This window comes from Diaporthe citri, assembly GCF_014595645.1.
Source record: "Diaporthe citri strain NFHF-8-4 chromosome Unknown scaffold_3, whole genome shotgun sequence".
Lineage (NCBI taxonomy): Eukaryota > Fungi > Ascomycota > Sordariomycetes > Diaporthales > Diaporthaceae > Diaporthe > Diaporthe citri.
The window spans coordinates 980,236-2,065,169 of NW_025064848.1; the positions used below are offsets into that span (position 1 = coordinate 980,236).

General features: G+C 51.9%; 293 protein-coding genes and 1 non-coding gene across 294 annotated transcripts; 149 read left to right on the forward strand and 145 right to left on the reverse strand.

Annotated features, from left to right (window-relative positions):
• Positions 1-9,324: 9,324 nt before the first annotated feature.
• INS49_007876 (uncharacterized protein) lies at positions 9,325-11,797 on the reverse strand (the record flags this gene model as incomplete). The annotated part of the gene is made up of 2 exons (XM_043168622.1): positions 9,325-9,332; positions 11,518-11,797. 2 exons carry the CDS (start codon positions 11,795-11,797, stop codon positions 9,325-9,327), a joined length of 288 nt encoding a protein of 95 aa, XP_043026302.1.
• A 340-nt stretch (positions 11,798-12,137) lies between these two features.
• On the reverse strand, positions 12,138-12,757 carry INS49_007877 (uncharacterized protein; the record flags this gene model as incomplete). The annotated part of the gene is made up of 2 exons (XM_043168623.1): positions 12,138-12,511; positions 12,571-12,757. The coding sequence occupies 2 exons, from the start codon at positions 12,755-12,757 to the stop codon at positions 12,138-12,140; spliced, it is 561 nt and encodes a 186-aa protein (XP_043026303.1).
• A 2,158-nt stretch (positions 12,758-14,915) lies between these two features.
• Positions 14,916-18,543, forward strand: INS49_007878 (uncharacterized protein; the record flags this gene model as incomplete). The annotated part of the gene is made up of 2 exons (XM_043168624.1): positions 14,916-16,275; positions 17,456-18,543. 2 exons carry the CDS (start codon positions 14,916-14,918, stop codon positions 18,541-18,543), a joined length of 2,448 nt encoding a protein of 815 aa, XP_043026304.1.
• A 662-nt stretch (positions 18,544-19,205) lies between these two features.
• Positions 19,206-19,823, reverse strand: INS49_007879 (uncharacterized protein; the record flags this gene model as incomplete). Its single annotated transcript, XM_043168625.1, has 1 exon — positions 19,206-19,823. The coding sequence occupies one exon, from the start codon at positions 19,821-19,823 to the stop codon at positions 19,206-19,208; it is 618 nt and encodes a 205-aa protein (XP_043026305.1).
• A 2,834-nt stretch (positions 19,824-22,657) lies between these two features.
• INS49_007880 (uncharacterized protein) lies at positions 22,658-23,703 on the forward strand (the record flags this gene model as incomplete). The annotated part of the gene is made up of 3 exons (XM_043168626.1): positions 22,658-23,243; positions 23,406-23,501; positions 23,549-23,703. The coding sequence occupies 3 exons, from the start codon at positions 22,658-22,660 to the stop codon at positions 23,701-23,703; spliced, it is 837 nt and encodes a 278-aa protein (XP_043026306.1).
• Positions 23,704-30,657: 6,954 nt separating this feature from the next.
• Positions 30,658-31,312, reverse strand: INS49_007881 (uncharacterized protein; the record flags this gene model as incomplete). Its single annotated transcript, XM_043168627.1, has 3 exons — positions 30,658-31,034; positions 31,111-31,249; positions 31,310-31,312. 3 exons carry the CDS (start codon positions 31,310-31,312, stop codon positions 30,658-30,660), a joined length of 519 nt encoding a protein of 172 aa, XP_043026307.1.
• Positions 31,313-31,730: 418 nt separating this feature from the next.
• On the forward strand, positions 31,731-32,873 carry INS49_007882 (uncharacterized protein; the record flags this gene model as incomplete). The annotated part of the gene is made up of 6 exons (XM_043168628.1): positions 31,731-31,757; positions 31,835-31,843; positions 31,941-32,012; positions 32,072-32,389; positions 32,442-32,534; positions 32,589-32,873. The coding sequence occupies 6 exons, from the start codon at positions 31,731-31,733 to the stop codon at positions 32,871-32,873; spliced, it is 804 nt and encodes a 267-aa protein (XP_043026308.1).
• A 439-nt stretch (positions 32,874-33,312) lies between these two features.
• INS49_007883 (uncharacterized protein) lies at positions 33,313-34,180 on the forward strand (the record flags this gene model as incomplete). The annotated part of the gene is made up of 3 exons (XM_043168629.1): positions 33,313-33,385; positions 33,737-33,809; positions 33,913-34,180. The coding sequence occupies 3 exons, from the start codon at positions 33,313-33,315 to the stop codon at positions 34,178-34,180; spliced, it is 414 nt and encodes a 137-aa protein (XP_043026309.1).
• A 3,687-nt stretch (positions 34,181-37,867) lies between these two features.
• On the forward strand, positions 37,868-45,072 carry INS49_007884 (uncharacterized protein; the record flags this gene model as incomplete). The annotated part of the gene is made up of 15 exons (XM_043168630.1): positions 37,868-38,099; positions 38,140-38,160; positions 38,237-38,244; positions 38,353-38,364; positions 38,420-38,457; positions 38,544-38,575; positions 38,671-38,790; positions 38,874-38,935; positions 39,052-39,898; positions 40,327-41,128; positions 41,278-41,777; positions 42,421-42,437; positions 42,644-42,734; positions 42,795-44,884; positions 44,965-45,072. The coding sequence occupies 15 exons, from the start codon at positions 37,868-37,870 to the stop codon at positions 45,070-45,072; spliced, it is 4,980 nt and encodes a 1,659-aa protein (XP_043026310.1).
• A 1,599-nt stretch (positions 45,073-46,671) lies between these two features.
• INS49_007885 (uncharacterized protein) lies at positions 46,672-48,940 on the reverse strand (the record flags this gene model as incomplete). Its single annotated transcript, XM_043168631.1, has 4 exons — positions 46,672-47,173; positions 47,235-47,869; positions 48,142-48,599; positions 48,661-48,940. The coding sequence occupies 4 exons, from the start codon at positions 48,938-48,940 to the stop codon at positions 46,672-46,674; spliced, it is 1,875 nt and encodes a 624-aa protein (XP_043026311.1).
• Positions 48,941-51,087: 2,147 nt separating this feature from the next.
• INS49_007886 (uncharacterized protein) lies at positions 51,088-52,794 on the forward strand (the record flags this gene model as incomplete). The annotated part of the gene is made up of 4 exons (XM_043168632.1): positions 51,088-51,262; positions 51,330-51,379; positions 51,535-51,962; positions 52,365-52,794. The coding sequence occupies 4 exons, from the start codon at positions 51,088-51,090 to the stop codon at positions 52,792-52,794; spliced, it is 1,083 nt and encodes a 360-aa protein (XP_043026312.1).
• Positions 52,795-53,884: 1,090 nt separating this feature from the next.
• Positions 53,885-56,105, forward strand: INS49_007887 (uncharacterized protein; the record flags this gene model as incomplete). The annotated part of the gene is made up of 6 exons (XM_043168633.1): positions 53,885-54,004; positions 54,063-54,173; positions 54,228-55,327; positions 55,382-55,401; positions 55,479-55,559; positions 55,630-56,105. 6 exons carry the CDS (start codon positions 53,885-53,887, stop codon positions 56,103-56,105), a joined length of 1,908 nt encoding a protein of 635 aa, XP_043026313.1.
• A 688-nt stretch (positions 56,106-56,793) lies between these two features.
• Positions 56,794-68,436, reverse strand: INS49_007888 (uncharacterized protein; the record flags this gene model as incomplete). Its single annotated transcript, XM_043168634.1, has 7 exons — positions 56,794-57,369; positions 57,456-58,145; positions 58,203-58,346; positions 58,403-58,474; positions 60,882-61,372; positions 61,469-67,276; positions 67,344-68,436. 7 exons carry the CDS (start codon positions 68,434-68,436, stop codon positions 56,794-56,796), a joined length of 8,874 nt encoding a protein of 2,957 aa, XP_043026314.1.
• Positions 68,437-69,336: 900 nt separating this feature from the next.
• Positions 69,337-71,033, reverse strand: INS49_007889 (uncharacterized protein; the record flags this gene model as incomplete). The annotated part of the gene is made up of 3 exons (XM_043168635.1): positions 69,337-69,749; positions 69,846-70,298; positions 70,946-71,033. The coding sequence occupies 3 exons, from the start codon at positions 71,031-71,033 to the stop codon at positions 69,337-69,339; spliced, it is 954 nt and encodes a 317-aa protein (XP_043026315.1).
• A 554-nt stretch (positions 71,034-71,587) lies between these two features.
• Positions 71,588-76,080, reverse strand: INS49_007890 (uncharacterized protein; the record flags this gene model as incomplete). Its single annotated transcript, XM_043168636.1, has 2 exons — positions 71,588-75,332; positions 75,686-76,080. 2 exons carry the CDS (start codon positions 76,078-76,080, stop codon positions 71,588-71,590), a joined length of 4,140 nt encoding a protein of 1,379 aa, XP_043026316.1.
• Positions 76,081-76,336: 256 nt separating this feature from the next.
• INS49_007891 (uncharacterized protein) lies at positions 76,337-80,480 on the forward strand (the record flags this gene model as incomplete). The annotated part of the gene is made up of 3 exons (XM_043168637.1): positions 76,337-76,388; positions 77,061-77,749; positions 78,000-80,480. 3 exons carry the CDS (start codon positions 76,337-76,339, stop codon positions 80,478-80,480), a joined length of 3,222 nt encoding a protein of 1,073 aa, XP_043026317.1.
• A 3,307-nt stretch (positions 80,481-83,787) lies between these two features.
• Positions 83,788-85,171, forward strand: INS49_007892 (uncharacterized protein; the record flags this gene model as incomplete). The annotated part of the gene is made up of 4 exons (XM_043168638.1): positions 83,788-83,817; positions 84,192-84,621; positions 84,702-85,055; positions 85,134-85,171. 4 exons carry the CDS (start codon positions 83,788-83,790, stop codon positions 85,169-85,171), a joined length of 852 nt encoding a protein of 283 aa, XP_043026318.1.
• A 2,538-nt stretch (positions 85,172-87,709) lies between these two features.
• On the forward strand, positions 87,710-87,932 carry INS49_007893 (uncharacterized protein; the record flags this gene model as incomplete). The annotated part of the gene is made up of 2 exons (XM_043168639.1): positions 87,710-87,770; positions 87,796-87,932. 2 exons carry the CDS (start codon positions 87,710-87,712, stop codon positions 87,930-87,932), a joined length of 198 nt encoding a protein of 65 aa, XP_043026319.1.
• Positions 87,933-88,471: 539 nt separating this feature from the next.
• INS49_007894 (uncharacterized protein) lies at positions 88,472-90,611 on the forward strand (the record flags this gene model as incomplete). Its single annotated transcript, XM_043168640.1, has 6 exons — positions 88,472-88,657; positions 88,725-88,952; positions 89,011-89,066; positions 89,125-89,193; positions 89,245-89,994; positions 90,077-90,611. The coding sequence occupies 6 exons, from the start codon at positions 88,472-88,474 to the stop codon at positions 90,609-90,611; spliced, it is 1,824 nt and encodes a 607-aa protein (XP_043026320.1).
• Positions 90,612-90,906: 295 nt separating this feature from the next.
• Positions 90,907-91,377, forward strand: INS49_007895 (uncharacterized protein; the record flags this gene model as incomplete). Its single annotated transcript, XM_043168641.1, has 1 exon — positions 90,907-91,377. One exon carries the CDS (start codon positions 90,907-90,909, stop codon positions 91,375-91,377), a length of 471 nt encoding a protein of 156 aa, XP_043026321.1.
• Positions 91,378-92,291: 914 nt separating this feature from the next.
• INS49_007896 (uncharacterized protein) lies at positions 92,292-93,383 on the forward strand (the record flags this gene model as incomplete). The annotated part of the gene is made up of 4 exons (XM_043168642.1): positions 92,292-92,462; positions 92,534-92,630; positions 92,771-93,057; positions 93,300-93,383. 4 exons carry the CDS (start codon positions 92,292-92,294, stop codon positions 93,381-93,383), a joined length of 639 nt encoding a protein of 212 aa, XP_043026322.1.
• A 545-nt stretch (positions 93,384-93,928) lies between these two features.
• Positions 93,929-94,207, reverse strand: INS49_007897 (uncharacterized protein; the record flags this gene model as incomplete). The annotated part of the gene is made up of 2 exons (XM_043168643.1): positions 93,929-93,953; positions 94,017-94,207. The coding sequence occupies 2 exons, from the start codon at positions 94,205-94,207 to the stop codon at positions 93,929-93,931; spliced, it is 216 nt and encodes a 71-aa protein (XP_043026323.1).
• A 2,285-nt stretch (positions 94,208-96,492) lies between these two features.
• On the reverse strand, positions 96,493-97,961 carry INS49_007898 (uncharacterized protein; the record flags this gene model as incomplete). The annotated part of the gene is made up of 5 exons (XM_043168644.1): positions 96,493-96,911; positions 97,042-97,108; positions 97,172-97,396; positions 97,504-97,675; positions 97,738-97,961. The coding sequence occupies 5 exons, from the start codon at positions 97,959-97,961 to the stop codon at positions 96,493-96,495; spliced, it is 1,107 nt and encodes a 368-aa protein (XP_043026324.1).
• A 5,102-nt stretch (positions 97,962-103,063) lies between these two features.
• INS49_007899 (uncharacterized protein) lies at positions 103,064-104,702 on the forward strand (the record flags this gene model as incomplete). The annotated part of the gene is made up of 3 exons (XM_043168645.1): positions 103,064-103,253; positions 103,319-104,330; positions 104,393-104,702. 3 exons carry the CDS (start codon positions 103,064-103,066, stop codon positions 104,700-104,702), a joined length of 1,512 nt encoding a protein of 503 aa, XP_043026325.1.
• Positions 104,703-105,670: 968 nt separating this feature from the next.
• On the forward strand, positions 105,671-109,091 carry INS49_007900 (uncharacterized protein; the record flags this gene model as incomplete). Its single annotated transcript, XM_043168646.1, has 7 exons — positions 105,671-106,894; positions 106,953-107,034; positions 107,094-107,563; positions 107,644-107,868; positions 107,931-108,372; positions 108,438-108,571; positions 108,639-109,091. 7 exons carry the CDS (start codon positions 105,671-105,673, stop codon positions 109,089-109,091), a joined length of 3,030 nt encoding a protein of 1,009 aa, XP_043026326.1.
• Positions 109,092-110,939: 1,848 nt separating this feature from the next.
• INS49_007901 (uncharacterized protein) lies at positions 110,940-112,997 on the forward strand (the record flags this gene model as incomplete). The annotated part of the gene is made up of 1 exon (XM_043168647.1): positions 110,940-112,997. The coding sequence occupies one exon, from the start codon at positions 110,940-110,942 to the stop codon at positions 112,995-112,997; it is 2,058 nt and encodes a 685-aa protein (XP_043026327.1).
• A 279-nt stretch (positions 112,998-113,276) lies between these two features.
• INS49_007902 (uncharacterized protein) lies at positions 113,277-114,945 on the reverse strand (the record flags this gene model as incomplete). Its single annotated transcript, XM_043168648.1, has 4 exons — positions 113,277-113,654; positions 113,708-114,118; positions 114,180-114,662; positions 114,712-114,945. The coding sequence occupies 4 exons, from the start codon at positions 114,943-114,945 to the stop codon at positions 113,277-113,279; spliced, it is 1,506 nt and encodes a 501-aa protein (XP_043026328.1).
• Positions 114,946-115,454: 509 nt separating this feature from the next.
• INS49_007903 (uncharacterized protein) lies at positions 115,455-117,244 on the reverse strand (the record flags this gene model as incomplete). The annotated part of the gene is made up of 4 exons (XM_043168649.1): positions 115,455-115,501; positions 115,566-115,821; positions 115,881-116,638; positions 116,743-117,244. The coding sequence occupies 4 exons, from the start codon at positions 117,242-117,244 to the stop codon at positions 115,455-115,457; spliced, it is 1,563 nt and encodes a 520-aa protein (XP_043026329.1).
• Positions 117,245-120,842: 3,598 nt separating this feature from the next.
• On the forward strand, positions 120,843-121,883 carry INS49_007904 (uncharacterized protein; the record flags this gene model as incomplete). Its single annotated transcript, XM_043168650.1, has 1 exon — positions 120,843-121,883. The coding sequence occupies one exon, from the start codon at positions 120,843-120,845 to the stop codon at positions 121,881-121,883; it is 1,041 nt and encodes a 346-aa protein (XP_043026330.1).
• A 1,247-nt stretch (positions 121,884-123,130) lies between these two features.
• Positions 123,131-124,238, forward strand: INS49_007905 (uncharacterized protein; the record flags this gene model as incomplete). The annotated part of the gene is made up of 2 exons (XM_043168651.1): positions 123,131-123,540; positions 123,614-124,238. The coding sequence occupies 2 exons, from the start codon at positions 123,131-123,133 to the stop codon at positions 124,236-124,238; spliced, it is 1,035 nt and encodes a 344-aa protein (XP_043026331.1).
• Positions 124,239-125,759: 1,521 nt separating this feature from the next.
• Positions 125,760-127,230, forward strand: INS49_007906 (uncharacterized protein; the record flags this gene model as incomplete). The annotated part of the gene is made up of 2 exons (XM_043168652.1): positions 125,760-126,808; positions 126,882-127,230. The coding sequence occupies 2 exons, from the start codon at positions 125,760-125,762 to the stop codon at positions 127,228-127,230; spliced, it is 1,398 nt and encodes a 465-aa protein (XP_043026332.1).
• A 451-nt stretch (positions 127,231-127,681) lies between these two features.
• On the reverse strand, positions 127,682-128,586 carry INS49_007907 (uncharacterized protein; the record flags this gene model as incomplete). Its single annotated transcript, XM_043168653.1, has 2 exons — positions 127,682-128,141; positions 128,213-128,586. 2 exons carry the CDS (start codon positions 128,584-128,586, stop codon positions 127,682-127,684), a joined length of 834 nt encoding a protein of 277 aa, XP_043026333.1.
• Positions 128,587-129,663: 1,077 nt separating this feature from the next.
• On the reverse strand, positions 129,664-132,444 carry INS49_007908 (uncharacterized protein; the record flags this gene model as incomplete). The annotated part of the gene is made up of 1 exon (XM_043168654.1): positions 129,664-132,444. One exon carries the CDS (start codon positions 132,442-132,444, stop codon positions 129,664-129,666), a length of 2,781 nt encoding a protein of 926 aa, XP_043026334.1.
• Positions 132,445-135,165: 2,721 nt separating this feature from the next.
• On the forward strand, positions 135,166-136,791 carry INS49_007909 (uncharacterized protein; the record flags this gene model as incomplete). The annotated part of the gene is made up of 6 exons (XM_043168655.1): positions 135,166-135,375; positions 135,450-135,795; positions 135,853-135,970; positions 136,030-136,070; positions 136,166-136,196; positions 136,263-136,791. The coding sequence occupies 6 exons, from the start codon at positions 135,166-135,168 to the stop codon at positions 136,789-136,791; spliced, it is 1,275 nt and encodes a 424-aa protein (XP_043026335.1).
• A 1,601-nt stretch (positions 136,792-138,392) lies between these two features.
• Positions 138,393-139,321, forward strand: INS49_007910 (uncharacterized protein; the record flags this gene model as incomplete). Its single annotated transcript, XM_043168656.1, has 2 exons — positions 138,393-139,030; positions 139,093-139,321. The coding sequence occupies 2 exons, from the start codon at positions 138,393-138,395 to the stop codon at positions 139,319-139,321; spliced, it is 867 nt and encodes a 288-aa protein (XP_043026336.1).
• Positions 139,322-139,420: 99 nt separating this feature from the next.
• INS49_007911 (uncharacterized protein) lies at positions 139,421-141,252 on the reverse strand (the record flags this gene model as incomplete). The annotated part of the gene is made up of 10 exons (XM_043168657.1): positions 139,421-139,984; positions 140,044-140,086; positions 140,161-140,269; positions 140,332-140,368; positions 140,431-140,524; positions 140,590-140,626; positions 140,685-140,757; positions 140,816-140,845; positions 140,978-141,173; positions 141,224-141,252. 10 exons carry the CDS (start codon positions 141,250-141,252, stop codon positions 139,421-139,423), a joined length of 1,212 nt encoding a protein of 403 aa, XP_043026337.1.
• Positions 141,253-147,052: 5,800 nt separating this feature from the next.
• INS49_007912 (uncharacterized protein) lies at positions 147,053-147,752 on the forward strand (the record flags this gene model as incomplete). Its single annotated transcript, XM_043168658.1, has 2 exons — positions 147,053-147,385; positions 147,549-147,752. 2 exons carry the CDS (start codon positions 147,053-147,055, stop codon positions 147,750-147,752), a joined length of 537 nt encoding a protein of 178 aa, XP_043026338.1.
• Positions 147,753-148,581: 829 nt separating this feature from the next.
• On the forward strand, positions 148,582-150,392 carry INS49_007913 (uncharacterized protein; the record flags this gene model as incomplete). Its single annotated transcript, XM_043168659.1, has 6 exons — positions 148,582-148,662; positions 148,716-149,003; positions 149,060-149,218; positions 149,375-149,590; positions 149,869-150,000; positions 150,057-150,392. 6 exons carry the CDS (start codon positions 148,582-148,584, stop codon positions 150,390-150,392), a joined length of 1,212 nt encoding a protein of 403 aa, XP_043026339.1.
• Positions 150,393-151,875: 1,483 nt separating this feature from the next.
• INS49_007914 (uncharacterized protein) lies at positions 151,876-157,342 on the forward strand (the record flags this gene model as incomplete). Its single annotated transcript, XM_043168660.1, has 2 exons — positions 151,876-152,403; positions 152,546-157,342. The coding sequence occupies 2 exons, from the start codon at positions 151,876-151,878 to the stop codon at positions 157,340-157,342; spliced, it is 5,325 nt and encodes a 1,774-aa protein (XP_043026340.1).
• Positions 157,343-158,514: 1,172 nt separating this feature from the next.
• On the forward strand, positions 158,515-160,156 carry INS49_007915 (uncharacterized protein; the record flags this gene model as incomplete). Its single annotated transcript, XM_043168661.1, has 4 exons — positions 158,515-159,146; positions 159,224-159,413; positions 159,580-159,732; positions 159,827-160,156. The coding sequence occupies 4 exons, from the start codon at positions 158,515-158,517 to the stop codon at positions 160,154-160,156; spliced, it is 1,305 nt and encodes a 434-aa protein (XP_043026341.1).
• A 950-nt stretch (positions 160,157-161,106) lies between these two features.
• INS49_007916 (uncharacterized protein) lies at positions 161,107-161,975 on the reverse strand (the record flags this gene model as incomplete). Its single annotated transcript, XM_043168662.1, has 3 exons — positions 161,107-161,206; positions 161,338-161,741; positions 161,838-161,975. The coding sequence occupies 3 exons, from the start codon at positions 161,973-161,975 to the stop codon at positions 161,107-161,109; spliced, it is 642 nt and encodes a 213-aa protein (XP_043026342.1).
• A 940-nt stretch (positions 161,976-162,915) lies between these two features.
• Positions 162,916-166,075, reverse strand: INS49_007917 (uncharacterized protein; the record flags this gene model as incomplete). Its single annotated transcript, XM_043168663.1, has 2 exons — positions 162,916-165,437; positions 165,499-166,075. 2 exons carry the CDS (start codon positions 166,073-166,075, stop codon positions 162,916-162,918), a joined length of 3,099 nt encoding a protein of 1,032 aa, XP_043026343.1.
• A 2,678-nt stretch (positions 166,076-168,753) lies between these two features.
• Positions 168,754-170,101, reverse strand: INS49_007918 (uncharacterized protein; the record flags this gene model as incomplete). The annotated part of the gene is made up of 6 exons (XM_043168664.1): positions 168,754-169,247; positions 169,325-169,396; positions 169,454-169,490; positions 169,563-169,744; positions 169,804-169,939; positions 170,018-170,101. The coding sequence occupies 6 exons, from the start codon at positions 170,099-170,101 to the stop codon at positions 168,754-168,756; spliced, it is 1,005 nt and encodes a 334-aa protein (XP_043026344.1).
• A 5,794-nt stretch (positions 170,102-175,895) lies between these two features.
• INS49_007919 (uncharacterized protein) lies at positions 175,896-178,452 on the forward strand (the record flags this gene model as incomplete). Its single annotated transcript, XM_043168665.1, has 5 exons — positions 175,896-176,339; positions 176,713-177,042; positions 177,094-177,612; positions 177,677-177,959; positions 178,028-178,452. The coding sequence occupies 5 exons, from the start codon at positions 175,896-175,898 to the stop codon at positions 178,450-178,452; spliced, it is 2,001 nt and encodes a 666-aa protein (XP_043026345.1).
• A 615-nt stretch (positions 178,453-179,067) lies between these two features.
• Positions 179,068-182,545, reverse strand: INS49_007920 (uncharacterized protein; the record flags this gene model as incomplete). Its single annotated transcript, XM_043168666.1, has 3 exons — positions 179,068-180,723; positions 181,036-181,691; positions 181,747-182,545. 3 exons carry the CDS (start codon positions 182,543-182,545, stop codon positions 179,068-179,070), a joined length of 3,111 nt encoding a protein of 1,036 aa, XP_043026346.1.
• Positions 182,546-184,841: 2,296 nt separating this feature from the next.
• INS49_007921 (uncharacterized protein) lies at positions 184,842-186,561 on the forward strand (the record flags this gene model as incomplete). The annotated part of the gene is made up of 3 exons (XM_043168667.1): positions 184,842-185,051; positions 185,111-186,292; positions 186,376-186,561. 3 exons carry the CDS (start codon positions 184,842-184,844, stop codon positions 186,559-186,561), a joined length of 1,578 nt encoding a protein of 525 aa, XP_043026347.1.
• A 941-nt stretch (positions 186,562-187,502) lies between these two features.
• On the reverse strand, positions 187,503-189,101 carry INS49_007922 (uncharacterized protein; the record flags this gene model as incomplete). The annotated part of the gene is made up of 1 exon (XM_043168668.1): positions 187,503-189,101. One exon carries the CDS (start codon positions 189,099-189,101, stop codon positions 187,503-187,505), a length of 1,599 nt encoding a protein of 532 aa, XP_043026348.1.
• A 1,511-nt stretch (positions 189,102-190,612) lies between these two features.
• Positions 190,613-190,942, reverse strand: INS49_007923 (uncharacterized protein; the record flags this gene model as incomplete). Its single annotated transcript, XM_043168669.1, has 2 exons — positions 190,613-190,768; positions 190,913-190,942. 2 exons carry the CDS (start codon positions 190,940-190,942, stop codon positions 190,613-190,615), a joined length of 186 nt encoding a protein of 61 aa, XP_043026349.1.
• Positions 190,943-191,869: 927 nt separating this feature from the next.
• On the forward strand, positions 191,870-192,705 carry INS49_007924 (uncharacterized protein; the record flags this gene model as incomplete). The annotated part of the gene is made up of 3 exons (XM_043168670.1): positions 191,870-191,976; positions 192,024-192,522; positions 192,574-192,705. 3 exons carry the CDS (start codon positions 191,870-191,872, stop codon positions 192,703-192,705), a joined length of 738 nt encoding a protein of 245 aa, XP_043026350.1.
• A 36-nt stretch (positions 192,706-192,741) lies between these two features.
• INS49_007925 (uncharacterized protein) lies at positions 192,742-194,384 on the reverse strand (the record flags this gene model as incomplete). Its single annotated transcript, XM_043168671.1, has 2 exons — positions 192,742-192,984; positions 193,071-194,384. 2 exons carry the CDS (start codon positions 194,382-194,384, stop codon positions 192,742-192,744), a joined length of 1,557 nt encoding a protein of 518 aa, XP_043026351.1.
• A 521-nt stretch (positions 194,385-194,905) lies between these two features.
• On the forward strand, positions 194,906-196,781 carry INS49_007926 (uncharacterized protein; the record flags this gene model as incomplete). The annotated part of the gene is made up of 3 exons (XM_043168672.1): positions 194,906-195,140; positions 195,243-196,619; positions 196,726-196,781. The coding sequence occupies 3 exons, from the start codon at positions 194,906-194,908 to the stop codon at positions 196,779-196,781; spliced, it is 1,668 nt and encodes a 555-aa protein (XP_043026352.1).
• A 2,985-nt stretch (positions 196,782-199,766) lies between these two features.
• Positions 199,767-201,286, forward strand: INS49_007927 (uncharacterized protein; the record flags this gene model as incomplete). The annotated part of the gene is made up of 6 exons (XM_043168673.1): positions 199,767-199,940; positions 199,995-200,049; positions 200,113-200,170; positions 200,223-200,301; positions 200,359-201,044; positions 201,109-201,286. 6 exons carry the CDS (start codon positions 199,767-199,769, stop codon positions 201,284-201,286), a joined length of 1,230 nt encoding a protein of 409 aa, XP_043026353.1.
• Positions 201,287-202,059: 773 nt separating this feature from the next.
• Positions 202,060-202,892, reverse strand: INS49_007928 (uncharacterized protein; the record flags this gene model as incomplete). The annotated part of the gene is made up of 3 exons (XM_043168674.1): positions 202,060-202,233; positions 202,294-202,376; positions 202,466-202,892. 3 exons carry the CDS (start codon positions 202,890-202,892, stop codon positions 202,060-202,062), a joined length of 684 nt encoding a protein of 227 aa, XP_043026354.1.
• Positions 202,893-203,647: 755 nt separating this feature from the next.
• Positions 203,648-205,072, reverse strand: INS49_007929 (uncharacterized protein; the record flags this gene model as incomplete). Its single annotated transcript, XM_043168675.1, has 2 exons — positions 203,648-203,980; positions 204,110-205,072. 2 exons carry the CDS (start codon positions 205,070-205,072, stop codon positions 203,648-203,650), a joined length of 1,296 nt encoding a protein of 431 aa, XP_043026355.1.
• A 733-nt stretch (positions 205,073-205,805) lies between these two features.
• Positions 205,806-206,177, forward strand: INS49_007930 (uncharacterized protein; the record flags this gene model as incomplete). Its single annotated transcript, XM_043168676.1, has 1 exon — positions 205,806-206,177. The coding sequence occupies one exon, from the start codon at positions 205,806-205,808 to the stop codon at positions 206,175-206,177; it is 372 nt and encodes a 123-aa protein (XP_043026356.1).
• Positions 206,178-206,365: 188 nt separating this feature from the next.
• On the reverse strand, positions 206,366-207,334 carry INS49_007931 (uncharacterized protein; the record flags this gene model as incomplete). Its single annotated transcript, XM_043168677.1, has 1 exon — positions 206,366-207,334. One exon carries the CDS (start codon positions 207,332-207,334, stop codon positions 206,366-206,368), a length of 969 nt encoding a protein of 322 aa, XP_043026357.1.
• Positions 207,335-208,078: 744 nt separating this feature from the next.
• INS49_007932 (uncharacterized protein) lies at positions 208,079-209,512 on the reverse strand (the record flags this gene model as incomplete). The annotated part of the gene is made up of 3 exons (XM_043168678.1): positions 208,079-208,108; positions 208,425-209,163; positions 209,232-209,512. 3 exons carry the CDS (start codon positions 209,510-209,512, stop codon positions 208,079-208,081), a joined length of 1,050 nt encoding a protein of 349 aa, XP_043026358.1.
• A 458-nt stretch (positions 209,513-209,970) lies between these two features.
• INS49_007933 (uncharacterized protein) lies at positions 209,971-210,369 on the reverse strand (the record flags this gene model as incomplete). The annotated part of the gene is made up of 1 exon (XM_043168679.1): positions 209,971-210,369. The coding sequence occupies one exon, from the start codon at positions 210,367-210,369 to the stop codon at positions 209,971-209,973; it is 399 nt and encodes a 132-aa protein (XP_043026359.1).
• Positions 210,370-211,477: 1,108 nt separating this feature from the next.
• INS49_007934 (uncharacterized protein) lies at positions 211,478-213,210 on the reverse strand (the record flags this gene model as incomplete). The annotated part of the gene is made up of 5 exons (XM_043168680.1): positions 211,478-211,974; positions 212,064-212,153; positions 212,246-212,473; positions 212,620-212,935; positions 213,025-213,210. 5 exons carry the CDS (start codon positions 213,208-213,210, stop codon positions 211,478-211,480), a joined length of 1,317 nt encoding a protein of 438 aa, XP_043026360.1.
• Positions 213,211-214,167: 957 nt separating this feature from the next.
• INS49_007935 (uncharacterized protein) lies at positions 214,168-215,984 on the reverse strand (the record flags this gene model as incomplete). Its single annotated transcript, XM_043168681.1, has 4 exons — positions 214,168-215,459; positions 215,532-215,591; positions 215,664-215,814; positions 215,925-215,984. 4 exons carry the CDS (start codon positions 215,982-215,984, stop codon positions 214,168-214,170), a joined length of 1,563 nt encoding a protein of 520 aa, XP_043026361.1.
• Positions 215,985-216,543: 559 nt separating this feature from the next.
• Positions 216,544-217,542, forward strand: INS49_007936 (uncharacterized protein; the record flags this gene model as incomplete). Its single annotated transcript, XM_043168682.1, has 1 exon — positions 216,544-217,542. The coding sequence occupies one exon, from the start codon at positions 216,544-216,546 to the stop codon at positions 217,540-217,542; it is 999 nt and encodes a 332-aa protein (XP_043026362.1).
• Positions 217,543-218,470: 928 nt separating this feature from the next.
• INS49_007937 (uncharacterized protein) lies at positions 218,471-219,317 on the forward strand (the record flags this gene model as incomplete). The annotated part of the gene is made up of 3 exons (XM_043168683.1): positions 218,471-218,823; positions 218,885-218,989; positions 219,080-219,317. The coding sequence occupies 3 exons, from the start codon at positions 218,471-218,473 to the stop codon at positions 219,315-219,317; spliced, it is 696 nt and encodes a 231-aa protein (XP_043026363.1).
• Positions 219,318-221,753: 2,436 nt separating this feature from the next.
• Positions 221,754-224,387, forward strand: INS49_007938 (uncharacterized protein; the record flags this gene model as incomplete). The annotated part of the gene is made up of 3 exons (XM_043168684.1): positions 221,754-221,811; positions 222,433-222,486; positions 223,066-224,387. 3 exons carry the CDS (start codon positions 221,754-221,756, stop codon positions 224,385-224,387), a joined length of 1,434 nt encoding a protein of 477 aa, XP_043026364.1.
• Positions 224,388-225,135: 748 nt separating this feature from the next.
• INS49_007939 (uncharacterized protein) lies at positions 225,136-226,183 on the forward strand (the record flags this gene model as incomplete). The annotated part of the gene is made up of 3 exons (XM_043168685.1): positions 225,136-225,138; positions 225,215-225,439; positions 225,536-226,183. The coding sequence occupies 3 exons, from the start codon at positions 225,136-225,138 to the stop codon at positions 226,181-226,183; spliced, it is 876 nt and encodes a 291-aa protein (XP_043026365.1).
• Positions 226,184-226,586: 403 nt separating this feature from the next.
• INS49_007940 (uncharacterized protein) lies at positions 226,587-229,871 on the reverse strand (the record flags this gene model as incomplete). Its single annotated transcript, XM_043168686.1, has 1 exon — positions 226,587-229,871. The coding sequence occupies one exon, from the start codon at positions 229,869-229,871 to the stop codon at positions 226,587-226,589; it is 3,285 nt and encodes a 1,094-aa protein (XP_043026366.1).
• A 3,653-nt stretch (positions 229,872-233,524) lies between these two features.
• On the reverse strand, positions 233,525-233,595 carry INS49_007941. Its single transcript has one exon. It is a non-coding gene; the product is annotated as a tRNA-Pro (tRNA).
• A 2,043-nt stretch (positions 233,596-235,638) lies between these two features.
• INS49_007942 (uncharacterized protein) lies at positions 235,639-236,221 on the reverse strand (the record flags this gene model as incomplete). Its single annotated transcript, XM_043168687.1, has 2 exons — positions 235,639-235,983; positions 236,075-236,221. 2 exons carry the CDS (start codon positions 236,219-236,221, stop codon positions 235,639-235,641), a joined length of 492 nt encoding a protein of 163 aa, XP_043026367.1.
• A 4,795-nt stretch (positions 236,222-241,016) lies between these two features.
• INS49_007943 (uncharacterized protein) lies at positions 241,017-242,889 on the forward strand (the record flags this gene model as incomplete). Its single annotated transcript, XM_043168688.1, has 4 exons — positions 241,017-241,193; positions 241,345-241,408; positions 241,467-241,695; positions 241,755-242,889. 4 exons carry the CDS (start codon positions 241,017-241,019, stop codon positions 242,887-242,889), a joined length of 1,605 nt encoding a protein of 534 aa, XP_043026368.1.
• Positions 242,890-245,879: 2,990 nt separating this feature from the next.
• Positions 245,880-247,696, reverse strand: INS49_007944 (uncharacterized protein; the record flags this gene model as incomplete). The annotated part of the gene is made up of 2 exons (XM_043168689.1): positions 245,880-247,480; positions 247,678-247,696. 2 exons carry the CDS (start codon positions 247,694-247,696, stop codon positions 245,880-245,882), a joined length of 1,620 nt encoding a protein of 539 aa, XP_043026369.1.
• A 614-nt stretch (positions 247,697-248,310) lies between these two features.
• On the forward strand, positions 248,311-256,266 carry INS49_007945 (uncharacterized protein; the record flags this gene model as incomplete). Its single annotated transcript, XM_043168690.1, has 1 exon — positions 248,311-256,266. The coding sequence occupies one exon, from the start codon at positions 248,311-248,313 to the stop codon at positions 256,264-256,266; it is 7,956 nt and encodes a 2,651-aa protein (XP_043026370.1).
• Positions 256,267-256,967: 701 nt separating this feature from the next.
• INS49_007946 (uncharacterized protein) lies at positions 256,968-257,504 on the reverse strand (the record flags this gene model as incomplete). The annotated part of the gene is made up of 1 exon (XM_043168691.1): positions 256,968-257,504. The coding sequence occupies one exon, from the start codon at positions 257,502-257,504 to the stop codon at positions 256,968-256,970; it is 537 nt and encodes a 178-aa protein (XP_043026371.1).
• Positions 257,505-257,768: 264 nt separating this feature from the next.
• Positions 257,769-261,178, forward strand: INS49_007947 (uncharacterized protein; the record flags this gene model as incomplete). The annotated part of the gene is made up of 3 exons (XM_043168692.1): positions 257,769-257,942; positions 258,672-260,944; positions 260,998-261,178. The coding sequence occupies 3 exons, from the start codon at positions 257,769-257,771 to the stop codon at positions 261,176-261,178; spliced, it is 2,628 nt and encodes an 875-aa protein (XP_043026372.1).
• An 854-nt stretch (positions 261,179-262,032) lies between these two features.
• On the forward strand, positions 262,033-263,409 carry INS49_007948 (uncharacterized protein; the record flags this gene model as incomplete). Its single annotated transcript, XM_043168693.1, has 1 exon — positions 262,033-263,409. One exon carries the CDS (start codon positions 262,033-262,035, stop codon positions 263,407-263,409), a length of 1,377 nt encoding a protein of 458 aa, XP_043026373.1.
• A 602-nt stretch (positions 263,410-264,011) lies between these two features.
• Positions 264,012-264,395, reverse strand: INS49_007949 (uncharacterized protein; the record flags this gene model as incomplete). Its single annotated transcript, XM_043168694.1, has 3 exons — positions 264,012-264,023; positions 264,080-264,237; positions 264,323-264,395. The coding sequence occupies 3 exons, from the start codon at positions 264,393-264,395 to the stop codon at positions 264,012-264,014; spliced, it is 243 nt and encodes an 80-aa protein (XP_043026374.1).
• A 1,222-nt stretch (positions 264,396-265,617) lies between these two features.
• INS49_007950 (uncharacterized protein) lies at positions 265,618-267,939 on the forward strand (the record flags this gene model as incomplete). Its single annotated transcript, XM_043168695.1, has 6 exons — positions 265,618-265,689; positions 266,047-266,204; positions 266,362-266,418; positions 266,472-266,592; positions 266,649-267,114; positions 267,812-267,939. The coding sequence occupies 6 exons, from the start codon at positions 265,618-265,620 to the stop codon at positions 267,937-267,939; spliced, it is 1,002 nt and encodes a 333-aa protein (XP_043026375.1).
• Positions 267,940-267,997: 58 nt separating this feature from the next.
• On the forward strand, positions 267,998-268,668 carry INS49_007951 (uncharacterized protein; the record flags this gene model as incomplete). The annotated part of the gene is made up of 2 exons (XM_043168696.1): positions 267,998-268,333; positions 268,405-268,668. 2 exons carry the CDS (start codon positions 267,998-268,000, stop codon positions 268,666-268,668), a joined length of 600 nt encoding a protein of 199 aa, XP_043026376.1.
• A 714-nt stretch (positions 268,669-269,382) lies between these two features.
• On the forward strand, positions 269,383-270,746 carry INS49_007952 (uncharacterized protein; the record flags this gene model as incomplete). The annotated part of the gene is made up of 4 exons (XM_043168697.1): positions 269,383-269,458; positions 269,578-269,675; positions 269,801-270,529; positions 270,615-270,746. The coding sequence occupies 4 exons, from the start codon at positions 269,383-269,385 to the stop codon at positions 270,744-270,746; spliced, it is 1,035 nt and encodes a 344-aa protein (XP_043026377.1).
• A 453-nt stretch (positions 270,747-271,199) lies between these two features.
• On the reverse strand, positions 271,200-274,021 carry INS49_007953 (uncharacterized protein; the record flags this gene model as incomplete). The annotated part of the gene is made up of 2 exons (XM_043168698.1): positions 271,200-271,321; positions 272,212-274,021. The coding sequence occupies 2 exons, from the start codon at positions 274,019-274,021 to the stop codon at positions 271,200-271,202; spliced, it is 1,932 nt and encodes a 643-aa protein (XP_043026378.1).
• A 1,568-nt stretch (positions 274,022-275,589) lies between these two features.
• On the forward strand, positions 275,590-277,806 carry INS49_007954 (uncharacterized protein; the record flags this gene model as incomplete). The annotated part of the gene is made up of 2 exons (XM_043168699.1): positions 275,590-275,917; positions 276,107-277,806. The coding sequence occupies 2 exons, from the start codon at positions 275,590-275,592 to the stop codon at positions 277,804-277,806; spliced, it is 2,028 nt and encodes a 675-aa protein (XP_043026379.1).
• A 1,030-nt stretch (positions 277,807-278,836) lies between these two features.
• Positions 278,837-279,406, forward strand: INS49_007955 (uncharacterized protein; the record flags this gene model as incomplete). The annotated part of the gene is made up of 1 exon (XM_043168700.1): positions 278,837-279,406. The coding sequence occupies one exon, from the start codon at positions 278,837-278,839 to the stop codon at positions 279,404-279,406; it is 570 nt and encodes a 189-aa protein (XP_043026380.1).
• A 5,591-nt stretch (positions 279,407-284,997) lies between these two features.
• Positions 284,998-287,005, forward strand: INS49_007956 (uncharacterized protein; the record flags this gene model as incomplete). Its single annotated transcript, XM_043168701.1, has 2 exons — positions 284,998-286,709; positions 286,765-287,005. 2 exons carry the CDS (start codon positions 284,998-285,000, stop codon positions 287,003-287,005), a joined length of 1,953 nt encoding a protein of 650 aa, XP_043026381.1.
• A 628-nt stretch (positions 287,006-287,633) lies between these two features.
• INS49_007957 (uncharacterized protein) lies at positions 287,634-288,992 on the reverse strand (the record flags this gene model as incomplete). The annotated part of the gene is made up of 2 exons (XM_043168702.1): positions 287,634-288,172; positions 288,233-288,992. The coding sequence occupies 2 exons, from the start codon at positions 288,990-288,992 to the stop codon at positions 287,634-287,636; spliced, it is 1,299 nt and encodes a 432-aa protein (XP_043026382.1).
• Positions 288,993-290,472: 1,480 nt separating this feature from the next.
• INS49_007958 (uncharacterized protein) lies at positions 290,473-291,419 on the reverse strand (the record flags this gene model as incomplete). Its single annotated transcript, XM_043168703.1, has 2 exons — positions 290,473-290,949; positions 291,402-291,419. The coding sequence occupies 2 exons, from the start codon at positions 291,417-291,419 to the stop codon at positions 290,473-290,475; spliced, it is 495 nt and encodes a 164-aa protein (XP_043026383.1).
• A 2,735-nt stretch (positions 291,420-294,154) lies between these two features.
• On the forward strand, positions 294,155-295,084 carry INS49_007959 (uncharacterized protein; the record flags this gene model as incomplete). Its single annotated transcript, XM_043168704.1, has 3 exons — positions 294,155-294,269; positions 294,327-294,927; positions 294,991-295,084. 3 exons carry the CDS (start codon positions 294,155-294,157, stop codon positions 295,082-295,084), a joined length of 810 nt encoding a protein of 269 aa, XP_043026384.1.
• Positions 295,085-296,036: 952 nt separating this feature from the next.
• On the forward strand, positions 296,037-297,750 carry INS49_007960 (uncharacterized protein; the record flags this gene model as incomplete). The annotated part of the gene is made up of 4 exons (XM_043168705.1): positions 296,037-296,348; positions 296,407-296,623; positions 296,798-297,060; positions 297,115-297,750. 4 exons carry the CDS (start codon positions 296,037-296,039, stop codon positions 297,748-297,750), a joined length of 1,428 nt encoding a protein of 475 aa, XP_043026385.1.
• Positions 297,751-299,821: 2,071 nt separating this feature from the next.
• INS49_007961 (uncharacterized protein) lies at positions 299,822-301,346 on the forward strand (the record flags this gene model as incomplete). Its single annotated transcript, XM_043168706.1, has 6 exons — positions 299,822-299,998; positions 300,061-300,180; positions 300,258-300,452; positions 300,514-300,555; positions 300,645-301,152; positions 301,225-301,346. The coding sequence occupies 6 exons, from the start codon at positions 299,822-299,824 to the stop codon at positions 301,344-301,346; spliced, it is 1,164 nt and encodes a 387-aa protein (XP_043026386.1).
• Positions 301,347-306,171: 4,825 nt separating this feature from the next.
• On the forward strand, positions 306,172-309,315 carry INS49_007962 (uncharacterized protein; the record flags this gene model as incomplete). Its single annotated transcript, XM_043168707.1, has 2 exons — positions 306,172-306,775; positions 306,926-309,315. 2 exons carry the CDS (start codon positions 306,172-306,174, stop codon positions 309,313-309,315), a joined length of 2,994 nt encoding a protein of 997 aa, XP_043026387.1.
• An 861-nt stretch (positions 309,316-310,176) lies between these two features.
• INS49_007963 (uncharacterized protein) lies at positions 310,177-311,655 on the forward strand (the record flags this gene model as incomplete). The annotated part of the gene is made up of 2 exons (XM_043168708.1): positions 310,177-310,478; positions 310,566-311,655. 2 exons carry the CDS (start codon positions 310,177-310,179, stop codon positions 311,653-311,655), a joined length of 1,392 nt encoding a protein of 463 aa, XP_043026388.1.
• Positions 311,656-313,044: 1,389 nt separating this feature from the next.
• On the forward strand, positions 313,045-318,318 carry INS49_007964 (uncharacterized protein; the record flags this gene model as incomplete). The annotated part of the gene is made up of 4 exons (XM_043168709.1): positions 313,045-313,131; positions 313,258-313,629; positions 313,684-317,916; positions 317,971-318,318. 4 exons carry the CDS (start codon positions 313,045-313,047, stop codon positions 318,316-318,318), a joined length of 5,040 nt encoding a protein of 1,679 aa, XP_043026389.1.
• Positions 318,319-319,691: 1,373 nt separating this feature from the next.
• On the reverse strand, positions 319,692-320,757 carry INS49_007965 (uncharacterized protein; the record flags this gene model as incomplete). Its single annotated transcript, XM_043168710.1, has 2 exons — positions 319,692-320,332; positions 320,391-320,757. 2 exons carry the CDS (start codon positions 320,755-320,757, stop codon positions 319,692-319,694), a joined length of 1,008 nt encoding a protein of 335 aa, XP_043026390.1.
• A 4,784-nt stretch (positions 320,758-325,541) lies between these two features.
• INS49_007966 (uncharacterized protein) lies at positions 325,542-328,278 on the forward strand (the record flags this gene model as incomplete). Its single annotated transcript, XM_043168711.1, has 3 exons — positions 325,542-326,505; positions 326,584-327,468; positions 327,536-328,278. The coding sequence occupies 3 exons, from the start codon at positions 325,542-325,544 to the stop codon at positions 328,276-328,278; spliced, it is 2,592 nt and encodes an 863-aa protein (XP_043026391.1).
• Positions 328,279-330,270: 1,992 nt separating this feature from the next.
• On the reverse strand, positions 330,271-330,861 carry INS49_007967 (uncharacterized protein; the record flags this gene model as incomplete). The annotated part of the gene is made up of 1 exon (XM_043168712.1): positions 330,271-330,861. The coding sequence occupies one exon, from the start codon at positions 330,859-330,861 to the stop codon at positions 330,271-330,273; it is 591 nt and encodes a 196-aa protein (XP_043026392.1).
• Positions 330,862-331,329: 468 nt separating this feature from the next.
• Positions 331,330-332,866, forward strand: INS49_007968 (uncharacterized protein; the record flags this gene model as incomplete). The annotated part of the gene is made up of 2 exons (XM_043168713.1): positions 331,330-331,981; positions 332,058-332,866. The coding sequence occupies 2 exons, from the start codon at positions 331,330-331,332 to the stop codon at positions 332,864-332,866; spliced, it is 1,461 nt and encodes a 486-aa protein (XP_043026393.1).
• Positions 332,867-333,397: 531 nt separating this feature from the next.
• Positions 333,398-336,136, reverse strand: INS49_007969 (DNA replication licensing factor MCM7; the record flags this gene model as incomplete). Its single annotated transcript, XM_043168714.1, has 5 exons — positions 333,398-333,478; positions 333,550-335,485; positions 335,547-335,680; positions 335,734-335,993; positions 336,088-336,136. 5 exons carry the CDS (start codon positions 336,134-336,136, stop codon positions 333,398-333,400), a joined length of 2,460 nt encoding a protein of 819 aa, XP_043026394.1.
• Positions 336,137-336,815: 679 nt separating this feature from the next.
• INS49_007970 (uncharacterized protein) lies at positions 336,816-340,624 on the forward strand (the record flags this gene model as incomplete). Its single annotated transcript, XM_043168715.1, has 2 exons — positions 336,816-336,923; positions 336,986-340,624. The coding sequence occupies 2 exons, from the start codon at positions 336,816-336,818 to the stop codon at positions 340,622-340,624; spliced, it is 3,747 nt and encodes a 1,248-aa protein (XP_043026395.1).
• Positions 340,625-341,392: 768 nt separating this feature from the next.
• INS49_007971 (uncharacterized protein) lies at positions 341,393-343,801 on the forward strand (the record flags this gene model as incomplete). Its single annotated transcript, XM_043168716.1, has 7 exons — positions 341,393-341,630; positions 341,758-341,880; positions 341,936-342,541; positions 342,683-342,751; positions 342,827-342,915; positions 342,985-343,207; positions 343,278-343,801. The coding sequence occupies 7 exons, from the start codon at positions 341,393-341,395 to the stop codon at positions 343,799-343,801; spliced, it is 1,872 nt and encodes a 623-aa protein (XP_043026396.1).
• A 285-nt stretch (positions 343,802-344,086) lies between these two features.
• On the reverse strand, positions 344,087-346,045 carry INS49_007972 (uncharacterized protein; the record flags this gene model as incomplete). Its single annotated transcript, XM_043168717.1, has 7 exons — positions 344,087-344,444; positions 344,528-345,074; positions 345,146-345,218; positions 345,278-345,531; positions 345,611-345,720; positions 345,779-345,891; positions 345,983-346,045. 7 exons carry the CDS (start codon positions 346,043-346,045, stop codon positions 344,087-344,089), a joined length of 1,518 nt encoding a protein of 505 aa, XP_043026397.1.
• A 1,939-nt stretch (positions 346,046-347,984) lies between these two features.
• On the forward strand, positions 347,985-348,990 carry INS49_007973 (uncharacterized protein; the record flags this gene model as incomplete). The annotated part of the gene is made up of 3 exons (XM_043168718.1): positions 347,985-348,280; positions 348,351-348,442; positions 348,833-348,990. The coding sequence occupies 3 exons, from the start codon at positions 347,985-347,987 to the stop codon at positions 348,988-348,990; spliced, it is 546 nt and encodes a 181-aa protein (XP_043026398.1).
• Positions 348,991-349,845: 855 nt separating this feature from the next.
• INS49_007974 (uncharacterized protein) lies at positions 349,846-350,560 on the forward strand (the record flags this gene model as incomplete). Its single annotated transcript, XM_043168719.1, has 3 exons — positions 349,846-349,852; positions 349,950-350,396; positions 350,496-350,560. The coding sequence occupies 3 exons, from the start codon at positions 349,846-349,848 to the stop codon at positions 350,558-350,560; spliced, it is 519 nt and encodes a 172-aa protein (XP_043026399.1).
• A 369-nt stretch (positions 350,561-350,929) lies between these two features.
• On the reverse strand, positions 350,930-351,719 carry INS49_007975 (uncharacterized protein; the record flags this gene model as incomplete). The annotated part of the gene is made up of 2 exons (XM_043168720.1): positions 350,930-351,555; positions 351,608-351,719. The coding sequence occupies 2 exons, from the start codon at positions 351,717-351,719 to the stop codon at positions 350,930-350,932; spliced, it is 738 nt and encodes a 245-aa protein (XP_043026400.1).
• Positions 351,720-355,791: 4,072 nt separating this feature from the next.
• INS49_007976 (uncharacterized protein) lies at positions 355,792-358,308 on the forward strand (the record flags this gene model as incomplete). Its single annotated transcript, XM_043168721.1, has 1 exon — positions 355,792-358,308. One exon carries the CDS (start codon positions 355,792-355,794, stop codon positions 358,306-358,308), a length of 2,517 nt encoding a protein of 838 aa, XP_043026401.1.
• A 743-nt stretch (positions 358,309-359,051) lies between these two features.
• Positions 359,052-360,341, forward strand: INS49_007977 (uncharacterized protein; the record flags this gene model as incomplete). The annotated part of the gene is made up of 1 exon (XM_043168722.1): positions 359,052-360,341. One exon carries the CDS (start codon positions 359,052-359,054, stop codon positions 360,339-360,341), a length of 1,290 nt encoding a protein of 429 aa, XP_043026402.1.
• A 174-nt stretch (positions 360,342-360,515) lies between these two features.
• INS49_007978 (uncharacterized protein) lies at positions 360,516-361,380 on the reverse strand (the record flags this gene model as incomplete). The annotated part of the gene is made up of 4 exons (XM_043168723.1): positions 360,516-360,991; positions 361,048-361,096; positions 361,165-361,191; positions 361,327-361,380. 4 exons carry the CDS (start codon positions 361,378-361,380, stop codon positions 360,516-360,518), a joined length of 606 nt encoding a protein of 201 aa, XP_043026403.1.
• An 894-nt stretch (positions 361,381-362,274) lies between these two features.
• Positions 362,275-365,272, forward strand: INS49_007979 (uncharacterized protein; the record flags this gene model as incomplete). The annotated part of the gene is made up of 3 exons (XM_043168724.1): positions 362,275-362,464; positions 362,523-364,639; positions 364,691-365,272. 3 exons carry the CDS (start codon positions 362,275-362,277, stop codon positions 365,270-365,272), a joined length of 2,889 nt encoding a protein of 962 aa, XP_043026404.1.
• Positions 365,273-365,564: 292 nt separating this feature from the next.
• Positions 365,565-367,171, reverse strand: INS49_007980 (uncharacterized protein; the record flags this gene model as incomplete). Its single annotated transcript, XM_043168725.1, has 3 exons — positions 365,565-365,853; positions 365,907-366,758; positions 366,828-367,171. 3 exons carry the CDS (start codon positions 367,169-367,171, stop codon positions 365,565-365,567), a joined length of 1,485 nt encoding a protein of 494 aa, XP_043026405.1.
• Positions 367,172-369,446: 2,275 nt separating this feature from the next.
• Positions 369,447-371,318, forward strand: INS49_007981 (uncharacterized protein; the record flags this gene model as incomplete). Its single annotated transcript, XM_043168726.1, has 6 exons — positions 369,447-369,552; positions 369,647-369,769; positions 369,832-369,857; positions 369,918-370,328; positions 370,396-370,835; positions 370,895-371,318. The coding sequence occupies 6 exons, from the start codon at positions 369,447-369,449 to the stop codon at positions 371,316-371,318; spliced, it is 1,530 nt and encodes a 509-aa protein (XP_043026406.1).
• Positions 371,319-371,479: 161 nt separating this feature from the next.
• On the reverse strand, positions 371,480-372,885 carry INS49_007982 (uncharacterized protein; the record flags this gene model as incomplete). Its single annotated transcript, XM_043168727.1, has 2 exons — positions 371,480-371,514; positions 371,592-372,885. 2 exons carry the CDS (start codon positions 372,883-372,885, stop codon positions 371,480-371,482), a joined length of 1,329 nt encoding a protein of 442 aa, XP_043026407.1.
• Positions 372,886-373,706: 821 nt separating this feature from the next.
• INS49_007983 (uncharacterized protein) lies at positions 373,707-376,340 on the forward strand (the record flags this gene model as incomplete). Its single annotated transcript, XM_043168728.1, has 2 exons — positions 373,707-375,956; positions 376,026-376,340. The coding sequence occupies 2 exons, from the start codon at positions 373,707-373,709 to the stop codon at positions 376,338-376,340; spliced, it is 2,565 nt and encodes an 854-aa protein (XP_043026408.1).
• Positions 376,341-376,515: 175 nt separating this feature from the next.
• On the reverse strand, positions 376,516-377,325 carry INS49_007984 (uncharacterized protein; the record flags this gene model as incomplete). Its single annotated transcript, XM_043168729.1, has 1 exon — positions 376,516-377,325. The coding sequence occupies one exon, from the start codon at positions 377,323-377,325 to the stop codon at positions 376,516-376,518; it is 810 nt and encodes a 269-aa protein (XP_043026409.1).
• Positions 377,326-378,886: 1,561 nt separating this feature from the next.
• INS49_007985 (uncharacterized protein) lies at positions 378,887-381,194 on the reverse strand (the record flags this gene model as incomplete). The annotated part of the gene is made up of 3 exons (XM_043168730.1): positions 378,887-378,961; positions 379,402-379,461; positions 379,656-381,194. The coding sequence occupies 3 exons, from the start codon at positions 381,192-381,194 to the stop codon at positions 378,887-378,889; spliced, it is 1,674 nt and encodes a 557-aa protein (XP_043026410.1).
• A 2,912-nt stretch (positions 381,195-384,106) lies between these two features.
• Positions 384,107-385,325, forward strand: INS49_007986 (uncharacterized protein; the record flags this gene model as incomplete). The annotated part of the gene is made up of 2 exons (XM_043168731.1): positions 384,107-384,353; positions 384,976-385,325. The coding sequence occupies 2 exons, from the start codon at positions 384,107-384,109 to the stop codon at positions 385,323-385,325; spliced, it is 597 nt and encodes a 198-aa protein (XP_043026411.1).
• Positions 385,326-385,821: 496 nt separating this feature from the next.
• INS49_007987 (uncharacterized protein) lies at positions 385,822-386,472 on the reverse strand (the record flags this gene model as incomplete). The annotated part of the gene is made up of 2 exons (XM_043168732.1): positions 385,822-385,852; positions 386,237-386,472. The coding sequence occupies 2 exons, from the start codon at positions 386,470-386,472 to the stop codon at positions 385,822-385,824; spliced, it is 267 nt and encodes an 88-aa protein (XP_043026412.1).
• An 83-nt stretch (positions 386,473-386,555) lies between these two features.
• INS49_007988 (uncharacterized protein) lies at positions 386,556-387,025 on the reverse strand (the record flags this gene model as incomplete). The annotated part of the gene is made up of 2 exons (XM_043168733.1): positions 386,556-386,743; positions 386,809-387,025. 2 exons carry the CDS (start codon positions 387,023-387,025, stop codon positions 386,556-386,558), a joined length of 405 nt encoding a protein of 134 aa, XP_043026413.1.
• A 2,568-nt stretch (positions 387,026-389,593) lies between these two features.
• On the forward strand, positions 389,594-390,479 carry INS49_007989 (uncharacterized protein; the record flags this gene model as incomplete). The annotated part of the gene is made up of 4 exons (XM_043168734.1): positions 389,594-389,650; positions 389,723-390,079; positions 390,163-390,219; positions 390,321-390,479. The coding sequence occupies 4 exons, from the start codon at positions 389,594-389,596 to the stop codon at positions 390,477-390,479; spliced, it is 630 nt and encodes a 209-aa protein (XP_043026414.1).
• A 541-nt stretch (positions 390,480-391,020) lies between these two features.
• On the reverse strand, positions 391,021-393,585 carry INS49_007990 (uncharacterized protein; the record flags this gene model as incomplete). Its single annotated transcript, XM_043168735.1, has 10 exons — positions 391,021-391,235; positions 391,302-391,382; positions 391,445-391,521; positions 391,627-391,797; positions 391,864-391,979; positions 392,322-392,334; positions 392,395-392,494; positions 392,565-392,977; positions 393,042-393,457; positions 393,517-393,585. The coding sequence occupies 10 exons, from the start codon at positions 393,583-393,585 to the stop codon at positions 391,021-391,023; spliced, it is 1,671 nt and encodes a 556-aa protein (XP_043026415.1).
• Positions 393,586-398,414: 4,829 nt separating this feature from the next.
• On the forward strand, positions 398,415-399,944 carry INS49_007991 (uncharacterized protein; the record flags this gene model as incomplete). The annotated part of the gene is made up of 3 exons (XM_043168736.1): positions 398,415-398,509; positions 398,616-399,162; positions 399,273-399,944. 3 exons carry the CDS (start codon positions 398,415-398,417, stop codon positions 399,942-399,944), a joined length of 1,314 nt encoding a protein of 437 aa, XP_043026416.1.
• A 4,890-nt stretch (positions 399,945-404,834) lies between these two features.
• INS49_007992 (uncharacterized protein) lies at positions 404,835-406,352 on the forward strand (the record flags this gene model as incomplete). Its single annotated transcript, XM_043168737.1, has 2 exons — positions 404,835-405,006; positions 405,067-406,352. 2 exons carry the CDS (start codon positions 404,835-404,837, stop codon positions 406,350-406,352), a joined length of 1,458 nt encoding a protein of 485 aa, XP_043026417.1.
• A 474-nt stretch (positions 406,353-406,826) lies between these two features.
• Positions 406,827-408,637, reverse strand: INS49_007993 (uncharacterized protein; the record flags this gene model as incomplete). Its single annotated transcript, XM_043168738.1, has 6 exons — positions 406,827-407,000; positions 407,060-407,144; positions 407,211-407,639; positions 407,715-408,051; positions 408,113-408,244; positions 408,322-408,637. 6 exons carry the CDS (start codon positions 408,635-408,637, stop codon positions 406,827-406,829), a joined length of 1,473 nt encoding a protein of 490 aa, XP_043026418.1.
• A 5,516-nt stretch (positions 408,638-414,153) lies between these two features.
• On the reverse strand, positions 414,154-414,659 carry INS49_007994 (uncharacterized protein; the record flags this gene model as incomplete). Its single annotated transcript, XM_043168739.1, has 2 exons — positions 414,154-414,495; positions 414,579-414,659. The coding sequence occupies 2 exons, from the start codon at positions 414,657-414,659 to the stop codon at positions 414,154-414,156; spliced, it is 423 nt and encodes a 140-aa protein (XP_043026419.1).
• A 4,362-nt stretch (positions 414,660-419,021) lies between these two features.
• Positions 419,022-420,586, forward strand: INS49_007995 (uncharacterized protein; the record flags this gene model as incomplete). The annotated part of the gene is made up of 7 exons (XM_043168740.1): positions 419,022-419,152; positions 419,221-419,230; positions 419,293-419,413; positions 419,491-419,614; positions 419,679-420,118; positions 420,205-420,469; positions 420,538-420,586. 7 exons carry the CDS (start codon positions 419,022-419,024, stop codon positions 420,584-420,586), a joined length of 1,140 nt encoding a protein of 379 aa, XP_043026420.1.
• Positions 420,587-424,146: 3,560 nt separating this feature from the next.
• Positions 424,147-429,726, forward strand: INS49_007996 (uncharacterized protein; the record flags this gene model as incomplete). The annotated part of the gene is made up of 6 exons (XM_043168741.1): positions 424,147-424,466; positions 424,542-424,845; positions 425,008-426,370; positions 426,493-427,500; positions 427,573-428,435; positions 428,488-429,726. The coding sequence occupies 6 exons, from the start codon at positions 424,147-424,149 to the stop codon at positions 429,724-429,726; spliced, it is 5,097 nt and encodes a 1,698-aa protein (XP_043026421.1).
• Positions 429,727-430,390: 664 nt separating this feature from the next.
• On the reverse strand, positions 430,391-430,725 carry INS49_007997 (uncharacterized protein; the record flags this gene model as incomplete). The annotated part of the gene is made up of 2 exons (XM_043168742.1): positions 430,391-430,395; positions 430,440-430,725. The coding sequence occupies 2 exons, from the start codon at positions 430,723-430,725 to the stop codon at positions 430,391-430,393; spliced, it is 291 nt and encodes a 96-aa protein (XP_043026422.1).
• Positions 430,726-430,773: 48 nt separating this feature from the next.
• On the reverse strand, positions 430,774-432,733 carry INS49_007998 (uncharacterized protein; the record flags this gene model as incomplete). Its single annotated transcript, XM_043168743.1, has 3 exons — positions 430,774-431,188; positions 431,244-431,587; positions 431,642-432,733. 3 exons carry the CDS (start codon positions 432,731-432,733, stop codon positions 430,774-430,776), a joined length of 1,851 nt encoding a protein of 616 aa, XP_043026423.1.
• A 545-nt stretch (positions 432,734-433,278) lies between these two features.
• Positions 433,279-434,896, forward strand: INS49_007999 (uncharacterized protein; the record flags this gene model as incomplete). The annotated part of the gene is made up of 4 exons (XM_043168744.1): positions 433,279-433,567; positions 433,632-433,843; positions 433,919-434,075; positions 434,217-434,896. 4 exons carry the CDS (start codon positions 433,279-433,281, stop codon positions 434,894-434,896), a joined length of 1,338 nt encoding a protein of 445 aa, XP_043026424.1.
• A 629-nt stretch (positions 434,897-435,525) lies between these two features.
• Positions 435,526-436,566, reverse strand: INS49_008000 (uncharacterized protein; the record flags this gene model as incomplete). The annotated part of the gene is made up of 3 exons (XM_043168745.1): positions 435,526-436,050; positions 436,124-436,407; positions 436,470-436,566. The coding sequence occupies 3 exons, from the start codon at positions 436,564-436,566 to the stop codon at positions 435,526-435,528; spliced, it is 906 nt and encodes a 301-aa protein (XP_043026425.1).
• A 667-nt stretch (positions 436,567-437,233) lies between these two features.
• INS49_008001 (uncharacterized protein) lies at positions 437,234-438,828 on the reverse strand (the record flags this gene model as incomplete). The annotated part of the gene is made up of 5 exons (XM_043168746.1): positions 437,234-437,949; positions 438,044-438,341; positions 438,395-438,460; positions 438,524-438,677; positions 438,773-438,828. 5 exons carry the CDS (start codon positions 438,826-438,828, stop codon positions 437,234-437,236), a joined length of 1,290 nt encoding a protein of 429 aa, XP_043026426.1.
• Positions 438,829-448,152: 9,324 nt separating this feature from the next.
• INS49_008002 (uncharacterized protein) lies at positions 448,153-449,180 on the forward strand (the record flags this gene model as incomplete). The annotated part of the gene is made up of 3 exons (XM_043168747.1): positions 448,153-448,353; positions 448,585-449,011; positions 449,059-449,180. 3 exons carry the CDS (start codon positions 448,153-448,155, stop codon positions 449,178-449,180), a joined length of 750 nt encoding a protein of 249 aa, XP_043026427.1.
• Positions 449,181-449,426: 246 nt separating this feature from the next.
• Positions 449,427-451,096, reverse strand: INS49_008003 (uncharacterized protein; the record flags this gene model as incomplete). The annotated part of the gene is made up of 3 exons (XM_043168748.1): positions 449,427-449,443; positions 449,505-450,247; positions 450,318-451,096. The coding sequence occupies 3 exons, from the start codon at positions 451,094-451,096 to the stop codon at positions 449,427-449,429; spliced, it is 1,539 nt and encodes a 512-aa protein (XP_043026428.1).
• A 1,050-nt stretch (positions 451,097-452,146) lies between these two features.
• INS49_008004 (uncharacterized protein) lies at positions 452,147-452,848 on the forward strand (the record flags this gene model as incomplete). The annotated part of the gene is made up of 1 exon (XM_043168749.1): positions 452,147-452,848. One exon carries the CDS (start codon positions 452,147-452,149, stop codon positions 452,846-452,848), a length of 702 nt encoding a protein of 233 aa, XP_043026429.1.
• A 483-nt stretch (positions 452,849-453,331) lies between these two features.
• On the forward strand, positions 453,332-454,529 carry INS49_008005 (uncharacterized protein; the record flags this gene model as incomplete). The annotated part of the gene is made up of 2 exons (XM_043168750.1): positions 453,332-453,379; positions 453,453-454,529. 2 exons carry the CDS (start codon positions 453,332-453,334, stop codon positions 454,527-454,529), a joined length of 1,125 nt encoding a protein of 374 aa, XP_043026430.1.
• Positions 454,530-454,911: 382 nt separating this feature from the next.
• Positions 454,912-456,465, reverse strand: INS49_008006 (uncharacterized protein; the record flags this gene model as incomplete). Its single annotated transcript, XM_043168751.1, has 6 exons — positions 454,912-455,681; positions 455,740-456,036; positions 456,094-456,173; positions 456,229-456,234; positions 456,285-456,386; positions 456,446-456,465. 6 exons carry the CDS (start codon positions 456,463-456,465, stop codon positions 454,912-454,914), a joined length of 1,275 nt encoding a protein of 424 aa, XP_043026431.1.
• Positions 456,466-457,002: 537 nt separating this feature from the next.
• On the forward strand, positions 457,003-460,081 carry INS49_008007 (uncharacterized protein; the record flags this gene model as incomplete). Its single annotated transcript, XM_043168752.1, has 3 exons — positions 457,003-457,822; positions 457,873-458,304; positions 458,355-460,081. 3 exons carry the CDS (start codon positions 457,003-457,005, stop codon positions 460,079-460,081), a joined length of 2,979 nt encoding a protein of 992 aa, XP_043026432.1.
• A 408-nt stretch (positions 460,082-460,489) lies between these two features.
• INS49_008008 (uncharacterized protein) lies at positions 460,490-461,060 on the forward strand (the record flags this gene model as incomplete). The annotated part of the gene is made up of 4 exons (XM_043168753.1): positions 460,490-460,511; positions 460,574-460,644; positions 460,730-460,864; positions 461,046-461,060. The coding sequence occupies 4 exons, from the start codon at positions 460,490-460,492 to the stop codon at positions 461,058-461,060; spliced, it is 243 nt and encodes an 80-aa protein (XP_043026433.1).
• Positions 461,061-461,302: 242 nt separating this feature from the next.
• On the reverse strand, positions 461,303-461,869 carry INS49_008009 (uncharacterized protein; the record flags this gene model as incomplete). The annotated part of the gene is made up of 3 exons (XM_043168754.1): positions 461,303-461,537; positions 461,600-461,712; positions 461,771-461,869. 3 exons carry the CDS (start codon positions 461,867-461,869, stop codon positions 461,303-461,305), a joined length of 447 nt encoding a protein of 148 aa, XP_043026434.1.
• Positions 461,870-462,255: 386 nt separating this feature from the next.
• On the forward strand, positions 462,256-463,422 carry INS49_008010 (uncharacterized protein; the record flags this gene model as incomplete). Its single annotated transcript, XM_043168755.1, has 3 exons — positions 462,256-462,278; positions 462,337-463,330; positions 463,402-463,422. 3 exons carry the CDS (start codon positions 462,256-462,258, stop codon positions 463,420-463,422), a joined length of 1,038 nt encoding a protein of 345 aa, XP_043026435.1.
• A 1,467-nt stretch (positions 463,423-464,889) lies between these two features.
• INS49_008011 (uncharacterized protein) lies at positions 464,890-465,861 on the reverse strand (the record flags this gene model as incomplete). Its single annotated transcript, XM_043168756.1, has 1 exon — positions 464,890-465,861. One exon carries the CDS (start codon positions 465,859-465,861, stop codon positions 464,890-464,892), a length of 972 nt encoding a protein of 323 aa, XP_043026436.1.
• A 5,693-nt stretch (positions 465,862-471,554) lies between these two features.
• INS49_008012 (uncharacterized protein) lies at positions 471,555-474,000 on the reverse strand (the record flags this gene model as incomplete). The annotated part of the gene is made up of 7 exons (XM_043168757.1): positions 471,555-471,822; positions 471,876-471,992; positions 472,046-472,976; positions 473,048-473,132; positions 473,196-473,328; positions 473,435-473,654; positions 473,739-474,000. The coding sequence occupies 7 exons, from the start codon at positions 473,998-474,000 to the stop codon at positions 471,555-471,557; spliced, it is 2,016 nt and encodes a 671-aa protein (XP_043026437.1).
• A 1,697-nt stretch (positions 474,001-475,697) lies between these two features.
• Positions 475,698-476,773, reverse strand: INS49_008013 (uncharacterized protein; the record flags this gene model as incomplete). The annotated part of the gene is made up of 3 exons (XM_043168758.1): positions 475,698-476,001; positions 476,063-476,433; positions 476,468-476,773. The coding sequence occupies 3 exons, from the start codon at positions 476,771-476,773 to the stop codon at positions 475,698-475,700; spliced, it is 981 nt and encodes a 326-aa protein (XP_043026438.1).
• A 733-nt stretch (positions 476,774-477,506) lies between these two features.
• INS49_008014 (uncharacterized protein) lies at positions 477,507-480,313 on the reverse strand (the record flags this gene model as incomplete). Its single annotated transcript, XM_043168759.1, has 2 exons — positions 477,507-478,504; positions 478,561-480,313. The coding sequence occupies 2 exons, from the start codon at positions 480,311-480,313 to the stop codon at positions 477,507-477,509; spliced, it is 2,751 nt and encodes a 916-aa protein (XP_043026439.1).
• A 3,904-nt stretch (positions 480,314-484,217) lies between these two features.
• On the reverse strand, positions 484,218-489,495 carry INS49_008015 (uncharacterized protein; the record flags this gene model as incomplete). The annotated part of the gene is made up of 3 exons (XM_043168760.1): positions 484,218-488,295; positions 488,406-488,684; positions 489,074-489,495. The coding sequence occupies 3 exons, from the start codon at positions 489,493-489,495 to the stop codon at positions 484,218-484,220; spliced, it is 4,779 nt and encodes a 1,592-aa protein (XP_043026440.1).
• Positions 489,496-491,277: 1,782 nt separating this feature from the next.
• On the forward strand, positions 491,278-491,794 carry INS49_008016 (uncharacterized protein; the record flags this gene model as incomplete). The annotated part of the gene is made up of 2 exons (XM_043168761.1): positions 491,278-491,336; positions 491,626-491,794. 2 exons carry the CDS (start codon positions 491,278-491,280, stop codon positions 491,792-491,794), a joined length of 228 nt encoding a protein of 75 aa, XP_043026441.1.
• A 7,951-nt stretch (positions 491,795-499,745) lies between these two features.
• On the forward strand, positions 499,746-500,793 carry INS49_008017 (uncharacterized protein; the record flags this gene model as incomplete). The annotated part of the gene is made up of 3 exons (XM_043168762.1): positions 499,746-499,807; positions 499,876-499,993; positions 500,053-500,793. 3 exons carry the CDS (start codon positions 499,746-499,748, stop codon positions 500,791-500,793), a joined length of 921 nt encoding a protein of 306 aa, XP_043026442.1.
• Positions 500,794-501,352: 559 nt separating this feature from the next.
• Positions 501,353-502,919, reverse strand: INS49_008018 (uncharacterized protein; the record flags this gene model as incomplete). Its single annotated transcript, XM_043168763.1, has 2 exons — positions 501,353-501,359; positions 502,636-502,919. 2 exons carry the CDS (start codon positions 502,917-502,919, stop codon positions 501,353-501,355), a joined length of 291 nt encoding a protein of 96 aa, XP_043026443.1.
• Positions 502,920-508,957: 6,038 nt separating this feature from the next.
• Positions 508,958-515,649, reverse strand: INS49_008019 (uncharacterized protein; the record flags this gene model as incomplete). Its single annotated transcript, XM_043168764.1, has 4 exons — positions 508,958-509,549; positions 509,608-509,697; positions 509,760-513,898; positions 513,952-515,649. The coding sequence occupies 4 exons, from the start codon at positions 515,647-515,649 to the stop codon at positions 508,958-508,960; spliced, it is 6,519 nt and encodes a 2,172-aa protein (XP_043026444.1).
• A 1,625-nt stretch (positions 515,650-517,274) lies between these two features.
• On the reverse strand, positions 517,275-525,160 carry INS49_008020 (uncharacterized protein; the record flags this gene model as incomplete). Its single annotated transcript, XM_043168765.1, has 10 exons — positions 517,275-518,465; positions 518,538-523,086; positions 523,153-523,303; positions 523,365-523,463; positions 523,553-524,216; positions 524,269-524,354; positions 524,431-524,501; positions 524,567-524,664; positions 524,727-525,056; positions 525,122-525,160. The coding sequence occupies 10 exons, from the start codon at positions 525,158-525,160 to the stop codon at positions 517,275-517,277; spliced, it is 7,278 nt and encodes a 2,425-aa protein (XP_043026445.1).
• Positions 525,161-525,453: 293 nt separating this feature from the next.
• On the reverse strand, positions 525,454-525,878 carry INS49_008021 (uncharacterized protein; the record flags this gene model as incomplete). The annotated part of the gene is made up of 2 exons (XM_043168766.1): positions 525,454-525,609; positions 525,663-525,878. The coding sequence occupies 2 exons, from the start codon at positions 525,876-525,878 to the stop codon at positions 525,454-525,456; spliced, it is 372 nt and encodes a 123-aa protein (XP_043026446.1).
• A 420-nt stretch (positions 525,879-526,298) lies between these two features.
• INS49_008022 (uncharacterized protein) lies at positions 526,299-527,072 on the reverse strand (the record flags this gene model as incomplete). Its single annotated transcript, XM_043168767.1, has 3 exons — positions 526,299-526,861; positions 526,918-526,992; positions 527,063-527,072. 3 exons carry the CDS (start codon positions 527,070-527,072, stop codon positions 526,299-526,301), a joined length of 648 nt encoding a protein of 215 aa, XP_043026447.1.
• Positions 527,073-528,545: 1,473 nt separating this feature from the next.
• On the reverse strand, positions 528,546-530,186 carry INS49_008023 (uncharacterized protein; the record flags this gene model as incomplete). Its single annotated transcript, XM_043168768.1, has 6 exons — positions 528,546-528,931; positions 529,033-529,166; positions 529,232-529,626; positions 529,683-529,790; positions 529,848-529,867; positions 529,997-530,186. 6 exons carry the CDS (start codon positions 530,184-530,186, stop codon positions 528,546-528,548), a joined length of 1,233 nt encoding a protein of 410 aa, XP_043026448.1.
• Positions 530,187-532,736: 2,550 nt separating this feature from the next.
• On the forward strand, positions 532,737-534,203 carry INS49_008024 (uncharacterized protein; the record flags this gene model as incomplete). The annotated part of the gene is made up of 1 exon (XM_043168769.1): positions 532,737-534,203. One exon carries the CDS (start codon positions 532,737-532,739, stop codon positions 534,201-534,203), a length of 1,467 nt encoding a protein of 488 aa, XP_043026449.1.
• Positions 534,204-534,486: 283 nt separating this feature from the next.
• Positions 534,487-535,088, reverse strand: INS49_008025 (uncharacterized protein; the record flags this gene model as incomplete). The annotated part of the gene is made up of 2 exons (XM_043168770.1): positions 534,487-534,702; positions 534,855-535,088. The coding sequence occupies 2 exons, from the start codon at positions 535,086-535,088 to the stop codon at positions 534,487-534,489; spliced, it is 450 nt and encodes a 149-aa protein (XP_043026450.1).
• Positions 535,089-536,087: 999 nt separating this feature from the next.
• INS49_008026 (uncharacterized protein) lies at positions 536,088-538,749 on the forward strand (the record flags this gene model as incomplete). The annotated part of the gene is made up of 5 exons (XM_043168771.1): positions 536,088-536,258; positions 536,329-536,423; positions 536,474-536,594; positions 536,659-536,757; positions 536,815-538,749. The coding sequence occupies 5 exons, from the start codon at positions 536,088-536,090 to the stop codon at positions 538,747-538,749; spliced, it is 2,421 nt and encodes an 806-aa protein (XP_043026451.1).
• A 5,769-nt stretch (positions 538,750-544,518) lies between these two features.
• INS49_008027 (uncharacterized protein) lies at positions 544,519-545,817 on the forward strand (the record flags this gene model as incomplete). Its single annotated transcript, XM_043168772.1, has 1 exon — positions 544,519-545,817. One exon carries the CDS (start codon positions 544,519-544,521, stop codon positions 545,815-545,817), a length of 1,299 nt encoding a protein of 432 aa, XP_043026452.1.
• An 862-nt stretch (positions 545,818-546,679) lies between these two features.
• Positions 546,680-548,472, forward strand: INS49_008028 (uncharacterized protein; the record flags this gene model as incomplete). The annotated part of the gene is made up of 4 exons (XM_043168773.1): positions 546,680-546,735; positions 546,814-547,153; positions 547,484-547,503; positions 548,151-548,472. The coding sequence occupies 4 exons, from the start codon at positions 546,680-546,682 to the stop codon at positions 548,470-548,472; spliced, it is 738 nt and encodes a 245-aa protein (XP_043026453.1).
• A 192-nt stretch (positions 548,473-548,664) lies between these two features.
• On the forward strand, positions 548,665-551,054 carry INS49_008029 (uncharacterized protein; the record flags this gene model as incomplete). Its single annotated transcript, XM_043168774.1, has 5 exons — positions 548,665-548,733; positions 548,787-549,050; positions 549,132-549,392; positions 549,446-549,871; positions 549,939-551,054. The coding sequence occupies 5 exons, from the start codon at positions 548,665-548,667 to the stop codon at positions 551,052-551,054; spliced, it is 2,136 nt and encodes a 711-aa protein (XP_043026454.1).
• Positions 551,055-552,115: 1,061 nt separating this feature from the next.
• On the reverse strand, positions 552,116-553,433 carry INS49_008030 (uncharacterized protein; the record flags this gene model as incomplete). Its single annotated transcript, XM_043168775.1, has 4 exons — positions 552,116-552,452; positions 552,552-552,644; positions 552,699-552,927; positions 552,989-553,433. 4 exons carry the CDS (start codon positions 553,431-553,433, stop codon positions 552,116-552,118), a joined length of 1,104 nt encoding a protein of 367 aa, XP_043026455.1.
• A 2,712-nt stretch (positions 553,434-556,145) lies between these two features.
• Positions 556,146-558,039, forward strand: INS49_008031 (uncharacterized protein; the record flags this gene model as incomplete). Its single annotated transcript, XM_043168776.1, has 8 exons — positions 556,146-556,393; positions 556,471-556,502; positions 556,622-556,698; positions 556,786-556,902; positions 556,974-557,319; positions 557,507-557,600; positions 557,657-557,746; positions 557,835-558,039. 8 exons carry the CDS (start codon positions 556,146-556,148, stop codon positions 558,037-558,039), a joined length of 1,209 nt encoding a protein of 402 aa, XP_043026456.1.
• Positions 558,040-559,608: 1,569 nt separating this feature from the next.
• INS49_008032 (uncharacterized protein) lies at positions 559,609-561,027 on the forward strand (the record flags this gene model as incomplete). The annotated part of the gene is made up of 1 exon (XM_043168777.1): positions 559,609-561,027. One exon carries the CDS (start codon positions 559,609-559,611, stop codon positions 561,025-561,027), a length of 1,419 nt encoding a protein of 472 aa, XP_043026457.1.
• Positions 561,028-561,605: 578 nt separating this feature from the next.
• On the reverse strand, positions 561,606-562,324 carry INS49_008033 (uncharacterized protein; the record flags this gene model as incomplete). The annotated part of the gene is made up of 2 exons (XM_043168778.1): positions 561,606-562,181; positions 562,271-562,324. The coding sequence occupies 2 exons, from the start codon at positions 562,322-562,324 to the stop codon at positions 561,606-561,608; spliced, it is 630 nt and encodes a 209-aa protein (XP_043026458.1).
• Positions 562,325-563,227: 903 nt separating this feature from the next.
• On the reverse strand, positions 563,228-565,299 carry INS49_008034 (uncharacterized protein; the record flags this gene model as incomplete). The annotated part of the gene is made up of 4 exons (XM_043168779.1): positions 563,228-563,782; positions 563,829-564,193; positions 564,283-564,648; positions 564,726-565,299. 4 exons carry the CDS (start codon positions 565,297-565,299, stop codon positions 563,228-563,230), a joined length of 1,860 nt encoding a protein of 619 aa, XP_043026459.1.
• Positions 565,300-565,670: 371 nt separating this feature from the next.
• On the reverse strand, positions 565,671-570,931 carry INS49_008035 (uncharacterized protein; the record flags this gene model as incomplete). The annotated part of the gene is made up of 6 exons (XM_043168780.1): positions 565,671-566,124; positions 566,179-568,798; positions 568,883-568,900; positions 569,545-570,136; positions 570,201-570,561; positions 570,642-570,931. 6 exons carry the CDS (start codon positions 570,929-570,931, stop codon positions 565,671-565,673), a joined length of 4,335 nt encoding a protein of 1,444 aa, XP_043026460.1.
• A 3,143-nt stretch (positions 570,932-574,074) lies between these two features.
• On the reverse strand, positions 574,075-575,903 carry INS49_008036 (uncharacterized protein; the record flags this gene model as incomplete). The annotated part of the gene is made up of 5 exons (XM_043168781.1): positions 574,075-574,098; positions 574,152-574,732; positions 574,794-575,442; positions 575,512-575,719; positions 575,860-575,903. The coding sequence occupies 5 exons, from the start codon at positions 575,901-575,903 to the stop codon at positions 574,075-574,077; spliced, it is 1,506 nt and encodes a 501-aa protein (XP_043026461.1).
• A 1,832-nt stretch (positions 575,904-577,735) lies between these two features.
• Positions 577,736-578,599, forward strand: INS49_008037 (uncharacterized protein; the record flags this gene model as incomplete). Its single annotated transcript, XM_043168782.1, has 1 exon — positions 577,736-578,599. One exon carries the CDS (start codon positions 577,736-577,738, stop codon positions 578,597-578,599), a length of 864 nt encoding a protein of 287 aa, XP_043026462.1.
• Positions 578,600-579,620: 1,021 nt separating this feature from the next.
• Positions 579,621-580,391, forward strand: INS49_008038 (uncharacterized protein; the record flags this gene model as incomplete). Its single annotated transcript, XM_043168783.1, has 1 exon — positions 579,621-580,391. One exon carries the CDS (start codon positions 579,621-579,623, stop codon positions 580,389-580,391), a length of 771 nt encoding a protein of 256 aa, XP_043026463.1.
• Positions 580,392-580,944: 553 nt separating this feature from the next.
• On the reverse strand, positions 580,945-583,219 carry INS49_008039 (uncharacterized protein; the record flags this gene model as incomplete). The annotated part of the gene is made up of 7 exons (XM_043168784.1): positions 580,945-581,190; positions 581,312-581,767; positions 581,833-581,856; positions 581,916-582,277; positions 582,326-582,460; positions 582,516-582,874; positions 582,930-583,219. 7 exons carry the CDS (start codon positions 583,217-583,219, stop codon positions 580,945-580,947), a joined length of 1,872 nt encoding a protein of 623 aa, XP_043026464.1.
• Positions 583,220-585,695: 2,476 nt separating this feature from the next.
• INS49_008040 (uncharacterized protein) lies at positions 585,696-589,429 on the forward strand (the record flags this gene model as incomplete). The annotated part of the gene is made up of 5 exons (XM_043168785.1): positions 585,696-585,893; positions 585,965-587,317; positions 587,396-587,450; positions 587,502-589,325; positions 589,404-589,429. 5 exons carry the CDS (start codon positions 585,696-585,698, stop codon positions 589,427-589,429), a joined length of 3,456 nt encoding a protein of 1,151 aa, XP_043026465.1.
• Positions 589,430-591,116: 1,687 nt separating this feature from the next.
• Positions 591,117-591,988, forward strand: INS49_008041 (uncharacterized protein; the record flags this gene model as incomplete). Its single annotated transcript, XM_043168786.1, has 5 exons — positions 591,117-591,302; positions 591,377-591,490; positions 591,556-591,699; positions 591,784-591,913; positions 591,975-591,988. 5 exons carry the CDS (start codon positions 591,117-591,119, stop codon positions 591,986-591,988), a joined length of 588 nt encoding a protein of 195 aa, XP_043026466.1.
• A 432-nt stretch (positions 591,989-592,420) lies between these two features.
• On the reverse strand, positions 592,421-593,529 carry INS49_008042 (uncharacterized protein; the record flags this gene model as incomplete). Its single annotated transcript, XM_043168787.1, has 2 exons — positions 592,421-592,990; positions 593,050-593,529. The coding sequence occupies 2 exons, from the start codon at positions 593,527-593,529 to the stop codon at positions 592,421-592,423; spliced, it is 1,050 nt and encodes a 349-aa protein (XP_043026467.1).
• Positions 593,530-594,746: 1,217 nt separating this feature from the next.
• On the forward strand, positions 594,747-596,060 carry INS49_008043 (uncharacterized protein; the record flags this gene model as incomplete). Its single annotated transcript, XM_043168788.1, has 1 exon — positions 594,747-596,060. The coding sequence occupies one exon, from the start codon at positions 594,747-594,749 to the stop codon at positions 596,058-596,060; it is 1,314 nt and encodes a 437-aa protein (XP_043026468.1).
• Positions 596,061-596,685: 625 nt separating this feature from the next.
• INS49_008044 (uncharacterized protein) lies at positions 596,686-597,768 on the forward strand (the record flags this gene model as incomplete). Its single annotated transcript, XM_043168789.1, has 2 exons — positions 596,686-596,725; positions 596,810-597,768. The coding sequence occupies 2 exons, from the start codon at positions 596,686-596,688 to the stop codon at positions 597,766-597,768; spliced, it is 999 nt and encodes a 332-aa protein (XP_043026469.1).
• Positions 597,769-598,211: 443 nt separating this feature from the next.
• On the reverse strand, positions 598,212-600,021 carry INS49_008045 (uncharacterized protein; the record flags this gene model as incomplete). The annotated part of the gene is made up of 4 exons (XM_043168790.1): positions 598,212-598,442; positions 598,531-598,716; positions 598,780-599,947; positions 600,008-600,021. The coding sequence occupies 4 exons, from the start codon at positions 600,019-600,021 to the stop codon at positions 598,212-598,214; spliced, it is 1,599 nt and encodes a 532-aa protein (XP_043026470.1).
• Positions 600,022-600,653: 632 nt separating this feature from the next.
• On the forward strand, positions 600,654-602,859 carry INS49_008046 (uncharacterized protein; the record flags this gene model as incomplete). Its single annotated transcript, XM_043168791.1, has 4 exons — positions 600,654-601,743; positions 601,810-601,879; positions 601,941-602,427; positions 602,482-602,859. 4 exons carry the CDS (start codon positions 600,654-600,656, stop codon positions 602,857-602,859), a joined length of 2,025 nt encoding a protein of 674 aa, XP_043026471.1.
• Positions 602,860-603,690: 831 nt separating this feature from the next.
• On the reverse strand, positions 603,691-604,086 carry INS49_008047 (uncharacterized protein; the record flags this gene model as incomplete). Its single annotated transcript, XM_043168792.1, has 3 exons — positions 603,691-603,794; positions 603,868-603,995; positions 604,079-604,086. 3 exons carry the CDS (start codon positions 604,084-604,086, stop codon positions 603,691-603,693), a joined length of 240 nt encoding a protein of 79 aa, XP_043026472.1.
• A 926-nt stretch (positions 604,087-605,012) lies between these two features.
• On the forward strand, positions 605,013-607,587 carry INS49_008048 (uncharacterized protein; the record flags this gene model as incomplete). Its single annotated transcript, XM_043168793.1, has 6 exons — positions 605,013-605,353; positions 605,502-605,664; positions 605,727-605,857; positions 605,925-606,128; positions 606,179-607,404; positions 607,466-607,587. The coding sequence occupies 6 exons, from the start codon at positions 605,013-605,015 to the stop codon at positions 607,585-607,587; spliced, it is 2,187 nt and encodes a 728-aa protein (XP_043026473.1).
• A 1,350-nt stretch (positions 607,588-608,937) lies between these two features.
• INS49_008049 (uncharacterized protein) lies at positions 608,938-613,564 on the reverse strand (the record flags this gene model as incomplete). The annotated part of the gene is made up of 4 exons (XM_043168794.1): positions 608,938-609,144; positions 609,226-613,233; positions 613,324-613,435; positions 613,500-613,564. The coding sequence occupies 4 exons, from the start codon at positions 613,562-613,564 to the stop codon at positions 608,938-608,940; spliced, it is 4,392 nt and encodes a 1,463-aa protein (XP_043026474.1).
• A 762-nt stretch (positions 613,565-614,326) lies between these two features.
• INS49_008050 (uncharacterized protein) lies at positions 614,327-615,102 on the forward strand (the record flags this gene model as incomplete). Its single annotated transcript, XM_043168795.1, has 2 exons — positions 614,327-614,468; positions 614,528-615,102. The coding sequence occupies 2 exons, from the start codon at positions 614,327-614,329 to the stop codon at positions 615,100-615,102; spliced, it is 717 nt and encodes a 238-aa protein (XP_043026475.1).
• Positions 615,103-620,215: 5,113 nt separating this feature from the next.
• Positions 620,216-620,652, forward strand: INS49_008051 (uncharacterized protein; the record flags this gene model as incomplete). Its single annotated transcript, XM_043168796.1, has 3 exons — positions 620,216-620,270; positions 620,343-620,560; positions 620,629-620,652. 3 exons carry the CDS (start codon positions 620,216-620,218, stop codon positions 620,650-620,652), a joined length of 297 nt encoding a protein of 98 aa, XP_043026476.1.
• A 2,472-nt stretch (positions 620,653-623,124) lies between these two features.
• Positions 623,125-624,996, forward strand: INS49_008052 (uncharacterized protein; the record flags this gene model as incomplete). Its single annotated transcript, XM_043168797.1, has 7 exons — positions 623,125-623,224; positions 623,281-623,998; positions 624,070-624,146; positions 624,255-624,366; positions 624,443-624,570; positions 624,657-624,818; positions 624,929-624,996. The coding sequence occupies 7 exons, from the start codon at positions 623,125-623,127 to the stop codon at positions 624,994-624,996; spliced, it is 1,365 nt and encodes a 454-aa protein (XP_043026477.1).
• Positions 624,997-625,822: 826 nt separating this feature from the next.
• INS49_008053 (uncharacterized protein) lies at positions 625,823-627,748 on the reverse strand (the record flags this gene model as incomplete). Its single annotated transcript, XM_043168798.1, has 4 exons — positions 625,823-627,129; positions 627,204-627,407; positions 627,473-627,570; positions 627,696-627,748. 4 exons carry the CDS (start codon positions 627,746-627,748, stop codon positions 625,823-625,825), a joined length of 1,662 nt encoding a protein of 553 aa, XP_043026478.1.
• A 1,020-nt stretch (positions 627,749-628,768) lies between these two features.
• Positions 628,769-629,409, reverse strand: INS49_008054 (uncharacterized protein; the record flags this gene model as incomplete). The annotated part of the gene is made up of 2 exons (XM_043168799.1): positions 628,769-629,287; positions 629,365-629,409. The coding sequence occupies 2 exons, from the start codon at positions 629,407-629,409 to the stop codon at positions 628,769-628,771; spliced, it is 564 nt and encodes a 187-aa protein (XP_043026479.1).
• An 812-nt stretch (positions 629,410-630,221) lies between these two features.
• INS49_008055 (uncharacterized protein) lies at positions 630,222-631,928 on the forward strand (the record flags this gene model as incomplete). The annotated part of the gene is made up of 1 exon (XM_043168800.1): positions 630,222-631,928. One exon carries the CDS (start codon positions 630,222-630,224, stop codon positions 631,926-631,928), a length of 1,707 nt encoding a protein of 568 aa, XP_043026480.1.
• Positions 631,929-632,468: 540 nt separating this feature from the next.
• On the reverse strand, positions 632,469-632,968 carry INS49_008056 (uncharacterized protein; the record flags this gene model as incomplete). Its single annotated transcript, XM_043168801.1, has 2 exons — positions 632,469-632,650; positions 632,719-632,968. The coding sequence occupies 2 exons, from the start codon at positions 632,966-632,968 to the stop codon at positions 632,469-632,471; spliced, it is 432 nt and encodes a 143-aa protein (XP_043026481.1).
• A 1,527-nt stretch (positions 632,969-634,495) lies between these two features.
• On the reverse strand, positions 634,496-637,688 carry INS49_008057 (uncharacterized protein; the record flags this gene model as incomplete). The annotated part of the gene is made up of 5 exons (XM_043168802.1): positions 634,496-635,035; positions 635,104-635,396; positions 635,468-635,577; positions 636,134-637,563; positions 637,662-637,688. 5 exons carry the CDS (start codon positions 637,686-637,688, stop codon positions 634,496-634,498), a joined length of 2,400 nt encoding a protein of 799 aa, XP_043026482.1.
• Positions 637,689-638,710: 1,022 nt separating this feature from the next.
• INS49_008058 (uncharacterized protein) lies at positions 638,711-639,502 on the forward strand (the record flags this gene model as incomplete). Its single annotated transcript, XM_043168803.1, has 2 exons — positions 638,711-638,828; positions 638,922-639,502. 2 exons carry the CDS (start codon positions 638,711-638,713, stop codon positions 639,500-639,502), a joined length of 699 nt encoding a protein of 232 aa, XP_043026483.1.
• Positions 639,503-640,356: 854 nt separating this feature from the next.
• On the forward strand, positions 640,357-642,428 carry INS49_008059 (uncharacterized protein; the record flags this gene model as incomplete). Its single annotated transcript, XM_043168804.1, has 5 exons — positions 640,357-640,527; positions 641,465-641,543; positions 641,609-641,642; positions 641,716-642,184; positions 642,360-642,428. The coding sequence occupies 5 exons, from the start codon at positions 640,357-640,359 to the stop codon at positions 642,426-642,428; spliced, it is 822 nt and encodes a 273-aa protein (XP_043026484.1).
• Positions 642,429-643,631: 1,203 nt separating this feature from the next.
• INS49_008060 (uncharacterized protein) lies at positions 643,632-644,297 on the reverse strand (the record flags this gene model as incomplete). Its single annotated transcript, XM_043168805.1, has 1 exon — positions 643,632-644,297. One exon carries the CDS (start codon positions 644,295-644,297, stop codon positions 643,632-643,634), a length of 666 nt encoding a protein of 221 aa, XP_043026485.1.
• A 951-nt stretch (positions 644,298-645,248) lies between these two features.
• INS49_008061 (uncharacterized protein) lies at positions 645,249-646,306 on the forward strand (the record flags this gene model as incomplete). The annotated part of the gene is made up of 2 exons (XM_043168806.1): positions 645,249-645,389; positions 645,443-646,306. 2 exons carry the CDS (start codon positions 645,249-645,251, stop codon positions 646,304-646,306), a joined length of 1,005 nt encoding a protein of 334 aa, XP_043026486.1.
• Positions 646,307-646,695: 389 nt separating this feature from the next.
• On the reverse strand, positions 646,696-649,231 carry INS49_008062 (uncharacterized protein; the record flags this gene model as incomplete). The annotated part of the gene is made up of 3 exons (XM_043168807.1): positions 646,696-647,730; positions 647,834-648,755; positions 649,008-649,231. The coding sequence occupies 3 exons, from the start codon at positions 649,229-649,231 to the stop codon at positions 646,696-646,698; spliced, it is 2,181 nt and encodes a 726-aa protein (XP_043026487.1).
• Positions 649,232-649,787: 556 nt separating this feature from the next.
• Positions 649,788-650,658, forward strand: INS49_008063 (uncharacterized protein; the record flags this gene model as incomplete). The annotated part of the gene is made up of 3 exons (XM_043168808.1): positions 649,788-649,901; positions 649,971-650,598; positions 650,651-650,658. The coding sequence occupies 3 exons, from the start codon at positions 649,788-649,790 to the stop codon at positions 650,656-650,658; spliced, it is 750 nt and encodes a 249-aa protein (XP_043026488.1).
• Positions 650,659-651,498: 840 nt separating this feature from the next.
• Positions 651,499-652,691, reverse strand: INS49_008064 (uncharacterized protein; the record flags this gene model as incomplete). Its single annotated transcript, XM_043168809.1, has 4 exons — positions 651,499-651,673; positions 651,749-651,811; positions 651,872-652,364; positions 652,436-652,691. The coding sequence occupies 4 exons, from the start codon at positions 652,689-652,691 to the stop codon at positions 651,499-651,501; spliced, it is 987 nt and encodes a 328-aa protein (XP_043026489.1).
• Positions 652,692-654,859: 2,168 nt separating this feature from the next.
• Positions 654,860-658,657, forward strand: INS49_008065 (uncharacterized protein; the record flags this gene model as incomplete). The annotated part of the gene is made up of 4 exons (XM_043168810.1): positions 654,860-654,862; positions 655,228-655,589; positions 655,675-657,962; positions 658,230-658,657. 4 exons carry the CDS (start codon positions 654,860-654,862, stop codon positions 658,655-658,657), a joined length of 3,081 nt encoding a protein of 1,026 aa, XP_043026490.1.
• Positions 658,658-659,910: 1,253 nt separating this feature from the next.
• INS49_008066 (uncharacterized protein) lies at positions 659,911-661,483 on the reverse strand (the record flags this gene model as incomplete). Its single annotated transcript, XM_043168811.1, has 2 exons — positions 659,911-660,838; positions 661,029-661,483. The coding sequence occupies 2 exons, from the start codon at positions 661,481-661,483 to the stop codon at positions 659,911-659,913; spliced, it is 1,383 nt and encodes a 460-aa protein (XP_043026491.1).
• Positions 661,484-662,412: 929 nt separating this feature from the next.
• Positions 662,413-663,569, reverse strand: INS49_008067 (uncharacterized protein; the record flags this gene model as incomplete). The annotated part of the gene is made up of 4 exons (XM_043168812.1): positions 662,413-662,481; positions 662,550-663,317; positions 663,367-663,431; positions 663,554-663,569. 4 exons carry the CDS (start codon positions 663,567-663,569, stop codon positions 662,413-662,415), a joined length of 918 nt encoding a protein of 305 aa, XP_043026492.1.
• Positions 663,570-665,270: 1,701 nt separating this feature from the next.
• INS49_008068 (uncharacterized protein) lies at positions 665,271-665,619 on the forward strand (the record flags this gene model as incomplete). The annotated part of the gene is made up of 2 exons (XM_043168813.1): positions 665,271-665,342; positions 665,428-665,619. 2 exons carry the CDS (start codon positions 665,271-665,273, stop codon positions 665,617-665,619), a joined length of 264 nt encoding a protein of 87 aa, XP_043026493.1.
• A 1,258-nt stretch (positions 665,620-666,877) lies between these two features.
• On the forward strand, positions 666,878-669,340 carry INS49_008069 (uncharacterized protein; the record flags this gene model as incomplete). The annotated part of the gene is made up of 3 exons (XM_043168814.1): positions 666,878-667,073; positions 667,151-669,163; positions 669,216-669,340. The coding sequence occupies 3 exons, from the start codon at positions 666,878-666,880 to the stop codon at positions 669,338-669,340; spliced, it is 2,334 nt and encodes a 777-aa protein (XP_043026494.1).
• Positions 669,341-670,151: 811 nt separating this feature from the next.
• INS49_008070 (uncharacterized protein) lies at positions 670,152-671,478 on the forward strand (the record flags this gene model as incomplete). The annotated part of the gene is made up of 2 exons (XM_043168815.1): positions 670,152-670,455; positions 670,529-671,478. 2 exons carry the CDS (start codon positions 670,152-670,154, stop codon positions 671,476-671,478), a joined length of 1,254 nt encoding a protein of 417 aa, XP_043026495.1.
• A 983-nt stretch (positions 671,479-672,461) lies between these two features.
• Positions 672,462-677,301, forward strand: INS49_008071 (uncharacterized protein; the record flags this gene model as incomplete). The annotated part of the gene is made up of 5 exons (XM_043168816.1): positions 672,462-672,939; positions 673,204-673,322; positions 673,384-674,679; positions 674,765-675,070; positions 675,133-677,301. 5 exons carry the CDS (start codon positions 672,462-672,464, stop codon positions 677,299-677,301), a joined length of 4,368 nt encoding a protein of 1,455 aa, XP_043026496.1.
• A 739-nt stretch (positions 677,302-678,040) lies between these two features.
• Positions 678,041-680,688, reverse strand: INS49_008072 (uncharacterized protein; the record flags this gene model as incomplete). Its single annotated transcript, XM_043168817.1, has 4 exons — positions 678,041-678,352; positions 678,445-680,058; positions 680,117-680,509; positions 680,590-680,688. 4 exons carry the CDS (start codon positions 680,686-680,688, stop codon positions 678,041-678,043), a joined length of 2,418 nt encoding a protein of 805 aa, XP_043026497.1.
• A 921-nt stretch (positions 680,689-681,609) lies between these two features.
• INS49_008073 (uncharacterized protein) lies at positions 681,610-682,101 on the forward strand (the record flags this gene model as incomplete). The annotated part of the gene is made up of 4 exons (XM_043168818.1): positions 681,610-681,629; positions 681,692-681,726; positions 681,798-681,912; positions 681,990-682,101. The coding sequence occupies 4 exons, from the start codon at positions 681,610-681,612 to the stop codon at positions 682,099-682,101; spliced, it is 282 nt and encodes a 93-aa protein (XP_043026498.1).
• Positions 682,102-683,916: 1,815 nt separating this feature from the next.
• On the forward strand, positions 683,917-686,487 carry INS49_008074 (uncharacterized protein; the record flags this gene model as incomplete). The annotated part of the gene is made up of 1 exon (XM_043168819.1): positions 683,917-686,487. One exon carries the CDS (start codon positions 683,917-683,919, stop codon positions 686,485-686,487), a length of 2,571 nt encoding a protein of 856 aa, XP_043026499.1.
• Positions 686,488-686,588: 101 nt separating this feature from the next.
• Positions 686,589-688,406, reverse strand: INS49_008075 (uncharacterized protein; the record flags this gene model as incomplete). Its single annotated transcript, XM_043168820.1, has 6 exons — positions 686,589-686,770; positions 686,848-687,231; positions 687,292-687,876; positions 687,934-688,033; positions 688,091-688,145; positions 688,204-688,406. 6 exons carry the CDS (start codon positions 688,404-688,406, stop codon positions 686,589-686,591), a joined length of 1,509 nt encoding a protein of 502 aa, XP_043026500.1.
• A 2,415-nt stretch (positions 688,407-690,821) lies between these two features.
• INS49_008076 (uncharacterized protein) lies at positions 690,822-693,551 on the forward strand (the record flags this gene model as incomplete). Its single annotated transcript, XM_043168821.1, has 2 exons — positions 690,822-690,918; positions 691,174-693,551. The coding sequence occupies 2 exons, from the start codon at positions 690,822-690,824 to the stop codon at positions 693,549-693,551; spliced, it is 2,475 nt and encodes an 824-aa protein (XP_043026501.1).
• Positions 693,552-694,839: 1,288 nt separating this feature from the next.
• On the reverse strand, positions 694,840-695,272 carry INS49_008077 (uncharacterized protein; the record flags this gene model as incomplete). The annotated part of the gene is made up of 2 exons (XM_043168822.1): positions 694,840-694,908; positions 695,033-695,272. 2 exons carry the CDS (start codon positions 695,270-695,272, stop codon positions 694,840-694,842), a joined length of 309 nt encoding a protein of 102 aa, XP_043026502.1.
• Positions 695,273-696,296: 1,024 nt separating this feature from the next.
• Positions 696,297-696,736, forward strand: INS49_008078 (uncharacterized protein; the record flags this gene model as incomplete). The annotated part of the gene is made up of 4 exons (XM_043168823.1): positions 696,297-696,299; positions 696,369-696,416; positions 696,483-696,495; positions 696,552-696,736. 4 exons carry the CDS (start codon positions 696,297-696,299, stop codon positions 696,734-696,736), a joined length of 249 nt encoding a protein of 82 aa, XP_043026503.1.
• Positions 696,737-698,167: 1,431 nt separating this feature from the next.
• INS49_008079 (uncharacterized protein) lies at positions 698,168-701,301 on the forward strand (the record flags this gene model as incomplete). Its single annotated transcript, XM_043168824.1, has 5 exons — positions 698,168-698,170; positions 698,295-698,349; positions 698,430-700,439; positions 700,502-700,793; positions 700,848-701,301. The coding sequence occupies 5 exons, from the start codon at positions 698,168-698,170 to the stop codon at positions 701,299-701,301; spliced, it is 2,814 nt and encodes a 937-aa protein (XP_043026504.1).
• Positions 701,302-702,000: 699 nt separating this feature from the next.
• INS49_008080 (uncharacterized protein) lies at positions 702,001-704,141 on the reverse strand (the record flags this gene model as incomplete). Its single annotated transcript, XM_043168825.1, has 5 exons — positions 702,001-703,304; positions 703,366-703,495; positions 703,551-703,633; positions 703,701-703,791; positions 704,130-704,141. The coding sequence occupies 5 exons, from the start codon at positions 704,139-704,141 to the stop codon at positions 702,001-702,003; spliced, it is 1,620 nt and encodes a 539-aa protein (XP_043026505.1).
• Positions 704,142-704,591: 450 nt separating this feature from the next.
• INS49_008081 (uncharacterized protein) lies at positions 704,592-707,784 on the forward strand (the record flags this gene model as incomplete). The annotated part of the gene is made up of 2 exons (XM_043168826.1): positions 704,592-705,236; positions 705,298-707,784. The coding sequence occupies 2 exons, from the start codon at positions 704,592-704,594 to the stop codon at positions 707,782-707,784; spliced, it is 3,132 nt and encodes a 1,043-aa protein (XP_043026506.1).
• A 173-nt stretch (positions 707,785-707,957) lies between these two features.
• INS49_008082 (uncharacterized protein) lies at positions 707,958-708,571 on the reverse strand (the record flags this gene model as incomplete). The annotated part of the gene is made up of 3 exons (XM_043168827.1): positions 707,958-708,245; positions 708,323-708,475; positions 708,569-708,571. The coding sequence occupies 3 exons, from the start codon at positions 708,569-708,571 to the stop codon at positions 707,958-707,960; spliced, it is 444 nt and encodes a 147-aa protein (XP_043026507.1).
• Positions 708,572-709,766: 1,195 nt separating this feature from the next.
• On the forward strand, positions 709,767-710,499 carry INS49_008083 (uncharacterized protein; the record flags this gene model as incomplete). Its single annotated transcript, XM_043168828.1, has 2 exons — positions 709,767-710,396; positions 710,470-710,499. 2 exons carry the CDS (start codon positions 709,767-709,769, stop codon positions 710,497-710,499), a joined length of 660 nt encoding a protein of 219 aa, XP_043026508.1.
• A 921-nt stretch (positions 710,500-711,420) lies between these two features.
• Positions 711,421-712,190, forward strand: INS49_008084 (uncharacterized protein; the record flags this gene model as incomplete). The annotated part of the gene is made up of 2 exons (XM_043168829.1): positions 711,421-711,428; positions 711,569-712,190. The coding sequence occupies 2 exons, from the start codon at positions 711,421-711,423 to the stop codon at positions 712,188-712,190; spliced, it is 630 nt and encodes a 209-aa protein (XP_043026509.1).
• A 186-nt stretch (positions 712,191-712,376) lies between these two features.
• On the reverse strand, positions 712,377-713,791 carry INS49_008085 (uncharacterized protein; the record flags this gene model as incomplete). The annotated part of the gene is made up of 5 exons (XM_043168830.1): positions 712,377-712,583; positions 712,638-713,130; positions 713,185-713,276; positions 713,338-713,432; positions 713,491-713,791. The coding sequence occupies 5 exons, from the start codon at positions 713,789-713,791 to the stop codon at positions 712,377-712,379; spliced, it is 1,188 nt and encodes a 395-aa protein (XP_043026510.1).
• A 1,335-nt stretch (positions 713,792-715,126) lies between these two features.
• INS49_008086 (uncharacterized protein) lies at positions 715,127-718,707 on the forward strand (the record flags this gene model as incomplete). The annotated part of the gene is made up of 2 exons (XM_043168831.1): positions 715,127-715,142; positions 715,217-718,707. 2 exons carry the CDS (start codon positions 715,127-715,129, stop codon positions 718,705-718,707), a joined length of 3,507 nt encoding a protein of 1,168 aa, XP_043026511.1.
• A 1,157-nt stretch (positions 718,708-719,864) lies between these two features.
• INS49_008087 (uncharacterized protein) lies at positions 719,865-721,560 on the reverse strand (the record flags this gene model as incomplete). The annotated part of the gene is made up of 2 exons (XM_043168832.1): positions 719,865-721,128; positions 721,187-721,560. The coding sequence occupies 2 exons, from the start codon at positions 721,558-721,560 to the stop codon at positions 719,865-719,867; spliced, it is 1,638 nt and encodes a 545-aa protein (XP_043026512.1).
• A 6,972-nt stretch (positions 721,561-728,532) lies between these two features.
• On the forward strand, positions 728,533-730,711 carry INS49_008088 (uncharacterized protein; the record flags this gene model as incomplete). The annotated part of the gene is made up of 3 exons (XM_043168833.1): positions 728,533-728,570; positions 729,640-730,048; positions 730,115-730,711. 3 exons carry the CDS (start codon positions 728,533-728,535, stop codon positions 730,709-730,711), a joined length of 1,044 nt encoding a protein of 347 aa, XP_043026513.1.
• A 1,919-nt stretch (positions 730,712-732,630) lies between these two features.
• Positions 732,631-733,831, forward strand: INS49_008089 (uncharacterized protein; the record flags this gene model as incomplete). Its single annotated transcript, XM_043168834.1, has 2 exons — positions 732,631-733,477; positions 733,569-733,831. 2 exons carry the CDS (start codon positions 732,631-732,633, stop codon positions 733,829-733,831), a joined length of 1,110 nt encoding a protein of 369 aa, XP_043026514.1.
• A 583-nt stretch (positions 733,832-734,414) lies between these two features.
• INS49_008090 (uncharacterized protein) lies at positions 734,415-735,245 on the reverse strand (the record flags this gene model as incomplete). The annotated part of the gene is made up of 3 exons (XM_043168835.1): positions 734,415-734,726; positions 734,761-734,917; positions 734,989-735,245. 3 exons carry the CDS (start codon positions 735,243-735,245, stop codon positions 734,415-734,417), a joined length of 726 nt encoding a protein of 241 aa, XP_043026515.1.
• Positions 735,246-735,562: 317 nt separating this feature from the next.
• INS49_008091 (uncharacterized protein) lies at positions 735,563-736,266 on the forward strand (the record flags this gene model as incomplete). The annotated part of the gene is made up of 5 exons (XM_043168836.1): positions 735,563-735,590; positions 735,655-735,813; positions 735,886-735,995; positions 736,045-736,162; positions 736,220-736,266. The coding sequence occupies 5 exons, from the start codon at positions 735,563-735,565 to the stop codon at positions 736,264-736,266; spliced, it is 462 nt and encodes a 153-aa protein (XP_043026516.1).
• Positions 736,267-736,479: 213 nt separating this feature from the next.
• On the reverse strand, positions 736,480-738,291 carry INS49_008092 (uncharacterized protein; the record flags this gene model as incomplete). Its single annotated transcript, XM_043168837.1, has 3 exons — positions 736,480-737,071; positions 737,124-738,088; positions 738,139-738,291. 3 exons carry the CDS (start codon positions 738,289-738,291, stop codon positions 736,480-736,482), a joined length of 1,710 nt encoding a protein of 569 aa, XP_043026517.1.
• Positions 738,292-739,078: 787 nt separating this feature from the next.
• On the forward strand, positions 739,079-741,454 carry INS49_008093 (uncharacterized protein; the record flags this gene model as incomplete). The annotated part of the gene is made up of 3 exons (XM_043168838.1): positions 739,079-739,483; positions 739,553-740,004; positions 740,056-741,454. The coding sequence occupies 3 exons, from the start codon at positions 739,079-739,081 to the stop codon at positions 741,452-741,454; spliced, it is 2,256 nt and encodes a 751-aa protein (XP_043026518.1).
• A 360-nt stretch (positions 741,455-741,814) lies between these two features.
• INS49_008094 (uncharacterized protein) lies at positions 741,815-743,345 on the reverse strand (the record flags this gene model as incomplete). The annotated part of the gene is made up of 3 exons (XM_043168839.1): positions 741,815-742,039; positions 742,103-742,300; positions 742,389-743,345. 3 exons carry the CDS (start codon positions 743,343-743,345, stop codon positions 741,815-741,817), a joined length of 1,380 nt encoding a protein of 459 aa, XP_043026519.1.
• Positions 743,346-744,211: 866 nt separating this feature from the next.
• Positions 744,212-745,350, forward strand: INS49_008095 (uncharacterized protein; the record flags this gene model as incomplete). Its single annotated transcript, XM_043168840.1, has 6 exons — positions 744,212-744,263; positions 744,338-744,363; positions 744,450-744,578; positions 744,676-744,778; positions 744,847-744,965; positions 745,072-745,350. 6 exons carry the CDS (start codon positions 744,212-744,214, stop codon positions 745,348-745,350), a joined length of 708 nt encoding a protein of 235 aa, XP_043026520.1.
• Positions 745,351-745,520: 170 nt separating this feature from the next.
• Positions 745,521-748,162, reverse strand: INS49_008096 (uncharacterized protein; the record flags this gene model as incomplete). The annotated part of the gene is made up of 3 exons (XM_043168841.1): positions 745,521-746,468; positions 746,525-747,927; positions 748,000-748,162. 3 exons carry the CDS (start codon positions 748,160-748,162, stop codon positions 745,521-745,523), a joined length of 2,514 nt encoding a protein of 837 aa, XP_043026521.1.
• A 1,490-nt stretch (positions 748,163-749,652) lies between these two features.
• INS49_008097 (uncharacterized protein) lies at positions 749,653-750,819 on the reverse strand (the record flags this gene model as incomplete). The annotated part of the gene is made up of 4 exons (XM_043168842.1): positions 749,653-750,299; positions 750,372-750,554; positions 750,631-750,667; positions 750,733-750,819. 4 exons carry the CDS (start codon positions 750,817-750,819, stop codon positions 749,653-749,655), a joined length of 954 nt encoding a protein of 317 aa, XP_043026522.1.
• Positions 750,820-751,945: 1,126 nt separating this feature from the next.
• On the reverse strand, positions 751,946-753,730 carry INS49_008098 (uncharacterized protein; the record flags this gene model as incomplete). Its single annotated transcript, XM_043168843.1, has 3 exons — positions 751,946-752,599; positions 752,658-753,201; positions 753,564-753,730. 3 exons carry the CDS (start codon positions 753,728-753,730, stop codon positions 751,946-751,948), a joined length of 1,365 nt encoding a protein of 454 aa, XP_043026523.1.
• Positions 753,731-755,102: 1,372 nt separating this feature from the next.
• On the forward strand, positions 755,103-755,633 carry INS49_008099 (uncharacterized protein; the record flags this gene model as incomplete). The annotated part of the gene is made up of 3 exons (XM_043168844.1): positions 755,103-755,132; positions 755,192-755,358; positions 755,459-755,633. 3 exons carry the CDS (start codon positions 755,103-755,105, stop codon positions 755,631-755,633), a joined length of 372 nt encoding a protein of 123 aa, XP_043026524.1.
• Positions 755,634-757,363: 1,730 nt separating this feature from the next.
• Positions 757,364-759,169, forward strand: INS49_008100 (uncharacterized protein; the record flags this gene model as incomplete). The annotated part of the gene is made up of 3 exons (XM_043168845.1): positions 757,364-758,219; positions 758,315-758,814; positions 758,924-759,169. 3 exons carry the CDS (start codon positions 757,364-757,366, stop codon positions 759,167-759,169), a joined length of 1,602 nt encoding a protein of 533 aa, XP_043026525.1.
• A 534-nt stretch (positions 759,170-759,703) lies between these two features.
• INS49_008101 (uncharacterized protein) lies at positions 759,704-762,090 on the reverse strand (the record flags this gene model as incomplete). Its single annotated transcript, XM_043168846.1, has 5 exons — positions 759,704-760,182; positions 760,245-760,748; positions 760,826-761,136; positions 761,196-761,254; positions 762,022-762,090. 5 exons carry the CDS (start codon positions 762,088-762,090, stop codon positions 759,704-759,706), a joined length of 1,422 nt encoding a protein of 473 aa, XP_043026526.1.
• Positions 762,091-763,395: 1,305 nt separating this feature from the next.
• Positions 763,396-764,139, reverse strand: INS49_008102 (uncharacterized protein; the record flags this gene model as incomplete). Its single annotated transcript, XM_043168847.1, has 4 exons — positions 763,396-763,707; positions 763,766-763,843; positions 763,903-763,979; positions 764,037-764,139. 4 exons carry the CDS (start codon positions 764,137-764,139, stop codon positions 763,396-763,398), a joined length of 570 nt encoding a protein of 189 aa, XP_043026527.1.
• A 2,640-nt stretch (positions 764,140-766,779) lies between these two features.
• Positions 766,780-768,255, reverse strand: INS49_008103 (uncharacterized protein; the record flags this gene model as incomplete). Its single annotated transcript, XM_043168848.1, has 1 exon — positions 766,780-768,255. The coding sequence occupies one exon, from the start codon at positions 768,253-768,255 to the stop codon at positions 766,780-766,782; it is 1,476 nt and encodes a 491-aa protein (XP_043026528.1).
• A 692-nt stretch (positions 768,256-768,947) lies between these two features.
• On the reverse strand, positions 768,948-769,499 carry INS49_008104 (uncharacterized protein; the record flags this gene model as incomplete). The annotated part of the gene is made up of 2 exons (XM_043168849.1): positions 768,948-769,295; positions 769,386-769,499. 2 exons carry the CDS (start codon positions 769,497-769,499, stop codon positions 768,948-768,950), a joined length of 462 nt encoding a protein of 153 aa, XP_043026529.1.
• A 1,305-nt stretch (positions 769,500-770,804) lies between these two features.
• INS49_008105 (uncharacterized protein) lies at positions 770,805-772,238 on the reverse strand (the record flags this gene model as incomplete). The annotated part of the gene is made up of 1 exon (XM_043168850.1): positions 770,805-772,238. One exon carries the CDS (start codon positions 772,236-772,238, stop codon positions 770,805-770,807), a length of 1,434 nt encoding a protein of 477 aa, XP_043026530.1.
• Positions 772,239-774,347: 2,109 nt separating this feature from the next.
• On the forward strand, positions 774,348-774,864 carry INS49_008106 (uncharacterized protein; the record flags this gene model as incomplete). Its single annotated transcript, XM_043168851.1, has 2 exons — positions 774,348-774,422; positions 774,478-774,864. The coding sequence occupies 2 exons, from the start codon at positions 774,348-774,350 to the stop codon at positions 774,862-774,864; spliced, it is 462 nt and encodes a 153-aa protein (XP_043026531.1).
• A 438-nt stretch (positions 774,865-775,302) lies between these two features.
• INS49_008107 (uncharacterized protein) lies at positions 775,303-775,860 on the reverse strand (the record flags this gene model as incomplete). Its single annotated transcript, XM_043168852.1, has 4 exons — positions 775,303-775,419; positions 775,491-775,694; positions 775,758-775,771; positions 775,827-775,860. The coding sequence occupies 4 exons, from the start codon at positions 775,858-775,860 to the stop codon at positions 775,303-775,305; spliced, it is 369 nt and encodes a 122-aa protein (XP_043026532.1).
• Positions 775,861-776,940: 1,080 nt separating this feature from the next.
• On the forward strand, positions 776,941-779,373 carry INS49_008108 (uncharacterized protein; the record flags this gene model as incomplete). The annotated part of the gene is made up of 3 exons (XM_043168853.1): positions 776,941-777,192; positions 777,261-778,896; positions 778,952-779,373. 3 exons carry the CDS (start codon positions 776,941-776,943, stop codon positions 779,371-779,373), a joined length of 2,310 nt encoding a protein of 769 aa, XP_043026533.1.
• Positions 779,374-779,915: 542 nt separating this feature from the next.
• On the reverse strand, positions 779,916-781,734 carry INS49_008109 (uncharacterized protein; the record flags this gene model as incomplete). Its single annotated transcript, XM_043168854.1, has 4 exons — positions 779,916-780,697; positions 780,802-781,225; positions 781,477-781,572; positions 781,648-781,734. 4 exons carry the CDS (start codon positions 781,732-781,734, stop codon positions 779,916-779,918), a joined length of 1,389 nt encoding a protein of 462 aa, XP_043026534.1.
• An 833-nt stretch (positions 781,735-782,567) lies between these two features.
• On the reverse strand, positions 782,568-784,218 carry INS49_008110 (uncharacterized protein; the record flags this gene model as incomplete). The annotated part of the gene is made up of 4 exons (XM_043168855.1): positions 782,568-782,574; positions 782,657-783,219; positions 783,305-783,680; positions 783,749-784,218. The coding sequence occupies 4 exons, from the start codon at positions 784,216-784,218 to the stop codon at positions 782,568-782,570; spliced, it is 1,416 nt and encodes a 471-aa protein (XP_043026535.1).
• A 30,570-nt stretch (positions 784,219-814,788) lies between these two features.
• Positions 814,789-816,761, reverse strand: INS49_008111 (uncharacterized protein; the record flags this gene model as incomplete). Its single annotated transcript, XM_043168856.1, has 7 exons — positions 814,789-814,839; positions 815,156-815,225; positions 815,285-815,326; positions 815,482-815,633; positions 815,703-816,224; positions 816,289-816,393; positions 816,450-816,761. The coding sequence occupies 7 exons, from the start codon at positions 816,759-816,761 to the stop codon at positions 814,789-814,791; spliced, it is 1,254 nt and encodes a 417-aa protein (XP_043026536.1).
• A 497-nt stretch (positions 816,762-817,258) lies between these two features.
• Positions 817,259-818,186, forward strand: INS49_008112 (uncharacterized protein; the record flags this gene model as incomplete). Its single annotated transcript, XM_043168857.1, has 2 exons — positions 817,259-817,636; positions 817,752-818,186. 2 exons carry the CDS (start codon positions 817,259-817,261, stop codon positions 818,184-818,186), a joined length of 813 nt encoding a protein of 270 aa, XP_043026537.1.
• A 307-nt stretch (positions 818,187-818,493) lies between these two features.
• On the reverse strand, positions 818,494-820,305 carry INS49_008113 (uncharacterized protein; the record flags this gene model as incomplete). Its single annotated transcript, XM_043168858.1, has 3 exons — positions 818,494-818,750; positions 818,816-820,160; positions 820,243-820,305. The coding sequence occupies 3 exons, from the start codon at positions 820,303-820,305 to the stop codon at positions 818,494-818,496; spliced, it is 1,665 nt and encodes a 554-aa protein (XP_043026538.1).
• Positions 820,306-821,115: 810 nt separating this feature from the next.
• INS49_008114 (uncharacterized protein) lies at positions 821,116-822,719 on the forward strand (the record flags this gene model as incomplete). The annotated part of the gene is made up of 2 exons (XM_043168859.1): positions 821,116-822,501; positions 822,573-822,719. 2 exons carry the CDS (start codon positions 821,116-821,118, stop codon positions 822,717-822,719), a joined length of 1,533 nt encoding a protein of 510 aa, XP_043026539.1.
• A 700-nt stretch (positions 822,720-823,419) lies between these two features.
• INS49_008115 (uncharacterized protein) lies at positions 823,420-825,223 on the reverse strand (the record flags this gene model as incomplete). Its single annotated transcript, XM_043168860.1, has 2 exons — positions 823,420-825,059; positions 825,175-825,223. 2 exons carry the CDS (start codon positions 825,221-825,223, stop codon positions 823,420-823,422), a joined length of 1,689 nt encoding a protein of 562 aa, XP_043026540.1.
• A 959-nt stretch (positions 825,224-826,182) lies between these two features.
• Positions 826,183-828,812, forward strand: INS49_008116 (uncharacterized protein; the record flags this gene model as incomplete). The annotated part of the gene is made up of 3 exons (XM_043168861.1): positions 826,183-827,373; positions 827,455-827,706; positions 827,805-828,812. The coding sequence occupies 3 exons, from the start codon at positions 826,183-826,185 to the stop codon at positions 828,810-828,812; spliced, it is 2,451 nt and encodes an 816-aa protein (XP_043026541.1).
• An 80-nt stretch (positions 828,813-828,892) lies between these two features.
• On the reverse strand, positions 828,893-829,679 carry INS49_008117 (uncharacterized protein; the record flags this gene model as incomplete). Its single annotated transcript, XM_043168862.1, has 2 exons — positions 828,893-828,939; positions 828,992-829,679. The coding sequence occupies 2 exons, from the start codon at positions 829,677-829,679 to the stop codon at positions 828,893-828,895; spliced, it is 735 nt and encodes a 244-aa protein (XP_043026542.1).
• A 318-nt stretch (positions 829,680-829,997) lies between these two features.
• Positions 829,998-831,611, forward strand: INS49_008118 (uncharacterized protein; the record flags this gene model as incomplete). The annotated part of the gene is made up of 3 exons (XM_043168863.1): positions 829,998-830,275; positions 830,342-831,005; positions 831,126-831,611. The coding sequence occupies 3 exons, from the start codon at positions 829,998-830,000 to the stop codon at positions 831,609-831,611; spliced, it is 1,428 nt and encodes a 475-aa protein (XP_043026543.1).
• A 395-nt stretch (positions 831,612-832,006) lies between these two features.
• Positions 832,007-833,478, forward strand: INS49_008119 (uncharacterized protein; the record flags this gene model as incomplete). The annotated part of the gene is made up of 4 exons (XM_043168864.1): positions 832,007-832,340; positions 832,421-832,857; positions 832,928-833,097; positions 833,163-833,478. 4 exons carry the CDS (start codon positions 832,007-832,009, stop codon positions 833,476-833,478), a joined length of 1,257 nt encoding a protein of 418 aa, XP_043026544.1.
• Positions 833,479-833,604: 126 nt separating this feature from the next.
• INS49_008120 (uncharacterized protein) lies at positions 833,605-834,814 on the reverse strand (the record flags this gene model as incomplete). The annotated part of the gene is made up of 3 exons (XM_043168865.1): positions 833,605-833,909; positions 834,004-834,453; positions 834,550-834,814. 3 exons carry the CDS (start codon positions 834,812-834,814, stop codon positions 833,605-833,607), a joined length of 1,020 nt encoding a protein of 339 aa, XP_043026545.1.
• Positions 834,815-835,723: 909 nt separating this feature from the next.
• On the reverse strand, positions 835,724-836,857 carry INS49_008121 (uncharacterized protein; the record flags this gene model as incomplete). The annotated part of the gene is made up of 4 exons (XM_043168866.1): positions 835,724-835,830; positions 835,921-836,290; positions 836,387-836,523; positions 836,581-836,857. 4 exons carry the CDS (start codon positions 836,855-836,857, stop codon positions 835,724-835,726), a joined length of 891 nt encoding a protein of 296 aa, XP_043026546.1.
• A 332-nt stretch (positions 836,858-837,189) lies between these two features.
• INS49_008122 (uncharacterized protein) lies at positions 837,190-838,851 on the reverse strand (the record flags this gene model as incomplete). The annotated part of the gene is made up of 3 exons (XM_043168867.1): positions 837,190-838,180; positions 838,277-838,724; positions 838,806-838,851. 3 exons carry the CDS (start codon positions 838,849-838,851, stop codon positions 837,190-837,192), a joined length of 1,485 nt encoding a protein of 494 aa, XP_043026547.1.
• A 590-nt stretch (positions 838,852-839,441) lies between these two features.
• Positions 839,442-841,579, forward strand: INS49_008123 (uncharacterized protein; the record flags this gene model as incomplete). Its single annotated transcript, XM_043168868.1, has 5 exons — positions 839,442-839,782; positions 839,870-839,960; positions 840,291-840,400; positions 840,690-841,184; positions 841,534-841,579. The coding sequence occupies 5 exons, from the start codon at positions 839,442-839,444 to the stop codon at positions 841,577-841,579; spliced, it is 1,083 nt and encodes a 360-aa protein (XP_043026548.1).
• A 737-nt stretch (positions 841,580-842,316) lies between these two features.
• INS49_008124 (uncharacterized protein) lies at positions 842,317-842,669 on the reverse strand (the record flags this gene model as incomplete). Its single annotated transcript, XM_043168869.1, has 2 exons — positions 842,317-842,357; positions 842,438-842,669. 2 exons carry the CDS (start codon positions 842,667-842,669, stop codon positions 842,317-842,319), a joined length of 273 nt encoding a protein of 90 aa, XP_043026549.1.
• Positions 842,670-847,782: 5,113 nt separating this feature from the next.
• INS49_008125 (uncharacterized protein) lies at positions 847,783-850,104 on the forward strand (the record flags this gene model as incomplete). The annotated part of the gene is made up of 3 exons (XM_043168870.1): positions 847,783-848,484; positions 848,548-848,774; positions 848,829-850,104. 3 exons carry the CDS (start codon positions 847,783-847,785, stop codon positions 850,102-850,104), a joined length of 2,205 nt encoding a protein of 734 aa, XP_043026550.1.
• Positions 850,105-853,923: 3,819 nt separating this feature from the next.
• INS49_008126 (uncharacterized protein) lies at positions 853,924-856,242 on the reverse strand (the record flags this gene model as incomplete). The annotated part of the gene is made up of 1 exon (XM_043168871.1): positions 853,924-856,242. One exon carries the CDS (start codon positions 856,240-856,242, stop codon positions 853,924-853,926), a length of 2,319 nt encoding a protein of 772 aa, XP_043026551.1.
• A 5,250-nt stretch (positions 856,243-861,492) lies between these two features.
• Positions 861,493-863,702, reverse strand: INS49_008127 (uncharacterized protein; the record flags this gene model as incomplete). Its single annotated transcript, XM_043168872.1, has 3 exons — positions 861,493-861,528; positions 861,589-863,034; positions 863,217-863,702. 3 exons carry the CDS (start codon positions 863,700-863,702, stop codon positions 861,493-861,495), a joined length of 1,968 nt encoding a protein of 655 aa, XP_043026552.1.
• A 993-nt stretch (positions 863,703-864,695) lies between these two features.
• INS49_008128 (uncharacterized protein) lies at positions 864,696-868,004 on the forward strand (the record flags this gene model as incomplete). Its single annotated transcript, XM_043168873.1, has 1 exon — positions 864,696-868,004. One exon carries the CDS (start codon positions 864,696-864,698, stop codon positions 868,002-868,004), a length of 3,309 nt encoding a protein of 1,102 aa, XP_043026553.1.
• A 3,481-nt stretch (positions 868,005-871,485) lies between these two features.
• Positions 871,486-873,700, forward strand: INS49_008129 (uncharacterized protein; the record flags this gene model as incomplete). The annotated part of the gene is made up of 2 exons (XM_043168874.1): positions 871,486-872,064; positions 872,117-873,700. The coding sequence occupies 2 exons, from the start codon at positions 871,486-871,488 to the stop codon at positions 873,698-873,700; spliced, it is 2,163 nt and encodes a 720-aa protein (XP_043026554.1).
• Positions 873,701-875,219: 1,519 nt separating this feature from the next.
• On the forward strand, positions 875,220-876,551 carry INS49_008130 (uncharacterized protein; the record flags this gene model as incomplete). Its single annotated transcript, XM_043168875.1, has 1 exon — positions 875,220-876,551. One exon carries the CDS (start codon positions 875,220-875,222, stop codon positions 876,549-876,551), a length of 1,332 nt encoding a protein of 443 aa, XP_043026555.1.
• Positions 876,552-877,674: 1,123 nt separating this feature from the next.
• INS49_008131 (uncharacterized protein) lies at positions 877,675-880,030 on the forward strand (the record flags this gene model as incomplete). Its single annotated transcript, XM_043168876.1, has 2 exons — positions 877,675-879,215; positions 879,412-880,030. 2 exons carry the CDS (start codon positions 877,675-877,677, stop codon positions 880,028-880,030), a joined length of 2,160 nt encoding a protein of 719 aa, XP_043026556.1.
• A 1,046-nt stretch (positions 880,031-881,076) lies between these two features.
• INS49_008132 (uncharacterized protein) lies at positions 881,077-883,488 on the reverse strand (the record flags this gene model as incomplete). The annotated part of the gene is made up of 5 exons (XM_043168877.1): positions 881,077-881,294; positions 881,400-881,618; positions 881,721-882,506; positions 882,567-882,898; positions 883,103-883,488. The coding sequence occupies 5 exons, from the start codon at positions 883,486-883,488 to the stop codon at positions 881,077-881,079; spliced, it is 1,941 nt and encodes a 646-aa protein (XP_043026557.1).
• Positions 883,489-884,611: 1,123 nt separating this feature from the next.
• INS49_008133 (uncharacterized protein) lies at positions 884,612-886,981 on the reverse strand (the record flags this gene model as incomplete). The annotated part of the gene is made up of 1 exon (XM_043168878.1): positions 884,612-886,981. One exon carries the CDS (start codon positions 886,979-886,981, stop codon positions 884,612-884,614), a length of 2,370 nt encoding a protein of 789 aa, XP_043026558.1.
• A 2,457-nt stretch (positions 886,982-889,438) lies between these two features.
• Positions 889,439-890,716, forward strand: INS49_008134 (uncharacterized protein; the record flags this gene model as incomplete). The annotated part of the gene is made up of 4 exons (XM_043168879.1): positions 889,439-889,455; positions 889,553-889,587; positions 889,676-890,245; positions 890,340-890,716. The coding sequence occupies 4 exons, from the start codon at positions 889,439-889,441 to the stop codon at positions 890,714-890,716; spliced, it is 999 nt and encodes a 332-aa protein (XP_043026559.1).
• A 427-nt stretch (positions 890,717-891,143) lies between these two features.
• On the reverse strand, positions 891,144-892,049 carry INS49_008135 (uncharacterized protein; the record flags this gene model as incomplete). Its single annotated transcript, XM_043168880.1, has 2 exons — positions 891,144-891,399; positions 891,502-892,049. The coding sequence occupies 2 exons, from the start codon at positions 892,047-892,049 to the stop codon at positions 891,144-891,146; spliced, it is 804 nt and encodes a 267-aa protein (XP_043026560.1).
• Positions 892,050-894,281: 2,232 nt separating this feature from the next.
• Positions 894,282-898,499, reverse strand: INS49_008136 (uncharacterized protein; the record flags this gene model as incomplete). The annotated part of the gene is made up of 6 exons (XM_043168881.1): positions 894,282-894,737; positions 894,802-896,295; positions 896,359-896,625; positions 896,696-897,522; positions 897,575-897,607; positions 897,662-898,499. The coding sequence occupies 6 exons, from the start codon at positions 898,497-898,499 to the stop codon at positions 894,282-894,284; spliced, it is 3,915 nt and encodes a 1,304-aa protein (XP_043026561.1).
• A 7,528-nt stretch (positions 898,500-906,027) lies between these two features.
• INS49_008137 (uncharacterized protein) lies at positions 906,028-907,449 on the reverse strand (the record flags this gene model as incomplete). The annotated part of the gene is made up of 1 exon (XM_043168882.1): positions 906,028-907,449. One exon carries the CDS (start codon positions 907,447-907,449, stop codon positions 906,028-906,030), a length of 1,422 nt encoding a protein of 473 aa, XP_043026562.1.
• Positions 907,450-907,748: 299 nt separating this feature from the next.
• Positions 907,749-908,962, reverse strand: INS49_008138 (uncharacterized protein; the record flags this gene model as incomplete). The annotated part of the gene is made up of 3 exons (XM_043168883.1): positions 907,749-907,789; positions 907,851-908,678; positions 908,743-908,962. The coding sequence occupies 3 exons, from the start codon at positions 908,960-908,962 to the stop codon at positions 907,749-907,751; spliced, it is 1,089 nt and encodes a 362-aa protein (XP_043026563.1).
• Positions 908,963-909,387: 425 nt separating this feature from the next.
• On the forward strand, positions 909,388-910,073 carry INS49_008139 (uncharacterized protein; the record flags this gene model as incomplete). Its single annotated transcript, XM_043168884.1, has 2 exons — positions 909,388-909,684; positions 909,750-910,073. The coding sequence occupies 2 exons, from the start codon at positions 909,388-909,390 to the stop codon at positions 910,071-910,073; spliced, it is 621 nt and encodes a 206-aa protein (XP_043026564.1).
• A 75-nt stretch (positions 910,074-910,148) lies between these two features.
• On the reverse strand, positions 910,149-911,109 carry INS49_008140 (uncharacterized protein; the record flags this gene model as incomplete). The annotated part of the gene is made up of 3 exons (XM_043168885.1): positions 910,149-910,313; positions 910,397-910,618; positions 910,669-911,109. The coding sequence occupies 3 exons, from the start codon at positions 911,107-911,109 to the stop codon at positions 910,149-910,151; spliced, it is 828 nt and encodes a 275-aa protein (XP_043026565.1).
• Positions 911,110-911,646: 537 nt separating this feature from the next.
• On the forward strand, positions 911,647-914,018 carry INS49_008141 (uncharacterized protein; the record flags this gene model as incomplete). The annotated part of the gene is made up of 2 exons (XM_043168886.1): positions 911,647-912,388; positions 912,466-914,018. 2 exons carry the CDS (start codon positions 911,647-911,649, stop codon positions 914,016-914,018), a joined length of 2,295 nt encoding a protein of 764 aa, XP_043026566.1.
• A 271-nt stretch (positions 914,019-914,289) lies between these two features.
• Positions 914,290-915,322, reverse strand: INS49_008142 (uncharacterized protein; the record flags this gene model as incomplete). Its single annotated transcript, XM_043168887.1, has 3 exons — positions 914,290-914,955; positions 915,028-915,172; positions 915,258-915,322. The coding sequence occupies 3 exons, from the start codon at positions 915,320-915,322 to the stop codon at positions 914,290-914,292; spliced, it is 876 nt and encodes a 291-aa protein (XP_043026567.1).
• Positions 915,323-941,139: 25,817 nt separating this feature from the next.
• On the forward strand, positions 941,140-943,448 carry INS49_008143 (uncharacterized protein; the record flags this gene model as incomplete). Its single annotated transcript, XM_043168888.1, has 4 exons — positions 941,140-941,554; positions 941,852-942,059; positions 942,118-942,327; positions 942,386-943,448. 4 exons carry the CDS (start codon positions 941,140-941,142, stop codon positions 943,446-943,448), a joined length of 1,896 nt encoding a protein of 631 aa, XP_043026568.1.
• Positions 943,449-944,619: 1,171 nt separating this feature from the next.
• On the reverse strand, positions 944,620-946,271 carry INS49_008144 (uncharacterized protein; the record flags this gene model as incomplete). The annotated part of the gene is made up of 2 exons (XM_043168889.1): positions 944,620-945,843; positions 945,963-946,271. 2 exons carry the CDS (start codon positions 946,269-946,271, stop codon positions 944,620-944,622), a joined length of 1,533 nt encoding a protein of 510 aa, XP_043026569.1.
• A 2,200-nt stretch (positions 946,272-948,471) lies between these two features.
• Positions 948,472-949,743, forward strand: INS49_008145 (uncharacterized protein; the record flags this gene model as incomplete). Its single annotated transcript, XM_043168890.1, has 2 exons — positions 948,472-948,652; positions 949,457-949,743. 2 exons carry the CDS (start codon positions 948,472-948,474, stop codon positions 949,741-949,743), a joined length of 468 nt encoding a protein of 155 aa, XP_043026570.1.
• A 937-nt stretch (positions 949,744-950,680) lies between these two features.
• On the reverse strand, positions 950,681-954,550 carry INS49_008146 (uncharacterized protein; the record flags this gene model as incomplete). The annotated part of the gene is made up of 3 exons (XM_043168891.1): positions 950,681-951,207; positions 951,270-951,958; positions 952,011-954,550. 3 exons carry the CDS (start codon positions 954,548-954,550, stop codon positions 950,681-950,683), a joined length of 3,756 nt encoding a protein of 1,251 aa, XP_043026571.1.
• Positions 954,551-958,272: 3,722 nt separating this feature from the next.
• On the forward strand, positions 958,273-960,472 carry INS49_008147 (uncharacterized protein; the record flags this gene model as incomplete). Its single annotated transcript, XM_043168892.1, has 4 exons — positions 958,273-958,471; positions 958,564-959,451; positions 959,510-960,000; positions 960,419-960,472. 4 exons carry the CDS (start codon positions 958,273-958,275, stop codon positions 960,470-960,472), a joined length of 1,632 nt encoding a protein of 543 aa, XP_043026572.1.
• A 242-nt stretch (positions 960,473-960,714) lies between these two features.
• INS49_008148 (uncharacterized protein) lies at positions 960,715-962,208 on the reverse strand (the record flags this gene model as incomplete). The annotated part of the gene is made up of 1 exon (XM_043168893.1): positions 960,715-962,208. The coding sequence occupies one exon, from the start codon at positions 962,206-962,208 to the stop codon at positions 960,715-960,717; it is 1,494 nt and encodes a 497-aa protein (XP_043026573.1).
• A 3,365-nt stretch (positions 962,209-965,573) lies between these two features.
• On the reverse strand, positions 965,574-967,811 carry INS49_008149 (uncharacterized protein; the record flags this gene model as incomplete). The annotated part of the gene is made up of 4 exons (XM_043168894.1): positions 965,574-966,941; positions 966,999-967,094; positions 967,405-967,691; positions 967,769-967,811. 4 exons carry the CDS (start codon positions 967,809-967,811, stop codon positions 965,574-965,576), a joined length of 1,794 nt encoding a protein of 597 aa, XP_043026574.1.
• A 3,456-nt stretch (positions 967,812-971,267) lies between these two features.
• Positions 971,268-972,344, forward strand: INS49_008150 (uncharacterized protein; the record flags this gene model as incomplete). Its single annotated transcript, XM_043168895.1, has 2 exons — positions 971,268-971,953; positions 972,017-972,344. The coding sequence occupies 2 exons, from the start codon at positions 971,268-971,270 to the stop codon at positions 972,342-972,344; spliced, it is 1,014 nt and encodes a 337-aa protein (XP_043026575.1).
• Positions 972,345-972,401: 57 nt separating this feature from the next.
• On the forward strand, positions 972,402-973,466 carry INS49_008151 (uncharacterized protein; the record flags this gene model as incomplete). Its single annotated transcript, XM_043168896.1, has 1 exon — positions 972,402-973,466. The coding sequence occupies one exon, from the start codon at positions 972,402-972,404 to the stop codon at positions 973,464-973,466; it is 1,065 nt and encodes a 354-aa protein (XP_043026576.1).
• A 2,345-nt stretch (positions 973,467-975,811) lies between these two features.
• INS49_008152 (uncharacterized protein) lies at positions 975,812-976,555 on the forward strand (the record flags this gene model as incomplete). The annotated part of the gene is made up of 2 exons (XM_043168897.1): positions 975,812-976,330; positions 976,388-976,555. 2 exons carry the CDS (start codon positions 975,812-975,814, stop codon positions 976,553-976,555), a joined length of 687 nt encoding a protein of 228 aa, XP_043026577.1.
• Positions 976,556-976,639: 84 nt separating this feature from the next.
• On the reverse strand, positions 976,640-977,629 carry INS49_008153 (uncharacterized protein; the record flags this gene model as incomplete). The annotated part of the gene is made up of 2 exons (XM_043168898.1): positions 976,640-976,867; positions 976,952-977,629. 2 exons carry the CDS (start codon positions 977,627-977,629, stop codon positions 976,640-976,642), a joined length of 906 nt encoding a protein of 301 aa, XP_043026578.1.
• A 15,580-nt stretch (positions 977,630-993,209) lies between these two features.
• On the reverse strand, positions 993,210-996,348 carry INS49_008154 (uncharacterized protein; the record flags this gene model as incomplete). Its single annotated transcript, XM_043168899.1, has 3 exons — positions 993,210-993,540; positions 993,605-994,367; positions 995,322-996,348. The coding sequence occupies 3 exons, from the start codon at positions 996,346-996,348 to the stop codon at positions 993,210-993,212; spliced, it is 2,121 nt and encodes a 706-aa protein (XP_043026579.1).
• Positions 996,349-997,793: 1,445 nt separating this feature from the next.
• INS49_008155 (uncharacterized protein) lies at positions 997,794-1,000,632 on the forward strand (the record flags this gene model as incomplete). The annotated part of the gene is made up of 4 exons (XM_043168900.1): positions 997,794-997,900; positions 997,970-998,612; positions 998,680-1,000,302; positions 1,000,363-1,000,632. The coding sequence occupies 4 exons, from the start codon at positions 997,794-997,796 to the stop codon at positions 1,000,630-1,000,632; spliced, it is 2,643 nt and encodes an 880-aa protein (XP_043026580.1).
• A 1,410-nt stretch (positions 1,000,633-1,002,042) lies between these two features.
• Positions 1,002,043-1,003,568, reverse strand: INS49_008156 (uncharacterized protein; the record flags this gene model as incomplete). Its single annotated transcript, XM_043168901.1, has 3 exons — positions 1,002,043-1,002,229; positions 1,003,069-1,003,088; positions 1,003,440-1,003,568. 3 exons carry the CDS (start codon positions 1,003,566-1,003,568, stop codon positions 1,002,043-1,002,045), a joined length of 336 nt encoding a protein of 111 aa, XP_043026581.1.
• A 5,524-nt stretch (positions 1,003,569-1,009,092) lies between these two features.
• Positions 1,009,093-1,011,387, forward strand: INS49_008157 (uncharacterized protein; the record flags this gene model as incomplete). Its single annotated transcript, XM_043168902.1, has 8 exons — positions 1,009,093-1,009,211; positions 1,009,283-1,009,316; positions 1,009,382-1,009,579; positions 1,009,743-1,009,797; positions 1,009,999-1,010,232; positions 1,010,307-1,011,146; positions 1,011,210-1,011,227; positions 1,011,293-1,011,387. 8 exons carry the CDS (start codon positions 1,009,093-1,009,095, stop codon positions 1,011,385-1,011,387), a joined length of 1,593 nt encoding a protein of 530 aa, XP_043026582.1.
• A 1,759-nt stretch (positions 1,011,388-1,013,146) lies between these two features.
• INS49_008158 (uncharacterized protein) lies at positions 1,013,147-1,031,063 on the forward strand (the record flags this gene model as incomplete). The annotated part of the gene is made up of 3 exons (XM_043168903.1): positions 1,013,147-1,019,540; positions 1,019,668-1,029,452; positions 1,029,546-1,031,063. The coding sequence occupies 3 exons, from the start codon at positions 1,013,147-1,013,149 to the stop codon at positions 1,031,061-1,031,063; spliced, it is 17,697 nt and encodes a 5,898-aa protein (XP_043026583.1).
• Positions 1,031,064-1,031,521: 458 nt separating this feature from the next.
• Positions 1,031,522-1,034,670, reverse strand: INS49_008159 (uncharacterized protein; the record flags this gene model as incomplete). Its single annotated transcript, XM_043168904.1, has 4 exons — positions 1,031,522-1,031,701; positions 1,031,843-1,033,285; positions 1,033,348-1,033,908; positions 1,034,044-1,034,670. The coding sequence occupies 4 exons, from the start codon at positions 1,034,668-1,034,670 to the stop codon at positions 1,031,522-1,031,524; spliced, it is 2,811 nt and encodes a 936-aa protein (XP_043026584.1).
• A 2,251-nt stretch (positions 1,034,671-1,036,921) lies between these two features.
• On the reverse strand, positions 1,036,922-1,039,196 carry INS49_008160 (uncharacterized protein; the record flags this gene model as incomplete). The annotated part of the gene is made up of 2 exons (XM_043168905.1): positions 1,036,922-1,038,236; positions 1,039,030-1,039,196. The coding sequence occupies 2 exons, from the start codon at positions 1,039,194-1,039,196 to the stop codon at positions 1,036,922-1,036,924; spliced, it is 1,482 nt and encodes a 493-aa protein (XP_043026585.1).
• Positions 1,039,197-1,039,871: 675 nt separating this feature from the next.
• On the forward strand, positions 1,039,872-1,041,339 carry INS49_008161 (uncharacterized protein; the record flags this gene model as incomplete). Its single annotated transcript, XM_043168906.1, has 4 exons — positions 1,039,872-1,039,914; positions 1,040,140-1,040,181; positions 1,040,267-1,040,802; positions 1,040,866-1,041,339. 4 exons carry the CDS (start codon positions 1,039,872-1,039,874, stop codon positions 1,041,337-1,041,339), a joined length of 1,095 nt encoding a protein of 364 aa, XP_043026586.1.
• Positions 1,041,340-1,041,486: 147 nt separating this feature from the next.
• INS49_008162 (uncharacterized protein) lies at positions 1,041,487-1,042,642 on the reverse strand (the record flags this gene model as incomplete). The annotated part of the gene is made up of 4 exons (XM_043168907.1): positions 1,041,487-1,041,517; positions 1,041,582-1,041,666; positions 1,041,726-1,041,807; positions 1,041,872-1,042,642. The coding sequence occupies 4 exons, from the start codon at positions 1,042,640-1,042,642 to the stop codon at positions 1,041,487-1,041,489; spliced, it is 969 nt and encodes a 322-aa protein (XP_043026587.1).
• Positions 1,042,643-1,043,177: 535 nt separating this feature from the next.
• INS49_008163 (uncharacterized protein) lies at positions 1,043,178-1,043,940 on the reverse strand (the record flags this gene model as incomplete). The annotated part of the gene is made up of 5 exons (XM_043168908.1): positions 1,043,178-1,043,330; positions 1,043,438-1,043,483; positions 1,043,552-1,043,616; positions 1,043,672-1,043,773; positions 1,043,905-1,043,940. The coding sequence occupies 5 exons, from the start codon at positions 1,043,938-1,043,940 to the stop codon at positions 1,043,178-1,043,180; spliced, it is 402 nt and encodes a 133-aa protein (XP_043026588.1).
• A 1,651-nt stretch (positions 1,043,941-1,045,591) lies between these two features.
• On the forward strand, positions 1,045,592-1,046,047 carry INS49_008164 (uncharacterized protein; the record flags this gene model as incomplete). The annotated part of the gene is made up of 2 exons (XM_043168909.1): positions 1,045,592-1,045,703; positions 1,045,749-1,046,047. 2 exons carry the CDS (start codon positions 1,045,592-1,045,594, stop codon positions 1,046,045-1,046,047), a joined length of 411 nt encoding a protein of 136 aa, XP_043026589.1.
• Positions 1,046,048-1,047,000: 953 nt separating this feature from the next.
• On the reverse strand, positions 1,047,001-1,048,791 carry INS49_008165 (uncharacterized protein; the record flags this gene model as incomplete). Its single annotated transcript, XM_043168910.1, has 6 exons — positions 1,047,001-1,047,253; positions 1,047,311-1,047,602; positions 1,047,688-1,047,947; positions 1,048,004-1,048,083; positions 1,048,145-1,048,199; positions 1,048,337-1,048,791. The coding sequence occupies 6 exons, from the start codon at positions 1,048,789-1,048,791 to the stop codon at positions 1,047,001-1,047,003; spliced, it is 1,395 nt and encodes a 464-aa protein (XP_043026590.1).
• A 4,344-nt stretch (positions 1,048,792-1,053,135) lies between these two features.
• INS49_008166 (uncharacterized protein) lies at positions 1,053,136-1,059,839 on the reverse strand (the record flags this gene model as incomplete). The annotated part of the gene is made up of 10 exons (XM_043168911.1): positions 1,053,136-1,053,999; positions 1,054,176-1,055,074; positions 1,055,134-1,055,667; positions 1,056,075-1,057,254; positions 1,057,310-1,057,771; positions 1,057,823-1,058,176; positions 1,058,237-1,058,613; positions 1,058,678-1,058,863; positions 1,058,916-1,059,216; positions 1,059,300-1,059,839. 10 exons carry the CDS (start codon positions 1,059,837-1,059,839, stop codon positions 1,053,136-1,053,138), a joined length of 5,697 nt encoding a protein of 1,898 aa, XP_043026591.1.
• A 3,099-nt stretch (positions 1,059,840-1,062,938) lies between these two features.
• Positions 1,062,939-1,069,017, forward strand: INS49_008167 (uncharacterized protein; the record flags this gene model as incomplete). The annotated part of the gene is made up of 4 exons (XM_043168912.1): positions 1,062,939-1,063,149; positions 1,063,212-1,067,716; positions 1,067,769-1,068,842; positions 1,068,901-1,069,017. 4 exons carry the CDS (start codon positions 1,062,939-1,062,941, stop codon positions 1,069,015-1,069,017), a joined length of 5,907 nt encoding a protein of 1,968 aa, XP_043026592.1.
• Positions 1,069,018-1,070,280: 1,263 nt separating this feature from the next.
• On the reverse strand, positions 1,070,281-1,072,053 carry INS49_008168 (uncharacterized protein; the record flags this gene model as incomplete). The annotated part of the gene is made up of 1 exon (XM_043168913.1): positions 1,070,281-1,072,053. The coding sequence occupies one exon, from the start codon at positions 1,072,051-1,072,053 to the stop codon at positions 1,070,281-1,070,283; it is 1,773 nt and encodes a 590-aa protein (XP_043026593.1).
• A 1,631-nt stretch (positions 1,072,054-1,073,684) lies between these two features.
• On the reverse strand, positions 1,073,685-1,080,797 carry INS49_008169 (uncharacterized protein; the record flags this gene model as incomplete). Its single annotated transcript, XM_043168914.1, has 4 exons — positions 1,073,685-1,073,888; positions 1,073,962-1,079,337; positions 1,079,551-1,080,367; positions 1,080,562-1,080,797. The coding sequence occupies 4 exons, from the start codon at positions 1,080,795-1,080,797 to the stop codon at positions 1,073,685-1,073,687; spliced, it is 6,633 nt and encodes a 2,210-aa protein (XP_043026594.1).
• Between the last annotated feature and the right edge of the window lie 4,137 nt (positions 1,080,798-1,084,934).

The window sequence follows — 1,084,934 nt, forward strand, 5'->3', positions numbered from 1 at the left end:
AATTAATTATATATATATAAATTAACATTAATTAATATAGGAATAAGTTATAAGTTGGCATTAATTAATGCTAACCCATAGGAAAATATATACTTAAGATAAGTTGCTATACTTTATAGCTACTTTTATTTAAATAAAAAGCTTCTTAATTATTATTATAACTGCTTATAAGGCAAGCTTATAACTAATATTACTTCTTAATTTATAAAAGACTTTTATATTAAAAATATCAGCTAAAAAGTATTTATAAATCTTATTAAAGTATTGCTTAATAATATTAACAAGCGCCTATATTATAATAAGCTATATTTTATTAAAGCCTTCTTTAATAGCATTATTAAATATAAATAAGCTAACCGCCTTAAGCTTAGCCTTATGCTTTAAGAGGTAAAAATACCGCTTTAAAAGCATAATTAATATCTTATTTATACTTACCTTATTAATAAAAAAAATACCTTTTAATAAGTTATTTACTATTTAATATATAATAATAATATTTACAAAACCCTTATTAACTAATATATAAATAAGGGGCTTATAAACTAAATTAATATTAATTAATGCAAAGCAAGGATATAACTTTATATTAATTAATGCCAACTTAACCCATTTAACTTACTAATAACCTAAGCCGCCATAAAATTAATATTATATAAATTAACTAAGCTGCCATTAGCATTATCATATTAATTAATATATAAATTAATATACTTTACATTACCTTTAATATTTAGCTTATATTATTTTAAAAATTTTAAAGCCTTAATAAAGTTAATAGCCATAAGGAGTTAACTTAATATAAGCATAAATAAAGCATAATACTGCTTAAGATCCTTATAATATTATTTATTTACTTAGCTATTTATAAGCAAAGTACCCTTATTAATTATTTATTGCAATACCTTACCCTTTTGCTTTTTTATAATTATATACTATTAAATGCTATTATAGCTTAAAAGTATTACCTTAAACTTTTTAAAGATATTCTTACCTTAAATAAAAGTAATCCTTAGCCATATAAATAGATTTTTTATATAAACTTTTTTAATAAAAGCTATAATAATTTAATAATTAATAAAAGGGAGGTAATTTATAATATTTATAATATTTTTATAGCAAGTTATTTTATAATTAATATTAAATTCTTAGCTAAGAGTATTATATATATTAATATAAGTAAGAAAGCTTATATGCTTATATAAATTTATAAAAACTTAATTTATATTAACTTACTTATCCTTAATCTTATCCTTAATAAAACCCTTCTTTAAGCGCAACTTTACCTTAGCTTTTATATATTGCTTTTGCAAAATATATACTTATATTACTATAATTATAATTACCTTTTAAGCCTTATTAATAAGAATAACTTTTATTATATTATTTATATTATTAGCAAAATATTTATTATAATACTAAGCCTTAATATAAATAAACTTATAAATAATTATCTTTTCATTAAGCGGGATTTTTAATAAAAATAAATTACTTACTTTTTTCTTCCTTATCTTAATAAATATAAATTATTATATAGCATAATTATTATAATAAGCAACCCTATAAAATAAATTATTATATAAAAACTTATATAAATACTCTTTACTAAGTTTATATTGCTTATATTGCTTAATTTTAATAATGCTTAATTTAATATTAATAAAGCAATATATAAAGTATTATAAAATTATAAAGTTAGTAATTATATTAATATTAATGCTTTTTAATTAAAATATTATGTTTAAGTTATTATTTTAAATAACTAAGGTAGGCTATAAGGGGTTATTAATGGTAAGTTAAAAGATAGCATATTATTATAATTAATTAAAACTCTTTATAAGCTTATTAAACTACTTACTAATATTAAGTTAAATAAATAAGTAACCTTAAAAGCTTAATTTCTTAGCTTAAGTAATAATATTAAAAAAGATAAATATTATAATATTATTAGCTTATATAGTAAATATTAAGGGAAGTTAATATAAAGTTAATATTAATTAATATAAGTATATAAGCATAATAACTTATATAAATTTTTAAGGAAAGGAAGGAAAGTTAAAATAAGAGTTAGCATTAATTAATATAAATTATTATAATAAAAGTTATATTAATTAATGTTAATTATTTAATATAAGGTTAAATAAATAATAATAAATATTAATAAGGAAAACTTAAAGTTATTTTATTTAATAATCTTAAATTTATATTAATTAATGCTAACTTAAGAATTAAATTAGCTAAGCATTGTTTTTACTTTGCCTTATTTATTATTATTTAGTGCTTATAAATATGCTTTATAATCTTAAGGCTAAAAATCTTATTAAGTTTTATAGCATTTATTTTAATAGCTATTAAAGGGTAAAAAAGCATAACTTAGTAATATTGCTTTTTAATTTATCCTTAATTTCATGTGATATTTATATTTAAAAGTATTTAAGGCTTAAGTTTAATAAATTCCATAGCATTATCTTTAAAATCCCATTAAATTAAGTAAATTACCTTATTATCTTTATTTTTAATCTTATAAATAAATAAAAAACTATAATTTAAGGGTAAATTATACTTTATTAATTAAACCTTTTCCTTAATAAGATTAACCTTTATCTTCTTAATAAGGACCTTAAGGTATTTAAATAGGCTTAATAAAGCTGTAATAATAAAAAGGTTATTATTATTATAAAATGCTTTAAATTACAAGATGCTATTACCCTTAATTAATTTACTATTTAAGGCACTGGCTAATTAAGCTAGTTTCTTAAATTTTAATATCTTAATTAGTTTCTTAGGAGCTTTTAAAGAGGGCATAGGCTTAAACTTATCAGCCTTAAGGGATAATTAAGCAGCTAACTTGCTCTTTCCTTAAGGCTATTTATTAAGCAAATTAAGAGCTATAATATTACTTTAACCATAGCTTATATTATTACTACGGCTTATATTACTATTATAACTATTAATCTTAATATTTATATAGCCTTAGTTTAAAGGCATTAATAATTTTATATTAAAATCCTTAGCTAGCTTATTAAGTATAATATTTTTTAAGTAATAACTTAAATATAATATTATCTTTTAACCTTTAAGCTTTATAACCATAACTTTTATTATCTTAAGGCTTATATTATTATTTTATACTTTCTTAATTTTTAAGTAATTAGCATTAATTAATGCAACTTAATTTATATACTTATAAAATTAAAATAAAGAACAAAAAGTATAAAGAAAAGAAAAGAAATAAAAAAAAGGTAAAAAATTAAAGGTTTAAATATCCTTAGGGAAAGAATTTTACTGCTTTATAAATAAATCTTTACTACCCTTTCTTAATTAAGAAGGATATTATATAATTTAGCTTGCCGGTATTTACCTATTAATACTAAATAAGGTTTTTACTTACTTAATAATTATTAGCAATATTAATAATAAAGCCTATTTATCTTTATACTTTATATAAATAAAATAATTTATTATCTTAATTGTGGGAATAATGGGTATTGTTTGTATAAAGGACTGTTTGGGACTAGGTAGCTTTAACCCGTTAGGATGCCCAATAGGCAGCAGCCTTAGCGTTGCATATAAAATAGCTAATATAGTTAGGCCTTTTGCTTTCCTTCCTTTCATAGTTAATAATAAACAACCACTATATTAACTAAACGTTATATTGCAATACATAACTTAGCCAACATTAATTAATAATTGCAAGGGCAACTATAAATTAGCAAGGCCTAAAGAGATAATCTTTCAATTATACTAATCAACATTATTAACATTGCAAATCTATATAGCATAGTTTATAATAATAATAATACCCAATATATAAAGAGGTAGTTATTATAGCAAGAAATTACGGCAAACTCCCCTACCCTTAATATACGCGCATTCATTACGCCTTAAATAACCTTAATAACGATTTTTAAATTTAATAGCCATAATTAAAAGAATTAAATTAATATTTATTTTTATTAATAATATATTTACTTATATCCCATTATATAAATAAATATAAAGAAAGGAATTAATTTATCTTTTAATGGCTAAGTTATAAAAGTAATTCTTAACTTCTTTATTTTCCCTTAATATTATCCATTTTCCCTTCCTATTACTTTCTTTCTTAAATTAAATACACCCTTATTATCACTTTATTAAAATAATAAAATGGTAAATATAATAAGCAATACTATTAGCCAAAATGGTTTATTAATATTAATTATAATAAACTATATTTCTATACTTAAAAGCATTATTAAGATATTTAATCCCTTAATATAAATAAATCCCTTAAAATCTTTTAGCAGCAAATAATACTTAAATATTTATATTTAGGGTTAAATTTAAGCTATAGTATATATATTAAGTAATAAGGTATATAAGGCATTTATTAAGGACTTTTATGGCTAAATTAAGCTAATATTTATGCAAATTAATAAAAACTTGCTATGCATTATTAAAAAGATTCTTTAAGTTAAGGGCATTTATACTTAAGGAATAAATACTTTAAGGGAACTTATATATATCCTTAAAGCACTAAACTATCTTAAATGGCTAATAAATTAAAAGTAAGAATATTACATTATATTTAAGATTGATTAAATTTAGAATTATAATTTAAATATTTATATTATTCCTAACTTTAATTATATATTAATAAAAGATAAGGAATTATTTATTAATAATAATTCTCTTAATTTTAAACTATTTAAATTGCTTGGCCTACTTAGTAATAATAGCAAAGGTAATGGTAGCCCTTTGGGATTTCTTAATTTATTAAGGGAAGGCGGCAACCTTCCTTTAGCTAATAACTTTTATATAGCATATAATTATTACATCCTTTTATTTTTAATAAAGATAAAAAACTTTTTACTTAATTTAAATATAATAGCTAATTTAAGTAAATATTATTATAAAGATAAGATATTTATTAAAGAATTATATAATATTCTTAATAATAAGATCCTCCTTTTTTATAAGGCTTATGGTAATTTATAAATTTAGCCTTAATAATTTAAGGCAGCTCTTTTATATATATTTAAGGGATTAATAAAAATATATTATATTTAAGTTATTAATTAAAAGGATTTATTTACTTAAGTATATAAGAAACTTAAGAATTGCTTTAATATAAATAATAATTATTATAACTATTTTATAAATTAAAATACTTTAACTTTCTTTACTTTTTAATAAAAAAATTTAAATAAGAGTTATATAAATATTCTTTAAATGCTTATTAATAAAATGCGGCTTTATTATAAAGCATTTAAGTATATTATTTATAGGGATGGCTCTTTATAAGATATAATTTTGCGAGCGGTATAAGGGATTCTTAAATTTTACTATATTATCTTAACAGCGCTAATAGATATTAAGCAATTCTACTTTATCTTGCGATAATATATTAAGGCATTAAAGGCTTAAAACCTTATATTATAATATATAATTATAAAAGATAATTAATAAGCTTATAAATAAGGCTATATTAATAGTTATAATAATTAAAATAATAATAATTTAGCTATTATAAATATTAAAGAGTAATATTATCTTAATAAGCGGTATAATAATAATAATTAATGCTTAAGGTATCCTTAACCTCCTTTTAAGGGTAATGGCTTTTAATTTAACTTTTGCTTAAGCCAGCCTTATTAATTTAAAGGCAGCGGCTATAATGAAGGACCTTATAAAGGTAGCTATAATAACGAATATTAGCTTGATAAAGGTAATAATAACGATATATAATGCAAAAAGAAAAAGTATTTTATATGCTATAAAAAGGGATGTTGATTAATAAATTACTTACTTAAAGATTAATAATATGTTAAAGTTATATATATTTATATATATAAGGATACTAAATAATAAGTTAATAATAATAAGTTTAATACATTCCTTATTAGCTTTAAAGGTTTTAACTTTAAAGTTGCCGGCATTATAATAACTTTGGCTATTAATAATAGTAAAAAGGGGCATACTTATTATATCTTTTTAATAAACTAAGCCTTCCTTTATAACTTTTTTAATGGCATAGGCGGCTTTAATATTTGCATTAACTTTAAAGACTACTTAATAATAAAGATATTTATTATTTAAGATTAATACTTTTATTAGTAATATTAAGGCATTATGCTAAATATAGGTATAATAATATTTTTAATAATTAAATATAAGTAATTTTAAGCTTTATAATGTTAAGTGTTTTCTATATACTTAAATATTATATAAGCTAGCGAAGTATAAATATAATTTAACTTAGGCTTATTTATTAAGTTACTTAATATAATATAAGTTAACATTTTAATAAGATTATTAATATTTTATATTATAAATAAGCTTATTCCCTTCCTTCTTTATATTTAGGATATAAATAAGAACTTTTTCTTTCTTTGGAATATTATTAATAAGGTGGTTTAATAAAAAGATGATTACTTAAAGAAGACTTTCTTAGTTACCTAAAAGTAAGGATATTTATGGATTTTCCTTAATATAGGAAGCGATAATATATTAGCAATGTTCTTAATAAAAATAAAGCTTTGGCAACTTTATCATAGGTTTAAATACCCTTTAATTAACCGTTTTTTGCACCTCTTTATTAATGCTAGTTATGGTAATATTAATCCTTTTATTTTAAAAGTAATTTCTAAATTTTATTATTATTATTAACTTTATTCTGCGGCATTATAATATTTTAAGTTTAACTTTTAAGATAATGTTAATTTTAATTATAAGATTATTATGGATATTATATATTTACTTAATTTACTTATTTTGCAAGTTATTAATTTAATAACCTCTTTTCAAGCCAAGTAATTTTTTATCTTTTTTTTTATAAAGGATATATGGGAGGCTATTTAGCAGTGCTAAATAAATACTTATATAAAACCTTTTAATTATATTATTTATAACGCTAAAACCAACTTTGCCTTAGCAAAATTTTAAAGCATTGCATAAATTATAAGTATTACTTATAAGTAAATATTAATAAAGGTATATTAATTTATTAGTAAGGTTAAGAGGTATTATGCTTTACTTTAATAAGCTTTTAATATTCTTTATGCTAAACTCTTAAGGACTTATACTAAGGAAGCCATCTTATAAATGGCTATTAAGGTAATAAATAATATAGTTAGCCTTAATGGTATTATTTTAATACTTCTTGTTTTTAATGCATATTTAAGACTTATAAAAAACTTTACATTAACTCCCTTAATTCTTAAGAAAGTAACGGTTATTTAAAAAGCTATAAAAGAGTTATATAAGGTTTATGCTAAATAATAAGTTAATATAACTTTAAATACTTATAACGGCCTAAATATTATAAAAGTATTAAATTTTTTATTATAAAGTAACATATAAGTATAGCGAGAAAAGCATAGTTGGTAAGGACTATATAAGTTGCTTAGCATTAATAAATATAATTTTATATTAAACTTTTTAAACGGCCTAATAATCTTTTAATTAATATTAATTTAGCTATATTATTAAAATAAAAATAGCAAAGATAATATTTAGCCAGTTTTTAACCTAAATAATGCTTTTAATAAGCTTATTTAATTTAAATTAAATCTAGTCTTAGCAATACTAAAACTATTATAACTTTAATAATATAAACAACCCAAGGGATTAAAGAATAAGCTAAAAGAAATATATCTTATTTAGCGAAAGGTTAAGAATTATAATTTTTCTTTAAAGCTTTAATATAATAATATAATTAATATCCTAGGTAATCTATTTAAAAAGTTTAATTATAAGGAGATTATAAAGTTAATTAGCAATAATATCTTTTACTTTAAATGCTTTAATCTTAAAATGCATAAAGGTATTTAGCTTTTTAAGTTATGTATTATTTATAAAATTAAAAGCAAAATTAAGAAGTTATATAAGAAATTATAGCTTATTATTGCTAAATATAGTAATAAGGATAAGTATAATATCCTTATATAGTCTTTAATTATTTAAAAAGCTAGCCAAAGGCTTTTAATTACTTTAGCCCCATTCCTTTTAGCATAAGGCTTTTAATTAAAATTTTAAAATGTTACTTAAGCATATTTTTAATTAAAGTTTAAACTTAAGCAACCTATTTTATATTACTTACCCCTTAAGATTTAAGATAAATACCCTTTTAAAATTATTATATAAGTTATTAAACCACTTTATAATATTGCTAAATTTAATATATATTAATAGGCAACTTATTATAAGTTTTATTATAATAATTTAGATATAATTATTTTAGCATATAACCTATGCCTTTTAATTATAAATTAAGGAAAGAATATTTTTATTATTATTGCTATATAAATTAATAATACTTTATCCCTTAATATTTTAATATTTTTAAAGCTAAAAGAATAAAAGATTAAGGAGATAAATATTTAATGTAAGCTAAAAGAAATACTTACCCTTAATAAATTACTTATCTTTAATGGCATAATTATAAGCATTTTTAATAAAGGCACTTTATATCTTTATTAAAAGGGCTAAGATAAGAAGATTATGCTTATTAATAATAAAGTTAATAATTATGCTTAATAATATATAAAGCAATATATATAAAAAGCATATCTTGCTTTTATTTATTAACCTAAGGTAGCGTTTAACTTATTAGTAGCAGCTTAGATTTAGGAGCCTTCTTATAAAGATTGTAATAAGCTAAATCGCTAACTATAATAGCAAGCTAATAATCTAAAGCAGGGACTTTAATATATACCCTTAAATTTATCCTAAGCTAAATTAATAATCTTTATTAATGGCTTATTTATTAATAATAAAAACCTTAGCTTATAAATTGGCTTTATTATTATATTTATAAATAAGATATAAATTTAATAGGCTTTTAAATGGAATATTAAAGGCAATATTATTTATTAATCTTTAATAAAGTGCTAAAAAGTAACCTAAAGCGTTTTAGTTTTAAAGATTTATAGCATGGTTAACAGCTTTAATATAGCTATAATATTAGCAGCTACTTTACGTTAAATCACTATATATTTAAATATTATAATAATTTCTCTTATAGTATGCATTAACTTATACTTCTTATATAAGTGCTTAGTTAAGCTTAGCATAATAAAAGAAAAGCGCTTTATAATTAACGTTATAGCTTTTTAATAGTTATATAAAAAGCATAAAATTTTTAAGATTTATTAAATTGCTAGGGATTGCAACCTAGCTAATGCTTTTATAAAGAGTGCCCTTAATAGCACTCTTTAGCGCTTTATAAATATAAATAATATTATAATTAAAATATAGGGCTATATGGATTGCGGCTAAGAAGATAAGGTAATTATTTAAATGCAGTAAAAAGTTAGGAAAATTATAATATATTAAGGCTTAAACCTAAATTGCTAAAGCATGATTTAATAACTTATTAGCAAACCGCGTTAATATAACTTTAAATGTTATTATTATACTATATATTATAGGGTTATTATATTAATATTAACGCGATTAACTTAAGGATGCATGTTGCATAATTATAAAAATAAAAAAACTATTAAAGATTTTTAATAAGGAATAATAAGATAAGGGATAATAAGATAACTTTTTTAATTAAAGGTAATGCATAGCAAAAATGCAAAAGTTTAGTTTATATTTATTAATTACCTATGAATTACCTTATAGTATGATATAGTTAGCTAACTTTAGATTATATCCCTTTTAAGGGCAAACCTTATATTTAAGATTTTTATAATGGTGCTTATGCATTAAGGGTTTAGGTAATAAGGGTTATTACTATTTTATAAGCATTTAAGTTGCCAGCTTATGTTTAATAGGCGTCTTTAATTAAATTTCGCGGTTTAATATTTGCATACTAGAATTAAGAGTATTGCTATTTATTAACTTAATTAATATTCTTTATCTTATATTTTACTTTCCCTTTATTTAAATACCTTATTTACTAATCTTTATAACTTATTAACCTTCATTCCAACCCATTCTTTAATTACACTCCTTAATTTCTTTATTTAATAAATAGCATTAAGCATGGCAAAGCTTAGGCTAAGCTAAAATAGGAAATTCTAATTATCTAGAGATTAAATGATTACATTAGCAGTTTAAAAGTTTAATTTAATCCTTATTTAACCTAGGCGCTATAGGTAATAAAAGCATAAATTCATAAAATGCATTATAAATAAAACGTTTATATAATAATTGCAACCTTTTAAGCTTTTTAACTTTATATAATTAGAACGTTTTAATATATATGTATACTTAATTAATCTCTTTTTATTAATTATATATTTTAATGAATTAATTAACCTCCAACCCTTTAATAACAACTTAGGCCTTTTTATATACTTGCCTTTTATAATAATATAACATAGCGAAATAATAGCATACTTATAATTTAACTTATATATATAATTAATTAATTGCCTTTTAACCTTAAGTTTAATTTAACTTAATACCTTTCTTTCTTTTATACTTTTTAGAAAAGGTATGTACTTATAAAATAGAGATTGCTAATATGGGAATAATGGGTATTATTTATATAGAGGACTGTTTGGGATTAGGCAGCTTTAACCCATTAGGATGCCCGGCAAGCAGCAGCCCTGGCGCTATATATAAAATAGCTAGCATAATTAGGCCTTTTGCCTTCCTTCCTTTCATAATTAATAATGAACAACCACTATACTAACTAAACGTTGTATTGCAATACGTAACTTAGCCAACATTAATAATACTTTTATTAATAATTTTAAGTAATTTAATTTAATAATTAGCCTTAATAAATATAAAGAAATAACTTAAAAAAGTATTAATTAATATATAATAAATATATATTTAAAATAAAATACTTAAAATATTTGCTTTATGTAAATAGTAAAGTAGCTATAATTTTAAAAAGTTAGCTCCTAAGGTATACCTATATTTTAAAGTGCATGCAGCTAATTTCCTTATACTAAGTGGGCCAACGCTAAAAGCTAGGTAGGCATATTATAGAAGCTAAGTGGGCATACGCTAACTCCCTAAACGTGGTCAATACGATGATAGTGCTTATAAAGAATGGCAAGCCATAGAGCCACTCAGCTTGAATCTAACATTTCGATTTTGATTTCAATTCCAGGATACAGCCGAGTGAACGCCATATTGTTAAAAACTCGCAACAAGTGTATACAAGCCCATGGAATGTTTGTGTAGCGCCTCCACCAAGACGCTATATACCATTCCCCTCCCAAGGATCATGTGCCCGGAGAATGTGCCCGGAGAATGTGTAGCAAGAGAATCAATGTATTATGCGTATGAAGAGTGAACCAAGGCCGTTGCAGAGGCAAGGTTGAGCAACGGCGCAACATGCAATCAGTACTGCTGGACCTCACCAACAGATGTAGTATTTGAACTATTGCTGTTATTTTGCTTTGAAAGGCTCGTCCCAAGACAAGAGATCCGAAAGAAGAAGCACGATTGGGATGAACACCGCCCGATCACAACCGCTCAAACTTCACGGAGTGGTCAGTGGGAAGAGGTGAAGGGACGAAGCCCTGAGATGCGCGCGGGATTGACTGACACAGAGCGATTAGGCCTTACAAGGGCTGGCGGGTGTCACCAATGACATGCAGTACCACCAGTCCGGCTGTTGAAGCGGGTGAGGCCGATCGGCAGACACTTGCTGAGACAGGTAGCTGTAACATTGTCGTCTGATGTCGAGAGTCAGTACAGGCACGGAGACCTGCTTGCCCGAGCCAACTGTCGAAGCTTGCATCCGAACGGGCAGGCGCCGACACCCGACAGCCTCCGGGTAACCGACCCAGAAGAACTCAAGAGGCAAATTCTCTGACTTCGCCAGGCTCATTGCACGTAGCTGCATGGTGGGTTTGGTGAAGCATTCCGATGAAAGTCTTCTAAAGTTGGACCACACGAAATTCATTTCCACTGCAGTGTTAAGAATTTTCGCCAGAGTAGTCATTGTTTTAGTAGTCCATGTTTTGAATATTAACTACCTTCGTAAATGTCCCGTTTTTTCCTTTGCCTGATTAAATTCTAATGGCTCATTGACCTATTATGACTCTGATAGAAAAAGAATATCCAGTGTGGCCGTTCAATCGTAACTTGGTACACTGTCTCGTAGACATTTTCCCGCCCTCAGCCAACGCTGACGGCTTCAAACCCATGACATACAGCACACACACACACATAGGACACAGCCCCTACTGCTGAACCATGACGAAGTCAACACAAGACTCATACGTCTGCTGCGCGTTCGTCCCGAACCAGAACCACTGCAGCACGCACTCGCCCGCGACGGCGCACTGGCCCGGGGCGAGGTCCGTCGGCATGGTGACGCTGAAGGCGGTGTTGTTGGCGGGGAGCTGGGCGAGGTTCTCGTCGGCGTAGACGTCGAACGAGATGAGCGGGGCCCCGACGGCCGTGTTGGTCGCCGTGTCGACGATGCTCGTGTTCATCGGCCCCGCGTGCGGGATCGGGATGATGGCCTCCATGTCGACGACCTGGCCGGGGGCGAACTGCTGCACCTGCTCCGCGTTGTCCTCGAACTGCGCGCCCCTGCAGAGGCCCAGGTTGCCTGGTTGGGTCGCGTCAGTCCGTGAGGTTCTAGGGAATGACAGCTCGGTATTCACTTACATTGCGTTGATCCGGCCGTCACGTCCTCAAGAGGGATCGTTGGGTCCGAGTTGATAGTGTCAACGGCAGCCTGTCCGCATACGGCCGCCATGGCGGCACCTGCCTGCCTCGCTGGAGGGAAGGTGATGTTGCCGTGAGCGGTGACCGCCGCGGCGAAGAGAGATGCGCTAACGATGGAGGCCTTCATCTTGACAATTAATTTGTACCGTAAGGAATGGAATAGTAAAAGAGCGACTGGCTGTTCTAGAGAAAGTGAGTGCCCAGCACAGAATATGATAGTATGACGCACGTATTATTCAGGAACTTGAGAACTGGTAAGCCGAGACGGTCAAGCTCCTGCCCAAGAGGACGGCCCCGAACATCCTTTATGGGCTGGGCTAGGGCGATCCAATGCCAAGATGGCACCACGGAATGGGGTTTCGGATGGCATGCGAACCTCGGGATCCAGCACCGACATCTCCTGGGTGTCAGAAGGGATAGGGCATCCAATCGACGGGCCTCCTGCCCGAGTACAACAGCCCATCACACGTCGACCAACTCGGCGGAGCCGGAGAAAGTGGCACTGCAGCCTGACTGGGAACGTCCCGGGACCTGATGCAGGTCCGGTTTTGAGGCTCTGCGCCCCCATCTGAAACTACCGTCATTTGGGAGGGCGAAATTTATTAGGTTGGCGGCTCGGTTGCATACTGCCAAGCTGCCAGGGGGTGGGGGTTGAAACCTCAGACGACTCGCATACCCGTTAGCACTGGCAGTCAACAGCGTAAGATCGGCACCCCGGCCAAATGTACGCCAACCCAAACTTCTGCCTGTTGGTTCTGAAAAGAGCGAGGGCGGCTAAAGCTTGTGTGGGTGCTTGGTTTTGCTTCATTTGGGGATCCGCACTTGGCAGACCTCCTTGTTTTTGCAGAGATGTTTTGGCCCAGCACAGACTGTGTTCGTGGTGATCTGCTGTGCGCAGATCATAGTAGCCATCTTTGGCAAAAGTGGGTTCAACCCATTTCACGATATGAATTTGCCTCTGGCTCGGAGTGATTTCTTTGCCGGAGGGGACAGGCGGCGATAACCTTAAGCACGCTATGGCGAACATTCAAACATGGCATGAATGGGAACACATAACAAGAGAGGTGAGGATGAAATCAAAGAGTGCCATCTAGCCGTATTAAGGAGGCGTATTACTCGCAGTTGTCAAAAATCGGTTTCAAATGCCGGCTTGGGAAGTGTCCGCAATTGTGTTAGCTGATAATCGCATACCATAGTTCACCGCGTCCTAAGTATAGCTCTTTATAGCCCCTTTTGGAAGACAGGTTGACAGATACGCCTCTCCCGGCTAAGGCCGAGACTTTGAAAAGACCCCTGGACTTTGAGTTGGCCACTTCATTAACAATGCACCAGAGATAATCCGTGGCCCTGCAACATTCAAGCTTGCCTCACCCATCCCGTTTCAATTGGCAACACGGGAAGGCGCCAAGTGATCCATTCAACGGTGGGCAGTCCGAGGCCGAACCAGCGCAGCCTGGAATTTTGGAGTTGGCGTTAACTGGAAGCATGAGCAAGGAGCTGATGTGCGTATTGTTCTCTTTGATACAATTCCCCCAGGATAATATCTACGATCCATCAACCGGGTCCCCCGCAGAATGTGGGGATAAGGTATGTGAAACGACCTGCCAGAGAAACTAAGGACCTCGAAGGGATCGGCCATGGTTGCGACTTCGGATAGAGACGATCGGTTTCGGTCCAAGGTTGGATGTAATAATAGGCCGTATGTCCATCAGAGTCAAGGCTAGTCTCCGATCATAAGAGAAACAGTATTGCAAGTGTAGTAGTATGTCAGATTGGATCGCCTTGTCCACCGTTTAAAGCCGGCAACGGAGGTAACTAATCCAAGGCTCGCCCAAGGGCAATGACTCGAGCACGGGCAAAACACGGGACAACTGCTAGTAGTATGTCCTTCCCAACAATGTGCGTAGCGTATGCTTGGGGGGCCAAAAGACAATTGTCTTGAGAACCAGGTCCCGTCTGATCGAGAGAGTACTGTAGGCGGTGTGACATAGCTTGAAAAGTAAGAAAATTATCACCCCTTATGTCACAAGATCACATTAGAGTGACAAACCATAGAGTCTCTTATCAGGGCCATGCCGAGCCGTAGAATCGGTAGGCAATGACCGAGTCAGGGCATGTCATGAAGATAAACATACTTGGAGAAAGATCACCCACCGCCTTCGACAAGCAACGACCAGTCCGGTCTGCGTATCCAAACCGGCCCGAGGCTCACCACGGCCACCCAAAAATACTGAAAGGACAACCAAGCAACCTGAACTATTACGTCCTGGCAAGGCCATCCAACAATGTCACCACCACTCATTCTGTACGCCATCCCTCCGCGCGAGGGCCACATGCGCCCAGCCCTCCAGATAAGCAGCCACCTCGTCTCGCGCGGGCTGGACGTGACCATCCTGGGCGACGCAAAATGGGGCCCCACCATAACCGCCATCGGCGCCCACCCCTCGCCCATAATCGGCCTCTGGGGCGCGATGGAGGACTACAGCAAATGGGGCGAGATCATCCGCGCGCAGACGGCCGAGGAGCGCCTGCGGATCTCGCTCTCCGACGGGTTTGTAAGGCTGCTCCCCAGCGGGCTCGAGTCGGTGCGGCACGCGCTGGCCGGGATCAGGGAGCGCCTCGGAGGCGGGGACGTATTGAGGGGCCGGACGGTGGTTGTCCTGTCAGACACGTGTTTCTCGGGGACACTGCCGCTGAAGCTTGGGACGGACCTGCCGCAGGGGTACGAGGGCGTCAGCGTCAAGACCGTGGGCATCGGTCTGGTGCCGCGGTTCTGGGCGGCTCCTGAGCGGCCGCCGTGGGGCAGTGGCCTGTCGTATGATGTGACTGAGAAAGGGATCTCGCGGAATCTGGAGGCTCATGCGAGGAAGTGGGATCAGACCGCCGAGGATAGGGCGAGATGGGTGCTCGGAGCGATGAATTGCAGCAAGTCCGTCGACGAGCTGTACGAAGAGTACGACAAAGGCTCGGCTGCTGTAAGACGGCCTTTCTGGGATGCTTCGACGGTCTGCCACGACGTGGTTCTCCAGATGGGGTTTCCGAGTTTCGAGTTCCCTGTGCCCAATGAGCCTGCGCACCTGAAATTCGCTGGCTCGCTGCCCCCAAAGCCGATCCCTTCAGATTTAGCGTACCCAGAATGGTACTCGGAAGTACTGGAGAACAGCTCAAGCTCAGCTGCTAAGCCAGGACGGAAGAGGATTGTATTTGTGGCGCAGGGAACGGAAGTGTTGGACCACAGAGACCTGCTGATACCATGTGTGAAGGGCCTTGCAGGTCGGGAGGACGTACTGGTGATTGCGGTGCTTTGTCAGAAGGGCGTAACTATCGACAAACATCTCAGTCTTTTTGAGGGCGCAAAATTGCCTGAAAACGTCCGAGTCACCGACTACTTCCCCTACGATGCAATTCTTCCGCACGCGGACGTTTTCGCCTCGAATTCTGGATATGGAGGTCTAACTCACGCTGTGGCTCAGGCTGTGCCGGTGGTACAGGCTGGAGATGTTTTCGACAAGCCTGACATTGGTAGAAGGGTTGAGTACTCTGGTTTGGGTGTGTTTCTTCCAACTTCACCCCCGACTCCGGAAGCCGTAGCTGCGGCCGTGGATGAAGTTCTGGCCCAGGACAAGTACAAGAAGAGAGCTCTCAGTTTGCAAGCAGAGTCTCGGGAGTATGACCCGCTTCATATCATCGAAAACGAGATCAGGGCCTTGTCTTTAGGCATCGATACATAATTCATAAGCGTTTGAGCGCAAGCTCCGTTTGGTGTATTCGAGAATCCTTCCATAAGCAAGATGTTCAGGATTCCAGGTCGCCGAAGATCGCACCAGCTCATGCATTACACCGCTGAAAGCATCCAAGCCTGATGTTGTGCCTAGGGTCGTCAGTCGTTTTCTGGAAATCTTCCGTCATGGTTGTTGTCTGAGCTTTGACTTCATCACAGGGCGTCTAGCTCAAATGGTAGAGCGCGCGCTTAGCATCAATTTCTTCTCCTGAGGAGATCATCTTGCGCGAGGTACACGGTTCGATCCCGTGGTCGTCCATTTTGCCGATTCCGGGGCCATGATGCTTGGAAACTTGATCCACGGTGTCAAATTTTTGCCATTGTACTTGCCGACCCGGATGCACTTATCGTCAGAGGCGATTCAATGGTTGCTGCTTCCGCTGCTGCTGCTTGGGCAAACTCGCGGTGGTGGATGTGACCATCAGCCCGAGTCGTGAGGAGTTGTGGTAACGCTAGGCGAGTGCTGGTGAAAACACTCGATGGCCCCACCCGCCGGGTGCCATCCGGGCGGCCGACCCAACACGGCATTGATCTGACGGCCCCGTCTTGCCCGGCGTTCAGCCCGCAGACACAATACCAGCGATCCGCAAAAGTGAAGAGCGACTGTTTGAGGCATCCCGGGACTTGGGGTTCGCCCCCGAGACAGACTGGGGCCGAAGATGGGGCCTACTTGGCGGAGGCTCGCGGGCCTTAGCCCGGGTTGAAACGCCTTGGTCGTCGATGAAACATCTCCGCTTACCTCCAAGTTGGCGGACTCGAGAAGTGTCGACGCCACCAGCAGGCTTGAACTGGCCGAAATACCTGTTAAATAACTTAAGACTGTTTTCCTTAGGCTCCTTTTTCTTCAGCGCCGCATTCAAAAATTGACGTTGAATGTTACGGATGCCATGCGTTTTCCCATAATCCTGTCTTTCTTGGCGTTCACCGATGGTTTGAAAGATGGCTTCTCAGGCGCGGGTATTGAGGGTTTCTGCGCGTCGAGTCCGCTCCTGATATTGAATGAGGACGTCTCATGCCGCCCTAATTCAGCTTCCGTAACCCCAGAGGTCGCCACGGACAGGCTCGCCCGGCATGGGACGGAGGGGCCGGCAAGTTCAAATGAGACTGGCTGGGAGGGCCCTAAGCACTGCGTGAGAGAGTACTGTGTTTACTCCAACCGAAAATTCGCAGGAGGCATCACGGTGATCACAACAGCCGACAATGCGAAGCGGATAGCAGAGATCCCTGAGATCACCACGGCGAGGAGTGGGCCGCCACCTTTCTTTGCTACTGAGGTGCCGGGCAAGGGGACCGGGCTTGTCGCAAACCGCACGATCAGGCGTGGAGAGGTGATCATGACCTGGCAGCCGAGCTTCGTGATACATCGTCGCTTGCCGGACGACCTGAGCCAAGAGGAACAGTATCGCGTACTGGATGCCGCACTGCTCAAGCTGCCAGCTCAGCGGAGACGGGCCTTCTTGAAACAGCTGGGCCAGTTCGGCGGGCACCGCGTCAGCGACATCCTGTTGACGAACTCATTCCAGATGGACGTTGGCGGAGAGGGAGGTGAAGAGGAGGGCCGTCACCTTTCGAATTTCCCCGATGTGAGCTTGTACAACCACGACTGCCGGCCAAACGCAGCATTCTACATCGACGACCGCCTGACGCACCACACGCACGCGGTTCGAGATATCGCCGCCGGTGAGGAGCTCACGTTGACGTACATGAACCCGTTCGAGACGTTCGCGGCGAGGCAGGCGCACATCCAGCAGTCGTGGGGGTTCAGGTGCACGTGTCAGCACTGCACGATGGCCGAGGACAAAATTCGGGAGTCGGACGCGCGATTGTACGAGATCGACGAGATGGAGGCAGAGCTTGGCAACTTTGCGAGCGCGAAGGCGTCTGTTCAGATGGTGGAGCGGCTGCTGGAGGTGTATGAGCTCGAGAGATTGGACGTCAAGGTGCACGGCGCGTATGTGCTCGCGGCGTTGAATTACAACTTGTTCGGCGATGCGAAGAAGGCGAAGAAGTACGCCAAATTGGCGGTCGAGACGGGAATTGTCGAGTTCGGGCCTGATGTAGACGACGTCGCAGCGATGAGGGAGCTGGCGCGAGACCCGAAGGCTCATTTTACCTGGAGGAAGCGGGTTTGAAATCGAAAGGGGCATTCAAACGATTCAGCTCTCCAAGGTTGTGACGGAGTGAAACGGAAAAGGATTCGGGTTGACGTCTGAGGAAGGCGTCTCAAGTCAAGAATGGAAAGAGACGGCTAGGAGATGTCCGGGTGCATTTTTGGAAGGCGCTCCCCCGATTTGAGTAGATGGCACCGCATCAAAATCTTACGACAAATCCAATCACTTCGAGATGCCGAGTTTTTCGCTTCGTCAAATGTCGGTCGATGACTCTTGACACTTGTCGAAGCGGGAGTGGAAGTCGCCAGTGACTTGCTGGCTGAATACCTCACCGTCAGGTTCACCTTCCCAACGGTGTTTCTCTAGGGTGCTGGTCCTCTATCCTCTCGAAAATGGCTGAGGGATTCCCCATTCACACTGCAGTTCAAACATCTGTAGCAATTCGCCGGCTATGCTAGATAACACACAAATGGAAATGCAACATCGCTGGCTGTTTGGTATCCCGACAAAAAAGAAACATTCGTACAATCGTCATGCTTGCCCACCATGCGGCTCCTCAAGAGTCCGTCCTGGTCGCAATGCTCCTTTTCTTTTCCTTTTTTCCTGTGCATCTCAACTCACTCCAATTTTTAAATCCCCCTTGTCATGGCCACCTCTGGACATTCAATGCCAATCAATGGCATTTATCGCGTCCAGTCCATGCCTCTCCACCCTCCCCTGCAGTCATGTCCGGCGCGGTCCCTGCTCCTCGCTCCTCCCACGACCGGCCGCCGCTCCGTCTCAGAGTACTCGCTGTCGTAGTCGCTGTCGAGCACGCGCCCGATATCCTTGACGCGGAGCACCGTCCGCGCAATGTATCTCCGTCGCTGCCTCCTCAGGGGACGGCCTCGCGTCATCGAGTCTGACCTCCTCGGTGCGGTCACCACCACCCTGGGTGTGACGCAGACCTCGGAGCTGCAGTCGTCGGCCTGGTACTGCTCCTCCTCCTCCTCCTCCTCCTCCTCCTCCTCCTCCTCTACCTCTACCTCCTCCACCTCGTCGGCCCACCTGGCCGTCATCTCCCATTCCTGGTCGTCCTCGGCGTCCGCACCCTCGGCGTCTGCTGTGTCGGCGTAGCGTCCGTCAAGGTCCTCCCGGGATGACGGGATATGGTGCAGCTTCCTCTGCTGCTGGACGTAGGCCTGAGAGTTGCTGCTCAACATGGCTGGGAAGGAGAGCAGCATCTGCAGGAAGACAACGACGTTGACGATGATGAGGGTCAGGCCCAAGAAGGTCACGCACACTGCGATGAAGCTCGACATGGTGGGTACAGGGCGGAGACAACACCGGTGTGGTCTTTTTCTGTTTCAATGTTTAATTCTTTGGGCCAGGCCAAATCAATGGGAGAAAGAGGATCCGGCCCTTTCTAGTAACAGCAAGCAAGCGCAGTGATATGGAGTCGCAATCAGGAATTCAGGAACGTAGTACGGATGCATACATCATCGCTGGGGCGGTGCAGAAAACAGGAAGAGGAGAGTCCACCGCCCTCCTCGACTTCGAGGAGATGACGGCACAGATATACAAAAGCACATTCCACGCATTCCACACATTCCGCACCTGGGGTTATCTCTGACTCCCTCAGAGTCACTCACTGGAATGGGACGTCGTCAAAGGGCGGACCAGGGTGAGGGAGGGCTGGGCCCCCACCAGAAGGCGAAAGACCCTTCACCGCAACAAACAAACCCGCGTGCTCTGCCCAGCCAGCCCAGCGAGGACTCGACGGGGCCCCTTGTCGGGCCCTCCCGCACTCGATTCCATTGGGCCACACGTTCCACGATGACATGGCGCCATGCCGGATGAGGCCTGGGATCCTCAGGAGGAGTGGGCGGCCTTACCTGTCTTGCAGTATCGACATCGTGCCCCGTCCGCGCCGGTGCCCTTTCGTGGCTCCAATGCTGACCGCGCGGGTGGGTTCGCAGCTGCAGCTCTTCTCGCTGCACTCTGCAGTCGTTCAGTTCCTCTCGACGGCTGACCACGAGACCTTTGGCCTTTTGCTGGCCCCTGCTCAGACGTGGCTCTCCTCTTTTTGTGACCTCAGGGGCGACGCGAGGGGGGAGGGATGGGGCGGTGTGCCCGCGAACCTGGCCTAGCGAGCGATCCGGCGCACTGGGAGGTCTAGAAACTTCCGGGCCATGTCGTGATCGTGCATTCGGGCAGTGGGAAGGGTTCGCGGGGGAACCAGGGAGGCATGCACCAAGTTCGAGGCTACTGCGCGCGTTCTAAAAGTTCTTCTTTGCCTGACAGTCGGTGGGTTTGTGGGCTTGTCTTATTTGGGGTTGGTTGACGATGGCGTGGCGTGCGTCAGGCGCGTCAGCTTGCCCTGTGGATCTTCCCTTGCTGCAGAGCGCGACATCCCGCGGGTAAGCCGGTCTTTGCTTCCAGCCCCGTCTTCAGGCCCGACTTGCACTACACTAATGCTGGCTTGATACTGTCAGTAACGAGAAAGCACATGTTTCCCCATGTGCTTGAGGCACAGATGAGGTCGATTTTGAGTTGTCCGTGCCGCGATCAGCGCGGCGGGCAGGGATCAAGTCCCCGACTGCATGCACCTGTAAAAATACACGGGTCAAGCGCTGCGTTTCCTATCGACTTGGGTATCCCCTCGACCTGATGGGAAAGAAGCATGGACAAACCTTGTGGCGAGAAATTGACATGTGCTTTAGTAAGGCAGAAGCTGTTCCCATTTTGATCCAAGCGGTCGACTCCCATGCCTGGAAAGACTTTTCTCTTCTCGACCAATGCTCAGGCGTGCCATCCAGGAATTCGATTTTTGCTTGGCCAGTACCGGAGGACGACGTGGATACCTGTTTGGAAAGTTGAGGTTAATGCAGATGTGGGTCACGATGCCAGCAAGCAGACCATCGATGGGACTACTCTGTGTATCCTGCGCGGAGCATTGAGTTTGTCGATTTTATATGAGCATCAGGCTTGATAACAACTCATCAGGAGGAGCCCTGCAGATGAGAAATGATGAAGATGGTATTGACCATCCGTAGGTGCGTACTGTGTCTAGCAAGATCATCATCGAAGTGCCCTGATGTCACTTTCGCTTCGACAAAGAAGAAGATCATTTTGACCCAGTTTCGGGTCAGAAAGATAGGAGGATACAGGGTGGGCAAATTATGCCTTATGCTACATCAACTCAAGTCAACAGCAGCACTTAAGCGAGTTCATCTGGTCGATGTCGAGGAGGCGAAGGCTTTGCAGCATAGTCCGGGAGCGATCGTGCAGTCGTGCCCCCAGAAAGATGACTCTAGGTCTAACGTAGACTTCAGAAGTATATGAATCTGTTAGAAAGTTAGTTACCATGACGACCTCTTAAAAGTAGACACCCTCAAAGTGGCTTGTAACTTTTGTCTCTGCATTCATTTGTAGTTATCTGGTGCCACATATATTTGTCAACCCTTTTCAGGTTGACTCACTTTCTTAATTTATATTCTCGAGGTCTTGCGATGAAAGCCATAGAAAAAGGTGACCCAAATCCTCGGAGCTCCCTGAGGAGCCCACAATGACCATCAGACTACTCAATGGGGAGGTTTCGAAAGATTCGAGACAGAATTGAGAGAGGAACTCTTTAGGAAAATTCTTTATGAAGGCTCACAACGCCGGAGTCACCTCCAATGGGGGAAAAAGCGGGCGGCTTACGGAAGGCTTGCGGTGTCTGGCCTGGCCGGTCTTTGCCGTTGTGCTTGAAAACAATCTTTCAGATTCTAAGCGCACGAATGCGTGTCGATGGTCCATGAGTTCCCATCCGATCAGTGATCTCAGGAAAACATGCATGCAAAAACAGCCGCTCTTATCTGTTCTCAACACATTGGTTGATGTAGAGTGAGGTAAATACTCGGCTTCGGTTTGTCACTTTGGGCTGTACCAACCCAAGCCTTACAACTTGTCAATTACCCAAGTACCTACAATTCTACCCCTTGAGTCCCTGCTCTGCTTTTGGCAAGGCAAAGTCCCTCCCAAACGGATCGCAGCAACCCCCTCCTTCCTTTCAAGCCCTGGGAGGCTTCACTACGATCCAACCTCGTGTTAGATCAATCAAGTCAAGTCACGCTGAGATCCTCTTAACTGACCTGAACAGCAAGTCGAAAAGATGGCGACAGACGAATTGACTTTTCGTATCTCCGGCCTACCTGACTTCTGGGCCCAAGCAACTAGAGAAGTGATCAATGCGAACACGACCTTACTCGACGCATTCAATGCCAACGCAAGTGGTGAGGTCGTCCTGCACGGCTGGACCCCAAAAGTCTTCGATTTCATGATGAAGCTTTTACATCACGAGGACGATGAGCTAAACGACTTCTTCGACGAGTTCGAGGCCGAGGTCAAGGACGTTTGGTCGATCGCCAGCTTCCACGAGAAGTTCATTCAACACGCGCACGCGGCTGACGAGGACTCCGAGACACACGAGCCTGGGCACCCTACCCTGAGGATGAGACAGTGGTTCCGGCGCTGGTACGAAGAGAATGGCGGGGGTTTCCGGGGGGCGTCTGCCTCAGACCTGACCGTTCTCGTCATGCCTGCATTCTACATCGGTGACGCCCAGGCATTCATGTCGGTGACGCACGATTGGTTCCTTCATGTAAACGGCAGACAGGCCTCGTCCGAGAACGTGAGGATGCCGGAGGATTTTGACCAAGGCGGAGTGGGCGTGATCACAACTAACCACCCACTGTTTGGTACGTCCTCGTGGTTTCCTTGGTCAAAGAATAACCAGGTGTCTCCTCCCCGTGGTTCCTCTATCTGAGCGGTGTCCCAGGGGACAGAAGTCTCTGCTCTCAAGTCACTCTCCAACGCCTACATAATAACGTTCAGACGTGTGTGCTAACCCGAGGCCCCAGGCCAGCTCGCGGCAGCCCGATCAAACATGATCGGCAAGATCGAGGTGGAGTTGAACTACGACGAGAAGAAAGACGGCCTCCCCCGCGGCCGGGGCCGTAAGCCAACGGAGTGGACCCAGACTGGTGCCCCAAGCTGAAGTCAGGAGCTTACTACAAGGCTCTGTTCGCTACCGGGTGGTGGCCTGTCGAACGAGTGGTGAAGGATCACTCCATTCACCAGACCCTTACTATGATCGAGAATAAGTTCGACTACGTCAATTACGACAACAGGCAGGACTGTGCTTCTTTATGCACCTAACCCACTGAACAGCACTGCAACGATCACAAGGGACGCTATAAACTATACGATATGGGTATATAAGTTGCTTAATTGCTAATTACGCTTAGAGGGTAATGCCTTTAGTGTTTTAGGCTGCAACGCTGCTTATATAAGCAGCTATCTACCCATTATTTATAAATTCATATTATCCTCTTCCCTAAATAAACTATCCTTAATCTTACTATATAAATTATATCCTTTAATAAGAAAGAGTAAAATATATACTTAATATTTAATTCATACCCTTATTAAATAATTATTTCTTCTTATTATTATAATAAATAATAAAATAACATAATAATAATGCATTCCTACTTATCTTAATAATTTACCTCTTAATTTAATTGCTTTTATAAAAATTTATTAAAAAAACGGCAACCTTTAAAAGATAATTTTTTAAATAAGGAAGTTTTAAGTTTAATTCTTAATTTAGCTAATTTCCTTTTTTATTTTTCTTTTAATTATTTAAGTATAAAAAGCATAAGTTGCTTAAAAACAAAGTATTTAATTATGTTAATAAAATATTAATAAGCAATTAATAATAATTAATAAGCCGCTGCTTTTTATTTTTAATTAAATTATATTAATTAAGTAATTTAATTATAATTATACTAAAGCATTATTTTATTAATATATTATAGGCTTTTAATAAGGTAATTATTTATAATATATATTAAAAAGAAGTTTATATTATTATATATATTCTTAAGTATAATATTGTTAAAGCTATAAAAAATATAAGTATTATTAATATAATAAGCAATAATAATTTAAGAATTATTATAATAAGGCTTATACTTATAAGCATATTAATATACTTATAAAACTTAATTATTAAAAATAAATATATATAGCAATACCTTATCCTTTTAAAAAAATACTTAAATTTAATTATAAAAGGCTTTTAACCTTATAATATAATTCTATATTAATAAAACCTTATATTCCTTAATTAATTACTTTATAAAGTTATTATTTTCTTACTTTATAAGTTTTTATATATAAGCAATATAAAGTTTATGCCTTAAATGTAATAATATGCTAAGGAAAAGGAAATAAGGGCTATATTTACTTAACTTTAAAATTTAATTATATAATATAATTGCTTGCTATATTAAAGCTTAAATATCTTAATTTAAATTAACTAGCTATTTTTATAAAATTATATACTTTAAGTATTTATTAATCTTCTTAACTTTATTATTATTTCTTAGCTTAATTAATATAACTAAATATAGCTTTAATTTATATTAATAATGCTAAGCTAAGGCAACCCTATTAATAAAGCAATTAATATTATTAAAGATTTATTTATTAAGTATATTAAAGATATTAATAATTTTATTTAATAATAAGAAAGTACTTTTAAATTATTAATTTAATATAACCTTTACCTTAATTTATTTAATAATATATTTAATAATTATTAAGATTAATATATTATTAACTAATATAAAGTTAATAGCCTATTTTATTAATAAAGCTAATAATATAATAAGATTAAGATTTAACAACGTTAAATTAAGTATCTTTATTAATTAATACTTTATATACTTAATAATAACTTGCTAAATAATAAAAATAATCTTAAGGTGCTAATACTCCTTTAATACCTTTTAAAAGGTATTGCTAATTATTAAATAGCTATATATTAAATATAGCTTCTTTATAGCTATAAGTAGATTATTATATTTTAAAATTAATAAAAGAAGTATTGCCTTTAAAGCAATGCTAATATTATAAAAAGGATTATTAAGTTGTTATTTATATATATAAATCCTATATAACTATCTTTAAATAACCATAAAATGCTTTTTTACTTATTTTAAATTAATAATAAAGGGGAAATTAATTCCTTCTTAAAGGTATTTAAAAACTGCTTGTAAATTTACTTAATTAAGCTTATAAAGGTGCTAAATTTACTTAAATAAGTCCCTCTCTTTTCTTTACTTAAAAACGGGCAAAGTAAATTTAAAAACCATATTTTTAAGTAGCTTAAAAAGGTAATTAATAAAAACATTAGTCTTATTAATGCAGTATATAATATAAATGCCGTAATGCTTAATGGCATTAAGGAAATGTATAATTTTTAATGGTTAATTAGCCTTTATATTAAGGGTTTTAAGAAATTTATAATTTATAAAAATAGTAATTTCCATACCTTAAATTTAATAAGATTAATATTAAAGTATTAATAATATATTAAAAAATTCTTATTTTTAAGTAAAGTATTAAGTTTATATATTTATTAACTTCTTTAAAAAGTATAAGATTAAGTGTAAAATAAATTTAATTTTATATAAATATAGCTAAAAAAAAGCGATACCTATAAAGCCTTAATTAATATTTATCTTTATTATAAAAGAAAGTTGTTAATTAAAAGTTTTAATAATTAAAAGAATAATAATAGCATTATAAATATTTCGTTATTACCGCTATACTATCTTTAATAAAGTAATTAGCTAATCTTTAAAACTATTAATATAATTAATTAAAGCGCTAATCCTCTTAAAATATGCCTATATTAAGTTTTAAAGGTACTTAATAGCATTAATAAAACCTTAAACTTCCATAGTTATAATTAACATAGGCTAATTATAAATAACCGCAATCTTTATTAAGTTTGCCATAATGCCTTTTTTTAAAATAAGGAAGCTTAAAAATATACCCTTATAAATAAAAAGGGAGGTCTTTTAAGTATTAAGAACGAAATTATAGCGATATAATTGCTAAAAGATTATAAGTAAATATTTATGCAATTATAGCATAAAATCTATCCATATAGCAACGTTATTTAAAAGGCCGCATATAATATCTTAAAGATCTTAAAAAACTTCCTTAATAAAAGCTTAAAAAATAGTTAAGGCATTATATAAGCTAAATAACATTATTAACTATTTATATAAGCTAAAGAAAGTAATAAATATTATCTTTTTAATATTTATATAATAAATATTAATATATTAAAAGCTATTCTTTAAGTTAATAAAGGCATAATATTTATAACTCACTATATGCTAAATTTAATTTATTATATTAAGCATAAAGTATATATACTTCTTAATATACTTATTAAGCTCTTAATAATTATAATAAAAACACTAAATTATTTACTGCAATTTAAGCGCATTTCTGCTTAAGGAAATAAGTTTCTTTAGGATTAAATATAAAGCTAATGCCTAAGGGCTTTTACTTTTCCTAATTAATATTCCTTTATATACCTTAATAAAATCATAAATAGCTTATTTCTATGCTAAATTAAACTACTAAAAAGGCTAATAAAATAATAAATTATCGCTAATATTAATACAATGCTTAATCTTTATTAAAAGGTCTACTTAACGCTTCTTTAAGTTAAATAGTTTAGGAAACTTAATATAATATTCCCTAAGGTAATGCTAAACTTAAGAGTTATTTATAAGAATATTTAAATATTATTTAAAAGCAAAAGGTTAGGTATTCATAGCTAAGAAGGCCGTTTCCTTTATTAAGTATATTAAGTATTAATAAATAAATGAAATTAATTTTAATTAATAAAGAAACATAAATAAGCAGATAATATCTTATAAAGTATAATACATTATTTATTAATAAAAGATTATTTTCCTAAGCATTAACTTTGCTAAAAAGATATTATTAAGAATAACTTTATAAAAAATAATAAATTAATTTATAAAGCTAGTTTTTATAATAAAATAAGCTATTATAAGAATATCTTTAATAATATAAGAACCCTTACCTTTAATACCTTTTATATAAGCAAAGCAAAAAGAATTATATAAGGCAAGCCATGCTATTAAAGATTTAAAATAATAATAAATAGTAAAATTATAATTAAAGAAGGTATTAAATTTATAGCTATTAAAAAGGCTAGCTTAAAAAATATTACAAGGGATATTAATACCCTTATAAGCTAATTTATTGTAAATAAATAGCAGTTAACTATTAATACCTACTTTTATAAAGTAAGTACCTTAATTATCTTAATTCTTATAATTTAATTTATTAAAAATACTATTAAGCAGCTTATTAATATTATTATTATTATTAAATTAAGCAGTTAAGTTATAATACTCCTTATCCTTATTATTTAAATTTAAATTAATAATATAAATATAAGTATTTTTATAGTTAAATAAAGGCTAAGAATAAGGCTTTTTATTATATTAAGAGGAAATTATATTATATAAGCGGGAAGCTAAGTTAATGCGCTTACCGTTTTTATATAAAGTGCCTTTAAGTATAATAAGGTGGCTATTATTAAGTATTAAAAAGGCCTTAGGTTAGTTAAGCTTAAAATAACAATCTTTTACTTAATAGCCTTACTTATTGCAATTAAAGTATATATTATCTTTCTTATTAGCTATATTAATATAAATAGGGTTTCCATCTTGCTTTTTAATTATATAAACTATGCATTTATTAATTTAAAAGTTAAAGATAATAATTTACATAGCTATAGCATTAATAGGTTTAATTTAGGTTATTTTAAGCTTATTAACTATAATTAAGTTAACCTATAATTTATAAAAGGGAGCAAAGCTATTATATAGTTAAATAATTATTTATAAGTTAATGTAAATGCTTTACTTTATTATTTTATTAATATATATTTTAGCTTATTAAATAACTTCCTTAATTATTATAAAAGTAATTATTACTTAAATTTTATTAAAAACTTTAGTGAAAATGCTAAGTTAATTAATGGAAATTTTATTTAATAATATTAATTAAATTAAGGGGGTATTTTGCTAAGTTTTTAATAGCTTATAATAAGCATTATAAATTCTTTAAGCAAAGTTAATATATAACTTATCTTTAAAGAAAAGTAAAATAAAAAATATTATTATTATTAAATAAAAAACATTATGCTTATTAAGAATTTAAATAATAGCTTTAATAAAAAGTAATTAAGTTAGCTAATTATTTATAGCTTATTAAATAATATTAAAAAAGTTGCTAAAAAGTTTTATAATTACTTTAAATAACTATATTTTATAAGGTATTATTATTATTTATAGTAAGATTTATATTTTCTTTAATTTATTAAGAATTATAATATTAGTTATATTAAAGCAAAGTTTCTTTAAGATAAAAACTTTTTTTTTGCAAAAGCTTTTAGGTAAAAGTATTTATTAAATAAGATAATTATTAAAAAAACTTCCTTAAATTAAAAGTTAATTAAAATATAAAAATAATTTGCTTAAATATTATTAATAAAATAAAAATTAAGTTTATTATTATTATAATAATTTATAAGCTTAAAAGTAAAGGTAATATTATTATTATAAAGATATAAGTTTAAAGGCTTAATGCTTTTATTTTACTTTTAAAAATATAATTAGCCTTTAATAATAAAAATAAAAATGCTTTAAAGTTAAGCATAAAGAATATTATTATATTAATTTACTTTATTATTAATAATTTTTAGCTATTTTTAAAGATTTTTTAGCTATTTATTAAACTTATTATTAATAGCTTTAAGATTATTTATAAAGATAATAAAGATAATTTATATATTATTTTACTTTATAGCAATTTTTTTTTATAAATTAATTAATATAATTATATATAAAAGTAATTATAATGTTATAATTACTTATATAAGTAATTATAGCATTAAAAGAAAGAAAAAAAGCTATATTAAGACAAAATAAAAATAATAATAATTAAAGAAAAAAAATTAATAAAAATAATATTAAATTAATAAATCTTTTATTATTAATATTTATTTAATAATTATTTATCTTATAGCTTATTTATTAATTACTAATAAAAAGTATTATAATGCTTATTATTATAACTTTTAATTAGCTTTATAAATATTTATTTATAAGTAATAACTTTAGCATAAATGCTATTATTATATAAATTAATTAATAAAGTTACTTTTTAAAAGTAAATTGCTAATAAGGAATAAGGTTAGCAATAATAATTTAATAAGTTTTAATTACTTAAGAGGTTATTACCTTTAAGAAAGGCTATTAATTAATAGCGCAAAGGTTTGTAATTGCGATTTTTATTAAATAAATACTTTAATAAGGTTTTCTTAATAAAAATAATTATTTTTATGCTTCTTTATGCACTTAACCTATTAAATAGCATTATAATAATTATAAGGAACGCTATAAACTATATAATATAGGTATATAGGTTGCTTGGTTGCTAATTACGCTTAAAGGGCAGTACCTCTGGTGTTTTGGGCTGCAACGCTGCTTATGTAAGCAGCTGCCTGCCCACTATCTACGGATCCACAGGACGTGCCCGACCGTGACGCCGCCCGCGCCCACATGCCCGCCTGTGTCTAGACTGCCTGACGAAGACCAAATTTGGCTGCGAGGACGCTGATTACTGGAACCACTGCAATGCCTTCGAGTACGATCACGGTTGTACGGTTCCCCACGCGGAGCCTACCTGGTATTTCTCGTTCCTGGGCCGCCCTGAGGATATGAAGCAATACGAGAAGAGGAAGAAGGCGAAGCTGCAAACGCTGAGACGCGGAAGCCGTTGAAGACAATTTCAGCAGGACTTCGGCCTGACTCATCCTTGATCAGTCTACAATCTGCACACGGAGCTCAGTAGAGAGCACTAGGTTTCGGTCGAAGCGAGAGGTTCATAAAAGGATGCCGGCTCTCGGATGGGTTGATCAGATGTCAAGTCAATGCCATGACAACTATGTATGAACAGGAATCACAACAGGTGGGGAAGACGGTATGGTAGCCGTTCGGACTCTGAGGCCGCAGCTCGACTGATAGATTTCAGAGCGAGCTAAAGTGACGATTGATGGTCGTCAGATGGAGCTATGTGTCCATGAAAACCCTTTGATCAGAACCTTTGCGAACCGTCCCTTGCCGCAACCCATATGAAAGCCCTCAGAAACGCCTTTTTCTTGGATTTTTTCCTGTTATTGGTCCCCCGACGAGGCCTGTCCATTTATCGGACAATGGCATCGAAGCGCTGCTTGAACCACTTGACGGTGTCGTCACGGGTGATGCGGTGGGAGGCACCGATTCTGCCCTTGGCGCGGCGGCGGCGGACGACACGCTCACCAGGGCGGGTCATGCAGCAGTAGAAGTCCATGCCGTAGATACCGATACCGGGGTCGTACTTGATTCCGAGATCGATGTGCTCGCTGATACCGAAGCCGAAGTTGCCGGTCTCGCTGAAGTTGCGCTTGCGCAGCTCGTACTCCTTGACCTTGAGGCCACGCTCGAGAATCTCCTCGGCCTTGGGGCCACGGACGGTGACGTGGACCGAGATCTTTTCGTTACGACGGATACCGAAGGTACGGACGGTGTAACGGGCCTTGCCTGGAAGGAGGATTTGTTAGGTTGGGAATTCAGGCGGGCATTGGCCAGTTCTGGCCGAAGTCTGTGTGAAACGTACTGTAGACAGGAGTCTGACCAGACAGCTGCTCAAGCACCTTGGCGGCACGGGTCAGTCTGTCACCAGACTCGCCGACGGAGATGTTGAGGACGAGCTTCTGGATGCGGAGCTCCCGCATGGGGTTTTGGGCCTTCTCAGACTGCAGCCATGGCGGTTAGTGATTGAGCATCTCAGATGGACACCAGAGTAACGTATTTACCATTTTGGCTGGTTGTCGTCGGCGATCCTGATGAAGGGGCTTGACGAAGGCGATGGGTTGATGCTGTCGGTTAGTTACGAAGGAGGCTCAGAATGCGAAAAAAGATGGAGTAAATGAGAAAAGTCCGCAAAGTGTGCGGTGGAGCCCTGAACACTGCGCTAGTTCGAGGGCGGACTAGCCGCCTTCTTGGGCCTGAGAGTTTTGGTGGCCCGAGCTTGGTCGGCAGCCTTCTCGTCTGGCAGGCACGTAGCCGCGTTCAAATTCGACCTGGGAGGCATCAACACGGCGTCTGCTGGACTTGGAAGCTTTGACACGAAGCTCTTCGAGACCGCGACACGAGAAGTCATACCCTCGACTTCGGCTGCAAGATACCAATTTTTGAGAACCAGAAGAAGCTACTCTGTAGCATCTTGTCGCAAAGATGGCGACCAACAAGCAGGGAAAGATGGTGAGTGCTGGCTTCCAAAACGTCACATTTGTATCTCGAGGTTGACATCAACAGGCTAACACGAAATGATATCGCAGGCCGGCTACGTACGTACACTACCCATACATGACCCCCGATCATCGATGCGATTATGCGACCAGCCTCCCCCGATGTGCGATGCAGACACTAATGCCTGCCTTCCAGATCAACTACCGGATGCGAGTCACTCTCAACGATGGCCGCCAGATGACCGGGCAGATGCTGGCCTTTGACAAGGTACGTGACCATCTGAGCCATCTCGTATCGTGGCCTCCTTACTGACTATGTCTTTACAGCACATGAATGTCGTCCTCGCCGACACCGAAGAGTTCCGTCGCATCAAGAAGCAGAACAAGCCCGCCGCTCCCGGCGCAGCCCCCGGCGCAGCCCCCGGCGCGGCGCAAGCTGTCGTGCAGGAGGAGAAGCGAACACTCGGTCTCACGATCGTGCGCGGAGCGCACATTGTCTCTTTATCGGTCGAATCGCCACCCCCGGCCGACCCTAGCACGCGGCTGGGCAAGTCCACAACTGGTGGAATCTCTTCGACCCTGCAGTCAGGACCTGGCGTCGCGCGACCAGCTGGACGAGGAGCCGCTCCTCCTGTTGCTCTTGCCGTAGGTGCCACCCTTTCTTGAGGACGTTCTTCGCGTGCTAACAATACCATAGGGTCCTGCTCCTGGTGTTGGCGGAGAGGTGTGCCGCCACCAGCCTTCGGTGGTTTCCCCGGCGCACCCCCTGGGTTCCCTGGACGTGGAGGTCGTAAGTACAACACTCTTCCGCGCGCTGTAAAGAGCTCTGCTAACCATCACCAAGCTGGCGCACCCCCAGGTTTCCCTGGTCCCCCTGGTGGCTTCCCCGCTGGTTTCCCTGGGGCCCCAGGTGGTCAGTTCCCGCCTGGCTTCCCTGGTGCTCCTGGCAGCCAACCTCCCCCTGGCTTCAACCCCCCTTCCCGACGATAATCACGATAATACCCCTGAGAAAAACATGCCTACCGCCGCGGGCTTCACCGGTCTGAAATTTGAGGAAATATCAAGGGCGTTCCAAAGGTCTTCCAAAATTGAAAGTCAGGATTCGGCAGTCCTCTGTACCATAGCATAGATGGATATCAATGCATTGCTGGATGGAACAAATCGCTCAATTGCAAGACCTCAAAATCTTTGCCGGCTGAAGTTCATTGAACCATGGCCATTTGCGTCCGTGACAGTAGTGTTGTTCACGTACATTTGATATGGTAACCCCGAGAACACACGTGATACCCAAAGCAGGTAACGTTGAGAACAGGGGTGAAGCTCAGAAGAGCTCCAATTGGAATCGAAGAAGAGCTGATTTGGTTGACTGGGCCGCCAAGACCCTGCAGCACTCACTCAGCTTGCAGCCAGAGCATTCCAACCCCGGCAATCGCCCCGATAGCGCGCCCGCCAAATTTCCAAATCCAACATCATTTTCGCAGCCAAACCCTCTCAACACCACCACCTCCGTCATTCCCTCCTGCTGCTGCCACCGGGCTCAATCGACAGCGTCAACCCCGACCGTCAAGATGGCCGCCTTCATAAAAGCGATCAACGCGAAGATTCGCTCCAACAAGTACACCGACTACATCTGCTCAACACGTACGTGAGGCGAAAGATTTCCTCTTGTCCCCAACCTCTTCGGGTGCCGTCATCGGACAACCCCCCCGGTATCTCCGGATGACACCCAACACTCTGCGCTTGGTGATGTTTGAGAGATTGAGCAATTGCTTGCGCTGGGCGTGCAATGGGAATGAGGCGGTCTACCTGTCGCATGGGAAAAACGTCATGTTGCTTCCTTCGAGATCGGGAAGCGAAGCACGTTGCCGCGGGCACGAGCCGTCGCTGCGGTCGTGGTTCGCAACGTCCGCAGCTGGGGGAAGGCCGCAATAATCTCGTGATAGCGCAATTACATCATGGCGACCTACTGACTGATGTGCCTACGATTCGCAGATTTCTGGGGCCCGGTGTCGAACTTCGGTATTCCCGTCGCCGCCGTGATGGACACATACAAGAGCCCTGAGCTGTACGTTCTTACCTTCCCAGCTGGCGTTTTGCATACAACTCTACGCAAGGCGACGCTCTGCACACCAGAGGATAATAACCGCTGACAACGCCCTACTTCACAGCATCTCCGGCCCCATGACCTTCGCCCTCTGCATCTACTCCGCGACATTCATGCGGTACTCCATGGCCGTGACCCCGCAGAACTACCTCCTCTTCGCCTGCCACTTCATCAACGAGGGCTCCCAGCTGACGCAGGCGTACCGGTTCCTGGACTGGCACAAGTGGGGCGGCCGGGAGAAGGCCATCTCCTCGGGCGAGCTGGTCCTGGAGAAGGCAAAGGAGGGCATCAAGGAGGGCGCCCAGAAGGTTGAGGCTGCCGTCAGCAAGTAAACTCCTGTTGTGTGACGTCGGAAACGAGAGGTAGCTGTAGCGCTAGAAGGATGATGAGGAATTCTCGGGGCGGACTACCGCCGGCCAAGCTCGACGGACGAAGGGACCTGCCGTGACGCAGTGCACGCGGGTAGGACTTGGTGGATTGGCATGGAGTAGTCCTTATTAAGAGGCGACGAGCGGCGTTCGTGATAGAGTACCGCGGAAGTTGCCTGTTTTGCAGGCACACCCTTTTGTGGAGGCGACTGGGCAAGATGGGCTCGAGGTGTGTCGATACTACCGTGCTGCTTTTAGATATTGTCGACGAGCATATCAGAAGTACGCAAGCAAATTCTAGAGCACACAGTCTGTGCGTTTCTTTGGCGGAATCTCGTGCGGTGGAATGCTCGGCCTCTTGGCCACTTGGCGTTGTTTGCTGCTTGATATTGTTCAAACAGGCGTAACGTCTTGGCTGGACAGTCAGAGCGCCTTGTGGCCCTCCGCTGTCTCATTATTTTTTTTTTTTTTGGCAAAAGATCGTAGATTCCACACCTCTTGCGGTCCGCGCGTACGTAGGCGGCTGGACAGCGGAGTGGATTCGTGGCCGGGTTCGGTTACCGAATGTATCGAACCCTTGGCTCGCGGGTCGATTGGTTGGGTCAGCCAGACCAGCCATTTCTGCAGGCAAGACGGCATAGTATAATCTATGTATGTAGTAGAAGACGGGTATCCGTCGCCCAGCCAAGAGCGTATCGCGGCAGTATGCAAGTCATCCCAAGATTTGTGTTTTTTTTTCCCCAGCCGCCCCGGGTGATGGGATGACTTCCTGAAGCAGACGCGCAACGCATATCAGCCCCTCCGTGGTACCCTACCTCCTCGCATAATACTGTGTAAATGCGATACTCTTTCCCCCTTTGGCGGACCGGGATTCACGGATCGTGCCGTTGCGAGAGAGAGGCAAGGAGCCGTCCATGGGTCGGAAGGGGCATCATGTGTTTTGACTGGCTGTCTGGTCTGGTCTCGGGGATATAGTTGACACACACATACAAAACCCAAGCCAGCCACGGGGACGAGGGATTTCCCAGAGATAAGAATAAGAGTCATGGCCGAGGAGGGGACGGAGGAGATGTGGGCTCCATATTGGTGTTTAGAAACGGTCCCCGTTGTTCGAGTTTCACCGAGCAAAAAAAGACAAGAGATCTTGTATTGCCCGGGGGTCATGGTATTCGATGCTAGTGGCCGGCGTGATGCAAGGCTTGACCATATGACACGAAGAAAAAAGAAAAAAATTGACACATTCGGACATGCCATGCAAAGCCGAGGAAAGACGGAAAACACCTCATTGCATCGCCCGGTTCAGCGGGTTGTTACCCATCCATCACCTCATCAGCCTTACCCGCTCGTCCGTTGCTGCTGCCGAGGTCGGCCGGAGCGAGTAAATAACCTGAAATGGGGGTCCAGGAGGAGACGAAGAAAAAAAAAAAACACCAAAGGAAAAGTACAGGGGAAAAAGATCCACGAACAGGAATGACACATACACCCGCGCCAATCCTGAATCATCGCTAGACTATCGTGCTTGCCTTCCTCAGTTGCTCGGGGGTCATGTCCATCCCAGATCGGGGGTCGGACGACGCCAGCCACCGAACCCCTCAAGGAAACGAGGCGAAGCGAGCGAGGGTGACAAAATGCCGCGTTTCTGGCTGCAGCTGCAGGCACGAATCTAGACAATTCCAGCGAAGCTTCGGCACGGCACCATAATTATCAACCCAGAGATAGTCCATTCTATTTTTTTTGGCATCAATGTTTGGTTGTTTTGCCTTGCGAAACGGTCCCAGAGCCAAGCTCGCGGTAGTTCGAGATCAGGGGTCGAGCTTGTATCAGGACATGGTAGCCAAGAGGTTGACAAGATGCAGACCGCCATGTCCGGTGGTTGCACTGTAGCATACGCTATTCATCTGTGCGAGGATGTGCCTCACTTTTGCTATCCTTGGGACTTTATGCGGGCTTAGGCTCTCTCGGATGCCATACCGTAGCATCATAGCGATGGAGATGTCTGTTATATGTGGGCTTCCGGTATATGGACAAAATGCTACCATAGATTCGACAAATAGCTGTGAGGAGGGCCACCAACAGGACGAACGGTGACGCTGATGGGTGGATGGACGCATGCATGCCGAATTACCCCTCGGTCAGCTCAGAGACTACCAGGGCGATGTGGTTGGACGAAGCTCTCGCCTGTCTTTGAGCTCGTTTCCCCTTCTGGCAGGGAGCAGCAGGGTCTCGGACCTGGGCAGAGCTCCCGGTGGCCCAGCGTGGGGTTCCACCGCCTAGGTTGAGTCAAAAAAAGATCCATCTGCAACAGCACATGTCAACACCCAAGGTGGGGTGTGTTTTGTTGAAGCGGGCTTTGGTGAGCTGGGATCGATGATGCGAGCTCCCCGGCACATCGCCCTGTCCAACATGCCAGATCTCCCAGGCATTAGGGGTGGAGGGCCAGCGTGAGTCGAGGTCGGCATGGGCTCCGGAACAATTCCAGTTCGACGAGGCCGTTTCGATCCATCAGGGTCTCACAGCCAAGAGCTGCAGGTTGAGACTCAAGCAGCGGTACCGCGTAATTGAGGTGCACGAGTGAGCTTGGCGGTGGAGGGATCATTGTGGGATAAGCTCTGATGGGAAACAGCTTCAGGTCTGCATGTCCATGGGTTTGGCAGCCGGGGCAGAGTTGTGTCGGGAGATCTTCGCAGGATGGATGGAGGGACATTCATTCTCATCCTATCTATTTTTGACCTCTGGCGGCTGTGCCTCGAACGAGCTGCAACTTCTCGAACGGTGTGAACATGTGAGCACAAAGGCCAAACAGAGGGCCGGCTGGGGCTTGGGAACCCGGGGTCAGGAACGTTGAAGGATTCAAGTTCGACAGCCCAAGACTTCTTGATGTAATCAGTCCCATCTGGGTGTTGCAGACAGTGGGAGGGAGATAACTCAGAGAAAGGGTGGATGGTCATGGCGATGACACAGCTAGTGGTACCGGGTCCGAACAAGATAGCTTGGGCTGAACCATGTGAACAAAACCCCTCATCCTGCATCCATCCAGGTCCCCTCCAGCCATCCCAGACAGAGCCCGAGCCCAGGAGAGTCCAGATCAGAGCTAAAAGGATAAGCCCCCCGAGTTCCAGCAATTTCGTAGCCTCTTACTAGACCAAGCGAGCTTGTCTACGACCATTCACACTCCAGCACTTCACAAGCACCCCACGCAAATTGTCCAGAGACTAGCTCCAGTAGTAGAAATACTGACCGCTGTCGGAGGCCGGGCCTTGCTCATTTATTTCTTCCCTCTTCATTTCATACCCTCCAATTTTTTTTTTTAGCCTACCATTGTTGTTTTCCTCCAGCAAGAAAATACCCTATACCATCGAGGTCGGAGTCACCAAACGAGACTAGGCCTGCCCGCCCACTATACCTGGGAAGCTCCAAGCTCCGAGCTCCCCTCTGTCCGCTGGCCCCGCTGTTGCTGTCGCGCTGATAGCCATAGCCCCGCCATTCCAGAGCTCCGAGCCCACAACAACAAGGAGTCATCTGCGAAGTACAAGTACTAGACCAAAGGCCGCACTCCCACCGTGCTCTCGAGATTCCTCTTGAGATTCCTCGCCCGGTCGCCTGAACCACATCCCAGCCCAGACACATACCCCGCCCCTCAAGCACCACACAATGGCGGCTGCGACGAGCAACGATAAGGTGGAGGAGGTCTTCGAGGAGGGCGAGGCCCCCAAGCAGGCCCAGTCCATCCACCGCATTCGTGCCAACTCTACTATAATGCAGTTGAGCAAGATCCTCGGTGAGTCAATCACCAGCGCGGTGTCGAGTCCTGCCCTGGACTGGAGCGAGATGTCCGAGACGAAAGTCCGACAGCTTTGGAAGCACCGCGTCATGCGGTTGGATGGTACAACAGATTGCTGACGTTGCTTTTTTGCTGATTACAGTTGCGAACCGTGGAGAGATTCGTAAGTCTTGGCCCCCTCTCCTATGACCCTACAACCGGTGTAAGTCGTTGTGCGCACCTACTGATACTACTTGCAGCTATTCGTGTAGGTCCAGAACCGAGAGAAAGCGAGAGCCAGACCCGGGAACCAGGACCCCGGTAAGAGAGGAACAGAGAACATGATGCTGACAATATGTCTTTCCCGGCTTTGTAGATCTTCAGAACAGTGAGCACATTCCTGAACCCCGAACCAATTGGTTTGTGCTGATTTGATTTTGCAGGCTCACGAGCTTTCATTGCACACCATTGCTGTCTTCAGGTAAGCTAGCTGCACACACCCTGGAACCCGACCGCAGCAGCAGCAGCGATAGCGCCAATTGGGACGCAGAGTACTGACTCTCGCAGTTATGAGGACCGTCTCAGCATGCACAGGCAAAGTACGCAGCATTGGCCCTACTGGCTCGACCCCTCTCCCCCGCTTCGAGGCGAAGTCATCGTGGGCAAAACTCTAACATTTGGTTCTGTTGAACAGAGGCCGACGAGGCCTACGTCATTGGCAAGCGCGGACAGTACACCCCTGTTGGCGCTTATCTCGCGGGCGACGAGATTATCAAGATCGCACTTGAGCATGGCGCCCAGATGATCCACCCTGGTGAGTTTGCCATTACCGACACTTCTGCATCCCGACATCTCGCCGGGCTTCACGCGAGAAACATGACACTGACGGTGCGGAAGGTTACGGGTTCTTGTCTGAGAATGCCGAATTCGCGAAGAATGTCGAGAAGGCTGGCCTTATCGTAAGTTTCTCCATCCCCTGGCCCCGTTCCACATGGCCTTGCATTTCCGCCTGTAGCCGAGGTTACTTCTCCCTCGCGGCAATTGGCACCGAGCTGATCTCTTGCGTCCGAAACAGTTCGTCGGACCTACGGCCGAGGTCATCGACTCCCTCGGAGACAAGGTCTCTGCCCGAAAGATCGCCATCAAGGCAAACGTACCCGTCGTCCCCGGAACAGAGGGCGCAGTGGAGAAGTTCGAGGAGGTCAAGAGCTTCACCGACCAATATGGCTTCCCGATCATCATCAAGGCCGCCTACGGAGGTGGTGGCCGTGGCATGCGTGTGGTCCGCGACCAGGAATCGCTGAAGGAGAACTTCGAGCGCGCCACGTCCGAGGCAAAGTCGGCCTTCGGCAACGGCACCGTCTTCGTCGAGCGCTTCCTCGACAAGCCCAAGCACATCGAGGTGCAGCTTCTCGGTGACAACCATGGCAACATTGTGCACCTGTACGAGCGTGACTGCTCCGTCCAGAGGCGGCACCAGAAGGTCGTCGAGATCGCCCCGGCCAAGGACCTGCCCACCGAGGTCCGCGACTCCATGCTCAACGACGCCGTCCGCCTTGCAAAGTCGGTTGGCTACCGCAACGCCGGCACCGCAGAGTTCCTGGTCGACCAGCAGAACAGGTACTACTTCATCGAGATCAACCCCCGCATCCAGGTCGAGCACACCATCACCGAGGAGATCACGGGCATCGACATCGTCGCCGCCCAGATCCAGATCGCAGCCGGCGCGACCCTCGCCCAGCTCGGCCTCACCCAGGACCGCATCTCCACCCGGGGCTTCGCCATCCAGTGCCGTATCACCACCGAGGACCCGGCCAAGGGCTTCCAGCCTGACACCGGCCGCATTGAGGTCTACCGCAGTGCTGGTGGCAACGGTGTCCGTCTGGATGGTGGCAACGGTTTCGCCGGTGCTGTCATCACCCGTGAGTCTCTCTTTCCCTTTCTGCCCCCTTGTAAATTTTTTCCTATCTATTTCATTTGTTACTTCCTTCTTTCCCCTTCTGGATGATCCATCTCGACCACATGGACAGGGGGTCCCGCGCTCCTTCCCACTGGAACACAGCCACCAACATGCTCCTGCTCTTGCCTGGCCCGCAGCCTCGAGTCAACCCGTACCTTCCCCAGGACTGGATTTGCTACAAACGACAGAATTTTTGCGGTCATGAGGCTCTTCACTTCCCCGCGGAGCATCGTCCTCCCGACCGTCAACAATCTGAAGGCGTCGACACATCGTCTACCGTAGAGAGTCAACGCAGCGTCTACCAATCACCAACATCGTGAAAGCGTCAACATACTTGTCAGCGTCAGCACAGCGTCTACCGTCAGCCAGTCGGTTTGTCGTCTACCGTAGACTTGCAGATCATCTACCGTCGACAGTCAGTCAACACAGCGTCCCACGTCGACAACATGGCCTTCGACGTTCCAGATTACGTGTCGTGGCTCGTTTGGGCGTTCCTACTTCGAGCACCGCCCATCGTCCATCAGTCTGCTGTCTCTGTCCCGCGATTTGAGTCTCAGGACCTGCTTGAAGAGTTCATGGAAGACACGCGCATCTCCTTCGTTCCGGGAATCTCGGACGTCGTCCAAGCTCCTAAGCCACCCAAAATCGACTACTTCAAGAGCCTTTCGACGATCGCCGAGTCGTCTTGGGTTATCTATGGTCTTGTTCTCGAGAAGGTCGACTGTCGGCCCGACTTTTACGTTGGTTCCGCCACAAACTCGATCGACGGTGCTCAGAGTCGCTTTCAAGACTACGATGAGGAAGTCAACCTGCCTCGGTTGGTCAAGGAGGCCCTGGAAGATGGCTACACTATCACGCACAGATGCATTCTGTGCCGGGCACCAATTCCACCTCCTGCAATGAGATTCCGACTGCGCGATCTATTCCTCACCCTCGAAGCTATCTTTTCGATCGTCTTCGGGGCCATGAATTCGAAGGCGCGCGAATCACGTCTGCCTGATATATGCCCGTGGTCATTCGAGTCGTTTGAGTACGATGGTTTGTGCACTCACTCTGCCTATGGCGAGGGTCTCACGTTGGGAACTGCCAGTGGGCTTGCCCCTGACGAGCTGACAGCCCACTTCGAAAGGAGGATCGACGAGATAAGGGAGAATGAACGGCGATACAGAGCCGAGGCACTGGAGTCACGAAGGTTCAGCTGTGACGTCTGCAACGTTGCCTGCCCTGACCAGAATCACTTGGATGTCCACTTCTCACTCAGAAACACATCGACAACGTCAACGGCGTCGTCCCGACTACGAAGGCAGGCTTGTGGAAACTCGCAAACAAGACTTCCGACAGATACTACGACGACGTATGCGATGTCTCATTCGGCCAAAAAACCTGGTTGATTGATCATCTCAAGTCGGACTTGCACAAGAGGAGGGCTGCGAAAGCTGGCCGGTCGGTCGTCGATGATCCAAACGTAGATGATCTAGACGTGCTCGACTCGCCTGTCAATGATCAAGAGACCGCCGACTCGGTAATGGACGACGTCCAGGCTACTGATGGTCCCGCTCCCGACCTTTCTTCGGACCCCCGATATCAAGCTGCCCTCGAAGTCGATCGACAATACAAGGCGAAATGGCACGCCGACAATATCGCCGCAAAAAAGTACCACTGTCCTGTCTGCAACAAGTCTTGCGGGGAGCGCGGCCTACTGTTGCGTCACGAAAAGTCGCGCACTCATGAGAAGAATGCCAAGGCAGCTGCCGCGCAGGGCGCCGAGTATGCTCCTCCTACTGTCAACCCCCGGTACGCCCGTCTGAGGGCCGCGAACATCGCCGCAAAGAAGTTCTATTGTCCGACCTGCGACTTGGCCTGCAAAGATGCGACCCATCTTAAACGACATTTGAAGTCGTCCCGCCACATCAACCAGTCCGTCGAAAGTGAAGTTGACTCCTGAGTGTCGACTCCTGATTGTCGACTCCCGAGTGTCGACTCGCAGATGACTTGGGTGTCGACTTGCGGGTGACTTTGGACCTTCGAATTGCCGTTGACCTTTGGGTGTCGACTCATGGGCGTCTGATGAGCATCGGCTTGCGAGTGGCTGCCTGATGCCGACTCGTGGATGTTGACCTGTGCACGTCGACTTGCCGATGTCGACGTGCGAGTGGCTTGTTGATGTCGACTGGTGGATGTCGACCCGTGGACTCTGAGCTTATGGGCGTGGTCGAGTTGCGTACAACATCATTATTGCTGACGTCGACTTGTGTACGTTGACTTACGGGTGGCCGTTGGCGTTGACTCGTGGACTTTGAGCTTTTGGACGTCGTCGAATTTCGGCCAACATCACTAAATCCCCCTGGAACCGGCCGGCCCTTCATGTTACAAAGCCATCGTTCAGATATTTTCCGGTTTTTTTTTCTTGTTGCCCATTTCCTACTGTCAACTACTTTCTTCTAGCTCATGGACAAATGCTAACTTGTGTCTACTAAACTGCAGCCTACTATGACTCCTTGGTAAGAAGCTTCTAAAATATCTCCTATGTGTTGACTGTGTGCCATGTGCGGTGATTGTCTACCGCATGCATAGATCGTCTACCATATTGGTCGACCGTTTGCCCATACGGGTGACTACTGTCGACTACATCGACTGTCTCTCATCTTGCATTGCAACCAATTCCAGGCTTTTGAATATCAGTGCTAACGACGGGCCAAAATTTTAGCTAACTAAGCTCACGGCCCACGGCTCTACATACGAGATCTCTCGTCGCAAGGTTCTAAGGTCTATCGTCGAATTTCGCATCAGAGGCGTCAGTACGTTTTAACACTTTTCTTGGCCGCATTTCTCCGGAGTGAGTGACTAACGCATAGCAGAGACGAACATCCCCTTCCTTGCCTCTCTTCTGACAAATGAGGTGTTTGTCAACGGCAACTGCTGGACCACCTTCATCGACGACACCCCGTCGCTCTTTGACCTCATTGGCTCTCAGAACCGTGCTCAGAAGCTGCTCGCATATCTGGGTGATCTTACAGTCAACGGAAGCAGCATCAAGGGGCAGGTCGGCGAGCCCAAGTTCAAGGGCGAGATCATCATTCCTGAACTCCACGATGACACCGGCAACAAGCTCGATGTCAGCAAGCCCTCAACCAAGGGATGGCGAAACATCATTGTGGAGCAAGGTCCTGCGGCTTTCGCAAAGGCTGTCCGTGAATACAAGGGCACTTTGCTGATGGACACCACATGGAGAGATGCCCACCAGTCTCTGCTGGCCACCCGTGTCCGGACTGTCGACCTGTGCAATATCGCCAAGGAGACGAGCCATGCCCTGGCAAACCTGTACAGTCTGGAATGCTGGGGTGGAGCGACATTCGACGTCGCCATGCGTTTCCTCTACGAGGATCCTTGGGACAGGCTGCGAAAGATGCGCAAGCTTATCCCCAACATCCCCTTCCAGATGCTTCTCCGAGGCGCCAACGGCGTGGCTTATTCCTCTCTGCCCGACAACGCCATTGACCAATTCGTCGACCAGGCCAAGAAGAACGGTGTTGACATCTTCCGTGTCTTCGATGCTTTGAACGACATTGACCAGCTTGAGGTTGGCATTAAGGCTGTCCACAAGGCCGGTGGTGTCGTTGAGGGTACTGTGTGCTACTCTGGAGACATGCTCAACCCCAAGAAGAAGTACAACCTGGAGTACTACCTCGACCTGGTTGACAAGCTCGTGAAGCTTGACATCCACGTCCTCGGCGTGAAGGATATGGCTGGTGTGCTCAAGCCCCATGCCGCGAAGTTGCTGATCGGCGCGATCCGCAAGAAGTACCCTGACCTGCCCATTCACGTGCACACGCACGACTCGGCCGGTACTGGTGTCGCCTCCATGGTCGCTTGTGCTGAGTACGGCGCTGATGCCGTTGACGCCTGCAGTGACAGCATGTCTGGTATGACATCGCAGCCCAGCATCAACGCCCTGCTCGCCTCCCTCGAGGGAACCAACCTCGACCCTGGCCTGAATGTCCACCACGTCCGTGCCCTGGACACCTACTGGTCCCAGCTTCGCCTGCTGTACTCGCCATTTGAGGCTCATCTTGCAGGACCCGACCCCGAGGTGTACGAGCACGAAATCCCAGGTGGGCAGCTCACGAACATGATGTTCCAGGCCCAGCAGCTTGGTCTGGGCTCCCAATGGCTCGAGACCAAGAAGGCCTACGAGCAAGCCAACGACCTCCTCGGCGACATCGTCAAAGTCACACCCACTTCTAAGGTCGTCGGTGATCTGGCCCAGTTCATGGTCTCCAACAAGCTGTCCGAAGAGGATGTCAAGGCGCGGGCCAAGGAGCTCGACTTCCCCGGCTCAGTCCTTGAGTTCCTCGAGGGCTTGATGGGACAGCCTTACGGTGGCTTCCCCGAGCCACTCCGCACAGATGCACTCCGTGGACGCAGGAAGCTCGACAAGCGCCCTGGCTTGTTCCTCGAGCCTGTCGACTTCGCCAAGGTCAGGCGCGATCTCGCCAAGAAGTACGGCGCTGGCATTACAGAGTGTGACGTCGCGTCGTATGTCATGTACCCCAAGGTCTTCGAGGACTACAAGGACTTCACCCTCAAGTTCGGTGATCTCTCGGTCCTGCCGACCAAGTACTTCCTCACCAAGCCGGAGATCGGCGAGGAGTTCCACGTCGAGCTCGAGAAGGGCAAGGTGCTCATCCTGAAGCTGCTCGCCATCGGGCCCCTGACGGAGCATACGGGACAGCGAGAGGTGTTCTACGAGATGAACGGCGAGGTCAGGCAGGTCACTGTCGACGACAAGAAGGCCAGCGTCGAGAACGTCAGCCGCCCCAAGGCCGACCCCACCGACAGTAGCCAGGTCGGTGCCCCCATGGCCGGCGTGCTGGTGGAGCTCCGCGTCCACGAGGGCACCGAGGTCAAGAAGGGAGACCCTCTTGCTGTTCTCAGCGCCATGAAGATGGTAAGTTCCCTCAGGTTTTACTTACTCAAATTACAACACCGCTTTCCCAATCATGAGTCTGGATCTAACATGATTACTAGGAAATGGTCATCTCCGCGCCCCACAACGGCAAGGTGTCGTCGCTCCAGGTCCGCGAGGGCGATTCCGTCGACGGAACGGATCTGGTCTGCAAGATCGTCAAGGGTTAGAGAAGGGACAACACCTGCCTCTTTCTCTCTGTCCACCCACCCCTTGGACCTGGACTTTCCTGTGCGGCTTGATTTTCGTAGCGTTACCTAGATTGCGTTTCACCACGGCGCGGGAGAGGAGCGGGCCGGACTTTTGTGTATGTGCGCCCGTGTGGCTGGCTGGCGGACACGATCAGTGTAGTACGGGCGGCGGGGCAGTTCTACATAAGTCCCTTTTCTTTTTTTGGGAACGGGCATGCGATTGGGGGAATGAATACCTGTTGTTTTTCTATGTGTACTTGTTTTTCTTCATGTCTTCTTTTGCAGTACACATCTCCCTGAAAAAAAAGGGGCTTGGTTGAGTTAGGGTATCAGTCTTCTCGAGTAGTTTTATCGAGAAGCAGTAGCAATTGGACATCATTTCTTTGAAAGTCTGCGTCGGACCATGGGCGTGCTGTGACGCTGTCTCCTGCAAGATGTTCCACCAGGAATTTATACCACTAGGCTGTCCCACGGGAGGTTGTCCCACAGGACTCGACCCCGGATATTGAGGCTGACAGGGGACAACGATTGTGCGGTCTATTGTGCTCCAGAGGAGAGCATGCCAGTCCGGCCAAGCGGGGATGTTCGGGAGTCAGGCCGCCCTGCGGGCTGTTCATCATAGTCGCCTCTGCAAGACAGCCGCCGCCACATCCGAGGACTGCATACGGAACCAGCGGCATTCCGTCGAGAACTGGGCCCAAAAATTCTTGTTGCTGCTGCGTGGCGTCGGGTCGCCAGCCGAGCGTGGGCTGGGGGCGCCTCTCTCCCACTGTCTCCGAGGGGTTCTTCGTATGATGCTGTGTGAGTGCATGTGCATGTCGAAAAGGAGAGAGGGTGGCAGCCGGCAACGTCAACAATATAATTACGGGCTGGATGCGGGAAGCTTCCCCCCCGGAAGATGCATAAATTCCCTCGAGCTATCGATGCTCTCCGAAGGGGTGCATGGGCATATGCGGGAATCTAAGGTGGTAGGCTAGGTTATGCCGTGCGATATGCGGTGCGTGCAAGGCTGGGTAGGCTTGGCCGTTACCTTGATATGTGCTACGGCTGTGATTTGCTGGATTCACCTCGAGTCTGCATGGGATTTAAATTGAAGTGGCAATGGGAATGGGATGGTAGCAATTTGGATGGCAGTAATAGGGCTGAGTGAACTACCGGGCGTTTTAGCGGTGGGGGTCATTGGTGTGGTAGGACTACATTTTCAAGGGTCATGGGCATGGGAGTCCGATAACTCGACCTGTGCCTGCGTCTCATGTGGCTAGAAAATAGTTATATGTTTTATGCTGCATGCCCAGCCCTCCCCAGTGGGAATTTGCCCATGGAGATAGAGATATTGGCTCGGGCCCGAAGGACATGGTGGCGGCCTTGGTTGCAGCAGGCCGTATGCTGTGTGACTGTGACGTATTTGACCGTGTATCGCGAAGAATTGGCCAGTCAAATCCAATCAAGCAAACTTTGGGTGATATTCCTGAGACTTTTTGTGAGGATAGTTGACCATTTCTGAATTAGACAGTATCTAAGAAGCTCGATCTAGATGCGAAGAATTGTATGTATTTGCTCGATATGACTGTTTGGCCATCAGAGTCCCTTTCCAATGCTGTGAACCTTGAAGCCGAGAGACTTCAGGTAAATGCTGTCCACCACGTTCCTGCCGTCAAACACCCAGCTGTGCTTCTCCATCAGAGTTGCCACCATCTCCCAGTCCACGACGTCCTTGTCCCCGGACAGCGTAGAGTTCCTCTGGCATTCCCTGCAGCCAGCTTCACAGGAGACTCGGGGCACGAGTCTCTGTAACGGATCCTCAGAGTTGGCACCTGTTGTTCTGAGCGCGAGATCCTCAAGCTCGATGATGTCCATTTCACTGAGCTGTTTCTCGCTGTCCGAGGCCAGGTTTGAAAGCTTGCTGGGTGATGAAATTGCAAGCTTATTCAACGGGACGGCCGCCGTGCCGCGAAATTGCTGCCACTGGGTGAGTATGCAGACGGCGGAAGCCCCCTCGACGGCGTGCCTCCACCCGCTGACAATCTTGATGCGGCTCATCATTGCCTCGTCCCTGACGATCCTTCGGATCTCGTCCGACCTCGTCGGGCGCGCAGCCAGGATCGAACACTGCAATCTCCTTCGGCTGTTCGAGGGCTAACTCGGCGATGATGTGCACCGCGACGCTGTTGCGGGTGTCATTCGTGCCGTTCTTGAAGGCGAAGCCGAATATGGCAATCTTCTTGCCCCTGAGGGTGCCATTCAGCTTGCGTATGGCCGTCTTTGTGAACCTCTCGCGCTGATACCTGTTGATGTCCAGCACACTGGTCCAGTAGTCCGCAACCTCAGGCAGGTGGAGGCACCTGGCAAGGTACGCCAGGTTGAGGATGTCCTTTTCGAAGCAGCTCCCGCCGAAGCCCACGCCGGCGTGCAGGAACTTGGGGCCCAGGCGCGAGTCGGCGCCCAGCGCGCGGCTGACCTCCTCGACGTCGGCGCCGAGCTCCTCGCACAGCGCGCCGACGGCGTTGACGCTGCTGATGCGCTGGGCCAGCATCGCGTTGGCAACCAGCTTGGCCAGCTCCGACGAGAAGGTGTTGACGGTGAGGACGCGCTCGGGCGGCACCCAGGCGGCGTAGACGCCGCGCAGGGCGGACGCAGCCCGGAGGCCGGCCAGCCCCGTGCCGCTGCCGATGAGGATCCGGTCGGGCCGCATCAGGTTCGCCACCGCGGAGCCCTCCGCGAGGAACTCTGGGTTCGAGAGGACCTCGAAGGTCGTCTCCGGCCGGTGCTGGTGGAGCTGTGGAGGCAGGCAGTTGACATTAGCTTCGACACGTGCGTAGGCGGCTGGATGGTGCTTGCTTTTTTCCTCTCTTTTTTTGCAGGTCGATAGTGTGTTTCAAGGAGTCACCCGAGACATTGCAACGGGTAATTCCATTGGGCTTCCACACGGGATGCCTCAGATGAGAAATCCCGTGTTTGTGTGACGAGGGAAGAAAGGCCCAAGAAAGGGAGAAGGTTTTTGAAAGCAGAGACATTTGGCGTCTGCGTGAGACCCTCGGGAAAACTTACGATATCCGAAATAATCCGCGCTGTTCCACAGGGGACTGTGCTCTTCTCAACGATGACCGCTCCACTCTTGGCATTCTTCGCGATCGTCCTCGTCGACGATTCCAAGGCGCCCAGGTCCGCGCTGGCGCCGGCCCCGATGCCGTAGGTCTTGGTGGGTGTGTTGACGCAGATGAAGATGATGTCTGCCTCCGCGATGCAAGGGGTGACGTTGGTCGAGAAGAAGAGGTTGGGCTTGCGCGCCGGCAGGCGAAGGCCGGACGACTCCGCCATGCCTGGAAGTCCCGTGACGGTAGTCTCGTTGGTGCCATCGCGGGCGATCCGCACGATCTTGGGCAGGCCTATCTCATGGATGGGTAGGTGATTCGCGTTCCATGCCGCGATGCGCTCGGTGTTGAGGTCCACGACGTTGACGACGATGGAAGGGTTGTGGTAGGCAATAAGGGCTGCCGTCGGGCCACCTGGAGGAGTGTGAGCAGAGGATGAACTGAGATTGGGGACGTAACTAGGTGTTGTGCGCACCAACGAAGCCTGCTCCGACAAAGCAGATGTTCCTGACTGGAGGTGCTGAGGAAAGCGTCACGATGGTGGTGGCATCTGACCGAGTGTGCCGTGGAACTCCATCGAGTTGATCCGGCTTACGCTCAGGAGACTCGCCACGGGAACTGGGAGGAGATGTCACCGGTGTGGCCTCGCCAGATCCCCAGACGCCAGAGGACGAGGACCTGGTGGTCACGAGCGAGTCTGGGCTCATAGCGCGCAACAGGGGCGGCATGGTGATCGCTTCTGGGATAGTTGCCATGATGCAAACAGGATCGACAAAGTTGTGCAAGAAATTTGGGAGACACTGAAACAGGCTGGCTGGTTGTGTTGGTGGTCAAACGAAGGATCCGGAATTGCGAAGGGCGACCGCAGAGAAGGGAGAGTGCACTGGATGGGTGCAGTGTGATCCGGCAGAGTTGAAGTCCCTCATGATAATTCTGATGCCATCGTTATATGTAGTTATCCGGATACCTGCGCATGTCCGTTAAATACTTACAAATCGGGACGGTCAGCTGGACACCGCTCATTCTGTCCGCGTTGGTCTCCCTGTCGTCGGTTTGAACATCTTGTTTAACTTGGCCATCGCGATCCGCGACTCCCAGGTCCCTGTATGAGGCTTGAGCCCAGTCGCAAGTTTTGTTGAGTCAATAATCAATCTAGACCCGGCTTTCGGTCCTCGGCGGGCAAGCTGCCCTGGAAAGCAGGGAGGTGCCAAAGATCGCCGTCCGTGGGTTATCTTTTCCCTATCAGATCTCGTCCGTGGTCTGACAATCGTGAATCCGAGTATGCCGTGTGTCCATGTTGTGCTAGGCGCTTAGGCACCATGTTCCTGCTTTGGCACCACCTTTTTGATTCGGGTAGACAACTAGACAGTGTCCCATCGTCGACTCGAGATTACCAGTCCGGTCCAGTCCGTCGGACGTTGTAACAGGTCAAATGTGACGTGCAATGCACAGATCCCGGCTTCAGCTCTGAGACACCTTTGTCTGACGGGGTGAGATGTGAGCCATGATGGGGGCAAATCCGCTCAGCACCTAGGTGGAGGTCCGATGAAGGCTCATTTTCCAGATGAACGGGCATGTCCATAATCGAACCGAACGAGGTGCGTGGACAGCTCTGCACACCATGTCTCGATCCTGAACCCGTGCATAGCGCCCTGGACTGGTTGTGAATGTCTTCCCGATTCGATCCTGCTCACAGTAGCTGCCGCAGCGCATGCAGCTCTAGCTCAGAAGGGAATATCTGTTGTGTTCATTCGGGCCAAACTGGCTCGGCGTCAGCCATCATACCCTTTCATCTCGAACTCAGCCATTCAGAGATATCAGACACATGAGGGATCACCTGGCATCTCAGAGGAGATCTAGAAAGTGGAGACCGTGTTCCGTCACACCGAGCGATGATACAGCTGACTGTGGCGGATGGATGCCGGACCCGCGGCAGCGGTCATTGGGGAAAAAGTTCAGTCAAGAGAGAAAAAAAAAAAAAAGGTTCTGACATGGAATGGCAAGCTGGGGTGGCTTTTTTTCGTTTTTCTTTTTGGGAGTGTCACTTGTGGCGCGTAAGGAGAAACGCTCTATTGGATCCGAAAAGCCATTCGGCCGACCTGGCTCACGGTAGTCAAGTGCACGTATTTATGAGGTATATTGGCGGGCTCAAATTCTCGAAGGATATCATCCCCACTACACCTTCCAAGACAGGGTACGGAACAAAGAGGGCGAAGAAGCAATTGGGCGCCGCTGGTATCGGTGGCGCGCTTCGGTAGCCATGCCTGCAGGCTAAATCAAGTAACTGAGCCAACATCCTAGGGTGTTCACGGTAAGCTGGGCAACGTCGGTCCAACATCTTGCCCGAGAAAGACCGTGTCACACAACTTTATCTCAGCCCCCATTTCGGATGTGATTCCAAGAACCAAACAGAGTTGGGAAGAAGTACTGCTGCAGGAAAGGGTGCATATCGAACACTGGCTTATCCATGTGCCTGGCAGGAAAAAAGCAAACGTGAGTGATGGTCAACAGTTCGTTGGAAATGAATAACACGAGGCTTTCTATGCGGCTCATTGCGTGCCAACATACGTGGCAGGCATGCAAACAGACAGCTTGGTAGGATATTCGCACGCCCGCTGCCACTCTCGATCCTTATTGGATTACCCGTGACTGTCTGTAGCTCCACAAAACGTTTTCTAGCTGTCTAGACACGCCTAGGGCTGTGCAGCGAAGGGAGCTGCCAGTCACTGCCGCATTACTTTTTCTTACTTTTTGGCAGTCTTCTACGCGCACTTCTCGCCTGTTGATCCGGAACAAATCTCACCCAGCTTCTCCATTTCTTCCTGGTCCTCAGGCACCTTCACCATACCACACATTGCTCTTTCCAAAATTTGCCCTGCCAGGCCCAGAGTGGTCCACGATAATGTTATCCATGTCTGCAGCCACCCTTGCAGCCACCCTTGCTTTGCTCTCTGCTGTCACAGCGTCTGAGAAACCGTCGTCGTCCTCTTCATCCTCATCCTCAACAGCGGCCACAAACGGCTACGATGCCATCATTTGTGGTCAAAACGGCTACGCAGATGGCTCTGGTCTCTCTTGTAAGAGTCCATGCATTCATTTCCTACTTTGGCAGACTCCTGAGACATTATGCTAACAAAAGAAAAGACAGTGCAAATGCCTGGAATCCTGATGACGGCGGTTTTCAGTGCCTCTCGGTACGCTCCCCTATGGAATGCGGACAGTTGGACACATGGGCAAAGTTTCACCCTGTCTGAGCCAGACCACCCCCCTTCAAGTGCATTCAGTGGCACGTGGTTGGCACAAACCAAGCTGGGGATACTTGCCTGCGCGAATTTGCTAACTCGTTCAGATAATCAACGCAAGTTCTCCCACTTACGGTGGCTTTGATGCGACATGGAAGTGGCCTGGAGATCCAGATACAGGGGTGCATTCCTACCCGCATGTCACATTCTCGTCGGGCGACCTGCCGGCTTCCGTCTCTAACATCTCCGCCCTGAGGCTGGCTGCATCGTGGACCTACACCCCGGGTACAGTTTCTAAAGCTGACGAGGCTGCGCGCCTGGATGCTTTCGACGCCAACGGCCTCAATGATGTCGGAACGAAAGCCAACATCGCGTTCGACATCTTCATGGACCCGGACAAGGGCAACGCGACCTCTGCCACCGCTGCCAAGTACGAGATGATGATCTGGATCGGTCAAGTTGGCAAGCCTCAACCCCTAGGCTTCAATTCTGGGAATGCCACCTGTTACACCCAGCAGCTGGGTTCCCTCAACTTGTGAGTTGTTTTTCCTGTACCCCCTTGTCACCTATCCAACACGGTCGTCCAGCTTTTCAGCTTCCCCTGGGTGCAACCTCGGACTGCATTGCAAGCGCCCCCGGTCCTCAGCTCAGCCCAACCCGCCCTCTCCCCTTGTCACTACTCGCATCGTTACACCATGCGCCCATACGCCCAGATGCCTCCAATGCCCCCACCCCCTTGGCTCCGCTTGTCATACCCTGCACTCGGCCGAGCGCCGCCAAGGGCCTCGTCCCGGCATGCATTGCCTCTGCATAGGAGGACCGGGGTTTGCCAGCGGCGCCATCCCAAAGTGCCGGGCGTGGCTCACTCGTTCACCCCCTGACTTCGATGGTCGGACGTTGATATTTTCATTTACTTACTGAAGAAAACCCCCTGCAGCACGCTATTCGTAGGCAAAAACACCCGAGGCACACTTGTCTACAGCTGGGTGTCACCAACAGACCAGACGTCCTTCGACGAGGACATCACGCCGCTACTGCAATACCTCTGGCGTAACGATCTCGTATCTGCTGACGCCCGGATCGGGCTTGTGGAGTTTGGCTCCGAGGCCTACCATGCGGGCAACAACGTCACTTTCAGTGCCGGGGGTTTTAACATGGACGTCTGGCCTGGGAGTCCTGTCAAGTTTGAGCTGAATCCCGTGGCAGATAATTGCGATGCTCCGCAGAGCCCAGCTGGGCCACAGGGAACTTCATCGCCCGAGAAGGGAACTGGCGCCAGGGCTGGAGAGGGCCCATTGGCAGGATTGATCATGGTGATGGCCGTCATGCTTTCTTCAGTGGCAAGTTTAGGCTTGTACGAGCTGTAGTGGCTTTCCACTACCGCCCGTTTCCTTGTTCCCACAACAGTGGTGCCGATTTCGATAGCTGCCTCATCTCCCAATGTTTACTACTCATCGTTCCACATGATTACAATTTTCTCCTATCTATGTAATTCAACCTTCACCTCAACCATCCTTGTTGAGTGGCTTATCGCCTCCTGCGGCTTTTCATGGTTCGGGAGTTCTTAGATCTTACCGCTTTCGTCTGCAAGACATATTATCCTTCCAGAACTTGTGGACCCTTTCCTAGAGCAGTCATTTTCTGACGATTTCTACATTCTCCCTGCTGTTTCTAGCATCATCCTAGCGTGAAGCCACCCGCGTAACTGCATACTTCTCATCTTCGTCGCTGGTATCCGAGAGAGGGACCCCTGCTTTCTTGGCTCTTTCTTTCCCATGTCTTGCATCTGACCAGTCTCCCTGCCGGATGTTTATCCTTGCAGGACATCCCTGGCCGCGTTTGTGCATCTAGACTTGGACAATTCACGCCCACTTTACACCCATGGATAACGAACGGACATTCTACGGATTAACATGCAAGTCACAGGTGCTCGTACCCTGCGGATCGGTGTACGGACCCAGTAGATCGTGCTCGTCCCTCAGCCATGCCGGAAGTAACGCACCTTTGAGACAAGCCATTGGATCAAGGTCCAGAGCCGTGGGTTGAGAACATCTGAGATACGCCGGGCCTGGCCACCGCAGCTCTCGTTGAGTAGCAGCTCTCAACTGATGCTTGGCAAGAGGCCAAGAGACGGTGAGGCAAACTCCCACTGGCGGGGGGCTGATTCCCACCCATCACATAATTAGGACGAACTCTCACTCAACCTCCCATTAGTTTCCTGTTTTTGTTCTTGTGTCTGTGCTCTTCGACTTGGGCAGAGTTGGCCGTCGTCTTTTTCCACCACTGCTTGTCCCACATCGCGATTTTCTTCGGCACTCTCCCGCTTGCATCTTGGCCCCCTATCACAGCTCGCACTCGTTTTCACACACATTCTCTTGTCCCCGGTCTGTCCATTGTAACATCGCTTCACTGCAGCGGTGATACTAATACTGTTGAGACACCACGCTGTTGCCCGTCATGAGGTCTGCTCCACCACCGCCCACGCCCGCTGCCGGCAATCCTTTTGAGGCACAGGAATATCAAGTCCCCCAAGGCTCTCGGCCAAGTACTATTGGGGGCTCCTTGGATACATCGAGCGTGAGTGTCTGATGCCTTGAGGTCTAGTTTCAAAGGCACTGGCTGAACATGGCTGTAGGACTCGTCTCTACCCTCTCCCCCTGCCGCGACTGCCTCTCCGGCATCCCTACGAGGTCATGATCAATTGCCTCCCCGTCCCATTCGCTCAGAGGATTCTGACCTTGAGATTGTGAGTCTTCGGCATCATGGTTGGCTACATGTATATTTTACTAACAGCCTTAAGAACCCTGTTCCGGCTGTGGCTGGGCGGCAGCCCCAGACAGATGCCAAAGCAGAAATCCTCAATGAGAAATCCAGTCCCTTCAACTCGGACCCAGAGTCAAGTGGCACTCCAGGAAAGTTCACCATCAAGGACAAGAATGAGGCCGACAATTTTCAACCGACGGCTTCATCAGCCGAGGCAAAGAAAAAGTCTCGCAACCCCTTCAAGCGGACTTACCATTGGATGCGACGCACGTACTGTCCCATCGAAGAGCCGCCCTTGGTCCTCCCAAGCTGCCCGACAGATTCTGAGAAGCTGTCCTATGTCCACACGAACCGGGTCCCACTGTACATATTCGGAATCTTCTCCTTCCTCTCCTTGTCAGCAGGCATGTGGCTCTTCTCCCTCTGCGCAACCCCCTTCTACTGGTACGGCGCCTTCGTCGGCTTCCTCAACATCTACCTCTTCATCAGCTACCTGGTCGGCGTGGTCGGCAAGGACTGGGACTACGAGGCCCACAAGCAGAGGGTCGAGCGGCACCCCATCACCGCCGAGACGGCCCCCACGGTGGACATCTACCTCCCCGTGTGCGCCGAGGAGGTCGAGATCCTGGACAACACGTGGGCCCACGTCACGCGGCTCGACTGGCCAGCGGACAGGATCCAGGTGCACGTCATGGACGACGGGGCCAACCCGGTGGTCCGCCAGCTGGCAGAGCGCTACGGCTTCAACTACACCGTGCGCGATGACCGCCCCCGGCTCAAGAAGGCGGGCAACCTGCGGTGGACGTTCGCGCGGACGAGCGGCGACTTCTTCGCCATCTTCGACGCGGACTTTTGCCCGCGCCCGGACTTTTTGAAGGAGCTGATGGTCGAGCAGCTGGACGACGGCGAGGTCGCCATCGTGCAGAGCCCGCAGTTCTTCCGCGTCACGGACGAGCAGACGTGGGTGGAGCAGGGGGCTGGCGCGACGCAGGAGCTGTTCTACCGTGTTGTTCAGGTCAACAGGAACAGGTGGGGTGCGAGTATCTGCGTAGGGAGTAATGCGCTGTATCGTCGTGCTGCTCTTGAGGAGGTCGGCGGTACGGCGGAGATTGGGTTCTCCGAGGACGTGCACACTGGGTGAGTGGCGGTTTGCGAACTGAAGGGTGCTTATGATGCTAATACGTGGAACAGATTTGGTGCCGTTGATAGAGGTTGGAAAGTTCGCTACGTGCCTCTTTGCCTTGCCACAGGCGTCTGCCCACCCACACCGCGCGCCTTCTTCTCGCAGCAGATGCGATGGGCTCGTGGAAGTACTACACTCCTTACCAACGGTCACTTCTGGGTGTCGAAGTTGACCTTAATGCAGAAAGTCTGCTATCTCTGCGGTAAGTCTTCCAGCCCTAGCACGGACAGAAGACAGCAGCTGACGAAGTCTGAAGGCTTTCTGTACTACTCAGCCGTCTCTCTCGGCATCTTCATCTCCCCCATCCCAGGAATCCTCCTCCTCTGGTTCCGCCCGGAGTGGTTCAAGTACTACAACCTCGCCTTCGCCGTGCCGTCGCTGTTCTACGGCCTGGTCATCTTCCGAGTCTGGTCCAAGGCCTCGTACGGCATGAACGTCCAGCACATCATGCTGATCCAGTCCTACGCCTACCTGACCGCCATCAAGGACCGCCTCTTCAACATCGAGCTGATGTGGGCCGCCTCCGGCGACGCCAAGGCCCACAAGAGCCACAAGTACCGCAACATGCGCATCCTCTGCTGGGTCTGGAGCATAGCCACCTTCGGCGGCATGGTCAGCGCCGTGACTTGGAGGCTCACCCATGGGTTTGAGTGGTACAACCCGATTCCGTTGATTGTGTTGAACCTTTACAATCTCTATGTTGCGCATCGCTTTCTTTTGTGCAACTGGTAGAGAGGGACAACCGGGTTTTGGCGAGTGCAGCAGACTATGCGAGGAACACCGACTACACCCTCGCTTGACGCGCGTCTTTCCTTTCTCTTGACATTGACTCCCTCATTCCCTGCATACACGGCGCCGTTAGTCGGGGGGAAATCCTACATTCTTTCGTTCAAAATCTTTAAGACGTGTTCTCTTCTAAAGAGAAATGGGCTATTTAATGAAAGATTTGCATGTAGGGTTAAGAGAATAGTAGAAGATAAAATCAGGCTAGGCCAAGCCAGTAATCTGTCGTCAAAATTTCTGCTACTGGTAGTTCTGTAATGTGACACAATGTCGGTTTCCATATGCAAAACGATCCATGAAAATCTTTATTACTGATAATTATCGACTTGCAGCACTTTAACAGCTCCTATTTTGCTTTGGTGGTGTTCTGGGGCACGGGGGATGGGTGGCTCATACACGCACTTGCTTGCAAAGTCAAGTATGTATTAGCCGACAGATCGGCACATGCTATCATTTTGTATAATGTTTTGAAGAAAGTAAGTATTATGGACATTCAATCGAGATGAACTAGTCGGAGAGCCACCTGCGGTTGCACTGTATAGACTCATGTAGATGACCAAGTCCGCGCAAGATGTGCTCCTCAGCTCGATGTTCAAATTCTGTCTGCGCCTGATGCTGCCAATCTTACCGCATGGATTTATGGCGAGTGCTCAACATCCCCAGTCCCAGTTCCTGCGCTCTTCTCCTGGAATTCCATCCGGCTCTCTCTTCTCTGCCACGGAGTTTCATTTCCCCAGCCGTGCTTCTGAACCGTCTTGCTTGTTTTGACCGCACTCTTTTCCAGAAACAACCAGTCGATCTCTTCCAGAGTGAGATTGCTCGTCTCAGGATAGCAGAAGTATACGAGTGGGATGAATGAAAAGTTGAGGGCCATGAATATGAGGTACCCCTTCCACGCCAAGTTGTTCAGAAGCGTCGGAGTGACCATGACGACGAAGAAGTTCCACAGCCAGTTCGAGGAGATACCAACCGCTGTTCCTTTCGCCCTGACGTGCAGGGGAAGGATCTCGGGTACATATACCCACGGGATACAATTGGCGGTAGCACCAAATATAAGCATGTATGTGAAAAAGAAGGTCACGCTGGCAGCGGATGTCGACTTTGCCAGCTGACCGCCCCTGTCCTGGAAGCTGAGCAGGATGGAGATCAACATCATGGAGACACCGAGCCCGAGTGATCCCCACATCATCGGCTTACGACGGCCGTACTTGTCCTATAATACCTGGCATTAGACCTTGTGTAGCCGGAAGGACGGGGAAGGACGGGCGGAGCAGTTTGCTTGCAGCCACCGATACGTACCAAGAAGAATGTTGGGAAAAGGGAGCCAAAGAAGAACATGGCGTTGATCACTCCACCAAGGAGTAGGGACAATTGCCTAGAGAGCCCGACGTTGAGTTGCAAGACCGAAGTGATGTAGTAGACGACCAAGTTTATGCCACCCATTTGGTTCATAAACTGCATGCCGTACGCGAGCAGGACCCTTCTTCCAGTCTGGACTTCATCGCGCTTTAAAAGGTTGGACCATTTGTATTCGCCATGCTCCCGTTCGATCTTTAGGGCTTCGAGAATCTCACCCTGCTCCTTTGCGATCTTCGGGTCGTCGGCAGGCCTGTCATAGACCTTGCACAAGACCGCAAGGGCTTCCTCCTCCTTGCCGTGTGCATACAGGTATCGAGGAGATTCGGGAAGGCCAAATACCAACGCGATGACGACAAAGGCGAATAACATCTGGCATGCTATTGGCAGTCGCCACGCGATGGATCCGGGGACGAAGCTCATTCCATAGTCGAACCAGTACGCGATCTCGATCCCAACGCCTACAAACAATGGCTCCGATGAGACCAATCGCCCGCGCTTGGAGGCTTCGCAGAGCTCGGATTGGTACATCGGTACTGTGCTTGTCTCGATGCCTGTGCCTATGCCGGTGATGAATCGTGCGATCATGATATGGGGTACCGTAAATGCGCTCGTTTGTAATGCCGCTCCGACCTGTAGTATTGTCTTCAGCCAAGTTTGCGTCTGCCAAGATTAGTGTGATATGCTCACGATGATAAAGACCATGGCAATCCACATAGCCAGCCTCCGACCCGTCTTTTCACAGAAGATAAATGATAGTATACAGCCCGAGAAGCAACCTAGATTGTATATGCTGACGATGATGCCCTCAAGGCTGGGATTTGGATGCCCGAACTGGAGAGAGTGGTCAGCAGTGTCTCATCGTCTAAATCGCCACAGCAGAAACACACTGTATTGAGAAAGTCTTCATTGCCCACGATACCGCTGAATACTCCTTGGTCATACCCGAAGAGAACGAAAGCCTACGCTTGGTCAGTCACCAGCTCAACGTTCTGGGTCCTCTGCTATCGCGGGCGCAGAAGATGGTTTGAAGCTGTAATGCCCAGACCATTCTGGGTCTTGAAACCAACAATTCCGCTGAACTGTTTGGAACAGCCTAGAATTTTATGCTCACCAATTGGCACGCCACCGTAATAGCGATACGAAGCTTCCTGCCCCGACCGAACCAGCCTGTTTGAATCATGATAGACTGCTGTATCTGGTCTCTCGGGTTTCCGAAAATGTTGGAGTCGTCACAACACAATAATGTTGGGTCGGTGAGGACATGAAAAACATAGGAGAAAAAGAGAAAATTTCAGCATGCACCTTGATCTCGCCCCTCCTAGCCACTGCCGCTTTCCGGCACTATTCCAACGTCAGATCATCCAGCCGGCTTGCCTGAATAGGACGACCCGGTGGCATTCGCGGACTAGCCGCCCAGCGACCAAGGTTCTGCATTATTTGACTGGAGCGCGTCTAGGGCGAAACGTGGGGAACGATCGACAATCTCATCGGTTGTGGGGACTTACCCCAGATCCGACCCATATTTCCGGGTATTTCCCCCAGATTCCAGGATGGCACTCTGGGGTAGCGGAAGGTTTGGACAGCCGTTGGTACACAGCTCGCACGGATCTCTTACTTGGACGCGTGACGTAACTAGCATAATCTTCTTGTGAAATAAGACAACGCGTAGCAGGGGAATAGACGGCGGTTCGGTTGAGCGGAACATGTACATGTGGCCAGGCCATCCACCGCTGCGAACGTGATGCGCGCAGGGAGTGAGTGAGTCAGCGTACGCCCACCCAGCTTCTACAGTACGCCCACCCAGCTTCCAGCGTTGGCCCACCCAGTACAAAGAAAATTAGCTGCATCCGCACTAAAATGCAAGTATTGCGGGGTTCTTAACAAGCCAGGGTAGCTATTTTCCAATTTAAGCAATACTTTAAAAATACAAGCCTAAAAAAGCCTAGAGCGCCCCAGAGCGCCTAGAGCCCCCAGAGCGCCCAGAGCGCCCCTGAGCCCCCAGAGCGCCCCGAGGGCCCCAGAGCCCCCAGAGCCCCCAGAGCCCCCAGAGCCCCCAGAGGGCCCCAGAGCCCCCAAAGCGCCCAGAGCCCCCAGAGCGCCCCCGAGCCCCCAGAGCGCCCCGAGCCCCCAGAGCGCCCAGAGGGCCCCAGAGCGCCCAGAGGGCGTAGAGGGCGCAGAGGGCGTAGAGGGCGCAGAGGGCGTAGAGGGCGCAAAGGGCGTAGAGGGCGCAGAGGGCGTAGAGGGCGCAGAGGGCGTAGAGGGCAAAAGTAACTTTTAAGTTGCAAATAGAGGGGTAGCTATGGGACCCCTCTGGGGTAGCTATGAAACCCCTCTGGAATAGCTATAGCTATGCTTTATTAATAACCCCGCAGTACCAATATTTTATAGCGTATGCAGCCAATTTCCTTGTACTGGGTGGGCCAACGCTGGAAGCTGGGTGGGCGTACTGTAGAAGCTGGGTGGGCGTACGCTGACTCGGAGTGAGTTCAGTGAAACACGCGAGACCTGACTTATTGCGTGTTATCCTTCGTTGATGTCTGTGCATATTTATTGAGAATAAAGTCTTCTGACACTTCTACATTCTGAGATATAGCTCTACTTTAAGCCTTTCCTAACATCCATTAATAAATGCGTATCATATATGCTTGAGTCATCAGGTCCAACATAGAGATACTCGTCTCTACCATCCCCATTTAGATCTCCAAATGCAACCATCAAGGATGTCTATAGCATCCCAATGTGGCGGGAAATAATCCAACTGACGTATCTGGATACCTTCCTGGACATACGAGGGGACGGGGTTTTCCACTGAGCACGTCCCAATCTATGTTAGCTTGACCAAGGTCAGGAGTTAAGGGATAGCTGAGGTGCTTTGCAACGTACGACAAACCCCCAAGAGGCACAAGAAAAATATCTTGTTTCCACGCATCATTGCTAGAGATTCGAGGCAACGGATTCGAACAAGCAATTCATGGGAGTAAGTCACATTCTCTGCATTCTATAAGATTAAACGGTCCTTTTATAAAGATATTAGTTGGGACATTGCTAAGTGCATGCACCGTTAGAATAACAACAGTAATATTATATTAGTAGATGAGCACATGAGACTTCCTGATCTTTACCAAATAAGCAAGAATTTTGCTAGTCGGCACTGATTTAATAATCTATTGAGTTGAACTAGTCTTTGATAGTTGTGAGATGAAAGTCGTTGAGCTGGCCGCCAACGATTTTATGGTCGACGTCGCCGACAAAGAACCGAAGTAGAGACTGAGACGGATTCCGAACAAATTGTATAACTACTATCGAATGACGATATATGATAATCTCGTACCAAATCGCAGATCATTAAGGAATTCATCCGCCCACCGCAACCAAAGGCAAAGCCGGAATCATCGTTTCGTATCTGTCTAACAACGCCTTCGGCAACTGTCCCCTGAGCGGGTTGAACTTCGGCATCTCATCTTCACCCTTGTGATCCTCTTCAAAGCTCTTTTTGTCGAATCGCAGCCTTTGAGCCCAAATTTTCACAGCGGTATTTGGCTTCTCGTTGCCAATATTCCTCCACTTGTCCCTAAAATCCCTCCAAGGCATCTCATTACTGGAGCCTTGTGGCTGCCAAGCCGGGTCTTGGCCCTTCTGCACATCAATGAACAGGGGCCAACGATCTCTGTCTTGTGGCAAATATACGGACTCCATGTGGTCGCTGGTGATGTTGAACTTGTTGATCATGTCGCTAGCCACAGCTGGCTCGGGTGGTTGCAGGGTGAGACCCATTACGAGTGGCATGGTAGCATCCTTGCCATCTAAAAGCTCGTCCGTTGGCGACTTCGACAAGCCCGGATCAAGATTACGTGAGTCTAATACATGGCGAATTCAGTTGGTCAGCCTCTGTGGTTGCCCAGGTAGATCTGGGAAATGATGGATTGAAGAGTGAAAGTTTTGCGTGAACTCACATTTACCCCATAGTGAGGTCTGAGCAGGCTTGATAATCGGCAAAAGCTTCCACTTCTGGTCTTTCCAAGTTTCGAGAACATGAAAGAATTGCTGGCTGGCCATTTTGGGGCTGGGCGCCACGACTTCTATCGTGACGACAGAATTGAGCGGCTGCACCAGCTGCATGGGCTTGGCGAACACCTGCTTTTGGACCTCCTCGATTTGAGCGTGTGCAGATCGCGTTTCTTCCTCTTCCGATTCGATAGTTAGGCGACCAGCAATGTCCGGATGGAGGATCTTTCTCCTCTCTGTGAGATCCGCCTGGGTGACTGCAAATTGGAACGTCACCATCAGATTGAACTTGCCGCTCTTGACAAACCATGCCTCGTTTTTCTTTTGTTCCTGGCCCGGCTTCCTGATCGGAGGCAGCAGCCCGTTTTCGCAGGTAATTATGATTGCAGCATTGTCTGCGTCCTGCTTCGGGCCCTCTAGTAGTTGTGGTGTGGCTGACGAAGAAGCCCCATGCAACTTGCACACGACCTTCCAGAAACGATCCAAGGACACAGGCGGAGGTGGCGGGGGAGGAGAACCGAATTTGACGTCGAAGCCAAAGACCCAGAAATAGACATGAACCACGCCACCGAATGGAGGTCCTTGGAGATCTAGGGAGGCGCCTACTTCAGCGTTGATGCGAATGGTCACCAACCACAGATCGAGGGTGAAACGAACGCCGACAGCAAGCCTCGCTTCGAGCTGGAAGAAAAACGGGTCAAAGTTCATGAGGAAGTCCACCTGGGCGTCGAACCAGGCATACAAGGCGCCCAGACTCAAGGCAGCATGCAATCGGCCTCCGCCCATGCAGAGCTTCGGTGTGATGGCAAAGTATGCCTCACCCACGACGCTCAGGTTTGTGTCAAGGGACCAGTTGATTCCCAGTCGAGGCGGCACGGGATACTGGCGAGGAGGATGGAAGGCCTTATGGTAGCCCCCGATGGTAAGCACCCAGTCACCAGCATTGACATTGACCGCGAGATCAGATCTGAACCAGGCGTAGAGCGCTAGTCCTCCGGTCAGATGACACTGTGGAGCGAGGATAAATGACCGCGGAGACAGCTGGGCCTCGAGCTTGAAGCTGCCGCTGTTGACGTCGTAAGTGCAGATGATGCCTAGCTCTGCGTGTGCGAACTTGACCGGAGACTCCATGGCAGGAACATCGCAGGTCGCGACGCCGAAGAGACCGATGACCACGTTGCCATTGCCGAACTGGAGGACGAGCACGATATTGGCCGCGAGCATCTGAAACGCAGTGACGCGAACTCCCGCGGCGCCCCAGTAGATTCCCTCGGCTGGACGAAACCAGGGGCCTTGTACGAGGTTCTGCATCCTCTCGATAGGACCCAACGAGCTTTCCTCCTCATCTCGCTCTTTTATAAATGGAAACTCGAATACTTGTTCAACCGTCGGCAGGACGATGTCGGAGTTGATGCCGAAGCCACCAACGAGGCCTGCGAAGTCAGCAAAGCCGACGGAGAAGAGGGGTCCGTTGAGCCGGACGTATATGAACGCAAATGTGAATGTGTCGTTTGCTTCGATTAGGGCCTCTTCTGCTGCAGGCGATGCGTGGATAATCGACATGGGATCATTGTCAATTGTGGTGGTGTTGAACTTCAGGCTTTTCTTGACGTTCGCATAAGCTCCCATGGCTTCAAACATCCACGGCTTGAACCCCACGATGAGTCCGCCAGAATACATTACTTCGATGTCAGGATTTGAGGTGTCCCTCATGAAGCCACCAGCCACTGTGAGCGGTGGCTTGTCCAGGGAGACGATAAGTCCCTGCAAAGCCCATGTCACGTCCTCCAAGGGAGGGGGTTTGCTGAGAGCGCCGCTCAACGGCACGCCAATGGTGAAACCCAGTAACGCTAGACCGACCGGTCCCAAGAGCAGTGATGCGTCCAGCGTAATACCGATCTGTCCATTCTTGTACCACAAGCCAATGTTGGACACGCTGAGAGGTCCCATTTTGACCTTGAAAGGTGCTTTGGTGCCCTTCTGTGAACCTGCTGCATCCGGCGGCTGCTTTCCATTCTTATCGTAGGGAATTAGAGCACCCGAGGAGGGCTTGGAGGCCGCTGATTTGGCTCCGAATAAGTAGTCGAGAACGATGTCGAGTTTGCCTTCTGTTGTCTTCGCCACCACAATCAGATGCATGCCGGCATTGATGACAATGTCCTTTGCTTTATCGTCGTCCTTCTTGTCATCATGGTAAAGATCCATGTCGCTCCCATTAGATGACTTGCCCTCTTGTTTCTTGAACAGCATGAGATCTTCATCTGGAATCTTGAACTTGGTCTGCAAGCAGGCTTTCATGCCATCGTACTCAGCCTGCGTCAGACCTTGCATAGCCTTCTTCCCGCCCTGTTGCCCCTTCGCATTAGTCGTGTCCTGGACCCACATGAAGAACAGCTTATCCCAAGGGCTGTTTATGGTCTTATTGATGGCCGAGACGTTGACCGAGATCTTGCTAATAGCAGCCTTGAGAAGGCGCTTTGTCTTGCCGTCCTTGGTCTTGAGCTGTATGAACCAGAGCTGGATCCCCTGTACCTGGACGAGAAGCGCGAAGACGCTGACGTCGTCCTGCCGGCAGCACAGAAGGCGCAATGCCTCTTCCCCATTTGCGCCCGCAATCTTAGCGTCTTTGATCGCATCTGGCAGAACTTCTATGATTTCCTTGTCGAGAAAGCCGAGCAGTAGCTGCTCAATGGTGGCCGTCGAGCCCGCCTTGTTGTTCGCGGCTAACGCTGCAGTGACACTCCAATTGCTGCCCCCCTGGTTGACATAATCCAGGGAGAATGTCGCCACGTTGGCGATCCCAAATTCGCCCCTAAAACTAAGTTTGCTTGGGTTGGGCGCGCCTTTTGTGAACTCGTAAGTGATCGATACAAAGTCGATGTTGATTGTCCCGAGGAACTCAAGAATACTACCTCGGTCCTGAACACTCCAAAAGTCAAGTAGATGCGAAATGGAGAGATCAATGACTCTGGCTTCTATGGCCCACGTGCCCTGCTCGTATGTCAATTGGCCTGAAAGCTTGGCTGATTGGGCGTCCTGTTCCTCTTGGGACTTGGCCGGATCGAGCTTGCCACCCAAATACAAATTGATCGCAATCATGAGCTTGAGCTTGAATTGTTCCGTGGTCGGGTCTTTTGTGCCCCATGCATATGAGGCAGCTAGCTCGACGTTCTCAAAAGACAATATCGGCGGTGTTGTGGAGTCCCCCGAGCTCGAAGGCTTGCAGCGCATCGCACCCCGGAATGAGACTTCCTTCTGTGAGAAGCCTATTTCGCAAGCATAAATTTCATTCGGAAGCCCTGCGGGGATCAGCACCTGTTTCCCGGGTTCTGTCGAGAGAAGCGTAGCAAGGTCGAGCGTGCGTAGTTGGTTCTCCGTGTCTACCACAGTGGCCGGTGTGAGGCACTGATATTCCTCCGCCTCCGGCAGGGCGCGGCCGTATTCCGAGAAAGGACTGTCGGGAACAACTGGCCATAGGTTGCCCTTGAAGTAGAAACCACTGTCTTTGGACCAACCAAAAGACAACAGAAACAGTGCTGGAACCTGCTCCATTACTGCCACTGCGGATCGGCCAACTGTTATGCAAGCCTCGATGTCAATCGATCCCTTGCTGATGTCCTTGATGCTGCCATCAGGGTTCAGGTCGAGCACAAGCTCTACTCTCCGAGGCAAAATGCTCTCATTACTGATTGTTGACGAGCCTTCCTTCGTGGCCTTGTTGAGCAGGTCGCTGAGCGACTCCGTGTTGGTGATCTTGAACTTGCTCGAAATCCATTGAATGACCGTGTCGACGGCGCCATCTCTTCCTTGCATCGCCTTGAGGAGGCTCTTCGATTTTGGCCGCTGCAGGGTCAAGCTCAAGAGAATCTGAGTATCGCTCAGCTCGAAAACACCCTGAAGCTGGACAGTCGCGCTCAAGATGAAGGTGCACAGAAACGTCGCTGACCCGTGGAACTCCATACGATCGGTTGGCACACTCCATATCCACTTCGCCTTCTTACGCATGACAACAAGCAGCGAGTCCACTGAAAGATCCTTGGAAAACCTTTGCAGCCAGCTATTGAAGGAAGACTTGAAGCTGTCATCGACGTGGAACTGTAGTCGAAGGTGAGTCTGATATTGCAACCCTGGCCGAAACCAGATGGCATTGTGGTAGTCCTTGCTGGGGTCAAGAACAAGGCCGAAATTGCCCGTCAACTTCTTGAACAAGGGATATCTGTCCAGATCCACACCAAAGAACTTTGCTGCTGTCCCGAATGTCGTCGTCAATGGGACATTGCTACCCTCCAGCCCAAAGACGAGCGTCCTTCGACTAATGAGCATATTTGTCAGCGCCTTGAAAGAGACCGCAGTGTCGTCGCCGCTGGTGTTGGTTGTTGACTTGGCAAAAGTTTGCTCCGCCCCAACACTGGTGCTCAGCCTGAGCTTGTAGCCGCCCGGAAACGGCATCGTAAGCATGAAGTCGAACCGAGTCTTCTTGTCCACAATTGGCCAGGGCATCTTGCAAAGATGTATGGCGAATTCCGGGTCTGGATCTTTAGTAGATCCTTCTGCACAAAACTGACCGAGCCACTTGAAGAGCTCATCGTCTGCGAACAGGGGAGTGCCAATGGGGTTGACGCCATCTGGAACCGCCGCCAAGCTGAACTTGCGGTAGTGTAGCGTGTCTGTGAAGCCGTAGATGAAGCTTTCCTTGTCGAGGATGAAAACTTGGCTGTCAGCTGGAAAGTATCTGGGGGCTTGGCCTGTTTTCTTCTCTTCGCAGGCAATGTAGACTGCGGCTTGGGCAACAGTATGTGCAACTCTGCGATACAAGATTGCTGATGAGGAAGGTGCAACTGCCTCGTGAAGATCATCTTTGCGTCGAGAGGCATTGTCCTCATCCGACGAAATGTACTCGTCAAAGTCAACATCAACCCAGGAGTCACGGCGATTCGCGCTGCTGCCCCAGGCTTCCGTATCAGATCGGACATGTCCGAGTTCTTGCTCAGTCGGCCATTTCGGGTTCTGTTGAGAAATGTCGATTACCTGAGGGCGGTCGGCTCCCAAGTACGGATACTGATCGATAATGAGCTGGTCCTTCGGGTCGGCAACGTTCAAGTTGGCAAGGACATAGGCGTGAGAGCAGTGCACTGGGATTTCGGTCTCGCGAGTAATTTTGACATTGTAAGGGTCGAGAACCCACTCGGCAAGTGAACTCTGACCAAGAACCTCCGCCCTGCCATTCTCCCCTGATGCTGATGGAGCGGACGTGAATTTGATGCCATAAATGTCGGCCATTATCTTGTTCGCGTGCGCAGTGGGATCAAGCTGTAACGTGTTGGGAATCCAGACGACACTACTCCACGACGGGGCCGATGACGGCATAGAACAGAGGCGTTCCATGATGTCGCCAACGTGCTCAGAAATCCACCAGCGGGTTTCTGCCTGGTTGGGATCCCTACCAAATGCAATATTGAAAAGAGTTGCCCAGCTCACCCACAAAGTGCGCGAGTCGTTGGGAATGGTTTGAACACCATACTGCAGGCGGATGTTGCTTACTGCCTGAAACTGCTGCTTGAGGTAGAGAACAAGTGGCTTCCCGGGATCCAAAATCTCCTCAATACTGAAGGTCTGAAGCATAAACTTCAAGTCGGCGTCCCGGCGAAGATATGCAGGCCATTGACATGGGAAGAAAGGCTTCCGGAGATCCGCATCCAACAGCTGATAGCGCCGGAGTTGGAACCATGCGTTCATGCAGAACATGACTTCCCACCCTATTAGTTTGGCAATTGTCCCTAGTCAGCATTAACCACAGTTACGTTTGATACAGAACTCACGTACTTGGATGCCCATATTGTTCCCCAGCAGAAACGGTGATGTTCTCTGGGTTCCAGCGGGTGAAGTTGGCAGGCGGGTTCGAAGAAGAAGAACCGTGGTGGCTCAACTTCATGGACTGGGGTTGATAGGGTCCCATCCATTGTGCCAGTGCTGTTTCAAGCGCAGAGTGAGCGTCGCCGGCAAAGTAGTGCGAGACTCTGTGCTTTCGACCCTGACCCATAAACGCAGGCTCGCTCCAGACGATGATGAAGGCCAGGCTTGATTTATTCGTGGGCGTGGTCGTGATCTCAGCATTCGAACTTGGGATGCGTTGCTGAGCTGCGACGCAATACATGGCTGGCCAGGATTGATATTGGCAGTCTGCGATTGGGGTCTTGATTGGGTAGTTGTTGAGCATCGTCTCAAAAGTAGAGAAATTATCGATATTGCCTCTTTGGCTGCGCTTGTAGTCGTCACCATCGTGGAGCAGCAAGTTTCTGCCAAGAAGCCAGTCGAAGCCGTACCGCAGCTTGAACTGCCGGGTGAAGAGAAATTCCTTGCCTGGTTGCCCTTGCTTCCCCTTTTCCGCAAGTTTGACGTTCATCATCGGATTGCCGTTCGCATCATTGGCGCCCTGAAGGAGACCAGTAATGGGCCATGGTAATTGAGGCATGTAGATGAATGTTTGTGGTGCGCCGTGGAAGCTTGTGTTGGGGTCTGCCGCGTCATACCGAGCCCGACGACAGTACACTTGCTCCACGTTGGTGATCGAATTATAGTGGGCGACTTCTAAAATTTCATTGAAGATGTACCTGGCAACACCTTCCCAATGGTCGCCATCCCAGTGGGTGATGACAATAGCGTCAAATACCAGATGCCTGTCTTTAGTGATGGGATCGAGATGTGGGCAGAAATAATATTTCTCAATATATTGCACAACAAAGTCGATTGTGTCTGCAGCTTTGTCCCTGCCTCCATCGATCAGAAACGCGCGCTCAATTGTCCGCAGGTTGTTTGGATTGTCGTGGGGGTTGGGTCGGTTGGACGTCAACAAGTGGATGGCACCATCGCCACTCCCGACATTGACGTGGAACGACTCAACCTTGTAGTAATCCATGTCGATTAATAGGTAGATCTGTCATCAAAGCGGATGATGCACGAGATAGTTCGGAGCAATTGAGATTGGGTTACCATTCTCTGTAGTTGTTGAAGTGTTCACCAGGAGTATTTGCGATGCATCAAGATTCGTTCCACAGCGCTGAAGGGAGGGGAAGTACTCTTGATGCGGGCAAAGAGTGATGTAGCCTTTGGAGAATGCACAGTGTGGCATATCTGCAGCATTTAGAGGCGCCGAGAAGGGAATGTGGCTTGCGTAGATGCGAGACTCAGCCAAGACATGGGTCATTCCGATACGGGAAGAGTTTCTTTTCTTGCGTGCCGAGTCCTAAGCCTGGGATCGGGCAGTCCGTGGGTACCCAAGCCTACCCCCACGGCTATCTGAACTTTTACACGGGCCACCCAGGGTAACCAACACTTTGTACGGGTTGCCAATGGGTGCCCAGGAGGTATGCACGGGTGCCTCAGGGTATGTAATCGTCACGGGTGGGTGGGTAAGTCCAAGGCTTAGGACCGACTTCTCGTTCAGCTGACTCTCCCACATTGGTTCGGTCGCCCGAATTTAGCAATAGTTCACCTAGGTCGGTTAGACATTGCTGAGAGTGCTCGCGTGAAGCCCCGTATTGTGTTCGCATTGTCTTCTTGCAATATCACTTCGAACAACTTGTGTAGGTTTGGCTCAGAGTCAACATTCACGAATATCAGTTACGATTTACAATTTAGGTTTGAGCTTCAACCTGATGATCAAGCCATTTATGGTAGTCCCAGGTGGAATAGCCACCTCTAAGTCTGCCTCCACTCCTGGCACGTAGTACATGTGTTTTTTCGGCTCGGTGCCTTCCACGGAATTGTCAGAGCCTCTCTTCCTCTTGGTCCCCGGACAATCTTGGTTGGACTCACGTCACTTCTGATCCTTACCGTCTTTGCCGCCCTCCTCCTCGGGGAACCAGCTGTCTGAGACCTGGGAGATGTTGTCTTCTCCTAGTTTCGATACATACAAACGATTGAGTTGGTCTTTCTCGTCGAGGACGAACCCAATCTGCGCTGTTTCGTGGACTTCGACAGCATCAGAAGTGGCTGGTATGGGAGTTGAGAACACAAGACCGGTGGACTTGGAGTCCACATCTGCGTGGCTGCGATACAATTGGGAAGTGCCGTTGTATGACCTGACCCAGTAGATGATGACGCGGCCGAGCAAGGTAGATGCTTTGAATTGTGGATTCTTGGATGCATCAATCATGCTGACGGGGATGAATACGCTGGCGATGGCTGTTCCCTTAATGAACAGACTGTTGTCGTGAGACACATCCACGTCTGCATTCGCAATTGTTAGTCCCTGAAAAGTTTATTCACTCACAAGAGCAGTCAATGTGGGCAGAAGGGGGAGTTTAGGGGGCAATGCAAACGCACCGGATTGGTCTTTGTTGTTGTAAGCCACAATCTTTCCCTTGGTGTGTTGATAAACAACCCACAAGCGCTTGGTATCGTGGAACATGCTCAGCGCCGTCTTGTCCCGGACATCCGGTGCAGCCAAGGCCGAATTTTTGGCCCTCGGGTCTGATACATCGCTGAGATAGATAATGTTCTCCTTGGAGGAAGTTTGGTTCTGGAAGACGATCCAGGCTTTGCGCGCAGTGCACCCTGCGATCATGCCATTTGCCGCCTTAGCCTCAGGTGTAATGGGCTCGACAAAAGGACTGACAAGCGCAATGACCTTTGATTTGGCGGCGACGCCGTACACATTGACGGTGTCGTTGAACTTGAGAGCCACAATGTTGGATGTAGGATCCAAAATCGTCGAAGGGAGTGTTTCGGGGCTCGTATTGCTTCGCGGGACACTCGTATCGGAGATGAGCGGGGCCTCTGATCGAATCCGAGGGTGTAATTACCAGGGGCGATGCGGTAGATCAAGACTCTCGAAGTGTTGATGGGGTTAAGAATGGCCGAGAAGCCAACATTTTCAGCGCTAGCGTCACCCATTTTGAGAGCTTAATGAAGTGATCAAGGGGCAAAAGGAAGGTTTGAAGATGAAGTCGAAACTTTTGCAAAGTGATGGGTTACCAAAAGACCTCTACCAGGAAGCGATGGGAGGCATGAGGGTATTCTTATCCTCTTTCTTTGTTCCATCGAAGGCGCTGTGCGGGATGGATGGAAAGTCCTCCTAACACCAGGACGACCAAAAGCGGAGTTCTGGATGGCACCATGACAAAGGATCGGAATTGCCTCGGAACAAGAGATCTGTGGTGGCTGGACCGAACGCTTTCGACCAGCTGCATGGGCCACGGAGTAGCCGAACCTCGTTGAAGAGTTTCGCCTGACGAGGATGCGCGTGACTCCTCAGAAGCTACCCAGAACTGTGCATGAAAAAATGACCTCCCTGACGCATCCGGGGGCTGCTCATGGTATTCAGCTTTACAGCCAGCCACAAACCACGCCCCCGTCTGTTGCCAAACAGGGATGAGGCATCCAGACCGCTCAATATCACGACACATCAAAGGGGTTTGGCGTACCCGCTAACGAAGTTGAAGTGGAGTCAGACGGCCCGGGCCTGCTACGGACCATGAAACCTGGGGATTGAACTAGTCCGAAAGCACGCATCGTGAGAGGGTGTGTGTATATCCACAGGAGCTTGTGATAATGACAAATGCCGCTGAAGGGGCTTCTAAGACAAACCTGAAGAATCTGTACGGGTCGGTCATATAAGTGCGTCATTCCAAAGGAGAGGCCCGGCCCCCCCCCCCCCTTTCCCTCGATGGAGACGGTTGCGTAAGAGATTGTGAATGGACTATGGATCATCTAGGAGGCTTGCCGTGATACTGAAGATGAGCCAGAACCATTCCTGTGATGTCTCGTCCCCCCTCTCCCACCCTCAAGGGACAATCCAGTCGCGCTGGGGTGCGCCTGGGCCAGCTGGGTTGAAAGAGGAAGGGGAGAGAAGGCTTCAGCTTGACTGTCCGCCAAAGATAATCTTCCTAATCCGGTAAAAGATGGGCCGGCGCGGCGGTATAAGAGCTTGAATTCTTCAAGCGATATCTACACACGCACATGTGATATGTCTCGTCACAAGAAGGCTTGCATGGTAGCATTTGGCTAGAACCTTGCCATTATGGACACCATTCCAGATGAGATCACCGCTAGCTCGCTTAGGTTCCTCAATCCGCGGCTCCGCTTGCCATCTGTAAGTATCCTTCGAGGGCTGTGTATGGGCCCCGTTCCAGTCGCGAAGTTCCGTCCACCGGATCCACTGCCAGTGGCATGAACTTCTCCAGCTGCCCATGATCGCCGCCTCCGCCGCCGCCGCCACTCGTGTTGCTGGCATGTTTCTCCACGGTGGCGTTAGCACCCTCATCCATGTACGGCTGAAGCCAAGTCCACTGACCCAGGGAACCGCCCGGCAGCAGCACCCCCGTCTCGCCTTTCTGCTTGGCCACAAGTTTTGGCGGCAGCTTCCCCTGCACGAGTCTCCTGGACTCAATAAAATCGGGCACGTCGCTGGTCACCAGCACAGGGCCTATGTGGAAGAAGGCCGAGATCTTGTCCAGGGCTGACTGCCAAGTCCAGTTTGGCAGAACGAGTTCCTTGACTGGTAGGATGGCCGAGTAGGCGTGGACCGGAGAGAAAGGGTCGACAATGGCACCGAAGACATTGAGCTGCTCATTCGCAATGTCGTCGAAGTCGTCAATGGAGATGTGATCCCCGTCGGGGCCGAGTGGGTCGATGTAGTGTGGTGGGAGACGGGGGTAGTTCTCCTGCGATATCTGCTCGACCGGGCTGGCCTTGCTCGTCCCCACAGACTTGGCCATCTTGTTCAGCTCGACATCAAATAGTACCGTTTGCGGCGAGAAGTGTGTGTAGATCGAGTCTAGATCCAAAGCATCCCCGGGCTTGAGAGCGGACAGGGGTTTGAAATAGCCCACAAGCCCGTCGAACCCTCGCTCCCGGTCTCCGAGCTTGACCGGAAATCGATAGAAGGAGGCATCGTACGCCTCATCACGCTCGCATCCTGGGCCGGGGGTAGCCCTTGTTGCCGTCGACTTGTACAGCTTCTTGCGCACGGGGCCATCCCCGACGAGCTGGCTTTCCTGTTGCGGCACAGCTAGCTCCAGCGACCAGCCCATGTTGACCAAGGCGAGAGGCTTTCCAATGAGCGCGCTCTTGAACTCGGAATACGCACTCGGTGCAGCAGTGCCTGTGCTGGCGCTTGCAGCTGACAGCATGGCCATGAAGGGCTGCAGGTAGCCTTCGGTGGTAGCCACCGTCTGTACCAGCCTGGCAAGTTGCCTGGCTGCAACACCTCCATCTACTGGTCCGCCTCTGTCTGTGCCATCAGGGTCGTCCGGCTCCTGGAATGGCAGCCAGTCTGGAGACGTGAGCGCTCCGTTGGGGCCTCCCAGCCGAACTTCGCGATAAAAAGCACCGGAAGGTAGGAAGAATTGGAGGCCGTAGTTGGCATAGTTGACAACTACCCAGCCCCAGATCGGAGAGTCCCAGTCATGCGCTGCTCGCCAGAATGGCTTCCTGAATTTGGGTTTATCAGCAGCCACAGGACTCTCTGAACTGGCGGTCTTGGCGGTTGGCTCTGCTGGTACGGCCCAACAGGCGTTGATGCGCGCGGACTGGTTGATCTGCGGCGGGACCTGGACGAATTCACACTTCGGGTCTGCCTCATCTAAAGCATCTTCCACAGTGTTGGGGAGCAGGCGTCCGCCTTTTTTCACCTTGAAGCCTGGTGAGTACCAGTCGCTGAGACAGGGCCAGGCCCTCGGCACCTCTTCTGGTGGCGCATTGTCTGGCACCGGCGTCGGGTCTAAGAGATGGACGACTTGGCCGAATTTGTCAACAATGTTGACCCTGTTCAGTCTGAACTGGCCGTGAATGACGGGTTTGAAAGATGACGGTCCGTCTGGACCCGAGATTGACTTTTTTGCAGCTCCGTATGGAGTCACATCTGTCTCTATTCCCATGGAAGCCATCTGTTTACCCTTGAAACCAGCATCAGGACGCTGAGCCTCGCGAAGGAACTCCATGGTTCCCTCCTTGGGATCCCGGATAGATGGTTTGACATGATTCCCCTGCTCGACGGTTTGTAGATGGCCATTAAAGCCGCTGAGCGGTGCCGAGAGGAACTGCAACTTGTGCAAATTTTCTACCAGCTTGCATCGTTCTTTTTGTGGGAGATACTCGTTCAGCTGCGAAGGAAGTGTGTCGAATAGCAGTTGAGTGATTTTCGTCTCTATACTGAAACTTGGTTGAGGTAGGATGAGGATGCGCCCCGAGAACGAGCGTCGGTCCTCTGACTTGGAGTAAGTCTGCGCGAGATCCACGCCATTCTTGATGCCATAGTGCGTTTTGGCTCCTTCGCTGTGCCACCATCTGGAATCTGACATTTCCCAGTCATTGTGCGAAACATGAACGTACTGAGTTTCCCACTCAAGGAACAGCGGGAACCAAGGCTGTGTCCCGTTCCAGTCGTCGCGCCATACCTTTTCGCCTTTGATGTCTCTACCCAGACGATCATGGAAAAGAGGAATCTCCGATTGAAGAGGCGGGCGGGTGACAGTCTCCCCAAGCTCCCTGAGGGGGAGCATTGATCCATCTATCAAGCCTCGTTCGGCGAGTTCGCTTGGCTCGTCAGGATGACCGTCATCACTGTCCTGACGGCGGTCGCGAAGAAGCATAAACTCGCGCAGCAGATTCTTGGTAGACTCCTGCATCCAGCTAGGCAGCTTGGCGTCCACGACATTTTTGAAGAACGCAGCCCATGGTGCATCATCTCCGACAGTGGCTGGCTTCATGACTTGGCAATCAAGACGCACCAGAAGGGCCAGCAGGTAGTCGATCTCCCAACCAGAACGCACTCCACCGACGAGCAGAGTCGGATCTCGTTGTTGTGCAAAGGGAGGGTGAACACCGCATTCAAAGTCCTTGACTTTGTTCGGATGCTGTGGGTCATTACCAGATTTGTCCTCAATGATTCTGTCGAAGTCGTCTACCGTCTTTGACAGCACTTGAATCTCTTCAACCAGACGGTCTACCTCGTGTCTGCTGTCAGCGTCCTTCTGTGCTTTTGTCACGGCAAGCCACCAATTGGAGAAGACCGCAAGTCTCCCTGCCTTGAGCCGTCTCTTCGCCGCATCTCTGAGCCGGCAGTAGCGGTTCAGCTCAACGAGATCGTCTTGCTTATCCTCGGGCAATGCTGGTTTCTCACCCGTTGCCTTGTCTCCACTGGCCGCTGCGTGGTACTGGTCTCCGCCGTCAAAGCGCGCAAAGTTCCAGTTGTACATCAGGTCTGATGCCTGGACATGAGACTCGACGCCATCATCCCGACTCAACAAGATAGCCTCGAGGCGCTTGAGCGCTGCCTCAACTTGCCCCTTGGGAGTGTCCTTGTCAACCTTCTCATGGGCTCCAGCGTAGGCCATCAATGCGTCCATGGGTGTTGTTCCAATGGCTACTGGTTGCTGTCCTCCTAAGAGATGCGCATATTGATCGGCCTGCACGTTGTCCGGAGCTTTGTTGAAATCCCACGTCACGTCATACATGGCGCCGTGACAGACTGCCCGAGTCTCAGTCTGTGCTGCTTCAGTGCTGGCAGCAAACCAATCTGCAATCTCTTTTGGATACTCAGCCATGGGTTCGGGAAACTTCTGAAACCCTTTGATCTTGACGTTAAGCTCTTGAAAACGCTGCTGACGCGTCTGCCAGCCCTCTTTGGTCTTTTTGAGTGCCATGATATCGCTCGGGCTCTTTGAGTTCCAGCCGATGATCGAATAGCTACACTTGGCAGCCGTTGCATACAGGTTCTTCTTGTCGTCGAAGCAGAAGTTGTCGACGATGGAGAACACGTTGGAGCAGTGGGTCTGAGTCTGGGAAGAGTTCGTTCGAAGAGCCCATGAGCTGCAAAGGGATTCTGCTTTTTGTCTTGTCGGGCTCACCACCCGCTGGCGCTGTCTCGTTCCACAAATCTGCGTCTTTCTTATCGCCAATGAAGATCTCTGCTTGCTTGTCCAACACGCTCTCACCCGGGGCAGGTGTCGACGTGCTCACGAACGGAGAGACGTCAACCTGGAGGTCTGCGGTTTCCTCAATGATGTCGATTGGATTGACTAGTTCGTTTTTGTCATCTCGTGGGCCGTCCAGAGTTCGGCAGCGGTCGCTCTCGACAACCCAGGCCATGATAGGCTTTCAACACATCTCGGGCTTCCTTTGGCTGCACAGTGGCCATGTCGTGAATTTGGCGTACGACCAACCATCTTGTCGGAACTTCCGGGAAGTCTGGTAGGCCGCGAGAGTCCTTGCCCCTGTCCTCGGTGCTGGTCGCGCCACTGCGATAGATGCGCGGAATCGTCCAGTGCAGATAGATGCCGCGTCGCCCCGGTCGCCTCACCCCCGATCCGAGATCCGTGATCCGCGAGTTCAAGTCCGCTCCTGTTTGATGGCCGCCTGGATTTGGCGCAATGGTGTGGATGTCGACGTCGTTGAGTATGTCTGACTGAAGATAAGAGTCATCCAAACGGAGGAAAGTGTAGTTAGGCTGGGATATGGGAGCTATTTTCGCCTTGCCCGGACCCCCTTGGCAGACCGCGTCGTTGAGAACAAAAGCATCAAGCTTCACGGGAATAAGCACATTTTGATTGGCAGTCATTGTTGATGCAACAAGAGCTGAAGAAAGATGATTGCTTGAATAGCCTGACTGGGCAAGGGTGCTTCGCTCTCGCGGAAGTCACGATAGCTGTGTGCGTGACGAGATAACTAGAAAGGCTGGTGGAGCAGTGACCAGGCTCAGATCGCTTTCAAGCTGTGTCCAAAGTGCGTGCTGTACTGAACAGCAGGTGGGTGGACAAGAAAACCAGCTAAACAAAGCCACTATAACGATGGGATCATACTGAGGTACTTTGCTAATGGTACGCCTCGGCGTGATCCTGCAGCCGGCCCCAGACCCCTTGCCTTTCCGTTCCATTGCGGAGAATTCCAGCTCATGCAAGGGACCCTTCGACACAGTTTAGAGCGTGTAGTGAGTTTTAAGACAAATCAAAGATTAGTGTGCAAATTGACAGCTGAAACATGGATGTTAAAGTGGGGAATAGGAATGGCGGGCGTCGGTAGTGGCGTGTTCAGCCAGCCATCGGAGCCACTGCGGATTTCTTTACCATTCCAGCGCCCAAGGGTCGTCAGGGTCTGTGGTGCACTGCTCTCGAAGTCCACAAGGCGGATGGAGAATCAAAACTTTGCACTGTGGCCTCGTCTGAGCGGTACATCACCCGAAAATCCCTTGGCGCTCTCCTATGGTATAGTGGCGACATCGCAGTCGATCGAGAGTCCCTTCCAATGTGGATGATCAAGACACTCATCTGTTCTTCACCACTGATATACGGATCTCGGCAGACAACACAATCAAACATAAGCCCATAATAGTCACCGAGAATCCCCACTGCAAATAAACCGATTACGCCATGGCCCTTCGAGGGAAATATCGACATCTAACTCTCCACCATGAACGCCACCTCCTAAACAACACGTCGCCCGCTCTTCAACCAGGAGAATCGCGTTTTCTATCCTATCAACTGCCGTCGCTCCCAGCAGGCGAATACAACATCTCCATCAATCAGCATGTTACTGCACCAGGCAAACCCGGCGATGTAAATGCGGAACCCGCTAAGAAGTCGTTTGAGGTTGTTGCACCGGAGTGGGCATTGAGCACCAGCGCAGATGGTGGCCATGCCCAGGGAGAGAGCAACGGCGACGACGACTCGAACGTCATTCTATCCGTGTTTCCTGCACCAGGTGAAACGGCGCCGTCTTTTCGAACACTTCCGCACATAGTGCTTCGCGATCCACAGCTACCATGGGCTCGCCTCGCCAGTCAAAAGGTTCCAGACAACCATGCCAACGAGATTCCCTGGTTTGCACTAGTTGTTTTCACCGCCGATGAGCTTACGCTCGACGAGGACCATCGCACCTCGTATTTCAATGGACTGAGCATTAATGAGACGCTTGGATGGGACATACCTGTTGGCAAGGTCTCCTCAGTCCTTGACACATCACCAGAGAAGAAAGACCGGCTTGCCAATTTCATCCCGCTCCCCAATCAGAGAGATGTTGACGCTGAAGTCAAGACGAGCTTAATTGCTGTGCCGAGTGGAGTCTTCAAGAAACTGTTCACCAATGCGAAAAGCGAGAATGAGTTCGACATCTCTCCTTATCGTTTCATGACCCATGTTCGGAATGTCGCAGCAGCTGGCACAATGTCGGCTGCAGTCGCCAACGATGATCCTAATCCGAAGACGAATGGCACGGCCACATTCAGCATGACCGTTTCTCATCGTCTTGGCCCAACAGATGTGACGGCCAACGCCCGTGCTGGCCCATCTCGTCTCGCTCCAAGGAATCGATACAAAGCCGGTCAAGATCGTTGATGGAAAAGAGCACGTTCTCATGACAAGCTTGTACAGCTGGACGTACACAGCTCTCCCTCCGGGTGCCCCTGATGTAGTCAGCATGTTGCGCTACCTAGGTAACAAGGACCGAGGCTTGAAAGTCCTTCGTTCGGGTCTCACTAGCCAGGGAGTCCCGGAAGGAGATGGCGATGAGAAGGTGATCAGCGACATTGTAACGCGCCGCCAGATGGATGGCTACACGCTTGTACGCCATCGTACCGTGACTGGTGAGCAGACAACTGCAATGGTGCGAGGACCTCTGACACCCACCAAAGTACCTCATCCACTGCACAAAGATGTTGTCTTTCAGTCCAACTTCGGCACAGATCTCCAGATCCTGGATCCTGATCTCGGGCTTATGGATTTGTCATATGCCTCGGCTTGGCAGCTAGGAAAGACACTTGCCCTGGCAGATCCGTCCTTCACGGCTGCTCTGGCCCGGCTGCGCACCAAGATCCACGAAGATGCCCTCGAAGCCGCCAGAAAAGACATCTTCAAGAGGCTCAGAACCGAGGAAGCAGCATTGGGCACTCTTGGCGACGATGAGCACGAGCATTCTGTCTTGACTGAAACGGACTCTCGCTCGACCTACGTTCCTAAAAGCAGAATCAAAGCGGATGTTGCCGATCTCGTTGGTGCCCTCAACCACATCAACTCTGATGTGCATGTGTCTGGGACCTGCTTTTCCACCAACCGCTGGAATCGGAGGCTCCTGAAGCAGAAAGATGACGGTCCAGATCTCTTCAGTCTCCGCTCCGAGCACGTATTTCATCAGATGGGCCAGCATGCCCAGTACATCACGGACGACAACGCCAACACACCCGATGGCGGACCATACAACTACCACAGCGTCCCGAACAGTACTGATTATGCTATGGTACAGGAATGGGTTCTCGACAAGTTGCATCTCGCTGGGATTCCAGCTCAATATCTTCTTCCGGATCCATCTCACCTCCCACCAGAGTCTCTCCGTTTGTTCCATGTTGACGCAAACTGGACTGATGCCATGGTAGATGGTGCCCTCAGTCTAGCAAATCATTTGGCTGACAAACCAGAAGAGGACTTTACCCGGTCGTCCCTGAAGAATACACTGAATCGTTACTTCAAGACTCCGATCACTGGTAGTTACAAACAGCAAATTCCGACCTACGGGTTCATTCTCCGCTCGCAGCTACTAGTCCAGTTCCCAGACCTTGCCGTGAGTGCGGATTTTGAAAAGATCCATACACAAGAGGACTGGGCCAATGCCAAACCCGCGGTCCCAATCCTCGTCCAACGGCGCCTTGCAGCAGATACGATGCTCGTTCTATTCGACAGGGACCCGCCGGAGCTGTCCAAACTCACGCTCACTTTGCCTGCCCACCAGCAAACATTCATAGCGGCCTTCCAGTTCGACGAAACAACAGATGATGTAGAAATGCACTACAAACGCGTCTATGCCACAGGAGCCGACGAGCCACTGCCAGTCGACCAGGAGCATCGCCGGGAGCCACTAGGGGTTCCCATGCCTGAATGCAAGTTCAGCCGCTCGCGCATTTTCGATTGGGAGGCGAGAACGCTCAAGATTCAGGAATACGCCGATTTGGTGCACGATAACTTGAAAAAGTACATGCCAGATGGCCAGTACCAAACGCAGGCGCCAACCTCAGCCGTCATGGCCCTGCAGCTCAACGAGCCAATTTACACCCTCGTCATCACAGCTGCTTTACCGGAGCTACCAACAGGGCCGGGTCACAGCCAGAAGCCTCCAGCCCTCACGAGTGAAGTAGAGTTCGGCCGCTGGGATCTGTTCCGCCATGAAGAATCAGAGATGTTTCAGTTCCATCCCCCGGCCTTTCCCGGCGAGAAATACAAACCCAGATCCTCTCTTCAGGGGCCGGAGAAAGCAGTTTTGTTCCAGCCGACCAAGCTCCCTGTCTGCCGAAATGAAGCTCAACAGCGCGGCGACCAAGACTGGGTCATGATAGCTGGTAACGCAGACGGAAAGGACGGCAACGAGATACTACCGCCTCCAGAAATTCCCATGCCACTTCCTGACGTGGCCAAACCTCCCTTGGTTTTCAACGTCTTCCCCTTGGGCAGGCCAACTTCCAACGTGCCCACCAACAGCCACGTTCCACTCGACCTTATTTTCGACATTCGGGCTTACCCACAACTCCAGTACTGGGCGTTGCGCGTGACACACTTCGACCTCAACATCCCCATCGCGCCCTACACAGACCCGCCAACAACCCCCCTGCCCGACCCGGACGATGACCAGACCAACCGCGCCCTCCTCCGCAGCAATGCGCCGGAAGGCCCCGCCCCTTCTATGCTTTACAACATCCGCTTCAACGTCGTTCGCCAGCGCTGGGACGTCAAGAACGGCTCACTTGACGTGACGGTCCTGCCGCGCACGCGCTGGGGCGTGGCCACGCAGACCTTTGACGAGGCCAGCTTCCTCTTGCCGCTTGCCGCCGTGTTTCCCTGGAAGGTGCCTCGAGGCAAGAAGTACCCGTTCCAGGTCCTGGTGACAGCTTACATGAGGGACCCCCATGATCCGCCGGATATACCGGATACTCAGTACGTCTACACCGTGACCAAATACATGGACTGTCCCGGTGTATGAGACAACCGGCCGCATCGTAGAGATCAGCACCAGAAGGATCGGTACCACTATTGAGGCTCTCGGCTTCTGATATTTGAATTCTTCAGTTATTTAGTTAGTCAATTATTTATTTGTTCCTGTCCTCCGCCTCGACCTGCTCTGTAAGCAAAGTGTATGGTTGGCAGACTTTTCCTCTCACCTCGGGACGGTCGCAAAAGCCGTCCAGGGGCCGGCGACCAGCGACCCGCGACCCGGGCCACCGGGTAGATGCACGCCCTGTGTGGCGCAATATTGGCGCAAACACCAAGACTGAAGCCAGGCATTTCGAAGCTGGCCATGCTTGCCGCTCGGGCACGGTCTGTTTATGGTAGTCAAGCTCACGCTGCATCATGCCGTTTAATTTTGTCTGACAAGGACGCGGCCGTACGGGTCCGGGGGATTGACGTCTGCCTCGAAACCACGGTGTGGGAGCAGGACCTCGAGCCCACTTTGGAATTCTACGGCAAGGTCAACCCTCTCATTCCGAATTGGCCCCCACGGCCCCGGAAAAATGGTCAGCTGACTTCACGGTCCACACCAGATGCGCAGAAATATTTGATCAATACATAGCTCACACGGTGCTGATAGAGGGCGAATCAGCAGGTACAAGGGACTGTAACTTGCTCTTTTCATCGGCATATTAGATACTTGGTTAACAGCGCACAATAGCAATTTCATCAAAAGTCTAAAGATAAGCTCAGACTTCGATGAAAAACGCTCCAGCGAGTGCTTCTTGATCTCGGTTTGAGTCGGCTTGACATTTCAACTACAAATGACAATGAAGAGTAATATTGCTACTTACCCCGAGGATCGATGGAGAAAGTGGCTTAATCTCAACTATGATCGGAACGGTTGTACCAGCCACCAATTACACAAGTCCTGTAGTGCAATATATACACTCTAGTATAGAAAGCAAACTGACGTTAGAATACTGTGACAGGCTTGCATCTACAAACAATCTGGAAATCCCATCAGCTTACCTGGTTAACGTGACCCAGATGTATTGGACGAGATCAATACCTGACTCTTTTGGCGTTTATCCGAGCGAAACTGCCTTCTCGGATGCAACCCTCGAACCTGCATACGGGCAGCCACGCTTACTCTCATTTGCAATCAATCGTATCGTTTTGGCGCTAATGAGCTGCACAACACACACCACACCCTTTTTCAATCGCACTTCATTCAAGTTTCTTAATATAGCTTTAATTTAATAATTACCTATACTAAAAAAAAGCTGCTTTCTTTTTAATTCTTTTAATATAAATTTAAGGAGGGAAAAGAAAGTATTAAAGGTATAAAGTATGTTTAAATTAAGATTAAAAATAACTTAAGTTAAAGTTAAATTTAAAGGAGTAGTAAAGAATAATAAAATTTAAGAATTACATTAAAATTACTATAAATAAGGGGTAATTATACTTAAATTTACTTAAAAATACTTTTTCCTTAAAATTTTAAATTTATCTTTAAAATTAAATATTAATATACCTTATACTTTAAATAATTCCGTTATCTTTTTTAAATAAATATTAAAAAAATTAAAAAAAAGTAATTATCTTTTAATATAAGATATATTTAAATTAAGGGTATATTTATTATATAAAAGGTAAAAATAATTAAAAAACAAAGTAAGGAGGAAAAAGGGTATAGTATATATTATGCAGCTCACTACTTTTATTTATAATTAATTATATCATTTTAGCGCTAATAAGCTGCATAATACATACCACACTCTTTTTTAATTATACTTTATTTAAGTTTCTTAATATAGCTTTAATTTAATAATTACTTATATTAAAAGAAAGCTGCTTTTTTTTTAATTCTTTTAATATAGATTTAAGGAGGGAAAAGAAAGTATTAAAGGTATAAGATATATTTAAATTAAGGTTAAAAATAACTTAAGTTAAAGTTAAATTTAAAAAAATAATAAAGGATAATAAAATTTAAGAATTATATTAAAATTATTATAAATAAAGGGTAATTATACTTAAATTTACTTAAAAATACCTTTCCTTTAAAATTTTAAATTTATCTTTAAAATTAAATATTAACATACCTTATACCTTAAATAATTTCTTTACCCTTCTTAAATAAATATTAAAAGAATTAAAAAAAAAGCAATTATCTTTTAATATAGGGTATATTTGGATTAAGGGTATATTTATTATGTAGAAGGTAAAAATAGTTGAAAAATAAAGTAAGGAGGAAAAAGGGTGTGGTGTGTATTGTGCAGCTTACTAGCGCTAAAACGATATGATTGATTGCAAATGAGAGTAGCGCCAAAACGATACGATTGATTGCAAATGAGAGTACGTTGTAATTAATCTCACGCACCTCCAACAGGCCTATCAAAATCAGCTCACACCATCAACCAAGAAAGGTTAGTCCACGCCGTGAAATGTGTCTATTGTCTTTGCTAAGTATTCCCCACGCCGTGTCTAGATCTGAGGAATTCCGAGCTCCAAACGCGACCCGACCATTCAAATGGCTCTCCGGTCCCAAGAAAACACGTACCCACCATCTTCACATATTGCTGCCTGGATAGTCCCACGTGTGTCCAATGCAGGCACAATGCAGGGTCTCCAGTAGTGGTTAATTCACTTGGGTAGTCGTCCCAATGGAGCGTGTTGGCGTCCGCTTGAATTTGGCCAAGATTCGAGACTGGTCCATTTGATGTAGCCTAAGTGTTCACAGTGTAACCCGGTGATTTGTTTGAATGAGCCTAGGGTCTCTGTTCTGTGTTGCCTATGGCTTGCTACGATAATCTCCAAGCCGTTCTGGGAAAGCGTTTCTAATCATGGCGAAAACGCGAAGGATATGTGATTGCAAAATAATGATCGATGTGCTGCTAGTAAATTTTGTTCCCCGTGGTAATAGCAATAGTACTACAGCGTTTCAGGCAACAAGGCCACATTTCAAGTAATGACAAGTTGCCTGCCCGTAAAATTTCATAACACTCATTCTTCTGTTCCAGCTTGCCGAAGTCAAATCAGAAGCAAGCAATGGGCAACAGCCTGCACTATCATACATACTAATAGACCCGTTGGCGATAGCCTGTGAGCGGCGGGCAGAGGTAGAATCAGGGGCTTACAGCCAGTAACTGGCACAACACAGAGCTCTTAGCTTACGTCCTCCTTACTGTCCTATATTGTCAAAAAAAAAAAAAAGTACTTGCTATGTATTGTTCCAAGGCAGTCACACCGGGCCCCAGCTACGAATGCCAAGTAGAATCGATGAATTACACGGCGCATTCCAACCACCAAGAAGAACTATACCGAAGTACATGCCAAGCATGTTCCTGTGCAAGAAGGTCAGAATACCTGTAAGCCAAGGATTACATCGATGGCTTGGAGGTCGTCCAAAAGTCGATAGTCTGCTTCTCGCCCGTGAGAATTTCGCCAATTCAGCCAACATACGATGTTATGCTCAGCATCAAATGCCAACAGCGAGGAGACTCATGTCAAGTATAAATACCTGCCTCTTTATCGCACTGAAGCACGATCAGCTTGCTCTAGCCGTCGCCTCAATGAGAAAAGTCCCCTCCATTCTCTAAAAAGCACTGAGAACAGCCATGATGACCAAGCTCGTGACGGGTGTCCTTGCGTTGTGCCTTGCACAAACCACTTATTCACTCCCCACTGCCGAAAGTGAGCCTTCGTTCACACCCCTGGGTATTGGTACCACCGGGAGTCCCAGGCCGGGATCGCCAGCATCAACGAGGGCCTGATCCCCGAGTTCGTCGCCCTCGACGCCGAGATCCTGAGGGGCGTCGTCGAGAGCAACGTCACGGAGGTGCCGCCCTCGGATTTCGGCGTCGATGCTGCCCAGGCAGAGAGAAGAGGCATCATAGGCGCAGTGGACGACCGCGTCCGCTGGACCGACAGGAACTTCCCATATTCCCCAATCGGCCGTATCCAGTGGGGTGGCGTCTGGTGCTCGGCCACCCTCGTCGGCCCACGCCATGTGGCCACGGCCTTGCACTGTATCCCGGAGCAGGGCACGCCGATAGTCTTCCAGCCCGCGTACGCCGGCGGGGATACGTATCCTTCATCTGCTGTGCAGTTCGTGCTCAATTCGGGCGTGCCCATCGGGGCCCCGTGCTGGGAATTCAGCGACTGGGCCATCCGTAAGTCTTCCTGCCCCTGAAGCGTTAGCTACCTCACCGCGGGCACCGAGAGGCTAACGCTCGAATCCCTGCTCTTCCAGTGGTCCTCAAAGATCGCATCGGCGATCAGCGCGGCTACTTCGGGGCTCGGGTCATTGAGGACCAGCACCTGAACAAGAACGTCTGGTACCACCTGGGCTACCCGCAGGACCGTGACGGCGGGACCCAGCCCTACCGACAGGGCCAGATCACGGTGGCGAGGCTCGGCGGGTCCTCGGATTGCCCCAACGAGAGAAGGGCCATGCTCGTCACGGACGCCGACGCCATCGGCGGCCAGTCCGGGGGCCCTCTCTGGCTGGGCCCCGAGTGGGATGCCAATGGCAACCGTTACGTCTATGGTGTATGCAGTGCGACCAGCAGCCTTGACACTGCCTTCTCGGGTGGTACTATCTTTAGTACGTGGATTCTCTTTCTTGCATCTCCAGAATATTCTCTTTCGAATACTTATGTCCTGTTACTAAAAAAACGTGCAGCTCAATGGGTCGGAGCTGCTAGGATCAATTATCCCTGAAAGATGTAGTAGCGAGATTAATGTCAAATCCGGCTCTGAATACAAATTCTCTAAGTCCGAAGACTGGTCGGCAAGAAAAGACGTGAACATGATGCGATTCCATCATCTGGCTTCTTGTATAGGCAACTTTCAGTATATGATAGACGCATTTCTCGTGATGCTGTGGCTGGTCGGTGTATAGGTCGTAAGACTAGACAATCTATCCTGCGCATTTTCACGCCAGCATCCATAAGTAGCTCTACTCGCCAGATTATTCTGCTAATCTCCCGTACCTATGGACATATATCAGTGACTAAGCGTTAGATGTTGATCGCCGTCTGCAATTGTGTAGAACAAAACTAATCGTAGCTGTCTATCAATGATCAGATTCGACTGTCCAGCAACGGCCAGGCTCATTGAATTTATTTCGGTGACCAAGATCTGTCATTCAGTATAATCAACACCAGTGTCTCCACAGGATTTGATGTCAACTTCAGAATTGGGAACAACTTTATAAAAAAACAAGGAATGTGTTCGCAGACTCAGCAGGGCTCACACGATCATGCAGCAGCCGGGAGTCCTGAGCACGAACCTGTCTATAGCACGTGTACTAGGCAACCCCTTGTAAGGCAATACTCAAGTGTGTCGTCCTACAAAAGGATGGCACCAGTCCTTCCGGGTACCTCGATGACTTCCAATCTTGGCTGGAGTGAAAGGGTCTAGCTGCTAATTTCTGTCAAGCTGGTCGTCACAACATGAGAATCAGCCTGGACCTGACCGAGCAGAACAGGCAAGGGGAAACCTCATTCGGTTGATACAAGCATGAAACAACGAAGAAAAGCAACTTTGAGATACCAACATTTATGCATGCCACTGAGGTAACTGGCGAGTGGGAGAATTTTGATGGCCAGGGCAGCTAACCGAGCGCTTGGTCAGATGGGGACATTCCAAAAACGGCGCAGGGAGATGCTAGAACACTGGATCGTGCACACTCAAAACATCGATGTGAATGAGGAATGGACGACACTCTCACGTGCTCTTGTCCCTATGCTCTTGGTGCTTGCAAGCGTGCTTTTGGCCATACACTATCTCAGCTGCCGGAGCCAGATGGCACCCCCGAGGAAGCGATTTAATGCCTGGCCTATGGAAAGCTACCTGAGTCCGCTGCCTGGCTGCTCTGCGGCCGCATCCTCGTATGAATCGCGTTACACATGCATGCCTTTTCCTCGACATCGACTGTTGACCGTTCTCCAGTCCTCTATGTAGAAGCTGTATTATCCCAACACCATAGTACAGTCAACCGTGAACCCGGAAGGCTTCTTCCCGGGCCTTGGACAAAGCAAAAGATCTTTGTGGACGATGTGAGCATCGAAAATGTCGCCTGTCCGGTCGGTACACGGCTGGTTGAGAAAGTCTATCCGAATGTTGTGAGCTGATATATGTAGAGGACAGCAGTGTCTCATTTCGGATCGATGAAGCAAACAGAACATGACTCAGACCAATCGGCAGTGATGGCATGATGTTGATCGTTGCTCACCTTGGCCTGAACGCCCACCGACGGTAGCATCGAACCGTCGTCCGTGAGTGACCCCTGCGACGTCAAGCGGTGCCAGCAGTGAAGTCACGCTCCGACCCAACCCGTGCGATTGCTAGCGATGGTTGGGATGCTGCTGTCATCGAAGGGAGACTGAATTGCCTCTGAAACTGTTCAGTGTTCGGAAGAGTTGGGTTTGACAGTACACGTAAAGCATCGATGGAAATTTCGGCGACATTTCTGGAAGCCCGTGTGTAGCTGAAGCTCAGCCGGTGCCCATCAGCTCCCTAGTCTAACATCCATGAAGGGTCGTGACGGACGTCACCCTCGCCGGATGGCTAAACCTAAAAGCCCCAGACAGGCCGACATTGCCTCAATAGTTACTCCGGAGCGCGCGTGCTCAGCTGCAACCCAATTGCCAATTGGGAGGAGGTTGGGACTCAGTGCAGCGCACAGCGAAATACGGTAGAACTTAATTCCCATTAACCTCCCCCTTTGGCGTCGCCGTAGCGCGTGCGCATGGTTTCAAGAACCGCCAAGAGCCCTGCCGACCTGCTACGAGAAGAGTCTCCATAGAAACCCCAGAGCCGCTATGGAGACAACCAAGGCGGGCCGAGGAGAGTGCGGGGCCCCGCAATCTAAGTGGATCATTCCCCGTGAACAGTTTTCAGGGATTGAAGCTACGGATGAAGACGGGGGCTGAGGAAGTCATACGGCACAGGTAGCGTGGAGACAAAGCGTGTCCGGCGGCCATAAGAGGGCCCGCGGTGCTGCCGACATGGGCAGAGAGCCCTAGGTGCCAGACACGAGCAAACAGAGCACGAATCCGCAGTGCTCTGGTGAGCCTGCCGCTGTGAAACAATGCGCGTGTTGGCTTCCAAGGTCTCCAGAAAGACGTCAGATCGGGTTGCATTGTCAGCACCGTATCGCTTGCTTTTATTAAGCCTGCAGCTCGGCCACATGTTGTAGTCACAACACTGTACGGTCGTACATGATGCAGCACGGACTGGTGTGTGACAGCAACCATGGCCCAAATGGGGCCCAAGTTGAGCCTCAACGCCGCCGATCGCACCCAAACGGGCACGGGTACGATCTTGCTAATCGCCCGCAGGGCTTCGTGAGCCTCCTGACAATCACCGTCACCTCATGGCCCAGAACGGCGCCACGTTTTCTAGCCCCGGCGGTCGTAAAATCTACCCTCCGCCCCAGCTCCGGCTGAGTTTGACCAAGACAAGCGCAAGGGGCTAGTGTTCCTTCGAAGGAGAGTAGCCCAATGGCGCCAAGGGTCTAGAGAGATCTGATGCTGGTGGTTGCACACGCTTCACCATAGCACGCATCATCTACTTCCCGTTGGCTCCCACCAAGGACCGCAAGCCCGGCCACATCTCTTTGTTCGACCCAAGGCGGGATCGTCAGCCTGGCAGGCGGGATGTGCTCGACAACTAACTATTGGACGGAACTAAGCCCGTTGAAGCCCATCAGAGCGAAACCTAATGCGGTGACTCGCAGGCCTTGGCGGGCAGGCTGGCCTAGGAATTTCAGTGCCGGGCCAGGGGTCCAGCATGTTCATGTTCCATGAGTGCGGAGAGCAGAAATTAACCCGGCGAGATGCCTCAAAGCGCGCAGGTAGCGCCATGCGATGCTACGGTTCATCTGAGACCCAACTGGCTTTTTAATCAATCAATCCATCCTGTCGCGGCGCGTCTGGTATCGCTCTCTCTCTCCCCCCACGATATACGAAATAAGCAGCATCATCAACCCGATTTGAACACATACAAACAGCCAGCATGGAGATGGACGAGATCCGGGCGCAGGCCTACGATGGCAAGGGCCCGACAATTGCCCACGTCAACAACCAAGGGGACCCTGAGAGTCCTAGCACGGACAGCTACCAGCGGGCCGGGCAGCCAGTTCAGACGGGACCCAACGCCCCGGAGCCGCGAGTTTCGTTGTCAACAATACTGGCCGTCTTTGTCAGTCAATCTCCTTGAGACAAGATTGCCATTGTTGACTTCACACTAACATCGAGATGGCAAACAGTTTATGGGCCTCTCGTATGTACCCGCTATCAGCGGTGGTCTGCTTCTCCCCACCGGTATCCTGCAGCAGATCGGACAGCAATTGGGCGACACGGAGAACACTATATGGATTCCTGGCGGATGGTCTGTCGCCTCCGCCGTTGCTTTCTCTATCGCAGGCGGTCTCAGTGATGTGTTCGGCCGCCGCTGGGTGCTTATGGCTGGCCAGCTCCTGACTTTGATCGGCGGTGTGAGTTCGGAGCTCGTTGAAGTTTGAAGGAGTACGTACCGTGCTGACAAGTATGCAGATCGTTGCTGCTGTTGCGAACTCAACTCTCCAGGTCGCTGCAGGGACAACAATCATGTAGGTGTTTAAACGGGCCTCGTACTTCTTCTTTCACGCATATGCTGACCAGAAACAGTGGCTTCGGCGCTGGCACTATCTTCGTTGGGTATCCAGGAATTTCAGAACTGCTTCCTAACAAATACCGGTATGTTGGCTTTGAGACACAGAGACTGATATCAATACTGACGTCCAACAGAGGCATTGGTCTTGGCTGGACCGAATTCTGCATCAACATCCCCTGGGGTTGCCTCAGCGTGTACCTCGCGACCCAACTCCTGATCCACGCGACATGGCGGTGGTGCTTCTACATTGCCATCATCTACGCCGTGATCTGTATCGCCGGCACGTTCGTGTGCTACTTCCCACCCTCTCGACCCCAGCATGACTACGAGAAGTCGCGATGGCAGGAATTCAAGGAACTCGACTTCATCGGCCTTGCCCTCTTTACAGCCGGCCTCTGCATCTTCCTCGTGGGAATGACGGATCTCGGACACGCGAACTTCTCCGTCCCTCTCGTCGCCTCCACGATCACCATCGGCGCCGTCATCTTCGTGGCCAGCTTCTGGTACGACTTTACCCAGCCGAAGAACCCCATCTTCCCGTTCAAGCTGTTCGCCATGTTCCGGGAGTTCACCGTGCACCTAATCATCCTGTTCATCTCGGGCATGGTCTGGCAGGCGATCGTCACGCTCGCCCCGCAGATCACCTTGTACGCCTTCACGAATGATCCCATCCAGATCGGAATTACCATGATCCCCTCCACAATGTCCGGAGTCCTGGGTGGTTGGATTATTCCATCCTTTGTCCACAAGATCAAGCATATTCGGTACCAGATCATGTTTGCCCTCCTGATGCAGTGCGCGTTCACTGCCAGCTACGCTGCAGTTGTTCCATCAAACCGGATGGCCTGGAGTGCGATGCAGCTGTTCGGACAGTCCTGTTTCACGTGAGTACCTTCACTTGCCCTGGGACTGCAGTCATCGGCCTATCATATATTCAACCTTGAAAGTATCTAACCAATTTAACAGATGGGTAACCACCCTCGCATACGTCTCTTCCGGCCTCTTCGTCCCAGTCGAAGAGCTAGGCGTCAGCGCCGGTCTCCTCGGGACGTTCCGCTCGGCAGGAGGCTCCGTCGGCAACGCCATCTTCAGCACGATCCTGACGTCCGTCGCCAACAAGAACCTGGGCAACAACCTGGCCGGGGCCGCCATCGGCGCCGGCTTCGACCCCACCAACCTCGGCGCCCTCATCCCGGCCGTCATCCAGAACGCCGTCGGCGTGCCCTTCGCGTTCGACGCCGTGCCCGGGGCCACGCCCGCGGTCATCGCCGCCACCGGCGCCGCGTTCAAGGAGACGTACTCCAACGCCTTCAGGATGGTCTGCTACGCCACGATCCCGTTCTGTCTTGTGGCTACCGGTGTGGCCTTCTGGGTGAAGGATCCCTCGCACCTGCTGAACAACCATGTCGCCGTTCAGCAGGAGAAGGAGGTTCTTTCTGGAGTCGAGCGTCGTCCGGACGCCGTGGTTGGGGAGCGTGTTGATGAGAGTTACAAGATCTAGAGTGGCTGATGTGGCAGGTGGCTGGCCACAATATCACTGCTATTGAACTTTACGACGACGGTCAGCAATGCGATGAAGATGTTAGCGATTTTTAATTGTCTTTTTAACGAGGTCATGTACATGCGGGTTAGATGCATCAGTTGTAAAATACTCGAGAGCTGTGGAAATGCATAACTCATATTCGATGTCTACGTGCAAATAACATTCGATTCCCAAAGATCACGTCCACCCCAAGCGTTCACAGAATCGGCCCAACACAATGGCCAACCGTCTCCGCGCTTGACTGCGACGCAGAATGAGGTCGAGCGGAAAGAAACTGCCTCGGGAGACTACGTTTGGAGGTCCAAACAAACAACCAAGTCTCAACATTCAGAAGGACGCCGCGCCGCCTCCATATAACGCACTGGACCTTCTTCGTGACGGAACTCCTCAGGCCCCAAGAAACACAGACGAGAGTGAGACCGTCGAATCTCTTCGTGCCCGGAACCCGGCGACTCGGCCTCCTCGCAAGACCTCGCACATCTTGAACCCTCCCCCACACAAGACGACGCCTATTGGAGCCGCTACGGCAGCCGCTTCAAGTGCTATGATCTGTGTAGTCCGAGCTCTCGACGAGGAAGATCGCAGAATGGTCGCCGCACGTACTGCCCAAGCGATTTCTGTCGCTGTCTCCACCTCACGCTCTTACGCTTCCTTCGTTGCTGCTGTAACTGCTGCTGAGAGCACCGCTTTTCTTCTTCTAGAATCCCACCGTGACCGAGGGTGAATAAGATCAAAGATATCCACGTTCCTTGGAAGACAACAAAAAGTATCCAAGAATTTCCAACTCACATGCTACATCTTGGCCCAGTACCAATATGTCTCTTTCAACGAAGCCAATACTATAGGCTGCCAGGGATTGATCTATGATTTTGCTTTCGTGTGCTCATGATTATATGACATCCTGGAGGAAATGCAGCTCCGTAACTGTCCTTTCCCTGATGTTTTGACTCATCTGGACTCTTCGTTCATGTACAACAGCCCTACTAACCCCTTTCACACCGTACACCGCTCTATACCTGATGAAGAAGCCACGCAGCCATCTTGGACTATCAAGCAAAATAGAAATTGCTGGAGATATTAATTTCACATCTGCATGTTCATAAATAACGGCCATTCTAAGCACTCAGGAGATCATGCTCTTGTTTCCATCAGGCTTGCAGACATTCTAATCTACATCAAATTCCAGGCATATATAAACGTTGTACCACGTGGAGTTATCGAGAATGACGGTAGAATCACCAAAGAAAGTCAGCACAGGAAATGGTAAAGAACCAAAAACAGGGCAACGTTTATTCGAACTCAGTAAGTATATACGTAGTTACTAAGAATAGAAAAAGAAAAACGAAGAAAACACCCCCCGCCCCCTAAAAGAAAACCAAAACCACGGCAGAAAACGAAAAAAAAAAAAAAAGGGCAACTACCGCCTTCACCACGGCCGCCGCTGCCTCCCCCACCGCAGGCTGCGGCTGCTAAATAGAATGTGTCCGGGCAAAAATCCTCGAACCTGATCCTTTTCTCTTCTGGATTCTCCCGAAGCTCACACAATTTCGTTCTCCTGGTGTAACAACAAGAAACCCGGCACACTCCTTTGAAGAGACAACAACAAGCCTCAACAAAACCTCACGACGCTCATTCACAATGTCTTCCTCTACCGACGAGCCCCTGGATCAGCAAACCATCATCATCAAGGAGGCTTCCACGCCTCAGTCCATCGCCAACATTCTCTCCGGCATTGATCCTGCAACAAATGAGTTTACCAATCTGATCACTCGCGTCCTGGGCATCCGCGGTCTGGCCATGGCATCCGGAGTGATGAAGATCTACCTGCACGCGTATGAGATTTTGTCACACGGTTTGGCTGATAAAAAGTTTGCCCTCAGCTGGTGCTGGTGTTGCTGCTCCTACTCGTCCTTGTCCTCGTCCTCGCCATGGCCCTCGCCCTTGGCTCCCTGCTGCTCCTGCTGCTCCTGGGTCCAGGTGAACACGGCGGCTAGCCCGCAGGCGACGGCGGCTGGGGCTGGAGCTGGAGCTGAAGCTGAGCTGAAGCTGAGCTGGATCTGAGCTGGATCTGAGCTGCAGCTGAGCTGGAGCTGAGCTGGAGCTGAGCTGGAGCTGAGCTGGGCTGGGCATGGGCCTGTTGTTGGTGCTGATGCTGGTGGTGGTGCTGGTGCTGGTCCTGATGGTGGTATTGGTGCTGCTGGGGCTGCTGCTGCCACCGCTCCGCCTCCTCGCCCCCGCCCTTGCCCTCGGCGCCCTCCTGCTGCCCCTGCTGGTGCTCCTGCTGTTACTCCTCCTCATCCTCCTCGTCCTCGTCCTCCTCCTCCGCGGCGAGGCCGCGCGCACGGCGCCACGCCCGGCACAGAGAGGGCGAGCAGGACGCCCAGCGCACAAACGAGGCTGCCCGGTAAGAATAGATAATACCGCAAGGATGATTACAGCAACCTCTCTTTCGGGCTGCTAGGCGGGAATCACGAGGATGGGGCTGTTGGTAGGAGGCATATTGATGAAGGTGGTTGATGAATGTGGTTGATGGTGTCGGCGCCAGCCACCCCTCGCCGCCACCGCGGTCACGACAACGTGTTCCAGTAGTGGAACCAGGCCTACTCATCATGGATCTCCCTTCCTCGACTCTAACAGATTAAACAGAGGTGTGCCGAGATGATTGGCATGACATTGTGTGATCGTCCAGACGCGCCGAAACACTGCGTCGGTGTTAGTCACGGAGCGTGATGTTATGCATTTGCACTTTCCAAAACACAACAGACAGGGAATCATGACTTACTCATTGTCATTTTGTATGTGTCTGTGTCTTGTGTCTTCGAGCCCGAGGAAGAGCAGGCCCAGCAAGAGTGACCACCTCGAATGAGGCTGAGGTTTAGGCTGAGGCTGCTTCTGCTCCCACAGGCGATGTGGCTCTAGGCGGCTGCGGTGGTGAGGGGGCTACCACTCGCCTTGGTCATCTCGGCCGTTGTGATAGCAATCGTCATTATCGGTGCCAGTTTCTCCTACTCGTTCCTTTGACCTTTTCCGCTGCTACCGCCGCAGACGGCCCATGCGTTCCAGCCCGGAACCAGATCCAGGTACAGGGCCTGTCCAGGTATTCGGGCCACTTGGTCAGCCGCAACGCCAAATAAGTGATTTGGACAAGACATAGTTGTAAGTTGCCTGGTGCGGAAAATAATGCTGACCAGAACGTCCGCCATGATCGCAAAGCTTGGGTGTGTCTTCGCGCCCCGTTGCCTTCCGACGCCACTGGGGCCTGGCTCCGTTCAAAATCATGGTTCGGTCAGGATCCACATCCTGAAAACCAAATCTGTCAGCTAGAATCCAACCAAGACTTTCGACAACACTCGAAGTACTCACGAAAACCAAGGTCGGGTCTGCCGCCAGACCTGGGGCACCAGCAGCCAGAGAGTGAAGCATAGCCTAATGCAGGCGCGGAGCATGATGCTTGAGTCCTTGAAAACGCTGTGGCGTTCGTATGTCTCGATGATGAGGTTGGTCATCTTGATGAAGGCAGGATCGACGACGGGATTTTTCGTCTTGGAGATCATCTGGAGTTGACGGCTCAAGCATGTTGGCAGCCTGGGGCAACGAAAGAGATGTTGGTCGGGTCTGAGGTTATGTCCTCTGCTCTTGACGGCTGCTTCAGGCGCTCCAACATCGGCGCCGCCGCCTCTTCTTCTTCGTTGTTGTCGATGACGATTTATGTTGCGTCCAATTCTCAGGAAAATTGCTGTCGAGTGGTTGGGTTCTCGTCCAAATTGGGTACAGCTGCACAGGTCGGTCATGGAGTTCAGTAGCAACCCAAAATATGTGAGCGTGAGGAGAACTTCTAGTTCGGACTGCTAAAACGAGGAAAAGGAAAACTCTTCAAGGTGAGCGTCTGCGCCAGGGGGCAATGCTGTCAATCCTCGCCTACTGCAGATGTGTTTGTTCTGGTAACACCTGGACCTGCCTGAGTGGACAGCAATTCTCAGTCAAACCGGGACGCAGGATAGACCCGGGATGAGTTTACGTCACGGGCACTACCACGCGCAAGTGCGAGTATAGCCCTTGCTGCTAATTTTGTGCTCTGCGCGACTGCTGTTGTAAACATAAAGGGCAATTGGATGTGCAAGAGCGGAAAGCACGAGCTGGGCGGAGGAAGGCACCTGCGTTGTCTCGACCTGCCAGCAGATGACTTTGCTGCAACGTTGAATGACTCTCATTGAGAGGATTGATGAAGAAATAAGTTAAGAGTTCTCCCGGAGGAGTGTGTCTCGCTGAATGTAATCTCAAAGAAGGCTAGCCCATTGGACGACATATGAATTAGCAAAGGAATCTCTGTCGCCAGCGGATGTGTTGGTAGCTGCAGTCGATCTGTTCCGGCCCAACAACAGGATGCTGGCATAATCTACGGGTGTACCCAGTCTGTCCAATGTTTTGTTAAGGCCTAGGAATTCAAGTGAAGGCAAAAGTTCTCTTCGAGATCTGGCTGAAGAGCAATACAAGCAGACAAATCTAACTGACTCTCTGTGTAAGCCTCACACCATACGGATGTCTTCACATAGTTCTGAAATATATGGTCGAGGTACTGCGAGCGTAATTTGTAAATCAGATCTGTACTCGTGATTTAAGGCCCATTCATGCCTGGAACACTGGACGGCCCGTGTAATATTTGGAAGAGAAACGACCTACCCACTGTTACAAGCCCGGATCGTATGGTCCGCGGTGCTATGATTATACAATGGAGAAAGATTCTCAGTGGACCCAGATGCAATAGAATCCTGGATACCCTGGTCTTGAGAAAATCCTCCATTTTCAAAATAAGCGTAACAAGTCACCAGTAACGCGGATCTCATTCGAGAAAACGAGCCCAAGCGAGTGGTGACACGGATCATTCCGAACGCTATTCTACAGCGATAACCCTTGTCAAGCTCCAGATGGAATCCGATTTACTTCGCGTCGTTCTCGCGCACAAGCCCGATTTCTTGGACAGGGCATTTTGTATGCAATTGCAAGCATTGCTTCATTCATTTTCATGGTATGGGCAACCTGACCAGCCATTGGGAAAGCCTCAACAATCAGACATGATTCATCTGCTCGGCTGCAGACCCACCAAGCCGCTTGGGGTTGTCACTGCAACAGTGCCCGGATCGCCATGAGAGCATCTGGTTTCACATGTTGTCGAGCCTGAGCAGCCGAGCTCGAGCAGACCAAGTCCAGCGTTGATCGGTGCTTCAGCCGACGGAAAGGTGGATCAACATGTTAACAAGCACGTCATCATCGAGCACTGTTCCCTGGTGTTGTGGGGACTCGCGAGATGATCTCGAGAAGTGAGCGGTCAATGCAGTCAATGGGTCCATGCTGACCCCGATAAACCAAGGAAATCATTCGTGGTGACTTCCGACTGTTAACATTAAATCGGGAAAAAGTATCTGGGTATCTACAATTCATCACAAGTCCTCGCTTGCCTTCCGTCCATGTCCCTTCTCTCTGTGACTTGGGCTCCCCTGCAGACACGGCTGGCTTCCTGCCCCTGTGGAGATCCCCTCTCGCTCTCGTGTATTCGGCGCGAAGTTACACTCTCAAGGTTCTCATCCTCCCAGTAAAGCCGGCGGTGCTGCGTGAACGTCTCGTGATAAGTGGGCCGGGGGATCATCGGGCGGCGGTCCGCAGCGGGCGTGCATGTGGCGAAATTCCCGGCGTTGCATCGTGCGTTACGCGGCATTTACGCGGCCGTGGCCATTTGGTAATTGCCCGCCCGCTGCTCCGTTGCCCATCCGCGCTCCCCCAGCCCCGGGCCCCTTCAAATCTTGCATCGGTCCTGTGTTTCCCCATGCAAAAGAAAGCATCCTCACGAGTCCCTGGTCCCCATCGACTTGTCGCTGTTCCCATCTCTCGGGTGGCCCGGGTGCCGCGTCAACCACGCCTCGTCGTCTCCCCCGCTCGAGAACTCCTTGGACTCGTCCATGCTGCCCGAGTTGCTGTGGTGCACCGTGATCTGGAACTCCCTCGTCCTTTGTATGGCCCCGCTGGGGAAGGGTGCCTGAGGGTCGTCGCTCCCGTTGGAGAATGACGCCCGGACTCTCGACTCGGTGAAGGTCTTTAGCGCGACCTCTCTCTCGTTCGTGTTTCGCCCCCCTCGAATTTGGGAGTTGGGGTGGGGAGTGCTGTGCGAGTGCGAGTTTGCGAAGTAGGCGTCGCTTCGGCCGCTCTGTGCCAGTTTCACAATGAGACTGGCCATGGTCATTTCGATGTTCAGCTTACAGACGTCTGTTGACATCAGGTATTAGCGAATGCCGTGCGGGTGTTGGAATTCCGTGTCGACCGGTGACATATTCGACGGTAGGGTGCTTTTGACCGCCTTATTTGGTCCTGCGCGGGTCCCTGGAGCATCACTTACAAACGAGTGGATGGAACAGCATGAACACCGTCTGATTAGGAAGACTCATGAGCCCTATCAGAAGGACCTGGAGTGTAATAATGAGCTTTGGCTAGTTCCAGTAGCGTCATAGAGGATGGCGTGTACTCACATCGAGAAGGACAGAAATGAACATCAACCTGGCGTTGAAGGTGACCAGCGGAGCATATTTCATGAGACCATATTGATCAAGGAGACGTTGCTTCACGATCCTCAGGAAGTAATAGTTGAGACCGGCGTCGATCAGACAAATGATGACCTTTGATATTCTGTCCCAGTACTTATTGATCTCGACGTACGTGTTGCTCACGGGAGGGACTCGATGCGCGGGAATAAACTGATTATGGCGTAGTTAGCAATAGCAACTTCCAGGGTGACTGGAGTCGACGAGACCCCGAACGGTCTTGCCAACAAGCGCGCTTGTTGGGGCAGAATTCCACTCACTATACAGAAGACAGCAATGTTGATTGCCGTCATGACAATAGCCGTTCCCCATTTCAATCGCCGTACGATATCTTGTGTCTCGCAGATGATGGCTATCCGGTTGATGATAATTTGCATGAGAATCTGCACCTCGAAAACCCAACAAAACAGGATGAAGAACAACACGGTAACGCTGTCGACGGGACATTAGCTGGTTGGCTGGTCTTGACTCCATGCCGAAGAGTCCATCCTCACCTAGGGGCGACGATCCCATGGAACAGCAAGTTCGCCAAAATCAGAATGGCGACGTTGGAGGCAACCTCGACCCAGATCATGTACACATATGAGCTTCGCCGCGGGTTCTTGCTTCGCCTGGTCTGCTTGACAGCCTCCCATACTGTGAGCAGGCCAAAGCCAAGCGTGAAGCCCACAGCGAGCGACGCAAGGGTCTGGTCGCTCTTCTCGGCGGCGGTAGCCATGTGCGCGCTTGTCGCTTCGCTTGACAGCCTGGATCCGGTTGTCGATGGTAAGGTTACGAGTCAGTGCCCCTGGGGCGACTGCCGAAATGCGGGCTATGGGTTTTCTTTAAACATTTCAGAATGGTCCCTGGCAAGACCTGGCCGGCCACACCCTCGTGGCGATCTACAGAGGGTGGCAGCAAATTCTGATGCCACTACGGCCGCTCCTCTGAGCTAATGGGCTCCACAGGCGCCCCTGAGCTAGTGACGCACATAGACCATGCCTGGAATGCAAGTCGGCATTTGCCCCCGCATGGCGAGCCAGGGAAATAAACCCGGGTGTGCCCTCAAAATGAAGCAAGCGGTGCTGAGATTGCAGGCGGGCGAGCCTGTGGGTTTAGGCCTCGGCCTCGGCGTCCAGGGCGTCCCGCCTGTCAGGTGGCACTCCCGCGAGTTTGTGTGGGCTTTGCTGGGTGGACGGTCTCGGAAGGGTGGATTCGGGCAAATGCCGACGCCTGGGGACTCCTTTCCCCTTCTAGCGCAGGCCCGGAGTGATCAAACAGCTTCCTCGGCTGCGATAGGTGTTCTTTCGAGATGTACCGTTCATGGTATGATTCCTCGAGGGCACGAGGGGAAGCGCAAATGATCCCTCCGGCGCTAGCCCGGGCCATCGGGCGCCACGCCGGACCAAACTATGCGATATTCAGGTCGGCCTGCCGACCCCAATGTCGATAGAGGCATACCAATACGACCGTAAAGTCACCGATAGGCTAGGATGTGACCCAAGATCGACTTCTCATCTTGGTAATGACCATCGCCCACGCTGCGTCCACGCTGCGATCCTGCTGCGAGGGCCCTGCCTAGCCGAGCTAGCGTACCATCAGTTTCACTAGGTGAACTCTATGCGGGGCGTGGCTGATCTAACGGATTGTGTTTCTGGTTCCGTCGGAAAACCCCTGGATATTCACGACCTGTTATACCAGAGGGCACGTAATAACAATGATTACGCGATACTCATGGGTTGGTAACGACAATGACGATGAGGCGTTCTAACTCCAAGCTACCCCATATACTGAAACAGGTCGCCGATGGTTATGTAGGGAATATCTTACACATCACTCAACCTAACCTAAATGTGAGCGTCTGTCTCCCCAGCACGGCATTAGAGAAGGATGATGAATTGAGTCTTCGTCTTGACCTGCCCGAGGACGAGAAGAACGTGCAAGCCAAAAGGCACGTGTTGGAACTCGAATGCAGGAGAGGGAGTTGGTTGCAGGGGCTCGCTGCCGGAACGGGCCGCTGCAACCCTTCGGGGCATTAATCACACACACGTGGGGGCGGTGGAGGAGCATCTGCGAGCGCGACGTCAGGTAACACAGAACCGCCCCCAAACCAGATATGGTAGCAATACATGGGGATACGATGGGCAAGTGATACATGAAAATCAGGAGATGAACGACACTCCTATCCATGTTTCCGACGTGGCCAACTGCCGAGCATGGCGCTGGAAATGCGGGAAAATATGACTACTCACAACTCACCCCAGTTCGTTATGCTTAATTCCTTCGGCAGTTGGTTGTTGTTTGTAATGCCAGGATGGTGATCCCACGCATGATGTACGAGAGTACGTTTACCTTTACCCGCCATTGTGGCTATGTCGAAACCCGTTCTCTGCAAGTCCAGCCAGTGAGTGCAGTTTGAATCGGCATATACCTCGACGACATTCTGGGGACAAGGACAAATACTGGGTGTGCCAAGAGCACATGACTCGGCAGCATGCCCCAGATCTCCAACATACAAGATGCTAATGGTGGATTGCACGCATAATTTAACCTACTGGCTGTCACAAGGCTGATGCGAGGCTGGCGTCAAAGTACGTTGACCAAATTGTCGAGGGCCCGAAGCGAGTGTGTCCTACTGTCCCGTTTGGAAGACGGTCGAGCGTCTTACACCGAGGTCCACACAAATTTGAGAAGGCGCGACAAAGAAGTTTGGAACGACATGGATATTATCTGCGGATAGTCAGGAGAGGTCCTTGTTCTGCTTGCAGCTGGTCTTCTAGTGGCCTCGCCAAGGTTGACATGCGACAAGATGGATGGGCATGGAGTTTTCAACTTGTGTGCTTGTAATAATTTACAACTCAGCATACAGTCCGTCAGCTTATCTTTTGAGTCATTACATAACATGTTCTCACACTTGTCCCTGACTGTCTTGATCCACTCTATTTCAAGAGATCACCAGGGCGGAGTGGCGGTGGGTAGTTCTGCTCTCGTCGGCTAGATTTTCAAACATCCTCACGTCTGACTTGTGGACACTTTTGTAATAGATACCATACGTGCGTGACTGAAATCGAGTTCTGTCGCCAATCCAGGATAGCCAGTGCCCGTGATTAGCGCTGCTCACGACTGTCATGGACACAGGACATTCGTCTGTGGATGGCACATATTAACATTCAGTGATCGTTTTTATATCAGGGGAATCATCTCACATGAACGAAACTCAAGTTATACAACGGTGCGATAGAAGTTTTGAGTGCCTCCCACCTCTGAATGGCCAAGACGCCAATGTCCCCTACTTGCTTTTGAGGCACTTTCCATTCCACAGCTTTCCCCATGACAGAATTAACTCACGAAATAAAGTCTTGGCCTCGAAATCTTGGCCTCGAAATCTTGGCCTCGAAATGATTTTTGTGGCTCTCCTGTTATTCGTTATTCCCGTGTATGCACTAGACTGGGTCACAAAGTGACCGTTGCGGCTGACTACAGCCGTTTGTGACTTCAGACTCAAATGGTGTATCTCATCACAAAAGTTGAAGATGCGGCGACTCATGCAGCTCAGGTACCTAGAAATAGATGATCTCTGTGAAAAATATTTGCCGAAATGTCCTACTGAGAGTGCCGAAGAGCAAATTTTCCAATCAGACTTGACGTGCGACGTGGAGTGATGGCCAAAGAGAAACTGTGACTATGCTCTGTCGAGCTTGAGGGAGCCGATAGGCTAGTTGCGAGACCGACTTCCTTGTGAATTGAGGCGGCTGCAGCACCATGGCTCTCGTAAAAAGTTACTTGAAACAATTTTATCATAGAGTCTGGTTACCTTTTGCATATTTGAGCGGCTTGTGAATTTGCTTGTCGTTTCATCGAAGCTGTATCACTCACTTGACTACTCTTCTGGCAGAAGACAGTACCACATCGTACGGTTTATGTGATGAGCCTCCGCGTCGTCTGTATCAATATTTAGCTAAGCATTCTCATATTTATTGACCGTCAACCTTGTCTCGGTAGAGCTTGCTCTAATCCCTGGTGAGTAGATAGCCTGTTTACCTCACATCGTACTCGTCTTATCAATTCGCAACGAACATGGCTGCTGGCCTGCCAATTTGCCTTTCCTCCGGAATCAATTGAATGCTCGTTAGGCTGTTGATGTCCTGGATGTTACAAGTTTATTCCATTGTAATGCAGTCTCATGATGACAGAGCGCACCAATCGTGGCAAGATGCGAGGTGACTTGAGGCTCATATCGAATGAGCGCAGAACAAAGTTTCGGACAGTATTTACTTCATTTCAAGCTTTCGCTACCGCCGAGAAGGAGCAGCGGTCGAGTCGCCACAAGGAAGTGGGTAGCCATTTTGGAAACCGGGGTTGCGTGGCGGTCAATGCAAGCTCGCCACCTGCTTGACGACTCGAAGTGATTCACGCCAAGCAAAGGCGTCGTGCCTGGATCATCGCGAACGTAAACCCGCCGACTGCCGCCGAATCCTGACACTTGTGCAAACTCTTTCTGTGGCTTCGACGGCGACGCCTCCTAGTCGAGGATGATCGGTCGATCTGGCCTTATTCGGATGTCTGAAATGTGAATCTTATCTTCTTGCAATACCGGGGTCCAATGGGGAGGGACGGTGTTTCTCGGCCAGAACCGCGGAACGAACAGGCGACCTGGCGAGCCGGAACCGGCCTGCGGATATCGCCCTCGGATGCCGTAGTCGGACCTGCATCGTTGACATTTATGAGCGCGTTGCTTGTGTTACGCGTGGGAGAGAAGCTGGCCGCCTTAAGAGACATGATTGTTCAGGCCATACTGTTGATTGCATTAATCACGGCCCGAGTCATAGTTTTCTGATGCGTGGGCAGCCACACGTCGCCCCCTGTTCCTGAGGCTCGGAAGTCGCTTGCGGTGGAGTCGCTGCAGAGGTTCGTGGCTGCCAGGCTGCTTGGCCTGCTTGGCGACCGACCGAGTCAGGCAACATTGCTGCATCATCTATCTTATCGCTGGTCGTTATCGAGGTGAGTAATATCAAAGAATAAAACGCACAGGCTGTGTCAGTCGGGCGAGCTGTGTTAGCTTTCCACAACCATTGCTGGTCAATCCTTGGGAACGTTTCTCAATTGCTTGAGTTGAAAGAACAAATAGGGCGACAATCAATGGCAAGAAGGGAGAGGAGGCTGTCACTGACTTAACCAGCGAGCGTTGGATCGTGTTTTCGAAAAAGAATTACTATCATTGGCCTGCTGCAAGCCATATATAACTCCAAGAGCCTCGCAGGGTCGTTACTAGCACGGGACTTTAGTGATGACAACCCGGTCCAGTCCGCTCATCGGTGATTACCGGATAGTTGACAGCTCAGGGGCCGTCGGGAAAGATAACGCCCAACAGTCTCAGTGGCCCGTCGCGTTTAAGCCACTACGGTCTTGCTGGGTGATCCTGCATTTCCGGCCACAAGAATCGGCACTGAGCGTCTCCCATGGTCGGATTCCCTTGTTTGGCTTAATAGTAGCCAGGTAGCTGACACGATGCCATGATGCAACAAAGTCCCGACGATACGGATAAGCATCCCACCCTGTTCGTTTGAACCAAACAGCCGGGAGCTTATCAGGCCCTTCTCCAACAAATGTAGCATTCACATTAGCGATTGATGAGTGGTCGGCATGGATGACAGGATTATAGAATGATTGGATGATGGGGGTCGCACGAGACTACGGCTTATATGGTAGATCACAACCCCCGCATCTAAATCCTTCCTTCCGTCTGTGGTTTTTTGGCTCGTGTGTTGCTTGAAGTTATCATACTCAAGCCCGACTACCGCCGCCTGCTACACAAGCAATCCGCGTCGGAGACAAGCAAAGATGGCGGCAGACCCGGTCAAGAACTCCAGCATGGAGGAGTCCAGCATCCCCAGGAAGGACATCGACGTTGAGAGCTCCAACGGCGAGACGGCAGTCATCGCCGAGACGGCAAGGGTCTTGGACCACGCCGCCGAAGTCAAGCTCACCCGCAAGTTCGACTTGCGCATCCTCCCGATCTTGGCTGTCATGTGTAAGTGAATGGCCAGGCACCATGGTGTGTCAAGCAGGGTTGTCCGTCTCTAACAGCGCCGACAGATCTCTTCAACGCGCTGGACAAGGGAAACCTGGGCAACGCCGAGACGGCAGGACTATCAGACGACCTGGGCTTCAAGTCCAACCAGTATAACATGATCGTCTCAATCTTCTTTGTACCCTATGTCCTCTTCGCACCGCCCATCGCCATGCTCGGCAAGAAGTTCGGCCCCAGCCTCGTGCTCCCGATCCTGATGTTCTGCTTCGGCACCATGACGCTCCTGATGAGCGCGGCCAAGAACTTCAGCGGCGTCTTCGCCCTGCGCTGGTTCCTTGGAATGGCCGAGAGCGCCTTCTTCCCGCTGGTCATCTACTACCTGACGACCTTCTACCGCCGTGGCGAGCTCGCGCGCCGCCTCGCCCTCTTCTACGCCGCGTCCAACATCGCCAACGCCTTCGCGGGACTCCTGTCTTTCGGCGTCTTCCAGATCAAGTCCCACCGCCTCGAGAGCTGGCGATACCTGTTCATCATCGAGGGCGGCGCCAGCGTGCTTTTCAGCGTCTTCGCCTACTTCTACCTGCCCAAGTCGGCCGCCGAGGCCAAGTTCCTCAACGCCGAGGAGAAGGACCTCGCCCTGTACCGCATGCAGGTCGACTCGTCGTCGGTCGTGTCTGAGAAGTTCAAGCTGCGCGAGGCCGTCAAGATCTTCCGCTACCCATCAACCTACGCCTTCCTCGCCATCGAGGTCTGCCTCGGCGTCCCGCTGCAGTCCGTCTCGCTGTTCCTGCCGCAGATCGTCAGCGCGCTCAAGTACTCCACCGTCAAGACGAACCTGTACACAGTTGCCCCTAATGTCACCGGCGCCGTGATGCTGCTGGTCCTTGCCTTCAGCTCCGATCTGCTGCGCATCCGGTTCCCGTTCATCGTGCTCGGGTTCCTGTTCACTTTCTGCGGGTTCATCATCTTTGCGAGCATCGAGGACGTCACGGCCCAGATCCACGTCGCCTACTTTGCAACTTTCATGATGTGCTGGGGTACGAGTGCCCCTTCGGTCATTCTGAGCACATGGTACAAGTAAGCGTCATTCTCTGCCCTTGGAAACATAATCTCGCAGCAACTTACTAACCTGACTCTAGCAACAACATTGCCGATGAGAACAAGCGTATCACGATGACCTCGGTCGGCGTACCGCTGGCAAACCTGATGGGCCTTGTGAGCAGCAACATCTTCATCAAGAAGGAGGCGCCCAAGTATGAGACCGCCCTGATCACCACGGCCGTCTTCGGGGCGACCGGCGCGTTCATTGCCGCCTTGACGGGTACCTACATGATCTGGGATAACGCAAGGCGCAACAGGAAGGCCGGGTTCAAGACCGACGCTCGGGACGTGCCGACATCCAAGCTGAGGGATGGGCCAAGCGTACCCGAGTTCCGTTGGTTCTTGTGAGCGAGCGGGATGTGGGTCATGCTGTAGATGTGTTAGCGTGTACTTTTGTCCAGACCATAGACTATCATCCATAAAGCATTCCTGATTTACTACAAGCTTTGGGTTACCTAGATGTCTCTTACAAATTGTAGTGAGTCGGTCCCGCGTCATCGCAGTTCAAAGACACGATTTAACTGTAGACTAATAGACGACTGCTGTTGTCTTGTGGATAATTCATAGCAATATGAGCCACCAAACACCATGTTATTGGGTCACAAGACAGTCTCAAAGAAACATTTAGTGACATGCATATATGTGATGTACAGCTTCAGTGAGGACGATGACTGCGTAATATCGTCTCTCAATGCAAACAGTATACAGTATTAGCGCTACAACGGGAGCATCTATCGCTGGAATAATGAACATCGGTGTTTTGCTCTCGAAATGAGACAGTGGACAACGTGACAGATAAAGATCTGACTCCAACAGAGAGGGGGGCTGATCTATCTGGGTTGTCGTTGTTGCTCTGTTATCCTACCACCCCTACACAAGCAGAGGCGTGCCAAAGTGCCAGGCTTCCACTACTGGAACTCTGCACCATGCTAAAAGATGATCAAGAGGAAGAACGCACCGGAGGAGATTAAAACAACCCGGCCGGGCTCTCCTCTCCGGATTCTCCCAGAGTGACTGGCCGCTGGTTTTGGTGGACGGCTGTTGTATATGATGTTGAAAATGCTCGAAGCATAATTTGACTCATCTATTAATATATTAATATGATATGTCTTGAGGGTTAGGGTGCCGTCTTCACAGCTTCAGCCGCTGTTGTGTAACTGTGCTGCCTGTCATACGGGCTGATCTCACGTGTATGGCTGCTGGAGCCTTATCTACTTCCTGACACATAATCTACTCGTCCCTAATCGTAAATACCCTACTTCTAACTGCGTTGTGGATCCAAGCTTGCTATTTGTACTCGACGCGTTTTGTCGATCATGGAGCAGCTTCCTGGGAGAGCCTCAAGCCATCTGGGCGGAGCCGGGCTGGAACGACACGGTGCGCAGCCTGATGAGACAGACAACAGTGAACGTCGCCGACGCAGAATCAGTTGGTTCACAGGGAACGAATTCGAAAAAGAGAAGGAGATGAATGGATTCCGGGCTCGTTCGAGGGGACATGCCAAGGAGGCGTCCAGCAGCAGTACTCATCGAAGACACGTCATGGTCGGGTCCCATTACAGGGACCCCTTCCTCAACATCGCAGCTGCCAACCTGTCATCCCGAAGTCAGAGCTTGAAGACGCTGTCCGAAAAGCACGAGACATTCGTAACACAGAGAGAGGAGTTGCGCAAAGAGATCCAAGAAGTGCCCACCGATCTTGGACTTGAATCAGAGAATCGAGTGCGAGAAACTGGATTGAGAATCATCGAGCTCAGCACCAATATCAAAGATACAATAAGCGAAATGGCTGTTGTAGCAACTGAGGTTCGGGACGCAGAAAGGCAAGATTCTGATGCCGCGCGGGCTGATGACGCGGAGGGTGTTCCGAGCCACATCACTGAACACGCACGATCGGAAGCCGGGCAGCTTCCACCACCACATACAATCGAGAAATTACAAAAGCAACGCGTCAAGACAACAGCTCCCCAACGGCCAAGGCCCGAGGTGGGCGGCGTCTTGGTGGGCGACGTCTGGGTGGGCGATGTCTTGGTGGCCGTTTGTGACTTCGCAGCGCGAGCTTCGGATGAGTTGAACCTGGCCAAGGGTGACGAAGTTGTAGTGATCGAGAAGGACGATGGGTCTGGCGATGGACGGATTTTGGGAGAGAATTTATCGACCGGCCGTTTCGGCCTCTTCCGAAAGAATCACGCTCGTCTCGAGGTATGGACGCCACGAGTGAGCAGTGATGATGTTCCCACAGTCCATCCCACAGTCCAGACGGAGCTCTTGGCCCGGAAAATGGTCGCCAGAGCTGATGAGAGCCCTGAGATTCTGACACGGACTGTTCCAGATAACTCCACTAGTTCAGTCTGCGGCAGCTGCGGCGCAAGATGGGATCCAAGAACAGGCTGTTTGAGATCCTGTGACGGAATGCAAGATGGCTTGGGTGGCCACTGGAGCATCGTCAAGCAGTACCCTAAAAAGTACAAGACTAATGTACCCGCTGCTCTGGTTTCCAGGTTGGCGTTGAAGAATCTTGGCTATCGGTTCATCCGAGAGGTAAGATCCTTCTATTGCTAAGTATCTGTAGTAGTGAGACTGCTAAAACCACTCTCAGGGCGAGAATGTTGTCCTTCCAGAGGCCATAGGCCAAGAAGACATAGACGACTTGCTCAAATTAAGCGACCTCTATCACAAAAGTAAATTGGGCTATCCATACTACATATACTATGAATCAAAGAGGCTAACGCTATCGTAGGCGGCCTTGATGAGCCAGTATCCATGACAATGACTCCGTTTCTTCCTCCTGTCGGCTATAGCCGTCGATTTTATGGCAATGATGGTAAGAAAGATGATGAGGTCATGGTTTTTGAGGAGCATACACTGCCCGCGAATCTCTACGCAGATTCCGAAGGTGGTGCAGGGTTCTCTGTGGAACATACCGATTCCAACAGCTCCTACTTTGCAATGTTCTCAGGAGAGTCTAGTCAGCAGCCGACAGACCCCAGCTCTTGGTTGGATTCATCATCGGCGGATCGAGCTGGCATGCGCAGCGATCCAGTCGATGCAACCTTCAGCGGGACGAAAGAGGAGTTTGATATTGATCGGGAAGTGGAAGAATGTAGTCGATCGATTTCAAGCATCACAGATTCCATCGGGACCACGGGGATGAACATGAATCGACCGATGTCCAAGGCGCACATTCCAGTCGAAAAGAGCATCTCATGGGTTCGCCCCGAGCAGTCGAGCCTGGAACCAAGACCTTGACCAACATTGGCACAGAGCATTCATTGGAGAATCCAAAACAGACGACCAGGATCCAAGCTGAAGAACGCTTTAACGAACACAGACCACACGAGAACCGGGATATTTCAAGACCCGAGGATGTCCAGGAGTCCTTGGGTAATTCTTCACAGATCGAAGGTCGTCGTATGTTCTGGAACAGAGACTCGTTCCCAACATGGGTCGCAAAATGGGTGACTGACACATTGTGGCCGCCATCAAATGGCTGCCAAAGAGTATGGTATTTCTGCGTAAGTAGCTCTCCCTGATTCTGGTTCAACCATGTCACTAACAAGTCCCTGGCAATCACTAGGGGTGCGGCCAGCACACTTACATAGATGTCAAGGAGCTCGAGCCCGGTAGTGTGGAGAGCGAATGGCGAAGCATTAGCGAGAGCTCCGCAATAGCGAGACGGGCACACTCGCCCCAGAGCAGTGAATCTTCTGGAGGCCAGCTTCCAGCGAGTCCGTCTCCAGTTCATCTGGGTCCAACCTCTCACCGGAATACGGCATCCCCGAATTCGCCTTCGCAAGAGACACCACACGTACCACGGCCATACCTCAATCCCGCCTCAGCAATCTCGCCTGCCCTGTCCGGGGCTACACGACGGGATCCAATGTTCTTATTGATCTGTATCAACGGCAAGGCCTACAAGACCTTGGCAGAGCTTCGGTGCCTTGATATTAATGATTCATACAATGACGAGTTGCTAATCAGAGGCATTCTTAACCAGTACCAACAGGCTCGTCAAGGATGTCAGTGGACAAGAGACTTACTATTCCCGAAATGGATGCTGCCAGCTGGACTGCTTAAGCACTAGTCTCAGTGCGGAGGCCGTCTTTCATCCGAGAGTCACCAATGAAACAATTCATCTCAGAGTGGCGGAGTAAATGGGCATCCGACGTCAGCCCGTGGGCACCGCTACATATAATAGACACAGCAGACTTTGTCGAAGTAAGTGAAAGGACCGTCCCAATATCCCAGGTGTCCATCAGAATTGCGACCTACTGACACCTGAAAGTTCGAACTCGTCCCCCACCCAGAAGGCAAGGAGGCTTTCCCATCTCACTTCACCTCCGGCCGCTGGCCCGCACCAGACAATAAACAGTACCGCTACAGGCCCGTCCCGATGAAGTGCATCAAGACCATGAACTTGTGGCACATGCGCCGTCCCGGCCCCCACACCGAAGTCTACTGGTACAATACCGTTCCCAAGAAGGTGGACGGCGCGCTATACAGGCCGTCGGGCACGGTCGGGGACGTCGTAGGATATGGAGTGCGCATTAACGAGAGGCTTAATGATGTGCTTGTTCTCTGGTGGTGCTTCGTTTTTATTTTGGCCACCGGCGTTTTCATATATGTGTACTCCAGGTGCACGAGCGATGACTCGTCGGCGTTTGGGATGGGCGCGTACTTGGTGGCTGCCCTTACGGTGTACATCCAGTTGCAGTATGCGTGGTGGAAGAGGACATGAGGTTGACACAGCGATATAGCCTACCTCTGAAGGATCACTGTTGGTCGTCTTAAGGATCACAGAGGGAAGAAGGCGCGCCAGAAAAGCAGAATCAACAACAGCACCAAGTTGGCTCTTTACGCATTCGCCTTTGGTCCTAGTATATATACAATCGTGTCTTTCAGATCCGAAATATTCCTTTTTGAATCGGCCACACAGTCCCAGCAGACAGGGTTCGACACAACGCTGACCTGCCTACCTTGGGGGAGACATATAACCATCGCTGCCAGTCGTGCCTGCCAGTTTGCGGGCGCCAAGAAGACACAGTCGTTGGACGACTTTTCCAACAACTCCCACCGTGTCTTAATCGTGGCCAGGGGCAGCTTTTGATGCCTATGTTGGGAGTCATGATTCTCCTGACAGACCATACTCCGTCGTGCGTCCTCCGTCAGCCCTCCGCGCAAAGCAACCTCGCCCTTCGAGCTGGGCCATACACTTCTCCTATGCCTGTGCACGAGCGATGAGGAAGTCTTAACGAGCAACAGGCGAAACCAGGCCGCCAAACACAAGCCAAATTAATTCTCTAGCTTAGGCACACTTGTAGCGCTGGTCGTATTGTGTTTGTTCGTGGCAATTTCAACATCATTCCTCCTGTACCCCAAATTGGGGTAAACCTTCAGGGTTGCAGTTGAAGTATGGGGGCAGTGGCAAGTGAGAACGGGTGACCAATACAGCGGCTCCGAGCCTGCAAGCAGTCGGGTACGCGGCATTGCGTAACTTCAACGATGGAATCCTCGCGGTCGAACTGGAGGAATCCGTGCCGTGGCTGTCCAGAGTAACAGAAGCCTCCTCAATCACCATGCAGGATCGGCTCGCTGAAGGTAACGCAGAATGCAGCTCCAGTAACTGATCTCACCAACCACGCAACTGTGCTAGAGACCCCGGGATGCACCGCGATGCATGCTCCCTCTCCTTAGCCATACCAGATGGAAAGCCCCTTCGGGGCCATGGGAACTATTCGGCTTGTGGAAAAGTCAAACTCGGTGGATGCGCCGGAGGCGGTTTCGTGTGCCGGCGCACCCACCTCGTCCTACGGCCATTCCCACACCTCTCCTCCCAGAGCGTCTCCAGACCAGAAAGCGCCTCTAACCCAGACCACGTCTTCTCCCACTTCTACACACCTTCTCCTACTCTCACCATCCATCTCACTCAGCACTAGGACCACGGTGGTAGACAATCAACTCTGAGGATTTCAACCAATTAATAGCTGTCAAAGTTCAAGAACGCATCTGCTTCATTGCGGCCAAATTTCCGTTCAGGGAGTATTCTAGACGAATGGCACATGCCATGCGGAGAACGTTGACTTGCGAAAGTCTGGACCACTCACATGTACTGCGTAGTAAATGGAACGGAACGCGGTGTCGTCACCAGCGGGGCCCTGCGATCGCAGGAAAGTTCATCGACATCTCAAGACTAGATGCTTTGACGACGAATTCTCACTTTGGCGCAATGACAGGCACTATGACCAAAGTTTCCAAGACTTACCGATGCCAGCAGTGTCGGCGCGACTTTGCCCGTCTGGAGCATCTTCAGAGACATGGACGGTCACACACCAAGGAAAAGCCCTTTCAGTGCAAGCTGTGCACCCAGGCTTTCACCAGACAGTACTACTTGCCTTCATGTGCCATTTCCTCGCACCAATCGCTGACAGTGAATAGGGACCTTCTTCGACGGCATGGTCGGTTAGCGCATCCAGAGACAGAAGACGCGCTTCCCAAAGGGTCAAGCCAGGCACAGCCACAGCCACAGACTCAACGACAGATGCCGCAGGCTACTCATGCAGTGTTCGCCGACGATTCGATGCCCACAATGCAGGCAATGTCTCTCCCAGCGCACGATGCCGCGGAGACAAGCACGCCGTTAGCCATGATGGACTACGGTTTGAACGAGCCCCAACTGGCCATGGGTGAACACCTCGACGATTTCACGTCTTTCATGGATAATGTGCCAATCCCGAACTCCGTCTTCTCGCCCTCCTATCAACCTATTCCTGCCTTTCTTCCCGCCAGCTCAGATCCGCTCTCGTTTGGGGGTCATGGCGATAATCTCGGCGGCATTGAATGGTCTTTCCCTGCGCGACCCCAGCAAAACCATGATTCTACAGGCAGCTCGGCTCTTTCTGAATATGGATCGCGGTTACCTTCACTGCAACCAGAGGAGAGGCCTGTCACGACCTCTGGAGTAGAACACAGTCCACCGCAGAACGAACCAAGCCCGCGGGATCCTGGTCGCAGGAACCATGCTCATCTGACAGTGTCCATGCAGGACAGAGAGGGAGCCATGGAGGAACTAGCATCGTTCTCGTCATGTCTACCTTCCGATGTCGTGCTACCGTCGAAGCATGCTTTGTCCCGATACGTCTCGGCCTATGTACTTGTTTTCAACGAACATTACCCATTCCTTCACATACCAACCTTACAGCTAGGCACGATGCGCGTCGAATTATTTCTGGCCATTGCAGCGCTTGGGGCGAGATACTCGCGGGAGCCTGGTGCCAGCACCGAACTGTTTGACCTTGCCAAGAGTGTGGGACAAGAGCGCCTTAAGAGGCGTAATGAGCCAGACTCTGCGACAGATGGTGGTAGTGATAATGCGAGCAGTAATGGGCAGACGAGTGATACCTCAGCCGACTCACGGTCTGCCAAGCTCGAGACGATGCAAGCTCTCGTTCTGCTCACAGCCATTTCCATGTGGTTCAAAAGGCAGCCGGACGTCTACGACGCGATCCACATCCGGAGTATGCTCGATACATTGATCAGGGAAGATGATCTTCACTACGAGCGAGGGACTAGGCCTTCTACCTGGGCGGAGTGGATACAGTACGAGATCTTCAAGCGAACCAGGCTTGTCACTTTCTGCTTTTTCAACATCCACACGATTGTGTCCGACGCGCCACCCATGATGTTGGCCGATCAGTTGCACCAGGACTTACCGTGTACTGAGAACGAATGGAGGGCGGTGAGCGAACAAGATTGGCTTGCCAGCCACGACGACTGTACCACGCAGGAAGACTTGAAAGTGGTATTAGAGAGACTGTTCGAACCGCCCGACTCTGGTCAATCCAGTGGCCCCTCGGTCAAGGCCAGATTCTCCTCGCTGGGAGGCTGTGTCTTGATTCATGCCATCATACAGCGTGTTTGGCTTGTCCGGAATTCGGGCTTCCACGGGGGGCTGAGCAACCAACAATTATCACCTGAGATGATGAACACATTCGAACGGGCGCTTAAATGTTGGTCCTCCTGCTGGGAGTCAGGACGCGAATCCTCCATGGACCCCCTCAGCCCGCACGGCCCTTTGTCATTCACCTCTACAGCGCTCCTAAGGATCGCCTATATACGCATCAACATGGACATGGGACCTATACGGTCACTAGGCTCATGGGACGCGAACACTATCGCGCGGTCGCTCGACAGCAGCCCACCAGCGCAGCGCAGCCACCGGTTGACGCGGGCCGCCCTGCACTGCGCGCACGCGCTCAGCATCCCCATCAAGCTCGGCATAAACTACGTCGCCCAGACGCAGGTCGTCTACTGGTCAAACCAGCACGCGCTGTGCTCGCTCGAGTGTGCTGTCCTGCTGGCAAAGTGGCTAGAGGGAGTCACTGGGCCCCCCGAACCAGACCCGCCCCTCAACGCGGCGGAGAACCGCACGTTGCACTTTGTCGTGCAGCTCGTCGCCGAGGCCAATCACAAAGGCCAGGTTGACAAGGCCCTCCAGGAGAGAGGTTCCCTGGCATCGACGGTCGTGCGGCTGTGGGCGTCGCTGTACAAGGCGGAGAGCGTGTGGGAAATGGTCGATCTGATTGCGCGCTCGCTATTGGCGTTTGCTGATTTTCTGGAAGTGCGAGGTCGCGCCTTGCAAGGATAGCACTCAAGCCTGGTCAGCGACATTTGTGTAAATACACTGCATAGACCAAGACGTGGGCGCCGCGTCTACCCTCTTGGTACCAATCTCCGTTTACGTGTAGGTACTTGCGTATTCAACTTTTTAATTGGAGATTGTAACTTTTGCTGTCTCAAGTGCAAATCATTACTCTTATCGTATTGAACGTGACACATTGACCGTAATTGAAGTCCTTATTTTCTTCCGTAGAACGCAACAGTGCTAGCCGGCGTCTACATTGATCCTTTTCATCTGGCGCAACGTCTACAAATGCTCTGTCGCCTCAAAGCTTTCGGCAATCCACGCCTCAAGTTGTTTCTCACTTCGCGGTATGAACTTGACCTTGAACGGCTTGGGCTGCGTGACCATGCTCGTGGGCACAGAATTGCACTCGATCGTGTCCAGGATTGGACGTGACTTGAGGTCATCAGTGGCGAGAATGTGGAACGCGAGCACGAGGCGGCTGAAGATGGCGTATAGCTCGCGATTTGCCAGGTGCACGCCTGCGCACATCCTCGTACCGGCACCATAGCCGTAGTGCTGTGTGCCAGCGCCAGCCTCGTCAACACCCATGAAGCGCTCGGGGTAGAAGTCCATAGGACGGCTGAAGTGCTCGGGATCGTGGTTGGCTGCCCACATATTCTTTTGAAAGAGTTAGCTGGCTTTTGCGAACGATGGGCATGGGAAAAGCTTACCATCAAGAAAGGAGTACCAGCGGGAATCGTGGCGCCCTTGTACACAATGGGCTTGGTGCTTTCTCGATTAAACGACATATTGAGGGTTGACCAGAAACGCAGAACCTCCTTGACGAACGAGCGCATGTACTCAGACTTCTCTTCGGTGAGACATGCATGCCAAGGATCCTCTCCAGCATGGGCCTTGACGAGTTCCTCGTGCAGGTTCTTTTGGATTTCCTGGCCATGCTCAGACGAAAGGTACGCGAGAGTCATGTTAATGTTACCGGGCAGGGTATCTAGACCGGCAGCAACCATGGTAAGGCAGATGGACTTGAGCTCGTTATCGGACAGCTTGGCTTCAGGGTCCTTGAGGACATTGCCTGCAATGCAAGGCTTATCGGTGGCCTTGGCAATGCGCTCCTTGAGTTGCTCAAAGAAGGACAGAATATAGTCATCACGACGGCCGAAACTTGATAGCCTGCTTCTTCACGCCGAGCCGGAGGCGCAGAAGGGGCACGTAGTCTTGCCAGTTGTGGGCAATACCGCGAAAGTTGGCCAGTTCTCGCTCGACGGTGACGACCTCGTTGAGTAAATGATGTGCACGAGCAGTGTCATCCAGACGGATACCGTAGTTCAGCGTCAGAGACACGTTCAGGGAGAAGCGCTGGAAGTAGCCGTTTGGGTCAATGTTGTTATCAAGCTTGAGATTGCGAAACACCTCGTTGATGCTCGTGGTGGACTCTAGATCTATGATAGGTAGGTATGTTTGCACGGCCTGGCGGTTCAGGGCAGTGGCAGCCGCCTTGCGCGCACGCTTGACTGAATCATTCCATGGCGAGGTGCCTAGTGTGAAGACGCCCGGGGCGGAGACGACATTATGGAAGGTCCACGTCTTCGGGCGCGAGATCAGAGCAGACTGGTTCTTGATCCAGAGCTCTCTAACAGACTCAAATGAGTTGGCGTAAATGAAGCGCTACATCGCCGTGAGCAGGTGTTCCCTTTAGATCCGATGGTGGACTTACGCGGTTGCCGAGCCGTGCCTGGAAGACATCGCCGTAGTCCTTGGCCAAGCGTGCGCAGTTGCGAGCGTGGTGACGGCCGAGTAGGAACAGGCTTCCGAACAAAGGCACGCCAGGAAGCTCAGGGAGATTCTGAATTTTGGCAATATCGGCTTTGTTGGTCTGCTTGATCAAGGCCGTCAACAGAACAGCGACAATAACAAAAATGGCAGCCTCTCGAAAGCCCGCGTACTCCATCACGCGACCATGAGCATCTGAAAGGCGTATGGAACTCATTCTTATCCGTGCATTAGATAGAAAGCTTCCAACTCATTGATGGAGATAATTACTTCGTCAAAAACTGGGGTAGAATCTCAAAAGGTGCACCCTCGCATATGTATAGTTTCCAAGCTTACCGATCCATTAGCCGACTGTCACCTTCACCATTTTCTTCGTCAGCCCTAAATTGCAGTAAGTACATCACTTAGGCCTTGTGGTGGTGACCACGAAGGTGTCGATGCTCCAATTTGGAGAACTTCACAACCCAAAAGGCCAGTGATTCTTAGCGCGGCAGGGTAGATCGCGAGCCGGTGGTGACATGATTGGTGAGATCCGCCATTCATGAACCTCGCTGTCCAATGAAGACATCTTCTGTACAACAGAATTCCAAAAGCTTTCAGATAGATTATGATCTACGTAATCGATAAATACCATGGTCTTGTATAGTTCTACATTTCCTGCGGTGCGACTCAGCGGGCACGCATGAGCTACGGCTCGTCTTCGACTTCGTCGACTGGATCTGCCCGTAACAGTTCTACTTGGACGTCAGCACTCGAAATCAAGACCCAGGCTGGATGGATAATCAAGGAACCGCTTACCACGACGCTCAGCAGATCTGTCGCTCTGTCCCTCAGAGCTCTTTTCCTCAATGCCGAACAGGGAGGCCATCTCCTCGAGGGTCTTGCCTCTGGTTTCAACAAGACAGTAGCGGATGAATATGAACGCGAGGACGTTGATGGCAGCTAATATCAAGTACAGGCCCCATGATATTGCTGTCATGATGGGTGGGGTTACTTGTGCGACGAGGAAGTTTGCCATCCAGAGTGATGCCGTGCAAAGTGCGTTTCCCTTGGACTATCGAGACATCAGATGTCAATAATTGTGTGGGATCTCTTGGGACGTGCTTAACTTACCCGTAATGAGATTGGGAAGATCTCGGCGGCGTACAGCCAGCTACCAGAGCTCCATGACATGTTGAAGAACGTGAAGAATAGAAAAGGAAACGCGATGATGGCGTAGTTTCTAGGGTCGCCGGGATGGGTCTCTGCGTGTCTCTGCAGAACTGCGATGCCAACAAGGGCTGTGAACATGCCAACGAGGCCCAGCTGCAGCCACGTCTTCCGCCCCAGCTTGTCGTAGTAGAAGATGGGAATCCACGAGGACAGGAACAAGACCACGCCCACACCACTCGTCGCCAGATTGGCAATGTTGGGGTCCGTGATTCCCCCGTTGTGGAATAGCTGGGGCGTGTAGTAGAAGATCGCATTGGTTCCAGTGGCCTGCTGAAGAAACTGGATGGTGACCCCAAGCATCGTGACGCGCAAGACGGGGCCCCTGAACATGTCGCTCCAGCTAGCCTGTACCAGATCTCCACTGGCCTCCTCATCGCCCACAGAGTCCTTGATCTCGGCCATCTCGATCGCGGCCGCCTCGCCGCCATGTAGGCGCGTGAGCACCTCGAGCGCGCAGTCGTACCGCTCCTGCGCGACAAGCCATCGCGGCGAGGGCGGGACCCAAGAGGACCGCCAACAACCAGCGGCCAGGAGCACGGCGGGTATCACCTGCAAGGCTACGGGGAGGCGCCACCAGCCGTCTGAGGGCATGAGAAGGAAGCAGGCGTAGTCGACAAAGAACACGGCCATTTCGGCAAAGCAAAGGATCATCAGGTTTACTTAGCATGTGTTAGTGACCTGCGAGGAGCCTAACGAAATGTGCTTTGGAGCATTCCAGAACACAACAGATGGGGAACCGTAAAAGTGGAAGAATTGTGCTCACTGCCAACGATGCGCCCGCGCAACGAGGGCGGGCTGATCTCGGAGATGTACAGCGGCACCCCCGCGGCGAAAGCGCCTATGCCCAAGCCCGTGATAAACCGGCCTGCCGTCATCTGCGCAATGGTTGAGCTGGCCGCCTGCGCGAGGGCGCCCAGGATGGTGAGCCCGGAGGCGAGGGATAGCGTGCGCTCCCTGCCGAGGGCGTCGGCGGCTGACCCGGCCAGCGCGCCCGCGGCGCACGAGAGGTTGTAGATGCTGACGACGAGCCCGATGGCCCAGTCGCTGGGGTGGCCCATGAGGGCGGACCAGCGCTCGTCGGCAACGATCATGCCCATGACGCCCTGGTTCCAGCCGAAGAGGAAGCCGCCCAGCGAGACGAAGGCGGTGAGCGAGTAGACGTACCGCGGGCTTGCGGGCCGCTTTGCACCCTGCTCGGCGTCCCGAGGCGGTCGGATGAGCTTTGTCTGTTTGAGGAAGCGGAGGAGCTTCATCTTGGTGGCCATGTCCTGGGCTCCAGGGCCGAGTTGCTATTGGAAGAGGGTGGCGGTGTACGGTGTGGACAGCCCATGGACGCCCAGTTCTGGGACGAGGCCGCCGACAGCGATATGAATGTTCGATCTGCACCAGTGAGGCTGTAACTTCAGTGAGATCAGGCCGGTGCGGATGCCCTGTCACGCGAGGGGGCGACGTTGATGTGAGGTGAGACAGGGTTTGGTGACACGACGTCGTCAAGGGGCGGGTTGTCAAGCGTCTGTGGATTAGCTTCCGTGGCGGCTGTTCCAGGATCCCCACGCCCCTTTTCCGCTCCATGGAATTCGTTGAATCTTTTGGAATGCCCTATACACAACCTGTGAAATACAATTTTGTGTGATAATACTGAAAATCGAAGAATTACATAGCCCGTGTTCTCTTGCTCTTAACGGTACGTTGAGAAAAAAGTTATGAGATCATCAACAATTCACTGCTGACTACCTACCGTGTGACCAAGGTGGGCCCCGTTCTTTTGAAGCCTCAGGTCAGGATTGAATTCTTCCGTATAGCCCTTCCTTTTCCACCTTGCCCAGCAACTGCAGCAATGTTCTCATGATTTTGCTCCGCTTGCGCAACGGAGCTCAGATTCGACGCATGTAGAACCTCGCTCGCTTCTAAGAATTGACGAGCTTCCCTTGCGCTGATCTGCTGTCAATGGCCACAGGTGGTATTTCCATTTTTCCCCCGGCCTTACCATATGTCTGATCCTCCCCAAGAGGTCTGCCGGGAGATATTGTGCGGGGCAGCTGGTGCAAGTGTGCCGTAATGGAAGTTTCAGCGCGTTGTACACGTCACAGTATTTTTGCCAAGATGCCCTGCAGTGCTCACAATCTCCGACCGATGAGACCTCAGGAAGACAACATCGTGAGATCTTATGCTCTTTCTGAATCTCCAGAGACAGTGCTCCGGATAATGGCTTCATGGCATCATATTTGGGCTCGGATAGCGAGACAGCGATCAACAATGGGGTACAAGGCCGTCCAGACGGAGAACCCGCCTTCGACGCCGTCGACTTCAAGGCTGCTAAGTTAACATTGGAACACATTCAGCATGGTAGTCATTGAACAAGTGAGAGCATTCCTCCAGAGCGTCACTATCTTTCCTGTAACAAGCACTAACAACACACCACTACCTTGTAAATCGGTCAACACGCGCACGAGAACGACGAAAGCTCTACCTTGCTCTTGCACTTCTCCCGCACGGTCTCCATCAACTGCCCGCACGTTGGGTTCGAGAACGGGCTAGCAAAAAGCATCGGCTTCGAATATTCAGCCGTTAATGAAAAGGTTTGTGAGTCAAATCAAGGGGCAATGGGAATTAAGAAGGTAGATTGGCGTGATGTCTTCAATGCAGGAAACTAGGCTAAGATACTTTAACATCTACGAGGCTGTTGCGAGCTTGGAAGGAATGTGTTAAGATTCGATTAGCACTGGTAGTTCAGGATGAAATTTACTGAGGTGGATAAAACACTGTCGAATGGGATGGTTGGCAACTTCAGTGTTGGCAGTGTATGAAATACGATGGAGATGTCTCCGGCTGGGAAATGTGTGGTTTGGACATCGAGTTCATCGCTGAGCTATCCGTGCCACACTCTACAGGACTCATGCTCTGCTCAACCCCGGCAACCTTTTCTCTGAGGTCCCGTTTACGCGCACATCGAGTGTATGCCACGTACGAGGCGAGTAACTATGTGTCAAGTGAGTAGGAGTCCAACAGGTGGCAGAACACTTGTCCTGCTCCACCACAGCAGGCACAATCCTTCATAGCAAGGCGGAGACGTGGGGTGCATGTTACCCGGGCGTCGATGTTGTCCACTGGTAAGGGGGATGTCAGGGAGCCTTGCGAGCTGGCACTGAAAGCCACCGTGGAGCCGGACCGGTTGGCTTCGACTGGTGCCGGCTGGTCAAGCACGCAGTATCTGCCCGGTCCGGTTGGGGAGAAAACTGCCAGTCACCCGGGCTGATGGATGGTGAAGGCCGGAATCCACGTCCATGTTCACGCCTTCGGCAGAGAAAAGTGCGAGGAGCAAGCTGGATGGAGCATTGTCGGGTCCTGTCAACCGCTAAAAAAGGGAAAACAGGGGGAGAGTCGGGTAAGAAGAAGACGGGATAGTCGACGATCCGTCTCGAGCTGGTTGTTGGTATCCAATCTGGCCAGTTCTCGACTGGGAACAAGACGACGAGATGCAGCTACTCGGCGGCAACTTGAAGCCCCGTCACTAGAGTCGTTAGAACCCCGTACCGTCAGGAGTGGGCTCGATGTGATTGCGGAGGAGGTGACATTGGACCCCACCCCCACGCGGGGGAGGGGCGATGGAGGAGGCGGGAGGGCGACACGGTCCCGCCAGATTCCAACAGAAGCACACACATCCCGATAGACACCACCACCACACCACCACGCTTGCTTGTCTCGGTCACCCGCATGAACAGATTATCACCTGCAGTGTCATGTGCCTGTGGCCAGGGCAAAACTTGAGAAAAAAAGCAAAACAGCGCCCTGTTATCAGGTACAGGCTGCGCCCTAAGCTTCGATGCCCGTCAGTTGGCTGCGTGGCTAATGCAGGCCTGGCAGGCACGTCACTCCCGACATCAGCCCATTCCTGCGCCCTCCCAGAAGATGCTGGCGATGATCATCATGACAATGGGCCCGACGTCCTTGTCAGGACAACAACGTGGCTCGCATCCACCCGAAGGGTAGGATCCATCAATGATGAATCACGGCCACCCCCACGATCGCACAGATCCTTTGCCCCCCCCCCCCCCCATTGCGGCTTGCCTCGGGGCTGGGATCAGGCCGGCTGGAGACAAAGCCAACCGACCGTGGAAGAGCCGTCGACGACGCACCAGCAGCGCCCCTTCTCCGCCTTTTAGCTTGCCGTCGGAGGTAACGCAGACTCACGTCCTGTCCTCCAGGCTAGGCCAGACCCCGTCCAAGGTATGGCACCAGACAGGTGCAAACCGCCCCGTCCTTGGAAAAAGGCCCGGCCCCTGGGGTTTGTGTATGATTAAAGTTACGTCAAAGATTGGCTCCCACAAGCGAGCCCAGAGTTTCGCGATCGTCCGTCCTGACTCTGTGGGGTGTCCCACTCGGATGCGTTCCGTCTGTCCTCTGCGAGCGCCCTGGCGCCTGCCCTGGGCTCGAGCCGGCTTCTCCACCGCCCGCAAACATTCGATATGCCCGGCCCCGGGTTGGCTGGTTCTGGGCCGTCTGGTCGCGGGGGTGGAGAAGGGAGAGAGCTGGTGCTGCTGAAGGGTGGAGGGTGGTGGCTGTGGCCACGCCCTCCCGAGTCGTGTTGCTCTTTGCCGTTGCAGCGCTTGTGGGCGTTGACTGGCGTCTGGTGCGTTTCGACGGACGTCATTCCCCGGTGTCAATGACTTGTCTGTTGCTCCATGCGCCGGCTTTTTATATGTCGCGTGCGCACCCTCCGCCACCCACACGGCCCCAGGGGTTAGCACGACCATGGAGTAAACGCACATTTCACGTCAAGAGCACCCCGTCCCCCTCCCCTCCCAAGTGCAGTTCCCTTGTGGACGCTACGACCATCATATCCTAAAAGTCACGGCTCTCACCATGCCATCCTCAGAAGGCGCCAATGGCTCCCATGAGTCCCGTTTGAGGAAGGAGGTCCACCCTCTAGTCCCAGGCGTTTATGTGCCAACACCGGCCTTCTTTAAAGATGAAGCAGACGAGCCAGTCGACCTGGACAGCGTCGCGAAACATGCCGTCCGACTGGCCCGGGCAGGCGTCACCGGCATAGCGGTGCAGGGCTCCAACGGGGAGGCTGTGCACCTCCTCGACTACGAGCGTGACCACATCACAATGACCACCCGGGCCGCCCTCGACGAAGCAGGCTTCAAGGACATGCCCCTCATCGTGGGCTGCGCTGCACAATCCACCCGCCAGACCATCGAGCTGTGTAAGCAGGCGGCACTGAACGGCGGGGACGCGGCACTCGTCCTGCCCCCGGCGTACTATCAAGGCCTGTTCGATAAGGACACCGTCGCCAGGTTCTTCACGGACGTCGCGGACGCAAGCCCCATCCCTATCGTTATCTACAACTACCCCGCCGCCGTCTCGGGCCTGGACCTGTCGAGCGACGCCCTGATCCACCTGGGCAGGGCCCACCGCAACATCGTCGGCGCCAAGTTCACGTGCGGCAACACGGGCAAGCTGACAAGGGTGGCCACCGAGTTCACCGGCGCCCCCGTACCGAGCACACGCGCCGACGAGGCATACGCCAAGGACTACCCCGACTTCCTCTGCTTCGCCGGATCCGGCGACTTCCTCACGCCAGCCATGGCCGCCGGGGCGGCAGGCGTGATCCCCGGCATCGCGAACGTGGCGCCCGCGACGGTGGCCACGCTGTACAGGTCGCTGGTCAAGGGGGATGGCCAGGGCGACCAGCGGCTGCAGAAGATCCTGGCCCGCGGCGACTGGGCGGCGATAAAGTCGGGCGCGGTGGGTGTCAAGGTGGGGCTGCAGGAGTACTTTGGCTACGGGGGCTGGGCGCGGAAGCCCCTCCCGCGGCCGGAGGGTGAGCAGCGGAAGGAGATTGTCGAGGGGTTCAGGGAACTTGTCGAGCTGGAGAACTCGCTGGCCGGAAGCAATTGAGCTGAAGACGTGCAATGCATGTGCCTAGCTCCTTCTACCTCTGTGTTGATTAAGACGATGGAGAAGGGTTAAAACTGCGGGTTTCCCCAGGTGCCCAGAAGGCTATCCCATAGAAGGCTACCCCGAAGGAGGTTGATTAATAGAGCGTTAGTCGACAGGAGAGTACACCACAGGAGCGTATCCCACAGGCTCGCCTCATGACATTCACCAACTTTGTACGTAGCACAAACCCGTTCGCGCGCTGGTACAGGTTCTCACAGACACGGTCACCGCCTCCCAGCGCCATTATGCGGTGTGAATCAGGCTGTGATTCAACTCTCACTGGAGTTGGCAGATATCTGTCCAGTTTGACACGGTGGCGAGCCTGCATGTGTTGGCGACCCAGCTGCTGTGCTGCTGGTGTGGATCCCTGCCTCGGTCCGCCACGGAAAGTTGAGAGTGTGCCCATCGTCGTGATGGCTTGATATCTTGAATTATCTGCTTGGCTCTGTTTCCGTTGCGGGGAACGCGCACCTCGCCATCCAAACCACTGGATATGATACTCTGACCCAATCGTCGTGCTGGCAATTACAATTGCTCCTGGCGGCAAGCGTCGGATGGCGGCCTTTATCTCCCACTCGCCCCAAGCAGAGGTGACATCGTGTAAGCAGGCAATTTGGGGCCGGGCACAACCTAGTGGCCAACAGACGGCTGCTGGTGGCTGCGGATTAGAACCGACGGGAATTAAAGCTGGAGTCGCAGCGGAACGCGAGCAGTCAGTCACAGTTCTTGGTGTGCTGCGGCAACCCCTGTCAAGGTCGTTGACGTGCAGAATGGCTCGAGGGGACCCCCACGCCAGAGAAGGCCCTAGGAGATAATAATGACTCGGGGCCGAGGATGCACGAAACTCTCCGGACCGGCTCGGCGTGGTGTGAGGAACGGGCCCAGTTTTCGACCACCGTCATCGGCGATTGGCGTGCCGAAGGGCGGCAATCCGCTCCGAGTGGTAACTTCCTTGGCCTGCGGTGTGTTTTTTTTGAGGGAGGAGCCGGGCACCATTGTGTACACTGTACTTATCAGGTTGGATCATCGTCACATTGCTCGAACTTTAATTATTTGGTTACACTTTGGGTTACGAGCAGTCACATCAACATCGTTGGCCAAGTTACCAGTTCGTCACCCAAGGTGCTCGTCACAAGCTGTCCTCATTCTAAGCTTTCCATCCCACCCTCATACAGTCCAGCCAGTACAGAAGCAGATTTGTCACGATGGGCGACCAAGCCGGCCCCCAACCACCCTACCCCCTCCACCCCTCCGTGGTCCCACGGATCGACCCGGTCTACGCCAACTTCTACAACGAGCACATAGTAGACAAGCAGCAGGTCCACCTGCAGCCCGTCGAGGCCTCCCGCAGCAGCGGCGTGCTGATCCCCGGCGCCGGCCCAAAATACCCCGTCGCCAAGGCCGAGGACTTCTCCTTCCCGCGCACGCAGAGCAGCGGGCCGGACATCAGGGTCAGGTGTTTCACGCCCGACAGCCCGAGGCCTGAACGGGGGTGGCCGTGCCTGTTCTACTTCCACGGCGGCGGCTGGGTGCTGGGCAACATCGACACCGAGAATGTCATTGCGACGAACCTGTGCGGGCGGGCGAACTGTGTGGTGGTGAACGTGGACTACAGGTAAGCCTGGCTTTGGAGCCATGAAGAAGAGAGAGATATGGAACTAGGATGGGTGCTCACGGGCCTTCCACAGACTCGCACCGGAGAACCCCTATCCCGCGGCAGTCGAGGACTCATGGGAAGCCGTGCTATGGGCGATCAGCGGCGCAGGCAAGCACGTCCTGCCCCCAATCGACACGGCCAGGCTCGCGACGGGCGGCTCCTCAGCCGGCGCGAACCTCGCGGCCATCGTGTGCCAGCGGGCAGCAGCCCGGCCTGAGCTGGGGCTCCGCTTCGCCGCCCAGCTCCTTTCGGTGCCCGTGGCCGACAACACGGCGTCCCCGGCGACGAAGACGTCATGGCGCGAGAACGAGAACGTCCCCGCCTTGCCAGCCGCCAAGATGATGTGGTACCGCCACCACTACCTGCCCAACCAGGCGGACTGGGCACACCCGGAGGCCAGCCCGCTGCTGTGGAAAGGCGACTGGACGCAGCTCCCGCCGGCGGAGGTCGTGCTTGGGGAGCTGGACGTGTTGAGGACCGAGGGCGAGGAGTTTGCGGAGAAGCTGGTCGAGGCGGGCAAGGCGAGTACCAGGGTTACTATCATGAAGGGTCAGCCACATCCGTTCATTGCCATGGACGGGGTGTTGGACTGCGGGAAGTTGGCGATCACTTTATTTGTGGAGAGGCTGTTGAGGGCGTTTTACGTGGAAAATTAGACGGACCTAGGGCTCTGTAATGTGCAAGTGTTCTTGGTCGGAATGCTCGACGCAGGGGAGGTTTGAGTCATGGTTGGGCACTCCAATCGTTCGAGTTTGGTGCCCAGTGAGTAGAGGCTCTTGAGTGTTGACGAACTCGTTTGTGTAAGGCCTCAGATGTAGCATCACCTGCCTGCAACTTTGGTTTCAAGAAGCGCCGAATTCAGGCACAAAACCGTCAGAGTTACACAGTCCAGTTTGCTTCGCATGACTCACCTCGAGCATCTTTGAACGACGCCCACAGCGGAAAAGGGCTTACTGGCATTAGGAAACACATGTTGAGCCTCGACTCCACGCAGATACACAATTTCCCTGTGACCACCTGTTTATGGCAAACGAACCATGTCTTTGAGATGGCTCGGATACACTGGAGGTAACCACGTGTAGTGATGATCCTCCACACCCACCGAGTAAAGGGCCGAAACGCTCGCGCCGTATTCGATGACGTTGCAATTGAAAGGAGATGGATACAATGCACAAACTGCCTACCACTGCGTGGACACCAAGCAAGTAAGTCGGGTCAGATAACCTCAGGTCAACTGATCTACCACAGGCCCATCTAGAACAGACGGATTTTTCACTTTCCGAAGTTTAAGCCCGCTCAAGAAGCGGCGAAAAAGACTGCACAGAGTGGTGTTCAGGTTTGCAGGGAATCCAAGGTCGTGGCTTGTGAGTGGTCGACAGTCTTCCCTCCTTATTGTTCGACGACTTCCGCTTTGGGTGCTGAATAGACTTCATCAGCCGCCGCGCAAGTAGCTCCAAGCCCTTGGAAGCTGCCAGGTGGCCAAACGAGCAGCCCATTCCCTGGCTCAATGTGTGCTACAGATATCGGACCAATCATTCCTCCTGGCTGTGGCCATCGCTGAGGACAAAAGTGCCGCTTGGATGACGAGCAGGCAAGCCCGTAACGACAGCCACCCTACCACAACGTCGATGAGCTTTGTCACCGCGGCTTTCATAGGCGGCCCCTATTCAGATCCTGAAATGGCAAGCCCAGCAAAAATAGGGGCGGACATGTTGAGATCACCTGTCAAAAAAGAGGCAAGCACACACAGGCATTTTGGAGCCTATCCAATGTTCCTTTCAATTGAAAGGGGAGACGGGCGGTATGGTGTATTGAAACCTGCTGCGTGGCCATCCGAAAGTGTGCGTTTCGAGCGGGTGGCTCTATTCAGCATACGGGGTTTATTGTCCATGAATAGGCCGACTCAACGGGACTTGTCTGAATAGGCCATCCTCCCCACGAGTATAAGAGCTGTGGGATGGGAGAGCCACTTCACACTTCTCTTCTTCCCTCTTCTCACCGACAAATGCAACAAAGATCAACTTTATCACTCCATCAGATCTCAAGACAAGTTTACCAGTGTGTCGAACGATCAGTTCCACGACTCCAAGGTCAACCCATACACAAAACCAAAATCCAACACAGGCAACTAAGCCACTCATTCATTCATACCATTTCTCCACGCCAACATCTTCAACATGAAGCTGTCCGTTATCGCACTTGCGGCTCTGTCCGTAGTCTCCACCAACGCCATCGCCATCGCGGCCGCCGATGCCAACCCATCCCCTGAGGCATGGTGCTTCTGGAAGGGTCAGGGCTGCTGGAAGGCCAAGCGTGCTGCCGACGCCTTCTCCCAGGCTCTCCAGTCCTCAGGCGGATACAAGGAGTCCCGCGCCGCCGACATCTCCAACCACCCGGGCGGTGCCGCCTACCACGCCAAGAGGTCCTTCGAGGAGCTCGCCGCCCTCGTCGCCTCCGCCTACCCCAACCCCGAGGCCCTCTACGCGGACCTCAACCTCGGCAGCCACTTCGGCCCGGACTCCAACCTCACCGAGGCCGACGGGTCCGAGGGCGAGCCAGCACCCCCAGGCTTCGAGGGCCCCGGCCCCGAGGAGGAGGGCCCCTCCATCGCCGCGCGTGACGAGGGCGCCGCCATCGACCCCAGGTGGTGCTTCTGGAAAGGACAGGGCTGCTGGAAGCGCGAGGCCACGCCGTGGTGCTACTGGAAGGGCAAGAACTGCTGGAAGCGCGGCGTCGAGATGAGCAAGCGCGAGGCCGAGGCCAACCCCTGGTGCTACTGGAAGGGCAAGAACTGCTGGAAGCGCACCGACGAGAACACCTCGGCCGTCGAGAGGCGCGACGCGGCGCCCGCCTTCTGCCCCTTCGGCGGCGAGGCCGGCAGCGTGTGCTACGCCTCTAAGCGCGACTTCATCGAGGCCGACAAGCGGTCGTGCGAGCAGCCGGGCGAGGCGTGCCACAAGGCGCGCTCCGCCGCCGAGGCCCTCATCGGCGCCATCGAGGAGGAGTCCGCCGCCGACGAGCTCGCCAAGCGTGACACCACCCCCGCCGACCTCGAGGCCCGGTGGTGCTACTGGAAGGGCAAGAACTGCTGGAAGCGCGACGGCATGGACGAGGTCGTCGCCCGCTGCAACAGCCCCAGCGGTGCCTGCACTGCGGCCCGCCGCGACCTGAACAGCATGCACGCCGCTGCCCGCAGCCTCCTCGACACTCTCGACGCCGAGGTCGTGTAAATTGTAGGTCAACCAGAGCCCCCCTTATGATTTTCGAGACTGATACTGACGTCTGGCAACAGCGCTCAGCGTAACACAAGTTCTCCAAGAAGATCAAAAACACAACTTTCCATTCTTCAACGACATGAACATCTCCGATACCTACCTCGGAGTCACCTCGTCATACAAGCCCAACAATACCTTCTCTTCGTGTTCATCGAGCATCCGCAACAGGCGCCATCCTTCCTCGCTCCGGGGTCGGATCTGCTGGGAAACATATCTCCCACCGGCACAAGCAGCGCTCATGAACCCTTATTCTCTCATGACAAAGCTAGTTAGTGGACGGGCAACCATGACGGGGGATGAGGACATGTCACTTACCACAAATTTCACAACCGGAACAGCGCGGCGGCTGAGCCACGCAGCTCTCGGGATTTAGTTACCTAGTACAAAAGTATTTAGGGTGGCAGAATTGAGAATATTCTTCTGCTGCAAGTTTGCTGATTTGATTTGACCCCGTGATGTTTGTAAGACGATACGTGACGCTGCTTCTAAGCCTGAACCTGGGCTTGAGCCATTTCCAGGCCGACCGCTAGGTACCCGGTCGATCGGCCGACGGATTGAATCCTGTAAGAGTAGCAGCGCATGGAAAATGAACCATCTCTTATAACATATAAAATTCGGCGACTGCCTTTGGGTATATCCATGTGCCGTAGATGATTCGCACCATCTCTTAACGTATTGCCATGCTCTTAAACTCGGTCCGGGCCCAGAGCGTAGGCCCGTTCCAAACCCATCACCCTCGTCCCGCGAGTATGCCCCTTTCGCAGTACAAATTCCTCCACGCAGAGTTTCCCGCCTCTCTTTCCCTTGTCCGACACAGCCCTCACTCACATCAACAACCGCCAAGCACCGAGCATCAGCGCCGCGAAACCGGTGCAGACACCAATGAGCCACTGCAGCGTCTGGAACTTGACCATCTCGAGCTGCTGGCGCAGCGCGCCCGCCTCCTGCTCGATCTTGGTCTCGGTCTCCTTGATGCGCAGCTCCTGCGAGACGGCCTCCTCGCGGATGCGGCCCTTCTCCAGGTTCAGGTCCAGCCGCACGCTCGCCTGCGTGCGGCCGATCTCGTCCTTGAGCCGGTTGTTGAGCTTGCCGATGTCGTTGGTCAGCCGCTCGTGCGCCGACCGCGTCGCGTTCGACTCGGTGCTGTCCGCCGACAGCAGCTCCGACCGCAGCGTCGCGAAGTCGACCTTCTGCGTGTACGTCGCCTTGGCTGCGTCCTCGCGGAGGACCATCGTGCGCGTTAGGTTCTGGATGCTGTGGGTGGGGTGGGCAGGAACTGTCAGTCTGGGGGCCCGCCTCCTTTGTGCTTGTCTGTTCAAGGGTGTGGCTGAGGGCCGGTGTGTGTGTCTTCTGACCTCTCTTCAATTACATCGTTCAGCACCTTCATCATGGCCACCGATTGTTCCTCCGTGAAGCCCTCGCCTTGCAGCCGCTGGACGAACTTGAGCGTGTCGAAATGGTGGTCTCTCCTACGAGGGGCTGAGGCGTGGAAGGCTCTCCGCAGGCCGGGCTGCTGGAGTAGGGAACGAGAGGGTTTGGTGGAGTTGATGCCGTTGTGCCGTACCGCACCTCTGTCATTGTGTACAGATCGTGCTGGGGGTTGCCATGATCGCAGGGTGCTCGTCTGGGTCGCGGCCAGCGATGCCGTCACGCACTGCCTTGCAGCTGGTGCAGTCCAGCTCAGCCGGGGCAGCAAGAAGCTGGGCAAGGTTGACACGGCGGTTGCCATAGCTCAGAGGGCGGGAGTGGTAGGCAGGTATGTAGTTCAGAGTGTTGTGAACGTCTTGCAAGATCGCATTGTCGAGGGCATTTACACCCCTGAAGGACAGGCCCAGCAAGCAGCCAGATGACTTGACGTCCATGTGTCCAGTCGCCGGCCGCCGGCAGAGAGTCACCAGGGTCCAGGGACGGCATGAGCTAATCAGAGTCCCAGCTCGCTGATTGGCCAGAGGTGGTGCCCCACCACGAATCGAGCCGGTTTAAAACTTCTGGGCCCGTCGGCTCTCAGCGAAATTTTTCTCTCTTTTCTTCTTCAGTATGAAAATACACAACGCAAAAATTCACATTCTCGGGATAGTATTTCGATACGAGGTACTCCTTCGCCTCGGTGTTGGACGTACCCAGGACTGTTGAACTCTCCCGGACAGAATGGAGATCAGACACACAGCGAACGATCTTGGGTGCGGCGTGTCCCTCGCCTTCGAGGTATGGGATGGGCCGCAATGATTGAGCGTACATTCTACGTCGAGACCAGCCTCTTGCAACGATAGCGCGACGGTTTGGTTTAGCTGGTTTAGTGGGAGGGTTGCCCAGGGGCGTCAGTAATGGACGTGGACGTAAGACTTCACGACCGTTCAAAGAGGCCCCCTGGACAGGAGCGCCAGTGGGGGGATTCTGATCAAGGTCGATCGCCTTTGCCCGCTGTCTCGTGTTGGCTTAACGCCATTCCGAGGTTCTGTCCTGTATTTATGACCTGTGGTTGTGTATCATCTCGTCCCCTAGCCTTGCTGTCTAGAGAAGCGTCAACATCTGTGTCCTTGCTCTGTTATTGCCCAAGCAGACAGTGTCCCTACTCTCCCTTGGAAGCGCGGTTCTCGCAACCAGAACGAGAAAGTGGGCAGAACGACATTCATTTGGGCTCCTCCATACGTTACAATGCCGTACGTCACAACGGGACAAACCCATATGCGATCACACGCGAAACGACGTATAGTCGACTGCCAGAGCTCTATTCAGTAGTACTCGTAACGACAATGCAATGGGTATCTAATACAATCTGTAAAACTACAAAAAACTACAGTACAATCTAGGCCGCGCCCGACACATGCTTATTCCTCTTCGCTATGTTGGCGTCCTTCGAGACCGGGTCCGCGATCTTGAGCCACTCCCCGTTGAAGGCATTGATCAGCCAGTCCTGCAGCTTCTCGTACACGATCTGGTTGGCGTTGTGGAAGTAGATGCTGTGGTCCGAGTCCGGGAACACGTGGACGTCGTAGGCGGACACCCCCGCCAGGTCGAGCTTGTCCAGCAGCGTCAGCGTGTTCTGCACGTGCACGTTGTCGTCCCCCGTGCCGTGCATGATCAGGAACCGCACGTTCTGCGCCAGCGCCGTCGCGTTGCTGACGGCCGTACCGTCGTAGCCCGCCGCGTTCTCCTGCGGCGTCTTCATGTACCGCTCCGTGTAGACCGAGTCGTAGTACCGCCAGTCCGTCACCGGCGCCACCGCCATGCCGTAGCTGAACGTCTGCCCCGCGTCCTGCTCCAGCGTCTTGAGCGCCATGTACCCGCCGTAAGACCAACCCCAGATCGCGATCCGGGAGGCGTCCACGTACGAGAGCGACGCCCAGTGCTTTGCGGCTGCGATCTGGTCGTGGGACTCCCAGTGGCCCAGCTGCCCGCGGACGACCACACGGTTCTTCCGGCCAATGAAGCCGGTGCCGCGGCCATCGACCGTCACGACGATGTAGCCGTGATGGGTTAGGGCGGATTGGAAATCTTGTTTGAACAGTTTCTTCACTTCCTGCGAGCCGGGTCCACTGTACTGGTAGAACAAGACAGGATACTTCTTCTTAGGGTTGAAGTGGGCCGGCCGCCGCTCGATGTAATTCAGGTCGACCCCGTCAACAGATATTGTGCCATAAATCTTAACGGGCAGCTCGTACTTCTTAGCACGGTCTGCGAGATCCTTGTTCGTCTCCACTACATGCTCGTACTTTTCGGAGTTGCTGGGTGTGCTCACAACCTTCTGCCAGGGAATCTTGGGCCCTTGGTAGTTCAGCAAGACATATCCTGCCCCGGACGAGAAGGAAGCAGAGTAGTAGGCCTCCTGGGAGGTTTCTGTCATCGGTTTCAGGTCAGTCCCGTCTATTTTGACCGTGTATATGTGGCGTTGGGTTGAGGATTCTTTGGTCCCGATGAAGTAGACGAGATTGTTCTTCAGATCGACTGCTGAAGGCGCGCTATCCACTTCCCAATTTCCCTGGGTGAGCATGGTGGGTTCTGGGTTGTCCAAGGGAGAGAAATAGGCCAAGTGGTCACCGTCGTCGTAGATAACAGTGTCGATATAGCCAGCGTCGGGCCGTTGGTTTGCTGGATCCGGGGGGATGTAGCGAGTATTCTGGGAGATCTCGAACCAGCCTCCATCCAGCTTGCCCACGTCAACCGACCTAACAGTCTTTCCGGTCCGAGTTGCAACGTCGACAAGAACCACGCGCATGTTGTCAGAGATGCGGTTAGTCTCCTTGATGAGAACGCTTTGTCCTGTCCAAACCACGGTAGTAATGAGGCGATCCACGTCCGTGAAGCCACCATCGATGTTCACCTCAAAGTTGTCACCGCGATCAACATCGTGGAAGAGCAGGTCCACAATGGGATTGGGCGCGCCTGCCTTGGGGTATTTCATGTATAGCTCCTGCGGGTAGTTCTCCAGTGCGTCAAGATGTCCGCCCTTCGGCTTGGATATGAAGTATTGGACAGGATACTCAGGCACATCTGTGTCATTTGTCCTGAAAAAGGCGAGGTACTTGCCGTCCTCGGACCACCATGTGGCAGTATCGCCGCCGAGAACCTCCTCTTCGTAGACCCAGTCCGGACGGCCGTAGAAGTAGTTCTCGCCACCATCCTCGGTGATTTGGCGCACCTCCTGCGAACCAACCCAGCGCAGGTACAGGTTGTTTTCCCTGACGAAGGCGATCGCGTTGCTCGTGGGGCTCCACTTGGCAAGCTGCACTGGGGCCTGGGCAGCCCCGGGAATCAGCGGCTCCGCGCTCTGCCTCGTCACGTCGAAGATCCAGTACCTGGCCGTGAAGGAATGCCGGAATACTTGCTCCTGATCGGTGCTGACGAGCACCTTTTTCATGTCCGAGCTGGGCCATGCACCCACGATCTGGTACTGCTTTCCCTCATATCCGAAACGGCCACTCTTGATCAAGGTTGTAGATTTCGCAGCACCAACGCCGGTGGCCGCATCCGGGTCCTTGCTCCTAACGTCCTCTACCACCAGGTAATCTTTACCGGCAGCGTCCTGTTCGAGGAGCAGCCCGTCCTCTCCGTTGGGGCCGGCAACCCAGCTCATGGTATGGGTTACAGGCCTCCAGGCGCCCGACATGACCTCGTCGAGGGTGAGCTTCTTACCACTGCCCCGCGCGATGGTAGCTTGCGGGTCGTGCTCGAAGTTGGAACCGTGCTTGTAGGCCTTGGAGGATATGTACAGGACCAGGGCGACCACCCAGGCGGCGACGAAAACGCCAGACAAGATCAGGACGAGGCGCTTCAGGCTCCTGTCCATGTACTTTGGGCGGGCTACGGCGGCGCCATTGGGGAGGAATGGCCCCGTCTCGAGGTCACTGGACGCCTCCTCCTTGAGCGGGTCATCGTCGTCGAATTCGGAGAGGGTGTCTCGGTCGGCATAGGGAGCGTTGCTTCGACGGGCAGCAGGGGGGGAGGTCCGGCGCTTGGAAGAAGAGGAGGGGTTGTTATTTAACATGCGGTCGTTGATGCGGTCGAATACGATGCTGGTAGTTGAAACAGAGGTGTCGGACTCGTGGGACTCGTGGGATGCCCTCGGGAGGTTGTCGGAGGACGCCATCGTCAGGGCTGTGCGGATGGGGGTGTTAGATAAGATATATCTAGACTCCTGCCAGGTAGGCCCGCACCGCACTACTGTAGGTTGAGCTAGAAACAAGTCAGAGTAGTGGGAGGAGGGTAGAGGTCATGAGTGAGGATGAAACAACATGTCGTGCTTGGCCACCTTGGCGGGTGACGGCGGGTGAAGGCGGGCGATGTGAAGGCGGAACGTTGGCTATTGAAACCCTGATTCGGATGGCAGGAAGGACCCTTTGTGGTTGTTTCTTATCGCGCATGTGCGGGTCCGGGGTGAGGTGTCGATAGCAGTAGCGTGTGGCACGAGAGCCGCTAAGGTTAGACTAGACTACCCCAGCACCACCGTACAGACGTCAAGTCAAAAGATGCCCTTTCCCAGCCATGAGTGAACCCCCAACAACTCCCCCAGAATGAATTCGTCTAGAGCAAAAGCGACTACCCAATGCCCTTCGCCGTGTCAGAGCTACCGTAGATGTCTGCAATGCACTTCTCATGCATCCAATTCATGGCATACGGGTGCTGCCCAGTGTGGGGGTTTTTGAGTTGCGACAAGAGCCCTTGTAGATCAGGGGCTGGTGCGCTCGGGCAGGTCGCAGCAAATCTTGGACTGTTGCATCGGGGCCGCACTCAAGCCCGGCAGACACAGGAGAAACATTCGATACCCAGAAAAAAGAGAAAAGGCCAACGACGGATGAGAAGTAATTGATCCAAGTTTCCAGCTCCACCGACCCGGCTTGCGTCGTTCTCAAGGTCGATCAGGGACCACTAAACCGTCATGCGTCAAGTTCACCTGCATATAAATGACTTGGCAAGCGGGAACTGTCTCAGTGACCGGAGGTGAAAAAATAGTATCGGGGAGTAGACACTCGCTGTTTCAGCAACCGTCCCAACTGTTGCAATCTACGATAGCCTTGTGTCACACTCCTGAAATCCATACTCATGGCGATCTTTCTTAGTGGTGGCTATTGATAGGTAAAAGTAACGCCACATTCAAGAATTAGTGGATAAAAAAACTGTTTTGCGTTGTCCTTGTTTTTGAGTTGACCACTTTGCTCACTGCCTAAAGCACGAGATGAGGCCGGCGCAATTGACCGCCCCGTCCCCCCCCCCCCCAACAACTGTATGCTCAGATACACGCGGTGCAGACAGCTTCACAATTAAGTGGAAAATTTTCAAATCGATCTTGTCAATGAGGACTATTTTCCGAGTATTGATGGTTGTATCTGTATCGCGTGCTAATAAGATAAAACCTTGTCTGGCGGATCAAGACTGCTGGTCGGGTCGACTGCTGATCTCATAATTACTTCTTCTCGTGGCTACCGTGCAACAGAGACATCTACAATTTCAGGGAATCGGATGTTGGGGTCCTCGGCTTGCTCGTGAGACAGAAGTGTATGGATCGATGGACGTGGTCAAAGTGGCAACTGCTCTCACATGGTCGACGTCGAGGAGACAAGAGATATGCGCAACGGTCTCGACTGAATTGCTGGTGGTCAAGGATATCTGAGTACGAACAAGACATATGGAGACAGCTGCCTTCCTGTAGCAAGATTCGGTGTAAGCACATGCATGCAGACGAATCCGGTATTAACTAATGAATGATGAATGGTGAGTGATACACGTGCAATGCTTGGACCAAAGATATGTAAAGTGAGTATTTTGGAAATCTTAATACACTACTACTTACTTCCACTGCTAGCTCGATGCTAATACTTTGAAAAGCAGACTTGTCTCAACACTTGCACGAACCGGAGATCGGTACCTGTTCTTTGGACATGAACGCATCTTGCCGTGACACTTTACGGTATTTGCCCGACAAAATACAATCAAAGAAAGTATAGATCATCCTTCTCATTCAATGTGATTACATGCTCGTCAGTGGTATTGATTGATTTTGGGACTATATGGGCATCAAACACGGCACCTGGGCACCGACATCGAGCTTCAATTATTTTAGAAGACGTGGAGCTGCGCAATACCCACTGGAAATTTAATTAGCTACTGACGTATCTTATTGTCAAGCCCAAATTCTGCGTCACAAACATCTAACATGCTGAACCACTGCTGGTCAAAGAGGTCAGAACCGCGGCCTTGGCTCACAAGAAGAAGGCATTGGCGATTGGTCTCCCCCATCTCCATATGTGCATTGCACATCACAGCGTAAGCCTTTGGTACAGGGTTAGCGTTGAAGGACCGAATACTGACCGGCCTGGAACTCTAAACACTCCAAGTCGGACATCTCACCGGCCATGTGCGTCCAGACGCCTCTTTCTACCAGCCAATAGCGCCTTGGCATATTTCCTAGAGCTCTCAAGCGATCTTCGATCGCTGCAGAGACACTCGCGCCTCTCAATCTCCCACCCTGCCTTCAGGTCGACAGATCTTGGCGACGATGAGTCCCTTGATAGGGCCAGGATAAAGTTGCTGCCGAACGTTCTGGCGAGTTAGAACCCGGATTCGCCGTGACTCGGTCGCTTCTAGAATGTTGAACCCTGCTTAGAACATAAGAGAAGCTCGGTTGGAAACAAGGATGGTGCCAACACAGTTCGACAAGTTAGCATGTGTTACCAATTTCGAGCAATTCAAGTGTGGATTGTATCGAGACGGGGATTATATTTGGGTTTTCTTCCCTCCCCGGGCTTCTTTTGGGGGCCAAAACTTCGATGGAGAAGCTCCGCCGCTCCTCGGTTCTCCACAGTGCATCACGATGTTGCTGTCTGAGACCAAGACGTTGTCTGGAGTCTGGATGAGAGACCTTGATGTTGATTCCCGAGACGAAGACCTGGGGCCTACCATTATAGTCACATCATTAGTTGTCTACAGCTGCTGCACGATTTTCGTGCTCGCGAGGATCCTCTTGCGGCTCCGCCTGTTGACGAAACCTACATCTGACGACTATCTCACAGGTCTAGCTTTGGTTCGTATGCACTCGGAGGTCCCTATTCTTGTGCAACTATTTCGGGATCAGGGCAGCAGCTGACCCAAGCATAGATGTTTGGATGGGCAGGGGCCGCTTTCGCAGTAGCGGCTGTTCAGTGCGGACTCGGCAAGCACATCGCGACCCTGGATTTCGAAGAAGCCCAGTATGCGGTCTTATGGTCCATGATCGGATTCTGCCTCACGTTGTTATCAATATCATTGCCGAAAGTGGCCGTTGTCGCACTCCTCGTGCGCCTGATGAGCCCCTCAAATGCCCTTCCATATCTCCTTTGGAGCCTAGCCGGGCTGTGTTTTCTTGTGCTTCTTGGACATATCCCAACAGTTTGGACCCTTTACGATACAAAATTCGGCTGTCAGAATGCCAAAGCCTTTCTAAACTATTCCACATTCGCCGGATGTAAGTTTCCATCTATATTAGAGGAGACAAACGTCGTGGGCTGACCTGTATCATCAGCATATTCGGCTTTTGTAGACATGTGTCTTTCTGTGTACCCAGCGTTCATGCTCTACAATCTGAGAATGAAGCGAAGGAAGAGAGTCGGCCTCGGTATAACACTTGGAATCGGGTCCTTGTAAGTGAAGAACGACTACAGGTTCAGAAAAATAGTCTTCCGAACTGACTTGCTTGCAGAGACTCCATATTCGCCGTGTTGAGGACGCTTAGCATGCCAGGTATGGCTAGCCATGATATTACGTGTATGGGTAGTGCCTATTCAATCTAACTACGCCTTCCACCCCCTGCATGCAAACGCTAATCGTCTTCTCAGTCGATTCATCCATGCTCACGATTTGGGGAAGGTGAGCAGAGATACAAGACTGCAAAGCCTCTGTGTCTGGCTTCTTCACTCACATCTATGCCGCCAGTATCGAAGGGAGCATGATCATTATTGCCGCGTGCATTCCTCTGCTGCTGCATCTGCTGGACATGCTCACAAGGATCATCGGTTGGAAAGAGCTGCCGCCAGTACGACCATACAGGCCGTCCCGCCACATCACCAGGAGGTGGATCACGTCCGGTAAAACCGAAGTAAGAGCCTCAATCCCGGCGCAATATCGCGTAATCTGTTCCTGCCATGCTTCGAGACCAGGTCCTCGGGACCTACTGGCAACAGCAAATGCTCACTCGAACGCAACGCAACAAGACGGTCCAGACTTTGATTGGCGGCGGCTCGATGATGCCGACGTAGGCAGCGGTGCGGGACCGGACTTCAAGGAGTGCTTGGGCCTCACAGATACCGAAGAGGAAGAGTTGATGGTGTGGCATTTCGGTCGAATTAATGGGATCGTGAGACATGATGAGGTTACCGTTGCATACGAGGATGCTCCCCTGAACTTGCCGGAGATACTGGTTGAGGCACACACTACGAGGACTTTTCCCGCGACGTACCCATGAGTACAGAATGGAAACGCGAGACTATGTAGTGATTCAAATTCCGGAGGCTTTCTGTCTGATTTGAGTTTAATGCTTGACAGCTTCAAGCGCCGATAGGTGAGCATGTCGGCCGTTTGTTGTGGATGCTAGCAACCCAGAGCCTTGGCGAGAAATTCAAAGATGCTAATTATGCGCTTCCGTATAGGACTATGGACCTCGACGCTGTGGTGCTAACCTCAGTGTTCGGAAGATCAAATCTCCTGATCACATTATTGCCCGTCTCAGCTTGTCCGTTGCACCTCGAGGCAAGGGGTGGCAAGACCCTGGAGAACAGATGTAGCAAATACAGTAAACGACAGCTTCTCAGGCGTGACACAGGCTTGGGGACGAAATCTTCTAGAATAGACGATCGACAACGCTTTCAAAAATATGCATTAACTCTGCCAGTCATCTCAATGTACTCAAGCAAAATGCATCGCAAATTTCGGCTCAGAAACTCAGCCCGACTAAATGAGTGTTCTAGACGCACATCTTGAGAATAAGCTGTTCCTGTACCACTGTTAATTCATAGCACTCCTTGTCTTACGGCTTAACTTATCCACTCTTTCTGGAGGGACTGTGCCCACACTGTCTTTTTTTTCTTCTTCTGGCTCGGCCCGGGCCAGGATGTGTTGAAAGATTTACACGAAAGCGACTTAGACAGAATGCTTGGCAGGGCTGAAGGTGGATACTCCAGGCTGCATACCTGCAAAAGCTGAGTGTGTTAGCTGCGTGCTGCCACCGGATCGGCCGCCCCCCCCCCCCCTCCTAGGATGACGACTCTAGTTGCCAAATGTGGGCTTTACAGAGTCATGCACATAAATCGTCTTCTTCTGGGACAATTGATCAAAGGGATGCTGACAATGCGACTGAAGGGGGTTACTGAGAACTGCTTTTCCTCAGGGGCCCGGCTGTGCCGGTGATGGTGGGAAGATCTGAGCCCTGCCGGCCGCATCTTCGGGACGGTTGAACCCTATCATGAGGTCTCGCATGGCGGCTACCAGGAACAAGCCACGCCTATAGAACATCCTCGTCAATTAAATTTTCCCCAGAAACATCTGGAATAGTTCAGGGGCTAGAACCTCATATCAGCAGACCCGATTTTCTCAGGGGCCCAACGGTGTAAGACCGAACCAAGCACACATGTTGGCGGATCTGCGGTGAGGATCTAGGAGATCAGAACATCTGAAGACACGCAATTGACTCTTGGCGAACTCAAGCTTCCCCCCCCCCCCCCCCCCCCGGGTTCCTTGGGGGCCGAGCTGCGAGCTAGCATGTTGCTACAGTAGGCAACTTGTCTGGGAAATCTCGGAGGGTACGATCCCTTAGTTTGCGCCAAGCGCACACTGCTGAGCGCCTGTAGCTGGCCACGAGTCAATTCTTCCATATTCAACCGGCAGTAATCTCCGTTACGTGTGCTATGTAAATCGCGAGATTCAACAGCACGAGACTACACAAGGCCGACAAGATGGCCCGTCTTCTAAGCAAGAGAATCCCGTCTTGTTGCCAACCCTCTTTCCATGCTCCAGTCCATAGTCATTCGTTCCTTGTCTGAGCCGGGTCTCGTATGTTCGCTTTCCACAATGTTTTCCACCTCCCTACTCCTGGCCCTCGGCGCGACTGCCGTGGCGGCTATTCCATATGATAACAGATCGCCATCTTCCGGCGTTGTTCAGTGTCCGGTGGTCCTGGAGGGTCGTATTCCTGCCTCGTCTGCTCTCACGGACTTTGACGTCGACACATCCCTGTTCAACCCGGGCTACACCAAGGGGAACAACCTGTCCTGGAGCGACATCCTGCTCTTCCCGGAGACCGCCAACTCCCGATTCGACAACGCCTCGTACAAGTCCGTCGAGGTCACCATCAGCGACGAGTCCATCTTCCAGAAGCAGTACGGGTTCCGCCGCGCGGGCCTGCTCTTCGTCAACGACACCAACGAGGGCAGCCCGGGCTACAAGGGCCTCAAGACGCTGCACTGGAGCGTCAAGCAGGACTCGGCCCGCGCGCTTAACCTGAGCCACGAGTACCTCAATGTCTTCCACGAGTCTGCGGACTACTCCGGGGACCAGTTCATGTTCCAGACGGGCGCGATGCTCGCCTACCCCGACATGCCCTCGGACACCTTCAAGGTCTTCGACCGCAATGCCACGCTGCTGTGGTCCACCCCAATCGACTTCTCCGAGTGGCAAAACTTTGCCATCACCCTGGACATCGATTCCAAGTGAGTTTCGCCTGTCTCCTTCAGTTTCGTTCGTTCGCTGTTGCTAATAAGAAACCCCGCAGCCTTGTCAAGATTTACTACTCGCTCGGCAACGCGGCCCTGAAAGCAGTCACCGATTTCGTGCCTGCGGTCCTGTCGGGTCAAGGGCAGTTCCAGCTGGGAATGATCAAGAAGCCCACCGGCACCGATGATGTCGTCAACAGCGGGTTCCAGGAGTCCCCGCTTAACGAGGGCCAGATCTACGGTGGCATGTTCGTGGAGGACAGCACGGACGGCTGCGTGTCGCTCTAAATGAATAGAGCAGCCACTTTCAGTGTGGCCACGGGGGTTGCGCCGTGGAAGTTGCGGCCGTGGGGCCCAGTAAACGCCTCGTCTTCTTTCGTGTAAATATCAAGGCATGCTGGTGGTTTCCATAGAGCTAGACGAGCCTTCCCCGCTCTGCGGGCTGTCATCCGCGTTCGACGCCTCCTTGCTGCCGCCGCTGATCGTCTCCGTGCAGCCCACCAGGCTCACGCCGGATTCGGCCACCGAGTCGGCCTTGCCGCAGTCCGCACAGCGCTCGGCGGCGGATTCGCCCGCTTCCACGCGCCGGGGCCCTTTCTCGATGTCGAAGAGCTCCCGGTGGTGGTCGTAGCGCAGGTCCGCGATGTCGATGTCCTCCACCATGCCCTTCGGGTTGTACCTCGGGTACATGCGGTACTGGTATGGGAACTGGTTCGGATCCGGATATAACGGTGGGACGGAATTCCGCAGGACGAATGTCCCGCCGTCGGTTGATGAGACGGCGCCGGCGCTTTCGTTGTGGCTGCGCCGCCCGTTCTGGCGAGACCGTTCGTTGTTCGATGTTGCTGGTGACCTGCCTTTGTGGCTTCCGACATGGTCATGGTATGTCACCCAGTGGACCATTATTGCTGAGAATAGTACTTTGGACCCGTCCTTGTTAGAAAGTCTTCCCTTGTGATATCCGTAGTGAGAAAGTACAAACCGTCACAGTTGCAGCACAAGAGACAAACCCATCCTGGCTCTCCGTTCAAGGCTGTCAGAACGGAAAGGTTCCTACATGGAGTCGGATTAGTGAAGTTCTTCCACGCGTCGTTAACTATGGACACGGAATAGTTGCCATCGCCTACACAATACTGCTCGCCAGGGTACAGAGTGATCCGATGAAAGTTCGGAGCGCAATCTTTCGTAGTTCTAGGCTCGGCTGTGATCGCTGGACATTCCTGAAAGAATGCAGACCTGGAGATTGTCAGTCAAGGAGATTATCTCGTCAAATTTGGACTCGGGACGTGCCAACATACTTGAAAGGGGTATCAAGAACAATGTGGTGAGATAAACCTGAACAGTGTGTCAGTCACAATTTAAGATAGATGGCAAATGATTCGGAATGCGGTACCGACATTAACGACCAAATCAAAGATAATCAGCGGTAACAACGCCGGACGTTCCATCCCAATGACACACATGCCGTTGTTGTCGAGATGTGCAATGCGACTGTGAAGTCGATCCGTCAGAGCGATTCCGTCAGTTGTCTGGGGTCGTTCTGGGTCGAAACTCACAAAACAAAATTCAGAATTATGACGATGCTGTAAAGACCTGATCAGATGTGAGTGAGTGAGCTCCCTGCTGTGAGATAGGACCCGGACAGGCTTACCCAGCATGCCAAAAGCATTGAAGATCCACATCTTCGACCTCATCCTTGTCTTCATCCCGCCTCGAATGATGAACTATTCCTAATCAGCTCGACGAGTCCCATGATTTGAGTACCAAGCGTCTCAGACATACTGCTTTTTCGACCAGGAAAAGGTAAATGAGCTGCACAGCCTGAAGTCAACAATCACGTCCCGCACATATGTCGTAACCGTTTGGCGCCTTCGTCAGACTCACAACCTACAACGCGATGATTAGCGGTGACGGAGTCCGACGCTCCAGAACCTCTCAACTCACTTTGGTGCTGACATAGCCAACAAGACACAGCAGAATGGCTGCGTCGCACACAGCATATGCCGAGTTGACACCCAGTCCATATTTCAGAATCGCCGTCACGAAGACGAATAGAAATGAGTCAACGTATACGGCTACCACGACTGGAAGAATCCCACCATCGTCAGCCTGTGTGTCCGAAGCGCTCTTGGCTCGCAACCTGCCCCGGTGGCCTCTGGTTGCTCAAGTGAATGGCGGATAGGAACTTACGCCACATAGCACAAGGCAGTATTCGCCATGACTTGACGGCAGCATATTTCTGGGCTATAGTCAGGCGTTCGCGGTCAGTTCAGCTAGTCCCTTTTGGTGGTGTGCGCATAGGACTCAAGTCAGAGGAGGAGGAGGAGGAGGGTGGGTCAGCCAGCGGGGTGGAGAGACCCACTGAGGAACGAGGAGATGATGGTAATGGACACCAGAGACACTACCACGCTAATGACGGTTCCCACCACCGGCGTATGTTGATCCATCTGAAGAGTCGACTCGATATCGACCTGCAGCGGCGATGCGGATGCGCAGAGACAGGAGGCAAGGCGGCAGGTCCACGATCTCGGCCTCGAAACATCACATCTGGAAATCGACTTCTTGTTGAGATAATACGGCTGGCCGAAGGAGTAGTGTTGGGTAGGCAGGTGTGGGAAAATACGTGGCGTCGGTATTGTACAAGTGGCAAACGCCAGTATAAGACGGGAGTGTGCGCTGGGCAGGAGCATCCGTGCAGGGACATATGATCTGCGCGTAAGGTGTAGGGATGGTTGGTTCAGGATGTCCTTGTGGTGATGTCCGCCGAGTCGCATCAAGGTCTTCGGTTCCGGAGTTTGGCTGGCTCAGACTGCCAGACTTCATTCGCCTGTGCCGGCCAACCACTCGGATGGCGAGGATGCATGCATCCGTCTACAAGCGACGGTAAGAGTACTGTGTTGCAGCGTGTGGCTGACTCGTGCACACACTTCTCTAGATTTGAGCTATTTGTCCAGATCCCAGGGCTAACCGAACTTTTCCAGGTTGCGTGTGCTCTTAAAGGACATCACGCCATGAACCGGTGATCACGGTATTCTGACGTCCTCACCGAGACACGCTCCTCGGAGTCGTTGAAATCAGGCAGTTCTGGCAGAGCTCTGAGGCATCACAAGCAGACCTTGCCGGGGGACTTCAGGAAGCATGGCTCTTAGAACTTGACCACTTTCTGGCCGAAACCACTAATACACCGGCACCTCGTTGCAGTCACCTTTCATATCGGGCTTAGCGCGAAGTATATTGTGTACTGGATGGAAAATTACTTAGGCGTGGTGTTCAAATCGAAAAGTTGTGCAAGTCACAATCCTGAAGTATTCGACAATAAGCATTGGCGGCAGTACCAGCAGATGACCTTGGCAGTACGGAAGTACATGGCACTTCATCATATACTATCCAAGCCAGTCACATCACAGGGGCGGCCGTGTTTCTCTCACGTGTATATCCCAAACAGCACTTCGGCCAGCTTGGCCGGCTTAACTCTCAACTTAAGCTCAAGCTCTCGCTAGCCACCGGTGAGCCGAGTTGACTCGTACCCACTCATACCTGGTTGCGATAACCGGACCAGCCAATTCGGATGACCCCCAAAGTAGGCGAGTCGCGCATTGAGCCTTTGGTCACCTGCTAATGCATGAGGAGTACAAACAATCACGATGGTGCAGCGATGAGACAAGGCGGTACTGCGGTGTAAATAATTGTATACGTGTGTCCCTCGGCTAAGTTCGTGTGAGAAGTGAGAAGACGAGCCCCACACGCATGAGCTGGACTCTGAAGCCTCATCAGTTTGTTGTACACTAATAAGGCGCTTATGCGGCCGAAGACAGTTCACCGCCGCCTGACTCGAGTCCAGAAGCTTAAAGGCTGCAGCATTGCAAATCGATACACCAAGATCAACGTGCACAAATGCGACAGGGCGTCATCTCGTTCTGGAACTACTGCAGAAATGAACTGATGCCCACATCCGACGCGCGAAAAGCCCCCCTGCGACGGGATCATCGCTGGAGCGCGGTGGCTGACAAGCCCTGCGGGCTCCCTAAACCGAGCTCACAATGCCACCTAAACCCAACTGCCAGGGAGCCTCCCAGCGATTCGCATCTCGGGGTAATTAGCAATGGAACACCTGGAGAACACCCCACGGACCCTTCCTTCGCGAATGGGGCGGACATGCCCGATTTGCAGTCCGAAAGCGGGATTCTTTTGGGCAGAAATCGCCCAATCCCACCTCCTCCCAAATTCCGCTCCCTTGCTGCCCCTCGCTGGTGCTTCCCCGGGCGGCAGGCACCGTCTTGACCGGACTTTTAGCGAAGCTTCTGCGGAAGGTCCAGGTCAGTTTTTCGGTGTGATCTCGGCTCGACGCTCGAGCTGCATCGTCCGCATGGCAAGCATAACTCCCTCCCGAGGCTGTCTCACCATTTTCGGGTTTATCTGACCCGAGGCGGTCAAGGCTACCAACGACTGAGAGGCAAGAGGCAGCGGTCTCGAAGCAGGCTTCTGTAGAAGCAGGTGTGCTGTGAGACTGAAGCTCGTGGCTCGAGGACGAGCAAGCAACAGAGCCGATTGCGTCGAGCTTGTCCTGATATCTGAAGGGCCAGAAGCGCTAGATGGTATCGAGGATGAGCTGCGCCAATGCCTGGCCATGACCGTCTAACATCGCTGCACGACGGACCATGCCGTTGAAGAATATGTGGCTGGAGCCAGCGGCGAGTATCTCAGATCTCAGGTGCTGGCCCAGGTGACTTTGCTGGTAGCATCACCCCTGGTGCCTTCCTCAAGGGGATCACTCAGACCAGCAGTATGGCTGCGCCCAGATCTGACAGTCAGTGCCATTGCAACTTGGGATGGAGAGCCAAGCACTTTCCCTCTGTATCGGTATGTCATATTAGTCATGAAGTCAATCTTCGTCTTCCATCGAAGCAGAAATACAATTCAGACAACCTAGTCACGAGCAAAGGGGTGGCGTTCTTACTATCTGAAACGCATCACGGAGACCGCCAATGACTGTCTGGATTTCCTGAGGCTTTAAGTTTGGGGGACAGACGAAGTGACCGCCAATGGCATGATGAGCAAGGGGATAGAGGACAGAAAGTAACTGCGTCCCCATACTCTGTGATGATTGGAGGGCGAGTAATCGCTCTGCCAGGGAACAGAGAATGGATACTACAGGTGGATGAACATATATCTCACCCATAGTCTTTGATCACAGGAGAAAGTGTTGGATCATGTTCATGGAAAGAACTAGGCAGTCGCAAGATGCGACAAAGAAGACAATACAATGGAGTATTCAATAAAGCCTGACTTGTGGATTGTGTTGCTACCCATCTCTATAGTTCCTGCACCCTCTATCGCCCCGGTTCGGTGTCTCACAACGTCAGAAGGCCAAAGCCAAAAGCTATAGATTCAGAGAGTGTGTATCCTGACATCTTAGAAATCAGCACTATTGATGATTATAAGCCAGAAAAATGGTCATGTGCATGATCATTCGGAGCAATAGGCACTTACTCACACTGCGGCAAGCTGTACTATCTGCGTCAGCCCATTAATCGTGCCCGTCCTGATTCCTCGTGTAACTCGGTGGCTGCAAATGAGGTCATCGGACTTACTCTTTCTTTTTCAGCTTGGCTTATCAGGGGGACTTGTCGAGTTGGGGCCACCGTACTGAGATGACATCGACCAAGTCGTCTCGACAAAAGCTCATTCTTCCCATGCCAGTTCATTTCGCAAGGCGCTCAGGTTCATCTGTCTCTCTCTCTGCTCTGAAGCCGTGTACTTGGGGAAGAGGGCTGTTGATTCATTCCTGATCTGAATACGACTTCGGGACCGAAAACAGCACACAAGGTTGGATTCTTCACAGCGTCGGGCAGCAACAGTCATAAACATAGCAGGGATCGTCAACAGGCAACGAAGCCATGGCTGCAGTTGATTCGAGCTCCATATACGAGAACTGTGGCTGAAGATACCTTTGTCATCCTTGGAAACCTCTGCCGCACGTGTGCAGCATTTTCCAGGCGATCTCGCCTTCTTCACAAGATCTTTAGAGGTTACAATATCCGCATTGGTACGACGGAGGTATTTAACATCTTTTCTGGGCAGCAACTGAAAGCAGGATACCTCAATGGCTGTCATCTTTGCGCTCTCATTTGGCACCGGGCCGAGGGTCGTCTCTTCGACCCAAGCAAGCCGATCATTACAGATGCTGAAGTGACCATCAAACTCCGGGCTCGCAAATTCTCGAAAGAGTCCGAAATCATGAGGGAAAGCAATGTAATCCTGAAGAGGTGGTGGAAGTTGGTCCCTCCTATGATGTATGGAGTTCTGCAAGTACTTATGTCTAGGCCAAGCTGCTGATGATCATAATAGTGGTAGTTTCGGTATCATTCAAATGTGGATTCCAGCGGTACATAAATACCTAGCCAGCTCGATCCTTCGGGGCGTGGGAGAATGGCCTGAGCTATTTATACACCTCTCCACTGGTAAGATACAGTCTCATTGTATTTTCAGCTTCAAACTATCTAACATGGATGATTTGCCCTTGCAGACCCCAAACTGAATACTGCGACTCTTCGCCCAGTATGCGAGCCTGTGTCTTCGAGACATGACGCGAAGCTACTACAAATTGCCGAATGGTACCAAGCCTGCGCCCAGAGTCACCAAAACTGCAGCAAGTTTTCAAGTTCCATTGTACCGGAAGCAGACCATCCTTCGCGACTCCTGGATCTTCATGGAAGCCGAATAAGACTAGAGTGCGACGTGGGAGCCATCACACAACTCAAATACACCACACTCAGCCATATGTGGGGTCAAGATCCGTCCTCCTTGTTGCAGCTAGAGCAAGCAAACATTGAGATCTTCAAGTCGGAAATACGGCATGAGCAGTTACCAACCAAGTACATCGAAGCCATCAGGGTAACGAGAGCCCTTGGTATACGTTATCTTTGGGTTGACTCGCTGTGCATCGTACAGGACTCCGTAGAGGACTGGAAGAGGGAAGCGTTGAAGATGGCGACTGTCTACGGGCGATCCGCCTGTAATATTTCTTATCCTCACCCGCCTTCTTCAGAGATTGTTCACAAGCATCTCCGAGACCCACGGATTCATCTTCCCTGCAAGTTGCATCCTCAACCAGACCAGGCACAGGATGGTAACGCAATCAGGGCCCTCACGTCGCCACGGAAAGGAACTCAACCGGACTATCTTGTAGTACAGCACGTAATGGGAACAATGTCACATTTCTGGTCTCCCGTCACACATAGAGACGTGTGGCCACTACTGTCTCGGGCATGGGTATTCCAAGAACGTTTACTGTGTCCGCGGAATATATACTACGGTGGCGAAAGACTGTTGTGGGAATGCTGCGAGGAAGTCATAGATGAACTCTGTGGCTCTCTGCAGCTTTGTCCCAGGTCAAAGCGTCAGTTCTACCCCGTATTTGCGGGACTAGACCGTGAGGCGAAAGTTGGTTATGGACACGTCATAACCTTGAAGAATCAGTGGCCCATGATGGTGCAAGAGTATCGCGCGGGAGGGCTCACATTTGAAAAGGATCGAACTATTGCCTTTGCTGGCGTCGCCAAAGTTATCCAGTTGCAGACTGGCCTCAACTATATGGCCGGAATATGGGATGGATTCGTCGAGTTTGGCCTGTTGTGGTGTGTTGTTGGCACATCAGATGCAAGGCAATTGAGAGAGAATCGAAACCAGCAATCAAGACTGGCGCCATCGTGGTCCTGGTTTTCAGTTCCCTGCGACGTTGCAACCCCCGAGAGTGGCACTCTGGATTTCACAATTTACGAAACCCTAGACTTGAGAGAACCTTGGACCATTTATAAAGCGGAGCTGCTGCATTTCGGACATTCGAAACCCAAAGAATCCACCACCGATGCTCTCTTCCACGACTTTTCAGACCAATATATCACCATGAGAAGCTATAGGACTCCCTGTACGCTGGAATGGGATGAGAATGTTATTAGAGTACTGCCGCGTGGTCGTCCCTGGCTATCTGTTGGCCGCTGGAGGGAACCGAAGAGCGCCATGCGCTACGTGCACGACGAGATTGGCCTTCTTCCAGGAAGTCAACTGCCGACTGATGCTTGCATGATGTTGACTCTGGTGGAGGCTTGGAAGTCTATTGGTGGATCAGAGCGTGCTTACGAGGACGAAAGCATGGAAATAATAGGGCACACCGTTAAGCATACTTGTTGGCAATATGCAGGACTTGTGGTCATACCAGCCGGTAGGATTATACAAGGCAAGGAAGCTTGCCGCCGCATCGGGGTATTCCTGTTTTCAGATCAAGTTAAGGGTGCGTGGACCTTCTTGACCCCGTTCGATATAGGTTTATCGGCGGAAGAGGACACCACGCTGGTATGAAACTGGGCTGGGCACATCATACAATCCGTGCTTCTCTCGGTTAACTTACTGGATGTCTAAGTGTGTAGCTTAGTAGAGACGCTCGGGGGTGTCATCGGCTCCCTCCCCCCCCACCTGAACAAAAAGAAAACTTTTCACATAACTAATTTTCCGAAAGGTGGAACAGTCCTCAGCAGTAGCATACTCCTGCGATGCTTCGGATACTCCCACAGCCTCGACGATCGAGGAGACCAAGATGTACGGCTCATACTTCGATCCGAGGGACATTCCAGCCGCTCAGTTCAGTGTCAAACTTATAATCACACTCCTGGCCGAGCCCAAGGCGGACGAGCTCTGCGCTTCGAGATTCCACTCTGAATGAATGGTAGTGCATTCTTCCACAGGCTGTACAGAAGTGGCACGTTACGACTGGGGTCAGCAAAGTAACAGCAGTGACAACCTTTTTTTCTTTATAAATAAGGCACCGCTGAAATTCATTTTGCACAGAAACCGATTTTTTTCGGCCATCTCGGGTGACGGGGGTTCTAGGGTATACAGATTGGAAACCCGAGTTGGGGGCAGTAATCCAACACTGACAATGCACAGGCGGATACAGGGCAAACTCTCGATATCCCCAAGGTTCACTACCCGGTCCTGGCACCAACCACGGCGATCCCAGACGGCTGTTACCCCAGACCAAGACGCCCTCTTTGCGGGGGAAGTCTAGGCATGACCCTCTTGCCCCGGACGATAGCTACGCACAGCCAATTGCGGCACGTCAAACGAAGCAATTCTGGGGGTGTCAACCCCAGACCCCACGATATAGTTCCAGAACGTGGGGAAACACGTGACAATATGTCAAGCCGGGAGCTGCTTTCCCCTATATTTGACTCGGAAACAGTGACATCGCTCTGGCAAGCTAAGGGAATTCATTTTCCGATTCCCGGCCCACGCACTCTCTCAATTTAGTGCGTATGTTCACTTTCCTGAATTTTCAGAATTCTTGACGTCTCAGCCACTCAAAAGACTGAGCTGCATCATGCAATAATAGTGACTATCTGGCTCTAAGTGTGGTGGGGGGAATAAAAGGAAAGATATGCCCATGTTGCTTCGAGGTTGTAAATACGCGTATCATTCTCACTAATAAAATTGTATCCCCATTCCTTCCCGCCGATTTGGCTCGAAGCTCTTTTCAAGGCACTTCTTCCATCATGAAGATTTTTGAACTTAGGGGAAAGCCCCTATTGGCAGTCATCATCATCACGTCGGGCCTCGACTTCATGCTCTTTGGGGTGAGTCGATCCAGGATGCTAATGAATGCAACGCCATAATGATGACGTATTAGTATGACCAAGGGTTGTTTGGAGGAATCCTCGGGGGCCAGCGTTTTAAGGATACGCTTGGTAATCCCGACGCGACTATGACCGGCCTTGTAACTGCCATCTACGACATCGGGTGTGCTCTGGGTGCTGTGGCTGCCTTCGTGTGGGGCGAGAGGATCGGAAGGAAGTGGTCGATTGTCTGGGCCAATGTCATTGTCATCGTTGCAGCAGTGATACAGTGCACATCTTTTGAGTATTGGCAGATGTTTGTTGCAAGAATCATCGGCGGACTCGGCGTTGGACTCTCTACGGTAAAGTTTCAATCCCCAATGCGACGGCTCATTCTGACGTTGGGACATTTTTCCAGGTGGCCGTACCGATCCTCCAGTCCGAAACCCTACCAGCACACAACCGGGGAGCTCTGCTGGTCATCCAGTCGGCGGTCACCATTCTAGGCGTTGCCCTTGCTTCCTGGCTCTGCTTCGCGACCTTGTACGCGAACAGCTTGATGCAGTGGCGTTTCCCGGTCGCTTGTCAGATTTTCTTCTCGCTTCTCTGCCTTGCGTTCTGTCCCTTTGTGCCAGAGACACCGAGATGGCTTGCATAACGCGGCGAGCACGAAAAAGTAGGATACCCACCAAGTACGCTTTGTCACGAAACGGAGAAGCTGATATTGGCACAGGCTCGACAAGTGATATCTCGGCTTCTAGATAAGCATCCAGACGACGACGAGGTTCAGGGCCAGTTGCAGGAGATCCTGGAGGCTCTCAGCTTAGAGAGCAGGAGTAGCGAACCCTTCTGGAGTGAGGTCTTCAGTAATTCGACAAAGTCTCGGAATCTGCACCGCGTCTTCCTTGGTATGGGTCCGTACATGATGAACCAGTGGTCGGGTATCAATGTAAGTACATACGTCCTCGAAGGTGACTATGGCCAAATGCTTATGAACACCACTACCAGGCGCTTTGCTACTACCTTGCTTTCATCCTCCAGGAGTACCTGGGTTATTCACCATCCCTTTCGCTCATTTTGGCCTCCGTCGCATTCACTTAATACGCTCTCTTCTCCTGCACTCCTTACTTTTACATTGATCGCATCGGCCGCAGAAAGAGTGTCATGGGCTCGTCTGCGGGCTGCGCTGTTTGCATGTGTATTATTGCTGGCTGTCTTGCGGCTCAGACTTACACCGCTGCTGCTGCCGCCGTGGCGTTCATGTTCATCTTCCTTGATTGCTTCACATTCGGTATTATGCCCGTCTCTTGGTATTATTCAGCCGAGATCCAGCCCCTGAACGTGCGTAACAAGGCGACAGTAAGCACCCACACTTTGATGCATCAAGTCACGAATGATTGCTGACCATGCTATAGGCAGTCGGCGTCTTCAGCCATTGGATGAGTAACTTTGTGGTAGTCATGGTCACGCCCATCGGTCTGAACAATATCCGCGGCCACTACTTCTGGGTCTGGGCGGCGGTTAGTGCGTCTTGCGTCCCTCCGACTTGCTTCTGCGGTGTTGAGACGTCCGGCCGCACTCTCGAACAAATTGATGTCATGTTCTACGAGAACCCGAGGATACTGATGGGACTCAACCCGGAGAATCGGCGTGTTGTTCGATCAACCGTCGCAGACGAGGAGGAGCGCTTCAAGAATTTTGCGCACGCAAAGGATGCCAATGTGGAAATGGTCGAAGATGTGTCGCAGTAGGCCAACCACACATGTGCCTACATTGTTTGACCTAGTGGGAGAATTGGACTGTGGTTGGCTAGTCAGTCTTTAGACGTAACTGGCACAAACGTGATGGAGGCGTGTATCCTGCCTTGGTAACGACATGGAGATATCGTCGGAAGTACATGTTTACCACGAAAGACGTCAATCAAACACCTCTTATCAAGAGAAACCCATGATCGTGTTATTGCTGTAAAATATGTCGCTGCTCGGCGATCTAACAGGTTCTAATCTTCACCAAGAAATTAGGCTAGCCAGACATACTGGCAGACCTGATCAGTTCAAGCACAGGAATCATCCTGGCTGGGCTATCTCAACCGGGACGTCCACGTCTGATGCTCAAGTGACCTCTGTCATCGGTCTTCTACCACTAATACTCCGAAGGAATACCTGGTCGTCAGATGGGAATAACAGTGCTGACTTGGGCTGATGAATCGCAGTCAGGCGGATGACGGTCAAGCGTGGCGTCCAATCTGGGCTATTATCCAAAGAAGGCTGAGTTGATGTCGACTAACAAGGAAAATGACCTCCGACTTAGAATCAAGGTCTATGACCATGCTCCGCACGAACTCGAAATCTCGAAGTGTGGGTATATCGGCCTTTTGACGTTGGCTTGCTGGATGAAAATATGGCCACTTCTACAACAAATTTAAACAGTATTTTATAGAATAAATAATAATTTCATTTAGAGTCACACCCCTCTTGTGAATTCGCCGGTACAGGCTACACTGCATGTCCAGAGCATTCTGGATAATTCTGACATTTTGGTAAACTTCGCTCCTCACCGCTGCTGAGCGTATGTGCAGGGGCGTGGGGGCAATGCAGCCTGCTTACATACGCGGCTGACTGAGTCCCTACCACATGCCATCTGGGAGCCTTCTTCTGCAATAAGAGCATTCACAACACGAATGAACACTTTTAATCGTCGATACCTTGGTACATTACAGTATTGCTATTTTCCCTCCCATGGCAGGATCTAGATCTGACACTTACTAAAGGCGCCGACCTGCTGATTCACACCGTACGCCCCGATTTTCGGTCGAATAAGCCAATCCTCCTCCGTCCGTGATGAACACGAGGACCAACTGCATATGCAGTGACGCAGAATCCTGTGGACCGGTGATCCTAATTGCGGGAATTCTGAGAGCATTTGATAAGGATTGTGATAGATCTTCTCAAGATACTCTACAGAGTGGATAGCCCCACCGAAAGCGCTTAGCCTCAATAACAGAGTGCTGTTGTAAGACGATAAATATGGATACATTTTATCGTTATCATCTTTCGGGCCCCGTTTTCCTAGGCAACCAGCTCAGTAAGCCGGGCAGACGGGATGAGGCTGAGAATGGAGGAAACAGTATATATAGGGGAGATGTATGACTCCTTCAGGTTTGGCGACTGGATGAGTTCAAACCATCTTTCCTGAATTCTGCTGGTCCCTTCTTTGCTTCTCACCACATGCGCAATGGGGTCAGTCGAGATCTCTCGTCCCGAGGACGTTGCCATCATCGGCCTTTCTTGCCGTACAGCTGGAGGCAACAACAGTCCCCAGAAGCTGTGGGAATTCCTGATGAACAAACAGGACGCCTCTGGTGAAGTGCCTAAGGAACGCTGGGAGCCCTGGCACCGCCGAGATGCGAGGAATTCCAAGGTCATCGACAAGGCCATCAAGAAAGGTTACTTCATCGAGGACCTGGAGAACTTCGACGCCGCGTTCTTCGGCATTTCGTCGAAGGAGGCCGAGCAGATGGATCCTCACCAGAGACTAGGGCTAGAGTTAGCTTGGGAAGCGCTGGAAAATGCAGGAATCGATCCAAAGTCCCTAATGGGGTCTGATACAGCCGTCTACATGGGCTGTGATTCGGATGACTTTTCCAGGCTTGTACTGGAAGATATTCCGAACATCGAGGCGTGGATGGGCATCGGCTCAACACCACACGGAATCCCAAACAGAATATCTTACCACCTGGATCTCATGGGCCCTAGTGCTGCAGTAAGTACCCCTTCTTCTCGAAGTTGTACCTCTTAGTTTCTTGTTTGTTTCGAGTTACCAGATATCCTATATATGATGTCCACAAGCCGCCGGTACTTTCTCTCACAGTCAAAGGCAGTCGCTAACCCTCAGGCCCGTATAGGTGGACGCAGCGTGTGCTTCATCTGGTGTGGCGGTCCATCTGGGACGACAAGCCATTGCCAGCGGTGAGTCCACAGTTGCCATCGTCGGGGGTGTCAACGTCTTATGCTCACCAGCACTCTTCGTGATGCTGAGCAAGGCCGGTGCTCTCTCACCAGACGGCGTCTGTCTGTCCTTCGACGACGCTGCCTGCGGCTACGCACGAGGCGAAGGCGGATCGGTGCTCATCCTGAAGCGCCTCGCCAACGCCATCGCCGACAATGACAACATCCTGGCTGTTCTAAAGGGCAGCGCTGTTGCTCAGGACGGCAAAACCATGGGCATCATGGCTCCGAACTCCAAGGCTCAGGAGTTGGTTGCCCGCCAGGCCCTGGAACGCTCCGGGGTAGATCCCCTTGAGGTCAGCTTCATCGAGGCACACGCGACATCGACTGCTCTGGGTGACCCTACTGAGGTCTCAGCTATAGCCTCTGTGTACGGCAGGGGAAGACCAGCTGATGCGCCGGCTCTGATCGGCTCCATCAAGCCCAACGTCGGCCATCTTGAGGCCGCTGCTGGTGCTATCTCGATGGCCAAGGCGGTCATGGCCGTGAATAAGGGGGAGCTTGCGCCACAGGCGAGACTGAATAAGCTCAACACGCGCATCGACTGGAAGAACTCGGGTCTTCAAGTCGTCCGGGAGCGGACAAAGTGGACGGAGCCAGCAGGTGTGCCTCGTCGTGCCGCCGTGTGCTCTTATGGATACGGCGGGACGGTGTCGCACGCGGTCATCGAGCAATATCAACGTCCGACCACGAACGGGCATGCTGATGCTTCCGAGAAGAAAGACCCCGGGGTTGTGACCTTGACAATCTCAGCACCCCAGGAGAAGAGATTGTTTACCCAAGCCACTATCTTGGCTGACTGGCTGTCCGGCGCAGGCAAGGACGAGGATCTAAAAGCTATCGCTGCGACACTGGCTCTCCGCCGGGCGCCTCATACCTACCGCGCTGCTTTCATCGTCGCAAGCCACCAGGAGGCCATCGACGCCCTGCGCAGCTTTGCCGAAGGAAAGCCCACAGAGGGGACCACACGCGGCAGGATTCTGGACGCGCATCCGTTGCAGGCCCACGCTGTCTGGGTATTTTCCGGACATGGTGCCCAGTGGCCCGCGATGGGCAAGGAGTTGCTTGAATATGTCGAGTTCCGCCAAATAATCACCTCGCTGGACGAAATAGTCCAGAAGGAATGCGGGTACTCTGCGGTGAAAGCTCTGGAGACCGGTGATATCGGAGAGTCGGATCGGATTCAGGTCTTGACATATCTGGTACAGATTGGGCTCAGTCAGGTGCTTAAATCCAAGGGTTTGGAGCCCCAGGCTGTGATAGGTCATTCCGTCGGCGAGATCGCTGCTTCGGTGGTGGCTGGATGCTTGACCCCACGGGAGGGAGCGCTCATCGTAACCAGGCGAGCCACGCTATATGCGCAGGTTAAGGGCCTGGGTGGTATGGCGCTCGTTGGCCTTCCCTTTGCAACGGTTGCCAAGGAGTTGGAGGGTTGTCCAGAAGTTGTTCCGGCCATTGACTCTTCTCCCAACTCTTGCGTGATTAGCGGCGAGTCCACACCTCTTCTCAACTACGTTGCGGATCTCAAGGCTCGAGGGGTCAAGACATTCAAAGTCAACACAGATATCGCGTTCCATTGCCCGATGCTGGAGAAATTGGCCGAGCCTTTGGCACATGTGCTCGCCGAGGAGCTCAAACCACAGAAACCGCTGATCCCATTATACTCAACCTCCTCGAAAACCCCGCGGTCTGATAGCCCACGCGACGTTGCCTATTGGATCAACAATATGATCAGTCCAGTCTGGCTGACCTCCGCTGTTAGCGCTGCAGCGGATGACGGCTTCCGAGTCTTTGTCGAGATATCAGCACATCCGATTGTCACGCATTCGATCAATGAGACACTTGATCAGCGCAAAGATGTGGATGAATTTGTCACAATAGGCACGATGAAGAGGGAGGCCCCTACGGAGAAGAGCATCCAGCATGCGATTGCACAGTTGTGGACTAGGGGAAACCCCGTCGATTTCGAGGCTCAATTTGGCCGCGAGACCTGGTCGACCACCGTCCCCGGGACGCCTTGGGTTCACAAACGGCATTGGAGGGAGGTCGAGACAGGTCCCATCGGCGGCGATGCGGCTTCACACGACGTCGACAAGCACACCGTGCTTGGCCAGCGCACCTCTATCGCCGGAAAGGAGGGTAGCATCGTCTATACTACCAAGCTGAATGACCAGAACAAACCCTACCCACGGACTCACCCACTCGACGGTACTGAGATCATCCCAGCCGGGGTGTATTGCAACACCTTCCACCACGCTACCGGCGCCACCGTCCTGGACGAGGTTAAGCTGCGTGTGCCTGTTTCGATGAGCAGCGAGACGAGGGAGGTTCAAATCATCGTTGAGGGCGAGCACATCAGGGTAGCCTCCCGGCTGGAGCAGAAGAGCAGTGACGCCTCGGCAGATCAGCCAGAACTGCCGTGGGTCGAGCATAGCTCTGCTCGCTGGAGTCAGCCTGAGAATCTGCCCACCGAGCCCATCTACGATACACCTGGGATCAAGAAGCGAATCGGCACTGTCCTAGGAAAGGGATTTGCCTGGGAGTACCTACAAAAGATTGGAGTCTCGGGCATCGCCTTCCCGTGGCAGGTAGTCGAGCACTATGGGAACGAGAAGGAGATGATGGTTCGCGTTGATATGGACCCAGACTCCAACTCCATGCCCTGGGATCCTTACTCCTGGGGTCCTCTCCTCGATGCGGCTACGTCCGTCGGATCGACCATTTTCTTCAACGAGGCTAGGATGCGTATCGTCTCTCAGATCGATCGAGTATTGATCCTATCCAGTGATCCGCGGCCCAAGATTGCGTACCTCTATATCGAGGAGGCCTCTGACTCTATAAGCCCGGCCGCTCATGTCACCGTGCTGACTGAGCAGGGAGAGATGATTGCCAAATTCCAGGCTCTGAGGTTCTCCGATGTTGAGGGTGCCACTGGCATCAGCGGCAGTGTTGAAAGTCTTGTTCACCAGCTTGCGTGGATCCCGCCAAAGCTCTCCGAGAAGCCTATATCCTTGAGCAGGGTCGTTCTTGTCTGCGAAGACCCAGCCATCCTTGAACAGTACGCGGGCCAAATCCAGGGAAGATTCGGACAGGTGATTCAGGCAGCACGTTCCGAGGACTTGAACAGACCCGAGATACTCTTGGCCATCAAGGAGAAAGGAACCGCCGTTTTGTATCTGCCTTGCAAGGTGAAGGATCTGGAGGACGTCCCAGAAGCAACCCACCGTTTTGTCTGGGAAGCTGTCAGTATGATTAAGCTCCTCGCAGCGTCTTCTGAAGCTGCAAAGCTTTACATCATCACAGACCAGGTTTACAAAGGACAGTCTCCGACTGCCCTTGCTCACGGTGCTCTCTACGGCCTCGCTCGTATCACGGCCGAGGAGCACCCGGACAACTGGGGCGCGCTCATCGACAACGAGGGCGGCAGTTTTCCCACGCTGGCACTCAAGTACGTCCGCGGCGAGCAGGTGATCCGAATGGACGACGGAGTGCCAAGGGTCGGCCGTCTCCGTCCTCTTTCCAAGGAACAGCGGCACAGCAAGGACTCGCCCAAGACGCTGCTGCCCAAGCCCGAGGGCACATACATCGTCACCGGTGGTCTCGGCGACCTCGGCCGCGAGGTCCTCGAGTTCCTGGTCGAGAAGAAAGCTCGTCGTATTGTTGTCATCTCGCGCAGTGGTTTGCCGGCGCGCAAGGAGTGGGACTCTGAAGATCTCTCAGACAACACGAGACTTGCTATCGCCAAGATTCGAAAGCTGGAGCAGGCTGGGGCCTGGATCCACGCGATGGCGCTGGATATTGGCGCCAGTGATGCCCACGAGAAATTACTGGCCGAGCTGGATCGTCTTTCTCTCCCTCCAGTCTTGGGTGTTATCCATGCGGCTGGTATCATGGAGAACGGCTTCATCCGGAATGCGACGGCCGAGTCCTTTGCCAACGTCTTCGCGCCGAAAGTATCTGGTTCCCTCACCCTTCACAGGGCCTTCCCACCAGGCACAGTCGACTTTTTCCTCCTCTTTTCCTCCACGGGCCAGCTCGTCGGGACAGCAGGCCAAAGCTCCTACGGCAGCGCCAACTCATTCCTGGATGCCCTGGCCACATACCGCCGAGCCCAAGGGGATAACGCGGTCGCGTTCCAGTGGACGGCGTGGCGGGGACTTGGTCTGGCGATGTGTACCGACTCCTCAACTTTGGAAACGGAGCTTGTGAGCAAGGGCATCACGGACATTACCATCGACGAGGGGTTCCGCGCGTGGGAGCACGTCAGCAAGCATGACATTGATCACGGCGTTGTCACGCGCATCCGAACATACGACCAGGGGGAGAAAGTCCCTCTAACCCTGATCGAGGAGGTGGCTCCCCGCCGCTTCGCCTCTGTCGGCAACGTCGCCGAGGAGCAGCCCGAGTCTAGAAAGGCGACCGCTTCAAGACCGGCTTCGGGGCCCGAGCTGAAGGAGTGGTTGAACCTGGCGATAAGGAAGTGTCTCGTAGCTGTTATGAAGGGTGATGTTGACGATATCGACCCACGGGCCCCTGTCGCCGAATTGGGGGTTGACTCTGTTATGACTGTGGTTCTCAGCCAGGAGCTTCAGGCGGCCATGGGTATCAAAGTGCCCGTCACTTTGACATGGAACCATCCTACAGTCCTTCATATGGTTGATTGGTTCTACAATAAGCTTACTGAGAACAGCTAGAAGATGCCGAATTCAGAACAAGGTCAGAACTGAGAAACTTGTACAGGAGTATGCACTGGGATAGACTGGAACAGGCTGATACGCCGGTTGGGATATTTAGGTATAGAAATCTGTCTTAGAATAGGACGCTCGGCAGAACCTGTGAAATACACGCAATCTAGAGATACACCCAATTCAAGCGCCCAACAATACTTCAAGTTCTTAAGATTGAATGATGGCCCTGGGAGGCCTGGCCTGCGTTGACGGATTACCGCTTCCTTGCTCGCGTCTCGTGCTCCTCTTCTCCCCGGCGCCTTTCATTGACGCGCAGCTGAGCGTGACTCGACTTCGACTTATCCGGAGCAGTGAAACTGCACTTTATCCCCGCTGTCCGCCACAAACCGCTTTAATGCCAGAAACATCACCGTGGGCCGTCGCGCAATTTCTTTTCTTTTTTTTTTCTTCTTCTTTTCTAGGATCATCATGACTAACTTGATTCAAAGTTAGTTCAAGGCCACAAACCGTGGTAAATCGACATGCAAGAGGCCTACCGACAAGTGTCTCGCAGCAAACATGACCAATTACCTAGGTATGCATTGGCAATGCTTCCTTTATCCAACCGGGCAACGGCCGCCTCATTTCGCTGTGACACCGCATGTTGGGAGCTTATCCGATCACCCACCCATCATGACTTTCTTGCAAAACTACTCGCCCGATTTCGCGGAGCCTGCTTGATACCTGCTTTGCATTTCGTAGCGTTGTGCCAAGACGAACCAATTGACAGCTGTCCGGCATGATCTGTGTGCCGTGCATTCTGCATTCCCGTCCGGCAGTCACTGATCTTGAGGACAAATCTAATCGAGCTTGCACATGCAGCAATGACTACCCTCTCTACGTACATTGGAACAGACTGGAGACCCCCCGCTGATGTTGCGCCTACATTAAGTATGGACGCGCTGCCACGTTACGAACTGGCATTGGATATTGTAATGCCGTCATTGACGATCAAGTTGTAGGAGGCAGTGACTAGTTCGGTGCATTGAATGTAAAAGAACTCTGCGTCCTCATGCAAACTCACGTATCTGACATCTGGGAGCAGTCATCCAGACAGACTGTCTTCAAAAGCACATAGTTGCATCAGCCTTTCCCACGTTTCGAAACCATCTTCCTCATCACGAGGCTCTCACGTCGGCATGGCTTCGTCTTCTTCTCCCACCCGGCCTGTTCCGGGCGCACAAGGGCAGGCAGCCACTCAACAGCGGCTGACAGAGACCTGGGTCAGACTTGTGAAACAATTGACCAGCAGCAAGGACTACCAAGATATTGCCGGCTTGGTCGCTAAGACGGACGTTTTGGCATTGAGAAATGAGAAGCTAGAACGAGAATTGCAAGATGCTCTCATCGCTGAGACGCGGAACTTTGATGCGATCCAGAAGGTCAAGAATGAAAACACTGCCATGAAGGACGCCTGTCTCCAGAAGGCATCCGAGGTGAAGATGGCGACGACGAAGGAGTCCCAAGCTCAGTCGCAGCTGGAAAAGGCTCAGAAGGAGGTCGCTGATCTGAAGCAGGAGCTTGGCGCCAACGCAAGCAAGATATCTGAGACCCTGAAAAGCAAGCTGGAGAAAGAAACCCAGATCAGAACACTCACGGACAAACTCGAGAAGATGGCAGAAAGTTTCAGGCAGACCGAAGCAGATCTAAAAAAGACCCATCAGCTGAATATGGGACAATTGAAGAAGGTCCTCGACACAACGACCGAAGAATTGACTAACTTGAAGGCGCTGGCAATGCCTTTAAAAGTACAAACAGACAAGCGGATTCCGTCAGTATTGCGCCCTTCTAATTTCATGGAGCATCATCTCGTGCACGATTAAACTGACCGTGCCCATACTGTGCCAGCTCGAAGCAACTAAGCACGATCTTTGACGACGCATATCAGTTGGTGACTCACTTCTTCAGCCAACTCGAGCTTTCGGACTACGTCTTCTCCACAGTCTCGTGGGATAGGCTGACAGAGCTGGAATGCCTCGAAGGCATTCCCCTGCCCCCTACAAATTCAGCTGCCGCAAACCGAATGCGTGTGGCCGCCGTACTTCGACTGCTAGCCGAAGCTGCTTCCTCCCACATCTGCCAGCCGATACATCCCACACAGAGGCACCGATGTGGCTGATCTGCTGGACACCATCGACCAGCTAGATCCGCGGCGTGCACGATACGTACGGAGTGTGCTACTCAGTATTGAGCCAGCGAAACAGGACGAGTATGGCAAGAAGCGAGCGACGGCGGCGTCCAAGGACGTTTATGACTCCGTCAGCTTCATGTTGGACGACAGGAAGGCATTCGGCCGCGCCTTGCTCGCGTGGTTTGACAAGGTCTGCAACACTTGGCGATCATTGCAACAATTCGAGGTCAGATACCAAGCCCTTTTCGAATCCAAAAACGAGGATCTCGTCCCCGAAGAATGGGAACCCTTTCCCGGAACCACTTGTGCTGCCAGCACAGAATCAAGGCCAGGCTGCCGTCAATGGAGCCGCTCCTGATGGAACCGACATGAAGCCCAACCCAAACGCCAAACTGGAGCTGGCTAATATTGCAGCTCAGGTCTGGCCTGCATTCCTCGTCATGACCACGGCTGGCAAATTGGAGCCCTTGAAGGCCGGGTATGTCCTCCTCAAGGCTCAAACAGCCGCGGCTGACCATGAGTTGAGCTCACATGCCATTCCGGAGATGAATTTGGATATTCGCCGTATGGGCAGAGGTCAGCGATTGGGGATCATTCCCACCAATGGAGCCAACAACACGAGGGAACGACTCGACACTTTTTTATACTGAGGAAAACGGCGCGGCTAAGATTTTGGTTTTCCCGCCGAAGGAGGACTAGTGAGTTCAGGAGAGGTTTGCCTGACAGATTGCGAAAATGGATCAGGGGCTGATGTTGCAGAAACTGGAACATTCGAAGGGTATGGCAGCCTGATACTGGGCACTTTGCACATCCACTTACTTCCAGCAAAAGCTGGTTTTATTTTGCTATGTAATGTAGGCAGATTGTCTTAGAATATTCGTTGCACACAAATATGAAACTCCCAACTTTCAGGACTTTGGTTTATTGTGTGCAGAATATTTCTCGAGCGGTACCCAGGTACCTAGATACTCAAGTGCCCCCAGACCCGACTTTTTCCATAGCCGCACTATTACATCTTAAACGACCAAAATGAGAATGTGATCGAAAGTGGGACCTGTATGAAGCTTTTAAAGCTCGCGCAAGGGAGTCGAACAGTATTAAGGCTCATAGGTCCCGGTAGACCGAGGAAACCCGATGTTTTGTGGGGCTAACTTTAGGTAGAAGAGGTTGGAAAAGTTGCTATATGCAACTTCAAAAGAAAAAGACAAGAGTAGAATCGCAGGAAGAGGCCTGAGAGAGGTGACTTGTTTCTCATATGGAACTTGCTGATCCGCAACATCGTCTCGGAGACCCAACTTCAACAGCAATTAGCTTCCTCACAACTGATACAATGTCAATAACTTGAAGTGCAGCACCGCCAGAGACGAGACATCTATGGTCGAAGCTGGCCACCAAAAAAGGCTCCGCCAGACGCACAATTCCGCCGAACCAACAGTTTGGTGTGGTCCTTCAGTAGAGCTGAGGATAGAACACGGCCTAGCCACAACAAACGGTGGCTTCACGAGAAGCGCTCGTCTGGTTGCCACTACAGCGAAGAAGACGTTAGAGACGACTTTCAAGTAGACACGTGTCCTTTTCTTCTGACTCTGCTCCGCTGGACTTACTCTGAGCCCATCCACTCGTAGTGGAAGACAAAAGAGCCCAGGAATGCCCCTATGAATATGCAGATGATGATGTATCCGTTGTAATACATGGCCAACCTGCAGATGGAGAAATAAGTCAGTTATCCACTCGAACCCATTCTGAAGAGCTCAATTCGAACAATCGCGGTCCTTTCCCAAGAAATCACAGGAGGGTTTTGTGTCAGGGCATGGGGTGAAAGATAGCGTACAGCATGACAAAGTAGGCGACAGCAAACTGGCACATGTGCAGAAGGGCACGCACAGCCTGCTCGAGCACGGTCGGCCGGAAGCGGCCGGAAGGGTCAACGGCGCCGACGGGCTGCACGTTCACGCCGTGGTCTTTGCTCTCCCCGCTCTCCGAGGCAACATGCTGCTGCTGCTGGGCACGGCCGGCGGCGGCGTCACCGACATATGTGCTGCTGCTGCTGTTGCTGTTGGTGGAATGCTTACGGACGAGCAGGGCGTCGTACTCCTTGACCATCCTGCGCAGCAGCTCAAGGAGCATGACGAGGAGCAGCACGCCGATGCAGGAGCCTGCGAACATGCCGCGGCTGGTGACGTGCCATGAGCTCGAGATGAAGCATGAGTCGACCGTGTTCCAGTTCCAGAGCATCTGTGGGGTGGGAGATTTGTCAGCGGGTCATGGCTCTCTTCATAAGGTCGTCTTCAACTGGGGTGATATTGGGCGTGGACGCGGTTCTGTACGTACAGATATCTTGCACGAGTTGCCTCCGCCCACACTCATCGACATTGCGCTGGTGGTCGCTGCGGCGGCGGAGGACGCGGTGCCCGTGGCGGCCATGTCCATTGTGGTGGATGTGCCCATGTCCATGTGTGACATGTCCATGTTTGCGAAAGAGGTCTTTTAGGATAGGGAAGAAGCTGGAATGGTCCAAGATTGGGAGGCTTGTGGTCAGGAATGGGTGTCGGTGGGGTGCTGCAAGTGAGGGAGGGGATGTCAACACCAGCAACAATGTCTCTGAGCAGGGGGAAACAAAACATACGGTCAGTCAGATTATTATAAACAGCGAGGCCCGACCTGACCCCAGGACCCAAACCCAGGTTGGCTCGAGGCTCCCACCGGCACAGCACGCGGTCCAAGCTCGTTCACCAACGGCGCCTCGAGCTCGAACCATTGGCTAATTGTCCGAATGGTTGAGGGGTCCACAAAGATAGGATGGGACGAGGCACTGGGCGGGCTGGGGTGCTTTGCGCAAGTTTGAGCACGTTTCCTGCAGTTCGTGTGCGACTTGTGCCTCCGCCAAGAGGCTCGGGTGGACTGACCGGCGGTAGCGCAGCAGACGACGCCTTGCAGGAACGATACGCAGCTAGAGTTCCTTCGGGAATTGAATTGGGCATGGGGCCACGAAAATGTCGACATCTCGGGACCAAACGAACGAGGCTCGGGAGGGGGATGTCATCCCTGATGAGGCTGTCTCGTGGGGGACCAAAGGTGTGGATATACACACATACCCTCTCCGCGGTACAGTATCTTACCCACACCCGCGCCTACACCCAAATTTACTCCTACCACCCATACTCCTACCACCCATACTCCTACACCCAGACTGAGACCCAAATCCAGACCCAAATCCACCCACACATACATATACAGAAAGGCGGGGGTCGAGACTGGTGTCCGTGGGAGAGTGGTATCAACGAGTCTATTTGGTCTAATAAGTCTAGTGGGTATGTTTATTTCCATCCATCTGTCCATCCCGATCAAATCTGCTCACCCTAAACTCCAACGCTTCGAACCAGGAGATACTCGCAACGTTCTATTAGCATCAGATCCTCATCCTCTTGCCCAGGAACAGCCCGGCATACGCTATCAGCCGATACACAACACCAATAGCGACCAGGACACCGATATTCCGCGCCGTCGCATCCAGATTGTACCCCATCGCGGCTGCCGCCATGTCCGTCTGGTAAAGGTAGCCAAACGGCCTGACGAGTTCACCAAAGTACAGCTCGCTGAGCCACACGCCCGGAGACATACGCCAGAGCCACACCATGTTCCACTTCGACACCTGCGCCAGCGTCGGAGCCGCCCCGCATAGTATTCCGAGAATCAGCGAGGCCATGGTCGCCAGGAGGGGCGCGTCCTCTCTCTTCGCGACCATGGAGATAACCCCCGACATACCATACACGCACCAGAAGTAGCCCAGGTTGGCGACGAACGCGACGCCCCACGGGATGACGGGTTTGGCAAGGACGAGGGTGATCGTCGAGAAGTGCATGCACGCGACGAGCATCCGCGGGAGGACACATAGCACCTTGGCCAGGAAGTACGCCAGCCGCGAGTGCCCGGCCTCGGCCTCCCTGCGGTGCAGGAGCATCTCCTCGCTGAACACGCGGACCCCGGGGGCCGCCGAGATGAGGCCGATGGCGACGCCCATGAGCAGCGCCAGCTGGGGCACCGACGTGAGGTCGACCGCGTTGGAGAGGATCGCGAACTCGCCCTTGTATATGCCGCGGAAGAGAACCCCGTTCTTGCTGTTCTGCGCCAGGCCCAGGAGCCCCGCCGCCACCGACGCGAGGGCCATCTCGAACCAGAACGATGTCTTGTCGCGCCACTGCTGCACCATGGCCCGGCGCAGGCACAGCCACGTCTGCTTGAGCCGCGGTGCCCCTCGCTTCTTGAGCGCCTCGAGCATGGCCGGGTCCCGGAGGGACTGGTGGTCGAGCGGGAGGCTGTTCCTGCTCAGGCTCATCAGCGACGACGGCGTGACGGATCGCCGGCGGCCGTGGGCTGACGAGATGGAGCTCACGACCGATGCGTGCCGTTCTTTCATCTGGGCGTATTGCCGGGAGCCGATCCAGTTGGAGATCAGCCAGTCCTTGCTGATGTCTCCCTGGGCCTTGTACGCACGTCCGTTTCCCGTGATGATGTCGGTCACGACATCACCCGAGTTCGCATGCGGCGGGAACGTGAAGCCACAATTCTCAAAGTACTGCTGGACATAGTCTTCCGGGCCCTCATAGATGATCTGGCCATTCGCGAGCAGGATTAGCTGATCCAGCATCTCGAAGATCTCCATCCGGGGCTGATGAATAATCACGATCACCGATATACCAATTCTGGCGATTGCTTTCAGGGTGCGCATGATGGAAGACGCCGCAGTTGCGTCCAGGCCCGATGTCGGCTCGTCGAGAAATATCGCCATGGGAGCCGCCGCGAGTTCCATCCCGATGCTCACGCGCTTCCGTTGACCTCCACTGATCAGTGGCTTTCCGACCGTTCCCACCCTCGAATCGCGGACGTGCGACAGCTCGAGACAGTCGATCACGCTGTCGACGTGTGCCCGGATGTCCTTGTCTTCCCAAGTGCGTGGGAGGCGGACTCGGGCACTATGCAGGATATTCTCATAGACGGTGAGTTCTGGCAGGACAATGTCATCCTGTGGAACAAATCCCACCTGCTTCCTGAATCTCTTCATCTTATTCGGTGTATCATTGACCATCACAACACCCCCAGTATTGGTAGTCTTGCCCATGAGCACGTTCACAAACGTCGACTTGCCCGCCCCGGAGCCACCCATAACCGCAGTTAAAGAGCCCCTATCGATGGATCCCGTGACGTTCTGCAGAATGGGTCTAGCCATGCCCTTAGGCTGGAAACTCAGATCGGCATACTGGAACGACAGGCCTAGGCGGGCGGCGTCGGTGGCTTTCTGCATCGACCGGACGAAAGACCTCAGCTCCGGGGACAAGTCCGCCATGTCCTGGATTCGTTGGCCCTGCTCCATCGCCAGAGCAGCCTCGAACCCAGTCAGCGCGCGCCGGGGCGTACTCGGCTCCGAGACCGGCGATGACTCCGGGTCCCACGGCGCATTATCATCCGCGCGGACGCTCTTGTACCCTACAACTCGGTCCGTTACTATCCTCCGCAGGCCGGCGCCCGGCTTGCCGCTTCCGGCTGTGGCGGCGTGGACATCCGAGTTCTTCTTGACACGCTTACGAAGTCTGAGAAGAAGCATCCCGATGATCAGGCACACGTCGAAGATGATCAGTATCGCGAGTGGGATGTAGAAGCGCTGGGATAGAGAGCCTGCAGGACAGGCGCTCCCAATCGCACAGGGCGTTGGTTGTGCCGTGCCGGGCTGGCAGTAGTGGTCCGCCGGGCACTGCACCTTCTCGCTGGCACCTTTTTCACAATAGAATCCGCCTTGGCAAATTACCGGCTCGAACGGCCCCATGCCGGTGTTCGAATGCCCGATCTGGCATGTCATACCTGCGGCTCTTGCCATTTGGCACACGTCAGGAGGTGGGCAGTACTGTGGGAGTGAGTTGACTGTGTTGTTCTGACCTGGAACGCAGGCTTTGTCAGATTTGTCACTCTGGAGGGAGATGTGGGCGTATACACTTACATAAGAAACCCTCTTTGCAACCGTACTGCTGCCACTGTTCCAGGCCCATGATCTGCATAGGCACAGCAAATGGGCCCCGATAACAGGGTGCAGCATCGACCATGGTCTCGTTGTTTGCCCTCTGGTCGACCGCCCGATAAAAGGTCTCGGAAAATCTCGTATGGTTCAAGCCGGTACAAGCGGCATCATACGGGCTCAGCCTCGACTCATCGACGGTGACGAGGTCGTCCTCCTCAGCATCGAAGAACAATGGCGCGCTCACGTCAGGCCCATTGGACGCGTCCCATATTGGGCCAAGGTTCTCGTCGTCTTCGTCGGAAATGCTCGCACTGTGCGTCGGTCTGAACCATTTTCCGCCTGTGTATACGTCGATGCCATTCGTCTGATTCCCAATACACTCCCATGCTGCGGCGTTGCTGTCTGAGATAGGGCTTTGCCTGTAGGCGCAGAGACAGGCTTGTGTGTCGAGAAAGGCTGGGCCTTTCAGAAGGCCCTGTGGGAGGAAGGGATCTTGTGGTATATCTGCCAGAGCGAATGTGAAGTCGTCAGGCGACGTGGAGGCCGGTGGGACATCCATGATTGGTCCGAAGGAGGTGCTGAAGGAGATTGCAGAGTAGAGCCAGGTGTACGACAACCAGAAAGACACCTCAGTTGTGTGTCCTCGCCTCGGATCCAGAAGGCCTGGTCCCCTTTCCTTGATAATCGCAGCGTATTCTGTGCCAGGGAAAGTCGACAGGAATGGCCCATTGGGCCTGGGTCCTGTGAGAGCGCCCCTTCCATCCTTATGAACGGCCTCGGAACATCAGCGCAGGCAACGACTGGCGATGAAGAGTTATCCTGATCAGCGACCACAATCCTTTGGCATATTTTCCCCACAACTGCAGCCAAGTTGAGGCTCCACAACTGGGTGATCACTCGGACTTTGGGTGCGTGGCTGGGTCTCTGGCACTGCTGGCAGCGAGGAGCTGCGCAGCCACAGATCAAACCCAGAGCAAGGCTGGCGAGCATCAGTCGGCAACATCGCCCAGGCCGTGCCATGGGAAGATGAGATCACCGCTCATCTCGTCGGGTCGCACATTAGGTAGCCATTGGCAGTTCTTGGTGAACGGGCGGCGCTGACCAAGATCCGCGGCCGCAGCTGAGCCTTGGTGGAGGATTTGGGTGGAGGATTTGGGTGAAGGATTCAGATGCTGCCGTAGTAGAATGAAGCGAGCAGAAGTTGTGGGCCACGCTCAGCATTAAATGGGGCGTCGGGGACTGACCGGGGTGGGCTGCTCTAGGGCTGAGGCTGTGGCAGCGGTTAATTCAGGTGCCTAAAAACCCCCCGTTGTCCGAGCGGCCTGCGCTGTTAACCCCTGAAGACTGGGGACGCGACGCGCACCCTTTCTCAGTTCTTGTGCTACGGCAAACTTACACGCAAGGATCTCGACCATTCTCGTACGACTCGACTATTTGACAAACCAGTACATATAATTTCTTCCTGCGCAATACTTCATGCGAGATGAGGTCACAAGGGATAAGGTACTGTAGAGCAATCTCCTATGGGACGACGTGTTATGCGGGACCAGCTTTGGGATAACCTCCTGTGGGATAACCTCCTGTGGAATAACCTCCCGTAGGTTAACCTCCCGTGGGATAACCTCCAGTAGACAGCTACCACGCAACCCCTCTAGAGTAATGCAGGTGAGGACAATGTTGTGGGAGTAATATAACTGACTCGGTGTGGAGTCTCTTCAAGCATCGTTGAAATTCGCAGTGGGAATTCCAGACAGTAGGAGCAGTGACGTCTGGAGGATTCCGGCAGATTGCAAGCCAAACACCTTGGCTTACGAGACGAAGAAGGATGCAAATTAGATTCCAATCTTTCTTGAACAGGTACAGTCCTGGGTCTCGGTACTAAGTTACAAAACTGACACTTTCATCCTGTTCTCTTCATTGTCTAAATTAAGCTGCAAAGCCGATGTCATCCATGCTATCCCTGACCGCGTTGTAATTTTGTGGCCAGAATAGGAGTTCTCCCAGCGGGCGAGATTGTGCATCTTTACGAAACTCGTCATCTAGTGACATGGAGTACACTGGCATGGCGTTCAGGTCATGGCCCGCGATGATGGCCTGTTCTGCCCATATATGCGAGTTTTGATCGGGTCGTACCTCCATGCGATGTGGTGGAACGGGAAAGGCCCATCGTAGTTGACGCGCCCCCCCCCCTCAATACCTGTTGAGGTAACGAAGAATAAAGTCCCAATCTGAATGGGCCTGGCGGGAATCAACAATTTGTATATTGAAGGCGAGGGCTGGGTGGGATGGACCAGTGGTTGGACTGGGCGTAAGCTTACATCGTGGTGCAATGAGTGCGTCGGCGTAGATTTCAGCAAATTGTCCAAACAAACGATCTGGGTCTACGCAGTAGCATAGTTTTCTCTGCTGTTCTCGGAACATTCCTCGACATTATCAAATGGAAGTCGTCAGTAACCTCAGTCTTCGCAATTAAGAAGCTGCATGTTTCGTATAACTTGGCTTATGAGTTGCACGAAGCACTACAGCGGACTCCACCGGCAGTAACGTATAGTTGCTCATTCATCTCCAACTAAATATGCGCTCCACCTAAAATAATCAATGATCTATGCTATTCAAGATCTTCTTGCGAATATACGTTGGTAATTAGTTCGTGGTTGAAACGTATTACACCGCGATTGGTACAGACAAACCACAGCCGCCTAGCTTCCAACTACTTGTTCCAAGGGATTCTTGCATCAATTGCCGTTCATCTCCTTAGCTTCATAGTTATCTTTTCTCTCTCATGCTCATCCTCGACTCTCCGGCTTCTCCCCCGGCGTTTTCAATTTCGAGGCTGCAGTTTCGTCCAGGACCTGGCCCACAGACCCAATGCGCGTCGTTGCCTCACTGGCGAAACTTGAGGGCTGACGATCACTCGTACACGTCGTTGTCGTGTAAGCGGACTGCGTTGTCGAGCTGTACCAGCTCTTATCGACAGGCGCCGCCCCGGCGCCTTGAGAGCCGACAGCAGTCGCCGACTCGAGCGAGTCGTCCCGCTGAGCACGCGGCTGCCTCCAGTGCAGTCGGCCTGTTCTCTCTATAGAGGCAAGCGGTCGCGCGGGGCGCCTGAGCTTCCGCGTGGCCTCACGGAAGAGCTGCCTCGTGTGCGGCATGCATGCTACTACCACGCCCACGCAAACCTCTATGCAGGACCATATGACCCCTTCTAGTACGTCGTCTAGGAGTTGAAATACTCGGTCAGCCCAGCTCGTGAAATGGAAGAATGGGGGGGGGGGGTGTGCTCATACTGGTGATGTTTTGCGACGTGGCGAATGTTGACAAGTTATGTACTCTGATTGCACCCACAACAGTGAGGAATATGCCGACACTGAACATGGCGAAGATTCCGAGCTTTTTGCGGAGCGGGTGGTTCAGCTTGTACAACTGCGTGAACGGTAGAACGAGCATCCACGCATCCAGCACCACGTTCATCCCACCGTGAGCCAGGCCTAGGTTGTTCAGGTCTAGAACAACACCGCGCGGCTCCTTAGACTTCCAGCCCTCCCAGATCAGCCAAGTGGGCACCCTCTGTACGATGCCGAGAAGGAAGCACATGGAGCCCACTAATAGGTCGACGACGAGCGTACACCAGATTACCTTCTTGAATCTTTCATCTGGGAAGATTCTCAGAAAGAAGGCTAGGATCGATGCTTTGATAATCGCTATAATGAGGATGTAATGCTCCTGGACAGCTAAGAGAAGCTGTTGTATGTCAGACCAGCTCTCTTGAGGCTGTCATAGAGTATGCAAAATAGCGGACTGGGATGACGAACCTTGAGGAAAGTGGTGATCTGATCTTCATGGAGCACCCATATTTCCAGGCCAAGACCTTGTGGGATCACTGAGTAATACGCATTAGTCAACCACTTTCTCTTGCGAAGTCATTGTTGCGGCTTACTGAATTGGATGAGACTTATTAAGGGGATCATAAGTGTCTGTACCAGAGTCGAATCCCATTATTAGTATAGGTTTCGCAAGTCTGCATGGAGAACACATTTCAGACGTACAAATCCGATTACCAACCAAGTATCGTCCGCGCCCCACGGGGTAAATCTCAGGTACTTGACGACCATCCGTATGAAGAAGAAGATAGTGGCGAGGGCAAACATGGCGAGGGTGACCGCGCGAACCTCATGACGGTGGTCCTCCGCGGGCAGCCCACACGCTGTTCTCGTGAAGTTGAGAAATGCTCAACGGTATGTTAGCACCTGTCGCTGAGCTTTCATCTGTAATGCGCAATTGACTCACATAGAGATTCTACCACAGAACACTCTTGGCTTACGCAGCCGCTGACAAGCCCGCCGTACGCCTTATCCATACAAAGTTCTGGTTGAGTCTTGTTAGAGAATGCTGGCTGCTGCGACGCCTGACCTGCACATATCAGCTATGGGCATGGTTAGCATCGCTGACCATCAAGCTGAATCCATAAGGTCCTTATACGGGGCCGGTCAAAATTACTAACACCGCATTGTGGAGGCACTTGTGCCGCAGTGAGGCCCAGCAGACACGACACGCCGAGGACAACGAGGAGCCGGAAGACAAGCATTGTGAGGTTCGTATCGGTGGGTTAGGGGCTCGATGGCAAATCGAGGGACTGGGCACGTCCTGGTTCTTATTTAGTCCAAGTCCAAATGCGAACTCCCGGGCCGGTCCAGCTTTGCGATGATCTACAAGACGAATATGGTCAAGCAATTTAATTAGGTATGCCACAGATATCTATGACTACGTAGTCCAGAGCTAGTTCGAAATCGGACATGTGTTGCCATTAGTCCAGTTTAAAGTAGCAACAGGTTCATGACCAACCATTTGACATGCCCTTTCGGACGATCGGCACCTGGACAACGAAGGCTAGAGGGTCTCACCCATGTCTGGAATGTTGGGCAGTCACCATGCAAACGGACATCCAACTACTCGAATGGACCCAGGGAACAAGATGAAAACTCTTAAAACCATCCGGTGAGTTCAACGAATCGGCCTGTCAGTCTGCTCTTCATATCGCCAGATAGCGGCCCATCACGCCGGGCTGTGACACGGTCAAGACGGTGCAAATATCAAAGAAAATGATGCAGTCACTGAGTTCGTGCGTCTCGTAAGATGTAAGAGGTTCCTTTGTTCGTGCTGCCATTGTGTCTGGGAATGATCGGCTGTCAAAGTGCTACTCATCCCATGCCTGCCGTAGCAACAGAGCTCAGCCGCAGTGCATGTGATTAGCAGCAGCTCTAGACCACGGACGGCCAAGCGATCTCCCAATCCCAAGGTGGCCATGCATCTGAGGGTACAGTGCGTCAGGCTACAAATTGTCTCAAAGATGAGAACTTAGTGAGTCCACTTGACCTATCAGGATTGCACATCCTCAGTGACGTAAGAAGACAGCCCAAGATTTAGTAAGTTACTTCCCTCTATAGCCATCAATTACTTTGGCGACAGCCTCATTTCTGTGTGCAGACTTGGCTGTGGCCATTTCACAGCCTTGATGGCATCTGCTGGGTCTGCCTCGCTTCTTCAAGTCGCTCAGGAGTACCATTGTGTCTGGCAATCGAAAAATGCTTGCAGTTGCCTGATCATTGTTAAGAAGGCTGTGGCATTTAGTAAGTATGACAGAATTGCCATACAGGTCATCTCGCTTAATGAATGGCTAGGAGACTTCAAAGCATTAGGTACATACCAGCCTAATAGGAAACTTAAATACCAAGCCCTTACTTTAAAAGACAACTATCACTAGTTAAGCATTATAATTCAAACCTTAATATTTATGAATAAGTAAATACTCACTTTATAATTTTATAAATAATTAAAATATAAAAAAAATATATAAGAATTTCAGCCCCTAAAAGTAAAATCCAGATATACTTTTCTTTAAGATAATCTAAACGTTTCAACACTTTCATCTAAAAATTCTTATCTAAAGTAGGTAGCCTATATTATCATAAATAATCTAGGGAATAATGTCCCAGATAGTCTTCATTTAAACTCAGATGCTGGTCCCGCGCCCACCCGAAAAGGATGGATTGCGCTATAACCATCACGCGCGCCTCTCGACACGGAGCAATGATGCACCATGCCCAGCCCCCAGCCCAAGTAGCACATTCAACCTGCCTTGCATGGTCTTGCAACGCCTGACTCCTGATGTATCCATTGATTCTCTTGGATGTGTGGTTTGTCTGACTGCGTGATGATCTAAATTTTGGTTTTGTCTGTCAATGCATCTAGTCTCTTCAGTCCAGAGTATCTATGACTTGTGCTGTAAACCCTGCTGCTGGTGCGACACAGCTGATATGGCGACGGTAAAGGAGACATACCAGCAATTGCTTGTGACACTTTAATGGCAAAAGGATAAGGCACTGTGGTTCAAGGGAATCATTCAGCTTTGTAAAGTCGCTGGCAACTTTGGCGTACAGAATGTATTGGGCACCACAATCATTGACCTGAATATGAGCACTTGGCATCTAGAACTGCTCTTCCACACCCAGAAATGTTCATACAAATCTCATCCACAATCACTGTTACTGAGATCCTCCCAATTGCTGCATACGTTTCGCTTCCTCTACTTGCGCCTTTTTCAACGGTACTCCAGACTGAAGCTCTCTACCTACACCCCCTGTAGTCGTCAGACTGTAATCTCCGGCTCTCGGCTCTTCTGTCACACAATCTTCAACCTGCAGCCGATGAAATGCATCGACTCTTATCCATATGGCACACTTTTGGGGAAACCCAAACCTCCCACTCCGGCTCAGAACCCGCGGGTGGGCGTGTAATATGAGTATTCCCTGAATCGGTGTCTACAGTGTACACTTGGGCATGATTCCCATACTCCTTCGCCTGCTTCCCCCTGCCTCCTGCCTCCAGCCTCCGGTCGTGACCAGGTCAGGTACACTCCTTAACTCATGCTGCATTTTCCTTATGGTCTTCCGTAGACAAGTCGTGCAGGCTCCAAAAAATCAATACTCGGTCCACCATCATTGACACTCCCCCATAGACATAGAGTTACTTCCTTCTACGTCACTCCCACTTTCATAGCATCCATCACCATCACAGCCTGTAACTAACTTGCTAAATCAGGGCACACCGCTTTCAATTGAGATTCAAAGCGCTTCAGATCGCCTGTCAGAAACTTCAATGCGATGCTCGACACATCTACAAGGTGATCCTTCTGCCGTCGGGCCACAGTAGCTGTGGGAAAGTTTCTCAGAAGCTGGAAGTCATACCACAGTCAAGGGTTGAAAGGAACTGCGAGCATACTCTTAAAACGGTTAAAACGGTATCAGCAGCCACAACTCCTCCCTGAGACCTGAGGGCACACATCCATCTCTAAGGCCCCGATACGCTCATCTTTCTCTGATCGCTCTCACCCCACCCCCTTGTACTCCCACCCATCATCCAAACTGCTGCTTAGCATTCTTTCAGTAACACCCCTTCTTGAAATGATTGAAGACCCCGTTAGCCTGATCCATGTAAGTATCCTAAACCTAAGTATATGTATCTTGCTCTCTCACTATCCACCCTGCATCTCGACTGCAGTGGTGCTTGACATTAGTCAGTCTCTAATATACTGTGTCCAGTTTGCAACGTGCTCCCTCCCTTATCAGTTCACCTATACTGTTAACGGATATTTTGCAGTACCAGCCTCAGAACACGTTCCGTCCAACTTATAACTCCCTTCCACTTATCCCGCATCAACTCGCTCATGCTGCTGCTTCACATTGCGCAATACTGACACACTGCATTCAGCTTATAACTCCCTCCCTCCTATCTCTTATCCATTAGCTTACTTATACTGCTGCTTAATACTGCGCAGTTCCAACCCACTGCATCCTGCTTACACCTCAAACCCCTATCTTTTTTCCACCGCCCAAACTGCTGCTTAACATTGGTCAGTGTCTAGCCCATCTCAAATCCTGCTTAATACCTAGCTACTTTAACATACACATTCTCCCTTCCTACTACCTAAATATCCACCCAGCATCCCAACAACCACTTAATGTTACATAGTATCCACCCCGTTGCACCCGGATTATAACTCAATGCTTTGTCACATACTATCTTAACTGCTACTTGACTTTGCTCTTTCCAACCCACTACATCCAGCTTACACCTCACTCACTCATTCACAGTCTTTCGCCTCAAACACCCGAGCTGCTGCTGAACAGTATGCGGTGTTCAACCCAATACATCCAGCTCACAGCTTCCTCAGTCACTCACAATCACCCGTTCCGAACCCCTGTGCTGCTGCTAAGCAGTGTATACTGCAATCAGCTCGTATCACAACCCCTTTACACTTCCAAAAAAAAAGAAAAAGGAAAAAGACTTACAACTCAACATTGGTTGTGCCCAACCCACTGCGTCAAGCTGATTCACTCACCTACTCACCAGCCACTACATCTGGCTAATTCCTTCACTTGCTCGCAACCCACTGCACCCAGATCATCACCCAATACCAGTTGACCTTATACTTCCAAAACTTACAATACACCATTGGTCAGTAGAGAACCTACTATACCCAGCTCACAGCTTGCTTCCACTTGCTCATAACGCCATTTCCCTCTTACCTAGCCCCGAACTGCGACTTGACGTTACTCAATATCCTGCCTACTACACATACCTCACAGCCTTCTCATTTACTCACAGCCCCATCCCCTTTCCACCCTGGTCCCACGCTGCAACTTTACATTGCTCAGCATCCAGCCCACTACAAGCATCGGCCACGGTCTCTGGGCCAATTCTCATACCAATCAGAGCTCTCTGAGCGGCTCAGATCACTTGCTCACAGTGGCGACTTTCCTCGCCTCCCCGTGTTCGGACCATCGGGTGTCAAACCCGCATCATCGGGAGGCTCAAGAAGCTCTTCGGGTTGGGCTCATAACCTGTTAAACTTCAAAATATGAGCTGTTTTGTAATTCTATAAAGGTCACAGCTTCCTAATGATACTCACTCGCAGCCTCGTGCCCTTCAGCCCTGGTCCCAAGCTGCGATTATAATGCTCAGTATCCAACCCAACTCATTACATCTTCCTCACAGCTTTCTCACTCACAATATCCCCGTTCTTATCTACCTCGGCTACAAGCTACAACTTAGAATTGCTCAGCATCCAACTAGTGGACTATACCTACCTCACAGCATCCCACTTATAACATCCCCATGCAGCTCCCACCCTAGCCCCAAGCTGCGACTTACATCGCTCAGTATACAACCCACTACATCTAGGCCAGAGCTTGCTCACTCAACCACACCCCCTAGCACTCAGCTGCAACTTGACATTGGTCAGTCCAATCCAACTAACTACATCTACCTTACATTAAACCTAGCCCCAAGCTGCAACTTGACATTGCTCAGTACTTGTCCAACACAACTCACCTCTGGCTCAGAGCTTCCTCACTTACAACTCCAATCTTCTCTGACCTAGCTCTACGCTGCTAGTTGAAATTGCACAGTGTTCAACTGGCTGGCATCCATCTCACATTCTAATCCTCTGCACATCCAAAACTTACAACTTAACATTGCACAGTTCCCAACGAACTACATCTACCTCAGGTTGCTCACTTACAACCCCATTCCCCTCCCACCCTGGCCTCCCAACCTAGCCCCAAGCTGCAACTTGACATTGCTCAGTGCCTACCTAGGTATTCAACCCAACCCACTACATCTACCTCAGAACTGCCTTACTTATAACCAGCTCAGAGCTTCCTCAATTACAACCAGCTCAGAGCTTCCTCACTTACAACCAACTCAGGGCTGCCTTACTTACAACCCCCTCAGAGCTTCCTCACCTACAACCAGCTCAGGGCTTCTTCTTACAACCCCATCCCCCTCCCCCTCCCAACCTGGCCTCCCACCCTGGCCTCCCACCCTAGCCGCGAGCTGCAGCTCAACATTGCGCAGTGTCCAACCCACTGCGCCCAGCTCGCAACTCAACCCCCTACACATCCAAAAACCTGCAACTTGATATTGCTCAGGACCTACCTAGGTATCCAACCCAACTCACCTCTGGCTTAGAGCTTCCACTTACAACCCCCATCCCCCTCCCACCCTAGCCCCAAACTGCAGCTCAACATTGCGCAGTGTGCAACAGACTGCGCCCATCTCGCAACTCAACCCCCTACACATCCAAAAACTTGCAACTTGATATTGCTCAGGACCTACCTAGGTATCCAACCCAACTCACCTTTGGGTCAGAGCTTCCACTTACAACCCCATCCCCCTCTCGCCCTAGCCCCGAGCTCAGCTCAGCTCAGCATTGCGCAGTGTCCAACCAACTGCGCTCATCTCGCAACTCAATCCCTACACATCTAAAACTTGCAACCTTACACATCCCATCCACGATCTAACATATCCTGACCATCGTGATGGAGAACCAACCAGAAGCGAATGTGCCCTCTGATATGGGATCAGAGGGTCAGCCCGAGGGGAGGGCTGACTTGCTCCTTCCCAATCTTACCAAGGCAACGAACGTTCCTTCCCTGGACCAGCCGTTCCCGACCAACCTCAACTTTCCTCCGTCTGCTTTCTTTCCTGGCAACCTCAACCTACCCTCCGCCTTCCCCGTCCTGCCTGCTCAGATGCAGCAATATCTCGACTACGACTCCCAGCCTCTTTGGGCTGGCAACGGCGTCCCGAACCTCGACTCGTTCCTGCCTATGCCTCAGTTCCCTGGCCAGATCGTGACTCCCCCAGCTGGCGGCGGCTTCGGATTCCACCCGGCAGGCGCGACCGTCAACCCCTTCGCAAGTGACCCATACGCGCAGTTCCCACCTGCGCCATTCGTCGACTTCGGCTCGAACCAATTCAATGTGAGTTCCTCCTCCACCACGACCGCGACATCCAACTCCCGTCACCAGCATTTTGCCCTCGCACTCCCATCATCTCAGGGTCCCGCCCTACTGCCACTCCTTCAACCACCCATCTTTGCTTCCTTGCTTTTGCTTCTGCCCATCGTTCCTTGCATCACAGTTGTCGTCTTCACCCGGAGCCCCGTACACCCTGCTGTCGCTGGCTGAACTGGGTTGGTAGCTCCCTTCCTCCACCCTTTGTTCCGTCTGATGGCTTTCGTCCCATGCCCTGGTCTTGTGTCTTTCGTCTCATGTCCCCCGCTTCTTTTCAAGCATTGGATTCTCCCCGCCAATAACACGAAGATGCAAAAGTTGGCTGACAAGAGACCTGCAGCTTGCCATGGACCCCATGCAAATGCCTGCGGAGCCTTTGGAGAAGGGCGAGGACAAGACTTCTTCGATCCCTTTGATCTGCATCCTGTGCCCAAACAAGCCCACATTCTCCGACCAGTCTCACCTCCTGACACATGTCTCCTCCAAATCCCACCTGGCAGCTCAGTTCAAGCTTCAGCACTCGGGAAAGATCGAAGACAAGCGTACCCTTGATGGATACAAGCTCTGGAGTGACAACAATGGCGTTGATAAATTGGTCGCCAACCGCATTGCCGCCAAGGAGCTGAAGAAGTCTGCCAAGAAGCAGCGACTCGCTACTATTGAGGCAAGTGTCGAGTGCTGCCTTCTGCCAGTTTGGATCAGCTGCTAATGAATGTCACAGAAGAAGACGGGGAAGAACATCAAAGATGAGGCTGACGACAGCCTTGGTGCCCGCTTGGAGAACACTCCTCTGCGTCCCAATCCCAACCTCTGGCACCTTCATGCCCCACGCGACAATTCCTTCGAGACGCTGTACGGCACTCCTTCCTACAACGACCACAGTGCCTACCCGTTGCCCGATTCGCCCCAGAGCTCCGCTTATATCAAGAGAGAGACTTCACGGTCAGGCACAGAGACCGCCAATACCAGCTTCCTTGCTGAGGCGGCTGACGTTGACGATGGCGATTGCGGCGACGCCTCGAAGCTCAAGGGCACGATTTACCCTGGCATGGGCCTGTTCGACGCTGCCACTCCACTCCAGAAGCGTAAGCGGAACCAGAAGAAGCACGCATCCGTTGTTCGGAACATGGAGATAACGTCTGCTTCCATCGGCCCAGAAGAGGAAGTCTGGGATATCACCATGTCTGAAGTCACCAGAACTAGAAATGTCTACGACAGCCCATCGATCGATGGTAGCCCTGTAAGTCTTCTGCCCCTTCCTCCAACCACATTTCTTTGCAAAAGCTAAGCGGATGTCTTTTTAGGATTCCAAGGACGAGCTTCCTTCTACTACAAAGAAGCGTCGTAGCCGTCGGCCCGCTGTCGCCAACCCTGGCCCCCGTCGACAGACCAGAGCAGTCACGCGGGCTGCTAACACTGCGAAGGTCGGCAAGCGACGATCAGCTCGTCAAGCCAATAAGCTCATCAAGGTTGAAGATGAGCTGGACTCTGAGGATGACTCCAGTCACCGTCTTGATGATGAGGAAGGAGAGGACAATGTTGCTGCAGGAGACGATGTTTTCCAAGAACACCGTCAGATCAGGCAGGGTGGGTCTAGATCCCTCCAGATACCTCTGGTTTATTGATTTCCCTCGAGACTAACAAAAAAATCGCAGATGCCCCTGGACCCGCTTCCGGCAACCGTTTCGATATCTCTTTTCGAAATGCCATGAACAACCTTCCTTCGAACACGCCCTTGATGGCATCTTCCTCACTCTTTACCCGGCCGAGCCAAGGCTTCTTTCCAGGCTTCGGCATGAAAGAGAACGACAGCATGGCCTTTCCCATGCACCAGCCAAGTGCTATGCATGGCTACTTCCCTCAGAATCGTCAGAATATGCAGGCGAGCACCAGCGGTTTCAATCCTCTCTACCTGCAGCGCCAGGACAATTACCCTTTCCTCTACAGTGGCCACTCCTTTGAGGCATCCAAGCCTTCGACTCCGGCTTTCCAAACCGTGAACAGCGCTGATTTCGCCGGCATGGATTCCAACCCTTCTTTCCAACCTGGCCAGGCCCAGCAAGATGACTTTGACGTGTGATCATCATGCCTAGCCGGTCTCTTCACGTCGAATTCTAGCTCGGCACAACGAGTCTCGCTCACGTCAGCGGCCCTTTCATTAGTCGTCCACACGACTTTTATGTCCCATGAGGGCTGTGGCTTGGTTTCGAGAGGCTCATAACGATTTTTCGAAGCACCACAGCATCATAACATGGGTTAAATCAGAGTTCTGGTGCTCTTCCAAGATACTTTGATCAAGGATTGCACCTGGTTTGCTCTTCTGTTTCATCTAGCGACAGCCCGCACAGGGCGATTATTTTTTGGAGTCAAAATGGGTTCCATCTTCGGAACTGGCGTTTTAGGCTTGGGCACTGCGTGAGGACGATGCCATGGCGACCAATTTGGTGCCTTTCATTCGGCATTTTCATACGTGGTCTGGGCCAGAACTTTGCGCTGGCACTTTTGGGCAATAATGCTTAGATTCGGCGGTTGGTGGGTGTATTTTCTGGCGGCTGGTGGGTTGTAGAATAGCGACTTGCTTTAACAATAAAAATTTGCGTTGCTTTCAACTCCTATGGCCTTGATGCTTGCTCTTGGAAAATGTTCCGAGTGACAATGGTTTGTACTCTTGCGCAATTTTGGCTATTTTGAGACTCTACAGCTGTTCTACGCCAGATACCAGTTGGTCGAGGACCTGGTCGTTCCCTTTTCCGCCCAAAACATCACTCATTAGAGACACAGCACCGCGCAACCTTCTCATCTTGATCTCGTCCTCCAAGTCCCTCGATTTCTTGGCCGCCACCTCCAGCACCTTCCGCGGGATCCTGGCCAGCCTCGCGACGTTCAGCCCGTAGGACCGATGCGCAACACCTTCGGCAACCTCGTACAAGAACGTGATATCCTCGTCAGCATCCGGGCCGGCGTCAGCCCCGCTGTCGGACCCGTCAGCGGCCCCGCCGTCCACTTCTGTGGGCTTAGTGGCGGTGAAGCGCATGTGCACGTTCTTGACCAGCCCTCCCATGCCCTGCGAGACCTTTGCGAGGTTCTGGTAGTGCGTGATGAAGAGGGTCAGGCAGCGGGTCTCGCGGACGACGTGGTCGAGCACGGCGTGGGCGATGGCGGCGCCGTCGTGGGTGCTCGTGCCGCGGCCGAGCTCGTCGAGCACGACGAGGCTGCGGGGCGTGGCGGAGCGCAGGATCGAGGCCGTCTCGGACACCTCGACCATGAAGGTGCTCTCGCCCGCGAACAGGTTGTCCCGGGCACCCATGCGGGTGTGGATGCTGTCCATCAGGGTCAGGGACATGGCGTCCGCGGGTACGAAGCTGCCGACCTGGGCGAGAAGCACCATCAGGGCGACGGCGCGGACGAAGGAGGACTTGCCGCCCATGTTGGGGCCGGTGATGAGGTGGGCGAGGGGTTCGGGGCTGGACAGGGAGGTGGTGAAGGGGATGTACCCGTTGGGGAGGGTGTGCTCGGCGATTGGGTGCCGGCCTTCCGTGATGGAGACGGTCGGAGGGGTAGAAGATGGTAGGAAGGTCGGCTTGGTGTAGCCTGGAAGGGATGCTACTTTGGAGAGCGAGAAGAGGCAATCGAGTGTAGCTAGGGCGGAAACGGCATCGCGTAGGGGTTGGTACTGCGCACCGATGGATGAGAGGAGAGACTTGAAGGCTTCGTCGCATGCGGCTGCCAGCGACTCCTTGTGTTGATCCCGTTCACTGATCATGCGGACAACATCAGGGGTGTGGAAGCGCGATACCTTCTTCGTGCCACTGATCTTCATCCACGAGGCGGGCACCTTCTTCAGGTCAGTGTTGCCAACTTCAATCAGGTAGTCGATTCCAGCGACCGTGGCATAAGAGACCGGAGTCTTCTTCCCAAGCTTGGTCGCTGCCTCTGACCGGTGCGCATCCAGCTCTTGCTCCACAGCCGCGATGCCGAGCTTGTGTTCCGTGATGGCATCCGTCTCTTCGGCCTCTAGGAAGAAGTTGTACTTGTCGTCCGCCCGAGCCGCTGCTGGGTTGATCTTTTCCAAGAATGAGACCACCACTTCGCCAATCTGTGGTATCGAACAGACCGCTTCTCTGAGCAGGGTAGACTTGAAGCCGGTATCCTCTGGAGTCTTGATTTTGGTCTTTGGGTATTCCATAGATATCTTCTGCAGTATCTGCAAAGTATTCAAGAGCTCTGGCCGGGAGCACTTGTTGTAGTAGACACGAATGAGACTTCTCTCAAGGTCCGTTTTGATGTTTGTGAGTAGGCCTTCGAGCTTGTCAACCCTCCAATCTGCCTGGTTCTCATGCAACCTCGACAGCTGCGACTCTCTCCTCGAGCTGCTCCTTGTCAAGTAGGGGCCGACCAATCCACTTTCGCAGTAGTCTTTGCCCGAATCTTGTATGCGTCTTATCAATGGCCCACAAAAGACTGCCTTTGTCTGAATGATCGGTCTGATTCCTGTAGACCTCCAAGCTTTCCAGCGTTGTGCCATTGATGAGCATGTGTGTCCTTGTCGAAAAAGACGTGAAAAATATTTCGTCAAGTCGAAAATATGCTCCAGACCGTACTCCGTCAGATGATTGATCATTGCCGATAGGCAGATGGTGACTGCTTCAGGCAGCTTCAAGACCTTTTCTAGTAGAGCCGAAGCCCGCTCGTCGCTGTCCTTCAGCTTCCCAGCATAGAACTGTGTCACATGCGAATAGGCCTCGGCGGCCATGGTCTTGCCCTTTGGGACCCTCTCGATGCGGGTTCGATCTCCGAACACATTGGTACTGCTGCCAGAAAGGTGCTGAAGGAGTTTGTCGCTGGCCTTCGTCAGGTCCCCGACAATGAGGAACTCGCAAGGGGAGATGTGCAAAAGTCGAGTCTCGATCTCGCGACGCATGAAGCCATCTTCAAATGTGTCGTAAACAATATCTCCGGTACCTGGCTGAACGGCCAATATGCCCACATCTGCCTTCTCGTCGGTACCAGAGCCTTTGGCTTTCGACTCTGTAATGCAGAGCAAGTATCCGCCTGCAGGACCGCCGCTGCCCTCTTTGTCCCGCGACTGATCGAGCTCCCCGAGCTCATCGACATAAGTACCCTTTGTGTAGACGTTTGTGAGCTTGCGGACGAAAGGCGCGTTGCGATTATCTCCCGCCTTCTTGAGGGCTGCTGTCTCAATCTGGCGAACGACTCCGACCTTGTGTCCAGCTGCTACTAGCCGCTTCGCATGGACCGGCAGCCGATGTACTGGAACGCTCGCAGAGGCGAATCGGTCCAAGTGGGCTTCTGAGGGGTCTAACAGCGTGTTAGTCAATTATGCCGGCACGAACAGTGTTGGGCGACCACTTACGCTCGTCGTACCGATACTTGCCGGGGATACAAACTATGCTCAGCTCCTTGGCAGCAATACGAGCATCTTCGCCGAAGAACTTGAATTTGTAGCCAACCTCTACAATGAGTACCGTGTCCATGTGCTTCCTCTTGATATCCAGAAACTGGATCTCCATGGGCGTAAGCTTGCCCGTCTTGGCACCCTTCTTCTTGGATGATTTGGCAGGCCGGGCTGCCTCCTCTTCTTCGGCATCGTCGGCGCCTTCCGCATCTTCGTCAAGAGCAGCCGTGTCATCATCAATTTGGAAGTTCCGACGCTTGATCATGGCCATACTGTCCGGGTGACCGAGCTTCTTGACGAATTTCTTGTGCAACTCCTCCTTCCGCCGCTGAGAAGCTGCGTCTTCCTTCGCATCATCGTCTTGCCGGTCGTCTCCGCCATTGCTTGGACGCGACTCATCATAAATGTAGCGTCCTGTTCGGGCAGTAGCTTTGACCGCTGCAGAGGGTGTTTCGAGTCTGGGGGGAGAAGGCTTGCGGAAGAAAGTGCTCTGATCCGCAGCCTGGTCTTTCGACTTCGCACGTTTCAATGAGGGCTCTTCGGGTGCGTCGTTGCCATTATCCGTGTCTTCCTGGAGAGGGCGCTTGCGAGAAGGTGGACTGCTGTCGGCTAGGTCGCGCCCAGGCGGCGTCCCTTGCTGCTCCTCGGACTGGCGGTTCCTCTGGAGGGACTGCGAGAGGCCATTGACGGTCTTTGGGGTGAAAAAGCTGGTCAGGGATGCCTGCCGCTTCTCAGGATTCTTGGTTGGGCCCGCCATGATAGTCAGAAACTGAACGTCACTGGTTCGTGACGCTGATTCTCGCGTGCGAGGTGCTTAACGCGTGCAGTAGCTCCGGAAGACGCGTCTCGCTATCTCAGGCGGGGCCGAGAGCACATCTGAAGCTGGGATAGAGAGCGTGTACATGGTCCGTGCAGCTACCCCAGGAACAAGACGGGCTGCAGTGGGACGAACTCCGCTCATTCGTGGGATCGGCAGCACTTTATTTTGACTTCGCCCAGTTGGTCGACTGCACCGAAACCTTCCCCAGGCAAATTGACAGACAAACCACTCCAACGCCTCTCTCCCAGATGTTCGATCCTCTCCATGCCGGTGAATCAGTGCCATCATCCCAGCATCCTAAGGCTGGGACATGTGTCCCGTTCGACTCCCACTGAGAGGTCAAGAGAGCTGGAGAAGTGGCAGGAGCAGGAACACTGTGGTTATGTGTCAATTCGCCGTGACTGGTCTGATGAGCTTGTCCGGTAAGGCCACTCGTGACTTCTCACAATTAACTGTATGCACGACTCGGACCATGGTCCCGTCTGTGTAACGGCACCCTTTTCGGCCACTCTTCTGCTCTGCCATACTCGCACATCAGCCTTGGTATCAGCCGACCTGCGAATACACGTGGGCATCTGTTGGGGTCCACCTCACATGCCCGTGGCGGACTTGGCTGTTGGCTGCTGGCTGGCCTCCTTTGTCGGCCGCGGACACCTTGCCCGGCAGCTTCGCCCGAGTCTTCGGTGGTCCTATTCCTGAGAAGCTTCGTGCTGTCACATGGGAGAATCTGATGTCCTGCCGCCCACCGTCCTCCCGTGTTGGTGCGGTCCTGCCCCGTAGCAGGAGCACGCCAAGAACTAACACGGCTTCGAGCCCCCCCTGGCCCCCTAGCACTACATGGCATCCCTGGGACTAGGGGCCGGGGCCGCATTCAGGCTAAATGGCACGGCGGAAGAATTACAGTAATGCCTCTTGGCCGAGCTACAGCACTGCTGTACCATGAGATCCTGATTCAAACCTCAACTTCGCCGCAAGCGCGCGTCTTCTTCCCTTCACTAGCAGGCGCCAGCTGCTTTCTGCCGGAGGCCCAGAGCAAGCCTCGAATCCTGGCATATCTAGGCACGAACTCATCAGCCGTCAACGAGTTCGAAGTTTTGGAATCGTGACCATCTTTCAATTCAGCTATGACGGGCACATCCCGTACTCTGCGGGGCGAACGAGTGGCTCCCTCTGCTCAGGCGAGCCGATTTTCCGGCAGGAATCTCGACAGGCGGCAAGAGGATCGACAGAATCCTCGGAGCTTCATCAAATCCCACATACTGAGCCTTGCCTTCTCGAAAGATTTCCATGTGGATCGGCCGGAATCTCAACACGGGACCTGCAGAATATGTCTGCCAGGGACCATCAAGTTGAAACATCTCGCATAGTACGACGTCCTCGTCTCCTCCGCCTGGACGAATTCGGCCGAGTGCAGGTCCGTCGAAAAAAACGTGTCAAGTATCTTTTTTCGTCCTCCTCGTAGATCTGGCGTCTTTCCAGAGGGAACGGTAATGTATTTCGTCTCTGGCTGCACACCACCCTGTCCTTCTTTTCCTCTCCGAACCAGGGCACCTTGGGGCGATGTTCCTCCATTGAATCGTTTGATCTCAGCTGCATGGTCGTGCTCGTTCATGTGGGGACCTGTTCTCAACGGCCCTGACGGCCAGGTCAAGCTGTCGAAGTCCACAGCTTCCCCATGGGCAACAAATGGGCATCCCCGGATTCTCCTTACCCTTGGTAGGGACAATGCCTGTCGATCTCCTCCCCCTAGCTGGATCCAGCCGAGCATCCTGGTCCTCGAAGCCCTTCGAGCAAGCAGGCCCACATTTCCATTTATCCATCTTCTGCCGGTGTAGTATGATCCCAGTACATCGGGCAGCCTACCCCATGTTCCATAGGGTACTGGGCCAGCCTCGCCCAGTGGTCACATTGTCTCGGCCCTACTTGTACAGGTGCCACCTTCTGGGCCATCTCGCCTAGGCTGGCAGATCCAATTTATGCAGAGTATCCGGTCCGCTTGCCCGTACGTGCCTTGAGCGTGGACAAGGGTGTAAGTTTCCTGGTAGGATATACTGTAGTTATATATTTCCGACCCACTCCCCTTTTCGTCCTAAAACAAGTCGTCGTCCATCAGTCAACTTCACTTGGCCATACGAAACTGGGCACACCACGCTGTGGCTGCTCGGAAGCTCTGTCCCACCAAGTCTTTGAGAGCCTCAATTTACCCATCGCCTCGAGTTTCTGATCCATCAGCATGGGTATCTTCAAGAGATCAGCGCCGAACAAGGAGGCAACGGTTGTTGCCCAGCAGGAGGCTCCCAAGTTCGAGCGTGTGAGCTGGACGAAGGAACCTGGTCTGAGGAAGCTCTACTGGCACGCCTTCGTCTTGTGTATTGCTTCCGCTACCACGGGTTACGATGGCATGTTTTTCAACAGTGTCCAGAACTTCGAAACATGGAAAGATGTAAGCTGGTGTTCTTGGAAGCGTCTTCTGTGCGCCCCTGCTAACCAAGAAATGTACAGCATTTCGGTGATCCGCAAGGTTCGATGCTTGGCTTGCTCGGGGCAATCTACCAGATCGGCAGTGTCGCTTCTATTGCTATAGTGCCATGGTTCGCCGACCACCTCGGCCGAAAGGTGCCTATCGTTATTGGCTGTGTGATCATGATCGTGGGCGCTGTCTTGCAAGGTGCCGGTAACAGTCTTGGAGTCTTCATCGGAGGCCGTTTCCTTATGGGTTTTGGCAACTCCTTCTCGCAGCTGGCTTCTCCTACGCTCCTCACAGAGATCTGCCACCCTCAGCACAGAGCCCGTCTCACAACGGTTTACAACTGTCTCTGGAACGTCGGCGCCCTCTTTGTCTCGTGGCTCTCCTTCGGCACAAACTACCTAGGCAATGAGTGGTCATGGAGGATCCCGGCTTTGCTTCAGGCTTTCCCCTCGTTGATCCAGCTCACCTTCATCTGGTGGGTTCCAGAGTCGCCGCGTTACCTGGTCGCCAAGGACAAGCACGACCAAGCCCTCGAGATTCTCGGAAGATACCACGCCAACGGCAACGTCAACCACCCAACTGTTCAGTTCGAGTACCGTGAAATCAGGGAGACCCTCGCCCTGGAGCTGGAGGCAAAGAAGCAGAGCAGCTACGTCGATTTCGTCAAGACCAAGGGCAACCGCTACAGGCTGGCCGTGCTCATCTCTCTCGGTATCTTCTCGCAGTGGTCCGGCAACGCCATCATCTCCAACTACTCGAGCAAGCTCTACGACTCCGCCGGCGTCACGGACTCGACTTCCAAGCTCGGTCTCTCTGCCGGCCAGACCACCCTCGCCCTCATCGTCTCCATCACCATGGCCATGTTCGTAGACAAGCTCGGCCGCCGCCCGACCTTCCTGGCCTCCACCGGCGGCATGTTGCTCACCTTTGTGTTCTGGACGCTGAGCACCGGCCTGTACGAGGACAAGGGCGCCGAGGGCGGCAGGTACGCCATGATCGTGTTCATCTGGATCTTCGGCATCTTCTACTCCCTCGCCTGGTCCGGCCTGCTCGTCGGCTACGCCATCGAGGTCCTGCCATACAACCTGCGCGCCAAGGGTCTCATGATCATGAACCTGTCGGTCCAGGTCGCCCTGACCCTCAACACGTACGCCAACCCCGTCGGCTTCGAGGCCTTCGAGCCCCACACCTGGAAGCTGTACCTCATCTACACCGTAAGTTCACCTCACATAGAAAGCCCGACAAACTCAAACCAGAGAAGACCACAGTCGCTAACCTTTTTCTCCTTTCTTTACAGTGCTGGATCGCCCTCGAGTTCGTCTTCGTCTACGTCATGTACGTCGAGACCAAGGGCCCCACCCTCGAGGAGCTCGCCAAGATCATCGACGGCGACAACGCCGCCGTCGCGAAGCTGGACCTCCACCAGGTCGAGAAGGAGGCCCAGATCGAGTCCCATGAGGAGCACTTCACAGGGAAGTCTTAAGTGTTACTGGCGTTGTGTCTACATATACACATGTAATGATGTTTCCGCATGGACGGGGAGGGAAAGGGGTGCCTACCCTTTCTTCGTTTTTGTTCTTTCAAAATGGCAATCTTAACCATAGGGTATATAGATGGTCCTAGATGCTTTTTCTTTGGCCCCGACGAACCACCGGGCTGGGCTGGGCTGGGCTGCTGTTAACGAGCCCCTTGAGGTTCTATAGATTTTTATCTCATCCAGCGCATATACCCCCACGCACGCATGCATGGTCCTTCAATCTCCAGTCAATCGTGACCTCTCCGATGCTGTGTCAGGTAGAGAGCAAAAAGCCTACGGACGGTGACCGGGTCGTACTTCCGTCCCAGCAGGTCGCGGCCCCCAAAAGCCCCTCGAATGTACAGCGGAGCAGGCTCTCCAATCAGTGAGTCGAATTGAGCCAAGCGACGGGTTTGGAAGACTAGAGCAGAGAAGTCACAAGGGCAGCAGCGACTCTCGGCAGAACGAAGATCTCTGATCCAACATCAGCCAAAACTGTCGAGAGATTATGGTGGCGACGGTGAGTAATCGCCACAGTGTACTTTCGCTGGCTCGCCAGGCTCGGGGATGCACTCACTATATGCAGTGAGGATCTGCGTCTTACGCTCCGGATCATCGAAGAGTCGAGAACGACGGCCGTTTCCTTCATTCTCGAGTTATTGTCCCGGCGCTAAAAAGCTGCTAGACTGAGAATTGATAATTTCAATTTCATTAGCTTAAGGAGGAAAAACCCAAGCAAAAAGGTAGTAATATTACCACTATGAATGGCGTTCAGCGGTGTGGAAAGGGGAATACAATACAAAAACCACAGCCTTATGCAACAGCATTGGCTATATACAAAGCAGCTCCCATCCTACAATCGCGCAAACCAAATAAACCTAACCCAGGTTGCTCAGCACAGCCCAGACCTAACTATCCTCCCCAAAGCAAGGCCCCTTCCACGCCTTCGACTTCATGCTCTGCCTCCTGCGCTCCTGCTCGGCATTAAGCCGCCGCGTCTCGTTGCGGGTCCTGCGGACCTGGCGGCGAGGGTTCTGCGACGCGGGCGATTTGCGGTCCTTGGAGACGGCATCGAATGCCTTTAGGTCCGCCAGGAACCTGCGCAGGCGGAGGCCCGTCTTGTCGCGTATCCACGCGTCCAGGTCCTCGTCGCAGGCGGCGCAGATGGCCATCTTCAGGCCCAGTAGGATGTCCCTGTCGTCAATGTCCCTGTCGAGCTGGGCGGCCGTCCCGTTCGTGTCCGAGATCGGGACTTCTGCGGGCGATCCGAGTTTCTCCTCTGTCTGGCGTCTTGAGCGCGATCCACTGGGCGAGCTGAAGCTAGACACCAGTTGCTGTGAAGCCTCGAGCTTTGCGACGGCCTGTTGGGCTGCCTCGAGCTCCATTTTCCTCTCGTATTGCCTCCTTTCGTCCATGTCATCCAGCTTCTGTATCACTGCATCGAGAGCTTTCTCGAAGGAAGAGGACCTCCCTACGGCACAACTCCAAGTGGCAGGCAGCTGCGGCACAGTGTTAGCGTCCTGCAAATTGTGAGCACTTGAGGACTTTCCCGGCTGTTCCATGGTGGCCTCCGATTCTTCTTCGATGGTTGGAGGCACGGGCGGAAGTTTTGCGTGTGATTTCCGCCGCAGGACTGTCACTCTGGACCATGGCTTGCATAGTGATTGGCCAGAGTGGTGACGACTGGCCACTTGGGACTTAAAAGACTGCGTTTCTGGAAGGTCTTTGGGTGGTGTCGCTGGCTTCTTTTCAAGGTCTTTAGCAAAGCCAACAATGGATTGCTCGGAATGTGACACTTTTGGAGGAACTGGGGGCCCCTTTCCAGATTCCGCAGATTTCCTGACTTTCTCGGTCTTCACGGAGGGCTGGGAGCGATCAGGAGTTGGATCCTTTGCTGGCACCGGAGGTTTTGTCTGCATTTCTGCCAAGATGTCTGCACTTTCATGTTCACGATCTTCTGGAGACGGAGAGTTATTATGTATCAAGACTCCTGCTGTTGGCCATTGTGATGTGTCTTGCATGTGCCGACGAAGGCTTCTCCGCGGTACAGGCTGGCGCTCGATTGGCGGCTCCTTCCGAGGAGTCCTGTCGACCAATGACTTTGCACTATGGGGTGATGAAGATGATAATGATGTGTTGTATGATCCCGGCTGCTTGTTCTGCGATGTGGCCGGACTTGGGGAGTTGAAGTACGCATCGATGATACCCAATTTGTCCGAAGGTGTTAAATATGGCTCAGCTGCCGTGGCTCGAGAAGGATGGATGTGATCGACGGAAAACTTTCTGTTGCTGTGAGACTTAACAGCAGTGGGCGCAGCCTTTTTGCGAAACCAGGGAAGCAGACTTTTGTTGATGGGTGTTTCTGTCGTGTTCGGGGCCTGCAGTTGGGTTTGCGGGCCCGAGGGATCAGCTTCACTCTCATGGAAGTGTGGCGCCACTGACTCCTCAGGAACGGACTCCTGCTCCGATGGAGTAACAGTACTCCCATCCACTTGTACAGGAGCCATGGGCACCTGTCTTTCGTTTGTATTATTTACAGCTAGTCGTCGCTGATGAGTCGACTCCGCAATCCTTGGCATCTGCTCTCGCGAAGTCACTGCCAGCCCGGCAGCTTTGAACTGTCTGTGGTAGGGCAGAAGCTCTGTCACTGTATCCAGAGTCGTCGGGGAGTCCGAAACTGTGGGTGTAGACCGAGGCAGTTGTGGCTTTCCGTCGGAGTTGACTGCCGCGGAGTACTGCTCAAGTTGCTTTGTAAATCGAGCCAAGGTTCTTGACTGGTCTCGAGTCCGGGCAGGTTCCGGAGCTGGATTGGGAAGCGGTTTGCTCTTGGTAGGCGACATCAGACACGAAAGACAATCCTGCTGTGATAGTCCCCTACTGAGGGACTCTTCGGCAAGGGGACCAAGAGCTGCGAGTCGGTTGTCCGCCATCGCCCTCGACGATGCAGTTCTGCTTTGTTGACGAGGATCTCCAATCGGTCTGGCACTCCGAGAGGTAGGGGGAGCGCGAGCGACGTAGCTAGCGTGCCTCTTTGCGTTATTTCTTGGGAACTTGGTTAGTTCCATGCTGCTGCTACCGTCGAGGGATCCGACGTGAGCATATTCGGGCTGTCTCTCAGAAGAGGCTACTGGACGGAATAAGTCAGCCAATGCGGTGGTCATTTTGGAAGTGAAGAACGGACCATGATGACCAGAATCTTCCGGTACTTGCATAAGAGAGAATTCTGTTCCGTCTCGAAGTCGCCCATAGTTCATCGCATGGGCCGCGGATGCGGTCTTGGGTTTGTCCTGAGACTGAGCGACGTTGTGCGGAACTGGCGTGACTCGAGGGCGAGAATGCACAGGCGGGTTTGGGTCTGCGTCACGTCGACGAGGTGTGTCCAGGCCGGCGATCCATTGTGAAGAGCCAATCCGTGGGGTGGCTCTGGAGTTTCTTTTCTGGACTGAGGTACGTGTACCAGATGGGCGCAGGCCCGACGAGGATGTTGAGTGGGCGAAGGACACTCTGACCCTGCTATTTCTGTTGCTGACGACGCGACGTCGGCGCCGTCCGACCAGTGCTTGCTGTGCACGTCGTAAACGAGACAAAGGTGGACTGAGAGGCCTCTTGAGGACATCTTTAGCGGCTTTCGTGGACGGGTTCGCAGGTTGAGAGGAGGATGGGGCGGGTTTAATGGTGGGCCGGCCATGCGGACTTCCTTTCTAAGATAAGTTGAATGCAGGCATCGTCCATATTCCAAAAAAGGCTCCGTTGTGTAAAGCGATCCCGAGAAAGACTACCGATGTTGGCGAGGACTAGGGCGAGTAGAGCATGGCAGAGGGCCTGAGAGGCGCCGGGTAGATTCACAATGTCATTGGGAGGGAAAATAACAAGGACAGGACGAGGACAGGCCTTCCACAGCAAGTTGGCGTCGGCCTGGACCTGACCGGAAGGAGGGAGAGTGATCATGGCTACCGGCAAGTGGGTAGTGGAGGAGCACAGGTGAGCGAGTGCTCCTGCCGTGCAGTCGGCCGCATCCTCATTTGATGTCCTTGATGCCAGGGCTAGAGTAGCTCTCGAGCTGCCTCCGCCCCTTCCTCAGCAGAAACTCGATGGCAGCGAAATCACGCTTCTCAATGGCCACGTTCTTGTTGAACTCGGACCGCGCAAAGGCCTCAAAGTGTTTCCGAGTGACCTAGAAGCACAGTGTTAGTAATTGGCAGATCCTTCGTCTTTTGAGAGGCTCGCGTGAGCGAGCAGTTGGGTTGAGGAACGGATGGATCATCACATCTGGTTTCTTGCGCGTCTCTCTCAGGCACTGACGATACAAGCTCAGTACCTCCTTCTGTAGACCTGACAGGCGAGCCATAGTGAGCCTCTTTTGTCGTATTTCTTTTTTCGGGAGATGTGGTCAAGCTGGCCTCGGGAGTGTTGGAATCCCATCAAGTTGAGTTGTGTTGATCGAGAAGTTTTCGGTGCATGGGCCGGGTGATGGTGGACGTCATTACTAAACCCACCCCTAAACTGACAGCTGCAGCACGGAATAGGGGACCTGCGCCCAGATGTGAACCCCTGTCGATTCATGGCACAACGACGCTCAGCATCCACAGCAACCGCAACTCGCCCATCCGGCCTGCAAATAACCCACAGTCCTGAAATCAATCTCAAGATTTTATTAATACACTATTCTATCTTGTTTAGACTGTTTTCTTTTCTTTCCCCGGTCTCTCTGCTAAGCCACAACGATAATGATAATCCAATGGAGTATTTCCGGAGGCAATCACTTTCGCTACGCAAGGCTTTAGACAGTGACTATTCAGTCCACTTCTGCTTCAAAGTCGTCTTTATCCTGGCACGGACAAGGGTGACATATTACCAAACATTTTATCGCGCGGTTCGGTCCCTAAAAGCTGGGGAAAAGAAGTGACATCCGTTTTCATGAAGACATCTCTGCCCTAAGACTTGACTCCGTGGCACTGGGACGGAGGTCATCCCACTCAGGGTTTCTCATAGCAAGTCTTCCCACTGTAGCTCATCCTGTGGAAGGGTTTCCTACTCTCCCACAGGAGCGTTCCGCATAAGAGGGTATTCTATAGCAAGTTATCCCTTAGCACCTACTGCGACAGCGCAGTCCTCCCAATGTTACTCGCTTGGGACATTTTCGGCAAGCACGATGTGGCCGGCCAGATCGCTGCTTGGCTCCCTAAATATTCCATTCTCGTGGTAAGCTGCCCCGATCCTGACGCAGCTAGGCTCACCATGACCAGTATCACCTGCCTAGCTACTACCTATGATGATGGCACGCCCATACCACTCCACCGCCAACTTGTCAGACGTCAAAAACTTCCTCAAAAGGGCAAAGGACAAGACCAGGCAGGCCTTCCATCGAAGTCATGAAACCATGTCAGTGTCCTGGTCATCGTGTCAACTCTTGCTGACCCGTGCCGCAGCTCTTGCTCATGCTGTTACGACGACCACCCTCCTAAAGACCTCGTCAGGTTGCCCTGCCAGCACAACTATTGCAAGCAGTGCTTCCACCAGCTCGTCCTGAACGCAATCCAGGCAGAAGCCAACTGGCCGCCCAGGTGCTGCGGCGCCGCCCCCATCGACCACAACACCTGCCTCAAGAACACCCCCCGGGCCCTCACCAGCATGTACAAGCAGAAGCGGCTCGAGTACTCGGTGCCGATCGGCCAGAGGTACTACTGCCCGGCGCCGGACTGCGGCCTCTTCGTCCCCGCGGACAAGGACAACACGCCGTTCCGCCGGGCGCGGTGCAAGGCGAAGCACGCCACCTGCATGGACTGCGGGCAGGCGGCGCACGCGGACGCGGTGCAGTGCCCCAGGAACAAGGACATGGAGCTCGTGCAGGGGATCGCGCGCCTGGAGGGCTGGCGGCGGTGCTACCGCTGCCTCACCATGATCGAGCACACCAAGGCCTGCCGCCACGTCCGCTGCCGGTGCGGCGCCCAGTTTTGCTACGTCTGTGGTGCCGTCTAGTGGACCTGCGGATGCACCGAGGGCCAGCTCAAGGCTATCAAGAAGCGGGCGAAGCGCACTGAGGAGGAGAGGCGGTGGGAAGAGGAGAGGAAAGCATTCTGGGAGGCACATGCATTCCGCGGCTTACAGTAGTTTACCAGTCATCCATTACCCTCTTTCAGATTGAAGTTAATAGTATGATGATACGCTGCCGGGATACGCGCCAGGGGCCTGCCGACTGGGCACGACAGTTTCCTCGTCCGAGCTGTTCTCGTCTCCAAAGTCGTCGCTGCGGTCCGGTGGCGCGCGCATAGCATTCAGTGTGAGGTTGTCCAGCACCGGGACGTCGAAGGGCTTCAGGGTGTGAATCTCGCGCGCCGAGGGCATCTGGGCAAGCAGGGTACCCGCGGGAGTGATGGCCTGGGTGAATATCTGACATGTTCGATCAGTAAAGGTCGTCCAAGAGTAACTCTGGGCTGGATTGAGTCCATGGTGGAGGATGGAGTGCATGTCCTCACCGTGTCATTTTGCTTGGACCATTTGGCTTCCAGCATCTCGATCACGCGCGTCTCCTCCAGCTTCCCGGCGTCAGCGCCCCATGTCGTGCCCTTCTCCACGCGGCGGTCCTCCCGCTTCTCTGACCACTCCTTCTTGAGCCTTCCGAGCCCCGATGACTTCTTTGACGGGTCCTTGACCTCGACGCCTAGCTCCTGGTACGCCGCGTGCAGCCACCCGATCGCGTTGCCCGTCTGCCCGCCCAGCTCGGCGTCAATGCCGAAGAAGCGGCATGCCTTTGCCCTGCTCGTGCGCCGCAGGTCTTCAAGATATTTGATGAAGCCCTCGTTCAGTTTGCCGGTGCTACCTCCTCCGCCGCCGCCGCCGCTACCTGAGTCTTCCCCTTCCTCTTTACTCTTCTTGCTGCCGAACCGTATGCTGCCGCCACCAATTGGCCCTCCCCCTCCTCCTTGTGACGCGCAGAGCGAGTGCGCCTTGGCTGCGTGCTCCGCCGCGGCGACACACAGTCTAGCAAACAGGTGTGCCCGCACCTTTGGTATGTCTGGCGCCTTGTACATCCACTCCTTGTCGTTCTGGTTCCTGTCCTGCGCCACCACCGCCGGGTACGGGTCATCCTTGAGCACGGCGAGCAGGGTTGCCTCGGCGAGTGCCAGCTCGCTTTGCGCCCGTGCGGTGGCGGCTGATACGTCTGCGCATGGTGGTGAGGAGAGGTGGGAGCCGTGAGGCCGCTCGGCACGGCGCGCGAGGTGGTCGTACACACTGGCAGCGTCGAGGAGGTGCTTGGTCGCCGTCGATATGGCGGCCTGGCGCGGCTGCGAGCCGATGGCGTACAGGTCCTCTGTGGTGGTGGTAGAGAAGAGCGGGTGGAGGGCTGTGCGTGCCAGGAGGGTGTAGGTGTAGCCCAGGGTAGCCAGCACGAAGGCGACCTCGTGCTCCAGGCTGTGAATCTTGACCCTCGCGTTCTCCTTCTTTCCTGGGATGAAGACGTCTGCTAGCGAGGGCCGCCACTCGATATTCAGGGGCACGTTGGACCGCTGGATGATGCTGAAGATCTCGAGGCCATTGCCGATGGTGCGGTGGTTCAGGCCCGAGTCGACGGCGAGCAGGTACGGAAGATAGCCTGTTATGGCAGAGATGATGGTCGGCAGGTTGGCGCTTTGCGACTGTGGAGAGGATCGCTTGTGTTTCTTGAGAACATCTCGGACGACACCGCGTTGGGTGCTCGCTGAGAGAGGGAGGGAGGGGTGCGATTCGCAGGTCAAGCTCGAGGAGTAGGAGAAGGCTGAGGTCGTGGGGAGGACGAACGGGTAGGGCATCTTGAGGAGACGGTCTGCAGCGGGTCTGTAAGTTCAGGTATCGGCCAAGGTCAGACCGCGTCTTGGAGACATTATTTGTGTTTTGAGACGTACCTAATCACAAACGAAGGCCACCGCCACAAGCTGTCGCGCTGAGGGGCTCAAGCTCTTGGCATTGGCGTTGGCATTGGGTATCGTGGAATGTATTGCATGTGCCGTCTGCTGGTCGAGCTGCAGGGTCCCCTAACAGACTGATGTCATGGCAGCCACAGCAGATGCCTGTCGTCCCTGGGGACAGCCCCACCAGCAGCCGGAGAGCTGTTAGATGCCGATCCCGGGGCTACAAGGGTTGTGGGAAGCTGGAGCTTGCTTCTGGACAGCTTCCAGAAACCTCAGTTGGGCTGCTGCAATAAAAGTTCCCGGACGATCCACCCACCCTCCACCGGCATTTGGGTACCACGACCGCGACCACCACAATCATCACCACCCTCTGCGGCCAATTCTCGAGATCCCACGAGGCCCCAGTCGTCCCCAGCTGCGCAATGGCTGGAACACCTTCAGGTCGTCACCACAAGCCTCGACGCAAGGTCAAGCAGAACGGCGATGGAAAAGGGTTCCAGCTCTCCAAGGCCGAGACCCTCGTCAGGGCGCCCTCCTTCCCACTGTCAGCCTTTCTCTGGCCAGCAAGAGGCTCAGTATCGCAATGGGAGGTCCTTCCTCTCATTCTTATGGTAGTCGGTCTGTTCAGGTGGGCTGCTGGTCTCTGGGGATACTCAGGTGAGCATTAACCCCGAAGCAGTGTGCGAGCGCGGCGAGCTTGTCGACATTGGCCCCAGAAGCGCAGAAGCGCCCGGCTGACTTGTACTCGTGTGTTTGCAGGATTCCAGAAGCCTCCAATGTTCGGTGACTACGAGGCCCAGAGGCATTGGATGGAGATCACAACGCAGCTGCCCATATCGTCATGGTACTTCTACGACCTGGAATGGTGGGGACTCGACTATCCGCCCCTGACGGCATACCACAGCTGGCTGTGCGGCAAGATTGGCACTCTCATCGATCCCTCTTGGTTCGCGCTCTACACGTCGCGGGGCATCCATGATGCCAATCTGAAGATATTTATGCGAGCGACTGTCATCGTGTCCGAATACCTCATCTTCGTCCCGGCGGTGGTCATGTTCGTGAGGAGGTACGGCAGGCTCCTCGGTGTGTCGAACTGGACCATTTCGGTCGCCCTTGTTGCCGTGCTCATGCAGCCCGGCACCATACTCATCGACCACATTCACTTCCAATACAACACGGTGATGCTAGGTTTCGTCACAGCGAGCATGTCGTCCATGCTTGCCGGTCGCTTCTTCTGGGCGTCAGTCTTCTTCGTGGCCGCACTTGGCTTCAAGCAGATGGCTCTCTACTACGCACTACCCGTCTTCTTCTTCCTCCTGGGAAGCTGCCTTTTCCCCCAGATTAGGATCACTCGTCTGCTGGCCATCGCACTCGGCACCGTCGTCTCGTTTGCCGTCCTGCTCGTCCCACTGGTCGCCGGTGCACTGTATGACAAGAGCCAGGGCGCCTCTCCCAGAGCTGAGCTGCAAGGAGCCGATGCTCGCTTGCCAATATTTCAATGGATCGAGGACTACATCGATACGAATGTCTTCTACTGGCCTGTGATCGAGCAGCTTGTCCAGGTGATTCACCGTGTCTTCCCTTTCGCGAGGGGCCTGTTTGAGGACAAGGTCGCAAATTTCTGGTGTGCCCTCAACGTGGTCGTCAAACTGCGTCAGTACCCCTCGGAGCTTTTGCAGAAGGCATCCTTGGCTGCGACCCTTGCGTTCAGTCTGGTCCCCAGCCTGATTCTGTTCTTCAAGCCCAAGAAGGAGCTATTGCCCTTGGGTTTTGCGACTACGGCATGGGCATTCTTTTTGTTCAGCTTCCAGGTTCACGAGAAAAGCGTGCTGCTCCCCCTCATGCCCATGACTTTGCTCTTGGCCGGTAACAACGGTCTTGGGAAGGACACTCGAGCATGGGTGGGATTTGCGAATATCCTGGGCTCGTGGACGATGTTCCCTCTTCTGCAGCGGGTCGACCTGCGTGTTCCATACGCGGTGATCACTGGGCTATGGGCTTACCTCCTGGGTCTGCCACCCACGTCTCTTGGTGCTTACTTTGAGAGCAGCAGCGGCGCGTTGACACAGTGGGCCACTTTCCTCCTGCATGGCGGCTTCTATCTAGCCATGGCAGCTTGGCATGTTCTTGAGGGTCGTCGCCCCGCCGGTGGACAAGCCGGATCTGTGGACCGTAGTCAACGTTGGTATCGGTGCAGCAGGTTTCGGAATCTGTTATCTGTGGTGTCTCTACCGGTTGGTAGTGGAAGCCCAGATTCTACCCAGGAAATCCGTTTCCACGCAAAAGAAAACGCAATAGCGTTCGCAGGCACACGCACCCTAAATTGAGTGCCCGATATACCAGGAGGGAACTTGCTCTATTTCAAATTTGATACAATGTGGGTGGCAGGTGTTTTGTGGACTTAAAAGCATAGCAGGTGGCATTATACCAGTCTTGTTTTCATCTTCTTCTCATCTTTCTAGATATTCCTGCTGTACTCTATGTATCCGCACCACGGATCTCAACCATGGGAGTCGAAGTCCAGAAAAGGCAATACCCAGCTACAAACATACAGGTGGCAACAATTTCGATCGGTTGACGGGACAAAGGTTCCCCGCTCAGCAGGATCTTATGGTGATTTTGGCACGACAGCCTTGTCTACATTACATGCCGCATGCTGCATGCCGCCTGCCGCTTGCCGCACGCGAGCGGTCGGGGATCCAAATGATGGTGTACAACGTTGCTTACGCCACGCCGCGCCACACACCCTCAGGGCTGGCTGGGCCTGCGAGGACAGCATTCAGCATACACCACATGAGCACGCCCTTGCGGACCTCTTCCACGAGTCGAATCCTGCGCGGGGCAAGGCCTTCGCCAGGCCGCTCGATCGGGCCCCAGCCTGCTGGCAAGCAGGCAGGCTCCCGGCGATGAACTCTTGAAGTGGCATGGGTGGCTGCAGGGCCTGCACCCTCTTTGGAAGAAGCCTCCGCGATCTATTCGATGATTGTGCATGCGCTCCGGGCATTCATGGTTAGCCGAGGGTTCTGGAAGGGCTTAGGGACCTTCGTCGATTTCCCTTGCTCTCTTTCCTACGAGGGTTAATTTTGCCCACTGTCCTGAAAGCTCTCCTCCTGTGGATTTATCTTGGTGGGAGAGCCCATTGATTCAGTACAGCACGAAATGGAGGGGAAAGGCCAGGCAACACGTGAAGAGTTTGGGCGTCGATCAGCGCGGCCGTCGATTCGGCCGCTTCTCATCTACGGAGCATTCCCGGCACTGGGGGTCTGTGGCGGAGGCAAGCGCATGCAGGCCGCTTTTTTGGGAGCCCCGTCCAGGCCAAGTACCGAGTTTCAACCAATTCCAGCTTCCAGAAGCCTTCGTCAGCGCAGAGCCCTGGTCAGCGGCCTTGAATTGGCATACAGCCAGCCTCTTCCCCCGCCCCGCTTCCACCGAGGCGATGGTCAAGAGAGATGCAGGTGCTGCTGGATGCAACAGGTGAATGTCGAATCACATAATATTCGTTTGCACAATTTGGACCCGGGCTGGCTGATTTTATGCTCTGTTGGGTTCGTAATGTGTCGCAGGACTTGAGTGCTGCGCCGTAGACTAGCAAACGGTGCCTCTTTCTACGTGATATCGCCATGAGAAGGATTGGGCGAAGGACGGGCCGTGGGATGCCAAGCCTAGCGGACTGCGGCTGACAGATGGAAGGCGTCCATCCACACTCTCTTTCTCACCTCTCACCTCTTGCCCTCCCCCTCTCTCTTTCTCTTTCTTGGGGGCCTGGAATGCTCACCACCAGCATCCCCAGAACACGGATCTCGCAGGCTCGCGTTCCATCGGTCGTTTTGGGGAGTGGGCTCGGTATTTCATTTCCACGGGAAATCGAGCAGGGGATCAGGGGATGCCTGGGAAATAAAAGAGTTCCATCGTAGGGCAGGGCTGACTTAGCCTTCGAGCTAATCCTGTGCGAACCACCCCCACAATAAGCCGCTTATGTACCGCGCCGCAATCTATTTCGACATCAAACCTACCCATTGGGCTGAGGTAGACACTACGCGGCCACAGGTTTGCCAGCAACGACTGTCCTGCGCTCGTTCGGCCGCTGGATGACGAGCGTCAATGAAAGCGTTCGCAGAGTCATTGTCTGGGCTGCATGCCACGCTTCAGTGGCATGCCATCGTCGTTTGACCTGTTGGGACCTACCCTCGCGTTCCCACCCATTCTACCATACGGAATGCGGTACCCTCACAATGGAGGCATTCTGACAGATCAACAAGTTGGTCTTGCGACTTTCTGTACATGCACCAACTGGGTCTGGGCAAAGAACACACACCAGTTCATGGGTTGCTAGTGCCCTGTGTCGGTTTTATCCGAGGACACCCATCAATATCTGCCAAGCCTAACTCGCCAGTCCGAGGTTCAGCCACCACCTCGACCTCGCACCTCATTACGCTCCATTGAGCTCTGCACATGATGGTCTATTGGCTCGATTGTTAGATCCTGGGTGGACGCATCGCCCACCGGCTGGATGCGGCGTCGCTGCTGCACTGTAACCCAAAGTGCGTCTTGATACCGGACCCCATTGGAAGCCCAACATCCCCCTCCCCCAAGCTCGAGTCGAGGCGAAGCCGTCTTCCTCGCGGGCCGTTCCAAGGCTCCAAGATTCCCTCTCGTATGCTAGTGGAATTGCAGAAGGGCTGCCATTTTGGATGATGCCAACGTTTCCATTGTGTCCCCAAAGTGATGGGCAAGAGGGTGGCTTTCGGTTTGTCACTAGAAACCCCAAGCTCCACCCTTCAAGGTCTCCTACGCGATGTTGGTGGCCCGAAAGGGCAAGTCCATCGTGGGAAGGATGGACAACATGGTCTTGGTCCTTTGAAAACACCAACATGCGGCAAAAGACGTGGAGAGCTGCTGTGGCTAGCAAGCTCGCCGGAAGCTAGTGCTGTCTGAAAAAGCTGAGCGTGGTGGGACAGCTTGGGCCAAGGGTCGTGTTGCTATTTTCCACATCTGGCTGGCATGTTCGCACTGCAGTCAGCAACAAGTGAGGTCGATAGGATTCCTCTTTCGTCTTATTCTTGGACCGGCGGGCCCTGCTCACTGCTCACACCCACGCCTCTGCTACCCTTCTGCTGACCCACGTAATTATCTCATTTTCCATGACCCTCCCGGCCCAACTCCGTCTCTTCTGTCCATTTTGTCATCTTGCCTCACTCATATTCACTCACGAGGTTGCATCGACACAAATCCGCGATATGCAACATATGGGCTTCGAAAGTCCAAGTTGAATAGCCCGAGACCATGATGATGTTCTCGAAGATATTCGCAGGCCTGACAGCCTTGGCTACTGTGGTCAGCGCTCAGAGCACGGAAGACTCCGACTCGGCTACGTCCAGCACACCGGCAAGTAGGACTGCCTCGGCTACGTCCTCATCGACCTCCGCCGCAAACACGCTTGACGTTGCTGTGGGCGCAGTATGGATCCCGTCCTGAGTTATGAGGATGCTTAGATGTTGACCAAGTGTTTAGGAAGGCCACAAGTTCACCCCACAAGTCACAAACGCTTCCGTTGGCGATATCATTCGTAAGAATCGAAGCATGCACACTCCCGCCTACGGTATCTCACTGACACGATGCATGCGCACAGGGTTCAGATTTTATCCAACAGGGCATTCAGTCGTCCGGGCGGAATACAGGTATCCATGGTTAGTATCTCCCCGCCGCCATGGAGCCTAGGAAATCCTAATGTCAACTTAGTATACCCTACGAATATACCGGCGCGAACAAGGTCGGCTTCTTCTCTGGCTTCGAGAATGTTGCCACAATCACCAATGATGTAAGTCGGCACGTTTACTTGCGCATCGAATATCACCACTCACAACACGCACGACAGGGCCCTACTTTCGAAGTCAGGGTGAACGACACTGCTCCCATCTGGTTTTACTGCGCAGCACCAGGATCGTGCATTGATAACTGGATGATCGGCGTCATCAACCCCAATGATACACAGACTCTGGACGTCCAGCTTGCATACACAAAGAACACAACCACCCAGATGGTACCAGGCGACCCCTTACCTTCTGAAACTGCTGCTGGCACCGCGGGTGCAACACCAACATCAGGCTCATCGTCCGGGTCCGGCAGTCATTCTCATTCCAGCCCACCACTCAGCGCTGGAGCTATTGCGGGTATCGCCATCGGTGGAGCAGTGGTGCTCCTCATAGCAGCGACACTCCTCTATTTGTGTGGCCGAAGAGGGGGACTGGACAAGGCATACAACCGACAGAGCAGGCATGCTATGGCTCCGGCGCCCATAAGCGAAGTGAAATATAACCCCGGCGCAAAGAGTCCCGGCCAAGAGACATTCGCAACAACGGCTTACTCCGTCACTCCTTCGAACGATCCATATCAACAGCATCAAGGGCACGGCGTGCCGCAAGGCCTGCCAGGATATTCCGTACACAGTGGGAGCCCACCGCCGATGAGCGTACACTCCCAGAACTCGTATCAGCATTTCGGGGGCCAACCGGGCATGGGAACTCCATACGCGCAGGGCTCGGACAGCGGAGGTGGATTATTGTGAGTTACATCTGATTCGGTGGTCGGATGCTGGGAACAGGATTTGACTGACAAGCCTTAACAGCAATGTGCCACAGCGCCACGGCACGCCGGGACCACCTCAGCAGCAGCAGAACCCACAAGCTCCCCCGGTTGAGCTGCCGACGTCGCCCTCGGCCACGCAGGGCTACGCAGCGACGCGGACGTTTAGTTGGGCAACGGGTGGCGAGGGCACGAACCACCGATCGAGCAGGCCTTCATGATGATCACGACATCACACTTTCTTTTCCATTCAACTTCAGCACAAAGATATTTTTTATGCCTTCATCGTAAGGCGTGGGGTTTCACATACCTTGGTACGGCGTTGGAGGAGTTTCCTGGCACTCACTCAGGAGGCTGATATTCATGTGGATTGGGTTGGGTAGAGGCAGCGGGTCATGGCTGACACCGTCACTGAACATTCATTTACTGGGATGGACGGTTACCTTCCTCGCATTTGCATAGACTAAGCAGGCCTCATGTGGCCTTCTATCGCCTTTCAGGGCTTTCACTGCAGAACACATCTGTGACGGCAGTTTCTTTGTCCAAGCAGTATTCACCATTGACGGGCTGGTGATGAGATGTGCCGAAGACGTAATCAAGCTGTATCCAAGCAACTCTGTTGGTCCAACGGCTCCTGTGGCGCCATTTTGAACGGACTTTTCCTGTTTGTCGCGTGACACATTTTGCTGCTTTGTGCTGCCAGGGGCCGTTGGTATTTATGCTCTGTGTTCACTGTCCCAGCCGTTCAAACACGGACAGCTACAGAACGACCTGTGGATATACTGCGGTTTACCCGGTACGAGAATACCAGTGGGGCTGTTTTTCGCAGGGTTCCCGAGAAAGAAAGAGCTGCTCGAGCCAATTATGGAGGTCGCCCAGATGTTTCTTATCACACAATAGTTCTGACGGCACTGACAGAAGAAAATTTATCTTAGTAGACGGCGGTAGACGAGGATTAGTATTTGTGACTACTTTCCATTTTCACTTTCAAGCCTCATTGGCAGGCCTTGAACCTCACGAACTGTGCCGAATCGTCCTCGTACAGCTCGAAATAGTTCTCATGGGCGGTCCAGTTGGATCCTCCGGCGCACGCAGGATCACAATAGTCGCGAAGTTTATCAGACCAGAGGTTCAGTGCCCGGAGTTGCTCGCCTTCCCTTGGCCAGGCCTGACGATGCGCGTCAGCGTGCATTACTCATAAAAGAACCTCTACGCCCAAGGCACTTACAGAAGTTGCTCTCGCTCCAACCAGCAGATTGTATGACTGATTGGCATTGTGTCGCGGTGAACCAAACATCAACGCTGCGATGACTGCCACATGGGGTCTGATTTCAGCATATCGTCGCACGGTACACACGGCGAACATTCTAGTTCGGATATGGACTTGGGAATCTCCTTACTGTGATCCGCCGGGAATGTCCCAGGAGAAATCCCCTCGCTCGTCTCCTGCACACACGAGCTGGCATTGCCTCCACCCCCGCCGAGGTAGTCGCCCACGACCTGCCCGCCCTGGCTGTGGCCCGACAGGACGATCTTGGCGTCCGGGCAGCGCGTCGCGTAGTCGGTGACGGCCTTGCCGAGGTTGGCGATGCGCGTCTCGGCGGACTCGCAGTGGTCGTTGAACACGGCCGGGTACTCGATGTTGGACCACAAGCAGTCCCAGTCCTTGCAGATCGCCTCTGCGGCTGGCAGCTGCCGGCCCGGGGAGGGCTCGTCGGTCCCGCGGACGAGGAAGACGTGGACCACGGAGCAGGCCAGCGGCGTGCAGAGCGCGGAGAAGGCGCCTGGTATCACCGCCGGGAGCAACAAGAATCTCGTGCCGCGCATTGTGCCTGTTCTTCAGTCCTGATCCGTGAGTTTGGGGAAGGAGGCGCTTTCGTGGACGAAATTATTGCCAATCGCGCGGGACACATCGACGACAATTATCATTGCTGTAAAAGCCTGGAGGCAACACATATATACAGACATCCCCACTGCAGCGTTCTAACCCCAGAGTATCTCATCTTCCCCGCAAGATCAATATGCTTGAATACAACATCTGTTCAATACGGGCCGAACAAAGACTGAAAGATCGGAAAATGACGCACATGCTCATGCCGAAGTGATCATCCGTCTGTGCAGGAACAGAATATGAAGTTGTATAATTCCGAGGCGTCGTATCACCTTGCTATATCAAAAGCTTCAAACATCGCCCTCATGTCACAAGAGGGGAGTAGGGCTGGGAAGAAAGCTTTGCTGTTCACGTGCTTTCCCAGAAGCAGTGGATTTCTGCCCATAATGGAGTGTTTCTCTTAGGCATACGAGCATGACAGGCGGTTGCAATGACTCAGGGATGCGGATGGCGCCGACTGTGTCCAGATTGGGATATTTGGGGTGCACGAGAACACCTTTATGCCCACAGGAGCAACCCGCCCTTCCTCAAAAGCTTTCGCTAGAGTTACATCCATCAGCTCGCGACAAGAACGAACAAGGCATAGAGGAGAGCCACATGGTACCCCAGAGCTCAGCAACAAAGCCCTGATCAAAAGAACAAGTCCAGAAACAATGAGTAAGCCAAAGACTTCATCAACGAATCATCATCTCTACCCGCTCTTGTCGACCAGTGCCCTCATACCCGTGGGCCATGTATGCTGAAAGCGCCCCCAGTATCTGCCAAAGTCCTCGGAAGAATAATCCTGAAGGGAGCGAAAGAACCAGTCATCCTTATGTGCAGTTTGGATGTTGACGGAATGCAAGCGTAGGTTGTTGTATATGGATGTGGGGTCTGCAAATTCCTGCACAACCTTGCGCCGCTCGTCCGAATAGATCTGAAGCACACGTTCCGCCGGTTTGCCCTCTTTGAGAACCATCTTGAGCGCGTCGCTCAGCGCCACAGCGTCAAGGAAGCCGGTGTTGAGGCCTAGCGCACCCATTGGCTTCATGATGTCACACGAGGTGTTAGTACTATACCTCTCATGTTTTTGAAGTACAGGTCTAACAGAACATGAGGCTTTTCTCGCCTCCCTTCCTGAGGACTAGGTCTTTGAGAAATGGTGAACACTCACGTTGACAAGATGTGCTGCGTCCCCGGCAAGGACGCATCTGCCCCGCTTCATCGTTGCAGCAAGACGTTGGTGAATAACATATGTCGTTCGGTTTTCGATCTGGAACGGCAGGGGCCTCGGCCCAGGCCAAATTCTGTCATAGTGAGAGTATATGTGCTCGTCTGACAGCAGCTCCTCATTGCTCCTAGTCTCATCCGGGTCCAGGGCGAAGGCAATCCTCCACATAGACTTTTCCCCTGTCACTGGTCGTGTCAGCGGTGTGATGACAGTGTAGTGTACGGGATCCAGCAGATAGGTGGTCGTGATGGGGCTCTCGTCGTAGTTCATCAGCCAGACGTCTGTCGCCAGCAGCTTCTCGGGCCAGGTATGTCCGCTGAATGGTATTCCGAGCAGTCCTCTCGTCTTGGATTTCCCTCCATCTGCACCCACTAGGTATTGGTCAGAGAATGTCTTCTTGTCTCCAGTGGTAACATTCCTGGTCTCAGCCGTGACATACTGGCTTCCTTCTTCATCGTGGATCCCCACAAGCTCCGTGTCGAAGCAGACACTAACAGCGTCCAGCTTCGTTACCTCTTCCAACAATATCTGGCAGAGTATGGGTTGCGGCATGTTCAGCGTGCCAGTACCAGGCGGTCCATTCGTGTCGATCGTCTCTTTAGTGGGCATTCCGCCCACCAGCTCGCCGGCCTTCTTGCCGCCCTTGCCGTCGTCGGTGGGGTTCCGTCGAAAGTCCATGCCGGTGGTTAGAAACCCGCCGCGCTGGAGGATAGCGTTGTAAATTCCGGCGTGGTGGAAAGCGAATTGGACAATGGGGTAGTAGCCGCAAGATCGAGGTAACTGGAGAACAGCAGGGTCTCTCTCAATGACCACTACCTTTACTCCCGACTGGCCTAAGCGTAAGGCAGTAAACAAGCCTACGGGGCCAGCTCCAATAATAAGAACATCTGCTTGTTTTGACCCCATGCTGCTTATCGTTGTCCCGGGTCTTTCTCGTCTACGGCTTAAGATTTGGTCTAGTTCAACAACACCACCAAGATGGGAAAGACTTCAGGTTTTTATAATAATTGGATATCAGCTAACTTTGTCTGTCCCAGTGTCTGCGACAAATGCAAATGATGGCCCAAGCTGTACGACGGAAGCCCAAGCCCCCGTTCTAAAGCTGTTGGTCGGCTGTGTCATGGCATCACGAATGGATTCTTGAGCATACACAAGATAACGCCGGGGGGCCTCCACTGATGATTGCCAAATGATGTGTAATTGCTTCTAGAAGCGTTTTCCCTGGTGGGCCGGCATGGATGGAGAATTGGTGAATAGCGGACAACAGACTTCGGGCGGCGGATAGTGGAGGCTGGGACCTCCCACCACGTCCTGTGGCTAGTTACTTTACCGATTATCGAGGAATTATCAATCCTTGGCCGGATGGAACGAAATTATTGTAAGTTTAGTATTCTAGGTACACCAATTGACATATGATGGCTTTTGCTGATTACGGGTAATGATAAAAGGGGTTGGTTGGGTCTGGCATGACTGCCCGAGGTGCTTCAGTACAACAAATCTGCCCAAAAAGTAAATCCGGGGCTTGTTCTTTCGTGCTATGCTATAGAGCTCGCCTTTGTTTTCTCGGTCTCCATTCATCCTCTCCTATTGGACTTGAAGCAAAAGTGACCCATATCACAACCGCTGGCACAGGGAGAGGATGACAGCCCTCAGTCAACCTGGCTCCATCGAGCCCACCATTGCCCTGTCCGAGATCCAAGCCGTTCTCAACACGTACTGCACCCTCGCCCGTGAGAATTCTGATTGGAAACAAATGGCCACGCTGTTCACGGCTGACGCCAGGTTTCATTTCGGCCCGGACGGGAGCATCGTTGTGCAGCCCTCGCAGTTGTCAGCCGTGGTGGGTGGAGGAGAGGCGGCCTACATCCGTCACCACCTGACGTCGTGGCGCGCCACATTCACAAGCGACACCGAGGCACGTGTCGAGTCTCAATTTCTTGCAATAACTGACCAGGCGCCCCTTGGGAGCCTGGATCACTGGGGCCGGTGGGAGGACACTTTTGTCAAGTAAGGGGCCAGTTGGTTGATCAAGGACCGACTCGTGATCGGGGAGGGCGCGCACCCCGATGGCTGGCTTGCTGAGAGAGCCAAATCTTTTGAAGAGGGCAAATAGAGTATGTCGGGTCTCTCTAAATGTTACATGTTTAGACTGAGGCTCTCTGCTCATCAAGTCCCCTGATCATAGCCGGCCTACCTTTATTACACACCACTGTAGTCAATCTCGAAGCTGTAGGTGGAATCATAGTGCATGGCCCAGTAAGTGTCCCAAATCTTCTTCGTGATGGGTCCGACCTTGCCACCCTTCACGGGCTGTCCGTCAAGACTCGTGATTGGCATAATGCCCCCAGCCGTGGTGCACATGAATAGCTCGTCGGCCTGATAGGCCGTCTCAACCGGAACAACCTCCATACGCACGGGAATTGCATGGACCTTGGCTGCATCGAACACACTTTTGCGAGTAACACCCTCCAGAACACCACGGTCAGGCGTGTAGATCGTGCCGTCCTTGATGATACAGATGTTGAAGCCAGAACCCTCGGTGAGATTCCCATCGCCGTCCGTGAGGAAAGGATGAGTAGCACCTCGGTCCGCCGCCTCGAACATTCCTCGCGTCAAGTCACCCCATTGCAAATTCTTGACCGTCGGGTCAATAGCCCCAGGAGGCACCCGTCGCACCGTTCGGGCGATGATTGCGCTGCCGCCGTCGTGTTGCATCTCGGGCTCCATGACCCAGATAAAGGGCATGATGAACATGTACAGGTTGTTCGAGAGGTCCTCCAGCTTCTGGCCCCGCACGCCCCTGACGCCGCGGGTCACAATAAGCTCCACGAACGCATCTCTGATGCCGCTCTTGGCCACCATGTCGACGAGCGTCCTCTTGACCTCCTCCCGAGGCAACGGCAGCCTCAGCCGCAGCTTTGAGCAGCTGGCCTCCAGGCGGGTGATGTGGTCGTCGAGGCGGAAGAAGCGGCCGTCCCAGACGGAGGGGACATCATAAGTGAGGTCGCTGTGGAGGAAGCCCTGGTCTAGGAGTGGTATACGCGCCTCGGACAGCGGCGTGAGCTGTCCTTCGATCCATGCGATGCCTTTGGCAAAGGGGTTTGTGCTCGATTCGAGTATGCCCTTCCTCTGCTGATATCCAGCGAATACTTTGTCCATTGAAGTCATGTTTGCTGAGTGAGTGGCAGGGGACTGGGTTGATAGTGCAAGGCCATCGAGCCGAAGCTGGGGATAAGGTGAGGGGTTGATACCTAGAGAATAACTAGCATGACTAATCCTGCAGGTTGGCTCAAAGTCCTGTTATTTGCCATCAACATCGTTATGGTGGGCTTGGTTATTTCTCACTGTTTGCAATTCCCGTGTTGGGGTCGAGGTCGCCGATTTCTGATTCCTCCGTTCAGGAGCGTAGTCATGCGATGCGCCTTGTCCCTCGCCCCCGGGCCCTCAGGTATCAGGTGCCCCGACCATAAGGTCGACTCCTCTTGATAAATACTTCTCAGGGCCCTTGACCTGCCCTTCCCTTCTCCTCCTTCACCCTTTCGTTTCCACCCGTTTGACGTCCTTGTGTCTTGGCTAATGGCAAGAAAACCGCATGCTAGCTCGCTCTTGTAGTACGACAGCTGACCGATGAATTGTTTCATATGTATTAAAAGGAACACTACAGCTACTTTTTCCTGCTATTCATTGAGTTCTCTGAACTTGAAGTCTCACCAGAACCTGGTTTGTGTTAAACATTTCTAACTATAGAATCTTCCTGGAGCTCTTTGCATGGCAGGGTGCCGGGCATCTCCTCGTCGAGCACAACAGAACTCGCCTTTCCCCGATTGCTACCCATTGGTGCAAGACACAACCGCGCATACGTTTCCGCCATATCCCATTCCCCACGTGCTCGATGGCTTTCGGCAAGGAATTTTAGAGCATCAGCCCTTTGAACTCCCTGAGCTCCCCGAATCAAGACTTGCAGGTACAGCTCCTCAAGTCTCGGGTCTAGAAGGCAATCCAGTCGTTTGGCCTTGCAGGTATAGATTATCAAGTCGGCTTTGTTTTGTAGTGCTTTGATGCATCTGATGTCGCGCTTCCCGTACGCTGCTTCGTATTTGGCAATCGTCCCGTCAACTATTCCCTCGATGATTCGGGAGAACCACATGCCATCCTTTTCTCCTTGGTCGCCAATTTCGAGCCATTGATCCAAGGTCCCCCTGCTCACAGCGGAAGAGGAATCCAAAAAGCAAAGCTCTGCCCAGGACTGGTTAGTTACCTGCCAAGCCCTGGACGCAATCTCGCTCAGCTCGCTGTCTGGAGCAGTCGCAAGTCCCTTGATAATTATTTGCAGCGGGTGTGAAGTTTGAAGGCCTGTGGAGCCGGAGGATAAGATGGACGCGGCGTAATGAAGAAGCGACTTCACAACTAGCCTAAATTGTCTTGACTCGGCGTCGGTGATACCAGGGCAGTTGCAAAGTTTCAAAACATACATAAAGAGGTTGACGAACAGGGCAGTTGGCTCAGTCTGGACCATAGTGGCAACCTCGTCTGGTGCTCGGCGCATTTGAACGATGGCCTCGCCTAGATTTTGCTGCTGCATGAGGTCCTTGATTTCATCGGTAAACCTGAGCCACCGGCCGGTTATGTGCTCCTCCCTCGCGAAGAGGTCAAGAGCATCTGTTACACCCTTGATTTTCCCTTGGTACTGACCCAAGGTATGCGATCGGGCGCTGTGGAAGATTGCCTCGCTGTTGTAGAATACGTCGGGCTGGTTGATTCTGGTGGTGAGTGGCATCTCCTTGCATCGTCTTTTACGCCGTAGATATCGGTAAAGCCGGGCAACATCGACAAGTTGCCCGTTGGCTAAGAGGACATTCTGGGCCTGGATATCACTGCCATCTTCCGGGCGTCTGCTGTTGATAATGTCTTGCACTCTGCCGGCGTCTATATCAGGATCGAGCCTGATGTTCTTCCGCCAGCCCCAGATTCGGAATCTGTTCTTATACATCTTCGCCCTGTGATTTTGAGTCACACCTGTATCCTGCTGATGCTGCCAATGCTACAGCTCAAGGGGCAGACGTACGTTGGTTTGAAATCAAACTCGTTCTCCATTATCTCCATCACTCCTCGGAGTGGTCTTTTTTCGTCGATGTACAATCTCCTCATTATCGGCTTGTAGTCTTCCCAATAGCTGAATTGAGTGATCGGCCAGTCTCCCCTTTTCAGGGGAGCCACTTCTTCCGTCACATCTTTTGTCGCGGGGAAGCTCTCTGCCAGCAGGGGAGTCACCTCGAATGTGGACTTTGCAGGCATGCCCCGCATGGGTAAGGTCGAACCCTCTGATTCTCTGACAAGCGCCATCATTTATGGTTTTGGGATGCGAATGTACACATGTACGATTGGGCTTTTTTGAAGGTTTCATTCAGCGCTGGCAACTTGACTCCTGAGTCTGGTCACCCCATATCAAAAGCGGAGCAGGAACCGCGGCGCTCCACCTAGTCCCAGAAACTCGATCCAGCATTGGCTCAGTTGGGACTGTTGGAGAGCATGCCAGTGGTTCGTGCAAGTCCAAGCAGTTGGTTCGTTGGAAAGTGGAGCCAACACTCCCGCTTCCAGAACCAGTCCCCTGCCCGCCAAAGGTCTGTTTAGTGGAGACGGCGCCCAACTTGGACTTAATTCTGTTGTACTCCTAACAGAAGCTGCTGTCACACAACTCTGGGCACGGACTTAACCCCACAGAGGGAACAGAAAATACAACTAGTACATGAAATACGTACTGGATCATCAGTGATCCCAGTTTCTAACAGACGGAACCTCCATGCTTAGCCTTGACCACCCGCTGTGCATCCAGCCAACCCAACAGCCGCAACCGTGAAAGCACCAGCAGAGCGGAACAGCCCCATCTTCGGCCTGCCCTCGCGCCAGCAGAAATAGCCATCCATCACTCCCACGTAAAGGCCCATGACCGCAAGCACGGTGTCAACAGCAGCGAGATTTCCCTGGCCGTACAGAGCGAATATTATCATCCCTATGGTGCTGATACGGGACGATGCAATGAACATTGTCGTCTGCGCGGGTACTGATTGCGCAATGGGTCCTGGGAGGCCAAATGCGAGGATTGCTCTCTCCGCGTTAAAAAGAGGCCAGAACCCACCGAAGGTCTCGGAACTGGCTATAAGAAGGCCGGGAAGGTGGCGCAGTTCAAGATTGTTGAACGCCATCCTGCCTTATTCTGGTCTTGGTGCTTGCGTAGGTGTTCTTGGAGTCAACATTCATGGCGGTTGAGACCTAGAGCATGGTGGTCCTCTGTGGTTCGGGGTCAGCGCGTGCTGGACCTATTAATCTACACTGCAGACATAGCCACCTCGCCTGCAGCTGTGCGGCTCGTGCTTCAGTTCTGGCCCAACTGCAGGCACGCCCCAAATGCAAGATGCCAACCAGCCCCCATCTCGACCCGAAATGTTGCTCGGTATCTCATTGGTTGGTGGACGATCAGCTGATACGTTACAAGTAATTAACCCAAGGAGCATCTCGCTGAAGATCCACGTGAATGTTTAACTTCCATTGCACGGAAGAGCCTTTACTGCGTTGTCTTCCCCACTACGAATAGGAAGTTATTAATTACAAGTGATTCTAGTTTACCACAGGTTCCATTTGATGCAAGGTAGTTGCTGGATTGACTTCAGTGCGCATTTGGGTCTGGAAGCGTCTGGTATTATCAATCAAGCCCTAAATTATGTGCCAACAAAAGTGGGAGAACCCATTATGTATTACTTCTATTCCTACGGTAAATACTGTGTGCAAGGTGCCTTTTCAGCTTTAGTACAATAGCAAGACATACCATATCCTCTACATAGATGTGTGGCTTGAAGTAACACGAATAACATTAATTATGGGTTGCGCAGCCTCATCAATTCACAAACTCCACACACCTGCACAATAGGCATCGAATTGTTTGTACTCTATTTCTCTTGTCATCGAGGCGTTTATGCTAGAGATTGACAACATTGCCTTGCCTTACAGCTCCTTCCTATAATTGGGATCTGTACTTGCTAAAACGTCATCCACCTTTTGCAAATCTTGCTCCCTGTCCTCCTAGTAGGGCCTGTGATTACTCGGCAGTACTACTAAGTCAGTTCACCTTGCTCAGTCTGCCCCTATCTTCAGCCCATGTATTCAACCCAAATAAAATACTTCACTTCCCATTTACTTTCATGATCTCTCCGTTCGATGCCATTTATTGTGTATTGGATTTTACAATCTCCCCGTACCTGGCACCACGCAATGCTTCCTCCGTATCCAATGCTATCATAATATTTCCCTCATCTGCTAGGTCCGAGATGATGCCATGATCTTCTGCAAATCCTTGCTCTCCTGCATGAGACACATTTCGCTCAGAATTTCGTCACTGCCTCCGCCGATTACAAGAACGCGCATATCTCTGCTAATTCGCTCGATACGGCCCCCTGGCCCTCCACGTGTGTATCCCAGCGCGCCCATGATCTGCTGGCTCTCTCTAACTGCGAGCTCGAGTGCTCTCGCGGCATTGACCTTGGTCAGTGCACACAAGCCGCCGGTGGGTGTGGTAGCGTCGTCCCCGCCCTGCAAGCGAGCTCTGTTCCAAAGCTGGACTATTGACTCGATGAGTGCATACGTGCTCGTGACCTGCATGCCAATATTTGCGAATTTGAGCCGGACAAGTTGGCGCTCGATCAGCGGCTTTCCGAATGTGTGGCGGGTGGTTGCGTGCTGGTATGCGTCCTCGACGCATATTCGAGCCAGGCGAAGGCAGTTGGTTGCGATCCAAAGACGCTCGTGATTGAAAGCTAGACATGTAAGACAAAATGGACCTCGAGTTTCGTGTGTATCGTCAAATTAAGATTGAGACATCGCCTTCGGAAAGAGTGACACTCACATGTCATGATGAGTCTGAACCCACGATTCACCTCGCCGACAATGTTCCCGACAGGTACCTCTACGTTGTCAAACTTGAGGCTGGCACAACCTTCGAAGCTGTTAGCCAACACCCACCAAATCCTTAACCGTGGTCACGATCTTTGTGAACATAAGTGGATGTGGTCGGAATGTCAGCCTTACCGCTCAATTCGACGCCAGAATTGCGAATCTCGCTCCGAGTCACACCCTTCGAGTCGAGAGGAATCACCAAGACTGAAACGCCATCCTTCCCGGGACCACCAGTTCGGACCACAGCTGTGCAGTAGTTGGCGGTCATGCCATTGGTGACCCACTGTTTTGTGCCGTTGACCACGAAGACATCTCCCTTTTGCTCGGCTGTGGTCACAATGCCCGCAACATCAGATCCAGCTAACAGTAGATTCATCAGTTGACCAGATCCAAAGTGTGAAGTAAAAGCGCGACTAATGGACTAGAGAAATTCAACGAGACAGAATCGGCCAAAGGTCATTAATAGAACAACAAAAGACGGTGCTAAAAATTACATTCTCACTCACCTTGTGGCTCGGTGCAACCCAAGCAAAACCTCGCCTCGCCTCGGACGACAGGTGGCAGCCACGCAGACTTCTGTTCTTCGGTTCCGAACTTGATAATCAGGGGACAGCCGATTGAGTTGCCACATCCCAAAGCCCAAATGGTTCCAAGCGATCCACAGCGTGCCATCTCGTCCATGGCGACGAGATCATGGAAGCTGTCCCACTCGCCCGGAGGGACATCGCCTGGCAAAATTGTTTCCTTTGGAAGGTGTTTGCCTAGAGCAGAGGGGTCAAGTGAGACAGCCGTGTATCCTAGATCGGAATGGCGTTTGAGGACCTGTGTAGATCGAATTAGTGGAATCCGGAGCAGCTCCTACCGACGTTGGGAAGATATGTCTGGCCCAGGGACCGACGTTTGAATCTCACATTTGGCGGAACAGCGCCTTTGTCCTCCCACTCAGATACAAATGGAACCAGCTGGGTGTCGACATATCGGCGGATAGCCTCGCGGAGCCGTCTGTGACTATCAGTGTAGTTTGGGCTGTCTGGCCGGGAATACCACAGCGGCTCCGCAAATGGCGTGCTGGACCCAAAAGCCCCGAAGCTGTCCATGACTGAAGGCTAACACCGTGACCAGACAGGATAGACAAGCTGGCTTGGGGGAGGGCCAGGTTGAAACACACAGAGGATCATGAGCTGCAAGTATGCCCAATGTTCTATGAACTAAAACTGCTGTGCGGTTACGGCTACAACGCCAGCCTAAGTGAAAGTTTGCCGCCGCATCAACAGGGGATGGAGTCATGGAGGCGTGGGAAGTTCAGGGATAAGGGACCTCGTTTATGTACCTAGTAAAGCTTAAAAGGCCCTGATCACGGATTCTGAACGCCGCAGCGTTCTGAAGTATGAAGTGACTTCCACGCTAAGGCGCTGCTAAAGCACTAGCGAGAAGTTACTTATAGGGGAGGACCCATTTTGAAGCCTTGAAAAGTTAAAACGCTAGATAGTGTTATGTAAAACGCTGCTAATTAGGCGTTTTAAATTGCGACGTTTTCATAGATTTTGGTGTTTTGAAGAGATTGAGTATAGCGGCGTAGTATAGTTTAGAACACTGCGGCGTTTTGGAAACCGTGATGTGGGCCTTGGTAATGCTCCGAGTGGGACCTACATGCAGTGTAACTCAATTTGCGACATGTGATAGCAAGGTCTAGATCTGGAATAGGAATTGGGCCGTAACGAGTTCAGCTGAGACGCCTGAATTATGATGTCGGTGTCAAAGGGATCGCGATCACCAAGGGCCAGGCACAACGCTGAAGCAAAAGGCGTGCTCGAACAGCTTAGGAGTAGATGCAGAGCCAGGGAGCCAGGCAAGAAGCGATGGGCAGAGAAATTTAGGTACTTACAAGAAAGACAAGCTAATCAGTTGGAACGGCTATAGAGGAAGAGGCCCAAAAGTTAAGCTTTTCATTATCTTACTCGGCAGATATCCGGTTCAAGCTAGGGACTAATAACGGACATGATTGCAAAGGCTGTCAAGGTCATCCAACCAGCGTTCCTTCATGGAGAGTTGGCTTATTGACGTTCCCTAAATCGAATCAGGGGACCGTATTTGACCGCGGCAACATGTTCCCAAAGCTGATACTCGTCCTTGTTCCGCCTTCCATACACTGCACCATCTCGTCCGCCACAGCCGACCTCGCCGTCCGGCCCTTCAGCTAGTTTCAGGTCGAAGCGGCATAACAAAGTCGCCAGAGTCAACATTGCCTCCGCAACCGCCAGCGGTTTAGCAACGCAGCTCCTAGGCCCTAGAAGGAATGGGGAGAAGGCACTCTGAGCTCGCTCAGAGGCTGAGGCATCATTACTCTCGGTCCACCGCTCCGGCCGAAAGACAGAGGATTGGTCGAAATAGGCTGGATGGCGCTGGATGGCATAAAGAGACGTGCCCACGTCGCAGCCAGCCGGTACCGGGCGCCCGTCAACGATGGCATCGGCGACGACGCCTCGCCACTGCGCGCTGGCGGCTGGCGGTGACAGCCGCAGGCTTTCGTCCAGACATGCGCGGAGGTATGTGCATGAGTTGAGTGCAGCGCCTAGACGGACGTTGGATTCGGAATGTGAGAACTGCTCTCTGACTTCACGAACTGCCTTCTCGTAGGTTTCGGGATTCCTCATCATGTAGAACAAGGTTGCTGAGATGGCTGTCGAGGTGGTTTCGGAGCCTGCCATCAACAAGGTGGTGCACTCGCCTCCCAACTCGGACACGCTCGGCTGGCTTCCCTCATCACCCCCTGCGCCCTTGGGATCAAGCAGGATAGAGAAGATGTCGTTCTGTTTCGCTGCCGAGGACTGCATCCGAGCCTTCAGCAGACCGCTGATGAAAGGGATGAATCTGTTACGAGAGCTGATTGAGCCCTTGAACAACCACCGGTCGAATCGACGAGTCGTCAGCTCCCGAGCCTGAAATAAAACCCCAGTACGAATGTTGCAGTCTTCTATGCACTTCGTGACGAATCTGTAGTCCGGCGACTCGACCAGATCCACGTTCTTTCCGAAGATTATGCCCAGTATGACATCTATGGCAAGATAACTTGCCCACTTGGACATATCGTGCACAGGCGACCATTCGTTGACCGTCTTCGATGCCGTGAGCCCTTTCGGCGCCATTTGGTCCGCCAGAGCTTTGACTCGCTCCAGAATCCTTTCCTCAAAGCCCTGGATTGCTGTCGCAGAGAATCCCTGGCTGAGAGTTCGTCGCTTTTGCGCGTGAAGCCTCCGGTCCGTCGCTGTGAACGTGCTCGGGGCCCGATGGACCATGATATGGTACGCCGTTGACTTCTGGAAGCTCTTACTATGCCCGTAGATCTCTAGTGTTTTTCGAGAGAGTCAACGGGTGTTCCTTTCTATCTCTTGCGAAGGATATCAATCAACTGACATACCTTTCATCCCACTCGGGGTGTTGACCAGCAGGCGGTTTGGAGCATAGCGAACAAAGTCTCCTGCGAAGAGTTGTCAGATCAAGACTCCCCCTGGCATAGAACCATGCCGCTAATTCAAATCCTCGACCGTACCATATTTCTGGTGACATCTCCACATGTCAATGTGGATGTCGCCAGTCCATGCATAGTAGGCACTGTAAAGATTGCTGAGCTTTGCCAGCACTGGTCCAGGGTATTTTGATAGAGGGTGAAACCATATTCGATATGCACAAACGCCCAGCACCTGATCGAGAGATGGTTGCGTCAGTATAGATGAGTCCCGGGTGGCAAAAGCATGCCGGCAGCACGGATGCCAGTAGTATACGCCCCAGCTCATAACAAGTTGAGACTCACATATAAAAGCCCGGCGATTCCTAATGAGGAAATTGTCCGAACAACATAATCTGCAATCATCGTCCTAGAATTTCTCTCAGGTGCTTCGTGGGAGACTTCGAAAACAGGACCGACGAAGTATGTGCTAGGATGAAGGGTTGAAAAAAAAAATACCGGAATCCGATTTCCAGAGCAAGGCGACTCTGGAGTTGATCACAGATAACTAAGGTGAGGCAAGCGAGGGCATTTATTGATTAGTTGATTGGTGGAGGCGTGAGTCAAGGCGGCATGCATGAGCTGAAGGAGGCTGACAGGGGATGAAGCCTACTACTGTTAGGCCCTTCAAAACTTGGCGGCAAATGATTTTCGCCCCTGCAGTCGTCGACTCGTAGCAAGATAACCAGGTAAATCCTACATCCGCGGATAGCCTGAAAGTTTAAATAGCGGTATTTGTCAAATACATGACTAGATACTGCCTCGTAGATTGACCCGATTTGCCGGCGTATCAGCTTCCTGCTGAAGCGGTGACGTTGTGCCGTTCGTCCTTTTATTCGACATAGCTCCTGAATCACTCCGCAAGATTCAGCATCCGACTCTATAGCAGCTCGTTGAAGACCTATTATGAACTTTGGAGAACGCTATGTCGGTTCTTCGTAGCCTGAACTGGGCTGCCCAAAGCCTGGGATCAACTGATTACTATCCTCGTTTCGAACACTTTGGACGAGTCTTTTCTCTACTTCCCGCCGGCTCGACAGCTACTCACCATGATGTGGGCAAGCCTAAAGTGGAACCTAAGACTGCGACAGAGCACGCATCCTGGGCGGAAATTGAACATGGCGACGGCTACGACGTCACCAGACAGTGCCGAACTATCAAAATAACTCTGGACAGGCCTGGCCAGGGAAACGCACTCACCCTTCAACTCACTAAAGACCTCACATCTGTCTTTTCAAGATACGCTAGCGACAATACAGTCCACCGTATCGTCCTCACAGCACGAGGCCGGTATTTCTGCACCGGAATGCACCTCCAAGAGGACCTGTTCACGTCACCCGCACAACGAGGCAGCGCACTCCAAGACCTCTTCAACACTATCGACACGTGTCCGAAGACGACGATAGCGGCCATCAACGGGCCAGCCTTCGGCGGAGGTGTGGGCCTGGCCATGGTCTGCGACATCCGTCTGGCGGTGGAAAGCGCCTACTTCTGCCTGAGCGAGGCGAAGCTAGGACTGTGCCCTGCGATTGTGTCTCGGTATCTCGTGCGGGAATGGGGGGTCAGCCTGGTCAGGATGGCCATGCTGACGGCCAAGAAGATCCAGCCAAGGGTGCTGTCGAATATCGGTGCCGTGCATGCACTCGCAAAGGATCAGGTGGATTTGGACAACGCCCTCGACAGGATGTTGTCGGATTTGATGCTCGTCGCTCCTCAGGCATCCGCAAACATCAAGAGGCTGCTCGCCGAGGTTGTTGTTGATGCTGACCACAACGCGATGGACGCGCTGGCTCTGGATGTTTTCCAAGATATGTTTTCTGAGAGTTCGGAGGCGAGATACGGTATTGGACAATTTCGGGAGGGTAATAGAAATGTAAATTGGGACAATCCCACTGTAAATTACGTCGGCCACTTAGAGAAATGACACTCGCATATATGTCTCGCGACAATCCAAGTGCATTCCAGCTGTGTAGGACCTTTTGTCCGCATGATTCAGCATGTCCTAATAGCGCAGAATCCTCCATCGTCTGGTCTGTACTTCTCACCTCCTCACCTTTTCCGGACAAAGACGAGACAAGGATCCATCACCACGACGGCTGGCCTCAGAAAGGACAATCAGCTCTTAAGGACTGGGCCCACATTTTAGATTGGGGAAAGAAGCGGCTTAGTTTCTCACCACTTACTATATGCCTTAATATATTGTATTCAACCATGCAAGTATGGATTGTCCCACTAACATGTGAACTTAAGGAAGGGACCGAGGAATAAGCTCCTTGCTGGTCATGCGCGTAACTTGGCCCTTTTACTCGAATCAGGCGACTTGGCCAGGTTCTCCACCCCTTCGGCCTGGCTGTGGTCATATGCGGTGCAAACAGCGGACAAGGGCATGGCGCAGGGCTGGGGATAGGTTGAGGGCAGCACAGGGTGCTGGAAGACCATGCTGGGCATTTGGTCATGGTGGTGTTGCGCCGTTTTTGAAAGGCATGGTCCAATGTTGCATGACAAGGGGGAGATAGGGATACATGTGATGCCTATAGGATTCTTCGTTGCCCTTGATCGTGGCGTTCATGTAGGACGACCAGAGCCTTGTCGTAACATCAATTTTTCTCCATAAGCGTTACTCAGCTCAACGCATTGCGGTCCCAAAGTCTGGGGCCCGAATCTGGTGCTCATTGGTCCAGTGTATGGAAGATTACAGCTGAGCCCCAAGCGCTCTGGTGCTAGCTTAATATGGCTTGAGGCTGCCTACGTGCTGACAGAACCCAAGTAATGTTGCACTATACAAGAATTTCGGTCCGCTACTTATAAAGCTGATCATATATATATTTACACAACTAGCCACAAAGTCCGAAATGGCCAGCGGGCGCGATGAGTGGGTCTCGATGAAGGCCTACATGAAGAGAGAGGGCAAAAAGAAGTTCAAGATAGCACGAGACTCATGGCTTGAAAGCTCATCGACCTCGATCGAGAAGATTACTTCCAGCAAGAATACTGAAAATGCAGCGTCAACAGTAGAGCCGACTCAGGGGCAGGGATTTATCTCGCATGCAAATGCCCACTTTCAATACGATTCTCTTCCCGGAGAGGGTTTCATCAGGCTGCTCGCCATTCTGCCAGATTCTGGTGACGAGGCGATTCAGCTCCAACTGTCCACCGTCGTGATGGACGACTCTCTTGGGAGTTACGAGTCTTTGAGCTATGTCTGGTTCGTCTGGTTCCCGCCCCCCCCCCCTCTCCCCCGGGTGACTGCGAATCCATCCTCACAGCCCGAGTAAGGAGGATCACGGGCTCAGGATACGCATCTGTTTTTTTCTCAACTCAGGTACCTCTGTCGACGATGGTATCATTCCCTATCTGTCCATCAAGTCTCTGTAGCTCCAGTTAGGCCTCCAGCGAGACTCAGTACCAAATCAATCAGACTTCGGGGCTGAAGGTGTTCTCAAACTGCTAGAAAAGTGCAGACAGATGAAGGCCAAGGATCCCAGGGACAAGATATACGCCATATTCGGCATCATCAAAGCTGTCCAAAAGACAAGACCCGCCTCGGATCCTGTGCACAGCATCTCGATCGACCCGGACTATACCAACCCAGTGGTCTACGTCTACAGAATGCTTACACAACAGCTTGTAGAGACATTAGAGAGCCTGGACGTCCTGGGCGTTTGTCCACGGTCCACGCGGAGGGGCCTTCCGTCGTGAATAACCGACTGGAGCGTCTCTAGCTCTTTCGCCGTGCCCCTAACACGAGATTCCTTGAACCGACCGCGACGCACACACGCGACACGGGGCACTATTGCAAAAGTCAGGTTCCCGCCGGATGCTGTGACTTTAGTCCTGCGCGGGCATGAGGTTACAAAAATCAAGGCCGTATCAGAGGTGCTCGGCCGGGTCCACCTCACCCTGGGATCGAGAAAATCGAACAACTCCAGCCGTCCTGACACAGAAAACTTTCGTACGCTGGTGAAGGAGACGCTCAAGGAGGCCCATAGTGATCTACACGCCGTGGCGGCTTACTTTCACACGCTGCTTGCGTGGGAACGGTTCGCCGCCGGGGCGTCACCGCAGAACCACGGGGGAGGAGACGCGGAATCAGTTTTTTGGAAGACTCCGTGCGCGGGAACGGTAAGCAGATTCTCTACTCTATTGAAGCCTGTCTGAAATTCACATTCCAAATTTGTGTAATCTGTCATTGCATGAGCCACAGCCCTAATTTCAGCCACACTGCGATACTTCATGGCACAAACAAACAAAAAGACAGAAGTTGGCTTTCCCATTTGTGTTCTTTCGTATATATAACCTCATACTCGGCAATTGACCGTTAACACAGTCTACTAGAGCACAACCCAAGTGACCCTGGTAAGACAGAAGCAATGTATCGCGAGTGGCTGAAGGTGTTTGAAAACCTCCGCAATAACGAGAAAAGATTCGGGTCTTTCTCCTCAAAAATCAACCCTGTGACATACACAATGCAGTCCAGAGCTTGGAGCGTTGGATATTCAGAGTTCACGCCGTATTTGGAGTGCGCGATCGAGAGGCGGTTCGGATGGTCCGAGGACGACTGGGTGTGTCTGCTCCCTGATGGGAATCAAAAAAAAATGACAGAATAGTTCTCGCCGAGGGTGGCAAGGTGCCTCTTGTTTTGAAACCTAATGGTGATGTGTGGAAAAAGCAAATGCTTAATCCATCAGCGGATTAAGCCTTATATATCCTTCAACATGATGAGTATTACATGTCATCGGAGAAGCATACGTCCATGGGATTATGGGCGGAGAGGCTTTCAATCCCGAGCTATCTCAGGATATAAAAGTCTGCTGAGAGATGGCAGTGCTTGGTCTCACGGGATGTAATATACGATCGTGTGACTACTGAAATGGCCGAGGCCAAGTAAGTTCACAACATTAATTTAGTCAATCCGAATTTCAGTCATAACATTGAATGGCAAACTATTCTATCTTACCCTGCATTATTTGACTTCTTTATCTCCTATGGTGATGATTTATCCCATCAAATCCAGGGAACGACCTTTCAGTACAGATAGATGATCATACTGTTTGACCAGGTTGAGTAGGTATCTCCAAAAATGGCCCATCTTATCGCTTTCCCAAGGAAACAGTCAGCATTGCCATCTCCACTAGTTCTTTCTATTCATCTTGTCACTTTGCTAAAGGACCATTCGCCTCACACCTTCCCACCAACCTCTACTTGTCAATCTGTGTTTCTGTGGATTTCGACTTGGCTAGCACAGCAGGGTCCCATCTTGCAATACTCGAAAAAGCAAGTCAACTCAGATGCTGCCAATTCTTATGGCCTAATCTTAGGGTTTCAACAATTTGAATCGCTAGTGCAATGTTAACACACCGATTACATAACTAAAGCATACACAAACTGTAGCTCTCACCCAATGGTCTTGAATACATAGGGCCAGGTAGAACCAAGATCTCTACAAAATTAATCAGACACAGAACAGACCTGCCCGATGTTTTCAGCGAGATACCACAGCCTACTAGAAAAGCCGAATAGACCATTCTGCACCCAATGTTGATTTTCAGAGCGGGTGCTTATTCCCCAAGATGTGATGAGCTTGAAAATAAGGCGAAATATATGTTGAGTTTTTGTTCCAAGCAACAACTGAGTACCACTATCTTTCACCGAACTATGGCTAGTTGTAGCACGATCGATACTAGCCTGACGTCCGGGCACCCACGGAGTAGCAACATTCCAAGAAGAATAGCGAAAATAGCAATTTTGGAATTGTTTTCTCTAAACCTTTTGATTAGTGCTCTTTAGTGCCAGAAATTGTTGAAATCCCACTGATCATGGCCTTGTTTCTTTTGAGTAGTGCTCCTTAGTGCCAGAGTCAGTCGAAATCCCACTGATCGTGGCCTTATTAAATCTATAAAAGAATTGTTTTACCACCTGTCTTACGCCTTTCTGATTTTCACCTTCTCAACTCACAACTCAACTCTACACTCTCAACCAGTCAACTGAACTCCGAACAATATCTCAGTCGAAACCACATTTGGTATCGACATCTATCACCAACAACAACAATTCTCCCACCATTCACTCATCACTGACCTTCCTGGCTGCAAAGGCATTAGTGCTCACTTGCTTGGAGTATACCAACCTTCCAACATGCGGCACTTGCCTACCATAGCAGCCGTGCTTGTTGGTCTGTCCACAGTTGCACCAGGTACTCAGGCTGCACTAGTTCCAAGACGGAATGCTCGATTCGGGGTGATTGACTATGACATTGAAGTCCACGGTACACCTCACGGAGGTATTCTCAACTCCCCTGATGGAGAGCACGAGTACGAAGTCGACATCTACGGGGAAATAATTCTGCCGCACTCGGACTATGAACAGAGCTACGGGCAGCCATACATCCCGGGGGTTACATTGGCACCATCAGCGTCCACTGAGGTCGACCGCCCTGGCTCGCCAACAACACCGACAGCCAGTTCTTACCACTATCCACCCCCTTCGCCTCAAGATGTCTCCACGCCATCAGCCACTTCGGAGTTAACCAGCCCGAGCTCGCCAACGGCTTCGACATCCGCTATCTATTCTTTTCCCTCGGCAAGCTCTGTGCTTCCTTCTGGTGACGCGTCCTCTCAACCTGGTCCTAGCATTGTTCCTTCTGAGACTATCCCCACAACCACTCCTCAGACGACGCCCAAGCCCAATATTGAGACTGCTGCCGTACGGAGTTCGTCTTCGCGTCAAAACACTGAAGCGCCGCCACGTACCACCGGTACTCCGACAACCCTGGTCACGTCTACTATCACGAAAGCCTCACCCACCACCTCTACAGGGTCACAGCCCACGTCCCCAACCCCAGAGGAGCAACACCGGCGTGAGCGTGAGCGTGAGCATGAGCTTCAAAGACAGAAAGAGGAAGAAGACAAGAAGAAAGGTCTCGCCGCCGGTCTTCCACCCGCCGTTGGAGGCTTGTTGGAAAGCCTGCGCAGGCTTTTCAGACAGCCTGCAGTCAGACAACTTTTTAGGAACGTCAGAGGGGGGGCAAGAGGCTTGTGGCACAGCTTGAGGAACATCTTCCGACGGCCAAGAGGTCCACAACCACCGGAAGTCCCTGAGGTCCCGGACATCCCTCTTGAAGAGCTGCCGCCACTACCTCCCTCTCCTGAATTCCCACCTATTGATGAGCTGCCGCCACTGCCTCCCTCCCCTGAATTCCCTCCTATTGATGAGTTGCCGCCACTACCTCCCTCTCCTGAAATCCCGCCTCTTGATCCACTGGCGCCACCACCACCGCCGCCATCAGATAATGGATCACCCTCACCTCCTTCAGAGAACGGTCCGCCATCTCCACCATCAGATAATGGATCACCCTCACCACCCTCAGATAAAGGATCACCCTCGCCGCCATCAGATAATGGATCACCCTCGAAGCCGCCAGGGAATAAATCACCCTCACCTCCTTCAGATAATGGATCACCCTCGAAGCCGCCAGGGAACAGCCCCAACCCACCGGAGCCGCCTCAACAGCCACCAAAACCGCCTCAAAAACCGCCGACGCCGCCGAACAGCCCCAGCCCACCAGGATCACCTCAACCACGACCAGAGCCGCCTCCATCTCCACCATCGGAGAACCGCAACGATGATGAAGACGAAGACCAGAATGAAACTGAAAGCCCAAAGTCAGACAAGGGAAAAGGAAAAGACAAGGGAAAAGGCAAAGGAAAAGACAAAGGAAAAGACAAGGGAAAAGAAAAAGGAAAACACAGAGGAGAAGGAGAGGAGTTGCCCCCGTCGCCTGAGGAGCCTCCTGTTGATCCACATCTACCACCGTCGCCACCAGACAGCGGCACATCGTCGCCCGATCCAGAGAGCGGTCCGCCGTCACCACCATCAGAAAACCCACCATCCCCGCCGTCCTCAGAAGACTCTCCCCCGCCGCCAGCAAACAATGACCAGCCTTCGCCACCGTCTGGAGGTGTTCCGCCATCACCACCGAACGACAACTCAGAGGAACCTCCAGAGGACAGCAAAGATGATGAAGACGAAGACCAGAACGAAACTGAAGGCCCAAAATTAGATAAAGGAAAAGGGAAAGAACTGCCTCCAGATGAGCACCCAGAGGACAACGGACCACTACCACCACCAGCCCCGCCGGGAACACCCTCGCCGCCAGAGCCTCCAAAAGATAACGAGAATGATAAAGATGAGCACGAGGAGGAGTCTGAGCGCCCCAAACCGAAAAAATGTGTAAGATGGGCGGATTACGAACAAGATGCGGATTGGTTGAGCACTGTTCCCAGGAGGCCTCCATACCTACATGGGTCACAAAAGAAAAAGTGGAAAGCGATCCAGAAAGAGCTCCAGCACCTCGACTGCGTTGAAGACGTGGCGCAAGTTGCGTTTGACAGGATGAAGGGCAGGCACTCCGAGTCATACGACGACGAAACCGAGCGCAGGCTCGATGAGCTGCAGAGTGAGGGCGAGGGCTCGACAGCCTACAAGACATTTAAGTCCTACCAGGATACACCCGATTCGGCCGTCAACGAGGAGGGTGGATGGAAGCTCCAAGACCCAAAGCTCCGGGAGAAGCTCAGGGACGAGGCCGAGGAGGAGCTCGGGCTGCTCAACCACAAGTTACGCACCGGCGAGTGGGTCAGGGACACGCTTGAGGGCAAGAAATTCTCCATTATGGATGCGTATATGAGGATGGACGAGCTGAGGGACTTTATAAAACTGATTGACAGGATATCGGCGTATGACACGCTTCCCCCACAAGAGTCCAGCTGAAGTTGATGGGACGGCAGCATGATTTCTTTAGGTAAAACCGAGGCTCGGGCCTCGCTTTCCTATCGAGGGCGGCTGCGAATGGAGAGCGCCAAACATCAAGCGCCACAGTTGAGAGCTTTGTCAAGTTTTGATGACGCAGACTGGAGTCTCGAGCAAGACAAAGGAGCAATAAGTTGAATGGTGTGTGATTTCCTGTGGAACCGGAGAGTTTGATAGGAGGCAATCGGATCATTAGTTGAGAAGATTTAGGATTTCTGTGGATCACTGATAACTCAGTCATGGACACTCTTAGTTAGCGAAGAAAAAAAGAGAAATGAAAAAAAAAGGTTGAAAAAAAAACCGAGGAAGTCCATGATCAAGGGAATATGGAATGTCTTCTCCAAAGTGTCATTCCAGATGCTATGTAGTCACGAAGAAAGTCAAGCCACTTCTGCACAGCCACTTCATGGGTCACCCCAGCTCTCCTGACCCCTGGAGCTACCTCTCCAGCCACTATCAAGCGTCGGTTTGAGCTGCAGCTGCGTGGGCGGCGGCAGGCTAGAAACGCGCAGCTCCAGTTGCCTGAAGGGAACCCAGGCTGCTCTGCTTGGGGGAGCTCCAAACCACCCCCGTTCGTCATCCGTCACCCGAAGCTCTCCTACCGCCGACAACGTACCGCCCTCGCAAAAGCCCATTTATCTCAGCACCGTGCCTCTCTGCCCCTGGCAACAACCCTCGACACCAGATCACAATCGCGTAGAGTATCATCATGGTAAGCTCATGGCGCCGCAAACCAACCCCCTCCGCCACCCGCAGCAGGCAGGCTAACGGCGGCTTTCACGTTGTAGACGTCGATAGGAACAGGCTACGATCTCGCCAACTCCATCTTCTCCCCCGACGGCCGGAACTTCCAGGTCGAATACGCCGTCAAGGCAGTCGAGAACGCCGGCACATCAATCGGAATCCGTTGCAGAGATGGCGTTGTCCTGGCGGTTGAGAAGGTCGTCGCATCCAAGCTGCTGAAGCCCGGCGCAAACAAGCGGATCGCGACCGTCGACAGGCATCTTGGTGTTGTACGCTCATCCCCGCCCTCTCGCCCCTGGAGGCTATGAGGAGACCTCCTGACTCGAAGGAAATCTGCATCTAACACGGCTTCGCCGCTTAAACAGGTCTACTCTGGCATGGTCCCCGACGGCAGACACTTCATCGACCGCGCACGCGACGAGGCCCGCTCGTGGCGGGACAACTTCAAGGCCCCCATCGCCACCTCCGACCTCGCGTCCCGCATGGGCGGCTACCTGCAAGCCTACACCCTGTACCAGTCCGTGCGGCCCTTCGGCATCACCGCCATCGTCGGCGGCTACGACAGCGAGCTGGAGCTGCCCGTGGACGGCGAGGTGGGGTCGGGCCCCAAGGTCGGCGCGGGCGGCAAGGCCGAGGGCAAGAAGCACGGCGGGCCCTTCCTGTACATGATCGAGCCGTCCGGCCTGTACTGGGGCTACTACGGCGCCGCGACGGGCAAGGGCCGGCAGGCGGCCAAGGCGGAGCTGGAGAAGCTGGACCTGAGCGGCGAGGGCATCTCGCTGCAGGACGGCGTCAAGCACGCCGCGAGGATCATCCACCTCGCCCACGATGACAACAAGGACAAGGAGTACGAGCTGGAGATGACCTGGATCAGCAACCATGACGGCCCCACCAAGGGCCGCCACGAGGAGGTCCCCAAGGCGCTGCGGGAGGAGGCGGAGCGGTTAGCGAAGGAGGACAACGACGATGATGAGGATGACAAGAAGGACGGCGATAAGATGGAGGAGGACTAGATGCCGCCCGGGCTAGGCCGTCTGGCTGGGAAGAAACCCGTCCCTCCAGAGGACTACATAGACTGGTCGGAGCGCTGGGGACGGTCGGGATTCATGCCTCTCAGCCCCTTGGGAGAGACCAATGAGAAAGGCACTGGCCATCCGCGGCATGGGCAGCAAGCAGAGCAGGGCATTCTGCAGCAATGGAAATCTGCCGGTAGCTTGACGACCCAGGGCACTTGTACCATAAAAACTACAGCTTTGACGATCCAGGGGCTATAGATTATTGACGTGTTACGCATTCAAAACCTCGACAGTGACGCGTGCGTAGCATGTTTTTCCAAGCTGGTAATCGGGAAGCCTTTACCCTTTTTAATGTAGCTTGTTCTATCCAGTTCGCTGCAGTACGCTCAACCCACAATGATCACTCGTCGTCTTCCTCGTCTTCCTCGTCCTCATCCTCACCATCTGCATCTGTCGGGCCATTTGCCTTTTCCGGCACCGCGTCCATCCGCCTCGCTACAAGTGCAGGGTGCGCCTGAATCCACTGCGTCCAGTCCGCGATAATGGTGGAGAACTGGAATCCGCCGTACATGGCCCACTTCATGGCGAGCCCACCGTAAGCCTCCCATATTATCTGAAAGTAGCCCACGTTCTTGCTCAGGATGTCCCCAGCCACCAGGAGGCTCGCGTTGGACGCCGACTTGGCGAACGCGTGAGACTCGTCGTGGGACATCTCATCGTGGATGGCCTCGAGCAGTTGCGTCTGCTCCGTCAGGTACTCCTCCGAGCCGGCCTTGTCGCCGTCCTTGTCGCCGTCCTTGTCGCCGTCCTTGCCTCCTTGATTCTCGTTCTCCTCATCCTTGCTGCCGCTGGCCTTGGCCTTTCGCTGCGCCTTGGACATCTCGGCGATGATGTTGCCCGCCTTCCTTGCCAGGTCCTTCGTCTTGGTGGTGCGCATCATCTGCAGCAGCGGCAGGAGCAGTTTGTACACCAGCGGGTTGGCGGCCTCCTTCCTAGCGAAGATGCCCAGGAGGTCCAGCGTGCGGTGCTTGAAGTTGACTACTGTCTCCTTGGCATCCTTGTTCTCCTTCTTCTTGTTTCCGTTCTTGACGCGCGACTTGAACGCCGCGGAGAGCTGCTCGTCGAGGGCTATCATCTCCGAGTCGCTCATGTCCGAGTCGTCGTCGGATGACGCGGCGTCTTTGTCCTTGTCGAGCCGGTGGCTGTTGAGCAACTTTGCGAGGTCGTCATCCAGTGCCTTGAGCTTGGCCTCGTCTTCGTTAAGTTCCTCCTCCGCGTCTTCGTCGTCCTCCTCTTCTGATTCTCCGTCGTCGCCGTCTTCTTCTCCACTGCCCGACTCCCCGTCGGCGTCCTGCGTCTCCTCTGCGTCAACGAACTCAACATCCGAACCGAGCTCAGATACATCGTCCTCATCGTCAGGGCCAGCGCCTTCCTCTACGTCTTCCATGTCCGCGTCCGTGTCGAATAAAGCTCGTAGACCTTCTGCGTCCTCCTTGGCTGCCAGAGTGTCTGTCAAAAGGATGAGAGCTTCTTCGGTCATGAGACTTGTGAACGCCTCAAAGACACGGTCTGCAGTCTGCCGCATCAGAGACGAAGGGCGGGCGACCATGGCAAGCAGAATCTCCACAAGTAGCGTTGACACGTCGCCGTCCTCGCCGTTCTGCTTGCTAAGCAACTTCTCGTGGCATTGCCTCAGATCATGCAGGATGTCAACGGCATCGGGCTCCGCGTTGTACAGCTGCAGAATCGCAACGGCGTAGAGAAGGGCCAGGCCCTGGTAGGCGTTGCTCCTGTGGCCCTTGGCCTGCTTCGGGTTCGTCAACTGCTGCAGCTTCTCCAGGGCCTCGAGCAGCTCCGCCTGGAGCTCCTCATCCATGTCGACGCTGCTCGAGTCGATCAACATTATGGCATTGCAGAACTCAGCAAAGTCTTCGGGCCGCTTCACGAATTTGGCAAGCGCAGCGGTAAGCTTCTGACGCAGGATTGGCGTGGTCTTCTCGCTCAGTCCTGGAACAGTTTCGCCAGCTTTGGGATATGCGAGCCTCGCGAACTCTTGCAGAGCCGGTCCGCCCACCGATCCCTTGCTGGCATTCTTCGCATCAGCTTCTGTTGGGACGATGCTGGCCAGCCGGAACAGGTAATCCGCATAGACCAGGATATGGTTCTCGGCACCGTCACCCTCCGATTTCAGAACCAGCTGCCTCAACGCCTCGATAACCTCTGCGGCGTGTTGAGGTCTTGTGAGGTGCAATAATTTGTCGACGGTCTTGCTATTTGACCGCTGGTCGAAATTGTACGCGCCTTGCTTGCCGAGGAGAAACTGGATTATAACGGGAACTAGGTTACGGTCTGTGTCCGCGGCCTGCTCTATGGCCTTGAGGGCCTTGGTGGCTGCCCGATGGAGGTACCTGTCCTGCTTCGCCGCCTGGTTCATCAAGCAGGTCAGCAGGTTCTGGGAGAACAAATTTTGTGTTATGTGAGGGTGCGAAATGCCGGCCTCGAGAAACTTCTGGAAGATCATGAAACCGGTGAACTTCTGAGGCTCCGAGACGGTTTTGGAGAAAAAGCCCTGATCCACCACGCGGCTCCAGAACTGCTTGAACTGATCAGATGCACTCTTGGGATCTGTAGATGCCAGCTTGACGTAGTGGGCAAGAATAATATCCCAGACGAAATGCAACTGCGCTGTCCAGCTTGCCTGCTTTTGCTTCTGGGCTGGCTCGTCGCCATTGGTTTCCTGCTTGCTTTCCTGCTTGCCGCTGTCTTTCAAAACAGCTGGTAGCTCGCCGAGGTATTTGGAGGACAGGAAGTCTCGCCACGATTTCGATGGCAGCTTGATCTTCGGGAACTTCTCCGTAAAGACAACAGTGATTGCCACTGCGTCCGGTGTCTTGGCCCATCCAGCCTCGTCGAGCTTACGCAGAGTCTCCTCTGCGATCTGCTGATCCATCTGAGGAATTGTTTGGAGGATGATCCACGTGCATTGGGGCTTGAGCCAGACCTTCTTCTTGGCCAGCTTGATCAACAAGGCCAATATCGTGTTCCACCTCGTGACATCGTCGAAGAGTATTTTGGCCCGTACGAAGCATTCTATTCCAAATAGCTGACCAAAGTAGTGATCCTTCTCTTCCTGGCCGGCGATGTTTCCAACGGGTTTTGTCTTCTCTGTAAGTGTGTTCAGGACGAAGTCGAACGTCAGGCCTCGGTACTTGTCGCCGCAGAGGTCCTTCTCTCCCCATAGTTGTTGTAGTATCTCGGTCAGCACGACGCTGAAACCCAATCTTGACGCTTTCCTGCTGCTGGCGAGCCCTCTGAATAGCCGCTTTTCAAGATGTCTGTCGAGAGTAGACTCTGAGACGCCATCGTTGTCCAGCAGCTTGGATATGATCACATCGGCGGCCTGAAGGCGCTCATTGGGGTCCTCGCTGCCCAGTAACTCGTAGAGAGGGGCCTCGATGTTACGGTCTTGCTGCTCTGGGAACAGCGACTTGTCGGAAAGGAGCTGCTTCTTCGTGAGCGGCTTGGCGGGAGCAGGCTTGCCCTTTTTCTTCCCGCCCTCGAACTTCGCGGGCTTGGGAGCGGGCTCGACATCGACGTCTGCAGAGGTCTCGGTTTTGACTCGCTTTTGTGAAGGCTCGATGGCATTTGGGTTCTCTTTGCGGTGCTTGCGCTTATTTGGAGGCATCTTGTACGTGATTTTAGCGGATCGGCGTCAATTGATCGAATCTTTGCAGCCAACCGGTTTGAAGGGGAGCGGTTCCGGTCTGTTCAGCGCCGCTTCTCCAGATCAAAAAAAGTTGGGCAGCTTCATGCGATCCGCATGTGATTGGTTCAGATGTATTATGTAAGCGAGCGATAAGATGGATAAGATAACATCAGCGAGGATCCGAAGGGTCGTTCGGCGAGCTCCTCGAAGACTTGGCACTTCCAGTGTCCTGCAGAATGCAACCGAGGTCAACGTGCCAGCCTTGCCAGCGGCTTGCTTTAATTTGGAGAACAATGTCGAAGGGTCAGGATCGACTGTCGTCAGCTGGGAAAAAAACCAAGAAAAAAAAAGGTCTCTCGGCTCAAGCATGAAACCTAAAGTCGGTCACTGGTATAAATAGATCTGAGCCCAACATGTAAGCGACTTACTTTGGCCATACACGGCGTTCGAGCTTGCACTATGGTGAGGTAGTGGCGAGATGGTGTATTTTTACCACTTCACTTCGCGGCGACCTTCTGAACCACACTGAACCTTTCTAATTGCGTGTCATAGCAAATGAGTGAAGCCGAGGAAGAATTTATTTACATTGAGCATACTTCACCTGGCTGTTGTGTCACTTCAAGGAATGCAGTCACTCGTCTTTCTCTCTGCTCCGTCAAACCGCTGCGGATAACTAGGCATGTTCAAGTGAGTCAAAAGTGACGAAAATCCAGGCAACACTAGGTAAACGGGCATTGATTAAGAACGAATGGAGACGAAAGGTTTGCGAGCCAGAGTGTATGATCTCAACGCAATTTATACTTGCTGTTAGCAACTTACACACAATACCCCAGCCCCAGACCGGCTCCCAAGATTTCGTTGAGAGGTAGAAAGATAGAACACCGCAAATCAGATCCATTGGCATGAACAACCGTTATGTATATTGAATATCTGAACTAATGATACCTAGGTAATATAGTATCACGAGAAGAGAGCACGAAGTTAAGCGTTGGAGATGAAGTATTCCTAGGTAAGTACTTTAGTGGTTCTGGACGTTGTCTGGTCATTTCGTGAACGAAAGCGATTCTTTTGTGTCCAAAGTAAGCCTTGGATCATTTAGTGCATGGTGCATGGCTATTAAGCGTATACTGAACAAAATTTTCGCAGAAACACTACCTAGAATACCTGATGAAGTGATGGGCCAGCTAATTTCAGTACTAATTACAGCATCAGACATTAGCTGGCCCAAGTTAAATTATACATACCACTTACTCTCTGAACAGTAGATGTGCTGTAGTCAGTCTTCGTCTTCATCCCATATTGCACGTGTATGCTTTTTAAGGATAGTATACTACGCCTTCACTTTCGCACCTGAGATGTCCTTCCATACTAGACACAGCCGGCCGGTCAGAATCGAGAATATTCATCTTATTTGAGGAATTGAAACAGTAGGTCAGGGCAATCTAGCCAAAAGCCGTGAGGCATTTTAAACAATAAAGTTGGACAACGAGATGTATCAGCAAGATCAAGAAATTAGGAAAGGAAGGAAAAGGACATTAAATCGAAAACCTGATGTGACGGGCTACATATGCGACTGACCTAGAAATGTGCTCGTTTAGTGTGCTCAACCATTTATTCTATCTATCCAGCTATATTATATCTGTGGTAAGTATTCCAAAACTGTAAGAGCTTGTTGACACGGACAGAGTGAGCCACAATCATTCGCTAATTTCTTTTTTTTTTTAAAAAAAAAAAAAAATAAGGCTAGCATTTTCTGTCCGCGGAGTCATCGGATGATTTGATCCTGGAACTGTTCCGCTGGCGCTGTGGCCCATCTCAGCAACTCGTCCTCCTAGACATGTGTCCACCTTAGGCTTACTTCTATCACATATCTCTCGATTTCGAGGATTCGGGCCTTGTCAATGTCACATCCCCCTCTAGTGTTCGTTGCCCAGTGTCCTGGGGTCCATTGTATGCCAACCAGATCATCCGCCCAGGCTCGGTTCCTTCGAAGACTTGAGGTCGGTGCCGTCCAGGATCCGCAACACTCTGCATGTCGGTTGTGAAGCATATCTAGAATACCAGGAATGGAGACTCGTTCTCCGGGATACGGAATCGTTCAAGGGGGGCGTGGCGTGTATTCTCTAAGTCTACACTAAGTCCTCAGCCGGGATGAGGAGTAAATACGACATCTAGGCTGCAAAAGTAAAACAAGAAATAGATTCAGGATCATGTGGTTCGTCCCCATAGAAGATGACATTGCGATCAAGAATAAGCAGTCAATCGTAGGATCTGTCACAGGCCCACAAGACTCGCTAAGCGTTCAATATTGCTCACCAACACCTCCGTACCTAACTGATGCTCTACAGTTTTTATCGCAGCCAGTTCGTCCATATTTCCAGGTTAAGAGTCAGCGAATTAACAAGGCTTGCCTCATCCCGTGATTCGGACACATCATGATTCCATCTCAAATTTAAGCCTTCAAGTTCAAAATTTATCAGGCTTTGGAGCAAAGCGAACAACACATGGGCGTTCGAGGCAAGAAGATTTCACATCCTGGAAAGAATTCCGGGAGCAAAGTCCAGCCAAGGTAAGAAGGAAGCGAAATTTCGACCCACGTCTGTCTGATAAAGACTCACCAGGACTAATAGGGGGCATGACCAATGAGACTAGTTTCTTCCAATGACGACGGCTTTGCCGAAACACGAAGATCCGACTTGAGGCTTTCTGGAAGAAGACACTGCTGAGAAAACTCGCCGATCATGGTCGTCTTTGACCTCCATAATGCGAAAGAGTACCTCTCTGAAATGACGCTTCGTCCATACCTTGGAGTGACAAATCGCGTCCATGAGACACGGGTCATAAGACGTAGATGTGACTATGGAGCAGGCTTCCCGGCCAAGGGGCCAAGAAAGAGGACATAGAAACGGAAGCCTAGAACAGGCCGTGACGATCATAATGTATACCTGGGTGGGGGGCCATGGGGCGCGGAAATAGGAATGTCCAGCGGTCAGTCCGGGTTAGCATAGGACCCTCGTGTCTCAGACAATGAATGAGCCGTCCTATTCTACGGTTCTAGAGACCCATGGATCAATGTTGAGCTCACTGACACATGGGAGCCTTGTCTTCCCATGACAGTCAAACATTGGTGAGGTTTCATCCATGGTTCCACGCTTTATGAATTTACCAATGTGGGGAAGAATAAGCGTAATGTTTCTTGAAAAGCACTTGAGTTCCCAGTACAATTGGTTATAGGGCTGTGATCCAACACAATGCGAGATTCTCGTCCGAGACCAAAAAGTGACGGCCAACTTGTAGATGGATGAAGCATTAGGTGCTTGAATTCCAAAGATCCTACATGCTAAATCGAATGACTTTGGGTAAGGCAAGGTCCGTAACGAAGAGAACCCGTGCAATCCGGCACAAAATCAATATGCTAGCTGGCAGTGAACTGGCCAAATCGCTGAGTGGCTGTAAATGGAGAAGGACAGGAACAAACCCCATGAGTTTGCCTGTGTCTGTATTATTCCCCTACTTTGTCTACAACTTTTCTGGATCTTCACGCCTAAAAATATGGTCTAGAGTCTGCCAAAAGCTCATCTCTTTTATGAAGAGGCCAAAAAAACTCTCAGAGAATAATAAAAGCAAAGACAGGGCCGGACCAGGATTCGAACCCGGGTCACATCGTCCCAAACGAAGTATGCTGCCACTACACCATCCAGCCATGTCTTTGTCTAATATCATTTGGATTATAAGCGCCCATCTGTGGCTTTGGGACTGAGCTGTTGCTTGCAAAGATGGCTGGATGTGTGTGCGTGTGTGAGGCTCACTGGTGACTCACCCGGCCAGTGGAGGCGACCGCAGCCGGCACAGCCACCAGACCCCAGTAGCGCTCAGCTATAAGAAGAGCATGACCTGCTTTTGAATTGACAACGAAAGCCTGCGTCCAGAATGCTGAGAACTGCGCTTGCGATTCTGGAATGAGGCTGTTCGGGGCGGCACTGAGAATCCCTGTACTCCTCCGCTGCTCTTGCGAGGCTGCCGGCACTTACTCTCCCCAGTACGGGTTTCTCCTACAAAACTATATCATTCCATACGTTCGGAGGCAAGATCAGACTTGTATCTTGCATGGTCGAGCTTTGGGATCCTGTCCGGATGTAAAGTAGTCCATCCGTGAACGTTGGCTTCTTCGCGACCTGGTGGACCACGGGCGCATATTTGACACCCCTGCAATCCGAGCTGAAGTGTCCTGATCAGCCTCAGGATTCCATATTGTAAGCCTCCGGTCTCAAGCGTCGGCTTGATGCGGAGTGTACGCGTCGGATCCCAGCTGAAAGGCAGCTGTGGTGCTGTAATGGCCGGCTGGTGAGGATGACTGGACGTATGCCTGGCATGTCTCCATATGTTGGGCTGATGATTTCTCCGGGGATGTGCAAGCTGCCAGTATTGAAAATCGGTGTGGGCACCGCCAGAGGATTGGCGAAGGATGAAGTGGTATCATAAGGATTGCAGTCTCCATGGTTGGCGCTCATAGGTAAGCTTACACCGAATCGAGGTGATGGCGACAGTGAGGATCGCAAGGTCCCGTGACTTCGTGATGATGGATCCAGACCCGGCGGCAGCACCCCTGTCAGGGCTTCTTGTTTACGTGAGCAGCGCGTTGTCGACCCCTCATCTTGTTTACATTCTCGCCCAGACCCCCCTCCCCGGGCGGGAGGAAGCTTCAGTTGCAACCCTCCTCAAACCTGCGCCCAAGCGCAAGCCGACGGAAGCTCCACTTCCCAATGGGTCCCACCGAGGTGTCTGACAAGCTGCATGCGCCGTGCTGCAGTCCAAACGCGCTCATGCACGTTGGCATCACACCTTCCCACCTTTAAGGTAGGGGGATGGGGCGATGATGCAGGGAGCTCCATCTCCCGGGCCTCTGTCAAGTTCAAGGCAGAGGGAGGCCTGGGCACGGTCAGAGGTGGGCGATCTTTTCGTGTATCGTGTTATGTTCGCTCTGTGGTCCCATCTCACGACAGACTGAAGGTCTAGCCCGGAATTGCGGGGGAGTTGACCCCAGTAAGAGGCCGTTTACCCACAAATGCTCTACCGCAACCTGAAGGTGAGAAGTTCGGAATTGACTTCCATCGTAGCGTAGTCAGTGAGCCCTCGTGGCTTGAAGGAGCTGAGCTTTTTCGTCCTCCGGAGCTTTGAATAGCAACAAAAGAGGGGGAGCTACCCCCCAAGCTTGTTCCCAAGCTCCCGGTGCGAGCAAAGGTTTCAGCCGAGGGAGGGGTGCCCTGGAAGCTTAGTGGCTTATTGCCTGCTTTCCGTTCGCGTCCCTTGTTTGCCGTGGGCCGTGGCGGCCATGGCGGCCGCGAGGACTGCAAGCACGCGGCGTTGGCGAACTCCAGCGGAGGATGTCCCAATTGATGATTCTCATTGGACTCTCAGGTAGATAGCTGTTGGCCCAGTGCACTCCCGGTGCCACACCACTACCTCTGTGGCTATCTCAGGGCGGTGTGGTCCTCAATAGCGCTGACCAGGTCAAGTCAGCTGGCTCGAGCGCGCGCTTGAGTAACAGAAACCGGAAAGTAAACAAACAAAACCAAACAGACGCCCAGCATGAGATGGTGATGATGCGTGACCTTTGCGAGCCATGTCGCGAAACCGTTGTCACAAAACACACGGTGAAGCAGAAAAAACCGGGAACAATCTCGTACTGGTTTTCTGCATCGAGATTCTCAGTAAAATCAGGTGGGACTTGGAGCGCATGATGAGATCAATAGGCCGGTCGCGTCGGCGCGTTGTTGTGGTTAGCTCCTTGATCGCCGGCACGCATGACGTCGGGCAGGGCCGACAGATCACTGAACCGGTGCTGGATCGATGATTCCGGGGATGGCCTAAAAGGCAACCGCCTCGGATTTGATCTTATTCGACGCGGGATGAGATGTCTCTGGCGTGCTGGCCCTGACATCCATGAAGTGACCAGGAAAGGAGGCGAACAACGCGTGCCCGCTGGCTGGTTGAGTTTCTCCCTGTCTGGAAGCACCCTGGAAGCATCCTTGGAAGCATCCTTGGAGGCTCGACTGGACAGGAGGAGAGCCTCAAAATCGCCACCCGGATCCTCGTGGGGACGAATGCTAATAATTCCCCGTATGCGAATCAAGGAAAACTCGATCTGTAGATCATTCGAGCTGATGTGGAAGTCGACAGACACCACGGTGGTTCGGGATGCAGTTCCTGATCTTTTCGACCATTTGAGGCTCAACTCGCACAATGGCATTCCGTGATGTGCGGCCCGAGATGCTGGATAGGGCACCCATGAGCACAAAGGTGTCGTGCATGACCAGAGACACGCTCATTGCTCGCAGTGCCGACGATTGTCGGAACTGGGCCTCCGCAGGCTCTGACGATTAATCGATGATCGCTGGCTCTGGGCCTTGTCCTGGCCCTGGCCCCCGGGCGACGGCCTGCAAGTCGTATCCAGCAGGATCCAGTCGCCTGCACCCAGGGTTCAATGAAACGAAAGCGATGTCGACGTGCAACTGGAACGCAGTGACGCCATTGGTGTGCTCCATCAGGTTGATTACTTCGAGAACATCCACGAGCCTCCCCAGGGTGGATCCGACACTGGACTAGCTTCGAACCCTGGCAGCCCTGGTTCCCAGTGCCGAGATTCGTACACTACTGTCCTTCAGGTTCAGAGAAGAGAGCGTGGGGTTACTGTGTAGAACTGCTGAACTTGGCTTGAATAGAGCCAGTTCTTGATTTTTGTGCGACATCATCGTGAGGTTCGTCGTCGTGGAGACGTGATTTAGCTCGGGGAAGCAGACGAAGCGGTGACTGCGGCTCAATTCTCACAAGAGCCTTGTCAGTCTGCTCTGTTGGAGGAAGGCGCAGCACCACAGCCGTCCCTTCCCAAGTTGAACCGACTTTCGAGATTGATCCTGCCGCCGCTGGGTCAAGCTGGGGTCTGCATCCATGGGACGTCGCCTCCACCTGAGCTCGGGTCGAGTCAGTCAGCTGCGTGCATCTGCGACACAGCACCGTCGTGATATGTTTTCCCTCCGAAGTTTATCACCTCGATCCGTGAGCACCAGAGTTTCGAATTGATAAAGTCCCGATGGCTTGGGCCCCTCTTGAGCATTCCATAGCTTCCCCTCCAGGTCCCGTGCCCCCGACTCGGCACTGCCATTACTTCATGGGCCCCAGGTCAATCACCACAGCATGCCGGCGAACAATACCAAAACGGAAAGCTGAATGCTGTTGTTGCATGCTGGCTGCGTGCCCCTCCCCGCCGCCGTGCAGCAGCTCCTGGTCCAATTCCGACAAAGCCGCCGCAGGTAGGCCCATCGGCGCTACCTTGAGGTGTCAGCGGCTTGCCCTTTCTGGTGACGATGGAGTCGGACGGCTGTGCTGAAAAGGCCTTCTCTGGACCCCTATTTGCTAGAGCCCATGCCAACCGAAACATGCTGTCCAGCGTGACTACCCTGTTCCGTTTAGCACTTAGAGATGGGACATGTCTCAGCCATCCAACCAGCCTGCTGGCTTAGAGCCGGCTTAGAGTGCTGCCAGAAGCAAAAGACCCTTGACCCTTGCCGCCGGTTGCTGGGCAAGGAATTAACCCATCCACCGATCCTCCAACAACCCGTGGGAGAAAGTCGGTCATCTCCTGAGGTCGGAGCCCCGGCGGCACGGGGCACAAGGCGTTGAGGCCAATCGCTGCGGTGCGACAGAAAACCTCGGTACCTTAGATCAGGCGAAGCCGAGTCATCAGCCCGATGGGGACCGATGGATCAGACTGCCTGTTGCTGCAGAAACAGAGCCTCCTCCTCACGCAATCTGCATGTGCATGGGGCCAACATGGGACGACCAGATGACACGAAGCCCCCTGCCGGCAGCTATGCAATGATGCCGTGGATTTGATTTAATCGATCCATCAAGGTTGTCTTGACCTCTGTTGGACATGCTGGACCGGGGACTTGCTATTCTTGGGCATACATTAAAGTTGGAAAGGAATCAGAGGCCGTTTGCTATCCCTGGCTGGAACCGCAATCCCGGAGACCGCCATTCCTGCGCCTGTCTCCTGCTCCCGGGGTCTCTGCGGCAAGTGCACGCAGTAGTATCCGTAGGGCTTGACCGAACAAGCTGCCCTGTTTGAGCGTAGAGCCTACGTACACAGTACCAGAAAACCTTGGTACCATACTTTTGTAGACACGATAGTAGACAGTGCGGTCTGTATCTAATAGTATGCCCATGACCTCTCCAGGACAAGGCTGTTCGCAGATAGGGCTTATGACAACCGCTTTTCCCTGTCCTAACTCCAGCACTGTGAGAAAAAGCTCGAAGAAGGATAAGAAAAAAAAAAAATTGAAGCGGACCAGATGACAGATGGCATCCAGCTAAGTGGGACGCAGGCGTGTAATATAAGCATTCGATCAGTCAGGCGAGTGCGTCCAATACGCCGCAGATTCCACCATGACCCAGCAAGAATGTCAGAAATTTCGGCGGCCCGGTAGGAGGGCCAGAGAGGCCCGGGGAGAGGGGCCTTTTCGGACAGGTCTCGCCGCAATTTCAACCCTTCCCGGACAAGGCAAGACATGTGCAAGGTCGGGCCAGCTGCAAACACGGTATATACCGGCACCGATGCATATATGTGATGGGCGTGGCCCGCCAGCAAGCCGACTCTGCAGACGTACTATACTCCTCACTCATGCCCAGCACAACGAGGGTTTGAGGAGGAACAGAAGGAGCCTTTGCCTGGGCAGGAGCTGCCCTGTGCGGTGCTTGTGTCGTGCGTCGTGCCACTGTCGCCAGGGAGATCACGGAGAAAAAAGCCATGTGCTCCATGTGGGCAGCCAGCCAGTCTCAAACCGGGCAAACAGGCAAAAGGCGGGTGGGGGGTTGCACCAAGTGAGGGACGGGTGACGCACGATGGATGATGGGATGGCGCTCTGCAGCTCCCTCCCTGGTTACCACCACCGCTGCCCATTGAACAGTTATTAGCTGTTGATGGAAGACACTATCAGAGCCGACCAACAGCTTTGCCCGCAGCCAAGCCTGTTCCTTGGTACACTGTCATGCAAGGAGCAGGCAGGATCTCATCAGTACGAAAGTCCATCTTGGGTAGTTTTCAAATTGGAGCCTGCCTAACAGGGCTGGTTGCTGGCTGACGGTTGCCGGCTTCATCGTTGCTATTGTGAGAATCGCTCGATCTTGTTACCGCCGATAACAATAGGCAATGCCAGGTGTAATTACACCCGTGATAGCAACAGCTGCTAACGGCTTCTAGTTTTTTCCTGCTCTGTTCTCTCTGCTCCCGGAAGTGCCAGGTAGCGCTATCCACAGTCGGTCAACTGCCAGCAGACCGATGGGGTAGCCCTGCATCATTGCATCCGCATCCCTGCCGCTGCGCCAAAGTCTCCTGGACAACAAGAGGTATCCCCTGTCCTGGTCCCAGCTCACCCTGGTCTGGACTGAACAGGCACAGCAGCTGATACAGCACAGTACCGTGGCGGTAGTGAGTCCAGCCCCATCCATCATCTTGCTTGCTCTGCCGTTGTTGGCCCGGAAAGGTTCCTTGCTTTTGGGGACGGCACCTGGCCAACCCGTAGCTCAGCTCAGCTCACGAACTCCAAATCAAGTATCTACAGTAGCAGCCAGATCAAGCTGGCGATTCAACCTTGGAAACAAGCAATCAAGCAATCAAGCAACCAACCAACCAACCAACCAACCTAGCAGCAACAGCATCAGCAGCAGCTACATCGAGATCAGGTGCGTGAGATCAAGTCAATTCAAGGTCAAGTCAAGTAAGTCGAGCCAAGGCAAGGCAGGGCAGGGTAAGGTAAGGCAGGGCATGGCATGGCAAGGCTAGTGCCATGCCCTAGCTCTGAATCTTGTTCCTGTTTCTTGCCTGCGTGCACCTGGTTCCTGTTCCTGTTCCTGTCTGTCAGTCCAGACCCGGCTGACAGTGGCACTACTAAAAGATCGCCCTTGCCGGTCCTCTCCTGTCCCGCTTCGTTCCTCGCCAACCAGCTTCACCGTCGAGAATTCCTCCGGTTTGTCCATTTCCCCCTGTTGGCCGAATCTCCTCTCCCTCTCTTCCTCTCCCTCCGCTCGGCCTCCTCCTTCTCCTCCACGCCCCCGCCGCCTTTCTTGTTGGTCAAGACGACGACACCTCGACCTTGCATTTTGGTTTGGAGCGAGTGTCGCGACGTCGACCGGTCGAGTCGAGGCGAACCACGACGGGCAACAACCAGCGGCCCCAAGAAGGAACATACCCCACTCCTTCCTGTCCTGTCTGGTCCCGTCCTGTCTTTTCGGTAGACCGTGCCTGGCCCGTCCGTCTAGGCACCGTACCCCGGAAGTTTGCTTCAGGTCGACCGTCGATGTTCACGATAAGAATTCCGGCCTCCTTCTCTCTCGTCTCCCAGAGACGGTGGAGATATCTCACCCTCGCTCCTATATCCTCGAACCATCGCCCTGTGGATTTGACAACCTGACAGCGGCACCACCACGGCTTGATCTGCATACGCGCCCCAGTGTCTGTGTGTGCACTTCTACGCCAAAACCCACCGGTCCTGTTGCATTGCGTCGTGTCTAATTTCACGACCTCTGGTACCCTTGGTCGCCTGCCCTACCCCAGTCGAGCTCGAAACTCCACCCGCGTCCACTGTGTCCGGGGTTGTCTAAGGGTCTCTGCACAGAACCACCAAAAATTAACCCACGGCGTGGATCTCGTTCCGTTGCACTGGGCGACGAGCTGGACCGAGCCTCCTTTTTCTTCGAGCTCGATCTTTCTTCTTCTTCCTTCTGGTCCCGGCCCATCCCTCCCTCAAGAGGTCCAAGAGGTCACGCAGAGCTTCGACAGGTCGATGATCAAGACACAGGTCCTCCAACAAGCACCCAATAGTTGCAGCTTTAGGCTACTGTACCTATCCAATCGCTTACTTCTTCCTACATCCTTCCAAGACCTTTGATCTATCTCTCCAGACCACCGGCAGAATTCGACCATCCGCTTCGTCCCAAGCTCCCCTCGGACGCTGCCACTCTGCATGCACCTGCTAGAGTGAGTAGTCGACCTGCCTCTGCAACCAGGCAACACATTCCCGAATTGTTCTTCAGTCGTGGGCTCCTCGCCTGGAAGCCATACCGACCATGCAGACATCATCTCCATTGGCTGCCATGCACCAACCGGCAGCCCCTGCCTTTGGTCACCCAGACATGTTCCGCCCTAGTGCTCATGCTGCATTTCATGGCGAGTCGAAAGGGTCCGGGGCGCTCTTTAGGGAACGCCTCATGCCCGGAGGCAAGGACTACTTCAACGTCAAGGGTGTCAGTGGGTCTTCTCCCACAGCAAGTCTGGCAGCAGATCTGTCTGCAAACTTCCGGATTGATAATGAAGCAAGGCGAGTAACAACTCCTGGAGCTGTATCAAGGATCACATGAGCACAGAGCACTAACTGTCATCGGTTGCAGTCCTCAGTTCCCAACGCCTCGTCGGGCTCTTTTCACAACGAACGCCATAATGGGCGCCCTGGAGGGAAAACGTAAGGACAGATGCCGCAGAATATCTCGGGGGGCAATATTGGAACTGATGGCTTGCAGGATACCAGACTACGCCGCCTCTGCCGGCCTCCTCGCCTGCGTACACGGACATGGACATGGACGTGGATATGTCTCCGCTACCAATGGGAAAGGGTGTCTATGTGGCGCAGGTCGAGGTGCACTCACCTAGTCCTACGGCCAGCCCGGAGGATGACGAGGACATGACTTTGGATTCTCCTGCGCCCATTTCACGGCAGTCGTCCGTCGACGGTACGAAGCCTACGGCTGAGTAAGTCCTTGATATGACCCAGTCATTCAAAACAGCCTTGATGGCTGACCTTGACCCAGGAACCGCCGCACATTGAACCTCCGCCGGCCATCACTCACAAGATCCAAGGGCTATTCTACCGGTACTGTGCCGTGTCGGTTGCACCCCGAGGGCCAGCTCTCTTCGTTCAAGTTTGGCAATGATGGCCGTCCCGGGTCATCATCTTCTCAAATGTCCCTCAGTGAATGTTTCGAGGACTCGCCCCCACAAGAGCGACGACCACAGTCTGCTAACAGCCCGTGTGCAAACGCCGCTGGCACTCTGCGCTCGAAAGCTCACTTCTCCAGCCTGAGTGGCGCGTCTACTCGCAATGGCTCTCCCATCACTGGTCACTCCCGGCGTGGTTCCAACCCACATCTCAGACCAAGAAAGCAGTACCGACGTTCTTTGAGCATGTTTGAGAGCGCTGGAGATGTGGTCAAGCCGAAGGAGGACCTCAATGCCCCGTCAGGGTTGCAATCCGTTCTCGATGTCGAAGAGTCCGCCGAGCCTGTGCTTCCGCATTTCTTCCCAAACGACCAGAACGACAGTATACCCCGGCTGTCCCGGGATACGTTCCTGGAGATCCTGGATGGCAAGTACAACGAGCACTACGATAACAAGCTTATCATTGATTGTCGGTTTGAGTACGAATATGACGGAGGTCACGTCGATGGAGCAATTAATTATAACGATAAAGAGCTGCTCGCCTCTCACCTGTTCAACAGCCCTCTGGAAGGAAGGACTCTTTTGCTTTTCCACTGCGAATACTCGGTACATCGGGCACCTCTGATGGCACGTCACATACGTGCACAGGACCGCACTGTCAATGCTGAGAGTTACCCCCGTTTGACCTATCCCGAGGTATACATCTTGGAAGGCGGATACAGTGGCTTCTTCGCCGAGCACCGCCAACGATGCTACCCTCAAGCATATGTGGAAATGGATGCTGCCGAGCACGCCAGAACTTGTGAGAAGGAGATGGATCGTCTGCGACATGCCCGCAAGGGTCTTGGACGTGCTCAGACCTATGCTTTTGGTGAAAGGGAACACTCAGCCCAAGACTCCCCGACAGCTGGTCATCGGTACAGCATCGACGATTCTCCCATGCAACTTGGCGATTCGCCCAGCGTGGGCCACGATCGGGGTCATGCTAGGCGCATGGCTTCGTATTGAAGTGACAAACGTGCCTTGGTTGTCCAGTGTCGGTCCACCTGTCGAACTCTCTCGAAGCGTTCTTGCACCCCCCTCGTGAGAAAATAGCGACTTGGGAGCATGATTTCTCAAGGCGGCACTCCGATCCCTGTTCACTCAAGAGCTTATACTCGGCCAGTCGCATTGCTTGCTACCTGGCATTCGATTTCCTGGATACTCTGCATGCTTTCTCGGCAGACCATCCACAACCACACCTGACCATGCTCGCCGCCACTTCCAAACACTACATCTTTAATCGTAATTCCCAGAGCTCACCTCGCGGACTCGACAGATTATCGATGTGCAACGCCGTCGCGGTTTATCTGCTACTGCCCGAGGAATCCTAAGTTTCATTTCTTTCGGCATTACACGCATTGGCATAGACTCGCATCGCATCGACTGTTGCATTTTACTGGAGCTTCTTGGATCCGATGCCCACGGTGGCTACTTGCATTTGGTCATTCTCCTGCACTCAACCTTTTCCTCTGTTTTTATTTATCTGCGGTGTCGAAACCTCCTTGAAGGCCTTTTCAGCGACCCGATCGTCACAAATTCATTCGCGGCTCATCTGCACACTCCTCTGCAGTTGGTTCAACAGCCGCTACAATTTTCCGACCTGCACGCGCCTCATTGCGTGTTTGGACTTCACTCAATACTACTACCCCGGTTCGTCATCTACCGGAGGTCGAAGCTTCTTCACCAACCAAAGAAGTCCCTTTATAAACCCCCCTCGGCCGTTCGTCGCCGTTGGACGCTCTCGTTAAGTGACGGGACATTTGATACCCTTCTCAAAATTACGACAAGGCATACGATCAATTTTCACGAATACACGCAAACGGCGATATGGCAAACCAGAAGAAGGAACGGACGCAAGAAGTGGAAGCGCCGTGACGATACCGGGAGACAGGACCGCATTTGTGGGGTAGTTGGCGGGCTGAGAATGCCCTCACTCCCACTCCTGCTCCCGTGTGGAGCGAGAGGGCAGGAAAGCTTGAGGGTGCGAGGTGATGCAGCCGGAGGATGTTTCTCGTTTCTTGTTGCGGAGTAACACCCAGACTGTGACACCGACCCTCAGTCGTTCCTAATACCTTGTATACTAGCGATCTATCTGCTGCTACTATTGCACGCTGCTTACTGCCTCCACCAGCTTTGCTGTACGCACCCTTTGGGCTTCTCCTGCGCACTCGGAAGAGGGAGCCACAAGGAACGGACCCAGGGGCAGCGACGAGACGAAGCTTGTCTAAGCCGTCTTTTTTCCTTCCTCGATTTTTCTATTGTGTCAAAAGGACGAGACCTTAACTGGTTCAACTTGTCCTGATATGTAAGGGAGAAAACGGAACTAGGAATCAAAGAGAAATCCTGCAAATTCCTTCCTTGCGCGTGTCCTTCTAGACTTGAATGTTTGTTCCGTGGCAGCGAGTGTGAAGACGGGTGACCTGATTGTCCTACCCGCTGGGCTTGTGTTGCACCTCGGGAAGGATGTGAATTAGTTATCCTGATCCTGTACCGACGCTATGGTTATTATGTGACACCAAAGGGCAGCATCATGACAAGTTTTAGAGAGGTAGGCAAGGCGAGGTAAGCTGAGTCGGGGCGAGTAAAATCTTTTCTCTATTCTTGCTATTTGCTAAAGAATCAGCTGGGAATGAGCCTCATAGCAGGAGGCTCGCCTTCTGCTTCTTACCTCTCCTTCCCACGGTCCGTGAGCTCGGGAGGTGTCACTCTGCAGGTCCTCACACAGTCTCTTTTACTCAAACTTTCTCACTTTCTTACACTAGCCTCACACATTCACTCACTCACTCACTCACTCACACTCTCTCACATATACACACTCTCTGCTAGTGGGCCTCCGCTTTCCCAATACCTCAGGTGGTCCTCATCCGGATACCATCGGCCGCGTGTCCAGAAGCGTCCGTCAGCGTGCGTGAGGTAGGGGGTCCCATTCCAAATCCGGGGCGCCTCAAACTTTTTCTCACCTCACCTTGCTGTTTCTGGGATAGCTGGGTCTTTCGGTATCTCCCGCCCCCTGGGGTTTCATTCCACCCGTCTGGTGAGTTGGCCACGAGGGCTGGGGCCGGCCGGGGGGAAGGGTAAGTATGACAACGTGGCTTGGGGTTTTTGTCTTAGAAAGGGTGTGCCGGACACGGGCCAGCTGCCCCGGTGGACTAGCTTTTTGCTGGTATGAGACACATTGGCGTTGGGCGGGGGACCGGAGCGTGGGGATTGTGGTGGCTTAAAGGGGTTCTCCTGGTTTGCGGTTGGTATGGAGGGAGGCGTGCCGCGTTCCGTCGGCTGGGCCACGAGGCTTGAGAACAGCAGGGGGTCGTGATCCTCTGGCGAGGGTTTGGAGAAGCCCGACAGGATGAGGTGCGCGGATGTACGATTCTACGGGATTGAGCCACGCTGTTGGCCGTGAAGTTGGTTGTGGGTGTGGGTAAGTCAATGCTTGATAATGTATTGTTATGCATCTACATGAACCACGAACTATAGACTCGACGTCTCCCAAAAAGGAATATTATGCGAGGGTATCTTGAACTTTCCCAGAATTAATGGAATGAAGTCATCCCGTTTTTTTGCACCGTCATATCCGAGTCCCAGATAATAGCACATGGTCCCCAAAAATGGTCACCCCAATCTCACTAGGCCTCTTGCTTGCTCAACGCTCTTGAAATAGACGTGAGCGGAGTCCGGTCGTGGAAAGATTAGAGCGAATATCGGCGTAGCCGCCGCCCGCAGACGCTGGGGTGACTGGGTCGCGTGTTTGGAGACGCGCGCCCGCCGTACTTGGGCGGTGTACACGACAGGTCCCGCTGCCGCGGCCGCGGCTTGTGCTGGGGCGCCTGAGCCGCTGAGAGCTCTGCTACAGACGATCGCATCGCACAGGCCTTTTGGCCGCTAACATCGAGCATCGCGGTGTCCTGAGACCCCAGGGCAGCAGTGCTGGGATGCGTAAGGGTCGGGGACGAGGACTCCTAGTCTGTCAGCGTGAAGTCCCACGGCTTGAACAGCTCACGGAACTTGGCCGCGTCGTCCGTCTCCTCCTGCTCCGTCTGCATACAGTCGCGCCAGTTCATCCGGCCCTCGAGGCCCATCAGTTTCGCAGCCACCTTGCGGGGGTACTGTAGGTCGAAGCGAACCTTCTCGTCGAACCGCATCAGGAGGCTCTTGCTGATGATCGCCCCGCCGTCTTCACCGCCCTCGCCTGCGTCCTCGCACCAGATCCAAATGCGGATGTAGTCGCCTGGTACTTCGTCGCTGATGCCGAAGTCCTTGACCACGAGGCCAGGAAGGCTCAGGTTCTCGGCCTCGACGCGGAACGCGGCTTCCACGAGGCCCTTCTTGACCAAATCTGCAGATATGGGCATGAACTGCCAGTGTGCATGGATGCCTCCTATCTTGTTGATCTCCCATGTAACAGCGCCAAGCTTGTGGTCGGACTTCTTGGAGACCGTCGCCTGGAGGGCCTCACGGAACCGCGACATCTCCTTGAACGTGCGGTCAGCCGCGTCCTGACCCATAGCAGCGCGGCTGACGGATGAGACGTGCTCCTGCGGCGCGATGAGCATGTGCGCCGGGTGCTCGAGGCCATACTTCGCGAACATGTCCGGCGTCGGGAGAGGGCCCCTGGCAGTAGCAAGGTAAGTGTCATCTCCTATGGAGCAGATCATGTGTGTCGCCACAATCTCGCTGGCGAGGCAAAGCCAACAGTTCTCGGGGCCCGGCGGCGGCATTCGCTGGCCACGGCCACCCTTGCGGAAGCGGTTTGGACGGTAGTTGTCTCCTTGTTGGCCGTTGGAGAAGCGGGAGAAGCCTTCGTCTGATGGGGCCGGGCGCTTCTTGGAAAGATCGGCTCGTGCGAGGAAGGGAGACACGGTGCTGCCCTGTGGGAGGGTCCCGGTGGAGGGTGTCAGCGAGAAGGCGTACATGGCCTTCGCTTTCTCGGTGTTGCCGTATGACGCTATGGAGATGAAGCGCGTGACCTCAGTGTCGAGCTCTGCGGAAGCGTCCTTGGGCGGGTGGAAGAAGGGCTCTCGCTCATAGAAGAAGGCAGAGTGAGAGGGAACGAAATGGTATCGAGGCTTAAGGGCGGCACAGAGGTCTGCAATAGCATCGCTGGTGACAACGCCGGACGTGTCAAAAGGCAGCGCGACCTTGGACCCGTTCCATACCGTCGACGGCCACATAGTTGTGAGTAGAATGTCTGTCGTGTTCGCGCCGCGCAAGGCCTTGGCGTCGTCTGGTGTGTGAAAGGGAAGGTGCTGCTCCTGAGACTGGCCTCCCACGATCTCTGGATCCAGTATACCGCCTAAAGTGGCGATTCGAACCCCCTCGGAGGTCTTGGTGACTCCGCGCTTGTTCAAGTAGTGTAAATTGGGGCATATTTCCTCCTCTTTCGTGATCCTCTCGACGACCCGAGCGGGCAGTGCGTGGGTTCCGACGGTGAAGTAGGTCGGGAGGGGCACTTGTGTCTTTCCGGAAAGCAAGTCGGTGACTGCGTCATCGTCGTCGGTGCCGAAGAGGTTTCCGACGATCACGGCGAAAGAGAAGTTGTCTTGGAATGAAGAGTGGCGAGCTTAGAGAAGGCTGGCTGCAATTTGCCATTGACATTGCCAATAACGAAGCTGTAAAAAACGTTTGTTAGCCATGCCAGAGACCGAGAGACTGTGGGAAGGGACTAACATCTTCGGTGCCGCCATTGTAAGCCGTTCTTCGCCGAGTCGCGTCGTGGTGGCTAACTCTCGCAAAGAACTGATGGGTGGTGATACGGACCACTCATGCAGCTGCCCATCGAAAACGAAGCTTATGAGCAATTGAACCACGAGCTGGGGAAAGCAAGCACGGCGTCAAAAGCGAGGCTGGGTGTTGGGGGCGGATTGCCAAAAGCTTGGCGCATCGCTGCTCTTCAAATTAATCTCAACTTTGGAAGAAAGAGGTCAAGCTACAAGATCGAGTCCAGGATGGAAGGGAGCTCGGGCGCAAAATAAGGTTATCTTAGCGCTGTTGCTGCTCGGCCAGCTTATCGCCCCACGCAGACCCTGGTCGCCGTTATCGATAATCAGTTTCCCAAAAAAATTCCTGTACTCCAGTCGCAACTACACTGAGCCGACAAATCGCCATTACAGCCTCATACCGACTGTCCAACTCTCAGGAGTCGGCTACCCTTGAGTCGGTTATCCCACGGCCGACTATCCCAGAGCCGACTATCCCACGGCCGACTAACTATCCCACAACCGATTATCCCACGGCCGACTATCCACGACCGATTGTCCCACGGCCGGTTGTACTACAGTCGGTTGTCCTACAGTCGGCGCTACCCCATGCCTACGGTAGCGGTCGAACTGTCAACGGTCCCTCACAATCTCAAAATTTTTCACCTTCAAAACTTCCCTCACCACAGCCAAAATGCCGCCCACGGCGTCGGGGCGGGTCTCGAAGGCCCGCAAGCACTCGACGCCACACCAAAAAAACCACCGATGGGAATCGTTCACGACAAAGATCTCTAAGCTGAACTCACTCGACCCTTTGCGCAAAGTGCGCCGCCATGACCTCGACGACGAAGACCTCTCTGCGACAACCTCATACCTCCGAAATGGCGTGGTCAAATGGAGCGACCTCAACATATCCAAGTCGTTCACCAACTTCAGAAGGGAAATCATGCCTCTCTGCGAGACCCTCCCGCAGATCCTCCACTTTCAGGACAAGATCATGGATCTCCTGGCTACATACCTCGGCGCACAGGATAGGGAGGCCTTGGAACCTCTGCTAGACCTCCTTACAGCATTTGCGCATGATCTCGGAACAAAATTCGAACAATATTACCAGAGGAGCCTGGAACTTTTGGTCGCTATCGCAAGTAAACCACAAGATGTCGACGTGATCGAGTGGAATTTTGGAGCATTCGCCTGGCTCTTCAAGTACCTATCAAAACTGCTGGTTCCGGACTTGACACCGACGTACGACATGCTAGCAGGCTTGCTGGGGAAGCGGAAACACCCCATCCACATCAATAGGTTTGCCGCCGAGGCGATGAGTTTCTTGATCAAAAAGGCTGCTGCACCCTCTAACCGCCAAACCGCTCTACCTCGGATCGTTGCACATGCGAGGGATGATTTGCAGGACTTGGCTAGAATCATCGCGCGAAAGAACCAGGACACTGAGGGAGACGTGGCCGAATACGAGATGGAAGCGGCCTATAAGACCAAGCAGTTCGAGGCGTACCGAGAAGGAATCATGACCATGTTTTCAGAGGCTATGAAAGGACCCGGAACCACGCTTCACTCCACAGCGACCTACCTGTTCGACGCCCTTCTTGACTCTGTGCCGTCCATAGAGCTTGAGGCTGGGAGCCCAACGTGCTGGACGGACGTCTGCTGCGGTGTTCTCACCAACATTGTTCATCATTCAACCGCCGATTCATTCCAGGTCTTGTCCGAATCGATACTAGAAGCTGCATCGACACGGATGAAGAGTGACGGCCAGGATAAACCTTACGGTCTCTCCTTGTTCACGCGTCTTCTCGGGATCATGGCCGGTGTTCGAAGTGGCTCTAGGCTTAATGATTGGCGGCCTGTCGTCAAGACCCTCACAGAACTGCTTCAGATGCTGTCCAAAGACGCCGAAAATATTTCAAAATATGCTGCATCAATAGTTTGGGACAGTGTGGTGGCAAACGCAGCCATCTGCTGGACCCAGGCACCGATGGATGCGCTCATGCCTTCACTCAACGACTTCAATAAGGCAATGACGGGAGAGCCTCTCATGCGGTGGTACATACCATTCTGCGGTTATCTGGCTGAAGTAAATGGAGCGAGATTCCGGAGTCTGTTTCAAAAGCCGTTCCAGAAATTTATTGCGGCTCACTGGTCAGAGACTGGTAACGAGGAGCTACTTTGTGTGCTACTGCCAAAATTGGTGGCCTGCGGCGCCTTACCTGCTGGCGGAGACAAAGAGGGCTGCTCCCTGCCACAGTCATGGCAGGACCAAATTGTCAGCAAGTTTGAGGAGCTGGGAAATACGCCATTCCCAGAAACAAACACCCAAAGCAAGAACCCCGACGTCTGGAGGGAGCATTACTTGCCAAAGTACGCTGCACTGCTCCGGGTCTTGGAGTCAACGAACGTGCACCCGTCCACCAACGCCAGGATCGCCGAGTTGCTGCTTAAGAAGTTGAAACTCGCTTTGCGACCATCTGAGTCTCTTGCGACCGAGGAAACTCGATTCATCGTTACACAAGGATTTCTCGCATACCTACGAATGAGCAAAGCATCCGGCTCTGTCGATGGATCACTGAGCCCGTTGCTGAAAGCCGCGGCGCCACGCTTCTCTCGAAGTCCTTCGTTCCTACAAGCCCTTTTGGGATATGAAAAGGAGATGCGAGCCAAGCAAAAGCCTAGTGGCAAGGAAGCTCCCATTACTGAGCACGATCCCTTCCTGCAGTCACTCGTCAACAATCTGGCGAACTCGTCCCGACCCCTCCGAACTGTATCCCTGAAGGTATTCGAAGTACTGCCGTCCACTCCAGATCAGGATTCTTGCCTGGCAACTATGATCTCAGTCGAGGAGTTGCCTTTGGATCACAACAGCCCTCGAGCGATTGCAATTCATCTACGACGGCTTGCCAAGTCCTACTCTCATCTCGATGAGAAGTCATGGTTGCGGCATGCCATTCCAGCGTTCCTCTTCGGGCAGCTCACCGTACGACTGGCCCCCATCTGGGATGACGCTGTCGAAGCGCTCAAGCAGATAGCCGAGCATAAGTCTGCTGGTGATGTTGTGTTCAACCGTGCCCTTGAGTGGCTTCAAATCCCCTCACCTCGCTGGACTCCATCACAATTCTCGTCGAGCTCTGTTAGAGGGACAGCCTCGGATTTCGAGTGCTCGAATCTGACCGGTCTGAGAGAACAAGCTCAGGGGATCAGTGAAGCATTGGACGCGTCCTCGAGCATCTTGTTGAGAAGCTTTGAGGATGAACAAGATGTACCGCCTGATCACGTTGCCAATGCAAGGGGCAAAGCGCTCAAAGTCCTCTCAGGCATTCCCTCTTCGGCAGAAAAGAGATCAAGGAAGATTGTGCCGTTTCTGCTCTCTCTGGACGAAGCACATGTCCCTTCGTCTGAAGACGAAGACGAGGACAACTTGCTACCCGAAGACGATTTCTGGTCCCTACCGGACCGAAAAGCCCTAATCAGTGTTTTCGCGCAATTCGGCAACCCCAAGGTTCTCTACAGAAGCGCAGACGTCTACAACACACTTCTAAGCCTTCTGGCAAATCGCGAGATGGAAGTCCAGAAGCTCGCACTAAAGTCCATATTGGCTTGGAAACAGGACGGCATCAAGCCATACAGAGAAAACCTAGAAAATCTCCTCGATGACGCTCGCTTCAAAAATGAGCTGACAGTCTTTCTGCAAGACGAGGACTTGATACGGGACGAACATCGAGCGGAGCTGATGCCCGTTCTTTTGCGCATCCTATACGGACGGGCTACGGCTAAAAAGGGTGCTTCGAGCGGTCGGAATGGGCTCCATGCAACTCGCTTGGCAGTGATTCGAAATCTGTCTCTTGAAGATGTTGGAGGATTCTTGGACATCGCACTTGGCAACCTCCGCGATGTTCGCGTTGTAGATGGGTCGGGGCTCAAGCAGAGTCTGTTCCGGGAGGAGAGGATCACTGCCCGCAAGATGGTGGGGTTGCTTCACATGGTCGATTCTGTCATCAACGAACTTGGTGCGAGCGTTGAGAGGTATATGGGTCCTCTTGTCAACGCTGTCCTGTACTGTCTGTTCTCGGCTTCTCGCAACCTACATCAAGCTGAGCGCAGAGACGAAGAGGCAGATGACGACGCCAGTGTCGACGAGAACGAGACGGGCAGCACCTCGCTGTTCAGAGTAGCCAGAACGACGTCGTTGAAGTGCCTCTGCGCTTTGGTCAAAAATAACTCGAATTTTGATTGGACCCCATATCAAGAGGCAATTGTTACGGAGATCGTGGCCCCCGTCGTCGACCAGCCTGTTGGGGAGATGGCGCAGGGCATTTCTTGGACTTGGAAGCTTCTGGACACCTGGTCGCTGTCGACCCAGACTGCGCCTGCCCTTGCAATCAACGATAATGTCATGCCCAAGGTTGCGGAATGCGTTGGTTTTGAGAAGAGCAAGACCGAAGTTCGGATCTTCGGTCTCGGAATTGTCCGGAATCTCGTCAAGCTTGCCCAAGCCCCTGAGACGGGGACCGAGTTTGACGGTCTCGTCAAGGCGCAGGTCCTCGATCCCAACGCGGACAAGATTCTCAGTGTGATTGGCGACTACTTGCACGGTGGACACGATATAGACATCCGGGTTCTGGAGGCTTGCATTGACACGGTGGTGGACCTTTCTTCTGTCGTCGATGGCTCGCGAAACGCCCGCAGTCTCGTTGACATCTCGACGCACTTGTTGAATCAGCCCGCGCGGCGTGTGAGCCCGAAGATCAAAGGATCACTGCTTCTGATTTTGGAGCATTACGTCGTTGTGGATGACATCCACAATGACCCAATCCTGAAGAAGAGCGTACTGAAAACACTGTCAGGTCTGTTCAGCTTCTTCAAAGACAAGCGAAACAGGGAATCGCTGTCAAATGTCCTACTGGCCTATGCGACACGAGATGTTACCGTGCAAGATGTTGCTCGAATCTGCGCGGAACTCAATTCATATGTCGCAGAAAGACTGGATGAGCCGGACTATGACCGTCGACTTGCGGCCTTCAACGCCATCACCCAGAGAGATACGGCTTTCACCATCGAGCAATGGTTACCGTTGCTGCACAACGCGGTCTTCTTTCTGCACCACGATGAGGAATTTGGAATTCTATCATCCAATTCAGCGGATGTATTGTGCAGACTCGTCGATGCTACCGCGGAAGCCTGGAGCACAGAGATGCAACCAGCTTATGTCGAGCTTCTGAACGAGAGCATTATCCCAGCAATCCATGCTGGCGTCAGGGAACTATCAGAGACAGTACGCCGCGAGACCGTGAGGCTGCTGAGCCACACGGTGAGCAAGCTCAGCGACTGGTCTTTGGTCAGCGATCTCTCTGTATTGCTACCAGCAAATGAAGAGGAAGCCAACAAAGCCTTCTTCATCAATATCCTTACTCCATCCGTTTCAAGGCAAGTGCAGGCTGTGCAGACGCTAAGCTTAGCCAGCGCACGCCATGAGCTCGGCAGCAAGAACATCAGCCAGATTCTTCTGCCGCTGTTGGAGCATTTTATCTGGGGACGTGCCGGAGCCGATGATCACGGGCTGGGGGCGCAAGCTGCAGCCACGATCGCCAGCCTCGCTGGATCTCTTGAGTGGTCTCAGTACAGAGCGACGCTGCGAAGATATATATCGTATCTGACGTCCAAGCCCGAGCTTCACAAGCAAGTCATCCGTCTTCTCGACAAGGTCGTTGACGCGCTTGTTTCAGCTGCTGAGAGTGCCAATGAATCGACAATGGAGGTGGACGAGGTCAAAGTGACCAAGCACCGTCTTGCCCGGTCTTTGCCATCTACAGAGAAATTGACCGAGGAGTTCACAACCAACTTCACGCCACCACTATTGGCGCATCTCAAGGACAAGGACGAGGAGACTGTGAGCGCAAGGGTTCCCGTGGCCGTCATTCTCGTCAAACTTCTCCGATTGCTGCCGGATGAAACCCTCAGCCTACAGCTCCCAAGTGTCCTCACGGACCTCTGCCATATCCTGAGGAGCAAGGCCGTGGAAGCTCGAGACATGGCGCGGGCCACTTTGTCCAAGATTGCTTGTATACTGGGACCACCATCTTTCGGTTTCATCCTCAAAGAACTGCGCGGGGCGCTGAAGATGGGAACCCAACTGCACGTGCTTTCGTACACGATGCACACTCTTCTCTTGGCCGTGACACCAGAGTTCCAGCAAGGAGACCTCGATTACTGCTTGGAGTCGATGGTAGCAGTGATCATGGATGACATCTTCGGAATCAGCGGCCAAGAAAAGGATGCAGAAGGCTACGTGAGCAGGTGGAAGGAAGTCAAGAGCAGCAAGAGCCAAGACAGCATGGAACTGATTGCGTCGACTGCCTCTATCACTCATCTTGTGGAGCTGGTCAAACCGCTTCAAGCCATGCTACTGGAAAAGCTTGACCTTCGCATGGCGCGAAAGATAGACGAGTTGTTGAACAGGATTGCATCTGGTCTGCAGAAGAACCCGGCCTCTGACAGCAGAGACACGTTGGTCTTCTGCTATGAAGTCATTCAGGAGGTCTACAATAGCCGCAAACCCACGGCCGAGAAGAAGATTGATCCCAAACTGAGACGGTATCTGATACAAAGGGGGGCTAAGAGGGAAGACCGAGGCGCTGCAAGCAAGCACACCCACAAACTGATGCGTTTTGCCCTGGACATTCTCAGGTCTGTTTTGAAGAAGCGCGAGACTCTGCGGTCTGCAAGCAACATCAGTGGCTTCATTGCCATCCTCGGCGATGCCATTGTGGCAGGCGAGGAAGAGGTCAAGATTGCGGCCTTCAAACTCCTGACTGTCCTGGTCAAGGTTCCGTCCAAGACCAATGAGCTCAACGACCTGTACAAGGTCGCCTCAAAGGATGCCCTGAAGTGCATCTTTCAGGCGGTCTCTACCGGCTCCGATCTTGCGCAGACCGCCTTGAAGCTTCTGTCCGTCATACTCCGAGACAGGCGTGAGATTGTGGTCAAAGATGCCGCTATCGACATGCTACTCGGCAAGCTCAAGGACGATCTCACAGAACCACTGTACCGCCATGTCACATTCAAGTTTTTGAGGTCAGTCTTGGACCGCAAGATTGAAACTGCTGCTGTCTATGATACACTGGACTACGTCGGTACCGTCATGATCACCAACGACGACAAGAACACGCGGGACCTGGCTAGAGGTGCTTTCTTCCAATTCTTGAGAGAGTACCCACAAAAGAAGAGCAGATGGGATAAGCAGGTCGATTTCATCATCGCCAATCTCAAATATCCTCGCGAAGGTGGTCGAATATCGGTCATGGAGGTGTTGCATCTGTTGCTGACCAAGTCGGCTCCGGACTTTGTCAAGGAGATTGCGGCAAGCTGTTTCTTCCCGTTGGTCATTGTGATTGGCAATGACGAGAGTGAAAAGTGCCAGCTCGTTGCTGGTGTGCTCATCAAAGAGATCTTCAGCAAAGCCGATCCAGCGCACATGAAGGAGTTCTTGGACCGGATGAGGGCCTGGGCGAAGAATCATGACAATACCTCCGTATTAAAATTGGGGTACCAGATCTGGAGCCTGTACTTCGAGGCGTTGGAAGCGAGCGAGAAGGACGAGAAGGACGTGAAGATGCTCATTGGTAGCCTCGTGACTGTCTTCGCGGGTAAAGACAAGGAGGATTGGGAGCTTGTCAATTCTGCGCTGAACCTTGTGCGAGTCCTGGTCGACAGGCACCCTGACAGAATGCTATCCACCGCCTCGGAGGAGCTGTGGGCCGGCGTCTTCCCCTGCATGTCTCACGAACGTCCAGCTGTCAAGCTCAACGCTGTTAAACTGCTGGCGACGTACTTGTCTGATTTTGCCGGCAACAAGGCAGCACTGACCAAGGGACAGTCTGTTGTTGGAACAAATGGCCAGACGCTCGAACAAGAGAAGACTTGGGAGATCATCAGACTGCTGTTGGGAACTTTGCGGGGTCTTGAGGTCGACGAGGAACTGGCGCGGGAAATTGTGCAGATCCTAGTCCCACTTACACGTTTCCTAAGCAATGCAGCAGCCGAGGACGACGGTGAAGCTTCCGACCAGGAAGAAGGCGAGGACGAAGACGAAGACGACTTCTTCAAGGACGGCGAGGAGGACGAGGAGGTCAAGAAGCCGGGCACAATGACCATGCGCTACGTCTTCTCCCGGCTGGCCGAAGTCGTCCGTCGCGAGACGCCGCCCAGGGCGCCGACGCTCGTGTCCAAGCTCGCAGCTGCCGAGGCGCTGGATGTGCTCTGCGCCAGGAACGACGCGGCGACGCTCGAGCCGTCGCTGCGGACCATCCTCCGGCCCCTGCGGAACCTGACGGACCCGAACATCCCGATGCCGTTCTCGACGGACGAGCTCTTCAAGGAGCGGCACGAGGCGCTCAAGACCAAGGCGCAGCAGATCATGGACGCGCTGCAGGAGAAGCTGGGCACGGCCGAGTACACCAAGCAGCTGCTGGCCGTGGGCGAGGAGATCAAGGGGAGGAGGCTGCATCGGAGCAGCAAGAGGAAGGTGGAGGCCATCACGGCGCCGGAGAAGTGGGGCAAGGAGAAGAGGCGCAAGCTGGACAGCAAGAAGAACAGGAGGAAGGCCATTGGGCTGGAGCACCGGAGCAAGCGTAGGGGGTATTAGATGGGATTGTCCCCTGGGGTTCAAAAAGAAAATTAATACAATTAGATATGATTGGCCACACGGCCTAATTTAACACAGTTGAGCTCACTGAGTCCCACACGTGCTGAAGTGACTTGGTCCATAACAATCTCCACCGTACCATTACTAGGATAACCTCCTATAGGACAGCCTCCTCTTGGGAATCCAACAGGGGGATGACCACCGCCAAGATAACCACCACTAAGACAACCTTCAGGATAAGTTCTCATAGGATAACCTCCTATGCATAATGTTCTCTGGGACGATCTCCTATAGGACACCCTCCTGTGGGATACATTTCAATGGAAAACCGTCTTCTGGCGTAACCTCCCACGAGATATCGTTCTATGGGACAATTTTCTGTGGGATAACCTGAATCGATCTTTTGGATAGTAATCTCCAGGGGAATTACTCACTGTGAGATCACATGTTGTGGGACACAGGCAATAGTGATCCATCATATGAAATCTGAGAAGGGTGTCTCTTGTGTATTCTCCGTACTCTCCAGTGCTTGGTAAAATTTTGAGATGGCGGTAAGGTGTATCACACACTTGGTCGTTGTTCTAATCCATATTTTCGCATCAACCGGGTATCCCAAACGCCGCCGAATGCTCTCTAGTCGTACATAACATGCCTCTGGGGCGATAATATACAGGCGAACCCCATCGCGCACCGCCCACGTTCTAAGCCTTCCCGAACGTCGACCCAGGCGCATCAGCCTGGCCAGCGTCGCCGCCGCTGGCGGTGGCATCGTTTCTTGGCATGGGCTTGGGGTCGTTGCCGTCGGACTGGCGCTCGCCCCTGCTGGTGGTGGAGCCGTCCTCCCAGAACTCGACGTCGCCGTCCTCGCCGAGGGTGCCGCGCTTGACGAGGCGGCCCTTGTCGCGCATGAGGTCCTCGACGGTCAGGCTGCGGTTGCCGAAGATGTTGAGGTGGTCGCTGATGACGTGGCGGTTGCGGCACGAGGGGCAGGTGATGAGCACGGAGCCGTGGTGGTAGCCCTGCTTGGAGACGTTGTGGGCGGAGCGCGAGCCGCAGGGCACGCAGGTGAAGGTCAGCTCGTACGACGGCTGCTTGGGGGTGTTTGCGGTGGCGTTGGCGGGCGGCGGGCGGGGTACGGAGTGGGCGAGGCGCGTCGTTGATGGTAGTCTCGCTGTGGGAAGCGGCAGGGGCAGTGGTGTTCGACGGGCGGTCGGGAGGATGAACGGTTGCAGGGCCATTCTTGGGAAAGACGACGGTCTGGCTGTGGAACGAGCCAGTGCCCGGAGGCTTGATGAAGAAGAGATGCTTCTCGAGGCCATACTGTCTGTGCCCAAGACTGGGCTGCAAAGCTTGTCGTAGTGTGGTTTGTGATGACCTGGCACAAAGATGAGGTTGTTGAGTCTTTCTCTGGAGTCAATTATCTACAAGTGTGTAGTCGACCCCAAGAGTAACAAAAAGTCGCAGCATCTGCAAAAGTTACGGCAGTTTCCAAACTTTGCCCAATGACGTTGCCTGTGCTGTGGCAGGCAAAGACCGCACTTAAACCCGACAGAGTGGAGCCGTTGCTTGAGGCTCTCCAATTGCAGCCCACCATCCCGACCATCGCGGGGTCCAGTGTCGTGCATTTGGTCTGGGGTAGGCAGCGAAGCAAAGCTGATCAAAGCCACAATAGCAAGGTACGCCACCAAGCCCTATCGTGAAGGCAAGTCCAAAGTACCTTCCTAGCTGCCTGGAGCTCCAAACTACCCCCACCTCTCGCCAAAAGAAGCACCACATGGGATGTGGGCTTGGACATCGCAGTGCTTCTCGTTGCTGAATAACTTCTTCCCTTACCAACCACTTCGAAACACTGTCCCTTGTCTGTTGCCATGCCCACTCCAGCTTACTATTGTGCAGACCATTCTCTCCCTCCCCCCTTTCCCATTCGGTGGGGCTTGCATCTGCGTTGTGTCTTTTCACAGCTCTGACTTCTTGCCCAGCAACCGCACACAACACCACACCCACAATCCCGCCATCCCATCTGAGATCCTCCACCCCACCGGCCACACCTGCTTCAGGAAGCCCTCCTTCGCATCCCAGCGCCTTCCGTGATCATTCAACTGTCTCTTCGGTTTCCATTGTTCACCACAGTCACAATGCATCGACCACAGGGCAAAATACGGCCTTCCCGGAAGGTATATATGATACTGCTTCTCTTCTCATGGCCTCCTCTCCCTCCGCCCACCATCATATTCAAGCCCGTCTTGCCTTCTCTTCTTTTCCTCATCCCTCAAGCCGTATGGCAAACTGTCATGATGGCTTTCTACGTACCTTACTCGCGCCGTGGCCCTCATGTCACCTGGCAAAGGGTCATAACGAAATTCTACGTCCCATACTCCCGCCGTGCTAATATCTTTTTTAAACAGCCTATTAACAACCCCCGGCCGGGCCTCAGCGAGGAGCAGGAATTCGAGGCCTGCTGGAAGATGCTCTACGAGGCCCTTACCGACATACACGAACGGAACGCTGGAAAACTATCCTTCGAGCAGCTCTACCGCGCATCCTATAAGATAGTTCTCAAGAGGCGCGGCCAGGCTTTGTTCGACAAGATCGGTGCCTTCGAGAGGCAGTGGTTCGGAGAGAAGGTCGTCCCGCCCATCTTAGACCTGATGAGCAGCCACATGATCAGCCATGCTTTTGGTGACATGCCTGGCACGACCGATAACGAGCGCCGGGAGTTGGGCGAGAAGTTCCTCAAGGGAATGCGTGATTCTTGGGAGCAGCACATGAGCGCCGTGGCCATGATCTCCGACGTCATGATGTATCTGGATAGAGGACAGACACATGATACGGACCGGCCCCAGCTTTATATGACCATCCTCGGCCTCTACAGAGACAACATACTGCGCCGCCAGTTCGACTCCATCGACGGTCCCCTTACCGACTTGATCAATGCAGTTGTCCTCGACCTTATCAACATGGATCGGAAGGGGGATATCATCGACAAGAATCTTGTCAAGAGGTTGCTCCACATGTACGAGCAGCTGGCAGAGACTGACGACCTGGTCGATGACAACCGTCTTTACCTCACCACTTTCGAGCCCGCGTACCTCCGAGACAGCAGGCGATTCTACGCACAAGAGGTGGAACAGCTGCTCCAGGAGGGCGATGCCGGCAGTTGGCTGCGTCATACAAGCCGGCGCTTGGTGGAAGAGGAAGATCGCTGCAAGACAACCGTGTCTACAATGAGTACCTCCAAGATAGTGAAAGTTGTCGACGGAGAGCTCATCGCCAGCCATCTGGATCGGTTTCTGGCACTGGAGGGTAGTGGCCTCCGTGCCATGATCGACAACGACCGCATCGAGGACCTCACTCTCCTCTATAGGCTCGTCGACAGGGTTCCCAATGGCATTGATAAGCTCAAGAAGATCTTGCAGGCCCGGGTCGTCGAGCTTGGCTTAGAGATTGAGAAGGCTGTGAAGGACGCGAATTTCTCAGCGCAGCAGCCAGGTGCGGAAGGGGAGGAGGCGGCGAAACCGCTGACTGGCTCGGCGCGCGTGACAGCCGCAGCCGTCAAGTGGGTCGATGATGTCCTCAAGCTCAAAGACAAGTTCGATACGTTCCTGCACGGCTGCTTCGGAAGCGACAAGATAATCGAATCGGCGCTCACCAAGAGCTTCTCCGAGTTCATCAACCTCTTTAGCCGGAGCTCGGAGTTTGTGTCGCTATTCATTGACGACAACTTGAAGAACGGCATTCGAGGCAAGACTGAGGCCGAGGTTGACGAGAGTATGGAGAAGGCGATCATCCTCGTACGGTTCCTCCAGGACAGGGACATGTTCCAACGATACTACCAGAAGCACTTGGCGCGCCGCCTTCTGCACGGGAAGTCCGAGAGTGAAGACGCTGAGAAGCAGTTGATATCACGGATGAAGCAGGAGATCGGCAGTCACTTCACACAGCGATTTGAGGGCATGTTCAAGGACATGGACACTTCACGCGACCTCACCACGGGATACCGGGACTACATCCGCGACCTTGGAGACGTGGACCGCAAGACCGTCGACCTCGGGATCAACGTTCTCACCAGCAACCACTGGCCGTCTGAGGGCATGATGCAGAAATCGAATGATGGTCGCTTTATTGAGTGCAACTGGCCGGCCGAGATTCAAGCACTTCAAGCTAGCTTCTTCAAGTACTATCTCACCGAGCGCAATGGACGTGTCCTGACCTGGGTCGGCAACCTTGGTACCGCCGATATCAAATGCGTCTTCCCCAAGGTTCCTGGAAAGGAGAGCGGGCCATTGAGCAAAGACCGACGGTACGAGCTCACCGTGTCTACTCACGGCATGGTAGTGCTGCTGCTGTTCAACGACTTGGCAGATGGCCAGTCCCTCACATATGAGGAGATCCAGGCGCAGACCGACATCCCTCCGGGAGACTTGAACCGTGCTCTGGCGTCGCTCTCACTGGCTCCCAAGTCGCGGGTCTTGCTGAAGGAGCCCATGACCAAGACCATCAAGCCGGGCGACAAGTTCTCCTACAACAGCTCTTTTGCAAGCAAACAGGTCAAGATCAGAGCGCCGATCGTTAGTGCCCAGTCCAAGGTTGAGGGTGACGAGGAGCGCAAGGAGACGGAGAAGAAGAACGACGAGAGCCGCAACCACATTGTGGATGCGGCCGTCGTCAGAATTATGAAGTATGTCTCATACAGTCTTGGTCTCATACACACAAAGCTAACAAATCCAACAGGGCCCGCAGAGAGCTTGCGCACAATCAGCTCATATCTGAGGTGGTCGCTGTCTTGACCGGACGCTTCAAGCCCGATATCCCCATGGTCAAGAAGCGCATCGAAGACCTCATCGCCCGCGAGTACCTCGAACGCGCCGACGACACGGATGCGACCCAGCAAATCTACCGCTACCTGGCATAGATCGAAACTGCTCGCCTTGACTGCACGTCAGGCGGCGGGCTTCCACTGTACATAATGATTATTTTTTATCTCATGAATGAAATGATGCAAGGCGTCAGGGCAGGACAGGAAGAGGTTCACTTGATTACATTTCCGGCATGCCGCATCGGCGAATAAAAGGCGAAAAGCCCCCTGCATAGATTTGATGCAAAAAAGACGAGTTTCGCGAGAACCCTCACGCTTGCAGCAGCATTTGGCTCGCGCATGGGTAGCTTGGGACAAGAAGACGTCCCTGGCCTGAGGTGGATCTTGCGACTCGGTAAATGGCCACACTGGCCTCATTCGATAGCCAGAATAAACCGAAAAGTCTTTTACGGACTGATGTTTCGCTTGAATGGCATCCTTAAGGCACTTGGATCCTTGAATCAGATGCGCTTTCTGTGTTGGTTGGATTTGACCTCCAGTCGGTCCTTATGCCGGATAGGTGGGATGCTTGGCCTGGACGTCCGTCTTTTTTTTGCGAATGCCTTTGTGTCCTCACTGTTCTTTGTACATCCCGTCCTTCCCGCTGCTCTTTCGAACAATGCTATTGTCTGCACAAGAGTATTGTGCTCGTGCAAAGCTAACAATGTATGCTTTACAACGGCCACTGCGAAGACGGCTCGCTATCTAATGATCCTGACCGAGGGAACCTCTTGTCTATTAAAAACATCTCCACTTCATCTTTACACCGAAGCCCGAGCACGTTGAACAACTGGTATCCTGTTCACTCTGAGATGCTACGGAATATCATATCCAAACTACTGGCCGTCTTCGCAAGAGTCTGAGGAGACAGAAGAGAACACAACATCGAGCCCGGCATATCATCCTACATGATGCCTTCTCGGCATAATTCGAAAGGAAACACGAACCCATACACGCGCACTCACCAAGGCGAGTGCGATCCCGTCCCTGAGCAGCAGCAGCAGTCTGAGACTGACATGTCCAGTGGCACACCTCCAACCCCACGAGGGATAGCTGACCAACCCCACCGGCACTGGGTCGTCATTGAGCCAGATCCCTCGTACATCACACGTCCAGGCCCAGGCCAAGACCACATCATCAGGCCGTGGCAGGTTAATGCCGTGGTCGGTGCGCCCGCTGACCAAGTTGACGAGGTGATCGCTCAAGTCGGAGACTTGGAGGAGCCGCCGAGCGAGGGTGACTTTAAAGTCTGTTCTCGGCAGCCAGCCTCAGGAAGCGGGCATCACTATGAGACAGTCAGCCATACCACGGTGCCATCTGATACCCGAACCGCGTCGAGCCGCTCTAAATCCAAAGGCTACCACGGTAAGTCGCTCGTGGACCGCGAGTCCGGAATATCACTGGACGGCTTCCCAAGCCGGAGTATGGAAGAGGGGGGAGTCAGTGGCCTCTGGAAGCGCAACAGCGGCAACGCCAGCGACGGCACCACAAGTGCTGCTGCCACCTGCCCCTCCTCTTCATCCGGCTGCGTGTCCGGCGGGTCATCTGCCATGGCCATGAACGGTGCGATCATCCACACTGCGCGGGCTGTCGCTATCCATCATATGCGGGCGGCCTACCCATACGACGGGGTAATTGCCGTGCATCGCCCGCCTTTGCCGGCCGAACTCGACCGTATGGACGAACGACTCGAAGACGCTCTGAAATTTATGGCGGACTTTTCTCCTGGCACGGTCGCGCGGACTCAGGCAAGTGACGACAATGAGGATTTGAGGCTGACTAGCGACAGGAAGAGTATCATCACTTTGCCCAACCGAGACCAAGTCAGCGAGGGCCGGCTTGGTCCACCGTCATCGCCACAACCACATTACACACAGGGTAGGCCTCCTCTCGCGGGCAACATCGACGGGCACCCGACCGGCGTCGAGCATGCCCAGCCTCGGCCCGTCTCGCCCACCCCCAGCGAGTCCAACATCACCGAGACAGTGTTTGACGTGCGGCGGCCCACGCCCCCTCCGCCGCCTCCGCCGCAGCCGGATACTATCTCGCTACCCAGCTCGAGGCGGCACGCAAACGCGGCCGCGGGGCCGTCCGGCGGGGGCCGGCGGGGTGGCGCGTACCCGTCTTCGGGCGTTGGACAAGAAGAAGCTGTGCCGGCTGTCCTAGCCCCTCGTGGGTGGTTGGGCTTAGGCGGGAGTCATCCCCCGCCGCATGTGAGTCGTAGACAGGGCCGGGATGATCCTGATGGGAAGGAGGAACTGTCGCGGCGCAAGGCGCGCGAACAGTAGAGGTAAGAGACCGTGGGTGTTTAGGTGGTATACTCATCCTTCGTTTTGGGGGGGGGGGGCGAGTTTTTTTTCAGCAGTCTGGGCTTCTGGTTCGTTGGGGGCGGCAACTCGTGGCGTTTTTGATAATCTGGTGTCCGTCTGCTTGTTTTCCCTGTCTTTTGGGGCAGGTACAGTAGTGAGATAATTTGATCATAGATTCCTCTTTTCAGCATGTTTGTTCTGTCTTGTCTCATTTCACGTCCTGATCATCCAGTGTATCCAGTGTCCCAGTGTATCCAGTGTGTGAAAAGGGGCTGCGAAAATGACAAGCGTATTTATCGACACTTTTTGCCCAGTTCAAATTTCATGTTTGCGTATCACACAGAAAGAAAATAGGAGTCCATTTGGATCAAAATAATCAAATGGAAATGTATATCAGTACTGCCTGAAAGTAGAAGCCAAAACTCAACGCAAAATAAACGCCGTGGGCGTTTTCGACTGGAAACACGTGGGCGGACTATCCATCCCAGTGCCACCGACCAAGGAGGCCATGTCGAGACTGCGGATGAGTACACTCTGTGACCCCCTTTTCGTTTCGCTTCATCCTGACGGCAGATTTGACCCTAATTGACGTACTAGATAGCATAAGTCAGTACACCATCGTGGACACCATCTGGGAGAGTGAGCCTACCGCTTGGTACCAGAGCTGAGGCTGTCGGTACGCCATCGTCTGAAGAGGCTGCAGGTACTGATACATCTGGGGGTACTGATACGTCTGGGGATACACAGTTGGAATGACCTGAGGTTGAGTCGTGCCACTGACGGGCAGTCTGGCATAGGATTGTGGAACTTGGGGGTTTAAAGTCAGCAAGTTGCAGTGGACAACAATTCTTTTCTCCTTCTTCTTTAAATGCCCGTGCTGAGAAAGACTTACAGGTGCCAGAGACAGGGACCTGGTAGTAGGATTCAGGCCACTGATAAGGCCGAGTCCAGAAGCAGCTGGTCATGTTGGGCGAGGTGTTTTGGTGTTGCAGAATGGGTACTTAGTTGGTGGACGAACCTTGGGATGTGTGTATGGGAATAGCAGATAGAGGGAAGATAGAAAATTCGTGGTATGAGCTGGGCATTTATACTCGGGGACAGCCACCGACCTGGCGTCCTGAGCAACTCATCGTCTCTGTGAGTCTCATCCTGAGTGCGGATGTGTGGAAAATCTGTGTGATGAGGTTTATGTTGGATGAGTAGGGAGCCCTGCTGAATCCCAAAAACCAGAACCGCAAACGAAGAAAAAGGCATATTAAGAAGAATTTGAAGTGACTGTGGTTTCCTCCTGGCGATTGCCTCAGTGACTTGGAAGCAGGCCCTCATATCATCCAAAAGAGGGCCTCCCGCTCGAAGCTGCGGTAGCAAACGAGTACTGTGTTGTGTGTCCAGGGGTCACTCAAAAATGTGACACGGACTCGAGTCCGAGTGATACTGTGCCTTTGTGTGTTCGAGGCCACACTCGAGGCCTTGGATTGTGAGGAACCAAGCAGTGAACTCCAGCTACGGCCCACCGCAGTCAACATTGCAGACCTCGTTGCCCAGAACGAATGAGGAACTTCCCTCACTTAAGGGCACCGGACTTGGTTCGAGTCGGGAGGCTGGCCAGAGCAATCAGTAAGTAACTCATTGTAAAGGCCTTAAGGTTAGAGGATAACCTCAGGTTCGACGACTTTACACGGGAGCACCTCTTTAGGTCAGCCTGCTATCGGATTACCTGCAGTGGGATAGTCTCCAGTAGGACAACCTGCAGTGGGATAAACTCCAGTAGGCCAGTAGTAGGATTTCCAGTAGGACAACCTCTAGCATTCTCGGGATACGCGTTTGACCGTATTACGCAGGCAGAGCAGCTGCTCCTAACACGGCTCAATGAAGCTCCTCCCGGTCCCTCATCGGTGATACGGTATGTGGCCCGTGCTCCGTCTCGCTGCCCTGTTTCTCCCGAGTGGGGCTGTGATTGGCCGCTCTGGCTGGGTGAGCTCCACCGTGGGCTAGCGGCAGGGCGAGCGAGGACGTCCGGAACGGAAGCTGGAGCGCTGGCACTTCAATTTTCTCAATTCCCTCAGTAGGACCTTTCCACGTCGTCAACCACCCGACCTCTGCCATCAAATCTCCTCTCCACACAATTGCAAGCCAATTGCAATTGTCTTCTCTTTTCTTTTAGGCACTCCTGCATCCTCTTTCACAATGTTCCGGACCGCTCTCCGACAGAGCACCCGCGCTGTCGGCGCCCTGTCTGCCACCAGCAGAATCGCCGTCGTAAGTCTACGCACAGCTCAGCGACGCAATGTTTTCGCCCCGGCCGCCCGATCCCGCGCCTCCCAATCCCATCGCCAGCCCCATCCAGCCGACCTCAGCCTGCCGAGCACGCATTGAGCAATCTCAATTGAGCTTCACCGAGCTGTGCGGCCGCCGCGCGGTGGCTGATGGGGAGCTTGCTGCGGGCGAGCTGCTGCTGGCCGTGCCGAGCTCTCCAGAAGCTGGGGTTGGGGCTGGGGTTGGATCGGGACGGGCACTTGGCTGCCACACTTTGGGGTCGCGGATTCAGTCGCAGCCCAAAACACCACCACTCTAGCATCGTCGGGCTAACCATCCTGATTTTTCCCACCACCACAGGCTCGAAGCGCCGCCCCCGCCGTCGCCTCCGTACAAGCACGCACCTACGCCGATGCCAAGGCTACTCCCACCGAGGTCTCCTCCATCCTCGAGCAGCGTATCCGCGGCGTCCAGGAGGAGTCTGGTCTCGCCGAGACTGGTCGCGTTCTGTCTGTCGGGTATGTTGAAACAGGAAACCACCAATGCGCCTCTCAATTATAGCGCCCGCACCTTCCCAGGCATCGTCATCGCCACGGCCCCAACAAAAAATATGGAGACAATTGAGGTTGTGATTGTGTGAACCGGGGTTTCAGCTGCTGACAGGTAGCTTCACAGTGATGGTATCGCCCGTGTGCACGGTCTGGCCAACGTCCAGGCCGAGGAGCTGGTCGAGTATGTCGTCCCCGGATCTTCCACGCGACTGGGCCGTGATTAACACAATGCAGGTTCGCGTCTGGCGTCAAGGGAATGTGCATGAACCTCGAGGCTGGCCAAGTCGGTGTCGTGCTCTTCGGTTCTGACCGTCTCGTCAAGGAGGGCGAGACCGTCAAGCGTACCGGTGAAATTGTATGTCATACCATCTGACGAAATCCTTTGATTTCCTGCCTGCTGACGCCTACAAGGTCGATGTCCCCGTCGGCCCGGAGCTGCTCGGCCGTGTCGTCGACGCCCTCGGTAACCCCATCGATGGCAAGGGCCCTCTCAACAACAAGGAGCGATCCCGTGCCCAGGTCAAGGCCCCCGGCATTCTGCCCCGTCGCTCTGTCAACCAGCCCGTCCAGACCGGTCTCAAGTCCATCGATGCTATGGTTCCCATCGGCCGTGGCCAGCGTGAGCTGATTATCGGTGACCGTCAAACCGGAAAGACCGCCGTCGCTCTGGATGCCATCCTCAACCAGAAGCGATGGAACAACACCTCCGACGAGACCAAGAAGCTCTACTGTATCTACGTCGCCGTCGGTCAGAAGCGATCCACCGTTGCCCAGCTTGTCAAGACCCTCGAGGAGAACGACGCCATGAAGTACTCCGTCATCGTTGCCGCCACCGCCTCTGAGGCCGCTCCTCTGCAGTTCTTGGCTCCTTTCACTGGTTAGTGTTCAAATTTTTCTAAGTTCCAAGTTCTGGCAGCACCTGCCTCCGCTCCTTCCCCAAGACACCACCAAAACTGGCAGCACCCACTCCAATTGGCCGCCAAGACCCAGGCTGGGAAGGCACGCCTCCGACTCCCTTCATGGATTCCGTCAGGCTGTCCGCTGCCTTCTGGCAGATCTGCTCCTCTTCATCTCTTCTTCTCCTCCACCTCCTCGACACCTTTGGACGGCGTCCAAACTCCTCAAACTCCTCAACGCCGCCGGATGCACGACGCCTCCCGATATCTGAAGCTCAAACTTTCATTCTGTAACTTCCCTTCTGTCGATTTCATTCTGTCGATTTCCTACGTATACCTGAGTCATGGGCGTCATTGTCCAAAACATTGTGGACGATTATGCGTGGGAGCTGCTGCAAACTCCTCGTATCCCCATCAACACCAAGACCAAAGTCCTGTTCAAAACCAGAGCGGCTGCCAAGAAGCATTATTGCGCACCCTGTGATCAGGCTTTCGACTCTCCCAGCGCTCTCGACAAGCACAAAAAAGTCCAAGAAACACCTCGCGAAGCTCGACGCTTAGCGGCGCTCGACTCTCAGGCTCTTATCATACACTTCAACTGCTACAACATCTCAACTTGTTACAAACACCATCACAACTTGCTGCAACACCATCGCTAACTATCTTCAACTTTACCAGGCACTGCAATTGGGGAGCACTTTCGGGACAATGGCAAGCATGCTCTCATCGTCTTCGATGATTTGACGAAACAGGCTATTGCATATCGTCAAATGTCTCTGCTGCTCCGTCGTCCCGCCCGGACGTGAGGCTTACCCCGGTGACGTTTTCTACCTGCACTCTCGTCTGCTCGAGCGTGCCGCCAAGATGAACGACAAGCACGGTGGTGGCTCCCTGACTGCCCTGCCCGTCATTGAGACCCAGGGTGGTGATGTGTCCGCCTACATTCCCACCAACGTCATTTCCATTACCGACGGCCAGATCTTCCTGGAGGCCGAGCTGTTCTACAAGGGTGTCCGACCTGCCATCAACGTCGGTCTGTCCGTGTCTCGTGTCGGTTCCGCTGCCCAGCTCAAGGCCATGAAGCAAGTCGCTGGTTCCCTGAAGCTCTTCTTGGCCCAGTACCGTGAGGTCGCCGCCTTCGCCCAGTTCGGTTCCGATCTTGATGCCGCCACCAAGCAGACCCTGAACCGTGGTGAGCGTGTAAGTAGCCCCGTTTACCGCGCAAGTCTTACCTGAAGCTGTACAGTGACTGACGACACCAAAATCTACAGTTGACCGAGCTCCTGAAGCAGAAGCAGTACTCTCCCATGGCCGTCAACGAGATGGTTCCCCTTATCTTCGCCGGTGTCAATGGTCACCTCGACACTGTCCCCGTCGACAAGATCCTCCAGTGGGAGGCTGACTTCCTGTCCCACCTGAAGACCAACGAGTCCGACCTGCTTGCGACCATTGACAAGGAGGGCGCTCTCTCCAAGGAGCTCGAGGGCCGCCTGAAGGACGTCATCGTCAGCTTCACCAAGAGCTTCGTGGCTTAAGCAGTCCGCTCCAGTGCAAGCAGGGTGACCGGAATATATGCTAGGAGGGGGTAGAGTTGCAAGCTCGCGTCGAATGGAGGAGGTGGCCGCCTGAATCGTGTGTCTACGTCTAGAAAGGGGGGCCTATCCCATTGGGTGCTGGGAACTGAGAGATGAAATGGTTTTTGGAGAGGGTCATCTCCGGTCAATCCATTGTAAAATAGAGCCGTGACCAATCTAGCACTCAATTTTTTTTGTCCACAATTCTGGTGTGCGGCTACAGTCTCAGTAGTCTAGGCATTGATTGGCATGCAAAAGGTACATTTCGTTGAGCTGCTTGATCTGTCGCGTGTTTCGTAGGATATGCTCCGGTGAGCTCGGGCAGCTGCGTGCATACCTGTGGGCGGTCACACAGTTGGCGCCGGCAAGGGTGACATCATCACGGTCCACAGCTCTCTTACGCTCATGTTGGCATAACCACTTTTGAGCCTCCATGGTGACTTTCCCGCGCCTTCAAATGAAATATTGGTATTTATTACAGCTTCCTTGAGCTACATTGCATCCATCCAGTTATCAATTCCGAGCGTCCCATTGCGAAATCGGCACGAAACAGTCGACAGCAGCTCAGGACCCCGCCGTCAACTTCAACTCTGGTCTACGACCGTCTCGCCACTCACATTCAAAGCTGAAGGGGACCGCCACCGAGGGTGCAGAAAGCTACACATGGAGGCCGATATGTCATCCGCAACGAAGGAGATCCTCGGCCGCGTGCGGCAACTTGTCCCGCCTATGCTGGATAAGTTCCACAAGGGTGAGTCGCCCCGCCCCGCCCCCCAAAGACCGCTGCGTCCGGCTGTGCTCGCGATAGAGCCATGATGGACCGAGCCGCAAACGATGGGACATGGAATTGACTCGATGGGCGACACGTAGGGCAGCAGGGCCGTATAGGTGTCATCGGTGGCAGTGAGGACTACACAGGGGCGCCTTACTTCTCGGCAATGGCCAGCGCACGGCTAGGATGTGACATGGTACGCCTATTCTCACCCTTCCCTCCTTCTATCCACAGGCATGGCCCTCAAGGACTGGGTTGTCTGCTGCCCAGTGTGGGAGGACCTGGCTCATCACTAACCGTGGCATCCGCCCGAACTCACAGTCCCACGTGATCTGCACGCCCGGCGCCGCGGCCGTGATCAAGACGTACTCGCCCAACCTGATGGTGCACCCCCTGATGCGGCAGAGTCCCAGCCCGCAGTCGTCGGACGAGTCGGCCTCGAGCGAGCCCGCGGACAAGGTGGCCTCGCGCATCATCGACATGCTGCCGCGGATCCACGTGCTGGTCATCGGCCCGGGGCTGGGCCGCGACCCGCTGATGCAGGACACGGTGGCCAAGGTGGTGGAGGCGGCGAGGGGGCAGAACACGCCCGTGGTCCTGGACGCGGACGCGCTGCAGGTCGTGCAGAAGAACCCGGACCTCGTGAGGGGGTGGAAGCTCGCCGTGCTGACGCCCAACGTCGTCGAGTTCGGCCGCCTTTGCAAGGCGCTCGGTATCGAGGAGGAGGTGAAGAAGGCGACTGAGAAGGCGGGTGGCGGGGAGGAGAAGGAGACGGCGAGGGTGGAGGCGCTCGCGCGGGCGCTTGGTGGTGTGACGATTGTCCAGAAGGGGTTCCATGACTTCATTACTGATGGCGAGACCACTCTCACGGTCGACCTGCAGGGCGGCAAGAAGAGGAGCGGCGGGCAGGGTGATACGCTGACCGGGAGCATCGCGACGTTCCTCGGGTGGAGGACGGCGTACCTGGACGGGCTATGGGACCACGGCGGGAAGCTGAATGAGAAGGAGCTTGTGCAGCTGGCGGCTTTCGGCGGCGCTGCTATTACGAGGGTGAGTCTTTCGCGTTTTCTCCTGCCCCGTTACTGGACATAAGACCACGAGAGCAGAAGGCTAACCGGATTTCGAACTATAATAGGAGTGCTCCAGGCTCGCCTTCAACACGAAGGGCCGCAGCCTGCAGGCCAGCGACCTGACGGATGAGGTACACACGGCTTTCCTCAACATCTTTGGTCAGGAGGACCCGGATGCTGGCGGAGCTAAGCTGTAGAATAGCAAGGAGTGGGTAGCGTATGATCAAGAAGTCTTGCCTGAAATGTCCCGTGGTGCAGAAAGTATATAAATCATCTAGTATCAGCACCGTGCCGTGACGCCTTGCAGCGGCACTTCCGGTAATACAGAATCACTACTACGTTGCTCTTCCTGAATATTCATGACTGATGTCCTTGTCTAATTTTGGGATACAGCCACGATTGTGTGGTTCAACGCAATCAACCAAGATACCATTCGCGGCCCTTTGCCAGTCAGGGTAGTTTTGGACGTCAGCCTGAATACCTGCCTATGCTCTATGATCTTGTAGCACCATCAGGTGGTCACCAGTCGATAAGTGCGCGGTGTAATCGCATTCGACGACCCAATTAAGAGACTACGTCGGCATTCTCGAGGACAATGTTCCTCCCGAGGTGATAAACCTGAGCACATCTAAGGACAGCGCCCATCCCGTCTAATCTTTGTTAATCTCGTAGAAGAGCCCCTCCAGCGTGATAAAGGAGTATTGGCGGATGTAGCTGGCCTGAACCACAGCCTGTGCCCTGAGCATTCCGTAGACAAAAGTGGTCAGTCGGGCTGTACACGTGCGAGAGAGAAAGGGGGAGTTTTTCGAAAGACAGTTTGAGGTTAAGAATTACCCAGGCAAGAAGAACTGGATGAGACTGTCTCTGAAGTCTAGTATTGATGGGCCCGAAGCCCCCGACCTACGACACGACGGGCCGTCAGCACTGGGTGGGAATTTGGTAACAGGGAGTTGCTAACCATGCCATGTGCTCTGCCCCCTCGAGGACGATCAACTCCGGATTGACTCAGTTGTGATTGCCAGATGTTGATGGCTTCCGGATACTGGCGAAGCAACCCTGTGAGGACCAAACATCACGTCTTGATTCCGCTTGTGATAGACTTAAATTGTCTCGCCTATGCTGTTCATCCAGGAAACACACAAGGGAGTCATAGCCTGACTACTGCGATCTTCTCATACGAAAATCGTGTATTGAACCCTGTAACTATGTCTCCTCGTTTGCTGGAGAGATTATCTAATCCTTGCGTGTAACATTCTAATTTCCCATTCAAATTCGCCCCCTGGCTATGTCACTGGCCGAGATCATGTGCTTAAAGCAAATTCGGGTCTTTGATATCAGCCATGCGAATACGTGGCCCATCTAGCTCTTCATCAAGCACACGCACAGCAATTTGCCTCGATCTCTCTTTCATTCCTTCACACAGTCTGGTCGAAGATGAAAGCTGTTCATTGTCCAGCCCATCGGCTCTTAAAACCCACGCCAGCGGTGAGACCTTCCAAATCGAAGTCCCTCGCCTTCTAGTGGCTTCGACTACCATCAAGAAGAATAGAGAAGTGAAAACCGCCAAGGACGCCGCGAACGAGAGCCAGGGCCATTGAACCTGGAGACAGGTTGCATAGTGGTACACCTTCCCCTGCACATCCCTTGGGGATTCTATCCTACCCGGCAGAAATTCACTGCCGCCATGTGAGCGGATGTAGGTTGTGAGGGAGTCGGAGATATTCGCAAAAACGCTTTGAACACGCTTGAGGTCCGTGTCGCCCTGGTGGTAGATGCTTCGGAGTATTTCGGGCCCTTCAACATACCCTGCTGTAAGTAACTTGTAACCTGATTCACTGCTTTCAAAGCTTTGAAAGCTGTCTGCTTGCGACTGAAGTGAGCCGTTGAGATACCGTGCTGCCGTTGACATGATGGCCTCATCGGACACAACATAGAGACAACCGCTTTGAAGTAAGGACGTGACTTCGTCGGCGAGGGTATACATCGCTCCAACCGTGGGGTCCGTCTTGACCGTCAGGTTGAAACTATATGGCAGCCAACGGCTTTCCACGCTTGAGTTTCGATTTGACGGTGTCTGATTCTCAGCAGAACACTGAGTGTCGACCATGGCGCGGTAGCGAGGCGACCCTCCATCATCAGAAACAAAACCCCAAGCAGTTTCGGAGGAGCTCGCAATCAGGTTTTCTTCAAGAACGCCCGCGGAAATAGTGGCGTCATAAATCCGTACACACGGCCGAAGGGAACAGGTGGCGGCACCATACCCCTGACATTGCCACGATCGCTCCGATTCATTCGAATTACACGTCGACTCGTCGAAGGTTGAATCGGTGACTCCAATAGGGTAACGTGCAGTCGCGACGATGATTCCGAAAAGGGCATCGTGCATGAGGCTCACAGGTTCGAGGGCCACAGGTTTGAGGCCCAGAGTTGCGTCGCCGACATGCAATTGTAAATGGTGCTCACCCGGGTCATCGTTAGGAACTACCAGCTTGGTACCTAGACTGATGTACTCGCCAGCGGTGAAGTTGGACTCGACGATGAAGCTCGAATTCACGGGGCAGTCTGCTCCGGATTTTGGGTGGTGGCTTGCGTAGGAGGAATCAGGCTGCGAGCAGCTTGTATTGGTAATGACATTTGCGGAGGCATCCTGGCAGGAAGAGCAGACTCCGATAGTGGCGTAAGGGTCTGGGAATGTACAGTTGCCCGTTGAGCACTGCCAAGGGGGATGTTGTCCCGGGGAGAAGATTGCATCGTACATGGTCTTTTCTATACTCAAATCAGACATCGACATGTTCCGTGCGGCCTCATGACTATTGACGTTTCCATCATAGCCATATTCCTCGAAGACGTTCGCTCGTGGCAAGGTCGCAGCCGCAATGCCGCCCGACACCTCAACACTACAGTCCGCGGGCTGTACAAGCTGTTGGACAAATGGGTCAACAGCAACGGCCAGAACCATAAGGACGCACCCGATTGCTGCCAGAGGCTGTCGAAATCGCTGCCGCCAGATCAATCCCAAGGCTCCATCTGCGCCCCGAGTCGCGTTGTCGAAATGAAGCATGTCGGTGAGTGGGCGCGTCTCACTTGCAGAGAACCACGCCCACTGGAGCTGCCCGATACATGAGGTCAGGATGAAGCCCACGTCGGCCTTGAAGACCAGTGCGTAGATAGAGAGCAACGAGTTGATGGAGACCTTGAAAGGCCACTGCGGTAGGGGCTGACCATCGTGGGGGTACAGAGTTGCAAAAACGATGATTGGAGTGACCAGCACGAGAAAGCAGGCGGCAAACTCCCATTCCCAGCCCGTCCAAAACGGTGAGATGCAGGTTCTTTTGGGAAGTTTCGAGGCCCGAGGCACCGTGGTTGGGTCCGCCTTCTTGCAGCTCAGCTGATTTTCAGGTTGACAAAGGGTTGGAGACGCAGATGCGGTGTCTGAGGGAAGCGCATCATATGCTGGATGGATTGACGGCATTATGAACAAAAACGCTGGTATTTACCTATGAGGCATCGCACATGGAAACGCAGCGTTTGGAAACAAGGTATTTGAGAAAGTCTGCCGGAATGAATTAGTGGGGTTCAAGGTTGCCTGAGCCAGAAAACGCCTTTCATTGAGCCTCGTCTGCATTACCCCTGCCGCTTACGACTACATAGTCTACTCAGCTGCCTGTCGTGTAAGCACTTAAGCAAATCCTCAGGAATGGCCCCCAATTCACGTTTTTGGGGTTCACGTGTGTTCGCACTCTTTCCCTCTCTGCTACGGTCGGGCAATTTGGTGGCTCTGTCGCTGCGTCTTTCTAACTGCTAACTTGGTGATCCTGGGAAATCCCTTCACATTACGTCTGATTTCGAGTGTGATAATTAACCATTCCGCTTTCGAGATAGTCATCCCCAAGCTATTAAAAAAACAACGCAGCCAAATGAGAATGTCAAGTTTTTGTAACGTGTTGTAGTGCATGTGGAAGCAATCTCGGAAGGAAGAATCTGTACCACTTGAGTATTCATCCTTCGGGATATGAGAATGGGTGGAGGGCTTTCGTGGGGATGCAAGCAAATCTCCTGTGTACGCTGCTCGTCCGGATTGGCTGTGTGGCATTGATTAAACTGGCAGCTTGGCTACGTTTCAATTTTGATTTGGGAGGTATTCAGTCGTTTGAACTTCCTGTAATGCAAGTTGGGCTACGTTCATGTTTCCCTTACAGATTCCACTCCTTTCGGGGTTTCATATCTGCTCTATCTGTGGAATGCCAAATGGATAAATATCTCCCAGGTGTCTTCGTCACAAGCATCTGGTCATTGGAAAACTCCCCAATGCCCGATGTGACATTGAATATGTGAAATACCTCATTGTTGACTTGGACATCACCCCTCCTCAGTGGCACTCATATTCCATTACTACATGTGATCTGTCATCCACCGCCAGGCTCCTCTGATCTATTGTCACACGGCACGTCGTGACGCCCGGGAAAGTCAGGCACCTTCCAACTCTGTATTTTCTCGTTGTCTCTGCAGCCCGATGTGTCATGTCAAACACCTTGTGCATTCACCGGTCAGCTTGTGGCTTAGCGGGCAGACTTGCGATAGGATCGAAGTTCCAAATCCAATTAAGTTCCAGCTGGGACGCTTCAAGGCTCTTTTGACAATTCGGGACCAGCCAAGCTTTTGCCAACTCATCATTGCTTCTCAATCCTGCAGGCATTGTCGCTTGTGATGAGGTTATTCCCAGCTCAGCCAGCGGACGAAAGCCGCTCGCGAGCAGAATTGGGGACCGCAGTGTCTGCCTCCTGAGAACACTGCCGCTGTGACCATCATCGAATGCCACGCTTCACCGCATTGTCGCTAAAACGGGATCCTGATTTATGGCCTTGGTAATGTGTAGATTGGTTTGGTGATGAAGACCGAGAAAATATAAATTGACGCATCTCACACCACGGAGTCTTCAGATGTCGAAGTCCCAAAGCACTCAACCCACAAATATCACGCACAAAAGTTGCCTATCACTTCGCTACAGTCCCGCCACAGCTAAGAGGCTACCCTACCGACATGTCGGACGAGACAAGTGAAGCCGCTTGGCGCGGTCTTGCCGATGCGTACAGGCAGATCGCAGGCTTTTCTGGATTCGATTCCACGAAGCAGGTGTTTCTGATCGCTCCCGGGAATATGACCGCATTTCCCGGATACAATGTTCCCAAAGGCACCATTTTCAGCAGCGTCCCGCCCTTCACATCAACAGCTGACACTGACTCGGTTGCTGCCGCAATCAACCAAGGAGTGGGAGATCTAGGAGACACGATCCCGAACACATCATCTCCATTCTATGCTCCAACAGCCAACAGCCGCTACACTAGCTATGGCGCCTTTCTCAGTCATGGTAAGCATCCAGACCCGCTGATGCCTTTGAGTTGTCTCTTCTACCCTGCGAAGCATGACAGATAGAATCCAGGCGCTTCCAGTCCAATTACAGGGTCTTTTGCTATAGTCTTCCTGCCCCATGCTTCAAATGTGGGCCAGCAGATCTTCTATCTTTCTTTGAAAGAATACTGAAAGTCATCATTCGTAGTGGACCCTGGTGCTCCAGCAAACCCGGCCGCGTACCAAAAGTACCTGACAGACAAGCCGACCTATGACACGGCCTGGGGCGCGTATCTGGTCGAGAAGTCCAAAGCCAACATCGCCTGGGCCCAGCTCGACGCAGCTACACAAAAGCTTTACAACAACAATCAGGCCACATGGGAGACAACGGCCTATGTCAACCAGGTACCCCTCCTGCTTGCTGCGAATAATTACCAGCAAGTGAGCGCCTGGTTTTTCCCCGAGCAGGCCATCGCACTCGGCAAAGATGCAATGACCCTGGAGGGCTACCGGGAGGCTTGGATGGCTGCGCAGCCCCCAATGCCCGGTGTCCAGAGGGGAAGTGTCCAAGGAGCCACCATGCTGACGGCGAGCACCGGTTGGCAGCCACAGTATGCCATTGATACACAGGCATGGATCACAACTTGGAACACGTGGCAAGGCACGACAGCAGCAATCGCGAACCGCCCTAGCGATCCGTGGACTCCCGCTGTCTCCAGGACACTGTCGATGAACACCTCAGGTAGCAACTTCTGGCAACAGCTCGGCTATGACTCGACCAATGCCAGTGGGGAGGTCCGCGTTCCTGAACCATGGCTCTTTTTTGGCGAGGGATCATGGTCGTCAACTACGCAGAAGCAGACCATGTATCAGCAGAACAACGCCGTCGTCACCAACGTCACACTCAACACCTGTGTCAAACCCGCTACTGTCTCTATCAAGGCTGGTTCATGGTCCATCGGTGACCCAGGCACCCAGTTTTCCAATGCTGATGACACGGCAAGGAAGAATCTGTATCCACATGTCACGGCGGCTTCGCTCGTGTTTGGTGTGAGCTTCACTGTCAACTTCGATCACTGGACTTACCAGAATGTCAAGAGCGTGATCACCTCGAAGAGCACAGCAAAAGCAGTATTTTCCATCTTCGGGCTCGCCTTTGTCCGGGGATCCACGTCCTCGACTTCCACCCAGAGCTTTGAAAGTATTCAAATGAATGATACCAACATGTCCATAACGACTCAGCCTGATCTAAGCGGTGCACCAACACTACTAGGCGTCCTTGCCATCAAGTCATCGAACACCGCAGGCATGCTTGGACACTCGCTTTCGAACCTCTCGCCAAACTCCGTTTCCTACCTCCGGCAGAAGGCAATCCAAGCGGCCGAGGAAGACGCTGCGGAGGACCGAGACACACCGGATGATGGGAAGCCCGCCCCACCAGGGGAGTCGAACGGTCTCGAAGACGGGAACTCCAAGGGCGACGAGAATGGACAATCCAATGGACACCTGATGCAGCCCCTGCCTGATAATCCAAACCTAAGTACCATGGCAATCGAGTCTTCCATGAAGTATCTCCTGTTTCCCGATTTCATAAGCCCCGGAACGCTCACGTCGGAGTCGAAGGACCTGACATTCAGCGGGGGAGTCGTGATCATCACATTCCACCTGCTCGACGGCACCACAGACCAGAACGGGAACCCAAGAATGATACTGTGCCCTCCGAGTTTCGTCACCGCATGCACTGTTGCGCTTCTCAACCACCGGGATCCGCAGGTGTTCTTCAACCCCGTCAACCAGAGCGCGACTTTCTTCCAGGGGGCGGGCGGGACATATCGCGTGAGGATGACGGCGACCACGGCTGCGAGTTGGCGGAGGCAGCAGCTTGTGGCTCTTGTCTCTCAGGCATGAGGCGACGCAGAGCGCGCTGAGGAGGGAATGGTACGCGCTGCCCAAGAGTGATCAGATATGACTGACCTACGCAATTTCCTGTGTCTCGAGTTTTGGAAGTCGGGAAACGCAGTGGAGAGATTGATAACCATGCGGCAACGAGCAACTTTAGCAATTTCCTCTGAGGGCCTGTTAATGGGTAATGAGAAATGACACGACTCTCTCTACAAGTACATGAGTCGTCTGATAATGTAGGAATCTGCTTACCCGCACAATTGCATGGATAAGTATCCAGGACGTTGAACCTGTTCCGCCTCAGAAGCAAAAGGTCTTCCGTAACACTTTGGAGGGACTGGATCGCCCAATGTCTGTAATATATTAATTTTGATAGGAGGAAGTTGTTTGGGCTCACCGGGGGGGGGGGTGTTGGTAATCTTTCTTCCCAGCAGTGGCATAAACACCAGCCAGTCACTAAACTAGCATTGATAAGGGCATTGAGACTGGTTCTTGCACCAGCTGCCCCGAGAAAGGTAATAAGAGATAGTATAGTGGTCAAGAATCTAAACTCAATTTCAGAAAAAACATTTAACACCAAGAAAAAAAGATCAGGGGCAGCTGGGATCTAACCTACCATCTAGCCTATCTACCACCATCTAGCCTACTATCTAAACCACCCACCACCTAATCTGCCACCTAGCACCTAATCTACCACCACCTAACCTGCCACCTGACCTGGAACCTAAACCTGCCACCTGACCTGGAACCTAACCTACCACCTAACCTGGAGCCTATCCTGCCACCCAACCTGGAGCCTATCCTGCTACCCAACCTGGAACCTAACCCACCACCCAACCTGCTATCTAAACTACCATATAATAGGATGTAGGCCTCAGTTGGCCGAACCTTTTTGCCTCTTGCACCATGTCGCCCCTAGTTCCTACGAATTTGGTCACTCTCAGTACTGCCCTTTGAAGTTTCGACTCCGTACTTGGTTCGACTGGAATAGTATAAAGTCTATCCTATTCATGAACAACACAGCAAAAAGGAACACATGCTGAAGGTCGAGACGAAAACAGTAGGACATGATGATTACTCTCGTCAAAAGCCCTGCCACCTAGCTGCCGGGTACCTAGGTAGCCTCCTCCTCGAGCTGGACACGCCGCGCGACCTCTCCAGCTATGTCACGAAAGCCACAACAACCAGAGGGTGCCTCGAGTGGGCAGGAGCGGCCCGTCGCCCTCCCGCTTGTTGCAGGACGAAACAAGGCTTTGCCAGGAAGGACGCCATCTTCCCTCAGCCTCCTCCTCGCCCCGGCGCCACGGCTACGCGTCCCGAGCGCGACTCAGCTAACAGGCGGCAGATGGCCAGCAACGCCTGGGGGACCGACGCGTCCCGCGCGCCACGCAGTCATGCGGCTGCCGCAGAGGATCGAGACCACCAGCAGCACGTCCCGACGCCACGGGGCCTCCGAAGCGGGCCGACCAGAGCTGCTCGCGCCGTTTTTTCGAGCCGTGGGAGCAAGCTGCGTCAGGTCGACACCCACGCGGCCCCCCAGTGCGTCACGCGGCTGTTGTGTGGCGCTGCGCGTGGGGGAGAGGGGGAGAGACGGAAGGATGAGTGAGACGGAGGGCGCCGCTCGGGAGTCGCTCAGGAGCCAGCCCCATGGGCGAGGCTGGCTTCGGCGGGGCTGTTCTCTCGCACGTGGACGCGTCCGGTGCGCTACGTTCTGTGCCTCCGCGCGGCAGAGTTTCGTGATGACTGAGATCTTTTTGAGCCTAGATGCGGCGGGTGGGTTGAACAGATTTTCTATTGGCTGCCTTGATGCTCTCCGGCAGATACAACGATCGAAAGACTTCCTCGGCCCGGCCACGCGCAAGCCCGAGTGACCGCAGCAGAGCTTGAGGCGAGCGACGGTGGTTCGCTGGGGACGCGTTGGGCAGGTCTTAGATGGTTGTGTTGACGCTTGAATGGTGGGTATATTTGACTGTTTGACGATGCGCCTCAGACTATCCTTGCGTCATTCCCGAATACGTTTGACTCGCCAGAGTGGCTTGGATATGTCGAGGTGGACTGGCTACTTATTGTGGGATTAAAGGCGGTTGAGGCCATCAAGGAGCTGGACCCCTCTAAGAATTTAAGGACTCGGTGGATGAAGCAATGAAGATGTTATAGGACACTAGATCATGCTGCCTTTGAATTGACTTGATACTGAGAATATCAAGTAGTAAACATTGTCACGTAAACGTGGTGGTTACAGTGCAATATTTCCTTCTCGGATCTCACGCCCATAGCAGGATACGCATAGTTGATAGAATCACAGGCAGGATAGAAGCAGCCAGTCGGAGTATTGCCTGTCCAGCCAAGGGGCGTTATAGTGTATTCTTCCATTACCAAGGAAAGGTTTCCTAACTCTGCTGCGTACCTATTGCATAATAGGCCACCGGAAGAGGATGGATTCAAAGTGCTTGGAATACAGCCGTGCAGAAACAAGCGTGCAACGCCAGAGCCCACCTAGACGTTCCGATGGGCAATACCATCCGAGCAGCATAGTGCGTAAACATGGAGCATGACCAAAAATGAGTCTCAACTCTGGTGCAAGGTCTTTCTGTCGTTGACCAGACCAACAGACAACCAAAGTCTCGGTGCCCTCCGCACCTCCCGCGGCGAATTGCTCGCGCACCACCACCATCATCCCTTCACAATGTGCATGAGACTGCAGCGTGGTGAGACCCGCAGCCTTGTGTGCGCGAAGTGTCACCCCCCGAAAGAAGCCGCGTGCATGCGTCGGCTCATCAGGAAGAGCCCGGCGCATTGCGGGTAGGCCGTGCAGAAACAGACCGTGCAGGTATGCACGTACAGTATGCATGCACGCTCGCAAGATCCGGTGGGGGGAGGAGCCGATACAGCAGAGAGCAAGGCATCCCACTGCGGGCTAGGCCTGCAGGCAAGGGGTATGGATTTAATCAAGCGTAGAAAATGGAACGGGACATCGGACTGTCAGATCGTGAGTCGGGACTCGGGTATTGTACAGGTAGGGTGAGTTTGATCTTTTGCGCTACAGCGTACCTTGACATCTGCACTGCCCCGGCAGTGTAATATCAATCGGTCAGATGATCGCGAGACCCGTTGACCTGTCCTCGTGCTCTTCAGTGAATATATAGCGGGTTTCTAAAATCTCATTTGGTATAAATAACATGCTGAGACGTTTAATAGTTGTGACAGCTGTTCCCGCGGGGGGCAGTTGGAGCCGCTCAGCTGTTCTGTCAGGGTAGCCCGGGCTTGGGGAGCAAAGGAGCAGAGGCGAGGGCAGATCGCGGTAGCACAGACAGAACGGGAAGGTCACTGATGGGCGGGAAAAGCAAGAGCGTGGCAGTGATCGGGAGGCATCCGCCATCCGGCGCAATGGGCCCCAGAGTCCGTGCAAGATCGAAGGCGAGACCCGCATCACAAGCTTGACTATTTCGATAAGACATGTCTTGGATGAGGCATATAACCTTGGTTGCTGCGAGGGAAGAAAGGAAGCAAGAAGGAATGAATGTATGTATGGACGAAGGAGGAAAGCAAAAAGGTGGCATGAGAGCCAGTCCTTTGCAAAACGATGGCGAATTTGTTCCTCGAGTTAATGAGGCAACGACTGGTATCAACTGGACGCCTGCACCTTTCCCTGCGCCTCTCCTTCTAAGCCGGCCCGGTCAGGTTGGCATGTACGGCTTGTCTGAGGCAGCTCGGATGCGGTGGCACCTTTCTGAACCACGGCATTGGGAAGCCCCCTCGCTTGAGGATGTTGGCCATTGGCTCGATGCGGCTGGCTGCATCGTGGAGTTGGGCCAGCTCCGAAGCTCCTTGTTCCCAAGGCCCCCTCGAGATAGGGTCACCCGTCTTAGACTTGCAGGGCCCCAGGAACGTCATCAAATCTCGAGTGTGCCAGTGTGAGCCCCGGTGGGATGATGGAATGTTCGAGCGCTGTTGATTGCGGCTGAGACATGCAAGGGGAAAAAGCAGTTAGCCCGTCGTTCGCAGAGGAGGGGCAAGGGACCTTGGGACAATCCGGGGGATCTGCCAGGGTATCGTCGATCGATGCGTCGGGCATCCAAAGATCAAGGTTTATGTGTCATGTTATTACTCCTTTGTGTATGGGTTATGGGTGTGTTGGTGAGAGAAGCAACGAGTGTCAAGCAGGCTTGCGAACAGAGCAGCAAAAGAAGTCATGGCTGCGGGTCTCGTCCGTGATGCACACACACGCACACGCACACAAGCAGAGTCGCAACTGTCCAGCTGTCGTCCTGCTGCGTTGTGCTGTCCTATGCTGTGCTGCCCGCTGTGTTATGCGAACGATCAATCGGTCCGCTCTGCTCTGAAGCGCACGGGAAGCAAGGTCCCGTTGGCCGGTGTCTGGCCAGGCCCGGCATGTTGCTATGCAGCCTCGTAGCCCAGCCCGTGGAGCTGTCAGATCCAGATCTGGGCTCTAGTTCTGACCCGGACCACGACTAGGGCACACTGACAAGAGGCCGGTCGATTCTCCTCATCCGATAGGGACTAATCAGTCCTTTGTTGTGTCTAGGGGTCTATGATGATTCGATCTGGGGCCACTCGCCGCGAATTTGTCAGGAAAGCGAGGACGAGGATGAGGAGATCGAAGAGGAAGGAGAGCAGGCAGAGTCGTGCCCACTTCTGTTTTCTTCTCAAAGGCGTCAGGAGCATCAAGGTGTTCCTGCGGTTTTCGTCCTTTTCTCTCTCTCTCTCTCTCTCTCTCTCTCTCTCTCTCTCTCCCCCTCTCCTCCGTGGGAATCATGGCTCGGTGGGAGACGTTTTTCTTTTTAAAAATGGACTGCACAAGCCGAACTGCCGGCGAGGGAGTGAGGGAATGAGATGATGTTGACGTTTGCTTTTTTGGTGAACAGGGGATCGTGGACTCGGTCGTGGTTGCCCAGTGGCGGGCCAGAGCGGCCCGCTTCTGGCCCCGCCAGCTTATTTCCCTACCAGTCCGTGCACCCCCGACATCCATCCTGACAAACCTTGGAATGGCCCGACCGACCAGCCAACCAACCTCTTTCGCCGTGGCTGGCCACCTTCTTCCTCGTGCGTCCTCGACGATGGCTACTCCATGTCCTGCTTCTGCCTGTCCATCGTCCAACAGACTCGGTGCGACCCCCTTTCCCCAGATGGAGGGAGGGTGGCGTGAGCAGCAATCGGCGTCGTGAACAAGCTCGGGGATTAGATGACGGAACCCGCGTCTCCCGCCGTCACCCTCGTCCTGGTCCTCGTACCCGTGCTGGTGCTGGTGCTGGTGCTGGTCCTGCTTGCCTGAATGTTCATCCAATGTTCCGTTTTCCGTTCCATTCCTTTGACCGACCTTTGACCTTTGACCTTTGTGGATGCGCAACCCCGGGTGGACCGTGACAGCTGCGCTAGGCTACAAGTCAACTGGTTCGCTCAGCCAGCTCCATTGGCATTTGGCATTGGCGGGTGGGCCTCTCCACCGATGAATGAGCGATCCACGCCGGCGCTTGGTGTTCGTCACCGAGGGGGCTCCAGTCACCAGTCACCAGTCACCAGTCACCAGTCACCAGTCACGCTGATTTCTGCTCTCGGCTCCGGATGCCGTGGGCGGTAGAAGTAGCCCAGGGTTTCGCAGCAGCAATTCTCACCATCACCTGCATGCAAGATGTCCGCCAGACCTGCAGGTTCATGTCCATGGGATGACTGGCAGGGCCGGCTAGTCCGATCTAGCTAGCCAACGCGTAGCCAAAGCAACAACAGGAGAGCCACCGTCCGCGAAAGGGAGAGAGGCATGTTTCATGTCTGGGCCGGTGATGGTCCCAATATCAGTATGGCGATCTCCTGCCACATCCATCCGTCCGCGCTAAAACATGCTTTCGCATCGGCCAGCATCGTCCTGCACGTACCGGTGATAGGTACTTAGACCCTGTCGGCGGTATGCCAGCTGTGCATGCGGCCATGGGCCATGCGTATGCTACCCACACAGACACCCACTCAGCCTCATGGTCAGGGTAGCATTTTCTTCCTGACGTCTCCCTCCCGCCCCATCTATTAGGCACGCCCAGAAGTGGACGGTTCGAGCTAAATACCGCTTTGGGACGGAACAATATCACCTCGAAATTTCCCTTTGACAGTGCTGCCGCCCTCCACCTTGGACGGACAAAGTGGTGATATATTGTTTCCGACGCGAAGTTCTTTGACACACATGCCTTTCGCGTCCAGGCTGTCCAACAAGAACCCAAACCAGCCGCCTGCCTCACTTGATCTGACCTTCTTGCCCACCAGACTCAGAAGGTAGAGAGTCCCCATTTATTGACACCGTGATCGTCACCCCCCTCCAGTGATAGACGCCGACATGATCACATGATGGGCCGAGAATTTTCCTGTGCCTCTCTCTTCCTAATTCAAATCTCCTTAACTTCCCGTCAAGACCATCTCTGATCCATGGGCTGATGTAGAATGCTGAGCAGCAGTCTTGTCATTGGAGGACTCAACGCAGATTTGGACATCTCAGACCGAAGCCGAAGCCCTCGGGGCACACCAAGACCAGCTTGTCACCTGGCACAGAGCAAAGTTCCTTACAGGTCACTCCTGGCCATCCACCAACAAAAGGGGCTGTTTTGTTCTCTCGGCGATCCCCCTCACCCGAACTCTAGGGGCAAACCTCACAGCTCTTCGTGTGCAGCTCTTCGCGTGGGCCTCCTTCATACCTTTATAGGCAGGCTCATTCATGGGCCTCCGAGTGATCTTTGCACCTGATTTCCGAGATCTTGCGCAACCTCGCTCCGCCGCCAGCTGTGTCTCTCCCCGAAGCCAGTCTCGAGAAGGCGCACACTATTCCTGTGAGACGCTCGCTACTGCTTGCCCTTGGCCACGAGGACCAGAGACAAGTTCGAGCGAGGGCAGGCGCCCGTTTCCCCTTTCCACTGCCGTCGCCGCGGGTGTTGAGTCGGCCCATCCAAATCAGACCTTCGGCTGAGCGCCCACTGTCGATCGAACAAGGATATCATCAAGCGTTTATACGGCCTCAGTCCACGAGCAACCACGCTTCCGACAGCCACATAATCTTCTGCCCCGTATGTGCTGCGCTCCCTCTGAGATTGGCCCTGCATGTGTGCACGGAACCAGCCAGCTGCGCGAGTATTGAATGCAGCTGACAATATAGATTACGCACGAAGACCCCCGAGACCACCCCCCTCCCCTCCTCTCACCATGGCCAATGGGTTGGACAGACTGGAGCGGCTGTTCTCCAAGAGGAAATCTGCACCTGCCCGTGACACGACGGCGTCCAACATAAACGGCAGTGCGCCCCCCGCTTCTGCACAGCCAGAGCCGGACTCCCCATTGCTCGAGGTCGTCTTCCCACCGCCGTCCTTCATAAGACCTACTGCAAATCGCATGCACGCCCGCGACGAGTTCGAACTCCCTTCGCCAATCTCGGCTGCTCGGACCAGCTCTTCTGATTCTGCAAGGAACAGCCGCCGGCTCTCCCACCTCGACACCCGGGAGATGAACGACCCCAGGCGGCGGAGTGGCCCCGCGACCACTGCCTCTTTTCACCTCCCCAGTCGAACTTCATCATTACTCACCAGGAGACACGACAGGAAGCCGGGTGGGCTGATCCAACTGCAGCTCCCTGGTGGGACGACAAGCACCGACAAACCCCCGTGCCACTCCCCCCTATCCCCATCAGCAGACATCTCGTCAACCTCAGAAGACCAAAAGGTAGCTCAACGGCGTCTCCTTGAAGCATTACCTATCTATCCAGCAGTGAAGGTCGAGACGCCTCCGGCCTCGGACCAGGATGAGTTCAACTTTCCCTCACCGCCCTCCAGCACACGTGGACGATTGCCACCCGCCATTCTCAGCCCGTTCACACCAGAGCCTTCCCCTGATATGATACCACAGCGTGATTCCATATTGAGTGAACCAAAAACAAGCAGCGATCTCAGACGTGAGTCGGTGTACACGGTCCCGTCCAGAAGAACTACACTCGCCACCATCTCCAGCACTGCACTGCTGGATGACGACTGGAGAGACTCATACGTACATGATCCCCAGGTCACAGTCAGCCCAGAGTCAGGGTCTGTGTTCCAAGAACCCAGAGTCCAGGACTTCCTCGCCCTGACGGCTGATGACCTGGCTGAAGTCCGGACAAGAGTGCCATCGAATCCACCCCTCAGGCTGCCACCGCCCCCGCCCGTCCTGCCTCCAAGCGTGCGGTCTCCGGCATTCTCTCCTAGCAGACGAGGCAGCAACATGCTGGCGCCGCTCGCGCCGGACGAGGTCGCAGCCTTCCAAGCGGCTCGGATCGCCAAGAAATACGACTTCGACTTCCTATACGTCATCAACTTCTGGCCAAAAGAGATGGGCCACCTCCACCGGCCCAGCGAGCCCTCGAACCACCCCTCGATCCCCAGCTCAGCCCTCTCATCCCCAACAAGCTCCTTCTCAAAACCGCCATCCATCCTCTACTCCCCGACGTCCGACTGCCCAACCACCAAGAACTCGACGCCCCGCCACTCCCTCCAGGCCCCGTCCGACACAGGCAGCACCGGCAGTGGCGACTTCCACATCACCGACTGCTGCCCCGAATCCGCAGGCATCCTCGGCAGCCCGCGGCCCCGCGCCGCGGTAGCCGGCCGCCTGCTCGCCGCCTACGGGCTCAACACGCTGGACGGGCCGTTCCGCCCCGGCGCCAGGGCGCACAGGAAGATCCTGCGCGAGGGCAACGACGGCTGGATCGAGTACCGCAAGACGGACGCCAAGGAGAACGAGTTCGCGCGGGGATACGCCCGCTCGTACTACACGTCGACGGACGAGGTCTCGCCGCGCCGGGCGTCCGCACCAGGCGGCAGCAGCAGCACCACCACCAGCAGCGCCGCAACCGCATCCCGGCTGGCGACGCAGACGGAGGGCGCCGTGTCTGTGCGGCAGTCGTTCAGCTCGGCGGTGGGGGTCTGTCGCGGGCCGGGCGAGGAATGGCGCGTCGGCGCGGGGCGCGGGTGGTGCGGGGGCGCCGCCGGCCCGCGTCAGCAGGGGCATCGTGTTCGCTGCGTACCGGCGGCCGAGGGGCCACGGCGGCACGGTGCACAGCAGCCGGGCGGAGCTCGCCGCCCTCGAGAAGGACGCTGAGTCGCTGGTCGATCTGGTGCTGGACTTCCACCAGGACCGGAGGCGGTGGGAGGTCTACCAGGACGCCAGGAGGGCCTCGGACTGAGTGGTGTGTGCTCTACAGTCGGGCCTTGGAGTGGGGTTATTGCATGGGAGGGTCGGTTCTTTTGCTGAGGCTGGCTGTCTGGTCCCTGTTGCATGGGTGACTGTTGTGAAGATACAGGTGTTTGACTATTATTGCCCTCAGGGTGGAGGTTAGCGATCCTCCACTAGGGGTTGGGAGCGAGTAACTGGGCCACGGAGGTTTGAATGATATGGGCATGAGATCCCGGTGACTATGGGACTCCATTAGTGAGCGTTTTCCGAAACTTGGGCCTCTCCTCACATTGCCGTTCCGCTCGAACGGGCATGGTGGAAGGAGGCATACGACTTGACACCTTTTTTTTCTTTGAGTTTGATAGCGATGTGCAAATGGAAATGATGATGACACAAATACGCTCACATGGACTTTCTTCCTGTTACTTTTTTGTGCGGATAGGCCACGGCCGTATGAGTACTCAAAGTGACTATCTGGGACATCTATCCATTCCTCCTGCCTTGAACCCAACGGACAAGCATCTTCCTCCCCATCCTGATATACAACAAGTCCATCGCTCGCCATCACCATACGTGTACTCATCTAGCCATCATGCGTGGTATTGGTACATCTATCCCCAATGTGAATCGTCTGAGTCCTAAGCAGGCTCCAGGCCGTTGGCGCGGAGCACACTGTAGATGCGTTCCATGGCTCGCTCGAGTGCTTTCCCCGAGTGGTCTACAGGCCTGATGGACTCCTTTGGGTCCTTGGTGATGATTTTCTGTAGCGTGGGATGTTCATGAGTAAAGAGGGTGAAAGTCTTCTGGTTGTGTCCGTTCTTCTGTGGGACATTCTTGCTCGGTACTTCGTTCTCTAAATCCGTGTGATGCGTGATGGAACTCTTCGGCACGAGGCCCTCTTGGGGGTTTTTCTCCGGGAAAAGAACTTGCCAGATATGGTGTGGAATACTCGTCTCGAAAGTCATCTCCTCACCTGTACCATCGCGTTGGGTTATTTCCTCAGGGCCTTGCTGGTCACGATTGTCATCCTCTTGGTCGGCCTCGGGGGTAACCGCCCTGGCGGGAAGCTCCTTGGGTATTTCGGGGAGAACTATGGCCTGCTCGGGCATCTTCTCTTTACACTTCAAGTAGAAAGCGCGGAGTTTCGTTTCCAGCTCCTCGAAAAGTTTCATTGCATCTATCGACTCTTTGTCAGTTCCATTCCATACCAACATGGCATGGTCTGGGATGTGCTTACCATCGTCGCGCTCAGGAAGGACGTCGTCGGAGTGGCTGCCCCAGCCATCCTCAACAGGCAGGCGGAACAGTGAGTCCTTGTCCTCCTTGAGCCTTTCGCGCCACATCCCGACCCTGACAGCCGCTTCGACGCACCAGGTCTCGTGCTCCGCGCTCCCGTATCTATCGATGTCCTTGGACGCAAGGCCCATGAGTGCCCACAACACGGCGCCCTTCCTGGTGCGGGTCTCGGACTTGGCGACCTCGTCGCGCGCGTCGAAGCCAACCGCCGCAACGTCCCGACCGGACACCTTGAGCCCCCCCAGCAGGCTGCCGTCCCAGATCTTCTTCATGGCCTGAAAGAAGTGGAACACGTCGATCCAGGCGCGCGGGTTGTCCTTGTTGTCGAAGCCCTCGATGTCGCTGCAGAAGGTCCTGCAGAAGACCTCCTTTGCGAAGAAGTTGGCGACGCGCTGTCTGTAGCCCGCTGCCATCTTAAGGTACAGGGGCGCGCATCTGTGCAAGCGCTGGAGGAGGTCGATCGCGTTCTTGAGGACTTCGGAGTGGAAGGAGCCGTCGTCTTCGGCGTCGACGTCGGCGTGGCGCTTGGTGGAGAGTGCGTTGTAGAGTACGGTGGACTCGACATTTATGAGCTGGACTTGGGGAGTACCAAGCTCGGACTGGAAGACGAGGCGGATTTTGGCCTGCTGTTCGGGGGTGGTCTCATGGGGCGAGGCGTGTTGGTTGCCAGGTGTGGCATTGGAAGGCCTTGCCGTGGCCATTTTCTTTCGTTTGATTTAATGGCAACACAGCTCTCGATGCTGTTACGGATGTATTTGGAACAACAACAATAGCAAAAATGAAAGCTGTCGGATGCGTTTGTGACGGCGTTGACACTGCTCGCAGGCGATGGAGATTGCGTTGCTACGTGAGCCACGGCGCGTCGACCCGCGCGGTCACCCGTCAACAACACCGACTGACAACCTCAACGTGGGGCTATCAGGGAACTCGAACATCCCACTTCGAACATTCCAAACAGACTTTTGGTCGTGGATTGAAAGGCCTGGGAAGGAGCGGAACGAGGCTAAGCTCGGTTCTTGGTAGCGCCTGTAAACCTCGGCGAAATGGGACGGGCAACACGGCAGCCCCGAATATTTGACTTCCGCTGTTTTGAGTATGTGAAAGCCCATGAACAGACTCTCATTCCTAGAGAATGTTTGAATCGGACTTTTCATAAGTCTTTATTGCCAAAACAGCCAGCAGTACGGTTTGGCAACGTGGTCTAATCTATGAAGGGATGAGGGACAATACTTCGTAATTTTCATGTTGACCCTGACATCTCAGATTACACATAAAAAGAAGAATGATACATCAGCAGTCTTCAAATGGAGACCAAGAGTCATTACGAATGATCACAAAGCTTGCTTGTTCTCCCCTAGCGCTGACCAACACGTTGTCGTGACTTGTCACAGAGCAGCATCATCAAGCTTTTATCACAACCAGAAAGAGAAAGTCGGCTCGGAAGATTTAATGGGGAATTCAGAATCCCATTCAATCCTCGCTACACTCAGCTCGAGAGGAGCAATCCAAAGCCCCTTTCTCATACCAAATGTTGAAGGATAACAGGCTTGCATCTATGTTTCTCAGACCTAGACCATTTGCGTTCATGCAAGAGCACTGGCACTCTCATTCATGTGAGCTTACAGTTTACATGATGGATCACTGCAGGTGTAAAAAGCAACTTTTACCAAGTTGACACAAGCTGAAGTGGACCACAAGTAAAACTGCATGTTGTAATCCGTTGGCCAATCGATGACAATGTGTACTTGGCCATAGGACCTAGGTAGTCTAACACTCCTTTCCATCTCTACACATGGCCAGCCTCTTCACCGACTTCTTCCCTAACAACGTTTGTTCTAACATTTCGACTCTTTTCCCGTGTTGTCTCGTCCGACTCCGTGGCTGTGGTCAGGATCCTGCGCGCCTGCCGTGGATTTCTGAGGATCGATGGAAACACATATCGATCGGCGTGCGGTTCTGCCGCCATTCTGTACTTGCCCATGAGTATGCTCAGAGACGGTAAACACTTGTTGGAAAATCGATCAATGCCTGGATTAGGAAACACTATTTCGAGGAGGAATACTCACGGCGCAGATGAGACCGATGCTTATCTCCGAGACACTGTTGCCAAAGTCAAAAAGTCAGTCTAATTCGTGGCCTTAGCCCTGAGACCCTTGATATTAAGTAATCATGAGAAGGTTGTTACCCCAGAAGATTGAATTTCGTGAAGTTCAGCGTAGCGTCATCGAAGCTGTTTTTCTGGAGCAGAAGTCCCAGCCTGGCGAAGCTTGTTGCAGTGGCCAGGCCCCCGGCACCAAGCATCAACATGATCCTGATCTTCTTCATCGTGGAGAAGGTGAGGGACCACGTCAGAATGATGGGTGGGAAGAGTATGACGAGGTCCGAAACCGAGGCCACGGCTGTATCGGCAATGAAGCTGGCCTGCCTGTCGAGGCACTTCGACGGTATGGACAGGTCCCAGACACCCTGAATCGGCAGGCAAATGACAATCTTGACGACAGTGATGGCGATGCAGAATGCGACCTGAAAGGTTATCGTCGCCCAGAGAAACACAGTTGTTTTGCGAAATTGCTTGAAAACACGAACTAGCAAGAGGAGCAGAGCCAGCTTGGTCGAGAAGCTTGCAATGCTGTAGCAGATGGATGCTGCGTACGAAGACTAGATGGACTGTGAGTGCTCCTGTCCGACCCGAGCCTCGTTCAACTCACTTTTTGGAATTGGGCCACGTCTTCTGGAGATACGTCCCACAAATGGTAGCCTCATTTAAAGGTCAGCTTATTATTGCCGAGAGCTTTTCGTGAATGAGGTCGAGAATACCCAACCCATGGTGGTACACTGCTTGATGTGAGACTCAACGAAATAAGATTGGAGTTTTGCGCGTGGGCTCACTGTATATCGAGCTAATCCAGTAAGAAAGCAAAGACGCCTTGTTGGCTGTCAGTACACAAGGGCAAGACGTGATAGAAAATGTGATTTCACCATACATATGCAATGAGGCAACTCCCTATTGCAATACCTTCATTTAGCAAACTCCGCTCCCCAACTGCGACACAAGACCACTTTCAACAACACCATTTGACCATGGAAACGTAGGGTCGGGTGTGACTTACATTCTTCACTACCCACATTGCGTAGAATGATCGATCTGACATACACTCGTAAAGCGAATAGCGGCGTTGTGAGACACAACACAACAATCATCACGGCGAGATTGACATTATGTAGAACATCCTTGGGGTTTCGGGTGTCAGAAGCCTCCCCGGGCGGCGGAGGAACCGCTCCCTGCTGTGGTATTCTCTGATGAAGCTCCATATCCAGTCTTTCGACAGTCGCTCTGCCATACCGTTCTAGACAGCTATGCCACGAAAGCCAAGGTGACGATAGACAGTGAGGTCTCTGCTTTGCTCGAGACCAAGTTTTTGAATTTGTTTTGATACTGGGCGGGAAGCATGAATTTTGAGCCTAGTCTGCAGCCTTGGAGGATTGTACGAGTCAGACAGTCTATCAACAATTCTTAGATTCTATGCCCTCACCACCATCTTGCACATTAAAGTTTGAAACACTTCTAGACCCGGCGCGGCCCCCACATAACCGTCGTCGCCCCAGCGATATTCACAGGGAACACCAAGGTCCGGAGTAACTCCAAGCATCCCAAGCGCGCTGAATTAGCGGAAATTAGCTCAGTCGAAGGTTGCAACTTTAAACCAAGCGAGTCCGAGCGGTTGGTAGCAATGTGACCTTGTACCGGTGTATTATCTATATATGAATGTGTACACATTGGCCTAGGCGTGGCATCATTTCGAGATTGCACCGTAGCAATATAGGGAGATTGCCTGACACGTATGAACGGGAGACTGGTCAACTCCAGGGCTGTCACGATGAGAAACTGTGCAAGGCTAGTATCTAGACAATTACAGCCAACACAATTTCCTCGAGGCTGGAGAGCCTTTTTTGTCAAACAGGAGGAATTTTGGAGCACCAGACCAACATCAGGTGGGGACTCCCAGCAAGACATTGCATCCTGGAGGGAGGAATTGCGGGCAGAAAGGACACCTGGAAACCTTTTAATACAAAGCTATCCAGACAGAACCACAAATCTGAACTCATCCTACAAGGGAGTAAATCCAAGGTAATGGTACCAAGGAAAGGGGTTGACGCTTGTGCAGCCGCAGGCATCCCCGGCCGGGACGATGTCACCTGGGCGTCAACACCGCCGAACAGCGCTCGGGTGAGGAGGTCGCCACACAATCGTATGAACGCCTGCTTCTGCACCGCTGAGAACCAGATTTCAGTGTGTTTATCAAGTGATGACCTGTGTGCATCTGAAGTGAGATACTAGGCCCTTAGCTGAGCATGGCGATATTTACTTCCGCATTGGTCGGCTTACACTGACGGATCGTCAACTTCTTAATGTTTTCGATTCGGACAATAAGAGCAATGTGGAGAATGCCTTGTATACTAGAACCCCACTCTGACAGGATCGTCGATCTCAGCCTTTTGGAAAGCAGAAGGTCGAGTCTGATACCGAAGCACTGTATCTATGGCTACATCACGAGTGTAAAAAAAATATGACGACAACAGAAGCGTTGAAATGAGAGCGCGTTGAGCCTCTGCATCAACGGAGATCCGCACCAATACCTGTGTACACCCATGTCAAAGCTCAAAGGCGCTCAGTTGCAGTGGCTGACGTTGGCACTGGGGTAACTACCTGCGTGAAGAACCTCACGCAAACACTGCCATCTTTATCACGGCTCATAGGATCCGTTTTGGAGATCAGTCAAGTTCATCAGCCAGATGCCTCTTTTGAACAAGTTGAGCGGGGGCTGCGCAGACCGCACTGGGCTTGAGATGCCTTCCAATAGACCAGGCGTAATCGGGTTCAAGCACGATGTAGATATACTTTCCCGGGAACTGGAGTAGCCGGCCCGGTTGTCCTGGTCTTGAACTTCGGTGGTCGTTTGGAACGGCTCCCGGGCTGCCAAGTCGGCCTCGACGCTCGGCATCAGCCGCGGCCACGTCTGCCGAGACCATCATTGAACGACGAAACTGACAGCAGTCAGCAAACCTGTCAATCTTCCCCGCTATGGGAGGTTCGCAGGCGTCGAAAACTGCACAGAGCAAGGATTTGGCTCCTGCACGATGAAAAGGTCTGAAAAAGCAGGTGCGCTGCTGGATTGGCAATCATGGCAGTGATGTCGACATTTAGGCAGCCGCTGGCTCCTCTATACTGTCGGCAGGGCAGTGGCGGACTCGGCCGGTTTATACACGCACGGAAAATCCGCCGAAAGGGTTGCAGCGCTGAAGGTTTGATACCAAGGATGGTGTGCGCGAAGCTGGCTGTGAGACACGCTGGGTCGCGGGACAGCAGCCGGCACCATGTAGCCTATTTTTTGGTATTCCAGACGTTGCATGCAGTAGTCTCGGGTAGTTCTTGCTGCCGTCTCAGGCCGTAGCATCGAGGCCTCTCAGTGGTTTTGACTGGCTCGAGGTGATGAAGAACCAGGGCGCAGCTTACGCCAAGGGGCACGGAGTGACCCTCATTAGGCATGCCATGCGTCCTCCCGCCCGGCCTGCTGGTGCGGCCGTCTAATGATAGGCTGCATACTGGCAAGGCCAATGAGACGCGCGACAACGCGCCGGGAATGAACCCTCGCTGGGTTGATTGCAACTCAGCCCCTGAGTCAACCCTGCCAGCTGATGTCGTGGCACACCCAGCTGAAGGATCAGGAGGCTCAGGATCTGGCTGAAAGAAGCAAGTATCAGGATTCGCGCGTAGGCCTCGTCTATTAAGCATCAAACTTCCCATGATGAGTGCGAGGAAAAAGCCGCCGTTGTATGCATCTGCTTAATATGTCCCACAGTCATGGCTGGTCAATATCCTGTCCATGAAGGTTTGCAGGTGACCGGATCAGGTCACACATCTCACGCGCCAGAGGTATACCGCTACCACGATGCCGCGCCAGAGACAGCCCCTCAAGGTTTGAGCCGCCCACTTGTGTTCAGTCCTGCAGTATGTGTTTTCTGACAATCAACAGGCTACGTGAGCCCAGAAAAGCCAGCGTCGCACCAGGAATCGCAACCACTCGCGGCGCATCAGCCTCGGCGCTGGTGTGGTCTGCCGAAACGAACGGCACTTCTCATTGCCGCTGTGGTTCTGCTAGTCATCATCGGCGCTGTCGTTGGAGGAGTAGTCGGTGCCCTGGTTGCCAGGAATGGAACAAGTAATTCCAGCAGTGGTAGCAGTGCCAGCGCCACCACGGGTGCCAGTAGCGCAGCCGACGCAGCAGCCACCAGTGCCTCGTCAGCAACAGCATCAGCGTCGGCGTCGGCGTCTGCAGCTTCAACAAGCCCGACGTCGAAGTCGACATCGACCAGCACTTCGTCGGTCTTTCCGATCCCGACGAACAACATCTTGCCTTTGAACTGCCCGGCAATCAACAACACCCAGTTCACGGTCCAGGGCGACAACTTCCTCGTGTACTGCCTCACGGACTTTAGGACAGGGTCTGAAAACATCGCCCAGTCGCTGCAGCCGAGCATCAGTGATTGCATTGGGTCTTGTGTGACGTACAACTCGGAACACGAAAACACAGACAGTCCATGTCAAGGCTTGACCTTTGGCGCGAACCTGACACAGTGAGCAGAGTGACTCCCGTGGGGACAGGACGATAAAGCTCGGAGACACTGACCAGATGCCAGATTTGGAGGGGTGAACTGCTTCCTCAAGACGGGACCACTGACCAAGGTACCGTACAAGGCCGATTCTCAGGCTGGTGCGCTCTTGCTGGGATAAGGACAGCGGGTACGGAAAGGACACGAAGTGTGAATAAACTTGCATGACACTGCGCCACATCGCCACAGGCTGTTGGCAGCAGCAGACTGCAAGCTACCAGGGCCAAGGTCGCACGAGCCGCTGGCGACAGCGATGCTGCCGTCCTCATTGGGCCCAAAGGACCAACTGGAAAAAGCCAAGACACGCAGGTAGATCTCAGAGTGGTATACGCGTGCCTGGGCGGGCCTCATCGGCCGTGTACAACAAGCAGATACCGGTAGAGGCAGCGCTCCCAGCATTAGGTAGACTTTTGACCCCGTAAAGGGATGCTTGAGGTCGATTCAGGATCTGTTCTGCCCTTGATTATTAAGGAGAGTGAAGGTGAACTCAACTCAAAAGTAAGGCTTTGCACCAGATATAATTAACTAAAGAATACAAATAAACATGATTTATTCATTAATGCCACAGTGTCATTGCCACTCAAAAATCAAATAAAAACAGGTGAGAACAAAGATTTAAAAAAAAAACCATTTTAAGAAAGATAAATTTTTTTTAAAAAAAAATTAAAAATTTAATTATTGTGATTTGTAAAATGTTAATTAATAAGTTTAAAGTTATGTTTAAATCTTATTAATATTTTACATATTTTGTATTATATATATTTAGCTATCTCTAATAAAACAACTTTAAATAACCTCGCATGCTGGAATGCCGCCTTATCATAATCTGAACCAACGGCTTTTGTTGCCCCTATCATCCTTCAGCTCGCCTGTTTACGGGATATCCACAATAAGCTTCTTTAGCACATATGGACCTGGCTCGCCGCCGCCCCCTGGCAATTTGCAATCATCCCACTCCTTCGAGGTTGGCGGGCCCACCCTCATCCCTGGTATGTTTATATGTAAACCCCGCTGCGTTTGCGCGGCAATTATCAACCAGTACCCTCGCACCTCAGTGACAACATATTCTGACCATGAGTAGATCCCGGAGTTTCTCGCTGCGGCGCCTGCAGATGGAGGTTCTTGTCGCCGTGGGCGCCTGGGCGCTCTCTTCTGTCTGTCAGAATCTGTCCCCTGACAGCAGAATAGGCGGTTTGCTCTGCAATCGCGGGATTCTGGACTTGGACCTGTCACCTTTGGTACCCAAGCTCTCGGCTGCCGCAAGCGTGATCTATCCCAACGACACCGCGGCTTTCGACTTGGCGACGTCTCGGTGGTCGTCATACCAGACTCCCACTATCAGCGTTGTTGTGGTTCCCGGCACTGAGAGCGACGTTGCAGAGACCGTATGTGTTTCTGACTCTCTTCTTTCATCACTCGGTGCAATGGCTTACCTTCGTATAGGTAAAATTTGCGGCCGAGTTCAACTTACCCTTTCTTGCCGCCAACGGCGGCCATGGGGCCATCAGCACAGTCGGGAGGATGCAGAGCGGAATCGAAATCTGGATGAACCAGCTCCAGAGCGTTGAGATCGCAGAGGATGGAAAGACTGCCACCATCGGTGGCGGTGCATTGTCCACGAACGTCACCCAAGCTCTTTGGGCGGCAGGAAAGCAGACAGGTGAGTAAATTAAATACACAAGGGAAAAGTATCATCATTGACCAAATATAGTGACTGGAGCTTGTGAGTGCACAAGCATCCTCGGCCCTGGCCTTGGAGGAGGACACGGGTGGCTTCAGGGGCGCCACGGTCTTGTTTCCGACCAGTTCGTTTCGATGAACATTGTTCTCGCAGACGGCACCTTGACGACGATCGACAACACATCTGACCTCTGGTGGGCTATGCAAGGAGCTGGTCACAACTTCGGCATCGTGACTTCAGTCACCTCGAAGATCTACGATATCGAATATCCCGACTGGGCCTACAAGTCCTATGTTTTCACTGGCGACAAGTTCGCTGATGTCTACAACAATGTCAATGTCGTCATGAACGGGAGTCAGCCGGTGGATGTCGGCAATTACGCGTTCTTGTACAACGATCCCACCACTAGTGACAAGGTCGGTAGATGGACTCCCAGCGGAGCAGAGTAGACCATGCTAACACGGAACAAGCCTCTTCTCATGTTCTATATCCTTCAGGAGGGAGTCACAACTGTGAGCTCACAATACACAGCTCCTTTCGATGCACTCGAGCCCACAACTACCAACGCCGCCTCCGGCAGCTACACCGACATCCCCACCTGGACCGCAATGAGCCTGGACGACATTATTTGCCAGGATGCAGGAACTGCTGGGCTCCGGTTCCCGGTTGATCTTGAAGTCTATAACGTCACGGCGCTGCAGAACGCATATAACCTCTTCGCGACCGCCACCCAAGAAACCCCCGCGCTCAACGGATCTATCTTCCTGTTCGAGGGGTACACTCTCCAGGGCGTACAGTCCGTGCCCCACGAGTCGACCGCGGTCAGCTACCGAGGAGACCGCCTGCTCGTGGCGCCCGTCCTGGTCTTTGAGCCGGATGGAGGGGCCCTCGACACCAAGGCTATTTCGGTCGGCCAGGAAATACGAGATGCCATCCGCGAGGGTACCGGCCAGGACGAGTTCCACGCGTACGTCAACTACGCCTTCGGAACGGAGACGAACCAGGAAATATATGGATATGAGCAGTGGCGGCAAGATAGGTTGTTGGCGCTCAAGGACAAGTACGATCCGAAGCGGAGGTTCAGCTTCTACGCACCTATAGCTTAGGAATCGATGGGTATGCTGCGTCGATAAACATTGTGCTTCGGGCAGCTGAGGCAGACACCTTGCGATGGCCCTTGTAGCTTCTGGTTCGCCTCTAGACTCAGCATGCGTATCCGGCCTGGTTTCAGCCACACAAACTCAATCCTCGAAGGATTCGCAATCCTGGAGTATGCCAATTCTCATCTTCCCAAATTGCTTGTTCGGGATTTCCGCCAGCACTACGAGTCGCTCGTATCTATTACGTGAAACAGGTCTTCGGGCTTGGGGAGTTTATGCGCCACGTTATATGCCATGCCCGAGGTTTAAGCGTGGCGACGGACACGGGAGCTTTCGAATATTGTATCCAGGGCAAACTCCCATGCATCATATCCTGCCTGTAGATTGGTTCCATTTGTGATTCTCTTCGCAGAGTTGCTCCCAAGGTGGTAAGGATGAATAATCGCTCGTCTTACTTATCATATTGCGCTGCATGTTGCCCCTCTCAAGGATCCACCCCGACCTGCTCAACCGGCCAATGAAGCTGGGGAGTCTAGGGAGTGAGGGTCCTGGAACTCCCATTCGAGACAAATATGCCGTGCTGTGCCGTCGCCCTGCGTCTCCCTCACACCAACGCCGGCAGGTGGGAAGATTCTGTCGGAAATGACGGTGTCTTCGACCCCGAGTGTCCGTCAACGGTGCAATGTTTCTGGAGGCATGCCGGATGACCTTTCCTTGTGCGGAACAGTTCCCTCGGCTTCTCACATTCTCGCCCACCGGCCCTGGCATTGTGCATGCGGATGCCTTTGTGGCACTCCACAATTGAGGACATGAATAATTCTTGGGTGCCATTATCCCCTTGGCAATAGATCCATCCTTGCATTTCCCTCATGGGCCCTGGGAAGCACGGAGATATCCCCCGTCGGCTGCTTCCTGAGGATGGAAAGAGGGCTTTCCGCGGCCCAAGTAACTCCGTTCGAGTCGCGTCCTAAGCACGCTTCTGTTGGGCAACTCGAACAGAACGCGGGACACTGTTATCCATGGATGCTTCACCCAGCAGGCGGAGGGAAGTACAGGACTGGTTTGAGGGCTGCATATTATCATGAAAATAAGGTTTAGTTCCCCGACGCAGTCTGTAAGACTACTCTAACATGGACAAGTGCCGTAAGGGTGTGTCACACAGCACCGGAGTGAAGACGAAAAAAAGGCCACGGGTCGCGCGGCAGACCCGGGTTGGAGTCGTAGTGTCATTTATCATTTCAGCTAAGGCAGCTCACGACAGCCCGGATGAGTACGCAATCTTCGTTCCTGCTTCCCCCCCCCCACCCCTCTTCTTTGCCCTGGCTCATGCACTGGGCGCGCGCGCCCATGTAGAGTGTGGTTGAGGCGAGTTACCGGTCTGCAGGGTTGGGCAGCGGGTAGCAAGTTCCGCCACCCTGTTGCAACCATATCTTGTCGTCCGGACCCCTGATTACTGGCACATGCATAGAAGGAGTTAGTGTTTGATATGTCATTACTCGTGCAACTCGCCAGGGGTACTTCGCGGGTTAATGAGTCCATCATACTGGCTTAGTCCTGCTAATTTATGACTTTAAAAGAATTATTTTAATAAGACATAATATGTATTTTTTATGTTATAAATTGTGTGTCTTTTAAAGTAAAGATTATTAAAATGGCTTTATAAGTTATATATAATCATCTCATTACTTTTCATATTATAAAATATAAATTTAAACATTTAAGAACGTATATTTTATTTATAATAAATAAAAGTAGAAGTATGTGTTATAAATTATAGTATTATTACACAAAATTTCAACTGAACAGTTAGTTAGAATTATCATTTTCATTAAATTGCCGGATATTAAGTTACGCCTTGTAAGTGATCGTTATAGTGAAGGTTACTTGACACGAGCTGAATGTACCACTGAAGTATCGAGCAATCTGAGGGCATCAACAGGGGCCGTGCTAAAAATGTGTGATTTGCCCTCAACGGATGGTCTCCAGTCGAGTGCCCCGTGAGCCTCACCTGAGCCTTTCGATCTTAAATTCTTCGAATGCATTCGATTGCCCAAAATCGAATTCTTGAGTCGACAAGATGCCAGCGAGCAGTCTGGCAGGCTCCCTGTCTCAGAACGCCGTCGGGACGGCAACGGTTGTTATCGAAAGCATTCTCCTGGTTTTGGTCTTTTTGTCCATTGGACTACGGCTGTGGAGTAGAGTGCTGCTTCAGATGCGGCTGGAAGCAAACGATTATCTGATTCTGGTTGCCGCAGTACGTCTCCATTTCGTTAAACCCCGAATTCATTCTGGATATTAACTCAGTTGGATCGGCAGATCTTGATGACTTCACGCTATGGCGTTGAAATGACCACAGTTATTAAATGTGGCCAGGGACTCCACCAGGAATATGTTAAAGCAACAGCGGGAAGTGAGATGATTACACTCTTCCTCAAGGTGAGCTCTACCAGTAGCCACAGGGCTTGATGATTGCTCTGTGTTCATCAACACCCTTCAGACTAACAAGGTACTAGCTTGTATATGTCCTCGATCTCCATTGGTTGACCCTCGTGACGCTGATAAAACTCTCTATCTTACACTTCTACTCGGTCGTCTTTCGAAAGGATCTCTTTGCCAAGGCAGTATATGGTGCAATGGCCATAGTTATTGCGTACTGGATCGGAACGTTCTGGGCTGATGCATTCCTGTGCGATCCGCCGAGGAAAGCTGTAAGTGAGAAACTTCCCGGGCCTCATGCTCTAATCTGTCAGGCTGACCGCGATCTGGCAGTGGGATGTGGCGATACCCGGCAAATGTGGGAACGCCAATATGGTCAGTATAAGTCTTGTCCTTCTATACTTTCTGTCTGTCGTTGTCTGGAGTGCTCCAAACTGCATTGCTTTGAACCTAACGCGCAGCAGATGTACACGGCCATGGCTTCAGCAGATCTGATCATAGATATCATCGTGATTCTACTCCCGATGCCTATTCTGTGGACATTGCAGCTCAGGACCTCCAAAAAGATTTTGCTTACAGCCATTTTTGGACTGGGGTTCATGTATGAATTCCACACCTGTTACGAGTACGCCGTAATGAAACTGACCGCGACAAGTATCATCGGCATCACATGTGTTCGAATCAAGTACATGCTCGAGCTCGACCCCACCGACATCACATACACATTCGCGCCGTTAGCACTGATTGCGGCAATCGTGCCTCTACTTGGAATCATCAACGCGTCTTTGCCGACTATGCGACCCGCTCTTGAAAGAATATTCGGACCCAAGTGGAGGTTTGGGAGCAGTGGTGGCAGCAGCGGACGTCGACGCTGGTACAAATACAATTCGCGAGACCCCCGCCATCTGTCTGGGACAGAGGAAAACAACAATCAGAGAAGAGACTCTGAAACGGAACTCGTCACTATTGGAGGTAAATTTACTTTGCTCACAACTCCTTCAACGTATTGCGAATGATTTGATATTGATGAATGGTACCCTGCAGGCACAGTCTATGACCCAAGAGCCCAAGCACGACCAGGCCGCATACAGGTTACAAGAGATTGGGATGTGAGTTCGGCTCACTCCAGTCGGGAGGGGGACAAAGGGGCGAACGTCGGCGCCTAGATGATTGTCACAAATGGGCACTGCGAGTGGATATACTTCACCTGGATATTCGTCGGACGTATCCACGATAATCGCTTGAATACCAATCACAGCCCACATACAGAGTCTTGTGATCAACATTGGGAAGCCGTGTCTGAAATATAGGCAAGGCCATCTTAACGTTAATACAAGACAATCAAGATTGCACATCCTCAGAACTTTGCTCCAGTCAGGTACAGTGAGTGAATGGATGCGTGAAGGACGACGAGGACTGTTTGCCTCCTAGGTCGGAGCTTAACGTCCCCGACCCCAATCCTGGCCGCCCCTTAATCCCGGCCAGCCCATACCTATATATATGCATAAATATATTTATACCTACCTTATATTAACTTTTTAATATTTTTATAAAGAATTTTTTTTTAATTATTAAACTTTTTTTAAATATTATTTTTTTTATTATAAAATAATATTTTAAAAATAATTTTATTAATATTTTTATTATTATAAAAAATAAAATATTAATTTAATAAGTTTTTAAAATATAATATATTTTTTAAATTATATTATTTAATTATTTTAATAATATTTAAAATTTATTATATTATTATTAATTTTTAAAAATTTTTTTAATTATTAAAAAACTTTTTTAACTTTATTTATAATTAATTAAAATAATTTAAAATTAATATTAATATAATTTAAAATAAAGATTTTAAAAATTTAATTAACTTTTTTAAATAAAAATATTTTTTTTTAAAAAAATTAATTAAAAACTTTTTTTTTTTTTATTTTTATTTTAAAATTTAAAAAAATTAATATATAAAAATTATTTATTTTTAATTAATTATTAAAAAAAATATTAAATTTTAATTTAACTTTTTTTAATTATTTATTATTAAATTTATTTAATTAATTATTATTAAAATATTAATAAAAAAAAATTAATAAAAAGTTATTTAAAAATATTTTATTTTTAATTATTTAAATAATAACTTTTTATTATAAAAAAACTTTAATTAAAAAAATATAAACTTTTTTTATAAAATATATATTTATTATAAATAAATTTTTTAATTTTTTAATTATATTTAAAAAAACTATAATATATAATAATAATTTTTTATTATTTTTTAAAAATTATAATAATTAATAATTTATTATAATAAAAAAAAAAAATAAAAAAAAAATAATTATTAAATAGCTTAAAAAAATATTTATTTTTTAAATTATTTTTTTAAATTTTTTTAAGTAATAATTATTAATTATAAATAAATATTATATATATATAATTATTAACTTTATATAAAAATATTTTTTATATTAAATATATATAATTTTTTTATTTATATATACTTTTTATATATTATAATTCTTTAATATATTAATATTTTTTTTATTAAAAATAATATTTTAAAAATATTTATATTTAATAAAATAATATAACTTTTTATTAATAATAATAAAGAAAAGATTTTTTTTTATTATTATAAAATATAAAAAAAATATTTATAAAATTAAATATATATTTAAAATAAAAAGTAATAAGATTTTAATTAATATTTAAATATAAAATATTTAAAAATTATTATATTTTTAAAAATTATTAAATTTAATATAAATTATTAAAATTTAATATAATAAAAAGCTTTATTAAATAATTTTTTATATTTAAAATTTTTTTTTAATAATTAAAATTTATTTTTAAAATTTTTAAATAATTATAAAAAATATATTAATTAATTATTTATTAATATTATAATAAATATTTAAGCTTTATATTATAAATATTTTTTAAAATTTTTTTTAAAATATATAATAAAAAAAAAACTTAATTAATTATAATTTTAATAAAAAATTAATAATTAAAAGTTTAAATTAAAATTAATTAAAAAATTATAAAAAAAAAATTTAAATTAACTTAAATATAACTTTTATTAATATTAAAGCTATTTATAAAGCTTAAATAAAAATAAAAAAAATATTAAAAAAAAGTAATACCTTTAAAGAATTAAAAATATTAATAAAAAAGGAATTATATATTATAATAGCAAGTAATTAATATTAAAGAAAAAGCATATGTAAGTACTAAGGGTGGCCGGGAAGAGGGGGCGGTTAAGATTGGGGCCGGGGATGTTATAGTGATCGTGTATCATTAAGGAGCTGCTATGAGAAATGTGTCCTGGCCTTTATGGTGGGGGCATTCTCACATGTACAAGGTGATACATAGTGATCAATAAGCAAGGTAGGCAGACGTCTTATCTCCAATAACGCACCGTAGTGTGATTATCCAAGATCATCACCTCATTCTCAGTACAAATGGGATTGGATGTGATGAAGTATCATTAGGATGATAATCCATGCATCTGCAGCTGGTTGCCGCCCACTTTTAGGACAATTCACAGGAGAAGAAAAGAAAAGATTGGTCACATCTTGGGCTGAGGGGTAAAATACCTAGGTAGCTTAATGCAATGCCCTCCTCCTTGCCACGCGTCCGGAACGGGGCCACACTGGCAAGATCTAGCCGTCGTTCACAATTCCACAATACCAGATTGATAGATCACTGGGGCATGGGCACCGAGATTCTTGGACTTGAGAACAATGTGAAGGTTACACCCGGAGTGGAAATGCTGAACTGCCTGAATGCACAATTTGCTGCGCCATTGGGGGTTGATCAGCAGATGTTTCCGCAGGCCGGAATTTGTAACAGTTTGAGCAGGTTGATCAAAGAGAGATAGTTGGGTTATGATTAGTCAGCCCACGTCCAAGGCGGCTTGCAGCGGCTTGCAGCAGCTAAGATGGAACTCGCTCCATAACGTCTTCAGCCCTAATCCTGGCCGCCCCCCCTTCCTAGCCGCCCTTAATACCTATATATATCTTTTTTTTAATATTAATTACTTATTATTATAATATATAATTTTTTTTTATTAATATTTTTAATTCTTTAAAAATATTACTTTTTTTAATATTTTTTTTATTTTTATTTAAGCTTTATAAATAACTTTAATATTAATAAAAATTATATTTAAATTAATTTAAATTTTTTTTATATAATTTTTTAATTAATTTTAATTTAAATTTTTAATTATTAATTTTTTTATAAAATTATAATTAATTAAATTTTTTTCTTATTATATATTTTAAAAAGCTTTTTAAAAAATATTTATAATATAAAGCTTAAATATTTATTATAATATTAATAAATAATTAATTAATATATTTTTTATAATTATTTAAAAATTTTAAAAATAAATTTTAATTATTAAAAAAAAATTTTAAATATAAAAAATTATTTAATAAAGCTTTTTATTATATTAAATTTTAATAATTTATATTAAATTTTTAATAATTTTTAAAAATATAATAATTTTTAAATATTTTATATTTAAATATTAATTAAAATCTTATTACTTTTTATTTTAAATATATATTTAATTTTATAAATATTTTTTTATATTTTATAATAATAAAAAAAAATCTTTTCTTTATTATTATTAATAAAAAGTTATATTATTTTATTAAATATAAATATTTTAAAATATTATTTTTTAATAAAAAAAATATTAATATATTAAAGAATTATAATATATAAAAAGTATATATAAAAAAAAATTATATATATTTAATATAAAAAATATTTTTATATAAAGTTAATAATTATATATATATAATATTTATTTATAATTAATAATTATTACTTAAAAAAATTTAAAAAAATAATTTAAAAAATAAATATTTTTTTAAGCTATTTAATAATTATTTTTTTTTATTTATTTTTTTTTATTATAATAAATTATTAATTATTATAATTTTTAAAAATAATAAAAAATTATTATTATTATATATTAAGTTTTTTAAATATAATTAAAAAATTAAAAAATTTATTTATAATAAATATATATTTTATAAAAAAAGTTTATATTTTTAAATTAAAGTTTTTTTATAATAAAAAGTTATTATTTAAATAATTAAAAATAAAAATATTTTTAAATAACTTTTTATTAATTTTTTTTTATTAATATTTTAATAATAAATTAATTAAATAAATTTAATAATAAATAATTAAAAAAAGTTAAATTAAAATTTAATATTTTTTTTAATAATTAATTAAAAATAAATAATTTTTATATATTAATTTTTTTAAATTTTAAAAATAAAATAATAAAAAAAAAAGTTTTTAATTAATTTTTTTTAAAAAAAAATAATTTTTATTTAAAAAAGTTAATTAAATTTTTAAAATCTTTATTTTAAATTATATTAATATTAATTTTAAATTATTTTAATTAATTATAAATAAAATTAAAAAAATTTTTTAATAATTAAAAAAAAGTTTTTAAAAATTAATAATAATATAATAATTTTAAATATTATTAAAATAATTAAATAATATAATTTAAAAAATATATTATATTTTAAAAATTTATTAAATTAATATTTTATTTTTTATAATAATAAAAATATTAATAAAATTATTTTTAAAATATTATTTTATAATAAAGAAAATAATATTTAAAAAAAGTTTAATAATTAAAAAAAAATTCTTATAAAAATATTAAAAAGTTAATATAAAATAAATATAAATATATTTATGCATATATATAGGTATAGGCTGGCCGGAATTAAGGGGCGGCTGGGATTAGGGCCGGGGACGTTACTTTGTCTTCACCTCTGGTCTTGTTATACACTCACCAGCGCCATTCGCGAAATATTTGCATTCTCGCGAGCAGGAATTTGAATGGACCAAACCGACAGAAAAGCCCAAGGCATTGCCGTTGTTGGCATGGCCTGCAGGTTCCCAGGCGCGGATTCGCTCGATGAATTCTGGAATCTTCTCGAAGCAGGACGGTCCATGGCGGCGGACTTGGGGGATGCCACCGGGCGTTTCCCTTACCATGACCATCCTCGCAGCAATGGCAAATCTGTCTTCACCGGAAATATCTTGAAGGATGTGTCCAGTTTTGACAATCGGTTTTTCCGCAAGTCAGGTCGCGAGGCGGCTTCAATGGACCCTCAACAACGGATCCTGCTTGAAGTTGCGTACCAGGCGCTAGAATCATCGGGATATTTCACACCAAACTCAACTCCAAGGGAGTCAAACGTCGGTTGCTTTGTGGGCATTAGCTCCTGTGATTATGTCGATAATGTGGCCAGTCACCCTCCCAACGCCTTCTCTGCCACGGGAATGCTGCGAGCTTTTCCCAGCGGCGATATCAGCCATTTCTTTGGCTTTACTGGTCCTTCGATTACATTTGACACGGATTGCTCTTCTTCAGCCGTTGCTATCGATGCCGCTTCCAAGGCACTTCTAGCTGGCGACTGTATTAGTGCTCTAGCTGGCGGTGTGAACATCTTCTCGAGTCCACATCTCTATCAGAACTTGGCTGCCGCCTCATTTCTCAGTCCGGATGGGGTGACCAAATCTTTTGATGCGAGTGCCAATGGATACTGCCGCGGTGCGTTCGATTACATTGCTGCTATCACACATAACGATTTCAAAGATTTGAATTTCCCACAATCCTCGTCTGAACACGCACCCTGCCCCCAAAACCACTAGAATTCGATCAAAATTCTTTTCGCAAGTCATCTTACTGATAATAATTCAGGAGAGGGTGCTGGACTAGTGGTCTTGAAATTACATTCGCAGGCAGTCGTCGATGGCGATGCGATCCTTGGTACAATACTTGCAACATCCATCAGACAGAGCAGCAACACAGTCCCAATCACGGTGCCACATAGTCCCTCGCAGATCGAACTATACCACGGCGTCTTGAGGAAAGCAGGAGTTTCTGCACAAGACGTCACATATCTAGAGGCTCACGGAACTGGAACACCTATTGGCGATCCTCGAAAATTCGCGGGCATCAAAAAAATCTTCGGTAGTAGGGACCGACAATCAACTCTATTCTTTGCATCGCTGAAAGGAAATATCGGACACACCGAAGGAGCCTCTGGAGTTGCTGGGCTGATCAAAGTCCTTCTCATGATGCAAAAGCGTGCTATTCTTCGACAGACAAACTACCACATTACTAACCCAAAGATCAACTTGATTGAAGGACAAATTCAGATCCCTACGCAGACTGAGGCCTGGCATGTTGCTCATCCCACGGCATGTATTAGCAACTATGGCGCTGCCGGTAGCATTGCAGCGATGGTGGTCAGAGGGCCTGATCTCTCGCGATCAGAGGACCAAATCCCAAAGAGAAATCTACTGTCAAAATGCCCAGTCGTGGTAACCGCCAATAGCTCCAAGAGTTTCAGCGAGAACTGCGCCAAGTTGCGACAATTATTGCCAATGATAATGCAATCCACAGAAGCTCTCACTCTGGCAGACACCGCGTTCAACATTTGCGACAGACAAAACAGATCTCTGCCTCACATTTTCGCGACGACCGTTTCCAGTATCACAGAATTGGACCAAGAGCTCCTCATTACAGAATCACATCACGCTACTCTTCCTGATCAAACAAATAATGTCAATTCCAGACCAAAACCACTAGATTTGGTCTTGGTCTTTGGCGGCCAGTCGAGTCGCCAACTAGCACTCAGTCGCAACGCCTACCATTCATCAGCTCTTTTGCAAAAATATCTTGACCAGTGCAACGATGCTCTTGTACAATTCGGATACGAGAAAGGGTTGTACCCGGGCCTGTTCGACTCTACGCCAACAGATGATATTGTGTCGTTCCAGACAAAACAATTCTCTTTGCAATACGCCTGTGCGCGGGCATGGATTGACTGTGGCCTGGATGTGCAGTGTGTGATCGGCCACTTATTCGGCCAGCTTGTCGCATTGACAGTAGCGGGTGTGCTTTCGCTCGTCGACGGGCTGAGATTCGTCTACGGTCGGGCTGTCCTTATGCGGGATGGCTGGGGTCCGGAGAGAGGGTTAATGATTGCTTTAAATGCTGACTTGGGAATCATCACGAGACTACTGTCATCGGTGAAAAGGACAGACCCATCGTCGCGTCTTGAGGTGGCGTGCTATAACGGTCCCAGTAGCCATGTCTTGGTCGGATCAGTGTCTGAAGTCAACACATTGATTGATGTGATCAAGAGCACCGCATCAATCAAGTACAAGGTCCTCGATGTGACACATGGATTCCACTCACGATTCTGCGGCTCGATTCACGTTGACTTGGAAAAGCTGGCCTCCAGCCTCACATTCAATCAACCGAAGATCCCCCTCGAAACTTGCTCGAGATTTGAGAGTTGGAGTGAGATCACGGCCAAACATATTGCGAGCCATACCAGAGATCCAGTCTACTTCGGGGAGGCCGTCAAGCGTGTCGAGGCGCGTTATGGAACGTGCACTTGGTTAGAAGCTGGTTCGGATTCTTCCGTAACCTCTATGGTCCGCAGAGGACTCACCGACAGGGATCACAAAGGACACTTCTACTACCCTGTGGATCTTAGTCGAGACGACGCGATGGATACATTGGCAGATACGACGGCGAGCTTGTGGAAGCGCGGTCACAGCGTCCAGTTCTGGCCCTTCCACCGGGCTCAACGACAGAGCTACAATCATATCAACTTGCCACCATATAAATTTGAGAAAAGGGACCACTGGCTCGACTTCAACCTCGCGTCTCAACAAAATGTGCCGGAAAGCCCATCGGTTGATCGAGCGTCTTGCAACAAGCCTGATCCAGTGCTGATAGCTTTCTCTGGGTTTGAGGACGCACACAAACGACACGCCGTCTTCACCATCGATACACGATGTGGTCAGTGGAAGACACTGGTCCTGGGCCACGCAGTCCTAGAGCAGCCAGTATGTCCCGCGTCGTTGTACGTTGAACTCGCTCAGCGCGCAGCCAAGTGTCTCGCCGAGGACAGAAAGATGCCACCAGTCGCCTTTTCTCGCTTCAGTAGGCTTGAGATCGTCTCACCATTGGGGCTGAATCACAACGAGGACGTCCCGCTCAAGGTGTCACAATCTGACCAGGCAGGCCTCAGGTGGCATTTCGAATTTCATGCCGGCAAAAGAAATTTATAAAGCACCCAGCGGACTACGAAGCATGCGTATGGTGAGATTGAGATCATTTTATCGCATGAAAAAGTTGTCGCCGACGAATTAAAACGATTCCGCAGGGTTCTGCAGCACAGCCGATTCGAAAGTCTCATATCGCATGAGCATAGTGAAGCGATTCAGGGGAACTCAGTGTACAACATGTTTTCTAGGGTTGTGGCATACCATGATTTCTACCGTGGGATCCGCAGAGTATCTGCCCTTGAAGATACCATCGTTGCGCAAGTTGTCTTGAAAGACCAACAGCCAGCATTGCTCCATGGCCTACTGACCAATCCTGTGGCGCTCGACAATTTCCTGCAGGTACCTGGCCTCTATCTTAACTGCATGGCGTCCTGCCCGCCCAGGGAAGCCTTCGTTTGCGTTCAATTACAGAGCCTGCAGTTATCCTCACACTTCCTTCGCAGCAGCAGTTGGGATGTCTTTGCCACTTGCGCACCCACGGACAGCAACCACCAGCACACTTTTGACATTTTTCCCGCAGATAATAACACTGGAAACCTTGTGTTTGTGGCATTGGGAGCGAAATACGAGAGAATTCCAATGGCCTTGTTTGCAAAGACTCTCTCACGAGAAGAGCAGCGCATTTTGGCTCCTAAGACAGATTCCTTGTCATAGGCAGGGCAAGTTGGCGACAAAACATTTGCTGCTCCTGACCCAATCCCTTTCTTCAACGGCACGGAACAAACTGCAGGTAGGAAGATTACGCTGAAGTCGTCAATGGAGTCTCGTGGAGTGCACACTAGATCCACTGAAGCGTTTTCACCGTCCGAGTCCACCTCCACATCACCGAAGGCGACAAATAGTGCATGTCACCAAAGAGAACAGATGGAAAAAAAGATTCTAAGTCGGCTCAGCGAGATGATCGATGTAGCTCCCGGAGAACTTGCCGGAAAATCCGGCCTGGCCGAGCTCGGCATCGATTCCTTGCTGATGATGGAGGTCGCGTCTGAGATTGATTCAGCTTTTGGCATATCGATACCCCAAGACACTATACAAAGCCTCCTTAATGTTGACTCTGTAGTTGATTACCTCTACAGGCACGGCGGTGCGAACTCGTCTCGCGAGCCTGCTGATGAGTTTGCACTTTCACCTCACCTGGAGGACATTGAGGTCATAGCAATAACTACGTCAAGTCCCAGAAGTCAGCCTCTTTCACCTAAATCTCCAACAGAATTCTCAGGAAGAACTGGAGACGCGGCTTCGCAACTAGCCAGAATCTTGAGCACTCACCTTGAGTGCTCAGCGACGGAATTCCACGCCTCAACGGATCTTGCAGACAAGGGCCTAGACTCGCTCCTCTGGATGGAAGTCATCAGTGACATTGAGGCAATATTTGACGTCACCATTGATCTGTATCTGACCCCAAGAAGCAAGTATGGCGATCTCTGTGACAAGCTCGAGCAAGCTATTGGTCATAACTGCTCCAGCCAAGCGACATCTTCACCGTTCTCTTCGTTATCGTGCTCAGATGAGATCAGCACAGACTCTACCAAGAGACACTCTAAGTCAGTCTCCTCTGGAAACCTCGACAGCAGCTCGGCCAATGCGGAGAGTGTATCGCCTTTTATTGAAGCCCCGGATGACTTCGAAAGCATCAAGCCCGAATTCGACAAGCTAGCAGCCAAGTACGATTTCAAGCACTTCTTCGATGAATTGTACCAGAAGAATGCCAGCCTTGTCCTGACATACACCGTAGAGGCATTTGCGGAGCTTGGTGTCCGTCTGGGCACACTGACGCCTGGCGACACCATTCCACTCCTGGATGTCTTGCCTAGGCATCACCAACTTCGAGAGGTACTCTATGAGATCCTCAGGGACGGCGGACTGGCAGACTATGACGGGAAGAGTTATGTCCGTTCAGAGACATCCATTCACCCGACACACTCGAATGCCCTGTTCAAGCAAATAGGCAGCGACTTTCCCCACCACGCAAAAGAGCACAAATTGCTCGATATATGTGGATCCAACCTCGCAAAGCTTCTCATCGGTTCACTTGACCCTCTCAAGCTCATATCCGGAACAAAAGCCAACCGCGACACTCTCGAAGATGTCTACAGCACTAGCCCAATGTACGTGATTATGTCACAATTGCTAACGATTTTCCTCGCGAAGGCATTGGGCAATACGCGACCCGTTGGAGATGGAGTGTTCCGAATAATCGAGTTGGGCGCTGGTACAGGCTCAACAACCCACCGGGTTGTGGACCGGCTGGTCCAACAAGGCGTGCGGATCGAGTATACATTCACAGACATCTCGTCCTCTCTGGTGTCAGCAGCGAAGCACAAATTCCAGAAGTACGACTGAATGAAGTATTCCACGATCAACATTGAGCTGGAGCCACCAACACAGTATCATGGACAATTTGATGTGGTGCTTTCGACGAACTGCATCCACGCCACCAGGAACCTGCCAATTTCCTCAAGAACATCAACAAGCTCCTCCGTCCCCACGGGTTCGTCGCTCTCGTGGAATTTACGTCTCGCATGTTCTGGTTTGACCTGGTCTTTGGGCTACTGGAGGGCTGGTGGCGATTTGATGATGGGCGTGACTACGTGCTCGCTCGACCTGAATTCTGGGACAAGTGCTTGCGAGAGAGCGGCTTTCAGCATGTGTCCTGGACAGGCGGGTCGACCCGCGAATCTGAGGTGGTCCGACTGATCACTGGTTTCAAGCAGCCGGTGAAGGATCCGAGACTTTACCGGAGCGTCCCGCAGGCCAACTCTTGGCCATAGACGAGGCTCAGTCCACGGGAGCAATCAGATCGCTCCTCAAGGCAGTCTTGAGAGACTACGTAGCAGCTACAGCACTACATGCAAGCAGCCTAGAAGAACAAAGTCAGATCTACCACGGTTACTTTTGCAAACTCATGGGGTGAGGCATCTAGGTGTTTGTCCACAGTGCGGCTCATAAGCATTGCAAATTCGAATGTGTACGGGTACGAGCGCAGGCCATCTCTGACGCACACCACTCCTCGACATCGCATCCAGATTGTCGAACACCAAATCCACCAAGTCTGCTCAGATGCGAGATTCAAGTGATTGGGATCGTCAGCGCAAAACCTGCTTACCTAACTGTCACAAGCTGAGGATACGTGGAGAGAGCTCCTGGTGTTCCGTTCTGGGCCTAGCGCCGTTTTGTCTCCGGGACTTAGGTACCTCAAGGTTGGGAGGTAGGGGTCGAGCTGGTCTGGTCTGGCTGGATGGCTCGTGCGCGCAGTCCGCCAGTGAGCTGCGTCAGGCTCCTGTCCGAACAGGTCGCCAAATTGATGAATTGGCGAAACTCGATCCAGCCTGCCACTTTACCTGCCAACCTCACCTTACCCATCGCCCTTACCCTCACTCTCACCCTGCACGAGACCACGACAACCGCCTTCTGATTGCCATCAAAGGCGAGGCCATATCAGGATCCAGAGCCCTCCAACTTTGTTCCTTTTCCTTCGTGGGCTGGCTGTCCTTTAATACCTTGATTCCACCCCTTTCTTTCTGCCCCTACTGGCAGGAAGCTGGCCACGAAACAAACAATCGACACTTGACGCATACCCTCCTTACCTCTCCTCGCCCCTATCTCTACCTATTGCGTCTGCCATCTTCCGGTTCCTCCAATACCGCCCTTCCATCCAGCTCCTTCTGATCGCAGCTTTGAGTCTCTTCCCGACCTGAACTTGCTGTGCGCAAGTCGGCGCAAGTCATCACCATGGCACCGCTGCCGATCAAATTCACAGAGCTGCTACAGCTCACCAGCATAGGCGTGGATCAAGCTGCAATTGGTTTCAACTCATGCGTACGTTCTTGCCAACTTGTGCCCTGCTTCTGCCCATCCAAAGCCATCTTGACCCCCAGCGCAAGCCGACCCAGCCAGCTTGGCATCGCGGAAGCAGCAGCTAACACTGCCCCCACCACCTTCTAGACACTCGAATCCGACCACTACATCTGCATCCGAGAGAAGAAGAACGAGGCCGCATCGCCCGAAGTTGTCATCGTCGACCTCAAGAACGGCAATAATGTGACGAGACGACCAATCAAGGCCGATAGCGCCATCATGCACTGGCACCTCAACATCATCGCACTCAAGGCCCAATCGCGGACAGTCCAGATCTTCGACCTGGATAACAAGAAGAAGCTGAAGTCGGCCACCATGAACGAGGACGTTGTCTTCTGGAAGTGGATCACCGACAGCTCTCTCGGTCTGGTCACGGACTCCGCCATCTACCACTGGGATGTGTTTGATGAGAACCAGCACATGCCAGAGAAGATCACGGACCGACATGCCAACTTGACTGTGAGCAACAGCCCGCATGTCGCTGTACCCGGCCTCTGCTAACAAGCTTAACAGGGCTGCCAAATCATCAACTATCGCGTTAATGGTGACGGCAAGTGGATGGTGGTTGTTGGTATCAAGCAAGATCAAGGTCGTGTTGTTGGCCAGATGCAGCTCTACTCCCGGGACCGTGGCATCAGCCAGGCAATCGAAGGTCACGCCGCCGGCTTCGGGACGATTCGATTGGACGGCGCCCCTGCGGATACAAAGCTGTTCACCTTCTCCGTGCGGACGGCTGCCGGCGCAAAGCTGCACATCGTCGAGGTCGACCACGCCGAGACCAACCCAGTCTTCCCCAAGAAGGCCGTGGATGTCTTCTTCCCTCCCGAGGCAGTCAACGACTTCCCTGTCGCCATGCAGGTCTCCCAGAAATACGGCGTCATCTACCTCGTCACAAAGTATGGCTTCATCCACCTCTACGACCTTGAAACCGGTTCCTGCATCTTCATGAACCGCATTTCCAGCGAAACTATCTTCACATCATGCGGAGACAGCGAGTCATCTGGCATCGTGGGTATCAACCGCAAGGGCCAGGTCTTGTTTGTGTCTGTCGACGATACCAACGTCGTTCAGTACCTGCTGCAGAACCCTGCAAATACCGAGATGGCAATCAAGATGGCATCCCGAGCTGGTCTGCCCGGCGCTGATGATCTCTATGGACGCCAGTTTGATCAGCTTTTCAACTCGGGTGACTACATGGCCGCTGCTAAGATCGCTGCGAGCTCACCTCGAGGCTTCTTGCGGACACCTGCCACGATCGAGAAGTTCAAGCGACTCCCGCAGCAACCTGGGCAAATGTCGTTCATTCTGCAATACTTCGGTATGCTGTTGGACAAGGGCACTTTGAACCAACACGAGACGATTGAGCTTGCGCAGCCCGTGCTTGCCCAGAACAGGAAGCAGCTGCTCGAAAAGTGGCTCAAAGAGAACAAGCTGGACTGCTCCGAGCAGCTGGGTGATCTCGTGAGGCCACATGACCTTAGCATGGCCCTCACGATTTACCTGAAGGCCAACGTCCCCCACAAGGTCGTTGCTGGGCTTGCCGAGACCGGTCAGTTCGACAAGATCTTGCCGTATGTCCAGCAGACTGGGTACACGCCAGACTGGGTCAGCTTGCTGCAGCATATTGTGCGCAGCAACCCTGAGAAGGGAGCCGAATTCGCGACTTCTCTCGTCAACCAGCCTCAAGGGTCCCTGGTTGATATCGAGCGCGTTGTAGATGTGTTCCAGGCCCAGGGTATGGTCCAACAGGCCACTGCTTTCTTGCTCGATGCTCTCAAGGACAACAACCCTGAGCAAGGCCACCTTCAGACTCGCCTCTTGGAGATGAACCTCATGCACGCACCTCAGGTCGCAGATGCGATTCTTGGCAACGACATGTTCTCGCACTTTGACAAAACCCGAATCGCGACGCTTTGCGAGCAGGCTGGCTTGATGCAGAAGGCTTTGGAGCTCTACGAGGACCCTGCAGCCGTCAAGCGGGTCGTCGTCAACATCGCAGGCACACAAGGTTTCAACCCTGACTGGCTTGTCAATTTCTTCGGCAAGTTGTCAGTCGAGCAGTCTCTTGACTGCCTTGACGCCATGATGAAGAGCAACATCCGCCAGAACTTGCAATCAGTCATCCAGGTAGCCACCAAATACTCGGATCTTCTTGGTGCCGAACGCCTGATCGACCTCTTCGAGAAGTACAAGACCGCCGAAGGTCTGTTCTACTACTTAGGCAGCATTGTCAACCTCTCGGAGAACCCAGATGTCCACTTCAAGTACATTGAGGCAGCAACAAAGATGGGCCAATTCAATGAAGTTGAGCGCATCTGCCGGGACAGCAACTACTACAACCCTGAGAAGGTCAAGAACTTCCTGAAGGAGGCGAAGCTTGCAGAGCAGCTGCCATTGATCATTGTGTGCGACCGGCACAACTTTGTTCATGACCTCATCCTCTATCTGTACCAAAACCAGCAGTTTCAGTCTATCGAGACATACGTGCAGCGTGTGAACCCCGGAAGGGCTCCTGCGGTTATTGGAGGACTCTTGGACGTTGACTGCGACGAGAACATTATCAAGAACCTGCTGTCGACTATCAACGCAGCCTCGGTGCCTATCGATGACCTCGTGTCTGAGGTCGAGTCACGGAACCGCCTCAAGCTGCTCCTGCCATTCCTTGAAGCCACTCTGGCGTCAGGCAACCAGCAGCAGGCGGTTTACAATGCTCTTGCCAAGATCTACATCGACTCGAACAACAACCCTGAGAAGTTCCTCAAGGAGAATGATCAATATGACACCCTCGTCGTCGGAAAGTACTGTGAGAAGCGGGACCCCAACCTTGCGTACATTGCCTACAGCAAAGGCCAGAACGACCTCGAGCTCGTCAACATCACGAACGAGAACTCGATGTACCGTGCGCAAGCCCGGTACTTGCTCGACCGTGCCGATAAGGAGTTGTGGTCATTCGTTCTGAGCGAGAACAACCTTCACCGACGATCAGTCGTCGACCAAGTGATCTCGACTGCAGTGCCCGAGTCTACCGACCCTGCCAAGGTCTCTGAGGCTGTGGCTTGCTTCCTGGCTGCCGACCTCCCCGGTGAGCTCATTGAGCTCCTGGAGAAGATCGTCCTCGAGCCATCGCCTTTCAGCGACAACCAGAACCTGCAAAACCTGCTCATGTTCACGGCTGCGAAAGCCGACAAGGCTCGTGTCATGGACTACATTCAGCGGCTGGATGGCTTTGACGCCGAGGAGATCTCCGGCGTCTGTATCAACGTGGGCTTGTACGAAGAGGCGTTCGAGATTGCCAAGAAGATCGGAGACAAGGTCGGCGCAGTGACCGTGCTTGTTGAGCACGTTGTCAGCATTGACCGTGCTCAAGCATATGCGGATGACGTTGATCTGCCCGATGTTTGGAGCAAGGTTGCAAAGGCACAGCTTGATGGTCTACGTGTTAGCGACGCCATCGAATCCTACATCAAGGCTGAGGATCCCAAGAACTACTCCGAGGTCATCGAGATTGCTGTTCACGCGGGCAAGAACGAGGAGCTTGTCAAGTACCTTCGTATGGCTCGCAAGACCCTTCGCGAGCCGGAGATCGACACCGCCCTCGCCTTCTGCTATGCTCGACTGGACCAGATCGGCGAGCTGGAGGACTTTTTGCGTGGCACTAATGTTGCCAACATCGAGGAGTCAGGTGACAAGGCTTACGAGGAAGGTCTGTATCAGGCCGCGAAGATTTTCTTCACCAGCATTTCCAACTGGGCCAAGCTGGCTACCACGCTTGTCCACCTCGAAGACTATCAGGCTGCCGTGGAGTGCGCTCGCAAGGCCAACAACATTCGGGTGTGGAAGCAAGTTCACGGCGCGTGCGTCGACAAGAAGGAGTTCCGCCTGGCCAAGATCTGCGGTCTCAACCTGATTGTCGATGCTGAAGAGCTGCAGACCCTCGTCAAGCAGTATGAGCGCAACGGTTACTTTGACGAGCTCATCGATCTGTTGGAGCAGGGTCTTGGTTTGGAGCGTGCTCACATGGGTATGTTCACGGAGCTGGGCATTGCTTTGTCGAAGTACCATCCTGAGCGACTCATGGAGCACCTGAAGCTGTTCTGGAGCCGCATGAACATGCCCAAGATGATCCGCGCCTGTGAGGAGGCCAACTTGTGGCCTGAGCTTGTCTTCTGTTACTACCACTACGACGAGTATGACAATGCTGCGCTCGCCGTTATGGAGCGCCCAGAGAACTCATGGGAGCACCAGCAGTTCAAGGAGATGGCTGTCAAGGTGGCCAACCTCGAGATCTACTACAAGGCGATCAACTTCTACCTGGAACAGCACCCTTCGCTCCTCACCGACCTGTTGCAGGCTCTCACACCTCGAATCGATGTCAACCGCGTCGTCCGCTTGTTCCAGAAATCTGATAACCTGCCTTTGATCAAGCCTTTCCTGCTGAATGTGCAGACCCAGAACAAGCGTACCGTCAACGACGCTATCAACGATCTTCTCATCGAGGAAGAGGACTACAAGACACTACGTGACTCCGTGGAGAACTACGACAACTACGACGCCGTCGAATTGGCGTCGCGGCTCGAGAAGCATGACCTTGTCTTCTTCCGGCAAATTGCTGCCAGCATCTACCGCAAGAACAAGCGCTGGGAGAAGTCGATCGCCCTCTCCAAGCAGGACAAGCTCTGGAAGGATGCTATTGAGACATCTGCGATTTCCGGCAAGACTGAGGTTGTTGAGGATCTAATTCGATACGTAAGTCCAGCGCCGCCTGTGATATTTTTGAACACCTGTGCTGACCTCTCCCAGTTCGTCGATGTTGGCAACCGCGAGTGCTACGTCGGCATGCTGTACGCCTGCTATGATCTCCTTCGCCCAGATCTCATCCTGGAGCTGTCTTGGCGCAACGGCCTGAACGACTTCACCATGCCTTACATGATCAACATGCTGGCTCAGCAGACCAAGGAGCTTGCACTCCTGAAATCTGACAACGAGGCTCGGAAGGCCAAAGAGAAGGAGCAGGAGAAGGTCGAGGACAACACACCCATCCTCGGCAACCGTCTCATGATCACTGCCGGACCTGGGGGCAACGCTGGTGGTGTTCCTGCTTACGCCCCTAACGGCTTTGCCCCTCAGCCAACCGGTTTTGGTTTTTAGATGCAGCCTCCGGTTACCAAAAATCTCCAGCATAAATACTCGTCTCCTCTACTGGCAGCTGTTAGGGCACCGGAGTTTCTGCCTGCGACGGCTCGGAAGGCTTCTTGGAAGACCACTAGCTTGACGAAGCCACTGGATCCGTCTGCAGCTTCTTTCAAGCCCAAGGCAACCACACTTATTCGTCCGCCGAAGACGACTCCAAGTCCTAGCCCGGAGAGAAACACACTCCGTGCTGAAGCAACTGTCTTCGTGCCCAAAATTCCATCTGTCATGGACTCGCCTTGGCGTGCCTAGAGGGCCGCGTCTGGGAGGCGGCGAATGGAGTGCGGATATTTTTCCTTCTTTGTTTGGCATGCATGTGGGGTGAAATAGAAGACCCAGATATTGGAACTGATCTTCCACCATCCTTTCCACGAGTCGGCGGTTCGGTTGATTAGGCTAGTCGGGGCGGCCACCATGTTCGGACGATGAGACGATCATAGCACACGGCCAAATTGCGACGGCTCTGAAGTGAGGATAAGATTACTGTATGATATAAATTACGCATGTCAATGTTTTTGTCATCTTGTTCCATGTTCGTGTCGCCTTCTGGCAGACGCTTGATGCAGAGTGCCGTGTCCAATGTTGAATGCGTGCCCCAGTTCTTGTGACATGGACTGGTCAAGAAGGCTTTGTTTACACAGAAATGAACAAGTGTAATGAGCTACTTCGATGCAAATGGCCTTTTTCTTGTCCTATCTCGTGTCTCCAAGCACCGAGCCCGACCTTTGGGCCAGAGCAATTTGTGCTCAACATGGATAATTGCATCCTTAACTTTCCTTACTTTTTTCCCGTTCCTCCCTTGTCTTGAGAGTGGGCCGGTGACTCGTTTTGGAGCGAGGAGAGCATTCGTTTAATAAAATTGAAACATTTCACCTGAACATGAACAGCGAGGTGGGAGTTGTGAGAAGGGGGGCTTGCAGTGGCTCAACAATGAACAAGGCTGCGTGCCCGGGACAGTAGACCAGAACGGTCCTTTGCAGCCACAGTGTGTTCGAGTGATCAGTCAAAATCCGCTCCAAAAGCTTCCTCACTTGACCTTCCCCACATAGAGATGAGAGTCAGAGTCCGACAGAAACGTGTAGGTCCGCTGCTTGGTTGATGGCACCCACGGAGAGCGGTGAGTTGATCAACTAGGTAAACGGATCTCTGCTTGCTTTTCTCTTGCATTCTATCCTAGCCCCCCAGGGAGACGTAGACGAGGCAGGTTAGTAGACAGCAAGAGAGTTATGGCGCAGATCATCATTGAGAGATAGGAAACATGCTGGGTCAGAAAATGACTTTGGTCTGATATGTGTAGTGTGTGTATGAATTGCTTTCATTCGCTCTATCATCTACTTCCCCAGCACCCTCTCTATCGTCGACCTCGGCATGCAATACACGGGGTCGACAGGCTCCGTGCCCGGGAAGCCCAGCAGGCTCAGGCCGGTCATGCCGAAGCACGTGTGCCATACGTCGACCATGTCGCCGGGCCTGTCTGCGATGCCGCCGCCCTCGGGGTCCTGGCAGCGCAGGATGAAGCGGACGAGGGCGGCGCGGTCGATCCAGTGGGCGCGGCCGATGATCTGCAGGCTGCTGAGGACCCACCAGCTGTAGCAGACGTCCTCGTCCTTCTCCGGGCGGCCGTTGAGCCCGCCCCCCGGGACCTGGCGCTCGGCGAGCCAGCGGCCGAGGCGGTCTGCGTCGACGAGATGGTTCTTGTCGCCGTCGGCTCCGAGCTTGCCCGCGATGGCCAGCGCCGCGACGCACGTGAAGATCTGGCCCGAGTGCGACTCGGCGCCCGGGCTCACGCCGTAGCCGCCGTCGAAGTTGGCGCAGGCGGTGATGTGCGCCACGGCCTTGTCGACGTCGACGAGGTGCAGCAGCCCGAGCAGGGAGAGGGCGTTGAAGGCGCCGTAGAGGAAGCGGGTGTCCTCCTCGCCCCACTCGTCGCCGGCGAAGGTGCCTGTCTCACGGTTCTGCAGGCCTGCTACGACTGTGAGAATGTGTCAGCGAGCGGTAATTTAGGGATGGATGGGCTCTGTGACACGCACACTCGCCCACCTTGGCCTTGCCCTTCCCCCTCGCCTCGAGCTCGTCAAAGGCGTCGACCATGGCGAGGATCTGCACGGCGCTGACGGTGTAGAGCATGTGGGCGTCGTGGCCCGGGGCGGCGCCAAACCCGCCGCTGTCATGCTGGCACGAGAGCACAAAGTCTATGGTGCCTGCGCGCGGGAGGGCGTCCGGGCGGCCCAGCAGGTGCAGGGCGACGAGGCCCCAGTAGACGCCGTTGAGGCGGAGGTGCTCGGTCAGCCAGTAGTCATACTCGTCCTTGCGCGTGTCGAGAGACTGGATGTATTTCACGTGGTTGGCGGCGGCGAGCTGCAGCTCGTCCGGGAGCTCGCCCAGCTTTGTGGACATGATGGTGCTGTTGTGAGAGGGGAGTTGATTTCGGACTCGGCTAGCTGACTGGGATGTGGTCGCCAGGGGTGGTTGCTCGCGTGTGTGCCCGGGTGCCTGTCACGGCGCATGTCGTTGCAAGTCGGAGAGATTTTAGGTAAGCTCACCTGCCGCTGCGGGCTGCCCCACACAACCTGTGGGATCACGGCCAACGAACCCAAAGTCGGTCCCAGAAGATTAGATCCTGTCGACCCTTGATCATCTGAGCCCTCGCCAGGCCAGAGGCACGGGCTGAGACGAAAAGGATCTCATCGACGATCAAATAAATTGTGACATTTGCTAGGTAGCTACCTGCGGTCTAACCGGCTGGGCAACCCGGGGTGACTAGGTATCTTGATAGGCAAACAAAACACCTGGGCTCCATCGGGTTGCTGGAGCACGCATCACACTCACGGCAGGACAGTCTCTCGCCCTCCGAATCCTGTCCCCTCTCGCTCTCCCTAGGCGATGCGGAAGTGGAGTTGCTCGCATGATACTTCCGCCTGTGGGCTGGTCCGCACAAACAGTGGGACACACACACACGCTCACACAAGGTTCAACTCCGGCTCCCAGCAGCATCGACACTCCAAAGCCAAGCGAGCCATGCATCTGGGTCTGCATCCGCATCTTGCACAACCGCCCGCGAGGCTGACCTGCATTGCAGGCATGCAATGATCAGCGTGCCCGCGGTATCAACCGACCACTGGGGGAATCCGGCACGAATGCTTGGATCTGGCAACATTTTCCCCTCTCAACGTAAAGCCCATGAGAAACGCGAAGGCGCAGGCAATGTGCGTCGCTGGAAAAGAGGCCGCCGTGTCATGCAGGCATACGTACTTGAGGCATGTAAATTGCGTGTGGAGGCGACTGCCGCCAGGTACCCAGCAATTGTCCTTTTGTAAGGGGCAAGAGGACCGGCATCCAGAGACTTCTGGGGGCCAGGCGTCGCAGGGCTTGCACAAGTCTACAATACTGCAGTCTGAGTGCGTCCCCGTCTCACAGTCCCGCATGGTGGGTGAGGCGCGAGCACTGTGAGCCATGCCATGCTGCAGGCGTGACGGCGCACACAGTAGCTCTACCCAGCAAGCACGCAGAGCAGAGCACGCCCAGCACACAAAGCACACAGAGGAGCCCTGACCGCTCTATTTTTGGCAAGGATGGGTGCCCGATGATACTTGGACTGGTCTGCTAGGGGGAGACTGCCCATGTTTCAAGACTGAAGCGTGCCTGGTCTAGACCTCTTTGGGCATGGTGCGAGCATCATGCTGGCATGATGGCGAGTCCAGCCCTTTCCCCTGCCCCTCTCTTTCTCACTCTCGCTCTTCGAGACTCCGCACCTGTTCCCGCTTCCCGCGAGCTGATGATGAGATCGGTCATCGCGGATGTCCCAACTGCATGTGCCGGCCCGTGGAATGGGTGGGTGGGTGGTGTGGAGTACGTAAGGGCGGCCGAGAGGGTTGCGCTTCCCTCTTGTTCATTGGAAGAAGAAGAGGGGAGAGGAGACGAGGCCTGCCGTGCCCCAAGTCTTGAATCTCTTTGTCGATTTGAATTGGCCGTCGCTGGCGTCTGTCTCTGCCCGGCCACGTTGTTCGGTAGCACACAGGGTATTTTCTTTGGGTTTTGTTTCGAGCGACGGCCTGACGAGATGACAATCGATGCGAGACATGGGGGAGCCAGCACGTCGCTCTGCCAAGACATAAACGGCAACATCCGAACGATCACTCGCAGTTTACCTTTAGCAGTTGTCGTCGTCTGTCATGTGCCGCGATGTAACATGTAGCTTGAGCCTTTCAAGGGCCCCTGACCCATACACACATAATAATGACCCAGATATGTCAGATATGTCTCTAGACTACCTCTAGACTGCCGTGGTCTAACTCGGAAGGTAAGCGTTTATAGGATGGTATACGGAGCATTCCCACCGAAGTCGACCCCGAGTTCCCACTGCCTCGTCGGCTCGCCTGGAGCCGAGGCAAAATGAAAGTTAGCACCCACACCGCTCGCTTGACAACACGGCTGGCCAGGGCCCGAGACATTTATGACTTGCTGGCGCCGGCAATGGGCCCCATGTGCCAGTGTCGTCAAAGGTACAGGGCGGTACGTGCCTGGTAGTCTACGCGCTTGTGTGTCCTTCCCTCACGAGCCGCCTGTGCGAGCGTGCCTGACCAGCCGGGCCCCAGATGTGAGAGCTATGTGCAACTACCATCACCTTCTTGACTCGCCAACCATCGGTGATGAGGTGCCCTATTATGGCTGAACTCTATATGGTGGGCGATCCATTTGCCGTGGATACTTGTTCTGGGCCGGGCTCGAGTGGTAGATTGCATTGTAGCCCAAGGTGATATGACTGATCACGAGCGCTGCTTCTCAAAACAAAAACACAATTCGGTTCCCAGGATGGCCTTGTTGTCGAATCTGAAGTATACTACCGCTGAGTGTGTACAAAACATGCCGCATATGGGTGCCGCCGCAAGATCACCACAGACCTCGCTTGAGCACTTGTTTGCCCGACTCGACTCGACTCGCGTTGCTGGCCCAGGTCGTGTGCTGACAACGGGGTACAGGCTAACCCCGAGGCTTCTTTTGAGGACATTATTTCCCGCCTGCCAGGCCCCTACATGTACCTTGCGTACCCTGCAGCCCACTACGTTGCATGTACCTGATGGTAGAGCCCACCCCTGGCACGGACGCAAATCGCATCTCTGGGAAATTCCCCGTCTCCAGCTGATCCATCCCAGGCTGATGGGATTAATTAAGCAGCCGTCAGCGTGCATCTTCTGGGAACATCTGGGAACATTGTTTCAGAACATGTTCCCGTTGGATCGAAAGACGGAAGGCCGGCAGACCACTTGGGCATCTAGATATCTGCTCTGGGCATTTGGCATTCATATGTACTCGCTGTCCACCCCGTGCCGCCCATAGTAAGCCCTGGAACTCGCTCGCTCGCTCGTGTGGTGCTCGTCCCATGTTCCCATAATTGAGATGACAACATCCAAGGGGTTCTTCGAAACTGGCCCAGGCACCATCTTAATTTGACGACCTCAACCGTCCATCTGAGGTTATTTGTAGCAACTCCTCATCTCCTTGCGGCAACATCCTGTTAAAGGGATTCCAAGGGGGAGAATCTAGTCTACCACAGCCGCCGTCGCCATTTCGGCATCGGAGCCTTCGAGTCGCCGCTCGTCACCCGCCGTCCGTAACCCGTCGCCCGTCATCTCTTACCCCTGAACATCTTCCCTGTCGTGCTGAGGCTTGCGAACTCGTGCGGGCGTCCGAAGAACCAAGCACCCCTTCCAATTCTCAGCCTCCCCCAGGCCTGGCGCACGTCACCCAGGCTCCTCCAAACCGGTCGACTGTTTGTGAGCAAAGAGGCTGGACTGATTGGAGCATTCAAGGTCGGGCCAAGCCTGGACTTCCCCGACGCGGATCTGAACCTCGACTTCAGCTTACCTGAGGCTTCGGCTTCAGCTCCAGATTCAGGGCATCCTTCCCACCAGATTCCGCCCGAGTGCGTCCTTCAATTCTGCCAGACAATTCCGCTAGACCTACAAACCCAACGCTCTTCAAGCCCAACTTCCCCCCTCCTTGGGTATCCATAACGCCGGGTTGACCAGTTGGGCAGGCTGAGCCTCCCTCGGTCGCAAGAAGCGCAAGACGAAAAGAAGGGGAAAAAAAAAAAAAAAAAAAAAAAAAAAATACAAAGGAAACAAAGAAGAGCGAACATCCATGAGGAGCATCTTACGGCTGAGGATCTGATCTGATCTGATCTGACCCGATCCAGGCAATTCCCAGGGTCGGCCAAGCAAGAAGGCGCACCTCAAACCTGGGTACCGAGCATCAACCGCTTGATCAGTCTGACTAGTCAATCATTCAGTCAATCAGCCAGCCACCCAGGCAATCAATCAATCAACCAAATCAATTCGCCGGCCTGTCAGTCTGTCAATCGGCCTGTGATCGACGCTGCTCGGCCCAGCCGCCCGAGCCTCAAACCCAAAACATCAGGGCAGCAGCAAGGACGGAACATTCTTACTTCTCACACTGTTAGTTACCGCAGACACCCTTGATCGGCACCGCTCGCTGCCTCGTCCCGGCGCAGGGGAGTTGTTTCGATTCATGCGCCACCCAGCAGGACCGCCCTCTCATTTGCCCCCCATCCACCCCCCAAAGGGTCAAGCTCCTGGTTCCTGGCTCCTGGCTCCTGGCTTGGTCCTGGCTCTTTGCGGCCTGCCAGGTGTGCTGTGCGTGCCAGCGTCTCCAGTCCAGGGACTGACCGACCACAATTGACAACCAGAGGCTTGCTTTGCTGGGTTGAGACGGCCGATCCTGAAGTGACACTTGATTTCATCCCGACTCTGCGCGGCGAAGAGTGGAGCGCTGGTCCCGGCCGCCCATCTGCACACACGAGACAAGCAACAGACGGGCAGTTCAGGCAGTTCAGGCAGTCAGGCAGGGCAGGCACCTCAGGCACTCCAGGCCGCCCGTCCGCCGCGGTCAAGGTACAACGTCCAACGCATTAACCCCCAGCACAGCACCGTACTCAGCATCAAACACCCACCCGACGGAGCGCCCGAGCATCCGTTTGAGGGTTGTTGCCGGCACCATCGCCAACACACCGGCCGCTATTATTGAACACGGAACAGTACTGTGTGCACAGCACTGACCGCGCAGCATCTGCGCACACTGCACGCTGCACACGGCACACGGCACACGGCACACTGCACCGCACCGCACCGCACCGCACCAGGCCATCACCTCACACCACCGTCATGGGACGAAAGAAGTCCGTGCCTCCTCAGCCGCTCGTGCTGCAGCAGGCTCAGGCACAGTCCCAGTCCCCGTCCCAGTCTCAGGCTCAGCGGCAGCAGCAGGCGTACGGTCAGCAGGATCAGCAGCAGCAGTACCAGCAGCAGTACCAGCAGCGACAGGAGGAAGGGGAGCAGCACCAGCAGGAGCACACAGGAAGCCGCCGTCCAGGTACCCAGGCTCAGGCTGACAGCAGGTCGTCTAACAAGTCCAAGACCTCGGCCACCGCGACCACCACCGCGACCTCCACGGCCACCACCCTCACCCACCCCCAAACCCAGCAGCGAGATCGTCCTAGTGAAACAGACCAACATCCACCACGAATCTCTCCTGCAACAACCACCCACTCGTCATCGCCCAGGTCTCCTCGCTCTCCATTTACCTCGCGCTTCTCTCCAAAGAATCTCTACTCACTGTCCAATTCGAACCCACAAATCCAGCTACAGCCCAATCCTCTACTGCAACACTCGCCCGCCGCTAGCACGCCCCTACATCCCCAGACCACCAGCAAGCCCAGCGCTGGCGCCTCCACCCCCAGGAAGCCCCAGCACATCGCCGAGCTACAGCAGCAGCAGCAGCAGCAGCAGCCCCAGCCCCTCCACGACCCGGTCCCCTTCCCACCCATCACCTCGTCCGTCACCCAGCCCGGCGACAATTCGACCGCAGCCCGCCCCCAGCAGCCCGATCGAAGGCGCCTCAAGTCGAGCCACGGCCCGCGCCCTCGCCACGACGACGACAAGAAGGGTTTCTTCTTCAGCTTTACCAAGTCGGCCAAGTCGTCGTCCGACCGCCCGCCCCTGCCACCACACAGCCAGCCCAACACCACCACCACTGCCACTCCTGCCGCACTAGACCCACGGCGCGACGCAGTGATGAGGAGCACCGATCAGCCAACACCCACCAAACACAGCCCAAAACAATCAACAGGTCAGTCATCTAACCCTCAAGTGCAGACAATCCCCGGCGTCGAGCCATCGGGCACGCATGACACGGTTTGCTTTGCAGTGCCACCTCTCGGCTCTCTCCTGATTCAATGCCCTTTCAATGCTGATTCCTTTGTCTCCAATGCAGATGCATCCCATGTAGAATCTGACCCGAGACCCGCCCCCTCTTTACCCTCCAGGTCCGACAGCTCGCTGGCTTCATCCCAAGAAAAGGCCGACAACACCCCCACCACGTCATCAAGAAAAGGCTCCAAGCCAAAGCCATTCACGCTGCTGAGCAGGACGAAGTCACAACGTGACAGGGACGGCCGCAGCCCACGCCATACCCCGAGCCCTCAGGACCTGAAAGAGGCTCCCTACAACCAGGTCCCTCTACCCGAACAACCGGAGCGTGCGCACATTGCTGCGCCCCCGAAAACCGCGACAGCTCCAATCGACCGTTCGTATAGGGAAGCCATGTCATCATCGTCGCGCAACCAGTCCGCCGACCGTGGCGATCGTGTCCCGTCGCGGGACGCCTCGACGAGCAGGAACTCGAATCGGGAGAGGGATCACAGCCGGTCGCAGCAACATTTCTCGCAAAAGGACGGCCCGGCTTCGTTCTTCAACAACCTCAAGAGAGAAGGCGGCAGGGTAGCAGAATCAATTGGCAAGGGACTCTTCGGGAAAGGCGGCCGCAGCGGCAGCACCACAGAGAAGGAGCCGCTTGTCGACGACGAGCATTACGTGATCAAGGTCATCAATCTCCCACTCGTCGAGCAGACACGCCTGACCAGGATATCGAAACGGCTCGAGGACTCGAGAGACAAGACGGAGTTCTGGATGCCTGCGTTCCCTTGGAGGGCGATCGACTATCTCAACTACAAGGGCTGCGACGTTGAGGGTCTTTACCGGGTGCCGGGCAGTGGGCCTCAAATAAAGAAATGGCAGAGGCGGTTCGATGAGCGTGAGTTAACATGTGAAACTAATGGCTGCAAAAGCGTGGCTTCGGCTGACTGACCTTCCCCGTGCAGGTTATGACGTGGACCTGTTCAATCAGGAGGACCTGTATGATATCAACATCATTGGTTCGATGCTGAAAGCATGGCTTCGCGAGCTTCCCGACGAGCTGTTCCCAAAGGAGGCACAAGACCGAATCGCTCGAGAATGCGCCGGCGCAGAGAAGGTGCCTCAGATGCTCATCGACGAGCTGTCGAACCTTTCTCCTTTCAACTACTACCTGCTGTTCGCGATCACCTGCCACCTGAGCCTGCTCCTGGCGCACGCCGACAAGAACAAGATGGACTTCCGCAACCTCTGCATTTGCTTCCAGCCATGCATGAAGATTGACGCCTTCTGCTTCAAATTCCTGGTTTGTGACTGGAGGGATTGCTGGAAAGGATGCAAGAACGAGACCAAGTTCATCGAAGAAGAGTACAAGTTGTTCGATGCGCCGCCGCCTCCAGGCCTAGGCGTTAAGAAACGCCTGGAGCCTCGATCCGAGCCCCGACCTGAGCGCCGCCCCTCGCCAACGGTGGAAAGAGAAGACAGGGACCGCAACATCTCTTCTTCAGACAGCAGCAAAAAGTCGCAGCAAGGGGGAGACAGCACGCGGCTGAAGAAGAAGGGCGCCTACCAGGAGAACGGAAGTACAACTACCAAGACCACTCATCTCTATACCGACGCCCCAACAAACGGCCAGAGTGCAACACCAAGAGCATCGAATGATATGCGGCCCCTGTCTCCCATCAAACCTCTGTCACCACTCGGGTTCTAGAAACGCCCGCTACGATTATGCTTTCGGTAGAGCCGCTTCAATATTTCTTACTCGCCCTCAGGCGCAAGGACGAGGCCTGAGTGCTGGGTGCACGCCCTCACCAGGTGGCTACCCTACATGACGTGAGACGCCAATGACGAATTCCCTTTGTTCGTGGACCGTGAGCTTTTGGCCCGGAAAACGACGCCAAGCCGGTCGAGGACTGATCGCGCAGGGCGACGGAGAGGCTACATCGGAGCTGCCTTGAGAGGCATGTGTTTATTTTCATGTATGTTGTTCTGTATACCCCCCACAGGCATTTGGATTGGTGGGACCTCCCACCACAGAGCAAAGGTTGAGGTGCATTGTTTTTTTCTACTGTTCTTTTGTTTTATGTTTCTTGACGCGGATAGGCATGCTTTGCTGCCTGCGGCTTTATTCCCCCCACCAAGCGTTGAATATGAATGGAACTTCGAGGGGTGCTCGCAGGGCCCACCACGAACGATTTATACCAAGATTGCGACTCGCGACTCTGGGGCCATTTGTTGCGCTCTGCGAACTATCTCCTCATCGCGGCGGACTGGACGGGCAGCAGGACATGGAGGGAGGGACGAGAATGGGACAGGTTGGAAGGCCACTTCAGCGCTTCTGCCCGTTCTCCTTCTCCTTCTCCTCCAGGGAACGGACGGCTGAAACCTGCTTGTTTGGGTTAATATGCAAGGAGGGCACGGTCTTCAAAAACCGGAGTTGGAAACGGTACGGAAAGAGGATTTGTATATTAGGGCTGTGAGGATAGTGGCTCGAGACGGTGGCCTGGGCCCCGCTGGAGAGGGAGGCCTGAATGAAAAAGATCCAATTTCGAAGTGCTCTCGAACGAGTCCTCTCTGTTGTCCGATATTTTGTTTCTCTGGACTGGTGTTCAGGTTTCCTACGTATGCTATCAACATGCAAAGAGGGGCGCAGCTCTGCGCCCTGAATGCTGGAGAGCGTGGTAATCAGTGAGACCACCAACGAAACGTCATCATTTACTTGGACTTATTTTAGAAGCCGAAGGATGTGCGACCAGGTTGGAACTCGTGGGTCACGATAAAGAAGACTGCGGGAGTGGACGACAATGTGACGTGATTCTCTCTCTCTGGATGCTAAATATAACCCCTGAAAGAACACAACAGTGAGATTGTGCAGATCACTCTGAGATGAGCCTGTTCCTCCTTATCCAGCCAACAACACTCCGACGTCACCAACCGATCAACCAACCAGGATCAGGGCCAGGACCACCTCACAAGTCCGTCTGTCCGTCAGTCACAACACAATGCGACACCCAGCTCAAGCTTTCCCTTGGATGCTGGCATCCAACAAGTGCCCGTCCTCGTCCTCAGCAGTGCAATTCGTGTCTCGTTCTAGCGTAGTTGGTGCACGGAGAGGCACGCAGGCGCAGCGAGACGCCGACGGTGAGCAACTCCCAAGGTCCCGAGTGACGAGTTACTTGTTGGGTTCATGTCTGCGTGGTCCCGAAGCCGCGCGGCGCTCCGCGTTGGAGTGACACCGGGGCCGCGTGCAGCGAATCGCCAGACTGCCCCGGGTGCTTGGTGTGAAATGAGAGCTGGCCGGTGACTGACACTGGGTATTTTCTTTTTTGGGGGCGGAGGGCGCTGGTGCGATGGATGAAGGTCTTGTTTTTCTTTTCAGCCCGGTCTCAAGCGGGCGCGATGGTGGACATTTTATCTCAGTTTCTGGCCAAAAGAGGGAAGCAAATACCTCTTGATATCAGATAGCCGCCGCCAGAACGATTTCCCGTTTTCCAGACCTGGACGCCAAAACTCCGCCTTGTGATCATGCATGCAATGCCGCGCCGAAAAGCGCAATGGATCCATGTGAACCCGACCAAGCCTCGCTCACACCTACTCGCGAGCAAACAAGCCTCTCTCAACAGTGGCAGAGCCTCTACGCCCTCCCAAAGAAATACCCCGACCGGCAGATGGCCGCTCGACCGGGGGGGGGGGGCCGCTTCCCCTACTTTGCCGAGTGACGGGCGTTGCTGCGCATCTTCCTCTCGTTCCGGCGCACCTTCTCCTTCCTCTCGCGGCGCGACTCCCCGCGCACCGTCTCCCCCTCCTTGAGCTTGGACTCCTTGGCCGTGTCGACCTCGACGATCCAGTCGTCCGGGACCTTGCCGTCGGACCTGTCCTTGGGGCCCTTCCACCCCCACTTCTTCTCCCACTCGCCCTTGTCCTCGTTGTAGCGCAGGTTCTGGCGCTGCTCCTTGGTCTTGGGCTTGATGCCCTTGCGCGCGGCGAACTGCTCCCACTTGGTCGGGGCCTTGGGGGCCGGGAGGGGCTTCTCGCGCGGGAGGGGCGTCGACGCGGGCGGCAGCGACAGGAGCACGCCGTCCGTCTTGGACGAGGTTATGGGGCACGTCGTCAGCAGCTGGTTCACCAGGGCCTGGGCGCCGTCGCGCGCCACGGCGGCGAGGCTGGCCTCGAGGTCGTCGTGGTCGAGCTCGAGGGGGTTGGGGTCTGTGGCCAGCAGGAGGCCGAGGTCGAAGGTGTATGGCGTGGGCTTGTCGACCGTGACGGGCAGCTTTGGCTTTGCCGTTGCAGACATGGTGATTGTGGCTGGGTGTTAGTGCGGTGCTGCGGTTGTTATCTGAATCGCTGCGGCCGTGAGGATGTACACGTATTTGTCTGATTTGTTCCTCGTCGTCGAGCCTGAGATGATCCGAGATAAGCCTGGTTGTTGAAGGGAGATCCGCATGGGCATTCTCCTTCTGCCTTTGACTTTTGGTTCCTGGCCTGGGAAGTCTGAACTTTTTAGTGGAGCAGGCTAGACATGATTGGCCGGCGTGCTGCGGTATGGCCCGAGCGCCCTCCGGTACTGCGTGCCGGCGTCGAGCTTGAGGTTGAAATTCTTCGACCCGGCCAAGCAAGCTCGAGCTGGCCCCGTTCCCGCCGCCCACACAAGCCCAGTGGTGACCCGGTCTTGACGACATCTCACTCGATCCCCGCCTCACGGCCATGCAGTAGGGTCCATACGGCCACTCACAACAAGAGGAGGACTGGCGGACCCATGACAATGGCTTCCCAAAGCTGTTGGAGGTGCCTCCTCCGGCCCTCTACAGCCGCCAACCAAGCTCCCACAACTACCAGGCAGCTCGTGCCGACGACCCCGAACGAAAGGATACTGCAGACCAGGACATTGCCCGCCGCCTCGTTCTCGACCACTGCGCATCATCAGGCCACCAAGGGTGGCGGTGTGGGCCAGCGCACTGGCAAGCGCATGCAGCTCTCCAAGTTCAAGAAGCCCAAGGAGATCGTCAGAGGAAAGACGCCACTGCCCGGCGAGAGGAAAGCATGGCGCAAGCGCATCGTCCTGTCCAACAACAACGCCATCCCGGTTCATGGCTCCCCGAGACTGGACGCGGAAAACATGGCGGCTTCTGACAGCGCCGGGAAGGTCTTCAAGATCCCCGAGGAGACAATTGACCAGCTGCGCGCGAGCGAGGCCTTCAAGTCGAGCCAGACCTGGGGCCTGTTCAACAGCCCGCACACCCTGGTCCGCCCCGAGACGGTCGAGCTGTGTGCGGGTATGAAGGAGAAGGTGGCCAAGAATGAGACGCTGCGCGTGGTAATATCAGGCGAGAGGGCCGCAGGAAAGAGCGTGGTGCTGTTACAGGCCATGGCGAATGCCTTCTTGAACGAGTGGGCTGTCATCAACATCCCTGAAGGTAAGGCCATTTTTGCAATCTCGTCCTTTTGAACGAAGGAAGAACGCATCATTGACTAAATGACCTCCCCTTGCAGCCCAGGACCTGACCACCGCCTGCACCGACTACGCGCCCATCCCCGACACTAACCCCCAGCAATGGATGCAGTCCGTCTACGCCCTCAAGCTGATGCAGAACATCCGCAACGCCAACCGCGCCGTGCTGGACCGCGTCTACACCACCCGCTCCTACGAGGAATTCACCAACCCCGTCGCACAGGGCGCCACGCTCAACGCGCTGATCGAGTCGGCCCGCGAGCCCGACCAGGCCTGGCCCGTCTTCTCCGCCCTGTGGCACGAGCTCACACTCAAGAGCGAGAGGAGCCCACGGCCCCCCTTGCTCTTCGCCCTGGACGGGCTCGCCTTCACCATGAGGGTCTCGGACTACCGCAGCACGGCCTTCGAGCCGATCCACTCGCACGACCTTGCCATCGTGCGCATGTTCACCGACCTGCTCTCGGGGAAGACCGCCCTCCCCAGCGGCGGCGCCGTCATCGGCGCCACGTGCCGCTCCAACTCGGCGCGCAACCCCAGCATGGAGCTCGCCGTCGAGCGCCAGCTGGCCCGGCAGCAGGGCGTCCCCGAGGAGGAGCTGCCGCCGCGCGACCCCTTCAGCAGGCTGTACGACGCGCGCACCGACGAGGTCATGGAGGGCACCGGGCTGCGGGTGCTCGACGTCCGCGCCGTCACCAAGCCCGAGGCGCGCGCGCTCATGGAGTACTGGGCCGCCAGCGGGATGCTCAGGGCAGTGGTCAACGAGCGCGAGGTCACGGATAAGTGGCAGACGGGCGGCAACGGCATCATTGGGGAGATGGAGAGGGCCGGGCTGTTGAGCTTGAGGATCTGAAGCGGTCCGTCAGGGTGGGGATAAGGGGGGTCGTTCTGTGGTTCGATGGCGGCTCTTGCAGCGTAAATGAAATGTACCAATGTGGGATATACAGAGTAGATGAGCTATTCTGACCAAATATTCCGTCCAGCTCTGGTGTGCAACAAATAAAGTAGAAACGTACGCCTGATGATAAAACTTCATCAGACGGCATTGAAATTGATGGCCGAGTGCGCACATTGGCAAGGCTATGCGATAATCTGCACGTTCGCAAGGCCACCATGTGTGTCAAGCAGCTCAGCTGAAATGCCTGCAGCATTGCAATAGTTCACTTCGTATGATGTATGTGTTCTTCTTTATTCACTGCAGTAACAATTCATTCCAAGCCCACACGTCTAGATTACCACCGTAGTGCAACCACATCTGCCGCGGGAATGCATTCAGTCATACACAATCGGACGAGAAGACACCGTACCCGTGAACGCCACCCAAAACATCAATACACCAATGCGATACCCCAACATCAGCTCACTCATTTCCAAAGCCGGACATCTACTCGTCGTCGTCCTCGTTCTCGTTCTCCGCCGCCGTGATGAACACGAGGCGGGAGCCATTTCCAGCAGTTTGCCAGAGCTAAAGCGAATCTCATGTCAGTCGGGTTCTGCTTGCAGGTGATATCTCGGGGGAGAGTTGGGGAAACTCACGTCGAGCTCTGTGTACTCCTCCAGCGTGTTCAGCCACTGGTCCTCGGTGAAGCCCTTGGCGATGACGCGGTCGCGCACCTTGCGCATGCTCAGCTCGACGCCGAACTCGTCCTCGTCCTCGTCGGCGTCGTCGGGCCGGCACTGGCCCGTCTCCATGAGCGACTTGACCAGGTTGTAGATCCTGCTGCTGGCGTTCATCTGCCGCCTGCCGGGGCCCTGCTGCTCCGTGTGCAGGCTGTCCTTGCTGGCCTCCACCAGCCGCAGCGACTCGTCCACGTCGTCCTGCGAGACCTCCTCCGCGAACCGCAGCCGCGCCAGCGCCTGCGACAGCCGGACGATGCCCAGCAGCGTACGCGGCGTCGTGTGCGCGAACTGCTTGCCGCGCTTCTCGGCCTTCTTCTGCGCGTCGCGCATCTTGACGTACGTCTTGATCAGGTACTCCGATACGCTCTGCGGGACTACAGGGCGGTAGTTGCGAGCCAAAGAGATGTAGGCCCGGACCTCGTCGGGTGAGAAGACGACCTCGTCCTCGGTGCCAATGTCCGGGTGTCGGTTGTGCATGTGCACGTAGGCAACGTGCTTGGCCAACTGCGCGTCGTTATCACGGTTGGCATTATCAAGCAGCAGGAACAGGATATCGAAACGGGAGAGCAGAGCGGCGGGGAGGTTGATGTTCTCGACGGGGGAAAGCTTGGGGTTGTAGCGGCCATAAAGCGGGTTGGCCGCGGACAAGATCGAAGTGCGCGCATTCAGGGTCGTTGAGATGCCAGCTTTGGAGATGCTGATAGTCTGCTGTTCCATCACTTCGTGGATAGCCGTCCGGTCGTTGTCGTCCATCTTGTCGAATTCGTCGATGCAGCAGATACCGTTGTCGGCAAGGACAAGCGCACCACCCTCGAGAACCATCTCATCCGTCACAGGATCCCGCATCACAGCGGCTGTCAGACCGACGCCACTGCTACCACGGCCAGAGGTGTACACACCGCGGGGAGCCACCTTGGAGATATATTTGAGCAGCTGAGACTTGGCCACACCAGGATCACCCATAAGGCAGATGTTGATGTCACCACGGATCTTCATGCCGTCGCCCATCTCCTTTGACACACCTCCAACGAGGAGGAGTAGGAGGGCCTTCTTGACGTCGAGATGACCATAGATCTCTGGGGCAATGGACTTGGCGAGATATTCGTAGACCTGCCCTGATCGTCTGTACTGGTCGATTCTTCGTGCCAGGCTCGGGTCGACCTTCATATCCTCGTAGGCCTTCTTGTGCTGAACGATGTGGTGTGCCTCGAGGTAAGTGTCAGTCAAGAGGCCTGCGCGCATGGCCTTGAAGCCAGTGTACGGGGTCGGCAGGAAGATGCCGGAGATATCCACAACATCGCCAGGAGAGATTTTGCGAACGGCGGTTCCGTAAGCCGAGACTGTCAGGGATCGAGGGATTTGGCCGATGGGCACCTGCTCAGGAAGTTCCTGCACCTTGACCTCCTGGAATGGCAAGAATTTGGATGCTCGGGAAGATGGCTGGAGTTGGCCTTTGGTCTGGTTGGCCTTGCAGTCTGCAGAGGGACACATGGTGAGTGGTCCAAATTGCCTGGCAGTGACTGGCTGGAAGATCTCGCAGCCACACCTGTCACAAGAGTAGGCTGTAACTTGAACCAAGGGTTTCACGTCCGACACCCTAGTAGCGATGGCCCTGATGGTAATCAGGTGACCGAGGTGGTCACCCCTTACCTGCCGGACGGAAAGCGACTTCACTGGGTGCTCTTGGGTGGAGGAGCGAGGCTTGAAGACGAGGGTGTAGCGCCTGGTGAGCTCTGCCGGGAACTTGTCCTGCAACAGGGTAGGGTCGCCCATGGCCTCGGCACCTTCAGCGATCTCCTGGTTCCGGGCTTGTCGGCGTGCCATCAAAACATCCAAGACGTCATCCTTGAAGCTGTGCTCGGGTCAATATGAAGACTTGATATCTCTCGTTCCGAGCGAAAAGGGATACATACGTGACTTCTGAGGTGGGATTTGGCATGCAGTCGTCTATGGCTTTTGACAGGATTTCGACATAGTGTTTGGTGTTCTCCTCGATGGATTTGACGAGTTTCAATGCCGAGACGTCCTCGCCCATTTCTGACTCCCACTATCACAGAGTCAGCACATACGGCCGTACATACTTGTTAGTGCTGTGCATACCTGAGCAATGTCGTCGAGCTCGATCAGGACCTCGTCGATGTCGCGATTTGCCAGTTGTTGCATCAGATCCTTGTATTTGTGGTAGGGCTTCTTGCGGTTGGCCCTCTCCTGGCGCCGGCGTTCGTCGTCTTCGTTGTCCTCATCCATAAAGTCATACTCGTCGTCAAGATCTTCCTCCTCGATGTTCATTCCTCCGAGGGCATGGGTGATGGAGTCTGCCGGGGACGCCTTGAAGTCCTGGAGGAAGGTCTTGAACGTAGCTGGCCACGCACGATATCTGTTAGTCTGGTGCATATTTTTCTGCATCACGATGTTGATGACGCGACAACAATCTGGGCAGAGAGTTGCACGTACACAATTGCGCCTCGTAGTCCACGGGCGCCTTCCACTGAAGAAGCGCCATCTTTGCGGGTGGTAGTGAGAGAGTAAACGTGAGGGTATCGATGACCTGACTGTTGGGGTATCTCGGCTATGTTTGGGAAAGTCAAGGTCGTGGATGAGGTGTTGGAGGGGCAGATTGAGTCGCGAATCCGTCACTGTCTGAGACGGAGCAGAGGTGATGCCAATTGAGGGAAGAATTGGGAAGCAGGGGTCCAAATTGATTTTCCAGCCTCCAGGCGCGTCGCGTCCAAACAGCTAGCTCTGCCCGGCGCGTAACGGGACGCGTTCAGGTGCAGGGTTTGGGGGCAGGACAGGACCACACAGACTTTTCGATGGTCTGTTTGCAAATGCGGGCACCGCAAGCCTTCATTGCAAATGAAATGACAGTCACTCCAAGTACCCTCTTTGAATCTGGACATAACCCTTGCACAACCAACGGCAGTGGTCCGAGCTCTCCCGGGGGTGCAGGGTAGTTGCCCATCAACCGAGGCACATGGCAATCGCAATCGCAGTTCCGGGATCTCATCCCGCAACCGTAACCGGAACGGCCTGCTTGAGCTGCGCATGCTCAACTTCCCAGCTGCTTCCCTCGGAAAGTAAAGTTAGACCGGACTCTCCCTGCACTCTTCTCATGAGATCATGACATCAATTTGGAACTGAGAGCTTCTAATTGATTGCGCCCAAGACATCTGCCTTCCACCATGTCTCAGCGCAAGGCCACGGCCGCAGAGATCTCGCTGGTCCATCTCAAGAACTGCTTGGTCAACCTTCCGGCTTCCCTGGTCTCACTACTGGTGACTGTGAACACTGTGAGCATACTCCTCCGCATGTGTCCATTGCGTCAAGAGACCTCGCTAACAATACCCGCTAGCCCGTACAGAATGTCATCGTTGAGCTCAGCTACCGAGATGCGTCCCCTGCCGACAAGTCCCCCGCCCCTTCGGCCCAGAAGTCCGTCTACCTCGGCTGGACTGGCATGCCCAGCAAGAAGAAGATAGCTTCGATAGTCGGAAGAGATGGGCTGGGTGGCTCGGGCTTGCGGGAGCAGGATGTTCCCCTCGTCGAACTTGATCCGACTCTGGCGAACACCCTGGGGCTGCACGAAGGCCAGAAGGTCATGACGACCATCCATACGGACCCTCCACTGGCGCATACAGTAAATATCGAGCCCCTGACCGCCGATGACTGGGAGATCATCGAGCTGCATGCCACATTTCTGGAGCTCAACCTCCTGTCTCAGATTCGGGCTCTGCCGAATCCCGCCTATACTCCGCCGTCCGGAATCAAGTCAAGCCCGCATCCGTTGACACTTCATCTGTCGCCTACTTCAACGGCTAATATAAAAATACTGTCTCTCGAGCCAGCCCAGTCCGCGCAGACCGCGTTTGCCAAGATTGCGCCTGACGCCGAGGTCATTGTCGCGCCCAAAGTCAGGCCAAAACCCTCGCGGAGCAGCAGGGAAAATCGCAGTGTAGCGAGCACATCCAGAAAGAGCGGAAGGAGCTCAACCAGCACAGTGAGACGGAGAAGTCAGCGTGAGGAGCGCAAGCCTGCCCTGTTCCTGCGGGGTGTTGACAGGAAGCTCTGTGACGACTGGTTCGACGATGAGACTGGAGTCGAGGAACTGAGTATCTGGGTCGACCGCGAACTCCTGGTCTCCAACGAGTTCAGAGGATTGAAGTGGGTCACTGTGCATCTGATGAGACCATCTACTCTTCAAGAGCCAGCCCCTATGCAAGGACAGCAACCCCAAGCGCAGGAAGCACCCGAGCTCTCAAGATCTGGCCTCAGGGTCGTTGCGCAGCTTTTGCCCTGGGATGATCCTCCGAATGGGCAAACAGCAGCACTATCAACAATACTGTGCTCTGCCTTCGGGAGTGAAGGCTTGGTCGGCGGTGTTGTCAAGGTCGAACCCGCTGCCCAACCTCTCACGAAAAAGTCCATTTTGAAGTCCGTTGTCGAGGTCGAAGACCGACCTTCAGTGCAGCAGCTCAAGGTGTATCCGTTCACTAGCGACTCTGCAGCGCAAGCTCTTGGTCTGAAGTTTGGCGGAGAGACCAAAGCTGAGCGTGAAGAAGCCGCCAAAAGGGTAAAGCACATCTATGATGGAAAATATGGAAAAAGCTTGTTTGATGGGCCTTTAACAGACGGGTTGGTATTGAGTACTTATGATGGGCTGGACCCTCCACCTGGCTGGGAGGGAGCAATCGTCAAGTTCCACCCCCCGCCCGCTTCTCAAGGCTCTGGAAAGGAACCAGCCCACTGGATACTGGGTTCTGACTGGCAACTTCCCCTCGAATTTCAAGCTCCTATTCCTCGGCCAACATGGCTTTCAGAATCCGAATCAACCATTGTGCCACCAGATGTTGGTCCTCTGGTCGGCATCGACTCGCTGCTCGAGGAGCTCAAATCTCACCTTTCCCATTCATCTTCAGTTCTCCTCACCGGCGCTTTGGGCTCCGGTAAATCTTCTGTTGCGCAGTCGGTCTCAAAGTTCCTAAAGGAAGACCAGCTCTTTCACACCACATATTTCACGTGCCGGACGCTCGTGAACGATGAAAGCAGGATTAGTACCATCAAGGAGACCTTGAACCGTGTTTTCATGGGGGCAAGCTGGGGAGCCCGACTTGGAGGCAAAGCGCTGGTGATACTGGACGATCTAGACCGTCTTTGCCCGGTTGAGACCGAATTGCAAGTTGGCAATGAGAATGGCCGCAGTCGCCAAGTGAGCGAGGCAATTTGCTCCATGGTTCGCCAATATTGTGGTCAAGACTCCAACATAGTCCTTCTGGCTACTGCACAAGGGAAGGAATCTCTGCATAACGTGCTTGTCGGGGGACACGTGGTCCGAGAGATTGTCCCGCTGAGAGCCCCAGACAAACTTGCACGACGAACTATCATGGAGGCAATCACCCTGCAACACGCAGTGCAAGCGAAGGACGATAATGCTTCGACTCACGACGGCAGCCGCCCTCCAACGGCTAATGGCAGTGCTACTGGTGAAGAGAATGCTTGGATGGATGGGGCAAGCCCACCGTCTAGGCCTGATTCGGTCCCATCCCCTAGTGGATTCTCCATTCAGCCGGACCTGGATCTGCTTGATATTGCAGGAGAGACAGACGGTTATATGCCCGGTGACCTGAACCTGCTCATCTCACGGGCTCGAAACGAGGCCATCATGCGGTCACTTACCGACACCACAGGCGATGCTGAGGTCAATGCCGTCCCTCTTGGTCGGGTTGACTTCGAAAATGCTCTCAAAGGCTTCACACCGGCGTCCCTGCGCAATGTGACTCTGCAGAGTTCAACAACCACATTTGAATCCATCGGCGGCCTAACAGACACACGCCAAGTCTTGTTGGAAACACTGCAGTACCCGACGAAGTATGCACCAATTTTCGCCCAATGCCCCCTAAGACTTCGGTCTGGAATCCTTCTATACGGCTATCCAGGATGTGGCAAGACTCTTCTGGCCAGCGCCGTGGCTGGTGAATGTGGCCTGAATTTTATTAGTGTGAAGGGGCCCGAGATATTGAACAAGTACATTGGCGCATCAGAGAAAAGCGTCCGGGACCTCTTCGAACGAGCTCAGGCTGCCAAACCTTGCGTCTTGTTCTTTGACGAGTTCGACTCTATTGCACCTAAGCGTGGCCACGACTCTACCGGCGTAACCGACCGCGTGGTCAACCAGCTTCTAACGCTGATGGATGGTGCGGAAGGCCTTTCGGGCGTCTACGTGCTCGCAGCAACCTCACGTCCTGATCTGATAGATCCGGCCCTCTTGCGGCCGGGGCGGTTGGACAAGTCAATACTCTGTGACTTCCCCAGCCCCGAGGAAAGAGTGGACATCATCCGGGCCATCGGGAAGAAGGCCAAGCTCAGTGAGGCGGTCCTAAAGTCGGACGAGGACCTCGCAGAGATCGCTAAGCGGACGGACGGCTTTTCTGGCGCGGACCTCCAGGCCTTGATCTCAAATGCGCAGCTGGAGGCCATCCAGGATGTGCTCAAAGACACCGAGATCGCAGGCGGTGGAGGCGGCGGCAGCGGCCGACGGCCCGGACAGCGACATGGCGCAGCCAAGTCGGCTGGGTCACTTCCGCATAGTTTTGTCCAATTCCGCTACGGTGAAGATGGGTCCAGCGAGGATTCAGCCCCTCGTGGATCGAACAGGTCCTCTGAGCTCGCCGAGCAGGCTATGATCGTGTCGAAACTGGAGAATCTCAAGGCGTCGAGGAAGAGAGCCAAGCAGCAGAGGAGCGGGCCCAACGCGAACACAGAATCCGATGCTGCAACGGTCGGCGCCAAGTCTGGAGGCGAGGCACAGGAGAAGGAGGTCATCATTCAGTGGAGGCACCTGGTCAAGGCCCTGGATGGCACGAGGACGAGTATAGGCCGCGAGCAGCGCACTTTGCTTCAGAGGATCTACAGAGAGTTTGTTGTGGGGCGCAGTGGGGAGATGAGGGATGGCCAGGGGAGCATGGAGATCGGAGGGCGGAGCAGTCTCATGTAACCGAAGTCATAGCATGGAGTTTGTTCAGGCTTCAAAGAACCATGTTACGAAAATTTGTCAACTCTGTTATCGTGGAGACTGAAACAGGCAGGTCTAAGGTCAATGACCGTTACGTCTTTTACCGCTCCCGTAGTACTACCTCAGCCCCCGCCACTGCCCATCGATTTGGCAACCATTAGAGCAGGTTAATCATGTCAGGCAAGTTGCTGGACAAGGATTCCAATGCGGAGTAGTCCAGTAAGCGTGGCATCAACGACGGGGTGAGCCCCCCTTGCAGCCGCGAATTAGACAAAGCTTGACTGGAAGCTTAGCTAGGGGTCTTGCTTCATCGGGCAGGTCGCCTCTGCCTCGAGCGATGGATCCTGCATGACGCTCTCTTCCTCGACCCATGCAGCCCACTATTGTGACATTATCACTGCCTATGCGAAGCTTGTGCACACAGGCTTTCCCGGATAGCCGGACCTGAGGGCCATGTAAGAGCGAGGAATAATTGTGCCGCCATTTACCGGGGACCATGTTATTCACTGGTGGCTACTCGCAGGCAAACAGCCACCGTTTCCCACGGTACCTTTTCCCATAGTATATATATAGCCTGGAAGTATGCAACCGACCTGCCATTTTTCCTTCTTCTCTTTTGTAGCCGAGTGCACCGTTTTTCAGTGCCTTCTAGAGCTCACATAACAGTGCCCATCCACACTGCACTGCTTCTGTCCCTGAGGCCTGCCGTTTGGGCACCTACGCACTTACTCGCGCAGTTCCTCACCAGTCATGCGCTTCTCAACCGCAGCGGCCGCGGCGGCCCTCGTCCTCGCGTGCACCGCGGCTCCAACTTCTGGCCGATATAATCTTCATGAGAAGCGAGATGGTCAACCCCATGCGTGGCAAAAGCGCCACAGGGCTGTCGCTGATCAGGTGCTGCCTATTCGTATTGCACTCAAGCAGCGAAATCTTGAGAACGCCGCCAGTTATATCTATGATGTCGCCGACCCAAGCTCTCCAAACTTTGGTAAGCCATCACTCAGACGCACTCAATACATATCATTGACCTTGACGGAGACGCTGAGCGGAAAACGACCCGCTGCTCGTCTAATAACATTACGAGAGCACTGTACTGACGGAATATGGACAAACAGGCAAGCACTGGTCTGCGGAAAAGGTCGCAAACACCTTTTCTCCACACCCGGAGACCAAAGACGCGGTAATGAACTGGTTGGTCGAGTCTGGAATCGACCGCTCCAGGCTCTCTCTTTCGACAGGTAAATGAACCCATTCAAGATATCACAACTATACGGCCACTGATTCCATCTCCAGGGCACAACTGGGTGCAATTCGATGGAACAGTCCAAGAGGCTGAGCAGCTGTTCGCCACGGAATACTGGCACTACCAGCACACCACAAGCGGCGGTCTGCGACTCGCCTGCGATCATTACAGCCTGCCCGAGCACGTCCAGGAGCACGTCGACTTCGCGATGCCGACGGTCCAGCTGGACGGCCTGAAGCCCGTCGCGAACGTGGACCGCAACCTCATGGCCCGCATCGCAGGGGGCGCCACGCTCGGCTCGCAGTCCTGCGCCGAGCTGGTGACGGTCGACTGCCTGCGGAAGCTGTACAACTTCCCCGCGGGGAACTCGTCGGCCGCCGACAACCAGATGGGCATCGGCGAGTGGGCCGACTACCTGTACGAGGAGGACCTGCCGACGTACTTTAAGAACTTTTCCTCGCCCGAGATACCGGCTGACACCAGGCCCGAGTTCATCGCCATCGACGGCGGCCTGACGGCGAACCTGACTACCGTCTCGCAGGGCTCCGGGATTGAGTCTGCTCTTGATTTCCAGGCTGCTTACTCGATCATATATCCGCAAAAGTTGAGGTTATATCAGGTGGGAGACGGCATTAACGTTGACAGTGTGGGAACTTGTGAGTGGCTCCAGAAAAGTCCCGTGTCTCTGCTGAAAGAGATTCAAGAGAGGGTGTTTCTGCAGCTCTTTGAACTCTTCGTGTTGTCTTCACAACTCGTATACACCAACACTGGAAAATAATTTGCTAACCATTTCTCAGTCAACATCTTCTTAGACGCGCTAGACGCCAGCTATTGCACGTACGAAGGCGGTGACCAGCCTTATATCGGTATGTAATACCCTAGCCATTACTTCTGACCGGATTATTTGATTTGATTTCGGGGCGCGAGCTTACTGTGGACAGACCCTGCGTATCCCGATCCCAACGACAATGAGAGCGGTTATCAAGGTCCGTTGCAATGCGGCGGTGCTCCGAAGTCCAACGTGATCTCAGTCAGTTATGGACAGATCGAGGTAAGATCGCCGTCTCAATATTTTAGACTCACACTGACGCCTGTCTAGGGTGCTCTGCCATACTTCTATCAGGTCCGCCAGTGTAATGAGTGGATGAAGCTCGGCCTCCAGGGCGTGAGCGTACTCTTCGCAAGCGGAGACTCGGGCGTCGCGAACCGATACAATGCCGGGTACCCAGACTCGTGCCTCAACGCGGAGCAGCCCTATGTGGACAACAATGGCACTCGATTCTCACCATCGTTCCCAGCAAGCTGCCCCTACATAACCTCTGGTAAGTCTACGAGCCCTTCGACTGCATATAATTAATTTGTAGGAGGAACCGCTAACTCCGGTATTTCCAGTTGGAGGAACCGACCTCATCGGCAACACCACCGACAGCGGAGAGCGCGCCGTCGCCTCGTTCGGCTCTGGAGGCGGCTTCTCGAACGTCTTCGCGCTGCCGTCGTACCAGGCCTCGGCCGTCCAGAACTTCCTAGGGAAATACGCCCCATCCTACGGGCCCAACGTGTACAACGACAGCGGCAACGCCCGGGGTTTTCCGGACGTGGCGGCCATTGGGCTGAACGTCGCCACCGTCTTCAACGGCTCAACCTACGGCGTCGGCGGCACCAGCGCCTCAGCGCCAATTTTCGCGGGCATCGTGACGCTGCTCAACGAGGCGCGCATCGCGGCGGGCAAGGGCCCCGTCGGCTTCTTGAACCCAACGTTCTACAGCAACCCGGATGCGTTTAATGATATTACCATCGGTAATAATCCTGGCTGTGGGACCAACGGCTTTAATGCGACGCCTGGGTGGGATCCGGTCACGGGACTTGGGACGCCGAATTTCCAGAAGCTGCGGGAAGTCTTCTTGGCTCTTCCGTGAGCGGAATTGGGCAACTCTTCTCAGTTCAGTGAGGGTAGTCTGTGACCGGATGCGCTGGGGCTGTAGCAACGGCCTATATTATAATAACGACCGAGTTAACCCGCCGTATATTCCCAACCTAGTCGCTCTTGACACGTAGCCTTCGAGCTTTCCTTTCTCTGTAAACAAGGAACCTCGACCCGTGAACCCTAGACTGCCCGCGCTACACTATGATACCAAGCACACCCGTAATTCGAGCTTCCGCCATCCAAACGATTGCCCAGATAAAAGACCCATCGGGACTGTTCATGGCTTTGTATGGGAAGTGGGTGTAAAACGGACGATCACGGGAGGCTTCTCCCAGAGGGCGTACAGCTTGATCTCGCGCTCCCAATCAGCCTCTCCTCTGTTGACATGCTCCCAATCCAGCTTCCAGGCCATCTTAGCGAACAGGAGACGCGCTTGTAGCATGCCCATGTTTTGGCCAACACAACCTCGCGGACCCATAGAAAAAGGCTTGAAAGACGACTTGAAGTCTGAGTCGAAGGCAGAGTCGTAGTCAGGGTGCGAAGATGGAAGCCATCTCTCGGGGCAGAAATCGCGGGGCTTCCGGAAATAGCGCTCCGAGTGCGAAGTTGCGAAGATGGATGTTTGGACCCGCATACTAGTTTTCCGTCAATGATACCTTATAGTCAGCCGGTCTGAATGGTACATCAGTCCGAAGCTCGGGAATAAAATTTGACTCACCCCTTGGGGACCCAGTGACCGTCAACAAAAGCTCCAGGGCTAAATCGTGGGAGTCCGAAGGCGCCGTTCGTGTGCAAACGGAGCGACTCTTGTATCACTGCGTTGAGCCACGGAAGGTCCTCGAGCGAGTCGCCATCCATGTCGCGGTAGTTGGCGAAGTGGGTGCGAACCTCTTGCTGGAGCTTGTCCAGTTTGGTTGGGTTTGTAAGCAGATAGTGGACGCCAGACGTGAAAAGATTGCTGTTGGGGTCGAATCCAGCGATGATCAAGTGGTTAGCCTGGGCGAGCAGAAAGTCCTCCGAGGGTTGATGTTCGTCGTCCACCATCAGCGAGAAGTAGTCAGGGTGCGCAAGCTTGTTCCTGCGTACCACGCGGTCCCGAACGATTTTGCTGTTTTCTCGCAAAATGGTTGGAACGATGGCCGCAAGGCTGGGCGGCAGGGCGAAGAAAACTAAGGGTCGCAGGAGAGGAAACCGCATCATGACTTGGTTCAGAGTACCCCAGGTGCCGACGCGGCGAAAGACACTGAGGAAAAGGTTGCTCTGGCCTGGTAAATCCACACGAGTTAACAGTTATTCTTGGGGTAATGGCTCAGGATAGAAATGGAAAGGCGTCTACCATCTTCAACGTTATGAAAGCCGTGTCCGTAGCACATATCCCCGGCTATGTCGCATGCAAGTCGGTCAAACCACTGATGACTCTATTAGCACCATGATCTCGTAATTCTCCGGGGGAAATCCAATTGCATACCTCTGTCATGTCTGTGCCATCTTTGCTCTCAACTCCGAGCTTCTCTATGAGTCTGTCAATGTGTTGATGTACAGCAGGTTCTTGCTCCTTCAAGGCACGACGATTGAAAGCGGGAGCAAGCATCTTGCGGACGACCCGGTGCGTCTCCGGATTCGGGTCAGCGGCAATTCCAACATGCTGTCCCTTGACGTGCTGGATCTCCTCAGCCTTGATGAAGGGTGACTTGTCTCTGGAGAGGCCTGGTAACAAGATATCTGGGGGCAAAGAATATGGTCAGCAACTCAAATTCTCCATTTGGACCACGGACTGCGAATATAGTGTTTGAGGACGAACCTGATTGGGCTTCGACTGTAAAGAATGCAAGCTCGTTGGGTGCGATCCGGACCACATCGCCGTATTTTTTGAAAACTTCCTCAATGGCCCAGGGGTAACGGCCATGGTACCTAGAAAGAACATCAGAGCCAAACCTCAGGTGGACATAAATAATTCTTGACGACTTACCATTTGTACGCATACCACCAATCGCTTATTGCTGCTAACTTTGGGCCCGGGTACTTGGCGAATGGATGGAAATAGAGCCGGTATAAAATCAAACTGAACCAATACGACAGAAACTATCGGGAGCTGGTCAGTCACCCACACAAGAAGTACGAGGCAAGTTGCTGTATCTGAAAAGCTGAAGCTAATTCCATGGGTCTCACTTACTGCCACGGCTCCTAGCAACGTTAATGAGTGCCAAGACATGCTGCTGAGATTGAGGGTTGTCATGGTGCCGTAATTTTCGGTGTATAACTTCACTAGGAACGATGTGGAATCTGTCTCTTCCTGTTCACTGTTTAGTAACAAGAGGTAAGTGACACAATTCTATCAGGGTAAATCAGCTCTACGGTGAGCGAGAAAAATGAGTGCATTAAGTGAGTCTGAAGTCAGAGCACACACCCTCAGCTTAAAGGTCCTTCTTGTTAATAAATCCACAGTGATCTATAGCAATATCGTTTGATTCTTACCTGTATGCATGCAGCATCGGACTGCTGACTAGTACTGATCCTTTTGTGGAGATGAAAGGGTGCCCACTGGGCGAATCCAATGTTCTTACATGAGTAAGGTTGGCGATGAGAGTTTGTCAAGATGCTTGTAGCGACCCCTTTTCAGGTGGGCTCTATGCCAAAGCGCTCTACAAGCTCAGACATAAATTACTCACAGGGTCTCCTTTGTAACATGATTCCATAGACCCACCGAAAATCTTGGAATCACTCACAGGCTTTCTTATAATTATCTAGAAGCTCTTTAGATAGAAATAGAAATGAGTCGTAACTAGTCGAGGCTGGCTGATTGATATTTAGATACTTTACATTTCACTTGAAGTAAATTGATCCTCAGAATACTATCGAACAACCCTTATTTCGATTCAAATGTATGGTCCGATCTATGTTGGCGTAAAAAGAGAGAGAAAAAAAAAAGAAAAAGAGAAAAAGGAATCGCAGATTAGGACTAATACCGCTTCTTAACACAAACCCCTTGGAACCCCAGAGTTCATATAAGGACTCCATCCGCAGCAGACTCTTACCTAGCCTTTCAGTATAGCCACATTCAGTGCCAGGGTAGCGCAACCCAGTCATGATTTAATGGTCTCAACATTGACATATCTTGTTATCCATATCCAAATTGCCATTAGTGTGTCGACTAAGTGTCAAATTTCGGAAGGCCCTGTCGACTTTAGGAAGTGCCAAAAGACGATTTACATTTTCATAGGCTACCAAGATGCAGTCAAGCACGTTGTTCTGTCCTCAAAAGGCTAGATATAGCCTTCGCGTGTGGCATTTCCTGCCTTAGTAGTCTCACAGTAGTAAGAGAGGATATTTTTAAAAGCGGCAGGTATGTCAAAGTGAACATGTTCTCGCGACATGACAACCGGCTTCAAGCACGGTCACTGACCTGTAGGGGCCCACAGTACAAGAGAATTGGAATGATCACATAAGTCATCACGTACAGAACAGACCATTCCGTTGGTTGTCTGCACGTTGGAGTTGTCAGGTTGGCTTGCGTCTGACTGTTCAAGTCACCGATTCCAGCCTGCCACTGCCCAGTCCCCGCCAAGCTGGCTCAGGAGTCTAATGAGCTCTCAAGTTAGCTAAAGTGCGGCAACAGATTGAAAGAACACGAATACTTCAGCCTCTCTCCCATGAGCTTCAAGTAAACTATACAGTCACAGAAAGGACCATCGGGAGCCCGTCGCCATTGTTTTAGTGTTTGCAGTTCTGCTGGAGATGCAATAAACTCGTGCAAAGCACAGGAGCATTTGAATCGTCCCTGTCATCTGGTTCGAGATGTTTCTAAATATAGATTTGACTCCCATGGCTTTATCACCTGGGTGGTCTCTACCATGGGCACTGCAACTTTCTGACGTACTGTGTGCTCTCCCAAGGTCCGGCTGTATGCGATGCTCAATCATTCGGTGTCGACTCCGTTGAGGCGCTTATCCTGTATCTGTGGCAGCGTCTATTGCTCGGGATAGCGTGCGAGACTCGGCCGATAAACTCCACGCGATCGCCTCATGGTACCATTGCGGCGGTATGCGTCGGAGTCAAGCGTGCCGTTTGCGAGGCCGTAGTAAATCTCGAGAAGCCTCGACACAACACCCATGCGAGAGCGCTCGCAGCATGCGACAAATTTTCCATAAAACGTGTTCGATTTGTGAGGACAGCCAATGGCCATCGATAAGGAACTCAACGTCACCGACACCTACGAGCTCGGCATCACAGATCTGCATACCGACGACACGACTTGGCTCCGCGCAATGTGGCCGACCGACGCCAACGGCATGGTGGAGATGAAGACTATCTTCCCTGGCTTCTACATCGAGCGCGCCATCCACATCCACGTCCAGGTCTATACCGACTGGACCCTCCACGACAACGGCACCGTCACTTCGGGCAACCTGATAAGCACCGGTCAGGTTTATTTCGACGAGGACGTGGAGCAGCAGATCATGGCGCTGGAGCCGTACGCTTCGCACACTGAGATTAAGCGCACTACCAATACTGTGGATTCCTACTGTGGATTCCGTGTACAGCCAGGACACCGAAGGTGGCTACAACCCTGTGTTCAGTATTGTTGCGGCCGATGGGGAGAAGGTTGAAAATGGCATGGTGGGATATACCACAGGTCCGTTATGAAGCCCTCTAGCGTTTCTTTTCAGCCCTTTACAGAGATACTCATTATGATCTCACAGTTGGTGTCGATACTACCAATCTTCTCACGAATAGCGATAACACAGCTCCTTGATTGGTATCAACGTACGATTCATATTGAGGAGGTAGTTCCAGTAGATGACCCTTAGAAAGAAATGAATAGAAGGACAGATTTCGACTCGTCTAGAAATAAAGACCCATGAGAGAAATCACTCCAAGTTGTTACCATTCGGCACTCATTTCAGAAGACAGGAAGAGAAGCACGCTGTTCACTCTGATCTCGCACAGATTCTGATGACCCCTTCGCTGCGGGAGACGTACCCCTCTCTGTTTGCACATTTCGACAAAAGCACGTCTATCTCAGATAACAAGGTCCTCGCGTCAGCAATGGGCTTCGTCTCGCCGCACAACACTGCTCCTGCGCCTGCTATGCTGAGCAATTCAAGAGAAAACCCGCGTGATGCCAAGATCATTCTAATGGTCTCGAAGATTTGTCTTCATCAGCTGAGAGCACAGAACTAACAACTTGAATACCTACGACGGTGATTGACATTTGTCATCGATCAAACATGGTCAGGTCAAGACGAAAGGAAACGGTTTTCCAGTTTTCACGTTTACTCAGGTAATGAAAACGAGTGATACTATTTCGGGCCAACCTCGAAGGGTGCCTGACCACCCGTGAGGGCTTCTTTATGAGGCTCATCTGACTATTAGTCTTGGGCTATTTATGTCGACGGTCTATGGCGCCGCCAGAAGCGGTTCTTGCTAGCCTCGTCTGTGCGGCTGCCACAAGGCTGTCACTGTTTTCTTAGCCACAAGCTACAGATAATCGTGTTCGAAACTTACTGTTATCGGCATTGTATTTTTTTTAAAAAAAAAAAAACGCTGGGTGTTTAATCGTTCATCACTATATGAAGGGACTGGATGCATACTGCTTAAGAAGCACATGTTCAAAATGTGAACAGAACGAATGCAATGATGGTCTCTAAATGAGTTGATTGGCCTTGATTTGATAGCTTGGTAGATCATAGCAGCGCTTTGGTAACATCACGCACTGTATATTGCAAACATCCATGCATTTGTGATGAGGAGAACATGTGTAAGCGGCCCTGGCGGAACCACATCCGGACACACATTTGTTGAAACTACCATCATTGGCGGAAAGATAAAGTACACGTATGTTGGCGGAGTCGGGTTCAGTGGCACAGATGAAACAGAAGATGTCAGGGCCGATTATGCTGATGGAAGCGAGCCGAATTTGAATTCAAAGTACTTAAGATCTCGCTTTCCACGGTAAGCAAAAATCGTACGCGTCGACTGCTCTCCAAGATATGCTTCCATTTTAAGTCGCGTTCCCTAATTTGAAAAACCACCAAAATGTCGTGTAAGTTCATGCTCGCGTGCCCTCTGTTTCACAGTCCAGCGGCATGCTGCTCCCGCGCTTGACAACACCTTGACCAGGGTCTAACCCTTGTCAACAGTCCTCAACACCACCAGTACTATGGAACCGCACTCTCAGCTACCAGATGGCATCAGCAGGGGGCAGGGCGTGGTGATGCTGCAGGACAACGATTTTTTCCTCTCCTGCGATCCTCACCTGAACAAGTACGAGGCCAAGGGCGAGGTTGCTGAACCACAAATCCCCGAGACCGTGGACGCACGAGGCCCTACACTGTCTTTTGAAGTGACGGATGAGCTTGAAAATATACCCAAAGGCATCTGGGGCTCGACTGTCGTCTCGACATATGAGTTCACGAACATCGAACACGGCGTATTCTCACGCGTCAAAAGTCCCCTGGGAGTGGTTATTGATACTCGTTGGGAGATCATGGAGGCCGAGGGTGGGAAGCTGGACTTGGTCCAGGCTGCGGAGATCAGTTGCTCAATGCCGTTGATGGCCTTGGTGAAAGGCCGTTGCGAGGCTGGATGTGAGTGTCACTTCCATCATTCAGCCCATATCCGCCACGAGTCTGAGGATGCATCTTCTCAGACACGCATTTGTTGTCCTAATACTCATGCCTCAACAGGGGAAAAAATCCACGCCAAGATGTTGGAGCGACTTCAGAATGAAGCTAAAAGTGGTGTCGCTTAATGATGCTTTTAGTACAATTCGAGACCCACCAACAGTCATGTACGGTTTTCGTAATAAGTTGTGGTTGGTCGCCCCAATACCCGACTGAGTAGCCCGGATCGATTTCCTTGGAATCTTTTATAGAATGGATATCACACTCAGATACACGACGCCCTAACACCTTGCTCGGAATTTGAGTTTACATATTCACTCAAGTGACAAGATCCAACATTGCCTTCTGAGATTTAAAAAGGAGAGGTCCGAGGAATAACCATGAATCGAACGGTTTCGTCAGACAGGTCAGGTTCCGTCAGCTGAATGGTCACGTAAGTCATTCATCATGGCGAGCAATATTCCATATATTCGACGCATATCTAGCTTCTAACCTCTTTAGCTAGAAAACTTAACAATCTTGTCCTTCATGTTGGAAATGTCCGCCGATGTAATGACCTCTGTCGACCTTGTCCAGCCCTCGGCAAACGGAAGTCGAGATTCACGGAAAAAGATATCAACCCAGTCCACCCTCGCATTTCCCTCGACCTTGTCGCCCATGACCGCCACAAACAATGCGGTCTCGCCAAGGCCAGCAGCCTCCCCAGCCGAAGTCAGGTTATACTCGGGGTTCTCGATTTTGTCCTTCGCGATCCTCGCAAGCCTGCCCTTAGCTGCAGCCTCGATCGAGACGGTAGCGGCGTTGGTGTCCCTCCAGACGGCCGAGGTTCCCGCCCAAACCTCGGGGTCGAAGTCCAGGGCGTTTCCGAAGTAGGCGTCCTTGCGGCTCAAGCTGACATCATGCTCGATCAGGTTGTGCTTCAGCAAGTCGTGCAGGTTGAGCGTGTCGTTGCGGCCGGTGGTCGAGGCGGTCACGCCGACGCCGAAGGGCCCGACGGAGAATGCGGGCTCCAGGTTGATGGCGGCCTCAAAGCCGTCCTGGAGGTCCGTGAGGGAGATATTCTTGCCGTCGCGGGCGACGTAGCCGTGGTTTGCTAATGTGTTCAACATGGGGCGAGAACGGCCTAAGAACTGTGTTAGTTGAATTTCGTGGCGTCGGCCACTGGCACGACTCACTGTCATCCGCAGTCGGTGCTTGAAACTCATGCTGGTCGGCAACGGCGCGTGGCTGCGGGTAGGCAGACACTGCCAGGGCCAGAAGGTTGAGGGACAGGATTGAAGAGCGCATTTTGTCTTTGAGTTTGAACCGTCGAATGAACCAGGGTGTGGATGAGAATCTTGGCTGGCGAGCAAAACTCTAAACAAATTGAGTTTTGATTCGGGCTCCATTTACTTATATTCCATGGCTTAGACCTCGGTCCCCAGGGACGGACATCCCCTGGCCATTCCTGGACGTATAGGGGCTTCATCTGTGCTTCTTTCTGCAACCCAGATAATTTCAATGACGCTGTGTCGTGTTTGTTCTGCCATGAGGAAGTACCCCATAGTATCGGATCCACTGTCCCACTGATCTCCTTGCGCTAGAAGCATTCTTTGCCTCTGGTATCCTTGAGTCAATCTGGGTTCACCCGAGATTTGTGGCTCCGTGCTTTGACGAGCCAGTCAAAATTGAGATATTGTAATGAGATCAACAAGGGCGCCCACTTGAAAAAGTCATTATTCAGCGACTTTCCAGTCCTGATCATTTGCTGTCTCCACACTAGGGGCTTCGTTTGTGCCGACTTGACCGTTTGTTTCTCCCACAAGCTGAATGTATCCCATAATTCCTCGTTTCATATATACCCTACTGATGGCCAGAATCACAAATTCTGCTTTTGGCAAACTCATCGCCGAGGACTTAAGCCTTTGTGGACACGAGATCGGGGCATGAAACTTTCCGACGGTGCAATAAACTCCCCGTGTCGAGATCGAAGTGGTAGACATAGAGTGAAGAATAGGTTGGAAGCCGTGTTTGCGTCGTTGTTATATGAAGGTTTGGGAAGTCTGCTGAAAATGGCAGACAATCCAGCTTCCATGGAGACTGTTTCAGAGATAAAATACACTTACTACTACCTCTTGACACCTGTGTAGGCAAGTATGGTCGGTAAATCTGGTTAAGTTTACCGGTTTTCAACATGTTCATTCCTAGACCAAGGTCTCTCAGATGTCTGTCACATTGTGCTGCTACCAGCGCACCCGAACTTCACTACTGGTGGATGCCGGCAATCGTGTTCACCTGCGAGTTGGTCACATAAAGACTGTAATGTTTCCGCAGCAGAGAGGGTTCGGCAGGGCGTGAGAGGCTCTCAATCAACAAGGCGTGCTGTGAGTTCAGCGCCAAATTCGAAAGAATCGGAGCGCCCGGGTACGCGTCGCAGGCTCCAGGGACAGGATACTCCCCACTCCTTGAATGGGGCCCCTTGGCCTCACCTGGAGCGAAGGCGATTGGTGGCCAACATGGATCCCCGGGGGCTTGCATCCGCTCTGATGGCCGCCTGCTGCACAGAGGTGGGTCATGAGAGTTGACCTCGAAGAATCGGTCTGCTTTTGGATTTGGAAATGGTCCCACAAGCGGACCTAGGCCTGGACGCCCGATGAAGTCAGAGACGAGAGAGCCACAGGACCTGCCTTCTCAACTTCTTATATCATGCGACCCATCAGACTCTACAACCGTGGTCGAATGAATCTGGGCTCTTTATTTCTTCCATTTTTGAATAACCGGCTGTGAAATCATCCGCGTGTCTTGGTTCTTTGTCCGTATGAGGACGGAGGCCATTTTAAGTGTTGAGATTTAATCCGCGAAATTTTGCCTGAGATGAACCGACGATAGATAACATGAGGTGAAATCAGATTTGATATTTCTGTCTTCAAACATCATTAAATCCGAATTTTCTGGCAGGTAATAGGACTTCGTCAGTCTTAAGGTCCCCTCTTTGCTGGTAATCATTCCTTGGTCCACGATATTTGTGCCTTTCAAAGCTGCAGCATGTCGACTTGTCTATGAGTTATACCAATGAATTTCCGTCTCTGTTAAATCCAAGGCAAGCTTATTCGCTATGCTTACTGTATTATTGATCTGTAAGAGCACACACAGTCTGCAGACATAGGCATTGCTTTGAGAACTCATTAGTTGTAGACCTGCATATCTTGTTTATTAGTTACGTTGAACTTGCTACTAATACCAATTCTCTCGAGTCATAGTCTTACCGGCTTTGTTAAGTAATCTTGCGTATGGAAACACACTATCAATTTTCCAGAATCTTCAGCATTCCGGCTGAGCGTTACAGGTACTAAAAAAACTCAAATTCGATGACAACAACAGCTAATGCTGTTCTTGCCAATCTGTGCCATATAACGTCTCCCTGGAAAAGACACATGCAAGCTGCCTAACAAGAGCTTGTTGCGGCTTCCCAGGCCATCAACATAAACGGGAGACAACCTTGCGGACGAATCAAATCCCATGTATATGTGAACGTCATTGTGTTCCTCCCTGCCCCCTGTCCTTTTTCCTTCAGCAGCAAAAGTCATGCTTCAAGTTTCCAGTACAGTTGAGCAGAAAGTGCAATTCTCAATATCACACCTGCGATCTCTGTCTTTTCTTCACAAGGCACTGAGCACACTCATTCACCGTCCAACTCATATTTGGCATGGACAGCTAATATTCAGTGTCTTTCTTCAGCCCCTCCAACCCTTTCACATCATCCAGATCAATGTCCTTGTTTACCTCAGCATTGAAGCGGAAGTAATTTTAAAGTCTCAGCCGGCGAGCTACGACATTTCACGTTGTGAGCCAACAGGCGGTCCGGCCACTTGGCCATTCATAGATAACAATCTTTCCGTCTTCCGGCTTCGTGATAGGTCTCGTAACTTGCGGGAAATGATCTCTTTCTAAAGCGAATATATACAAGGCAACGTCACCTCCATTTTTCCCAAGTGAAAAAAAAAAAAAAAAAAAAAAAAAAAAAAAAAAAAAAAAAAATTAAAAAAACCCGGTGTCATTTATTTTACTTCGCGCTTTAACGAAGGGGCTATCGAAAGCTTTTAGCCAGTATCCGGTTTTTTACCGTACCCTGAAACCTGAGATTAGGGCTGTAGCTTACTACAGTATACCTAACTATAGCTAGTTTCCCAAGTGCAAAACTCCTTGTATTGGTTGATTCCGGCGCTATTTGTGCCGCGAGGTGGTGCTTGGGGTCTGAATGTCTTACTGCGTTGTGCTCGGCGCGTTCAAATTAGCCGGGAGTGGTCTGCTGAGTAGTTTCCTTGGGGATTGGTCAAGCTGTGACGCCCTTTGGCCGTTCAACGCTGTTCCCTTTGGGACTTTCACCAGGACGAGCCAGTGTTTCTTGGGGCGTGGTCCGTGCCTTTCGCGAATCTCCTAGCGTGGTTCTGGCTCTCGGATCCGGACCCGGAGCTAGCGTGGGCGTGGAGCCGCCACCCACCTGGGCAGGGCTGAGACTGCAACACCAGTGACAACCCCTGATGATCCGTCATCCTCCATCCACAATCCGATCCACACCTTCGAGTGCATCAAGCCGCCATCGATTAATGAGTATCGAATATTCTATATCTCACAAACCCTATACCGGCAAATCCGGACCCTAAGACCTTGACTTTTCAGCTGTGAGAAGGCCACCTCGGTGTCGGTCCAAAAGCCCAAGTCCCAGTCCGCGAGAATTGGCCAGCTCATGAAACACCTCGCTCGGGACCTCAACAACGATCTACAAAGGACACATGCGATTGCAGACATGTCAAAAGTGAAATAAGCCAACGACTGTTCGATTTCTTGTAAGTGTCGTACGATCTATTTCCGTTATACTGGACCCTGTTATGCTTGCTCAAGGACCAACTCTTTTTCGCCCTCTTTCTACATACCCCGGACATGGCACTCATGCCGACGAGTCACCGGACATCACGACCATGTTTATTGTGAATGTTTATCTGCAATCTCGCACACTTCATTCCAGCAGGCTGACAGGATCGATAAGTCAATAACTTCTCATGGTATGGTCACGACCGCCAGACAATCTGAGACCTTGAGTCCCCTAGCTGTGGCGGATTGTGCGGCTCGGCGAGGCCACGCCACTCGGAGTCTGCTCTTGTCTATACGCTTTTTGTTTCCTCCCTTGAACCGCCATTTGCACTGAAAAGGTGTACCAAGCCGTTGTTCGTCCATTTTTGGTCATCCCCCTTCCCCAAGCAATCTGCCTAGAGTCTCCAGCCGGGCCGGACCACCGGAATTTTCAGCATGGCTCATTTATCCACCTATGGTGCCGATTTCTCGGTGACCAAGAAGAAGGCGATCGAGGATGCAAAGAAAGATGCAGGTGGTGGTTGAAGACGAGTGCAACAAGGCGGAGCAAGAAGTGCCCCCGTATCTGCTCCGAGAGCTGATCGGCAAAGGAAGCTTCGGCCGCGTCTACAAGGCCTCAGACCTGAAGACGAGCCAGGTGGTTGCAGTGAAGATCATCGACATTGAGGAGTCTGATACGCTCAACCCCAAACTTGCCGACACCTACTCGGAGTTTCTGAAGGAGATCAATGCGCTCAAACTGCTCAGCGAGGGCGGGGCGAAGAACATCAACCACGTTCTAGACGCCCTACCTGTGGGGCAATCCATGTGGATGGTTACCGAGTACTGTGCCGGCGGAAGCGTGGCCACATTGATGAAGCCGACAGCTCCTGGGGGGCTCCAGGAGAAATGGATCATACCGATCCTCAGAGAGGTTGCCGAAGCCGTTCACTGGGTCCACAAAGCCGGCATCATCCACAGAGACATCAAGTGTGCCAACGTGCTTATAACCGAAGGAGGTGGTGTACAGCTGTGCGACTTTGGTGTTTCTGGTGTCATCGAGACAAAGTTCGACAAACGGTCCACCTTCATAGGAACACCCCATTGGATGGCGCCGGAGCTCTTCGACCCTTCGGCCTCCTACGGTGTCGAGGTGGACATTTGGGCTTTTGGGTCTATGGTCTTTGAGATAGCCTCAGGGCTGCCCCCGAACGTCATGGCGGGTATAGATATCACCCAGCTAGGTGGCTATCTCAAGCAGAACACCCCAAGACTCGATGGAAGCAAGTATTCAGAGAAACTAAAGGACCTGGTCTCCTTCTGCCTGGTGGAAGATCCCGCGCAAAGACCTACCATCAACGATGTGCAGCGACATCCATATCTGCACAACACCAGTTCATCGCATCCTACGTCCTCTTTAGCAATGCTGGTCAGGGCTTTCCGAGTTTGGGAGTCACAAGGAGGGAGTCGGAAATCGTTGTTCGCCTTCGGTGGAGCCCAAGGACCGTCAGGACCAGACCTTTCATCCACAGCCATGTCGAATGACGAATGGAACTTTAGTACAACTCTCGCATTCGACCAGCGCATCATGAACAGCACTGATGCTCAGGCTGTCTACGACGTCTATGGGTCCAACGTGGACCTTTTGGATCCTGGGGAGGCCACCCCTCAGCCATATAGGCCGAAAAGGCGAAGGCCGCCGCCAAATCTTCCTGTGATGAGAGCGCCACTGGAGAAGATATTCGACCCCAACACCATCTCGAGTTATAATGAGAATGCTCGAAAGTATTATGGAAAGCCACCTTCACCTCCTGCTGCGGATTTTACTTCAGATCTGCCGCTACGAGACAGCTCACACAACGCGACATTGAGGGAATCACTGATCGATCTCGACGCTTCACTTCATGGCAGCGATCTCTCGAGATTTGTCGACATGAATACCGTGAGGGCAAGTAGACGATCGAACGAGTATGATTTCGGAGAGGATTACAGCAGAGCCCCGAACAGCGACCCGGAAACAGTCCTCGCGGCTAGCAACAGGAAGACACAGGACTGGAAATTTCCCGCCATGGTGCCTCCAGCGTCCGCAAGCGCGGAGATGTCCCATTTCCCCTTCAACGAAGACCGAAACAGCAACCCCGACTCCGCAAGTGATTGGAAGTTCCCCGCGCCTAGTGATCGTCAGCCAGACTCGGCTAGCGAATGGAAGTTTCCCGGACCTAGTAGTCGCCCACCACTGCTTCATCATCCCACAGAGCCGTTGGGCTCCTCGCCAAGCTACAACGACAGCCTCATGGTTCCCCGAGCGTCCTCGCAGATGGACAACCGCGCGTCGGTCAGCAGTCTGATCGACCTGGATGAGAGTCTCCCGGAGCCTATCGCACCGGCGGACATCATCCGTCCATCGACTGCCAACTCGGACGTCGGATCTGAAATAGGTGGCGCCTTCGACCTAGAAAGGCATACTTCTTATTATCCTCTACCATCTACGAACCGTGAGCCATCAATCTACATCTCCGATGAATCGGACTTGGCCGGGCTGGCAGGCCACCGACAGACGAGAAGCATCAATATGATGGGCGGCATCCCGGAAGTGGACGAGCGGCAACGGCGAAACACGGGCGCCTTCATTGACGACGCACATCTTTACTCCGGGGATGAATATAATGGCAGCGAGGACTACATGATGACGGGGTCCTCGACGGCGACCCGGTCTCAGACCAGCTACCAGCATGGCCGCGGACCCAGTGGGGATTCTGACTACACCATGACAGGGTCAACGGTCAGGACACCATCCATGTCGTCCTTGAACTCTGCGTACCAAAGAGACGGCATGGCGAGTGCGAGTGATGGCAGCTTTATGCCACCTTTGCCGGCGCCACCGTCCGAAAGAGTAATGATGGGGGAGGGAGGGGAGCTGATGAGGGACGAGTTCCTGAAACTGCTCGAGGGCATGACAAGCCATCTCAGCTTCACAGGGGAGTTTGTGGGGAATCTACCGACCAGAAAGTCTGGACGGGGGCAGGAAAGCCAAAATGGACAGTGAAAGCTAGTCAAGGGAAGGGCGATGTACGACTATGCAGTGCGATGTATACGACTTTGCTAGGTTTCAACGGTCATTTTGGGTTCGGATTATGGGTAGCAACGCATGCATGGGAACTGGGCTCGCAATGAGGCAAGCAAGCGCCTCAGGAGGGATGGGAAGGCATATTGGGATAGGCCCCTAGACATGCATGGCGAACACACGAGGAGGGCATCGATGGGCTGGTTGGATTCATGACCTGTGGACGGATCAGCGCTGCCATTTTGGATTGGTTGGGAATACATTCTTTTTGGGGGGTTACGGATGCTATTTGCAAGTTTGGACGTTTTTGAATGAATCAGTTGGATCTGCTTCGTCTGTTATATGATTTTGGAGGGATTAGATTCGCGGCTGTGGTGATGCTATCCGTGGTGGTGTTGGCCGACACCGAGCTTGCCACTTAGCTTCACACCTCAAAAATTGAAGCTTTCAGATGACTCAACGGAAAACTCGTCCAGGGATGTAGATCAAAGTCCATCAGCCTGCGCCAACTACATCAGCCTGTCATCATATTGCCCTATCTCACTTAGATTTGTATCAATTTGATGGTCGCTTCCAAATTAACTCGACTTGATTTGCCAGTCCGACTTTGGACAGCATTTTGTATAGCTGGGCGGCCATTCTTGCGGCCGGCCTCATCAGCCTCATCCTCACCCTCATCTTCAAGACCAAGAACATACTTCACCACCACTAGAAAATTCGCAACCATGAAGACAAGGATACTGAAAGTCCCACCGGGCAAGGACTCAGGGAGTTTCACATCACCAGACAGCCTTGACACCTGGGAAGTGTCGTCGGACCCGTCAGCGCAGGACACCATCGAGCCCCTGCGCGAAGCAGCCGCCCTCCTACAGCAGAGCGACATACCAGTCGCATTCCCCACAGAAACAGTCTACGGCCTCGGCGCAGATGCGACACGCAGCGGGGCCGTCAAGGGCATCTACGCGGCCAAGGGCCGGCCGTCGGACAACCCGCTCATCGTGCACGTCTGCGACTTCGACATGCTCCGACGCCTGCTGCGACCAGCCAGCGGCGCCGCGAACGGCACAAACGGCACAGCCACCACCAACGGTCACCTCGGGGAGCAGGGCCAGGACCCCATACCACCAATCTACAGGGCCCTCCTGCGCAGGTTCTGGCCGGGGCCGCTGACGGTGCTGCTCCCCAACCCGGCGGGCTCGGCGCTCGCGCCTGAGGTGACGGCGGGCCTGCCGACGTTCGGGGCGCGCATGCCTGCTTCGGCGCTCGCGAGGACACTGATACGGCTCGCGGGCGCGCCGCTCGCCGCGCCCTCCGCCAACGCCAGCACCAAGCCCAGCCCCACGGCGGCGCGGCACGTGGCGGACGACCTGGAGGGCCGGGTGGAGCTGGTCCTGGACGGCGGGGCGTGCGGCGTCGGCGTCGAGAGCACGGTCGTCGACGGGCTCTGCTCGCCGCCCGTCGTGCTGCGGCCGGGAGGGGTGAGCCTGGAGGAGCTGAGGTCTGTCGAGGGGTGGGAGGGCGTCGTCAAGGGGTACAAGGACGCCAGCGAGGTTGGGGAGAACGGGGTTGGGCCCCGGGCGCCGGGGATGAAGTACAAGCATTACAGTCCCCGGGCGAGGGTGGTGCTGTTTGAGGCCCGGACGGGGGCGCGGGGCGAGGATGTCCTGCGGGAGTTGGGGAGAGTTGAGGGGCCTAGGGATGTGGTGGGTGTTGTCCGCACGCACCGGTGGAAGAGGTTGCCGGGGCACGAGGTCGGGTCAGAAGAAGGGGATACGGATGGCGAGGCGGATCTGAGCTACGAGATACACACTTCTGTCATCGACGGCTCACGGGTGCTGGATATCGGCCTTGGACAGGACAGCAGGACGGTCGCACAGTGTCTGTTCTCGGCGCTGAGGGAGCTGGATAGAAAAGGAGCGGACGTCATATTCATCGAGGGCATCGAGGATAAAGACGACATCGCGGCAGCAGTCATGAACCGCCTGCGCAAGGCGGCCTCGGAGATTAGAGCTTAGACGGCCGTATAGACAGGCACGCCCGACACATAGACTCCTGCTCAATCACCAAAGAGATAATGGCATTATTCTCAGACTTTTTGCATGGTCTTGGTTGGAAGTTCCCAAAAACAAAGTGACCCCTTGACTCCTCTAAAAGTTTGGACGCCCCTAAAACACTGCCCCTCCACCGCATCACAGCCCTTGCCGCAGCCAGTCCGTCAGCTTCGCCTTTCCTAATTGCGCCAGGTTGTTGACGCCCTGCTCGCTGAAGGGATCGATGCGGCGGAGGTCGACGTCTTGCGTCGGTGCCTTGCTGACCCTCTGCACGATGATGGTGGGGTCGGTCTCGAGGATGATACCGTCGTCGACGATCTCGTCAACAGCCAGGGAGACGAGGTCGTAGCTCTCGATGATGGTGCGCTTGTCGACAGAGGCCTTGAAAAGGAGGTGGAGAGAATCGCGGAGGGCGAGGATGGCGTTGTACAGCAGGACCTCGTTCTCGTCAAGGCTGCCGACGAGGTAGAGCATGACGTCGCTTTCCGACTTGTACAGGACGATGCGGCCGTCGAACAGCAGGATGTCCCCGGTCTGCTTCGCCGTCTTGTCCAGCAGGGCCTTCTCGAATGCTTTCTGGGACTTCACGTCGGGGTATGGGTTCTTGGAGGCAGCTTCGGCAGGTCAGTAATGGCCCCTGGCACCAGGGAGGCGTCTGAATATAGCGTACGGGCATTCTGTCCTGGTGCAGGCGTGGCGTTGTGCGGTGAGTCGTAGTACTGGGAGACACGGTAAGCTTCCAGTTTGCACGCCGACTGTTTATTCGAGGAAGAAGTATGATACTTACCTTCGCATATAGTCTAGAGCCGTCCTCCTACAATGTCATGGGTTTCGGTCAGCTAGGGAACAAAAAGTGAAGTGTTTCGTGGCAGGTCGCAGAGGCAGGAAGCTCCGAATGATGGGATCGTCGAGACAGGCGCGGCACAGGACAGAACAGGTGGTTTCTTACAGCCGACAGGATGAGGATGGCATTGACCGAGTAGAGCGACATTCCAGGAGCCATTTTGACTGTTTGCGACGCTGGGCGCGGTGTTGACGAAGGGGCAATGAAGCGAGTCGCAAGCAAGGCTACGGACAATACGCAGTGGACAGCTCCCCCGTGTCCAAGTTCAATGCTCCGTGTCAAGACCGATTAACCGGCCGGCTCGTTGTGGCTGTGCGTCCCCCGTTTCGTGTGGCTTGACAGCTGCTAACGGAGCACTTTGTAAAGCAGGCTACTGTGGGGTACCTGGCGCCCGCGGGCGGCTGGACCTGGACCTTTGCGGGGCGAACACACCTATACTCACAGTGCTGCGCCATCTCGACTTACCATGGAAGATTGTCAATGCCTCACTGACAAGTGAACAGAATGTTTGGTAGTTGCAGCGCAGCAAGTCTTTGTCATTTCGTACATGCATCCGCCGTGTGGCTATTGCAGAGTGTTATCAGTGTACGTGCCCCTGGAGCCAGCAGCAAGACAGGGGCCAAATAGACGGCCTGAAAACGCCATTTAGATCCCTGTCGGCTTTTTAATGGGCGACGCGAGGAAGTCGCGTCTGGCAGGGAACCCGCGTTCGACGCGCCTCCCAAAGATTTGTCCCAAAAATGGGCTCTCTTGCGCTTTAGATTTCCTGTTGCTGAGGCACGCTCCCACTTTACCACCACTTCGATTTAACCCCCCACTTCCCCCCTCGTTGCACTGGTGATCTTTTTTGTTGTTCATCCAGCCCATCAACAACCACCCATTATCACAATGTCGTCTCCAGCAAGACGGTCAACTCGCAGTTCGCAGGCAGGGACTCCTGCCCGCAACACTCGAAGCTCGCAGGCTCGTAGCAGTCCCGCAGCCGGCCCCTCTGATGCTGCGGAGGCCGAGACTCCCCGCCGAACGCGCGCATCACAGCTTGCATCCAGCCCAATGTTTTATGAGTCCTCCCCGGCAAACGGCGGCGACAATGCGGCACCGTCCTCGCCTCTGCGGCAAATGAGCAACTCTCAGACTACCGACAACGGTCCTGCACCGAGCTCCCCGTTGCGCCAGCAAACCGAATCCCAGACAATCAATGATGGCGAGCGTACCCCACGAGCCAGCGGCATGCGCATTGGTGGTAGGTTTTGCTCCCTACTTGCTGGAACTTGGGCTTTTCTTTACTGACATGTGTGCAGACTCTTCGCCTGTTCGCTATGATCCTAGTTCAAGCCCTGGGCACCCCCAAACAGACCTACGAAGCGAGAGCAGCGGCCTCTTCGTCGACTCTTCCAGAAGGGCGCCTCGTTCAAGACGTGGTGATATTCATTCCGAGTATTCTAGCAGGACACCCGTTCCTCCGCGTCGCATCGTTCTTGGCTCCGATGGTCGGGTCGTGCAAGACGCACCAGTCTCCGACGCTGCTACCTTTTCCAACAACAACCCGGGCACATCAGACGCCGACGCTCTGGGTGGCCAAAGCCAGAGCTTGGTATGGGGAACCACCATTGCCATTGATGACACGTTCAACGCCTTCAAGAACTTCTTGAGAAATTACAAAATCAAGTATCGTCTCATCAAGGAGAACCAGCCCGATGAGCTCGTCAATGCTCCGGAGAACCAAACCAGATGCTACTGGGAGGCACTGGAGACAATGCTGGCGCTTGGAACGAGCAAGTTGTACTTGGATGTCCACGATCTGAAAGCCTACCCTGAGACTGAGAAGCTGTGGTACCAACTCCAGGCGTACCCGCAGGAATTGGTTCCCATTATGGATCAGTCTGTTCACGACATGATGATTGAGCTTGCTCGCATAGAGATGGCCAGGCAACGGAGCCAGAACACCTCCGCTCCACAAGCCTCGCAGAGCTCCGAGCCAGCTATTCCCAGCTCGGACCGTCCTGAGGACGCTCCGACACCTCGTCCTACAGCCCAGAGGGAGGCAACCCTCGAGGATCAAGTCGCTGAGACCATTTACATGGTGCGTCCATACGGAATGGACAAGACCACCAACCTCCGAGATCTGAACCCCTCGGACATGGACAGGATGATCCAAATAAAGGGTCTCGTCATCAGGACCACCCCTGTTATTCCAGACATGAAGGACGCATTCTTCAAGTGCAGTGTCTGCAACCATGGCCTGCTTGTCACTCTTGACCGTGGCAAGATTCGAGAACCCACAGAGTGCCCCCGTCAACGCTGCGGCTCCAAGAACTCCATGCAAATTGTTCACAACCGTTGCAACTTTGCAGACAAGCAAGTCATCAAACTGCAAGAGACCCCAGATGCTGTGCCAGCTGGTCAGACCCCGCATTCTGTTTCTGTATGCGTGTACGACGATCTGGTGGACTTCTGCAAAGCTGGTGACAGGGTACAAATCACTGGTATCTTCAGGGTCAGCCCCGTTCGTGTCAATCCGCGACAGAGGGCCATCAAGAGCGTCCACAAGACGTATGTTGATGTCTTGCACGTGCAAAAGGTCGACCGCAAGCGCATGGGGGCGGACACGACTACCCTTGAGCTTGACGACGACGAAGAACTGCAGACTGATAACCCATCAGGAATGGACGAGGCGCGCAAGGTGACCCCGGAAGAGGAGGAGAAGATCAAAGAGACTGCCGCTCGTGACGATATCTACGACCTTCTGGCACGTTCTCTTGCACCATCAGTCTACGAAATGGACGACGTCAAGAAGGGTATCCTGTTGCAGCTCTTCGGCGGCACCAACAAGAGCTTCGAGAAGGGCGGTAGCCCCAAATACCGTGGTGACATTAATGTCCTGCTTTGTGGTGATCCATCTACTTCAAAGTCGCAGATCCTGTCTTACGTGCACCGCATTGCCCCTCGCGGCGTGTACACGAGCGGCAAGGGCTCCTCTGCCGTCGGTCTCACGGCATATATTACACGCGATCCCGAGACGCGATCCTTGGTGCTCGAGTCGGGTGCCCTTGTATTGTCAGATGGTGGTGTCTGCTGCATTGACGAGTTCGACAAGATGTCCGAGTCTACTCGCTCCGTGTTGCACGAAGTCATGGAGCAGCAAACAGTGTCTGTTGCCAAGGCTGGTATTATCACCACTCTGAATGCTCGAACGAGCATTCTGGCATCGGCCAACCCGATCGGGAGTCGATACAACCCTGACTTGCCAGTGCCACAAAACATCGACCTTCCTCCAACGCTGCTGTCTCGTTTCGATCTGGTGTACTTGATCCTGGACCGTGTTGATGAGAAGAACGACAGACGACTGGCAAAGCACTTGATGTCTATGTATCTGGAGGACACACCTCACTCTGCCCAGTCTAAGAACGACATTTTGGTAAGCCAAACTATCCAGCCTCTTGCCTAAGCATACGACTAACCGCATTAGCCCGTCGAATTCCTCACATCTTATATCTCCTATGCCCGCGCCAACATCCAACCCACTATCACTCAGCCCGCAGCTCAAGAACTGGTTGAGGCGTATATTGAGATGCGCAAGCTAGGCCAAGATGTTCGCTCCGCTGAGAAGCGCATCACTGCGACCACTCGGCAGCTCGAGTCCATGATCCGGCTTGCGGAGGCGCACGCAAAGATGCGACTGGCCACCGAGGTCACCCGTGAGGACGTGCAGGAGGCCAACCGGCTGATCAAGTCTGCCCTCAAGACGGCGGCAACTGACAGTCAGGGCCGCATCGACATGTCCCTCTTGACCGAAGGGACAAGCTCTGCTGACCGCCAGAGGAAGGAGGATATGAAGAACGCAGTGCTGCAGCTGCTTGACGAGTTGACGGCCGGTGGTCAGACCGTCAAGTATGCTGAGGTCGTCAGAAAGCTGAGCGAGAACACAGGTGTGCCTGTTGAGGCGAGTGACTTTGCCGAAAGCGTGCGCGCTTTAGAGATGGATGGCTCAATAACGGTGTCAGGCGATGGCGCAAGGAAGAGCATCCGGAGAGTCACAGCTGTTGTTTAAGGCTTGCGGCGGTCCTGTCTAGATTTGTGTGCTTTCGCAACAATTGGCGTTTGGAATGTTTGGGCTGGTCATTTTTCATATACCGCTGTAATCTCTGCCCCGGAACGCGATCAATGAGACGATGCCTAAATACATTTTTCTGTGAAGAGACTCCTGCCATCCTGTCGAGTCACCCACGCTTCATTTGGAACACATGTTAGCTTTATTGCCCCCTTTACAGTCAATTTCTCAATGAGGCCTTGTAGAGATTTGAGAAATAGCACGTTCTATCTACGCGCGCCCCAAGTCTTCCTCACACCTGCGCAGACTTGCTCGAAAACTTCAATTCTACACCTCCAATGACGTACGCCGCGACAAACGTAGCCAACATGCTGCCAAATACCACAAGAGGCTTGCGAATGCTGACCAGGAATGGGACGTCGTAGGAGACAATCAGCTCGCGGCCGCGGAAGTCATCCACCAGGTTGCGCGCCTTGATGATCAGTGTAGTCCGTCCGATGGTGTCCAGGAAAGTCTTGTGGATCTCGACATCGGCGCTGGTGATGGATGATTCTGGGACATCGGTGTAGTACTTGACGTTCCTGTGGATCGTGGTTAGGAAGGGCGTCCGGTTATGGAAGGGGATATGACTTACTCAGCTCCCTCGGGCAGAATGACGCGGACGACAACGTTCTCATACTCGACACCCTCGGCCTGCTTGGGCCCATCGAGGAAGGGCACATTGAGCACAAAGCCACCGCCGGCGGCCTTGCGCAGGAAGCTCTTCGCGTCTGCGTTCCAGCCGATGGTGAAGGGGTACTTCCAGCCGCCAAAGATGGGGTACCGGGGCTTGGTGACAAGCAGATTCTCGCGCTTCCCGGTCCGGAACCTGGACGTGGAGACGTTGCCGATGACGTCGTAGTAGTACGGGTCGAGACTGCTGGGCGCGAGCGGGAAGGTGAGGTCGCTCAGGGCGTAGCTGTTGGGGTTGAAGTGCTGCTGCTGCTGCCACTTGACGCGGTTGAACAGGGAGGAGAGGTTCGCGCCGCGGTGGTAGAGGGTGTACCGCTCCTCGAAGGCAACGTTGCCGCCCCAGTGGCTCACTTCGATGTCGCGCTCCAGGTCGGAGATGTGGGTGACAGGCTTGTTGAACTCGAACCGGACCTCGATGGGGAGCTCGGCGCCGGCGGGGATGTTCTCGTACGGGCCGTAGGTCAGCTTCGAACCCTGCTTCTGGGGGAACTCGGAGACATCGCCGCTGCCGGGGAGCTTGGTGTAGTCGGGGACGTTGGACGAGGGAAGCTTAATCTCCGTCTTCTGCTTCGACGTCGTGTAGGCGGAGGGGACATAGGCGGTCGACTGGTACAGCAGGAATTGTTTGTCATCCTGGCCAATGGAGGCCGGAAGAGGCCTGTAGGCGGAGGTGTAGTAGTAGGAGATGGAGAGGGTCTGCTCGCCGCCAGCCTTCAGGGGCTCGGGGAACTTGATACGGTAGTACTGGACAGTGCTATGCGGACGGAACCAGTCAGCGCATTGTGGTCCACTGGCGAGGGTGAGTATTCCGGTCTTTCCTTACCTTTCCGGGTCAAATTCCACAGCCTCAACCTTGAATGGGCCGGCTTCGGCGTTCTTCTTGTCCTTGACCTCGAACCCTCCCACTCTTGACATCTGGTCTGGTGTGAAAGGCAGGAAGTACTCATCCTGGGGCTCCTTTGCTATGTTCTCGATCTTGGTGTTGATCAACTCCTTGGCGTAGTTCTTCTCCAGCTGGAGGATGTGTACGAGATTCGCGTTCTTGAAGACCTGAGGAGGCTTGAAGGTGGCGGGCAGGTTGGTCTTGGAAGTTGAGGTGGTTGTGGATTTGGCAGACACCAGCGACAGGCACGAAGCCAGCGCCGGCAGCAGGGCTGAGAACTTCATCTTGGAAGCGCAAATTGAGTTCTCATGTGGTGGCGCAACCCGGAACAAGAAGAGGGAAAAAAAAGGGAATCTGAAGGCAGTGGGATCAATTGGTCATTGATAACGTCGTGTTAATTTCCTTCACCACCTTGGTAGACCACCGTGTTTGGGCTACTGACCCTGGATTCTGCGACGGGAACCAAAGGACAGCTCGCCGTTGGAGCTCCCCCAAAAGATTACGTTGCTGCTAACAGCTCCCATGCTGCTGCTCATGCCGCGTTACGACAGCCGCCAAGCCGGGAGCTAGCGCTCGTTACACGTGATGATAAGAGATAAGCTGACAGCCGGCAGGCAACTGCCAGTTTCGCAAGCTGGCCCATGCGCCCCAGGCACCTGAAAGGCCAGTGGTATGACATAGCTCTGCTGAACTGCCAAGTTGTGAGAGCCGAGCCGAACAGACAAGGTGGGGGGAAGTGGGAGGCTGTCCCAATTCAGCGAGCAATTGAGATGGCATGGTATGGCGGGGTCTCAAAATTCAACAATCCAGACCACCATAAGTCCATTTGCTTCGACACTTGGGCAGAGTCACACCACCAGACCACCCAGACACCTCGTCGCTGTCGTTCTCGCCTCCCGCTGCTTCCCGGGTCTGGAGACGCCCTTCCATTCATGCTACGTCGATCCCAACAACCGGGGGCTGTCTGACCTTGAGGTGCTGGGATTGCTGGGTATTTGGTTGAGCATATAGTCTACATTATACCGCAGGCTATTCCTGTATCTGACACACTCATGAGTCTGTACGCCCAGCGGCAATTAATGAGCCAGGTGTTGTTTTCGCTAGATCTGCTGGCCGTTACTGGGAGGGCAAAATGCCGGGAGACACCAGTAGTGACAGCGCCTCTCACATGGGTGCTGAGTACGTCTCTACTAGTACCTAGGCAGGCAGGTACCTGGACAAGGTACCTGAGTTCATACGCTGAGCTTACTACAGGCTGCAGGAAGAGCTCGGGTGCCAGGGCTGCGGATTGGAGCATGTCAAAGGTCAGTTTTCGTCCAACGCCTCGTCGGGGTTGGCACCACAGAGAACCCAGGGTCCGTCGGGGCAGAGCGGGCCAAGCTCACCCTAGGTACAGGTAGCCTCGAGCCCGCCCGTTCATTGGAGATAGGGGGCATGTGCCGCAAGAACGGGCCATGGTAGATAGAAGCGAGAGGAAGCTTCGGGCATCGAAGGCTCGGACATCTTGTGACTGATTTGAAGAGGAAGAAGGAAAGAAGACGAAAGGACTTGCACCCAACGCACGTGAACTCATATGCATCTCCAACGTAACCACATAATTCGCCCTCGAATGACAGACAATCTTTCTGGATCTCAAAAAGGTCCATATTTGTGACATCTCCCATCAGAATCTGAGCCCAAGTCAGGGTTACCCTCATAGAGCTCAGGGGACCCACTCTGACCGCCTCCCTGCCCAGGCCCAGACTACTTGAACCTGACTGAGCTCCGGATCGACTGGCCTGCCCCAACCTCGTCTTCTCGCCGCCATAAATAAGCCTTGAACTGTGTACCTTTCGACTGTTGTCCCTCTTTGGATAACGACGGATCTTTTCACGCTTCGATCGCCTCACGGCATTTTTTGGATATTATTATAAGACAGAAGAAGCAGTCAATATGGTCGGATTGGGTCCCAAGAAGCCGCCATCCCGCAAGGGAACCGGTACGTCACATTCCAATGCTTGCTTTCCTTGCCGCCTTGCCTGTGTCTGCACCAGAGATCAATCTGCTGTGTTGGGCACCATATGCTGGACTGTGACCCATTGCATCCGCGGGGCTGTTCGAGGCGTTTGGTGGGACTGAAGATGAGAAACGGACGAGTAAAACGGGCGAGATCCGGAGGCAGGGAGAAGGTCACCAGCTGGTTTGTTCTGCACCCGAGTGGGAAGGAGCATATACCCCGGAAAGGAGCGTGTCACGGCTTCCCAGATCAATCTCCTTGAGATACACTCTTGGAATTGCTGGTGAACCTGATCCTGGGAGGATGAGAAGTCCACATCGTTCTCCTGGAACAGCTTCTCCTAGAACAGCTTTGTGTCTCGTTCATGAAGCCTCGTCCCACCTCACATCCTGATCTCCAGGCCCTGCTCAAACTCCCCAGATCAGACAACCATAGGCTTGAAAAGATCGTTTTCGTCTTTCTAGCCTTTCCAGCCCTCATTCACTTCCCGGTGTTTCGTCTCATCTATTCACCGAACCAGTCAATTGCACATTATTCACTCTGTAGCCAGCATCATCAACAAAATGGCGCTAGACAGCCATATGCCACCTCTTCCACCCCACGACAAGGCCCTCTCCCCCAGGACCAAGACAGTCCACTCCTTTCACCACCACAGGCACTCTTCTGCAAGTTCGTTGTTTGTGCTTTTGGGCTTCTCTATCTTTCTGCATACCACTTGCCAGCATGGACACTGACCTCGTTCGCGATTCGCCTGACACTACAGGCTCCATGATGGATGTCCCCAAGAGCCTTCTGGCAGAGATCAAGGCTCTGGAGGAGCAGTTGACGGTGGGGACCGACAAGTTGAAGGCCATTACCGACCACTTTGTGAAGGAGCTCGAGAAGGGTAAGTCAATATCAATGCTCTGATTATGTGCACAGTTCTCTCCTAACTCGTTTTCGCAACAGGTCTCAGTGTTGAGGGCGGCAGCATTGTGAGCTTCACTTTAAATTTACTCATAAAACTGGCATGACAAAGACTGACAGACAAACAGCCCATGAACCCTACCTGGGTGATGGCCTTCCCTGATGGTTATGAGACAGGCACCTACCTGGCCCTTGACATGGGTGGCACCAACCTGCGTGTCTGTGAGATCACCCTGACCGACCAGAAGTCCGAGTTCGACATCATCCAGTCCAAGTATCGTATGCCTGAGGAGCTGAAGACTGGCACGTCTGAGGAGCTGTGGGAGTACATTGCAGACTGCCTGCAGCAGTTCATCGAGACCCACCACGGCGGTGTCAAGCTCGAGAAGCAGCTTCCCCTGGGTTTCACTTTCTCCTACCCTGCCACCCAGAACTACATCGATGAGGGTATCCTCCAGCGCTGGACCAAGGGATTCGATATTGCTGGTGTCGAGGGCAAGAATGTCGTCCCCATGTTGCAGAAGGCCCTTGCTGACCGGGTGAGTCAACTTCCACTCTTACCATGATACATACGACTAACACACCACAAAGGGAGTGCCTATCAAGCTCTCGGCTTTGATCAATGACACCACCGGTACCTTGATTGCTTCTGCCTACACCGATACTAAGATGAAGATTGGCTGCATCTTCGGTACTGGCTGCAATGCCGCTTACATGGAGGACTGCGGCTCTATTCCCAAGCTGGCTCACATGAACCTGCCTGCTGACCGCCCCATGGCCATCAACTGCGAGTGGGGTGCTTTCGACAACGAGCACGTGGTCTTGCCTCGCACCAAGTACGACATCATCGTCGACAAGGACTCTCCCCGCCCTGGTCAGCAGGCCTTTGAGAAGATGATCGCTGGTCTGTACCTGGGCGAGATCTTCCGTCTGATCCTTGTTGACCTGCACGACAACCACGACTGCCACATCTTTGGTGGCCAGGACATCTCAAAGCTCCGCAAGGCTTACAGCTTGGACTCGTCTTTCCTTTCTACCATCGAGGAGTATGTGCTGCCCCTCCGGCCCCTTATTGTGTATTCAATGTGCTGACATCTACCCGCAGTGACCCTTACGAGAACCTTCAGGAGACCTTTGATCTCTTCCTTGACAAGCTGGACATCAAGCCCAACGGCCCCGAGCTCGAGCTCGTCCGAAGAACGGCTGAGCTCATCGGCACCCGTGCTGCTCGCCTGTCCGCATGTGGTGTTGCTGCCATCTGCAAGAAGAAGGGCTACCAGTCCTGCCATGTCGGCGCTGACGGCTCTGTCTTCAACAAGTACCCTCACTTCAAGGCCCGTGGCGCCAAGGCCCTCCGCGAGATCCTCGACTGGCCCGCCAAGGCCAACAAGCACGATGAGGACCCCGTCGAGATCCTCGCTGCCGAAGATGGTTCCGGTGTTGGTGCCGCACTGATTGCTGCACTGACCTTGAAGCGGGTCAACCAGGGCAACATCGCTGGAATCCTGCACCCTGAGAACTTCGCTTAGACGGTTCTGCGTTTCGTGAGGCTTTCTCTTTTTTTGCCATTGCTGGTGCATTTTGGTGTATCAATTGAAAAGCCCTGGAAAGGTTTCACAGCAATACCTAAAAAGGTGGTGGTTGTTGGATCCAACCGCAGTTCCAGGATTTGTGTTGAACCAGCAGTTCTTCAGCCCAAAAAGGTGCAAACAGGCAACCGATATTCTGAGATAGAGCCACGTTAGAGGTGCCGAATAAATCAAGACAAAAAGGATTTTGGAAGCGTGTCTGTTGAAACTTACTGTCCAGTGTCCAATATCTCCTTTTGACACCTTCCCACTCGCCTTTGCCAGCCTCCTCCAACCCCTTCAAGTCTACGTCAATTTCATTCCACTCCACATCCATGCCTGCATCGGCCATGTGCATCTCTACGACCTTGGTGTAAACATCGTAACAGACCCGCCTATCAGCGCCAAGTCCGTTAAAGAAGCCGAAGATACCGTTCTGGTCCAGCAAGCCAGGGATGTACTCTGTGAAGAACTTTCGCAGCTGGCTGTAATCCTCCCCAAAGGTGTCGAAGTAGACTGCGTCGTACACCTCGCCATGCTCAAGCAATATGGGGACGATATCCTGCCATCGTCCCTTGTGTATCTTGTAGGCACCTTCCTCCGGGCCGCTGGCCTCCCAGCCGGCGCCGAAGCTCGACTCGGGCGAGGACGTGTGCTCGAGGACCTCCTCGTGCGCCTCGATGATATGATGCCTCGCGGGCTTGGTCTCGGCGAACATGCTGTCGATGATGCCCATGCCGAACCCGATGTTGAGGATCCTCTTCCCCGGCGGCTTCCCGGGGACCAGGGCGTCGACGCTGCGCCGCATGATGTCCGTCTCCCAGGCCATCATGACGCCGTTGCCGTCGTCGTCCACCAACTTGCCGTCAGAGTACGTCAGCTTGGACCGCAGGTACTTCTCGCTCTTGACTTCGGTCTCGGCGTCGGGCTTGGGAGGCTGAAACTTGAGCTGCGCGGTCTCGATCAGCTCGGGAGCTTCGTCGCCGTCCTCTGGTGCGCCGGTGGGGCCGTCGTATTCGACCTCAACGTGGGCCGCCTCCTCCTCTCCCTCTGCCTCTGCCATGTCCTCGTCATCAGCCTCCGACCCGGAGCTCAGCTCCTCATACCCGTCGAGCAGCCCGAACAGCAGCTCCGCGCGCACGCCGGCCTGGACGCACAGCTCGTACAGCTCGGGCTGGCCCAGCCTCAGCGCGACGCACCCGGGTGTCTCGTTGTGGTCATCGACGTCGTTCCATATCCCGCCCCAGAGCAGCAGCTCCTGCACCGTGGCCTTGGCCTTCTCGATGGCCTCTGGGTCCGCCTCCGGGTCCCCTGCGGACCCGCAGGACCGGATCGCGGCGTGCAGGGGCGTCTCGCCCGTCTTAGGGTCCTGGACGGACGCCTTTCCTGGGGCGTCCAGGAGCTTCTTGATGGCCGGGGTGTCATGCTGCCATGCGCGCAGGAGGATTTCAGAAGTATCGATCGGGGATTCGGGGGTTATGCGGGCGGAGATGGACTCGTCGAAGAGCTCGCTCGAGGAGGACGCCATGGTCGCGATGGGGCGGCGGGAGGCTTCGGCTGGTCGAGATGATGGGCTGTGGTGCAAATGCCGTTCAGTGAAAAGGCGGCTTAGCCTAGTAGCTCATAAAAGAGGCCTCTCTGTCTGTCTTTGCCTTCAGTCCCACGTCTCACGAACACGGGCACACAAGCACACGAGCAGACACCGCAAAGAGGTCTAGATCTGCAAAGCTGCCCCTCCAACTTTTTTGCCGTTTCGGCTGTCAGCCGCGGCCGATGGAGTCGATGCGGGAACCCACACTGCACAGGAAGCACAAGGCACAGGGGAGCTGCCACCCATTGGCCAATTGCAACAACACCGGCCACAACGTGCCCAGACCAAGTGGGGGCCGCCTCCGACCCAGCCAGGCCCAGCGTCACATGGCGGCGTCCAGTTGCTGCTGCGTCCATCCGCAGCTGGGGCCCGCAGGAGCCTCATCACCCAACTATTGTCACCTGCGCCGTCCTCCCAAGCTCCGCGCCGGCATAAACTTCCGCTAAAGTCTGCTGAGGAGGTTGGAGCCGGACGAGCTGTGCCGGACGAGATTCTATAACGTGAGGGATATTGATTTGTTACTTGATCGCTAGTCTTCTGTTTTGTTTTGCTATTCGTTAGGTTTCCCCCTCCAATTACCTCGCCTGCCGTCTTGTTTCTTTTCTCGCTTCTCGAGGTAAGGAATGCCATTGGATTGTGACCAAGCAGTCCATCTGCCATCTCAACTCTAATCACCCCAATCCTATTTCATCCACTGCACGTTCCTTCTTCAATTCGCCAGCCAGTACCTGTGACAACACCAGTACCGTCATGCGCCCATGCTGATTATCCGCGACCTGAAGACAAGCAGAACCACCTGGCAGTCCAGCCGCCTCCATTCGACCTCGACCTACTCAAGGCCCTTCAAGCGCATCCCGCCCGGCGTCGTCGTCATGAAGTTCGGAGAGCAGCTGCGCTCCAGCGCTATCAAAGAGTATCAGTGGTACTACATCGACTACGAGGGGCTCAAGGCCGACCTTAAGAAGTCCAGCGGCCCACTCGTCGAACAAGACGCCCAAGGCGATAGCGCGAAAGGGGCCAGGAAAGGCAAAGGAAAGGCCAAGCGGCAGTGGACTGAGGATGACGAGAGCCGTTTCGTATACCGGCTCGAGGGAGAGCTACAGAAGGTCTACCAGAAACAACAACTAAAGACCATTGAGATCCAGCGTCGGATTCAGGCCAGCGAGCGCGACGTCAACGACATTGTCTCGAGGCTGAACGAGCGCCGAGCCGGCGAGGATGGCCCATCCGAGGAGGAGTTTATGGTGCTCGAAGAGGACCTGAGCGACATCATCGCCGACGTCAACGACCTGGCCAAGTTCATCCAACTGAATTACACCGGTTTCTACAAGATCATGAAGAAGCACGACAAGATCACCGGCTGGCATATACGACCCGTGTTCGAGGCGCGCATGAAGGCGAAGCCTTTCTACAAGGACAACCACGATGAGCTGTTGGTTGACCTGTCCAAGCTCTACGACATCGTTCGCACCAGAGGCAATCCGATTAAAGGTGACAGCGCCGCTGGTGGTAGTCAGGCAAACTTTGTTCGTAACACGACCAAGTACTGGGTGCACCCGGACAACATCACCGAGGTGAAGCTTATCATCCTCAAGCACCTACCGGTGCTGGTCTTCAACGCTAATAAAGAGTTTCACCCGGATGATTCTGCTATCACCTCAATCTACTACGACAACCCTGACACCTGGGAGCTGTACGAGGGCCGACTCAAGAAGACAGAAGGAGCTGAGGCCATCCGTCTGCGGTGGTATGGCGGCATGAGCACCGATAAGATATACGTCGAGAGAAAGACTCATCGTGAGGATTGGACGGGCGAAAAGTCCGTCAAAGCCCGATTTGAGGTACGCGAGAAGCAGGTCAACCCGTATATGAGGGGTGAGATGCTCCCGGCAGCTGTCATGGAAAAGCAGCGGAAGACTGGCAAGAAACCGCAATCTGCCTACGACGAGGACGAGAAGTTGGCACAGGAGGTGCAATGGGAAGTCCTGAAGAAGGGGTATGAGCCCGTTTGCCGAAGCTTCTATCACCGAACCGCTTTCCAACTTCCGGCGGATGCCAGAGTCCGTATATCACTGGACTCGGACCTGACCTTGATCCGCGAAGACAACTTGGATGGTCGTAAAAGAAGTGGTGATAACTGGCGTCGCATGGATATTGGCGTTGACTACCCCTTCTCCCAGCTGCCGCCCGAAGACATCTGCCGGTTTCCTTATGCGGTGCTGGAGGTCAAGCTTCAAACACAGGCTGGTCAGCAGGCCCCGGAATGGGTGCGCCAGCTAGTCTCCAGTCACCTGGTTGAGGCTGTACCAAAATTCTCCAAGTTCATCCACGGCTGCGCTACCCTGTACCCGGATCGGATCAAGTTGCTCCCCTTCTGGTTGCCCCAGATGGACGTCGACATCCGCAAGCCTGCCACACACAACTTCGGAATTCAGCGGGGTGGTCACTCTGGTACTACGGGCACTTCAGAGGACGAAGATGACGATTTCGACTCTGATGATGAGGAGGCGAGGACGGCTCCACGCGGCCAAGAGAACATCAACAATGGTGGCACATCCAACGGATTATCACCAGAGACTGGCGCGCACGGGGCTGCGGTGGCACACAGGTTGCGCCAAGCACAAGCCGATGGCTCGACAGATGTCGAAGATCAGACGCGTCTTCTGCCCGCGAATGATGACGCTTATGAGCTCTACGAATCGGATGAAGAAGAAGAAGAGCAAGACCGGTTGGAAGAGGCCAGAAGAGTCGGCGGTCTTACGTATGCCTCCACACTGGTCCAGACCAAAGCAAAGGCTGCCGGTCGTGGCCTGTCCAAGCTAGGTGGCGTTGTGAATAACCTGAGATCTGGGAGCGAAATCCCGGCGCACGAGAGGACCATCGCGCTGTACGGGACGACCCAAGTGCAAAACAAAAAGTTTGTTGCGCCTCCAGGAAAGAAGATATACGTGCCTGTGAGGGTGGAGCCCAAGGTGTATTTCGCGGCTGAGAGGACCTTCCTCAACTGGGTATGTCCAAACTACACTCATGTCATCTTTTGAAAGCTATGTTCAGACACATATACTGACCCCGAATAGCTCGAGTTCTCCATTTATATCGGAACCATCGCCACGACCCTTCTTAATTTCGGCAACAAGCCGAGCAGAATCTCTTTCGTCGTCTCGGGAATATTCACCCTTGTAGCCATTGCGGCCCTGTTGTATTCGGTTGGGACGTACGTCTATCGAAGCCGGTCGATTCGTGCCCGTAAGGCGGCCAAGTTTTACGACTGGTGGGGTCCGTCGCTTCTGTGTGTTCAACTCTGGTGGTTGCTGTCATTGCGAATTTCGCCTTTGAGGGATATGAGCGGCATTGGTGGTAAGCTTTGCATTTTTCCGGCGCGGCTCTTGTGATTCCTTGCCGTGATACTGCATTTTCTTTGATCGGGTTTCCTTGTCGGTGTTTGTCAACTGGACTGGGCGGAAAATAGTGTGGTTTCGAGTAGTATTATCAATTATGAAGTCAGGTAGATAGTTAAAACCCCAGCATATTCACCCACATCACCCTCATTTCATTCTCACGCCCTCATCATATGCCAATGTTCAATATCTCCTGAACTGCCTGGTCCACGCCCTTGGCGATAACAGTCGGTCTAGCCCGTCGCTTACGCACATCATCCCCAACCCCGAAAATGGCCTCTCCCAGCCGGTCAACCCAGCCAGTCCCAGCGCGGTCGATCCACGCGCTCCTCAGCCCGACGCTCCGGGCCCCAGCCACGTCGAACGGGTTCGCACTGACGAGCCACACCACCGCGTCGTTGTCCTCGTCGGCCTCGGCCTGCAGATGGCTGTAGGCCTGTGCGGTGGGCTTGTACGTCCGCACCTCGTCGACGGTGACGAGCTTCTTAAATAGCCCGCCACTGCCTCCGCCGCCACTCACAAACGGCTTCAGGTCGGGCGACGACCCGACCGAGGTGCTCAGCATCCTCTCGGTGCCGTTGCTGAAGATGACGGCCTCGACATCCGGCGCGCCGGCCCTGCCCCGCTGGTTCTGCTGCACCGCCCTCAGCCCCGCGGGCACATCCGGGAACACGGCCAGCGCGTCGTAGGCGGCCATGAGCCGCTCGGCCGCCCCGTCCGGGACGTCGATCCCCTCGAGCTCTGCGGCCGCGTGCCGGAGGGCCGCGCGGGTGATCTTGTCGAAGGGCTTGTAGGTGCCCATGGCGGTGATGCGCCAGGTGTACTCGAGCTGGTACTGGCGCCACTTTGCCGCGACGGCCTGGGCCTTGGGCCTGCTGATGTTGAGGTGGGTGGCCAGGTCCTTTGCGATGGACTCGGTGGAGAGGATGGTCCCGTAGAGGTCGAAGGCGATTACTATCTTTGACTTCGTGGGTGGCATTTTGTAATGCTGGGGCTTTTACCCTCTAGTTCCACGAGTGTTGAGAAATTAGTGATCCACGCAATGAGTTCGGTCGTTCCGTTCCTTGGAGTGTCTGAGTATCAGAAGAACATGTGAGGTCGATGTAAGTACCGGAACGGGATAGTTCGGGGACCAGACGGCGCCAATCACGGTGACGCAATGTGGGGAAGGAGGGTGAATGGTGCTGTGTTAGTCTGAATGCTACCTTGGACTGCCCACTTGGAACGATCCCTCTTTATGGCATACGAGTAATATCGTTTGTGGACAAAGTTAGTCCATCGTGCAATCATATTGCTGTATATGTTTTCTGTGCACGTAGCAGAGACATGTTGGAAATATCAAGCCTGCACCGGAACAGAATGGGACTGATTGGACGCTCGACCTGTCGATTGGTGTTTGGGACGGTCAGGGAGGTGATCTGTGTCAGCTATGGCGCTAAATTATTATCATTCCTTCCAAATTTGGGGCACGATGGCTCACCAGAAAGGCGCAGTCACTTTCAGGGTTTGCAGCCAACACGCATATGACTTGGAGCCAATGGCGCGTCACCGGCGTTTCAGAAGGAAGCAGAACTGTGACAGGGCCAACTGCACTATCGGTCCAAAAGGGTGACCACCCTCAGCGACCTGGGAGTGACAATGGTCTGTAGACAGATCAGACGAGAGAGAGCAAGTCACCACAAGAAATTGGGTCGCTTGCTGTAAGAACGGAGACGTCTTTCGAGCGGACAAACTCTTGAACCCTTCCCTCTGCAGGAACAGTTCAGCCGTTTTTCATAAGCCAACCAAGATGGCATAAGAAGGTCGGGACATCTCTCTAGAGCTCGACGTCAGTGTACTCAATGGTAAGCCACGACTCGAGAATCATCGATTATTACAAAAGGCATGCTGACATCTGGGATACAAAAGCCCTCCCAGTCGGTTGCAAACCGATTTCAGTAAATGCAGCAGGGCTGAGTGACTTCTGCAAAACATTTAGAATAGAAGTCTATTACCGTGATCGGACCACTCAGGTCTTCTTTCAAAAGGTTTGTGCCTCGCCACAGTTGCAACAGCTTCATTTTTTGTTATCACCCACCATGGCTAACCTGGAGACCAGGTGGCGAAGGGACAAGCTAGACTCGATCTGATGCGTGCTGTTTGGGCATCCGAGACAGCAGTATACGGCGTAATCCCCGAGTTCACACCAAAGCCAATATGTGTGGGAACATACAAGTCTGGCCCCGACACACATTTCTTCCCTGCGAATTACGTAGTTATGGTGGAAGACGTCATCCCACCGCCTGATAAATACATGGCACCGGTGGTGGCTCTGCACTCTCGTACCATGGGAAAGTCACCGACCGGCCAGTTTGGGTTTCATGCCAGCACCGCATACGGAGACATCTTGCAAAACAATACCCGGGAGTCTTCGTGGGAATCATTCTGGACCAGGGTGATGAAGGAGGCATTCGAGATAGAGGAGCGCGTATGCGGCCCTCACCTCACAACGAACGGCTGAGAAGACTGAAGACGGCCTGGTTTGATATGGTGCTTCCTCGCTACTTGCGCCCGTTGGAGTCGAATGGCCGCTCGGTGACTCCCTGCTTGATACACGCCGATCTCTGGCCTGGTAACTGCAGATATACACGCAACATGGACACAGAGCTGGTCGGCTTCTTGTAAAAAGGCCAAGCCTGTAGGATTATTCACAATTTCGCCTTCCTCATGGTCCCATTGATCATCATTTGAAAAGTCTGATCTCACAGTACTTAGCCCCTCCCAACCATATGTATTTGATATCATCGACCAGGATAGCCTTCGTTCAGAATTTATAACCATTCATCATATATTAAAGGTCCACCCTATCACAATCTCAAATCAAATTTATTTTTTCCGGTTCTTTTAACTTGAAGTTGCTCAAGCCTGTGGGATCTCCCCTGTCTCCTAACTATCTATCAACCACTCCAGTCGCGCCGTCACGGCTTGTATCTGTCTCACCACCTGCATCGCCATCACATTTCTTGCTCCTCCATGACCCTGTTGCTTTCGCCAATGCCTCTTCCACTGCCGTCACAATCTCTTCCTGATCTTCCAGCCCTACGCTAAAGCGAATTTGCTCCGGCTTCGCGCCGTACTGTAAGTTACGTCAGTAATTTGTTACCACACCTGTCGACTTCGGACTGCTTCGGGTGAAAGCTGGACACAAAGAAAATTGACACCCCCTCCCCCGTCCAAAATTCATTCGCCTTGAGTTCCTCAAGACGGATAAGATTCATATCTCGAACTGATCCATCTCTCAACGTGACCCATTCTCTCAAAGTGACTTACACTGGCATGGTACTCGGCCTCCTCCGGAGTCCGCCCGTTCGCGATTGCGTTGAACGGTAACGCAAGGGTCAAATGAGCGCCCAGGTGCGGGCCGCAGTGCAGCTGGAGATTGTCGTAGAAGGCCCGCGCCGTCGCGAGATCCTCGAATTCCACGGACAGCAGGCACCCGTATCCCGGCGTGAAGTCGGGCGTAGGCTTGCGCATGAAGAACTCGTAGTTGTCCCGTGTGTCGCCGGTGGTCGGGAACAGGACCTGGCTGACGGGGGAGTCCGGGTCCGCGGCCTTGGTGGCGAAGTAGTCCGCCAGTGCTGCGGCGTTGCGGTTCAAGATCGCGGAGCGGGCGAGGTAGTTGTCGCTGTTTGTGAGGAGGGCCTCCGCGTCGCCGGCGAAGAATTCGTTGTGGAATGTGCTGGCCATGATCTGCTTGACGTCGGCATAGAAGGGGGACAGTGGATTCAGCACGACGCTTCCGGCCATTACATCTGCATAACCACTGAAAGACTTCGTGCAGGATGTTGTGAGGAAGTCTGTTACGGCGAGGACATCGATGTTGCAGAAAGAGCCTACTGTGTCGTCCACCACGATTGGGAAATCGTACTTGTCGGCGATCTGCCGCAGGCCCTTGAGGTCAATACTTACAAGGATGGGGTTGCTTGGGAATTCCAGAAAGGCGTAGCTGACTATCTTTCCGTCCTTGTAGAGGGCCTCCAGGTAAGCCTCGATGTTATCAATGACACCACTTCTAGCGTCACCGATATGTTTCATGCCACTTGGGGTCTCATCGAATAGATGCCAAGTGGAATGAAATACTGATCCGAGGACGAGAATGGTTCCGGGGCGCCGTTTCATGAGAGCTCCATTCAGCCTGTAGATCGCAGCCATGCCAGTTTGGTACAAATAGACATCGTCCGGCTTGACCTTCACCTTCTCGGGATCCAGTGGTGCTCTGTGGAGTAGGTCGCTGATACGCTTCCGCAACTTCCCGTGTGCTTCCGACTCTGGGTAATATGTTGGAGTTGGAATATCGCAAAGGTCACCAGACCACTCCAGCTCCTTGAACTCAGTGTCCGCGTATTTGAGCAGCTCCTGGGCTGGGCGAGTGAGCATGCCTGTCCCCGTGTTCTGCCACACCCCGATGATGCCCTTGGTCTTGCCCACGTGACAGACGACACAGTATAGCCTGACATCGTGGATCTCCACTATCTTGAATGAGAAATCCTCCTCCGAAAGCCTGTGCTCTTTCCTGTGCGGCGAGAGGGAATGCTCCTTTTGCACGGTGAATGCTGCGGGGTCCGTATACATGAGGACTCCTGTCATCTCAGGCAGGGCGAGCTTCTGGGCTATGGCTGCAGCGAGCTGGCGGATTGGTCCGAAGGGGGCGAAGCGCGGGTACATAGACCTGAGTCTTGCGAACATGGTCATGTCACCGTCACGAAACCTCATCGCCGTGTCCCAGCCGGGGATGTTGAAGGTGATGGTGTGGGGGCCCTCGGGCGGCAGGGAGTGTCCAAACTCAGTGGTGATGGCCCTGACAGACATTTTGAGAATCTCTTGGTTTGTTTATTGAGTCCCACGTGCACTGTAAAATCTTCACAGGTTTCATCATCAAGTCTCGTAAAGCGAGTCAAATGTCGTGGTGAAGAGGGGTCAGTTAGCTTTTAAACATCAGCATCTATCACTTGTGAGCACATTCCGTTTACATGGGTGGACATGCTTAAGAGTGTATAAGCGGACAAAGAGGGCAAGGTGCCTACATGCAGTCCGAGGGCGTCTTAATGCTCCTTAGCTTAACGTGCGCATAGTCTGCCATAGCTACGCCGGCGCAAATTTGCCCTCACTTGGCAATTGAGCTACAGCAGCCCCTGACATGGATCACCGCCGTCCTCGTGAAGCTATTCCTTCAGCCTTTCAGCCCTGAAGTGCCACATTCCCAGGCAGAACCAGTTAGAACACTAGTTCGCAAACAAGCGCGAAACAATCATTCCAGAGTAGTGTTGGTGCTGATAGTAGTACAACGTACCAAGCTAATAGACCCCGCCAAGTTCCCCGGCGAACATTTACCAAAAGTAGAATCACTTATTCGTGCTCGCCGGTTAGAGCTCAACCATGTGATCGTGGTTGTCGCGCCACGGCCCGAAGAAGGTGTGAATCACGTCTGCGCTCGATCTAGGCGCTATAGCCCAAGCAGACTCTATGGTCAGCATAATGCAGTAATGTACAAGGGTCATATAACCTTTGAATCTCATGTAGATGTAAGGCCGTTTTGTCGCTTGCAGACATGTTAAAGTCCTGAATTACGACAATCTTCTAACTAAAAGTCCTCACAGAAATTCAATTTTTGTGCTTCCTATCTGATAGTAATCATGTCAATGTTAAAATGATCAAGATGTCACATAGAGAAAGACCAGACTGAGAGGTAAGGACAGCTTGCTACAATCTGGCTTTCGAAAGTTGATAGCAAACTTAGCATTCCATCCCAGATTCTGCCCTAGACAGAAGAGATACGAGACGTGCATGCTGACGAATCTTATAAGAGCGATGTGGTCAATGGTGAGAGTTGAGACTCAGTATTACTATTTCTTCACCAATATCCCAGTGAACGACAGTAGATTTTGGAAAGATTTCCATGCAATGTGTTCCAAACAGGGTACTTCAATGTATACAGCATACATGTAGTGAGATCAATCAATCTCTGACTTGAGGCACAGTGCGAGTCATTTCTAGAGCCAGCCACAGAGCAGCTGTGGAGTCGTGAATACGTCTCTCATAAACATTGAGAGCTTCATATCTGCATTTTGAAGACATGGCCCAAAAACCACCTATGCAGCGCAATAGAACGACGGGCAGAAAATTTACTCGAACGGATTTGATGATGTTCTCAATAAGAGAATCGATATGAGCTCTGTAACCAAAGATGGAGAGAAGTCTATGCTCTGGATGTGAATCCTCCAAACCGTAGGTCGGCTCATATTCATCAGGCAATTCTGGACATATAATCAAGCATTCCATTGCCGCAGTCCATCTTACCAAAAGTGAATGGTAGCCTTTCCCATTCAAATTTCCAAACTGAAACTTTTATGCCCAAACTCTAACGGGTTGCTTGTTCCTCACGGCACGCGTGGCAGGGTCGATTGGGCCTGGCAAATGTGTGATTGTTTGTATCCGAAGTGGGCATACGGCCAAGTCACGTTCTAAGTGCAGCAGGAGCCCCAAGGCACCCTTTTTGAAGACGTACGGCCTTTTGTTCGCTTGGCCCCCCGTTCACTGCCATGGTAAGCCGGGGAGTGAATAGGCCTTCTAGGACACTTCACTGCTACAAGAGCTACGGAGGCGCCACGCGAGTTTGAAGCGGATAAAATGGTGAAATTGCACTATGTGCCGTTTGAAATGGTTGCAAGATTGCAAAATTCCTCATTAGTTTTCTTCTTTTTTCAAAATATCTAATCCGTTATCACGTTTGGCGAAACGGACCGACTCGGCCCCAAACCTCCAAGAAATCAAGAGTTTGATAATGCCTGGCGCACTGTCCTGTGATGTGCGGAGGAGATGACGAAGGCTATTACATTGAGGTCCTTACTCAGTGGCAGATGTCACGAACTGGTCGCACGATTCTGTTCAGCCGGCGATAGTGTCAAGCTTGGAAGGGATTCTCTGTGTGCATGATCGATTGCAATATAGGCTGTTGTTGTGATGTGTCCAGGAGCTGTTTCGCCCCCTTGGAATCGAGTACCACCTGCCGCATCTGTCACTAGGCCACCCAGGTAGTTAAGGAACTTACCATTCAGCCTATCAGCAGGGCTATAAAAGTTCAGATGATTTTTACGTGACGAAAGCGAATCTTCAGCGGTACTGCCAAGCTGGGAACTACGACCAGCAGTTCTTGACTCTGTCCCCATCTGCCGGATCGATTGTGGAAGATGAGACGCCACGGTTTCATCCTCCTCTGACATGCGCGTGATAGACCACTGACCCCGGTCGTTACTCTCGGATAATAAATTCGACAAGGGATAGCTTTTAGGCACCGGATTGGTGTTCACAGGCGAGCAACCCACACTTGGGTGGGTGAATCAGCAATAGGCAGGCAATCCTATTATGCCCCCCCCCCAAAAAAAAAACTTCTCAACAGCCGTGACCGAGATGGGGGGGGGGGGAATATGAGATGCAGACTTGTTTTGCATGTGCTAGGGAAATCGACTTTTGAAATCGACTCATGACCCCGGGCTTCGATCCTGATTTAGTTCTGCCTAATTCGGGTAAGCATGCCGAACATCACAAGCAGATTGGTTCTCGTCGTGGTGTTGGGCTATCCCGGCCCATATACCGGGCATAGCGTGTAGCGAGAGTGGCTTTCCCGTTGTTCCCATCGTGAGTACAACTTCAGGTCGCATCAAACCGCCCCTCTATTCCGTCTCTAAGGGACGGTGCGACTTCGTCACCGGCTCACAGACGCGATGGGCTGGTTACACGATTGGATGGCACGAGAGACAGACGCAAGGGATGACCCGCAGTATCGTTTAGCCTCGGACGGTATCCACGATGACTTGCCTGCAGTTGAACCTCGAGACGACAAGGGCAACAGAAGGGGCAACGGCGGTAATGGAAACGGGCACAACGGCGGCAGAAGAGGTGACAGCGCCGACGAGCAAGGCGGTGACAAAGACAAGGGAAATGGTGGAGATGGCGATAAGAACAAGAACAGTACGTTTTCTCAAAATCTTTACCACTCAGGTTGTGGATGCTAACTTGTCCAGACGATAATAGAGACGACTGGGGCCACAAAAAGCCGTCAGACGCTTCAAAATCAACAGAGCCACCCTCATCAACCACAACAACTGTAGTCTCCGTCGAGCCTCCAACGACGGTCGTTATTCCTCCGACGACTCTCACTTCCATTCTCACGACGACAACTGAAATTTCAACCATGACTACGCAAACAGGTGGCAGTGCTACTCCCACAAGTTTCACGATTTCCATCACAACTTCAGTCACAGCATCATCTTCATCACCAGTGGTCACCTCACCGTCCACCTCTGTGACACCGACGACAGTACTTCCAACAACACCATCAACTTCTCCTTCTCCAGGGAATCCTGGAGCAATATCGAGCTCAGAACTCTCCACCGGGGCCAAAGCCGGCATCGCAAGTAGGATTTGACCCCCTGTGCAGTTCTCTCAGTGAAACTCGTACTCACCCATTTTAAAGTTGCAGCCCTCTCTGCATTCGCTCTCATCCTCGGGGCGCTCTATCTCTGCTGGAGGCGCGGATCTTCACGCACGAGAAGACCCATCGGTATCCAACCAGAGACCCCCGGAGCGCAAGGCTCTCTGGTCCGAGGAGCCGTCGACATGGCCCAAACTGGACGGCGCAGCGTCGGTGATGGCACGGGCGGCCAAGGGGCAGTGGATACTTCGTCGTGGCGGACGTGGCACCCGTATCGCCCACCGTCGGCTCAGTCGGACACGGCAGCCGCTGCGGCAGACCTGCTGGAACCACCTGCTCCAGCATTCTCGAGATCGAACCAGGACGCGCGCAGGACTCTGAACACTTGGGAGACAAGCTCTGAGCCCGACTCGCCGGCGGCTGACCGGTTCTCTGCGACCGCGCTGGCTACATACCTATCGCCTGCGCCGACACGCCCGAGGCGTATTGGTGGCTCGACACAGGTCTGAGTCATAAAGGTATTGAATGGCGATGGCGTTAAATGACAATTTAGTTAGACAATATAGCATGTATATATGTAGTACTGTATGGAAATGGATCTATTTAATCTACTTCCAGCCTTCATTCTCGTTGCAGAGTTTCAAAATTTATACCCATGTTTAGAAGAACTGAAGTCAGGGAAACCACCAAATTCCAAAATTGTATAATAATCAACGATAGTAAGATAACAGTTGGGCCATGTTGAATCCAATGATTAAATGACAATTTACTGGTTATCAAAACTCAGCATTGACACAGCTTCACTTGTACCTGGGCAATTTAAGTCCTTACTGGCCATTCCAGTATGGCCTTGGAGTTTGGTTCGTAATTGCAAAGGATGAGTGTGAAATATGATGAGTTGGGAAGAACGATGACTTGCGAACTATGATGAACTGCGAAGACGAAGGAGTTGTGAATTACGGTGAATTGTGAACGATGATGAATCGCAAAACAATACGTTATCTATTACTGCTGAGAACCAGAAGTCAGGTCTGCCCTGGTTACAACATCAGCCAGTTGTGGCATGCTCTCAACATCCACACGCAGGGACGGCAGCTCCGTCCTGAGAAAATATGAGCCTGGCCTCAGGCCATGTCCGTCATGGCCATAGACGACAGTTCACCTTTGATGCTACATGGTGGCTTCTGACACAACACTGCTTTGCAGAAGTAGATTGGATAGTCACTGTCCAAAGCCTTGCAGTGCATAGCGAAAACGACCCTAATTCTCTACACTACACATTGTGTCTTATCCTACCAGAACAATCATTGCCGTTCCGGTTTAGTGGAGAAACTAAAAGAATACAATGATCTATAGACCACTGCTCAGCCGCGGAGTGGTCGTTTACTAAGACCCACCGCTCGAGCTGGTCCCTACAAACACCACAAGAACCGCCGCATAGGTAGCGGTCGCAACCATAGTCTCAGCATTGGACGCGCGCACCGCAAACGCCAACACCAGCGCGAACACAAGCACCGCCACCGACACCGTGACCAGGCTCGTGTTCTGCGACGGCCCGCCCAGGGTCATGATCAGCATGGGCACGATGAGGAACGCTCCGCCCGCGACGGCCACCAGGAAGCGCGCCAGGCGGTCGACGATCTTGGACGCCTGCATCGGCAGCTTCCCCTCGCGGTACTCCCTCGCGCGCTGCGTGCGCTCCTCGGCCGAGAAGGCCAGCCGGCCCGGCAGGATGCGCATCAGTGTCCGCCGCAGTGGGTGATGGTCGCCTCGGCATCCTCGAAGTAGGCAAAGTGCGACTGGAAAGGGTCGCCGTGGTCGAGGGACGACTTGAAGAAGCGCTGCAGGAGGAGCTTGCGCTTTCGGGCCTCCGAGGTGTCCACTATTTTGTGGTCCTTAAGAAAACGATAGTTCCTGATTGCCTTGCCTGGGTGAGGATCAGTTTCGCCTTGGTCTGTGTAGAAGAGGCTGGGCTGGTTGCTTTTTTCGTACCGTAATTCTGCAGCGTCTCCTGCAAGGTGACAATATCCTCTTCGGGCGCACAATTCGATGCCTGGATTTGACTTTTCAGCCGCACCAGCTTTACTTGTAGCTGAACGAGGTTCAGCCTCTGGAGGAACTCGAATCGCTGGAAGTGAAACTCCTCCTCCTCGTTCAGCGATCGCTTGACATATTCGACATAAGCACGGTCCTCCGCGTCTGTGGCCATGCTCTGTTTATGGGATGCATTAATTTAAGGATCTTGGGCGCATTCTGCCAACATATAACCATGGTAATCTGACAGGTGGAGGTGGATAGTACTACTACTAGTAGGCGAGTTAGCATACGCCCACCCAGCTTCTATAGTACGCCCACCTAGCTTTTAGCGTTGGCCCACCTAGTATAAAGAAAATTAACTGCATTTATATTAAAATTTAAGTACTGCAGGGTTCTTAGTAAGCCAGGGTAGCTATTTTTTAATTTAAGCAATACTTTAAAAATATAAGCCTAAAAAGCCCAGAGAGCCCTAGAGCGCCCAGAGGGCCCCAGAGCTCCCAGAGCCCCTAGAGCCCCCAGAGCCCCCAGAGGGCGCAGAGGGCCGCGAGGGAGCAGAGGGCCGCGAGGGCGCAGAGGGCGCAGAGGGCGTAGAGGGCCGCAGAGGCCGCAGAGGGCGCAGAGGGCGCAGAGGGCGCAGAGGGCGCAGAGGGCGCAGAGGGCGCAGAGGGCGTAGAGGGCCGCAGAGGGCCGCAGAGGGCGCAGAGGGCGCAGAGGGCGCAAAGGGCGTAGGGGGCTGCAGAGGGCGCAGAGGGCTGCAGAGGGCGCAGAGGGCTGCAAAGGGCGTAGAGGGTAAAAGTAACTTTTAAGTTATAAATAAAGAAGTAGCTATAAAACCCCTTTAAGGTAATTATAAAATTATTTTAAGATAATTATAATTATACTTTATTAATAACCTTATAATATTAATATTTTATAATATATATAATTAATTTCTTTATATTAAATAAATTAATATTAAAAGTTAAATAAATATATTATAAAAGTTAAATAAATATATATTAATTCTTAATAAATTATAGCTTATTTAATTATATAATATTTTTATTACTTATATTATTATATATAATCCCTTAATTAAGGTTATATTAATATTATAATTATAATTAAATATTATTTTTAACTTTTATTAACTTTAAAAAGTTAATATATATTTATTTAACTTTTATAATATATTTATTTAACTTTTAATATTAATTTATTTAATATAAGGAAATTAATTATATATATTATAAAATATTAATATTATAAGATTATTAATAAAGCATAATTATAATTATCTTAAAAGGGTTTTATAGCTACCCCTTTATTTATAACTTAAAAGTTACTTTTACCCTTTGCACTCTCTGCAACCCTTTGCGCCCTCTGCAGCCCTCTGCGCCCTTTGCGCCCTCGCGGCCCTCTGCTCCCTCTGGGGGCCTCTGGGGGCTCTGGGGGCTCTGGGCGCTCTGGGCGCTCTGGGCGCTCTGGGGCCCTCTAGGCGCTCTGGGGCCCTCTAGGCGCTCTGGGGCCCTCTAGGCGCTCTGGGGCCCTCTAGGCGCTCTGGGGCCCTCTAGGCGCTCTAAGGCGCTCTAGGCTTTTTAGGCTTATATTTTTAAAGTATTACTTAAATTAAAAAATACCTACCTTAGTTTATTAAAAACCCTGCAATACTTATATTTTAATGCAAATGCAATTAATTTTCTTTATGCTGGGTAGGCCAATGCTAAAAGCTAGGTGGGCGTACTGTAGAAGCTGGGTAGGCATACGCTAACTTACCTAAAGCCATCCACCAAAGACTTTCACATATGACCCTGCAGCATCAACCCCACAAGCCCCAGGAAGCCCGCATCGAGGGCGACATCAAGACATTGCATCAGGCGACCGGTACTCAAGCAACGACGGGTCTCCAGTATCACAACGCGAATCTTCAATAGAGTCTGCTCTGAACGGACTCCGCACACTCTTTGAATTGACCGAAAAGAAGGCAGGTGGCCTCAAGCGGGAACTGAGGCTACGAAAATACCTGCTGCGGATCAGCCCTTCACGATCAGCTCGTAGCAAGATTGAGGGTCTAAACGATGTTATTACTGCTTTAGAACTTGTAAAGCGGGATGTTGTAAGCGCTGAGCGCAAGCTGGAGGGCTACATCGAGACAGAACGGAGGGCCGGATCCTACACTATTGGTGAACACTTAGCGCTACCAACAACTGCACTGCCTATCTCTGCTTGCATGACTTGCTGATGGTTTCTAAAGATCACCGAGACGACATTATAGACCTGTATGATGATTTCAAAGGAACTCTTGTTTTTGACAAGAAGGCCGTTATTGCATCGCCTGAACGAGTGCGTACATTACACCGAAGGCTTGGCGAGTTGGTTGGGCGTCTGGAAGAGTGGGCAGATAATAGGTAACTTCGTTGTCGATGTCGCCTATATGCACTCAAGAGCATCCTGTTACTTCTAAGGATGTGCTAAACACCAATGGAATCTACATTCACATGATGTTCAATGTGTGAGCTTGCTTGCTTGCTTGCGGTGAGTGACTGGATGGATGCTCGGATGATATTGACATACATCAGCGAGTGAAGCCAACCATTCACTTGTCTGGGGTTTCTGGGATCTAAAGACTTAAAACCGCAAGCTTCTTGTGGATTTGTCGAACTTTGACCTTTGACCTTCCACCTTCTTGAAACAACTCTTTTGCACCTGCACACCAGTCAACAACCAAACCATCTCCAGTGCAAATCGACAACCATCCATCATGAAGTACATCAGCCTGATCATCGCCGCCTTGATGGGCGTCTCTTTCTTCCTGGCTGTGAGTCACGCCTCTGGGGGATATTCTTAGTCGGTGGATGCAACCAAAGATCAGAACTAATTGAAGGCACAGGCACCAACCTTTGCGAACGACATCATGGAGGGCCCCACGGGCAACTACACCATGGCGGACGTCAAGTGGGAGGTTCCCATCAGCCCCGATCGCACCGACACGGTCACCGGCACAGTTGAGGACGTCACCCGACACCTTCAGGTCCTTGCTCCCGAGATCCTCCAAGCCATCAACACTTCCGCCCCGGGTCTCGAGGCCCCCACCAGCGACCCCGTCCCATTCGGTGGTGCCTTGGTCAAGACTCCTGCGCCAAACGAAGTCAAGTGCGAGGTCTTCAACTTCCGCGCGGATGCCCAGGCAATCCACAGCGGCATTTTATACCTCAGTAAACTCTCCGGCAAGCCATCGAACGGCCCTGTGAGCCCCCACCATTCCTGAAGATTTCTGGCTTTTGGTAACCAGGTCGGATCATGTTTGCTAACACACACACACCCACCAAGAACTCATGCGGCCGGGTGAGCTGCTCCTACGACTCGGCCATTTATTGGTGCAACGACGTAGGTCTCCAAACGATCCATAACAATCTCCGTCCCCCACCCAAAGCCTGCCTACCTCTCCGTCTGGCAGGATTATTTACTGACATGCCTTGGCTTGGCAGAACTCCGACACCTACACCTTGGACAGCTGGAGCATGGTTGCCGACGGTGCCCAGGCAGTGATGAATGCCTGCGGCCCGGGCGTTAACCACAACAAGTTCAATGGGGTGTCGCTTTACGATGGCGGTTGGAAGGTCGAGGTGTATTTTGAGAGCTGTTAGAGGGAGGGCGGGGATACCGAGGAGTGACACACTTGATTCTCTCGCATTTTCCCTAGAGGGAGTAATGGCAGTGCGCAGAGTTTGCCCATAGGAGGCACTAAATGACTACTTTTGGCGACATGCGTCGTTTTCTCTCAAGATGAGAGCGATGTGTTCAACCACGGATTGCTCAAGTGTACATCCAGACTCAGTCCTACCTCCGTGGCGCTCCCTTCAAACTATTGTACCTAGAATGAAATCCATGGCCATGTTGATGCCGCAACGCGGTAGTATCCAAGCCCAAACACGGACGCACAACAGCGTCGAACTTGGACTCGACCGTGACTACTGACGGCCATTGGTCTGGAAGCGTAATGCAGTCTGAACTAGCGGCGTGTCCTTGTGCTGACGGGCGTGCCAAGAGGACTGATCGCCGTAGTTTCGAGAAGGTGTCATCATGCTTGCGCTGGCAAGAGTTCTTGTTGGTATTTTACTCGACTTGTAGAACAACGAACGGACTAGTCCATCCCATTTCTACACATTGGGGAACGGACCGGATGATCTACAACTCGTCCGGTGTCCCGTCCGAAACATCTGCAAGACCAGCAACATGCTGCTGAATGTAGACCTCACCTCCACGGCCGTCATCGCCAAGGTCCCGTACATGTCGACTGTTTTTGCCGACGGGGAAGGCGCGCCTTCCCGTGTCGACATTTGTCCGCCATCCAGCAGCCTGCGTGACTTCTTCTACCAAGCGCAGAAGCGCAAGGTCGCTCCCTGCGGTGTTCATTAGCATCCAGGGAGTAGCACTTGGGCACGGGGCCATTCCCTTGGTGAACGTACCTCTGGCGCCCATCAACGACACACTGACGGGCCTGTACTCTAGTGTTTCAGTCACGCGGGACTTGTAGGGAAGCTGCGCGACTGTGGCGAGTCGTTGTCAGCCGTCAATGCTGCCTGTATCCGAAATTGGATGTCGCACTCACATGGTACAACTATCTGGGGTGTGCCCAGAATCGGTGATAAGAGTCTGATACCAATGCCCTCAAGGGATTCGGGTTCACTGGACCGTAATTAGAACCCAAGAATAATCCAGAACAACGTGGGCCGTGATAGATCCGGCAATGCCCAGATAAAAACTGTCCCCCGTATGTGGTTGCCAACCTACCTCGGGGGCTCGTCTTGGTATTTCTGCCCAGCGATGCCAGCTGGCAGTATCATGATATCATCAGATCCGCTGCTTAGGGGCATGACAGTCTCATCAAACCATGTCCTGAACGTGTCGAGGCGGTCGAGATACTCGTCGTAATCGTCGTTCGTAACACTCTCTCCGACGTCCCTAGCACATAAAGTCAGCTTCACGGCCAGTATGAACATGGTCAGAAAAGGCAGAAGACACACATACCATCGGTAGCGAGGAGACGCCTCAACAAAGGGCTCGCGGCCAACGGCATCGCTATAATCAGCCCTGAACTCATCAAATTTGTGGTAGTAATCGTGGCACAATGACCAGAAAGGTGCCTGTGATCAGGTCAGCGAGGCCCTTCACGGTCAAGTCGCACACAGATTGGCGAGACTTGCCTTCTTCAAATATTCCTGCAAAGGCACACTTGCTGAAGAGCCTGAAGGAGGCTGGTCGTCCCACAGTCGCGCTATATCCACTTCGGTCCTTTTGATATCCAGGCGGGCTTCCAAGTTCTGCATAAATTCTTCAACCAGTTTCTGATGCTTTGCATCGGAGAGGGGAAAGTAGTCAGTAGGGTAAATGACTCGACGAGGCGGCTTTATGTTTTCATCCGAGACTGCAAAGCTGTGTTTTGCTACAGATACTAGGTCGTCCAAGCGACGGCCAAACACTCCGACGGTATCATATCTCCTGAAAAGGCACCTGATCAGTTATTTTGTTTGAAATATGCTCGTTGTTAGACATGCTCACTCTGAACTGATCTTAACGCCCTCTAGGGACGCTGAGTCGAATGATGACCGAATAGCATGCAGCCCATGGTCTGCAGCTGGGTCCCGGACACCTCCGTCGGCTACATGAGGAGACGGCGACAGTCAGCGAGGAATGGCCGACGACAGCAGCATAGTGTCAAGACAACTTACAATCTCCACCAACGGCAAAATCGAGCCACCGGTAACCGGCAAGGGATGCTGCGGCTCCTGCGGAGCTACCGGACGCTTGGTGATAGCGATCGCCCCTCGGGTTCACGGGTGGATGGTGGTCAACCCATTGCAGCCCGGTCGAGAACTGGGTCGTCTTCGTCTTGCCCACCACGACGGCGCCCAGGTCGAGCAGCTTCTTGACGTACGCGGCGGAAGTGTCGGCAGCGGGGTACAGCTGCGACCATGCCCGACTAGATAGTGTCGTCTTTGCACCCTTTACGTCGAATGAGTCTGTAAGCGAGACGCGTTTCCCAGCCAGCGGTCTCTTTGAGGTAGGCTTGTGATAAAACCGGCTGGGCACTGGGATGGTCTTGGAGACACCATCTGAGGACAGCGGTGCGACGGCTTGGAAGCTGGTACGGATGGTTAGACGGGAGGTCTCTCATATGTGGTGGTATGGAGCGGGTGGTGGAATACCTCTGAGGGTCAAAAGGGCTGTCTGGCAATAGGCCGAAGGTGAAGGCATCGAGGTCGTCAGGGTGGAGCCGCCAAGCCTGGTGCAGGTTCTGCCCGCTCAGGAAATATGGCCCAGATGGTAAGAGGTCCCTATCTTCACACGTATCAAGTCCATTTGTCAGGTGATATACCGTGAAAGGGCAGTCTAGGGAAGTCTGTATGTCAGATGCACTAGCATAAGCACCACGCAGATGCGAGCCAGACCCGGACGGTTTGACGACTATGATGCCGGTGAACTCATCGGTGCAGACATCGTCGTTATCAACGAGATACTGCAGAGTCCTGCCGAGCTTCTCTGGGCCGGCGTTGACCTCCTCCTCGCTCAGGACGACGACGGGGATGATCTGGTCCGCCCTCACGCTCTCCTCAACGCTGCCCTGCCTTCTGTCAGCGGTGCTGCGGATGAGACATGACGAGATGGAAGTTTGGTTCGTACCAGGATTTGAGGATGCACGAGGTAGTCAATACCTGCCACAATACAGGTTATCAGGTGCTTCAATGCCATTTTCGAGTTGGCGGCTCGGATCGTTGTTGACGTGATCCCCGTCCGAAGGCGGTCCCTACAGGCCAGGCGTTTTCAGGGTCTTGGGTTGGCATAAGATTCGCTGACAGGGCCTCAAATCCGGTTGGTTTGGCTGCCAGGGTAGCTGTCCTTCAGGCCCACACCTCTGCGATTTGGACCAAGATCTATCTTGGCTTGCTGGACCCCTCACAGACATGGATTCATCCTGTCCTCTGATCTTATTGACCCTCGAGTCACTTTTCTCCGGCGACACACCGCAAACCCTGTCTCAGCTGCTGCATCCCATGCCATCAAATGCATTCATCGCCTACATTGCCATCCCCAGATCACCCCAAGACAGTGAGTTATGCCATTCCGGAGGGTTAGGAAGACCTCCCGTGTGTCTCATCCCAGAACGCCTCGCAAGCAGCCTCTTGTTAGCTGTGCTTGGTTTCTGCAGGGTGACGTCGCCACACACACCTCGTGTCGACACTAAAAATGGACGGGCGGCGACCCACCCGCCTGCCCGCCCAAGGGTGACATTCGAGGAGCTGCTGCAACGGCAAAAACAAGCCTGCACATCTCAGTCCGATCAGGATACTTGGAGGCTCGTTTAGAGTTTTGTCACCAAATGCTCCGATCAGCCCTGCAGCGTCGCATGTCGCATGTCTGCCCTCTTCACACGAGGGGGGCAAAGCTACGGTTTCCTCTCCCTCTCCGGAGGACTTGGAATAAAGCAAATCATGTAGCAGTCCCCAGGCTGCCAGCTTATCGGCCATTCCAGTCCTTCGCAAGGCTCGCTTTCGTCGTCATAGCTGAAGGCTTCAGGGTCCTGGCCGCATTCCTCCCAGCGAACGGACAGTAGTGTATGTGGGTGGGTGCAAGTATGTGCCGGGTGGCTGTTCGGTCAGCAGGGGCCGCCAATCACACGGGTCAGAGAGGCGGTTACGAGGGTGTGCATCGCAGGCGTTCGCATGGATTAAACCTGGTTTTGTGGTGCATCCGGCCGGATCGTCCTTGCCTTGGCCTTGCGTCGCCGGACATAGCCCAATGCCGCTGCCCTCTCGGAGTATCGATGAGTGAGATCTCTGATCATAAATATGTTCCACATCCTCACCTGTGCGCTCACCCGGGCCCACGTTTTTCTCTGATCTATCATCTACTCTCTCCTCGCACCACGTTGAGAACCCATTTTACGACAGGTCTCACTGGATTTACTAGCTATATATCCGTCAGACTACACCTCTCTGTGCTTCAGTTCCATTCAAAATGTGCTTCGGAATTACGCCACAGAGGAAGAAGAATTACTACTACCGGGAGGAAGTAGTACCGGCGACGAGATACCACCACCACCACAGCCATCACCACCCGGCAAGAGCAAGCTACCACAGCCACACCTCGCGACACTCCCACTACGGCCACAGCCCACGGGCTAGCTACCACAGCCACCATAGCGGCCCCGTGGTGTATGAGAAGCGAACATCCCGGCGTTATGTATGAGATTCGGACCAATGACAGCCAACTGGATGTTAAGACACCACCATTACCTTTGGACGCACGATGCATCGGTGCGGGACCATGGTCATCATTGATTGGAGAAGACCGCGCCCCAGGACATGAATAATTGCATCCGGAATTGTAATGCAATCAATAATACAGAGAAAGCATGGCCTAGCATCTACTCCGGGTCGGATTCGTCGCATGGTATCGGGGGGACCAAGGCCGGGGTAGCGGCAGAGGCACTTATGTCAAGACTTCGAGATTACATGGGAGAGGCAAAGAATTATCTGGTGGTGTTGGCGGCGACGTGATGGGGAAAACGCGCGGCTCAAGGCATGGCGTTGTGCAGCCTCTCTTAGTCCATTTTACAACTGTATAGTTATCAGCTGCAAGAATAACTTTGTTTTTAGACCAGCCAAAATTATAACCGGACAGTGACTGCTCGTGACTGCTCGTGACTGCTCTCAGTAATGGGCACACGAGTGATCGACAGCGTAGGCACGTGCCGATGAGTCCAGCAAGGCTCCACCTTGCCTGGCCTCCTCTGCCACCGCGAGGTGAAGAAAAGTCCATCATGAACTCACGCCTGTGAAGTTCCTGTTGTAAGCCGGCGGTTTTTTGTGCTCCTCGTGTCCGGCCTATCTACGGTATCGACTTTACGTATCCATGGGAGGCTCGTGTGAACCCAGGCCTAGACCCAACCGAAGCCCACATCGACGACCGATGTTTATGACACTTTTCTGGGACGTGATTGGTGCAAGGGGGAGGATAGGCATGGCGTGGTGACCGCTCCCCGACTTTTGCATACGAGGGACCAATAGCACGACGCCGGTCTCAGCCCGTGTGGAGGCTGTCGTGCACTTGCTCGGTTATTAGATTTGAAATAGATCCGTGCCAGGTAGAGGAAACGTCTCTTGATCCTCGGGTACAACCTGGGCAATCACTCGCTGTTTATCAGCTGTTGGAGGGAAAGAGTGTCCCATTGGGTAGACTTGGAGCCTGTTAATGTGTGAGTTGGTTGATGCAAAGGCAACAAGTCAAGTAACCGCTCCTGAGTCAATTTTAAGAGCCGCTTTGCAATACTTCTGCGGCCGGTAGATCAATTCCTTCTTTTTCCCTTGTACTTTTCGAGTTGGTGAGGTCTCATTGCTCTCAGATGGTAAAACTAGAAGGCTTGTGCCAGTGGCTTTAGTCTCGACCGAGGACTGACCGGTTCATACTAATATCAATAGAGTCCATATCTAAGTAATGACTCGTATAGCTAGCGTAAAGTGTGCAATAACACAGGACCTGCCTTCAACCCTCTTAACCAACATGTTGAAAAGTCTAGCTTCACTTCCATTCCCAAACGACACGATAATTCCTACCAAAGCAGCTACCATTTCAGTCTTTGACGCAATTATACGTCAGCCTTCCACCATTAACCAGACCTAAGATGCGGTTCTTCGCCCCCTTGGCCTCCATACTCGTTCTCGCTGGCTCTATTGACATAGCAACTGGCGAAGCCACTTGTTCTAGGTCCAAAGGACTGATTCGTTATTTTTACTATGTACAAATCCACAACGTAAACGAAAACATCAGTGATTTATGCGGGAGCCTCTGGCACGAACTCGACGACTTTTCCGGTTGTGTCGTCTCAATGCCCCACGGTTGCGGACCCTTGCCGGGCGTTAACACAACACTCGGATGGGAGTTTCATGCCAGCTTATTCTGCAAGCCGTGGATGGTTGAGAAGGCATTCTGGCGTGCAACCAACAACGGGTGGGGGGAGGTCCACTGCCGAGACAATTAGGCAATAAACCGAGCGGTCATATCTTCTGGGGCACTTGCGGAAGGCCACGATATCATTTCGGTACGACTGTTCGGTCATCCCGCCCTCATCCCTCGCCGAGACCAATCGACACGCTTCACACTTTCTATCTGCCTCCGACTTTTGATCACGCAGCCTTGCAGTTCGCACTCGCCCAAAGCTTGCTCGCGCCTGGCGGACCTCAGGGGTTATAATCATTGGTGACTGCCACAAAGTCGTCAATGGCACTACTCCACTCCTTTCTCACAAGAAGACAAGGCGTCCATCCCAAATCAACCAGAGATGAGGATGGATTGAGGCTCTCTAACGTCCACAAAGATAGAAATGATGAATCGTCTACACCCGAAAAGTCTCTTTCATACTGCAGAGCAACGGCATGGTCTGGCGTCCGGGGTTATGAGCAATCAGGACATGCTGAGTTGGGAAACTCTCGACAGGAGTCAGTCCACACCGCTGTGCAATTACGGTCTTTTCTCTATCAAATGTCTACAGATAATCAATAAGCTGCACTCTCCTTAAAATCGCTTCTCCTTGCACACCAAACTGCGTAACGTGACCCCGTAGCTCTGATCAGAGCCCGATTGGTCACTTTTCTCATTGTTTCCCTTATGTTTCCCTTCTTTCATCACTTTTACCTTGGCCCACCGCTCAGCTGCTAGGTGCCCCGGAGAACTGGGAGAGCAAGGTGGGCGACTGCAGGCAGTTCCCATGAGCGGTCTAAAGATCTGGTATGTACTGTAGTGTGATAAAGTGGTTGCAGCCGAGGGAAGGAGCGGCATGGGAGACGGGACAGGGGACCCCTCCTGACAGCTCCAAGGGTTCTCTGCATGACGTCAGTGGCTTGACGCCTCTGTCTTTCGAACCCGGCAACCCGCTGGACGCTTTCTTCCTGACTTTGCTCGATTAGGTCAAACCTCGACCTGACCATCGTGGAACGATGCCGCTATTGTCGAGACACAATGGAGGGGGGCAAAGGGGGGCGATCTAAGACACCACTGTCAGCGATGACGGCTGCATGGCCGCTGGCCGCTTGCCGCTTTTGCTCATCAATGCCATAAATGCCATGTCCAATATCCGATATAACTTTCAATGGACCTGCATGGCGCCGCGTCCCCTGCTCGATGTCGTGCATTCCAATCGTGACTTTCCGCCATCACATCATCGCGTTGTCGTCCACTTCAGCCACTGCGGCTGACCTGTCCCGATTCTCTGGTTCGACATCTCTCTAGCTTAAAGACTCCCTTGACCCCGCCTGCCCCTCGGAGAAAGTGTGATCGCATTGTGCCTCCTCAGTCACTGCCTCTTTAATATTTCCCGGAACATATTATCCGCTCAACTCAGGCTTGACACTGCCTGATATAAGCAGCAGCACAAATCAGAACGACTACGGAAGGAGGGACTTTCCGTCACATAACAAGCTAACAGAGCAGCCCAGCATCTCCGGAGTTCTTCAGCCTCGACTAGACGATGTGAGTTGACTCAAATCCCACCATCCTCCTTATACCAGATCGAATTCGAAAGCATGCCAATGTGGTCGCGCAAAAGCTCATCACGTAGCTCAGAGTGGTCCAATAGAAGCTCCGAATCAGGCTACAACACCCGAACAGCGGGCAAGATGTGAGTTATGCGCCACTCCCCGATCTACGGATCGCATCTCCAGTTCCAGATGTCCCCAAATCCTTCAACTACGACCTGGTCCACGCGTGTACTGAGCATACTGAAGGCACCGCAATCTTTCCATCCGCTCCGGCAAGAGCAGCGGCGCCACCGGCTCGTCCTCCGGCGGCGGCGGCGGCGGGGGGTCCCACCGCGTGGGCTTCTCGCTGTCCTCGCTGCGCGGCTCCATCCAGCCGGAGCTGTCGCGCAAGCTGTACCAGCTGATCAAGACGTCCAACAAAGTCATCAGCGCGCACGAGGCCGCCGGCAAGGAGCGCGTCAGCATCGCGACGCAGCTGTCCGAGTGGGGCGAGCAGACGGGCGACGAGGCCATCAGCGACGTCAGCGACAAGGTCGGCGTCATCCTCAGCGAGATCGGCGAGCAGGAGGACAACTACGCCCACGCCCTCGACGACGCGCGGGGGTCCATGAAGCAGATCCGCAACACCGAGAAGAGCGTCCAGCCCAGCCGCGACGGGAAGCGCAAGGTCGCGGATGAGATCGCCAAGATCAAGTCCAAGGAGCCCGAGAGCGCCAGGCTTGTCGTCCTCGAGCAGGAGCTCGTCAGGGCCGAGGCGGAGAACTTGGTTGCCGAGGCCCAGTTGACGAATATCGTGAGTGTCTACCGCCGTATCGCCCTGTTCTTGTCATTCACAGCATGCTTGTAAAGACGGGAACCCCCTTCGTGGGGTGCCAGAAAGCTGACGACGTTCCGTTGCACTAGACCCGTCAGAAGCTCAAGGAATCCTACGACGCCGAGTTCCTCGCCACGATTGAGCGGGCCGAGAAGCAGATCATCCTGGCCCGCCACGGCCGCCGCCTCCTTCAGCTTCTGGACGACGGTGCCGTCGTTCCAGGAGACGAGCGCCAGCCCTACACCCACAGCGCCCAGGCCCGCCAGATCCTGAACGACGCCGAAGACGACCTCCGTGACTGGCAGCCCGAGCCCGAGGACCAGCACCTCGGGTCCCACCAGCACGAAACGATCCACGACCAGAAGCAGTCCGCCGAGCTCAGCAGCCCGACAACCGTCTCGAGCGGTGGTGAGCTGAGCCCCCGGGAGACCACGCACGGTGGCATTGCGCAGAATGTATCTGGAAATACGGGTGGTGAGGTGGCAGAGCCCGCCTCGACCGCCCAACCTCAAGGTGAGCCCGCGTCCGCGAAGAGAGGAGCAGCAGGTGGTGGGGGTCGGGGAGGCGATAGTAGAGTCAATGGCGGGGCCTACGGTTACCGCCGAGGAGCCTCAGACGCTGAGATCGAACCACAGTCACCGCAACAGCAGCTTGAGGGAAGCACCATAGTCACGGCTGGCAGCCCTGTCAGCTCCGTGGGCGGGTGGAGGCACCACGATGGTGGCGTCCTGAGGAACAAGCAGTCCGGCCTGGCATTTTGAGATACCAGATTGATGGAGCACAGCAGAAGGCAAACGGGATGCTTCGGTAAATATCATGTTAGCAATGGGTTTATGATTGGTATGGATGATCTCGCTCTGCGCTTTGGGTATTTTCATTGGTTGGGAACATAGTTAGCGATGGGCGTACACGTTTGTTTGGAGCTTGAGGTTGGTTAGGATATTCATTCTGTGTCTTTGAGTACAGCACCACGAATGGAGAAACAGAGCTTGGAACTCAAGGAAGGCAGTGAGGGACCAGCAAATTGCAGTACATAGAAGCCTCAACGTCTGTTAAAATGTGACACCACTGCATGCGTTGGGTGCATAAGCCTTGCAATATGTTCAAGTTTAAAGTCTGAGTCACTGGAAGGATGCAATTACGAACCAAGCCAGTAACGGTAGAAATCCGACACATGGTCTTAAGAAATACTACCGTATGGAAAGAATGAGAACGGGTCCAAAAGATGGACATGGACAGGTCGGTTGCGTTTTATCTTACCAGCTGTACTTGTTCTTACAGCCGGTGTCAAGGCCTCAGAACAGACTTCTATTCATACAGAGTAGAACAGGTATAGTTAGGGGTGGTTGAATGCAAGCAGAGTGAACAGGTATATGCAGTAGCAGAGCATCATAGGAGTGATTTATTTGCAAGATGTGTGACGGTACGGCACTTATTTACTGTTAGGTATTTCTAATTGCGATTGGAAATTACTGGTCTTTTAGCCGAGTGGTTTCTTACGCCAGCAGTCAATAAATCGTCTCAAGATGAAGCATGATTAAACTTGATCCTCTCCCTTCTTCAGACCCCCAGGAGCTCTAAATCTCTCGTTTTGTGTGAATCATGGTAGTATTCATGAGGCTTTCTCATAGCTAAAGTATAGTAACGTAGTTTTAGATACTAGATGGTTATCCCTCATTCTAGTGTGCACCCCTTCCTTATCCAACAAACATTCCCAACAAGAGAACACTGGCAAATCTCTCTCCTGTGATGTTAAGTCCACATCCTTTCGCATCGTCTGCCTGGCTGCGAGCTTCTCCAAATTCTGGACTAGTCCTCTCAAGCCCCGGTTTTCCAGCAACCTCTTTGGTCGATATCTTGTGGGAAATACCCCGAGCAGTATCTCCATACTCTGAACTGCTGGGAGAACTTCCACGACAAGTTCCCCAAGTAGCCGCGCGAGAAACCGTGGACGCAGTATCGTCACACATTTGCTTGAAAGCCTCCATTGCGGCTTTCGAAGACTCAGGCTGGGAAGGCGTGATTCTCAGGATAGCCGGATCGGATACTGGTGCCTCTGCCCATATCCCTGAGCTGACCACGCCACAACGCACTACATCGAGGTCAGCAATATCCAATGGAGTTCCCAACTGTTTCATGATTCTGACCTCCAGTCGTATTGTTACTCGTCAAGTCTCCCAGTGAGACTTCACGTGTCGGGACGCCCTCGAAGCGATTGAAAATATCGAGGCAAAATGAACGTGGAATTGGTGGTGGTTGATCAGGAGGCCCAGGATTTGTTGCCTTGGATCTCCACGCCTCTATCCGCTCTTTTAGCTCAGCGGAAATGTGCACGCGACACAAATCACCAGGCGAAGTTCCACTACCTAGCAGCTTCACACAGTCTATTCCGCCATCTCTTTCGTCGATGACAAGTGGCCGTTGACTACTCTCATCCAATGCGCCTGCTAGGGCCAACGATTCTGCCCTGGCTGGTGTTGTCGCGTGGCGTGTATATCCACCAGCCTTCTTGTCAGTATTTGGTGAACACTCGAGCCCCTTGTAGAGGCATCGATCACACTTCTGTGGCCAATCCCTTTCTGGCGGCGTGCACTTTGGTGGCTTTCGTTAGCCCCTCTGGATGCAGGTACCATGTTATAGGCGTGAGTGCATACCCTCTTCTTGTCTCTGCGGCAGCATGTACATTTACTATAGTTGAGACGTTGTCTCTTCGGTTGCTGCTCCATGGCTGGCGTGTCCAGAAATCAGGAAGTGTTGCGGTGTTGCGACGTCGCAGTGTCGCAATTCTCTGCACTATTCGGAAGAAGATACGGGCCCGGAGCTCAACTGGGCTTATATGTAATTTCCTGGGTCAGCACACACACATAGCTCACATCCACGTACATAGGCTGCTGAGCAGCGGTTGTCTCCTACTTAGTCTACATGATGCGGTGAAACACAACCGCCACCAGCGTACCGGCTTTCAGAGGGTAACTTGGCCAGACTAGACCGCTTTTAGAGACCCATGAATGCCTGTCTGTCCACACTTGCAGGTTGAAGCCAATGACATCCGCGCTTGCGTTGTCACGTTACTAAAAACCAGTAGCAGTATGGCACTCACCGCAGTGTCGTAGTGTCGCAGTGTCGCAGTTACCGGGCCCGTCGCAGTTGTCGGACTCCTCGCAGTTGTCACACTACCGTCGGCCCCCATACCTAGCAAAGTGTCCGCGCTTTCGCAACCATCGAATTCTTATAGTCATCGACAGAGAAGTCGGATATTATTTTGAGTCCACCTTTTTGACCTCGCAGAAATCTGACCGCGAGTCGAATGGGTGTCTGGTGCACTGCCTTTTTGCCCGCCTCTGCTTACTCCTCAAGTCGGGGTCCGGGTCGGAGTCTTCGACGAAGGAGGCAGGACGCGTTGCGTGTTGATGCTGGTGCCAGGCGTTCTGGCCGAACTCATTGGTATTAAACCCGTCACAACCGACACTCAAGCACATAAACTCTTGTGCCTTCCTTTTCCCACAGTTGATTTTCCGTATTCTTTTACCAGAACTCGAAGGGTCTGTCTTGAAAGTGAAGGTTGCAGGACCCACCTCGCCTGCGACCAGCACGGGGCTCAATGCTCACCAGCCATAGAGACCTGACAGTCCTCTTACATCTGCCAGTATCGTGCGCAGAGTTGACTTGTGAAATTCTTTTGGTATCCTCTTGTCACATCTCCCCCTAGATTGCACGTGTTCTTGGATTAGCTGGTTGTGTGCCTAGTGGAGCTGATTAAAGCTGGCAAGACACAACGGCCTTTTTAACGATAGTGGTTTGTGAGTACTTTTCAACCAATTGTGTGCACCCCAACTTGATTGTAGCTTCGAGTACTCTTGGAATCTCTTTTCTCGTTGTGGAAACTTTCCCATACTACAAGAACGGAAACACTTTGGAGAACTGATTCTCCATTTGCACTACTCAAAGTACACACCAAATTTTCTCTAGTATAGTAGTCTTTGTTGTTATTTATAATCCTATTGCCATTGGCATTCCTCGGCGCGACCATAATCAAGGACCTCGCAAAATAGGTTGACTTGTTGCACAGCTGAACAAATGCTTGCACCCGACGCTATTGTGTCAATCGCTATCGGCCTACCGTCTATTTTCATTGCGTTCTTGGGGCTTCGGATAGCATATCAGACACTAGGACGAGACAGACGAATAGGGAGGCAGATGCCATTAGAACGACCCAGCAACCACTGGGGATCCTTTTCAACGTTGGGTTCCTCGACAATTGTACTACCCCGGCAGCCTGATAGGGTATACTACGTCTGATTGATGTCTCTAGTCACATATGGATGGAAACGAGACAATGCCATGCACAGTGGGGACCAATTGTTAAGAACAGTGAGTGCGCAAAACTTGGAAGACAATAGAACCGCAACTGCTGTGGGTTCCCGCACGCAAGCCTCATCCGCGACTCGTTATTTTATTGCTGGGCGGTTCTCGGACTACGCTGATGGGCATGCCACAGGCTGTACGAAACCGTGTTTTAAGATCTCCTGGACATAGATACTAGCAAAAACGCTTCAGAATTGGGCTCTTCAAAGTCTTCCTTCTAGTTTAATCAGTGTCGACGTGACGAGTTAATGCTTCCAACTTGGAGTTAGTTGAAAAATATTGAAATTTGAAGTACACCGTTTCTCCCACAAATGGGAGTCAGCGTACGCCCACCCAGCTTCCACAGTACGCCCACCCAGCTTTCAACGTTAGCCCACCCAATATAAAGAAAATTAGCTGCATTTGCATTAAAATGCAGGTACTATGGGGTTTTTAATAAGCTAAGGTAATTATTTTTTAATTTAAGTAATACTTTAAAAATATAAGCTTAAAAGACTTAAAAGGCTTAAAAGGCTTAAAAGGGCGTAAAAGGTAGCAAAGGCGTTAAAAGGTGGCAAAGGTGATAAAAGGCGGCAGAGGTGATAAAAGGCATAAAAGGGCATAAAGGGCATAAAGGGCATAAAGGGCATAGAGGGCGTAAAGGGCATAAAGGGCATAAAGGGCATAAAGGGCATAAAGGGCATAAAGGGCATAAAGGGCATAAAGGGCATAAAGGGCATAAAGGGCATAAAGGGCATAAAGGGCATAAAGGGCATAAAGGGCATAAAGGGCATAAAGGGCATAAAGGGCATAAAGGGCATAAAGGGCATAAAGGGCATAAAGGGCATAAAGGGCATAAAGGGCGTTAAAGGGCAAGGGTAAAAGGCAAAGGGCAAAAGTAAACTTTAAGTTATAAATAAAGGGGTAGCTATAAAACCCCTTTAAAATAACTATAAAACCCCTTTAAGATAACTATAAGATCCCTTTAAAATAGTTATAGCTTTGCTAACTTTAAAACCCCGCAATACCCACATTTTAGTGTAAATACAGCTAATTTTCTTTATACTAGGTGGGCCAACGCTGAAAGCTGGGTGGGCGTACTGTGGAAGCTGGGTGGGCGTACGCTGACTCCACAAATGGCAGTGAGGGGTGCAGAGTCCCCTACGTAGTAACGCACGGGCCAAGTGGAGCTTCGGTATGGACAAGGGTAGCTCGACCCTTGCATGAGCTTATCCAATTCCAACATCGTCAGATCGCGAAATTCAATCCACATCCCGTCCGTCACCATCCTCGCTGGTTGAGACGACATGGACGTGCTTCTCCGACGGTCTGCTTCCAGCTATCTCTGTCGACGCTGCTTTCGGCAGGCTGGAAAGTCACTCAGGCGCTCCTACGCCAGCACGGCTGGACAGCCAGACATCTATGATGTCGTGTGTGTGGGAGGCGGTCCTGCAGGCCTCAGCTTGCTCACTGCCCTGCGTAAGGAAAACACTGCACGATATGCCATCATCCACATTTTACTAATACCCGTCACAACAGGCGCGAACCCCGTCACATCCGGCCTCCGAGTAGCCCTTATCGAGGCGCAGGACCTGTCAAAAACCCGCCAGTGGAAGCTCCCTCCGGACCGCTTCTCGAACCGATGCAGCTCCCTGACGCCGACGTCCGCTGACTTCTTCGAGAATATCGGGGCATGGAAGCACTTCAAGCAGGAAAGGATACGGCCATACCACGAGATGCAGGTCTGGGACGGCGTCTCGGATGCGCGCATCGAGTTTGACTGGGGCGGCGGCCCCGGCCAGACTATCGCATACATGATCGAGAACCTCAACATAACGTCCGGCCTCCTCGGCCGCCTTGACGAGTTGGGCGGGGTATCTGTGTTCGACAATACGAGGGTAGAGGGTATCACATTCGGTGAGGAGAAGGACGGACTGAACCTGTCCGAGTGGCCAGTCATCCAGCTGGCGAACGGTCAGCGGCTCTGGGCGAGGCTCTTGGTTGGCGCAGATGGTGCCAACAGTCCTGTCAGGTCCTTCGCCGGCATTGAAGCACGAGGCTGGGACTACGGAAGACACGGTGTTGTTGCGACTCTTCAACTCGAGGGTGAAGGCTGGGGTGGCGAGAACACGAAGATCGCATACCAACGATTCCTGCCCACGGGGCCTGTTGCCATGCTGCCCATGCCCGGGAATTACTCGACACTCGTGTGGTCGACGACTCCGGATCGAGCTTCGCGGCTGAAGAGCCTGTCTGCTGCGGACTTTGCTGCTACGGTCAACGCTGCCTTCCGCTTGAGCCCCGTGGATCTGGACTACCTCCATAGTCAAGGTTCTGGCCAGGTGGACGAGGTCTCGTGGCGTTCGCAACATACTTCGGTCCAACCAAAGGCCATCCCTCAGCCTGTAGTCGGAGTTCAAGAAGGCACAGTAGCGTCCTTCCCCCTCAAGCTGCGCCACGCTGATACTTACATCGGCGAGCGGGTCGCGCTCGTGGGTGACGCTGCCCACACCATCCACCCACTAGCCGGTCAGGGTCTCAACCAGGGACAGGGAGACATCCAGAGCCTAGCCAAGACCATCGAGTACGCCGTCAGTCACGGACAAGATATTGGAACGCAACTGTCGCTGGAATCGTACAATGCCGAGAGGTACGCTGCAAACCATGTGATCCTGGGTGTCTGCGATAAGCTACATAAACTTTATTCGGTCGGGAGCGGACCCCTGGTGCCTCTGCGGTCCCTTGGTCTCAGCGCTGTCAACGCCATGAGGCCAGTGAAGGACTTTTTTATGAGCCAGGCCGCTGGTCATGGTCTGAAGCTGTAGCGGTTCTAGTCTGCTTTGACGGCCTCTGAAATGAATACTGGTCAATCTACCTACATACCTAGGCCCGCCATGAATCACAATGACCGCTCTGCTCCTTTCAGTCTTTTATGAGTTGGTGATTGCTATTACCTACCTCTGCGGATACAGAAATCCCAGGTTCCCGAGCCATTCCAGCGCCGTCTCCTTCCCACTGCAATGTTTGAAATGGCGTTATACTTCATAGTGTCTGTTACGAGACCGTAACTCTCACTCCCTTTGAACCAAATGGGGGCATGGGAAACAGCAGGCCATGGATTGCTGTTATGTCTCTCAAACACGTGTCGAACAAGTTGAAGACCGGGGCGTCAGGCCGGAATAGCCGACCCAAAGTATGGAACATTTGCATGTAAACCAGACTGGTATCCGGAAACAGTCAGAACGCATCTTGCTCCCTCCCGTCCGGCAGCACCCGGGATAGAAGGAATATTATCAAACTTACTTTTGGCCTACGCACTGACGACTTCCGGTTGCGAATGGTACAAAGTGCATCTTCATGGCTTTCATGGTCTCGGAATCTGCCTCAAGCCAGCGTTTGGGCTCAAAGCAATTCGGCTCGGGGAATATCTGCTCGTCGTTGTGCATCCAGCAGGTCGACATGGAGATGGCGGTCTATCCAACGGTCAGACGTTTGAGTGGCAGAGGAGAAAAGTGAGGAAAGGAAAACTGACCCCTTTCGGTATGGTCCAACCACAGCATTCGATGTCATCTTCTGGAAACACGCGCGGCGTCCTATTCATGCCACCGATGGCCATCCTGTTGCGCTTTGTCGTCAGCACTCGTGATTTTTTTTTCATCATATCATCACGTCGATGGGCGCACCTAAGTCCTTCGGCGATGACGGCACTCAAGTACGGTAACTTCTCCAGGTCAATCCAGGAAGGCCCATCCAAGTCACCGTCCTGACGGGCCCGAGACCAGAGCCCCTCCAGCTCATTCCGAAGTGGCTTAGCCTTCTCGGGTTCAAGGAGCAAATGCGTCATGATGGTTCCGAGCGTGTGCGAGACGTTATGTGCACCTGCTTGCTGAACAAGTTGAGCTAGGCGGGCGAAGCCGCCGTTGCCACCGAGCTCCTTCTCAACGAGATCGCTGTGCACGAGGTGGTCGAGGACGGTGGTCTCATCGCGCGTCTTCGATTCGTCGGAGGGGCGCTTGCGAATCAACATGACCTGCCTGCGCGCCTTCTCGTCCCATATCGTCCAGTCTGTTATGTAGGTGACCAGGCGCCGCAGAAGGGGCCTTGCGACAACGCTAGCGGACAAATAGTAAGCGCAGGTTGTCGACGTACGTGCATTTGATACATGGAAGCACAACAACGAAACTTACCCTACCATCCACGGCATGTGCTTGAAAAGCGGGATGCTCATGGTGCCCATCTTGAGGGTGTGGTACCACTCTTCGTTGAAATCAGGGTCTCCGAGGTAATCGGAGGGCTCCTCGAATATAATGGACGAGATAATATCAGTCGTGAGCGAGCTCAGCGCATTGGTCAGGTTCACCACTTCCCCGGTGCCCTTGTATGTATTGAGCCTATCGCACAGTCTCTGGGAACGCGCAGCGACGCGGGGCTCGATGCGCATGATGCTTGCACGGGCGAACAGTCTGTCAAGCGGAGCCCTGAGGCGTCGGTGGGCATCGTGGCCGGTTGATATTGCTGTCATGTCTGCACCATCGAATTTAGGTCACACAAGGGCTTCAATCTATTTGGGAAAGAGGCTGCGCACCCTCAAAGCCGGTGCCGTTGCTGAATCTTAGGTATGCATCGGTCTTCCTCACGGCGCCGGTGACGAAGATCTTGCTGTACATGGTCGGATCCATGACATGGATTTCCTCGGGCGTGACACGAACCACCGGACCTAGTAGTAGAATCAGATGGAGTTCCTACACCCAAGCCTTACTGTTGTCTATTGAGGAGGGGGCCCATTCAACTTACCGTATTTCTCGTGCATGTCTTTAATCTTCTCAAAATACTTGCCGGTCCGGATGAAGTTGTGGTAAAACTCGTACCAATGCGTAGTCTTGGCGAGAAACGGGCCCGGGAACGCGGCCAGTGGGCTTAGGTACATGCGGTAGAATACCAGACAGATTGTGTATGCAAGAACGGCTGTCAGTAAGAATACGATGAGTTGATTCCATAGTGCAAGGGCTTTCGTTGTTGCTAGGCCGGATGCTATATCGACAGGCAGTGGACACTGGAATTGTCCTCGTTGGGTGCCAAACCCAGAGATATTTGCGCCAGGTTGCAGCATGATCTCCTTGGTTAATGAAACGAATTAAAGCACTCGTATTCTCAAGAATGGTTTGGCTTTGAGAATGTTTAATTCCAAAACATCGGGAGGAAAAGACGATATATCTAATGGCTGCTCCAGTGTCATGCTTAACTACATACGGCCACCAAACACATTCTCATGTACTCAGTTCCGAGATCTAAAACTTGACAAATCACAACGAGGCCCATACGATGTCTCGGAAATTTCGCATCACCAGAGAAAAAGTGGGTGGGTCTTATCATCACCACATTGGATCGATAGATATCGCACTCAGCCATGGCTGCGTATGGCTCCTCAGAATCGTCATCGGAGCAGCCTGGGTAGTTCAACAGCATTAGCACAGTTCCAGGGAGGAACTCGGCTCAATGGTTTGCTCCCTTCTATACCGGTCCAGAGTGGCTTGCACTAGCTGCTCCACAACCGCCCACTCAGCTTGTGGTGTTCAGGAAATCGATGTGCATAAAGTTCAACTACAGATGCCGTCTCTTGCCGTGAAACACATCTGCATTTCACCATATCGAAATAGTAATCCGCAGACTTGACATGGCTGGTGCCGATTTCCGGGATCGGGGGCCTTGAAGAGAGCGCCAGACATGACCATCAGCAGTGTCAAGCGAACTCCGAAACTAAGATCAGCAGGAAGAGCACATTTCCAACCTCGCCCAGGCTTGCATTCTCAAGATGTTGAAAATCAACTCAAAAATCATCAGGCAAATTTCCCTGCCTGCAAATGCATATCACTTAGAGCCATAAATGCTGTCGATCTACACGTCCATGTAGTGGCGGCGCTGATCGATGTGGAGAACGAGTACTGCATACGAGTACTGCATACGACTACTGCATACGACTACTGCACGAATTCTCTAGACCACACCCAGTCCGTTTACGTATTCAACAACGCTTCAGCAAGGTGACTGTGCATAGGTTCAGAATTCTGACAATCGCGGCCATGCTTCGGTGATATATTGTTTCACATTTCGAATCTCATCTATGGTCTACAAGTAGCACTTTCAAACCCATCCACATGAATGAGAAAGCGACAATCATTACACTTCCAACATCCAAACTCATTTAGCCTTGTTACTCATTATCAGTGAAATCCATAAGATCTCCCTCAGTAACCTTCTGTCGGAAGTATTTAATCAGGCTGAAGGACGAGCTAGCAAACCCGAAAGCTCTGCTTACAGTAGCAGAACCAATAGCTCCTTGTGCCACAGGATTTCGAAGCGAGAATTGTGGACAGACATCGTGCACGTGTAGAAAATAGCGGGGTATCTCTTCGTCGGCTTAAAGAGCGAGATCCTTCTGTGCATTGCCCTGTCAAGCCCCGCTCCAAAAGCCTGGAAAAAGTACACAACTGGTCCAGACTGGTTAGCAGAGCGGGGCACAAGGCCAGCACTTGGATAGCTGTTCGCTTGGACGGGCTCAACCGCGTGCGCCTACTCGTCTGTATTATACTGTGGTGTCACTTATTGAATTCCCGCACTCCAACGTGATGTGATATATGCCTCTCCTGAAGGGCGATGGACTGACTGTGAATGCTGTGTGTTGGCCCAGCCCGGCGATGTCAAGTAGGTGCTAGACGGGACACAGCGAGCAGAAGACGCAAAGGGAGGAGGAGTTGCCAAGGCTTGCAGACAAAGGGTTCAAGCCCAATGCGAATTGGAAAGTTGGGATTTATGGACGAGAGAGAGAAGAAAAAAAAACGTATCAATTGCATCTGAAACCTCGCAACGCTTGTGATGAACTAGAATCTATATGGGTTTGATTGCCGGTGTCAGCTCGGGTCAGCTGGCAGCGACCAGAATGGTCGAGAGACACGGTCTCAATACCGTGTATCTCATTCCTAATTTTCTTTCTAGTTGCATATTTTCACATCGCTATCATGCTCCTTGCATATACAGAAGTACAAATTAGTAAATGCCTAAAGTAAATCAGAAAGACCTACCAGGGGGGAGGGGGGTTTCTGACTGGGTTACGCAATGCACTTATATTTTGACATTTAATTGAAATTTCGTAACTCTAGCAAAATGCTAATAAAAGGCTATTGCAATATTATTAAAAGGAAATTATATTAAGACTTTAAATTATATTTATATTAACTTTATATTAATATTAACTTTATATTAACTAATATTAATTAATATTATTATAAATTTATATTAAAAGTTTTAATTTAAATCTTATTAATTTTAAACTTAGTTTTATTTTTAATTATTTTTATAATTTTATAAATCCTTTTATAATAAATAATTAAGTTAATAAAGAGTAAATAAGTAGTTAGGTTGGGGATAAAAAAAAGAGGTTTTGTTTTACTATTATGTTAAGAGTTAATATAATGTTAAGAATTAACATTATGTTATAGCATATTAGGAATAACCATATATTAGTAACGTGTAAATAATGTAATATATATATAAAAAAAGCATGTTAGAACCTTGATTGCATGTTATTATTATGTCACTATTCCATTGACATACTGATGCGATGTTGACAAAAAACCCCCCTCCCCCTGGTAGGGAATCGATCACCAACCTGCTAACATACTCTCACGGCACGAGATCACTTCGCCGTGGGTGACCTTTTCTCGCTCCCAACCTGTCCTTCTATGCCATCACACTCTGCCTTTTCCCCGATATGGGGACGGCCAAAAAAAAGCACCACAAAACCAATATAAGCCAGTCGAGCCCGCTGCAATGACGATATACATCCAAATGTATGGAGATAGCATCTTTTGGCCATTTTCAGGGTTCCAGTGGAAGAAGACATGAAAAGATTCTCACCAAAAGTTCTTCAGTTGGATCACAATCACCTTTGCATTATTCCAAGACTCTTGCAGCGGCGAAAGTAGCCGGCAGAAGATCATTGTCAGCAGAGATGGAACGCGACTGCTGTCCATCTTTTCATGCTGCTTTTTCTATCTCAAAGTTCGAATTTAACATGTCAAAGTTCGTCTTCGTATCAATCTCGCTAACGTTCTATGGCTGCAGTGAACAATAATAAACAATGACGATCCAGCCGGCTTCAAAATATCGTAGTCTGCTCACTGAACTACTAATGCCATGCCACTCCGCATTCCCCGATCTTGCCATCACTTTCTGCTTGTATCTCGAGCAATCTGCTTGTAAGTATGAAGCTACTCCTTGGCGATAATAAATGGTGTTTAAATTGAGATGTCCACTTGAGATGTACACAAAGTTCACCAAACTCCAATACACGGCGAAGCGGGGCCTTGCAGGCATTCAAGTATATATATATATATATATATTTTCATGAACATACACTGAAAGTTTAGACAGGGCGGCCTGTCGCCATATTCTGTACCGGGGATGTGGGGAAGTTGTGAATCGTGGTTAAACCGTTTAATGGCTAGTAAACCATAGGCAATTGGGAGGGGAAGTTGAACCATTTATTCTTTTAAGCGGTTTAAAAAAAGTAAGCAGTTTAAATTATAATTAATAGTTTAGCTCTATATAAATAAATTTAATGCAATTTATACCTACTTTGGTAGAAACCTTAAAGAAGGAAGTTGCTCCATTTATATAAAATATTACTAACTTTACCAATAGGTAGCAGGGCAGAAAAAAAAAGGAAAGGAAAGGGAAGAGAAGAAAAGAGAAGGCTTTTCAAAAGAAGGCTTTTCATAAGAAGGCTTTCTAAAAGAAGGGATTTTTAAAATTTAATTCTTTCTTAGATAAAATTAATGCCAAAGACTCTTTAGCTAAAATGCCCTCCTGCCCTCTATCAACCGCTCCTTCCTTTAAGCCGCTTAAGCAGGTTTAAACTACTTAGGGATTTTAAACCGCTTAGAAATTTCAAACCGCTCAAAAGAATAAACGATCCAACTTCCCCTCCTATTTTAAACCGCTTGTGACGGTACGGCACTTATATACTGCTGGGTAATTCCAATTGCGATTGGAAATTACTGGTCTTTTGGCCGAGCGGTCTATTTCGCCAGCAGTTTAATAGATTCGTCTCACCGCTTACCCGCCCAATATAGCCGGTACAGCTTTAGGTCAACACTGTGTTGTCATGGTTTACATCGTCCCTTGAACCCAAGCTGACTGTATGTCTTCGGAGCACACAGTTTCTATTCTACACCGGCCGCTTCCATAATCGCGTGATTAGAGACTCGTCGGCCTCATTGGAGCTGCGTCTTCTTTCGGGGTTCCCAGTCCCCTTTGCGGGCTCCTGAAATGATGACTTCGGGATGTCCCCAATGCAAGGGCGTACATTTTATCCACTCTGCAAGTCTCAGAGCTCCATTCCAACCATCTGGCTACTTGTCCAATCCTCTCTCTCTTGGAAATGTCAACAACTAGCATCCTTTCTCCGATAAATTCAAGGAGAAAGTGCCTTCGCAGCGTGACCGCCCATTTTTCGAATCTCGTGATAAGCATGAGAGTATTTCCGGCACTTCTGCAGATGCCAACATCGATGCCTTCTCTCTGGTCAGCATGAAGGGGGAGATCGCTATCACAAATTCTCTCCTCCATGAAGTCCACAATCAAGGGAGTCTCATCCATCAACAGCAGAGCGGCAAATATTTTGGAGGCATTGGACTCCGAGTTGCCAGAGACGAAGTTGATTATACCTACCAGGGGGAGGGGGGGTCTTTGTATGGGTCACGCAACGCAATCATGTTTTGAGATCCAAACAAAATTTTGAAATTATAATGCAATACTAGCAAAATACTATTAAAATACTATTAAAAGTTAATTATATTAAGGCTTTAAATTATATTAATATTAACTTTATATTAAGATTAACTTTATATTAATTAATATTAGCTAATATTAAAATAAATTTATATTAAAAGCTTTAATTTAAACTTTATTAACTTTAAACCTATTTCTATTTTTAAATATTTCCATAATTTTATAAACCCTCCCATAATAAATAGTTAAGCTAGTAAAAAATAAATAAGTAGTTAGGTTGGGGATAAGGAAAAAAAATAACTTTTTTAAAAGATGTATATTAAACGCTAATATTATATCATAATATGTTAAACGCTAACATTATGTTACAATATATTAATATTAACATAATTTCCTTCTTAAGTAAATAATGCAAGCCACTCTTTTTATAATACTATCAATTTATTAATTACAAATTAATATCATTTCAACGTTATCTCGCAATGCTAGTGTGATACTCTCCAACACCCCCCTTCCCCCTGGTAGGTATCAGAGCAACGGTCTCGCAAGACAGGATGCTCAGATGTTGATATGTATACTTCGATATTTTCTGATGTGACAATGCTGTCAATGGCGTCGTTGGGTAGGAAAACTTGATGGCATTCGTGTGCGAAGATGTCTCAGGAGACTGGTGGCCCCGGCGTTTGGGGCGGGCACTGGGTCCGTGTTGAGCTGTTCGAGAAGGGTTTCTAATGAGTCCTTGATAGTTGTGGCGCGGCTGAAGAGGTCCATGTAGTTCAAATTGTCGGCATTCTTCCATCGCTTCATCCAGGCATCAAGTGCGACTATCTGTCTGATCTATAGCAGGGCCCAGTTCTGGCAACCCACCCCAGCCTCGAAACCGACGCCGGTCTCGAGTATAGAACTCCCACAGAGAAGGCTGTGGTAGTACTCATAGAGCGTGGGTTCTTCCTGAAGAACTGTACTAGCAATGATATCGTCCAGTATTAAAAGGGCGGATGAGAAGCGAAAGGCAGCCTGCTCGGCACTCAGGATAGGTACCTGGGTAGGATCGATCCACGGCGGAGATGTGAGGCTATCCATGACCGCCTTGAAGTGTGCACTGGGCTCTGGCGGCTGGGCCGCGCTTGAGCCGCCCAGCAGTTGCTTGAATAAAGCCCGAGCAGCGTCGAGATGCGCCTAGCAGTTGCTGAAGCTCAGCATGGCGGCCTCGAAGCGTTGGACTTGCAAGATGCTCGACATGATCCTCACTGCCCCTAGACATGTTCGGTAACGCCCGAGTCCTGGATGACCTGCAACGGCTCCTTGAGGACGCGGAAGACGTCTCCGTTCTGCTGGAGCATCGCCTCCGAGACCAGGTAGAAATTTCCCGTCTCCCGCGCAAGCGAGAAGAAGTATGATCTCTGGAAGAGGGCGGCCTATCGGACGACTGGGCTGCCAATCATCATTTCTAGGACCCATGCCCTGCCGCCGTCGAGCAGAGACGGTCGTTAGAAGGGGAACAGGAAGGGAAACAGGTGTCCAAGGTGAGAGGTGACCAGCACGGTGTCCGCCCGTCCGAAAGCAACACGCTCGCGATCATACCTCCCATTAAGGCCGCAATCCTTCCCTCACGGCTGTCGGACAGCAGCCTTCTCTGGCTGGGAGAAGGCTGGACCGGTGGCCTCCCTATCACTGTGTGTTCTGGGCACGATAATAGTGGCTTCCTCAGTGACCTCAGCATCGTTTACCGCCATCAATAGGTCCTCGGAATTTCCGATGGCAGAATCTTGCCCCAGCGTGATGACTGGTCAGACGGAGTCGCCGGAGCTATGTGCGCCGCGCCGCCTTCTCCTTCACCACTTGCGTGAGCCGAACAGCCATCTCATCCTGGCGCGCCGCCGTCCATCCAGTCCCCTGATACAGTAATAAACGCTTAAACACCCAGCGTTAAAAAAAATATAATATTAATAACGTGGTTTACCACTAAGTGGCGGATATCACTAAGTAGCGGATTTTTCCAACTTTACCCAACTTTTATTAATTATAATATTACATTAAGATAAATAAATTAATAAAAAGTTAGCATTAATTAATGCTAACTGCATTTAATTCCTTATTTTTAATTAATTTCGTTAATTTAAAAGCATTAGCGTAGGTACAGTGCTAATTTAAATTAATTAACTTTTAATAGGAAATATATATTTAGCATTAATTAATAATAATTATATTATTAAAAATATAATTCACTTTAAATTAATAAAATAGCTATATTTACATTAATTAATGCTAATTAAGCTGGATTTATTATAATATAATTAAAATTTAATTAATTAAACATTTTTTTATCTTTTTTATAAGTTTTTATATTATGCTTAGTTTCGCTATAATTGCTATAATATCTTTTAATTAATTTATTACAAACCAACTCTTTTATCTTATTACTTATTTCATTAGCTAATTACTTTACTTTTTATTTCTTTTAAATAAAAGCTTAAAATTTCTTAATTATAAATACTTCTTTAAGCTATACTTCGGTTTTTTTAGCCCTTTAGCATTTAATAAGTACTATATTAACATCCTAAAGCATATAAATTTGCTTGCTTATTATAATAAGTAAATATATCATTACTTATATACTTTTCGCTAATTAATTAATAGCCTTTATAATTAATATAAAAAAGCTTCCTTAATAAGCAAAAATCCTACTCTTAATAAAACTTAATTATTAAATAATTTATTAAGCATTTAATAATATTTAAGATTTTTATTTTTAAAGAGAAATAAGAAAGAATTATATTAAAGTTTATAAGTAAATATTAAGCTTAAAAATTATAAAATTAAGATCCTAAAGAAAAATTCCAGCTCTTTTAAATATAAACTTAATATTTTTTATTATAAAAGTTTTATTATAAGCTATCTTAAATATAAGAAAGAACTTAAATTTAGTAATATAATTAATTAAGGCTTAAATAAAAAGATTAATTTTATTATTATATATATATTTTAAAGGTAAATATAATATAATATTTAATAGCTAAAGTAAGTAAAATAAATGCAATAATATACTAATAATAATAATCTTATTATCTTTATAATATTAATTAAACTTAATTAATATATAACTTTTATAGCTATTTATAATTAATATTTAATAATTAACATTTCTCTTTAGCTTAATATGCTTATTAAAATATTAAATTTATTTTAAATTAATTATATTATTTATTTATTTATTAAAAGTAAGCTTAATAATTTAATTATTTAAAAAACTTAACTTTATTACTTAGCTAGCAAAATAGTAAGCGCCTTAAATAATTATAAATAATAAGATTTATAATTTATTTACATTAATGCATTTAATAATAATTACTTATTTTTAATTATTAAGCTAAATTAATTTAGCCTTTTTATGCTTATTAATACATATAATAATTATTAATAAGGTAATTATGCCTATTATAAAGCTAATTTTATTAAAGTTATAAAGGTTATTATTAATAATTTAATATTTAGCTATTATATTGCAAAGAAGCTTAAATTAATTCCTAATAATCTTTAAATCTTTATAAAGAGCCCTTTAATAATTATAAGAATAGTTAAACTTAATCTTTAAGCTAAGTTATAAATTTATAAAGCGTTAAGTTTAATACTTACCTATAAGCTTGCTATCTTAAAATATTAATAAAAAGTTAGCTATATTTTTATATTAAAAAGTTGTAAAGGGAATTTTTAAGTATTTTAATTAATAATATATTAAATAAGTATTTATTTTTTAATTAAGTTAAGTTTATATTATTTAATGTATAATTCTTTAAAATTATATTATTAATTTATTTTGCAATATAAAGTTATTTTAAGGATATTAAAGATCTGAATAGCTTAAGTTATAAATAAGGGTTTAATGCAATTTTTTAAAATATTAAATAGCTTAAATAGCTAAAAGTATTTTATTTTCTTTAAATAAAGAATATATATTTTTATTATTAAGTTTTTATGCATTAAATATTTAAGTACGTGAATTAATATAAAATTAATGCGAAAATTAAAAATGCAATTAGCATTAAAAACAGCTTATTTTATTAAAATCTTAATAATTTTTCATTATATTACATTACCTTTAACCCCTTTAAATTAATAAAAATAATTAAAAATAAGGAATTAAATATAGTTAGCATTAATTAATGCTAACTTTTTATTAATTTATTTACCTTAACATAATATTATAATTAATAAAAGTTAAGTAAAGTTAAAAAAATCCGCTACTTAATAATATTCGCTACTTAGTGGTAAATTACGTTAAGCAATTAATTATATAGTAAAAATTAAAATAATTTCTTTATAAAATAAGTTTTATAAATATCCTTTAAATAAAAAACTTAATTTCTTTCCTTTTATATTAATATATATCTTCTTAATAAAGTTTTAAAGAAATTTAAAATAATTACTTAAAAAACCCTTCTTAAATAAGCTTATAAAATATTATTATAGCTAATATTTAACCTTATAATTAACTTTAATAAAAGTTAAAATAAAGAATAATATAAAACATAATAAAATTATATTTTATTAAATTTATTATTTGATTAATAATAATACAATTACCCTTGAAAAATTAAAAGAAAGTAAAAAAATAAAGATGAAAAGAAATATTACATATTAAGCCATATGCAACTTTATGCAGAAGCTTAGGGAGGGATAATTAGAAAGCTGAGCAGATAGCAAATAAACCAATGAATAGTTAATTTAAAAAACACAGTGTGGCCAAAGCCATATGTGATGTAAACATCACATAATGGCCGCATCTCGTCACACCTTTTCCGCCGGAGACGGCATGTCCAACATCCATTGGACCTTGTGGCCCTTGCTACAGGCAAACGTGGCAGACCGGGATGCAGAGCCAAGTCTATGATCAGCAGGCAGATGGGTCGAGTAAGACGCTGTGTTCCTATCTTTGGGTAAGCGATAGCGAAAGTTGATCAGCCCTTTCTCTTAAATGGCGGTCGTGGGGGTAATGGATGGACAAGACGGCCCGAAGACCGAGGGGTGAGCGGTCAAGTGGCACACCCCAAGGCTGACTAGGTTCAAGCCACGGGTTACATAAGGCACGGGATGTGTGCCCTTTCGAGTCCAGCGCAGTCAGATATCAAGACTTCCAAGAGAAAAGGGACGTAAGAGGATCCTCGAAGATACAGTAGTCAGAGCACCCACTCAAGCATGGCCCCCAACTCACCCCAAACGTAAGGTACTGAGTCTCAAGCAACTGAAATAAGTCTGATAACACTTTCTCGACCTCGCCAAGCTCGACCTATCTAGTCTGAATTGCATGAGTTGAACGAAGGATTGGGCTGCTGACATCACCTCGTCTTTGGTGTGTGATGGGGGCTGTGCTTGAGTGGATAGTTTGACTCAATTGATAACACAAGTGAAATATGCATAATAGAGAAATACTAACAACGGGGAATTCCTGGCTGAAGAAGGTGTCGATGTTAGCCATGAGCTGTAAGCTGACTCCTCTAACGCCATCATGGCGCACGAAGGAATTAGAGTGAACGAGGCAGGAGGATGGCTGGTTGATGGAAGAGGATGAGGATGGAATCACTGATAGAGCCAATAGCCCAAGCCTTGGAACATGGTAAAGTTTTTTGATAAAACCGAAGACATGACCTCGAATGCCATGTTGGTAATTTTCCTCTCCCGTCTGCCATCATTCACTCAACGCCATCATGTCCAGTCCATTTCAAGAGATACAGCAGCTACTGACGTCCGCAGATGGACCCTCGCGAGGTGCTGTGCTGCGCCAGTTGCATGAGATTGTAGTCTCTGCCGAGACGCCTGAAGAGACAGCTACACGCATGTAAGTGCCGAGCTAGTAGCTCGATTGGGAAACTCTAAAATGAAGATGTTGCTAACTTCTTGGTGCAGTGCACTCTATGTAGGGACACCAGCTCTGAGGTTCATGACTTGTTGAGCTAGAAAGTGTTGACTCCTCTCCAGCCATTGCAGACTTCAGCCATAAGGATCGGCCATGACTTAAAGATATTCGATATCCTCAACGAGGGACCCAAGAGTCTTGGGGAGCTTGTGAAACTCACCAGGGCCCATCCCATCACCCTAGGTGCGTGTGTATAACTCACGAACACTCAGTCCGTGTAAACTCTATCTATCAATCAATACTAACTGATATGTCTCCAGGACGTCTTCTGAAATACATGGCTTCAGTCGGGATCATTCGCGAGTCTAGTGCAGACTGCTACGAATCCAACAAGAAGAGCCGAAATCTGGCAACTTCCGAGGCAGTCACAATCATGACACACTTGTACGTAGCGCAATCACCATCTGAAGCACACCCTACTCTGCACAGAAAGCTGATATCCCCCAAGCTTTGAGAACTGTTCCCCTCTGTTTCAGGAGATGCCGGCCTTCCTGCGCAGGACGAGCTACCAGGACGTCACCGACGCAAAGGACACAGTCTTCCAGCCTGCATACAAGACCGACTTGGATACATATGCTTGGTTCTCACAGAACCTCGCCCACAAGGTCGCTCTGATAAAGTACATGGGCCTCGAGGAGAATACCAGAGGCCGCTGGCTGGACGAGTACCCCTTCGAGCTCGTGACTCAGGGCTGGGACCCCAAAACGCCAGTCTTTGTCGATATCGGTGGCAATGTCGGCCACTACTGTGCCAAGTTCAAGGAACGTTTCCCCACCGTCCCTGGCCATGTAATCTTGCAGGATCTGCCGAGCACCCTGGCGCATGCGCTACACACGCCGGGCGTCGAGGCGATCCCGCACGACTTCTTCGAGCCTCAGCCTATCAAAGGTCAGTGACACACACCCACAGTCTAAGCACCGGAGAGTCAAATCTTGGTTCGCCAGTAATAATCTCTTGCTGACAAGTTGTTCCAGGTGCCAAGTTCTACCACCTCGGCTGGGTCCTCCATAACTGGAATGATGAGAAGTCGATGCAAATTCTGCGCCAAATCAAGCCAGCAATGGCTCCAGACTCGGTTCTTCTGATCAATGACATGGTGCTGCCTGAGACTGGAGTTCCTCCCTTTTCAACCTCACTGGACCTCGTGATGTTGGGAGCATGTGCTGGCCGCGAACGAACATTGGCCGATTGGAAGAATCTGTTCAGCCAGGTCGGCCTGGCTATCGTCGATTGCAACTTGTATGATGGGAAGTCTTGTCACGGTCTCATCTCTGTGGGTTTGGCATAGCCCATTTTCCATCGTCTAGGAAAGCGCTCTTCAAGGGGGTTGTGAAGACCACTTGGGTGCTTAGGTAGAGAAGGCGTACCCAAGTACACACTCTTAGATACTTTTCAATCAGATGTTTTCAGTTGTTACAATCCACGAGCACTTTTCAATTGCTCAAGTCATGGTCCGATCATCCTGCTAGAAACGACTTGCAGCTTATTGCGTTCATGAGCACTCGAGAACTATCATCTACTTCACTGTCAGGAAAGCCCTCATCAGAACCAGCTCCACTGACCCAGGACCCCAAACAAAGGACTGCCCCCGTGTCTCCTATAACGTTGAAGAATTTATCCCTATAACCGATTAACAATTTCTTTGTTCTCGACATAAGATTACAGGCGTACTTCAGTCCTTGGAAATTTGCCCCTGATGTTCGCATATCAGTCAACGATACAGTTTTTCCCGATCAGACTACAACAGTTGTGTGGGGCGAGTAGGTTGATAACGCCATCTTGTCCCGATAGAAAGTTGCCAAGACTGAGAAACCATCGGCACCCGTAGCCTCCGTTAGCTGACAGAAATGCGCTGCTCTGCCAAGGGCTCGGCTCCATTCCCGCACGTTCCAAACAAGTAATCGGAGGTCTTGCCATAATCCTCCCGAGCCGGATTGGACACTCCAGTGGCCCAGGTACCTGCTCCCCCACGGACTGCAAGACTGTCAGCAAACATTCGAGGCAGGAGTTTGAACCTAGCTCTGACATGGCGTCATTGAGTGGGCTGCATCCCGTATCAGGACGGCCTTTCCGGCAGGCAGCTGGTGAGGCTCCAACTGCACATCTCGAAGCCGAATCACGACATGGCTCCGGTATCCCTCGACAGGAATCTTGGCGACGATTGTGCGGCGGTGATCCGGAAACATCCTGGTTTCCCATGTGCAAAAGCCTTGGCTCCTGTTTGCTTGCTGACACGGTCCGGCAAGGTTTCCCGTTGGTGGTTGCGGGCGCTTCCTTGTCTACCCAGAGGAGGATGAAGTAATAGTAGCCGATCTTCCCATCATCGCTGACTCTGTTCAGCTCCGCCAAACCCGCACTTGTCTTAGCTCTTGAGAGTCAAGTCCATGACGATGTGTCCTGAAGGTGCCCGAGACAATTAGCGGGCAAATTCATCACGGCCAAGCTCGACTTCACCGACGAGAGAGCCGAGTAGTAAAGGCTTGATGGAATCCTTCCCTTGCTGGATGCGGTGTGGACCGCGCTGCGCGTTCCTTCAGCCCCCACCAGAATATCGCCAAACTCGGAGGTCCCGCCCTCAAAATGGACCGCAGCTTTCTCACCGCGCTTGCCAAACTGCACGTCAATCCCCTGCAGTAGCCAGCCTCTCAGCCTATGGCGATTAGACCGAATAATCTTGCCACTTTCGTTGCTGACGATTCCAACTCGGGTGCGAGCTTAGTAAGATCGTAAAACACGAATTGTGCTAGTAGACCAGGCGGGATCCAGTGCCTTGTGCGGTCGGCCGGCCCTAAGTTGGTTCATCGGGCATGGAGGATTCCAACCCTTGAGAGGGCCGGGCCGAACAATGACGGAACCAATCTTTTGGGCCCGGGTATCGAGAAATGTTAATGTTGCGAAGTTGGTGTGCCAGAGTCAGACCACTCATACCCGCACCCACAATGATGACATGCGGATACTTCTTGGCAGTCATATTGTCCTGAAGTGATTTGAGGGGTGAGGACTTCTGTTGTAATTACAAGTACGTAAAGCTCTTGTAGTTCCCATAGTCTCAAGAGGCAAAGTTTCTGGCATTCTTTCTCTGTTCGATATACACATAGCAATGCTTCGGTGGTAACCCAAATGACGAGCACGTAGATCGGAACCAAATTCACAACAGCTCCGTCTTCTCTGCGGAACGATCGGGAGGAATTGTGTAGCCATGATTTGTGGTGCAGTAGTAGGGGGTGTAACCATTTAAAGGATTGCAGGCCTAGACAGGAGCCCTCGCAATGCTTTCGCACCACTCCGTTTGCATGAACTCTCAAAAGCAGCATCTGAACGCTGAATAAAACACAATGTTCAACGATAGAAAGCATTACAAAATTTCCTAATTATGGAAACTATTCAAGTTGTGTATTGTCCCTGTTAATGTATTACATCCTATCATAAAGAGGTTAGAAGCGGAAGATAATAAGTCATCGAGATGCAGTTACTTGCGTTATTGGGAGTCAACGCCTCAATGCCACCGTAATGATGCCTTGTGTGCGTAAGTCCATTTTCCTTCGAGTTATACGAACCAGAAACATCAGTGGGTGACGTGGCGGTTTCTAACGCCCGCCTACCAAAGCCCGAGGTTGGTCTCTTTCAGCGGTCTCGGATGGCTTGAATGCGCGCGGCCACACGGCTGTGGCACCTACCTGCATTGGCAAGTATGCACGAGGCGAGGTCGGCCTTCTGTGACGAATGGCCCGGCTGATCCGGCTGACTGCATTCTGGCACCATGACATTGCCTCGTCTCATTTTCGGAGTGAATCAATACTCCGCTGATCTTACATTTTCCTGCGAGGCCGCTTCAAATCTGCTGCATAACACTACTAATGCTTCTCAAGCCATCACACTGTAATCTGCTTGGCTCATCGGGTTCTCGGGCAGTGCTCTGTGTGCGCTGAGTGAGCTGTTGTGTACTCCATGTGTGACACACTTTACGTTCTTATCTCCCGGGATTTCCCTGGTGGCGCAATTGTGCGCGTGGGTTAAGGATGAAAGTGAAAACCAGCTTACTAGTACTAGAGTCCATGTGGAAATTGGCGTTTTGGGGGGCGAAAAAGAAAGGCCATGAACCGAGACAAGTCAATTTGGCATAAGCCCAGCTTATCTAATGGTGATCGGGAAATACGCCAGCAGTCTGCTTGCGTATTCATCCTAACACCGAACACGTCGGCGTGAGAAGCCACTCACTTTGGATCTTACCATGCCTGAGAATAATGGGGTACGTGTACCCACACATGCCGTAATCAATGACAGCGAAATTTGTATGTAGTATCGTGCGATATCCAATCCTGCAACGACGGCTGGCTGACAGGTCTTCCCTTCCACAACGTAAGTCCAGGACTGAAGTGCGTGCTTGGGCGGCGATTGGAAGATACTGAATGTTGCTAATCACTGCGCCCTTCATTGAAAGACAACATATCATTTATTCTTCTGATAACAAACGACGCTTGACAAGGGGGTTCGAGGTCCACATTGGATGGCTGACACGATGATGGGCCGTTTGCCTGGGCTCACAGACCGCTCTGGTCTACCACACATTGGAATAAGCGCTTCTCCAGGCATCAGCATCGAGCATGTCTAGATGCCGCGTCAGACTTTTCATGTGAAGTTCGGAAATCGAGCAAGTCCGCGAGGCTTCGGCGGACTGGTTACGAGGTTTGGCCAGACCGCTCACCATGAGGATGACTGTATCAGCGGTTACATTGTGTTGACACCAAAAATATTCCTGGGTGTCTCAGAAATTATATTAATGTGTGCGCGTGTATATATCTACAAGTATATATATACCTTATGCTCACAGTTCACAACTCGAGCAAGAAAACGTGGCAGCATCGTCTCTTCCGCGTGCTCATCCGTTGGTTTCAGGCCGTACTCAACCAATCACCATGACACGGGCCAAGGTTCTCTACTTCTCTGGGGAAATTCCTCAGGGGGACCCTGAGGGAGATCAGCAGGAATTGTTCAGGAAGTTGCACCTTCTGAGCAAAGAGAGAAACCACCCTGTTTTGGCCTCATTCCTCGAATCAGTGACATCCGCTGTGAGGGATGAGTGCAGCCGCCTGAGCCGAAGTCAAAGAAACCTCATACCGAGCTTCGAGAACGTCCTGGACTTGACCGATCATGTTCTCGACTTGAGGAAGACTCCATTCGGTGGAGCCATCGAACGGGTCTTGGTCCTCGTGTTTCAGCTCGGGAGCTTTATTGCGTGAGTAGACCTGCCATTTGCAACCTCTCAGAGGCCCAAGTATATAACGGACTCATAGCTAACTAAGAAACAAAGATACCATGAGGCGAACCCTCTTGAGTATGACTTCCAACCTTCCAATACGTTCCTCATCGCGAGGGGCCCAGGCTTGCTTTCAGCTGCGGCTATTAGTCTTTCACCTAGACTATCGATGATCCCAAGCATCATCGAGGAAATTACGCGGGTGGCCTTCCGGTTCGGAACTGTCGTTGATCAGGTCTGCCGCTCCATCGAGGTATCTCCAGACGAGATAAATGCCGATGGAGCCTGGATATACTGCGCATATGGTGTTGACGAAGAAGCCGCCATCGACGCAGTAGAGCGTTTCAATGTCGAAAAGGTAAGTAATATTTCTGGAGAACCCTATGACTTCAATCAATCAGGTTACTGACTTGTATTCGAGGCATACCCTGAAACAAATGTGGCGTCTATATTCAATGTGGATGGGAAGTCTGTCAGCATTGGTGGCCCGCCAGCAACACTCAAAGCCCTATTCTCAGAGTCCGACTTCTTCAAGAAGGCGAAGGTCGTGCCGATGAAGAAGGTGCAGGGAATTTGGCACACGGGTCGAGTCTACGGCACAGAAAATGTCCGGAATATCGTGCCAGAGATCGAAAGTGATCACCAGATGCATCTGGCTGTGTTCTCTCCCATCACAGGTTCTCCCATCAAGCCTACACAAGCCAAGCCAGCGCTTGAGGAGATCATGGAGGAGATGCTTACCCAGAGGATTCGATGGGACAAGACCATCGAAGGAGTCACTCTTCGACTAAAGCAGCTCTCGTGCGACACCACTCGACTAATCGCCATCCAGCCGTCACATTATATCGAGAGCCTGCTGGAGCATTGGCAAGCTGAGATTCCATCCATGGAATCGTCGAGCTTGGCCATGGTTCCAGCCGTTATGGACCTTGCTCTAGGAAGAAGTCCACCTCGAGACGCCAAGTCGTCCAAGATCGCCGTAGTCGGCATGGCATGTCGTTTCCCTGGCGGCGCTGATGACCCAGAAAAGTTCTGGGAACTATTGGCGCAAGGGCGCGATGCCCACACTCCGGTCCCGTCCGACAGGTTCGACGTGGAATCACATGTCGACCCGGCTGGAAAGAAGCCCAACGCCTCCAAAACCCCTTACGGTTGCTTCGTCAATGACCCCGGCCTTTTTGATGCCATGTTCTTCGGCATGTCCCCTCGCGAGGCCGAGCAGACAGACCCAATGCATCGACTCGCCCTCGTCACTGCTTATGAGGCTATGGAGAGCGCGGGCTACGTCCATGGCCGCGGTAGGGTGCATACCCGGCGGGTGGGCACTTTCTACGGACAAGCAAGCGATGACTACCGCGAGGTTAATTCCGGACAAGATATCAAGGCGTACTTCATCCCCGGAGGATGCAGAGCGTTCGCTCCAGGGCGCATCAACTATTTCTTCAAATTCTGGGGACCAAGCTTCAGCGTCGACACAGCGTGCTCTTCGAGCCTGGCGGCTATCCAAGCTGCGTGTACCTCCCTGTGGGCTGGTGATGTCGATATGGCGCTGACCGGTGGCCTCAACATCATCACAAACTCGGATGTCTACGCCGGGTTGAGCAATGGCCATTTCTTGTCGCCCACTGGGAACTGCAAGACCTGGGACGAGTCTGCTGACGGATACTGCCGAGCCGATGGTGTTGGCAGTGTGGTTCTCAAACGGCTGGAAGATGCCGAGGCTGACAACGACAACATTCTCGGGGTCGTGCTGTCTGGAGCCACAGACCATTCAGCCGAGGCTGTTTCCATAACTCATCCACATGACGTCGCCCAGTCATTCTTGTATCGCCAAGTGTCCAGGCGTGCGGGTATCGATCCGCTATCGGTCGGCTACGTTGAGAGTAAGTCAATCCCTTTCACTTGGGAATCCCAGACGCAATTCACAAGCTTCTGGGTTATCTATGCTCAAGCAAAGGTCTTCCATCGTCTTCGTTGAGCAGGGAGCTAACTCTAAATCACATAGTGCACGGCACAGGTACTCAGGCAGGAGATAGCAACGAAATGAGATCGGTCACGGATGTTTTCGCTCCAGACGGTCGGCGGCGGAACTTGCCCCTTCACGTCGGTGCGGCCAAAGCCAACGTGGGGCATGGTGAGGCAGCCGCCGGAGTGATGGGCTTCATGAAGACTATGCTGGTCCTCCAGAAAGGTATCATACCGCCCCACATCGGCATCAAGACACGGCTGAACCCAGCGCTTCCTGGGAACCTGGCCGAGAGAGGAGTGGTCATTCCGTACACCGCGACTAGTTGGGGTCCGAACAGCGAGCGCAAGAGGCTGGCCATGGTGAACAATTTCGGAGCTGCAGGTGGAAATACTTCGCTCATTGTGGAGGAAGCCACTCCACGGCCGAGAGCGGGCGAGGACACACGACAAGAACATGTGATCACCGTCTCGGCAAAGACTGCATTATCCCTGCACGACAACATCAAGCGCCTCATCGAATTTGTCGAGCAGAAGAGCGACGTTTCTGTTGCTGACATTTCTTACACCCTGACGGCGCGGAAGAGCCATTACAATTATCGCGTCTCTGTCCTCGCCAAATCTCAAGCTGATATTGTCAAGCTGCTTGAACCTCAGGTGGAAACCTCTCTGACCCTGACACCGCATTCTGGGAAGCAGCCTCACATGGCATTTGCTTTCACGGGGCAGGGCACATTCTACCTCGGCATTGGCGCACAGCTGTACAGGGACTCAACTCTGTTCCGTCAGCAGCTTGATCAACTGGATCATCTCACACGGAGGCAGAACTTCCCCTCGTTCCTGTCCATAATCACTGGGACCTGTCTTGCTGAAGACGTTTCGACTGTCACCATGCACCTGGCAATTGTGTGCGTGGAGATTGCCCTGGCTCGTCTGTGGGGCTCTTACGGCATCACTCCCAGCGTCGTTATCGGCCACAGCCTCGGCGAGTATGCCGCATTGGTCGTTGCCGGTGTTCTCTCTGACAGTGCGGCCGTCTTCCTCGTCGGTACTCGTGCTATGCTGTTGACCACTGGCTTAACCTCTCGTACACACGCCATGTTGACAGTACGAACATCAGTGGAGAACGTTACTAAGGTCGCGGCTGGCATTCCCTTCGAGGTTGCCTGTATCAATGGTCCCAACGAGACAGTTGTCGGTGGCCCAATCTCAGACATGAAGGCCATTTCAGACTCATTGGCTGCATCTGGGCACAGAGCCATACTTCTGGACGTTCCACATGCCTATCACACCAACCAGATGGACTCTATCCTGGGGGAGTTTGTCGAACGGAGTCAGGCCATCGACTTCAAGAAGCCTCGTATTCCCATCATTTCCCCACAACACAGCAGGGTACTAACAGAGGAAGACCCCGTCGATAGCTCGTACTTGGCTGCTTCGACTAAAGCTACGGTAAACTTCGCTGGAGCTCTGGAAAGCGCGTGGGCATCAGGGGTCATTTCCGCGTCCACTATCTGGCTCGAGATAGGACACCATCCGACCAACACGGGCTTCATAACCCGCACACTACCGTCGACTCGGCTGGCATGTCCCAGTCTACACCGGGACGCTGATAATTGGACTACGCTGGCCAAGGCGCTCACGGCTCTGTACGCAGCGGGCGCTAACATCGACTGGAACGAATACCACCGACCGTTCGAGCCAGCTCTCCGACTGGTCGATGTCCCAACTTATGCGTGGAACAACAAGAACTACTGGATTCAGTACCGGGGAGACTGGAATCTCACTAAGGGGCGATCTGAAACCGGGCTCGTGCCCAGTTCAACTGTGCAAGCAAATCACTCGTCTAGCATTCACCGCATCGTGTCCGAGCAATACAGTGCTACCAAGGCTCAGGTGTCAGCTGAGACCAGTATGACTGATCCATCACTTCGAGACGTGATTGATGGACACGCCATGAATGGATATGGGGTTGCTTCTTCCGTGAGTTACGTGCCAGACACTACCGCATCTGATCCATGCTAATATTGTACAGTTCCTCCATGCGGATATGGCATACACGTTGGCTAAATATGTCTTGGAGCGAGGATCCAAGAAATTCTCAGCCCCCCTCGGACTCAACGTTACGGACTTTGAGTACCACGAGCCGGTCGTCAGGCAGCGAGACACGAGATCTGCACAGCTAATCATCACGAGCGCCGAGGCCGATTTTGACAAGATGGAGGTTCAGATCAAATTTTACAATCCGGCCTCGAAGCATTGGTACGCTCATGCCACGGTTCTCTGCGAGGATACTACGGCCTGGCTGTCGGATTGGACTCGCCAGAAGAAACTCGTGACCAGCCGAATCGACGCCCTGAACGCGATGGCGGCCACTGGCAAGGCCAACAAGCTCTCCACGGATCTTGCGTACAGCCTCTTCGGCAAGCTTGTGCGGTACTCTTCGTTGTACCAGACAATGCAGTGGGTGACCCTCAACCAGGACGAAGCTGTGACCGAGGTGTTGTACCCTGAGGACACGAGCGGGACCTGGACTGTGCCGCCGCACTTCATCGATGGTGTGGCATCGCTGCCAGGGTTCATTCTCAACGGCGGAACACACTACGATAACAAGAACAACTTCTTCGTCACTCCGTCCTGGAAGTCCATGCGCTTTGCCAAGCCGCTTACACCCGGTGGTCGACACCAGGCGTATGTCGCCATGGTCCCCGGCGGCGACGGCCACAGCTTTGACGGAGATGTGTATGTCCTTCAGGATGGCGAGGTAGTCGGACTCGTTGAGGCCATCAAGTTCCTTGAATGGCCAAGGTTGATGCTCAACCGCTTCTTCACCCCGCCAGAGCCACTGGAGAAGTCGCCGGTGTTGCCCCTGCCTGAGAAGTGGGAACAACCGCGTCCTGTGGTCGCATTGACTCCACCGTACTCGGACAGGGCCGAGTCCCCGCCGCCCACAGATGTGCACAACAGCGACAGTGCTCCCGTGTTGACTACGGGATCGACAACTCCACTGACTCTGACGCCCGGCACGTCGAGACCTCCAGAGCTGGCAGAAGGAAACGACGTGACTCGCCGTGCCCTCGACCTGCTCGCCGAGGAGCTTGCTGTCGATATTGGTCTTCTGACGGACGAGGCACAGGTCTCAGACCTGGGCCTCGACTCCCTTATGTCCCTTGTCATGTCAACGAGGTTCAGGGAGGAACTAGGTATCGAGATAAGGGATGCCTTCTTCTTGGAGATCTCCACGATTGGAGATCTAAAGAAAATGCTTCAGTGAAGGAGCTCTCTCTACGGGCGGAAGTAGATCACCACCAATAGTCTGTGAGCAAGATTGCATTGATTCTAGCTATCATTTAGTAGGCATACGCAATAGCAAGCTACCTAAATAGACCTTCGAAATATCATGACGGCGTTTCTCCTACAAGAAATCGTCTACCTTAGAACCTCTGCTTGACTTCCTAGCTCGAGACGCAGTATATCCAAATGCAATTACTGGCGTAACAGCTACGTAACTTGATTGTAAAATCAATGGTACTGTATGATCTCTGATTTATAGGCGAATTGATATGGCCGGGTCTGACAAACATTTTCTTTAGGACGATTGACGCAATGTGTTCGGTTTGATCAAGAATCACTCGGGCGCGGAACCCTCGCCAGTAGAACCAATGTCCGTCATACAAATAGATAGCAGAAGCGGCAAAGATCAAGGCGCAGTAGAGAATCGTGTCAGTGGAGCAAGCCATAAAAGGGCCGGGACTCGAACAAGTCTTGGACTGAACCCGGTGATACCAGTTACCGAATGCTATTACACTATTTTAATCGTCCTTGTCGTCCATTGCATGATTTGCCTGTGCACAAGCCCTTGAAATCCGCGGAAATTACCCCAGTCCCATTCAAGATAATTCAGGGTTGCAATACCGACCCTCCGATATTCTTCGGCGTCAAGCTTTGGTGGAGTCAGCAGCAAAGCAACAAAGGTATCTAACCTACCGACCAGCGCAACGAGGACCTCATGAGTCACATCCTCGTCGTCCATGAATGCGGCTACCGGCCACTGGCTCATGAAAGTTCCAGAATCGATGAACAGACCTCTGGCGTCCTCGATGTTCCAACTCCAATCGGGGGGGATGCGTCCCAGGAAGTCACGCAGGACCCTCGCCGTCCGCAGCTTCGTGTGCAGCATCACGTATCCCGACTTCACATCTGCGAATGGGTTTTTGACGTCGGCAGCCTCGACGTGGGTATCGGCCACCTGAGGCTTAAAGCCTTCACGCATCTTGGCCGCGTGAATGAATTCGGCGTCTGATAATACGTATGAGACAGGTCATGACTGCGACGCCCACGACCACGAAGGGCAGGTCATCGTCTTGGACTTGGACCCGGGCCCGTCGCGACGCCACATCATCCCAGAGCGGATGCTGTCGCCCCACAGGCCTGCGAGGTACGGCATGTGCCTGCCCCAAGATGTAGCCTTCGCAAGGGCGCCGATGGTAACCATCTTGTCACCTTCGGACGTCAGCTGGCGCCCGCTAAATTGCTCCATAAGTCCGGTATACCATGTCTCTGTCGTCAGGGCCGGCTCGGGGCCCCGGCATACTCCGCTGCCCACCGGCTCCAAGGGATACAGCCTGTCGCCTTGCAACTGGGGGAAGCGGTCCTCGCTGAGGCGGCAGTGGCTGCACTCCCAGAGCAGCATTTGAGAGGTAACAGAAAAGAAGCCTTCGGGAAAGTACGTGCTCCTGGAGTGTTCATGCGCGGTCAAACCGGGGCCCAGTCTTGACTTGGCACCCATACAGATCCTCGATTTCCAGGCCCTCTCTAGATGAGAGCTTCTCTCGTCCCCACCAGTCCGTTATGATATGCAGGTTGCTTTTGCGTCCATCGCTGAACGAAGATTGAACAGAGATAAGCTTTTCGTTAGCGCGGAGGACCTCCATGGTAGATGCAGAGCGTTGGTTGAAGCAGCCATGTTCGGCTGAGCTGCTGGCCGCAGCGACAATCGTTACGAGAGACCCAAGAGAGATTCCGCTCATTTTCGCGGCCTCTGCTGTCCAGTCATCTTTCGAGTCTTGAATGATGCAAAGAGCGTCGATCCACAGATTCCGAATGCCTAGTTTCTCTGAGACTGTGATGCTGTCCTGCAGTGTCTATGGCAAATCTGACCTCTGAAGCCCTGCCCTACGAGAATGCACCTTCTTCGTCGTCGTAAGCCACTGGCTTTGCCTAGTTGATGTTTTTATCCCCCAGCAGTAGCTCAGTGTTGCGTATGGTAGCTCATCTTCATCATTCTCGATCAGACGTACTATCCCGCCCTCGGGACCGGAACCGATCTCGAGCAGGCGTATTGGCCGTTCGGGGGCGAGTGAATGAGAGACCTCGGGCCATCCTGAGACGTTTTCAAGGCTCAAAGGAAGGCCTTCCTCGTCCCAACTCGAGGACTCAACCTGTTGCAGAGACATGCTGGCTGTCTCGGGCGAATCTGCAGCCAGACACTGTGACAGCCATGCAGCCGCCACCTCGAAGGAAGCCGCCGAAGATGTAGAATCCCCGACTGGTCGAATTGGCGTAACACCGAACGGGACATTTGGATCATTCTCGTCCACAAAACAGCCAAGTTTCCGAGTATGCGTGAACGTGCCTTCCGGATACGAGCCTCGGGGCCCTGTGTACTTCTTCAATTGTTCAACAAGATCCGGGTTCACGATTCGAAGGACAAGGCTACTCATCGGTTTGGCCTGGTCAGATAACACATGAGAGGCACTGAAATGGTCCTGTTCTTGCATCTGTTCCTGCTCGAGCCCCTCGAGGTCAAGAACCAGTCGGTGTCTGTCTTGGACAAACATACGAATCCCATCATCAAAGGGCTCACGGAAAGTCTCCATGAATACCACACATAACTTGCAAAATCTGTTGGAGCCGCTATTAGGCCAGTGCTTGAGTTGATCAAGCTGATCATGACCAGGTAGTTCTGAGAGAAGCCCATGCTCATACCCGAGCTCGCTGCTGAGGCTCTCAGCATTGATGCCCGCGCATCGGTGACAAAGATTTAGGGACGAATCGTCGAGAGCCCCCACCGCAGACGGGCATGATGATGAGCTGCCTTGGATTGGAGGGTACTCCGTGTTCTGAGGCCTCGCCAATCCAGGGATTGACTCTGCACTGCGCGAGGCAGCGTCTGAATCCGAATGGTCACCTGTGAACACCGACTCATCGCCCTGGGATGCGTACTCGTACAAGCCGATGGCAATACCTCGCCAAACTCTGTCAAATTCCTCATAATCCATTGATGCTCTCCCCTTCGGCCTGGGCAGGTCAGACCTCCAGGGCTTTTTGAATGCCTCCTCGAGCCGATCTAGCCTCGAGAAGTCCCGCCAAGCTGCGCGCAATTCTCCTAAACTTTCTACCCCACCTATGAGCGTATTTCTTGACTGGCAGCACCATCCTTGAGGTTTGTGCGTAAAAAAACTTTGCACTTGTCTTTACTCGATTTGAAGTGTCGGTGGCTATTCACAAGCAAGTGACGAGTGCCTGGCTGAGAAAGTGCGCAAGAGCTGGAGGAGCCAGGCAACGCGGGGTGGGGGGGAGGGCTAGGAATGGGAATAGATTTTGCACGTACTTTGGACGTTGGTTTGGCTGAGGTGCAGGCACTCGAAGAACCCCCCACAACCCCTCCTGCCAACTGGCCAACAACCCTCTCTTCCGCAGCTGTTGCCTGCAAGGAGTCTTCGCACCTTCTTGTTTATTTTCACTCGCACCACACGAAGTTGCGCAGATCAGCAACAGATTTCCCCTTTCGCAATTTACACAACTGCATAAGGCTGCAGCCACCATGGAAGGACTGATATCCTCCCAAAGTCTCGACGTCTCGGCAGCCACATGGAAGCCTGAACAGCCTGGACAGCCCGAGCTCCCTGCTGCTGCGCCGACTTTCCTTCCAGTCAGAATTTCTGACTCGGGCTCGTTGGTCTTGGACCCAGGCCAGACCGAGGATGCCTACATGAAGCAGCTGCAGAAGCTCAGGCACAGCAAGGAGACGCTGCAGAAGGCCGGGTATGTGATGCAACCTTTGACCGAGGTCGAACTGGACCAGAAGAAAAAGTGCGGAAGATGCCACAAAGGTGAGTCCATCAAATTACGAGTGATGCCTCAAACTGGATGCCATTGTTCTGACGGACTGAGCAGTCGTCTTCAAGAAGCCGTTCAAGCGCGCCTTTAATGGAAAGCCAAAGCCAGGCAGCGATACTGTCGCAGCATCTGCGACCCGACAGGGACCATCAGGTGGAGCCACAGACGCCGTTTCCAAGACAACCCAACGCGACGAGCGTTCCAAAAAGCCTCCTGCAAATGGACCTCAGCCGGAGTGCAGATACCACAGCGGACACTTCAATGGCCGTGTAAGTCCTCAGTCTCCGTCTGCGACTTTGTGATCTTTGTCTCCCCTGCTGACATCTCGCTTTGCTTCCCTCCAGACCTGGAGCTGTTGCAAGACTGGTGCATACAACCAGCCCTGCGAGACTGCGGCTGAGCACAAGACTGCTGAATACAAGCCAGGAGAGCTGGAACGGCAGTATCGGTACTACCAAACACCAGCTGCATCCTCATCCGCAGTTCGCCGGGCCGTAGCAAGTGAGTCACTATGGTGGACCTTTCAGACCAAGCTTTCACTTCTGCGCACGAAACAAATATTATGAGACTGCCTTACTGACTGAGGACTAGTTGACTGCGAAATGGGCACTGGCATGACCAACGAATCTCTTTGCATCCGAGTCAGCGCCGTCGATTACTTCACCGCCGAGGTGCTTGTCGACAAGTTGGTTTTTCCCGACGACCCGCTCCTCAGCTACAACAGTCGCTTCTCTGGGGTCAACCATGCTCAGATGACGAGGGCCAAGTCAATGGGAGACTGCTTTCTTGGAATCTCAGCAGCAAGAGGAGCTATCTGGAAGTTTATTGGACCAGACACTATCGTAGTCGCTCATTCCGGCCAGAATGATCTCAACTCTCTGCGTTGGCTTCACGGCAACATTGTTGATACTCAGTTGGTGGAGTCACTGCCGGTGATGAAACTGGAGAAAGAAGCCCGGGAGAAGGAGGCCAACGAGAGGGAGGCCAACAAGAAGGCCCGCGAGGAACAGGCCCTCCGTACGACTGGAAAGGAGGGGCCGAGTGCCAAGGCAGCCACGAACCCTAGATCGAAGGATTTGGCACAGCAGGAAGCACAAACGACGAATCCTCAGAAGCCAACCGAACCGCCCAAGAAGAAGGCCAAAGGCTCTGGTCGATTTTCACTGAAGACGTTGACGAAGGAGCGCGTTGGTAGGGAGATTCAGATGGGCAAAGAGGCACACGACAGCGTTATGGACGCTATTGCTACCAGGGACGTTGCTCATTGGAACGTTCTCAACTTTGGCCATGGCTTTTACGAGATCAAGAGCTCTACTTCTTGAAGTGGCGGTCCCATGCATCTTGTGGGGGGGTTCTTGAAGAGAACATTAATGTTGTATGCAGTGTCACCTGGAAGGGACCACATTCTTCTTCACTCTACTTTCGCTTCACAAGTAGCCGTGGTAGCCGCGAGAATAGAGCTTATGTCTTTTTTGAACAAGTTTCATGTGTCTCGGGCGCTCACTGCGAGTTTGAAGGGGCATCAAGGAAAAGAGACAGACTTCGCTTGAGCCAATTACCGCGGTCACTCATTGCAAACTCTACTGACGACTTGCCTTGACCCCAACGCATGGTTGACAATGCATAGAGCAAACGTTCGACTTCAGACGGTTCGATGGTGGATTTCAAGTAAATTCACATGACTGAATTTGGACAATGTGAAAGACACAGGGACCTGTTTAGTTGCGTTCACGTGACCGGCTTTGAACAAACCAATCTCACTACCGTACGAGAGTGGACGAGTGCCGCACGAACTGAGCGAGGAGATTGCCCCTGGTTACCTGAGAAATTATGGATGAAGATCCTCTGCTGGAGCTCCATGATTTCAAATGCGCTCTGAACTGATGTATGTATTCAGTTTGACTTGGTCAATTGGATGTCCACCCCCACTGTGTTTCTACTCTAAACTGCCTCAAACATGACTCCTCAGAAAGTCCAAAGCCTTATCGATCACAACCGAGGTTTGATCTCCTGGCACGAGTTTTGCATCAAACCCGTGGCCGGCTCCCTCCACAAGGACCAACTCAGATTCCACACCATGGGACCTGAGCTCATCATAAGCTTGCTTCGAGACCTTGGCGTCTACCAACGTGTCTTCTGTGCCGTGTACGAAGTAAGTTGGTGGGAAGGATGCATTAGAGAACAAAGAGGCAGGGTCGACACGCGCAAAGTTGCCATCAGCAACCACGGTCGTCAGATGATTGCCAGCTTTGATGGCGTTGAACATCCAGGCGACTCGGTAGTTGCTGAAGTCAGGACCGTTGGGGCCCATTGGCAAGGGTCCACTAGTCGGGGGCGGTACGTCTTTACGGACCTGGTCTATGAACTGCTGATCAAATGCCGGCTTGGTTGGCGCAGCAGTGTGGAAAATGGGGTCTTGCAAGTACTTCATTCCAAAGAGGTCAAGAATAGCCTTCGGGCGGTTGTGAAGACTGGCCTATTTAAACATAGTTAATGCGTGTTTTCCATACCATGGGGCTGGGTTCATTCAACATGGCTGCAGCACGTACCGTTAGAAGGGCCAAAGTTCCTCCACATGAATGCCCGAGCACCACGATCCTGGAACCGTCGGCGTTTACACCCTCCTTTTCCAACAGACCAGGCAGTGAGAGGCGCGCCCATTCATACGCATCAAGAGAGTCTTTGACTGGTCCTTCGTACAGTGTAGCGGTGTGACACAGCCGATAATTTGCCGAAACAACGATGAAGCCGAGGTCAAGAAGTCGATCTCTATGGTATGGCGGGAGCATCGCCTTGGAGCCGACAGTGAAGTTCCCACCGTGGAAATGCAAGGCTGTTCAGCAAATCAGGACTGGTTCTGAAGTCATTGGAAAGTGTTCTCCGCTGCGAACTGACCAATTGGGCTCGTGGTGTTTCGGTCCTTGCGGAAGTAGACATCAGCCTCAACGGACACGCCGTCCACTTCTTTAAAGATGTATTCTTTTCGCTCCATGATGCTGATATTGTATTTGACTGTCGAGTAGAGAGTTGGATAACGAAATATGTACTGTAAAGTCGTGGAAAATGCTTTGGGACTGCAACTATTTAATGTGGCTCGAAACAGTCCGACTCTCTAGGTGGCCCATGGTCCACAGCAGTGGGTGGGCTTACAGTGGAATCCCGGAAATCCCTCCGCGGAACAGGTGTTAGCAAGTAGAGATCCCGAAACGCCGAGGTCTCTTAGACTGAGAATGACAAACATAGGGGCAAACTTGCAGATTGATTCGTAGGGCATTTTCATGACACCCACGGAAATGGTACGACCTGGTCACAGTTGTCCAATGTGTGCTACCGTGTCTAGGTAGTTTCTAAGAGGCTTAGGAAATCGGGACTTCCAAATCTATAGGATTAAGGGGACATTTACACAGTTGTGAGGGATGGCCAGATCTCACTCCACAAAGCTACCAGCTCTGTCCCATTTCATATCCCCTTAGACTTGCTTCCTCAGGCCGGCAGCTACCGCGCTAAACATGACAAGATGTGACTAGTTCCGAAGATTCAGCTTAACGTTCGTATCGTAGACTTCCGCAAACCAAAGAGACCGAATTTCCAATGGCTTGCTGGCATCTTCAAGCTCGACATCACAACGGGACAGCAATTGAGCAATAAACTTGTAGACCTCAGATGTTGCCAAGTTCCGCCCGACACATGTTCGGGAACCGTAGCCAAAGTATTGCGATTATCAGCATTAATTCCGTCTTGGAAATCCTCAGGGAAGACTTTACCGTTGCCAGGTTCTTGTCCATTTCCTTGATCCTCTCCGATGAGTTCCCTTCCCCTGCAATCCATCTCTCCGGTCGCCACTCGTCGGCATCCTCCCCGAGAATGGCCTGACACCTGTTCTGGGCGAGTGGACTTATGGAGACGGTCGCGCTAGGGCTTATGTAGTGGCCCTCAATGTTGATACCTCCGGAGGGTGCCTTTCTTGGGAGCTGCCAGATAATACTTGGATGCATTCGAGACCCTTCCTTAACGCAAGCACTGAGAAAGGGTAAGTCCTTAATTTCGTGGTACGATAAAGCCTTCTCAGAATCGCCCATGATACCAGCTGCTGCCCTCGCAGCGTCGATCTCGCTCTTCAGGCGCTGGTAGCGGGCCGGATCAGCCAGAAGCGGAAGGAGCACCACCCTGATGGCAACAGAGCTCGTGTCGGCGCCCGCAGCAAAGAGATTGCCGACGTCAGCCAGGAGCTCGGGGAGCGTGACTGGCTGGCCCTGGGGTTCTTTCATCTCCAGGAAGTGGTCCAACATGTCGCGTTCACGCTGGTCCTTCGTCTTGTCGTGCATTCTTTGCAGGACTTTTTCCGCAGCGACCCGCAGGAAACCACGACGGTAATCTGCGATACCAAGTCCAAGTCGTGGCGCGAGGTAAATCCATAACAGTATTAACTACCAAGGCGGCCTGCCAGGGAAGACACCCAAGATTAGCACACCAATAGAAGGCCTCGTGAACGCCGGAGATGAATCCTATCTTGTCTCCTCTGTCCCGGATAAATCCAAGCGGCTCGCTGATACAAAGTGTGCCCACGACGTCGTATGTGAAGTATGAGGACCATTTGGTCAAATTGATCGGCTGCTTCATATTGGCGAACTCGTCGAACCGCTCCCACAAAGAGTCCAGAACGACCTGAACTTTGGGTTCCGTGGCGAGCACTGCGGACATGGTGTAGGTTGTGGAAACTCTCCGGCGAAGAAACGCATGCTCATTCGGATCTGTGGAGCCGAAGAACTATTCCCAATTAGCATTTTCACGCACTGCATGGCTTCTTTTCCGATGATTACAGAGACTGCCGTTGACTTCCTCCCTTCGGTGCCTCCCAAGGCCCTCCAAACGTCATACCAACCTGTCTGTGCAAGGCATTAGCTCTGAGCCACTCCCGCCAAAAAATTTTCGGTTTTTTTCTTTCTTACCTTTGGAGTGCCTCCCGAATAACTGTAAATGGTCTTGGCCAGCTCTGGGCTCACGATGCTGACTTCATTGGGCGAGATCCGCACAACAGAACCGTACTGCCGGTGAAGGTCGAGGATATCGCGATGCCAATAACCCTTGAAGTAGCGGTTCGCCCTCCATAGTTCGGTGATTTTGGCAAGGCCTGGACCAGGTACTTTTCTCAGGGGATGAAGAAACAGGGAATATAAGGCACGGAAGATCCCAAATACCAGGACTGAAGCGGCAACCCAGCCGAGCACAGAGGCATCAAGGTTGGATAGGGCATGGTGAAACAAAACTTGTTTTCTGAGACATTTTTGTTGCTGGGGGCTATAATTCAGTTGTTGCCGAAGATGCCGTCGCTGCCAGTGGTTTCGATACACTTGGTATTTAAATAAGCAGACGAGCAGCAGCAGCTTTCAAACTGCTTGACCCTCCATCTCCAACACCGTCTGCGACTGACGTAGAGGCGTTTCTTGTCTGGAGCATGCAGGCACTCTGTTCCGAGGCCGATTCCGCGGTACACGAAGTGCACACTCGGACTGGCGGGCTGTAATGCGCCTCCTCTTTCGACAAGGCCGTGCCGGTTGGAGAATGATTTTGAGTGACGATGTGTGGATTGGGTATATACCTAGGTACCCACGCAGTTGCCTTAAGTAGGGCCCGCCGACCTCAGCTGCATTGATGTCCACTACGATTGCCGATCAAGAGACATGGGCCGTAGCGGCCGTGCATCGATCGGTCGGACCAAGCAACGTATTATGGGTCTAGGCATAACTTGAAGCTAACGGCAACAACAATATACAGCCCCCTTCCCACTTCTAGCGTTCCTCGGGAACTCTGCTTTCACTGCTCTGAGGGGAGGCAACTCTAACGAAGGTCCTTTGCCTGAACGGCGAGCTCCGTCTCTCTGGTTACAACAAAATCAACCGTCCTTCTGTTTATACTTGCATCTAGCCTTTGAGCACCGGCAGTAGTTGGTTTCCAGACGTCTCCATTTGTTTACGGTGGTTGATACATCCATGTAGTGACTGTGGGTTTCACAATGTAATTACAACGCTGCAGTCTATTATCATCAGATAATTTTCTTGGAGCACCACAACCAAGCATTGTAATGAAGCCAGTTTCTCCAGGCCCTTCGATCGCTCACTCGGCTGTCAAATTCACACTTCGTGTCGAATTGCCTTCTACCATCTTGGTATAGATGTAAGCGCTGAAAACCGCAGACAGCTAGCAGGAGTCTCAGCCTCGCTACTTTACTAGCATCTGAATGAAAGGTTGTCCTTCCACTTAGACCCCCTCTGAAAGCCGGGAGCGTACTGAACTCGCACTTTCTCCCGCTATAGCGATCGTGTGCTCATTCAGGTGCTATTTGGACTCTTTGATTTGCCGTCGTCGTCATTAATAACCCACGTAATCCATTGGCAGGGCTTCACCTCGCCTTACGGGATCAGGTCCTCATCCTCTTCTTAACGTCCCCGGCCCCGATTCCGGCCGCCCCCCCCCCTTCCCGTCCGCCTTTTCCAGATAAAAACCTACTTTATAATTCCCTCTCATTGAATTTAAATACAATTTAAAAAAATTAACCTTAATATATTATAGATTATTTTACTATTATATTTAAAGAAAACTAAAATTAATAACGTGGTTTATCAGGAAGTGGCGGATATCAGGAAATAGCGGATTTTCCTAATTTTAACCAACTTTAGCAAGCCTTAGCAACCACCTAATGCAAATAATTTAATTAAATTTAGCATTAATTAATGCTAACTACATTTAAATCCTTATTTATAATTAATTTTATTAATTTAAAGGCATTAACATAATTGCAATATTAATTTAAATTAATTAACTTTTAATAGGAAATATGCATTTAGCACCATTTAATACTAACTATACCCTTAAAAAAACGGTTTGCCATAAACTATTAATATATATATATTTGCATTAATTAATGCCAACTAAGCTAAATTTACTATAATATAATTAAAATTTAATTAAATAAACCCTTCTTTATCTTTCTTATAAATTCTTGCATTATATTTAATTTTACTATAATTACCATACTATCTTTTAATTAATTTACTACAGATTAACTTCTTAACATTACTACTTATTTTACCAATTAACCGCTTTCCCTTTTATTTCTCTTAAATAAAAGCTTAAAATTCCTTAATTATAAGTGCTCCTTTAAGCTACACTTAAGTTCTTTTAGCCCTTCAGCATTTAATAAGTACTATATTAACCTCCTTAAGAGTATAAACTCAATCCTTTAAAATAATAAGTTTATATACCATTACTTATATGCCCTTTACCATTTAATTAACAACCTTTATAATTAATATAAGGAAGCTTTCTTAATAAGTAGAAATCCTATTTTTAATAAAACTTAATTACTTAACAGTTTATTAAGCATTTAATAATATTTAAAACTTTCATTTTTAAGGAGAAATAAAAAAGGATTATATAGGAGTTTATAAGCAAATATTAAGCTTAGAAATTATAAAATTAAGATTTCAAGGAGAAATTCCAGCTCCTTTAAATGCAAACTTAATATTTTCTACTATAAAAATCTTATTATGGATTGCCTTAAATATAAAAAAGAACTTAAACTTAGTAATATAGTTAATAAAAGCTTAAATAAAAAGGTTAATTTAATTACCATATATATACTTTAAAGATAAATATAACGCAATATTTAATGGCTAAAATAAATAAAATAAATACGGTGGCATATTAATAATAATAATCTTATTATCCTTATAATATTAATTAAACTTAGCTAATATATAGCTTTTATAACTATTTATAATTAATATCCAATAATTAGCATTTCTCTTTAATTTAATATACTTATTAAAGTACTAAATCCATTTCAAACTAATTTCATTATCTATCTATTTATTAAAAATAGGCTTAATAACCTAGTTATTTAAAAAACTTAATTTTATTACCTAGCTAATAAGATAATAAGCACCTTAAATCATTATAAATAATAAGATTTATAAGCTACTTACATTAATACATTTAATAGCAATTACTTATTCCTAATTACCAAGCTAAATTAATCTAGCCTTTTTACATTTATTAATGCATATAATAACTATTAACATAATAATTATACCCATTATAAAGCCAATCTTATTAAAGTTATAAAGATTATTATTAATAATCCAGTATTTAGCCATTATATTACAAAGTAATTTAAACTAATTCTTAATAATCTCTAAATCTTTATAAAGGGCTTTTTAATAATTATAAAGATAATTAAACTTAATCTTTAAGCTAAATTATAAATTCATAAAGCATTAAGCCTAATATTTACCTATAGGTTTAGCATTATACAATGCCAACAAGAGATTAGCCATATTTTTTACATTAAAAAGTTATAAGGGAAATCCTTAAGCATCTTACTTAATAATATATTAAATAAGTATTTACTTTTTAATTTAATTAAGTTTATGCTTATTAATACGTAATTCTTTATATAAGCGTTATTAATTTATCCTGCAACGTAATATAATTTTAAGGACGTAAAAGATACTAGCAGCTTAAATTATAGGCATAAATTTCGCATTATTTTCTTTTAAGTTTTTAATTACTTATATAACTAAAAGGATTTTATCTTCTTTAAATAAAGGATATATTAATAGTTATTAATTTTTAATATATTAAATATTTAACTAAGCGAATTAAAGCAAAATTAACGCGAAAAACTAAAACGTAATTTGCATTAAAATAAATCCCCTTTACCAAAAGTTAATTATTTTAAACTTAAATGCAACCATACCAATGCCTTTAAATTAATAAAATTAATTATAAATAAGAATTTAAATATAGTTAACACTAATTAATGCTAAATTTAATCAAATTCTCTGCATTAAATGGGTGCTAGGGCTTGCTAAAGTTGGCTAAAGTTAGGAAAATCCACCACTTCCTAATATCCGCCACTTCCTAATAAACCACGTTATTTTATTTTAAGCATAGTATTTTTAAAAAGATTTTTAAAATTAAAAAATATAAAGTATATAAAAGGATTATCATTTTATATAATAATAATAATAATTTTCTTTTTATTTACTTTATAATATATCTTATTATATAAATAAAATAAAATCTTTATTTTTTTTAAAAAAAAGTATTAAATATATTATAATTTATTTAATTTAAAAATATTTATTAATTATATATTATTATATTAATAAATATAAGCATTTAAATTTATATATAAGTTTTATATAAAAAAAGTATAAAAAAATTATTTAAAGGAAATAATATTAATAAATATAAAACTTATATTTAATTATTATATATTTATACATAAATATTAAAACGGTCCTTACGTTAAAATGGCAATAAGGGCACAATATAACAGTAAAGAATAGTTGATTTAAAACTAGGTTTGCCTAAGAAAAAGAAAGGAAAAGGAAGAATTATTGAAAGGGTAAATTAAAATGGTTTTAAAGGCTAGTTGGGTTGATAAGATAAGCCAACCAAAGGGGCCCAAAGGGCCCCTGCGCATGGTTAACCCCATGGCCGTAATAAATATATTTTAATTAATTTTTTAATTATTAAATATTAACCTTTTATTAATAAATTTTATTATTTTTATAATTTTAATTGTAAAAATATTTTGAAAAACATTATAATTAAATTATAACCCTTGTAATATTTTTATATTATAAAATGAATAAAGTTATATATAATATTTTAAGGTTAGGAGTATTAAATTTTATTTAAATTTAATAATAAGGGTTTAAAAAGTAGGTGCATTATGGTGCATCTGCACCAGAAACGGCTGGCCGGAATCGGGGGAGGGGGGCGGGAATCTGGGCTGGGGACATTAGAGACCACAATCCAGCTGAACAATTACCAACCGTCACAAATTTGAGGGTTCCCAGGTTGCTGCTCGTGGGTCTCAAGGTGGGAAGAAACCACATAGCCTAGCGAGCGGGATCTTGCTCCCAGTGTGAGACCCGAAACACCGAGAAGACATGTGGAATCTGTCACACAGAGTAGTGGGTATCCTGATGCCTGAGTTTGAAATCACATGCGATCACTTTAGGCTAGGATCATTCTTAGAGACTGTCCGCTCTACAGAGAGGTGTCCTATATTTTTGCTGAAGCCTTATTTCGTCTGATTAGTAATTTATGTTATCGGCCGAGGTATAGTTAGTCTCCAGACAGGGCTCTACCAATGACAACTCCAATGCCATGATGCCAGTCAAAATACAGATGTGAGCACGCCATTCCCACACGCATTGTCAGCAGCTTCAATCAGAACCAAAACGTCTGCTACGTCCAATCATCCTTACATCTATTAATTGGAGCCACAACTGCCTAGCCGCTAAGGACAGCGGCCAGTAAAGAAAAGATTTGGACAGAGACATATCCACAGTGATATCAGACCTGTTGGGCAATAAAGTCTCAGAACACCTCATGCGGCTCAGTCAACAGCGATGTTAATTGGACCAGAGAAGGTATCTTATGTTTGCTTGTCGTATCTGTATGTTCTCAGCTCGTAACACAGAGCTATTCCAGAGCATTAGACCCCCCTCGCATTCATGGCGCTGTGCTTTCCGCCCTTCGAGCATGTCAAGCAAAGCTTGCATTATGCCATGTCCAGGTAACTCTACAAAGAGCGAGGACAGCATCAGCAGAATTTCACTGTTTCAATGATGAACCTGGCTCAGGACAGTAGCAGGCAGACGTCTTATCATCTTCCAGTGAACAACGTCAGTCCAATATCTGGATGTGCATAATGTTCAATGATACAATCATAGTGAATGACGAGACCGACCTCAAGTCTTGTGTCCCTTGCCTGAATAGTGCACACTATTTCCATCTCCTCAAGTCTCCCCTTCAACCACGTTGTCACAAATTTAGCTTTCATTCCCGTGTGTTTCACTTTGACAGCTTCCCATGATGCCTTTCCCCAATGCCCGAACCCAAGAATGCTCTGGCAAAGCACGTTTCTCTTCACTTGATTGTCTTCCCCGGTGCCTCCCACTGGTGTCCCTAGTCAAGTGTAGGGACCATGTCGTTCCGCCCAGAGTAAGGAACTCCAGCATGCTGATGCCACCAGTAGGATTTCGCGGGATGCCTGTTTGTTGTCGTCGCCCGTCAAGTCGCCCATCGTCAAATCGCCTGTCGTCAAATCGCCCGTCAAGTCACTGACCGGGCCCGTACGCAGCATACGAAGACGAGAGCCTCACAGGGCACAGCCTGCTGAGGTTTATGCTGGATGTGCTGCATGGATCGAGTGGAGTACATGGTCATGTTTCTCTTTGGGACACTTGGCCCTTCTTGCAGGCCCACAAGAATTAGTTGTGCCCTTATGGGCCTCATCTTGTGCACCCAGCTGCGGTCCCCATTGCTTCGCCTCCTTTTGTAATCCCGTAGCCAAGGAAATCCTCCACAAATGTCGTCTCTGCGTACCTATTGGCCATTCTCAGGCCTGTCTTGTTGCTTACTGTGTGTAGCCAAGCATGCTCTCAAGGGTCTCTTTGTGAAGCTCCTGCTCCGGGTCGTCGTCCTCAAGCCCCTTTCCATAGCTTTCCCCTGTCGTTAAGCGTACGCAAGTACGGTCTTGAGAACCTCGTCTCAAGCACCTGGTCGCCATCCAATTCCTCCCCCTCGTTTCCCCTCTGCAGAAATGTCCTCGTGAACTCGATTCTTTGCGTGTGTTGATTCACGGGGATGGTGCTTTGTTCGTGATGGTCTGCTCTGGCATCTTCTTCGGATAGATTGTATCGAGGTAGGTTGTCGTGAATGTCGATCCTGTGCATCTTCCATAATGATTTAGCTTCCCCGGATGTGTACTTTTAAGCTCACATTCTCTGAATGCTCGAATTTCTCGCTCCCTCAACGTACGCATACCGTGGCTACTCGGGAGAGGCTTTGTAACTAGATCCGTCTCTGCCTTTGGAGACAGTACTGCTCTTTCGCATGCCCTCATAGCTCTTGGTAACCACAGAAGGTGCACCTGCACCATTTTTTACCTGCCTTCTCAGTGATCCATTGGCTCCTTGGCCGGCTCGTCACTCTTCATGCACAGTCACCCTCTGGCCGCCTTTCTGCATCTCGACCACAACTATCCGTGAGCAAATCTGGTCCACAACGTCATCCAGCCACTGCACATCCTTCTCGAGAAGCCTAAACCGGCACAACTGCCCCAGTACCCTGCCCGGAAGCCGCTGACACTTGGCTTGTGAGCTTTCTCACTGGTCTGCTGGCCCGAGCTGCATCATCACCTGCCCAACAAGTTCCTCACTGCCGAAGGAGGCACAAGCAGAAACATCTCGATCTTCTGCACCAATGCAACAGCCTCCCTTTGCCTTCCAAGCCTCCTCATAGCGCCAAGAGATCCTACGTCTCCCGAGATAAAAGGAAGCCTCTGCAGAGGTCGGCACACACAGGAAACGTTTATGCTGAAGAACCTTAGGAAATGACTTTCCCAGAAGCCTCCTGATTACGCTATCACGCTCGAAAATCGCTTCCGTGCCGCTTCGCAACCGTCTCGACGACAGCTTCTACAGCCTTGCAGAGAACTACGGTCTCTAGAAGGCACACGATCCATCACCCGGCCCCGACGAGACCAAATCTAGCCCAACATTCTCCCATACGACACTTTCCCATCGTATTCTGCCCCTGACGATACCTACGAGGCCTGGCTGCGGTCGTATTTGACCACGATACACCACGATACCCGCAGGAGACGGCACTCGCTTCGACTCGCTTCGAGACAGCCATCAAGAGAAGCTCGAGCACATAGAGGCATTGCAGTCACCAAGACTTATGCCATATTAGCGTCCACGACTTCGACATACTTCCTACACACTTTGAGGGGGCACACAGACCCGTGGAGTTCCGGTCGGAAGACCCGAGAGGATCTCTGAATAGCATCAGCGGATGGCAATAACAGCGGAGCTTGCAGTGTCTTAGATCTTGCTGGCAGACTCGAAATACTCCTCAATACCCTTTACTCTACATTACCTATGTTCTCTGCCTTCCTCTATCCCGAAAGAAAGACTGAAGCGAATCGAGAACGTCCACTGCCTTCCTCTATCCCGAAAGAAAGACTGAAGCGAATCGAGAACGTCCACAGCCTCGACGTCGACAACCACCACGCCCAGAACACCGCCAATGCTCCTATCATCATCTGATACCAGGCCACAGTCACCTAGATCCTCTACATATCACCCAGACTGTGCTCGAATAAAGCCGACAAGAGAGAAAACACGAGAACAAGTCTACAACATCCCGAAGACCTCGACACCATTCGCAGACACAAGGGACTCCTACGGTGCGACGACAAAACCAACTTGTGCTCGAAAAATATCAGAAAGCTATTCGGGAGCGTAAAAGATACGAAAAGCCACGTTTGAGTCTCCAACAATTCGTGGAACAACAGAGCTACATACATTGGTGCCAGCCAAGATACTACAGGGCTTGGCTTCAAAGGAGCAGGCAGTCAGACATTCGCCGGATCAAGAGGGCAGCGAAAGATAGAATTGCTATCAAAGAGCTGAGTTTGGAGTACATGGAAACCGAGGAACAAATCACACGTTGCTGAGATCCTGTTGCTGTCCCTAAGAACTCCGGGAGCAATCACCCGGGCCGAACTCTTCTCAATTTGAACGAATAGTCTCTGATCCTACCCAACACCACTCTACAAGGATATCTCCGTGCTGGAACAACATCTACAAGAGATACTATCGACGAGGAGTATACCTTGGCGAACACACAATCGATCTCTGGCATATCTTCACGCTGGAACTGTTTTACGGCGTTTTCCTCAGATTGTTTCTGGAATTCAGAGGCTAGGAAGCAAGTCGATCTCTGTCCACGTACCCAATTACTCCGCCAGACCACCAGATACGCCATCTTTTCCGACTGACTTCGGGACCATTCTGTCCGCTATCGAGAAGATCATACCATTCACGTTGGCCCAGCGCCATCGCACTGGCTGTGAATATCCAATGCCACATTCTTGCCGGAGCAGGACTACTCTATCAGAGACAGAAGGAGATTATTGAAGAGACATAAGCACTGACGGATCAAATTACAGTTTTGAACGTGCCACAGTGCCCAGCACGCAAAGAACAACTCGTTGTACGTACCTACTACATCAAGAAACGGTCATCAAGATCTGACTACACCCGGAAGAGAATTGGCCCAGCACAGAATACGTGTTCGACGAATATTACGAGAATACAACATGTGCTTCTCAGAGTTCATCGGCTATACCTGCGGGCACTCCTCCCCGGAGGTGCTGCGACCCTGTCCCATGACGACCCAATTCTACACGAACCCGCTGTGCACCCAGCACGCCCGGCGACCTCTACTGGCCCCGGAGATGTGTCCCGCGTGCCAGAGAGTCATCCACGGACGCGCCGTGCTGATCACCGAGTGGGAGCACCGCTGGATGCACGAGCGAGGAGCCTGCGGCTGCGAGGTCCAGTTTCCGGATCTGATTCGCCCTCGCGTTGTCGGCCGGAGCCGTCCCGGACAGATTATGGGGAGAAACGGCCAGATGAGAAACAATACGCCGGGCTCTAGGGATCCCGTGGCTTCCAGTATCTCCCTTCCCAAGACTGAGCGAAGCAACATGGCTGGCTCCAAGGGAGTTCCAGCTCATTACCAGGAGCGACCTACGAAGGCAGGCCAACACAAGCTAGAGGTGGCAATCAGAATCCCTTCTTTGTATGGGGCAGAGTGGGTGGACGAGCACAGGCAGCTGCACAAGGACGGCTCTTGCAAGTGTGCAGGAGACTTTTCCTTCTACAAGAGTCCAGAGCCCAGCCAGTCCGTCCCATCTTCTTCAGCTCTGGTCGGGAATGGTCCTGGACAAGTTGTTCAGACGAAAGCTACTGGCCAGAGTGCCATAGCCGAAAGCCATGGAAACTCTCAGAATAGTGCTTCCTCTCACTATTTAACCCCTCAGGAATTCTCCTCTCTAGGCCTGTCTCGTCACGAAACCTCACACAACTCTAAACCTCATCTTCTCCCTCACCACCACGGTGACACCCTGACCCAGCAGCCCTCATCCAGCGACACAGCACAGCTGGAGCCCTCGACACCCTCTCATCGCCACAAGGTCGGCACAGCCACCACCCCAAAGCCCCCTCCCCTCGTGGTGAGCTCCTCCTATCCCCACGTCCACGCCCCGCTGCGCTCCCCAGGCGCCATCTACGAGGTAGACCCGACCAAGTCCACCAACAAGCTCTACAATTTCGCCTGCGGCGAGGGCGCGAATATGGCCTCGCTCGCCGACTTCCAGTCCGTCGAGTTCCCCAGGGCAGTGGGGACCCTTCCTCTGGTGGGCCTGCCTATCGGCGCGGGGCCAGAGGGCGCGCCGGACCTCTCCCACGTGGGAAGCTTCGAGGACTGCGTCCTGCACACCAGGAACCTCATCGCCTGCATGGGTGATGAGCCCACGGCGGGCTCTTGCCCACCAAGAGCAAGTCGTTCGCTTGTCTTCACGCGCTGAGGTCTGACGGTGAGGAGGGCCCAGGCCAGCAGCAGCAGCAGCAGGGTCTTCCTGCGCGGGAGCGCTCTCAGAGCGCCAGCTCGAGCGCGGAGTCTCCTGACTACGAAGACTCCGGCGCTGAGGAGGACCAGCCCTATTTCAGCTGAAGGCCAGCTTTGGCTCAATCCAAAGGTAAGGAATCACGGGAGCTAAGCAAACGTCGGGCGAAGATCACTGACCAGATAGACATGAAGGCGATACTACGAGAAGGACGAGGAAGAGTGTAAGGAGAAGGCTGTAATTACGTCGCAGCAGACCCTGTACTATACACACAAAAGAACGAAGATGGATCGTGGTCAACTCTATCAGTTCTTTTATTTCCTTTCGACTTTTCCCCCGATACTATCACAAGTCTACCGATCGACCTCACCTAAGGAACAAACTAGTCAGTATTTTCGCTTTACTTGGGTTGGGAAACATCCAAAACTTACCAAACACCAGATCCATTGTTCCGATAATCGCCACTGCGTCAGCCAGCAAGTGGCCCTTGGCGACCGCGTCGAAGCCACCCAAGTGAGCAAAGCCAGGGGCACGGACGTGCACACGGTAGGGCCGCTCGCTGCCGTCACTGACAATGTACACGCCCATCTCGCCCTTTGGTGCCTCGATGGCTGAGTACGTGTCGCCTGGTGGGACTGCGTATCCCTTGGTGTACAGCAGGAAGTGGTGGATAAGGGCCTCCATGTTCTCCTTCATGGCGGCACGCGGAGGAGGGGCGATCTTGTAGTCCTCGATCTTGATGGGGCCGGGGGGCATCTTGTTGAGGCACTGGTGGATGATGCGGAGGGACTGGCGGAACTCCTCTATTCGGCAGAGGTATCTGTCGTAGCAGTCGCCATTGACACCGACTGGCACATCGAACTCGACTTGGTCATAGGCGTCATAGGGGGACGACTTGCGGACGTCCCACGGGACTCCGGATCCTCGGAGCATGACACCAGAGAAGGAGAGGTTGAGAGCATCGGCGGCAGAAACGACACCGACACCGCGGAGACGGTCGATCCAGATACGGTTGTCCGTCAGCATCTCTTCGGTTTCATCGATACGGTCGCTGAATTGGGTGGCCCATTGGTAGATGTCATCGAGTAGGCCGACGGGAATATCTTTGGGAGACACCACCAGGTCGGACGTATGCGGCGTGAAGACGGGCGCCAGAGACACGCTCATAGAATTCCTGGTTTAGGAGGATGGTTGTTAGCACGCCTCCTCATTTGATCGGTAGATCGCACTGCGTTGCCTTCTACAACTCATGCGTTGATTTTTCATAGACCGAGATAGCATCAATCCAGCTGCTACTCACCATAAGCTTCTCTCGCTCCTCGAAACCCCACAGGAAGGGCGTGAGAGCACCGACATCCATAGCGTGTGACAAAACCGACATGAGGTGGTTCAGGATACGGGTGATCTCTCCAAACATGGTCCGGATCCATTTCGCACGCTCCGGCACCTCCACATTCAGCAGCTTCTCGACGGCGAGCGAGAAGCACTGCTCGTTGGTCATCATGGAGCAGTAGTCCAGCCGGTCAAAGTAGGGCAGGGCCTGCAGGTATGTCTTGTACTCGCACAGCTTCTCTGTTCCTCTGTGCAGCAGGCCGACGTGGGGGTCGGCGCGCACAATCTCCTCGCCGTTGAGCTCGAGGATCAGTCGCAGCACGCCGTGGGCGGCCGGGTGCTGGGGGCCGAAGTTGACGGTGTAGTGGCGGATCTTGCGCCCTGCTATGGAGCCGTCGCCCGCCTTCTCCCCCGTGCCCTCGTCGCCCTCGAGCCGCTTCATCTGGTATGGGTCGCGGGCGGAGGGCGTGAAGTTCTCGTCGACGGGGATCAGGACGGTGCCCTGGGGCTGCTGGTCTTGTGTCTGGGCATAGCGGCGGAGGCTCGTCGTCGAGAAGCTTGCGGCTGCCCGCGGACGCGTCGCGGCGGACTGTATCGAGGGGGTCGAGGACTGTCGGATGGGGAGGGCGCTGGCTGGTCTCAGACACAGCCGCTTCGCAGTCTGGCCGGCTAACCGCTGCAGCGTGGCCATGGCTAAGGCGTGTGTGGTGTGGTGTGGATGAGTGGAGAGGTCGGAAGGTGAAGTCGAGGTCGAACTAGATGGGTCCTCCCTCGGTGAGCCGTCCGTATCAGCCTCTGCTCTGTCGTCGAATGGGGCGGACTCGGGCTTCAATCAAGTGGGCGAACGGCAATCCGTGTTTCTGGGTGTCGCCGTCACCATTCAACTCTTAGCTAAGCTCACCAATCGGGCAAAGCGCCGGCAGCATGAATCAGCAGCGTTTTGATTGGGCATTGGAATTCAGAGCTCTCTTGAGCCTCACTAACATCAGCGCTCTGCCCCGGCATCGTCTTGTTAGACCGCAACAAGGCATCTACAGTACCCAAACCCGGCATGTCACATCCGAATCACAGGCTGAGATGAATTTTATGGTCTTTCATCCTGGTATTTGGCTTTGTGGGCCTACCAACTGGTCCAAGTTTGACAATGCAGCTTGCGATGTGTCGCATTCTCCGGCAGGTTCTGGGCAGGTCCGCTGGCCTTGAAGGGTATCCCAATTATCCTTGGCCCTCGTCAGGGCATCCAAGCAGCTCGATTGAGGCGGATGTTGGGGCACTTCCAGCTGCGGCAATGGGGACTGGGATTGACGGCAAGGCCTGGGAGAAGGCAACGGCGGGATTGCAAACCCCTCCCGCCGATGGAGTGCTGCTCAACTAGGCTCGCAAACAGGTAAGATCAGACCTGCGGCGACCACCAGGCTGGCAGAACAATTTCAAACCCGCCGTTTCTTTTGTCCTCGGTCTCGTGTGAGGAGTTTCAGGCCGGAGTATCCCTCTTCGACGCCTGTTCGCTAGAGTTCCAAGAAGTCTTTGGCTTTCCACGTGAAATGTCGCAGTTTGAAAGTGGATGTCAAGGCAAGACAGATCTAGATAACTCAATAGTGAGCGATGTATTCCAGAGACATTTCCACGTTCGCCAAAGGGTCATTCCAGGTTTTTATGTGCTCAACTCCTGATGCACTCGAGATGGTGACAGCAACACCCTCTCTCTGAGAAGACAAAAACTCAAGATTCCAAATTCACCATGTCACAGGCGTCATCAACCAAAACTGAAACGGAGAGAGGAGAGCCGGCTCCAGGCGTGAAGTCACAGGAGCGACAGCCCATTCGCCTCCAAGTCGGCGAAACAGTCTTCAGCACTACCCATCATACTCTTTGCAAAGAGAGCACGTACTTCCAGTGTCTTCTGTCTGATAGAAACCAGCAGCTCACAAATGGAAGCTATTTTGTGGACGCGGATCCTGAGCTGTTTTCATACATACTCCGATACCTCCGACACGGCATCTATCCCGTTTCCTTCAGCAGGAGCAGTGGCCACGATTATGCAACATATCTGGGCATCGAGCGACTTGCAACTGAACTCCGCATAGAGAGGCTGACGAAATGGCTTGTCGACAAGCAGTACGAATCTGCGATCAAGTGCGCTGTGTCTTTCGAACGAATGAAGCCATCGATGTTCAACTGGCTGTCTGACACCCTTCCACCGAGATTATACCTCTCAACGGATCACGTCAACTTTCTCCCAGATAGCAACGGTCGGGTTTGGGAGGTCAAGAAGAGGTTCATGGTCAGGCCAGAGGCTTTCCTTACCGAACCACAGGGATCACGCTCAACGCAGGTTGTGCAGTGGTTGCGGGCGTCACAAGACACACAACTCCCGCCCACTCAGCCAATGGGTTTGACAGGCGAAGACTCATGGAATATTTCACTCGGGGATGTGCAATAAAACCCATGTTATGGTGTACTGATCTGTGTTTCTCCCGAGAGGCTTACGGAAAGCATGGGTAATGAGACATGCCGGCATGCGCAGGCGAGTTGGAACTCTGCTGGGACCCGTCATTTGTGTTTTCCGGCCCTTGTGGTGTAGCTCCGCATACAGGTACCATGAAACCCCCGGAACGAACGGGTCACGTCGTGACAAATCCCCCACCAATTTGTCTGATGCATTCACTGTAGGATAAGAACTCCTGCATTTTAGCATCTCTGCTGTTGAATTGAATTAGTCTACTTGGGTAGACCAAGAAACGTTTTAGATCATTGTTGATGGAGGGCCTAGGCTGAATGGCCCAAAACTGCTAGGGACCGTTGGTGGAAGGACCCTGGGCCTGCAAGTGTGGTGAGTGGGGCTGGTCAGCCAAATTTCTTTATCTTATCGTAGAAAATCAACCGCCTTCCCTCCAAACTTTCCTTGCAACAACATGCGGCAAAGATGGCACCAATAGTAGTACCGACGCAAGAGGAGCTTGACCGGCGGAAGGTGAGGGTTTACGTGATGCTCAGATACGTGCTAGAAGGGGCCTATTGCTGACTTGTCACGCGCGCACCCACAGGTCGTCAACATCAACGCAGAAACAGTCACAAACGTCACCTCGACCGACTTCCCCGGCCACTACCCCGGCGAGGACAACTCGTGGGACCTCGAGGCCTTTCGCCAGCAGTTCAAGGTCGTGTTCCACGAGAACGGCCAGCACGATGCCTCCTTCAGCCTCGTCGGGCTCGACGCCTCCATCGCCAACGCCTTCCGGCGCATCATGATCGCCGAGATCCCCACACTCGCCATCGAGGACATCTGGGTGAACAACAACACGAGCGTCATCCAGGACGAGGTACTCTGCCACAGGCTGGGCCTCGTCCCGTTCAAGGGCGGCAAGTACGGACTGCACGACTTCATGAAGTGGTACAAGAAGCCAGGCGCGGACCAAGACCCCTTCGAGAACAGCATGGACTACAACACGGTCAAGATCGAGCTCGACGTCCAATGCACGCGCAGGGCCGACGCCGAGCCGGGGGAGAAGGACCCGCGCAAGCTCTTCGACCACGCCAATGTGTACGCGTCGGACCTCAAGTTCCTGCCCGTCGGCCAGCAGGCCGAGGTCTTCGCCGGCGACCAGGCCATCGCGCCGGTGCACCCGGACATCCTGGTCGCGAAGCTGCGGCCGGGCCAGCAGATCCAGCTCATGGCGCACATGCACAAGGGCATCGGCGCCGACCACGCCAAGTTCTCGCCCGTCGCCACCGCCTCGTACCGCCTGCTGCCGCTCATCACCATCACGAGGCCCATCGTCGGCGCCGACGCGGACAAGTTCCAGCGGTGCTTCCCCGAGGGCGTCATCGGCCTGCAGAAGGTCACCAAGCAGGACGCCAAGGCGAACGCGGACCTCAAGGGCCACGAGGGCGAGATGCAGGCGGTGGTCAAGGACTCGATGAAGGACACCGTCAGCAGGGAGTGCCTGCGCCACCCCGAGTTCGCGGACAAGGTCAAGCTGGGCCGCCAGAGGGATCACTTCATCTTCCAGGTCGAGTCGTCGGGCCAGTGGGACTCGGACGAGCTGTTCTTGGAGGCGGTTAAGCACCTCAAGGCCAAGTGCCAGCGGTTCGAGAAGCAAGTGACCTACATGGCGAGGTAGTGGCCAGACGTAATTTTCTGTCCATAATTCAAGCATCATGGGCTGGCGTCAGGAGTACCCAAAAGGGAATGGATAGGGGTTCGGAAGATATACTGATTTTGATGAGAGTCACGGGTTCCATTTCTTCTGATTTCTTTGCTTAGATTTTGAATCCCGTGAAGTCTGCAGCATCTCCTCTGCGCCTAAGCGATTTGCTTTTGAACTCCATCCCCTACAACCCGGGACTTCGATTTAGGGATTGTCTACCACACAGATTCATCTAAGCATCCCCGGCAGCGACGGAAGGTTTTCGTCGCTTCCCTGACATCTCATCAGTCCCATGGACAACCGAGGCTTCAGCGGTCCCTGACCTTCCTCGCTTATGGGCCGGCAGCGCGGCCTCCTAGGCCGCCTTGAAACGGAGAATGAACCTGAAGTTGGCCACGAAAGCAGGATCCGTCACGGAGATCTCCCATCCGTCCTCCAGGCCCAGCTCCGCCAGGCTCTTGATGAGGTTGGGTCTGGTCTGCTCCTCGAGGCTGGCGGGCGACTGCATGTAGAGACTCTTGCCCTCAGCCCGGATGGACGGCTTCTTCAGTTGCGCCTCCGGGCGTGCCGCAAGGAGATCGATGAGCTCCTGGAGGCTCAATTTGGGGTCGACCTCCAGCGGCCGCGCCAACGTTCCGCAGACTGGACAGTCGTCCTTCTTCTCATGCTTGAATGTGTAGGTGTAAATGCTGTCATTTCCGGAATACATCATGTAGTTTTCCTCCATGCCCAGCGATGGTGCACAGCCGCTTGCAATCTTCAGAGCCTCATTGCAGCAACTTGCGGCAACAATGGCATTGGTGGAGGCGATGGCGGGAATGATGTTCTTCACAACGCCTTGAGTGAGGGAGTATGTGACACCAGGGATGTTGAACTCTTGGGCCCTGGCCAGCGATTTCTGGTACAGCCAGGTGATGTGCTCGGGGTCGTCCTTGTCGAGTTTCGGGAAGGGCTTCTCCTTATCCCATGCTATGACATGTGCCCACTCGATGCAGTGTTCCGGTTGCCGAGGTATCGTCGCAATGGTACAGAGAGGTACTGCAGCCCGCGGAGCGAACATGTCGAGCTGGCACTCTATGCAGGATGTCATGGTAGGCAATATGACCCTGGACTGTCCCTTGAAGCCTGCGCCCGTGTTAGCGCCCTGATCAATAAGCATCCTTTTCCGGAGATGCCGTCCCACCTTCTGTACCGCCGTCAATGAGAGGCTTGAGAGAATCCATGTTGTCCTCATCCACCATGTTGATCAAGGTTGCATTGATCCACCTTCGGGCTTCTATGCTGTCCAGTCCACAAACCACTATTGTGAACTGCATGTAGAATGACTCGTCAAAGTCCTGGATGCGGTTGTTGTGCGGTGTGATCTTGACACCCTTGACTCTTCGTTCAACAAACTTGGCTGCCACCTCTGCCTTTGACTTGCCCACGTCGTCCTTCCGGAAAAGGAATTGCCTGTTGAGGTTGGAGATGTCGATGGTGTCTGAACCAGCGGCGTTAGTCTATAGCCTGGCTTCTTCTTCCAATGGTCTAACCATACCCATGTCGATAACGTGTATGTCCTTGAAGCCTGAGAGGGCCAGATCCTTCAGGATCTCACACCCCAGACCACCGGCGCCGCTGTAACACAAGTGAGAAGCAAGTCCGTCAGGTTTTGCTCAGAGAGTGAACATACATGACCCTGCGGCATCTGTTAGCTAACGCTAAGTAACCAGGAACTTCTTGACTCACAAAATCTTCATGTTATTCATGTTTTCGATCACAGATGGTCCATCGACCTCCTCTCCATCAGTAAACGGACCAGCCCTGGTCCGGATCTTGTCTAGATCCCGCCTTGGAAGCAAATCATCAGCTCCTGCCAGTATTGGATGGTTATCATGAAGAAGACATACCATCTTGATTTTGCTGTCATGGTGCCACGGTCTTGTTTCTCTCTCAGTCTTTCCAGAAACGAAGGGAAAGTGGTGAAGTGAATCAAATTCCGGGGACGAGGAAGCGCTGCCTGTCTAGTCGGCGTGACGTTGGAGGGTTGGAGGGGACCCCTGAAGCAGCTCCCTGGGGCCTTTATCGATAAGCCCTGCAGCTCCCCAAAGCTGGGTTGGGTTGGCAAGGGTCAACCACAGATCTGGGTTGGTACCCTGAACAGCCAGTCAGTCCTTGAAACATTCACAAACACACCCAGTGACAACACGAAAGCACCAGGTTAGTGTTGCTATTCTGTATGCAGCTTCATGATTTGCCAAGTTTACAGCCAGAAAACACAAAGACTAGCAACAAAAGGCACTAGCAACAACAGGCAGCAAGGGGATTCGATCATAGCCAAGGTTGCACGCCACCACAAGAGCATCGCAGACTGTGCAGAGATGGTAACAACAAGCCACTTCAAACAAATCACCTTACTCGGGGGGCTTACCCAGTAGGAGGAGAATTTCACAAATCAACACAAGAGATGGACGAACTTCTTCGCCCTGTCAGCAGGACGTATGTGAAATCCGAAGTCACCGAGGAAACTCTTCTCCAGAAAGTCCAGGCATCATCCAGGCCGGCATCGACACCGAAGTTCAAGCCAGCGTCTCTTCAGGACATTGTGGAGGCCTTGAACCACGAACCTGACTATGATACTTTAACATCAGCTTTGGGATTTGTCATCAAAGGAGGGCCAGCGGGTGAGCATTTCAACATTGGAGCTCCAGGACCTGAGGCCGCCAGGATCATCCAGATCTTGGTCACCGAGATCGTACCAAATTACTGGGCCGTAATTAAAGAGCCATCTTCGGAGGGTGAGGCTTCAGATCTGGCACTCTTACTGGACAGTCTACGGAATCTTGCGGGTCTCAATGCCATCTTGCTACGGTTGCGAACTCTCGCTCAAGAGCAGAAGTCGCAGGCGACAGAGGTCAAACGCTCGGGTGTGCTGTTGAACCTGAGGATCACCCTAGAGCTGCTGTGTGCGATATTAGGAGGCAACGACAGTCTATCACGTTTATGGGCCAATACGTCGGCAACAGCAGACGACGTGAAGCAACGCATTCTATCAAGGGACTTTGTCAATGTCATCGCTGGTGGCCGTACCATCTCTTTCTCTGCTGAAGCTGAATCCCTCATCTCGCAAGAGAACAAGGGCGAGAGCGTTTGGGTTTCCGACGGAATTGAGTATACGAAGTGGCTTACCCGTAACATCATCTCGTGGTCAAAACAAGCAGAGGGTCCCGTGGAGAAGAAGTTATTGGCAGAGTTGCTGTCGAAGGCGCTGCGCCTGGGATATTCTGGTATGTCACCAACATCTTTTTTCTTGATCATGACTGCTAACTTACTACAGATATTGGAGTTCAGCTTCTACTTGCAGATTTAGTCAACAACTCTGGAGAAGCCCAGCATATCTCTGACCTGTTTGGCGGCCTCGCAAATACGGAACAACGGACTCTGCTCTTCAGCATTTTGAAGATCATCGCAGACGTCCACCTCAACTCACTAAATGGCAGCAATTCATCTGAAGAGCAGACAATGATATCAGCAGCTGCTGGTATCATCAAGTCACTCGTCGCGGATGATACGAAATATCTGTCTCATTTGGTCACATGGCTGACCAGTGCCAACGGGGCCGGACTTGGTGACACAGTCGGTATTCGACGTGCAGTTCTGGCTGTTCTTTCATCAGACAGAGACAGCATTGCGACTGTCTTCGAAAAGAGCCTCAACCAGTTTGGAGATTACCTGTACATCAGACATACCCCAGTTCTGCAGCAAGAAGGTATGCGAGATAGTATTCTATGTCGCAGAGGGAGTGCTGACAGGTCATAGTGCATGCGCAAGTGCTTCTTCTGAGCGCTGGATACCTCCAAAGGCTAGCATCGGTCAAGGTATCCCTGATCGTAAGATCAGGCTCGTTCATGAATATGGTTTCCAAGAGATTGGAAGCATCTCAAACCCGCGCCCGCTTGCTAGGGATGATTGTTGGAGAGGCACTTTCAAAGCTGGCGCACAAGGACGACAAGAAACTCAATTTCAACATGGAGGAGACGACCTCGGAAGAAGCGCTCTGGTACAAGGGCTTGGTAGATACATCGGATGTTGTTGGCCCCGTTCAGCCCTTGGCTTCGGTACAAAGCCCGACCGAGATCGCTCGGCCAGAGACCACACCACCTGCTCGGAAGCCCAAACCAGCGCCGACTCCAGCACCATCTACCAGCAAGGCGAAAGCCATTATTGAAGAGGTGGAATCAGACGAGGAAGAGGATGACGATATCGTACCCCTAACGAAACCGGACGACGACGAGGTTGACTCCGATGACGATCCGGAAACAGTACGACGAGACAAGCCGAAGGCACCCGTGTACATCAGAAACCTTATCACATATCTTCGGGACACTGAAGGCTATGATCACCAAAAGCTGGCCCTGACGACGGCACCGACCTTGATCAGGCGGAAGGCGAACTTTGGAACCGAGGTGAAGGAGCATGCTGAAGAGCTTGCCTCGCTTTTAGTCGGTATTCAGGACAAATTCGACCTCGAGAACTTCTACGACCTGAAGCTGCAGGGGATGATTGCCATACTGGTAGCCCAGCCCCAATCTATGGGCCCGTGGTTCGCCCGGACTTTCTTCAGCGGAGACTACTCGGTGGCCCAGAGAGCCTCAGTACTTACCGTCCTGGGCCTGAGCGCCCGCGAGATCTCAGGCTACGCGATTTCTGAGTACACGGCAGCGGCATCGTTTCCATCTCAGACGCTACCTGATAGGATGGAGAAGCTGTACGTGGAGCATGCGGCCACGAGAAATCAACTTGCCTCGTCATCATCTCTCAAGGCACTGCCGCCCAATGCTTTGGACACCATATCAAAATCGCTCACTTCCAACTTCATGGCGCCATTGGCGGCTGATGCAGCAGATTCAGCAACAGGGCCAGACGCCCTGAAGCTGTCAACGTTCAAGTCGCGACTCGACCAACAACAAAACTCAGCGGCACAGAAGTCCAAGGCCAAGCCCCGGGTCCGAGCCATCCCCAACACGACAGCCCAACTCATCGCCACCTCGTTCTTCTTCCCACTCACCGCCCGCTTCCAATCCGCAGCGCGCTCGACAGCAGGCCGCACGCGCGGCATCGTCTTCCAGCCCTTCCTGCTGTCGCTCTACGTCAAGACGCTGGCGCTGCTCCTCCACGCCGCGGGGCCGAGCACACTGTCGCTGCCGGACATGACGGCGGAGCTGTGGGAGCTGCTGCTGGGGAGCAGCGTGCGTGCGCACGCCGTCGGGGACCTGGGCGTCACGCACGCGGTCCTGTTTGCGCTTCTGACGCTGCTGGAGGTCAACGGGGACAGGATGCGGGACATCTGTCAGGGCATGCCGAGGGAGGTCGTCGAGACGCAGGAGTGGGTTGCCCAAATATTCAGCGGTATCAGGGGGGAGGACGGAGGGGAGGACGGAGGGGAGGAAAATGATGTCAAGATGCTGGCTGCGGGTGTTCTGATCAGGATCAGGGAGGGCATGGACATGCATAGAGCGCTGCTGATGGGCGAGATGATCGGTTGAGGCGACAGCCTCCCTAGCTGATGCCCTCTTCTCGTCGGCTGGCCTCAGTATCGTGATGCTAGTAGGGCTCTCCGTGTCCTTGGTTTTTTGCTGTTGGTGAGAATTAACCAACTCTTGCTCAACAAGTAAGTTGGAACTTTAAAAAAACAATCAGAGTGAATGAAGTAAACAAACCCTGGAATCCAGAATCTGGACTACCGTGTAGATGGGATCCTTGCCGTTGGCCACAGCAGCCCCCTGGATCCTAGTCCTAGCAGTGAGTGGCACCAGATCGGAAGCCCCCGGCGCACTTACAAATCAACGGCAGGCAAATGGTGAGCTCATCGAAATCATCTCTCGCGACAGACGATTTTCTACTCCTGTGACAACAACACTCGCTCAAGACCTATCCTGTCGCAACAAGTCACGATGGGATCGCAAGTGTCTACTCGTAAGCACTGCACGCTCATGAGCGCAACCTTGCGCGACATTCGCTAACAACCGATCACCCAGCCATTCCCGCTGCGGCGGCAATTGCGCAGCCACCAGCACCCGCGCTCTCCGATGCGTCCTCGAAGCCCAAGGTCCGTCCACCCTCTTGCCGCGACACTCACGATACCCGTTCTTCTTTGTCGTCACCGGATGTGCTGACGTTGCTCATCGTTATAGCCCTGCTGTGTCTGCAAGGACGAAAAGTCAAAACGCGACGAGTGCATGCTCTTCTCCAACGCCGCCGACCCGGCAAAGGACTGCCAATCGACCATCGACCAGTACCGATCTTGCATGAAGGGCTTCGGCTTTGAAGTATGACCACTGCGCCGGCTTGGGAACATTACACAATGTACAACAACAGAGCGCAGGCGTACAGTGGACACGGCCGGCCTCATAGAAGCACGACGGTTCGGGTCCGAACACCACGGTGGCGCAATTACCATAGACTGACGGGTGGTCGCAGAGACCAATATTACTCCGCTCAATGATGCAGGCGAGCGTCAAGTAAGAGATCAATACAAAAGCATAATTCTGACGACATCAAGTCCTGTAATTGGGTGTCAATTGATCACGACAAGCAATTCGTCTCCCAAGCGCCTCCGAAATAGCAACTGGTATCATCAAACAGCCACATGCCCCATCCGGCTTCCCAGTATCACGACATCCGAACGCCTTCAAACATCCACACAGAGCCCCCAATTACTGCTCAGGATTAGTCGCACCCAACATTACAATGATAGGAACCTCCACTCAAGCAGCGTCCACCTTGGTCCTGTTCTTGTCGTGGACCCGATGCTCCGCCACAGGCATGGTGAGGCCCTCGAGCCTCTTCATTCTGTACCCGTAGGCCTGTCCAAGATGTGTGGCAAGGTTGGATCCTTTCTCTTGCATCTCAGACAGCTTCTCACCGATCGCCACCAGAATGTTGTCCCTCGCCTCCATGGCCTGAAGTAGCTCATCCACCTGCTGCTTGTGGACGTCGCCGCTGTGTGAGAGGAGTCAGCTCCTGCCTTGTTCAAACATTATGAGCGTAGCTGGAGGCCTGACAGTTGCTTGGCGTGAGCCTCGGCGCTCTCCTTGATGCGGGCGCGCAGGCCGCTGAGCTTCTTGTCAAGGTCTGCCTGTATCTGAGCTCGCTTCTTCTCACGGTCCTTGCGGATCTGGTTGAGAAAAGTCAAGTCAACGACGGTGTCTAAGACAAGATACTGGCAGCAATACCTTGTCCAGCTCCGCCTTGGTTTGGATCACCAGGTCCACGTTGATCTCGTCCTCGGACGAGTCTCCTTGGTCCGCGGCAGGTCGTTTCTTGCCAGGCATGTTGAATGCTGTGAGATTTGACGATGGATGGAAATGTTCAAGAACAAAGTTTTGTCTTTATGAGCAGATAATAGGGTCAATTCAGTCGAGTATGCCAGACTTATTCTTTCGGCTGTTGCTGAATTAATGGCAGCAGGTTGAAGGCATGAGGCTAAGTCAGTCTCTCATGCCTGGTAACTTTTGCTCGGGCCGGCGTCGGCGATTTCTTAGTGGTCATTGCAAATTGCAGGCGGCAGGCAACTTGACCACCCACGGATTGGGGCGTCCCTTCCTCGGATTCTGCCCCAAAAATTTCAAAGGGAAAGCGACAAACCGACATCCTACTCCCAAATCCAAACTCGCAAGCACATCGCGATCCAATTCCAATCCGACCCAGCGCCTCCACCATGGGTCTCGCCGGCACCAAAAAGTAATTCGGCGTTCATCCCGGAAGAATGTCGAGTTTTAAATACTAACAAATCTCGCAGCAAGAAGAAATGGGCCAAGGACCCCAACAACACCGCCTGGTCCCGCAACACCGACACATTCGGGCACAAGATCCTACGGTCTCAAGGCTGGGCGCCGGGCCAGTACCTAGGCGCAGAGAATGCCTCCCACTCCGAGTACTACGGCGCAGCGAACGCCTCTCACATCCGCGCCGTGCTGAAGGACGATAGTCTCGGACTTGGTGCCAAGCGGAACCAGGGCGGTGAGTGTACGGGCTTGGACGCGCTGCAGGACCTGCTGTCCAGGCTGAACGGGAAGAGTGAGGAGTCCCTGGGTGAGGAGCAGAAGAAGAGGGAGGACCTGAAGATCAACAAGTACCTGCACCGGAAACTGGGCACAGTCACGTTCGTCTACGGCGGGTTGCTAGTCGGTGATAAGGTTCAGGAATTGGCAGACTCAATGAAGGACAAGACCCAAGAAGCTGCGCACGTCCCTGGGTCGGAGGAGACTTCCGGAGAGTCCAGTGAAGCCGGCAAGAGAGACAAGAAGAGCAAGAAGAGGAAGGCCGAGGATGCAGAGGGTGTGCAGTCGGACTCGAAGAAGGAGAAGAAATCCAAGAAAAGCAAGTCCAAGGACGCGGACGAGGACTCGAAATCAAAACGCAAAGAAAAGAAGGACAAGAAGAGGAGGAAAGAGAAGGATGCTTCAGACAAGGACGAGGATTCGAGCCCAGACGACGCCGATGAGGACGCCTCAGACCGCAAGAAGGCCAAGAAAGAGAAGAAGGAGAAGCGCAGGAAAGCGAATCTCGAAAACGACGGCGAGGATGCAGCGGGCGCATCAGATCCAAAGTCAAAGAAGAGCAAGAAGAAGAGCAAAGCGGAGAAGGAGGATTCCACTCCGCAGCCCACAGAAACGTCAACACCAACCGCCAGCGGAACCTCAACACCCTCTATTCCTACGCGACACCTAGCCAGATCCAGATTCATCGCCCAGAAGCGCGCAGCCGTGATGGACCAAGCGGCCCTGAACCAGGTAAATTATAGAACCCTTGAGGCGGAGTAAGCCGCGCGTGTCGGGATATTGGCTGACAATTTACCCATTAGATATTCATGATCAAGACCTGAGGAAGCGGATCCGAGGCAAACCGAACCATGGCGAAATACTCCGGCCGCCGCTGCTCCCCAACCTCGGGAGCCCCTTAAAAATAGTGCCACAGCGCGGGTCAGAGCACACGTCGGGTCCCCCAAGAGCGGGCGGTTCCGGTCCAGAAAGACGTGCGATGTGTGTGTACGTGCGTGGGTAGCGCGCCGCGCTACGCATGTAGTGGCCCTTGCCACTGCGTCTGTCGTGGTGTTGCAGAAAGGCACGGCGCTGGGTCGCGCATATGTCTGTCTGCCCTGTCTATCCTGCTGTACGGACAGGGATTGGTCGACGAGCGCCAGGGACATAGTTGCATTGCATCTCCATTGTCCCCATCATCATTCGATAACCGGCCACGTCCGCGTATGGAAAGGGAACGCCAGGCACGTCACCATTGGGCGCGACCGGAACAGGGGGGAAGGCGAAATGTCTTGCATGCCTCACGGAACGTGCCCCATTCGTGGGAGCTACTTTGATGAGCCAGGAGTCTTGGGCGTTTATTTGGTGGGATAGAGATACAGAGATAGAGGGAGAGCATAGCCACTCAAACCAGTCCCAACGAAACCGCGGTAGCAACGGTACTAGAGCTTCATGTTTATATGCTCTGCAGGCGGGCCAATCAAAATAGCATGTCAAATGCGTCTCACTGTACTGGCACGTGAAATGAGTTACAGAGTGTATTTCTTAATTTTACAGTTTTCATTTCATTTCAGTTCGAGCTTGGAACAATTGGTTCAACAAGCCAGTGTGTGTCAATCTGGTGAGGTACCGGAACGCCAGACTGGACCACCTTTCTGTCCTTTCCCAAAGTCAGAACCGCCAAGTAAATCCCCCCATTTCCCCACAGATCAGCTCTGCAATGAAGCCAAACTCCTCTGCAAACAAAGCCTCCGGCATGCTGTAGACAGCTAGTTAAACATCACATGTTGCCCAATGCCTCAGTTGAGCAGTGCCCTTTTGCCGTGCCTATTCCCTTCAATTTGAACCATGCACACGGTGTCGACCATGGGTGTAACCACAAACGCCGGCACAGCAACCGTTGAAACGCCCCGTCGGCCCGATCTTGGCTTATTCTCTCATGCCAACGTTCTGGTTTTAGTCTTTTGATAAACCTTACACAAGCGTCCGTTCCAAAGAGAGACCTTGGTCCAGTGGTGATAAAACCCCATGACAAAAACGGGGAACCCGAGCCTCTTGGCCGAGGAAGGGGGGACAGGACTCCTGACGCCCCGATTAGAGCTCAAATATGGCCCAGAGCGAGTGTGTTTTATCGCAGAAAGCTGGTGTGCTTCCGAAACGCCGCCGCGATGCAGTGGTAGAAGTGCGATATGCACACATGGACAAACCCTGCCTTTTGGTCCCTTTTACGCCGCCTTCGCTCAATCGTACAGCAGTGTTTTGTGATCGCAATAGTCGTCTTGTCTGTAACGCAGTGTACAAACGCTCTGCTCTCAATCCATGTAGAAGTCTCCCTTCAGGATCCGCTCTTGGAAGGCGTCGGGCTTGGGGCGGGTGTCCCGCGGCGGTGACCTAGGCTTGGGTGTCTGTGCCGGCGGGGCGGGCATCTCAGACACAGACCTATTGCGGTCATGGGTGCTTGGGGGAGCGACGGCGCCAGTGCGAGGAGGCGAGCCGGTCATGCCCGAGGCGAAAGAGAAGGAAGGGCGTTGGCCCGATGCAACGGTGCTTTCGGCACGGGACCTAAGCTGCTCCGACCAGTTGAAGCCCTGGTCTTTTGGAGTAGCGGAGAACAAGTCAGAAACGGCTCTGGGACGTGTTGTATTGCTTGAACTGTTTGGATTGCTTGGCTTCGCCTGAGGCGCAGTGGAAGATTGGGACTTCCAGGACGTCGCAGACGCGGCGGCGCTGTCGGCAGGGGGGAGAGGCCCAGCAACAGTGCCCCGACGCTGCATGGAAGGAGAATTGGCATCACCAGGAGATTGAGTGTTAGGCCTACCATTGCCTGTTCCAGGGCTGCCACCGCCAGGGCGACGCATGGCTGCCGAGGCTCCGAAGCTCATCCTACGAGCAAAGGGAGAGACCGGAGCAGTGCGGGAGGTGGAAGAGTAGTCCTCCTCCTCGATGGCGTTCTCATCGACAGAGTCGGAGTTGTTGGTGGACAGACTAGCTCGGCGGTTGAAGGCAGGGTTGCCAGTCGGCGAAGTGCCCGACAGTCCGAGGGAAGTTGTGGACACAGAGAGCCTCCGGCGCTGTTCGTTGATGGCAGCAGACGTGATGGCACCAGGGAACACAGGGGTGCCAACGGTGGTGGAGTTGCTCCGCTGGAAGAGGTTGGCGAAGGCAGCGGAAGTGACGGAACCACGGCGATTGTGCTGCATGTCGGCGGGCGGGGGAGAAGGAGGCTTCTGGTTGTAGCTGGAGGAGTTGGTGGTGTTGTTGGAGTTGGGAGTATCTGAAGACATCTTGGAAGGAGTGTGTGGGACTGACTGCTCAGGGCACGAAGTATTATATCAAAGGGCCACAGGAGCAAGACGGAGGGGCACAATGCAGGTGGTGGGTAAGGGTAAGGCGACGGCGAGGCTCGAGTTGCGGCGATGGGACGATTGCCTGATATGATTTTGGTAGTGGATGGTTCGAGGATTGTGCGACACCGGAAGCAGAGTAAAGTGGAGAGTGAAACGTCAATATGTTGAGTGTTCTAAATCAGAGGCGGCGCCAGAGCGTAGCCCGTTGCAGGGTCGAACGATGAGCTCAGAGGCTAGCCAGGGATCGCCTGTGCTTTAATGTGCGTGGTTGAGCCGACCGGGGGGCGATGGTTTGCTGCGAAATGTCTCTCCTTTGTCTTGCCCACTGATAAGGCGGTCGAAGACACGGGCAGACGGGATGAGGCGAAGCACAACAACAAATGCGAGAAGGGCCCTTGGTGGACTGACGAGAAAGGAGAGTCGGGATTCAATCAGCTGAGAAGCCCGTGGTATTCGGGCGAGGCTAACTCCGTCACCTGGTGGCGTAGGCGGGTCCGCAGAAAAGGTGGCCTCTCGAGGCGGGTTTCTAGAACGGGGGCTTTGCTTTAAACGCAGCAGCTCCTCGTCATCAACGAGTACGAGTCGCCGTGAGCCCCAGGTCGTGACGGCCGGAGTATCAACCACTTGAAGCGAGAATTGGCAAAAGAGTCAAGACAGGAGTCAAGACACCGCAGGAAAAGAGTGGAACCGTGTGCTGTTGGCTGTGTGCTGGTGGAGAGGTGTCGTGAAAAGGATCTGTCGGCAAGATCCCCCCTGAGATTTGGTGCTGAGATTGTGGGGAAAGACAGATAGATGCCAGTCGGCTTTTCTGACTTGTGATGAGCCCCTGTTGATTTGTTCTGCGATGCAAGACGCGCAATCCAGGGTTCAACGGCTGATGCACGAGACTGGAACGCCAAGGGACAAGTGTCGATGTGTGGTTGGAATTCTTGCAGGTATGAGGGCGCTGGTGGACTGAAGGACTGAAGGACCGGAGCACCAAAGGACTGGAGCTGGCAAGAAATATGGGTTGCTTGGATGGTTGGTGCGTGAAAAGTGGATGGTCGAACTGGTTGCAAAATGCGAGATGATGAGGTGTGCGAAGGGGGGGAAGAGGGAAGAAAAGGAGAGATGAGATTGGTTTGGAGGGGAATGAAGATGGTTGTTGGACAAGTCAGTGAGGTCGTGCTGTCGATTGACGCCTGATGACTACGACTGACTGGGTTGACTGTCGAGAAGGAGGAGGAGGATGGAAGCAGGCAGTGAGGACGGGGATCTCAGTGGAATGCAGGCGGAACGGATGGATGGGTGCCCCTGGACGGCATGGGTTCACGAAGGGTGCAGACCGCCACAGGCCAATGAGGGCGTCTGGTAAGATAGTTGAGCGTATGAGGTGATATCGTCCGTGCATCTTAGCTTCGGCGCTAGCAGGGGGTGGGAGGCCGTTAGTGCCGGCTATCCTTCTGTGCAAACGCGGGGGAAACGTCACTGTGGGCCCAATCTCGAGCGTTTGGCGAATCAGTCTAATGTGTGGGGTAAATCGATAAGGAAAGGGAGGGTTGGCCGGGGCTGATCCCCTTCCCTTCTTTCAGCCTTCGACCGTCCCAACGAGGGCCCTGGTCCTCTTCCTCATCACGGTCCGTCCTCCTTCTGGTCTGGTCTGAATTGGTCTGCAGCTGGCAGTCTGGTCCTCCAACCAACACCAGACGCCGCCCACTTGTCTGTCTCACTGTCAGACAGCAAGCCCTCTGATCCTTTTTGTTTTTTGTCCTCTGCAACAAGCAGTGATATCTCATCAGACGCGTCCCTTTCCATGCTCACAGCCGTCACAGTAGCGAGTGTCTTCCCGTCGATCTGCTGTCCGGGCTGGCACGTCACTCCGTCGCACACGATCAAACAGTCAACAGCCAGACCGGTCTCCGGCTCCGCGGCCACCCCGCCAGCCTGCCAGCTGCCAACTCACCGTCCTTTGCCAGACCCGTCTCATGCCCCGATCGATCATCCATCGCCATTTCGGTATCAAGGTTCCGCTACTGTCGATCATGGGTCATCTGCTTGATGCCAAGTGGTCCTTCGTGAGCGTGTGTGCCACTTGGCTTGAAACAAGCTCGCGGGCTTGGACTGCCAGCTGCTTGAACCCCATAATAATCTCCTTGGTGCTTTCGGCTGCGCTACCATCTTGTTCAAACACCCTTTTCCCTACATATGCCATGACACCCAGGTACCTAGACTAGTGGTCTTGGGGTTCCACCAGGTGGCAGCACCCGCCGTTGGCCTGTCAGTCCAGTGCAGTAGCGCTGCAGCTACCCTCTAGCCCGTTCTGCCCGCTCGATGGGATTCCAAGGTCTTGGTGGCGCCATGTTGGATCGAGCCAACTTATTAGCCTGCTTCAGTAGACTATAGACTCGTTCGTCCGCATTGCTGACTATGGTAGACTATAACATCAACAATTCGTCGAGGCTGGAGCCGAGTGGGTAGCGTCTGGGTGGCCGCCCTAACGTGGTCCTCTGTAAGCCATACTGCATACTCTACCATCTTTCTTGCACAACTAGTCTGCACGTCCCACACCATCTCATGCACGGGTTGTCCAATGACTACCTCCGCCTAATATAGGTTGCGTCGTGCCACTGCCTTCCGTCTCAAGACCACCTACGGGCGGAAATGCGCCCAGGACGACATTGGCTGAGGCTGGCCCTAGGGCTGCTGTCCCACTGAGCCTTACCTTCCTCTATTGTACCGTTCGAGGGCGGGCGTCTGATTTGCCTCCCATCCTCGTGGCAGTGCTGCTTTTGTGCCCTACCGAGGCCCTTTGCGGGATAGCAGCGAGGGCAACTCTCGCCACGCGCCTGCCGCTCCACATAGAGGTGTGTGTGTGTGTATTTACGTTCAGCACACAGTCGCCTTGGCCTGCGCCCCTGAAACCTGCGGTGGGGAGCGAACTCTGTTGTACACTCTACTAGTAGCCCGCCCCCTCTCCAGCCTGCACATCGTGACTCGTCTACTCTGCCTCTGCATTGTGCATAGTGCAGGCTTCCAGATGCAAGAAGAGCAGGGCCCTCTCGAACTTGGCTCGAGCTTGGCAGCAGGCATCGTCCAAGCATCCCAGACCAAGGCCGCTTGACTCGATTCTCTTGGTCTGATATATCTGCCGATTCTCAAGCGCGTGGGGCCAAGAATGACCAGATGTCTTTCCGTAGCCCTCTTCTTCTAGGCAGGTCGGCGAGGCGTCGGCGCCGACCCTCCCCTCCACAAGGTAACACGGCCGATATCACAAGTGCCACGTCCGAGCTCGACGATGGCCGGTGGAAGGTGCTTTGACTTTCTAGATGCTCGAGGCTGGAGCATGGCGTCCTGCAGCAAGAGGCCTAGAACGACGAGGCCGGTCCTCAGCTCAAAGTCCGTCTGTCGCCCGGTGTCGTACAAAAGCATGACCGCGCAAGGTTCGGACTTGCGACAACCACCCAACGCCCTGCCAAAAAGCATAACGCTCGGAGGGTAGCTATCAAGGTTACGTGAGCTGACGTTGGCGCCGCGCACATGGCATTCTAACTGTCCATTTTCGAAACCAGCTAATATCGAGTAAGCCTTTGGGCTCGCAGCGGGACCCCGGGACAGAATCTCTCCGGCGAGAGGAAAAGGTTCATCGCCAGAATCATATCTGGCCCACGAGACGAGTGTCTTTGCGCGGACGGGCCTGTCTTCGCCATAGGGCCGTTCCAGTAGAATTAGTTTTTGTTGTTCTGTTCTCTTGTTCGACACGGCCCCTCGCATTGACGGTTTTCCAGAATTGACTTTTGGCCCATTGGCACGGCATTCCGGCCCAGTGGCCAGCCCCAAACCTGTCAGAAAGCTTATCATCACTAATCCCCGAGTTCCCGACCACACACGCAGCCTAGAGGTGGCATCCTGCATCTTGCCTTTGCACAGATCAGATCCGGCCGACGGCCAAAGCAACAGAGCACCGACAGTGATGAGGTTTCACCCATGATCTCGGTACACGAACCATCGTTGCCATTGGGCCTTGCTTTGTGGTAGAATGGGGGGCACGCGACCAGCTGACGAGGCTGCTGGGATACACAGATCCTCCTACGGCGTGTTGTTGAACCGATTTCGAGGAACCCCATTTTGAGTCAAACATGCACGACATGTTCAGCTCCGTAGATGTAGTGTTTGATCCGGGAAGGCGACCCAAGATTCCGGTGCAAGCTTCGACCCCTGGAGCTACTGCTTGTCTCAATGGCGGCGAGAAAGTAACCTCAATAACTCGACTTTTAATATCTCCGAGGCGCTTCTCTACGACGAATACGTCTATCGCACAGAGCTTACGCAGACCAGGGTCAGGATAGATACGAAGGCACAAGCCAACTGAGAGCATGGTCTATGGCCACGAGAGCTTTCACTGCACTCTGTATCACATTTTCCATTTCGCCGTGCACGGTCAACTGCTAGACGTCTTGATGGATGAGCCCGCCTTCCGCAAAGATGATTGCTGCTATGCCTGACATGTTTACGCCCTGACCAATTCGCCCACGTCCTTTTGGACCCAACAGAAGAAATGTGAGCCGGGTTCGCTATACTAGACCGCCCCATTGACCGTGACACGCCGTATGGCGTGAAGGCCATCCTAATATCAAGGCGTTTCTTCGTGATACTGGACCAAGCAGGCAGGCAACAAACTTCTAATTGCCAACTGCATCTTGCTCACGGACACGGCCAGTCAGTCATTCGTATCACAAGCACATTCACACTTTGAACCTCATCAGCTCGGAATAATGGAAAACTTCATTCACAAACAAGACATTGGATCCCCTTCCAAAGACATCGGCAACGCACCGACCGTGGTTGATCCAAATGTCCTCCTCAAACGCCAGAATGTCTCCCTTGGAAACGTCATAAACAAACGGTGGTATTTCCGTCCCTGTAACCTGAACGAACCTCGAAAACCAAAAATCAAGACAACAGGCAGGCCATGCCATGCCATTCAGTTGCTTTTCATCGACTCCAGACCAATGCAGTCATTCATTTTCGCCCCCCTTTCTTTTCGTGAAGACCGACGTTCAGAGTCATAAAACGGCCAGTATTTCCAAACAGACGTGGCCTCAACGTCGCCAATGCTCAAATCAAAACATGCTACCTCTCATGTTCCTTGCTTCTTCCTTTCTGTCTCTGGTCCCCAATGCCTGGCCGTATCGGGCTGATAAACATGATCATATCCGTGAAATCGAGCGGGAAGGTTGCAGGCATGAGTTCTCGTTGAGTGAGTCAGATCGCAGGAGAGCAGTCGAAAGGCAGCAGAAAATGTCGTCGTAAGAATCGTAAGCAGCATCACAGTCATGCCGCCGTTCCAAAGCTGGCTGGACCGCAGCCACAATTTCTGCTTGCCTCCTGTCGGCGAAAGCAGAAGAAGGATGGTCTCTGAAAGTGAAAATCAAAGTCGAAAGGGTATCAGGGTATCTCCCAAAAATGCAGAAAGTGCTCGTGCCATGCAGTGCCGTGCCGTGCTCGTTGTGACGTCGTCGTGCGGAGGCATACTCGAGCCTGTAAACACATGCGATGTCGATACCGCGCTCTTTGTTCGGCAGGTCGTTCAGACTTCGCGTAAAGGTAATGATAATGCGGAGTGAAGCAGGTGACAGACTCAGATGTCATTCTCACTCTGGCTTCCGTGGGAGGGTGAGGCAGAACGGCGTCTTCTCGTCGTCGTTCTTGCTGAAGTCGAGGGACGAGAGGTCGAGCGTCATCTGTCCGGTGGCCTGCTGCTGGCTGGACGGCTCACTGGTCGTCTCCATACCCTCGCTGTGGCTGAATGACGAGCCAGGTGTGGCGGGGCCTGCAACCTCCTTTCCCTTGCCTTTTCCCTGGTGTTTGTCCAGCTCATCGTCATCGATGTCGTACAGTTCGGCCAGGCGGGACGGGGGACTCGAGGTAGTCGGTTGAGGTCTGGGCGTCTGCTTGGGTGATCGAAGACGAACGCTTGCGGGCGGAAGACTCGGCTGAATGCAGTGGTCCGCCTGGGAGGAAAGGCTCGGCGGTGGCGGACAGCGCCGATGAAGAAGACGACGGGCGGGTGGGAGATGAGGTACGCCTTGCTGAAGGGCCGCTTTGCGGGGGGGAACCGAGATCGGGAAGAGGGAAGTTGGACTGGGAAGCGATTTTAGCCCAGTAGGCAATATTGGCGGCATCAGAGGCGAATGGATCGTCTCGAGAGGCGGCGGAAGATGGGCCACCTTCTTTGCTAGCTCCAGGGGTTATAGTTGGTGCCGCGTTGGTGGTCGACGATGGTGCAGCTTCCTCAGTAGGCCCGGTAGCAGCTTTCTCGGGGCCCTGGGCCTTCTTGACTTGTTTTCCTTTGCCACGAGCAGGTTGAGGGGCTGGCTCGACAAGCCCGGTGGGCACACCTCGTCCTCTGCCTCGGCCGCGAGGGATGGTACTGGGGCGGGGAGCGATCGTTCCGCCAGGGCTGATGATGGGAATGGCCTTGGACATCTTCTTCTTGCGGGGGGGAGTGGAGGGAGGGGACTGGGGTGGTGGCTTTGGCAGGGTGTCGACCTGGTCCTCTGGGAACATGAGATCGTCCGCAGGTTGCCAATTTCCGCCCCGATAGTTCGCCCAGAGGATCCTCATGTTCTCGAATCCGTACATGATGACGGCGTTTCTCTCACACAGCTCCGCCTGGTACAGCCACTTGTGGTCAGCGACGACGCGGACTCGGAGGGCGCCCCAGAGCTTCTCGAACTTCTGAGCCCAGCCTGGGCTCTGGAGGATGATGTGAAAGCAGGCGGCCATGAGCTTTCCAATGACAATGCGGAGTGCTCGGATCCGCCACTGGTCAGGCTCGGCGTACATGTTGAGCAGCGCCATGCGGATTCCGTACTCGAAGCTCTCGAGCTGGGCGTGTCGGAGGCTGGGCAGCTTCTTGACGATCTCGGCCGTTGCCTCTTCGACACGGTCGAGCGCATAGTCCATCATTGGACGACAGAGCACAGCAGCGCCAGCGATGTAGTGGGCGACGTTGTGCATGATGCACTCCGTCGCCAAGGGCTTCTTGGGGTCGTAACGACCCCCCGGGTACTCTAATACAAGGAAGAGTCAGCTGGCTGTAAACAGTGTTTGAGAGTGACTGACAGGTCCATTTCAGACATACCTTCGAGGTACATGAAGCGAAGAATCGCTTCAAGTCTGCCTGGGTTCCAGGCAACAGGGTCCAGCATCCAGTAGACTGGAGTGCCCTGCTTATGCGTCAGCTTCTCGTGGCCTTGCTAGTGAGGTTATGTGTCTTCCAGAGAACTCACATCGTCGTTCGCTGGTGGAAGGTATTTCTCCATCCACCCCTCCGACATGCCCACCAGAACATGTCGGTGGACCATCCACCCGTTCTTCCCGCAGACGACGACCAGGTCATGGCCGTCGGGCTTTGCCCAGAGGCTGAGATTTCGCCGTTAGTGACTCATCGTGAAGGAAACATATAAAAGACTGAGATACTGCTTGGGGTGGGAAAACTGTGACGCGAAAACTGAGGAAATGTACTTACTGCGCGTTCGCACCAGATGGTGCGTTCGCGGCCGCCGGGGCAGGCGCAGGCGCAGGCACCGCCGGAAGGTCCTTTGAGACCTTGTAGTCCATCTTTTGTGGTGATGGCGATGGTTCTTGTGGTGGTGATGGCGACAGCGGTGGTGGTGTTGGCTGTCTTTGTTGCTGCTGCTGCTGCGGCGGCGGCGGAGGTGGAGGAGGTGGAGGAGGTGGTGGTGGGCCTAGATGGGGTCAGTTTTTGGAAGAAAGAAAGTGGTTCAGGGGATGATGTCGCCGTCATTTCGTCAAAGCTCGCAGAAACTTACTGTGGCTGCCCTTGACAGCCGACGCATAAGATCGGCTGGTCGCAGTACCACCGACACCAGGCTGCGGCTGCGGCTGTGACTGTGACTGCGGCTGTGGCTGTTGCTGCTGCTGCTGCTCTGGCTGCTGCTCGGTGGCGGCGGCCACCTCCACCGTCCTCGAGGATGAGGTGGACGGGTACAGCACTGGGAGGGGCGGCGCTGGGGGAGGAGGAGCACGACGCGCACCCTGTACGATCTCGGCATATGATTTAGGGGGCGCCATGATGATGCCCGATGATCAAGACGATGTGCTGTGGTGGTGGTGGTGTCGGCGTTGAGGGAGGGAGTCGGGACGGCTGGGTGCAAGAGATCAGAAAAGATCGAAAGGCAGGTCGTCGAAACTCACCTTTGGCTCAGTGGGTGTGAAGGTGGAAAGCCATGTAAGCTCACAACGTGCTCACTGGTTTACATGGGATGAAAACTTATTCCATCTGTTTGTAAGTACAGAGCATGCCTGGGCTGTGCTGCTCTTGCTTGAATGAGGATCATTTGGCTCATGTAATTCAAGTAAGCCTCCTGGTTTTGTGCTCATCACTTCATGAAGTTCTCCAAGTTCATTCTTTCCAACTCATAGATTTGTGTATGATCTGTGACTATGAGGTGATCTTGCCATGGGTCAGAGGAAACTGATCATGTTGAGTATACTTCACCTTAATACTATAGACATACAGGCTTTTTGGTAACTATAAGACCAGACTTCATCTCTCAGTCAGATCAACCAGGCTTCCTTGCACTATTGGAATGAAAGTGAAAGTGCTATGACATTAATGGCATGAGAATGGCAGATTTGAAGCAAAAGGAGGTTGGTAAACAGAGAGAAACTCAGAACTGGGTATGAATTGTTGGACAACTTTCTACTATAAAAGTTGAGGGGAACAAAGAGTGGCAGTGCTTTGCTTCTTGGCTGAGGCTATAATGTCTGACCTCGGGGAATGAGACGACCTAATGCAAAGAGTCGATCTGCAAGATAATGATAGCTCTACTTTCGGTGGGCTGTTGGCACAAGAAGTTTGATTTTCATTGATGGTTCTCCTCCAACCCCTGTTGCACAAATGAGAGATAACAATGGATTTAATTCCGTCTCCCATACGGTGCCACCTGAACTTTTCTGTCTGAGTCATCAAAGAAGGGCACAATTTGAGGCCGTAGGCCAAAGTTTGTTGAAACTGAGGGACCTTGCACGTTTGCTTCCAGCTGATCAGAGGCACACAGTTGTGTCAAATGTAAGTATTGACAGGCTGAACATGACTGATTCCTCTACAAGATGTGGAGTGCCTCAACAACAGGCTGGGCATGTAAGGTCAGCTTAATGAAGAAGTCATGTACGGGTATATGTCACTTGAGTAATGTCTTGTCCACCTACAAGCTCTGAAGGTTTTCACCGGCTCTCTATTGATGAATGAGGAAGCCAGAGTCAAATAGTATTGAGGACTAGTGAAACACTGAGAAACAGCGCGCACGGCTTTACGAACCGCCGTACTGTCTACCTATGCAGAAGTGTCACTAATCAAATATGCAGCAGCCGGATTTTTTTTTTTTTTAAAAAAAAAAAAAAAAACTGCCTAGGAAGACATCTCATCGTATTGCACGAAGCAGCCAAAATCGTCCAGGCTAGGCTCTGTCATATCATGGGAAGTTGCTCCGGATTAGAATTCTCACACTGTTGCGACCCTGCGGCAAATCCGGTCTCGAATGTGTTGTCTGCCTTAGGAAATATGCCTTAACGGCGTTCAGGCAGAATTGTGGCTGAGATGGTAGGAGAAATAATATCTGGGCTCAGATCAGACAGTCAAATCAAATTGACTTTCCTCTCACTTCCATTGAAAATATCAACCTCTCATAGCTGGAAGTGAATTTTGCCAGTGTCCCAGCAGACATCTCATAGAGTCAAGCCATGCGCTTTCCCAGCGTTCAATCACCTTAGAGCGTAATGACCACCTTGGCCGCACTCACACCAGCCTTGTTGGTATCCAGACCGCTCTGGACAAAGTACAGCCCCCGGCCAACAACCAGCTCCCTGGGCCGTGGCACCAAGGTCCCGGCCTCCAGTGCAGCAGGGACATACTCCCCCCAGATCGCCTGCGCGACCTCAGGCTCCCTCGCCACGAGGTTCGCCGCCCCGATCCTCACGACCGCCACACCCTTACCCTTGCCCCCAGCATCCTCAGGCGCGGCCCCGACGCTGGCCACCCTGCCCCCGCCCAGCGCGCCCACGACGGCTGCGCTCGCGCGCACCGTGGCGTCCAGGCCGATGGCGTCGTACGCCGACGAGGCGGGCGCCCGACGCCCTCAGCAGCCCGGTCAGGATGGGAATGATGTCCGGGTTGTGGTAGTCGAGGACGTAAGTCGCGCCGAGGGACTTGACGTAGCCGTAGTTTGCGGGCGAGGCCGTCGCCACGACGTCGTACCCGGACGCGACGGCCAGCTGGACCACGGAGCTGCCGACCGAGGACGAGCCGCCCCAGAGGAGTAGTGTCTCCTTCTTCTTCGTCTGCTTCTCTAGCCCTGTGCCCGCGCCGTTGCTCGGGGGCGAAGGGACCTGCAGCCCCAGCGTGTCCTTTAGGTACAGCCCCGCGGCGGCGGTCGAGACCGAGAGCGGCAGCACGACGGCCTGCTCGAAAGGGATGGTTTCGGGGATCCTGGCGACGGTGACGGCCTTGAGCTTGGGGTACAGCTGGAACCCGCCGTACGGGGCGCCGCCGGACGTGAGGGCCCAGGGCGTGGCCGATGACGCGGTCGCCCTTCTTGAGGTGCCTCACGGCTGCGCCGGCCCCAACGACCTCGCCTGCGACATCAGAGCCGAGGATGTAGGGATATTTAATGTCAAAAATGGGCTCCGGCGCTGATTGGATCTTCCAGTCGACCGGGTTGACGGCGACGGCCTTGTTCTTGATGACGACCTCGTCGTCGGCGATGTCGGCGGGGAACGGTGCGTCGGCCACCTCCAGCTGGGCGCCGTGGGACGGGATCCAGGCGGCGTAGTTTACCACTTTCATTGTGAATACTTGCTGACTCAAATAATTACTTTCGTATGATGGAAGTTGACCTGTACCCTGATCAACCCCCAGGAATTGAAAGCTTCAGAGCATACAGATGTATGAAGGGAGTCCGTATTACAAAGCACATTGGCGGGGGAGATCACGCAATGCGCTTATTACGCGGCGTGTTGAAGCTGCCCGTTAATGACCTCGACAGTTTAAGTTTCAGAACAGAAACGGTGAGCAAAGTAGTGAGGGACAATCCCAGACCTGTCGTGCATTGATTGATGGACATGTGATTCGTTAATGAGAAGAGTTGTTTCTGGCCAATCGACCATATTACCCCAACCTCGTTGCTTCCCAGTTGACCACACTGTAGCCTTTTACAGTATGGCAGATGAAGTCCGTCAAGAGAGACGCCTTCAACATCTTGCACCAGAATGCGCCTACTTTATGATCCCCGCAAGTCCAATGCTCCAAAAATACAAGTAGCTAGAGTGATGTTGCAAAAGATATATGCTGTAATAAGCACCCCCAGCCTAAAAACACCGCCGCGCAATCGTACAATATATGGTTTTCGAGGTCAGTCTTGTTGAAACGGGTCTGCTTAGATTAAGCCGAACCCTCGCAGAGAGCATTGCAGGCCACGCCAGTCGAGCATTCGGAGACACGGGCGTCAATCGCCTAAGCTCCACATCATGACATACGAAAAATTGCCCATCAGACACAATCCATGCTGTATGTGCCACCCCTAAGATTGAAACGTATCTGGGCCAGGCATCTGGGCCCCAGCCGGGCCGAGTAGCGGGTCAGGGATCCCGAGTGCAAAGTTGTAGAAGTCCTGTAGGCCGTTCGGCCCGTCACCGAGGCCTTCCATGGTCAGATTCCAAGCTTGCGTGAACCCGTCAGTCAGGTTGCCGGGGTCCAAGTCCGAGCCGAAGTTGAGCCACAGAGCAGGTGTGCCGCCGACAAAGCCGTGTTGATGAGGATGTGCTTGTGCCTGAGGACTAGGAGGTGGCGGCATGTTGCTGTTTCCACCACCATTAGTCTTTTGGTTTGGATCTGCCTCGTTCGAAGAGGAACGGCTCCACGCCGTGCCGGCATCCGTCTTGTCTTTGCCGCTCTGCGGGAGTCCGCTGACAGCAGCTTGATTGTTTGTGGCCGCTTCGGATAGAAGCTGCAAAGGGTTGCTGCTGGCCTGAGCAGTATTGTCTGCTCGGCCTGGCCCTGCCACAGTCGTCGAGGTATCAGTTGTGGCGGCGCCACGCTTCAGTTGGCCCTGACTGAACTTGAGGAACCAAGACCGCACCATGACTACAACAGTAAGAAAATTGGAAGCTGGGTGGTTCTTGTCATCAGCGGCAATAAGACGGAATTTCTCAGCCAGACTCGATAAATGCTGCTCCACCTTCAGGCTGTCCTTGTCAATGACCTTCCCCAGGTCCGACGAGGGATTAGAGGCGGCGGAATGTATCTTGATGAGAATGACCGTCGCATAAGACACCCGTACGAGGTTGAACACGGGAAGACACCGTATACTGGACGGGTCCATTCCCAAGAATGTGTCGAAAATCCCATCAATCGCCGTCAGACAGGCCGCCAGGGCGCTGGTATAGGCTGGAGTCAGCGCTGTATTATTGACGACGTTCTCGGAGGGGAACGGTTCCTTGAAGGCATCGGCCGGGTCCGTCTGTAAAGCAAGCTCATGCACATATAGGCTCAAGGTGTGGAAGCTGAGCTTAAGTGATGCTGTTTAATGTTAGCAAATCCAGAGTTGGCAGACGAAGGTGAACGATCGCACGTACGCTGCATCAGCTCTGCTGGAACCTGTGTCTTGTGTTTATCGAGCTCCCGCTCGAAGCTCCTGATCCTGTGCTGTGTCATGTGATCTGACAGGTTGACTGAGACGGAAGGGTCGTCCATGCAAAACTGGAAGCCGATCTCTTCTGCCAGTTGATGCGTCCACACGAGATGGCAGAAATACTTGTCCGTGGGCGCAGCCTCTGGTGAAGATTCGAGAATGTCCATGCACTCGGCCATGAACGACGTCCATCTGAGCAGGTATGGTCGGTGCAGAGCCATGGCCGTGTTGACAGTCAAGTAGTAGCACAAAAGCCAGGTTCGTCTGGCTTCGATGGTGGTTGGGTCTGGTTGAGGATGCCTCTTGGAAGGTTGTGCACCCCACAGGGTTGGTTTGCTACCCCTGGGTCTGCGTTTTCCCAGGCCCATGTCGAGGGCCATGATCATGGCCATGTGCACAAGTTGGTAGAATTTCAGTTCCTCCAGGTGTTCTGGTGGCCAGTACCACATAACGGCAACAGTCAAGGCTTGGACCAGCTCGATGCTCTTTTCGCCGATGATGACGATCCTGTCGGCGAAAGTCTGCATGAGGTCTCTGACAGCGACTTTTTGTATTTCGGGAGCGCCAGAAGAAGCAGCGGCCATGATGGCAAGGAACAGGACTGGCTTCGTTTTCCTGAGCTCGCCGGCGGTCAGGTGGGGAGGGAAGACGACACCGGGTAGATGAGGCGCCATCTGGAAATTGTACCGATCCAATAGCTGAGCCGCCTTGTTGATACTAATGATACCGCGATCAACGAGATCAGGGTACTCATGGCTCCTTGGAAATGCTGGAGCGTCGCCACCATTTTCAGCCAACTCAGTGTGCTTCCGCTTCTGACCGGCCAGGGCTGCTGGTGGTGCGCTGTAAGATGAAGAACCCTGTGAGTGTCCTGCATTATTTCCGTAACTGGACATTCCATCGACGACGTTCCAGCTCCTGGGAGGACCATTTCCAGGTGCGCCGTAGTACCCGGTGGCGGCTTCAGGATGAGCGGAGAGGGAGGTGCCAGCCTGGCCAGCCTTGGTAGCGCTCAAGGTAGCAGTCAAAGCATCAATCTTCTTCTCCAGCTCGGCCACCCTATTGTCCGTCTTCTTTTGGCGCTTCCTGGTGGGCTGAGTGATGATGCAGTTGCGTCCAGCCTTGGCGCATCTCTTGCATGCCCCGTCAGGGTCCTCGGCCACAGGCTCGCAGCGGACCTTGAGGCCTCGACATGCCTCACAGGCCCTGGCCTTCTTGGGATCGGCCCCCGAGTTGTCATGATCGCCAGAATCATCAGGGAGGGCGGCTGTGGCGGATGAAGCCGGGAGGGGGGGTGCAGGTGCATTTGTAGGTGCCTGTGAGTATGCGGTGTGGAAGTTGACGCCTTGGCTCATGCGCTGCAGCTCGGGAGACGGGACATTGCTTGGGGTATGAGTAGAGGCAGAGGATGGCGCAGGGGCGGCGGCTTGTAGAGCTCCGACCTGGCCCGCGCCCGGGACGGAGCCGTTGATGTATGTATCCCCGATGGCCGCTATTCCAGAGCCGGGCCCGCTGGCTGTGGGGTTTGGGTTTGGGTTTGGGTCTGGGGCAGGGATGGAGGTAGAGGTAGGAGTTGAATTAGATGGCGACCGGGACGAGGACGAGGACGAACATGACGCAGCCGGGGCGACGGAAACGGATATTGATGAGGAATCGTGAGGGCTGCGTAGGCGTGGATCCAAGGCGGCGGAATCCATGGTTGACGATCTTTTTTTTTTTTGGCAGCTAGCTGTTGCACATGATATGGGGGGTATAATTATCGAACGGCCAAACAGACCATGATGCTTGCCGGCAGAGCGGCAAGGCCAGGACACACGACTCGGCTCAGCTTGTCTCTCTGCCTGTTGGTCCCAAGAGCTGTCGGATCGGACCACGGCGCTTGTGAGAGAGGAAAGACCGACGTAAGACGGTGATCCAAGGGCCCGTCCACCGATGGATCCGACAAGTAGCCTACCAAGACTGAGAGTGGAGCACGGGCCACCCCACACCCAACCCCACCTCTTTCCCGCAGCTGTCCAACCCCAACCCCCAACCCCACATCCAGCCTTCAGCCTTCCTGCTGGCACTTGACCCCCAATCTTCCATGTACGCTAGCATCATCTCCCGTCGAAAGCGGCACTGCCTAGCTTATCACGCAAGCGAGACTAGCTCGCCCGCTAACAGGCCATCTTTATATGACAGCCATCTCCCTTGATCCACCAGATTGCACCTTCTTCCCACCTTCATTTCACACACACACATGCACTCGCACGCAACACACCTCCCTATCCTTCTTCCCGCATTGCCACATCCGCACCCCCTCAACCTCCAACAGCATGGGCATCGAAGTCGGCCTCTAGACCTCCAAGCGGTGTTGCCTGGGAACCTGACTCCCTGTCACTGTCCCTTTCTTCTTGGGAGGTTCAGTTGCAGGGCTCAGAGCCAACCTAGAGACGCATTTCCTTTTTTGGGGTCGCTGTTCCGCGCCGCATGTCTTGTTGTCTAGCTGCCCAAACTGTCGCAGGCTGGAACTGATCATTCCGCCCGCACAGTCAGCTGTTCAACACACAGACGGAAGCAGCAGCGACGCCTGTGCTGGGCGGCCACTGCCCTCGCAGGCCTCGTCCCGCAAAGTGTGAGAACTTCTGCTCGACTGCGTCTGCATCATGCACCGAAACAGACACTCGGTTCCATCGCGACCAGCGAGAAAAGGGGTGCCGGATCCCCACACAACCGAGCTGACATTCTCGGCGGGCTGCCAACAGCTGTCGACAAGTCATACAAAGGCAACGGGAGAGTACTGCTGTCATACTCGGCCCGAACACGGCTGCAGCCACCCCGGGAAGACAAAAGAGGAGACAGACAAGGAAATCCAATACGCCACAAAACTCAAATCGAGAACAAACACTGTCGAGCACTCGAGCTAAAGGAGCAGAGCTGTCGCACGTCCTCACAACCCAACCCTCCGAGTTTGAATCAACACAGAGCGCCACAGAGTGCCACATGAACACTCGGACAACAAGGCAGAGAGGCTTAACCGACATTCCACGCCTGTATCCAAACGTGCCGAGTTTGAATCACAGATCAAATGACTTCCCAAAGGGATCACTGAAGCACCCGAGACCGATGCTGCCACCGTGACCATGAGTGGTGCTGGGCTGGCAGACGCTCACGCCGTTCTGCCCCTCACCGTTCGGTCACCATCAGAGCTTTGCAAAGGTCAGAGGTCATCATGCCAGAGTCCAGGTGGCCTCGTGTGTCCAAATGAAGTGCCAATGGCCCGTGCAATCGAGTGGTCGTGTCAAACGTGGTCGGCCACAGAACTGTGCAATGTCAGAGCTTGATGGCACAGCCGTCGCTCTTCTTGACAGTTTGCCATAGCCACCGGCAAGATCTCTCGGTTACGCGGGTTCATCCGGCTCATACCTCATGTCCGCCCCGGGCGTGCCATCATCCAACCGCCGTCATCATGTGGGGGCGATCTGGATTTGGCCGTTTGATGGCGGGCGAGTTTGATAAAAGTCGTAACAAGGAAGATCAGGGGGGTTAGACGCCGACACTTAGCCGGTCATGCACTGACTGAGGAATTTTGTGTCTGGATAGTCCCTGGCCCCCCAAGCGAGAGCACCCTGTCGCTGTTGGTTCATTTAATCCAGATTGAAGAGGAAGATCCTTCATCGAAAAGTCGTAACAAGAACAACTCCTTTCTCTCGTTCGATACAAAGGGCACTTTGGGGGACGGTAAACCGAGCCGGCAGACCCCTTTCTGCTGAGGAATTCAGTCACCGTCGTCCGATTTGCCTAGTTGGACACGGGGAAGGAGAAGAGCACACTGTGCGTTATCGAGGCACCCAGAAGATGGGTGGCCAAGAGTTTTGCAAAAGGTACTGCTGCAACTCCCCCGGCTTCCAGGGAATCAGTGGTGGGCGGGCAGATCGCACACGGCCAGCAGCGTGTCGTCGTCGCCACCTTGTGCAGGAGCGTGGCCCGGGGTGGTGTTTCGTCGACTGCCCTTGTCATCGGACCAGCGTTCGCAACGAGTGCAGGACCTCCCTAACGATGTATTATCTGCCGGGTTGACAATGGGCAAGATGATCCCGCCATTCCCGGGCTGCTCAAGCGGCTACCTCGAGGGCTCAAGCATTAGGTTACCGATGCTATGTAAGCAGCACCATTGGGCTAGCTTACGGTATGAAGAGGCACATGAGCTGGGACTAGACAAAACATGTGGCCTGCGGCCTATCTACTTAGCTCCGTCCAGTTGTCAGAAATGACACGTTGGTAAAGAGAGTCTGGCGGTGCCGTGGCGGCGCAGTTGCCCCGGGCATGCTCGCCAGACTCTGGGTTTAAATTCCCTGGTTGGGCGACCAACCTCATTGAGATCGTGGCCTGGTTTGCCGCGACTCGAAGAGGTTTTCTCCACTCGCCTGTTTGAGGCCGCGCACCATCACCCAGACGGCCGTTTGTCCGGTCTGGCTCTTTTGGGGTATCATGAAGGGCTGCGATATGGAGTAGGTTGGTTACGAGCGAGGTCTCAGGTACAACAGTCCTACCGACAGCCCGGGAAGCGCAGCGTGGACTGGGTACATGGGGCATTCTACATCATGATCGCAAAGCTACAGGGCTAGGATGACGACGTTGACGGTGGCTGCCAAGTTAAGAGTCGAGCCGTTCAAGGTCAGACGGAGGGAGTGTCAATTATTCGTCAATTTTCTGTCTTGTCTTCATAATATTCTCTCATCACTCGCGACTTCTCCTCAAGACCTAGATAGACATGCATGTTTCCACGACAAATTTCGAGTGATATGTATATGTATATGTTCGGGGCAGTAACAGCAGCAGGCTGGTTGTGCGGAGCTGGACAGAGAAAAGGACAGCCGCCGCCAACACCATCGAACACCGTGCAGGAATCAAGAAAGAAAAGAAGAAAATAGGTGACCACGGCGCGGCGGTCTACCTCCCCCATCCTCCACTCTTAAGAACGGAAAGACTAAGGCCACTCCCCGAACCCGCTCTATGTCTGGTCAACTCCGAGCCTGACAGCGATATTGGTGGTGTAAGGTAGAGACGCATATATTTTTGTTATACATGTTGCCTTTGGCATCCCTCCCTTTTCGTTGCCCCATTCCATCTTTCCTCCAGGTATCATGGATATTTCCAAAGAACAAGAAAAGCTGAACGGGAAAAGAAATACAAGAAAGAAACCCCAAACAATCAGTGCCAATGCTCCACGCCGTTTTGATGTTGGTATCATCCGTGAGGCCGGTGCGAGATGAGTGAGTGTGATTATCCAATTATTAGTATGATGTGTTTGTGGGTTTTCAATGATTCGCTACCGCTATGGCGCCAGTCCGTAGGCTTGTGGCTGCTTGATTGACTTTCGGATTTTCGTTTGTTTTCGTGTGCTTGCGTGTGCCCATGGGCTAGCAGCCTCGAAGACCAATGTCACAATGTTGATGCAATGGGGTATGATGTGCGCTGGGCGGAAACGACTGCGTGTTTGGTATCTCGGGTGGCAAATAGAATTGAGGCAATTCGCGTAAATTCGTGCTCCTTGCTGGTGGTGCTTCATCAAGAGCAGATGCTGAGAGTAAGGCATTCGTAAGGCTTCGTGTACGTAAATCAGAATTGAGGGTCTTCCCTAAGGCGGCCCATGGAGCTTTGTGGCGTCAGTCCCCTGGGAACACCCATCATCATCATGGAGCTTTCCCGACGACTAGCCCGGACGGACTGTGGTTGATCGTAGGCAGCACCAGTCTCATAAATGGGCCGATCATAGCCTGGGTTGACCATGCGCTGCTGTGCATAGAACTGACTAGAGTCAGGGCCTGGGGCCAGCATCACGCTCTCATATGCAGGACGAACGTGAAGATTAGCACCACCGCCATTTTGCTGGGCCAAGTATGACGGCTCATAGGTGCGTTGCTGGACGAGAGGAGGTGTCGGTGTGGACCTGGCCTGTGCGAACCCGCCAAGAGGATTCAGGCTGGCAGGGGGCGGCGTGTTGCCCCTTCGTCCCTCCTGAAGTGATTCCGCGAGGCGGTGACGGTGAGGAGATTCTCGGGCTGCGCCAGAAGTTGATGGTCGCGGGGGAAGGTCGAGAGCGGGCTCCTTCCCACGTTGCTCTTCCAACGAACCCGGTGTGGGTAGTTCGTACTCCTCCGGAACGATGCCAAAGATGGCCTCGTAATGTTGCAGGAACAGGGCAAAGACTGGCGCAGGAATAGTCAACGTTGGTGAGAAGACAATGCCAACGTTACGGACGGTCATCTTATTCTGATCGGCATGGTTGATAACCTTGATCAGGAAGGCAATCAGGTACTTCAGCAGAGTGGCATTGGCCTGCGGGAGTCTCGTGACGAGCTCGCTCAGCGCCGCGATCTTATCAGCCTGGCTGTTCATCTCGGTTACTGCCACGAAGTCCAAATGCAGGTCTCGAGTCAGGATGCTGGTTGGCAGCTCTCGCAGGTAGGCCTTGAGCATTGAAGCGACCGCGTGGATGTCGTGATACTGCTCGTCTGCGAGCAGATTGACGTCTCCCTCCATGTCGAAGCGCTCCTTCAGCGACTTGATAACAACGTTCGAACCGCTGAGACGGAAAATGCCCTCCTCGGTAATGGCCCCCTTGGCGTCCAGGTATTGTATGCAGCGATAGACCACAGCAGGCAGTGGTACTCGTGTATCCCTAGGATGGTTGTAACGCACAGCTTCAGCGAGAGGTGCGCCGAAGGTTCGACGAACCGGTCCAGAGTAGACCTCCTTCGCACCCGAAGTGCCTGGGGATCCGGAACTCTCACCAAAAAGTGAGTCAGTGCCATCGCTCGAGGACCTCTGCTTTGGCCCAAAGCCGAAGAAACTGCGCTTCTTGGCTTTCTTTTCGTCCAAGCCGGGAGGAATGTTGAGGCCACCCATCTTGTTTCCCCACATCGACATGTCGGAGATCACTTGTGGATCTCGGGGAGCAGAGATGCTGTAGGACGGCTGGGGCCCCAGTCCTGCCGCTGGCGAGGGTTGTGGGTAGTCGTGACCGCCCATTTTCGGGACATCACCTTGTTTCGTGGCTTCGTAGCTGACGCCGATCAGGGCGTCCTCGGCGTCCTTAGATTGTTGCTGCTGAGGGCGAGGATGCATCTTTTTCTTCGCATTTGCTCCCTTCACGTGACCCTGTGCCGAGCCCTGCCGGTCGTGAGGATGATCACGCTTGCTGTCTTCGTCCACGTCTTTGAAATTGGTCCACTGCAGCAGGACCTCTACCCATTGATCACGCTCTCGGTCACTCTCGGCGCAGAGTACATGTTTGGTCATGGCACTGGGGTCTTTCTTCTTGGGTTCCAAGATGAGGAAGGCATGGCGATACTGGTTCTCGGCTTCGTCGGTGGCGCGAGCTGACGAGGGCTCATCGCCGCCTTGCTGCGACTGCCTTCCTATTTGGGCTCCTGGAAGTTTGATAGTGCCAAGGTGTGCTCCCCCCGGTGTCTCAAAATATTTCAGTTGAGGGCCTTCGACACTGAAAAACCTTGCCTTCCAACCTCCAAAGTTCTTGCCTCTCTTGGTCAAGTAGCCGGTCTTGAACTGTCGTCCGCCAGGGCCCAGTTTCGGTCCTCCTTCGTCGGCCGGACCTGTCGATGAGCCCATTTCGTCAGCATTTGGTGGCAAAACATTGGTAGATAAGTATCTGCAGAGCTCCACGGCGGTGGGTGTGTCAAACGCAGTGTTGAGTGCTTCGTCGAGATACTGGTCAAGGGCTTGGCGGCGAGCATCGAGCTTTGCCGGGGCGTGGCCACTGAACAATGTCCGGTCTGGAGTCCTCGCAGTGAATGCCGCACACTGCTTTAGCCTCTGGTCCAGCTTCGATAGAGACATCGAGTCCTTCTCAACCCGCCAAAGTTCCCCGCCTTCGAATCGGGAGATGATGGCCAATGTGAAGACAGGATCCTCCTCTAGTTGCGTCAACGAAATCAAACTCGCGCGCGACGGCTTCATCCGTGACGACGCGACCTTCACGGTGACGGAAGGGATGGCATTCGGTGGCAGCAGAAGGTCGGGGAATTCCTCGGTGACGAAGCCTTTGAATATCCTGGTTCGCTCGGTCTGGCTCGCGCGGCTCTCCGAAGTTGGACTGTCGGCCGGCTCCGCATCAACAGTAGACTTCACGATGTTGAGAGGTTGCGGCGACTTCAAGACGAGCGGTTCGCTCGGTGGAGTCTGCAGAGGTGTGTTCGGAGGCAGAGGGATTGCTTGTCGGGGAGCACGAGGTGATAGGGGCATGGTGAGGCCATTTTGCCGGGGTGACTGAGGTGGGGAGTTCGGCCCCTCGCCCAACTGCATGGGTCGAGGGCTTAAAGGCAAGCCAGGACTCCGTAGAGGCAAAGCGGTGCTCGACGAGTTGTTATCCAGCATGCCCGCCAGAGACCCTGGGGCGTTTGGCCTATTCAGCGCCCTTGGTGAACTCTGTGCCAAATTTATTTCTGGTGTGGCCTGCTCAGGTGTCCCCTTTGCGCTGCCCTTGCTTTTCTTTGAGTTGCTTCGTGCCTCTGCCTCTGCCTCTTTTAGAACAAGTACTTCACGCAGTTCATCATCCTCCTGCCGTGTTCTTCGACGACCGCGCTTCTCCGCCGCAATCTCGTTAACCTCGAGGATATCATCATAGTCCGAGTCGCTCTCGGACTCCTCATCAGGCGGAAAGGCCGGGCCGGAGTCTTGATCCTTCAGCTGCAATGGTGCTGGTGGTGGTTTTCTCGGGGGCGGGGCTGGCACAGCTGGGAAGCGTGAAGTACCGTCCTCGTCGATAAAGGCGTCAATTTCTGAGCGAGGCGCTTGGCGTGGCGGCGGTGGTAGCGCACCCTGGGGAGGCGGAGGACGCTCTGGCAGAGACCTCGAAGGTGGCAGTGCGAAATTAATGGGAATATCGTTACTCGGGTATGCAAGATCCTTTGATTCTTCAGCGTCCCTCTCTTGAGCATCGTGATCGAAGTTGTCCAAGGCATGCTCGCTCGCTTCGGGCATAGAGTGTGAAGGATCCAAAATCTCCCCAACAGCAGAAGGGGGGCCATTGCTGCACTGATCCGCTGGCGGTGTGATCGGATACGGTGCCATCGACACGTCAATCGGAGAATGCCTCAAGTTCTCGGACTCCACGCTTGGAGACGCGGGAACGTCGGAAACCTTCTTAGCTGAGTCGTCATCCGGGTGGGAGAGACTTGCGGCAGATTCTCGGCCCTGCCCTGCCGATGTTGAGGAAACCGAGGGGATAGTCTGCAGAGTCATCACCTCCTTGAGCTTCTTCCTGTATTTTTCTTTGTCCTTCAGGGCTCGTTCTAGGTCTTTGTTGAGACCAAGGATCATAGCCCTCTGCTTGTCCACCAGACGCCATAGCTGCGAGTTCTGCTGTGTCTGCGAGTTCTTCTCTTTCAGCAAGTATTGTATCACCGCCTCGGGGGAGCCGGCAGCTTTGATCAGCTTGGAAATATCGGCCGGGCTGCAGGAGCCATCTTGGGCGTTCTTGGGAGTTGAAGACCCAGTGGATATGGCGGAGATGGCAGAATCGATGGACGAGTTCCTTGGAGCGCCCTTCACCTTCTCCATCCTCGAGGAACCAGGCATGGCCTGGGAAGATGAGTTGGTCGATGCCCCAAGTGGCTTCTTCACGGGGTCGGAGACGCTTCTGCTGTCATGCGTAAATCGTAAGGGCAAAGAGGATCTATGTGAAGGTTAGCGGTGTCTCCAGACAGTCACAGCGCCGCGCTGATGGTTGCTAGTTTGGCAAGCCGGTGGGCGCTGCGAGCAAGCAGAAAAAAATTGTCCACGAACCCAGGTGTTGTCTTGTCGTCAGGAGTTGCTGTGCCCGAGGAATCGCTGTGGTAGTAGGACTTCTCGGCGTCGACGCTTTCTGCCGTCCTTTGTCGCGGCAACAATTCCGCGGCTTCTGGGGCGTTTGTTGTCTGCGAGGCCAAAGGGGTGGTCGGCGAATTGATGGGCGAGCCGTGAGCTCCAAAGGAGACCTGGAAGTGTGATTTCCTAGGACTGGGGCTGGTGGGAGGAGAGATGGCTGTGGTATTATGCAGCGGGCTGGGTGCAGGTTTCCGGAATCTGAGAGGGGAGACGGTTGAGGATCAGCATGAAGTACGTCTTGGGTAACTCGGTAGTGCTTGCAGTAGCACGCGGGCAAGGCAGTCGGTAGTCTGAACGGCCGTGATCAAGTTCCACAGCAGGACGAGAACTAACATGACAATCCGGGGAAAAGCAACTAGATCTAAGAACCCTTCTCGCACGCGCGGCACTAAGTCGTCTGATGATGCAGTCGGTGGATCAAAACCGCGCTCATAGCCCGGAGGGTTCGAGAGTAGACAAAGTGCACGAAGCCGAGCCGCGAACGAAAAAGGAAAGGGAGCAAAAGAGTAGGCGCGAATGCGAGGAGTCGCCGAGAGCAGTAGGCCCGGTGAGGAGGGACGTGAGGACATAGAGATTATGCGTCTTACCTGGCACCAGCGCTGGGCAAAGGACTAGTGGGTGATGATGAGGTCAGGGTGCCGGAGCCGGAGACTGAACCTGAGCCTGAACCTGAGGCATGAACACCACCAAGGGGGACAATGGTGATGGGACTAGGGACGGGACCAGAATGCTGGCCTCGAATGTGGTGTACTTGAGCTCGGCCTATGGTAGGGCTGTCCTGGGCATAGTCGAGCTGGGGTGCGCTCGTGGGTGACACAGGAGTGTAGGGAGGGCCGGGCGTGGGCTGGCTCTGGTACTGAGAGTGGTGAGGTTGAGGTTGGAGATGGGGGTGAGACTGGTCGTGGTAAAGAGGGTGAGGCCGCTGCGGAGGCTGATGGGGGGTGCGCGGGAGGGAGTAGGCGTGGGCATCAGACGGATGTTCCCTACTCTGGTGCGAAAGCTGCGACATGGTCCTCTATGCGAGGGACCTCAGGGACCTCCGAGGGACCTCGACGAAGGAGGTCGAGGGGCACGCCGGCTCGTGGGCCAGATTGCTTCAGGGTCGGCAGTCTGCGACGCGACGAATCTGGTGTGGACTGGGTGTGTGGACTGTGGGCTGGCCTGGTGTCTGGTCGTCTGGCCGCCCTGTCGCTTGGTCGCCCTGGGGTCAGAAGGTCCCCGTCTGACAGTGTGAGAGAAGAGACCCCAGCCCTGCCTGTCTGGTCCTATCCCGTTCCTGTTCCTGTCCAGTCCAGTCCTGGCCAGTCCCTCCCGGGGCCGAGGGTCAGAGCTTAAACGCTGCAGTGCTGCGGTGCTGCAGGTCTGCAGGTGCTGGAGACCGAGTGTTTCGAGGCGTGCCTGGATGACCCTGACAATCCTGGATCTCGGTTTTGGCTTGTTTGGAGATCAGTCGCGTGTGGGAGAGCGGCACAGGAGCCAGGTTAGCCAGGCGCAGGAGAGGCGAGGGCAACAGGCTCGCTCCTTGGCTTGGACGTCGTGGTCTGCCGGCGTGCCGTCACGACGGCGAGGAAAATCTATCCCAAGTAGCCTATCCAGAGAAGGTCGGGTCAAGGGGTGGAGTTTGACTGCGCGGGTGGGAAGGATGGGTAGGGTCGATAATAATTACGGATTACCAAAGTCAAGGGTGGAATGAAGGAACGCCAAAGGACAAAAACAAAAGTTGCCAACTCAGTCGGCCAGCAGCAGTTGTCGGGTCGGGTCGATGCTGCATTGCCCGTGGACAGAGGAAGGGCAGACTATAACAAAGCAAGGAGTGAAAAGGAATGAAAATTGCGACGGGCCTGTAAGAGGTAGGCGTCAATCAACGGGTAGTCTACAGTCCCGCGCGTGGAAGGGGGGAGGGGGTGGGATAGAGGGGCGATGATGGATATGATGGAAATGATGGACGATCAGGAAGGTCGGGATCTCTTTTTTTTTTTTTTTTGTCGCCTCTCTCTTTCTACGTTGGATATTCCTGGATCTGTTCCTCTCTCTCTCTATCTCCATGGCACCATCCGCAGAGGGACTCCAGTGCGGTGCAGCCAGCAGCAAAGTGCTCTGTGTGCTGTAGATTGTATATGTATCTGCATTGCAACAGTAGACCGTACGGTTAGATGAGCTGGCTGGCCGGATGAATGACCTGTCAGTGGTGGTTTCTCTGGTTCCTCATCTCCCGCACCACGTACCCACGTCCCATGTCCCACCTCCCGCGTCCCATGTTCGTGCCTGTCCCACTACCCACGTCCATGTCCACTGCCTAGGGGACTAGATAGCCTAGATATTAGACTATCGTCCGCCTCGATTGATTTGATGTGCCCATCCATCTACGAGTACGCGGGATTGTTGCGAGATCCTGGGCTCAGGAATGATGGCTGCGCTATGTTCATCACCATTCATCACCACCTGCCGCCCCCCGGCCAGGTCCTGGTGCCGTCCACCTCAAGTCACAAGCCACCGGGGCCCTCGGGCAGATGGGTCGCTGGGCCAGGCGGTGCACACCCAGCAGGGTGCTCGGCCGGTACACGATCGATACGTGCCGGTGGCTGCTGCACGTGTGACAGAAACAGTCGACTCCCTTCCTGATGCAGAAATCAAGTCAGGGCAATCTCCTGCGAATTTCTGTCTCCCTCGACGCAGTCCGGAAGGTTCTGTCCGTCTGTCTATCGTTCTGTGAATCTCTCAATCGTCTATCTGTCGGTCTGTCTGTCTGTCCACCTGCCTGCCTCGTCTGCCAATCTACACGTCGGTTGACATGTCAGTCCGCGTACATGCCAGGCAGGGCCCCGGCGTGACGCTGGGGCCGGGTGAGGAGTGAGATGAGGCCCGGTTTTTCGCAGTGCGCAATTCACCAATGCGATACAGCCCGGATCGGGCAAGATGCTCCTTGTAGCGCTATGCCCAAACTGATCCACTCCTCGATCCCTGGCCCCTGGCACGCACCTTCCCTGGCATCCTGGAAAACCTGGCAGGTCTTGGGCAGGCAGGGGGGAACCTGGGCGCGCAGGTGCACCTGGCCCAACAAGGAAGGGTCCAAACGGGGCTTGGTCGAGTCGAGTCGAGTCGGGTCGAGTCGAGTTTGGCTGACAGACAGTCTGTCCAGCGCCAGTGTCGGTCAGAGCATTGCTTCTTCTTCAGCCACAGATGCACTGGAATTGGGCGCGGAATTCTTCCCCCATCTCGATAGCTTCGCAGCGCCGCGGCACCCCAGCACCGAAGAGGCCCTGGTGACCACAGGCCCAGCGCTTCTCCAGGCCGGATCGCAGGCCTGAGCAACCAAGTACCCAGGCACAAAGCACCCAGGCACACGGCATGCAATTGGCTCCTGGACCTCTGTCGATATGGGCTGCGAGATATATCAGCCAGGGCGACACGCCAACGATTCACGTCAGTGCTCCGCGCCACGCACAGCACATTCATCAGTCTCTCGGGACTAGACCATGTCCCATAATAAAACCCAAGTCCATACCGAGTGGCAGGTCGTGGCCTCCGGCGGCCCTCAATCTCTCGCCCTTTCTAAATAACTTTGTGGCAGCCATGGCTTGATTCGCCCGGTGCGAGACTGGTGGTGAACCGTGTTATTACAGTGGTTCCGTGGCGCCAGTCTACATGTGCTGCTTGTACCAGGCCGCCGGAGAATTTCTGGCTGGTGGAGCCCCCTTAAATTTCATTGCCAAAACGAGACCAGGACCCAATTCCGTCAATTCAATTCCACCATCGTCGGATACGCAAGTACGGAAGGGACTGCAGTGTGGTGCAGCCAAGTGCCCGGCCACCAGGCACCCCGGGCACCAGACCAGGGTCGCTCAGGTCTCAAGGAGGCGTCTCCAGCCAGTCAGCCTGCCTGGTCTCCAACATCCCACCTTTCAAGCTCCGTGGCGCCATCACTACCGCAGGATGTGCGTCCAAACAATTGCGATTGTCGTCGCCATCCCGCCCTAATCACAGCACATGTGCCTTGGGGCCGCTGCAGGCCATGCAGGCCATGCCACCCAAGGTTTACGGCAATTCTTCATGAACACCCCACATAGCCTTTCGGAAAGCGTGCCCGCCGTTCTCTCGTCAATCTCAAACCAGGCCAGGCCTGGCACGAAGGCTCAATAGGCTCACGTCAAAGCTTCGTCAATGATCGCTCGCTGCGTCTCCAGAGCCCAGACAGCCAAATGACCAATGGGCACGGATCCCTCACGGGCCACTTTCGTCCGCCCCAAGTGGAGTTTGTACCATTCTTGGATTTCTGGGGGTCCTCTTCCACCATGATGACCTCCTTAAGCTTTCAAGCGAACCCGGCCGGGCACCTTTTAGACCGGCTACACGTATCTGCTGCAACATTGCGCGGAAAACGCTACCTGCCTGTCATTTGCACGCATCATGCAGGAGGTCGCCCAGGTTCTGTGGGTACCGCACCGTGATAATCAAGTGAACCGGTACTTGTACCTCAGAAAACAGCTGCCCGCTCCGGAATTGCGCATTTTCAGGACTCGATGCGCCCGGAACCGGGGACGTCGCCACAACCCAGCCGGCGCAACTGCCTCGCTAAACCTCGGGCTGCACGGAGATCACATACATATTACAACACCCACCTGGTTAGGTGGCATCCGTGGTTGATGGCTGGATCCGATACGCCGGCACTGGACCTGCGAACGTCCCTCCAATTCCTCGATGCATGCACGCCGCCATAGGCGCCTCTCTTCAGCAGCAATGCACGCGGCAACTCTAACCCGTCTCTCTGAAACGAGTCATTTGGCCTCCAATTCAAACAAGATTTAGTCAGCTCGACTTGGGAAACTGCCATGACAAGTTTCCCAGAGCTCGCAGCACACAGCAGTCACGCTGGGCCACTCACCCTGGGCAGACAAGATGACTGGCTCTCAGCACTCACAGAAGCGCCGTTATGCTAGCATCATCCCTCGAATGCTCGTCCCCTTCGGCAGTACAACTTTTCAATGGCCGCAGCTTGTCCTAGACCACTGTTGACATTGCGTGGCTTCACTCATCGACGTTCAAATGGAAGTCCAGTGGACCATTCTGGCAAACACCAGGCACACCGAGTAGGGCGAGGACTCGGCCACTGACAAAGTCTCTTTCGGATCACCAGCCCCAAAACATTGACGCGTTGCAACTTTGCAATTATGCGACAAATTACACATGCAACTCTAAATCTTAATCAATTCCGTCAAATGCCGCTAGGAGCTGCGGCATCGCTATCTAGATTACCTCTTTTTCTCCGGCAGATCGCGGGGCATCCTATCCCATCCCATCCCAGCCCTCCTTTTCGGTGAAGCTATCCGGGTCTCAGCCCCTTTTTTGACCTCCGGACGTGGCTTTTCCCAGATCCATTCCGAAGTCTGTATTGAAAACGCTGGATGAAAGGCAACACCAAGAAACCTGTCATCAGGGGCCGCGTTTGAATTCCGGCTGATGGCATCGCCGATCGGGCCTGTTCAATGCGTGCATCCATGCAAGCACTTTGACTTTGGATGGAGCTTCCTCAGGAAAGCAACGTTGCCAGTCTGGTTCGCCTTTAGCGCAACCGGCCAACTAGCCAGTGCTGTCCGAACCGAACCAGCAGTTTCCATCAACCGGGCAGCCAGAGACTCCCGCCCGCCGCCAGGGTCTTCACACCATCATCTAGGTGAAATAACGCCTGAGCCTCAGGCCGGCCAATAAATCCCCGCATGAGCATCCCCTGCCTAGGCCGTTCCTGGGTGCCTGCCCACTGCCGACTCCCATGCTGGCGCACTTATTTGCCCGGACGGGCTCAATGCACTCATTGTTCCGGCCGAAGACACCAACCACGCGGCCGCTCAGCAGATCAGACGCGGCGGTCGTGGCGTTCCGATATTGGGCTATGGCTGGCGCAGCTGATGTACAGCGTGGCATAACATCCGCGCTCGGGCGCTGGCCGCACATCAGGGCACATGTCCTACTCCGTGCACAACTCAGCGTGCCCCGGCGTCTACTCTCTAATCAGTCCTCGGGAGCATCGGGTGCGTGTGCATATTTTACACAAGCGGCTCCGGATAGCTGGCCTTTTTGCTCAAGAGGCCTCAATTAGCGAAGACAGAAATTGTCACTACAGGCGCCAGTGGCTCTTTCCAACTGGAATTACTGGGTACGTGAGATGCATCGCTGTCCCCGATCGGCTCACAACCAGGATTCGAGTTTTCAAGACTCGAGGGCTTCAACAAGCAAGGCCGCTCTTCCTCCGACCGGTCGCCGGGTGCTGGTGCGTTCTTCCACCACTTTCAAATTATATGGGCCCGACACGAAGGAGTCGCCTGACGGCAAGATCAATTGTGACCTCGCTCTGTTGCTGGCACAGCAGTGATCTTCAAGCCGAAGTCTGGCATGTGCACCACATTACTGCACTTCAATCTGCCACATGGCCCAGTTCTATTAATTGATGCGACGCTAGAGGGCGGGCTACGCGGCGCGTTTCGAGACTGTAGAACGATCCGAAACGTTCTTTACAGAAAACGATAGCCAATCAGGCCGACGGCTAAACCAGCCTGTAACCAGCTGTCAGCGCCAAGACGAACAGCTCGTCAACTCGAAGCTCAACACGTCAAAGAGCGAGTCCCACTGCGGGCTGTTTATGGGGCGACTTTGCTCTCGTTTGTTGGAGCCGAGCCGCACATTAAACGTTGCCGTTAGCCCCTGCGCATCAAGGATCCTTCTCGAGGAGTTAGTTGGCCGCGGTGATGCTCACCAACGCGTTTCTGTTGCTTTTTATATCGGTATCTGAGAGCCATCACCACAATAATTGCGCTTCAAACTGGACCTTGTCACGTCCTTTCCCGCCTGCCAAGTGGTCACGGGGCCCGTCGCAGCTGCCACTCAACGTGAGTTTCGATGCAACGGCCCATTTATGTACCCTATGCACCGTACATGATCAACGTTGGTGTTTTGCGAGGTCGGACTGTCACCAGGCAAGTCTCCATATGGAGCAAGCTATGTGGTACCTGCCAGATGTTTGGGGGCGATAGACGTCGGGCGGGCCGTCTTGTTTGTCCAGGGAAATCATGCGTTTCGGCGAACAGACGCTCACAACATCATACATGCTCACGCAGGTTTGGGCGCAGGATGAAGAGGACTCTTGAGGCTGTCTGTTGGGGCGTTGTGGCTTGCCACGGTCAACAGGTGTTGACCGCTGGACTGCATAACCACCACGGAGAATAGAAACAAGCCAGTGGCAAGTACTGTAAGGACTGCGACGTGGGCATCTCCGAGGCGCCGACGATGCTGGGAAGCCCGGCAGGACGCATGGGACGACTTGGTCAGCTCAAGTTTTGCGCTCATGGACGTGAGCACTTTCCAGAGGTAGCTTGCTGGGATGAAGTTGAGTCCTGTCTCTAATCACGATGCTCTTCGATTGGGCACCTCATTTTCTTCACGCACGGCCCCTTGGCAAGCCGGATGCACACCATTCGAAGTCTCTGGTGGCATCCGGGGTCGACGGCCCAAGAGATCGGTCGGAGACAGGACCAGGCGGGAGGAGTGACCCATGTGCAAAATCGCTGCGCCTTACGGATGCTCACGGACTGCGTGTAGCCGGCTGCAAGACTTCCAGCTTCGCCAGGCGGTTATTGGGAAGATCGCCAGGCGCAGCAATGTCCAGGATCTGGCAATTGGGACGGAGGTCGGCTTAGTCCAATGCCGCAGGATAGGAAGAAGGGTCCATGTGGCGTCGATCACGAATCCAGGACCATCATGCTAGCACAGAGCTTAATGGTGATCATCGCGGAGAAGGTGGTTTTGAGACAAGGTCATGGCCTGCCCTGGCCCATCTCGTGCGCTGAGGAAGCCCGTCTGAGGCTGCTCCGGGCTCGGGTGACTATGGCAAGGGCATGACTCTCTTTGTCTCCTTCCCGCTCCCGAACTGTTCATGTGTAGTTCGCATTGCGACATGACCCCGTCGAGGTTGCTTGAATTTGACAACGGCCGGAGAAACTTCCAAGACGGCATCTCCATTTGCCAAGAGGCAGAATGGCAGGCAAGTCATGATGGGTGGGTAATGCAGACTGTTTCCACGGCCTCCCAACCGTCCTTGCTTCGGCGTATTAGACATGTGGCATTTGGAATCGATTCGCTCAACCAGCCGTCACATCTGAATGGGCGGCGGAAACATCGCGCCAGCGGATCTACAAACCGTCTGCATCGTCCCATCTCGTCCAAAGAAGCGGCGACTCGCGGCCACGACGCCACGCCCAGCGTTGCCTCCCGTGCACATCCGCCCCCAGTATTTCAGATCTCCTCCGCCCATCACGGCTCATCGTCACACTCCTCCGTGCGTCGGCCGATGTCTTGCTCGCCCCTTGCTTACTCTAGCTCCAGTGTGCCTGAGTCCGTCCATATGTGTGTGGGTGTGCGTGTGATTGACTTGGTCGGGGCCTAGGCTGGCCGAGATCCCCCTCCTCTTGCGCTTGCCCGCGTTGGCCATGCAGGTCATCTGCCAGCTGACCGCCTCCTCCAAATCTTGAAACCAGAGGGGTCGGCATGGTGCGCGATGGGTAAGGTGGTTTGGGAGGTGTTTCAGAATAGGGGCAGAGCCAGACTGACTTGACCGCCGAACATGACTGGGGGCCCGTGCGGCCTGGGGCATCATCCACCACGACCACCGGCAGACTCAGCAGAAAGCTGAACCTGGATGAGCCGTCATCAAGGCATACGGGCTTAGGGTGTGCACCTGCCTGCCAGCTGGCGCTGACTTCAGCCTTTGGTTGCTGGTGGTTGAACAAGGTTGCAACTGGGGAAGTTGGATAGTGAGAAGCCGTCCGTCCGGAGGATCTTCAGTATGTGGTTGCCATATGCGGGCAGATGCAACTTTCCTAATCGCCAACGTTCCAATGCATATACATCCGGGTGTGAGGAGGTTCTCATAGAGCTCACCTGTTGTCGTCGTTGATGAAGTGCACAACTCCCTTGGGGGGCGGATGCGCCCCTCGAAACACATGAGGTTGAGTGGGTATCGGATCCTGTGAAGAGCATATATTGAAGACTCGCAGCGCGCATGTAGTATCCCACAAGTGGACAATAGACTCTGGAGCGACTACTCTGTTGCGGGTCCGTATCTAGAGTCCGTAGTGCAATGTGGCGATGTAGATATATATCCTCGTCTTGTATTACAAGAGGTCACGTTGTGGTTGGTGCCCCATCGACGACGACCATTTCGCCGAGCAATCACATGTGGATAGATATTTTGCTGGAGAAACATGGCGAAAGAAGAAGTCCGTAACCTTCGTGAGAGATAGACATGTCTGTATGCAATCCATCTACTCATTGTGGTCTTCTGCTCGATGTGAATACACAGCCCGGCAACCTGACTTGTATCCTCATGCTCTCAAACCCTCCTTACAGTGTGCTACACTAGATACTTCCGGTTCCAATGGTAGCCGAAGCATTTGTCTCGCATCCAAGTCAAAGACTTCATGACAGTTGCGCTTTTAGTACCGTCAGTAATGGTCAAAGTGTCGCATGAGCTCGGTGACCATCAGACATACGAGGAGTTGGCGCATGGAGCGAGTATCTATAGAACGAAATGGAAGCTTTCCTCCTTCTCAAAGTACACGACCCATTTAGAATGAAGTCTTTATTATCATAGGTCCAAGTTGAAACAATGGAATCTGGGGGGGGGGGGGGGGGAATCATGAATCCATAAAGATACCACCCCTCCAGAGGGCGTGTCGTGAGACCGCAGCTCTTCGGCCTCAGCTGACCATCGACATGGAAGAAGCATCGTAATGGCAACACTGGTTCATGCGAGATTGATACTAGCCGGATCAACGGCATGGCTATAGCGAGTAGTTACTTGTCTTTGAGAGAGATCCTGTCAAAAAAACCGTTCGAGACATCATACCCCAACCATCATACCAAATGCCACGAAAGGCCGTATTTGTGGCAATGGCCGGTGCGATGAACGAAGGCAGTCACAAAATCAAGCATCCTCCGACTACCTCCTAGATGCGGCCATCATTGTTCACCGTATAGCGGCCTGTCCTAGAATATTGGGACTAATTTTGCCACTCTTGCGATGTAACAAATGACACACCCTTCCCAGGTGCGGCATACAACTCTGGCGACTCATATGAGTGGTACAGTACTTCTAGTTACTGTCTCAGTGATCTTAGATTGTTTTGAATTTGCTGAGGACAATGTTGATGCTGCACTTGAATAGTGACCACTGGAGCGCACATTTCGAAACCGCCACACAGCACGACAAAGCGTAACGGAGGACTTTGGTCTCAGGCGTATGTTTGCCTCAGTGATCTGGCCCAAGTCACTGACCTAAATTTATTTTCATCATTTCATTCCCATCTGTGGTGGCAAGCATTTAGATTGGAGTTGGGCAAGGAAACCCGTGGAGCAAGGACAAAGCCAGCGACGCGGTCCTCAATGTGAATGCATATGTATCATGTCCCAGACACTACAAAGACCTTAGCCTCGGGTTCCCAGCCAGCCACTGAGGCAGCCACACTATCCTTGGCGGTCAATTATGAGTCTGATATGTCGAATTATGGAGGAGCTCTTGCCTTTGTGATGGTTCTAGTGCAATTACTCAAACAAAGTGAGCAACATCGTCAGTGTAAAGGAAGAGGATAAGAAGCGCGAACGTATTGTCCCGCTGTGGCCTGATGACTTGTTTTTTTTTTTTTTTGCCAGGTTTTCACATATGTACTCGAACATTGCCAGTAATCATGATGGTGATCAAGCTTCCAGCAGGAGAGAAACAACTGAAAGCATCCGCAGACGCGGGTACCTACGTGACTTGTGACACGTGTCGCAAACTTCCACTGGAATCTGTAACATAAGAGATGTGGTTTGAATGAGACAATGGCCCGTGGCTTATTGCTCGACCGGCCTGCCATTGTCTGTCCCCAACAATAGGCAGCTCTCCATTGTGTGGACTGCAGTTTACGACGGCGACGGTCAGCTCATTCACCCCACTGGGGCGGTCTCATTTTGCACACTGATTTACTTTCAATCAGACAGAAAGTTGCTGCTTTCGCGCTGATGACTTCACTACCTACCTCTCTCGTCATCTCTGTGTAAAAAAACACACTCTCTCTGAAGCCCTATCTGTCTCTCTCGCTTTCCCACACACATACACAGTATCTCTCGAATTGTGTCCAAGGCATCACAAATCGGCCACCTGATCTTCGAAAGACTGGCCCTGGCCTACTCGACTTTCTCAGTCACGATACGAAAACCATCATCGCCGAAATGATCGTTCTCCCGTACCGCACCCGCTCTTGCGACGGACAAGAGTTCCGCCCAGCCCACGAGTAGGTCCAGCAGCAGGCTTGCACCTCTTCCCCGTCAACAGCAGCTGGTCCTGACTGAAGCTTTGCAGGTACACCATCATGTTCAAGCTCGCTGGAGGGGACTACTACCACGTGCCTGCGACCCAAGCTCAGCAAATCTGCCCGAGCCTCCAGACTACTATCAATCAGGCCGTTGAGGACGGAACAGTGAGCATGGGTTCAGCCTCCTTGTCTGCAAGAACACCTGGCTGACCCTTGGAGCACAGGCAATGACCGACGTCTTCGAGGTGCCCCGTCTCCTCGAGCAGGACTGGAAGGACTGGTGGACCATCCACGATTACATTGTCCAAGGCAAGTCTCACACATCCCACCCCCAAAAGAAAAACACCCCAGAACGGCTGGAAAGGGGAGCTGGTCGTTTCGAGGGGGAAGGGAGCCAAGCATCAGGAGCACGTCATACAAACAAACAGGCAAGCAAGCAAGACATCACAAAGGACCACCCGCTGACAGGACACCCCACAACAACAGGCTGTGAGCTCACCACCTACGAGCCCATCTCCTCCTTCCTGACAGACGCCCGAGTCTACATCCTAGCAACCCACCACGGCCTCCAAGCCGGCGCCGAGGCAGCCGCGGCCGCGACGCGCGACCGCGCTGCCGAGATCCTCGACTGCATCACCGACACGGAGAGCCTCTTCGACACGCGCGAGGCGCTGTCCCACCTCGAGTCGCTCGTGGCCGCCGCCCGGCTCGCGTGCGAATGGGAGGGACCTGCTGCCGCTGGGGGGGCCCACACCACTGCGGGTCTCCACGCCGCGGTGGCCGCCGCGTGCGCCACGCTGGGCCCGCTGCTGGCCGAGCTGCCCGCGCTGTGGGACGCCGTCGCGGCTGATGGTCGCTTTGCGGAGCTGTGGGAGGGCCTGGAGGAGGGTAGGCGCGCGGCTGGTGGGATCTCGCCCGAGGTGAGGGAGAGGATGCGGTGGGTTGTTGAGAGCCGTGGGGCGTGAGGCGCTGTGTGCGGGCGGGCGCTCAGGCAGTTCATCTCCGACGGGGGGCTGTTTTCGCCAAGGGGCAGGGGAGATGTGTCAGGAGTTCAGGCAGGTTGCTCTGAGGATCTGGTTCTACCTGTGTTCAGGTGACTCGGTGGTTTAGGGGGCTGGTTCTCTCATGGTCGGTCACTCATACAGACTTGTCCGTCTGTCTGTCAGGGGGTGTGCGAAAGGAAAGATATCCGGCGTTGAAAAGGCTGGAGAAATATGACAGTCTCCGGAGAGCTCTGGCCGAATAGTTCTATATTCAATCAAGGTTGGATGCCAACGGCCGATGGTGAACAGGTCGTCAACCTCTGAAATTTGCAACAGCAAATCGTGGCACCTCAGGTACCATACCAAATGGAAGTCTATAGACAAATGGTTCATGTTAGGATCCTCAAATTCTCTATCAGAAGTGGACGTACAGATCCATGAGAATTGATACTGCCCAGATCTCATTGTCGTTCTGTCCGTGTATCCTTCTCACCACCATACGCGAAGTGGCTGCTTAGACCGGGTGGTACATGTCCCATCATCACAACCTCCTTTCCATGCTGACATGCCGCGGTCAGGTACGTATGAAGGGTGCAGAAATGAAAGAAACCACATCAGATGGCAGGTCCAAAAGAATGTATCATACACCAACACCTGATCTCCTCGTATCACTTCCTGCCGAACTGGCCAGGCCATGCTCCGCCATACAGACCACTAGAAACACACGAACAATCAACTCCCCTTCGAAGCAGCAAAGACCTCACAACCCGGGCACGCCTACTCGAATCACACAAAGCCCGGAACATCTCGAACCAAGCCCGGACCAGGCAGACTAGGGAGAAGCTGCCGGGCAGCCGTCAGGTATCTCTCCCTCGGCCGAGAACGCGGCACCGAAAGGCCCGCGGAGATGATGTAAAAGACCTCCCCATGTTGTCAGCAACAGACCTGAAACACCGTCCCTCCCTCCCTCAGCATCGGGGCGTCTTTGGGAGGCGAACTCCAAGTGGGCTCGCGGGGCGCGGCGAGTGATGGCAGCTCCGTGCGGGCGCGGGAATCATTTCTGGATTCGGGGCAATGAAACAGCTGCCCGGCAGTGGCAGTAATGGTGGCGGCGACGAGGCGAATAGCACTCGCCAAGTCACCATTTGCACCATTTTCAGCATGGTGCTGACAGCCTTGTACCCCTTGGGCAGTACATGCAATCATGTGTGAACCAAGACACGCGGAGTTGACATCACGTAGTATACGCACAAGCAGAGAAGTTGTAGGTGGAGGAGCGGCTCAAAGACCGCTATATTCCTGAATTCCCTATGTTTCCTTCGCAGCAGTAGCCCCTCCCGTCGTCTACCGTGAATGTGGTCTCATTCAAGCCATATTGGATCTCATAGCAAGTCTCTTCCTCCGTAAACGACCGAAATAAGAATTGAACACCTTCTTTGCGCCAGGTGGAAGATTGTCTTCCTTTGTCCCAAAGTGATAAAATCAAGCTGCAATCCCGCCAGTGGATGAGATCGGGTGGCCAGGAATGACCCCGGATCTCATTGGGTGAAGCTAGTACACTACCGTGCTTCCCCCTAAAGGCAGTCCCCGAAGTTTTTTAAAAAGTAACTTCAATGTCCCGCGCCGTCGACCAATGGTCGATTTGAATGTGGAAAAAGTTCCGTCCCCTCTTCATCGTTTGGTATCATAGTTCGTAGTGTTAAACGGCGTCAAGGGGTGGGTGGTGAAGCGAATTTGCTGAAGAGGAGGTTGTAGAATCGAAAGCCCAAGACGCACTCAACCAGGAGTTGTTTGGATGTGGCCAATGAGAGCACGATGGACTACAGCGACGCAAAGCGCTCCTCCATGCTGCCGAAGAAGACGACAGGCCTTGGCTCGAGGATCTTGAGCTCGGAGCCGAAGGCCTTGTGCTCCTCCTCCAGGTCCATGATCGAGGGTTGGCGGAAGATCAGGCTGTTGATGGACGAGGCAGCGGACGCCGAGGAAGTGTTGGAGGCGTAAGAGTTCCTGCTAGAGCTCGTTGATGTCCTGCGGTAGGAGAAGCGCGTTCGCGAGCCCGCTGAGGGGGTGAAGCGAGTGTTGACGGGTTGGAAGCCGAATGAGTCCATTTTGGCGAGTGGGAGATGAAGAGCGGTGAGGACAGGTGGTGATGCTGGACGGTCTGTGGAGCTTTCCGTTCTTGTCTGGACGTTCAAGGGGTTTGAAGGCGTGTGTGCAGACGAATGTTGCGGTTTGACGGCGGATTCGACTCTTGGGGAGGAAGTTGGAAAGGAGGATTATTAAGGTCGGGATGACGCAAGAAGGCTCAGCCTGAGGGTATATATGTGTTTAATGCCACGTCGGTGGAAGCGAGAGACTGGAGTGAAGCTGGATTTTATCTAGCAGAACCGAGCGAACGATCTGGTCCGTGTGTAGATCAAAAGAAGTGGGCGAGGTGGATGCCAGAGACAGGGGGCGCGGAGATATTGAGTCGTCGTCAACGGACACACACACCAATTGCGAACGACGGGATGGGGCTGGAGCTTGGAGGTGCTGGAGGTAGATTGAACGGCAGCTAAATAGATCCCCAGGATCACAGATGCCAGCTGAGGCTTTAAGTATTATATGAAGCCAGGAGTGAGGGAAGGGAGGGGTGGGCTGTCCAACAGCAGACAAGGGCGACGGGGGCGAGGTGCGACGAGCGACGAGCGACTTGCAAGGAGGGCCCAGGGGAAACTCGATGGACCTCAAACCGAGGGAAAGTGGATCTTGTCGGGTCCCTGGACTAAACCCGAAATAGAAGCAGGAACCACGGACGACCCGGACTGGTGATAGGCGATGCCGCACAAGCTGCAGCCACGGGGTATCTCGCTCGAGGGCCTGGGGCATCCGGGGACGGGGCTTGTTCCACAGTCGCCAGGCCCAGCAGCCGGTGCAGCAGGCAAAAAAAGCAGGCTGAAGCGGGCAAAAAGCAGGCTGGACAAGAGGTCTCTGCCTGGTCGGGAGACACTCGATTGTTTGGTTGGCCGAGAAAGCGGGACTGGTTGAAGCAGACCAGCGAGGTCACCCACTCTGCCCGCCCTGGACTGGAGAGAGGGACGGCGACTGACGGCGGTGGTCCTGCACTATGGGCAGTGTGTCGTGGTGGTGGCCCGCTTCTGGTCAGGGGTATGGTGTGTGATGACACAGCAAGGAGACGAGTTGATGCGATGCATGCACACGAAGCGAGGCGAAGCGAAGCGATGGCCGCCCGCCCGCAACGAACCCGTCCAACCTCGACTAGTGCGTTGCCGTCTTGGGTCGATAAATCAATGCGGATGATGCCACCGGACTGTTTAGTGAGGAGAGAAGCGGCCTGTCTCACTGCCCTAGGAAGGGAACGACCCGAGACCAGGGTGACAGTGTGTTACAGCCAACACAACCAGCCATGAACCCATCGAAGCGATCCAAGCCACGCATGCCGTACGTACAGCAATCGGTTTGCTGCAAGCAGGCACAGTGTGCCTGCATGCAGGCATGTAAAGTCAGGTAGGCAGGTAGGCAGGCAGGCAGAATCGAGGGTGGGAGACAAGATCGAGGGTTTGTGTGTGGCAGCCGAAACAGGCTGACTGGTCTCGGTCTGTCTGGTGTGTGCGCCGCCGGCCCACGGGCTCAGACTGTTTACATTTTACATAACGTACATAAAAGTACGTACAAAATGTATGCATGCACGCATGTTCCGTACGTGATGCAGCAATGTGGATCGAAAAGCGTGCGGGCAGACGGACGGACAGGCAGGGCTGTCCTTTGTTTGAACGGCTGTGAAACAAGCTCTTGTCTGGCCCGGGTTCGAGGTGCCTGCTGCCCTGGTTTCTGACTTTCGTATCTGGCAGCCGTCGCTTCTGCGCGCGGCGACCTCTTCTTGTCTTCGTCTCGTCTCGTGTCGTTCGTCCAGATTCTGAAAGACATTTGCCCCTCTCCTCGGCATGCGGTTGTCTCAACTACCGATGGGCCATCGATGGTGAGAAGAGAAGGCCAGGTGTCATGTCACGTTAGAGGCCCGAGAGAAGTCTGAAGCTGTGGCAGCCTTGGGTTTGTATGTCTGGCTGTCTGGTTTGGCAAGAAAGGCCTGGCGGAGGTCTCGAGGGCTGGAGGTGCATGATCGCCAGCCAGCGTTGCCAGCCTGTTGGAAGTCGAGTCCCACGCGTGGTACTGTCTACCTGGGCTCATTAGCGGGAAGCAGTGCAGCGGGAGGTACACAGGACATGTGGTGCGGGCCCAAGGTGATGAGGCAAGAGGGCAGGCATGACGGCCGCCACCCCTCCTTGGCCTCTGTTTCACCTTGACTGCAGGAGCCTGCAATACACAGGGAAGGTGCGGCTTCTCACCGCAGTAGAAGCCTTCTGGAACCATTTGACACAACCTTTGGGTTTTCGGGCCAGTTGGGGAATGGCACCAATGCCTGCAGTCCCAAACTCTGATGCTCCCTCGTCCATGCCTCAAGATGCCCTCAGACATCCCCGGTCCATCACCATCGGTCCAAAGATCTGCTCTTTCGGCACATCACGATTCTCCGTCGTGGCCATTGCCACTACTACATGTATTACGAGGTGCCCAGATGAGATGGTCTGGAGGGTGAGGTGAGGTGAGGCGAAACGGTCCAAACATCGAGCCACACGCTCCCGTGCCTACTGTGCCGTGTAATTAACAGCTGCAGTTATCGTCATTCGCCTCATTCAACACACCTCCAACCTCGTAACACTAGCTTTGCCATGTCGGCTGCAGATCGCACCACCAATGGCCAGTACGTGGGAGGCTGCCCCGGATATTGATTATTGGTCTGACGAGCCTGAATCACCTCGCCTCGGGCTGATATCATGTCGCTGCCACCGTGATATCAGACCCCGCGATAACCACCCTCGCCGCCCTCGTTGCCCAGTGCTGCCCAGCGCTGGGTAATCTATGGCAATTCTGGCAGATCTGCCCCGTCGAACCTAACACCTTCCTTACACGCTAGATGTGCCTTCTCGAACCCGGTTGGCTCGGCGTCTGGCTAAACATCTACTGCACATTATCTGCTCGATCTTCACCGGGGCAAGGGGTCGGCCTCGTAAACCCCGGCACGGTGTAGTTCTGTTTTAGACCGAGCAAGATAAAGAGACGCAGCCGGGCATCCTGAAGCCAGTCTTTGCCTCAAACTAGCAACGGCTCCGAGTTACTTCAGATGGTTTAGTACGTGTGCCGCACCTCACCTCACCATTCCCCTTCCGCTTGCCCGTTTCCGACGGGATACGAGATTCTCAATCCTCAACGGATGGTTCGCCAGAGCTTGTTCATGCAGCAGAGCAAGTGAACATCACCAGCCAAGAAAATGACGGCGAGGCCGACGACTCCCAAGCTCACAATGCTCTGGAGCTGTGCTGTTTGTCCAGACCGACAGATCGTGGCAGATGCCCAGCAGCAGCATGCCTTTGGCGATCCCCATCCCCAGGTGCAAAACCTTACCCCCTGAGAGATCACCGTCTCTTGATGCCAAAATAAACTTTGACACATCAGAGATCGCCTCCTCTCCCAGCACGAACCAGCGGAAAATCCGGGAGCCTGGTTTTCCGTTTTGTCCTTCCCTACTCTACATGGTTATCGTAGGCTGTGGCACTGCCTTTCTGCAGGGGGCGTCCACAAAAGCGTACCCGAAATAGCAGCGGCCAGACTGGGATGCATACGCACGTACTTGTGTGCAGTATTGCTAGGTAAACCTATACGCCCTCCCTGCTTTACGGAAGGCCTGCACCGCCCACAGACGCACACGCAACCCTAGCCTCGAACAGCCGAACCCAGAACTACTGCGCTGCTACCACAGCGCACCAGGTGCTCGGAACTAGGTGACAGCTTATCTCAAATATTCAGAAGTCCATTCAAACGCGTAAGTTCTAGGGGCCCGAGCTTCCTTAGTAATTAAAGTGGCTGGGGTGGCAATGCAAAACTAACTTTTTATGGCTTACTAAGGGTGGGTTTAAATGCGTTTAATGGATATTTAAATTTAAAACACAAAAAAAGTTTAATCTAAGTACCACTTTATATAGGAATGCAGAAAACACCTTATAAACACTCCTTAATTTAATAACCTTTTTAACTAGCAATCTTAATATAAATAATATACTAAATAAAAGAATTAATTAAGCTTTCTTTTTATATTTTTTTTATCTTAATATATCTTTATTTTATAAAATGCAATATACTTAATTAAAAAAATAAATTAAGGAGCGCCCCCTTTACCCTTAATTACCTATATCCAACTTTTAAATTAAAAGAGTTGGGAATTTCAAAATTTAATAAAATGATTTATAGTAATCTATAAAACTTAAACTTCTTGCAAATTATCTTTTAAACTTAAAAGAATAAAGCAAAATAAAAATATATTTTAATTATTTTTTAAAATATTTTTAAGTCCTAATCTCTTATTTTTTATATAAGAAAGGTGCAACCTAAGAAAAATAAATTAATAAAAGCTCTTTATTTTAAGAGAGGTACTTACGTAGTTAAAAAAAATTTTACAAGAAAGAAATTAAAGTTTAAATTTAAAAGGGCGAATAGGTGCGTTAAGGCGTACCTTAGTCCTTATAAGCGCTGTTATTTAAACACAAACCTCCCTAGCCGCGAAGCCGCCCCTTTCTCCCCAGCCACACCTTACATAAATGCAGCCCCTAAGCCACACCTGGCTTCGCGGCCAGGGAGGTCTGTAAGTCAGAGATAAGTGACAGCTCGGTTGACGTGCAGATGAGACTTGCTTGTGGGACTTGGCAGTCTGTCCGGGGAAGAGGGAGACCGCCACGGATGCAATGCAACCCCACGCCCTCATCACGTCCCGGCCGGATTGTGGGATGACAGACAAACAGTCTCGATAAGATATGTATACTACACACCGACGATGTCCGGTACAAGCCACCACCAATCCACACACCACCCGGGAGAGGACTCCTGCGGGCGTCGTAATAAGCCGGGCACAGCGCATGAACAACAGCCCCCGCCCCGCCCCGGCCCCCGTGCGAGTCGACGGGCTCAGCTCGGCATGGGAGAGGCAGACTTACGTTTCCGCCGGTACTGTCCCTACATGCCGCTTTACAATTGGTTCACGCGTAAATCACGTACGCAGGTAGGGACTAAACTAGACTACCAAGCTCGTCAGTTTATCCACCCTCGCCCGCCAGCCCACCGACGACGGTGTGAGATAGATGAATAAGGGCTGAACTGGGCCCTGTTTCCTCCCCGCCGAGACAAGCCTTGCCAATAAACAAAAGTTTTGCCACCCGGCCGGCCACTCGGGGGCACTGTATCTGGAAATAGACCCGCTCCAGCCTCACCGAGTCGAGGGGCGACAAAGCTGTACAACTTTAAGTACATGTGTCAGGAAAACATACTGTTATAGTAGGGACCAAGAGCCAGCGAAACAAAGCCGATTCGATCCGATCGGGATTGGCGTTCGCCAAGTTTTGTTGTTTGTCATGGCGAAAAACCCAAACAGGCGCGCGCTCGGGCGTGAACTCACTCACTCACTGCCTGCTGCTGTAGGTGGATGACAGAAATCCCTGGCCATCGCCGTCGGCGTATATTCGGGGGAAATCAAAAAGGGACACCGAAAAGCGTTGCCTTCCCGAAGAGGGCAGCTGAGATACATCACAGATTACAGATGTGGGTGTAGGGGGAGAGATCACGATCTTGGAGCCTGACGCTCCCTCCTTGATTGTTTACCACTGCGTTCCGAAGAACCTATTCCTTCCTCTCAACACACCATCCACTGTATCTATGCAGATATCTACAGTACAACTTGATCCACCGACGTTACCATCCCTGAGCGGGATATGGACAACCAGCACGCTCGCTTCGCTTCGCTCAGTCGAAACACAAGATTAGGGAGACAATAACAAAAAAGATGATAAACGCCTGCCGCCAGGAGAACTTCTTTCCCCGTTTCCAAACCGTCGAAACGCCAGTGTAGTAGTTCCTGTTCTCGCAATGCAAGGGCGCGTGGCCTGCCCAGATTTTTTGCAGTGGCGTGTAATAGTAGCCAGCCTCCTCTCCTTTGTCCCATTTCCCAGTGTATCCCTTCCTTGCTCCCTCCCTCCATCGCCTCCCTAATCATTAGACCCATTGACCTTCCTTCCAGTGACCACACCGCTGGTCATTTTGATTACCACCCCGGTTTCCTCTTCATGGTGGCGCTCCGCCTGATACTCGCCATCCAGATGGAGTCATCGAGGATCTGGCTCATCTGGATCGGGCTCACGGCGCTGTTGCTCCTGCTGTTGCGCCTGCTGTTGGCCGCCGAGCTGTTGGCCGAGCCGGGCTGCAGCTCGAAGCTGAAGGCCGAGTGCGTCGACTGGTGCGCGTCGCTCCTGGCAGAGCTGGCCTCTCCCGCCCGCGGCATGCTCAGCGGGTGCACGCCGCCCGTGCTGTCAAAGTTGGTCTGCAGTGTCAGGTCCGCGCTCGTTCCGGACCACGTCTTCTGGTGGCTGGTTGCGCCGCCGGCGCCACCGCTGTTCCGGGCCTCGTTAGGGCTCAGGAATGCGGCGCCCGTGCCCGGCGAGCGCAGGCCCGCTGAGCCAGGTGTCGATGGGCTTTGTGGCCCGTAAGGGTTCTGTAGCAGTGATGAGGACGTCTTCCTCTTTTCTCGCTCTTCTTCGTCGTCTACAAGGATGTCCGGCAGATCCAGCTGAGGTATTGCCGTCATACGTGCAGACCTCTTGCGATCCATGTGCCGCTTAAACTGTCGTGCATAGTACCTATCGGGGAAATATTAGCATTTTAGCACAACCATGTTAGCATCGCTGCATAACTTACATCGTGTCGAAAAAGCCGACGACCACACGACGGCGGACTTCCTCCTCGACACGTTGGAGACGTGCCCGACGGCGCAAGAATTCCTCAAGACTATTACGTAGTTGTTGTTAGTTGGGCAAATCTCAACACTTTGCACGTGTAGGGTGACTTACCGAAGACTCTTGCTGTCGTTGATAATGTTGTAGTGAGCCAAAATCATGAGCACTGTAGTAAACGAGATGCCCTTGTCTGGATCCGCCGAGACCATGACCTCTTCGTAGAAGATGTTGTACCTCCTGCGCCTCTCCCGCACCGCTTCGATGTCAATCTGGTTCAGCCTGTTGTTCAACTTCTGAAGATTGGCACCACCATAGGCGCTTGCAGATGAGATGGATTGGTGGCGGGACGATGGCACATCGTTTCCAACATCATCAAGGATCTGTCCCACGGAGTCCTCATGTGAGTAGATCCGCATCTCGAACACGCCCGACAGCTCTCCCAGAAGGCGAGGGAAGGCTTCCTTGCTGATGTGTCCCGTGCCGTGGGGGTCAACCGATCTCCAGGCTTCCTTGAAGCGGCGAATCTCGTCCCGGTCGACGGCAGACAGCCCGCTTGAGCGCTGGTACACATACGAGAAACTCTCGTAAATGAGCGACACGAACAAGTTGACGAAGATGTACATGCTGAGGATGTTCCACAATATGAACAGCACCCTGGCCCATGCAGCGCTGCCACAGTCGCTTAAGTAGAAGTTCTCGCTCTCAACGCACAGGGGCGGCTCGATACAGGCGAAATCTTCCATGATCTCATTCCAGCCCTCGCCGACAGACATACGGAATAGCAGGATGAGCGCGTTCGGTACCGTGCGGAAGTTGACCTGAGTGGTCTCCTCGCCGCCGAACCGCGTCAAGCTGAACGTCTGCGTCAGGGCGATGGCAAAGACCAGGAAGAAGACAAGCCAGGTTGCCAACAGATTACCAATGGTCGTCAGACTAGCTGCTGCCGTTTTGAAGAGCTGGTCCAGAGCGTCATTGCGGGGGATGAGCAGGAACACAATGGCGACGAGGAAGAACTTGTGCAGCTGCACGAAAGTGTCTTCCTGGGGCCTGATGAGGAAGAGGATCGTGGTCGCAAAAGCGCCGAACACAACGACCAAGGAGTACATGTCCCAAGAACTCTTCCTGAAACGGGGCCAGCCCAGACCAATGACACGAATCCCAGTGTTCGCCATGTAGACCAGGGTGAACAAGAAGAATATCGCGTCTCTCGTGTTGGTCCACCAGAGGGGCTCCTGATAGAACTCGACGAGCAGCAGTAGCAGGTGCAGACCCAGCACGATAGTGATGCTGGTGTACCATTTGCCTTTCTTCTCGATCGCGCGCTTGTGACACCATTTCTTCCAATTCTGTTTAGAGTCATCATAAGACGTCTTAGAAGGGGATATCTGGCGGAGACGTTTGCGCAACTCGAGCCACGACCGTTGCTCAGTGGTCAGATATGCCACGCCAGTCTGCTCCGTGTAGTTTCGCATGAAGACCGAGATGAACAGCGTGAGCACGAAAACTGTGCCCAAGAGGTTGTAGATAATGAAGAACACGGCATTGCCCTGCGCAACGCCAAACTGTGGCTGCTTGCCGACCCCTGTAATGGACTGTGCCCCGAACGAGACATCAATCCATCCCTCTTGACTCACAATCTGGAAGAGAATGAATAGAGAGGAGCCAAAGTCGTCGAAGCTGAAGAAGGGGTTGTCGGCCACGCGGGGGGCCAGCACATCCCAATTAAATGGACTGCTGTTGTATTCACCGAAGCAGTCGAGGAGCAACTCGCCTGCGCTGTCGTCGTTGCACGTCACGAATTTGCCCATGAACAAGTTGGTCCCGTAGATTGCGAATGGGATAATCAGCGAAAGCGACACGAAGGCCGCGCTGGCAATCTTCCACCATCCGATCACAATCAACGAGTGGAATGTGTCCCGGGCGCTGTCACTGACGTTGAGCAGCCGCAGAGCTCTCAGGGCCTTGAAGGCACCGACAGCTCGAGACACGGCCCCGTCATTTGTGAAGAGCGTGATGACGTTGATCCAGAGAGTAATCAAGACAACAGCGTCGATGATTCCCCAGGAGCTGCGGAAATAGGCGTTCGGGGTCCAGAAGAACCCATCTGCGATGACCTTGATGAGAGCTTCTGCGCTGAACAGGGTGGCGAAGGCCATGTCAGTCCAGACAAACCAGTTCTCAACGCTGAACTCATGGGTTTTGAAATATTCCTTCTGGTACAGGGGCGTGGTCACACAGGCCAGAATCACCATGGCGACAATCGCGGCATAGATGAAGGCCGAAAACGAGTACCACGCGATCTTGTGAGGCTCTACACCATCGAAACGCTCAGTCCCCCGTCCGGGGCCAACGATTCGCTGACAAAGGCGCCGAATAGGGTTCCGTGGCGTGAATATGAACAAGGAGTTGTTGTAAGTCGGGTGTCGAGCCAGATACGCGCGCTGCGCCTTGCGACGCTCAGCGGTGGCGGAGACAGCTTGACGAGCCATCTGGCGCGGGTCCTGGGTCTCGTTGCGATTTTCGAAGGCGAGGTTGGAGTAGAACGGGTTTGGATCTTTGCTGCTGAACGCCGTAACCACTTTGCCCCACATCATAGACATGAAACCAGGCTTCACATTACCGGCTTTTCCATTGGCGGCTTCTGGGGGTGATTGGCTCCCGCTGCCGGGTGTCTCCTGCGCAGTCTCGACTGCGTCGTCGAGGAAGTCCTTGACAACAGCCTCCTTAAGCAACATTTCCATGGTGGCCGGGCCGTAATCCAGAGGGTCCTTCTTCTTCCTGGTTTTGCCGAGGGAGAAGATGGTCGAAAGGGCGAGATTACTTGAACTGCCTCCCAGTTCTTTCCGCTGCAAGAATGCTCGGACTTGCTCAAGCCGCTTGACATCCTCGCCAACGTCGAAGTTTTCTTGAATGACAGCAATGAACATGTTGATGAGAATGAAGAAGGCTAAGATAAACCATCCGATGAGGAACATGGCCCCAATCCACGCAGTGTGCCGGCCATTCGTGTAGCCGGTCACCGTGTACAGAACAGTCGTCCAGTTCTCGCTGGAAAGGATTTGGAACATGGCCTGGAACGAATTCCAGATTGTCGAAAAGTTCATGTTGATGTTGTCACCGCCGGAGTCCTCCAAGGGGATCTCTCCGCGGAACAGCTGTGAGGCGAAAACTGCCATGAGAAGCGTAATCAGGTAGACGAACAGCATCAGGTTGCTGATACCCGTGGCATCGCCCAACACTAGCACAATCAGGTCTCTGGTCATCGGCACCGCAAGAACAACTCGGTAGGCCCTCATTATCTGGAACACCGTCAACCAGGCGTAAACTACCCCCGCATCGTGGATAGGAGGAAGCAGGATGACGGATGTGATGACGGCAAGCCCTAGATCCACGAGGTTCCGAGTGCTGCGACGAAACCCTCTGAAGTCTGCAACGAGTCGTATGATGATTTCGATGTCGAGTAGAAGCGTCACTATAATCTCGACATTGTCGATGAAAGCCCTGCGGTCATCCGACATTGAGGCGCTCTTCCACGCCTGCGCAAGCAAGTCAAAAGCGATACACAGGACCCAGAATAACCTGGACTTGTTGTAAATCCGCTGTAGGGAAGATATCCGCTTGGGCGGCTCCTCCGCAGGGCCGTCCACGAATTTGTCCTCAGTATCGGTAAAGGCACTGGCCCTGCTTTCTTCGCGGATGACCTGGAATGATGATGTGATGACAGCAATGAGCAAGTTGACCAGCCATAGCAGCATTATCATGATTCCAGCGCCAAAGAAGAGGGCCGCTGGCGTATAATCTGAATCGATCGTGTAGTACATCAGGTCGGAGAACGTGTTCGCACTCATGACGACGAAAACCATCTCGAGTGAGTGCAGAATGTCGTCGAAGTGCATGCTGTCGTTGTACGGATTTCCCTGCTGGAGACAGAGCGACCCCCTGGGACAAATGTAGCCCTTAGCGCTACCTGTGCCGGGACTGAGGTTGCTCAGGTTGTCAGGCGGATCAGCAATGACCCATGGCAAGTCTTCGCCAGTAGTCAAGTTCTTGTAGCCACCACAGAATTGGAAGTCGTTGACAAACGCCGCACTGATGTTCAGCGGGTCCTCTGGGTCAATCCAGGTACACTGTCGGCTAAGACTGCCTTGGAAACTTTGCACGCCAATAATGGCAAAGACCAACCAGAAGAAGCCGATCAGGAACGAGACTCGCAGCAGTAATGGTGCTGCTCTTTTCAGACTTCGCAGAATGACCTGTTCTCACATGTGAGTAATTTAACTTCCCCCGTGATCCAGGGACAACTTACCGCATTACCCTTGGTCAGTGCCAACAGTCTCACGATGCGGAGACAGCTAAGCATTCTGAACACGTAGAGATGGTGTCGTTTCTCGGCGCCCGTTATCCCGATCACAAAAGATATCCAAAATGATACGACAGCAACAAAGTCGAGTCGGTTGAAACCATGGCGCAAGAAAGCTCGTCGGGCCAGCTGATACCTCTGCTGCTCCTCTATAGTCTGAGGGAGTGAATGACCATGCAAGAACGTGACCGAGCGTGAGAACGTTGACGGGCCATAGTCTTGTGGTGGCTTCCTGACCGACTTTTGCCTTTGAGGTTGAAAGACGGTCCGATACCTGTCCACAACAGCCGCCTTGACGCCGCGTTTGCGGTCAATGGTGCTGTACTCGGCAGCATTGAGCACGAAGCCAGAAACGATAATCCTGGCAATCAGTTCTACAGTGAAAATAACAAACAGGCAGAATATGGCCCAGTCGATCGAGGTACTACCCCATCTGTCTGGCCTGCCCTCGCCGTCATCAAAGACATTTGGTGCTGCCTCAACGCATAGGAGGATCATTTGGAGCACAATCAAGATCAGAAGCAGGGGCTCTGTCCACGGCTGCACCAGAATGTCACAGAGGCGCGTTCGTATTGGGTTGTCAGGAGAGAATATACCCAAGGTCTTTCCTTTCAAAGGGTTGGCCATACGGCCGTGTATCGAGGGCACCGGGGATAGAGGGCCAGGATCCGAGGGAAATATGTATTCCGCCTGTCCCTTCTTCTCGATGGGGCTCTGATTCTGGTAGAGCTGCGAGTGATACGAAGTGTCGACCTCAGGCACCTGGGGCATAGACTCGCGCGGACCATCTCGACTTGGCGAACGGGATCGATCACGGCGTTTCTGGTTCTCGAGAACCTCGTCACCACTGATGTTCACGACACGCTGGGACATGGCTCGCATGATGGAGCCGGCCTTGAGGAGCGCGCCTGATGTCGAGGGCGAGCGCGACCGTCGGTTCGCGTCGGGCGTCAGGTTCTTCCCGAAACTCTTGTGCTTCTGGGAGCCGATCCCAGACTCCAGATCGAAGCCAAGCCTGTCCGAATTGCGCACCTGGCTCGGGCCAGTATCTAGATCCCGCACCGTCTGGAAGCTGTCCCGTGGCTGTGCATCGCCGGCAACACTAAGACCATCGATTGGCTGGGCAGTCTGTGTGAGAGGTACCCTGTCCGACTCTTGGGCGTTGTGGTCATCGAAGTAGGATGGGGCCTCGTAGGCCGCGTTCGGAGTAGAGCCGATCTCTGAGAGCGGACGCGGCGACAGCTGCTCGTTAGAGAAGTCCGGTGGGAGGGCATACTGAAATGCGGTAGGATCCACAGGTGACTCGGCCCCAAGCTGCAGCCCTGCCTGCCTCGACTGTTGCTGCTGTGGTTGTTGCAGTGGTCCCTGCTGCTGTTGTTGCTGCTGGTATGGGTTGTCCCAGTACGTCGTTATGCCGGGTAAGGTTGCGGCCATCTGGGCCGTGGTTGGCGATAACCTCTCGTAGCGTTGTGGCTGCGTCTGTGACTGTGCCTGCGCCCCATATGTCTGCGCACCTCCAGCGCCGGAAGTGGACCTGCCTCTCCCATATTCGCCAGGCGGGCCACCGAGGCCGTCTAAGGGTATCGACGACGGCGGGGGCGCTCTGTTCCGTTGCGACGGAGGGGATCTCGAGGGGTCCGCCATGGTGGTTCGAGGCAGGAGGCGAAGGGGAGGTGTCTAGGGCGAGAGAGGAGAATGTTGGTGACTGGCCAATTGCTGCAGTGGGAGTGGGCAGCGACTGGATCAATCACAAGGGCTCGAGATGCGCGTTCAGCGCTCTCGGTTCGTAGGTGGCCGCAATCAAGGCGCGGACATGGCCTGGCCGGAAGAGCTCGTGATAGAGAGAGACAAAAGTAAGTCGGGTAGCCGGTGGAAGCTGCTCAATGGTAGCTGTGTTGGTGGTGAGTTGGTGGGCTGGCGTGTTAGGTTGGGGGGGGGGGGGGGGCCAAAAAGGTCGACTCGAGAGGGCTAGTCCAGCTGAACCTTGGCGTAGTCGAGACGAGGACTAAAGAGTCGTGCTGTGGTGGTTGTGCCCAATAGAGTCGGATGAAATGGGCAGGTCGATTGATTGCTGACACCGAGAGGGCGGCGATGCGGGTAGGTAGTCAGACTGTTCGGCGGAGGGATGTTGGGGGTGTGTGGGGGATCTGCTCGGTTGTTGTCCTTTCTTTGTGTTTTTGGTGGTATGTCGTATCGCGATGCCTCGTCTGCTGTCTGGAAGTCTGGCGGGTTTCTCGAGGTTCGGCACCAAGGAATCTCGAGCAAGTCCCCTTTCGCTTCACATGTTGGAAAAGGCGTGGGTCCCTTGGTCATGGGCAGGAGCAGTGCAGGAATTCCCAGGTTCCCCCAGCAGCCCCGGGTGGTTCCCAATCGCATCTCGCATCCCCTGCATGCGGGTGGGTCAGAGCGTGCCTTGTCTGCTCGTGTCTCAGTGTGTCAGTCTGTGTCAGATGCTAGCGCGGAAACCAAATCTTTACCCCTGCCGCGCAGCCGTTGTGTGGGCTCCCTCGCCTTCAGCTCAGCCTTCAACTGGTGCCCGTTTCGTGAAACCGTCCGCCCGTCTGTCTGTTCCCGCCATGGCGAATCACACAGCCTGCCTGAATTTGCCTATATGGTCTATATACCCTCGCAGATATCGGCAGCATGAGCCAGCCCAGGCATGAAATCTTCTTTTATCAGATTAAATCCTGGAGAGACGAGGAGACAGATAGAGAGAACAAAAAGGGACCTGTCACTGTCACCGTGCCCTCGCCCTACCAGCGCCCACTTCGAAAAAATTCCCCTATGCGAGGAGGAGACCACGACGATCCGGCTCGACCGGCAGAGATTCATCAAACCGTCCATGCCAAAAAGCCCCCCCCTCCCCTCGGTGGCGCCATGTTCCACCAGCCTTGCCCCATCCACATACATTGACGCTTACAATACGACATATCCATCACGGGCCAAGCAGTCTAGATGGCGGGTACCCGTGCTGTAGTTTGAGGTTTCTGCTGAAAGCAGTGTAGTCTGGTGTGCATCCTGCAGCTGAGGTTGGACGACACTGACCGTGTACTATGTAGGACGCCCACAATAGGATGCGCGCCTGGGAGATGAGAGTGGCTACTTTTATAAATTTGTGTATATATTTATCACACACACAAAGTGCCCATGAATAAAAGGTTCCCCAGAAAACGTGCAGATACTTCCCAGATAATTCCCAGGTGATCCCACCAAAAACCCTGCAACATCCCAGCTCCCACGCCCCGAGACTCCCAATCTCAATCTAGCCCTTATTTATCCACCGCTCCACTCCTCGCAGTGACCAGGTCGGCGACGCTCGCAATCGGCACACCGCCCATGATGTCAAACACAGCCACAGCGGCGCCGAACTCCCGCCCGATCCAGTTCCTGAGCTCCACCGCCATCAGCGAGTCCACTCCGTACGCCGACAGCGCCTTGCCCGGCTCCACGTCCTCGGGCGAGATGGACATGGCCCGCGCAAGCTTCGCCGACAGCGCCCGCAGCACCACCTGCACCCTCTCGCCCGAGTCGCCCGCCTGCCGGAACAGCAAGCCCGCGCCCTGGTCCGCCGCCGCCGCCGAGGACTGGCCCCCTCCTCCCGTGGCTTGCGAGCCGCCGCCGGGGATGAACGAGAAGCCCGCGAACAGCGGCCGGTCTAGCACCGCCGGGGACTCGAGGCCCTGGAGCATGTTCTCGGCGGGCGTGCGCAGCCCGAAGAGGACCTGACCCGGGGCGCGGGGCGCCGTCGGCGTCGGCAGCGGGTTCTCCGGGTCGCAGGCGAGGGCCAGCACCGCGAGCAGCTCGGTGTCGTCAATCGGGTTCATGTCATTGAGCGATTGCCGCTGGCGCTGGTACCCGGAGTTCTCCGCGATGATGCCTACGTTGCGCATCCATCCGATGTCCAGCGAGATGGCTCGCTGGCCCTGGGCGACGCGGTGGCGGGCCAGTGCATCCTGGAACGTGCAGCCTCCTGCGTAGTTGGCAGAGGCCATCTGGCCGGCCACTCCAGCAAGAGAGGCGAGGAGGATGAAGAAGTCCATGTCCTTGGGGAGGAGCCGGTGTAGGTTCCACGAGGTCTGTACCTTGGACTTCATGGTGAGTTCCCACTGAGCAAATGTCATGTTCGCCATGATGGCGTCTTGTAGTACCATGGCCCCGTTGATGCAGCCCTTGATCGGCGGCATGGTCTTCGAGCACTCGTCCAGGAGACTGCCGAGGCTGGCTGCGTCAGACACGTCACACTTGGGTGCAACGACGGTGACACCGCGGGCTTGTAGCTGTGCGATCATGTCGGCGGCGGCCTTGGATGAGGCGCCTGACCGAGAGGGCACAATAAAGTGCTTTGCTCCTCGGTCGGCCATCCAGTTCAAGATGGCTCGGCCCAGACCACCGGACCCTCCAGCAATCAGGTATGATGCATTCTCGTCGAACGTCCAAGCTCGTCTTTCTTGGGTGAATTGCTAAAGGGTGTATCAGTATATATATGCGCTTTGATGTTTTGGGGCCTGTAGTTGCGGCCTGGATAAACTTACCGGGACTGCGTCTTCGGGCTTGGGAGCGACAATAACGCGACCCAAGCTGCTGCCACTCTGTAATTCCTTGAATGCCTCCTCGATCTCAGACGCATTGAAGACTCGCACAGGCTGTAGCTGCTGGATCTTGCCATCCTCTAGCAATTGCGTTGTCTTCTTCAAAAGCCTGCTGGCAACCTTGGTGCTCAAGTCAGTTACGTCAACGGCCGAGAACGAGATGTTTCTAGCCAACAGGGCCGCCGGCAAGGTCGTATTAGCGCTGATGTTGGTGCGGTCAATCTGGATGAGCCGACCGCCGCGGGCCATGCATTCACAAGACGCCCTCATCGCATCATCTCCAGGCAGCGAGTTGTAAACGGCGTCGACGCCTTCTCCTCCCGTGATACGCATCACTCCCTGAGCAAACTGGCCAGTTGTGCTAGAGAAAATGTGGTCCTTGGAGATGCTTAGCTTCTCCGTGAGGAACTGCCTCTTTTCAGGAGTTGCGGCTGTAGCAAAGACCTCTGCGCCTTGTATTTTCGCGATCTGGACAGCCACCTGCCCCATGATGTCAGCAGCGGAGTGGACCAGAACCCGGTCCCCTTCCTCCAGCCTGCCTATCTCGACGAGCGCCTGGTAAGCTGTCATTGTTGGGACACAGATAGAAGTGACAGCCTCAAACGTCATGGAGTCTGGGATCTTGAACACGTTCTTGGCGTCGGCACGGGGGAACTGGCGAGTACAGGCGGGTGCCATCATCCAGACACGGTCGCCAGGCTTGATCGAGGTGTCACAGTCACGGCCCACTTTGACAACAACACCCGCACAGTCACCACCAAGCAGACCATCATCACCTTCCAGGCGTCCCAAGGCAGCCTGCAGGTCTTGAGGTACGAGACCCCACGCCTTGGCGTCGATTTCGACTTCAAGTGGGCCGAGCTCAGTCTCGTGTGTGACATCCTCCACGAACCGTAAGGTATCGAGGTTTCCAAGACTACCGATAGACAGCTGCAGGGCCGGGCCCTCGGTCCACGGCCTGTGCTGCAGTTGCCGGGACAGCAGGGACCGCAGCGTATTGTTCCCAGATACGTCTTCGACAGCTCGGCCAGTAGTGAGAAGCCCATCACTGACAACATACTCTAGCTCTGCGGAGGGCTGCGGGCCAAAAGAGCTCTGGAAGACCTTCTGGGTGAAGTCCGCGCGTGTTGCCGTGTCGGACTTCCCCTCGATTGCGAGCGTCACGATGTGGCTATCAGACTGCTCAGCGCGGATGGTGCGGAAGAAGCCCTGCATGATGCTGTAGTCGGGGTATTGTGAGTCCTCTGTACTCGTGCTTGTGACCCAGAGAAGGTTTCGCGCGTGGTTGATGAGGTACTGCAGAGTCTTGAAAGCCTCTTCGGTCAGATTGGCCAGAAGGGGCTTGTTGGCTTCTGCGAGACAGACGACAGTGTCGTGCTCAGTCAAGTCAGGGAGAGCCTTTTCCAGGCCACCCAGAGTGAAAGGACACACGATTGCTTGCTGGTCTTTTGTGAGACCAACCTTGCCACGAACCGAGCCTATCAGCTCTTGCTGTTGGTCTTGCTCCTGGTCATCAACGACGAAGACAATCTTGCCAGACTCGGCTGGATTTTCTTGCACATCTGCTGGTTGTCCCGCGGCTGTGGAAATAATAATGCTCATAATGTGACACTTATCGTTCTCATAATCGCGGATCACAACATCATTCCCAGAGAAGCCGTTCTCCCGCAGACACTTATTCCAGAGATCCTCGGGAATGGCTGCAGAATGAGGGCGCCATTCCTCGCGAGCGACCCACCAGCCCGGTACGAGACCAGCCATGAAGTTGGTGGCAATGTCATCAGGGTTGATAACCTCGAGCAGGATGAGGCGACCGCCTGGCTTGAGTGCCTTGCAGATGCTTCGGATGTTCTCCTCTAGATGTGGCGTGGCGTGCAGAACACTGGCAGCGACGATGTAATCGTACGAGCCGGCCTCGAAACCCTGACTGTCGACGGAACGGTCGAGATCGAGAGTCTTGAAGGTCATGCGGTCTTGCAGATCGGGCCAGCGGCTCTTTGCACGCTCGAAGAAGGCGGGAGATATATCCGTGTACGTGTACTCAGAAAAGCTTGGTGATCCAGTGCGCGCCTCACGCTCCTGAAGAGCCTTGATGATATGGCCTGTCATACCACCGGTTCCTGCTCCCACCTCCAAGAACCGCAGCGCTGGGTTCTCGTGCGAAGCCAGATCCAAAAGTCGACCGAGTCGGCCATCAGAGCACAAGTTGAGGAAAAGGTCCTCGTAGAAGATACTGGCGAGGTCCGAGCCGAAGACAACTTGCAGCGGGTCAAGGTCGCCAGCCAGCATCTCTGGGAGTTTCCTCGCGCACTCTGTGTAGAGCTTCCACGCCGGCAGAACGTTGTCAACTTCCGATAAACGAGCCTCGACTTCAGAGTCGCTGAGGGTCTCCGCTTCTTGTCGGGCCTCCGGCGACATGTTGGTACTGACATGGTGTTGCATCCACTCAACATGCTTGACTAAACCCTCAGGTACTTTAGCATGGTCGACAACTTTCAGTGTCCGGGCAGCTGCGAGGTCCAGGGCAGAGCACATCTTCGCATGGTTTGCCAGGACGACGGTCTCATCCCTAGTGTATGAGTCTGCGCGACAGGCTGCAGACAACTGCTTGGGCTCGAGCAGGCTCAGCTGCGGCTTCCACTCAACGCCGTACAGCAGCTTTGTCTCCTTTTCTTGGGCGCCCGTAGTGACGGCAGCCGTCACAGCCTTCTGGATGGTGCACAGAACTTTGCCATCGTCCGACAGAGCGTGGAGCTTACCCTGCTCGCCGCGGCCGACTTCTCCGTTCGGAGCCGAGTTGGAAGTGGCCAGCCACTGCACAAAATTCGTCTGTGGATGCTGCCAGCCGGAAGATGCAAACCAGGCGTCCTCCAGGCGGACGGGCACGTTTGCTGCAGGCTGGGACCCAGCACTTACTCGCAGTATGTGAAAGGCTGTGTCGAGGACAGCTGGATGTACCAGGCTGCCGGTCTGGTATCTCTTCTTGGATACATCGACACGTCCCACCGCGTTCAGCTTGTTATCCCAGCGGATGTCCTGCAGGATAGAGAACCAATCGCCATACTGGAGTCCCTGCTCAGAGGCGTAGCTGTAATGTACGTTCGAGTCGACAGGCTTGTCGCAAGACTGTGTTATCAGCTTGTGCTGCCTTTTCACGTCTTCCTGAGCCAAACGCCTCTCGTCTTCAACGTCATCCGCTGTGACCGATTCAGCATAGTCGACCTTGATTGTGGCACGTGAACACTCCGTCCACTGGCCGTTGCGGTAAGAGAATATGGTCGTCTCGAACTGCGTCGAGTTATCACCCTGCTGCCCAACAGGCCGCAAGGTGAGTGACGTTTCTGTGCGGTCCTCCCAAGTCTCCTCTATGATAATGGGGCTGATAAAGGTCGCTTCCTTTACAAAGTAGCCTGCAACAACGCGATCGGCTGGCACCATTTGCTGGACAGCCTCGATGGCCATTATGAGCATCCCTGCTGCTGGATATACCACGGTGTCGCTGATCATATGGTGGCCAACGAATGGGATGGAATCGATGCTCAGGAAGTTCCTCCATCGAGGCTCCAGCTCGTTCCAGTCTGAGACGCGGACACCCAGAGTTTCCCCTTTCACTGTTCCGCGCAGTCTGTAGTCGCGAGAGATTCGTGACTCTGCCCAATACTTGTTGGAGTGGTCGAATGGATATTCGGGGCAGTCGACTAGGAACGCAGGACTCCTCTCTGTTGAATGCTGGTTGACCGCCGAGACCGAAACAGAATGACCATAGCAGAATAGTTGGCCCACGAGCTCAAGCGTAGTCTGGATTGGTGGTTGTGACCGGTGCAGCGCGCTCGAATATCGTATTTGCTTCTTGCGATTGCCCTCCTGGTTGATAGTATCTGAAATGGGTCGTTTCAAGGCTGGGTGCGGGCCAACCTCGACAAGATCGGTGATGTTCCCCAGACCAACCTTGAGCTTGGCTGACTCTTGCGTCAAAACCTGGACTGCATCGGCGAAGCGCACTGGAGAAACCATGTTGTCTACCCAGTACTGGCCCTTAGCCAACTCTGCCGGGCGGATAGACCTCCCAGTGACGGACGAGACCACCGGGATCGCAGCCCTGGTCTTCGCGTCCTGTCGTCCCGCGCCCTCGAGATTGCCCATAAGTGACAAGTACTCGTCGGCGATGGCCAGCATCGACGGTGAGTGGTACGCAACGCCAGTCTTGAGCTTCTGCGCAAAGATACCTGTCTTGTCCGCTTCAGCCTTGACCGCGTCAATGGACGCTTCAGGGCCGGACAGGGTACAATTCAGCGGGCTGTTGATGCAAGCCACGCAGACATCTGTCGCCTTGATGTTTTCTAAAAACGTGGGAACTTGACCTTCGGCGAGATTTATAGATATCATCGCGCCCGGGCATGAGGCATTTGCACTTCTTAGTTTTCCAGCAAGATGCCCTCGGTAATACGATACTTTGCAGGCTGAGACCAAGGATAATGCACCGGTAGCATAGCTGCAGTCGACGTTAGTACATACGCACAGGTGATGATTTAAGTGACCGAGATTGTCATGCACTTACGCAGCAGCAATTTCTCCCGACGAGTGACCGATCACGGCCTTGGGGTTTACTCCGAAGCTCTTCAAGAGCTCAACCAGGGCTAATTGTATGGCCGTGGACAACGGCTGTGCATATTCAGGCTTGTTAATGTTTTCGCTACGGCGTAACTCATCTGGCAACCAATGAAATATGTCAGCTCATGCTCAACCACTTCGAGGGTTGGATCATCGTACCGAAAATGGACCATGTGCATCCCAGATCAGCGTATACATCATCGATACGCCGTAAAGCGTCAGCAAAGACAGGATACTGAATGAGGTCGTGTCCCATATCTGCAGGAAGAGAAGTCAGCTTTGGTTCCCATGTGCAAGGACAAGCTGGCGCAGGGAGTAGTTCGCGATGTTGCACAGGAAGCTCATACCAGCATATTGGGCGCCCTGCCCAGTGAAAACGAAGGCCAACCCAGCTTCTGCTGAGCTTCGAACCGGTTTGACCGGCGCAAGGGCCTTATCTCCCTGGATTTCCGGTCCATCTGCGACAATGGCATAGGTCCGCCATAGCATCTGACTCCGGCGAGAAGCAAGAGTGTGTGCCAGTCTGTCGAGTTTCTCGGGATTTCCCGAGACTCTTTCTCGGTAATACTTCTGATAGACGCCCACCGTCCGCTTCACTGCATTCTCGTCAGCGGCGGTCCAGACCATCATTCTGGGCAGGCTGCCGATCCCCTGTGCCGCTCCTAGGCCGTTGACAGGTACTTCTGTTGTGGATCCATTGCCGTTGGCTCCATTGAGTTGGTGACCCGCGGACGATCCATTCAAAAGATGGGCCGTGCCGTTGCCGTTGGCTTTGCCGTTGCCGTTTACCACAGCGTCGGTATGGCTTGTGCCATTCCCATTGGTCAAAGGCTGGCGAGCTGAAGTTCCGGGAACGGGAGATGTGCAGTGATTTCCTGAAAGGCGCCGATCTCTCAGGTAGTGATATGCATCGTCTAGGACGACATGCGTATTGGAACCACCAAAGCCGAATGAGTTAACAGACACCCGACGTAGCCCAGACGCGGGCCACGCGACGCATTCGGTTGGGACCTTGACTGCACATTAGCCAACGTCTGGATCTGCCGGTCTTTTGTCTGCGTACCTCGGTGTGGTAAAAGTCAACATCTATATCCGGGTTGATCTTTTCAAAAAGTGCATTTGGCGGGATGACGCCTTTCTCTAAAATCACTATCGTGACGCATCGGGAGCTGTCAGCCGCTTCCCTTTCCCGAGACTCTGGAGAGCAGTGCTTGGGAGAACTCACAAATGGACTTGACCATGCTAGCTAGAGCACTAGCTCCTTCGAGATGACCGATGTTTGCTTTGACGGATCCACTGCAAGATTGTCAGCCGGTGAACTTCTGTGGGACACCTCAAGCTAGGAGCGGCCGGCTACCCACACATAAAGGGGCTCCTCGGCTGATCGAGCCTTCCGGAAGACTCGGCCTATGGCTTTCATCTCAATCGGGTCACCCACTGGCGTACCGGTTCCTGGGAACTGGGTCGTTAGCTCTATTCGCGCGGGATGGAGGCAACGGTCTACTTGCCGTGTGCCTCGACGTAGCGAGTCTCATTCAACGAGAGGCCCGCTTGCTTGTAAACATGGCGGATCAGATCCTCCTGGGCTTGAGGGCTCGGCTGGGTCAGCACTGGGCTGCGCCCATCCTGGTTCGAGCCTATTGATCTAATGACTGCTCTGATCATGTCACCATCCTGTACAGCGGCACTGACAGGCTTGAGCACGAGAGCAACAATGCCCTCCCCCCTTGCGTAGCCGTTCGCTCGGTGGTCGAAGCTGTAACACACGCCATCCGGGGACAGGAACTTTTGGTCTGACAACAATTGGAAAATTGCTGGGTCCAGAAGCAGGTTGGAGCCAGTGACAAGTGCCTGTTCGCAGTGTAAGTAAGGCGCCAACACCGGAGCTGGTCTCCAACAGGCGCTTTGCTACTCACACATGTCGCGTCCCCTGCCTTTATACTTTTGCACGCCATATCGACAGTCGACAGACTGCTTGAGCAGGCCGTGTTGCAATGTATGCTTGGACCCTGCAGGTCAAAGTACCAGCTGACCCGGTTTGGTATCACGCACGCAACCGTGCATCCGGTGACAGCCGTTCTCTCTGCATTGTCAGGGTCCATGGCCGACATTCTCATGTAATCTTCCAGCATGGAGGCAGAGAAAACGGCAGTACGAGAGCCTTTGAGGCTTTCGACTGGGATACCCGCTGCAACAAGTATTGCAGTCAGCATTTCATCTAGTGTTGTCTTGAATGGTGTAGCAGGTTTTATTTCTCGCCTTTTTCGAAAGCTCTGTAAGATGCCTCGAGTGTCCATCGCTGCATTGGGTCCATGGCCTTGGCCTCTTTTGAGGTCACAGAAAAGAAAGGAGCGTCAAAGGCAGCGACATCGTCATCGATGAAGTGCCCTCGGCGGCCATTGAACTGATGAACTTGTGAGCATATGATTCTACAATGTGAGACAAGTCGGGACGTACGGTATGGCTCTTGCCATCCAGAAAGGAATCAATATTGATACGGGAGGCAGGCCATTCTGTTGAAAGGTTCCGACGGTCCTGGAGAACTTCCCAGAAACTGTAATCATCGTCTGTACCCTGGGGAAGTTTGAAAGAGTACCCAACGACGGCGATGTCATCTGCTGCTTGGAGCCCGAGCTCTGCCTCGGGGAGTGATGTCTCAGTGATGGAACCCATGTTTGTTCTCTTCCAACACACAACACAGAAAAAAGGAAGACATCTGTCAAGAGGATTATCTGTAAGCCAACCACTTTATATGAGTCAAGAATATCCTAATTGCTCCGTGGAGGAGGATCCATTGTCACACCGCCTGTGAATAAGCCGTGCTGAGTCTCGAATCGGCCGAGGACAACCTCGTCACGAATCGCTCGCCCGCTCTGAGGCCCGTGATACCAGGGGCCAGATTCCTTCCCTGCCTTTGAAAAGCTTATACACGTCATATACGGAAACGGAACCTCGCAGACGGAACGTCGTAGCCTTCGCCCCCAGCCGAGATCCTCAAAAGTACTTGGGGGGAGATCCTCCAGCTCCATTGTACTCTGCGTGGTACCTTACCGATGTCGCCACGGCTCGGGCCAAGAGCAGATTACTGTCGACCTAGGCGGAATGGGCACTGGCACTGTCGATAGTCCGCTCTATCGCGCGAAGAACCCCCGACAATTCTTTAGGGGAGTTCGCTCCAGGGATATCGTGGCCTCGGCTATGGAGGAATACTTGGCGATGGTCGTCGTCGCAGAGTCGGACCAGGGCATCACGCAGAAGTACCGGAGTCTTAGACCAAAGCGGAGCCAACGGCGAAAGTGCGCTTAGCCGTTCAAGGGACTCATTTGACCCACCAATGTGGGCTGTTGGCACTTGAATCAGAATCCCGTCCCTGTCCGGATCGACGCATCGAAGGATCCCACCGCGAACCACATCTGGGTCCAGAGGCGGGGCGGCACTGAAGAAGATGCCACATTTGAATCCCGCGAAAGACTGTCGCGAGTCTTCGATCAAAAGCATGGCCGCGATAATTCCCCCCTCAGAGAAGCCCATGACAGCATCAAATGGACCATTGGCCTCAACAAACTCGACCATGTTGAGCACAAGCTCTTGGATGTTGCTGGCAGTGACTTCCTCTTCGAAGTGTCCATAGAATTCATCGGTTATAGCGGAAACTCCTGCTGACAGTCAGAGTCTGAGATGGTGTGTTTTCTAAGGGTAAGCACAGTCAGACCTTCAGCGGGCACTGTGTTTATAGTGCCATCGATGAACACGAATTCATGATCGTCAAGAGCCTCCCGGATCTTCGCTGGCTACGCGGTCAGCGACCTTCCTGATAACATCGGACTTCGCCTACACGACCACGGGTATGTTGTTACCTGTCTGCATCTCGAAGATCTGGTCACCGTTGATTAGCTGGCTATGGCAAAGACATGCATGGTGAGACGCTGTGCAGCGAGAGATATGAGGGTATACCTTCGCATTGGTGCCCCTTCCATGCAGGCAAAGGAACCGCATATCGACTTTGGAAATCTCGCGATCTACTTTCGTTGATGTTTTGGACAGATGATGTATGAGTCGCGGCGCTGGTGGAATCCAGGTCTGGATGCTCAGGAGCTCATACGTGGTGCATATGTATCCATACAGATTATGTGCCACTTGTGGAGGCCCCTCAAGATACTGGGTTCTGGTACGGACCTCGAGCCCTGCAACCTTATCGAATTGCGACCGACCGTTTTGAAGAACACACATAGGGTTCCGTCGTGCGAATCGGTCTACCCTCAATGGCAATGATCTTCTTTTGCAGAGTCATGGTTAGTGCCGCATCCCCCAGGGTCGGAGGGGACGATTGTCCCCGTCAAAAGCACGCAGCCAAAGGGGGTTTGACGTGTCATTGTAGCCGCGGAGAACACGGGAAGGGTGGCAAAGTTGACATCCTGCTACCGCCAGGGCTGGCTGCCTCGCTGACAGAGTCGATCAGAGACTGTCATAGCGATATGGTAGGTCATCTGTTTCCAGGGCAAGAAGACATTGTGAGATTTGCGAGTTGATATTCTGAAGACGAGTGAATCAAGGGCTTTGACTCTGTCACATTTCACTCGCCCACGTTTTGATCTTGCGGTTCGTTGGACATGTTGGTTGCCCTTCGTGGGGTGTTTTTCCCTGCTCCCACATGCTATTGACAGCCAACAGGCAGATGCTCGGGATCACGAGATCGAACCTGCAGGAGGGCTCCGAGATTGAGAAAAGGTGGGCTCCTGCAATCGGTTCTTGTCGGTATGGATGGCCAGAGTCGCGAGAGCGATGCAGTGGCCTTTCGCCCAAGACCTGCTGGGTAATGGATGTAGGTGAGGTATCATATGCAGGGTGAAGTTACATCAGGATGGGACGTACTGTGTAGTTGAAAATTAGGAGGGGCATGGAAAAGGGGCTTGGCTGGCTGCACAGACCAGCCACAACCCAAACCCCCGAATCAAGTAGCAACATGGGGGAACAAAAGGGGGGCCGCTAGAAGTGCCCACTCACATCGCATGTTCTCTGGAGCTGGGAGTAAGACTGAGCAGAAGAGTTCTTGACATAAAAGCGCGCATTAGCAAGCTGAACTTTTCATTACCGGTCCATGATTCAATTAATCCTCCTGCTTCAAGGAAATACGCCGTAGAGTACGAGGCCAGGTGCGTGCATAACGTCGCGCCCCAGCCCCAGCAGTATAAAGTACTAAGAAGGCACGATCCTGAAGTGCCTAGCCGCACCGCTTCTTTCCCCTCTCTTCCGTCTATCTCTTTTCTCCTCTCGAGGGTCAAAGCTCAGATTAATGAGATTGGGAAGAAATGGCGGCCGTGAAACTACGATGAACTTCGTTCACCTGTAGGCTGGCCTGGGCCACTCGTCGTTAGGTTCTGGGGGCACGTGGGCGCCACGACCAGCCTCAACGTCACCAGTCATCGACCGACTGTCCTGACTGATCGTGATCTGAGTCGTCCGCGTGATTGCAGCGCCACCGAGCTTCGCCTTGTGAAGCTGCTCTGTGGACTCGGACTCGACCGGCTCCATCGGGATTCCATCCTCGTCCAGCTTGTAGTAAGACTTGCTCGTCGCAGTCACAGATTTTCCGTGCGATACATTGCTACTGAATTGACCCGATTTGGCGTTCGAGGTGTTTTTTGTGGTGGTCGTCTTCATACCAAATGCCCTTTTGATGTTCCTGAGGACGCCGGTGTCCCTGAGAATCTTCGGAATGCAAGGCACTGTCAAGGTCTTCAGTCAGCAACCATTGTTTCCCAAAATGGGCTGAATGGTATGGAAATGACTGGAGGTGCACAATTCCATGGCTTAAAGGGGGACTCACTGCAACAGACAAAGAAACCACATGTCATTTCTGCCGTCGCCCAGAAAACAAGAGGCCCAAGGGCGTAGATGGCGTCAGCTGCCTCGCCGTAAGCAACAGTTGTGGCCAGTCTGAAGGCTGCCGAAATACAGGCGCTGTAATTCTCACACGTTAGTCTACCAGCAAAAGAAGTAGTGCCGACTCTGTCTCGAAGACTTACAGCAATCCAAGGCCGAAGACGACGGAGACACCCAACCTCTTCTGCCATGTCATCCTCAAAGTCCAAATGACACGCTGCGGCAGCAAGAAGATGGCGATATCGGAGACGAGCTGGATACTGGCCGACGACACCTGCAGCGGGTAGAGTTCGAAGCACTGGGCGTCCGTGATGGTGAGATCCCAGATGGCGGCGTGAGGAATGCACTGGACATTGAGGGCGATCACAGTGGCCATACCAGCTCCGATCTGGACGAAACAGACTGTCATACAGCCCCAGAAGAAGGCATTCTTCATGTGGGTGCCCCTAGGCACGAACATTCGAGTCCATTCCGTGAGGATGGCGACCTTGAGGAACGGCAGGACAAAGGAATAGCAGACACCGAAGACGAGGATGTACTGTTCTACAGTCAGTTCGGCCCCTTGGTGTGGTGACAAGACTTAGATGCACGCACATATTGGGTGGGAAGCATATCCTTGACCCTCACGTTCCATGTGTGAACGAAATAACCCGGAGTCTCGACCATGGCGAAATCCGCCCAAGCGGCACCCCAATAGCATCCCTACAACAAGCATCGTTAGATACGGTACATGGACCTCCTTCGAATGGGTTGACAAACATATGCAAGAACCAGAAGGACTAGATTGAAGATCAGAGTCAGCGACTGTCCACATCTGCAATGGAGTTGTGCTCCATCTGCTCCTACGTTGCATGTGGGGGGGGGGGGGCAGATCAAGGCTGGCACACTGAACAGGGGCAAATACTCACTCTCTTCGGCTTGGACTTTCCTCAGCAAGTACACTCTTGCGTACAAACGGACCAGGACACAGAACGTGGAGATGACTATCATAGTAACTAGCACACCGATGGCCAGTGGATTCTCGTTCGGTGGATTGCTGAAGTTCGACGTCTCGCCCGCAGGGGGCGCCATGGCAGGCCCGTTCAGTATGGCGTCCATTGTGCCAATGTGAGGGATTCGGGAGTTGGAGAGCGAAAGCCAGCGCCCGGTTCCGTAATCAAAAGAGTGGCTGTCTGGCTGCTTGCCAGAGAAGAATGGACTGTGTTTCGCCGCCGGGTTGTCAGGAATGAATCCTCTTGAAAGAAAGAGGGAAAAATACTGCAGGACGTCCGACGTGCCAGTTTTGAGCGATCTACCCCTGATGATACCACCGAGAGAGCAGCAGGAATATTTCCGAATGAAGAGGCCCGGATCGATGGTTCAGGGACGCATGAGAAAATTGCTAGGTACGTCCTGCCTCAAACTTGTGAAGGGTCATATTTTTCGGAGGCCTGAAACGGAAAAAAGCACCGTTGTCATCGACAAGACTCTTCCTGATGGAGATTAATCTTTATTAGCAATGTCGCGACCCTCACTCTTCTCCAGGCTGTCAGCCTCCACCTGAACCTCAAAACCTCCCGGGCATGCAGGTACGAAAATGAGATCTGTAGGAATTTGCCCCTGAGCTGGACACGGGGCTTACTCATGCGGCACTCAGGCAAAACACCCGGTAGGTCTGGCACCTGCCCTAGCTGTCTTGCAAGTACTCAATGTCTGACTTGCCCGTTGCCCTGGGTTGCACTGCCAAGATGACTCTGAACGTTGTGGCCCACCGGGAGGCAATGTTCAGCTCCTCACTTGTCAGAGATGCGTTGACTTGATGCACCTCGTCGCTGCGCCGCACATCTTCCGACCCAAGGGTGATTTTAGCCGTCCTTGCCTCGGTGTCACCAGATCAGTCGACTTGGCTCATGCACGATGACCCTTGCCTGCACGAGCTGGTCATCACATGCTGCTCGTCTGGCCACCATGAGAAGGCCCCCCCCAGGTCGTCTTGCTGGAGTTGGAGTCGTGGTTGAAAGAGCTGTCCATGCTGGTGTCGATGGCGCACCCTTACTTACTGACTGACTCCGTGCCTGCCTGCCTTCGGACTCGGGGCTCGCCAGGACATCAGGAGCACATGTCAACAGGATGATCAGCCGAGATCCTCCCAGAACAGCAACGGCCACGAGATGTACCATGGTAGCAGTCGGACCCATGGCATGTACCATGGTAGCAGTCGTACCCATGGCATGTACTGTGGTCCCATTTGCCGGTGTCCGAGGCACTGCGATAGGCCGTCCAGGCCACGGGGATGAAATCCGCGTCTTCCGTGACCGGCGGTCTGGAAAGGGTGTGCTTCAACAGTAGGCGACCAGGGTGATCACAAAGGATTGCACCCAGTACATGTATCTGCCAGTCCGACAGCAGAACCGAGTGGGCGGGTCCGGATCCTTGCCGTATACGGTACAGCCTGGCAGGCAAGACAGACCAGGAAAGGCTGGCAAGACTGGCCAGAACAGCCAGACTGGCAGACTGCAGCTCAGCAGGGGCTGATGACTCTCGCAGGTCCAGTGCCAGTCATGCAGTCGTAGTCATCCCCATGATTCATTTCCTGCAGGCACATCTGTGGGTATGAGGGTTTCTGGGCGGAGAGACGGTCTCCAGGGCATCGCAAGGGCCATCGCCGGGGTCTGGAGATGAGGTGGTTGTCTGCCTCCGTTGTGATCGGCGGGAGGAGCGCGGGTACATTGACCAGAATCCCGGGCCGCCCCGGCCCACATTAAGTAGTGCGGCACACACTGACACGACGGGACACGACGGGCCATGTGAACGCCATGTGGGGGCTGATGTGGTGGGAGCCCGTCCTGCCAGTGTGGGGGCGTTCCCGGCTCGGCTGCTGACTGGCTTGTGGCGTTGTAGTGAGGTGGAGTTTGAGTTGCAACGAAGGCAGGGGTCGTGTGTGAGTCCATTGGCGCGGCTCCGCTGATTGGCCAATACTCCTTGGAGTCTTCTGAGGTTACGCGATATGTACCGCCTACTGTCCACCACATACTGCAGGCTGGCAGTTTTGGGAGTCAAGTCCGAACCTCTCGAGCGACTCCGTTATCATACATCTTGCCCTGGGCTCTGCATCAGCGCGGCTGATCTCTTTCCCTTCCAAGCTGGGCATCAGATGATCGAGTCGACCGTCTCTGGTACCGCATCCGTCTCAAATGCCTCACTCGCCCCGCAGAAAAGGGCATTGTACCATCGAAAAATGTCCACTGGATAATGTTCTCAAGGCCAAGGGGTGGAGTCATGTCGTCCGGATCCCGGTGATAGTTGACACAGACGACTCCGGCCCAGTCCCTGCCGAGCACCACATCGCGTGCGGTACACTCAAGGTGTTCTCTTCCCTGGTGGTCCGTCAGTTGCCAGACGAGGGTCAACGGCCCAGGCTGTCCAGGAGGCTGGTGATCAGTGTGTCCAGTAGACAAGGAAATTCCAACGAGGCAAGGAGATTCAGGGGGGCCAGATCTGAACCAGAACGCCACCACCCTCGCTCGGAAGACAATGATTCCACAACCCATATAGATCTCAAATTGCATGCGTTCCTCTGCCGTGTTTGTCTAGTCTAGTACAGATCTACTGCACCCTCTCCTTGAATCGACATCTGACGCCTCTAATTCCCTGTCCCAACCAGCCGCCATGCCCAAGCAAGAAGTGTTTCACCTCCACCCATACGGCTGGGAGAACGACCCGGAGGAGGAGAGATTCAAGGTCACCACCCTTGACTACCTCACTGCCTGCACGTACAACAACTACGCTCTCTTCTTCAAGCTCGAGGATGCAGACAAGCCCCGGGCTGTCGAGGTCCTGAAGGGTGGCTTGGAGCGGACAATCGCCCAGGCCCGGCACTACGCCGGTATCATCGAGAAGGACCCTGATTATGGCCACTCATTCGTCAAGAAGAGGGACAGCACTGTCCGTCTCTTCGTGCAGTATCTGGATGATCCCAAGGATGGATATCCCACCTTCCAAGACTTCGAGAAGTCCAACTTCTCTGCTGTCTCCATGGGTAACCTGAAGCTGTGGAGTGTTGATCCCATGACCTACGGCGAGAAGCCAGAGGCTCATCCCGACAACAGGCCAGTTGCCTCGGCTTTCAAGGCAAACTTCATCCGAGGTGGTCTGGTTCTTCACATCCATCATCACCACTACTCAAATGATGTGATGGGATGGGCTGGCTTCGTGCACCAGCTGGCCGAGAACTGCCACGCCGTTGCTAACAAGTCCTCCTTCCCCCAATGGGACCAGAAGAACCTGGACCTGTCGTGGTTCTGCAAGCCAGACCCCCCAGAGGCATCCAAGGTCGACGGCCCTCCGCCACAGAGCCGCCACCCGGCCCACACCACCGGCCAGTCGCTCCTCTTCCACCTGCCAAAGAGCAAGGCCGCCGAGCTGAAGAAGCTGGCCACCCCGGAGGACGGCACCTGGATCTCGACCTACGATGCCTTCTCCGCCTTCATGTGGCGCACCCTGAGCCGCGTGCGCGCCCCGGTCTTCAACACCGACCTGTCCTCCAAGCTGTTCTGGGCCGAGGCCGTCGACATGCGGCGGCGCATGGAGGTGCCCGCGCGCATCCAGCACAACGTCATGTTCGCGGCCCTGTCGCCCACCGCGCCCGTCGAGCAGCCCACCGCCGGCGAGGTCATCTCCGAGTGGCCGCTGTGGAAGGTGGCGCGCTACGTGCGCCAGCTGACCAACAGCGTCACCGCCGACAGCCTCTCCCAGACGCTCGACATGGTCGCCACCGTCCGCGACAAGACGAGCCTCAACATCCAGATCGACGCGAACCCCCCGCTGTCCATCCTCCAGACGGACCACCGCGACGCCAGGATCACCGAGACCAACTGGGGCTTCGCCCGGCCCACGACCTACCGGCACGTCATCGACAACGTCGGCGTCGGCGTCATCGTCATCTACCCGCCCCGCGACCCCTCGCCCGTGTCCGACGAGGGTCCCGAGTTCGCCATCTTCTACGAGAAGAGGCTGGCCCAGACCCTCATCAACGACCCGGAGTGGAGCAAGTACTTTGAGTACCGCGGTGTTGACGCCGAGGACGCCTCGGCCGTCGTCGCCGAGGAAGTCAAGCCCGTTCCTGTCGCGGTGTAGTTGCATGTCTTACTTGCGACGTCCCAAAGGAGAAATACATAAAATAAAGAAATTAGCTCCATCAGTCTTGTCAAGGGCTTACATGATCAATCTGCGCATATCGTATTTCAGTGCTGTATCCTGTTCCTATGGACTCATCCTTCATGCTGAGCGTCGTCGTATCCTCTTCCACAACGCTGCTCACCAAGAGTCAGGAAAGTTCGCAGACATTCAAGTTGTTGTGCTGCTCCCAAGGGCCCATTGTGCGTTTCAAAACCACGCCAACAAAACTAAACGCGCAAACTTAGTTGTTTTCGATCCAGTACAGCCTCTGCATCCACAGGTCTGCAAGGAACCAGTCGTCGCCCTGGCGCTTCCATGTCTCGTGGTAATGGCCCCCACCCGTTCCATGATTCTTGGGGTTCGTTCCCTTCGGGCCGACGTGATAGATGACAGTGAAAACTGCCTTGACCTCGTCAGGACCGGTCTGCTCAAGCTCGCCTGGCCCGACTGAGTGCATCTAGGATGAGTTAGCAATTCGCTCTACATTGAGAGGATAAAGATTCCTGGAAGAGATTGTAGGGGCTTATGATTCATGCTTCTGCTCGTGGGAGCAAGGCATTCTCGAGACCGCCCATATAGAGAGAGGCAACCGAAACCGAATACACTTACAACCTGGACGTTCTCGAATGCCTTTGTGAAGGCAGCGCAGAAGGTCTCACGGTTTTCCCAAGAATACACGATGCCGTTCTCATTGAGTATCTCGCTGTCTCGGCCGGCGAACTTGAAGGTCGCGCTGGGGAGTGCGATCTTGTCAAAGAGATGGAATTGGTTGAGGTCAGCGAAGCGACAGTACTGCGTCTTCTTGCGACGGATGATCTCCGCGACTTCAGGTGAGATCGCCATGTTCGAGGAGGCAGCGTATATATGTGCTCAACGTTGATTTCAAAGAGGACTATGAACGCAGACGCGGGGCAGCAGCTAGAAAACAGCAGGCCAGAAGGCTAGGTTCCTAGTAGATGTGCTCTCCTCCGCGAATTTATCCTGGAGTCATCCAGGATATTTATATTCGTATATGTATGCTTTGCCAAGGGGTGGGCTCAATGTCTCCGGAACTTTTGCCAAGGGGTGGGATCGATGTCTGACTGGACTTTGTGAGCCATCCACTCCATCCGTGTGGATCATTCTGCAAAGAAGCCCATATCGACTGCAGTTGATGGGTCGATTGTTGCCCTGGCCGAGGAGGAGCGGGCACCAACAGTCGCCGTTCTGCATCAACCAAGTATCTGGCCAGTCCGACCAGTGGCTCGGTGGACAAGATTGGGGTGCATTGGACTTCCGAGCTGCATTGCATATTCGCACTTTGTTCAAACTAACCAACCAACGGTCAGATCGTGTTTTGGAAAGGAGGGAAGGTCTGGTGTCACTTGAACGCCATCAACTTCCAAGGTTGCATCTGGAGTCGCAGTTGGCCAGCCGGTGAACGAGAAGGCAGGGCGTAATATGAACCTGGGGGGGGTAGATCGGTCAAAGTCGATAAACTCCTAACCCTCACTTTCCATTAGCTTGCTCGGCTGGTGTCATCGGTGGTGGGCTGACAGGGGCTAAGGAGGGACCACTCAAAGCTCGGCCAGAAAAGTGGCAGCGGTCGCGTCTTCTGAATCGCGTGCACTGTTCATTTGCATCATCGTCGCCCATACCAGACAACCTTCGTCCTGAACATTTCAAGGGCTGCCCGAGCTTACAGCCATATTCAAGCCAACGTCGCCCACGATTCTCGACACAGCCGTCTTCTGTGATGACAAATTCTGGTGGCATCTTGATCTTGCTACCCGCCGCCCCTCGTCAGCCATAAGCGCGTCTGTTTTCGCCTGCACCTCTGCCACGAGCAGCGTTTTGCCCACAATGAGCTCAAGAAAGCGGTCTCTGCGCGAGGCCAACATCGCACCTGCACAACAAAGCCAGGAGGAGTCTTTGGTCCACAAGCTCAGGAACTCGTTCTACTTCGCAAATCTCTACCAATGGATCTGCATATTCGGAAAGGTGGTCAAGATCGACGACAATCTCGACATCGAGGTGCGCGCCTTTGGCTCCCAGATGCTATGCCACCCCGCATAATCCGATGCTGATGACCAGAACATCATAGGACCTCGAGACAGAGTGTCTTAAGCATGGATCGATGGCCTTGCAAGACATTGGTCTGTCCATGCTGAAGCACCTCTCGTCGCACCGCGGATTGACGTACGTCCCCTAATCGCACCGACCCCCTAGCCTGCGCTAACCTCAGTCAGACACGAGCTCTTCGACGAATACACTCGACGACAATTCGTTGCCAAAATGCCAAACAAGAAGAATCCTTTCGGAGACGGAGAGGTCACGCAGAAATTTGCAGATTTTGATCTATTCAAGAAAGTCCGTCCCACCCCCACTACTCTTCGGTCCTTCGTCGCCATCTGACTCGATCGAATGAATGCAGCTTCGCACGCTATGGCAAATGACACAACTCATCATGATGAAACCCGAGAATATTCGACCAAACATGGACGAGCAACGAGTCGATGATCAGACGGGCTGGGTTTGTCCTCTTCTGGTGTCAGCGATTCTGGTTGCGCCAGGGCTGACGTGATCACAGAGAATCGAGCCGTACGGATGGGACCGCAAAGACCGCGAGTACTACGTATTAGACGACAACCGAATGTACCGCCTCACGGCCGCAGCTCCTCCCGCAGCTCCTCCGAAGAAAAACTCTCAGAAGGCCAGGGCAGCAGCGCGATCTGCCAAGCGCAGGCGTCTTGCGGCGTCTGCAGACGGCACAAGCAACAACGGCGATGAGGACACGGCCAGCGTGTCAGAAATAAACGACCAAACCGACCATGCTGACGAAGATCCCCTCGGTGGGGCTACGTGGGAATGCGTCGCCATCACCCTGGACGAAGTCCGCAGTTGTATCGAGCCGTTCAAAAAGACCAAGGACGCCAACGAGAAGATCCTGCGGGAGCAGATTGAAGGCCACCTCGTGCCCATACTGGAGAAGCAAGAAGAGTCTCGGAAGCGCAAGATGGTACAACGCGAGAAGGAGCTTCTGAGTCTGCAGAAGATGGCCCATGCCAAGAGATCAAGTCGCCTCGCTGGCAAAGCCGAGCAGCGCAGACACGAAGAGATTGAGCGCGAAGAACGCGAGAAACGACAGGCGGAGGAAGTAGCCGCTCGCAAGGCTGAGGAGGAGAGAGTAAAGATGGAGAAGGAACGTGGAAATCGGCTGATGTCCAGAGAGCAGCGTGTCCGTGATCGCGAGGCCCGTCGCATCCAGCATGAGGAGGAGTTGGCTCAGCTTTCAGAGGGAAGCAAGGGTCCTGAAGCTGGACGCCTGTCCGAGCGTCGCCTGAAGGCAGAAATCGAGAAGAACAAGCAAGCACTGAAGGAGTTGGATGATGAAGAAGAAGAGTGGACCTTTGACTGCGTCTGCGGCCTGTATGGACAAGTCGATGATGGAGAGCACTCCGTTGCCTGCGAGAGATGCAATGTCTGGCTGCATAGCAAGTGTCTCGGCATTGATGAGGACGAGGCCGAGCGAGACGATTTCCACTTCATTTGCAGCCACTGCCAACAGACCGAGCGAGAGAGGAAGGAGAAGCAGCAGCAGCAGAAGCACCCGCAAAAGATCAAGGTCAAGACCAAAGAGCCTGCCTCGACTGCGTCGACACCAGGCCCAGGCGTCGCCAAACCCATATCTACGACACCGATCCCGCTGCCACAAATACCGGGCATGAACCCGAACATTCACATCGACATCAAGTCGAAGCAGTCTCCGCATACCGGTGGCCCCCAGCTGAACGGGGTGTCTTTGCCATCCGCCAGCGCTTCCACGATCGCGAAGCCTCCAGAGCCCTCCCCGCAGAAGCACTCTTCCCCTCCGGTCGACAGCGCTACTGCCACACAGACATCCTCGACCGTGGCTCCTCAGCCGCCGTGGGCATTCCCTGCACGAAAGTTGTCGCTCAACGGTGTGGCGCACAACCCATTTTCCTCGCCACATCCAAGCCTACTGCCTCCAGACCAGTCGCCCAACAAGTCTCGTGCTTATGGCAACATATACAACTCATCCAGCCCCGCCGCGCAGAAGGAGCTAGAGACGGACCCATCACTTGGTGGTCGCCCCGTCCTACATCCGACCGCAAACGGTGCCGCCCCTAGTTCCGGGACGCCTTCGAAGGAGACAAAGGAGCCCTCAACTGTCTCCCCACAAAAGCCGTCACAGACTCCACTGAGCTCCGCGAGCAACTCAAAAGGCCTAGACCAGCTGATGTCCTCCCCATCGTCAATGACAACGCCACGGCTGAGCCCTGCTCGCCTGGAGGACAGTGATCCCCTACCGCCATCCCGCGGTGGCCTGTCTCCTACAAAGAACTCGCCATCCTTGTCGGCCGTCAAGTCCAGCCCTGCAAATGCCCGGCTGCCACCCGTTGAAGCGCTGTCACCTTCGCCTCACCAGGTTGACCTGACGCCTCCTGTCAAGCATGACGGCGAGCCTGTTCGTCCCGTGTCACAACATGACACGGAGACTTAGTGATTTTCCGTGGCTTTTGCGTGCCACACACTAGTTTTCAAGCTCTGCCGTGCAGTCACCCAAGAAAAGAAATAGAATTAGCATGCAAAACATCAGCTGGGTGGACACAGCGGCAAAAATGATGAGGCTCCCGGTCTATCCTGTACCCTCAAGACGATTACGGGTAGCAATTGATTTGATGGGTGGCTGGCTCCTGGCGCGTCGAGAAACTGCGGCGGCGCTCCTGAAAGGGCCCCGGTTGCTGACTCCCAGCGCGGAACAGGAGCATATCGGAGGCGAGATTTGTGACAAGTCATGACGGATTCAGGAAAGATACCAGTATAGAGGTCATGAACACATCGCAAGCTTAGACTTTAGACGGTAGTGCAGCATCTAATGAGCAAATGATACAATCATGATGTGAGGCAGCCCGCGATGCCAAGTTTAGCAATATCAGCTCGCCACAAGTGGAAATCACAGATGTACACCTGTCATGAGGATTTTCGGTGATCCTGAGGTTCGCTCCAAAGCGCTTCGATCGTCCCATGTCTACAGGTTGTGCCTGTCACGGATCGAACTGTTGAAGCTAGCTCCTGGGAGATGGTACCCTCGAGTCCCATAGGCGCAACAACAACGACAACTAGGCACGCGTATGAGCGTCTCTCATCGTGTAAGCTTCACGGCCATTTGGAATCTCATGCCAAGGCCCCGGCCTCCAAGCTCGGTCGTAGCTCGGCCGTGGCCCAGCCTGTCAGTCACTCAATTTGTGTGTGTCTATCCCCAAGCCACAATCGAGCAGGCCCCCGGGATCTGGACGGATCTCTCTAGGTGGTCGATGGGGACTATACGAAAGCTAGCCCGGCCGTGCCAAGACATGTCTCCTCGATCTCAGTTTTGACCTCACTTGTCCCCTCCACACCATGCTTATAAATCGAACTTCATGATATCAAGAGTTTCCGGCTCATGAGTTCCCGGGCGTGGTGCCTCTTTGCGTAAGCCGGCTCTTGCCCCCCCCCCCCCAACAAAAACGTTCTGGATTGGCGAGGGCAGACAGTGAACGAATAGCGGAAAGGCACGTGGGGGAAACCTACTCGTCACCCCGTGCGACATGTCCCTCTCATTTTACATGTAATAACCAGACAGACAAAAAGGTGACAGGTAGAACTTCTCGCTGCCAAGTGACAGCTCTCACCGACATCTGTCGGGCTTCTTCTGCTGTCACCGACTGCTATATTCTCAAGAGAGGGCGGCTCCACCACAGCCAGCACCACCGATTTTGGCATCTCATGAGAGCCATGTCCTTGTCATCGACCACCGATCATGAAGTAAAAGATGGCAATCTGCAAATGAGATAAGATAGCTTGGATAGCTTGGGGCCGCCTGGCCCCAAAGGCTCCCGCCCATCTTCCCGCCCAGGGTTCCCATGTGATGAGATGATCAGATGAACCGTGTTCTTTTGTAGCGCCGCGACCTACTCTGCACATCTCGGGCCACCGGGAAGGTAGCTCATCTCAAATCTTATTTCGGGCTGACGTTTGCGAGCGGCCTGGATCGTGTGATTACTAACTTAGGGATTTAGGTACGAAATACATGCTCCATATGGCATCGCACGACATCGCAAATAGTCTAAACAGGGACAGACTGACTCGGTGGGCGGCCGGATCCACGATGCTAGCTGGGCACGACAAGACTATAGTAAGTAACAAGGTCACGGCCCCGAGGCTGTCAGCGACGCAAATGGGCTGGGGGCTGGGGAAGAGAGAGGGCTCCACTCCGTGAGAGCGTGAGTGCTTGGGCCCGTGAGTTAGGCAGGTTAGGTCAGCCCAACTCACCGAGAGAGACCATTCCAGACCCACACGGGATGTGACTCGTCAGAGAGCCTATTCTAGCTGTGGATACATGCCCGCGCGGTACGAACCGTTGGTCAGAGCGTATGCAGGAGTAGGCTGGCGACTGAGCTGAGACACCTGGGACGCGGACATGTGCGGCGAACGCCTGGGGGAGAGACACAGGCACGGCGGGCAGGGACCGGCTTGAAGGTAAGAGGAGAGACATCTCTAGCCCACGTTTCGTTGGTTCGACCGCGGTGGTGATGATGATGCGTTTGTGATGGGTTGGGTGCCCGGGGGTTGGTCTCGAGGTGTGTGTGGAACCACATCGGGGTTAATGGGGTTGGTTGTGAGACAACAAGACAGCTAAACAAGCGGTTGATGCGGCTATGTCCTGTCTAGCCGACCGGGGAAGACGGTACGTACACGGGGAGCAGCCAGAGATGAAGGAACATGTTGATGCGGCGAAGTCGAAAAGTGATCATAGATTTCTTTGGGAGCAGAGATAGCCCCAGAGCCATCTCACGCTCCATCTCGACAATCTTTGATCGTCTTCTCGTTAGGGGCCTTTGATGTTAGCTAGCGACGGTGGTGATGGAGAAAGTTGTACGAGAGCCTTTGATGCTCGCTCGCTTGACACGATCGACGTTGTTCTGTGACCCAGAGCGCATCCTTTCAAGGCCTCTTTATCCTGAGATGAAAGCAAAGCACGCATGTATAAAGATCAGGGGCAAGCAACTGTGAAGTCCGTCTGGGGCATCGCGAGAAACGTAGAACCACCCATCACACCGGCAGTTCTGCAACTTGCAGCAGCCGCAGCCGCAGCAGCGATGCATTCCAAGCACAGCCAGAGGAGAGCGGCACTTGCACATCGCCTGCAGGGACCTGGACCATCCGCTCTCCTGCCTAATCCAAGATTGGATTGAAGCAGAGATGGCGATGGATTCAGCCAGCGCCATGATGGGCCACTTACCTCGCCTGACCTGCCCTACTGTCCGCATCGGCGCCTCCCGTCCGAGTGCGAGCACTCTTCCAGCCTGCCCGAGCATGATGAATCAGTCAAGTCAGTCAGTCAGTCAGTCAATTTCCTCCCACTTCCCTCCCGGCCACTAGACTCCTGCTCTTCCTCCGTCCTGTGCGACTGCTGTTCAAACAGACTGGCGCTAATGCAGACACCCGTTAAGGCGTGCAGGGATCCAGCTGTTTGGTCCAGCCCAACAGTGGCCGTCTGCAGGTCCAAGCCGCAGCTCGCAGCAGAGCGAACACCGCCCTATGGGGGACGCATGAGCGAAACAGCTTCCCAAAATCACCATAGCACAGCAGCCCGTGCGGCCTAGCCTGACACTTGACAGCCTTGTGCCGTCCGTCTCTCCCAAGCGGCAGAGAGATGGAGCTGCCAAGGGGACGATAAGGCGGATGTCGCGTCGGAACAGGTGGATCGAATGGGTAGGAAAGCGACGGCGCACTCCCGGACCGCATTTAGGAGTACCAGACCGTTGCAATTAGCTCACATCCCCCCTGATCTCAAAGGAATGCGGGAGAGGCTCGCGTGCGGGGCCAATCACAGGCCCAGGACGTTTCCGGCAACCAACCAAGTGCCACGGTTAGCTCATTCCAACGGACGACACTGAGCAAGAGGCAAGTTGCGAGTGTCTCAGGTACCATCTGCAGCCAGGCACGCTGTTCAGGTACCGCATGCCTGGCTCTCTTATTCTTCAGCGGGGAGACAGCGGGCTTGTTGTTGGTCCTGCCGCGAGTTGAGCCTGACCTGGAATGGAAAGATGGCAATGGCAATGACCTTGCTCAGGTGGTTACACCCGCGCTCCAAGGACCAACTCGAGTCTTGCCCACCCCCCCCCTGGCCCCCCTAATGCCCCTATCACCTGGTCTAGGTCGACGGGGAATCGGATCAGTTGATCCAATAACCGACGCTTGCCTCGGGGGGGTCTCACGGCTGGGCGCGCGAACAGGTGGAGCGAGCAGCAGCACTGTCCATGCCACTGCCCATGTCCGCGCCCAAGCACATGCTCATGTCCATGCCCGAAGTTGCGACCCAAGTACAAACTGGGAACCCAGTGGCCGTGTGTTGTTTGCAGGAGGTCCAACATCCTCCCGTCCAGTCCAGTTGGGCCATCCAGGTGCGATTTGCCCAGCTGGCTCCGGCCGACGAGGGAAGTGGCACGGCTGGTGGGAGGGTGCCCCGGCCTGAAGTGCTGGGTGGGAAAGCCCTCTCTGCCAATTGCATCGTGACAGGACGGAATCCCGACCGCGCAGGTGAGCTCCAGAAATTGTGTTTCCCCAGCTGTCAGCCCGCAGACGGTCAAAAGTACAAAGTCTGCCGCTGGAGGCTGTCGGGCCCAGCTCTTTTGGCGTGGGTGTGCGCGCCCTGGGTGCCCGTTAGCAGGATGCGTCCGTGGGCAAAGAGCTAGAGCCCGGCCGAATGCGGTAATCGGCATCACCGCTACCAGCACATGGCCTGCCAAACGTCCCGCCCACCGGAGGCGATTCAAACCGTGTGAATATACATACACAGGTGCCCTCTATCTTGTCATGTCCCTCCTTCCCAATTAGAAAATTCCTTTCTTCCAAAGGATTGCCCCTGACAACAAAGGCAACGCGGAGTGTCCTTTGCCTTTGCCTGACCACCCTGGCTGTGTCCCATGTCCGGATTCCGCAAAGGACGAACAAAGAACCAAAAATAACCTGCCAGCCTTGCGGGACATAGCCAAGGCAGCACTCGTCTACTAGGACAGGCGTGTAGGAGGGAGCATCTGCTGTCCTGGCAGAGCAAGTCTTGTTCTGCCAAACCCCCTCAGAAGAAAGGCGGTATACCCCTGCCACTCGGCTCGTTGCAACAGGTTCGTACCAAACATTTGAAGCCGCATGCTGCTGCTGCTGCTGCCGCCGCTGTCGCCGCTGCTTCTGCTGCCTCTGCTTCCCATGCTGCCAGTCATCAACGAGAGACAAACCAACTCCTGACCATTTCTCAGCCGCACATACGACACATAAGAAGATCCACTAGGATAGCGTAGCAAATACACCCTGCTGCAGCACTTGCCACGAATCTCAGGAATCAGACCAGTCAGTCAGTAGAGAGCTTCCAGAAGACCTGGCGTCTCGGACTGTTTAAGAAATTCGCCCCTTGCCATCAAGCCCTACCCAGCGCCCTGGGGTCTGAGCACTCTCTTCAGGGTCAGCCTGAACTTGGACCGAGCTTTCAACAGGTTTATCACCCAAGGCTCGCGTCGTCTCAATTCTTTCAGGGAGGTGAGAGGAGAGGGGGATCTGAAGGCAAGACTGCAAGCAAGCCACTGTCAACCAGCCCTTGAACACTGGTCTTGGTCCACCCCCCTTACCTTGCGGTATCCCAAATCCCCGGTCTCGCAGCCTGAGGTTCCCAGGCCTGCCAGGCCATCCGACCCCCCTTAAGAAGAGCTGGGCTCAGCCTCAGTCACTGCAGCTGCCGCCAATATGATCCAATCTGAGAAGTCACCCGACACGATGGGGACCACAATGCCCCTCTCCCCCAACTCGGTCGTGGACGGCCAGCTCCCACACGGATTCTGCGAGTTGGTACAGCACAACAACTCGGAGGAATTTCCACGCGAGCAGAATTCAGCAGAAGCCGCCAGCGTCCACAGCTCCTCTTACCCACCATCGAGGCTGTCCACTCCGGGGCAACAAGCGGGGATGAGTCCTCATCTTGACCAGCCCGCTGTGCATCAGTACCCTCCTCAAGGGACGTACAATCCACAGTTCTTCCAACCCGAGTATGGACATGACGGCAGTGCCTATCCGTCACTGCCCGAGGAGTCGGTAAGCTGAGACGGCAGGTGAGATGCACGGCGCAGTGATTAACAGGAGTCAGGTACAACCAGGATACACAACCCCGGCATCCTCTCCCTCGCAACGGTCAGACGTGATCAGCTTGCGCAATGGAACTGTCCCCAGATCATCCAGTATGCGGCCGCTCGCTTCCAAGAATCGCCCAGACAGGCCGCCGACCAAGAAGGCGCGCGCAAAAGCGGCCAGGAAGACACCCAAGATCACCACACCGCTTAGCGAGTCCACGAAACACTTGAGTGTGCCCATGATCGACATCGAGGCGTATGTGAATCGATCAGAGGCCGAGCGAAAGCTCGAAGTCGAAACCAGTAAAACTCCGGGCAAGATCAAGCGTCCCATGAATGCTTTCATGTTGTACCGAAAAGCATACCAGGGCCGGACCAAAGAGCACTGCACACAAAACAACCATCAGCTGGTGTCGCAGGTGTGCGGTGACAGCTGGCCACTGGAGCCCGAGCACATCCGGAATCAATTCACCGAATGGGCCAGGATCGAGCGCGAGAACCACGCAAAGACATGGCCGGAGTACAAGTTTGCCCCCAAAAAGCCAAAAGACCTGAAGAGAAAAGCCGAGGAAGAGGAGGGGGAGGACGAGCTGCCTCTCGAGGATTACGACCACGAAACGGGCCGAGTGATCAAGAGGCCGCGTTCGAACCGGAGCACGCCTGTGCCGGAGGCGGAACACATGTACGGGCCGCAAGTGGCGTACTACACGGCGTACTCGCCGCAGCAGTCTGCGATGATGATGCCGGGGCGTGGGCAGTTGCAAATGTCGTCGTATGAATGGAGCAACCCAAACAAGCCCATGCCAGCGCCATACAACCACATGAATATCCAGCAACAGTCGCATTATTTGGCGTCGCAGGCCATGCCAACCCGAAACCACCAACTGAGGAACTTTGGGGTGGAGGATGTCTCGTTCCATAAGACAGCTGCACCAGGAAATCCGTACCACTCACCACAGCAGAACCTAATAGATCAGTACAACTCGGCTTCGCAACCACAACAACCACTGGAGCAGCAGAAAGCTCAGCAAGAGCAGTTGTTCGGAACCACTCAGTACACCCAGTTCGAAACCCAATTCGATCAAGACCAATTCAGCATGCTGTATCAGAACGCAGGCGATGGCGGGTTCGACCAGAACAACCCGCTGCTCCTGCAACCGAACTCGATAGAAAGCTACATGGAGAGCCAAGGCGGCCAGGTGACGAGCGAGGGGTTTGGTATTGGCGCCACTGCTGCCAACTACGACGGACAGCTGGACGGACACTTGCGTGACTTGTTGACTTCGACGGGGGCCGATGACTGGCACATCCAACCAGTCTCAGAGGCGCAGTCTGACAGCCAGTTCGATGTGAACTGGTCGGCCCAGTTGGACCCTTCGCTGTCGGAGCCGTACAACGCACAGGACTGAGGGTGCATTACAGTGGACATATTTTGATTTTCGACCTGGATTGTAAATTCGCCCACAACATGCACATGCTATGCTGGTGGCTGTGTTGAATCGATCGGGGTGATGGATGGAGGCCATGCTTCCATATGTGCGCGCAAGGGAAGAGGGAGGTTTCAGTCGGGGCTTTGGGCAAGGCAGGGTGTTGGCGGCTTACATGCGTGCGAATTGATTTCTTGTCAACTTAAATGGGTCCAAGACTGAAATGAATGAACCTGACACCATGATACGTGATGCAACTGCAAAGACCCAATCGAACCGGATGACCTGGCTGTCGTCCTGGCTGAATGGCAGGTCGGCTTCGCGGAGTGACCATCATCGCAAGTGTAATGAGCGCGGACTCGAGGACCAAGACAATGCGATTGTTTTGTGAAAGCGGACAGGCCCTTGCAGTGGTACGTCAAATCATTGCTCCAAGTAGAATTAAGTGACGCCGAAAAACAAGGGCAGCGATGCACATCAGATGTCGCCAGTGGTGCAAGTCTGGATTGAGAATTAGTGAGTGAGAGGGCGAGTGGGAAGTGAGAGGAAAGGACGTCTGGGGAATATTGCTGGGCTGTGGTCTTCTGCTGTGCATGGAGGCGCTTGCTCTCTCAGACGCCGCGGACGAAGGTCGGCCACTTCCATCCCCGGTAATTGCATACTGACACAGCTGCAAGCGCAGGTGCTTGGCCCAAGCTCCTGCCACCAGCAAGCTTGCCTACCAAACTCAGGTACCCTGGACTGTTGCTGATTACCACCACATGCCCGGACTGACAGAATTGGGACTGACAAGACCACATACACCCACACACGAGACCATCCGCGAATCGTGCAATTCCCCACAATGACCTGGATATCAAAGACCATCACAACCTTTGGTCTGGTGCTAGTAGCACATGCGTAAGTCACAGGCAGATGCCGCGTCAAGCCAGCCAGCACGGGGCGCCCAGGCTAACCAAGACTCCCAACCGCGAACAGCTGCTACTCAGCCCAGGAGCACTCAGCGCTGCAGTCCCTCCGGGCCACCAGCGCCGCCCTGTCATCCACGCCGGCATCCACCTCCCTTCCCGTCGACATCTCCATCGAGACCATAGTCGGGCTGTTCGTCACGGTGCTGGGGCTGGTCGCCGGGACGCCGAACCTGCGGCCGATCCAGTGGCGCGTGTGGGCGGGCAAGGTCGAGCGAGAGGGCGAGCAGGGGTTCCTGAGGAGCAACGGCGAGGTGGAGAAAGACTTTGTCGGCAACCCGTTCCGCGTGCTGGAGGCGAGGCCTGGCTTCGTGGACATCCGGACGCAGAGGAAGGAGTTTGCGGAGTGGGTGAGGGCTGGCGGCAAGCCATAGACGGGGCGGGATTCGGAGGTTTTGACCCGCATAGGCATACTGTACGAGTGCGAATTGGGCTGGGGGCAAGGTCTGAATATCGTGAGAAACACATCCATCCCAGTCTTTGACAGCGGATGGTTCGCGTCAGGCTTTACGGGCATGGTATGAATGTTCAAGACGCGTTCCTTTCTTCAGGACTTCCAGGAGTCCTGACATTCTGACATCTGGGGCAGGAGCTCGATCCAGTCTCAATTCGAAGCAGACACGGACAGAGATGCGAAGAGACCTTCATGAAGTTGCAAAACTTGTACACAACCTGGGCAGTTCCGGGATGAGATGGTTCGGTATGAGGGTGTCTGTGCTCAATGTGGGCAGTCGAGGAACGAGTTCCTGGCTTGGGGCCGTCTTAAGCGTCCCAACAACTTGGAGAGTCTGCATTGAGCCATCATCTCGGAGGGAAGGAGCGACATGTACAGTATAGTGCAACACAGACTACCTACCTACCCAAGTAGGTAGGCAGTTGCCTAATCCTACCGAGGCAGCTATGTATTCTGGCAAGACTCGTGTGCAGAAATCGAGCCACTCGTGGGCAAGTTTGCCGTCCAACTTCAAAAACATACCATTGCCGGGTGGAACAGTACAGCGCAGCAATGTCGTCGCAATCCCAAGAGAGGCGAGCGACTCCGGCCGCGCGTACGCCCTCTGCCACAAGTTCAACATCCTCAATGCCTCGCAGTGTTCCCAGCCGTCTGAGCACCTCGTCTCAATTCATCCAACCCCGTTCAACGCCCCCAATCTTCTCATCTCCGGTGCCTCCTTCTCAACAAGGGCACAACATTGCCCCGCGGACATCTCCTCTCCTCTTGTCTCATGCATCTGTGCCGTCCTCGCCATCACTACCTCCTCACCCTGATCCAAATGCGGGCCGTCTGTCTCTCCCTCCCCATTCGACGGCAGCGCCGTCCACTGTGCGTGCTGGTAGTCATGGCAGATACGAAGAGTCTCGTTCCAGTGACCGCCCCGGCAGCGATGATCCCGACACCATGAACGAGATCATCATGGCCATCGACATGAGGGATGATGGCACCGTGGGCTGTGCTTACTACGTTGCCATCGACGAGGCGCTCTTCCTGCAAGAAGATATTCCACTAGCAGGCATCGAGCTCGTCGAGACACTTCTCCTTCATGTCGAGCCAACAACTGTTCTCATCTCCATCCGCAGCCCAGACAATCTGGTTCAGTTCATAGAAGCTGGAGCCCAGGACTTCCAGGGACATCGCAACCAAGAAGAAGGCAAGAACACCCGACTTTAGGCCATGCAACACCATGTTAATACTTCTGCAGGTGGCATACATGGTGCCTACATATTACGTACCTTAGGCTCAGCCGAGTTCAAATATGAGAGTGCCAAAAGCCACCTTATCAATCTGGACCTTGACTCTTTGCGGCGGCCGACAATACATTTCAACACCGTAGCCGGGGACGAAGCTGAAGGGGGAGCGGACATGAGCGATGAGAGGCACGCCAGGCTGCTGCAACTAGCGACGTGGATCAATTTAGACAGTCGCTTTTCCGTGAGTTCAATGTTCAGTCATTTGTACTCGATGGTTTCGCTCACTGGTCAAAGGTGGGCTGTGCCGGTGCAGTCCTCGGCGACATCCAGCGCAGGAAGGCTGCTGAATACCTCTCCAATGACCTGGATGCGAAATTCGCATTCAGGATCCGATCCATTGAGATGTTTACTCTCAGAGACTCCCTCTTTGTCAATGCTGACACATTGGCGTCTCTACAAATTCTTGGGTCCGAAAACCATCCAAATTTCATGAACCAGGGGCCTGACAAGTCCAAAACAGGAGCAAAAGAAGGCCTGTCTCTATACGGTCTCTTCCACGTACTAACACATACAGCACAAGGCAAAACAAAGCTACGGCAGATGTTTTTGCGGCCGAGTACTGATCTTGAGCTGATCCAGGAGCGCCAGCAGACCATCTCAGTTCTGCTTCGCCCAGAAAATGGCGCCGACATTGACAATATCGGAAAGCTGCTGCGGAAGATCAAAAATATCAAACACAACCTCCTACACTTGAAGAAAGGAATCAGCCTCCCATCCGGACATGTTTCCATTGAAAGGGGCACGTGGGCATCACTGCAGGCTTTCTGTGCCTTTACTGCTGAGCTTCGAGAAGCAGTCCAGAAGCTCCATGGCGCAGCAGATCTCTCAATCACGGCCAGGGTGAGTTGTCAATAGCCTCGCATTGCTTCTATTAGCTGACCCATTTGAACCAGATGGTGCATGGCATTCGGCAGAGTGATCTGCTACCGGTCGGAGAACTCATAGCCGGGACCATCGACTTCCAACAATCCAAGGAGGCTCGCAGGACCTGTGTCATGCAGGGAGTGAGTGCGGAATTGGATGAGCTCAAACGCAATTACGACGGTCTCGAGTATTTTTTGAATGAAGTCGCCGCACTTATGATTGAAGAAATCCCGGAATGGGCCCAGCAATATGTCAAGAACTGCATATTTTACCCACAGATCGGGTTCCTCACAGTGGTGAGCCTCAATCCTGAGACCGGACGCGGGAACTACGAGGGAGAGGGCCTCGGTGATGACGTCTGGGAGCGGATGTTCGTCAGTGATGGGAACATCTACTACAAGAATCGACGCATGAAAGAGCTTGATGGACAGTATGGGGATCTGTACTGCATGATTGTCGGTATGTTTGCGTTCACAAGCCGCCCCTCAGAAACAATATTTCTGACGCAATTTGGTAGACAAGGAAATCGAGATCATCCACGAGCTCAGCGTCAGAACTCTCGAGCATGAGGAAGCTTTAATAGAAGCATCCGACCTTTGCGGGGAGCTTGACAGCCTCCTCGCCCTAGCACTTGGCGCCGACAAGTATAAAATGACAGCACCGCAATTGACCTCGACCAACATCATCCAAATACAAGGAGGCAGACATCCGCTTCAGGAGCTTGTGGTGCCTTCTTTCATAGCCAACGATACGCTCCTACTTGGAGGCTCCGGTGACGGCACCGCGGATGAAACGATCGTATCCGACCTCATGGGAGAGGTACCGAGTATGTTGGTCATGACCGGGCCGAATCATTCTGGGAAGAGCGTCTACCTCAAGCAGGTTGCCCTCATTGTCTATCTCGCCCACATCGGAAGCTTTGTGCCTGCTGACCAGGCCTGTGTTGGCCTGACAGACCGGCTGCTGACCCGGATCGCCACAAGGGAGAGCGTGTCGCGAAATGAGAGCGCTTTTGCTATCGATCTGAAGCAGGCTGCCTTCTCAATCAACTTCGCAACACGACGAAGCCTTATCCTGATCGACGAATTTGGAAAGGGCACCAACACAATGGACGGTGCTGGGCTTCTAAGCGCCCTTCTTGCCCACTTCCTCGATCTCGCCGAGGATGCGCCCAGGGTCCTTGCAGCGACACACTTCCACGAGATTTTCGAGAACAAGCTTCTTCCCAACACACCGAGGCTATCTTTTGCACACATGGACGTCCGCGTAGACCTCGAAACAGAGAGCGTAGATGACCAAGTCACTTTTCTCTTCCGACTCATGCCTGGTCGGAGCGCCTCGAGCTTTGGCAGCAGATGTGCAGCCATGAACGGAGTCGAGTCCGCCGTGGTGGAAAGATCAGAAGCGCTCGTCCTCCTGCTGGCACGTGGAGAGGACCTACGAGCCGCGTGTGCGAGGCTGTCCGATCGTGAGACAGAAAGACTAGAGGGGGCGGAAGACGTTGCTCGAGGATTCCTGGAGATGGACCTTAGCGGTATGCCGCACCAGCCAGGTCCACATGGATCGAAGACAGAGGATGTTTCCCTGCGGGACCAATTGAGGGATTTGCTGAGCGGTGCAGGCTCGACTGAAACCTGAATTTGGTTCGTGAACTTGAGATTGGAGGACAAGCTTTGAAATGCCAACTTCAGAAGCTCAATCTGGTCCGGTGTTTCGCAGGTGGAGACAAATTCTCTCACACATGAACAATTGCATCTCATTTACGATATCAACAAGGAGGCAGCTGATGGGATAGTCACACCTTGATGTGTGTCTCATGTGTCAAGTAACTAGGCTTGCTTCCAAATGTAGCTTGTGAATCTCGAGTTTCCCCGTGTTCCTTTGGTTCGCAAAGGTGTCTCGTATGTTGTTCGTACAGCCAGTCAGATGCTTTTCACGGCCTCAAAATGCTTGCCGACCTCAAGGGGAAGTCTCAGGTGTATAGCTAAGTGGTTGTCTCTTTTCCTTTTCGTTTCCTTTGAAATCGATGGTAGGTATCTTTATGGGGCGTGATATAAATATTTATATGTAGAGCATTACTCTTTTTGTATGAGGATGGTACACTCTATCTCCATAATCTTGCAGAAGACGTCCAAGAGTATATATAACGGAGAAACCACCAGGGAGTGGGAAAAGGAACTCGCCTGATAGATGCGACACGGAGTGAGCTTGTATCCCAGCCTGCGTGAGCCGGAAGTCGAAAATAGATTTGGCAGCTCAGGGTTGGTGGAAGAATAATGTTACAGACCGGTGGTTCAATATAAGCTATCTCTTTTGAAATACACTTTGAGTCTCTCCGAGGACTGTTCGGGGTGTTTATCGCGGCAGGGAGAGCGAGAAAGTCAGAATCACAGCAGACGGTGATCTTTGATATCATAAGAGGTTGGCTGTCTGAAAATTTCAAGTGATGGACATCATTTCGCTTCCCTGAAATAATAATGAAACTTGAAGGAACCTGGTAAGGAGGATGTCCTTCTCCCTTCCTTTCGCCCTCCATATCCCGCTATACTTACAACAATAATGAGCATGGCATGAATTCTCAAAAGGTATCGTAAATCAATGTCTCCGGGATAGGGTAGCTATCTCTCGACGTTCAGATATTATAAGCCCGATTTGCTAAAAAGAGAAAGCAAACTGATGAGCGATGGTGAAGACACCCATCATATCTTCCCGGCGGAGTCTTCGGGGTCTTCGATCGAGACAGAGACATGGGTCGTCTTCTGGACCACATCCTCCTCCGAAAGGATCATCTCTTCGGACTCGTTGTCGAACTGACGGCGCCCACCGCTCGCAACTGCTGTGCTGTTGAGTCGACTCTTGTACATTTCGATGCCGTTCTCCCTGTGCTTCGTTGCGTTTGCCAGACTACCGTTGTTCCCAATGTACTTGTTCGTCCTGCGACTGAGGGCCGACGAGCCTTCGAGGATGGCCTTGAATAAGGGCTTCAGGCTGGGGATCGAGGCTGCGATTATGGCGGTGCATATCTCGACTGTCGTCCTATTCCAAGATCCAAATCAATTTGAGGCCAACAGTGAAAGGGGCATGGAAAATATTATTGCTATGGCATGGTGTATAATATTTGTATCCTGCACTTACCAGATTGTTATATCTGTGCTGTCCCAGAGGAAATCCCCATGGGACCCGTAGCTAGATAGAAACATCATTTTCACAACGGCTGCTGCTGACGCGCTTTCACACCATCAGCTTTTTAACCCACTCACGTAGGAAAACGGCATTGCTTACAAGATACCCAGGGCGAGTACCGCACTGACAGCAATCTTGACCTTCCAATTGAGCTGTACAGACCACAATATGGGGACCGGCAGTAGGGCGAATACCAGGTCGGTCAGGAGAGAGACACTGGAGTTAAAGAAGGCGGCGAATTTGAGGTCCCTTGCTTGGATACACCTGCCGCCCGGTATCGAGTGGTCCCAGATGAATTCCAGCGGCGTGCATTGGAAGAACACCGTCACTGAGACAGTCAGTCCACCGAGTTGGCTCTCTCTTGCATTCTGACCACGAACGAGACTCACAGAAATTCCCCGCAGCCGACAAGACAATAAACACAATCACGCCGCGGATGAACCAGACAAACCGCAGCGACGGTTTCAGCCGCAGGAGGAACAACCCGACGCTGACCTTGGTGCAACACAGGCTGACCAGGCACAGCGGCTGGGTGACAAAGTTGAGGTGCAGGCCCACGACGACATCCGACGCGGGCCGGATGTGCTGGACGTGGCGGCCGGCGCCGTGGCGGACCTCGGGCACGATGACGAGCATCTCGGCCAGCATGACCGCCGCGGCGGCGACGATGAGCCCGTCGTCCCACCCGAGCTGCCGCGTGATGGTCGCGCGCACCCAGACGCGCAGCGAGACGGCCGCCACCGCGAGGCCGACGAGCGTCCCGCACACGGCGAGGATCTGGGGCCCGCGGTTGATGTCTGGGGGGTTCGTCGTCGTGGTGGCTGGGTCTACCATGCTGGCTGGATGGTGAGATTTGTTCGATGGGGCACGGTCGTATGGGTGATATACAGGCTCAGGACGCCGGTTCTTTACTCTCTAGCTGGGGAGCTCCTTGGTCGGTTCTAATCTCGAGACCCGAGGGGTCTCTTGTCTTTATTTTGACTCCCCGTATCTCATACCAAGCACAAAGAATAGTCTATCTTCTTAGCTGGGCCTCGTAGGGCTTGGTCGGGCGCACAGCAGTCCCCGGCCCCGAGTTAGATTGTGGTGCGGGCGCAAGGGGCTGGTTGCAGAGCCCAGTCCGACCGACCTTGGCATATGGCTCCCATCACGACACTGTGAGGCCTACGGGAATCTCTCTCGTGGTATTACGCAACAATAAATGCTGCCCGGGAGGTCAAAGCAAAACCTCAGCATGCGTTGAAACGGGATGGCACGCCAAAACCAGGGGCGTGTGAAGCGTGGGAGCGGAGACGTGGAGAGTGGCAGGGTGGTCAATGTGTTGGGTCAGCTATAGGTTAGACCCAAGACTAGATCTAACTGATCGACATTGCCTGCATTTGGGTACAGCTGTAGGATATTGTGGCTTGTGGCTTCCAAGGTCAAAACACTATAGCTGAGAATCTTCCTCCTAGGTCTGGCTGATAAGTGGTTGAAGGAACGCACTAATGACAGCCTTGACAATATCTAGGTAGCCCACATACAAACTTTCCGTATGTATGCGCAGGCGGCCACATAAGCACCTTTTGTGTGACATCTTTTCATGTGATGCCACGGGAAAGATCAGGCATTTAGGATCGTTTATGTGACGTTGCCTTGGGCGTTACCGGGCTGCATTTGGGCATTTACCCGTGAGAGAAACTGAAGCATGGCGAGCCATGATCCCAATGGTAGGGCACGCTAGATTGTCTGCCATTATGCAGGGGTTCGCATCCTCTCTTCCTCTCGGGTCTGAGAGGCTTAGGGACTCGATGAGAGTGTAAATGTATAGATATATTCTATCACATGCATTGCGAATGCTGAAGCATAACGGATCCACAGCAGCCTGAGTGAACTGTGCTCGGAAAGACGGATCCGCTGCTAGTTAATCGGATAATATTGACGCGACCATAATTACGTGTCCGGTAAGGGTACCTGTCCGAGAAAACACGCCTCGCAGTCACCAGGAAGCAATTTCATAGCCAGGCTGCCATTCGCCGTGTACCTGAGATGGCTCGTCGCCTTCCACAGGAAATTTCCGCGGAAATGTCTCAATACCAACGGCCCCTCGCCAGTCTAGGCTGAGATGTCTCGCAATATAGCACGCATAGGCTATGGACCCCGGCCAGCATCTAGCGGAGGGCCGGGGCAGACGCCGCTGGTCTGGGGGTGGTGCATCGCGGCCGAGTCCCGGGCGCGAGGCATTAATCCACCAAGGCTCAGGTTGCAACTCTTTGGTCCCTGGAGCTTGTAAGCCACATGATGTAACGGTGCTCGGGGATCACCAGGCGGGCCGCGTTAAGCGTGCAGATCGACATCGGGGCATCTGTGCTCGAGCTGTCTCGTGCGGCTTAGCTGTACTGGTGGATCAAAAGGGTCCCATCTGGCTCTGGCTTGACCCATGACACTTTGCTAGTGGGAACTGCCTGTGGCACGAAAGCTCACAGTGAAGCATCCCATGTCTTGAATGGTTGTGCTTTGTGTGCTTGGCAGGTCCCTGAGCTGCTTATATAGGTGCTTGTGTTCTTGGCTGTAGTCTCGACAGGAGATGAGATGGAACCTTGGAATACCAACCTGGTGGGATGCGATAGCGACGGAAGAACAAGAGAGAGCGAGGGTCTTGGGTGGGATGGACGAAGCGATCCAATAGGCCACCTCCCACCAAATCCTGCATGTGCAGTCGGCGCTGTTGGTTTGCTAGCAGGAGGGGCCCGTAGCATCGACCGGCATCCCGACCGACTGGGCTTAAAGCAGGTTCTTGAAGATCGATCTGCAGATCCGGACCAGAAGAGTAAGGTCCGGCTCCCTCACCGTCGACGCACCAGTTGGTGTTCCCGAGGCCGAATCAACGTCGTCTCCCCCTCGCAGTCGACTGGGTCTGGACAGGGCCCCCCATGCCGCCGGAGTCTACCGCGATTGGACGAACCAATCCCCCAGTCCCTCAAAAGATCCCGACGGAACGGCGCGCCCTTGTCCCTGTCCCTGCTGCAGATTAGCAGATGCTCCCATATGGGCGAACAACACCCTTGTCCTGACCACCTAAACCCAGGAACCTGCATCTCCCCAGTGGCACCTTCCTGCATGCCAATACAACCTGCTTCTTCTCTGACAGGCTATTTCGTCCCAACTCGCACTTCGTCTCCTTGGCGCATCCTACTGCGTGGTGAGCGTACATGCTGGGAAAGACAATGACGCACAACACAGGGTCGCCAATATGCAGTGCTGTTGTCCTCCGGCGGCGCGGTGGCTCGCTTGTGTTAGAATGGCAGACTCTGTGGCTCACGTGGCGAGGTGAGGGTCGCGCACCTGCATAGGCGAGGGAAGTCTCTTGAGATATTCGCGTGGCCTCTCTGGCAACCACTTCACCTGGTCGTCTCCCAAACGTGTGCTGGTGTGGGTGTGTGACTGTGTGATTGTGTGTGTCCGTGTCTCGAATCCTCCCAAGTTTATTGATCCGGAAAACACCAGCCTCCTTTCCACCCCTTGTGTGTGGCTTATGCGCGCCCCGTCTCGACATAGCTGCCCAACATGAAGACCACCAAGCCCATTACATGTGTTTCAGCGCTGCTGCTGACGTGCGTCGCGCCGATCCTGGGCCTCCCGAGGACGCTCCACCCGCAGGCCAGGGACAGCGCCAAAGAGCAGGTCACCCAGCTCATCAGCTCCATCACGTCCGACTTCCTGGGCAAATTGGATGCGTCCCCGGACGAGCACTGCAGCGGAGGTCCGATCTCATCGAGCTGCACGTCGGACACTGTCGTCTACCGCAGGGAATAGTGAGTTCCCGGGGAGTTTGAGCACTGGCTTTCGGTTCCTGAGTTGGGATGGCGGAGCTGACCAATGTCTAACCCAGCGGCTCGCTTTCCGAGGCTGAAAGACTGGACTGTATGCATACGCACGTGCTTTCTTTTGTTACATATTGTAACCTCACCTTTCCAAGGGCCTATGGGGAATCCCGTCGCCCGCAATCAGTGACAGGCTATTAACATCGAGTGTGCCAACAGACGTCAATGCCGTCAAGTGTCTCCAGCGCCTACCGGCGCGCACGCCGGCCAGCGTAGCGCCGGGGGCAAGGTCTCGCGTAAGTCGAACACCAAGCTCTTCTGCTCTGGCTGTGAGCGGACTGACATGCCTGCCCCGTTAGTTTGACGATTTTGTTGCCGTCCAGATCAACCAGACCCTGACGCTGCACTTCACGGGGAACTTCATGCCGTGGCATCGCTGGTTTGTTCACGTCTACGAGACTGCTCTCCGGGACGAGTGCGGCTACCGCGGCTACCAACCTGTTCGTCACTCTTTTCCTCAGTCTTTCCTACCCTCTCTTCCTGTTCCTTTCAAGCCTCTAAACTATGGTAGTACTGGGACTGGCCGAAATACATGAAAGCCCCCCAAGACTCGCCCATCTTCAACGGTGACCCACATAGCCTGGGTGGTAACGGACAGTACATCCCACATAATGGCACGGTCATCACTCCCCCAGAGGGCGTTTCAGGAGGCAACATTCAGCTGCCCGCTGGACTGGGAGGTGGCTACGTTGTGACGGGGCCGTTCGCAAACATGACCATCAACCTTGGTCCCTTCGGCGGCACGTTTGTTGCTGAGCCGGGCCCTGATGGGGGGCTGGGCTACAATCCTCGCGGTCTGAAGAGGGATGTTGGGCCGGGCATTACTGAGAGGTATTGTAATTATACCACTGTCCTTGGTAAGTGCAAATCAGTACTCGTCTTCCATAGGAAACCATTTTCTCGTGCTCGTGCTCGTGCTCGTGTTTTTCCTTCTTTGGGCTTGCATTTTTCATACTGCTCCCGTGAATTGACTCTTCCACCAAGTTCCTTACGAAAGGGATACGTGAACATCTCATAAATACTGACCATATCTAGATCTGCTAGAGAAGCCGACCATAACCGACTACCGTCTGCTCTCCGAGGGCGTGCCCTATACAGTTGAGATCGGTCCACACGGCGGCGGGCACTACGTGATCAAGTAAGCTAGCCAACATCCACAGAAGTATGCATACCGGTGTGCTGATACTGCTATAGCGGCGATCCTGGCGGTGACCTGTTCACCTCACCAGGAGATCCAGCCTTCTGGGTGCACCACGGACAAATGGACCGCCTATGGGCGTTGTGGTATGTGTGCCCACCACAGTCCAAGCCCTCTTTACCCGAGACCCTTCCCTAGGGGAAGGGAACACGAAACTGACCAAGACCAAAACAGGCAAACTCGCGACCCCTCGACAAGATATACCCAGCTTGACAATGGGACGTATGGCCACATCACGTGGGCCAACTCCCCTGCTTCACGCCTCGCTGAGCTTGACGACATCATCGATGTGGGTTATGCGGGGCCTTCGATCAAGATACGGGATGCAATGTCAACCACGTCTGGTCCGTTCTGTTATTTCTACGAGGAGTCGTCGTGACGGGCACGGGCTTGAGAAGCAATGCACATGTGATCCGAAGAGGTCGAGCTGATCCCCAGGAGCTTGAGTTGAGTTGTTGTCACCAATTCTTGTCTCTGGAGGCACGGCACTGAAACCGCCATTGGGGGTGCAGGATCATCTTGAGTTATGCAGACGGCATCAAATATGATTCCGGCACGAACCAACAGGGCCGCGTGTCTAACACGAGGTTTTTCCTGGGCTGTAAGTCCTGTGCTGCTGCAATCGGAGAGCCTAGATAAACATATTGGGCGCGGAAAGGAGGCAGGATCGGTTTCTCCTCTCTATACTACTGCGGCGTTGTTGTCGACGGAACTGTACGGGGATGAATCGTACGACGTGCGAGGTGCTCGGATCCTCCGGACCCCGGCAGCCGCGGTGCCAATGACCTCGGATGGTCATCACCATGATTATAATTCCCCTAGCCAAGGCTGTCGTTCGCGAGATCTTCGTCTCCCATCTGGAAAGGTCGTGCCAAAAGAGGACAGACGGGCCAGATGCAGTAACTTGGATTGGAGATCGTCGCGTGGTGGGCCCACTTTCGCTGTCGCAAACCAAAAAAGACCTGCTGTGTCTGCAGCATGTCATGTCAGTCGCGAACGGGCTCCACGATCTTCAGAGCGACAGGGCGACAGGCGAGCTCGGCTGAGATCCGACGATTCGTCCCATGCGTACTGTGGCCCCCGTCGACAAGCGCCCTAATCAAGATGCGGCTCTCCAAATCTTGTTGAAGGATTCTTTCGCCGTGGGGGAGGGATCCATCAGGACCCCTTGAATTCCCACCGCAGCCGACCGAGGAAAGCCTAGGCTCATCGGAGGTGACGGAATGGACCTCGTGTGTGGGCCCGCGAGGAGAAAAGCCCCCTGCACCGTTTTGTTTCAAACACCAATCGTCAAATGCACGATGTTTCCCGCCCGCATCCTGACCGGTCTGAATAGGGCAACGGGGGGAGCCCAGAATGGCCCTCGGAGACTTTACCAAACGCTGCCGAGCACCAAAGCACTGCTCAAAAGGGCAAGCAATGTCCGCACGCGCAGGCTCGGTCTCGCCAGAGTCATCGCCGGCATGGACATTGACAGCCATGAGATGACCGCACGGCCGTGGCCCCCAACCCCCCCTTTCCCACGCAGGGACAAGGAAGGAGGAGGAGGAGAAGGAATTCTTCGAGTTCGAGGGTGAGGCTTCATCCGGGTGGAGCCCAGCGGCATGGCGGCAAGGGTTCGTAAATCCGAACCCGGTGCCAGGAGAAAAGAGAACGTGTTCCTCGCCGTTCTATGGTGTCCAAAGCTTGGGACGAATCTGAGATCTCCCGCACATCTCGAGCGAGTTGTGACGACACACGCATCTTTTCCATTCCCTCCCGTGCCTGTTGACCGCAGTGCCTCAGCAGTGCTTCGCTACGGCTGCTGGCCAGCGCTTCTCTCCTTCGTCACGGACCTCTCTGTCGCTCTTTACCCACTCTCACCCCAACTGTCATTCGTTTTTAGTTGGGACAAGAAAAGAAAGAATAATTATTGAAAAAAAAAAGGAATAAAAAAGGGTTGAGCAGTATGCTCCCTACTACGCTGCGCAACGCGCTTCTGTCCATCGGCGTCTTCCTCCCCGGCCACGTCCTCGCAGACGACGATGACGGCTCTGATATTGTTACGTTCCAGTTCTCAACTTGTGTGAGCACATGTCTGGGATCGACAGGCTACAGCATGGATGGAGAAGACAACCAGAAGGAAATGTGCAAGGCCTCCCGGGATGGCCTGCTGGAGGCGATCACTGCCTGTACAGCATCAAACTGCGTCGAGGAACTTGTCGCCCTGGATTCAAATCTTTTGCAGCCGATGCAGACGGGCTGCAAGGAGCTCGAGAAGCCAGTGTCGGACGATGAGATCGAGGACGCTGCGAATGCCGCTGTTTATATCCAGGCTACACTTGCCGCCAGCACGAGCACGAGCACCACGTCGTCGTCTTCTATCGAGCCGCTACCGGTAGTGATAATGCCCACGACTCCAAGCTTCCAACCATTAGCGGTCGAGACTGAGGCTTCAACAACACCCGACATACTCACTACTCCGGTGCCCGCGGAAGCCCCAACGGCAGTCGAGCCTGCAGCAGAGACGACGACGCTGAGCCCGGCTCCCACCACGGTGACCGAGCCAACCATCGCCCAGCCGGAGCTCGACGTCCCAGCTGAGACACAACCGTCAACATCCGAGTTGAGCATTCCTTCCGATACGCAAACTCCCCCGGAGCCGTTCACTTCGACTGAGCCAAGCTCCACCGCCGCCGCGGCGATAGTCCCCGTGGCGCAAATCACCGATATCTCGCCCGAGCAGCCGGCCCCAGAGGCTACGACTGTCGCAGAGCAGCCATCAGACCCGGCCCCGAGCCCTCCACCGGCATCGGTCTCGATATCAACACCAGCCGGAGATCACGCGAACCAAATCCAGCCAGAGGCCACGCCCGAGACCACGGTAGTCAAGCCCAGCAGCACCGACACCGCCAACGCAAAATCCCAACAGACGACAGCCCCCGAGCAGGCCCCAGCCAACAACCCCATCGCCGACGCGACCACCAGCACCGAATATCCCAAGACGGAGGGCTCCGGGTCAAAGGCCACACACGCGAACGCCGGTAATTCGGCCTCTCAGGGCAGCGACGACGACGAGGAGGAGGACTCCAGGTCGGGCGACACCTCCACGGCCACGCCGGACATCAGCGGCGAGCTGGTGCTGGCGACGGGCACGCCGACCGCCTCGTCCGCCTCGGGCTTCGCCACCTCGGTGACGGCCTTGACGGCCTCCCCCTCGGCGTCCGGGACGCAGACCGCCGCGTCGGACGATGAGGACCGTGGCCTGGGCGGGGGCAGCCCGTTCAGCGTCGTGATGGCCTCGGCTGCCCCGGGGACTGCGCGGTGCTGGTGGGCCCCTCTGTGTGTCACGCTGGGAATGGTTGTTCTCTCTTGTTCTGAGCGCTAAGTTGGCTTTTGTTACGAAGATGGCGGCGATGAGATTGATATCCCTGGGTTCTGATTTTGGTTGAGGGCAGTATGCCATGACGGAATGTATATTGCAAAAATAGTGTGCCATTTTCTTCCTACTGTACGAGACTTTACACTGTGTTTTAGTCATATTATAATGTATCATCAGTCGCACGACACATGTGTTGGTTTTGCATCTGAAGCCCGTGATAGTTTAACATTGAACCTGTGTCCTAAAGGATGTCATAGGCCGACATATAAGTTCCCACCAGCATCAACATGAAACCACAAAGGTGTGACGGCGAGAAAGTATATCGATGATGATGTCCCAGGTTTCGGCAAGTCAAAGCATGTGGAGACAGCACATCACGGGCACAATCTCGATTTGAGACGTCTGTGTGGCGATCATCTCAACATCGGAAGGCTATCTCGGATGTCAGATCTGAGTACATCTCAGCGCCTGAGTCGACTCCAGTGGTTCCTCTAAGTGACTCGCATTCATAAGCTCTGGTGTCTCATAATTCGTCATCCCCGTGGTTCTCAAGTCACAATTGTCCCAAGACAGTGGTATGCCGCTCACATAAAAAGCACAAACGTAACCCCAAGGCCAACAATGGACACCAGCCCGCCACTGCCAGCAGCCCACGCACCGGTCCTCGCACTGGCCCCGCCGTCAGACACCACCGCCGACGCCGACGCCGACGCCGACGACACACTGCCCGCCCCAGAGGGCGACCCAGTCCTCGTGGCCCTGATGCTACCGCTAGCCGTCTTGCTGCCGCCGCCGCCGCCTCCTGTCGCCTGCGGGCCGCCCGTCGGCGTCGGCGCGCTCCCGTTGCTGCTCCCGTTGCTGCCACCGTTGCTGCCACCGTTACTCTCACTCTGAAACGGCCCACCGCTCGGGCCCGCGGCGAGACTGCCCGTCGATCGAGAGCCACCACCCGCTCCCGCTGCTGCTCCCCCCGGCCCGCCGGCTCCCCCTTGGCTTGGCAGGCCCGATGCCCCCGAGCCTGATCCCGAGCCCGTCCCCGAGCCTCCTGGGAGCAGCCCGCCCGTCGGCTGGGACGGGGCACCCCCTGCTCCCGTTGGCGAGGACGCTGTCTGAGGGCTGTTTGGTGATCCCGGACCTTGTTCTGATGGAGGGCCCTGTGGCTGTTGGTGGGGGAATGTTGTTAGCAAGTGGCTCATTGTGTGTGTGTGTGTGTTGTAGACGGTTTGTAGGAAAGGGAGCACGGACTCACTTGTGCGGATGCCACGGCGGCAAGAGGGAGGATGATGAATGTTGAGAACTTCATTGTGGATGATAGATGTGTGCAATGCAGGGAGGTGTAGATGCAGAGTCGAAGTTGTTGTTGTTGTTGTTGTTGTTGTTGTTGTTGTTGTTGTTGTTGTTGTTGTTGGAATATGAACTTTTCCGTGGAAGATATGTTGTAGTCCAAGAATGCACAATGGGTATCACTGAAGAAGAGGAAATGTGGAGATGGGAATCCCGAATCGAGATGAGCCTGGCCAAGAACAATCTGAACGACATGATGATATCTTCGCGATCTTTATATCAGACTTCACGAGGCCTCGTTATGCCCCTTTTCGCGCCCTAGAAGGGGAACCCCCCCCCCAAACCTCCCGCGAGGCCCTCACCAATGCGGAAGCATCGCCCGTATCCACGTATACCACCCAGCAGGTTTTGGCTTGACATTCGTACGCCGTTTCAGACACGATTGAAACAAGCCGCCAATGAGCTCAATGACACCCCCCGGAAGGCCGCCTTCGGCAGGGCGCAGGCGGGAACACACAAGCCTGGTCAATCCGAGGTGGGCGCTGCGTCCGGTCGCATATCGGACGACAGTCCCGTCTGACGTGTCCCGGGCAAAACCGCGGCTCAACGACGATGCGTCTGGCCCGGGGAGGGCCTGTCTCGCAGATGCCTGTAAGGCTGACTGATCGTCCCAGAGCGGAGCCGTCGCGTCTCTTTTCGGCGGGGGCGAGCAATGCTTGACTGGTCTGATCGGGTGAGGCTCAGACAGTCAATCTAGGTGCGCATGAACGAACCGGCCTGACCCCGGCGGAGATCACATGTGGTGAAATTGATGATAATTGCCTATAATCTACATTATCTCTTATCCCACTAGGATAACCTTTATTGTTCCAGCTAAGTGGAGGAACTCAAAGAATACAAATAGTCTATAAACCATGGGCAATCAGGTAAGAATAAACACTTTGACTTCCTCCTCACGAGCCTGGGACACGGCCTGGCCTTCCATGATTCCGAGCACGAATGCCTCGCCCACGAACTCGCACCGTAACTTTGTGGACTCCACCTGCCCAGCTGCACCATCGAAGCCTTCCCCCGGAGCAGCTGCGCGCTCCCTCAGCACGAACGGTACAGTCCCGCCCTGCAGCACCGTGACCTTGTCGCCCACGCAGGTCTTAAAGGGTGCAAGTCCAATGTATCCCCTCTTGGTGATGACAAAGGACCGGCCGTGAGACCGGGAGATGCAGCAGTCGGTGAAGGGCTTGACAAACGTCCTGCGGACCTCGACCTCGTCCATGCCTGCGCTGCTATTGGCCGCAGCGTAAGAAGCATCGACATCTGCGCGGCCCAGCCACGCATCGAAGTACCGCCCATGCTCCAACGGAACCTTGTTCTTGTCCCAGTCCCGATCCCACATCAGCGCCCTCCAGAAGGCCTCGCTCTGTCCCAGCCCCAGGGGAGCATAAGGGAACCCATCCCGCTGCCACTTGGCCAGCACCGCCTGCTCCCCACACCAGCACATTATCCCTCGTCTGGGCATTACGCACCCGGACGTTCTCCATCCTCTCAGCGAGCACATTCCCCATGTACCGCTCCACGAACGGGTTCGGCCCGACATACTCAACATCGTCGAAGTCGAGCCCGCGCAGGTGCAGCTCGTCCCACGCCGGCGTCGGGAAGATGCCCGAGACGAACAGCCGCGCCACGCCCCAGCACGACGAGCCGCTGGCGCAGAAGGCGTCCGGCCCCACGGCCGTGATGGCCGTGTAGCCGCGCGGGGGCCGGCCCGGCTCCGTCGAGTAGTCCGGGCACCACGACGGCAGCGCGTGCCTGGGGCTCTTGTTGTCGTTGTCGAACTGCAGCCAGATGAGCTCCTGGTACTGGATGATGAAGCGTGCCGTCGCGCGGGTGTCTGCGGATGTGTTAGTGTCTCTCCAGCGAGGAAACACAACTTCTGTTGGGCAATTCAAGCCGTCATAAGTAGAAGGGGCACAAACATACAGACATCGGCAACGCTCTGCGAGTAATTCGGTGCAAGGAAATGCACGTCGGATGGCATCCCCAGCCCGAGGAGGCCATAGATCTTGTCCCGCGGGTTTGTGGCTTTGAACTGATCGACCATGTGCACGTACTCAGCCAGGGGTGTGATGCCCGCCCTGACCCTTGGCTTCTCGTCGGGGTAGTGTGTGAGAATCTGCCTAAAGGGGCTCCCCTGGATGAGGAAGCGACTCCCACCCGACGCGTTGTCGAGCGAGCGCCGCTCCGGCCGGATGTAGCCCAGCCGGATGTCGTCGAGGTGGACGAAAGCCTCGAAAGGGAGCGTCGCGCTGCCGCATCTTACGATGGGACTGGGTGACAACATGGCCTCTGTGAAGTGAAGACATGGCGTTACTACATGAGAGCATCACGAATAATAAAGACAGGAAGGAAGCTAGGCGACCGACCTTGAAGTACCCAGATCCGGGACCACCACTCGCGCCGCTGCAGGGCGTTGATAGCCTCGATATGCGCCTCAGACAGGGCGCCGTCGGGGAGCACATATGTCCTCGCCGCAAATAGCTCCCCGATGGTCGCCATGGCCAGGTCGCTGTTGTCGGCCGCTGGGCCGAGCCACAAGCAGGTCGCCTCGGCCCCGCTGTAGACGTCCCTCATGAGCGTGATCTGGTGGGACTTCTCCTCCACGTCCGTCTGGTTGATGCACAGCGCGTCGATCCAGAGCGTGATGGGCTTCCCGTCCCCGCTCGCGCAGAGGTGCTCCAGGACCACCTCGAGGTTCCTGGTGATGGGCAGCCGCCAGGTCTGGCCCTGCCCGTTCAGCGCGATGCCGGCGCCGCTGGACATCTCCGTGCCCCACGTGTAGGAGAGCGCCGTGTACTTTGGCCCATCGTCGAGCGAGACGGTCTCCAGCACCGCGCTCAGGTCGGATGGGTTCGGCTCGATCCGGAGCAGGCGGATCTGCCTGAGGGACGGGTCGAGCGGGCTGAACGGCGACTCCGCCGCGTTTGATGCTTCTGCCATTTTGTTGTCAGATTAGTTCGATGAGTATTCGTGTGCTACTTACGCTGTTATGAAGTCAAAACAAAATGTGTCTTGGACTCGGGATCCCACGATGTAGGAGGTTGCCGGCGCCATGGATGCTTCAGCTCAGCCGCACCAACCCCGCCGGCGCCACGCGCACGATAACATCCGAATAGGGGCAAGACTCGGGCGGCTACATATGCGCGTTGTCCATCGAGATGGGCTACTTGTTCCCTCAATGGCCCGCATACACATGGGATCAACTCAACGGGGTATCGTATCACAATCTTATCAAGCACTAATAATACAACATTGCCGCCCCATCGATCGTAAAATCATGATGATCCATTGGACAGCAAGGCCTCTCCATATCACTCCTTCGACCCGTCGACGGCCTCTTCCTCAACCTCATCCATGTTGCTGGTAGACAGCCTCTTCGCCGTGCCGTCAGCCTCATGCCCTGACCCCTGCCGGAGGCTGTTGGTCCTCTGCCTCCTGCTGATCATCCCGGGGTAGATCCGCGGCTCGCTCCCGGACAGGGACGCGTCCTTCATCCCGTCTATCGGCCACGGCGCCGCGGGCTGGACGGCGCCGGGGCCGGGCGGTGGAGGCGCCGCATTCGGCTGCTGCACGGGTGCCACCGAGGGCGAGGACGTCGGCGCCGCCCTCTTTGACTGCGGGTGCACTGGCGTCTGCACATCCACGTTGAGGCTGTTCTTCATGATCGTAGCTGGCGACTTAGGGACCGCTGAGGTGGTGCCGCTGGGCGCGGCTGTGGCCGGGTCTGCAGAAGGATCTGTGGTGTACGAGGTGTACATCTCGACCCTGTTTTTGGGTCAATCTTCAGGCATCACAAGCAAAGTCATGGGGCAAACTCACATCTGTTGTTCCTCGAGCAAGGTACGGTATCGGAACTCCTCCCTCCGGTCAGGCACGTTGGTCTTGACCATGGTGTTGCCCCTGAACCCAGGCCTCAGGAAGTTGGGGCCGAGCCAGTGCTGCTTTATCGAGTGCTCGTATCCGCTTTGCTTGACAGAGTTCTTTGCGAGCTCGCACATGTCGATGGGGCTGAGCTTGTAGATCTGCGCCGCAACGGCGTACTCCTCCATTAGCGGCTCCTTGGTGTAGGCGAACTGCAGAGGGTCGTCCGTGGACAGGGACACGTTTAGGCCACGCTTGAAATACTGGTAGAACGGGTTTCGCTCCAGCGCCAGGAACAGCGCATTGTTGCTGAGGGGAGACATGGCCACGCCGATCTGCTCGAGGTAGAAAATGTACTGCAGCAGAGGCACCTTGCGGAGTAGTAGGCCGTGGCTGATGCTGTGGGCACACTGGGCAGCCACCGCGAGATGCTCGACGTCACCTGCCTCACCGCAATGCGGCCGGATGACGAACGTGTTGAAGCCGCGCTGCTTCCTCCAGAAGTTGAGCGAAGTGATGTTGGCAAAAATGTAGTAGATCCAGTAGCTATAGGGTGGGTTCTGCTTCGTGTCCCAGACTCGGGGGACGGGGTACTTCCTGAACAGGCGTCTCTCGACCTTGCTCTCGTCGTCGACACTGTCGATACCGACCACCCTCTGGAGGAATACGTGAAGCTTGGGGTGGCTCTGGGGGTCTTTGGTGACCTCGAAGAGCGGCTCGAATATATTCTTGACGATCTGCTCAAACGTCTCCATAGTTCCACTCGCCTTGTACACATCGTACAGGCGGGGAATCTGAATGAGCCAGCGGACGTTGTGTGAGAAAAGTTTGTTGTCAACAACCCATGCAGCGAGCTTGTCCCACTCGTCCATCGACCGGCCATAGATCGAGATACGCCACTCAACGACCTGGTACTTGCTGGACTCCAGATCCGCGATGACCTCCTTGGTGATTTCTGCGAGGTAGCGGCCTTTGATCAGGTTGTCCGTCTTCAGGAAGATGGTACGCAAACGGGATTCTCCGATGGGGTTGTATTTCAGATTGAACTTGTCAAAACGATGGAACGAGTCCGTGTGAGCATGCATATCCAGCGTGTCGATACTGAGATCGTACGCCGTCAAGTTGATACTCTCGAAGACCTCTCGTAGCGTGAGATATTTGCCATCCCTGTGCAGTACCACCTCATCTGGTGACTTCTTCATCTTGCTCTTGATGAAGCGAAGTAGATGCTTCTGGTTCATGCAGGCCGAATGATGCACGTGGGTGTCGACCTTCCGAACGTTGTAGAAATCACGATGTGGCACCTTCTTGGTGTCTGCAGTCTCCTGATACTCATTCAAGAGGGCGTAGAGGTTGTACTTCCCCTCCAAGTACTGCAGCCGGCGAAAGGCAAAACTCTTTGACGGGCCATCAGACGATACTGACAAGATCACGTCGAGGTCGACGTAATATTCTTTGATGGTCGGGACGTTGACAGCCGGCGTGTTGGCTGCTTTGGCATCCTCATTCTCGAAGACCTGATACACTCCGTTCGCATCGAGCCCAAAGGTCATCTCGCTCGCGCCTGGCAGGGGCTCCAGATCAGCCATGTCGAAGTCCGAACCGATGTCCTCGCCGAGCTTGCGTCTTTTCTTGGGAGTCTGGGCTGCTGCCTGATCAGCCGGCAAAGTCGTGCTGTTGGTCATGCTGTTTGGTCCATTGCTTCCATGAGCGCCCTTGTCTTGGTCGCCCACCCAGACTGGCTGAGGCGGAGGCGGGTAGATTGGCCAGTTTGGATCGTCCTTGGGGCTGTCTGACGGCCCCTGAAGTGAGAGGCGAATGTACTTGTGACGGATGTCGAGAATCTTCTGGACATTTTTCAGGATGCTGCTCAGCTCGGCCGTGACCGAAGCATCAGCGCCGACATAGGAGGCACTACCGATCCCATGAGGAGCCCCTGTGCTCATTTCCAACTGAGCCTGGTAGACAGCATCTTGAGCGCTGACGCCTAGTGCACTGGGCACCCTATGAAACTCTGAGTGGCTCTCGGGGTGACTGCGGTTACTGGGCATGGTGAAGTGGGTAGTGTCTTTCTTGGAGCCACTACCATAGACACTCTCACCGCCAGTGGGCGAGCCATTCTGGGGCCACGCAGCGGCAGGGAGGTCGTACGAGGAGCTGAGAGCTCTCTCGAGCGAGGCCCCTGCTCCGTGGGAGATGACGGGGCTGCCATGGATACTGCCGTCGTAGACGGAGGAGCCCCAAGGCTGGCCGGCCCCTTTCTGTTGGTCTTGCTGGCTTCGCTGGTAGAAGAGTTTTGCGTCGTGCTGTGTCATCTGGCGCTCGGCCACGGGGTCGTAGAAGGCCGTCTTCTTGGGCATGTCTCGGGGCAGCAGACCGTCTTCGTCTTCCTCCTCGTCTCCGTCGGGGGTGCTCTTGGAAGTTGCTTGTCCAGGCTGCCCCTCGTCTGACTGAGGGCTGGCGCTCTGGAATGTGGCAGTGTCGTCCTCTCCGTCGGACTCTTGGGCCAGAGGCATGGCGGTTGTGTTGAGCTTAGGGGAAGTCGAAGCCGAGGTGGGGTCCTCGACAAAGGAGTGGTCTGAGACACGATATGTGTATATTGATCAGTCATTGGCATACATGTCAGGGTGGTCCGTTAAACGAGCCACAGGGCGAGACATACCGGCCATCTTCTCTCCCTCTGCGACTTTCCGTCAGCGCCTGAAAATAGAAAGAGAGGGACGGCCAGCACAGCTCCGGCTAGCTGCACGTGGGTGAGTTGACGGGGTTATATCTTTCGGTCAAGGTAGCAGTGCTGCGCCTTTGTGTCGCGGAGTCCCCCGATGGAATTTTGAAGGAAAGCCTAGCCCAGGCCCCGAGCTGTCGGCGGTACCCAGCTGCATCCCAGTCCGCCGGGGGCACCAGAGCGCAGGGGTCTGCCCGGATGACGTACAGAGCCTAACGCCCGAACCAATTGCACCTCCAGCCCCTCCAGGGGCCGCCTGGCCTATCCGCGGTGTGCCCCCACAGGATCTGCCACTGTCTGCAGGAGCGTTCGGGCATCTCTGAAAGTTTAAATGCCATGTGCCAGCCACTGCATATTAAGCTAAGCCATTGTGAATAGGCCGAGAATGTCACTGGGCATCTGGAGGCTGCAGACGGTCAGTTGATCACACTGACTTGCACAAACGAGGGGGACTTATGATCAGGGCCACCCGAACATATACTGTATTTATTTCCATGTTGGGCCTGAGGTGGGGGAGACCAATGTCTCTCCAGCGCTACCTATATGAGCCCCGTTTTCCAAGACTTGTGCTACGGCGCGATCTTGCAAGACGCGTCAACCAATCTTGGCCGTCCTGGGCTTAGGGGATACCTTCTTGCCTGAGTCGAGCGAGTACAGTCCTCCCGCAAAGAACACGATGCAAGCACCAAGCAGCGTGCCCGTGGCCAGCTGGTTCCCAAACAGCCAGATGCTGAGCAGGAGGCTCACCAGCTTGCGGATATTCAGAACGATAGTCACCGTCAGCGCTGTCGACGCAGCCGCAAGCAGATTGACGCCGCGGATGCAGGCATACTGCGTCAGGACGTTCATGGCGAGGTAGAACAGCTGGCTCGGAATGTAAATCCTGTCGACGCCACGTTGGACGTGGTCCGGCAGCTTCTCAATTCCAAAGATTCCCGCGATCGGAAGAGGCAGCGGCGCGCTGTTTGCCAGCTTGTTGTACTGCCTCCACATGGACGGCATGAACGGGATGAAAAGCGGCAAGGAGAGTAGATGCGAGTAGAAAAGGTTCTCTTTCCACTGCGGACCGTACTTCCGGTATGTGTCTTCGGTGTATAGGCCCATGATTGCAGAGGCGACTTGGGCAGCGAAGAGGATGGCGAGGCCGGTGTTGAAGCTCTGCGTGCTTCCCGCCTTCTCTTCCGTGCTTCCCTGTGTCCCGTCTGTCAGCGTGACCGTAATGTGCACCCACGATATGCTGCGCCACTTCTCCTACCTTAGTCTGCGCGTCGGACCAAGCGGCAGTTATGACACCAACGGTGAGAAGCATGACAGCTGTGAACTGTATGCGAGAGTATCTCTTCCCCCAGATGCTTCCCGCAATCATGGTCGTTATGCTTCCTCCGGACCTGAGGATGATGTGCACGGGAACTGAGATATCGTAGCTAAAAGCATGGTTGTTCAGCGTGTTGATGCTGAAGAAGAGCACGATGTTGATCAGCCAGCGCCGCAGGGGCACCTTGTTCGGTCGTAGGAAGAACGGAGGCCGGGTCTCGTCGAACTGAGATATGTAGCCCGTGACGGCGACGAAGAGGAACTGGACAAAGGTCAGGAGAGTGCCGCTGGCTGGCTCAACCCTAGGCAAGAGAACACGCTCAGGTCAGCAAACCCGGGTCCAGCGGGGTCAACGGCGTCATGCTGCAACGGCGAGACTGACTGGATGATAGCCTCCAAGGCAAAGACGTTGGAACAGCAGCCCCCAAAAATCAGGAGCAGCATTGCACCGACGGTGAGCCATTGCGGGATGGTCTCGATGAAGATGCGGCCCAGCATGCCCATGATCTTGGAGGACATTGGGCGCTCGTCGTCAATGCCATGGATTTGAGCCTTCTCCAGCGAGGGAGCGGCGTTGATCACTCGAGGGGTCATGGGCGCGGAGGCAGCCGCATGATGCTGGGCTTTCTGCAGGGAGGTTTGTCGTCGTCGAGCTGGGCGGGAGGTCGTCATTTACACGGTTAGAAAGGTTGGCACCTTTTTCTCTCTCCGCGACGGGGCCGGGAAGAAAAGAGAAACGCGAAACGTGTCCTGTCGAACTGCTAAGGGGGTTTTGCCGGGAAGCATCAGAGTCAGTGCTGTCGCGGCTGAGAGGCATGCGCTGATCAATGCAATGCAGTCGAGCTGTAGGGCCGGTGCCTGTTGTGGCGTCGGTAGATCAGCACAAGTGTGTGTGTGTGTACTGTACGTATGTAAACGTGGCGCGATGCGAGTAGCAAGGGAGTCTGAGTTGCAATGACAAAATATACCTGGTACCCTTGACCTTGGAAGCAGGAATAACAACAAGCTTAGCAAATTGGGTCGCAAAAAGTGTCGAGCCGGCTGGATCTGACATGCGTGCAGCTACGCCAGGGGACTCGAAAGTTGTCGGCTTGTTCGCGATCTGACCCTGAGCCTCGCCGGCCTGCTGCCCCATGCCGTCGATGAATGTTCTGGCCTTTTCCGGGCCAAGACATCGCAGGCGCCGCTAATCGCCCATGGCCCCAGGGGAAGGTGGCCCAGGGGTCCTCCCGCCTTGCCGCTTCCCGCCAACAGCCACCCGCTAACCCGTACTCCGGCCTGCCTCCACCCCCGCAGCAGCCACACCCACAACACCAGAGAGAGGAACAAACGGGCGCTTCTGCCGAAACCAACGAGGAACAGACAGCCTTCAATAAGGTTCGGCCATCCTCGGGTTGCTCCCACAGGGCTGGGAGGATGCGGGTACCTGCAAGTGCATCGCTCGTAGATGGGACGACTTGGATGAATGGGGCAGGTCGATTCCCGGACACAACACACCGAGGTAGTCTGAATTAGGCAAGCTTTGGGGGCTTGTGCTAAACGTGATAGAGTGCAAATAGCTTGGACAAGACTGACATTTCAGCTTGCGTGCTGTCTTCTACGGCGTATGTGCGCATTCCTTCCTCTTACCCAAGTGACCGAGTGCCGTGCCTGCTGTGGCGTATCGTGCCTTCTTTAGATGAACAGAAGGTAGAAATTCTGCCCAGATAGCCAGGTAAATCCACTTGTGTTTCTCATACAAAATCCTACAATACACTTCATGTATTGCATACTGCCCCGACGACCTCTGAGCTTCATGATCCTCAAGGTGCAACGTCCCCAGCAATGGAACACGCCACAGTATGACAAGCCGGAAATGACCACCGGACTTGTCTGCTCCATGGCTCAAGAAAGCAAACATGGCCTCACAATGACTGGCTGCTACATCGCCTCCTCCCGTCATGCAAAATGACAGAAGCACATCCATGGCTTCAACAACAGTCTTCCGTCCCTTCCAGAAGCCTTCACTCAAGCACCAAGTTGTCCTCAAGGGTAAAATCGGGTCCTCCTTACAACATAGACTACTTACTCCAGACAGATCAGAAAGCATAGGATATACACATCCAGCACCAAATTCCGAGCAACCCCAATTCCAACATCATCCTGCGGGGTTCAAGCCTGGACCAAAGGTTCTCTTCCGTCCCAGCGCCACGGCGGGCGGCACCAAGACCAACTCCACAGATTTCCCACCTAGGGTGCTAGATACGCACTGTAATGTACCCAAGTTGTGGTGGGTGGCAGGGGGTTCGGGCCGTGCCGGGCGTAGACTCCCCCCTCCCCTTCCTGCAAGACACCCAAGAGATCAGACCCCCTGGAGCCGCGCGCGCGCACACACACACACACACACACATAATCCTCAAACATCAACTCCACCTTATCTTGGAGAGTTTGGTCCATCGATATCGGCTTCGGTTCCGGTAGCCGAGAAACCACACCCGGGTGGCATTTACTTATCGAGATATGTCCCGCAGACGTCATTTGGTGAAATTGTGTGTGCACTTGCACAAAGAGATATGCATCTCATATTCGTCCCGTCGTTCCTCCTTCCATTGCACGGCTGATCGAACATCTAGAATCGCTGCCTGAATCTGCGAGATACTACATGCCTTTGACGGTTCGCGAAAAGGAATATATAGAGCTTTAACTACGAAATATATATTCTTTCGCCTTCTGTGGGCGCCGCAAAATGAAACAGCAAGGAATTGACAAATAATACTGCCTCCCTGTGCTATCCGAGCGCTGGAAGCCCAGCACAGGTCGGGCACCACGCCTTCGAAGCTTCCCAAGACCGAGTACGTACTATTGCGATACAAGTAAAGCTATCATCTACATGAGGTGCACTCCCATGCTGCCGGACTGCAAGTGGAGACCTCAGTGCCAGATGAGCCTAGATACGGGTTAAGCCTGTATCCCTTTTGTCTTAAAAGAGCTTGCCATACTACCTAGATACATACGTAGACATGTTATTAGGGCACACGTTTTTTCCAATACCAAGCCTGGATGCTATGCACACACTCCGCTGCTTATGAATAACAACATTTCTCGTATACTGATGTACTATTCACTGTTTGGCCACCCCCTTGTCAATCTTGCATATCGCACCTTCATCGCTATATTTTCTGCCAATTTTTCTAAAGTCTGACATGCATATTCCTCTCTTGGTTCCGGTTGCCCTGGGGATCATACCGACAGGTTGAAGGTTGCGGGATAGTCTCAATGGCCTATTTCTCGTTACCTCTATCCAATGACCTTGTGCAGAGGTGCGTTGGAGGCTTCTCAATATAAAGCTGCTTTCAGCTTTGAAAACGCTAATTCTGTCACAGAAGGGAGAAGAGCTTGTCAATCTAATCATGTCTCTTATCTGTCTGGGCTGAGGGTGGTCTCTATGCCAAACAACTTGTTTGCCTTCCCTCCACTCTAATGCATTTATCTCGACGTCCTCCGCCACCACCACGCTACCCCCCTGTTGTCTCACCGGCTTGCCTCCGATGCGCCCTCTCCAGTTCAACGAGCAGAGATGTCCCCATCTCCACCGAAACCCCCACAATTTGTGGTGTCTGACAAGACCCCAACAGTCATGGCCCACGCTACCGTCAAGCTTGAGTCCTCCTGCAACAAGACTCATGAATGCATGCGGTCGAATTGCGACATAAAGCCGAGACGCCAAAATGCGAGGATACTCCTGTAAGAGCCCCAAAGAGCAGGAAACAACCAGGGTGGATGCCAGGCCCACACGACAGCTGCCCTTGACGACAATGATTATATGCGGTGGCCGTCTACAGGGCTGAGAACACGAACAGCTGTATCGGCGTGTCAGCAAAGGGCCCATGTCCGCAGGGGTGGTCAGGCTTACATTGTTGGTGGCCGCAATCGCGATGCTGTCCTCGAACGGATGCCAGCTCATGTGCAAGATCTTCTTGTTGAAATCAATCTGGTCCGCATCCGTCTCCTTGCGCATCCTCTGTCCTGCTCCAGCCGGGCTGCCAGCACGGGACCCGTTCTTCTTACCGCCATTAGCGGTAGGGCTCGTAGACGAGTTGATCGGCGTTGGCACGCCTACTTTCTTAGCCTTGAACGCCGACTTGTCTGCCTGTAATACGACCTCGACCTCCTTCTCTGGGTCGGACGGGTAGATCATGAAGTTGTTGTTGTAGCTTCCCGTCATGACGTTCTTGGAATCGCCCGAGAAGACGACCTCAAACTTGTCGAAGATGCTGTCGTTCTCATACGTGTCGCAGAGCCTTGGTCGGAGATGTTCGTGGATTGGGATCGTCTTGACCGGCTGCCTTTCCATGTTGACGTCCCAGATCTTGACCGTCAGGTAGTCTCTTGACAGGATATACCGGCCATCGTACGAAAACCTAACGTCCGAAATCGAGGAGATGATTTCCGAGAAGAACGACCTTGCGGAAGGGTCCTCTTCCTGCTCGAACACTGTGAAACAGACGTTATTCAGTTTGCTGGACCCTGTCAGACTCTCGGGGCGGGGGCTTACGTTTAGCGTGCTGGTCGCAAAGGGCACTCTCGCGCATGTCTGCCAGCTTGATTGTGCCCTTGGAACTAGCGTACATGAACCAGTTGCAGCTCATGGGGTGGAACTCGGCAGCTGTGATGACCTCGGTGAGCTCTTCCATATTCGCAGGCTTGATATCCACGATGTTGAAACTTTGGTCTTGGATGTTGAGGTTCCAGAGGTTTATGCGGAGATCGTCACTGCTGATAAATGTCTCGCCATCGCTGTTGACCGATATGCTGTTGATGTGGTAGGCGTGCGCGTTGGCATAAGTCTTCCGCGGTACAGCGGCCACTACTGTATCGTGGTGGGTCAGACGAGGCAGCTTGAGGTCGGACGCATTCTTAATGACACTTGGCAGAGCCCGCGGCCCGCCGCCGCCACCGGCGATATTCCCGGGGGTGGCCTCGTTGGACAGATTGTTCTCGGCCACCACCTTAAGGGACTTCTCGAAAACCTTCCACAGCTTGATCGTCTTGTCGTTCGTAGAGAGAAGGTAGTGGGAGGCATTTTGTCGTCGACACCACTTGATCTTGTTGATCTTCTCTTCGATTTCGAGGGACTTGAGGTAATCGAACTCGGGCTCGTGAGATTGGAACTCGGTGTGGAATTTGTACTCGCAGGTTTTTTTCTGCTCGGCACGTCAGGCACGTCCCGCAACAGCACTATCATCGTCCATCCGCCGGACCCAGCTACTCACTGTTTCGTTGCGCTCGAACAGGACAACTCGTCCACCCTTGTCACCTGTTGCCAGGTAGTTTCCCGTATGGTCGAACTCAACGGTAGATATGATGTCGGCTGGCTTCAAGTCAGCACGGTCAACTCGGGACAGCGTAGAGGGCTTGTTGTCCGAGGACATGTCCATACCCTCCGTGATATCCTCAACGTCCCCCTTGTCTCCGAAGCACCTAGCGGGCGAGCTACGTCAGCAACGTGGGTATCACAGGGTCAGCAGGTCAAGCGGCGGCGGCTAGCAACCCGACCCGGGACTGAGCAGATGGCAGCATGCTGGCTGGAGACCAAAGCAGCGGCACGGATCAGAACATACTGGGTGAACTTCCATGTCGGCGAGCCCGGTTCTGCATCTACCATCGTTGCGGGTCGAGGAGGTGTAGGCGAAGGTCGGCCTTCACGCTACGACGGGACGTTGGTAGAGGGGGGACGATACGTGTGGGCGGGGCCAGGTTCGTCGTATAGATTAGGCGGATGGGAGGGCCGTCTATGTGGATACTCGATGCAATTGTTGAGCCGATATGGTGGTCGAGAAATGGGAGGGCAAGGATGGGGGCGTTGCTAGGTGTAGAGCTAAGGCAGGTGAGTATGGAAATGCAGAAAGAGCCTCAAAGTCGAGCAGGACAGGGCAGGCAGGGCAGGGCTGCGACTGTGGAGGAGCAGAGACAAGCTCCTGCTGGGCTTGGCTGACAAGGTGTCCAGGGACGGCTGAGGCAGAGGGTAGAGGCAGAGGCACTGATAGAGTTGCGGTAAGGCGTCAGGCGGGTGCGTGCCTGCTGCTGGTGCTATTGCTGTTGCTGCTGCTTCACGCGACACCAGTCTCGTTGCGTGTTGCTTGTTGCGGCGGTCACAAAGAAGGGCAGCGGCGACTGGGGGGGCAGCAGAGAAAGTGGGCAATGTAGAGCAGAGCCTGAGGCGAGTGCAGGGCGGAGGAGGGCGAGGCGAGAGAAATGTGACACCCACCATAGACAAGAGACGGGCCCGAGGCGACTGCAAGATGCGGAAACCAACCTTGGAAGCAATCAGGATGGGTTTGGTGACGATGATGCGGGGTATCTGAGAAGGGATTGTGATGAAAAGGAGGCGAAGATGTCACCGAGGAAGGGCTTTGACGTGGACGGGGGCGCTTTTACTCTGAGCTGCTCTCTGCTTTGCTGTGCTGGTGTGCCGTGGTGTGGTGTGGTGTGCTGGAACCCTGGGTCGTGTGGGTGCTGACAACGGGGACTTGAGCTTGAAATGGGGGCTTGGTGTTGGTTGTCCGACGCGGGCCCCTTCTCTAGGCCGGGTATTTTAGACGCCCAGCGGTGGGCTACTGCCCCTCCTCTGCAGGACCTGACCTCAGCTGTCTCGGTGGCCCTAGGTTCGGTACATGGGTTACGTCCAGGCGGTCCTAGTCAGCCCTTGCGAGGTTCACCCCGTGTCCACAGGTACAACCGTAACTGCATGAAATGCTCCCATCGCCCTTTTCCCTACGTGACATGCATGGAATTCAACAATAAGTCCTCCACTTATTGGCCAAGGTTTTCTGTCCGGCGGAGAGTCCAGATTGCCGGGTCTGGATCCAACCTAACAAAGCACAGGCAGGCCAGCGCAGACGAAGTAGTCTAGACTGGCTACGGAGTTCATGGCCTGCCTTCCAAGGTACAACCGAGGATATATCTGCCAAACCGGGTCTGCGCACAATTGACAAAGGACCTCCCACTCCCCCGACCTCTGCAAGCCACAGGCATGGCATGATATGCATATTCGACCCTGGCTCGGAGCCAAGCCTGACGCTCATCTTGTGTTGTTGCTAGCCCACCCGGCCGGCTCGCACATATCACTTGCTCGTCGAGCATCCTCGTCATCCACCGTCACAACCTACCCTGCTACATCTCAGTTCCCTGATCTCTGATCAAGTGACGTCGAGAAGCGGGAGCACTGTCACACGATATTCAATTATCACGACTGGATCTATTCGTCGACACCTCACCAGGACAATCTTTTTGGGACAGCCGCCTTGCCAATTTACGACCTGCAATTTGTTTCCCGGTCTGTGCAGTATGGAGCCTGGAGCTGATGGGAAGCACGGGGCTGGTGGCCATGTCGGAGACCAAGGCAGAGGAAACGGGAAAGGCAAAGATGTGGTCAGAAGCGAAACGGGTCAGGATCAGGATCAGGGACCTTCAAGACCTCCAGAGGTCGAATCAGTCATGGCCCGTGTTGGGAGGTCTGCCGCAGGTCTATCACAAAGCGTGCTGCACGGCAAACCAACAGCCAGCGATGTTGCGAGTCTCTCATCCTCGGGAAAAGCTGGGCCATCATCAAGTAACGAGCCTCGCGCTCTGGGTGAGGCATCCTCCGCTTCAGCGAGAGCCGGCACAGCCGGCAGCACTGGTGGCTTTCGGTCGGCCCAGGCAGATGCTCACGCCGCAGCTGAAGAAGCTGCTTTCTCCGACTTCCTGGACGGCACGCCCGCGTTCGTTGCGACAGAACAGACAGACCTGGATCAGGCATGGCAGCGAGCCAGCGGCGGTGCTTCAGAAGTACCAGGGACCCAGGCGCCGCCTCGGCTCGAAGGCGCGTACTCGGTGGCCGAGCAACAGGCTCAAGATGGCGTGGAAGTGGTGCGATTGCTCTCGCAGGTCACAGAGGAGGCACCGGATTTCGAGGCGGGCCCTACGGTCACTGAGGAGGAGATGAAGAATCTGAGGCAGGCACTCTTCGAAGAGGGAGCCTCGGCTCAAATATCGGCTACTGATTGGAACAACATCCTCAACTTTGTACCAGACTTCTTGCTAGGCGAGAGTGATGGTCCTGGACCAGGGGCATCTTGGAGCAGCCACATGAACCTGGGAGTGACCGAGCCGGCAGAGGCAGGTCAGATATGGCTGGAGCAATGGAACCGGGTGCTCACGGGCTATACAGACGAGGTCTGGGGCGACCTGGGCTCGCTGGTGGAGGAGGCCCGGACAGAAGTGGCACGGATGAAAGACACCAAAGATGAGCCTGCCACGGGCGCGCCAGCAGTAAGGCAGCTGCGGACCATCCTCACACGCGTGCGAGCCCGTTTGTAGATGGAAACGGAAACGGCCTAGGGCCCACGAGGCGGCACGCGAAGCAGCTCGAGGTGGGTGCGCAGACGGTCAGCCGATCCAGGCACGAGGGCACACCTGGCCATGCCTGGGCACCACCCGGGAACACTCGGGCACTTCCAGGACGCCAAGAAGTTCCGTCCATCTTCACATGCTGCCCGCCATCTGTGTGCAACACTGACCACTGCGTGACAAGTATCCAAACCAGACGGGACTGTCTTCAACCCTACCCCACGCCAGCCAAATCGAAAGGGTCCACTTCGAGACGGTAGCGACACCAATTGACAAATGCGGGGTTGAGCCGGAGCTAAGGGGTTGCTCTGCCGACTGCAATGACATCACAACAATACCTAGGATCCAGCTGTGGCAGGCCTCGCTTATTACAAGGGTATGCTCCCGGCCGAGAAGCCCAACACCAACACCACCACCTACCCTAGGTGCCTGGCAGGTACCTCCGAGTAGGGAATGGTGGAGGGCGTGGACAAGAAGCTCTGGTCGGCTTATCATCAGGGGAGCAAGATCAAGCTGCAGGAGCTGTAAGCCATTAAAAACGGACAGACTGCTATTTGATAATTTGGGCCTGGATGCATCGCCGGCTACTGCCAGCCAGCCAAGAATAGGCCAGTATCGCTGCACACCCAGCCACCTCATTCGACATTGACCAGCCAGCTTACTTGGGGTTGCTCGCCTCACTCCTCGGAACCTTTCGAGTCCTTCTGGATCTGTACTCACCTTTCAAGTCCTCCACGTCGATCAATACTTACTCACCAATTGCATCATCGTCATTTGTTTGGCTCTGTTCAAATTGTCGAAGGAAAAGCTGGTGACTTCAACAAGGCTTTAAGATCCATCTCTCAGGCTCCTCAAGTCGACCGTGTGCCACGCCTGGGGTAGTCCATACATTCGGCCCGCCGATCATCTAGTCTTGTTGAACATCCGATTTCTTGATACTTCGGACCCGATTTTCGACTTGGATTTGTCCCCAGGGGACCGTCAGATCATCATGAGACGGAGACAACTTCTCTCACTACCCCTCCTAACCATCTCCCTCCTCCTCACAAACACCCCCGCAGTCCTCGCCCAGCTGCAGCCCTTCTTCCCAGCCGAGACGGCCACACCCACCGCGGGCCGGCTTCGAGCCGCACACCCAGTCCAAGAACTCTTCGCCCGCCAGACCGACGGCTGCATCGCCGGGACCAACAGCTGCGCAAACCAAGGCTCCGCCTTCAGCGGCATCTGCTGCGCGGACGGCCAGACCTGCGCCCTGGACGCCGACAACTCCCCGGCCTGCTGCCCCTCCGGCGCCGTGTGCACCGGGACCGCGCCCTCGAGCTTCCGGCCCCCGACGACGACGGCCGTCAGCTACGTGCCCAACAATTACTTCAGCTTCCCCTACATCGCGACCTCCTTCTCCAACGAGGGCGCCTGCTCCCGCGCCGTCTCGCAGTGCAGCGCCAACTACGCCGCGTGCACCGAAGACCTCGGCGGCGGCGGCGGCGGCGGTGCCGTCACCGTCGTCGTGCCGGCTGGTAACGGGCAAACGACCACCATCGGCGCCAACGCCGGCGCCACACTGCCGACGGCGAGCGCCTCGAGCGTCTGCCAGAGCCTGAGCAGCGTGGCCTGCCACTCGATCCAGGGCTCGTATTGCGAGGCCGGGTCGACGGCCGGGTTCACGGTCGGGAGCGCGAACGCGGCGCCGACGCACTTGCCGTGTATGGGCGTCGTGGCGGGGGTTGCTGCTGGGGTTGGGTTTGGCATGATGGGGATCTGAGCATGACCGCGTTGTGACAAGATGATGATGGTCACCAGGTGGGAGGTGGTGGGGCCAGGGCTCGAACACGGGATGGATGACATGGACGGGTCCCCGAATGCCATGAGTTACGAAAATATGGTTCTTGGAATGTCTTCTTTTCACTAATGTTTATTTACATTGCGAGTCAGCCCCCATCTGTGGGGGACTCATCACAATGGCATGGATTGTACATGATGGGTGGCAGAGCCTGTTTACTATGCCATGGAGATGAACGTAGATATCCTGATCACAACGGCAGAATTTGGAATAGCTGTTCGAGGACTGGCGGCGTACATTGGAACGGTATTTCAACCCAGACTTTACACATCCAAGTGCCTTGATTTACATAGTTTTAAACCTGGGTATTTAGACCAAGCAAGTCAAACCTCCCAACGCCCTTGCAATCGTGACAAGAGCTGGTATGGTGCTCCTAGAATTACAGCATATAGTCCACCACCGGCATGGTCTCTTCCAGCAACAGTACACTCTCTCAAAAACAATCACCCCAATGATCCACAAGGACCTTCGAGAGCTAGTCATCATCTAATCTTTTCTCATCGCTCTCCTCGTCTTCTCCTCGGCCTTTCTTCTTCGCCCCTACCCCGTTCGCCACCGACTTCACCGTCCTCCACGTGCCCTTCTGCATGTTGTTCAGCTTCTCGTCTAGCACGTCCGAGACGATCATCAGCAGCCGGCTGAAGAAGAACAGGCTCATAAACGACAGAGTGGCTATCACGGCGAAGCTGATCCAGTACGTCCTTCCGGTCCAGCTCTCGCTCTAGAAACAGGGAAGTCTGGGTCAGCATTCATTTGACACTTGCTCATTTTGAAGAAGTGATGTTTGTTTCTTCATCTCCTGCGCAGGACACATTAGCCGCCCGAGGATGGGGGGCACATACCAGCTCAGGGATCTCCACGGAGAAGTAGGACGTCATGAAGGAGATGGGCAGGAAGAAGACCGAGAGCTTGGCGAGCAGGGAGGCGGAGCGGTTGAGCTTCGACGTCGCCTGGGAGTCCTTGAGGGCGAGCAGATTGAAGTAGGTGCTGGACAGCGACGACTTCTCCTCCAGGTACTCGTCGATCGTGTCCATCATTAGCAGCTTGAGGCGGTCGTTGAGCCGCGCGAACCGGTCGTACGCCTTCTGCGATAGCTTGACACCCCTGGCCGGCGTCCCGTTCACGTTGGCCGCCATGGCCTCCTTGTCGTCGCTGCCGGTCTCGGTGCCGAGATCCATAATCCCCTTGAAAAGCTTCTCGTAGCTCTCGAACAGGTGCTTCAGTTGACGCAGGTCTTTGCTTCTCGCGTAAAGTATCTTGATGATGTATGAGGAGTCTCTGTCTTTGTTGTGTCGATCCTAGCAGGCGTCAGTCGGAATTGAGCGGTCACGCTTTCAAGCTACTTTATCCGGTGAATACTCACTGTGATTTGAAGCACTTCGTCAGTCTGCGCAAATTCCTGTTAGCTTTGCGTGCTGAGAGACGACTAGTAGCGGTCATTCTTACCAGCCCTCTCAGGGTCATGCTAGAATCCTTCAAAATTGAGATGCCTGCGGAGTAGTCTTCGAAAAGGTAGTAGAACAAATTGGCTGAACCGTCCACGTCGGCTTCTGACTCCTTCACGGTTGTCCTGGCTGCAGGTACAGAACCACGCTCGGACCTGGGCTTCAGATCCGATCTAACGCCCTTTGAAGAAGAAATCCGCACCAAATACTCCTTGATCCCTATCGTTGAAAGTTGAGACAGAAGAGCCCTTGTATTTTTGCGCATGCTCTGCAACTCATCCAGCCGCAATTTTGAGTGGTTGACTTTGATGCCCTTAGGGATGTCGAGGTAGACAGGTGCTTCTTGGATTGATATGACAGTATCTGGTCTTGTCAGTAATACAGTTGCAACGTGGTAGTTTTAGGACTCACGGTCGCTTGTCAGGATGTACCAAGCCCAGTGCTTCGGTGGTACTAATTGAGCAGATGTTTCATAGACGCGACCCAGTTCTGGTGACAGGAGCTGCTTGGGTCTCTCATGCAACCAGTTGGCTCCTATGCAGATGACTTGGGCGTGGTCAGCACGGGGCAACCTCTCTTCTCTTAGATGCGGAACACTTACAGTCGGGGCCGTGGTCGACGGTCGTATAATTGTAAGTGCCCTGCAAGAGCTTAAACATGTCTAGATCCTCGTCATCGAGCTTTGGGGTGCCGGCTCCAGTCTGCTGCACTACCGCCGGCCTTGCACTTGTGTCATCATTGACGCCCTGCTCCGGGTCTGACGTCCGCAATGCCGTGGTTCTCGACCGAAGGCGGCGCCAGTGATCCTGTTTTACAGGTTCAGAAGAATGTAATCTCTCTGCTAGTTGTTGCCTCGCATCGTCCCATGTCAGGATGGAATACCTCAAGCGGGTTGAGAACTTGTAGCGGTGGGCAAGCTTCTTGATGACTTCGACATTATTGTTGACGGACCAAAGGTTGCTGGGCGCCGTATGTCAGCTACTAGGCTTGTAGCTATGAGAGCGATTGCACGTACATCCAAGTCACAGGCAGGTCTGGGTCACCTTTGCCCGGCGCGGTCTGGTGCACGAGGGCGTCCACGTCCTGGTCTGTAAGGTTAGTCGCAATCTTGGCCTTCTCGGCCCCGAACCGAACAACGAAGTTGGACGTGAATCGGCTGGTAGCCTTTTCCATAAATTCTTTGTAAGTCGCAGGGTCGTCGAAGTCGTGAAACTGCTCATGGTAGTTGTTGAAGACCTCGTTCACAGGAATTGGCTCTTTCTGAGCGGCGTGAGCCGCAGCTGTCGGGGTGTCTGGGGCACCCATCGTCGAAGGCTCTTGGAAAGCAACAGAGTGAACTGTTGCTGAAGGTGATTTTTCCATCTTCGCGGGAAGAAGTCCAGGTGAAAAGAGACGGATGTACGGTAAAGGAATGCGCAGCTCGCAGAAGCGCGCTGGTCGACTATTGCGCCGCACAGCTGCATGTGGCTTCTTACCTGGGCTTGTAGGCCCTGCACTCATGGGGTCGCGGCCATGGCCAAGCTACCTACCGTGGTGGGTGACACTGTGACCGGTCCCCAAGACCAGGGTAAGCTGCACGAGGATCGCGCAGCTGAGGGTGTCAGTCGCACCCGGGCGTGTTTGCCGCGCCAGGTCCCGAGCTGCAGCCTTTGGGGGCTACAATCTATGGTTCAGTAAGCGCCCTGGTGGACACGCGAACTCTACTGGACGTAACCAACAGCAATCGCCATATTAGACTAGGTAGGACACAGATATCGTACTGTAAGGAGATGGTCCACAGTCTCGTCGGGCAATGGAGCGGAGCCGAAGTCGCGGGACGGCTCCTCCCTCCTTATTAGCCGGAAAGATGGGGCTCGAGCTGCAGTGGCAGAGTGGCAGCTGCCAGGATGAACGATGACGGATGGATGGATGAGCAGGGCAGGAACTGTCCTCCCAAGATTGACGCGCTAGCTCGAGATGGCCGGCTGCCGGGCTGCCAGGCTTCCCACGCTGCTGGGGATCATTGGCGGGAGGACAGTGCAAGTCGAATCGGCTTCCAGACCCAGGCAGCTGGGATGGGTTATTAAATCCGGCTGCAAGAGTCGAGCAGGGCCGGAATTAACGTTCATCCCAGTTGTAATAAGCGACTTGATTTTTTTTTGGGGCCTAGCCAGAGTCGACGCCTCGAGCCTCGAAGGCTTGTCCAGCCGCCTTGTGGTGGTCCGCTCTAAGTATAGAAGCGCCGTGCCACGGGCCGTGGCTCATCCAGGCCCGACCGGTGCGGACACCCTGCACAGCATTGGCGAGAAGAAGCAAAAGCGCCCGAAGAACCTTTTGGTTTAGGGCACATCCTTAGATAGCATGTCCTGGATCCTCCAGGCTTTCCTCTGCAGTGCGACCCTTCCTTCAAGGTTGCTGGGATCACAGTGTGCAGATGGCTGGGTTTTGGACATGCATATGCTCGGCAGGGATGACGTCCTGGGATGAACATGTCGCGAGGTATCATTACTGTTTGGGCAGAGAGCAGGAATTCTCACTGACACAACTGTACAGCTTACAGCATCTGGACGATACTCTACTCAATGCGGCCGTGTGATGGTGAGATCTGGAGATGACAAATGCGAAATCAGCCAGGAACGATTTGTGCAGGAGGGAATACATAGCGAATAACTGTTCCCATGCGTCCTTTCAGAGCTCATGCTCCAGGACGGACGGACTTGTGCAGTGCATTGGCTCAGCGGTACTGCAGCGTCCCGTTTTGCGAGCGTCCGTGTTCACACAAATAGAGAGCACAGCACTGCCAGCGCTCGCCAAGGAAACAGTAGAGTAATTGAGGAAGAATTTGGTCGAGGGCAATCGATGACGAGGCAAACAACGATGCAACCCATAATTAGAAGCAAGTGTTCTTCAACGGTGATATTCGTGAAGTGCTTGTGCATCTCACAGGCACCATATTTACGGAAGAATGCTATGGTGGTGGCCGGGGAAGGGGGTTGTTCAATCAAGCCCAAGGGTTTGTAACCCTCCCGCCTTCCAATTAGTCGAGATGAGCAGTTGGAGAATATTGGAAGCTTGGGGAGATGCTGGCAGAAAGCAAGATGCATTGGCGTTGACCTCATCTCCTCTCCTGCATGTCTAGACTAGGTTTCGCACTCCAACTCAAGTCAGCATCTGACCTCGTCGTGGTAGACTCACTGGCGTGCATGCATCTTTTCGGTCGGCCCTGCAGCATTGATTTCCAGCCGCCTTGTGTCTTCTGCATTCGTCCTGTCCGGTGGCTCGCCAATCTGTCATCGGGGCGTTAGTGCCCGACTTCCAAGGTTGACTTGCCTCTTGCTCCATCTTAATCAGCGGCCTTGCCGTTCCCTATCCGACCTCCTTTTGAAACACTCAAACTGCCATCTGGATGCCGTGCATGACGGCGCATGACGACCGCCTCCCCGCCGCTTCGCAATAACTGATTGCGCCTTTTGCTCCTCGCATCAGTGCCTCAAGCAACCGATCCGCTCTCGCTCTTTCGTCCGTTCCCATTGAACGACCCAGAAGCCCACCGTGCTACGGACCGACCGGCCGAGAAGCTCGAACGGCCAGCTCAGCCCAGCCACTCGGAACTGCAAGCTGAGAGCCCCCCGGTTCGCCCTGCCGACACCGATACCCAAGGTCCACAGCGCATTACGGAGTACTCACATAGGGGCATCGCTATACCTCGCCCTTATTTACTTTTCCCAGCATAGCCTTTGGTTGCTCCTGCTGCAGTCGACAACGTACAAGGGGTCTCACCGGGTCCGGCCGAGTCGTTATCATGGGCTTCCTCGGCGTCTACAGAGCCATATACGACTACGCTCCTCAGTCTGAGGGAGAGCTGCAAATCACCGAGGGTGACCTGCTATACCTCCTCGAACAAAGCTCCGAGGATGACTGGTGGAAGGTCAAGAAGAAGGCCAGCGCAGAAGATGAGGAAGAGCCTGTCGGCCTGGTCCCGAGCAATTATATCGAGCAGGTGAGTCGTCTTCCATCCCGCCCTGGAATCTATCCATGTCTTGCCATGGTGTCTGATGGCCGGTCATCTAGGCACCATCCATCGACAGCGCGCGTGCCCTATACGAGTACACGAGACAGACCGACGAGGAGCTTTCCTTCACCGAAGATGCTGTGCTCGAGGTGTTCGACACATCAGACCCAGACTGGATTCTAGTCGGCTTCAACGGCGACTATGGCTTCGTCCCAGCCAATTATATAGACATGGCGGACGGCGCCGGGAACGAGCAACCATCGCCCGCTCCCGAGCCAGAGCCAGAACCAGAACCTGCTCCTCCGAGCCTGCCCTCGAGACCTGCCGCCCCTCCCGCACCTTACGTCGAAGACGAGCCCAGCCCGCCCCTCCCAGCGAGGAATCTTCCCCCAGAGCCAAGCAGCCCGCCCGCTCCCAACCCGGCCGCAGCTCTCGCGAATGTCATGGGTGCCAGGGCTCCAGAGCCCCCATCCGTCCCTCGCGAGACTCCCCCTCCTCCCGCACTCAGCATACAACCGTCGACGAGACATGAAGAACAATACGAGGAGGAGATATCCCCACCTCTACCGGCACGGACCCGAACCTCGACAATCCAGTCCGCCATGTCCAATGACCGCACTGATAGCTTGTCGCCGCCAGCGAGGCAGTCTTCATACCGTGACCCATTCCCGCAGTACGAACAACAAAGGCGACAGTCTGCCGCTGGGGCCCGCGAGTATGAACCGCGGTCTCAAGACCTATCGCCTGGTGGGTTTCACATGTACAATATAAATGAGATGATATCCATCATGGGCAAGAAGAAGAAGATGCCGACGACGCTGGGTATTAACCTTAAGACGGGGGTTATCCTGATCGCTCCAGAGCACGCACAAGATGGGCCATCGCTGGAGTGGACTGGAGACAAGATGACGCATTATTCTCGGGAGGGCAAGCACGTGTTCATTGAACTTGTGCGGCCCAGCAAGAGCGTGGACTTCCACGCCGGCGCAAAAGACACAGCCGAGGAGATCGTTGCCGCCCTGGGAGAGCTGGCCGGAGCAATCCGTGCCGAGGGCCTGCGGGAGGTCATTATGGCTGGCACCGGCAGGGAGCAAAAGAAGGGTAAAATGCTTTACGACTTCATGGCCCAGGGCGAAGACGAAGTCACGGTAGCCGACGGCGACGAGGTCATCGTCCTCGACGACATGAAGAGCGAGGACTGGTGGCAGGTCCGAAGGGTCAAGAACGGCAAGGAGGGCGTTGTGCCGAGCAGCTACGTGGAAATCACCGGAACAGCACCGGCTCAGCCGGCTTCTATGACGGGTGTCAACGCGGGCCGGTCTACGGTTGCCCAGAACCGGCTCGAGGAGGAGCGCTTGACCAAAGAGGCGGTCAAGGCAGCTCGCAAAGAGGACGGGAAGCGTGCATCAGAGGTAGGGCCTGGAATGCGTTTGCCAGAAAGAAGCAGCAGCTTGTCTGCAAGAGAACAGAATGGTAACGCCTCATCACAGCGGAAACGCGAGAACGGCCACAGTGGTAGCTCCTCGCGCTCCAGTAACAAGTCTAGTAAGTACTCGGGCTGCATTTGTCTGGGCCATACTGACCGGCGTCAATCAGAACCCGACCCCTCCAAGGTGCGAACCTGGACAGATAGGTCCAAATCCTTCAGCGTCGAAGCCCAGTTCCTAGGTATGAAAGACGGCAAGCTCAATCTCCACAAAGTGAACGGTGTCAAGATTGCGGTGCCCGTAGCGAAGATGTCGGTCGAAGATCTCGAGTATGTGGAGCGAGTAACTGGCATCTCACTAGACGAAGACAAGCCCCTGTCAGAGGTCAAGAGAGCCAGGTCTCAGCGGCAAGGCGCTTCAGCCGTCGGTGCTAGTATCGAGCAACCCAAAAGGCCCGAGTACGATTGGTTCCAGTTCTTCCTTGACTGTGAGATCCAGCCTGGGCTGTGCGAAAGGTATTCTCAAGCTTTCAACAGGGACAACATGGACCAGTCCGTTCTTCCAGATGTCGATGCTTCAGTTCTACGAACTTTGGGTCTGCGAGAAGGTGACATTATTAAGGTCATGCGGTATCTGGATAACAAGTATGGACGCAAGAAGATGGGCGACGAGGCACAGGGTGAAGGCGGTCTATTTTCTGGGCCTGGAGGTGCTCTGAAGAACAACACTGGCAGAGCCCGCCCTGAGGCAAACAGGTCAGCCAGCGACGTTGTTGATGGCAAGGCCCTTGGCGGAAGCGAAGCCTCCTCTCCTGCAGTGCTTACACCGGCTACGACCACATCTGCCGTGTCAACAGGGAAGGCCGGCGGTTTTGATGACGATGCCTGGGATGTCAAGCCAGCAAAATCTCAGCCTGCGGCACCAACAACACAGACTGAGGCACCGCAACCGGCGCCGGCACCAGCCCCGGCTCCCGCTCAACCCGAACCTCTCAGGCCGGCTCTGACACCAGGAATGCAAGAGCTATCGCTCTTGACGGAGCCTTTACAGCCAACAAAGACGGCTACTCCTGTTCAGACCTCGCCGATGATTACGCAGCCACCTCCGGCAGCTCCCGCCGCCGCTCAGGTCCCACAGCTGACCGGAGCCACGCCGGGCTTCTTCTCCGGGTTGCCCAATGGCCAGCAGCAGCAGCAGACCACACCGCTCTCGCAACAGCTGTCCCTCGCGAGGCAACGGCCGACTCCACCGACAGGCGTTCCAGGGCAGGCTGGGATGATACCTCCGCCTCCCGCGCGGCCTTTCTCTGCACCTCAGTCGGCACTGCCCAGCCAATTCAATCCTCCTCCGATGGCGCCACAGGTGACTGGGCAGGTCGCTCCTCCAGGACAAAGCTTGCAGGAAATCAACCAGCAGCGGATGCAGCAACAGTACATGCAGCAGATGCAGTCCCAGATGACCGGGTTCCCTCAGCAACAGCAACAGCAGCCTGGCATGTATCCTATGCAGACGGGCATGCAACCGCAACAGACGGGCTTCGGCCAGCCTCAGTTCATGCAGCAACAGCCTATGATGACCGGGCAACAGATGGGCCAGAGCCCCTTTGCCGATCCAAGAGCGTCACAACAATTCACGGGCATGCAAACTCAACCCACTGGCTTCCAAGGGCAATTCGGCCAGCCTGGCCAGCAGCAGTTCGGTGCTAACCCACCGGGCGGTGTCAACTCGTACCTACCACCAGCCATGGAACCCCAGAGGACAGGAATGCAACCACAGATGCAGCCCATGCAGCCCCAGCCTACAGGAATGAGCTTCACCCAAGGCTTCGGGAACCATGGCATGCAACAGAACGGTCCGACGGTGCAGCCTCCCGCCGCCCCCTTGATGCCACAGCAGACAGGACCGGCGCCACCAGTCCGCTTTGGCGTGGATCCTGCGGCAAAGAAGATGATGCCTCAGCCAACGGGTCGTCGTGCAAATCTATCTGCTGCCAGTAAGTCCTGCTTTATTCTCAGTGGTCCTTCAACATAGGCCTCGCGACGGGTTGAATTGAAGCTTACATATCGTCTAGCGCCCGACAACCCATTCGGCTTCTAGAGTCTCGCCTCGTACTATTCCACATTTGAAGCCACCCCAATCCTGGGGGAGAGACACGCGGCTCTGTCTTCTGGCGTGTCATGTCCTGCCAGAAGAGCAGGACTCGGATTGCGCAAGAATTAGCATTTTCCAATGCTACTTTCCGGGTCTTAACCTAGAGGATCATAAGCTGCATTGCGTGACATATCCGCGTCCTTGGACGAGATGATGGCAGGGCGGAGTGGGCTCAGTCCCGGATCCAACAAGTTGGATAGATCGCCCGTCCCTGCCTTGGGTTGGGCAAGGAGGGGGAGAGAGATGGGCACCAGCAAGCAATGATAATCTTAGCCTGACACATACGTAAACATTTAATACATTAGCCCTTGCTGCACATGGTCCCGACACACCACTTGACGAAGAGATGTTCTGCGTCGCGTTCTTCGCGTGCTAGGTTTTCATGACTTCAAGTGGCGCCGTGAATGAGTGGCGGACAATAGGTGGGCAATGTTGTATTCTGCCCCCTTACCCGACAGCTCGGTACTTGGTCCAAGTATCAGAGATGTGGGAAGAATCAACCCACTCGTGCTCTCAGCTTGATTCAGCCCAGCTTTGGAGTCCTACGCGATCATCCTCAGGAGGCCCGCTCCCACTTGCGATGAAAATGCCGCCACGTGCGAGCGACACGTCTGAAACAGCCGATGGGTGTCTGTCTGGAGATGCATTGGCGGAAGACGACAGGTTCGTGAGGATCACAATACGTTCTCACACAGGGCTGGTTACCATTTGCAAGGATATTGCTGCGGAGCGTATGTTTTTGCTGTGGGTTGAGTCGATGGGTCGCTAACACTGGGATTACCCCCCTGTCCCTTCACGGTCCTAGACATCGCACTCTAATCCACCGCTAGATGTCTTCCTGGATGAGCTTATGGGATCTGCCGCTTGTCAAAGTCTCCGGGATCTCGCAACATATGTCAGGAGCAAGCGGTGGTGTCTACTATTCGTCCTCCCTCCTCGAAGGAGGCAGCCCTTCAGCCCACTCCCCTTCCCCTTAGCCGCCCAAACGTCGAGAGCTCCACCGCAACCAAATGTCAATACCCCAGTCAAACCGTCACGAACAGCCCTCTCTCTCCACACCCATGCCGGCTGAGGCTGTCACCGTTTCGGAACTCGAGCATCACCGCTCCAATGCCCCTCGCCTAGCGAGTTTGACAGGGCGATGCTATCAGACGAAATGTCCCGAGTCGTGTAGATTATCGATTATCAGCCCTCCCCACCCGTGCAGAGGCGGGCTGAGGGGCTGAGGCAGGCACCCAAGCCCGCGTAGATCTTGTTTCGGGAGCCCGTCGATCATCCTACCCAAAGGGGGGGAGAATCGATATTTCGGATGAGGGGAGAGTACGCGCCTGCGAGGCGTGTTCAGCGCACCGCGATCGGACGGTGAGATGAGGACTCTACGGCAGGAGGGTAGTGGGTGTGGTGTTGACGTGGTAGTATACTGCAGCAGAGGGCGAGGATGGATACATATACACTCGTGAACGGCCGTCCTCAACTCTGGAATTTGTTCTTCGTCCATAATCCATTCCATCATTCTCCATCTTCCTCATTCAACGATTCCCTCATTTGAAAGCTAGCTCTTTCTATCCGATCATTCATTCTTAGTCTGCGACTTCTTTATCTTCACATCTCTATCTCACACACACATACAAAAATGTATCCCAAGATCGCCCTCATCGCCGCCCTCGCCGCCGCCGCCCTGGCAGCTCCGGTCAACGTCCAGGAGCGCCAGCTCGATGCCGTCGGTGGCCTGCTCGGGGGTGCTACTGGCACCGGCAGTGCCGATGGTGCCTCATCTTCTGGGGCAGCTGGCGGTTCAGGTGGTCTTCTGGAGCCCGTGGTAAGTGTTGTCCCCTTTTAACCGCTCTCTTCTGGAAAGAGGGTCCCCGAGCATATACTGATATCTAACCTCAGACCGGCCTTCTCGGAGGTGTCACCGGCGGCCAGAAGCGTCAGCTTGATGCCGTCGGCGGCCTGCTTGGTGGCGTCACGGGTGGTGCCGGTGGTGCCTCGTCATCCGACCCTGTGGTAAGTGCTGCCTCCCCCTTTTGGGCCTCGTCTTTTGAGTATGTATATTGATATCTGGGTCTCAGGGCGGCCTTGTCGGAGGTGTCACGGGCGGGGCGAAGCGTCAGCTTGACGCCGTTGGTGGCCTTCTCGGAGGTGCCACCGGCACGGACAGCGCTGCTGGTGCCTCATCCTCTGGCTCAGCCGGTTCAGGTCCCCTCGATGCCGTTGTAAGTAATGCCCCTGCCATCTTGTCATCGCGGAGGATGGGCTGGGGTTTCGAATTGCGAGCGGGTACTGATTTTCGGCCTTAGGGTGGTGTTGTCGGCGGTGTCACCGATACAGCTGGCGACGTTGTGGGGGGTGCCACCGATGCCGTTGGCGGCGTGGTCAACGGAGTCGGTAGCACTGTCGGTAACACTGTCGGTGGTGTCGTTGGTGGTGGTGAGTGAACAGATATGCCCCTGACAACCCATTGGAGCTTGAACTAACTTTCCTACTTCAGTCCTCAAGGAGTAGGATCGGATTGGCCTCAGCGAAAGCTGCTTAAGAAGCTCGCCGTGAAGGGCGTTTCACATTGGAGGAGTCATGGTGATTTAATACTATCATCTGTCACTCCAATTCGCCTCGCTATGTTTCGCTGTTGGTGTTGCACAAGTGTACCCAAAATCCTTCCTTCTTTGTATATACAAAGACCTTGTTAGATTTGCAGTGCGGGATACCCAATATCAAGGCCGTTCGAGTGGAACTGTGCCATCAATCACAGTTGTTGGATGAATGCATGATACAATAGAGTGAACGCCTGTGTTGAGCCTTTTTCAAACTGCCAAAGTCGTGACCCGAAGCTTATCCAGCGTTGACGAAGCTGTAATACAGTCCGCTGCACTCCATGCGTCGTCCTTGCTCAGATGGCGATTGCACCGAGCAAGATAAACCTCATGGTGGGCACACCTACTGCATCGCCCCGAGATCATCTCCAATTTCTGGTACGGGAATATTGTGGCGTCTTCTGACTTCGTCGACCTTGTCCACAAGCGGAGAGGCCGTAGCCGCGCCATCAACGGGCTTTTCCTTCTGCTTCGGGGCTTCCTGGGGTGGCTCGAATCGCTTTCGAATGGCCTTGATCATCTTGCTGAACCAGATGCAGTTCAAGGTCGTGAGAGTGAGGTTGCTACCCAAGTAGATGGCAACAAGCCACCCAGGGAGGGGGCCGGCTTCCTTCGCATACATCATGATGTCTTCGGTACCCGGCAGTCTCTCGTCCGCTGGTGTGACCGACATGAACTCGGCGTTGGGTGCGATGTACAGGGCGCGGTACATGTCATACCACACGATCGCGGATTGCCACACACCCCAGATAAGTCGGGCCGAGAAGAAGGTGACAATGAGAATGATGCCATTGTACAGTTGCGCCTTGCTTCCCGTCTTGCCCATCTTGTCAAAGAACCAGTGGATGTTGAGGAACGGGGTCGAAAGCTCGTAGAGGATAAAGACGTTGGCATAGTAGTTCAGAAAAGGTCTCTGTGGCGGCAGTCAGCACACGGAAGGGATTCGGAAGTAACAGCAAGGCCAGAACTTACATATCCGAACGAGTAGACAAGCAGGGCGCTTGTGGCATGAGCGAGGACGCCGAAGCCGAACACATCGACGAAAAGGAGGGTCGTGATGAAGTCCCAGACGAAGTATCCCGCTGCAAGGGACTGAATCATGCCGCTAGCACCGGTATATCCCCATATGCGCGCCTGCCAGTCCATCGTCTTGCGCTCCTCATCGGCGAACATACACCATAGCGCCAGGATGTTGATGAGAGTGCTCTGGAACAAAGAGACGACATGTGCGTCCCAGCTCGCCCTCTTTCCCCGGTGGGTGGGGTATTGCTTGGGAGCGTACTTCATCGAAAGCCATGGCGATATGACGAGGTGGACGAAAAGGTACATGAGGGCAGCGAAGATAACCTCGTGTATATGCTGAGGCAGCACGGTGAGGTTGAATCTTTCAGCGAAAGGCCGGACCCATTCGCTGAGGGCCGGAATGGGCGCTATAAAGAAGGGGTCCTTCATGGTTGTTGTGCCACCGAGGCTTTCCAGCTCGATATTTGGGATATGAGAATAGACGAGGGTTGGCAGCCGCGGTGGGATACGGAGCGTTCACTGCGCGCTCACACAAGGCCGGGAGGATCTTATAAGGCGTCTGAAGCCAAGTGTCACATTCGGGGACTCCGCAAGCCTCGGAAGCAGTCGCGGGTCCGGGCAGGCACACGACCAAGTCACCCAGGTCGGCAACGATGTGCGTGCACAGAGGCTGAGAATCCGTTGGGAACTGCACGCGCCTGTGGAGGTCAAGGTTACAGCGGCTTGAGGTCCGTCCTGTGCTGTCGGCCTGGGTGATCAGAAGGCTGAAAAGATGCAGAATGAGTCTCCAAAATGCAAGACAGACGGTGTATCCGGTCACGCAAGCATTCTGACGTCCTGTGCCACGTCGAGATGGGCTGAAGGCGGTGGCAGGCCGGTAAGATGTCCGTCAAAGAGCTGCATCTTATCAAAGGGTCGACATGACAGGGACCCTGAATTTGTTGGGATTCTTGGCCCATGTACCGGGTACTTCAAGGTCCTTGAAAGATACCTTGGGAGACGCGGGGCAATGGGCGGGGAGAGGGGTACTCTTCAGGGGCTGCCATGTCTCCAGCTCTCGCTGGCAGAGCATTTTCCCATGCAGTCTACACATTATGCTCAGGAGACAAGCAGGACCTGCATAAATACGCGTTTCTGTTCCATAGATTGAACATATGTTGCAACGTCGTACAACTTTACCGGCAGTGATATGGGACTGCAGGAGGTGATCTGCTATGTACCTAGGTATGCTCAGGTATGCAAGAGGTATAGTATGTACCTGGTAGACGGTTAGACAGAAGCGGCACACACTGGACGGTTAACATCCCTGCAGACTGTAGCACTTTAGCGTTTTCCCCTCAGCCTTGTCCTGCGGGTGCTGCATGCCAGGTGCGAAGTGCCTTGTGCCTGAGCTGCAGCCGAGCTTCGGGTCACGCTGGTCCAAGCTCTTGAGGTCTTGCTTGCAGGCCAAGTGTCACCTCCTGCCAGCCGCCGCCTGACGCCATCACAAGGCCGAGGCAGGGCAAGGCAAGGCTAGCCAAATCCAACATCCCTGGAAGGCCTCGCTCGGTTGACTACAGCAACCCCAAGCAGCTCTGCACGGAACAACAGCTGGTGACATCTGGCTGGGCAGTCGTCGTCCGCCAGGCGGTGCACGTGGTAACAAGATGGCAGACCTGCTCTATGATCTCCTGGCGTCACAGCCTGGGTCTGATTTGGCCAGGACTCCGGCGGACCACAGCACTTTGGAGTATCTCAACCACCTGGCATCTCAACCGCTCGCTTCCCTAGACACCAACGAGCCTCAGTCATTGTCCCAGTCATCACACTCATTACTCCGCTCGTTGCAGGGGCTTTCAAAGAAATCATACCAGCCCATCATCGACTCTGCGTCGCATCATGCCTCTCTACAGACTGCACTGCCCGCCCTGGCAGCGAGCACGGCAGAGTTGCGAAATGCAATCCCCAGGTTGGACAACGAGGCCGTCAAATTCTCCAGCACCTACAACAAAGCCAGCGAGAACGACGTACTGGCCAGGAGAAAGCGCGCTCTACTCCTATCAAGAAATGTCGAGCGGCTTGTTGATGTGCTGGAACTACCGACCCTTCTGAACTCGGCCATTTCAGCCTCTCCTCCCAACTACTCGTCCGCGTTGGACCTCAATGGCCACATACGCAGACTACACACACTGTATCCGGACTCTCCACTGATCGCATCAATATCAGCACAGGCGGACGAGGCGATGAGGACTATGGCAGCTAACCTCGTGCTTTCCCTCAAAGCCCCCGGGTTGAAATTGGCCGCCTCACTAAGGACCATCAGCTGGTTGAGACGAGTCTTACCGGACCTCGAGTCCGCTGGGTCGCAGGAGAAGGGGCACGGCTCACAGGACAGAGCGCTAGGTGCTCTTTTCCTGGTGTGTCGGCTGGCGACGCTCATGCACATGCTCAACGCGTTGAATCCTCTGAAGGAGCTGGCAGACCAGGAGAAGGCCAGGCAAAAGTCCATCGGCAGCGGGAACGCGTGGTCGGGAGGACAGCAGACGGAGAGGTTCCTAAAGCGCTACGTCGAGATCTTTCGTGAACAGAGCTTCGCCATAGTCTCCATGTACAGGAGCATCTTCCCGGCATCGGCTGACGCTCCGACAACAGCAGGCGCAGCACAAGGCGACCCCTTGGAACCACTACCCTCAACACTCTCTACTTTCCCCTTATATCTCGTGGACATGCTCCTCGAGACGCTACGCATCTACCTACCAACTGTCAGGGACCAAGCATCCAGGGACAGCCTGTTGACGCAGGTCCTGTACTGCGCGGGTAGTCTGGGCCGTTTGGGAGGGGACTTTGGGCTGTTCTTGGCCGACATGGACCTTGGTAGTGAGGCAGAGGAGGAATGGGTTGAGGTAGTGAGACGACATCGACTTTTGGCTGGACGCTTGGAGTCGATAGTCGGAGACCAGAAGGAGAAGGTTTCCAAATAGGAGCCGAATATATACGCGGCAGAAGAAGGAATGAGACACGACAAACACAACGAGCCGCTCGCCTTGAGTAGTGCGCAGATAAAGCAATGCTAGATACCCTGACATCGAGGATCCCGCGGCCAGCGGGAATAGCGTTGATTCACAACTTCCACTGACCATTTGGCTGTGTCAACCGATTTTGTGCTACATCAGTCCAGTTGTATAAACGTGAAGTACATGGTATCAGCAAGACCAGAGACCTGTCTGACGCTTCGGGTTCCTCGAAGGGTGTTCTCGGGCGTGGCCTGCTTGAAACGACTCGGGCCTTCTGCGGCTCGCCGAACCGGAGCCGGGTCAGCCGGCCAAATTCAATGCGCCGGCCAAAAAGTGGACAAGCTAAAATGGTCTTCGTCATTTCTCTTAAACTTTACTCTCCGCCCTCCGTTCTCGAACCAAACAAATAGTTCTGCGATTTCTGCACTTGGATCCTTGTTACACATCATGGCCCACCCTGCGACCTGAGAAACATCCGTCACTAATCTCGAAAGCAAGCCCGGGCCCAGGAAGCAATGCTCGAGCGCGCGCAGCTCCGTGGGAAACTAGACAGCCACGACCACTTTGTGTCACTCGAGAATAGGACTGCGAAATGAGCAGCGATGGCCCTCCAAAGGCCAAGTCCAAGTCGAGTAAGCTCTGACGAGTCTCTCACTACTCTAGTTTGCAGACGGCATTAGCTGACCGCATGCGCTCTAAAGTCTTTCACTTCGTAGCCGGCCTCGGCTCAGGGCTCCTGTCCGCCGTCCTGCTGCAGCCGATCGACCTCCTCAAGACCCGCGTCCAACAGTCCGGGCACCACTCCCTGACCGCCGCATTCCGCGAGATCCGGTCACAGCCGCGCTTCTTACCCGCACTATGGAGGGGCGCAACTCCGTCTGCCCTGCGCACCGGCTTCGGTAGCGCCATCTACTTCACGAGTCTGAACGCGATCCGGAACAATGTGTCGCGCGTGCCCTTCCTCGCGGCGGACGGCGCGGGCATGCCCTTTTCCGGAAAAGAAGGGAGGCACTCATCATCGCTAGTAAAGCTGTCCAACACAGGCAACCTGCTAGCCGGCGCCGTGGCGCGGACGTTCGCCGGCATGACGCTGATGCCGCTGACGGTGATCAAGGTGCGGTACGAGTCCAACCTGTACTCGTACGGGTCCATCGCGGCGGCGGGGCGCGACATATTCAGGAAGGAAGGGCTACGTGGTTTCTTCTCCGGCTTCGGGGCGACGGCCATGCGCGACGCGCCTTATGCCGGGCTGTACGTCCTGTTCTACGAGCAGAGCAAGAAGCGCCTGAGCTCGTTGACCGGCGCCGGCGGCGACATCAAGGACCCCGTCGCCAGCAGGGCCAAGATGACCAGCCCGGCAATGGGCGTCTCCACCGCCGCAACCATCAACTTCGGCTCTGGCGTCATCGCCGGCGCCGCCTGCTCGGCCATCTCGAACCCCTTCGATGCCGTCAAGACGCGCATCCAGCTGCAGCCGGGCGTGTACCGCAATACGTTCCACGCGGCGCGAATGATGGTCGCCCAGGAGGGGCTGCGCAGCCTGGCCGACGGGCTGGCCCTGCGCATGAGCCGCAAGGCCATGAGCTCGGCGCTGGCGTGGACCGTGTACGAGGAGCTCATACGGCGGACCGAGATGGCGCTGAACCCCAAGAAGAGGAAGGAGAGTGTACTATGATGATGTATCGATTATGATAGAGACGGGTTGTGCGGTTTGCATCTGGCCAGCAGTATTCTATTCCTGCTTGCATCAAAAGCGGCGTTTCTGGTTGGGCAAAAACGGGACGAGATACCACGCCATTCAACAATTATTTGAAAGACACATAAAGTATCCTCTCCGTGCTATCCTGCGACAACATGCCCGACATGCTCACACGATTTCGTACAATGGTCCAGGTTTAGGAGCTGCCGCCCGCCGGCAAGCCTGTAAGCTGTGCTTGTTTGCTTATTACCGAAGCTGTGCTCACACTTATGTAATGCGTATGCACGGTTCTTGAAATTGCCGTACGATCTGAAGAGCCAGGGGGCCTTCCAACCTTCCAAGCTTCCAGGCTGCCAGTCACTAACAGCCATCAACACATCTGGAGTAACCCGGACCTGCACCCGCAATCAACGCTGCCCTCACCTCGCCGACTTCCTCTTCGGCTTGGCACCGGCTTTCTTCTTTCCAACCTTCTGCTTCAGGTCCTTTGGTTTGGCGTCGCGGGAGCTCGCACGCCGTCCCTCAAAGACGAAGTCTTCGGGCTTCTTGAACCCAGCAGCGCCCACGCCTACGCCTGCGCCCTCCTTCCTGTCCTTGCTAAACTTCTTCTCGCCCCTGTTCGTCCGATCACGCTTTCCCGCCTGTTTTTGCTATGCGGGCCTGTGCAGCAGCGGAGTGACCGAGAAGTTTGCCAGCCCGGCCAGCCATGGTCTGCTCCTCTGCGGTGAGCTTTGGCACGTATTTCGTGCCCTTTTTGGCCTTGCTGCTGGCTGCAAGTGCAGCGCTCCTCTCCGCGTTCTTCTTGTCCATGGCCCTGGCTGTCTTGTGCGGTGCCTTGCACCGACTGACCCGCAGCTCTCGCGGCAGCATGGGTGGGAACTTCTTGCCGTTCAAGAGGAGAGCGGACTCAACTGAATTACCATCCTGTGTCATGCAAGTCAGCAACTCTGCGCTTCAGTCACCATTAATAGCTAGGATCGCACTCACATAGAATTGCACGTAGGCAATTCCTTTTCCGACTCTCGTTGTTTGGTCCCTGATAACACGCACACTCTCAACCTTGCCAGCGTGCTTGCCAAAGTTTTGCCAAAGACCCTCTTCGACATCCATTGGCACCTTGGTTCGCTTGCGCTTTTCGGTTTGCTCCTTGCCATCCTCGTCCGTTTTCACGTTGAGCACTGTCTCGTCGTCCACAAAACCGAGGTTGCCCACGAAGACACAGCGCCGGTGGTCAACTGGAGCGGGATGCGCAACACTGTCCACCCGCAAGTGCCTGTCTAACACAACCGTTGCATTCAGCTTCTCGCATGCTGCGCGAGCCACTGCCGGGCTGCTGTATACTACGTATGCGTTGGCAGACTGTGTGGTGGCCTCCATGAGGCTTTTGGTAGCAAAAGCGGCACGTTTCGGCATCGCTGCTGTCGAAAACGGGAGGGAGCGAAACCGGAGCGACTCCAGCGACTGTGGCGGCGAGGCAGTTTTGTCGAGGAAAGAAGACAGGTGCCCCATGAGAGTCTTCTTCGCCTTCTTTGAGCTAGCAGCCTCAATGGAGACGTTCGAGAGGAACACTGTTCGCGACGCCTTCTCAATCTCGTCAACCTCCTTTTTCTGCGTAAGAGACTCGTGCACGGGTATGTCGCTGTCTGAGTCGTCCTCAGCGTCTTTGGTCTTGGCACCTCCAGCCTCATCCTCAGCACTGTCGTCAGACTTCCTCTTCTTGCTAACAGGAGGCTCATCGTCGCCGAGCTTGTCGAAGTATTTGCTTTCCAGATCATGGAATTCATCGTGCTTCCGCTTTTTCTTCTGCTTGCGCTCGTGTGCTTGGGCTTCGGCGAGTATCTGAGCAGCGATTTCGCGCTCGTCATCATCGCTTGCTCCTTGCGCGGAAGCATCACTCAACTCGTCGTCGCGTGTACTTCCTGCGGCCTCATCCACGTCACTGGCTTCAGACAAGTTCACACCGTCCTCGTCGATGCTGGAAAGCTCTTCATCATCCTCCTCCTCATTTTCACTGTCCGACTCCTGTCTAGCCCTCGAGGCTGCTAACTCAGAGTATCGCGATTTTGGCGGGGCTTGGACCGGTCCTGAGCTCGTTGAGAAGAGGGCATCGAGAGCAGGGTCGATCTTCTTGGAAGAAGCCGACAAACCGGTGTTCCTACTTCCAATTAGTAAAAGCGTGTGTATGAACTTGGGTTTTCCGACATGAGAAACTTACTTGTTCTTCCCCATGGCGCCAATTAACGAGAAAAGTGAGAAATGCGCGCAGCGTGGTCGCCTGTTCGTCGAGTGCTGAACCGAGATCGCCTCCCAATTTTCCTGCTCCGGCCAAAAGCAGCAAAAATGGGAGATCGAGAAGTTCTCTATCTGCTTATCGCAGCTATCGATTGGCCGCTAGTGCGGTGGCTCCGCGCGGCAGGCAGCTCGGCGCCCAAGCCTTTGCGCTCTCCTCTCTCTCTCAGTGAAGTTGGAGGGAAACTGGCGCGGGTTACCACAGCGCTCAGCAGAGCACTCTGAGGTCCCTCGCCGTTCTTGATTTCCTTCTCCCCTCGACTATGATTCTATGCACCACCCACCACCCCTCTTCTGCACCCCCAGGTTGGCTCAACACACTCGAAACGACCAGATGTGATCTTGCATAGCTTCATGTTACTGAGCTGGGTCACAAATCATTCACATCTCTTCTGGACTGCCCTCTCTCCTCAACTCACCGTCATTGTCCGTCACCCAGCCGCTGACCTGGTCCCTCGTCACCTCGGTTCTCCACGAGTTGCGCCGACACCTCCACACACACTACACCTTCTGCTGCAAAGTTATAACAACCGAGTCGAGCCTCCCGAGCACTCTTCAATTTCTCCTCAGTCATGGCAACAGGCGGTACGGCGCCGCCCATAGCAATGGCCAATCACCCTCACTCGCTGCTGGACCAAGACAGCACCGTGTCGAGCCCTCTCAGCGAGGTCGAAGACAAGGATGCGGAGCCCGATGACATGGATATCGACATGAACAGTAACCATTCCGACGGCGACGAGCCTTCCAATCCTGAAAATGGCCGCGCACACGACCCCGCCGTCCAGCCACCGCACGACGACTCCGACTCTAACCTCTCAGAAATTGAGACCAACGACTCCGAGGCCGAAACAGAGCGCCTATACGACACCCCGCGCAAGAGTAATAATCAGCCAAGCGACTCAATTCCGAATGCGAAAATTGACAAAAGGCGATCACCCGACAAAGCTGCCCACACATTTCAGAGAAGCTCAAGCAAGCTGCAAGGCAAGGCACAAGCTGGCCTTGGGGCTGGATCCGGCGGTGACGACAACGATGGTCTCTCCGACGACCGTCATGATGCCGACGACGAAGATAAGGGCTCCACTGTCGACAGCGAAGCGGATTCTGAGAAAGAGGACGGGGTAACACGGGCAAAGGCATCGCAAAACCAGCGTACCAAGTCGCAAGAGTCACACATCATTGCAAGCTCTACGCTGGCTGGCAGTGGCAGTGACAACTCCTTGGCAGACTCGAGAAAACGCAAAAGATTGCCCGCGGCAGAACGGTCCGATTCCAATCAGCCACTGCGGAAGAGGACCGCCTCAATCCCAGAGCCAGGCGACGAATCGTCTTCCCTCTCTAAGATCGAGTCAGAAGACGTTGCTTTAAGTAACATCATGGGCAATAAGAGCGCTGAGCACACTGCCGACGAGGACGATGAAGAAACAGCAATAAAGAATACAGGAGACATTACAGACTCGGTTGAGAGGCCGACGAATGAGGTTAGCAAGCCAAAGAAGTCGAAGCGCAGCACGAAGAAGCGAAAGGCCTCGTCGGAAACCGTCGAGGACGCACCCGAGGGAGAAGAGCCTACAGCAACGCCAATCCAGACTGTCGAGGACGAGCAGGCTGAAGCTGGAGTTGATGAGGAAGCCGAAGCCGTGCATAAAAACGAGGAAGAAAGTAAGGACCGCTGTTTAGTTGCTCCTCATTTTGACTTGGCTTTTGCGACTGACCAGTTTGCTGCAGTGGAGAAGAAGCGCAGTGCTTTCGACCAGCTCTCTTCAATTGAGAAGAACTTTGCAGTACTAAGGGATCGGTAAGTCGACCAATCCAGGCATTGCGGCACACGAAAGGCAATACTGATAGGACTACGGCAGACTGTACGAAGAGCGACTTGCACAGCTGAACGAAGAAGAAGCAATGCTGACAAGCGACAATCCAACCCACCCCGAATACCTGGCCATGATGCATTGCATCGACAGCCGCCGAGACGACAGGGTAAAAGTTGTCGAGCTCGAGTACAAGTTCAATATGGAAGCTCTAGACCGTTGGGCTGTGGCCCGGCGAGCACAGATTCTCTCTCAATTCTTCCAGAGCGCACGCGAACTGAGGGAAAAGTACGTGGATGAGCTCGGCAGACAATGGTACGAGATACAACATGAGCGACGGCGCAACGCCAATCCTATACCAGACTACGGCTTCCGTTTCCCCAAGACGAAGGCCGAACAGAAGAGGCACGCGATTGCACAAGGAAAGGAAACGTCGATACTGGCTGGCATCGCTCAGCACCACGGGTTCCCAGCAGCGCCAGATATGCGTGGTGCGTCATCGACAGAGGTCGAGGATGACTTTGAAGCAATGGCTGTAGGTATCACTAAGGACAATTGTGCCTGATTGACGAGCTGACTGTGATGGCAGCGAGCGCGACAGGGAACGCATCCCGGCGTGTCGCAGCGGATGCAGCCCGCTTTACATGATTACGCCGCGGCGGCACAGTTCGGACAAGCTCTTGGGCCTGCGGGCCAAGAATACATCGAGAGCCACGCGTGGGCGAACCCAAAACACCCTTCTCATGGTGCGACCTCCCGGCGCCAGTCACACGGTGCCGCGTATGCTGGTCCTCCCGCCTTGATGGGCCATGCGAGGGCATCGCACCAACCTGTGGGTGGAATGTGGTTTGCCAATGGCCAAATGAATGGAGATGCCAATCATCGACACCTCACGGCAGATTCGGAGCCAGCGCACCCACGGAGAGCAGTTGAGACGGTCAAGTCCAAGCGCGAGGCAGTCGCATGACAAGAGGTTAAGCAGATGGGTGAGGCAACTATGGCAGCCCATCTCATTCGCGTCTGATTGCACTGCAATTGAATCGCGCCGCACCTCGGATCGCCCATGAATGGCTATTCCAGCAGACGGCCATACGGTATAATTTTAGCGACAGGGCCGCGCAAGGCCATGGCACAACGTCTTACGATAATGGCTTACGCAGAGAAGGCCCCTCGGTATGCCCGAGGAAATGGATGTGTGCCCTAGCTCAATCTGCCTTAGGTTCGGAGTGATCGCCCCTGGGGAATGCGAAGGCGTCGTTGCTTTTTTTCTCGGAATTCACGATACCCGTGGCTCAAAAGGCTTCCTGGTTGCTTAATTTTGGAACGGGCGTACTACTGTCTTGTGTGACCTGGGACATCAGCATGTCTGCTTGCTTTCACACACTTCAGGATTTGTTGGGCAGGCCCGTCCGGACACGACGTGGCCTAGGGTCGTTTGACTCTTTTGTCGAGATTTTGCATTTTGTTATACTACGACCGGCTTCGGGCAGGTCTTCGGGAACGGCGTTGGAGGCACTATCGGGATATAGGCCGGCAGCGGGATGGCTCCCATGTTCTGTTGGGACTTTGTAGATACAACTTTTGTACTTTGTACATGCGCTCCTGTCAACGAGACACTGCTAGACGCATTGAGATATCAAACGTGCCAGCGAGCACAGAATTACCTCCACCTGACCATCCTCATCCGTCATTCCCACGCTCTTCACCATCTCAGCATGCGATTCGTGCTGCTTGGAGAGGTGTCCGCTGTGGTGTTGTTATGCGATGGACCGTCTGAGGCGATGGACACTGTCCGGCTTCATTTCTTGGGGTTGTTGATCTCCTGTGCCTGGTGAACTGGTACCTCTGGGACCTTGACGTCCTCGAACTCATCCTGGCCGACTGCGTTGATGGTGTACCAGTCTGGTTCGGGAGTGGAGTTAGCAGCTTATATTGCACGACTGAAGGTGTATTGGTTTCTGATTCTCAGACGCACAAATTCCCGCAGCGACGCCGGCGATCGCCAGGCCGGTCACGGCATTCTTAACCAGGTACGGGCGGCGCGCGCGGAGGAGGGCGGCGGACTGGGCGTTCTTCCGGGTGTAGTAGCTCGAGTGATCGATGCTGCGGACGGGCGGCGGCGAGCGTCAGTATCTGTCAAGCCGGAAAATACGGTGTGTTGTGGTTGAGGGGGAACGAGTACCTACCCTGCCATGATGGAGAGTGTGAGCTTCCAAGCACAGTATCTTGTTAGGGAATATGCGCAGGCAAAAGGAGAGCTGGGACTTTTGCGATGCGGTCCGGAGTGGCAGACTAGAATCAGATGTTCGTCTCTGCACCCAAAATATTGGTTTACATAAGCTCTCTCTAGCACTGGTGATCTCACATAGTCTAAGTGATGCACGGTAGGCCTCGCAGCCTAGGCAGGCCTTCAAACAAGGACCCCAGCAACACGGCCCAATTACGTAGCTCTCTCCAAACGCGCTGTGCTCCACGTCCCGCCGCCTGGCGCTTGGGGCCGCATTGGGGAAGCACCCCTGGGACCAAGGTAGTTGCACTTCTGATTTTCAGCGGCCAGGTACTACATGGCACTTTCATCAAACTGCGAGCTCACATGCAGCCTCACTCCACTCATCCACCCAACCCACCACTCCATTCGACCTCGCAAACCTGGGGCACGTCTTCATGGGTTCCCAGCGCAGACTACTGCGAGGACAAGCCCATCTTCTCGCGTCTCCCCAGTCTGTAAGGCCATTCCTCGACCCTGCAACGGCGCGACAATCCCTTTGAAACCAGTATGCGCCGCCGCCGTTTTGGCCAATATCAGCATCGCACCGTACCGCATCGCATCGCGACTTTGTCGACAGCCACCGACGCACAGCAACGACTGACTGCGCCCCAGGCCTGTCAGACTCACTCTTACTCACACGTACTCTCGCGTCCCCATTGAAACACTGACTGGCCTTTGTCGCCTGCCCACTCGACCACGTCTCGGATCTCTAGCCTGGAGAGCTGGGACGACATCCATTCCCCTCCCACTTTCGTAGAGTAGAGGCACTTTGAGGCCTGCCGACCTTGTGTGCCTTCCTTTCACCCCATCCAAGAGAGATCCAGGCCGTCGTGCCAACCCACCTGCCCATCATGGCCGCCGACACTGTGCAGTCCGTGAGCGAGCAGCTCAAGCAGTTGAATGACGCCCGCAAAGCCATCCTCGTCGACGCCAGCTACTACAAGTCGATTATGACCGGCATCCTGCCCCTTGCCGCCCCCAACTCCACCCTCGAGCTGCGGCGCTGGGCTGCCGACTTCATCGCCGAGGCATTTGCGACTCCGATACTCCCTAACAAGGACAAGGAGGTCATGAGCTTCCAGGTGTTGCCGGTGCTCAGGAGCCTGCTGGAGAGCCCTAAGGAGGACCTATACGTTCTCAAAAGCGTCATCGCCGCCTCAGCCAGCATCTACCCACATGTCTTGAGATGGATGTATGTTCTATGTTTTCCTTTCGCGAGCTGCCTAGGGCGTGCGGTTGCTGGTGCTCGTGGCAATGTACTCCCACGGGTCGCCCAGTGACCTTGTCTCGAGCAGACGTCCCTGAAAGTATTCACTTGCTGACCATTGGGCTCTTCGCAGAATACACAATCCATACGAGCGTTCGCCCTGGGACAATATGGTCACGATCAAGCAGAAGATACTACGGATCTGGGACGACGCTGCCTCGGCCGTCAAATTGTGTTGTGTCAAGTTCGCACAGCGTGTGGTACTCGCGCAGACGACAGCAACCAGCATGGAAAAGGTGCGAGCGGCCCTAACGTATTATAATATTGATTTGTTGTGGCGGATGCTGATCGTGAGCAGCGCATAAATGGCCTCGAGATCTCCTTGGGAATGATCCCACCTGGCCACCCATTTCTCGACCCAAGACAGCTCGAAGCAGAGGCCACAGGTCTCCTGGACAGGATGCTTAGCGTGCTTCAAGACAACAGCAGGTATGTTTGTGCTCCGCGGTGACTGTACGTCGAGGGGCCTATTCTGATTCAATGAACCGTGCCGTAGTGATGCACTCATAGTAGATGGCACACTGAACTGTTTGCCTATCCTTGTTCGCACGCGACCATCCACGTCTAATCGCATTCTCAATGCTGTCATGGGTTTCAACCCGCTCAAACTAGCCAACTCCCCGCTGACCCCCAAGGTCCGTGTGCTAGCCAAGTCGATGGAGAAGACGACACGCATGCTGCTGATACACTTGTTGAAGCGGTACGTTCTCCCTTCTGACCCTTGGCGTCGGCGACGCTGACTGTTTCTAGGGATCCACATGGTCCGAATGCTCCACGGATACAGCAACATGTAGAAAGACTTATGCGCTCCCGGGCGGAGATCCTTGACGACAATGGACGCAAGAGAGCGCTGGCTGAGCAACAAGCCGCATATGCAGGCGGTGATGCGAAGCGGCAAAAGATAAGCCCTCAACACGCAGTGCCGCAAGTGAACCCAAATGCCCCGGGACCAAATAGTCTTGCGGCTGTTTACACTCTCACAGACAGCATAGGTCTACAAGGCTTTGATGTCACACAAGTACCAGCGCACTTGACGAACAGGGTCGTTGTGTCAACTCTGGCAAGGGTGGATCTACAGGCCCTCCAGGGGGCCATCCAAGCAGTTCGTGATCGTTTGGCTGTCAAGGAGGCTGCTCGGCAACCAGCTCTTAACCCAGAGACAGCGCCACTTGATGTAGAAGAGGACGACGATGAGTACGAGCCCGACTTCACCATAGCAGAGGACGAGGAGCAGATCAAGAACAAGCTCGACGGCAAACCCCGCGAGGAGGAGCAACCTCAGATCGATGCTGCATCTTTGACATTAGGCACCTATAAGTTACCGGTGCCGCCTCCGCTCAATCCCGACAGTGCATCAGCAGCTGGTCAGATGGTCGTCGCGCGGGTCTTTGACGCCTTACGAGTCCTGGAGGAGCCTGCTGCAAGGAAGGTCCGAGGCGGAATCAACCGTCTGGCCGCAAGCTCATATGATAAGGAATCGATATTGACGTTCATTACACGACTGGGCACGCGCGCCATGGCCGGCATAGAAGATGTTCAAGTCAAGGACGAGGCCAGTGCAGCGCTTGCCCTCCCGTCGCAAGCGAACAGCGACGTGATTCGCGAGCGCCTCTACTCATATGTGCTGGAGGACTTCCGCCGACGAATCGACATAGGCGTCTCGTGGCTGAACGAGGAGTGGTACTGCGACCGCGTCCAGAAGAAGCAAGATAGTGACGCACCCATGCACTATCCAAAGTGGGCAATGAGGCTGGTCGACGGGTTCTTTCCCTACCTGAACCCGCAGGATAAGGTGCTCACTCGGTTCCTGGGTGAGATGCCAGAGCTGAACACTGCCATCCTCGGCAAGGTCAAGACGCTCTGCGGTGACCCGTCCATGGTCGAGCTCGCTCTAAAAAGTCTTCTCTACCTGGTGGTGATGAAGCCACCGGTGAGGGACCTGGCCTTGGACACTGTCCAGGACATCTGGGTTGAGTGTAAGCCCACGCCGATTCCCCCTACTTGACCGAGAATCGGATGCTGACGATGCATATATAGACGAGGACGCCAGGCCGATGGCAGCCAAGTACCTCACAAAATGGCGTCCTGGCTTCATCGAATCCCAGAGCGGGAGTGGCGGCGGCAACGACGCACCCTATGCGCCTGCAGTCGCTGCTTGAACATCTTCAGCGGATCATATTCAGAGCCCATTATTGAGCATTGGTATTAGAGACCGAGATAGAGGGCATCCCGGAGCCGAAATCACGGGGCAGCATTTAGCACGGAGTGTTACAGGAGGAATCTAGTTGCAATTGAGCCAGGGTGTCTCTTCTGTGCCCCGAAGACATCGCTGTATGTCTTTGTGTCCCACACGACGTATGACCTGGGAGCAGGGAGAAGAGATGAGGGTTGGGGGGGGGGGGGGGGGATTTGGCACACTCTAAGGATCAACCGACCCAGCGGGCCTGTCTGTTTCATTGGAGCAGGAGGCAGCGGTGACGGGTTAGGAACGTCTGGTTCAGAGTAGGCCGCAGTCGACTGCTCTTCCGTACTGGTAAGAGGCGGAGGGGCTCAACTCATGATTTCAGAGTGGCAGCGGGCATTGCCATCTGCACAGATTATACCCCCTACATTTGCCACGTCTTTCTACCTGCGCATCGTTTGTTTGTGACGTGAGTCTGTGGAAATTGGATAATACCCATGTGTTGAACCGTGACAATCTCGTCAGACTTGTTGTACTTGTCCGATATTAATTTCCAGCCTCATGGCAAAATGCACGCGACTTCCTTTTATAGACTAAAGCATGTAAACTAGTCCAGTGAATTCTTAGAAAGTTGTCCTCACTTGGGACGTCCCAGATTGCGCACCTCACCGTAGAGGCAGGCCACCCCGCAACGAGTCTACCGGTGGCGCGAAAGAAGAGCAAAGGCAGCAAAGCCCTGTAGCATCCGCATGGGATGAGAAAGGCTTGGGTAATAAGCCGGCTGGATTTGTATTGTCGACGTCAAAGTAACGAGTGCGCGTTCCCACGTCTTCTCCTTCACGGTGGTCAAGGTGCAGGAGGGATGGGCTGATAGACTGGCAATGACAGAGCCTCAGATTTACCATAGACCAGGGTACTGCATATTCTACGAAGAGATGCTCAAATGGGGGGGGGGATGGTGTTTGTTGTATTATCTTGTCTCTCCGCTTCGCCTGCTTGGTGTCATCGCGTGTCCGCTCTCAGGACAAGACTGCGCCATCAGGAATCATACATGTGATCTCTTTTCACCATCGATGCATCCCTTCCCTATGCAAGAATCGCCAGGTCCTCTCATCCCAACGATTTCAAACGCTGATGGGGGGAATAAACGCCGAAGACAAGCGCACACGTCTAATGATGCTGAACACCACCGTGAATGAACCGAATCACTGTGACACACATGCAAAAATCACTCCCGACAGCCTCCAAGGTCCATTGAATGAACGAACGAATCATTTCCCGAGACGCCGTGGTATATCCGTGAATTCTACCTATGCATCACATCACGTCATGACGATTGTTTCCCCTTGCGCCCGCTCTCGTAGCTCAGGTCCAGGCTCCAGAGCGAGTCCCATATCACGCTCCTCCTTTTGTTATCTTTAGGGGGGCTGCCCGCAGGCTCCGAGGCGGCGCTCGGCTGCTGCTCTTGCTGCTGTTGCATTAGCGGTCTTGGGCGTGCTTGCGCCAGGGTAGGTAGCCGGAGTCGGCGGCCCTGCTGGAGAGAAGAGAAAGGTTTCATCAGCCAAACGAGGCCTCACTAGGGCCCGAGCAGGTCATCAATCTTATTATTGCGCACCTCGGTGCCCGCGGCGCTGTCTGGTAGCGGCCGCTGCCCCTGTTCTTCCGCTTGCGCAGCGGTGCCTTCAGCTTGAGCTTGAGCTTCACCCCTGCCGTTTGGCTGCTCTGTGGTGGCGTGTGATGCGTGCTGGCCGCTGCCCTCGGCGGGAGGGTCAGGCGAGTCTGCCGGTGCGGCCCGGATGGAATTGGCTTCGCTGGCGAGCCCACTGCCCTTCCCACCGCCGCCAATACCGAAAGGCAAGGCTTTCTTAGAACTTGTACTGGAGCGGCGACTCTCCAGGCTCTTGGACAGGGTCTTGCTCACCCCGTCGATCCCAGTTGGGCCACGACCTCCCAGCCCAAGGCCCTTGCCAGATGCTGTCCGGACCTGCGCTCGTTCCGCCACGGCGTCGACCTTATTCGCAGCGACCGTGCTCTTCCCAAGCCCCGGAGTCGAGGGCGCCCCAGGTTTGTCCTCGTGGGCATCGATTAGGTACCAGCGCAGACCATCGGAAAGGTCGAAGGGGTTGTCATTCTCGTCGTCCACAGAGTCTGTTTCTGCGGCGCCGTTGCCCGAGGCCTGGTTGCTCAGACTCTTAGATAAGTCGACGACCCGTTCTTGGATGCGGCTAATGCGGGCGAGCAGCCACTCTCTGTTGCGCAGGCGATGTGCTTCCTGCTCGCGCAGGAAATAATGAGGGAAGCCAATGTTGAAAGCCGCCCAGGCCCCAGTCATCTGATTCCTAGTCGGCAGGAACAGGGCCAGGTCGCCGTCCTTAAAATTCTTGAAGGCGATCTTGTCGTGGGCGTCCTTTTGAAGTGCATGGGCTTTGTCGCGGTACGATCGAGCGTCGCGTTGAAGCCTGCGGGCCATGTGTTCAATGTCCTTGACTCGCTTGTAGACGGTTTCTATGAGCGCGTCCATGTCAAAGCTGCCGAGCTCTGCCATGAATGCCTCGTACTTCTCCGCCTCGGTGGCTGGGTCTGAATTATTCATCCAGTACAGCAGCTCGAGATCGCTACTATCTGGTGTCTGGGCGAGAGTGCCCGACCGGCGGAGGGAAGCGCTAGGGTCGACAGAGTCGTTGAGGTTTTGTACAGAACGCTCGGCCCGGGGGATTTTCTGGATAACCACGGTGCCGTCCTGCCGTTTGACGGAGAAGCCAAGCCTTTCCAGTAGACGCCGGAGACGATCGTTCTGGGTGTAGAGCTTCTGGGTGAGGTCTTTGGCGTGCTCTGTTCGCGCCACAAATCGGTCGGTGAGCACACCAAGTTTGACCTGAGACTCTTCGAACTTGCTCTTGAAAAGGTGGAGTTCCTCCTCAAGGCTTCCGACTTGGGATTGTTTTGAAGCAAGATCTTCTGTTATGGTCGTAATCTTCCTCTCTTCCTCTTCGAGTCTCTTTCGTAGACTTTCGGAGCCTGTTTCTCCATCCGTAATCTTGACTCTGAGTTCATTAAGCTGGTTGCGGGTCTCGTCGTGCTCGCCTTCAAGTGCTGCAACGCGAGCCTTCTCCTCTCCAAGCTCTTCTCGAAGCTGCATTGTTGAGCCCTCCTCCTTGGCCAAAGACTCTTTAGCTGTCAAGATCTCCACACGAAGATCTTTGATAGTGACTTCAGCCGAATGCAGGTCCGAGTGGACGAGAGAGATGTTAGCCTCGACGTCTTGGGCCTTCATGAGAACATCAGCGCACTTGCTGGCCATGCTTTCGATGAGTTCTTCTTGGTCTTCTGGGATGTTGCCCCCTGGGTCGAGCTGGCGGTGCAGGTCCTGCAATGCCCTCAATTGGGATTCTGCAGTCTGTTTGGCGACCTCCAATTGGTGGCTTTGGTCCTTGTTCTCGTCTTGCACCGACTTGTTCTGTTTCTCCAGTTCTTCGACCTGCTCCCTCTGAAGTTTTGATTCTTTCCTGAGAAACTCGACCTGTCCTTCGTACTTGAGCTTTTCGTCGCGTCTCTCCTTGGCCAGCTGCGCCATTTCATCCTCTAGGGCTTGAACTCTGTCATCGTAATGTGCCTTCTCATGTTCTCGAGATTCGCCGAAGTGTTCCATCTCGTCTTCGGTGTCCTCAATTCGTGCTTTGAGATGCTTGATTTCGTCTTCGAGGGACTTGCGCTCTTCCACGAATTCCCTCTTCAGAGCCTCCATGTTCTCCAGAAGATCCTTCTTGGTAGAATTGGCTTCTTCGATTTGGCCCTTGACGGTCTCGTGCTGGGTTGTGCGGGCGCTCAAGTCCTTCTCAAACGCAGCGGACTTCTCCCTCTCAGCGCTCAGCTCGCTCTCAAGCTGTTGGATACGCTGCATGAGGCCCTCTGGAAAGTCGGATGATGAACGCCTTCGGTCCTCGACTGCTCTCTGCACAGACGTGGTCGAGCCATTCCGCTCCGGGAGCTGTTGGCTTGGAAATTGAAACGTGTTCCCGAATGTTGGCCTGGAAGCCTGGCTCTGTCTATGTAACAGGTCTTCCAAACGTCGCACACGGCTTTCTGCTGTCTTGAGTTTGTTGTCGACCCGCTGCTTTTCTTCCTGCAGCGATCGAAGAACGTCTTCGTCGCCCCGGATCAACAAGCCACTCCTGCCCAAGGACGCTTCATGGATGCTTCCATTCTTGAAGGCTTTCAGCCGTTTTGATTGTTGCTTTGTCGGATTGTTCAAGTCCAAAATCAGTTTGCCAATGTCATTGAGCAGATCCTGCTCGGCCTTCTGTTTCTGGAGAGATTCATAGAAGTCCGACAATTCCTTCTTGGTCATGGTCGGCCACTCTTCCTCCTGTCCCAATAGGTTGACCTCCAGTCCAGCAACGTTGCCTTCACCGGATGTCGTCTGTGGACCGTAGAGATTCTCGACAGTTTTGAGCCACTTTTTCCTCCGTTTGATCTCCTCGTCCTGGAATAGAGACATTTCGTTGGCCAGGGTAGACGCATCCACCTTGACCTTCTCGTACCATTCGCCTCGCTTCAGCGCTTCCGCCGTGAAGGATGCGTACATGAACGGGACTTGCTGGATCAGTCTCAAGTAGTCAAACGTAGCGAGCTCTTCCTCCGAACCAAGAACATTGATGTGGGACTTGACGGTGGTTGTGAGGGACGTAATGTCCGTAATGCTACGCATGAAGTCCACGGACTCCAAGGCGAGGGTATTCCGCGCCTGGGTTGCATACCGAAGCATTTCGTCCATCTCGAGAGCTCTAGCCCGGATGCTGGGTAATAGCCGCTCTGTGTGGGTTGCGGCAAGTTTTGAGGCCTGCAAAAGGTCCCGTGAGGTGTTTGTGAGCCCCATGGTCGTTTCATAGTCCGCATCGACCTTCTTGGCTACAGCTTCAATGTCCTCCAATAGCTGAGCAGCCTCGCCATCGTGGGACATGGCAGAGCGTTCTATGAGCCGCTCGAAATCCTGGGTGACATCCTGGCAGTTCTTGAGCATGCGTGTCGCCATCTTCTCCAGGTCGCTCACGCGTTGGTTGAACTTCCGCAGTGCCTGGGGCGCCCGTTGTCCCGTCATCCTCGTAGTGTCCAAGTCCAGGAGGTCCTCCAAGGTAGGCTGCCGAACTGCGCCATTCTTGGAGCTAAAGTTCCGACCTGTCATGAATGAAGCCATCCCCGGAGAAATACGTATACTCCGGGCAAGACTCAGGTATGACTGCCAGTTCTTGACAAGTGCGTTGTACTCCGATTTGGCAGGATCCGCCCATTTCCTGAGCTCTTGGTATTTTGGGTCTACCGTCTTGACCACAGACTCGAGGTTTGCGATGGCAGCATCGAGGCAGCGCATTATGACATCCATCTCGCCGTATCGGTCTCTTGTGGCTTGCGCCATCGAGGCACAGTCGTCTACCGCCCTCCCAGCCCAGGCTCTGCGCGACCTGAATAGCTCTTGCCATGATTGCTGTGATTTGGTGTCGTTGATCCGGTTTGGAGGCTCCGGTAAGCTGTATGGTTTCGGAATTCCGATTTGGACGTTGACCGAGGATGAACTGCCAGGGGAGGCGGGTTGGGATACTCGGATGTCGTAAATATAGATCTCCCTCTAATTTCGATGATATTTACCCGTCAGTCACCACCAACCAGATTCCGTAGCTGTCGCACCCTTCTAGGGGCAGGAGGCGGGGGGTCGTACCTCAGACGGAAGGTCCTGTTGTTTCAAGGGTTTCCCTTGAGGTGTAAGTGCAATAAGGTACTGCGGAGGAATAGAGCTTTTCTTCGACACAGCAGCTTTGAAGTCATCGATCCTGCGCACAGTTCCTGGTCAGCTCGGCGAGACAAAGCAGTGCGACAGCGACGGGTCGAACGAACGTTGTGAGATGGGAGGTATCGAGTTGCATCTGCTGGCCCGAGCTTGAGAAGCAGAGGGTCGCCATCGTCCATGGTAAAGACTGAGCGCATCGCCAAAAGGAAAAGGTATGCTAGGTAAACGCCCGTGTCAGGGAAAGGAGAAGTTATCCTCTATTCATTAGGTGGGAGGTAGAGGGTCGTGTTAGGTCGATAGGCGGACTGCTGCAAAGGAAGTGCTGCCGCGCGTGACCTGGGCCGGCTAGTTGTGACTTAGCAATCAACCCCCCCCCCTCGCAACCCCCCTTGTGCGCGCGGCAGGCGGACTGCTAACCCAGGAATAAAGAGTCAGATGTGCTCGTCCGCCGTGGCAGGATGACCTCACTCAAAACCGCTCAGGATTCAGTGCGCTTGACCTCACCGTCATATGTCACTTTGGGATGTCGCGAGTCAGTCTGAAAGGCAAACTGTGCCTTTCGTCTTAGCCAAAGTAAATGAGACCTTTCGATCGAAGATAGCACAATAACCCTTCCAGGATTCTGAAGCGTCAAGGCTGGACTTATTTACAGGCCCCCATCGTGCAGTCACGTATTAGTGATAGCACCCTAGCTCCGTTTCTTCCCACTTTCACGCAACCACCAGTCTCCATGTCGGCAACACCAGGTTACACAGGAAATCCTACGCTGGGAGTGGTTCTGGGCTCCACTGTGCTTTTGCTTGCACCTGAGTAATTGAAGGAGTTTTGAGCTCAGTCACTGCCGCCATCTTGACGCGTCTTCCGTGGTACACGCGCTGTCACAGTATTCGCTCTCGTAGGACCAGACGTCACGCGCCCCATGTCGGACCTCCAGATGGAGGACGTAGCCCACGAAAGCGACATCAGCAAAGGCCCCTCCTTTTCTGACGAAGAAAGGGAGATCCTGGAACTCTATGACCAGGTCCAGAAACTGGAGCTGGAGGTAGCTCTGGCCAAGGCCAGGGTACGCCTCGCCGGTGAGTTCTCAGAAAACCATCCCCGCTGTCGAACGAGCCACCGCTGAACGGACAAGCAGAAGAGGCCGAGAAAGGAGGACGCGGCGACGACGACGAGCAGGACGAAGACGATTCAGGCGAGGTCGAAGAGGCCAGGAACCAGCTCCTCGAGGCAATGTCCCTGTACACCCTCCGCAACGGCGTCGTGAACAACGTCCTCATCACCAACCCGCTGCTCAAGGGCATCCACGGCAGCACCGCGGCGTCGCCCATCGAGCAGGACATCCTGCCCTGGGTTCAGGCCCGCGACGCGGCCTCGCGCGACGTCGCCGCGCAGTCCGCCGCCGCCCGCCAGGTCCTCGCCCAGCTGACCGACGCCGAGGCCGAGGTGCTGCGCGCGGCGCGGCGCAACCGCGAGCTGGCGGCCGAGGTCCTCCGCCTCGCGAGGGAGGCCGACCGCGGCAAGGTCGGTGCCGCCGGCGGTAGCGGCGACCCGGCGGCGGAGGCGCAGGTCGCGGAGCTGGAGAAGAGGCTCGCGGCCAGCCGGCAGAAGTGGAGGGTCATGAAGGGCACGGCCAGCGGCATCGTGGCCGGGAGCGGGGTCGACTGGGCGGCCGACCCGGTGCTGAGGGATGTGGTGCTGGACCCGGAGTAGGGGCAGCACCGGCATTCTTCATGCGCTCTGGCGACGGTCATACTGGGTGTTGTTCTGGTCGTGGGCACTCATTCGAGGTCACTTGATGGGACACACGATGCGGCCCCTACCGTCTTGGTCAAGCAGCAGTCGATGGGCGATAGAATCATCTCCTCAGACTCCAAACAACATCACAGGTTTCCAGAAGACTTTTCTCTTCGTGGAAGGCTACTCGTGAGTGGGGGGAGGTTGGTCCGCGCGGGACGAGCAGGCCAAAGTAAGTCTGCGTCCACAATGTCCCGTGAGCATCTCTAACATGTCGATTTGTGGTAGCAGGTGAAGATAGCATTGAAACACGTATACGGAACGTTGGCACATCTGCACCTTCAGGCCGACGGGTGTAGAAAGCTATAGCAAACACCAAAACAACAATACCCAAACAATAACGCCAACAGTATGGTCACGTATTTACAGGCAGTCCTGATAGAAGAGGCTTACTTCCTATAGCAGGCGGGGTGGGGAGTAGTTTGAAGATATTTGATTATACTAGAATTACGTGACCGTGTATGGTATGACTTGTGAGCAATGACGCGCGGGCAGTTCTCGTCCATAATCAGTTGCTGTGTGAGAACGAGGTCGAGGTACTACTACCGACGCCGTGAGCAGACAAGGTAGGCAGGCACTTGCTCCACGCGTGCCGGCCTGACCAGCGAGGAGACGACCCTGGCGGAGTCATGGTTTACCCCGGATTCCGAGCTGTCGGGTCTAGAAGAGTAACCGTCAGATTGGCGAGAGATGATCAGGTACGATGCCTACAAGACGTGTAGACCCTAGCAGATTTGACATCGTCGCGTCTCACAACGATCAGTCTTCGCTTGCGGCGTGCCAAGAACGGCTGATTCAGCTGCCTTTGCAACTCGCTAGCGAGATCTAGGAGCCGCTTGGGGAAACGCTTCAAGCTCTCGCACGACCTCGGCTCGGGAAGAGAAGCTTCCAGGCTTAGTCATTCCACGGGCTGGGAGCACAGTGCAGTGCGCGTAGTGCGTGCTGTGCAGTGCAAGATGAGCACAGATTGGTCTCATCATTCAGTCATTCCATTCTATCACGGTTCGGCTGTGCTGTGGAACTGTGGTGGGCGGGAGGCGAGAAACAGTGCAGCTGCTCCGTCTGTGCACACACACATACGCACATCCACATGCATACTGTATGTACCCAGCGCAGCCAGGGAGATGCCCATGTTCTGGAAGACGCGTCTCACGGTGATGACTACTCCGAGCGATTGCTACACGTAGCTGCAGTTGGTCCGCGTTTACCAGGAAATCGCTCGTATGGAGTCTCGCTCATGTTGTAGGAGACGAATAGACACACGCAAATGAGTGTGTTACGGTTGGAATGCGCGTCCGATACAACCATACCGCTTGTTTTTTTCTTCGTTTTCTTCCAACACATAGTCTTCTGTGCAGCATTACTTGGCTGAAAACGCTTCCGACTGTGTGGAAAGACAAGGGGAAGCGGGCGTGGGAGCTTGCAGCAGTGCGAGAGTGGCTAGGAGTCGCACAGGAAAGCTGGGCACTACGGACGGTGCTGTTTCGCAAGGCGTTGGTGATGCCTCCCGCTTGCAGGAGTGGAATTGTTGTAGTACGGAGGAAGAAGACGGGTGCTGGGTGGAGAGCTGGTTTTGAGGCAGCGCTAAGGGGGCTGGCTGATCTGATCCCAACGCCTGGCCTCCTGGCCCTCCTGGCCCTCCTGGCCCTCCTGCTCACCTTCGCCCCGGCGCTCCTGCGCTCTCCAAATCTGGTTGCAGGCGAAAATGGACGGGGTGGGCAGGAGTACGTTAGGTGGGTGTACCTTGGAAGAGTCAGGTAGTGTGACCTCTGCAGCGCATGGGCGCGGTGGATGTACCGGTACGTGGGGAAAAGCGCATGAAAATACATGCCGGTGTCGCATGAAGAGGCGAGGACCCTGCCCAGGTGCCTGGGTGCGCGAAGGAACTTGGGCACGCCCGCCCAACCAACCACACACACCCCTCCCCCCACACGCCTGATCGGGCCAGCTCCCCAAACCTTGGGTGGTCCGCAAGCAGCAAGCAGTGTGGGCAGGCTCACTTCCACGACGTCAAGGTACCTCGATATGGCCCGCTGGTGGACTGCTTTTTTTGCTTCCCACTGATCAAAGCAACAGCTGGATGAAACGCAGCTTGTCCCTGAGACTGCCCGGAACTGCCTGATAAAGCGCGGCAGAACATGATGAATCCCAGCCGCACCCAAGGAGCAAGAATAGGAGTAGGAGGACTTGCAGCAGTCGCCCCCAGAGTGCCGCACGGCTTGCTGGGCCTGCTGGCCTGGCTGGCTGGCTGGCTGGCTAAGCTGCGTGGAGCCGGCGAGCACGGCACCACTAGCTACCCCTGCAGTTTGAATCGCAAGCCAGCCTGCTTATCCGGGTATTCGTGTTGTGCTAGCGGTTTGCAGCACCTCGAAACGTCACTCTTGTGTGCTTCGGAAACAGTGCTGCTTCTGGCCAGAGACAGCCAAGGGAGGCATCACACACCCCCAGCGGCAACGGATGGTAGGATCATTGCTGAGCTCCGAGCACCTGCGCTTGCAGTCTCGAGCAAATCAACAGCAAGTCCGCAATACTTACTCGTGTCGATGAATGCTGGGAGCACGCAGCAGTGCCGTACTCTGCTTGGCGCGAGCGCAGGTGTGTGCGTGTGAGAATGAAGAGGGGGGTGGGCACTTAGATAGCGTCGGGGGCGGGGGGAGATAGTGAACGCTAACACGGGATAGTGAGATACCTGTTTGCCTTGGCCAGGACTCCCGGACGCTGGCTCATGACGACGAGAAGCAGCGCCACATACAGTGCCCCGAAGCCCAGATAGAAACCGGGAAAACGCATGCTGTACACAAGGCGCTCTTTTCTGTAGAGCCACGTCGTTTTTTTGTGATCACAGCTGGTCGAGGGTGCAGCAGGAAATGGGGAGAGGCAACGGCCGCCCAAGGTGGGAGACAGCAGGGACGGGAGGCTGGATGTCAATAGGCCGCGCATACCAAGCGGGAAGCATCAGGCTGTGGTAAGTACCGTGTACTATGGGTGCTGACCGTACGGTGCCTGTACGTTGATACTCCATGGCCGTGCCTCCAACATTTTCAGCCGGAGCACAAGGATGCTGCCCATTAGGAGCGCCAAACCCAGACATGCTTTTGTTAAGGGCTTCCTGAAGCTTCCCTGGCCTTTTTTGGCCGGACCCTGGTGGCCGGGGCTGCTGCTTCTTCTTGTCGTTGTTATTGTTGTTCCTGTTCGAGCCGCTAGCTGATCTGGTCCGGTCTGATACGTGTGATGCAGCAACCACGAGAGCAGTCTAGACTACTACGTAGACTGTTCGAGTGAAGTGGTACCCTTGGAAGCTGTGTGTCTCTGTCCGTGCGTGTGTGTGTGTACTCCCATGGGCAATTACTAGGAAGCACGGCTGGGGCAGATGCAGGGAACTGTTGCCATAGTATATGGGTGGGTATGGATGGATATGGATATGAAATTTGGAGATCAGTTCAACACAGCGCCGCTCATGCTCACGCAAGCGCACGCGCACGCGCACATTAAAATAACACGCACACAACCAACACGCAAATGGAAGGAAGGAGGTGGGATGGTAGCAAGGTGCAAGGTGCAGGCAAGCAAGGTGTGGGCAGGTTTGGGAGGAAGGTGCAAGCAAGGTGGAAGTGACGGACGGGCGCAGTGTGGCAGTCCAAGTGTACAATGTGCATGCACCTTTTCCCAGGCACTAGGCCGGTTCGACTGGTTCGACTGCTTGACGGGCTGCTGAGGGTGGATGCGACTGAGCGAAGGAGTGGATGACTGCGCGACGAGCACTGCGGCTGATTGACTGACTGCCTGCCTGCCTGACTGACTGACGGGCAGACTGGACTGACCTTGACACAAGCAAGAAAGAGAGGGAGAGAGACTGGGACCAGGAAGGACGGCTGGGCTGGGCTGGGCTGGGCCCTGCCTACCTGACCATACCTGCGCTGCGCTGCACCGCACCGTACCGTACCTAGCTGGGGGGAGGGTGGCAGACAGACTGGTAGGGTAGGTACCTCTGGCCCTGGTTACTTCGAAGGTCCCCGCATAATTCGCGCCTGAGACTTGGAGGGACGGGGAGAGTGAGGGACTGGGAGGGACTGCGAGTGCGAGTGGGAAAGCTGGATCAGCAACGGGTAGTAAAAGGGTCGCCCACACACTGCCCCCATACTCTTTTCCCTGCTCTCTCTCTCGTCTCTTTGCACTCACTCACCTCACAGCCAAACCACTTCTCTGCGAGAGCGTCACCAAACACCCGCAATCCACAGTGAGTACCTTGCTCGCCGCCCATCCCATCACCAAAACAAAAGTCACTACAGTCGCCTCTGCCGTGCACCTTTCCCACCGCCGTCCACGCATCATTTTGGCCTCAAAATCACTGCAGCACCCTTTTCCCGCCCTGTCTGGAGCTCACTTGCGCCCTTTGGTCTGGTGCATCGTGAGGCCCGGCCGGACAGAGCGGTTGCCCTTCACCTGCTCAACCTTCCGTCACCCACCCACACACTGCACATACCGCGCACTGCGCACCACAGAACACCACCGCCACCATAAACCACCCTGCACTGCGCTCTGACTACTAGACAACGCACGCAACGCAGCAGAAAGCAGCCCACACACGATCAATACTGACGGCCTTGCGCGCACCACAGTCAATCAACACCACACTCTCAACTTCAAACCAAAACACCTCACAAGTACGTATCATGCACTCCAGCACCAATTCCTGGTTTTCAATCGCATTTTGGCCCACGCACGCCGCTTCAATTGCGTTTGCGACCGCCCGACACGCTGCTTGGCAACGAGGCCCCGCCGACGCGACTGACCGCGTCGGCCGAGAGCTCATCCCAAGCTCTCCCGGAGCTCCGTCAAGCTCTGCCATTTGCCGACCGAGTCGCCCTCGCGGCAGCGCTCCCGCAAGCACCACCCTCGTCCTCATGACAACGCTCGCAAATGCTTCTTAATTGCAGCCAGCTCGCCCAAGCACAACTCCCGCACTATGCCATTTATCAATTGACGCGTATGGTCGTTCCAAAGCTGACAGCCCTCCCAGCTTTTCATCATGCCTAAGGCCGCAGCTAAGAGAGCCCCTAAGGCCACCCGCCGTGCGAAGAAGGGTATGTTCGCTCCAGAGACGCGTTTCCACCGACGCGCCGGATTGGTTGAATTGAAGCTAACCTGGACAACAGACCCCAACGCGCCCAAGCGTGGCCTCTCCGCCTACATGTTCTTCGCCAACGAGCAGCGTGAGAACGTCCGTGAGGAGAACCCTGGTATCACCTTCGGTCAGGTCGGCAAGCTGCTCGGAGAGCGCTGGAAGGCCCTCAACGAGAAGCAACGCGCTCCTTACGAGGCCAAGGCTGCCGCTGACAAGAAGCGGTACGAGGATGAGAAGCAGGCGTACAACGTAGGTGCATCATGAACTTCTGACATGGCCACTCGCGCAGCCAGAAGCTAATCAGGCCCTGCCTGCAGGCTGAGGAGGAGGAGGAGGAGTAGATCAGCATGAACCTGCTGTGACTTCGCCCACCAATACCTTCCACCCTCATACCCCGGGATGACCCTCCACCCCCTGGTGGCAGTGGCCGTCCGCGCTCTTTTCATTTTCTATCTCTCTGGATGGGTTCGGTGTTCGGCTTGGCAGGGAAGGCGACCATTTGCTTTGAGGACGGCACTGGAAGGCATCATGTTTGAGGACGATGCCCATGTATGATTAGTTAGGCCCTCTTTGGGGCTCGAGTTGAGTCGCTTCTGGGAATAGTCTTGTCGAACACACGACGTAAATGAGAAAGCAGTCTGCGCCTTTGGCTTCTGAGGACTTTGCCAGCCCCGTCTCGCCCCAAAGGATCATGTTGAATTTCTTTGGCCGGGCCTGTTGACCGCATCGTGTCTACTGGGCCACCGGGAGTCGATGGGTGAGGACCCGACCCCCCGGCGCTGTGATCGACGAGATCTAGACGGGTCAGTGATCTGACGTACCGTTTCTCAGGGTCCTCGATCCGACAGCATCGGCTTCCCAACCAGCCAGCGAGTCAACCAGCCACGTTGGCCCCGCATCCTTCCATGCATCACTTGCGATGGCCCGCAGCCACTTTCATGGTCGCCGGCTCGCGTGTTTCCAAGGCCCGGCTTGGCCTCCTGGCATCTCCGTCCCGACAGTCCTCGGGTCGAATCGACAAGGGAAAAAACAAAGGGAGCAACTCACAAAAGACCCCGCCCACAATCTACGGTAGCGACTAGGATCTTCTATCGCGTCGCACCGGGGAATATCCCTTGTCACTACCAGACAAGTTTGACTTGCACCGACAGTCACTGCCGACGGGAACTGCTCGTGCAGCGTGACAAGTCATGTCCTGCGACTGCAACCGGCCTGCTTCTGGACGAACCTCACCAAGCCATTTGACGGGGCGCCTTTTTCACAGGAGGCTGCCCCCGCCATGGCGCATTCTGTCTCCTGATGCTTACATGTACGTGTCTGCCCCTCGGCTCATACTACTGGTAATCACTTCCCACTGCCAAAGCCTTCGCGAACAACACCCAACTCAGAGTTCTCGTTGAGGAACGTCACACAAGACATGGCGCACCCACGTGCGGCAAGGGCCGTCACAATGCCCTGTGGGCCAGAGAGGAGATCCGAGTCTCTTTATCCGACCATACGATGCTGCTATTTGGCAGGGCGTAATTGTCGTGGGCGATACTACCACGGTAGGAAATACTATCGCCGAAAAGCCAATCCCGCGCAGAGAGAGCACCGGCTCGTTCCAGGCCCATCCTCTACGGCATTGCGTCGAGTGGACGACGGGGGTGTTCGTTTTCTTCCCAGAGCTGCGGGCCAATGCCACCCGGCCCTCGAGCTGCGCAGGCGATTCGCCCGCCGAGGCACTCGCTTGCATTAGGGAGGCTGCACGATAGAGTTCGTTCCCTCATGGGGCCAGGCGCGCGAACGAACCCTTTTGCTCCAAGGGTTCTGGCCCCGTCCCCGCCATCGTGGGCGCATCTTCGCTTTCTCCCGGAATCGCTAGGCGGTATACCTTTCAGAAGCCAAATCTGTGTCTCTGTGTGCTCCTCCGCCGACCGACGACTCTCGGCTCAAGTGTTGTTAGTCAGTTGACCTGCTGAACCTTGCTTCCCGTCGTCGCCGACGATCTCTCGTGGCACGAGGGTCACACAGAGGCATTTCCCCAAATATCTCCTTGATTTCTTTTAATCTTTTTTTTTTTTTGACGTGACCATTGGCCTTAGTGAGGCCATTCCCGGAAGATCTGGCCGGAGGTACATGCCACACGCCCCGTCAGCCAACCACCACACGGGCCCGGTCTTGGAAAAGAGCTCACGCAACAATGAGCGCCTGCAGGTAGATGCCCTCGCTGTCGGCCGATTGACACGTCAGAGCACAGCAGAGCCGCACATCAATGACTTCCGGCGAGCTCCCGCACTCCCCACAAATATGTACCTCGTGCTGCTGCTGCCCCTCCGTCACCCTTGGCTTTGTCTGTGTTGAGCCGCCGGGTGTGCTTATCCGTTGTTGATGAACAACCAGTCTCGTCACATCGAATCCGACGCACTAGCATCGTTGTAGTATCCTGCTCACTCAGTACACGCTTAAAAACAATCAAAGAAATCTAATCCCGGGCTCATTTTCCTCCTGATCACCAGAGGCTGAGCCTTCAAGCCCGGGATTGCATATCTTCGACCGGCAACTGACCACCGAAGCGGGAAGGACCACCCACGAGGGATGAGAAGCGTCTAGGTACAGGACTCGCTTCTGGCAAAAGGACAAGGACCTGGGCAAGACTACAGAGCATCTCTTCGACGTCTTTCACTCACACTTAATCACAATGAAAGCCAAACGGCGACCTCCCTGCCACTGAGTTGTCGTTCTCGAACCGCCCGATAAGCTCACCCTTGCTACTACTACATCATACGAGTTCCAACGGGCGGAGTATAAGTGAAGGATAAGATAATTCGACAATGGACTGGGACTTCCTCATCGGGGCGCCGATGCCCCCTCAAAGCCAATTACTACATGGATGTTTTCTTGAGGCCGACAGGGCAGATCGAGTTGCTCAGGGTATTTACAACCAGCAGAGATCTTGTCTTCAACCAACAACTGCTAACAAGTTCTAGGACTTGATGCACTCCGAGTGGCCCTGGCCCATTCGCTTCACGGGTCCATGATCCTGATCATCGAAGAGATCTGGCAGTCCGGGCGCATACTCCGCGAGCTCGCAGACCGCGGCCACGTGCACGTGTCGAGGGTGCCGATCGTCGCGAACCACCTCAACGTCGTCCTCCCCTGCCTCTCCAAGTCGCTCAGGGACATCGCCGGCTACTACGACGACAAGACGGTCACGCGCGAGCTGCGGTGGCGCACGATGTTCCACGAGATGAAGAAGGAGGCCGACATGGAGCTCCTGCAGAGGTTCCAGCTGTACAACGCCTTCCTCTCGCTGCTCGTCGTCCTGCTCGCCAGGGAGAGGGCCCAGGACCGCGTCCAGCTCGACCTCCTCCGCGCCCGCATCATGGCCCTGCGCGAGCGCCAGGGCCTCCCCGCCCCGACGCAGTCGCCCGCCCAGGAGCTGGCAGTCGTGCCGCTGGCGCGCGAGAAGCCTCACTGGGCCGAGGCCGTCTTCGCCGCCCTGCCCAGCTCGCACACCGACATGCGCGAGCCGCTGCGCTCCCAGGCCCGGGGCCCGTTCGTCCCCGCCGGCGGCGGTGGCGGCCCCAGGCTGCCCGACGCCACGAAGTTGCTGGTTCGGCGGTCCTTTGACGGCGACCGTCTAAGCGTGATGGCGATGATCATCCTCAACGCGGCCAACGGTGGGCCGTACTTCGTCCTCCGTGTGTACGCCGGCGGCGCGCAGTCTTTTCCTCCCGCGGCATCCACGAGATATGTGTGCAACAGGTCGGCAACAGCCTCAGGCTCAAGAGATGGAGCCATTCGATCCAGGGTCCTAAGCTCTGGGCCGTGCTGAGCTTCGTCACCTGGGAAGGTAAGGAGATCATGCCTGTGAGGCGAGAAGTCCATGGGATGGGATTCTGTTTCTGAATTCCAACTTGAGAGGGACTGAGTGCTAACCTTGTTGGTTTGTCCCGCCCAGAACTGGTCCTCTTCCACTGCACGTTCATCGCCCTGAAGGCGCGGAATAATCTGACCGTTAGCATGGATCCGCGGGAATACAAGTTTCCCAACGAGAAGCGCCTGTTCCAAGCGTGTGTACTTCCCGTTCCAACATCCTATTCCCCTTTTGCCCCAGTATCCCTATCATCACCGCTGACACAAACCCAGGCAAATCGTCGACGACGACTACCAGCACTCCCTGATAGTCTACGAGGACACCAGGACGCAGGGGATGCGCCTCCACGCCGCAGTGTGGGACGGCGAGCTGCGGGCGTGCCCGGTGTGGACTGCCTTTGGTACGTTCGGGGATTCCATCCGTCCATCATCTCCCACCACCACCAGTCGTGCCCACGCCCAACAGGATGTACTGACCCAGATCCAGTAACCCACCAATCCGCCTCGAGCCGCTGGCTCACCCGCAAGAGCAAGCACTGCGTGTGGATCAACGAGATCAAGCTGTACGTCTTCTGCGACAAGTACAAGGAGGCCAACATGCGCCGCAACAAGGTCGGCGCCTTCGAGATCCGTTTCGTCAGCGACGAAGGTACGTAGGCGACATCCCTCCAACTCATCCCCAAAGCTGCCCGGTGCTCTTGCAATCCGGCGAAGCCAGTGAATTTCATGCTGAAGAATATGTGATCAAAAAAAAAACAGCCGCCGGGCGGTTCAAGGAGGTCTTCTACCCAGCACCTGCCTCCGAGCCTCCGGGCGACGGCGACTGACCAACGCCACCGCCCCTTTGGGCGGCTTGTCCTTGGTACAAGAACACCCATCAACCCATTCGGACAAAATCTGCGGGGACGCGGATCAAACCGAACCTACCGCTGTCATTGGATTTCCTTTTCAGAGCGGAGCCCACCTCTTTCAAGCTGCAGTCGCCGCTTCACCATGCCCACTCTCGCGCCTATCAGGGAGCGTCTTTGTTTCCCAACACCAAGTAGTTCCAGATCCCGCTCAGATGATGTTTACGATGTATGATGAACGATTGAGCCAGCATTTGCGATTCCTTCCGTTTTTGATGATTGTTGTTACGATCATGATACCGACTATGTTCCGAGCGAGGCGCCAGGGACATACAAAAGAACGCCGTGGGATTTTCAGGGCGCAGGGCGAGTCACAGATTGTATGATACCCTACTCACTTGTTCGATTCTGTTTTGCTTTATTTCCTCCACTCGCCGTTGAACACTCAGCCGTAGTATACTGTATGAGGAACTAGTCTTCTCAGGGCCGTGACATCGTGTGGGGACTCATTCCAGTGGATGACTGAGGTTCCAATGGATCCAGAATGATACGGTTGAAACAGTGTGGAAAGTACAGCTGTATGAGGAATTAGTGTCTCAATCAGGTGCTCACAATCACTTAGTTCAATGCACGTCAGCCGGCTTGCGGCTGGCAAATGCTTTGCCTGATGAATTGTGCCTTTAAACTTGTTTGTATTTTGTAGCTTCTCACTGCTTCAAGAGGATGTAATGTATCGTGTCGTTATCCATCAACGTGAGATGGTTGGATGTTTGGGAGCTATCAATGTGGTCCTTCCTTTCCATCTCTATGTCTTGACATCGGGCTCGTCACGGCCGACGTACTCCTTGAACTTCAGCAGCTCTGTCGCCATCTGGATCTCAGGCTTGAGGAAGTCCTGAGCATCCTGGTCGTACGTCGAAGGATCGGAGCTGTGCTGCTCGATGTACAGGCGGATAGTAGCTCCGGCAGAGCCTGTGCCAGACAGACGGACGATGATCCGGCTTCCCGAAGAGAATGTTGCGTACAGACCCTGGTTAGAGGAGACGGAACCGTCAAGGTCGGTGTAGGAGAAGTTACCGGCACCGGTGACGGTGCGGTCACCGACCTTGCTACCGATGAAGTTCTTGTCGGCGACAAGGTTGGCGAGCGTGCCAACGACCTTGTTGGCACCATCCGAGTCAACGTTCTCGTAGTCGTACCGCGTGAAGAAAGTGCGGCCGTACTCGGTCCAGAAGTCCTTCTGGATCTGCTTGATGCTGGGCGTGACGCCTGGGTTGGCGACACCGAGGCCGGCAATGATGTTCAACCAGGCGACAACGGCCCAGAGACCGTCCTTCTCACGGACGTGGTTGGAACCCGTGCCGAAGGACTCCTCGCCACAGATGGACAGCTTGTTAGCGTCGAAGAGGGCGCAGAAGAACTTCCAGCCAGTTGGCACCTCGTAGCTGTTCAGGCCCTGCTTCTTGGCAACAAGGTCGACCGCACCGGATGTGGGCATAGACCGGGCCAGACCATAGACGCCCTGCTTCTTGAAGTAGGGGATGAGCTGTGCGTGGTGGGCAATGATAGCCAAGCTGTCACCGGGGGAGACGAAGGCGTTGGTGCCGTAGATCATGTTGCGGTCACCGTCACCGTCGGAGGCAGCGCCGAAGGGAATCTTGTGCTTCTCGACCTCCTCGACAAGGCTGTGTGCGTAGGTCAGGTTGGGGTCTGGGTGACCTCCGTTGAAGTCAGGCGAGGGCACGCAGTTCTGGGTGGAGCCGACAAGACCAAGCTCCTCCTCGAAGATAGCCTTTCCATAAGGACCTGTGACACCGTGGAGGGCGTCGAAGAGGACCTTGAAATCAGGGTGCTCGGTGAAGAACTTCTTGATCAAGGGGAAATCAAAAATGTCCTTCAGCATCTCGACGTAGTCGGCGGTGCTGTCGATGATCTCGACCTCTAGAGGGCCGTAGGTCTTGGTGCCGACCGTAGAGATGTCGATATCGGGAATATCGGCAATCTTGTACGAGGAAAGGGTCTTGGAGACCTCGTAGATCTTGTTGGTCACCGACTCGGGAGCGGGGCCACCGTTGGCCAGGTTGTACTTGATGCCGAAATCGTTCTTGGGACCTGGCGCAAGAGAAGGTCAGCGGGCCTGTATCGTATGTCTCCGAATGCTTGAGCACGGAGGGAGAGCTACTTACCACCAGGGTTGTGGCTGGCAGTCAGGAGAATGCCGCCAGTGGCCTTCCTCTTGCGGATAACATGGCTGGCAGCAGGTGTGGACAGAATGCCATTCTGGCCGACGAGCAGCTTCTTGACACCGTATGCGGCACCGATCTTTGCGATCAACTGGACGACCTCGGGGTTCCAGTACCGGCCATCACCACCAACAACCAGGAATGAGCCTGTTCTCTGTGTCAGTGGCGTTGGTCGTTGGTGTTGCTACTGGGAAGAGGCAGATCGAGCTTACCCTCTACACCTTCTGGGATAGACAGAAGAATGCTGGTGACGAAGGATTCACTGTAGTGGGCTTGCTGGAAGACAGTGGTCCTCTTTCGAAGACCAGATCTGGGGAGGTGTCAGCGACATGTCTGGTCTGTGGTTGCCCCAGGAGCTTCGAGTGGCATGGAATGGGACAAGCACGCCAGCAGGGGACACCTAGACGGTGCGGGGTGAAGCTGTTCACAACTTACGTTCCGGGCTTCTGGTCCGTGAAGGACGCGAACTGAACCTCCTTGATGCTCATAGTGACAGAACGGAATTTAGGTATTTGGCTTGTAAGTGAGGAGCAGAATTGGCTGTCAACGAGAGATCGACGGTGAGGAAGTGGGACATGCGTGGGAGGGTGCTGGGCGATAAATAGGGGAGACGACGGTATGCTTGTCACTCCAGAAGCTGCGGTCTGGCCGATGAGCTCCCCCCCAATGGAAGGTGGGGTCCCTCGCCGGGACGTCATTGCCACAGGCCCAATTAGACAGTCGTGGTGCAGGCGTGGCGTGGGGCAGAACGGCATTCGGGCGAGTATTGGACAGGGCTAAGCTCAATGGTCCCTGATCACTGTTTTGCCCGCTTAATGTCAGACTGTACGATGTACGGTGCGTACTTCCAGGAAAAACACTCATGGCCAGTCAGCAGTTACAGCAAAAGCATCTGAGTAGCATTTCCGCGCTGGCATGGGTGTGCCTCTCTGTGGAGGATGGATTCATGAAAATTAATGAGCTGTGGTTGAAGGCCAACTCGTATAAGCGCACGGATACACGACTTGCAGGTCCTAAGCTACCTACGTGTTATTCAGGGACGAGGGGCACGCACTGCACACTGTGGGAATTGCTCGCACTTGCGACTTCGTATTTCACAGATTAAATCGGCGGGAGTAACCCGTCTAACCATTGAAACCCTCAATCCCAAACGTTGGGATGCCGTGAGAGATTTCCAGCAGGGTCTTTTGTTGGCGGCTCTAGAATATTCGCGTTGCGTTGCAGTCGGCCTACTGGTCGCTTCATTTCTCGTCGCGTTGGAGAAATAAGCCCCGTCGGCCGCTACGACTGGGTTGTATCCGGCCGTCTCAGCCCTGCTGGTTGCCTCCTGTCATAGTCCCGACCGCACTAGTTTCTCACCATGATAGTGATATGATAAGAGCCCTCCAGATTTTTCTGAGTAGATCAGGCTCGACTTTCAAAGGTGGGTGGTCATTATGCAGCTCACTGAGGCTTGCCCGTGAGAAGCAGCTGAGCTCGGCGTCCGCCAAGCACGGACCGTTCGAGCGTCATCTCCTCTCGAAGACGGCCTCCTTGTAGAACCTGGCTTCCTCGATGCTCTCGAGGATGTCATCCTTGGCCTTGTGCAGCGTCTTCTTGGCCGGCGCATTCTCCAACGCCCGGGGCGACCACCTCCTCGTTGCCTCCTTCAGGCTGCTGACGTCGAGGATCCGGTAGTGCAGGTGGTCCACGACCTTCCGGTATGGCTCCCGCATGAGAAATGCGCGGTCGGCGTGGACGCTGTTGCCGGCGAGGATGGCGGTGCGCGGTTGGGGGACATGCTTCTTGATGTAGGCCAGCAGCCCGTCCGCGGCTTGCTCCGGAGTGACGTCTGAGGCTACGACGGCCGCTGTGAGTCCGGTCTCACCATGAGTCCGCGTGCACCACTCATCCATCTGGTCCATGCGTGCCTGGGGCTGGTGGACGACTGTTCCCCAGCCCTCTGTGTCGACCAGTACAAGGTTGCCGTTGGTGATCAAGCAGTATATCTCGATGATCTCGTCGTTGTTGTAGTCCAGACCGGTCATCTGCATGCTTTGTTAGTATTGATGCTGCCAAGAACATGGCGATACGAGCCATGCACGACAGGCGGATTTGTCTTTACCTCACAGTCGATCCAGACCAATGGAGCAGCATTTTGTGCAGCCATTCTCTGCCTGAAAGAAACGACCGTCCGAGGTGTGACGGACGAGTAACGGGCTCCTCCAGGCTGCCGGAGCGTATGCTTACTCGGAAGGGGCTGGGGACCAAGTAACGTTGTATGGATCGACACCCTGCACCAGGGAAGACGTGTTCTGGCAATCAAGCCCCGTCGACAGAATTTGAGAACGTGCTTGCCGGCGACGGAGACGGGAGTGGCCGTGCTGAAGGCCATGGAATCCTTCGTGCAGGTCTCTCACATGCAAGGCTGAGATTGAAGACGAATCAGGGAGCTTGTATTCCTGCTTAAAATATGATTAGCGACCGCGCTCGGCCATGTGGACTGGAACTGGGACTAACTAGGTCATGAACCATGCACCGTCCAACTTCCACCCATCCTACGCCCAGGAACCAGAAGGGCCCAGGAAGGGAAAAGCGGGCCGGAAGGATAAAACACCTGCCGACCAGCTATCTAATTTGGGCCTGCTGGCACTGGCTTGCCTGTTGTAGGTACTGATGTCTCCCGGCTGCGTGGGTGACCGTTGGAACGTGTTCGACTAACCCACGCGGACGGACGGGCTGCTACCACCCTCTGGGAATAGGTCGGCACTTCCTTTCAAATACGAAGGATGGCTTCCTCTCACTCCCTCGTCGCACACTCCCCGTATATAACTGTGCTGCAGTGATTTCGTTTTCTTTTCTGTCCCTTCACACATGCCTCCTAGAGAGTGAGAAGCCTCACCTCTTCTCCTGCCCCCTCCTTCGCATCCCTTCCTTTCGTCTTGAGACTCACACCACCACCGCGTCCTCTCTTCGTTCACCATGGGCAAGCAGGAGGACTCACCGCCCATGCGGCCAGTGCTCGCTGAGCCCGGCCCGGTCGTCGCAACCGACAAGGACATCGCCATACAGTCCCCAACCCGCCCGCCTCCCTCGGTTTCCCCACCCCGGCTGCTGGTCATCGGCGGAGGGTCCCGAGGCCAAGTCTACGCCCACTTCACCCAGCTCGCAACCAGCGGCCTCGTCGCCGCCGTCGCCGAGCCCCACGCCTTCAAGCGCGCCCAGTTCGGCCAGAAGTACATCTGGGGGCGCCACCGTGGTCCGGCCGAGGGCGAGGAGTTCGAGTCGTGGACCGACTTCATCGCTTACGAGAAGGAGAGGCGGCGTCGGGCGGCAGCAGGCGAGGCTGGTGTGCCCCCGGGTGTTGACGGCGTTTATGTATGCGTCCTGGACGAGATGCACAGGGAGGTGGTCATCGCGCTGGCCGAGCTGCGCGGACTGCACGTCATGTGCGAGAAGCCCCTGGCGACGAGGCTGGACGACTGTGTTGAGATGTACCGGGCGCTGAGGGCCAACGTGGACGAGAACGGCGAGCGCCGCATCTTCTCCATCGGCCATGTGCTGCGCTACAGCCCTCACAACATGGTGCTGCGGAAGCTGTTGCTCGAGGACAGGGTAATTGGGGATGTGCTCTCGGTGGTGCATACTGAGCCGGTCGGCTGGTGGCACTTTACGCACAGCTACGTGAGGGGCAATTGGAGGAGGGAGGACACCTCGGCCCCGAGCCTCCTCACCAAGAGCTGCCACGACATCGATGTGCTGCTCTGGCTGCTCTGCTCACCGGTGAAGTACGAGGACGGGGGTGAGAAGGCGCTGCCGCACTTGCCGTCGACAGTGACAAGCAGTGGGAGGTTACAGTATTTCCGGAAGAACCGCAAGCCAGTCGGTGCCGGCGATGCAACAAACTGTCTCAAGTGCCCCGTCGAGGAAACCTGCAAGTACTCTGCGAAGCGCATCTACACGAGCGATAAACCCTTCATGGGCCTGGACACGGGAAACACCAGCTGGCCGGTGAACGTTGTGCTGCCCGAGATAGAGGACATGGGAGATAGCGATAAGGTGCGTGGGGCGCTCATGGCGAGATTGGCTGAAGATTACGGCCCAGACATGCAGGACTCTGAGATTGCGAGGCGCAATTGGTTCGGGAGATGTGTGTACGAGAGCGACAACGACGTTGCCGACGAGCAGGTCGTAACCATCACCTGGGACGACGACCCTCCCTCGCCGCAGGACGATATCGGCCCAATGGCGGACCAGCTGGGCGGCCGGGGCTCGAAGCAGGCAACCTTCCACATGGTGGCCCAGACCAAGCGGCAGTGTGAACGTTTCACCAAGATCTACGGCACCCAGGGAGAGATATACGCAGACTCGTACACCATCGCGGTCGAGGACTTCAACACGGGCAAGACCACCACGCACACGCCGCGCATGGAGAGCATGGGACACGGGGGCGGTGACCTGGGGCTGACGAGGAAGTTCGTGGAGGCCATAGACCTGGTCAAGAACAACAGGGAGGAGGGCTGGACGTGTGAGAAGGCCCAGCAGGAGGTCATCAGGTGTACCCTCGATGAGGTGATCAGAAGCCATGCCATGGTCTTCTGCGCAGAGGAAGCGAAGAGGGGTAGGAAGGTCGTAGACTGGGCCAAGTGGTGGGCTGAAGAGGTCGAAGGCAAGCTCGAGGGGAAGTAATATAGATACAGGCATGGCGTTGTTGATTAATAGAATTATTCTATAAGTGATGACATTGACCAAAGCCTTAGGGACATGACAGTAAGCTCCCCTACTTGTGCCTCGAGTTTCAGAACAGGTTCTGGGTCTGTGTGTGCAACTATTTTAGCTTCCAGCTCGGCTTCTTTGTATTGCCAATCCATATTCTTTTAGTTGAAACTCAATTCTGGCTATGAATCGTGTGCCGAGTACCTGGACTGACCCAGCGCACATATTTGACTACCTCGGCATGATCTTGATCTCGAATTACATCCTCCTTCCACATTTTAAAAGATTTCTCATGCGAAGCAGATCTGTTGCACACTAATGAGACTGGATTGTTTTGTAAGTGGATGACCAATTAATTCTACATGCAAACAGATCAATCCGAGATACTCCCTATCGACGCATCCGCATCCCATGTCCATTCCAAGCGAGCGGAAAGTTTCTCGTGCATACTAGTACTCCGTACACCTGGCCAAAAGAGGCACAATGAAGCATTACGGTACAAAATGTCCAACCTCACTTCTGAGACGCTGACGCCGAAAGGCTGGTGCTGGTTTTGGTAGTGTGAGGGATTGGGTACCTGCGTCCGCACACGACCTTGTAGGAGCCCAAGCCCGTGGTATCGTCATAGCAGTTTTCAAAGCCTAGGTCCAGCGTGACCTCATTTACAGTACAATTTGCATCGTTGTACACGTACACTGGTTCAGAATTTGTCAGCACTCTGCGGGCGAAACAAGAAGTTGGCCTGATGCTGTGGAAAGCTCACCGACGCAGCCGTTGATGATGGAGGTGACAAAGGCTGACTGGACAATGGCCGGAGCGGGAGGGGAGAAATCATAACAGACGCTATCCTGGGTTTGTACGAGGGTTATGTAGGCGCCTTGATCCTTCTTGAGGCAACCTGGCTGGTGATATGAGACGAAATAGGCGATGGGAGGGTTCGAATTAGGTGGGTCTACACCGGCATTGGTGGTGATTGCGAGGGCGCCACCGAGTAAAAGGTTGCAGACTTTCATGGTGACTAGGACCAAAATTTGATGAAATCTTATAAAAAACCTGTAAAGATGTTGATATGGTCCTTTACCAGGCCTGTTGATCCGAGGGTGAGCAGCGATGGTTTGGAAAGCTTTCAGTCGGAACTCAAGGAGTTGGTTCAGTCTCGTACTTTATATACTTCCTCTACCGAGATATTTAGCCGACCTGGGAACATCAATACACCATAGAGTGTCAAAGAAGCTCATCGCACCTGTACCGTCATGTTGAGGCTGGCATGACTGGATCTGATACGCTCAGCCAATACAACTGCCAAAAGTCTTGTGGTGGGCTTCGAAAGCATTCCATACCTGGATGACCGTTACTTCCTCCGAGGTCATGTCCTACAGGACTACCCAACATGGGATGCCTTGTTCTCCCTTTGATACGAAGGACAGTCGATCTCGAGCCATCAACGGTCGACGACGCATGTGACAGGCTTGAGCTCACTGATATGTGATCTGGAAAGTTCTCGGCTCTCCCGATGACAGCGCTCCGTGACAGTGAGCTGCTTGAAAAGATTCCTCTCGTGTTGTAGAACACCGGCAACTCACATACGGACGCAAGTCAGGTCCGCGATGACATCTGCTCCCGACTTCAAGTTGCGCGTAGACACACACGTGTTACCTTGGATAAAGTCTTTGCTATCTCCCTGACAGCCCTTCGCCGCGCCGTCCTCGCTGCATCATCGTTCGCCTTCCCCGGCCGGCACCACGACGGCTGTAACTGTGCAACACACATACGAAGCTGGGTGTCACTCGTGCGTCACCGCCACACGTTGGGCCTCAGGAAACGGATCTGGACCGCGCTGCCTGATCATGTCGTACGTGCTGCGCAAGGAAACACTCGAGCAACGCTCGCTACACTCGCAAGTCGTACGTTCCTCCGAAACACAGTCAGACCGCGACGAGAGCCTCACTCGGCCGAAAACCAGCCTCATTTGGGGACCGAAATCGTTCCGTGTAATGTGTACAAAGATCGCTAGTGGCCGACATGAATTCTTCAGTCCATCGCCACCCAGCACCGGGGAGGGCGAGGGGGCACCGGCAATTCGTGATGTGTCTTGAGCGTCACGGTTCAACAAAAAACATGTTTGCTCCTGGTTGTTACCACGTTAACCAGGAATTGCCGGAATGCTCTCAAACATCTCGATGTCATCTTGATGAGCTCTCAAAGCCCTGGAGGCCTCCCAAGGGACCATTCCTTCTCTTGCATGTCATACATGAGACAAGTTGCCCGAGAATCGGTAGGAAGGGAAAATGGGCATACCGTGAATGACTTCACAGCACTGTCAATGTAGATACATCGTGACAATGATGAGGGTGGCGAGAAAGTGGACGGCCACCTGATCCCAGCTTGCAGCCTGCCTGCCCATCCTGTCATGCGAGATTATTCAACACAGCCTACATTTGTCTATACTGAGCTACCCAGATTTGCCCAAAGACATGGCCCACGAAGGTATCTCGCACCGTAATTTTACAGCGGCACTGCGTACTTGCCCGCCCGCCCGCCTAAGCAGCGACGACCTCGACCGACTTCCTGACCGGCTCGACCTTGTCCCTGCCGACGTGCGTCCGGATCTCGATGTCGAACCTGCCCACCTTCTCGACCTTGTCCGCCCCCTCGGCGAGCCCCAAGAAACTGATCTCCTCGGGCTGGACGTGGACCCTCGACGCCTCCGGGTCCAGCAGCATCTTGTCCTTGATGAAGGTCGCCACGTCACGCAACGATACCGACCCGTGAATCTCCTTGAACTTCTCGGCCTCCTCCTCGGCGCGCTTGCGTTCCCTCTCCGCCTCCTCCTCCTTGGCCTTTCGCTCGGCCTCGAGGGCCTCGGGTGTCTTCTCCGGCTCTGGCGCCTTCTGGGCCTCGAGCATCTTGGCCCGTCGCCTCTCGAGGGGCGACAGGACCTTGTGCTGCTCTGGTTTCTCGCTTGGCGCTGGCTTGGGGGTGCTGGCGGCGCTGACGATAGGCGGGAGGTGTTTCAGGAAGCGTTCGAAGGTGATGACTTCGGGAATCATGGTGGTGAGGAGTTCGAGGGCACGGTTGGGCTGTAGGAAGGGGGTCGTCCCGTTAGCAACAGCCGGGGTCCGTTCTGGAATATCCATAGAGAACTAACAGCAACGTGTTCAATTTCCACAGCAGGCGTATGGCCTGGTGACTCGAGAGCCGGTTGCCCGGCCGCGGTGCCGAGGGCGGCGGCGCCCGTGGTGATGCCCGCGACCGCCTCGACCGCATCGTCGACGAGCTCCTCTTCCATCTCAATCTGCATTCCAAACATGGGGTCGCGCTCGCCAACGTCGTTCTTGGTCAGGCCGAGCTCCTTGAAGCGGGCGTCCGTCATGAACTCGGCCTTCTTCGTGGGGTACCACAGGTTGCGCATCCTGCCTCGTTCGGTCCGGAAGATGGCGCCTGCGTAAGACAATGTTCAGTATGAATTGCACGGGCTCTGGCTCTGCAGGTGCGACGGGATGCCCACTGACCTTCCTTGCCGAATCCCTTCATGTCAACTAGCAGTCGCACGATGACGCCGGCATCCTTTGACCGCCCGCTCTTTTTCCGCATCTGCCTGAAGAACGGAGTCACAGACGCGCTGCCGACCTGTGTTATTATCCTGAGGCACACCAGGCATGGTGCCCTGGTTAATAAAGGCGACGCCATGACGGAGTGGTTGACGAGACGCAGGCGTGTCTCTGCCAGCAATCAGTCCAATTGGCGATCCGCCGAAATAGTCAGCCGCAAGCCGCGCGACAGATATTTTGGAGTCGAGCTCCCGACAGCTTCAATTGGGCGAATCGGGTCGCCTGCCGAGGACTCCACACCAGAACTCTAATCCCTGAGCCGCACTTCAACGTCGACTACCAGGGATTTGGAAAGACCAAGGCATTCCATTCCGTCTTCGACTCTTGCCCTTCCCCAACACAATCTGCGGCCGACCTCTTGTGCGGGACTTGTGAGCTGATCGGATGCACAGGAAAGTAAAGCTGCATCCAAGTACTCATGAATCTAAGCCATGGATATTGATTACACATTATTTGATCTTGCCTGCCAAATATGGCTTCTCCCGAGCTGTCTCTTGCGTGACGAGATGCAAGCACCTACCAGTGTGGTGCCAGGGTTTTCATCTCTTACTCTCGACTATACCAAACCTGCCGTTCACCCTAAACTCCTCCAACCAAGCAGACAAATCCTCGACTACGCCGTCGACAACAGCATCGTCAATGACACCGCCTTGCCAATTCAGCGTCAGAGTAACCTCGCCCCCTTCCACACCCGTGACATTGACCGCAAAGGCGGGACCGGCGAGAAATGCTGGCTGGGTGAAGAATGAGCGCTGGGTGCTCCAGCCACCGCGGCCCTCGTCGGGGATACCTTTAATGAGGCCGATATTAGAGACCTCCCAGGTGGCATCGCGTCGTTTCCCGAATTTCCCCTCCCACCGCTTTTGCCAGTCCGTCACGTAGTCCATCAGGCCGCAGACGTCGTCGTTTGGCAGCGAGGCGAGCTTCGTCTTCATCTCGGCCCGCCACGTCGCCGCTAGGGGCCAGATGACGTCCTTCTCGAGGCCCTCGTCTACCTCGCCGAGTCTGCGTCGCAGGTCTGCGACCGTGTCTGCATCCCATACTTTGTTGGAGCTGGTGTTGAGAACCGAGAGTATGTTGTTGAGGTCCACGTCAACACCAGGTGGCGCCTTCGCCCAGGGGATCAAGCCGATGGGTGTCTCGCTTGAGAAGGCAGGTGCAACCTCAGCGGGGACGCGCTTGGCTACGGAGGCCAGGACTAGGACGTGAAGAATCGCAGTGAGTGTGGCACCATTAGCCCTGCAAGCTGTGGCGAGGCCTTTGACGACCTCGGGTTCGATTGAAACGAGACGAAGGTTGAGCCTATGTGGCTCGAGGGTGATCACCTTCCCCACCCATGGCTCCACAGGAGGTCTCGGTCTGAGCCATGAAGGACCGAACTCTTTCCATAGAGTTTTTAGAAAGAAGGACCAACCGATTTTGAACTGGATGAGCTCATGCTGAGGTGGTGCGAGGACTGGGGTCCGGTCGAAGCTGAGGACGTGACTCCGCAGCTCTGCCGGTGGGCCTGAGTTGCTGTTGAGCTCACGCAACAATCCATTATGGAAAGCCATCGTGCTTTTCCCGTCTGCGAGGGCGTGATGCGTCGCAAAGACCATATCGAGAACCACGTTCCCCGGGGCCGAGGCACCATTCTGGACGACGAGCAGCTTCCACGGCGGGCGGCTCGCGACGTCCGGCCACAGCTGCTCCAGCCTGTTCTTGGTCGCTCCCAAGACCCGCGCATCAAATTGTGCCTGGCTAGACTCCGCCACTGTCTCCCACTCGATAAAGTCCCCCAGGTCCATGGAAGCCACACTGACGAAGCTGGCATGGTTGGTGTCCTCCCTGGTGATGCCGACCCTCAGCCCACCCAGGCGCAGGATCAAACGGGCCAACGCGTCTTCCACGACGGCCTGCACTGGGCGGCCGTGCAGGCGGTGCTCCGCGATCACGTACCGGCATGAATTTGCAATCCCTGTGTAAATGCCGATGGCGTGCCTCGACGTCGACCAATGCTCGCTAGGGGGTGGTTAGCCACTGAGAAGCGCGGGAAGACCGGTGCTGCCTACATCGTACCACATTGCCTGACCACTCTCGGCTCCATTCTGTCGACTGCGGCTTGAGATTGCTGCGATGGCATCCAGAAACGAAGTGGCTCAAAACGACCCCAATTAAAATCAAAACAAAACTCACCAGATACTAGTCGGTGTATGGGAATGTATGTTGAAGAATTGCTAGTTAAGATCTGGTCGTGGCTTCTTGGAGGGGGGGGAGGGGGGCGCAGGGATCCGCAAAACAATTGAGCCAACAGCACCAACCCGGAACGGACAACCCGGAAATTAGATACATCAAACAACTACCAAGGTACCTAAACACGTAGTTGAGATAGAGAAAGGCGTTAGGGGCAGAAAACACACCTCAAACAACAATTTGCAATTCCAGAAAAGTCAAGCAATGACAATTGGTGTTTAGAAAAATCCATCGTTGGTCAGACTATGTTCGATTAGGCGGTTGGTTTGTAAGTGACCTTGTTCCAGAGCAATTTTCCCAGAGATGACTATCCTTCAGATGGCTACAGTATTTTCGATTTGAGCTCAGGTTAGAATTTGGCGTCTGATAGTCAACAAGTCTCTCTTATTTGATCAGTGCAGTCGGGTCCGCTGTCGCTCTCAAGCAAAGTGAGGCCCACCCCTATCAATTAGTTCACTCCCTCACACACTACGTTAGATTTTACACTTCAAAATTTCGAGCTCTCTTTAAAGTGTGTGTGCGGGAATGAAATCGGACAGGGTAGGCCTCACTTTGCTTGAGAGCGACAGCGGACGTAGTAAGCGCTGACACGCCAATACGCGGATACGCCAATACGCCGATGGGCTGTGCACGCACAATGACTGTCGAATAATGTGAAGCGTATTGCTGCTTAGTTTTCGCTGCCTCAGACACGGCTGAAGGGAAAGACGGAGCAGTCAGAGATACACCATTTGCACCGCCTCATTGCAATGCAGCATGATGTGGAATAGCATGATATGGAATCTTCATCTGGGTGGTGGTCCTTCTATAAAGATGCGGGATGGGTGCTCTCTGGTCAAGACTATCTACCATCTCGTCCGGTATCAAGAACTTTGAACAATTTGCATGCCGAATTGGATAAGTCTAGCAAACATGATGCTCGTTTCAGTTTCCGCGCTTGCTTTCAGCATTGTCTCCTGCGCGAGGCAGGTCTACGCAACGCCACTGGCAAATAGTTTCCCGCCTTATAATCCTCCTGGTCATGGCGACGGTATGTCTCTAATAGTATCCTCTTATGACGCCCATTATACGGCATTTCGTCTCGTTGTGCTGTCTCGCAGAAGCACTGCTGATTCCCTCTCAGCCCGCTCCGCCTGCCCCGGCATAAACGCTCTTGCGAACCACGGCTGGCTCCCACACAACGGCCGCAACATCACCTATGACATGCTAGTCGAAGCCGTGCGCGGCGGGTTCGCCTTTGACCTGCCGCCGTCGATACCAGGCTTCGCCAACACGACCTTCCACGCCGCGATCACTGACCCTGCCAACATAGCCGTGCACCCGGAGAAGACGACTTTCGACATGGACACGGTCAACACACACAACGGGCCGATCGAGATCGACGGCAGCATTTCCCGCAAGGACGACTTCTTCGGCGACAGTGTGGCCTTCGACCGCCCCACGTGGGACACGCAGTGGCGCCTGATGGAGGAGGAGCAGGAGGCGTCTGGCGGCACTGGGGATTACTTCGATCTGGGGGTCGCCGCGAGGGCGCGTGCGAGACATGTGCTGATCAAGAGCCGAGCGGGCAACGAGGAGTTCCTCTTCACCAATGATACACTCGTCAAGAGCGCGGGCACGACTGCGTTGTACATGATTGTGCTCGGTGGGATGACGAAGGAAGTGAAAAAGGACTGGCTGTGGGCGTTGTTCGGTATGTTCTAAGCACACAAAACTTTTGACTGTTTATTCGGAGAGTGCTGTACTAACGATGCGTTTTGAACTCAAGCTGAGGAACGTATTCCTTACAAAGAGGGCTTCCAGCCGCAAAAGGATGTCAACAGTTCTAACCTGGGCGATCTCGTGGGGGAAATTATAGCCGCGGTCCCGACAGACTTGCCGTGCTCTTTTAATCCGGAGGCTCCTTGTCATGTGTAAGCCAGAGTACTACAATAATGACAGTGGTATTGTCTGGACCGAACCCATACAATCAAGTTTAGAGGCGGGAAGTTGCTAAAACCTTTATTATAGATAGCTCTGGATGTGGAAATAGAAACCCGATATTCGCATCTGGAAACTTTGTGGTACCTCCTGCTTCAGTTCTAGTGTGTCTACATGTGCCTATTCAAGTTGCATGCATCGTCTTTTCTAGGATCGTCGGAAAAAGGTTATGGTCGTGAATACGGGCTATATTGGTGCCATGGGATGGATACGTTCCTGCCAACTGGCCTTTCAAGAGGGCATTGGTTGAATTCAAAGAGATGCAATCGCCTGGTTAAACAAGCCTAGACGTCAAATCAGCCCTTTGGGTTACACGGGAGCTTTCCAGAGGAAAGTTTAGACGACAGCTGAGTAATTCAGCATCCACCCTGCTCTGTACCGAAGCCATCCGGACCAGAGACGGGAGAAGCCCCGCCGTACAACGGAAAAGCCGTGTCTTACTACCCTATATGCAACTCTGAACGAAGCAGGATTCGCTACTTCACTATAATCTGTTCGCATGACTCAGACGAGTTTCATTCTTCATTTTTCAAGGGCAGAGAAATACTGCCATTCAATTCTTTCTCCAGCACAGTACGATGCCACTGTACGAGGTCTTGCACTCAATTCCCCTCAACGAGGCGGAGAAGAGCGAGGTTGCACGAGCCATCACGGCGATTCACACAAGAAGATTCACCGTGCCGAGCCTCTTCGTCAATGTGAGGCTCACTGATGTCCGCGAGCATCACATGTACGTCGGAGGCGAGAAGGTGAGCAACGACGGCCAACTTGGATTGTTTCTCTTCCGAGCACGAGTTTAGATGATCCACAGCCACACTGATCCGGCGGTCAAATTGCATGGAATCAACTCTTCTCATCAGGTTTCTCGAGAGGACTAGACGCAGGGCTCAGTAGAGTCAATGGAAACAGACATTTCGGGTCTTTCATTCAGCGAAATCAGCCGGGATCGTGCTGAACACGATATGGTAAGTAGGAGCGCACGATCGATGTGGCGACCCTCAACGCACTTGGCGCGCCCCAGGGGTATTGTAACAGTGCCCATTTCCTATACCACTTGGAATCTACTCGGGAGATTCCGTCTCAACAAAGTCGGAAAATAGATTCCGACGCAATGAACGGCTTTTCCGTCTTCCAAGCATTGACGTTATGAAATGCTAATATGGGTCTTTGCTGGAAATGCGTTAGGACGATTGACTAATAACCAAATTCTATCTTGTCAACCACGCCCTTCGGCCGCTCACGTGTGTGCCGTTATTCCTCAAAGTATCTGGAGTACAATCTTGAAGGCGAATCTGGTCAGGATGGATCACTCATTTCAGCAGCAAAACATACGTACAATTTCGAGATTGAAGCATGGGTTTCGCTCGTTCTTGCTGACTGCCAGACCGGAATTGCCCCATTGCGGCTCGACGAACGAATTCCTCGACCAGTACCGTACGACAAACAGCCTAGAGGCTACGAGACGCAGCCATTTCAGAGCATGGATGATCACAAAACCGCCATGTCAACAATTCCCGCCGTCCCCATCGGGGCCCCGAGAAAAACCAGCAGTATGAATTGTCACAAGGCAAGTGGCCACCTATCGGAGGACCTGCGCAGGCTGCGATAGATCAATGCCCCGAGACATATGGACAAACCTGTCACCAAGCACCTGCAGAGGATTGCCCGGCACATGGCAGAGAACAGGTCCTGAGTAGATTCACATCAAGGTCCAGCACGACGCCTACGCCACCGCCCGACGGGGGCTTCTCAGCCTGGATGTGCGGTATGTATAAAGCAGGAGGAGGCGACTGGCTTACACCAATGCGGCTGACTCGAGGCTGTGGGCAGTGTTGGGCACCCATCTTGTGGTCATGAACACCTGGTACGTTTTGCTCTCCTTGATCTACAATTGTCATCTTCAGTCGGGCCCTGCAGGCGCTAAAGATGCCGCACAGGGGCGTCATCAACTCCTTCGGCGTCTTCCAGAGCTACTACGTGGACGCCTTACACCGCTCGCCCTCGGACATATCGTGGATCGGCCCGGTCGAGATCTTCCTGCTCTTCTTCATCGGCACCGTCACGGGCCGCCTGACGGACGCAGGGTTCTTCCGCCCACTTTTCCTCACGGGCGGGGTGCTCGTCGTGGGCGGCGCACTGGCAGCGTCAGCCAGCGGCCGGTACTGGCAGATATTCCTGGCGCAGGGCGTCTGCGTCGGGCTCGGTAACGGCTGCCTCTTTTGCCCGGCCGTGGCGGTGGTGTCGACGTACTTCCAGCGGCGGCGGTCCCTGGCTTTAGGGCTGGGAGCATGCGGTAGCAGCACTGGGGGCGTGCTGTTCCCCATCATGGTGCGGCAGCTGCTCCCTCGCATTGGGTTCGAGTGGACAATCAGGACCATCGCGCTGGCGCAGTGCGTGCTCCTGGCTGTGGCATTCTTGTGTCTGAGGCCGCGTATCGCGCCCCGGAAAACAGGGCGCTTGATAGATTGGGCGGCATTCAAGGAGACTGAATATGCCTTATACACTCTAGCATGTTTTATGGCAAGTACCCTCTGTTTTTATTCTTGTTGCACCGAAACATCTACTGACACAGTTTTGACAGTGCTTTTGGGGGACTTACTTTGCCTTCTTCTATATTTCCACGTACTCGCGTGATATCCAAGGCATGTAGTACATCGATTCGCTGAATCTGCTGTTGATCATCAATGGTGTAGGCATTTTTGGTCGCATACTACCCAACATCATCGCAGACCGCTATGGCACCCACACTGTTTTTATACCCACGGCCGCAGCGTCTGCCTTGCTCATGTTTGCTTGGATCGCTATCTCGTCGGTTAGCGGCCTGTATGCCTGGGCAGCGATTTGCGGCATTCCGGTCGGAGGGATCTAGTCAATGTTTCCCTCAGCTTTAGCGGCATTGACGACAGATTTACGAAAGCAAGGGACCAGAATCGGCATGATTTTCACAGTTGTTAGCTTCAGCGTGCTCACGGGGCCACCGATAGAAGGCGCCCTGATCTCGGTCTTGGGAGGACAGTACCTGGCTGCGCAGCTATTCGCAGGGGCGAGTCTCCTATTGGGTACGCTTATGTTGGTGGCTACTAGAGAAACGAAGAGGAGGAAAGTAGGTCTTGGGCTGTTGGCCAAGGTTTGAACATATGCTTTGCTCAAAGGGCACGAACCGCTAAACACAGACTTCGAATCGCAGTCTGAGGGCTCAGATTGGCTTAAAAGTCAGGCTGCGATCAGATCAAGAATCCATGCGACAGATACAACAATGGTTACTCCACGGTGCCACGGCCATCCTATTCAGTGATGAGATGGGTCGGAGGCTCAGCCCTCAGTGACCTTTTGCTCTATTGCGCAAAATCCCATTGAGGGAGAATCAAGAATAAACTCGAGGCCAGCACTCAATGGTGCTCAAGGGCACGAATGCTTGGATAAGGCCTTTTTGAATGGGCCAACTCGGGTCGATGCCCAAGGGCAAAGGAAAACGAAGCCTCGGCGGAGCAGTGATGCTTTAGTTAAGTAGTGGGCTGGTAGACGTATTCTCTATTGTATGTCCGCCAAAGTGACCTCCAAGTGGAAAACGGGCAGTCACTTGGCAATTAGTCTTTCGTCAAATGAGCTATGAAACACCCGGTGACCTTCAGAGAGAAAAGCATGATATCGACATGGTATTTTATGAGAGAAAATTTGTGCTAGGTAGGTACTGGAGAGCGAAGTCACCATATTGGACACAGAAGTATCATTTTGGCAGTAGAACAGCGGCAACCTTGGGCTTTAGATTTCAAGCTAAGGAAGTCTAGAGATTACATGCAAGAGCAGCACCCCTCCAAGGCAGAAACCAGCACAGCCGCCCCTTCTTGTCCATCTATTCGTTGTACTGTCCGTATGAGCCAAAAGCCGGGGCTCTTCCAGAAGAAAATGGAGCAGTCGGCAGCTTTCCATCCAGAAATTCTCCAACAAGCTTAGTGTAATATCCGGCGTACTGGAAGAGATGACCATGGCCGCTGCTCGGGAACATGACGAAGTTGGCCCGGGGCAGTTGTCTGGCGAGAATATAGGAGTTCTTGGTGGGGACGATCAAGTCATTGTCGCCGTTGGTGACCAGAACATCCTTTTGAATCGACTGGAGGAGGGCATACGGTATCGGATCGGCGTCCCAGGTCAGATGGGCCTGGGTGAGGTTGACGAGTGCCTCTCCAGTTGTAGACAGAGCAATCTCAGGTTCGCCATCCTTGCCAGCAATACCAGCGCGGGAAGTTGTGCTTCTGTTGAACCACGCAACGCCTCGGATACTAGATTGAATGCGGCCGTTGCTGTGCCCGAGTCCAGTATAGTCGCAGGTGATGAGCTGACGGCCAGTTGCCGTAAGATTGTTGATGACCCAGGGGTCCCAAGTATCAATCGTTGACCGGACGTGGTTCAGCATTAGAAGAGGAGGCCCATTGTCGCTCGAGTTGCCAATGATCCGGTAGGCATACTGGATACCCTCAGCCTCCAAGTAAAGGGTTTTTGCTGTCTCCTGCATCGTCATCGTGTGATATGATGTCGTGTGCGAATTGGAAAAATAACGATGGTGTGTCTGGAACGATGATGAGAAGATGACCTTGAATCAAAATTGCCTTTGGTATGACCTCCGTTATATAACCTATGTAGATATTCAAAAGCTATAGATCCTGACTTCTTTCCATGCCATTTTCCCCTTTCAGGGCGGCGCTCAGCATCAGGGGTCAGGTCAACTGTGGATAGATTCAAGCATCATTTCTAATCAAGAAATTTGTCATTTTTGCTCCAAAGGCAGATGCTTGTGTGGAGTCTCTAGGGAGATTGGACATTGTCCAAGACGAAAAAGAACTGAAGGTTAAGTCTGAAGACCTTGGATGGGTCAACTGTGGTGTGGGCCAGCTATCTACACCGAGAAAAGCTACAGATCCATCTTCATTAGTCAAACACGACCAGGGTTCGGGATTCCATCGGGATTTCTATCGCATCATTCTTTTGGGCAAGTTGCTTATTTGATCTATTCCGGTAGGATGTCCGAGAGAGGAAATCTTCAATGGCAAACTGGATCGTGTTGCCGCACGAGACGGATATCCCGTTGTGCGCCTTCAAGGGAGGCGGAATAGCCGTTGGGAAGGATTCAAGCCCACACGGAAAGCCCCGGTGGCATTTGTCAAGAGATGGAATAATCTCACAGCACCAGGAGAAACTCAGAGAAAGACGGTCCGATTTGTAAACAGCCTATTCCAGTTCCACGACTCCAAGTAAAGCAGCAGCGCAATTGGTAGAGAGAGGGTATGAAGATGGGAATTCGTCAGCATAGATGGATAGGTATAAGATGGTTTGGTATGCGACGTCGAAAGCTGCCAGACTGATACTGTCCATTCGAACAAGTCGCCCAACAAATCGTTACCTAGAAGCTCTCCTGTTCTTTATTTGGTTCTGCTCGACGAAGTCCCCTATCGCGGATTCTCCCACCCTAATCATGCCTACTTTCACCGTCTTCAAGGGGTCAGCAGATGGATTCCCTAAGAAGAGTACCATTGTGCATCCAGACCAGCTGGAGGGTGATCGCGTCTTGGTGAAGATCACGGCATCCGGCGTCTGCTTCACTGATCTACACTATGTAAGAAAGGCTTCCATTCTCTCATATCCTGCTGCATGCTGACTACCTCCCAGAGAACCGCCGACCTGGTCCTAGGCCACGAGGGCGTCGGCGTCGTCCTCGAAGTCGGCCCTGCCGTGCAGCACCTCAAGAAGGGCGACCGCGTGGGCTGGGGCTATGTGACGGGGAGCTGTGGCTACTGCCAGCACTGCCTCCAGGGCGACGACAACTACTGCCACGACCGCGCCCTCTACGGCAGCGCCAACACCGACAACGGCAGCTTCGCCTCGCACGCCCTGCTGCGAGAGGCCTTCCTGCACCCGCTGCCGGACGCGCTCCCGGACGAGATCGCCGCGCCGCTGCAGTGCGCCGGCGCCACCGTGTTCGCGACGCTGCACGACGTCAGGCCCAACGAGACGGTCGGCGTCCTCGGCATCGGCGGGCTGGGCCACCTGGCCATCCAGTTCGCCGCCAAGCTCGGGTGCCGCGTCGTCGCCCTCTCGGGCTCTGACGCGAAGAAGGCCGAGGCGCTGAAGCTCGGCGCGGGCGAGTTCGTCAGCCTGCGCGAGCGACGCGGGGAGACGTCGGAAAAGCCGCGGTGGCCCATCGACAGGCTCATTGTCACCGCATCCTCGCAGCCGGACTGGAGCGCCCTGCTGCCGCTCATGGCGTACAAGTCTAAGATTTACCCGCTCTCTGTCTCATCTGGCAACTTTGAGATACCATACATGCCCCTGATAGTCAACGGTATCGCCGTCCAGGGTTCGATGGTCGCCTCGAGAGCCGTTCATCGAAAGATGCTCGAGTTTGCAGCTGATCACGGAGTCAGGCCGCAGATAGAGTCGTTCGAAATGACGGAGGATGGAATCAAGAAGGCCGTCGAGAGGCTTGAGTCAGGAGGACTGCATTTCCGGGCCGTCCTGAAGGCGCAGTCATAGATAGAGCGAGGGCTGGGGAGTAACGTGCATCTAGATCGACGTCGAAAGACGGCATGGAGTACGATGTCACGAAGACTAAATGCGAAATTGAGGGATCAGAGAAAACTAGCAGTTTTTGTATCTTATTCATAAAATCTGTTCCCAGAACTCTGAATCCCCATTGTCTGCTAAAGTTGTCTTTCCCAAATAGCACATTATCTTCGATCGCTGAAGTTGTGATGCCGGCGCTGGAATTTGTTTCTCATCGACCAACCCTTCAAAGAATGTACACCGGCTTTCCATATAGTGGCTTGCAACACGGATGTCATGAAATACCCAGGCTAATATGGGCAAATCAGGGCGAAATCAAGTTTTATTGCAACACGTCTATTGCCCCCTCCATATGCTGCCTATGCCGCTTGCCCACTGCCTGTACTGTCACCAAACTGTCCGTACATTAATTCGTCAATTTCGTCATGATTCTGGTCACCAGAAGCTCCATCTCCGGTATCGATGTCCATACCATTGCCCAAAAAGAAATGAAGTACATCAGCAGGCATGAATGCATCATCATGGACGCCGTAGTTGTTCAGAAATGGGTCACTAATACCCTCACTGTGATCAAGGGCCGTTGGAGCTAGGGGCCCTGAGGCCTGACTGATTCCAGTCCAGTCGGAGGATGTCCCCGGGTTGCCATTGTGAACAGGATCTGAAGACGGTCGAGGATCGGTAGCCGCAGCGTCGCCATGTCTTTGCTTGGATTTTGTGAAGAAGCGGCGGATAGTCGCAGTCGAGACGCGGTCGAGGATATCACGGCTCCTCGTCGCCTCGGGCCAGTACTCACCCATCGCGCTCAGAACGTCAGACGAGGCCTTCAGGGCACGCATGAGGCAGTCGACGTTTGCGTCGTCTGCGACCCCCTGTGGTGTCCACACGCAGTAGAACATGACCATGACACATAGGAAGAGCGAGTGGACGCTCATCCAGCCATAGTGCAGTGACTTGCTCACATAAAGCTGGTGATAGAGCTTGCAACAGTCCATCGCGCTGGAAAAGCATTGGCTGAGTGACTGGCGGTCGGGCTGTTGAAGCCGAGGGTTCGGCCGCAGGACCAACATGACGAGCTCGTGGTATTTGATGTCACAGAGAAGGTTCATATGGTGGAGCGGGCTGCCTTCGGAGTGCTTGGGAATCTCGCGTCTCCATTCCTCTAGTCGGTTGAGGATATCAGCCTTCCACCCGACAGCGTCGGTAACAGCCAGACGAGTGTATGGAGGGAAGTTACGGTCGACACAATACAAGACGCATTTGACTTCGGAATTGAACCTCGCGACCTTGAACAGATGGATCGCACTGCTCATCTCGGTGGGTGGGCTAGTCGGCCGGCGAACCGTGCAATCATTTTGGGCCGGTGACAAATCACAGTCGTTTATGTCCAGCGGAAACTAGACAGGGAAGATCAGACACGCAATATTGATGACAATAGTAATAATAATTTGAGTAAGAGCAACTGAAGCAAGTCACCGTGATGGCATGAGTGTCACCTACCCGTAGATCGCATTGCTCGTCCATTACACCCATGGGCCTTCCCATCAAAGTGCTCAACAAACGGTCAATGGTATAGACACACCAGAAGACCCTGGTGCGCAGCTGTTCTTCATAGGTGGAATGAACCTTGACGGGAAAGGTTCGGTGGAGCCCAAGCTCGATCGTGATGGCCAGAGATTGGTAGTGCAGAGGCCACAGGTTCAGGCCAGAGGATGGGTTGTTGAGAGTGTACATTTCCAGGAGCATTATGCATTGAGCTGTTCCAAGTGACGTAGATTGGGAAACCGAGTCCATCCGGCTCATAGCGGAGGCGTAGTATCCTTCAGCCCCGAGCGCCAACTTGGCTCGACGAGAGTGGATTGTAGCCCCTATGGCAAGGACCAAGAAGGTTTGGAACTCTTGTATGGGGCCAACCTCCTCGCCATCGTAAATCTTCTGAATGGTTTCCAGGTGGGTTGGTCCATGCAGGAAAGGGTATTGTGGGTGAACAATATCAAAATATGCCTGTGACAGCCAACGTGCTTGCCGTTGGTCTAAAGGCAAGTCCTTCGGTTGGACCACGAGCAGGTCAGCAGGCACCTCTGCGCGCTGATCTGACGCATCGGCGATCGGTTTCTCGATCCGAACCTGCTTCGCGAGCCCTGCCAGGACATATCTGGTGAAGAACAGGCCGCTTGACGGGCCAACATAACGCATATCTGTCCCTGGGGCGATGGAGACAAGCCCTATCTGCTCCGAGATCTTGCGGAGTGAGCCCTGGGTCTCCGAGCTACCTTGGTCCGGCGACGGGAGACCCGTGGTCCCATCGTCGGGGCTGTCTAGGGCGATACCGGGCACCTTTTCCCGCAGTAGAGACTCGAGCCACTTTACCCGGGTTTCCAGGCCGTTGACATAGCTGCTCATGGCAATGCGGATCAGAATACTGTGGCAAGATTCATAAGCTTCGGTGGACGGTCTTACCCGCGTGGGATCTCACGAGATGTGCCTGCGCTGATACATTCCACGCTCGCTTTCTGGCATGGGCTGCAGGCTGGTACCAGAGCATCGCACTTCGACCCGTGGACGTGGTCAGTCCAGTCCGGTCGTGTTCGATGACAAACGTGTCCGCGGGGCTCAATTCTCAAGGTTCTGGGAGGAGAGATGTCTGAGAAAATAGAGAAAACAGCTTGCTTACCCGGATCTTCCGCTTCTGGCATCGAGCACAAGCGGCTCCAACGCGCGGCCGGGTCTTTGGAGGTCGTTGCGGCCGTCGGCCTGGCGGCATGGGCGTGGGGACCTGGGCGTCTCCGTCCATCCTGCTATGGGCTGACACCAGCTGCGAAACGGAGGCTTTCCGATGAGGAACGGGTGTCTTCCCGGATCGATGCCGGACTGTGTTGTGAGAAGGAAGGGGGACATGGCCGAAGGGTGTGCGGAATACCCGTGTTGCCGTAAGCTCAGAAACGGGTATCCCGTCTGTGTCTGTGTGCTGCTATTGGGTGGGCCAAGGACTCCAGGTCCCGACATGGGGGACAATAAGAACGGATTGAGCCATGTTGCAGATCGCTTAGACTACCTAGTACGGAGTCCACTTGCCAGGGAAATGTTCCTTCCTTGGTCGAGTAAGCAAGATGGTTTGATTCGGACACACACGGCGTCCTTGTGACGGAGATGCAAAGTCTCTTCAGGCGGGAGGATTAATAATGAAGTGATAGGTCATCCAAGGAGAAATATGGGGGACACTTCACGGGCACTTCATGCCAGACTTCACGCTATGTCGTGGGTGCCTCAGAATAATATATAAGACAGCTGCACTTGCGTCTCTCTTCTCTTCTGGATACGCCCCTTTCACCACCGCCGAGGCTCATGTTGACATTCCTCCGTCGTCTCAGCTCGACACAGCTCGACACATCGAACCAATAGCACACTATTTCACGTCTGTCCTACCCGCGCCTTTTCTACCAATACATTCATCATGGCACCTAAAGTCCTCGTCGTCCTCACCAGCAAGGATGTAATGAGCAAGAAGCCCACCGGCGAGCTGAGCGAGGCCGAGAGGAAGCAGGCTCAGCCCACTGGGTGGTACCTTGTGAGTAAATCGCATATCCCTCTCTCCACTCATGGCACTTATAGTTCTGGACACTGATCAGCCCTGAAGCCCGAGTTCGCCCACCCCTTCTACGCGCTCACCGGGAAGGACGCCGGTGGCAAGAAGCTGAGCCCTCCCATGGCAGAGATCACGGTCGTCTCTCCCAAGGGCGGCGAGGCTCCAATCGACCAAAAGTCCGTCGAGAACTTCAAAGACGCCGACTCGGTCCAGTTCTACGAGACAGAGAAGAAGCTCTGGGCCGAGACTCAGCCCCTGCAGAACTTCAGGGGCCGGGCTTCCGAATTTGATGCCATCTTCTACCCCGGAGGGCACGGCCCCATGTTTGATCTGGTCGATGACAAGGACTCGCAGCAGCTCATTGCTGAGTTCTACAGCGCTGGGAAGACCGTGGCTGCCGTGTGTCACGGCCCTGTTGTCTTTGTCAATGTCAAGATTGATGGCAAGCCTCTGCTTCAAGATCGCCAGGTCACTGGCTTCAGCAACGAGGAGGAGGACATCATTGGCCTCACCTCTTCCATGCCCCAGCTACTTGAAGACGCGGTCAAGAAGAGCGGTGGCATCTACGTCAAGGCTGACAAGCCCTGGTCCGAGAAGGTTGTCGTCGACGGCCAGTTGATCACTGGTCAGAACCCGGCCTCGGCTGCTGCTGTCGGAAAGGCTCTTGCACAGGCACTAGGTACGCACGTCTCTTTGCAGTTGGAATCAATACCCTAACTAACACACGGAAGGCCTCTAAGCCGCGAAATCCATACAGCTGTGACACAAGATAGTAGTAGGCCAGTATCTTCGGAAAGATATTGTGAAGCCATAGCTATGCTAGGAGAAGATGAATTGTTGCTCAATGCCTCTTACTTCCCTAGTGTGACGATCAACACCATGTCAACGTGGCATAAGATCACGAGCAGTTTTTCAATCTCAGACCGCAATCTCAGACCAGCAAAGAAGGTGGATGAAAGCAGCCATTCTGTGTCGCAAAGCCGGTTACAACAAGGACCAGAAGACTTGACAGGTTACTAACACCATTGTAAATTTAAGTATAATACATAGGAATAAATTGATAAGTAGAGTTGGTTGTCAGGTGTGGGGAGGGAGTGATGTAGCTGATGAAGTACTCAGGTACAGCAATATACTGAGCCAGCAAATTTGCACTATGTATCAATGCGCTTAGCTAGGCCAAGCTGGAGAGTTGCCAATAATTAAACATGATCTCAATTCCTTATAGTCCCGTGCCTTTTCAGAGCTCTGTATAGATAATACATGTGTAGGGAGGGGCCGAGGAAGATTTCAGAACTCACTGAGCTCATCTCTTGACTTGCATATTTGAGTATGAACACAAAGTCCGAGTCGCCAAGTCTGGCAATCATGCCCGCAGGCAAGTACACACCACTGCAATGCATACGGGCGCAGTAATGGAGCAGGGGACTTTTTTAAGCTGAAGAAGCAGCCTTCGGGAGGTCGAATGTATTCACTCCGAAATATGTGCAGGCTGTCTGCACATGCAGAAAGCCTATAATATGTACAACTAAACGCGATTCACACCCAATCCCCATCTCAACTCGTACCGGCTTTGGCTGACTTAGGCCCGGGCCATGCGAGATCGGGATGTCCAGCCCGATGTGGAACGCTTGCTCATCTGCGAGACAGACTCAGCGTAGTCGTCGGTGCCGTTGTTGGGGTCAGCATCGGTGGGAGTGCAGGTAGGCTTGGTACCGGCAGTGCCGAGCTTGCCGTCGACGGCGTAGTAGTGGTACCTGTGGTTCGGTAATCAGTCAGAAATGGTTCCCCTGGTCCAATTGCAGACGTTGACTGTTCTTGGGAAGACTTACTTGTAGTCGGCAGCAGTGGCGTCGACCATGTTCTGCGCGGCGTCCTCAGTCCAGCCCATGATGCTAGATATGTGTGTTAGCATCTAGCAAGTAGGGAAAACAACCTCAGCGAGGAAAACTTACAAATCACCGTGGCTAGACCAGGCGTTGCCGCTGGCCAGCTTGATAGGCGCTGTGCCGCTCCACCCGTCGGGCAGGACCTTGCGCAGGTCGTAGCGGATGGAGAAGCGCAGCTGGGGCATGGACTTGGAGCCCTCGGGGCACCAGTTGTCCGTGCCATAGTCGCGGCTCTTGTACGCCGTCTCCAGCGTGCCCTGGTTGACACACTGGGGGAAGTACAGGAGCGTCTGCAGGTGGGTGCTGCAGGTGGAGCTCGGGAAGCCGTTCTCGTCGGCCGAGATGCCCGAGTCGCCCTCGCACATCCACTCGACCTTGGCGTCCGCGGGGGAGTCCGCGGCGGTCGTTGCGGAGGCGGAACCCGCGACCATCTTCAGGTCCTGCGGGATGGGGACCTCGGCGGGAGTCTCGCCCAGGTTGTAGTAGGCCGAGAAGCGCATGACGGGGACGTAATCGTATGTCTTGCCATTGTCGTTGGTGTACATGAGAGGTGGCACCCCTTTGAGATCAAAGAGATTAGCATAGATCCAAGGCGGAAACAAGTGAAAGAGACTCAAGATTGGGACTCACAGTAGACGGAGAAGTCGTTCGGGTTGTCAGCGGTGGTGCAGCCCTTCTGCAGCTCCGCGCTGCTTGTGGTTGAGGCAGTGACGGCATCAGAGCCAAAGAACGAGTGCATGTGCGAGACGCCATATTCGCCTGGGAACACGATCGGATCGACGTTCTTGTACAGGAAAGGCGAGGCAACGTTGGCCTGCGTGTACGCGTAGGCGACTGGGGCAATAGTGCTGCCGGCGAGGGCGGCGCGAAGGAGAAGAGAAGGCATCCTGTGCTATCAACGAATGTATAAGGTAAAGTAGAATGAGAGAACGTCTGCAAGTCAGAGAGACAGAGACAAAGACAAAGACAAAGACAAAGACAACGATGAAGACCACGAACGAACTACTGGACAAAAGCTTGAAAATAAACTTGTTGCTGTTGGGGAGGACGGCTTCACTTATATTGACCTTCATGGTCAGCCCGTCGCGCTCGCCCTGCTCACCTTGCCCCCTGCCAGCCTATCCGCCGGGGTGAGATTCGCTTCGAGATCATCTCTGTTACCCGATCCAGGTCCTGCATAGGGACACAATCTCCATTCCTCTTGGCAGTTCCGACATGTCCCACTTTACTTCCTGATCCTGCTAGTACAGGAGAAAGAGCCGCCTGCTCCTCGCGGAGCATTGCGACGGGGGATGCAAGAAAAGCGGAGACTACCGGAGTGCACAGAGCTTGAGGCACAGAAATACGGGAATTTTTGACCTGCACCGGGGTTGTACCGAGGTGCGAACATGGAAGCTGCAATGTGTAGCATTGCTAAGAGCCGTTTCGAAACATTGGGGGTGGAGCGCGGCTACATCTAGCCAGGAAGGCCGCATGCATGACGGCTCGCTTCGGACGATCCTCAACGCCGATGATCCTCATTGACCGCCAGGGTCTGAGTCCCGAGTTGCTTCTCATCTCGGACGGGGAATTCTTTGAGGCACCATCGATTCTTATGATATTCCCGACTCCAGATGCAGGCACTCGTGGGACCTCGCTTGTGCCGGTGACCCTGCTGTCTTTGTCTGCGTGTGTAATGGAGGTACAATACTTTCTGAGGTGTGGTTTGAATGAGGCTCACACTTGAAGACCTTCAATCAAATCCTGTAAGCGTCCTTCAGGTGACACCCCGGGAGAGGCTGCAGCATGTGAAACGAAGGGGGGCGCCAGCCATTGAGAAGTCCTCTCATCTTGACAACACACTGGATACTTGTTTGGGAAAAACAATTAAGCGCCAACGGTAAGCAGGGCCCCCTAGCACTCAAGTCCGTAAAGAGAATGGGCCAGCAAAAAGGTGGGTCTGAGAGGAAACACCAAACAAAAGGCGAGAGGATCGCGGTGGCAGGGGGAAGGGACGAACTCAGGCGCGCCTGGTACTATTGATTTTCGCGTAGAAATCCCTGACAGCGGGCACACGGCCGAAAACGAGCCGGCTCGCCCGGCCTTTGGGAACGAAATGAGCGTCCCCATCTTGCCATATCGGCTGATCGGCAACAGACCGACTCGATGGCTCTCAGCCCCCTTAGACCGCCCATGCATGGCCATGAGAGCCGGCTCAAGAATGATGGCTTGGTGTTTCTGTTGGTAGATCTGCCGCGACTACTGGGCGAAGATGGGTGATGGAATAAGGGCATAACATAGTTGAGGAGTTGAGGGTTGACGTGGTCTTCCAGTTGAAGATTCCTGCAGCCTTTCATCCAGTCCTGGAGCACATGAATAATCAAGAGGCCAAAAGGTGATATCAGATAGGTAGAATGCGGTTCAGCGATGAGTATAGTTTGGCTTGGAGCGCCACTCAAAGTTGTAGTTGTAACTTTGAATGATTGGTTGCAGTGTCCGGAAAAATGGGGTGCGTGCCCCCTAAACGACTGTTCTCAACCGGTTTAAACATCTTGCCCGGAACCTCGTCAACATCTTTTGATGGAAGGAGGCAGGTAGCGTAAGCCGTGTCTTTGATCCAGGTGGCCCAGAGGTATCCCATCCAGCCAGCACCAGCAGCAATGGAGACAAACATATGTGAGTAGCCAGACTGTGAATTTTCAGCCTCATCACTTATAGGAAGTGACAGAACCTTGGGGAACTGGCGACGAATGAGATGTCTGCGTCTGTCTGTCCAGCATGTTTACTTGAGGCCTTACAGGCTTCAGTCTTGTCCGGCATCAGCCGAATACCAGCACATGCTGCAATGCAGCATTTCGACTCCGATCAATCGTGCGGTGTCTGGTAGAAAGACTGGAAGAACATGGGGTGATGTCAAGTCAGCCTTATGAGGATGTTGCATTGTGTTATAGCCTGACAAGCATGATACTAAAAAAGCATGGGGAGCGACGTTGCTTTGCCTGAGGCTGAAAGGCGTTGACTCCATTTGCTGACCTCAATTGGCCTTGGCCCGTGCGTCCTAGTCAACCCCGCCAAATGGTGGGTCCTGTGAAGACCGCCAGAACCCTGCCCAAGCAAGCAGCATGTGTGACAAGCTCCTTGTGATCCGACCTTGCGGTTTGGGCTGGGGGACATCCCAAGAAGCGCTAAATCGGCACCGCGACAACATTTACTTTGCATTCACCCTCAGCTGACCAAGGGCTGTTTTTATCTTCTCGTGACAACATCAACACCTCCTCAACTCCTGTTTTCGAATTGACTGTAGCCCTATACACTGCGACACGGCGCAAATACGAATCGCGACCTAGTATGACGCGACGCGACAACCACCACCACCATATCGCAGAAGATACGGCTGCCCGCGCTTCCGTTTGCTCGAGTCGCAACACCAACCACTGCCCCAGTCTGAGATGAACGGTGAAGACAAGGGAGAAAAGGCACACGTTTTGGGCGCTCGCGCCAACGGCAGAACATTCTTGCCAACGTTTGCGCCCAACGCCACTGCCGACGCGACTACCAAGACCAACGGCGTGCCAGACAAGGAAAACACACCAGCAACCATGGCTAGCGGCGCGCATTCACGCAAGCCGAGTGCAAGTTCGCTCTCCGATGCCAGATCAATCTCGCCCGAGGCTTCGCGCATACCCCGACCATCCTCCCGCGCGAGTCCTCAGACGCGTCGACCGTTCACCCTCAACGAAGCCACCGACTGGGCAAAGTCCCGACTGGCCCAAGGCTCCCCCCAGCCCGGCGCCCCGACCCACGCGTCCAGGCTCCGTGAACTCCGACCACAGGCCTTTACCACAGCTTTTTACCCAGAGACCGATAGATTTGGGCCGTCTCGGCAACAGGCGCCCTGTTACCGCAGCTCGTCGAGATGGGACCTTCAGCTCGAAGGACAGTTTTGGGTCCTCGTCACGTAAGGGAGACGAGTCGGACAGCGAGATCGACCGCAAGCTCAAGCAGTTCGAGGAGGACGAGAAGATCATCAAATCCATGAAGGAAGACAAGAAGGGCCTGTTCAACAAGCCCAAATTTGGGATGAACGGGGCTGGTGCCAACTCCAAACCCAGTCATACCACGAGAAATGGCAGCTTTGGTGATGCCGATGCGGACGACAAGAAATCTCGTCAGTCATGGACTTTCGCGGAAACAGGGTATGCTAATCCCGATTGGATTAAACGCTTCGAATCGGAAGAGCAGGCTTTGGATTTCGCCCCTGGCCGACAGTCAAGGATAGATGGCTTTTCGAGCTTTGGAAACCGCGTAGCAGGCTCAAAGAGGAAGTCGGCAAGTCAGAGTCTACCGCGACACGATGGACCAGCGTCGGCGATTCCACGACCGGCCACGGTAGCCCCTATTCAGTCCCCGAACAAGAGCTACGCCTGGCAAGTTGACGAGGACTTCACGGCTGGAGACTTGCAGGTCTCCAACAGCCCCCCCCTGAGCTTCGGGCGTGCCAACACGAAGTTGGATGAGATCAGGAAGCTGGAGATTGATGCCGAGCTTGACCATCCCATCGAAAATCATCGCTTCGTACCTCAGCGCACGAATACAAAACTCGACGAGATTTTGCAACGGGAGACGGACGCCGAGCGCAGATACCCAGCTCCCAAGATCGAGGAACCAAGTACAGAGCCGGTTGACGAACTGTCAACGAGCGCCGAAAGGAGGAAGCCATTATCAACGTCAGATCTGGCAAAGTCCGGCGGAGAATCCCTTCGTTCACTGGGGATCGAGTATCTTCCCGAAAAAGTTCAACCGTCGACACGACTCAAGGACACCATAGAGCGACAGACCTCCCGCTCACCTTCCCCACGGGCTGAGCTCAAGGACAGCCTTGGGCGATCAGATCAAACCAGCCCGCGTATGAGCCCCGAATACAAGGCGCAACCGCTCAAGCATGACTACACTGGGTTGAATGGAGAAAAGATCCCCAATACGCCCGTCACAATTTACAGAAAACAGTCTCCGACTCAGCCAAGTGATGAGCAGAACGGCCTTAACCCGAGCACCAACTCAACCTCGGTACACCCTGTGATGGGTGTGCCTCGAGCAAAGGAAGATTCCCATGATCTTCTCCGAAGGTTGGCTAGGGCATCAAGCAATAGTCCCATTCCCAGTCCTGCTGAGGAGGGTGGGGCGGATAAAGCTCAAGAAGAGGACGTAGGAGAGCCGTCAAATTCGCCGGAAACGGATCCAGTCGTCGGGGGGGTCAATGTGACCGACAAGACGACTGAATCAGATCAGAGGCTCCCATCATCGCTGGGCATGAACAAATCCAATGCTCTTGCCAAGCCCACGGTTGGCTTTGCGGGCATCTCTCGGTCCCCGTCCACTAAGAGTGTGTCGTCGACGCAGAGTAGAGCATCAGCAGACCCAACTGCACGAATTGAGGGCGAGATGAAGCTTTTTGCGCTCATGGACAATATGTCAGAACGAGGATCAATTCGTGCTCCATCGCCTCGACAAGACGTCGATTCTGAATCCGAGGACGACGGTGGAAAGGCAGACGAGACCCCTCGAGCCCCCACCAAGTTCGACCCTCTATCTATGCCTACTCCAAAAGTAACTGGTGCCTACGTCGAAACTCCCGTGACCGTCAAAACCGAGCAAGTCCAAATCAAAGAAGACCCAGCCGTATCGACTCAAGAGCCAGAAAAGAAGGCTAGGCTACAGACTCGAGACACAAGCACCTCGCCCCGCTCATCGAAGTCAGACGGCCAGAGATCAAATGTGCGCTCCAATTCCATCTCGAAATTGCGGCGATCGAGGTCAACTCCGCGCAGGCGCTCACCATTGACGAACTCGATCAAGCCGCCTACTGTGGAGGACGACTTGAAGCAAATCCACTTGAGCAACAATATTGACGAATCCACGACGGACGACTTCGATGACTTCGTGCTTGCTTCCAGAAACCCCGACGACGCTGAGCACAATCTTGGGAACGGAGTGTCCGACTCCGAAGATATGGATATCCTGCCTCAAGACAAGGAATTGATGAGGATGATTCACATGGGTAAGGCTTTAAACCCAGTCCTTGCTAGTATCCGGCAGGCCAAGAAGGGCATTGGACGTCTTGAAGATCGAGTTGCACAATCCGAGCAATCCACCGAATCTGTCAAGAACGAGACTACAGGTTACACCGCAACAGGATGGCATAATCATGACGCTCACTGTTTGAATTGCCCCCAGTGCGCTGCCACTCAACGAAGCAATAGCCTGTTGGCTTACGTGCCTCTGCCAGTACCCCTATTTTGGCGCACGCAGCCCAAATTCAGGCTCACTTGGCTTGGGACGCTATTGCTCCTGCTGGCGTCCTGGTACGTCCTGGAGAATGCCTTCTATGAGCGCTGGGGACGGCAATATGTGTGCTACAGGGGTTCGCCGTGCAACTGGTCCCCAGAGCAGCCCGACTACGGCTACGCTGTGCCTGTCAAACTCGATGAATGGCTCACTGGTGGCATGGTCCGCCCACATGCGGCTCACTGGTTGCAGGAAGCGTCAGATCTATACGCGGATCTTGACGATTGGTGGACAGGAAGAGACCTCCGCGATGTCAACTCCGGTGCTATCTCAGACCCTGCCAAGAGGGAGCAGTACTTTCGACGCATCGACAAGAAGGGATTGCGGCCAGCGTGGAAACCTCGACCAGCATACAGGGCCATGTTCGAGGCTCTGGAGCGAGAGGCGCTGGCGGAGGAAGAGGCTGAGGCTCGTGGCGAGACACACTACGGGCTACGCGGCAACCTTGCTGATGAGATGATGGGTAAAGACGATGTGCTTCCCAGAGCCACGGAGGCCCAGGAACCGCCGCGAACGATCTGGTTTTGAACCAGATCCCATGAATGACGGGAGGTCATGCAGGACTCAGAGTTCCGTTCCTACTCAGGCTCTCCCGCTCATGAAAATACAATGCACCGAATCAACCAAACTCGATCTACACACCCACTTTGATACCACATCACCTGTACAATACACCGCTGGAAGCCTCAGCGGACTGTTGTTGCTTCTGAATTACTTTCACCCTCAAGGTGAAGGGGCTCATGCCCTGGCGTTTTCTGGCTTTCGCAATGCATGGAGTTGGCGGTTTAGCCCTGGTCTTGTTTTTTTTTCCCTTCACACACAACGAACATGACGAACAACCATGGTACATAATATTTCCCGGCTAGAGGCCGGACGGAAAGAGACGTGAAGTGGGAGGAAGTGCTATTGGCACAGCCAGGCTAAGAAAAGGAGCTTCATGTCCTCGGCGTACCTCATCAGATTGCAGCAGTCCAACTATCGCCTCGTGGAACTGCACCATCGCTGCCGAATCGAAATCACTAGCTAGCTGCGTAACAACAGCAATTGGAGCGCGGTCATCAAATTTTGATTCGCCAATCCATCTCTTTCACGCCGTCAGAAGACAACACCATCGCCAAATAGCCTACACTCTCCAAATACGTCACTTCGGCTCCTCCGACGATTTGAGCTCTTCTATTGCGTCGTTGTTTGCAGCGGCCAAGCTGTGTATAGAGAGTCATTGAGGAGGATTGGTGGATGTACGCACGGAAACAAGTTGTCCACTGCCAGTCAACAAATTCGAGCTCTTCTATTCTTTTGCTGTTCAGAGCGGCAAGGATGGTCAGGGTAGTCTTTGTTGGGGAGAAGAGTGGACTACTGGTCCGTGACTCATTTGAGCTGTTATAGGTGTTGCGATGAGAAGGACATGGGTCGATTAGAGTAGTTGGCTGTATCTGGATGCCATTGTAGCTGACGAGGGCACTGTGGTGAGACGAAGGCCTGGTAGCTAAGGCTGGCTTGACTGGTCACTGTAGGGAGATACTCCAGCTACGAATGTACAAAAAGAAATCAAAACGCACTCGAAACCAAGCGCAGGTCTATTGTTCTTGGGTATCAATCGAAACGAGTGCACCATCCCTTGACTCTGAATACCTAACACAAACGCCCACCGACTCAAAGAATCCAGACTCCACGCTTCCACTAGTTGATCAGCCCACTTGCGCCAGCATCGAAGCAAACCAAAGCCCCAGAAAAATGCAAAGCGGTAGAAATATTGCATGCCTTTCGCCAACGCTAACACATCACTGCTTGCCGTCCGTCGCCTCGCCGACAGCGGCCTTGCCCGCCTGTGCGTCCTCAGCAGCCTTACGCTTGCGCTCCATGCTCTCCCGGGAACGCTCACAGTTCAGCTCCCATGCCACGCGCCCGACCTCCTTCCAATTCTGGCCGATCCACTCCTTGATGCGGTCGACCTCCAGCACGCCCTCCGCGTCGCGGAGCCCGGGGGGCCTGATGCTCCCGAACGTGTCGTCATCGTCGATGATCACCTTGGCGAGCGCCGAGCGCAGCACGCCGCGCCAGTTCCTCTCGAGGTCGGGGAGGGTGGCTGTCGTGCCATCGTCGTGCTCGCGTGGGGTGGGCAGGAAGGGCGTGATGTCCGCGGGGAGGCACGCGTCCTCCTTGATGAGCTTGTTCTTGACGAATATGCGCGTCTTCTCTTTGGTCCAGTCGGCGAGGGCGGTGTTGTACGCGGCACCGGAGTCCGGGAAGGTCCTGAAGGCTTCCTTGCGGACCTCGTCGCGGACGTCACGCGGGGTGCGCTCCTGCGGGTTGGCGACCACGAAGCGGCCTTTTGCGCGGCAGGCGGGGATGAACTCTTCGGTCCAGCGTTTGAAAATCGGGCGCTTCTCCATTCGCGATCGATCGTTCGCTTTCTCTCCCTCCACGTTTTGGTCTTGGGGCCACAACATGAACCACTTGCAGCTCGCGGCGTATTCGAAGAGGTCGTTTACTGACTTGAACGGCTTCCCCCTCTCGCCATTGCGTTGGCTGAGGCCGAGGAAGTCGATCACTTTGGTCGGATCACTGGTCAGGAGGACGCGTGCTTTCTTCTTGTCCTGCTTCTCGATCTCTGGTATGCGGATGTACAGGCTAACCTCATCGGCAGTGAGCCCTAAAGGTCGGATGATTTGGCCAAGCATGTTCCACAGGTCTCCATGATTGTGCTTGCTGTGTGAATGTTAGCATACTGGTTTTTAAGTTTTCCTGACACATTCGGGAGGAGGCGGGGGGCAGGTAGAGCAGATGCTGTACCGATATTTGACATATATGAGATGAAACACATGTAAGTGAGATGAAGGAGCAGGCAGATGTCATGCTGAAGCCAGAGATGGCTTGAGTTGGGATAGTCGGCACTTACAACACCCGCCACTCCATCTCTTGGTGAGTATAACATGCGCGAACATCGACCTGAATGAAGCGTGGACCTGAAGCTGCCTTGGACTCTCCAGGTGACCCAAAGCCGGCAGGCCAAGGGACAGCAAAGCTCTTGCTATCAATGATGCGCTTCTTGTCCGGGCCGATCCTGCTCTGAGAAGCGCTGCGCTCAGCTCTCAGAGCCTTTTCGACCCGATCCCACTCGGAATTGTCAAGTGGGGCGTTTGGAGTGAAGCTGGCCTCTTCGAGGCACACGAGGATGTCGACATCACCGAAACTGTCCTTCTCCGGGGCTTCGATGGGGGTTAAAACTCGCGAGAAACCCAATTTCTTGAGGGCGCTGGTGCACTGCTCCTTGACGTGGTTGTAGACGGACGGGCTCATGCGAGGGGTGTTGAGGGCGTCGGGCCCCGGGGGAGAGAAGACGTTGCCACCCATGGCGGTTGATCGTAGCAAATATCAGATTACGGCCTCAAGGTAAATTTTGAAGACCAGATATGATCGTTCAACGGGCGATACCGTAGAAGCAAGGAATTGTGGCTGAGCAAAGTGGTGATAAAAGACCAAGAGTTGTGGTTGCCTGTGAGGGAAGCCGACATGAATTGTGCTGAACAAGAGAACCTTAAGCTTGGTGGAAGCAAGCAGCGCTAAGAATGATATCGATAAGAGACCAATATGCCTTGCTGACCTGTGGAAATAAAAGCAGAAAAGAATGTTGGGGAGAGCCAAATATATGCGAAGAAAAAGGGCCCCAGAACAGTCCTGGCCGTTTGTAAGTGACTCTTTCGGCAGGGTGCTGTTTGTAATGGCCCAGGACCACAGCCGGCTTGGCGGCAAGAGAACTGTAATGGCAATGGTTCTTGTCACTTCCAATTGCTGCCAAAAAAACTGGGTTATTTGGGGAAGCATAGAAGTCAACACCCAAGTCTAGACCTGACATACGGAAGGAGATTGTGCAGTAACATGTGCACCGAAGATTGATGCAGGGGCTGAGAAGAACAGACATGAACATGGTCAGGTCCTACAAAGCAATGCATGAGTTAGAGAGGCACAATGCTTGAACTGTATTGTATTATGGGCCTCCTGTGGCATTTCTCCTCCCTGATATCATTTCCTTGCCTACCTAGCCCCTGGAAAACTGGCTCGACTTGAGCACAGGGGCAGGACTGACTTGCCCTCATGGCAGCTCAGACCAACCGTCCATAAATTTGGGCTGTATAAAAGGAAGAATTGCAGCTGCAACATGGTCTCAAATCATATAACCTGAAATGGCTATGAGACTTGACGGACCTCCAACCTCTGTTGTGGTATGTAGGTGCCCCATGTATGTTGAGCGTGTGGCGTAGATTCGGTTTGCCATGCGCCGTTCACTCGCCGTTGCCTTTGACGCTGTACGGTTTGAGATAGTCCGCGTTGTTCTCGATTTCCTCCTTGACCTAAGCGGAATTGTCAGCCATGAGTCCCACCGAACAATGGAATGTGAGCATTCCGAGCGCAGACTTACAATATCCAGACCGCCCACCAGCTCTCCCTCGATCCACAGTTGCGGGTACGTGGGCCAGTCCGCGAACTCCTTCAGGCCCTGCCGTACTTCATCGTCCGCCAGGATGTTGAAGAAACCGTACTTGACCGAGTTCTCCCGCAGCAGCGCCACCATCTGCCTGGAAAAGCCGCACTGCGGCCCGCTCGGGGTGCCCTTCATGAACAGCATGACGGGAGCCGCCTTGACCAGCTCCTCCAGCCTCTTGTTGAGCTCCTCCTTCGCCTTTGCCGGGTCTGTCTCCGCGGGCTCGTCCACGGCTGCTGCGCCGCCCGCTGAGGCACCGTTCGTGGTGGCGGCTGTGGCGCCGGGCTTGCCGGCGTGTGCCTCGATGGCGTTCCGCACCTTGACCGCGCTGCTGCCGCTGACGGTCTCGAGGACCTTGGCGTTCTTGGAGAGGACGAGGAAGGGGACTGCCGTGACGTCGTACTTCTCGCTGATGTCGGAGAGCTCCTCTGCGTTCAGGGAGACCCACGAGGTCGAGCCGTCGGCGGGGTATTCGGAGGCGAGGGTGCTGAGGACGGTGGCCATCTGGGCGCATGGCGCAGCCCACGGGGCGTGGAAGGAGACGATGAGCAGTGTGGTCGGAGGGAGGGATGCCAGGTGGGCATCCCACTCGGAGTAGCTGGTGATCTCCTTGATCGTGGCCATGATGGTGGTTTGGTCCTGAGTCGGGCGAGATTGAACCCGGAATGGAGGCTTGTGTGTCTGGATGTTGGGCAGGTCCAAGCGCTCGCGTGTACGGTTCTGGCTGGTACGAAGGAAGAATGGTTTTCTTGACAAATAGCAGATCGTACGGTTTCGTTGGTCCGCTGCTGTGCCAGTTGGGATTGTCGTGCTTGGTTGCTTAGAAACAAAAAGTTAGTCACTGTCGCCGTTGAAGCAGCTCCGATTCAGGTCGAGATGCAGCAACAGTGATTGCCCCGCCATCTTGGGTCAAGAGAGACTGATAAGCTCTGATTGGCCACATGCTTCTTGCGTCATGGCCTGATTGCAGTTGTCAATCGGTACGTCCTAGCAGTCCCAGGGTAGTATCCATTCTGGAGTACATACGGATTGGTAGTCTACTGCCTACATGCCCGGGTACAGTGGTAGCAACGCGATCTCTGGTGGCAACATTGCTCAGGGCACCACTCTCTGGATCCGAAGTGTCGAGTGTAAGGCCCTGTGCAGGTTGCCCTGCGTTGGAACGGGAACTCCCGCCGCTGGCTTTCTTGAGCTGCTGGTTCTCGAGCCGATCTAGAAGGCAGGGGTGATATGCACGATGAAGCGATCTGCAGACCCTGGGGACAGGACTGCTGTACTGCAATCTTGTCATGTGTGGTATGAGTCGACTTGGTCAGGGGTGAAAGGCTGATTGAACTTCGAGTCTTCCGGGATGGACGACTTCACCATTTCTGCCGCTCCGTGCCCCTGGCGGTCGAGTCTCTCTATTCCGCGGGGGAAAATCACGATCCTCCCAAAGGATCTTCGCCGAGTTCAAGACGGGCCCGCACCGCACTGCACTCGCTTCTGCGCCGAGAATGCGAGACCAGCGAGTTAAGGTGGCTGTGTCAGGGAAAAAGGATGGGCACGACCAATTAAGTCGCGATCAGCCGGCCAACTTGTGCCGGTCTGGAAGCGACGCGCAGCCCAACGAAGCAGAAGTGTCTCGAGTGTCTGGACGAGCACCGCCACCCCAGACCACCTGCACACCAACTCAATCTTTTGCCCTCGACTCGGTATGATTGCCCTGTCAGCCTGTACCTGCTAGCGCAGACTGCATACCTAGGTACAGTAGGGCGCAATGACCTTACTACCTAGTAGGTAGCAGCCTAGGTGGTTCGTTCCGACGTCGGCTCCGGCTGAAGTCGCTCACAAGCCTCTCACAGGCACGCTGGCGTACTTGTCGTGGCACTATAGCTCTTGACAGATTGCGTACTGGAGTGGCTATGCAGGTGCTCCCGGGAATAGATACGGCACATTGGGGTTGCCATCGCGCACAGCATGGCCCCAGGCCCCCAGGAGAAAGGGAGGCTGCTGTTGCATCTGCCGCAGCCGTCGCGCTCGCGACGAGTGGCAGAGTGGCTGCTGCGCAGTCCTTTCACCGTGACGAATGGACGGCGAGCAGAGCCACACTCGATGCGCCCTAGAGGTACTTGGACGCGAGTGAATGTCTGGGTACATACCCACCGGCCAAGTAACTGCAGTGGTCGAGACGCCGTCCTAGCCGGTCCCGCCCCATTCACTGTCGACCAGGTGGTTATCAACCTGCAGCCCTCTTGTGAGCCACACGTTTCTGTTAGTCCCAGCCAGTCTGCCAGTACTCGGTAGTCCGTCGAGTCCCTTGGAATCAATCAATCAGTCCTGGAACTCTTACCCGCGCCCCACATCTCCTGCAGAGGTTCCCAGACATCATTTGACCTTCCCAACGCTGATCCCGGTTCCCTGGGCTGTCGCATATCTTAAAACCTACCACCGTACCTCTCGTCGCCTTTTCTCTCCTTCCCTTCTCCTTGTCTGGTCTGTCCACTGAAGTTTCATTTCTCGGCGACTCCATTCAGCCCTACCAAGGTTTTCTCCTGCCAAGTCGAGTCAAGCCGCCCTTTAGGCTTCTTTACTTCTCGACATCTCGCCGCCCAACTGCTTGACTGCCGCCAAACGGTCTCCATTGTCCTCTACGACTGATCTCGAGCAACTCCGACAATGTCCGCCAACGATTACTACCAGCACGGCCCGCCTCAGGGCGGCGGCTACGGTCCCCAGTACCCCCAACAGGTAATCACCATTCCGACGCTTCTATTCTGACCTCGCCACGTCGGGTCGCACAATCTTGTTCAAATGCTGACCATCTCGCCAACAGTCCTACGGCCCTCCTCCCCCACAAGGATACTACCCCCCGCAAGGCGGCCCACCCCCGATGCAGTACCAACAACAAGCTCCTCCTCCTCAGAAGGACAGCGGCGGCGGCGGATGTCTGAAGGGCTTCTTCGCAGCACTGTGCTGTTGCTGCCTCTGCGAATCATGTTGCGATTGCGCCGAACTGTGCTGCTGATTGGGTTCACCGAGGAATTGGCCGCATGTTTTCACCATGTGCTGCTGCGATGATGGGTCTGGGAGTGGGGGCAAATCGTGACGATCTTGCCGTGATAACTCCTGGAGATTGGAAGCGTTGTTGAGGATCACTGCAAGGCGGAAGGGCAGTACGTTCGACGCGACACACGCAACACACACAACAACAACAACAAACAATACACAACACAACGATTGATGGATATCATATGGGCGTTGGCAGTCTGCTCTAGAGGCGAGGGCTGCATTGTACAAATAATAATGAGTCTCACTAGTTATTAGGGCGACTGGGGAATCCGGACTCTTTTTCAAGGGGTCCTTGACTCCTAAACTGCAAATTCAATTCCATATACGCAGCCCAAGTTCTACACAATGCAACACCTGGGTCCTGTTTCTGATCTGTCTTGTATTCTCAGTAGAGAGACTGTTCTACAAAAGCAATGTCTGAGAAGCCAACAGCAGCCCACCATGGGACATGGCAAGGTGGAACAGAGTGCAGTCCTTCCTCTTATTCCTTGCCATGACTTGGGAGGGTTTGCGTGTAATTTCCGAGGACAAACTTTTGTGATCAGGAATTTAAGCATCTTGCAATTGAGAATCACGCAAATCAAACTGCTCATCGCCATTTGGGTGATTGGGCATTTCCTGTACACCCGGATGTATTCTATTGGGCACTGTGCTCGCCTGGGGAAACACCTACACACCCAACACCTGTACACCTAACACCTACATGCTCAGTACCTACCTACCTAGGTAGGTATATACTGATTTTCATACCCAATTTACATGCCCACAATGCTTAATTTACATACCTAATTAGCACATCTAATGGGCACTAGGCGTGTGAATTAGCTGTGCGAATTGGGTGGGGGTCTGAATCACAGTGCGACATGACTGACGGTGACACAGAGCTGCTGGGATGTCACACTGTACAGGCTATGACCTCAGCTGCAGCCCAACGGCGCCTTCCCCTTTCCCCGGTGGACCCGCCCCTCAGCAGTCAGTCAGTGACCAGCTCCTGCCAGCGTGCCAGCCTGCTAATAACCTGCCTGTGTCAATTTAGACGGACTACCTCATCGTCGCTCTCGGTTGCTCAGCCCCTTCCGCATTGCGCATCTTTAATCACGACTCGGTCTGCGAGCCATTCCAGCAGCAACCGTCTCTTTGCACTCTACCACGTACCGGCAGACTCCAGCTTTACTCCCCTCCTCTGATGCCCTACACTGCTTAGAAACGACGTCATGGCATCGCTCAACCTGTCCATTAACGGCCCCTCCATCAAGAGTAGCTACCAGGGGGTCGTCAACGGTCAGCTACCCAAGTCAGACTCGCCAACCTACGCCCAATGGGCTCTGTTCACAGTCCAAGCTCCTTTGCTCAACGCCTTTCAAGATGGCGGGGCAAAGGAGAGTATTCTCAAGGTCGAAACCAAAGGAGGTGAGCTTCATCCGGTCTCCCCCTCCCCCAGCCTGCTGCGCTTCGTCACCCTGCTGACAAGCAGTTCTGTTCCGTAGAGGGTGAGCTTGCCGACTTGATCGAAGACTTCAGCGAAGGCCGTATCCAATTCGCCTTTGTCAAGGTCAAAGATCCCAACACTGCTCTGCCAAAGAATGTCCTCATTGCTTGGTGTGGAGGCGGCGTCCCCGAACGAACAAAAGGCTACTTTACCAGCCACTCAGCAGCCGTCGCCAAAATCCTCCATGGCTACCACGTCCAGATAACCGCACGATCAGACAGCGATCTGGAGCCCGCCGCCATCATACAGAAGGTCTCGGATGCCTCTGGCGCCAAGTACACCGCCGGTGGCTCCGCTCCCATGCCCGCACCAGCTGCCCCTCCGGTCGCCAAGAAGCCCGTGTTCACCCCAACAGCGAGCACTGGAGGCTCTTTCAACCCCCTCGTGGCCGCACGTAACCGAAGAGACGACAACGTCGACGCAGACGGCTGGGGTGCTGATGCGCCGCCCGTGACCAGGACGCAGTTGGAAAAGGTGGACTCGGCCTACAAGCCTACCAAGGTGAACCTGGCGGATCTGACCAAGAATCAGGAACCGTCCAGGTTCAACGGGTCTGGCCGGCAAGATGACACGCCCAGTGATGTTGTTAAAGGTGGATATCAACCTATCGGAAAGGTGGACATTGCTGCACTCCGAGCGCAGGCGAAGAACCAGGAAGACCTCCGCCCTACTCCCGTGAAAGGCTCATACGAGCCCGTTGGCAAGGTCGACATTGCCTCCATCCGAGCCCGCGCCCAGAAGCCTGCCGAACCTGCCGATGAAGAGGCGCCTCGGCCCTCGGTCTCTGAACGATCATCGGCTTTCAGCCAGCCCGCACAGTCTGAGCGCCTCACCACTCTGCCCAAGCCCAAAGTTGCCAACAAGTTCGGCGGAGCGAGCAGTTTTACCGGCACGAAAGCTCCCACTCCTGGCGGGCTGGGTTTTGGCGCCCCATCTGTCCCTGCAGCCGCTCCTGTCGGCGCTGCTAGCCGCACCTTCGCAGATCAAGGAGGCAAGACCCCAGCCCAGCTGTGGGCGGAGAAGAAGGCTAGAGAGAGGGGTTCTTCGGGCTCGGGCGCGGACCTGCCGCCTCCAGCCACGTCCCCGATGTCTGCTCAGAAGAGCGGAGGCGAGTGGAAGAGCGGATACAGTGGCAAGAGCTGGGGCACTGTCCAGACCGGGGCTTACGGTCGAGGCATCCCCGGACAAAAGACGGGCGACACAGTGGGATCCAATGAGCCGGAGCAACCTTCTTCGCCGTCTGGAGGCGTTTCTGCCCTCAAGGATCGATTCAAGGGGGGACCGCCTATGGGTGCTGCTGCGCCTGCGATCCCCCGGGCTGGCACCGGTGCCAGCGATGACTCCCCTCCGCCGCCACCCCCAGAGACGAGCCGTCCTTCGGGTGGATTCGCGTTGCCAGGTTTGCCTTCGCGACCTGCGGCGGATGAAGAGGAGGTTGAGGAGGAGCCGGCGCGGGACACCTCGCCTATCCGAGTGGCTGCCCCGGTCCCACGTGTTGCTGAGCCCGAGATCGAGCCAGCACCGCAACAACTCCCATCGCGCCCTATACCTGTTCCTGAGGAGGTACCCCGAGAGCAGGAGCTACCCGAAGAGCAGCCCACTCATGACCTAGCTCGTGGTGCAGCAACTGCTGTGGCAGAAGAAGCCTTTGGTCACAATCAAGTGCAGGAGGCTCAGGCTGGCCCCACAGGTGGCAAGCGCGCTATCATCGAGTACGACTATGAAAAGGCTGAGGAGAACGAGCTTGAGCTCAGGGAAGGAGAATATGTGACAAATATTGACATGGTCGACGACGACTGGTGGATGGGCATGAATTCGAGGGGTGAGAGCGGTTTATTCCCCAGCAACTACGTCACACTGGTCGACGACGACGATGACACGGCTGGTGCTGGCCAAGCTGCCGCCCCTCCCCCGCCTCCAGCAGCAGCAGCTCAGCCTGAGCCCCAGGCCGCGGCTGATGGAGGTGCCGTTGCGACGGCACTCTTTGACTATGAAGCAGCCGAGGACAATGGTATGTACAGCCGCCCAAATTAGTTCTTGAATGAGGCTAACGTGTGTTGCAGAATTGAGCTTTGCGGAGGGTGACAAGATCACAAACCTGGAGTTCCCAGATGATGACTGGTGGTTTGGTCACCGTGGGGCCAAGTCTGGACTCTTCCCCGCCAACTATGTGGAGCTTGATGCTTAAATCTCGGTATGTGAGTGCATCGTTGGATGGGTTGGCGATCCCATCTTAAGTAGTCTAGAAAATGGAGAGAAAATGGAAGCGAAGACCATTTAAAACAAGTTCCACACAGAAGTACGTGACTGAATGGCTTGAGCTGTCCCCAATTAAACGGTCTGTACCGCTTCAAGATTGACGCGCCTCTTTCGAACATGTGCGAAAGGGGGTCGAAACTGCGTTGTTGACAATCATTTAGTCTGTTTCTATCTCCAGTACAGTCCGTGCCAATACACCGTGTACATAATTTAACAGGAATTTGGTTTATGCAACAACAGTCCTGAATGCTGCCGGACTGAGTCAACGGCAACTGAGAGCCCCGAGTCCCAACTTTGATGATGCAGAGGCAGTAATTAGCTCTTGCATTCTTAAATGTTGCATTTGATTTTGCTGAGTCTTAGGTAAAGGTCATGGACTCCGCAACAGTCAGCTGAAGCTTGATGGGGCTTGCACGGTCGAATCAGCATGTACGCCATCGAAAAGAAAGAGTGTTCTGTGTCAATGCTTAGATGTCTCCCTTGCACTTGGTCAAGTTCAGCTTGTCTGAGGAGTCGCTGTGGCGGGAGCGGAGAAGTAGCAAGTAGCGTACATGGACACTTGCCGAGGCAGCTGACATCTACACGGCTTAGTCGTAAATAAGACGACGATCTCCCAGCCAATTTTTCAGCTGACAACTGGACAGGGGCATTCATTCATTCATCAGACCGCCCTTGAAATATGGAATTGACTTGATTCTGACAATTCCATCGTTATTTTAGACAGAAACTATACCACACACATGGCAGGATCAGACGACAGCGGCGAGGACCGCGCTCCCTTTGGGGACTACCAGTTGGAGCTTTACAAGAACGGAGTTCTCCTGGGAGAGCCCCCGGTGGTCACGACGAACCCCAATGCCCTCGAAGCACAGGCGAGGAAGGCCATGGCCCCAGGCCCCTTCAATTATATCTACGGGGGCGCGGGAGAAGCTGCGACCATGGACGCAAACCGGCTAGCGTTCCGACAGTGGAAGATCATCCCGCGCGTGCTGAGGCCGACGGTGCCGAGGGATCTCAGCGTGGAGCTGCTTGGCAAGAAATACTGTGGGTACCTCCAACAGATGAGCCGCTGAAGGAAGAGCGTCAGTGAGGGAAAGGGAATCTAACAGTTCACCAGCCAGCCCTGTGGTAATGGCCCCGGTGGGCGTCCAGGCGGCATACCACCAGGACCGCGAGCTGGGTGTCGCCGAGGCGTGCGCGGAGCTGGGCGTGCCGTTCACGCTCAGCACGGCGAGCACCAGCACCATTGAGGAGGTGGCAGCAGCACCAGCGGCGCCGGGGCCCCAGCCGGACCGGTGGTTCCAGCTGTACTGGCCGCAGGACGACGAGATCACGGCGTCGCTTCTGGGGCGGGCCAAGGCCGGGGGCTACTCGGTGCTTGTGGTGACTCTGGACACGTTCACGCTCGCGTGGCGGCCGCTCGACCTGGACGGCGGGTTCCTCCCGTTTGTGCAGGGCAGCGGCATCGAGATCGGGCTCAGCGACCCGGTGTTCCGGCGAAAGTTTGCCGAGGCCAATGATGGCGAGTCGCCCGAGGACAACCCGCTGCTCGCGGCGCAGGCGTGGATCCGCGAGGCGTTCTCCGGGCACGCGCACGCGTGGGAGGACCTGGCTCTGCTCAGGAGGCACTGGGACGGGCCGATCGTGCTCAAGGGCATCCTGTGCGCCGAGGACGCGCGCATGGCTGTCCGTTATGGTGTGGACGGCATTATTGTGTCCAACCACGGGGGCAGGCAGCTGGACGGGGCGGTGCCGTCGCTCGAGATGCTGCCCGAGATCGTGGACGCGGTGGGCAAGGAGGTCACGGTGCTGTTCGACTCCGGGATCCGGACGGGTGCTGACATCGTCAAGGCCCTCGCCCTCGGGGCCAAGGCGGTGCTGGTGGGGCGGCCAGTAATGTACGGGCTGGGCATCGGGGGTAAGGAGGGCGCCAAACATGTCCTCGCCGGGCTGCTTGCCGAGCTGGACCAGACGCTGGGCCTCTGCTGTGTGAGGAGCGTGGCAGAGCTGAACAGGGGCATGCTGAGGAGGCTGGCTTACGGCGGCGACGTGAAGTCGTCTCTCTAAGTCCACTGCAGCAGACCTTTTAATAGAGTTCGACAAATGACTACAGCGGAAGGGAGTCAACATAACGCAAGGTCAAAATACTATACAATTTATCGAGAGAAATGTTCCCGACCTGAATGGCCTCGCAATATTGAGAAGTAATAGCACAATGAGGATACTCGAGGTGTTTTGTCTGGTCTAGGTACGGATGGCATGGTACGTACCTTCCTACTTAGCTCGTGCATCCCCACAACTTGGCTCCTCTGCAGCCAGGCCAAGGCCCCACTGCAGCTTGCCGCGGTTCACCACCCCACAGATGTGGCGGGCAGGTAGTCTAATGGCATTGTACCGTACCTCTCCGCGTTTCCCTCCCTACATACATCATCGTCACAGCCCCTCGTGGACAGCCTTCCTCTTCGTTTCGCCGCGCATCACCGCCAGGCATTGAATCAACCGAGAATAGTGCCCGCTACGTGCCGGTCTTGGTCTGGTGGGTCGTTTGTGTCAAGCCAACTCTTTGTCCAAGGTCCTCCCGGAGCTGGCTGTCCTAACAGCTTGAGCCTCCGCGTTCCGTCGCCGACCCGAGCCTGATCCTGATCCTGAACACAACCAGCTCTCCGCCATCGAAACAATTGGGCAGGCCTCGCGTTCGCAAGCATGCCTCTTCATGTTTGAACCTGCGCACCACACCCTCGATCCCTTTGGTCTTCGGGGCACGTCTCTTGCTTGCAAGACATTGTCCAGCATTCTGCTTCCACGCGGCAGGCTGGCTGTCCCGCGAAGCCTCCCTCTGCGACAACGGCTTAGATCGTTGTCGCGTCTTGCCCTGCCTCATCCCTCCTTCGCCGTCCACGGTTCATCCCGTTCAGTGCTCGACAAGTGTTGCTGGGCTGTTTCTCCTTCCTTCCGTCTGATGAGCTGCTCCCTGGCGGACCATCTGGCTGCCCCGTCTCCCTTTTCTGTTTCATTTGAAGCACAGACGCAGCCATTGTACTCCCGACGCAATGGCTGAAGGTGGTCGCTATTCCGGAGCAGTCGACGTCACCGCTGCTGATCCCGACGCCTCTGCAACCGACTTCCTCCCGCTGGATGACAGCGACAGCAGCAGCAACTCCCAGCAGTCACCACTGCGGGGCCTGGATGGAAATGACTCCCCGTCCGATGTGTCGATGGAGGCTCAGTCCGAAGATGAAGACGACGCGATCATCCCAACACCTCATACACAGACGCTTCTCGCTGATGCCGCTGTCTCCACAACCTCGCAATACGTGCACAACAGCCAGCTGGCTGGGGCTGCGTCCAAAAAACGCAAGTCTCCCGAGGATACCTCACAGCCTGAAACCAGGTCCAACACACTGGACTCGGTAAAGAAGTTGAGATTGGAGCAGTCTGAGGAAGATTCACAAGGTGACCAAGGTTCTGGCTCCGTTGAAGATAGGTCCGCTCTGCCTACTGAGATATGGCATCACATCTTCACTTTCTGTCCTCCTAGAATTCTAGGAAGACTACTCTGTGTCAATCGCCTGTTCAACGTGTATCTTGACTCTTCGTCCAAGATACGCTGCGATCGGCCAAAATCACCTTCCTCTGGCGCTCTCTCCCCTTTGCAGGCCACCGCGATATGGCAGGCTTCGAGACGCCGTTTCTGGCCCAGCATGCCAAGTCCTCTGCAAGACAAGACTGAGCTGGATATGTGGCAGTTGTCTGTCTCTGCCACATGCCAGCATTGCCGTAAGCAAGGTACAGTGCACCCGAAGGGCTCGCCAGATCCGTGGCAGTCCGGCCCAGGCAAAGATGGCGTTGCCATCATTTGGGCGTTTGCAACTCGATCGTGTGGCACGTGTCTCCTGACAAAGTCAATCAAGGTTTGTGCAATGTGCATTGAGTCCAATCACATCCAATGCCTCCTCTCTAACTTGGTCATAGGAGATCGATATCTTGCTGTCGTCGTCCTTTCCCAGCACTCTGGCTGCAGCTCTGCCGTTCGTCTTCGTCACGCAGGAGCTTAATGTTATCTCCCCAGCCACCATGGAACGAAGCCAAACACCACCGAGCACCTCGCTAACCAAGATCTTCTGGTCTCAACACGTCGAGACTTTGAAGCAGGAGTTTTTCAGCGTGAAGGCTATGGGTGCTGCTACTGTAGAGGAATGGTTGAAAGGGCTGGAAGGTCGTGGCCACGAACGCCGAAGCGATACCCTGAGGTGGGAGAACTGGGCCGCTTCCGGTGGACTGAGCCAGATGAGGAACGTCTTATATCCGGGTTACCGACCATCAGTACCTATCACTGTGAGCACTGCTGTCGGCCCAAAGACAACAGCAGGGTCTGCATCTGTCGTTCAGATCCCCGGTCTGAACTCTGCAAGCAATCACAGCAGAACAGCGACTCCGTCTATAAGCTCCAGTCAACGGAATGGTATCACCCCAGATCCTTTCCGTCGCTCGTCAACTGGGACCGCCTCGTCGTTTCCCTCAGGCCGCCATGAGAGAACGAAGGAGGAGGTTGCTGAGCTAAAGGCTGCTCGAAAGGCCGAGATAGAACGACGAGCGCTCGCGCTTGATCCACCGTTGGAACCGAGCGTCCTGGCGCATATACCCTCCTTTCAAGCGGCTCTCCAGATTATCACCCCATTGGATGAGCAAGCTTGGGAGTTGCTGAAGTCGCGTCTGCTAGCCCAGAGAGCCGAAGCCGAGCAACGAGAAAAGGAAAACTCCGCTCAGGTCTTGCGGCAACAAGAAATGGATGACAAGCGGAATCTTGCCGCTGCCGCCAACAAGGAAGCTCGAGACGCGGTGGATGCTGATTGGGATGAGGTCCAAGCGCCCGTGCGAGCGCGAATTGCTGGTTTTGCTGATGAGATTATCCGAGATGGCTGGGAAGACGGGGACAAGGTCGACAGGAACAGCTGTTCAAAGTTCGCGGTGGAAGTGTTGACCTACATTCGCAAACGCTTCTACGCGGAAGTCACCAAAGACGCCGCAGCAGCCCGGGCATCCGGAGCTACACCAGTTGTCGATCCGCCGCAGGGCCCGTTTACTCAGAAGCTGACGCTGGAGAACATGAAGTGGGTTTTCGACATCAAGATCAAGCCACATACCGAACGACATCGGAAGGAAATTTTCCTCTGCAACGGTTGTGAGGTTACCGTGAGGTACTATGGCTTCGAAGGCGTCATCCAGCACTACGCTGCTAAGCACACAACCTCTTTGAGCATCGGCAATGTAGTTGTGCATTGGAGGGCGGAGTGGCCAGAGCAACCGCCCTTTACCTCAGAGCCAAGAACTGCGAAAAATGGCTTCTATCAAGGCCAGCCACCTCCGGCCCACAGTGCCTACCAACAAGGTCTACCAGCAGCCCCTTCTCAACCATACCAAACTCATCCAAAACCTCCAGCGCCAGCCTATGGAGCAGCTCCGCACTATAGTGAGGCTTATGGGCAAAGCTCGCACCCCCCTTACCAAGCTCAAGGTTACGGGACACATCCCTACCCTCCTCCGGATGTCTACCAGCATCAGCCTTACCCTCCTGCTCAAGGTAACCCGCCAGGCTATTCGGGCCCTCCTACTGCGCCTCCAGGCCCTCCAGGACTACCGGGTCCGCAAGGCCCGCCAGGTCTCCCAGCACCAACTGCGCCGTACAATTACAATTTCGGAGCATACCAGACCAATGGACAGATTGGATACCAACCAGTACATCCGTCGGCATTTTCTCCGCAATACCGGGCCCAGCTTGAGGACATGGCGCGTATGGCCCGCGAGCTCTGGAATGCAACTTCCAACATGAAGGACACTCTGTCGATCGTCAGGGTTCAAGTCGTAATCCATCATCTTGCCAAGCGATTTCATGCGAGATTCGGTCTCCCCCTACCTCTGGCGACTTTTATCGATGGCCTATCTGATCACAAGGATATGAGACCGGTTCGCAACGTCAATGGCTTGGTGTGCAGGGTCTGTCATCAGGGTGTTGGTGGCTATGTCGCATCTGAGGAAGAACGAAGATCATATTCGCTGCCGCAGCTGACAACGCATTTCCAAAGCAAGCACGTGGAACCATTTGTGCAGATGGGACAATACGCCCAACCACCAGAGTGGACGGTCGAGATGGTGTTACTGCCAGAGCCTGCGGCAGTCACCAACCTGCGCTCGGCCGTGAGCATGGACAGCCAGAAATTCCACCTGGTGAATGAGGCGGTTCCGCATCTCCTAGGACCCGTCAATATTCCCGAAGCTCTGCCGAACGTTCCGCCAGCCTATCCAGGCCAGCCTGATTATCATCAGGGATATCAGAATGCGCCTGCGAGTGATCACGTCACACACTACGGACAAGCTCAGACAGAAACAGTTGGCGTAGGTTTGTATCAGAGTACGGCAGCGTCTACCGCACCGTACTCGAACTTGCCATCTGGCCCTTACGATCATACCGGGCCGTCTCTGGCCGGAGCCAATTCGATGGGTCCTGCGAATGGTCACGCCCTCCCAGAACCTGCCACACTTGCGTCTGCAACTGTACCTGCGGCTGCGGCTATGAGCACATCGCTAGGCCGTGAGAGTGAGCGGCGATCGTCTCAAGGCTTCCGCCAACGCGAGCAGAATGCTCGTCAGAATAAGAAGAAAAATAGGAAGGGTGCTCAGGGAAAAGATGGAGACTTGCTGAAACGGAGCGAGGAGGAGGAAAAGATGGCTGAAGAAGAAGCAGAACGTGAAGGGGATGCTATTCGGGCGATGTGGGCAGCTGATAGGGCGCAAACTGCTAGGAAAAGTGCCATTCCAGAGGGTGACAGGGCTGAGAAGACGACGGCAGATAACACACCGTCCCGCCGCAACACGCCTAGCAGCGCCACAGCCCACAATTCTTTCCAGGCCAAAGCATCCCAGCGCAACGCCCACGGTGGCAATGTCCAACGGCCGAGACATGGCTCGAAGCCAGGCACGCCTCAGCAGCGCCAGCGTTTCCAGTCTAGGCCTCGGGACTCACCGAGCACAGATGCGCCGTCTCCTCGAGCTGATCCAAGTGTTCCAAATCCAAGGGACGCGGCTTACCGTGGTCATCAGCATCGGCTGTCCAACGTCATTTATATGGACGGTAACCGCGACGAGCCCGAGGACTATGGACAATACAAGGAGCCGCCCGTGCGGGACGTTGAACCTCGCAGATCCCGTTCCCCGGTCTACACAAACTACCGCCCACCTCCAACCCAGCAATACCGCCAGAGGAGCCCGGCGCGTCCAGAGCACGATTACCAGTATCTGCCTGCAGCGCCCCCCGTGGATGACCCCCGCTACGAGAGACCTCCGCCTCGCGACGATTACAATTATCGCGGCTATCCAGACGAGCCAGTCCCACGGCAGCGTCCCCAAGAGGTCATTGAGATTGAAATCATCGAGTATCAAGGGCCGGATGGATCGACATGGATCGAGGAACGCCCTCTCCGTCGTATTCCTAATCCCGAGCCTGAAAGGTACTACAGGGACGCACTGCCGCCTGCGGCATCCTATGACCGTGGGGATCCTTACGCTACCGGGCCTCCGCGTCGTGAACAGCCTCCTCCGCCTGCACAAATGGGTGGGGGATCGTACCGCGCCCCGTACGGAAGAGCATATTCTCGCCTGCCTGAGGGACCTCCGCCCCAGCCGACCGTCACTGAAAGCTATGACCCGCGTCATCCTTCCGACGCGGCCCCGAGGCACTTCCAGCCCCGGCCTCAACTTCCGCCCCAGGGTCCGCCACCGCGGAGCGATCAGGCTTATTACGAGGAGGAGTATGACCCCCGCTATCCAGCTGGGGTGCCGTCGCCGGCGAGCGCTCCCATCCCCGCAGGGTCGAGGGCGGCGAGGTATCAATAGCGCCGATGGTAATTAGTGGGCGGTGAGTCCCGTCCGGTCTGGGTGTGGCTTGTGGAAAGGACGGCTAGAAGAACATCCGAAACAGAGTTAAGCAAAATAAATGCATTTCTCATGTATTCTCAAAGCATTACGGTGTGCCCCATTTGATGTACGCTGGTATAGCACGTAGAATGCCACAAGGCTTACCGGGAGTCTACCAAGACCAAATCTCAGAAACCCGAGTGGTCAAAATAAATTGTCAAGGGAAATGGTTTAGATACGGAGAAGGTCGTCTTCATGAACTCCTCATGGGGATCAGTCAAGTGGACAAAAGCGTGCTGCGATTTTGTATTTGTTCCAGAACACGTTTTTGCCTGTACGCGTGATCTTCGAAAGACAAAAAAAATCGTCCCAACCCCATGTCTGCTGCCTGCTCTATATACAGACGTCTCCTGTGTATGCGGTATTTCTCTGCGTACGCGTGGTATGGTGTTGTGTGGTGTGGAGTAGTTGTGTCGTCCAACCAACCCAGTCAGTGGTGGGTGACTGAGGTGGGTGTGGATATGTGAGTGAGTTTGATGGGAGTAGAGTACATAAAAGTACAACAACAACACGAGTCGTCTACCATGACCTGCCTGCACCTGTTCATCTATCATCATCTGTCGTCTCTTCGTTCCGTCTGGCTCGAATTTAGATGAGCTGTCGTCCATCCGTTGTCATGGCCATTTTCTCTCTCCTCTTCCTTTCCCCTGCTCTGGTCTCATACCACCTCGCCGATGATCTTGGCCGCCTCCCTATAGGTCTGCAGCAGCTTTTCGCACTTCTCGCGCTCCTTCTTGACGCCGTCGTCCTCATACAGGAGCTCCTCGAACAGCGACTCCTTGTACAGCTCGCTGACGAGGCGGTTCTGTACCTCGTCGCGGCAGTGGTTGACCAGCAGGTGCATGATGGCCTTGGGGACCTGGTCGGCGATCGACTCACGTACTATGTTGAAGTAAGAGGAGATCAGGGCCCGGATGAGCTCCGTCTCCATCTGCTCGCGTTCCGTCATGGCCGGCTCGCCGGTAGCACCCTGTTGAGCATGGTTAGCTAAGGAAATAGGTGAAAATTTGCGGCTCAGAGGTTCCAATTCGATCGTACATCAGTCTCGCTGGGAGGACTCACAAAGTCTGCACCACGGGGCACCGATGAGCCGAAGACAAAGTCATCATCGTGTGTGTGCGATGCTGTGGTTTGAATGGGAGAGCGAAGCACGGGCTCCTGGTGCCTGAAGCTCTGGCTGATCGATGGCTCCGAGCCCTGACTCACATGTCGACCGATGTTTGCGTTGTGCGACGGCGGCGGGAAAGCTGGTTGCGCGCCATCCTTTCCAAAGAAGTAGTTCAGGAAAGAGTCTTTCGGCCCGCCAGCGGCCTGGGAGTTTTGCATCATGGGAGAGGCTGAACGCGCTCCGTTCAGCGCCGCCGTGATGCCACCGGTGCCATTCTCCCTTACCGCCGGTGACATGCTGCGCGCACCCTTGCCCTGCGCCTTGCGAATAGATGCGTGCTCCGCCTTTTCAGCGCCAGCATGCTCGTCTTCTTCGGCCTCCTCTGTACCATTAGCCCCGAGTTCTTTCGCACGTCTTCTCTCTCTCCGCTCACGCTCCTCCTGGATAAGGCGTTTGCGTTCCCTCTCCTGCTTGGCGCCTACTACGTTGCTCATGGCATTTGCAGCACCTAGGAAATTTGGATGGTTTGTGTTGATGTAAGCCCGCTGTATCGAAATCAGGGACTCGACGTAGCCGGACGCGGGTCCCAAACGCTCTCGCAAAAGGTCCGATACGACCTCAATAAGCTTGGCCTGTAACCTCGGGAAACGTGATAACTCGATGTTCCCACATGTGTGGCAGATCTTGATAAGTTCCTCGTATACCAACTCAACACAACGTTGGCTGGGAATCTCCAAGAGCTTGATCTGCGGCTTCACGAGAAGATCGAACGCCATCTCAGGAACGAACAGGCTCGGCCGAGGACCAGTAGAGTTCCTGATTGCGGTGCGGATGTCAGAAGCAGAGAGATTGGAGGTCGGGTCGATCGTGTCTAGCGAGCTGCCAAACACGGAGTTGAAAATATAGTATATCCGGGCGCCACCGCACAGCTCCTTGGTGGAGATCTCGGTTGAAGTCCCGTCAATCGATGACATGAATGAAGCTGCGAATCGAGTCATAAGCTGCAAAATGAGAGAGCCCCGGTGCTCTCTACCACTAAATTGCATGTTGCCATAGCTGGCGAGTTCTTGCTGGGTCTGTCCCATCAGTGTATTCAGTCGAGCCTTGATATCAGGCAGGCGATCCCTGATATGTCCCATCAAAGTGGTGTTCAAGGTCCTGGCCAGGAAGCGCGTGCCACACTTCATGGCAATATTCCTGTACGCTGGGTGCAGCTTGAAGAAGTTCTCCTCATCTTTCAGGGCCTCTTCCATGGGCTTGTTGCCCTGGATGTCTTGCTGTGATCGGTTTACGACACCGATCCATCCCAGCTTGAGGGGGTAAACTCGCCCGGACAGAATATCAAGGGCGTTGGTACCATGGTCCATGAGATCCACCTTGGTCAGGACACCAATAGTCCTCCGTCCCAATGGGTCGACATGGCGGGCAAGCTTGAGAGCCTCGGAGTTTACAATATCGACGTTGGCGGGAGAGACGGCGAGGATGATGCTATTTGGCTTTGCGATAAACTCTGAGATGAGGTTGCGAGTCTGCTTTTCGATGTCGGCAGGTTGGTCACCGATAGGCACCTACGCAGAGGTGGTTAGCTTAGCACGGGAGCACATGTGTAGAGCCAAGTGAACCTACCTTTGTGAGGCCTGGGAGGTCGACCAGGGTGAGGTTCAGAACGTGTGGAGAATAAATCTTGAGGTTGATGGGCTGGCGAGTGATGCCCTTGTTGTTGCCGGCCACCCTGGCAGTCTCATTCTCAATCTCGCGCTTGACGTCGCCAAAGTCGGTGTAGCGCCTGTTGGGGATGTGGTTGAACTCGCCCCATTCGCCAGGGCGCGCGACATTTGCGTTGTATTGGGAAGGATGCGCAGCTTGTTGCGAGGCATCGATACCGTCGTCAGGGACGTTGATGAGCTGGAGGATAAGGGGCCGGCGTGTGACGATACCGCTACCGCGGGGCAGAAAGTCACGGCCAACAATGTTCTCGAGTACGGACGACTTCCCGGCAGACTGAGAGCCGACAACGACCTGTAGAATGCTGGTTAGCTTGGGCAGGCCCGACACTGCTGCTCAGTAGATTCCGGAGACGAGGTGCGGCTTGAGCGTACAATCTGAGGGAGATCGAGCGAGTCGTTTCCGATTGTGTTGAAGACCAGGTCCTGCAGCTTGTTGACCGTGGACAAGAGGTCGTCGCCGAGTGCAGCCATTGTAGCTCGTTTGATGCTGGGCAAGCAGAGCAGTAGGGATGCGGAGCTTGGACGAGTCAATCACCGGGACGCAGAGGAGCAGTGACGAGGCGTCGAGGTCTATCCGACGGGCAGGGAGAGGCTCAATAGCGCGGGCCCGGGCAAAATCTGCGACCAAAGCCCCCAGCTCCTTAAGACACGAAGAGCCGCTTTCGAAACAGACGAGAATTGCTCTGGTGGAACAGCAGGATGGACAAGACACGCAAGACAGTAACGGGAGGTGGTGAAGCAGCCACCGGGATCAGAAATGCATGCTGTTGTTTTCCCTGAGCCGCGGTGAGGTGCAGTTTGCCAGACAAAATTTGGACGTGGTGGAGGGGAGCCCGGGTTGAATACAATGTGTCTGTCTGCCAGTCGCGTCTCCGTCATTTTCCAACTTCATGCACGGCATTGCCCCCTGCCTCTGCTTCCGCCAGCACAGCACCGATCCCCACCCGCATGGGCCGTCAGCTTGGCTGCCTCAGGCCAACCAAGCACCTGTCGACCTCCTACCCACCTGCCCAGGTACCTCACAGGCCGCCCACGTACCCTGCAAGGTCCAGTACCTGGGCCGTCTCCTGGGTGCGTCCAGGGTGCCAGGCGGGGTATAGCTTCCGCCACAGCTTCCGTCTGCTGATCCATGCCACCATCACATACATGCCTTGCTGCACAAGCACCTACATACCTAGGTAGTCTACATCCAGTAAGCAAGCCGCACGCAAGTCAGCAAGCACATATTCGGACGAATTGTTGTCGGTGATCTCAGTGCTTTAGCAGCGGCACATATCTTGAATTGGTGTTTGATCAGACGGCCCTGATTGCAGTCCGGACACACTTCGCGACCCTCGCCTCGTCAGAGCAGGATCTTTCGGCATGAGTGGTTACGGGCCTGGCGGGGGCCAGATGTACACGAAACCTGTACCGTAGGTCTTTCCTGATTCACAGGCACTCCATGTTCATCACCCAATGCTCATTCCCTTTACAGACCACAGAGAGGCAGCTTCCCACTCGACCATGATGGTATGTTGTGCACAGGTGTACCGTACCTACACGCTGCAGCATCAGTTCAACTTACCTGACTTTCCCACCAGGCGAGTGCAAACATGTCATGACAAAATACCTGGCATGTATCAAGAAAGTCAAGGGCGTTAATGAGGACCAGTGTCGTGAGCTTGCCAAGGCATATCTATCATGTCGCATGGACCGGTGAGTCGATGCCTCTGGTGAAGAGCTCATACCTGCGCCCCGGCAACAGCATTTCTAAACAAGACCATCCAATACAGTGACCTGATGGCAAAAGACGACTTCAAGAACCTGGGATTCCACAATGCTGCAGAGGACTCTGCGTCAAGCAAGGCAGCCGGTGGGAGCGAAGCTCAAGGCAAGGGAGCATAGGACAACCTCCATCCGGTGAAGCCGCGAACAACTCACCAGGACTGATGCGACAAACCTGGAACACCGCTCTGCGCGTATGTCCAAGCCGCAGTGGAGGTTCTCGACATGAGTGAGGTCTTTCGCGTGTTCATCCTCACATCTGGGCTTCACCGGCCTCCCGGCCAATGCGACCATGTCATGGGTGGTGCCCGCCCTTCTTCTGCCGTTCTACGACGTCCAGATTCCACGAAGCTGTCAAGGCAATCGCGGACCTGTCAACAATAATGACAATAGCCGCGGGACAGAAGGAGTTACGCACAAGAGTGGAGGAGTTGCGTCGGCCTGATGCTCTTTCCGTCAGATAGGTTTACTCTTGTCAACGAACGAGGGCGTCCACGGGTTTCTCTCAAGTCCAATCATATCTTTGGAGTCGTTGCCAAAGACTTATTTCCAACGCACGGACAATGGATCGTCTCAGTCTCAAAGACGTCATAGTGATCGCGTGTACGGTTGGTGTTTTTTTACGTTGGTGGAGCGCTGTTCTCGATCAAATTGGGGCTCATCGATACCGCTCGACCTCATCCGCAAGCTCTATTCAGGCTCCCGCACTGCTTCGGCCACCGCTATCTCGCCCACCGCTATCTCCGCTAGCCACTGCTTTTCGTTTGGCCGGGTCTCCTGTGGCCCTTCTTTCTCGTCTTCGTGTGCTTGCGGTGGAAAATTGATGAACGGAGAGAAAGGAACAAGGACCACGAGCTCCCGAACCGTGGGGACAACGAAGGGGCTGCGCCGCCGCCTGCACAGCCTACGTTTTTCCAACTCCTCAAGCAATCCATCCAAGGGTAGTTCACGAGCTCCAAGGTACGGAGAAAGGAGGTGAATTTGAGGATCACTCCTAAGAGAGGGCATGGCCTGTAAGAACATCATGATGAATTGGTCAAGCTGCTTGGGGTTTATTGTGTCGTGAAGCAGCGATCACATGTATCATATCAATACACAACGAGTATGACTCTGACCACACATAACGACCCGATCGAGTTCATTGATTTGAGAACGGGTCTTTGCACCCGCAAAAACAGAGGGTACACCCATACATCACCAGCACTAAACCAACACCCACGCCCAATTTGCACACCCAATTCACACGCTCAATTCATACACCTAACACCTATACACCTAGTTTATACAAGCATTAGGTATGTAGGTATTATGGGTGTGTAAATTAGCCTGGTGATACGCTCTATTTGGCTGTAGCTGTAGTGTGAGTGATGTATGGGTGCATCCTCCGTTTTTACGGGTGCGAATATCCGTTCTCATTGATTTTAGGTACTGGGTGATCAAAGTGCTTCCGTAGAGACAGGAGCGTTGCCATACAGAGCATAGATCGCAAAGTACGTGTCAGGCAAGGCTCGATTGCTCTTATGCGAGTGGAAACTTGGGATATTTAGGTATAGCGTTCGATCTCAGAACCGCCCGTGATCTGCAACTCAGGAACGCAGTTGAGCTAGTAGGGAGGGGCTTGACTACGCGCTTCTCTTGTGAGTCGGCTATATGCTCCACTTGCAAACCCATCTTCTGACAGCACGGCCCAGAAAGCGGGTTCCGCGTGAGACTGGTTTGCAAGTTGCACCAGTTGCCCGGCTATTCAGCCACACTTAATACAGACAGCACAAGTTACGGGAACAAAGATATCATTCAATCCAAGACAATTCAGTTCCCCTACCCTTGCTTTGCCGGCGAGGGATACCACAATCTTGCAGTCAAGCATTAGCCACCGTTTTCAATGAGACCGCCTGTGTTTGCGATCTCATCCCCACTTGTAGGATGCAGTCCGCCATGAGGTCCAACTTGCGTTCAGCAAGCAGGCCGAGATACCGTCAATATCATGGCCATGGCCCAGCAGCCACCCGTCGCCCCTTTGGCTCATCCAGCTGCCGCCGGAATTATGCCGCCACGCTGGACAACCTCCGCATAGGCTCCAAGACACGCGTTATTTTCCAAGGTTTCACCGGCCGCCAGGCTACCGCAAATGCGCAGGAATCGATCGCGTGGGGCACAAACATAGTCGGCGGCGTGACACCGGGGAAGGAAGGCGAGCATCTCGGGCTCCCCGTCCTGCCGTCGGTCCGGAGGGCCATGGAGGAGCTCAAGCCCGACGCCACGGGGATCTACGTGCCGGCCTCGAAGGCGACGCAGGCCATCGAGGAGGCCATCGAGGCCGAGGTCCCGCTCGTCGTGGCCGTGGCGGAACACATCCCCCTGCACGACATGCTGAGGATCCACAGCGTGCTGAAGACGCAGAGCAAGTCGAGGCTGGTGGGGCCCAACTCACCCGGGATCATCTCGAGCGCGAAGGGCGAGAGATGCAGGATCGGGTTCCAGCCGCTACCTTGTTTCAGTGAGGGGTGCATTGGAGTAGCTGCCAAGTCTGGGACGCTCTCCTACGAGGCTGTTGCTTCCACGACGCGTTCCGGGCTGGGCCAGAGCCTCTGTATTGGTGTGGGAGGAGACATCCTGCCGGGCACAGACCTCGTGGAGGCTCTGCAGGTACTGGAGCACGACCCCAACACTAAAGGCATCGCACTCATTGGGGAGATTGGTGGGGACGGCGAGACCCTCGCTGCGCAATGGATCACAGACTATCATGCCCGGACGCCCACGAACGAGTGGAAGCCCATCGTGGCTCTCGTCGCCGGAACGCTGGCGCCGCCGGACAGGGTGATGGGCCACGCCGGCGCGTTCTGGCTGCCGGGGGAGCCGCATCCCAAGCAGAAGATCCTGGCTCTTAGGAATGCTGGGGTGACGATGGTGAACCACCCAGCCAAGATTGGGCCAGCACTGAGGAAGCTAATCGACGACAACGAAATGACCGCGGGTGAAATCGAGGACGGGGCTGTCTTCGGATCTATAGATGACTTTGCTACAGCGGCATCAGGAGTCTTGGCCTCTCAGCAGAGGCGCGGCCTACATACTTCTGTCCGGAGGCCCGTCAGCACCTTCGCACCCAGCAGATCATCCCCCAAGGCGTCATGCCAGCAGACTCGGAGCCTCCATCTCGACTGTTCAGCCAGCGAGAAGCTCCTCAAAGAAGGAAACCTAGGCTCAGGCCTCCAGTTCCAACGATGGCCCGTTCGCTACCTCGCACTCGGCATGGACCGGGCCACCCGCTCCCAGTGTCTGATCACAGCAGTTCATAACAGTCTGAAAGCCTGGTGGGACCCAACCAGATACAACAAGATCCTCCTGCCGCCCAGCGCTGCGGACATCCTCGCCCTGGACGGCACCAAGCCGTGGGATGACATCGTGGCCACGCTCATAGACAAGCTGTGGATAGCTGACTCCCACGCGCCCAGCCTCAGCAACATGTTGCGGGACCTGGGCCGCGTCTTCCGGGACAGGGAGGCCAAGCACGTGGGGCTCGAGTTCGGTGTGCGCCAGATGAAATCCAGTGGGGATGCCCGGTTCCCCGTGTACGACCTGCGCATCGACCTGGACGACGCCGCGTCCCGCAGCGGCGGGCGGCTCGCGGACGTGCACTACACGTACGGGGCGCTGGAGGCGCGGGACGAGGGCGCGAGGGAGGCCGAGGCCGAGGGCATCGTCTATCACCGGCTGAAGCCGGGGGACAAGGCGTTCAACATCGGGACGCTGGTCAACGGGGCGGGCCTGGCCATGAACACGGTGGACGCGCTAGCGGACCACGGGGGACGGGCGGCCAACTTCCTCGACACGGGCGGCAAGGCGACGAGCGAGACGGTGAGGCGGTCGTTCGAGATCATCCTCAAGGACGACAGGGTCCGGGTCGTGTTCGTCAACATCTTCGGGGGGCTGACGCTCGGGGACATGATCGCGCGGGGCATCGTGCTGGCGTACAACGAGGTCGACATCAAGGTCCCCGTCGTGGTGCGCATCCGGGGCACCAATGAGGAGGAGGGCCAGAGGATCATCGCCGAGAGCGGGCTGCCGCTGTACGCGTTCGACGACTTCGAGGAGGCCGCGAAGAAGGCCGTCCAGCTCGCGGGCGGCGTGTCGGGCAGCGTGACCGCGCTGCAGAAGGCCGTCCAGGAGAGCAGGAGGAAGATCGCTGGGCTCAAGGATTCCATCCAGCTTGCGACGACGGAAATGTTGCGAGAGGCCGGGTCTGATGTGCCCGAAGCTGGACATGGTGTTGCCGAGGAGGCCGCAGCTCTGGTTGAGGAGGCTACTGAGGTTGCGGAGGAGGCCGGTGAGCCTACGACTCTGGTCGAGGAGGTTACAGAAGTCACGAGTGAGGAGACCGGCGAGGCTGCGGAGAATCCTCCTGCACAGCGTGACGCGGCCGAGGAGCAGGTTGACAAGCCCCAGGAGTCTAAGAAGCCCGAAGGGGCTGATACAACGCAGGCTGTGGGTAGTGATCATGTTGCCTGAAGCCAAGTCACTATGCTGTCACTGCGCTATGTAAAGTATATATATACGACATAGAATATTTACCTGGTTAGATGACAGCGATTGTATTTGTTCTCTCAAAATTACACTTTGGTGAGAGAAAAGCAGGCTTTCATAGCAAAAGCCATCGAGAACGACTTGTGGTCAGCAGGCGAAACATGTGTTCCCGCCCCGACGGTATCTGGGTTGCGGATATCCCGTTCTCCCTCCTTCGTCAACTTGGCGATTTCCAACGTGTGGATCTTCCATACCCGCAGTGCCCAAACTACACGGTAAGTAGCATCAGCATGTGGTTTCTTGAGGCGGCACAAGACAAATTGAGTGGGGTCCAATGTGACTCACGAGCAGCAAATGCCGAGACGAACATCGCTCCAGTATACACCTGCACGTGCAAATATCCATCACTCCCGGGCTCCACGAGGCTGAGGCCAATGACCTCGGCAAAAGTCGCAGGCAGTACCAATACCAACCACGTGATAGACATGACAGAAGGTAGCAGCTGCAGCCCCACGACCTCAACCGCGACGGGAGCTACACACGGCCAGATGCAACCCGCGAAGGCGCCGAACAAGCTGTAGACGATGGCGCCAGCAAAGTGTTTGGCCGCGAATATCCAGAGGAAGAAGGCGGCCAGCCCGGCGATCAGTGAGCCCAGGGCGGCGATGTTGATCCGGCCGACCTTGTCGCTGAGTAGGCCGATCACTGGTCTCCCCAGGCCTTGAGACACTGGATGGGTATGTTGGTTAAGATACTCATTGTGATGATACGGCGAGAAGGGGCACTTACGGTTGAATATGGCCGCTACAATGGACCCCTGGTTCGCCGTGAATCCAACTGCGGAGGCGTATGATGCCAGTGAAAAGACGACAACGATGTACCCCAGAATTGAAAAGAAGCCCCAGGCTAGGTACAGATACAACTCGATCCTCTTGAAGAGGTCCTTGTGGAACGCCTGTTGAATCGCACCGACCTCCTCGTTCCTGTCTCGCGCCAGGAAGCTGCAGACGCCGTTGACAGCAAAAGCCAGGATAGCCAAGATCCGGAAGGCCCATGGAAGGCCGAGGTTTTCAATCATGGCATGTGCGGCCAGGGAGTACGTCAGACCACCAAAGCCAGACCCAGAAGTCCCTATGGAATTTGCGAGAGAGCGCTTCTTGTGGAACCACTGCGGGACCAGGCCGACTGAGCCCGTGAAGAGGAAGCCCATGCCAGCGCCAAAGGCTATCCCCTGCGATAGGATAAGGTGCCATTGCTCAGAGGTGAAGGACGCGCCGATGAATGCGGCCGTCTCCAGGACCACGCCGATCTGGAGACAAGTACGAGTACCATATTTCCGGATGCAAATTGTTGCTAGTGGTGCGAGGAGGAGGGCTGCGCAAGCAGGGAGTCAGCGCTGTGACGAAGAAGAACACAAAGAACCATACTTACCTATCGATATGGACAGACCACCGACGAAAGCAAATGATATGGCACTTGATCCGGGGAACGCGTTGGAGGTCAGGTAGTAAGCTAAGAATACAGCATATGCCTGATACGAGAGTCAGTATTAGAGCCTTTGGAATGGTTCGATACAACGGCAACTTACTGAATTCATACCCCAGGTATGGAAGTTGATGAGGAAAACGACCATAACCACGACCCTGACTTGTGGGTCAGCATTGTGGCGGCCAGCAATATTTCGCCGTGTATTTGCCTTACCAGCCATATCCACCTTCATTGAATTCCTTTTGTGGCTGCTCATGGTCGCTGGACTCCGATTCGACAGCACCGTTGTCCTTGTTGTGCTTCTCGTCCATATCCACAGCCTGATCGTGACGGGGATCTGTCCTCATAATGCCGTTCTCATCGACAAATGTCTCTTTAGATGTTGCAGGCGAGTCCGCCGTCGCAGGGGAGGCCATGGCACGCCGGCGACTAGCTGCGTCCGCCGAGCGACTAGATCTACGTCAGGAGCCAAGTGCAAGTGAATAGCCCAGGTGAGGGTAGGAGCGACCCGTCTGTAAGACAGCAAGACGACACAACACCAAGTATCCAAAGACTCGGGACATTACTACGGCTACGTTTGCGCATGATTATAATGCGAGGGCGAAACGGCGAAACGGCGAAACGGGGCACGCAGGCAAAGAATTCCATGACTAATGAGAACATCCAGACCGACATCGCCAGAATTGCGCACGAAGTAGCTCGGCCGGTCGGGAATAGAGCGGGAGAAAGAATCGAAGGCGGTAAAGCGTGTGGGCAGGCAGAGACCGAAAAGGCCGGAAGGGCGTAATCCCAAAGACGGCAGGTCAATCCTGTCCCTAGCCCCTTTTGACGTAGGTAGGCCATGACGCCGAGGCTACGAGACCGCCTCTAGGCCGGGGGTTCGATGTGCCGGGTGACACTCGGAGCAACAGGTGTGGTTGCTGTTGTTGTTGTTGACCGAAATGAGTCATCCGGTCGGGCTTGTCCACAGGCTCTCGAGCCCTCTTGGCTGCCTCAAGATGCGGAGATGCGTCGATGTTGATCGATTTCACTGTCGTCTCACAACCTGGCAGATCCATCGGCGGTACCCTGCTTGTTTGGTATGAGAATTCGTTGCCAGGCGGTTGAGTGATGCCAGGCTCAGTCAAGGCCCGAAGACCGGGGTGTGTTGCCGGCAAAGTCGGCGCCGATCTGCTGGGACCTGACTTGTGACCAGTCCCCTACATATAGAAGGTGGCCGGTCTGCTGCTGTTGCACAGTGTTGCAGAGAGGCTTCTGGAAACCCCGAGGCTGGCAAGCTGGCCAGCGCTGGCCAGATGCTGCTGCAGAGCCGACGCTGCTGGCCAAGTCATCATGCCGTATGATACTAGCCACGCATGTGTCTCTCTCTCAATTTGGGGAGGGCTCCACGATGCATTCTGGCCCAGCGATCCTACCCCTAAACGCTGCTCCATGCACTCCTTTTCCGTGACAGTCCATCTGGCTGACACGAATGCCCGTGCGAAAGCCAGCCAAGGACAAGACGGCCTGGTGTGCTTTGTTTCGAGGATGCGGGTGGGGCATCGTCAATGTACCGCCGTGAAGAGGTGTGCAATCTCCTCCTGAGCTGAGGACATGACCGCCCCGGATGCGGAGGCGTGCTGGCGCTCCTCTTCCCCATCCAAGAGGATGCACAACGGCGTTTTCCGGCCGGTCCATCATGAGACCTTGGAGGGGCTCTTGGAGGCTATTTCGAGGCTAAAACGATGCAAAGCAAGACGAGTCGTCGCCGTCGTCACCGTCTGTCTTAGACAACCGTTGTCTCGGTGCCAGAGCTCGGTGGAAGCTCAAGCTCAAGCTCCCGTGGAACTTTCCACGGTTGCAGGGTGCGGGCGCGGGCGCGGGTGCATCACACGGGGTACATTGCGGATACAAGCGAGGTGGCCGGTGCAGAGCGACGGACAAGGTCGCAACGTGGTACAGTATGTTCTGCAGGCCTGCAGCTCCCTAGCAGGCACAGTAGCGCGGTGGCTGCGGTGAGGCGGCGAGCGACAGGCAGCCCAGTGCTGCGGCAACGAGCTGTGCCAGCTGGAGTAAACAACGCCCATCATCGCCACTCAACAAACCCATCTGGATACTGACGGCACGAACAGCACAGCACGCATCTGGCTGACGACCAAGGCAGGGCAGGTGGGTATGATTCACAACTCACCTTTCATGCATGGCTGCCAGAGGCCTCTGTCTCTGCCTAGCAACCCAGCTTTAGTGGTTGCATCTGCCCGACGACGCTTGGTCTGCTTAAACTTCTGCTGTTAGCCCGTAATAATAAACACTCGTTATCGCCCGGTACAACCGCCAGTACTTATTACTTCATGCGCCTCTCCTTCTCCATCTCCGAGTCCAAGAAACCCCCCTCATTTACCATCTGCATCTCTGATCATCATCATCACCACCATCATTGTCACGAGCGCTCTGCATCCAGACCTGCCTTAGAATCTCCGTCTCTTGTCTCCGACCGTTCGCGGCTCACTGCTGAATCCGGTATCTTGACCAGCCCCCGGCGCCCGCAGCCAAACTCAACGCACGACTCACGGAGCTCCCATTCCCACTGTGACGAACAATACCCACTTCTTGTCGCCCACCCAGCTGCCTGCTCCCCCGGCCTCAGCTCACCGGCTCACCGGACGGACCACCTCCCAAAAGAGCAGCCTGTGCAATTTAATAAACGGGTCTTATCCTCTGGCCCCCCGGGCCATCTTGGCTCTCTTCCTCTCTGCAACCGTTCTCATTGCATTTGCAACGGGAAAAAAATTCTCAATCCAACCCACCACCTTCTGGTCTATTCGGCCTGATTGTGCAAGATCTCTGGAGTCATGTTCGACCGTGGCAGACCCAAGGACTCGGGGCCGTCGTCTCCTGACAAGAAGACGGCTCCCTCCCAGGGCAGCCACATGAACAGTGAGCAGTTCGGTTCGTCTAACCACCTGGACTCCACCTCCGCCGATTCTCCTATCGTGCCAGTCTTTTGCTAACCATATGCATCCGCCCTTGCAGCTGCGTACCTCAGAGATCTTCGCAACAATCGTGTCCAGAGGCCTGGTGGTGCAAGGCCACAACCCCCAGGCTCAAGCCGGGCGGACTCCTTTCGCCAGTCGATTGACGGCCGCCCTTCACTGGGTGCAGCTGCTCGTTCATCCTTTGGCTCAACTGCTCGGTCTTCTACAGGAACCCCACCCCCCTTGGCCGAGCCATCTCCAGCTCTTTCGCAATCCTACTCGCCTCCCAAGATTGACCACCGGGACTTCTCTTCCAGACCCAGCCTTGCGCCCAGTGTGTCCTCCAGATACTCGACCACGAGCGGGCAGGGCCGGGACTACTATCCTGACAAGCCAGTAGCTCCTCTGAAGCCTGGGCAGGTCGTACCCAGTGCCACCTACATCGAGAGGGGCCAGAGATGGATGGAGAAAGAGGAGGCCGTGTCGCTCAGGCAGGCCATGGTGGACAAGGATGCTAGGGACAGCCCTCCGCCAACCTCGCCAACCTCGGATGATGGCCGACTCTACGAAGCTGCTTTGAACGAGGCTTCAGAGCTCGTGTGGCAACACCAGCACGGTGTCAAGCCACCAGAGCCCGGAACGCCATACCGATACAAGCCACACATGCGCAGGAACAGCTATGCACACGCCCGCACGGCGAGTGCTGGCATGTACGGTGACGAGATCGAACCGAGCGGCCTCGCACGGGACCATTGCTCACGATCTATGTCAGGCAGTTCTACCTCCAGCGACGGCTTTGGCACGTCTCGCAGTCGTCTATCCTATGCGTCTATGAGTGGACCCCGGAAGAGCCCCAGCCCCCCTGCGCAGTCACGTTCTGCATCGCCACCCAAGGTGTCGAAGCCATACACGGGTTTGTCTAGCAGCACCTCACGCGGTTCCCTCGCTCAACGAAGGCGCAGTAGCACAAAGCGGAGTAGCAGTGGTGGCAGGCCTTTCTCAGGTGATCAGATCTGGGAAGAACCTGAAGGTTCTTCAGGCATGAGAACCTCATCGCCAAACAAGGACCAACCTGCCACTACCGAGGCCCTACGGACGAAGCCCAAGGGCCCACTCAACCGAGTCTCGTTCGCTCCAGAGAGGCCATCTTCGTCTGACTCCCAGTCACAGCCTGCCCCCAAGCTGCACAAGTTCGAGATCTACCGCAACCCACCGTCGCAGTCTCGGGACCCGCAGTACACTTCCAACTCGCCGGCTCAGAGTCCCGCTCGTGAAGATGTGCCGAAGAAGCATGGTGTTGAGCTTAGAAGTGAGGATATTCGTCAGGCAACCTCTATGAGGCTGAAGGATCGCAGTCCCAAACTCCCCACCCCGACTGCTGTGAGCGACCGTCTGGGACGACCCATCGTAAGCTTTGACAAAAACTGGAAGGCTCCGGACGAGGCAACTGATGAGAAGCCAGACACCACAAAAGGTCGTCCGCTCGGGGCCTTCCAGGCCCGACAAGACCACCGCCGCCTCCCAGAAACCCCGCCGATCCCTTCTGTCGCTATTGCGGAGACTCGCGAGCCGCCGGCGCCCCCGAAGCCACGCGGTCGCCCCTTACCCTCTATCCAGGTAGACGGGTCCGGGGCAAAGCCAAGCCCACCGATCCCCAGCATTGCCGTAAACGATGCCAAGCCGTCGATCCCAAGCATCGCTGTCAACGACGGAACACCGGCAGTACCATCTATTGTGCTTCCTGGCGATGACAACGGTGACGACAACAGCCCCAGCGTTCCTATCATCGTGACCCCTGACGACCCCACCAGCAAGCCCACCAGCCGTCCACTCCCAACCCCACAAAAGAATGCCCCACGAATCCGCCCTGGTGGAAGACCGCAAAGTCACTGGTCTCCGTCCCCCACGAGTCAAGCTGGACATCGGGCTACGGCCCGCTGTCACGAGTGCAACTACCCTATCGAGGGGCGTTTCGTTGCCCTCGCGGGCACCAATGAGCGGTTCCATCCGCAGTGCTTCACCTGCTATTCATGCGGCACCTCGCTGGAGGCCCTGGAGATCAGCCCTGAACCGGATGCCAACCGTGCCGCCCGACTGGATCGCATCCGCCGTCGTGCTGCAGGAGAGGCCCTCGAGGAGAAGCCTGGTGAGACAATGGCCGAGGACGGTGATGAGCGCCTCCGGTTCTATTGTCATCTCGATTGGCATGAGCTGTTCGCCCCTCGCTGCAAGCACTGCAAGACCCCCATCCTTGGCGAACACATCGTTGCACTCGGCGAGCATTGGCACTATGGGCACTTCTTCTGTGCCGAGTGTGGCGACCCTTTTGAGCAAGGGATGACACACATCGAGAAGGACGGCTATGCTTGGTGCATCAATTGCCAGACAAAGCGCACCGAGCGGCGAGCTCCCAAGTGCAGGAAGTGCAGCAAAGCGGTCATTGGGCAGTATATCCGGGCTTTGGGCGGGGAGTGGCACGACGAGTGTTTCCGGTGTGCAACATGCCAGAGTGGCTTTGACGATGGGCAGATCTTCCCCAAGGACATCGGGAACGACATGATGCTGGTGCTCTGTACGAAGTGCCGTCAGAGGGAGCTCAAGGGCTAGGAGCCCGGGCGTCCGGCTATCTGATGGATGATGGCGAGGATTGTTTACGCGTTACAATGTGATCGAGGGTGATGACAAGGTAAGTGGGATCTACCCACCATTCTTCCTACGGGGGAATGGTCTGGTAGATCATGCTTACGAAGGTTTACGCGCGATGTGCTCTGTGGCTTTTAATTGCATTGCTTTGGATTTGTTTGGAGTTTGGTCTGCCTTTTTTTTTTTCAGGGGAAACGAAACCAGAATGCTTGCTTGCTTGCTCTCGGTTTAATCGGACGGGTACTGCCTGCTTCATGTTGTCCGGACACACTGTACAAATAACTTTGGTTTCGAGCATCGGTTTGCGTGCATACTGCATTTTTATCTGGCTAAAGCGAGCCAGCTGGAGAAATAATTCGAAGAACATATTGCTTTTCACACATCTGACTCCTCAAGCTGCCGTGACTCGTATGCATGATCCGATACTGGTGCCTCTGCCTTTGAACCTGTGATACCTAGGTACGTTTCATGACCGACCCAACTGGCATGGCATGATGCGCAAGAATCCAATGAAAGAACGAACACGCAGCCCAGATTGATATAGCTGTTCATGATAAGGCGTCCCCCATGGTTCCACTTGGAATACGTAGCTATCGTCGAGTCAGCATGTCAAGAAGTGAGACGCACATTAGCCCTGAGTGCCAGCTTGTGAAAATCGTAACGTCGTCTCGCCGAAATATGCAGAGGATCTGGTAGGCCATACCCGGCGTCCTCACACGGCGAGTAAGCGGCTCAGCGCTGATGCGACAGCCTCGTTTGCGTCGGTTTTAAGCGCGACGAAGCCGGTGGACCGCGCAGGCCGAAGGACGGAGGCCTGATCTGTCAGCGGGGTCAGGACAAAACCACCCGATGTGAGCATCACGATCCATGTAATGAGGCACTGGGCAGACAGATTGAAGGCAGGCACAATAATGTCTCGTCAGTCAAAAATGGGCATGTTCATTCATTGGATTGTTCCTTCGCCATAGTACATCTCCCCGACCGTCGCGCAGATTAGCGGGCTATGTCGCCGGTTGGCGCAGAGAGAATAAGACCAGTTGGTGTAATGCCCCTCAAAAAAAGGAAAAAAAAAAAAACACGATTATCCTTTTCCCTGTCAAACTCCTTGAATGAGAAAATTCCCCTGCAATACCGAGAGTCTCACGCCAACCGCAAAGGGGCGAATTTCAAAGTTGGGTGGCCACTTTCCATGCCTGGTCCGAACCGCCGAGCGAGGTTCAGTTGCCCCCCACCCGCGTGCTCTTCCAGCCGCCTAGAAAAGTCCACTGCCGCCCACTTGCTCCTGGTGAACTTCCAGGGTATCTCCGTCTTGCATTTCAAGCTGGGGAGGTGAAAGGGAATGTTAGTAAAACGTGGTGCGAAACGCGACGACGCGCGACATGCGTGTCCCTTGTCGCAAATTTGGGGCAGCAGCAGCAACAAGCTGGGCGGGGGAAAAGACTCACCGTGTCGGGGGTATCATTTGGCTGGACGCGTTGGCCCTCAAAGAGAAAGCGAACAGAGTTGACGGTCTTGCCTTGGCGCTCGCAGAAGGCGCCCATGAGCTTCTCAAGCTTAGTCGACTTCTTTATCTTGAAAAAGACCTCGTTGTTGTTGTCCGTCACCTTAATGTTCAGGTGCTCCGTCTGCGCGGGGGCCTCCGGGCGCTCCGCGGCCGGGGAGCCGTTCTCGTGCTGGTCGGACATTGCGGCGGTTGCAGGCGTCGAAGATGAGCTTGTGGATGAGGATCGCGATGAGCGCGTAGACGATCAGGGTGCCGAAACCAATGAACCCTCTGATGAAGAAGTCAGCGTCCATTGGGACGATAGGCATGAAGACGTCACGCATGATTGCGGTCTGTGACGTGGTTGGGTGCGTTGGGTTGTTGCGTGAGGTGGTGATGGTGATGGCAATGCGTGGTGCATGCGCCGTGGTTTTGGGAGTTGACTTACCAGTAAATAGCTTTATGCGGGTCTGGGATGGGCCACGAGAGTCCGGACCTGGTGTCTGTCGGCCGGGGTTGGGGCTGGCGGGTGTGCAGTGAGGGTCACGATCTCGGGGAAGTGGTGTCGTTAGAGTTGAGGAGGGAAGCGACAATGATAAAAGGCTGCCAAAGAGCCGCCTTGGGGAGATGGTGGGGCTGTTCTTCTGAGGGGCGATACAGCTTTCACGCACGGGCCACCTCCTGAACACCTCCTTGCTTGACCAGTACCTTCTCCCCTGCCTGCTCTAGCAAAGTACCGGTGACTCCTCCAGTCCGATTTGGTTATTCACCGAGCAACGCAGAATCTCAATCAAAACTAAGATGGCTGATCGGGCCTAGGGAGCTTCTTTGAGGTAGTCAAGGCTATGCATGCAAAACAAGAAAGCGGAAGGTGCAATCAATCCTAGAGAAGGCTGAGTTTAACATTCAGGTTGCAAAGGCCTTTACAAATCAATCATTACCGCAGTAAATGGGCTTTTGCCGCGTTGCAGGCGTTTCCAATATGCGGAAGTGAAAGTAGCAGACGTGTTGGGCGATATCTGCGAGCCGTGATTCCACTGCTCTCAGATTGACATCATCCAGGATAAGGCGGCGACTAGGCCCCGTAATCTGGGCTGCCAGGCTTGGGGAGCTACTGTGGACATGATATAACACGGGCCAAATTCAGTCGCAACTCACCCAACCCATTCTTAGCAGGGTTTTCATTGCCAGCCAAGTTCGTCTGACCTAAAGATCGAAAAGTAAACATGGTGAGAAAACACAGCGAACACACCATCTCGACCTGCCACCATGTGATCTAACGATGGTGTCGTTCACAGGGACTGGAAGAAGATTTGCAGGCAAAGCCTCCATGCCACCCCCGAGCAGTCCGTCTTCCCCGTGCAATCCGCGCCGTGACTCTTGACAGACGGCATAGCTGACCTCTGTTCTAGTGTGCAATCCAAGGTGAGGGCATACGCCGCCGCCAAGTCCATGCCGGCCACAGCTAAGACTCGCGCCAGACTGCTTGAAGAGGAACACGTACAAGGAGGACAAGTGCCAAGGCGTCATCTACGAGCTCTACGACTGCTGTCAGGCTTTCTACGACCGTAATGGGGAGAGCGCCAGCGCGGCCAGCTGCCCTAAGCCAGACCTGCTGAAGTTGAAGCTGAAGATGAGGAAGAAGACGGAGGCTAAGCCTCAATGACCAGCAAGTCGTTGAGCGCCAAGTTCGGCCGTCTTTCAGGCTGTGGAGACGACTGAGGCTCTAGATGAGATGTATCACTGATCCAACGAACGTATGCCCAGATTGAATTTTGAAGTCAGGCAACTTTAAAGGATAGCGAAGTCAATCTAGGCAACCATTAGCGCGCAAGAGGCCCGTAGACCTGTGCTCGTACTGACCACAAGCACCGTGACTCTGAATAAGGTTACCACAACATTGTGTGAAGAGAAAAGAAAAGAAAAATCTGACGAGACGGGCTCGGCGCCAGCGATTTTATATGCAGCCGTGGCCTCGCGTCGCGTCGCTGTGATTGGCTGCAGCTCCCCACTTAGGCCAACAAAGGGATCCCGACTTAAGCGCATACACAAATAAGCACCCGACCATTCAACTCAGTTGGAAAACGGGAACGTCCTGTTGCATTCTGGCGGTTCACTTGCAGGTTGTATTTGACGTCGGCATAGGCTGAACGCCAGTTCACATAACCAAATCCCAATCTTCGGCAACATAGGCCAAAGTAAGATCGGAGGCGTGCTTTCCAAGCAGCTCAAGCAGATCCATGGGTTCGCTGGCACCAACCTTGGACTGTCACCCTACCCCAAAGGCCCTATTTCAGCAAAGTCAGGACAAGACGAGCAACAAATGAGAGGAATCGGCCGCTTCTTGTGGTGAATGGTGACATCTATCTATAACTGACTGATTTACTCGGCTTGTTGAGGACCCAGGTATACCAATTCAATGACTGCCCACGGCGGACGCGCAGCATTTCAAAAGATACGATAGATGTATCAGGCAAGGCTAAGAGTGCCTAGCATACGCTTTACAATATTTTGAGTTCGTTATGAGATACCTCTGTCGCTGTCCCATGGGACTGTACTGCCTGACAGTAAATCCGACAGGAGGCTGTCATAGAGAAGGTCATTATTCACCTAGGCAGGCCAAGAGGGGTTATGTCAAGAATGGCTGTTCCACGCTGGGCTCCTCTGGAGCGAGCTGCCCTATGGACAAGAAGGGCCTACACGGTAATCTATGCTTCTACGGTTGAATAATAAGCCCTGGGACCGTATATGTCAGTCTTGGTGGTACTTAGCAGACCAGTAAGGACCAGGAGTAAGAACGTGAGACCCGCGCTAAAAACACGTACCTGGGTACAAAGCTGACAGACCCTTGTCTCTGATCCGCGACTGCCCTTCGTGTTTTGGCTGGCAGCTTGTTCGGGCGCATTCCCAAATTCGCCCCGTCAACTGCATTCCCTCTTCCTCCTACCGACATAGTAGATGGAGCGTGGATAGGGCACGCATGCAGTTGCGGTCGCTTCACTGACCTCGTAGCGTTCAAAACAAACGCGTTCAGCTTTCTGCGGGCCCATTCACCCTGTCGCCAATCAGATCAGCGCCTTGCGCAGGACCCTCCACCATGGTACGTACTACTGTACAGCGTGCAGAACACAAGCTGCAAGCTTATCAAAAGCTCGGAGGCCCAAGAGCAGTGATACCTCGCTCAGATTAAGTTTTGGTGGCTTACACACACTCCTCCTCGCTAGGACTTCCTCTCTCCCAAGCGTCGTAGTCTGATTTACGGGTACGACAGCGACGAAGGTTTGTTGGTTCAACATCGACATGACGGCGCCCTCGTCCGTTTGTCCTTGGGCCTCGACTAACCATGCGCACCATGGCAGATGAGGATATGGCTCGCCTCGAAGACACGTACCGGCAGAGCCGCATCCAAGCTGGCCCCGAGGTAGAGGAGTTTGGAAGATGGCTGGACGAGTGTGGCCTGACCCACGCGACACCCGACCAGAAACGCGATCGAATACTGAAACTCGTCGCCCGCTACAATGACTACACACAAGAAAAGGCCTCTGTGCTGACGGAGCGACGGCGGCTGGAAAAGCTCGCAAGAGGCCGGAGATGGGACCCCAATCAATCCAGCGATGATGCCAACGACATGGAACTGGATGAGGAAGACGGCGCCGGCGATGGCGACGACGTGACCAAATGGTCGTCAGAAGCACAGACCTGGGGACTTTTGTCACGTTTACTACCGCTGCGACACCCAGACCCTTCTGCCAAGCCACCGAGATCGAACCTCGCTCCGCAATCACGGAAGGAATACTGGGACGAGTTCATCCTGTCGGATTCGGTGGCTCAGGAACGTAAGGCTGTTCTGGAGTGGCTGCAGTCCACCGCAAGCACCGGCCCTGACATCGACGAGCTTGTCCACGAGTTCCAGCAAAAGGCAGACAGGGGAGACCTCGTGGCGCATGGCTGGCTACACACCCGGGAGGCAATAAAACTGCACAAGAGCGTAAACGCCATTCCCCATGTCCTCGAACCCAACTCAAACATGTCCGATTTCTCCTACGTCACCCAATTGGACCCGGATGCTATGACGAGACAAGGCCGGAAGCTGGAGCCCCACGATGAATATTTCGAGAGGGCCATCTGGGTCGGCTGCTACCATCTTCTGCGGAGGGGAAGTTCCTTGGATGAGATTCGTGACTGGTGCTTGGAGAGAACAGAGGCGTGGCGGGCCGCAACAATTTCCGCCCTGCCATTGGCAACGTTGGGTGACGAGGACTTGCCGAATTTCGACCTGCCCTCTTTCATCCTGTGGAGGCGCATGTGCTACGCCCTGGTGAAATCGGGCGGCACGGACGATTGGGAGCGAGCAACTTATGGAATCCTCTCCGGCGACATCGACAGCGTGCTTGCTGTGTGCAAGACTTGGGATGACTACGTTTTCGCACACTACAACGCCCTTCTGCGGACGCAGTTCGATTCATACTTGATCAAACAGTGTGCGCCTGGAATAGCGTCTTCCCAGTTCCTGCCATCGTTTGACGCCGTACAGTACCTCGGCGACAGTCCAAATGTTGCGAGGAAACTGATCGGTCAACTTGAATCGGATGGTTCACATTTCAAGCAAATTAACAAAGAGGCCAACACAGCGGCCAAAGCATTGCAAGGAGCGATCATCGCCGACACGCTTGACTCCTACATATATCAACAGGGTCTTGCATTGTCAGCCGAAGCCAACCAGGAAGGAAAGTCGTATCTCATCCCAGATTATGGATATGGCTCCTCGGAAGGCAACATCCTGAAATACAACAAGATGTCAGAACACGACGGGTTGCGAGTAATCACACATGTGGTCATCATGATCAATGCTCTGGAATCCATCGCTCAGAAAGGGAAGGACTTCCTTCCGGGCCGCCGCATTGTCGGAGAGCACGCCATCGCGGCGTATGTCAGTTTCCTGCGCCTCGCACAGCTCGAGCTTTTGATCCCGCTCTACTGCGCTCAGCTTTCCGAAAGCCGGCAATACGAGACATTGAGTCTGAATATCATCCACGTAAGGGACCGAGAGGAGCAACTGGCACTACTGAACCAGATCAGAAGGGTTGGTATGGATATCAAGACATTCCTGAGGGAACAGCCGCAACACTTCCTAAAGCAGCTCGAAGATTCCCAGGGCACCCCCGCCAAGGCCCAATTCCGGATTCTCAAGCACAACCTGCCACAACTCCTCGACGGTCGTGGCATCGTTCCGGACTTCATCGGTGACGACGGACGAAACGAGGTGGTCCATGAGAATTTGATCCGATCTATGGAGTGGTTGTTTGCGGGCGAAGGTAACCTACTCGAGGCCTGCGAGTTCGGTGTCAAGATTTACAAGTACTTTCTGAGTAAGATAAGCCTCTGATTCTCACCTCTCTCTTTTGAACCGAAGATCTAACAAATGTCGCAGAGCACAAGCACTTGGGAGCCGCCCGCGACTTCTACGAGAGAGTAAGAGTGGAGGATCTTGTACAGGTCTTGGCGAACCGAGACATCGTGGGATCTGTCGAGGACTTCGTCCAGGATCTTTTGACTAATGAGCATGCGCTCCTGGGAGAAGTCCAAGAAGACGAAGTCGAGGATCTTGGCGCAACTCAGATGCGGCTGGCTCTGGCCATCAAGAATATGTGGGAGCTGCAGTGCTTTGTCATGGCCCTCGACGGTATCGAGACGGTGGGAACTTTGGCGCAACTTGCTCAGGAGTAAGTGATCTGACCGTTCGACTATGTTATATGGAGAATACTAATTGGTCGCAGGCCCGAGACAAGCAACCCGCCCAACAGGGAGTACTTCGAAAATCTTGGAACGGCCATTCGCACGGCAAAGACAGGCATGAAACCAGTCCTCAAGGGCTGGCTGGTAGAAACGAACACCAAGGACGACGATTTGACCCATTTACGCGAGGCGTACCTTCCAGAGACGATCATCGCCTTCGTATCTGTTTTGCAGTACACCGGCGGCACCCTCACCCGTGACAACATGCTCGAGGCAATGGAATTAGCAGCGACCATCGCGGGCAATGACTCGGACATTGCCGCCCTATTCGTGAAGACAGGACGCATGAAGGAGCTTGTCGAGGCATTTGCGTCGTGCAGCAAGGCGCTGGCGATTCACTCTGCCGACCACAAGAAGGGATCCCACACTAGTGCCAAGAAGATGCGCGAGATGGGATGGTCGAGGGAGCTGTGGACGGTTAAGCCTTCTTCTTGAGAATGCGACAGCATAGCATGGCGAGACAAAAGGATTGGCCTAAGGCGGCGTAAGATGTATACTTGTTGATTTGGCATGGAGCCACCGGATAGGGATGAAGCAAAAGAATTCATAATGATGATACCTCCGAGGACTGGGAAAAGCTTTGAATTTCAACTGCCCTAGCCGAAATCTTCTAAGTATGAAGGATGCTCTCTCAAGACTGCTGCCTCGTTGGCTGTCCTGAGCGGTCTCTTGGATTGATCCTCTCGTGGACGTCACATCTTGATGGCTCCTCAGGCTCATCCAGTATTAACGTGGACTTCAGTAGACAACTTTGCCGAGTGATTACCGAGCTCTCAAAGATCACCCTTGGCTGCGAACTCCTTGTTCACCGACTCCAGGCGCGAGCATAGCGGATTGATATTAGTACTTGGACGTTGACGGCTCTATTCAACACAGCAGCAGAAATCTGATCCCGTAATCTTTGAAAATCAACTTCCAATCTGTGCCGTCTGATTTGAAAGCCAAGGTGCTCGACGTTGCTGAACGGAATCTGGAATAGTCGAAACGGCTCCAGGTACGCTTTCAGCACATGGGTCCCAACAACGCTCATTGATATCGTTGAGGAACTGTTACGAGTGAGGAGTTGAGCATGATGTGCCAACATGATGATATGAATTTACACAGATGTTTTACAACAAGCTAGGTTTCAGCCACCTACAACTGATTGAGCAGGCCTTTCACGCGAGACCTCAACTCCTTCAACGGCACCAACTCCGTATGGGCGAGCCGCCTACACTGCACCTCCACCCGCCTGGAGGCCTTCCACTCCCTGCCGAGCACCACAATGGCAGGGTATCCGACGAGGTCCGCGTCCTTGAGCTTCCAGCCCATGTTGGCATCCTGCCGGTCGTCGATGATGACGTCGATGTCGTCCTTCCGGCCGCCGGCCACCAGCTGGTCGTAGACGACCCCCGCGTCGCGCGCGAGACTCGTGTCCTTGGAGTTGAAGACGACCACGACCTGGTACGGCGCGATCACGCGCGGCCAGTTGAGGCCCCTCTCGTCGGCGAGGTGGTCCGCGACCGCGCCGACGATGCGCGATATGCCGATGCCGTGGCAGCCCATCTGGATGGGCACCGTGGTCGTCTCCTCGCCGCTGCGGGACGGCTCCTTGCCGCCGTGTCCGGGTAGCAGGCGGGCGGGCACGCTGACGCTGGCGCCGAGGGGCTCCGAGTACCGCGTGCCGAGGTGGAAGGTGTGGCCCAGCTCGATGGCCTTCTGCACCTTGAGGGTACCGTCGTCGCAGCGGGGGCATGCGTCGCCGTCTTTGATGCGGAATGGGTTTGGGATGCCTTCCTTCAGGTTGGTTACTGGGAGACGCCTCAACTCTGGGGAGTCGTTCGAGTCAAGGGTTGGGTAGACCCTCATTTCTTTGGGCAGTCTGTCGTCAAATAAGTTGACGACGCGGACCTGGGTCTCCTCGCTTGTCGTGAAGTCCTTGATTGCGGCGGCCCAAAAGGGCGTCGGATCCTCGACTCCGGAATCAAGATCGGGAACGGCCTGCTTAACAGCGTGGGTGCTGATGTCCTCCCCGGAGAACTGGTCCGAGTTGAACCAGACCCGCACGAGTGTCTTGCGGTCCTTAGATATCCCGTGCCACGCTTTCGGCTGGCACGTGTTGTCGACGAAGACGGCAGCGGCCGGGCGGCTCTCCGCAAGCTCCTCGTTGGCGACATAACCACAGCTGTGACAGCTCATGACGTGGTCTTCGCCAAGCGCGGTGGGGATGTGATACTCATGGCTCAAGCTGCCGCCCATGTCGCCAGAGCTCGCCTGGGCCACGAGCACTGGAAGCTTCATCTCTTTGATGAATATCTGCGAATATGCCTCCCGTACTTGTTCGTAGGTTTCCAGTGCCGCCTCATTAGAGTAGTCAAATGTATACAAGTCTTTCATGTAGAACTCACGACCTCGCAGTAGGCCTTGACGAGGGCGAAGCTCATCTCGATATTTTGGTGCTGGTGTAGGGTTAGACATGAGCAAACATGAAGGTATTATCTCTAAACATCCATGTCTTACTTATTTGATACAGCCTCAGGGGCAGGTTCTTGTATGACTTCGCAGAGCGAGCCACCAGGGCTGTGATCTCTTCTTCGTGGGTAGGGCTCAGGAGATACTTTCCTTCCTTACGATCATTGAACCGGAAAAGCTTAGGACACTAGTCAGGACATACTCAGTACTCAAATGCATTTGCTCGAACACACCTCGGAGCCGATCTTGCTAAGACGACCAGTCTGCTCCCATAGGGCCTCGGATGATATAGCAGACAACTGGACCCGTGATGCTCCTGAGCATATGTTGTCAGAGTTCTGTAGAGGCACAGTGATGGGTCTGGAAGAGTGCGATTTGCATACCTAGCCTGCGCATGTAACGATCAACTAGACGGATGACCTTCTCATGGACTCTCAGTCCGAGAGGTAGAAGGTGGAATATGCCGGAATGGGACTATCACATTGTGAGCCATCACTCTACACGAACATGCAAGGTGGATCATAACCTGTCGAAGAAATCCAGCACGGATCAATTTTGAATGCGCATCTGAATGAGTGGTGTTACTATTGTTCATGGCCCATCAAGCTGGCGATGACTGTGTTTTGAGGCATACCTTCGTTCTCACTTGCAGCTATGCCGCCCGACGGGGCCCACTCGTTTGACAACCGCACCCTGCCGTCAACATGAAGCCTCTGCAGATGAACCAAGGGTGCTCTTATTTGTGAACGCCATCTCTGCAACGCCAAACCATTCCTGTGCATCAGTGTCGGGCAAGCCGTCACCAACCTCACGCCATATGGCATTGTCGTAAGTAACCCGGTTGCCTTAGATTTGACACCGACCCTCAACTCGAGATCAAACCCTGTCACTCCTATTCAGCCATGTAATGAGAGTCAAGGGAATGAACGTATTGTTCAAGACGTTCTTTTGAGGAGCGCAGAGTGCCGGATTGAATGTGAGATGCATCTATCTCAGGGTCCAGGACTCTTATCGAGCTACCCTTGTCGGCAGAGCCAGCGGCCCCACAATAAAGTTGGACGGGCTTGCGGCGGGCCAGAGATTTCCCAAAACTTCATTCCGTTCGGACTGGCTGTTGTTACATACATGGGCTGCGATCGACTGTCCAGCAATACGATTTCTACACGTGCTCATTTTCCCTTGTTGGGAATTCTGAGAACGGCACCATATCTACACAAACACCTCCAAAATCCTCGAATTCCCTTTTCGAAGCGCATTGCGTGCCGACGCCGGCCATGGGAAAGAAGAGAACCAAGGCCCAGAACGGGGCGAAGCCTGTGTTTGACGAGACGGCCCTTTCCAAATTGACCGCCAAAATCGACACAGACCTGGCCAACCCCAAACCCAAATCGAAGCTCAAGGATCAAAAGCAGAAGGAGGAGCGTCCTGCAAAGAGAAAACGCAGCGAAAACGACGTCAAAGATGCGACCCCAAACAAGAGGCAAGCCAAGGAGCCCAAGAACAGGCCTGCCAAGCCTTCAAAGAAGACCGCAAAGGAGAGCAGTGGCCCCAAGGACAAGAAGGCCGAGCTTCTCCAGGAAATATTGGCCCTGGGTGGAGACGAGAATGACTTGGACATCATCGCCGGCGTCGATTCTGATGTAGAGGAAGGCCAAGGGGCAAAGCCAAAAGAGGCTCCCGCTGAGATGGACAAGACGCTGAAGAACGAGTTGGCAAAGTTTGCTGCCGGTCTTGGCTTCGAAAAAGTCCGGGACGAAGACGCCGCCACCGACGACGATGAGGGAGAAGTTGAAGAAGAGTCCGAGGCAGCTGAGGAGGAAGAAGTGGAAGGAGAAGAGTGGGAAGACGAGCCAGAGCCAGAGCAAGATGTCAAAGAACCGGCTGCTGAGAAGCAAAGTCGCTCAGCAGCTGGTAAGTTGGTCAGTATGCGCCATCTTGGTCGGAACTACCATGCGAGCACCCATCACTAACTCGCCTCAGATATTCGAGCCAAGACCTGATTGGCATGCTCTCAGTCAGGAAAATCTGCCACCCCCTTCCGCGGATGATATCCGGAATTTCTCCTCGACGATAAACAGCTTGCACGAATACGCGAAGACCTTGATTGAGACTGATGCGGCTGCATATAACACAACCGTGGCGGCATCATCAACGCGAAAGTTCATGTCTACTATCATGGCTTCGGGTACCATGTCGGACAAGGTGTCTGCCTTGACCCTGGCGGTGCAGGAGTCTCCAGTACACAACGCCAAGGCGTTGGAGAACCTACTGAACCTGGCAGGAAAGAAGAGCCGTGATCAGGCCATTGCCGCCCTCGGCGCCTTGGTTGATCTCCTCGGAAACGGTGTGGTCTTGCCTGGCGACCGGCGCCTACGTCTGTTCCGTACGCAGCCAGGGCTGCTAGGAACTCTGCAGAAACACTCTGTGACCGCTTGGAAACCCGAGAAGCCGCTACCTGGGAAGATCACCAAGACGCATCTGATGATGTGGGCGTACGAGGACTGGTTGAAAGATACCTATTTCAAGATCATCCAGCTCCTGGAACTCTGGTCTGGAGATGAGATCGAGTACACCAGGCAGAGGTCTCTTGACTTCGTATACGGCCTTTTGAAGGAGAAGCCCGAGCAAGAAGCCAATCTGTTGCGCTTACTCGTGAACAAGCTTGGAGACCGAGAGCGCAAGATCGCGTCTAGGGCCTCTTATCTCATATTGCAGCTTCTTCTGATCCATCCAGGAATGAAGCCTATCGTCATCAGTACCATTGAGCAGGAAGCTCTCCTCCGGCCAGGACAGACCATTCGGACAAAGTACTACGCCATCATTACTCTCAACCAGACAATCCTGAGTAGCAAGGAGCCGCAGATTGCGGATACGTTGGTTAGGATGTACTTCGACCTTTTTGTGGCTCTGCTCAAGATGGGAGCCCTGGGTTCATCCGGGTCCCCTGACACGAAGAAGGATCAGAAGGCGACGGGGGCCAACAAACAACCTGTCTCCAAGAAAGGCCAGGCCAAGACGGCTCCTGTTAAGGTCGCTGATGTGCCAGATACGGAGACTGCAGAAAAGCTTGTCTCTGCTATATTGACGGGTGTCAATCGTGCCGTGCCTTTCTGCACTGCGGATGACGAGACATTAGAGAAGCATCTCGATACCCTCTTCCGCATCACGCACTCTGCCAACTTCAACACCAGCATTCAGGCACTCAAACTGGTGCAGCAGCTCTCAGTAACCAAGCACATCGCCACCGATCGGTTCTACAGGACCCTATATGAGTCACTGTTAGACCCGCGACTTGTTCACTCGTCGAAGCAGGCGGATTATCTCAATCTTCTTTACCGGTCACTAAACAGCGACATTGACGTTCGCCGTGTCAAGGCCTTCGTCAAGCGAATGCTGCAGATCTGCTATCTTCACCAACCTTCGTTTGTCTGCGGAATATTGTTCCTCGTGGCACAACTGGAGGACAAGTTCCCAGATCTGAAGACTCTCCTGAATGAGCCAGAAGAAGATGCCGACGAAGAGGAAGTGTATCGGGATGCTCCTGAAGATGGGGACACCAGAGACCTCCCTCCTGCCCAAGACACCACGCAGAAGAAATCCGCTTACGATGGACGCAAACGAGACCCACAGTACAGCAACGCCGAGAAGAGCTGCTTGTGGGAAGTGGTGCCTTACTTCACACATTTCCATCCATCTGTGTCGGTTTTCGCGGCGAATCTCCTTGTCCGGCAAAAGACTCTGCCCAAGCCAGAACTGGCCAACCACACGCTCATGCACTTCCTGGACAAGTTCGTCTACAAGAACCCCAAGGCTGCCGACAGCAAGCGTGGTGGCTCAATCATGCAGCCGGTGCTCGCAGCCGGCAGCTCGGCGCATGTTGTGGTGCCGGGCAAGTCGAGCGTCAAGCAACAGCCCACAGTGAACACGGCTGCATTCTGGAACATGAAGCAGCAGGACGTTGCGGCGGAGGATGTGTTCTTCCACACGTACTTCTCACAGGTCGGGAAGGCTGGCCAGGAAGACAACAAGGGCAAGAAGTCCAAGAAGGCCGCGGAGGACGGTGAGGATGAGGAGGCCGACGAGGACGAGATCTGGGATGCTCTTGTCAACTCGCGGCCCGAGGTTGGCGACGACGCGGACGACGTTGATCTGGACATGGACAGCGACGAGGATGATGACCTTGGCTCGCTGCTTGAGGACATGTCTGACGACGATGACGACGACGATGAGGACATGGAGTCGGACGGCGAGGGCGTAGAGTTCGGCGAGGGCGATATGCCGGGCGAGGAGGATGGCTGGGTCAATGGTGCCGATCTTGTTGAGGAGAGCGATGAAGAGCCTGCCGGCAAGAAGGGCAAGGACGGCAAGGGCAGGATGAGGAAGCGTGACTTCAAGAAGCTGCCGATGTTCGCGACGGCCGACGACTATGCCGCGCTCCTGGGGCAGGACGATGATGAGGATGAGTAGTGGAGTGGAGTGGGCAAGGCACGAATATCAGTGTCACGATTTGCATGCATCAAAAGCTGTACTGGCCCGGAAGGTCACTTTACGCTCAAATTCAAAAACACTCAGGCACATTCAACTTTCTTATACATTCAGCGCAGTAGAAGGACTAGATTGGAACCCCTAGGCGATCCCGCTTACTCGTTGAACCACTCCAAGGGGTCGTTCTTGGTGAAGACGGCGCGGTACTTCTTGCCCCCATTCTCCGTGTCCTCAGTCTCCTCTGTGTGGAAGCTGTGGAACTTGGCCTCGGCGTCCTTGCCGGTGTCGAAGGCCCGGAAGAAGATGTAGCAGGGGCCGTCCTCAGACAGCGCGGGGATCCTGAGGCGGCCGAACAGGTGGTAGCCATACGCGGACATGCCGACGCGGACCTCCTCGAAGTTCTCGAGTGTGAACCCGGTGAGGTCGTGGTCGCTCAGGTGGGCCTGGATGCGCGAACTGTGAGCACCGTGGCCTTGCTGTGTTGTGGCGTGTCTCATGAGGTGGGGTTTTTGGGACTTACGACGGCCTGGAAGTATTCCTTCTCATGCTTGTCGTGCTCGTGGCGGAGGTGGACGAGCTCCTTCTTGAGGGTCTGCTCGAGCTCCTTGAAGGACTTGATGGACTCGTCCTTGGGGGCGTGAGGGGGGGAGAGGTCGACGGTCTCAGCGGTGGCCTATGTGTACGCATCTTGGTGAGCTTCTGTCACTCGATCATTCATCTCGTCACCCCCGCGCGCGCGGTCCAGGCCGTGACATGTGAGGCGTACCATTTTGGATCCAGAGTTGGCACTAGTTTCTGACGTGTGAATTGGCTGTAGGTTTGTTTGATATTTGGGATGAGAATATTCAGGGTGTCTGATACGGACTGAGGACTACAATACACACTGATCTTTAATAAACAGGAGCTCACACCGCTGTGAGGGCTGAGCTCGCCTGGCCAAGATCCATTGGAGCTCCGCTGGATGCGAAACAATCGTCGGCGAGCCAATGCGAAGCTTGGGCGGCCCAAGGGGGTGGGAGTTGCACCCCGCAGAGAGCTTGCCAAAGGGTCCAGATTGGCGTTGCCCACTTCCAATGTTGGAAATGCCACATGCCAGTACCAGGCACAGAGCAAGGACAGCGGCTGGAGAGCAGTATCGATTAGCTGGATCATCTGGTAGCGTGCCATGCACTACGTGCATACGTCACATCTCGAGCCACACGCATCGGTGGTTCAGCATCAGTCAATCCCAGTTTCGTCACCAAAGCTAGCAGGCCCGTAACTAGTCTGCTAGTCTGTAGACTACAGTAAGACCGTTCGGCAGTCAACCATGTGGCCGGGCCTGGATGACCAAAATAGACAGAGTCTGATAAGCAAAAGGGCCCCCAGGCACTAGAAGAACTAGAGAGCCAATTTTTATAAGCCAGCCGAGGACCTGGCGCCGACTTGCCTCCGGGACCTCGGCATGTCCTAGGATTTTTCCTCCCCTGCCCGCTGGCCGCAGTCGAGATACTCAACAAATTGACGCGATTCAAAACCGTCTTGGACTCAACAAGCTGGGCCCCTGGACAATCCGAAGCGGACAGACTCATCTACCCGCAGTGACAGATGCCTCGGATCTGTCCAACCGCCGCCCCTGTTCCCCCATAAAGAGGCGCATCCAGCCCAATGTCTCGACCTCTGCAGACCGTGGCCCCTTTTATGCGCCAGATATCACGACGCGCTACATACAGGCCAGACATACTGCAAAGTAGAGTAGCACCTCGCCTTCAAGCTCGCTCTATCGCTACTGCAACCGGTACGTTGCACTGATATCACCCCCCCATCCGAATCTTACTCATCCCCGGGCGACGCGGTATTTGAAATGGCATCGCATGCTAACAACTTCAACTCCAGAGACAGCCTCACCACCAAGACCCTCCTCCCTCCGCCGCGCATTCACATATACCGCCCGTGCCCTCACCTTCACCATCGTCGGCGCCGCCATGGCCGCATCACCCGCCTACCAGACCGTGTCGGGCTACATGACGCCCGTGTCCGACGAGGACACGCTGCAGATGTGGACGCCCGCGGACGCCGAGACCCAGGCTCTCGAGGACCAGCTCAACTCCCACCCGTACGTGCAGTCGCTGCGCCAGAACCCGGCCTTCGCGGAGCACCGGCCGCACCTCAAGGTGCCGCCGGCGTGGCGGGCGCACAACCTCACGGGCGGGACGCTCATGGGGCCGGGCAAGGTTCCGATCCCGCCGCTGGGGTTCGTAGACGCGACAGGCGAGAAGAAGGAGTTCATCCAGATCAGCTACGTGGGGCAGGACCTGTGCGGGCACCCGGGCATCGTGCACGGCGGCTTCCTGGCCACCATGCTCGACGAGGGCCTGGCGCGGCCCGCCTTCGAGGCGCTGCCGCACCGCGTCGGCATGACGGCCAACCTGAACGTCAACTACAGGGCGCCCTGCAAGGCGGACCAGTTCGTCGTGCTCAGGGCCGAGGTCACCAAGTCCGAGGGCCGCAAGGCCTGGGTCCAGGGCAGGATCGAGACGCTGCCCGAGGGCGACGACAAGCCCGTGGAGCTGGCGAATGCCACGGCGCTCTTCATCGAGCCGAAGCAGGCTGCGGTAGGTTTACCTGGCGATTCCCGCGCAAGCAATGTGCGGGAGCTGGCTTGCTGACAATTATTTTTTCCCACAGGGTCTGCGCAAATTTGCACCGGCTACATAAGGAGTTTGCGTTGCGGTTTTATGGTTCACCATATGGTGAGCCTCAGGAGTACTGGTGGGGCAGGGCATAGATCTGATATTTCAAGCATTGGGGCTAGATTATTGTGCCTCTAAATAGCGATTGTGAGAGCGAGCGAATCTGGCATAGACAGGAGGATGCATTGCTTGCAACGGGTATGAGATAGTACGTATCGGCAGTCATTTTGATCTGCGGGCATGACACGGCCTTTGAGATGCAAGAGGATCGACACAAGCTGGCTGACCCTGCTTACATGTGAGCCACGATCTGGGGCCAGTAGGCTGGAGTCAGGATGTCTCAGGCCCACGCGCGAGTTGCATTCCCGTGGGGATCTCCGTTCAGAAAAAGGAGGCGCCCTTTTTTGAACTTGCAGATATGTGTACAATCTACAACATAATCAAGTATATCCTTCCCGTGGATGGGGTCAGGGAGGAGGGTGGTTCCCACTTCTCGGGACTCGGTGACCCTCTCAAAACGGGCCCAGCTTCCAACTCTGTCGTCATGTGCGGATACCCATGCCCAGAGCCACGCAATGGGCCTGCAATGGGGTCTCAGATAGACTGGATATGCATCAAGGAGAGCAAGTTGCAACTGTGGTCAGAAGTACTCGAGACATTGATTCAAGGGGAGGGAGTTGGAAGCAAGAAAGCCAACGGGATTCATCTAGTCTACCATTTGGTTCCAAGAAGCCACTCCCCCTCCGCTGTCGGCTGCAATCCTCTCGCAAGTCATAAATTTGACGGGTTTGGCGCGAGCACGTCAAAGTCAGGTAGTCAGCCCTGGGTCATACTAGACGCTCTTCTCCAATTGTACATATTTTTCACTCTCCCTGGCTGCTGCAGCTTCCTGAACTCTGCGTACCTTGTCCAGAACTTCAGATTGCCCGGCTTCTGACACTCAAACATGGCTACGTGAGTAAATGCTTACCATCCACCCCCGTCTGCCATTACCCCGCGGTGCCCCAGTGCCCCAATGCCCCGCCATCACCCTTAGAAGGGGACCATCTGCCTCTGACAGAGCCGTCAACTGACACCTCTCCCACCCGCGACAGCAACATCACCTGGCACCCCTCCCTCTCGCGCAAGGAGCGCGAGAGCTTCCGCAAGCAGAAGGGCTTCACCATCTGGTTCACGGGCCTGTCGGCGTCGGGCAAGTCGACGGTTGCGACGGCGCTGGAGCAGCACCTGCTGCACCTGGGCGTGGCGGCGTACCGGCTGGACGGCGACAACGTGCGCTTCGGGCTGAACAAGGACCTGGGCTTCAGCGAGAAGGACCGCAACGAGAACATCCGCCGCATCGCCGAGGTCGCCAAGCTGTTCGCCGACAGCTCCACCGTCGCCCTGACCTCCTTCATCTCGCCCTACCGGGCCGACCGCCAGGTCGCCCGCGAGCTGCACGCCGCCAGCGGCGCCCAGGGCGGCGACGAGCCCCTCGCCTTCGTCGAGGTCTACGTCGACATCCCCATCGAGGTCGCCGAGCAGCGCGACCCCAAGGGCCTGTACAAGAAGGCCCGCGCCGGCGAGATCAAGGACTTCACCGGCATCTCCGCCCCCTACGAGGCCCCGCTCGAGCCCGAGATCACCATCCGCACCCACGAGAACAGCGTCGAGGAGTGCGTGGCGCAGATCACCAAGTATCTGCAGGAGAAGGGGCTGGTTAACGCTTCGGCTTAGATGGGGGGGGAAATGGGAAAAGTCGATAGTAGAATCCCCGCCCCTTGGTCGGTCATGCATTAGAAAGATGAGCACAGTGATGTCAAATGTAGACGGTCGTGAACATATTTATGGTATTGAGTGACAAAAAGTTACAGCCTGCTCATGCATGCATACAGACAGCCCGGAAGATGCGCCCAAGTTTGTCTAGGGAAACTCAAACTCATAGAACACATATGCCGTATATTCGTTCCCCTCCCCGACACCAAGACCAGCTGCTGCCATCTCCGAGCTGAGGGCTGCGTCGTCCTTCACCACCTTGCCCTTCTTGTCCCTCCCAAAGGCGTTTCCTCCAAGGTAAGAGTATGCCGAGTCCAAAGAGGTCTTCACCTTCTTCGCCGACTTGGGATTCGTCTAGCTTTGGGTTAGTAAACCAGCCTATCGTGTTGTCCCAAGAGAGAAACTCACCTTGATCAAAGCGCTGACGTATTCCAATGGCAGCCCGTAGCGCAGGACCGTCTCGACGAAGACCCGAAGCGTCAGAACATGGGCCCACACCATCACGGCCTCGCTCCAGCCCGTCCGCCCCAGCCTGAGGGCCTCTCCCCACACCTTCTTCTCCTCCCGGGCCACACGGTCCAGCTCCTTCTGCTCCTCCTCCTTGCCGCCTTCGACGTACTTGTACTGCCGGGGCGTCCACTTCGACTCACGGCACTTCTGAAGGAACTCGTTGCTGTGCTTCTTGAAGGTTGTCACCGCGTACAGGACGAACTCGTCATCCTTGGCCAGCTCCACGGCTGATCTCGGGACGACCATGGGCGCGATGGACTCGTAGCTCTTGAGGAAGTCTTTTCGGATGTTGGATGGAACGACGATAAGGTGCGTTTCGAGGTACTCGGAGTCTGTGATTAATTGCTCGGGATTCACAATCGGCGTGAGCGACTTGGTCGTCAGGTTTCCGCTGCGCTTTTGTTAGGACTGCCGTCGATTCTCCAGGTTTACAGCTATCACTCACGTCTGTCTTCGGTGCAGAGCTGCCAGGTTTGTCTTGACCGAGTTGTACTGGTTGAACTTCCCCTTGACGTCGTTGTCTACGTTGACGAGCTCCTAAGTTGGGTGGTAAGCAGGTTGCACGGCTTTGACACGGGGGAAAAAACAGCTATAATACCTTTTGTAGGTTCTCAATGAGCTCACCCAGCGGTCGATCCGCTCGGTACCTGACCTTGTTCCAGCTGAAAGTTCGCAAGTACTGGTCCGTAGGCTCTGTGAGGGAATTAGCCACCGGTCCTCCCAATACATCCTTGTGCAACTCCATGCTTACTGTCATTGACCATCTTGTTCTGTGCGATCTTCTCCTCGTCTCCGTCCAGGATTGTCTTCAGAGAGTCAGACACCCTCTGGACGACGCCCTCGCATCCCGCGTGGAGCTTGGCCAGCTCGTCTGCCTGCTGCACCAGCGCATCGAGGGTGCCGATCTTGAAAGACGGTATGGGGAAGCCTGTCACGGTGCCATTCTCGGACCCGACGGTCGCACTCAGGGACTGGATGGCCTCCTCCTTGTCGCCGGTGTCGAAGGTCCTCAGCGGCAGGGATAGAGCGATGTAGCTATTCGGTGACGGCATCGTGCAGGTTCTACCGCATGCCGCGGCCTGAAGAACGGTTTGAGTGACTTTGGGAAGGGGACCGAGTTTCCTCTTGGAGTGGTCTGGTGCGAAGCAGGCTGGTGGTGAACCAAATGCGTCACCTCGTTGCTGGAGAGTATATAATTAGCCGAAGTCGCCCTCCAAGTCGACTGGTCTTCCCCGGGCCAGATCGTCAGCCACAGAAGCTCCCTCCCGTGTGCACGCAGCTGTTGTGGTAGGCTTGGCTGCTGCGTAGAATATCCAAGTGCGAATCGTACGGACATACAGTTGAAATTGGCTGGGGAACCAAGCAGCTGAGGCTGGTGATCCTGGACGAACAGTAGGCAGAGCTCAGGATCTGGGTAAGCGAATGGTAGTCCAGACCCAAATGTGCAGCAGCTGAGCAGCAAGTGACGCCTATCGGCCAGTGGGGTAGATCAGGAATAGCTGCCCAGGTGCTGGCGTGCCAGCTAGGCCACTGGGCAAGCAGCCAGACAGGTGCGACGCCAGACGGGCAAGCCAGGGAGCCCCCGGTCAGCCAGCAACCCGCCCGAGGAACTGATCCTCGACGATCAAATTGATGGTCACTCGTGCTGTAGCTGCCCTCAACGCCACAACAGCTAGACCACCCCCTCAGCGGTGAGTCCCATCCTCGACCACGGGCACGCCTGAGACGGCCACGGAGATCCAGTCTCTCGCCACCGCAGTGACGACCCCAAATCGACAGTCCTTCGGGGCTCGACCACGGGCTACGGATTACGGGTTCCATCTCACGTCGACCGTGAGATCAGCAGCCACCTCGCGACCGTCCAGGTGCACCTGCTGCTGTCCCGGCCAGACAGAACCTGCGCGACTGAGTAACGTCGCGCCAACCGACGGTCGCTTTCAACAATTGGTTCATGACCGTATTCGCTCTGCCGTATACCGCCCAGATCAATCACGCCCCAGGGTTCCACCTGTGTGAGCACCGCTACTGTTTGTGTGGAATATCATCGACGGGGCGAAAGCCACCAGAAACCGACCAACGCGTCTGTCTCTTCCAGCAAGACTCTGCTCGTCCTGCACTGGTTTTGACGTCCCTGTCCAAGCTCACCGAGGAACAGTCAGCCCTTGGACACGATCGGAGACACCGTAATCTGCGCATGGACCCGTCAAATTGGACAACTCATTCGGGATGCGATTGAATCGTCCATGTTGACGCACCTGCCGACGTCGTGCCGCCGGCTGCTTGACCCTTGTCCACACCGCGACTACAACATTACCCCTTCGTAGACAATCCCCGTTAGGAAGAGGAAATACAAGAGAGTTCCGTGGACGCCAGGTCCATTTGCAAGAATGGCCCCAGGCTCAGGTGTGTTATGCTGCCGCATCAATGCCTGCATTTTCATAGATGTGCAAGCTGATCGTGATCATGTCCTTCTACAGCTCCCAAGGCCGCCAGGGCCCCTGCTATCAGTGCCGCCAACGTCACCTCCAAGGCTACCTCTGCTCAGGCGGCTTACAATCTGGCCAGGGTTGGCGCTGGTGGACAACCTGTGCTCTCGAACCCGAATGCTCACACAACAGCCCAGTTGGTGCCCACTGAGGACCCTGCCCCGAGCGAACCACCCGAGGCGAACGGCTCCCCCGAGCTCCAATATGCGGGTATGCCACAGGCTGACTATGTCGACTCCATGGAGCTTGCGGGGCAGCCCTACAAAGACGGGCGGATAAGAAACCCAGTCCCCAGCAAGCTGAAGGGAAAGACGAGCAACTCATCGGGTAGCTTTGGTGTGATGCACATGGATATCAAGGGCAAAGACCTCGCTACGGATAGGGACGCCGCCGCGAAACGCACGAGTGAGAACACGGCTTTGGCGGCCAGGATGGCTTACCAGAGCGGCTATCAACCGCACAGGAAATCAAACTGGATGAGGATACCTGAGGAAACGCCCGAACCTGGCGTCCCTTTCACCGGGACGACTCCATATGATCATGCACTGTACGGTCTGAAACAACCAGCACCAAACCCTCCAAGAGAGACGACTGTGACGCCGGTGGCGCCCGCGCCCTCAGCGGCACCAACGGCACCAGTGGCACCAGTGGCTCAGGGGGCAGGAATGGCAACCAACGAGATTCAACCCTTGACACCTGGCGAGACGAAGGAGCAACAGGCGCGATTGCTCACACTCCTCCGGACCTTGCAACCCGTGGCTGTCGTCGACCAGCTCTGCAAGGCGTTGGCTTATTTTGGCGGTGTCCCTGAAGCTCCTCCTCCCCAGGATGGCAAATTCCCTGAAAGTGCCGAGGCGAATGGTTCGGGCGCTGTCTTCGTTGGCTGGGTCGCAGAGATATTCCCCGATCTCGATGCTCAAGGAAGACGCAAGACCAGGCCGATTCGCGTTCCCGACCCTTCTATTGCTGCTGCTGCTGCTGCTGCTGCTGCTGCTGCCGCTGCCGCCGCTGCAGCTTCCGCACCTGCCGTGGCCGCCGCTCCTGTACAGACCGTCGAAAAGCGAGGGCGCGGCAGGCCCAAGGGCAGTAAGGCTACTAAATTCAGGAGTGACAAGGGTGTGAAGAAAGGCCCTAAAAAGCCATCAGCTGGCGAAGGTCCGGAAGGCAATGGCGCGGAGAACGACGACAGTTGGGTGGATGCGGATGACACAGTCGTGGGCAAGGATCAAGATATTGTTGTCACGAGCGAACAGGCGCCGCAGCCACCACCGGAACTTCAGATTCTACCCAACGAAGCAGAGCTGACATCCAGCGCCAAGAAAAGGGGCCGACCCAAGGGCTCAAAAGGGAAGAACAAGGACGGGAACGCTGTGACAGAGAATGGCTCGAGCACCAATCCTCAGCCGATCTCCGCGTTATTCAGCCTCGGCAAGAAGACAGGCCGCTCAAAAGGCTCGAAACCTCGGTCGAAGGAGACTGCAGCCAACCCTTCAGCCACGACGCTTGCGGCTGGGACCGCCCAGGCGTTAGCTACAGAAGGCCAGAGTGCTGCAGGTTCGGAACCACAACAACAGGGTGAGCCTGAATTTGCGCTGGCTGCCCTGCAAGCCTTCAACGAGTCGCATGCGATTGAGACGGGACAACAGCCAGGCTCGTTCCAACCTGTGAACACTTCTGCGCCATCCGCGCCGGCTGCGCCCGGGACGCAACAGGCGAAGGCCAAAAAGGCCAGTGCTGCTAAGAACGGCGAGAAGGCACAGCCGGCTAAGAAGCGCAAGAGAAACGCAAAGGACAACGACGCTACCCACAGCCAAGCAGCGCCTTTAAGCGTCCATCCGACAAGCGACGAGGTACCCAACAACGCAGCTCAGGTTTCTGTCAACGGGAATGGAGCTCATGAGAGCACCATTGTAGACCCAACAGTGACGGCCCCGCCAGCTCCGAAACGACAGCGGAAGTCGAAGGCGAAGTCTGCAGCTAACTCTGCAGCGAGAACCGCGCCTGTTGCCGACCAAAATGCTGCAGCAGTGAGTGTTCCACAGGTAACTCAGGCTCCTGCACCGCCCGCGCCGGCAGCTCAACCACCCACCGACGCTCAGGGATACACCAGTCCAACCATCGAGGAACTCACGGCTCAGCTAGATCAGCATGAGGAGCAGAGCTTTCGCACCCCTGAGGTCGCCACCATGCGAGCTCCTACGAGGCAGGCCCAGTCATCACAATCTGGACAAGCCCAAGCCCAACCTCAGCCGCCGCCACGGCCGACTCAGCAAGTTCAACCGCAACAAGTTCAGCAACCAAAGGTCGTTCAAGCAGGCCAACAAATAGGTGACCAGCAACAGCGGCAAGCTGCCATTGCGCGCCAGAGGCAGCATTACCATCAGCAGCAGCAGCAACAGGCACAGCAACAGGCAGCGCAGCAGGCACAGCAACAAGCTGGGGCACGGACGGCTTCACCCAGCGTCAACAACATCCCCACGGCTTCACCACACCTGAGTGTTCAGTCTGTCTCTCCCAGCATCAACCCGGCCCACTCGGTGTCCCCAAGCCTACATCAACAGCGCGTCTCGAACTCTCAGACGCCGACGTCTGTGACCTCACAGGTCCAGGGCCAGCAAGCACGGAACTCACAGGCCTACTACGCTCAACAAAACCCCTCAACGCAGTCGCAGTACGGCCAGCAGCAAGCTCAGCAGTACACAACCCCGCAGTCAAAACAGCAGTACAACTTGCAGCAACCCCAACAACAGCAGAACTACTCGACACAGTCACCGTCGCAACAGCCACAAAGCTTCAGTGCCCAGCAGCCACAGCCGCAGTACTCCCAGCAAAAGCAGCAATCTTACTCGGCGCAGCACCCCCAGCAACAGTACAATCAGGAGTCACAACAATACTCGTCCCAGCAACGCGTTCAGCAGCCTCAATACACCGCCACCTCAACTGCGACACCGTCTCAGACCATGGCTTCGCAGTCCCCACAGTATGGTGCTTCTGCCACGCCAGCATATAACTCCAATGATGGGGCATTCCGCGCCAGCTCATCGGGCGGCATGAACTTTGGCACCTCCACGTATGGGACGAGCCAGTCGTCCAGTGCGCCGAGGTCCAATAACTTGTATCAGTCACCCGCGACAAATTCCTACAGCAGCCCCAACCAGCAAATCTCGTCCTACGCAACCAGTCGTCGACATCTGCCGGCAAGCACGTCGCAGCACACACCCGTGCAGAATGTGCAGAGCTTGCCGCAAAACATCGGCGGCTTCTCCGACTTTGGCAGCCTTGGCTTCGACATGGCGAGCCTTGACAACTCGGCGGCCAGCCACAGCAGTCTGGGTCTCAATGCTGCGCCTTACAACATCAGCGCCGGAAACGTGTCGGGAAGGTCATCGGCTGGCGCGACCAACTTCTCTTCAATGAACAGCTTCGACTCGACTCTCCGTAACGACGCCTACTCCGGCTATGGGCTTCAGAGTCGGAGATAGTGGCCTGACCGGAACTGCCCGGCTTGCTCACACCTCGCAGGGGGCCACCTCGGTCTCAAACTCTGCCACAAGGGCAATCTCCCGAAGCCCCCGGGTATCAGCCGAGCCCTACTACGAACCGGTCTTCGAACCGGGAATCCTTTGCGCTTTGTCTTGCCGTACAGTGACATGGGGCGGGCGTCGCTTTTAATGATGTATATCGTATCTGTACTCATGCTTCAACAGGGTTCATTTGCTAGCGACCGATGACGGCCTCGGGCCATACGTGGCCATTGTTTTGTTTTTAGCAGCATGTCATGGTTCCGTTGATACCTCTTTAGCAAAAAAAAAAAACAAACAAGTTTCTACGGCGTGGCTATTGGTTGGGAATATGGCGTGGAGTTGAAGGGGACTCGTTTTTCTTTTCTCTTTTCTTTTTTTTAGTGAGCACTTATCACGGTACTTTTCTTGGGAGGAAAAAGAGAGAAGATCTTGCATGAAAGGACCCTTGGCCAGCCAGCTAGGGATCAAAAAGACGGTGTTTTTGAGTGGGCAGACGTGGGTCGGTTCATTGGGAGACCGAATGGGTCAAGCTTTCACACTCACACGGGGTTGCGCCATGTCGCGTAACCTGTTTCTCATGCTCTCTAACTTCGCCGCGAAGATTTGAAATGTACAAGTGCCCTCGCTTGTTCATCCACCAAACGACTTTCTGCCGAAATATCCCGGGCTCTGCCCAGCTTCTTCTGATACAGACGGCATTTGTATCCGCCCATGATGTCATCGGATCTCGAACTGATGCCCGACAGGCATGCGACGAGTATCAAAACCACCGGCGCAAGTTGGGAACGAGACCTGGGCAGCTGGACAAGAAGGTGCTTGTTGATGATTGATGGTATGATGATATATGTAGAAGATTCGACGACAAGACTAGTCCGCTCTCCGCGCCGTTGCGCGCGTGTTTGTGTGTAACCCCCCAAAGTATTGTTTGCAGAATAACGCCTCTGAATGCTTGGCCCGTGCAGATGTGACATAGGAGATATCCGTCAGATGATGACAAAAACGCTAGATGGAACAACAAAACCCGCTCCCTCATCGGCTCAAAAAATTGGTATTTCCTCCACCTCTATCCCTCTCAAGTCACAGATGTAGAATATCCTCTTGACTGGCCCTTTTTCTCATTCGAGTGTGTCCTCCTCAATGGCTTCCTTGGGCGGCTGTATGTTTTCGTACCACCAGAAGTCCTCGCCCTCGCCGCCGTCCTCCTTGATCAGGTCGAGCATCACCTGGGCGTTGCGCTTGATGTCCACTGATCTCTCCACGATATTGCGGTCCAGGATCATGGCCTCGGCGGTCGACAGCCAGAGCTTCTGTAGCACGGGCAGATCCGGCAGTAAGAGCCTGTACTGATCCTGCTCGAGCCAGTCCATGGGCATCCCAGCTGCGAGGCTTGTGTTGAAGACAAGACTCGGTTGCGTCACCGTCAACCTCCGCGTCGCAGCGTGCTCCAGCGAGCCGCGGGTCGGCAGTTCCGGTACGTCGTCGGCTTGGGATCTCGAGGCATCTCGTACCTGCCAGGTTGACTTCCGTCGTCCCAAGCTCATTATGCCTCGTCTTGATTTCGTCTCTTTGCTGACTTCCGGGCTCCTCGGCGGTTCTCTCGCGTCCTGGATGTTGTTGTACCAAGTGTCCACGGCTCCTCTCCGCGTGTTGTAGCCGCGCACTTCCCATAGCCTCAAGACCTGCCTCAGACCGCCTAAGCAGAGCACCGCCGTGTGTACCTCATCGGCTGGTTTCTCTCGAAGATAACCTCTTACCGTCCGTTCCACACGACCGACATACGATGGCGGTCGTAGGCGCCGACAAAATGAAGCCACCACGAGCGGAAAGACCTGGTGAACTTGTAATAATGTCCGATCGTCGTACATGTTCATGATTTGGACTTCGATCGGGTTAAGGGTGTAGGGCGTCCGCTCGACGCCGTGGCCGTGGTCCTGGACGTATTGTAGGTGTAGTTTGCGGTAGTTTTCGAAAAAGTGGAAGATAGTAAACAGTAGCGGGATGAGTCGTCGGTACATCCTTTCCCTCTGAGAGGCGAAGGACGCTATTTGGTCCTTGGTTGTTTTCAAGAAGATTTCCTTTGTGCACCAGTCGCACATCAGTCCCGACAGTTTAGCAGCAACATGTAGCCGATGCCACAAGCCGCATAGATAGTGAAGGGTATAGCCGGAGGGGTACGACACGGGGTACAGTCGCTTTGCATAAGCAGGTATCTCGTGCTCGAGCTGGCGCCGCACGATGGGGAATTCATTCAGTGTGACCATGTTGTGCCACGACTTCGATGCCCGGCGTAGATTGAGCACATCTGACAAGGGAAGATAGGATATGATCTGAATCTGCAACTCGTTCGGTAGATTCAGGAAGAGCTGGTCGAAGGGCAGACTGAATCCGGGGTCAGTAAATCACATATCTGGATTTGGAAGGGGGGGGGCATAACTACCTCCTGGGCCGGGCGGTAGCACTCTCCGCTATTGAGCTTGCCGAAACATCGGTCACTATCGATGGCCGTCTGAATGTTGGCGCCTGCGCTTCCGGCGTGGAGGCGGCTGGTTTCGAAGATCGTAATCGTGCGAATAGACCCCGCTTCTCCTTCTCCTTTTCCTTCTCCTGTTTGTTGTATTCTACATGTCTTGCTTGTGAGTCGTGCCCTTGCTGCTCGGCCCCTCGGATTGGTAGAATGAATCTCGAAGAAGACGTTTCCACTGCGGTGCTGTCATTTTGATGCTGTTGCTGAAGCTGCTGGTCCTTGGGAAGCTGATTTATCTTCTCAAAGTAGCGCTTAGACGCGAATTCGGTGATGTGTGGGGGGTCCATGGCTGGCTGTGGTGTACAAGCAATCCGCGTGTCGTGCCCCTATCGCCTCTCAGGAGCCGCCGCGGTTGCCTATGTCAGAACAAAGCTGTCGACTCGAAATGTTGGCATATCAATCATGGTTGAAACATCGGGGTCGACGGCGATTCGAAACGAGTGACTTGTCGGATGTACACAAGCGAGGCTCGCCTGGCAGCCCGGGATGATCTGCTTCGGGTTGTCGAAGCACCAGCGATGGCAGAGATCAGGTCCAGTAGTAGGTGCCAGTAGATGCGAAGAGACCGGGTCTCAGTCCAACAAAAGACCGACGGCAATTTTGTGTCGTCCGCTGCGATTGGCAGGCGTCAGGAGCAGGAGTCGTAGTCAGACAGACACCTCGAGGTATTTCGTAGGCTTATCTTGCAAGAAGGAGCCAGAAGTTGCGGGAGGAGACCCCGGAGGGACGGCCGTGACGGTGGTGACGGAGGTTGACCGAACAGTGCGATAACGGGCAGAGACTCCCGAACGGATCTGCCCAGTGGTGTTCTGGGTCGAGATGAGTCTGTTGGTTGAGCGATCCCAATGCGTGATGATGCACGGCGTTATGCCCGGAGGGTTATGCTGAGTTCCAGCGACGTTTTCTTGCGGGGGCGCGGTTCCCAATTGGGGATGCTGCAATGGGCCCTGGCAAAGAAACGGGGTTAAAAAGCCCCGAGACGCAGCCGGAGCGCGGTGGATGGATACGAGTGCAATTTGCTGCTGATTTGTCGGGGGCGAGACGAAGTTGTTTTTTGTTCTTGGGAAGACTGAAGTCCAGAGCGGAGAGGGTGCTGGTCTGGCTACACAGGAGCAGGAAAGGGCATCTGCCGGCAATAAGACTGCGGCCCAACGCAGTTAGACCGCCACAGCACAGCGCAGCACAGCACAGCGCAGCAAGAGGGGGGAGAGTCGGGATGAGGAGACGGCTGCGAACAGACAGACAGACAGACGGTGACTGTTGGACGGCGTGGTCGAACCAGTCCAGCAGCCGTGACGCAGGAGGAATAATCGTGATCGGGGCTGGGAATACTGTAAAGAGGTCGTCACAGGGAGGGAAAGACTGGAGATGGGGTGGAGAGTGTCTTGCAGGGCACACGCACACGGCGCCAAGACAGCAGGAAAACGGCAGGTGAATGAATGGGTCGAACTCGATATGGATCCGGATGGACCACGGCGTTTTGGCTCGGCGAAATAGTGGAGGGCTATCGGGCGAGAGTCCACTGATTCGAGCGGCACCCCAGAAGCTTCTCAGTCTTCGACGGCCTTGGGTCGGTCCTGATAGTGGTGTACTGGCATGTGCACGTTTGGGATGACCTGCCCCAGGTACCACTCTATCACGGCCGGTTGTCGACCCCCCATGTTTCCGTGGGACTGGGGCTTCTCTGGCGTTTCTGTCGCCAATTCGGGCCTACCTGCTTGCCTGCTTGTGGTGAGATGAGCGGCCACGAGAGGCCACGGCCCGCCAAGTTACCATGCTCAGAGTACGGCCGAGATCTGCTCCGACGGATCTTCTTCGCCTGCGACAGGGCTGCATGGTCGGCCACTTTGGTGACAGAGGACGGCACTGTAGCAATCATAAAAGCCAAACCCCACCATCGAGACTCTCGACTCTGCAGTAGTCAACATCATCGTCAACCCATCTTCGAACAAAGACAAACTAGAAACTGCGACAGGTCGCATACTCGCTCGCGCTGCAGTAGGGTCGCGACATCACAGCAGTGGCCGCATCAAGCAAAAGACAAGACGGAGAATGCAGCTGAGGCTCATTTAGCCGGGGCCAATGAAACAGAATTGCCCAGAACCGGGTGAAAAGCCCAGGGTGTCTCGCTACCCCCGTGCAGCAAAGATGCGAGCAAAATGGCGAGCCATCCCGACTCCCTTCACGAATGCTTCTTCGGCGGCGCAAGCGTTACGTTACGTGGGGCCCTGCGCACAAAAGTCATTCTGCAGGACCTTGTTGAGTCCTGTGCATTCGGGCAGGGACGTTACGGTACCACCGCCGTGGTGGCACCGCCAGTCGCCGCCGCCGTGAATTTGTTTTCTGGCTGCTGAAGCTATGCGGCACCTGTCCCTTGCCTCCGTAATGATTGCCCAGTGATGTGGTCTGGGGTGCAGCAGCTCCCCCGGTTCGGCCGGTCTGGGAGGCCCGTACCTAGGTTACCCAGTACAGCAGAGCGCTATACAGTAGCACTGACACACATGTCGCCATTGTACTACCTGCTTCACCAAGGCGTTGCACACAATACCCGTGTTTTATCTTGGACTGACTGACATGTTCTGTTGTTTTCTCAAGATCTGTATCCTCTACCTAGGTGACCGAGGACATGTGAATATTTACGTATAACAATTGCCGCCTATCGCTTTGCCAACTGAGATAAGGAAAGCAAGCCCCTTCGGAGCCGTGGTTTTGATTCTGACAATGTCAATGTCTTCCAGTGGCATCGTCTATCAGTAGAGAATGCGGGTCAGACCTACGCGAATCGGATAAGCCCGTGGTGTACTTACACAAAGAGTGACGAAGTAGCCCGCCTCGTGAGATAAACATTCTATCTGGTCTTCAACCTCTTGTCACCACCGTTCTTGCTAAACTTGCGATAGCGACGGGTATTGCCACGGCCTGTTTCCAGACCCGCTTTCGGGTGGCAGGTTGTCCAGCAGCTTACTAACCGGGTAGTGCACCCAAAATTGTATCACCACAAACTGCCTCCGTAATTATCCCGGGAATACGTTGGATGGTGCCATTTAGGGTGCCATCGCGCTGAACGATGGGGACTGTGATGTGATATCACTGTCGATCATTTGGGCGGCCTGCTTCGCCTGACCAAAGAGAACCTTGGTTGCAGTCTTGTCATGGCATCGAATTGGGATGAAGATGTCTCACTTTCTCGTGATGATTTTACACGACCCAGGAATTCCACGAACTTGTGGTAGGGCCTGCCTTGCAGCTCATCGTACTGGGCTCGGCCGGTGCAGTGACAGGTTATTCTGACTGGGTTGAAAGAGGGGGGAGCCCGAGGTGTGTGATGCAACCAACCCTGAAAGATATTCGGCAGTTGCTCGCTCACATGGGCCTGGGGTTGGCAGCTCGACACGATCCAGAACCCGGTCCATTTCTCAAGGTATTCCAGCCCGGTCGCTATCGTCGCCACCAGTACACGACGACGGACGGAATAATTACCCATCCAGCCAGTCAGCCATCCCGCCAGGCCTGCCCATGGCACGACCGTCTGGTGAGACCTCTGCTTCAGTGCCGCTGCCGTCCACCTGGAAGGAATGCGGCGAGACTCCGCAGCGACCGCGCTTCGCACTTGAGGAGCTACGTGAATGAATATCGTCTGGATGTTCGATTCGGAATGTTCTCACCACTGCAGACATGCCTGGATAGCCTGAGGAATGTCGCAGCACCATCTGGGACCGGAGCTTTCGGGAAGCCAGAGTCAGTCTTCCGGGCACTCACATCGAAGGGGTCCCGCGCCCCGGCCCTTCTCCGGCGTCTTTCGTGCATCTGAGATACGCAAGTGCTGATTGGCCGCGCTCATCGGCACCCTTCCCTGGCGGTGGCCCACCGATTATCTTTACTTTTCGGCGGGAGGATGTCAGAGATGCCACGATCCTTCCGTGCCGTGAGTCGCCAATGACCGGCACGGTGGCCTGTTCGAACGATGGGCCGCCCAGGGCGGTGATCCCCCCCCCCCCCCCGCGCGACAAAGCAACGCCAAGGAAGGCCAGCGACACAGGCTCAAGTGGTCCCCCCCGGACGAGGATTTCGATGGAGCCCTTCTGTCTGTGACGTCTGACATGACAGCTCAAAACCGAGGCACAATCAACCTGTGACTTGGCTTCGCAGCGTGTCGCATGCCAGCGCAGACCTGAGCCGGAGCCCAGGCGAGCTCCAGGCGACTCGCACGGCACGTTACAAGACCCTGCACGCCATGCGTTGCGATGCTGACTCGGACTGCAGTGTGCCGAAAGGACGGCCCGGCTGCGATGGCCACTACGCCAATGCTGAGGGCGTGCTGTGCTGCGATGTACAGGACGAGCACACACAGCGTCTCGTACTCGGAAACGAAAGCGAGTGTTTCAATGGGTGCTTTTCCCACATGTAGCCAGGCATGTAGCCAGGCGATAGGAGGGATTGGTTGCTGTCGGTCCTTGTTCGCGCGAGCTGTGTAACACCCAGGCCGGCTGGCATGCAAAGGGTCGTACAGCGGACGAGAAAGCATGGCCTCGCTGGTCTCTGCGCAGTCGGAGCGCTGGCTGTTGCGACAGAGACAGGCATACAATGGCAGTCGCGCAGATCCAAGCAGGAAGACAGGTGATTGTCGAGGGCTGTCTCACGAGGCTTGCAGCCGTCGTCAGTCCACATCCACCTCTGAATGGAGTCACGCGCAGGAAGATGGATATAATTACGAGATGGTCTATGCGCCTGAGGTCAGCAGCACCTGCCCGGGTGAAGTGGGAGTCAGGGGACTGGGGAATGGAGACTGGGGGACAGGGCCCTGTCCGCTGGGCCCCCAAGGCCTGGCGGGCCTGGCGGGCCTGGGGAAACAAGAAAGTCTTGTGGGGAAGGAGCGAGCTGTGAAGGGCCTACCTTGCCTCCCTTCCCGGGAGTGGGGCACCGGGGACGGAGCGTTGCGGGACGCTGGAAAACCAAGGTCCCCCGGCATCAACGGCGCTTGGCCTCCGTCTCTGTCCTGGCCTAGGCTGCCTTTTGAGGCCGAAAGACAGAACCCAGCCTACCATTTGGTCGGCCCTGGATGGAACTGTGGTATTAGCCAACAGCTGGGAAGCACAGTCACGTCCCTACCTAGGTACTCTGAGTTCTGATGCCAGACGACCTCCCCATCAGGCATGCTTACAGCTGCCCCCGGGCACCCTTCACTCCCCAGCTCCCCTGGCTGACAGTACAAGACGACGCTTGGAGCACAGAATGTCAATGTTGACGCATTCGGTAAATAGCATGATTCATGTGTGCAAGCGGGTGTTCCAACAGAGTGTGCATAAGCACCCGTTGGTATACGGAGCCGCCGTGCTCGCGTCCGGTAGGCCAGAAGGAGCTCACGAGCTCGCACCAGAGATCCCGCGCATCCTGCGTAATCTCCCGAGGCCGTCTATGCAACCGACTCCTGCATTCTGTTTCATGGTCCGGCGCTTCTCGTGAGGCCATCAAGTCAATGTACACAGTAGAAAGCTGCGCTCGATCTACCAGGTCGAGCAGAGCTCCCAGATCCCGGGGTCCACGTGTGAGTTGGGCTGCACCTTGCACCCTACAGTGCGACAACGCCCTTGAGGATCACCTTCCACGGGATAAGCTCATATGCCTTTTTATTCAATATGAGGTGCTTTCAAGGGCACCACAAGGCAGATTAATGCCCTGTAACTAGTCGGGACCGTCTCAATCCCTTTCTGCAGGTCCTGGGGCTGGGGCATCTGCACCGTGTCTTGGAATCTTTGCCCTCGGGTTGTACTGACTGCAGTCAGCTCACCATCAACAATATCTGTCTTACTGCATGTCCCCTGCTTGTCATTTTCTCATCTCGTCTGAAGTTGGCCTGGCACACACCATGAGCGACGCACTAGGGCGCGCGGGTCGGATCGGATCTGACCCGTCCTGCAAGGAGTGGGAGGACGAACTGTTGGCAATCAGCAAAGCCGTCGGCAGGCCTGTGTGATGGTGCAGTCAGCCGCAGGTGTTGCCTGCTGAACGGAAGGAGAGAGAGAAGCGTTCTCGAAGGCGAGGGAAGGATTCAGCACCTGGCCGTGAAATACCTCTACATTCACCCCTCGCGTTGAGCTGCCCTGGTCTGTCTACACCTGAGTAGTAGACGAATAGCTCTCAGGGGCGCCGTCAGGTGCTCTCCACCTGGTATTCAAAGCTGTCTTTTTACCATCACAGCCTCCCACCACCCTCAACGATGCCCGTTTTCATTGGATGGCGGGCTCTGATTGGCTGCAGTCACCAGATGTCGCTTAGTCAGCGGCAACGGTGCACCAGGTGCAGATATCCGTTCTCAAATTAAAAACTTTGTGAGGATGCCTAATTCTGGGAACTTCTCCCCCAGATGTACACAATACTGTAAGTTTTTATAATGTAGAGCGACAAGGGCATGGTAGATCAATGTGTTTATAGATGCAACACAAAGGGGGAAACAAATGTGGCGCATAGCAGATCTGGCTGAGGTGCTGGCTGACAAGGGAAGGAAGAGGTGAGTAGCAGGGAGCAATCAGTGTATACAATTCTCAGCATAATTGACGCGGGATAAAATTTATTACTATGCCTAGCATTGATGTGTGGTTCGTGATGTTTTTGGAGAACCAAGGACCTGTCTAAATGATATAAAAATTTTGTTGAGGCTAGGATAGGTGTGCATGCTAGGCTGCTGATGGCTGGTGAGTAGCACTTGAGGCACAAGTGGCTTTCTTGGGAATATGGAGAATATGCTGCGAATAGCATTCATTTAACATTTTCTTCGGCCCTAGTTGTGCCTGAATTGCTGTCTTGTGTTCTTTTACTAGTTGGGTCTAGAAGAATGATAAGTGATTAAGCTCTAAGAGGTAGAGTACTAAAGTGCGCCAATCAAGGCCAATGCTCACCAGAGACTGCTTCGTTTCAATAGCCATTTGGTCCGCCTTTCAACTTGGGACAACCATCAGCTACCAGTCTTGGACGGGATCGAACAAACATGGAATAAGATTTTCCTATTAGGTCATGCGTGCTTCGCACTCCAATTCATTCCTCACCGTAGTAGATACTAAGGATTAGCTCTTCGCGCTTTGTACCAGCAAAAGGCCAGTTTAAACCACAAAAGATGGTTGGTACCCTTTTGACAACCCCCCCCCTTTTTTTCCCCCTCTTTCTCTTCACTTCCGTCCACAGCTAAAGACTTGCTGTTGCTCCCGCCAGTGCCGTGTGCATATCATATCACTTGCAGGTGGCGCACCACGCAACAAGTCACCATGAATCTATTCAATCTCTGGATCCTGCTGCAGGTCTGGTGCCATCTGGCGCCTCTTGCTGTAGCGGAGACACCTGAACCTGAGCCATCTGCACCCCCAGATCTTGAGCCATCTGCACCCCCAGATCTTGAGCCATCTGCAGCCCCAGATCTTGAGCAATCTCCATCCCTCGATCCTGACCCATCTTCATCCTCAAATTCAGAACTGGTTCCACAGCCAGTTCCTGTCCCAGAGCTCGGGACAGATCTCATACCAACGGACCTTTTTCTTCCTGCAGTTCCTTTAGCCATGGCATGGATCGGGTCTATAGGCGGTCTCCTAGGCGTCATCTCGTTCACGGACACTTACATACGCAAGCTGATAAGTGCTTTCAGTGGGCCGCCTCCGGGGCCTAAGCGTCCTCCTGCCAAGCATGACACGGCTTGGTTTAGAAATTTTGAGGCAAGATGGAGGCAAATCTTGTCACCCCATTGGAAAGCGAGGGTTGCCCCGAAAAAAGACGGGGACCCCTCTTGGAAGGTCGGAGTCCAGGTCGGTCTTGACGGTACAGGCCTACAGGTAAAATGATTCCCGTCCCTGTCCGACTCTCAAATCCAACCCGGCCACTGAAACCAATGCCTCAAATTCAGCTGACCGCAAAGGGTGGACATGGATCAACATCGGACTAACTTTGTGACTATCACCAGGGAGCTGGGGGTGACTTTCCTCAAATCTGCCTATGGAACATGCATGGCCAGCTAGTAGGCTACAACGACCAAACCATTCACATTGCCGAATCAAAGTTCGACAAAAGTGACAAATTCAACGACGAGAGCACGCGTGCGGACATACCTGCAATTCTAAGTGGTGGCTTCAAGGTACTAGGGATTTGGCCAGCACCAGGCCTTGAAGATCGCAAAGACCAGCAGGCAATATACGTGACCATGATCAAACGCCATTTTGATGCTATTTGTGTGTCATCAGTATGGGTTGAATCGCACGGCAAGGACAAATGGTTATTGTGCGTCATCTCCCCCCATGATGATCTCCCTGCTGCCAATGATCTAACATCTGAGTGGATAGGGATGGATCCTGGGGCCGAGCTTCTAATATGTCGTGGTATTACAGCTATATTATCGAATCCGGCCGGCAGGGCGAATGCTTCTGGCTAGACCATCGCGGGGATTTGAAGCACAAGCAAGATCTGAAGGAGGATTACATTGGTAACACTGTTAAAGAAATGAAATACCGCAAAAAGACATATTCCAAGTGGCTGTGGGCCTCTGAGGTCCTGCCAGAGGCTGGGATCCCACAAGGGGACGATCTGACTGATGGAATGCGGGAGAATGAGGTGGATGAATGTAAGGTCCCGCTGGGAGTCAAATTCCATGCACCTCAATTCTCAGCTGAGAACTATGGAGACGACTTGAACGGCCTTACGGTCTCCGACTTTGTCAACAACCCGGCCAGGATAAATTGGATTACGGAACGTTCGCGAAAGAGGGTGCGGGGTGGAAATCCACTTCTTCCAATTTTGGTCAGTACAACATAAGCTGATGTGCGAGATGGAATTTCACTAACCCATCTCTTTTCAACATCTTAGCACCCTCGTGCCAATCTCTCTGATGCAAACCCCCAGGTCATCTGGGACGACGTGAATAAACAGGATATTCCCGTTGATTGCATGACCGACGATTACTACGATGAGAATGACAACCTTGTCGAACCGGGGAATGACGATCGATGCGTCTTCATGCACATCGAGGCGTTCCAGGACCAGATTCAACGATGTCGCGACAAAGACTTTATCGACAAGAACGTTCCTTCAGATTTTTCTAAGAGGTCCATCGGCGACGGCCCCGTTGCTAATCAACCCCCACCGTCCTTACGTGAACGGCACGCACGAACTCTTGTCAACGACAAGAACCGACTCGGCGGCGGCAGCAGCACAAAGCAACTCTGCGAGAACCCTCACTCGCTTGGCCCCAGCTACGCAAACCACAAGGAGCGCTATTTCTGTCGCATGACCGACAAGACGCTGTGGCCCTTCTGCGACAGCAAGGCTGGGGTCTTGCACGACTGTTTCGACGCTGAGGCGGAGATCCTTTTGGAGAAGAACAAGCCTCTAGGCAAGCGGGCGCACCACTGGGATATCATTGAGGACTGGCAATCTGGTCAGAGGGTCAAGAGGGCTGCTTAAGACCACTTAGTGTTGTATCAAGACACGGGTGCAGTAATCAGGGTGCCGACTAGGTAGATTGTTCAACACAACGGTGCTCTTGATTACTGTGGTGGGCCTTATGCTCGTCGCATCTCGGCCTACCGATAGTTACTATTAGTTAATGAATCTTTGGTAGCTGCTTCCGTCCCAGCCCGACGTAAGTGCAAGCGTGAGGTGACTTTATGGCTCATATTCTCACTTTACCGCTACAAACTGCACAGCGCACAGAATGTATTGCATATGGGACGAAGATACTTTGAGCAAGCTAAGGGTGTAGGTAGGTACGTGGCACAGTACGGCACTGTATGCATCTCGCCCACCTGCATGTATTGCTACTGTGCTGTGCCTGTTGCACAACGCCTTGTGGGATGGGCTGCTATTTTTAGCCCACCTCCCCCATCTGTCCACAGTAGCGTGGCGCCCAGTCCCGAGGCGGCGGATGCCACGGGACGCCACACGCCCCTTCTCGCGCTCTGATTCGAGCAGCTGTGCGATTCGCTGCCGACTGTTGTTCGAGGTTTTGGAGCTCTGCTTCTTGTTGCCGTGGCGCGCGGCCTTTCTCCTCTCTTTCTCTCTCTCTCTCTCTCTCTCTGCTTGGCTACTGGCTACGGACTATGGAGTTGGAGGGCTTCGTTGCTGGCCTGTCCTGCCTGCACTGGAGTGCATGGACATGGGCCTGGGCTTGGGCCCGCCCACCTGGGTATGCATCTCGCACAGCCAAGGAGACAGTCTTGCTGGATGCTCTTGCTCCTCTCCGCGCCCGCGTCAACGTACCAGAGACGAGCACAGGCCACCCGCGACTCGAGCATTGCTCCCTGCAGGCTGTCTCGTCACAGCTGAGAGCTACTATAGTAGCTGCGACCTGCGACCTGCAGCTGCAAGCTGCCCTGACAAGGTCGACAGTTGGCTCGCGGCAGCATCCTTGCTTGCGACGCATAGCTCCCTCCTTGGCTTCCGACGTCTTGACCTAGTCTTGGTAGACCTGGGCTGCCTGCCTGGACGGGGCCGCATGTGCTGGGCCAGACAGGCTGTGGCCAGTCTGTCGGTATGAGGGAGCTCCCATCTTACCGAAGCTCCAATATAGGGTCTCTCCACTCAGCTGCGACGAGGACCCCGACGTTCTCGATGCCCGCCGCCGCCGCCGCCGCACCACCGCGCCTCTATAGTACATACGTAGCACACAGTACATGTGCGCCTGCACCGGCCTCTGCACAGGATCCTGTGCTGGCCCACCGCGGGCGATATGCCTGCTCATCGCTGTCCTGTCCTGTGCCGTGATGTCCTGTGGTGTCGTGATCCTCCAGCTCCTGGCCTTGTCCACTTTATATTAAAATTGACATCCGGACCACAGTCCGGGGCCTGCCCGGCCCTGCATTTACCCCTTCCCCTATTTGATCCGTTCCCGCCACTTCAATAATACAAGCACTGTTACCAAGACATTGCCCTAGGCGCATCATCCTTATGCATATGTCGCCGAGCTACTCAGGCTACCAGCATCAAAGACCAGTGAGGTGGCGGCCCTGCGTTTGTTGGTTACAAGTCGAGCCCCAGAGCCCCGCCTCAGTCATCCACCTCCGGGATCCCAGCCCCAGCGCGCATCACTTTAAGTATTACGTCTGATTCCCTTTCCCCGGAACCGCAGCCTGCTCGTCGTCGTTGCTCTGCCGTGTGTCTTGCCTCGAGTGTGTCATCCTCCAAGATCTGCCTGCCTCAACAACCCTCCTCGCAACACATAAACACACACACCCACCCACCCAGCCTACCATCCCCCGCGACACAACCACCGACAACGCAACCCCCCCCCCCCTGTTGCCAGCCGCGCGCCTACAAGCGCCCCCGGTTACCCCCACGCGCACAGCCCTCGTAAGAAGAAGAAGAAAAAAAAGGAAAAAAGAACCATGGCGAGCCCGGAGCAACCGACAGTCGCTCTGCCAGCGGACATTGGCGCCGTGAACGTGGTTGAGACGCCGACGTCGCCCTCGTCGGCCTTCACGCTGTCCAGGTTCGAGTTCGAGACGGGCACCAAGGGCAACGAGGGGACCAAGATCCTCATGGTCGAGTGGGACGCGCGCGCCGCCACGGACGCGGCCGCGGCAGCCGCCAGCGCGGGCGGAGCGGACAGGGAGCGCGAGCAGGCCCACAACGGGTGCGACGACTGGGAGGTGACGTGGGAGGGCAAGGGCTCGGACCGGAAGAAGGAGGACAAGGAAAAGGACAGCAACGGCAGCAGCAAGGACCGGGACGGCATCACCGTGCTGCCCATCCGCGACACCGACGCCCCCGAGGGCACGCGCCGCGTCTACTTCCTGCTGCCGCCGGGGGCGCCGATACCGACGCTCGTGACCATCTCCAAGCGCTCCGGGCTGACGGAGCTGCGGGCCAAGCCGCTGCCCGCCATCTTCCCGGAGGGCCTGGTCAGCGAGGACAAGGGCACGAGGGGCGTGCTGCATACGATATGGGCCAAGCGGAGGCTGCACGAGCTCGAGGCCGAGATCGCCGCCGAGATGAGGGACAACAGCGAGAGCGTGGGGCTCGAGATGTTGCTGCAGGAGCGCCAGTGGATCGTCGACCACTTCGGCCTCGAGATCGACACCTCCTCCGCCGACGCCATCCCCGTCGCGCCGCACAACCCGGACAGCTCCAGCCCCGTGAGCCCCAGGAGTCCGATCGGCGGGAGGCTGGGCGAGAGGCTCAAGGGCCTGAAGCTGGCGACGTCGCCCGCGGAGCTTGCCGCGGCGAAGGAGGGTGAGTCTTCACAGTCCCTGTACCCCCAAGATCTAGCTGCAGCCGGGCTGCGGGTTTGGAGACATATTAATACTAATAATGCCTGTTACAGCGAGCCACAACGAAATCAAGAACTCAGCAGCAGCTGAACGTAAAATAACCGCCTTTACCCCAGCATCAGGAGGCGCAGGTCTGGGCAGGCCGGCGGGCCCCGGCGGCATTGCCTCGCTGAGCGCTGTTATCGAGGGCGGCAGCGGAGCGGGCGCCCCCGCCCCAGAGAGGAGCGTCGACACGGAAGAGGACCTGTTCGCGCTGCCCATGAGCCCCCGGAGCCCCGAGGAGGCGAAGAGCCCCTTCAGCATGCTGAAATGTTAGGGAGTTGGGGTTCATCATTCTTCTATTCTACTTCTTTCTCTTCCCACCTCACACTCGACGCGTCCACCCTGGAAAAGTGTAATTCCGTACTTTCGTCAGGGTCTCGACACTTCCTCGGATATACTTTTTACTTTTTTTACACGACGACTCAGACTTCAGCCGACAGCATTTTTGGTTCGGACGCCCCATCACACCCTGTTCGATTCCTATCAGCCGGCACTTGAAAACTGGTTGTCCTGAGCACGCATGGCTCGTTATATAGTATAGCATCTAGATACCTATTCCCCTGCGGGAAGCCCCAATTTCTTCTTGGCCTGTCTCCATGGCCGCTTTTTTTAAGATACGTCCAACATGATTGCACCCGTTCATAACGTGATGTGAATCAATCAAGCTGGCGCTTCCATCTGCGCGGAGTATCACTCTAACAGGAAAGCGGACAGGTTGAGTTATGTATGATCGCCTTCGTGGTGTCTCACTCGCTGGAGTCCCGCAACGAGAGCAGTGCGGTGGTAGTCATTGGCGGTAGAAGTTAAACCCGCTGGCGACATCACCAAGATATTTACTGTCTGCTCCCACACGTCTCTCATCTCCACCCGCCGACCCTCCCCTCGTCCCACCTCTCCTTTCTCTCCTGGCGGAGGTAGTACAGCTTCTTGGCCTCCCTGTAGCGACGGACCCAGTCGAGCGCCTCCCTCTCGGTGGCGGCGGCGCCGTCCTCGCCCTCGCCCTCGAGGAAGCTCTCCTCCAGCGCCGCGCACACCTGGCCCTGCTCGGCGACGCCCGCGCCCAGCCGCTGGTACAGGCTCGCCGGCGCGAACGGGCTCAGCGCGTGGTCCATCTCGCTCTGCTTGGCGCGCCACTGCCGCTCCGACGCGTGCGTGCTGAGGAGCAGCGCCTGCGCCGACCCGCGCGCGTGCGCCAGGCGCGACTCCAGCGAGGAGGTGCGTTGCCAGGTCGATGTTGGCCGAGAGGGACGACGACAGCGCTTCGGTGCTGGCCGTCAGGGAGGGGTGCGCCGTCGAGGGGCCGTGAGTGAGCCCCGAGAGGAGGGAGGATGTGGAGAGGATTTCGGCGAGGTCTTGTTTCCTATGTACGGAGCGGATAATTAGAATGCTGCCGTTTGGGGATTCATGAGAGTAACATTTGGAGCGACGCACGACTTGTCTTCAAGGAACTGGGGCAGCCATTGGTCACCAGGGTCCGGTATTGTCTGTGGTCGTGCGACTTGTGCTTGTTGTGATACGGGAACACCTGCTGGTTCTGGGAGGTCTGAGTGTTGTTGCTGGTCTGGAAGCGGCGATGGGCCGGGTGATTGTGTATTTATGGGCGTGCTCATCCGAGAGACATCGTGGCTGCCCGGCTTCGGTGGAGGGGCGGGTGGTGTGTTGGAGTAAATGGCCTCGAATCTGTCCATTTTCGACTTGTGTCAGGTGCCAATGGCTCCAGTTAGTGGTCTGAGATGTTGGGAGACAAGAGAGACCGTGGTGAAGATGGAGAGGCTGTCCCAGTAGGAGTTGGGATGACGTGGGCTTATCTTATCAAGCAGCTTGAGGTGCCCACCTTGTGGTGCTGGGCCGGCATCCCTGTGAAACTCTGAGCCAACGTCGGCCGCCCAAGTACCTGGCCGCCCAAGTACCTGCCCGTAGTTGCTAGCTCCAGGGGTAGCCGCATGATGAGAAGAACTCAATAATCCACTGTTGAACAACATCACATCAGACGTGATCGCTCAACATGTCAGGAGGAGCACAGCAACAAGGGGGTGAGATTATGTGACCAGACCAAATCTTTTCGTCGCCTACAATGACAGCTAATTATCACCACAGTGAGCCTCGACCAGCTGAGTGCTCAACAGCTCACGGCCGTCAAGAAGCAGCTGGATGAGGAGGTCGAGCACCTTACCACGTCTTTTGCACAGCTTCAGGCTGCACAGATTAAGTTCAAGGACTGCCTGCGTTGTGTGAAGACCCAAGGTGGCACACAAGGTGAGCAAGCCGTGGGAGACTCCCGGTTCACGCGTTGGTTTGACGTACACCACGCTGATCATTGTTGAACAGACAAGAAAGAGATCCTAGTACCCCTGACAAACTCGCTGTATGTCAAGGGAAATATCTCAAGCCCTGATCGAGTGCTGGTAGATATAGGCACAGGCTTCTACGTGGAGAAGGTTTGTTTCCTAGACACATTGACTGGAACTTTTCTCTGACAGCATGCAGAGTGTGAAGAGTGCCGCAGAGTTTTACGAGGGCAAGGTTAAGGATCTCGCTGGCAACATCACGGACCTGGAATCCATCATTCAGAACAAATCAAGTTCGTTGAGGGCTGTTGAAGAAGGTAAGGCTCTCAGCCCTAAACAGAAGCCCCAGAGCTTTTCTAACTTTGTGTTGGTAGTCCTCAAGCAAAAGATTCTCGCACAACCACAACAGCCTTCATCATGAGGCCTGCAGTCACGGACGAGGGACAAGGGTGATGACTAAAGTCTCATATGCACCTAAGATTTTGGGCTTCCAGAATGCTTGCAGAATCCTCCAGTCCCGATGTGATTTCTTCCGTCGCAAAGTGAGACACAGTCGGATCATCAAACAACTTAGAGCTCTGTATGGAGGTGTTAGATCCAGCAGTGAAAAAATTGAGAAGCTGTTGGACTTACCCTAGGCCATGGCCGACTCTGCAAGGGGTGGAACCGGCTCAGTCATTGCTGCCACACTAGCCAACTCTGTGAAATCATGCAGACGCTGCATTTCCCGCAAGAATTGTTCAATGCTGGAGCTGGAATCCTCGTTGACGAATAAATCGGGAAATCCATTGGCAAAATCAGCTTGCCGTCCTCCTCCCGGTTTGTTGATGTCCCGTATCTTGTGGTCCCAATCTTGTCCGTAAAGGGAAATCCCGCAAGACTTAATCGGCCGTGGGACAGCAGCGGTGTTCAGTGCATTCCAAGGGTAGATAGGATTGGTTTCCTGGAAGAAACCAGCGCCCCACTCGTGATAGACTGATACCTCAAGGCAGTAAGGGGCATTGGCAGTCTGAAAGGTCCAGAAGACTTTGCAGGCAATGTTGTCGATGCTCGCGGCACGAAGCAAGTAAGCGTTCACCTCTGTGAACGGGAAATCGTCGTCGATTTCTGACTTTGTGGGGATTGGGCGCTTGAACTTGAGGCCGCGAGCAATGAAGTCGAATACCTCCGCAGGGATTCGGCTTTTGGGGCTCTCAGCTTCGACTGACAGGTGCCAGTCAAACTTCCTACCAGAGTATGAGACATGGAAATCAATAAAGGGATCGTTTGGGAAAATACCTATTGGGGCAAGATACGGCAACCTCGGCAACCTTGTCTCGGTTGAAGGAGAACGCACGCACGCTGCCGGTCTCCGGGCATGGACGATACTTGGCATCGTACGTGACGTCCACCTCAATCTTGAGATCCTTTGCGAAAAGCACCAGGGTGAACTTGGGCTTGATATCTCGGAGGGAGAGAGCCGTAGGGTCCACCGCCAAGAATTCGGCAGTGGTGGGATTGTCCAGGTCCTCGGTCTCGTAGATGATCTCGAGCATACGAGCAGCCCAGGACTCGTTGCCAAGCTTGTGACCGACAAAGACGTAGCCTCTGTCGGCTCCCATGTTGAGGAACTTTTTCAACGCCTCGTCGGACTGATACTTGTCTGTCTTGGACTGGCGCTTCTTGACCGTGAAGACGCCCATGTGCGCTCTCACTCGCAGTTCGCCAGCAGCAGGGCGAAGACGCTTACCGGTCTCCTGAATGGCTACGCCGAATTGATCCGCAAGGCCGCCGATCAGGTTGCTGAGTACGGTGTCAGTATCAGCAACGCTATCGGGGCCTTGTCCATCAAGGCCATGCTGAAAGTTGGTCTCATTCTCTTCCTCCGCATCATCGGAAAGGTCAATCAGATCCTCCTCTGCTGATATCACCAGCGCGACAGGTCGGTATGACGAGCTGTCATGATTGTTTGGCTTGATTTCAACATAAGCCTGGGTCGCCGCAATAGAGTGGTGGGTGAGGATGATCAATTTATTTTGGACGTCCTGGTTGATTCCCAACAAGAAAACTCGCAGTGCATCCTTTGCCAAATTCAAGCTTTTGATGCTCTCACCAGAGAGAGTGACGAAGTGGTCTCCATGGTTCATCTTGACCCAAACGTTGTACTTGGACCTGATGTCATCCAGTGTTTTCTTCGTAGTGTTGTCATTGTCGTCAATGAAGTCCTCAGCAGCAGCGTTGCCTGGCAAAGCCAATTTGCATTCCTAAACCTGATCAGCGACTTGTGTTGCGCACCTGGGCACAGATGGCTTACTGGAGCAGCCTTGGGAGCATCACCCAAGAACTTGGTGTTCTCGATCTTCTCGACCCTGGTGTTTCGATCCATCAGAGCCCAACGGGAATCCTGGCCAGCGCTTATGAGGGCGCGGCGCATGTTCAGTGGATTCATCGGTGGATTCGCTGACATGCTGGGCGAGCGTGTTGGCTGACTTCGTGTTCACGATTCTGATGTGCGGTAAGAAAGCTGGTGACGGTGACGAGGACAGCAGTGATGAGATAGACTTGGACGTGATGAGAAGTCACCGCTTGATCAGTGGTCGATGTCCGCTTGCTGAACGGAGGTTGAAGTTGATGCCCTGTTGTTGAGTGGCTGAATCGAAGTTAGCAAGGTGAAGAGGATGGGGAAGAAGTCCTGAAGCCTAGTGGGTTTTTATACCTAATCGGTAGAAAATAGCTGGCCTCAGGTCGAAAACTTCGAATAGGCTCCCAAAACAGAAAGCGCATTCGCAGCAACTTCCAATTGGGAAGCTCGGATGGGTTTGCTATTGTTGTCGTCGCGCACCTCCATTGTGAAGCTTGTTGCCTGAACAGGACCGCAAAACCGTCAGTTTGTCTATTGTACCAATAGCCATGGCATCTAGTGTCAATACTGAAGCTGGATGAATAGAGAAACTCCCTGCGGCTACAATACCTATCAGGAGAAGTTGAGCAATTTCAAGCCTGGCGTTTGATACTGTGTTAGGCAGATAACCCCATTAGTTGCATTCTCCAGGGACGACGTCATAAGCCGTGCAAGTGGCTCTAGAACGACAGGGATTCGCGTGCGGCGCGTCTGGAGTCAGGGACCACTTTACGCGCCCACACCCAAACTGCGAACAAGCGCAGGCAGGCTCTCAAGGACGCCCACCAGCCAATCTGACTGTCCCGTTGTGGGAAATCCCCCGAGTTGATAGTGACTCACTGAAGCAGCAACCATGCCCTCAGTCACTTCATCGCGGCCCTCGAGGAAGAGCAAGCAGGCCGTTGTGCCGGGCATCGCCAGAGAGGACTCAGATGACGAGCTGGGCGTTGACGACCACCCTTGGAAATGGATCTATGCCGACATCCGAGAAGCATCGCCGGCCGGAGGGGCTTCACGCAAGAGGAAGCGTGCCCTGGAGGATGAGGAGCCGAGGATCATTGGCGCAAGGATGGGCTCGTTTGTGTGTCGTGTGGGTGACATTGTGCTCCTCAAAGCAGAGACGTCCGGTGAGGCCTGGATCGCCATCATCCGCGAGTTCCTAGAGGACGAAGACGGGGAGATGGCTGCCGATTTCTTGTGGTTCTCGTCCGAGAAGGAAATACGGAACAAGCACAAGAAGAGGACGGACTTTCTCTGGGTGAGCATACTCCGCGACTGCCAGATGGGAAGAAACAGTGATAACGAATGAGGCTGACTTGTCCTGCAGAACGAGCTGTACATAACCCCAAACTCGGATTTGAACCCACTGGCAGCCATCAATGGGAGGGCGAGGGTCGTTTCGGTGGAGGCGTTCCAGAAACTCTATCCCAACGGGAAGGTGCCAAGGAGCTCGAAGGACCATGGCAAGATCTTTGTTTGCCGGCGAGGGTGTAACACGAGGACGGCCACCTACACTGATGAGTTTGTGTGGGACGATGTCTATCAGGGAGCAGATGATATCCACGCGCTGGAGGAGTTGGTTGAAGGTGGGACGAAAGCGACGAGAAAACGCAGGCCAGCGAGGCAGAGAACCCCGGATGAGCTTTACGATGCCATTGACGACGGCGACGAGGAAGGAAGGGGCCAGAAACGAACGCCACGGAAGCCGTCCAGCCACCTCGGTACGCCGAAGAAACCACGATCTGCGGGCAAACCAGTGACTCCATCGTCTCATCGAAAGTAAGCAAACGAGTGTCCTATAACAGTACCAGCGAACTAACAGTTACATAGGATTGTTTTGAAGAAGCACCTCGAGTTCACTCCTTTAGCAACTCGCATCCTCTCACCAAGTCACCATCAGTCTTCCCCGTTCCAGTTGGCCCGAGCCAATCTCCACGTTGCGTCCGTCCCAACCAGTCTGCCGTGCCGAGAGGCAGAATTCAGTCTAGTCTACTCTCACCTCGAGGCTGCTATCACAGATGGCATGGGGACCTGTATCTACATATCTGGAACCCCTGGGACGGGCAAGACCGCAACCGTCAGGGAGGTGGTTTCCCGGCTGGATGAGTCCGTGAGATCGGACGAGCTGGACGACTTCATCTTTGTCGAGATCAATGGCATGAAGATCACGGATCCGCATCAGGCTTACTCACTCCTGTGGGAGGCGCTTAAGGGGCAACGAGTCAGCCCGTCGCAGGCTCTGGATCTATTGGAAAGGGAGTTTAGCCATCCCAGCCCTCGCCGGGTGCCATGTGTTGTATTGATGGATGAGCTGGACCAGCTGGTCACCAAAAACCAGGGAGTGATGTACAACTTCTTCAACTGGCCTGGCTTGAGACACAGCCGACTTATTGTGTTGGCTGTGGCGAATACCATGGATCTGCCAGAGAGAACACTGAGCAACAAGATCAGCAGTCGCTTGGGACTGACACGAATCACCTTCCCTGGTTACAACCACGAGCAACTCATGAAGATCGTGCAGTCCAGACTCGAGGGCGTACCCGGGAATATCGTCGAGCCAGATGCCATTCAGTTCGCAAGCCGCAAAGTCGCAGCCGTCAGCGGAGACGCCAGGCGGGCGCTCGATATCTGCAGGAGAGCAGTGGAGCTCGCAGAAGTGGAGGCAAAGTCAGCAGACCCAACGTTGGAGCCCTCGACGCCGAGCAAGAGGCAGAGGGAGAAAGAGGCCAAGGGCGAGACGCAGAGCAGGAAGAAGAACCTCGGCAGGGTCACCATCGACACAGTGCGCAGAGCGATCAAGGAGGCGACGAGCAGCCCCTTGCAGCAGTACCTGCGCACCCTGCCCTTTGCCTCTAGGCTGTTGCTGTCCGCGCTCCTGGCGAGGACGCAGAGGACGGGCCTGGCAGAGAGCACGTACGGGGATGTGCTCGAGGAGATGCAGCGCTCGCTGAAGCTCGCTGCCGATAGCCGGCAGTTAGAGCTACTGGAGAGGAAAGCGCGCCCGGCCGGTGGCAATGCGTGGGAGAACAAGACGCGGCATGATGCAAAGGGGGTCCGCCTCGCGGGCCTGGGGGCTGCCGCCGTCGATCTCACAGGGGCTGGCATCATCAACCTGGAGGCGCACAAGGCTGAGCGGCCGAGCAAGATCCGCCTGGCGGTTGGGGACGAGGAGGTCCGGCTGGCGTTTCGAGATGATCCTGAGATAAAGGCAATGAGCCTCATTATGTAGCCTTCATGCCGCCGGAAGCAGACTTAATGAGAAAACTCTGACTATCAAATTCCAACTCAGGACGGCTAGCGCAAGGTGCTGATAGGCCTTGAACAAATGTCATCACTGGCGTATTCACATTGGAGCAATCTCGTCCAGAGACATATGATGCAGGTACGAAGAAGCTCAAGTTACGATCACATTAGATGTGAGCCAGTTCTCGGGCCAATCACCTGCGGTGAACATGAAGTATTGAACGGGGCATTTACTTTACACTGCCGATTTCCAGTGCCAGAGATATTCATTATGACCCGACGTCTACTGAGTACCCCAATGATGGGCCATCTATTTACGTGTGCTGACGCCTCCAAAGCTCGGCTATCAGAACCGCCGCCTTTGCATGGTCGGCTTCCAGTCGATCGGGTGAGTCTCGGGCGTGGCGTCGTCGTCCGGACGCCATATCTTGATCGTCTTGTCCGCCTCACCACAGATGAGCCGCAATCCGGAATGGTCGAACGTTGAGCAGAACACGCCGTTCTCGGCATCGAGCGAGCCTGGCTGGGCGATGGTGTCCATTGCTTGATAACGGAACCCGGATTTCCAGTCCTGTTGCCTGCTTGTCAGCTGGAGCCCGCTAAGAGGACGTGTGTTGAGTGATGTTGCACTTACCCAGAAACTCATAGAGCCGTTATCACCCCCGGAGAACATGATGTTATCATTGTTTACGGAGAGCGTGTTGATGATGGCGTTGTGGCCCTCGAAGTTCTGCATGAATGCGCCTTCAGGGCACTTCCACTGCTTGATGCTGGAGGTGCTTCCGGTGGCGAATGTAAACTCGGATGGGATGTGACGCCAGCGCACGAATGCCTTTCTTGTGGTGAGTCAGGACGCCCATGGTCTTGCCCGCAGCGAGATCCCACATGCGGCACTGGCTGTCGAGAGACCCTGTGATGACCTGAGGGTCGGCCTCCTGGCAGAGTATGCTACTGACCGTGCCAGTGTGGCCGCTGAGGACGTGGATGTTGCTCCTGGTCCGCATATCCCATACTCTTGCAACACCATCTCTTCCACCCGTGACCAGCACATCCAAAGTGGGGTGTAGTGCTAGAGTATAGACGCCCGAAAGATGGCCGTGGTAATGCCGAATGACCTTGTTTGTTTCCAAGTCCCAGCACTTGACCATCTTGTCCTCGCCACACGAGAACAGGTACGGATGCCTGGGCGAAACTGCCAGGCCCCGAACTGTGCTGATGTGGCCTGTCAACGTCAGCCGCAGCTGCCCAGACGCCAGATCCCACACCTTGATCGTCCTGTCGCCGCTGCCCGACACAAACCACTTGTTGTTCGGCTCGACCGCGACGCTGCGCACCCATCCCAGGTGGCCCGAGATGACCTTGTGCAGCTTCCATGGCTTGTGCCAGTCTGGTTTGGGTTGCGAATTCACGGCCTCCGACAAGCGCATTAGGCTTGTCGTCTGTGTACCCCCCTGGCCTCTGTCACCGGCCCCGCCAGCGCCAGGTGCGCCCGGCGTCCGACGCACGAGGGCGTTGGATTGCGGCCCAGCCCCTGGCCTTCCATTTGGCGCCTTGGACGGTATCCCCTCTATCAGCTTCCTGGTGTTCTCCTCGGCTGGCGTTGGCGCTGCCTCCCCTGCTGTCTTCTTTGCCTTCTTCCTTGCGCCGGCTGCGGCAGCCTGTTTCGCGGCAAGGGGCGCGGGCAGTTCTAGGACATCGTTGTACTCGGCGTGTAGGCGTATTGAGATGGCGTCCTTGTCAGCTTCCGGCTCGGGGCCGGCTGAGGGGTCGAGTCGGATCCGCTTGCGACCTGTCGAATCTGCATATGCGAGCTTCGTAGCTCTCGCGTTCTTCGATATCAGGGATTCCAGGCCTGTCGCTGAGACGTCGGCTGCCATCACGGTTGGAAAATTATACCGCGGCCGATTATTTGATGTAAGGGTGGAAAGGGAGGTTCGATTCTTCTCAGCGGAGCCGTTGTTGTGTAATGCGCGGAGTCGTGCAATGCGGGAGGTGGTTTAATGCAGCGATAGGATGTAGACGGGGCGTTGACTTGAGCGAGCTTGGAGTCGCGGTCCCAAAAATTCTGGGAGCTTAGCAAGGTACCACTGGTGGTCTCTGCGCAGCAAGGAGGTGCTTGCGATCACATCACAGCGGGGCTGCTTGAATCGGGGTCTGGAAGAAGAGCATGCGTGATGTCTGCAAAGTCACATATATCCCGGAATCTGACCATGTAAGAAGTTTTTTTTTTTTTTTTTCTTTTTTCAAATGAACTTCCTCCCAACTATAGTCTCTTGACGATTTTACCGTTCTAAAGGAGCCCGCATGCTGTGTCATTTGACAAAATGCGCGTCTGTACGGTAACGTCTGCGGACGTTCAGTGGGATAAAGTCCAGTGAAATAACGTCCATTGGGACTACCGGCTACTCATCTTTGACCAACTGCAGGGAAGCTTCATGAATCAACTATAGTTACATGAACAGGTGTCCATACCCTCCCAAGTAAAGGTGCAAAGCTCCAGAATCACAGGCAGAGGTAGGCTGTCTAGGAGGTGGGTCTGGACGTAGTTACCTGGGAGTCGCAGTCAAGTCACAGTCTTCCGCTCACTTACAGGCAGCACTTACAAACGCAGCTCACTTCGAAGCTGCGAGTGCTCGCGGAAGGCATTCTCCACCATCGCCAGGAACTCCATTTCTGAGATATTGCAACTGCTCCCAGAAATACGTCGGATTATTTGGGCATAAGAAACAACAAGAGAGAAAAGATGGATGCGCAATCCAAGTTCGCCATCCATGCTGCCTGCAGAGAGGGCAAGCGTGAGTCTGATCCTCAAAGCATCAACCATGCATCCGACATGACTTGCGGGGCTCACCAGACTAACACCTCACAGTTGCAACGGTCCAGTCCCTGCTGAACGTGAGTTCCTTTGGAACCGGGTGGACTGTCATGAAAAGGAAGGACTCTCGAACTAACCACGGGCGTTTCCGTCCACGGTCCCGCAGGCCGAGCCCACGCTCTCCAAGCGCAAGGACGACGACGGACGGCTGCCGATCCACTGGGCAGCTTCCGCAAACCAGCTGGACATCACCCAGTTGCTGGCGGAGCACAAGGGTTTCGATGTCGACGTTCAGGTACGATCATATACCAAAGCCGGGCGGTGGGAGGTCCCGCCCGCCGTGTGACCTTGTGGGTGGGCTCACGGGCTGAAGAAAAGCACATCGCGCACAGGACGAGATAGGCTGGACGCCGCTCATGATCGCGGCCAGCGTCAAGGACAGCGAGAGGCTCGTCGAGTTCCTTCTGAGCAAGGGCGCAGACCCGAACGAGAAGAGTGAGGCCTCAAGCCCCCGTCGCCACTTGGAGCATTGTCCCCCGGCTGATCGATGCTTTTGCCCCCAGACAACACAGGCCAGACGGTCGTCCACTTCGTGGCCTCCAAGAACAACATCGACATCGCACGCAGGCTCTTCGAGAACCAACCGCCAGCATCAGCACGGATTCGTGACAAGAGGGGCCAGGTAAGACACTCTGGCACCTTGCATTCTTGTCGAGACAATCGCTCGATCCCGGGGGGTATATCTGTATCATTCGAGCTATCTACTAACTGGGGACCAACGAAAACAGTACGCCCTCCACCGGGCCGCAGCCATCGGCTCCGTGCCCATGATAAACCTCCTGATCAAGAACAAGAGCCCTCTGAACGCGACCGACAGCGACGGGCAGACGGCCCTGCACCACGCGGTCGCCGAGGGCCACGGTGACGCCGCCGTGGCCCTCCTCAAGGCCGGCGCAGAGACGGACAAGCAGGACCTGGAAGGAAAGCTGGCGCTGGACCTGGCGCCCGACAAGGAGGTCCGCAAGTACATCGAGCGGATGGCGGAGAACGAAGGCATCGAGCTGTGACCCCTCGAGGGCTGGGCTGGCTAATGAGGATGAGGAAAGATGATTCGTGAATATCATGAGAAAACTTGGGCTCCTAAAACCCGCTAGAACATAATTGTCTTGAACATGTCCACACGACCAACCCCCTGGCTCCCTATCCCTCTCTGCCCCTGTTTGCACCCACCCTGAACTCATTTGATCGTCCTCTCGACAAGGTCCCTATACATGGCCTTGACGTCCTCCACGTCTGCCTTGAGCTCCTCCACCGCCTCGCTCTTCTCGCCCAGCAGCTCCAGCGTCGTCTCGTAGCGCTCGTTGACCTCGGCCACCTCGGCCCGCAGCCGCGTCACCTCCTCGGCCGCCTTCTTGCCGTTCTCCGTCTCCCTCATGAGCGCCACGATCTCCGCCCGGGCCTCGTCCCGCTGGCTCGATATCCGCGTCAGCTCCTCCTTCGCCGCCACCTTCTCCGTCTCGAGCCGGCGGATCGCCGCGCTGAGCTTCTCGACCAGCTGCACCGATGGCCCTGCCGCGACTGTCGAGACCGACACCATGTCCTGGACGATCTGCTTTGGCGACGAGGACAGCTCGGCGCTGTCGTAGGTGTCTTGCCTCTCAAGTGGGTGTATTGACGGTGCTGCCGGCAACGCTTCAATTGTGGGGCTGAGTATTGGAGGGAGCGTGTTAGAGTTCGCGGTATGAATGGATGGCCTGCTTGAAGGCTGCACCGATGTCCTTCGTGAAGTATAGCGTTCCACAGGATCACCGTTGCTGGATGGCGCCGAGTGCTTGCGGAACTTGTTCGACAGTGATCCGAACCCAAGCAGCTCGGTGCTGTAGCTTCTCGCCGGCATGGAAATAGCAGGGGATTCTGGTCTGCTGCCGCCTCTGAACGATGGCGCTGGCGGGTCGTCTATCCACTGGCCTGGTCTATCCTGCTCTTTGGCAGTCTTCGCCTCTGACCAAGCAGCCTTTTGCTGTTCGAGCTCTGCTTTTACGATAGCCAAGGCAGTATCGGCCTCTTCGGCTCTCGTCTTCAGGGCCTCTATCTGCGACTCGTAATTTTTGACACTCTCCTGTATTGTAGGGAGCTGCGTCTTGGTATCCTCAAGTTCTTCCTCGTGGCGTTTAGCACGGAGAGCCTGTTTGTACGATTAGCAATTACGAGAGTCAGCCGAGGAATGCCGACAACACTCACGGCTTCACGAGCCTTCTTTCTCATCTCCGACTCTCGGTGTTGGGCCTCGTCCCTTTCCTTCTCCAGATTAGATATACGGGCAAGTAGTGTGCTCTCAATCCCTTGCCAGTTCTCGGTTGCGATGGCGTACTGTGTCTGGAGTGTCTCGACTTGTCGCAGCAACTTAGCTTGAGAGTCGCCCATGGCACCCGAGGAGACCTCTTCCGCCATGACCCTCATAGATTCCATCTTGCTCTCCATCACCTGTATCTCGGCCTTTAATTCAACTTCAACAGCACGCGCGCGCTCCGCGGCTCGTTCGGCCTTCTCCTGCAGCTCATTCTCTCGCGCTTTGCTGCGATCGATCATCAGGTCCTTCTCCACCTTGAAATCGGAAACTTGCTCTTCCAAGTCTCGGACCTTCTTTCTCTCCTTGGCCAGTGCCTCTTCGTTGACCTTCTTGGAGAGCGCCTCCTTATCCTCGGCTGACTTTTGCAGTTGCGCTTTCAGATCAGCAATAGTCCTGTCCTTATTGGATCCTTCGGATTTGAGCGCGTCGATCTCCTTTTGGGATTGCCCAATGCGTTTATGTAACTCCTCTTGGTACTTTTCTAGGTCGTCGGCGCGCCGGGACTTCCTACGCACGGCCTCCAGTTCCTGTTCGACCTTGCCCTTCGAGGTCTTGACATTGTTGATCTCCTTCTCATTGTCGCCTATCTTCGATCGCAGGCTCTTGATGATGGCGCGAAGCTTCTGTTCCGTGCTAGCCAGGTTCTTGCCCTCTTCCATGAGTCCAGCTATTTGTTGGTCCTTTTCCGCCAGTTTCTTCTCCATGCTACCGGCGGGTGCCTCCTGAGCCGCTTTTCTTGCAGAGTCAGAAGATTGTCGGGCCAGATACTGTAGCTTTGCTTGCAACGCGTCGACTTGCTCGACATAGTTGTGGGTCTCCTCCTGCTGCTGTACTGCCAGGTCCTCCAGGGCCTTTTCTAGCTGCTTGATGCGGTCCTCCTGAAGTTCCGCCACCGCACCGGCAGGTGACTGGGCCCCCGTGGAGATGTCTGTCGTTTCAGCAGCAACTCCATTGCTGGGTTCCGAGATGGCCACATCTTGTGATACACGTGGCGCACTTAAGGTATCCGTCCCTCCCTGTTCTGGTGTCTCGACCGACTTCCTCTCGTTGTCTTGCGAGGCTCGAGGTGACGAGGGTGCCTTGGGGCTCTGTAGAGCCGACGACGCAGGCGCAGCACTGTCTGTGGAGCTCCGATTCGGCACATCCAAGCTCTGCCGGGGGCTCGCTGTGGGCGTGGGCTTCGCTGACGACCCTTCCACTTTGGCTGCAGCCTGTTTCGCCGCGACAGCCCTCGCCAGTCTCTCCTGCAGCCTGTCGTTTGGCTTGCTCCTCGTGGAGTCGGATCTCGACGGTGCTGCGCCGCAAACAAGTCAGCATGCGTTACGTGACAGCTCCCTGGGTGTTCCAGTCCGAGGTAGAAACATACCGGTGCTTGGCTTGGACTGCTGCGAGGGGGTAGGGCTCGGGGTCGGCTTGGGCTGATCCTCCTCAGCCAGGATGGTGTCGAGGCGGGCTTCGACGCCGGCGACGGCCTGCGAAAGAAGTGAGCCCCATCTCGACTTGCCCCCTCCTCCTCCTTGAGCTGACATGACTCCTCAGTAAGGGAATCTAGAGAGTGACGTGGCCATCCAGTGGGTGGCAAAAGTGTCGGGCTACAGTTCGGGATGCTGTGTGTCGAAGGTTGGCATGCTGAGTGGGATGCCGGTCCTGACGAGGGAGAAATTGGGAGCGACGGGGTTCGAATCGGTCGCGCGCGGTGTCTCGAAGCTTGTCTGGGCGTTACTGCAGGTGTGATGGCGGAAGCGAAACGTTGTTATTCTTGTGAATCATTGCATGAGACCACGAATCCTGTTGCAGAGAGCCAAGACAAGTAAGTAGAGGAAGTTTATTATTGACCTGAACGTGATTTCGAGAGCTAGGGCGATGGTGACAGCACGCACGTACGCACCTAGGCACAGTAGGTCCTAATTAGCACTAGACTACCTACAGTACGTATCCTTTTGTAAGCTCCAGTGGCCCGGTGGGATGGGATGGGCAGTGCAGATGCGGGCGCGGCCCCGCGTGCAGGAGTTGTTCCAAGGTTGCCCAACCCAGCCAATACGTGCTTGCGTTCTTGGTACGCGTGTATCCGAGCAGTACAACACCAGCAGTAGAGGTACAGGAATAGCCTGAAACCACACCGGGGAACTACATACCCCGAAGCACAGCTCTCCCACAATGCATCTCGTCTCACGCCGCTATGCTGGCAGGACACGATTACGTGTGAGACGTGCGAGTAGCACAAAACAGAAAACATAGCCAAGCCTGCTTTTGATTCTATCCCTACATGATCACCTACCTGAGAAACAAGAGGCCCAAGCAGAGTTCCAGACAGGAGTATACTTTGTATTGGCTCCTGTGGTCCAAAACAACTCGAGACAGTGTCCATGGTTCGGTAACCCACCCGGCCTTGTTTGGCGGCTGCCAAGCTTTTGCAAGATGCACGTCAGGATCCGAGGGAGTCAGGATCCGGGTCGAATCGTGCGTGTCTGCCTGGATACAGGCATAGTCTACAGTAGATACCTCACTGAGGATCGGTCTGGGGGGGGGAGGGGTGGTGCCGAAAATTGGTGGACGGATCTGCCCAGCTCTGTGAAACCTTGACCTTGACCAGCAGCTCGGGACGCGGGGACGGCCAATGCCAGCACCACCGATTGCCCAAGTGGATGGTGTGGTGGTACGTCACTGCAACCATGCAACCAAGGGAGGTCCCGCAACAGGGGAGCAGGTGGGGTCCCCCGCCAAAACGGGAGGGCTGGCAATTTATTGTACAGGCGCTGGTCTACAGGAGCCGAGAGTGCATAGTCTACCTAGGTAGAGTGTCAGAAAGTTCAACCGCAGCTGCCGGCATCACAAATTTTGAGGGTAACATCTGCTTTTTTTCGTACGTATGCAATGCAATGCTATCTAGGGGTCTTGCATGTCTTCCTGTCGTTGTCCCCTGCGACGGGCTTAGACGCAACAGTACCGTACAAGTGATGCAACTTGAATATCTATTTCTAGGCATGCCTGCGTGACAGATCCTGTGCGCTCCCAGATACTACAACGCCTTTTTACTCGACCCATTGACGCCGTTGGCCTTGGTAGAACCGGACCGGGGGACAACCTTCGGCACGGATGTGAAAGGGGATGGCCAGTGTAGCATGAACTCGCGCTCGCTACCGTCGAGACACCGGGTCAGCCATACTCTCCAGATGATGAAGTAGTAGGCCCCGAGCCCGGTGAAGATGTGCCACCAGCCATGGCCCTCGAAGATGACGGACCACGGCAGCAGGACGGAGCTCCGGAGGCTCCGGAGGTGCCCACAGTAGATGTTGTCCATGTTCCAGATGAAGAAGCCGATCAGGAACAGCGCGATGCCTGTGGCGGCCATGGACCACATCTGCTTCATGATCTGCTCGGCGTGCGCGGGGCTCTCGCTTCGTTGCTTCAGTGCTGGACGGAGGTATGCTTCCATGACATACATGCCGCGGAAGACGACGGCGCATGTCAGCGAGGCGTAAGCCACCTGGTGGAACACCGGGTTCTGCGACAGGTGGTAGTAGACAGTAATGAAAGCCGCGAGGGCTGCCAGCCCGACCCCGATCAGCACACTCAGGCGCCTGGGCCGTGAATATGAGAATGTCGCGAAAGCCATGATGCAAGTGGTGTAGATCATGGGCAGCTCGTCTGCGAGCTGCATCGAGTCTAGATGGGGCAGGTCAGCTAGGGCCCAGGGGATCAGAGGGCTGGTAAAGGACCAGAATAAGGCAGACACACATTTGAGTGTGGCGTGGAACAGCATCGAACCAAGACCAACGATGATGTACCCCAGATAGGAGATGATGAAGACGCGGTCATGGCCGTAGCGCAAGCAGTCGCGGATGCCCATGATGCCAAGATGTATAAAGATCACATTGGTCACGGTGTTGACGAATTCAGCGCAGTATGGCGTGATGTTGTCTACGATGCAGCACGTCAATACACAGTCACAGAGCACCAAGCTATGGTTTCCTGAGGGTCGCCGGGTTGAAGGGACTAGGAGACGTAGCAGCAGTCTGCTCATACGTACAGTCCTACGAGCGGCGGGTCAGCATGTCTGATATCCTTGGAAGCCGGTGGTGATACCAGGGCATCTTACTTCTTCGCACCAGTTCAAGGTCGAGGTTTGAGGGCTCCAGAGGCCGTCCCGGGATTCCCGGTAAGGCCATTGGACGCTCAGAGGCATGTCGGCGGCGCTGGGCCCAGAGACCCGGTTCGCATGAAGCACAGTTGTTCGGGAATCAGGCTAGCAGCGCCGGGGCGTGCTGGACTCGGGGCTTGTGGGGGTTCCTTGGAGGAGTGTGTGTCGTTGGCAGTCGAGGCACCTGAAAGGCTCGAACGAGGCCAAGCTTGATCCCCAAGCAGACAGGAGGACCCCGGGCACCGATGCTTGTGTGGAATACTGCGTGTGAGTGGGCAAGAGCCGGTGGTATGAACACGACGTGTTTGTTTTTTATACAAAAGGGGAAAGGAACGTCTCCACGAGGCTGAAAATCAAGAGACGACTCGGCCGACGTCATGCGGAAGTTGACACGAGGATAATTTGATGCTCACCAATGACGGGCGGTAGCAACGTGAGCGACGCGTGGTTTGTTATAGCCGAGGGGCGAGCGAGCGAGTGGGATGGGGAGTGGAGGCGTTCCCACGACTCACGAGAGAAAGTCGGTCTTCTGGGGCTTGCCAGCTGCCAAGTCAGGCAAGTACAGTACCGGCCTGGCTGGTCAGCAAGGCGAATCGCAGGGGCAGGGGCAGGGCAGGGCACCTGCAGCATCCTGCACCTGCGCTTGCTGCGAATGCAACTGCACCTGCATCTGCGTCGTTCTGTGCGATCTCATGCAAGTCACTGTATCCGCAAGCACTGAGACAACCTTGAAGACAGGATGGTCTCGACTGCAAATGGATCTCCCTAGCGAGACCCCGGCAAAGACAGACGATCCGCCCGCTTTCTCGCTGTACCTCCCGCTGCATGTCTAGTGTACGCTGCTTCTTGCGTGCGGCATCATTTTAGAATGGTTCAAGGTGATAGACGCGCTCAGATAGCATAGAGTCGGTCGGCTTGAAGAATGTCCTGCAATGCAAGGCAGGGGCACTCATGGAGATGTAGTCTACCTCTTCCTCACCATCAACTTGATATGCCAGACCAAAGCCAAACACGACCGTGCGGTATTTCTTCGCACGGCAATTGTACAAGCCGCACCTTTTATTTTTTGGATTGCAAGCAACCTCTGCAGGTTCCACGGGGATCTATAACCGTATAAACCACTCCAGATCCGTGACCCGCCTATAGTCAGCCCGAGGAGCGAGCCGCACCTCTACCTGACGATCATGTCGTCCCTGTCAGGGCCAGTGCCGATCCACTTGACCTTGCAGCCGACAAACTTCTCAATGTACTCGACGTAGTCGCGTGCCTCCTTGGGGAGTTCCGACCACTGGCGCGTCTTGGAAGTGCTCGTCTTCCAGCCCGGCACTTCGTCGTAGACCACCTCGACACGGTCCAGCAGGGTCGGGTCCGCGGGGAAGGACTGCATCTGCTCCCCGGTCTGCGGGTCCTTGTAGGCGACGGCGATCTTGATCTTGTCGAATGTGTCAAGCACGTCGAGCTTGCTCAGATTGAGCGAGTCGTAGTCGTTGATGGCGCACGAGTACTTCAGCACCACGAGATCCAGCCATCCGCATCTTCGCGTGCGGCCCGTAGACACCCCGACCTCGCCGCCAAGCTTCTGCAAGCTTGACCCGACCTCACCATGGTCCTCGGTTGGGAACGGTCCAGATCCGACCCGAGTGGTGTACGCCTCGACCACTCCAATGACCTCCTTGATGTTCCTCTTGAGTGCGAGGCCGGAAACAATGCCGCCGAGGCAGGTGTTGGAGCTGGTGACGTAAGGGTAAGTTCCCCAATCGAGGTCCAGAAGTAGGGCCTGGCTTCCTTCGACGAGGATCTTCTTGTTCGTCTCCTGCGCATGGTTCTGCACGGCGCTGTTGGTTAGCAAAGGTCATGTCCGAAGCGGGTATCCCCAGTTGAACACTTGCCATGAATTCCACGGCATCGACGACATGATCCTGCAGCTTGACGCGGTACTCGTCGAACCGTTTGATCTCATCCTCGACGTCGTAAGTCAAGAGATCGCCGTAGCGCTTCCTGTAGCCGGCCTCGAGCTGCCGCAGCTTGCGCTCGAAAAGCTCCTTGTCGAACATCTCTGCGAGGCGGATGCCGCTCCTGGACGCCTTGGTGCTGTAACATGGGCCAATTCCCCTCTTGGTGGTGCCCACGGCATTCTTCCCGAGCTCGATCTCCTCGAGGCCGTCGACGGCAGCGTGCAGGTCGAAGTTGATGTGACAACGGTCACTGACCAGGATCCGAGAGCGGGCGCCCTTGATGCCCTTGGCCTCCACGTCAGCCAGCTCCTTAAAGAAGGAGGGCACGTGGAAGACGACGCCGGAGCCGATGAGGTTGATGCAGCCGGGCGCAACAAGGCCGGAGGGCAGGAGGTGGAAGTCGTATGACACACCGTTGGCCTTGATGGAGGCCGGCGTTGTGGCCGCCAGCGGCGCGCGCACATATCTGGGCCTGAGAGCAGAGGATGTCGGTTAGCTTCCCCTTGCCCTCATCGCCCCACTGCGATCCGAGGATGATTGTGCTCATGGTGGTTGGTTTCGCAGGACGTACACACGCAATGCCCGTAAAATCAGAAATGGAAAAAGGCTCAAAAAACCAGCGGGGGGCCGCCAAGCGAGAAATCTACTGCAGGCGCCGACGCTTGGCATGTGCCTGGCCCGATTCTCGGCCCGCTTTGGTGGGGGTGCAGGGGCCGGGGACCCCTTCGATGCGAACGCGAGTGCCTGCAGGATTTCTTTGATTGTGTCTAAACAAATCTGACCACTCGCCACCAAGCTGGCCTGTCCGCCCATGTCTCTTGGGCCCAGAGGTACGGTGCGATGTCACGTCTCCATGTGTTTGTGGGACACTTCTCAGTGGAGGCTCCGATCCGTGCTTCCCACAGGAACTGCTTGATGGGTGGGCATGTGTGAGTGCTCCCGAAGCTGTTGGCGATCCATGGCATCATCTCGAGTACCACAGACTCAATCTCTGATTTCATGTTGGAGCCTTCGGTGAGCGGCTGATCTAAATGGAGAACAATAATGTAAGCCATACAAACAACATAGAGAATTGCTCGGACGAAACACAACCTACAGGTATTCACTTGGCCTTACGCAACATGAAGACGGAACACGATACCATGGGACCCCCACTAGTGCTAACTACATCAAGCTTCTGTTGTCAAAAGTCGATCAGGGAAACCCCAAAATCTTTCAGCCCTGGCCCCCGAATCAACTCGTCCAAAGGAAGCCCTACACGTTCCTCTATAAACCCGTCTCATCAACATTACTGAACCGGGAAATGCTTGTTACTGCTCTTATGTCACGAATCTCTGGCCCGCACCAAAGAGCTGGCCCACCGGTGGCTGTTTTGTTCATTTGTGACATTTGAGTTGATAGGCTCGCAGAGCGCCGCCGGGACATGGAGAAGGTCGAGTACTTGTGCACATAAATGCTGGTACATTACAGGCCTTGGAGGAAAAACATTATTATGGAATTGAAATCAGAGACTCGCACCTGAGAAAACGCAGGGTATACCAATACATCACCAGCACTAAACCATATGAGAATTTGCACACCCCAACACCCACACCCAATTTACACAGCTAATTCATATGCCTAGTACCAATTAAATGTACTAATTAGGTATATAAATTAAATTTTAAGGGTATGAATTAGGTATGTGAATTGGGTATATAGGTGTTGGGTGTGTAGGTGTTAGGTATGTAGGTATTAAGTGTGTAGGTGTGTAGTTGTTGGGTGCATGGGTGCAGGTGTAGGTGTTAGGTGTGTGAAATGGGCCTGGGTGATATGCTCTAATTTGCTGCAGCTACGGTGCGAGGGATATGCCGGTATATCCTCCATTTTTACAGGTGCGAATCTTTGTATTCATGGAATTGGCCTCATCAGTGATGTTGTACCACTGCCTAAATTAACATGTAGATTATAAGGTAGAGCATCCAGACCGTCAAAATTTGAGACAGACCCCCTCTCATCCGAAGGGTTTAACCCTGGCCCTCTGCACTCAACTTGTTGCTATTCTTGTGGCTGTTGCCTCAGACGCAGAATTGCAATTCTATTCAATTTTCGAGTGGCAAATACAGAAGTCTTCTAATTTTGAGGATTGAATGCCTTTGCTTACATGTTTTGGTTGAGTTTGCTACTGGTTAAGGAGGTGAGTCTCGGTGAGCGGTCTCGAATTTTACTGGGTGGCACCAGGACAGAGTCGCCCCCCCTTTTGAGCTCCCAGCTTCAATGAGCCGAACTTGACATCGACATCGACAGCCACAAAACTCGAGCCAACCCACTATCTCAAGAACTTGACCTGGGCTATTGACCGGATTTCCCGGACGCCCTCCACTCACAGCCGCCATGTCGATATCAAACGAGGCGCTGCAGAAGGTAAGTCGTACCTGAAGGCGGGCGTGACAGTACACTGTGGCTAACTGACGCCAAAATAGCTGCTGCGAGAGATCGAGACAAATCACGTCAAGTCACAGCAGGAGATCAGCCTTGCGCGCTCCCAGCTGGCATCCAAGCAGCGTGAGAAGCGTCTCGCGCAGCTGACCAGCACCGAGATCTCATCGCTCGCCCCTGGCACACCTCTCTATGAGGGAGTCGGCAAGATGTGAGTGAACCTGGCCTTGGGGCGCCCGGGCCCTGGGTCTTAACGCATGAATCAATACATCACGTTTCGTGAGCAGCGGCACTAATGGGGCCTCGATCAGGTTCGTGTCGATACCAGCCCCCGAGCTGAAGGACAAGCTGGAGTCGCAGACGAAGCAAGTCGACACCGACATTGATGGCCTCAGCAAGAGGCTTCACTACCTGGAGACAACGGCGAAGAATAGTCAAGAGCACATCGAGGCAATGCTCAGGCGAGGCGGCGCCGGCGCCTCCTGATGGGCAGGTCCAGCGAGGCATTGATACTGAGTTCTCAGGCAGAGTTTAGACATCTGCACTGAGCCGCTCGACTCTGGGACCAACAGTCGCATTTTGAAGCATTCAGCCAGGACTTGCCTGCCACTGTAACTCAACCTCAGCGGCTAGTGCTCCCAACAGTGGGCGGGCGCGACAGCCTGGCACGAGCACACTGCAGATGCAAGCCGGAACCTGAACATGGAGGCTCAGGGATTGCATCGCCGGCCAAAAGGACCATAGCAAATACCAACGTGCGCAGTCTGAGAAATCTAGCAGACCCGAATCTTGACAGCATCGCGTAACGAGACCTCTGTTCTGGGATGAAATCTCAACCCAGCCTCCCACAGCAACGTTTCAACTGCCGCTTGAAGCGACCCATCCAACACAGCAAAGCGGCCAGGCGTTTGCTCTAGCGCAAGACGCTAGGTCTTCAGGCTACAAGGCCATGCAACAGTCCGGCAAGATGTCCAAATTCAGAAAAAATACTGTCTGTCACATGACACACCGCAAAGCATCGAGGCGCCAGGGCGGCAGCTAAGCTGTTGCGACGAACTAGGATGTCTCGACTTGTCTGTCGCCTGTGGTCTTCGCCGAACCTCGGCGTCGGGCCGCTTTCCAGCTTGAGCGCAAGGAGAACCCCGCTCCATGGATGTGCTCGGCTTGGGGCCAGTGATCGTCCGAACGGGACGTCTGAGCGTTTTCATCCCTACCACAGCCCTACTAGACTAATCTATAGCCGTGTCGCCATATCAAGGGTCCCTCGAAGCACAGCGGCTGTCAGTCTGCTTCTTGAGTATATCGTTGTATCTAAAGACAGCAGATCCGAAATCCAGCACAAGACAAGTCTGCCGACGTTCCGGATTTCCTGTGCTCTTATTATGCAAGCCTCATTTAGAGAGCCGATCAGCACCCCATGTAATCCAGTCTGACCTCGCAGGCTTCTATTTCGGGCCACGCTAGGATGGGAGGATCCTCTCAGCTGGATTTCAGCCCTTCACCTTCATTTCCTCCGGCTAACGTTTAGCCTCCTCCCTCTGCCTGTCCCAACGTGTGATCAGCTTGGCGCCCCCCATGTCCAACGCTCGCCGAGACTACTGTACACTTGACAATCTAGTATCATGCAGCTGTTGGCGTGGTGAGACGGCACCAGCCAACCATTTGCGGCCAAATTTGATCCAATGCGGTCCTTTCCACCACGCTCTACCTTGTCCCCTTCAGCCTCCAGCCAATGCCGTGCATCTCAAGTGCTGTGTCCATGTGGCACAGCTCCTCCTCAAACCACACGACTCTTGAGCCGGTCTCGACTCGAGGCCCAGTCCCCATCGCGTCTCACCGTGCCCGTCTGCCGCAAGCTTGTGGGGGACAATGTCGCTCTGTTCAGCTCCCCCGTTGGCCCTGCTGTGAAATGACCACTCCCTAGTGCCAGTCACCCGGAAGCAATAAATGCTTACGGCCCCCGCCTCGTCTGCGGCGCGGTTCGCTCCTCCCACCTTCTCACATGTTCTTCGATTCACTTTGTATTTGCCTCTCGGGCTTATTTGTCAGCGCATTGCCCTTTCCAAGCTTTTATTATACCATAGTATATTCAGACCGTTCTCCTAGACCACGGAGACGGCTAGCGGCCACAAAAGCAGACGTACACATACACACATGCAGCACAACCCATCGGTTGTTTCAAGAGGAGGCCATAAACTGGGCCTAAAGCACTTACAATGAGCTACTTCTCGGACGAGGATGAATATGAGTACCGCCGCTACAGGGGCCGCGACCCCTCTCCGGCACCGGTACACTATGTTCAAGCGCGACCGGACCGACCGCGCAGCCGGGGCTACCCCCACGGCATGGACCCGTTCCTCGTCCCAAACGTGACGGAGCGGTCCATGGCCATCACCAGGGTGCGTGAGCGCTCGCGGGAAAGGCGAAGCCCGCCCACGGTCCTCAGCCCGCCCGCCCAGCATGCGGCGCCGGTGATAATCAAGCAGTACAACTCCAACGACCACCACTCGTCGGACGACGAGAGCAGCCTCAGCAGCCACCACCACCACAGGGGCCGGGGCCGCTCGCACTCGCACGTCTCGATCAGGAGCTCGCACTCGCGCTCGCGCGGCGGCTCGGACGCCTACATGACGGTGGAGAGGTACGAGCTGGAGCGCAAGCTCGAGGAGCACCGGCGGCAGCTCGAGGCCCTGCGCATGTCGACGACGCCGTCGGCCGCGGCGCACACCGAGACGGAGCGGTACGAGCTCGCGCGGCTGAAGCGTGAGTTGGAGGAGCTGCGCATCAAGGAGGACCGCGACGCGCAGCGCGCAGAGGACGCCGAGAGGTGGGAGCTGCGCAAGTCCAAGATCGAGCTGGAGGACCTGCGCGCGCGGGAGGCCCGCGAGGCTCGCGAGAAGGCGGACAGGGAGCGACGCTCGGCGGACTACGAGTCGTACGAGCTGCAGCGGTCCAAGAAAGAGCTGCAGGACCTCAAGGCGCAGCAGCAGAGGGAGAAGGAGGCGATGGAGAAGATGAGGGAGGCGAGGACGCAGGCTGAGCTGAGAGTGGCGAAGGAGGAACTGGACAAGAGTGAGTTCATTCGTGAAGCCCGCATGATGACGGCCGATACCGAGCTGCAGTCATACGCCACACGACCGCTTTCGGGAATGCTGACATGTAGCCAGTCAAATTCGCCGAGGAGCAAGAGGCCGACGAGAAGAGGATCCGCAAGGAAATAGAGACCAAGATGATCGCGGAGAAGCTGAAGGCCGAGGAGGACAAGAAGCAGCGCGAGAAGGACGAGGCCGCCGCCGTGGAGCGGTGGAAGGCCAGGGAGGCCGAGAAGGCCGCCAAGGAGAAGCGCGAGAAGGAGGAGGCCGAGCGCGAGTACGCGCACCGACTGACGGACCAGCTGCGGGCGTCGGGCCTGCCCGAGGACCAGATCAAGGCCATCCTCGAGAAGAGGCGCATCAACCAGGGGTGGGGTGCCCAACCGAGGCCGTTCCCAGGGCCAATGCCACCGAGGGCGTTCCCGGGTCCGCCACCCCCGCCGCCGATGCCGATCCCCCCGCAGCAGATGTCCACGCAGATGACGACGACCAAGACGACGTACACGAGGATGGCGAGGCGGCACCTGAGCCTGGAGTGCCTGAAGGTTAGGGGGATCGACTATGAGCTCGACGCGGTAAGTCACTAGCCCCTTCGTTTTAGCTCCCAACCCTCATCATCATACACAATCCCAATCTATGTTGCTATAGACGGTCCACATGAAGCTGACACATGCCACAAAATAGAACCCAGACTACGTGCTCATCAAGCGCTGGGTGCCCCCGGAGGAGCAGAAGGAGCTCTGGTCGCTGACCAAGGTGCTCCGCGACGGGCGCGAGAAGGTGACGACGACGCTGGCCATCGAGGACCGCAGCCACCACCACCACCGCCACAAGTCGGGCGACAACCTGGTCGTCGTGAAGAAGACCAAGCGGGAGCGCTCCAGGTCCCCGAGCGTGTCCACGCTCATGTACCTAGCCGGCGCCAGATGATGATGCCCAGCCCGCGTTAAGGGGAATATTCATCGCTTAGAGGTTTCCTCTGCTCCGTTTTATTCTTGCAAAACTGCTGCTTGAAGCCTCTCAGCAACACCCAGATCTTGGGGCTTCCATTTGCGTTGGCATGTTTTTACAATACTCACGTTAACAGGAATGCTTTGATGATGGATGAGATCAGAGAAATGCTTCAAAACTTCATTTCACTCCAATTCGGGACAATACCACCACACAAAACTTCCGCTCTTCCTAGAGGTCACCACATTGTCAATGGTATTCAGAAAGAATCAAAATCGAGTTCCCGCGTCATGCAGATTAAAATCTCCCCGAGCTTGCCTTCACTTCCCCGAGCTTGCCTTCACTTCCCCGAGCTTGCCTTCACTTCCCCGAGCTTGCCTTCCCTTCCCCGAGCTTGCCTTCCCTTCCCCGAGCTTTGCTTTTCCTGCCAACTACAACAAAGGTGGTATCCCGTAGGTTCCTCTAAACACGTGAACTCCGCTGTAAAACCTGTCCAGAGACAGCAAACGTCGCCTAATACTCAATGTCCTCCTCGGGCTCGAAAGAGTCGGCAGCGACCTCCTCGTAATCCTTCTCCAGAGCAGCAAGATCCTCGCGGGCCTCGCTGAACTCGCCTTCCTCCATACCCTCGCCGACATACCAGTGGACGAAGGCACGCTTGCTGTACATGAGATCGAACTTGTGGTCCAGGCGAGACCAAGCCTCGGCAATGGCAGTGGTGTTGGACAGCATAGACACGGAGCGGTCAACGGAGGCCAGGCCGCCATCGTTGGGGGAAGCGGCTGGGACTGCGATGGGCTTCTGGTAGTTGATGCCGATCTTGAAGCCAGTGGGGCACCACTCGACGAGGTTGAACGACGACTTGGCCTTGAGGGCGGCAACCGCAGCGTTGCAGTCGCGGGGAACCACGTCTCCACGGTAGAGCAGTGCGACGGCCATGTACTTTCCGTTGCGGGGGTCGCAGACAACCATTTGGTTGTTGGGCTCGAAGCCTGGAAAAAATGGTCAGTCAAATAAAAACAGCGACCCAGGAGCTTCACGCGAGTAGACGTACACTGGAAAGTCAGGTCGGAGGTCTTGAAGCTCTCGTGGGAGCTCTTGCTGGCCGAAATGACAGGAGCATAGCTGATCAGAGGATAGTGGATACGAGGATACGGGACCAAGTTGGTCTGGAACTCGTTCAGATCGACGTTGAGCGCACCATCGAAGCGCAGAGAAGAGGTGATAGAGCTGACGACTTGGGCAATCAGGCGGTTGAGGTGCTCGTAGCTCGGGCGAGAGATGTCAAGGTTGCGACGGCAAATGTCGTAGACGGCCTCGTTGTCGACGAGGAAGGTGCAGTCGGAGTTCTCGATCGTACTGTGGGTCGACAGGACGGCGTTGTAAGGCTCAACGACGGCAGTAGACACACGAGGTGCAGGGTAAACGGCGAACTCCAGCTTGCACTTCTTGCCATACTCGGTGGACAGGCGCTCGAGGAGGAGGGCACCGAAACCAGAGCCAGTACCACCACCGAAGGAGTGGAAGACCAGGAAACCTTGCAGGGAGCTGCAGTTGTCTGTTGTGCTGTTGTAAGCCACCGCGCCACTGCGACTTGGCACGGGAGCTGCCTGTCGGCCCCAGTCGACTACTCACCAGCAACACGTCGAATGCGGTCAATGACATTGTCAACCATCTCCTTGCCGATGGTGTAGTGCCCACGGGCGTAGTTGTTGGCAGCATCCTCCTTGCCGCTGATCAGAAGCTCCGGGTGGTAGAGGTGGCGGTAGCCACCGGTGCGGATCTCATCAATGGGGGAGGGGTCGAGGTCGACGAAAAGGGATCGGGGCACGTATTTGCCATTGCTGGTCTCGGTGAAGAAAGTCTCGTAGGAGCCAGCATCGCCGACATCCTTGAGGTTGGGGTCAGGGCGACCATCATGGCCAAGGCCGTGCTCGAGGAGGTAGCTGGAATGGAAGATTAGCCCCAAGTCAGTGCACAGATAGATCGGCGGTGTACTCCTTACAGCTCCCAGGCACTGTTACCCAGCTGAGTACCAGCCTGGCCGAGGTGGAGGTGAAGAACCTATGGCGAGAGGGTCAGTCTCGCACATCACGACAGGTCTCTGGCGTACTCTCGCGCATGGGTGCGTTGAGATGGAGCTCGTGAACGGGCGAGGACGTCCTGGTCGTGCACAGGGGCGGAAAGGGGCACATCCAAACAGCGGACAGCTAGTCGCAGTGACCAGGAGCGTGCCGTCAACGGTGAGACAAGTCGCCGTTGGACCGTGTCATCGCCCAAGGCGTGGATGCCAGATTGAGCGAGATGAGGAAAGGTCGTGACGGACGCCGGTGGTCGTTGCGCTGCGCTGCGCTGCGTTGCGACAGAGCTTCACCGAGGTTCGCTCCACGTGTGGAAATAGGGGTTCAATCGAACTCAATTGGGCCTGGCTCAGCGCCCAGGATAACTCACCTCTCCGTGCATGTTTGCTGTCTAAGGGGGAATCTGGTGCAATCGAGGTGTCTGCGCGACTCGCGAGAGAGCAAGCTGGACAAGATGTTTCTTGGCCTGGGGTGTGCGAGGTTCAATGAAGCAGTGTCCCGGACAGAGCTGAAGGTTGTGGGCGGGAGAGGTAGAGATGGCAGCCAGCAGGGGGTGGGCGCGTGCGTGGGATGGTTGGTCGAATCGGTGTTTTCTCAGAGGAGAAAAGGAGGGGCAGCTCTGCACAGCTGGGGTGGGGCGCGTCAAACGTGTTGTTGATTGCAAGCAGTGTGTCCTGCTGGGCGCACAGCCAACCAGCAACCGACCGATCACCCAAATGGGAACACCTCTCAAGACAGACAAACTCTCACCGCCCTGCTTCCCGCCCGGTGGCTCTTGGCGGCGCTGCCAGTTTCAGGCGCCGCGATCACGCTCGCCATTGGAGGACTATCCTATCCGCATTGATAAACATGTCAGAGACATGATATTACTAGGCAGACTTGTTATATCGACTACTGTGGTAGAGCCTATAATGTTGATGATGTTCGCCGGCAACTGTATGAACGCGAAGACTCAACCTGCCGTTCATCCATTGGAAGCCACTAATGGCTACTCCCATTCACGGAGCCCCAAGCCGGGTCAACATATTGACTCGACTCCAAGACTCAATCAACCATTGGCTTTGTCGACCCCAATGAGTTTCCGGGAATTTGCTAAAATCGCCTCAGTCACTCCATGACACTCGACGACAGAGTAGTAGAGATAGACCAAAAGATGCAGCCGCACCTCAAACAACAGCATCGACACACGGGCCACTCCGGTGAGCCATGCTTGTATGTTTGTCTGCTTGTTTGAAGCGGTTCCGGGACCGCCTGTGCCACGTTTGACGTGTTGTCGTTCAACATATCCGGGAACGTGACACCATTGAGCCTCAAGGCCAGGCCGCGTGGCAGTGGATTGTTGGTCTCGCGGGCTGGGGCCGGAAAGTTTGTGTAGTGTACGGATGAATGGCGTGCAAGATACATGCTCCCAGGCTCGGGCAGGACGTCGCGCAAGCGTCCTGCAATGGCCAGGAGAGCGAGCCACCGTTGATTTCCTTGGCTTTCTTCGCGTACCAGATCTGAACATCCGAAATCCACCGCCGGTCGCGCCCAAGTCTGGCGCTCTTCTCCAGCGACCCCGAGTCTGTCTTCCACTTGGAGACTACACGGCCCAGTAATGCCTCTTAATGGTTGTCATTGGATTCCCTGGCATCTTACCGATGACCCAGCCAGAGCATTCGTCACGAAGAATGGTAGACTTGCAACTTTCCTGCGAGTCAAGGTCTGGGTGCGGCATTGCAGTTCTCACCAAACAGCGAACGATCACTGAGCAGAAGTGGGACAGTAGGTTGTGGCCTCAGATAATCCCAGACTGGGATGATTGCCCGTATTGCTAGCAGTGTGCTCCCTCTCTCGCCACCACTCGCAGATAGCAAAACGTCGACTTGCTCTCACTCCTCTCATCCCCCACCTGATAGGCCGCCTCCGCACGATCAAATCATCCGTTGCGCAAGTCCATCGTGAAAAAAAGCAATTATCCGTCGTCTCCTCGTAATATTAGGGCCACCGAGGTATGAAGGTGGCTAGTCGTAGTAAAGATGCATGGCTGGCTGAAATTCGGTACAAGAAGCAGAGACAGGAGGTGTCCAGCGCAACACGGTTGCGGCCGGCCACAGGCGGACAACGTCCGTGGCTACCAATCTACTACAACAGGTAGGCGAGGACGCCCATACCAGCGGCGAGAGCACCAGTACCCAGGTGCTGGATGTTGGTCGGGGCAGCAGCCTGCGAGGACGAGCTGGAAGCACTACCCGACGACGCGGTGGAGCTGGAGCCACCAGAGGTGGCGGAGGCCGTCTCTGACGACGACGACTCGGTCGCGGAGGGTGTCGCGCTGTAGTCGGCCGGGTCTAGGGTACCGCAGTTATCCTGGATGCTGGTGGTGCAATTCTCCTGGCCCTTGGCATTGCCAACGTTGGCCTCGTTGCAGTCCTGGAATGCCCTCTGGCAGACGAACTGTGGCACCGGACATTAGCAGCTGAGGCAAACAGGTGGGATGTGAGTGAGTTCTTACAGTATCCATAGTCTGAGTGTAGTACTGCAGACCAGGAGCGCTTCCATTCTGGCAGTTGCAGAGGAAGTCGAGAGTGTCCTGAATCCTCTTGTTAGCTGATGCCATCGGCAGCGAGTAGACTGTGGTGCTGAACTTACAACATCACAACTGTTGTCCTGAGGGTTCGAATCGCAGAGGGTGTTGCAGGTCGAGCTTTGGGCGCTGCACCACTGAGCTGTTCGAGTGTCAATTGATGTCAACAAGACCAGGAGTGGGACAGGGAGATGCTTACCTCTCTCAGAGAGGGTGACCTCGGTGGGGTCAATTGAGAAAGAGGAGTTCTGGGCCGAGACCAGGAGCGCGGAGAGCGCGGAGACGATGATGAAGGAACGCATCCTGGGAAGAGTTGTTGATAGTGGTAATTGTCCAGCGGGTGACTGTGAATACACTGGCGGATGGGTCGGTAAGTGTACTGAGTGAAGCTGGACGGTGTGAGTTGGTTATTGTTCGTACGAATGCGGACCGATCTGCGAGGCAGTAGAAGCAGCTGGGCAGATGGCAGAATTGAGGGTATCTCGTGACGGGGACGAGAGGGAAAAACAGAAGGGGGGGAGGTGTTTTAAGAGGGAAGGTGCGTTGGTGAGGTAGTCGCTCTCGCAAGCGGCTTTTATCGCCCGGGGCCAGTCGTACCACGCCTCTTGACGCAACTTTGAAATTCAGAGAGGCGGGCGGCCGAGAGGAAGGGCAGGGGGACCGGGGGTTGCAGTCACGATAGACAGGGGTGGCTGGGAGCTAGTCGACGAGGCCTGCAGGAAAGGAGCAGGGATGTGCGTCTCTGGTGGCGCAAACTCCGGACTCTCGGTCTAGCCCGGTTCAGGGCGAATCTGGAGAGCAGAATTGAGCTCCATCATTGGCTGCGAGGGGGCACCCTAGGTACCTGTGACTGCTGCGACAGTGCATCGGGCAGCTTGCGGGCCTCGCTCCTGCTCGGCGCGTGGTTTTTCAGTGGAGGTCGTCGCTGCCAGGTGGGTTATTCTGAAGCATCCATGCCTCTCTGAGTTTCCTCTCTCTTCCTCCCTCGCTCGAACCTTCCCCCCCTTCCCAGCCGTTTCAGCCGATCACGATTGCCTGATGGCCACCGGGACGTGCCTGACAGTTCAGTGCTGTATGCACCGTTTATTGAGAGCATGAGCATGAGCATGTGAACGACCTCGGAGGCAGGTCTCCTCGACTCTGCTGTGCCCGGCCATGTGTGAGAGATCCTGTCCTGTATATCCCAGGCATAGCCGATGACTGGAATGGAACTCTGCAATTGTTTCACATAGAACCCCGGCTCAGGCTACCTGTCTTTTCCACCACAGGATGTACAATATTTTCTTTTGGGGGCCAAGCAAGTGCCGTGGCCCTTGTCGCGGCCAGACGGGCCAATTTCATTACGGCTGCTTTGTTATTTCTCTTGCTCTGAGTGTCGACGTGCTCGCTCTGCTGGCGCCGCGCAGACGACTCCGTCAGATTGGTCTGGATGGAGTCGTAATCACCGCGAGTCGCCATCGCATGTGGCCCCTCAGTCTCCTTTGGGCAGAAAAGGGCAAAGGGCGGCGGCACCTGGCCTTGACATGGAACAGGGGCCAACTCATGATCCAATTTAGGGAGTTTTTTTTCCCTTATCGCTTCGCCTGGGCATTCGCTGCAGCGTCTCAGGTCGTTTCCAACAGACACCACTCACCTTTCGCCCACTGCCCAGCGCTCCCTGTCTGGCCTGTCGTCTCGAGGCCTGCTTGGCTCGGCCGTTGCACACTTCTCGTGCGTTGCATGTGTATGTGCACACTCCTCTGTGCCACCTGTTTTATGCATACGCGGTATGATTATGCAGTATGCCGCGAGAGCTATCTGGCCTCGCATGTCTATCACAAGATGACCAGCCGGCTCACCACGTTGAGAAGCTCCAGGACAGCAGACTCACAATGGACGGACAGGCAGGAGCCGGTACAGGACGTACCTGCGTTGCAGCGGGTGTCGTCCGGGACACCACGCTAATAAAGTTAGCCTCTGTGGGAACGTACCCCCACAGATACCATGTACCTTGTACATGCACCGCTGCACACCGGTGGAGAGTCCGCGTGAAAAGGTCGCCCTCTGGCACACCTGGGCACCCGGCAACCTCCCGAAGCCCGGCCCAACAGCTCAGGAGCTCTCGTCGACCAGCCATTTCATCCACACCATTGTCCTGCTAGCCAGATCGTTAGCACGCGCCAAAATGGTCCGACGATCCGCGATCTACAATACGGCAATCCAGGCTCCATTTCTCCTCGAAGCCCAGCCGACCGAGCTTGTGCTGTTGCAACCGTTGCACAGAGACCGACTCGCCCGGCGTAGCAACGGGTTTGGTCTGTCGAGGGCTCCCATCCTCGCGGCATCGCCGCATCTAAAAATGATTTCCACGCCCGCGCCTCTGTCTCGTACAGGGTGGGCCACACAAGAGACGTCACCGTCCAAAGATGGGTGTTTACGATATACTGCGATGCCCGCCTGACCAGCGGCGCAGGACTTCGGATGACAAACCTCGGCATTCTCCTTCATAAGACGATCTCACCCAGTGTAAAGACCCGACCGAATACGTGTCTCGCCTCCAGTCTACCATGGATTCGTGCCCGGTTGATCGCTCACTCGAGGCCCTGCGCTCAGAAGCCACCAGCCGGCTCGGCCGTTGCCCGACTGCTCGGAGATAGAGCGGGTGGTGAGCGAAACTCGAGACGAACCATCTGCGACATTGCATCTCCCACACTTACACTCATGTCAGATCGTCGTTGCGCAGTATGAACCAAACTCAGGTGATTGTATAGCATCGTTGATTTGATAGTAACCCGAGTTGGACATACGCCAGCATAAAAGACCATATGTACAGCATCAAACCTATACTCTTAAATGTCTAGGCCGATAGTCAGCTCCGGCCGCAGAGATGGGAAGTGGCTTCGTCTCCTCATACATTCCCACTTTACTGAGCGCCATATATCGCCCCTCTCACCGTAGGCGCCTTAAGCAGCGACGTGTGTCTCCACAATGTCAGCCTCTAAGATGCTCTTTCTTGTAACACTACTTGCCACGCTCTCTTGCTCCTGATTCCACCGCCAGATCTGGTCACAAACGCCCTCTAGAGTGGTACAGAGCCCCTTGTACCCAATGCCCCCGTCCTCGACCGTCTTTCTCGCCTCTTCGTCTACCACCATGATAAACGCGGCAGGCGTGAATATCGACGGCTGCAGATCCCTTACAGGGCCCCTGGGCTCGCGCAGACCCAACCTCGTCAGGAACGGCGCCCTCGCCAGCAGCAGGGACCAGCCCTCGACCAGGTGCGCAACCAAGTACAGCGGCAGGGGTGCAAGCTTCGTGACCTCCATTGGAGTGACGGCCAGCTGCTTCGCCGCGCGGAAGAAGTCGTACCACTGTATTGCTGGCCCGGTGTCCGTGACGACGTACGGCCGTCCCGCACACTGAGGTATGGGCGCAGAGTCTTCCGCCCCTTTGCGGCCCAGCTTCGGCACCAGGGCCGCCTCAAAAGCCAGGTGAGCAAGCGACACGTTCCACCCGCTGACCTGGTTCTGGATGATCTGAGGCGTGAAGCTGGCCACCTTCTGCTGCTTCAGCATGCTCCCACAAATCACGTCCGTCGGCTGCCCGTAGATGCCGTTGCCCGGACGGATGCAGCCCGTACGGAACCCGGGCCCGTTCGCGGAGCATACCTCGCGCTCCGCGATGGCCTTGGAGTAGGCGTAGTTGGAGAAGAACTCCTTGTGCGGCTTGAGCGGCTTGTCGAAGTCGCGCTCGTCGCAGATCTGGAAGTACCCGTGCGGTTGGGATTGCCACGGCGGGATGAGGAATCGCGCGGGCCGCAGGGATACCGACGCGGAAGAGGTCGCGACGAAGACGTCCGCGCCGGCTTGCCTGGCGGCCGCGAGGACGTTCCGCGTGCCGTCGATGTTGACGCGGCTTGTGCGCTCCCAGAGGAGCAGCGAGCGCTCGCCCGGGCGGATCGTCGCCACGGTGTGAAACACGGTCATGGGGAGGCGCGCAACGTCGCCGGGCCAGGGCTTGGCGAAGGCTGCCTCGACCGAGGCTGGATCCGTGATGTCTGTCTTCACATAGTCGACGGCGGTGACCGAGCCGCTGATCATGTCGGACCTGGAGGGCTTACTGGAGTCGAGGATGCGTATGGATGAGGGTGACTGGCCCCGAGAGAGGAGGTTGAGGACAATGTCACCGCCAACTAGACCTGATCCGCCGCACACGACGTACCTCCTTTCCAGCTTCGGCGGCAGGACTTTTGCGAAATCGATAGGCTGGCTGCTCATTCTCTCATACGTCTCTCGAATCTCGCTCTCTGTCCACGGGCGGCCCCTCCATGCCCATGCCTCCTCTGGGATATTCTCCATGGCCCGGTTTAATCTGTACAAGTAAAGCGATAGCAGAGCGACGACAGCGGTTGCCACAGTCGCGGCCACACTGAGGCCCATGATGGCAGTCCTGGGAGCCCTCTGGAAGGGACGCAACACGGGCTGGTAAAAACGAAGGAGACAAGCTAGTGAGGGGGCAACCTAACAAAATAGCCCTACTCTGCGTGCGAGTAGACGGTGAGCGTAAGCTTGCTATGTGCAACTCAATCTTAAGGACGACTGCCAGGAAAGGAAACGCAAAGATGTATCCCGACGAGCGCAGCGTCTGGGTGAAGTTTGAATCTTGGTGTCTGGATTCCAAGCAGCTAATTTCAAACGTGGATAGGTGATCGTCACTGCGGCCGCACAGGCATCCCCTGACAAGCTGTCTACCTCAAATTGTCATAGCTTGGACAGCACTGGCTTTGATCCAGCAAATATCGAACACTGAACTTCTTGATTCTGATGCTATCTGCGAGAGGCAACCCCTGTTGCTTTCAAACTAGATGACTTGCCATTCTCTTGATGGAAGAGCCCAAGCCATCCTAGGTTTCCCCGCATTCTGATGCCAAACGCATAGGCCCATATCGAGCGACCACACCTTGCTGGAAGGGAGAGCTGTTTTCCTGCGCCAATTGCGATGGCCTCGAGTCACCTTACTGTAGACGCTGCACACCTAGAACGAAAAGTAGAGGGAGTGTCTACTTGAGGAAAGCAAGGGTCGCAAAGTTGCCGTCACCCTCGCCGTCGCCATCCCTGCCACGGTACGAGGCTCAAAACAGGTAGGCTGCAGTCTCGCTCACTACCTGCCGCTCGATTCTCTTCTCGACGCGGCCCTGTCCCTTTGGACACTCAATGTCAACACGCTCCGTCCTCGCAGCCAACTTGGGGTCGTCCGACTTGTCAGGGATGGCGACTCTGGGCCTCGAGGTCCCGATGAGATCATTCTTGACAGTCGGGATCAGGTTGCCATCGTCCCGGATCACGTCCTTCTCCTTGAGCTCGATCTCCATCTCGCTCTGGGCCTTGAGGTATTGGTTCATGACATAGTCCTTGTCGTCCTCCAGGCATCGAATGTGGAACCAGTGGTACTTCTCGTCCCATGCGAAGTCAGCCTGCTCCTGCACTGTGTTAATAGGAAAAGAACCATCTCTGATGGCCTCTGCTGAGTTACAGCCGTGACTCTGTGGTCTTGTGGTGGATGCCCTTACCAAGTCGCAGCCCTCCAGTGCCTCAAGAATGCGATTGTGGCCCTCTGGCAGCCAAGACCACAGGCTCGACAGGTAGAACTCTACAGTTCGCTGGTTGGAGGGCTCGGTAGCCATGCTGGTCAGGTCAAGGTTGGTCAAGGTTGATTGTGATAGGCACAGAGGATCTGACCAGGTTCTTCGGCTGTGGTTGATGATGACTGTGGGGCAGGTGGCAGGAGCTGTTTGGGAACTTCGAGAAGGATTAGGCAGCTCTTGAATAAATAGCAAACAGAGATGGACAAGAGAGGTAGGTACAGGGCACACAAGGAAAGTTGAGCTATGGAAGGTGCTAGCTGAGTGAATAGCAAGTGTAGCAAGCCTGAGAAGTAACCAATGGTTGCTTGCAGAATTGAGATGATTGCCACTGAGGAGCGAACAAAATGCAGGCATTCTAGAAAGGTGGCAGAATAATGGGTAGCAGAAGACGGGAACAATAGCTGTCACTATTCTCTACCCCTCCCAGTCTGCGGTTTTCCATGCCAGCAAGATTGTGTGCAATAGAGACTGCCCAATGGTGAATTCGAAGCAACCGTGGATACTAAGGGTCAGAATCAGGACAAGAGGTATTCGCTCTGAGTGTTGTAAAGTATCATAGCCAGGAGGAAGCTGTGGGCTGGAGGAAAAATGGCCAAAGTTCAATATGTCAAGCAGCTAGAGATACCCACAGTAGACCACAGGGGGTATGGCAAACAATAAGCTGGCACAAGTCCAAAGGGCCGAGTGCATCAAGAGTGTCCAAGAACGTTGTGACACAGCTTTAGACATGGTTTAATTCTTCTTCAATTGTGATAGCCTTTGACGCCACCTTCTATCCTTTGCGTATGAATTGTGATTAAGTCTCATGCCCAGTCAAAGAGACAAGTATGAACCTATACATACAGGAACTGAAAGTCATCATAACACCGTCGAAAGATGGCCCTCCATTGTGCAGTTTGGTCTTCAGTTGGCACTCGTCTTTTTATATTGGGAGAAGTTCAACAAAGAGGACACATCCGACTCCCTGAAACACCGTGATATGTGGTTGATCTTGATGCGCCGCTGCGGATTGATGATGCCTTGGAAAGATGATGGGTAGAATCGAAGAAACCGGGTCTCATGCAGGGCATCTGTGCCCCTGTGCATGGCCCTTGAATTAAGGAGAGTTTGTTGAGTAAGGACGACAATCGCGCAATCTTCCATGCCCGGTTGTCGTAGAGAAAAGAGGGACAGTTCCCGGTATCAAGCGTTCGAAATAATGGGTATCTCCGTCTCCAAATCGCAGAGAAAGCAGGCAGGAAAGCCGTGAAGTAGAATATCGAAAATGGGCCGGCCTGACGTTGTAGACCGTTTGCAAGGGAGCCCGTGAGGTAGGTGAGAAGTGTGAACTGTGTGTGGCCTGGCTCACTGGGCCCATTTAATGTTTCCTTTGATGTTCAGCGCCCATCTCAGCTTGTCGAGTGTTTCCTTGGCCTCCTGCAGCATGCGTTCCTGGTCTGCTTCTGTCTTGGATGCGTTCGTCTTGATATTTTGTAACAGTGCCTCCTGCTCCTTCTTGTAGGCTTCGAATTGCCGCGTGAGAGTATCCTTCTGCTGTAGCAAGTCCTTGATGTTTCCGTCTTGCTGGTCGCAAAGCTCCCTCAGGGTCGTGATCTTCTCGTCATCCTTCTTCCTCTCGGCAACCAGACTGGCTACCTCTTTGCCCATCTTGGTCGTGGCACGCTTGACCTCCTCGCCTTGATCCTTCCAGTGGCTGCTGATGGCGTTGTACCGGCCCTCCATCAGCGCCGCGTGGGTCGTGGCGTTCTCAACCTTTCTGGTCGTCTCGTCTCGCATCTTCTCCATCTCGCCTTTCCAGGTTTGTTCCTTGGTCTGGGCATCGCTCGTCCGTTTCTTCTCGAGTTCTATAACTTCCTGCAGGCCCTCGACCTGACGCTCTTTCCTGGCTAGCAGGGTCTTGGTGACGTTGGATTCTAGGAGACGACTCTCATAATCCGCGACCATCCTCTCCATCTTGTCCTGGAGCAGTTTGGCCTCTCGTCTCGATTCCTCCGAGTTGAGCTTCTCGATTCGCAGGTCTCGCTTCAGCGCCTCGTTCTCGGATATAAGCTTGTTCATGACACGGCCCGTCTTGCCCAGCGCGGCCTTGCCTACTGCCGAGTCAAAGCCAACCTCGTCTTGTCCTTCCGCGTTTGCCTTGGCTGCTGACCGCTCCGGCCCTCCAATGCTGCTCTCCCTCTGCGGTATGTCGACGGATCTTGGAGAGGGGGCGCGTCGATTTCCATCGTGGCTGGCATTGGCCAGGTACTGTGCTGATATCTTGGGCCTGAGGCGGCCTGCTGGTATCCTGTCTGATGTGCCATTTTGGTCATGCTGTCTCCTCTCCATTGTAGGAGACATTGCACTGGCGTTGCTGTTGGGGGAGCTTGAGAGCACCGAGTTTGAGCGACCGTTGGAAAGCGAAGGCGAGGCCTCGAGAGAGGATTCGGCTGGGGGTGTAGGGCCGTCGTCGAAGCTGGAGACGGGCCGGATCGAGGCCATCCTCCGAGGGGTGCCGTTGGAGCCGTCAGGAGCCAGGGCTGAGGACGGGCGACGGTCGGAAGGGGAGCTGTGTGGGGGCTTCAACTCCTGGGGTGGCAGGCTGTCGTTGGCGGCGCTTCTCGAGTTCGTGGTTACGTGGGAGGCAGAGCTGAAGCTTGGTCTGGGCGACTTGGACGGCTCATCGATGGACAGCCTGGATATGGTGGAATCTGCTGTCCCTGGCGGGCTAGGGGCGTCTTTGTCGTGGCGTGTCAGCTTGCTCGCCTTGGACTTTGGGGAGAACATGAGCTTCCTCATTTTGGGCAAGGTTTTCCAACACGACTCTTGTCGTGCCTGGCCCTGGTCCCTGAAAGTGTATTGTTTGAAGTAAGGAATCCGACGTGCAGTAAACAAATCAGGGGCAATGTGCCGAGCCAAATGACAGACAGTGGAGCCTCACTCGCTTTGGCCTGCGTGGCTGCATTTAGGTGTGGATGTTTCAGAAGCACTGACGTACCCTTGTTGTCCTGGTGGATCGCAAAGGCAGGATTCCTCGAGGAATGGGGCCTCCTTGATGTGTTGAAAAGGAAATGGGGCATCTCTGTCTGGCCGACGTTGCCTGCACCGTGATCAAAAGCCAGAGGAACCCGCAGCAGACACTATGTTTTGTGTGTGCGCAGGTGTGTGTCGTATTGTGTTACTCTCTCAAGGTTTCCCTCTGCCGGAGTCTAAAACGAGGCACGGATGAGGGTTCCCCCTGCCGCTATGCCGAGTAAGGGTTCTGGTGGCTTGTAGTGTCGCAGAGAACGGCCTTGCGCTCAGGTACAGCAAAGTGAGATCAAGAACGATGTGAAAGAGACGTTGGATGCTAAAGTGATGCTTTCAGAAGAACTGCAGTGAAAGAAGTAGCGCCGAGGGGTATACGGGACAGCGGATAGTAGCGGGCGACATGCAAGGGTGAACGAAAGAGATTAAATGTCGACTGGAAATCTTGAATGGCAATCTTGGTGGTGTCGAGATACATCAACCAGCAAGCGGTTGTCACACTTGCGGTCTGTAGCCCTGGATGGAAAAGACTCGAATGCCGCCGGCGTAACAAGTGAGGCCAGGTCCATCCCAAGGTCTCATGGGAGGTGTTTATTGACCTTCTGGTTGAGGCCAACGGAGGAGACCCTGATCATTGACGTGTAAGGCTGATGGTACATACGGGTGACGCGACTGCGCGCCTTTCCACAGCAACCAGGAATGGAGGGAGGGGCTATCCTTGCAACTTCATTTCCCCCCTCGTACATAGAATACCATTTGGCTGCCCACGCAGTACATGCTTGATTCCAGAATGCCATCTACCCTGTCATTGGGACAAAGTCCCCTACTCACTGCGAAGATGGCAAACACATCTAGCCAACATCTATGAGGAGCATTTCGTCTTGACAGGATTGTCAGGAGACGCCTTTTGGCCGTGAGTTATCTTTGCTGTAATGGCTGGAGGGCTAGAATTTGTGCCCCGTGTTTCCCTGATGGCTCGCATGAAAGATTGAATTAGGCCCGCCCTTTTAATATTATAATATGTATTTGCTGACCCATGGACGCCTTACACAGCCTTATTAATCTCTTTGGCACATGTGTGCATGCAGCCTACTAGGTGCCATCTGGTCTTTCCAGCCTCATGCAATCTTGTGTGCTGGTTTGCCTGGGCCGTATCCCCGTCCAATGCTCGCCTTTCTTATTATTGAGGTTTGCAACTCTCTGTACTTGGGACAGGGGTAAGAGGGTCACAGGGAACACCGTGAGCCCATTGACCTAGTGACTGCGAGACAGACTACAACTGAACACCACATAGGGCAATACTAGGGCAATGCTATCGGGCGTATGGGTCTTGGGCATATGGGTGTTGGGTGTGTTGCTGTGTGTGCGTGTGTAAACAGGCCTGGTAATATGCTCTATTTGGCTGCAGCTGTAGGGCAATGCTGTACAACATGTGTTGATAGTTCAGGTCTGTGCTTGGGTAAGATGCTTATAGGCAGCATGACAAAGGTCAAGGGAGAGGGCATGTCTTTCCTCCGGGGCTAGTGATGAGAGCTTTCAGCTCGCCGGCAGGCTCGGCAGAGCCATCTGAACCACAACACCGGCTGGACATGAAGTAATACTCAGGTTTCCAACGCATGTCCCGGAAACTGTGATGGGTTCGAGACTGATGCGCTGGCAGCTGGGGCGTCTCAGCATCAGTGAAAGCCGGTGGCAATGCTGTGTTGCCATTGCTCCCCCAATGTGGCAGGCCGAAATCGAGCTGCACCTTTCGAAACCTTCGACGCGTACCAGGGCTGAGGCACCATCTTCCCATCTGCCATTAGACTTCAGTACCCTCTCATCACCTGCACCCTCTCAATCTCCAGTCTTGACCTCAAAATCGCTCGTCTGGGCTTTACGATGTCGTCATCTCGTACCCAAGCTGGTCCGAGCCCAGGGGAGGGCTCATCCGCGAAATGGACTACCATCTACCAAGTGAGCACGCCGTCTCCGACTGATGAGGTTGCTAGCTAGCTGACCATTACCAAAGCTGGTCATGACGCCCATAATCTTCGTCTCCTTCCTGGTGTCACTGGCCTGGGTTGACTTCCGCTATTCCATCATGCGCTCTCACAGCCACTCTGAGGAACCAAGCAGCCTGCCCCGCTGGCTTCACCGCATCACATACCGGGAGGCGCCATATAAATATGTCAAGGTCGATGCGACCCATACGACAGCCCCAGCGGGAAGCAGCGAGGGGACAAGGTGGTACTACCACAGCAAGCAGCGGAAGCTCATGAAAATGGAGGCCGATGACGCCTTCCAGATCCGTGGGACGGTCCTGGTGGCTCTAGGCTTGTTGGCCGCGGCGGCCACATGGGCTGCTTCGTGGGCGGGCTGGTGGCTCTGGTCCATGGCTAGGGCGAAGCTGGGCTGAAAACGCGCACGAAAAGTATCTTGTTCTTGCCGCCTGAGGAAATGATTTCACTGGTCTCGATGTCAAGTATCTCTGGGTTCCAAATTTTTGTTGCTCTCTGCAGATGCCAGTCAAGACTGGTCCATGACGGCTGCCTTTTACTGTCAGTCCGCACCGCACAAGTCACATGGTCGTATATCCTCTGGAATTGAGAGGCTGGCAGGCTTGACTCAGGGAGATAATTTTGAGCTGAGGTTGCAATTATCGGAATCACGGTAAGCCATAGACACATACAACAATTCATCTTGGTTCATGCGTGATGGACAGAACTGGCCCCTGAGAGTCGAGCTCGTAAGGTTCAGATTGTTTGATTTCAACATATCTGTGTTTCCTGGAGCCTCCCTGGGCCTGCATATCGAGTCTGTCCTCCTCCAAGGGGTGCCTCTCTGACACACAACCTCAGGGCAGTGCAATAGCCTCAAGCTCGACGTCGGCGTTCTTTGGGAGTGTCTTGACAGCAACACAGCTGCGAGCAGGCTTGTGGGTGAACCACTTGCTGTACTCCTCGTTCATGGCCTGGAAAGAGAGGAAAGAAGGTCAGCTTGGTGACCACGTTGCCGTCGGGCGTATTCAGCAGTCCAACGTACAGCAAAGTCGTTCATGTCATTGAGGAAGATGTTGACTTTGACAACCTTGTTGATGTCAGAGCCAGCAGCCACGAGAACGGCCTTGAGGTTGCGGATGCAAGCAGCGGTCTTCTCCTGGATGGTGCCCTGGATCAGGTTGCCCTCAGGGTCAAAATGGATCTGACCCGAGCAGTAGATTGCCGTTGGGGTCTTGATGGCCTGGGACTAGAATAGGCGGGTGGTGTTAGTGAGGCAGCCCTTATCCTGTCCTCGAGGTAGTCAACATACGTAAGGCCCAGCAGCTGTTTCAAGCGTCAGTGAGAGCCAATTGAGAATTATGTGAGGGGTTCAACCCACGCGGGGCGGCATCCTTGGTGAAGACGATATCCATTGTTGAGACTGGGCGGATGAAGTGGCTGGAGAACGGTGCGGCACGAGGAGCTGTTGTCAACGATCTCACAAGGGTGGACGAGAGGGGAATTCGGGTGAGTCGGCGCACTGGAAGCATTAGGGAGAGGGGATTGAGTTAAAATGTCTTCAATTGATTCCGTGTCATGCGGTGTTTTGTCATTGGGAAGCGTGCATCTCCGTCTTCGGACAGGAGGCCAACTGATAGCCCAGGTGCAGCAGAGCAAGCTTGGAAGGTGCGAATTGGGGCCTCCTCTACCCCTGGTGAGAATAAGCCGTCTGGGGAGCATGCGGCCATCGATCTGCATGTTCAAGGTACTGACAGCAAACTCATGACAAATACACCATGAGGATTTGACTGGATCACCGGTCGATCTGATTGAGTCTACCTAGTACTCCCTAACAGGACATACTCCATCGGTCACGCAGCTGTGTGTAGATATGTTAACGAGCGGACTGGGCGGACCCTCTGATAAATTTCCAGATCTACACAGTGCCGTAGCTCCCCATCTGCCCCTTATCTAATCGGTGGAGCTTGGGCCAGGTTGTTTCAGGCTCGGAAGGGAGCTGACGACGGGCCAGATTGATGCCAAGCTGTCGTCTTCTCTTCTCGGTCGTCTAAAATTAACAAGGTTGCGCTGCGTTCAATTGACTTGGGACGCCTTCCAGCAATTCTCGTCAGATGCAGTTCACTCGAGGGCAGGCTGTTTATAAACATATTCGAGTCTGTTGTTCCTCTTATGGTTCCTTGACGAACTCTTCTCTTCTACACGCTCATTAGTGGCAGCACCCCCACTGCCTTCCCTTTCCACCTGGTCTACCGTATTCCTGTAAGCGTCCCCCGTCTATCCCTTGCTCTTTGCCTGCTGTTAGTCGGCCCCCTTGTCGAGCCATTGGTTGGTTCGGGGCGTTCTGTCTGCCCACCTTCCAGATCCTGCCAGCTGTTGCTGAGCTGCTCGTGCGAACCTCGTCCTTCTTACACAACATTCCCATACGGGGACCTCCAAGTCCAACAACTGACATTTTGTTTGTCCTCCTAGACCCCCTTTTCCATAGGCCCATCATGGTCTCGAGCTCGACTTCCAAGGAGGGCTTGCGCCAGAGGAATGTGGCCGGCTCCAAGAAGAACGGCGCAGCCTCGACAGCCGACGATGTCGAACTCGACAAGCTCCTGAAGGCCAGCGCGCCGACCAACAACTCTGACCTGCAGTACAAGATTGGTCTTGCGATCATCACCGCACTCGCCTTCGTGACAAGATTCTGGGGTATCAGCCACCCTAGCGAGGTCGTCTTTGACGAAGTACACTTCGGCAAGGTATGCATCAATGCTACACCTCACTGCACTTCTGCAGCGTACTCTTGCTGACGGAAGCTTGCCTGTAGTTTGCCTCCTATTATCTTGAGCGAACCTATTTCTTCGACGTGCACCCGCCCTTCGGAAAGCTTCTCTTCGCCTTTATGGGATGGCTGGTTGGCTACGATGGGCACTTCCACTTCGAGAATATTGGGGACTCCTACGTTGCGAACAAAGTTCCATTCGTGGCTTTCCGTTCCCTGCCAGCGATCCTCGGTGCGCTGACAGTCTCCGTCACCTACATGATCATGTGGGAGTCTGGCTATAGCCTGCCCGCTTGCGTCGTAGCTGCTGGTCTTGTCCTTCTCGACAATGCCCACATTGGTCAGACGCGCTTGATTCTGCTGGACGCTACGCTTGTCCTGGCAATGGCCTGCAGTCTGCTTGCCTACATCAAGTTCTACAAGCTTCGGCATGAGGCCTTCTCAAGAAAGTGGTGGAAGTGGCTTATTCTGACGGGATTCGCCCTCTCCTGCGACATTTCAACGAAATACGTCGGTCTTTTTGCCTTTGTCACAATTGGTTCCGCTGTGGCCATCGATTTGTGGGACTTGTTGGATGTGAAGCGCCCCGGCGGAGCCCTGAGCATGCCCGATTTTGGAAAGCATTTTGCGGCACGAGCGTTCGGGCTGATCGTCATGCCCTTCGTTTTCTACCTCTTCTGGTTCCAGGTCCACTTTGCGGTCCTGAACCGATCTGGGCCGGGCGATGACTTTATGACTCCCGAGTTTCAGGAGACCCTGAGCGACAACGTTATGTTGTCCAACGCGGTCACTGTGAATTACTACGATTCAATCACTATAAAGCACAAGGAGACCAAGACATACCTTCACAGTCATGAAGACCACTACCCTCTGCGCTACGACGATGGTAGGGTTTCCAGTCAGGGCCAGCAGGTCACCGGATACCCTTACAATGACACAAATAACTACTGGCAAATCATTCCGGTGGAAGACGATCAGAAGTTGGGCCGCGCGGTCAAGAACCACGATCTCGTGCGACTCCGCCACATCGTCACCGACACTATCCTCTTATCGCACGATGTTGCATCCCCATATTTTCCTACCAACCAGGAGTTCACAACTGTGTCCTTGACGGATGCATACGGCGATAGAAAACAGGATACCCTGTTTGAGATTCGTGTCGAAGGTGGAAAGAAGAATCAGGAGTTCAAGAGTGTTTCAAGCCACTTCAAGTTCATCCATAACCCCAGCAAAGTCGCCATGTGGACTCACACGACACCCCTCCCGGAGTGGGGTCACAAGCAGCAGGAGATCAACGGCAACAAGCAAATCGCACCAAGTTCTAATGTCTGGCTGGTCGAGGACATCCCATCCCTGCCTGCAGATGACAAGCGGAGGGAGAAGCCTGAGCGCAAGGTGAAGACCTTGCCGTTCTTGAGGAAGTGGTTTGAGCTTCAGCGGTCCATGTTCTGGCACAACAACCAGCTGACCAGCAGCCACCCGTACGCCTCGCAGCCCTACCAGTGGCCATTCCTGCTCCGGGGTGTTAGTTTCTGGACCCAGAATGAGACCCGCCAGCAGATTTACTTCCTGGGTAACCCTGTCGGCTGGTGGATTGCAAGCAGCTTGCTTGCGGTCTATGCTGGCATCGTTGCTGCGGATCAATTCTCTCTCAGGCGTGGTGTTGATGCTTTGGATCACAGTGAGTAAAGGATCTGCATGAACACGCGTTTGCACACTTAGCTGACCTGTCACAGGAACCCGATCCCGTCTTTACAACTCGACTGGGTTCTTCTTCTTGGCGTGGGCGACCCATTACTTTCCCTTCTATGTGATGGGCCGTCAACTGTTCCTACATCACTACCTCCCGGCTCATCTCGCCTCCACACTTGTAACGGGTGCTTTGCTTGAGTTTGTCTTCAATGCGGATACCACCGAGGAGGTACCCGAGTCTGTCAAGAATGGCAAGAAGTCTGGGCCGAAGAGGCATATCTCGGCTCGTGAGCGATTTGCCGGACAGAGCATGCTCAGCGCGTGGATTGCGTGTGTGGTCATTCTGGCTCTGGCAGCGTTTGGCTGGTACTTCTTCCTGCCGCTAACATACGGCTACCCTGGTCTCAGTGTCGACCAGGTACTGAGGCGGAAATGGCTCGGTTACGATCTTCATTTCGCAAAGTAGCGAGTGAAAGACAATCGCGATCTCAACCTTGGACGCGGGGAAGATAATCAGAGAATGGACGTTTGTGTAAGATTTCAGCGAATGATTGGCCTTTACGGTTCTCACAATCGGCACGGGACAAGTGGACTTTTGGAGGCCCCCAATCCTGCAGGTGGAACGCAGGTACTCGGGCGGACCTCTTTGCTTCAGTAAAAGATTTCAAGGGTTGCTAGGGGAAATATAAGACACAGATTTTAGGATGCCGCTGATGCAGGGACAATTCATTCTGATCATCAACCAACAGGCGTTCACATGCTTGGAAATGTGACCTTTGGGCATCGTCGAGAAAGCTGAGAGGCCCTGCAAAGACATGTAAGCACATTTTATGGACTGCCCGGGACATAAGGGGCTCACTCGGGTGAACCAACTAAGGAGGCCCTCTACAGCTGCTCTGTGCTGGGAAAAGGTCCGTGTCAACACCGCTACCGACATGGATACTCTCATGCAGAACTCGCAAGAGCCTTACCGGCCGTCCTCGCTGATCGTTTGATACTTCATATTATCTATAATGGTACCCGAGGACCGTTGTAGATCTTATGCGCGCCCGCAAACCAACGAATCGTCACCAACAGCAAAACCCCGCCCAGAACGACGCCAGCGTAGTTCATGTTCTGGGCCGTTACCGGCTGGAAAGGTGGAAATATCAGGAATATGCAGATATAGCAGTTGTAAAGGACAGCTATGACCCCGCTGCCAAGTGAGATTGTGTTAGGAAGCCTCCATGGACCGTACACCAAGTCCTCGGGAGACCGAATGCGTCGGTATATCAACATGACGATGGGATTGAGATACGATAGGGCAAGGCTCTCCACCGTCAAGGAAAGCACAGCGGTGAAAGCAGTCGTGGAAACGATGTTCAACAGCCCCAGTAGCGCGAGAAGCCCAAAAACACAGATGACACTGTTGGTAGGCACTTTGAATCTGGGGCTGATCTGCGAGAGCCAGTGAGAGAACGGAGGCGCCCCGTCGCGGGCGAACGCCCAGAGAGTCCGAGACGTCGAGGCCATGAGACCGATCGTGGCGCCCGACGCCGACAAGATAATGGCGCAGGTCGAGGCACCCGTGCCCGCGAGGCTTCCGCCTGTTATGTGGTAGAAGATCTGGATGATGGGAAACCCCGTGTTCGTGCTGAGGGCTTCCTGCAGGTCTCCCATGCAGAAAAGAATCGCGATGAGGAGAGCGAACCCCATGGACGCGTTGATAACGAGGGAGCCGACCATTGCGCGCGGCACAGTCATGCGGGGGGTTTTCATTTCTTCGGATAGATGCGTCGCGGAATCGTACCCTGGAGACAAGATCACAGCACTGTCAGCTCATTCACGAATGTCATGCCAGATTGTCCTAGTACAGTACAACAACCAGCAATGGCACAAGGAGGGGTATACATACCGACCATTGCGTAGGCAGCGGTCACCATTCCAAGAGACCACGCAATCCCGTCGCTGCCCCATCCGGTGTTGTTTTGGAACTCGCCAAAGACAAATGCCGCGGGGTTTCTAGTCGGCGAGAGGGCCAGGATTGACACGAAAATAATGAAGAAAAACAGTAAATGAAAGGCCATCATGAGGTTCTCAATGTGCGGCAGCAGTCTGGCTCCGTACAGGTTGACCAGGAAACCCACCACCAGAACAGCCCAGTACAGCATGGTACCGTGCCATCTTTGGGGAACGTATTCCGGATAATTGAGAGTGAGCAGCCCCTGGATCAGATTGCCGGCCCCGAAAGGCGCGGAGGCGGTCAAGAACAGCCACGCCAGCACGGTGAGCCAGCCAGAGACCCAACTCCATGCAGCTTTGGTCCGATGAGAGCTCAGCTGGGCCACGAAATGGTACTGTCCTCCGGCGGTTGGATACCTGTGTGTCCAAGTTATCAGGACCGCTTTTTGGATCAGAACGGGACGTCAGGGGTCACTGACATAGATGCCAGCTCACCCAGCGATACAGCAGTGCACAAGTTGCCGAGAAAGGATACTGCAAATATCGTTTTCAGTCTGGTCCAGGTAGAATGCAGGGCGTTGGTCATACGTATAAATCCATATACCAAAGAGACTGGTCCTCCACTGACTAGACCCGAGCCGATGGTGCTGCACACTGTCTCCCATGTCGCCATGAGAGAAACTGCGAGAGAGAGGGCCGAAAGCGTGTTGAAGTTTTTGTTGACCTGAATCAAACAGACACCGTTAGCTATTCTGTATGGCAAAGCCAGCACTACGCTAGATGTCCATGTGTGATTTACCTCTGCATTGTTGATTACCTCGGCTTCTGCAATGTCTGGCTCCGTTCTGGTGACGTTGCTGGCGACGGGCTTCGACTCGATGGCCATGGCGGCCGGTGATTGTCCCTTTGACACTGCGATTCAGGATTAGATGACTGCCGCTCTTTTCTATATGCATGGAAAGGAAAAGCTCGGGGGGAAAGGAAAGGACGGAAACGAAAAGGCAGCAGACTTTTTCTAGGGGGATGCTACAGGCTGCACTCGGCAAGTTCGAAAACGAGATTGTAGAACTTTCAAAAGTAGCCTCAGCACAGGCTTGGTTGTTTCTTTGTGGGGAGGTGAGTCTTGAATAATTTCAAAATGAAGATGAATTAGATACAGTACTGGCTGGCTCTTCAAGAGATGGGAAACACAGCGGACGGCTAGTTTTTTATTGATTCGAGTTCCATTGCCGCTTTTTATTGTCTATCTGTCACTGGATGAGGCGTCAACTCCATGCTTGTCACTGGAGACGTCCTCGTATCATCATGTTCATCATGTTGGCACCCTGGATGGTTGCAAGGCATTCTGCAACGTCTGGCGTTACAGTGATAATGCAAGATACAAGTCGTTCATGTAGCCGTGCGTGTCGGAACGGGTCAAGGTAGGCGGACCAGGTTCCGCTGGATTTGTGGTATCGAGGACACAGCTTCGGAACACTACAGCGGGGTTCCAGACAATTTGTCGAAGGCGCAGCTCGAACCGAGCCACCAAACCTGACCACCAGATACATTGGTGATAACTTGACCTTGCGCCCCGGAACAATCGAAGTGAACGCACGAACCAGCCTGCAACACCGCCATTTGGTGAGGCCGTTTGAAAAGCGACCACTGAATAGCTTAGCAGTTATCTAGGTCTTCGGGAAATAGACAGACCCGCCTTGTCACAGCCTCTTACGTCCACTAATATCTTGTACCGATGCATGTGATTAGAAAGATCCTGGGCTCATGATGTCTGAGGTCATTCCATCCAAGTAACCGTCTTGGAATACAAGAACTCATCTAGGCCATGGTACCCATTGAAACGTCCAAACCCGCTATTCTTGATGCCCCCATGGGGAAGAGCAAGCTCATCGTGTACAGTCATGGAGTTGATGTGCACTGCTCCAGACTCCAGTCTGTCCGCCACGCGCAATGCTAATTTCAGGTCCTCAGTGAACACGGCGGCAGACAGGCCGTACGGGGTGTCGTTTGCAAGTTCTATGGCCTCGTCTTCAGTGTCAAACGTAAAAAGCGAGACGCTGGGTCCAAAGGATTCGGACTGGTATAGATCCATTTCTTTTGTCATCTTGGTGAGAATGACGGGAGGCATCATGGTTTCGGTGCCGTTGGCCGGGGTAGCGTCACTACCTCCATGCAGCACCTCGCCGCCCTTGGATAGAGCCTGAGCGACTAGAGCGCGATTCCGCTTGGCAGAGCCAGCTGTTATCACTCTTGGAGTATTCGAGGGGCCTTCGAATGTTCGACGGACAGCCCGGCCAAGAAGGGACTGGAACGCAGCAGCAACCGACGAGTGGACAAGGATGCGCTCAGTAGACATACAGATCTGGCCAGCCTAAACGCATCAAAAACAGGTTAGAAATTTTGCAAAAGGCGTGTTATAAATCTTGGAGTAGACTCGCATTCATGAAAGATCCCACAGCACAGCTCAGGGCGGCCGTGTCGAGGTCGGCATCCGGCATGACAATAGCGCTCGCCTTTCCGCCAAGTTCCATGAGGCACGGCTTGAGATGTTTGCCGGCAAGCGCCGCGATGATGCTGCCGACATGAGAGCTGCCGGTAAAATTGATCTTTCTCACGTGGACATTCTTGACAAGCTGCTCTGTCACCGGACCTGCGTCTTCCGGCCGATGGAATATCAGATTTAGGCATCCGTCCGGGAGTCCTGCCTGTCGAAAGACATCGGCTATTGCCCAGTAGCATCGCGGCGAGAGCTCAGGGCCCTTCAGGATCGTGGTGTTCCCTGCGGCCAGGGCGAAAGTGACGGCGCGGAAACCAAGGTGATACGGAGCATTCCTAGACGAGCATACTCAGGTGATCAAGTCGTCACGGGCTGCGGTGAAGAAGACGGTATTGGTCCTTACCAAGGTCCGATTCCCAACACAACACCATATGGCCTCTTGTAGATCACCGCGCGCCTTCCATCGTGGTTCGACACGGGGACCTCCCCTTGGAGGGCCCCTGCGATTTTCCCAGCTGTGTCCTTCAGGCCCTCGATGGTCAGGCCCAGAATGAAATCCTGATAAGCTTTATCGGCACCAATTTCTTGATGCATGTACCCACCCAGCTCTTCTCTCCTTTCCGCGATGACCTCTGCGGCACGGAGGAAGATGTCTCGTCGCGTGCTCGGCTTGGTGGCCGACCAAGCTTGGAAGGCGTTGTGGGCCGATGAGACAGCCTCTGCCAGGTGTTCGCTCCTAGCCGAAGAGCACGTCCAAATCTCGCTGGTCGAGATGGGGCTGATCACTGGGAATGTTCTTTCCGTTGTCACATCACGGCCATTAATGACAAGTGGTACCGGGCTGCCGGAGACGGGCCTTGCTTGAGTGTTCATCCTTGTCCGAGATATCATGGAAAATGCAGGCACGTGCCTGTCGTATAGGAGTCTCGTGCAATTTTAGAGGAACGGTTGTTAGTGAATATTTGATTGCTCCCTTATGATAAGTACTCGGTAAATGTCTGCAAAGTACGGTGCTCTGAGGGAGTCTTGTAGGTTCCGGGATTAGGATCATCTGCCAAACAGGGGTCCTGTTCTCGAGGTTCCTGGAATCGGAATGAGCCAAAGTCCGCACTTTGCGAAGACGGCTTTTCCGACTACCTCTGTAAGCACTCCTGATAAAAGAACACCCCTGAACATGGAGTGCAAACCCTGCTTTACGGTAGGTGAGGGGTGAGTGTAGGGGATCAATTACTGAGGTGCACGCCCCTCGCTTGAACTTGCGTGTATCCAAGAAGCCCGAGGTATAAGTGCCCGCCAGACCACGGGTCTACGGCCTAGCTGGACTAGTCACACAGCACATACCTGCCTCACGGCACCAGGCGCAGCACTAAAGCTTACACTTATGCCTAGCTATTATAGCTTTCAAGTAGTGCGTTTTGTGTGGTGACGGTCCAGCGCCGGGGCTGATAGCTGGTGGCTCCCTACGCCTCTATAGTGCCGAGCATTAGTTTCATCACGGCGACGGCGTGATAGAAATAGACGAATGAATCCCAAGCCTCATTTTACAAAATTTCCATTGTAGCTTCCTTCTCAGAGTCAGCCCAATCATCATGAAGCAAACCAGAAGTGGAAGAAGGATGGAAGTGCCCAGCAACGAGGTAATGGGAAACAGGCAGCAGGCCAAAGCCACAAAATCTCCCCCGGCAGCATTGATACACTGGGGAAGGCTACCTAGCATTGTGCAGCAAGCAGTTTTGAGGGAATTGGCCCAAGATTACAACCGACATTCATTAGAAGACAAAAGATGCCGCGCAGCTTACGCGGCCGTGAACCTGCAGTGGCAGGAATTCTTTGAGAAGATAAACTTCAACAAGCTCGTCCTCCGTAATTCAGATCTGAGAAGTTTCGGAAAGATCGTCAAACGTCGATCACATGGGAGAAAGAGTGAAAACGGGGGATGGCAAAGGCAAAGGACCGCCACCGTGGCCTGCCCAACCCTGTGTCGCATGCCGCAGATTCTATTGCACGCACATCCCTAACCCTGGTTTGCAACCACTTTTTAAAATGCTTAAATAGCTAGATTTCTTTTATTTCCCCCTTTTAAACTACTCTTAAGAAATAAACGCTTTTATAATTATACTTTTAAACCCCTTATAATACTTATAATCTTTTATAATTATAAGCTTAATTTATATAAAATAATCTTTCCTTTTTATAAGTTATAAATAAGTTATATAAAGTGCATCTTAATTATATTTATTTTATATTATTTATTTTTTTTTATTTTTAAGTATATATTTATATAATAGCTATAAACGCTTCTTTAAACTTTATTAATTAAGTAATTTATTTAAATATTTATTCCTTTTTTACTTAATTTATTATATTATAATTTTATTATTAAATTAAGAAGTATTAAGAATTTATAAACCTTAATGTATTAAATATAGCTTTTATTAAGTAATTAAATTTAATCTTAAAACTAAATTCTTAATTTATATAATATAAAAAAAAGAAAAGAAATATTTAAAAGGCTTTATATAATAAGTATTAAAAGCGTTTAAATAATAATAAGCTCTTAAAAGATAAAATAATACTTACTTTATTCTCTTTCTTATTCTTTAATAAATTAAAAAAGAGATATAATTAATATTTTTAATAATAAATTGCCTTAGCTCTTAATAAAGCAATTAAATTTAGCAAAAAATAAAAAATTTAAAAATAAATATAAAAAATAATATTTAGCTTAATTCTTTCCTTATATTTAATTAAAATAATAAATATAAAATAATTCTTTATTTAATAAGTAATTTAAAATATTAAGAATAATCTTATATCTTTTAAGTTAAGCATAATAAATATCCTTTAAACTTAATATTAATAATATTTAAAAAAAGTAAAAAAACTAAGTATTAAATTATAATAATAATATTAAGATTTTATAAACTTGTATTTATAAGCTTATATTTATAAATTACTTAAGATTAAGGGATTTATTAATTTTAATAACTTTTTATAAGTAGTTATAATATATATTACCTTTAATTAAATAATTTCTAAGTATTAAGAACTTATTAAATAAGATATATTAGGAAATCTTATTTATTTCTTAAAAACCTTATTTAAAGAATTAATAATATTTTTATATTATAATAAGCTTATATTAGCTTTTAAAAATATTATAATATTTATTATATTAAAATTAAAAGTATCTTTTAAAATAAAAAGTAATTAATTAAGAAAGTAATTAAGAAATAAAAATATATTATTTTAATTATATTAATAAAATAAAATATATAAATATTCTTGCTAAAGAATTAATTAATAAAAGGGATATATTTAGCTTTTTATTAATTATTACTATCTTTATTTTATACTTTTAAGAAAATAAATCCTAAAGTTAAAAATACCTTTAAGAGAACTTAAATATAATAAGATTAAAATATAATTATAAGAAAATTATTATAAAAACTTAATTTAAGAGCTTATTTAAAAAAACCTTTTGCTTAAAAATTAAATGCAAAGCTTATTAAGAATATTAAAGATTTCCTTAAATGCATTTTTAAAAGCTATTAAGGAATAATATCTTAATTTCCTTTTTTTATTTTATTTTTCTTTATAAAGTAAACTTATACTCTTTTAAACCTTAATTTTAAAAAATTAATTAATTAATAATATTTTTATTATATCTTTATTAACTTTTTATTAATTTATTTATATTTTAATTAATTTATTATAATTATTAATTATAATTAATTTTTTAAAAATATATATAACCTTAAATTTTACATTATATTCTTTATTTTTAAGTATAGTTTTAAATAATTATAATATTATTTACTTTATTAACTTTATTAATTATTTAATTTTAAGTATTTTTAAAAAAACTATTAAAATAAATATTATTAAAGTAAGGATTTTATTTTTAAAGGTTTTAAGTTATAAAATAAAGCGCTTTAAAAATATATTATATAAAGTAAATAAAAAAAGAATTAAGGATTTAATTTTAAAAAATGTAATAATTATAAATAAATTTTATATTAATATAATATTAAAAGCGCTTTTATAAAAATTAAGCATTTAATATTATAAAATTAATTTAACGTTATATTTTAAATTACTTAAATAAAGCATTGTTTTTCTTAAACTTATTTAATAATATAATTTAATCTTTTTTAAATATATATTATTATAATTTCCTTATTTTTACTTTTTATTATAAATACTTATAAGTATTATAAGTATATATAAGCTTATAATTTTTTTAATAAACTTAATAAAACCTTTTAAGCCCTTTTAATACTTAAATAAGGATTAAAAAAACTTAATAATCCTTTAATATTTTTAGTTTAAATATTTAAGGGCTAATGCTTTTAAATTGCTAATTTAATATGCTTAAAGCATAAAATTTAAGGGAATTAAATAAATTAATTATAAGAATTACTTTAAAGCCTTTATTAAAAAAGTAATTTAATATAAGCTATTAAAAGGTAAGAGCTTAAAACCCTTTTTTTAAATCTTATAAAACCTTTTTTATTATTTATAAATATTAAATAAGTTAAATTATAAGCTTATAATAATAAATAAGTTCTTAGGATTTATTTATATTTTTCTTTTTATATTAAAAACTTAAGAATAAGTATTTAGCACTTTTTAAGCTTATAAGAGCTAAGTAAAACGGTAATATAGTTTAAATATTTATAAAATTAAATAGGATACCAAGGCTATAGTAATTAATTAATTTATAAATATTAAATATATTAAATAAGCAAAACGAAAAGGTATTAATTTAAAACTTGCTTTCCTTTAAATCTTAAAAGTAAATAGCGTTATAAAAAGAGTTAATAAAGTAATAATTAAATATACTTTAACTATATTATTAAGGGCTAATTTACTTTTTAACCTTTAGCTAAAGGCAATATAAGCTATAGCTTAATTATATAATATATTACCTGCTTTAAGGAAAAAAAAGCGCGCTTTAAATACTTTTTTATATGCATGGTTTTCTTATTATTTTTAATAATTTAAATTAGCATAAATTTACCATTTTATAACTTATTTATTGCTTTATTAAGGTAATATTTATGCTTATAAATGCAAAACATATATATTTAAAAAGGAATGCAAAAACAATATAAAGAAATGCCTTATAAAGGGGGAATTAAGGGCTTATATTAAATATTTAATTAATTATATAATATTTAATATCTTTTAAATTTAAATTCCTTTGCTTAAGCAAATAATCTTTATAAGGAATATATAGTTTAATAAGGATATATTTTATAAATTAATAATAAATAAAGTAAAAAACTGCCTTTTAATTCTTAAAGTAAAATTGCTAAATATTAAAATTATTAATACTAAGGAAATTTAAGATTGCATTTATATTGCATTTTTAATACCTTATATAGAAAATAACCTAATTAATTTAAATAATAAATTTAATACTTATTTTATATTAAAAAAGGATAAAACTAATACTTTTAATTAAAATTTAAGAGTAAGGATTTTTAAATTTAAAAAGCAAAGTTTATTATATATTACCTTTTTAAAAAGCTTAAGAAATTAAAAATAAAAACTTTTAATTCCTAAGAGAACCTTAAATATATTAAAATAAAGCTTTTATAAAGGGAAATATACTTTTATTAATAAAGCAAGGGCTAATAAACCTAAACTTTTCTTTTAAGAATTATATATACTTAAAGTTATAAAAAATTAAAAATCCTCTTAATTAATGCAAATAAGGAAAATATAAAAATAAATTTAGAAATTTAAACTTATAAAAAGATTTTTTTAAATATATAATTAAGATAAATACCTTTAAAAATCCTTTAATTAATTATTATATTTAATAAATATAATTACGTTTTATCTTAATATAACTTTTTAAAGTAATTTTATAATTACTTTTTTATTTAATTAGCTTAAAAGATAAAAATAAAAAATACTTAAAAATTTATATTTTTTAACCTTAAATAATATAATAATAGCCGCTATTTAAGCCCTTAAGATTAAGTTTAAGCCTTATTTAATATAATAATATTATAAAAATCTCTCTTTAAAATTAATTATATAAAGAAAGGCTTAAAAAAGCCTTTTTTAAGATAAATGGCTTAAGGTAATATATTAAGAAATGCAAAGCCTTATTAAGCTTAATATTTAAAGAATTATTAAGCATTAAAAAGTAAAATTAATGCCGCTACCCTTAAAATAAATATATAAATATAAGCTTAATAAGGATGAAATAATTAAATTTTTTAAAATATAAATTTATATTTAAAAAGACTTATAACCTTATTTTATTATAAAAAGTATATATATTATAATTTTAATTATAAAATTATTTTATATAATAATAATAATTATTATATACTTTAATTTAAAAATTTAATAATTTAACATTATAATTACGTTTTTAAATACTAGCTAAGAAGGATTAAATTAAATTTATTATAAATTGCTTAATAGATTTAAGGAGTTAAGGAAATATAAAGTGCTTTTAAAGGTATTTTACAAACTTAAAGATTCCTTATTTCTTTAATATAAAGATTTTAGCTATATATTGCAGAATTTAAGCTTAAAACCCTTATTAAAAAAGCCGTGCCTTTTTATTAGCTTAGCTTATAAAATAGCAATCCTTTTTTATATAAATAATATTTTAATTATATATTTTAAAAATAAATATAAATCTTTTATAAGGATTAAAAACGGGATTAAGTTTATATATAAAATAAAGGATTAAGGGAAGGCTTAATAATTTCTAAGCATATAAATTCTTAAAGATTAGGAAAAGTGCATTATAATGCTTCTTTATAACTTATATATTAAAAAGATAATAAATAAATATAATTTATTAAAAAGTAAAAACTTTTTGCTATTTACTTTAATGCTTAAAAAGAAGCTTAAGCCTTTTTTTAAATAAGCCTTAAAATAAGAAATTTAAGAGTTTTAAGAAAAAGTTGGTTTTATCCTTTATATAGTAATTATAATATATTTAAATATAGCATTTCCTTGCTTTATATTATTAAGATTCCTTATAAACTTAAGTTTAAGTTATCTTAAGGCAGTAAATTATATAATTTAATATTTATATATTATTTAATTCCTTAAATTATAATTTAAAGAAAATTAAGAAGCCTAAGCACTTTTAATAGCTAGAAATGCTTTATTTGCTAATAATAAGGAGGATTAAAGATTTTCTTAAGGGTATATAATAATCCTTTTTAAGGGCTTTATATATTAAAAAGTATATAAATAAATAATTATTTCTATTTTAATTATTAAGGCTAAATTATTAGCTTTAAAGCTTATGGCTAAAGAAATAATAGCTTTAAAATGCTTATTTAAAGATATAACTTTAAATTTAAGTAAACCTTAAATTATTTATTATAATAATTAAATAATTATATACTTAATTATTAATAAGCATAAATAGCTAAAAATAAAGCTTAAGCATATAAATATTTAATAAATATAATTAAAATAGGAATTTAAAAGGGGTACCTTTAATATTATATATTTAAAAACTAAGAAAATACTTATAAATAAACTTATTAAAGTTTTATTATATACTTAATTTAAATATTTTAAAGCTCTTTTAAATCTTTAAAATATAAGGAAAGTAATAAAAGGAAATTAATTTATTTATTAATTATTCTTATTATTAAGTTTTTATTAAAAATCCTAAAAATTATATTTCTTAAAAATCATAATGCAACCTTTATATAAAAACTTTTCCATAATTAAAGATTACCTTTTAATCTTTATAATAATATGCTAATTAATTTAAAACCTTTTTTTAATTATTATAATAACCTTTTAACTTTTTTAAAAAGCTTTCTTAACCTTTAATTAAATTCTTAATTATAATTTTAAATTAAAATTTAATAATATTTATTTCTTAATATTACTCTTAAAATTAAAATACTTAATTATAATAATAATATAATTCTTATACTTTTTTATAATTTCTATATTATTAATAACTTAATTTTAAAACTTTTAAGCCTTTATATTAACCTTATTACGCTACTTTAAAGTAATTATAATTTAAGCTTTAAGGCGCTTTACTATATCTTTATACTTACTCTTTATAATCTTTGCAAGCTATTATTATAAAGTAGAAATCTTTTAAATATTAAAAGAAATCGTAAAAATGCAATTAATGCAAGCAAAATTAAACTCTTTATGCTTATTAAAAACAAGCCACCCAAATAATAAGGGATAGGTTTTATTAAACCCTCTTAAGGATAACTTAAGAAGGAGCTTTAATATAATAAAGAGGGAAGATAGGAATAAAAGGGAATTAAAGAAAAAAAAAAGATAAATATTTTAAAAATTCTTAAAAATAAGAAAAGCTTAATTAAAGCATTAAATATATAAAAAAAGAAAAAAATTAATTTCTTAAAAAAATATTTAAAATAAATATAAAAGCTAGCTTTTTATAGCTAGCTAAAATTTAATGCAATATTATTTCTTATATAATTTTTTATACTTATTAATATACCCCTTTTTAAATACTTTATAATAAATATTATAAAAATTATTAAAATAAAACTTTATTATCTTTAATTAAGCTTTTAAGTTTTAAAATTTACTTTATTATAATTTTAATTATTATTGCTATTTTTAATTTCTTACTTATTTATCTTATTATAGCTTTTACTTTTTTATAAAAGCTTTAAATATTCTTAAGACTTGCTTAATAGCATATTTATTAATTATATTTTTTTAATTATTAAAGTTTACTTTAATAATTAGCATTAATATAATTATTAAAAATTTAAATATCTTTATAAAATAAAAAGTAAATTTATTCTTTTTTTTAATTATTGCATTAAGCATAGCATATTAGCTTTATTAATTTTTACTTTTATTTTTTATAAAGCTTTTGCTTTTATTTTTACTTTTTGCAATACTTTTGCTTTTAATATTTATACCTTGCATTTAATTACTTAGCTAGCTTACTTATAAGCCTTTTAAATTATCTTTAAATAAACTTTATTATTATTTTAATTATTTTAAGTTAATTAATATACTTTAAGTTTTATTTATATTTATTATTAAAATAAATAAGTAAGAAAGATTTTTATATATATTAAGATAAGCATTCCTTATTAATTTTAAAATATTTTATAATATAATATTTAGGCTAAAGGCTTATTTAATTAAAGTTATGCTTAATTAATTTTAAGCTATTTAAAAGTTTATGCCTTATTATATATTAAATATTTAAAATTAAGTTATTAAATTAATTTATATTAAAAATATTATTTTCCTTATGCCCTTTTTATAATTAATAATAATTTTAATATATTATAATTTAAATAGCTGCTGCTAAATAATATCCCTTTATAATAAAAGCTTATTTCTTGCTTTAATTACTTTTATATTATTAATCTTAATAAGGGAAATTAATATAAATATTTAAATAGCTTTATTAATCTTATTAAACTTTAATTAAATAATAAATATTTAAATAGCAATGCTAATAGCAGCTTTAAGCATTTTATAATATATAATTTTAATTAAAAAAGTCTTAGCTTAATTTTATACCTTTTAATTATTTTTTTCTTAGTTTTCCTTAAAGTAATTTTTAATAAACTTAATAATATATTATTTATAAAATACTTTATTAATTTATTTTAATCTTAATATAAACTCCTTGCTAAAATCTTATATTTTATTTTTTAAAGTAGCTATTAAATATTTATAAATAAATGCTTTAGCATTTTAATTTATTTTACTTTTTTTATTTCTTAATGCAAGATTATTTTATAATAAATAATAATTCTTTATTTTATTAAAAATTATTATTATTTAATAATTAAATATATAAATAAGTATAATAATAAATTTATAATCTTTTATTAATTTATATTATTAATATTTTTTAAGTAAAATATAATTATAATATAAAGGTTCTTTAAATAAAAATATAATATTTTAAAAGTTAAAAAGCTATTAAATTATAAGAGCTATAATATACTAAGTTCTTAATTTTTTATATTTATAAAGCATTCTTTTTATATTAAAAAAATTAAGAATAAAAAAGGCTTAATATTATTTTATTAAATTTATTAATTTAATTAATTTTCTTAACTTAAGGTAAAGATTAATGCTTAGGAAATATTCTTATATTATCTTTATAAGCTTATTATTAAATGCTATTTATTTTATATTAAAGAATAATAGTTAATTAAGAGTTTAAAATTGCTAAATATTATTTAAGTAAACCTTATTTATAATAATTTTTATTTTAAAGAGATTTTTAAAAAAGTTAATACTTACTTTTTAAGCAAAGTTTTATTAATTTTAAATATTTATAATATTTAAAAATTGCAATGTTTTGCTAAATAAGTTTTTAAAGTTATTAAAGTAAAAAAGTTTTATAATTATTAACGTTAAATTATTCTTTCTTAAATTAATAAGCTTAATTATTAAAATTAAGATATTAAGGTTTTAAGGTATTTTATAATATAAAGGTAATTAAAATTGCTTTTTTATCTTGCTTTTTTAGCTAAAAAATATTTTAACTTTTAATTATAAAGAAAAAAGGTAAAGAAAATAAATAATAAAATAAAAAGTAAATAATAAAAGTTAAGTAATAAAAAAAGAAGATATAATAATAAAAAAAGCCTTATATTCTTAGGAATTACTATATAAATAATTAAAATAAAGAAGGTTAAAAATAAAAAAGAAATATAATTAATATTTAACTATAACTTAAAACAGCTTTTATAAATAATTATTATTTATTTTTAAATAAGAATTAAATAAAGGAAAAGATTAATATATTAAAAATATATTATTATTAAAATAGCTAAGTAGCAGCTAACCTTTAATCTTTAATTAATAATAATATAAAGATAAAAAGAAGAAAAAGAAAAGAAAAAGAAAAAAGGCTTAGCTATAAATAAATAAGTATGGCAATATATATAAGCTAAAATAGCAAAAGCTAATAACTTATTACCCTTAAGTTAAATAATTATATTAATTAAAAAAAAGAAATAATAAGAAAGCTTATAAGTTATTATTAAAAGCCATTAATTTATTATTTTATTAATAATTAAAATAAAAGAATATATAATTTCTTATTTCTTTTAAATAATAGCTAATTATAAAATACTTCTTTTTTAATTTATAAATTTATTAAATATAAATTAAAATAAATTACTTAGCTAAAATTCCTTTATAATAGAAAAATAAATAACTTTTTTATAAATAAGGAATTAAAGATAAATAACTTCTTCTTAGTAATAAATTAATCTTAATTAAAAGCAAGGTAGTAAATTATTTCTTTTAATAATAAGGTAGCTTATTGCTAATATTGCTTACCTTTTCTTATTATAATAACTTTATATATATAAATCTTTTCTCCTTCCTTAAGTTTCTTTTTTTTTCTTCCTTTTCTTAATATCCTCTTAACTTTAATTAGCTTTTAAGTTAAGCTAAAATTAAAGTAAAATATTATAATCCTTTTATCCTTTAATATCTTTCCATAATAATATTTTTATTATTAAATCCTCCTTAGTTAAGGTTAAAAAGTTTAATGCAAAAGGATTCTTTTTTCCTTTCTTAAGCTATTTATTATAACCTATAAGCTAAATAAATTTTAATTAAAAGTATTTATACCTTTTTTAAGCTAAAAGGCATTTTTAATAAAAGTTAGTTTATTAAAACTATCCTTTATAATGCCTTTATAAAAAGTATTTATATATATAAAATTATTAATATTAAATAAAATTAATACCTTATTTAATAACTTACTAATCTTATCTTTAAAAAGGCAATTAAGGAATTATTTAATAGGTTTCTTAATAAATTATAAAAAGAATGGTTTTTAAATAATATTAAAAATTTAATTAAAAGCTATATAAATATTATTATTATTAAGAAAAGCAATAAAGCTCCTTATAAAAAGTATATAATAGCAATATATAATTACTTTAATTATTATTATTAAATAGCTTTGCTTATAGCCTTTTATAACTATTAAAATGCTTTCCCTTATAAGTATTGCTTAAAGCATATAAATTATAACTTTTTCTTAATTATAAATGGGAATATCCCTATTATAATTCCCTTTTTTAATTACCGCTTTTTACATAGTTTTTATAATAATGCTTATATTAATTGCATTTATTATATTAAGAAATTTAACTATACCTTTAATAAATATAATAATATAAAGGAGGTATAGAAGGTTATAGCAGCTAAGTAAATAAAGTTTAAAGATATGCTTAGCTTTATAATTATTATTAGCAAAATGGCATAATTTAAAAAAATAATTAACTTTAATATTATTTAAAATAAGGAAATTAATATTATTTAAGGCTAATAATTATAACCTTATAATGTAGAATTCCTATTATGCTAATTATAGAAATAAGCTTTTAATAAAATGTAAATAATAATTAAGATAAAAAGAAAAAGAGAAAAAATAAATTAAGTTATTAAAAAGAAAAAAAAAGTTTTTAATTTTAATAAAAAAAATAATAAATAAATATATAATAAATTTTACAATGCATTTTTTAAAAATATAATATTTTATATTTAAATTTAAGGTTAAATTTAGTTAAATAAATAAATATATATATAAAAAAAAATTCCATATTATAATAAATATATATATATATATATATATATAAAAAGATAACCCCCCCTCTTAAATAAATACTTAAGCTAAGATTTAAAAATATTAATAAGCTGGTTATATTAAGAATATTAAGGGTTATTTAATTAAAGTAAAGGAATATTAATAAATTATAAAGGCTTATTTATTAAGTTTCTTTGCTTTATGCATAAGCATATTATAAGTTTAACATCTTAAATATTAAAATTTAAAGAATTTAATAAGTTTAAGCTTATAAATAATTAATATGCTTAGGCAGCAAATAAAAATATATTTAACTAATCTTAATAATAATTAAAGTTAAAGTTATTTAAAATACGGTTAAATAAGCTGAATTTTATTAAAATATTTAAAAAGGGGTTATTATTTATAGTAATTACAAAATTAATTTCTTAAAGTAAATAAAGTTTAAGTTCTTATATTTTAAAATAATTAATAAATCTTTTTAATTATTTTAATAGAAATATACTTAAAAGGTAAATACCGTTAAATATTTAAAGTTTATAAACATTATTATAATAAATTTTATAAATAATAAAAGGATTAAATTAATAATAAGTTAGTTTTTAAAATAAAGAATAATTAGCTTTTTTTTGCTTATTAATAAGCAAAACTAAATTATCCTTTTTTAAGGGAATAAGTTAAGGGAAACCATAATATATATCTTATTGCGCAGCTTTCTTTTTATAATTTAAAATTAATTTAATTACTATATTTATATCTTATAAGAGATTAAAAAGTAATTAAAGCTAAGAATTAAGAGCATTTTAAATAAATATATTTAAAGTTTAGGTTTAAATATATTATGTAAGAATAGTAATCTTAATTAAAATAATTAATTTAAAGCTATAAAAAAGATAAAAGAAACTCTTCTTATAAGATCTTTTAAATAAAGTTTAATTAATAAAGAAAGCATAGGATAAGATTTATACTTAGCTTTTAATCCCTTTATTAAGCATCTTCTTAATAACAGCTATAATAATAAAGTACCTAATGCAGTATGCCCCTAAAGCCTAGCGTGATAGGCTTATTATGCCCTTAATAAGCCTGTAAAAAAGCCCCTTAGGCAATCAATAAATCCCTTTCCCTTTTAGCACAGCAAAAGATTTCGCGATTACATTAAATAATAGTTATAACTATCTATTTATATTAAAATAAGTAAAATCACGCTTAAAAAGCTTTTGCATAAAGGAAAGCGCTGCATATTGGCAATGCAAAGGCTATGGGTTTAATTCCCATACATTTTAAGCTTAATTTAGCATAAAAAGACCTAGCTATAAAGAGGCTTATAATAAGATATAAGCTATAGGGGCAACCCCCTAAAAGGCGCGCTATATAGCTTAGCTATAAACAGCTTCTTAATTGCTTTATAAGGGGCATTTAATATAATATGCCCTTAAAGCCTAGCGTGATAGGCTTATTATGCCCTTAATAAGCCTATAAAAAAGCCCCCTAGGCAACCAGTGGGTCTTTCTCCCTTTTAGCGCAGTGAAAGATTTCGCAACTACATTAATACCCATATTTAACAATATTATTAGCATAAGGGTTATATGCTAAGATTATAATCTTCTTAACTTTAATTATTAAGAAATATTAAGCAAATTAATTTATATTTTCTTATCCCTTATTTATTACTACCTTTATTAAAAGTCCTTATTTAAAAAGAAATTTTTAAATAAAAAACTTTTTAATGCTTTTTAAGTTAATTACTTTAAAAAGCATAGCTTTAACTTATTTTATTAAGTTATATTATTTTTTAATTAGCTTATTATATCCTTAATTAAAAGGTAAATATTAAATATTAATATAAATCTTAATAAATAATTAATTTAGCATAATTAAAATAATTTTATTATTATAAATTTAGGTATCTTATTTATTGCAATAAGAATAGCTAGCAATGGCTTTTTTAATATTAGTATATATTTCTTTTTAATAATATATAGCTTAAATTTAAAAATAAATAGCATTCCTTTTATAATACTTAAAAGGAGCATAACAATTCTTAATAATTTCCTACCTTTAATTAAAATTATTAATAACTTATTGTTATAGTAAATTCTTTTTAAATTATTTTTAAAGAGTTTCTTTATAAATAAAGAAATAATAAGTCTTTTTATAAAAGAATAATTATTGCTATAATATTAAGTTTTTAGGATAGGTTTTATAGCAAAGGTATTAAGCAATTTTAAGTAATTCTTTTAATTAAAAATAATTATTAAGTAATAATAGTTTTTAATTAAATAATTAAGGTTAAAATAATTAATTAAGGGAAGTATTATATTAATTTTTAATATCTTCTTTAAATTTATAATTTGCCTTATTTAATAATCTTAATAGCTTTTTAAAAAGTATATTTATAATAATATTTTTAAAACTTTTAATATAATAAATAATGAAATTATATATTTTAATTATAACTAGCTACCTTATAATATAAGCATTTAATATATTTAAGGTAAATCCCTTTAATTATTAAATTAAGATATTGAAATTTATTTTTAAAGTAAAGTAAATACTATAAATATAAAAGCATAAGCGCTTAATTGCATATAAAATAGCTTTGCATTCTTATTTTATTATATTATATAGCTTTTTAGCCTTTATTTAAGTATTACTTTTATATTAAACTAAGTATTACAATTTATTTTTAATTTATATAAGGTATATGCCTTATTTCTTAAAACTTATATTTATTATAAAAATAATTTTATTATTAAAATAATTAATATTAATTAAGTATAGCTTTAAAGTAATTATAGCTTTAAAAGTATTTATAGCTTTTTAATAATTTAAGGTTTATTAATAAAGCATATTCTTTTTTAAAAGGTTAAATAATAACTTAATAATAATTTTATAAAAAGGCATTTATACTTTATAAAAGTTTAATAAGCTTAAAAAGGATTTAAGCTTAATTATATTCTTATAAATATTTTACTTATTAATTTTAATAATCTTTTTATTTAATAAAGATTAATTAAATATTTTATAAGTATAGCTAATAATATTAGCTTATTATTTATATTATTTTAATTTAATAGCATTAATTACTTTTTTAATTAGCTTAAAATTATAAAGAATATTATTAAGGTTCTTAATATACTTAGCTATATATTTTTAAACTTTTAATAAAGTAAGTATTTCTTTATTTTTATAATTTATCTTTAAACTCTTAATTATAATATTATTAAGAAAGGATTTATATATTATAAAAATTAAGTTATAAAAGATTTAAATTATATATTATATAAATTAAGTAATAAAATTTATAGCTTTTATAAATAAGCTATATTATTAAAATAATTTAATTAAAGTAAAGAAAGTTATAATATCTTAGCTTTTCTTATTTAGCTTAATTTAATTATATCTTAAGAAAAAGTTAAGAAGGGATAATATTTTATATATTATAAATTCCTTAATAAATTTATTTATTAATAGCAAGATAAAAGTATTTTTAATTATAACTTTATTAGCTTTTAAAATATTATTAATAAATTAATAATTAAAGTTTTTCTTTTTTATAAGAAATTATTAATTTTTATAAGCAATATAAAATTCCTTAATAACTTTATTAGCTTATTAATTCTTAAGCATTTTAATAGTTATTTCCCTTAAGGTTCTTAAAAGTTAAATTATCTTTGCTTAGTATGCCTTATAAGGAATTATTTAAATAAATTATAATAATATTATATTAATATTAATTTAAGTAATATAAAATTAATTCTATATTAGAAATTTCTTTTAATTAAAAAGCAAATAAGTAAATATTTCTTTTTCTTATTTTAAAAAAAAGTTATAGTTTTTTTATAAAAGAGTATTTAATTAATTAAGCGTTAATCTTAATCCCTTATTAATTAAAGAAAACTTAGGCTAAATTTAAGCATTATATTTACTTTTATAATTCTTATTTATAGCTAATTTTATTTCTTTTTTATAAGTAAGTTTTTAATTAATTATGCTTTTAAAAATAATATTATTAAAAGAATAATTATTTATAAAATGAACTTTAATGCTTACTTGCTTATAAAGAGTTTTAATTAAAGATTAAAAGGTTTTATTAATTAATTTAATAGCTATTAAAATAAAAGGAATCTTATTAACTTATTTTTTAATATATGCAGCTCTTTTCTATAAATAAGCATTATAAATATAAGTTAATATTTATTAACCTTTTCCTTTAGCTTAATAAATCTTTTAAACTTTAACTTAAAAGTTTTTTATAAATATAAAAATTAAACTTCTTATATTTTTATTTAAAAAAATACTTAAAACCTTTTTATTTTTTTTTATCTTAATATTAAAATAAGTTAATATTATTAATATATTAATTAATATTAAGCTTTAATTAAGGCTTAAAAAAAATAAAAAAATGCTTTTAAAAGTTAATAAATACTTTTAAGGAACTTAAGCTTCTTTAAGAAAAGCTATTTTAAAGGGCTTTTAGTTTTTTTATTTTAAATTATATATTATTTTAATATTGCTAAAAGTAAAATAAGTATAAAGGTATTTCTTTAATTATTTAAATATTAGGTTTATATTTAAGAAAAAGAGTATTTTTAAAAGAATATAATATAAGGTATTAAGGACCTTATTATTAATAATAAAGAATATAGCTTTGATTTTATTTAAATTAATGTAAATTTACTCTTCCGTAACTTTAATTAAAAATAAGGAATCCTCATTATATATTATTAAGTTTATATTATTAAGCAAAGTATATAAAAGTTTATTATATTTATAATATAATAAGGGTAAGAAATTTATCTTAGCTTTAGTATTTAAGAAAGCAAGCTGCAAAAAGTAATTATTTGCTTTTATATAAATTGTTAAATAGGTTAAACTAAAATATTTTTAATTAACTATATTTATAATAAATATAGTAATAAAGTTAACTTAATATTAAATAATTTATAATAAATTAATTAAAGTATTGATCTTAATATTATCTTTTAAAAGAATAATTATGCTAACTTTAAAAGATAAGTCTTTAGCGTAATCCTTAAAATATACTAGCTTAAAAGGTACTTTTAATAAGGTATGCATCTTAAATTATATTATTAATAAATGCTTAATTAAGGTTAAATTAATATTATTAAGCGCTAAAATGTTTATAATACTTATTTTAATAATTATAATTAAAATTGCTTAAGCTGCTTTTTTCTTAAGTAATAAGGGTTATTATTATGGGTTAGCCTTAAGCATTTACTAAAAGGTATTTAAAAGGAATTATAAATTATAATATTTAAAAAGTAAGTTAAGCCTTAAAAGGGCTTAACTTTAAATTTATCTTTTAAGTATATGCCTTATTATATAAAAAGATTAAGTATAATATAAGCTTAACATAAGCATATATTACAACTTAAATAATAGCTTAAGCTTATTATATAGCCCCCTTTTCACTCTTACATTATATGTAATAAGGATTAAACCCAAGGCTTTTGCAATCTTATGCTAATTATATATTTATTATATATATAGTCCTTAATTAATATATCGCAATTATACACAAATTATATATATTAACTATGTTAAGGCTTATTTATGTTTAATTAAGAAAGTATAAGCTATATATCCTTATCTTGCCTTATTAATATTTATATATCCCGCGGCATTATAATACACTAAGCTAGCATTATGCTATAATATGCATTAAGTGCAATGCATATTAGCTATATACCCAGCTTATTACTATTTACCTACTATAATAATTACAAGCTATTAATTTTTTAACCCTGGTTTGCATTATAATGCAGCTATTTTATACCTAAGTTTCTCTTATATTATAATTATAAAATATTATAACCTTTTCTTAATAACTTTATTATATAATTATATTATTAATTGCCTTACCTTGCTTTAATTATTATTATTAATTAAATAAATCGCTTTTATTATTAACTTATTATCCTCTTAATTTATGCTTAATGCATAGCCTTAATAACCTTAATAAAGATATTTCCATTAACTAGCAATACCTTTATAATTCCTTGCTGCTTATATTATAAACCCAACCTTTTAATTAATAACGCCCCCCCCTTATACTATTAATAGTAATATTTATATAATTCCTTGTTATGCTAACTTACTTACCTTATAATATGCTTAATTTATATTTAATAATATTCTTATTATATTTAGCTTATGCTTAACTTATACTTATAATATAAATGCATTAACCTTATTATAATCTTAATATTAGCAAAATAATATTTATTAGTAAATTTAGTAAGAATTATAATAGCTAGGGTGTTATTACCGCTAGTATTAAAGGAAATCCACTTTATTCTTTTAATAATAATAACTAAAGCTTAAAGGGCTATTATATTATTAATAATTATCTTATCTTAGGCAATAATAATAATAATAATTAACAACTTTCCATTGCTAAGGAGTTTTTATATAAGGGTTATATTTAGGTTTTAATTAATATTAATATCTTCCTTAAGTATATTTATAATGCTTATAAAGATTTATATATTAATTATTATTATTGCTATAATTCTTATTATTAATATAAGCAAAAGTTTGCTAAATTAACTATATTACATAATGCCTTTTATACCCTCTTAAGTATACATTATATTAATTATAAGCATATTTTATACATACCTTAACATAAGAGTAAACTTAATATAATTAAGAATAACGCCGCTAAGTTTATGGCCCCCTTTAACGCCGCTATATATGCATTTAATTATTTACTTATCTTAGCCTAGTAAAAGCCCCCGCTAATTATATTTACCCTTGCCTTAGCTACCTATATATATAAATTAGCCCTTATTATTAACTTTATTAATAATAACCATACTGCTTTAGCTCTTTATACTTCCTAAGGTGCGCTTAATATAATAAAGCTTTTAATCCTTATTTATAATAATGCTATTATATATTATAACCTTAATGCACTTATAATAAGCAGCTAGCTTTAATAAGTTATTTAAAGCATAGCTAGTGCTTTTAATATGCTTTAAGGTAATATATAAAAGGTTAAATATATTATAATAAATTTTAAAATAAGGTTTGTCCTTTATATAAGTTTAGCTTATATTAATAATAAAAATAAGAGCGTCTTAATTATTTTAAGGATTATTATTATTAAGAGTTTATTATAATGCTTAAAGCTATTTAAGCCATTATTTACTTAGTTTTTTATTCTTTATACCTTATATTTAGCTTAAGCCGCCTTAACCTCTTTATGCATTTTTGCTAAAATACTTAGCTAAGTTTAAGCAAGTTTTATTATTATAATTATACCTTAAGTTTTAACTTAAATAAGTATAAGCTATTTCCTTTTAAGAAGCATAAGCATTGCAGTTATTATTATTATTAAATAAGCCCTAGTTATATATATAGTAAGTTTAAGTAATAAAAAGCATTATATCTTATTAATAATAATATGAATTTAATTCTTATTATTATATATGCAACTTGCCTTTATCTTAATGCTACCTTAAGAGTGCTTTAATAAAATAATATATATTATACTTATTTAAATAAAGTAATAAATAAAGAAATTTTAAAAGGATTATAAGTTTCTTGCTTTTTAAATAACTTAGCTAAAGTACTGCATTAAGTCTTATATAAGCTATTAATATATAAAAATATGCATTATTATAGTTTAAGTTATATTAAAGGAGGGAGCTGGCTGGATTTAAAATAAATACGTAATAAATTTTAATTAATTAAGAGTGGTTATTTATAAATAAGGTTATAAGTTTAAATCCCATTATTACCTTGCTTTGCTTAATTTATTTAAAGCTTATATAAGTAGAGCTACTTTTTTAGCTAAATAATATAATGGAAATAAACTACTTATTTTTATTTTATCCTTACCCATAACCCTTATTACCTTATACCTTGCCTTTAAATAAGCTTATTAAGCTTAATATAAGCTTATCCCGTAATTACCCTAAATGAATAATCCCTTATAAGTAGCGGTATTCCCTTATTATACCTTAAATAAGTTAAGGGTTATTAATTTTTATAAGTTTTTAAAGGGTTTTTATATTAATATATTTTAGCTTTTTTATTTAATGTAAACTTATCTTTTAAGGAAATTATTTTATAAATGCCTTAATGTATTTTTAATTATTAGGATTTCCTTTATAAAGTATTTTTTATTTTAATTTTTATTTATTTTATTTAAGATTAGCATAACACTTAGTTAAATATTTATAAATATTTAAATAAATAATAAATTCTTTGTAATATATTTAATTTAATTAATATTAAAGGTAAGATAAACTTAATTTAATATATTTAAGATAATTATTTAAGGTATAAGGATATTTATTATAATGTGTTTTTAATATAGCTAATTAAGCTTTTTTATTAATTAAGTAGTTTAAAAGTGCTTTAGGGATAGCTATATTTAGTTATTAACGTGGAACTTTTTCGCTATTTAATGGCGTTTATTAGCTATTTGCTCTTATTATTGCTAGGTAAAAATAATAATAGCTTAGGTAATATTCATTCCAATCCGGAAATGATTTAGAAATGCAGCCACTTAGCTCTTAAGACTAGCCGTAAATACTGTTATATTTAGGGAGCTTGGAACCGCTTATATATTAAATCTATTTACTAGCTAATTTAGGCTTTAGCTAATTATTATTAAATTCTTATTATTTAGCGCTATTTAATAAGTTAGGAAGTAATTAGCTTAGTTGTTTTATAAGAAGGTAATAATATTATATAAATACTTTTATACTTTTTAATTTATTTACTTTATATTGCTATTTATTTTAAGGTAATATGCTATAAATAAGAGGTATTTTATACTTACTTAAATGCATAAAAAAGCTTAAAACGCCTTTATTTAATTAAAACCTTAATTGCTAATAATAAATATAAGGAACTTATAATAGCGTTATTATAAAATAATAAAGCATTATATATAATTCTTTATAATTATAAAGTATATTATTTTTAAAAAAACTTATTTTAAGAGGTAATTTATAATAATCATTAAATAACGCGGGTTGCCCTTATAAGCTGGTAAGTTTATTATAAAGTTAATAAATATTTAGGATTAATAGTAGTTTAAAGGAAGGATAAGGTAAAATAAGCCTTGCTATAGCCATTAATTAAGCTAAGTTTAGCAATATATATTATAATTTTAAATAAAACATTAAATAACTTATAATATATTATCTTAATAAAAGTTATATAAAAAAACTTAAAAGGTTTTTTTTTATTTTAAATGCCTTATTATAAGAAAGTTATAAGCTTGCTATAATATTAATATAATAAGCGGTTTTTAGCTTAAAAGCTATAGCTAGCCTTAAAACTAAAGTATGTTATATATATTAAGGGTATAATTAATAATTTAAATTATTATCTTAGCCTTTTTAAGGAATTATTGTTAGCTAAATATAATTACCTTATAGCAAATTTTATATTATAGGTTTTATTAAACTTTCTTATTTTAAAGTATAGCTAATATTAATTTATTAAATAGCTATAACTTTATAAGTATAATGGCATAAGCATTAAAGATTATTATTAAGATTAATTAAAGCATTTTAATTATGTAATTTTTTTTTAAAATTATTTTATTTTATTCTTATTATAATAATGCATTAAAATGCTATATTTATATCTTTAGGTAATATTAAAGATTATAATGGAAAAAAAATAAAGTTTTAGCTTATTAAGCTTATTTTTTTAAAAGAAGTTAAGGGTTAATAAAGTACTTAAGGCCTTTATAATTTATAAGTATTATAAATAAATGGAATATATTTTAAAGTATAAGTAATTATGCTTTTAAGGCCTTAATTATTATTAATAGCTCCTTATTATAAATAGTATAATTCCATTATATTAAAAAGAGCTTTATAAAGTAATAAGTAATTAAATAAAGAGCCCCCCCTTTTTAAATTAATAAATATATATTAAGAGCTATTTTTAAGCAATTCATTTTTATTATTATGCTTAGGTTTAAATTTCATTTAATTAGGATTAATATCTTTATAAATATTGCTTTAAGGTAATAAAAGGCTATATTTTTTTAGCTTTCTTATTAAAAAAAAGTTTCTTTAATAATAAAATGAAAAAGGGGGTTAATAATTTTAAAAAAGTTTTTAATAAAGTTATAATAAAAGTTTATAAACTTTATAAAGCTTTAAATATTATAAATTATTTATAATGCCTTTTACTTTTAAATTATTTTAATTTTTTTTAAGTTTATTTAAATGCTTATTTTAGCTATAATAATAAAGCTTAAGTATTTTATTTTCTTTATTATAAACTTATATTTATTTTAATTTAAGTTTAGCTTAGCATTTTATAAGCAATGCAAAACCTTTTATACCTTCCTTATATAATCCCTTTTTAAGCTTAAGGAAAATATTAATATATTATTTAAATATATCGTTATATAGTTTTTTAAGATATTAATTAAGATTAAATTAATATATTGCTAAAATATAGTAAGTATATTAAATAGATTAAAGGGGTAAATTAGCTATTTAAATAATTTAAATTAAGTTTAAAATGCCGTTAAATATTCTTGCCTTTTTGCTATTTATATTTAATAAAAGGCTATATAAATATTTAATTTTATAAATTATTAAATATTAAAAAGAAAGCATAATATTTTTTTAATAAGGGAAAGGGGGTAATGATTTTATTAAGTTATCTTATTTAAGGCATAATAGTTTATATAAAACTACTACCCCTTATTTACCTTATGCATTAAAAGAATTAAGGCCGCTATAAGTAAGAAGCTAGCCTTTATTTAGCTTTTATTATAAAGTTCTATAATTTATTTTTATAACTTAAATAATTAATCTTAGGGCATATTATATAATAAGCTTTATAATAATGCTAATATAAACCTATTCTTTATTAATAATAAATAAATATAGTAATTAAATTAATCTTAATATAATAAAAAAGTAAAAGCTTAATTTTTATTAAAAAAGCTAATAAAGTTTTATACTTTCTTTAATAAGGGCTTAACTTTATACTGCTTTATATTATTATTATTTCTTTCCTAGGGAGTTATAGCTTAAAGGATTTATATAACTTTACTTAAGCTTATTTTTATTAAGATAATGTTTACTATTTTATTATAGAATAAATAGTTTATTTATATCCTTATAGCTGCCTTAAAAATTAATTAAGCTAAATTGCTTACATTTTATCAGCCTTCTTTCTTTATAACTATTTCTTAAGCTGCATTAATTACCATGTAATTATAAGTTGGGTTTAATAAGATATTATAATAGCATAATTAAAATAAACTTAGCAAAAAAAAATAAGCTATATTTAAAACTATATAAGCTAAAATAAAAACTTATTATATATTAATATTTAAGGAAAGTTATATTATATATATAATATATTAACTTTATAATAAGCTAATAATTATCTTTAAGTTTCTTAAGATAAGTAAAGCTATTAACTTTAATTTTATCTTTTATATTTATTATTTATTTATAATAATATAATAGCTATACTTATTATTTATTTAAGTAATAATAATATACTTATAATTTATAATAATAAAAATTAAGAAAAAAGGCTTATTTAATTTATTTTATACTTATTAATATTATTTTTATATAAATTAAGCTTATAAAAAGGGCTTATGCTTTTAAATAAGATTTTATTTAAAAGCTAATTTTTTCCTTTAAGGCTAATAAGGTTTTCTTTATAAGATATAGCTAGCTTTATAACTTAAATTTAAATTAATATAGCTATAAAAAGGAATTTATAATTTATTATAAAGTACCCTTATTAGCTATAATATAAGCATATTTTGCGCCTTTATTAAGCCTTTTTTTTAAACTTAAAAACCTAAAGTACCTTAGCTTAATTATTAATTAGCTAAAAGAAAGAAATGCCTTATTGCTCTTATAGCTCTTTATTCTTAATACCTTAACTCTTTATTATACTTATTATAGCTATATTTATTATTATTATATTTTAATTTATTACTTATTATTTTTAAGCTAAGAGCTTTAAAAAACATAAAGGTAGGCTTATATATTATTAATACTTAAGGTTTTATACCTTTAGCTTATAAGCAATTTAGCAATATATATTTACTATCTTATTATAATTTATATATAAGATTAATGCTTTAATAACCTTATTATAAAGCTATAAAAAAAGCTAATTATAAAAATAGTTTAGCTTTATTTTATTTAATTACTTAAGGCCCTTAACTTATATTATTAATTATTTAAATTAAATATAAAACTAAGTAAAGTTATTATAATCTTGCATTTAAAATATTTTAAGCTTAGCTAAAGCAGTTACTTATTAATATAGGTTTTTATAGCAATATTTTAAGTATTTAAAGAATTTATTTATATTAAAGCCATTTTAAGGCTTACTTTATTTATAAAATATTATAATATATAATTATATCTTAATAAATAGCTAACTTTATAAGAAGATTTAATATTTTTAAAAACCCTTAATAAAGTTTATATTAATTTATAGCTTATATTATATTATTATCTTTTAAGCTAAAAAGCTATTTTAAATATTATTAAATAAAAGTTTAATTAAAAGCAGCTTATATTAAATTATTATCTTTTAAGCTAAAAAGCTATTTTAAATATTATTAAATAAAAGTTTAATTAAAAGCAGCTTATATTAAATTAAGGGTAGGTTAAAAGGGTTTATATATACTTTAAGCTTTATAAGTTAATAAAGCATTGCTATAAAAAGAGATATAATAATATTATTATTAACGTTAATAAATATTATTATAAATAGCTAAGAGGGCTAAGGTGCTTTTTAAGTATTTTTATAGCTTAATATTAAAGTAGGTTAAGGGATTCTTAGCTATATATTTTATAAAAAGATTAATATCTTAAGTATAAGGTTATTTACCTTTATAATATAAGTATTCTCCTTAATATAGTTTAAAGATTATAATTTAATATTATGGATTAGCCTTAAGTATTTATTAAAAGGTATTTAAAAAGAGTTATAAATTATAATATTTAAGAAGTAAGTTAAGCCTTAAAAGGGCTTAACTTTGGATTTATCTTTTAAGTATATGCTTTATTATATAAAAGGGTTAAGTATAATATAAGCCTGGCATAAGCATGCATTATAGCTTGGGCAATAGCCCAAGCCTATTATAATTATTAAATATGCTTTTTTGGTTTTAAGTTTATTATACTTATTAAGCTTACTTTCATTATGGGAAACTTAGTGTTTTTCTTTTAAATTTAATTTTAGTTAATAAATAAGTTTTTCCTTTTCTTTACCTTTTTCTTATTCTTTAATTATAATTTATTATTAATAATTTAAAATTAATTATTTTTTACCTTTTTAAAGTCTTTAGGTTAAGCATAATTAGCCTTTATAGTTTTTATAACTTTATCTTAGTTTTTAATATTCTTAATTATATACTTTCTTTTAATTATAGCAATATTTATTTAAGAAAGCTTATTATTATTTGCAATTATAAGCTCTTTTTTAATATAAATTATATAATTTATAGGATTTATAAGTACTAAGATTAAGCTAACTTTCTTTTAATTATTAAGCTTTTAAATTACTTTTAAGGCTTTTAATAAGGCTTTTTCTTTAAATAAAAGATTTATCTTAATAAGCTTATAATATTTAATTATATAAGGTAAATTAAACCTTTTTTTTTTAAATAAAAACTTTAATTAATTATAAATATATCTTTTTAAATTATAGCTATTTTAATTATAATATAATTAAATATAAATAGGATTTAAATATTTTAAAAGGTTAGCTTAAGTATCTTTAGGTAAGCTAAGGAATATTAATAACTTTTTTAACTTAAAAGCTATTAATAAGCTATTTAAAAAAAGTTGCTTAAGCTTATTGCATTAATATATATTATAGTCTTAAAAAGTATAATTATAGCAAACTTTAAGTAACTTATTCTTTTTAAAAAGAAGCATTAAAATTATAGTTTATACCTTATTATTATTAAGGTTACTTTAATTAAGTTTTATTAAAGGCTATTAAATAAAATTTATAGCTTTTAGCTTAATTATTTTAAAATTACTTTGCTATTTATTATAAGAAAGAGCTTTAATATTTTATTAAAATAACTTAAATTTATCTTTAAATTTAATTAAGTTAAGTTTTAACTTTATAAACCTTTTAATAAGTTTATTAATATTTTATAAATTTTAATTATATTTTTTAATAATATTAATATAATTAAATTTAAATAAAAATTATTAAGCTTATAGGTTTTTATTTTAAAGGCAATTTAAAGAATTAAAATTATTTTAGCTTTTTTAAAGGAAATTTAGCCTTTTTAAATTAAGTAGATTTTAATTAAAATTATTTTATATAAATAAATATTTATTTTACTTAAAATATTTAAGTTTTTAATTAATAACTTTTAATAAGGCATGCTTAAAGTTTAGCTAGAAAATATTCCTTATTAATTTATAAATAATTCCTTTTTTTGTTAATTACTTTTTTAAATATAATAAAAGCGCCTTATAAAAGGGCTAAGTTATAATAAAAGAAATATTATTTATATTATTAAGTTCTTAATTATATTTTATAATCTTTTCTTTTTATGCTTTTAAGTTATTATAAGAGTTATTATAAATAATATTTTTAATAATTATAGTTAAATTTATATAGCAAGTTTAATTATTAAACTTATAAAAGGTAAAAAGCTTTTTCTTTTAATCTTTTTAAATAAATTATTTAGTAATAATGCTTTTAATTATTTTTGCTAAGTTTAAAGTAATATAATATTATTTAAGTAATTTTAAGATTTAATTATTTAAGTAAGAAAATTAATAAATAATAATTTTAAGATTATTTAAAACCTTAATAATATTAATTTTATTAAACTTTAAAGTATTTAAATTATAAATTATAAATAAAGCTATTTATAATAAAATTATTATATTAATAAAAAATAAAACTTTTAAAATATTAATTTAAGTTCTTAATTTATTATTAATAATAAATTATAGGGTTTAATTAAAGCAAGGTTAATATTTTAATTAATAATAAGCAAGATTAAATCTTTCTTTTTCTTTAATAAATTTTTTAAAATTCCTTTCTTAGCTTTAAATAAAAAAGGATAAATAGTTTTTAAGGTTTTAAGGTATTTTTAAAATAAAAGTAAGTTTAGGAGGACTTTAAGCTTAAAAATGCAATATATATGCTATAATAATTTTTATTAAGATAATGGTAAAATAAAGAAACTTAAAAGTAATAGTATTTTTAATTAAAATAATTACTTTTAAAAAATTTATTTTTAATATTATTATAAAATATTTAAATTAAAGTTTAAAAAATAAAGATATTAATAAATATAATAAATAAAATAAATTTAATAAAAGGATATTTTATTAAGAAATAAGAATTATAAGGCTATAATAAAGGAAGCTCCTTAAATTTATATTTAATGCCTTGCTTATTAATATTATATTAAACTCTTAATAAATTAAATTTAAGTTTAATTAAAGCTTAAGTAAAGTTATATTTTAAATTTAAGTTTCTTATATAGTTTAATTAATATAAGAATGTATAATATAATGCTATTTATTAAACTTATAAATAAGTAAGGTAGGCATCTTAATTTTATATTACGGCCCCTTTTATTTTAAACTTAAGGTTATAATAATAATAATAAATATTAATTAAGAATTTAAAGTATCTTTAATTAATATTAAGTAATATTTATAAAATTTAAATTTATTATTTTAGTTTTAAGTTTATATTATTATTATATTTTAAGTATAATTTTTAATAAAAAATTTAAAATAAATTTAAAGCTTAATAATATATTAATATAAGATTAAGATAGTATTTTATTTAAATATTAAAAGTATAAAAGGTACCCTAAGATTGGAAAATAGTTTTAAAGTACTTATAATATTATTATAAATTTAATTATACTTAACTTTTCTTTATAATAAATTAAAGATAAATATAAGCTTTAATTAAAGCTTTAAGTTAATATATAAAATAATTTAATAATATTTAATATAAAAATAAAAAGAAATGAAATTAATAAATAATTAGTTTATAGTTAACTTCCTATTTTTCTTATTATTAATTAAAGATATATAAGATTAAAATTATACTTAGGCTAGATTATTAATAAAAATAAGCTACTTAAATAATAAGGGATAGATTTTATTAAACCCTCTTAAGAATAACTTAAGGAAAAGCTTTAATATAATAAAAAGAGAAGATAAAAATAAAAAAAAACTAAAGAAAGGGAAAAGATAAATATTTTAAAAATTCTTAAAAATAAAAAAAGCTTAATTAAAGCATTAAATATATAAGAAAAAAAAAGAGTTAATTTCTTAAAAGAATATTTAGAATAAGTATAAAAGCTAACTTTTTATAGCCAGCCGGAATTTAACGCGATACCATTTCTTATATAATTCCCTGCACCCGCCAACATTATATATATTTAAGGCTTCCTTTTAAGTATACCGGAACTTCTTAAGCGCTAAGGAATTATTAAACTAAGCATAATAAAAATAAAGTATAAATAATAAAAGGAATATTAAAAGCAGCTTATAAAAATCGCCTTAAATGCAATAATAATAATAATTACCTTTATTATTATAATTTATATAAAAATTATTATTATAATTATATATAAAACTCTTAATGCAAGGAAGATAAGAAATATAATGCTTATTAATCTTCTTAAGCTCCTTTATATCCTTCTTCTTTTCTTTATGCTTTATTTTAACCTTTTCCTTAAAAAAGAATTTTATTTTAAGCTTTAAGCTATTTATATATACTTAAAGGTTCTTTAAAGCTATATTAAAAATTAATATATGCTTTAAAATTAGTTTTTAAATTAATTAAGAAACTTACTTTTAAGCATATTATTTAGTAATATTTTAATAAAAGCATTAAAGCTCTTGCTATCTTTATTAATAAACTCCTTATTAATTTAAGCGCGCTTATATTTCTTTTTTTAAACCTTAAAGATATAAAAAGGTGAAATAGCTTAAGGCTTAAAAGCCTATTTTTTATTGCTTTTAATTATTTTTAATATAGTTAAAAAAATGCTTAAAATTAATAAAAGTAAGTATTTTTAAATATAAATTTAATTAAAAAGTTTTTAAAAAAGGTTTAATTATTAATTATAAGCTATATTATAAGGCAATAAATAGCTAAAGTTTAAGTAATAAAATATATATATTATAAGAAAGATTAAATAATTAACTGCTTAATAAGCTGCAGCTAATGTTTTTAAGTATAAATTAGTTGCTTAAAAAAGTAAGGTAATTAATAGGGTAAAAATTGCCTTTTAACTAAGGGGTGTATTGCATATATATCCCTAACCCTAGTTTATAACTACTTTCTAAAATGCTTAAATAACCAGATTTCTTTTATTTCCCCCTTCTAAACTACTCTTAGGAGATAAACGCTTTTATAATCATGCTTTCAAACCCCTCACGACACTTGTAGCCTTCCACAGATTCAGCATATTTGGTTGCGCATCGGGCTTCTGGCGTACGATTGCAGGAGATGCAAGTTACCAGAAGAACCGAAAGAAGCCGTCAGGTACATTTACTGATGGAGTACATCTTGCTGTAAACCATTGCTAACTAATCTAGGAACAACGTTATCTTTACACAGGCTATTTGGACATTACTAAATATCCTTTCGGATTGGGAAAAAAGAGATCCCAACCAGGACATGACTTTGGAGCTCAGCGCTGATTCCTCGAGTGACCAACACCATTGTTTTCAGGATAATGCCGGGTTACAAGAAGATTATCCAAGTCTTGACCCGATAAGTGTCCAGAAGGCCTTTACCATGCGATACGGAAAAGCCATCACCAGCGGTGATTACCAACTGAATGATCCATTCCACGGGTTTTCTACCAGCCAATACAGCTCTATATCAACAGGAACGTCGCTCCATCCTGAAAATATTGCGGAAAGGCTTATAAGGCCTCTCGAGTTCGACTTTTTTGGTGTGCGACCCAACCACGCGCAATCAAAGCACAGGCTACCCGAGGTGAAGATGATCTCTTCTTTCATTCTTCGTCGACAATTTTACCGGGAATTAAGTCCTTACACCTTGAACAAACTGCTCCGAGAGACCCTCATTGGCCTGCACGTATGAGTCTCCCACCGACGCAGTTGCTTATCGGTCCTTTCTTGAATCCTCCAGATTGCATCGCTTCTGGCTCTGTACCGGGTGACTAACCCAGAACAGCCGCAACATGAGATATGAACGGTGGCGTTTGCCGCATCCTCTATCTCAAAAGATGTATGAAATGGCTTTCGGACCCATCGAGATGAGTGGCGGTCACATGGACCAAGGTCTCTCGGGAAAAGGTATTGTACTTAGACACGGCTTGCCGTCATCGCTGGAAAGTCTATCGCTGTTCGAGGACACCAGCTCAAAATCTCCTGAAGCGGCAGAGGTCAGTGAGGTTTATGGAACGGACATGTTTCGATCATCCCGAATCCAAGTGCTCGATGGGCTTGCGGGGCGAGCTGTTAATCTCAAGCACCTTTCCATCTCTTTTCTGAGCGATGCAATGGATTGCTTCAAATTCCCGGCTGGTGCTTTGCCAAATCTACAATCACTCGCCATCACTTCCCAGGAGCATCTCCAACCAACCGATTGGAAAGTCAGGAGAATTTTGCCGGATGCTGCTACAGCGGTTACAAAATTACCGAGACTACAAATCATGGAGCTGTGGAATTGTGAGAATGGGCACGCGGCTATCTTGAGGTACGAAGCAACAGAAACAGTACGGTCCAAGACCTGCGAGCTCACATGGAGCAGCTCATGGTACTCGACAAAACCGACGATCGGAGCCGACGAAATCAAGGCTTGGGAGCATGCGGCACATCAAGCATCCCGTCAGCTCACCTTCGTACTGGATCCTTTGCCTCCTGGTCCATATTCTCATTACGGGGCTATCCTACGCCACTTGAAGTTGCGAGATTTCATACTTGATCCCGTTTCTGCAATGCAGGCACGGGTGGGGATAGATGATGAGTGCCAGCCAGAAGTACCGGCGTGGAGGGCGTCAATACCCTACACCCCCTTGCGATCAGTGAGTCGCCAAAATTGATACTTGAACATTTGGTTGAATTCATACTTAGAGACTATAAAAAAGGACCACACATGGATAGTGAATGTTTCTTCCAATGAAGTAATTCAACCTGACAGTCGGACCGTGCTGGACATGTTTTCAAAGCGCTCTTTCTCCAATACCTGCCCTGGTAATACTTGTTCCCGATTTGACACCGTCTGACGCCGCTCTTGCAAGGTCTCTTTGATGTGAGAATGCATGTCGTAGCTAAAGGGAGAGACATTAGTGTCATTTTCCTTGCCCGTCCTCCGATGATCCCCACTTACCGATTCATCTCCTCGATGGTCAGCTTGTTGGTTTCGTTTTCACTGAGTAGTGAGGATTATTTGTGTTGCTGGAGAACCCTGCACTCAACTCGTTTAGCATGGCCCAAATATTTGCAGCAACTCTGGGAGGGGATGGGTCAACTGGATGCCTACCAATGCGCTCGTTTATGTTTTCTCGCGCTCTGGCAGAGGCTGACTGCACTTTCGTCGCCCTGGGCTTTCGGACCTGCTCGTAAACTTCGAGGGCCTCCCTGATGTTTCCTCTGAAGTACTCCTTGCTGAAAACGATGCCAAGAGCTGCAGCGTCCTCGATAGCCTGACAAGCTCCTTGGCTCTGATCGGGCATCATCTGTGGCTGGTCAATTTTTGTCTGGCCAAAGTCAATCTGCTATGGTTCTCAAGCCTGGGATAAACTCACCGGGTGGGCTGCGTCTCCCATGATGCAAGTGTCGCCTTTCTGCCACAAATCGTACGGCTCATGGATCCACAAGCGCCACGGGCGCACCTCGTAGCCTAGCTCGAGGTGCCGAAAAACGTGACGATCGAGGTCAGGGTATGGTGCGAGGAGTTCCTCGACGGTAGCCTGGGCATCCCATGTCTGGTTTTTAAAGTCCCCCGCCTCCCGAGGGAAGAAACAGTAGAACGAAAGAAGCCGGCCACCGTTGCAAGGAGACAGCACGATCTTGTAGTGAGTGTGATAGCCTCCCCAGTACTCTATGGCACTGTTCTGGGAGTAATCGACGAGCCCTAGCTCGACTGCCTTCGCCGTGTCCACATTAGCATGGAGACAGGTACAGGTAGCAGGCCTCCGCTCGGCCTTGATCCCAAGTACTCCACGGACAGCGGATCCTATTCCATCCGCGCCAATTACCACATCGTGTCGGACTTTTGTGGCGTTGGAGAACGTGATATCGCCATTCTCAAGGTCCATGTTTTCGGCCTGCAATACAATAAGCTAAATGAGGCGTGATCGATCACCCAAAACCTTGGAAGATTTCCATTACCTTATGATCGACAATCAAGTTGGCTGGAACTCCTTTTCCGTGCTCTCCAATAGCACTATCCATGAGCATCCGGTGCATGTATTGTCGGTGAAACATGTTGTATACCTTCAAGATGCTCCCGCTCAGCACCGTGTTTCAAAAGCAATTCAGGTTGAACTTACATAGCCCCATCGTTCCTCATAGTCAGACAGATCGTAGGTGTTGTCCGGCTCACCTGTTCTCCAGTCACGACTGATCAGGTTCTTCAGAAGAACGGGGTCTCCCAGCTCGATGTCGACACCCCATTCCTCAAGCCATCTCGTGCCATTGGCTGCACAAGAGATAGATGCACCGACTTCGCCGGCGAAATCTGCCTTCTCGTAGATGGTCACCTTGTGTCCTGCACGTCTGAGGGCGACGGCTGAAGCTAGACCGCCAATGCCGCCCCCAATGATGCCAATATCAAGCTGCCTCCAGCTCTTCTGTTCAGACATTTTGGGCACCGTGACTCTCCCACGAAAGGGGTAATCCTATGGCAATGACCGCAAGAACCGTTGGCCTGTTTAACTGTCAGCCCCAAAGGTTTTTACGTAATAGGTGCCAGTCAACGCGATGAACCCCAATTGGCCCATTACCATTCACGAGACTACCGAGTACGGTGGATATTAAATCGTTGGCCACAAATTCGTCCCGGGTGGCATTCCGCAGCTGAGCGGCCGCTTCCGACGCGCCCAATGTGAAGTTCCGACCGGGCAAGGCAAGAGCTCCGTGGTGTCAGAGTTCCTTCAGGGTGTTGGATTTAGAATTACCAGTCTTGGTACTTTTAGGCTCAAATAATGGTTGTGCTCAGATAAGTTCCTCTGGGACAGCCCATGAAAACAGGGTCACCACCATAGATGATGACAACTTGCCGACAGCTTCTGCTTATCTGACAACCACATCAACCCCTCTCAGCTTCGCCAAATTTTCTCCCTTGATAACAGATGCCAAAATGTCTCAGTCTAAGGCACCTAACGATCTTGCTAGCTTCTTTGGCCTGAAGGGACGCAACTATGTCATCACAGGCGGAGCCCAGGGCATAGGACTTGCGATTAGCAAAGCTATAGCGCAGGCAGGAGGACACATTGTCGCCATGGATATACAGGATAAGCCGAAACCTGAGTTTCTGGAATTTTCAGGGAAGTTTGGGGTGAAGGCCAAATACATCCAGACGGACGTGACCAACGAGGCAAGCCTCAGGGCGGCCTTCGAGCGAGCTGTTGATGCGGTTGGAGCCATCCACGGATGTGTGACATGTGCGGGGATAGCAATGGAGAAGCCATTCGAGGAGCATACATGGGAAGAGGTGCGCAGGATCATGGATATCAATGTGAGTTGAAATCTATCTGAACTATTGCTTTGTTTCATGCCAGTGCTTGCCACATTGCTTTATGTCGAGCTGTCTTACCTCCTGTGAACCACTATTTTCTGACCACGGCTCCTAGGTCCTCGGAACCTACTTCACATCACAACTCGCAGTGGAGCAGATGAAGAAACAAGGTCAGGGTGGCAGTCTTGTCTTGATCGCCTCCATCACGGCCCACACCGTTCTGCCTCATCATCGCATGTCGGCATACAGCGCATCTAAAGGTGCTGTCAAGATGCTGTCGGAAAGCCTGGCCGTTGAGCTCGCAGAGTACAACATTCGCGCCAATACGCTGTCGCCCGGGTTCATAGACACGGAGATGACGCAAAAGGCTCGGGATGCGAGCCCCGTCATTAAAGAGACCATGTTCTCGGCGCCTCCACTGCGCCGCATTGGTACGCCAGATGACCTTGTCGGAGCTGCGCTGTATCTACTCAGCGACCTATCGACGTATACTACTGGCACTGACATCGCTATCACTGGGGGCCTCCACATTGGAAGGATCGACACATAGTATGATAGCGCTTTAATGCGAGATCTTTATGCCTCAACACGCGGGAGTGATTCATCAAATTCAGGAGGACTTCTCATCCCAAGTCGCAGGCCTGAAATAGTTGGGCTGAGCTTCCACGAGGGCTTTTATTACTCATACGAGCAAGCCATCGATGTGATTTGGTGGACTAGTGAGAAACTGGCAAGATGAAGACTCCATTGTATCATCTTCTATTGATGGTTTTCCCGACAATTTTTTGCTGACTAGCATACATTTACTTCATTGAAAGACTCCCGCCGTGGATGAGGCAGTGAACCAGTTTCTCAGTCTAGAACTGGCTTAATCGAACTTCTAGTATCGCCGAGACCCCTCCCTGGACTTGTCTGACAGCCTCAGGAAGCGCTTTTTCGAGATCATAGACATTTCGGACAATGTAGGCCCATGCGCTTCCGCCAGCTGCCGACTTCGCGATCCCGGAATAATCTGGGACAGGAGCAAACGAGATGTTGAGCTCCTCGCTCGACTGGCGAGCGGCACATCCATCAGGGTGCACAAGCGTCACAGAGTTCCTAGGCGCATTCCATCCTGTCGAAAGCTGAGTCAGTACCTGCGTGCGCAAGCCATATGAGGCAGACCCTGGAGAAACCCACCTTTGTTGCTCAGAACGACAGTCAAGGTCGGGATCTCGTACCGCATTGCGATCCAGTACGCAGTTCCCGGCACGCCAAACAAGAACGTCCCGTCACCAACAATACTACAGACAAAGTTGCCTTTTCCTGTCCCCCCAGCCTTCCAGTCGGATGCGAGCTTGACCCCGAGTGTACCACCGCCAGACCAACCAAGGCCGCCGCCGCCGGCGTTCACCAGGTGGCCTGGCTTGTCGACCTGGAGCTGGTCGTAAACAGCCATGGCATTTGTCACTGCCTCAACACACCAGATTGTGCCTCCTGGGCATGCCTCACGCAACTTGGAGCAGAGGTGTGATGCACTAGGAGGATCCGCCTTGGCTTTTGGAGGAGCCGCGCGATTCGCGATATCGGCAAGAGAGTCTTCCCTTGATTTGGCCAGCCGAACCCATCGAGATGCGTACGGCTCAGTTTCCGGGAGCCTGCTGTATTCCTCCGTCGAAGCTATATAAGCGTTAAGCTGACGGAGTGCTGTCTCGCTGTCGGCCCTGTAGCGCCTGAACGCCGGGATATAGTGAACTGCCATGCCGGGCTTCAGAGGGTCGACGTCGACATGTACCACTTTGCAGTCCTTTCGTGGCTGGCATTGTGTAGGTATCCAGGGCACATCGCAATCCAGGACCAGGATGACATCCGCGTCTGTGATGCTTTGATCGCGCCCGATGCGGACACCAAGGGAAGAGCGGTGTGTATACGGGAAGCACACATCGCTGCCCAGGGCGTCCAACACCTTGATGCCAGGAATCGACTCCGCCAGCGCCACAAGCTGCGGAACTGTGGCATGATTGCGGCCCGAGTATCCTGTTATGATTAGAGGGCTTTGTGCAGATGCAAGAAGTGACACAGTTTCCTCGACTGCAAAAGGAGGAAGAGCCGCTGGTGCCACGTTTGTCCATGAATCCAAATCCAGATCATATGGTGTGATGGCCTCTTCCATGACCTCTCGTGCCCCAACTAGGTACGAGGGTCCCTTGGGGTCGCTTGTCGCAAACTGAAGTGCCCGATTTACCATCTGCTTGATGTTTTTCCCGGTCTTGATTTCTGCCGTATAGCGACAGTATTGGGCCACAATTTGCTTTTGGTCCGGCGCATCCTGCAGCCAGTGTATGTATTCCGTCCTGGAACCTCGCATCTCGCCCTCGAGCGTGAAGGGGGAGAGCCCCGCAAAGACCAGAACTGGACACCTGGCGACGGAAGCGTTGTGCATCGCACAGCCCAGCATCTGTGTTCCCACATCGACATGTACCAGCACGCACTGCGGCTCGCCGGTGAGACGGGCGAAGCCGTCGGCCATGCTCATGGCAACCATCTAGGATAGCCCAATGCGGTCAGTTCTTTCCCGAGTCTGCAATAAACCTTGAAACAGCAGAGCAGTTGCCGCAGGTACGTACCTCGTGAGGGCATGTAACGATCTGAGGGAAGGATTCACGGCCGCCCTGGGCAACCGCCTCCATGAGGGCTGGATGATCCGAACCGAGGTTGGCAAATACATAGCTAACACCTGCCTGTCGATAGTGTCAAGATCGTGTGGAAGGCCTGCCTAGGCGCATTGATGAGAAGTCTGGGATTTCGCACCTGTTGCAAAGCTTCGAGAAAAGCATACGAGGCGGTGTACTGCTCCCTACTACTTGGTTAGCTGCTACCGTGTCTAAGTTACGCCGATAAAATAGAAGCAAAGAAAAACAAATTTGCACATGTAGATTACCTACTTTTGTCCCATGATGAAGTTGCTTACAGAGAGACCTTGGAAATGAGCATGTCTACCAACTTCTCTACGCTGGATCCGCCGCTCTTGCGCGCAACCCTAAATAACGACCGTATGGTTATGCTTCTTTTTGCTTAGCATGCAAAAATGCATACCTGGAGTGAAGAAATCATCAAATAGGTTGTTCCGAATGTTTTGTTGACTCCAGGCGCTCCTAAGGCCCCATGCCAAATCCCCCTCACTTTATTCCATCATTCCGTTGGACGATGAACCCATAAGGTCGCCACCCAAAGCGGAATGCACGATAGGGATTCGTTTATATTGGATCCGAACGCAAATCAGCAGGGAGTCTATTACATTGCTGCCGACTGAGACGCTGGGGTGCGCAGTCGAGTTCCGTAGCTCTGTCCTTGGTTCCGGAAGCCGTTCCGAAGCTGGTTCCAAAAGCACTAATCGTGGTCCAGGCCGAATCGTCCTAATAACGAGCTATACTATGCAGTGCACAGCCAATTGACAGTCTGGTGTGACAGATATTGGCTTCGAAGTAAACAAGAAGAAAATGTCGTCTACCTACGATACGCAGCCCACATATTCCTCAAAGATCCTTGTCCGGGGGAGCGGGGAGTATGAGCGATGTAGACGCAACAATCCGACCGCAGGTGCTCCAGATCGCTTTCCCCGCGAGATCCACGTTGCCCAGTCCCCAGAAGATGTCTCCCGGGCCCTCCTGCGCGCTGCAGAGCTGGGGGTGGCAGTTGGGGTGCGGTCTGGCGGCCACGCGTTCAGTCTCGGAGCGCTCGTCCACGACGGCATCATGGTTGACACGGCTTGTCTGAATCGCGAGATAGACTATGATGAACAGACGCAAGAGATCTCCTTCGGCCCAGCTGTGCGTGTGGAGGAGCTCTCGGCGAGGTTGGGTAGCATTGGGAGGTTCTTCCCTCACGGCCACGCCCCTACCGTTGGGTCAGCTGGCTTCCTTATGGCTGGAGGGCAGGGGTGGTTCGTACGGGGCTGGGGCGCGACTTGCCAGACCTGGATCACCAAGATAGAAGTGGTCGTTGCCGACGGCCGCGTCATCACAGCCAGCAAAACTGAAAACCAGGACGTCTTTTGGGCAGCGCGAGGCAGTGGGCTGGCCTTCTTTGGAGTCATCACCAAGTTCTGGGGCCGCACGATCCCGGCCTCAACACTGTGGGAGAGGACGTTCACTTTTGAACTGCGCGACAGGTTCACGGAGTTGATGACCTGGTTCGTTGTGAAGAGCAACGACACCCCAAAGTACGGGACCGATCTGAATCTGACAATCCACTACCCGGAGAAATATTCATCACCGACGGAAACGGACGAAATACCCAAGAACTCGCGCCTGCACCTCGGCTTGAGCTTGCTATGCTATGCTGATACGCACGGAGAGGCCAGGACTCTACTGAGTGCGTTCGACGACATCCCCATTGGCTTGCAGCAATGCCTGGTGGAGATGCGGCCGGTTCAAAAGCGAGAGTTCCAGGACATCTTTCAAAAGAAGCGTGGGCTCATTGGAGGTGCCAAGGAGGAGCGATGGCAGATCATTAGTCTGCTCAATGACCCCTCTGCCCCCCTTCCAGAGGCAAGAATGACCCCTTTCTCTCCCAGCTACATCACCTTCGGTTTTCCGGCGTTAACCCACGAGCCACAGCTTCTCGACGCGATCAGACCCGCCTTGTGCGATCTGCCGACTCGGAGGTCTTCAGCTTTCATGTGCGTCTGCGATATTGTTCCAGACGAGGCCGAGTCGGCCCTAAGCATCCCCCAGCAATATTACATCTCCACCATCACTGGCTGGACAGACACCAAATTGGAGCCAGGAGTGCAACAAGTGATGCGGGATCGGTATAGGAGGGCCCTGCCCGTCTCCTGCGGCACTTACATCGCAGACTACGACACCACGTGTGAAGACGCTAATGTGAGCCTCACCTCGACACATCCAGCCCGGATGATTGCAACCACGGCTGTATGAGCTAACATCTGTGTCAGGGAAAACCAATGTCTGATACGGCACTTGCTAAGTTCCTTGGGATCCGGCAGAAGTGGGACCCAACGGACTTGTTTCCAAACTATAAGAAACTCATAATAACACGGGACAAGATAAATCGGAAGGCTGCTCTGAAGGCAAATCTGTAATTAATTGATAGCAGTGAGGGCATGAGGCCGTCATCCGTACGTGTAGTCTACATAAACGGGACCCTACAGGGCACTTACACGGATAAGCTTATCTTATCTGCCCATGCCTTCATATGACTTCTTTCTTCCTACAGCCTAGAAATCTGTAAAAGAGCTTCTCATGGCCGGTGGGAAGGCCAAGTCTAGTTTCTATTGCAACCGAAGAGTGAGAAACAAAGCCGTTGCGGTACAATATCTCTGGTCCGACAGAGAAGAACACATCGTGTTTGTTTTCTTCGAAGTGGGCGACCTAGGGCCAGAATGTGTCGTGGACCACTCGAGCCGGAAGCAAAGTGGGTGTTGGGCATGTTGCCTGATGCCACAGCTGCTGCGCTAACTTATGTTGTTGAACTGGGGGTTTTTGATGGAATCTTCAACCGGCCGTTCTTCACATTGCGAATGCTGTGGCGTACTTCGGTTCTGGCAGAAGGCCGGCAAGTTTGTAGTCGGGAGGCCGGTGCATTGAACATGTCTAAGTGAACGCACAGGCTTCATGAATTGTCCTATTGACAGGTCAAGTCTGGCATCAAAATCGTGTGAGGAAGACAGGAGAGTGCCATTTGTCTCATCAGCTATGACACTAACTGCATCCAGCACTGCGTAAACTCGGCATTACATGCACTCGCGTCTCATTCTCCGTATACCAAAGTTGCCGACTATTCTAATTCAGCTGATCTTTCTGCGAGCCAAGCCATTCACGGGTCAAGCCCCGGTAGTCCTTGGGCTTGTACGGCTCAAACAGCTCCGCAATCTGGGTCGGCTTCCGGTGGACCTTGACACCGAGATCGTTCAGGAGCAGGTCCACGTACGGTAGCGAGTCGAAGGCGAAATCAGGGAGGCTGTCACCGTAGCCGCAGGGGTACCTCCACTTGCCGAACTGTGTGTGCAGCATGACCTCCTTCTCAACCTCCTTTTCCGTCTTTTCCATCCTCTCCAGCTTGCCGTCGAAGAAAGCTGATATCCAGAGAGCCTGCACGGTTGCAAACATGGCGGTGCTGACAGTCGATACGAGGCCTGCAAATACAATGTTGCGTTTGCTGACGGCGGTGGGGGGGACCATGAACCTGTAGAGGCGGAAGGGATCCTCGCGCTTGCGCTCGAATCTAAGAACCGGCTGGCACTTGAGGCTGGGGAACATTTTCACGATCTGCGAGTCGGACTTGTTGCTGAGAGAGACCATGTCGGCCTCAGACCCCGGAAGACCCATCTCAAAATTTGCGTACTTGATCGAGGATTCCTTCTTCCATCCAGTGGCACATAGGAGGACGTCGGTCTCGATCGAGTCTCCATTGGTAAGCTGTACCGTCTTTGAATCCAGGTTCTCGATGTCTGCTAGGTGCACAACGATCCTCCCCTCGCTCACCAGATCGAAAAGACTGGAAGGATAGTTGTGGATTCCAGTGCCGCTCGCGGTCCAGAGCACCGGATTCCACGGCCGCATCTTGAACAGCCTCGCATTTTCGTTGTAGCCGTTCGCCTCTATGACATCGGCCGTCAGCTTGTTCCAGTAGTTGTCCACAATCCACCTTCCAGCGGCGGTACCGTGCAGGAAATCGCGAGCTTGACCAAACCCGTCCTCGGCTCCCCAGGGGCAGGGACTGAACCAGGTCAGGCACCGTGTGTGGAGGAGCTCCTCCATCATCCTTTTGAGTGGAGTCACATAGGGCGGGCAGATCCAAACTGGGCCCTGGCCGGTTGGTCGAATGATCAGGTGAGTCTCTGCGCCAGCTTCCGTGGCGAACGCGTAGGCGCAGTCGTATGCGGATTTGCCGCCGCCAACAACGACGGCACGTTTGGCTGTCTTGACGGTGCTGGCATTGCGGCAGAAGTCTTTGGCATGGAAAAACGGCACGGTAAAGCTTTCCTGGCCGGCGTAGCTGGGGACGTTGGGCTGCGAAGTCAGGCCTGTCGCAACGACAACCTTCGTGGTGCGGAGGACTCGGGCACCTGAGTCACTAGAAGTGGTCAAGACCCACCCGCCGGTGTTGCTGGGCTCTGCGGATTCGACCTTTGTGTTGAAGGCGGTACGTTCGAAAATGCCAAATGCTTTTGAGAAGTCTGTGAGGTACCGGTGAAGCACAGCGGCAGGAATGTGCTCTCCGGGCTTGACGCCGTACTGTTCCTCGGACATAGGGAAGTCTGGGAACTCGTAGGATCCATACATATTGTTGGACTTCAGCCCTGGATAGAGACGGTCCTGTGACCACGTGCCCCCAGCCGTGCTGGCTGACTCAACGATGAGAATCTTCTCATCAGGATGCAGCTCAATATACGTCTTGGCGGCAGCCAGACCAAACCAGCCTGCCAGCTTCCCAGTTCGTGTCAGCATTCATTCACATACATCTCACACGTGAACGAGCAGCTACGCTACCGGTTGCAACGTGATGTGACTGTGAGAACGTTGGGAGGCACGAACCGGCACCAATGACAACAAGGTCGTGGTCGGCATTCATCTCTTTCGCCATTTCGAAGTGGTCTCCTTTACTCTCAGGCCGTACAGAACTTTTACTAAGCTGGAACCAAGAATGGGCAAAAGAAGCTCATACAAAGGGGGGCACGAATAACAAGGTTGGTTTGTGATCGCGTTGCAATGCTGTTGGCACATACTGTCCTTTCGATTCTGTCTTCCGCGAGGAGCGAGTCTCGCAATCATCAAATAAGTCCGCAGCTCCCCACATAATCACTATTCCCATTTGGCTGGCATATCTAGACTGCTCACACGCTTCCTGGAAACTCGTAGCAGCGAAATGACCAGCACTGGCAATGCCTGTAAGCACTCGAATACATTGCCGGACGGAACAGGATGGGATCAGATAATGCAAGCATGGCCGGAATGCATTGATCGGAACTACCGGAACGTTCCGAAGGCGTTGTCTGGGTTCAATAAGGAAGAAAAGCACTTGTACGCGTAATGAAAGATCGGCACGTCCAACAAGTCCTTGGCACTGCGTCGATTGGTCGAAGCCCTGGCCTGCATCTCTCTGGTTTTCCCCTTTTAGTGCATCAGAGATAGGACGGTTTCAATGAAGTCAACTGCCGTTGGGCCGTTCGTATCTGGTTCGGTGAGGGGGAAAGGCTATGCATGCTACAGTGACAAGACGGCCATCCACTGCGGATGGATGCCTTTTAGGACGTGACCTAGACTGGGTAACTAGGTATTAATAAAGACACCTTTTCTGGCGATGACAGAATAGGCAAGGAGCTCACCATTGTCAAGAGACCACCTGGGAGTTTCGCCTGGTCCTCCCTCTACCATTGTCTATCGTCGGGTCCCCCTCTTCTTTACCTTTTCATTTGGCCGGGCGTCCCTGAGCAGAATTTCTGCGGGCCGCTCGCTTCCAGTCCACGTTTCGGTACGGCCCAGGTAGTGACGTTCCGGACTGTTTCCCCACAAAGTCAATGACCGAATGCCCCTTGCCACAAAATGGTTGAGCACCAAGGCCAGTCGATGAGGTCGGGCAAGCGGTCCGCCAACCAGCCCACAAGCGAGCCCACGGCGAAGAGACGCGCCCCATACGCCGCTAAGGCCTGCGACTCGTGTCGCCGGCGCAAAGGCCGGTGCGACGGACGTCGACCCTGCCAGTTTTGCCTGAGCCGCTCTTCCGAGTGCTCCTACTCTGAGGCCTCGGATGAGCGCACGCTGTCTGTCTCTGACTCCGATGGCGCACAACCCATCGACAAGCCCATGTGGACTCCCGAGTTAGTTCTGATGACACCTGAGCCCGCCCACTCACCGCGATGCTCATCTGTTGACAATTTCATCTTTGTGTCAAGGACGCTGTGTAATACTGTGAAATACCTGGGTGACCTGGTGGCCGGCCTGCAGGGACAGCTCAATAGCCTGGCCGCGCAAGGAGGGCCAACGACTGCGCACGCACCCAATCCCGTGCTACCCCAGCATGACCAACCACAGCCCACAGGCGCCGAAGACAGCTCATCAATCCGTGCTGCCTTCGACGAACCGTCAGCTGCAGTCTCACGGCCCGGCGAGTCGCCCACAAAGCATGACTCCATCGCCCGAGGAGCTTGCACAGGGCAGGGGTTCTGTGGCCCGACGAGCCCCGACTATAGCCTCAATGTGGCCCAAATGAGAATGGGCCAGGGCAAGTACTCGACTGCTCCGGGAGTTGGCTGGCATGTGAGCCCTAGCCTCGACGAAAGCCAGCATAGTGAAGATGGCACCCACCTCACCAGCCCTGAGGAAGACGGCTGGGCGGCGCTGGACCCTTCAGTCAGACGGTCTCTGCGCCACAGCCTTCTCCAATTTCAGACCCTGCTCCCGAAGAGGGAGGCTCTACGGCTTATCCGTGTGTACAAAGAAGTCGTCGGAGAGTTGCATCCCTTTGTGGACTGCGATCGACTCGCCGAGCAGACCGAAGGGTGGTATAATTGGCCAGGAGCTGGCTCGTCAGGTGCCAAGGGCGGAGATGACTCCCTGTCAGATGAGGACGGCCTTCTCATCCTCAACCTGGTTTTGTCAATCGCGCTCTGTGCGGAGTCTGGATGCCAGGCGGAGGACGCGAGGAACCTCCACAAGAACTGTCGTGGCGTCATAAACATCTTGCTGGCAGTGCCCGTCACAGGTCTGCGGCACGTCCTCCTCACGTTGCTTGTGGTGAGTGTTTTGTACTCTTCTTGAGACTTATACTTGGGGAGAATGAATTGTGCGGCTGACCATGTGACTTATTTGTACAAGGGACTCCACCATTTCTTCAACGACAGGGCCCGGCTCGCATGGCGCATGTGTGGCCTGGCTGGACGTATGGCCATGGAAATTGGCCTGCACAGCCGCGACGTTTACCAACGATATTTAGAGACCGAGAAGCAGCAGGAAGAGGCCGAGATTATCTCCACCAGTCTGATAGTCCTCGATCGCCAGTGGAGCGCCGCCACAGGCCTGCCTTCAAACTTCCAGCTGTCCGATTTTGATTATGCCGATGCCTCTTCGGTAAGTCTCTCTCACACCTGCTACTTCTCCCAGATGCAGCTGTGATCACTTGGACACATTTCCACTTCGCATCTGATCTCCTTGATTCCATATCGCAGGTCAAGAGTCCATATCTCAGAGCCATGATGACCTTCACCATCATGAGCCAGAAGTTCAACGAGCCTATCTGCCGCGTGGCCACCGGCGGAACTTACGAAGACGATGATGCTTTTGAGGTGACAAACTTCCAGATCGAACAGTGGAGAAAGTGGTCCCTGGAGAAGCAGAACTTCACCCACCCATCAACATGGCAGGCGTCTCCTCCACCACACATGCCCTCATGGACTGTAATTTTGTACCTGCGCGCCAATGCGGTCCGTGGCATTCTCCTCCGTCCCTTCTTCCTTTCCAGCTCCCCCAACACAGAATCAAGCAAGAGAAGCATCGGGCCTGGTCTGGATATCGTATCCGACACAGTCAACATACTGTCCACATTGGACCGAAGCACAGACATCTACCGCAAGCAACACCCCTTCTTGCAACACTTCCTGGGAAGTGCCTGTGCCCTCCTCTTCCTGATCATCGCCTTCGCCGACCAAAAGTGCGGTGCATCATCGAGCTCTGGGGATTCTCTTCCAGCCGAATCCTGGGACTCGGTGGGTAAGAACTTTAGGAAAGCCTTCGCGTTGGCTTCGGCGTATAGCGACTCGTCCCGGGTGTCACGCAAGCTGTTCGATCGCCTAGTCATGTTGAAGGGGCCTCTCACGAAGATGGGCGTCCTTTCCCGCGAAGAAGGCTGCCTGGATGGCGACAAGACCAGCAGGACACCTGCTGCCCACCAGCACATGCCGGTGAGTATCGGTGGTGCAGCAAGACTGGAAAGTGCGGCAGCCAAGGCGACCACCAACCATGCCCCGCACCAGCAACCCACAGCTTCAGCGTATGGCATGGGCGACAGCCTTGTTGTAGATATTACGGGTCATCCAGGAACCGAGGGCGCCGGGGACGGGACGGGCATTTCAGAGGCTGAGACCTATGTTAATACCAGTACAGGGCTTTTTGATTCCTTTATGGTCGATTGGTCCGCAAACGACATGAACTTTTTCTGCTCGGATGGCGGGCTCTGACATATTGACGCTGTATTCAAAATAGCTACTATGGCCGGATGACTCGGCCTCAAATTCAGGTACCTTTTCCTACCCTTGGGCTATTTTATCTTGTGCCCCGATGGCTGGGTGACGTTGTCCAGCTTCTCTGCGGTCAACACGATGATCATCAGCCGTCTGGGCGAACCCACTCCACCTACGAAACCCGTCCGTATTAATTCCCCTACAGTCCAGCATCCTCCCTGCGCTCTGATCAACCATATCCTCCAGGCTCTGCGGCTTGTTGTAAAATGCCGGTACCGGGGGAAAGATAATTGCGCCGGCCTGCCGCAGGAACAGCATGTTGCTCAGGTGGATCTGGCTCAGGGGCGTCTCCCGCACAACCAGCATCAGCCTGCGACCTTCCTTGAGCGACACATCCGCAGCCCTGGAGACGAGGTCATCGCAGATGCCGGCGCGGATGGAGCCGAGCGTCTTCATGCTGCACGGCACGATGATCATGCCATCATGGAGAAAGGAACCGCTGGCGATGGGTGCCGCGACGTCCTTGAAGCTGTGCACTTCTGAGGCGAGCTTGCAAATGTCAGACGCGGAAGTGGTCGTCTCGTACTTGAGCGTCGCGGTTGCCCACTTGCTCATGACGAGATGTGTCTCGATGCCGAGGTCTCGCAATATGGTGAGTACACGGGCTGCGTACACAGCCCCTGTCGCCCCCGTGACTCCAACGACAATGCGTCGCGGAGGAGCGGAGTTGTGGAAAGACGTTGAATTGTTTTTCCTCTGCCAAAAAGGTGCCGGCAGATTATTTCCAGTCGGCGGCCGCTTGTGCAGCAGGGCCGTCTTTCTGAAAACTGAGATGCTGCTGCTAGGTCGGCAAGCCTGGAACATTGCGGATGTGAGATGTTTCTCAACATCAAATGTGCAATCTCATGTGAAGCCGACCAGCCCGACAGATGATATCAACCAGTCAAAGTAGTCTTTCTTGGATTCTGGTGTGGAGCAATTTCTACCACATAGTCTGGTAGTTCCGTTCGGAACTTCCGACATGTTCAACCTCAGTTCCGGGACAGAGGGCGACGTGACGCGCCACTTCGCCACTTTAAGGTCATTTACCTCTTTCTGAAAGACTTGTCCACCTCGGCATTAGCATTTGAGATCGATGTATGGTCCAAGCCTGAAAGTGAGAACCACTTCGCACAGCAAGTCATGTCTGCCAAGGAAACCGACGATAGTTCCATCTGCCGTGTCGACGAGGTGATGGCACAGTTGGACTTCCGCACCTTCATCGAACTTCTACGTCAAGATGATGACCTTGTCGAGATCACCCGGGAGGTTGATCCGCATCTTGAGGTGGGCGCAATCGTCAGGCGAGTGAGCGAGACCAACGACAAGGCACCTCTGTTCTCAAATGTAAAGGGAGCTCACAACGGCCTGTGGCGCATGTTCGGCAATGCCGCAAGCCTGAGAAGAGATCAAAACACGAGGTACGGAAGGCTGGCCAGAAATCTGGGTCTTCCAACCGACGCAACATGGTCAGACTTGTGCCGAAGAACACAAGAAGGCAAGGTGTCGAGGCCCCTGCCCCCAAATGTGCTCGAAAGTGGACCCTGCAAGGACAACATGATCTTCGGCGATCAGATTGATCTCAACAAGCTGCCCGTGCCGCAACTACACATGGAAGACGGAGGCAGATATATCCAGACGTACGGAATACACGTCCTGCAGTCGCCAGATGGATCCTGGACCAACTGGTCGATTTTCAGAGGCATGGTCCACGACAAAAGCCACATCGTGTGCCTTGTAAACCCCGGCCAGCATAACCACATGATCAAGGAGAAGTGGCAGAAGCAAGGCAGCCAGGAGATACCATGGGCGCTCGCCCTTGGTGTTCCTCCCGTTGCGACCATCGCAGCTGCCATGCCGATTCCCGAGGGCATCTCTGAAGGCGAATACGTGGGTGCAGTGGTAGGAAAGCCGTTGGATGTCGTCAAATGCGAAATGAGCAAACTTCTCGTCCCTGCAAATAGTGAAATCATCCTGGAAGGAAGCATGTCCCTGGTCGAGACGGCAGATGAGGGTCCTTTTGGCGATTATCTAGGCTATGTCTTTGACTCCGATCGCCGCACCATGCCATTGTTTAGAGTGGATGCCATTACATACCGCAACGACGCCATAATGCCAGTCTCAGTGCCGGGACGAATAACGGATGAATCGGTAAGCAAGGCCTGGTCTCACAGACTCATTGCGAAAAGTTGTCTCAAGCTGACCGCGCCTGAAATCGTTTAGCACACTACGGCGGCTCTAGCAGCTGCAGAGGTCTTGACTTTCTGTCAGAGTCACGATCTGCCGATCAAGGAGGCATTTGCACCACTCGAAACAATGGCAACGTGGTGTGCGCTGCAAGTCGACTCCCGGAGACTCGCAGAGCTGAACACCACGTCCGAAGTCTTTTGCGAGCGACTGGGTCGAGTCATTTTCAACGACAAGAGCTCGATGCTAATCAACAGATTGCTGGTCGTCGGCGACGACATAGATGTCTACGACTTCCAGGACGTAATGTGGGCATATGTTACGCGCTGTCGACCGGGGCAGGACGAGTATGTTTTTGAGGACGTGCCGGGGTTCCCACTTACGCCTTACATGTCGCACGGGTCAGGAGATCGGAAAAGGGGAGGCAAAATGGTTTCGGACTGTCTCCTGCCCATGGAGTATAAGGGGAAGGGATCTTTCCAGCGGGTAGACTTTGAGAACTCTTATCCGGAGGACGTCAAGGACAGAGTGAGGTCCAACTGGCATGCCATGGGCTTCGGCAAGGATTAGGAAAATGATACTAGCACTAGCAATATTGAGAGCATGCAGTCTTCTGTTCATGAGAGTCCCCTAATGACCAAATACAGCACACATGAAGCGCCTGTGGTACCACATAAGCTGTGCAACTTAGATATAGTCTTCATGACTTTCAGGCCAAAGTCTTCTGCAAAGCGATTCTTGTTCCACTGATGTTCATACCTTCATTTTGAAACCAGAGATACCGGCGAGGACGCAGTTCGTTGGCCGAAGTGGCCTCGGAACCGGTTCCGGACAACTCCACAGAACGGCAGGATAGATAAACAATCGCAATAGGCTTTGCATGGCTTGCTAGAATGGAAGCTGCCACTGCAGTCTACAGGTTTGAATCATCAGTAGAGTGCTGCATTTAACAACCTTTCACAATCATGGAGAGCAAGTACGGATCTACCCCGGTCGCCCCCCGGACCACGCTCAAGAAGATCGCTTCCCACATCACACTTCTGGAGCCTCTCTCTCGGCGTGGCCAGGGCCCGGGTCTCGTGGTCCTCGTTCAAGAAAGTGGATTGATCGACGATGCATCCACCACTAGGATCGAACGCGGTATACCGTCTCCCTCGATGAAGTGGGCAGAAGAGAGCTACACTGTCGTCGAGATCACCCAGCTCGCATTGGAGCACGAGCCTAGTGCACTCAAGTTAGCACTCGCAGGGCTGGAAGGGTGCCACACCACGGTACCGAAGCATTCTGTTGGAATTATCTGTACGGAGATGAGATTGACCCAATTCAAGCTTGGGCTGATTCCTGGGGCGTTTGTGGGCGCTGACCTGTCAATACCACAGGCTACAGCCCTGAGCTTTGGAACCGTGTCGCCTCCGACCTGGCATCATATCCACAGATCGCCGGCGCCGCTATCTTCGCCGATGCCGCTGGGCGTGGATCCGAGCCGCTGAAGGCAGCTACAGTCTCTCAGATGCATCATCTCGCAGGAACAGCAGTCACACCTCTGGCACGCAGTAAAAAATGGTTGACAGCCTATGAATATCCGACGGCAGGCTCATTCCTTTTTGCTACACCGTTTCAGCCAGAGTTTGCATACAACTCAGAGTCCTTATCGCATACGCGCAATCTGACGTTCTTCAAGAACCTCATGGGCGGTCCATACTTCGACCTGGAGGCCATTTGGGACGAGCACACCTATTACGAGTTCGACAACCGCTCCGTGGAATGCACCATGGCCACAATGGTCCAGGAGCCCTACGTGAACCACATCCCTACAGTAAGCTTATCGCTGCTGCTATTGATCGGCAAAATGCCAGGAAATGTTTACGGGAACTTACAGTGCTTAGCTCACCGGCGGTATTGGCCGCGAACAACTTACGGCGTTCTATCGAGACCATTTCATCTTTCAGAATCCAGCGGATACCGAGACCGAGATCATAAGCCGCTCAGTCGGCATCGATCGGGTCATTGACGAGTTCATATTCAAGTGCACCCACAACTCACGCATCGACTGGCTGTGAGCGGAGAACCCTCCAATGAAATGCCATCAATGACACAGACTGACAAACAGCCATGTTCCAGGCTGCCCGGGATCCCCCCGACGGGACGCAAACTAGAGATTCCTTTTACAGCGGTAGTCAACATCCGAGGAGACCGCCTGTACCACGAGCATATCTCTTGGGATCAGGCGACTGTTCTGACCCAGCTTGGCCTCTTACCTCCTAGCCTTCCGTTCAGTATTCCAATCCGCAGTGAACAGCCGCCCGCTTCTGGGATGAGGTTCTTGTTCCAGGTGCCAGCTGCTGGGGTGCAGGCTGCGCAGAAGCTACGTAACAAGGACTTTTGCGAGTCGAACAAGATGATTGAGTTTAGTTTGTTAGAAGTACAAGAGTCTTGAGAATGCTGGCCACAGCTGATGTTTAAATCTTATTCCAAATGCCTCTTTTTCGAATGGATGGTTCGAGCACGCCATTTGGAATACAGTGCAGTCATGTAGAGCGGTGCCGTCACATGAACTCGATGTTTAATCTGAGACTAGGCTTTCTACATCGACGCCAGCGACACGATAGAATCCCAAAGCCTTTAGCATAGGCTTGTCATCGAAACGGTAGAGGTAGACTCTGCCTTCTTCGTTGGCTGAGTGCTGGTACTCTTGCCAAGCCGGGATGCAGAAAGTGCTCCCCTGCTTCCACTCATATGTCTGTCCGTTGATTGTAGTTCTCCCAGTGCCCTCGATGATGTGATAGACCGAAGACGCTGTCTCACGGATTGCAGGAGACGAGGCCCCGGCGTCGAGCTTCTCGCATGACGCCCCAATCACGCGGCCAACTGTTTGTCTTCAAGTCAGCATCAACCGTTCTTTGAGTCAAATTACTCTGATTTTTGTGGCGGCTCCGAAGAACACTGCGTTTGAAATACTCACTCTCTCTGCCATCCTCTTTCAGGTATGGCACCGAAGCCCAGGCTCCTCCAGCTGCATCAAGCCTGGCCTGCATTTTCTCCCACGGGAACACCACGGGAGAATCCGCCACTTCGGTTGCCGGATATCTCTTCTCGGTGTAGTGCTCTACGAAATGGACAGGAAAGTGCATGAAGTTGGGAAGGTCTAGCCCATCCAACCATATGACAGGGCCATCGTCCCCGCCTTCTTCGCCGGACCCTTTCTTGCCGTGGTCGTGGAAATTCCAGGTGGGCGTCACGACCACGTCTCGAGGCCGCATCGGCACCCGCTTGCCATGCACTGCGGTGAATCCGCCGCGACCCTCGATGATGAATCGTACTGCGAAAGCTGTGTGGCGGTGTGCAGATGCTGTCTCTCCCGGTCTGACCAGCTGAAGTCCGGCGTAGAGGGTGTCAGTTGTGAAGGGGGCATCTATGAGGCAGATAATCAGCCACAGGGTGTTCAACAGGTTTTTGACCTTGCCAAAAATGGGGAGAAAAATTCTTCAAGCAGCTCTGCAGTAATTACCTCTGGCAGGATTCACAAGCATCAACACACGGCGCTCAGCTTGATCCTCCGCGACCAGTTCGCCGGCTTTCACAAGGTATGGCCGGACTTTCTCGAAGTCCCACACAAATGGCACGGTGGTTGGGTTCGGGGCGGGAGGATTCAGACGCTGCATCTGAGCCCACAATGGGGAGACGTCAAGGCCCTTGAGCGCCTCCAGCAGCTGCTCCAGAGTTGTATCATCCAGCCTAGAAGTTGGGTTCTTGGGGAAGGTAGTCTGGGGCATGGTTGTATTATTGTCTTGCAGTATCGTTCAGCCGTTTTGATAATTCAAAGCTTCAGGTTAACAAGATATGGCACCGTCCCGTCCTCGTTCCAGACAAGAAGTTGGGTTCACTTGGTATTTTTATTGACAGATGTTGTAATGCATTCAGAGGCCCTGTGGCCGCTTTTTTGACATAGTCATACTCGCATCTTTTCGTTCCGACGTAAGATTTTGCATTATGGACTACCGTGCCTTTATTAAGTGGTCTACTAAGTCCCACTGTTGACGTGACCAACGCCTTGAGGTCTGAGTCTTCAGAGTGTGCCCTGAAGCGTGTCCGTAAAGTACTGGGTGCTGTTCTCGCCGCATGGGAGGCCAAGCCCTGGTACCTTAAGTTACCTTGCAATTCTGCGCAGCCGGTGGTACATGGTTTTGCATTATAAGCCCAACGGAAGCACGAGGCCTTCCGGTGAGTGTATGGACCGCGAACCTTGGCGGGGATAAAGAAAACGCTCCCTCCCTATCTCCCGAAAACCCCTCCACTATATCTCCCAATAATTTATTCCATTCGTTGGATTTCTATACGTAAGTATAGATTTGACTTGTGATGAATACGATAGCGGAATCTTATGTGCAGCACTGCAATAGGGGCAGCACTTTAATCCTCATCCAATTGCAGCTGCCGAGCCAAAGTCAGCCGTGGTGTCTTTCGGAACGGTAGGAACTGATTGTAATAGTTGCTTCGGATCGACCGAGGCGGTTCGGAACAAAATATACATGCCCACGGAACTACCATGTCACAACAACGAAAACAAAGACATACGTGAGCATATCCATTCAGCCATTTTTTCGTAGAAACATTGTATACGCGACCTCACATACGTCCACCCCCCCCCCCTCACCTTCTCGGCTATCGTTACTGTGCTCAGTTCATGCAAATTCGACCCCGTTTCGCAACGTTCCTATCCCAGATATAGTCACTTCCATCACTGTGTCCGGCCTGAGAAATTCCGGCGGCTTAATTCCCGCACCGACGCCTGCCAGCGTGTAACATAGTGTTAGCTCCTTCATTTCCACAGATCTACGACAGGCAAACTGGGGCTTCGAAAGGATCTAGCTTTACTCACCCCCTGGGGTGCCAGTCATGATCACGCTGCCCTTCTGCAGCGTTGTGCCCGTGGATAGCCTGGCTATCAGGCACCTCACGTCGAACACGAGGTCATCTATCCCTGCATCCTGGCGCAAGTGACCGTTGATCCTCGTCTGCAGATGCAGAGTCGCCGGGTCGGCGATCAGCCTGGTGGAAACCAGAGCAGGGCCCAACGGCGCAAAGGTGTCGAAGCCCTTGGAGAAGCCCCATTGCGGCACGGAGCCGGCGAGGGCCGGGTCTCGCTGCAGCTTCCGGGATGAGATGTCGTTGCCGACGGTGTAGCCGGCCACGTACTGCAGGGCTTCCTCCTGGGAGACGTCCTTGGCGTCCCTCCCGATGATGACACACTGGGATCTTGTTAGCAACGAAGAGTAGAGCGTGAGTAAAACGCAACATCGCCTTGGGAGGTTTTGTGGCCCTCTCCAGCTCCCCTTCAAACTCACTAGCTCTCCCTCGTAATCTGCCTGGTCGTCTTGGGCAATCTTTGGAACTATCACATTCTCATCGTGACCGATAACCGAAGTTGATGGCTTGAAGAAGATTGACGGGAACGGTGGCACCTGCCTCCCTGCCTCGCGAACTGTGTTGTTATTAGCAAGTCGGATCTCGTCACCAAGGCTCATGATAGGTGACGAACTATGAGTTGCGTAGTTCAGCCCGACACACCGTATTATCGGCACATCGCAAGAGTGCAGGGGGCCGAGCAGCTTTTTCACGCTGACGACTTCGTCCGTCACGTAAGTCGAGCCGGTGGTGTCGTAGATATCGTCTCCTCGGATCACTCTGGCTTTCAAGCGAGTGTCTGCACCAGTGTTTCCCAGATCAAAATCGGGGCGAGGCAGGATAGGTTCTCCAAGCAGGACGAGGTCATCCGTGCTGACGAAGCGAATGAGACGTTCCCAGGCAACATTCATTGTCTCTTCTGCGTGATATGGCTGAGCAACGAGCATCATCCTCAAACAACTTCGCAATACCGGGAGAGAAATAGCTTATGCTTTTACGCTGAATCACAGTCGTTGAGAAATTAAATCCGGATCGGAAGCAGATAGGATGCATTCCCACCAGGGCATTCCGGTGCTCGGAGCAAGATAGGATATGCTCATTGCAAAACAATATGTTCTTGTAGCACTGATTCTGTGTGAATATGATAGATTGTTCGAGTCTTGGTCAACTGGGTGACGAGAAAGCTTTTTTCTAGATCGAACGGTAGGAAAGAATTAGGCAAATTCACGCCAGAACCTCTTTTTCATTGAGTGCTAGCTGGCGCAATGTGCCACTTGACGGTCTTACAAGTAGTCCAATCATCCAGCGCATCCTTGCCCATGTCTCTCCCAAAACCGCTCTCCTTTGTGCCACCAAACGGGGCATTGGCACTGACGTCGCCCCAAGAATTGACAGTGACCTGGCCGCTCTCCAGCGCCTCGCTGACCCTAAAAGCCTTGTTCAGATCATTGGTGAAGACAGCTGCGCTGAGGCCGTAGGCGGAATCATTCGCTTTGGCAACGGCCTCCTCCTCTGTCCTGAAGCTGGTAATGCACGCCAGTGGCCCGAAAATCTCCTCCCTCATGATCTCTGCCCCTTGGTCCACGTCTGCAAACGCCGTGTTCTCCACAAGATACCCATCACCTACAAGCCGCTGTCCGCCATGTAGCAGTCTGGCCCCTGAATGCTTGCCTTGTTCCACGTACGCCACAATTTTGTCCAGCTGCGCCTTGCTGGCAACGGCTGCCTTTGTGGTCTCCGGAGAAAAGGGATCGCCCACCACGGTATTCCGGCTGCGGCTGGAGAATTCCGCGAGGAAGCGATGGTAGATGGTATCCTCAACGTAGATCCTGCTGCCAGCCACGCACACCTGACCGTTACTAGCCGTGATGCCCAGCGTCGTCCAGAACAGGGCGTTGTCCCAGTCGGCATCGGCAAACACGATGCTGGGGCTCTTGCCGCCCAATTCGAGGGAGACTCTCTTTAGGTTAGTGCGGGCTGCGGTGGCGAGGATTCGCCTCCCGACTGGCGGGCTGCCCGTGAAAGCTATCTTTTTGACGTCCATGTGCTCGGATAGCGCCTGGCCTGCCACGTCACCGTAGCCGCATAAGATGTTGATAACGCCTGGCGGGAAGCCGGATTCCTTCACTATCTCAGCCAGCTTTTGCCCCCAGAGGGGCGTGGTCTCGGGTGTCTTGAGGATCAGGACGTTGCCCGCCGCTATGGCAGGGGCGAGCTTCCAGAACGCAATCATACTGGCCGAGAATGTCGAAACGTCAGCCGCGTGCTTTTGGTGTTGCAAGTGATGTTTTGTAGGCCATGGCCAATGGAGGTGTGGGAGCGGCACTCACAGAGTGTTCCATGGCACAATGGCGGCACAGACGCCAATGGGCTCTCGCCTCGTGTAAGCCATCCCCCCAGCAAGATGGAGACCAGATCCATCGATTTTGTCTGCCCAACCAGCATAGTATCGAAGCGTTTCAACAGCCTGAGTCACATGTAGTCCCAGAGATTCACGATACAGCTGGCCCGACTCCAGAGTTTGCAATGACGCGAGATCTGGTGCGTTCCTCTCAACCAGATCAGCAAGCCTATTGAGCAACGCCCCTCTCTTGCTAGGAGCTACCCTTCTCCAGGAAGAGTAGGCTTCTTTGGCGGCTTTGACAGCTCTGTCCACATCTTCGCTCTGGCATGCCGATACTGTGGCTAAGATTTGGCCCGAGGTTGGGTTCTCGACGTCTAGAGTGGCGTCATGAAAAGCCGGGACGAAATCACCATTGATGAATAGGCCCGCCTGCACTGTGATTTTGTCATGTTAGCCCAGACGAATTCAGCTTTCACTGCGTCCGTTTGTCTTGACAGGTCGCTAAGGGGGCATACCGTCAATGAGTCGTCCCTCGACGCCAACTAGGCTGACAGTCCCCATTGTCTCAGCAAAAACAGAAACAAAAGAGGTGGTGGGTGGGGTTGATCATCCAGGAACATTTGCCTTCCACCATGCATAGGGGCCTCGACAGGGTGATGCAACAAATTTTGCCTTGGGCCACGATCGTCCTTGTACTGTGCCAGTGAGGACATTGACTGTTGTGACCCGGAACAGGCGGGATGGAGCTTGGCTGAAGTTCCGAAAGAGTATCTGCGAGCTCACGTCTCCAACTCTAGTTGCCTCAAGAGGCTTCATAATTACTGGAGGTCATCAAAATCGGAACCGAACCGACCGGCTCATGGAGTTGCATTTCCGCCATCGGCTAACTCAAAAATCGGTCTTAATACGTGTATGACCATCGTGCAGCGGAGCAAATTGCTTTTCACGTGGAAGCCGTTCAAATCAGTTACTGGTGCTGTACAAAACTCTCTTGGCTCCAGGCCGTGTGTACAAGCATCATCCTTCGGTGTAGAATTTGTTTTTGCTTTTGTCTTTGATCGCTCCGTGCCTTTTTTTGGCCAGTACTACAGACTGCATTCAATGATCATCTAACTTTTCAGCCTCTAGAGCCAATTTTGCCTTCTGCAGCCATGGCCTACAATCCTCACCCGCTCTCAGCTTTGTCCATTGACGAGACGAATCTCGCCCGCGACGTCGCGCTGAGCTATCACCCAGAAGAGGTCCTGTACTTCAGGCAGATTCTTTTACTTGAGCCTCCGAAAAGTGAGGTTGTGCCATTTCTTGAGCTCGAGCACTCCGGCAGGCTCCGCCCAGATACGCCGCGACCGCAGCGTCTAGAGAAGGTTCAGCATGACGTGATCTCTAAGGGGAGCAAAGCCCCGCAGTACCAGGAGTCCGTTGTCGATTTGAGGCGGAAGCAACGAGTACGGCACGAGGTCATTGCCAAAGAGAAGCGCGCCGCATTGAAAATGTGAGTCGTTCCTATGCGAGGCCATCGACACCCACACGATTGTTGCGCCTGGATTCAAAACTAACAAGATGCTGATCCACCTCGTAGTGAGGAACTTCAGTGTGTTGCGGATGCGTGTGCTAGGTCACAGCTGTGGAAGGATAAGCTGAAACCCCTGAAAGTACCCGATGGTTTTGAGGTAATTATAGAGCCGTGGCCTTACGGCGCGCCGGAGGTAGAAGATGAAGATTGACGTCTGTTCCAAGGCCTCATCTTTGCCCGAGACACTAGGAGCCGGAACCCCGACTCTAATTTCTACGCATACCCACTACCATTAATCCCAGTGATGGACGCTGACACAAGAGAAATTGTACGAGTGGATGAGCTGGCAACGGGTGGGAACGGAGACAAGTTGGAGGGCAGGACACATCTCCCCGAAGTGATTGAGCATTGTCAGTCGAGCGAGTACGTTCCCGAATTATTGCCAGGCGGTACGAGAACAAACTTGAAGCCGCTGTCTGTACTGCAGCCGAACGGACCCAGCTTCACGGTCTCGGACGAGAAGCTTGTCGAGTGGCAGAAGTGGCGGATGCGTGTCACATTTAATTCCAGAGAGGGTGCCGTGATCCACGACATCAGGTACCAGGGACGAAGTGTCCTGCACAGAATTCCGGCAAAAGTGCATATTTACTGAATGACCAAGGCAGACAGTGCCATACGCCGATCCAAGACCCCCATTTCACAGGAAGCAAGCATTCGACTTCGGAGATGGTGGGCTGGGCCATACTGTGAATAATCTGGAGCTAGGATGTGACTGTCTCGGGCTCATCAAGGTATCATAAACCAACAAGCAGCCTCTTTTGCTAAAGTACACAGGACCACGCTGATACAAGCTCAAGTACTTCGATGGTGTTCTCATTGATTCCAGCGGCACCGCCCAGGATTCGAAGCACGTAATCTGTCTGCACGAACAGGACAACGGTATAGGCTGGAAGCACACGAACTGGCGGACAAACCGTGCCGTTGTTACGCGCCGCCGCGAGCTTGTCATTCAATTTGCCATTACTCTCGCAAACTATGAGTACATTTTCAGCTTCAAGTTCGACCAAGCCGCCGGTATTACTGCAGAGGTCCGCGCTACAGGAATTGTGTCCGTTGTCAATATCAACCCGGGCAAAAGTGCTAGCTGGGGGAAAGTGGTGAACCCTGGCGCCCTTGCACAAAACCACCAACACATTTTCTGTCTGAGGATCGATCCGGCCATCGACGGCCAAAACAACACCCTCGTGCAGGAGGAGTCATTCCCGGTTGGTCTCGATGCACAGACAAACCCAAAGGGCAACTTCTATGAAGTTCGGCAGTCTAAGATTCGGAGCTCCACTGGTCTGACGCATAATCCTCGCGTGGAGGATTGGCCTGTGATGTGAGTCTTGCGCGTCTTATGATCTTGCATCCTTGAGCACGTATACATGCATGGAATCTGACGCGGCTCCCTCTTTTTAGGCCGGTGGAGATGCTACAGGTCCACCTCACTCCATCCGACTTTTTTCACTCAGAACCCGGCCATTGATGTACCTTGCGAAAAGGACCGTGGCTCGATTTCAATGTCAACCTGCTGTGAAGGCCAAGATTAGGGTCTTGTTATGGTGTAACTTTAAATTACAAAGGGCCTCATATGCAGCAAGGAAAGTCCGGTTGAGATAATCCATACCATCTAGTAAATTCATTTACACCTCAGCTGCGTTTACATAACAATGGTAAATGTTAGATAGGCAGAGCCGCCTCCTGATCTTCAGGAACGACTTCGGATATGACTAGTATTAATCTAGAGATTGTCTACCTCCCCCCTAACCAAAACAACTTACTCACTAGATCGCAAGGGCAAAGAAACGACGGATGAAGGAGGGTTGGGAGGGAGAGGAATGGAGGGCGGACCGGACGGCGGACCAGTCAAAGAAAGACGGGAAGATTTTGGCGACCCTTGTTTCTTTGGAGCCTCTGCGCACGCCTCAGGGCAACCCGTCTGAGCCTGAGTTGACCACCTTGGCTCGTCTGTCGGCTGGCCCTTCAGACCCATAGCCACACTCACAGCCTTAGCATCTCCCACTTCATGCTTGCGACTTAGAGAGATCAGTTTTGGGCTCCCAGGTCGCGCGGCAATGGCTGTTATCTCACAGAGCGCTCGCTCATACTCACCCTCGTCCCGAAGGTGGATATCAAAAGGGAATTCCTCACCTTCCTCCTCTGCCTCCTGGGCATCTAGCTCTTCTTCGAGACTTGAGGTGAGACTTACCCTTTGTCCAGATTGGAATGGTACAGGCACGGGCCGATCAGATAGCCTCTCGACGTCCTCTGCAGTAACTGGGCGGCTCTGAGGGGCTCCCGCGTGGGGGTGCAGGGCATTACAGTCTTGGTTCGGGCAGAAGACCAGCTGCCAGTGACCAGGGCAGGTGGCACTACGTGGTGCCTTGTTCTCAATGTGGACAGATGCCCTGCTGCCCTGGCCGCAAAGACCCATGAGGCTTTGCTGAAAATCCTCACCTATGAGTGACGCGTTAGAGAAGAAGAGGGATCCGAAGGTCCAAGGCCTTGCCGCCTGTGACCGACGCTGAGCAGCAGCTTGATCCTCAGCTAGATGACTGATACCTTCTTCAGTGTGGCCTTGGAGCAGCTCACTCGTAGCCACCACTCCGTTGGAGTTGAGGTGCGGGACGCGGGCAGAAGTGACCCCGGCTCGCGTGATGAGGGTGCTAAGGTCAGAGAACGCGGTGACATCGCCGGCGATGAGCCGCTCACTCTCCAATTGACCATGGGAACTGGGGGTCCAGGGCATCGGGGACTTTGAGGTGACCTTGGCCTCGCGGCGGCCCTTTTCCCGTCTCTTCCCGGTGCAAAAAGGGAAATGCATGTCGTGTGGGCTCGGATGGTCCAAGACTGTTGATGGCCTGTGGTTCGCGTGTAGACGAGTGGCGTGCCCAAGAAAAACTGCCGAACCTCCAGTGTCTATTCATTCATGTGCAACTGGGAGCGCTGGGGATTTTCAATATCTCAAGCTGAAAGACAACTCCCGGGTCATCTGGACGTCTTTGTTGGTAGTGAATGGGACAAAAACTGTGACCCGCCCTCAGGACAATAGCCTTCTTCGGCGGGTGGCTGGTGCCATCGACCTGTAGGTTGTGCGAATTGTTTCCCTTCCTATTGTCATTGAGTATAGGGCACATAAATCAGCTTAACAAAAGGTCTCCATTGGATTCCTGACGGAGGGCAGACCAGTACAAAGAGGGTACACACAATGGCATCGTCTCTCACAAGGTCCTCGCTGCGGTTGAGACGATAACACCTTGTTACCGGTGGGGAACAAAGTATATTTGACGAATACTTAAGAGAGGAACATTTCCACTGCAACTTTTGTTTCCACCATATTCACCAATCCTAGCAAAGGAAAAGGCAAGGGAAGTCAATCGATCACCATGTGTTCCACTATCACTGTTTATGCTTCCTGTAAGCACACTCACATGGAGAAGACGAGCTGTAAGTACAAGAGAACCAGTTTTTTTTGCTTTCCCTCGTCCAAGTCCAAGACTTGCCTTGCTGTTACTCGCCTTAGAAGTGAGGGTTACTGCCGCATATGCCGCCAGAACCAGGAGCGCAAGAGGCGGGAGAGCGAGGCCACTCGCCGTAATGCCGCCTCCGAGCCTAGCAACAGAGACTCTTACGTCGACCCGGGGTTGAACAGGGAACTTTCGGCACTGCCGTCTTTTGCCCTTCAGCCCCCGCCGGCAGCAGTGGTCAGGCAGGCCCCCACGCAACCACAACAGCCACCGCGCATGCCATCGACTCGATCGAACCAGCACGTGCAGAGGTCCAACGCTCTCAACGCTCGGCCCCAGCGAGGTCCGAGTCTTCGTCAGCCCGTACCCATCACCCCCCAAAGGGCTCGTTTCCTCGACGCTGGTCGTCCTTTGCCCTCTCCGCCTCCCCGGGGCCGTCCGAGGGTGAACCCCAACATCCCGCCATCTGTCACAACGATGCGCGTCCGAGACGGCAGTGTCTCCCCCGTTGAGCCTGGTTTCAGTGACCCTCGATCCGTTTCGCCGGACGAATATGGCCGAGCCCCGTGGCACTATACAAGGTAGGTGCCCACAATCCCTCCCGTTTTATCGTTGAACGTATGCAAGAACAGGGCGAGGAAGGTTAGGATAACGGTAAGGTAAGTCTTTGGGGCGTTAAGGTTTCTTCTCACGTGTCCACCTTAAGTGAGGCAACACGAAGTATTTTCTATCTACTCTTTCTTTTGGTAGGAAGGAACTGTAAAACGAAAGAAGAAAAAAACATGGATGGCTCCTTTCCTTTCGTTTCTTTTTCCCTCTTCTCTTTTAATTTTCTTGTATTTCCCCTCCTTCTTTTTCTGTTTTAAATCAATGCAAGGTAAGTATATTTATCATTTTTCTTTCAAACAAAACTCCCAGCTATGTGACAATCAAACAATTCCGCACTGTGTACACTGAAAAACGTGACGAACCTCGAAATTTACCCGTGAATGCAACTGTACAGGGAACATGCGGTGCGGGAAAGGAGAAAGACAAGTCGAGACGACTTGCCCGTACCGCACGCACCATGAGATTGTCTATTGGACTGCCTGGGCCATGCAGGTCTGACAAGCCACTCATGACCCGATGATGGGGGTTGTTTGGTGCACCTGAGACCGCACTCGCAGTCGCACTGCAGCGAGTTGGGAATGCAATACTGGAACCTGGAGGGGGCACACCTGAGACGAGGGCCAGTCGGATCGACTCAAAATACTGGTACCTGATTTAACGACGCGCACCTGGACGACCAGCCCACTGGGCCAAGGCCGCCAGTTCGACCATCTGTGCCGTGTCAAGTTTGCCAGTGATGCAAGCCATGACGAGTTGAATACGTGCAGCGTTCTCGCCGGTACAGAAATGTCGCAGCCTGTGGCCCGGCGAGTCAAGATTCTGCAGAGGCAGCATCTTGGTCGTGGAAAAACACGCACGCGAGACTCGTCGTCTTCATAGGCTGCCCGATTCTCTGGACGCTGAGTGGCCCAGGGGGCCAGTTCATGGGTGGGGTAGGGGTTGCTCTAGTGGATGCAGGTTGCCACAACGTCTCGTAGGGCTGATAGGGAAAGAACAGCTGCATGGTGTCCTCAGGAACCACTTGCCATGCCATGCAGTACTACAAGCTAGGACGTAGGCGTTTGTCAATCTTGGAGAGGGTGGGATGGAAGGGATGGCCCGGGTGTTTTCGTAGGTGGTAGGAGATTGCGGAGAAGTCGGCCTGACCCCGACTTGGCAAGCTGGTTGGAACGCAGATGACGAGGCCCGGCTGGGAGTCGGGTAAGCTTGTTCTCCAAACAAGCTGCTCGTCCTCTGGCTTCCCAAAACCCGGTGGGTGTGTGTGAAGCAGCCCTACCGGTGGAGCAGGTGAGGCCTGGCCACAGACAAGCTTGTCCTGTAGGCCAGAGGTCAGAAACATGTCACCCATCCGATTGCAACAACAAGCGTCCGTCCAAGACAAACGAGGGCGGGCCTTTTGACACGAGTGAATTTCATGCACCGCAACGCACTTCATGCAACTATCTCATGAGAGCCACGGTCAAGCCCAGTGAGTGAGGCCAGAGGAGGCCCCAGAAGGATTCTGCGGGCTTTTGCAGGGTTGTATCGGGGGTTGGCATGTGGCTCCAGCTCCGTATTGCGGACAAATTGACTTGGTCTTTGTCCTCAGGGTGTTGGTGGGAGTGCTGAGCCGCAGGAGTGCAGTGGGCTAGGTGCGAAGAGTTTGACCAACACGCAGCGGCAGTTGCGCTCGCTGCTGCCATTGGGTAATGACCAGACCAGCACTGCGGTAGACCTTGATGAGGCCACAGAAGTGGCCTGGCTGAGCAGTCAGGAGTAGGGGGCCGTGGCTGTTGCGACTCACTCAGTTTGACGCCGACGCCGACGCCGACTGTGTGTCACATCAATCAACGACCGACCTTGACAGTCCTCTGCCGATGAGAGGCAAGACCGCTGCTTGGAAGATCGCAGGCTTGGCCCAGACCGGTTGAGGACTGGCAAGGACTGAGGGCAGCCGTCGGATTCGCGAAGTAGATGAAATGTGGAATTGTGGAATCGTACAAAAGGACCACCAACCTTAAGTGGAGCGTTGCATACCCCAGCTCAAGTGCTGCCCCAGACAAGATTATTGATGGTTGATCCACCGCACGGCTGAGGGCAGGGGTGGGCAGTTGACTGCGCACGGACCGTTTTAAGGTCCCGCCGTGTTGCTCATCAAGGAGGTACAAACTTGATGTATCATGCAGTCAGCTTTTCGCGCGTGCGCAGATCAGTCGAGCGGCCCTCACTGCCACCCGAGATGATGCCATCGCAAATGGGTGAGTTGCTAGTTATCCTGTTAGGGGCTGGGGGGAGGGGACGTAGGGAGAACATCAAAAGATGGCGAAGTTTAGTAACTACGAGACAGAACTCTGCACATCTGCATAGGTGATTGTGAGCATGCTCATACGCGTGGTCGTGGTCGTGGTCTCGTCTCGTGTAGACTATTGATTGCATGGCAGAGCAGCCGACTGAGCATTTCCGCACTCCGACCGTGTGCAAAACAACTGACTCGAGCAGGGGCGTGGAATGCGAGGGTGCGCAATAGCGAAGAGGAAGGAGAAGCAGCGCAGAGCAGAGCAAACGGAAAGGGACGGACGGGACAGAGACGAGAGACAACGTGTCACTGTCCCCACAGCAGAGCCTCATCTTCGCTGACATGATGAGCCTGTGTGACCAGGTGCGTGCCGTGTCGCCAGGGTGCTGTGCTGTTTGGTGCTGTGCTGTGCTGACCGAAGCGTCGGGGAGCGGACCAACAATCTCTCACCTGGTCTTGCGCTAAATCCCAACGGGGTACCGCAGCAGGCGCTGCCGCTCGTGAGTGGACGAGCTGGCTGGCCCCCAGCTCCAGATCCTTGCGAGGCGGAGTCCAAGGCAGTCCAGGGAAGTCCAGGGCTCATCCCATCGCAGGCCCACCGACGCGAGCTAGGCCCCATCGAGCCGGGTCAAGTCGCTGTTGCCTAAACCTCTGGTCCGTCCGGTCCGCGCCTTCAGCAGCTCCAACGTCCAACCCCATCCAGCCCGCCCAGCTCCACCCGCGCTTCTTTCCTCCTCTTCAACCTCATTTCATCGTGTTGGCTGTCCCCGTGCTTTGCCCACCCTCTAAAAACCTTCTTTCACCCTCCTGCTGCTGACTCCAAAGCGTCCTGAGGCCAACGTGAAGCCTTGACTACCCATCCACATTCTCGGACTTGAACTTGCTTGCACCTGGAATCGCGAGAGAGCGAGAGAGCGAGAGAGAGACCACATAGAACCCCCCTGAGGCCAAATCCCCGACACCTGCCGCCGTCTCACACTAGAGCCTCGTTGGCCACCCGCCCGTCGTCGTCTTACTCTCTGTCCTCTCTGTCTTCTTCCTCGTTTTCAAAGGGCCTAGTCCTGTCCTTTATCTGGCCTCATTCCCCGCCACCTGCACTTCCTTGCAATTCTGCCGCGGCCCTGGGCAACTCGACATCTCATCTCGAAGAGACATCCAGACCTCGATTCACATCTGACACACAGGCCGTCAGCTTGGCCTGAGAAGCCGCAGCCGTGTCCACAACGTAGCGTGTCGACTGTGTCTGTCTGTCAGCGTAAGGACTCCATTCTCTCTGTCCTCTCTGTTCCCCGTCCTCTGTGGCAGTCCTTTCTCCTCATCCCCACGTCCCAAGCCGACTGAGTCGGCCGATCTTTGGCCTCACCGTGTGTCGTCACAGACGTGACGAGATCGGGGCCACATACCTGCACCTCCGCTCGTACTATCGACGCACCCGTGTGACTCACCCCCCACCGAACCATATCCCGCGCTCAGCCTTACATGCAAGACACTCGCTGACCCTGGCTGGCCTGCCATAGTCGACACAGTGTTCCGTCCAACGCCAGAGCCATTAAGTCCTTAGCCAACCCCACACCAGCCGGCACAACATGTCCAATCCTCGTAGGACTCCGGCGACTCACCCGGACGGGGCCTTGTCCCTTAAGACCAACATGCCCCTCCGGAAAGGCCTCACCTTCCACTCTCCTACATCTCCTGGCTCAGACGTTTCCGCCTTCAGACCCCCGTCTCTGCCACGTCGATCACAGACCAGCTTGGACGACGTGATCGATGCTCACAAACGACGCATGCGTATCACCCTCGACAGCATCGACCAGACCTTGTCGGCCTCCCAGGACGAGTCCAAGACCTTGGTTGACAAAACCTTCCCCTTCCCCGACGGCCTCCGCAAGCACTCGGTCGCCATGTTGGACGAACCCGAAAAGGAGCGTCGTGTGCTGCGCCCGCGATCAACCCTTCGTCGCCCCGCGAGACACCACGATTCAGACAGTGGTCTCGGCACTTCTGTCGCGACATCCAAAGATAAAGCCGCCGTCGACTCTGGCAAGAAGGGCAAGACGTCATCTGTCAAGCCGTCGACTATTACCCGGTCCGCGGCTGCGACCACCACCCTGCCTGGCCTCAGCAACCGGGCCACAAACAAAATCTGCGAGCATATCCTGAAACCGCTTCTTGCAAAGCCTGAACTCAAGACCTTCCACCCACTTGTTATTGATTGTCCCAGAAGGATCAAGGAGAAGGAGATCCTTTGTCTTCGAGACCTCGAGAAGACGCTTCTACTAATTGCACCTGTAAGTGAGATCCAAAGAAATCTTGGTATTCGTGGAGATACTTATCGGGCCTTGGTTTCAAAGGAGAGCTCCAAAGTCGCCGACCTGTGGCTTGACTTCTGCCTCACCACCGTCCACTGCATCCAAGCGACTGTTGAATACCTCAGTGACCGAGAACAAACTCGACCTCGCGACCCTCCTTACGGAAGCGGATACTTCATCGACCTTGTGGAACAACTTCAAATCTACGCCAAACAAATCGCTGACGCCAAGGACAAGAAGCCTGCCGGAGACAACATGGACGTCAATGCGTATGCACACCCCCTCATGACCCTTGAGCAAACCATTGCTAACCGGATCGTCAGCTCCGACGAGATCAAACTCCATGGCGGCATCCATGTCAATGGTCGGCCAGTACAGCTCGTTCGTGTGAACAAGGACGGCAAGGCGATCTCACTCGCCACCGGAGAAGTTGTCGAGATGGACGAAGACAACGATGGCCCAGTCAAAGTTAAACGATCTGCCTCCGAGGAAGCGGCCGATGAAGACGAAATCATGCGCTCAATGGCGCGACGGAAGAAGAATGCAAGCCCGGAGGAGCTGGCGCCAAAGAAATGCCGCGAGCCGGGTTGCACGAGAGAATTCAAGCGACCTTGCGACTTGACCAAACACGAGAAGACCCATTCTCGGCCTTGGAAATGCCCCATTGAGAGCTGCAAGTACCACGACTATGGCTGGCCCACAGAGAAGGAGATGGATCGTCACTGCAACGACAAGCACTCGATTGACCCACCGATGTACAAGTGCTTGTTCCCTCCTTGCCCTTACAAGTCCAAGAGGGAGTCCAACTGCAAGCAGCACATGGAGAAAGCCCACGGGTGGCAGTACGTGAGGACCAAGACAAACGGCGGCAAGAAGACAGCAAGCAAGTCCGGCAGCGTCACTCACAGGACGCCCCAGATCCAGGGACTGCCCACTCCGATCAGCAACCCCAGTGTTGGAATGGCAACTCCTCCCGAGGAGAGACTCCAGTACCAGCCCAACAGTATTGAGTTCCCTGCCTATCTCCCAGAGGCGGAGCCCTTCAACTTCAACACGTTGCCCCAGGAGATCCACTTGGACACGATGGACGCAATGGACTACTCTGATTATTCGCCGGTCGACAACGCAACTCCGATCACAGATCCTGGCTTGGACAGCTCTTCCATCACCTTCCAGGACGCGTCCACAACGGACTACCAGTGGGACGACATCTACAGCGCAAACCAGGCGCAAGTGCCAGCACCGACATTTAACAAGGAGCTCGCCATGCAGTTTGCCGCATTCTCAGAGGCAGAGCTCTGCAAGACGCAGGTTGCGCCTCACATTTCTCCCATCGGACAGGGCAACGCGATGCTGTATACTCCACACTCTCTGGCAGATGTTGACGAGAGCTTCGATGATATCCCTGTGGGCATGAGCGGTGGGGCAGACTTCCTTCTGTTCCCACCAACTACCGAGGCCAAGCCCATGACGTACAACGAGTCTCCACTCTTCAGCAATGAGATGCCTTCTGTCGCGGCCGGCTACTCGCAGCCAAACTCGCAAGAATTTTGGGGCGTTGATTGGTCCGCCAACCAGTACGGATACTCTCAACACTAAATTGTGCCCGAGGGTCCCAGCTTATGCTGGCAACCTTTTGGAAAGTGGCGATTATGTGTTACGATTTTAACGACAGCGAGCGTTCAGGAGCGATGACGGCGACTGATGGCGACACCAGATTGGCAGCTGCGCCTTCAAGATGGTTGGCTTGTGCAATTCTTGTAAACATACATACATTTCATCTGAGGACTGGGTTTCGTGCTTCTGTTTGCCCCAGCGTTTTCTACCTTACTTAGTCTTCAGCTTTCGTCCTCGGCTACTTCGAAAGAGATTTTGAGATGGGAAGGGAGGGGAAAAAAACCAATTACAAGGGAAGAAAAAGACCAAAAAAATTCAAGCCGCAGATTCCACACAACGAGGCCGGATTTTGCTATACATACCAGGTTCTTGGGTAATTGTTGGGAGGGTTGAGAAGCAACCGTGGTGGCATTCGGTAGAACCTCATCACAAATCAGACAAGACTATTCACGTCACTCAGTACCATTGCTTGATCCATAGTGTGTTTGCACCAGATGCCCTGTTCTCCCTGATGCAGTGCTGCGCCCAGTTGTTCCTACATGACGCCCGCACCAACGATGCAGTGTGACGAGAGAGGCAGTGCTGTGCTCACCGTCTGGTGTGCAACTTGCAGGTGGGCAGTGCTGCCGCCAGCTTGAGAGAGCTAATCTATTTCCCCCCCGCCTTCCACAGCTGCATGGGCGCGCTGTCTCGCTGCCCCGGCCCGCTTTTTTGAGGCTCAACTGCAGCCAATTGCTCGCTTTCCCCCACGTGACCGCGTTTTTTTTCTTTGGCTGGGTCCCATTGAAAGCTTTTTCCCGCCTTTCCCTGGCGCGAGCTTCCCCAAACTCCAACCCAACCTCCTCACGCGAGCATCATGCAGCACGCGGCTACTGTCTGATGCAGGCACAGCCATGTTTCAAGCGGCCACTTCCTTGATGCGCGATCCAACATCGCGCATCGCGCGCCGTCGTGGTCCCCGGGGAGCGCTGGTTGCCTCCGGCCGTTTCCCCGCTTCGACTTGAGGCTCTGCTCGTCTGGCCGATCTGATGCGGCGCCTGGAATCTGCGGTGCGATCGTGGACCGTCGCCAACCGACCGACTGACCCTCGCTCGCTCCTCCCTCATGGACGGGACCAGCCCAGGTAAGCTCGACTTCTTTTTTCCCTCCTACCCCCGCGCGTTGGTGCCCTTCCCACATGTGCCCCCCTCCCCCATGCCAACCACCTTTATGATGAGTCTCAAATCTTTGCATTTGAAAACCCTTTATTCTCGAAATAGGAAGAGCCGTCTGAGACTGTCCCCGGGTTCTTGACGAAAGTTGGAACCCCTCGGCTTGCCTCCGCAGCACGTCTCCCGCGAACCCTATCCTTCCGCAGAGTTGGGACGCCTGCATCGTCACATGCTGGCGGGGATCCGGGGGATGTGGTGTGGCGGAGGGGTGGGGACGGTAGTGCTTTGAAATCTGGGTTTCTGATAAAATGGTTGATGTTGTTTTGCTGGGGAGGGAAGGGCAGGATGTGTCTGCCGCCGCGCTGTTCTGTGGACTTGGTGAAGCTGACATTTCTTCGGACATAGGTGAGCCATGACACGCGTGATCGCAGTCGCCTTGGTGGGATTGTCCTGGCTTTGCCAGCTGGTTGATGTTCCGTGGCGGTCGGTAGGTTTGCTCTTCATCGATGATCAGGTTGGACTCAATCTTTCCAGCTTCTAGGTCAAGGGCCCTTCCCGGATGTTAGGTAGACTTAAGTGAATACAACAGCTTGTGTTCAGATGCCCCAGAAATCCACTTTGCCGCCGTGTTTCTTGCCTATTTCTATCACGCACATGTCGACCGTGACACTTGCCATGGCTCATTCGCTGCCAGCATTACTGGAGTGACTCTTTGGGCACTAGAAACTCACGGGCTTTCCCAAATCACGTTCGGGATACACATCCTCCCAATCATGATGAAATCGGAAACGGCGTCTCAGTCTATCAGCAGCTCCTGGAGACAGGGTGGGCGCAACTCCTCTTGGTCAAAATGGTCCTCCCACAGGCCGAAAAGCTGTACGGCCTCACGGAGCGTGCGAGAACAGGAAGCACTAGCAACACAAAGTCACTGGAGAGACAGCAACCTCGCAGGTGTGATGGATGTTTCCAAGTACACCAGCTTGCAGAGTTGACCACATGCCATGAGGGTCATTTAGTTCGCCACCCCCGGGCACCCCTGGCCATCCCTTTGCATCTCGACGTGAGAGAATGAAGGGAACGGCTCTGTACTACGGCGCAGAAACGTTGCTGCTCCAGCCTGACACTGTTGACTTGGAGCTCATTTGCGCCGTACCGGAGCTTGCTCTTGCTTAATGGGGAAAACGGAAGCTGTCGAGTCGAGCAGTGGACCAGAAAAGAAAAGGCCCGTGTCACCAAAAAGGCAAAAACGTACAACACCGGGTATTCGCTGGTCGTCACCGACCCAACTACTAATCCAGTGAGGGCCCTCAGCGGCTTGACTATGGGAGAGCGGACGGGATCCCGTATTTTCCGCTGGGTATGGTCGTACGTGAAAGGAGTTCTGCATCTGTCAATTATATTTGCATCTCGTTATGCCTTGGGGCTTCGCGTGAGAGAACATTGTGAAGTTGTTGGGCCACGTTCTCAACTTGAGAAGTACTGCATCTACCTTGTCTTTCCTCATGAAAGCACGGGCATACAACAAATACAACCACAAAGTCAGTTGATTGAGAAACGCCCTTGGGTCTGTTGGAAAACCCAGAGCCATCCCGCAGGATGTGAAAGGAGCATAACTCGAGAAGCCGGCACCCCCCGTCCATGACCCGAATACTTCGAGATGAACAGGCAGAGGAGTTAGGCCGAGAACATGTTTGCGTCGAACAGAACGATGATACTAGTATGACTTTCGAATATATTCACGTTCATGGAGTACTCTGGCCCTCGTCGCTCTTATACGCCAGGATATAAAGACAGATAGGTAGATTAAGGCATAGAACACGGTTCTGCCTCTCCTCCTGATCTCATACATCATCCTTCGGCCTCCACATGCACCAATTTTCCACCATAGATCGTCCCCTGTTCCCCTCTTCTCTCTCTGCCTCCCCCCCTCTGACATCCCCCACACCGTGGGACATCTAGCCCGTGACGGGCTGATGCATTATCTGACCGCCGAGAATATTTCAACTTTCAGGACACGAACAAGGAAAAAAGTGTAACAACGCTTCCGAGATGATGTAGCTGTGCCACCGGTCCAAATATGTTTGCTAGGACGGGTTGCGTGGATATCATAGAGCATGAGCGAATGTATGTATAGGTCTGGCTGGCCTAACCGGGGCCAATAGTAGAGACATGACGTAAAAAAAATCGAGCTATGTGAAGTATGTGCAATGCGAATTGAAGTGGTGATAGTACAAACACGCTTGACGCTGATGCGATGATGCGGTGACGAGAACGACATTCGGGGACGCCGACTTGTCCTCGGCAAGGCAGATGCTGGTGGAGGCGACGGCAGCGCCCGACGGGGTGTTTGAGGGCGATCTTGAAACCGACCAGGACCCAGGTCGTGTCGGGTGTTTTAGTCATGGGCATTGGCGAGTTGGAGCGACATAGGTCGATTCGGCTGGTGTCGCGTGCAGTTTCTCGCGATCAGTTCGCCGCAGCCATCACCCCCTTTCTATAATGGTGACGAAAGCTCTAGGCCATGCTTTCGCCTGACAAGGAATACACAAAATGGCAGGCAACTCGAAGAGAGTGATGAAACGATGCCGGGTATAAGTGGTCAATAAACCACAAGTGCTGCAAGTGACTGAAGACCGGCGAGCAACGGGAATTAGTGTCGGTTTTGTTGTTGTTGCTGCTGTTGATATTGTTGTTCGCCAATGTTCAGCCAGCTCATGTCTGAAGTGTCTGCTCTGTCCAGCTGCGGTTGCTGGCTTATGCCACTAGGAATGTTTCGTGGCAGCGGCGGTCGGTTTTCGCTCGGGGTAGGAGGCATAGGGAATGCGTTGCTGTACATGCTGCTGGTCGCACGCCCACCACCTGTCCAAGGCTTGGAGGCCGCGGTCGGATCCCAAGTGTCCTGTACACTCGCAGGTATGCCGCTGGAATAGCCAGAAAAGTCCGAGTCCCGACTATTCCGATCGCTGTATTCGGCACTCATGTGCTGCTGAGTGACGGCAGCGGGATAGTTGCTGACGGTCGGTGATCCGGAATTGACGCGATTGAATCGAGGCCTTCCATCGTCGACATTGAGTGGCGGCACCGTTGCACTGTCCTTGGTCATGCGGTAGCGTGGGTCGATACCTTGACCGTTTGTAGAGTAGTGAGAACCTTCCGAGGCGACTGTGTTCCGATTCGTCTGCTGGCCATTTCCATAGCCCAGAATATTGAGTGCAGCGCTATCGCCTGACCAGTAGCGGTTCCAACCGGAGCTGCGTCGCAGCCCATCCTGCTGATCGGCGGGCACGCGTAAACCTGGCCGGGGCTCAGCTGTATCAGCGGCGAAGGACACACCCTTCTCCTCCCTGAGATCTGGCGCAAGGGCTGGAACGGGACGCATGGGCGCCGTTTGGCCGATGCCATTCATCCCCTTCATCTGCTTGTTGCTGGAACCAGGTCTCGGCCCTCCTTCCATTGAGTTCTTAGGTCCCTTGCCCATTAAGATCGCCATGGATGAGAATGATCCTGTCGACGCCTTAGGTTGGTGGCTGCGCATGAACGTGGGGTTTGTAGGCGAGCGTGGGTAGCTCTCCGTCACAACAGCCATCCCCTCTTTCTCCGGCCTCTCTGAAGCACCGCTGGCTCGTCTGGCGTGGCCTGCCTGGATAAAGTCTTGCGTTCTCTTGCGCTTTCGAATCTGGCAGTAGAGCAGGATCAGGAGGACCAGAGCACCGCCAATTGAGCCAAGGACAACACCTAGGATACCGTTGGTGCCTAGTCCGGACGAAGAGGTCGATGTCGAAGACGAAGAATGAGTAGAGGTCGAGGTAGTCCCTCCAGCTGCCGCGGTGGTCTCTGGAGTGGCCGTAGGACTCAGCGTGGCAAACAAAGTGCCACTGGGTGTTGTTGAAGTAGCAGTGGCAGAGGATGAGGACGAGGATGACGAAGTTACGGACAGAACCTTTTGGTCGTCATCGGCCAAGAGCGCCGTCGCATTGACCCAGCTGTTGGATTTTGCGTTGAAAATGCACAAGACATCATCCGTGTTGCCGCCCGAAAGCACGACCTGCCCGTCATCCGATTCTGCGGCGGCGTAATTGCTGCGGATCGCTGTAGACGCGTAGGTGCTATTATAGGTTGGCCAAGTCTCTTGCGTCAGGGCGGTTGCCCGACGTCCGACTTCATCCTGATCCGACCGTCTGCGGTCATCTGATCGTTTCGTGACAGCCGCGGCCTTGGTAACCGGTGCCCCGTGCTCATCAATCAGAACGGTGCGATTGGCGACATTAGGTGACACTGACATGTCGAAAGTAATAAGGTTTTTGGAACCGTCGTCGCCCGAAACCAGAACAGCCTGCCACTGCTCAGTGCCTGTTTTCAGCGGAGATGCCAGTGTGGCTCCAGAGTTGGACCATCCAGCCCCGACTGTGAACAGCATAACCTGAGTATTTGTGGCACTGCCACCGACCATGGCAGCTTGTCGGTCCGACCATCGAAGCAGTATAGGCTTGGACGTCGGAGGTGCACCTTCATTTTGGTAGGCGAGTACAGAGTAAGGCTCGGTGGCGCTGATGCTGAATGTCTGTGTCGAGGGGTTCGGGTCGCCGGCCTGGCTGCCAGCATAGACAACGATAGAGTCGGAGCCCTCGAGATAGACGGCGCCGTGGTCGGTCCTATTCTGAGTGACAGGGACGACGGGGTCGATCGAATCCCAGGTGCCAGTCGAGTATGTATACCTTTGCAGGCCTTGGTAGTCTGACGAGCCTCCAGTCCCGCCGACGACGTAAAATGCTGTCTTCGAACCAACACAAGCAGCTCCGGAGACCCCTTCTCCCTGCTTCAAGGTCTTCCACTCCGACCCCTTCTCCAGGCTCAAGGATTGGAAGGCATCTGCTGAGTAAGTATACAGAGTGTTATTATATACGACAGAGCATATGTTGTCCAGAGCGACCTTGGGCTTAGGCTGCCCGGCCGAATGGGACATCGACATGATGAAGTGGTAGACCGCAATCGAGAATCTTCCTCTGAAACGCAGATCGGGCGACGTCTACACCAAAGGAAAGCCTCAAGCGGATCAAGTAATCAACGCAATCGCATGACGACTTGAGCGAGCGGCGGGAGGATCGAATTCAGCCGAACGGTCGACGAAGAGTTCGCAGGTTCGAGCGAGGCGGTGCAACGAAGGCGGCCTGGGACGGCAGAGTGTCGCAAAAAGGGGCGGGTCAATTCAGGCAAGTGGCAAAGAATTGTACGACCATGCACAGTCCGTGGACAATTGCAATAGGCAGCACGCCGTAGGTCAGGTCGATCGAAGCCGGTGGAGGCCTTGGTCAAGTGATGCGATGGTTGGCAGACCAGAAGTGGCCGGCTGTGGCCCCGTCGTGGTGAGATGAGAGTCAGTCGAGAAGTGAAGATGGGCAAGACAAGGCTTGGGTGCGAAGCGGTGGAAGGTTAGACGGAATTGAGGACCTGTCCCCAGTTCGGAAAGGATAAGATCTGCTGATAGAATGGAGTTTGGAGGTTTGCCAGGGCCGGAGGCGAGCGTGAGGAGATAGAGAACGTGTGCGAGTTTGCTGAGGGTGCGCGGATGGTGGTAGGTCAGGAGTGGGAGAAGGGAGGGCAGGCACGACGGTCTGGACACGGGAATGGCTGTAGCAGGGCCAGGATAGGATCGGGGGCTTCTGCCTTTCTGGGATGATGGGCAAAGGAGTCGGCCGGTTGCTGCTCCACTTTGCTGACCTCTCATGCACCGTTGTGGTCGTTGCTGGACGGGCAGGAGGCAGGATGGCCCCTTGGACTGGACGGCTGTTAGGATGTTCGATTTCAAAGTACGACGGTACCGTGGAAAAGCACAAGTGAACCGTACGGCGCACACAGGGGGCGGCGTGGACAGGACAGAGAGGAGGAGAGACGTACAGGCTCAGGCTCAGCAGGATGATGGGGCTCGCGGGTGCCGATCACGACGGTGGAGACGAGTGTTCATGCAGCAGAAATGACAGTGTCTAGGCGACAAATAGTGTGGTTTTCCCGAGGGGGTAGTGTCAAGTGTGCAGGCGATGTTCGAGAGTCGGGTGGGAGTGACTAGCAGACGGACCGTACAGTATTTACTTGGACGGTAGGCCGTATCCTTGGACGGACACAGACGGAAGAAAGGACGAGACGGCGACGACAAAGACTGCGACAGTGTCACGACGACCATGGCCACGAAGACGACACGAGGCGGCGAGAGTAACAGTAGGCAAGAGGGCGGCGGCGACAGGAGGAGTGCAGAGGCCCAGAGAGGCGTCGATGCCCAGAGGGGAGGGGGTTTACGGTAGCAGTGTGGACCAAAGTGGAAAGGCGACCGGGCGGGTCCAGGGCGCAGGACAGGGAGATCCCAGCCTGCATCCTCCATCCTCGCTGCTGGGGTCGAGTCCACTGCCAATCAAAAGTGCAGCCGGGCCCGTCAGAGTAGCGCGGCCGGCGAGATACTTCTGACACCATAGCGAGTTTCGAGGAGACGAGGTACTGCGCCGTGCTCTACCGGCTGCACCACACCACGCACCGCGCCGCGTGTTGTGCCTTCCCCCCCCTTGCAGCTCACAAGTGCAGCCACCCCTGCGTCAATCAGATATTTTTGATGCCTGGCCCCTGCGAGACAAGGGCAAAAGGGGGCGGGGACGGCTCGAGGTTGGATGACCTTGAATAAGATGGAAACAATCCACCACCAGACTCAAACACATTGGACGCCAGTGATGGCACACAGAGTCCAGAGAGTTCAGATCAGACTCACTGGCGACTGAGAGTCTGCCTGCCTTTATTATGCTCTGACACTATTCACAGCACAGACAACACCAACGGTCTCGTGGCCCCCTCGTGGCGGCCTCTCGCGGCCCATCACGAGGGGGTTTTGGCTGCTCATCCCATCCTGCTCACCCACGGCCAGCTGCCATCCTTCCTCACTCATTAACCTAATAATAAGCCTACCTGCGCCGCCACGTTGCAGGCACAGGAACAAGAGGGCAAAAGGAACGGGCCAAGATGAGAGAGTTTCTATGCCCATGTTCCAGATCCCCGCGCGGACAGGTGCCGCCAAACATGTCGGAAACAAGCGGGCACGGCTCTGCGCTTTGTCAGGGCCCCGCGAAGGATGCGGAGGCAGAGGTGCGGGTGCGGGTGCTGTCGCTGATGCAGAGGCGAGATGATTGAGATGGCAGAATTCCGGGCCAGGAATGCTGCCGACTGCGGTAGACAACATTGCCGTGGCCCCATTCTCCCGCACAGTGAGCCCACGACGCATCATCATGCTCCCGGCGCTGCGGGCATCCTCCTCGGACTGGCTTGGTGATCTGGGAACGGCCTCGTCGGCTCTAGCTATAACATCTCGGACGGGGCGGAGCACATGGGAGGAAGTGGAAGCGTCTCCCGATCCTCCTCACCCAAGCCCAGCCCTTTTGCGAAGGACGGCGTGTCTTCGATGCATGCAGCCTACTCGATTGGGAAGCCTGATGGGGCCTGGTTGGGCACTAGTGTTTCGAAACGCCCCTGGGCTAACGCAAGCAATATGGGGACACGATCCAGTAAAATCAGGTACAGTACAGCACTGCGAGCGACGATCCCTGTCCTCACCTGGATTGAACCAGCACGTAGACACCGTTGCACCCACCGTTGTGCGCACCAAAGACTACATTGGGCACACGCTCTGACGTTTGCAAGCAAATGACGAAGCCATACAGGACGACCTGCCTGCCCGGGGTCCGTCACACGAGTGAAGGGCAATACCAGCCGAGATCCGGACTGGCGGTGTCCCCGCTGCCATGCTTTTGGGCAGAGCCTCAAATATATGAATATGGAGATGCGCGGAGGGTACACCAGTACATCACCAGCACTAAGCCACATAAGAATTCACATACCTAACACCCATATACCTAATTCATATACCTAAATAATATACTTAAATAGCCCTAGGTATAAGAATTAGATATACGAATAGGTATTAGGTATAGGTATTGGGTGTAGGTGTTATGTGTGGGTATTGGGTGTGGGTGTTGGATGTGAGTATTGGGTGGAGGTGCTGGGTGTAGTGTACTGTAGGTGTTGGATGTGGGTGTGGGTGCTGGGTGATGTGCTCTGATGTACCGGTGTACCCTCCGCTTTTGCAGGTGCGAATCTCCCTGTTGATGTATATTGAGAGCTCAAGCTCTGCAGGAACTTCGGACATTGAGGCTTGCTTTGGCGCACTAAATGCTTTTGATCTCTATTTCTTACCGCCATGGTCCGAAGCCGTCGTCTCGGCGTTGCGAGGAACAAGTACCGAGCCCTGGCTCTCCAGAGCGTTGCATTTGCCATTGCGTATGCCAATATACGATGACAGCGAACATCACTCTTGGTACAGCACACAATCAATTCGAGAGGACCCTTCGGACTCTGGCTCCAGGACCTCCCTGGAAAACTCTAGGGATATTATTCATACAGTCACTTGTTACTCTCAGTCCGTCCCGTCGACGCCGCCGACCGATGGCGTGGCTGCTGGCCCCCAGAGACAAAACCTGTGAAGCGCTGAGCTTCTTTGCCAAGCCTGATAGTTTTGGCCCAGGCTTGTCTTCCCCGTCACAGCAGTTGATCAGCCGCAGCCACACCTGGTCCTCGAGAAACGGCCTAGGCAGGCCTGCACTAGCCTGTCGCCGCTGTCCTTCCACGCGATCTATTTCAATCCATCCGAGAGAGCCGCCCAGGCACAAGCTATGCCCGGACTGGCGCACCTGGCGCTGATCAACTTACTACGCAGGTACTTGCATTCATCAGCATGCAGCTCGCGCAGCTCGCGCGACCTCGTTCCGCACGTGGGCATTTTCTGGGGCGGACTGGGCGGTCACTCGCTCGCTGCTGAAGCGCCCGGCTTTTCGTTGTCGAAGAAGACAAACCCCGGACCCACCCCTGTGATGAGTAACCCGGCAGTCCAGGACAAGCAGGCGTATTGCCATTCGAGGAAAGACGCAGCGATCAGCACGCACTCCCTGCCCAATCCGGGCCCTGACCTGAGGTGGTATCGCAGCGGTGGGGGAGGCCGTGGCATTACTTGATGCGCAAAGCAGTTGTTGCATCATGGGAAACGTGTGGAACAAAACAAGCAAGGTCAGCCACCGGCCAGCGACGATCACCCACCCAGAACAGAACCCCTGTAGACACCAGTCCTGCACTCTTCTTTCATGCCTTGCTCCGAGCTGTTCGGCCGGGCGGTTGGAGAGGAACCACATGGCCTGCATGTGCTTGCCCAGCGGGCGATCGCCCGCCAACCGTCTCCCCTCCCTCCCTCTCTTCCCAAAACCTCCGAGGGCCTAGTTTAGTAGAAGAAACAGTCTCAGAGTAGGAAACAATCCTGTCGAACAAGCCATCTGTGCCATGCGTGTGGCCTGGTCGCGCGCCAGCCCGCCCGGCCGCTCCCATGCAAGATGAGCAAGTGCATGTCAGCGGCCGCGGCCCGAGATCTTGTCTTCCTGCGGTCATCCAGTCATTAGTCTACATACCCAGTAAACCAGCCATGCAGAGCGTTAAGCGCCCAGTCTTGCGAACACGGCATACTGTGACCGTCTTTTCTCAAATACCCCCACCGCCGCAGCTACACACATGGGACCATGTGCTGCGCGCGACCCCCGCGGTGGAACGCGCGCGGCTTGTGATATTGCGGCGCTCTCGCGTTCGTCCTCGCCATTGGGCCATTCGCTCACCCGTCATCAAAAATTGAAAACACGTTCATTTCACTTGCAAGCTGGGGAGACAAATATGTGTTTTGGAGGCTTGCCCCCCTTAGAATTCCATTATTCTGGCTCATGGAACCATGGCTGCTGCCGAGACTTTGGTCCTGGTCCCTCCTCACGTCAATCTATCGGCCATGTGTGTCCATCATGTTGATCTTCGGAAGCCTCCCAGATCCACCTGGACATTGTCGTTGTCGTCCTCTTTCAATATTCTTCTCGCAACGCTTGAAGTGCGGTGCGCTGCAAAATAACAAATGACGCCTTCCAGCCTTCGCTGATTGCCGCAGCCAACTGATTCATGCCCTATTTTCCATGAGCTAACTTCAGACTGCTCTCGGCTCATCTCATCCAAGTGTCCCTGTTGTCCCTGCAGCTTGTGCTACGCTCGAATGGCGAATCCTTGGCGAGTCTCGATTCGGTGTTGCCGTGAATAACAAGCACTCTCATACAGACAGAAACTTTGCCCGGAGCAGCTTAGAGTATCCACGATGCCACGGGCCGGCTCATGCTGAGATAAAGGCGTTGGGTGGAAGGACCGCCTATGAGTATGTTAGTTGCCGCCTTAAAGAGAGTTATGATCACCAAGTAATTGTACTCACCCTCTTTTCCTCAAAGACTATCAGCGCTCGGTCGAAATTCCATTCGGCTGTCTCAAGGCACATCTTTGAGAACTCGGGAGTCATTTGTGTGCGCTTTGACAGCTCGAGCACCATCAATTGTTGTTGATCCTCGGGAGATGGGCCCGGGGCAGTCACGGATACGGTGACTGATGGAACCGGACTCCAAGGTGTTATCGACAGCATGTCGCTGTTCACGCGTATGGGATTTCGGCCGGGCAAGCCGGGACCGATCACAAAGGTGCGCGAGAAGCTGCGTTTGCCTGTATTCCCACTCGATGCCTCAAGCTCGTCGAATTCTCCGTGCATGGTGATGATCATTCCATCTTCTCCTTCAACTTTGTGGTTGACAGGATCATGCAGACCTTTCATGGGGTGGCAGTCAATGATGTATTTGTCCAGGTTTGTTGCTAGGTCTGGATGATTTGTTGCTGGTAGTTTCTTCCAGATTTCCTGAATGTGAACGCCCTTCATGTAGCGTTGGAATCGACCTGCCTCTGTCGTAATCCGCTGATGGTTGCGCGAGAACGACAGGTAAGGTTGCCACGGGAGCACAGGAGTGTTGGTGTCCCGTGGACCACCCATGTCGACAGCCAGCGTGAAAGTACTGTGCTCGTCATAAAAGGTTGACAACAAACTGTCCCGGTTCGTGTCGTACATCGGGAAAAACTCGCGAATGAACCGTTCTCCAAGCCCGGCAACATCGCGAAAGTCGGTGCCTCGCTGTGGGATTGGGTTCGGTTTGGCCTTTGCTTCCTCCGCGGCGATGGCTTCAGGGGTTCTGACCACCACATTACTCAGTACCTGCAGCTTCGGAAACCATTCCATCACTTCGGTGGCGTGGTTCGGTTCGGCCTGGATAACAGGGTTGTTGTTCAGAAGCAGGGTTTGAAGATGCTTGAAGCGACCGCGCCACTTGTTGAGTTGCTTCAGTGAAGAAAAGTGATTGTTGCTGAGATCAAGATGCAGGAGATCAGGGAAGGTCTCGGCAAGGTCAAAGACCAGACCAACGTAGTCGAGATTGTTGCCGGCAAGAGACACGCTTTCAATCGCCTGGCGCTTCGCTTCCGGAGTCTTGAACAATTCCTGGCAGATGACCATAAGCACCTTGAAGGTCTTCTCGGCCGTGTTCTTTGCTTGGAACAGGCCCATCTCGGTGAGAACCGGGTCTTGGCCCAGAGCCGACAGGTTGAGGAGTTTCGTGCTGGTGTCGTATCGTCGTTCCAAGACAGTCTGTAGAATCATCTTGTCCTGTTGTGCCTTGTTCGACAAGTTCGGAGCATCTGTCTGATCCGTTCGTGGCCAGCCTTCCTCGCTCTTAGTTATGGACAGGGCAGCTCCGGCAAAGTTAAACTTGTTGAGTTTGGTAATCTCCTCGGCATCTTGGTTGCTGGCCAGTATGTAGACGGAGTCACCCTTGGCAAGCGACTGCTGGATGTTAGCAAGGTAGGAAACCTTGATGATGGCTGGGGATCACGGGAGAGGTAGGAGCGGCGATAGGCGGATGCGATTGTCTGCTCGTTCTGCGATCGTCAAGGCAGAATGACGAGAATGGACCTTAGGCGACGCTTCTTTACCCCCCGTACCCCTGTTGGGATACCTTGACATACCTTCTTAATCGTAACAGGACGACCAGAGCCCTTCAATTGTGACGCCTTTCTCTCCAGGAACTGCAACAGACTCTTGACTCCTCCGTCGGTATTGGAACTAGCCTTGCTCGACTTGTGCCCCGTCACTATGAGTGTTGTGTTGTTTGCTGCTATCTTGGCCGCGCTGGGCGCGTTGGGGATGCGCGATGTGTCCCCACCCAGGTGTTTGGCAACGTTCTGCTGGAGTCTTGTATTGGAATTCTGGGGTGCGGAGGATCTGGTATTACCGCGGCGCGTTGAGTTGGAGGACTTGTTGATTCCGCCGCCAGATCTGCTGGGCTTGCTGCCAGCGGAGATGTCCATATCGACGTCTCCATCGCGATCACCTCGCGCACCACGGCCGCGCCGCGCAATGCCGCCTCGAGGCGTGCGATTTGTGGCAGTGGAGGATCGAGTCTGTCGGGTAGAGTTGGCGTTTCCGCCTCGAGGGCCGTTTGGTGGTGGCATGGCGGCGGCGGCGAGATGTGAGATGGGTTGTGCGATGCGCAAAAGACGCAAAAGGTTGGTCGCGCGAGGATCTTCTTCGAGTTGGTGTTGAACTGACAAGACTGTCGCAAGAGATCGTGTTCGCAACCGAAAAAGAGCTGAACGAGTGAGGCTGGTCAAAGAAAGGCGGCTGGAGGCTAGGACCGTCGTGGGGTCCTCGGGCCTTTATGGGACTCAGCAGAGTGACCAGTTCGCAGATGTCTGTTATTTGGTGGGGCTCGTAGAATGGAAGTAGAATAAAAGACAATGGGGCCATCCACCTAGGACTGGCAAATGCGCAGTTTCCCTATTGTCGGGTGAAGTGAGCAACAGAGGCGTGTTTCGGTCAATAGAAGTGAAGCTGGTTGGGAAGAGGAAGGAGGAAAACTGATCGTTTGCGGCAGGCTACAAGTGACAGTTGATGGACCCACTTCTGCACCTGCCTCTGACGATCAGGCTGCCCAGGTGGGACCTTGCCGGGGCGGCACCGATGAGTCAGCTTGACTGCTGGTGCCTGCAAGCGGCAGGTAAGTTAGATCCTAGGTGGTCAGGGCCCTTCGGGAGCTGCCAGCCCCTGCTGGAAGCTACCCTGCTGAGAACCAGGTACTACCAACCTCGAAGCTAGAGCCAGGTAGTCTAACCATTGTAGCTAGCAGGTAGGCCGTGACTTGGTGTGAGAGTCGTGCTTGCCGCCTCGAGCCAGCCGTCGGTGACTCGGCCAACAGGGATACGCGTCGCGTGGCCGGCTCTGCAGCATGGTTCAATCGACTTCATCCCATCGCTCTACTGATTGTGCATCATGGCGAGTTGAAGTTGTGATGAGCGACATGCGACGCGAGGTCAACCGTCCCAACCATCATTGTTGCCTCCGAATTTGATGCAATCTGGTATTGACACCTGGAACCACCATCTGCCCCTCAACCACTGGGATCATCTCTGGATGACTGCGAGCCAGTGGCAGGACTGCGAGCCAGGATGGACTCCGACGACTTTGACGACTTTGACGATGACATTGCCGACGAGGATCTCGCGAATGCCCTCACCCAAGCTTCTGGAAATAAACCCACAGTCAACTTAAGCTCAGGGAGCAGGAACAATGCGCCGAAGGCCCCGTCCAGGGCGCCGGGCGGCAACACGGATGCGGTCATCGATTTGGAGGGTCTAGATGATTTCCCCTCTGGTGCGTTCGAGAGCTCGCCTGTACATTCTAGGGCAGCTGTGTCCCATCACGCCTCGTCTCGCCCAACAAAGCCGACCCAGGGTCAGAAAGCCAACACGTCCCAGACTTACCGTCAGACCAACCTCTGGGGAGACGCAGTCAGAGAAATTGAGGCGCCCCCGTCGCAGGTCCAGTCTAGGAGAGTGTACCGAGTTGACCTGCCGCCGGAAGCCCCGACTCACCACGTTCTGGATCATAATGCTCTCCAGACTTGGATCTATCCCACCAACTTGGGCCCAACACGGGATTACCAATTCAGCATCGTCAAAAAAGGCTTGTTCAACAACACCCTTGTGGCTCTACCCACAGGTCTAGGCAAAACGTTCATCGCGGCCACCATCATGCTCAATTACTATCGCTGGACAAAGACCGCCAAGATAATTTTCGTGGCACCAACCAAGCCCCTTGCTGCACAACAGGTTGAAGCTTGCATGAATGTGGCCGGAATCCCTCGATCACAAGCAACACTCTTGACCGGCGAGATTTCACCAGCTCTACGCGAGGGCGAGTGGGACAAGAGGAGATTGTTCTTCATGACACCACAAACTCTGCAGAACGATCTGTCCAAGGGATATGCTGATCCGAAGGCAGTGGTGCTCCTCGTTATTGACGAAGCGCATCGCGCAACAGGTGACTACGCCTACGTGAAGGTCGTTGAATTCATTCGGAGGTTCAATCCCAGCTTTAGAATCCTCGCCCTGACAGCCACACCAGGCTCCACAGTCGAAGGCGTGCAGGCGGTCATCGACAGCCTGGGAATTTCAACTGTTGAGATTCGGATGGAGGAATCGATCGATATCCGCCAGTACGTTCATTCTCGCGAAGTGGACCAGGTCGTGCTGGAGCCATCGGATGAAATGCTGCAAGTGCAAGACCTCTTCTCTAAAACACTAAAACCCCTGTGCAACAAACTCGCTCAGGCCAACAAGTGGGTGGCGCGAGATCCGATGTCGATGACCGTGATGGGGCTTCGGGAATCGGCCAGACAGTGGGGTCTCGGAGCTGGAAAGCACGCAAACCCAGGCACAAAGTTCATGATGATGAGCGTATTCACCATTTTGCAGAGTCTGGCGCATGCCACAAAGCTGCTGAACTTCCATGGAATTGCGCCATTCTATCACAAAATGCTGGACTTCAGGTCGGAGACCGAAGAGAAAGGAGCAAAAGGTTCCAAGTACAAACGACAAATCCTTGAGGATGCCAATTTCCAGGAGATGATGGATACAATCGACAAGTGGCAGAGGATTGATGGTTTCGTAGGCCACCCAAAGCTTTCATACCTATGCGAGAATCTGTTAAACCATTTCATGGACGCAGGCCAGGAGTCCAACACCAAAGCCATCGTTTTCAGCGAGTACAGGGACAGCGCCGAGGAAATCGTTCGCACGCTGAACAAGCACCAGCCTATGATCAAAGCCTCCATATTCGTCGGCCAAGCAGATTCGAAGCGAAGTGAAGGAATGAAACAAAAACAGCAAATAGAGACGATCGAAAAGTTCAGAACCGGACAGTTCAATGTCCTCGTCGCGACCTCGATTGGAGAGGAGGGCCTGGACATCGGTCAGGTCGACCTGATTGTCTGCTACGATGCTTCAGCGTCACCAATACGTATGCTGCAACGCATGGGACGGACTGGCAGAAAACGTGCTGGAAACATCACATTGCTTTTGATGAAAGGCAGGGAGGAAGAACAATTCAGGAAAGCGAAGGACAACTATGAAAAGATGCAGAGGTTCATCTGCGAAGGCACTCGCTTCAATTTTCGAAACGACCTATCTTCGAGGATCATCCCAAGAGACATCAAGCCAGAAGTGGACATGCGCTTGGTTGAAATACCGATCGAGAACACTCAGAACAAGACGCTGCCAGAACCGAAGAAAGCCTCCGCACCACGCAAAAAGGCGACGCAGAAAAAGTTCCACATGCCTGACGGGGTGATCACGGGGTTTGTGAAGGCCTCGAACTTTGGACGCAATGCGCCTAGCACGAAGTCTCGGGCTCAACAGCCACTCGAAATCGATGCGCTGGCGGAGGTGCCTCGTCTTGACGCGGTACTTCTAGACCCCCTTCAAATGGATGAACTAGACGATACTTACCGTAACCTGCCATCCAAGCATGCATCGCAGGAGGATATCATGGGACCCGATTTGACTGGACATCCAAAGGCACAGCGAAAACTTGGCCCGAATGTCAGGCTTCAGCATGGAAGACATACGAGGCGCTGTGTGAGGCTTTTCAAGAGGCTAGCCAACTCGCAGTCGTCTCTGGACTTGTACCATCAGCCTTACGGTGAGACTGATCAATCACGTTACTTGGAGCTTTCTGTTCCAGGTTTCGCAGATGATTCCGATGGCGAAGATGTGCATTCTGAAGCAACTGGGTCTTCATCGTACAAGAGGACCTTGTCTCCTTCAGGTTCGAGAAAGCCGTCACTTCCAAAGCGGAGAAAGTGTGGCCCCAAGGTCAATGGTGCACCGCAGCAGCGATCTAAGGGCACAGCGCTTGTCGACCGTGATGCAGAGGACGACTTCGACAGCGACCCCTTCGCCGACGATGACATTGAAAAGGGTGGATTTGAAGCGGTGCCAGAGATATCAAAATCGAGGTTCAAGCCAAAGAGCCGTCGAACGGGCAAGCCGCAAGAAAGCATTGACTTTGTTGAAGATTTCGGAGATGATTGCACCAGGACCAGCCAACTGTATGAAAGAGACGACTCAGATGACGGTTCTGACTTGCTAGACTTCGTTGTTGGCGACGATGATCCCATTTCGAGTGTGAGAGGCGCGTCGACGTCACCCACGGCTACATCGCCGCTTCTCCCCTCACAGACCTCGGAGCCAAGGGGCAAAAAGACGTATGATGCTTTGACAACAACGCAAAGCCAGGGCAGCGAGGAGGACATGCCGAGCATGAGCCAGATGGGTGGATCGAAGACAACAAAGCCGAAGAGCAGACGATTGCTACTATCGGACTCTGATGGAGAAGACGGCGATGTTCGGATCAGACCAGCTGCGCACAAGAGAAGGCGACGGGCCATCCAAGACAGTGAGACAGAGAGTGAATAGCAAGCCGATTGTGTATTAATAGCTCGGCCGATCCACCTTTTTTTGCTGTCTAGGTAGCAATAGAATCTCGCACTTAACAAGAGATGTGTCCTAGCAGATCGACTTGAACAGCTTCAGTGATTTAGATGTGATCTTGGGAGTCATGTTCTAAGCTCTAGTTTTCGGGTGAATACGTGGTATTACTGCATTTCCAAGGATCACAAGTTATACACTTCGAATCTTGGGTGCTTGCCATGTTCTTCATCCTACCAAGGGATGTCTACCTGCCTTTGCTACAGACTCCTTTCTCAACTGTCTTATTAGTCTCACGGGCAGGACTACTGCTGCTACAGGCGTCCGCGCCAGATCGGGCTCAAATTATGTGCGTATCGCGGCAAGGCGGCCTCTCTCACCGCAGGACTAGCCCGCCACGATTGTTTGGGCCCGGCGGCGCGCTTACGTTCTAGAGGGGTTGACATGTTCATGCTCCCAGACCATATAGCCTGAAAGTCGGTACAAGGCCCGGGTCGATTCTGCATCGGCTACCGGCACTGTCTTCTCTAGCGCGAGAGACAGTCTGCGGCACACCGGTAGTTTTACGACTTCAAGCCGGCGCGAGTGGTGGCTGGGTGGCAGGAAGACTTTGTCGGCGTCCTTGAAGCCGACGGATAATCGCGGTTGATGGGTCGCAAGTGTTCGAAGCCTGACCGATGTATGGCATGGCTTGACAGCCCCTCGGCCATGAAATGGCCTCGCCGTCTCGCTTCCATAGCAATGTTGTGCTGGGACAGCTGTCACTATTCCATATGAGAACGGATATTCGCACAGAACGAAACTGATCGGATACAGATACATTACACCCCTAGTATACCCAGACCCAACACCTACACCGAACACACCTACACCTAACGCACCAATACACCCATAACCCACACACCCACACACCCATAATCAATATACCTATAACTAACATACCTACACCTGATTCATATGCCCAAGCCTAGTAAATATTGATACATAAATCATGTGTGGGTTTGGAAATGGGGTGTGGGTGTTATGCTCTGATCAGCTAGGGGAATATTATTGAAGAGATATCTGTGTACTATCCGTTCTCTTCCATATAGCCTGATCACCCTGCGGACAGAAGTGCTAGCAGATCAGGACCAAGGTTGGGAAGTGCCCCGTGTGATGTCGACAGACGATGGCTTGCTTGCTGTTGTCAGTGGTTGGGTCAGGTGAGGCTCTCGTCATGTAAGCTGGAAATAAAGAAGGTGGGTTCACCAAATGGCCAACCAGCCTGACAATGTGGTCTGCAGGTCCAGAAAGCTTCTGAGCCCCCCACAGACGGCCGTCAGTCGTGGGGGTTTCGTCATGTCAAGGCATCGGTCTGCATGCCGCGCCGGCTTAAAGTCTCGGTCTGCTAACCGAGCCACAGTGGTCTAGCTGGGCCAGGTGTAAATTTGGGACCGGGTGTGCACCATGACGAGCATGGCACTGCGCTCCTGAGTCTGGCGCTGATGTGCGCTGCAGTCTTGGTTTGAAGGGGCAGTTCCGTCATGGTTTTGTTGTCGTGACTCGAGGAGGCAGCAGGCCGCATACTCTTCATGCCGCGCCTGAAGTTCGTAATGGCTGCCGCGGGTTCTTGGCAACCCCTCATCGCGACTTTCTAGGGTAGTCTCCTGTTGTGTATACCCCCGGAGAAGCTGATGCTTGATTTGTCCGTTGGCGGTGACGGTCTGGATCACTGTCAGGGAGCATTCCAGGCTGCTGGGCCGGCTGCCAGTCATTTCCACTGGCTTCATCCTTGACGACAAGTTCGCGTGCGAGATGAAAACTCGACTCGGAACGACCTCGGATGTCGGGGTATTCCATGCAAGGATTGGCACTGGGCACGGCGCACCGGCTGCTAGAGTTGTGTTCTAGTCAAGGATGGTCCTGGCGCCAAAGAATGTGTCCATACTGGAAGAGCTCAAAGTTTTGTGCGGATAAATTCGACCAATTCCACTCGACACGATCCAAATCAATGCCACGATGATTTTACCAAAAACATGTGATTAAAACTAACAGACGACCAGCAAACCACTTCCTGCCGTGCAGGCGAGGCAGTACATCACACTCGGTATGCATGAAGCTGGGAACTGGGAGAAACAGCAGGCAAAGCCACTGCCGATCTCGTATGGTGTGCAACGAGGGGACCAGCTTAGGGAATTGCTCCGTGGGAGTTTGAGTGTGGAGGCAGAGCAGCGAGGTCATCAGCTGAATCAGGGATGGACATCGTCGAGGTCATGGCTGGGGTTTTTGGCAACAAGCCTCCAGACGGTCGCCTATCAGCGGGTGCTCTGCAGGACTTTAACTGTCGCTAGCGGGCGCCTTTGACCGTCCCCCACCCCCCACCCTCCCACCTTGCAGCAGCTCGTGACGGCCAGGGCCTGGGTGCTGTTAGATACTTGGGCAGGTAGGTACCAAACGTGTAGTCTAGTACGTTCGATGTCAAGAAGGTGCCCAGATTGTGCCCAGATGGTTCTCAGATGGCGATGCTGTAGGCCTGGGCAGCTGGCTGTGCATAGGCACGGTACGGAGTACCTGCTACCACACTTAGGCAGTACCCCGTGCAGCCCCCACCCTCGAGCGAGAGACCCTTGACAGGTCGACCCAAGATCCGCCATCGCACATGCACCTTGCTCCCTGCTCCTAGAGCCGTACCCGCACCACTGCGGCACCAGAACAAGCAACCGCCTTCCGTTCTTGCGCCAAATCTTCCCAGGCTCCTCACTTGTCCCCGCCGTCTTCTCCCGACGATCCTCCGCGGACAACTTTTTTGCTCTCGCACTCACTTCATCCTCGCCCTCAACCAGCCAGCCTGCCTGCCTGCCAGCGGGCTTACCTCTGCGCGACAACAATTCTCCCCAACACTCCCAAAGTTGGCGGCGACAATTCAGCGCCCCGAGGTCTGATCCGCGTCGAGTCGAATCGATAAGACTTACACCCGTCACCTGGCCCAATGAGATAGCCTTTGAGTTACGCAACCTTGAGACTGCACCACCAATCAGACCCTCGGTCCGCCCAGCAACACCGACCCTCAGCGCAGCCCAGGTCCCCCACGCTCAAGGCTTTGCGACAATTCGACCGACTCACCGTCTCCCTCGCGCCTCGAGGCGTTGCTCGTGGCGACGCACGGCGTGCTGGGTGACTGCGTCGACATTATCCCGCCCTCTGGCCCTGTCGTGTCCTCTCTTCTCTTGTCTCCTGTTTCGTCGCAGCTGCGCAGCGCAAACCTGGCGCCCCTCTTGCGCCGCCCCTCTTGCGCCGCCCCGGCTTTCTCCACCAGCGACGACAGCCAAGCCCAGACCCTGAGCGCAGGAGGATTCCGCACGCCATCGGCGCAACAGGCTGTGAGATATTTTCCTACTGACTGTCGTCCTACACAAGACTCATTCGAGGGCCTGTCACCACCTGGGCGCCAATTGTCTAGGCTCTGGGACTTAGCAAACCTGTGATCATGATGGAGTCCGCAGGATGGAACGACCAAGGCCACCCCATGCATCCCGGCGCCGAAGATGACTTCCAGCAGTTTCTCAATATGAACAGCATGGACAGTCTTTCTGAGGGCTTGCAGTTCGACTTCGGTGACTTCCAGAATCCGAATGGGGGAAGCATGATGCAAGTCGCACACCGTGAGACACTCGACACGCCCATGAGTGGAACCGATGGGTCGGTTCTCCTGTCGACAGCCATGCACAACCAAATGCATCCCATGACGACCGCCCCTTCGAACCCCACGATACCCTCGAACATGATGTCCGCGGCCACGTCTGTGAACGCCATCTCGGACATTGACGCACAGATTCAATTCTTGCAACAGCAAAAATTGCAACAGCAACAGAGGCAGTTGGAGGAGCAGCAGGCCGCCTTCTTTGCCCAACAGCAGAGCCGCATGGTCCCGCCCACTCCGCAAAGCCTTGAGATACAGGCTGGCAATCATCAGTTCTACACTGCACAGCCAGACCGGGCCGCTCAGCAGCATCAGCATCAGGATATGTTCGAGCGTTTCCAGAGGATGAAGGAGCAGCAACAGCAAGACGTGCGTGTCACTTGACCTCTTTTCCTTCTGCGCTTTGCTGACCACTCTCCAGATGTCATTTACTCCTTTGGTATCTCCGGCAGTCACACCTCTTGAGAGCCAATTTCCCATGGACCAGGCATTCACCGTTCCCAACGCGTATTTCAGTCCACTCACGTCGCCAGCATTGCATGCTCAGTCTGACCCCATGGCCATGTTCGAACGTGGTCTGTCTACCACTGCCACCACCACGAGCTCTCCTGAGGGGATGGATTTGGAAGGAAACCAGCCTCCATCGACTGGGCCGGTCTCCAATGATTTGGCGAAGAAGGGGAGGAAGACCAACGCTGCGAAGACAAGGGCCAGAGCGAGCGTTGGGAAATCACCCATCACGAAACCGCAACGGAAGAAGACTGGGGCGACGCCACTGATGAACGCCCAGACCTTGAGTGAGCTGACTGAACAGGCCGACAAGCCTGCGGAGCCACAGGCACGACCCTCGAAGAAGACGCGACAGACGGAGCCAAGCGGATTCGCCTCAAACTCATCCACCACAGGAATCACTGATTCGGAAAATGATTCTGTCTCCCCAGAGGCACTGTCGGAGATGCCTCCTCCACCTTTGCCCAAGACGAAATCGGCGAAGCCCTCCCCGTGCTTACAGCCACAAAGTAATGCGACTCCAACTATGGCCCCGACCGCAGTTCCACAGCCCACAGGCAAGCCCTCACCTGCTACGCCAGCCTCTTTGATGAGGTTACCGTCCCCAAGTAATGCCAACAAGTCGAACACTTCGGCCGGCTCCGATCCTATGGCGTCGGAGAACATCGAGAATTTCGAGCTACCAGAGTCGGTGAGCTCAAGTACGTTCAAGAAGCCGAACCTGGCACCCCTGACCACGCAGTCGCCACGGATACGCCCGCCGGCCGCAGAGACGCCCTCGGGAACGGCCTCGTCCTTCCAACCCTTGCCTTCGCCGGTTTTCGCTAAGCCAGGCGCAGCAGCCTCGGCAAGCCAGAGCCCTCAGCTCACGCCGGGATCTTCTGCGACGACGCCGAATCCGAGGAAAACACCGCAGCTTGCACCGCGCAGTGGGAAAAAGAGGGCCAGCATCAGCTCATCCCACGTGTCCCCTGCACTGCGGCCAAGGATTTCACCCAGCATCAAGCCACTACTGCCTGGAGGACTAAGAGCAGAGGACTCGGCGTCGCAGCTCTTGGCATCCAAATCAAATTACCAAAACATCCTGGAGGGCAATATGGTGCCTGGAGTGTCATACCCAAGCGAGCTGTCCACCAACCTGACTTCGAAGCGGACATCACACAAGATTGCTGAGCAAGGCAGGCGGAACCGAATCAATTCGGCGCTGCAAGAAATTGCGACGTTGTTGCCGAATGGGGTCGTCCCTGAAGGCAAGGACAGCGGAGCAGAAAGCGGTGACAAGAAAGACTCTAAAAACGGCGGGGGCCCGAACAGCAAGGCGAGCACCGTCGAACTAGCCATCGACTATATCAAGCAGCTGAAGCAGGAAGTGGAAGCGGCAAACAAACGAGCCGAGCTGGCGGAGAAAAAATTACAGAAGGAGAAGGAGAAGGAGAAGGAGAAGGAGAAGGAGAAGGAGAAGGAGAAGGAGAAGGAAGGCACGATCGCGTCTTAATGTGGCGACCGAGTTTGTAATGTCCTGGCGTTTCGAGGCGGGCATAGAAGGTCCACGGTATCCATGGGCTTGGTGCTCACTTGCGTGTGGCCTGTTGCTACTGCTGGGAGGCTCTCGTGCTGAGTTGTGGTCACAAATACATCAAGGAACGATGCGTCACATTTCCCATGGAAGGACCAGAGGAGGTGATCTAGGTCTAGCATTTACAATCGGGTGCGTTGGGGTTCGGGAAGGCTGACTGGCGGCCTGCTTGCTGAAGCGAGCACTGAACGATTGCGGCTTCGGGGCACACTATATACCCCGTGATAATCTCGTCTTGCAGTTCAAATATCGAGTCGAATGCCCTGACAATGGCCATGTCCAAAGACAAGCCAGAAGAAAAAACACAATAAGCCATATTGACCTTAATAACGGAACATGGGCATTCTCCTGCAATTGTTAGATGGTTTTGCTGAACCGGTGTCCCGTCCGAGTGAGCCCCCCTGCTCACAGATAATGTGTGATATATGTGATGTACATGCAAGATTGACACCTTTCTCGTTGCAACCTTGTCAACTAAGCTTCAGACATGAAGCGGTGCAATCAATGCCCCGTGTAGTGATAATGCGACCGGTCGTCGGTTGGTATCTATCACCGAGCATGCGTAACGGGCGGGCCAGTGTGGCGCACGCAAACTGTCTCGGACTCATACCTAGGTAGTCGGAGCCGAGCCGTGTCCGCCGACGGGCAATGCTGGCCAGTTGTGGCGCAAACCCCACCCGCCCTGACAAGCTCCCGGCTGCCTCCAACGTCCACTTCCCACCGCTTCAGGACTTTAAAAGGCAAGACGCACATGTGCTTGCTGTATGACTCCTCGGCCCCCGGCCACGCGTCCCCAGGGGTACGCGTGGCGAGGGCAAGCAGTGCGGTTCTTCCTGCACTTTCCAGAAGCTGCCAGTCCCAGTCATGCCAGTCTCTTATTCTTGTTTATTCTGCGGCGTTCTGAGACGATCGAAATGCCTTGGGGTGTGCAGGGCGTTACGTAGGCCTGGCCGCCTGTGATTGGGGAGGCTAGGGCGGGAAGTGTGTCACACATCCCATCCCGGACTGCCTGTGGCGCGGCGCATGGTTCGACCGTCTCACTCGAACCGAGAACTATGGGGAAGCTGGTAATTCGCCTCCCGGCCTGTGTAAGTAAGTCTCGCATAGTCTGCCTGGTTGCGTGGGCAGACAGGTAAGGTCCCTCCCTGCCCCGGGGGTTGACTGGTGGCGTGTCGGGCGTGGGGACTAGGCGAGCGTCGGAGTGCGTATTTGTGTTACGCATTCGATCTTGCCTTACAGCTACTTCACATGCCCATTGATCTGTATATAATCGTGACAGACCACTGGCCCTGTTCCCATCCTGCTCTCTTCTATCATCATCATCACCATTCACCATCATTCTCATCACATTCGATCGTTTGATCATTCCACTGTTACAAACAAGCGTTGAATACAGTATATCATCACATCTGAACACACAAAGGTAAAGACCGGCAATATGGCTTGGCCAGGAAATTTCAACTGGAACATGCAAGACAATGCTGGCGCTGGCGTCGACCGCGCTCCCCCGGGCCCGTCCGGCCAAACTGCTTTCAACAGCCCCGAGTTCTGGCAGCGCTGGGTACAGTCGCGAGGCTGGGAGGACTGGAACCAGGACCCTTGGGGCCCTGGTCCCCACGGTCGTCATGGCCACGGTCATGGCCCCGGATTCGGACGCAGAGGCGGAGGACATGGACCTCGCGGTGGACCTGGTGGGCGACACGCCCGCGGCGCTTCGGATGCCCACACCCCTGACGGTTCCGACAACGAGGCGTTCCCTCCTGAGTACATCACAGACGACGAGGTCGCTGCTGCTGTAGCAGAGGGCGAGAAAGACAAGGAGCAGAGGGAGAAGGAGAAAGACAGGGCCGAGATGGACGTGGGCAGCCCCGATACTATGGCGAGGGATGAGCCTGCTGCAGACGACCCGCCCGAGCAGGTTCCGGATGAGTCTAGTGGCCGACGACAGCGAGGCTGTGGGCACCGAGGTCGTCGTGGCCGTGGAGGTTTTGGAGGCTTTGGTCACCACGATCACCACCGTCGCGGCTCTCGTCACCACGGTCCCCCTCCGCCTCCATTCTTCGGTGGGTTCTTCGGTGGTCCACAGGGTCCTCACGGCCTTGCATCTCCCTTCCCTCCCTTCCTCCAGGGACTGTTTGGGCCCGGTCCGCATGGCCCTGGTCCTCACGGACACCCTCACCAACCCCCTCCCCCACCACCGCCACCTCATGGACCACATGGCCCCCACGGCCGCGATGGGCCAGGAGCAGGCTCGCCGCTCGACTTCGGTCCCTGGGCTGCCGCACTAGCGGGTCACCCATTCGCGCAGCGCATGCGTGAATTCCTCGAGCGCGCCCAGGGCGCCAACAACAACAGGACGCGCGGAGCGGGCGAGGGCTCCGGCGACGAAGCCGACGACAACTCGTTCACACCGCCAGTGGACCTATTCGAGCAGCCGGACAGGTGGGTTCTGCACTTTGCGCTCCCGGGCGCCAAGAAGGAGGACGTGGGCGTCAACTGGGATGCCGACCGGTCGATGCTGTCGGTCAGCGGCGTAGTGCACCGTCCCGGCGACGAGGAGTTCATCAGCGGTCTGGTTAGCGGGGAGAGGACCGTTGGGCTGTTCTCCCGCGAGGTGGGCCTCCCGCCAGCGGGCCAGGATAAGGGCGACAGCAAGGAGGAGGTCAATGCTGAGGGCATTGTTGCTAAGATGGAGGACGGCGTGCTGGTTGTCACTGTTCCCAAGGTCGAGCGCGGGTGGACCGAGGTCCGGAAGGTTGACATTGCCTAGGCAGTGGTCCAGCCAGGGAGGGAGCCTGTATTGGGAGGCAACAGAGGAGTCAGAGGCCACGAGGCCGAGAGCATGTATTTCGTCGCACACAGAAACGAATCATGACATTTTCACGATCTTCAGTACTTGGACACGACGGTCGTTTTCTACGGTAAGGTATACAAGGCGTTATGGGTAGGAGTGAAACACGCGGGTACAATATCAGTTATTGCTCGGGGATGGAGAAAAAGAAAAAATTACAACAAAAAAAGGGCATAAAAGAATAAAGGATTGTCTTCTAGGCACCGTCCACACACTCGTTCCACTCATTGCAGTCCAAGCGATCAAGGTGATAAGATACAGTAAACATGAATATTGAGAGCATTGTGACAAGACAGTCCAGAGATGGTCCACATCGTAGTCAAAGAGGTGTGGAGAGGCAGCCTGGGGGCCGGGAACAAAAGTCGCCACTCCGCCCGGAACACGGAGGAGGCAGGGTGTGGCTTGACTGCCAAGGGATCCAGGCACTTCTCTCGAGGCACCCCTACCTACAGTCTGACAGGAATACGCCCCTTGTCGCCACTTGCCCGGCCAACGGGACGGGGCCTCGGGGGGCACCACTAATTACTGCATCAGGCGAAGGCTTTATTTACCACCCCACCCGACTCCACCTGGCGCATTTTCTTCCTCTTGCACTGCACACGCCAGGGCACACTGCGCATCCATCCATCTACATACACACCAGTCTGCCAGTCCAGCAGAGACAAAAGTCTGCCGGCTCTGCCCTTCTAGAAGACTTTCCTCTCTGCCGAGCTCTGCCGTCAACAAAGGGCTGCTGGTTTCATCCTTATCACCAACGCAGCTGCCAGCCCACGCTACGTGTTCCCCTCGCCCTATCACACGGTCGCACCTGGCCCGCCGATGCCGTCATCCGCATCAAGCCTAGGTCACGGTCCAGCTGACAGCTGTTGAGCGCTTTGAACCTTGGGGCGAGATAGCATTGTCCACCCATCAGCTAGTCTCTCTACCTCCTCATCTTTATCATTTCCATCTGCATCACCTCTGGGGCTCGAGCACGAGTTCGCGCACATCTGTCCTCTGCCCATCGACGTCTTCAGCAGAAACACCCATCAAAACCGCAACCATGTCCGACAGCGAGGTCGACTACCTGCAGCCCGACTTCGAGCCTGCCTCGGTCACCATCCCGCGCCTGCGCTCCATCCTCGTCAGCCAGAATGTCCCCTACCCTGCCACCGCGAAGAAGGCGCAGCTCGTCGAAATCTTCAACGACACCGTCGCTCCTCGAGCGAGGAAGCTGCTGGCTCAGCGCCAGAAGGCCAAACGGTCCAGCATGGGCATCACAAACATAGACGGCTCCCAGGGCTACTCGGTTGCGAACCAGGACATGCCCCCGCCCCCCAGCGCAAGGCGGAGAGCCGCTTCTCCCCGCAAGGCCACCAGGAGCTTCAAGCAGTCTTCCGAGGAGCCTGACCATCTACCTGTGGAGCGCTCTCTGAGCCCCAGGAAACGTCAGGCGCGATCCGCTAGCCGGCAGCTTCCTCAGTCAGACACAGACACCGACAGCCACTACGAAGGCAGGCGCTCCACACGCAAGCCCTCCCGCCAGCCAGACCTCACACCGCAGCCAGAGGTCAAGAGAGAGTATTCCGACGACGACACCACTGTCTACGAGAGACAGTCCACCGAGCCCGGGACCGTCTTCACCAGCGACAACCCCTTCCAGAGCGGTAGCTCTCCAATCCCCATGGCTACCCCATCCAACCGGAGAAAGACCGGTGGCCTGGACTCCACTGCAAAGAAGTCCACTGCATCCTCTACTAGAAGACGGACAGACGGTCCCAGGGACGACACACGCGAGTCTACGGGCTACTCGAACTCGGTTGCCGTACCCGTGAGCGCCGTCTCGCGCCCCAAGACACCTGTCACTCCTCAGCCTGTGTTTGAGGAGGTCGAGGCCGGCGAGGAGTTCACACCTGACGAGCAGCTTGTCCTCGCGCAGGAGGACGCCCTCAGGGCACAGACGGCTGTCGTGCCTGCTCGCCAGCCCAGGAGATCAACCAATTTGGCTACACCCTTCTGGCTCCTCATCACCGTCCTGCTCGGGGCTTACGGAGCCTGGTATCGACAAGAGAAGATCGCCGTTGGGTACTGTGGAGCTGGCAGGCCTGCGCAAGAGATCATTCCTCGGCATCTGGAGTACAAAGACTTCAAGTTCGACGTGCCGGAGTGGGCATTCCAATTCGCCGAGCCTGAATGCGAGCCTTGCCCACCTCACGCTTACTGCTACGCCGACCACTCCGTGCGATGCGATGAGGGTTTCATTCTGAAGCCTCACCCTTTGTCTGCCAACGGCCTCATCCCACTCCCACCTACTTGTGAGGCTGACAGCGAGAAGCTTCGGCGTGTCAAGGCTGTCGCGGACAAGGCTGTGGAGGAACTTCGGGAGCGAAAGGCCAAGTTCGAATGCGGTGAGCTTGTCAATGAAGACGGCCAGCAGCCCGAGAACCCCATGGTCGCAGCGGAGGAGCTGAAGGAGACCGTCAGCGAGAAGCGGAGCAAGAAACTCAGCAAGAAGGAATTCGATGACTTGTGGGTCGCGGCGCTTGGTGAGATCGAGCAGAGGGATGAAGTTGTGGTGGAGAAGAAGGAAGAGCCAGCACCACCGTAAGTTCAATTCCTATCGATTCCCCAATTTCCCCATGAGGCTCTGTCTCAGGCTTCGTCCCATGGACGCAGCAGGAGGCAAGCCCTGAGAGCAAATACCCCCTTCATTCCTCTCAAGTTTGCGGAAGTCCAAAAACAAGTTTAAGAGATTTTATTCTGACCAAAGCCCCACTAACCAGACCTGTCTTCGATCCAGAACTTCTTCCAGTTCCGGAGCCGTTTCAGACACCTACCTGGCGTCCACCTCTCTCGCTCGCCTTCCGCTCGGGTGCGCAGCCCGCCGCTCCGTCCGCCTCGGACTGGAACGACATCGACTCAGCATTGTTTCAGTAGTCCTCTCCATTCTGTCGGCGCTTTACGGCCGTTCCAAGTACAGGACGCATCGTGCCATTTCGGCCCAGATTCCCGGCCTGGTTGACTTGGTCCTGGACAGGCTGTCGGCACAGAAGGAGCTGGCGTATGACGATGACGGCGAGGTTGACACTTTCCTCTTCCTGCCGCACTTACGAGATGATGTTTTGCGAGCCGTGCACTCGATCTCTCAGCGTGAGCGGATCTGGAAGCGTGTCAAGGCGGTGATTGAGCAGAACTCTAATGTACGAACCGGCCAGCGGGAGGGCGTCAACGGAGAGATCGGCCGCGCGTGGGAGTGGATCGGCCCTAGTGGGGCTGGCGAGACCGGCGGCCGGAGGAAGAGGATCGGGCGGAGGTCACAAAGCCCTGGCGATACAGAGCTTGGAGACGAGACCCTATTTGTTGATAGATCTGCTGTCCATAAGAAGTGGGACGAGCCGGGCTCGAGACCGATATACTGAGGGCGTTGGGGGCTGGGAATTGATACGACTTTAGGTCTCTTTTGTAATTGACTCTGGGATGGGCTTTTCCCTTTCGACCCTTCGATTCGAGCTTTGCTGTGGGCCTTTGGACATGCCCTTGTCTTTGTGCGCTGAAGATATTTGGTTGATATCCCTACTGGTGACTGCATGCACAGACTTCTGGTCAGGCAGGGAGGGGTTGGTTGCTTTGGCGTTGCTTGCGCATACCCATGGACATTTCTCATACACACAAGACAATCAGATTGATATCCCAACCGAACTTGTACACTCTTGACTTATTGCGCTTTCGATGGAAGCAATGACTGATTGGTGTGGGGCGCTGATCTCCATTGGAGACCGTTGGATTGTTCGACAGCACAGCAGGCAGGTAAGGAGGAGGCTTCGACTTTGATTTTCAGGACGTAGATAGATATCTAGCAATGTAATAAAATAACATCAAGACCGACTTGAGGGGACAAATGTCTATCTAGATTGCTAAACGCATCTAGGTACGCTTTCCGTGAAGCACATAGATCAATGAAGTCCACTCAAACACCTTCCGGTTGGGATAAACTTGAGCAAGACACACTACTGCACGATGCTTTCCAGCATCTTGTATAATAGTATCTAAACACCCTAGTCTAGGTTTTGGAACCACTGCGACCTCAAAATGAAAACGCCTCCAAGCTAGCCAGCCCCTGGTACACGAACGCCGCCTAGCCGCCCTGCCCCTGGAAACAGAACTCGCAGATGAAGGAGCAAGGGATAACAAGAAGAGACCTTTCCAATGACCACCGTACGCCTTGCTTCCCTAGTTGCCTCTATAATCAATCCGTACTGCTGCCGCCCTTCCACCTGTACGCATTGTGTGTGTACCCTATTCACATCCTCACCCGGGGTATCTTGCCCTCTCAAAGTTTCACAATGAGAGGCCTCGCTTTCTTCTAGCCACCCACAAACACAAAGGCACCTCTCTGGTAATCTACTCGTATATCGACCTGCTTCACCCCGCCCACCCTTCAAACACAGCAAAGAGTACCGATACTTCAGGGCGTATACTTCAGCTTCCTTGTGGCCACGAAGGCGGCGCACGCGGCGATTGCTCCGATGAACAGGCACACCGAGATTGCGTTGGGCCCGGTGGTGGAGTGGTGCTCGCTGGGGTGGGCGTCGGTCGCGAGCTCCGGGCTCTTGCCCGGCTCGAGGATGCTGAAGACGATGGTGCTGATGAATGATCCTATGAATTGCGGAATTGTCTGGTAGACTGTTTGTCTGTGTTAGCAAAGCTGTTCTCCTCCGAACTAGTACAGATAGCGAGGGGTGCAACAAGGGTAGGTTGTGGGGATGTGTCTGCCGGAATGTGACTTACTGTTCAGAATTCCAAAGTAGATACCAGACAGCTCCCCTGTGCTCCCACTGTTGCCATCAGTGCCGTCTTCGTGGGCACCATGCTCGAGGTGGATCGTCGAAAGCTGGACGGAGTCGGCGTTGGAGAGGCGGCGATAAGAGGTATTCATGTCGGCGGTGCTGAGTTTATTGACTTCCATTCCCATCGTTGCAGTCGGGGCCCACGAAACGATACTCCACGCTACAATTGTGGAATTGTCAGTGAATGATCCTCCTGAATTGCACAACGAAAATACAAGCAGCTTGAGAAGCTGGGAGGGGGGTTGGGAAAGTGATTACTTACGGATTCCACAGAAGACAACAAGAGCGGTGGCGAATCGGAAACTCTTGGCAAACGGGGCGAGGAACATGGCACAAGCGAACATCAGGTGGCCCGACTGCCAGACTGTGAGCAGGTCTGGCTTCAGCTTGCTGAACCCCTCCACCAGATTCGCGATGCTCGCAGGCGGGCGGTGGGTGAACTTCTCGTCCTCAGGGGCGCGCACGACCAACGGCAAGAGCCAGGCACCGGCAAAGGTCATGAAGGAATAGATGGTGAGGGTGTAGCTTCCGATCCTGCCCATGTCACCCAGCGCATCAGATGGTGCGAGCGTGCTGCCCTCGGCGGCGGCGTTTGCGGTAGCATCGTAGCGGAAGTAGGTCTCGCCCACCCAAGTGCTCCCGTAGAAGTGAAAAGGGAACCATCCTATCCATGCCCAGAACATAGCCCAGCAGATGATTTGGATGCGCGGCGGGAGATCGATGAGTGTCGACCAGATCTGGCGGATGACCTTGAAGCGCCCCTCGGATGAGCGGCTGGGGTCCTGCCGCACCGAGACGAGCACCCTCTCCGTCACGGCCCAGCAGGTCACGCCCGCTGTGAAAAGCATGCTCATGGAGGCGATCAGGGTGAGCTGCTTGAACTGGGTGTCGCCGAGGCGTGGCCCGAAGGTCCCGGGCAGGTCGATGGCGCCGATTGCGTATCCTACGATGTGCCCGAACGAACCCATCCTTCCTCCCCAGGCAGCGCCGGTCTGCTGTTTGGCGATGGGCAGAGTGTCCACGAGGAGGCTCCTTGAGCACGACATAACTGGCGATGTATTGTCATTAGCCCGGAGCAGACAGTGCAGTCAATTAGTGCGGCACCTACCTGCATTGATAGCGAAGTCTGTCACATATAAAGCCAGCACGGCCACGAAGATAGTAAACTTCCTTCTGAAGTCGCTCTCCATGGGAAGCAGCCATGCGACAATCTCTCTTGTCCATCCCAGTAGCAAGAGCGATGCGGAGACGATGATGGTTCCGATGAAGATGTACGGCCTCCTCCGTCCCCATCTTGACTTATTTGAGTCCGCCAGAACACCGACGATCGGTTGTGTGATGATGCCGCTCAGTGGTCCTGCAATCCACACCACCGATGTTTGGCTCTTTGTTAATCCGAGGTTGAGGAGATATGGTGTGCAGTACGTCATCTCGACTCCCCTTGGTCTGCAGTTAGCGGGAACATTCGTCTGCTTGCAACGGGGAGGGAAAGTTCCGCGTCAATGAAGGGCCCCAGGTGCTGTCACCGTGCTCCTCAGACGTGGGCATCGTACCTCTGAGGCCACGTCTGCGGAGCGGTAGTCGCAGATGCCCTATGGGGTCGGGGCGTGGAAGGTGGACAATGTAACCACGGGGAAGCCGTACCATGTGAATGTGATGCCAAAGTGGATGGCACATAGCAGCATCATGCGAATGGACTCATTCCTGCCCTTGATGCTGGGCTGGCCCGTAAAGGACGACATCTGGTCCCGGCCGAGTGCTGGCGCACTCCACCCCTCCAGCAATTCGGGCCTCTCTGTGTATCGATGTGAGCTATCCCCGCTGTCCGGTAGGGTGTCCTCTTGGTGCTTGGGGAAGGCAGCTCGCTGGTCGTCCTCGAGGTCTGCGTATTCGTGGTGCTCGGCTCGGGCGCGGTCGTAAGGGGTGTCGCGACGTGCTGGGAAGCTCTTTGTCAGCACTCCGTCCCTCTGTCCACTATCTCTTGTGGGTTTTTCTTTGTTGGTCTTCATTTGCATGGGCATCTCGCGCATTGAACGATGCGGGGAGTCGTGGTATGCATAGGGGCGCGATGGTTGAGCGGCTGCTCCGGCCACGCAGATGCTCACATACTTCCTTGGCTTCCGTATCAGGTCTGGGTTGTTAAGCTTTCGTTGGGAGATTGGGTCGCCTATCGAGTGAGACAGAGAGGGCAGGGAGAGTCAATGCTAGGTGTCTATTGCCGTCGCATGGAGGGAATGCGAGTAAGAGAAGGTTGGTGGGTTGAGACATGTGTTAGGTGTGTGGACAGGGATGTGGAGGTAGATAAGATCATCTCGAAGAAGGTGACGTACCCCATTGGCGCCAGGGGACCTTCTCCGGCCTGCACAGTTGCATCGCCTGTGCATCTGTCACTATATTTAGGCGCCTTAGTGCTTGCGGCCCGCGTGAGATCGCTACGTTTTAGCGGGGCTGGTCCCAGATCCTCGGGACAAATGGTGGCGACAGCAACAGCTAACTTCACACTACGCTGGCCATTCTTAAAAATGCAGCTTCTTTTCTCTATGAATGCTGGTGTGTCCTACATATGACAGTACCGTATCAAAAATCCCGTGAGGGAAGTCCTGGTCTAAGCTGGCTATGCTGCTCTGTGATGCTTGCCGGCCACTCGGAGAACGTGATGGGAATGGGATCCAGGTGTGGGAGGATTCTCCCGTCATTCATGATCACCCATCCATCTCAGTGATCTGGGAAGCAGAGGAATCTGATTATCGACCTTCCGATCCGCCTTCCTGCCCAGGGAACTCCCAAACTTCAAAGCACCGCTTTTGCCTGTCCCGAAGTCGAAGTTCTCATTCTCCAACACCATTGACAGGGTGGCGAACATTCTCAAATTTCTGCCCACCTGAGCGTAGGCTCTGTGCAGCAGTGCTTGCTCGAGGCGGCTAGAATAGTCTCCTGCCGTGCTGTTCCTGGTCGTTTCGAAATCGAGAACGGTTCGGAATGCCGGGCCTGCGCAGTCTTGATAACCGACTACAGCCAGTGCTTTAATGCTCTTATCTCCTCTCCTCCTTCCGCTCTGATTTCTTTCTTCTCCGCTGTCGATGGTGCACCAGCCTGGCTAGATATGAGTGCAAGAGTGTCCAAGGTCAGGCTGAACCATGCTTCTCGTGTGCATTAGTTGGCCCCTTTGTTCAAGATACTTGCATCGTCTTCCAGGACGGCCGCGTTCACGTCACGGCGCCAAATTCCAAGCTCGTGCAGAGCCTGGCGGACGGATTCGCTGCTGGCCGAAAGTCCGTCAAGACGAGCCTTGCAAAGACCGTGTTCTTCGATGGCCTGCTGCAGAGTCATTCTGTCAAAGGCCTCGGCGGTCTCATCATCCTGCTCAACCTTTGTAGGCGGTGCGCCGAGTACAATCTGGTCGCCGACGTTGAGCTTGCGGCGCAGGCTGTCACGAATGTATGTGCTCTTGTCGAGCCTAGTCTTGAGATCGGCCTTCGCCGTGTCCACCTTCTCCTGGAGGCCATGAAAGATCCTGCAGCCCTCGTGAATGACCTCGATGGTCTTCTTTGCGTTGTCGGCGCGGCACTCGATACGGTCGACGGGGTTCATGGCTGCGGTGCCCAGGTACTCGATGTCTGACGAGACCCGCCTCCCCTGGGGCACCAGTGCGCCATCTGACATCTGGCCCTGGCGGATGAGCTTGTGGACTGTTTCGCCCCGGTAGCGCGCGATCCGCAGCTGCACGGCTGCATCATCCGAAAAGAATGCGCCAAGCACGAGGTGTCTCCAGAACAACCAGTCCACTATCTCGGGGAGCGGGCGGCCACCGACTGCGTACATGGCTCCGAGGCATATCGACAGACCACTGTCTTGTTCGCAGGAGAGCTCAGGGCAGACGCAGTATTCCGATTTCCACAGGGCCCTGTTGAGATCCCGGTCGGGAAGCACATGGAATAATAGCTGTGCGAGCTTCACTGCTGGGGCGTACTCGGTTACTGCATCCTCATCTGGCGGGCCGCAGGGATCGTAGTATCGCAAAACGCCTCTGCCTGGCTTGCCTGGAGGGTTGAGTTCCACGACCACCAGTAACCGCTGTCCAGCCGCAAGTTTCAAGGGGATAAGAAGAGAGCCCCTCGTCCCAGCTTCTCCGGTAAGTTGGTTCCGCGTGCTAAGATTGTCGTCGTCACTCATACCATCGACCACAAGATACTCAGCATGGCACGTGGACTCGAGCTGTTTGAGGATGGTGAGCACCGTCTCATCATCCCAGTCCCCTCCGCAGTCCAGGAGATCACTGCGCGTAAGAGTCTGTTTCGGGCGCTTTGTTCCGTCTTTTTTGGGCGTAGCAGGCTCACTGTCCTGCACCGTGAGGGGCCGCTTCGACGTGGCTTGAAGCATGTCTGGAGCGCAGTGGATGGTAGACCCTACTCTGGTCGGTGGCTCCTCACCCGTGGACCTGTTGGTCGCCGAAACCGAAGAAGATTCGGCCTTGATCTCGAGGTCGACGGCAGTCTCACCATTTCTGATCGGGGCCTCGCCAGTATCAGTTGGGGCGACCCCAACGTACATTGGACCCGGCCTGCCCTTACGTGGCGGGTTCCGACGAGTGCTAGTGCCTCTGTGTCTGTCCGGTCTGGTCATCGGAGCGACTGAGGGGAGGTGGCTGCGCCGACCTTCAGACTCGGAGCGAAGGAGACGTGGTGCCGTGGGAAATTGCGCAGCACGGTCAGGTTGACGATCTGGTATGTTAGACTCGATTGATGGTTTGATAGTCTCGCCGTCTGCGGTGGCAAGATGCAAGCCATCCTCCCGTCCCTGGGTACTCGCACTGCCTTCTGGATTCTTTGTTTTCTGTGTCTCTGTGCCTCTTGGTTTGGACATGTTTCGGGTTGTGTCGGCGACAGAGTGACTCGCTCCTTGCCCCTGGGCCTGCGAGCTGCCAGTGGCGCCGCCGGTCTTCCGCGCAGGAGGATCAAACTCGGGGTTAGCAGAGGCCATTGCAGCCAAGTCAGTACTGATAAAGACCCGAACCGCATTCGTAGCAGCTACTGAGGTTGTATCCAGCACCACCTTAGTACGTTTCGCTGCGGCCTGGAGCGCCTTCAGGTATGCGCTCTTGAAGTTTGACGCTCCGGTGACTGGGTCTAGCTCAAACACGCGCAGTCGTTTCCTGACCTTGCTGAGCATGGATTCGGAGAACATGGATGCGCCAAAGTAGAGCAGCATATGCCATACTGTCGTGTTCGCTTTGGCAGCAGTACTCCTGAGAAGAGACATGTGGTCGCACTCGGCCAGGTCTTTGCGGAATACCAGACAGAGGACTCGCTCGAGAGTCTGTTCACTCAACTTCTCTGCAGCCCAGATACCAAAAGGTTCCTCATTCTGTTGGCTTGAGTGAGCGGACACCTTCGCGTTGAATTTATTCTTATAGTCCCGTCGCAATGTGTCCCATGCCAGTTGTATGGAACGGTCATCGGATGCCTCGTTGTCGACCACGCCTTGGAATGTAGCCAGGGACTTGGCCCATTCCTCATCGCTCATCTTTGGCTTCTTTGGCGGTCGATGTCCTCGAGAACTGTGGCCTGGACGGCGGCCGTTGGACGAGCTCATGTCTAACCGGAGGAATTCTCAGCTAGGGGGTTCTTGAGAGTGGATAAGTAGTCAGGGGTAAAAGTTCCGAGAACAGGGTTATTGAGGGTAGAAGTCCAGCATCAATTTCGAATATATGCTCATGAAACGAACAATTCTGAATTGAGTTGGATGAAAGCTTGGTACGCCTGATCGCGATCTGACGTATGCTTCCGGGAATCCCGTTTGTTGGGGCAGACTGGGGCGTTTGAGTTCGTCAGAGTTCGCTCGTGATTGTTCGTACCTATTCGTAGTAGCTTCGACGTTGCCACGGAACAAAGGTAATGTCCTCGTGATCAGAGAATTTTGGTGTTTGCTGTAGGACGTGTCCACGTGTGAAGCCGAGTAGCGTCGAGACGCTGAAGACGATGTAGCAAGCCACAGTCGGCTGCAATTTCATCACGACACACCGATGAATATGTCCATTCAAAGGGAATGGGGATTTTTGCGCGCTGGAAAGTATTTCCTCTTAGAATCGATCCCTGACGAACTCGTGATAGCAGAAACGAACGGCAAGCAGAACATGAGATGTGCAAATAACGACCGGGACGTGGAAACGAGGTGGTTCACGCCCAAGCAGTAACCAAGACGGAGTGGGACGTGGTATCAGGTCCTTGCCAGATGCCAGCTTCAGTCGGAATAATGTTGTTGAAAGATGACTTGAGTGGTGTGTGGACCTGTAAATACGCCGGAAAACCCACACAAGCTGACGATTTCAGCAGACAAGACGAACCCCGGTGACGAAGACGAGGGGTCTCAGGGATACCAAACGCGGTTGCTGTTAAGCTTCGATGCTTGTGCTTGCCCTTGATTGTCTCCGTTCATCAGGAATGTTGGCTTCTTGAAGAGAACAGGTGTGGACCCCTGAATACCCGAGGAAGAAATAGATCCGGACGGAGCAATGGCTGGCCGCTGGAGGCAGACTTGGAACATCCAGAGGGAGGAATTCAGGAGTAGAAGGAGTGTCCCTCGATCATTAACGGATGAAGAAGGCAGGCCCTCTTAGGCTCGGTGTGTTCATGAGAGTTGTGCTTCCATGGGGGGAAAGTCGTCTCTTCTTATCGTTTTGCTGGTCGCCTTCAGGAGGCGCAGTCTCCCCAACCCGTACCACTTTGGCACAGAATAAATACTGACGTCATGATTCTCTCTATCAGAAGAAAGTTCGTGACTTGAAGATGATATCAGTGTTTGACCGATTGATGGGACGGAGTCTTGGAGATTGGCATCTCAAGAAAGGAGGACAATTAATATTCTTTTGTGACAGACCAGCTGGTGGTAGGCTGAACACGTCATTCTGGTGGTCCAAATTTATGTGCTCATAGGAGGGAATTCAACCACATTGGACATAGTAGACAACAGACTGCTTCTCAAAACGCTGTCATAACATCCCTAAGCACTGCCCAAGTGGTCCGTGTAGAAGCGAAGACGGCATCATCTGGGAAGAAGCAACACGGCAGTGAGCAATTATGTGCTCCCAGCACATACGGTGTGCTCGACAAGATCCATCAAAATCCATGATCTATTCATTTGTTGCCACAGGTTATAAATGTCATCACCAATACCGGACCCTGACAATGAAGAGTAGTGGGCAGGAAGGCTATTGCCACTGTCACTTTCAGGCAAGCAAGCACCAGACATTTTCTGCTGAGGGATCCAGAACATATGGAAGCTGAAAAGACATGAAAAAGGATGAATGAGTAATGAGTGATGTGAGGTCAGCAATTTCTTGGTAGATATATACCGGTAGATACTGGGCACAGAGAAAGTAAGAGGTGTGTTTGCAGCCTGTATAAGTTACGTAAGCCGTCCACTCATATCTAATTGGTTAGTATGCAGTTACCTAGGTATGTACATGTACAGTGTGCTGCAGGCACCAGACCGGATGGAATCTAGTGCTGCAAATCATTTCGCTCGCCTATCTGCAGTTGCCCCGCCATTCCAAGTTTGACAATTGAGCAGCGTGTGAGAGCCGTTGAGAAGCTCCGGTACAGGAACGTGCACCTATCTACCGTATCTGTGTACAGCAGAAATCTTCTGTGACACCATTCGGGAGCAACGACATGATCGCCAGCTCTCTTCCAGACGTCAAGTAGATAAACACTGATAGCATACTTAATTCCCACTTAAGGTGTGTCCAATTGGCTTGTAGGACACCAGAGCCCCCCGGCGGAATCTCTGGCCACCTTCTGCCCCTCTGCATTTATGCCCCTCTATTGACTTGTGGATGCTATTCCCGAGCTTGACTCATCACCCACCCAACCGGTTCTCTGCTGCCATAACTCACAACTGACCACTGGCAGCTGCAACCGATCACCCAGACATCCACATCTGCCAATCCTGCCATTGACTGGAACTGTGCCAGCTTTAGCCATGGATTTGGTCAACCAGTATGCTCTCGTCCCCCTGTCTCAAACTGCTGCTGCCCACCGACGGTGCATGGAAGGAAGGCTGTGACAGCAGCTGACAATGTTCGTGTTCGCGAAGCCTAGAAGGCCGGCTGCTCTTCGCCGTGCCCAAGAGTACGTTGCCGCCCCGGCGCCCCAGACTCTGAACCCTCCCCGAGCCCGCAGACAGACGGCCAAGCTAACGCAACACGCCACGCGCCAGAGGGCCGGCTGCAACAGGCGACGCTTAACCTGCTCGAGGGCGCCGACATCCAGTTCCGGCGGGAGAACCGGCTCGACATCGCCCTCGTCAAGAACCTGCCCATTGCGCTAATCTTCCTCCCCGCGGCGGACATCCCCACCTTCATCGGCGAGGGCCAGGTCGACCTGGGCATCACGGGCTACGACCAGGTGCAGGAGTACGAGGCCAGCTACAGGAGCTCCACGAGGGCCCGGCGCATGTCGGGCGAGGTCACCCCGGCCGACGGCAAGCCCCGCGGCTGCGAGACCGTCATGGACCTCGGCTTCGGCGCCTGCAGGCTGCAGGTCCAGGTCCCCGTCAAGGGCGGCTACGCCCACGGCAGGGACCTGATCGGGAAGAACATCGGCACCAGCTTCGTCCACCTCGCCCAGGAGTACTTCACCCGCCTCGAGCTGGAGCAGGACGGCGAGCCCGCCAACGGCGACTCGTGGGACCCCTCGCGCAAGCTCAAGACCAAGATCATCGAGCTGAGCGGCAGCGTCGAGGCGGCGTGCGCCCTGGGCGTCGCAGACGGCATTGTGGATCTTGTTGGTCAGTACCCCTCTCCTACTCTGTCTTGAACGACCTTTTTGATTTTGTCGCATTTACGGTGCACAGGAGCCCCTAAGCTGACCAAGTGATACAGAATCCGGCGAGACGATGAAGGCGGCAGGCCTCAAGCCAATAGACACGGTGGTCGAGTCCTCCTCGATCCTGATCAAGTCAAAAGCACCATCACAACCGGAGCTGGTCGAGCTGATCGCCTCGCGCATCCGCGGCGTCATCACTGCCCAGAGGTACGTGCTCTGCCAGTACAACATCCCCCGCAGCCACCTCAGCAAGGCCTCCTCCGTCACGCCCGGCAAGCGCGCGCCCACGATAACGCAGCTCGAGGAGGAGGGCTGGGTCGCCGTCAGCGCCATGGTCGAGAAGAAGAAGATCGCCCCGACGATGGACGAGCTCGCTAAGGTCGGGGCTACGGACATTCTGGTCCTGGACATCCACAACTCTCGGTCCGACTGATGTGTCGACGCAAAATGACTGTAAAAGCCCGGGGAAAAGAAAATGGTATCGATTCAGTCTTGTATATAAGCTTGAAGCTTCTGGAATGAAAGCCTATAGAATGGACATGCAAGTCTGCATACAGCATGCTCTTCCAGGTAAGGTTGAGCGTAAAGGCCACGAAGCAGAGTAGATGCGATTTCACCTGACCTCTTGCTTCCCATTGGCAGCACCTTATTCACGTCAAACATGCAATTCTCGAAATTTGTGATCGACGATATAATTGCAGTGGGTATGATTGCCAAAGGGCATGTAGACAATGGCATGGTTGTCTACTTGGTATCTCAATAAGCCAATTTCCCACCACAAGCCGGAGGGGCTGGACGCGCCCGCCCGACAGTATCTCCTCTCGAGACACACCGCAGCACCGGATGGTCGTAAACACCTTCTACTCCAGCTCGAAGAGCTTCTTGAGCTCCCCCATCGTCTCCTCGGGCCCCTTCACCGAGTGCCCGATCGTCCTGGGGTCTTCGTAGATCTCGTAGTCGTTGCCGCCCTTGAACGTCTTGTCGCCGAAGAAGTGGACCGTCGTGTAGGTTATTCCTCCCGTCTTCTTGGCCTCGGTCTCGAGGTGTTGCAGGCAGTAGGTCTTGTCCCAGCCGGTGGGGAAGACGTCGAAGGAGATTTGGCCGCCGATGGAGAAACTGCGTGAAAGGGGAGATGGTTAGTTAGTCAATGGTTCTCTCCTTCCCGGTGCAATTGGGCAGAAATGACAAGTGCGGGCAGGTGAGTAGGTGGGCACTCACGTCAGGCCGAGGTGGCCGAAGCGCTCGCGCAGCTTCTCGACAAACTTCTCGCGCACGTGGTGCTCCTTGTCGTACTTCTCGTAGTCGTTGCGCTCCTGGACGCTGGCGTTGCGGCCGATGGGGCTGACGTTGACCATGCCGTTGCGGAACTCGACAAAGGTGCCGCGCTTGACGGGGATGTCGAGGTCGGCGACGTAGTGCAGGCAGAAGCTGACGAGCTCCTTGTACTGGGCCTCGCCGAGCCAGCGGATGAAGCTGTTGGAGGGCAGCTGCTCGCCGTTCTTGTAGGCGGTCAGGCCGTTCTCGGCGAAGCAGAAGTCGAAGAGGGTGGTCACGGCCACGTCCGGGGTGCCCAGCTGTTCCTGCTGCTTGGCCAGGTCGCTGCCGCCCACGAAGCCGATGGCGCACTTCTGGCGCAGCCGCGCGAGCAGGTTCAGCATCTCGGCGGAGACGCCGCGCCGCGCCGGCGTGAGGGTGCCATCGACGTCGAAGAGGCAGATGGTGTTCTTGAGGGGCCGGTCCTCGAGCGGGGGGTAGCTGATGACCATGGCGTCTGTGGGTGGCTGGAAGGTTGTGCAAGGAGGGAGGGACGGTAGCAGGGACGGAAGCAGGGACGGAGGCAGTGCTCTGGTGCCGGATTGACGATGTGAAGAGGCGTGAGGGCGTTGCGTGCTACGTGTACGTTTGCGCGTACGGGAGGAAATTATGCCCTGGGTCAGCACGAGGCGGGTAGGTGACTGGGGGGGGGGCAATTCGTGAAGCAATGCAACTAATTCTCCTGGTGCGGGACAGAAGAGTGTCCTCAACTCAACAACAAAATGTGCCAGCCTTTTCTACGGAGGTGAATACTTATATGGTGTTTGTCAATGGGTCAGCGCAAGGCAGTTTTACTTGGATCATGCTCTCCTGTGAGCAGGCGCGGGAACCAGAAGTGAGATGTCTACAAAAATAATCACTGGCACACATGCAAGCTCCCTGCAATTGACGCGACTGCACATCCTGGGCCCCTCACCCTCCCCTCACCTCCCCTCCTACACAGCAAGGGGTGGGCAGGTCTCCGTGCACTGGCCAAGAAGAAAGTGTCCGGCTGGCCTGTGATGGACAGGGATCCAGCTGCTCCACACTCCCCCAACCCGCAGTCCCCTGGGGGAGTGTTCGGCACAAGAGTGCTACGCAGCTAGTAAGACAGGGGTCCGCTCAGCAACAAGAAGCCAAGGCCCATGGATGAAGCTTGAAGCGCACCCAGAAGAGAGTTCATCCCGCACACGGGGGACAAGCACTTGCTGCATCATGCGGATCCTTCGGTCCGTCGCACACACGTGTGATGGTCTGGGGGCTGGTGCGGCCAAGAGCGAGATCTGGCAGGCAGAGGGGCAGGACGAACCATCTTCCGCTCGGATCACGGTGCCCAAACCGGGACCCCCGCAAACTATGGAAAAACATAAAAAAAGCGTCCTGCCTTCTACGTCGTCATGGTACATGGTAGACACCAGCGCATAGGTATACGCCTTTTACAGCTACTCAAGCAGCCCGCTCAAGGTTTTGCCCAGCCCCAGCCGTCCATCCGACCACGGGCCACTGTCTCGCCCCATAAAGACCTCATCTCCCCCGGGAGGCTCCGTGCTACGTGCTACGTGCTACACGTGAACCTGCAGTACAGCAAAACACTTGGTATTCCGGCGCGGCACCTCTCCTTCTCGAGCCGGCCAACCAGCTCCTTGGGGGCCGAGTCAGTCCGGATGGGATTCCAAGTGCGCACGCTCGTAAGGGTCGCCCCCGGTTGCAGAGATCCGGAGGCTTTTTTTCCTAAACCCCCTTAGACTGCAGCAGTCTGACCTGTTGTGGTCTCCGGAGTGACGCATCATCTCGATTGCACGCGGTGAGGTGAGACATGTAGGGTCAATCGTCATTCCCGAGGGTATCGGCCGTCAAAGGTCTCAGCCACAGACCTGTCCGAGTTACCGGAGCGGACAAGGAAAACCAAGCGAAAGGATTATGTCGCCTCACCAAGTAGACATACTACGAATAAATATTTGCAACAGAGTAGCCTAGCGGAGAACGCTCGCCGTCCACCACCGCCAGTCTCACCATGTTATGTTAGCTGTCCCCTACTTCCTCGCCATCGCCATCGCCATCGCCATCGCCACCACCCTCACCCACCTGCCCTCCTCTTCTTCCCTGCCCGCCCACCCCCTTGTCTTGTGCATACAACGCCCTCTGCTCCATATCTGGCCTCCGTAGCTCGGAGAACGAGCCTTGACTGCGCTCCGTTCGGAACCGGAGATGATATGATGGTTGTAGAAAAATGCTCACTTGCGAAAGGCGCAGTCCCACCACTTTCCAAAGGGGAAAAAAGCGTGTTCAAAATGTTGTACCCATGGAAAATCAACTAACGCCGCCAAATGCCTTGCAACCCTTTGCCTAACAATAAACCCCGTTATAAACTGACATGTTACGTGAAGAAACTTGAACTCATGAAGAGCCCCCGTGGTATCATAGCCGTAGCGACCTGGCCCTGCTGCTTGCTGCTGGCAAAAGAAATGGTGTGTTTTGCTTTGCTGCATCTGATCTGATGGACGAAAAATCGGCAAATTTGTGTTTGTTCTCACGCTCTCCTCTCCCCCCCTCGCTCTCTTGCGCGTGCTCTCTCTCTCTCTCTCTCTCTCTCTCTCTCTCTCTGGTGTACAGGACGGAGTGTGGTCAAGGTATAACGAACAAGTGCTTCTACTGGCTGTTGGCTCGGAAGATGAGCTGTTGCAGGCCAAAAAAAGTAAAGTTAGCTAACGCTTGCGCTTTTGCCCGGCGGGAGGAGCGGAGAGGCTGTTACGTGCCCTTGCCAATGGGTCCTCCTGGTCAGCTGACACCAAAGCAGGGCTGTCCATCCGGCCTTTGACGATGTCCGAGCCGTGTGATTGTAGCTGTGGCCTCTGCGGCCGCAGGTAGTTTCCCGACAGGTCGGTGGGAATACGGGCCCCCGCGGCCTTGGCGTCGGCTTGTCGTGATATGTCCCGGTCACGGTTCCCAGCCAGAGCACCGCCAAGCGTCGCGCACTTGAGGATGGTCTGTATGAGGTGATTTTGTTGCAGGGGTTTGGACAGGTACTCGTCCATCTGCGCCTGGATGCACCGCTCCCTGTCGCCCATCATGGCGTGGGCTGTGAGGGCTATGATCGGCGTCCGTTGTGAACCCAGGCTGCGCTCATATTCTCGGATTTTCCCAGTGGCCTCGAAGCCTCCCTGTAGAGATCCAGGTTAGTAAAATACTTCAAATGATCTGGGCTGAGGAAATGGAGACTCTTACCATTATTGGCATTTGAACGTCCATGAGGATAACATCGAACTTCTTCTTCTGCACAGCATGGACCGCCTCCTCGCCATTGCCCACGACTGTCACGACGTGGTGGTACTTCTCAAGAATCTTGACAGCGAGCTTCTGATTGACGGCGTTGTCTTCGGCCAGGAGAATCTCAAAAGACCTCGTGTTGTCAGCCAGCGAAGGCGCGGCTCTGTTCTCGAGAGCCGGGATCATGCCGTTGCCCAGGTCAATAAGTTTGCATGGCGTCGTCATGTACGAGGTAATGCCCAAGTCAAGGCACGACTTCAGGTTGACATGTACGACAGGCGCCAGTAGAACGATGGGGAGGTACTTGAAGTCGTCGATGGCACGTAGCCTCCTCGCAGTGTCCAGATCATCCACGATGATAACGTCATAGGGCGTGGTGCCCTTCTCACGTTGCTTAACCAGGATGGGATCTTTCTCTGAGTCCACGATGGAGGGCAAGAGACCTAGGCCCCGAAGCATGTGCGCTATGCCAGAGCCGTGGCCGGTGTTCCCCTTGTCAATGAAGAGAACCTCGTGTCCCTTGTAGGGATTCAGCGACTTTGCGATGTACGAGACGTCGTCGACGGCTGATCGTACAACGCAGGTGAAGAAGAAAGCACTGCCGTGTCCTAGCTCACTCTCCACTCGAATGTCACCTCCCATCAGGTTAACCAGTCTCTTTGAAATGGACAACCCCAGACCGGTACCGCCGAATTTCCGGGTCATGGAGCCGTCAGCTTGCTGGAAGGTGTCGAAGATGAGGTCGAGCTTGTCAGCCGGTATACCAATACCGGTGTCGCTGACCACAAATTCAATGGCGTACTCGTCCCTCTTGACTGTCAGGTCCGACTTCTGAGTCTGCAGGCTGACTTTGCCGTTCTCCGTGAATTTGATGGCGTTTCCAACCAAGTTGAGGATGATCTGCCTCAGCCTGAACGAATCACCGACGACATGATCAGGTACCGAGCTGTCGACCTGATAAGTCAATTCGAGATTCTTCTCGTTCGCCTTGACCGCTAATGTTTTGAGGGCATTGAAGACTGTGCCACGCAACGTATAAGGGATCTCTTCGATGACCATGCGTCTGGCCTCGATCTTGGACAGATCGAGAATGTCGTCGATGATGATGAGCAAGCTGTTAGCCAAGCTGTTGACTATGTTCAACATCTCCCGCTGGTATTGTGTCAGGTCGGTGTCGAGGGTCAGTTGTGTCATCCCGATAATGCCGTTCATGGGCGTCCGGATTTCGTGCGACATGTTCGCCAGGAACTCGGATTTCGTCTTGTTGGCCAACTCGGCAGCCTCTCGAGCCTGTGTGTTTCTCTGGATACTGTCCCTGAGGTTGAATACCATCTGGTTGATCTTCCTCTTCAGCTCATCCATCTCTCCGGATGCTTCGACCTCCACTATCTTGGTAAAGTTCCCGTCGGTGGCAGCGTTAGTAATGTCCCCAAAGGCACGCACTTGGGCCGTCTAGAGCACTTCGTTAGTATATGAAAAATTTCGACACATCAGAAGTGGCCTCCTAAGACCTACCAAGTTATTGGCCATTGTATTAACGTCAGTCGTGATCTCCTTCCATCTACCCTTGAGCCCTGCGACGTCTGCCTGGCCTCCAAGAATGCCGTCAATACCGACATCCCTGGCCACTCGTTGCACTTCATTACAGAAGCTGTTGAGTCGGTCAACCATGTCATTGATGGTGTCCTTAAGAATGAGTATCTCGCCCCTAGCCTCGACGTCGATTTTGCGGCTCATATCGCCATTCGCAATGGCTTGTGTGACACTGGAGATTCCCCTGACCTGTAACGAAGTCAGCAAGAGCTCGAATGAGGCACCTGGTAAGGGACGTAGAGGTATGACCGCTGCTTACCTGAGTGGTCAAGTTCAAGGCCATGACGTTGACATTCTCGGTGAGATCTTTCCACTTGCCCTCAACATTCTCGACCTGGGCCTGGCCACCAAGAGTTCCGTCCGTCCCGACTTCTCGTGCGACCTTGGACACTTCGAACGCGAATGTAGACAGACGATCCACCATGGTGTTGATGGTGTTTTTGAGATCCAAGATCTCGCCCTGGGCTTCGACGCTGATTCGTTTGCTCAGATCGCCCCTCGCGACTGCAGTTGTAACCGTTGCTATTTCCCTGACTTGTGTTGTGAGATTCATGGCCATGCCGTTGACATTCTGCGTAAGGTCCTTCCAGGTCCCTTCCACGTCGTGCACAGTGGCTTGGCCGCCCAAGCGTCCCTCAGTCCCGACCTCCTTGGCGATTTTCGTGACTTCCCGGGCGAACTGTTGCAGTTGCTCCACCATGGAATTGATCGTGTTTTTCAGCTCGAATATTTCTCCCTTGCATTGAGCCTCGATTTTCTGCGTGAGGTCTCCCTTTGCAATTGCAGTTGTAACCTTGATGATGTCGCGTACTTGTGTCGTGAGATTGTCTGCCATGGCATTGACATTGACAGTCAAGTCATTCCACATGCCTTTTACACCATTCACATCGGCTTGTCCTCCTAGTTTTCCTTCTGTTCCGACGTCTTTGGCCACTCTTGTGACCTCGGAAGCAAAGGTTCGGAGTTGGTCAACCATGGTATTGATGGTCTGCTGCAATTGGAAGATCTCGCCCCTGGCGGGCCGTTCAATCTTCTTGGTGAGGTCTCCGTGGGCTACACTAGTCGTTACAGTCGCAATCTCTCGCACTGCACATCGTCAGCAACCTTAAAGTATTTCGCGTCTGGGCGCCCAACTTACCTTGATCGGTCAAATTTTGGGCCATTATGTTCACTAGGGATATTGAGTTAGTAGAAGAAATAAGGGAGGTAATCGTGTGGCACATACCATTGTCGGTCAGTTCTTTCCAGGTACCAGCGACGCCTTCGATCTGAGCCTGGCCGCCCAGGATGCCTTCCGTACCGACCTCACGAGCTACACGAGACACTTCCGAGGAGAAATCGCCAAGCTGATCCATCATAGTGTTTATCGTCCGTTTGAATGTGGTGATTTCGGGGTCCATTTCTACCGTGTTGAGGCGCACCCGTTTTGAAAGATCACCGCGAGCCACAGCAGTCAAGATGTCGCCAATCTCACGAAGGGCTTTTTGGAAGGCCTCGTTGGCCTTCTGGTGCTTCCATAGCTCTCGTTCGAGGGTCGCAACGCGTTCCTGCTCTATTATGGCGAGGGCCCTCTCCTGCAGCTGTTCTTGTTGTATGAGCTGGGCCTTGACGCCGGCAAGCTCCTGTCGCTGGCTGTCCAAAAGCTTTGACTGGTCGTCGACGTGCTCCCGTAGGCCCTCGAGCGCCTCGTCTGTCAGGGGGACAGCCTTCTCGATGACGGTGTTCCCGTTCCGCCCTATGCTTCCGGGTCTCGACTTGGAAGCGTCACGACCGATTCCTGAGGGTGACGATGCTGCATCGTCACCAAACACCGAATCAGCGGTTTCATTAGGCGTGTCGGGGAAGTTGGCGATACCGGTCGAGTTAGCTCTCGTCTCGAGTTGGTGGACCCGTGATACGAGGGCGGCGAGCTCCCGCTCCAGCTGGTGCTTCTCGAATGTGTCTGCACCCGGGAGCTCGATGAGCTTCCCTGGACCCCGATGTGTGGACGGAGGAGCGTGAGAGTCTGGCGCCAGGCTCTTCACGATGGCGGCGGCGGCCGCCAAGGCCGAGTTGTCGGCCATGGGAAGACTTGAGATGCCGAGGATTCAGGGTCGGGTCGAAGGGGGACTAAGGAGCGAAAAGAATCCAGGATCAAGGGCGTTGAGTGGCTAGGTTGTGGCTGGCGACTTCATGGGCGGTTGTCTGAATGGCTCCTGGTGTTAATGAGCGAGGACGAGCAAGTGGGAAGCAGGCAGATGGGTTGATTCTGATCGGAAGAGGTGAGGAACAGAATCAGCGGCAGCGACAGCGGCTACGAGGAAGCCCACATGCTCTGTGGAGCCGGGGGGGTGGGCGAAAGCGCCGAGGGGTGGGATGGAGGAGGAGGAGGAGGAGGAGGAGTTGAGGCCAACCTTGGGGGAAGAGGACAGGGAGCAGATGATGTGAGAGGAGGAGGAAAAGGAGGCTCTCACGCAGGTGCTGCAGGGCGGTCGACGAGGTTCAGGACCAAGGAGGCAGTCGAGTTTGAGGAGAGACAGACTGGCGTGGGCTTACCTGTCGGCTCTTCTGCGCGAGTCGAAGACGGACAGAAAAAAGGTGGTGCCAGACAGAGGCTAGAGCCAGCAGAGGCGCAGTTCCAGTTCCAGTTTGCGGTTCCCAGTCCCAGTTCCTGGTCTGGTCTGGTCTGAATGGATGGATGGCAGGCAGGCAAGGACTGGCAAGGACTGGTACGGGCATGTAGGTTAGTACAGTAGGCAGGTAGGCATGGTCCGGCGCGGGCAGAAGGCGGAGAAAGGATGGAGGGTCAAGGGGACAGGGGCGAGGGTGGTTCGTCTTGGGACACGCTGCCCGCTTGCAAGCCCTGCAGCCTTTGATAGGTTTAGGCCGGTGTCAAAGTCGACCAAGACCAGACCGCCGAACGTTTTCCTCGTTCTCGGCAAGGCTCCCTGGATACGACGGCTGGACCAAACTACAGCACAAACTGCAACATGAACGGCACCGCATGTCTAGTCTCTACTAGGACCTCGTGTGTGACGTGAGCGGCAAGGGATGGTAGCGCCCTGTAGGTACTCTATTCTATTTTCCCTCCTCTCGAGGCTCGACGCAGCGGGCGGCCAGCGCGCGCACACACACGCACACAAGCAGGCACACAAGCCATGCCGACTTCTGCGCTGGTAAAGTAGGTACATTAGGTAGCTAAGCAGGTACTTGGGCACTCTGGGAACCCAGCAGGCTGGCCAGGTAGACCCCAACCAGCCCGACGGTGTTGTCGGCTCTGGGGGCGCACTGGGCAGACAGAAAACGGGTGGTGGCAACCGTGACAGCTGGGGCCCGAGGAGACGGATGGGCATCTCCACGGTAAGGTTCCCGTTCCTGCCTGCCAAAGCAGGTGCCGGTTTTCCCTTTCTGCTGCTGGCCTGGCCCTGGCCTGGCCTGTGCCTGCTCCACATGGCCATTCCGTATTTTCAACGGTCTCTCCACACGCCCGCCCTCGCCCAGACTGCCCAACCGATTTTGTCTGTGTTTCTTTGACAGCAACAAATGCTCTGATGCTCTGATGCTCCCTGTCATATCGTCTCAGGGCCCGTCTTCTCTATTTCTGTTCGTGCCTTGCCCTCCAGCCTGCCTTTTTGCCAGCCTGCGCATCACATCCTGACGGCACATCGGATCAATGTGACCTTGCGCATGGACTCAGCTCAGGGCGTCCCGCAGGGCGGAGGGAACGCCGGCTCTACGTGTGGCCCACTGTGCAAACCGGCGTCCTGAGGCTCCCGCAACGTTCCCAAGAACCTGGGTTCTGGAACCTGGATTCTCGAACGTGGAATCTGGAGAGCGGAAGCTCTTCCCTGTTCGATATGCCCTGAGAGCACCAGCCCAGTCCAGGAATAGCGACTGTCACGGTAGCAGCTCGTCCGTCAAGGAGGCGGCTCTGCTGCGCACCGTACGGCCGGCCTGGGATGGGTTTAGCCACAGCATGCACAGTACACCTTGGTATTCCACCTTTATCACGGTCGGCGATCAGGCTGCATGGCCCACCATGGCGAAGCGAGGCATGGCTGCCAAAGCAGGTCTGCGTATAAAAGCCCTCGCCATTGCAGATGCAGCTTACAAAGGGTGTGAAGACCGGAAAGCGCAGCCATTGGGACGGTGGTCACACATGCCACTAGCACATACAAATGCAGCTACAGCTGCGTGAAATGCGAGGGCATGGGCGTGGCCTGGGTGGGCGTGCCAACACTTATTTGCGTCTTAGTTGGGGCGATAAGACCCCACGTGTGTGGGAGTACAGGAGTAGGTATGTGCCCAGAGAGGCAGCAGGCCAGGTTGGTAGTCCCGCACACACCACCCAGTCAGTGCAGACTACACGGGCAGACACCCACGCCGGCGGGGCCAAGCTGCCATGTTCCTGTACATGTCTCCCGACCCTGGATTTGTGTGCTTCCCAGATACTGTACCTACTGTACCGTAACAGAAAATAGCGCCCGTACGCGGCAACATGGTGTACAGTAGGCATCCCGGCCTGGAAGAAGCAGTGCACACGGCTGTCAGCCACATACGTCTAGTGCAGGTGTTTGAATATACAGACAAATTATCCAGGGGCCGCGCACACCCAGGTGGCACGAGACCAGAGCCAGCGGCTTGACCCATCACGACTCCTCAACAGCGTCGGCGGCGTCCCCTTCTCGTCGTGCGACTGGCACCTGCCCACTGCCCTGGTCGAAAAGAGGAGGGCCGCCAGAGGCCAGGATGGCCAGGAGGGGTGACACGACACGGCCCATTGTCATTTGCCTGGGCCTAGCGCGGCACAGGTTAAACACCCCGACCATGTCCAATTGGCCTTCGCGTGATGGATCGACCTCTCGCGTCGTACGCCACATGCCATGGTGGACTGCCTTGCCTACCTATAGTAGTAGGTAGAAAGAAATGCGTCTCCCAGACTGCCAGCCTGCAGTAGCATTCTACAGCCTGCGCTCTGCAGCCCACGCCTCACGCTGTCCAGTCACTCACTCGCGAACTTACTCGTCACGCCTCACCATCCTCATCGACCAGAGCATCGCCCATGATATTACAACTAAGGGCCTTTCCGAGGTGCGCAGTAGCCTGTCTTGGTGCACCCATTGGCTCAGGCCCATGTCCACACACCCCTCCATCCCATCCAATGCCTTCCCGTCCCGTCCTGCCCAATCCAGCAACCCCAGCCTGACCCGTCCCATCCCAACCCATCCCAACCCATCCCAACCCATCCCCCCCCAATACCCCATCTCAATCTCGTTTTCCTGCGCCCGGGGCCACCAGTTGCGCCAGGGTGACAGCTCATCTCATCAGATCAAAGCAAAAAATATGTCGCCCGCATGATACCCCCTCCTCCTCGTGGGACCTCAGCCGCCAAGATTGCTGGCAAGCCAACGGCGCGAGGCAGCAGCACAACTCGCTGCCTTGGTAGTCTGGCTGCTATGTGCGTATGGACACGAGGCGACGGATGCACGTCTTGTCTCGACACGATTAAAAGCCTGCACAATCCACCACTTCCCCAATATCCTTGCCAGTGGCTGGCCGCCGTCGCAGCTTCACCACGCGAACTGAGCAGTCCTGCAGTCTTGTTGGACCCCTATTTCCATAGGGCCTAGGGGCAACCTACTTCTTCTAGCTGACACAGTAGTTCCAGGCGCGATGAGACAGACGATGTCATTCTCACGGAGTGCAGCCCGCATCCGGGATCAACTCTTGGAGAACCAGCCTAACCAGATCCTGCCTGCCCAACGAGACCAACATGCCAGGCCTGCCCAGCATGCAGGCGCCGGCCAGCCGATCGTCTCAACGCGACGCCATGCCGAGAAGCCCCTCCCCCATTCTGTGGTTTCAATTGGGATTTCCCAAGAAGGCATTCCTGTGCACTAAGTACATGGATCATTCGGACATAGCCTGTCCCTCCCCGTTAACACCGCCAGCCTGCTGCTTCACCTGAGGGCGTCTCCGCCAAGCAACATCAAAAAATTGCAGCCACATCCAGTCTGTACGTGGGCGGTGCTCGGCTGTGGGCACCGGGCACTGGGCGGGTTACCCGCAACGCATCTGTGCTAGCGCCAAGTCCGTCGGCACCAATTAATGTACCTGTGCATGCAAAAGCAACGAGGGAGCCACTGAAAAAGATCGAAAGTTGTGATCCCACCTGGCCAGCAGGGCAGTGGGTGCGGTGGCCAATGAGGCCCTGCTCTTTCACGGACCCGCAAGTCACCCAGGTTCTTTGCGGATGCCCTCGTGGCCTTTGACGTCTCTTGGCCAGCTTAAGTAAGCATCGACTGTATCCATCCGGGACCTCTTCTCCCTGCCATGTTCAATCCTTCGCCCGGGTTGAGCGGCTCGCAGGACGCCGGCTGGACTGTGCCACAGACAAAGCAGATCTCTGCTCTCAGATGTCACATCTCACAAGGAGTATTTCTTGTGGCTGTCGGGCTTTCTAGAGACGGTTTCGCACATGCGCGCACACCGGGCCGTCACGACGAAATTGTCCAGCAGTGGTACACGCCTCCAGCTGGCCGGGCAGTTGGCGAGAGTGATACAAGTACAGAACCATCACAGTGGTTTCACAACATGGCAGAGACCAGCTCAGTGATTAACGAAACGGAGTGGATGAGATTGTCTCGCGAATGTCGTCGAAACAATGCCAAATTCTACCGTTGTGGCGATCCTCGTTCTATCCCGCGGAAACTGCTTGTCTCAAATCTAACACAACCACCCACTTACACCCGTATACCAGACCCGTGATTATAGGGAGGGATCGGCTGGCAGTCAGGGAAGATCCCATCAGCAATCCCGCACGTCAAAGGGCACGATGCGACCGAGACGTCGTAATAACTGTGGGCTCCAAGCGAAAGTCTATTGGTGCCACCGTCACCGTGCTACGTGCGTGCACAAGCAGGTGCTGCTGCATGGTACCACCGCGGCTGCGCGGACGAGTTCAGTATTCCGCTCCACTGGAACTTTGTCGCTGCATTCTTGGGATCTTCCCGACGTTGCTCAGCATGCCGCTCGGCGCTACGAGCCACCAGCCGATCCTCATAAAAGGATTTGTTTCAGATCAGAAGTCAACTTAGTCACGTCGACCTCAGATCCTCCGCAGCCATCGCAAAGAGGGAAGTGAGCGGCACAAAGACATCTCATCTCACCTCGGCAATCTTCCTCAATATGAAGATCAGGAATTGGTTGCCTCCTCTCTCTCTACGGCTCCGAATAGCTGCTTCCTATTTCGACGTCACTCTTGTCTCCCCTTTGATGAGCCGCCCGGAGTGCCGGCAGACCTGTGCCCAACCTCGGAAACAACCCGTGGGCATTCCCTGCACCAACTGGCGCTGACCAAAGGCACACCTTGTGGCCAGCCGTATAGGGATCTCCTTACCGGACAAGGCCATGCCCTTTCTCTGCGCACCATAAATATCTGCAGGCGCTAAACCACTTTTCCCGCCTAGGTCAGGCAGGATGCTGACACGCCGTCGCGGAACCCCGTGTGACGCAAGGCGTGCACGCTCAGCGCTCGGCAGCGAGGCCTGGTGGCGGCGGCGGCGGCGGCCCCAAGCATGCCCGGAACTTCCCTCTCGGTCACGTCAAATCCGCTCCGCTGTTGCCAAGATGGGAGGGGAGGGGGGAGGTCACTGCGCAGTGCACATCGTTCGAGACCCCATCGACTCATGATGATCAAAGTCAATTTTGCGAGCTTCAACCGCTTGGGAAAGGGCCCAGACCATGACATCATGTCGGAAAAGAAGCTCGTGGAAACCGGTGCATGGGGGCGGAGAATGGTCCTGAAGGTTTATTAGACTTTGCGGGCTCCAGTAAATGTGTTGCAACTGAAGTCTATCTTCTCGCGGCTAAGCCGGTATTGGTGCCGGCAAACGCGAGGGAAAGCATGTCGGAGGGGAGCATGGGCGGCTTTGGTGCCGGGACAGAGCCAGCCGGCGACGATGTGGCCTGACTTTTCGCGACAAGAGTCTGATAGTCTTGTGCCTGTTGTGTTCATTTGCAACTCCGGGTTGCCGCAAACTGCTACGCTGCTACGCTGAGCTTCTGGGTTCGCTCAGTCCGAATCTCACCTTGCGAGAGCAGTCACCACTATGCCACTGTCTGGTTGGTTCTCTTCCGGTTCTGTCGATAAGCACACGACGCATTGGCAAGACACCGATCGCGAGTCTCGAAAACATACGACTTCTATCGCCTAGCCATGTTCGCATCGCATCGTTAACAGATCCCTCGATAGAATCTATATCCGAACCTCGGTTCGACCCAGAGCCTTCCGAATCTGCGACAGACCACTGAAGTAGGGAAACCGCCGGGCAGGCGTGGACCTTCTAAACAACCAGAAGCGTGTCAGGCGCTGGTTCGTCAAGCAGCGGGGGCATTGACTGGTCTTTTCTGGCGCAATTCTCATTCTATTTACTCCGTTTCATGCAGTTTGTCACCGCGGGCTTGGGACGTGCGCCTTCGTCAGCACCGCCGGCCACGGGACCCCGGCGATCGACCGAGCGCTGGCGGCGAAGGGAGCCCGGCCCCCGGGGGGTGGGTGGGACGCGCAAAGCGCCCGCGCCCAGCTCGCGCTGGTGAGTTGGCGGAGAGTGCTAGATCGCTTGCTTACTGTCGTGAAGACCAGGGACACGTTGCGATGACAGGTCCACAAGCTGTAGTCCTAGCGGTTGCCGGGCGAGCAATTCAACGCTCGCCGGACTGCCGTGCGCTGCATGAATTTGACGCTAAAGAGATGTTAAGCTTCCGCGGTGCTGGCATCGTCATCCTGCTCGTAGTGGACGGCTTGGCCCGTTGTCGGCGCTCTGGCAGGTATGCGTTGGCGAACTACTCCTGCGGCAGTGCCTGAGTGCTGGCAGGGCATGGGCATCAGCTAGTATTGAAAGTCAGTTGCCTGTGTTATCACAGAGCAAGAGCGTAGTCGCTCGCAGCTTACCGCTTGCTGCACTCGAGCAGGCTGATACGCGGGCTCCAGAACGGAACCCGTCTTGACTGGTTTGGCATCGCTCAACCTGCTGTTAGATGCACATTAACAACTCTGTAATCGGCTTTCCTACGATCTGGAAAACTGATGCCAAAGTCATGAGGGAATGTCCGCCTGAAGCCAAGGGCTGTATTGGGTTTGGCCAACGAGCAGACGTTGCAGGGCCCTGAAATTAGACGTTAGAGACAAGTTGTCTCGAGTAAACGAGTGTGAGTGTTCAATTTCCATATCTCAACACATGGTGTCTTTTGATGAACATCAGAGACCAGGGAAGCAGGAGCTGGTCTTGAGGACGCTGGCAAGAAATAGACTGGTTACTCACTTCGCCCATCAACGCATGCCATAAATCATGATTTGAGGAGAGGACAGGGCTCCGGTATAGCACATGAGCTTGTGATCGTCCGTACCCAATACCATCCTCGAATCTTGCGAGTGACTGAATCATAACGCATACGTCCCCTGGTCCCTCGATTCACTTTATCGCCACCTGATCTCATGTATCAAGAGCTGTCCAGCACCAGCAACTTCAGGCCAAATCCGACCAAAGACAGGCACACAGCATTATACACCCATAACTCATAAGACTCGCCCTCCTTCACACCCCACCTCACCTAAACCTCCCCCCTCTCGATAATACCATCAACCCTCCCAATCCCGCGGAAGTCCCCTAGCTCCTGACAAAGGTCCCGCCCCGCGCGGCACGCCGCATAGAACGCCCTCTCCGGGTCCCCATCCCACTCGGCGGCGTCGTAGAGAACCACGGCCTCGGCGCACTCGACCAGCAGGGCAATGCGGCGCGCCCCGCCGGCCTCGGCCCCCAGCACGTCCTCGCGGTCGCGGCGCGCCCGGCGCCAGATGAGCTCGCAGATGCGCGACGTGTTCTGGAGCAGCGAGTCCGTGGGCGCCGGGATGGGGCAGGCCTGCGGCTGCTGCCGTCGGCCCTGGGTACCACCGTCCTCGCTCGCGTCCTCGTCTTCCCGCAGGCCGCGCATGTACTCCAGGCCGCTGTTGTCGCTAAGTGCCCGCCTGGTCTGTCGTCGTTGGAGCGAGTAAGGCGAGCCCCGGGCGCCGGCGCGGTCGCGTATACGCCTGGTCGGTCCTGCTAGCCCCGATGATGTTGTCAGGATTTCGCGCCCATGGCGGAGCTCCCAATTTACGCGTAGCGACTCGAGGTATCGATGCGTGGCGGCGAGGCAGGTGTTGTGGACCTCAACGACGGCCTCCTCCAGGGGCCTTGCCGGGCCGCCGTGGTCCGCATGGAAGGCCGTGGAAGATGATGCCATGGAGGTGCTGTCGTAGGGGTAGACGGTGGAGCTGGCATCCTCGTCATCGCCTGAAATGGAGGCGGGCTCGCCTTCTTCGTTGGCCGCGAGGAGGGGCCGCACAGTAGTAAGTTCTCGGGGTTGCTGGCCGGCGTCGCTCACGTCGCTGTTTGATGGGACTCGAATAGTGTTGCGTCCAAGGCCATGGTGTTGGACAAGGATTTGGACAGGCCCGACCGTGGTTTCCCGTGGAGTAAGCATCAGGGAGACGGGCCTTTCTGCAAAAGCAGGAGCATTCTCGGGGCTTAAAAAATATTGCGGAGGCGGTGTGATGTAGGTCGGAGGCTCGGAGAGCTGTCGGGCTCGTTCTGGGCTAGACAAGCCGTGACTATGCTCGTGAGTATGCACATGGCTGCCGACATAGTGTTGGAGTGAGCCGTAGCCCGTCGAGGGCATGTGATCATTTTCGTCTGATAAATTTTCCATATGCTGTCTCGGTGGCTCCCATTCTCGATGATCATGGAAGGGGATCGCAGTTCGAGGAGAGACCCTTTCATCTGATAGACATGCCGCGCAGTTGTTGATGTACCGACGAGATGACGCCGGCGCTGAGAAGCCTTGGAAATGGCTGAATGGAGGAACAAGTCGAGGAAGTGGCTGTTCCGCAGGGGCAAGGTGGGGGAGCACGTCGAATACTTCGGGACCTTCAGACTGGCGGTTGGCATAGAAGCGTGCGCTGGGTGAGTGTGTTCGGTTCGTTCTGGTGTCCATGGCTCCGCTCGCCTAGACAAATCGGATCTGGACAATCGAGTTTTCAGACGGATTGCTCAACCGTACCTGGAATTAATTCAGCAATGCAAATGCCAACATAAATACACAGAAACTGCTGCGCAGTCAGGGCAGCAATGACCAGTCATATTGGAAACATGAAAAGGCAGGATGATCGCATGCGCCGCTATGGAGTCAGTGCTGAGACCACATGAGGCTGAGGCAAATTCTGATAAAAGAACGAGTACAAAGGTACCGAGTGTTTTATCGACTCTTGATTGTGATCTCCATTGTAAGCTAATCTAGGTATGCCAGATGACGACCCTTCCGTCAACTCCGGTTGCTTGATATGAATGTTAGCACTCAGACACGCCATCGAAAGGGGCTATGGTGGGTGGACTCACAGCTGAACTTGCTGACAGAGCCTCCAGAAGACTCATACGGACGGATCATTGTTATGGTGTTTTGGTGGACGGTGGAGAGTTTCGTGTCATCCTTTGCCTTGCCCTTCAGATCCATCTGCTTGAACATGTTCAAAGCAGATTCTTCCCGGTCGTCACCCAGACCCGGCCTGCCCTTGGATTCCAGGGTTCCAGCCAGTCGCCAGCCCGTCTCGCCGCCCTGGAAGCGAAAGGCCTCGCAGTCGTAACCAGCAGCAATGATCTCGGCCTCACTGGACCAGATCAAGCTCTGGAAAGGAAGCAACTGGGTGGTGACGCTGAGGACTGCCTTCGGGGGCTGGTCGGGAGCGCTGGGGTAGACAACAGTGACGCTGCTGTCGTGGGCAGCGAAGGCCAGCGCATCGCCGCTGGGAGAGAATGCGACAGAGTGGACCCATCCAGCGGAGTTGTTGAGGAATTCTCCGCAGACGGTGTTGAAGGGTAGCCTCTCGCCCCAGGCGCTCGGCTCGGGCCGTTGGTCCACTGACTTGATGAAACTCGAGAAGACTCGGGCGTGAGCGTCGGTGGAGCCAGCGGCGAGCAGCACAGAGTTGGGGTGCCATGCAACCGAGGTGATAGTGCTCCGGATGGGCTTCTTGAGGTGCTTGGACACCCACCAGTCGTTCTCTTCCTCGAAGTAGCAGACAGCAATCACACGGTCGCCGGAGCCGACAGCGAACTTGGTCTCCGAAGGGGACCAACGCACGAAGGTGGCAGCCCGGTTGATTCGAAGCAGTACAAGGGTTGGCTTGTAGCCCTGAGGCGAAGGCTCCCACACGAGTGCGTTCCGGTCTGTGTTCCAAGTCAGCGCGGTCTACTCGTCACATTGACAGAATGTTGTGCAAATTGAACCGACCCTGAGAGCACGACACAATGCGGCCGGAGTTGGGAGCAATGTCGAGGCTGGTGACAGTCTTGTCATGCCCCTTGAGCTCATCCTGCAGCCTGAAGGCATTTCCAGCCTTGCCGTACAGCTCCACGGTCGAGTCTCGTGCGATGGCCAAGGATCGGTCGGCGGAGAAGGAGTGGTCGGCGATGGGGTTGTGGAAGAGGTGGTGGACCTCGGGCGCAGCCATCTTGATGTTGGTAGTTCAGACTACGTGATAGGAGTAGCTCTCTACTATCACGATGATTCAATGTGTTGTTTACGTTGGTAACATGGGACCTGAAGAGGTGTCTTGCTGTCAGGGGAAGGGCGATTGGGGGGGCAGTGGAAGGAAGCTCCCCTGAGTGAAGTGGATGGTGGGGGCGCGGCACGTCACTCTCCGTGGGGTGCATAACCCCGATAATGAGATAAGGGGAGCTGCAGGCTACAGCGCTCCGTCTGCCCAGCTCCAAAAATTGCTGATGGAGCTTAACGCGACACGCGAACAGACCAGACTGGTTTCGCCCTTTGGATATTCGCCCGACTTTGATTGTTCTACCACCGGGACGGCATTTATCCATTCTCTCCAACTCAATCTCTGATCGGCCGTGTAGTCAATCACCACCGGTTGCAAGCATGGGCCCAGCTACCGCGAAGGCAGCACCACCAGGCTCGGGCATTCCGCCCAAGCCCCAGTCGATCCCTCCCAACCAGACACTCTACGTGCGCGGCATCCCGTCGGCCAAGATCCAGAAGGAGGACCTGAGGACAGCACTCTACCTGCTCTTCTCAACTTACGGGCCAGTCCTCGATGTCGTCGCGCTCAAGACCCAGAGCATGAGAGGCCAGGCGCATATTGTCTACCGTGACATACAAACCGCGACACAGGCTATGAGGGCATTGGATGGATTCAATTTCCTGGGATACGAGATGGTTTGTTGTCCTCCTGCTATCTATGGCCTGTCTACCCTGGGGTATCATACTAATTTGTGCAATAGAAAGTAGCGTACGCCAAGTCCAAGTCAAATGTCGTTGCGAAACTCGACGGGACCTTCAAAATCCCAACATCCGCCAACCAACAGGCGGAGATGACCGACCTGCAGCAAAGCATATTCAACGCACCACCTCCTGGCTCAGCTGCACCGGCTGCTCCACCCGCGCCGTCAGGACTACCCACAAAACCACCCGCAGCGGCCGGCCAGACGACGGCGAACGCAGACGATGCAGAGAACAGAGGGCAGAAGCGGCCACGGGAGGAGGAGGAGGAGGAAGAAGAAGAGGACAGCGATGTGGCGATGGAGGAGGACAGCGACGACGACTGATAGCGTATTGTGTGACCGATCGGGAACGTCGCATGGCAGGGTCGCAGGCCAGAGTTCGCAGGGTGCGGCAGTGGCTCACTCCAAGGCCATTTCTTTCGGCACCCAAAGGCCAACACAGCCCCCGACAAGGCCTAACCACACCATGAGGTAATTCTCTTTGGAGCAGTCGAAGTTCGACAGCTGATCGCCGAGGAGACATGGATGGACGAAGAAGCTGGGGACACCCGTGAGAGGGTGATGCTGTTTCTCGGTGTGTTAGCATGACGGACACCTGGATACCGAAAGAACCAATAATTGACTTATTAGCAGCAACAAGCACCCACATCCGCTGATATTCCACCGATACCACCTAGTTTACGGAGGCCGTGCTTATACTGGTCTGGAACCAGACGGCGGAAGACGGTGTCGATGTTGAAGGCCGGCTCGTCTGCTGGTAGCCCATGCAGACTGAACCAGAGGCAAGGTACTCGATATGTTGGGTGAAGATGAATCTCATACGTGACATATCCAAAGTCGGGTGGCTTTTGCACCTGGTGTATAGCGGCCTGAGTTTATATAAGCATCAGACTTGCAATCGGAACAACTGCGGTCATACTGAATCCGCCTGCTCTGCCTCCGCCATCTCATGGTCCTGTGTGCTAGTCAAATCCTTGTCTCCTTCGCCGAACGAGAAGTTGTCCAGATATGAAGACAAGTCCCCATCATCAAGCTCCCCATCCAGCGGCCGGATGATCTGTGCGTATGTTGCGTACTCGGCAGACGTGGAGAAAGAGACGTCAAGCGCCCTGCAGATTCCCAGCTTCCACCTGCGCCTCACAGGACCCAGAGTCGCTTGGGTGTAACGGCGATCGATGTGGTGGCAGACCTCTGCGAACTCGTCGGCATCCAGGTGTGGGTAGTTCTTGAAGTCTGCGCCGACCTTCTGTGCCGCCGCCATCTCCTCTCGTTCCGAGATCGTCTGGACTTTGACGACGTGGGGTTGACTGCGGCTCAAAAGTCTATCGGCGAGGACATGATCCACATGAGATGAAAGCATATTTGCGGTGAGTTGTGTGGCACCCGCCTGGCGACGCCCTGTCCGACCCCTGGCAAGCCGGAGTGCCGAGGCCGGGCTGCAAGGGCCTGCCGAGACTGGAGGCCCTGCGGCTCGGGGGACAGCTGTCCAACTAGATGCCGTGCCTGGGCATACCCGCCGTAGTGAAATGCACGCGTGAACCGCCCTACCCAACCTGCGGAATTCGAGCCGGCAATCCCGGCGCTGATCTGTTCTCTTTCGCTCCCTTGCCTTGGAGCCGCAGTCAGGCACTAGACCACATTCCTAGGTGGGCAGTCTAGATACATAACAGACCACTGCTTCTCTCATTACTACATAGCAGGTGTCTTGACAGTCCCTGCCGGGAGAGCTGCCCACTTCCCCCCTGCATTGGAAGCTCCAAAGTTTCAAGTCAAGCTCTTTCTTTGCCTCCTACCCACATTTGTGTGTCTGCTTTGACTTCATGTCCAAGAATAGTAGCCAGGCCCCCCTGGACTGCTATGTGGACAGATTGAGTGCCCGCGTCACGGAACCCTCCCGATGAACAACAACCTCCGCGACCCCTTCAACCTGCGAAGGAACCTCATCAGCAACCGCGCCCCGACTGCCGCAGCCGCGCTGACCCAGCTCAACCTCCTGCGCGCGACCGCCACCGAGGTCGCCACTCAGGTCACCGAGAAGGTCCAAGAGACTGCGGCCGAGGCCATCGAGCGCGGCAGGCAGGCCGTCGAGGACCTCAACACCAACCTGCGCGAGCGGGAACTGCGCGAACAGCAGGCCGCCGGCAAGAAAGACGAGGATATGTCGTTCGCGGTCCCGAAAAATGTCCCCTCCTTTAACAACCCCCAGCGAGCCCTAGAGGACCGAGTGTGGGGATCGACCGGTGTGACGGCGAGGACGGCCGGGCAACGTGGTGGGGCGGTTGGAGGGATAGTAGGCGAGGGCCTCGGAAAGGTCGAAAACTTCCTGAATCCGAACAGGAACTCGCTCCCCTTGTACAAGGACAAGCCCTACGGATACCCTGCCAGCCACCGAAAGAGGCCCTTCTACCGGCGCAAGACCTGCATGGCTATCGCACTCTTCCTCGTGGTCCTGGTGGCCTACTGGTTCGGCATCTTCGGCGAGGAGCCGTACGACAGGCTGCCCTCGCTGAAGACGGCGGACTGGCTGAGGGCGGATGAGAAGGCGGCAGCGAAGGGCAGGGTTGACTGGCTGGAGCGAAGACAAAGGGTGGTCGAGGCCTTCGAGCTGAGTTGGGATGCGTACGAGCGGTACGGCTGGGGTACGTACCAAGTCCCTCAGCCAAGAGCGGATGTTGAAATGGGCGGGCGCAGTCTAACTGATATGGATCAACTCCAGGCTATGACGAATACCACCCGATATCGAAGAGCGGAAAACACATGGCAAAGAAGGGCCTGGGCTGGATCATAGTCGACGCACTCGATACGATGATACTCATGAACCTGACCAGTCGCCTTACCCACGCGAGGGAGTGGATATCAACAACCCTCACCTACGACCAGGACCAGGATGTGAATACTTTTGAGACCACCATTCGGATGATGGGTGGCCTGCTGTCCGCGCATTACCTATCGACCGAGTTCCCCGAGCTGGCGGCAATATCAGACGACGATGAAGGGGCACCAGGGGAGGACCTCTACCTTGAGAAGGCAAAGGACCTAGCGGACCGCCTGATTCCAGCGTTCGACTCGGAATCCGGAGTCCCTTACGCGAGTGTAAACCTGGGCAAGTTCGAAGGTCTGCCGTCCCACGACGACGGTGGCGCTTCATCGACTGCCGAGGCCGCCACCCTGCAGCTGGAATTCAAGTACCTGGCAAAGTTGACAGGTGAGAAGATGTTCTGGGACAAGGCCGAGAAAGTCATGCAGGTTCTCGATGACAACGGTCCCAAGGACGGTCTTGTCCCGATCTACGTGTACGCCAACACCGGCAAATTCCGCGGCAATAACATCCGCCTGGGGAGCCGCGGCGACTCCTACTACGAATATCTCATCAAGCAATATCTGCAGACCAACAAGGGAGAGCCCATCTACCTGGACATGTGGGAGCAGGCACTCCAGGGCGTACGGAAGAATCTCGTCACGTACACCGAGCACTCGCAGTTCACCATCATCGGCGAGAAGGTCAACGGCGTCGACGGCGAGCTCAGTCCGAAGATGGACCACCTCGTGTGCTTCATGCCAGGGACCATCGCCCTGGGCGCGACGGACGGCCTGACGGAGGCCGAGGCCAGGAAGCTGCCGTCGTGGAACGCGCAGAAGGAGAAGGACATGCAGCTCGCGCGCGAGCTGATGCAGACGTGCTGGGGTACGTACAAGGCCATGGCGACGGGGCTGGCTGCGGAGATCACGTATTTCAAGATTGCGTCGCCGCCTCCCCCGGAGGAAAAGGCGCACCGGGCGCCGGAGGAGTTCGACCCGGACCCGGAGGCTGCGTGGCGCAAGGACTTTGTCATCAAGAGCCAGGACACGCACAACCTGCAGCGGCCCGAGACGGTGGAATCGCTCTTCTACATGTGGCGGATCACGGGCGACCAGCGGTACCGCGACTGGGGGTGGGAGATGTTCAAGAGCTTCATGAACCACACGGCGGTGGCTGAGGGCGGCGGGTTCACGTCGCTGTCCAACGCCAACGTGGTGCCGCCCACGACGCGCGACAACATGGAGAGCTTCTGGCTGGCCGAGACGCTCAAGTACTTCTTCCTGCTCTTCTCGCCCGACGACCTGCTGCCGCTCGACAAGATCGTCATCAATACCGAGGCGCACCCGCTGCCGAGGTTCGACATGGGCCCGATGTTCTCGACCGGCTGGAAGAGGAAGCCACGGGACGCTGACGGGCACATCCTGGAGACGAGGGAGGAGGCCAAGGCTGAGGAGGCCAAGAAGGACTAAATGGTTGTACCACTTGTACCAGTCTATAATGCATTACACAACCAAGTTTAAAACATTGGGCGGCGTTTATACAAAAAGTAATCTCAGCAGCATATTAAATCGTTTCTGTGTCAGCATGTATGAAACCTTCATCGACCGTTTTCCTTGCACGTTGTATTGCGATGGCAACGTGCAGATGCCCTCTTATGTTGCACTACAGAGGAAAATGCATGCACCCACACCTCTGCGTGTAGTTTGGCCCTTGTATGGTAACTTCCTGGATTCCAACATTTTACACATACCATCGATCATGTACCGGCTCCTCAACTTCATCACTAGTCGTGCCGAACGAGATATGACCAACCTGGTCATAGGAGCCGCTGTACTGGCTGCTCCACCCCAGTGACATTTTTACCACACCCCACCTCAGTCTGCTTTGTGCAATCTTCTTCAGTCTCGCGTCCTCTTCGTGATTTTCCAAGTCATTCCTCGCCGGCGAAAGTAAGGCCAATTCGGTTTCACTGTCATTGAAAGCCTCGGGCATATCCAAGTCCATCCGGCCCTCAAGCTTCCGGGAGATGTCCGATTCCGAATCAGGTCTGCTGAGAGTCGGAACGTGGCAGGAGGCTGACATAGCGAACGAATTGCAGCCCACAGAGTTTCCAAACCCGACCAAAGGTTTCTGGCTCCAAATCGATGGCAGCATGAAACCAACAAGTAAACCGAGCGCTAGTATGGCCAGTGTGATAATGGAATAACCGACGGAGACTGTAGACCCCGGTGGAAGGTTTGAATCAGAATATGTCGAGTCTTTTTCCGAGCCCCCGAGGTGCTGAAAGTAGTTCCCTTGAGAGATGAAGACATATATCGTATTAGACATGAGCCAATGAAGGAATGCGCTGGCTATAATGAGGGGAATGCTGTATCGATACGGAAGCTGTGATCTGTAAGTCGAACGCTGGAGGCCTTTCGCGTCAGTCACTCGCAAATATCAGTGTCGAGTGGTCCTTAAAGCCCATGCTCTTCCTACAACTAGTCGCGTGAATGTGTTGTTGTAAATCACATGCACTGTAGAAGGCGCGAGCTGCGGTGAGTTGGCGATGAGGACCGCGTTCAAAAGTGAGGTGCCGGAGTTTGTGAGAGGATTCGAAGAGTTTGTACCGAAGCCCCCGCGTCTATAAGTTTGGAAGTCAGTTGATGTAGATGTAAACGGTAATTACCGTTGCTCACCCACGGGCGGAGCAGGCTCAATATACTTACATGCCCCCGGCTCCGATTCCAATTATAAACATCAGAGCCACCGCGCCCACCAGTGTGAAAACCATGATTGCCAGAAGGAAGAGCCACTCTGACCAGGGAACTGTAGTGCCTAATTTTCTCTTCCGCTGTCGATATTTCCGTGGACCTGGTTGGGGAGCTCCGCAGAAGTAACTCATTCGAATCTCTCCTTGGCTAATAAGGCTCATTCCCATCGTATGTGTATCGGGTTTCGATATAAAGGAATTGACAGCGTCGCCTGGGGTGGTGAGTGGGTTCTGGGTTCTTAAACGGCAGTAAACCCAGACGCAGAGTATCGCCTTCAAAATTGCGCACCCTGTGACACAAACGAGCAAGGTAGTAGATAATGCGACTTTGCACGATTCCTGGACCGGCCGAGCAAGGCAGTAGTCGATATTGAGATCGTTTTGTTTGGGGTTGTAAATAGAAGAACTGTTCCAGTCGGCATACTGGTATCTGTTGTATCCTTTTGACCGCACGACAAAGCAGTCTTCGGTCGAGTTGATTTGTTTGTAATTTGAGGCGTCATTTTCGTACCCTTGGTCCCCTGGTCGCAATTCAAAGCAGCTCGAGGTCGAGTTGATTGGAAAGAACGGCACCACCCATTCTTTAGTAGCGTTGCTGCCACCCAAAGCCCACCTGCAAGAATTGCCACAGATGGTCTGGCCATTTCCAGAGTATGCAGACATCGCACACTTGCCGTAAAACCAGAGAGAATTGTGTTCGGGCTCCGATGTGTCATCAGGGACATGAGCGTCCCAAAATGAACCCTGCTCCATATTCAAACTCCAGACATGCGATCTTGGCCAGCCTTCCGTATCAGAAACCACAATGATCACGTCGCTGTAAGTTGAGAGTCCGCTGCAGGTCAGATACTCCTGTTTACAGGCCTCTTTACTGATTCGCCTCCAAGTGCTACCATTTTGGGCAGTGGCTACTATTTTCTCGTTGATGGCTGAGTTGTTGTCCCGGTACTCTGTCAAGCCGACGAAGTCTCCATATCCGGCCCAAAGATCTGGAGACCATGTGGAGGTCTTTATATTAGCATCATAGATAGTGAGACCCCCGGAATTTAAAAGACTAGCTCCAGGGGTAAAGTAGTTGCCGCCGTGAAGGAATTGCTCCGAGACTATAGCCAAATCGTATTGTGAGAGCCTATACGATGCTTCGAAGATAGCACTGTTGAATAGGAGATGAATGGGAACAGATGATATGAGAAAACCCAGCCATGCTATTGTCTTGAATGGAGAGAGTCGGAGGATGTTGCGCCAGGAAAGGACACCGATTTCAAGCCACGAACCCCTTGCATGGCTCTGATCAACCTCTTCCCGAGAAGGAGCATTTAGAACTTGCATGAACATATTGGATGAAGCAAGTATGGCGGTGGACAGAGTGTTGATGATGATATGTAGTGTTGCGTTCAATGCTGATGCTCCAGTGATGCCGCATGCCCCGGTGAAAAATACGAGGAGAGGCTTATTCAATCCCCCAGCCTTAATTAAAGCTATCGCGGAGAGGATGGTCAAGAGAACGGAGACGATGGCTATCAGGACCGTGTTGACGAGCGCCGCAGTTCGCCATCCCCCGGGAAGAAGCGGATCGACGTGGAACCTAAACCATTGCTTGAAGGGCCTTAAAATGCGACCGAGCCACTCAGCTTCCCTCATGGTCGACTACTGAGGAGAAATCGTTGAGTGATTGATCTTGACAGATTTTGAAGGGCGGAATGTGATGACGTGTGTTGGTAGGTCTCTCGTACGTACGATAATCATATGGGAAGCAATTATGTATTAATGTTGTTCTATCTTAGTTTTAAGAGGCTATATGCCTTGGAGGGGATAACTAAAGTAGCTTTTTAAATGCAAGGGTTATATTTGCTAATATTTATAGTTTTTCTTTTCTTTTAATAAGTATATATAATCTTTATTATAATTAATAATTCTTATTATAATTAGCCTTAAAATTATAATTTATTATATATTAAGTATATATAACTTTTATTATAAAAAAGCATTATTAAAAAAGCTTAAAATTATAATTTATAAGTTTTAAAGTAAGTTTTAATAATCTTTATTATTATATTACTCTTTTAACTTATAATTATTATTATTATATTATTTTTTAAATATTATATTTATTATTTTTAATACTTAGTTTTTAAGATTGCTTTTTTATGGAAATTATTAACTTTTATATAATGGCCTTAATTTTAAATTTTTTCTTTATAAGAAAAGTTAATGCTTATAAAGTTAATGCTAAATTCTTTAACTTATATTTATTTTTATTATATATCTTTATAATATAAATATTATTATTTTTATCTTTATTTTTATTATTAAAATATACTTAATATTGCTTTAAATTAATTTCCTTTAATTACTTTTTATTTTTTTAAAATTAAATATTATAAGCAACTTAATTATTTATTATTTCCTTTTCTTACTTTTTATTATTCTTTTTAATTTCCTTAATAATTATCTTTTGCTTAAGTTATTTAAATAATAGCGTATATTTTTTAATAAGTTTCTTTATATATAAGCTTTATATATATTTATTAATAATTTAATATAAAAAGTTTTAAAGCTAGGTTAATATAGTAATTTAATTCTTTAATAATTAAATCTTTTTAATTTAATATATATAAAAAATACTTAAGATTAAAATTCTTATTAAGTTATTTATTATGGAAATTATAATGATTTAGCATTTAAAATGGTAATTGCCTTAATGGTTTTTATTATTAAGGATGTTATATAATTTTATATTAAGAGTTTTAATACTTTTAATATAAATATATAGCTTTTTAATTATATTATTAAAAGATATTTACTTATTTTAATATTAAAAGTTATTAATAATTTAAATAATAATTATTATAGTAATATTATTTAAAAAAAGTGTTTTAGCTTAAGTTATAATTATAATCTTTAGCTTATTAATTTTAATAATTCCTTAAAAGTTTATCTTAATAAATAGCTTGCTTTTTTTAATGCTTAGCATAAAAGTAAAATTAAAGATAATCTTTATAATCTTTATTAAGGTTTTATTAGCTTAGTTTTAATTATCTTTATTATTAGCAATGATTAAATTGCTATTAATATTAAGCGGATAAGAGTTATTATCATTAATATCCTTATTAATATTCATTAAATAAGCATTATTAGTAACAACCTTGCTATAGGAATTAGCAAGATTAATAAGCTTATCTTTATCCTTATTAATTAAGGCAATTTTAGCCCTTCTTATAGCCTTAGTAATAATTCTAATCTTTATTTTATTGCTTAATAAGAATATAGTTATAATGTTTATTTTATTAATTGGGGTTATAGTTGCAATGTTTGCAAGGGAATTTTAATTTTATTTAAGGGTTGCGATAGGGCTACCTTTAGCATTGATTATATTAATAGCAGCTATAGCGATAATTGCATTAAGTGTGTTTTTAGCGCGGGGAGTAAATGCAATATTTGTTAAATAATTCTTGCTATTATTATCCTTATAAGGCATGTTAATAAAAGTGTTAAATAACTTTTATAAGTTATTATTAATATTTTCCATTATAATAAAAAGAAAAAGATTTTATAAGAATTTAATAGTTAAAATGAATATTTATAATGCAAAACTTTATAATTATTATATAATAATTATTAATTTATTCTTTAATTATAAGAAAAGTTAATAAGTTATAAATAAATTTAATAAAAGTTAGTTTTAATATTATTATTAATAAATAATAGCGAAAGATAATAATAAAAATAAGATTAACTTTAAAATAATAATTATTAATAATATTAATAATTATAAGGTTATCCTTATATATAATAAGGTATTAAAAAGGTTTTAATTAAAATATAAAAGATTAAAGTTTATATTAAGAGTTTAAGTTTAAAAGGTATAAGGTTTTATAACTAGCGGCGATAAGGTTAAAAGGAAAAGGTGCTAATAATAAGTTGCTTCTTTTTTAATAGGAAGAGGTTATTTTAAGTTTCTTAACTAACCTATTTACTTATATATAAAGCTTATTATTATTAATAAGCTTTTATAATGCAGTATTTAAAATTAATTTTATTATTGCATTAATAGGGTTGTCTTTTTTATTTATTTACCTTACTTTAGTAATTTCTTTTATTTTATATAACTTTTATAGTAATATAATATTAATTATAAAGCGCTTTTTCTTTATTATTCTTAGCTTTATAAGGCATTTATATAAGTTATATAAGTTTATATAAATAATTAAAGATATATTTAATAATAAGAGTTATTTTATGGCTATCTTAATTATTATAGCTAGGAAGATTTTAATATTTACTTTATTTACTATATTATAAATTTTGCTTGCTAATATGCTTTAAATAATATATTTATACTTTATTAATAATTAATAAAAAATATTGCTTATTATTATAAATTTCTTAGTTTCTTTATAAGTTTTATTTGCAAGAATAATAATATATTTAAGTTAAAATATTAAGTTTTAATTATTTATAAATAATTTATTTATAAATATAAAAAGTTTCGCTATTTTAAGATTTAAAGGCATATACTTAATTCTTTATATAGCATTATTTATTTATTATAATAATTATATATTTAAGCTTTTATAATTTTATACCTTTAAGTTTTATATTTATATAATTATTAAAAGATTATATAAAGTTTTTAATTAATAAATTAAAGCTATATATGCTCCTTAAGCTCTTTATTTAAGGTATTTTTAAGGAGCGTTTTTAATTATTATATTAATAATTATAAGTTTATTAGCTTATCTTTTTTAATAAGTAGTAATTAAGCTAGTAATATTTATAGTTATGCAAGCCTTATTATAATTTATTAAGTTTTTAGGCATTAGCTTTTATTTTAGTTTTTTTTATAATTTTATAGCTTTTATCTTAGTTTTTTTTTATTTTAAAATTTTAATATAAATAAAATTAATATATTATTTATTTATATATTTATTATTTTAAAGAGTTATATAAGCTTTATAATTATTAAATAAGAATTATATATAAAGTAATTTATTTTAAGCTTTTATTAATAATGTTTTTAATATATATTAAATTAATAAATATTAAATTTTACTATGCTATATAAAGGTTGGATAATATAAATAATTATGCTTAAAGGGTATTTATTTTTTAATTCCTTTAATAGCTTTATAAGAATTATTTTATATAATTTTAACTTTACTTAAGGGTAGGCTTAAGTAATATCTTAAAGTATAAAAATTATGCCTTTTTTTTAAATTAATAAAGGGGTAAGTATAAGAATTATTTATTAGCTTATTCTTTAAATAATTAGGCTTTATATTAAGATTAATCTCTTTTTATTATTATTATAACTTTAAATAATAAATTAAAATTTTTTATAAGGTTTTATAATTTTACCTTTTACCTTTTATATTATATAGGACTTAAAGAGATAATATTTACTATATTACTTTATTAATTATTTCTTAATTTAAAAGATATCTTTAATAATAAGGTTATTAATTTTTATTTTATTAAACTTTTTAAATAATAAGCTTAGTATTATAATAATTCCGTTTTATCTTAGTTTAATCGCTAAGTTATAATTTTTATTTTCTTTCTTTAAGATATATAATATAATAATACAGTCTTTTATTTTTAATAATAATGGTTGCATAATAAGTTGCATTTAAGGTTTTATAGCTAGGTTTTTTACTTATAAGGGTTGCATTTCCTTATTATTATCTTAGTAATATAATTAAATAATTATTAACTTAAATATTGCGGCTTTATTTAACATATTTAAGGTTATATTATAGCTATTTATAGCAATAACCTTATATAAACCCTTTTATTCTTTTCTCTCTTTTTATATATAAACTTTGCATTACAATAAATATTTTATATTAAAAATAGGTTTAACCTTAATATTTAATATGTTTTGTACTTATTATTTAGCTATGGTTTTTTATAATATTTTTATGGTTTTTAAAATAGCTTTTACTTGCTTTTATATTAATAATAATAATAGTAATTTATATAATACTTATAAGTAAGCACTAAAAATTAAAAGCATAAGGATTAATTTATTTAATTTAATAATATTATTAATAGCTTTTATAGCTATTTACAAGATAGCATTATTATTTATGCTATTATATAATTTAATATATAAGATTTTATATACTTATTTAAGGGCTTAATGATATTTCTTAACTTTCTTAATAAATTAATATATCTTTATAAGGACTTATTTATATTTAATTCTTATTATTTATGCTTTTTAACGGAATTTTAAGGATATAAAGTTTATTCTTGCATTATATTTAATAATATTTAATAATTCTTAATATATATTAATTTAAAGCATTTACAGTATTTGCTATATAATTTTTACAAATATAAATTTTAAAAACTTTACTTTTTAAAAAGCTATAGCTTAATTTATAATATAAAGAATTAAGCATTTACTTAAATACATTATATTAATTAAGATTTTATAGTTAAATTTATAATTATTATATAATATAAACTTAAAATGCTTAAGCATAAATTTATTTATTTAATAATAATAACATATCTTTTTAATCTTTGCTATTGCTTATTTATTAATATTTAAATTACTAGCTTTTTTAAGCATTTAATATAATTAATTTATTAATAAATATTTAAAGCAATAATAAAGTTTCTTTATTTCTATCTTTAAAAAAAAATACATAGCATTAATAATTTAATTTAAAAAAAACTATAAATAACCTTATTTTCTAAGTATTAATATAATAATTACATTATTAAAGGAAACCATTTTATTTATAATATTATTATAATATATTTAAAGCCTATTTATATTTACTAAGTAAAGCAGGAATAAGGTTTATACCTAAATAATATAAAAGTTAATATAATTAACTAAAGTAAAAACTTCCATTATGCTAAGCAAATTAATAATTATTTTATCATTAAATTTAACTTTAGCTTTTCTTATAATAATTATATTAATTTAATACTTTAAGTCTTTTTATTATAATATAAGAAATTGCTTATATTTAACTATAAATATTAATAATGCTTTTATATTTAATAAGATTCCTTAAAAATAAGTTTAATTATATTTATTCTTTAAGATAAATTAATTAATTATAATAATTATCTTTATTTAAAAAATATTATTTTTAGTAATTTAATATATAAATACTTTATTAACTAAAAAATTAATATTTACATAATAAATTTCTTTATTAAGTTTTACCTTTATAATATAAGCATTATCATTATAATTATTATCTTAATTTTATTTATCTTTATATTTATAAAATTTATCTTTATTATTTATTTTATATCCTTTAAACTTACTTAAAAAAGTATTAAAATTATTATTATAACCTTTATATTTATATTATATTAAGTAGCTTCTTTTTATTAAATATTGCTTATTAGCTAAATATTTAATTAATTAGCATTTCTTCTTCTTATAAATATAATATCTTTTCTTTTAAAGTTATCCTTTTCCTTCTTTATAAGTATTATTACTTTAAGCTTTATAATTAATGCCATAAGATTTTAACTGCTATTAGCGGGTGCAGGGAATTACATAAGAAATGGTACCGCGCTAAATTCCGGCTAACTATAAAAAGCTAGCTTTTATGCTTATTTTAAATATTCTTTTAAGAAATCAACTTTTCTTTTTTCTTATATATTTAATGCTTTAATTAAGCTTTTCTTATTTTTAAGAATTTTTAAAATATTTATCTTTTCCCTTTCTTTAATTCTCTTTTATTTTTATCTTCCCTCTTTATTACGTTAAAGCTCTTCCTTAAATTATCCTTAAGAAAATTTAGTAAAACTTATCCCTTATTATTTAAATAGCTTATTTTTATTAATAATTTAGCTTAGGCATAATTTTAATCTTATATATCTTTAATTAATAATAAGAAAAATAAAAAGTTAATTATAAGCTAATTATTTATTAATTTTATTTCTTTTTATTTTTATATTAAATATTGCTAAATTATTTTATATATTAGCTTAAAGCTTTAATTAAAGCTTATATTTATCTTTAACTTATTATAAAAAAAAGTTAAATATAATTAAACTTATAATAATATTATAAATACCTTAAAATTATTTTTTAATTTTAAAATACCTCTTATGCTTTTAATATTTAAATAAAATACTATCTTAGCTATATATTAATATATTATTAAGCTTTAAACTTATTTTAAATTTCTTACTAAAAACTATACTTAAAATATAATAATAATATAAACTTAAAATTAAAATAATAAATTTAAACTTTATAAATATTACTTAATATTAATTAAAAGTACTTTAAATTCTTAATTAATATTTATTATTATTATTGCAACCTTAAGTTTAAAGTAAAGAAGGTTATAATGTAAAATTAAAATACTTATTTTACTTACTTATAAATTTAATAAGTAGCATTATATTATATATTCTTATATTAATTAAATTATATAAAAAACTTAAACTTAAAATATAATTTTATTTAAGCTTTAATTAAACTTAAATTTAATTTACTAAAGGTTTAATATAATATTAATAAATAATGCATTAAATATAAATTTAAAAGGCTTTCTTTATTATAACCTTATAATTCTTATTTCTTAATAAAATATCCTTTTATTAAGTTTATTTTATTTATTATATTTATTAATATCTTTATCTTTTAAACTTTAATTTAAGTATTTTATAATAATATTAAAAATAAATTTTTTAAAAATAATTACTTTAATTAAAGATATTATTACTTTTAAGTTTCTTTATTTTATTATTATTTTAATAAAAATTACTATAATATATATATTATACTCTTAAGTTTAAAATCTTTTTAAACTTACTTTTATTTTAAAAGTATCTTAAAACCTTAAAAATTATTTATTTTCTTTTACTTAAAGCTAAAAAAGGAATCCTAAAAAACTTATTAAGGAAAAAGGGAGATTTAATCCTACTTACTATTAATTAAAGCATTAGCTTTGCTTTAATTAAATCCTATAATTTATTATTAATAATAAATTAAAAACTTAAATTAATATTTTAAAAATCTTACTTTTCATTAATATAATAATTTTATTATAAATAGCTTTATTTATAATTTATAATTTAAATACTTTAAAGTTTAATAAAATTAATATTATTAAGGTTTTAAATAGCTTTAAAATTATTATTTATTAATTCTTTTATTTAAATAATTAAATCTTAAAATTACTTAAGTAATATTATATTATTTTAAACTTAATAAAAATAATTAAAAGCATTATTATTAAATAATTTATTTAAAAAGATTAAAAGAAAAAGCTTCTTACCTTTTATAAGTTTAATAATTAAACTTATTATATAAATTTAACTATAATTATTAAAAATATTATTTATAATAATCCTTATAATAACTTAAAAATATAAAAAGAAAAGATTGCAAAATATAATTAAAAACTTAATAATATAAATAATATTTCTTTTATTATAACTTAGCCTTTTTATAAAGCGCTTTTATTATATTAAAAAAAAAGTAATTAATAAAAAAAAGGATTATTTATAAGTTAATAAGAAATATTTTTTAATTAAATTTTAAGCATATTTTATTAAAAGTTATTAATTAAGAATTTAAATATTTTAAGTAAAATAAGTATTTATTTATATAAAATAATTTTAATTAAAATCTATTTAATTTAAAAAAACTAAATTTCCTTTAAAAAAGCTAAAATAATTTTAATTTTTTAAATTACCTTTAAAATAAAAACTTATAAGCTTAATAATTTTTATTTAAATTTAATTATATTAATATTATTAAAAAATATAATTAAGATTTATAAAATATAAATAAACTTATTAAAAGGTTTATAAAGTTAAAACTTAACTTAATTAAATTTAAAGATAAATTTAAGTTATTTTAATAAAATATTAAAGCTTTTTCTTATAATAAATAATAAAGTAATCTTAAAATAATTAAATTAAGAATTATAAATTTTATTTAACAGCCTTTAATAAAACTTAATTAAAGTAATCTTAATAATAATAAGGTATAAATTATAATTTTAATACTTTTCTTTAAAAAAAATAGGTTACTTAAAGTTTACTATAGCTATACTTTTTAAGATTATAATATATATTAATATAATAAGCTTAAGCAACTTTCTTTAAATGATTTATTAATAGCTTTTAAGCTAAAGGAGTTATTAATATTTCTTAGCTTATTTAAAAATGCTTAAGCTAGCCTTTTAAAGTATTTAAACTTTATTTATATTTAATTATATTATAATTAAAATAGCTATAATTTAAAAAGATATATTTATAATTAATTAAAGTTTTTATTTAAGAAAGGAAGGTTTAATTTACCTTATATAATTAAATATTATAAGCTTATTAAGGTAAATTCTTTATTTAAAAAAAAGGCTTTATTAAGAACTTTAAAAGTAATTTAAAAGCTTAATAATTAAAAAAAAATTAACTTAATCTTAATATTTATAAATTCTATAAATTATATAATTTATATTAAAGAAAAGCTTATAATTATAAATAATAATAAGCTTTTTTAAATAAATATTATTATAATTAAGAAAAAGTATATAGCTAAAAATATTAAAAATTAAAATAAAGTTATAAGAATTATAAAAGTTAATTATACTTAACTTAAAGATTTTAAAAAGGCAGAAAATAATTAATCTTAAATTATTAATAATAAGTTATAATTAAGAAATAAAAAAAAGATAGGAAAAAGGAAAAATTTATTTATTAATTAAGATTAAACTTAAAAAAAAAACATTAAGTTTCCTATAATAAAAACAAACTTAATAAATATAATAAACCTAAAATTAAAGAAATATATTTAATAACTTTTATTACCTAAGGAAAAAGCAGCCTAAGTAATTTTAGCTATAATTATTAAAATAAGTATTATAAACATCTTAATGCTTAGCAATATTAATTTAACCTTAATTAAGCATTTATTAATAATATAATTTAAGATATATATTTTATTAAAGGTACCTTTTAAGCTAATATATCTTAAGAATTATGCTAAAAACCTATCTTTTAAAGTTAATATAATTACTTTCTTAAGAAATAATACTAAGGCTAATACTTTAATTAATTTATTATAAATTATTTAATATTAAGTTAACTTTATTATTATATTTATTATAAATATAATAAATTAAAAATATTTTAATTTAGCTTATTTAATAATTTATATAAAAATAAATAATTACTTTTTATAGCTTACTTTTTTAAATATTAAAGCTAAAATAAATCTCTTATCTTTATTATATTATAAATATAATAAACTTTTATATACTTTGCTTAATAATATAAACTTAATAATATATAATAAAAATTCCTTATCTTTAATTAAAATTATAAAAAAATAAATTTATATTAATTTAAATAAAATTAAAGCTATATTCTTTATTATTAATAATAAGGCTCTTAATATTTTATATTATATTTTTTTAAAAATACCCTTTTTCTTAAATATAAACTTAATATTTAAATAATTAAAGAAATACTTTTATACTTATTTTACTTTTAGCAATATTAAGGTAATATATAATTTAAAATAAAAAAATTAAAAGCCCTTTAAAATAACTCTTTTTAAAAAAGCTTAGGTTCCTTAAAAGTATTTATTAACTTTTAAAAGCATTTCTTTATTTTCTTTAAGCCTTAATTAAAGCTTAATATTAATTAATATATTAATAATACTAACCTATTTTAATATTAAAATAAAAAAAGATAAAAAGGTTTTAAATATTTTTTTAAATAAGGATATAAAAAGTTTAATTTTTATATTTATAAAAAACTTTTAAGCTAAAGTTTAAAAAATCTATTAAGTTAAAGAAAAAAGTTAATAAATATTAACTTATATTTATAATGCTTATTTATAAAAAAGAATTATATATATTAAAAAATAAGTTAATAAGATTCCTTTTGCTTTAATAATTATTAAATTAATTAATAAAACCTTTTAACCTTTAATTAAAATTCTTTATAAGCAAGTAAGTATTAAAGTTTATCTTATAAATAATTATTCTTTTAATAATATTATTTTTAAAAGTATAATTAATTAAAAACCTATTTATAAAAAAAAAGTAAAACTAATTATAAATAAAAATTATAAAAGTAAATATAATGCTTAAATTTAGCTTAAGTTTTCTTTAATTAATAAGGAATTAAAACTAATACTTAATTAATTAAATACTCTTTTATAAAAAAATTATAACTCCTTTTTAAAGCAAGAAAAAAAAATATTTACTTATTTACTCTTTAATTAAGAAAAATCTTTAATATAAAATTAATCTTATATTACTTAAATTAATATTAATATAACGTTATTATAATTTATTTAAATAATTCCTTATAAAGCATATTAAGTAAAGATAATTTAGCTTTTAAAAGCCTTAAGGGAAATAATTATTAAAATGCTTAAAAATTAATAAGCTAATAAAGTTATTAAGGAATTTTATACTGCTTATAAAAATTAATAATTTCTTATAAAAAAGAAAAACTTTAATTATTAACTTATTAATAATATCTTAAAAGCTAATAAAGTTATAATTAAAAATGCTTTTATTTTGCTATTAATAAATAAATTTATTAAGGAATTTATAATATATAAAATATTATCTTTTTTTAACTTTTTCTTAAAATATAATTAAATTAAGCTAAATAAGAAAAGCTAAGATATTATAACCTTTTTTACTTTAATTAAATTATTTTAATAATATAGCCTACTTATAAAAGCTATAAATTCCATTACTTAATTTATATAATATATAATTTAAATCTTTTATAACTTAATTTCTATAATATATAAACTCTTTCTTAATAATATTATAATTAAGGATTTAAAAATAAATTATAAAAATAAAAAAGTACTTACCTTATTAAAGGTTTAAAAATATATAGCTAAGTATATTAAGAACCTTAATAATATTCTTTATAATTTTAAGCTAATTAAAGGAGTAATTAATGCTGCTAAATTAAAATAATATAAGTAATAAGTTAATATTATTAGCTATACTTATAAAATACTTAATTAATTTTTATTAAATAAAAAAATTATTAAAATTAATAAGTAAAATACTTATAAAAATATAATTAAGCTTAAATCCTTTTTAAGCTTATTAAACTTTTATAAAGCATAAATGCCTTTTTATAAGATTATTGCTAAGCCATTATTTAACCTTTTAAAAAAGGGTATGCCTTATTAATAAATCTTAAACTATTAAAAAGCTATAAATGCTTTTAAAGTTATAATTACTTTAAAGTTATACTTAATTAATATTAATTATTTTAATAATAAAATTATTTTTATAATAAATATAAATCTTAAGGAATAAAGTGCATGCCTTATATAAATTAAAGATAAATTACAATACTTAGTTTAATATAAAAGTAATATTTAAATAAGGGCTGAAAAGCTATATAATGCAATAAAATAAGAATGCAAAGCTATTTTATATGCAATTAAGTGCTTATGCTTTTATATTTATAACATTTACTTTACTTTAAAAATAAATTTAAATATTTTAATTTAATAATTAAAGGGATTTACCTTAAATATATTAAGTGCTTATATTATAAGGTAATTAGCTATAATTAAAATATATAATTTCATTATTTATTATATTAAAAGTTTTAAAAATATTATTATAAATATACTTTTTAAAAAGCTATTAAGGCTATTAAATAAAGCAAATTATAAATTTAAAGGAAATATTAAGAATTAATATAATGCTTTCCTTAATTAATTATCTTAACCTTAATTATTTAATTAAGAATTATTATTACTTAATAATTATTTTTAATTAAAAGAATTACTTAAAATTACTTAATATCTTTATTATAAAACCTATTTTAAAAACTTAATACTATAATAGCAATTATTCTTTTATAAAAAGGCTTATTATTTCTTTATTTATAAAGAAACTTTTTAAAAATAACTTAAAAAGAATTTATTATAATAGTAAGTTATTAATAACCCTAATTAAAGGTAAGAAATTATTAAGAATTATTATGCTTCTCTTAGGCATTATAAAAGGAACGCTACTTATTTTTAAATTCAAGCTATGTATTATTAAAAAGAAATATACGTTAATATTAAAAAAGCTATTTTTAGCTATCCTTATTACAATAAATAAGATACTTAAATTTATAATAATAAAATTATTTTAATTATATTAAATTAATTACTTATTAAGATTTATATTAATATTTAATATTTGCTTTTTAATTAAGGATATAATAAGCTAGTTAAAGAATAATATAACTTAATAAGATAAATTAAAGCTATGTTTTTTAAAGTAATTAATTTAAAAAGCATTAAAAAGTTCTTTATTTAAAAATTCCTTCTTAAATAAGGGCTTTTAATAAAGATAATAATAAATAAGGGATAAAAGAATATAAGTTAATTTACTTAATATCTTTTAATAATTAAAATTAAAAAGATTATAATCTTAGCATATAACCTTTATATTAATAATATTATTAAATATAGGTATTTTATTATTATAATTATTATTAAGAAGATGCTTAATAAAGAGATTAAAGGCTAAGTATAAATCTTATTTTATACTTTCTTTATTAATTAAACTTTACTTAAAAGATTTTATAAGAAAAGTTCCTTTTATTTTCTTTATAGCTTTAAATTAATTATTTTAATTAAGACTATTATTCTTATATAGCATATTTAAACCTAAACTTTAAATATATTTGCTTAAAATGCTCTTAATTCTTAGCTTTAATCACTCCTTAATCTTTTATAAAATGTAAATGCTGTTATGGGCTCGGCCCCAGAGGGGCTGCAGGCTGGCTAGCGCCTTCTCCCATAAGCTGCAAAAGCAGCAACCTTCTAACTAAGCCAAAAGGTACGTAATAATCCAAGCTCCCTTGGATTACCTAGCCACACTATATAAGGCTTGGGCTTCCAGCCCAAGCCCATCACATAGCCCCTTCCTTCAAGGCTCCCTCCTTATATAGTGGTACAACTACCCCCAAGGCTCACCCGCGACATTGCCTTTTCAAGCCAGGGATCTTCTTCACGAAAGGGGTGCCCGCATTTACTTGCGGCAAACGTGACTCGAACCCTCGACCCTAGAGCTTGGATTATTTGTTATGGGCCCGGCACGGGCATGCATTACGGCTTGGGCAATAGCCCAAGCCCATCACAAATGCAATAATTAAATTAGTTTTAAATTATAAGAAGAAAGCTATGCAATAAAATATATATTATGGTTTCTCTTAACTTATTCCCTTAAAAAAAATAACTTAGTTTTGCTTATTAATAAGCAAAGGAAAGCTAATTATTCCTTATTTTAAAAATTAACCTATTATTAATTTAATCCTTTTATTATTTATAATATTTATTATAATAATGTTTATAAACTTTAAATACTTAATAATATTTACCTTTTAAGCATATTTTTATTAAAATAATTAAAAAAATTTATTAATTATTTTAAAATATAAAAACTTAAACTTTATTTACTTTAAGAAACTAATCTTGCAATTATTATAAATAATAACCCCTTTTTAAATATTTTAATGAAATTTAGCCTATTTAACCTTATCTTAAATAACTTTAACTTTAATTATTATTAAAATTAATTAAATATATCTTTATTTATTACTTAAATATATTAATTATTTATAAGCTTAAATTCATTAAATTCTTTAAACTTTAATATTTAAAATACTAAACTTATAATACGCTTATATATAAAATAAAGAAACTTAAAAAATAAGCCTTTATAATTTATTAACATTTCTTTACTTTAATTAAACAACCCTTAATGTTCTTAATATAACTAGCTTAGCAATACTTTTAAATCTTAGCTTAGGTATTTATTTAAGGGGAGGGGGTTATTTTCTCTTATATATGCATATATATATATTTATTATAATATAAAATTTCTTTTTATATATATTTATTTACTTAATTAAATTTAGCCTTAGGTTTAAATATAAAATATTATATTTTTAAAAAATGCATTATAAAATTTATTATATACTTATTTATTATTTTCTTATTAAAACTAAAAACTTTCTTTTTCTTTTAATAACTTAATTTACTTTTCCCTTTTTCCTTTTACTTTAATTATTATTTATATCTTACTAAAAGCTTACTCTTATAATTAGCATAATAAGAATTCTACATTATAAGATTATAATTATTAGCCTTAAATAATGCTAGCCTTTTTATTTTAAATAATATTAAAGCTAATTATTCCTTTAAGCTATGCTATCTTATTAATAATAATTATAAAGCTAAGCATACTCTTAAACTTTACTTACTTAATTATTATAGCTTCTTATACCTTCTTTATATTATTATATTTATTAAAAGTATAATTAAATCCCTTAATATAATAAATATAATTAATATAAGCATTATTATAAAAATTATATAAGGAGCGGTAATTAAAAAAGGAAATTATAATAAAGATATTTTTATTTATAATTAAAAAGAAGTTATAATTTATACGCTTTAAGCAATACTTATAAAGGAAAGCATTTTAATAATTATAAAAGGCTATAAGCAAAGCTGCTTAATAATAATAATTAAAGTAATTATATATTGCTATTATATACTTTTTATAAGAAGCTTTATTACTTTCCTTAATAATAATAATATTTATATAGCTTTTAATTAAATTCTTAATATTATTTAAAAATTATTTTTTTTATAACTTATTAAGAAACTTATTAAATAATTCCTTAATTACCTTTTTAAAGATAGGATTAATAAGTTATTAAGCAAGGTATTAATTTTATTTAATATTAATAATTTTATATATATAAATGCTTTTTATAAAGGCATTATAAAGAATAATTTTAATAAATTAATCTTTATTAAAAACGTTTTATAACTTAAAAAAGGTATAAATATTCTTAATTAAAACTTACTTAGCTTATAAATTATAATAAATAGCTTAAAAAGGAAAAGGGAAATTTTTTTATATTAAACTTCTTAACCTTAATTAAAAAAAATTTAATAATAAAAATGCTATTATAAAAAAATATTAAAGGATAAGAAAATTATAATATTTTATTTTAATTTTAGCTTAACTTAAAGGCTAATTAAAATTAAAAGAATATTAAAAAAAGAAAGAAGGAAAAAGAAACTTAAGGAAAAAGAAAAGATTTATATATATAAGATTATTATAATAAGAAAAAGCAAGCAATGCTAATAATAAGCTACCTTATTATTAAAAAAAGTAATTTACTACTTTGCTTTTAATTAGGGTTGGTTTATCGCTAAGAAGGAATTACTTACCTTTAATTCCCTGCTTATAAAAAAGTTATTTATCTTTTTATTATAAAGGAATTTTAACTAAATAACTTATTTTAATTTATGCTTAATAAACTTATAAATTAAAAAAAGAATACTTTATAATTAACTATTATTTAAAAAAAATAAAAAACTATATATTTTTTTACTTTAATTATTAATAAAATAATAAATTAACAGCTTTTAATAATAACTTATAAGCCTCCTTATTACTCCTTTCTTTTAATTAATATAACTATTTAATTTAAGGGTAATAAGTTACTAGCTTTTATTATTTTAACTTATATATATTATTATACCTATTTATTTATAACTAAGCCCTTTTTCTTTTTCTTTTTTTCTTTTTTTTCCTATCTTTATATCATTATTAATTAAAAATTAAAAATTAATTATTACTTAGCTATTTTAATAATAATGCATTTTTAATATATTAATTTTTTCCCTTATTTAATTCTTATTTAAAAATAAGTAATAATTATTTATAAAAGCTACCTTAAGCTATAATTAAATATTAATTATATTTCTTCTTTATTTTTAACCCTCTTTATCTTAATTACCTATATAATAATTTTTAAAAATATAAGGCTCTTTTTATTACTATACCTCTCCTTTTTATTACTTAACTTTTATTACTTACTCTTTATTTTATTACTTATCTTCTTTACTTTTTTTCTTTATAATTAAAAGTTAAAATATCTTTTAATTAAAAAAATAAGGTAAAGAAATAATTTTAATTACTTTTATATTATAAAATACCTTAAAACCTTAATATTTTAATTTTAATAATTAAGCCTATTAATTTAAGAAAGAATAATTTAGTATTAATAATTATAAAACTTTCTTACTTTAATAACTTTAAAGATTTACTTAGCAAAGCATTATAATTTTTAAATATTATAAATATTTAAAATTAATAAAACTTTATTTAAAAAGTAAGTATTAACTTTTTTAAAAATCCTTTTAAAATAAAAATTATTATAAATAAAGTTTATTTAAATAATATTTAGTAATTTTAAATCCTTAATTAATTATTATTCTTTAATATAAAATAAATAGCATTTAATAATAAGCTTATAAAGATAATATAAAAATATTTCTTAAGCATTAATTTTTATTTTAAGCTAAGAAAATTAATTAAATTAATAAATTTAATAAAATAATATTAAGCCTTCCTTATTTTTAATCTTTTTAATATAAAAGGAATGCTTTATAAATATAAAAAATTAAGAACTTAATATATTATAGCCCTTATAATTTAGCAGCTTTTTAACTTTTAAGATATTATATTTTTACTTAAAGAACCTTTATATTATAATTATACCCTACTTAAGAAATATTAATAATATAAATTAATAAAGAATTATAAATTCATTATTATATTTATTTATATACTTAATTATTAAATAATAATAATTTTTAATAAAATAAAAAATTATTACTTGCTATAAAATAATCTTATATTAAAAGATAAGAAAAATAAGATAAATAAGGATGCTAAAGCGCTTATTTATAAATATTTAATAGCTACTTTAAAAAATAAAATATAAAATTTTAATAAGGAATTTATATTAAAATTAAGATAAATTAATAAAGTATTTTATAAATAGCATGCTATTAAGTTTATTAAAAACTACTTTAGGGAAAACTAAGGAAAGAATAATTAAAAGGTATAGAATTAAGCTAAGGCTTTTTTAATTAAAATTATATATTATAAAATGCCTAAAGCTATTATTAGCATTGCTACTTAAATATTTGCTATTTAATTAAAGCTTAACGGAATTAATAAAGCTATTTAAATGCTTATATTAATTCCCCTTATTAGGATTAATAATATAAAAGTAATTAAAGCAAGAAGTAGGCTCTTATTATAAAAAGACATTATTTAGCAACAGCTATTTAAATCGCAATATATTAAGATTGCTATTAATTATAAGAAAGGCATAAAGGAAATAATACCTTTAATGTAAATTGATTTAATAACCCAATTTTAAATATTTAATATATAGCAAGGTATAAACTTTTAAATAGCTTAAAATTAATTAAGCATAACTTTAATTAAATAAGCCTTTAATTTAAGCATTATATTATAAAATATTTTAAAGCTAGTAAGAAATGCTTATCTTAATATATATAAGGATCTTTCTTGCTTACTTATCTTAATAATAAATATAAACGGAACCTAAAGTACGCTAGCTAACTTAAAATAATTAAAATAGCAATGAAATTTATTTAAGGATGATTTAAAAGGCTTATAAGTAAGCTAACTAAGCAATTAAATGCAAAGCATGAATATTAAAAGCGAAAGTGCTGCAAGAAGCAAGAGCAGAAGTTAGCAAAGCCAAAGTACTATGCTTAATGCAATAATTAAAAAGAAGAATAAATTTACTTCCCGTTTTATAAAGATATTTAAATTTTTAATAGCTATGCTAATGCTAACTATTAAAGCAAACTTTAATGGTTAAGAGAATATAATTAATAAATATGCTATTAAGTAAGTTTTAAAAATATTTAAAGCTTTTATAAAAAAGCAAAAGTTATAATAAAATAAGCAAGTAAGGAATTAAAAATAATTATAATAATTAAAATTATAATAAAGTAAATTTTAAAACCTAAAGGTTTAATTAAAAATAGCAAAGTTTTATTTTAATAATCTTTATAATACTTATTATAAAGTATTTAAAGAAAGGTATATTAATAGGTATAGGGAATTATATAAAAAATAATACTGCATTAAATTTTAGCTAGCTATAAAAAGCTAGCTTTTATGCTTATTTTAAATATTCTTTTAAGAAATTAACTTTTCTCTTTTTTTATATATTTAGTGCTTTAATTAAGCTTTTCTTATTTTTAAGAATTTTTAAAATATTTATCTTTTCCCTTTCTTTAATTCCCTTTTATTCCTATTTTTCCTCTTTATTGCGTTAAAGCTCCTCCTTAAGTTATCCTTAAGAGGGTTTAGCAAAACCTATCCCCCATTATTTAAGTGGCTCGTTTTCACTGCTTAAAGCTTAAATAGCTTAAGTTTAATTAGCCAAACCTTTAATTTCCTTAAAATGCCTAAGATTATAATTATTATCCTTCCCTTAGCTTTTAGTTATTATATTTATAATTAATATAATATTAATTTAAAACTTTATTTATAATATAAATTATAATTATATAGCTAAGCTATATTTTTATTATAAATCTTAAGTTTAAAAATAACTCTTTATATAATTAAGTTAGCTTAAAAAAAGCTATTTTTAGCTTAAGAACTTCTTTATAAGCTTTAATTATTATTATTTTTAAGTTATCCTTTTTAATATAATCTTAACTTAATGCTTATTAATAAAGTTATAGCTTATTAAATATTAAATATAAAACCTTATGCAAGTCTTTATTTAAGTTTTATACTTTTATCTTTATAAATATTATTATTATTTAATTTATATAATAATGCTAATAATTAAGGATTATATTAAAATATATCTTAATTTTAAGGTATGCTATTATAAATATATTAATTTAATTTATAAAATAAAAATAATAAGCCTTAGCTTAATCTTTAAGCATTTAAGAAAAAACTATATAAAATTAACTTAGCTAAATTTTAATATAATAATAAATATTAAAAAATATCTTTATCTTATTATTTAGCAAGTTATATAAATTCTTAATATACTTATAAAAATTATTAAAGATTTTTATAAATTATATTAACTTTGCTAAATTTAAGTGCTTATTAAGAATATATTATAAGGAAAGAGTTTTATATAGGTTATATTTCTTATTTAGCGAAGGCATTTTTAAGGCAGCTTAAGGTTATATTAAATATAATATATATCTTTAATATAAGCTTTATCTTTATTTTTTTATTAATAATAATAAGCCTTATTAGCTATATTAATTTTTAATAAATTGCATTATTAAGTTTAAGTTTTGTAATTATGCATTTAAAGCTAGCAGCGGCAGTAAAAGTTATTTCGGGGATTATTCTCTTAATAATTATTATTATTTAAAGCTTGCTTATAATGTTTATAAGGGCTATACTTATAGTTACTGTTTTTAAAGTTATATATAATATTTATTTATGCTTAATTTTAGGGCTAATAAGGCATTATAAAGCTTATTATTAATTTATTTTAATCTTTTCTTAGCTTAAGCTATAGCAATTAATTATAATGCTATAAGTTAGTTGTTATATTTTATATAAATACCTTATATTTAAAAGAAGACTTTTAAGCATTATTAATAAAAATTTAACAATACTTTAAATATTGCTTATATTTATATTATATAATCCTTATAATAAGTAATGAAAAGATTATTATTATAAAGGTTTTATTATATATAACTTGCTAAAGTACTTATTAAATAAGTAATTAAGTATTTTATTAATGTTTTTTATATAAAGGCTGTAAATTATAATTTTAAGTTAATATATTTATAATAAGCTAAGTTAATTAAAGTTTAAGTAAGCATTTTATTAATTATATACTTTTTAATAAAAGTTAATAGCTTTTTAATATTATTAATTATGCTTATAGGTTTTTATAATAAATATTATAAAAAGTAAGATTAATAAAATAAAGAAATATTAATAAAATAAGTAATATTTAAAAGTAAGTTAATAATGATAATTTAATAATAAGCAAGTTATAATTATTAAGAGAAAGAAGTTATTAATTCCTTTAGGCTTTAAAAGCTAAGGCTTTCTTTTATTATTAAGTTTTTTTATATTAATTAAAAGTATAATGCATGATTTGCGCTTATTTATAATATAACGTTGCATTAGCTTTAATAATTATAATAATTATAAGCTTTATTTATTTAATAATTACAATAATTATAAGCTTTATTTATTAATAAAATAAAGCTTTATTAGGTTTTACTAAGTTTTAAAAAAGATTTAAAAATAAGTTTATTTTTAATAAAGTTTTATATATAATAAATATATATCTCTTAAATGGCAATAAATATATATATAAATATTATAAGGAATGCTACTTAATTTATTTAATCTTTATAATATTTGCTTAGGGAGTTTAATAATATAAGGAGGCTTAAAGAAGTAGTTATTATTATATAATGCTTATTAATAAGGAGAATATAATTTTTAAGTTAGGGAAATCTTTATGGAGTTGCCTTTTCTACCTTATTAATTTATAGTGCCTATAATTACTAATTAATATTGGTAAGTTTCTTATATATATAATAATTATATGGGAAGCAATCGTATATTAGTGTTGTTTTGTCTTAGTTCTGAGAGGCTACGTGCCCCGGAGGGGATAACTAAAGTAGCCTTCTAAGTGCGAGGGTCGTACTTGCCAACAACGTGAGACCCAACACTCTGCAGACCTGCGGGGTCAGGGTGTATTTAAAGACTCTGGGTATAATCTTTTTCTGTATGGCTTGACTGCCAGACTAGATGTGACATGCGACAGCTCTCCATGTCTGCCTGGCAGCCTGCTTGCTGTGTGTCTCCTCTGCGCCAAAGACCCTGGACTTGCGGAAAAGCAGTGACCCGAAACGGTCAAACATGTGGAACACACAGGCAACTTTCCAGGGGTCTATTGGTTTTTCATTTGCATAGCCTGATAATCTTCGCTTGAGTTGGCGAACATGGTGTCTCACTTCGATGTCCTACATGTCGCTTACTGTTTTCATGGCTATCCTGTACCAATCCAGAATAGTTGTTCTCAGCTCTGCGGCTGCACAACATCTCCCATGATTACTGAAAGCTGCATCGCGAATCAAAAACGTCTCCTTCTGTCCGATAGCCATCGTAGTGGGTAGCTTGGATGGCTCGATGCTGGGCAAATTGTAGACCAAAATTCAAGAGGACGTAGCTAGAGGAACCAGCACAAATAGAGGAGCAGTGGGTTTTATACACACCGACAAATTTAGAACAAAGGTTTAAAGCCTCAGCAGAGGAAGCCACTGCTGCGTCACATTCCCTGGGGCTGTGATTACATTATCTAGGCAAATCATACATGCAAGCACATTTCGCCTGATAATATAAAAAAGGGGCAGGGCACAGAATAACGTAGCTTAATCAAGTATCATCTGCAATTACATGGTTATCTATGAGCACCTTTGCTAACATCTCAAGAGCCTGAAGAGAAAGCCCAATGGATTTGCCTCTGCTAGATTTATAGCAAGAAAACCAATAATTCCGTCAGTTTCAACCTCATCAAATTTATCCTTCACCTCGATCCTGCCTAGGCACTTCATCTCCACAATGTAGACTCGGTACATCAGGTACGTTGAAGATCATGAGGATATGGCTCCAAACAATCTACCCTTGGTAGCTTACTACATAATTGCCTATATCTCACTGAACGATTTGATCACAGCGGGACTGAGCAAGTGCATCAAGCACATAGGTCCATGGCCCGGATTAAACTTTGGTCTTCGGGCCAGTCCAACCTCGGTGCCGTAGGCTTAACCGACCTGGACACGGTTCTCGGAACAAGAACCCGGATTTAAGGAGCCTGCAGCAACCACTCCAGATAAGCAGCGACACAAAACAGGTGCGAAGAAACGGCGAAAACAACATTTTCCACATACCAAAGTGTACTCCGACACAGTGACAGCCAGGCCCCACGAAGAAAGTTAAGTGCTACGGGAAAGTTGGGTTTCTTGCCGGAAATTTTCCGATTTGTTGACGAACATTAAACCGCAGGCAAAGAGGTGAACCGCCTCTTGGAATTGTTAGCATAGCCTACCAATCACTTCCGGAATCTGTATATTACAGACCACTGTGCTATGATGTCAAGAGTTTGACAATTAAAAAGCGACGAACTTGTCCACACTACAGAAATAGACGACCTTGCTCGCTGGCTAGCAAGTGGCCTTGTAGGTTCTTTTTGGTGGATCTCTATCACGTGTGCGGTTGGGAACACATAAGATAGGTCACGAAATCAAGTTTGATGGGAAATTTTTAGGTACCTCCCATCATGGTCAGGTCTGTTCGTTTCACTGAATGGCATCTCTCCCTGCCTTTGACACGCGAGCGTGTGAGCTGGTGTAATCTCGACGTTTCCTGGTACTATTCGGGGAGATGATGTTTTAAGTATCTGTACAATTTCTATGTTTTTCAAGGTATAATCAGGGTGAGGCTCCTGTCTGCTTTGTGAATATTGATCACGGATGCTCATGTAAATGCCTCTGTGCTGTGTTACCGTTGCGTGGGTTGGAGATTGGTTATCCCAAGGATGTTAGGGAAATAGAAGGCAAACAGAGGAGAAAGGTGAGGGGTTGCTCCCGTGAATGGCAGAAGAAGGCTTGGTACTAGGCGTTCTGGACGAGCTACATCTGTATCAAACACTGGCTCCCGGCCGTCAGCACCACACCACCCTGGTAGCAGCAGCTCATTTACAGACGAGCGAAACAGGCAGGGGACTCATAACGTGTGCATTTAGAACTCTTCACTAACCCAGGCATCAAATAATCCCTCCTCCCCAGGATCTGAGAGTGCAGCAGACTTCAGCTGCAAAGACCTTGCCCAGCAAGAGCGCTGTGATATCAAAGGAGGTTGAACTCAGCAGGAGTGGGTACAAATCCAGGAGGAGTGGATACGACGTCTTATAAAGTCTGGCCGCCCGCAATAGCTATGGAGGTGGAGGTTGGCGTCGGTATCCATCAGATTACGATCTGATCTGCATGCGGCAAGCCAAGCAGCCAGCCAGGCTGGCAGGATGCCCCCTGCCCACGGGATGGGCCAAGATGGGCGGATGTCCCCCAACCGTTCCAGCGCCTCGGGCCAGGCAAGGGTCATGGGGAAGGAGCCACTCACACCGCCTTGGATCGCAGCCTACTAGATATCCACAGTGCTACCTGGGTACCCTGCCTGTCTGACCATAGTTGGTGTGAGCTAGGCGCGCCTCAAGATAAGAACAAGGCCGCGCTGGGGTCGACCGACCACTTGCGCCTCAGCTTGGCCGGGCAGGGCAGGCCAACGCAGGGCCAGCCACGCCTACCCCCGAGTGGGCTGTTCTGACCACTGCCGATCTCCTCTCCTCTGCTCTACCTTCCTCTTCTCTGTCTTGGCATTTTATCTGTGAGACAACTTGATCTCCTCCACTATCCCTCTCACACACCCTCTCTCTTCTCCTCTTACAAGATCTGGTCTATTGCTCCTCCGGTCGCCTCGTTGCTCCACTTCCAGGCTTACGAGCGCATACACACTCGGACTGCGGAACCACGGAACCCCGGGACTACGGAACGCATCACGAGCGCACTTTCCCAACACGGCGTCCCGTTTGGATCCAGATAGGCAATTGGGACCAGAACGGCACACGACGATACCAGGGACACGTACATGGGTGCTTCTGCGACCTCCAAAGCATCGCAATAATGCTGTCACGCCCGAGGCGCATGCTCCCACAGCGGTGACGCCCTTCTTGCTCCTCAGGCAACCGAGGAGCCGTCTCCATCCAGGAGACTTCGAAACCGAGACGAGAAAGACTGGTGGAAAGGAAGGGCACGGTCGACAGATCAAAGTCGACTCGAACGGCCTCGAGAGCCAGCCACCCACGGCACGTCACCCTCACTGCCGCCCTCCGAGGTGTGACAGACACCGAACCCGCCCGCCCGCGCCGCCGAGGAAGCCATGGCCGGGAATCAGGCAGAACGCGACATCGAGCTTAACATCCTGAACTTCAAGGAGGACTACAGCCTGGCAAACGGCGAATCCTACCTGACCAGGGAGCCCACCTACGAGATGCCCCGCAGGCTGTCGAAGGCCGGCCCGGACAGGTGGCGCCGCTGGGTAGACTCGTTCCGCCGGGACCCTCATAGCAGGATGACCCCCAAGAACGCCTTTACCGCCAACCCGGGCTGGCCCCGCCTGGGTCATGGCAGCGGCCCCGCCGGCCCGGACGATGAGGACGACGACGACGATGGCCACCATCCCGGCCGCAACTACTACGACGTCCGCGCGGCTAACTACCGCACCGCGCACTCGCTGCTCGCGAGGGAGCTGAAAGGGAGGCATCTGCAAATGATTGCCATAGGTGGCTCCATCGGTCAGTGGCGCTTTCGCATGCCCGTGTTCTGGAACATGTCCGTCGAGTTACCGTGTGTCCGGGCCTGGATTGGCGCTGGTTCAAGTGCCAGCGCTCCAACGGTGCGGACGTTGTGCATTTCTCCCCTGAATTGACTTTCTGGTCGAGTGTCGACTACAACATTGCGCACGGTCTTGGGCGAAGATACCTAGGTACCAGCTGGGTCTCTACCTCGCCTACTTATGCATTCTATTCGTCTTCACGTCCAACGCGCGGCTCATTCTTTATTCTTTTCTTTTCGCTGACGTTTTACCACAGGAACCGGGCTGTTCATATCCTCTGGATCCGCTCTAAATACTGGCGGACCTGCATCGGTTTTGCTCGCCTACATGATTATCGGGTTAATGCTCTACTGCGTGATGCAGGCTCTGGGCGAGCTTGCCGTCGTATTCCCTATCGCTGGATCATTCTCTGCCTACTCAACCAGGTTCCTGGACCCGGCATGGGGCTTTGCCATGGGATGGAAGTAAGTGACAGCCCAATTCAGGACACTGGATGGCAGGGTACTAACTGAGTTGTCACAGCTATGCCCTCCAATGGTTAATAGTGTTACCATTGGAAATAATAGCGGCGTCCATCACAATATCCTATTGGAACGCTGGCATCAACAAGGCCGTGTTTGTAACTGTCTTCCTCGCCGTCATTATAGCTATCAATCTGTGTGGCGTCAAAGGCTACGGTGAAGCCGAGTTTATCTTCGCCATAGTCAAAGTGACGGCTGTCATAGGCTTCATGTGAGTCTACTTGGCACACTTTCCCTACGTTAAGTCGTCCTATGCTGACAATATGAAGCTTACTCGGAGTTGTCATCAACATTGGCGGCACTCAGGACAGTGGCTACATAGGTGGTAGCTACTGGCAGAACCCAGGCTCGTTCAACAACGGCTTCAAAGGGCTCTGCAGCGTCTTCGTGACCGCCGCCTTTGCCTTCGCCGGCACCGAGATGGTCGGTCTCGCGGCGGCGGAGACGGCCAACCCGCGCAAGTCGCTGCCGACGGCCATCAAGCAGGTTTTCTGGCGCATCAGCCTCTTTTACATCCTGGCGCTGACGCTCGTCGGGCTGCTGGTCCCATACGACGACGAGAGGCTCCTGGGAGCCAAGTCCGTGGCCGACACGAGTGCTAGTCCCTTCGTGATCGCCATCCAAGACGCGGGCATCCAGGTTCTTCCTAGCGTGATGAACGTGGTGATCCTCGTGGCGGTGATGAGCGTGGGCAACTCGTCCGTGTTCGGCTCGAGTCGCACGCTGGCGGCGTTGGCGGATCAGGGCCAGGCGCCGGCATGGCTGTCGTACATCGACCGGCGCGGACGGCCGCTGATGGCCATCCTGTGCGCGTCGCTGTTCGGCTTCCTCGCGTACCTGGCCGACATCCCGCAGCAGGGCGAGGTGCTCAACTGGCTCCTTGCCATCTCCGCGCTGTCGTCCATCTTCACGTGGGGGTCCATCTGCCTGGCGCACATCCGCTTCCGCATGGCGTGGCGCGCCCACGGCCGCTCGCTCGACGAGCTCGCCTTCCGCGCCCAGGCCGGCGTTGCCGGCTCCTGGGTCGGCCTTACCCTCAACATCCTCATCCTCGCCGCCCAGTTCTGGACGGGGGCCTGGCCAGTTAACTACGGCGAGTACAGCGTCCAGGCCAACGTGCAGACCTTCTTCCTCAACTACACCGCCGCCCCCGTCGTCATCATCATGTACGTCGGCTACAAGCTGTGGTTCCGCACGCGCATCGTGCGCAACAGCGAGATGGACATCGACACCGGCCGGCGCGACTTCAACCTCTCAGTGCTGCTGGCGCAGGAGATGGAGGAGAAGCGCAGCTGGCCCAAGTGGAAGAAGTGGTATAAATTCTTTTGTTGACCGGGTCGACGCACGGGAGGTGGAGTTATTTATTGAGTAATTCACTTATATTATTACTCTACGTACAATCCCCATTGATTCCGTATATGTGTGTGTAAGGGGGAGGGGGTGGGTTTATTGAGCGCCCTCTACTTTACCTCCTTGACGGGCATGTTTTATCCCGGGCGTATGGGCCGACATAGTCATATGGAACTACTGTGGCAAACATGAGGCGTTGGTTAGGACAGGACCTAGATAAGAGGACTGGCTATCACCCAGACTAAGGAAGCAGTCCACGGTGGGTTCGGGTATGGTCATCGCAGTGGACGGGTGCATTTATACTACCCACGCTCGCAAATCGCGGGTTCATCTCTAGATATTGGATATCCAACGCTTTGGAAGTTCTCCAGCAACCACCACGGTCCTCCTGCCTTGTCATATTTGGCTCCGCCTACTGGGTATCGCTGGCTTTTCTGGTGATTTTAAGGAGACTCACTATGTGTAGAGTCGAGACATCCAGGTATGCGTCTATGTCAATCGAGATGTAATTCTAGGGCATGAAGACCTGTTCACTTATATATTGCTAAAACCGTGGTATTGCCGACAAGACAGCAATCATTGCGGCATGTTTGGCGAGCACAATGCAGAAGCAGCATAACAAGAGCAGCTATCGCCGGCTGGCTCACAGATAGGCGTATCTCGGAGAAGTCACTTATTGCTATATGGGTGCACACTGCTCTACCATCGGTATTTCAAGGTAGGCAGTCCTTAGAAGACTCGTAAATCATACACGATCCACAGCCTCACAGGATCCCTTGCTGGTCCGTTCTTCGTTGTATTCCAAAAGTGTCGCTCCAGAAGAGTTTGCCCCGAAGACGGGTATCAATTCGTTTCACTTCGGTGTCACGCCCTCTCCGTTCCTGTGGCCTCACACACAAGCAAGGGCCTGCCTGCTGCGATCGCCGCGTGGTACAAAAAGACTAGTGAATGAAGTTGCGGTGGGAAAAAGAATGACGATTATCCTTCGTGTCTCTGCCAAGGGTGCGTGCGCAGACATCTAATCATCAAAGGCCATTTCCAACATATCATCGTCGTCAGCCGGGTATCATTCGCATATGTTGGCGCTCACAGCGACTCATCCAGGCCGCCTCCTGCTGCAGCATGAGCCGTGGTCATCTTGCGGGCCCGGCATCTAATGATCCCAGAAGCTGTTCGCCGCCTTCTGAGCGGCGCCCTTCCTGCCCGGGACCGCAGCCGGCTGCTTCTCCTCGTCAGAATCGTCCCCAAGCGACCAGCCCCTACCTCCCTTGGGATTGCCCATGCCATCTCCGCCGAGCTTGATGCGGTGTTCGGGACCATTCTCCTTTAGAACCACGGGTTTGTTGTTCTCCTTGTGGGGCGCGGTGGCCTGCGTGGGCGACTCGTCTCTCATGTCGAAGTGAGGAGCAAAAGTCTTGGAGCGGTTCTTAAGGTTGGTGATGTTGCCCAGGGCACGAGGGTCCGGCGATTGAACGGGGTCCGAACCATCGTCGGTGGTCATATGGTTGTTGTACAGGCCCAGCCCGCTGTTGTGCACTGTTCCGCGAGGGCGAGGGGCAGGACGCGGCTCGGTCGGTGGGTTACCATCGTCCTCCATCTCAAAGTGCTTCTCCGCATCCCGTCGCGGCTTTCCAGCAGCCTTGGCTGGTGACTCCTCAATATCGTCCTTGTCGTTACCAGTCCCCCAATGCCTGATCTCTTGAGTGCGAAGGGTCTTGCCTGGCTTGGGCTTCTGGGGGGTGACAAAGTCTTCAAAGTCCCATTGGCTTCGGTGCTTGCCCTTGACAGAATGCATTGCAACGCCTGCCTGTGGCGCATCCGCAGGATCAGACCCATCGGCAAAGTCAAAGTGGTTATACTTCTTGGGATGCGGCCTCATAAATCGCTCCGGAGACTTGCCATCCTCGGGGCTGTCTGGCTCGGGAGGCGCGTCCTCGGGCTTGTCGAACAAGCGCGAGGGCTGGAAGTTCTTGCCAGCGCCAATCTTGGGCGCGACGGCCTTGCTTGGGGACTTCTCGCGGTCGGGTGACTCGAAGTGGTGGTGCTCATCGCCGAGGATCTCCTCAAAGGTTCGCTGGCGGGGCCGCGTGCCACCATAGGGCGAGATTACGGCGGGGACAGGCTCATCTTTGGGTCGAGCGTCGCGCAAGGTACCCGAGGAGTTTGTGCGAGAGCGGTTTGCAGCGTCTGACGCAGTGGGCTCGGCAGGCTTCCCAGCTGTCCTTGCAATCAACTTGATTTGTTCCTGGCCATCGCGGATAGGCCAGTTGCGACCGGTCTTGCCGATGACATCCAGCTGTTTCAGGAGGGCTCCCTGGTCCCAGCTCTGCTGGATGGTTGTGATCTTGCCATCGCTGTCGAATTTGACGACGTGGAACTAGAGAGGGCAGAAGAACCAAGTCAGTCGAGCGGTGATGACTTGAATGGCTCCCACGTCGACCCACGAACCAATTTGGCAGGCCAGGGCGCTCAAAAAGGGGGGGGGGGTTGGCTTACGACAGGCAGGTAGACAATTCGGTCTGAGAGGAACTGGTCGTCAAGGCCGGGCAGGTAAGGACCGCCAGTGTCCTGGAACTCGAGGGTCAGCTCTGCTTGGACGGCGAGGGCGTTCTGGCCCTCGACGACATTGAGGAGCTCCTCCTTGTTCTTCTTGATCTGGTTGCGCGTGGAGTTGAGGTGCTTAATGATGTCTGTCGGGCCGTAGAAGCTGGAGAGGGTGGTAATGTAGTGCAGGGACGCGTTCTGGGCCAGCGCGGAGGAGTTTGGCGCGGCTAGGAATTGCTTATACACGGCTTGCAACGCCATGTCGATCTGGGGCGGGTTGGGACCGGCGGGGGGTTGAGCTCGAGCTTGTGTGGGAGAGGTGAGATGACAGCAGTCGCAAGAAACACAAGATGACGCGGTTTCGTCTACACGAGCGAGAGCTTGCGACGCGAATCAAGCAAAGTGGTTGCAGTATCAGATTGGTGACGTGACAGTCTTCGCAAGCGCGGTCGCATTCGCGTTGGCAGTGTCGCAAATACAGCTTTTGAGGAGAGTAGGACGGGAGGAAAGGGAGAGGGCGGATACAGGGACGCAGGCACAAACACAAACAACCGTGACCGACCGGATCAATGCGATCTGCGGCCAAGTTTTGCGCAGGGGTGGGTGCGAAGTGCTGCTGCACTCACTTACTCCTGGCTGCCGTGCCAGGCGTGCCTGACCTTCCAAGGAAGGCAAAGGCACGGGATGCGCCCGCCGGCAAGGGGCCCTGTGGTTGCTGTGCCAGACTGGCCTGCAGGTGGGCAAGTCTGTTTACTATCTCGTGGCGGTGGTTGGCCACCCCACCAGTCAGCAGGCAGCACTCCCCAGTCGCGCATTCCTGATATCGGCATCCACCACCACCACCACCACCACCAAATCTGGGCATATGCCTGGGAAGATAGACATATAGGCATCTACATAGATACGTTGACGAGCCTGCAATTGGCCAGCTGTGACGATCATCAACAACAGGTTGTTCAACTGTCGTCATTGGGCATTCACACGTTGTATCATACAACTAACACTGATCACCGTCGATGGCCAACAGCCTGCAGCCCGTGTAAGTGTAACCGATCGAGATGGAGGTGCATCATTTAAATGGACAGCCCAGCCCACTTTTCCAGGAACAGCCAGGGCTGCCCAGGACTGGCCGGCTGCCAGCTGCTGCATAGCATGAGGATCACAATCTCAGCAGGCAGCCTCGGAAAGCTTGTCAGTGTCTGCCTTCTGATTATTACCACCTGGGCAAGTGCTGCGGTCCTGCGGTAGAGGCCGACGCGAAGGGCAAGCGATGAGAGCACTCTAGATTAAACCACCGTGGTCCCACTCCTCTCGCTCTCCCCTCCCCCTTCTCTCGTCCGGGGCATTCTAGAAACCGCCAAGAAGGCCGCGTTGTCCGATGTTTCTGAATGGCCTCGCACTGATCACAAGTTGATGGCGGGAAAATAGTTGCGCCTCGAAACGTGCGGTGGCCTGCTCCGTTTGCAGGTGGTGCGTGGTGAGTCGATCTCCGCCGCCACACCCCCCCCCCAAGGCTGGCCAAGCAGTAACGAGAACGAGGTCCATAGCACCGCCAGCCAACGTTGATTGCACTTGTTTTCAGTCCACGTCTGCCCCACGAACCATTTTTAGCCCCGTTTCAGGTGCCCACTTGCCCACTTGCCCACAGGGTAACCACCCCACCTGGAGGCAGGTCCCGCCGTCTGCCCCCGGATTGGGAAGGCACACCTCAGCCTCCTCCCCCTAACAAATTTCCGTAGGTTGCGATGCACGCAGTAGACAACCTCGGATTTAGATTACCTGCCCGCATACGTGGTGCCTGCCGTCATGTGCTGGGCGTGTAGGCGTTAGCTATTCAGCCTCACCGGCAAAACTGTCGACGGCAATATACAAAGTCTCCATTCTATTCAGGCCGTGAGCCTGGGGATATAATCAAAATAATGAGATCAGTTAGATTTCCTCCGAACTTTATGCCAAAGCTTCTCTATGCCCGCCAGATCCTCCCGTGTCTGTGCTGGATGCACACATTCATAGACCCCACCGCCCACCGCTTCACAAGGAGCCGTATTACTCGCCCTCGGTGTTTTGGAAACGATGTTTACTACGTACAGGTTTCCTCGCACCACACGCACACACACACACGCACGTACACGCGTTCCCACTGGTGGCCCCCCGATCGTTTGGTTTCCCCCCCCCTTCCCCTTGCTGGAGATCAGATCGCCGTGGTCCCCTCTCTTGGTCTCCTATTTCGAGCCGAAAGGGGCAAGCGACGACAAGGACAGGCAGGCCTCGAGCGGACGCAAAAACAGTTCACTGAGCGACGGAAATGACACTTCATGCGCCGTCGTGGCACAACAAACGAAACCGTCGTCCGGTTGGCCAGCCTGGGCGATCGTTTAACCCACGACAGTCCTGCTAGGGCGCCTGGTTTCAGGTCGCTACACACAAACGCGCTCGCTCGCTCGCTGCACAGCCAGTTGCTATGTGCGGACATGCCTTACATAGGCACACGCCGCACAGTAATGACTCCCTCACCCTCACCGTCCACCGCGCGGTCACCGCAGTCTCCGCACTCGCCGTCAGTCCGTCACCGCTCCAGTTTATTGGTGACCCCATCCTGGCCATCCTGGCCATCCTGACCATCCTGACGACCCATGGCCCTCGTGCTCGGGGGCCTTGCTTGGCCCCGTCACCCCGAATAGGAATGCTGTGCTGCTTCTTGCTGGGGCCCTCGCTTCTCTCGCTCCCCTCGCTTCCTTCCCCCAGTCTGCCCCCGTCCAAGAATCTGGTCCAAACAGCCTTGTGGGTCCTGCCACAGACAAATGAACTGTTGGATGACAGTTTTTATGCCGTTGCGGCTGTTGAAGATCTGCCCAGATGGATAAATACCAACCCCATCTTACGTTGTCACATGAGGCTCTTCGCTTACAGAGCCGCATCCTCTCATATATCAGCCCACCGTCAGACAAGTCGTCTCCAGCAGTGTTTCTCCTTTGAGCATCTGAGCAAAACAGTCGATCTGTTTGCCTGTCATTCCTTACTATTATATTCTGCCTCAGCCTCCCGACTTTCTCGCGGGCTGTCATCTTCTCTTCTTCAGGCACCTTCACATCACAGCCAGGCAATAATCTACACACCTATCGATCTACTCTCAAAGACCAACCAAGATGCATATCCAGATCTGGCACCAGCCCCAGCCTGACGAGCGTCGGCCCAGGCAGATGCCTCCCGTCTCTAAGAAGACGCCGGCACGTCCTACTACAGACAACAAACACCGTCACCAACTCCTCCAACAACAACAACTCCAACACGAACGTCAACAACAAGCACAACAACAAGCACAGCAGCAGCAGCAGCAACAACAACAACAACAACAAGACGCTACTCTCCCAGCCCTCTCAAGCCTCAGCTTCACTCGCGCAAATGTCACCACACATATAACGCGACACGCCACCTCCCAAAGGCAGTATGGATCCGCGCAGTCCGCCTCGGCAAGGAGAACCCCTCCACCGTCGTCTACGAGGTCGTCCTCTGCTACCCCCACAACAGGGCATGCACCATCAACCGCACGTGGGAGGACTTCCAGAAGCTGAAGTCAGGGCTGGGCAGCTGGCGCAACGCCCCAACCTTCTGTTCGCCGAAGGACATCGACGGCCTGCAGAGTTTCCTCTGCGAGGCCATTAGCAAGAAGGGCCGCGAGGTCGCAATGGAGTTCTTCCTACGCCGGAGGATGGACGACTGTGGAGGAGCCTGAAGGGGAGGGATGATGGGATATCTCGGCAGCCCGGCGCCTGTTTTAGGGTCTTGACAAGGCTTTCTTCTCTACACATGTTCCATTTATCTTTGCTCGACAGGGCCGGAACCACTACACCTTTTATTTGGATACCCCCTACCTTCCCTTCCTTCACCCTACTTTCTACCTCATTCCCTTCCCAGTCTTCGACTGTGGAGGCGATTGAGTGTCTCTCCATTTGGGGGTTTTTTTTTCCCCTCGTCGGCTATGTCGTCGGCGAGGCGGATGACGCATGGGTTACGATGAGCAAGGCGCACTCTTGTGGGGCGATGTCAAGCGCTTGGATTTCATTGCTTGGATGGGCCTGTGCAGACTACTTGTGTGGTCAATTTGACTTGGCCGACGCTGCTACGTTGTTGGAGTATGGACTAGAGATAATTTTAATTCACTATCCTACTCCACATTTTCTTGTCCATACTAGACTGCTTGAGCCATGTATTCCAGTCTCAATGTGTTTTGTGCTGAATTGACCGTAGACCCTACTCGAGCTTAGAAAAAGCTAAAAATGTCCGACTAAGCGGGTGGTGCAGATCGAGCTCTCTTGGCCTCTGTAAACATCAAACCCGCCTTGGTATTGAAACTTGTATCATCTCACGTCAAAACTGTATTTATGCTAGCCAAATGCAGAACATCGTCAGGGACAGGTCGTCTACCGCCTGGCTGGGGGGGAATATGTGTGAAAAAAATAAAGCAGTACAAATAAAAACAGAAAGAGAAAAAAGACACGTTGTCTGTCAAACGGCCAGCCATGTCCAAACTCCATCCGATCCATCGCATAGCCGTTCGTCTGTCGGTGCATCTCCGTAGAATTCTTACCACAGGCGGACCAAGAATACGACGACCTCCAAGGAAAATAGTCCATCACTGGGAAAGAAACTAGGGCCGTCACGTGCGCTCCTCAGTGTCCAAATTCCAGGTGCGGCACGATGACTGGGCCGTACTTGGTCGGCATGGTGAACTGCCCGTCGCCCTGCACGACAAAGTCGACGGCGAGGCTGAGCTTGCTGAGGCCGGCCGACGAGCCGCCGGCGCTCCCGCCGCTGCCACTGCCGGTGGTGCTCTGCGCGTAGTTGCTGGCGGCCGCCGCGCCCCCGACGCCGCCGGCCCCGCCGTTGAGCGTGTCCGGGTCGTACACGACGCACGCGGCGTAGTTGCGGCGGCCGATGAGCTTCTTGAGCTCGCGCGCCGCGCCCGACGCATCCGTGTGGAAGATCTCCATCATGTCCTCCTTTGTGTCCGACACCTCGTGCGTCGACTTGTGCCCGTTGGCCGGCACGTAGAGCAGCTTGTTGTTGTGCAGCATCTTGAGGATGTAGTTGCCTGACGGCGACGCCACGATGGGCGACGTGATGATCTGGTACATGGTCTTGTGGTCTGATGGGTGCGACGGGTCGTGCACCAGGCCTGCGCCGGCCGAGTTGACATCTGTTCTGGGTGTGAGTACCGAATAACAAAAGTCTTGTGCGCTTGGCAGAATGTGAACTCACCTCCGGAAAAGAAAGTCATTCGAATACCCTTCTGCTGTGAAATTCCTTGCAGCGTCCTGATGAAGTACGTCCTCTCAAGGTCCTTGGATTCATGGGTCCACAGGTCCCTGAGCTCATCGGCGAGTTCGAAATCACCAAATTGGTTCAATACATTACCCATTAGTCCAGTTTTGCCGACGGCCTTCTTCACTTGAGTAAACCCTTGAGAAACGACCTCTTTGCCACCAATAATGCCTGCGACGGACGAAGTTGCTTTGCCAAGTAGGTTGTATGTTGAATTGACTGCCTTCTTGCCCGTGGCGAATGTGTTTGCCAGTGTCTCAACCGTGTCGAGACGCGGGTAAACAACCGGGACTGAGAGCATCCAAATGCAGTGCTGTACGGAGGGTGGTAGCATGGCGACCTTGGGGAATATTCCCTGGTACGTGGGTCCGGCCATGACGCGATTCTGATTCCTCTCCGACCGCAGATCCGGTCCTGCTACGACAACGGATGGGCCAAGGTACTTGACAAAATGCCATCCCGTACCCGTAATAGTGAAGAGGTCCAGATCATGGTTAACGTTGCGGAGGATCTCGATAGTAGTGTGGTGCTGGAACAGCAGGTACATCTCGATGGCTATCCGCCCGATGTTCTTGAATATGGCTGACTGCTGCATATATGCGGGATACGAGCCGAAGCCATCGAAGCTGTATCAGGTTAGAGAGTGTCCGCTTCCAGCCCCGTGGGGTTGTTACTTACATGTCGTGATCGTCAAGCTGCAGGATGTGAGGAATTTGCGCAAACGCTTCACGCAGGAAAGGCTGGTCGAAGTGGCTAGTATAGTAGTGGAAGTACGCATGGGAAACGTCCTCCTCGTGCCGTGCAGTCCACTGTGCATTCTTACGGTTTTCCCTGCCTTGCATGGAGAGCCACTGCTTGAGGAGAGGAACCTCTTTCCACAGACGGTCTCCGTAAATCTGGTCTCCCAGCCCCATCTGGACGTGGAAGCCACCACATTCAACGTTTTTCTGCAGCACGTCCTTCCACATGAGACCCGCGCCACCAAGCTTGGCCCGCTCGTTCTGCGACGTGCTCACAGCGAAGTCATTACCCGAGTGCGCGATGAACCGCCAGCCATTCTCATGTCGGCCAGCAACGACAAACTCGTATCTGGTACATCCCAGGTGTGATGTGATCGCGTATGTCCATCGCTCAGAGCCGCCTTCGCCCATCGGAATGTCAATTTCATACTTATAGAACGTCCAACGCTGGTGAGTATATATGGACTGTGGGATCAGCTGCCGTGGATTCGGGGAGAGGTCCACGCTCAAATGCATATGGATTGTGGGAGGCTGCGGAGCGTCTGTGATGATCATGATACTGCCAAGCCATTGTCCTTTTTCGACGTCCATGTTGGTGTACCGGAGGTACGGCCCGAAGTACACACCGTTTGTTGGTGAAATCTTGTACATGTCCACACCAGCGCTGGGTGGTGGCCCTGAGAAGCCTGCTGCTGATGGCGTAGCTGTTGCGACACTCATGATGCTCTCTGCATACCCCGGAGTGGACGGAGGATATAGCCCAGGTGAGGCCAGAGATTGCTTGCCTCCCAAGAAGGGAGATGCCAGCGGGTTGCCGTACGTTGAGCCCACAGGGGAAAGGGGCGCCACGTCTTGCGACATCGGGGTCGGTCCTTTGGGAAATTCCCATTGCGTCGCCTGCGTCGCGAGGTGGATATAGTAATACTGGCCTGAGTTTTGATCCAAGTGCGCGATCCAACCTTCTGGCAGCGGAGGAGGCGACTGTGCCTGGGTGAGCACGGAAGGCGTGTGCTGCAGGGCTGGATGGCCATTCTGCGCGCTTGCCGGTCTTGGGTCGTTCGCGAAAGCTGGGTGGTTCGCATTGTGTGGCGCCGTAACGGGAGAAGCCAGTCCGGCGGCGGCGACAGACGAGGTTGAAATCGTTGGCTTCTTTCCGTCACTCGGACCAGCAGAAGCGCTTTGGGCTGGAGTAGAAGCAACAGCAGCAGCTGCTGCTGACTGTTGAGGAGCTGCTGTAGCAGAGCTCGCACTGCTTTGTCTCCCGGCCGCAGGCCTCTGCTTTTCCGCTGGGTAGGCAGATGACCCACCGGGATTCACACTGGTGTACGCAGGCGGTGGTGTTGACGCTTGCATGCGCTGAAAGTCCTGCTCCAACACACTCACTTGGAGCGCAGGCCCATCGCCCGAGGCGTTCGGGCGAGGCTGAGCAGGGTGAGCGGCCTGCGGCGGACTGCCCACCGGAGCAGAGCCTTGGTATACGGTGGGGGCATCGTGGGTATTTTGGTGATCGGTGGGAGTCCAGGGCCGTGTGGGCTGTGGCTGCTGTGGCTGCTGGCCGCCATATTGAGCAAGCCGCTGCGAAGCTGCAGCACTCTGCGCCTGCTGCGCTTGCAGGGCGTTCAGGGTCGCGGTGCCAGATATGCCGGCGGCCGCATACCGGGCTTCGATACCACCACCTGGTATATTCCCTGGTTCGACGATGGGAGTTTCAGGTGGGGGAGGCGAGCCCCTGTTGGCCTTGGTGGTGGAGTTTGAGGCGGTAGACGGGAAGCGGTTCATCCCATCAGAAGGCATGGCCAGATGGTTCGAATCCTGGCGCTGAGCATGTACATTTGCATTGGCGGTGTGAGAGCTCGAACCTGAGCCGGATGAGGTAGTGCTCTCGGGCGGTGGGTAATATGGCTTACTCTGCCACGTTGAGGACGCCTTCTGCTGGTTCTTCAGAGGTTTTGCGAAGAGCTCGTCCTTATCGCCACCAGGACTTGTCGGGCTTGTGATGGGCTTAGGAGCTGTGCCTCTTCTCTCCGCGAGGCCGGGACGGTTGTCGCCCACAGGACTGAGGTTGAACCGGGGCGATATATCGTTGTAGCTCCCAGGTGCAGGGCTCGAAGAGCCTCCCGAGCCGTATACCCTTCCTGAGGCAGCCGAAGACTTGCGGCTGTCTGTGGTATACGTTGGACGAGTAGACTGGGAGGTGAATCGGTCGTCGTCTTCGTCTGGGTAGGGCAAGGGCGCCGCAGAGCTGGATGCGCCGGGTGGCAAGGGGAAGGCTGGCTTCGAGGAGGAGGAGCCCGCAGAGGATGTCGGAACCGGGTAGGGATACTTGAAGCGGTGGTCGGTCTGCTTATCTACGGCCGGCCTGGGGCTCTGAGGTTTGAAGATTCTCAGGGGTTCGATGGTAGGGCTGTCGCCGTCATCCCGTGCTGGGCGGCTCATGAAGAGCTCCTCCTCCGGGATGCCGCGACCTCGGTCAGACATGCTGGGCTGCGGGCCTGGGGCGTATTCCACTCGGCAGGAGCTTCGGGGAGCTTGCGCAAGTGTACAGCTATGGGGCGCGTCACCGAGATATGATGCGCCGCGCACGAGATGTTGTCGCGCCTGTGTTGGAAGCTGCCTAGGCGAAATCTGCGTATCTCTGTACGCCGTCGTCACTGGTCGATGATAGGGCTGGCTGGTGGGGGGCTCGGTGGCTACTGAGGCCGCATATCAGGCCGACCCTCGGAGAAAAACTGGGCTGGTCAGTGTGCGAAAGACAAGAGACTCGAGTTGGTGCTCGAGGAGAGAACAGAGTTTCAGACACACGAGAGGATGTTCAATGAGCAAGCAGACGTAGGAAGCAAGATGTCAAGGGTGAAACGCCATGATCAAGTACCGGAGTGTGGACAGAACCAGTCAGACTGTCGAGGCGAGTGCCCGCGCATGCAGACAAGCCCAGGAACAGGGCAGGGTTAGGTAGCTAGGTATTGCAACTATGGGGCTTTGCTGGGCGGCGGGAGGAAGCAAGACTGCAGGACGGACAAGGACAGGCAGGACACGGGCTGCTTGCTGGCTGGCTGACTGCGGCGGCGGCGGCATCTGGCTCACCTTGACAGGCTCGTTCAGCGAGGGTGAGGGTGGTGGACTTGTGGAGAGCAGCTGGGTGGGGTGGAGTGGAGGGGCGACTGCCCCATGCCCTCCTCTCCCCGTCCCCTCTTTGGGAGCTGCCTCGATTGGGCCCCGCCCAGGAACATCGCGGGCCTGGGTGGTGATTGGTGCCGGGCGCCGGGCGCTTACAACAGATGGTGTAGCAAATAACAGCCTGCGGAGCTCCTGGAGTGTCATTTCTTGCAAGCGCCCACGCAACCTTGTCGGCTGTGAATCTCCTGAGCCGCAGCGCCGAGAGGCTGATGACTCTGGGTGACCCAGTGTCTGACCCAGTATGTAATGCGTCGATATCGGTCATGCTCATAGAGTCCCAGGTTGTGCATGCAGGTTTTGCTCGCGGGTTCGCTGCTCCGGTAGCTGGCTGTGAAGGGCTGAGGGGCACGAATAGATATTTAGCCGCCGCCAATTCCTTGGTACTGTAATCCCTGCTGGAGCCCAAATGCCTAACAGCAATGAGGACTCCACAGCACACATAAATCTGGCCCCAGCAGGGCGGAACAACAGTAGGAGCTTGGGCCACGCTCAACTGAATAATCACTGCTTCCCGAGAGCTTTACCCCTGTCCGCATGTTCGAATGGCAACTGCAAAGGTCCCAGTGTCTGCTCTGCATTTTCGCGGTCGTTGTGATTGGCGGTCGTGTCAAGACTGCCAGCTCTAGGTTTGGCGGCTCGTGGCAGCATGATCAACGCTGGTGTGTCCAAGGACAAGCTGGTCATGGAATGGTCCCTGTGTCGATTACATAGGGCCAGTTGCAACCGCAGTCACAGGCAGAGTGGCTCATGCCCGCGGCTGGGGTCAAGGACCTGCATGCTCGGCCCACTATGCAATGCAGCTGCTTTTCATCACCGGGTGCTTTCCAGCCCGCGTGGCTTGGGCCGGGAGAGCAGACGGCCCGATCTATGTAGGTGCGGGTCGAAGTTGACGTAGTCACAAATTCCGGGGGACCATTGGACAGCCTCGGCACGTTGATGAAGGGAAGGCCCCTCTACCACATCTTCAACGTGTTCCAGTGCATAGGTTGCGCCAGCTCCGCCACGAGAGGCCGAGGCCTTGTCAAGGGAGGAAATGGTCAAGCTTGCACTGTTTCTGTTCCCAACCAAGGGAAGAAACAGTCCGAGAGTGAGCAGCAAGGATTAAGAGCCTGGTGTGAATCCTAACAGGCCAGTGCTTGATCAATACTGAGCTGCGTTAGGCACAGTATTTCCATTTAGGAGTAAGTTAATGTCCAGTCGAGGGCGCGTATCTGCTTTGCAACAGGCCGGGATCCGTCTTCGAGCTATGCCATACGGGAATGACAGGTCGTCTACTGTAGCCAGACACAAGGTCAGCTTTTGGCAGAACAATCGCCGGTAGGAACGAGACCAATAGCGAGTAGCATAGGAGGCCCATTCCCCAAGTCTGTAACCCCAGATAGCACTTGGCTTTGCACAGTCGTTGTTGTACTGCAGCGTCCTCATGAACATCTACCGACCTCACAGCCAGTCGGAGGCAAGGCAGAACTGGGCCGTGGCACCCGAGCCTGCAGAAGCAGCACGTCAACAGCATGGGCATTGGTCGCTCGACCATGCTGTTGGTAGACGTCGCAATGTCGAAGCTGAATGTGGGTGTGACCCTCTGTGGTTCTCTTTGTGAATCTGACCCAGCCATTGTACCAGCAGGTAGATATGGGCCAGCTCGAGGCCAGGTTCTTGTGGGCTGCGGAACGGTCCGGTTGATCGTCAGATGGGATGGTAGGGTAAGTATGGGTCTACCCCATCTGGGGCCTCTGGGCGACCATGGCTTGTTAAAATGATGTAAACATATAATTGCACTTCGCCATTATGAACATGTAGTGGCTGTCTTGCCAGTGCTCCCTTCCAGTGGATGCCATGTCCTTGGACAGTTGACGCCTCCATGCGGGGCCCCTTGTCTGGATATGCTCTTCTCAAGCCACCTGCACCGTGATGCGGGGTCCCTGCGAGCTGCTACCGCGGGCGAGGTGAGACAGCAGCAACGCTCTATAGTACATCCAGGTACAGGTCCGATTGAGTCCAGAAGGCAATCAAAACTGAGCGGCCGAAGCGATATGACCGTGCTCCGCTTTCGGTCAAGATATCGAATTGCCCGGAAGACTACTGTGATGCGCCTTGGGGTGACAGGAAGGTCCAGAACGTAAGTGAGATCTCACTGATACCAGTGCAAAAGTCTCTTGGTCACGGAGATCGCCGCCGCGTCGGCCGAACCTTGCGTTGCAGGGTTAAAAAAAAAAAAATCCATTTTCAGCGGCTGATCAGTTGCGAGGGCGGCCACTAGACCGGATCAAAACTTTTGATGGGCCTGCGGGCGATCGAAACGCAGTCTAGCAGAGGTTGCATCTGCAGCAAGCAGATTTTTCTCTCTCTCCTGTCCGTGTGGGTGGATCCTTGAATTCCGAACACTGCAGGTTTGGTTCATGCTCGCAGGAGGAGGCTATATGCGTTGCTGGGCGTGGCAAAAGGAAAGCAGGTGACAAGCGAGTTTCTCGTCTGCACCGGATCCAGGACCTTGGATGGGGGTGGGGGGCAGAGGGTTGAGGATTTTCTAAACCGACTCACGCACGCTCTGTAGAATGCCACTGTCCATGGACTCTTGAAAAGAAAAGAGACATGTTCGAGGACTTCATCTGCTGTCTTTGTCGAACAGGATTTCAATGTCTTTGTTCAGCACCGGACCTTTTGGGGAGCTTCACATTTGGAGCAGAAGGCGGACGTCTGCAGTTGGTACTAGCCACCCCGACTCATAGTACAAGCGAGCAGTCATGGGGCCCATTGTCCAATCAGTGCAGGTGAAACTTGGCCTAGGACCCCACCTATTACGTGACTTGTCGTCAGGATGGGAAACGGACATTGTCGTGGACGGTCACCTGCACCCTTTTTTCCTGAACAGCCGCAGAAGACGGATGCAAATCTATTTAGACGTGTATATTTTCCTTTCTTTCTCAATTATTTCCTATTCTTCCACCTGAGTCTTCCTGGGCCTTTCTGCAATCTTAGTATACCTCTGTCGACACGCAGCTTTAGGGCAGGCTACACGCAGGATGTCCCTGAACCGCATATCCTCACTCGAGTCCTTCTCCCATTTATCAGTCGAGGGGCACCGGAGATCTCCATCACCCAGCAGCCGCGACAGACGCCTCAGTTTCAATCCCCTACCGGAATCTTGGGACCCTCCCACGAGCCAACCTGGGTACCTTGAGTCCGTGGGTGCATTCGAAGTCCCAAAGTGGAAGAGAGTTTGTAAGTCGGAGCGCAGCCCGAGTGCACGCACCCCTTCCTTCCCCAACTCTGCGCAGGGGCCAGCCACTAATCTTGCATGTCTCACCACGCAGTACAGGTGTTTGCGACAGTCATCTACTGCCTCTTCGCAGCAGGCACAGTCTTTGGATATGCAGCACTCAAGCCCGTTCTGAAGAAGGAGGGCGCTTATCAGGATGTCTGCGGCGCCGGTGGCTCTGATGCAAGCCCCGATGACGTTGATACGTGTGTTGAGATTCGCCTAAACCTCATGTTCACTGTGGCCGCCGTGTCGACGAATGTTGCTGCTCTTCCGATCGGGACCATTCTAGACCACTTTGGCCCTCGTGTGTGTGGCCTGTCCGGCGCCCTGTTCTTGACCGCCGGGTCCCTATTCATGGCATTCGAGGAGAGCCTGCCATTTGATGGCCTGCTTGTCGGTTATCTGTTTCTGGCCCTCGGTGGGCCCTTCACATATATCTCATCCTTCCAGCTCTCAAATGCTTTCCCGAAGCATTCAGGGCTCATACTTGCCCTCCTGACTGGTGCCTTTGATGCTTCCAGCGCACTGTTCCTGGTGTACCGCGTGATCTTTGAGAAAACAGGTGGATCTTTCGGCCACGACAAGTTCTTCCTGGCGTATCTTGTTGTCCCACTCATAATTGCTCTGTTACAGTTTATATTGCTACCAAAGCATTCATATAAAACAATTGGAGAGATGATCGAGCAGGTCGATCAGCCTCTGCCTCGGCATGCTGATCAGATGGACGAGAACACGGCGCTTCTGGAGCAGGAAAGAATAGAGCACAGAGATGCTATCGCGGCGGATCTTGAGGACCTGCTCGGTTCCGTGAGGGCGGACAAACAGCAGCAAAAGGAAGAGAAGAAGAACGACATCTCCGGCGTGTGGGGCGTTATGCACCCTTATACCGCATGGCAGCAGATCAGATCTCCTTGGTTCATTTTAATATGTGCCTTTACAGGTCTGTATCGAACCCAATCCGCATTATACGGGACTGTCCTCACTGACCATCCTTGCAGTAATCCAAATGACAAGAATCAACTACTTCGTGGCCACCATCCGGCCACAGTATGAAGCCCTTCTGCACTCCCACGACCGGGCTGTTCAGGTCAACGAATTTTTTGACCTGGCCCTACCAATTGGTGGCATCCTTTCCATCCCATTCATCGGCCTGCTCCTCGACCACTTCTCCACCGTCACAGTCCTCTTCTGGCTGGTCACCGTAACAACTGCTATAGGCGTCTTCGGAGTAATCCCAGAATTGTGGGCTGCGTACGCCAACGTGGTCCTCTTCGTCCTTTACAGGCCATTCTACTACACAGCGGTCTCAGATTATAGCGCAAAGGTCTTTGGGTTCAAGACATTTGGTACCGTATACGGGACTATCATCTGCTTGTCGGGTCTGTTCAACTTCTCGCAGTCTGGCTTGGACTATCTGCTCCATTCGACATTTGGAGGAGACCCGATACCCGTCAATCTCATACTGTTGTCATTAGGGCTTGTTGTGGGAGTCAGTATGGTCTTGTATGTGGGCTACCAGTCCAGAGGCTTGAAAAGAAAGATGGTTGAGTTGGAGGCAGAGAGGGCGGTTGGGATGCACAACTGATATATATGAGAAAATGCTCTTGCCTCATCTGTGAATATCGACGATACTGTTGAATGTCTATAAGGATTGAACCGCCTAATGTTGAATTAGCGCAGAAAAAGAATAGAAGAGGTGTACTCGACTACGAAAGCACGAATATTGTATGCCTGAAAGAGGATGTGTAGCATATCCGCCCAGGTAGATCTGCAGAAACGGCCCAATCAAGCAATTGTAATCGTTTCTCTCCAAATGACTTTCAGCACCACATAACGTCTTGATAGAGGTTTGAGGGCTCACAGCACTGACAGACGCATGCTCTGCACTTTTTGCTGACCGGTCTCAGACCAAGAGGACGACCAGAGTAGCCTTCAAGGGTGTGGTAGGATGGGGGGAATAGAGTGATTACAGTAGAGACTGCGATCGTGTGGCTCTTGTGCAAGATTTACAATGGCCACGTCTCTCGTCAATGTATATGCAGTGACTCGTTAAATCGCCGATTACGACACTGTTCATTTGGGGGGATAGGCTGGATTATCAGTTTAAGCGGTAAGTTTCTTGTAAATATATAGGTCTCAGACACATGGCAGGTGCCCAGACCACCTGTTCCCAGCCTTCTGCACAAGCAGACCTGCGACCCGCTCAAAATTCCATCAGCACGCCCACTCCCTCCTCCCGTAACCTCCTGATCTCGTCGTCCTTCTCCTCAGTCTCCTCCTTGATCCTGGCCTCGACGTCGTCTCTAATGAAGCCCAGGTCGGGTGGTATCGTGCTCATCTGCACGCTGGGGGCGGCGTTGACGAAGCGCAGCTGCTCGCTGATGTGCATTTTGATCTCCTCGAGGCGCTTGGGCGAGTTCTTGTTCGGCTTAGGAACCTCGAGGATCTGCTCGAGCGTGGGGAAGAGCGTGTCCTGGCGGAAGTGCTCGCGCCAGGGGGCGTGCAGTGGCAGGGTGGAGTCGATCTTGCTCGACGAGTCGATGGCGATGCTGGTTTCGTGCGTCCAGGCGCGCGCCACGTTGCGCGGGGTGTAGCCGCCGCCGCCGAACAGGATCATGGGGATGTTCTGCTGCTTGCAGAACTCGACGCACTGGCCGTGGCCCTGGACCTGCAAGTTGAACTTGCCGAGCCGGTCGCCGGCGAGCGAGTCGGCACCGCATTGCAGGGCGATGGCGGACGGGCGGAACTTTGCTATGACCTCACCGATGACCTGCCTGAAGAGGGCGCCGTATTGCTCGTCGGTGACGCCGTCCTGGAGGGGGACGTTGAGGGCGTGGTGCGCGCCGGGGTTGTGCTCGCTCTGAGGGCCGTTGTCGGTGAGGGCACCGGTCCCGGGGAAGAAGTTGGTTGGGTCATACTTGTGGAAGGAGACAGTCATGACCCGGTCGGTGGACAGGAATGCCTCTTCGACACCATCGCCGTGATGCACATCGATGTCAATGTAAAGAACCCGGGGGAAGCACCGCAGGAGCTGCAGTATTGCAATGACAATATCGTTGATGTAGCAGAACCCTGATGCCTCGGTCTTCTTGGCGTGGTGAAGGCCTCCGCCCCACGCGATTGCGATGTCTGACTGCCCGGAGCATATTTTCCGGGCAGCGTCTAATGAGCTGCCAGCCGACATGGAGCAGTAGTCATACAAGCCTTCGAACAGAGGGCAATCTGAACCTCCCAGGTTGAACTTGAGCTCTGTGCCGGGATTCTCGATGTCCTTTGGTATGGGCTCCGGGGCGACGGTGGCGAGGAAGTCGAGGTAGTCTGCGGAGTGGAAAGAGTTGAGCTCTTCGTAGGTGGCCGTCCTGGAGACATAGTTGTCCATGGCGAAGTTCATGCCATAGGACATGATGAGACTCTTTGCCAGGGTCAAGCGCCATGGTTTCATGGGATGTGTCTGGCCGAAGTGGTGCTTCTCCATCTCGGGGTTCACGTGGAACGAGACCGTGTGGCCCTTGGGCCGGGTGATGTTGTACTTCTCGGCTGCGCGCTTGCACTTTGTGAAGAAGAGGGCATTCTCGGCATCCGTCGCAGTGCCCAGTGGAACATACTCCTGTACTATGCGCTCGTCCAGGTCGTCGGTCTTCCTGTGTGGCAGGTAGTTTGTCCGCGGGGGACGCCATACGTATGGATTCCCATCCATCGGGCCTCAACTGATGTGTACTGAAGCCAATACGTTATGCCTTGAGCCTGCGCTTCAGAAAGGGCCCGGACGTGGTTTCGCAGTCGAGGGATCACAAGACCCAGAGTTTTCAGTATGAGTATGAGAGAGTAGCGTGAGGAGCCGGAGAAGTAGCAGGTAGTCCAAGCGGTGGTGGAAGCAGTCGCGCAGGACTCAAGAGTCGACTCGCAGAAAGTCCGGTGTTGTCAAGTTCTTCAAGAGCAGTCGCGAAGTGTTTTTGATGTTCAGGTCGATCAGGATTCGGGTGCGTGACACATGACAGATCCAAGATTGGGGAAGGAGACGAGTTTGAAGCCGGCCATGAGCGGGTTTGAGGCGCTTGCAGACAGACGCCTTGAAGTGGATCTTGAATGGTGGGCGCCGGGGGGGGGGGTCCGCAGACACATGGGTTCCCTATCGAGTTAGCAAGAAGACGGGCAAAGCACTAGGGGCCATAGTACCTGACCTGCACCTGCAGCAAGTACTTGGGACCTGGGATTGAAGCACGCTCTTGCCGCTCGCCGCAGTACCGATACTTTCGCCTTTCGAGCCCGCCTCATCGGAAGGCTGAGGTTAGAGCTTGCCTGGCTTTTTTCCTTTTCCCACCCTGACCTTTAAGGCTCGGCTGACACAGCAGACACGAGGCATGCGGGCAGGCGCCATCCCATCCCGCCCCATCCATATCTATCTACAGTGAGTGTGTCGTGCACGCATCATCAACCGCCCTCTTCTCCACCCTGCGCCTGACGCAGTGCCTGCCCTGGAAACTGGATCTCGCCTCGACTCTTTTTCAACGACTATATCGCCGTCCCGCACCGCTCTGCAGAGTGTCCTGCACCGTACCGTCACCGCCGCGCCGCCCCGTGTGTCCGTCCAGCCAGCCAGCCAGAGCCTAGTCCTTCCTGGCCTCCCATCACAGCACGGCAGCAGATCCTCGGACCGGCCAAGGTGCACGTGCAAGGGGCCTTCCAGATCTCTGACTGACCTTCTCCATAAAAATTTCACCATCCACCAGATCCAGCGCCATCACCACTTATTTTCCTCTTCCGTTATATCGCAGGCCGCCTTCGCTCCTTCTCCCACTTCCTCCCGACCTGGACGTCAAAACCCACCAGAGGTGAGCTGGACCTTCCGTCCCAGTCTCCAGCCATCTAATATGTTGCCGCCCTACCAAGACTAGCCATCTATCATCCTTCACTTTATCCCCCCTTCATCACCTCCCCTCCACTCTGCCTCACCTGACCTGCTGTGGTTCGAGTCATCATCATCTCTGTCACATCTCTGTCTGCCCCCGCCCCCGCCCCCACGCGTCGTGCCCTTCTGTCGCGTCTTCGCCTCGAGGCCCCATCGCGCCGCCATGTCATGAGCACACTGCACCTATACAAATATAGGACAGACATCGTTGACTACAAACACGACACCGGTTGACATCATGCCTAGAGACGACCTCTCCATCGACTTCGTCAAGGGCAATATGCCTGTAACCGAAGCCCTCGACCCCGCCCTCATCCTCGACGAGTGGGCAAACCGCGTATCCAACCTGCCCGAGGAGATCAAGTTTATCCAGGACGAGATCCACGCCAAGGATGTCGAGATAGCAAAATGCCTCCGCATCATTGACGACAAGGACTCGAAGATCCAGAAATGGATCAAGGCGAATGGCAGTGCCGAGCCCAATCCTAAGGAGGAGAAGGACTACCGGCCGGCCATCCGTGAGAATTACAAGAAGGCGGAGGAGCTCCAGAGCGAGAAGATCAAAATGACACAGCGGCTCCAAATCACAATGGACAGGCATCTCAAGTGGCTCGACTCGCAGATCAAGACGCTGTACGACCGCCAGGAGCCTGGCTTCACCGAGCCCGACAGCCTCCCTTCCATACTTCGACCAACCGCCGCTAACAACTCGGCCCCCTCTGTGCGCACCATCACTACTTCGTCAACGAATCCCGTCACAGCAGCCCTCAGCCCTCTTGCCAACCCAGCCAGTTCTGTCGGACCCAAGAACACCAACACCTCAGTTCGAAGCGTTCAGACTTCCCAACACGTGTCCTCGTCCGCACCCACCTCTCCAGCAGCCACTATGATAATGAAGCGCGGTGCACGTGAAGGATCGGCCGGCCCAAGTACCTCTCTACAGAGAGGACCTCGCGTCAACAGCGGCCTGGGCAGCCTCCCGAATCCTTCGAGCGGCCTGGCGCGGCACTCGTCCCTTGGCCCAGGCACACCGAAAGGACATATAGCCACAGGCGTGCAAAGGGCAGGCAGCGCCGGACCGCGAACCATGCTCAAGGGAGGCGTCGTTCCGGGCCGTAAGGGCACGCCATCAGGGGGTGTTGGCCGCAGCAGCAAGAAGGGCACGCCGGCCGGCGGGCCAAAGTCCGGCCTGCAGCGCGTCAGAAAAACCGCCAAGAACTCGCCCTCCTCGACAGCCGACAGCGAGCTCTCCGACGCCGACAGCGGCGCCAGCGGGGACGAGTCGGACGCGCGGACTGGAGGGCGCGGGACCCCAGCGCGCACTGAAGGGACTACAGGTGGCCGAGGGGAGGGCATGGGACATGCGCCGCGGACCAAGCGTGAGGATGAGGACATCTATATGGACGACGACGAGGGTAGCGACGATAGGAAGTACTGCCTCTGCCAGAAGGTCAGTTTCGGGGACATGATCGCCTGCGACAACGACGACTGCCCGTACGAGTGGTTCCACTGGTCCTGCGTGGGGCTCAAGAGCGAGCCACAGCAGGGCGGCACGTGGTTCTGCCCAGTTTGTTCGGAGGCTATGAAGAAGAAAGGAAAGTGAGGCAGAGGAGGTGACTGGGTTGGACGCGGCTCTCGAGGCGGTCCCCGCTTAGCTACAATGTGTTGTAGTGTCTTATCTCGCCAAGAGGGTCAGCTTCCGGCAACATTATTAAACCAATGCGTGTGGCAGATAGATTGCCTACTAAGATACCCATATAGTTTCGAACCTAGAAAAGCTTTTGAAGAAACCGCTGAACTTGAATGTCTTTTTGCCTGTGCAAATGTTATGTCTCTACAAATTGTGAGCAACAATGATTCAGGCAGGCCTTGCTCTGAGTTCTCAATCCAGCCAGGAACAAGTCACGTCTACGTTTGTTGAATTTCTGTTGGCAACGAGGCTATTTAACTTTCTTGAATTAGGAGCTCTTTTGTACTTATTTTAACGATAATGCCGGGCAGCAGGAAACTCCAATGTCCAACTCGCACCATGAAATCCCTTTTCTTCCGTCTGCGAAGAAAAATCCAGCCAGGAGAAGGAAGGCCCAAATGCAGCAGGCATCACAATGCGAACGACAGGACACACAGCCTGAAAAACATAACAAACAGCTAGTTTAATGCTCAAGCAGGCGCAAGCTGCCCTGGACGACCACGTTCTCCAGGATGGATCCTGGGGGGATGTCGATGGTGCTGCCCTCGGTGGCAACGATGATAACGGTGCCCTTGAGCGTGACGCCACGGCCGAGGTTGACGGCACCGGTGATGGTCAGGTGGTCGAGCTCGATGATCCTGGGGATGGAGGGGATGTGCTTCTGGAAGTCCGAGACCTTCTTGAAGTCGGAGCCCAGCTTGATCAGGGGCGCGTCGCCGAAGCGGCTGGCGCTCATCTGCAGCTGACCGTGCTTAACGGCGTACAGGTCGGACTTGACGAGCATCAGGTCGGAGCAGGTCTTGACGGGCAGGAAACGGCGGCGGGGCACGTTGACACCGTGCGCGTTGCTGAAGTGGCGGATGGCGGCACCGACGGCGGTCTCGAGCTGGACAATGCTGATGTCGCTCTCGCCCTTCTTGTCGCCGGGGATGGACTTGCCGTTGGGGATGATCTCCATCTCGAGCTCGTTGTTCTCGACGACGCGCTTGATGGCATTGATGTTCATCCAGATGTTGTTGGTGTTGAAGTACTTGAACTTCTTGATGGACTTGAATTCGTTGACGTGCTCCTTGGGGACCTGGGCGATCTCCAGCAGGCGGACGGAGCCCTCGTAGTCGATAATGGTGCCACCCTTGACATCGGCCTTGGTCTTGTTGGTCAACTCCATGATGTACTCGGACTTGCTCTCGAACATGTGCTGCAGGATGCGCAGGTCGACGACAGCGCCCAGGTTGTCGACGTTGGACAGGAAGATGACCTCGATTCCACGCTCGATAAGCTTGTCGAGGATTCCGGAGTTGTACAGGGACTCGAAGACGTCACCGTGTCCAGGAGGGTACCACTCGTTAATTGGCGAGTCGAAGCTCTTGGGCACGGGAAGAAGGGAGTCCTTGTGGATTCTGGGGTATCGGGACTGGTTGAAGGTGAGGATGTCGACGTTGTGGCCCTCGTACTTCTTGATGATGGCCGCGGTGTCGTCGTTGGTGTTGAACGAGTTCATCAGGATGAAAGGCACGTTGGTGCCGTATGTTCGGTTCAGGTACTCGACCTGGCGGACCGAGAGGTCCAGGAAGGACATGCCGTCACGGACCTCAATGACGGACTTGGGGCCAACGCAACCCATAGAGGTACCCAGACCACCGTTCAGCTTCAGGACAGCAAGCTTGTTCAGGAAGTCAACGGAGTCGGTGTTGGCCAGGGCGTCGTAGTCAACCACCTGGCCCTCGGCCGGGGGCGCAATGCGGTCCCAATCGACCGAGTTGCCCTTGGCCTTGTCATTGAGGTATCGTCGGAACAGGGAGAAGAAGTTGTCCATCTCGGTCTCGAACAGCTGTAAAACGGGTCAGCCACAATTGTCATTGCCTTGCGGGGTGTTGCGCCTGCTCACCTTCTTCTCCTCTGGGTCCTTGACGGTCTCGCTGAGGGAGGTCAGCGCATTGCGCATCTGTGCCGCAGCAATGTTGGTGGAGGTGTTCTCGAAAGCCTGTATTATGAGTGTTAGCCAAATCTGTCATTTGTGTGGTTTTGTATGCAGAGAAGCCTAGGCATTGCCTCAATTTTTGGCAAAGTCAATGGGTTTGACTCAATGTGGTGAAGCGCCCTGGGCGAAGGGCGAGGATGGGGTATTTGTTGGCTGAAAGGGCGGTGGGATTTGGCCCAAGCCCACTCGCGAGCCTGCGTCTCAACGCAACACGTGTACTTGGCCAGGGCTGGGTCAAAACGAGGGCTGGGCCATGGTCCATGGTATGAATGGGAGGGAGAGGGGCATTTTCAGATGCGTGGCAAGTACTAACCATGTGCGATCGAGTCTTGCCATGGTGCTTGCCGGCAAACTCAGTCTCATCACCGTTGCCAGTGGCGTTGCCAGGCTTGAGGTGGGAGGGCAGAGCACTCTTGATTGCTGAGGCCATCTTGATTGATTTCTGCGGGGAAATTGGGTCTGATGAGGTAGCAAGAACGCGGGTGTCTCGAAACCACCAGGTGAAATTGGAGAGATCAAGGCTGTTGTTCTGGGGAGGGAGCGTCGTGTTGATATCGAAAGTTGACGGCGGGGAAGCTCCAAAGATCGCCCTCGAAGTCTCTGTGGCAGGAGAAATGATTAGCGTGGGTTGACGTAATTGGAGATTGCCCCCTTTTCGCAACGCCTGCTACTGCTACCGCCACTGCTGCCATTGCCGCTGATACTTTCTGTTGCCGCCATGCTGCCGCCATGCTGCCGCCATGCTGCCGCCTGGGGCGTGGAGCTCACAGACGGTCAGTCCTGAGCTTGGACTGCCTGCTGTGGCCTGATGGAAGGTTCCTCGGAGGGGATGCCCGCCATATGCCCTTCACATGGACAAGACAGATAGTCAGGAATCCCGAGCTGTGAAGCTGGGACACAGGACAATGCCAGCTGTACCGTGGGGCACAATGTGCTGGGCAGCAGCAGGGCAAGACAGACGGAGACGGGCAAGGGAGCAGTGGCTTTGCAGTGAGGTGTGGTTTGGTGCATTGTGGTGGTTGGACTTACATGTCTACACTCGGAGGAGTCTGGGTATCTCGACTGGCTGTTCTAAGAAGAGACTTGCAGGCCGGGGACAAGGAGGAAAAGAAGAAGACAACAACAACCGGGCAGACGTGGACGATGTGGACAAGGACAACTTTAAAGATGAATGTCCAGTGGGTCCTCTGCTGCTTCTGGTCCAGGGGGCGGGAAAAGAAAGGAGGCAGCTCTGCTCAAATTCAATCAATACATAGTACAAGTCGGTACCTAGGTATGGACAAGCTGGGCAAGCCACGCTGTTGCTGTCCCGGTCCTGGTCCTTGTGCTGTTGTGGGCGGGGAGCGGTCAAATGATGTTAGTGCACCCCGTACCTCGTGGATGGAGGGACGCCCCCAATCGGAGGTAGTGGAGGGTGGTGTTCTCGTCCTCCCACCCAGACTCCTTATTCTCGCTCTTGTAAACAAGCTTTGGCAGAGCTCTATGGAGGGGATGCCTGTCAAAAATCCCATCCAGCAGGCCGATCATTGACCAAAATAACCACCCTTGGTCCTGGCTCTGCGACATTTCCCATCCTCTCGTGTGTCCAATCTCAAGAATTTACAAGTAGTGGCCTACCTAAGATGCGAAGATCTCTCCCGCGCAGGCCAGGTCACCGTTCCATTCAACTCTTATCGGCCTTCCCCCACGAGCCCACGACGTGACATTGAAGATCGTTGAGGGGCGAAAATGGCGAAGCTTTTAGCGTTGCTGTCATTAAATCTTCCCAACATTGGCACTTGGCTGCAACCAGACCACACACTTCCAGAAGCTATCCGCCAATTTTCGCTCATTCTGTCTCCCTCCAAGACGGGCTCACCGATGGGGCGAGTGCCGCCCGCGAGCAGGCAGGTCGGGTAGGTTGAGGTGCGCGAGAATCTTACGGGACGAGGGATCGTCCGCAGCGACAAGTCGAGAAATCAGTCCTGTGGCCAGACGACCTTATCGATCCTCTGCGGAGGTGACCCATCATCGGACTTGGGTTTTTTTTTTTTGACAGGGCAGATCCCACAAAATCCTAAATGACATAAGACGACGTTGGCCGAAATCAAGACTCCGCGCACAGCACCCGGGAAGGCGAGTACATCTGCCACTAACTCCTCGCTGATCAACACCTGGCAGCTTCAACCGTCGCCCGATTGGGAGCCCCCATGTCGTCCAGCGGGAGCTAAAAACAACCTTGGAACCTGTCGAGGGGCCACGATACCCGACAGGGCGTCCGGCCGGTGGGCTGGGTGGGACAGGGGAAATTTAGGCGACTCATTCGTCTCGAGCTGTCGACGGGCAGCATGCGAAGGGGCCTCGTAATAATCACAAAAAGTCAAGGCAGCTGTTGTCACAGTGATCATGGTGCCGTCAGGTTTCCTGGAAATGAGCACCCATTGCCAATAGACAGCCTGTCCCTGGCTGTCCCGGTAACAGCCACGCCCGCAAGTAGTCCGGTGTCGTTAAATTTGGGACGCTGCAAATGGGGCTGTGACGGCTGCTCGGTCGGGTTAGGCGCCCCTCCTCGTTTGCTGGACCCCTCGGGAAGCTCCAACCAAGCTGGCGGATCCGAATCCAATCGATGCCCAGCAAATGTGGCTTGTTGATGGGCGCTGCAGACAGACGGTGGAATCCAACAGCACCAATATCCGGCTCGCATGCCCGGCCCGGGTTGTTCCTGTTGTTGTTGTTCGAGCCCCTCTTGTTTCCAGCGACTGCTGGCACGCAGCTAGCAAAGCACATCAGGCCCTCGTGTTCTCCCGGAGGCGGCCGCGGGCGGCCCGTGGTCGATACCCACCTTGCATTGCTGCACGCATGTATGTGGTCGTGGCAGTGATCAACTCATGCCCCTAAAACGCCCCACGTGGGGAGCCATGCTCGCTAGGCCACGACCACTGCGCAGGGGCGGCCGACAACGACGTCCAACTCCCGGACGCACCAGCGGTGGGCCCCTTCTAGTTCCTGGGCCCGGTCCAGGCGAGGGTGCCATCCGAGCTGCTTTGCCAACGGTCAATAGCTTCTAGAATGTCTCCATGAACTGGGCCCCGGCTCCGACAGGGCTCCATCCGTTCTCGTATGTCTGAGATTGACCCTCACTAGGAGAAGGGGGTTGTTTGGGGGGTTCTGCCCTCAGCGCTACCGTACCACGTTGGGAACCGCCTCTGACATGAGACACATACTAAACGCATAACGCCAAGCTTCGGCCGCCTGGAGGCTGTGGATCAATGCACCACTCAGGAAGCCTGGGAGAGGCCATTCGCTGTAGTGCAGGCCACAGTACAAGCTCAAGTGAGAGGCTGCCACATAGCTCCACGGCTAGGAACCGATGTAGTGAGAAGAGTGAGCTAAGCCAAGGTCTGATAAAGTGAGATGGGGTGAGATAGAATGAGATTCGACGTGGTGGAATGAGATGAGACTGGTGAGATGGGATAAGAAAAGTGAGAACTACAAGGGGCAAACGCAGAATGGTGTTGAGCTTCGGCCGCTCTGCAGGCTGTAAGTGCGCCACTCACCAGAGTTGGAAGAGCTCTGTTCACTGCGATACACATCTGACGTTGAAAAACTACCATTACAAACAGCTTTAGTGGCTCCTTTCCCCCCCCCCCCCCCCCCCCACTAGGCATCACTCGATTCTTACAGTGACGAAAGGCGCCCCTAATCAACAGTGAGCTCTGTTGTCGCCTCTCTTCCATACGTTGCTAGGTTAGGATCCTGACTGCAGACCAAATCAATTGCATGTGGCGCTTTCAACGAACACCCCAACCATCATCACGCTCAGCTGCACTTTTCCCCTTTCAAACGGTCGCCCTCTCAAGCCCGCCATCCTGCAAGCTTTGCAGACCAAGGTTCAAGATAACTGCCAGCTCACTTGTTGTCAAGCTACCCACCCCACGGATACTCTGACAACAGACTCCTACCACCTCATCATCCTACTATGTACAGCCGCAATTGCCTATCCTTGCCTCATACCAATCGCTCTGTTTGACGTAAGAGCGCTGGCCTCCGTCAAGCTTGGCCAATCCTGCTCGACCAGCTGGCTTGGTGAATTGCAGGTACGTGGACAAGCCCCATACCGTCGCAGCCAGCATCGCTGACACATGCTGTAGCTTCAGACCCCGAGAGAAAATTGCATACACAGACAAAGCCGGCGAGATGGACCAGAAGAGTTCTGAGAAGCCCAGTCGGGATCTCGACATGAAGGGTCTTGGACCCTGGAACACCTGGCCCAACCGGTTTGCAATTCTTGATGCCAAATATTACACCATGATGTACAATCGCAGCCGGAACCATGGTGTGTACATCGGCACTCCTTGTGAGCCATCCAACCACAGCAGCGATTATGGTTCCCGGGGTGATAACACCTACTATAACAACTCACTCCCTCCCAGCAACACACATGTTTCCTCTGCAAGATTTCCAACTGAATATGAGCGGGACCTTCGACTGAACGATGAACATTCTACACAAGACAACAAACCCCAAGCCAAGAGCCCCCTCGGTCCCGTAGGCGTGGCCCTCGACGCTGAGAGGACAGTCATTGGTGCTTCCTACACTTTGAGTCTTCTGCAAAACACGCGCCACAACCAAAGGCCCTCAAGGCATGGATGGGACGAGACCAAGCCAAGTCGCAGAGCCAAGGGGATGACACTGCTGAGTACTGTGGCAAGGGGGATGTGCCGCAGACCCGGCGAGGCTCTTGCCTTGTGCCTCGAGGTCCAAAGGAACAATTTGACAGCAATCACTCAAAATCAGCTATATGGAGATGATGTCGAACGGGGACTGCGCACCGTGGGTGTGAATGAGGGCATCTATCTCCCTGTGGAAACCGACGTCCCGAGGTATGTAAAGCATGTTCATTTCTATCTAGAGCGATATATTTGGTCCGCTGACAGTATGGATAGTCTTCTACAGGAAATGCAGAAGCTAGATGAGAAGCCCGACCTTGTGGATCGCCTCGCGAAGTACGATCCCAGCAACGCTTTGGAAATCGCAATCAGGCAAACCACCCAGCAGTGGAACGGGAATAAGAAGGTTCTCCTCCCATTGAAAGAACACATTGAAGTACTGGCGCGGTTTGACAGAAAGGGGGCGGAGTGGAAGAAGATTCCAGGCGGATTTGACCTTGCACATGACGAAACAGTCACCTACTGTCTTGCTTCGAGTTTCGAACTATTTCGAATTGCAGTCATTCGATCGACATTGGACAATGAGAGTGTGAAGAGGAGATAGGAACAACTCGGATCGCTCAAATCAGAAGTCCGTCTCAGATTTCTCGACTTCACCGGCATGTCAAGGCTCGGGTCGGAGACGCAGACCAGACACCTCCAATCGGCAGTTCGAAAATTCTCTATGCGCGAGACGGTTTGGATGCACCCAATTTGCCTGGTATTCAAGCTCGAGCTTTTTGGGCAGGACCGGATGTGGAAGTTTGACGACAAGGCGTTGCTCGAGTTTGGTGAGCGAATTCTTGAAGATCTGCGTCAGGGGAAGCACCGCCATGCAGACATCCAGACACCATGGGGCGACACGTACAACAGCATACCCAGTGAGGTGTCAATGAAACGAATGCAAGGATTCATCATGGCTCTTCGGACTTCATGGGAGTTTTGGTCCCAAACTGGGCGCCAGGTCGAGCAATGGTCGCAGCAACTAGATGACGAAACCCGAGGTTACCTTCGAGCTTTTTTGTCTGGTACAGTCGAATTCGACTCTGATACAATTTCAAAACTGCGAACATATATGGAGTTCCTCCATGGGTTGTTTACATCCTCTCGGGCTGCCCTGTTACTCTGTATGGCGCGGGTCGAATTCCTCCTCAATGTCGCCCCCTGGGGAGACATAGCACCACAAGACTATGACACCCTACGACTGAGGGCATTCCAGGCACTGACCAATATCTGTTTGGCTTGGCACACGCTGATGCGGTCATCATGGACAGTGGCATGCTGGGCCAGGTCGGCATGTGACGCACTCCAGGAACACAAATGCCTTCATGGCAGCGCTCCAGACGATGGCCATCGATACAACTACCCCGCGGATATGATCGATGCCGGCGAGCAAGCCCATTTTGCAGACACGCAATACAGCAATGTCGAGTCCTTCCGAAAACTGCGCGAAGATGAAGTCCGGGTGTTTTTCCTAGACTGTCCCGCTGGACGGGAGCTTTTCGACGATTGTTATTCCATCGACTATTGGGTCCGGACACACGCTCAGATGGCTAAAACCATGAGTAACTTCAGATCAGTCAATGAGGAAAGGCCCTTCACATCTCCATCGTCCAAGACGAGGCCGCAGCGCAGATGTCCGAAAATGATGCCCGGTCGTGTGCAGTTCAGCTCTGGGCATCTCTGATTGATGATTGCGACGACCGCGAGACAATGCAAAGGTTAATTTGCCTAGTCCGCGCCTGCGAAGAAAGAGCAGACGACTCGTGGTGGCCGAAAGAGATGCACAACCACGGAGAGCACCAACATCACGGTTGGGGCAGGGCGCACTGTGAGGCGATCCTATGTCAGGATTGGGTGAATCGTCGGGTACGTTATCGCAGGTCCTCTAGGCATCCCAGAAAACCACTTGCGTCCTGTTGCTAACACTATTCCTGAAGACCGAGAACCCAAATGTGAGACTGCCGATATTTGGTGTTTCCCGACCTTTGTGTGGCTCTTGCGCATCTTTCCTGCGCCGTTCGTTGGCCACCTTTGGAGCCAGTCTCGCCACGCTCGACCGGCTCGTACCAGGAGTACACGAGGCCTACTCGACATGCCGCATGCCACGCCTCGCAAAAGAAAGTGTGGTCGAGGAGGTGGCTGTAGGCCTGAAGGCGAAACTACGCAGGGCCTTGCGGGACCCGAAAGTGCAACCCTTCTTCCGCACCCTGGCAAGGAGCACGAGTGGGCAACCCGCCGCCTAGCCCCGATTACAGCTACTCTGATGAGGCGTCGGACTACACGAGCGAGAGCGACTTGTAGACCGAATTTCGGCGCCGTGACTAAATACCCATGGACACTTGCGGCATGATATCAGCCGCAGAGTATCGTACAAAAGTGGCTTCTGGGGTGCGTCCCTCAAAATGAGATATTTTGAATTGCAAGTCGCTCATTACCCACCATAGTCGATCGGAAGTGCTTTCGACTACATCGCGCAAAAGCTCCTTCTGTCGGAGAATTTGGTCCGTTCTGCCTCGACTTAGAGGCGTAGTAGCGGTATGCTGTGCTGCTTAAAAAGACAATAATTAATGAGGACGTCTTGTATCAACAATTCGGAATTTAAAAGCTGTCTTGGGATTGTAGCATTTGATGTTTACGCACAACTGTCTGAAATCCATACTGCCATGAAATGATTTGGAACATCCTGGCTACTTGTATATGGCGCATGATTTATATCTATCGCCCCGCAGCTTTACAAAGAAAAACTTGCCATTGAACGGGTGCAGCATTTTCAACTCATGACATGATGCGGCATCTCTCACTCATCTTCCAACTCTTCCGGGTTCACCCCAAAGACCAGTAGCGCAATTTCCCGACACACTTTACAACCCCTACACGTGTTTCTAGAGCGATTGTTGATGCTAATTGCAAACTCGGAAACAGGCCGTCCAGCAAAGCCTTTTTTTATCTTGCAGAGGGAGCCGAGGTAAGGATCAACCATGTAGCTCAACAGCTCACAAAGAGATATATGGTGAGAAGGGCTAGCTAAGGCGAGATGAGGTGGGTGGGGATTTGATCTGCTGGAATGAGATGAGATAGATGAGGTAGATGAGATGGGATTGATGGACTGGGATGAGAGACATGGGACAGATGAAGTGGAATAAATGAGCCTGAATAAGATGCACCAAGGCCACTGTACCTGCCAAGACTCACTCCACCCAGTGCCGAGACTTCCCGCAAGCCCACTCACTAATAAAATGCTTAGGCGCTGACGGTGAGTGGTAGCGACCACCACCTCCACCACAGACTACCGTGCTTCCCACCCACCCCGGTACCTTGGTACAAAACTACTACTGCACGCCAGGGCAGGTTGGTGCGAGGACCTCTCAACACCAGTGTGAGCTGCGCGCCGCGCTATACGATGCGGTTCGTGAAGCTTCACGCTTTGGCTGACGGGTAGCCAGCCCAGCCGGTGCTTGCTCCATCCAGGCTGGGTCTCCCCAGGCAGTCGGGGTCCTTGGATTGATCGGCAGGCCAATGATGAAAACGCTTTGCTGTCCATGCCGTAACCTCTGGCCGCCTGCTGTCCCTTCCACACCGATTCTCCACGTGGGCCCTCCCTCGGTGTTCCCTCGATTTCCCTTTTCCTCGACTTTCCCCAAGTGAACAACTATCAAGACCCCAGGTGGGAAGTGCCTCTTTTGTGTCCGGGCAGTTTTAGGGGGGGGGGGGACCGGCGCCCCTTTTGACATGACCGCTTTGTTTGGAAATGAGGTTGCTCCGCGGCAGGATCCCCCAAGCAGCCCGTCACCCTTTCGCGTGACACTCTACATTCCTGGCTTAGAACGCATACTCGCTTCACTTGGTCAACCGACCCATCCACTGCCTCGCGCAACGTTGATGCAGAATAAACACTGCAGGGGGCAATCGAGCCAATTTATCACGTGCAGTGTCCCTACGAGGTTGAGAATTGACTCCTTCCCATTACCGTCCCTATTTGCAGAGGCGCTTTCTCCAAGGTTGCCCTCCAGACACAGTCCACACCCCACGATGGGCAGCTACTCACACCCCGATGAGCTGCCTTACTGGCAAGTCAACATCCCACCAGAAGACCGCCAAGAAAAATGCCCCGAGTTCCTGCGCGACATCAGCGATAAGGACATCAGCATCATCGGCAAGCCCGACGACGAGTACCGCGTGCAGACATGGCCGCAGGTGGTAGACATCATCCGCACAGGAAGGCTTGCCGATTTCCAACGGTGGCCGTCTGAACTGCGGCGATACCGCCAGTACACCTGGGACCTCAAGCGCGCCCACGGCAGCGTCATGAACTTCATGCTGAAGCATAGGCTGGGCTGGAGCGAGCCAGTTGTGCCTCGGGGAAGCAAGCCATTCGAGTGCCAGGAGGACTTCAAGATTTTGACGAATGACTGGCCGTATGGCCTCAACAAACGAATAGTTCATCTGGTGATTTGGACGAAGTTCGACCTGCCAGACGACCGCGAAACCGAGGCTGAGATCGAGGCGTTTGTGAACAAGACTTTTTCGCCCGGCGTGTCACAGGACAAGGTCAGTGACTGTACGCCCCTGGCAGGAGGCAGGTCGAAGCTGACGTTGAAGCAATAGTGCATATGGTTCAAGAACCCGCCGAGTCTCAAGTCTGTTCATTCCGTGGAGCATTTTCACGTCATGCTGTTCCAGCCCGATCCGGATTTTGTGCGGCATGTCACAAACGGTGACGTCCCGCGCTGCGAGAAAGGCAACCCCATGAGCAACGAGGCGAAGATGACGTGAATCGTCCGTCGAGTTCTGCATTTTTTTTTTGCCTGGCTAGGATTATGGGCTGGCCCCATCAAGGCTCCGGTATGCTTCCACAGCTTAGCGGTGTGACCGGGTGCCGTTGGTGACGGGTGCTGAAGCTCGGACCTCGACAACCGGGCAGTCGGCAAAGGGAACAGCGGTGGGCTTCTCCATGCTGACCTTGACCTGCCAACCCTCCTCGCCCGTGAAGAGCTCGTCGGGGTTGGGCTTGAAGTCTCTCACGATGGTGCTGGTCAGATTCGCACCAAGAGCCTCCAAAGTCTCGAAAGAGGACTTCTCCAGGACCTGGGAAGACGGTTAGAATATTAGACACTCAGAAGAGGACAGAATGTCCAGGATTAGACAGATAGAGGTGCACGGTACCTGGACGACGATCTTCTCCAGCTCGCAATAGATGTCCGGGTAGTAATCAAGCTTATCAACTTCCACGTCGACGACGACAAACTGCCTAGCCTTCCTCTCGTTGTCGTTGACCCCTATCAGGACGGGCACCCTGAGCCTGTGAAGCTTCAGGCAGAGGCCGTACATGGACAGGGCGGCGGGTCCGACGGTGAAGGGGGCATAGACGTTGGACGCGGTCAGGCTGACCCCCTCGCCCAGGAGCGAGGCCTTGGGCAGGCAGACGGTCAGGGAGATGAACCTGAGGCGGGAGCGGTCCAGGAGGGGCGCGGCCTCTGGCTCGGCGTCGGCGCCGTCGACGTTGCGCCCCGTGAGGACGATCCAGATCATCTCGAGCAGGACGCGCAGGTCGATGCTGGCGTCTGCGAGGGCGGCGTGCTGGTTGGAGCGGTCGACGCAGGCCAGGATCAGCTTGCTCAGCTCGCCGTAGTGCACCGTGTCGCCGCTGGTGACGTTGTCGGCGGCGGCGGCGGCGCCGAAGGGCCGCGAGAAGTGCAGCTCGGCCGTCACCAGCAGCGGCTGCAGCGCCCTCCCGCGGCCCCAGGCGTCCTGCGGGCCCACGACCGTCGTCTGCAGCCTGCGCACGCGCACGACGGCCAGGGGCTCACCGGCGGCGTGGCGGACCGTCCACGAGGAGCGGAGGCTCATGCTGGGCGGAAGGGGGTGGATGGATGGATGCGTTGGGCCAAGGGCGAGCGAGTGGGCTGAGGCGTGATGTGGTTGTTCCGCCGGAGATACCAATCGGGAACAGGGGCGCTTACGACGCGGCAACCTTGAGCATGCCCTCGGTCAGGCTCGATGTAGACCTTGTAGTCTAGACTATGTTTTTTTTTTTTTTTTTCTTTTTCTCCAAGACGGCTGAATGTCGATCTCAGAAGAGGCTGATGACCCGTGAGTGTGAATGCTGCTCAGGAATGGACCGATGATCCTTGGGGCTCGAAGGCGTTCCTGGTTCAGGGTTCAGGGGGTGGGTGGAGTCAGGATTTGGGCCTCTCTGCTGCGGGTATCGGTGCGCGAAGGGTGGGCAATGGACTTTGGGGGACTTTTCCCTCCACGCGAAGGTAATTTTCCCGGAGCGGATCATTTCCCAATTTCCTTTTCTCCAGGCTTTTGTTCGACGACATGACAAGGCGCTTGGCCACGCTCGCGATTGCTTCGCATATGATTGCCTCCGGCTCACTTTGCCCGGTAACCCGAGCCCCTTGCGCCATTTGCGTTCCCCTTCATTATTAGACTAACGAGTCTGTCTGCCTGTCCACCGTGCTACGGACAGCATGCAAACATGCGTGCAACAAATGTAGGTAGCCCGCGGACAAGCGAGGCAGCAAACCCCGGCTTATCTTCGGGCGTCAGGAGTGCAACCATCACGGTCTTGTATATTGTGGTGGCATGCTGCGTCCTTGGCAGGCACAACCTTCTGATGTTCCACTGGGAATCTTTAGATCTTGAGCCTCGAACGCTCTCCATCTATGCCACGCCGCTGGGCAAAGTGCTTAGCAGCAGATCACCACGAGGCCCAGAAATTGATCTCGTTGTAAAAAAAATTGGTAATAGATAGATATGACTGCTGGGCAGACATCTCGGCACAGGTCTTGATGGCCACAAGCTCATCAGGACAAGGCTTGTCTCAGTCACGTTGTGGCGTGTTGCATGGCGCCGGCAGACCCCAGATTTTATCGGCTGTGTTGTTTGCGGGACGACAAGCCCATCCCAGGCAGGAGACCAACGGCATGCCGTTGTTTCCTCTTTAGCCTGGCCTTGGCGGATTGCTGCTTACGTTTCAAGTGGACACAGCGCCGTGCTGGGGCCTCGACGTATTCGGGCGTTGTTTATATGGCAGATGACTTCTCGGTCACCATGCCTCCGAGCCGCTTAATCTATCTCGCCTTGGTGGCCCGGCCCCTACTCATACGATCGGCAATGCATGCGCCCTCGAGGGAACCTCCCTCCAATCGCAACGGTCCCAGATCCTCCATCCAGCCCAGCCCAGGCAGAGTCTCATTCCACTGCCACATGCATCGCGTACCACTGCAATCTGCGCCAGGCTGCCCGTGATGGGATGTCACCCCTAGCCGTCCACCTGGCGCTGACCATCCCGCAGGGTGGGAGCGCTGCTGCTATCATCGCGTCTTGGGCGTCATCGTGGGCGAGTCACGGGCCACGGGATGCCATGGATCTCCCGCCGGGCGGCTGTGGCTGCGCCTTCTCCACATCCTCGACGACCACCTCGACGGGGTAGCTTCCGTCGCCTGTGGGGATCGACAGCTGGCAGAGCCGGGTGGGCAGTTTAACCTTCGGAGCAGAAGGGCCATGAGCCGGTTCAAGCTCGAGGAAAAGGGGTTCGACGGGGATATAGTCCCAAGTGTCCATAGGTATATAAGAAGGAGAAGCGCACCTGTCTCTATCTCCTCGTGTGAGGCAGAGTACAAGTCAGCCTCTGAGGCAGTTTAAGAGGCAATTTGGGTTAGGAACTTCCTAATGAAGATTGGACTTGAAGAGGAACTTAACGTAAAGGATGGCGTGATCCTCAAGATGGATAGCGAGTCAGCGATCAGGCTTACAAAGAACCCCAAGTACCACGCAAAGACCAAGCACATACACGCCAAATACTACTTTATCCGAGAAGCTCTTCAGCCTGGATAAGTTAAAGTCCAATGGGTATCCACTTGGGAAATGGTAACGGATGGATTAACGAAACCATTAACTTGCCTAGCATTTAAAGACTTCCGCAAGAAGCTTGGTATGGGAAGGCTGGTTGATGATAATAATGATAATGACGATATTTAGGAAATGATCTCTAAGAGCGGGAGTGTTGGAAAAAGGAGCTCCTAAACATTTCCAGAATGTCTCAGAGTGTGCCTGGAAAGGAATAGGCTCCAGAATGGAAGCCTAGAGGATGAAAGGACCTACTTTGTACTTAAGGACTGGCTATCTAAGCCAAAGGGAAGGAAGAGACGTGATCTATAGGGAGTTAGCGTACGCCCACCCAGCTTCTACAGTACGCCTACCTAGCTTTTAGCGTTGGCCCACTTAGTATAAGGAAATTGACTGCATATATTAATAAAACATAGGTATACCTTAAGAGTTAGCTTTTTAAAATTATAGCTACCCCATTGTTTTATTGCATTTACCTTGCTATTCTTTATATAATATATTTAGTTTATATTTATTATATTAATATAAGGTATAAAAAATTTTTTTTATAACTTTAAGTTAACTTACTTACTTTATTATTACTTACTTTATATAATATTTAACTTACCTTATAACTTTATTATAAAATTACTTTTTACTTACTTATTTATATATTTAATTAATTTATTTATAAAATAATGCTTATTTCTTCTTATCTTTTTAAATTAATTATTTTATAGCCCTTACCTTTAAATATTATTTTATTATTAATATCCTTAAATTTAATTTTAGCATAATTATAAATAATTAAAATAATAACTTAAAAATAATAATTTAAATATTTAAAATATTTATAATATATTATCTTTATTTTTTAAGGTAATTATAAATATCTTTTAAATATAGCTTATAAAATTACACTTAAATCTAAGCAACTTTGCTATTTATTTATTAAAATGTAATTTAATAATTATAATTCTTATATTAATACTTATAAAGTAAAGTATAATCCTTATTTTTAAAATGCACTTAATATTTAAACTAAGCTATATAAATATATAGTTATAATTACGTAAATTAAAAAAAACTTACCTTGTTATTAAATTACTATTAAATATATATTTAATAATAAAGCAAAGTATTATAATAAAAAAGTAAATAAAACTATAAATAAGTTTATTAATAACTTTAAATAATAAATTAGAAAAGCAATAATAATTAAGCAAAAAAGGTTAAAAAAGCTATTAATTTTATATAAAACAAACTGCCCATTTAGCTTTATAATTAAGGAAGATATAAGTACTTTAAGTAAATATATTTAATTATATATTTTATATATATTTATTAAAATATATAAGTCTCTTTTATATTATAAAAACCTTTTCCTTATATAATTATTTAATATTTAAAACCCTTAAAGAACATTCCTTTATTAAAACTACCCTTTTACCTTATTATTAAAAATAATATAATATTTAATTATAGCAATATTTATTAAATACCTTTATTATTTACTCTTTTTATATAATTTTATATAAGTAAATAACCTTTAAAAATATTAATAATTAATGCAAACTACTTAATAATTAAAATACTAAGGGCCGGCCATTAATTAAACGCCTTATTAATAATTTAATTAAAAATGGCTATTTAATTAACTTATTAATTAATGCAAAATATTAAATTAAGTATATTATATTTTATTTTATAAAGATAATATAGTTTAAAAGCCTTAATAACCCTCCTTTTCTTATTATAAATGCCACCTATAATATTAATTAATATAAATTACTACTTATTTATATAGTTAAGATAATACCTTAGTAATGCTTATATACCCATTTATTAGCCTTAATAAGCGGCTAAATAACTAAGGATTTTACTTAGGTGCTTAAAACGTTAAAAAGCCATGGAGTTAACTATAACCTTTAAATAATAAATGCTAAGATCGCTAAAAGCAATGCTATTTAAGTAGTATTTCTATAAGCATAAATTATTATATATTAATAATACTTTCTTTAAGCATTTAAATATAATATTTATATTACTTAATATATTTTAAATAATATAATATTTAAGGAAATAAAGGCAAAATTCCTTGCTATAATTAACGCTATTTATATTAGTAATTTTAAGAAACTTTAAAGCTTATTTTAATAAAAGTAAGTAAAGATTAATAAGGGCGTAAAAGTTATTTATTATATTAATAAAACTTAGCTTAGTTATTATTAATAAAGCATTTATTAAGCATACTTCTTATATGCAATGTACTTTAATATCCTTTTTATATTTATTATAAAAAGTTTGCATTACTACTTAAAGATATAGCTTAACTACTAAAAGCATATATATGTAATTATAGTAAATGCCTTTCTTTATTTAATAATAGCTTTATTTTAAAGGTTTTAAAATATTTTAGCTAAGGAGTTAAAAATAATATTAAGCATATTACTTTATTTCTTTATATCCTTAGTTAATTTATTATTTATAATATCTTAAACTATAAGTAACCTTTTTATTAATTATTATTATAAGTTAAAGAATTTAGGTTAACTTAATATATTATATATAAAATTATTTTAATATATTATAAAATGCTTATATGCTTATAAAGTTAATGCTATAATATAAAAAGATAGGGCATTTTACTTAATTAACTTTTATTTATATTAATATTAATTAAAACCCTTTATGCAATAGCTAATATAAGAATCTACTTATTAGTTATAACGTTATATTATAAAGCCATCATTATATCCCCAAGAATTCCCGCTATTAAAGGATGGTTTAATATTATAAGTTAATGCTAAAAACCTTAGTAAGCCTATTAATCTTAAGCTTAAGCTTATATAAAAACTATACTTTACCCCCTTTTTATTAAGTAATTTATTATAAGATATAGGTATTTTTAATTATTTCCTTATTAATGATATTGCCCTTAGAATTAAGCTAAATAATTCATCCTTAATCCCGCCCTTAATCCTATCCAACCCCATTAATACTATATATACCCCCTTAAATAAAGCTAAGCTTAATGCCCTTAAGCTTAATCCTAACTAATATGCTTATATAGGCGTAAAGATAAATACTAAGCCCTTTAATAAAATAAAGCCCTTCTTATTATTAAAGAAGAGGAAAATTAAGCAGGTTAAGAATAATTTTAAAAGGGTAAAGATAAATTATTATACCTATAAGTTAAATGCATTAGCTGCCTTAACTAAGCAATTATTAAGTTAAAATAAAGCAGTAAAGAAAAAAAGGGTAGCCTTTAAAAGGAAATATAAGCAATGTTATTAACTTAAGTATAAATGTATAAATTTTATTTATTTAGGCATATTATTAATTAAGGTGGCATAGGTATTATTAAATCTTATGCTTAATTTTAATAAATAGAACTTAAAGCATAGCTTTGCATTAAGGCTTGTTTAAAACATTAGCTTTTTAAAAAATAATATAAAGCGCATTAAATATAATAAGAGTAAGCAACTTATTAAAATGTATATCCTTATATTGCTTAATGATATTATTATTGCATTTAAGCGATATGCTAAAGTTTATTTACTAATTCTGTTTATTATCTTCTTTAGGTATTTTAAAGCACTTTTTATTGCCTATCCTTAATTTCTTAATGCTTTAACCTTAAATCCCACCTTTTAACTTTATAATATTAAGTAATTATTTAGCTTAAGCCTTTTTAAATTAAGTAATGCATAAAAAGCATATTAAAATAATTATTATTAATTATAAATTAAATTAAGCTTAATAATATGTTAAATAAAGTATATTTAAAAGATTTAATAATATATAATATAAAAAAGAAGCATAAGCTTTATTATTAGCTTATAACTTATGCTAATATAATCCGCGTTAACTAGCTTATAGCAAACTAAGCCTTATTAAATAATTTACTAATATATAAGAAAAGCTTAATTATAAGAGATATTATAAATTATAAGCTAATTAGCTAAATTAATAATAAAAAATATATATAGCTAAACTATATAAAGAATAATAATAATATAAATAATAATAAGTATTATAAAGGCTTAAAAGAATTTAGCTTTATGCCTTTAGCTAATAAAATTATAATTAAAAAGTAAAGATAAGGCGGATTTACTATTAATAATAATATATTATTTTATATAATTTAAGCATAAGAAATATATAATTATACTTTATTTATTATAAACCTTAATAATTAAACCTTTAAAACAATTTAAGAGAAGTTTAAAGCAAAGAAGGATTAATTATTTTGCAAAACTTTTTATTTTAATTAAAATTAATAGAAATATTATATTAAAAAGGGTATATTTCCTAATATATTAAAAAAGTTAAATAAGGAATTTATATAAAACTATATTATTATTAAGGGTAGTTCTTAAGCAAGGAATATAGCATTACGGCATTTAATTAAATATATAATATATATATATAACGATTCTTAAATAAATCCACTTAATATTAATATCTTAAATTATGCTATATTTATCTTAAACTTATTTAATATCTTTAAATGCATTGCTATTAAGGCTTTTAAGCTTATTACTTATAATATAATCCATTATCTTTTATTAAAAAATTTATACCCTTTAAGTTCCTTATCTTATTACCTTTTAATTATATATCTTACTAAGATCTTAATTAATATTCTTTTTATATTACTTAATAAGCTAGCTAAGTATACTATATTTAAGGGTATAAAGATTATCATTAAGTACTTTTTCTCCTTAAAATAAGTAATAAAGGCAAGGTTTAGTTTTCCTTTTTCCTTATAATTATAAAATAAACCTTAGTATTTAATACTTAACTAAATATACTATAATATATAAATATTAAAAGGCATAACTTACTTATTTAAATATTTTTAAATTCTCCATTTATTTATATTTATACTTTAACTTATTTACTTTCTTTATATTCTTAATTAATATTATTAAAATGCCTTTTAAGGCCGCTAATAAGCTTGCCTTTAAGGGCCCTGCTATTACCTTCAAGGCTTTTAAAAATATAAATATTAACAAGACCGTTATTTCTAGCAATAAAAAGCGCATTAAAGCATGCAAGACTTACTTTTATATTTATAAAAATATTAAAAGCAAAGCATATTATTTTTAAAGTAAGTATAATTTATATAATAATAAACCATTAATTCCTTTTATTTAAGTATTTAAGCATTTTATTTCTATTCTTTTAAATTATTTTATTATTATATTTATGCAAACCTTTTCTTTAATAAAAAAACTTTTTCATTATAATAATAGTAAACTTAATTATATTTATTTAAGGGTTATTAAGTATTAATTAGCATTAATTAATATAAATAAAAGAAATCCAGAAATATATAGCTAATATTATTTAGTGCTAACTTATAAAATGCTTATATTCTTAAGCAATTAAATTGCTATCTTTGCTTACTGCTAAGCATATTGCTCCTTTTCCCGCTATGCTATTATATATTTTCTTATAATTTTAAGTTTTTAAGCTATAATTTTAAATGGCTTTTCAAGGCTAATTTTAATATAGGCAGGATTTTTAAGATTATATTAAAACGTATTAAACTTATTGCCATAGCTAAATATATTATTTAAGAATAATATATTATTAAACTTATTGCTATAGCTAAATATATTATTTAAGAGTGGCATATTAAAGTTATCCTTTAGGTTAAATATAGTAATTATTGCAATGAATTTAAGTTTCTTTAAAGAAGTATTATTAACGCTATTATATTTATACTTACTGGCTTTTTAAACTTTATTATCTAAGATATTTACTGCTTATTGCTTTTAATTAATGCCAAACTTTATAATTGCTTGCTTTATATTTATTTAATTTAAGAAATCCTTATTAAATTTAGTGCTTTAAATAAGTGCTTGTAATTAATCTTATATAACTTTATCCTTATTAATAAGGGTATTGTAATCCTATATAATAGGAATTGTAAAAAAAATATGCTTAAAACTCTTTATTAATTCCTTAATATTTATAAATAGCTTAATAATCCCTAAGAATAGCTAGGTAAGCAAGTTATAAAACTTAGCGGCTATATGCATTGCATTTAATGTAAAGTCTTAGATTTCCTTAAGGTATTAAGTTTCTTAAATTATATAATAAAAGAGTTAAAACCATATAACGCGCTGCACCTTATAATAAGTAAAATTATAAGCAAGCTAATACTTATTTATTTAGCCTTAAAATAATAGTTAAGCATTTAATAACTTAGCCTTCTTTATAGTTACTTTATATTTAATTTAATTATAAGCTAAGTTATTTATTATTAAAATAACTTAAATTATTAACTTTATTTGCTTTAGCTAAATTAAGTAATTAATATATTAATTAATGCAATTAAAGTTTTAAGGCATTTATACTTAAATTCCATAGCTATATGCATAATATAAGTTAAGCTTAGCAAAGCTTATTATGGTATTTATTAAGAGCATATTAATATTAAAGTTAAGGTTATTAAAGTTAATAATGATAATTATCTTTTCTTATAAAGATATGCTGGCATAAATAAACAATATATGCAAGTTAGCCTTTTTTATTATCCCTTGTAAGATCTTATAATTAATTAATAACTTATATTATATATATAATTAATATTAATTAATATAAAGAGATATAAAGGTATAATTAAATAAAGTTAATATTAATTAATATATAAAATTTAATGGGAAATTGCATTAATTAATGCTAATTAATTAAAGTACTTATAATTAAGCTTAAGGGGTTAATATTATAATAAGCATATGCTTACCCTTATTTACTTATTAAGCATATAAATAAAGTATATAGGTTTATATTAAGGATTAAGCTAAGACGCAACTAAAAATTACTTTTTATTTTATTAAAATAATATTAAATAGGTTGGCGCTAAGGCTAAGTACTTATAGGTATTTAAGGCTTTAATTGCCAATATTATAAAGCAAAGCTTTTAAGTAGGTAAACCTTAATTAAAGCACTTTACCTTCTTTCTTTTAATTCCTTTCTTTTATTACTTTACAAGCCTTTATGCTAATAAATTTATTATTAATCTTTAAGTCCTTTAATACAACCTTATTTAATTATATTATTATCTTATTTAAAATTTATAAAGCTTAAAAGCTAAGTAAATTTATAAACTTAATATTAAAAATTTAAAGCAAGCTATTATTTAAGTAAACCTTAACGGCCTTATTATTATTACTAGCATTTTTAAAAATAAAGATTTTGCTATTATAAAGGATAGTTATTATAATCTTTATTAGCTTAGCCTTTTAAATATTAATAGCTAAGTTATTAAAGTGTGCATTTATAATGTTATTTATATAGGGCTTTAAGGCAGTGTAACTTAATTTATAATACTTAATATAATAAGCAGGGATGTTATTATATAGGCAAACTAGCTATGGTAAGCTATTTATATAATTTAGCAGCTTTAAGATTATATTTATTTTTTATTATATGCTTATGTAATTTAACATACCTTATATAACCTCTTTGCTAATATTAATATTTATTGCAATATTATATTATTATTTAGTAAGCAATAAATATTATTACTTTTAGCCCTTAATAATAGCTGCTTTTATTAATGCTTTTTTTTGCTTATTAAATATACTTAAGTTGCCTAAGTACTTAAGGTATTTTATTTTAAAGTTTACTTTATTAAATGCATTGCTGCTAAAGCCTATAAGGAATGCTATATTTTCCTAAAATAAGCTGCTTAAACTATAATAATTATTAATATTATTAATAGCTAATATTATAAAAACCAATATAAGGCTTATTGGGTTTTACTTAAGCTTAAAGCCTTAATATAATAGCTTAACATTTAATTAAAGCCTGCAAAACCATAATATATTAGCCTTATAAAAGAGATAAGCTTTATTGTAAATTATATAGCCTTAATGAAATTAATAAAGATAGGAAGCTATCTTATAATATTTAATATATTGAATTATTATATTTTTTATTACGCTTATCTTTTTATTTAAATATTACGTTAATTAACTACTTATAATATAATTAATTAATAGCTTTGCTTAAATACTTTTAAAAATAAACTTAGTTAATTTATTATTCTTACTGCCTTTATTAAGCTTATTAAGCTTATTATTAGCATTAATATTAATATTAAACTTCTTATAGCTTATAGCTTTAGCCTTAGCTATAACGCTAAAAATATAATTTAAATTATTTTCTTTATTATTATAAGTAGTATTATTAAAACCTTTTATATTCTTTAAGGTTAAATATTTTTTTATTATAATCTTCCTTGCAGCTTAGTTCTTAAGATAAATATTAATAATTATTAAGCAAAAAATATTAATTTGCTTTTTATTTATTATAAGCATACCATTATATATATTATATTCCCATAAACCTTATTAATATAGTTAATTGCTTGCATTTATAATAAATATAATAGCATAAGTTTTCTCCATTAAGTAAAAGATAATTATAAAATATAAAAATATTTAAATCTTTATTATATTTTATATAATTAATTAATTATATATATATAAGTTAGCATTAATTAATATAAAAATAAGCTATAAGTTAGCATTAATTAATGCTAACCTATAGGAAAATATATACTTAAGATAAATTGCTATGCTTTATAGTTACTTTTATTTAAATAAAAAGCTTCTTAATTATCATTATAGCTACTTGCAAGGCAAGCTTATAATTAATATTATTCCTTAATTTATAGAAAACTTTTATATTAAAAGTATTAGCTAAAAAATACTTATAAATTTTATTAAAATGCTGCTTAATAACGTTAATAAGCGCTCATATTATAATAAGTTATATTTTATTAAAGCCTTCTTTAATAGCATTATTAAATATAAATAAGCTAGCCGCCTTAAGCTTAGCCTTATGCTTTAAAAAGCAGAAATATTACTTTAAAAGTATAATTAATATCTTGCTTATATCTACCTTATTAGCAAGAAAAATACCTCTTAATAAGCTATTTACTATTTAATATATAATAATAATATTTATAAAACCCTTATTAATTAATATATAAATAAGGGGCTTATAAGTTAAATTAATATTAATTAATATAAAGTAAAGGCATAACTTTATATTAATTAATACTAACTTAGCTTATTTAACTTATTAATAACTTAGGCTGTTATAAAATTAATATTATGTAAGTTAATTAAGTTATTATTAGCGTTATTATGCTAATTAATATATAAATTAATATATTTTACATTACCTTTAACATTTAGCTTATATTATTTTAAAAATTTTAAGGCTTTAATAAAATTAATAACTATAAAGAGTTAACTTAATATAAGCATAAATAAGATATGGCATTACTTAAGATTTTTATAATATTATTTATTTACTTAATTATTTATAAGTAAGGTGCCCTTATTAATTATTTATTGCAATACCTTACCTTCTTACTTTTTTATAGCTATATATTGCTAAATGCTATTATAACTTAAAAGCATTACTTTAAACTTCTTAAAAATATTCTTACCTTAAATAAAAGTAATCCTTAGCTATATAAGCAAACCTTTTATATAAATCTCTTTAATAAAAGCTATAATAATTTAGTAATTAATAAAAGGAAGGTAATTTATGGTATTTATAATATTTTTATAATAAGCTATCTTATAATTAATGCTAAATTCTTAGCTAAGGATATTATATATATTAATATAAGTAAGAAAGCTTATATGCTTATATAAATTTATAAAAACTTAATTTATATTAACCTGCTTATTCTTAATCTTATTCTTAGCAAAACCCTTCTTTAAATATAACTTTGCCTTAGCTTTTATATATTATTTTTATAAGGTATATACTTATATTATTATAGTTATAATTACCTTTTAAGCCTTATTAATAAAAATAACTTTTATTATATTATTTATATTATTAATAAGATATTTATTATAATGCTAAGCCTTAATATAAGTAAACTTATAAATAACTATCTTTTTATTAAGCAGGATCTTTAATAAAAGTAAATTACTTACTTTTTTTTTCCTTATCTTAATGAATATAAATTATTATATAATATAATTATTATAATAAGCAACCTTATAAAATAAGTTATTATATAAAAACTTATATAAATACTCTTTATTAAGTTTATATTACTTATATTGCTTAATTTTAATAGCGCTTAATTTAATATTAATAAGGCAATATATAAGATATTATAAAACTATAAAGTTAGCAATTATATTAATATTAATGCTTTTTAGCTAGGATATTATGCTTAAGTTATTATTTTAAATAATTAAAATAAGTTATAAGGGGTTATTAATAATAAGTTAAAAAATAACGCGCTGCTATAATTAATTAAAACTCCTTATAAGCTTATTAAATTATTTGCTAACGTTAAGTTAAATAAATAAGTAACCTTAAAAGCTTAATTTCTTAGCTTAAGTAATAATATTAAAGAAGGTAAATGCTATAATATTATTAACTTATGCAATAAATATTAAAAAAGGTTAGTATAAAGTTGGCATTAATTAATATAAGTATATAAGTATAATAACTTATATAAATCTTTAAGAAAAGGGGGGAAAGTTAAAATAAGAGTTAATATTAATTAATATAAATTATTATAATAAAAGTTATATTAATTAATGCTAATTATTTAATATAAGGTTAAATAAATAATAATAAGTGTTAATAAGGGAAACTTAAAGTTATCTTATTTAATAATTTTAAATTTATATTAATTAATGCTAACTTAAGAATTAAATTAGCTAAGCATTATTCTTATTTTATTTTATTTATTATTATTTAATGCTTATAAATATGCTTTATAATCTTAAGGCTAAGAATTTTATTAAGTTTTATAATATTTATTTTAATAATTATTAAAGGGTAAAAAAGCGTAACTTAGTGGTATTACTTTTTAACTTATCCTTAATTTTGCGTAATATTTGCATTTAAGGGTATTTAAGGCTTAAATTTAATAAATTTTATAGCGTTATTCTTAAAATCTTATTAAATTAAGCAAATTACTTTATTATTTTTATTTTTAATCTTATAAATAAGTAAAAAGCTATAATTTAAGGGTAAGTTATACTTTATTAATTAAACCTTTTCCTTAACAAGATTAACTTCCATTTTCTTAATAAAAACCTTAAGATATTTAAATAAGCTTAATAAAGCTATAATAATAAAGAGGTTACTATTATTATAAAATGCTTTAAATTATAAAATGCTATTATCCTTAGCTAATTCGCTATTTAAAGCGCTAATTAATTAAGCCGATTTCTTAAATTTCAATACCTTAGCTAGTTTCTTAAAAGCTTTTAAGAAGGGCATAAGCTTAAACTTATTAGCCTTAAGGGGTGGCTAAGCGGCTAACTTGCTCTTTCCTTAAAGCTATTTATTAAGTAGATTAAAAGCTATAATGCTACTTTAACCACGGCTTATACTGCCATTACGGCTTATGCTATTATTATAGCTGCTAATCTTAATATTTGTATAGCCCTAACTTAAAGGCATTAATAATTCTATATTAAAATCCTTAGCTAGCTTATTAAGCATAGTGTTTTTTAAGTGATGGCTTAAGCGCAATATTGCCTTTTAACCTTTAGGCTTTATGGCCATGGCCTTTGCTTTTTTAAGGCCTATATTATTGTTTTATACTTTCTTAATCTTTAAGTAGTTAGCATTAATTAATGCGATTTAATCTGCGTATTTATAAAATTAAAATAAAGGGCAAAAGGTATAAAAAAGAGAAAAGAAATGAAAGAAAGGTAGGAGGTTAAGGGTTTAAATATTCCTAAGAAAAGAATTTTGCCGCTTTATAAATAAATCTTTATTACCCTTTCTTAATTAAAAAGAATGTTATATAACCTAGCTTATTAACATTTACCTATTAATATTAAGTAGGGTTTTTGCCTACTTAATAATTGCTAATAATATTAGCAATAAAGCTTATTTACCTTTATATTTTATATAAATAAAATAATTTATTATTTTAATAATACTTTTATTAATAATTTTAAGTAATTTAATTTAATAATTAGCCTTAATAAGTATAAAGAAATAACTTAAAAGAGTATTAATTAATATATAATAAATATGTATTTAAAGTAAAATACTTAAAATATTTGCTTTATATAAATGGTAGGGTAGCTGTAGTTTTAAAAAGCTAGCTTTTAAGATATACCTATATTTTAAAGTATATGCAGCTAATTTCCTTATACTAAGTGGGTTAACGCTAAAAGCTGGGTGGGCGTATTATAAAAGCTAGGTGGGCATACGCTGACTCATCTATAGGCCGCATCCTATCAATAAATCAGATCTCAACATTTCAACAGAACTGGTTGGATTCTAGCTACCCCCCTGACAAGACCGGCCTTGGCGTTGCCCGGGGAACGTGCGACCCAGCCGCCGGCCTGCCAGAGACCGTCGAGGCAGCTCACCCGGACGCCAGCATCGTTTACAGCAACATCAAGTTCGGCACGCTCAACTCCACCTTCGCGGCTTAGAGAGAGAGGTTTAGACGCAGGACAGAGGCCGAGCGCCGGCCGCTGACGAGGTAAAGAAGATGATAGACTCAGCTTCATAGAAAGGGATCGGGTGGGCAGGGAGAAACATAGATATACACGTGGACAAGAGGACTTCTTCTCGAGGGAGGTGATAGACTTGATGTCTCTGCTGCATCTTGCCAAGCTTTTCTTTCTTGTATATAGTTGGACTTTCATCTTTCCAGACTGGACATAAATGCATATACGCTTTTCTCAACTCATGTGGCCAAGGCCTCGACTGCCCCGTCAGAAGACAGAGCCAACTGGTCTGCTTCCTTGGTGACACTTGAAATGTGTTTCGTAGTTGCAATAACTAACAAGAAATACAGATTGGGGATAGGATGGGGGAGGTTGAGAAGTGGCTCCAATATGTATATCACAGCGGCTTGTATCAAGGCGATCAATTGAAGGCACTAAGGCTTGTGCTTCAAACCAAGTTGCTGAGAAGGAGGGCGAGTATCCCACTATTTGTGATATAGTAGGGGTTAGTTGTGTCTGTGTGCACACATGCCTATATGTGTGGAAGCATCTCTATGTGTGAGTCTACATATATACATGTATATACACGTGTGTGTTTGTGTGACTCTATACATAGTGTTGGTCTATATGAAGACTGATGCACTGTATAAATGACCTGTTACTCATACTGAGGTACCAGCTTTCCAGCTCTATACTGGCTATTTGTGACGGCGCAGCTTTATATGCTGCACTGCATTGTCCAGAGTGTTCTGGAAAATTCTGACATTTTGGTTCCCTGCTCCATAGTGTAGCGGCGTAGAGCGCCGTCTCACTATTCGTCTGTCACAAGTCAATAGAGCTGGGCATGCAATATTCATGTATGCTCTAAATACCGTGCACTAAACCACTTCAACTTGTGACGGGCCATGCTCACCTTGCAAACATCATCATTCAACGTCAAAGAAGCTTGTATTGTGCTATGAATGTACATGCGCTTGGTTGGGTACACACAAGAAGGCAGGCACGATCTATGATACAACCCAAACCCTGATCCAACTCCTTGATGTGTAGTTGAGACCGAATGAATACAGTACTTGAAACTATTTCTATTCGCGCTTGCTTTACACCCGTCAAGCCACAGCTGACCAGACTCCCGTCACTTCAACTATGACGTTGACAATGGTGCTCACAGTCCACAGCGTTATCAAAGTGATTCCGATCTTCCTGGTCATCATCCACTTGTTGGTCGGGACCAGGATGAGGAGCATGACAAGCGTCAGCAACACCGTGATGGCGGATATGAACAAGGTGCCCGTGACCTCGATGTGGTAGGACTTGTAGTGAAGGGGCTCATCCGGGTGCTTCTTGTGATGGTGCTTGGCGCCCTTGATGCTCATATACGTTCCTCCGAGTCCGATGCCAAGGAGGATGTTCAGCATGGGGCCGCCGAAGCAGGCAGACCTGGGATCTGTTAGCAAGGAACTTGGCGGGATGAGGCGCAGCCAAGGACGGGAAAGCGACGTACAAAGCCATGACAGGATAACCTAGACGTGCGACCGTGATATCGGCAACCAGGTCACCGACCGAGTTACCCACGGCGAACACCGTCAAGCCGAGGATTGCCTCGGATATACCGAGAATGACGCCAACCGCTTTGAGGACTCCAACAACCTCTTCGGCAATTGTCGAGATCCACGCTATTGCGATTATGAATCCCAGGAAGCAAAAAAGGAAGTGGTATCGTGGCTTGGTGTCCGGAGTGGTAGAAAGAAGCAGTATGGCGAGAAGTATGAGGGAAATCAGAAGTGAGTACAGGATCATTTTGACGAGTGTCTTCACAGGTGAATCCATGTACTTGGCCCAGATTATGAACACTGTGAACAAGGGGCCTGTGAAGAGTTGAAGGGCGAGTAGCCACCTGTTCCAACCGCCAGACTCGTCATCCAATGTCGTGGGCTCCGAACCCAGTCCTGATACCGACATTGGCTGCCCAGTCTGCGGGCTTGGCGGAGGTCGAAGGTCTGGAAACTCTTGATGATTTTCCAGTTCAGGAGTGATACCAACGCTCAGGGCGTATCGTGAAGCACTTGACGACCGAGACCTTGTGGACCGTGCGCGTCTGCGGTATTCCTGCCACTCGGTCTCCGGTTGTATCGCGGTTTGATTTTCTACTGCGATAGCAGGAGGGTTGAGACCCAAGCCACTGGGAATCTGCGACGACTGCAGACCATCCTCTGCCGGTAAGTCGTCACAGTGGTCCTCAGTCTCGACAACTGGCAGCGTAGCGACTAGGAAGAAGACCGTTGGTGTCGAGAAGACGCTGAACAGCTTGTCCCAAATGCTTTTTTCTCGCCAACCCTGCAAGGTTGGCAACATGGTCCGCCACAGAACATGCGGCGGCGGCAAAATGTTATAAGGCCACCACCTTACGGGTCTTGGTGATTCAGGAAGGTCAAGGCCCGGGATATGGTCGTCCTCCAGGGCCGAATGTGGTAGCAGCAACGAATGTGACCGCCCCCGATGGGGAGACCGTCGGCCGTCTTGCACAGGCGAGTCGTGGTAGCCAGGAAAAGGCGACAGAGATGGCGAGGATGCTTGACTTGGGCCTAAATTTGGGCTCGGTATCTTTAAAGATAGCGCCGGGGTGGAAGCCTTGGTCCTTGTGGGCTCCGACTGTTCTGGGACCAGCTCTGGAGACTGTGCGGGCACCCGCTGGTGGATATCGGGCGGAGCAAGACGGCCATCTCTTGTAATTGTAACTGCAGGGCTAGACATTCTTTCCCTTCCGCTGTCGCCAGCCGCACGTTGGTCCCCTGGCATGAGCAGGCTCGTATGTGTAGTTGCCATCGAAGGGCTCCTGGTTGCATGCCCTTGCGCCGCAGCTCCAGACTGGTGGGATGTCTCATCCGCCGTCGGGTCAGTCTTGAGCAGCGGTGGCGATAATATGTCTTCATTCTGAAAGTTACGGGGTGCATCTCCAGATGACAACGCTCTGTCCCTTGTCAGTGACGGTTGTGTCGTTGTTGCTGCGTCGTCGTTGTGTGCTTCAAATTGTAACAGATCTGAACTCCTCCGAGCCAAGAGGCCTGCAGAGTTGTAGTCAGAGTAGCCTCTAGTCAATGGGGCCATACGCATATTCCGAGACCTCTGCAAGGAGGATAATATGGACCTGAACTCGAGTGCACCCACCAAGCTCGGCCGGATAGGAGTGATTGTAGTGTGGCTTCTTCTGCCGCGAGGACGGTTGACACGCATGCTGCTCGTCATCTCGGATGCGATATGTCGCTTCTGCTCGTCGTCGTCGTCGTCCCGCGACGACCCGTCGGAGTTGATCCGGGGGCCGTTCTCCAAAGCGCTGATGTCCGGCAGGTGGCTGGACGCCCTGCGTGATCCCACCCTTTCATCATCATCGTCATCGCCAGGATCATCATGGTAAGGCTCAATCTCGTCCCCAGCATGAACAGAAGCACCCGAGTAATGGTTGTGGGCCATTGCCTGCTTCGTGCGCCACTTCTGCCTTCTTGAGGAAAACAGATGCCACCCAAACACAAAACAGACGTAGAAGGCGTAGAATGCGATCATGAAGGCACACTCCCAAAGATGCATCTTACCATCGGTGAGGAACACCATGGTGAAGCTCACGGAAAGGATGAAGAAGACAATGTCGCGCACGAACGTCTTCCTGCTGACCTTGAACTCGCGGACGAGGGCCATGGAGCCAGCAACAACGGCGGTGATAAAGCCAGCTGCACCTATCAGCTCGCCTATGGCCATGCTACCGCTGTTAGAGTTCATGGCAGCAAAGGTGCTGAAGACGTCGGGCGAACCATTCCCAAAGGCCAAAAAGGTGACACCAGCCAGGCTCTCCGGCAGGCCAAGGACACTGGCGATGGTGCTGAGGTTGATGCTGAAGAAGTCGCTCGCGGCGATGCCGATGGTGGAGAAGAGTAGGCCGAGCCAGAGGGCTAGCAGAGCAAAGGCTATAGGCTTCACCTTGGCAAGGGTACAGAAGTAGAAGGTGAGATAGGAGAACAAGCCGGGTTCCTCGTCGAGACAATTTGCGCGAACGAAGGCGCATTGGTCTTGGGCCTGGTGGACATCGTCGCAAACCTCTTCGGTATCCCTTGCAAACAGACTCGCCGGCGTGGTCGAATCGGAGGACCAGTCTTTGAGGAATATGGAGTATGTGGCCAGCAAGGTCATGAGGAAGACGGTCGCGCATAACGGCCTCGGATTGTACCGTGGCCGTCCATTCTTGGGTTTAGCCATGCTGTTAACGTCTGGCAAGGCGAGCACATGTTGGGTCTGGCTGTAAAAGCCGAGATCAGGCCGCCTGGAGCATCCACAGGTGTGCACGTGAGCTCTGGCGATGTTGGAGAGTGATGGCTTTTTGGGACGTCCGTGTCATCCAGAGGTTGGAGGCGAAAAGCTGAGTGGCCTGGGTCGAGTGGCGGCTATTCTAGGAATGAAGCGAATGAAGTAGTCTAATGAATGAATGCTAGGGGCGATAATTGCAACGGTGCAAGGACGGAGGCCAACCAGTCAGTCAGTCGTGAGTCGTTATGATGTCTAGGGCAGAAGAATGATTGGGTTTGAGTGGTGGTGACGGTGCTGGCGCGACAGACCCAAACCAGGTTCTGGAAATGCACCTAGTTTCCCAGGCCGGCCGAATGCAGAAGCCGTGACTGACTGACGTATGCAGGTGGATGGGGTTGGTAGGTGGAGGAGGCGGACCGGGGACGAAAGGCAGGTTACGCAGCACACAGTAGCAATGGTAATAAAAGGTTAGGACGGGACGGGGCGGAGGGACAGACGGGCAGTGAGTGAGTGCTATGTCTAATAAACAACCATAGCACAATCAGTCAACGGCTGCCGACGCCAGGAGGAAATGCCATGCTTTTCTCCATAGTTTGCCGTCTCGTCTCGGAGTCTCTGAGAGCTCTCTTATCTCGCAGGGGGGCCAGTGGGCTCTTGCTTGCTCCCTCTTGCAGCCCAAACCTCTCACAGCACAGGCATCAGAATTGGCATCAACATGGGGAAACGTGGGACTCGCTAGTAGCAGCACTGCGTGAGACTAAAATATCGATCCGAGCAGGCATTCGTGGCCACTACGGGAGGGTGACGTTTTGGGACGGGATGACCTTCCATCCATCCAACCTTGGAGCCCAGCACTGCGGTACGGCTTGACAGACAGACAGACAAAGCATCCATGACCATGACCTTGACCATGACCTTGACCATGACCTTGACCATGACCATGCAGACTCCAGACTCAGGTCTGGAATTGAAGAGGTACCCAGGTAGTGAGGGACCGAGGGCCTGAACAGTCAGGGCTCCAACCGCCGTCCCGTTTCGCGTTGCACCATCCAAGGCAAGCCGTGGCGGACCTGGCGGGTCAGGCGGGCTCGCTCCAGCTGGTCTGTGTGTGGCCTGTCACACTCTCTCCAAGTCACCACAACCGCGAGATGGGTTACTAATCTGCGTGCACGGTCCATATGCCAAGGTACATGGGAGACCAGGCCTGCCCCGCCTTCCCTTAGGTAAGCATCGCTTCCGCGGGACAGACGCGTTCCTCTGACAACAAATCGCTGCAGTGCCGCCCGCCGCTAGTGGTGTTTGAATTCAGACTGCGACCGACCGACCGCCCCGTTCGACTTCGATCGATTCCATCGCGTCGACGACCTCAGTCGCTACACCCACGACAATCCGCGACCATGCCTCGAGTTGCTCAGAACCCCCGCGCAAGCAGCGCAACGAGCCGCTCTGGGAGCAGAGTCACCTCTGGTTCCATGCAAAACTCCCCCTTCAAATCCCCCGTCAAGTAAGTCTATCCACGGTAAACAAACCACCGGCCGGACCTCAGGCTCACCGCCAAAACCCTGCGATATAGGATCCCCCTCAACGACGATGCCGAGGAGAAGGCGCGCCGATTGCACTCGCGCCAGGCCCTTCAGGAGGCCCATGTCAACAAACTAAAGGCCGCTGCCACAACCCCCCTGCGAAAGGCAAGTGTCAACCTGAATGACCTCGAGAACGAGACGCCCGCATCGCCCCCCCAACGACAGAAGACCCCTCGACCCAGGCAACGGGATGTTCCAGGTACCAGTTCCGGTGCAGGTGCCGGTGCCGACGATGATGATGTTGTGGTCTCGGGCACGGCGGTGACGCCTATGAAGCGTCTTCCAATCTTGGCCAACTTTGAGGAGTGGATGAAGATGGCCACCGACAACAAGATCAACGCTGCCAACTCGTGGAACTTTGCCCTGATTGACTATTTCCACGACATGTCACTGCTGAAGGAGGGTGACGGCGTCAACTTCCAAAAGGCCAGTTGCACATTAGACGGCTGCGTCAAAATCTACACAAGCAGAGTCGACAGTGTTGCTACCGAGACCGGCAAGCTTCTCAGTGGCCTGGCCGATAGCAGAGACAGCAAGAAGAAGAAGGGCGACGGCGAAGAGGGCGAGGGCGAGGAGACCGACGAGGAGGAATTGGATGAAGATGGCAATGTCCGGAAGAAGACGAAGCGCAAGGTGAGCTCACCAGCCCATGCAACTTACAGCCAGCTTCCACTGTATGTATGACTGAACTCCCAAACAGGCTCAGCGATCGTCCGAGGCAACATTGGCGCCTTCTTTTGCTTCATTGCAGCTCAAGAAGTTCGAATTGGAGTTTGCAGTAGATCCCTTGTTCAAGAAGGCCTCGGCAGATTTCGACGAGGGTGGAGCAAAGGGTCTTCTACTTAATCATCTGATGATTGACTCCAAGGGACGAATCGTCTTCGACAGTAGTGATGACTCGGTGGCCACTTCTGAGACCAAAAAGAAGCGAAAGAGACAGGGCGAGGGCGAAGAAGATGGTGAAGACGACGATGTCGAAGATGGGGAAGAGGAAGAGGAGTTGGAGGATGTCACCATGAAGACCATCGAAGAACAGGAAGAAGACGAAGATATCGAGATTGATCTGGGCCCTCTTGCGGCACGGTTCTTCCCTGATATGGCGCGCCTGGACGAGCTGGATGTCTGTCCTTCGCTCAAGACCTTCGACATCGGAGACCCATCTGGGTCACTTGATATCCCCTTCCTGCGAGCTCCTGATGACTGGCGACAAGAGCAAGAGGGAGGCGCAGACGAGGCTGGATATGGCAACAAGACCGGCATGGACATCGACGACAACGCTCTCGGGTTCGATGACGATGAAGGCCTCGGCAATTTCTCCATGGGAGGCGATGTCGCTTTTGGCGAAGGTGGTGAGGCCTGGGCGAAAGAAGCCGCCCTGGAGCCGCAAATGCGTGTCTTCGATGCCGGACTCGGCGACGATGGCGCCGAAGAGGGCGACGAAGTTGATATGATGGACAACGATGGGAATGACGACTTCAACGTCTCTTTGATGCATGCGCAAAAACCAGACAAGATGCACGAAGACATCCTGGCATACTTCGACCAAGCACTGCAGAAGAACTGGACGAGTGCCGAGCACTGGCGGATAAGAAAGATCAAGGATGTCAACAAGCCGGTGCAAAGCAAGCAACGCAAGGAGAAGGAGCCATTCGAGATTGACTTCATGTCTCCTCTCGATGCTCCCCTTGCCGACGTGCTCTACACTCAAGCGTCCTCCAATGCCGCAATTTCATTACCCAAGAAGGATTGGAAGTCCAAGACGAGGAATCTCCTTCCCGATGACAAGCATTTCAACTCGAAACAACTACTTAGCCTTTTCCTGAAGCCAAAAGCCCGCATGAGTCGCCGGCGGAACTTTGGCAAGCGGCATGGCGTCTTCGGCAACGCGGACGCCAACCCGAATGTGCCTGAAGGCGAGATGGATGAGGCATTCTGGGCACGACAGAAGGCGCCAATGCAGAGCATTGAGGACGGCGATCAGGATATGGGGCTTCCACAGGGCGACTACGACGCAAATTTCTTCCAGGATGACGGCCTGCCCTTCGCTGGAGGTCTCGATGATGACGATGACATTGATGAGTTCGCCGACGCGCGTGAGCAATTCTCGCCGGAGAGGGCCATGGAGACCATCGGTGCTACGGGCGCTTTCAATGGTCTCACGGTTACTAACCCCGCAGACCTGGCGTTTGGTACTATGTTGGTGACCCAGAACAGGCGGGTGCGGCCTGAGTACGTCAACTACGCGAGGGTAGCAAAGAAGGTAGACGTCAGGAGGCTAAAGGAGGAGCTCTGGAAAGGGATGGACATGGAGAAGCTCGACTCGGTAAGTCCATCCCCGTTCCATCAAATTTGACTTCAGCAGACTTATTAACATATCGCTTAGGTGCCACCGCCGTCTGCAACAGAGGAAGGCAGCACGGAGCCTCCACCACCTTCGGCGGAGAACCCAACGCTCAAGTTTACGGATGTCATGAACGGCCTGCAGAAGGTCTACTCCAAGCCAGTGATGGATGACATCTCGACCAGCTTCTGCTTTATCTGTCTGCTGCATCTGGCCAACGAGAAGGGCCTGGTCATTGAGAAGACTGATGAGCTGACGGAGCTGGAGATCAGAAAGGACTGGAATGCACAGGTTGTCGAGGGTGATATCTGATGAAACCGCTTTGCTTGTTTGTCAAACGAAATTCAAATACAGCGGATGGGGCGAGGCTACCCCCTCCCGGGCCAGTGTACTTTTGATTGATGAGGAGTTACATGTACGGAGGCACGACATGAACAACTACAGGACGTGCAAACACCGCATGAAAGGGGGTTGTATAGGAATCGGGATGGCCAGCATTCGTTCTTCTGGGGAGTGGGCTGTTCCCTTTGTATAATGACCGAGCCACGCGCTGCCAGTGCCGGCTTTCTGCTGTATTTACATGCTTGGATGGGTTCAAGAAAGGCGATATGGGATGGCGGGCTGCCAGCCATCGCCGAGGATACACGGCGGGTTTTCTAATGAATCGATTGATCACGAACAGCGCTCATTCAGTCCTTACACTTGGCCCCGTCCCCTTGAGTCTCGACAAAAGAAGGGAGCAGGTCGTGAGATCATGCTGCCTCGCGAGTCGTGACCGGTCAATCGTAAGCACAACGCGAACCGAGCTCCCCTTTCGGCGTGCGACGGAACGCACATCCAATAGAAAAAGAAGAATGCTCCCGTTCCGTGTTCCGCTCTGTGAACAAGTCTCGAGGGCTTTCTTTCCATTGGCAACCGCTATGGCATCAGATATGACTTGCCAGTTGTGAATTTCGGTTCCGAATCAGGAGAACAAGGTCGGGCCAAGGTAGAGGTACGGTTCATAGGTCCTTGGGCCCTAGTTTTTCCCTCTGGTTCGCCCTCACAAGGCTGCTATCTACTCCTATACTTGTTATGGAGCTGTAGAGGCTCTTCTCATGCTGCTGCTGCTGCTCCCAGAACACGCTTCCTCTGCGGAGCCCGCATAGCAGGCAATTCCTGACCCAGACAAGCTGGTGCGTGAAGTGGTTGCCAGATCCGTTTCCCAACACCGACAACTCTCCGCCCGTGTGCCTTTTTTTTTTTTTTTTTTTTTTTTTTTTTTGCCCCTTTCGCCTTACCCGATGGATCTCGAGGATTTGCGTTGATCTGACAGGCACTATGACATAGCCTGACCTCATTATGTCGAGGGGACAGCAGATACTGCCTGCGCGAGCAACCCATCTCTCCGAACCTATGTCGGATCGACCCTGTCTGACCTCATACCGACTTCATACGGGGAGATCAGTGACGAGTTCCTTGAGACGGCTTCATATCAGATTTACCAGAGACCGATGTATATATACACGCAGATACTGCGTGTTGACGTCACGGTACTGCAAATTGGAAGATATGAGTTCATGGTGGACTTGACCCCTCGCGGAGGGGGATGCACTATGATTTCGCATGCTGAAGATTAACATGACCGGACTTGTTGATTATTCTCCTACGAGATTGTCGTGTGTATAGGTAGCCAACCAGTAATAGCCCATCGCCACCCCAGCCGGCCTGGTACGCGTATCCTCACTTGTTCGCCGCTTTCTGGCTACCGCCACCCTCACCTGCTCCACTTGTGCCACCGCCTGTACCATTCGCACTTCCTGCTGGAGGCAATGCAGCGGACGAACGCTCAAAGGATGCAAGGAGTTCATCAATCTTGCCCTCCAGGGTCGTTAGGTTGTTCTCGAGCGCTGTTGCAGCATTTTCGCCGCTGCGGGGCCGAGTTTTTCTGTTAGTGAAAGACCAGTTTATCAGACGTCGTGTAACGCCACTGTGCCGCTATGGAAGTAGAGATGATCTACTCAACAAGGGAGCCAAAGCCAGGGGTTGAAGACGGGGCACATCTGGTCCGCGGGTCCGCGGGTGGTCCCGTGCATCTTAGGAGGAAAAGTTCCGCGGTGTCATGACTGGACTTTCGTGGCCTCAAGTATGGGGTAGCGCAGCATGCGGAACCTGCATGAGATGGCATGTTCCAGACTGAGCAATGTGGCGACGGCAGCAGTGACCCAAAAGCGCTGCGGTCGAGACTCTTGAAGACAGTAAGGAGAGAGCGGGGAGGGACGGGGACAGCGTCGAACATCTATGCACATCTCAGGAGATGGATGCTATTGCGCTGGCAAAAGCCATCAATCCAAAGATGGAATTGTGCCAAAGGATGGGAAACCCGGAGAATCCCACCCGAGCTTCACGCCAAGGTATCATCAGAACTGATAAAAGAAGGGTCTAGACTTTGCGCTGGTACATGCACTTGCGACGAGGGCTTGGTCTGACGGCCCAGTTGAGCCTGGTGTGGCGAGGTCAAAGAGCATGTGGTTGTAGTGAGATGGCAACCTCCGGGTCCTGATCAACACTGGCTGCGTGCCACTCGGCGCATCCAAGGCAGGCGGAGGCAAGAAGTTCTAGATCCTCCTGATTGATAAAGAATCAAGCAGCTGCTTAGCGCGCCCATCAAGTCGGGACAATTCCGACCACGCGCCTGGGAGCGCAGGTGACTGACGGCGCGTTGATCATGCAGAACCCGGACCGAACTCAAGGAAGGATCTGTCTTACCGGGCGAGATCCCTGAAGGCCTAGACTGTTTGTTAGCAAGGGGTTGAAAGTTGCACATGGCTTAGCACATATGTATGCGGGGACACGGTGAACGATGGAAGGCCGGGCGACCAAGCGAGGGAAGAGAGGGCGCCGTTGAGAGGAGCTACCACAGCACTCGTGCTGCTGCAGGCCGGGCATGGTTGCAGGATGCAGTAAACATCAGGCAGGGTCTTGGGAGAAATCGAAAGGGCCCCACGAACTGGGGTCTGGATCGTCCAAGACAGCCAGCTTGGGGGAGATGCGAACACGTGGTTGTGGAAAATAGCCGAGTGCGAGGGTTGACTTGTGCTGCTTTTGCTTGGGGATGACTTTGACTTGCGGGTGCGTACCTGGGCCAGTTCCTGCTCTGTCCTGGGTGGACTTGTCGCTCCAGCTCCCTGTGCGTCCTCAGCTTGACGGTCTGCTGCGCCTGATGAGGGACCAGGGGCGGGATTCGAGCCGGCTTCTTGCGAAGGCATATTGGGTTGCTGGATGCCAACTTCCAAGTTCCCGTGGAGGATTCGGCTTGCAAATAACGGCAGCGATGATGATGATGTGATGGATACAGCCTCGAACTCAATGACTCGATGCAGTCGTCTGAGATCTGGGGGGTGCTGGTCGATCTGGCCGTTGTCAGAGCGTAGACACCAAGTGGGAATCTGAAGTATGCTGCGACCATCTGAGAGAGGCATAGGCAGTGACAGGATACCGCAGGGCGCGCAGCATTTTGGACCCTGCTTGCCCGGGATCAGCCAAACCTTGTTGCCGCCCAGCGGCCAGGGCCTGCCAGGCCTGCCAGGCAGCTCGAAGAAAAGCTCTGCAAGGCCCGGCCTGACGGTGGCACCAGCGCCAGCCCCGTCGCCGGCAACAGCTATGATTGGTCACCCGGCGCATGCCCCGGGAACACCAGAGCCGACGGCCCACATTTCCACGCTGCAACGTCGCCATGCGCATCGGATTTGGGGGAGGCATCGGATCGGCACGGGCGTGCTGTGTCGTGTGTTTGTGTGAGTGCTCTACTGGGTGGTGGCCAGATGCTGACCTCCATGTAGTAGGCTGGCCAACTACCTACCGGATACCCAATTCATTTGGTAAGTAGTACCTAGGTAGGTGTAGAGGAATGCTCATTGTGGCCATGGCAGTCTGTCTCTCTGGCTTTCGCGACAGGGCTAGGTAGCCGTGGCCGCTTCCCCAGCTCCGCACTGCTTTTTTTTCTTTCTGTTCACACTCTATCTGTCGATGCAGCGACCAAGCAGACCCCGTCACTCGGCCGGAGCGAGCGAGACAGGCAGAAGTAGTTCATTTGCATACAAGGCGTTGCAGCCGGCACTGCGCTAGCTACTGGTAGACTGACTGACGTCGGTGCTAAACGGCTTGTACAAGTGCGAACTTGTACCCATGCAGTTAGCCACATGTACGATACCGAGTACTTGCCTAGTAGTGGGCACTGTAAGTACCATCGACATATGCCAGAATGATGGACAGAACGGCAGGTGAGGCTCGCAGGGGAACGGGCCCCACCCGCCGAGATTGACCTACCGTGCATGGCAAGTATCGTGGAAGGAGGCAAAACCAGGTGACTTCTGCCACGGGTTCCTGGGTCGCAGATAATCAGATGTCTACGACAGGCAGTCCTGTGTGAGCAGGCGTTGTTGACACCGACCCCCCCTCCTTTTTTGTGCTCTTTCCTCGGCCCGCCGTCGCACCTCCCGCTGCATACACAAACTCATCGACAGATTCGCAGATCATGACGCAAGGCTGACATCGGCGGCAAGGCGTCTAAGTCGCACACCTTTTGTGATGAAACACGACCTTCCTGTATGGCATTCTGTTTTCTGGTCCCGACAATTCGATGGTCGTTGGTCGATGGTCGGACGTGTGGTCGATAAGCTGTGCCCGCAAGTGAGTGGTCTAGACCGTTGGCCGGCTAGCCCCAGCACCTCCTGGATCGGTAAGTGTGTTTCTCGCATCCCCGACACATCGAGATCTCAACAGCGGCATGTTTTGTCCAGATTGCAGCTGCGTTCTTCCCTTTGTTGCCTCGACTTCCAACCCACTTCTCGACTTGTCTCGACCTGAACCGGCTCGCCGACCGAGTCGCCATTCGGTGAGGATTTGCAGTACACACAGATGCATCAGGCTCCTGATTACTGATCAATGCCCCTGTGCCACCGCGGAGATGTGCATGACCGGCACTGCGGTTCTTGCTTTTTGCTAGGCGATTTCCTTTTCTCCTGCACGTAGTCTTGGTCCCTGCCCCTACATACTGCTGCGTCTTTGCATGCGTATGCATGTTCATCTGCACGCCTACTTTGTGCATGCGGGACAACTGCGGCTGGAATGAAGTGTGTCTCCTTATATGCTCACGGTGAACAACCCAACGCGTGGGGGAGGGAAGGGCAGGGAGGGTGGACAAAGCAGTACGACATGAGTTGCAGCCACATGTCTCGACCCGAGTCTTGCAATTCCGCGTTTCCGCTCTTCGTCGCGTAATAAATCAGTTTGGAAACATTGCGTAGAACAATGTGCAGCAGATAATTTTGTGTACGCGTATCCAGCAGTGAACGTTGGCTGCCTGGGTTGCGGGCCCCGCCTCTTTGCTGACCTTCCCTAGGTAGAGAGAGCCGTGGCTCGGAGTACTGATGCTATCTCGGCGCTGCACTGTGATCCTCACATAAAATACAGGCAAGAATATCCACAGACACAACGCAGGCCGTCGTCCTGAAGCAGGGAGGCCCATCTGGTCTGCTGCCGGTGACGAGCTTCAACCCGCTTTGCCTGTCTGTCCCTTGTCAGTCTCGGCTGGCATACAGCGCCTCCCGCCCGGCGTCCATCAACATAGAGTATTGAAGTACTCTTCATAAATGCACCTCTACTTTATCTGACCAGCCCACGAGTATGCACACAGCTAGTGTCGTGTTAGACTCACCACTGGCTGCACCTATCCTGGCCAGGACAGGGATATCTACTTCACGATCGTCTCAATAGATTCGATGCTCGTCTGGGAGGTGCTGGGGATCAAAGGTGCGTCGAAATCGCCCGTTTCTACACTCATCGAAAACACCAGTCGCGAGTAAGACGCTGGAACAGGATATACTGTACCCATACTCCGTGCCACACGCCATAACACAGTACACCCAGCCAGACTGCGCGTGCCTGCCTACCTACCGTGACATTGAGCAGTAACCCCCCCTCCCCACCTCGTCCACTCCTCCAGGCCTCCAGGCAACTCAGCCTCGGTGGCTGTCCCTTTCCCTTTTCCTCGCGTCACCTCGGTCGACAATCAACACGGGAACCGGTTTGTTGCATGATTGTCCATCGGCGCAGACTACCCAGCATCGATCGCACTCTCCAGGCTCCCGCGTCATTTGCAAAAATAGCCATGGTACATTGCTCTGCTGGGGATGAATTCGCATCCTGCCCACCCCCCCGCCAGTGAATTCCGCATTGCCATCCCCATGGCCCTCGTACGTTTTCTGTATGCCGTTGCGGGCGGATCGAGATCTGACCTAGACGCACCATGCTGTTCTCCTTGGCCTCCCACTCCCGGACCCGTTGGTCTCGACCATGTACTGGTAACATCACACATCCACTACGCGGCAAACATCACAGGGCCGCGATATTCTGTACATTACAGCCCACTTTAGGGATACTTTACCGTGCGCCTGGCCTCGGCCGGCCGGCTATGGCTTCTGGGTGGAAAAAACACAATCCGCTCACGACAATTTAGCTTTCTGGGATCACCGCGCTCGTTCAGCACACCGTGCCCGGCCATTTAGGCCGACTAGTCCAAGGCTCATCTTCCAAGTTTTGTAACCAATTGGCATCTTGTCTTTTTTTTTTTTTTTTTTTTTTTTTTTTTTTTTTTTTTTTTTTTTTTTTTTTTTTTTTTTTTTTCGCAAGCCTTGAGTGCCTACTGTGCGCGACCACTTCCGTCCACAGCTCGAGGGGCTCTTCCCGAGGAGGCACCACATCTCTTCCCTACGATGTCCGGCCTGGACTGTACAGCGGTGGTGCTTATTGATTGGCAAGGACGTAGCTGATCGCGGGACCATCGAGCTGATGGGGACCAGGCCGGTAACAGCCGTGATACACCACCAGTAAGTAACACACGCAACCTGGGCGGAGGGTAGTGAAAAATCGGGGACGATAAGGTGTCGACAAATTGGCCACGAACATGATGATGATGATGATGATGATGATTATGATTATGATTCGTGTCGTCCATCAACGACGCACACCTGCCGTACAAGACGCGCGAGCGATAGAGGCGGCGTGTGGGCAGCTTTGGGTGTTGCTGGCGTCGCGCAGCACGAGCCTGGCGGCACGGATGTCTCACAGCCGTCTTGCAGGACCAGTCGTTGCGACCGGTCGCTGTCGACGCCCAAGAGCCAACCAGGAGAAGGTGTAGGGGCCACTTGCTCCGGTTCTAGACGGTCTCTTGTCTTTTTTGTCTTTGCCCATCCTCTCCACCCTCGAACAAGGCGACCGAGCCGGCAGGTACATTCAGCACTGAGTACTATGTGCACTGAGCAGCCTGGTCTCAGCAGTCAGGCGATACTGCAGAGACATGCCTCTCGTCCGTGGGTTGTCGATATACACTTCCCAAAGTGGTCAAGCGTCATCCGGTCAAAGTACCTCTGACATAATAATACTTGTGCCCCAGTTTTCTGTCTAAGATCGCGATGGGCTGCTCGTCCTCCCACAGCCACCAGTTGTTCTTTTCGCACACCCAGACTCCCGAGGACCTGGGCCTTGGACACTTTCTGGTTTGCCTTTCTTCTAGGATCAGGCACTGCCAAGGCTGATATTACGACATCTTGCTCTGCGCGTGGGAGACGCTTCTGACGATTTCGATCCGGCTGGGTTCATGGTTGTCCTTGCCTGTCCCTGCCCGGCCTGCCCCAGCCCGACCGTTTGCCCAGTCAACCCACTCGAGTGCGGCTATCAGGCCCCTCTCCCGTGTTTGTCAACGTTGGGAGGTCTCCATCACCGAGAGTACCTGACTCTCCGTCCCTCGTTTTTACTTTGGTAGGTTCTCCGTCTCCATGACAGGTGACCCACGAGGTGCCTGGCCTTACACCGTCTGTGCAGACTGCCCTGTCCTTTTTACCACCACGCCCGCGCCCCCGGCTTCGCTACTTGCTCGCTCAACGTGCTACGTCGTTATGTTCCCAGACTCCTCGTCAGTTCGGCCGACGTCCAAGTGCAGCAACCTTCCCGCCCACAGCATCTCGATCCGAGAGCATCCTCTTGTCCCCCCGTGCCACTTTCTCTGGGATCCCGTGAAAAGGAAGCCTTCTTAGAATTGCCCACCAGCAGGTTCTCCCGAACTGATCGACGGAAAACCCATTTTCGATGTATGTGGCCTAGCAGCGCACCACCTTACCCATATCCTGGGGCACGCCTGAAGCTTTCCCATCTTGTGCCACACCTTCTGTCATCGAGATCCTCGACATCGGCCCACTCTAATTAGTGTGTCATATGCCGTGAGCCCCCATGTTCAGCCCTTCTCATATTCTCATCAGGAGCGCCATACTTTCCCATACAGCTTGCAACTCTTCCTCCTAACACCGCCACCCCCAGGCCAGCACTTCCTCTTGCGGAAGACAACGGACCACACACGGGACCATATCACCTCAGTACTTCACCTACCTCGGAGACACCGAGACGGTTCCCGACGACGATATCCGACCTCGTTCTTGACTCGCCCGAACAGCATGCCCGGCTGCCTCGCATAGCAACGTATACGAACAAAAGCTGACGCGCGCCCACCTTGCACTCACCTCCGAAGCACCCACTGCGAGACCATATTGTCCGGCACCTCGAGACTCGGGAATATTCAAGCAGGACTCTCCCACACAGGCATCGCGTTTGCCCCTCGAACCTCGGGCGTCAGTTCTTGTTACTCCCGGACTCGCTTCTTGTGCAGACAGCGCAGGCCTCCACGAGGCTTTGATCGTGCCCAATACTTCTATGCCGAGACGGTAATCCATATTCTGCATGTCGCCGAAATTACAAGAGGTGTTTGGGGAGCTGGGCATCTCGCAATACCTCGATGTCTTCCTCGACCAGGGTTTTGATACATGGGAAACGATCCTCGACATTACTGAGTCGGATTTGTGAGTGCAGTCTGCAGGAAACGAAGATCTGGGTTTTGGGCGATCGATCTAACGTTCGCGGTGGTCAACAGGGACGCATTGGGGGTAAAACTTGGTCATCGAAGGGTAAGCTAGAGACCTACTCCCGGCGGCTCGTCTATGGGCCAAACGGTGTTGACAAAGCGCGACAGAAATTGCAAAGAAGGATCGCCAATGCCAGAGGCGTAGCACCCGACGTGGCATTGGCCTCACCGACGAGGGCAAGTGTCGAGGATCCCCGCGCCGGCGCTGAGGTGCAGAAACCGGAAGCGGCTGCAGTGCCATCCACGGATTCCCGAGAGAATAGCAATGGAGTGGTTCAGAAGCGCAAATATCGGAGGCACCCCAAGGTACGTCGAGCGAGTGAACGGTTTGGCGGCCACTTTGGCAGCCACAGTGTGACACGGACACAAGGGGACTTCCTCTTCCCGCCTTCCACGTTTCCCACTCCAGGCTTCGGCATCGACGATGATGGTGGATGGGAATAGTCAACTAACAGCCGCATTGTTACAGCCCGACGAAAATGCACCAGAGCGTGCCCCCTCAGCATACGTTTTATTCTCTAATAGTAAGTGCTCATTCAGTTGCACCCTTCTTTAGTCAGTTGTTTGTCACGTGTCACCCTGATGCGACACTGCTTCGTTGCTATCCCCTGTTGACCGCCCGCCCATCCTTAATAACACTTTGGGCCTTCACAATTTGAGAGCGGACACGCTGTAATCTTGCAGGACCAAATATTCCAGAGACTAATCGTGGGTGCTGCCACCAGAGATGAGAGAAGACCTCAAGGGTCAAAATTTGACCTTCACAGAGATTGCCAAACTGGTCGGCGAGAACTGGCAAGGGTTGACTCAGGCCGAGAAGGAACCCTATGAACGGGACGCCCAAGCAGCCAAGGAGAAGTACAACCGGGACCTCGCCGAGTACAAGAAAACCCCCGACTACAAAAAGTACCTTCAGTATCTGCAGGAATTCAAGGCCAAACATGCCAATCACCCCCAAGGTGAGTCAGTATGGTGTCGGTTGACCAGCTCAGCCGCTTCTCGACCTGGTCTTTACCTAACTGGATTTTCTTAGACAGAGAGGTTTCCAAAAGAGTGAGGCTGTCCGACCCAAACATCGGGGAATCGACGGCCATCAATGGCCACCCGGGCCGGGTTGCAAGGACGGGCAGTATTGGGGACCACAACGGCGAACCGCCAGCAAGGCGGCAAAGAATCGGTTCGATCGTTTCTAATGGCGAATCATATTACGCACCATCCGTCGCTTCGATCTCTCAACGTACCCCGGGTGAGGAGTCCATCCTGACCTCACCAGCCGCCAGCTACTTCGATCGCCGCTTCGACCGTCGACTTGAGCAGTCGCCCGGTCCCGGTCTCACAGGGAGTCCCAGGGACATCTCTTCCCAACCACCAGCCCCGCCGCGACGCGACCCCGTTTATGCGGATGGCCCGCGTGCTGATGGCCCAGCGGTAGCGCGCAGCCTCCCCCCGCTATCAGATGTGTTCGAAGGCCGGTCCATGCTGAACGGTGCCGCCCATCCCAGCGAAGCTCCCGTGCAAAGTATTGGCCTGCTCCCGAGGGGCCTTCAGACCGCCAGCCCAGCAAATACACCGAGCTTAAGCGGTAGTGAATCACGGCCGCCGTCTCTGAAAAAGGAACAGTCCTCTGCGGGCAGCATGTCTTCCGCAAGTTCGGCATACAGCAGCTTCCCACGGACGCCTATTGAGGGACCACTCCCCATACATGCGCTCCTGTCCGGCGGGAAACAATTCTCCTATGATGCTGCCTTTGCGGCAAACCCAGCCGTCCAGGGACGTTCCATGTCACCCGATGACAGGCCGCCCGCCATCTATCCATTGGAACGGGCTCCAAGCGACCCAACCCCGACCAACCATGCCCTACCACACATAAATGGTTTGTTCGAGTCCCGTCCACATGCTACTTGTGAATACGGTCAGACTGACCGAATTCATGTAGGCTACCTCAAGGGGCATGGTCCTGTCCCAAGTCAAAACCACACACCAATCGGCCGCCACCCTTATTCCCCTGCATTCAATGAGTCGAGGCTGGCACCGGTATCCACTCCAGTGCCAGCACCAGCGCCAGCCCCGGCTACAGCAACAGCAACAGGGCCAGCACCACGGTTGAATGGTAAGAGTGAATCTGGGATGGACGGCATCAGTGCCCTCCTTCAAGCGGATAAAATAGTCGACCGCCGCTCGGGATGATCAAATGACAAGAGCCCAGTCCGAGACGAAGCTGAGGCCAAGATGGCCTGAACCTGCAGTGGCTGAAACGCCACAGAACTTGTCGATGAATGCTCTTGGCCGCTGCACATTTAAATGGCTGCATATGCTATCATTCTTTCACAGTTCACCGCAGTGCGTCCTACTGGCCAGATTCCGCTCCCGCCGCCACGTCAACGTCACGCGCAACATCACGTGCATCTGACGATATGAACGAGTGCATGTCACGTTTTTGGAGCGGACATGCTGGAAGGCAAGGACACATTATGAAGGGAACCGGGAAGAGGTGGTTATTGCGCCGGCGTTTGTTGGATCCGAATCAAATGTGGGATCTTGTTTCAAGGCCGCAATACTGAAGGGATCAACTCCAACAATGTGTGCTGTGGAGTCTGTTTTCTTCAGCCGAGGCCGGATGTACAGAACACTGGGCCTCTCAAGCAGTCTCGAACGGCAGCGTTGCGTTGAGAGAGGAAATGGCTGTGACGAAAGAATCGGGAGCCTGCGAATAACAGTCTCATATTCATGTGCGCGAGACGAGCTGTAAGATGGAAACAGCAAGAGTCTGTCCGCCCCACTGTGTGATTGTTGTGTCCATTGGAGATCAGGGCGATCCGGTGGTAGTGGGTGGAGGCGAGAAGTGCGCGCGCCGGGGCCACGGCATATGTATAAGTTAGCATCGGTAGCCTCGCCTGTGGGCACTGCTGAAGAATCAATGCTCAATGAGCTGGGTTCAATCAATCCTTCTCGTTGGTTATCTTGTGTATGTGAAGGAAGTCTTGGAGAATGCCGAGTCAATGCTGGACCGACTTTGCTGATAGCATATGGTCCGATTTATTAATCGTTCACGTCTGACATTTGTCTCGACGGTTTGCATTGAATTTAATAGGGTATAGACTCGTCGGTACGGGCCGTTTTCACCAAGGTTTGTCGCAGCCCATGGCTGATTGAAGATCCGGATCGGCGGTCCAGGCATTTCATGTGTGTACAGTACTGTGTGTGCTCCGTTGCGCTGCACGCTGTATTTGCTGGTGGACGGTTGTGCCGCCTCAAAGAAAAGGTTCGGAGAGTTGGCCGGGCTGTTGGCAGGCATATTCCTCGTTTCTGCCTCGCTGAGCCGGCGGGCGATTGGTCTTGTTTTGGGCGAAAAGACGGGCAAAATAATTGGTCGGCCAGCCAACGAATCCTGTGGCCGTTCCGGATTAGCGCCGCAGGCCTGCAGCAGACGGGCCTACCACAGTGCCGTGCAGGAAGGAGCAGACAGGCTGGACAGGCAGACAAACCAACTGCCCAGCCCCCTCTTCTCTCCCCCAGGTCACATCATGTGCGAGTAACGGTTCGCCTCGTGGAGTAGTCTAACTGGAAGCACAGCCCGCGGCCCAAGCTCTTTCATGTTGCGGCTGAGCTCCAGTCCTGTCCTTGTCCGGTTCGATCTTGCCCCATACTTCCCAGCCTTCCCCATACTAGGATGGGACCTATACACCAACCCCCCAGTACATAAACAATTCCACTTACTTCAGCACTTGCATCTCGACATCCACATACGCAGAACCGCATATCCTGTGTGCAGAGCTGGCTGCTGATTTGATGGGGGGATAATACGTAAATACCCATGACAGCCACAGCATAGAAAACCACCCTCTCCCCCACCCCGCCAAAGCTGTCGAGATCATGAGCGAGCGCCGTCGCCGTTGGAGCCCGGAGAGCTCGCGGCGCAGGCGCAAAGCCAAGCGGGACTCGAGAGAGCAGCTCGTCCTAGATGACCCTTCCATGGCGCCCGACTCCAGGTCCATGGCTCCCGCAACAGCAACAGAGAGCACCTTTGCAAGCTCCTACTCCTACGCCTATCCGGGCGCGCCCCAGAGCCAGGCGCCCTCTTCCTCATTCCAGTACCAAACGTCCCAGCCCCCGGACCAGCAGCCTCTCCCCGGCGGCCCCGGAGGCCCAATCACCATGCGCAGCAACGATGACCTCCGGACTTCAGCACCAATGCCCATGCCAGGACCGTCTCGTGGCCATGACCGCGAGCTGGACCGCCGGCGAACACGAAGAAACCGTCATGGCTCCCCCTCGAGCTCCGATGCCCTGTCGCTCTCGTCGTCCAGCAGCTCCTCCTACCTGGAGATATCGCGGTGGTATCCGAGCTTCGGGCGGTCGGGAGGCGTCCTCAACGCTTTTTTCAAGACGCCCTCGGAGCATAGACAGCGCATCCGGCGCAGGCGGAGCCTGAAGAAGAAGAAGAACAGGGGCATATTCGGGTTCGGCAACAACTCCTCGTCATCGAGTGTGAACTCGGACATGGCGTACGGGATGGGCTTCGTGAGGAAGCCAAAGAGCCGGAACTTCAGCCCCAGGGGCGAGCGAGCGGCCGGCCTGGAGAGATCGGATGGGAGGCCGGCGCAGGCTCAGCGGCGCCAGACAGACAAGGAGATACTCGAGATTGGACGGAAGCTGGCCAAGGTCGCGAGGGATTCGAATAGGGAAGACTTGCGCGCCACGGGAAAGAGGACGCCGGGCCAATTCTCGGCTGCGCAAGATACCTGGGACAAGTACCCACGCCAGAACAGCGGCGGATACGCCGCCTCGAGCCGTGGAATCGCGCCCTCAAAACACGGTCGCCACTCGTCATCCTCGTCCTCCGACGACGAGTGGGAGTCTGCGTCTGAAGGCGAGTACAGCAGTGACGAGAGCAACTCCGGCCTGGCGTACGGTGCCGCGGTGGACCTTGGCAGGTCGCCAGCGCCCAAATCCTCGGTGAGCAGGCAGTCTACAATGCAATCGGCCCGGCCGCCAGAGGATATCAGGCCGCCGGACAGGAAGTCATCGGTCGTCGACCCTAGGCTGTTCGGCCCGGTGAACTCGCTTCGCGGGCTCATCAACACACCATGCGGTTATGACAGAAACAGCGTCTACACTATTCCCGGGACCGCAGAACAGAGGTATGCAGGCTCTGCGGGCACAGCGGAGAGCGCCTCGATCGAGGCAAGGCCGATGCAGACAGTCTACCCCGTGCAGACGTCAGACCCTTCGAGGGTTGACGCCGCGAGAGCCTCGGGCTCGTTCGTGTCATCGCAGCCAAGTTTCTCAGCACTGTCGCGTGAGCCGTCCCACTCGTCACGCCGTCCCGAGCCACTCCCCATCCAGGCTCCTAAACCCATTGCCCCGGTCCGATCTAGCATGTATGACGAGCAACGAATCCGTGACTCGGAGCAGACCTCGCCACGGGAATCTCGAGTCAGGCCGAGCGAGAACAAGACATTTGCCGAGACAGCCTTGGTGGGTGCAGGCGTTGCGGCACTCGGCGCAGCAATCATGGCCGGTCGTGACAAGGGCAAGGGCAAAGAGAAAGAGAGAGACCCTGAGCTGAGGCAAGGCCGCCATGAGAGGTACGGGCATGACGACCATCGCGAGGAGGGCACCGTCGTGCAGGACTCCCGCCGGGCCAAAGAACTTGCCCTCGAGAAGGAAATCGAGAGACTTGAGAGGGCCCTCGCGGACCGCAACAAGGCTCGAGAACAGCGCAGACGTGATTCGAAGCGGGACAGTGCACCGGAGCCACTCGTGAGCCGGGCAGCTGATGCGGACGCGGAACTCGATCGTGAAAAGAGACGTCGCGACCGCGATTCAAGATACAGTGAACCTGATTACGGCCACGAACGACCGGAAACAAGCAGAAGGGTTAGTGAGCCTGGCGAGCGGCCAGCCGCTGTTGATTCCGGCCAAACCCGTCGTGCTGAACTCCCGGCCGTCCCCTCATCGAGCGGTGTTGACGTTTTCCAGTTTCAGGTACCCGACGATGCATTCAGAACGAGGGATAGTCCATTAAGAGCGGCTTCTCCCGTCATCATCGATGTAACACCAGCACCTTCACCTCCTCTAGAAGAAGAGCACCGGAGGAGCCGCCGGGATTCCTTCGAGGACGAGATGCGTGACGCCAAGCACATATATGACGAGTCCATGCACTCTACGGCTCCTATCTCGGCCGTTGACATGGCCGCTGCTATCGCAGCTACGGAAAGGGCTCGGCATCATGACGAGCCTGAACGTGGCCGCACGCTCCATAAGACGCAGGATCTTGTCCAAGAGGAAGCCAACGCCTACTACCACGCCCGCAGGATGGCTGAGAGGGAGGTCAGCTCTCGCAGCCGCAGCAAATCGAAGGAGCGTTCGGTCGTTGAGAAGTACAACAAGGACAGGGACAACGAGTCCCAGGGTGCCGAGATTGTCCGCATCGTCACCCCGCCGGAGATGATGCAGAAGCCGCAGAAGCACAAGTACAGCGAACCCAACGCGGATTTCAGGTTTGACCATCTGATGAGCCCCAAGGACCTTGACCACTTCAGGCCCCATGAGTATCTAGTGCGCGACCCGTCTGCGGAACGTCCACGGCCTTATCTAAACCTGGTCATCCCAACACCTGTGCCTACACCGACGCCGGACAGTCAGAAAAAGAAAACTGTTTCATCAAGGTCTCCCGAGCCGGTGGTGGAAGAACCCAAGAAGGAGGAGGTTCCCGAGGTTGTCATCTCGCCTCGAGGCGAGGTTGTTGAAGCGCCGCAGACTCCGACGTCCAAGCGTGTCTCCTGGGGCCCGAGTGAGACCCAGCAATACGAGGTCGAGAGCCCGGATAGATCGTCGGAGCGCAACTCCCGGTCCTACGAGAGGCCGAGGTCGCCAAATAGGAGCAGTGGCTGGGGCGCGACGGCAGCTGCTGTTGCCGGCATCGCCGCAGCTGCAGCGCTGTCCAAGGATGACAAGCCTGAGCCATCGAGCCGTGACGACCGCTCCAAGGACTCTGCGGGCGCAAAGTCGTCAGAGGGCTCACGCTCCCCGCCTAGCCGCAAGGTACTGCCCAAAGGCACGGCACCATCTCGATTTGACGATGAACCCGAGGACGTTCCGCCGGCCCCCGGCCCGAAACCTGCCAGCCCGCGCAGCTCACAAATGCCGGGCGCTTTCGCGGACGACCTCGACTTTGCGGCGACTCTGGCTGCTGGACTGCAAGACACAGGTTTTGACCCAAACATCGTCATCGAGGATGCTGCGTACCGCAGACGCGACTCACCGCCCGGCTCCAACGAGCATACCGGGGTATACGTGCAACCTTACTCTGAGACTGTGACTGATCTGGGTGTAATCGATGTTGACGATGGGTCACGGACATCACGGCAATCTGGATATGTCATTGGTGAGCTGGCAGACACGCCCGCCAGTGAGGAAGGCTCGGCTTTTGATTGGGTCGAGGGCTCCTCCCGTAGGCAGTCGAAGTCAGAGAAGAGACGATCTGTGGGCAGCGACAACGTTGAAGTCCAAGACCTTAAAGAGGGATCTCCAAAACTCAGCAAGAAGGAGCAACGCAAGATCGAAAAAGCAGCCCGCGCTGCAAAGCTCGCCGAGGAAGAAGATCGGTCTACTCAACCGGCAGATGCCGGCGATGATGACTGGAAGGAGGCATCTACCTCGAAAAAGTCCAAGCGATCATCCAAACAGCCAAGACGAACAAGTGTTGGCTGGGATGACGCGGACACGCCCGTGAACGACAGGCGCGTTTCGGTCCCAGTCGATGCTTTTGATGATCTCGAGGACACCAAGCCGGTGGATAATGCGTGGGACGAACCGCACAGGACAAGCAAGTCGAAGCGCGACTCCAAGAGCTACGACCTGGCCGAAGATCCTTCTGATCGGCGGGAGAGACGCCGGGAAGAGAGACGAAGATCAGACTTCTATGAGCCACTTGACAGGGACGTTACTTCTGTGGTATCTGATACCAGGCATGACGACCGATCAAACGGTCGGGGCCGCCACCAACATGACGATGAAAGGTCTGTAGTCTCCGCGCCTGACGGCAAGAGAGATAGCAAGCCGGACAAGAGAAGCAGCAAAGAGGAGAAGCGGAGCAGCGGTGGCTTCTGGGGCCTGTTGAAGGGGTCCAATGGCGTCGACGGCGAAAACCAGTCAAAAAAAGATAACGCCGGCACTCTTGGCGCGGGTGCCGGCCTAGCAGGAGCCGTAGCAGGAGCCTATGTCGCAGCAGGCAGCCTTGCTTCGCGCTCTGATGCCGCCGAAGCTCCCTCGGAACAAGAGGAGACCCAACACGTCATCGTGGACGTGGACCATCCCTCTGGGCGGCGTCCAGACAGCCCCAGTCGAGGCATCGATGTCTTCGACTTCCAGGACCCGGACATTACGCCTCGGGTCATCAAGCCTGCTATCGATCCTCAGTATGGCGACCTCCTCCCCCTGCCACCGAGTCCCAGCGAGGAGCAGAAGCTGGACTTCGATGTCAGCGATGATCTGCCTTCCCTGCCAGATAGCCGGCCTGCTACGCCTCCCGGCCAAGAAAAGCTGTTGCCGCGGGAAAAGAGAGACAGCAGTCAGAAACGTCCCGCGCACTCCCGCCGCAGAAGTGCCTACGACGTGCCCCTCAAGTCTCCAAGCCACACCGCGATCCCGATCGCGTTCCGCATGGGTCAGCGGTCATCAATTCCATCCTCACCTAGAGTTGTCAGCAATCCTACCTCGGCGCACCAGTCACCTGCGGTTGACACCCAGGAGACGTTCTCGAGTCCGTCTAACAAGAGGTCACCTCGGCCCCCGTCTTGGGACAGGCCGACATCCTGGGAAAGCACTCGGGAGATCAAGCCGCTCTACCTGATCGAGCGCTCGGCTCACGCTGGTGCTGATGGTGGTGGTCAGGAGCATGACGACAGCGCCGAGAACACGCCGCTGCCACCGAGCAGAGAGTCGCCCGCGCCTGAATCCGAAGACGGTGACGATGCTGACAAGGAAGCACGTGTCCTCGATTCCGCGCCGCTCTTCGTCGACACCGCGGTGGCCAGGACTGTCCCTCTAGGGTCGCAGGAATCTACGCCTAAAGGGCTTACGCAAACCGATTCTGGGCTGCCAGACTCCGCTCGAGAATTTGGTACGATTCCCAAGGGTGCGACTGGCCCCAGTCACATTGACTCCGGTCTACCTCGCTCAGCCAAGGACGTCGACATACCGCTCACGGAGGAACCGCACCAAAGCCCGTTGCTGGAGTCGAGCTACGCTACACCTACAGGGTCTCCACGTCTTGAAGCCGAGGCAAGGCCTCAAGTCCAGCGTGACGAATCCACAGAGTCAATTTCAGATTTCAGGGACGCTCTGGATAGACCTGCTCTCGATGAGGACATCGGCAAGGGCCAGTTGCAAGATATCAACCGGGGAATCGAGGAGGAGCAGCCTCCCTACAAAGCGGAATCCACTTCCGGGGATAAGCACGACAAGCCAGGCTACTTCTCATCTGCCTTGTCAATGCTGCCGGCTGCAGGCCTAGTTGGTGTAGGGGCTTTCCTTGGACGTGGATCGCGCGACGACACAGCGGCAAGCGTGGAAGACCACCCCAGCCGGGGCACTCAAGGATCTACTGCAAAATCAATTGATCAGCCGGGAGATGCCAGCGTTGTTCCAGAATTCGAGGCAAGTCAGGCCGGTACAACAGCCCCAATTGATCTGGGCGACCAGGGGCAAGCTCCGCCTACTGCAGGTGCCGGCAAATCGGGACCGGACACACCTTTGGACACTATCGAAGGCGCTGACGTCTCGGTGCCCAACGACTCGCCTGCAGCGCATAGGCGCCCTGAAGGGACACTGTTAATCAGTGATCTACAGCAAGTCGAAGACGTTTCCCTTGACATCAAGGGACTTGAAGACCAAGAGGCATCTGTCATTGACGACACAAGTGTCACTCTCCCTCCGTCGTCAACTCAACTACCCGGCAATGATTTGAGCACAAGCCCGATACCGCGCCCAGAAGACATGGAAACAATTCCAGAGACACCCGTTGACACGGTCGAATGGCCCGAGAGCACGCCCAAGAAAAAGAAGGGCAAGAAGGGCAAGAAGAAGCAGGGCAGCATTGGCGCCGCTTCCATTCCGGTGACGACTGAATCAAGCGCCCAGGACTCTTCTGAATTACAGCAAGACACACTCAACCTGGAGGAACCGATTTCGAAGGCGACTGAAGAGCCATCTCTTGTGCCCCATTCCACAACGTCTTCATGGGACCACATTACCCGGGAGAGTACTGGGACCGGCGTCGAACCCAGTTCCGAGCAAAGCCTCCCCCAAGGGCGGTGAACCAGATATTTCCTCTGAGCCGTACCTCATCCTCGGAGAAAGCGAAGGCAAAGGTCTGACAGACGATCAAGAAGACGTGCACGATACAACCGAGGCGTCCACCATACCTGGCCCTCTTAGCCAATCCCAAAGTCAGGTTGAAGAGCCCCAAGTCAGCAATCGCAGCCGGAGATCGTCTTCGAACGCGAGGAGGTTGCGGTCATCACGCAGTAGCATGTCACCACATGGCAGTGTAGACCGGCCTGGATCACCAGATGTCTTCCACAGCGGTGATGACGGCATCGTGTCACCGCCTAGCGCTTCTGCCTCTGCCCGTAGCTCCACTGGGCAGAAATACAAGAAGACCAGGTCCCTTCGATCGTCGCGCAGGTCGTCTTTAGCTTCGCAGGGCTCTGGCCATGGGAATGAGCCTGGATTGGGTGAGGCTGTTGCTTTTGATCAACCTGGTACCAGCTTTAGGGAACACAAAGAGTTGTATGAGGTTGATCAAAGTTCACCTATACAGCAACATGGCGTCGGAGGAAGCCTCGAAAGCCCGCTTGAGGTCGTGGAACTACGGGTCTCAAGTCCGTTGAATGTCGTTGAGGAGCACAGCTACGCCCAGCCCGAAATCCATGACGAGCCTGAGGTGAAGACAGCTGGCATAGTCGACGAACCCGCTTCCGCGCAGCCCGAGCCGTTCTCGGGAGACGTTCAGCGCATCGGAAGTCCAATTGTTGAAGACGCACAGAGAAGCATCGATCTCGCCGAGAGCAGTTTGCAAGAATCCACCCCATCGGCTATTCATCACACCTCACCTACCTCGCCTCAAAGGGCTGAGGAAGGAAGCGCAGGAGGTCTGGCATCTGAGTCACTTAATGAGAGCTCAGGTATTCTTGGACCATGCTCATTCCAGGACCCGCTGTATGCAGGCGATGAAGCTGTTCAACCCCCAAGTGAATCTGTCATTGAGGAGCAGCCGTCAGAGAAGCTCCCAACAGATCTATCAGGGGGCATATCGCAGCGCTCAGAGCCGCAACAAGCTGTACACGATGATTTGCAACAGAAAGCCGAATCCCTTCCTCCTGTCAGTTCGGTGGAGCAGTCCGAGCAGCCCTTCAGCAGCACCAGCGTGGGAGAACCCATCCAAACGCTACCGACTCCTAGCTCGCCGCCGCATGCGGATAAGAGCCTCAGCGAACTGGAGCAGTCTACTACTGAAGGCGTAACAGAGCCGGAGCTGCAAGACCCAAATCCAATTCTCGCTTCAACGGAAGATGACGACTCTTTCACCACGAAGAAGTCCAAGAAGAACAAAAAGAAGCGGAAGAGCAGCACAATCATCGGTGGAACGGTCCAGTCTTCGGGCACAACCACGCCAGCGGAGCTCGATCTCAACAGACAGCCAGTCGAGTCATCTATCGAGCCATCAACAAGCCCTCAAGATGATGCCACGTTGGAAGGATCGCCATCCACGGTCAAAGGAGCCCCCTCGGAGCTCGCACAGCAGCCCGGCAGCACTGAATTCAGTGGTTTGCAGCAGTCTGGCAAGTCCGTGGAACCGGCAGGTGACAGCAGCAAGTCGGTCGAGCCAATATTCCCTGTGAGCGAGAACAAGAGCTCCGTCGAGCCCCTCCAAACGGCGGATCCCACTGTCCTTCCTGTTTTAGATGATGTCCCTTCCGAAATTGCCATCCCGGAGCTAGAGAAGCCTGACCTCGGATCACAAGAGAAGCCCGGAGATATCCTCGATGAAGACGAGATAGCCCGCCGCGAAGCCGAGGCTGATTTGATCCGTGACGAGGAAGCTGAGATCTCCAAATTACAGTCAAAAAAGAAGCTCAAACCAAAGGAGAAGACACGCCTCAAGCAGTTGAAAGCCAATGCTGACAGGCGCGGTGAGGAGGCCGAGGCCATGGCACAAACAGTCTCTCCAGTCGAACGAGACATCCCTGGAGCACATATCCCCGACAGCTCGATTCAACAGCCTGCGGTAGAAGAATCCACTTTACCGGTGACAGAGGAACCAATTCTGACCGGGGAGGAGGCCAAGACTGATCGAGTTACTCTCGCCACCGAATCGCTGCCGCCACAAGTAATTTCCGGTTCTGAAGAGGCTGCTCCAGGGAGTACTGAAAGCGCCGGCCCGTCTGTGGAGGTGACTTCGCAGTCCCAACAAGTTGCCGGAACTAGCCCTACGTCCGGAGATTTTCCCCCGCCGCTCGATGAGTCCACCCAACAGAGAGAGCTACAACCAGAAGCGGAAGTCGCCGAGGACGCTGAGGACCTCGCCCGCCGTGAAGCTGAAGCTGCGCTGATCCGAGACGAGGAAGCTGAACTTGCCAGGCTCGAAAGCAAGAAGAAGCCCAACAAGAAGGACAAAGTGCGCATGAGAATTCTGAGATCCAATTCTGAACGACGGGCTCAGGAAGCAGATGCCGCTGCCCCGCCACAAAATGAGGAGCAAGACAAGGCAGACCTGGAAACGCCTCTCCCTGAAGATCAAGCAGGAAGCAGCTCGCAGTCCCAAGAAGACACCACCCGCGACCCTGTCAGTCAAGACACGCGTGAGACTCGCACCGATGGCTCACAGTCCATTGAAGACGCGATCCAAGCTTCAGACGAAATCAGCGCCAGCACCCACCCACATGTCGCCAGCAGCTTCAGTCACCCCGAGGGTGACTTAGGGGCGGCAAACGTGGGAGAAAGCACCCAGACACAGTCACGGACGCACGACTTGAGCCAATTCCGGGCTGGGGACTCACTTGGCGAAGCAACAGTTGGCACTGGGCCTTCGCAATTGGAGCAAAGTTTGGAAGAACAACCTGTGCGCCAGGTCGAGCTAGAAAGCGCTCAGTCAGACAGCACTCGGCCAGACAGCGCTCAATTCGACGGCGCTCATTCAGACAGCGCCCAAATACCCCAAATTCGCGTCGAAGACACAAGCGCAAAACTTGACCCGCTTCCCGACGAGTGCCACGCCTTGGACGCACCTCAATCCCAATCCAGACGGGATAGTCTGCCACAAATCGAGGAGGCTGCCTCAGACTCTGTTGAAATGCAATCTCGCAAGGACAATTTTGGCATGGCAGGCACTCAGATCGAGGACTCAAATCAAGCTCGAGATGACGGCCCACCGTTCGAAGTTCAAGAGGACGTCGTTGCTGCTGGTATCCATTCTGGACAAGCCAGCCAAGCCCCAGCTCAGGAGCCTGTACTCGTCTCAGACATAACAGAGGAAACTGACCGGGGGACCAACATCAGCAGTCCATTCGGTGGATCTGAGCAGCCTGCCGTCACTGTCACCGAGCTGCTCGAAGACCCAGAGTCAGAGTGGCCAGTCATGAGCAAGAAGTCCAAGAAAGACAAGAAGAAGAAGCGCAAGGGCACCATCTCTGACGGCAGCGGCCAGAACTCTGGCACAGCGACACCCTTCTTTGATGCCAGCGAGCAATCACCAATCGTCGAATCCCGCGGTTTGACCGACACGGTGCCGGGCAGCAGCGAAGATGTGGCTCAACCTGGCTCATCCGAACCAATGTTCGTCGAACAAGGCCAACAACCTAGTGCAAGCCTCGCCTTGGACGATGAGACAGCTAAAGACATCAAATTGGACGAGACTACGGCAGGCCAGCCGTTGGAAGGCAGCATTCCAGAACAGCAAGAGACGAGCCTCAGCCTTGGAGGATCCGTCCCAGCCTCAGGGATCAGCGATGACAACATAGGCAAGGACTTGATTGAAGAGGCCGTAGTGACCCGACCTTTGGAAAGCAGTGCTACAGAACCTCAAGAAGTGAGCCTCCGCACTGAAGGTGATGTTCCAGAAAACGACGAAGAAACGGTTCCTGCAATCGTCGTCCCTAGATCCGAGCGAGAGCAAGTTGTCTTTGACGAAGAGCCTGAGTCCCAACCTGTCTCCAAGAAATCGAAAGAGGACAAGAAAAAGAAGCGCAAGAACACGCTTTCGGGAGACCTTTCATTGCCTTCAGGCTCAGCAACTCCAATCGCGATAGACGAGCCGGAGCAGCCATCCAGCCTCGCAGAGACACCAGTCACTTTGGAGGGCGGACAACCTGCCTTGGAACGTTCTTTGCCATTGGACATTACCGAAAAGCCAGCTCCGATACCGTCTACAATCGAAGAGACCTCGGCCACAAAGTCGCCGGTGTTGGAGACAGTACAATCTGCTGAGGAGCAGCCCGTGCCACACAGCGTCAGTGAAGAGCCATCGAAATCGCCCACGCTTGGAGATCTGCCTACAAGTATCCCGGAGCCAGAGCCAGAGCAGCTTGCGCAGGAAGAACCAGGATTCTTCATCACCAAGAAGTCCAAGAAAGACAAAAAGCGGAAGAAAACGCTTTCCGGGACCATCACGCCCATGAATGAATCTGGCGAGGCATCCTTACCTTCTGAACCTGCGGGAACTCGAGAGCCCAACCTCGGGAGCACTCAACACCCGAGTTCGCCGCCTTTGCCACCTTCTAAGCCCGAGCGAACCTCCTCCAATGACCTGGTAGAAGATACTCCCTTGCCCACTGAGCACGCAGAGGTGCTCCCTCCCGCCCACCTGCCAGAGACGGAGGGACTGCGTTCCACGCCTCTCGACTCCAAAACTGAAACCCCGCAAGTCGAGCTAGATCAAGCCAGCCGACCTGGTCGAAAGAGCGATGGCTGGGGCTTCCTCGCGGGTGCTATCGCCGGCGCCGGTGTGGCTTCAACGATCCCTCGCAGCCATGATAAATCTCCTGAGCGCGACGCACTGCCAGAGGCTATCGCCGCTGGACACAGTCCTATTCAAACTGTTGGAACAGACACGCTTGCGTCTCGGCCTAGCCTCAATTTCGCAGATGTCGTTGAGACTGCCACGGCGTCGGATTTCAAGGACCAGGAGCGATCCGAAGCCACCAAAATCAGCCGGGATCAACCTCAAAGCCTGTCATTTCCGGTCGAAGAAAGAGGTCTGCCAGATGAGGTTGTTCAACAGCCAAAGCCAATCCAGGAAGACGCTTCGGATGTGATCGCTACCCCCAAGGAAAGCCAAGAAGAGGACTCCGCGAGCCTCAACCGCGATGTTGTGGATTTCAGCCCGTCTAGTACTCAAATCCCTTTGGAGAAAGATGTCAAACAGGAGGAAGTGCTCCCTTCTGGTCACTTCGTCCAAGAACCGAGCAACATTGAGGAAGTAGACCCTGATCTTCAAGGCTCGCTAAGAGAGGAGCAGACCACAATCTCGGAGCCTCAATCTCAACTTGACGATTGGACACAAACCTCTTCTTCTAATAATAAGAAGAAGAGGAAAGACAAGAAGAGGAAGAGCTCCAGCACTCCATGGTCAGAGATCGGAAGCGGTGCCCATACACCCATCACCGAAGAACCAAGTGCGTCCCAGGATCTCGGCATTGGTACGAACGAGCGCTCAATGAGGTTCGACACTGGTGATCTCACTCGGCCTCAAGATGACTTGGCTAAGCAGCCAGGCCCAGAGCCAGAGCTCAAGGCAACCGAGGAGGGACACAGCGCTCTTCTCGCCGGAGACGAATTCAGAGAAGAAGCGTCCTTGGGAGGCGTGCCGCAATCTGGCACTGCAGATATCGCCAAGGACACAATCACGTCGCCAAAGTTACACAGCACAGATGGCGATCGTGATGCCACTCCTATCGGAACAGAAGACCAAACACTCGAAAACCTTGGCTTGGGACAGATCCAGAAGGGGAGCCACAGCAGCGAGACAATCAGCAGCCCAGTTTTGGAACCCAAAGTCGACGACAGGAACGAAGCGCCCGTGACGGCAACTCAACCTCACGAAGAACTGCCCATCTCTGCCGGACAGACTCAAGAGTTTTCGGACCGTCGATCTCAAGAGCACGATGAATTCGCTCGTGACATCGGTTCCGCATCAACAGAAGCCTTCGCAACCCCACTGCAACTGCCGACCGGGACGCAAGAAGTTGATCCTTGGGCTAATACAGTTGACGACCAGCCCTTAGATCTTTCCGTCGCGAGGGACTCCGGCAATGACAACGCCCAGATTGGCACTGGTCTCAGCCGATCACTTGACACCGAACCTGAGTCGTCGACTTCGGTTCGTCAAACTGCTACAGAACCAGCAGACACGCCGGCAGAGCAAAGCTACGAGCCGACTGCCGATGACTTGTGGGAACCCATCCCCAAGAAATTGTCCAAAAAGGAAAAGCGCAAGGCCAAGAAGGGCTCTCTGTCAACCGGTGTGCCAGAACTTACGACACCCACTCCTGAAGATGACAGTCAACAGATCTCCAGGGAGACAGCATCAGATGCACTTGGTATCTCTTCTCAGCAAACTTCCCCAGTTCTTGGACAACGAGACGAACCCGTGGCGGCAGATGTGGAAAAGATCGACCTGGATCGCTCACTTGAGCACGAGAATGAGCCGATATCTGTGCAGCCGCCGGAAGAGCAGCCATCCCAGGCACATGAGATGTCAGTGGAAGAGACGCCCGTTCTTTCTCGCAAGATGTCAAAGAAAGAAAAGAGAAAGGCAAAGAAGGCGTCACTTTCTGCCTGGGAAGACGATGTCGTCGAGCCAGTCGAGCCCAGCCAGTCTCAAAACCCAATCACAGTGGAGACGCAAGGCCAAGACATCCCGACCACTTCCAGCCCGATCTTGGAGCCAGAAGTGGGACAAAAGGAGGCGATTCAAATATCCGGTTCTGCCGACCCACAGTTAGAAGAAGAGGTCTCCGAAGGCATGAGTCCATCTACTGCGAAGGATGCCACGGCCGATGACGCATGGGCCACTCCGATATCCCGTAAGAAATCGAAGAAAGACAGGAAGAAGAAGGGCAAACAGTCCTCGTCTGGATCGGTTTCTGGCAGTCAAACCCCTGCAGTTGTGGAACCGCTCATTTTGCATGGTGTAGACGCTGTCGAGAGTGGTGTACCTGTTCCAGAGCGATCTGGCACTCCCGGTCAGCCTACAGACGTCAGTCAATTCGAGGATCACAATGATCGTCGACCGTCAGAGATAGACACTTCTTTACCAGACAACAACGACAGGGGATTTGACCTATCCGATCAAGCCACTGACGACGCCAGCGCCTCCCAGGGACGTAAGGATCATCGGTCTGCGGAACTGTACCTGCCGCTGGAAGGTGGCAATGATGAGGTGCTCACTGGACGTGGCGGAGACGGCAGCACACCATCCCGTCACAGCGATCATCGGTCTGCTGAGTTGTATGTGCCTGGAGGGGGACCAAATCTCGAGGTACAGAAGTCAACGCCAGATGAGGATGACTGGGACATTCCGAGCGACGACCAGTCCAAGAAGGACAACAAGGCCAGCAGCTCGCTGGCCGACAAGACCCCGACTCTAAGCACGCCTATGGAAGAATTTCATCATGTCAACAAATACCAGAATGAAGCATCCAGGACAGACGCGGAGAGCTCAAGATTCCTCAGGTCGCCTGACAGTCGTGGCAAGGAACTGGAGAAAATGCAACCCAGCCCCGACCTGTGGGACGACGAGGACTATTTCAAGCCAAAGCCCGCCACTTTCGCAGAGCCTAACCAGGAGCCTTTCAGCAAGTTTGACATCCACCCAGCAGTTGCTCGCGGGCTCAACACGAGCCCAGACAGACGTGTAGGGGAAGAGCGCCCCCTGGTCGGCCTCGGACTGATTCACCGTCATTCCTCAATTTTTCAGGAGGACCAAGGCCATGTGCCCAAACTGCTCACGATGACCAGTGACAACGTCTCGACAGATTCGGTAGCAATCCAGGAGGCGGAGGCAGGACCATCGGGCGAATCTTCGCACTTGGGTTCACTGACAAGAAGTGCCACCGTTCCTGCGCGTCCTGACAGCGCACGTCCTGGCAGCAGTCGATCTTACGACGAGGGCCTGAGTCCTGCAGTAAAGCAGGTGAACCACAAGCAATGGTTTACCTTCGAAACAGGCCCTGCACATGGAGCCAATGTCCCCTTGGCCCGGAGTGTGTCCCCCGATAATCTGAGGCCAGTATCGCCTGGTTTGCCGAGATCGCCGCAGTTTCCGCCGCCCAGGTCACCACAACTCTCGCCGCAACCGTCGCCTAGGTCACCACATTTCCCACCGCAACAGCCACCCAGGTCACCACAGTATTCACCACGAGATTCCTCTAGTTTCGAAGCCGCCAGAGACCCGTCCAAGAAGGGTAGTGTAGCCGCACTGGCCGAGAGATTTGGAGGGGCCAAGAAAGCCACTGGTAAGACAGGAACAGTTTCTGATTATATCGACAACCACACCCCCAAGGACGATGACCTTTTCGATGAACCTGCCATGTGGGAAGGGGCCGAACACGTGCCCCTCAGAGCCGCCCACTTGGACGTGGATTCAGGCGATTATTGGGCCGTCCATGACACAAACCTTGAGGAAGAACAATCAGATCCTGACATGCAGCATTCAGGGCCGGGAGCAGCAGCGACCTCGCACGGTAGGGAGCCAACAACACCCGGCAGCGACAATGTGAGTGAACCACGCTCACAGCCTGACGTAGATGCCGGAACGTTTACGCCTCAAATCCCAGACCAAGCCAGCCGAGAAGCGGAGATCCCTCTGGAGTCTGTGGTCGTAGAAAGCCCGGTCCTCGGCTCCCAGCCCTCTGTCGACTTCCCCACAGACGAGCAGCAACCTCCGGTGAAATCACCACGCGAATTGCCCGAAGCTAGCCCTGATCTGCCCGGAAGCAGTGAGGATGCGACTTTGCACGAGTTTTTGTATCAGCCGCAGGATTCACCTACGCCCCCATCCAGAAGCCCCGTACTTGAGAATGTAAGCAGCTTCGAAGAAGCGACACCATCCATCGAAACAAGAGATGATGATGAGCCGGCAGCCGGGCCCTCGGTCATTGACTACAGCCGCTCCCTGCCAACGGGGCTGCCCTCAGTGCAAGAAGAGCCGCATGAGGAAGAGGCCGAGTCCAGCAGACATGTCCTCCCTGCGGGACCCCGAGCAATGACGCCGGACTTCAACCGAGATAGCGGCGTTGTGACAGGCTCGCCTGTCCCGCCGCGAGTGCATCAGTTCGAAAGCGCCCAGCAGCAACGAGACAGTGGTGTGCACATGCGAGACCCGGGTGGAGCGTCGCCACGGCTCCTGGGCACACGCGCATTCAGCCCGCAGCCTGCACGCCTGTCACATTCCAGCACCGAGGACGATGGCGCCAACCTCGAAGACAAGTCGCCGGAGCGGTCGTCAACTGCAGAAAGCGAGGCACAACGACGGTTCAGGGAGTCAGCCCCAGTCCTGGAGGCCCAAGATGCACCGGTCACTCCTGAGCCGCGGAAGAACACATCCAAGTCGCGCAAGTATCCAGATCTCGGCCCGAGCCCGGGGAAGAAGGCGGCAGCGGCTTCCCTCGCAGGAGGAGGAGCCCTGCTTGCGGCAGGGGCGGCGAGGTCTCGGTCCGCATCGCCGTCTCCATCGCCGGCAGCCAGCCAGAGGGGTGTTTCCGACGTGACCGACGAGCTGCGAGCATCTGCACTGCCAAGGCAGAGACGGGCAGCATCGTCCAACACGGGCATCTCGCGCGCAAGAACGCCTGAGCCGCTCAGTCTCCGGGCCGAGAGCCCGTCGCTGCTGCGGCACTCTGGCACACCGCCGCTTCGGTCCCGACGAACCCGGAGTGGAGACCTGCGGTCGCTCAGCCAATTGAGCAACAGGTCGCACGGCGATCTTGGCGCCCAAGCTAGCAGCTCCCCAGCCTCCGCAGTCTCCGCAGCAAACAAGGCGGGCTCGCCCACCCCAGCCTCGAGCGACCTGGGGAGAGCGACAACTCCAGGCGCCGCTGTTGCCCAAGGAACCAACAACGCCCCCACTGCCAATGAAGGCCGTGTCCGCTCCAAGGACATGGCCGATGTCTACGTAAGCCAACCCTTCATTCAACATACCCTCCCTGTCTGCCATCATTTAGTAAACCAGGGAACAATCCCGCTGACCTACATTCCCGTGGAGCAGGACGGCGTCGGCGAGGGCCGCTTGGGCTCACCCCGCTCACCAACCCGACCGCACAGCATGCGTCGCCGCCAGAGCATGCAGGTTCTCGAGCTCGAGTCGCGAGTAGAGCAACTCATCGCCGAGAACCGTGCCCTGCAAGATGCAAGGACCCAAGCAGAGGCCCACACCACCAACCGCGCCACCAGCACGCTCGCTGAGCGCGACACCGAGATCGAGGCCCTCAAGCAATCCCTCGACTTCATGCGCAAGGAGGTCCAGCGCCTGACTGAGGTCAACGAGGGCCTGAACAGCGCTATCCAGCAACACGCTGTCCAGCACGATGACAGATACCGCCTCCTCGAAAACCAGCATGCCGAGGCGACCAGGGAGCTGCTCGAGCACCGCGACCGCCACGACTCTCATTCTCAGACAATTGAAGAGAAGGACCAAGAGATCAAGAGCCTGCGTGAGCAGCTCGAGGCCACAAAGGAGCAGATCCGCGAGATGCAAAAGCAGATCCTGGCCACCAAGCCAGCCGACAGCGACTTCCTGCGCATCAAGGACGTCGACTATTTCGACCATCGCTGTCAGCAACTCTGCTCCCACGTACAGCAGTGGGTGCTGCGCTTCTCCAAGTTCTCAGACATGCGCGCCTGTCGCTTGACCAGTGAGTTGAACGATGAAAAGATCATAGACCGCCTGGACAATGCAGTCCTCGACGGGTCCAACGTCGACCACTACCTCAACGACAGGGTCAGACGTCGCGACGTCTTCATGTCCGTGACCATGACCATGATCTGGGAGTTTGTCTTTACCCGCTATCTGTTCGGCATGGACCGCGAACAGAGGCAGAAGCTGAAGAACCTGGAGAAGCTTCTCTTAGAAGTCGGGCCCCCGCAGGCAGTGCGCCAATGGCGTGCTGTGACCCTGACACTGCTGTCAAAGCGGGAGCCCTTCAAGGACCAGCGCGACCAGGACACCGAGGCCGTCGTCCAGGCTGTCTTCCAGACCCTGTCCATGATCCTCCCCCCTCCGTCCAACCTGGAGGATCAGATCCAGGGCCAGCTGCGCAAGGTCATGCGCGAGGCGGTCGACCTCAGCGTCGAGATGCGCACCCAGCGTGCAGAGTACATGATGCTGCCGCCGCTGCAGCCCGACTACGACGCCAACGGCGACCTGGCCGAGCCGCACCCCTTCAACTCGGCCCTGATGAACGAGCGCTCGGGCGACAAGAACGCCACCACTGACAACGACGAGCTCGAGGCCCAGGGCGCCGTCGTCCGCGTCGTGCTGTTCCCGCTTGTCGTCAAGAAGGGTGACGACGACGGCGTTGGCGATGACGAGATCGTCGTCTGCCCTGCCCAGGTCATAGTCGCGAGGCCAAGGAGCAAGAGCAGGCATTCGTACAGGGCACCATCCTCGGATGCAGGCGGCGTGAGTCTGTTGAGGGGAGGGAGCCCCAGCACGGCTCCGAACAGGAGCAATGTGAGCATGACGGATGCTCCTGGCATGGCTCCCGGTATGGAGGGGGCCATCTGATGAAGTTTATGAATGGATGAACACGGAACAGGAATGGCTTTCAACGGGCGAGAGGGAAATGGGACAGATGAAAGGTCAGTGGTCGGCGACGGCCGGTAAATAACAGGGGGGATTTATGAGACACGAGATGATTTGCGAGATATCCTTGTTACTGCGGGAGTCGGGGGAATGATTTTGTCTCGGTTTAATTTTTCTTCTTCCCTGACCATGATGATTGGCATGGCATCTATCTCCTGTTTTCGATGATTGTTCACATTCTGGGAAGAGAAAACGGAAAAGTCCTGAGTACATAATGTAGAAGTATAATAATGACTGAACGAAGATATCAACCCACCCTCTTCTCAACCCCGATGACTTCAACATATGGTGCGCTTGAATCACTTTTATAGTATTCGACTAACGAAGCCTCACGGGGAGGGAACAAGCAGCGAGAAAACGACGGCCAGACGCTCAAAAACCTAGTTATATCCACCTCTATTTGCCCTGCCATCATTTTGGATCTGTGCCTGACTCCGGGGCTGCGGGGCCCAGCCGTTGTTATTCATCCCCATCGCCATCGGCTCGCCGAAGCCCGCGAAGCTACCGGTCTGAGGGTCGAAGGGAAACAGGGCGTTGATAGCCTCTTCCTGGTAGGTGGACTATACAACCCGATCCTTATCGTTAGTAAATTATTTCATACGAAAGGGCATTAAGAATTGGAGGAGGTAAGTCCAGTGTAGGAGATAGGTGGTATTTTTTTTTTTTTTTTTTTTTTTTTTTTTTTTGCTGCATGTACTGACCCATTCGTTATCCAAGTTGCCCGCCGCCATGCTCCCACCGCCGCCGGGCCCCGTGGCCGTGGCCATTCCAGCCGCGTTCCCTTGTCTCAGACCACTGCCACTCGCTACGGAACCACCGTCAGTGCTCGAGTTCTCCGGGCTATCAGAGTCCGCCGGCAGCCGCGGCGCTAAGCTCCACGGGCCTGCCACGTTTGGGTTGTGCCCGTTTGTGTCCTGCTGTTGTTGCTGAGCCATTTGTGATTGAGGAGTCGCCGACGTTGCTGAACCTCCTGACACAGGCGGTTGCGCTGGGAAATGGTGCCCTCGCATCGGTGCTGAGGGCATCGAGGAAGCAGCACCACCACCTGCTTCCTCTCTCGTGGAAGGAGGTCGTGCCGTCTGGTACGCTGAGCCGGGGCAGGCAGCCATCTGCTGCGGATGCTGCTGGCCTGCTGGAGGCACCATCGGTCGTGAAGCGGGCCTTGCAGAAGCGGAAGAAGGTGCACTCTCACCAACACTGTCCTCTTTCACGGCCTGTTGGGCTGGGCTCGCGGCCGTGGTCCAGGTCGGCGCCCTCGTCTTCCGCATGCTCATGTAGACCCCCATCTTGGTCATGATCTCTGAGAGCACCTGCTTTCCCTTTTCTTCGTTTGTTAGGTTGGGATCCAGGCTGAACACGTAATCGAGACACGCCCATATCCTGTTGGCCTCCCTGTGGTTCGGGTGGTAGAACATCTCCGTCGCCAGGATCAGCGACGCCTGGTACTGCTGGTACGCGCCGCTGTACCACCTCCACAGGTGGAAGGCCGGGCTGGTGTCGAGCTGGACGGCGATCTCGATGATGGTGATGCCGCTCGTGATCAGGACGGAGCGCAGGCGCTGCGGCATGGGGCTGGCCGTGTTGGCGTAGTAAGGGTGCAGGATCATGACGTGCAGCCGGTACATGAGCAGGTGCATGACGAGCTTGGCGTAGCGCTGGATGGGGACCCGCTCGTCCAGGAGGTGGTTGTAGTTGTCGAACATGCGCTTGCGGAAGTTCTCGATCTTGGTGAGGACCTGCGTCAGCGTGATCTTGCGCGCCTCGAGCTTGCGCCTGTCGGCCCAGATTATGCGCATCATCTCGTTGACCTCGAACCGGATCAGTGGGAAGAGCGTCGTCGTCCAGCTGTCGGCCACGGACGGCTGGCGGATCGAGCTGGTGAGCTGGTCCTCCTCGCAATTGTCCGGGAGCCAGGTGTCGTAGTCCTCCCTCCTTATGGCAGGTTTGGGCCCCTGTGCCTCGCATGTGCGGATGTCCAAGAAGCACAGCTGGTGCCATATCAGGCGCCGGATGTGAGTATCCAAGGCATTGAGGTTATACGCTTTACTGCCGTCTCGGTGTAGGCCCATACACTCTGCCATCCGGACTGCCGCGCCAACGAGCACGGAATGGGCTCGTGAGACCTCCTCCCGGCAGAGAGGGATCTTGGAATCGGTCAGCACAAAACTCCCGCGCTGTCAAAAGACGACACGGCAAGGCCACTGACCATGTACATCACAAACGCCTGTAACGTCTCCACCCTTGTCGTCCTGAGGAAGTTTGCCTTGCTCAGCGCGACCTCGGTCCCGACCTTCATGTTCTCGACCAGATTGGCCTTGGTCAAGCCGAACTCTCGGTTGATTGCCGTCTCGTCAAGTGCGACGGCTGCGCTGAACCACGCAGCAAACACCACAGCCTGGGCTGAGGCCCGCGGCTCGTAGCCATCTGCTGCCTCATCCCAAAAGCTTGCATACTGTGCTTCGAATGACGGCCTGTGTACACACCGGGCGATAGGATGTACGCTTTCGAAGTAATACTGGAGGAGGCGGTCGCCGGCTAGTTTTGCGGGTAGAAAGGTCAAGAGACTCGGCGACTGGACCACCTGGCCGAAGAAAACGCCGCTCGTCGGCGGTATGTACGACGTGCCAGGCCGCAAAAAGTCGGGAATGGATTGCTCGGGGCCCGTTGATTCGGAGAATGCGCCTGGTTGGCTCGGCGGTACAGGCACAGTCGGTGGAAATAAGCCACTGTCAGACTGCTGCACGCCACCGGAAAGCCCTGCTCGGATCTAAGAAGCCGTCAGCCGGATATTTTCCATTACGGATGTGACTTAAGACCAGGCGAGACAACAGTAGCCACTCAGCCGCTCAGCCTTTCCTCGCGGAATTGACGGAGGCAGTTCAAGGAGCCCCGGTGGACTCACCTCCTCCGATATCCTCGGCCGGTTCAAACCACCAATCTTCTCTGTCAGCCGCATCTTACCCACCTGCACGCCCAGGTCCATAATATCGTCCATCCCGTCGGCGTCGTCCTCGTACGTGAGATCAAGAGCCACCATGGGCGTGATCTCAAGGTCCCTCTCCTCGTCAAACTCGCCCTCCACGTCATCGGCCAGTATCCGCTGCTGGTAGAAGCCGCGGGACCCGGACTTTGCCACGTCTCTTTCCAGCTGGCGCTCCAGGGAGCCGACCTTCTCCTTGATCTCCGTCAGGCGCAGCTGGCTCGCCTCGTCGAGCTTTGGGCCCAGGTAAAGACAGTCGCGGGCGAACTTGAGGCAGTTGACGCAGGGGTTCGATTTGTTACACTTGAGCTTGCGCCGCCGGCACTCAAGACACGATGTGATCATGCGCATTCTCCGCCGGATTGGCTTGGGGTGGCCGACGGTGGCGCCGGCGGTGGCGCCGGCAGGAAAGCCCGAATGCGCCTGCTGCGCCTGCTGCTGCTGCTGCTGCTGCTGCTGCTGCTGCTGCTGCTGGTGAGGCATTCCTGGTAACTGCTGTGGATTTTGCTGGCGTAGCTGTTCGAAGTTTTGTTGATAGACCTGCGCCATTTCTGTTGACTCCGTCCCCATGACAGCTCCTGATCCGTGTCTCAGGCCCATCGAAGGGGACCCTCCGTCGCCTCGGCTGCCATCTATTGCCATGGGACCTGCTAGAGGACCGTATGCACCTTCACAGACATGGTGTTGGCTGCCACTGACGCCGTATGGCGGTACAGCAGAGCCAGGAAGATAAATCAATGGTCGTGATGGTGAAGAAGGGGGGTGGTGGTGTCCCGAGGGTCCATCGGTACCTTCCATTGGAGCTTTCGACCGCCTTCAGCATAGGCGACGGTAACAATATTAGACGAGGCTGGTGTGTCAGCGCAAAATGCAATACACAAAGATTAAGCGAGATCACATGAAGTAGGGGCTGACGGCCAACGGATGAAGTAGTCTCGCTCGTCCCGCCGCGACGGTACGATGCCACTAGCTGATGCAGAATAGTGACCACGTTCTCGGACCGATATCCCGTTCTATTAGGTGGTCACCTGAATGTTCGAGAATTTGATTCTGAGTCGACGATTGGGTCTGCCCAGTCTGAGGGCTGGTGGCTTGCACTTGAGATCGATCTTGATGCCGGCTATGTGCCTCGTCTATCTCGGTATCCAGCTGGCAGGGTCTGTACCACGTCGACAGCCGCCGGACAATTTCCCAGCCAAGGCCACAACGAGGCAAGCCAAGTGTGTTTGTGAGGCTGGTATGGTAGGTACGGCCGACGTAGACCAGGCCGTACGGCCGTACTCTTGACCTTGATATTAAGGCTGAATAATATGCCTCTGCTTGGCTTTATATGTGGGAAAGCCCGCGACCTATTGTGATACTTGGCGGCGGGAGGGCTGGTGGCTTCAATGCGCTTGAATGATGGGCTTTTGCAGGTTGGTGTTTGGTTGGTTCCTTTGGCTTGAAGAATTCTGATCTTGGAAGAATAGGTTAAGTCCAGCACGCAGCAGTCTTGTTACGCAGAGAGTGAGACATAAATACTGACAAAGTGGGTGGAGATGCCCAACATGATGGTGTTGAGGGCGTGAGGAGTAGCTGGCATTGAGCGTTAGAAGTCTTCGTGAAGAGATCTTCGAGACAAGATCCCAAAGGTTGATGTTCGAAGGCCAGGTAGAAACAGGTCGCTAAACCAAAGCGCATCAAGACAGCACAAGGTGGAGGGTCCCTGGCTGCTCCTACACAACTCATGCTCCATCCTCTTCCTGTCTATACCAGCCAGAGCGCCTGAGTAGGAAAAACAATATGCTGCGCCGAATCTCATGTCACACGAGATCCAGTCCCTGCGCATGGCTAATGACGAAATTCTTCCATGGCAATTCTCTCCCGAAACCGACCGCCCCATGAGCAGAGCCTACCAGGTCCATTGTCGTGATATTGTTGCCACAGAATCCCGCCGTGTTAGGAGCAGCCTGGAACGTGCAGCCCAACCTCTTATACGCGGAAGCATGACGTCTTAATCTGAATATTCAGCTGGGCAGAAGCGTGTGTGAATCCAGGAGTCACTGTGTGGTCGTGGTTAGTGCCGCGCCCCGAAGACAAGGCAGCGAGGCTGTAGGTCCCTGGTGACCCACAACGGTGGCGCGCTCTCAACAAACCACAGACAATAAAACACTCGGCGAGATCGATGCAATCCCATCACAGCGGCACCAGGCAAGAGCCTCGAGCCAACCGTGGATGCCGATCGGATCACAGCGCTCCCCCAACCACAGCAAATGGGTAATCCGCATCATCTCAGATAAGGTGAAGGGGGCGTCCCGTCCTGCGGCCAGCCAGGCCAATGTGGCGCCTCGTGCTTGTGTGCTGCCTCTGGCGGGAGGGTTTCCGGCGCGGTGGTTGGCTCCGCGTTGGCGAGCCGGGTACAGGCCCATGTGGAGAGTGCGAAAGAGACCGGGAGGATCTGGCGAGGCCACAGCTTCTCGTGTGACAACACTGACTCTGTGCGCCGTGTCCAGTCGCCACTCCCTTTTGCCTTTGGTCTCGGTCAACAGAGCAGAGTGAAGGTCATACTCGGAAAGGCCATGACACCAAAATCGCGCAATTTCTGAGATTCGTGGGTGGTGCGGTGCTCTTTCTTCAAGATGATGCCAACTTGATTATCAGTCCTGACCTCCACGTGCAAATCTGCGACATTTGCGCCAGCTGGTGACAGTCAATTATACGACGAGCTCGAGCAAGCAACACACGTAGCAAACTTCAAAGAAGTTGAATAAGCAGGGGTGGCTGGATATAGTGGACTCGGTTGTATTTATTCCATCTCGTACTAGAAAGAGGTTCGAGGGTCAATCTCCTGTCGGTGTGCACCTTCACAAAGCCCACCGAAAGGATCACCCTCGAGCGAAGGTTGGGCCTCAGTCTCCCTCTGAACCTGGCAGTTTGATGTCTCATGAGGTCGCTCGTCAGGGATCTGTAGCTGATAGACTCGCGAGTTTGCCTTCTTCCTAGCCCTGCGCAACTTGCCTCTCCGCCGGTTCTTGGAGAGAAAGTACCTCCACAAGGGCCAAGTTCTGCCGTGATGTGGGCCTTCGTAGTGCTTTCGATGGAGGTCCGATGCAGTTTGTTGCTCCACCACCGTTTCTTCAGGAGTCAACATATCGGCCAGTTGCCGCCCATTCCATTCGCGGCGGCGTTTCAAGATCAACCCGACTTTTACGCAAGCCTCCTCGCCTAGCTGCTCGAAGACGACCCCCAAGTACCATCGCAGTCTTTGCGTACTACCACCCTCGCCTTGCTTTAGAGCTTCCGTGACAACATCTGTAAGGCTTGCCAAATCCCGAGCTGTTAAAAATCCTTGAACATTGGCCAAGTATTTCGTGAAAGCCGATGTGTGGCGGAATCTCTGCCTTTCTGTTAAAGCAGAGGCACGAGCAATGATCTTGATGCTCTCTCTGATCCTCATGATCTGGCGATACTTCAAGTATGACTCTTTGCCACTATCCTGTGGCTCGCCACCGGTCGCTTGGCAGACTGCCTCTGCTGGCTGAGCCGAGCTTAACAATTTCTCAACAAGGACCACGGGATTGACGAGACTGCTTTTCAGCCTTCTCATGTTTTGCGTCACATACTTCTCCCAGAAGGCCGGGCCCCAAGCGTTGGTGTCTTTACCAGTTTGCTCGACGAGTATGTCGTGCAGCAAGAGTGCAGCACGATAATCCCCTGATGTCCAGGCCAGCCTCTTCAGAAACCCAACACTGGGTTTCCGGGTTTTCGAAAGCGACAGCATTTGCTTGATGACTGTCTTCATGCCAACTCGTAGGTGCACGAAGTCCCAAAAGCTCCAAAAGATGGCTGTACACCGCTTCGGATTGTGTGTTGCGTTGATTGCATAAGCTAGAGCAGCCATAGCTTCTGTGTCGTCCTCGCCCCTGAGCTTTTTCCAGATTCTACTGGTGCTCCGTCGCTTGTTCAACATCCCGGCGCTTTCCCAATGACGCAGTAGCAGGTCGCCGAGCTCGGTGTGAGTTAATGCGCCATACCCGCGCTTTGGAAATAGCTGGAGGAGGGTCTTGAATCGAGATTGCTGGATGTCCGGCATTCGAGCAAGTGTCTGGAGCCAGTTATAGCGCAGCCTGGTCCATCTTCCTTGATTGTCCGTTAGTCTTGTCGCAATGACAAAAAGTGACCGATGAACCCCGGGATCATGGGTTTTCAGGGCGTCTGCAAGAGCGTCTATCAGCTGTCCGTCGTCCGACAGTAGATGAGCCGCCTTAGATGTGAAACGTAAAGCCTTCTCATGACATCGTTTGGCAACCTTTAAATGAGCTCTGGCATATTCGAGGCGTTCCAGTGCCAATTCTGACCTCACACTGTCCAGATGTATATCTGCTCGTCCAGCCCACATTGCAGCCAAACGGGACGACTGGGCTGCCTCAGGCTCGAGACCGGCTGGTGGATTGCCTCGGATCGACAAGCCTTGCCATATTCTGAAAAAAGCACCGAGTACATTCAGAATTGCACCTCTCGTTTTGAAGCGGTACCTCGGCGGCATGCTCTCCAGGAGCGAAGCAAATAGTTGGGCTGATTTGGTATTGACGTTCAAACGCGCCAGATGCTTTAATAGAATCGCCCAGTGGTGGGGACTGGTGCGCAAGAAGCTGGGATTCAACTGTTTCGCGACTTTTATTCCCCCAATCACATGCTCAAGAAGATGCAACAGTGAAGGCATCGTCGCCTGTGGCATTTGTCGTCCGGCACGTTCAAGTGCGCGTCTGCCCAAGTCGTAAACCTCGAAAATTTGCGGCCCTCGTAAGCGGCCATTTGATATCTCCCTTCGAAGTGATTTGGTGAAGCTTCGATATCTTTTCTCAAAGTCTGCAACAGTCGGAAAGGTGTTGTTGAGTAGTGCTTGCAGCTGGAGGCCCAAGGGCGCACTCGTCTCGGCCGAAGTTCGCAGCATGGTTTGTTCTCCAGTCGTTGCAAATTTCCCTCACAGCCAACTTTGTCGGAGGCTCTGGTGCGATCAGAGGCTGGATCTCGGTCTCGGGCTCCGGGAGCAAAGGGCTGCCGTCGGTCTCGACCTCGACCTCGACCTGCGGCATCTGGGGCCAAAAAGACGGGGCTCTCGGCGGCTGCCATTGCCATTTTGTCATGTCTGGGGCATTAGGAAGAGCCCAGACGGGTATCGAACTGGCCGATTGGAACGAATTGAGCTCTGTCATGCGTCGCCTTCCAAGCCGCTGCCGATGGTAGAGCGGACCAGGTGCCGAGCTGACCGCGCGTTTCTTATGCCCGGTCGCGTGCACATATTGCTGGGAAGGCTCGACTGAGCACTTCGTCTGTCACCCAGACAGCCTCAACGGGCGCGTGGTGTTGAGTTAGAGTTGCTCGGCAGCATCGTGCCGTCGGTCTCGGAGGCATGGGACGGCGCGCGAAGAATCCCCCAAATCATTGCGTTCAGGTGGTAGGCGACGCCGACTTAGTCACGTCGTCTTCTGCACCTCCAGCAGCCGTCGGCGCGCTCAATTGGACTTGTGGTAATCGAACGATGGGTTGGGTGTTGCCGTAAGTCGTGGGGCGTTATCGTTGTCGTTGTGGTTGTGGTTGTGGTTGTGGTTGTGGTTGTGGTTATGGTTATGGTTGTAGCTGCGGTTGCTTTTCTTCAAAATTGACGTCCCCAGATTAGTGAGCTTTCCTGTGGTCAGCTCTATTAGCACCATAGTAGTGGCTGCACAGAAGACGCAACGGGGGGTGGGCCGGGCCTGTCGGGAGCTGCCATGGATGCCCCGCCATTGACACCCCTGCGCCCGAGCTCGGTTGGTGCTTCGGTGCTGTTTTGATCTCACAACGGAGTTCACGGCTCGAGGTTGGAACTTTCTCACTGCGGATTTACCCAAAATCACCGCGACTTCACCTCCCAGCAACAGGCAATATGGGACAATTCGAGCCATTACAGAACGACCTGATCCTCAGGGCAGCAAGGGGCAAGTTAGGATCTCACAGGTGAACCCTCCAGCGCGAGCTACAACTGACGTCGACTTGCAGGTGAGAAGATCGAGCGGCCCCCAGTATGGGTGATGCGCCAAGGTACAGAACTCACGATCCCAAGCAGCTGTGCTGCCCATGAATGAACCCCGACCATCTTGGCTGATTCCTGGGACAATGTGAACAGCCGGCCGGTACCTCCCCGAATACCACCAGGCTAAGGGCAACCGGGACTTTTTCGAATGCTGTCGCGACCCAGAGGTCGCCTCGACCCTGACACTCCAGCCTGTCGAGCGATTTGCAGGGCTCCTCGACGCAGCCATCATCTTCTCCGATATCCTCGTCATACCGCAGGCCATGGGTATGGTCGTCGAGATGGTCGACAAGAAGGGCCCGAACTTCCCAGATCCGCTCAGGTCGCCCGACGACAAGCAGTACGCCGAGGTGCTGCAGCGGCAGGTCGACGTCACCAAGGAGCTTGACTATGTCTACAAGGCCATCACCCTGACGAGGAAGAAGCTTAAGGGGCGCGTGCCGCTCATTGGTTTCTGTGGCGCACCGTGGACGCTGCTCTGCTACATGGTCGAGGGCGGCGGCACCAAGATGTTCAAGGAGAGCAAGACGTGGGTCTACAAGTACCCAGAGCAGTCAAAGGTGCTGCTGCAGAAGATCGCGGAGCTGTGTGTCGACCATCTCGCACACCAGGTCGAGGCTGGTGCCCAGGTATGTCCGAAGAAGAACTTGACGGCACATGCGCATATCCACGTGGCTGACTTGTCATTGTAGCTCGTGCAAGTTTTCGACTCATGGGCTGGTGAGCTCTCCCCGGCTACTTTCAAGGAGTTCTCAGCGCCATACCTGCGATACATAGCGGAGAACCTCCCAAAGAAGCTGAAGTCCCTGGACCTCGAGCCAGTGCCTATGATCGCTTATCCCAAGGGGGCGTGGTATGCCCTGGACGCAATGTGCGATTCAGACTACAATGTCGTCGGCCTGGACTGGCTCCACGACCCGGCAGATGCAGCCAAAGTCCGCGGCGACCGGAAGATCGTGCTCCAGGGCAACGCCGACCCCGGTGTCTTGTATGGCTCTCACGAGGCCATAACGGAGACGGTAAAGAACATGGTGCAGGGCTTTGGCTGGGCACAGAGGAAGCAGGGGTGGATTGTGAACCTGGGGCATGGAATCACCCCATTCGTGAATCCGGATGATCTGAAGTTCTTCTTCCAGGAAGTCCACCGTCTAACACTTGCTGCTTGAGAATTCGAGGTGCTGCCATATCGTGCTGTATGAAGGTCGAGAAAGGACATAGTGAAGTAGCTGGGACCACACCTCAGTGAGATAGCCGGCTATGTAGCAAGAGCAATGTGCAGACTTAGACATCAGCCTACGAAGCTGAACAATACCTCACGGTATACTGTCGAGATCGACAACGGTCCTTTGTGATGTTTGTCAGTCCAGCGCGGAACATCGTCAACCCAGTCAGAAGTTCGGACACTTACCAACAGTTCCTCCAGCCCTTCTCGCCGCCGAGGCCTTTGCACACACCTTGACTCTGAACATTGTCAACATGCACATCAGCCGAGCCTAACACTGAGATCAGCAAAGTAAAAATGTCTAGGTGGCAGAAAGCCACTGCTACTCACCCCAACCATCGTCACCAAAGCTGTGCTCCCGCAGCACCTTCGTAGCCACGGCCTTAGCCATTCCCCTTCCGCGGTACGGTTCCTACAACAGTCAGCTCATCATGGAAGACACACCACGCCTCTTCACAAGCTCTCCGCCCTCGTACCTCAACATGTAACGTCGACAGCGTCCCAGCGACCCCGATAAACCCCCAAGCGACCAACGTCCCAGCGGCGTCCCTGACGCCGACGCTCGGCTCACTCATCAGCGTCGCCTCGATCTTGGGGATATAGGTCCTCGACGCGATGAGCGGGACGTCCTCGCGCCGGACCACGTCCCACCTGAGACCGGGGCCGGGCCCGGACCCACCCTCGCCCCCGCCCCCGCCCGGCAGCCTGTCCAGCCGGAACAGCCACGCGTGATGCGGGTTCCAGTAGCTGCTCGTGAGGCCCCTCCGCGAGCAGAGCAGCTCGTACGTGGGCTGGTGCAGGCCACCGACCAGGAACCCGGCGCCGCGGGCTAGCTTGTATGCGCCGGAGCGCATGGCCTCCTCGGCGGCGAGTTTGCCGCGGTGGAGCAGAGCGACGGCAAGGTCCAGGACGCGCTCGACATCGTCGTTGGGCACCGCAGCCAGGTCCGTGGCGTCCTCGAGGGTCGTGTAAAGGTACATCTCCGTCTCGGGGCCCTTGGAGAGGTCTAGGTAGGCGGCGGCGAAGTGTCCCCGGCTTGGTGGTGGCTGTCCCTGCCAGTCCCCGCCGTCGATTACGCCATCGCTGTCCGTTGCGATGAGATAGCGGGCATGCTCGGTTGTTCCCTGCGGGTAGTGAGAGAATTGTATGCGCCGGAGGACGGGGAGCGATTGCGGCAGGTGGTCTCTAAGTCTGCCGAACTCTGTCTCCGGGACTGGAGGTATGATTTCGGTGACCAGAGGTGCCATTCTGAGGGGAGCCGCTTAGATTCCGCAATAATTCACGCTTGATGTATCTACCGGTAGACAAGGGAAGACTGGACTCTTTACAATTCGTGTGGAGGCCGGATGATTAAGCCCAGTGGTGAAGAGCACTTTTGCGATAGGCAGGGGATTATCGATGACTCAATTCAAGTCTTCAGAATAGTTATACTGTCATTTACCCCATTTTGATACCTGCAGCTGCCGTCCAAACCCTTGTACTGTAAGGTAGCGCTGCATCAAAGCAAGCACGAGAATATCCGCTTCGGCCAACATCAGGACCGACTCTGCCGTTATTCATCAACCTCCCGTAACGCCAAACCTGCCAACGTGGGTATACGAAGCCTCATCATCGTCTTCATTAGCATTTCTCTCCCTCCTTCCCCTTTTTGCTTTCCTTTTTTTTTTTTTTTTTTTTTTTTTTTTTTTTGGCCTGTTCTCATCAAGCGCATCTTCTCCCCCGAGTTATTTGTTGCGCATGCACCAGCGCGCCCTCCGCCGCCAATGCGTTCAGTTCCTCGACTCAGGATTTGGTGGTCTGCTGCTTGTCCTTCTTCCCGAAGAACAGCGCCTTGCCCTTGGCCGCCAGACCCTCCACCTTGTCCTCGATCGCACTGTCGTTTGAGGCGTGCTTGGCTTGCTCGGCCTCCTCTCCTTTGAAGACATTGCCGGCACCCTGGAACTATCTATTAGCAACTGCAGTGATAAGAACCGGCGCACGGTATAGCATGTCCTCTCTCGTGACATAAAAGACTATGAGACATTCTGTTGGAATAGACTTACACCACGGCCGGCGTGTTGAGCACCCTGACTCTCGCGGCGGACGACACTACACAGCAGCTTTGGTCAGCACGGAGTAAATCAGACCTGGTGACCGCACGCGGAGAGATGACTTACGGCTCAACGTCCTGGCGGGCACGCGTCTCCACAGGGTCGGTGTTCGCCGCCATGTTGCCAGCGCCCTGGAGCCAAAGGATTTAGCAACTTTCCTCCAGAGAGCAAACGAGGCACACTTACACCCCTGCCAGTGGTCACCAAGTTCGTCTTCAGGGTGGGCGTCTGTAGGTCGGCGGGTTGAATCTTGGGGCTCTTGGTCGAGTCGACGAAGTTGCCAGCGCCCTGCACAACTGTGAGTCAACAATTGTTGTTCCAGAACAAATCAAGCCCAGAAGGACCAAGGCCATTTCCAGGGTGTCCCTCTGGCCAGGGATGGGAGGAAAGTGGGCTTCAAGCGCTGGGATTTCACTCACACCCCGGCCGCTGGAAGCGTATTGTGCACCGCTCATTGTGATGTCGTTGCAAGTAAATCGGCGTTTTGATCGTGTATGCAGCGAGAGACGTGCGAGTTCCTACTCGGCGCGTCGTGTGTGGTCTTTATTGGGCGTGTGAAGTCGTTGAAAGGCGAGCAGACAGAGGCGAGATTGGCACAACGGCGGTATTCTGACGTCAAGCAAGTTGGTATGAGCAGAGATAAGCGAACAAAGAGACGTCGCGAACGGGCCGGGACCAGCTGGATTTTTAAGACAAATGAGTCGTGGAATGCGGCCGTGTGCCTTGGTGCGAGGACAATCTCCTGGGGCGAGGGAAAACAAGCCGTCGCAAGGCTACGCAGGCTTGGCGAACGATGGACCTGGTTGGCAAACCTGATCACAAGGGCGGGCAGAGAAATTTGATCGCGCAGGTCCGACCAAGAGCAGAGCTTTTCTTTCCTCGACTGGGGAGGAGGAGACGGGGAGACACCAGGGCACAAACGCCCAACTGTGCTGCCTGGGACTGCCGGTGCCTTGGCCTGCCCTTTGTTACTACCTAGGTATTCTAGAGCCAGGGCAATGGTGCCTTAAGGCGAATTTGAGTTTCCCGCCCAAAGAGATGCCATTCTTGTGACCACGAGATGCGACAGTTGGACGCTGACCCCAGGCTTGGCCGGATTGTCATAGACAAACCAAAACGTAATGGAAATGGCTCCCCGGGATCCAGCCATGTGCGGGCGCTGCCGACGTCCAGACCTCTAGCCAGCTAGGGCTCACCTAAGACATACAATCTACTGAATCTGCATCTTGGGACAGCTAAGGGCGGTTGACATGCTCGCCTGCTCCGATGGTATCATTGTCCTCAAGGTGAGCCTTCGGGCTGGGAGGCAATAGACTGACGTCGCCGTATGACCTTCAACGTGCGACGTTGGCCATGTTTGTCCGACGGCAGAGATTGGAAACCATTGACGCTGTTGTTGGAAGATTTCCAGGGTGTATGACGGGATATTGTACTGCAAGCGGAAAAGGCCGCACACGGAGCCAAGGAAGAATTGAAGAGAGACAGAATGACTGACTGATTGCGCGGTGAGCCCTCAGAATCCTGTGGCCAAACCAAATCCACGTGCTTGGGTTTCTCTCCCTCCATGTCGCAAGCCGAGAAGATATGCTTGCGAGACACTCCAGTTGCAAACCGCCGCGCTCGGGGCGCCCCAAGTGACGTTGTTGTGCCAGGCAGCCCACCCCGATCCTTCGCCCCACTGATGTGTCGCAGTGGTCCCTCCATGCCGTCAGGCCCCTCCAGCTGAGCTTGAGCTGAGGCGAGCTACGGCCAACAGCCTGAGACGCAGCGGATCCAGATGCTCGGATTCGCGCCCCGCCCGTTCATCCTTTTGGACTCGGCATCGTTCTTGGCTCATCCCCCTCACAACACCGCCCACCGCATTGCTGAGCATGCATAAGCTATAGGCACCCAAGACCCCTACGATGTGCACGGCCGTGGATTTGTAAGATCGTGATTTATAAGGTAGGAATGGCTCAGGATCTAGAGAGCGTGCCAGACTTGTACATAAAGGAGTTTGCTGTTGTAATTCGATTTGCAATGCATCAGTTGTGTTGTTGATGTTCATTTAATCTATGACACTGTACAGGCAGAACAGAGAATTATATTTGCAATTGGGTACCAGTCATGTCGCATCTCCAGTACTACACCTACCCAGGCTTCGGCGAATTCGTAAAGGAGCACACACATTACAACCAAGCAGTACGAGTAGGAGATGTGGTCGAGGTAGCCGGGCAAGGTACAACCCTCCCTCTCCCCTCTTCACCAACTAAAAATTCCATAGGCGGCTGGGACCGTGAGACCCGCGAGGTCGAGCCAGACCTGATCAAGCAGATCGACCGGGCCTTCGACAACGTCGAGCACACGCTCTCGCTGGCCGGCGCCGGCTGGAAGGACGTCTACGCCGTGAAGCTGTACCACACCACCGACGTCACCGACGAGGCCGTCGGGCACTTTGTCGACAACATGCGGAAATACATGCCCGGCCACCAGCCCATCCTGAGCGGCATCGGCGTCGCGAGCCTCGCGTTCGGGATGAAAGTCGAGATCGAGGTCAGGGCTCATGCGCCGCAGGCGAAGTAGGCGATGTCAGTCAGTCTGGGCGGTACATGTCTCCTCACTGCGGATCTACCGAGACAGCCACCGGCTGCGCGGGAAATTTTGAGACCAGAAATGATACTGGTGCTGACAGGAAACTTGTCGTGGCGATTTCCGGCCTGGGCGTCCGGCGTGTATGTGATATGCTCTGTCGTGGATGTGCATTGTCTGTACAATAGATGCCACTTAGCTCCAGATCGATGGGACATGGAGGCCGGATGCCCATATTAGCCGATACTTTTATATGATGCTGCTTGTGCCTTCTTTTCTTCCCATGCTGTTTCACTGCCCTCGCAACGTAATGGATAGCCTCGACCGATTGGGTTTCTGAGATGGTCTTTGTAAAAACCAGCCACGGATCCATATGACTTCTGCAGTGCAGATTGTCTGTACCTAGACACGTTTCATTGAGAGCTAGTTGGGCATCTTTTAATTTCATGCGGCCTAGTCGGTAGCTAGAGCTCAGTACAGGACTCCATAATCTTACTCGCTCACTCTATGTCTGGCATCAGCCGAAAGACTACCTACCCAGTCGAACCTATGGTCGGCAGGGCGGTATTGCAAAAAGAACCTTGCACCGTACGCCTGGCTGGGGCTTACAGCCCGAGGGACCAGTACACATGTATCAGCAACAAGACAATCAACCCTGCGCACAGAGTGAATAGGATCCATCCCAGCCTGGTCAGATTCGGACTAAATATTATGTAGGTCGGTGTAAGCTCTTGGATTAACGGGATCCAGTTGGGAAGCTGGCGAATATCTTTCGGGCACCACACAAATAACCAGATCCTGGGACTGGCATCAGGCCGACGACAGGACAGCAGGGACACAAGTGAAGTGTCCCATCGCCCTGGCGGGGTGACCGGGCACTAACATGTAATCCTCGCCAGAGGCTACCAACCCTAGGTAAGGCGGAGTGGCGGGAGACCAGAACACCCTTACTCCTCGTCGTCATCATCATCGCCGCCGCCTGCCTTGCCGCCTTCTTTCCTGATCGGGATCTTGATGCCCTGGGTTGCGAAGCACTTGCTGAGATCTGTGCTATCGCATACACCTGGGAACTTCTTGGCCGAATAGACCTGGAAGACGTCACTGAACACTGAGGCCAGAATCGGCGCCCTGCCTGTCTTAACAGGGGCATCGCCCTTTTGGTCGGCCGTGGGTTTGACATCGACAAAAGAGAACCGGAGCCTGGTATTCTGGTTAGAAAAGAGTCCTAGGTCGCTTACCCACACGGCTGTTACATACCTAAACGAGCCCTCGGTCCTGACACTCAAATCCTGCATGACGAACCAGATTCCAATCCTTTCCTTTGTGTCGTGTAGCCTGAAGGCGCTGCCGGCACAATTTCCGATGAGGTTTCTGGTGAACATGCCCTGGATGCTCGAGCCCGGAGCTCCCCCGATCGATAATCTTTGGGCGCCACCCATGCCAGGCTCGAAGACCTGAGGGGGCCGGTACATGGGCGCAAAATCGTTGGAGTATCCGTAGGGAGGCTGGCCGAAACCATTGGACGCTGGTGGCTGTGGGTAAGATTGGACTACAAACGGTCAGCCTGACCCGGACAAAGACAGCTGAACGACGGTCTCTGCGCTCAGCAATAACTCGCTCTGTGAGCCACTTACCTTGGCCATATTGGTTAGGTGCATAGGGGTTGACAGGTGATTGATGTTGGCTGTAAAGAGTCATTTGACCAGGGTGAGCGGCGGGATAGGGTGCGATGTTAGCTGCCCGGTAGGGCATGGTCTCGAGGTTGTTAAAAGACTCGTGGATGGTGGATGATATCGCCGGAGTGGCTGTCGTGCTTCTAACGAGATTCACTTCCCGTGTCCCCGTTTCGTCCCAGAGGTCCACGGTCACAACATATTGAGCGAAGTCGATAGAGCTTGGCGAGGTGTTAGCACCGAATTTTGCTTTTCTCTCCGCTCTCTGGATACTCACTTAACATCAACCTCTCGGCCGGTCTGAACGTCGGTGACGACCAGCCTGAGAGCTGGTGGAGGTGTAAGTGGTCTCCGATCCTGGTTTCACCGTCAGTCCTGAGTTTGAGGTGCCGCGGGGGAGGTCACTGGATTGGGTTACCTTGTCGCCGAAGCCACACATACGGGCGCGGATGGGTTGCTGTTCCACCTCGAGACTGTGCCGAAGCGGCGAACATCAGCCTCAGACACCAGGACAAGGAATAGTTTCACAACATGGCCAAGGCCATGAGCATGAAAGTGGAAGTGTGTCCCGGAGAATGATTTTGGAAGAAATCTCCGAATTGAGACTTACGCATATCTGCGAGGACCAACCACGGTAGACACGGCTTCTAATCTCGAAGTACCCGCCTCGCCTGCGGAGGGCGGCGGCTGCTGCTGAATAGGTGAGGTCGAGGTCGGGCTTGAGTGCGCGTTCTGTTGCTGCTGGTGCTGGTGGGCAGATGGTGGGGGTGGCTGCTGGTAAGGCTGTTGATGCTGAGGAGGCTGTTGCTGGCTTTGCTGTGGCTGTTGCTGCTGGTGGTGAGGCGGCTGGTTTTGGTAAGGTGAGTGGTGGTGCTGATAAGGTTGTTGCGGCTGACCATAGCCGGGCGCGCCACCGTAGGAGGCACTCCCGTTGCTGGGAGGTGCCATTGATGGCAACGGTTGTGGCCGAGGGTAGTTGCTGCCGTGTGGGTGAGAGGGGGCTGGCAGTTGGTGGGGGTAATTAGGAGGCACCGAGCCATTGGGCGTTCGTGTGTACGAAGCCATCGTGGATCCCCTGCGGTTTGTGGTGCAGAAGTGTTGGGAATGAAGGCGACCTAAGCACTTGAAGTAGTGCACGGAAGGGCGAAGATTGTGGCAGGAAACGAGGGCTGCCTGATAGGCAGGTGACCGCTTGGGTTGTTGTGTATCGTTCCGGGCGGGACTGTGGTCTGTTGTGTTGTGGACAAGACAAGACCCAGACAAGACTAAGTAGGCAAGGAGTCAAGTGTCCGGGATGTGGTTGAGCGCGCTTGTATGAGACGACGATTACACGAGAGCGAAGGCGTTCAAATTGGGGAGTGTCGTCTACAAGACAGGCGGATCAGAGCACCAGTACCAGGGAGCGTACGGTCCAGTACAGTTGCAGTCCAGTGTAGTCCGGCGGCGACATAAAGGAACCGCGCAGGTGGCGGCGCGAGCTTGTCGAGGCTTTTGGGGTTGGGCCGGGTCGCTGACAGTTGGGTGGGCTACTCGGCGCGCTGCATGACGGGATTGTGCCGTACAATCAAATCAATCCGTGCGAAATGGCGCGGAGACAGAGGCGGAGGAGACACTGTCGACCACTCTCGGGCTGGTCGGGCTGGTGGTATGCAGCAGAGCGTACAATGGCCACGGGAAGGGGCGCGAGAGAGGGACGTGAGCTGTAAGCGTGGATGTGAGAGCGGGTGCGATGTGAGGTTGAACGTGCAGCGTGCAGCGATTGTGTGAGTGTGAGTGTCAGTCTGAGTGTGAGTGCGTGCGGGTGTGAGTGGGCATGCGGGTCGCAGATGCTCAGCCTGGAGGGCGGACAGATAGCGTAGGGGAGGGTGGTGGTCGTGGCATTTGACAGGCGCCAAATCCGTAGAGCCAACGAACGGCAGCTACCTAATAAGGCAGACTGGGTGACTGGGTAGGTAGTGTGTGTAAGTACCTATAGGTAGGCCTGGTTATTACCGTCTCTCTGTCCCTCCCTCTCCCGTGTCTCCTCCCTCTGTCGCTCTTCGCTCTACCTCTTTTGTTAGCTAGGTAACTAGCAGAGAAAAGACAGATGGGATGAGAAACAGGGTCCTTCGCATCTGCCGTCAGGCACGTTTGGCACGGTACAGTAGGCATATCACGCCTGTACCTGGGTGGCATGGCAGCATGGTCTCTGGCGGGAAAGGGGGGCTGTCCTGTCCTGCTGGGTTTGGGGGCGACACCGGTGGAGTGGATTGGCTGTGTAGCGTGCCTAGGTACCTGCCACCGTGCTGGTGCTTACACAGCTACGGTGCCAGGATGCGTGGGGTACCACGACCACTGCATTCACATATTGCCAGGATGACCCGAGCTAGCCCGGGCCTGTGAGAGGACGATCTTGGACGCAACCACGACGGCAGCCGGGACTAGGCCCAGTTTGGGCGTGCCATCCACGGGTGGGCGAAATAAGTAATGGCAGGAACGGCTAGCTCTGGGGAGGTACCACATGTGCCCACGTTGGTGCGGCCGGTACCTCCCCGCGGCCACCCGGCCAGCTTCCAGTCGCCTAGTTGGCTCGCCAGGCCGACCCTTCTGCTTGTGCGCATCCACCCGTACCAGCCTTTTCTTCTTGCGCCCGTCCCATCGCGCTTAAGGAGACGGACTGCAAGACCCAGGCGGTCATACCTGCGGTACGAGGTTCTGCTGCCATCAGACGTCGAGGATGCCGACCTAGGCAGGTACTGCGTCTCTTGTGGGCAGGGCCTGGTCTGCCAGATCTGCGAGATGCCAGGGTGCCCAGCCCACTCGTCCAGGCCCATCTACGTGCCCCAGTCCCCGGGCCCAGTCCCCGTCCCCGGGCCCAAGTCTGCTGCTTTGCTCATCTCCCACCACCGGCGCGCTGCCGGCCCCACCAGCAAGGGGACGGCATGACTGGCGATGAATTGATTCATTGATCGATCCGTTGACTGACATCCTGCTCCCAGCACCCAGATACTCCCCTGCAGAGCTCGGAGAAAGCACACAGCCGTGGGCTCCGCCACCGGATGCTCGCTCGTTCACCATGCCTTGCGGCACTACAAGTCTGGCCAAGCTCAGAGACAAAGCCGTCTTCGTGTCGGTGAGCCGGCCAGGAGCAGGCCGTCGCGGGAAAGCTTCTCTGCTGCTCCCCTCCCAGGGGTTGGCTATCAGACGACGGATGTGTTCCAGAAATTTTCGGCAAACCTCGCCTTGTGTGAGCGCCGAACTCCGCGGGATGACGCCCAGTGCCCTAACTTTAACGGCCTGGGCCCAAGCCTCACTCGGTCTGGTAAACGTGGAGGCGATACCACCAGAGACAACTGCATCGCCGCCACCACCACCTTCGTTGCAGCGGGACCCTGGCTCGACAGCAACCGAGAAGAACCAGGCACGTACGTACCGCCGTGGGCAGCACTGTTGAGCGTCGCCCGTGGCCAGAAGAGGGCAATGCGTGCTCTGCGTAACGCGGAGGTTGCCACTCCCAGGAAACCACCAAGCCCGCACTCGGGACTGATCGCCCGTGTCACTTGCACCAATACCGATCTTGGTGGCCTCATGTCTAAAAGCCCCGGGCCCATCCCACCGGTTACTGCTAGCGAACGCGGACGACGTTGTATCACATCGCATACACGTCAAGGCATCCTCCCCATTCGTCGCAAACACCCCGTCCCGCATGTGTATCTGCAAGCCACCTCTTTGACAATGCAGTCAATCAGCACTCGCCCGCCTCCCAGCCGCTGGGCCAGGCCCATTTCTAATTTTCTGGATGGTCTTGTCGCAACAGACAGGCTGACAGGGCTACAACAACCTTGCCCAAGCCAAGGCGCCCGACTCGCTTGACCATTCGATTACTCCTACTGCCGGCCCTGGGCGCGCGGCCATGGAAACGCGTATCACCGCCGCTGAGGATTTCTAGCTCAAGAACACACTAACTCGGTGGTTTCAGCGAATTATGAAACCCAGCAGCCAACTCCGCAGCAGCTTCCTCAGCCCAGTCTTCAATTCCCGGACGTCTGAGTGATCGCGCCTAAACCCTCTGATAGTCGATACCGACCGAAACAAGGATGTCTTGGACTTGTCATCCTTTGACCATTCTTGTCGTCGCGGGCCGTCATCACATTTTCGTCTGATACGGAGAAAACTATATTACGCGTGTTGACCCTTGCATGACACGGCCTTGTCGTCGGGCCATTTGCCGACTTCTGTCTGCCCGGCTCGGCTCCGAGAACCGGGCAAGCCGGGGCACAACCGAATGCCACCACGCGAAACAATGCGATCCTATGTGTACTTTTACAGCCTGTGGGATCTCCTTGAGATCGCATACGCCCTTCTCAACTGAATTAGGGTCGAACTGTTTGATTCTCCACCCCGCCATCTTTCTTCGCTTCTGTTCTCTTTTCACGCACCACCTCACAACGCCTTGCATAAGAGTAGCTCATCACACCGGGATCGACATTGCATCAATGGCAAGTTATTCACACAGGGTATAGTTCCTCACTGAAACTCCATTACGCTCGGCGGTCAGACGGCTGCACCCGCTGTCGTCATCTTCCTAGCCCTGCTTTGCTCATAACACACATCATATGACATAGTTGTTGTTTTCTTCTCTTTGTTCCATCAATTGTGCCCATGTGTCAGGGTACATCCAAGGCAGTCATATCCTCGACAGAGCATATCAAGCCCTATCAGTGTTTCTTCGAAGGGTAAGCTTTCCCTCTTGTCTTGGGACTCCACAGTCGTGGAGATGGGTATGGTTTCCCACAATATACTCGGTCGAGCCATCGCAGTCGTTGACCTTTGGTGGCGACTGACCAAGAAATCGGACATGATCCCAGTCATGTCATTGGCCATCCGCGTACCGAAACCTGTCCTGAAGGCTGGCATTTCGAAGGATTCCCACGCAAGTGCTTATGGGTCGTCCCAAGTTCAGTAGATCCTCACCGGTCTTAAATGATAGGATTATAGGGACATCTTGTTTTGTCCACATAACCTTCAACACTCGGCCTACCTCCAGAATCATCTGACGGCACTGCCAGTACGACTTGGAGAATTGCTCGCACTTTTTAAATTGTCATGACAGCAATGTCTGGTTCTGATCTGCTGTCAACGGCTACGATCCTTGTTTCATGCGGCGTGTCGGTAACAGTCAGTTAAGCCGGGCTGGTTTTCATACGGCGTCTTTTCATCCTGACGAATGAGAGACGTCACCTCTACATTTTGACACCCACCGTTTCCACTGACCTTTATTTTGAGGAAACCTAAACAGCATCCAGGTATATTCAGTACACTGGGGTAGCTTGCGGATGGGGAGGGGGCTGTTTTCGGGGCCTCACGGCTCGTGGAGGTATTAAGTGTGCCCCTTCATCATCTTACATGTAGTAAACAGGCTCTCCCTATTTAGACGAGGACCAGTGACCTGTCATGTTTGTACAAATGTAAATCCTCGGGCTTGATAACCCCTCCAAAGCGTCCGGCTTCAGAAAAGTCGCGCAGCCACTCTCTAGATTCGCCTTCGCCCTCGCCTTCATGGAGCAGCCCAGGATCCGGATGGTCTTGCCACTCTTGAAATAGACCCAGGCGGCGATACTCACCCCGTCGATCCGTGGCGAGGAGCAATAGCCCACAAAGGCTCCTCGCTTCGGCATTGTAGAATATCGGGAGGCCGTAGGTGCCGCGAAGCCTGGCCCTCACGCACAAGGCCTCCTCCGCGGCGGCGTACACGTCCCAGAATATGACTATGGGCCCCTGGTTTGCGCCGAAGGCAAGCTCCCTAGTGGGCCGGCCGGCCCAGAGCATGGCATAAGTTGGGTCCTTGAACTTATCCGACCGGTATTTTGGGCCACCCCTGTTCCTCCACGTCGACTTGAAGATGGGTATAAGCCTCCCTGATAATGCCACCGTGCCGGACGCCGCCTGGCCGAATATCTGACGATCCCTATACTGGATGTGCACGCCAAGGACCTTCACCAGTGATTTGCGCGACGGCTCGCGCACGGGGGACCTGAAGTACCGGACGCTACCCTCTATAGCCGCCCAGGACCACGACGGGGCGAGTGTGTGCCGGGGCCTGGAGGTGTCTGTGGAGAAGGCGCGCGAGGACTTCCAAAGCAGGCAGCTTGGCATGTCGTGCTTCCACAGCCCGGCGGCGTAGTCGGAGTGGTCCAGTCCGTGGATGTCTGCGAGCCTCCTGGCGATACCGCCTATGGCGACCAGCTTGTCGCCAGAGACGGACAGCTCGCGGTGGGAGTACGCTTCAACATACTGGAATCAGTTCGGATCAGCTGATTCCGTTTCTAACTATGGAGGTGTGGAAACCAATTTCCTGGGACCGTTCTATAAATCTTGAGATCCAGAGCAATGGCTTACTCTTTCGACCGAAGGAAGTGTCTCCTTGGAACAACAGCCAACGAGTGATATGATGCATAGACCTTACTTACAGTTGCCCATCTTAACATGGCGCTGATACTTTTCAGAGTTGCCGTCATGTGGCCCGTAGGCTTAAGTTTTGGGATCCAGAGGTAGTTATCGTTGATGACTCCGTTGCCACCAAAACCCTCGGGGAACGATTCGCAAGTGACGGTTGACTGGCACTCCCACATAAGCTGGTCATGTGTGAAGTGTATCAGTCTTCTGGAGAGGACATGCTCCTGGAATATCCACGCCCTTTTAGCAGCGGGCGCGTCGTCCAAGCGCCTGGTGTAGAAACTCATCTCGCCCTCGGCCTCCAGGGCCATCTCCTTCATGAAGACAGTGGGGCTCGTCTGGTCCTCAGACCAGACCTCGTACCAGGTCGGGCGCACCACGCTGCCGGCCCGCGGCCTGAAGAGGCCCGCGTCCGAGTCGCGGCCGTCCGTGGCCATGATCGTGCAGTAGCTGGAGCCGTACACGACCGACATGCGGACGGCCTCTGACTCCCAGTCCTCGATCGAGTCCTGCACGATGCAGATCGAGTCGACCCAGAGGTAGCGGATGCCCATTTCTCGCGTGACCTGAACTGCCTCGCAGATCGTTTGCGGAAGGTCTTTCAGGAGGAATCCCCTCTCCAGGTCGGCCACGTTCGAGGACACCAGCTTGAGGCGCTGGGCGCCTCCCCAACAGTAGCTCAGGGTGGTGGACTGCCCGCCTCGAATGCTGCCCGTGTCTGATACCAGACGAAGGCGCGGCTCATCTGTGCCTCCGACATCGATCAGCCGGCTTGTTAGGAAGGTTGATCCGTCTCGAGCCGTTTTGGGCCAACATTCAGAATGGTTCCGCTCGCAATGTGCCAGCCACTCCCTGATCTGGCCGAAACTCTTCGTGGACCTGACCGACTCGTCGTGAGCCGTGACAGGCCCGACTGCTACGAAAGCGTGAGAAAATGACGCAGAGACAGACGGGGAGACCATGGACTCGCACCTGTCGGCGCGCGCACCGGCGGCGACAGCAAGAGCACCTCGTCCAGCGTCGCGAACATGGCCCGCGACTCGCTCCGGAAGTCGACGTAGAACCTGACGCGGACGAGCCCCCCGGCCTCCTCGAACGGCCTGCTGAGCAGAAAGCCCGTCTCCGTCCGCTCTCCATCCTCTCCCCCCGCCATCAGGTCATCCCCAGGCCACGGGTCGTCGTCGTCAGACCACGTGAGCGGCGTGAACTTGCCCGCGCGGACCTGCACCTGCGCCATCCCACAGACGTGGCAGCCCGCAGCGGCGGCAGACGCCATCTCCTTGAACCTGGACTGGGCGTGCCAGAGGCTCCGCACGTGGTCTGCCTTGCGCTTGGGGCTCGGGTCGAGGCCCTGGCCCGGGTGGCTCATGGTGTCGTTGACCCGGCGGAGCAGGCGGAGGCACGCCTGGCAGAGGGGCGCGGTGTAGCCGTTTATTTCCGTCGTTCCAGGACGGTGGGCCTCAAGATGAGGGGCAGATTGAAAGGAGTGCTGCATTCTCCGGGCCACTGATGATGCTGTCGGTTGATGGATTCTGGAAGTGCCTGCGCTCCACATGCAGTGGGCACTGCCTCGGGCACTTGCATTTGGACACGCATATCATGTCGATATTTTACAGGTTGCGTCACATCCAAAAAAGAGCATGGATTTGATTAATCGATGGAATTAGAAGTTCAATGGGCAGAGATTCATCTACAGCGACCTGCCTACACACAGCTGGAGTCTTTCACGTCCGATGAGACTCGTGGCAGCAATTCGACATCACGGCCACCACGAGCTTTGCCGTTCACCACCAGTTGTGCGGCCTGCTCATCCAGCCATCCCAGCACAACACCAAAGCTGGCCTGCTTCCTTCTCAGCACTGCCCGGAAGGCCCGCAGACCTATAGCTCTCACTTGCGTCTTCGAGAGCTTACATTCGTACTCGGGATGCTTTAGCTTCCTCGATGGGCTAGTAAGTAACAAGTGCGCGACGTCGAGAAGTTTCGAGATAGAGTCTATGACGAGCCGTGAACCAGGCTGCTTTTCTGACGGAAGACATCGCAAGTATGCCCACGCCTTGGTGGCCGACTCTGTGAATGCCTCGTAGAGACTACGTAGGACGGTAGACAGTGTGTTGTACCGTGTGTCATAAAACATCACGTTTGATTGAATCTTGAATGAGTTGATGAGTTTCCGCTCAAAGTTCTGGCCTGGGTGTCGGCTGAACTCAACGGTGAGAGAGTTTGAAACTGTTGGGTCTCTGAGCGGGGCGACGGAGGTCAGTCCTCTGTCTTTGGTGATATCAAGAGTGTGGCAATCAATCTGAAGACCACAGTAAGGGAAGGTGCGGCAGTTGTCCTGGATCTTGGGCACTGGCACGCCATCTACCGACATATCGAAGTTGACCAGTGTCTTGCCAGGACTGACCGTAACACCGTATTTGGGCATGCCTTGCAGCATGACTCCCACGAATTCAGAGGCCTTGTTCTTGTCCGTGGTCATTAGGAGGAAGTCGTCGATGAGCCGCAGAAGGAGGCAGTCTTCGACCTGCAAGAATTGCAGTTCTTTCTTCTCCAGATCTGCATAAAAGTAATTGCAGAGCATAGAGGAGACGACCGATCCTTGAGGGATGCCACATTTCTGGCGGTAGTATTTCTTACCGATCTTGACGAGATTCTCCTGAATGTGTGAGCCTATCAGCGCCAGTAGATCATGAGTGTTGTGCGATTTGCGGACGACACTGTCAACGTATACTGCGTTCTTCTTACTGGGGATGGCCCCTCGCGCAATCAGTTGAAGAAATGTTGACTTGTCACCTCCCGCTCTGGCCGACGTGTGCCATCGTTTCATGGCCTTGGATTTCGCCAGGATGCCATTCTCGTTGGGTTGGATTTCGACATGTTTGACCATGTCGTATTTACCCTGCGAGGGAACCGACCTCATCAACGAAATGACAGCCGCTTGCGGTATCGTATCGAAGGCAGCTCGCACGTCAAGTTTGGCGAAGTAGAGGGGCATATTTTGGTGGCCTAGACGCTGCTTGAACCTGTCAATGCGCTTATAGATGTCTCCCACAGAGAACATAGCCGAGCCGAGCCTATTTCCATGGAGAACCTGTACAATTTCCTTAGTCCGCGGGCAAGCAGAAAATGAGGGAACGCTGGCTTACTGTCTCAAGCTTCAACATGTTATAGGCAGGCCCCATAATAGAATTGATGCTCTGGCCTAGGATCTTTTTGTCCTTGGTCATCAGCATTCTCCGCCGCAAATTCGTGATTGGCCGGACCGAGTTTTGCTTTGGGAGCAACCTGATTTGGCTGTATCCCAGTCGCCGAGAGTCAAGCTTCTTTAGAGCCTCATCGAGTTTAACTTCCTCGAACAACTTGACCTTGAGCTCGGCCATGGCTGGCTCCGCGATGGATTTCCAGATGTCATGGCGGAAAAAGAATACCCGGTTTCGATAGACATTCGACTCAGTAACATAAAAGTTGCTCCGGACCAAAGGTATCAAGATCGAATCAAAGATGTAGTAGAGAAACTCGTACAGAATTTCGCTTCGCTTGCGGAAATCAGTCAGGCTACATTTGCGGTTTTTTGGCCCGCGAGGCTCTAGCCACTCAATTTGTGTGACCTGGAAAGAAATCAGTTTTGTGATTTGAAATAATCGAGGACTAGTTCCTACCTTGAGGCCTTGCATAACCTCGTGGAGTGACATTGTTTCAAAACGCCTCAGCTTGATGAACGTGTCAACGGTTTTGAGGAGCTTGCCTCGGTTGTGAGTCTGAACATCACCGTGGCCCCAGAACTCGTGGGGGATGATTTTCGACAGAACAGCTTGGCAAAACGCCGAGACTTGGGATATGGGGGTTGCAAGCTCTGTGACCGACGACAATTTCAAGGGGTTCGTGGAGGATGGTGTCGATCGAAACTTCTTGCGGTCCCTCGGAGCCTTCCCCGAAAGCTTGCTCGCCACGGAAGAGGTCTTAGCGCCGCCGCGATGACGGCTTGCATGGCCATCGGCTGTCTTCCGATGAACCTAAGCCTTGTAAGTTTTCAGGTGATAAAGCCTTACTACAGGCTGCGGCCACATGCATACCGGGCAGTGGTGCTGTAGCAACTCCACATAAGAACATCGAGCGTGCAAGGTTTGCAGACGCCGCACCAGGAGCTCAAGCGTGCCTCTGAGTCGTTTGGGAATTCGCACGTCAAGAACATTGATGCAACCCTCCTTCTTGCGAAACTTCTTGAGTATTTCTTCCTCCCGGAGGGTGTAGTCCTGAAATTTCTGGGCTGTCTGTGTCAAATCGACAAGAGACGTGAACACATTATGCAGACCGAATTGACGAGGAAACATATACATCATCAATCGAAGCGTATTGTCGGTTCCTGGAGAGTCTGAATTGCCGCTACTGTCATTTTTTGAAGCCAGGGGATCCTCGCTGGCACTAGGCACAGGAAACCTGTTCAGAGCATCTTTAAACATGTGAGTCTAAAGTTTCATGGCAAGCTGGCTGGCTGTCCGAGGAACCGAACTTACGGATGTGTCTCAACCCAAAGTGGACCAGTCCTCGGGCATTGAGCGTAGCTCTGGCATACACCATACGGCTTCTCACGAAATGGATGTCTGTGGGCTTCCGTTCGAACGCTGCTGTGTCGCCAGCCATATCTATCGGAGGCGCTAGGATCTGGGGCGAAATAGGTTCGGATTCGAAGATGGGGAGTCCTGTGCGGTTCGTCAGATACCTATTCTGAAAGACCGAGGTCAGGTCTCTAACCGCTCAACTGATAGTAACTGCTCTGCCCGACCCCAATGGGGATAAAGATGGCACAGTCTAGCAGCATGTTGATCATCATACCCTCGCCGGCCCTACCCAACAGCGAGAGCAACTGCGGCCATGGTGTCTGCTTCAAAGCCGCAACCCGTTCATTGGGGTAGACGCTGTACAGGCCCTGAACTGAACATGACTGCTGCCTGGGACCAACATGCTTTCGAAAGCCGTCGCAGAGCAGGTGATGAGGCCTACCACTGGGCATGACCTCTCGCGAGAAAAGAAGCCAGATGACAAAGTCGACTATCTGCGAGTGCCCGTCAGCTTCTGGCGTACAGGGTGTCGATGCCCTTCCACGCTCATCCAATCACAGGAATTGAGCGAACCAACCTCTGCTTGACAGTGAATTGCACCAGCAACACCGCCAGAGAGCGTCGATTGAGAGTCGTCGCCCTTCTGGCAATAAACGATCCATCGTTGGAAGCGGTCATCCGGCTGTGCCTCTCCCAAAGCGGTGGGATAGACATGAGTAGTGACTATAGTCGCGTCCAGAAGCCTGGCAAGTGAAGTGCGGATGTGGTCAGGGTCTTCCGCAGATTCCTGGACTCCTGGATATGCGTCTTCAGCCGCAGCCTGGTCTGCCTTGCCTACTGCGGAGATCTTTTTGCGACGAATTTTGGAGGATGATGGCAGGCTGGCGAGCATGTACTGCCGCAAGGTCAAGATAGTCGGGTAATACTGGGCCAGCAAAGCATGCTTCACAACGTCGGGGGATTGCAGATTTCCGGCATTTCCTTTCCTCGGCTGCTTGACGGGTCGACCGCTACAAGACACCCCACTCGGGGTATCGCGCCCTGGCTCCCTCTTCCTCTTCCTTGTTCTCTTGGAGTCTTGTTTTGCCCCATGCATTCCAGTTGATCGTGAGGGCATGATGACTGCCTTCCCGGGGCTTCAGGTGAGGGCTGAGCGGGCCTGTGCGGGCTTAACGTCCGGCTCCTGCCCAAGTCACAGCGTAACTCGTGTGGATTGAATCGTGCATGCCCATTGGCTTCGAGGTGGCTCTTTGACCAGCTCTAGCCCTCGCCCTCGGCGCCTGGGTGCTGATCCACAGCCACGCGCTGTGATGCGCGGCCTTGCCGAGGGAAACAAATGACTGGGACTGCCAAAGCAATCAACTGCCGAAGCAGAGGCCAGAGCCGAAGAAACCACAGACGCACGATGGGCACGCGATGATATTCTTGGGCTAAGATGGTGGGTGGAAACCATCGGACGACTCGATTTGGTCGTGTTTTCTGGTGATGTTTAGGGGGGTGGACAAGTGGGTAGCGCGCCGGACGCGTATCGATGCTCCGCCGGCGAAGTGCAAGCGTCTCGGCGCCCTTGCAAATACGACAACGGCGTCGGAGATTTCGCCTTCTAGTACCTGACGCTCGGGCCACAATGGAGCCTGTCCCCACCTGGGCGGGCCTGGCAGGCTCCGGTAACACTCTAAGCAACGCCTGGAAGGAGGGCGGTGCCTGACCAAGTACCCCGTGTAAATGCCCTGGTGTTCTGGCCTGCCTGGGCATCAAGGAGATAGATGTCCGCATGTGCTGTTCTAGGTCCATCGTGAGATAGATGCTCGGGGAAGATTGCGCGCAGCACCGTTGCTCACGCGCATCTGACTGTTCCCGTCCGTGTCAAACAGACCCTCGTAGGAACTGATCGTCCAAAACCCACAACCTACTGTACCAGTCCTGATCAGATGGTTGCTGCTACTGCTACCCACCACCTAGGATGGCACCAATGGACCCTTCGGGCTGGGACCGTGGTCCAATGTCTCTGTCTCTGTCCGCACACGCGTCAATCTAATTGCAAGATGGGCACGTTTTCTGCAGTGCACTTATTACCCTCCGCTAGACTGGATGCTACTGTGCATTTACCAACAGCTCGCGGCAGCTGGAGGAGGGACCCTAGACCTGCGACAATGGTCATCTCCCGCTTCCTATCAATAGAGGCCAAACGAGACGAAGGGAAAAAGAAAAAAGTAAAATCGAAGACGGCAATCTGATACCAGGTTGACCAGGCTACCGACGGTGGCACAGGGAACAGTCGATCGCTTCTGTCGCGGAAGCATGTGGCTGTGGAATCCCCAGAGTGGTGGATCAACAAGCTCCTCCCATGTCCGGCTCCGTCTCATCCCGCACCAGGGGACATTACGGCCGTCATGCGACCGTATCATCGCAACGGTGCCTGGGTATTGTCTGGAGGCGGGAGCTCCTCAGTGCGAAGCAGGAGATGAGGTTAATTATTCGGGTTCGACGCGGACGAGTGCACGGTGAGTAGTAGGGACGTGGCGATGCAACAGAGCCGGGAGTGATGTGCTCCGAATCACGCCCAATTCGATCCGATTGCTGTAGCTGAGCACAGGACTCGAGAGCTCTGTAGTCTGAACCTTGAACTCTTGACTCCAGACTCTGCCGTGATGTTCCTAGCAGTATTAGCATGGAGGATATAGCAGCCAAGCCAGACTCTAAACGCGAGGTTATTCTGTCCTCGAAACGTTGACGACAGACCAAAACAAAAGCATGGTGTCCATGTTGGTTCATGCCTTGCATCCTGGTGGGCTTCGCCCGTTTCCCAATTCGGAAGCAATGTATGTAGGTACTGCTCTTGCTGATTGTACTGCACCAGGTGTCAGCCCGTCAGTCAGTCTCTTACAACCCTCACCCAAAAATGTAAGCAACCAAGTGGCGCGACCTGGACCGGATCTGCAGGTGGAGAGGCCGTAATGGGCTGTCTGGTGATGGCTCCTCCCAATTGATGCGCCAATGCCTTAGCTACCGACAGAACCAGAGCGGCCGCGGGTGAGCAACACCTCGAGGGACCAGCACACCGTGTGACCTGTATTCTCATCGCAGCCCTGGGTCAGCCATTTCACCTTCATTCCTTGCCGCGCTGCAGATCCACAGGGTCATTTCCTCTGCATTTGTTGACCACGGGCCCTGGGAGACTCTGCTGTTTCCCGGTCTGGGCTGGCGACTTCTGATCCGATCCGATCTGCCCGTGGACGTGGCGGCCAATCCTTGTAGGACTGCGCGGCGCAGTACAGTAAGAGGAGTGTGTATCCCAGACACACATCCAAGTGGTAAGCTGCAGGTGTTAGATTGGACTTGCTGCGGCTGCAGGGCGAACAGGCGACCAGAGGAGCCACAACACCGAGGAACAAGGTGCAGTAGCGAGCTGCGACGCCGGGGTTGTTGGATACTTTATCAATCGGGGCTGCGCCAATGCCAGACTGACAGAGCAGCAATTCTCGGCTGATGAAGGTGTGCTGCATTCCTGATTCTGATGTTAGTCCCATGTATGCACTTCCCCTCTCCCCCCCTCCCCCCAGTCTCCACGCTGCATTGTCGCCCAACGGCCAGGTCTGCGTGTAATCGGGGAGCAAGGCAGAGTCATAGGCGAGCCGAGGTGGAGGGCCACGACACGACACGATACGCTACAATTCTGTGATAGCACTGGACGGGACAGGACTGGATAGGAGGATTGATTGCGCCGTATGTACAGAACCGACCGCAAGTTCCGTGACGTGGTCAAGGATGGTTGTGACTGAAGCCGACTGCCAGACAGCTCACGGGAGGCACCGTTTCGCACACGCTCTCTGCAGTATCCTGGCGCCCGGGCGAGCCAGTCAACATTGAACGGGCTCCCTTGCGATATCCCATCCACCCACGACCCTCCACCACCACCAAGCACCAGGGGGCAGCCTGGTCGCCGTTTGGGCCAACCTAAACCTTCAAACAACCATCACCCACTCACGTTGCACGCCAGCCCATCAATGCTCCCGAGCCCTGACAGCCCATCTTCCCCGTTCTTTCTGCGCTGAGCACTGCATGGTTTCCTGACGTTCCCTGGCCTCCACTCGATCCAAAGTTGCGTCAACACGCCCGCCCACAGCCACTGCCAGGCGGCGCCCATCCGTTTCACCCGCCCAGAGGAGAGAAAGAGCCCGAGCTCATTTGCCCCAGAAGGGATGTTCAGGCCAAAATGGACGGAGGCAATCGAGAAGAGGAGGATCTTCGCCATATGCAAGGCCCTGGCCTGGCGGTAGCTTCTTCTTCCCAGTCGCCCTACCCGACCTATTCCCACGACAACGGCGACCTCTCCGCCCACCACCCTCCCTCCCGACAGCAGCACGCCACCACGACCCGCTCGACGACACCAACAGCCCTCGCGCCGACTCCCGTCACGACCTCCTGTACGAGTCTCCCACCTCCATCTCCGTCACAACTTATGCCGCCCGCAACTTTCACGCTGTAGCTTCAAACGCTACTTTCCCCGCCCAGGGAGGAGCGTTTGGCAGCCCGGACGATTTCTATCGCAGCTATCGAGGCGTCGACATCGCCAGCGACAACTCGCTGGCCTCCCTGTCCCATGACCCAATGGCCTCGGCCGTGCCCAACACCCGTCACCCCCCAGCGTCACGGTCAAACAGCAATGCTGCCTCGTCCAAGCCCCCGGCTGGATCAGGCACCCGGGTCGGCACCAGGCCGATGTTTCGCTCAGCTTCCAATCCGGTTGACGACAGATTCGCGGGCACTGATGGGCCCAGGATGCGGTCGGCTACCGGCACCGGCACCGGCAACACCCTCCCGGCCTCTACTGTCCGGGCAAGCGTAAAAGACATGAAGAAGAAGTTCGAACAGAAGGGGCCACAACCGTCGCCCGACCCACGGCGAGCCGTATCGCGGACTAACACCAATGCCAAGGATGGTGCCGTAAATGGAGCAAATGGGCGCGCCGCGGTTGGAAGTGCACAGTCATATTCATCATTACGTACGACTGGGGCGAACCCATCCAGATCCAGCTCGTCTCGTGGCACCCAGAGGACCAAATTTCTCGCCGAGGACCAAGTCTCGACGAATTCCCAGTCCTTTGCGAGCCGGATCAACAGACCAAAAGGCGCTGCGGCGTCCACTGCGCATGCGTCGAGGTCCATGACTCACTTGTCGCCCACGGCATCGCCGATTCAACAACCCAACCCTATACCCTCTGATTTGGAGGGACCTCTCTTGTTTGGCGAAATACGACAAGGCGACCTCGACGCGGAGACGCCTGGGTACGGTATAGGAAACCTCTCAGATTCAACAGCGGATAATCCCATGTGGCAACAACATCAGCGCACTCAGTCAGATGCCGTGGCAGAGCCTGCATCACCGACTGACTGGTACCGTGGGGCGGCCTCTCCCCAAAAGAACGGTCTCCCCGACTTGGACAGCCCTGGAAAGTCTCATGGCAGGTCTCAGAGTGACCTCGCCGGTGCTAAACTCCCCCCAATCAACACTAATGCACAATTTCGAAGACATGTAGATCAATCGCCTTCGCCGCACGCATCATCCTCGTCTCGGCTACCCATCTCAGTCAAAAAGCTGAACTCGACCTCCGACTCTGCCAGTCCTGCTTCCACGCGGTCCAACTCGCCGGCCGGGTCAAGGCGAGTGGCAGCTAGTGGTAGGACGTCACGGCAACAGGGCACTCCAACCTCGCGTGCCAAGACCCCAGTTACCCGGTCAAAGACACCGACCGCCAGCACGCCGTCTGCCCGTAAGACGGCAACGCCCACGCCAGGCTCGAACAATGCACGACTGGCGGCCACCCTATCACCCGCGCCGAAAAACTCTCCCCAACTTCGAAGTTCCAGGCCCCGACAGCCAGTTTCTGAAGCGACAACGGCAGCCTCTAGGCTAAAAGCCGTCGACCAGTCCAAGTCTCCACACAAGAATGCAGTCCGGCCAACGGCCAGGCCCGAGTCGAGGCAAGAAACGCCGTCGAGTCGAAGGAGAAAGCTGTCCTTGGGCGGTCCCGTCGACTTTGCCGAGCGGCGAGAGACGATCAAGCTCAAGTACAGCAAGTCAATCCGCGAGACCGAGGCCAAGCAGGCAAGAGAAGCTGCCGCCGAGAGGAGAAGGAAGGAATTAGAGGCTGCTGCGAAGGCCAAAGCGCGCGCGAAAGCCAGGGCTCAGGCGCAAGCTGCCGCGGCCGAGGCTGCAGCCGCCTCTGCCCAAGCCAGAGAGCGTGTAAAGTCCACTGATCCCATACAGCGCGAAGATCCACAGGCCACACCCGGAGCCGCACCAGCGAGCGAGCCGTCCTTAATGGTCGATGTCAAGACACCACCAAGCCCTGCCCGTGCGAATCCACCCGCCCTGGTGCTCGATTCGCCGACCCTTGGGCTCCCAGGCACTTTTCCGAGCTTTGGCTCACCGCCTCTGGACCATGAAGAGGCGCCTCCGTCCGCTGTATCGGAAACGAGTGCAATCACTGAGTTTGACAATGAAACCCAGACAGAGCCGCCTGTACCTGAGCAGTCAGTGCATGTGCCGGGCCCGCAAGGTTGGTCATGTGTCAGCAGTGCTGAGGTTGGGGAACAGCCTCCCCCGCAGCTAACGCCAGCCTACGAGAGAGCAACGTACCGTGACCCTTTTGAAGACATTGTGGATCACGAGACTGTTTCCATCAAAATATCACTGGATCCCTCGTCACCTCACACCTCCACCCAGGAACCATTACCTGGTGATGGGTTCGAGGCTGCGCCCCCGATACCTGGCGCATTTGGAGATGACCTTGAGCCTGAACCAGAGCATGATTCTCAACACTATCTCGATGACACAGCAGATGCAGAAACCGAACCTGAGGCTGCGGGCGAGCACCTGATTGAGTCAAATATTGAGCAGCGGGGCTCGGGAGGTCGACAGGACGATGAGTACGAGCCTCAGCCGTACGTGGCACAACCATACCAGACAACTACTGTCACTATCATCAGTCGCGATGCTGGCTTTGGGCCTCCCACCTACGCCGAGCAAGCTGCACGGAACATGCTGTCACAACAGGAGCCGCGGATGGATTCTCTCGAGGAGTTCTACACTGGACCACGACTGAACGACAACATAGCAAGCCTGAGGGACTCAACCTTCACAGCTTCAGATGCGGGCACCTCGGAGGGGCCTTCAGGATCCGCTGATGCGCATAATACTCCTGATACCTCCAACAGTCTCAACGTTCCTTCCATGACAACGCCAGCCAACAGGTCCAGTCAACAGTCGATATGGACCGATATTTCCTACAGCAGTCGAGACTCCATGACTCGGCGTCTTGACTACCTTGACGAGCTAAGACACAGCGGCGCTGATGAATCACGGCCCCAATCGGTGAGGGATGACGAGCCGACATACCAGCATCGATACTTTGCAGGCAGCTTCGGTCACGATAGAGACGACGACACATTATCCGAGCAAAATCGCCATCCGCAGCTGCCACATCTCGACACAGGATCAGGACTATCCGCAGCGTATGGCACTGAGAATGAGCATGCACCGTACGTTCCAAGATTACCGGATCATTCTCCGCCCCCGCCCCCAGAGGATGCTTCACGGCCCACCAGTGGATACTACGACGGACACAGCGATGCTCACAGGCCCGACAGTGCTTTGACAAGGGATGATCATGGATCAATCAGCTTCCCCCTATCTCGAAGGGACAGTGAAGATTACCACAACCAATCCTCGACTTCACAGTCGCCCGACGGACGCTCGTTGGCCACCGATGGCGCCACTCCCGCCCAAACTCCTGTGGATGGCGACGGTAAAGCTTCTGTAAATGCAGACGACAAACATGGGTCTGGGGGCAAGGGAAAGAACCGTCTGCATCAACGATCCATGGTAATCAAAGAGCTTGTGGACACCGAGGCGGTGTTTGTGAGAGACATGAATGTCATCGAGGAGATTTACAAAGGCACGGCAGAGGCGTGCCCGCAGCTCGACGACAAGACGATCAAATTGATCTTCCGTAACACGGACGAGATCATTAATTTCCATACAACATTTTTGAGCGAGCTCAAAGACGGCGTCACGAGTGTGTACGTGCCGAAAGGTCGACGGTCTCCTGTCATGAAGGAGGACACAACCATGTCAGATGCTACCACAATCCGATCGGTTGCTTCGACGACACCGTCTGCTGTGCCTTCGACTGCAGCCTCTTCGACGACGGCAGTTTCTGTCTCTGGCACCACCGCGATAAATGGGGACACAGAAGACGCCAAGGACCGACAAACCATAATCGGACCAGCGTTCATCAGAAACATAGAGCAGATGAAGGCAGCACACGAAGGATTTCTGCGCACCAGCGACGTCGCCAACAAGCGTCTGATCGACATACAACAAGATCCCACCGTCAAGGTTTGGTTAAACGAGTGCAATGAAGTCGCCAAGGATTTGACAGCAGCTTGGAACTTGGATTCTCTCCTGATCAAGCCAATGCAGAGGATCACCAAATATCCAAACTTGATCTCTCAACTGCTCCAATACACCCCGGAGGATCACCCCGACCGAGAGGGGCTCTTGACCGCGAGGACGACAGTCGAGAACGCGATCTTGGACATCAACAAGACAAAAAAGAACTTTGAGCTTGTTGGACAAATCGTGGGCAGGAAGCGCAAAGAGTCAGACGTGAAGGCTGGGTTCGCCAGAGCTTTTGGAAAGAGAGTGGACAAGCTGCAGACCTCGAGCAACAGGCCACCCGAGGATCCTGACTACCTCAAGTTCAACGAGAAGTTCAGTGACGACTACCTGCGGCTGCAGGTCGTTCTCCGGGACGTCGAGTTCTACACGAGGCAGGTTTCCACCTACGTCCAGGCGTTTCTGGATTACCTGTCCGGCATAGAGCTCGTGACTCGTCTACAGCCAGGTCCTTATCCAGAACTGGAGAGCAAATGGGTCCAATTCAATGTGTCTATGAGAGACATTAAAAAGGTGGCCTTGGACCAGCATGTATGCAACTCCGTCCTGTCATCAACACATTTAATTGCTAATAATGTGGCAGCTATTACAAATCCGGAAACATGTCATTGAGCCGTTTGAGCTTGTCATTAGAAGTTACCAGAATCCTCTCTTGGCGATGAAGAAGCGGAACAAGAGGCGGCTCGACTATGAGAAATCTGTCCAGCTCAAGAAGAGCGGCAAGAAGCTGGACAAGCAGCTTGCGGAATTGGTGGAGCACTACGAGGCTTTGAACGACACCTTGAAGAAAGAACTCCCGCAACTGTCTGCTCTCACCGAGAAGGTTGGCAACATCTGTCTCGAGAACATGATCAACATCCAGGCGAAATGGTGGTTTATATGGAGGGAGAAGATCCGCGCTGTAGCCTCCATGACTGACGTCCCGGAGGTCAACGACATAGTGAGCACCTTCAACCGCGATTTCAGAGACATGGAGGAGCAGATCCTAGGCTTGGGCATTCTCAACCCGACCGTGAAAACCAGGACGTCGCAGTCAACAAACGATGACCACACGATCTCCAAGATCAAGTCAAAGCCTTCTGATCTTGGAACACGGGGTCGTGGCATGTCCGTCACAAGTGACCAGGCCCCGACTCTGCCAACACCGGATTTCGTCAGGCAACACAGTGGACAACTGGCGAGGTCACCCTCGGCTGCCGCGGCCGGCTCCTCCAGTTACTTCTACCGCGACTACTACCATGGCCTCAATTCGCGCGGTCCAGCATCACCCACATCATCTGATTTCTCGAACCCCCCGCGCTCCTTCCCGGCCATGACGCCGCGTCCGAGCACAGGACGAAGCTTTGACTCTGCCGGAGTTCCAAGGCCAAGTATCGATTCGGCGGCTCCTGTGCACGTGCGGCGCGACTCGAATTCGACAAGCAATGCGCCGCCATCTGGCTCTGATGGACGCCGGGGATCGGGATTGTTCCACTCGGCCATGCCCCTGACGGAGAGCACAGAAGAGCTACAGCGCTCGTCACGAGCATCCTCCCGTGAGCGCTATATTTCAAAAGGTTACAATGTCCTATGGCTCGCCGCATCGCTCTTCGAATTTAATATCGAGACAACGAAGCATGAGGCTGGTTATCCTTACTTGACATACCAAGCCGGTGAAGTAAGTCTCGGTCCCGGTTGGCACTGCATATCCAAAAACTAACTATGAACGCTCCTAGATTTTCGATGTCATTGCTGAGAAGGGCGAGCTGTGGTTAGCCAAGAACCAGGACGATCCCAGTGATCTCGTGGGCTGGATCTGGTCCAAACACTTTGCGAAATTGGCAGACTCCTGAACAACAGGACTCGACCGTGAGCCATGGCCGCACTTTGCGAGTAGAAAGCGAGATAGGGCTTTGGGGGTGATGGCGGTACGACATTCGGCGCGGCGTTCTAAACGGACGGAATCTTCATTTCTTCGACTTGTCACCCTCTTCCTCAGAAGAGGCTCCGCTTTGGCTGCTATGGGATTCTCATGTGTAATATGCATCACGACTGATACAAAAGGGACGGAAAGAAAGAAGACGGGCATCATGCGATATTCGAAAGGATTAATGTTACGAAAAAAGCGGCCTGCAAAAAGATACCAAAGGAGGGGTCCAGGGGAAGGCGGGCGTTTTCATGCTTTCTTAACTTTTTGCTGCATGAGGCTGGCTTCGCAGCGGACCTTGATGGGAGCTGCGAACTAGGTCGGGGGGCAACAGAGACCCCCATCCGCTCATGTCCCTATCTCTTTTGTGTCGGAATTGTTTCTCCATCTGAGTGTCCCAGCAGGCGTCGGACACAACCACGGGCAGGAGAGACGGAACTGCAAGAACGGGGGGCGTGGAGACCAAGAGGGAACAACACAAATACTACCTACCTTTGCTACCTACCTGGCATTTCAAACCTTTCTTCCTACTTACGCAGACACAGCTATTAACCTGTACTTGCATCCTCCTACCCATTCTTTTTTTCTCCCCTTATTATCTCCCGCTGTCTGTCTAGCTTAAGCGATCAAGAGAACAGAGTGGGTTGTTTGTTACTCCACATGTAGAGTAGTATTTTGCAGGGGCCTCAGGGGCTTGGAAGTGCCGAGAGAATCCAATATAAGAGATATAAATACTTCTTGACTGTCACATTTGTGTTGCAAAGAGCTGTGGCATGGTGGGCTCGCTAAACACCCACATTTCAGCTCACATGGCAACATCGTATGTGGTCTTGCTACAAACAGCGTCTGGAGTGAGCGATTATATACATGTCAAGTCATTGTGCCACAATCCAGTTCGATAGGATTTCGTGCGGTCAGACATGGGAGAAGTGTTGTGTATAGCGCAGAGTGAGAAAGTCTTACAAAAAGATCGATTCTATAATAAAAATCCCGCTATGTGTGAGAGCAATGTGTATGTATATATGTAGTCTCCCAAAGTCAACGCATCTCCAATGCACATGTGTGCGTATATGTATAAAACAAGCCTGTAAATGCACCGCCCGCCTGCTCCCACAAAGCAACGCCTGAAAACCCACAAGGAAGGGGGAAAAAAGACGGAGCACAAGATCCCAAGAAAGAGTCTCCATCCTCACAGCGCGATCCCACTGTCCCACCAGTGCGCCCCGGAGTGCAGGCGAGGCAGCTCGTCCCACGTCCACCGCCACCAGTGGTCCCCCGGCGCGCCGAGCCCGAGCGCGCGGAACAGCGACACGGGGACGGGCTCGAGCAGCCATATCCCCGAGCGCGCGAGGTCGTCGAGCATCCAGTACTGCGTGGCGACGAGCCACGCGGACACGAAGGCGAGGTTGCCCGCCCTCCTGAGCCAGCGCGGCAGCGCTCGTATGGTGCCGCGCACCGCCGGCAGCCCGCAGAGCGTGGACTGGCACAGGATCCCGACCCACGAGAGCATGAAGAAGACCGGGGGCGCCCACGGCCTGCTCGGCGGGAGGCAGCTCGCGCTGCCGAGGGAGTGGAGCAGGCCGCTCTGCGCGAAGGCGAAGAAGCCCGCCGCGGTCTTGTTGGGGCGGTTACCGGGCCCCGCGAGCCACGCGGCGGGGGCGCCGAAGGCGACGCGGAAGGTCTGGTGCCACCAGCCGCCCCAGAAGCCGGCGAGCCCCCTGTCGAGGACGTTGTGGGTGAAGCCGCCGAAGAGGGTCGGGTAGTGCCAGAGGTCGGCGCGGCTGCCGAGGAGCGGGTGGAGGACGAAGGCGCAGATGAGCTGCCACAGCTTCATTATCACGGAGATGGCGGCGAGCACGGCGGAGGAGCTGAGCGTGGAGCGGTAGAGGAAGAGCTGCCAGGGGCCCAGGGCGGCGAGGAGGGGAGGGAGCGGGATGGGGACGGCGGATTCGGTGTGCTCCGGGCCTAGGATGAAGTACGGGTCTTTCATCATCAGGACGCTGAGGGCGTCCAGGGCCAGATAGCCGGCGATGAAGGGGAGAAGCTCGCTGCGGAACCAGCCCCGGCGGGTGTCGTACCTGCGGTAGCCCTGCGGCGTGGACACGGGGATGGATGCCAGGTCGACCAGCGCGCCAGAGCATGGCTTGTCCGGTTTCGAGAAGCGTGGCACCACGGGAATACACCAGTTCCAGCCGGTTCCGCGGAAGGAGGTGACGAGGTCGAAGGACCACTCCAGCCGGGTCAGGAAGGAGGCATCTTCTGGGTAGGACTGCCAGTAGTACTCGTAGCCCTGAGCGAGGCTCTTTTCAGTATCCTCATCGGGTGCATCGGCCACCTTGCCACCCTCAGCCTCGCGTGGGGTGGGAGTCTGCGCCAGTCCCCTGGAACTGCCATCCACCCTCGTGACGGTGTGCGCATCGCCGTTTTGCGCTGGCCGGACGTTCTCCTTGGCGTCTGGTTTTTGGGCATGGCCGTTCGTGGACCCATTCGCTCCTGCCTGAGCGTCTACCTCGGGCCGCGCCGGGCGTCTCTCGATCCTCTCGGCGTCAAACTGCGGCCTCATAAAGGCAAGCAAGGTCATGTTCCAGATGATGCCCCATGCCTGCATGAGGCCGACGGCATAGCCAAGGGCAAAGTTGGGGCTGGTGGTGACGAACGTCTCGCGCACATTGTACAAGATGATGTACAGCATGAGCAGGTATCGGGCCTTGAACAGCCATGGGCGGTTCCGGTGGGGGATGGAGAAGTAGAGGATGGGCAGGCCGAAGGTGACGAGGACGCCGTAGGGGACGACCAGGGGCTCGACGGTGCCCAGGGCGAGCTCGTGGGCAAAGTGGGCGCGGTAGATGGCGCGGACGTGGTCGCCCAGGTTGGCGGGCAGCGGTTCGGGCAGGTCCAGGGGCATGGTGAGTCGGAGGGACCGCCCTGATGAGTACAGCACCTTGTCGACGGCGGGCCACATGGTTGCGTTGTGGTCTTGGTCCTCTGCCCGGGTGCTTTTATATGATATCTTGGCAGCGCTCCGGGCGAGAAAAAAAGGAGCCTCGGCACGCAGGGTGGAACTGGGGATGCAAGGAGATGAGCTGTGGTGTGTTCTAGGGGTGGTGATGTTGTGGTGGAGTGACGTGGGCGTGAGCCGAGCCGAGGCGAATGAAATGTGGCGTGGCGTGGGTGATTGCGTGTGGTGCGATGGCGACATCGATACCGATATTGGACGTTGCATTATCAGCAGTCACCACCGGGCCGCCCTGATGCAAGTAGCATCGTGTGCCTTGAATAACGCGTGCGTGTGTGTGTGTGTGTGTGTATGTGTGTGTCGTACATGTCGTACACTGCACGTAATAGCAACCGCGAAGCCCGGAGCAAAACCTTATGCCTGACATCTGCAGATCTGGCTGCCAAGATCAAGATTGATCGGAGTCGTCCAGTGATGGGATCGCCTGACGTCAGCGACCAGAGACCCTGAACCGGCTGCTCGGGACCCACAAACACACCAAGACCAGAGCTTTGGCCGCCCGCCTGCAGCTGCTGCTGGGATCACCGATCACCTGCGGCCGAGGGGGGGCCCCGCCAGGCGCGGTCCAGGCCGCTGCTGCCCGTCCATCCCGTTTTAAGCTTAGATCTGGACCGCCGCCCCCACCCACTCTCACCATCACCACCACCACCACCACCACACAGCACAGCACCTGCAATGTCGTGCATATAAACATACACACCGTAGGCACATGCGTGTATGCATGCATTCAACGCCACTCCATCTGTGCAGGTCTATATGAAGTGTCCTCATCACAACCACAGCCTTTTTCTGCTGTCATTGCGACAAGGCTTCACATCCTCTACACACTGTCAGTCAGTGCACACCAGCTTGGGATCGCAATCAAAGTTTCAATCATGGTTTTGTTCTCGGCTGTCCTACAGAGCCCAGCCTTGCTCTCCATCCGTATACATAATCCACCTCTGCCACCCACTTGTATTCCCTTGGCACTGGCCCGTCGGTCCCGAAATGTGACGAGGTATTCGAACAATCCCGTTCGGCACAACTGACCGTTGCTTATAAGCCCACTGACAGAAAAGCGGGCATCTGACAAGCCCGTCGTCTAATAAGCCCCACCCCAGCCGCCCTTTCCTTCGCTCCAGCAACCAAATCCCAGACCCCGCCCCCTATCCAGGCTCTGTGCCACCTTGGTTTGATGATATATTCCAGCTTGATATTCAAAAGCAGAAAGTGCCGCCCGTGTCGACTGTGTGGCTCCGTGGGAGCTATCGTACATTATAGACGAGAGGGGAATAAAAAATAAAATAAAAGACAAGGCCCGTTTGCGTGCTGGGAGGATAAAACAGTAAAAGTATATAGGCGCTTGCCATACATTCCCAAAAAGAAGCGCGCCACACCGCACCGAACGAGGAGGCATATATCCAAACCAATGCCACGCCGCCGTCCGACAATTTTGGCTCAGCACAAACATAGGGAGGGGGTATTATAAGAGGCATATGCAAGATAAGTAGATCCCCGGCCAAAAAGCCGAAGACGAGGGTTGGAAGCAAGACACGGGCTGGGCCGCTGTGCCCCTTGCGGCACACCCAAATTCACTCCTACTCCGTATCACTGCCCGAGATGTCTTGGACCGACACCATCTCGTCGAGCTCGCCAAACTGGTCCTTGTATCGCTGCAGCTCCGCCATCGACTCGGCTATGATGTCCAGCACATTGGTCATGGGCGCTCGCAGGTCATCGAGCTTCGCGATCTGCCCGCCACCCGCGGCGAGGTGTCGCATGGTCAGCGTCGAGATACATGTCTGCACGTAATCTTGGTTAGCCCCTCATCTCCCTTGGTCCGATCTTGTCACGCATCGTTTGTGGACAACGTACCTCTATGCGGCTTACTTGGTGTTCCATGAAGTTGACCAGGAACCGCTCCGTGACCTCGCCGCCCCTCTGCTTCATGCGGTCCAGAAGCTCCGTCTCGGGAGGCTGCAGACCGCGGTCCGAGCCCTCCTCAAGAGTACTACAGAGCATCTCGAGCCGGAGACTAACCCGCCACAGTGCCCATATCACTTCGGGGTCGAAGGCGAGCTCGCCGCCCTGTGCTACAGTTGCCGGTAACGACTTCTCCGCCTCTCCAGACACCTGCTTTTCGTGGAGCAGGTGTTGGTCGATGCGGCCGGCCAGCGCATGCGGGTACAGCGAGTAGACCACCTCGGGGTTCTCGAGGCCCTTGAGCTTCTTTTCGCCCATCTCCTTGACCTCGAAGCCTTGCGAGCTCAGCGATCGCAGCTCCTTGCGCACTGCCAGCGCAAAACTGTCGTCCTCGAGGGTGTCTTCAACACTGTTGACGGGCTCTTGGTACGTCTCCAGACATCTTTGTATCTCCGATATGAAGTCGGACGAAACCGTGATTTGCCCACCGTCTGCGCAGGCCGATACACGCGAGGCCTTGTTGACAATAGGCCCGTAGTAATCCATGCGGCGCGTGATAGGGTCGACCTCACAGAGCGGCTCGCCCCAGTGCGTGCCCATTCTCACCGACAGGCCCCGGAAGATGAGATTGTTGTCCTTGTCGTAAAGGGGCTGGCATGAGACCGAGTTGAGCATCTCTTGAGGCCAATTAATGTCAAGCAGCTGCATCTGTACGGAGAAGCACCAGAGTAGGGCCGATGTTGCTGTTGGGAACGACACCATGAAGGCGTCACCTTCAGTCTTGACCTCGTAGCCGCCTATTCGGCGCAGCTGCCGCCTCATGACATCGTTGTGCAGTTTGATAGCAGATCTCATGGCTGCCGGATACGTCTCCCATAGGTTCGTCGAGTTCTTGATATCGGTGAAGACAATCGCAATCAGGCCCGTCGGCGCAGGCACCTCGGGCTCTAGCCGTCGTAAGTCAGAATCCAGGACATCGGCGCCCTTCGCCGCTCGTTTCGGCTTCCTCGGCTCCCGAGGCAGGATGTCATCCGTGACGCCGGAGGGGTACAAGGACATGCTCTGACCGCGGTGCAGGCGTGATCTCTCGTTTCGCTTCTTGAGATCTGCGATGCTCATCATCATGACCATGATTTTGCCCGTCGCCCCGTATGCCATGGCGAGGTCTCGGAGCTTTTGCGACGCTCGCATGAGGTCATGACGCTCGCCTCGTGCGATATCAGCAACGAGCTCCGGCGGCAGGTACTCCCAAATCTCCTTGGTGGCTATCAGGATGATTTCGTCTTGCTCCTTGACAGTCATATGTGAAACATGTGGCGCAGCCTGTACCGCGGGCATCAAATCAACGTAGCCAAAAGCACGAGATACTTCGAGCAAGTCATTCAGCCTCCCGTTTCGAGATACCCAGCCACCGGCATCTCGGATACGAGATCTCTCACTGGGCTCGGCCGGATCATGTTTGCGGGTCAAGAACTTGTGTGCCCCGTCGGACTGGATCAGCATGGCCTGCACGTCGCCCACGTTGGCAATGTAAAGTTCCTGGCCCTGAAGGTACGCCACAGTGGCCACGCCACCAGAGTTGAGGTCCTCCTTACTGAGCACAACTGGCTGTGCCGACCCACGGTGGGCCGTCAGTGGCCGGTCCTCCGTGTGTTGGATTGCGATGGTCACCAAGTCTTTGTTGAGTGACAAAAATGCTCGACGCATCGCATCGACAGGTGTCTCGTTCAGTCGGGTTTTCAATGATTTCAACTCCATGGAGAATATGTGTCCAAAGTTTTCATGCAGGTACTTGGCGATCTTAGAGCCACCACTGGAAAGTGCTTGACCATCGAAAAGACCAAGCAAGGTTTCTGTGTCTGCCGAGTTGAAACGCGGCACAACCAGATCGATGGTTGAAAGATGCTCATTCCTGCCGAGAGTGTCTGCCATGCCATATGGCAGGTATCCGGCCAAGGACCCTGACGTCCGGACCCTCCGGTCCTCGCTCTGGTCAGGAATGCTCGGCTGGATCAGAGTAACATCCATCAAACCAAGTACTCTAAGGTTGAGAAGTCGGCTGAAGTCCGTATACTGTTCGCGGTTCGCATTCGCAGCACCGAACACAGTCTGTTTGATCTCTAGGCGCCTGTTGCCGGAGAGGTTGAGGAATCGAAGGTTCGGGTTGAGATTCCAGTTCCAGTCATACGGCACATTTGAAATGTTGTATTTCAAATAATTGCTTCCGCAGTCTAACACGGCAAGCTTTTTCGCCTTGGAAATATCGGCAGGCAGGTTCGTGAATTTGTTGCTGTTGATGTGCAAAACCTGGAGTGAGTTGAATTCTTCCAGATCGTCGGCGGGCAATGTTGTGAGCTCATTGCCAGAAAGGTACAGTTCGACGAGCTGCGGCCAGCTCTTGATCGACCTCTGAGGCATGTCGCTCAGATCATTATACGAAAGATTGAGAAGTCGCAGCTCGCTCAACAGCGTTATCTGGTCGAAAACATCATCGTCAAGCTGGTTGTCCGCCAGGAAGAGGTATCTCAATGATCCTGCGAAGGTATTGGTCAATCGAGAAGACAGGCCGGAATCTTTCCGGGAAGTCGGCATGGGGGTTTGCGGGGTGTTGTTGTTGTTGTTGCTTTGGCTCGTCGTGGTTCTTGACATCACAGACGTCTTGCGGCCACCTTTTCCATACACCGACACCACCGAGCTTTTACGGTCCGGCCCTGCAGGCACCGGGGACGGGCCAACACTCAAGAGCGTACTGGACGCTTGACTTGGCCGCCTCGTCCCGTCAGGCAGTAGATCATCCGCACTAGGAGAAGGGCTCAGTCCCCCGGAGGAACTTGGCTTCAGCGTTATTGAAGGAGCAGTGGATGTCGCTTCGCCAGGAGGTTGTGGTGGTCGAGAGGCTGGCTTTGGGAATGATTCCAGCACGTTGGAGGACGCGTTCAGTGTTTCCAGTTTGTTTGCCCACCAAATATCCATGGGCAATTTCCTCATGTTGTTGCCACGGACGTCGAGCACTCTCAGCTCTTGGAGGCAGCCGATTTCCGGCGGCAACTCCCCGATAGAATTTTTCGCAATGCTGAAATGTTCTAGGCGGCGCAGATTACCGATCTGTGGAGGGAGTGACACAAAGTAATTCCGGTCGAGAACAAGCCGCTCGAGGTTCAGGATATTCTGGAATGAATCATCAACGCTGGCAAGTTGCGCGTTGGAAAGATTCAGAAGCTTCAGTGTGGGTACAGGAGAGGTAATCTCGAATTTCGTGATCGGATTTGCGTTCAGCTTTAGACTCCGCAGTCTCTCGAAGTTCCCGATGAACTGCGAGATAGCGTTGTGATCTGCTGTCATGATCTCCAGCTTCGGGAGCTCCGATATGACATCAATGGCCGAGATAGCGTTGTACTTGACGTCGAGCTCGCGCAGACTCAAGAGGTTCTTGAACGAGTCCGGAAGTGCACCGGAGAGTCTGTTGTTGGTGATAACGAGGCGCTCCAAAGACTTGAGGCTGCCGATGTTCGCAGGGAAATTCATAATCAGGTTGAAACTCATGTCGAGATCCACCAGGCTCTCCAGATCGCAGAGGAAGCTGGGGAACTTTTCGAGGAAATTCGACGAGATGTTCAAGGTCCGCAGCTGGCGATAAGCTCCAAAGTAGGGCGGCAAATGCTTGAGCCTGTTGTTGGCCAGATTGAGCTTCAGCAGTCCCGTGAGCCCATTGAGTTCTGCGTGCTCAAGTTGCTCCAGTCGGTTGTTCGATACGTCAAGATATGTGAGTTTGTTGGCACGGCTAAAGCTAAGCGGTAACTTCCGGGCTTCGTTGTTGTTGTACTTGATGTCGCGGAGGTTGACACAGGAGTGGATGAAATCTCTTGGGAGGTCGAGTGACAGGTTTCGTGACAGGTTCAGAGAAATGATCTCTGCAGCTTTCGAGTACAGCGAGATGGGAATGGTGATCAGGTTTCGACCTGCCAAATCGATGTGGTTGAACTTCTGCATCCGACCGAAGCCAAGATCGTGGGTCTTTGCATGGAAGTCACTCTCCTTGGCTGAGAGGAAGAGAAATCGGCATAGGTAGCTGTTGTCTTCTCGGCCAATGTCCTCGATCCTGTCCCGTTCTTCATACCCGACTTGCTGAAGAAGCCTCTTCTGTATAAGAAGAGGGCGCTCGACTTGATTGAGGACACGGACCAAGTCATGCTTCTTCAGGACGATGTGATAATTGTCGAGGCTTTCCGTGACGTATGATTTCTTGATAATCTGGCCAATGAGGTCTTGGACAGACGAGTCTATGGCCATCTGTAACGTTGCGAAAGTGCCATCCGACCTGAAGACCCGAATGCAATACGGCGTGAGTTTCTCTTCGGGCCTGGGAGGATTGCCAATGTCCTCAAGTTCCGCTGCATGAGAAGGTACGTCTTGTTCTGTCTTTCTGACTGCCCAGCTGTCCGGCGCATTCCATACCCCATTGACGCCGTTTCTTGATTGTGCTTGGACTTTTTCGGCTTCGTTATTGGTCATGACACCCGGGGCCATCGGCGTGAGTGGTGCGTGTCGAGTCACAATGCCTGACATGTCGTCTAGGTCAGTGTCGAGCTTGAAGTAGGTTCCCTTCTCGTTTGAGCGGTCAGTCGGCCCGATATAGTCTTCGGCGTCGTCAAACTGTTTGTTGGGCCGGCCTTTCTTGGAGAAAGGGAACTTGTTGTTAAATGTTGCCTGTCGCCCATTGTCTGGCCGTGTGCGCTGCTGCTGAGGCTCGATGGGCAGCTCCTGACCGATGGCGGACCACCTCTCGCCATATGGTAAGGGGCCGTCGTCCCTGGTCACGTCCTGGCGCGATTGCGACGGTCTGGGCATCCACGTCGATCCCAGCGACTGTGTCGAAGTTGAGAGCTTCTTGTTGAGCGGTGGCCCGAGTTCGTCCTTTTCTTTCTTGCCCCTTAATCTGTTGAAAAGGCCCTTCTTCTGGTGAGTGTGTCCCGGTGATGCAGGCCCGTCGACGCCTCCGTTCTTCATCCCCAGACTACTGTGGCCACTGGGTGTGGGGCTCTGCGCTCGGGATCGGGAGCCATACATCGTGTTTGCACCGCCCTTTGGCGGGTTGGCGACGTTGACCTGCGATTCTTCCCTGCTTATCGATGGCCGCAGGGCTCGCGGGTCGTCATTGCTTCTGTTGTGTCGATGCGAAGTTCCTTGGCCTTGGGCTACCGAATGACCAGAGCGGTTGGACGAGGAGGTCTTTGGGGGGTTCTGGGAGCCGTTCTCTGCCGCGTAACGTTCACGGTCGGGGCCGGCGAGGACACCTCGTACGGGTGCTTCGCCGTAGCGCGCGATATCCTGCAGCCGCATTTGTTAGGTGAGCGGGTGGTAGACAGAAAGAAGCCAATCATGACGTTGTGGGAGAGGAAGGAACGTCCAGGCCAGGATGGAGTTGCAAATGTATTGATTAGGCAAGCCCCAAGTAATATGAAGTGGATTGGAGAAATTAAGTTACAGGGTGGAGATAGGGTTCCGGGATATGAGATAGGTACAGGAGGGGGGCGGACGCACCTCGGCCTCCTGGTAGAGGAACGGCACGACTTCTGGTGCTGGCACTGGTGTCCTTGGTCTAGATGAGGATGGTGAGGCATCTCGGGTATGGTCTGTGGCGTTTGAGTAGTTGCGGTCGCGATGGGGGCGAGATGCGTGGCTGTACGAGTGTGAGCGGGTCTCCTTTCCTGCAAAGGAAGGCGGTAGGGAGGTCTCTGAAGAGTCTCGACCGGGGAATTCCTCGCCAAAGAAACCCTGGAGCTTCCTCAGGCCCCCTCCCCTTTGGCCGCTATTCTTGGAGGCCTGGCTGCTTGCAGTTGTGGTGATGCTGGCGATGGAGGGCCTCCTTTCATCGTTGTAGTATGCAGATGATGCAGACTCAGCCGGGGGCGACTCGCTGCCCGTGGGATTCTGCGTGGGGCGCGCCGCACTGACCGAGGCGGATCGAAAGGCAGGAGACATCTGCGAGGCGGACGAGAGGTTGTCGCTGGAGTCATTGTAGAAGGTAGTGGCCATGACGCCGGAGCCGTTGGCCGGGGGGGAGACGGACGGGTTATTGCCATTACTACTGCCTCCTCCCACCATCCACGGCGCAACCTGCTGCATGAAAGAAGAAGCCGTCGACGGGGGGTTGTGTACGATCTGTGGGGCGCGACTCCCGGCGGGCTCGAGAACGGCAAGGTCGCGGCGGTAATTGGCAAGGTCGCTCATTCTGTGTACGGCATTGGAAGACGAAGGGGCTGACGACAAAGAAGCACGGGCAAGGGCGGCGTTGGGCTGCCTGGACGTCGGCGAGATCTGCGGCTGACACTCGGCTTCTCTGGAGTCTTTGAGGGACCTGTTTCGCAGCGCAGACGCAGTGACATGTTAGTCCTTCACGCTTTGTGCGAATGCTTGGGAGGCAAAGCGACACTGGAACAACGCCTCGGACGGGCAGGCAGGTTGAGGCATTGACAGACACGCAGAGAGGTGGTGGATCACAATGATGCATTGGCGACATGAAGGGCCCAGTCGCGACCGCCAGCTACTCACTTGACTAGGTTCCCATTCTCGTCCGTCTTTAGCCTCGGGGTGGCCTTGCGCAGGCCCTTTGGGAAGGCGGAGGCGGAGGAGTAGCCTTGACCGGTGGGTTGTGCATTTCCTTTGTCTCTGTCCTTGTCCTTTGGCCTGGGGATAGCGGGCAGTGGCTTGACGGTGAGGTCGGAGGCGGTGCTATCGGTGCTCGCGCTCGTCACTGAGCTAAATCGCGAGAGGTCATCTCTCGTCATTGTCAGCTTGCCTTCTTGGTGTCAAGATGGCAATAGAGCCATGCCCTCTTCTTCGGCGTATTATCGAGCTCGCATGGGGAGCATATGGATGGGGTGGGGACGAAACCTCGGCGATGGAGTGAGTGCAGGTGCAGGTTGTGGGGTTGTAGCAGTCCCGTATATGGCAGGGCGAGGGCGTGGTGTGAGTGCGGGCGTATGCGCAAGAGTGTGTGTGTGTGTGTGTGTGTGTGTGTGTGTGTGTGTATGCTTGTGTATGTGTGTGTGTGTGTGTGTGTGTGTGTTTGCAGATGTATGTATGTACGGAAGAATGAGTGGCACGCTGGGTGGGTGGTTGGATGGATGAGACCAAGTGCAATGGAGGAGGTAGGTGATGCGAGGCGACGGGTGGGTAGAAGGGCTACTGGGAGGCGAGTCGCAGAGTGCAGAATGCAGGATGCAGGTTGGAATGACGGCGAGAGGATCAGAGAGCAGATAGGACTGATGGGACAGATGAGACACTCGAGATGCTCAGGACCTATCCAGATGGTCCAGCTCCTCCAGATCCAATTCTAACTCCAACTCCAACTGCGATTCCTAACAACAAGAGCACCAGCACCAGCGCCAGTACCAGCAACCAGGCAAACCAGCAGTCGCGCCGTCGACAGGGTGTTGGACCCCAACATGGAAACTGGCGAGTGCGACGCTGATTCTTCGCGGATGCAATTGTGCTGTGTCTTTGCAGCAGCTGCCGTCGTTACACCTGCCTGCGCCAACCTTGCCTTGCGCTGCCCTGCGCCTGCCCTGCCTTGAGAATCAATCTCCTTGCTTCCCCATTGCGCAGCAGGCTCTTTCTTTGCCGCTGCCCGCCGCCCCTCATCGAGGGGTTTTCCGGGGCGCGGATGTGACGGTACATGTCACGGCACGGTCGAGCCCGGGCCTGTCGATGTACCGAGAGTCCCAGGCGTGCCAGGAGTGCCAGGCTATCCTGTGCAGGCTGGGTGGGGATCCAGGTCCCAAAGTACCCAGGTACCGGAAAGGCACGGCTACCCACTCAGCATACAAGCCGCTTCCCTATGTGGAATGAGAACGGAGACGCTCGTGGAGGATGTATACGGTACATACATAGCGCCGTCACCGCGGACGGGCAGCAGGACAGCGTCAAGGTCTGCTCTCCAATCCATCTCGCCCTTGCAGCTTGCAAGCTGTGGTCGGCCAGCTACAGGCCCTTGCCGCCTGGTCGATGCCAGGAGAAGTGCCGAGAGACAAAGAGAGCAGGAGTGAAAGCCCTGTCATCGGAGGCACAACCATCGGCCCGCCAGACTGGGTTCAACGCCGCCCGCCTTCCAGTCGCCACACACACCAGTTGTTGAGCCCGTTGAACCCGACTGCCCCCCCCCCTGGCAGCTTCAGCTTCAGCTTGAAGTCCGGGGAGCCACACACCTGGGCATGCAGCTCCTAGACCTGTGGACCCTGGAGCTTGACCATGTTGCCCGGTGGGGGGGGGAGAAGGGGGGGGGTAACGTTCGCTTGCCGCCTCTATCTCTCTCTCTTGCTCCCACTCTCTTGCTCTCCCCTGCATACACTCTATATGTCTACCTTTGTCTCGACAGATTACATACTCCACATTACCGACTCTTCAGCAGCTTACCAGATGGGCTACCCAGGCATGTACTGCAGGACGGCACACCTCGTCGTCACGGAAGTAGATCAATCCACGTGGGCCCACACTTGACCTGTCACTCTGACACCCTACGATGAATTCATACTGTACACGGACTTGATTACATCGACAGAAGACAACAACAAAAAGATAATTCCCATTTTCAGATCCACATTAGGCTGAAATCATGGCATCGTACTCTGCTGTGCCGCACAGCACGCTGCACTCCAATAGAACTGCGCTCTGTGTACCGCGCCATGCCGTGCCGGCCTTACACCATTACCGCACTCTCGTTTGGAGGGCGACCCACTTCACCAGCTAACGCGGACGCTCTGCTCCTTGCGGCGATCATCAATCACGCTGCAAGTGATACCTGTGTGTGTATGTCCGCACACGGACTGCCGACTGACTGGGTGCCCACACACATTATTACACATCATCAGTGACTCCGTGTTTCTTGGGATGAGACTCGACATCTCTACATCAAAGCACATGAATAATCATCAAGCGAAGGGCCGCATGGGCACAATAATGAGCCAAGTACAACAAGCCCAGGCGGCCCCCATTGCAGAAACGCACTTACAGTAGACTATGTCTTATTAAGTGAGCCAATATCCCCCGGGCGCCCTGCCCAGCCCGCTTGACCTGGCAGCCCGGGGGCTTCCTGTGTCCTGGGTGATTACCCTCATTACATCACATTACCATGTAGATCCTCCAGCGTAGGTACCTAAGCTCCCGCTGGTGGAAGCCTTGATTGTGGGGTCTCTCCTCTAGTGCCCGCGCATGCACTTGTCGATGAAAGATGGGGCCCCCATCTCCTGCTCCTTGAAGCAGTTTCAATGTTCAGGGCGTCTCCGGTTTTCGTGTCCGCCCGCGGGACAATCCAGCCCTGCTACCGTGGTGGTATCACACGGTCACTGCTTATTTCCTGCCCAACTTCCCCGGCCACACGCCCACACATATTTCGACTCATGTGTCTATGTTTCAAGGCTCTCTGACTACCGGGCCAAGCCTTATCTTGGCACCCCAGGTGGACGGCACAACCAAAGAACCGGCCGTGACTGAAAAAAGGCCTATTCCCAATCACAGTGCCCAAAGTCTCAGCACTCGGTGGGACATCCTGGACTGGGGTCGTTGACGAGGGCAGGGAGTCAAGCTTGGGCTCTGGCAGCTCCACGACGAGAATCTTGTCCTCCCCCTGGGTCGGACTCTGAGAGCTTGACAGCTTCGCCAAGGCCCGCCCTCTCAGCAGCAGTCTAGTTCGTCCTGGCCGTCACCAGAGCACTGATGGCGCAAGCATCCTGCTACGCCAGTTCCAGTGGACGACTCGATTGATGCCATGTGTCCGAGGCTCTCGCACGAGAACTGTCTCCTAAGCTACGTTAGAGGCAACTAGTCTAGTCAGCAACAAGAGAGACAGCCGCTCGGGGAGTATCAACATGTCTCGAACATGTATCCGCCGTGCTCATCAGTTGTGGCGCACAGCAGTTGACCACCTTTCAGGCTTTCGGGTTGCAAGGAAGTATTGGGCTGATGTCGAGCACTCTTTCATCCTGCAGGGCGAATGGCGTTCCGAGAAACAACCACCTGCACCGCTCTCCTGGCCCATCTCACTGCGTTGCTGCCTGCCAGACAGATAGATGAGACCACGGCAGACGAGTGTCTCGGCATCCTCTTCACCGTACTCCCACAAGAAAGCGTTTGAGGCAATTACTCCGAATTCCTTTTGTTCTCTCGGCCGCCTCCAAGTGATTTGGAAGCTTCCAATCCCGTCAACCTCCTAGAGTCCCGGGGACCCCTACCCCTTCCTTCGTACCGGTTTGCACGATTCGCGGCCCCCAATCTTCAAGAGCTCATCGTCTGCCCGCCAGCAGCGCCAACAGAAACAAGCCTCAATGGCTGCGCATAATGACGCCTCGATGGGGTGATCACTCTGCGACCGAGCCTTAGAGCCGGCCAACCAGGAACCGTGCATTGCCCGATGCCGACCTCAGAACCTACCATTGTCGTCCATCGGTTTGGGCCCAACCCCCGTCCTCCGCCCCTCCGCCATCCACTCCTCCACACCCAAGCACTTATATGTTGCGCAAGCTTTCAAACTGGTGTCATGAACAATCATCTGAGAATCATCATTTAAGCTTTTCCTTCACCGGAACCTAGGCCGAACGCAACCAACCATATGTGGTAACCTTCTCGAAGGCTTCTTGTGCGCCTCCTCCACCAGAACATCCCCTGCCATATATTGTACAGACATACACTAGTACATGCATGCGCCGATGCAACAAAAAGATCTGCCCGGACAGACTGGCCTCCAAGATGGCCAGACCGGGCGGCATTTAACCTTTATCACTGTCCATCCGCTGCCACTGTGAAGACAAGCGCCCTTATCTCCGCGTCCACCCTTCCGCCCCCACCCATCTCACTCGCTCGAGCAACACAACGACACACATAACTCAATATGGATCTATACTTCGTGTTATATCCCGGGGACAGACGTA